The sequence below is a fragment of the Pristiophorus japonicus genome, chromosome 11 (genome assembly GCF_044704955.1).
Source record: "Pristiophorus japonicus isolate sPriJap1 chromosome 11, sPriJap1.hap1, whole genome shotgun sequence".
Classification (NCBI taxonomy): domain Eukaryota; kingdom Metazoa; phylum Chordata; class Chondrichthyes; family Pristiophoridae; genus Pristiophorus; species Pristiophorus japonicus.
The window spans coordinates 123,155,430-124,079,214 of record NC_091987.1 but is presented as its reverse complement, the minus strand read 5'-3'; the positions used below and the strand labels follow the sequence as shown (position 1 = coordinate 124,079,214).

The window sequence follows — 923,785 nt, the reverse complement described above, 5'->3', positions numbered from 1 at the left end:
AGTGAAGTACTTTTTGAAGTGTAGTCACTGCTGTAACATTGAAACATGGCAGCCAATTTGAGCACAGCAAGGTGCCACAATGAGCAATGCGATGAGAACCAGATTATCTGTTTTAGTGATGTTGGTTGAGGAATAAATCTTAGTCATCAGGTCACTGGGAGAACTCCCCTACTCTTCAAATTAGTGTTGTGGGGCTTTTTATGTCCATCTGAAGGGCAGAGCAGGCCTTGGTTTAACATCGCATCAGAAAATCAGCATTTGCAACAGTGCAGCACTCCCTCAGTACTGGCCCTCTGACAGTGTAGCACTCTCTCAGTACTGCACTGAGTGTCAGCCTAGATTATGTGCTCAAATCTTTGGAGTAGGACTTGAAGCCATGACATTTTGAGTCAGAGATGAGCGTGCTACTCAGTGAGTCATTGCTGTCACCTGGGGAAATCTGAGAGCAGTGCACAGGTAAGGTCTGTTCCAGGAATCACGTAATAGTGTAACCTGCTGGGAAGACTTGTACTAGGAGACAGATCTCTGCAACTGGAGCACTGTTTTCATATTTTATCTTGTGTTGCTGCATCACCAATGATCCCTAACTCACAAATTAGGTATTCCCCCTTTAAGAACTAGTTATAAAAGGCACTCAAATACAGGATGAGCGGAATCCTGGCAGGTGTTACGATCAGCCAGGAGACTTACCCACTGACCTCCTACTCCCCTCCTGCCGTCTTTCATTTTAGCCCGCTCTTCTGAGCAGGCACCAAGGCTGCCGGCGGGGTCCTTCTTTCAATATGCAGATCAGGTCCAGATGATGTCATCAGGTCTGAACTGCAATTTAAACTGGTGCCCTGAAGGGGTAGTGGCTGTGACTTTCCCACCAGGTGAGGCTAGCGGGAAGGGGAGTCGGAGCCAGAGCAGGAAAAGGCCCAAACCGATCAATCTGTTTACTTCCTCTCTGCGCCCCACAACAACAACTTGCATTGATATAACGCCTTTAACGTAGTAAAATGTCCAAAGGAGTGTCATCGGGTAATATTTGACACCGAGCCACATAAGCAGCTTGGTTAAAGAGGTAGGTTTTAAGGATATATTAAAAGAGGAGAGAGAGCTAAGGAATTCCAGATCTTAGGGCCTAGGCTAATGTTTCCTACATTACAACAGTCACTTTGGGACATCCAGTGGTCGTGAAAGGTGCTGTATAAATGTAAGTCTCTTCCTTCCTTCCTTCCTTCCTTCCTTCCTTCCCCATTCCCTTTACCTTTCCCTTCCTCCCACCTATGGTGGGTGAAGGAAGCCGGAGATGGAGAGACCAGAATTTGAGGAGTGCCGTGATCTCGGAGGGTTATAAGGCTGCAGGAGGTTACAGAGATAGGGAGGGGCGAGACGATGAGAATTGGGGACCAGGAACCAATGTAGGTCAGCGAGCACAGGTTGGGTGGCTGGGACTTGTACAACAGCTATTGATTCCACAAAATATTGCCGATTATCCCATATGAGGCGTTGTAATACTTAATCAACTATTTCATTCATGACATATTTACAGGAATGAGCAGACATATGTCTATATTTATGCTCAATGATATCATCTAATAACAATAGCTTCAGGCAAAGGTAATGTTACCATTATAATTTACTATTAACTTGATATGACATAAGGGAAACTACTGAGTCAGTTTGAGCAGATGCTGCACATGGAGATAAACAGCAAACTGCCTTTCATTTCCGTAATACATTTCTGCCAAGGGAATTAAGTGCTGCAAGATGCAAAGGGCCCTTAATAAATGCTCATACTGTTTGGTCTCCAAGGCCTAGACTGTAATCTTGTGTTCCATTGAAAGCAGTGGAATGAAAATCAGCCAGTTTCTGCTTCCCTTGGTTACAGCCCAGGCAGTGGATACAAATCTACCCCATGATGATTCGTACCATTCAGAAAAATCCCTAACTTCTGAGCTTCTCCAGCACAGCCCTGTGTAGTCCTATATCGCAAACCCAATTCACGCAACATCCTATAGCACAAACCCAATACACCGTGACATCCTATGTCACACATCCAATACACCGTGACAGCCTATATCACAAACCCAATACACGGCAACATTCTATATCACAAACCCAATGTGATGTGACATCCTATATCATGAACCCAATATGATGTGACATCCTATATCACAAATCCAATATTATGTGACATCCTATATCACAAAGCCAGTACACTGCAAGGTTTTGCTTCCCAAATCGAATACACCTCGAAATCATACAGGACAAACTCACTGTTCCGAGAGGTCATGTATCATGTATGGTATATGTTCCACATCACCAGACAGTGATGACACTTCAAAAGTAATTAATTAGTCATGAAGCACTTTGAGATATCCCGAGAACATAGGGGTAGAAATTTGGTCACCTAGCGCTCCTGGAAAGGGTCAGAACAGGGGCACTAAAGGGGCCGGACCTGCGAGCACCGGCATTGGCACCGCTCGTCAGTCAGTGTGCCAGTGCCGGCGGCGCTGACCAGTACCGCCCGGAGCGTCGAGCCGGCATGCAATGCCCCTGGTAACGTCCCCCGGTGTGCAACGTCCCCCGGTGTGCAACGTCCCCCGGTGTGCAACAGCCCCCGGTGTGCAACAGCCCCCGGTGTGCAATGGCCCCCAGTGTGTAACGGCCCCCGGTGTGCAACGGCCCCCGGTGTGCAATGGCCCCCGGTGTGCAATGGCCCCCGGTGTGCAACGTCCCCCGGTGTGCAACAGCCCCCGGTGTGCAACGGCCCCGGTGTGCAACGGCCCCGGCGTGCAACGGCCCCGGCGTGTAACGGCCCCGGTGTGCAACGGCCCCGGTGTGTAACGGCCCTGGTGTGCAACATCCCCCGGTGTGCAATGGCCCCGGTGTGTAACGGCCCTGGTGTGCAACATCCCCCGGTGTGCAATGGCCCCGGCGTGCAACGGCCCCGGTGTGTAACAGCCCTGGTGTGCAACATCCCCCGGTGTGCAACGGCCCCGGTGTGTAACGGCCCTGGTGTGCAACAGCCCCGGTGTGCAACGGCCCCGGCGTGCAACCGACGTGTAACGGCCCCGGTGTGCACCAGCCCCGGATTCAACAGTGCAATGATTTTTGTTTCGTACTGACCTTGTAGCGTGCCGTAGTGGGACCGCCTGGGAAAGTGGGCGGTCTGAGCTGTTCCAGCGGTGGTGGGGGAAGGAATGACTACATGAGGTAAGTGCGATTGTTTTATTCTTTTTTATTGCGATTTATCTTTATGTGGGGTGAGCAAGGTATTGGCTATGTATTTTGTGGAGATTTTTTCCCCCAGGGATGCCTCTCTAAGGACGCTTTGAGGCCGGCTCTTTAGCAACGGATTTTTAGTTGCTCAGTCGGCCTAGCGCCCTATGAGAAGTGTGGAACTCCTCCCTTGGCGCTCCGCTCCGCACTCAGGGCCCAGCTGCTGAATTTTGTGGCTGCCGACGCAATCCATTTTCCGGCGCAAAATTTACCGTCCTGCCGCCATTAGCACCCTAATTTCCACCCCATGGTGCTGTTCTATCTGTTTCTTTGTGTGGAGCACCATATAAATGCGAGTTGTTGTTGTTATTGTATAATACCAAATGTTGGTCAGTGCTTTAGATGCAGTGATCTCATCTGCTTTAGCTTTGTCCTGACAGTCTGTGATATCATTTTGAATCCTCTCCCTTGCAATCCTGCCATGCAATGCACTCAGCCTCCAGCATCTGCTATTCTGTGTTTCCAAAAAAGGTCTAATCCTGACAGACAGGTAATTTCTACAGAAGAAATATATCAACAGTGTAGAATGTCCCAGGTTCGAATTTTGGCCTGTGCCCAGTGAGTTAATCTCAGGCACAGTCGTAGTCGGGTTGCTACAATCGGCCTTAGCTCCTTTGCTCTATAGAGGGCCAAACCTGTTGTGGCTCTGACGATATTCCTTGTAAGGTGCGTAGCCACTCAGCTCAGGACCGGCTTTTTCAGTGTAAAGTTTTGTGCAACTGTGAGTAGGCCACGCAGCTCCTTAAGGGTGCCATACACCCCCCCAAAAATAAGAGGGAACATTGGTTCTGACTCCTGACTGCTTTGCTGACATCTGCTACAAAGAGAAATAGAGGAAAGAAGAGAGACAGGAGAGACAGACAAAGAAAGAGAGTTCCATTATTGGTCATTTTAACAGGCTCAGAGATAAGGCACGCAAATATACTTCTGGAGCACAGAGAATGAAGGAAGAGGAGGTAAAGAAAAGTGAAAAACAGCAAATAAAACATTCTGTAGTTTCAAACAATCATACCCTAAGGTGCAGCCAGCTTTGATGAGTGAAGCTAAAAAGGAGCATTGTGTTGACATCATAGGCTGTCCCTCGGAGTCGAGGAAGACTTGCTTCCACTCTAAAAGTGAGTTCACAGGTGATTGTACAGTCCAATACTGCAATTACAGTCTCTGTCACAGGTGGGGCAGACAGTGATTGAAGGCAAGGGTTGTGGGGAGACGTTCCTTCCGCTGCCTGCGCTTGGTTGCTGCTTGTTCTCGGCGATGAGACTCGAGGTGTTCAGCGCCCTCCTGGGTGCTCTTCCTCCACTTCGGCCGATAGTGGGCCAGGGATTCCCAGGTGCCGGTGAGGATGTTGCGCTTTATCAAGGAGACTTTGAGGGTGTCCTTGAAACGTTTCCTCTGCCCACCTGGGCCACCTGTGTCAAAGCTCTGTGTCGAGTGCTTGCTTTGGGAGTCTCGTGTCTCGCATGCGGACGATGTGGCCCGCGCAACGGAGCTGATCGAGTGTGGTCAATGCTTCGATGCTGGGGATATTGGCCACAGCGAGAACACTGACGTAGGTGCATCTGTCCTCCCAATAAATTTGCAGGATCTTGCGGAGGCAGCGCTGATGGTAATTCTCCAGCGATTTGAGGTGTCTGCTGTACATAGTCCATGTCTCTGAGCCATACAGGAGGGTGGGTACTACAGCCTTGTAGACCATAAGCTTGGTGCCTGATTTGAGGTCCTGGTCTTCAAGTACTCTCTTTCTCAGGCGATCGAAGGCTGCGCTGGCACACTGGAGGCGGTGTTGGACCTCGTCGTCAATATCTGCTCTTGCTGACAGTAGGCTCCCGAGGTATGGTAAATGGTCCACATTGTCCAAGGACTTTGATGACCGGGGGGGGCAGTGCTGTGTGACGGGGGCAGGTTGGTAGAGGACCTTTGTCTTACAGATGTTTAGTGTAAGGCCTATGCTCTCGTACACCTCGGTGAAGGTGTTGACGATGGCTTGGAGTTCAGCCTCCAAGTGTGCGCAGACACAAGCGCCATCTGCGTATTGTAGTTCGATGACAGAGAATGGGACGATCTTGGATCTGACCTGGAGGCAGCGGAGGTTGAACAGATTCCCATTTGTTTTATAATTTAGCTCCACTCCAGCGGGGAGCTTGCTAAGGGTGAGATGAAGCATTGCAGCAAGGAAGATCGAAAAGAGTGTTGGTGCGATGACGCAGCCCTGCTTGACCCCGATCCAGATGTGGATTGGGTCTGTAGTGGATCCATTGGTCAGGATCACGGCTTGCATGTCATTGGGTAGCAGACGGAGGATGGTGACAAACTTTTGAGGGCAGCTGAACAACTTTATCCCTGACCATCTGTCACCATCCTTCACTCTTTCACCCCCAATCTCCTCCCTTCCACTGTTTAAGTTCCCCCAGCCCGAAAAGTTAATGTATCTTCTTACCCCTAATGCAATTCCATGCTGCAAGGTCAGCTACCTGAGCTCACTGCCCATCCCCCAACCATGCCTGCTCTCTTCCTTCATCAGTGAACATCAGATCTCCATTCAAACCTATCTTCCAACTTACCGGACTTCGCTTCCCCACTGGATGTGACCGACTTAGCTTTCCTTTTCCGACACCGGGGAGCTTCCGATCAACTTTCCAGTTTGAACTCTACCCTCTTTCCCTGCCCCCACAATGAACTAACCCGGTCCCGCTCTCTCCCCACCCCCACACTGAACTAACCCGGTCCCACTCTCTCCTCCTCCCCACACTGAACTAACCTGGTCCTACTCTCTCTCCACCTCCACACCAACAGTAGTAGGGAGGTTGGGGATGGCATCAAACAGGAAATTAGGGACGGCATCAAACAGGAAATTAGGGACGCGTGCAATAAGGGTACAGCAGTTATCATGGGTAACTTTAATCTGCATATAGATTGGGCGAACCAAACTGGTAGCAGTACTGTGGAGGAGGATTTCCTGGAGTGTATAAGGGATGGTTTTTCTCGACCAATATGTCAAAGAACCAACTAGAGAGCTGGCCATCCTTGACTGGGTGTTGTGTATTGAGAGAGGATTAATTATCAATCTGGTCGTGCGGGGCCCTTTGGGGAAGAGTGACTATAATATGGTAGAATTCTTCATTAAGATGGAGAGTGACACAGTTAATTCAGAGACTAGGGTCCTGAACTTAAAGAAAGGAAACTTCGACGGTATGAGACGTGAATTGGCTAGGAGAGACTGGAGAATGATACTTATAGGGTTGATGGTCGATCGGCAATGGCAGACATTTAAAGATCACATGGATGAACTACAACAATTGTACATCCCTGTGTGGTGTAAGAATAAAAAAGGGAAGGTGGCTCAACCGTGGCTAACAAGGGAAATTAGGGAAAGTGTTAAATCCAAGGAAGAGGCATATAAATTGGCCAGAAAAAGCAGCAAACCTGAGGACTGGGAGAAATTTAGAATTCAGCAGAGGAGGACTAAGGGTTGATTAGGAGGGGGGAAAATAGAGTATGAGAGTAAGCTTGCAGGGAACATAAAAACTGACTGCAAAAGCTTCTATAGATATGTGAAGAGAAAAAGATTAGTGAAAACTAATGTAGGTCCCTTGCAGTCAGAATCAGGGGAATACATAATGGGGAACAAGGAAATGTCAGACCAATTGAACAAATACTTTGATTCTGTCTTCACTAAGGAAGACACAAATAACATCCTGAAAATACATGGGGACCGAGGGTCTAGCGAGAAGGGGGAACTGAAGGAAATCCTTATTTGTCAGGAAATTGTGTTAGGGAAATTGATGGTATTGAAGGCCGATAAATCCCCAGGGCCTGATAGTCTGCATCCCAGAGTACATAAGGAAGTGGCCCGAGAGTTAGTAGATGCATTGGTGATCATTTTCCAACAGTCCATGGAATCTGGATCAGTTCCTATGGATTGGAGGGTAGCTAATATAACCCCACTTTTTAAAAAAGGAGGGAGAGAGAAAACAGGGAATTATAGACCGGTTAGCCTGACATCGTTGGTGGGGAAAATGCTGGAATCAATTATTAAAGATGTAATAGCAGCACATTTGGAAAGCAGTGACAGGATCGGTCCAAGTCAGCATGAATTTATGAAAGGGAAATCATGCTTGACAAATCTTCTAGAGTTTTTTGCGGATGTATCTAGTAGAGTGGATAAGGGAGAACCAGTGGATGTGGTGTATTTGGACTTTTAAAAGGCTTTTGACAAGGTCCCACACAAGAGATTAGTGTGCAAAATTAAGGCACATGGTATTGGGGGTAATGTACTGACATGGATAGAGAACTGGTTGGCAGACAGGAAGCAAAGAGTGGGAATAAATGGTTCCTTTTCAATGGCATCTAGTGACTAGTGGGGTTCCGCAGGGTTCAGTGCTGGGACCCCAGCTATTTACAATATACATCAATGATTTAGACAAAGGAATTGAATGTAATATCTCCAAGTTTGCAGATGACACTAAGCTGGGTGGCAGTGCGAGCTGCGAGGAGGATGCTAGGAGGCTGCAGGAGGACTTGGACAGGTTAGGTGAGTGGGCAAATGCATGGCAGATGCAGTATAATGTGGATAAATGTGAGGTTATCCACTTTGGTGGCAAAAACAGGAAGGCAGATTATTATCTGAATGGTGACAGATTAAGAAAAGGGGAGGTGCAATGAGATCTGGGTGTCATGGTACATCAGTCATTGAACGTAGGCATGCAGGTACAGCAGGCAGTAAAGCAAGCAAATGGCATGCTGGCCTTCATAGCGAGGGGTCTGACTGCAGTTGCACAGGGCCTTGGTGAGACGACACCTTGAGTATTGTGTGCAGTTTTGGTCTCCTAATCTGAGGAAGGACATTCTAGCTATTGAGGGAGTGCAGCGAAGGTTTACTAGACTGATTCCTGGGATGGCAGAACTGACATATAAAGAAAGACTGGATTGACTAGGCTTATATTCACTGGAATTTAGAAGAATGAGAGGGGATCTCATAGAAACATATAAAATTCTGATGGGATTGGACAGGTTAGATGCAGGAAGAATGTTCCCGATGTTGGGTGTAATGTCTCTAAGCTTGTAATGTTTGTAGCTCCACACTGTGGATGTGGACGTATTGTGTACTGCAAATGCAGGGTTAATAATTAACAGAACCAGGCAGACTTCCGGAGGCTTCTGAGAGAACTGCCTGCCATGTTGGAAGCTGTGTGTGCTGTGCTCTGTGAATATATCACATTTGCCGGCGAGATGGGATTTTTCAGATGATTTAAAGCTTAAATTTTGTTGGGGAAGGATTCAGCCAGCCGACAGAGAGACTTTGGAAGTTTCTGTCTTTGGAAAAAGCTACAAAATCCAAGGTAAAATAGAGCACACGGTGTGAACAGCTAGAGATTAAAATGGCAGGTGTAATCGGACATTTGGGGGAATATAGACACGACCGGGAACGTTTTAAAGCGTATGTGCATCGGCTAGAAATGTATTTCACTGCAAATAACATAATCGAAGTTCCAGACAATGCAGTCCAGAACTGGGCAGTGTTGGAATGTAAGAAAGCGATCTTCTTATCGGTGGCGGGTCCGACATTATATGAAACCCTTGTAAATCTGTTTGTGCCTGACGAACCAAAGGACACAACGGTTAAAGAGATTTTAACGAAGCTGGAGCAGCACTATAACCCCAAACCGTTAGAAATTGCTGAAAGCTATCGTTTTGGGATTTGGAATCAAAAGGCTGATGAAAGTATCAGTGATTACTTCATAGCATTAAAAAAGCTATCGATGCACTGTAATTTTGGAAACTTTCAAAACCGAGCATTACGGGATTGTTTTGTTTGTGAGGTGAAAAATGATGCGATCAGAAGGAAGTTATTGACGACGGATGACTTGACTTTTGAGATTGCTTGTCAGACAGCGAGGTCGATGGGCATGGCCGAACAATATTCCTGAGAATTAAATAATAATTACGGTCGTCAGTCAACTGAGGTAATACACCTGCAGGTTCAAAGTAAAAGACGGTGGGGACCCAAAGTCTCAGAAACTGGAAATTCTCAGAGCGTCGAAGTCGTGCTATAGGTGCCTGGGACAACACATTGCTCAAAGTTGTCCATACGTGAAGGCAGAGTGTTTCTTCTGCAGAAAGACTGGGCAACTTGCGAAGGCATGCCAGCTGAAGGGTAAACCAGCTTTTAAAGCTATGAGTCCAGCGTTCAAAGCTATGAGTAGAAATCCCAAGAGACCACATAGCATAGAAGAACAACAACAGGACGAGGAGATGTTAGAGTTACACGTCATCAGGAGCACGAGGTTAATGGACAGCGATTCGGAAAACATCAAAATCCACTTAGATGTTGCAGGATTCAAGATACCAATGGAAATTGAAATGGGTGCATCCGTGAGTGTAGTACCGGAGTCGCTGTACCTCGACAAATTGCGTGATTTCCAACTGGAGAAATCCAAGCTCGAGCTGCGAGGCTACTCGGGAGAGAAAATTCCTGTGGTAGGTCGTATCACCGTACTGGTGAAATATAAAGATCAATTTCAGAACTTGCCTCTAATAGTAGTGAAAGGAGACAAGTCTGCCTTACTAGGAAGAAGTTGGTTGAGCTCACTGAAGCTGGATTGGAGTAAGATTTTCTGTGTGGAAGCGAGATTTTCATCAACGGATGAGGTTATCAAGAAGTATCCGAAGGTGTTCGGCGAAACAGGCAGTCCGATCCAAGGCTTCAAGGCGAGTGTCAGGGTACAGAAGGACACTAGATCGGTTTACTACAAGCCACGTTCCGTACCATATGCACTCAAGGAGAAAGTTGAGCAAGAACTTAAAAGACGAGAGACTGAGAACATTATTTGTAAGATAGATCGATGTAATTGGGCTACACCCATTGTTGTTGGACCTAAGTCCGATGGTAAGGTAAGATTGTGTGATGATTATAAAGTAACCGTAAACCAGGTTCGAGAGGGTAATCTCCCCAATACATTGCCGAATATAGAAGATTTGTTCACAACACTGACAGGTGGTCAGATCGTCTCAAAACTGGATCTTACGAATGCCTACTTACAGCTTGAACTAGATGAGGAGTCCAAGTCATGTTTGACTATAAATACTCATCTAGGCCTATATCAATTTAATAGGCTACCGTTTGGAGTGTCTTCCGCCACTGCCATATTCCAAGGGGTGATGAACCAGATTTTGCAAGGTATTGAAGGGGTAGTATGTTATTTGGACGACATACTAATTTCAGCACCAAATAGGCAAATTCATAATAACATATTGAATGATGTCCTCAAATGGCTAGAGAAGCACAGAGTATGAGTGTCTGCTCATAAGTGTGAGTTATTTAAAAACTCAGTGGAGTACTTAGGGTACAGAATAGACAAAGATGGTTTACATCCAACCATGGAAAAATTGGATGCAATTTGAAATGCACCCACTCCCAGGAATGTCACTGAACTTCGTTCATTCTTGGGTCTTTTGAACTATTATGGAAAGTTCCTACCAAATTTGGCTACAGTATTACATCCACTGAATGAACGATTGAAAAAACAGTTCCATTGGAAGTGGTCAAAAGAATGCGATACAGCATTCAAGGAGTGTAAAAGCAAATTGGTGGAGAGCACTATGTTAGTTCATTATGACATATCGAAGGAGATTAAGCTAGGATGTGATGCCTCGCCGTATGGAGTTGGGGCAGTGATCTCTCATGTATTACGTAGTGGGGAGGAGAGACCAATTGCTTTTGCTTCATGCACTCTCATTGCCATATGCGCAACTTGAAAGGGAAGCTTTGGCATTAATTTTTGGGGCCAAGAAGTTTCACAAATACTTCTATGGTCGTAAGTTTACCATCGTTACAGACCATAAGCCCCTAACAGCAATCCTCCATCCAAAGTCCCCAGTTCCAACATTAGCTGCAGCCCGAATGCAGAGATGGGCTTTGATTTTGTCAGCATATACATATGATATTGAATACAGACGATCAGCTGATCACAGTAATGCTGATGCAATGTCTAGATTGCCTTCCCCATCACAAGTTGCACCTGATAGGGAAGAAGTGTTTTATTTTTCATATATTGATGAACTGCCAGTCACAGCTGAAGAGATTGGTAGAGCAACCAAACGTGACCCAGTGATGTCAAAGGTGTATGATTATATTGCAAATGGATGGCCAAACCAGGTAACAGACAAAGATACACATGCATTCTTCCTTTTGAGGAATGAATTATCAGTCGAGAAAGATTGTATCATGTGGGGTGCAAGAGTGATTATACCAAATAAATTTAGGTCCAAATTATTAGGAGACCTCCTTGACCAGCACCTGGGAATGTGCTTGACCAAGAGTATTGCACGCAGTTATTTATGGTGGCCAGGTCTTGATAAAGATATAGAGTACATTGTGAGTCAGTGTACGACATGTCAATCGGTAAGCAAGCAACCACCACCAGTACCATTACAGCCACTGAAATGACCTCCCAGGGTGTGGCAAAGGCTACATATTGATTTTGCTGAGTTAGAAGGACAACAATTGTTCATTGTGATTATTGCCATTCGAAGTGGGTTGAGGTGCTCCCAATGTGGAAAATAACAACAAGTGAAACATTGGACATTTTACAAAAATTATTTTCTTCATTTGGCCTCTCTGAAGAAATTGTTTTGGATAATGGACCACAATTTCGTTCAAAAGAATTTGCACAATTCACGAGCAAAAATGGTGTGAAACATATCAAGGTTCCACCATACTATCCTGCTTCAAATGGTGCAGCAGAGCGCACTGTACAAATTGTAAAACGTGCCCTCATAAAATAAATGTTAGATCCAAATCCAAGGAAACGACAGTTGTCATTGGATCACAAATTGGCTAAGTTTTTGATTACATATCGAAATACTCCTCATACAACTACTGGTAGAACACCAGCAGAGTTGTTTCTCAAATGACAGCCATGAATCAGATTCTTGTCGTTAAAACCAAATTTGACACAGTCCGTAGAAGAGACACAATTAAGACAGAAAGAGAATCATGATAGAGGTAGAGTAAAAGAGAGAAGTGTGAAATTAAACCAGAAGGTGAGAGTGAAGAACCATCACCATAAATGGTTAAAGTGGTTATCAGGAAGAGTGGTGAAGATATATGGTCCTCGCACATATTTGGTAAAGATGTTTGATAATGGACATGTTAGGTTTGTTCATATTGATCATATTTTACCTCAGACATGGAAGGAGTTGAAGGTGGGAATGATTCAATTATTTCTGACTCATCAGATAGTTTTGATATACCAGTAGCAAATCCTAAATCCAATGTACTGGAAACAAATCCAGGAGAGAATCAGAATGAAAGTCTGAGTCCGAGTCAGGAAAACAAAGAGCCTGAAGTTAGAGTGAGTTCAAATGAAAATCAAGGAAATTCCATGGAGGAAAACATTCCTCAGGATGAGCCTTGAATGAGTGTGAAATTGACACCATGTTTGGAAGGTATCCTCTTCGAAACAGAAAACAAGTGGTAAAGTTAAATTTGTAAATATGGAAAAAAAAAGTTTATATCCTGTGTTATGTATAAACATGAAAGTTATGCATGATTTGTTATGATGGCTTCTTCATTAAGGAGGGAGAAGTGTTATGTATGTAAGCTTGTAATGTTTGTAGCTCCACAATGTGGATGTGGACGTATTGTGTACAGCAATTGCAGGGTTAATAATAAACAGAACCAGGCAGATTTCCGGAGGCTTCCGAGAGAGCTGCCTGCCATGTTGGAAGCTGTGTGTGCTGTGCTCTGTGAATATATCACATTGGGGAAGTCCAGAACCAGGGGTCACAGTCTAAGGATAAGAGGTAAGCCATTTAGGACCGAGATGAGGAGAAACTTCTTCACTCAGAGAATTTTGAACCTGTGGAATTCTCTACCACAGAAAGTTCTTGAGGCCAGTTCGTTAGATATATTCAAAAGGGAGTTAGATATGGCTCTTACGGCTAAAGAGATCAGGGGGTATGGAGAGAAAGCAGGAATGGGGTACTGAAGTTGCATGATCAGCCATGATCATATTAAATGGTGGTATAGGCTCGAAGGGCCGAATGGCCTACTCCTGCACCTACTTTCTATGTTTCTATGGTTCTATATTTCTAACCCAGTCCCGCTCTCTCCTCACCCCCACACCGAACTAACACAGTCCCGCTCTCTCCCCAACCCCACACCAAACTAACCCAGCCCCGCTCTCTCCCCGATCCCACACTGAACTAACCCAGTCCCGCTCTCTCCCCGATCCCACACCGAACTAACCCAGCCCCGCTCTCTCCCCGATCCCACACTGAACTAACCCAGTCCCGCTCTCTCCCCGATCCCACACTGAACTAACCCAGTCCCGCTCTCTCCCCGATCCCACACCAAACTAACCCAGCCCCGCTCTCTCCCCGATCCCACACTGAACTAACCCAGTCCCGCTCTCTCCCCGATCCCACACCAAACTAACCCAGTCCCGCTCTCTCCCCGATCCCACACCAAACTAACCCAGCCCCGCTCTCTCCCCGATCCCACACTGAACTAACCCAGCCCCGCTCTCTCCCCGATCCCACACCAAACTAACCCAGCCCCGCTCTCTCCCCGCCCCCACACCGAACTAACCCAGCCCCGCTCTCTCCCCGCCCCCACACCGAACTAACCCAGCCCCGCTCTCTCCCCGCCCCCACACCGAACTAACCCAGTCCCGCTCTCTACCCGACCCCACACCGAACTAACCCAGTCCTGCTCTCTCCCCGACCCCACACCGAACTAACCCAGTCCTGCTCTCTCCCCGATCCCACACCAAACTAACCCAGCCCCGCTCTCTCCCCGCCCCCACACCGAACTAACCCAGCCCCGCTCTCTCCCCGCCCCCACACCGAACTAACCCAGCCCCGCTCTCTCCCCGCCCCCACACCGAACTAACCCAGCCCCGCTCTCTCCCGACCCCACACCGAACTAACCCAGTCCTGCTCTCTCCCCGACCCCACACCGAACTAACCCAGCCCCGCTCTCTCCCCGACCCCCACACCAAACTAACCCAGCCCCGCTCTCTCCCCGACCCCACACCGAACTAACCCAGCCCCGCTCTCTCCCCGACCCCACACCAAACTAACCCAGTCCCGCTCTCTCCCCGACCCCACACCAAACTAACCCAGCCCCGCTCTCTCCCCGACCCCACACCAAACTAACCCAGCCCCGCTCTCTCCCCGACCCCACACCGAACTAACCCAGCCCCGCTCTCTCCCCAACCCCACACCGAACTAACCCAGTCCCGCTCTCTCCCCACCCCCACACCGAACTAACCCAGTCCCGCTCTCTCCCCACCCCCACACCGAACTAACCCAGTCCCGCTCTCTCCCCACCCCCACACCGAACTAACCCAGTCCCGCTCTCTCCCCACCCCAACACCAAACTAACCCAGTCCCACTCTCTCCCCACCCCCACACCGAACTAACCCAGTCCCGCTCTCTCCCCACCCCCACACCGAACTAACCCAGTCCCGCTCTCTCCCCACCCCAACACCAAACTAACCCAGTCCCGCTCTCTCCCCAACCCCACACTTAACTAACCCAGTCCCGCTCTCTCCCCACCCCCACACCAAACTAACCCAGTCCCGCTCTCTCCCCAACCCCACACTTAACTAACCCAGTCCCGCTCTCTCCCCACCCCCACACCGAACTAACCCAGTCCCGCTCTCTCCCCACCCCCACACCGAACTAACCCAGTCCCGCTCTCTCCCCAACCCCACACTTAACTAACCCAGTCTCTCATCGGGTGCCGGTCCCGCTTAACTCCAGAGGTGAAAGCAGCTGGAAGAATCACGGTGGAGCCTCTGTCGGGCACGTGCTGCGTGTAATGGCGGCGGGAGGACGCTACACTCCAGAACGCCATCATTAAATACCATACGACCGCATGCACTTCTCTGGAAAAAGCTGCACTGAGAGCTTTCTGACTGTGCTCCTCTGGCCGTGCCTCAGGCCTCTGAATGTCTCTTTGATCTACCGGAACTCTCTTCTATCTTCTGTGTTGACAGCAATACTAACGGCACCATTAAACATTGTTCTTTGTTGTACCTGGTCTGGCGAAGGTGCTAACGAATGGATCCCTGGGAAGAGTTGTCAAACACTATTTCTTTCTCCTAAATGTAGTAATGGGTCTCTACTTGTTAAACAGGTACATAAAGAAGCTGTTTTAGTGACAGCCATGGCTCAGTGGGAGCACTCTTACCTTTGAATCAGAAGATCGTGGGTTCAACCCCCAATCCAGAGATTTGAGCACCTAATCCCAGCTGACATTCAGTGCAGTAGTGAGGGAGTGCTGCACTGTCGGATAAAGCTTTAAACCTAGGCTTCGACTGTCCACTCAGGTGGACGTAAAAGATCCCACGACACCATTTGAAGAAGACCAGTAGAGTTATCCCGGTATCTGTTGTGTATACATAAATAACTGACAAACTGAGCCAGGAGCAATGTAACTTAACTTAACTGTGCTTTTATACAACCCAAAATGGTGTCCCAAACCAGCATGAACCAGAATGAATACAGCAACTGTGAATCGCTCCTGCAGGGTCCTAATGCCCGTCCAGTGAGCTGTAACAAATAAATAGAGTATGAACACAACATATTTCCCCCTTTTTAAGACCACAGACAAAGTAATTGAGATAGCCAGGTCGTGTTCTGATTCATTGAGACCGGCATGCAGCTTGTGGTGTTTGATCGAGGTTATCAGTTGGGAAACAGAACAGTGCCTCTGTTCCATCCTGTTGGCGTTCCGAAATCTGGGATGCGAGTGTGGTTATCTTCGTGCTAGGTTTGGCTGGGGATTTGAGAATGTCCAGTAGCCAGCGAAGATTCCGCCCAATCATGAGCTCAGCGGGTGTCTTCCCCGCTAGTGAATGCTTTGTCGAACTGTATGTGCAGAGAATGGTTTGAACTGCTTCGTTGAATATTTGGCCTGCTGTGAGGTTGGCTTTCAAATGCTCTTTGATGACACAGTTAAAATGCTCAACACCTCCGTTGATTTGAGAATTGTACCAAGCAGTAAGGCGATGCTCGATAGCATGACGAGTGAGGAAATCCATGAACATACACTGCAGAATAGTGACAATCGTTGATGAGGTTACTGAACTTCTTGTCGCAATTTCTGGCCATTTGGAATATAGGGGTCAAGGAAACGCTGGTGCTGTGGAGTTGCATCAACTGGACCGAAGTTGTTGCCATGGTTTTTGTGGCCATGGAATGGGCTTCATTGGTGCTGGTCGAATGTTTGTGGCTTTTTCGCTCAGACTGCATGCTTCACAGTGTGAGACAAACTCCTTGATGCGAGTGTCAATCCCAGGCCACCATACTGAATCGCGACATCTCTTGCGGCTTCATGCGGACAATGTCAGGGTGTCCATCGTGTGCCAATGAGAGAATGTGCTGTTGAAGTGACTTGGGAATTACTGCTCTATCACCACAAGCTAGGCAGCCATTGTTCTAAACGGAAAATTCATTGTAAATTCTGTGGAAGGTCTTCAGCTCTTCCAGAATTTGCTTAGGCCACTCAGTCTGGAGGATGTGGCTCACATACTGGAGCGTAGCATCACGTTGTGATTCAGTTTTGAGTTCATCGCAGGAGACAAGTTTCTGATGGACTGAGTGATGATTGATGTGACATATGTGTCGTCAGCTGTGAACAAGTCAGCACCAGAGGCCGAGGCAGGTGCCGAGCAGCTGAGCATGTCAACTACGTGGTTGCGACTGCCAGCGATGTACTGTACATCAAAGTTATACTGATGAAGACGATCTGACCATCGGCTGATTCGTGGTGGTCTTTGCCCAGTTCCAGTTGTAGCGAGTAGCATAGTTAGTGCTTGGTGGTCTGTACGGAGGGTAAATTTCCTGCCATTAGGTAGATGTGCCAGCATTCACATGCATAGATGCAAGCGAGTACTTTGCGTTCCCCTGTAGAGTATTTATGTTCTGCAGACCGAGAGCGTGCGAGAGGTGAAGCTACTGGGTGTTCCAGGCCATCAATCCATTGCGAGAGCACAGCACCCAAGGTGGTGCCTGATGCATCCGTGGTGACGTACGTAGTGGCATTCGGATCAAAGTGCGCCAGGATGTGATTTTTTCCTTAAGTATGGTGAAGGTCTGAGCCTGGGAATCTGTCCATTCCCAAGGGATGTCCTTGCACAGCAACTTGCAAAGTGGGTCGGCAATGTGCGGGATGAGCTTCAGATAGAACTTGCAAGTGCCGAGGAATGATGAAAGTTCTTTGACGTTGGTAGCCTCCTACATTCGCTGGATCGCATCAATGGTGTCAAGCGACACCTTGACTCTGTAGCCCAGAAAGTTTATTTCTCCAGCAGTGAATGTACACTTATCGGCATTAATATAATGTTATATGTAGCAAGTCTAGCCATAACGGCGTGAAGTCGCTGGTCATGTTCTTCCATTGTCCATCCATGGACGACGATATCATCAAGCAGATTGAGGGCTCCCTCTATGCCTGCTAGCATAATAGTGACAATCTTCTGAAATTCATTTGGTGCAGACGATAGTCTGTAGGACATATGTCGATACTGATACAGACCATCAGGCATCGTGAATGCCGTGAGCGGTTTGCTGTCCTCCACTAGGGGTATTTGCAGGTAATTGTAGTGCATGTCAAGTTTTGTAAAGACTATTGAGCCGTGGAATTCTGAAGACAGTTCGTCGATGGTAGGAAGAGGGTACTTGTCAGGGATGATGGCCTTGTTGACCTCGTTCAGGTCGATGTATAGGCGGATCTCCCCATATTTACGTCAAACAATGACTAAGTTTGAGATCCAGGGTGATGGGTCGATGCTATCAATGATTCCCTGAGATTCGAGTCGTGTTAATTCTGCGGATACTTGGAAGGGAAATGCGAATGGGAGACGGCGAAGTCACTGCGTAACCGGCTTGACGGATGGGTCAACGTGGGGCTGATGGCAGAATTTTGTTGTCACTCCGACCCCTGTGAAGATTGAGGGATACTGCTTGTCAAAGTCTACCGTGTACACAGGTGTGCCGGTTGGGTTGTAAACTTTGAACCCAAGCTTGTCAAAAACGTCAACACCCATGAGGCTTCGTCCCTTCGCGACATGAAAGGAAAAGTTCTCCAATGTTATGTCCTTGTAGATATGACTCCAAGTACCTCAATTTTGGAGTCGGAGTACGCAGGTAGAGTGGAAGTTGCAGGTTGTAGTTGACAGTGCTTGAAGTGGGTTTTGTACACAGCCTCGCTCAATATGGAAACTTTGGCTCTAAGGTCAATGAGGAGGCAGATGGGTATACCATCAATGTTTACCTCACAGGCCTTGAATTTGCCCGAACCGATGTGTGAAATGTCACTAACGGTGTAAACCATAATGGGTTCATCACTATCAGGGTTGTCCACATGTCGAATATGCTGCAATGAGCGACAGATACTAGCAAAATGGTTCATTTTACCACATACAGAACATTTCTCCCACGTGCAGGTTGGTTAGGACTCTTTGTTGAATATGATTTGTCCCCACAGTTGAAGCAGTGGAAGTTAAGCCCGCGATCCATACAGAGTGGCTTATTACTAGCCCTGGGTCCCTGCTGTGATTTCCGCTTTGGACGAATGCCTTGTACATGGGCTGTAGCTGCAGTCTGCTGCACAGGGGGAGCAGGGGATCTGATCGCTTTTGAATCGGAAAGCGCTGATTCGATTTGGATGACCAAATTAATTGCTTTGTCTAATGTCAATTTATCATCCTCCATTAGCAAGCATTGCTAAATGCGCGGGATCGTTGTTTTCTCAATCATTTGATCCCTGATCATTTCCTCTGTAAGTGCTCCAAAGTTACACATAGCGGCCAGTTAATGAAATGATACACTGTTTGATTGGTTCACCGTTCCCTTGCCCCCTTTTATGAAATTGGTATCTCTCCATCACAATACTTTTCTTTGGCCCAAAATAGTTCTCTCGGTCGCTTACCGTTTTGTAGTAGGACTCTGTGTCTTTGATTTGGCCAAAGATGCGTTGACCTTCGGTGCTGAGGCAGTGGATAAGTATTGCATGGCGGCAAGCTGGTGTTACATTGTCGCCGTCTAACCCACTCACTGTGATGTAGGCAGAAAAACTTTTTATCCATCTTGGCCACAGAATTGGAGGGTCCCCAGGTGTGGAGAAGGGGGGGCGGTGGTTAGGGAGGTTAATGTTACCCCTTCCCGTTGCCAAATTATGTTGTGTATGCAGAAATAACTGACGAACTGAGCCAGGAGTAATGTAAATTAACTTAACTTTGCTTTTATACAACCCAAAATGCTGTCCCAAACCAGCATGAACCAGAATGAATACAGCAACTGTGAATAGCTCCTGCAGGATCCTAATGCCTGTCCACTGAGCAGGAACAAATAAATGGAGTATGAACACAACATTATCCTCAACCAACATTATTAAGGGATGATCTGATCATTTATTTCATTGAAATTTGCCAATTGAAAATTTCAAAACTGGGATTGATAGACTTTTGTTCGGCAAGGGTATTCAGGGTTACAGAACCAAGGCGGGTAAATGGAATTAAAATACAGATCAGTCATGCTCTAATTAAATGGTGGGACGGGAGCAAGGCCTACTCATGCTGCTATGTTCTTATGTTCCCATGGCTGATTGCGGGAGCTTGCTGTGCGCAAATTGACTGCTGCATTACAACTGTGACTACAGTCCAATGGCACTTCATTGGCTGTAAAGCGCCTAGGGATGTCCTTTTTTCTCTATTAACTGACCCATGGTGATTAGCAGGGAGAGGATCAATGGCAATTTTTGTATAAGGTGTGTAACAACTGCATGCTGATGGCAACCTTGGGCCCTCCCCTGGTGATAAGGTGATCTGCTTCGACTAGAACAGGAGAAGACACACCACAATTCTGCTGAATGCGGGAATGCCATGGGGACAATCTAATCCTGAGAGCAAGTGTGATGTGCCCGATGACCTTGGGGGTCTTCGTCCTGGGTTTCCACAGATATTTCATTCTAAATGGCTAATGGATCCTAACTCGGGTGACCTGTGCCCCGAGATGAGTGTAGCACTTTGATCTGACGGGTGATGGTTTGCAGATGCAACGTTTCAAAGAATTGAACGACTGAAACCTACTTTTAGGGCTCCTGCTTTCTTAAAACAAAACATACATTCATTCCAGTATTGTGAAATACTTAACTCCTTCAATGCCGATTGATATGGTGACATCTCTCTGCAGACCAGGGTTAACAAAGAACAATGTTTAATGACACGCTTAAGTATTGACGGAGTTAAAAAATGATTCCTGTTATGTATTTGCTTCATGGGTTATTTGCTTAAGAATTCATAGCAACACATTGCTATTAAATACTAGTTGGTTTATTAGCAAAGGTTTAACAATCACACTATACATTACCAGTTCATCCACCAGGTTCACAATCACATGCCTCATCGTGGATCCCCTGAACCCGACTGGCTGGGGTTTTATTGAATCTTGTGAACATCACATCACAGCTCTACAACTCTTTTGGTTGTACCAGAAATAAACATTAAATCAAGAGCCCCCTGATTAAAGTGGGAGTTCACTCCAAATAGTTTACAAGTGCCCTTTTTTTTGTGTTTGTTTTTTTTTTTTGGGCACTAAAACACAAATATATACAAGTGTCCCCTATAAAAGAGGGGGGAGGGAACACTAAAACCCGGCAATAAAACAAATTAAACTTTAAAACATGTAAAATCAAATTAAAATTTGGTTGCCGGGGGTGATGATGCACTCCAGTCCCTCCGGCACCCACCTCTCGCGGAAGGCCGCGAGCGTACTGGTGGACACCACGTGCTCCATCTCCAGGGCCACTCTGGCTCAGATGTAGGCGCAGAAGAGAGGCAGGCAGTCAGGCTGAACGACCCCCTTGACCGCCCGCTGCCTGGACCGGCTGATGGCCACCTTGGCCGTGCCCAGGAGCAGTCCTACGAGGGGGCCCTCGGACCTACCCACTCCCCTCCGCATAGGGTGCCCAAAGATCAGGAGTGTGGCACTGAAGTGCAACCAGAATTTGAGGAGCAGCCCCTTTAAATAATGGAACAGGGGCTGCAACCTTGCACACTCCATAAAAACATGGAACACGGGCTCTTCCAGACTGCAGAAATTGCAGGCAGCCTGGGAGCCCGTGAACTGACTTAAAAATTTGTTGCACGGGACTGCTCCGTGCACCACCCTCCAGGCCAAGTCCCCGATAAATAGTGGGAGGACTCCATCGGGGACCCCCGCCTCCTCCGACGGCAAGATGGTGCGCCATGGCGTGTCCGGATGGTAGACGAGGATGGCAAGATTGAGAGTGTGCAGGAGCAGCCCATACAGGAAACCCCTCCGTGCAGAACTGAAAGGCAAGGAGGGGATTTCCCCGAGGCGGCACAAGTTGTGAGGCGCCGGCTCCCGAGGGAGGTTCCGGGGTTTGGCGCCGATGAGGAATTCCGTCCGGACGGGGGTCAGTTCGGACAGGATCTCCCACATGCTTAAGCCTCCTTGACACACCTAACGGTGTCAGGGCCCAGCGCTGTTTTTAGCGACTCGATGGCATCGGCCCCGCAGCGGATGTCGGCCCAGTTTAGGCGCCGTGTCAGCACATCTGGCGCCATCCAGCCCGCTCCTCCACCATCGAGCAGATCCCTGACCCTGATCACCTCACCAGCCACACCCCTCTCGTCCGCCTGCCACCTAAAACCACGATTGTGGAGGTACGGATTCCTGAGCAGTGGCTCCTGCAGGACAGCCGCCACTCCAGCCGGTGGAGAGCTGAGCTTGGTGGAGACTTTGTTCCAGACCCTGATGAGTTCCTGGTAAAAGACAGGCAGCCCCTGGACGGCGGTCCTGACGCCCCCCAAGCTCACAAACAGGAGCTGCGTGTCATAATTGAGGCCGTGCTGCTGGCAGAGGAAATACGTCGCCAGCGCACGCCACCTAGGAGGGGGCTCAACGTAAAGGTATCTCTGCAGGGTCTAAAGATAGAAAATCGCTAGCTGGGTGCCGACGCACACCAACGACTGACCGCCCTCCCAAAGCGGGAGACTCAAGACCGCGACAGAGACCCAGTGCTTCCTGTTGTTCCAGAAGAAGTCCACCAGCTTCTTCTGTATCTTGGCGACAAACGCAGGGGGAGGGGTCAAAGTGACCAGCCGGTACCACAGCATGGCGGCCACCAGCTGGTTTATGACTAGCGCTCGACCCCTGTAGGACAGCACTCGGAGCAGTCCTGTCCAGTGCCCTAGGCGAGCGGCGACCTTGGCCTCCAGCTCTTGCCAGTCCGCCGGCCAGGCTTCCTCGTCGGGGCTAAGGTAGACTCCCAGATAGAGGAGATGGGTCGTGCTCCAGGCAAAAGGCCTGAGCTCAACAGGTCTACAACTATTTTAATAGAAACATAAACCAAATGCTCCCTTTTGGCAAGGGCACTGGAACCCACAAATTAACAATTTAAGCATTTTAACAAAATAATCATCAGCTCTACAACTATTTTGAGTTGTATCTGTAACACATAAACGTTAAATCAAGTGCCCCCCTGTTTTTTGGGGGGTTTTTTTTGAGGGCACCAGAAACACAAATTATACAAGTGCCCCCTGGCTAAAAGTGGGGGGGGCACTAAAACCGATAACTTAAACAAATTAAACTTTCGACATTAGTGGATCAAATTAAAATTTGGTTGCCGGGGGCTGATGATGCACTCCAGTCCCTCCGGCGCCCACCTATCACGGAAGGCCGCGAGCGTACCGGTGGACACCGCGTGCTCCACTCTAGTGACACCCTGGCTCGGATGTAACCGCGGAAGAGAGGCAGGCAGTCGGGCTGAACGACCCACTCTTCGACCTCTACAACTCTTTTGGGGGGGAACAAAATAAACATTAGATCAAGTGCCCCCCGATCTGGGGTACACGCCAGACACTTTTAACTGCTCCTTTTTTAAAAAAAAATGTTTTTTGTTTTTTTGGGGGGTTTTTTGTGTTTTTTTTTGTGATTTTTTTTTGGGGGCATTAAAACCATATATTTTACAAGTGCCCCCTTTAAAAAGGGGGGTAGGGACACTAAAACCGGCAATTAAAACAAATTAAACTTTAAAACATATAAAATCAAATTAAAATTTGGTTGCTGGGGGTAATAATGCAGTCCAGTCCCTCCGGTGCCCACCTCTCGCAGAAGGCCGCGAGCATACCGGTGGACACCGTGTGCTCCATCTCCAAGGACACCCTGGCCCGGATGTAGGCGCGGAAGAGAGGCAGGCAGTCGGGCTGAACGACCACCTTGACCGCCCACTGCCTGGATCGGCTGATGGCCCCCTTGGCCGTGCCCAGGAGCAGTCCTACAAGGAGGACTTCGGACCTACCAGCTCCCCTCCGCACAGGGTGCCCAAAGATCAGGAGTGTGGGACTGAAGTGCAACCAGAAATTGAGGAGCAGCCCCTTTAAATAATGGAACAGGGGCTGCAACCTCATACATTCAATAAAAACGTGGAACACGGACTCTTCCAGACCGCTGAAATTGCAGGCGGCCTGGGAGCCTGTGAACCGACGTAAAAATTTATTGTACGGGACTGCTCTGTGCACCACCCTCCAGGCCAAGTCCCCGATAAATAGTAGGAGGACTCCATCGGGGACCCCCTCCTCCTCCGGACGGCAAGATGGTACGCCATGACGTGTCCGGATGGCAGACGAGGAAGGCAAGGTTGTGAGTGTGTAGGAGCAGCCTGTACAGCAAACCCCTCCACACAGAACTGAAAGGCAAGGAGGGGATTTCCCCGAGGCGGCACAAGTTGTGAGGCGCCGGCTCCCGAGGGAGGTTCCGGGGTTTGGTGCCGATGAGGAATTCCGTCCGGACGGGGGTCAGTTCAGACGGGATCTCCCCACGTGCTTGAGCCTCCTCGACACACCTAACGGAGTCACGGCCCAGAGCTGTTTTTAGCGACTCGATGGCATCGGCCGCACGGCGGACGTTGGCCGAATTTAGGCGCCTTGCCAGCATGTCTGGCGCCATCCAGCCCGCTCCTCAGCCATCGAGCAGGTCCCTGACCCTGGTCACCTCACCAGCCACAGCCCTCTCGTCCGACTGCCACATAAAACCTCGGTCGTGGAGGTACGGATTCCCGAGCAGCGGCTCCTGCAGGACAGCCGCCTCTCCAGCTGGTGGAGAGCTGCGCTTGGTGGAGACTTTGTTCCAGACCCTGGTGAGTTCCTTGTAAAAGACAGGCAGCTCCTGGACGGCAGTCCTGACACCCGCCAAGCTCACAAACAAGAGCTGCATGTCGTAGTTGAGGCCGTGCTGCTGGCGGAAGAAATACGTCGCCAGCGCACGCCACCTAGGAGGGGGCTCAACGTAAAGGTATCTCTGCAGGGTCTGAAGACGGAAAGTCGCGAGCTGGGTGCTGACGCACACCAACGACTGACCGCCCTCCCTAAGCGGGAGACTCAAGATCACGGCAGAGACCCAGTGCTTCCTGTTGTTCCAGAAGAAGTCCACCAGCTTCTTCTGTAACTTGGCGACAAACGCAGGGGGAGGGGTCAAAGTGACCAGCCGGTACCACAGCATGGCGGCCACCAGCTGGTTTATGACTAGCGCTCGACCCCTGTAGGACAGCACTCGGAGCAGTCCTGTCCAGCGCCCTAGGCGAGCGGCGACCTTGGCCTCCAGCTCTTGCCAGTTCGCCGGCCAGACTTCTTCGTCAGGGCTAAGGTAGACTCCCAGATAGAGGAGATGGGTCGTGGTCCAGGCAAAAGACCTGAGCTCAACAGGTCTACAACTCTTTTGGTTGGATAACAATAAAACAGTTAAGTCAAGTGCCCTCCAATCTGGGAAACACTCCAAACATTTTTCAACTGCCCTTTTGTTGGAGGGTTTTTTTTTTTTACTTTTTTTATGTGATTTTTTTTTTGGGCAATAAAATCATAAATTTTAAAGTGCCCCCTATAAAAGGGGAGGGGGACACTAAAAACACCGGCAATTAAAACAAATTAAACTTTAAAACATAAAATCAAATTAAAATTTGGTTGCTGGGGGTAATAATGCACTCCAGTCCCTCCGGTGCCCACCTATCGCAGAAGGCCGCGAGCGTACCGGTGGACACCGTGTGCTCCATCTCCAAGGACACCCTGGCCCGGATGTAGGTGCGGAAGAGAGGCAGGCAGTCGGGCTGAACGACCCCCTTGACCGCCCGCTGCCTGGAACGGCTGATGGCCCCCTTGGCCGTGCCCAGGAGCAGTCCTACAAGGAGGACTTCGGACCTACCAGCTCCCCTCCGCACAGGGTGCCCAAAGATCAGGAGTGTGGGACTGAAGTGCAACCAGAAATTGAGGAGCAGCCCCTTTAAATAATGGAACAGGGGCTGCAACCTCTTACATTCAATAAAAACGTGGAACACGTACTCTTCCAGACCGCAGAAATTGCAGGCGGCCTGGGAGCCTGTGAACCGACGTAAAAATTTATTGTATGGGACTGCTCCGTGCACCACCCTCCAGGCCAAGTTCCCGATAAATAGTAGGAGGACTCCATCGGGGACCCCCTCCTCCTCCGGACGGCAAGATGGTACGCCATGACGTGTCCGGATGGCAGACGAGGAAGGCAAGATTGAGAGTGTGCAGGAGCAGCCCGTACAGGAAACCCCTCCGCACAGAACTGAAAGGCACGGAGGGGATTTCCTCGAGGCGGCACAAGTTGTGAGGCGCCGGCTCCCGAGGGAGGTTCCGGGGTTTGGTGCCGATGAGGAATTCCGTCCGGACGGGGGTCAGTTCAGACGGGATCTCCCCACGTGCTTGAGCCTCCTCGACACACCTAACGGAGTCATGGCCCAGAGCTGTTTTTAGCGACTCGATGGCATCGGCCACACGGCGGACGTTGGCCGAATTTAGGCGCCTTGCCAGCATGTCTGGCGCCATCCAGCCCGCTCCTCCGCCATCGAGCAGGTCCCTAACCCTGGTCACCTCACCAGCCACAGCCCTCTCGTCCGACTGCCACCTGAAACCTCGGTCGTGGAGGTACAGATTCCCGAGCAGCGGCTCCTGCAGGACAGCTGCCACTCCAGCCGGTGGAGAGCTGCGCTTGGTGGAGACTTCGTTCCAGACCCTGGTGAGTTCCTTGTAAAAGACAGGCAGCTCCTGGACGGCAGTTCTGATGCCCCCCAAGCTCACAAACAAGATCTGCATGTCGTAATTGAGGTCGCGCTGCTGGCGGAAGAAATACGTCGCCAGCGCACGCCACCTAGGAGGGGGCTCAACGTAAAGGTATCTCTGCAGGGTCTGAAGAGGGAAAGTCGCGAGCTGGGCGCTGACGCACACCAACGACTGACCGCCGTCCCTAAGCGGGAGACTCAAGACCACGGCAGAGACCCAGTGCTTCCTGTTGTTCCAGAAGTAGTCCACCAGTTTCTTCTGTATCTTGGCGAGAAACGCAGGGGGAGGGGTCAAAGTGACCAGCCGATACCACAGCATGGCGGCCACCAGCTGGTTTATGACTAGCGCTCGATCCCTGTAGGACAGCACTCGGAGCAGTTCTGTCCAGTGCCCTAGGCGAGCGGCGACCTTGGCCTCCAGCTCTTGCCAGTTCGCCGGCCAGACTTCTTCGTCAGGGCTAAGGTAGACTCCCAGATAGAGGAGATGGGTCGTGGTCCAGGCAAAAGACCTGAGCTCAACAGGTCTACAACTCTTTTGGTTGGATAACAATAAAACAGTTAAGTCAAGTGCCCTCCAATCTGGGAAACACTCCAAACATTTTTCAACTGCCCTTTTGTTGGAGGTTTTTTTTTTACTTTTTTTGTTTTTTTTTGTGATTTTTTTTTTGGGCAATAAAATCATAAATTTTACAAGTGCCCCCTATAAAAGGGGAGGGGGACACTAAAAACACCGGCAATTAAAACAAATTAAACTTTAAAACATAAAATCAAATTAAAATTTGGTTGCTGGGGGTAATAATGCAGTCCACCGGTGCCCACCTCTCGCGGAAGGCCGCGAGCGTACCGGTGGACACCGTGTGCTCCATCTCCAAGGACACCCTGGCCCAGATGTAGGCGCGGAAGAGAGGCAGGCAGTCGGGCTGAACGACCCCCTTGACCGCCCGCTGCCTGGAACGGCTGATGGCCCCCTTGGCCGCCCGCTGCCTGGAACGGCTGATGGCCCCCTTGGCCGTGCCCAGGAGCAGTCCTACAAGGAGGACTTCGGACCTACCAGCTCCCCTCCACACAGGGTGCCCAAAGATCAGGAGTGTGGGACTGAAGTGCAACCAGAAATTGAGGAGCAGCCCCTTTAAATAATGGAACACGGGCTGCAACCTCTTACATTCAATAAAAACGTGGAACACGGACTCTTCCAGACCGCAGAAATTGCAGGCGGCCTGGGAGCCCGTGAACCGGCTTAAAAATTTATTGCACGGGACTGCTCCGTGCACCATCCTCCAGACCAAGTCCCCGATAAATAGTGGGAGGACTCCTGCGTAGAGTGCCCTCCATCGGGGACCCCCGCCTCTTCCGGACGGCATGATGGTACGCCATGGCGTGTCCGGACGGCAGACGAGGATGGCAAAGCTGTGCAGGAGCAGCCTGTACAGGAAACCCCTCCGTGCAGAACTGAAAGGCCGGAGGGGATTTCCCCGAGGCGGCTCAAGTTGTGAGGCGCCGGCTTCCGAGGGAGGTTCCGGGGTTTGGCGCCGATGAGGAATTCCGTCCGGACGGGGGTCAGTTCGGACAGGATCTCCCCACGATATACCTAATGGAGTCACGGCCCAGAGCTGTTTTTAGCGACTCGATGGCATCGGCCGCGCGGCGGACGTCGGCCGAATTTAGGCGCCGCGCCAGCATGTCTGGCGCCATCCAGCCCGCTCCTCAGCCATCGAGCAGGTCCCTGACCCTGGTCACCTCGCCAGCCACAGCCCTCTCGTCCGACTGCCACCTAAAACCTCGGTCGTGGAGGTACGGATTCCCGAGCAGCGGCTCCTGCAGGACAGCCGCCTCTCCAGCTGGTGGAGAGCTGCGCTTGGTGGAGACTTTGTTCCAGACCCTGGGGAGTTCCTTGTAAAAGACAGGCAGCTCCTGGACGGCGGTCCTGACGTCCCCCAAGCACACAAACAAGAGCTGCGTGTCGTAGTTGAGGCCGTGCTGCTGGCGGAAGAAATACGTCGCCAGCGCACGCCACCTAGGAGGGGGCTCAACGTAAAGGTATCTCTGCAGGGTCTGAAGACGGAAAGTCGCGAGCTGGGCGCTGACGCACACCAACGACTGACCGCCCTCCCAAAGCGGGAGACTCAAGACCACGGCAGAGACCCAGTGCTTCCTGTTGTTCCAGAAGAAGTCCACCAGCTTCTTCTGTATCTTGGCGACAAATGCAGGGGGAGGGGTCAAAGTGACCAGCTGGTACCACAGCATAGCGGCCACCAGCTGGTTTATGACTAGCGCTCGATCCCTGTAGGACAGCACTCGGAGCAGTTCTGTCCAGTGCCCTAGGCGAGCGGCGACCTTGGCCTCCAGCTCTTGCCAGTTCGCCGGCCAGACTTCTTCGTCAGGGCTAAGGTAGACTCCCAGATAGAGGAGATGGGTCGTGGTCCAGGCAAAAGACCTGAGCTCAACAGGTCTACAACTCTTTTGGTTGGATAACAATAAAACAGTTAAGTCAAGTGCCCTCCAATCTGGGAAACACTCCAAACATTTTTCAACTGCCCTTTTGTTGGAGGTTTTTTTTTTACTTTTTTTGTTTTTTTTTGTGATTTTTTTTTTGGGCAATAAAATCATAAATTTTACAAGTGCCCCCTATAAAAGGGGAGGGGGACACTAAAAACACCGGCAATTAAAACAAATTAAACTTTAAAACATAAAATCAAATTAAAATTTGGTTGCTGGGGGTAATAATGCAGTCCACCGGTGCCCACCTCTCGCGGAAGGCCGCGAGCGTACCGGTGGACACCGTGTGCTCCATCTCCAAGGACACCCTGGCCCAGATGTAGGCGCGGAAGAGAGGCAGGCAGTCGGGCTGAACGACCCCCTTGACCGCCCGCTGCCTGGAACGGCTGATGGCCCCCTTGGCCGCCCGCTGCCTGGAACGGCTGATGGCCCCCTTGGCCGTGCCCAGGAGCAGTCCTACAAGGAGGACTTCGGACCTACCAGCTCCCCTCCACACAGGGTGCCCAAAGATCAGGAGTGTGGGACTGAAGTGCAACCAGAAATTGAGGAGCAGCCCCTTTAAATAATGGAACACGGGCTGCAACCTCTTACATTCAATAAAAACGTGGAACACGGACTCTTCCAGACCGCAGAAATTGCAGGCGGCCTGGGAGCCCGTGAACCGGCTTAAAAATTTATTGCACGGGACTGCTCCGTGCACCATCCTCCAGACCAAGTCCCCGATAAATAGTGGGAGGACTCCTGCGTAGAGTGCCCTCCATCGGGGACCCCCGCCTCTTCCGGACGGCATGATGGTACGCCATGGCGTGTCCGGACGGCAGACGAGGATGGCAAAGCTGTGCAGGAGCAGCCTGTACAGGAAACCCCTCCGTGCAGAACTGAAAGGCCGGAGGGGATTTCCCCGAGGCGGCTCAAGTTGTGAGGCGCCGGCTTCCGAGGGAGGTTCCGGGGTTTGGCGCCGATGAGGAATTCCGTCCGGACGGGGGTCAGTTCGGACGGGATCTCCCCACGATATACCTAATGGAGTCACGGCCCAGAGCTGTTTTTAGCGACTCGATGGCATCGGCCGCGCGGCGGACGTCGGCCGAATTTAGGCGCCGCGCCAGCATGTCTGGCGCCATCCAGCCCGCTCCTCAGCCATCGAGCAGGTCCCTGACCCTGGTCACCTCGCCAGCCACAGCCCTCTCGTCCGACTGCCACCTAAAACCTCGGTCGTGGAGGTACGGATTCCCGAGCAGCGGCTCCTGCAGGACAGCCGCCTCTCCAGCTGGTGGAGAGCTGCGCTTGGTGGAGACTTTGTTCCAGACCCTGGGGAGTTCCTTGTAAAAGACAGGCAGCTCCTGGACGGCGGTCCTGACGTCCCCCAAGCACACAAACAAGAGCTGCGTGTCGTAGTTGAGGCCGTGCTGCTGGCGGAAGAAATACGTCGCCAGCGCACGCCACCTAGGAGGGGGCTCAACGTAAAGGTATCTCTGCAGGGTCTGAAGACGGAAAGTCGCGAGCTGGGCGCTGACGCACACCAACGACTGACCGCCCTCCCAAAGCGGGAGACTCAAGACCACGGCAGAGACCCAGTGCTTCCTGTTGTTCCAGAAGAAGTCCACCAGCTTCTTCTGTATCTTGGCGACAAATGCAGGGGGAGGGGTCAAAGTGACCAGCTGGTACCACAGCATAGCGGCCACCAGATGGTTTATGACTAGCGCTCGGCCCCTGTAGGACAGCACTCGGAGCAGTCCTGTCCAGTGCCCTAGGCGAGCGGCGACCTTGGCCTCCAGCTCTTGCCAGTTCGCCGGCCAGACTTCTTCGTCAGGGCTAAGGTAGACTCCCAGATAGAGGAGATGGGTCGTGCTCCAGGCAAAAGGCCTGAGCTCAACAGGTCTACAAACCTGTGAACATACTCACAGGTGCATACATTACACCCTGAATCACACTGATAAGTGTACAGGTATCTCCCTTTATGATATTTAGGCTGAGGGGATAATTCTACAGCCTAAACTTACCCTTTAAGAAAATCATATACTTCTAATATCAAAATGTTATTCAACCATTTCAGTGTCCTATCATTGGAACAAAAACTATGCACAGCCATTTGGATCTCCCTTACCCTACACCCCCCCCCCCCAGGTAAAAGCATTTGGCCGTTAATGGATCTTCAGCATTTTAATATGGCTCCCCGCTCCTCAGAATGGACCAATTAGGCAGCTGTCTGACCGCGTGATAGTTAAAATTTACCATTGGTGTCATCAGAGGAGGAGGGGGAAAAAAAGAGGAGAAAAAAAGCGGGAGAGAAACCTTGATTAACAAATTAATCCTGATTGGGAATGCCTTCAATCAGATAGTCCAACATATGACAGGGTGTCAGCCAATCAGGCCCTTGGCCTTACCAGCAGCAGTGCAGAGGTTCTAAACCGTTTGAGTCGAGGCGCTCAATGCCAGAACTTGCGGGAGACTAGATAAAGCACGACATTAATTCAAACTGTGTGATCGAAGGTGAGTAAATAGCTCGTCTCCTGACTCCTCAAAGCATGTCTACAATCTACAAGGCACAAGTCAGGATTGTGATGGAATACTCTCCACTTACCTGGAAGGGTGCAGCTCCAACAACACTCAGGAACCTCGGCAGTCTATCCATCACCTTAAATACCATGGACGCAGTGTGTATTGTTCACAAACTGCACTGCAGAAACTTGCCGAGGATTCCTCGACAGCACCTCCGAAACCCGAGATTTCCATCAGCCAGAAAGACCAAGGGCAGCAGGCGCATGGGAACACCATCACTGCCACATTCCCATCCCAAGTTACACATCACCCTGACTTGGAAATATATCAATGTTCCTTCACCATCGCGGAGTCAAAATCCTGGAACTTGCTGCCCAACAGCACTGTGGGAGCGCCTTCAGCACACGGGACAGCAATGGTTCAAGAAGGCGGCCCTCCACCACCTTCTCAAGGGCAATAAGGGATGGGCAATAAATGCCAGCCTTGCCAGCGACGCCGACATCCCAAGAATTAATAAAGAAGTATTGGACGGGGAACCGAGGAACGCTGCTTATCAGAAGGACTTGCTCAGTGCTCTTGTCATTCCAACACTCCACCAATGCTCAATGCCGTAATACAGTACAGCTGGTGATCCATTATTACATTAATTCCTGGTGACTGGGATTCTGAGTGGGTGGATGGAGGTGCGATAATAATTGGCAGAAGATAGTGCCCTCCCCGCCTCGAGCTCTGCAACGTGCCAATATTAATCCCCCGTCTGCTAAATAAACAGAAACGCAACACAGTTTGAACAATGACTGAGATTATGATTGACACTTTTTAATAAGCAACCATGCCTATGGTCATTTCACCCTACATGAAGCGATCTTATCCACTCATCATCTGTCATCACTGTAACATTATCACAACGCTGATTGCTTGGCCATCAGTAAAACATTACTAGTATGTCCTAGACTGTAGGGCGAACAAAAGCTGTCAAATCCCGTGAGCCATTAGATTAGCACAAACCCACGTTTAACTATTAACTTTTGTTTGTGTGTGTGTGACTGCAAGCTTTATTGCCTGTCACCAGTCAGTGAACCCCCACATCTGTGCTGCATTTTTGCAAATTAAATGTGCACAAAAGCAGATAGAATTCAAAAGGAACTGGAATGAATTGATACACTAATTAACGTCAAAATGTTAATATTGGACATCAACGAACAAAACCTAACTGAGATTCTCTGCATTGGGGCCAGGAAAGGGCTCGGTTGAAAACCAATGGAGCATTTCAGTACCTTTGCCCGAGCCTTTTTGGGATACTTGAAAGAAAGTAGAGCTACGTTGGTCCCCAGCACTCGCCCACATTTCGCAACCCTTGTCGCTCAGCGCTCCTTCCAACCTTTGTCTAGTCGTCGCAGATTATCAAACTAAAACACTTTGCCAATTCTGGTTTGGTTAGCACCCCCTCACCACGGCCCCCCCTCCCCCTCCCCACATACACTTCTGCCTTTCTTATCGAGGATCTATAATTAACAAACTCTCCCAAGCAACCGTGACATCCCTCAAAAAAGAAAGTATAAGACGTTAAGCAAGCACTTACCTGAGAGCTAATTATAAAGCAGTATTATTTCTTCCCAGAATAATCCTCCTGCAATTGCCTCTGTTTGACTGCAAAACCAATACGCAGTCGAGTAGCATTTGATCCTGGGATTCCTATTCCGTATGTATAAGATTTTATTTTAATTAGTTTGGAAGCATCTGATGCTGTCGGAGTGCTCCAGCAGATAAACACCTTCCCCAAATCAACTGCAAATCAAAATTATTTTTATCCATAAAAGCCGTAGTCTAGAGCTGTAAAGAAAATGGTACCTGCTGCAGGAATTGCACAGCTGCCTGACTATAACCCCTTTAAGAAGCAAAGATCTGCCAAAAATAGATATTTGTGTTGGATATGCTTAGTTTTTTTGGAATTGTTTCTGCAGATAGAAATGCAAGATATTTTGCGTGAGGATTACATTTGGGAAACCATATTTTTTTTTTAAAAGGCTGTTAGTTTGTCTTATGTTTTTGGTCTGGATGGAATCAGATAAATCAGCTCACACGCATTTCACTGCAACTATAGATGTTCATCCATAGCTCACATAAATCTGTAACATTAAAATACTTGGGGGTAATTTTGACCTTGTGCAATAGTGTAACACTGGTGTCGGCAGCTTATTTTACATGTCTTCTGATTTATATTTCCGTTGACTTCCTTCGATTCACTATCACCCGTGTTACACTGTCGCACAAAGTCAAATCTCGACCCTGGTGTCCAGGGCATCAAATCCCTCATTGGTATCACTTCTCAAAGGCATTTTTTAAAAACTCCTTCTCGGGATGTAGATATCACTGGCAAGGCCGACAATTTATTGCTCATCTCTAGTTGCCGAGAAGGTAGCGTTGGGCCTTCAAGAACTGAGTGGCTTGCGAGGTCACTACAGGGAGCAGTTAAGAGTCAACCAGCTAACACATAACATCTCTGTCAAACGCAAAATTATGTTTGGCTTAAATAGCTCCTGCCTGTTAAGTTAGCCATGACGAATGACTCAAACATCCCACTGATAGGTGTCAGCCTGGCTAAGTGGTAGAATAATCGCCTCTGAGTCAGAAGGCTCTGGGTTCACTTTCCACTCCAGAGACCTGAGCACAAAATCTAGGTTGACAACCCAGTGCAGAGCTGAGGGAGTGCTGCACTGTCGGAGGTGCTGTCTTTCAGATGAGATGTTAAACCGAGGCCCCATCTGCTCTCTCAGGTGGACGTCCAAGATCCCATAGGACTATTTTGAAGAAGAGAGAGGAGTTCTCTCTAGTGTCCTGGTTAGTATTTATCCCGCAACCAATATCACTAAAAAAAACAGATTATCTGGTCATTATCACATTGCTGTTTGTGGGAGCTTGCTGTGCACAAATTGTCTGCCACGTTTCCCACATTGCAACAGTGACTACACTTCAAAAGTACTTAATTGGCTGGAGAGTGCTTTGGGATGTCTTGAGGTCATGAAAGGCACTATATAAATCCAAGTCTTTCTTTCATAAAGTCGCTGCTTGTATGTTAGAAATGATGCCTTGCTGAAGCTCGCTCCTCCTCTCTGGGGTTTGAATGTTGCTCTGATCAGCTGGGGCAGAGGGTTCTAGCTATATCTTGTTGAGGGAGCAAGAGATGTGAGATGGATGGAGTGATGAGAGATAGACAGACAGATAGAGAGATATAGAAGGAGAGTGATAGAGTAACAGCGATACAAAGATACAGAGAAAGAGAAAAAGAGAGGTAGATCTTGACTGTGTGATAGTGTAAAACAGATGATAGTGAGTTAGCAACCCATTTTACATCTCTCCCGCTTTTTATTTTCATTGACTTGCGACGGATAATGAGAAAGTGTACATTTTAATCTATGTTTCAATGGTTGTCTCTTTATACTGTGTAGCTGAGGTATAGTGGTATGCAAATAAAGGAAGCTGGGCAGGTGGGTGGAGGGGATTTTATTGAAATTCACCAAAATGATACCGGGGCTCAAAGGGTTAAATTATGAGGGCAGGTTGCATAAAATTGGCTTATATTCCCTTGTGTTTAAAAGGTTGAGGGCTTGATCTAATTGAGGTAACTCCCCCAGAAAGGCTGTGGAAGTTGGGGTCAATAGAAATGTTTAAGACTGAGATCAATAGATTTTTGTTGGGTGAGGATATCAAGGGATACGGAGCAAAGCTGGGGAAATGGAGTTGAGGTACAGATCAGCCATGATCTGATTGAATGGTGGAACAGGCTCGAAGGGCTGAATGGCCTACTCTTGTTCCTATGTTCCTTCCCTCAGGAACTTCTCTTTTAAAGAACTGTAGCAGCTTTACATCTACCAGATCATGGCAGTGTGTTTCAGTGGGCAAGGACAGCTAAAATAAATACTTCCTTACTTCTAACCTAGTGCCATGCCAACAGATTTTATAGACATGACCTCTAATCCCATCATTCCTATCCATTTCAAACAACCTATCTAATTGGACTGCATTCAATCCTTTCATCATTTAAAAAACCTCAATCATATCCTCTCCAAAGTAAACACCCCTGACTCATACAGCCTTTGACTTAGTGAGTGCCCCATACAGGTGTCGATTCTAGTTCTGTTCTATTTAAATTACACGTCTCAGACAATATAAATCCAGTCTGTACAAGACAGCACAGACTACAGATGGCAGTTGAGTCACATTAAGTCCCTTGTTGCCTGGAAATACAGCAGATGAAAAGCTCACTCTGCCAAGCCTTTATTTACATTGTGAGCACAATAGCAAGCCAGGAGCAGCCACAGGGCTGAGCCTTCTTGGAGTGTAATACAAATATGAGACAATCACATTTAGTTTGGTCTGCAGTTGTAGTAATGTTTTGTACAGAAGGCGATTTGTCCATCCAGCCAGCCCTTCCAAACTTTCCATCAATTTCCTTATTCTAGTTCTGGAACCAATAGCCCAGCATCCCTTCCCTAACGTGAGTTGAAGCCCATGGGCTTAAAGTGGCAGTGGCAGCGTTGATCTGAAATTGGCTAAGGGACAGAAGGTTGTTTTTCAGACTGGAGGGAAGTGTACAGTGGTGTTCCCCAGGAGTCGCTATTGCTCTTTTTCATGTATACTAATGACCAGGACTTTGGCATACAAGGCATAAGTGCAAAGTTTGCTGATGACACGAAACTCAGAAATGGAGTAAACAGTGAGGAGGATAGAAACAGACTTCAGGAGGACATAGACAGACTGGTGAAATGGGCAGACACATGGCAGATGCAATATAATGCAGAGAAGTGTGAGGTGATGCATTTTAGAAGGCTGAATGAGGGGTTTTGATAGAGGTAGTAAGGAGAAACTGTTTCCACTAGCTCAGATTGAAGGTCGTTGGCAAAAGAACCAGAGAGTAGAGGAGGACAATTTTATTTTATGCAGCGAGTTGCTATAATCCGGAATGAACTGTCTAAAGGGTGTTGGAAGTAGATTGAACTTTGAAAAGAGAATTCTTGAATGGGAGAAAATCTGCAGAGCTGTGGGGAAATAGCAGGGGAGTAGATCGATCTTTCGAAGAGCTGTCACAGGCACAATGGGCCGAATGGCCTCCTCGTGTACGGTATGATTCTATGATGTTATGAATTCATCAGTCCTGCAGCTAATCTGTTGCACAATTCCATCTCCCTCTTCTTGAAAAATAAATCTTGCTTAAATCTTTGCTATTTTATTTTGAGACTCTTAACTTTAAACTGTGTCGTCTAGTCATCAAAGCTTGTGCCTGACAGGATCTAATTCCTTCCATACATCTGAAAATCTTGAAGCCTTGATCAACTATCACCAACACCACCCCCCATTCAGGGGCGAAATCAGGAAGCACTTCTTCACACAAAGGGTAGTGGAAATCTGGAACTCTTCCCCCAAAAAGCTGTTGAGTCTGGGGGTCAATTGGAAACGTCAAAACTGGGATTGATGGACTTTTGTTAGGCAAGGGTATTAAAGAATACAGAACCAAGGCAGGTAAATGGAGTGAAGATACAGATCAGTCATGATTTAACTGAGTGACCTACTCCTGTTGTTATTAGCTACCAGCTCAGCTACTGACACTACGCATAGCATAGGGGATAGATGTGGTGAGACACCAGACAAGAGCAGGCTGCGGCCAGGGCAGGGGGAAAAGGTAGTGCAGGCACCAGCTCACCAGAGGACGAGGTCACACACCACTTCCGCTGCACTGGACTCCAATGAGGACTTCGATGGGGCAGGCTACAGAACGTTGATGGGCATACACAACACAATGTGCATTGGGAAGCCTGCCAGAAAGCCAATGTTTAATGTCAAGGAGCATGGAGGAGTCCGGCACCAACTTGGCACAAGGCTTTGTGAATAACTTGGAACCACAAGCAGCTTTTATTAAAAGGCTGCAGTGAAAGCTCAGACTGAAATCGTGCAAGAGTCAGCTTGCTACCAGGCAAGCTCAGACTGCTGCCATCATGTCTGTGAATACCAGTGCTCAAAGGAGCTTGCAGGGTGTCACAGCAATCCAGCAATCTGTCCTCTATCAGATTACGAGGACTGCTGAGGCACCACCCCAGGGGAGTGGGAAGTGGCTCCGTGGAGCACGACCCTGCTGTCCTCTCTCAGGAAGATAGCATTCGTCCTCCCACCCTGCCAATTCGCCAGTGCCCTTGCTGTTGCCTGTCAGCTAGCCAGCCTAACCTGCTGCAGTCCAGGCTGAGATGGTGCAGTCTGAAGCCAGAATTTCTAGGCCCAGAGCTGCTCGAGGTTGGCCTCCAATGCCATCTGCAGACTCCCCCATTGAAAGTCAGCAGCCTTCCACCAGTCTGCTGCAGCCACTCAGGAGCACTTCGTAGGAGCACTCGGGCAGACAAAGGCACACGGAAGACAGGCACTAACGGAATGCACTAGGGAATTGTGTGTGGAATATGGCATGAGCTCATTTGTTTGCAAAGTTTATTTTGTCGTGGCTTTTATTTTTGAATTGTGGTCAAGAGGGCGCTGTATTAACAGTGAAGGAGGGAAAGTAACGAGTGTGGGACTGTTGGTGAATGGGGAATTTACATTGTGGTTACTGATATCGCACTCAAATTAGTTCTTCACGGGCTGTCTAGGTCACCTCCTCCCTTCCTCTTCCACCTCCTCCTCCTCCTTCTCCCTCCTCCTCCTCCCTCCTCCCTCCTCAGCTGCTCGCAGTGTAGCTGGTGGCAGGGGCGAGGTTGTGCAGCATGCAGCAGCCCACACCGAATTTTGAGACCCACTCTGCCGAGTACTGTAAGGCTCCTCCAGATCAGTGGACGTGTTGTTTCAGCATGCAGCTGGTCTGCTCTATCACATTTCTTGTGGCAGCATGGCCCTCATTGTATGCCTGCTGCTCACATGTGCAGGGGTTGTGCACCAGAGTCATGAGCCATGGCATCAGCGGATAGCCTCTGTCCCCCAGTAGCCCCATCAGTGGATTGTCCTTGTCTCCCAGTAGCCCCATCAGCCGATACCCTGTGTTCCCCAGTAACCTCAACAGCCGATACCCCGTGTCCCCCAGTAGCCCCATCAGCCGATACCCCGTGTTCCCCAGTAGCCCCATCAGCTGATACCCCGTGTCCCCCAGTAGCCCCATCAGTCGATACCCTGTGTCCCCCAGTAGCCCCATCAGCCGATATCCCGTGTTCCCCAGTAGCTCCATCAGCCGATACCCCGTGTCCCCCAGTAGCCCCATCAGCCGATACCCCGTGTCCCCCAGTAGCCCCATCAGCCGATATCCCGTGTTCCCCAGTAGCCCCATCAGTCGATACCCCGTGTCCTCAGTATCCACTCTTTGTTTTGCCGTGGTGGCTGAAATGCAGCTGGCACAGTGGCCTGCCATAGAATGACGGCATCACGACTGCTGCCAGGATACCGGGCATTGAAATGCATGACGGGCTGCCTGTGGTCACACACTAGCTGGATGTTGAGGGAGTGGAATCCCTTTTGGTTCCAGTACAAGGCAGAATTGACATGCGGTGCATGTAAAGCGATGTGCGTGCAGTCAATGGCACCCTGCACCATGAGTGGCCCCCGGCCTGCGAGCACCATCGGAGCAGGCCGGGGAGCAGAAGGAGCAGCGTGGCAGCATACCACTCCAGGAAGCAGCTCGTGCTGGAGCAGATGAGCACTGGCAGCGAAGAGGACGACTGAATTGGACGTCACCAAGATCCAGGTCGCTGATTGCAGTGCGGGCAGGTACTGCAGGAGCGGCGAGGTCGGGGCGAAGGAGCAGTGAGAGATTGTAGAGGGATGTGATCGGGGCCCAGGAGAGGCGCGAGTTCGGGGCCCAGAAGAGGCGAGGGCCCAGGGGCAGCACGGGCCAGTCCACACAGCGATATGTGTGCGCAGTAGATCCGTGCAGCAGAGCAGGTCTCCAGTCATCTTGGTTAATCCTTGTCACTGGACCAAGACCTAGCTCTGTCAAGCCCGTGTGGTGCTGCTGTGCAATGGCCACCACACGTTAAAAAAATCCAAGCACAGGCATCTTCCACCCTTCAAGATTTCGTTCGGGACCTGGAATATTAGGTCCTTCATTGAAGCACCTGTGAACTTTTTGGCGTGGAAGCAAGTCACCCTCGACTCGAGGGACTGCCTACGATGATGAGGATGATGCACCATGGGGAAGCCTGCAATTCTAGCAAAGCCTCGTACTCACTCCGCCTGCTGGCCTCTGCCAAGACAGAATTAAATATAGCCAGCTCCCTTTGAATAGAGAGCTTCAGTGAGCTCTCTTATGCAACAGTGGACAGCAAACTGCGAGATGTTGCTAAAATCTCCAGGTCCTGTCTGGAAAGAGCCAGACGCATAAAAGTTCATCGCCATAGTCACCTTCACAGCCACTGGCAATGTGGTCCTTGCCCTGCTCTGAGATTGGATGCAGCTGGTGGCAGATTTCAGTGAGGATGTCCTTATTGAAGTGCAGACATCTCACACATCGTTCGTCTCATTGTAGGGCAATTGCTCCTTGAACACCCCGGGGGGATGTGCCCTCTGGCTGAGAGCCCAGCTCCCTTTCCTCCTCCTCTCTCTTCTAGCAGCTTGCCCTGCTCTGCGTGGCCTCGGCTCATTCTCCCAGTCATGCTGTAGGCCACGGGGAATGGCTACTGGTGCACCCATGTCTGAAAGCAACCTTGAAGTCAGGAAAAAAATCCTTCAATATTTGTCACACAACTGCCTGCAGACTTTTGCAACTTGAAACAACTATGGAAAGCACCAAACACTTGTAGAATTGCACCAACAGTCAGAAGAATTCAACAGCAACTAACATGTAAGTAGTTGATGGTCCCTTTAAATAGCGCTGGTGCGGAGATCCTTCCTGCTGCTTAACGTGTGCAAGGTTAAGAGCTGGCTGGAGCATGGAGCTCCAAAATGGCAGTACTGGGGTCAAATCAGAATTGCATCTGATTGATGCCCTGATCTGCCTGCTGTGCATCTTCTGGCAGGCATTAGCTGCGCACGCGCTAACACCATCACTAATATGGCGCCTGGCGCGATTCACGGGAGAAGTATGTGCGTGCACATCGGAGGCCATTTTGGTTTCTGAATGGTACTCAGAGCACCCAAACGGGCACTACGAGCCTAATTTTGTGTCCTTTGCACTCTGCCCTTTTTAGTCCTGATGGTTACCTGCTCAAAGGGCCTCATCCCATCACCTGTATCAAGCAATAAATAATACAGACTTGGACTGATTCAATGCTCCACCACAGTAAAATTGCTCCGTTTTCAACACTGGGAAAATATTTATGCCTCTTTTGTGGAAATGAGAGTTTAATGTCACTTTGGTTGTAAAAGTCTGTGTGGGCGAAATTCCCCTGGGTTACCGCCCCCGTGCGGTAACCCAGTCAGGGAGGGACTTCCTGCGCCTGGCGTAGAAATTCCACCCCGGCTGCGAAATTGGGGTTACTGCCCTTCCCTGGAGGTGGAACACAATGTCCTGTTGGAACGGTATCCGGGCCGCGATCGGCAGTGCTATGTGGCTTCTCCGCATAGCTTCCGTTAAAGGGGAGAGCCGCTGTGCACTCTACAGGGCCTCTGGATGGCATGGTGCTGAGGCCGCGGCCTGGACCCCGCCACGGAGACTGAAGGCAGGCCGACTGATGAGACGAGAAAATGGCGGCATGTGGCACGGCGCACCTCCCCTTTAACTCCGCCCCACAAGCGGATGCTGGCCCGGTTCACGACCCCCCAAGGCTGGCGCTGACACTGCTCGCAACAGCCTCGTGGGGGCCTGGCCAATTTCCATCGCGGGGCGGAAAGGGGTCACCGTGCATGGCGATAACGTCATCGCGGGTTGCGTGGGACCGGGGTGCCACTACCATTTCAGCATCTCCGCTAATTACCGCACAATTTCAGGGGAGCTGCCGCTCTCCCTCTCCACCCGCCCCCGGGAAGTTTGCGCCCCTTTAGCACCCCCGGAGGCGCTAATGGGAGGCACACAACAGGAATATTTTGGTCCCTGTGTTTCATTCATTGCAGGGCCAAATTACAAAAGCAGAACATTTTATAACCTGTTTTTGAATCAATTGTCTACTGTATGAAATAAAATTAATTAAAAAAAAATTGTTTTAACTCCCCCATAACTCACTGCATTACCTGATATGGAATTTTTTTTAAATGCATTCTCGAGATGTGAGTGTCGCTGGTATTTATTGTCCATCCCTTGTTACCCTGAGAAGGTGGAGATGGGCCTTCTTGTTGAACTGCTGCATGTTTTTAGTCTTTGTAGCGGTTTGATACAATTGAGTGGCTTGCTTGGCCACTTCAGAGGGCAGTTATTGACCAGGCCGGATAAGAACGGCAGGTTTCTTTCCCTAATGGACATCAACAAACCAGTTGGGTATTTACCACAGTCTGACAGCTTTATGGCCACTTTTACTGATACCAGCTTTCTATTTGCAGAATCTTTTTAACTGAATTCAAATTCTCAAACTGCCTGAACCAGTTATTATGGCACTGCAATAATCCACGTTTTAATTTCAGAAGGAAAAAAAATCAAGATTGATATAATTGTTTTTAGAGTTTAAATGGCCTCATTTATAACATATAAGGCAATTATTCCATTTAGTTCTGGAATGTAGGCTCGGAACCTCCTCGATACGCACTCGCGCAGGAAATGCGCCGATTTCTACGCTGATCTTGACAATGTGACTTACCTCCAAATCGCATTAGCAGATGCCGGAAAAACCAGCGTAAAACCAACAGAAATCAGCATAAACAATAGTGGCCCGAGGAAAGCGCGGAACTACTTCCTTCTGTAAGTCCGTCTTTATCTTAATGATGTTATAAAAATTAATGTCTGAAGCCATCAAACCATCATTTATGCACACTAAAGACAACACGGTGAAGTAAATGCGACTGTGGCATCTTTTCTCGTTTTAATGTGACAAATTCTGATGTCATAAAACAACGAAGCTATTAAAAATACAGTGCGGTCTCAGAAAGGTGGAATAATAAACAAATTAAAAATCGCTATGAAACACCAGAAATAGTGATTTCAGGCAGTGCTGCGCCTAACATATTATGTACATTTACAGCCCATAAATGCAGGAAACTCGCCTTCTCTGGTATTTTACATGTGGGGTGGGGGAGCTACATTAATGAGTCAAGTGGGGGTGCTACAAATGATCGATGAATTTGCACAGAGTGATGTTTTGCCGCAAAACTGCTACGCGCAAATTTCCTCGGGAAAGAATGCCGCAACTCCGCTCTTAGGCCATAGTTATACTGGAACTTTCCAGGAAATTCCAGGCCATCCAAATCGACCAGAAATAACACAAAATGCTTTTCCTACGAGACCAATGCTTGAACTATTGACCTCCACCACACGGGGAAAGGGTGAACATTGATTGGCGTATCTGATTGCTTCGGAATACAGTTTATTCCATCCATTATGTGCTGTGCACCTGTTATGAATGCACCTTTGTTCCACGATGGATACTCAAACAATTGCCATTTGTTTGCTTTTGTGTTTGAACACAGACTGGAGGAAATCTTGTGTGTAGAAGCTTGGAGTCTATTTCTCTTTGCTCAAGACTATCAAGTTGGCTTATCAGAACACCACTGACAGCTGAAAGAAACAATGCCAGCCAGAAGCAAACTGCTACCTGCAGTTAACTTGCACAATTGTGATATTAATTCTTCCTTCACCTCAGTGATGAGGGCAACATAAGAACAGGGTCCTTAAAGACATGAATTATCCAGCTCGTGCCTTGCTTTGCTGCTCATAGAAACATAGAAAATAGGTGCAGGAGCAGGCCATTCAGCCCTTCAAGCCTGCACCGCCATTCAATGAGTTCATGGCTGAACATGAAACTTCAGTACCCCCTTCCTGCTTTCTCGCCATAACCCTTGATCCCCCGAGTAGTAAGGACTTCATCTAACTCCCTTTTGAATATATTTAGTGAATTGGCCTCAACTACTTTCTGTGGTAGAGAATTCCACAGGTTCACCACTCTCTGGGTGAAGAAGTTTCTCCTCATCTCGGTCCTAAATGGCTTACCCCTTATCCTCAGACTGTGACCCCTGGTTCTGGACTTCCCCAACATTGGGAACATTCTTTCTGCATCTAACCTGTCTAAACCCGTCAGAATTTTAAACGTTTCTATGAGGTCCCCTCTCATTCTTCTGAACTCCAGTGAATACAAGCCCAGTTGATCCAATCTTTCTTGATAGGTCAGTCCCGCCATCCCGGGAATCAGTCTGGTGAACCTTCGCTGCACTCCCTCAATAGCAAGAATGTCCTTCCTCAAGTTAGGAGACCAAAACTGTACACAATACTCCAGGTGTGGCCTCACCAAGGCCCTGTACAACTGTAGCAACACCTCCCTGCCCCTGTATTCAAATCCCCTCGCTATGAAGGCCAACATGCCATTTGCTTTCTTAACCGCCTGCTGTACCTGCATGCTAACCTTCAATGACTGATGTACCATGACACCCAGGTCTCGTTGCACCTTCCCTTTTCCTAATCTGTCACCATTCAGATAATAGTCTGTCTCTCTGTTTTTACCACCAAAGTGGATAACCTCACATTTATCCACATTATACTTCATCTGCCATGCATTTGCCCACTCACCTAACCTATCCAAGTCACTCTGCAGCCTAATAGCATCCTCCTCGCAGCTCACACTGCCACCCAACTTAGTATCATCCGCAAATTTGGAGATACTGCATTTAATCCCCTCGTCTAAATCATTAATGTACAATGTAAACAGCTGGGGCCCCAGCACAGAACCTTGCGGCACTCCACTAGTCACTGCCTGCCATTCTGAAAAGTACCCGTTTACTCCTACTCTTTGCTTCCTGTCTGACAACCAGTTCTCAATCCACGTCAGCACACTACCCCCAATCCCATGTGCTTTAACTTTGCACATTAATCTCTTGTGTGGGACCTTGTCGAAAGCCTTCTGAAAGTCCAAATATACCACATCAACTGGTTCTCCTTTGTCCACTTTACTGGAAACATCCTCAAAAAATTCCAGAAGATTTGTCAAGCATGATTTCCCTTTCACAAATCCATGCTGACTTGGACCTATCATGTCACCATTTTCCAGATGCACTGCTATGACATCCTTAATAATTGATTCCATCATTTTACCCACTACTGATGTCAGGCTGACCGGTCTATAATTCCCTGTTTTCTCTCTCCCTCCTTTTTTAAAAAGTGGGGTTACATTGGCTACCCTCCACTCCATAGGAACTGATCCAGAGTCAATGGAATGTTGGAAAATGACTGTCAATGCATCCGCTATTTCCAAGGCCACCTCCTTAAGTACTCTAGGATGCAGTCCATCAGGCCCTGGGGATTTATCGGCCTTCAATCCCATCAATTTCCCCAACACAATTTCCCGACTAATAAAGATTTCCCTCAGTTCCCCTTCCTTACTAGACCCTCTGACCCCTTTTATATCCGGAAGGTTGTTTGTATCCTCCTTAGTGAATACCGAACCAAAGTACTTGTTCAATTGGTCTGCCATTTCTTTGTTCCCCGTTATGACTTCCCCTGATTCTGACTGCAGGGGACCTACGTTTGACTTCACCAACCTTTTTCTCTTTCTCATGGCAACTCAGAGGTTTTACAAAGACCTGTTACGCAGTATTGGCAGGGTCATTGATTTATCAGCTGGGATCTGGGGGATAGAGAAATAAGTTTGGGGTTTGGCAGAACTTGGATAGGATTTTAGGGTTTAGCACTACTTTGAGGAGGGGGTGGGTACCAGGGTCTGCGACGACAGGGAAGAGCACTTCATATTCCAGGAGCTCTGGGGGACACTGGAAAGGGAGGTTGCAGGGTCTGAAAAAAGTGGGGACAGCCCCAGTGTCTGGGAGTACTGGAAGGGCAGTCCAGGGGCACTTGGAGGACATCCCAGGAAACGTCCTGGAGTGAGGAGTGTTGGGGTGAAGAAGGACTAAGGTGTGGTGTCTAACAGCAATTGGAGGGCTAGGGTCTGGCAGTCTTTGGTGTGGTCTGGGAATATTAGGGCAAGAGAGAATCTGGTTGCTCTGAGCAAGAGGGGGAGGGGGTCCTAGGAGAATGGGACATCCTTCATCTAAAAAAACGGGCCTCGTGGATTTAGCAATGTGACCAACACCTGCACATGTTAATATGATTAATGCCCGTTTTACGCCTAATATTTTTTTCTATGTTAAAGGTGCTATAAAAATGCAAGTTGTTATTGTTCAAGAATAGGAATTGATGTTGTAACCCAGAATATGCTCAGCAGGAATGGCTGCTTTTAAGCATCATTGACTTCAAATGGAGCCGAAGTTCAGGCATCTGACCGCGAAGGCGCTCCAGTCTCAGCGGGCGAGCTCGGTTAAGATCAGGGCTAATTACAAAGTATGACTCCTTGCTCTAATGCAGACATCTCCATTTCAGTGTGTTTTCCTTGGAGATTCCCTGTCACACAGGGCTGTGCAAAAAAGACAGTGCTTTCAAAAGGAAGATAAAGTACCTGTACACTCAACTCAGACCCTGTTTAAAAAAAATGATAAATTATACATTTTATCGGGCCTGAAATCTCGGCCTCCCTGGGACCATACAGAGTCCAGGAAGGCAACGCAGAAGCTGGTTTTCGGCGCGCAATGCACATGCGCTGAAAACCGGCTTTTCCGATCTGTCAAGCTTGACAGATCGTACGCATCTCGGCAGCCAGGATATTCGCATGGGCAAGATTGTGCTATTTGCCCATATCTTGCCCAGTGAATGTCCTTAAAACTCTTGCACCTGGTAAAAACAGGCGTATAGCCTACTTTTATTAGCATAAGAGTTTTAAAACATACAAAAAACATACAAAAATACAATTTAAAAACATTTTATATTAAAAACCCTGCCCACAAAAGTAAGTTTATTTTAAATCATAATTACAAAACTTTAAAAAAAAATCGGAAAAATATTATTTTTTATAACACATTTATTAACTTTAATTTAAATATGTGGGATGTTTTTTAAATGTTTTATTTGTGTTTAGGTGTTGGGGGCGGGGGGGAGGGGTTCTTATTCATAATAATGAGAACTCCTACTTATGGAGTTCCCATTATTATGAATGAGAAAATACTTTACCTTGACTGCGTGTCCAGACCCACGTGACTCTAGTTCCAGCTCAACGTCCGTTCAGACGTGCACACGCTCTGATGTAGGTGCCTCTTAGGCCTAAAACCGCAATCGCTGGTGGGCGCCCAAGCTAAAGGTAAATGCGCATTTTTATCTCTTGTTTTCACGCGAAAGCCCGCGGGAAGCCTCCGACCGGGATTTCAGGGCCATTATTTTGGGGATGACCAGTGATAAATACTGAGGAGGACAATGTCTTTAAAAGTGTTACTAAATGCTAAGGTTTCAATGATCCATGCTCCACCCCGCACTCTCAGGCGCTCACTGAAATTCAGTAAGTGATGAGTTCACGCAAGGTTCTGGCCTTTGCACTGGAACTTTAAATTGGCACTCAAGGAATGAAAGTGCGATTGTAAATTCTACCAGATAATTAATTAGAGGAGGTCTCGAGCAGTAAAGGCAAACTGATATTTCCTTTTTCGTCAGCATGCAAGTCATCTGCTGTAGTGTCTTGTTGCCCGGGCAACAGGTAGGGTTCATCACTCTATATCACAAGATATTAGAAATGAAGAAGGCCATTTGGCCCATCTGAATTCATCCATCCAGAATAACCCTACACTCCCTCCCCGCCCCTATCCCTTGCTTTATTCTGTTGTTTCTGAAATGATTCCCGGTTGTCATTCCAAGTGTTAATCATTCTCTACATGAAGGAAAACCTCCTGATATCAATCCTAAAGTTACCTTTTACCAGTTTGAACCCATGTGCTCTTCTCCTGCTCCCACTGTTTAAAATAGTATTCCATATTGTAATGTATGCACCTGTGTGTATGCTCACAGGTTTGTCGCGTTGTTGTATTATGAATGGCTTAGCCAGTTACGTGATGTTCACAAGACTCAATAAAACCCCAATCAATTGGGTCTAGGTCATCCACGATGAGGTATGCAGTTGTGAGCCTAGTGGATGAACTGGTAATGTGTAGTATGATTGTTAAACCTATTAAGAATGCTTCTTAATAGCAATGTGTTGCTATGAATTCTTAAGCAAAGAACCCATGAAGTAAATACATTACACAGATGAACTTTTTTCATCCAGTTTACTATCTTATAAACCTTTATAAGATCATCTCAGATGCCTTCTTTCTAGTCTCTCGAGTGTCAAACCCCTAATGCTAGGGATCTCCCTTGTGCCTCTACTTTGCACTCCTGCAGGAAATAAATGCCTCCCTTGTTTCTCCGTGACTAGAATTGGAGACAGTGCAGTCTGACCAGTGCCCTGTACAGTTAGATCATGATTTCCTTCAACTTGCATTCCACTGTTTTGGCGCTGTGGTTCAACATTCTAATGGCTTTGTTGACTGCTCCTCTGCTTCGGTTGGACATGCTGAATGTTGAATCTACTTAGGCTCCGAGGTCTCTGTCAGCACCATTCATGAAGTATGCCTGTTGCCCATTTTTCCTTCCGGGGTGCTGTCTTTTAGCCTTGTCTATGTTTAAATTTCACGGACACATTTAGTTTAACTCCTTCTCTATATTTGGGCAGCTGCCTTTGAGTCCATAACAACTTGCATTTATATAGCACCTTTAACATAGTAAATCGTCCCAAGGCACTTCACAAGAGCGTAATCAAACAAAATTTGACACCGAGCTACATAAGGAGGTATTGTGACAGGTGAGCAAAAGTTTGTTCAAAGAGGTAGACTTTAAGGAGAATCTTAAAGGAGGAAAGGTAGAGAAGTGGAGAGGTTTTGGGAGGGAATTCCAGTGCTTAGTGCCGAGGTGGCTGAAGGCACGACCACCAATGGTGGAGTGATGCAAATCGGGCATGCGCAAGAGGCCAGAATTGGAGGAGCGCGGAGATTTCGGACAGTTGTAGGGCTGGAGGAGGTTACAGAGATTGGGAGCGGCAAGGCCAGGGATTTAAACTCAAGAAGTTTGGTATCATTGGCAAATTTAATCAATTTGCAGTGAGTTTCTGAATTCAATTATGTAAATGAGAAGCAGTAGTGTGAGCTGTAGATGGTTCCAATTGAGAGCAGTAGTTATCGGAATGCTTTGTCAGTTTAACAGGGTCACAGCTGTAAATTTAATATAGCCTGGTCAATAGTGACAGGGAGGGATGTCAATAATTGAGACAATTTGATTTTCTCTCTGGGCCATGTCTTATTTCGCTGGCTGAGTTCACAAGAATGTAAATGAGATCCTGCGGGGGTTCTTTTATGGTCCTCTCCAATAACTTATTTGACAAGTCTACTACTACTCTGGGTGAAAAGGTTCGACCTCACTTCCTCACTTATTCCGGTTTTAGTTTTTCACTTGCTAATGTTGCCGTAAATGAAACCGTGGCTCAGTGGTAGCATTCCCACCTCTGAGTCTGAAAGTTCGAGCCCCACTCCAGACAGCTCCGGCGAGTGGAGATAAAAGATCCGGTTTCGGAATACTGGGTTGACATCCAGTGGGATACCCGCACCCGATGGGAGTGGAGTGATAACCTCCTCCCCCACCACCTCCATTCCATCTAGTCGGTCCCCCAGTCTGCCTAACAAACCTGCCCACATAAAAAGGGTACAGAAACAACCCAGAGCGCAATCTGCTGGATGTAAAAGCAGTAGAAGAAACAGGCTGCCTCGTGTGCAGAAGAGAGAAGGTGAAATCAAGGTAATGCTGTAAAGCTGATTGTATGGCCAATCAATTCTCTCCCATTTTCTCTCCTCCCGACAACATGACCAAGATACTGACCAAGTGAGACATGGCTCGGTGAATAACACTCTTGCCTTTGAGTCAAAAGGTCGTGGCTTTGTGCTCTCATGCCAGAGACTTGTCCACAAAATCTAGGCTGACACTTCAGTACAGTACTGAGAGAGCACTTCACTGTGTGCTATCTTTCACATGAGGCATTAAATTGAGGTCCTGTCTACGCGCATAAGGTAGATGTAAAAGAGCCAGTTGTAGTATTCAAGCATGGGCGTTCTCCCGATGTCCCAGCCTACTTTTATCCCTCAATCAACACCAAAAACAGGTTAACAGATTTATCTAATTGGCTATCTAGGATCTTGTTGTGCACAAATTAGTTTCCTTACATCACAACAGTAACTTCAGAAATAATTCATTAGCCGTGAAACATATTTGGGATGTCCTGAGGATGTGAAAGGCTCTTTTTAATTGCAGGTTCTTTGTGTGTGGAATCTGGGTCCTTGTGCTGAAACACTTTGAGTTACTCTAACACCCATACATGCTGATTATAATACACAGCATTAATTTAGCTAGAGAGCTAAAGATAATTCTGCCTTGTAACCTGGGAGCTGAAGATATGGTATTTTGATGTCATGTGTTTTTACTTTATTACCCATTCATACATGTCTGTGCACAATGACCCACCATGTAACAGTCAAAACATTGATTGTATTTTTAAAAATATAAACAATATCTCAGAAAGAATAACAAATAGCTGGTAGTGAGTTTAAGGCAGTCATTAAACTTCAGGGTCTCCCGATGGCTGGGAACCACTTAAAACAACAATTTACATGTATATAGTGTCTTTAATCTAGTAAAATGTCCCAAGGCGCTTCACAGGAGCATTATCTGACACAATTTGACACTAAGCCACATAAGGAAACATTAGAACAGGTGACAAAGAGGTCGGTTTTAAGGGCAACTTAAAGGAAGACAGGTGAAGAGGTTTAGGGAGGGAATTCCAGAGCTCAGGGAATTATTATGGTTGCTGATGTTCAACGAAAACTGCCAATTGTCCAACATCCTTTATGTAATATAAGTCAGCATTTATTAGTTAAGTGCTGTATTTCACGCAAATAAAAATTCTGAAACAATATTAGTATTTGCTCTGAAAGCTCGATTATATTGGCATCTTTCTATAAAACAACACCCCCCTTTACTTTGCAGCTTATGCATCCCTGTTCTGATGTAAAGAGTTCAGAGCTGTTTATACAGACTGTGGTTTCGCCTCTGGCTGCTGAGTCTATAGACAGCTGTGGATAAGGAGATGATATCAGAAGCGAGCGAGGCACCCTTTACAATCCAAATGTAATCACGTGGGTTACTGTCGGAGTTGCGGTGTCGGGAGGGAGAGCCAGACGCAAAGCACGAACACATACTCAACAAACAGTCTCCAAACCCCAGGGCGAGACGATTAGCTTCACAAAAAGGGAGAATGGGCTTTGCCAAACAATGGAAGTTGGCATCTCTTCTCAGGAGTGTTTCGAAATACACAGTAGAGTGCCAAGATCTGATTATCTTCTCCAAACCAGAACAGGAGAATTAAGCTAAGTTGTAACGTGACATGCTTTGAAAGGTGTTCAAACAGCTCGAACATCATACCAGACAGCCACGTACTGTCTCACAGTACATTAAAGAGGCATTGTCTACAGAATATGTTTTGGAAGTTTCTCTTCCCATCCCCACCATTCCATTTTTCATCCCCTTTGTCCTGAAGTTGCTGACTCTTTCTGGGTTGCAATTCCACCAGCCATTGGCAGATCTCCAGTGCCTTATCCAAGTGACCCTTCCCCATGGCCATGTCTGGATAGAGAGAGTCGGCCTGCTATTCGAGTAGAGCGGCCAATTCTTATTGGTGGCGTTACAGCAAACTTTGTCACATGATCTCCAACCGCCCCGCCCCTACACTCCTGCCATCGGACACCTGATACGTCCATCATCGCGACACTCCGCCTTCCCACATCAACTGGAGAGCGAACAGACTCATTGTGACCTGATTGGATGATTCTTGACTGTCTTAATGCCCCTATGACTGTTTCGTTGCTCGCAGCAGCATCCAGGAGATTAATCTTTAATTCATGGACTCTCCAATTTTAAACTGGGGGGAGACCTAATAGAAGTCAATAAAATGATGATAGGGTAGACATAGAGAATATGTTCCCACTTAAGAATATACGAACATAAGAAATAGGAGCAGGTGTAGGCCATTTGGCCCCTCGAGCCTGCTCCGCCATTCAATAAGGTCATGGCTGATCTTCTCCCTCAACTCCACTTTGCTGCACCATCCCCATATCCCTTGATTCCCATAATATCCAAAAATCTATCAATCTCTGTCTTGAATATACTCAACGACTGAGCCTCTACAGTCCTCTAGGGTAGAGAATTCCAAAGATTCACCACCCTCTGAGTGAAGACATTTCTCCTCATCTCAGTCCTAAATGGCCAACCCCTTATGCTGAGACTGTGACCCCTGGTTCTAGACTTCCCATCCAGAGGAAAAAACATCCTCCCTGAATCTACCTTGTCCAGCCCTGTAAGAATCTTGTAAGTTTCAATGAGATCACCTCTCATTCTTTTAAACTATGGAGAATATAGGCCCAGTCCATTCAATCTCTTCTCATAGGACAATCCCTCCTTCCCAGGAATCAGTCTGGTGAACCTTTGCTGCACCCCCTCTATGGCAAGCATATACTTCCTTAGGTAAGGAGAACAAAACTGTACACAATACTCCAGGTGCAGTCTCACCAGGGCCCTATATAATTGCAGTCTCTTTACTCTTATATTCAAATCATCTTGTAATAAAGGCCAACATATCATTTGCTTTGTTAATTGCTTGCTGTACCTGCATGTTAACTTTCAGTGATTCATGTACAAAGGGCACCCAGGTCCCTCTGAACACCAACATTTCCCAATCTCTCATAAGAACATAAGAAATAGGAGCAGGAGTAGGCCATTCAGCCCTTCGAGCCTGATCTGCCATTCAATAAGATCATGGCTGATCTGATCTGGCCTCAACTCCACTTTCCTGCCTGTGCCTCATAACCCTTGATTCTCCTGTAGTTCAAAAATCTGTCTCTCTCTGCCTTGAATATATTCAATGACTCAGCCTCCACAGCTCTCTGGGGTATAGAACTCTTCCTCATCTCCGTCTTAAATGTGCGACCCCTTATTCTGAAACTATGCCCCCTGAGGGGAAACATTCTCTCTGCATCTACCCTGTCAAGCCCCCTCAGAATCTTATATATTTCAATTAGATCATCTCTCATTCTTCTAAACTTCATAGTATAGGCCCAACCAGCTCATCCTTTCCTCATAAGACAACCCCTTCATCTCAGGAATCAACCCAGTGAACCTTCTCTGAACTGCCTCCAATGCAAGTATATCCCTCCTTAAATAAGGAGACCAAAACTGTACGCAGTACTCTAGGTGTGGTCTCACCAATGCCCTATACAGTTGTAGCAAGATTTCCCTACTTTTATACTCCATCTCCCTTGCAATAAAGGCGACATTCCATTTGCCTTCCTAATTACTTACTGTACCTGCATACTAACTTTTTGTGTTTCATGTACGAGGACACCAAGATCCCTCTGTACTGCAGCATTCTGTAGGCTCTCTCCATTTAAATAATATTTTGCTTTTCTATTCTTCCTACCAAAGTGGATAATCTCACATTTTCCCACATTATACTCCATCTGCCAAATTTTTTGCCCACTCACTTAACCAATCTGTAGTGTATGTAGGCACCTTTAGTAATGACTCCATGAGGCAGGGTATGATACTTAAACTGTGTAGACTGTAGTCCTTTATTTGCAGCTCCTCGAGTGAGGACACCAAGCTTTGAGCTCCCTTTTATACTGGGTTACCTGCAGTGTGCAGGTAACCCTTGGATCTCCAGTAGCAGCACCGTCTGGTGTACAGGTAAGGTGTGTACAGGGTAAGGGTGCATTCAGTGTTACATAACAGTGTTGCAGACTTCACACAACAAACAAGCATGCATATGTAACACTATCTATATCCCTTTGCAGATTCTCAACTTGCTTTCCCACCTATTTTTATATCCTCAGCAAATTTGGCTACAGTACATTTGGTCCCTTCATCCAAGTCATTAATATAGATTTTAAATAATTGAGGCCCCAGCACCGATCCCTGTGGCACCCCACTACTTACAGTTTGTCAACCTGAAAATGACCCATTTATCCTGACCCTCTGTTTTCTGTTAATTAGTCAATCCTCTATCCATGCTAATATATGACTCCCAACACTGTGAGCTTTTATCATGCGCAGCAACCTTTTATATGGCACTTTATCAAATGCCTTTTGGAAATCAAATACACCTCCACTGGTTCTCCCTTTATCCACCCGGCTCGTTACAGCCTCAAAGAACTCCAGCAAATTTGTCAAACATGATTTCCCTTTCATAAAACCTTGCTAACTCTGCTTGACTGCATTATGATTTTCTAAATGTCCTGTTACTACTTCCTTAATAATGGACTCCAGCAATTTCCCAATGACAGATGTTAGGCTAACTTGTTTATAGTCACCTGCTTTCTGTCTCCCTCCCTCCTTCTTAAATAGGGATGTTACATTTGCAGTTTTCCAATCCGCTGGGACCTCTCCAGAATCCAGGGAATTTTGATAGATTACAACCAATGCATCCACTATCTCTGCAGGCACTTCTTTTAAGACCCCAGGATGCAGGCCATCAGGTCCAGGAGACTTGTCCACCTTTAGTCCCATTAGTTTGCCGAGTACTTTTTCTCTAGTGATAGTGATTGTTTTAAGTCCCCCCCGCCTCCCAATAGCCCCTTGATTATCAATTATTGGGATGCTTTTAGTGTCTTCTACCATGAAGACCGATACAAAATATTTGTTCAAAGTCTCTGCCATTTCCCTGTTTACTATTATTAATTCCCCAGTCTCATCCTCTAAGGGACCAACGTTTACTTTAGCTATTCTCTTCCTTTTTATATACCTGTAGAAGTTCTTACTTTTTATATTTCTTGCCGGTTTGGTCTCAATCTATTTTCTCCCTTTTTATTATCTTTTTAGTCATCCTTTGCTAGTTTCTAAAACTGTCCCAATCCTCTGGCCTATCACTAATCTTCACAACATTGTATACCCTTTCTTTCAATTTGATACCATCCTTAACTTCCTTAGTTAGCCACAAATGGTTCATCCTTCTCGTAGAATCCTTCTTCTTACTGGAATATATCTTTGCTGAGAGTTATAAAATATCTCCTTAAATGTCTGCCACTACTTATCTGCCTTCTTACCTTTTAATCTATTTTCCCAGTCCACTTTAGCCAATTCTGTCTTCATACCTTTATTTAAGTTTAAGATATTGTTTCAAACTGAATGTGAAATTCCTAAATGTTATGATCACTCTTCCCTAGAGGATTCTTTACTATGAGGTCCTTAATTAATCCTGTCTCATTACACATTACCAGATCTAAAATAGCCTGCTCCCTAATTTCACAATGTATTGTTCTAAGAAACCATCCAGAATACATGAAATCATCCTCAAGGCTATCTTTGCCAATTTGATTTATCCAATCTATATGAAGATTAAAATCGCCCATGATTATTGCAGTACCTTTCTTACAAGCCCTCGTTATTTCTTGATTTATACTCTGTCCTACAGTGTAGCTACTATTAGGGTGCAATTTTTTTTTAAACTCTGCTTTTTTATTTTTTCTACCAAAGTGGATAACTTCACATTTCTCCACATTAGATTCCATTTGCCATGTTCTTGCCCACTCACTTAGCCTCTCTATATCCCCTTAAAGCCTATTTGCATCCTCCTCACAACTTACATTCCCACCTAGCTTTGTATCATCAGAAAACTTGGATATATTACATTTGGTCCCCTCATCCAAATCATTGATATAGATTGTGAATAACTGGAGCCCAAGCGCTAATCGTTGTTGTAACCCACTAGTTACAGCCTGCCGACCATAAAATGACCTGTTTATTCCTATTATTTGTTTTCTCTCCATTAACCAATCCTCAGTCTATGCTAGTATATTATCCCATGAGCTCTAATTTTGTTTAATAACCTCTTGTGTGGCATCTTATCGAATGCCTTCTAAAAATCCAAATACACCACATCCACTGGTTCCGCCTTATCTATTCTACTAGTTCCAACCTCAAAAAACTCTAACAAATTTGTCAAACCTGATTTCCCTTTCATAAATCCATGTTGACTCTGCTCTATCCTATTATTATTTTCTAAGTGCCCTGTTACTACATCCTTAATAATAAATTCTAGCATTTTCCCTACTACTGATGTCAGGCTAAATGGTCTGTAGTTCCCCATTTTCTCTCTCCCACCTGTCTTAAATAGTAGGGTTACATTTGCTACCTACCAGTCTGTGGGAACCATTCTAGAATCTATGGAATTTTGGAAAATGACAACCGATGCATCCACTGTCTCTCTAGCCACCTCTTTCAAAACCCTAGGATGTAGGCCATCAGGTCCAGGGAATTTATTAGCTTTCAGTCCCATTAATTTCTCCAATACTATTTTTTTACTAATACTAATTTCTTTCAGTTCCTTATTCTCTCTAGATCCTTGGTTCTCCTCTATTTTACGGGAGGTTTTTTGTGTCTTATTCCGTAAAGACAGACACAAAGTATTTGCTTAATTTCTCTGCCATTTCCTTGTTCCCCATTATAATTTCTTCTGTCTCAGCCTGTAGGGGACACACATTTACTTACATTAATTTTTTCCTTTTTACATATCTATAGAAGCTTTTACACTCTGTTTTTATGTTTCTCGCTAGTTTACTCTCATATTCTATTTTCCCTTTCTTTATCAATTTCTTGGTCCCCCTTTGCTGAATTCTAAAATCCTCCCAATCCTCAGGCATACTTCTCTTTTTGGCAACACCATAAGCCTCTTCCTTTGATCTTATACTTTCTTTAACTTCTCTTGTTAGCCACAGTTGGACCACTTTTCCTGTGGGAATTTTTGTGCCTTAAAGGAATGTATGTTTGTTGTAAATTATGTATTAGTTCTTCAAATGCTAGCCATTGCTTATCTACCATCATACATTTGAATGTAGTTTCCCAATCTACCTTAACCAACTCGCCCCTCATACCTACGTAGTTTGTTTTGTTTAGATTTAAGACTCTAGTTTCAGATTTAACTAAATCACTTTCAAACTTAATGTAAAATTCCATCATATTATGGCCACTCTTCCCTAAAGGCCTCTTTACTACATGGTTACTAATTAACCCTTTCTCATTGCACAAAACTAGATCTAAAATTACCTGTTCCATAGTTGGTTCCTCAACATACTGATCTAGAAAACTATCTTGTATACATTCCATGAATTCGTCCTCCACATTATTACTGCAAATTTGGTTTGCCCAGTCTATATTGCCCTTGTTATATGCACCTCTAATTTCCTGATTTATACTCTACCCTACATTACCACCACTGTTTGGAGGCCTATAAACAACTCCCACCAATGTTTTCTGCCCCTTGCTGTTTCTTAGCCCCACCCAAACTGATTCTACTTCTTGATTTTCTAAGCTGACCCTTTCTCTCTACTGTCTTTATCCCATCCTTTATTATCAGTGCTATCCCTCCTCATTTTCCATTTTGCCTATCTCTTCTAAAAGTTAAGTATCCTGGAATATTTAGTTCTCAACTTTGGTCACTTTGCAACCACGTCTCTGTCATGGCTATTAGATCAAACCTATTCGATCTAGTTTATAAGATAGTCACTAATAAATCCAATAAAGAATTTAGGAGGAACATCTTTATTGAGGGAGTGGTTAAAATGTGGAACTTGTTATCACAAGGAGTAGGCGAGGCAAATAGCATTGATGCATTTACAGAGAATATAACATAGAAAGAGGCCATTCAGCCCAACCGGTCCCTGTCGGTGTTTAAGCTCCACTCGAGCCTCCTCCTGTCTTTAAGAAGAATCTGGATAAATACATGAGGGAAAGGGAATAGAACATCTGCTGATGGGGTTAGATGAAATAGGTTGGAGGAAGCTCATGTGGACCATAAACACCGGTCTAGACTAGTCGGGCTGAATGGCCTGTTTCTGTTCTGTACATTCTATGTAACCTTTAAGAGCAGGAAGCTTGGCAGATGTTTTCGCTTCCTAGCCCATGAATGCTGAGCATGTAGCTGCAGCATCCCAGCTGGAGATCAGCTAATCCAACTTAAATCAATTAAAAATGGAAGTTAATTTGGATTCCTCCTGGTTTAAAGGGCTCCATGCCATGCTGGACTCTCCATTTATTTTACTAATCTGGGTGAGGACGGAGACCCTTCAGTTCAATCACATGATGAAATAACACATGTTGGCGTCAATTATATCATGCATCATTGCCATGTGATCCCATCACGATAAAATTCTTTTTTTGGCCCATTACCCACTCAAAGATATGTTTTTTTTTAAATCATCCCTTCAATGCCCACAAAGAATTTTGTTTAAGATTTCCCAAATATTTCATGGTAGACTTGGGGATCTTTTTTTCTTGAAACTAAGACAAAATAATCTTATTGGCATCCGTGACTGGTTATGGAACAGCACTATTCTATCACTGACATTGCCAGTGCACACATACACAGAAGGAGGGACCATGGAGTCAAATTGGTCTTGGGTATTAACTTAACATGAGTGTTAGCGAATTACAGACTGTTTTACACCCCGCCTCATATTGGCTTCAATGGAATAAGAAAATCGGGTGGAATGTAAATGGACTGCCGATTCGATGCCAGCTAAGACCAATTTTACCCCCAAAGTGTTTTATTGACATTATATAACGCAGGGCTCTTTAAGAAGGGAAGCACTGCTGCCTTGGGGAGGGACAAAGCGCAGATGAGCCTCACACTATTTTCATTTACGTTATGCTTCGAAGGACGTTGCAAGTGTTAATTTTGTGATTCGTACCATGTCTCCATGCCACAAGCACCACTGTCACATTGCAAATGGAGAAAGCCTTTCAGCCTCTGAGATCCAAACCCTTACTGACAAGAGATCTGTAAAGTGTTGACAGATTCAAACCCAATGACAACTGCAAGCTTATACCCATAAAGCAACGCCGGGGCGTCAGCCTTTGCTCAGTGGTCGTACTCTGAGTCAGAAGGTTGTGGATTCATGTGCCACGGGTCAGTAATGACCCTCCACCTAGTCGGTGCGGAGTAAGGACCATTTTTTAAATTGCCCTACCTGGGTTTGCCAACGGTAATCGCTACCACTCCGACCCTGCTTCCACCCCACCGACTGGTGGCGATCCCCTTTCCACCCCGTGCGGGAAATTGCCCTGCGGGAGCGGATCGGCCGGCAGTTGGTGGCCCCCAACAGCTTTCCCTAGCGGGAAGCTGTGTGTGCCTGTGTGGCACGTCCTCCCTTTAAGGGGTGGGCGCACTGCTGCGGACGCCATTTTATTTTATTTGTCGGCTAACTGCCAGATCGGCCTGACAATGGTGCCCATGGGTTCAGCCGGGCTGCCAGGCCACTGGTCTGGCCAAAACACTCTGGTGACCCAGTGGACCTAACTAAACCCCATGGAGAGTTCACAGCGGCCCTCCCCTTTAACTGAAGGGGAGAAACACTTTGACGCGTCAGTGTGATGATGAGGGGGATGGGCGGCCGACACGATCAAAGGCCACTTCCGCCCTACACACGCCCGGAACCCCAACCCGCCGGAAAAAACATTTCTAAGACCTGAATTTCTGTTGTATCTCCGCCACATGGATTGGGACAGAGAAAAACTTTAAAAAATGGTGAGTGCGCCCCATTTGGGGTGGGGCTCAATTTCGGCCCCGAGCACATTGTCCAGGCTGACACTGCAGTGCAGTGCTGCCATCTTTTGGATCAGATGTTAAACCAGGTGGACGTAGATGATCCCATGGCACTATTACAAAGAAGAGCAGAGGCGTTCTCTTGGTGTCCTGGCCAACGTCTATCCCCCAATCAACATCACGAAAACAGATTAACTGGCCATTATCACATTGCTGTTTGTGGGAGCTTGCTGTGCGCAAATTGGCTGCTGTGTTTTCTACATTACAACAGTGACTACACTTCAAAAGTACTTCAGTGGTTGTGAAGTACTTTGGGATGTCCTGAGGCCGTGAAAGGTTCTATACAAATACAACTCTTGTGTCCTGTCTTTTCCATTACCATAACAAGTCCATTGAGAATCTGTTTGGCTTGGGTCCTTTGGAAAGGCCTGTCGTGCACCATCGTCCCTTTCATCCCACCCCTCAAACTGGTATAAATCAACGTTTCATAACACATCGAAGTATCGAATGAATGTTCAAAGATGCTTTGTGTTTTGAGTGTGCGTGGCCAGCACTGTTCATTCTTGTCCCAATTCCTCCCTGTACCTGTAATATTCGCCATGAGTACTGAGCTCTCACTACGATTGACAGCAAGCTCAAGCATTTCAAACAGCCAGCAAGGGAAGTGTGTGAGTTATATGGAGCTTGACTATTGGAAGCAAAATATTTTTTCATTCATTTTTTCCATCGCTTGCGGATAAATGGACAAATGCTATCCGGGCATCATAGGCTGTGACATATTCAATTTCTGCTTTTACTCTGCAAGGGACCCAACAGCTGCTTTCAGTCAGGGAAGTTTTCAGGAATATCTGTGCAGGGGTCACACCCAGCAAGCTGCAGCCAAAGTAATTATACCACCGGCCTTTGTGTCTTGACACGAAAATTCATAGGAGTTTTTGGAAAGTGAAGTGACTCATTCTGCACTCCTGAAATACAATTGTGCAGGATGCAGCTCTTATCGATATATGTTCCTTTTACCACCCGATTACCATCAGTCAGATCTTCAAGATCAAGGACAGTTTACTCATATCAGTGCTGTCATTAAAGGGGCAGTGGCCTCATGAAAAGTGTTGGCCGAACATTTTTTTCCTCCAATGAGAGTGAATGAGTGAAATGAGTGAGAGTGAGAGCGAGAGTGAGTGTATGAATGAGAGTGTGAGAGAGTGAGTGTGAATGCGAGTGAGAGAATGATTGTGTGTGTGTAAGAGTGTGTGTGAGTGAGAGTATGATTGTGAGTGTGAGAGTGGGAGTATAAGAGTGAGTATGACAGTGAGAGTGAGAGTGTAAGATTGAGTATGAGTGTGAGTGTAAGAGTGTGTGTAAGAGTGAATGTGTGAGTGTGAATGTGTGAGTGTGAGTGTGAGTGTAAGAGTGTGTAAGAGTGAGAGTGTGTAAGAGTGAGAGTGCGAGTGTAAGAGCATGAGTGTAAGAGTGAGAGTGTGAGAGTGAGAGTGCGAGTGTAAGAGTGAGTGTGAGTCTAAGAGTGAGAGTGAAAGTGTGAGTCTAAGAGTGAGTGTGAGTGTGAGTGAGTGAGAATGCAAGAGTGAGTATGAGAGTGTGAGTGAAAGTGTGAGTGTAAGAGTGAGTGAAAGAATGAAAGAGTGAGTGAAAGAGTGCGAGTGTGAGTGTGAGAGTGTGAGTGTAAGAGTGAGTGAGAGATTGAGAGAGTGAGAGTGTGCGTCTAAGAGTGAGTGTGAGAGTGAGTGTATGAGAGTGAGTGTAAGAGTGAGAGTGAATGTGTGAGTGAAAGTGAGTGAAAGTGAGTGAAAGAGTGAGCGTGTGAGTGTGAGTGCGAGTGTGAGTGTAAGAGTGAGAGAGAGTGAGAATGTGAATCTAAGAGTGAGTGTGTGAGTGTGAGAGTGAGATTGTGAGTATGAGAGTGAGTGTGAGTGAGAGTGAGTGTGCATGTATGAGTGAGAGCAAGAGGGAACGTGTGAATGTATGATTGAGTGAGAGTGAGAAGAGCTTTCCATTCTTTTCATCATCATGATGTGACAAGTGTTTATGTCTCATGCATTTGTAAATACATTCACTTTCATGGAGATAACAGCCCTTCAAATGTATTAAAATAGAGAAATGTAGATACCTGGTTGATAATATAAGGCAGCAGTTTTATCAATGGGTTCAAACTGCATTACAAGTGAGATTTGATTAACTCTTCACTGCCCTCTGAATTGGCCAGCAAGCCACTCACTTGTATCAAACTGTTACCAACGGTTCAAGAAAGGTCACCACCAGCTTCTCAAGGGCAACTAGGGATGGGCAGGAAATGCTGGCCTTGCCAGCCATACCTAAAACCTGAGACTGAATTTAAAGAAACGATTTTCCGTTTTATTTTAGGTGCCATAACTCTGAGGTAATTTTTTCCTGAGGCAAATTCTTTGAATTTTTAAACATAAATTGTAATGTAATTTTTGGAATCTGTTCCTTGAGGTTAATATATTATGCTGTAAGCCCGGGAATGGATGACTGTCATAGCAACGAGTATTTATTGGGCAATGTTGACAAATTAGGAATCACTCAATCGTAGATCGCAAGGCACACTGTCTGTTGATTAAATATGAGTGCTTGCATACTAAAAATACCTTGGTCATTAGCAGCAAGACAATTAATGTTTTTTAAAATGTATTCTCAGGAGGGTATCGCTGGCAAGGCCAGTATTTATTGCCCCTTCCTAGTCGCCCTGAGAAGGTAGTGATGGGCCTTCTTCTTGAACCACTGCAGCCTGTGAGCTGTTTGATACAACTGAGTGGCATGCTGGGCCACTTCAGAGAGCAGTTAAGAGTCAACCACGTGGTGTGGGACTGGAGTCACCTTTAGGCCAGACTAGGTAAGAATTGCAGATTTCCTTTCCTAAAGAACATTACTGAACTGTAGCTTTAAAGTGTACTTGTTAAATGATGCGTAAGAATAGCATTGATTCACCTAGACGTTTCTATCGGGGCAAACACATCTGGGCGTAGCGGTTGGGAGAATCGTAGCTGCCTGACTGTTAGAGCACTGACCCTCCCACACATATTCGCAGAGACAGTGTCATTTAAATAATGTGGACAAGGACCAGACAGAGGAAGAACCTGTGACTGGGACCTTGCCTATTTGAAAACCACTTAAAGTACTGCGGCAGCTTTTAAAGAGGGACGGCATTGCGATTTGCCAAATTTGAACGACAGCAAGCCTCTGAGAAGAAATCAAGTTTGGACTGAGTGATCCTTCGCTCCCCCCCCTTCCCCTTCCTCCCTATTTCTGTGATGAGGCCTTAAACATTTTCCTGGTAAAAGTGCGGCCGAGGAGTGAGCCTTATTTTGCAGTGAATACCACAGCCTATCAAAGTGGAGCAGCCAGGGGGAACGAGAGGTGCTGTGCGCCAGTGTCAACATCCCACGTATTTAGAAACAATGCAAGGGGAGTTTTATGGGCATTTACAGTCAGCTAAGAAAGGAGAAAGCACCATTAACCTTACATAATGCAGTCTGCTAAACATGTACGACACTCACAATTGCCTTCCCACCGCACAGTCTCACAATACTGTCAGTGTTTACTATATACGCCCATTTGATAGTAGGGTGCACTTTGAACTTCCACCCTTCATCTGGAAGTGTTCCTTCTCTTGCATCTTTAAGTGATGTCAGGATTCCCAACGTCTAACCTGGCTGTATGATGCACAGGGTATCACTGGAACCCATCACAGCCATAGGAACATCTAATTTCTTGTGCTGTTGATGGCAGAAGACAAAAAGGGTAAGATCCTGGATAGAAGGAGGCCTTCTTATGCAAGGAAGGGGGCCGATAATTTAACCCAACCCGCCCGATGGGAAACCAACAGGATCAGATTGGCCTCATGTTGTGCACTTCATTGGAAAGTAAAAATAGGACATGATGTAAAAGGGGGGAGGATATGATCGGATCCGATCCACCGAGTGGGTTAGGTTAAAATGAGCCCCAAGGCGTCTAACCCAGTGTGAGGCGAAAACCCTGGAGATCCTCGGAAAGGAGCTCAAAGACTGCGCCGGAAATGGGGAACTCGGGGGAATGCTGTCAGCTGGGAATTGGTGGAAACCTTCTGCTGCCCTTCCTTCTCATCCTATCCTCTCCTTCACGTACCAACAGCAAAGCTTATACTGACACATTTTGCCGTGTTTCCCGTCGTACTGTGTGTGCAGGCTGCTCGGAAGGACATCACGATAGCTGAGCTTCCGACATGAAGGCCCCAGTATGGGCATGCCAGTGCTGCACATTTGGCCCCTCACACGCACCTCAGCTGTGTCCACAACAACAGACTTAGAGAGTGAGCCGGAGGGCAATGGACCACACGATGTGCACAGGGCCAGTGAGCAGGAGCAGCTGGTGGTGGCACACCACAGTAGGAGGACCACTTTCTGAGCACCAAGTGCCAAGCAGTAGGGGCTAATAGTGGCGTGGGTGAAGGGGTCTGCTCTCCCCCATGTGTGCAGCCTCACTGTGGAGCCTGCCCAGCCAGAGGCCTCAAGGGCTGCCTATGCTTCATCTACAGATACCCAGACATAGAAGCCTGGGGCTCCAGAGTGGAATACGTCACCTTGGATAACTTTGATCAGTTAGAGAGAACCAGGGCATCAATTGGAAGCATTGGTGGCACTAGAAAAAACGTTCATTTATATAGCACCTTTCACAACCTCAGCATGACCCAAAGTGCTTTACAGCCAATTAATCGTTTTTGAAGAGTTGTAATATCGTAAATGTGGCAGCCAATTTGCGCACAGAAAGCTCCCACAAACAGCAATGAGATAAATGGCCAGACCATCTGTTTTGGTGATGTTGGTTGAAGGAAAAATATTGGCCAGGGCACCGGGGAGAACTCCCCTGCTCTCCTTCCAATTGGATCTTTTACATCCACATGACAGGACAGACGGGGCCTCAGTTTACTGCCTCATCTGAACAATGGCACCTCCAACAGTGCAGCATTCCTTCAGTACAATGCTGGAGTGTCATCCTGGAATTATTTGCTCAAGTGTGGCTTGGGAGCTGAACCTACGCCCTCTGACAGAGGTCAGGGTGCTCCTCCCACTGAGCCCCGGCTGGTATATTCGATTGATCTCACATGGGTCTGCCCTTCTCCTTTCTAGCTAGAAGCCCTACCAGATTGCGGGTCCCTAGAATAATACCTAAACTGAGACTACAAATACTACAGTGCAGATCAGATCTGACTACAGCAAAGCCACGCCCAAGATAACAGAGATCCTGAAGGCACGTTTCTTTAAAGACCAATATTCAAAATTGATTCCTCAGGTGAACTATTTCATGCTTAATTGAAACACCAAGGAGATTCCTAAATATTTCTATGGTAAATTTTTTATGGCAAATATCGGCCTCGATTAACACAGGCCACACCATCCCCAACAAAGGGCGCGAGTGGGTCGGGGGGATTAAAAAGTTAAATGCAGAGAACAAGAAGACCCTTACCTGCCATGCACGCGCCCACCGCGGATTTCAGGGCATCCAAGTGTCCCACCCTGGAGAGACGGGTCAGCTCATTAACATATTTAAATTGCTTACTCCACCACCCCCCACCCTAGCAATAATTGCTGACCTCCCCCTCCCGATCACAGGCATCTCCCCCTCCCGATCACAGGCATCTCCCCGTCCCGATCACAGGCATCTCCCCGTCCCGATCACAGGCATCTCCCCCTCCCGATCACAGGCATCTCCCCCTCCCGATCACAGGCATCTCCCCCTCCCGATCACAGGCATCTCCCCGTCCCGATCACAGGCATCTCCCCCTCCCGATCACAGGCATCTCCCCCTCCCGATCACAGGCATCTCCCCCTCCCGATCACAGGCATCTCCCCCTCCCGATCACAGGCATCTCCCCCTCCCGATCACAGGCATCTCCCCCTCCCGATCACAGGCATCTCCCCCTCCCGATCACAGGCATCTCCCCGTCCCGATCACAGGCCTCTCCCCGTCCCAATCACAGGCCTCTCCCCGTCCCGATCACAGGCCTCTCCCCGTCCCGATCACAGGCCTCTCCCCGTCCCGATCACAGGCCTCTCCCCGTCCCGATCACAGGCCTCTCCCCGTCCCGATCACAGGCCTCTCCCCGTCCCGATCACAGGCCTCTCCCCGTCCCGATCACAGGCCTCTCCCCGTCCCCATCACAGGCCTCTCCCCGTCCCCATCACAGGCCTCTCCCCGTCCCGATCACAGGCCTCTCCCCGTCCCGATCACAGGCCTCTCCCCGTCCCGATCCCAGGCCTCTCCCCGTCCCGATCCCAGGCCTCTCCCCGTCCCGATCACAGGCCTCTCCCCGTCCCGATCACAGGCCTCTCCTCGTCCCGATCACAGGCCTCCCCCCACCCCCCCCCAATCACAGGACTCTCTCCCTCCCGATCACAGGACTCCCTCTCCCGATCACAGGCCTCTCCCCTTCCTGAGCCCCGGCCTCTCCCTCTCCCGATCACAGGCCTCTCCCCTTCCTGATCCCCGGCCTCTCCCCTTCCCGATCACAGGCCTCTCCCCTTCCTGATCCCCGGCCTCTCCCCCTCCCGATCACAAGACCCTCCCCCTCCTGATTCCCGGCCTCTCCCCCTCCCAATCACAGGCCTCTCCCCATCCCGATCACAAGACCCTCCCCTTCCCGATCACAGGCCTCTCCAGCTCCTGAAACCTGGCCTCACACCCTTCCAATCACAGGCCTCTCCCCCTCCTGAACTCCGGCCTCTCCCCCTCCCAATCACAGCCCTGTCTCCCTCCCAATCACAGGCCTCTGCCCCTTCCAATCACAGCCCTGTCTCCCTCCCAATCACAGGCCTCTCCCCCTCCCGATCCCCAGCCTCTCCCCCTCCCAATCACAGGCCTCTGCCCCTTCCAATCACAGCCCTGTCTCCCTCCCAATCACAGGCCTCTCCCCCTCCCGATCCCCGGCCTCTCCCCTTCCCGATCACAGGCCTCTCCCCTTCCTGATCCCCGGCCTCTCCCCCTCCCGATCACAAGACCCTCCCCCTCCTGATTCCCGGCCTCTCCCCCTCCCAATCACAGGCCTCTCCCCATCCCGATCACAAGACCCTCCCCTTCCCGATCACAGGCCTCTCCAGCTCCTGAAACCTGGCCTCACACCCTTCCAATCACAGGCCTCTCCCCCTCCTGAACTCCGGCCTCTCCCCCTCCCAATCACAGCCCTGTCTCCATCCCAATCACAGGCCTCTGCCCCTTCCAATCACAGCCCTGTCTCCCTCCCAATCACAGGCCTCTCCCCCTCCCGATCCCCAGCCTCTCCCCCTCCCAATCACAGGCCTCTGCCCCTTCCAATCACAGCCCTGTCTCCCTCCCAATCACAGGCCTCTCCCCCTCCCGATCCCCGGCCTCTCCCCCTCCCAATCACAGGCCTCTCCCCCTCCCGATCCCCGGCCTCTCCCCCTCCCAATCACAGGCCTCTCCCCCTCCTAATCACAGCCCTGTCTCCCTCCCAATCACAGGCCTCTCCCCCTCCCAATCACAGGCCTCTCCCCCTCCCGATAATGGGCCTCAGACCCTCCTGATTGTTGGGGAACATCACCAAGGGTCCCTGGCTGTGACCTTCTGCCATTGGTGTTGCCTCCAGATCAGCACCACATCCGCATTCCTGACCTTGCCGGGTTCTTTGGCTGCTTTCACACTCCCCTGCTCCCTCACCTCCTCCCCAGAACTATCAGGGCAAGACTGTGTGATATTGATATAAATTTAACAACTAAAAGCACTGGCACTGTTAAAGAATGTGAAGTCCATTGTGAGGTCAATACTATGTAATCTCCTGGAGGCTGGTCCACAATGGAAGAGGTCTGCAAGCCAAATGACCTCCCGACCTTTTCGCTTGAAGGTCACGGTTGCCCCAGGAAGACCAGAGAAGGAAATAAGTGGCGGAAAATTGTATTACTATCAAATCATTTGGGGAGGAGATTACCAAGACTGATTTAAAGGTGCACTGCTAATGTGTAAACGGAGTGAGTGTTAAGTGGCCTATGGCTGTGTGATGTTGGTTTAGAATGTTTATGTTTCAAACAAACACACCAAGGTTTGAGAGAATACTCCCGGTATTTAGAGTGCGGTCTCATTGCAATGATAGATGAAAAACATTTACACCATTATTACACAAGGCAGAGATTGTGATGCGCTTCATTCGGTGTTGTCACTGGGAGAATCAGATCATGGAATTACCGCTATGAACTTTGGACAGCTGCTTTCACTACAAAAAGATTACTTTTGAATATTTAAGAAAGACTTACATTTAGACAACGCCTTTCATGACCTCAGGATGTCACAAAGCTTTTACTGCCAATGAAGTACTTTTTGAAGTGTAGTCACTGTTGTAATGTGAAGGGTCAAAATTCACGGGAACCCCCCCGCAGTGTTTAGGCTCATTGGAAAGGAAATTTAATTTGGAACTATCTACCGGAAAGTTTGAAATCCTAAAGTGCTTATGGAAGAAACTACGAACTTTAATCGAATTTTGGACTTTTACAAGACATATTCAAGTCTGTGGGCGGGCCTAAGGAACTAAAGAAGTCAGTTTGATTATTGGAACTGTCTGGGTGTTGGGACTAAAGTAAATTGTCTGCAGAAATGGATATTCGAAAATCCTTCTCCACAAGGGACATTAACATTCCAACAATAACTCAGAGATGGCCAGCCATCGAACGGAACCGAGAAAAGCCATCTTCAACATGAATAAGAACAAAGAGCCCACTACAGCCTGTATGCAAAAACAAAGCACAAAAGGACATTGCGATTACCAAGCTAATATTTCCATCAGGAAACAGATTTAGAAGAGAAACCCACCCAAGACATATTAACTTTTTACGAGCCCGCCAAAATATTACAAAGAAATGTCAAGCCCACCAAATTTAAACAAAGAATTCTGGGCTGATTAGGACAACTCAAACCGTATAACTGGCCCCCTGTTTTAACAGAGGGTATGCCATACTACGCCTAGTACCATACTACGCTCTTGTCATCAAGATGGGAGAGAAACCAATGCAACAGTTGTAAACTAACTTCTCCAGCCTCGAAGTCCTGAAGTCCTGAAGGAAGAAAGAACATCACTATCGTGGCAGCAACTGACCACAGTCAACGTGGTACCACCGAAAAACCACCGCGATCGACCAAACTCGAAACAAAACTCCGACAGAAAGAAACCGAAGAATCGAAAGTTTCCACTCTACAATTTAAGTCCCGACTACCAACAGGTGAAAACATTACCTAAAGAGACTTTGAATCTATTTCTGACGAAGGAAACCGGGTACTTAGATCCAAAACGCGCTTTACCGCATCAGCGGACTCAACCCAACTGAAGATTGCACAGTAAGAGGTCTTCTCCGACGTTCAGGGTATGGCAAGCAGAACCTACAGAATTCAACGAACCCCAAAATCGTGAACGACCGCTAACTGGCCAGAAAGGATTGGTAAACATATATCCCTGCCTGCCCTGGAGTCTAAACTAGCTAGGATTAGGTATTAGGAGGTGGGAGGTGTAATTTTTACTGTAACCCCCTTTGAATGTGTAATGTATTGTTCTTTATTAGAGTGATTATAAGTTTGACATTGTATTTTCTTGTTTGGAATAAAATCAAAGTTCTTTTGCATCAAACAAGTTGTCCTTTGCACTTTATCATACCTCCCAAATAAATCCAGAGTCTTGAACCCAAGGGCGTGGGAGCGATTCGAACCGCTCAAGTAGGTCAGAGGTGAACCTGCCCCCCCAGGACCACCCCTTACAAATGTAGGAAACACAGCAGCCAATGAGCACACAGCAAGGTCCCACAAACAGCAATGACATAAATGGCCAGATAATCTGTTTTATCATTGTTTGTTGAGAGATAAATATTGGCTAGAACTCCCCTGCTCTTCAAATAGTGCCATGATATCTTTCACGTCCACCTGATAGGGCAGATTTAATATCTCATCCGAAAGACAGCACCTCTGACCATGCAGCACTCCCTCAGTACTGCACTGGATTATGTGCTCACTTCTCCAGAGCGGGACTTGAACCAACACCCTTCCAACACAGAGGCAAGAAGGCTACCACTGAGCCAAGGCTGAGTCATACAGTTATGTTGATGGGACTGGTTACTGGCTCCATCCAAGTGCATTACTAACATGTGGAATTGAGTGGACTATCAGTGAACTTTTTGGGAATTTGAGATTGTACCAGTGCTACGGAGCCAGAGCAGTAATGCAATGGAATCATGATGGATGTATTCGTAAACCTTCTCTTTCGATTTGTCAATTCCAGGCATTCATGAGTTAACTTTGTTCTTTCCTTCAGCTGGTAACATTTGTTGCTACAGCAACAAAAAATTATTAGACTGCATTACATTTTTGGTTACCGATTTTTCTGGTTTTGCTGGAGTGTGACATTTTTACGAATGTTGATTAATTTAATTGTTTGCGCTTAGCTGCAACGATGTCACCAACGATATCGCCGCAAGATTCTGCAAATCCCCTGGGAGGATAGATGCACCAATGTCAGTGTTCTCGATCAGGCCAACATTCCCAACATCGAAGCACTGACCATACCCCACCAGCTCCGTTGGGCGGGCCACATTGTCCGCATGCCCGACACAAGACTCCCAAAGCAATTCCTACATTGCAAGCGATCCCCAGGTGGGCAGAGGAAACATTTCAAGGACACCCTCAAAGCCTCCTTGATAAAGTGCAACATCCCCACCGACACCTGGGAGTCCTTGGCCAAAGACCGCCCTAAGTGGAGGAGGAGCATCTGGGAGGGCGCTGAGTTCCTCGAGTCTCGTCACCGAGAGCATGCAGAAAACAAGCGCAGGCAGCGGAAAGAGCATGCGGCAAACCAAGCTCCCTACCCACCTGTGACAGAGACTGTAATTCCCGTATTGGACTGTACAGTCACCTGAGATCTCACTTTTAGAGTGGAAGCAAGTCTTCCTTGATTTCGAGGGACTGCCTATGATGATGATGTGCTTAGTACAAGTGAATTGAGAGCAAAATATTTCTGTCCCTGCCTTGATGCACATGTAGGCCAGGAATTTCCTTGGATCTGCTCCCGATCCACTCCCGTAGCTTCGGCATAAGTGCAATAGAAACTCCGCTTAGCCACGGTTTGTGACTCATTTCCAACAAGGTTGGGGTGGCAGAGGGGGTGAAGTTTTGAGGACATTCTGGGCCATAAATGTATTCAATGCATCTCTCTTTCAAACTAGGATGCAGTCTAACTAACGCAGTTACTAACTAAAAGTAAACCAGCAGTGATGATCCTAAGTCATTCAGCAGGCATGTGTAAAGAATTCTCAGTGCATTAATCCATCACTGGAGTTTATGCAATGGAGTGTATGAAGATCAAATAAACCCACTTTATTGATAAGGGTCTTCAAATTGTTCAAAAAAAAGCTTGCATCTATATAGTGCCTTTCAAGACCTCAGGACGACCCAAAGCACTTCACAGCCAATGAGGTACTTTTGAAGTGTAATCTCTGTTGCATTGTATGGAAATGCAGCAACCAATTTGCACACAGCCAGGTCCCACAAACTGCAATGAGATACATAGAATTACAAAGAATATACAGCACAAAACCGGGACATTTTATTTGTTCATAGGATGTGGGCGTCAATGGCAAGGCCAGTATATATTGCCCATCCTGAAATGCCCTTCAGAAGATGGTGGTGAGTCACCTTCTTGAACCGCAGAAAGCAGTTAAGAGTCAACCACATTGCTGTGGGTCTGGAGTCACATATAGGCCAGGATAAGGACAGCAGATTTCCTTCCCTAAAGGACATTAGTGAACCAGATGGGTTTTTATGACAATCTGGTAGTTTCATGGTCACCATTACTGATACTAGTTTTTTATTCCAGTTGTCATGGTGGGATTTGAACTCATGTCACTGGATCATTCATCCAGGCCTCTGGATTATTAGTCCAGTAACATAACTGCTATGCTGCCGCATCTTTACCCATTTGGTCCAACCAGTCCATGCCGGCGTTTATGCTCCACTTGAGCCCCCACCCATCATCCCTCATCCACCTCTATCAGCATAAGCCTCTATTCCCTCATTTGCTTATCTAGCTTCTCCTTAAATGCATCGATACTGTTCGCCTCAACTACTCTCTGCAGTAGCAAGTTGAACATTCTCACCACTCTCTGGGCAAAGAACAAATAATCTGATTTTTAGTGATGTTGGTTGACGGATAAATGTTGGCCAGGACACCAGGGAGAACCCCCCTGCTCTTCTTCCAAATAGTTCCATTCCAGTTGAGAAGTGGTTGAGAAGTGCCCGTGCGAATTTATCCTACATCATTTTAAAATCAAGATGGCTACATGTTCAGGAGGAGGCAACCAAAACTTCTGGGAGATGGTGCATACTTTAGCTCTCTGTCCCTGTAAAGCACTTTGGGACGTCCTGAGCTTGTGAAAGGTGTTATATAAATGCAAGTCTTTATTTATTTTTCTGGTGCGAGAATCCTGAACAAGGCGGCTCAATCTCAAAATCAGAGCGAGGTCATTGAGTTGAATCAGGAAGCACATTTGCCACACAAAGGGTAGTCGATATTAATTGGACAGCAGAGGTAGGTAAAGGGGACAAGGGAATGGAATACCTACAATGTGTACAGGACTCCTGTCTAACCCAATGTGTAAAAGGACGCGACTGCTGACAACAAAGCGGAAGTCGCTGCGTATGCGCAGTTCCAGTGTTTTTATTGTTTGTTGTCGCCGGAATTCCCAAAATAAAGAATAAAGAAGCGGATTTAGAGAATTCTGTTAGAATTGTTAATTTAAAATCAAATGTTATAAAGTTGTTGTTTATCCTATTAGAATTGTTGATTTTAAATAAAATTCCAAGTGAGAGATCCAATGAACTGTGACAGACAGGCACGGGGCTTAATTGTAAATTCAAAGCAAAGATGGGAAATAAATGCATTGAAATCTGACTGAATGAACATTTTGTGAGAATGTAAAATTATCCTTGTAATCCTATTCCAACCATCAGAGACAGTGCCACTAATGCAGAACTGGAGATGGTGGGAAAGGAGACACTGACTGGAACTGAATGATTAGCAGATATTTCAGACATTTAAAGATATGTGTGCGATCTGCCAGGATTTGTTCCTGTGACTCTGTGTAAGTAACCATTAGGTGAAAACAAAAGCAAATGACAGTGAATGTTGGAGATCCTCCATCTGTTGTGGTGAATGCTATTTTTAAATTTGGGACCTGCCAGTTATGCGCAGAATGCTTCTGCACAGCTTCCAGTTGTTTCCGGTTCGTTGGCAGGAGTCATTCCGTATATAAAAAGCCCAACAAGGGAGGGGTTGCTATTGGATCTAGTAATGGGGAATGAACCAGAGCAGATAAAAGAAATAAAAGTAAGGGAACATCTAGGCAATAGTGACCATAATATAATATGCTTTAAGATGATAATTGAGAAGGACATAAATATGATCAAAACCTGGGTAATAGATTGGAGAAAAGTTGATTTTGAGGGGCTGAGAATAGAATTTGGGAAAATAAAATGGGCAACAATATTGGCAAACAATGATGTAGAACAGCAATGGGAAACATTTAAAACAGTGTTCAACAGAGTGCAGGAACAATATATTTTGCTAAAAGGAAAGAAACAATCTAAACACTAATGAGACTCCATGGATGAATAAAGCCATAAGAGAACAATTGAGGGTAAGGAAAGAGGCATACATTAACTACAAAGACAGCAGTAAAGTGTATGATAAGGGAGAATACGAAGAGATTAGGAGAGAAGTCAAGAAAACAATTAGGAAGGCAAAGAGGAACTATGAAATTAAATTATCAAGGAACTTAAAACAAAATAGTAAAATATTTTACAGGCACATCAATTAAAAAAAAATATTGGGATGGGAATAGGCCATTAAGGGATAGTCAGGATAATACCACAGGTAACGATAGTGAGATGGCGGAAATATTAAACAATCATTTTGCTTCAGTATTTACCAGGGAGATAGAACAGGTGGACATGACATTGGATGATGAGATTAGTAATGAAATAAGTGTATTTAAAATAAAAAGAGTGGATATATTAAATAAACTAATCAAACTCAAAGAGGATAAAACCCCTGGTCCGATGGATTGCATTCACACATTTTAAAAGCATCTCGGGAAGAGATAGTAGAGCATTACTACACATATTTAATAATTCGTTAGAAAAAGGTGTAGTGCCAGAAGACTGTCTGATCGCTAATGAAATGTCTATATTTAAGAGGGGGGATAGAACATGTCCAGGGAATTATAGACCAGTCAGCTTAACATCGGTGGTAGGAAAAATAATGGAATCCCTACTAAAGATGAAAATAGAAGGACATTAGAAATCAAAAATATAGCAATGAATAGTCAGCATGGATTTCAAAAGGGAAAGTCTTGCTTGACCAACCTCATTGAATTTTTTGACGAGCTAGCAGAGAAAGTAGACAATGGTAATGCAGTGGATGTAATTTATCTAGATTTTCAAAAGGCCTTCGATAAGGTACCCCATAATAGACCGATGAACAAGGTCAGAGAATGAGGACTTAGGGGACAATTAGCAGAATGGTAGCTAGCTGTCTTCAAGACAGAAAGCAGAGAGTAGGGGTAAAGGGTAGCTAGTCACAATGGCAGAAGGTGGGTGTGGTGTTCCACAAGGATCAGTGCCGGGACTATTGCTGTTCACCATTTATATTAACGATTTAGACTTTGGAATTAAAACACAATTTCTAAATTTGTGGATTACACCAAATTGGAGCGATAGTCAATACTGAGGAGGACTGCAACAAATTACAGGAGGACATTAATAAACTTGCAGAATGGGCGTATAATTGACAAATGAAGTTCAACACAGATGAATGTGAGGTATTACATTTTGGTAAGAAGACTAGGGGGTCATTATTACTTGGAGGGTGAGAGTCTAGGTGGGGTAGAGGAACAAAGGGATCTCGGAGTACAAATACACAAATCTCAAAGTTGCGACACAGGCCATGAAAAAGCAAACCAAGCACTAGGGTTTATTTCTAGAGGTATAGAATTGAAAAGTAGGGAAGTTATGCTAAACCTGTATCAAACCTTGGTTACACCACACTTAGAGTACTGCGTACAGTTCTGGTCGCCATATTATAAAAGGGATATGGAGGCACTGGAGAGGGTACAGAGAAGATTTACAAGGATGAGACCAGAAATGATGAATAGGCTGGGTCTCTTTTCTCTTGAAAAAAGGGATGAGGGGTGACCTAATAGAGGTCTTTAAAATTATGAAAGATTTTGATAGAGTGGATACAGAGTGGATACAGTGGATATTGTGGGGAAGAGCATAACTAGAGGCCATCAATATAAGATAGTCACCAAGAAATCCAATAGAGAATTCAGAAGGAACTTCTTTACCCAAAGAATGGTGAGAATGTGGGAACTCGCTACCACAAGAAATAGTTGAAGCGAATAGTATAGATGCATTTAAGGTGAGGCTAGACAAGTATATGAGGGAGAAGGGAATAGAGGGTTATGCTGATGAATTTAGATGAGGAAAGACGGGAGGATGCTCGAGTGGAGCATAAATGCCGGCGTGGACTGGTTGGAACCAATGGCTTGTTTCTGTGCCGTATATCTTATGTAATTCTATGAAATCTGGAACTCTCTCCCCTGAAAGGCTGTGGATGCTGGGGATCAATTGAAATTTCACGGTCCGATTTCCTCTCCTCTGGCTACTTGGGCCTCCACCGACTGCCCAAGTAAGATCAAACGCTCACGATGATGGGCAACATACCGTCTCCTGCTATTCTGTGGCACAGCACATTACTGCACCAGGTAACTATTCCCAGAGTTGCACCTAATACATATGTATATAGTTTCCATCCAGTACCCTCAGCATGTTGGCGCCTTTTCACATGTTTATCTTATTTGATTTGTTATCCCTGTAGGAATTAAATATAGTCCCATTACCAAGTCACGAACCATGACTATACATACATAGTGTCTACCTACTGTATGAGTTTGGCAGTACTTGGGTATATCATTCATCTTAAAATCCATGACAACTTTGAACAGATTTGTTATTATTGAAATTAATCAATCCTAGACTGTCGTTGCTTCAATCAACTTCTCAACATGTAGTTTCCCCAGTACAACTGGAATGGTCCCTCTGATTTGCTTCAGAGGAATTGCTGATGAAACATGATCTGTGCCTAATTACAACCCCATTTTAAAATGAGTCAGTGAACAAAATCCCAAAATGTTTCCTATTCCACATTTGCCGGATTAACAGAAATACCCATGCTGAAACATGTAGGGGATTAAGATTCGCATGGACTAGAACTCTTTCTTGGTTCGAGCAAGTTCCCAAGTCTTCAGGAATCTAGAAGTCCTATTTGTGAGGCCTACTTACTGGTCGAAAAGAGCCAGACGCAGCCAGCTGATAGTCAAATCAAACGCCACAGAAAAGCCTTGTGATGTTTGTGGTATCTTGGGATTGCTGATGACAAGCATTTCATAATTTAGAGCAAGGGCACTTGAGGGGAGGGGTGCATGTGTTGGGAGAAGGGAAGGGGAGGGAGGGGTACATGTGTTGAGGAGGGAGGGGTACATGTGTTGGGGAGGGGTACATGTGTTGGGGAGGGAGGGGGAGGGGTACATGTGTTGGGGAGGAAAGGTACATATGTTGAGAAGGCTATGGGCAGGGAGGAGAAGGGAATTTCCTTTTGCGATGTTGGTTGGTGAGCACCTGAAGAGTCGGCTCTCGGTATAAAGTGCATGTTGAAACAAAAACAAACGTTATTCACTGCCAAGTCAATTCTAAGCAGCCCTAACACCAGTGCATGGAGCTGCTACTAAATGTTTGACACTTTAGTCGCCAGTATACTGACTGCAGTAGTCAGGCAGTGCTGTGCAAAACCCAAAAGGTGTATGTTAGCAGAATAATGTCAAACGTTATGAATCAAAATTAACTGAGAATTAAATGAACTACTGTATGAGGAGGTATCTTTTTAAAGGAGTTTTCTACCTTCGTATTGATAATTACTTTCAGGCACACCTAATTGGTGCACCATTAAGAATAAATGCATCTCAAACTAATAAAGGGTCTTCAGGGCAAACAAAACCATTCACAATTTGGCGCTCATTATATCCCTTTCTCAGCGGTTTCACCATCGAGCCACAGTGCATGTTTCGGATTATGCGCGACACTCAACTGGAACTCCATTTATCAGTGCTATTGGAAGACTTGGGCTGCAGATGGGCAAATTAACAAAATGAATCATTCTCAAGAAATAAAGTAAACGCCATCAGGATCTGAGAGCTGTGTTAAACCTCTCCAGCCCAGAAGCTGGACCTGCCAGTAAACACAGAGAACCTGTTCAGACATGGTACCTTCTCCATGAATCAACACATCCCCATTAGTGATCAGTATGCAGCCTGCAGACAGCAATCTACTATCGAGATTATCCCTTCATTACACGAACTCTACCTCTTCACCTCCCCCCCCCCGCCCACCAACCCCTATCCATTCACCCTTGCTCGGACAAAGCTATGCATCTGGGATTTGTCAAAGATTACTAAAGTGCTACACACCGAGACTAGAATCACAAGCTTAGGTATTTCTGCTCTGGATAACCCACAGACACAGGCTACCCTCCTCCAAAATACAGTTTTCATCTCAAGTAACATGCAGTGTAAGTAAAGGAGGGAAGAGGTAACATAAAAGTTGTGATATAATAAATACTGGTTTCTTGATCGACAAATAAAATTAAACCTCTTATTGAATTTTTCTTTAACTTCAAACTGCTTTCCCATCAAACTTTATTTACCTGACTCTCCATGTTGTCAGAAGTTGCAGCTCCCTGAAGTCTAAGTATGCAGGGCTGATAGTTCCAAAATCGATCTGTCTCTCCCTCTCGTTCTCTCACACACTCCCTCGAATGCAGCCTTGCCTGGTCCTCACTGTGTTAAAGACACTCCAGGAACTCTTGCTGAGAAAGCTGTGCTCTTGTCCAGGCTGTAGATCACTCCCACTCAATTCAGGGTGTGTGTGTGTGTGTGTGTGTGTGTGTGTTGTGTGTATATGTCTCTTAGTTAAGCGAGCGAGGCTGGCCTCAGTCTGACAGGTTTCCTTATATAGGTAAACATGACTCACATTCCCGTGGAGGGTGGCTGCTTTGAATCTACCACTTTAACTCTAGATATGCCAGCATACCAGAGAGGAGAGGAGCTGTGTGTAACGTGTGACCTTGCACCAATTCTGGACATTGGGGTGGTGCTGTTCCTGTCGAATTGGGAGCAACCTGAAGCTTTGAAATCCAAGGCCACTTGCTTCGTGCAAGACACCGTCTTGGACGGAGGCGATCATTTTTGTCACGGGTTGTTTTGACTGGATAGGCAGTGTGCATAGAAAGCACATATAAATATGAACACTTCAAAATCCTTTTAGATAATAAAGAAAGAAAGGAAGGAAGAAAGAAAGAACTTGTATTTAAATAGCATCTCAAGACGTCCCAATGAAGTACTTTTGAAAAGTAGTCAATGAAATGACAAGCTGCCTGGAAAAATTTGAGAGAACAAATGTTACAAATTGTTATGCCCACAGATTTCTCAATGATGTTATGACTGACATCTGTATATATATTTTAAATTAACTAATTACAGCATGAAACAAGATCGAAAATCACTTACTCTTTTATCATTTGAACCCATCACTCATAAGCAAGCCCAGGCTCAGTAACTTCTTTGGCTCAATATTGCACATGTGGAAGAGTTCCAGAGATGCCTCGTTTTGTCTGCTGGCTGGTGTGTTCCATTCAAAGTTCCCAGGTGTTTGTTATTTGAACTTATATGAGGTCGTTCTCCACCTCAATTGAGGGAAGGTTTCAGACGGCTTTGAATCCTTAAACAGTAATCCTGCTAAAAATTGAGGTGGTGACTGCAGATTTGTGCCTCAGCACATGCTCTTAATCCTGGGTTTTGTTAGAAATAGGATAAAAAGAACCAATATTTAACACTGCATGCGTACATGAGGATGTCAAGGCCTCGGGATGGTGCAGAGGAGATTTACCAGACTGATACTGGGGATGATGGACTTCCGTTACTGGAGAAACTGGGATTGTTCTCCTTCGAGCAGAGGAGGTTAAGGGGAGGTTTAATAGAGGTGTTCAAAATTACGAGGGGTTTTGATAGAGTAGATTGGGAGAAACTGTTTCCACTGGCAGGAGGGTCAGTAACAGGAGGATACAGGTTTAAGATAATGGCAAAAGAACCAGAAGGGAGATGAGGAGAATTGTCTTTACACAGAGAGCTGTTATGATCTGGACCGCATCGCCTGAAAGGGTGATGAAAGTCGATTCAATAGTAACTTTCAGAATGGAATTAGATATATGCTTGAAAAAGAAACATTTGCAGGACTTCATTGGCTGTGAAGTGATTTGGGACATCCTGAGGTCGAGAGAGGTGCTATTTAAATGCACGTTTTTTTCCTTTATGTCGTGTGTAGAGGGTATTTTACCCCAGTATGTTTGAGTTTCCATTTGGCTTAGTATGTCTGCTGTGTTGTTGACTATAAGGCATCAATGAGAAGTAATGTGAATGCAGTCCAAAATAATGGATCATTTAAGAACTGTAACCAGGATCCCAGAAGTGGAAGGATGTAAGAAATACACAGAAGCCTGTGGCCTCTGGAATGCTCCCATTACCGATGGCCGAATGGCCTCCTTCTATGTCGTAATATTTTTTATGATTCTATGATTAACAAGCCCTGGATAAAGAATAATTAAAGCCGCACAGAAATATTCCACAAAATGTGGGTGCGAACCTAAAACTGAATGGGCATTCATAGAGACACACAAGTGATTGGAACTGCTGGGATCTCCCCATTGATTATGGTAGGATTGAAAGCCCATGTATGATAATTGTTGTATCTGTGTTTGCACATGTACATGAGCACACACGTGTATACGTGTAGGTGGCCAGTTTGAGCGATCGTGTAGTTCCTCCTGCCTAATCTCCTTCCATCCAAGTTCCCCCATTTCTCCAGTGAGCATTAACTCATTCTGGGCTGCAGGTCCATAGGCACTGATGGCTCCTCGATACTTTGGCCATGCTTCCCGTGAGCCTCACCAGTAACTGGCAGTGGACTATTCATCTATGGGGTCATCGCGACCGAAACAATCCTCACCCAACATCCATAGGCGGGAAAAGTTGTAACTCTGGCTGGTTTTCTTTTCACCTCCCTGGTCTTACTTGACCTGTACTAGTGATTGAACTTTGGACCTCTGTGCTCTGTATTACACCAGTACCCCAACAGATTTAAAACAGAAATATTTAAATATTGCGTCATCGAGAGCTCTCACTTTCCATTAGATCAACATACATTTGGACAGTCCACATGATACTTCTGTATGAATAGAAGCACTTATGTTATTATGAAAGGGTTTGATAAGGTAGACCTACGGAAAATGTTATGTATGTATGTAAACCTTACCAAAATGTAAGACTTGCCACTAAGGGGCATACCTGTGGGAGACCTAAGGGTCACCTGTGCACCCTGGGGCAAGCAGGTATAAAAGGTAATTCACCATGCGGCTTCTCCACTCTGGAGTCTGAATAAGAGACCAAGGTCACAACAGTTTGAGCTTACAATACAGTCCTGTGGATTTATTCTGAACATAACAAATTGGCGACGAGTAACGGATCACGAACTTTTACGCGGTAATGGCTGCCGTTGGTATTCTTGAGAGATTTGTTGAGGGTGATGATTGGGAAGCCTTCATTGAGCGCCTCGACCAGTACTTCATGGCCAATGAATTGGACAAGCCTGAGAAGGCGATCAGGCGCAGGGCAATTCTCCTCACCGTATGTGGGTCTTCGATATATGGCTCCTCAGAAATTTGCTGCCACCGGTCAAACCAATGGACAAGTCTTAGACAGAGCTGTGTACGCTGGTAAGGGAACACCTCAAGCCAAAGGAGAGCATCTTGATGGTCAGGTATCGTTTTTACATGCACCATCGCTCCGAGGGTCAGAACGTGGCGAGTTTTGTCGCCGACCTAAGACGCCTTGCGGGGCAGTGCGAATTTGCAGGATCCTTGGAGGAAATGTTACAAGATTTTTTCGTGCTTGGAATTGGCCACAGGGTCATTCTTTGCAAACTGTTGTCTGCCGAATCCCTAGATCTGAGCAAGGCCATCACGATAGCCCAAGCCTTCATATTCACGAGCGATAACACGAATCAGATATCTTCACAGAATCATAGAAACATAGAAATATAGAAATATAGAAAATAGGTGCAGGAGCAGGTCATTCGGCCCTTCGAGCCTGCACCACCATTCAATATGATCATGGCTGATCATGCAACCTCAGTACCCCACCCCTGCCTTCTCTCCATACCCACTGATCCCTTTAGCCCTAAGGGCCACATCTAACTCCCTTTTTAATATGTCCAACGAACTGGACTCAACAGCTTTCTGTGGCAGAGAATTCCACAGGTTCACAACTCTCTGGGTGAAAAAGTTTCTCCTCATCTCGGTCCTATATGGCTTACCCCTTATCTTTAGACTGTGATCCCTGGTTCTGGACTTCCCCAACATCGAGAACGTTTTTCCTGCATCTAACCTGTCCAGTCCCGTCGGAATTTTATAAGTTCCTATGAGATCCCCTCTCATTCTTCTAAATTCCAATGAGTATAAGCCTAGCCGATCCAGTCTTTCCTCATATGTCAATCCTGCCATCCCGGGAATCAGTCTGGTGAACCTTCGCTGCACTCCCTCAATAGCAAGCACGTCCTTCCTCAGATTAGGAGACCAAAACTGCACACAATACTCAAGGTGTGGCCTCACCAAGGCCCTGTACAACTGCAGTAAGACCTCCCTGCTCCTATACTCAAATCACTTCGCTATGAAGCTCACCGGCAAGTACTGTGCATAAAATAATGTTTTCAGCACGCAGAACGGTACAGGGCAGGGCCCACATGACTGCAGAGGCCAGACCTAGGCATAGAGTGAATCAGAGTCCACTGTGGGGCATGAAAGCGTATCCATTAGCACCATGTTGGCGCTGCGGGGGCAGCCATAGAGCTCATCAATGTCGATTCAAGCCCTATGTGTGCAAGGGCTGTGGAACCATGGGGCACCTCCAGCGAATGTGCAAACGATCTCTGACTCACCACGTAGCAAAGTCAGGAGAAGACGACCAATCCAGCGAGGATCACGATGAATGAGCAGGAGAGGCAACTGAACCTGAGGATGAAGAGTAATTATTTGGGATACACACCTTCACCACCAAAGCCCTCCAATAATGTTAAAAGTTGAACTTAACGGCACTCCAGTCTCCATGGAACTAGACACGGGGGCGAGTCAATCAGTTATGAGCCAGAAGGCTTTCGAGAGGTTGTGGGGCGATGAAGCACAGCGACCCAAGCTGATCCCAATTCAGGCAAAGCTACGCACCTACACCAAGGAACTGATACCTGTTATTGGTAGTGCGGACATAAGAGTATCCCATGAGGGAGCGGTGCACGATTTACCACTGTGGATTGTTTCAGGTGATGGGCCAACTCTGCTTGGTAGAAGGTGGATGGGGAAGATTCGATGGAACTGGGAAGACCTCTGCGTACCTTCTCCGGCGAACGATGTCTCCCTTGCTCAAAGGCTGAGCAAACCCCCACCTTCAGCTGAACTAGGCATCGAAGTGCAGATCCATTTGCAGATCCCCAAGGTACAGGCCACTCATCACGACCACAAGGAGGTAAAGATCAACCGAGCAGCGGTGCTGGTGCGGTACCCGCCACCCAAAGCCGACGACCTTTTCGCGACGATGGAAGAGGCTCCAGGTCGACCAAGCAGAGTGGGACTCTGGCCGAAACGATCTGAATGCATCTCCCCGACGCCAGAGGCCAAATCCCTTGGGAGGAAGATCATGACAGTCGGCATCGCGGACACAGACGAGAGGGCGTCCAGACCTTGGGACGAGAGTGCATCCAGACCACGGGACAAAGGTGTGTTCCAGACCACGGAACGAAGGTGCGTCCAGACCACGGGACGAGAGAGCGTCCAGACCACGGGACGAGAGGGCGTCCAGACCACGGGACGAGAGTGCATCCAGACCACGGGACAAAGGTGTGTTCCAGACCACGGAACGAAGGTGCGTCCAGACCACGGAACGAAGGTGCGTCCAGACCACGGGACGAGAGAGCGTCCAGACCACGGGACGAGAGTGCATCCAGACCACGGGACAAAGATGTGTTCCAGACCACGGAACGAAGGTGCGTCCAGACCATGGGACGAGAGAGCGTCCAGACCACTGGATGAGAAAGCGTCCTGACCACGGGATGAGAGAGCATCTAGACCACGGGACGAAGCTGCGTCCAGACCACGGAATGAGAGAGTGTCCAGACCACAGGAGGTTACCGCAACGGAATGGAGAAATGTGTCGCCCAGCAAGAAAGACGACTGGGTTTGGGGCAAAAGTAAAGGGGCGGCCACTGAGAATGCCAGGAACCCACCACGCTCCAATAAGTTGTTTGCACGATGTAACCCATGTGAGCGATCTTTCACCGCCAATGATGTACCATTATATGGGGTTGGGGGGGGACCTTACAACAAGCCAAAGTAGCAGGCGAACACCAACCGGTCCTATATGTATCTGACAAAGTACTTGTAACAAGTGATGAGTTATCACACGGGGTCGGGAGTGTTGTGCAGCAAGCAAAGTAACTGGCGAGCCCCAAACGATTGAACATGTATCCAATAAGTTAACCAAGGCAGCAGCCTGTATTCACGGGACTAAAGAGACATACCAAAGAGTGTCCCAATATGTGCTCGAGTCAGACAAGCTGCTCATCCCACAAATCTGGGAGAGCAGAGGCACCATTATCGATGCGTTGTTTCGAGAACGTCCAACACTGTCTGTGCACTGTAACATGATCCGCCACGGGCCAGGCACTGAGAACGGCACTAATGCCCTCAGTTGGCCACCGTTGCCCACCACCGGGGTGGAAACGGCACAGCCTGAAAACCCACTCGTGGTCGTGGAAGTGCTAAAAAGCAAGAGGTCAACCATAACAGCCCCCCAGTTTAGGACCTGGACCAGCCAGGATCCCACGTTACCGCCTGCTAGACGGGATGTTGCAACCTATTCATCACAAAGACGAAAGGCCCATCGCAACGTTGCAAAGTAAGGCAGGGCGGCTACACACAGTTGGTGGTCTGGGGCCCCCATACTACGGCCCAGGATCCACGGGGACCACTAGGCCTCCTGCCACTACCAAAAGTCTCAAGGCCATTGTGGCAATCCTGGGCTTGCTAGACCTCAGGGTCAGTGACAAAAGCCCGGAGCAGGCAGCAGAATCACTAAACCAAGCACCACTCGTGTCACGGTAGACTCACTACAGACCCGGCTATCCTGGGTGCTACGCAGTCACCAGATAGAATCACTCAGAACCGAGTCTTCCGTAGGCCAAGGGGAGGAATGGAGTATATGTGATGAAAACAGAGTGTTTGATTGTGAAACCATGTACTGGGCTAACGTGTAAAGCATTTGGACAAGACCAAACTGCGAACTACAGATAACCAGGAACCACTGTGAAAGGACCTGGCCCCCAGCGACCCACTAACACTTCAACTTCGCCGTCAACCACGAGGATGAACCCACCACGTCAGGACTTCAACTCAGGGGACGCAGGGTGCCAGGTTGCCTCAACTTGCAAATAACTTGCACATAAGACTTTGGAGGGGAGTGATGTTATGTATGTATGTAAACCTTACCAAAATGTAAGACTTGCCACTAGGGGGCACACCTTTGGGAGACTGAAAGGTCCCCTGTGCACCCTGGGGCAAGCAGGTATAAAAGGTGATTCACCATGCTGCTTCCTCACTCTGGAGTCTGAATAAAGAGACCAAGGTCACAACAGTTTGAGCTTGCAATACAGTCCGGTGGATTTATTCTGAACATAACAGAAAATATTTCCAATTGTAGGAGAGACCAAAATTAGGACGCATAAACATAACATCGTCACCAATAAATCCAATAGGGAATTCAGGAGGAACTTCTTTAACCAGAGAGTGGTGTGAATATGGATCTCGCTACCACACAAAGTGGTTGAGGCGAATAACACAGATGCATTAAAGGGGAAGCTAGATCATCATCATCATAGGCAGTCCCTCGGAATCGAAGAAGACTTTCTTTCACTCCGGAAGTGAGTTCTTTGGTGACTGAACAGTCCAATACGAGAGCCACAGATTCGGTCACAGGTGGGACAGATGGTCGTTGAGGGAAAGGGTGGGTGGGACTGGTTTGCCGCACGCTCTTTCCGCTGGCTGCGTTTGATTTCTGCATGCTCTCGGCATTGAGACTCGAGGTGCTCAGCGCCCTCCCGGATGCACTTCCTCCACTTAGGAAGCTAGATAAGGATATACTAAAAGGGTTAGATGAAGAGGGTGGAAAGAGGCTCGTGTGGAGTTTAAACACTGGTATAGACCAGTTGGGCCAAATGACCTGTTTCTGTACCATAGACTCTGTAATTCTATGTAATACGTAACATTCCGACCATCACATCATTAAAAGCAACTTTCAACTATCTGCACTGTGCTTCCTGTTAAGAGCAAGCCTGGTTGATGCGTGAGAGACCAAACACAGATTGGGTTACTGCTTTGCCAAACCTCTTTGTTCTGTTCACACGCCTGATCCTGATCTTCCTGTGACTCACCTGCCTTTTATTTCCCTCTTTGATCTCCTACACTGCTCCATGCAAGCTCACGCAAACTTCAGGAACTCGATTGGGTGTTCCTCCTCAGCTTTCTACAGCCCTCCGGTTTGAACATCGACTTTTCCAACTTCAGTTTGCAGCTGTTCCTCACATTTTTCATGCCAATTTCTGTCGTTCAAATTCCGGTCAATATAAATTTTCATGGTTGAGATTGCTGGGTAAGGATATCAAGGGATATGGATCAAAGGTGCGTAAATGGAGTTGAGAAACAGATCAGCCATGATCTAACTGAATGGTGGAACAGGCTCCAGGTTCTGAATGGCCTACTCCTGTTCCTATGTTCCTAGATTTTACTCAACTTTTGACTTGATGTCTTTCCACAGTCTGACTGAGATGGATTTTCTATATATTTTCTATATAAATATAAGTTATAAATATAAGTTGTTGTTGTTATCTCTGTAATCTCTTTCAGCCTCACAACCCCACGAGGTATCTGCGCTCCTCAAATTCTGCCCTCTTGAGCATCCCTGATTATAATCGCTCAACCATCGGTGACTGTGCCTTCTGTTGCCTCGGCTCCAAGTTCTGGAACTCCCTCCCTAAACCTCCCCGCCTCTCTACCTCTCCCTCCTCCTTTAAAACACTCCTTAAAGCCTACCTCTTTAACCAAGCTTTTGGTCACCTGCCGTAATTTCTTCTTATGTGGCTCTGTGTCAAATTTCTTTTTTGTCTTATAACATCCTGTGAAGTGCCTTGGGAAGTTTTACTACGTTAAAGGCGCTGGTTGTTATTATCTAACATTTTACACTTCTTTCTAAAATTCCCTTCATAAGCTATTCGGTACATTTGCCACTTCTTTGGACTAGCCGTTAGTAATTTTGACTCTTGACGTTAGCCTGTTTCCACCTCCAGCCCTACAAAGACTCTCTTGCTTTCATTTTCTAACGAAGGGTCTCCACCTGAAACAAGTGGTTTTCTGTTTTCACTTGGTGACATTTTGGTTGTGTAGTTCCACCACGTTTTTTAATGTCAGACAAGCTCAGATATTATCCAACACCTGCCAGGGACACTTTCATTTTAGAATATTTTTATTGCACTGGTTCTTTGATTACAACCCAAAGTCGTGTCCTCAACCAAAATCACTAAAGCAGATTATCTGCTCATTATCACATTGCTACTTGTGGGTGCTTGCTGTGGTAAATTGGCCGCCACATTACCTACATTACAATAGTGACTACATTTCAAAAGTACTTAATTGGTTATGAAGCACTTTGGGACATCCTGAAGTCATGAAAGGCGCTATATAAATGCAAGTATTTCTTAGTTACAGAACATTATCATGCAATGCATTTACAGTATACCTAGTACAGTATGCAAGGTGCGCTATGCACTCATCATTATCATCATCATAGGCAGTCCCTCGGAATCGAGGAAAACTTGCATCCACTCCTGAAGTGAGTTCCTTGGTGGCTGAACAGTCCAATACGAGAGCCACAGACTGTCACAGGTGGGACAGATAGTCATTGAGGGAACGGGTGGGTGGGACAGATTTGCCGCATGCTCTTTCCGCTGCCTGCACTTTATTTTTGCATGCTGTCGGCGTTGAGACTCGAGGTGCTCAGCGCCCTCTCGGATGTACTTCCTCCACTTAGGGCGGTCTTGGGCCAGGGACTCCCAGGTGTCAGTGGGGATGTCGCACTTTATCAGGGAGGCTTTCAGGGTGTCATTGTAACGTTTCCTCTGCCCACCTTTGGCTTGTTTGCCGTGAGGGAGCTCCGAGTAGAGCACTTGCTTTTGGAGTCTCGTGACTGGCATGCGAACTATGTGGCCTGCCCAGCAGAGCTGATTGAGTGTGGTCAGTGCTTCAATGCTAGGGATGTTAGCCTGGATGAGGACGCTGATGTTGGTGCGTCTGTCTCTCAGGGAATTTGTAAGATCTTGCGGAGACATCGTTGGTAATATTTCTCCAGCAACTTCAGGTATCTACTGTACATGGTCCATGTCTCTGAGCCATACAGGAGGGCAGGTATTACTACAGCCCTGTAGACCATGAGCTTGGTGGCAGTTTTGAGGGCCTGGTCTTCAAACACTCTTTTCCTCAGACGGCCGAAGGCTGCACTGGCGCACTGGAGGCAGTGTTGGATCTCGTCTTCGATGCCTGCTCCTGTTGATAGGAGGCTCCCAAGATATGGGAAGTGGTCCACGGTGTTCAGGGCCACGCCGTGGATCTTGATGATTGGGGGGAGTGCTGAGTGGTGAGGACAGGCTGGTGGAGGACTTTTGTCTTATGGGCTTCAGTAAATACGTCAACTATGTCCTGCAGTTCAACCTCTTTATGTGCGCAGACGCAGGCGTCGTCCGCATACTGTAGCTCGACGACAGAGGTTGGGGTGGTCTTGGACCTGGCCTGGAGATGGCGCAGGTTGAACAGGTTCCCACTGGTTCTGTACATAAGAACATAAGAATTAGGAACAGGAGTAGGCCATCTAGCCCCTCGAGTCTGCTCCGCCATTCAAAAAGATCATGGCTGATCCTGCCGTGGACTCAGCTCCACTTACCCGCCCTCTCCCCATAACCCTTAATTCCCTTATTGGTTAAAAATCTATCTATCTGTGATTTGAATACATTCAATGAGCTAGCCTCAACTGCTTCCTTGGGCAGAGAATTCCACAGATTCACAACCCTATGGGAGAAGAAATTCCTTCTCAACTCGGTTTTAAATTGGCTCCCTGTATTTTGAGGCTGTGCCCCCTAGTTCTAGTCTCCCCGACCAGTGGAAACAACCTCTCTGCCTCTATCTTGTCTATCCCTTTCATTATTTTAAATGTTTCTCTAAGATCACCCCTCATCCTTCTGAACTCCAACAAGTAAAGACCCAGTCTACTCAATCTATCATCATAAGGTAACCCCCTCATCTCCAGAATCAGTCTAGTGAATCGTCTCTGTACCCCCTCCAAAGCTAGTATATCCTTCCTTAAGTAAGGTGACCAAAACTGCACACAGTACTCCAGGTGTGGTCTCACCAATACCCTGTACAGTTTAGTTCCACTTCAGCGGGGAGCTTGTTATACACTATACCTGGTACACTGCACAGTATGCAAGGTAATATGTTGTGTTTATACTCTATTTATTGTTACAGCTCACTGGACGGGCATTAGGACCCTGCGGGAGCTATTCACAATTGGTGTATTCATTCTGGTTCATGCCGGTTTGAGACACCATTTCGAGTTGTATAAAAGTACAGTTAAGTTACTTTTCTCCTGGCTCAGTTTGACAGTTATTTACGCATACACAACATAATTTGGCAATGAGGTTAATTCTGATTAGCATCCCTACCTCCCCACCTTTCCTCTCCACACCGGGGACCCTCCAATTCAGTGGCCGAGATGGATAAAAAGTTTTTCTACATACATCACAGCGAGTGGGTTAGACGGTGACAATGTAACACCAGTTCGCCGCCGTGCAATACTTATCCACTGCCTCGGCATCGAAGGCCAATACATCTTTGGCCAAATCGAAGACACGGAGTCCTACGACAAAACGGTAAGCGCCCGAGAGAACTATTTTGGGCCAAAGAAAAGTATTGTGATGGAGAGATACCAATTCCATCAAAGGGGGCAAGGGAATGGTGAACCAATCAAGCAGTACATCGTTTCATTAAATGAACTGGACGCTACGTGTAACTTTTGAGCACTCATCGAGGAAATGATCAGGGATCAAATGATTGAGAAAACAACGATCCCCCACATTTGGGAACGCTTGCTAATGGAGGATGATAATTGATACTGAACAAAGCAACTAATTTGGTCATCCAAATCGAATCAGCGCTTTCCGACTGAAAAGCGATCAGATCCCCTGCTCCTCCTGTGCAGCAGACTGCAGCTACAGCCCATGTGCAAGAACCTTGTATCCTGTGACAAACTAAAAACCGAATCACAGAGTGACATGTGCTCCAGCACATGTGCCACTTCCTCCAGACGAAGTGGCCTAAGCAAGTTCCGGAAGAGCTGAAAACCTTCCACAGACTTAGCAATGAATTTTCCGTTTGGAACGATGGCTGCCTAGCTCATGGTGATAGAGCAGTAATTCCCAAGTCACCTCAACAGCACATTCTCTCATTGGCACACGATGGACACCCTGGCATTGCCTGCATGAAGCAGAGATGTCGCGATTCAGTATGGTGGCCTGGGATTGACACTCGCATCGAGGAGTTTGTCTCACACTGTGAAGCATCCAGTCTGAGCGAAAAGGTCACAAACATCCGACCAGCACCAATGAAGCCCATTCCATGGTCACAAATACCATGGCAACAACTTCAGTTGGATATCTTCAGTCCAGTTGAGGCGGCTCCACAACACCAGCGTTTCCTTGTTGTAGTACATGGCCTGCATTCCAAATGGCCAGAAATCGCTACAACGATCGGCACTATTCTGCAGCATATGTTAATGAAGTGGGGCCTCCCAGAGGTGATAATCACTGACAATGGACCACAGTTTGTGTCTGACCAGTTCGCGGATTTCCTCACTCGTCATGCTATCGAGCATCGCCTTACTGCTCGGTACAATCCTCAAAGCAACGGAGGTGTTGAGCGTTTTAATTGTGTCATCAAAGAGGGTTTGAAAGCCAATCTCGCAGCAGGCCAAACATTCGACGAAGCAGTTCAGACCATTCTCCGCACATACCGTTCGACAAAGCACTCACTAACGGGGAAGACACCCTCTGAGCTCATGATTCAGCAGAATCTTCACTGGCTACTGGACATTCTCAAACCCCCAGCCAAACCTAGCGTGAAGAGACGAGCAGGATGGAACAGAGGCACCATTCTATTTCCCAACCAAAGCCTAGAGCAAATACCGCAAGCTCCACGCCGATCTCAACATATCAGAACACGACCCGGCTATCTCAAGGACTTTGACTGTACATAGACCCTGGTTTTAAAAAGGGGGGGAAATATGTTGTGTTCATACTCTGTTTATTTGTTACAGCTCACTGGACAGGCATGAGGACCCTGTGGGAGCTATTCACAGTTGCTGTATTCATTCTGGTTCATTCCAGTTTGAGACACCATCTTGGGTTGTATAAAAGCACAGTTAAGTTATGTTCCTTTTCTTCTGGCTCAGTTTGTCAGTTATTTACATGTACACAACATGCGCTATGCACTATACAAGGTACAGTGTACATTATACAATGTGCAATATGCACTACACAAGGTCCTTCTAGTGCACCTTCTACAATCCTGGCAGTCATATGATATCGTGATAATGGAGTTGTTAATCAAAGCAATCAACCTCTATCATTGAATCCACAACAGATCCAGGCATGAGGCAAGGCAGACCTACCCTAGAGGCAGGGCTGGATTAAGGGCGTGATGGGCCTGGGGCAAACTGATTCAAATGGACCTATAGTTATAAAAACAGAAAATGCTGGAAATCTCAGTGGGTCAGACAGCAACTGCGGAGAGAAAAACAGAGTTCACGTTTTGGGTCGATGACCCTTCGTCAGAACTATAGTTATGTTTGTTCATGTTCATTACATTACGTATATGATTCTGATTCTAGTATGAAAACATAGGCCAGTATTTTCAACAATGAAAGCATATATTCTGTATCAAGTAGTTATATATTCTGGTTCTGGTAACATTGCAATTCTAGATTCCTATACATATATGCAAATTTCCCATCAATAACATGTGCAATAAAACAAGCCAGTACATATTCTGTTCTGTATATTGGTACATTAATGTATATAGGTACTTCTGTATATAGCTATAAACAAGTGAATCTATTTTCCTCACTCTTGTTTTTCCTCTCTTATTATCTATTCTATTCAACCTATTTGGGAGGCCTTATATTTTATTTCCGACATTTATTTGCTGGGCCGATGTTGTTTGTTGGGCCTGGGCTGCTGCCCCATCCGCTCCAGGGTTAATCTGCCCCTGCCTAGAGGTAACTTCTAACATTGGTGTCTTAAGCCACATTGACCAAGTTGGTGAGGGAGGGTATTCACTCAGTGGGGTCTCCTGTCCGCAGGTAGAAAGCTCAGGAAATTATCCTATGTTTAGTTCAGGGAATTACAACAGCTGCTATTGTGCTGGGACTTGCTGATTATATATATATAATGAAACATTTTAAACAATGTTCACCAATCACAATGATTTGGAAAGGATTTAGCTCATGCAACAACTTAATGTAAATGCTTGCGTTGTGCTCACCTCCACACCCTGAATGTTCATCCAAGATAACGCCTCAAGGCAATTGATTTTTTTTGCACTATGTATGCACAGTGGAGAGGCAGGGGGTGGGGTGATAAATGTTGTTCCCGAGAATGCATTTAATAATAATAAGCATTAGATTTTGAAGCAGAACTGAGACCCTCATTAATCAGTGAGCTTAGATCCTGACATTCTTCCAATAGTTTAGAGAAATGACTGAGGATAGGTACTTAAGTCATTCTGGTGAATCATGGTCTGGCATGTCACGGAATGTGTGAGAAATAAAGTGCCACAGACGAGTCGAAATCATTCCAAATTCTTGGGAAGGATACAGATTATTCAAACCCTGTCTTACACGGTGCTTAAGACTAAATCTCATATAACACGCTCTTTGTAAGCAGATAAGACCTTTCTTTGGTCCAAGCAAACTGCATAACACAAGGCGCTGATAAAGCTAGTTTTAATTAAAACCGTTTTGAAAGCCACGATAATTAAAGGCATTTCCTTTCAGGTTTCTGTCAGAAACACGAGGATACCATATAAATGGGCAAAAAAAAATTGTCAATCCCCCCAAAAATGTTTGAAACTGAATGGAAAGGTTACCAGAACCAACTACTATGTTTGGTATGTGCCCATCGGAGCTGTAGTATATGAAGTGCTTATTCAAGGGGCCATTAGAAACCAACAGCCAGAGAACTGTCTAGTCTAGCCTTCTACCAATCATGGATTGCTTACTGGTCACTGCTTCGGAAACTTTATCCTCAGATTTCAGAAATGTTTGCTGTGTGCATACCTTCCTTCCAGCCCTTTGTACTGTCTCTCTTACTTTTCCCAAATGACTCTCCTCTGACTTTCAAACTTAATGAATCCCCTGTTAAGTGGGGAGAGGTAGGGGGGATGGGCTTTGGATTTAAGTCACTGACAGACCGGTCTTTGAAGTATCCTAAGAATCTCCTGTTGGCTATGGGTAGACAGAATTAAACTCAGCACGAAGGCAAATGAGTAATCAACCTGAAATGCGTGGAAGTTGAAGAAATACAAATGTACAACAGGGCCTGAGGCTAAGGGACAAAACAACAATTGTGTTTGTTTCAACATGATGCAAAGATAGCAGCTGGTGAACTTAACCAAAAGTACCAGGCGATTGTAATGTCGGAAACACAGCAGCCAATTTGTGCACAGCAAGGTCCCACAAACGGCAATGTTATAATGACCAAATATTTTGTTTTAGTGATGTTGGTTGAGAGTTAAATATTGACCAGGATACCAGAAGAACTCCCCTGCTCTTCTTCGAATAGTGCCATGGGTCTTTTACGTCCACCTGACAGGGCAGACGGAGCCTTGGTTTAACGCCTTTTCTGAAAGACAGCGCCTCTGACAGTGCCGCATTCCCTCAGCACTGCATTGAAGTGTCAGCCTGGATTATGTGCTCAAGTGTCTCAAGCAACATCACTAAAAACAAACAGTTTATCTGCTCATTTAACTCACTGCTGTTTGTGAGATGTGGCTGTGCAAAAATTGACTGCTGTGTTTCCTACATTACAACAGTGACCAGATTTCAAACCTGCATTTTTCAACAATTTTATCAGCACCTTGTAAATCACAGTGAAATATGGTCATTCCCCTGTTTTCTCCAAATGAAAAGAAAATCCAATCCCATCTGCACAACCGGATATTATATGGCTGGATTCTGTGTTTGTATAAAACACCCAACTCTATTTCCAACAGTTCATCCATCTTGACTGATTTTTTAAAAAACTACAAATATATTCACTCGGGTCATCTGGATCAGTTATTTTTAATTAAGTTCATCTTTGTACAGCAAACCATTCTATTAACTCAAATCAATACCTCATTAACGTTACAATATCCTGGTCATGAGGTATCTACTAATCAGGTATCAAGTCCATAAGGTGGAGTAATTTGTAGACGTTACAGCATTTCACCGTTCGTTAAGCATATTAATAGCCTACAACTGAATTGTCTAATTGTTCAAGGCTCACACAGTATGACTTTCCAACGTATGATTTATGATGAAGGAAAACATTTTTTATTTGGCTGCCTACACTTATTTTTGGATACTTACCACAATCTGCAGCCTTCTATATTGTCTTTCATCAATAGGACAGGAAGTTTTATTAGTAGCTAGCCATTCGTTAGCCTGTCAGCCATGACTCAGAGGTAGCACTTTCACCTCTGAGTCAGAAGGTCAAGGGTTCAAGCCCCACTGCAAAGACTTGAGCACAGAATCCAGTGAGAGTACTGAGGGAGTGCTGCACTGTCGGAAGTGCCGTTTTTTGGATAAGATATTAAACCAAGGCCATGTCTGCCCTCTCAGATGGATGGAACTATTCAAAGAGCAGGGGAGTTCCAAGGCCTTGAATTAACTGGGACCTTCTCCCGTTCCGTCTCTGTAATTTCGCTGGAAACCTCGGCAAATTTATGGCAGTGGAGTGGGATCAGCTCCAAGGAACTTTCCCATCCTTACTTTTAAGTGCGGTACTGGGGGAGGGGGCTGTATGGGTATGGTAGATAGCATTGTTGTTATGTTACTGGACTAGTAAGCAAGAGAATGTGAGTTCATAATCCTGCCATGACCGTTTGAGAATAAATGCTGGCTTATACCAGCGACACCCACATCCTGAGAATGAATTTTAAAATGGAGAATTGGAACCTCTGAATTAACCTCTCTGAAATCATAAATGCACTTAATTCAGAATTGCAGACATGTGAATTTTCTACTCTATTTAACTTACAGTACCAACAGTTTAGCCCAGCAATAAAACCACAGGCCCCTTTATATGTGTCTAAAGAAAGCTTTGTGCTAGCTACCAACATTCTTCAAATTCAATAAGTACTACCTATACAGCACTTGAAAATCAAACCGTGGTCCATTTGCTCCTTCTAATATAAAACAGTCATTTTGTAAGTTGGATGATGCAATTAAACAGAAGGAAGAGACAAGGAAAGCACTAAGTAAAAATCAGCAACAAAATGAGACATCGTACACCCTTCGAATTGAATTTTAGAACAGGAGGGGAAAGCAAAGCACTTTCTTTAACCTTGTGCTTTTCTTTTACAAGTATTTCAATATAGAGGCCAGTTAATGAGATTGAGGGAAAGGTTTATTGTAGCATTGAACGGAAAATGCAAAGAGAACTCAATTATCCAGAAAAGAGCTATAAACAGCTGCATTTTGGGTTTACGCTTTGCAGTTCTTTCCCACATCACCACGACATTGTTGCATGATTTGATAAAGAGTTCACTGTACTAGAAACTGATAGAAATTACGCCAATATAAAGGAGGGGTTACGAGATCAGAATTAACATTGCTGTTTATAAATTCCATAAATATATCTGCTGTCATACTGGAATGTTTCGATTTTCCCCCAAAACTTCCATTTCATCTGTTCTGGGTAAAAACAATGAACTGCGATTTGAAGGGTTTCATTTCCAGAGATATATTAACAAGAACGGATACCTCTCCCTAAATACCGAGGAAGCAATCCCATCCCAAGGTTCAGACAATGTCCTAAAGACTGGGAGCAAAGCTGGAGCTGTGCTCAATTAGTGCCTCGAATCCACTTGGAGGTTTCTCATATTATTTATAAAGATGTAGAAGAGCACATTATCAAGTATTAGTTGGTTTTCTGACCATTTAATGCAACATAGTTCCCCATGTTGTTGGTACAATGGTTTTTCCATACCGCCTGTGGATGCTGGGGATCAGGTGAAGTGTTGTGTATGCCGTGGTGCCATCTCTCTGCCAGGCTTTTGCCAAACTGCCACCACTTTCCCCTGGTGGTGGAATCTCTTCTGAAAATGACCGATTGTGAAGGACAGCAGGTTGTAATATTTTGGCATGTTTCAAAATAGCATTATGCAATAAAGAATTAACAATTTCACAGCCATCACTGTAATATGCAGTGCAATTCTAAGAAGTTTCTTTGCCGTTCCTGACCTATGCACCTGTAATAAGATTAAAGTCATTTTTTTTCTTTAAATCCAATATAGCCTATTCCAACACATCAGCAATAAAAAAAATGGTATAATATTTTTGCAGTAGCTCCCATTTATCATGGCAACAGCTGTTTCATTCGAAAGTGGTGTTCCTGACTAGTTCCCTTGCATTTTTTTGAATGTTTACTTGGCAATGCCTGGGGATACTTTGGCTGGCTAGCAAAGGCAACAAAGTTGTCTCACGGTCACGCAAAGCTCTTCAACAAGAGTGGCACATCACTACTGATGTAAGGATACCATGTACCTCATGGATTAGGTGTTCGTGGGCTGAAGGGAGTCCAGTAGTACAGAGCTGAGGTCCTGCTGCTTTATTGAAGCAATCATTCAGACATCTTCAATCTCATTGCTATTATGCAACCCTAACTTTGTTATTGCTATTCAGTTATGCTTCCATTTAAACCGGAGACTTCACTGCTCTACTGAAGTGACCGGAGTTTCTCCTGCTTACTTTGTTTAAAAAGATTTTTTTCTATCCTCTATAGGTCAAACTCACAGTCCAATTACTGTCAAGTCTCTAATTATCAACAGGGGTAAAAAAAAATCAATGTTTAAAGAGCAAAGAAGGATAAGATACCATGGAGCCGAAATTGCCCCTTCCCTCAAGGCCTGTTCCCGCCAGAAATCGGCGGTCACGCTGCGGAGTGGAATGGCTGCTGATTATTTATGGAATGGTCGCCATTTTGAAAATTGCCCTCCTGCGATATCCCAATGGTGACCCCCCCTCCCCCCATTTCTGCCTCGCTGCTGCCGATGATTCCACCCGCATCCCCCCCCCCCACCCCCGAACGCGAAGTTCCGCCGAGAAAATGTTGCTGCCTTTTCTGTCGGTGTACTGTGCTTGCAGTGTATTCAAAATGGCGGTGCGGCCACCATTAAAGGGGAGGGCACACAGCCACGGTGCCATCTTAATTTTTTTGTCGGCCGACTGCCATATTGGGCCGACAATTATGCCCTCGGGTTCGGCCGGGACCGTCCGATGGGTACTGAGGGCAGGAAGCCAACTGGGGAGTGGTGCAGGCTGTCTGTAGAGAGATGGCAGACAGTCAATATAACCTCCACCTCCCAACAACTGCCACACAGTGCAAGAAGGGGTTCAATGACCTCACAAGGATGTCCAAGGTAAGTCACTGCAAACTGGTGCAAACCCACATCTTCTACCGCCCATACTCACCTCCTTACCTCTCATACCCATAGGAACATAGGGAAAGGAGTAGGCCATCCAGTTCCTTGAGCCTGCTCCACCATTCAATTAAAACATAGTTGAACTGAGTGTCAGTTTGACAAGCGGCTCACCACAGTAATACAACAATTATGGTTCAGGTCTTTGAGTGTCGAGAATAATTGAAACAAGTCTCATCTATTCCAATGAAACAGTTTAATTGCAAATAGTAAAATACAGACAAACAAACCACACAAGCCTCACACCTGTACTATATTACCCGTTTAAACAGAGGTGATCAGTCTCAGCTCTGGTGTCCCGCTTCAGGTTCCTCATTGAGGTCCCTGCTTCTCGAGGTGTTGCTCCGAGGTTCTCTCTGGTTGACCAGCCTTTTCTCTCTACATTTATATTATTCTTAGACTTAGTCTACAGGCCCCAACCTGCCCATGGGGTGACTCATATCTGAGGCCACAGTCTTCCAGAACATCTTGTGGTAGTCACAAGGCATCTCCTGTTTTCTTTGACCTGATTATGCACTCTATGATTAGATGAAGGTTGGCAGCCTTTGACTTTCCGTTTGTTTGCTTTTGATGTTACTGTGATTATCGCGTCCGGTTCCATTGTGACTTGTTGTCCCGTATATGTGGCATGTCTTGACCCTATAGTGGCAACAGTATTTTCCACAGCTTCGTTCCGTAACCCTTAATAATCTTGCCTAACAAAAATCAATCAATCTCAGTTCTGAAATTTTCAATTGACCCCCCAGCCTCAACAGCTAGTGTAGGGGAGAGAGTTCCAGATTTCCACTCCCCTTTGTATGAAAAGGCGTCCTGATATCACCCCAGAATGGCCTAGCTTTATTTTTAAGGTGATGCCACTTTATTCTGGACTCCCAGAACAAATTGTTTTTCTCTATCTACCCTATCAACTCCTTCTCGCTCCACTCCTGGATGTTTGAGGAACACACTTCTGATAAGAGCAACCTCTTCAAATACTCAAGTACCTTATTTACTCAAAACCACTCTCACAACTCACTTTGCCTACCACAAGGACTTCAACTAGTCTTTAAGGGCACGTCTTTTAAAGGGACTAATCTCATCGTCATGACATGCATGACCTCAAATGAGGAAAGTCTCCATGACACTGTCTGGTCTGTAACCTTGTCTTCTCTCTCTACAAAGGAAAAAAAGGGCCTCCAACCAATGCCACGATAGGACTACTGGGGGAGGACCACCATCACTGAAAACCCTGAGTCCGCAGGAAGAGGAGACATTATATTGAAGAGGCAGATGGACAGATGAGCATGTAGGAGAGGGCGAGGACAGTGGTGAGCTGGCAAGGGAAGATTGGTAAAGGCTGGACAAGGCTCATTAAATGTAATTTCAGCATCTTGAGTTTTCTCAAAATTTTGCAATGCCCTTACACTCACTTACCTATTTCTTCAAGGGCAATTGTCACAGCTAAACCAGCTCTTCTGTCTTTCATATCCTAGAAGAGACCTTGGAGGAAGAGGCTGGCTACTCTGATCACAGCCTGGGCACTTCTAGATACAAAGCTCCATCCTGGCATCTTATCTGCACAGGCACCAAACATCATCATCATCATAGGCAGTCCCTCCAAATCGAGGAAGACTTGCTTCCACTCTAAAAGTGAGTTCTCAGGTGGCCGTACAGTCCAATGCGGGAATTACAGTCTCTGTCACAGGTGGGGCAGACAGTCGTTGAAGGAAAGGGTGGGTGGGGAGTCTGGGTTGCCGCACGTTCCTTCCGCTGCCTGCGCTTGTTTTCTGCACGGTCTCGGCGACGATACTCGAGGTGCTCAGCGCCCTCCCGGATGCTCTTCCTCCACTTTGGCCAGAGATTCCCAGGTGTCAGCGGGGATGTTGCACTTTATCAAGGAAGCTTTGAGGGTGTCCTTGAAACGTTTCCTCTGCCCACCTGGAGCTCGCTTGGCGTGTAGGAGTAGAGCGCTTGCTTAGGGAATATTGTGTCGAGCATGCGGATGATGTGGCCCGCCCAACGGAGCTGGTCGAGCGTGGTCAGTGCTGGGGATGTTGGCCTGAGCGAGAATACTGACAGTGCGTCTATCCTCTCAGTGGATTTGCAGGATCTTGCGGAGGCAGCATTGGTGGTACTTCTCAAGCGCTTTGAGATGTCTGCTGTATATGGTCCACGTCTCTGAGCCATATAGGAGGGCGGGTATCACTACAGCCCTGTAGACCATAAGCTTTGGTGTCAGATTTGAGGTCCTAGTCTTCAAACACTTTGTTCCTCAGGCGACCGAAGACTGCACTGGCACACTGGAGGCGGTGTTGGACGTCGCCATCGATGTCTGCCCTTGCCGACAGTAGGCTCCCGAGGTATGGAAAATGGTCCACGTTGTCCAAGGTCTCGCCGTGGATTTTGATGGCCGAGGGACAGTGCTGTGCGGCGGAGTCAGGTTGGTGGAGGACCTTTGTCTTACGGATGTTTAGCATAAGGCCCATGCTTTCGTAAGCCTCGGTGAAGGCGTTGAGGATGACTTGGAGTTCAGCCTCTGAGTGTGCGCAGACGCAAGCGTCGTCCATGTACTGCAGTTCGATGACAGAGGCTGGGACGACCTTGGATCTAGCCTGGAGGTGGCTAAGGTTGTACAGGTTCCCACTGGTTCTACAGTTTAGTTCCACTCCAGCGGGGAGCTTGTTGAGAGTGAGATGTAGCATTGCAACGAGGAAGATTGAGAAAAGCGTTGGTGTGATGCCGCAGCCCTGCTTGACCCCAGACCAGACGTGGATTGGGTCTGTGGTGGATCCGTTGGTCAGGATCACAGCTTGCATGCGTTCGTGGAGCAGTCGGAGGATGGTGACAAACTTTTGCAGGCAGCCGAAACGGAGGAGGACGCTCTATAGTCCCTCATGGCAATACAGAGATAGCCACTCACAATGAATTAGTTGGACAGTCAGAAGGGTGAGTACCTGAGCATGAGTGAAAATGAGGACCTGGGACTGGAAGATGAAAGAGTGGCACTCTTCCACAGAAGGAAGAGAAATGGCCACCTTCAGCTGAAGAGCCTGATCTCTGGGGCCCGTTCTTCAACAGAGTGATGATTCTGGGGCATCGGTCACATGTGCAGGGTGGAGATGGTTTCCAAGCACATGGTTGAGATGATGGATGAGCGGCGAGAGTCTACTACCTGGATCTGCAACACATGGCAAGATGTTTCTCACAAGCTGTAGAACATCCTGGAGACTGTAATAGCCCGAGAAATCCCTGCAGCGTCAACACGCCAGGAAGGGCTTCTAAGGTCATGGGTGAGCGGCAGCTACCAGTGCTGCAGTAGACGCTTTGAACAGTACACTTTCACAGGGCTTCCAAGACCTCATTGGTACTATTGGAGGTGTGATGTCACCAACCGGGAGTACCTGCGGCCAACAGCAGTGGGCTGCAAGGCATGGGCACGGATGTCACTGCCTCCACGGAGGGTAACAACTAACTCGCTTCTTTAAGGCATCCTCAAATGATGGCATGAGGGAGGTGCAGACATGGACCCAACACCCCTTGCCACTGCAAGCGCCACACTGTTCCTCCGCGACAGCAGCCACTCTGAGAGGAGAGTCACTTCAAGTCTCTAAGGCTCGAGCCACCAACCGGTCGACACCTGCCACTCAGGGAACACCTTTTAGGAGTAGTGGACTAGGAACCAGAGCCAGTGAGGTAGCTGGCACAAAGGACAGCCCTACTGTTGAGATTTAGTTGTCGAAATGGAAAATCGATTTTGTTGACACTTCTGAGTGAATATTGAGTTTGGAATTTAAAAATCTGTAAATAAAAAGCTGGCATCAGTAGGCGAAGGTGGTATTTTATATTTTGTGTTACCGATATATTTAAACTTGACTTCAAAGCTGCTAAAATATGTTACACACCTGCGTGTAGGCTCGTGAGTCACACCGTTTACTTAGCAACCATGTCATGGTTGGGCTAATTTATTTATGGGTTGGAATTTGCAGGCTGCTATTTGCTTAACCTCACAGGGTCATCAGGTGAATCTTTAAGCACTTAAAAGACTGTCAAGAGAAAAAGAAATATTAAGGCACTTAAGGAGCTCGGGAGCTCCAACTAGATAACACCTACACAATAAAGAGTGCTCGCAGTAAAGGACTCAAGATGAATATCCCGATTAACAAAAATAAACAAGTTCAACTGTGTGACTTGCTCATCTGTACTTTCTCACAATGCGGTGAGTCGACCTTTGTGTGTCCTGGTGAATAAACCCAAGAGCAGCCGCCATATCAAAATTGTTGGTCAAATGACTTTTTTTTAACCGTTCCTCAATTCTCTTCCTGCCTCACTTGAATCACCCTACACTGTGCTTCCACAATTGTTGGTGGATCTCTGGTGTTGCACACAAGCCTTTTTTAAAAATACATTCTTGGGATGTGGGCGCACTGGGCAAGGCTAGCATTTATTGCCCATCCCTAGCTGCACAGCATTGATAAAACTGAGTGTTTGCTGGGCCACTTCAGAAGGCAGTTCAGAGTCAACCATGTTGGTGTGGGACTGGAGTCACATATAGGCAGGGTAAGGACGGCAGGTTTCCTTTCCTAAAGGGCATTAGTGAACCAGTTGGGTTTTTGCAAATATCTGACAGCTTCATGGTCATTTTTATTGATACCAGCTTTTTATTTAGACACTTTAAAAATCTGAATTCAAATTCTTAAACTGTCATGATGGTGAATTGAACTCACACACTCTGGATTACTAGACTAGTAGCATAACCACTACACTACCATACCTTGTCATCAAATAACTTATGATGCTGGACAGTGAGTCTGGGCTATTTGACTGCAGGGGCAGTGCAGGCATGCCTAATCCTGTCCTCATTCACATTCACACTTTCCAGCAAGGGGGTCACTGGGTAGGGTAATACTCAGCAGTGGTTACCCTCTCCCTAGCCTGAGGCCATTTTTTAAATGTATTAATTGTTGGGATGTGGGCGTCACTGGCAAGGGCGGCATTTATTTCCCATTCCTAGTTGCCCCGAGATGGTGGTGGCGGGCCTTGTTCTTGAACCGCTGCAGTCCGTGTGGTGAAGGTGCTCTCACAATAGGGAGGGAGTTCCAGGATATCGATCCAGCGACGATGAAGAAACGGCGACATAAGTCCAAGTCAGGATGCTGTGTGACTTGGAGAGGAACTGTGAGATGATGGTGTTCCCGTGCACCAGTTGCACTTGTCCTTTACAATGAGACGCAACTATCACTGCTTGACTAAGACCAACTTCACTCAGCACAGACCAGGGTTCCAACTTGACACCTTCCTATTGCGGTGTGTCTGTCCTGAGGTGCTGATGGAAACAAAATGGGTGTCTGGAGTCTACAGCATCAGCTCTTTTACTGAATAGTAATGTTGGAGGGGTCAGTGTAGAGCTGGAACATAATAGAAACCTTGGAGGGTGGATACTATTAATTCGTGTGCCGGACACAGAGCCTTGCATACTGGGAGCACATAGTGAGAATTCGGGGCTGGGAAGATCAACAGGTCATCAAGATTTTCTTGCCCTGTCTCTTCCGGGCCTAGTAGCACATGAGGCAGCCCGATTCTTCCATTTCTTTTACATCTGACAGATGGTGATCTGACTGTTTCCGTCCTGCCTCAGCCCCTCTACTGCTGGGATCCTCAGCCATGCTTGTTTTACCTCCAGACTCGACCAATCCAATGCTCTCCCGGCTGGCCTCCCATCTTCCACCCTCCGTAAACTTGAGTTCATCCAAATCATTGCTGCCCATGTCCTAACTCGCACCAAGACCCATTCACCAATCACCCCTGTGCTCGCTGACCTACATTGGTGCCCGGTCTAGCAATACCTTGATTTTAAAATTCTCATCCTTGTGCTCAAATCCCTCCGTGACCTCACCCCTCCCTATCTCTGTAATATCCACCAGATCCCACGCAGGTCGCTTGACAGTTTCTCAATGGAAAAACTGTGCATGCGCAAAGTTTGAATGCATGGGTGCCTTAAAGCGGCCACGCACCCAAAAAAATGATAGGGAACATTGCCCACAATCCTCTGAGATCTCTGCGCTCCTATAATTCTGTCCTCTTTCGCATCCCTGCTTTTCAACACTCCACTACTTTCACTAAGTTGCCTTGGCACTAAGCTCTGAAATTCCCTCCCGAAATCTCTCCACCTCTCTACCCCTCTCTCCTCCTTTAAGACAACCCTTAAAACCTACCTATTTGACCAAGTTTTAGGTCATTTGTCCTAATATTTGCTTGGTGTCAAATTTGATCATCGCTGCTGTGAAGCGCATTGGGACATTTTACTACATTAAAGGTGCTGTACAAATACAAATTGTTATTGCTGAGAGAGGGGAGATCCTCATCACCTCGGTGCAATTTGGCTGCTTCATTTGTGTCTTACTCCCTTAAATTATTGAAGTAAATTTATGGGGAAGCACTCTCAGATGCACTAGGTAATGGAGACCAGCTCTTTACGGCAAATCTAAAGCAAAACCAGATGGGCCTTTAGTAGTCTGAAGAGAGAAGCACCTTTTCTAAATTATTTCTGAAAATCCAAGAGTCCATATCTTAAAGGATGATAAATCCTGATCTGTACTTAATTCCATTCGCAGAGTGAGTGTATAAGTCATTGCATTGATTTTAGAGGCAAGATGTCAAACGTTTCTTTGTAATGTTGTTACTAGGGATGATGTATTGCTCCAGTGCATGCAAAGCCCCATCATGTTGCTACATATTGGAATATGCTGTAAGAAATAGTGAATTGGAAGAAATAACTTGAGACCGAAAAGTTTCTTCAGACTGGTGTTGGTATTGAAGGATTCATTCCCTGGTACAATAGCTAAAGCGACTTGAACAGCGTGAACATAAATAACTGATAACAGGTGGCTCCAAATATCTGAAGGCCAAGAATGGCATGTCTGACTCCAACCATGGGAGGATGTGAAGAGGAGGGTTTCACCCAAGAGTTGAGACAAAGAACCCGATGTATCATCGGTTAAATGGTCCTACCAATATCTACACCAGGCCCACCCCTAAAAAGAGAATAAAAGAAAGACCTAGAAGGCACTTCAAGGCAGATGGTGAAGATAAGATCTGTTCGTGCCATCAGCTGTCTGTCCGATCGAGACTAATACCAGCTACTTGTCACGGTCATATGTCTACTATGACTATCTTGATTGTGTGTTGTGTTTGACACATTTGAACTACTACTCCTTTAATAAAATGCCTTATATAATTGCAGGATAGCTCCGATGAATACGTGGCTTGAGGAATGGTGCAAGGGGAGGGATTCAAATTCCTAGGACATTGGAACCGGTTCTGGAGGAGCAAACTGGACGGTGTGCACCTGGGCAGGACCGGAACCGATGTCCTAGGCGGAGTGTTTGCTAGTGCTGTTGGGGAGGGTTTAAACTAAAATGGCAGGGGGATGGGAATCTATGCAGGGAGGCAGAGTGAAGTAAAAAGTGGGCAGAAGCAAAAGGTAGGAAGGAGAAAAGCAAGAGTGGAGGGCAGAGAAATCAAGGGCAAAAATCAAAAAGGGCCACATTACAACATCATTCTAAAAGGACAAAGAGTGTTAAAAAAAACAAGCCTGAAGGCTCTGAGTCTCAATGCGAGGAGCATTCGTAATAAGGTGGATGAATTGACTGCATAGATAGCTGTTAATGGATATGATGTAATTGGGATTACGGAGACATGGCTCCAGGGTAACCAAGGCTGGGAACGCAATATCCAGGGGTATTCAATATTCAGGAAGCTCAGGTAGGAAGAAAAAGGAGGTGGGGTAGCGTTACGAGTTAAAGAGGAGATTAATGCAATAGTAAAGAAGGACATTAGCGTGGATGATGTGGAATCTATGGGTAGAGCTGCGAAACACCAAAGGGCAGAAAACATAAGAACATAGAACATAAGAATTAGGAACAGGAGTAGGCCATCTAGCCCCTCGAGCCTGCTCCACCATTCAACAAGATCATGGCTGATCTGGCCGTGGACTCAGCTCCACTTACCCGCCCGCTCCCCATAACCCTTAATTCCCTTATTGGTTAAAAATCTATCTATCTGTGATTTGAATACATTCAATGAGCTAGCCTCAACTGCTTCCTTGGGCAGAGAATTCCACAGATTCACAACCCTCTGGGAGAAGAAATTCCTTCTCAACTCGGTTTTAAATTGGCTCCCCTGTATTTTGAGGCTGTGCCCCCTAGTTCTAGTCTCCCCGACCAGTGGAAACAATCTCTCCGCCTCTATCTTGTCTATCCCTTTCATTATTTAAAATGTTTTTATAAGATCACCCCTGATCCTTCTGAACTCCAGGGAGACAAAAAGGAGGCAAAAGCAAAAGACAGAAAGGAGATGAGGAAAAGTGGAGGGCAGAGAAAACCAAGGCAAAGAACAAAAAGGGCCACTGTACAGCAAAATTCTAAAAGGACAAAGGGTGTTAAAAAAACAAGCCTGAAGGCTTTGTGTCTTAATGCAAGGAGTATCCGCAATAAGGTGGATGAATTAATTGTGCAAATAGATGTTAACAAATATGATGTGATTGGGATTACGGAGACGTGGCTCCAGGATGATCAGGGCTGGGAACTCAACATCCAGGGGTATTCAACATTCAGGAAGGATAGAATAAAAGGAAAAGGAGGTGGGGTAGCATTGCTGGTTAAAGAGGAGATTAATGCAATAGTTAGGAAAGACATTAGCTTGGATGATGTGGAATCTATATGGGTAGAGCTGCAGAACACTAAAGCGCAAAAATCGTTAGTGGGAGTTGTGTACAGACCTCCAAACAGTAGTAGTGATGTTGGGGAGGGCATCAAACAGGAAATTAGGAGTGCATGCAATAAAGGTGCAGCAGTTATAATGGGTGACTTTAATATGCACATAGATTGGGCTAGCCAAACTGGAAGCAATACGGTGGAGGAGGATTTCCTGGAATGCATAAGGGATGGTTTTCTAGACCAATATGTCGAGGAACCAACTAGGGGGGAGGCCATCTTAGACTGGGTGTTGTGTAATGAGAGAGGATTAATTAGCAATCTCATTGTGCGAGGCCCCTTGGGGAAGAGTGACCATAATATGGTGGAATTCTGCATTAGGATGGAGAATGAAACAGTTAATTCAGAGACCATGGTCCAGAACTTAAAGAAGGGTAACTTTGAAGGTATGAGGCATGAATTGGCTAAGATAGATTGGCTAATGATACTTAAGGGGTTGACTGTGGATGGGCAATGGCAGACATTTAGAGAACGCATGGATGAATTACAACAATTGTACATTCCTGTCTGGCGTAAAAATAAAAAAGGGAAGGTGGCTCAACCGTGGCTATCTAGGGAAATCAGGGATAGTATTAAAGCCAAGGAAGTGGCATACAAATTGGCCAGAAATAGCAGCGAACCTGGGGACTGGGAGAAATTTAGAACTCAGCAGAGGAGGACAAAGGGTTTGATTAGGGTAGGGAAAATGGAGTACGAGAAGAAGCTTGCAGGGAACATTAAGGCGGATTGCAAAAGTTTCTATAGGTATGTAAAGAGAAAGAGGTTAGTAAAGACAAACGTAGGTCCCCTGCAGTCAGAATCAGGGGAAGTCATAACGGGGAACAAAGAAATGGCAGACCAATTGAACAAGTACTTTGGTTCAGTATTCACTAAGGAGGACACAAACAACCTTCCGGATATAAAAGTGGTCAGAGGGTCTATTAAGGAGGAGGAACTGAGGGAAATCTTTATTAGTCGGGAAATTGTGTTGGGGAAATTGATGGGTTGAAGGCCGATAAATCCCCAGGGCCTGATGGACTGCATCCCAGAGTACTTAAGGAGGTGGCCTTGGAAATAGCGGATGCATTGACAGTCATTTTCCAACATTCCATTGACTCTGGATCAGTTCCTATCGAGTGGAGGGTAGCCAATGTAACCCCACTTTTTAAAAAAGGAGGGAGAGAGAAAGCAGGGAATTATAGACCGGTCAGCCTGACCTCAGTAGTGGGTAAAATGATGGAATCAATTATTAAGGATGTCATAGCAGCGCATTTGGAAAATGGTGACATGATAGGTCCAAGTCAGCATGGATTTGTAAAAGGGAGATCATGCTTGACAAATCTTCTGGAATTTTTTGAGGATGTTTCCAATAAAGTGGACAAAGGAGTACCAGTTGATGTGGTATATTTGGACTTTCAGAAGGCTTTCGACAAGGTCCCACACAGGAGATTAATGTGCAAAGTTAAAGCACATGGGATTGGGGGTAGTGTGCTGACGTGGATTGAGAACTGGTTGTCAGACAGGAAGCAAAGAGTAGGAGTAAATGGGTACTTTTCGGAATGGCAGGCAGTGACTAGTGGGGTACCGCAGGGTTCTGTGCTGGGGCCCCAGCTGTTTACATTATACATTAATGATTTAGACGAAGGGATTAAATTTAGTATCTCCAAATTTGCGGATGACACTAAGTTGGGTGGCAGTGTGAGCTGCGAGGAGGATGCTATGAGGCTACAGAGTGACTTGGATAGGTTAGGTGAGTGGGCAAATGCGTGGCAGATGAAGTATAATGTGGATAAATGTGAGGTTATCCACTTTGGTGGTAAAAACAGAGAGACAGACTATTATCTGAATGGTGACAGATTAGGAAAAGGGAAGGTGCAACGAGACCTGGGTGTCATGGTACATCAGTCATTGAACGTTGGCATGCAGGTACAGCAGGCGGTTAAGAAAGCAAATGGCATGTTGGCCTTCATAGCGAGGGGATTTGAGTACAGGGGCAGGGAGGTGTTGCTACAGTTGTACAGGGCCTTGGTGAGGCCACACCTGGAGTATTGTGTACAGTTTTGGTCTCCTAACTTGAGGAAGGACATACTTGCTGTTGAGGGAGTGCAGCGAAGATTCACCAGACTGATTCCCGGGATGGTGGGACTGACCTATCAAGAAAGACTGAATCAACTGGGCTTGTATTCACTGGAGTTCAGAAGAGTGAGAGGGGACCTCATAGAAACGTTTAAAATTCTGACGGGTTTGGACAGGTTGGATGCAGGAAGAATGTTCCCAATGTTGGGGAAGTCCAGAACCAGGGGTCACAGTCTAAGGATAAGGGGTAAGCCATTTAGGACCGAGATAAGGAGAAACTTCTTCACCCAGAGAGTGGTGAACCTGTGGAATTCTCTACCACGGGAAGTAGTTGAGGCCAATTCACTAAATATATTCAAAAGGGAGTTAGATGAAGTCCTTACTACTCGGGGGATCAAGGGGTATGGCGTGAAAGCAGGAAGTGGGTACTGAAGTTTCATGTTCAGCCATGAACTCGTTGAATGGCGGTGCAGGCTAGAAGGGCTGAATGGCCTGCTCCTGCACCTATTTTCTATGTTTCTATGTTTCTATGAGTAAAGACCCAGTCTACTCAATCTATCATCATAAGGTAACCCCCTCATCTCCAGAATCAGCCTAGTGAATCGTCCCTGCACCCCCTCCAAGGCTAGTATATCCTTCCTTAAGTAAGGTGACCAAAACTGCATGCAGTACTCCAGGTGCGGCCTCACCGATATCCTGTACAGTTGCAGCAGGACCTCCCTGCTTTTGTACTCCATCCCTCTCGCAATGAAGGCCAACATTCCATTCGCCTTCCTGATTACCTGCTGCACCTGTAAACTAACTTTTTGGGATTCATGCACAAGGACCCCCTGGTCCCTCTGCACCACAGCATGTTGTAATTTCTCCCCATTCAAATAATATTCCCTTTTACTGTTTTTTTTTCCAAGGTGGATGACCTCACATTTTCCGACATTGTATTCCATCTGCCAAACCTTAGCCCATTCGCTTAACCTATCTAAATCACTTTGCAGCCTCTCTGTGTACTCTTTCCCACTAATCTTTGTGTCATCCGCAAATTTTGTTACACTACACTCTGTCCCCTCTTCCAGGTCATCTATGTACATTGTAAACAGTTGTGGTCCCAGCACCGATCCCTGTGGCACGCCACTAACCACCGATTTCCAACCTGAAAAGGACCCATTTATCCCAACTCTCTGCTTTCTGTTAGCCAGCCAACTCTCTATCCATGCTAATACATTTCCTCTGACTCCGCGTACCTTTATCTTCTGCAGCAACCTTTTGTGTAGCTCACCTTATCGAATGCCTTTTGGAAATCTAAATACACCACATCCATCCACCATGCTCGTTATATCCTCAAAGAATTCCAGTAAATTAGTTAAACATGATTTCCCCTTCATGAATCCATGTTGCGTCTGCTTGATTGCACTATTCCTATCGAGATATCCCGCTATTTCTTCCTTAATGATAGCTTCAAGCATTTTCCCCACTACAGATGTTAAACTAACCGGCCTATACTTACCTGCCTTTTGTCTGCCCCCTTTTTTAAACAGAGGCGTTACATTCCAATCCTGCTTTCCAATCCACTGGTACCTCCCCAGAGTCCAGAGAAATTTGGTAGATTATAACGAATGCATCTGCTATAACTTCCGCCATCTCTTTTAATACCCTGGGATGCATTTCATCAGGATCAGGGGACTTATCTACCTTGAGTCCCATTAGCCTGTCCAACACTATCCCCCTAGTGATAGTGATTGTCTCAAGGTCCTCCCTTCCCACATTCCTGTGACCAGCAATTTTTGGCATGGTTTTTGTGTCTTCCACTGTGAAGACCGAAGCAAAATAATTGTTTAAGGTCTCAGCCATTCCAATATTTCCCATTCTTAAATCTCCCTTCTCATCTTCTAAGGGACCAACATTTACTTTAGTCACTCTCTTCCGTTTTATATATCGGTAAAAGCTTTTACTATCTGTTTTTATGTTTTGCGCAAGTTTACTTTCGTAATCTATCTTTCCTTTCTTTATTGCTTTCTTAGTCATTCTTTGCTATCGTTTAAAATTTTCCCAATCTTCTAGTTTCCCACAAATCTTGGCCACCTTATACACATTGGTTTTTAATTTGATACTCTCCTTTATTTCCTTGGTTATCCACGGCTGGTTATCCCTTCTCTTACCGCCCTTCTTTTTGACTGGAATATATTTTTGTTGAGCACTATGAAAGAGCTCCTTAAAAGTCCTCCATTGTTCCTCAATTGTGCCACCATTTAGTCTGTGTTCCCAGTCTACTTTAGCTAACTCTGCCCTCATCCCACTGTAGTCCCCTTTGTTTAAGCATAGTACGCTCGATTGAGACATTACTTCCTCACCCTCAATCTGTATTACAAATTCAACCATACTGTGATCACTCATTCCGAGAGGATCTTTTACGAGGAGATCGTTTATTATTCCTGTCTCATTACACAGGACCAGATCTAAGATAGCTTGCTCCCTTGTAGGTTCTGTAACATCCTGTTCTAAGAAACAATCCCGTATGCATTCTATGAATTCCTCCTCCAGGCTACCCCGTGCAATTTGATTTGACCAATCGATATGTAGGTTAAAATCCCCCATGATTACTGCCGTTCCTTTTTCACATGCCTCCATTATTCCCTTGATTATTGTCCGCCCCACCGTGAAGTTATTATTTGGGGGCCTATAAACTACGCCTACCAGTGACTTTTTCCCCTTACTATCTCTAATCTCCACCCACAATGATTCAACATTTTGTTCATTAGAGCCAATATCATCTCTCACAACTGTCCTGATATCATCCTTTATTAACAGAGCTACCCCACCTCCTTTCCCTTCTTGTCTATCCTTCCGAATTGTCAGATACCCCTGTCTGTTTAATTCCCAGTCTTGGCCACCCTGCAACCATGTTTCTGTAATGGCCACCAAATCATACCCATTTGTACTGATTTGTGCCGTCAACTCATTTACTTTATTTTGAATGCTGCGTGCATTTAGGTAGAGTGTTTTAATACTAGTTTTTAAACCATGATTTTTAGTTTTGACACCTCCTGCAGCCCCTTTATAGTCATACATATTATCCCTTCCTATCACCTTGTGGTTTACACTTACAACAGTGCTACTCTGCTCTGTTGCCTCCTGCCTTTTGCATTCTTTCTTGGGGTCCTGTTCATCTGTGCTCTCACCCACTCTAACTAGCTCTCCTGGGTTCCGAATACTCCTCGCATTGAGGCACCGAGCTTTTAGGCTTGCCTTTTTATTACACTTTGACCCTTTAGAATTTTGCTGTACAGTGGCTCTTTTTGTTTTTTGCCTTGGGTTTCTCTGCCCTCCACTTTTAGTCATCTCCTTTCTGTCTTTTGCTTCTGTCTCCATTTTGTTTCCCTCTGTCTCCCTGCATTGGTTCCCATCCCCCTGCCATATTAGTTTAACTCCTCCCCAACAGCACTAGCAAACACTCCCCCTAGGACATTGGTTCTGGTCCTGCCTAGGTGCAGACTCTCCGGTTTGTACTGGTCCCACCTTCCCCAGAATCGGTTCCAATGCCTTAGGAATTTGAATCCATCCCTGCTGCACCACTGCTCAAGCCACATATTCATCTGTGCTATCCTGCGATTCCTACTCTGACTAGCATGTGGCACTGGTAGCAATCCCGAGATTACTACTTTTGATGTCCTACTTTTTAATTTAGCTCCTAGCTCCTTAAATTCGTCTCCTAGGACCTCATCCCTTTTATTACCTATGCCGTTGGTACCTATATGCACCACAACAACTGGCTGTTCTCCCTCCCTTTTCAGAATGTCCTGCACCCACTCCAAGACATCCTTGACTCTTGCACCAGGGAGACAACATACTATCCTGGAGTCTCTGTTGCGGGCGCAGAAACGCCGATCTATTCCCCTTACAATTGAATCCCCTATCGCTATCGCTCTCCCACTCTTTTTCCTGCCCTCCTGTGCAACAGAGCCAGCCACGGTGCCATGAACTTGGCTGCTGCTGCCCTCCCCTCAACAGTACTCAAAGCAGTGTATCTGTTGTGGGAGTTGTGTACAGACCACCAAACAGTAGTTGGGAGATTGGGGATGGCATCAAACAGGAAATTAGGGATGTGTGCAATAAGGGTACAGCAGTTATCATGGGTGACTTTAATCTACATATTGACTGGGCTAACCAAACTGGTAGCAATACTGTGGAGGAGGATTTCCTGGAGTGTATAAGGGATGGTTTTCTAGATCAATATGTCGAGGAACCCACTAGAGAGCAGGCCATCCTAGACTGGGTCTTGTGTAACGAGAGAGGATTAATTAGCAATCTGGTCGTGCGGGGTCCCTTGGGGAAGAGTGACTATAATATGGTAGAATTCCTCATTAAGATGGAGAGTGACACAGTTAATTCAGAGACTAGGGTCCTGAACTTAAAGAAAGGAAACTTTGATGGTATAAGACGTGAATTGGCTAAGATAGACTGGAGAATGATACTTAAAGGGTTGACAGTGGATCGGCAATGGCAGACATTTAAATATCACATAGATGAACGACAACAATTGTGCATCCCTGTGTGGCATAAGAATAAAGAAGGGAAGGTGGCTCAACCGCGGCTAACAAGGGAAATTAGGGAAAGTGTTAAATCCAAGGACGAGGCATATAAATTGGCCAGAAAAAGCAGCAAACCTGAGGACTGGGAGAAATTTAGAATTCAGCAGAGGAGGACTAAGGGGAAAATAGAGTATGAGAGTAAGTTTGCAGGGAACATAAAAACTGACTGCAAAAGCTTCTATAGATATGTGAAGAGAAAAAGATTAGTGAAGACAAATGTAGGTCCCTTGCAGTCAGAATCAGGTGAATTCATAATGGGGAACAAGGAAATGGCAGACCAATTGAACAAATACTTTGGTTCTGTCTTCACTAAGGAAGACACGAATAACCTCCCAAAAATACGAGGGGATCGAGGAACTAGCGAGAAGGGGGAACTGAGGAAAATCCTTATTAGTCAGGAAATGGTGTTAGGGAAATTGAAAGGACTGAAGGCCGATAAATCCCCAGAGCCTGATAGTCTGCATCCCAAAGTACTTAAGGAAGTGGCCCTAGAAATAGTGGATGTATTGGTGGTCATTTTTCAACATTCCATGGACTCTGGTTCAGTTCCTATGGATTGGAGGGTAGCTAATGTAACCCCACTTTTTTAAAAAAGAGGGAGGGAGAAAACAGGGAATTATAGACCGGTTAGCCTGACATTGGTGGTGGGGAAAATGCTGGAATCATTATTAAAGATACAATAGCAGCGCATTTGGAAAGCAGTGACAGGATCGGTCCAAGTCAGCATTGATTTAGAAAAGGGAAATCATGCTTGATAAATCTTCTAGAGTTTTTGAGGATGTAACTAGACGAGTGGATAAGGGAGAACCAGTGGATGTGATGTATTTGGACTTTCAAAAAGCTTTTGACAAGGCCCCACACAAGAAATTAGTGTGCAAAATTAAGGCACATGGTATTAGGGGTAATGTATTGACGTGAATGGAGAAATGGTGTGAGGGAAATTGAAGGAACTGAAGGCCGATCAATCCCCAGAGCCTGATAGACTGCATCCCAAAGTACTTAAGGAAGTGGCCCGAGAAATAGTAGATGTATTGGTGAACATGGAGGAAGCAAAGAGTGGGAATAAACAGGTCTTTTTCAGAATGGCAGGCAGTGACTAGTGGGGTTTAGTGCTGGGACCTCAGCTATTTACAATATACATTAATGATTTAGACGAAGGAATTGAATGTAATATCTCCAAGTTTGCAGATGACACTAAGCTGGGTGGCAGTGTGAGCTGTGAGGAGGATGCTAGGAGGCTGCAGGGGGACTTGGACAGGTTAGGTGAATGGGCAACTGCATGGCAGATGCAGTATAATGTGGGTAAATGTGAGGTTATCCACTTTGGTGGCAAAAACAGGAAGGCAGATTATTATCAGAATGGTGACAGATTAATAAAAGGGGAGGTGCAACGAGACCTGGGTGTCATGGTACATCAATCATTGAAGGTAGGCATGCAGGTACAGCAGGCAGTAAAGAAAGCAAATGGCATGCTGGTCTTCAGAGAGGGGATTTGAGTATAGGAGCAGGGAGGTCTTACTGCAGTTGTACAGGGCCTTGGTGAGACCACACCTTGAGTATTGTGTTCAGTTTTGGTCTCCTAATCTGAGGAAGGATGTGCTTGCTATTGAGGGAGTGCAGCGAAGGTTCGCCAGACTGATTCCCGGGATGGCAGGACTGACATATGAGGAAAGGCTGCATCGGCTAGGCTCATACTCATTGGAATTTAGAAGAATGAGAGGGGATCTCATAGAAACTTATAAAATTCTGATGGGACTGGACAGGTTAGATGCAGGAAGAATTTTCCCCATGTTGGAGAAGTCCAGAACCAGGGGTCACAGTCTAAGGATAAAGGGCTAAGCCATTTAGCACCGAGATGAGGAGAAACTTCTTCACTCAGAGAGTTGTGAACCTGTGGAATTCTCTGCCACAGAAAGTTGTTGAGTCCAGTTCGTTGGATATATTCAAAAGGGAGTTAGATGTGGCCCTTACGGCTAAAGGGATCGGGGGTATGGAGAGAAGGTAGGAGTTGGGTACTGAGGTTGCATGATAGCCATGATCATATTGAATGGTGGTGCAGGCTCGAAGGGCCGAATGGCCTACTCCTGCACCTATTTTCTATGTTTCTATAACTCTTAAGACCCTTTTGGGTACCCATGTATGATCAGTGATCCTAATCTTACAACGCTGCTGATTATTTTAATGTTGCCTGTTCAGAGATGCTGCATAGCATTCTCCTAAAATTCATCCTTCTAAAACATCATTCTGCTTTTTTGGATGATTTTTTTCAGCTTGTCTAGATGAAGGAATGGAACACTTCTTTCCAGTCAACGTTATTTTAATACCATTAGCAGTTGATACAACTGAGTGTCTTGCGAGGCCAATTCAGAGTTAACCACATTGGTGTGGGACTGGAGTCACCTATAAGCCAGACCAGGTTACATTCCCTAAAGGACGTTCGTGAAGCAGTTTGGTTCTCTCTCTCTCTCTTCATGTATCTGTGCTTCTCTCGGTGCCCTGTACGATAGAACGATAGAGCTTGTATTTATGTAGCGCCTTTAAAAACCTCAGGTTGTCCCAAAGCGCTTTACAGCCAATGAAGAGCAGTCACTGTTATAATATAGAAAACACAGCAGCCATTGTGCACCTAGCAAGGTTCCACAAACAGCAATGAGATGAATGACCAGATCATTTATTCTTTGGTGGCGTTGGTTGAGGGAGGAATGTTGGCCCAGGATACTGGGAGAAACCAGGATACCTTCTTCCAATAGTGCCTTGGATCTTTAACACCCACCCAAACAAGCAGACGGCAATTCTAATTTATTTATAATACCTATCTTTTCTCAGCTGTGTCTGACCAATGGGGCAATTTTAACCTAACCCGTCCAACAGGATTGGGTGGAATGCCATTTTATGCCCCGCCTAATATTACTCCATTGACTTCAATGGAGAGTAAAATCGGGCGGGGAGTAAAACCAGTGTTGCACATGATCCCGTCAGCTGCCAGATGGGGTGGGTTAGGCTAAAATTGCCCCCAATTTGTCTATAGCACTCTGACTGTTTAAATTTTCCATTCACAAAAAAAATTGTTGCTGCCTTGAAAGTTCCAATTGTCGTTGCCTTTTGGGGTGGCGAATTCCAGATTCCCACTTTAACAATAGAAGCATGTCACTTTGCTCAAATCACTTCTAAAGCATTCGGTGACAGTGCAGCAAGTCAAATCAAATGAGGGAGCAGGGGGGCCATTTAGGTTTGTCTCTTTCATTTTTAAAAATATCAAATGGCTTCAGATTAACCAGAAGAAAATAACTAAGGCAATCAATGTTAGTAGGTGGATAAACGCCACAAGGATTCCACCCGCATCTGTCAGGAGGTTGAAAAGAAAGAATAAAAAGGACTTGCATTTAGATAGCGCCTTTCTCGATCTCAGGACATCCCAAAGCACTTCATAGCCAATATAATCACTGTTGTAATGTAGGAAATGCGGCAGCCAATTTGCGCACAGCAAGCTCCCATAAACAGCAATGTGATAATGACCAGATATTCTGTTTTAGTGCTATTGGTTGAAGTATAAATACTGACTAGGACACCAGGGAAATCTCCCCTGCTCTTCTTTGAATAGCACCACCTGAGAGGGCAGAAGGGGCCTCAGTTTATCGTTTCATCCAAAAGACGGCACCTCTGACAGTGCAGCACTCCATCAGTACTACACTGAAGTGTCAGCCTGGATTATATGCTCAAGTCTCTGGAGTGTGACTTGAACCCACGACCTTCTGACTCCGAGGCCAGAGTTCTGCTACTGAGCCACAGGTGACACAATTGAGGCCACTTCAATGAAGTTTATTAAAAATGTCTGTGACTTGTATTACAGTACTGATCTCCTTCGAGATGTTTCCTTTCTTCTTGAGTGAAATACCAGCTTCTCTTCTGAACCCTTCACGAGGTAGCTTTGTAAGTCAAAGGTGATTCATAAGAACTGTGCCAGGGACTGGGTGATAAATTGGGTTTTAATGAACTGTCCATCGACACCTTCGTACGTGCTCATTTTTGTACTTTGAACAGTTTCAGTTCAGTTCTGAGGGCATACAGTGATGGATCCAGCTGGTGCTAAGAATGAATTAAAGTGTTGCCATTAGCAAAAAGCATAGATTTGATAATGTTTCTTTTTACCTCAGGAAATACTTAAACAGTCGGGTTAGTTACAATCATCAGCATGGTTCCAGTAAGTTTTACCAGCAGAAAAACTGCGAATAGTTCAAGAGGTCCACTTTGGAGTAATTCCCGCTCCCCGTCTGTCACACTCTCTGTCTCCCTGTCCCTCTCTCTCTCCCTGTCTGTTTCTCTCTCTCTCTGAATCCCTGTCTATCCCTCTCTCTCTGACTCCCTGTCTGTCCCTCTCTCTCTGTCTCCCTGTCTGTTTCTCTCTCTCTCTGTCTCCCTGTCTGTCCCTCTCTCTCTATCTCTCTGTCTGTCCCTCTCTCTCTCTCTGTCTCCCTGTCTGTTTCTCTCTCTCTGTCTCTCGACCTCCCTGCCTGTTTCTTTCTCTCTGCGTCTCCCTGTCTCTCTCTCTCTGCCTCCCTGTCCCTCGCTCTCTCTCTGTCTCTCTCTCTCTGCCTCCCTGTCCCAGCTCTCTCTCTATCTCCCTGTCTGTCATACTCTCTCTGCCTCCCTGTCTATTTCTCTCCCTGTCTGTCACACTCTCTCTGCCTCCCTGTCCATTTTTCTCTCTCTGCCTCCCTGTCCACCTGTCTCTTTGTCTCCCTCTGCTTATCTCTCTGTCTGTCTATTTCTCAGTACATCTCTCTCTCTCTCAGTCCAACTCTCTCTCTCTCCTGCTCTCTCAGTCCAACTCTCTCTCTCTACTACCCCCACCCCCTCTCTCAGCCCAATTCTCTCTCCTTCTCTCAGTCCAACTCTCTCTCTCTTTCTCTCTCTCCCTCTCTCAGTGTTCTCTTCTGCAAAATCCATAGTTTAGAATAACCACTAATCTGAAAGTAATTTTCCTACATGAAATGTCAGAATGGGCATCTTCATAATCATGTTTAAGTCAAATCTTAATGGAAGGACCAGTCCTCTAACTCTATAGCTAGAAGATCAGAAATGGCAAAGGTTTACAGAGTTAGTGGTGTATTTGTTATATAACCTGTATCAGGAAAAAGATTTATGCGTGATGATAGACCAAACATTAAAGGAATGATAAAAGCATAGAATGGTGGGGTGAAGGAATGTGTTTTGGAGAATATCGCTCTTAGCAAATACAGTTGATTGACTCCTCAAAAAATTAAGAGGATAAATATTTGGCTGTGAATAGAATTAGTGGTTGTAGATATAGAGGTATCGAATGAGACCATCAAATATTTCTAATTCTTTGTCTAGGTGTTAATAACTTTGTTAAAACAGTAAGCATTGTCAACAAATTCTGCCCCTTATAGATCAAATCAGATTCAGTAAGATCACCTTGATTGTCACTTTCTAAAGGCAGGCATGTTGGTTGAGCGATGAATATTGGCCAGGACACTGTGAACTCTCCTGCGCTTCAAATAGTGCCATGGGATCTTTTGCATAGACCCGAGAGGGCAGACAGGGCTACAGTTTAACGGCACCTCCAACAATGCAGCACTCACTCAGTTCTGCACTGGAGGGTCAGTCTGGATTATGAGCCCAATTCTCTGGAGTGGAACTTAAACCTTTGACCTTCTGACTCAGAGGTGAGAGTGGTACTGACTGAGGCACAGTGGAAAATGCTTACCGATGATTGGCTGGTAATACCATGCTGTGAAAAACTGAGACACCTAATAAGATTTGACAATGTTTTGTCATGAAAGTGAAATAAGTTCCTTTTAAATGGAGCTCAGAATGTTGCTCAGAAGTTTAACATTTACAACAGAGGGGTGTCCTTTAATAGTGAAAAGCTCACTGTTGCCTCACTTTTCAAGAAATATCAGCACTTCCTTCATCTCATTTTGCAGTAAGGATATTTGCTGTAAACTCTGGTGGAGGAACCATAGGAAGATAGGAACAGGAGAAGGCCACTTAGCCCTCGAGCCTGTTCCGTCAGATCATGGCTGATCTGTACTTCAACTCCACCTACCCACCTTTGTTCCACATTCCTTTATATCCTTACCCAACAAAAATCTATCGATTTTAGTCCTGAAAATGCCAATTGACCCTAAGCACCCTCAGCTTTTTGGGGAGAGAATTCCAGATTTTCACTACCATTTGTGCGGAAAAAGTGCTTCCTGATCTCACTCCTAAATGGCCTGGCTCTAACTTTAAGATTATGCCCCTTGTTCTGGATTCCCCCACCAGAGGAAATAGTTTCTCTGTATCTGCCTTATCGAATCCTTTTATCATTTTAAACACCTCGATCAGATCACCCATCAATCTTCTAGGCTCAAGGCTATACAAGCCAAGTTTACGCAACCTGTCCTCATAATTTAAGCCATGGTATAATCTGCCCTGTACTGGTTCCAAGACTGATATATCTTTCCTGGGGTGCGGTGCCCAAAACTAAATGTAGTACTCCAGATGGAGTCTGAACAAGGCTCAGTGCAACTGCAACATCACTCCCTCCCCTCTGTATGCCAATCCCCTTGAGATAAAGGCCAACATTCCATTAGCCTTTTTGATTACTCACGGATTGACTCATTTTGTTTTTTGCAACTCCCCTCACATGGTGGAACGCTTCGAAATGTCACAATGACAGCATGGCTAAGAACTGAAGGAATCTTAAAAGAAAAGAAAGAAAAGTACCTTTCACCTCAGGATGTCCTTAAGCCCTTCACAGCCAACAAAATACTTTTGAGGTGTAGTCGCTGTTGCAATTGTAGGACATTACATTTGTAAGAATGGTCGACTTGCCAGTTAATTAAACAATCAGTGTTTATGTGGCAGGGTAAAGCCTAATTCTGAAGTATTTGCCTTGAAGATACCACCTGAGGCTGCTGCAGATCACAGGAGTAGGCCAGTCAGCCCCTCGATCCTGTTCCGTCAATCAATCAGATCATGGCTGATCTGCACCAAAAGCAACAAGAACCAATGCTGAACTTAACCAGGTATGACATTGCGGTCCTGAAGTAAGTCAACGTAATGGCAGTCTTTGTTTTATTCCTAAGGCAGGGATATAACTCAAAAGTACATCAACATAGGTGACATTTCTACAATGTACACTTGGATGGGAGCTTGGGTTTATTGGCATGTGCTAATATATTCAAGTTGCATTCACTTCTGGTGAACGTGCGATTTATTCTATTTTCTAACCTGTCATTAGAACGTGCTCTTGGGGAAAATATACAATGCTGTTTGGATAAATCAATGACTAGAGAACATTGTACGGAGATGGAAATTGATTTTTGCAGCTTATCTTCGACACAATACAAAAGCAACAAGACCCTTCAGTTAGAAAGCGTCTTTAATATGGAGGGGCAGAAAGTCGTCAGCGCAAAGCTTCAGGGGACAACAGCAACAATATGGTCATCGCACACGCCCGAACCGGGAGGTCTGAGGCTGTCCCCGAAATTGGGCCTTGGGCCTCCTCAAGCTGCCGGTGCCCGTCACACCTCCGCGTGCAGCTCGGCCTCCTGTGGTAACGGATTGCAGGCTGCCTGCCTTGACGGCAGCTGCCTCGGCTGATTGCCGGCGGGGTGGGGGTGAATGAGGATGACGGGAGAGCTCATGGCTGGCAATGGGCTCAGGTGAGCGCGCCTGCTACTCCTGGATCCACGCGAATCTATATTTAAATGAACAATACTCTCCCTTTTAGGGACGGCCGGTCGTTAGGCCGCATCCAGGCCAGGTGAAGCTGAGCCAAGCAGGCCTAGCTCAGGACACCAATTTCCCGAGGGGGTCCTACAACAGGCATTAGGCCTCTCATTTGCATTTGTAAAGGTGGACTAATGCCTGCTTCAGGCAACCTCCAGAGACACCCGAAAAATCGCTCAACCCAATTTCGGAACGGACATCTTCTATGCATCCTTGGGGCAAAGGACATTGGATCCCAAAATTGGGCCTCATTGTGCCGATTTTATGCCCAAAAACATGCCCAATGGAGTCTAATTTCTCCTCCAGAAAATGTCCCAAGTTTATTTGGAAGGAGGGAGATAATTAAGCAGAATAATACTAACTTGCCAGTGATATTTGGTAGTTTCCTCGACGCTACTGCAGTCAGATTGACAGAGGTATGTGGTACAGAAAATAATCAAAAAGGCTAATGCAATGCTGGCCTTTATATCTAGAGGACTAGAATATAAGGGGGTAGAAGTTATGCTTCAGCTATACAAAACCCTGGTTAGACCATACCTGGAATACTGTAAGCAGTTCTGTGCACCACATCTTGGGAAGGGCTTATTGATTTTGGAGAGAGTGCAGTGTAGGTTTACCAGAATGATACCTGGACTCCAAGGCTTAAATTATGAGGCAAGGGGAACAGATAGGGTAGATAGAGAGAAACTATTTCCACTGGTTGGGAAGTCTAGGACTAGGGGGCATAGTCTAAAAATTAGAGCCAGACCTTTCAGGAGTGAAATTAGGAAACTCTTCTACACACAAAGGCCGCGATCTCGGCAACTGTGGCAAGACCGGGGAGGCTGGGGTCGGGGGTGGGTGGCTAAGCCGCTCCTGGCTCCAGCCCACACTGTATGAAGAATCTTCTGTTGATGGGGCTTCTTAAGCCCGCCCTGCGACGTTCACAGCCAATTGAAGGAAGCGGGTCCGATAACGTCATTTGATGAGGCGTCATCAGCTGGTTTCCTTAAAGGGACCAGGGCCACATTGATTTTGACAGTTGTTCTGTCAGTGTTCTACAGCATTGAGGTGCTGAAAACACTGACAAACATTGCACAAAGGTGCACGGCTGCACCCACGCTCTCCCATGACTCCTTTCCAGATGTTTATGGAAGGAGTCACAGCATGCAGGGAGGTTCTCCCCAGGAAACCAACGCAGCCTGGTTGCACATTGTACAGGAGTACTTGGCTGCAGGGGCACAAACCTTTCAATGATCTCAGTAGATCATGAAACGTTACTGCAAAACCACAGTCAACCTCATCCTGCTGAGCCACTCATCACATCCCCATCACTCTGCCTTCCCTACCCTACTCCTACACATCCTTACTCACACCAACTTACCTTGCACCTCCACCCATCCCTCTCTCTCTATCTACATTATCACATCCCCATCTCACTAGCTACACCACACACTCACCCTCATCCTTGTCCAATCATACCAACTAACAACTCAAAAGGGTAGGCACTTGGGTCTTTTAGCCAAAGTTCATGTAGAGTTTCTGCTAATGTGTTGTCAAACATTGAAATCTTTATTTTGAACACTTTGCGTTCTTGGACAGATTTGTGTGCACCTTTGGAAGTGGCTTAATGAGTTATAGTGAATGGTGAGTCATAATGGTACCCCCCCACCCCGCAATGGTGATGAATGTGAAAGCAATGGCTTGGACATCATGGTGCTGGTGCTGGTGTGGGGTGGTACCAACCTGGTGCTTCATGTAGCAGCCATGGTGTACAGAGTCAAGTGAAGTATATCTGGCTATTGTGAGGCCATCCCTGATGTCTCGGCAGCAATGTGGTCGGGTGCTGATGCCCTGTGTCTTGTGCAGCATCAGGTGATTGCAGATAAGGTTGGTGTTCTTGGTGATGCTGGTATGTTTAGTGATGCTGGTGTTGGGGCTGATCGTGGTAGGATTCTGAGGACCAAGGTGAGATTTTCCCAAGAGCACTGATGCTGCTGGAATAGTTGGCAGCTGAAGTTGAGATGACAGAAGCGATCTGTAAATGGTGAGAGAGGTTGCTCCAAGGAGGTGATAGTGGATAGAGAGTTCACTGCAAACATTTCCAAACTGCCTACAGCTCAAAAGTGTTTTCCAAAACCTGAAGGCTTCAGGCTCTAAGATTGGAAAGTAAACAGCTGTGAAATGGTAGCTTTTATACCACTTCTGCAGCTGTCAACTAGTCAAAGCAAAGGAGTCATCGAGAAACCGACACACTTACCTGACGTGAAGCCCGAGTGATGGGAAACTGCTGAAAAACGTGGAAAAATGCTAAATACCTGGTAAAATTATTTTTAAATACCTCTAAACTACCTTTTAATGATGTTAATTGGCTGGCCCACCGCTTGGTCTGTGAACCGCAGCCAGATCTGGCACTTTGGAAACCGACAAGGAGGCGGGTTCAGAGCGGGATCCTGCTCCGCTGTCAATCTCGGCCATTGTGACAGCGGACCCACCTTCAAACCCGCACACTCAGAGCTGGTAAGATTCCGACCAAAATGCGCTGCAAATGGCATTTGATGCTAGATCAGTTGTTAATTTTAAATCGGAGATTGATAGATTTTTGTTAACCAAAGGTATTAAGGGATGTGGGCTGAGGGCGGGTATATAAAGTCAGATCACAGATCTCATTGAATGGCGGAGCTAGCTCAAGAGGCTGAATGGCCTACTCCTGTTCCTATATAATAGGATGGATCCTCGGACACTTAAGGAGACTTGGGCAAATATTTGTGGAGCACTGAATTTCGTCATGAAATAATTTCTAAGTACTGGTGAGGCTCAACACAGCAAACAGACACAAGAACTAGATTTATAAAGACAAACATTTTTGAATCAGGAAAGTGAGAAAGTTTAAAGGCCTGAATCCTTCCAGAAAATATTCCCGTAATATTTGACCTATTTTATTGTTTATCTCTTACAGCTCTAAATTCCTCTCTGTCTGTCCTTTTACTGCTACAATACGTTGTAATGCTGTGCTTAATATTGGCTTTATCAAAAGAATAATGTAGCACAATCCAACCAATGCACACACAACACTGGCTAGCAAATAGCACTAGGACCACAACGACTGGGAAGAGCATTGGCATTTCATTTCGCTTGTTCCTGTTCACCGTACCCTATGTTTAACGGTGTTTTAGGGGGTCTCACAGTCCCAACTTCCACAAGAGACGTGGTAACAAAGAGCAACTCCACAGAGAAAGCTCTGTGTGTCCAACAACCCTTGCAGTGTTTGCTTGGTGGTGTTCTTGGTGGGCAATATTGAACTGAGCAACTGTGCAGCATTCATTCTGAGAGCACAGATTCCCAGTAAAGCACCTGGAATCCCAGGTGATAAAAGTGACTTATTTAGCCAATGTAAGTAAACCACGGGTCCCCACAGAAGCAAAAGGCCCAGGATCCAGCTCCCAACTGGTTTGCCTGGAGAAGCCGACACTCTCCCTCCCCCACTCAGGCCTTCAGCTAAAATGACAGATCGGGTCCCGATGATATCATCGCACCCTATCTGCATATTTAAAGTAGGACCCCTTTTCCCAGCCTGCGGGTGTCCCGCTCGCCTGCACAAAAGAGCAGTTTAAGACCTGGAGGGAAGACAATTGGCAAGTGACTGGTATTATTTTAACTGCCCACCCACCCAGATTCTGCCAGGTGGGGGGGCAGTTAAAATCAGGGTCATTTAATCTCGATTTATGAATGGCCTGCAATTCAACGCACAAGTTTTAATGTAGTTCATCATTCATAAATCAATCTTCAAGCCTTGTTTCACCAGCTGCTCCTGGTGAAATGTTCGGAATTCAGGAAAGCTGTCAGCAGCTTTATTTTTAATTATGTGGCACTCTGCTGTCCTCCGACTCTCTTAGATCAACATTAACATGACACATGCTTGGCCCGCAGTCTTCGTAAAGGAGAAAGTACAGCTCAGCCCCTACACTTTGTTCAAAGAAAACTTAGGTTTGTAGAGCCCGAGACCTACAATTCATCCTAGTAACATGCTGATGCTTTTTGTGCTAAATTTTCTTTGTCCCTCCTCCCTCAAACCCATAGCCCATCCATAACACTGCCTGCTATGCAGCTTTGCTGATGCTCGTCTGAAAATCCCAGTCCACCGCCAGAAATCCAGTTCCTGAGGTCTCACATCCAAGGTTGTGATGTCCCATTACTGAACTCCAGATTCTGCTCACTAACCCAGTGATGATTCTGCTCAGTGTCCCTCTACTTTAAAATGGCGCTCCCTCTACCTTACCATGCACATCTGATTGGTTACAATGCTGGCTGAAAGAGACCCCTTCAAACAGTGCTGAATGACAGGATATGGTGTGTTCCACTTTCTGTTTGTGTGAGCGAGAGGGAGAGGGAAAGACATCACAAGAGAAGGTCTGGAGTACAGTGGACCTTGTTAAGTTATGAGGACTACTGTGTATCTCACAGACTAGGTCCTGAACTTCCATCATCAGGCAAGCCTTTTTTGGAGCCACCTTGATTCCAAGGAGTGACCATTTACCTACTCTAAGGGTAGATATTATTGGTCATTCGGCAAGTGACCAAGTTGGGTTTTAAGCCTCACAGGGTAGATTACAAGGATTCCTCTTGAGCAACAATTCTGTGCAGTACAACTCACCATAACACATGAGTGCATTACTCCCATTGGACAATGCTTCAACCAGTTGGAGATGCCTGATCATGGCACACGCTGAACCCTGGGTATGTGAATATAGGTTCTCATAGCCACCCCTTCCAGGATCTGTCATCCCACATCTGAGAGTTTCTTCATCAGCCAAATGATGGGCTTCTGCTTTCAGCATGGTGGGAGGACCAATAAAGGGTGTCGTATGACTTGCCAGTACCATGATGACCTGGATGTCCAGTTGCAGTGCTGCATATTAGACTTACCCATCACTAACTGCTTAATCCGGATCCGAATGTAAGATGCTTTAACAAAGGCTGAGAGATTGACATCCCTTCCAGGATACTCAGTGGCACGTTGTAAACCATAGTCCTACCTCCCTGCAACTGTTTTGATTGTTCATCACAAATCCACCTCACAGATTGGTTCTGGATCTCACACATAGGCTGGAGGAAGCCCATCCACTGCATGACTAGAAGATCTAACCGGCGAGGGAGAATTGTTTCAACATGTGTCCTGTATGTGCTGAAAATTTAACCTGTTGCCCGTACCCTAACTCACTCCAAGTCCTGTTCACCATCGCCCCCCCTCTTCCCCGCCCCCCTCCCTCCCCGTGCTCACTGACCTACATTGACCCCTGGTCCCCGAGCGCCTCAATTTTAAAATTCTCATCTCGTGTTCAAATCCCTCCATGGCCTTCCTATCTCTGGTATCCTCCTCCAGCTCTATAACCCTCTGAGATCTCTGCGCACCTCCAATTCTGGCCTCCCTTCATCCCACCATTGGTGGCCGTGCAAACAGCTGTCGAGCCCCAAGCTCTGATTGTCCCTCCCTAAACCTCTCTGCCTCTCAAACTCCCTCTCCTCCTTTAAGCTACTCTGGCCTAGAAATTCACTAAGGCCCGAAGATGGGTGGTGCCATCGCGATGCGACATTCGCTTGTGTCTGTAAAAAGATCGCAGGCAGTGCCATTGTTTTGGTGCTGCATGCAAATGAGCATTATTGTGGCACTCAGTCCAGTGCTAAAAAGCTGAACGCCCATCAAGGACTCTGGGGGGAGGGCCTGGTGGGCAGGGCCAGGCTCGGGGGGGCCTGAAGGTCGGGGCCCATCTCGGGGGGTCCTGGAGGTCGGGGCCAGAATTGGGGGGGGGAGATCGGAGTCAGGTGTGAGGTCGGAGATAATAATAGTAAGTACTTACCTTTTTTTCATTCGGCGTTGCTGAGTGTTTGTTTTCCCAGCAGTAAACATCGCTAGCACAGGCTGCCTCAGACGCAATCCAAATTTGTAAAAGGTAGCAGAAGGCGGCGTTAGGCCCCTTATTTAAATATGTTAATAGCCTAATGCCTGCTTCAGACGAAGGTAAACAACACCTCTCTTTTTGCCCTCACCAATATGTCGTCTGATGCAGCCCACGCCAGTAGTGGGTGGAAGCCTGAATGTCATTTAGTCCACAAAACCAGCCTTAACAGCCGGCAGTAAGGTGCCGAATTTCAGGCCCTTTATCTCTTTGACCAAGCTTTTGGTTACCTGTTCTATTATCTCCTTCTTTGGCTATATGTCAATTTTGTCCAGAAAAGCACCTCAGGATGTTTTACTGTTAAAAGTGCTATAAAAATACAAGTTTTTGTTGTTGACTATGTCCAAACTGAAATTGGCTTCCCTCAGGACTCCAGGTACAAAAATGAGCCAAACATTGTCCCTTGTATCTTCCAAGGAATGTCTTTGAGACTCCCTTTTGAACATAATAACATATGAACAGCTTGCTCCACCATTCAATTAGAACAATGGCTGATCAGATCATGGAGTCAGCTCCACTTCCCTGTCCGCTCCCCATAATCCTTTATTTCCTTAACGCTCAAAAATCTGTCTATCTCCGCCTTAAATATATTTAATGACCCAGCCTCCACAGCTCTCTGGGGCAGAGAATTCCACAGATTTACAACCCTCTGAGAGAAGAAATTTCTCCTCATCTCCGTTTAAAATGGTCAGCCCCTTATTCTGAGATTATGTTCCCTAGTTTTAGTTTCTCCTATAAGTGGAAATATCCTCTCTGCAGCCACTTTGTCGAGCCCTCTCATCATCTTACACGTTTCAATAAGATCAACTCTCATTCTTCTGAACTCCAAGGAGTATAGGCCCAACTTACTCAACTTATCTTCATAAGTCAACTCCTTCATCTCCAGAATCAACCTAGTGAACCTGCTCTGAACAGCCTCCAATGCAAGTATATCCTTCATTAAATACGGAGACCAAAATTGTACACAGTACTCTAGGTGTGGCCTCACTAATACCCTGTACAATTGTAGCAGGACTTCTCTGCTTTTATACTCTATCCCTCTTGCAATAAAGGCCAATATTCCATTTGCCTTCCTGATTACTTGCTGTACCTGCATACTAACTTTTTGTGTTTCATGCACAAGGACCCCCAGGTCCCTGTGTACTGCAGCACTTTGTAATTTTTCTCCATTTAAATTATAATTTTATTTTCTATTTTTTCTGCCGAAGTGAATAACCTCACATTTTCCCATGTTATACTCCATCTGCCAATTTTTTGCCCACTCACTTAGCCTGTCTATATCCCTTTGGAGATTTTTTGTGTCCGTCTCACAATTTGCTTTCCCACCCATCTTTGTATCATCAGCAAACTTGGCTACATTACACTCGGTCCCTTCATCCAAGTAGTTAATATAGATTGTAAATAGTTGCGGACCCAGCACCGATCCCTGCGGCACCCCACTAGTTACTGTTCGCCAATCGGAAAATGACCCATTTATCCCGACTCTCTATTTTCTGTTAGTTAGCCAATCCTCTATCCATGCTAATATATTACCCCCAACCCCGTGAACTTTTATCTTGTGCAGTAACCTTTTATGTGGCACCTTATCGAATGCCTTCTGGAAATCCAAATATATCCACTGGTTCCCCTTTATCCACCCTGTTCGTTACATCCTCAAAGAACTCTAGTAAATTTGTCAAACATGATTTCCCTTTCATAAAACCATGCTGACTCTGTTTGATTGAGTTATGCTTTTCCAAATGTCCTGCTACTGCTTCCTTAATAATGAACTCCAGCATTTTCTCACGACAGATGTTAGGCTAACTGGTCTATAGTTTCCTGCTTTCTGTCTGCCTCCTTTTTTAAATAGGGATGTTATATTTGCGGTTTTCCAATCTGCTGCAATCCAGGGAATTTTGGTAGATTACAACCAATGCATCCACTATCTCTGCAGCCACTTCTTTTAAGACCCTAGGATGTCAGCCATCAGGTCCAGGGGACTTGTCCGCCTTTAATCCCATTATTTTACCGAGTACTACTTCTTTAGTGACAGTGATTGCATTAAGTAAATCCCTTCCTAAAGCCCCTTGATTATCCACTATTTGGATGTTTTTAGTGTTCTCTACCGTGAAGACCGATACAAAAATATTTGTTCAAAGTCTCTGCCATTTCCCTGTTCCTCATTATTAATTCACCAGTCTCATTATCTAGGGGACCAACATTTACTTTAGCCACTCTTTTCCTTTTTATGTACCTGTAGAAACTCTTACTATATTTTTATATTTCATGCTAGTCTACTTTCATAAGTAAGCCCATTATTCAAGATGGTGACTAGAGTGCATTGCATTCCTCGGTGAGTTCAACCACAACACAATATCATCTGCAAACATGACCAGAACGGACACTTTGAGGTCATCCCTCATGATGCTATCCAACGATGAAGAAAGTCGACAACCTTTCTTCAATCCTCAATCAGGTGAGACGGGTTCAGTGAGTTTCTTAACTATCCTTACACAGATCTTGGAGGTAGAATACACATCCAGATAAAATCCTAGATTTGACTATGTACTCCCATAGCTTTCAGCTTCTTTATGAGGACCAGATGAGGCACTCGAATGGAAGTAAAATTTCTAATAACAACAAGCTATGTTTTAAGTTGCATTACGATTTAGCTGATATACTGTGGGAACAGTTTAGACCATCTGTTCCAAGAGCTCTTGCTACCAACTGAGGCTGGAGTCTAATCACTCCCTCAAAACAGAGATGGATAAATATGTGGTTAAGTATGAATGGGAGAGATACAGGCTGAGAAGATGGCATGATGGTTCCTTCACGAGGGGAAGGAGGAGAGAGAAGGAGCTGTGTTTTTGGAAGATAGCAAGCTGGGGCAAGCTTTGGGATGGACGAACATTCTTCAATATTCCTTGATTACCTTAAGTGTTCAGAAAGTATGTGCAATGAGTTTACCTTCTGGAGGTATAAGGGTGGGGTAGAGTCAATGTTCTCTACATTACAACAGTGACCACATTTGAAAGGTGCTTCATTGGCTGTAAATTGTTTTAGGATGTCCTGAGGTCATGAAAGGCGCTATAGAAATGCAGGTTCTTCTTTGCTCCTTATGAAAGGGCAAATTGCAAATGGTCTGTGGAATGGAGGGGTTTGATGGGCTTCGCAGTCTTTGCTGATTCCATGTCATGTTAAGTGGGAACAACCAACAGTGATAAATAAAAGTATGAATTGACTTTAATTTTGTTTTGTGCAAATGTGCACATGTATACAAAATCAAAGAAAAGAAGACTGCAACTTAAAAACCATGAATAAAAATGAGGTATAGTTTCACTAATTAATGAGGAAGGAAAATTTGTCCTTAGTTTCTGCCAATTGGATCCACTTTGTGCTGCAGTTATCTTTCTGGCTGTTGTAACAGATTTCTTCATTTCACTGCTATCTTGTTAAAAACACTCAGCCTGCACACAAAGACTCCATTCTTAGGGCAAGAATGTTACGGTTATTTCAAGATTAGAACCGTCTTTAAAAAGATTTTTCCTGGTTCAGTTTTCTAAGCAGCCTGGTTCATGTAAGCGTAAGATTACATACACTGCAGTGTGTTCACGTATATTCGATATGGACTTGCAATCTATTTAGTCTCTTTTACAAGGCAAACAGGCCTTTTACTGCATTGCTTTTCAATTTAAGCCTGATGATGATGAAGAAGCCTTCCCTATGTGAGTTCACGTTATTTTGACACAATATATGGTGAGCTGAGATCATTCCTGATGTTGTTTTCATATCTTCACAGCCTTCCCCCGGACAACTGTGGGAAGTAGTGGGAGGATTCGTAAGCTGATAAACAGTCTGACAGGTCGCGACGTGTAGGCTCCTTCCATAACCATAATCATCTTTATACCAGCCGATAGGGTGGTTAGTCCCATATAGTGGGAGGGTTTTATGGGCTCCCTCAACGCATATGATTAAGGGGGGGGGAGGCCCCCACCCACGAGTATCCCGCTGGATGCCAACCCGGAATTCAGAGCCGGAGCTCTGGTCTCCACTCGCTGCGACTGTCTTGAATGGGGTTCGAATCCTGCACCTTCTGACTCAGAGGCAGGAATGATACCAAAGGCTCGCTCCACATCTCTGGTTAATAAGATTTGATTATCCACTCAATAACTGCGCAGTGATTACTTTGCAATCATTAATCCTTCAGTGTGAACCACATCACGCATCAACTACACATAGCACTCTGGCCAACATCTGTCATGATAACCACCCCACCCCCATTCATTCCAAAGCATACATTGCACAAATAGCAGATGTATTGAAGGAATTGCGAGCCAGTAATCTGATTCCAGGTCTCAGATGATAGTTCTACATGATTTGAACCAAAGAATAATTTTTTTTAAAGTGGTGCTTATCATGAAACAGCTGTGGTATGGTTTGTGTTAATGTTTCCGATTATCTTTTTCTTAAGGCAAACAATCCAAAATAAGGAAGACCCCTAATACAGCAAGTTGTACTTGGCTGTGTTGGTTATGGTTCTGTGCCCATCAATCCTCGCACAGCGAGCTTCTGGTTTTACAGTTACCCATCGGAGGTGGGCCACTTGCCTGGACGAAGAGGGAAAAGATAAACGATTAGACCAGCAGTTCTATTAAATACTCCTTTCACATACTATGTGGGATAATCCTGCTTTTGCCTTGCTGTTCAGCAAGTGCAATCACACATTAAATCCCACCTTGACCAAAAATCCACCGCCAATCGGCCTATGACCAGAGGCCCAGAGCACACGGAACTGAAAAATGGGCCAATAACCAGAGAGGTGAGCTCCAAATCAATGCCCAGCTCTGTTCTGAATACTATCAGTTTATGATGTCATCTGAACCCCTTGTAGAGCTGACTGGCCCTATAATCATTGCCACTTAATCTATTCTTCACCATGCTGACTATTATTTCCCAGTAATCAATTGTTTCTCTCATAAGCAGCTTGCAGTGAAAAGAAAGACTTGCATTTATATAGAACCTTTCACGACCTTAGGACGCCCCAAAGCGCTTTGCAGCCAAGGATGTATTTTTGAAGTGTAGTCACTGCTGTAATGTAGGGAAACGCGGCTACCAATTTGCGCACAGTAAGGTCCCACAAACAGCAATGAAATAAATTACCAGATAACCTGTTTTAGTGATGTTGATTGAGGGATAGATTTTGACCAGGACACCGGGGAGAATGCCCCTGTTGTTCTTCGAAATAGTGCCATGGGATCTTTTACATTCACCTCAGAACAGACATGGCCTCGGTTTAACATCTCATCCAAAAGACAGCAACTCCAACAGTGCAGTGCTCCCTCACTACTGCACTGGAATTTGTAATGTATTTGCTTCATGGGTTCTTTGCTTTACAATTCATAGTAACACATTGTTATTAAGAACTAGTTGGTTTATTAGCAAAGGTTTAACAATCACACTACACATTACCAGTTCATCCCCCAGGCTCACAACCACCTGCCTCATCGTGGATCCCCTGAAGCCAACTGGCTGGGGTTTTATTGTGTCTTGTGAACATCACATTGACTGGCTAAGCCACTCACAACTCAACAGTTCTACAACTATTTTGTTATATCTGTAAAACAATAAATCATTAAATCAAGTGCCCTCTGATTAAAGGGGGAGGGGGCACTAAAACCGACAAACTTAAACAAATTAAACTTTAGACATTCCATGGTTCAAATAAAAATTTGGTTGCTGGGGGTGATGATGCACTCCAGTCCCTCCGGCGCCCACCTCTCGCAGAAGGCCGTAAACAGCTCTACAACTCTTTTTGGGGACAAACATAAACATTAAATCATGTGCCGCCCGATCTGGGGGACACTCCAAACATTTCCCAAGGCCCTTTTTTTTTGGTGTTTTTTTTGTATTTTTTGTAGATTTTTTTGTGTTTTTTTTTGGGCTCTAAAACCATAATTTACAAGTGCTCCCTATAAAAAGGGGGGGGGACACTAAAAACCTGCCAATTAAAACAAATTAAACTTTAGACATTCCGTGGTTCAAATTAAAATTTGGTTGCCGGGGGTGACAATGCACTCCAGTCCCTCCGGCGCCCACCTCTCGCAGAAGGCCGTCAACAGCTCTACAACTCTTTTAGAGGAGACAAAATAAAACATTTAAATCAAGTACCCCCCAATCTGGGGGGCCACTCCAAACATTTTCCAATGCCCTTTTTTGTTTTTTTGGGGGTTTTTTTGTAGCTTTTTCCTTGTGGTTTTTTTTTGGCCATTAAAATTATATATTTTACAAGTGCCCCCTATAAAAGGGGAGGGGGACACTAAAACCCAGCAATTAAAACAAATTAAACTTTAAAACATATAAATTCAAATTAAAATTTGGTTGCTGGGGGTAACGATGCACTCCAGCCCCTCCGGCGCCCACCTCTCGCGGAAGGCTGTAAACAGCTCTACAAACCTGTGAGCATCTTCACAGGTGCATACATTAAAGAGTAGATTCTCTAGTCCAGTCTCTGGTAGGGGGACTTGAACCCGTAACCTTCCGACTCAGAGGTGAGAATGCTATCGCTGAGCCATGGCTAACACTGAATCACAGAGAAAAACTGGGACAAAGAGACAGACACAGACATACACATCCAAAACATCAGGAGAACACTGAGAAAGTTATAAACCTGTGCTGCGAGTACTAGAACTCCCTGCCACCCCCCACTCCCTGCTTCACCCCAAAAATCAGGCCCATGTCTTTCCCCTCCCCTCACAGCTGGCAGACACCAAGGTATTATTACCCCTTCCCCCTCCACTACCATCACTGGTTCCATTCAGAAATTCAGTATCTGTGCTTCTTAACACAATGGGGTAAAAATTGCCCCCCTGCCTGAAATGGGATGCTTCCGTCCCGTTTCGATGTTTTTTTACCATAGCTGTGGATCAGGTTGCCTCTTGAGGGACATTCTGCTCTTTGTTTTTTTTTTGGTTTTGACCCAGAAGTCGGTGTTAACGGGGGCGGTACAACACTTGAGGGGCAGAAACACGACGGTGACAGCAACTGAGGGACGGAAGTTGGGTGCAGTGCAGAGTCACCGCCTCAATGACATCATCGGCGCCGTGTCATCACGGCTCTCGCCTTCACATAAAGAGGAGAGCCTTCGCGATTTTAAAACTTCGGTCCACTGGGCCACCAGGGAAGGTTTCGGCCTGGAACCCAAGAGACTGCCCGTTGGCGGCCCGGACAAACCCGGGGGCATTGTCGAGCCGACATGGCAGTCGGCCGACAAAAGTAAAAACATGGCGGCAGCAGCTGCGCATCCTCCCCTTTAAGGGAAGCCGCATTGCCGCTGCAGAAGGCCACAGCCTCGCTGGGCCACCGGGAAAAAGCAGGTTTTGGAATGTCGCCATCAGGGGCGGGGGGTAGATCGGCGGTGCACACGGTGATGATGCGCCTTTTTTTGGGGGGTGGGGGGGATTCGGGGCACCGCCGGGAAAACCCAGGAGGGCAATTGGGCTATCAGTGACCAATCCACAAAAAATCGGCGGCCACTCCACTCCGCAGCGTGGCCACCAATTTTCAGGGGTAACAGGCCTGAAGGAAAGGGGCAAATTCGGCCCCGTGATTAAATACACCTCAAGATTCTCATGTCCCTGAGGTAAGCACTGGGGTTTTCTTCTGGGGGATGGAGCTGGAAACCAGAAAGGTTGTGCTGGTCTTGTGTAGAGACTTGGCTGAACCAGACTTGGAGAATATAGAGGCACCGGAAAAGGTGCAAAAAAATTTACCAGAATGAAACCAGAACTGAGAGGTGATACCCATCAGGAAAGACTGAACCGGATGGGGCTCTTTCCTCTAGAAAAGAGAAGGCTGAGGGTGATCTGATAGAGATCTTTAAGTTTATGAAGGGTTTGCTGGGGGAGACATAGAGAAGTTGTTTCCACTTGCGGGGGTGACCAGAACCAGGGTCCATAAATATTAGATCGTCACTAATAAGTCCAAATAGGGAATTCAGAAGAAACTTCTTTACCCAAAGAGTGGTGAGACTGTGGACCTCACTACCACAGGGAGTGGTTGAAGAGAACAGCATAGATGCATCTAAGGAGAAGCTGGATAAAGACATGAGGAAGAAAGGAATAGAAGGATATGTTGATGGGGTGAAGCGGGTGGGAGGAGGCTTGTGTGGAACATAAACACCGGCATAGATCAATTGGGCAAGTTGTTCCGCCAGCTTTGTTTGTTTATAAGCGGCAGGCTGCGGGAGCCAGTCACGGGCCCAGATACACCTCAGCAGGTGCAGGAGGCGGGGGGCCATACCAAGATCAGCCAGGAGATGGGGGGGGGGGGGAGCACGGGGCGAAGGTGGCCGGCAGCAGCCCTCGGGTTTGATGAGGGGCCGAGAGGAGCACTCCAGGACCCCCAAGCTCCACAATACGGTCAGTAAAATACGTTGAACTTTCTTTCCAGGTGACAGCCTCCAGCTGGTGCCTTTCAGGACCCATTGGTTTGGCTACCAAGCGCCTGAGGAAACTGACCGCAGCAAACACGACACAAGCCAATTTCACCAAGGGGCCTGAAGCAGGTGTTAGGGCCGCACCGCCCCCACCCCAGATTTGCATATGCAATGGGCCCAACGTCAGTTTCAGGTGTGCATAGAGACGCCGATAGAGGAGCCCGAACCAATAAGGCGGGCGGCGCCCTTCCAGCGTGGAATGGGCGCCCGCATGACACCCGCCATGTTGGAGCTCAGGCGCCTGTTTTGCGCCTGTAGAACGGGCACAGCACGATCCAATTTCCAGGCCATTAAATGCAAAAGTACAGTGACAGGAGTAATCAGTCCATTCTGCACGGGAATCATTAGTCGCTTTTGACGGAAGGCATGCCCCTGCTCACTAATTGCAGCCTCTGAGAGAAATTCAATAGCACTTGTGTAAACTCTCCAAGAATTCTCTGGGGCGTATTAGGGCTTTCAGTCATTGCCATTACATGTAAATTATGCATTAGTCAGTTTAGCACACCAACTCTGAATGTGATTGTGAAAGTAAAGCTGCCTACAAGGATTAGAACGGCCGTAAAAAATAAACAAGCCGTGGCATTAGAAGAACAAAACCCAGTAAGGCTCGCAGGAGAGAAAAGCCAGCTCCCTTTATAATCATCTCCAATGGCTCCGGGTCACAGGAGCAACTGCCTATAAAATCCAGCTCACATGAGGCATGCATACCGCACGTTTCCAGCATTCCTGAGACAGGGAGCGGTGGGACTCCCCGTGAAAGGAAGAAAGAAAGAGGTCATTCAAGCAGCAAGACTAGCTCCTGCTCTCTCACTAACTGCCTATTAAAAGATGCAAGTGGCCCACAGTTCAGCTAAAACAATTCTGTCACCGGGATAGGGTGCAACGAAGCCCAGTCCCTGTATGCTTATTTCCAGCACTATTTGTTGTGAAGATAGGGCAAAAACAAACTTTGTGTAGGAAGGGCACGATTTTCCACCGTCAGCTTCCTGCACATCACAGGTCTACAATGTATCGGTCACACAGTTCCTACAGATACCAGCGGCCCTGCTCCACGGTGAGTTGGAGATTGGGTCATTTGGGCATGGAATGCCTAGAAATATTTAATCTCCTCAGGGTGATTTAACACCCCGATAGAACAACTCTAATAATGGTAACCAGTATTTGCCAAACAATAAGCACCACAGTATTTCCCTCCAAGCCACCTAATTAAGAGCACAGACAATAGTTCAGAGCTGATTGTGCCCATCAATTACCAGTCATGTACCTGCATTGTGTTCTTTAAGGAGCAGGGCTTTATTGACACTAGGGACTGACTTGTTCAGAAAGAAGATGAAAATAAAATTTACAATAAGGAGAAACTGTTTCCGGTGGTGGTAGGGTCAGTGACCAGAGACACAGATTTAAGATAATCGGCAAAAGAACCAGAGGGAAGCTGAGGAATGTTTTTTCAACGCAGCGAGTTGTTATGATCGGGAATGCATGGCCTAAAAGGGTGGTGGAAGCAGATTCAATAGTAACTTTCAAAAGGGAATTGGATAAATACTTGAAAAGGAAAATTGTCAGGTCTATGAGGAAAGAGCAGGAGTGTGACTAATTGGAGCTCTTTCATAGAGACGGCACTGGCACTGTGGGCTGAGTGGCCTCCTTCTGTGCTGCAAGGTAAGAGCATACGAAATAGGAGCAGGAGTAGGCTATTTAGCCCCTCGAGCCTGCTCCACCATTCAATAAGATCATGGCTGATCTTCTACCTCAACTCTATTTGCCTGCACTATCCCCATATTCCTTGATTCCCTTAATATCCAAAAATCTATCGATCTCGGTCTTGAATATACTCAGACTGAGCTTCCACAGCCCTCTGGGGTAGGGAATGCCAAAGATTCACCACCCTCTGAGTGATGAAGTTTCTCCTCATCTCAGTCCTAAATGGCCGACCGCTTATTCTGAGACTGTGACCCCTGGTTCTAGACTCCTTAGCCAGGGGAAACATCCTCCCTGCATCTACCCTGTCAAGCCCTGTAAGAATTTTGTATGCTTCAATGAGCACACCTCTCATTCTTCTAAACTCTAGAGAATATAGGCCTCGTCTACTCAATCTCTCCTGCTAGGACAATCCCCCCCATCCCAGGAATCAATCTGATGAACCTGATTCTATGAACAGTGTATGGTCAGAAAAACAGGCATTTTTGGGGGACAGATATTGGGGGAGAAATTCGCATCGTTTGCGCCTCCCGCTAGCATCCCCAGTGGGGGCGCTAATGGGTCGTAAACAATTTCTCGGTCGGGGTGGGGGGGGCACTACTGGCTCCTGCGAAATTGGGCAGCGTGCCGTGAGGCCGCCACATGCGATATCAGCGGCAGCCTCGCAGGTCACAAATCGGGCCGCACTCCACTCGCGGGGCACGAAGTAAAGGGGAGGTGCGCGGCACCATATTATTTTTCCGTACGACTTACCGGTCCGGCCTTTCATGGTCTATTTCATTGGGTCCATGCCACGATGGTGCAGCTTCTGTGCTGGGATGCTGCCATGGCACCCCACAGCCCCAATGACATAGTGGAGGCCCCTTGCCCCACTGCAGAGCTCGTAGTATGTCCTCCCCTGTAACGGAAGGGGAGGGTCCTGTGCTCACGCGAGCGCTACGATGCCGCGTGGCGCTGGAAAATCTGCCCACTTATTGCCCAGGTCCCGCCCCCGAGGGGAATTGATGCGACCGCCAGTCCGCTCCACTTCCTTTCGGGGGGGGGGGCGGTATCCCCAATTTCGCGGCCGGGGCGGAATCTCGCGCTGGGCACAGGAAGTGCCATCTTGTCTCGGTTACCGCCCCAAACGGGGCGATACCAAATTTTGGCCCCTTTGTTTTTTGAGTGTGTAATCATTAGCTTATGATTTATTTGGTTTTCCAAAAAAATGAAAGGATCAGATCTCAATGGAGGAAGTCTTGGTTTGGCTCGGTTAAACCGGGAACGTTTATAGTGTTTTTAGGGAGTTCCGGTTTGATTTGCTACTTATTCCAATTTGATATCAGTTTACTTTAACTGCTCCAAACTTTCACTTGTTACATAGCAGTAGTCCAAGGGTCGATTCCACCACTAAACCACATGTAGCATCACCCGTTAGTGAATAGTGTGACTGCTATAGGGTAGATGGTCCGGGCCCAATGTCTGGACTGCAGGGTCAATGCTCTGCAACTATTGCATTCTACCAAAGTAGGGAGGTCCTTCCAATACATAGGAACAGGAAGAGGCCATTGAGTTAGATCTGTATCCTTACTCCATCTGCCTGCCTTGGCTCCATATCCCTTAATATTCCTGCCTAACCAAAATCTAGCAATCTCAGTTTTGACATTTTCAATTGACCCGCTGCCTCAACAGCATTTTGGAGGGAGAGTTCCTTTAGAGTGAAGTAGTGCTTCCTGGCGTCAGCCCTGAATGGAGTAGTTCTCATTTTAAGGTTGTGCCCCTTTGTTCTGAACTCCCCCACCAGAGGAAATAGTTGCTGTCTATCTACCCTATCAAATCCTTTCATCATCTTAAACACCTCAATTGGATCACCCCTTAACCCACTATTTTCAAGGGAATACAAGCCTGGCCGATGCAACCTGTCCTCATAATTTAACCCTTTTAGCCCCAGTATCATTCTGGTGAATCTGTGCTGCATCCACTCCGAGGCCAGTATATCATTTCTGAGGTGCGGAGCCCAGAACCGAACGCAGTTCTCCAGGTGCGGGTCGGTTCCAACTGGAGATGCTGAGGCAGCTCTGGGCCTGCTTTGGGCCACCCACTAGGACCTCACCAGATGAAGGGAGTGGGGTGCAGCTGGAATTCTTTAACAGCTGCAGCAGCTGTTTAAAGGGGATTTAATTCTTGCTGCAGCCGGAAAGCAATGGTATGGCGACATCCAGAGATGCACCTGTTGCTCCTTCGCAGAGTGGGCCGAGGGAGAGCTAATATTTGGTGCTGAGGTCGACTCGTCCCACCGAAAGCTCAGACAGCAGGGGAGGAGGTGAAGGCGTGGGTCAATGCAGTGTGCAACATTCAGAGCTCTCACGAGGAGATTAGCGAAAATGTTTGCTAGGCTTACAGAGGTCAATTGTAACCCCCACCCACCCCACCGCCGAGAAGCAACAGTGAATGTGAGGGGTGTTACCCATAAGGCATGTCGCTCTTGCTATGGGGACCTGAGTGAAATGCAATGCGGCCTCAGTACTCTACTGATACGTCAGCCTGGATTATGTGCTCAAATCTCTGGATTTGGGCTTGAACCCACAACCTTCTGACTCAGAAGCAACAGCCACGGCTGGCACTTGCTGCACAATGTATAAATCCAGCCCTACACTACCCAAACATTGGGTAGATCCTCCCTCTGCACCAATGCTTCCATTTTCTAGAATTGTAATCATTGTGGCCTCGCTGACTGAGATTGCCCAGTTAATGCCACCTCTTGCTGAGCTATTGATGATTTTATACTGTAGACTTACACTTACTGGGAAGTGTATTAAGTCAGCCCAAACTAATTTCCATTAAAATCCTTTCAACCACTAGAACCTTTCATCTAGTCAGTCTGGGCTAGATTTGAACCCAGTAGACAGAGGTGATATAATGAGGCCGAAATTGCCCCCCGCCTCACCACAAATGAGCGTCCGGTACCGCGATATGGATGGAGTGGTATTAAGAGAGAAATTCGGCTTTTTTGGGCCCGAAACGGAGTGGCATGGTAATGCCTGGGGGTAAGGGTTGCTTTTAGCGGTGTGGCTGTAGAGTGGTGTTTGCTCTGCGAGATTCCCCTCTTAGCCATTTGATGCTAACGATGCAGCTGCTCCCTGGCCTTCTTAAAGGGCAGGTTTTGCAGCCGTGTCTTGAGTTTGTTTTGACCTGTACCTGAAGAGATGGCTGCAAAGGGAGGTTTCAGGAGGGTGAGGTGCTTCAGCGACGCAGAACTCGAGACTCTAATCGAAGGTGTGGAGGGAAGGAGGCGGCTACTTTTCCCTGAAAGTGGAGGGAGACCAACTCAAGCCGTCTTCACTAGCAAGCTTACAGTGAAGGTCTTCCACTGTTCCCAGATCTCCTGCATCTCCTCAACTCTTATCTTCTCCAGGAACTGTTGCAGGAGAGTTTTGTTCCGTCAGATTGTCAGAAATCGTTTGCGTCTTCACCAAAGCCTGTAGAGAGTTAGCGAAGGAGGTTTCGGGGACCTCCATTCACCATCGCACACCCACCCAGTGCAGGAAAAGGCTAACCGATCTTATTCAGGTTGATGAAAGTGAGTACGTGTTCCCCATACTCCTCACATTATATCTGCCAGACTCTGCTTCACCTTAACTTGTTTCTCACCAACACTACATAGTAGCTGAAGTACCTGCTGATTGCTGGGCCTGTATGTGTGCACATTCACAATGGAGGATGCCTTGCATCTGAGATGCATGTAATGGATCCAGACTTGGACTCATTGCCGAGGCCTCTTGAAACTGCCACTTACCAACCCTTTGTTGCTTTGCAGGCCAAGGTGGCATACAACCGTGCCGACCAACAAGCCACTGGTGGGGGTGAATCTTGAGCAGAGGGTGCAGCGGCTAGTGGGCACGCACGTTGGTGTCCCCGTGGCTGCTGGTTGCTCCGATGTCATTGGGGGCACCATGGGTAGGTGAAGGCCTTTGTGCAATGCCATCTCTCCCTCACATTGCAATGGCCTACTTGGCTATTGCTTATACTTCTGAGCAAGCTGCTTGCTGCATGGTGCAATGCGGCTCCTCACCCTCCCGGCACCCTTTCTCCCTTTTATGATTGCAGATGATACCCCCAGTGTCATAATGAGTGACACAAGACACCCTTGATGTGACTGGCAGCCACAGTCAGGAGAACACACTTGACGCCCTGGATGCTCTTGGTGACATGTCCGATTAGGGAGATGGAGAGGGGGAGAGCTCTGCCAGCAACACTGCGTCACTGCTTCCTACAGTCACACGCACCAGCTCCGATACTGGGAGTCCGCTGTCGGGTAGCTTAGATTTAGAAGACGGGTCTGCACTGGGTGAAACACCATGGCCTAGCGGGCTACAGCACTGTGAAGGACAAAGGGAACATCTATCTGGGGAGTGAGTGTACAGCTGAGTCCTGTTGAGGAGAATTCAGACAAGCACATCGATGTTGGGGCTTATGAACAAAGGGTGGAGGCCATGCAATCGGAGCTATTGGCGGCAATGCAAGGGATGCCTGAGAGGCTGTGGCAAGTGGTGAGGAACATGGAGGAGTCCACCTCCTGCATTGTGAACAGCTCTGTGCACACCATCATTGCCAGTGTGCAGATAATGGAGGACTCCCAGAGTGACCGTGCGGATCCAGCTGCGATGACGTGTCTCTTGGCGGAGGTGACAGCTGCCATTACAGCACAGGTGGAAGGGGACAAGCGTTGCTGTGCTTTTTTGGATGGGATGACCACTGCCCTGGAAGCTCAGAATGCTCCCATGCAGTCTGGCAACAGGGCATGGAGCGTCTGACTGCTGTCATCTCTGATGGCTTCCAGCCTGTGGCTGCTCTCATGCAGTCTCAGCTGGATGCTAAGCGAGATCGGACTGCTGCCATCGCGGCTGGGTCCACCACGGTCCACTGGGCCTAATGGTGCCACCCCAACCCGCCGACCTGTGCTGCAGCAGCTTGGTGGGGGAGGTGGGGTGCTGCCCCAGCGGAGTTGCACTGGCTCCTCGGACCAGGATACTGATGCGGGCTCTCAAGCTCCCAGCAGCCCTGAGCCGAGACTTACCACTCTGCAATTGCTGCCAACCATGGAATCGCCCCAGCCACTTCCGACTGAAGGTGCATAGGAAGATGCAGCCCAGTCTGCAGCCGGCCCTTCCAGGGTCAGAGCTGGTCAAGGGCGTCCGAGAAGGACATCTACAGCTTGCCCTACAGACACACAGCAGCCTTCTCAAAGCCATGAGGCAATGAGGTCTGTGTAAGAGGGGTAATAACGAGTTGCACAAGGGTGATAATTGATTATGCGGATGTTTTGGCAAACCATTGTTTGGGTTCGAATACATCTTTATTTTGTGTTTGGAATTTTTGATGAGGTCTCTCATTTAACTGTCTGGAATGATGTGTGAGAAGGCTCATAGGTTGGTCCATGGACATGGCCAGATGCAGGCTCAACTAGGCATTCAGTTATGTGAAGCGCGCAGCCATGAGACTGCTTTGTGTTTCCCTTGCAGGGTCATGATGGCGACACCGCCTCCTGCGTGGCTGCCCACCCACATCCTCCTCCTCCTGCACCCCCTCCTCCTCCACAGGTGGCACTGCAGCCTCGTCCTTCAATGGTTGTGCCCTCATGATGGCCAGGCCATGGAGCATGCAGCACACCACCACAAATATGGAGACACGCTCAGGCGAGTACTGCAGCACAGCCCCTGAGCGGTCCAGGCAATGGAACCTCTGTTTCTGGTAGATGCTTCCGATTTCTGAGTTGCAGATTGCTTGGTATATGCCATTGCGCCCAATTTCAAAATTGTAAACTGACCTGTTTGCATGTGATTTATAAAATGTTTTCATTTGATACAATTTTGTATTAGTAACTCCAATGTGACAATGATGCCCTTTTTAAGAATCCCAATTGTGTGATCGATGATGGTCCTGGTGTACCGAGAGGCTGTCATTATACGCATGCTGCGCAGCAGTTCTAGGTTTGCGCAGAGGAGTCATGAGCCAAGTGCTCAGTGCGTAGCTCTCGTCACCGAGGAGCCAGCCGCAATCTCCATTGGGACAAGTGAAGAGGCCTGGCACACCATTCTGCCGTAGTATGAAAGAGTCGTGTCTGCTGCCCGGAAACTGGGCATCCACTTGCATAATCTTGGAGTTGTGGTCGCAAACGAATTGAACATTGAGGGAGAGGAAGCCCTTGCAGTTTTGGAATTGCTCGGGAGTTTGTTGGGGTGCCCTGAGACCGACATGGGTGCAGTCAATGACCCCCTGGACCTTGGGGAAGCCCGCAATGTGCAGGAATGCAGTCTGCCGCTCCAATTACTTGTCCCTGGTCATAGGGAAGGAGTTGTAATAGGCCCTCCTCCTATACAGAGCATCTGTGACCTCCTGTATCGATGGGAAGGCTGCAAACTGTGAGATGTCCGCAGTGGCAGCTTGGAAGGACTTTAAGAGAGGCCATCTAAAACAGCTGGGGAGGAGGTGCAAAAGTGGGTCAATGCAGTGTTCAACATTCAGAGTTCCCACGCATAAAAGTTCAGGGCAATAGTCACCTTGGATGGCCCCGCTCAAGGCTGTCCTCACCCATGTCTGTGGCTCTAAATCTGCCTGCAGGAGATTGCAGAGCTCAATCATGACGTCCTTCCAGAATCTTAGTCCGCGCAGGCACTGATCATCATTCAGATCCCTGTATGAGAATTGCTGGTGGTAGACCCTTTCCGATATGTCGTGTCGCCACCACGTCTGTGCAGCCGTCTTGCTCTCTGCTGTGCCTCATTGGCTTCTCCCTGCTGCTATGCTGCCTCCTCCACCTCTGCAGGCTGCTGCTGCCCACCAGCATCTCACTCCACTGCAGGCTGCCTCCTGGCCTGCTGGCCCAGTACCTGGTGTGGGGGGTCCGCGTATCTCACTCTCCTCCTTAGGGGGCGTCCTTGCTGGGGGCCTTCCTGAGGCACCTCTCTTGCTTGCCCTCTGTGGCCATCTCCCTGGCCCTCTCCACGCTGGTCCGCAATGATGCCTGCGGCCCTTGCCCACCGCCTCTGCAGCCGTTGCCCCCTGGTGCCGCCCTCTCCTCCATGCCTCGGCGGCACGCACAATGCACAGGAGGTGTTGGTCAACAAGTACAGCCCCTATTTCTAAGCCCTCCACAAGCCTACCCTCCTCGAAGTGGCCTGCCTCTTCTGCAGGTGGAAGGTGCCTCCAGCACTGGCAAAGCAGCGCGCACTGTAACCTTGCACTGCTAGTGAAACCACGGGAAAAAAATCACCGACACAAAATCGACTGAAGGCAACACACCTTCAAGGCACTCCGGTGGTGTGCATCAGCAACTATGCACCACCTGAAAAACCAACTCTGGGCACTGCTCAGCGGTGGGACGACTTTTATAGAGCAATGGCTGGGACCTCGGTGGTGCGCGCAGTGATGACGCACTGAGGAGTGCTGGCCATCACCGGCGCGGAAGTTGGGGGGGGGGAAGCGGTGCAGCGATACACACCACCGGAAAACCGCATCAGGGCAATTGGGCTATCAACGGCCCTGTCACGAAAAGTCGGCGGCCACTCCATTTCGCAGCATGGCCGCCGATTTGCAGTGGTAACAGGCCTTAAGGAGAGCGGCAATGTTGGGCCCCAATATCTTCAGCCACTGCACAAAAGGAAACTTTATAAGAATTTTGACACAATTTTGCACTCTGACTAAAGATGGAACGGAGACGCAAGACGAAAATAATTCTCAGGATGTGTTCGAATTTTTCTGCCAAAAATACACACATTCATTTTTTGAGCAGCTTGATAATTACATTCCTGATGTCTCTCACAGCCTCATGCTCCCCAGTACTACAATCCAGCTGGATTACTTGAGCTTTTACTCAGTTTTTAGCCAGTTACTGGGTGGAGTCCTTCATGACAACAAAGTAGTGGTCCTCAGGCAAAGGGAAAACAAATTAATGAAGTACCCTCATACAATGAGCAGCCTACTAATTAGAAATGTATATAGGGGAGAAATGCCGATTGCCAAAGCTTGCGTGTTCATGCTTATAGTACACTTGTGCTACATTCCTGTGCGTGCTATTCTTACACAGGTGATAGCAAACAGGAGGAGGAAATCGGACATATTTTCCCCTCTCCTAGCTCAGGGGCACCGAGGTTAGTTTTATAAACCCACCGCTACCCAGCCAAGACCAGCTCCCTCAGCACAGTTGAGAGATACAACCTGGGACCTTATGGGGTGTAGTGCTCAGTTCCACAATTTACTAACGGAGCAATCAGCAATCCATTCCATTCGACCTTTACTCCTAATCTTACTTGAAGAGAGGCCAGCTAAAACAGCTGGGGAGGAGGTGCAAGAGTGGGTAAATGCAGTGTTCAATAGTCTGAGCTTCCACGAGCAGATTACCAACAACGTTTGCCAGGCTCAGCGCAGATGAGGGATACACAGATGATAGCCTGGGAGCTTACTGGGGCTGTAGTGCTCAGTTCCACACTTTACGAATGGAGCCATCGTAAATGTGGCTGAGGGCCATAAAAGGAGCGGCGAGCAGCGGCCATAGGCAGCATGGAGGCATACCACTCCAGGGAGCAGCACGTGCTGGTGCAGGAGGGCAACGGCAGCGAAGAGTGACATCAGCAAGGTCCGGGTCGGTGATTGGAGCGTAGGCAGATGCAGCAGGAGCGGCGAGAGGGGCGAAGGAGCTGTGAGAGACTGTGGAGGGATGTGATTGGGGCCCAGGGGAGGAGTGAGTTCAGGGCCAGGGGCCCAGGGGCAGCACGGGCCAGCCCACACTGCGATGTGTGTGCGTACCAGGTCCGTGCAGCAGAGCAGGTTTCCATTTGTCTTGGGTAATCCTTGCCACTGGACCAAGACCTAGCTCTGTCAAACCCTTGTGGTGGCTGGTGTACAACGGCCACCACACATTAAAAAAAATCCACACAAAGGCATCTTCCACCCTTGAGGATGTAGTTCGGGTTCTTCATTCGAAACACCTGTGAACTCATCCTTTTTTTTTGGCGTGGAAGCAAGTCATCCTCGTTTTGAGGGACTGCCTATGTTGATGAGCTGAGCAGCGAGACCTTGGTGTCCGTATACACAAATCCTTAAAGGTGGCAGGGCAAATTGATCAGGTGGTTAATAAAGCACACGGGTTTCTTGGGTTTATAAATAGAGGAATAGGGCTAGACTTTGCCGAGAGCCCCTCAACGCCCAATTGCCCGCCCAGACAAACCTCTAACATTTTGCAAGTAAACCTGGTGAAAATTTCCATAATTAAGTTAAAAATAATCACCCGGCGAGAAAATGGATCTTGCACCAGTATTCTCAGCGGTTTCTCGGTGATTAAAGAGGAAACTAAGTGAAACGGGCGGTTCTTAAATTTAAAAAAAAATTTACCCCGAGGCTAAGGTTGGGTCTAGGGAGGGGGAAAAAAAAATTTAAAAAACATTCCTGTTATGTCTGTAATGTACCTATGAAAGACTCCACGAGGCAATGTGTTGTACTCAAACTAGTGACCGTAGTCCTTTATTCGTAACTCCAGTCTAAAGCAGCCGCATGGTGGCTACCCTTTTATACAGCCCTGCCACCAGGGCAGGAAACCCTGGTCTCCACCAGTTGCACCCTCTAGTGATGCCAGCATAGTATATACACAGTGTAAACCTTATTGATAGTACATCAGGTAAACAAGTCTCCATCTTATGCAATTGTACAGTGACTACGCAAAGAGTATATCTATAGTCTGCATTTATAACATCATTCTCCCCCAAGTCCTTTGTGCCAATTACCTTTGCACTATGTGCTCTAGCTTAGCTCACCCCATATTTAAGTGCCAATAGCCCTTGCACCTTGGCTGTGCTTTGGCTTGGCTTTTTCTCTGTTAACCTCCAAGTCCTTTTGCCACAACATTGGGTTGTGGTTACCAGTTTGGATGGTTCAATGATGCAGTGGAGGTTCCAGAAGGTTCTGGGTGTGATCCATGTGTGTGTCCATGGTTACATACCTTCATTTCCCGGCCCCCCCCCTCCCCCCACCGCCCTACAGCTGGATCATACAGCTGGCCCATTACATTAACATACAGGATCAGACACAGTGTAAGTACAAAGAAAGGAAGAATTTTTTTTTTACAGTTTGCATCATGACACCTTGGTTCAGTGACTTAAATTGGAGCTGAGGGTGGATTCACTCTGGAGCATCCACGATGCTGAGAATGACGTGAGAAGCACATGTAGCGAGTTGGTCTTACCGCAGGTGAAGGGTCCACAGCCAGATAGGGAATGGGTGACCAGCAGGAAGAGCAGTGCAAGGAAGGTAGTACAGGGGTCCCCTGCGGTCATCCCCCTGCAAAACAGATATACCGCTTTGAGTACTGTTGAGTAGGAGGACTCATCAGGGGAGGGCAGCAGCAGCCAAGTTCATGGCACTGTGGCTGCCTCTGCTGCACAGGAGGGCAGGAAAAAGAGTGGGAGAGCGATAGTGATAGGGGATTCAATTGTAAGGGGAATAGATCGGCGTTTCTGCGGCCGCAACCGAGACTCCAGGATGGTATGTCGCCTCCCTGGTGCAAGGGTCAAGGATGTCTCGGAGCGGGTGCAGGACATTCTGAAAAGGGAGGGTGAACAGCCAGTTGTCGTGGTGCACATTGGTACCAACGATATAGGTTAAAAAAAGGGATGAGGTCCTACGAGACGAATTTGAGGATCTAGGAGCTAAATTAAAAAGTAAGACCTCAAAAGTAGTAATCTCGGGATTGCTACCAGTGCCACGTGCTAGTCAGAGTAGGAATCGCAGGATAGCTCAGATGAATACGTGGCTTGAGCAGTGGTGCAGCAGGGAGGGATTCAAATTCCTGGGGCATTGGAACCAATTCTGGGGGAGGTGGGACCAGTACAAACCAGACAGTCTGCACCTAGGCAGGACCGGAACCAATGTCGAGGGGGAGTGTTTGCTAGTGCTGTTTGGGAGGAGTTAAACTAATATGGCAGGGGGATGGGAACCAATGCAAGGAGACAGAGGGAAACAAAATGGAGACAGAAGCAAAAAACAGAAAGGAGATGAGAAAAAGTGGAGGGTAGAGAAACCCAAGGCAAAAAACAAAAAGGGCCACTGTACAGCAAAGTTTTAAAGGGTCAAAGTGTAATAAAAAGGCAAGCCTGAAAGCTCTGTGCCTCAATGCGAGGAGTATTCGGAACCCAGGAGAGGGCTCTGAGCTAGTTAGAGTGGGTGAGAGCTCAGATGAACAGGACCCCAAGAAAGACGGCAAAAGGCAGGAGGCAACAGAGCAGAGTAGCACTGAGGTAAGTGTAAACCACAAGGTGATAGGAAGGGACAATATGTATGAATATAAAGGGGCTGCAGGAGGGGTCAAAACTAAAAATCATGGTTTAAAATCTAGTATTAAAACACTCTACCTAAACGCACGCAGCATTCGAAATAAAGTAAATGAGTTGACGGCACAAATCATTACAAATGGGTATGATTTGGTGGCCATTACAGAAACATGGTTGCAGGGTGGCCAAGACTGGGAATTAAACATACTCGGGTATCTGACAATTCAGAAAGATGGACAAGAAGGGAAAGGAGGTGGGGTAGCTCTGTTAATAAAGGATGATATCAGGGCAGTTGTGAGAGACGATATTGGCTCTAATGAACAAAATGTTGAATCATTGTGGGTGGAGATTAGAGATAGTAAGGGGAAAAAAGTCACTGGTGGGTGTAGTTTATAGGCCCCCAAATAATAATTTCATGGTGGAGTGGACAATAATCAAGGGAATAATGGAGGCATGTGAAAAAGGAACGGCAGTAATCATGGGGGATTCTAACCTACATATCGATTGGTCAAATCAAATCGCACGGAGTAGCCTTGAGGAGGAATTCATAGAATGCATACGGGATTGTTTCTTAGAACAGTATGTTATAGAACCTACAAGGGAGCAAGCTATCTTAGATCTGGTCCTGTGTAATGAAACAGGAATAATAAACGATCTCCTAGTAAAAGATCCTCTTGAAATGAGTGATCACAGTATGGTTGAATTTGTAATACAGATTGAGGGTGAGGAAGTAGTGTCTCAAACGATCGTACTATGCTTAAACAAAGGGGGCTACAGTGGGATGAGGGCAGAGTTGGCTAAAGTAGACTGGGAACACAGACTAAATGGTGGCACAATTGAGGAACAATGGAGGACTTTTAAGGAGCTCTTTCATAGTGCTCAACAAAAATATATTCCAGTGAAAAAGGGCGGTAAGAGAAGGGATAACCAGCCGTGGATAACCAAGGAAATAAAGGAGAGTATCAAATTAAAAACCAATGCATATAAGGTGGCCAAGATTTGTGGGAAACTAGAAGATTGGGAAAATTTTAAACGACAGCAAAGAATGACTAAGAAAGCAATAAAGAAAGGAAAGATAGATTACGAAAGTAAACTTGCGCAAAACATAAAAGCAGATAGTAAAAGCTTTTACTGATATATAAAACGGAAAAGAGTGACTAAAGTAAATGTTGGTCGCTTGGAAGATGAGAAGGGGGATTTAATAATGGGAAATGTGGAAATGGCTGAGACCTTAAACAATTATTTTGCTTCGGTCTTCACAGTGGAAGACACAAAAACCATGCCAAAAATTGCTGGTCATGGGAATGTGGGAAGGGAGGACCTTGAGAAAATCACTATCACTAGGGGGGTAGTGCTGGACAGGCTAATGGGACTCAAGGTAGACAAGTCCTCTGGTCCTGATGAAATGCATCCCAGGGTATTAAAAGAGATGGCGGAAGTTATAGCAGATGCATTTGTTATAATCTACCAAAATTCTCTGGACTCTGGGGAGATACCATCCGATTGGAAAACAGTTAATGTAACGCCTCTGTTTAAAAAAGGGGGCAGACAAAAGGCAGGTAACTATAGGCCGGTTAGTTTAACATCTGTAGTGGAGAAAATACTTGAAGCTATCATTAAGGAAGAAATAGATAGGAATAGTGCAATCAAGCAGACCCAACATGGATTCATGAAGGGGAAATCATGTTTAACTAATTTACTGGAATTCTTTGAGGATATAACGAGCATGGTGGATAGAGGTGTACCTATGGATGTGGTGTATTTAGATTTCCAAAAGGCATTCGATAAGGTGCCACACAAAAGGTTGCTGCAGAAGATAAAGGTACGCAGAGTCACAGGAAATGTATTAGCATGGATCGAGAATTGGCTGGCTAACAGAAAGCAGAGAGTCGGGATAAATGGATCCTTTTCGGGTTGGAAATCGGTGGTTAGTGGTGTGCCACAGGGATCGTTGCTGGGACCACAACTGTTTACAATATACATAGATGACCTGGAAGAGGGGACAGAGTGTAGTGTAACAAAATTTGCAGATGACACAAAGATTAGTGGGAAAGCGGGTTGGATCGAGGACACAGAGAGGCTGCAAAGAGATTTAGATAGGTTAAGTGAATGGGCTAAGGTTTGGCAGATGGAATACAATGTCGGAAAATGTGAGGTAATCCACCTTGGAAAAAAAAACAGTAAAAGGGAATATTATTTGAATGGGGAGAAATTACAACATGCTGCGGTGCAGAGGGACCTGGGGGTCCTTGTGCATGAATCCCAAAAAGTTAGTTTGCAGGTGCAGCAGGTAATCAGGAAGGCGAATGGAATGTTGGCCTTCATTGCGAGAGGGATGGAGTACAAAAGCAGGGAGGTCCTGCCGCAACTGTACAGGGTATTGGTGAGGCCGCACCTGGAGTACTGCATGCAGTTTTGGTCACCTTACTTAAGGAAGGATATACTAGCTTTGGAGGGGGAACAGAGACGATTCACTAGGCTGATTCCGGAGATGAGGGGGTTACCTTATGATGATAGATTGAGTAGACTGGGTCTTTAGTCATTGGAGTTCAGAAGGATCAGGGGTGATCTTATAGAAACATTTTAAATAATGAAAGGGATAGACAAGATAGAGGCAGAGAGGTTGTTTCCACTGGTCGGGGAGACTAGAACTAGGGGGCACCGCCTCAAAATACGGGGGAGCCAATTTAAAACCGAGTTGAGAAGGAATTTCTTCTCCCAGAGGGTTGTGAATCTGTGGAATTCTCTGCCCAAGGAAGCAGTTGAGGCTAGCTCATTGTGATTTGAATACATTCAGATAGATAGATTTTTAACCAATAAGGGAATTAAGGGTTATGGGGAAATGGGCGGGTAAGTGGAGCTGAGTCCACGGCCAGATCAGCCATGATCTTGTTGAATGGCGGAGCAGGCTCGAGGGGCTAGATGGCCTACTCCTGTTCCTAATTCTTATGTTCTTATATAATACATTTTACGGTCGTGCGCCAGGATTGGGTCGATTGCATTTATGGTTCAGTCATGGTCAGTACTGAGGTAGCAGTACAGGTATGCGAGGGCGCTGGTTCCAGTTCCGGACGGTGTCCTAGTCGTCTGATGGCGGCGCTGCACCCCCTGCTAGCAGGGTGGGCTTGGTTCGCTCACCTTGCCAGGACTCAGGTCCTTAGTTGTTGCCTAGTGGTGGTCAGGGCCATAGATGTGTGTGGCCTCCCTGTCCTCCTCTGAGGGCTGCAGAATCTTCTGCCTGCTCTCTAACGGTGTTGGGAACCTGGCTGTTCCACGTCCCGTTTGGGAACTCGTTGGTTCTGACCTTTCGCTCCCAGACATTGCCGAGATAGTGACTGGGTCTGGGGGCTGCACCGTCACCACCCGGGTGATGGACAATGGCGGCTGACTTCACGTATTGGCGCCGTTTTCGTTTCCAAGTCCATGGCGAATAGCGCCATTGGGTGCCTGCAGCGTGGGATAGACCTGGGGCAGGGTATCAGGATCAGTGTCTTCACCCTCCTGAGGTCGCTGGTCTATAACTTGTGGGGACACCTGGGGCAGGACATCAGGATCTGCGCCTTTACCCTCCCGAATTCGCTCGCTTGCTACTTTTGGGGACACTCGATTCCCGACATCTCGCAAAAACATTTTGTTTTTTACATTAGGAATAGTACCGACATCTCGCAACAACATTTTGTTCATAATCTTAATCGGTTCGTTACATTGATTGCCATGCATACAATGTCTCCTTAAGTTCAGTTGGTTGCAGGTCACCTTTAATAGAACCCTGCTGGCTTTACCCCAATCAAATCCTTTGTTAAACACCCTCAATGTTGGTCCCTCAGCGTTGCACCTCGTGATATGGCCGCAGCCATCTCTTCTTTCAGCCACGCTGCACCTCGCTGCAGCAGGGATGCCATCTTGCCTCTGTCCTCGAGGTCGACTGCCTTGATCCTTCTCTCCTGCGATTCTGCCACAAAAGCTGGAACAGTGCCTGTGAATTCGATCGTCCTCCCGAGGAGTCCTGCCACTGGAGCCAGGAAGGTACTTTTAAGTTGGTCCGGTCAGATCATTGCAACTGAGTCGTTATGGACGGTCTGTGCCTCGGGTGCTGCGCTTGTCTGTTCTCTGGTGCCTGGCACAAGTGAAGGTGAGGTTGTGCTCTGCCTCAGAGCACGGGGGAAATCGATTGCTGGAGTGAAGAGGTCTTCCCATTTCCACTGGATCTTCCCCATCCACCTTCTTCCGAGTGGCATTGGACCATCACCTGCAATAATCTACAGAGGTAACTTGTGCACCACGCCATTATGGATTGCACTTACATCCGCACTACCAAGGACTGGGATCAGCTTTTCCTGCACTGGAACCAGCTTGGGTCGTTTTTCATTCCATAGCCTCTCAAAGGCATCCTGGCTCATCACTGACTGGCTCGCTTCCGTGTCCACTTCCATGAAGACTGGAATGCCATTTATCTCAACTTCCATCTTTACTGGAGGACAATCGGTGGTGCAGGTATACACTCTATACACTTCTTCTTGGGGCTGAGCTGCCTCTCTGGCCAAATCATCATACTCCCCGCTGGATTCAAAGTCATCTACCGACTTCTCTGCTAGACGGTGAGTCATAGAAACATAGAAACATAGAAAATAGGTGCAGGAATAGGCCATTCAGCCCTTCTAACCTGCACCGCCATTCAATGAGTTCATGGCTGAACATGCAACTTCAGTACCCCCTTCCTGCTTTCTCGCCATACCCCTTGATCCCCCTAGTAGTAAGGATTTCATCTAACTCCCTTTTGAATATATTTAGTGAATTGGCCTCAACTACTTTCTGTGGTAGAGAATTCCACAGGTTCACCACTCTCTGGGTGAAGAAGTTTCTCCTCATCTCGGTCCTAAATGGCTTACCCCTTATCCTTAGACTGTGACCCCTGGTTCTGGACTTCCCCAACACTGGGAACATTCTTCCTGTATCTAACCTGTCTAAACCCGTCAGAATTTTAAACGTTTCTATGAGGTCCCCTCTCATTCTTCTGAACTCCAGTGAATACAAGCCCAGTTGATCAAGTCCTTCTTGATAGGTCAGTCCCACCATCCCAGGAATCAGTCTGGTGAATCTTCGCTGCACTCTCTCAATAGCAAGAATGTCCTTCCTCAAGTTAGGAGACCAAAACTGTACACAATACTCCAGGTGTGGCCTCACCAAGGCCCTGTACAACTGTAGCAACACCTCCCTGCCCCTGTACTCAAATCCCCTCGCTATGAAGGCCAACATGCCATTTGCTTTCTTAACCGCCTGCTGTACCTGCATGCCAACCTTCAATGACTGATGTACCATGACACCCAGGTCTCGTTGCACCTCCCCTTTTCCTAATCTGTCACCATTCAGATAATAGTCTGTCTCTCTGTTTTTACCACCAAAGTGGATAACCTCACATTTATCCACATTATACTTCATCTGCCATGCATTTGCCCACTCACCTAACCTATCCAAGTCACTCTGCAGCCTCATAGCATCCTCCTCGCAGCTCACACTGCCACCCAACTTAGTGTCATCCGCAAATTTGGAGATACTACATTTAATCCCCTCATCTAAATCATTAATGTACAATGTAAACAGCTGGGGCCCCAGCACAGAACCTTGCGGTACCTCACTAGTCACTGCCTGCCATTCTGAAAAGTACCCATTTACTCCTACTCTTTGCTTCCTGTCTGAAAACCAGTTCTCAATCCACATCAGCACACTACCCCCAATCCCATGTGCTTTAACTTTGCACATTAATCTCTTGTGTGGGACCTTGTCGAAAGCCTTCTGAAAGTCCAAATATACCACATCAACTGGTTCTCCCTTGTCCACTTTACTGGAAACATCCTCAAAAAATTCCAGAAGATTTGTCAAGCATGATTTCCCTTTCAGAAATCCATGCTGACTTGGACCTATCATGTCACCTTTTTCCAAATGCGCTGCGATGACATCCTTAATAATTGATTCCATCATTTTAACCACTACCGAGGTCAGGCTGACTGGTCTATAATTTCCTGTTTTCTCTCTCCCTCTTTTTTTAAAAAATGGGGTTACATTGGCTACCCTCCACTCGATAGGAACTGATCCAGAGTCAATGGAATGTTGGAAAATTACTGTCACTGCATCCGCTATTTCCAAGGCCACCTCCTTAAGTACTCTGGGATGCAGTCCATCAGGCCCTGGGGATTTATCGACCTTCAGTCCCATCAATTTCCCCAACACAATTTCTCGACTAATAAGGATTTCCCTCAATTCCTCCTCCTTACTAGACCCTCTGACCCCTTTTATATCCGGAAGGTTGTTTGTGTCCTCCTTAGTGAATACCGAACCAAAGTACTTGTTCAATTGGTCTGCCATTTCTTTGTTCCCCGTTATGACTTCCCCTGATTCTGACTGCAGGGGACCTACGTTTGTCTTTAGTAACCTTTTTCTCTTTACATATCTATAGAAATTTTTGCAATCCGCCTTAATGTTCCCTGCAAGCTTCTTCTCGTACTCCATTTTCCCTGCCCTAATCTAACCCTTTGTCCTCCTCTGCTGAGTTGTAAATTTCTCCCAGTCCCCAGGTTCGCTGCTATTTCTGGCCAATTTGTATGCCACTTCCTTGGCTTTAATACTATCACTGATTTCGCTTGATAGCCACGGTTGAGCCACCTTCCCTTTTTTATTTTTACGCCAGACAGGAATGTACAATTGTTGTAGTTCATCCATGCGGTCTCTAAATGTCTGCCATTGCCCACCCACAGTCAACCCCTTAAGTATCATTCGCCAACCTATCCTAGCCAATTCACGCCTCATACCTTCAAAGTTACCCTTCTTTAAGTTCTGGACCATGGTCTCTGAATTAACTGTTTCATTCTCCATCCTAATGCAGAATTCCACCATATTATGGTCACTCTTCCCCAAGGGGCCTCGCACAACGAGATTGCTAATTAATCCTCTCTCATTACACAACACCCAGTCTAAGATGGCCTCCCCACTAGTTGGTTCCTCGACATATTGGTCTAGAAAAACATCCCTTATGCACTCCAGGAAATCCTCCTCCACCGTATTGCTTCCAGTTTGGCTAGCCCAATCTATGTGCATATTAAAGTCACCCATTATAACTGCTGCACCTTTATTGCATGCACCCCTAATTTCCTGTTTGATGCCCTCCCCAACATCACTACTACTGTTTGGAGGTCTGTACACAACTCCCACTAACGTTTTTGGTGTTCTGCAGCTCTACCCATATAGATTCCACATCATCCAAGCTAATGTCTTTCCTAACTATTGCATTAATCTCCTCTTTAACCAGCAATGCTACCCCACCTCCTTTTCCTTTTACTCTATCCTTCCTGAATGTTGAATACCCCTGGATGTTGAGTTCCCAGCCCTGATCATCCTGGAGCCAAGTCTCCGTAATCCCAATCACATCATATTTGTTAACATCTATTTGCACAGTTAATTCATCCACCTTATTGCAGATACTCCTTGCATTAAGACACAAAGCCTTCAGGCTTGTTTTTTTAACACCCTTTGTCCTTTTAGAATTTTGCTGTACAGTGGCCCTTTTTGTTCTTTGCCTTGGGTTTCTCTGCCCTCCACTTTTCCTCATCTCCTTTCTGTCTTTTGCTTTTGCCTCCTTTTTGTTTCCCTCTGTCTCCCTGCATTGGTTCCCATCCCCCTGCCATATTACTTTAACTCCTCCCCAACAGCACTAGCAAACACTTCCCCTAGGACATTGGTTCCGGTCCTGCCCAGGTGCAGACCGTCCGGTTTGTACTGGTCCCACCTCCCCCAGAACCGGTTCCAATGCCCCAGGAATTTGAATCCCTCCCTGCTGCACCACTGCTCAAGCCACGTATTCATCTGCGCTATCCTGCAATTCCTATTCTGACTAGCACGTGGCACTGGTAGCAATCCTGAGATTACTACTTTTGAGGTCCTACTTTTTAATTCGTAGGACCTCATCCCTTTTTTTACCTATGTCGTTGGTACCAATGTGCACCACGACAACTGGCTGTTCTCCCTCCCTTTTTAGAATGTCCTGCACCCGCTCCGAGACATCCTTGACCCTTGCACCAGGGAGGCAACATACCATCCTGGAGTCTCAGTTGCGGCCGCAGAAACGCCTATCTATTCCCCTCACCATTGAATCCCCTATCACTATCGCTCTCCCACTCTTTTTCCTGCCCTCCTGTGCAACAGAGCCAGCCACGGTGCCATGAACTTGGCTTCTTCTGCCCTCCCCTGATGAGTCATCCCCCCCAACAGCACTCAAAGCAGTGTATCTGTTTTGCAGGGGGATGACCACAGGGGACCCCTGCACTACCTTCCTTGCACTACTCTTCCTGCTGGTCTTCCATTCCCTATCTGGCTGTGGACCCTTCTCCGGTGGTAAGACCAACTCGCTACACATGCTACTCACGTCATTCTCAGCATCGTGGATGCTCCAGAGTGAATCCACCCTCAGCTCCAACTCCGCAACGCGGACCGTCAGGAGCTGGAGGTGGATACACTTCCCGCACACGTAGTTGTCAGGGACACCGGAAGTGTCCCTGAGTTCCCACATGGTACAGGAGGAGCATAACACCCAACCGAGCTCTCCTGCCATGACTTAACCCTTAGATACACTTAAATTGGTGACAACAATGTTAAAAGTTACTGACTAATATAAAAAAGAAAAAGAAAAACTACTCACCAATCACCAGCCAATCACTTACCCCCTAGGCTGTAGCGTCACCTTTCTGTTTCTTTCTACTTCTTTTTTGCCTTCTCCCTGTAGCTGCACAAGTACGCCTGTTATAGGCCTCTGCTGATCCCTGGACTCAGGCCTCAGCGACCACGAACTCCCGCTGCCTCTCGTGGCCTTTTATAGGCCTCTGCTGATCCCCGGACTCACGCCTCAGCGACCACGAACTCCCGCTGCCTCTCGCGGCCTTTTATTTCTTTTACACCTGACTGACGCTGATGGCCTTCTGCAGATTGACTGTGGTGTCGGCAGATAATAATGTGTGAAGGAGGCACTCTTGGCCAATTCCCATAACGAAGATGTCTCGCAATGCTTCGTTGAGGTGTGTGCCAAAATCACATGGTGCCGCAAGTCTCCTGAGGTCGGCAGCATATTTTGCAATCTCCTGGCCCTCAGGTCTATGATCGCGTGAAATTCCATATACTCGTCGGCAGTTGTTATGTCTGTAATGTACTTATGAATGACTCCACGACGCAATGTGATGTATTCAAACTGTAATGACATTGGTCCTTTATTCGTAACTCCAGCGTGAGGCAACCACATGGTGGCTACCCTTTTATAAAGCCCCTGCCTCCAGGACAGAAAACCCTGGTCTCCACCAGTTGCACCCTCTAGTGGTGCCAGCATAGTATATACACTGTGTAAACCTTATTGATATTACATCAGGTAAACAAGTCTCTTATGCAACTATACAGTGACTACACAGAGAGTATATCTATAGTCTGCATATATAAAAATTCCCAAGACAGTTTTAAAACTAATCGCCGTTTTACAATTAAAAAATAAAGAAAGAACCTTTAACTTACCTTTCTTTGCAGAGTAAACATAGAAAATAGAAACATCGAAACTAGGTGCAGGAGTAGGCCATTCGGCCCTCGGGCCTGCACCACCATTCAATAAGATCATGGCTGATCATTCCCTTAGTATCCCTTTCCTGCTTTCTCGTCATACCCCTTGATCCCCTTAGCCGTAAGGGCCATATCTAACTCCCTCTTGAACTGGCCTCAACAACTCTCTGCGGTAGGGAATTCCACAGGTTAACAACTCTCTGAGTGAAGAAGTTTCTCCTTATCTCAGTCCTAAATGACCTACCCCTTATCCTAAGACTGTGTCCCCTGGTTCTGGACTTCCCCATCATCGGGAACATTCTTCCCGCATCTAACCTGTCCCGTCCCATCAGAATCTTATAAGTTTCTATGAGATCCCCTCTCATCCTTCTAAATACCAGTGTATAAAGACCCAGTTGATCCAGTCTCTCCTCATATGTCAGTCCCGCCATCCCGGGAATCAGTCTGGTGAACCTTCACTGCACTCCCTCAATAGCAAGAACGTCCTTCCTCAGATTAGGAGACCAAAACTGTACACAAGTTCACCTACTGCCCTGTTTAAGCAGCTTTCACAGGGCGGTAGCCCTCGGCGATCTGGACGGGCTTCCGTTGAGGCCAAACTTACGCCCTGGCGATTTTCTCGGCGGTGCACGTCAGCGGTTTGCTCCCGGTGGGCGTTTTGAGATTTGGGCGGTACCATTCAAAAACTAAGGGAGAAACTTTCGCCGGGCGGTTTCTCTACCAAAAACAGCTATACCACCGAGAAAACCGCCGAAAATGAAGGTGAAAGTTTAGCCCAGAGAATACAAAAGCAAAAAGATTGTGCTAGAACTTTATAACTCACTGGTTAGACCTCATCTGCAGTATTCTGGGCACCACACTTCAGGAAAGATGTAAAGGCCTTAGAAAGAGTACAGAGGAGGTTTACCAGGATGTTACCAGGGATGAGCAACTTCAGTTATGAGGAGAAGTTGGAAAAGGTAGGGTTGTTCTCCTTGGAACAGAGAAGGATTAAGAGGAGACCTAATAGAGGTTTTCAAGATGATGTGAGGTTTTGATACAGTTGGGAGAGAAACATTATTCCTTCTGGTGAGTGGGTCAATAACTAGAGGTCATAGATTCAAAATCATTGACAAAAGATGGAGAGAGGAGATGATGGGAATTTTTTTCACTCAGAGAGTTGTCGGGATCTGGAACGCTCAACCTGAGAAGGTGGTGGAAGCGGATTCCATAAATGATTTTAAATGGGAGTTGGACAGGTACTCAAGGATGAGGAACTTATAGGGTTACGGACAAAAAGCGGGAATGTGGGACGAAATATGACTGCACTTTCAAAGAGCCAGCTCAGGCACAATGGGCCGAATGGCCTCCTGTGCTGTAAGTTTCTATGATTCTAAAATAATCCTACAGTGAGGTTATATTCTTCTTCAGATCTCTTTCTGTTATCCCACATGATGAAAGACTACATTTATTTCTTGCTTCCATTCTGCCTGGTGCATTGGCATGCCAAGGCAATGCAATCAGGAGAGGTTTCAATCGTGACTTTGACTCTTAATGCTGAGTGCCCTTTGGGTCTGAAATGATTACTTAGGAAAAAAATTATGAGAAACTAAGAACATGTCGCCTTTCACAACCTCAGGATGTTTCAAACACTTCACAGCCAATGAAGTACTTTTGAAGTGTAGTCACTGTTGTAATGTAGGAAACACGGCAGCCAATTTACAAGCGATTAGTTGCAACAGTTTTTTTGTGTGTCTTTCTGCACAAGGCCACCCTGGACTCCGCTCCGTGCATGCGCATGTGCAGACTCCCTGATACCGGAAGTGGGCCCTGTACTGTGAGGAGCCATGAGCTGCTGCCGACTGCGTTGTTTTGCTAATTTAGACTTTTGCCTCAAATATCGCTGTGATTATCTACACAAACATTTTCACGACCTTTTGTGGGAGAGAAAGAAAATCGGAGGTAGTAAGAGACTAGGGAGAGAGAGAGAGAGACTGGGGAGGGAAAGAGAAAGACTGGGGAGACAAAGAGAAAAAGACTGTGGAGAGAGAGAGAGAGAGAGAGAGAGAGAGAGACTAGGGAGGGAGAAAGAGATTAGGGAGGGAGAGAGAGACTGAAGAGAGAGAGAGAGAGAGACTGGGGAGGAAGAGACAGACTGGGAGGAAAGTGAGAGACTGGGGAGAGAGAGACTGCGGGAGCGGGGAGGAGAGAGACTGGGGAGACAAAGAGAGACTGGGGAGAGAGAGAGACTGAGGAGAGTGAGAGAGAGAGAGAGAGAGAGAGAGAGAAACTAGGGAGGAAGAGAGAGAGATTGTGGAGGGAGAGAGAGACTGGGAAGAGAGAGATTGGGAGGAAAGAGAGAGAGACTGGGAGGAGAGAGGAAGAGAGGGACTGGGATAGAGAGAGAGAGAGAGAAACTAGGGAGGGAGAGAGAGAGATTGGGGAGGGAGAGAGAGACTGGGAAGAAAGAGATTGGGAGGAAAGAGAGAGAGACTGGGAGGAGGGAGGGAGAGAGGGACTAGGATAGAGAGAGAGAGAGAGAGAGACTGGGAGGAGAAAGAGAGAGCGGGGGAGGGAGAGAGGGACTGGGGAAAGAGCGAGGGATTGGGAGGAGAAAGAGCGAGGAGGGAGAGAGAGAGACTGAGGGGAGAGAGAGAGAGACTGTAGAGAGAGAGGGAGAGAGACTGTGGGGAGATAGAGAGGGATTGGGGAGACGGGGGGAGGGGGAGACAGGGAGAGAGTGGGGAAGGAGAGAGAGAGTGGGGAAGGAGAGAGAGAGTGGGGAAGGAGAGAGAGAGTGGGGAAGGAGAGAGAGAGTGGGGAAGGAGAGAGAGAGTGGGGAAGGAGAGAGAGAGTGGGGAAGGAGAGAGAGAGTGGGGAAGGAGAGAGAGAGTGGGGAAGGAGAGAGAGTGGGGAAGGAGAGAGAGAGTGGGGAAGGAGAGAGAGAATGGGGAAGGAGAGAGAGAGTGGGGAAGGAGAGAGAGAGTGGGGAAGGAGAGAGAGAGTGGGGAAGGAGAGAGAGAGTGGGGAAGGAGAGAGAGAGTGGGGAAGGAGAGAGAGAGTGGGGAAGGAGAGAGAGAGTGGGGAAGGAGAGAGAGACTGGGGAAGGAGAGAGAGAGAGAGGGGAAGGAGAGAGAGACTGGGGAAGGAGAGAGAGACTGGGGAAGGAGAGAGAGACTGGGGAAGGAGAGAGAGACTGGGGAGGGAGAGAGAGCGTGGGGAGAGAGAGAGCGTGGGGAGGGAGAGAGAGACTGGGGGAAAGAGAGTGAGAGACTGGGGAGAGAAAGAGATAAGGATAGAGAGAGAGAAACTGGGGGAAGAGAGAGAGGGGGGAGAGAGAGAGACGGCGGGGAGGGAGAGAGAGAGATGTGGCAAGAGAGAGAGAGAGAGAGACGGGGTGGGGGGTTGGTGAGAAAGAGAGAGATTGGGGGAGAAAGAGAGAGAGACTGGGGGGAGGGAGAGTGGGGGCATAGAGAGAGAGTGGAAGAGGGTGAGAGACTGGGGAGAAAGTGGGGCAGAGAGGTAGAAAGGGGACGGGAGAGAGGGGATCGGAGGGGAGAGAAAGAGAGAATTCATGGAAGACGGATTAAATTCTTCCAACCCTACCCCTTTTACCCACACCCGATTTCTCAGAAAGCTCGCTACATATATGACAAGTGACATCATTAGAATAGATGAAATCCGGAAGTCACGACACTGTCACTATTCACTTCATATCCAATAAACCTGTTAACAATCCGTGACCCACACACAATGTCCCATCTATGGTGCGGCCGAGGGGGGAGGGGGGGGCGGTGGGTAAGGTCAGGAACTTGTATGGTGGGGCCTGGAACTTGGGCTGCGGGATGGGGCAGGTACTTTGCGGGGGTGGTGGGGAGGGAGGTCTCTCCTCTCTGGAGTCGGCAGTCAGACTGGCTCGAATTACACTTTGCAAAGTCACTGATTATGTAGGTAGGGCGGTTCTAATGACACATTTCAGAGAAACTGCTGGGTGTGTCTTATCCTCCACAGGAGACCAATCAGCAATCAGGTCATGTGATCAAGCGGACCCGATCAGAGCATTTTTCTGTTGCAAATAAATGTGTCCATTTACACGCAGCAATGTCCCACAAACAGCAATGAGACAATGATCCAGTAACTTGTTTTGTAGTGATGTTGCCTGAGGGATAAGTATTGGCCAGGTCACCAGGGAGAACTTCTCTGCTCTTCTCCGAAATAGTGCCTCAGAGGCAAAAGTTGGTTTAATGTCTCATCTGAAAGACGGCACCTCTGACAATGCAGCACTGCCTCAGTACTGCACTGGATTGACAGCCTGGATTATGTGTTCAAGTCTCTGAACCCACAACACTTCTGACTCTGAGGTGAGAAGGATTTTTGCATCAGTTGCCCGTCAAATGGCGTTACCTAACTACATTCAAAGTAACATTAATGCTAAACTATTTGCAGTTACTGTAATTGTAACTGCTTAGTGGTGATGTCAAATTATAGCTCCCACCACTGCGAGAATCCTCATCACCCTCAGTACTGCTCATAAGGCTGTGTTAGCAAAGCATCTGTAGGACTAATCCAGGGTTCTGACAGCCATTTTATTCTCTGGACAAGGTGTAATTATTTATGAGGAGGTGCTTATGAGCCCATGGAGTTGACAGCAGGAGCCGATTCTGTCAAACATCCAGTAGTCCAATCCGTGAGGTGCCTTTGCAGAAATACAATGGACTACGGTCTGCTCTTAGGTGTAGGGTTCACAAGTCCGAACTCAAACAAAATCCTCTTTGTACCATATACTCCAAAGATTGTTGAAACATTTGTAATCTCAGTTTTAATTTGTTATTTGCACGATTCAATTATTTTTCATTGACATGTCACAACCTTATTAGAAAGGTTTTCTAATTTATTTGTTTGCACTAAACCCACGCCCTAGAACCGAAGAATTGTTAACATAAGCCAGACCCATCAAGTCACTCCCCTTTCTTGATTCATTCTCAGGATGTGGGCATTACTGGCAAGGCCGGCATTTATTGTCCATCTCTAGTTGCCCTGAGAAGGTGATGGTGGGCCTTCTTCTTGAACCGCTGATGGTTTGATACAAGTGAGTGGCTTTCTAGCCATTTCAGAGGGCATTTAAGAGCCAACTATGTTGGTGTAGGACAGGAGTCACATATAGGGCAGACTGAAAGGAGGGCAGGTTTCCTTCCCTAAAGGACATTAGTGAATCAGTTCGGTACTTATGATATTCAACAGTTTCATGGTCACCTTTATTGATATGTGCTCTTTTTTTCCAAATGTTTTTAAAAGTATTTTTTAAATATTTCAATCAATTTCTTCATATTCTCAAGCTGCAGTAGTGGGATGTGAACTCACATTCTCTGTGATTATTAGTCCATGGATTACTTGTCCAGTACCATAACCACAACACTACTGTACCCTTGGCAGATCTTACCCCTGTTTACTCAGCCGTTCACCAGATCCCTCAATCCCTTCTCCCTACAGGAAGCAACTTTGGAGAAAGGAAGAGGAGGTCACCAACACTTTGACCTTTGACTCCTTATGAAGAAAGAGCTAGCAAGATTATGTGCACAGAGAACATAAGAGGGGGAATATCTGGATTTAGAGATCTCCTATAAAGCCATGACTAGCTTTCTTTGCATTTCTTTACTTATCTGCCCTTTACCCACTCATTCATTCCCTCACACTCCAGTCCATACTGCACCTGGCAAGATATTACAGTGTAATGCACTGCAATTGCAACTATGTGTGAAGGGATTTCTTACAGCAAGTATTGTAAAATATGTTCTTCTGCCCTTCCAGCTGCCCAGTTGGAGGAGGTGGACAAGCCAGCTGCACAGCCTCGACAAAACACCTCATAGCACCCAAAATATATACCCCAATTCGCCTACACAAATATATATAGGAACATAGGAACAGGAGCCTGTTCTGCTATTCACTGAGATCATGGCTGATCTGTACCTCAACTCCATTTACCCACATCTGCACCATATCCCTTGATACCCTTACACTACAAAACATTATCAATCTCAGTCTTGAAAGCTCCAATTGATCCCCAACATCCACAGGCTTTTGGGGAGAGAGTTCCAGATTTCAACTACCCTTTTTGTGAAGAATTCTTCCTGATTTCACACCTGAATGGCCGAGCTCTAATTTTAAGATTAGGTCCCCTTATTCTTGATACCTTCACCAGAGCAAATAGTTCCTCTCTATCTACCCAAGTGAATCCCATCATCATTTTAAACAGCACGATCAGATCACCTTTCAATTTTCTAAACTCAAGGGAATACAACCCTCTAAACCCTGGTATCGTTCTTTATGGACACAACTGGGGATCGGTGCATGTTACTCACTGCTGGATGTAGTGAGGCTGCCTCAAGTGGATCCCAATGCAAGTTCAACAACGTCCAAACAGTTGGTTCAGCATGCAGTTCAATAGAAGGGCCTCCCTTCAGCCATTGTGCAAAACATAGGGCCGAAATTCAGGTGGGCCAGAAAGCTGGCACACCTATGAGTTTTTAGCTGGTTCTCACTGCTGGAGCTCTTGGTATGGTGAGTAGATCCATTTTCAGGACTTTGAATGTCCTGAAAGCCAGGCTGACTGGCTGAAAATGGATCAGTTGGGCCATCCGCTGCTGTCAATCAACGTGGTGACACCACAGCACGTGTGCGTCACCACGCTCTCTCCCTCCGTTAAAGGGGAGAGATTTGATCGTTTTTTAACTTTGCTCACTGGGCCCCCAGGGAGGGTTTCGGCCAGGCCAGCGGCCTGGCACTAAAGAGGGAGTGCTATGCTGCCCGTTGGTGGCCGGGCCGAACCCTGGGCCAGTATTTAGCCGGCCACTCGCCAAGTCAGCCGAAAAAATTCTTCCATTGGGGCCACGGCAGTGAGCCCTCCCCTTTAAGGGCGGCCATGCTGCCAGCCACACTCAGTCTTCAGATGGTAGAAAAACCTGCCATGGGCACCACGTGGCAGGGGATCGTCTGATGGAGTAAATGGATAGGTAAGTATTTATTTTATTTTAAATTGGCAGTGCATCTATTTTTGTGGGATAGGGTCCAGACCGACAAATTCCCGACCTGAATATAGATCGGGTCGGTCTGTTGACCCCAAAGCGGCAGCCATTCGATTTTTAGGAATGGCCGCCGCAAACGGGCATTAACCGGTCTCTTTGAGACGCTGAATTTCGGCCACAGGAGCTCTAACTTAAAGAAGGAAAGTCCCCAGCTATCCCCTCCAAATAAAAAGTTGTAACATTGGGAAACCTGGTAGAAAAATCAACCATTTCCTTTTCAGGATGTGGTACAGCTGAATTTTTTAAACGAGAATTTATGTTGTGCAGCAAACCAAACTAGACGTCCCCTCCACCGAACACACCACTGTAGCTGTTGTCCTTGTGAGAAAAGTGCCTGGAGAGATGTTTTAACATTCAAGAGTTCACAACCACAAGGATCCTGCACGTTTCCTGCTGAAGAGTTGGGTTGAATTTATTATTTTCAAAGTGTAATGCCACTTACTGTGGTCTTGCTGTGGGAAAGATTAAATAATCTGTTGAGGAATTTATTACTGTTTTAGTTGTTGGTCAAAAAAAACCCAAATATTTAAAAATTTTATACAAGATTCAGCAAGTTGGATGTACTGTGTTGAGGGAGAATGTCGTGATCATGTCCTTCGTTATAACCTGAACAGTCTCTTGTGTGTCGTGGAGGGGGTTGGTAAAAGATCAAATAACAAATCTTGTGTTTTGTTGTACTGAATCTGCCACTTAATTTATTTACGTCACCCCATTTAAAATGTATATTATAATTTCTGCGTGTTTTGTAGATACTTCCTCCACTTGGCCCTTTATTCAGACTCCCCGATGGGTCCCAGTTTATCTTAGCCTTGTCTGTCCCTCCTTGAACCTCTCTGAGTAGCGACTTCTGCCCTGTAACACTGACCTTTGTTTAGGAGATGATATCATAGGTCACAGAGGTCAAATCACCAGCATATCGTATCACATATCGAGCAGTGACATTGAAACGTAAAGGATGTCATTAAGCTTCTTAAAAATTTTTTTAACCATATCGATATTACAAATAGCCTGGCCAATGCTAAAATTAATAAAACATGCTTAATAGCTTTGGAAAGTACTTTAAGCAGTACATAATCTACAGTTCAATAGTGCCTGTAGGCAATCCCATGTCCAAGTGACTCTCAATTCCAACCCTCCTGTTAAGTTCAATCGAAGATACTTTAGGAGGTAGGCTGTGCCCAGATAAGAAACCACAAAGACTTGAGCAGGTCACCCCGGCTGATACCCCACTGCAGTACTGAGGGAGTGCTTCACTGTCACAACTGCCATTTTTCAGATGAGACATTAAACCAAAACTCCGTCTGCCCTCTCAGGTGGATGTAAAAGATCCCATGGCACCATTTTGAAGAAGAGCAGGGAAAATCTCCCAGTTGTCCATAAGTATGACTAGCGTCGAATGGCCTACATTCTCTCTCCTGGGCTCAGTGGTAACTCTGTTACCTCTGAATCCAGGATTCAAGCCCCACTCCAGAGACCTGAGCACTGTAGGTTGACACTCCATTGCAGTACCGAGGGAGCTCTTCATCAGATGTTAAGCCTCTTCCTGATCAGGTGGTATTATTCAAAATAGAAGAAAGAATTCTCGGGCTGTCGTGTCCAGTTTTCCTTTCTCATCCAATAGCACCAAAAAGAAAGAAAAAAAAAGACTTGCATTTATAAAACACCTTTCATGACCATCGGACGTCTCAAAGCGCTTTACAACCAATGAAGTACTTTTGGAGTGTAGTCACTGTTGTAATGTAGGAAATGCGGCAGCCAACTTACGCACAAGCAAGCTCCCACAAACAACAATGTGATGATGACCAGATAATCTGTTTTTGTTATGTTCATTGAGGGATAAATATTGGCCAGGACACCGGGGATAACTCTCTTGCTCTTCTTCGATATAGTGCCATGGGATCTTTTACATCCACCTGAGAGAGCAAACAGGAGCCTCGGTTTAACGTCTCATCCAAAAGATGGCACCTCCAACAGTGCAGCACTCCCTCAGCACTGCACAGGAGTGTCAGCCTAGATTTTTGTGCCCATTCCCTGGAGGGGGACTTGAAACCACAACCTCCTGTCTCAGAGGCGAGAGTGCTACCCACTGAGCCACAGCTGACGCTAAAACAGAATACCTGAGCCATTTATCACATTTCCCAATGGTGGGAGCTTGCTGCGCATACACTCACTGCTGTGCTTACACTTCCAAAATTCATAGGTGCATTTGGACATCCAGGGGATGTACTAAAGTGCTATCTAGATGCAAGTTCTTTCTTTCCTTAGGTTCACACATCAACAATGGCGACTTGTGTGAGATGGTGGCGGAATCTGCAGGATGCTGCAGGAGTTATCACCCCCTGGATAAAAAAGGTACAAGGTAAGAATCAGGAGGAGAAATTCTCTCCCAGAATCTAACAAAAAAATAGAATTTAATCAACTTAAATATAGATTACTGGATGACTTTGAGATCGAATCCTCATTTTTAACAGGGGTGGGGGAGTGGGGGGAGGGACGATTATTGGACCGGTGCGACGATTTTAGCTGCTGGGCCTCATTTAAATAAATGATATCCCGGCTCCCACCGGGAACTGAAGTGAGTGATGTGGAGCCAGTGGGTGGGAGCAGGTGAGCGCGGCCAATACCCAAGGGAAAGATAAGCGAAGGGAGGATGGGGCAAGAGGATTCAAAGATATCCCTGTGGTACCGTGCTTCCTTGGCATGGCCAGTACTGGCCGCTGACCGAGCATCATATAGAAAATTGCGGTCGGAGGCTTCCTTCGTCCGAACGCATCCGACCACCAAAAAATCTACAAAACTACCCGGAGAAACGTAGGATTCCGGTCTGAGGCCTTCATTCGCTGCACAGCGCACGGGGATCTGTCTTCCATGTACGGATGTCTATGCTGAAATCACGTGGGCCTGGAACACCAATCACTATCTGGTAGATTCATTGATAGAAATGGGAACTCTATTTGTACGGGTTCCCATTACTATCAATGAGAATAACCCCTTAAACCAAGAACCACAGCACAATAAATAAAAGAAGCCCCTCACATATTTAAAATTAATTGAAATTAAATGTAATTATATTTTTGAGAAAAATAAGATTTTGGGAGAATTTTTTTCTAATCTGTTTTAATAGGGTTAAAAATAAACTTACCGCAGTAGACAGAGTTTTTAGCATAAAAATTAGTGTTTAAATTAAATTTTTCTATGTTTTAAAAGTGTTACCCTGGTAAAAGTAAGCTATGCACCTGCTTTTACCAGGTGTAAATGTTGGAAGGACATTCGCTGGGCATGAGTTGGGCAAATAGCCCAATCTTCCTGCAGGGGTGTGTTCGATCTGTCTAAAGAAATATTAACAAATTGGAAAAGACAGTTTTCGGCGCATGCGCATTGCGCCCCGAGAACCGGCTTTTGCGAGGCCTCGCCGGGTCCATGCGCACTTCGTTAGCACCCGGAGAGGCCGGAATTTTTGTCCCAATAGTGTCGTGGTCTGATTGACAACATTGAACCTGACTTCTGGATTTCAATGAGGACCTTGCCTGCCTGGGGTGTTGACCTCACAGGCTGACCGAAACGCGCCTGCTAAAATAACGCAGATACGGTGATCGCTCTCTTGATGATGTTTGAACCGCCAGCATGCCCCGTTCTCGACAGACGTGGTGGGATACAATCGGAGCTGGAGCTACTGAAATCAGGCCACAAGCCTTGGGGCCAAACAGAGAGTCTCTTTCATGATCTGCCCAAGGCTCTATCAGGCTCTTAATTTTCTTTATATCCTATTTTTAGCACAATAACTTTAAACAGATTAACAATTTAATTAAAATAGCACAAACAGGAACTGAACGCCAGCATGTTAACCAAAACAACAGACAAAAAATATTAAAGCCCTCAGTTGGTCATTTTTTAACCCATCCTGGGTGAAAGTGAAGGGTTTATCCGTTTTTTCTTCTTCTAGTGATTAGTTTGTAGAGTCACACTGCGTTGTTATTCCCACTTTGTCAGTGCTCATGGAACCACCAGCTTATCAGCAAGATGTCAGCTATGGCTCAGTGGTAGCACTCTCACCAATGAGTCCCAAACCAGAGACTTGAGCGCATAACCTCAGCTGACACTCCAGTGCAGTACTGAGCAAGTGCTGCACTGTTGGAGGTGCCGTGTTTCAGGTGAGACATCAAACCGAGGCCCCGTCAGCCCCCTCAGGTAGGTATAAAAGATCCCATGGCATTATTTTGAAGTAGAACAGGGGAATTCTCCCTGGTATCAATATTTATCCCACAACCAATATCACTAAAACAGATTATCTGGTCATTACCTTATTGCTATATGTGGGACCTTGATATGTGCAAATTGGCAGCCACATTTCCTACATTACAACAGTGACTGTACTTCATTGGTTGTGAAGTGCGTTGGGACATCCTGAGATTGTGAAAGGTGCTATATAAATACAAGTTGTTGCTTTACCAACTCCCTGCCCTTGTATCTCAGACAGAGCGAGCTTCTTAAACTTAGGAGCAGGTACTGGCTTGCAAAATCCGGTGAGATCAGCTTCTCCCACTGCTGGCTCAGGTCCACTGGTGTCACAGTCGGTAGCAATTTTGATTTTATGTACAAAACTGGGAGGTCTGTGAAATAGATTGCCTGGCAGCATGGAATTCTGTCACACACCTTGGATCAACTCTCAACTCTGACCTCGCTAACCTGCACTCCCACAACAAGCAGCATTGAACAGTCACTAAGAGAAAGCAACTGGTGCGGGAATCACGATGCGTGATTAACCCGTGTCCATTGATTGAAATGCAGGCATCACACTAACATCATGCAGCCTGCTCATTAGAATGATTATAGCGGCAGCCAGCGCTAACTGTGCTGTTGATTGAGGGGCCGAATGGCCTCCTTCTGCTCCTATTTCTTATGTTCTTATGATTAGCTGCACACATCATCAGGGGGCTCAAAATCGGAACTTCCGAGCACTGCTTAAAGCTAGCCTGCAATGCTTAAAGCTAGCCTGCACCTCTTAAAGGAGAGGTGCATTGTGGCTGGAGCAGGTACTGGGAGTTGTGCAGGAAGTGAATCTGACCTGGGAAACAGTGAAGAACGGCACAGCATGGGAGCGAGCAGGCTCCAAGGTTTTCAGATGCTGCACTGGAGCTCTTGGTGGAGAAGGTGGAGAGGAGGAGAGATGTCCTCTATCAACAGTGGGCCAGGAGGCCCTCCAGACACATGCTCAGAAGGTAGTGAGACCAGATAGACGTGGGGGTCAATGGCAGGAATCAAGCCCCTGATGACCTGGATGCAGTGCCGCAAGAAGTTCAGTGACCTCTCACGAGTTGTCAAGGTCATTGAATGCATCTTTAAATGTCATAACCTACCTACTGCACCACTAGCCTCAGCCACTGCTCAAATCACCACCCCCTCATCACTCACCTACCAACAATCCCTATCAAACAGGACTCATACCTGACATTCATATGCTCCACCTCACCCTCACACACTTAGCACTGCTGCAAGACTCACACCCACATCTCACATCTACATCTGCCAGCTATTCAACCATGACAGCCATATCACATGAACAGATTGAACAACACTCACTGACACACTTCCTTCTCTCTTGCAGGACAAGGTTGTGCACAACCAGAGGCAGCAGAAGCTAACCGGAGGGGGACGGGCGCGCCTGCATGTCCTAACTCCTATGGAGGAGATAGTGCTGGTCATTATTGGAACAGCTATTGCTGAGACGGTGGTTAGCAGTGGGACTGGATCTATTGAAGATGATGGTATCCTCATATATAATACTCCTTCTCACATCCCATTTCCCCTTCATCCCACAATCTCATCTGGTTTACAAGCTGCAGATGGTGTAATCAGGCACCTCTTGCTTCCCCCCCCCCCCACCCCCCCTCCCCTCTAACCCTTGTGCCTTTTTCCTTTCAGATACCCAAGAGGTGCAACCTGGCCAGGCAGTGGAGGAAGATCAAGAGGAGAGTGATGATAAAGACACAGTGCTGTCGCTTGATTTCACACTCGCAGCCACCAGCTCGGATACTGACATTGCACGTATCTTAGAGGATAAATTAGAGGTGGGGTCTGCACATGGTGAGATACCGGGCACAAGGGTGATGCAACCAACACGGGGTGAGGATAGCGCAGGTGCCAGCTCGCCGGAGGGCAAGGTAGCGACTGGGGTTCCACTGCAGAGGACACAGATGAGAACTTTGATGGCGCAGCCTACAGAAGAACACTGATGGGTTTGTACAACAAAATGCTTGGTGCATTGGGAAGCCTGCCAGAAAGCCTGTGTTCAATGTCAAGGTGCATGGAGGTGTCCGGCACCAACTTAGTGTGGGACAAGCTTGATGGTCCCGATGGTCTTTACCTGTCCGTGATTGTTCGTATGTTCGTACTTAGCACAGGGCTTTGCGGAGAGCTTGGAGCCCATCCTTTCCAGCGTGAAAATGGTGGCCAACTCCGTTCTCACACGTGGACCCAATCATGATGCAGCATCTGATGGCCGACAACGCAACTTCCATTGCAGCACAAGCAGCAGCCAGCCAGCCAGTGTCTGAGTGCTGCAGTGGAAGCTCAGGCTGCTGCCATCATGTTTGTAAGTAGCAGTGTCCAAAGGGACTTGAAGGGTGGCACAGAAGTGCAGCAATCTGTCCTGTAACAGGTTACTAGGAATGCTGAGGGGTCGCCCCAGGAAGGTGCACGCACCTTCAGTCCGCTCTGTCCTGTCACTCTGCCAATGCTCTTGCTTGTTGCCCGTAGGCCAGCCAGCACAGACTGCTGCCGCCCAGAGCTGCTCGAGGTCATCCTCCAAGGCCATCTGCAGTCTCCTTCACTAAAAGTCAGCAGCCTTCCAGCAGCCAACACCAAGAAGTTGTCCAGCGCAATTCATGGTAGAAGAGTGCGCGCGTGCATCAGATGCCATTTTAATCCCCGATCAGCACCCGTAGCACCCAAACAACGGGTGCTACCGAGCCCAATTTTGTGCCCAAGGTGCGAAATTGTAAAGCTGTTTTTATCTTTACGGAAAGAAAAGAATGAGTTGATAGGGTGAGGTGAAGAGGGGTGGGAGGAGCCTCGTGTGGAGCATAAACACCAGCATGGACCTGTTGAGCCAATTGGCCTGTTTCTGTGCTGAAAAATTCTATAATTCATTATAGCTACAGAATGGGCAGTTTTAGACTAAAAATAGTTAAGTAGCGCCAATTGAAAATCGTCTAGACTGCACGCAACACTTGTCCTCACTACTCATTAAAATGATTGCAGTCATGATTCTAGTCTCGAAACCCAAGCTCATTGGGGTTACACGGAAAAGATGGACCAATATCGGGTGTAGTCTAAACTCAAGTAATGATTACCACAAGCTTTTTTTACTACTTACCGAGGAGAGCGATTGATGTTGCAGCACCTCATTCTCAGCATTGTTGAGTGTGCAGCTGCCTCAACAACCATCAGAAAAAGGACAAAGAGAAGGATCACTTATTTACAAATGCTGGTGGCAGATCGCTGCCCCAGGAAGAGAGCCCAGGGGTTTCTGATGAAGCTTTGGAGGTATTGGTTTTAGCAGTGGAGGGAAGGCGGGTCCTGTACCAACGGGCAGGAGGCCCTTGCCACAAGTCTGCCGGACTATGTGGAGGGAAGTGGCACACCACGTCACGGGCAGCACTGTGGTCCTCAGGACCTACACCCAGTGCAGGAGGAAGTTTAACGAGCTCTCACCGGTGGTCAGGGTGAGTGAATAGTTCAACAAATGCTCCATATACCATCATCTGTACCACAAGCTTCACACACTGCTCAATGTACCACACCCCCAGCAGTCACCCATCAACAATCCCTACCTAGCAACACTCACACACACATCTCACACCTTGCACACAGTGATAGGTATTCAACTATGGCAGGCACAAGGGTCATTAGTTATTAGAATTCATGTAATATGTGTGATATGTTTACAGATAAATTTATTAATGGTTTTTGGAATATTTTGTGGCTTCTCTCATTTCACCTTTGCACCCAGGAGGACGATGTGATACGCCATGAGACAGGGATGGTATGATGGAGATGTGGTGAGCTATGGGGATCTGGGGTTTCACTTATGTATATCAGAATCTGACGAGCCGGTCATGGACAGCCCGTTCAGAAGGTCAATTGTGTCGCTGCCTCCGTCCCCCCCTCCTGTTCCTCCTCCTCCTCCTGTTCCTCCTCTGTCCCCCCTCCTGTTCCTCCTCCGTCCCCCCTCCTGTTCCTCCTCCGTCCCCCCTCCTGTTCCTCCTCCTCCTCCTGTTCCTCCTCCTCCTCCTGTTCCTCCTCTGTCCCCCCTCCTGTTCCTCCTCCGTCCCCCCTCCTGTTCCTCCTCCTCCTCCTGTTCCTCCTCTGTCCCCCCTCCTCCGTCCCCCCTCCTGTTCCTCCTCCTCCTCGTCCTCCTGTTCCTCCTCCACCTCATCCTCCTGTTCCTCCTCATCCTCTTCCTGAGGTAATCCTGCAATTCCACAGCTCCCATGACTGTGATGAACTGTTGTAAGCAGAAGTCTTTAACAAATAATGAGTAACTTCTGCACTTGAATCAACACTCCCTGTCACCCAAAAAACTTGAAATAACTAAAAAGAAGTGTTTCAGTTGCAGGAAGTAGCAAATAGGCACTGAAACTGCAAAGCCCTGTCAGGTACAGCTGATTGGGGATGGTGCCTTTAAATATTGCGGCTGCAGCCGACATTTTGCTTGTAGACACCAGCTCTCCCTGTCATTGTTCTGCGCTTCCGTTAAGTTAAGTGGCTAAGTCCAATGTTGGAGATTGGGCGTCCAGTGAGCGCTGCACATTCACTGATGTCACGATCTCCATCATGGTGAGCTTCCTGGCGATTGAGGTTATCGGCACCACCGATATGGTGTGCAACGCTGGAACCTGCATCAACTGTCAACGACATTCCTATATGGCTCAGAGACATGGACTGCACAGCAGATACCTCAAAATGCTGGAGAAGTACCACCAGCGCTGCCTCCGCAAGATCCTGCAAATTCATTGGCAGGACAGATGCACTAACGTCAGTGTTCTCGCTCAGGCCAACATCCCCAGCATCAAAGCATTGACACTCGATCAGCTCCGTTGGACGGGCCACATCATCCGCATGCCCGACACGAGACTCCCAAAGCAAGCGCTCTATGCGGAGTTTCGAAATGGCAAGCGAGCCCCAGGTGGGCAGAGGAAATGCTTCAAGGACGCCCTCAAAGCCTCCTTGATAAAGTGCAGCATCCCCACCGACTCCTGCGAATCCCTGGCTCATGACCACCCAAAATGGAGGAATAGCATCCGGGAGGGCGCTGAGCAGCTCGAGTCCCATCGCTGAGAACAAGCAGAAACCAAGAGTAGACAGCAGAAGGAGCGTGCGTCAACCCAGACTTCCCGACCACCCTTTCCTTCAACCACTGTCTGCCCCACCTGTGACAGAGACTGTAGGTCCCACATTGGGCTCCTCAGTCACCTGAGAACTCACTTTTAGAGTGGAAGCAAGTTATCCACGACTCCGAGGGACTGCCTATGATGATGATGAGTGTCATCTCCTGGCGCTAACATGTGGCGCATGAATTTCTAACATTTCTATGAATGTATTCTTTGAAAACAAAAGTCAACACAGAATTAATCTTGTTTTATTTTTCATGATTTTCAGAATTCTAATAGAAGTTATTGGTACCTTTGTAAATACGAACAAACGTGTCAAATAAAACTGGAAATCACTTTACAATTCCCTACCGAGTCCATTTAAAATTTGCTGTCCGGGCCTGGGCTGGACCCTGGGGTTGGGCCTAACTCTTTTTAAGTTCTGCCTATAGAGCGGTAGATCATTGGCTTTTCCTAATTACTCCATCACTCATTAAGAGCTAATTTAGCCTTTAATTACTCTGACAATCAGCATTAGCCGTAATAGTGTGAGCTGGTGCAAAATGTGATGGTACTGTGAGTGTACTGGTTCTGTCAGTTGTGTAGTGTATGATGAGTAATAACTCTGATTCTCCAGCTAGCTTCAACATGACACCAAGAAATACGGCTAAAGGTCAGAGCTTCAGAACCCAAATCCTTTAATAAATGTAGTGTGAACTGCAAAGAGAAATAAAGACAGACTTTAGAATTCTTACAGTACAACAAAGGAATAAGCAAATAAAGCAGCAATAAAGAGAAGTTACTTATCTCTTACTGTACATCAAAGATTAAAAAAACTATAATTCCAGAACGATTGGATAAGAGATTACTTACATAACTGTGGTTCTGGAGGTTCACATACACCGAGGTCTAATTTATAACTAAACAAAAAGTTAAAGCTCTTCATAACAAAAATGGAGATAGCTCCATGTGGCTTTCTGGCTGTGCTTCTGCCTCTCTGTGTCTAATCGGAAAACGCCACCTAGTGGCGGGAAACGGTAAGACACGATACGGTGTCTCCAAGCTGTCAAGAAGCATCACAGTCCATCACACTCCCCGTCTAAAAATAACAAGGATTGAAATTTTTATTGTTAGATCAGTTCCTCTTAGTTCGTGGGAATGGCTTCGAGGTGGACATCATCTGTACGAGTACGAGGTCAGTCTTGTGTAGCTGCGACGCATGCCATTGCTGCAGACCATGACGTTCGCCTTGTATACTCTTCCGTCATCGGTCCAGAATTGATCTGCTAGACATTGGGCATATCGCCGATTTCGTCGTCTATACAGATCTGGTTGCATGAAGTTGCTGGCCGGTGCCTGGAGGAGCTGAGTTTTCAGATTCAAGAGCATGATAGGAATGAGTGCCTGGGGTTTGTTGTTAGGAGGGGCTGTCTGGTCATTGTTGAGGGCTAGAGGGAACTCCAAGTTTCCTTCCGAGTTGGGGTGAGCACCTTTTGTCACGATCTTGATGAAGTGTTGGTTTTGGATGGACATGGCCTTCGGGTTATCTGGTTGTGGCTGAAGGATGGTATAGTTGACGAAGGCATGAGCTTTCTCATTGGCACCGCTTGGGCAAACGTGTCCGGAGACTGGCCAGGCTAGGTCGATATGTTGTGCCCACAGCGTTCCTCTCGGCCCGTTGCGAGACTCCCTGATCTTGAGGGGCTCAGGGCTTCTTCCAATGAGGAGGATGATGGATACATCTTCTTTCAGCAAGGGTATGTTTTTTGCCACTGACCTGGGGTGGGGGAACTTCTCACAGAAATCGGGACGCGGGATCTCATTTCTGTCTCCAAGGATGGTAGGCAGCTGTTCTGACTTCCCATCTGCTACTTGTACGATCAGACCGCTTGCTCGTCTTCCTTCTGCCGTGAGTCTACCTTCACCACAGGTGGCAAGCTCAGACGGGAAAGCTGGACCTGGGAGATCTAAAGCATCGAAGATTTCAGGGTCTCCAAAACAGGCATTAGATTGGTCGTCCTGCACCACGTAGCCAAGGATACGTTTCGAGGGATGGTTCCTGTGGTAGATTTGGCATAGAATGATCTTAGAACAAGATCTTTTGAACAAGATCGTGTGGAAGGGCAAGCCAGGTATCTGGTGCACTTTGTGTTGGCCTCTATGACTCGGTGATCGTCTACTGGCTTCTCGTTGTGGGTTTCCCCGCTGTGGGTCTCCCCGCCATTCTGTCTCGGCGTCACGTGCATGAAGGAGGCATGCTCTGTACCTTGGCATTCCTTGCAATGCATTTTGCAATCTGTGGTGGTTGCCAGACCTGGAACACAAGTCGTTGGCTTTGCAGAATTCTCTTCGTTCTTTGATGGATTTTCGTTTGAAACGATGCAATCCGACAGATGATGTCCTCACCCGTCATGTAGAGGCGCATTTCTGAAGCTAGCAGTGTGGGCGCCGACTCTGTAGGTGTACAATTTGCCAAGACACAAAGGGAAGAGCTGGGCTTCTGATCCTTCCTATCCTCCAATGTTGGCTGACGGACATGGCTCGATATGTAAAGGTCAAGGTCGCTGTGCTGACTGGCTTCGTTTTTCAGGAATTTAGCCAGCACAGCGAAAGGAGGGTAGCTGCTGTTATCGGTCCTATGTTCTGATACGGGCTTCCTCCATGCGTTGCGTATGTAGGTAGGGAGTTTTTCGAGCATCGGGTAAAGATAGCGGGGGTAGTTAAGCAGCCCCAAGTCGGGCAAGTTGTCCATCTGTGCTGCGATTGTCCGTGCACAGTTCAGCAAGTTCGAGAAGTTTGTGGCTTCGTCTGCCCTGAACTTTGGAAAACTGTCAAGCTTTTGAAGGACGGATGTTGTGATCCTCGTCTTGTTACCAAAACTCTCTGAGTTTCTTCCACGCTTCCTGGTAGGCCGCTTCAGGGTCACAAACGTATCGGTGCTCGAACCTGTTTACCAGTATCTTGACCTTTCCCTTTGTAAACTTCACAAGGAAGGTAAGCTTCAGCGTGGCTGGAGTGGGGATCTGGTCCACCATGGTTTTGAATGCGTAGCGCCATGGCTGAAACATGATAGGGTCTCCATCATAGACATCGGGCTCGTGTGCAGGATGGCGCTGACGAGCAAGGGTGTCGGAAATTCCTCTTGTCAGGTTGAAGAACGGGTCCTCCTTGGTTGCCAGTGAAGAGGAGGGGGGCTCGAGTCATTCGGTGCCACACCGATGGCTGGTGGGACAGCTGTTCGTTCCGTTACTGATGGCTGAAAGATCGGGGCTGCTGCCCAAAGCCAGATTACAGGGGTAGACTTAACTGACCCATCTGCGAGGTGCCGGAATTGTGAGGCATGGTCATTTGAGGTCTGTTGTGGTGAGGTTCGGGCCCAAGGCTCTTGCTTGACTCGTAGCATCTCCTCTACCCTTGTTTGCTCTACCGCAGCAGTTTTCCTGGCTTGAAGTATCTTGAGGTTCGCCTCGGCCGTCACTATGACCTCCTCAAAGGCTGTGTTCTTGGCGGCGGCAGCGGCGTTGACCCGAGCTTTGATCTAGGCACTCAGACTTGAGGATGATGTTCTTGTGCTCCTTGTCGAGTGTCCCAACCGTCTGCTGACGCTTGACCGTGATTCTAGGGCCACGGTATGGAGCTGCTCCGTCACCTGGGTGATGGCACTGTTCGCGGGGTCACAGTTCTCTAGGAAGATCAATTTATTTTGTTGGGCATCTTCCTTGAATGCTGCCGTTTTATCTAGAGGTCGCTGAGCACAGACCATAGCTCCTCATACATCCGGATTGCCGAGCGAGCCTCGGTCAGGTCCATTTGAAGAATGTTCTCATCATCTGGGGCATCTTGTAGTTCTTCAAGAATGGGTTCGGTTTTCTGCCAGTGATGATGTAGTTTATTTTTTCCTGCTTCTATGTCAATGTTGAGGGCTTTTAGGCTGAGGTATCTCTCTCTCTGTGATTGACTCGGAGGGTCTGGCTCATGGGGAGAGATCTCCTCGAGCTCTAGGAGTAGAGTTGCCTCGTGGAGGGAATTCGTGCTATCAGGAATGCCTGACATGATGATCTTCTGCCTAGTGACCTGGGCGATTACTTGGGGGAATCCTTAAGTCATGTTGCACAGTTATTTCACTGTGCTGGTTCTGTCAGAGTGTAGCGTATGGCGAGCGATAACTCTGATTCTCCAGTTAGCTTCAACATTACACCAAGAAATATGACTAGAGGTCAGAGCTTCAGAATCCAAATCCTTTAATAAGTATAGTGTGAAATAACTGTGGTTCTGGAGGGTCGCATACACCGAGGTCTAATTTATAACTAAACAAAAAGTTAAAGCTCTTCATAACAAAATGGAGATAGCTCCATGTGGCTTTCCGGCTGTGCTTCTGCCTCTCTGTGTCTAATCGGAAAACGCCACCCAGTGGCGGGAAACGGTATGACATGATACAGTGTCTCCAAGCTGTCAAGAAGCATCACTGTCCATCAAGTGAGAAACAGGTTACTATCGTGAGTAAACATTCCCACACAAATGAACACCAATTACAAAATTCAGGCCCAGAAGATCAATCCATGTTAATCATTTTGGGCACAAATTTAAAAGAATTCTGTTCAGCCTAGACAGTTCAGGAATTCAGACCATTTCCATACTCAGCCCAGGATAGAGGCGTCAGATCTTGAACTGAGATCATTTTAACAGCAGATAGTTGGAATTTAATAAACCTGCCACAAATGTAAGGAGCAATGCTGTACTTGCCCCATTGCTTTGATCTTTTATTTAAAGGTATGTTCGAATCCTGTGCTTGGAATGGATGTGCGTAGTCCATTTTACCATTAAGAGCTTTATATTTCACAGGTCATATCTATGTGAGGCCTTCCTTCACCATCATAAAACTATACATAGAAAGAATGTAAGAATTACGGTTGAGTTGTCAAGAGATGCATAATGCTCCCTTTTACGATTAGGAGTAACACACTGGATTTCTTTGTCTATATATGGACCCAAAAGAGAATGCAAATCGGACAGTGTTAAACTGCACTGAAGTCTGCGCTTCCTATTTTCTGATATTTGTGTAATCAGTAGTCTCACATCCTCTCAGTTCTTCCGGGTCTATAGCAATCCAACCAATAGTCCTTAAAAGGACTGCTGGAGGCTACTGAGAAAGAGCTAATTTTTATTTGACTGAATGTGGAGCCAGGGGGAGCAGTAGTACTGCTCCTGGCTCCACAGCACTACTGTGGGCTACTGTTGGCTTACACATGCACACGCTCCCCACCCCACCTCTTTCCCCTTCACCTCCCCACTCCTTCCCAGGACCTACCAGAGGGTCACTGCTGACATCTCTGGCAAGTCAAACCGGTGATCTGCAAATCACCCGATTGGCTTACGCAGCTTTCCAGTTAAATGCAGATGATGCCAGGGTACTGAATTTGGCTCAGGCTTCCCCTGGAGTGATGGCTCTGCTGCCTTGCTGCCTGTTTTGGGTGCATCCAATTTCTAGATCAAAGGGTTTCAGTGACCTCTTGTGACGCACTAAAAGATTGCCTGATGCCATATGTCATTTATCATTTTCATATCATGAGAGACTGCCTAGCATTCTAAATGTTGTCAGATTAAAGCATGTACATTAGCTAAGCATTAATAGACAAACACAACTAAACCTCTTCACACCTGGGGCCGGTACTTATCTTCAAAACCCCAGTACCTCTGCTACTATATTAATAATGTTGGCCTTCAAACACGGTCTTGAGCTGGAGAGCCTGGTAAACCGATGCCATTCAAATGTTGGCTCTTTTAGTCTTCCTTGTAAAACTCAATTTACCGCTTGTTAATTCAGATTCCTCATTCCCATTATCGCTACTTTTCCTGCCGTTAGTGACAGAACTAGATTTGTGGGGCAGAAATTCCTTTAGGCCGGCTGTTAGGGCTGAAGTGGGGTGCCCTGCGCACCTCGCCCAGGAGGCCTGAGCCTGGACCGAAATTGGGCCTCGTTATTTGGGCGAGCTGCTGTCGCCTATTGCTTCTCCACAGGCAGCTCGCCCGTTTGAACAAGATGAGTATCAGGTCACTAGCCTTGCCGACAGCAGCCCAGGGTGGAGCAGTGGTGGGGAGGGGGGCAGTTGGGACACTGTGGAGTTGGGAGTGCAGTCCTGTTCCTCCTGGCTCCACAGGGACATTATTTATTTTAATTACCTTTTGGTGGCAGCCGCTGAAGGACCCCGAGTGAAGCAGGCCCGAATCCAGCCCCGCCAGATGCAATTTATTTGCTTCATGGGTCCTTTGCTTAAGAATTCATAGCAACACATTACTATTAAGAACTAGTCTCATTGTGGATCCCCTGAACCCAACTGGCTGGGGTTTTATTGACTCTTGTGAACATCACGTAACTGTCTAAGCCACTCACAATGCAACAGCTCTACAACTATTTTCAAATAACTTTAAATCCAGTGACCCCTTTTGGTAAGGGCACGCGAACCCTCAAATTTACAAACTAACTGGGAACTTTGCCAAATTAAATTAAAATTCTGTTCCCGGGGAAAAGATGATGAACTTCAGCAGTCCCTCCGGTGCCCACCGGTGCGGAAGGCCGGAGGGTACTGGTGGACCCCGCATGCTCCATCTCCAGGGACACCCTGGCATGAATGTAACCGTGGAAGAGAGGCAGGCAGTGGGGCTGAACAAGCCCCTCAACCGCCCGCTGCCTGGGACTGGTTAATGGCCACCTTGGCCAGGCCCAGGAGCAGTCCTACGAGGAGGTCCTCCGACCTGCCTGCTCCCCTCTGCACCGGGTGCCTGAAGTGCAGCCAGAAATCGAGAAGCAGCCCCTTCAAATAATGGAGGAGGGGCTGGAACCTCACATACTGTACATATACATGGAACATGGACTCCTGTAGACCGCAGAAATTGCAGGTGGCCTGGGAGTCCGTGAACCGACTTAAAAACTTATTGCACAGAACCCAACAGCTCTACAAACCTGTAAGCATACTCATAGGTGCATACATTACACTGGCCATGTCCAATTTCCCTCAGGGGGACTAATACAGCTGTTAAGCCCTTCCTTTACATATGTGAAGGGCCTAAGGTCCGTTTTCGGCGGCAGCCAGAGAAGCCTTAGAAAAGGTCTGCCCTGATACTGGGATGGACATCTTTCTGGCGTCCTTCAGTTAGTCCCACAATTGGCCCTCGATGCACCTGTTCTACGACCGTAGAATGGGCACAATGAGAGCCGATTTCTATCCCTTGCTGAGGGTCACCTGGCTGACTGTGTTGGGCGCACGGGATCCTGGTGTGCTTTACTGATTGATTTGGTGAGGTAAAATCCTGGGTGACTTTTAATCAGCCTAGTAATTGGGAGGCAGCTTGACTGTACGAGAATAGTAAGTGCAGTGAGACGGCAGCTGTCTTCCTTCTTTGAGACAGACGTGGAGACTGAAAGAGAACGTGAGGCAGAAGGGATCTCTGCTTCAATTAGCTCAGACAGGTGTGAAGAATAAACATTAGGTTTTTTGTGTGCGATCTTCTGCTGACCTCGCTGACTGAAGGAACTTTTATTCATTTTTATTTGTTTTGCTTTAATATTATACTTAAATGGTACCACACCTGGAACTTGAGCATGTAGCTTCTCTCGGATGCTGCCGGAGTGAGCCTTTGGTAGCATTACCCGTCTATGAGACAGAAGGTGTGGGGTTCGAACCCCACTCCAGACAAGTGGAGACCGGAGCTCTGGCCTTGATTCTGGGTTGACATACAGCAGGATAGTCATGTCCAGTGGGTGTGGGTGGTCCCCTTCATCATATGTTTTTTTTAATTTATTCATGACATGCTGGCAAGGTCAGTTTTTATTATTATTTCTTAATTGCCCTTGAAAAGTTGGTGGTGAGGGAGGTGGTCGGGGGCCAGAGTCTGATGGGGAGATGGGGGTGGGGCTGCAGAGGATAATCATGGGTGGTGGGGGGGCCTGGGGGAGAAGGGGGGATTGGCGGCCCCGTGGGGGTGGGGGGGATTCGAAGGCCTCGTGGATGGGTCTCCGATCATGTGAGGTGAGTGAGGCAGGGACACTCGATCAAAGAGCTAAGTGTGAAGGCACTTACCCCTGAATCCAGCAGTCCTTGTCTTCCATTAGCTGGCGGGTTCCCCAAGACCTGCAAAGCCCGACCAGCCACAGTTCATTTTAAAACGTTGGTTAAATCTGAGCTACGCAGCCTCATTATAATATTTAAATGTACGACCCACCTCCTGGCAGCGGATTGGCTGTCCGCCCCCCCCCCCCCCCCTATACCCCCTCCGTTAAAACCAGACGTGGGCGGGTTGGAGGCGGGTTCTGGTCGGGATTCAGATTTTTAACACTTTAACTTCCCACCCAACCCCAACGCACACATTTTGGGGGATAAAATTCCCTCCCGTTCTGTCCAATAAACACTCAAGGTGGCGTGGGTAATGTAATGGATGCCTTTATTTCAGACTCTCTGGAACATTCTCTCTGAATAAAACATTCAATACGAGAGAAGACCCTGGAGTACAATAGTTACACCATGCTTACTCCCATCGGGGGATCCTCTCGTGTTCAACTAACAATATGCAAGCACAATACACCATCCCCCTCCCCCTCCCTCCTCACCATTACACAACCAGGAAACTCAAAATGTAAACAAATTCAATCACAGTTTTATTTCAAAACAGCCTGGTTACAACAACAAAAAATTGTATTTATATAGCGCCTTTAACGTAGCAAAGCATCCCAAGACGTTTCACAGGAACATTATCAAATAAAATTTGACACTCAACCACATAAGGAGAAATTGGGGCAAATGACCAAAAGCTTGGTCAAGAGGTAGGTTTTTGCGAGCGTCTTAAAGGCGGAAACAGAGATAGAGAGGCGCAGAGGTTTAGGGAGGGTGTTCCAGAGCTTAGGGCCCAAGCAGCAAAGGCACGGCCACCAATGGTGGAACAATTAAAATCAGGGATGGTCATGTGGCCAGAATTAGAGGAGTGCAGGTATCTCGGGGGGTTGTGGGGCTGGAGGAGATTACAGAGATGGGGGGGGCAAGGACTTGGAGGGATTTTAAAACAAGGATGAGAATTTTTAAATGGAAGCATTGCTTAGGTTTTTATCTGTTTTTTTGCCTCTCCCAGGAGATCGCATGGCTCCGGGTGGGGTGGAGTGTAAAATGTTGCGATACATGGGGTATCGCAGTTGTGTGGGGTGGACTGGTTGGGCCGGATGCTCCTTACCTGTCCGCCATTGTTCATTGTTCATAGGTTTATATGTAACCTTCAGGGCTGCTGACTGAGGGCTGTGTGGCTCTTTGTCGGCCGGCATGGACACGATGGGCCGAAATGGCCTCCTTCTGCGCTGTGAATTTCTATGTTCTATGTTAACCGGGAGCCAATGTAGACCAGCGAGCATGGGGGTGATGGGTGAATGGGATATGGTATGAGTTAGGGCACAGGCAGCAGAGTTTTGGATGACCTCAAGTTTAGGGAAAGTAGAATGTGGAAGGTGGGCCAGGAGTGCATTGGAATAGTCAAGTCTAGAGATAACAAAGGCTTGGATGAAGGTTTCAGCAGCAGATGAGCTGAGGCAGGGGTGGAGTCGGGCAATGTCACGCAGCTGGAAATAGATGGCGCGGCTATGAAGTCGGAAGCTCTGCAAATATGACACTAAATATTACTCGAGTCAGTTAATTCCAAACATCCTTTGCCGACACCGGAACTTTACTTTGATTTAGAAATGGTATCTTCAGGCCTGAGGGGAAGGATTGGCAAATTGGCCATTTATTTACATGTTTATATTCCTTTCTTTTTTAAAACGAAACTTTTTACATGAATTTCTCAATAAACATGTGATTGGTACCTGTGTAGGTTCATGAAAAGGACACACAGTCTAAGCATAACTGGCCTAAACTGGGTAGTGTAGTGGTTATGTTACTGGATTAGTAATCCTGAGGCTTTGACTGATAATCCAGAGAATGTAAGTTCAAATTCCACCATGGTAGTTTGAGAATTTGAACTCAGTTTGAAATAAAAAGCTTGGCTCAGTAAAAGTGATCATAAAGCTGTCAGGTTGTCCTAAAAATCCAACTTGGTTCACGAATGTCCTTCAGAGAAGGGACCTGCTATCCTTATACAGTCTGGGTTATGTGTGACTCCGGCTCACACAACGTGGCCAAGCAAGCCACTCAGTTGTATCAAACTGCTGTGGACATCTCGGGATGCGGAACAAATGCCAGCCTAGCCACATCCCAAGAAAAAATAAGAGCAATCTCGATTGGGAATTTACAGACATTGGAATTTGGGTCCTATTCAGACGGGATTTAGGTTTGAGGATTCGGCTCGTGGCCCATCCATACTCCTCATGTACTGCAGTAAAACACAGTGGCCCGGAATTTGCGTTTGGATGCTTCCTGTGGGGAAATGCCTCCGATCCGCAAATAAAATGCCCACTTACCGGGTGGTCCTGAGGCTCGCTGGTTGCCCATGTAGCTCAGGGGCGCACGCGGCTCACATCATTCCTGGGATCACGTGGGCTGGCCCAACCAATAAAAGAAGGGAATCCCCATTCATGCTTATGGGGATTCCGTATGTACAGAATGGGAATAACCCCCAAAATACATCTACATTTCAAATAAATAAAAAAAAACAATTACATATTTAAAACAAAATTTTAATTTTTTGAAAAATAAATGTTCATGTTTTAAAGGGGCTAAAAATAAAGTTACCTATTGTACAGGTTTTTTAATGTAAAAATGGTTGATAAAATGTTATTTTTATGTTTTTTTAAACTCTTATGCTGGTAAAAGCAAGCCATACGCCTGCTTTTTCCAGGTGTAAGAATTTCATGGGCATTCACTGGGCAGAAGATGGGCGGGTAGCCCAACTCTCTGCCCATGGATGCCCTTTTAAAGGGGATGTGTTGGATCTGTCAAGTAAATGATTGACAGATCGGGAGTTCCCGGTTTTCGCGCATGCGACGCGCTTCGCGATTACGCCTCAGTATATTCTTCGTTCACATTCATCTGTCAACACAACAACACCTGTTTCATGGCAGCCCGAAAAATAGTCTGCAGAGTCAGAGCGTGTTGGTGGAGTAATTCCACATGTTCATGCCTGTCAATGCATTGCCTGATTTTACTGTACAAATTTTCTGGCAAGACCAAGTCTTGTATGTTTTACTATGGCGCCACCTTCAGGACATGACTGACATGTCTCAAGCCCAGTTGAACACAAAACCAAAAGCAAACATTTGAATTGTCGTGGTGCTTCATCTCTTTCTCCGTGTTCCAAGCGACTTCAAATCTGGCAATGCATTACCATTGTCTTCCCACCTCTGATGACCTTTTTGGGGAAGCAAGTATCTCTGTCCTTTCCGCCCATGCCTTGACTGAGACCAGGATCTGATTCACCGGAGAGAATCGTAGATCCGATCCACCACCTCACGGATTCATGGACCCGATGGGGTAAATGTTTAGAGGCTGCGTCTCCGGTGAGGTACTCATCCATTGATATTTAGGTGTCAGCTGTGGCTTGGTGGTAGCACTCTCGCCTCTGAGTCAGCAGGTCGTGGGTTCAAGTTGCACTCCTGAGACTTTAGCACATTATTTAGACTGACACTCCCAGTGCAGTACTGAGGGATGTAAGGAAAGGGTAGATTGGATGGTACTGCTAGTGATTTCTCCTTATATTAATTTCTTTATATTAACTGTATCCATTAACCTTTCAAGTGTAACTGATCTCAACAGCAATCTTTGATATAACCAAATCCTGTAACTAACCTGTAACAAGACCATGAGAGTTTATTGGCCTGAGTGGGTGTGTAGACAACATCCATCCTCTATCTTAGAGTTTTGGACAAGACGTTAAACCAAGGCCCCGTCTGCCCTCTCAGGTGGATGTAAAAGATCCCACAGCACTATTTCGAAGAAGAGCAGTGGAGTTCTCCCTGGTGTCCTGGCCAACATTCATCTCCCAACCAAAATCACCAAAACAGATGATCTGGTCATTTATTGCCTTGCTGTTTGGGGGACCTTTCTATGCATAAATTGGCTGCCACATTCCCTACATTACAACAGTGACTACACTTAAAAGGAAGATTAATTGGCTGTAAAACACTTTGGGTCACGCTGAGGTTGTGAAAGGTACTAATATAAATGAAAGAAAAGTGGCTGCAGAGATAGTGGATGCATTGGTTGTAATCTACCAAAATTCCCTGGTTTCTGGGGCGGTCCCAACGGATTGGAAAACCGCAAATATAACGCCCCAATTTTAAAAAAGAGGCAGACAAAAAACAGGAAACTATAGACCAGTTAGCCTAACATCTGTCGTTGGGAAAATGCTGGAGTCCATTATTAAGGAAGCAGTAGCGGGACATTTGGAAAAGCATGATTCAATGAAGCAGAGTCAGCATGGTTTTATGAAAGGGAAATCATGTTTGACAAATTTGCTGGAGTTCTTTGAGGATGTAACGAACAGGGTGGATAAAGGGGAACTAATGGATGTGGTGTATATGGATTTCCAAAAGGCATTCGATAAGGTGCCACATAAAAGGTTACTGCACAAGATAAAAGCTCACAGGGTTGGGGGTAATATATTAGCATGGATAGAGGATTGGCTAACTAACAGAAAACAGAGTGTCGGGATAAATGGGTCATTTTCCGGTTGGCAATCAGTAACTAGTGGGGTGCCGCAGGGATCGGTGCTGGGTCTTCAACTATTTACAATCTATATTAATGACTTGGATGAAGGGACCGAGTGTAATGTAGCCAGGTTTGCTGATGATACAAAGATGGGTGGGAAAGCAAATTGTGAGGAGGACACAAAAAATCTGCAAAGGGATATAGACAGGCTAAGTGAGTGGGCAAAAATTTGGCAGATGGAGTATAATGTGGGAAAATGTGAGGTTATCCATTTTGGCAGAAATAATAGAAAAGCAAATTATAATTTAAATGGAGAAAAATTGCTGCAGTATAGAGGGACCTGGGGGTACTTGTGCATGAAACACAAAAAGTGAGTATGCAGGTACAGCAAGTGATCAGGAAGGCAAATGGAATGTTGGCCTTTATTGCAAAGGGATAGAGTATAAAAGCAGAGAAGTCCTACTACAACTATACAGGGTATTGGTGAGGCCACACCTGGAGTACTGCGTATAGTTTTGGTCTCCGTATTTAAGGAAGGATATATAGGTGCAGTGTCCAAAATCCAGAGTTCCGGAATCTGTAATGTTCCGGAATCCGGACTCCGGACCGATTGGTGGCTGGGTCGTCCGGAATGTGTAAAATGTTTCGGAATCCAGACCCTGCCGACCTCGAGGTGCCGCCGCCGCTCGACCTCGGGCGTCAACACACCACCCCTCACCATTGCCCGACCTCAGGCCTTGCCTCACCACCACCTCCGGAACACCTCCACGGTGGTGGGCCCCGCCCGAACACCTCCACGGCAGTGGGCCCCACTCGAACACCTCCACGGCAGTGGGCCCCACCCACACACCTCCACTGCGGTGGGCCCCGCCCGAACACCTCCACGGCAGTGGGCCCCACCCACACACCTCCACGGCAGTGGGCCCCACTCGAACACCTCCACGGCAGTGGGCCCCACTCGAACACCTCCACGGCAGTGGGCCCCACCCACACACCTCCACTGCGGTGGGCCCCACCCACACACCTCCACGGCAGTGGGCCCCACCCACACACCTCCACTGCGGTGGGCCCCGCCCGAACACCTCCACGGCAGTGGGCCCCACCCACACACCTCCACTGCGGTGGGCCCCGCCCGAACACCTCCACGGCGGTGGGCCCCACCCACACACCTCCACGGCAGTGGGCCCCACCCACACACCTCCACGGCAGTGGGCCCCACCCACACACCTCCACGGCAGTGGGCCCCACCCACACACCTCCACGGCGGTGGGCCCCACCCACACACCTCCACGGCAGTGGGCCCCACCCACACACCTCCACGGCGGCGGGCCCCACCCACACACCTCCACGGCAGTGGGCCCCACTCGAACACATCCACGGCAGTGGGCCCCACTCGAACACCTCCACGGCGGTGGGCCCCACTCGAACACCTCCACGGCAGTGGGCCCCACTCGAACACCTCCACGGCAGTGGGCCCCACTCGAACACCTCCATGGCAGAGGGCCCCACTCGAACACCTCCACGGCGGCGGGCCCCACTCGAACACCTCCACGGCGGCGGGCCCCACTCGAACACCTCCACGGCGGCGGGCCCCACTCGAACACCTCCACGGCGGCGGGCCCCACTCGAACACCTCCACGGCGGCGGGCCCCACTCGAACACCTCCACGGCGGCGGGCCCCACTCGAACACCTCCACGGCGGCGGGCCCCACTCGAACACCTCCACGGCGGCGGGCCCCACTCGAACACCTCCACGGCGGCGGGTCCCGCCCGAACACCTCCACGGCGGCGGGCCCCGCCCGAACACCTCCACGGCGGCGGGTCCCGCCCGAACACCTCCACGGCGGCGGGTCCCACCCGAACACCTCCACGGCGGTGGGCCCCGCCCGAACACCTCCACTGCGGTGGGCCCCGGCCAACGCCCTCATCGCCCGAACAGCTCTTCAGCGAGCACCCCCACCCCCTTCCCTTTCTGACATTCCGAAATCCAAAAATACCTGAACCCGAGCTCAGGTGTTTCCAGATTCATGACGTAAGAAAGACGTTCCAAAGTCCGACAAAACGTAAAATTCGGAACGGCCTCGGTCCCGAGGGTTCCAGATTCTGGACGCTGCACCTGTACTTGCTTTGGAGGCTGTTCAGAGAAGGTTCACTAGGTTGATTACGGAGATGAGGGGGTTGACTTATGAGGATAGGTTGAGTAGGTTGGGCCTATACACATTGGAGTTCAGAAGAATGAGAGGCGATCTTATTTAAACTTATGATAATACGGGGGCTTGACAAGGTGGATGCAGAGAGGATATTTCCACTCATGGGGGAAACTAAAACTAGGGGACATAGTCTTAGAATAAGGGGCCGACCATTTAAAACTGAGATGAGGAGAAATTTCTTCTCTCAGAGGGTTGTAAATCTATGGAATTCTCTGCCCCAGAGTGCCGTGAAGGCTGGGTCATTGAATATATTTAAGGCGGAGATAGACAGATCTTTGAGCGATAATGGAGTAAAAGGTTATGGGGTACGGGCAGGGAAGTGGAGCTGAGCCCATGATCAGGTCAGCCATGATCTTATTGAATGGCGGAGCAGGTTTGAGGGGCCAAATGGCCTACTCCTGATCCTACTTCTTATGTTCTTATGTTCTTAGGAAAGTTTTTTCTAATGCCACCAATGCTTTCAGTTGATGCCCTGGCCCTGTTGCTGTGTATGGGAGCTTACTGTGTGCAAATTTGCTGCCGAATTTCCTACATTAGAACAGTGACTACACTTCAAATCCTGTGAAGCACGTTGGGACATCCAGAGGTTGTGAAAGACTCTATATAAGTGCAAGTCTTTCTTTCTTTCTTATTGGATAGGTAAGCAACCTCAGGCAAGAGAACACAAATTACCTAATTTAGATTTGCATTGAAAATAAAGAAAGAAAAAGATAAATGGAAGAGAAAGGCACTGAAGTATGCTCGGAATTCTAGAATACATACTGAGCTATGTCTAGATATCTGTGAGGAGACTGCAACTCCCAGCATGCACAGCAAGGCGAACAGGAGTAAATCCGGCCTACCAACTTGTTGCTGTGGCAACAACCAGGTTTGATTTGACCATGCTTACAGAACAATTGACAAAGCCTTCATGGATTTCTTTTTAAATAATTGTAGTTTAAAAATGTATCCAATTCTGTTTAGATACATTTTGGTTTGTAAAACATGAGGAGTTATATCACGATAGATACCATTGATTCTGCACATATTCATTATTTTGCTATTCATTTGTACTCAAACTTTAGAAAGTTGAGGTACAATTGAACAGCAATCTAATCAACAGAGCTTGAGCTGGGCAAAAAAAATGCGACGTTGCAAACTTGACTAAGTGTATGCTGTGTAGTTTCAGTCAGCGGTTTTCACTGTACATGATACAGAGAGGCTGGACTTTGGGCATCATTAATTACAGTCCTGCACCAGTGTATCCGACTTGAATGGTGTTTTGTTCTCCAGCGTAATCAATCCTCAACATATGAAACAATGTGCATGCTGACATCTACCTGGCAGGCGCTGTTGCTATATTTGGGATTGTGCCAAAATGGAAGCAATGTATTCTGATGCCTCATTTATATTCAGAACTGCTATCGACAGCGTTCCTGTGCATCCAGAGTTTTGAACCCCTCTTGATCAAACTACCTGTTTAAATCACAAGGAGGTTTCACCAATAGAGGATGATATCGCTAACCAGAAAGCCATGTGTGGTTGCCTCCTGCTCCCCTCAAGCCAACTCGCCGTAGAACTGCATATTACCTGCGTTGTGGTGTTCCTTTTTAATATGATAGAACTGGCCAAGTTGCCAATTTAACAGCTGCCTGCATCGATCATTATACATGTATAGCAAGACATGTTCTTATTTAAATTTTCTCTGCCTGTTAAGTCATTTTCTAGATGTATAGTCACGTAATAGTAATGCCTTACCCAGTCTGGTAATCAACAGAATTCCTGTCTTCAGCAGGGCGATGTCAAATCAAGTCAACCATACAGCTGTCAACTTTCATTTTGTTTATTTATACAATACTTCATTCCCATACTCTTGCACAGGACCCAACCTCTCCATTGGCTTGTCATTAGCTGTATTTATTATTTCAAATGTAAACAACTGAATCTTACTGGCCGTGAATTTACATTTCTAAATCCAAGCCTCATTGTCAACACTGGGATAGTGCTGCGGCTCAGACGATGGTTTATTTTGCCAGCCCCACAGCTTCTTAACAGTTACTCTCCTGAAATATTACTTGTCTCAAATAAAGGCATAAACCGCGCAAAGTATTGTGATGAGTTTTCTTTTTCTTTAACACAATGGATAATTGCATGAAATTCTTAATTTTGCAAAATGAGATTTAACCTTGGAATGGGGGGAATCAAATGTTGGGGAGCACCTTAAATCCTGGATTTCACTTTGAAAAATGAAAATGAATTTACCTCTCAGCTGATGAATCAATTCTGCTCCATGTTGAACACCACTTGGAAGAAGCACTGAGAGTAGCAAGACATAGAATGTACTCTGGGTGAGGGAGTTCAATGTCCATCACCAAGAGTGGCTTGGTAGCACCACTACCGACCGCACTGGCTAAGTCCTGACAGATATAGCTGCCAGACTGGGCCTGCGGCAGATGGTGAGGGAACCAACACGACTAACCTGTCGCAGATGCATCTGTCATTGACAGTGGTAGCAGTGACCACCGCACAGTCTTTGTGGAGATGAAGTCCCATCTTCACACTCAGGACATCCTCCATCGTGTTGTGTGGTACTACCACTGTGATAAATGGGATAGGTTCAGACCAGATCCAGCAGCTAATAACTGGGCATCCATGAGGCGCTGTGGGCCATCAGCAGCAGCAGAATTGTATTCCACCACAATCTATAACCTCATGGCCCGGCATATCCCTCACTCTACCATTACCATCAAGCCAGGGGAGCAACCCTGGTTCAATGAAGAGTGTAGCAGAGCATGTCAGGAGCAGCACCAGGCATACCTAAAAGTGAGGTGCCAACCTGGGGAAGCTGCAACACAGGACTACATGCTAAACAGCAGAAGCAGCATGCTACAAACAGAGCTAAGTGATATCACAATCAACCGATCAGATCAAAGCTGTGCAGTCCTGCCACGTCCAGTCATGAATGGTGGTGGATATTAAACAACTAATGGGAGGAGGCTGCTCAATGAATATCCCCATCCTCAATGATGGTGGAGCCCAGCACGTGAGTGTAAAAGACAAGGCTGAAGCATTTGCAACCATCTTCAGCCAGAAGTGCTGAGTGGATGATCCATATCAGCATCCTCCTGAGGTCTCCACCATCACAGAAGCCAGTCTTCAGCCAATTCAATTCACTCCACGTGATTTCAAGAAATAGCTGAGCACACTGGATACAGCAAAGGCCACGACAACATCCTGGCTGTCGTGTTGAAGACTTGTGCTCCAGAACTAGCTGCGCCTCTAGCCAAGCTGTTCCAGTACAGCTACAACACGGGCATTTACCCGACAATGTGTAATACTGCCCAGGTATGTCCTGTTCACAGAAAGTAGGACAAATCTAATCCGGCCAATTACCGCCCCATCAGTCTACTCTCAATCATCAGCAAAGTGATGGGAGGTGTTGTTGACAGTGCTATCAAGCGGCACTTACTCACTAATAACCCGTTCAGTTTGACTTCCGCCAGGACCGCTTGGATCCAGATCTCATACAGCCTTGGTCCAAATATGGATAAAAGAGCTGAATTCCAGAAGTGAGATGAGAGTGACTCCCTTTGACATCAAGGCAGCATTTGACCGGATGTGGCATTAAGGAGCCATACTAAAAATTGAAGTCAATGGGAATCAGGGAGAAAACTCTCCACTGGCTGGAGTCATACCTAGCACAAAGGAAGATGGTTGTGGTGGTTGGAGGTTGATCATCTCAGCCCCAGGACATCGGTGCAGGAGTTCCTCAGGGCAGTGACCCAGGCCCAACCATCTTCAGCTGCTTCATCAATGACCTTCCCTCCATCATAAGGTCAGAAGTGGGGATGTTCGCTGATGACTGCATAGTGTTCAGTTCCATTCACAACTCCTCAGATAATGGAGCAGTCCATACCTGCATGCGGCAAGACCTGGACAACATTCAAACTTGGGCTGAGAAGTGGCAAGTAACATTCGTGCCACGCAAGTGCCAAGCAATGACTATTTCCAACAAGAGAGAGTCTAACCACTGCCCCTTGATATTCAACAGCATTACCATCGCCGAATCCCCACCATTAACATCCTGGGGGGTCACCATTGATCAGAAACTTAACTGGGCCAGCCACATAAATACTGTGGCTATTTCTCTTATCTGGAAGGAGGAGAGCATGCCAGGGTATCTCAGAGATGGCGTAATCATAACTGTTATATATGTGGACTTGTATTTTCTCTATACAGGCACCAGAGGGCTCATTCCCCGGAGTCCCAAGGGATCCCATAATCCCTTGGGAGCACAGGTATTTAAAAAGGCTTCAGAGGTTGGAGAGGCACTCTGGAGACCTGCAATAAAAGACTAAGGTCACACTTTACTTTGAGCTCACAGTGTTCAGCCTGACTCTTTCTCCATACACAACAACTAGCGACGAGATACAGATAGCGAACCCAAAGATGCAGAGGACAGTGGGCATCCTGGAGAAATTTTCGGAGGGAGATGATTAGGAAACGTTTGTGGAGCGACTCGACCAATACTTCGTGGCCAACGAGCTAGATGGGGAAGAGAGCGTTGCCAAACGAAGGGCGATCCTCCTCACCGTCTGTGAGGCACCAACGTATGGCCTCATGAAGAATCTGCTCACTCCTGCGAAACCCACGGAGAAATCGTACGATGATTTGTGCAAACTGGTTTGAGAGCATTCGAACCCGAAGGAAAGCGTTCTGATGGCGAGGTACCGGTTCTACACCTACAAAAGATCTGAAGGCCAGGAAGTGGCGAGTTATGTCGCCGAGCTAAGACGCCTTGCAGGACATTGCGAATTTGAAGGACATTTGGAGCACATGCTCAGAGACTTTTTCGTACTTGACATTGGCCACGAAACCATTCTTCGCAAACTTTTGACTGTAGAGACCCCAACCTTGAGCAAGGCCATAGCGATAGCCCAGGTGTTCATAGCCACCATCAACAATACGAAGCAAATCTTTCAGCACACAAGTACTGCTACAAGTACTGTGAACAAAGTGATGTTGTTTTCGAATCGTAACATACAGGGCAGGTCACACATACCTGCAGCTGCACGTCCACAGATGACTGAGTGAGTCCACCATCAAGGTGATGAATGCAAAGCCTTGTTGGCGCTGCGGGGGTGATCATCGTTTCCATTCATGCCGATTCAAAGGATACGTTTGCAGGGGCTGTGGAACAATGGGACATCCCCAACGAGTATGCAGGCAAGCTGCTAAGCCTGTTAAACATGCAAACCACCATGTTGCAGAGGAGGATCACGATGAAGCAGAGCATCAGATAGAGGAGGCAGAGATACATGGGGTGCACATATTCACCATGAATTGTCCCCCGATAATGCTGAATGTTGAACTAAATGGACTACGGTGTCAATGGAGTTGGATGTGGGCGCAAGCCAGTCCATCATGGGCAAAAAGACTTTCGAAAGGTTGTGGTGCAACAAGGCCTCAAGGCCAATCTTAACTCCAATTCGCACTAAACTAAGGACTTACACTAAAGAACTGATTCCTGTAATCGGCAGTGCTACTGTAAAGGTCTCCTAGGAACGGTGTACAAGCTACCACTCTGGGTTGTACCGGGCGATGGTCCCACGCTGCTCGGCAGGAGCTGACTGGGAAAGATACGCTGGAACTGGGACGACATCCGAGCGCTATTGCCCGCTGACAATACTTCGTGTGCCCAGGTCTTAAACAATTTCCTTCGCTGTTCGAACCAGGCATCGGGAAATTCCAAGGAGCAAAAGTGCAGATCCAGCTAATTCCAGGGGTACGACCCATCCATCACAAGGCGAGAGCAGTACCGTACATGATGAGAGAAAGGGTAGAGATCGACCTAGACCAGCTGCAAAGAGAGGGCATCACCGATCGAGTTCAGCGAGTGGGCCAGTCCTATTGTCCCAGTCCTCAAGGGAAATGGCACCGTCAGAATCTGTGGCGATTACAAAGTAACTATCAATAGTTTCTCCCTGCATATCCAATACCCACTACCAAAAGCCAATGACCTATTTGCAACGCTGGCGGGAGGAAAGATGTTCACAAAGCTGGATCTGACTTCAGCCTACATGATGCAGGAACTGAAGGAATCATCAAAGGCTCTCACCTGCATCAACACTCACAAAGGTCTTTTTATTTATAACAGATGCCATTTGGAATCCGATCAGCGGCGTTGATCGGATTCCAGAGAAACATGGAAAGTTTACTGAAGTCGATTCCGCACACCGTGGTCTTCCAGGACGACATCTTGGTCACAGGTTGGAACACAGTCGAGCACCTGCAGAACTCGGAGGAGGTTCTTAGTCGACTCAACCGCGTGGGGCTCAGGTTAAAACGCTCGAAATGCATTTTCCTGGCACCTGAAGTGGAGTTTCTGGGAAGGAGGATTGCGGCGGATGGCATTAGGCCCACCAACGCGAAGGCGGAAGCAATCGAGAACGTACCAAGGCCACAGAACGTGACGGAGCTGCGGTCGTTTCTGGGACTCTTGAACTACTTTGGTAACTTCTTACTGGGTCTCAGCACCCTGCTAGAACCATTACATGTCTTACTACGAAAAAGGGGTGAATGGGTTTGGGGCAAAAGCCAAGAAAATGCCTTTGTAAAAGCGAGAGAATTGTTATGCTCAAACAAATTGCTTGTGTTGTATGATCCATGTAAGCGTTTGGTACTAGCATTTGATGCGTTGTCATATGGCGTCGGGTATGTATTGCAACAAGCTAATGATTTCAAGAAATTGCAACCGGTTGCTTATGCATCCAGGAGTCTGTCTAAGGCCGAGAGAGCCTACAGCATGATTGAAAAAGAAGCGTTAGCGTGTGTCTATGGGGTAAAGAAAATGCATCAATACCTGTTTGGGCTAAAATTCGAATTGGAAACTGACCATAAGCCACTTACATCCCTGTTTTCCGAGAGTAAAGGGATAAATACCAACACATCGGCCCGCATCCAGAGATGGGCGCTCATGTTGTTCACATACAACTACACCATCTGCCACAGGCCAGGCACAGAAAACTGCGCCGATGCTCTCAGTAAGCTGCCATTGCCCACCATGGGGGTGGAAATGGCGCAGCCCGCAGATCTAGCCATGGTTATGGAAGCATTTGAGAGTGAGCAATCACCCCCTCACTGCCCGACAGATCAAAACCATAGACAAGCCAGGACCCCTTATTATCTCTAGTCAAAAGCTGTGTGTTTCACGGGAGCTGGTCCAGTGTCCAGGTGGAAATGCAGGAAGAGATAAAGCCGTTCCAGTGGCGCAATGATGAAATGTCCATACAGGCAGACTGCCTCATTTGGGGCAATCGAGTAGTGGTCCCCAAGAAGGGCAGAGACACCTTCATCAATGACCTCCACGGTACCCACCCAGGCATTGTAATGATGAAAGTGATAGCCAGATCCCACGTGTGGTGGCCGGTATCGATGCGGACTTAGAGTCCTGCGTTCACAGATGTAATACATGCTCGCAGTTAAGCAATGTACCCAGGGAGACGCCGCTAAGTTTATGGTCTTGGCCCTCCAAACCATGGTCTAGGATACACGTCGACTATGCAGGCCTGTTCTTGGGTAAAATGTTCCTTGTGGTGGTAGAAGCATACTCCAAGTGGATTGAATGTGAAATAATGTCTGCTGCCACTACTGAAAGCCTGTGGGCCATGTTTGTCGCTCACGGCTTACCCGATGTCCTGATGAACGACAACGGGTCATGTTTTACCAGTGCTGAGTTCAAAGAATTCATGACTCGTAACAGGATCAAACATGTCACATCTGCCCCGTTTAAACCAGCATCCAATGGTCAGGCAGAGAGAGCAGTGCAAACCATGAAGCAAAGCTTGAAGAGGGTAACTGAAGGCTCACTGCAGACTCGCCTATCCTGAGTCCTGCTTAGCTACCGCACGAGACCCCACTCACTCACTGGGATCCCACCTGCTGAACTGATCATGAAAAGAGCACTTAAGACAGGCTCTCGTTAGTTCACCCTGATCTACATGAACAGGTAGAGAGCAGGCGGCTTCAACAAAGTGCATACATGATAGCGCAAATGTGTCATGGGAGATTGAAATCAATCATCCTGTATTTGTATTAAATTATGGACAAGGTCCCGAGTGGCTTCCTGGCACTGTCATGGCCAAAGAGGGGAGCAGGGTGTTTCGGGTCAAACTTTCAAATGGACTCATTCACCGGAAACACTTGGAGCAAATCAAACTCAGATTCACGGACTACCCTGAACAACCCACCTTGGACCCTACCTTTTTTGATCCCCCAACACATATACCAGTGGCAACTGACACCACGGTTGACCACGAAACAGAACCCATCATCCATAGCAGCCCTGCAGGACCCAACACACCAGGCAGCCCAGCAAGGCCAGCTGCACAGCAGCCCAGCGAGAGCCCAACAAATGATTCAACAACACCAGCTTTCACACCGAGACAATCAACCAGGGCAAGAAGGGCCCCAGATTGACTCACATTGTAAATAGTTACACTATTGACTTTGGGGGGGAATGTTGTTATATATGTGGACTTGTATTTACTCTGTACAGCCACTAGAGGGCTCATTCCCCGGAGTCCAAAAGGATCCCATAATCCCTTGGGAGCACAGGTATTTAAGAAGTCTTCACAGGTTGGAGAGGCACTCTGGAGACCTGCAATAAAAGACTAAGGTCACACTTTACTTTGAGCTCACAGTGTTCAGTCTGACTCTTTCTCCGTACACAACAGTAACCATCTTCAAGAAAGGCGTCAAGTCTGATTGCGGTAATTAAAGAGGAGTTTCCCAGCTGTCTGTCACAGGGAAAGTCATCGCAAGAATCCTTCTCAATCACCTTCTCCCTGTGACTGAAGAGGTCCTCCCAGAGTCGCAATGCAGATTCCACCCACTAGGGGGCACAATGGACATGATATTCACCGCATGGCAAATCCAAGAGAAATGCAGGGAACAACACCAACCCCTGTACATGGCCTTCTTTGACCTCACAAAGGCCTTCAACTCTGTCAACCGTGAGGGATCATGGAGCGTCCTCCTCAAATTCGGCCACACTCAAAAGTTTGTCACCATCCTTCGCCTGCTTCACGATGACATGCAAGCCGTAATCCTGACCAACAGATCCGCCACAGACCCAATTAACGTTTGGACTGGGGTCAAGCAAGGCTGTGTCATCGTACCAATGCTCTTCTCGAACTTCCTTGCTGCAATGCTCCATCTCACCCCCCCCAGTAAGCTCCCCGCTGGAGTGGAGCTAATCTATAGAACAAACGGGAAACTGTTCGACCTCCGCCGTCTCCAGGCCAGATCCAAGGTCGTCCCATCCTCTGTCATTCAATTACAGTATGCAGACGACATACGGGCCTACGGGCATTCGTAGGCCGAACTCCAAGCCATCGTCAACACCTTCACCGAAGCGTATGAGAGCATGGGCCTTACACTAAACATCCATAAGACAAAGGTCCTCAACCAACCTGCCCTGGCCACACGGTACTGCCCCCCGGTTATCAAAAACCATGACGAGGCCTTGGACAATGTGAACCATTTTCCGTACCTCGGGAGCCTATTGTCAACAAGGGCAGACATCGATGACAAAATCCAACACAACCTTCAGTGTGCCAGCGCAGCCTTCGATCGCCTGAGGAAGAGGGTGTTTGAAGACCAGAACCTCAAACCCGGCACCAAGCTTTTTCGGCAGCACCTCCCAAACCCGCAACCTCTACCACCCAGAAGGACAAGGACAGCAGGCACATGGGAACACCACCACCTCCACGTTCCCCTCCAAGTTACACACCATCCTGACTTGGAAATATATCGCCGTTCCTTTAAAATCAAAATCCTTAAAGTCAAAATCCTGGAACTTCCTCCCTAACAGCACTCTGGGAGTACTTTCACTACATGGACTGTCACGGGTCAAGGCGGTGGCTCACCACCTTCTGAAGTGCAATTAGGTGGCGGGTGAAATCGATCTTCAGCGATGATACGCAACGTGTTGAAGGAGGTGGCATGACTCAGTGTGAGCTATCATCGTTAAGTAACAAAGGCAGCTAGCTCTCTTCAATGTATCCAGCTAGGTGTGCCTAGCTCAAAACGTTTGGCTCTAGGGATGAGAGTGAGCAATCACACCTGGCTTTTTTTCCACACAAAAACTGCTCTTCCTCCTCCAAATCTGACATCGGAACACCCAAAAGAATTCCTATGATGGGCAACTTGTTTGTAGCTGTCAGCAAGACTGTTGTATGAAAAGGAAAACAGACTTGAGATGCAAAAAAAGACAATGCTAAACATCATCAGGAATTATTGCAACAAGGTCAATCCAGATGTAAATAATTTAGCCATGGAACGCAGAAATGATGGAGCTCATGGCCCCCTTTTCATTGTCGATTAACATTGGCATTTGTACGAGTAGCGAACAACCCAGATCCCAGCATACACCCAACGCCCCTGTGTATCCATGGCAAAATACTCGTTTCAGGTGCCAGTGTAATTCGGTGCCACTACATGCAATAGATGTTGGAAGCATATTTATGTTTCGGCTAGAAAGATCAGAGAACTTCTTCCTAATCTGCTTTACTGTGTGTGGTTTACATGCTACAGTTACAGACCTGGAATTGGCAATCTGTGACCGGACTTACCTTGGCATTCTTCTTCAACCTTCTCCTTATCTGTTCCCATGACCTATGGACATGGGCGACTCTGTTGACCCGACGAGACACTTTGCTCCTGCAGTGCTTGCTACACATTGTGGGTTCACTTCACCCCCAGATCCTCTGCTGCACCTCTCCCGGCAGAGCATGCTGTCACCAATGGGAGAAACGTTTTAGTCACATTCGCCTGCCCACCTGCCAGTAAAGAAACAACTGGCTTGAAGTAGGACCAGCGGCTCTTTCTGGATATCCTGTCCCCTGCCAGTCACAGTGCCCTCTGAGCAGGTCTCAGACATGACCAGGAGCATATTCTAATGATATTGGTGTACTTGATGAATCGGGGAGCTCAGTTCTGGCTCAATTGCAGTTGGGATCGCTGGATCAGCCCCATTGAGAGACTGTTTTTCAGCAATAATTAGCATAACACAAGTACTTCAGTATGGCTAGTTACCTTCATTATTAGAGTACATTACCTACTTAGTGTACTACACCTTTAATGTAAGTTTTACATTTTGCTCCTGTGAAATTTTAACATGAATTTGCCGAAAAAATGTAGCTTAAGGCTGTAGTATTCATTATAGTTCTATTGTCAGAGACACAATATATTTACATTTCTGGAATTACAAGTTTATTTTTAAAACATTTTCTTAGTTTAAGCAGTGTCTCTTTGCTACCATACTATAGATGAACAAGACTGACACAGCTTTAAACTAAGTAAGGAATAGAAAATGTATTTCAGTAAGGCTACTGAACAAGGTAACAGCTCCCTCTCCTGGCATGTAAGAGACATAGAAATTGGTTGTTACAATATCCTATACACACAACTAGAGGTACCCTGAGTTTTACTTCGACTTCTCCTACAAACCATCAGAGTAGTCCGTATTATGCGAATCCTTGAAAGGGAGATTTTCAACTGTATCCCTCAGGTGCATGGATTGAGCTTAGTGGTAGCATCCCCATCTTTGAGTCAGAAGGTGAAGGGTTTGCGCCCAACTCCCGACAACCCTGACATGTGGAGACTAGACTATGATCTCGGAATACAGGGTTGACATCCAGCGGGGATCCACATGAAGTGACCACTGGCTCGGGGTATTAACTCCACCTCGAAGTCAGACATGGGTTGATGGGAGCACCGGCTCCGAATACTGGGTTGATGTTTAGTGCAGGTACCTGTGTGGGTAGACCCCCCCACCCCCATTATAAAGGGTAGATGGGGCTCTTTAGCCAAGGTGAAGATACTTTAAAGATAAAAAAGCACGAGGAAGGTTTTGTGTACGCGTAAATAACCGACAAACTGAGCCAGGAGAAAAGTAACTTAAACTGTGTGCTTTATACAACCCAAAATGGTGTCCCAAACCAGCATGAACCAGCTTGAGTACAGCAACTGTGAATAGCTCCCGCAGGGTCCTAATGCCCGTCCAATGAGCTGTAACAAATAAATAGGAGTATGAACACTACATATTTCCCCCCTTTTTAAAACCACAGTCTATGTACAGACAATGTCCTTGAGATAGCCAGGTCGTGTTCTGATACGCTGAGACCATCGTGGAGCTTACTGTGGTGCTTGATTGAGGTTTTCAGTTGGGAAACAAAAGAGTGCCTCTTTCCCATCCTGCTGGTCTGTTGGCCTGTGAGTTGGGATCAGTCTACGAGCGTTCCATCGAGTTCCATCATTGAGCTGTTTTGGAGGTGAAAGTGAAGATGTGAGCTTATGATTACGGTTTGGGTGCTTAACTCTGACCCAATCTCCGTTCTTCAGTTGGGGCTTTTGAGCGCGCCATTTTGTGTCAGTGTACGACTTCGCTTTTCATTGCTGTTCCAAAATCTGGGATGCGAGTGTGGTTATCTTCGCGCTAGGTTTGGCTGGGAGTTTGAGAATGTCCAGTATCCAGTGAAGATTCTGCCCAATCATGAGCTCAGCAGGAGTCTTCCCAATTAGCGAGTGCTTTGTCGAACGGTATGTGCGGATAATGGTCTGAACCGCTTCATCGAATGTTTGGCCTGCTGCGAGATTGGCTTTCAAACCCTCTTTGATGACGCAGTTAAAACGCTCAACACCTCCGTTGCTTTGAGGATTGTACCGAGCAGTAAGGCGATGCTCGATAGCATGACGAGTGAGGAAATTCGCGCACTGGACGGACACAAACTGTGGTCCATTATCAGTGATTATGACCTCTGGGAGGCCCCACCATGTAAATATATGCTGTAGAATAGTGACGATCGTTGATGAGGTCACTGAACTTGTTGTAGCGATTTCTGGCCATTTGGAATGCAGGCCATGTACTACAACAAGGAAACGTTGGTGCTGTGGAGCTGCTTCAACTGGACCGAAGATATCCAACTGAAGTTGTTGCCATGGTCTTTGTGGCCATGGAATGGGCTTCATTGGCGCTGGTCGGATGTTTGTGGCCTTTTTGCTCAGACTGGAAGCTTCGCAGTGTGAGACAAATTCCTCTATGCAAGTGTCAATCCCAGGCCACCATACTGAATCGCGACATCTCTGCTTCATACGGACAATGCCAGGGTGTCCATCGTGTGCCAATGGGAGAATGTGCTGTTGAAGTGACTTGGGAATTACTGCTCTATCACCACGAGCTAGGCAGCCATCGTTCCAAACGGAAAATTCATCGCAAAGTCTATGGAATGTTTTCAGCTCTTCTGGAATTTGCTTAGGCCACTCAGTCTGGAGGAAATGGCTCACGTGTTGGAGTGTAGCATCACGCTGTGATTCGGTTTTGAGTTCGTCGCAGGAGACAAGGTTTCTGATGGACTGAGTGATGATCGACGTGATGTATGTGTCGTCATCTGTGAACAAGTCAGCACCAGAGTCCGAACCAGGTGTTGAGCAGCTGAGCATGTCAGCTATGTGGTTGTGACTGCCAGCGATGTACTGTACATCAAAGTTATACTGATGAGGGCGATCTGACCATTGGCTGACCTGTAGTGGTCTGTGCCCAGATCCAGTTGTAGCAAGTAGCATAGTTAGCGCTTGGTGATACGTACTGAGGGTAAATTTATTGCCATAGAGGTGGATGTGCCAGCGTTAGATGCAAGCGAGTGCATCTGTAGAGTATTTACGTTCTGCAGACGAGAGCGTGCGAGAGGCAAAGGCTACTGGCCGTTCCAGGCCATCAATCCATTACGAGAGCACAGCACCCAAGGTGGTGCCTGATGCATCCGTGGTGACGTATGTAGTGGCATTCGGATCAAAGTGCGCCAGGATAGGAGAGGATGTGATTTTTTCCTTAAGTGTGGTGAATGTCTGAGCCTGGGAATTTGTCCATTCCCAAGGGATGTCCTTGCACAGCAACTTGCGAAGTGGTTCGGCAATGTGCGGGATGAGCTTCAGATAGAAGTTGCAAGTGCCGAGGAATGAAGAAGGTTCTTCTTGAAGAAGGTAGCCTCCTGTATTCGCTAGATCACGCCAATGCTGTCAAGTGAATGCTTGACACCTTGTGCCGTGACTGTAGCCCAGAAAGTTTAGTTCTCCAGCAGCAAATGTACACTTATCGCCATTAAGTGTAATGTTATGTGTAGCAAATCTGTAGCATAACTGCGTGAAGTTGCTAGTCATGTTCTTCCATTGTCCATCCATGGACGACGATATCGTCAAGCAGATTGAGGGCTCCCTCTATGCCTGCTAGCACTTGGTGCAGAAGATAGTCTGTAGGGCATGCATCGATACTGATACAGACCATCAGGCATCGCAAATGCCGTGAACGGTTTGCTGTCCTCCACTAGGGTATTTGCAGGTAACTGCGGCGCATATCGAGTTTCGTGAAAACTATTGAGATGTGGAATTCTGAAGACAGTTCGTCAATGGTAGGAAGAGGGTACTTGTCGGAGATGATGGCCTTGTTGACCTCTTTCAGGTCAATGCATAGATGGATCTCCACATTTTTCCGCCAAGCAATGACTAAGTTTGAGATCCAGCATGAGGAGTCGATGCTATCAATGATTCCCTGAGATTCGAGTCGTGTTAATTCTGCGGATACTTGGATGCGAACCGCGAATGGGAGACGGCGAAGTCACTGCGTAACCGGCTTGATGGATGGGTCAACGTGGGGCTGATGGCAGAATTTTGTTGTCACTCCGACCCCTGTGAAGATTGAGGGATACTGCTTGTCAAAGTCCACCGTGTACACAGGTGTGCCGGGTGGGTCGTAAACTTTGAACCCAAGCTTCTCAAAAAGGTCACCACCCATGAGGCTTCGTCCCTTCGCGGCATAAAAGGAAAAGTTCTCCAATGTTATGTCCTTGTAGTATATCGGGACAGATATGACCCCAAGTACCTCAATTTTGGAGTCGGAGTACGCAGGTAGAGTGGAAATTGTGGGCTGCAATTGTCAGTGCGTGAAGTGGGTTTTGTACACAGCCTCGCTCAGTATGGAGACTTTGGCTTCAAGGTCAATGAGGAGGCAGATGGGCATGCCATCAACGTTTACCCTCACAGTCCTTGAATTTGCCCGAATCGATGTGCGAAATGTCACTAACGGTGTAAACCGTACTGGATTTATCACTATCAGGGTTGTCCACATGTTGAATATGCTGCGATGAGCGACAAACACTAGCAAAATGGTTCATTTTACCACATACAGAGCATTTCTTCCCACGTGCAGGGCAGTTAGGACTCTTTGCGGAGTGTGATTTATCCCCACAGTTGAAGCAGTGGAAGTTAAGCCCACGATCCATACAGAGTGGCTTATTTCTAGCCCTGGGTCTCTGCTGTGATTTCCGCTTTGGACGAATGCCTTGCACATGGGCTGTAGCTGCAGTCTGCTGCACAGGGGGAGCAGGGGATCTGATCGCTTTTGAATCGGAAAGCGTGGATTCAATTTGGATGGCCAAATTAGTTGCTTTGTCCAATGCCAATTTATCATCCTCCATTAGCAAGCGTTCCCGAACATGGGGGACCATTGTTTTCTCAATAATTTGATCCCTAATCATTTCCTCTGTGAATGCTCGCAAGTTACACATAGCGGCCAGTTCATGAAACGATTTACTGTTTGATTGGTTCACCGTTCCCTTGCCCCCTTTTACAAAATTGGTATCGCTCCATCACAATACTTTTCTTTGGCCGAAAATAGTTCTCTGGAGTGCTTACTGTTTTGTCATAGAACTCCGTGTCTTCGATTTAACCAAAAATGCATCGGCTTTCGGTGCCGAGGCAGTGGATAAGTATTGCACAGCGGCGAACCGGTATTACATTGTCACTGTCTAACCCACTTGCCATGATGTGTGTTGAAAAACTTTTTATCCATCTTGGCCACGGAATTGGAGGGTCCCCCGGTGTGGAGAGGAAAGTTGGGGAGGTAGAGGTTAATTTGAGCCATCCTCATCGCCAAATTCTGTTGTGTATGCGTAAATAACTGACAAACTGAGCCAGGAGAAAAGTAACTTAAACTATGCGCTTTATACAACCCTAAATGGTGTCCCCAAATTGGCATGAACCAGCTGGAGTACAGCAACTGTGAATATCTCCCGCAGGGTCCTAAAGCCCATCCACTGAGCTGTAACAAATAAGTACAGTATGAACACAACAGAAGGTAAAGGGAAAGCTCCTCAGCTCCTCTTCCCTAGTGAGTGGCTCAAGAATCTCGTGCGTGACTTGAGTCAGGACTTGCCTGAGGGCAGAACACAACCGGCAGATGGATCTTACGTGCTGCATTGCTCAGAAAAGCAGACAGTTATATTTGTCAGACAGGCTGCAGGCATCGTGCAGTTTGTGTTTTAATCCAGGTGCACTGTCCTGTTACCATTAATGCAAATTCTACATTGATATTCTTCAGTTATCTCTACAGGAACTGGTAACTACAGGAAGAGGTGGTTACTGCTAGTTGCTTGTCAGATATGGTCACATGGGCAAGGGTGGGCATTGGTTGCAGTATGAAGGCAGGTTAAATCTGAGGCTGCCAGGCTCAGTAAAATACTTCAATGGCTAACCTGCCTCCTTTTTGTGGGGTGGGGGGGTTTGTGAAGATGGCTCCCAGGTTGGCAGCTCCCTACAGAGTCCCTCTGCTTTACAATACCACCCGTGGCCAGCCACTGATATCCTTTCCCTTTCCCAAGTTGCTCCTATTTCACTGCTCAAGACCCCCCCCCTACTTTTTTGTTGGTATATTTTAGGTCATATAACAAATTTAAGCCATCCGCTACAGATCACATTGCCCTTTCCCCAATTTCCAGGACCCTTAGGCCATCAGGTGCACTATGCTTTATATCTTAGCTGCCAAGGCACTGCCTCTTAATTCCTCACACTTGAGGTAATCTAAGAACATAAGAAATAGCAGCAGGAGTGGGCCCTTTGGCCACTCGAGCCTGCTCCGCCATTCAATATGATCATGGCTGATCTACCTTTACTCCATTTTCCTGCACTATTCCCATATCCGTTGATTCCCTTAATATCCAAAAATCTATTGATCTCTGTCTTGAATATTCTCAATGGCTGAGCCTCCACAGCCTTTTGGGGTGGACAATTCCAAAGATTCACCACCCTCTGAGTGAAGAAATTTCTTAACTCAGTCCTAAATAGCCAATCCCTTATTCTGAGACTGACCCCCTGGTTCTAGACTCCCCAGCCAGGGGAAACATCCTCCCTGCATCTACCCTGTCAAGCCCAGCAAGAATGTTGTATGTTTCAATGAAATCACCTTTCATTCTGCTAAACTCAAGTGAATATAGCCCTATTCTACTCAGTTTCTCCTCATAGGACAAACCCCCAACCCCCCCATCCCAGGAATCAGTTTGGTGAACCTTCGTTGCACTCCCTTATAGCAAGAATATCCTTCCTTAGGTAAGGAAACCAAAACGGCACAATACTCCAGGTGTGGTCTCACCAAGGCCCTATATAATTGCATTAGGATGTTGTTACTCTTACACTCAAATCCTCTTGTATCAAAGGCCAACATAAGTTTTGCTTGTCTAATTGCTTGCTGTACCTGTATGTCCCAGACCACAGTGTTAGCCCCTATCTATTGCTGTTATCTACTGGGATGAACTCCCCTGCACAACTGGCTCCCGCTGAGTTGGCTACTGGGCAGAAGTCCACTTTCTCCTGAGCAAATGGGACTTAGTGCAGGACACAATATGGGCAGCTGCAATTTTAGACATGTTGCAGTCTATGGAGGTCAGCAAGAGTTCTAGAGTTGGCACAAAAGGCTTCAGCAGTGGAGGGGCTGAGACTGGTTGGAGGCGAGCAATGTTGCAATAACTGGTGTTGTTGAGGGGTGCGATGTCGGGGCCTGAAGCTTAGTTTTGGGTCGAGCAGAATGCCAAGGTTTCACAATGTAATTTCACCTTTACCGGGAGGAATGAGGGTAGAGGATTGGAAGGCCATTTTTCACCCTGGAGTGGTGAGGGAGGGGGGACGGAGTCAGCAATAAGGGAGCCAGTGTTTATGGTGGGGGCTGAAACTGATGGCTTCGGTCTTCCCAACATTAAGTTGTAGGAAATGCCTATGAATCACTCGCGTTGTCTTGCTGTCAGCCCTGTAGTTCGGCAGCCTAGAGGTACTGGTAAGGTTGAGAGGCGGCGGAGCGGACTGTTGTTAGCATAGATATGAAAACATTGATGGTGGAAGTGGAAGGGGGCCTAGTCTTTGGGGGAATTCTGGAGGCGATATTGTAGGGGCAGGACAAGGTGGCATTGCTGTACATGTGCAAGCTGCAGTTGTTTAGGTAAGTATGAAATCACACAAGGGCAGTTCCAGAGAGCTGCACAACAGAGGTGAGGCAATGAAAGAGGGTGGTGTGACCCACCTGGTCTAAAAACTGGATGAGGACAAAGAGGGATAATGCAGCACAGTCACAATCACCGAACATGTTGTTGATTCCTTTAGCCAGAGCCATTTCGGAACTGTCAGAAGGGTAGAAGTTCATTTGAATGGATTCAAACAGGACCTTTTATTATGACCATAGTGCTAAAACCATACATTTAGTCATCCACTTGGCATCAAGTCATATTGATGCATGTTGTAACAAGATGCCTGCTCTGTACTTTGACACCAATTTCTTTATGCTTATTATTATTTCAGATACATATGGGGTGACTGCAATGGAAAAGAAAATCGGACGGAGTGTCAAATGGTCTGCCGATGCTCTATCGCTTGTTTTGCATTACCACTTAAGATGTAGTTCACCCCCGTAATCTGCAATATTTCTTGAACTCTATAAACACTCAGAAATCATTCTTGCTTCTTCATGTTCTTTTTAATTCGATTTTTATGGCACATGTAAGACTTGACATTATATTTACCAGTTTAAGACAATGTATTGTGATAGATCACAACCGTCTGTATGTAATACATGTATTTGCCTTTGACTGGCAGAACATCTTACACTGTGGCCAGCTGTTAGCCCAGCCTTCGAGCTAATGAAAACAGAATTTTATAAAATAAACATTTTTTTTCTGAAGATAAAACATACGGAATTGTATGAACTCGTGATTTATTACTTTGGCACAATTGTTGTTTAAAACTAAAATACATCTGACAGTCTTGTTTTAAAAGGTACACTGTATGCGAATCCCTCATTTGAATACACGAAAAATACTTAACCTGTCATTTCTCCATACTTTAAACAATATGGCATTGCAATCCCTGCACGGCAAGAATCTTTCAGTTTCAGCTGGCTGGAGATCGATTGTCTTATCCTGCAATCAATCTTGCACTGATCACACGTGTTGATTACAGGCCTGTCACTACCATGTAGTGATTGTGATGCCGTATTCTCTTGTCCTTCTAGATCTTATTTTTGGCATTCTTTGAAAGGGTAGGCAGGGGTATTGGAGCTACTTACAAAACCTGTGCATAATGACGCAACAATAGTTACTTGCAGTACAGTAACTAAGTTACTTATTCACGGGAGCGCCGGCTGGTATTTGTGAGTGGCAAATGTAGCCGAAAAAAAAATAATGGTATCCTACAAAGAAAGTTGACAGTAGTTAAAACCTTGATACTGCAGTGGTTATTTCATTTAGTCAGTGGCAAGAAGGGCTTGTAATGTACACATTCAGATTCCTTATAAGACGACAACAGAAACACCAGCCGATACCCAACACAGAGCCACTGACGATACTACTAGCCATTAGAGCAACAAAATAAGTGCAATGATGTATGAGCAGTCCAAATATTTTTTTTTTCCTCCGAACGTAGTTCTGAACATAATCTCTTACAGAACATAAAATGATCCAAACACGTACGTATAAATACAAATTCATAGAAATTACAACACAGAATAGATATTTATATATTTCATGTATAGTTTATGCATACAGCAACATTCAAATGTATTGTCCTATGCTTGCGCTTTAGGTGCTGACAGACACACTGGCTTTGTACAAGAATGTTAAAGACTGTGTTGTTTTGCACCCTGAAAAGTAAAAGAAAGTTTAAAATATCGCACAAATATAAAAATATGTTTTGTGTAAATGATAGGATGAATTTTGATTTGTTTCTTTAAAAAAAAATTATTAAAATGACATCTAAACAAAGCCTACTTGTGAACAGTTCATGATATCATACTAGAGTTTCTGGTAGCGAATCTGCATTGTCCGCAGACAGGAGCTCCCAGATTTGCCATCGTTCTCTCTGCCATTCCACCCAGTCAGGCTCTGCTAAGTTCTTACTGTTCTGACTGTCTGTCTGACTGGACCAGCTCCTATTCTCGTCATTGCATGAAACTGAGGCCTGCTGCTCAGGCTTGGGCGTTGACTGCTCGGGCGATGCTGCCTTTAGTTCTGCTGCCGGAGCTGAACTTTGCTGAGTCTTTTGAAGTCTTGACAGAGCTTGTTCTTGAGGTGCACCAGCTTTACTAGAAGTCAGAGAACTTTGCCTCAACGCACCGGGATATGGAGGAGGGGGTCGAGTCTCATTTCTGTTGATGTCCCCGTGCTTAAAATGGGTCAGCCATAGTTTCTTGTGCAAGAAAGAGGTTTCGGAGGTTTTCTGAGGAATTTCTTCTGCGCTTCCCGTGGAACACTGGTCACGCCTGGGGCACAAGGATTCCAGGCTCAGTTGCACATGTTTCTTACTTCCTGCCACTTGAGGGCTACTGCAAACACGGCTCACAGGAGCGTGAGACCTGCATTCAGGGGCACCTGCAGTTGTATGAGTTCTTCGCACAGGCTCCTTTGTATTGTCTAGAGACAAGGTGGAAGAGGCCTGAGCTACAGGCCAGTCCGCTGTGAGATTCCCCTGTGACAGAGAACACTGTCTTTGCTGTAACGCACTGCTTTGGTAAATATCTCCATACGAACCTAGGTGAGAAGGAATAAGAAACAGCTATAGAATTTGCATTAAAACATCAATCTTACAATACCTGTACTATGCTGTCTAACGCAATTCAGTGTGGAATTGAGGGAAAATAGCATTTGGAAAATTCAGCAACATTTGTGCCTTAAATTTGTTTTAATGAAATTGTATCTTCCTCGTTATTCATTAACAATGTAATACACTTCAGTTATGTGAAGAGACTAGAGAAGCTGGGATTGTTCTCCTTCGAGCAGAGAAGGTTGTTCAAAATTAAGTCAGGTGTTGATAGATTAAATAAGGAGAAAATGTCACTGGCAGGAAGGTTGCTAACCAGAGAACACAGATTTAAGTTAATTGGCAAAAAAACAGAAACAAGACAAGGGAAATCTTATTTACACAGCGAGTTATGATTTGGAATGCACTGCCTGAAAGAATGGTGGAAACAGATTCAATAGTAACTTTCAAAAGGGAATTGGATAAATGCTTGAAAAGGAAAAATTTGCAGGACTCTGGGGAAAGAGCAGGGAATGGGACTAATTGGATTGCTCTTTCAAAGAGTCGCCACGATGGACTGAATGGCCTCCTTCTGTGTTGTATGATTTTATGATGCAGGAGAAAGCTGCTCACATTAGGTTCCAGATGTTATGAGGTAGCAAAAATCAACCTTATGACTGGAATAAGTAATCATGATTTTGAAAATGTTTGCAAATTGGGTGTAAGAAGTAGGCTTTTGGAGTCCAAGATTCCCAAGAGATTATAAGAGTAAGAGAACTCACAAATCCTACAACTTGTATTAATATACGCTATATAACCTAATAGGATACTACAGAATAAGTTAAAATTATTATTGGTTGAAAAAAAAAATCATACATTTTAGTAAATGTCACCTCTCAAGTCTTTTAAGAGTTAGTCACTGTTATAAACTATTGAACATGCAAGTGTAAGATGTGTCGCTATGGCATATATTCTTCATCCCTCCTGAACAATGATATTCTCAGTCGTTCTTTTCATAGAATTGTAGAAATTTACAGCATGGAAGGAGGCCATTTTGGCCCATCATGTCCACGCCGGCCGACTAAGAGCTATCCAGCCTAATCCCACATTCCAGCTCTTGGTCCGTAGCCCTGTAGGTTACTGCACTTTAAGTGCACATCCAAGTATTTTTTAAATATGCTGAGGCTTTTTGCCTCTACCACCCTTTCAGACAGTGAGTTCCAGACCACCACCACCCTCTGAGTAAAGAAATTTCCCCTCATATCTCCTCTATACCTCCCCCCAATTACTTTAAATCTATGCCCCCTGGTTGTTGACCTCTCTGCAAGGGAAACAGGTCCTTCCTATCCAGGCCCCTCATAATTTTATACAACTCAATCAGGTCTCCCCTCAGCCTCCTCTGTTCCAAAGAAAATAGACACAGCATCTCCAATCTTTTCTTATAGCCAAAATTCTCCAGTCCAGGCAACATTCTTGTAAATCTCCTCTGCACCCTTTCCAGTGCAATCACATCTTTGTTGTAATGTGGTGACCAGTACTGCACACAGTACTCCAGCTGTGGCCTAACCAGTGTTCCACAATAGGACAAATATAACATATTCTATAATACACAGAAAAAATGACCGATATATCTCATTGCCCTGTGTCCTTGCAAACTACGGACCCATCTCCCATTCGCCTTTCATCTCAAAAGTCCTTGAATGGGCTGCTGCTAAATCCATGCTCACTTTCCCACCACCTCCCTGTTTGAAGTCAAGTAAAACGAAAATCGGGAGAACATGAGCAGGATTAGGCCAATTGGCCCCTGGAGCCTGCTCTGCCATTTAATAAGATCATGGCTGATCTGATCATGGACTCAGTTCCACTTCCCTGCCCGCTCCCCATAATCGTTTGCTCCCTTATCGCTCAAAAATCTGTCTATCGCCACCTTAAATATATTCAATGACCCAGCATCCACAGCTCTCTGGGGCAGAGAATTCCACAGATTTACAACCTTCTGAGAGAAGAAATTCCTCCTCATCTCAGTTTTAAATGGGCGGCCCCTTATTCTGACACTATGTCCCCTAGTTTTAGTTTCCCCTATGAGTGGAAATATTCTCTCTGCATCCACCTTGTCAAGCCCCCTCATTATCTTATATGTTTCGATAAGATCACCTCTCATTCTTCTGAACTCCAAGGAGTATAGGCCAAACCCCTTACTCAACTTATCTTCATAAGTCAACTCCTTCATCTCCGGAATCAACCTAGTGAACCCGCTCTGAACAGCCTCCAATGCAAGTATATCCTTCATTAAATACGGAGACCAAAACTGTACACAGTACTCTAGGTATGGCCTCACCTATACCCTGTACAGTTGTAGCAGGACTTATCTGCTTTTATACACTATTCCCCTTGCAATAAAGGCCAACATTCCATTTGCCTTCCTGATTACTTGCTGTACCTGCATACTAACTTCTTGTGTTTCATGCACAAGGACCCCCAGGTCCCTCTGTACTGTAACACTTTGAAATTTTTCTCCATTTAAATTGTAATTTGCTTTTCTATTTTTTCTGCCAAAGTGGATGACCATTTTCCCACATTATACTCCATCTGCCAGATTTTTGCCCACTCACTTAGCCTGTCTCTATCCCTCTGCATATTTTTTGTGTCCTCCTCACAATGTGCTTTCCCATCCATCTTTGTATCATCAGCAAACTTGGCTACATTACGCTAGGTCCCTTCATCCAAGTCATTAATATAAATTGTAAATAGTTGAGGCCCCAGCACTGATCCCTGCGGCACCCCACTAGTTACTGTTTGCCACCCGGAAAATGACCCATTTATCCCGACTCTCTGTTTTCTGTTGGTTGGCTAATCCTCTATCCATGCTAATATATTACCCCAACCCCGTGAACTTTTATCTTGTGCAGTAACCTTTTATGTGGTACCTTATCGAATGCCTTCTGGAAATCCAAATACACCACATCCACTGGTTTCCCCTTATCCACCCTGCTCATTACATCCTCAAAGAACTCTAGCAAATTCGTCAAACATGATTTACCTTTCATAAAACCATGCTGGCTCTAGTTGATTGAATTATGCTTTTCCAAATGTCCCACTATGGCTTCCTTAATAATGTACTCTAGCATTTTCCAACGACAAACATTAGGCTAACTGGTCTATAATTTCCTGTGTTTTGTCTGCCTCATTTTTTAAATAGGGGCATTACATTTGTGGTTTTCCAATCCACTGGGACCACCCCAGAATCCAGGGAATTTTGGTAGATTACAATCACTGCATCCATTATCTCTGCAGTCACCTCTTTTAAGACCCTAGGATGTAAGCCATCAGGTCCAGGGGACTTGTCCGCCTTTAGTCCCATTATTTTACCAAGTACTACTTCATTAGTGATAGTGATTGTATGAAGTAAATCCCTCCCTATAGTCCCTTGATTATCCACTACTGGGATGTTTTTAGTGTCTTCTATTGTGAAGACCGATACAAAATATTTGTTCAACGTCTCTGCCATTTCCCTGTTCCCCATTATTAATTCCCCAGTCTCATCCTCTAGCGGATCAACATTTACTTTAGCCACTCTTTTCCTTTTTAGTACCTGTAGAAACTCTTACTATCTGTTTTATTTTTCATGCTAGTTTACTCTCATAATCTATCTTCCCTCTCTATCATTTTTTTAAATCGTTCTTTGCTGGCTTTTAAAAGTTTCCCAATCCTCTGGCCTCCCACTAGTGTTGGCCACATTGTATGTCCTCGTTTTCAATTTTATACCCTTCCCTATTTCCTTATTTAGCCACCTTAGAGAGGTGTTTAATGGGAGGCTGAGTCGATATCACCCCTTTTACACTATTGTCTGAAGTGTAAATTACCCTCTGAGTTTTGTCATTGTTTCAGACAGGGCACCATGTTGAAGCAATGCATTACATCTTAGGGAGGTAAAATTGGACATTTACTTAAGTTTACTTAAAGAAGGAAACCTGCCGTTCTTACCCAGTCTGGCCTATATGCGACTCCAGTCCTCACACCATCATGGTTGACACTTAGTGCTCTCTGAAGTGGCCTAGTAATCTACTCAGTGGTATCAAAACACTGCAGCAGTGCCCACCACCACCTTCTAGGACAAATTAGGGTTGGTCAATGAATACCAGCCTTGTCAGTGATGCCCACATCCTGAGAATTAATATATTAAATATATATATTGTACCTCCTATTGGGAAGCCTATTGGTCTAGTCTGTAATCGTGGTCATAACTGTTCTGCCTTTCAGCTACCAAAGGATGCAGAGTGGGCAGAGTGCTCCAAGAAGTTAAAAACAGAAAAGAATCAAAAGAGTACTGAAAATGTTTGATGTACCTGTTATCCCTTCATCTCTAGACCCACATTTCAATGTGGAATGCCAAGTTCCCCAAATATTAGTGTGTTCTTCTGAGGTTGAGTTTTTATCTAAGAGAGAGAAGGAAAGACACAGAACTACTTAAATTAACCTATTTGCAACACAACACCATGGGTGTAATTTTGACTCTGTCCAAAAGTATAAAAAGGCTGATACTGAATCGGCAGCCTGTTTTACATCTTTCCCCATTTTTATTTTATATCCACTGAAGTCAATTTCATTTTAGATTATTTTGGATATAGTGTGGCCTGCACAAGTACCTTCTTAACAGCAAACAACTTGCATAATATTTACAGCACAGAATCAGGCCATTCAGCCCAAATGGTATATGCCAGTCTTATGCTCCACACGAGCCTCCTCCCACACTATTTCATCTAACCCTATCTGCATATTCCTTTCGCTCTCATGTACTTATCTAGCTTCCCCTTAAAGGCATTTATGCTATTTGCCTTGACTACTCCTGTGGTAGCAAGTTCCATAAAAGGGAAGAGTGATCATAGCATGGTAGAATTTCAAATTCAGTTTGAGGGTGAGAAAGTTAGGTCTCAATCTAGTGTCCTGAACTTAAAATAAAGGCAATTACAAAGGTATGAAGGCAGAGTTGGCTAAAGTGGAATGGTAAAATAGATTAAAGGGCAAGACGATAGATAAATAAGCAGTGGCAAACATTTAAGAAGATATTTCATAACTCTCAGCAAAGATACATTCCAGTGAGAAAGAAAGATTCTAAGAGAAGGATGAACCATCTGTGGCTAACTAAGGAAGTAAAGGATGGTATCAAATTGAAAACAAAGACATACAATGTTGTGAAGATTAGTGGAAGACCAGAGGATTAGGAAATGTTTTTAAACCAGCAAAGGAAGACTAAAAATATGATAGAGGGAGAAGATGGATTATGAGAGTAAACTAGCAAGAAATATAAAAACAGGCAGTAAGAGCTTCTACAAGTATATAAAAAGGAAGAGAGAGTAGCGAAAGTAAATGTTGGTCCCTTCGAAGAGAAGACTGGGGAATTAATAATGAGAAACAGGGAAATGGCAGAGACTTTAAACAAATATTTTATATCGGTCTTCACGGTAAATGACACTAAAAGCATCCCAATAACTGATAATCAAGGGCCTATTGGGAGGGGTGGGAAACTTAAAACAATCACCATCACTAGAGAAAAAGTACTAGGTAAACTAATGGGACTAAAGGTAGACATGTCTCCTGGACCCGATGGCCTGCAACCTAGAGTCTTAAAATAAATGACTGCAGAGATAGTGGATGCATTGGTTGTAATCTACCAAAATTCCTTGGATTCTGGAGAGGTCCCAGCGAATTGGAAAACCACAAATGAAACATTCCTATTTAAGAAAGGAGGGAGACAGAAAGCAGATGACTATAGACCAGTTAGTCTAACATCTGTCATTGGGAAAATGCTGGAGTCCATTATTAAGGAAGTAGTAGCAGGACATTTGGAAAAGCATAATACAGTCAAGCAGAGTCAGCATCATTTTATGAAAGGGAAATCATGTTTGACAAATTTGTTGGAGTTCTTTGAGGAATCGGTGAATCGTATATTTGGATTTCCAGAAAGCATTCGATAAGGTGCCACATAAAAGGTTACTGCACAAGATAAAAGCTTATGGGGTTGGGGGTAATATATTAGCGTGGATAGAGGATTGGCTAACTAACAGAAAACAGAGAGTCGGGATAAATGGGTCATTTTCAGGTTGGCAAACTGTAACTAGTGGGGTGCCACAGGGATCAATGCTGGGGCTTCAACTATTTACAATTTATATTAATGACTTGGATGAAGGGACCAAGTGTAATGTAGCCAAATTTGCTGATGATACAAAGATAGGTTGGAAAGCAAGTTGTGAGGAGGATGCAAAGAATCTATAAAGAGATATAGATAGGCTAAGTGAGTGGGCAAAAATTTGGCAGATGGAGTATAATGTGGGAAAATGTGAGGTTATCCACTTTGGTAGGAAAAATAAAAAAAGCAAATTATTTAAATGAGGATGGATTGCAAAAGGCTACGGTACAGAAGGACCTATGGGGCTTGTACATGAAACACAAAAAAATAGCATGCAGGTACAGCAAGTAATTAGGAAGGCAAATGGAATGTTGGCCTTTATTGCAAGGGGGATGGAGTATAAAAATAGGGAAGTCCTGCTACACCTGTACAGGGTATTGGTGAGACCACACCTGGAGCACTGCATATAGTTTTGCTCTCCTTATTTAAGGAGGGATATACTTGCATTGGAGGCAGTTCACGAGGTTAATTCCTGAGATAAAGGGTTTGTCTTATGAAGAAAGATTGAGCAGGTTGGGCCTATACTCATTGGAGTTTAGAAGAATGAGAGTTGATCTTATTGGAACATATAAGATTCTGAGGGGGCTTGACGAGGCAGATGCAGAGAGGATTTTTCCCCTCGTGGGGGAATCTAGAACTAGGGGGAATAGTTTCAGAATAAGGGGTTGCCCATTTAAAACGGAGATGAGGAGGAATTTTTTCTCTCAGAGGGTTGTGAATCTTTGGAATTCTCTACCCCAGAGAGCTGTTGAAGCTGGGTCATTGAATATATTTAAGGTGGAGATAGACAGATTTTTGAACGATAAGGGAGTCGAGGATTATGGGAAGCGGGCAAGTAAGTGAAGTTGAGGCCAAGATCAGATCAGCCATGATCGTATTGAATGGCGGAGCAGGCTCGAGAGGCCAAATGGCCTACTCCTGTTTCTACTTCTTATGTTCTTATGTTCCACATTCTAACCACTCTCTAAGTAAAGAAGTTTCTCCTGAATTATTTATTAGAATTACTAGTGATTATCTTATATTTAATGGCCCCTAGTTTTGGACACCCCCATACCTTCTCTACCTTTACTCTATTAAACCCCTTCATAACTTTAAAGACTTCTATTAGGTCACATATATCCTCAGTCATCTCCCAGCTTCTCGTCACATATGGAAAGTGATTACTAAAACCTCAAATCCATAAATATCAGCTTCAAGAGGTTGCTAGTTTATACACAGAAGGGAGTCACACTTGATTTGGCCTGATATTAGCTTGCTTCATCCTTCATTAATTAAATTATATTTGTATTAAATGTTGCAAGACAGCAATATAAATCAGGGAACATTTAGAGTTTTTGATATTGGCTAGCTTTAGAAGTTGTCTGGAACTGCAGAAGTTTACAGCACAGAAGGAGGCCAATCAGCCATGCTGTCTGTGCCAGCTCTTTGCTAGAGCAATCTAAAGTTAAGCCCACTGCTCCTCACTTTCTTCATAGCCTTCTATCTTTCTTTGGTTCAAATATTTATCAAATTTTCCATTAAAAGATATAATGGTCTCTGCGTCAACCACCCAGTGTCAAATCTCCAACAATTCTCAGAGTACAGAACTTTCTTCTAAATGCTTTCACTCTCAGTGATATTTTTAAATTGATGGCCCCCTCATCACCTATTCTCCCATCAGAGGCAATAGAGTTTCCTTAGTCAGTTTAACAAAACCGCTTTATAATTTAAAAAACTTCTATTAAATCTCACTCAGCCTTTTCTGCTCTAGTGGAAATAGTCCCAGTATCTCGAGTCTCTCCTCCAAACTACAGTTTCCCATCCTGGGCATCATGCTGCTGAATCAACACTGTACACTTTGGATGGTTTTACTGTCCTTTCTGTTATGGGGTGACCCAAACTGCACCCCCAGTACTCCCAACTGTGGCCTAACACAGGTTTTGTTCAGTTCTTCTTAACTCTATGTCACTATTCATAAAACGCAAAATTCAATTGACCTTTCCCAAGGTGTCTTTGTGCATCCTCACTGCTCACTGGCTAACCTGTCTATATTACTGTTTTCTAAACCTCCTACTTTTGTGTTTCGAGATCACTGTGTGTGGACCAGAGACTAAAAGGATATAGTCTGCTTAAAATGCTGAGAATATTACCGTAATAATAAAGAAAAGGACCTGCATTTCTATAGCATCTTCCACAACCTCAGGATGTCCCAAAGAATGTTACAACTAATGAAGTACTCTTGAAGTGTAGTCAGTGTTGTAATGTAGGGTAATGCAGCAACCAATTTGTGCACAGCAAGGTCCCACAAACAGCAATGAGATAATGAGCAGATCATGTTTTAGTGATGTTAGTTGAGGGATAAATATTGGACAGGACACCCCTTTTCTTCTTGGAACTGTGCCATGGGATCATTTACGTCCACCTGAGAGTTTAACGTCTCATCCAAAATATGGTACCTCCGACAGTGCAGCACTCCCTCAGTACTGCACTGAAGTGTCAGTCTGGATTATGTGTTCAAGACCCTGGAGTGGGACTCGAACTCTCAACCCACTGACTCCAATGCACAATTGCTACCACTGAGCCACGGTTGGCACAAGAAGAAAGCCAGGCCACAAGGAAAAACACTGGCATGCAGCAATAAAAAGGCAATTAAAAAAAACTGTAGCAGAAGGGAAAATGGTGACAGGCACATGAAGCTAAAATGCTAGTCATAGTTTGGAAGAATATATCACTTGCCATTTCATGTATTATAAATGATCAAATTCAGAAATGTCCTCTAAGCTTCCCCAGCACACTCATTTATTACAACCTCGGTGGGACATTTAATCAGTGTGCCCAGAAATGTTTGGATTAGTTTTCTCTCCGGAGAGGTACACAATAGTTGCTGCCAAGTGACTTGTGCATGGTTTTATGATTAAATCACATTATCTGACAAACACTGCAGAACATAAACTGACAGGAACATGGAAAACAACATGAGATGTTATGGTTTCTCTCAAATATTTTGCAGAATCGTTGCTTCTTGAACATTCAATGCTAATGAATGATAATGCCATCCAACCATGACTATAAAGGCCCAATTCCAGCTTCCCATCTGGGGGCACAGGTCGAAGAGTCAGATCTACGGTGTTGTCACTCTATCTCAGAACTGTGCTTCCTGGGAGCAGAGAATTAACCCGGTAACCCTACCACGGCTAATTAAAGGACTGACAATCATACAGCACAAAAGGAGGCCATTCAGCCCATCATGCTTGTGCTAGCTCTTCAAACCAGCGATCCAATTAGTCCCACTCCCCTGCGCTTTCCCCATAGCCCTGCACTTCTTTCCTTTTCAAGTATATATCCACTTCAGTTTTGAAAGTTACGACTGAATCTGCTTTCACTATCCTTTCAGACAGTGCATTCTAGATCATAACAATTTGCTGTGTACAAACAAAAATCATCATCTATCTCCAATTTAGAGGGAATGCTAAAAAATAGTTCATCAGCACTGCAAAATAATTTTTTATCCCCAGTTAGGCTGATTATATTTCCCCCAAAATGTTTTTTCTCTCAGACTGCAGTTGATTGTGATTTGACCTCGTTTGGGGCACGATGGTAGTGTGGAAATTAACCATAGTCTTTTTGTCATAATGTACCAAATCACTGGAACATAAACAGTTGCGATTATTCTTAGGATTGAGCAAGATTGTTGCTGAAGATCTAATTATAACACCCCCCACTGCCTCAACACCTTAATGGTATGATCCTGAGGCCCAACTGCATAGATGCCAACTTGGGTGAAACAAAAGGGAGACCAAAACTGAGGTGCCTCATTTTGCTTTGCCCATTCACCTGCCTGGTCTCCCAATTTCTCCTTACCAGTCTGCATCATGACGCTCTATCTCCGCACCACAGCTGCCCGATTCCCCATGATTGCCACAATCAGAGCTGTCAAAGTCTCCCAGACTTGTAGCTATAGCAACAAGCACACCCCAATTATCTTTGCCGTGTGACTAATGGGGTGACTATTTAAAGCATGGGACATTTAAATTGTCAGACTTAATGGGGTGCTAAGGCCAGCAAATCTAATCCCTAATTTTGTCCCAACTGGTGTTAAGAAGAGCATGTCTCATAGAAGAGATCCGTGATCCTTAACGATGACTTGAGAGCTCTAGACTTAGGCTAATGGTTAAAACAGTGAGATGGCTCTAGGTTTGCATTACAGCGCTTTGTATCATTGTACTTCACCTTGTGCTTCAAATAATACTGATCCTTACTTGGCTCAAATTATTAACCATACAAATTTCACATTAAATTACAAATGGGCTGTGGACAAAACATGGTTGCTAACTATTAATAACATGTGTGCCTAGAAATTGGTTTCTGACCTGTTTTGATGGCTTGGGCCCTCCCTCCGACATCTGTCTCACAAAAGCCAGCCGACCAGAGCAACCTAGGTGCAGGGAATGGGTAGGCCCCAGGCTCACCCAGGGTATTGGGCCTCAGCTCTAATTTTCACGAGGCCGACGAGCTGCAGACGCTTGCTAGGCAACCCGAGGCAGCTGGCCCACAAAGAGAGTTTCAATTTCTGACTACTGCATCGCCAGCATCGGCCCTCGGGTAGGTCCCGGGTGAAAGTGGTGGGCGGGGGGCAACTGGGAGAGAGGGAGGCGGGGGAGTGGCAGTGAGGGAGGGAGGGAGGGAGCCGATTGACACTGCAGTGGAACTGGGAGGAGCACTCTTGCACCTCATGGCTCCACATTCAGATAAGTATTTTTTTATCAATAAAACCTATCTTTTTGGTGGCGACCTCCAGTAGTCCCAGGGAATGCACAGCTTTGGTCTATTTCAGCTACTGATTATAATTAAATGATCCTCATTAACTTTGGAAGGCATGAGAACACCACTAAACTGGCCTTTGACTTAGGGCTTATTAAAATTGTTAAACAGTAAAAGAACAAGTAATAAAATATATGGTTACACTAATATTTTTAGCTCCTTATGTAGTAAAAAAAAATGTTTGTAATGGCTAAGTTAAATTATCGGACAAACGCATATACTTTACAAGCCTTACCTTTATCAGGCCATGAAATTGGAGAGCTATCCCTAGATTTGGATTTTAAGTGTCCAACTAAAGCATATTGTTCAGGAACTTTATATAGTTTCTCAGAACCAGGACTGAGGTCGTCTGTCCTCTGCATTAACAGCCTGTCTGAGAGCACTGGAGAGTTATTGTCATAGGGTGAGACTTCTCCACTTGAGATCTTGTTGGAGTCAGTAGATGAATGTCGTCCTCCCAAAGAATAGGAGACCTCTGCCCTCGTTAGATCTGGACTCCTGTTAAAGATGATCACATCAGATTTTAGCTAATTCAAACTCACCAAACTATGTGTCACGTGTACATTATGTGACCTCAAAGCGCATTCCTAAGTTACATAGCTAACCAAGGTGTCAGCCGTGGCTCAGTGGTAGTACTCTCACCGCTTAGTCAGAAGATCGTGGGTTCAAGCCCCACTTCAGAGACTTAAGCATATCATCCAGACTGGCACCTCACTGCAGTCTTGTGGGAGTGTCAAACAGACTGTCCTCTCAGGTTGATGCAAAAGATCTCACGGCACTATTCATGAAGATCTTCCAGTGTCCTGGCCCACATTCATACCTCAACTAATATTACTAAAACAGATTTTCTGATCATTCATTTCATTGGCAGTGGGACCCTGCTGTGGGAAAATTGCCTGCCAAGTTTATCCACATTGCAACAGTGACTACATTTCAAAACAAATCCATTGGTCGTGAAGCGCTTTGGGAGGTCCTGATATCATGAAAATACAAATATCATAAATGCAAGTTCTATCTTTCTTCCTTTAAGATCATTTTTGTTTTGTTTTTGAGCTCATCAGGATGAGGTGCATCAGCACGAAGAACCTGAATCCTTTAGCACTTTTTATAACAGTCTATTTATCAAGTAGTTCCAGCTCAGCTGTTGCACAATCAATAAATTCACAGAAAAGATCCCTTGGCTTTGCCTCTATTCTGATTTAACGGCAACCTCTCGTACATAATTAGTCCAGAATTGAGGTCTGTTTCCTCCTACACACTGGAACAGGGGTGATTCCATTTCATTTGGGACCTTTAAATCATGAGAGGGGAAACGTTCACTCCTCATTCTGGGCTGAATCTCAACCCAAGGCCCTGAGGTGGACAGGCCAGAGCTGTTAAACGACTGTTAAAATTTGCTAAATACATTTTGTCAACTAATAATGGTCATGTCATAAATGATAATGTTTATGTTAGCCTGCTATAAAAGTCAAATATCCATGTTAATTACTGAGACAGTCATTTCTATCCTTTCCTTTATAATTCAAGAATCACTGTCTGCAATTCAAAGTCCATTGTTACAGGGAGGGAGGCCTAATCCAAGCTCACCGATCCAGGAAAACAAGCTTATGTCTGTCCTTCCATTCACATAATTGGAACAAGAATAGGCCATTCAATCCTTCGAGCCTGTTCCGCCATTTAATCAGATAATCGCTAATCGGTACCTCAACTCCATTTACCCACTTTAGCTCCAAATGCCTTGATACCCTTACCCAACAGAAATCTATTGATCTCAGTCATGGAAGCTCCAATTGCCACCCCGCCCCCCATCCCCCACCCTGGTTTTTGGGAGAGAGAATTCCAGATTTCTACTAGTGTGTATGAAAAAGTGCTTTCTGATTTCCCTCCTAAATGGCCCAGCTGTAATGTTATTCTAGCCCCTCATTTTTGGTTCCCCCGCCAGAGAAAATAGTTTCTTGTGTCTACCATGTCAAATCCTTTTAAAATTTTAAGCCTCTTCATCAGATCATCCCTCAACTCTGTAAACTCAATTGAATAGCAGCCAAGTTTATGCAATCTGTCCTCATAATTTAACCCTGTAAGTCCCGGGATAATTGTGGTGAATTGGTGCTGCACCTCTCCAAGGCCAATGTATCCTTCCTGAGGCGCAGTGCCGAAAACTGAACACAGTGCTCCAGATAGGGTCTGACCAAGGCTCTGTATAATTGAAGCATATATTTCTCCCCCTTTGTATCCAGTTCTAGGAGATAAAGGCCAACATTCCATTAGCCTTTTGATTCTTTATTTTGTCCTGTCTTGAAATGATTTGTGTACTTGAATGATTCTATGGTTTTTGTTTCCACGTTTTGGGGTTCCAATCCAAAGTAAACTGATGGGATGAAAGTATCCTGTGTCAGCTGGCTGTAAAGGGTTGCCTGCTTCATGAACTTGGATAGTTTCTAGTGGACACGGATGGATAGCAAAAAATGCTCCCAATCCAATTTAAATTGCCACTAAATTGTCAAACTTACTCATCGACCACAGAATGACTGATGTGAGAAGCAAAATATAAATGTCCATTTGTGCAGGAGGAGGTGCGCTTCTGAGGTTGGAGTTCAGGTACATTAAGAACATAAGAAATAGGAGCAGGAGGCGGCCATTTGGCCCCTCGAGCGTTACGGGAGTAAAGGGTTATGGGGAGTGGGCAGGGAAGTGGAGCAGAGTCAATACGATCATGGCTGATCTGATCATGGACTCAGTTCCACTTCCCTGCCCACTCCCCATAACCCTTTACTCCCTTATCACTCAAAAATCTGTCTTTCTCCACCTTAAATATATTCAATGACCCAGTCTCTACAGCTCTCTGGGGCAGAGAATTCCACAGATTTACAACCCTCAGAAGAAATTTCTCATCTCAGTTTTAAATGGGCGGCCCCTTATTCTGAGACTATGTCGCCTAGTTTTAGTTTAATCTATGAATGGAAATATCCTCTCTGCATCCACCTTGTTGAACCCCCTTATTATCTTATATGTTTCAATAAAATCATCTCTCATTCTTCTGAACTCCAATGAGTATATCCCCAACCTACTCAACCTATCTTCATATGTCAACCCCTTTATCTCTGGAATCAACCGAGTGAACCTTCTCTGAACAGCCTCCAATCCTCCAATGCAAGTATAGGAACATAAGAAATAGGAACAGGAGTAGGCCATATGGCCCCTCGAGCCTGCTCCGCCATTTAATAAGATCATGGCTGATCTGATCATGGACTCAGTTCCACTTCCCCGCCCGTTCCCCATAACCCCTTATCGTTTAAGAAACTGTCTATTTCTGTCTTAAATTAATTCAATGTCCCAGCTTCCACAGCTCTCTGAGACAGCGAATTCCAGATTTACAACCCTCAGAAGAAATTTCTCCTCATCTCTGTTTTAAATGGGTGGCCCCTTATTCTAAGATCATGCCCTCTAGTTCTAGTCTCCCCCATCAGTGGAAACATCCTCTCTGCATCCACCTTGTCAAGCCCCCTCATAATCTTATACATTTCGATAAGATCACCTCTCATTCTTCTGAATTTCAATGAGTAGAGGCCCAACCTACTCAACCTTTCCTCATAAGTCAACCCCCTCATCCCCAGAATTAACCTAGTGAACCTTCTCTGAACTGCCTCCAAAGCAAGTATATCCTTTTGTAAATATGGAAACCAAAACTGCACGCAGTATTCCAGGTGTGGCCTCACCAATACCTTATATAGCTGTAGCAAGACTTCCCTGCTTTTATACTCCACCCCCTTTGCAATAAAGGCCAAGATACCATTGGCCTTCCTGATCACTTGCTGTACCTGCATACTATCCTTTTGTGTTTCATGCACAAGTAGCCCCCAGGTCCTGCTGTACTGTGGCATTTTGCAATCTTGCTCCATTTAAATAATAACTTGCTCTTTGATTTCTTCTGCCAAAGTGCATGACCTCACACTTTCCAGCATTATATTCCATCTGCCAAATTTTTGCTCACTCACTTAGCCTGTCTATGTCCTTTTGCAGATTTTTTTGTGTCCTCCTCACACATTGCTTTTCCTCCCATCTTTGTATCGTCAGCAAACTTGGCTACGTTACACTCAGTCCCTTCTTCCAAGTCGTTAATATAGATTGTAAATAGTTGGGGTCCCAGCACTGATCCCTGTGGCACACCACTAGTTACTGGTTGCCAACCAGAGAATGAATCACTTATCCGACTCTGTTCGTTAGCCAATCCTCTCTCCATGCTAATTTATTACCCCCAACCCCATGAACTTTTATCTTGTGCAGTAACCTTTTATATGGCACCTTGTCAAATGCCTTCTGGAAGTCCAAATACACCACATCCACTGGTTCCCCTTTGCACCTTGTTCGTTACATCCTTCCTTAAATACGGAGACCAAAACTGCATGCAGTATTCGAGGTGTGGCTTTACCAATACCCTGTACAGTTGTAGCCGGAGTTCTCTGCTTTTATACTCTATCCCCTTTGCAATGAAGGCCAACATTCCATTTGCCTTCCTGATTACTTGCTATATCAGCATATTAACCACGAGATCAAGTGACCAATCTGGAACTAAGTTAACCATGTTATATGTAGGGTATCCATTCTAATGGAAACCTGCTGTCCTCACCCAAGCTGGTCTACATGTGACTCCAGTGCCACACCAATGTGGTAGACTCTTAACTGTCCTCTGAAGTGGCCAGCAAGCCAGTCGGTTGTAACAAAACCACAGTTGGGGCAGCTAGAGTTGGGCAATGAATGCTGACCTGGCCTGCGATGCCCATATCCCAAGAATACGTAAAATCTGAACTATTAGCTTGATGCCGACACATTGCCAGGTGTCAGCCATCGCTCAGTGGTAGCACTCTGGGCTCGGAGTCAGAAGGTTGTGCATACAAGTCACATTCCATAGACTTGAGCACATCATTTATGCTGACACTTTAGTTCAGATCTTTGGCTTTATTAGAGAGAGCAGAAAAGTTCTCCCCAGTGTCCTGGCCAATATTTCAATATTTATCCCTCAACCAACATCTCAAAAACAAATGATCTGGTCATTATCTCACTGCTGTTTGTGGGAGCTTGCTGTGTGTAAATTAGCTGTTGCATTTCCTACATTACAACAGTGACTACACTTCAAAAAGTACTTAATTGCTTTTACATATAAAAATTCACGCATATAAAAAAAAAAAGAAAAAATGTGCAATTTCTACTTGTGCAGCTGACACTATCTTCACCTTACTAGCCAAAATTAATATATTTTGAGGTTTTCAAAATCAGGGCACATTATCTAGACTATATCCAGATTGCGTAAATTAGAGCAAATACATGCAGACATTTAAATTTTGTAAAACAAGATTTCTTTTGAGGTTTTCTGAAGCGCATTGAGTAACGACTGCTGCCTTGGTTTTGTATTCTCTTATCTAGTTTGCTCATATCCTACATCAACAGCAGAGGTCAGTAGAAAGAAATGTATTAATCTAGGGTGAAAGAAGCCACAGTGGCAAGAGTTACTCACGATGACTGTGAAGCTTTCCTCCGCAACAAGTAGTCAACAACATCTGGGTCTGTCTCTAGCAAGCTCATCAGGACCTCATTCTGTAGCTCTGGGGGAACCTGGGAAAGAACGCCAATCACACATTATAAACACAGGATGCATTCTGAATTTAGCATGAAACACTGCATACTTACACCATAACAGGAATCTTGTTAAAACAATTACACTTTCATTATTTTATATATGTAACATTATCTGGACATTATGCAGTGAGGGCAGCCAAGCGGCTTGGTATCTGATGAAATACATCATGGCGAGATGCATGTTGGGTCCATGATTGCCCATAGGAGGTGGGTCACTGGGCAGACAGCAGATGGCTCCTCACAGTTGGAGAGGTTGGAATGTTTGTGGTCAAATAACCCAGGTCCAGGCTCATATCTCCTAGCAACTAGATAATGGGAGCTGCAGGAGCAGCGGCTTGAGATTGCCTGCATATCCTCTTGGCCAGGGAATAGGGCCTGGTGCTATGAGACATGAAGAAGGGCAGATGATGTTTGCGTTCTTACACCAGTTATTTTCTTAGGATCATCATCACAAAATCAGTAACTTGGAAAGGGGGCGGGAGAGGGGTGGGTGAGGAAGGGAAGAGGTTGCAGACAAGCTGGCTGGTAAGTACTTTGGGGATTTGATTAAAAAAAGGTATTGTTAGGGAAAAAATACTAACCACGTGGTAGTATGTATGCTCAATGGCAGCTCTCTCACCTCAGAGTCAGAAGGTTGTGGGTTCAAGTACCACATCACACACTTGAGTGCATAATCTAGGCTGACACCTCCATGCAATGCTGAGGGAATTCTGCATTGTTGGAAGTACTGTCTTTCAGGTTAGATGTTTTACAGATGTTTGTCCTCTCAGGTGGATGCAAAAGATCCCATGGCACTATTTTGAAGAAGAACAGGGGATGGGGGGGGGGGGGGGGTGGGGGTTCTCCCCACTGTTCTGGGCAATATTTATTCCTCAACAAGTAGCTAAAAACAGATGATCTGGTCATTTATCTCATTGCTATTTGTGGGACCTTTCTGTGCTCAAATTGCCTGCCACATTTCCTACATTACAACAGTGACTGCACTTCAAAGGTGCTTCATTGGCTGTAAAGTGCTTTGGGACATCCTAAGGTCATGAAAAGCACTATATAAATGCAAGTCTTTCCGATTTCTCCCGTACTAGCTAACCAACTATTCATTCATGTTCGATACCCCTGCATGCAGAAGCTGCATCACACCCAGTTCCTGTACCTCAGCAACCTGTTTATTTTGTGTACCGGTCCCTACAAGTTGTGAAACTTGCAAACAATGAAGTTTTACTTTTTTTGTTAACTTTGAAATCTCTAGACCCCGAAAAGCAGGCATTTCAAATGAAAAGTTTGGATGCCTCTTTATTTGGAGGAAGTCAGTATATAAATACAAAATGTTCACAGCTCTTGCCAATTTGTGTTCTTTAAAAAAAATAGTTGAAGCTATTTGAGTGGGCTGGGTGGAGAAAGATTCTGCTCTTTGACTAAAGCCTACAATTATTTGAGTCAATAATACATAAATCCCAGAAATATCGAGGGCATTCCTTGGGAAAATTGGAATGACTGTGCCACAGCATCGCTGTACCTGAAAGATGCACCCAGTGTAAAAGACACGTCCTTTACAAAAACATGACAAGCCTTTTTATAGTAGAGAAAAAATACTTTATTTTATTATGGAACTTATGTGATGTAATGATGCCAGTAATGCAGTATGTGTAATTGAAACATTACGGCCCTTAAAAATATTCTACAAACACTTCATGAGTTCACCTGAAATTCATTTCTCTGCTTTCTTAACAGACGCTTTAACCAGTTTAAAACAAATGGCTTAAAACCTCTGCTGAAATAGAAGAAAGCTAAGTTTTAAAATGAATGGATTAAGCATCAGAACACCACTGGGTAATGTCAAGGTCTATGTGCTTGCAAGTGGATGGGAAAGCTTGAGCAAACGCTTCATCATGAAATTAATGGGCCTGAATTTGCGCACCCCAGGCCCCCCGTGGGGTCCCCGCAAGTTCCAGGTTTAGGCATGTGAAGTGCAAGCGGCTACACCCGGAACTTGTGATCTGTCAAGAACTCTCTTGCCTCCAAAACAAGAGCCTCCGTGGGCTATTTGGCCAACTCTTGCCCAGCGAAAATCCTTCAAAATTCTTATGACTGATAAAAGCAGGTGTAAGGTCTGCTTTAATCAGCGCAAGACTTTTAAAGCACAGAATACTAAATTTTTTCCAATTATTTAAACATTTAAAATCCTATTAAATAAGGTAAGTTTATTTTTAGACACTTTAAAATATGTAAAAAAAAAAATTTAATTTAATTTTTGTTTTCAATAATTAATTACATTCCTTTTAATTGTGATGTTTAACATTTTTTTAATCTCAAGTGCTTGTGTGTTTTGGGGGATATTCAGATTCATACTTATTCCAGTCACAGTGATTCCAGCCACAATAACTATGAATGGAAATATCCCATCTCTGATAGGTTGGGCTGGCCCACGTGATCCCAGTGATGCGTATGAAGTGCATACTCTGCTGGGGTACTTTCGTAGAAATGTTTGCGGTCGGAGACAACAAGCCTCCGACTGCAAATTCTGGGCCAATGTCTCTTCGAGCAATTGCGATCCTTACCAAAAGAATCCATTTTGTTTAGGCACAGAACAGAAATTTACAGCATCCATTAGCTTGAAATGAACAGCTAGCTTATCTTGTAAAGAATCAACTTGTTTTACAACAACTATAGAAAGTACAGAAGAGACCAAAAAAGGGAATAAGAGTGACAAGAGAGCAAGAGAATAACAACTTGCATCTATATAGCGCCTTAACTTAGCAAAATGCGCCAAGGAACTTAATAAGAGTGTTATCAATAAAAATGTTGACGCCAAGCCACAAAAGGAGATATCAGGACTGATGATGGAAGTAGGTTTTAAGGAGCATCTTAAAAGGAGGAGAGAGGTAGTGATGGGGAGAGGTTTATGGAGGCAATTCCAGAATTTAAGGCCAAGGCAACTGAAAGCACGGCCACCGATGGTGGAGTGATTAAAATCAAGGATGTGCAAGAGGCCAGAATTGGAGGAACGCTGAGATCTCGAAGGTTTGTAATGCTAGAGGAGGTTATAGAGATAGGGAGGGACAAAGCCATAGAGGGATTTGAAAACAAGGATGAGGGATTTTAAAATTGAGGCTTTATCAGAAGGGGAGCCAGTGTAGATCAGTAAGCACAGGGGTGATTGGTGAACTGGACTTGGTGCAAGTTAGGACACGGGCAGCAGAGTTTTGGATGAGCACAAGTTTATGTAGGGTGGAATATAAGAGCAAAGTGATTATCTGCACAGACATTTTGCGTCCTTCGGTGCACGCGTGTGGTGGACTCCGACCCTTTTTGCGCATGTACGCTCGATCCAGTTGCGCATGCGCAGTGCGATACATGAGGAAGCAGGAAGTGGGGCCGAACCACATTGCCACTTGAGCCTGCTACTGGGTTTCTTTCGCAAATCAATGACTATACTGAAGCAGCCTCCAGGACTCTTGCCTAGAATATTGCTGTGATTATCTACACAAACATTTTTGCGGCCTTCTGAGAGAGAGAAGAAATTGGAGGTGGGGGGCGAGAGAGAGAGAGACAGACTCGGGGAGAGAAAGAGAGAGAGAGAGAGAGAGAGAGAGTGGGAAAGAGAGAGAGTCAAATGGGCTCAATTTTGGCCGAGCCCGTTTTTTAGCGCACTTACCGGAGTTGCGCCACTTAAGTACCTCCGGAGATGCTCCGAAAAAAAATGTTCCAACTTTGGCCGCTGTCTGGCCTCTTCGTGCAGCGTGGCCAGTCACCTCGGGAGGTGGAACCTGTGTTCTGTGCTGGAAAATGCACCGGAACATCTGCACATGCGCAGTGGAGAATAGTGATGGGCACACATGCGCAGTAGCGCTGCGCGTTGGCAATCGTCCATTTGCAAATTGATGCGATTGTAAACGGGGTTTCCAGTGCACTTTCAGTGAAGTTACATGTGCGAAGCGGGAGCAGCTCCAAGCTAACACCTGCCTTATAGCTCTTTATAAAAGTCTTTTTCTTGAAGTTTCAATTGAAATCTTTGTTACTTAAGGTTCAAGTTTATCAAAGACAAAAGAGAAATACCATAGTTTGTGTCTTAAAACATCTTGCAATATTCTTTGCCATGTTTATGGGAATGTACAATGTCAAAATCTTTATAATAGTATTTTTCTTTAATTTACAAGACAAATCAATGGAATGGGTTTAAGTGCTTCCTATTTTTACTTTCAATGTGCATTTGTCCCCATTGAACACCCCTGGTCACCCACCCTATCCCTGCCATATTTCAACCTTGCTTCCTTTTGTATCCCGATGCCGGCCAGTTCGATCGCTCTTGCCCCTAGCCCAGACCGAGTGGTCTCCCTGTTCGTTCTCCCGCTCCTAGCCCTGGCCGAGAAGCCTTCTGGTGTGATTTCTCCTGCCTGCCAGTGAGTTCTCCCGCCCCGGCCCGTTGCCTTCCTGGGCTGAGTGCAGAAAGGTGAATTGCAGTTTGATGCTGAAGGTCAGACTTTAATTTTTTATTTCTTATTATTTTAATTGTGCAAAGGAAGGATGGTTTTGCAAGTCTGTTAAGAACATAAGAATTAGGAACAGGAGTAGGCCATCTAGCCCCTGGAGCCTGCTCCGCTATTCAATAAGATCATGGCTGATCTGGTCGTGGACTCAGCTCCACTTACCCGCCCTCTCCCCATAACCCTTAATTCCCTTATTGCTTAAAAATCTATCTATCTGTGACTTGAATACATTCAATGAGCTAGCCTCAACTGCTTCCTTGGGCAGAGAATTCCACAGATTCACAACCCTCTGGGAGAAGAAATTCTTTCTCAACTCGGTTTTAAATTGGCTCCTCCGTATTTTGAGGCTGCGCCCCCTAGTTCTAGTCTCCCCCACCAATGGAAACAACCTCTCTGCCTCTATCTTGTCTATCCCGTTCATTATTTTAAATGTTTCTATAAGATCACCCCTCATCCTTCTGAACTCCAACGAGTAAAGACCCAGTCTACTCAATCTATCATCATAAGGTAACCCCCTCATTTCTCAAATCAGCCTAGTGAATCGTCTCTGTACCCCTTCGAAAGCTAGTATATCCTTCCTTAAGTAAGGTGACCAAAACTGCACGCATTATTCCAGGTGCGGCCTTACCAATACCCTATACAGTTGCAGCAAGACCTCCCTGCTTTTGGACTCCATCCCTTTCGCAATGAAGGCCAACATTCCATTTGCCTTCCTGATTACCTGCTGCACCTGCAAACTAACCTTTTGGGATTCATGCACAAGGAGCCTCCAAGGCCGCCAAACCACCGAAGGCGGCCAAGGCTGGCGCCGCCGCCACCCCTCCCCCTAGTTGCGTCCGCGTGCCGGGAGCCATGGGTGCGCGGGCATCGTCGGGGGCCTTTGTTTTCACGGCCTCGGCGGGGTGGAGGGAGAGCGTCCAGCCGGAAAGAGGGCGCAGAACAAGGCGAAACATCTAGAGGCGGGTCCCCTCGGTGCGCCAGAAAGATTGACCACCGCGCTCAGCCCAACCCAGTCACCGGCGAGCGCGGGGTGCCCTGAGCCCGTGCCCGAGCCCTTGAACAACACCGCAGAGGGGCCCGGGCGCAGGCAAGGAAAGGAAAAGGGGGGGGTGGAGCGGGAGGCCTCGGCAGACATGGAGGTCTCCCTGGCTCCGCGCGCCCCCAGGAACAAAAGGAGGCGCGGCTCCGATGAGGCGGAGGGGGAACAACATCCCTCCGCGGAGGAGTCGGTGCCCGCCGCGTGTCCCGCGTCCCCAACCAGCGCCCCCAAGCTGTGCTGTAGGCGGGAGGAGTCTGTCCCCGGGGAGGGTGAGACAGTCGAGGCTGCCCAGCCTCTGCCTCCCGGGGATGGCGTGGAAGATCTGCCTGTCGTGGAGGGCGTGGGGCCAGCGGAGGAATGCATTGCCGCCGGGCCGGGCGTCCCGGGGACTGAGGCGGGCGGGGCCGAAAAGACCGAACCTGAGCCCGCCCAGCTATTAATCAACTTCCCCCGGGAGTCGCTCGACCCGGCAGAAAATGAAACTAATGATTTTAATGATACTGCAGATGCTGGGCCGGGGGGTGGCAGCGGGGAGGGGGAGGAACACCCACCCTCGCCCCTTGCTTTGGAGCTGGAGCACTTGGGGAGCCTGGGGATTTCCTATGGCCGGGTCTCTCCTTGTTCCCCGGTTCCTGGTGCGGAGGGGGAACCCCTTCCGCTGTCGTTTCCCGACCCAGCACCATTTTTAAAAGAGCCCAGTGGGGACTCCTCTGCCGACGATCCTGGGGGTGGGATCGGGGCAGAGCCAGGGCCGGTTGGAGCGGCCGGGTCATTTGCCGTACCTTGTGCGGTCGATGGGCCGGCTGCTGGCGGCCACCTCCCGGAGGAGGACGGGTACTCGGTGGGGGACGCGGGTGAAAACCTAGAGACCACCGCCAGCGAGGCGGTGGATCTGCTCGCGGCCGCCGCCGAGACCATCCTCATTCCTGTAAAGGAACTCCGGGACTTTTTGGCCCAGAGCCGGGGTCGCTGCAACCAAGCCCGACGGGCCCTGGAAAAATGGTCTGAGCCAGAGCTGATCAAGGGGTCCGTCTGCGCCGCCGTTAAAACCTTGGCCGCGGGCGGGCCCTTGACAAAGGCGCAACACCTTGAGCTGCGCGAGCTCGAGGGACTCCTCGCTGGGCTGCGGAGGGAGCGGAGTTCAACAAAAGACTCCGCTCCCCCCCCCACAATAGGTTAAGGTAGAGGTTGCACTATGCTTTTGCCATGAAGATAACCATAGCCAGCCTCAACATCAACGGCGGCAGAGGGGCACGCCGTAGATTTGACAATTTTTCGCTCTTGCGGGAGGGGAAATATGCGGTGTGCTTCCTGCAAGAAACCCACACCGTTCCGGGAGACGAAGCCACGTGGCTCCTGGAATGGCAAGGAGAGGTCCGCATGAGCCACCTCACCGCCATTTCTAGTGGGGTGGCCATCTTGCTGGGCCCGCATTTTCAGCCGGAGTTCTTGGGGGTCGAGGAGCCCGTGCCAGGCCGCTTGCTGCACGTAACGGTCGCCTGGGGGACATGCCGCTCCATCTCGTGAACGTGTACGCCCCTCAGCCCGGCCCGCAGCAGACGCGCTTCTTTGAAGAGGTGTCCGCTCTTCTTGGCTCCGTCGACGTCGGCGACTGCATTGTCCTCGGGGGGGATTTTAACTGCACCCTCGAGGCGAGGGACCGCTCCAGTGCCCCGCAGTGCATGACGGCGATGGAGAAGTTGAGGGACCTGGTCGGGTCCTTCGACTTGGTGGACGTCTGGCGAAATCTCCACCCCGACTCCAGCGCCTTTACTTGGGTGAGGCCCGGAGTAGGATGGTCTAGAGTCGACCGCCTTTACGTGTCTCGGGCGTACGTTTCCAGCGTCCCAGCGGCCTCCATGCGGCCGGTGCCGTGTTCGAACCACCACCTGGTGTGGGCGGAGCTCGCTTCGCTCCGCGCGAGGACGGGGTCCGCGTACTGGCACTTTAACAACCGGCTGCTGGAGGACGTGCGGTTCCAGGACTCGTTCCGTCGATTCTGGTCCGACTGGAGAAGGAAGCAGGGGGGCTTCCCCTCCTTGAGGCTATGGTGGGACGTGGGCAAGGCTCACGTCCGCGTCTTCTGTCAAGAGTACGCGAGGGGGTCGACCAAGAGGCGGGCGGCCAGAGTCAGGCCCCTAGAAAAAGAGGTGCTCGACCTGGAAGCCCGTCTCGGTCAAGTCGTCCAGGACCCGGCCCTGCGGACGGTGTACGAAGCGAAGAAGGCCGCGCTGAAGGACCTGCAGCTCGTCGGGTCCCGAGGCGCGTTCGTGAGGTCGCGGATCCGGTTCCTGCGGGATCTGGACCGCGGCTCCCCCTTCTTCTACTCGCTGGAAAAAAGGCAGAGTGTCCGTAAGCAGCTCTTGACGCTGCTGGCCGACGACGGCTCTCTCGTCTCGGATCCGGAGGGCGTCAACAACAGGGCCCGTGAATATTACGGGGCTCTTCTCTCCGGATCCGTCCAGCGAGGAAGCGCGTAGTGTTTTGTGGGAGGACCTGCCGAAGGTCAGCCCGGAGGGCGCCGAAAATCTGGAAGCTCCGCTAAGCCTGGCGGAGCTGACCGGTGCCCTCGACCGGCTCTCGAGGGGAAAATCCCCGGGGCTGGACGGGCTGACCGTGGAGTTCCACAGGGCGTTCTGGGACGTCCTGGGGGACGACTACGCGCGGGTCCTGGGGGAAAGTCTGGCGACCGGGGAGATGCCCCTCTCTTGGCGCAGGGCAGTCATCGTCCTGCTGCCTAAGAAGGGCGATCTCCGCCTCCTTAAGAACTGGCGCCCGGTCTCCCTCCTCAGCACGGACTACAAAATCTTCGCCAGGGCGATGTCTGCTCGCCTTGGTGCCGTGCTGGACCACATGATCCACCCCGACCAGTCCTACACGGTCCCGGGCCGGACAATCCACGATAACATCCATCTGGTCCGGGACCTCATCCATTGTTCCCAGGAGGCTGGTCTGTCGGTCGCCTTCCTATCCCTCGACCAAGAGAAGGCGTTCGACAGGGTGGATCACGACTATCTGCTCGGAACTCTGCGCGCTTTCGGGTTCGGGACGCATTTCGTCGCCCGGATCCGACTTTTGTACGCCGCCGCGGAGTGTCTGATTAAGGTTAACGGGTCCTTGACGGCGCCCCTTCGCTTTAGGAGAGGGGTGCGCCAGGGATGCCCCATGTCCGGCCAGTTATACGCCGTTTGCGTGGAGCCTTTCCTGCGCCTCTTGCGGACGAGGTTGACGGGACTGGCTCTGCAAGGGCCGGGCGTGGAGGTCATCCTCTCGGCTTACGCCGATGACGTGCTCCTCGCGGTAGAGGATCCCGCTGACCTGCGGAGGATGCGTGAGTGCCAGGAGATTTACTCGGCCGCGTCCTCCGCCAGGATCAACTGGGAGAAATGTTCCGGACTCCTGGTGGGTCAGTGGCGGGTGGACTCCCTGCCGGAGGAGCTCAGGCCTTTTGCCTGGAGCACGACCCATCTCCTCTATCTGGGAGTCTACCTTAGCCCCGACGAGGGAGCCTGGCCGGTGAACTGGCAGGAGCTGGAGGCCAAGGTCGCCGCTCGCCTCGGGCGCTGGACAGGACTGCTCCGAGTGCTGTCCTACAGGGGTCGAGCGCTAGTCATAAACCAGCTGGTAGCCGCAATGCTGTGGTACCGGCTGGTCACTTTGACCCCTCCCCCTGCGTTTGTCGCCAAGATACAGAAGAAGCTGGTGGACTTCTTCTGGAACAACAGGAAGCACTGGGTCTCTGCTGCGGTCTTGAGTCTCCCGCTTGAGGAGGGCGGTCAGTCGTTGGTGTGCGTCAGCGCCCAGCTCACGACTTTCCGTCTTCAGACCCTGCAGAGATACCTTTACGTCGAGCCCCCTCCTAGGTGGTGTGCTCTGGCGAGGTATTTCTTCCGCCAGTAGCGCGACCTCAATTATGACACGCAGCTCCTGTTTGTGAACTTGGGGGGTGTCAGGACCGCCCTCCGGGAGCTGCCTGTCTTTTACAGGGAACTCATCAGGGTCTGGAACAAAGTCTCCACCAAGCGCAGCTCTCCGCCGGCTGGAGTGGCGGCCGTCCTGCAGGAGCCGCTGCTCGGGAATCCGTACCTCCACGACCGAGGTTTTATGTGGCGGTCGGAAGAGAGGGCTGTGGCTGGTGAGGTGACCAGGGTCAGGGACCTGCTCGATGGCGGAGGAGTGGGCTGGATGGCGCCAGACACGCTGGCGCGGCGCCTAAATTCTGCCAACGTCCGCCACGCGGCCGATGCCATCGAGTCGCTAAAAACAGCTCTGGGCCCTGACTCCGTCAGGTGCATCGAGGAGGCTCAAGCACGTGGGGAGATCCCGTCCGAACTGACCCCCGTCCGGACGGAATTCCTCATCGGCGCCAAACCCCGGAACCTCCCTCGGGGGCCGGCGCCTCACAACTTGAGTCGCCTCGGGGAAATCCCCTCCGTGCCTTTCAGTTCCGGGCGGAGGGGTTTCCTGTACGGGCTGCTCCTGCACACTCTCAACTTTGCCATCCTCGCCGGCCGTCCGGACACGCCATGGCGTACCATCTTGCCGTCCGGAGGAGGCGGGGGTCCCCGATGGAGGGCACTCTACGCAGGGGTCCTCCCACTATTCATCGGGGACTTGGCCTGGAGGGTGGCGCACGGAGCAGTGCCGTGCAACAAATTTTTAAGCCGGTTCACGGACTCCCAGGCCGCCTGCAATTTCTGCGGTCTGGAGGAGTCCGTGTTCCATGTTTTTATTGAGTGCACAAGGTTGCAGCCCCTGTTCCATTATTTGAAGGGGCTGCTCCTGAAATTCTGGCTGCACTTCAGTCCCACTCTCCTGATCTTTGGGCACCCTGTGCGGAGGGGAGCGGGTAGGTCCGAGGGCCTCCTCGTAAGACTGCTCCTGGGCACGGCCAAGGGTGCCATCAGCCGGTCCAGGCAGCGGGCGGTCGAGGAGGTCGTTCAACCTGACTGCCTGCCTCTCTTCCGCTCTTACATCCGGTCCAGGGTGTCCTTGGAGATGGAGCACGCGGTGTCCACCGGTACGCTCGCGGCCTTCCGCGAGAGGTGGGCACCGGAGGGACTGGAGTGCATCATCACGCCCGGCAACCAAATTTTAATTTGATTTTACGTTTTAAAGTTTAATTTGTTTTAATTGCCGGTGTTTTTAGTGTCCCCTTCCCTTTTATAGGGGGCACCGGAAAAATTGTGATTTTAGTGCCCAAAAAAAAAATCAAAAAAAAAAGAAAAACACAAAAAAAAAACCAAAAAAAGGAAAAAAGGGCCTTGTAAATGTCTGGTGTGTCACCCAGGTCGGGTGGCACAGTTTAATGTGTTTTGTTTTGCAGATAAACTCCAAAAAGAGTTTCATGCACAAGGACCCCCAGGTCCCTCTGCACCACAGCATGTTGTAATTTCTCTCCATTCAAATAATATTCCCTTTTACTGTTTTTTTTTCCCCCCAAGGTGGATGACCTCACACTTTCCGACATTGTATTCCATCTGCTAAACCTTAGCCCATTCGCTTAACCTATCCAAATCTCCTTGTAGCCTCTCTGAGTCCTCTACACAACCCACTTTACCACTAATCTTAGTGTCATCTGCAAATTTTGTTGCACTACACTCTGTCCCCTCTTCCAGGTCATCTATGTATATTGTAAACAGTTGTGGTCCCAGCACTGATCCCTGTGGCACACCACTAACCACTGATTTCCAACCGGAAAAGGATCCATTTATCCCGACTCTCTGCTTTCTGTTCGCCAGCTAATTCTCTATACATGCTAATACATTTCCTCTGACTCCGCGTACCTTTATCTTCTGCAGTAACCTTTTGTGTGGCACCTTATCGAATGCCTTTTGGAAATCTAAATACACCACATCCATCGGTACACCTCTATCCACCATGCTCGTTATATCCTCAAAGAATTCCAGTAAGTTAGTTAAACATGATTTCCCCTTCATGAATCCATGCTGCGTCTGCTTGATTGCACTATTCCTATCCAGATGTCCTGCTATTTCTTCCTTAATGATAGTTTCAAGCATTTTCCCCACTACAGATGTTAAACTAACCGGCCTATAGTTACCTGCCTTTTGCCTGCCCCCTTTTTTTTTTAAAAACAGAGGCGTTACATTAGCTGCTCTCCAATCCGCTGGTACCTCCCCAGAGTCCAGAGAATTTTGGTAGATTATAACAAATGCATCTGCTATAACTTCCGCCATCTCTTTTAATACCCTGGGATGCATTTCATCAGGACCAGGGGACTTGTCTACCTTGAGTCCCATTAGCCTGTCCAGCACTACCCCCCTAGTGATAATGATCATCTCAAGGTCCTCCCTTCCCACATTCCTATGACCAGCAATTTTTGGCATGGTTTTTGTGTCTTCCACTGTGAAGACCGAAGCAAAATAATTGTTTAAGGTCTCAGCCATTTCCACATTTCCCATTATTAAATCCCCCTTTTCATCTTCTAAGGGACCAACATTTACTTTAGTCACTCTTTTCCGTTTTATATATCTGTAAAAGCTTTTACTATCTGTTTTTGTGTTTTGCGCAAGTTTACCTTCGTAATCTATCTTCCCTTTCTTTATTGCTTTTTTAGTCATTCTTTGCTGTTGCTTAAAATCTTCCCAATCCTCTAGTTTCCCACTAACCTTGGCCACCTTGTTCCCCAAGGCTTGGTTGGTTCAGGTCCAGGTCCTCTCCACTTCCCATCCCTATCCCAGGCCGAATGGCCTCAGACGTACTTGCGCCGATTTCTTTAACTCTCAGCAAGGGTTTTCTTAAGTGGCCACATACGCTGGCCTAAGTAGAAATGGAGTAACTATTAGCTGGCCAAAGTTGCCTAAATGCCAGAACTGGCGTAGGTGGCTGGTAACAACCCTTTTTGAGAAAAAAAAACGAACTTAAAATAAAACGCAACTGAGTTACGCTGGTGCAAATTGATTGGGGAAATGGGGATTTTTAAGTTAGGCCAGAAAAAGCAGCCTACTCCAAAAAATAATGGAGCACCTCCTGGGGAAAATTGAGCCGAGAGAGAGAGAGAGAGAGAGAGAGAGAGAGACCATACAAACAGACAGGCACGCAGGCAGGCAGGCAGACAGAGAGACAGAGAGAGAGAGAGTCAGAGAGAGAGAGTCAGAGAGAGAGACAGACAGAGAGACAGAGACAGAGAGGGGGAGAGACTGTACTGTTCCAGTACAGCAACACTGGCACCCACCAGACATCAGTGGAAAACTGACCAGGGAAATGCTGTTCACAGAAAGCAAGGCAAATCCAATCGGGCCATTTACCGCACAATCAGCAAAGTGATGGAAGGTGTTACTGACAGTGCTATCAAGCGCCACTTATTCACCAAGGAAGCATTTGGCTGAGTGTGGCATCAAGGAGCCTCAGTAAAACTGAAGTCAATGAGAATCAGGGAGAAAACTCTCCACTGGAGTCATACCTAGCACAAAAGGAAAATGGTTGCGGAGGCCAATCATCACAGCCCCAGAAAATCGCTGCAGGGGCTCCTCGGGGCAGTGTCCTAGGCCCAACCATCTTGAGCTGTTTCATCGTTGACCTTCCCTCCATCATAAGGTCAGAAGTGGGGATTGTTTGCTGATGATTGCAGTGTTCAGTTCCATTCACAACTCCTCAGATAATGGAGCAGTCTATGCACACATGCTGCAAGAACTGGCTGAAATTCAGGCTTGGGCTGATAAGTGACAAGTAACAATCGCGCCACACAAGTGCCAGACAATGACTATCTTCAACAAGCGAGAGTCTAACCACCGCTCCATGATATTCAATGGCATTACCATTGCCGAATCCTCCACCAACAATATCCTGGGGGCCACCATTGGCCAGAAACTTAACTGGACAGCCACATAAATACTGTGGCATCAAGAGCAGGTCAGAGGCTGGGTATTCTGTGGCGAGTGTCTCACCTCCTGACTCCCCAAAGCCTTTCCATCATCTACAAGGCACAAGTCAGAAGTGTGATGCAATACTTTCCACTTGCCTGGATGAGTGCAGCTCCAACATTACTCAAGAAGCTCGACATCATCCAGGACAAAGCAGTCCACTTGATTAGCACCCCATCCACCACCTTCAACATTCACTCCCTCTACCACTGGCACAATGTGGCTGCAGTGTGTACCATCTACAAGATGCACTGCAGCTTCTTCGGCAGCACCTCCCAGACCTGCGACCTCTATCACCTAGAACGACAAGGGCAGCAAGCACATGGGAACACCACCACCTCCAGGTTACACACCATCCTGACTTGGAAGTATATCACGGTTCCTTCATCGTCACTGGGTCAAAATCCTGGAATTCCCTCCCTAACAGCACTATGGGAATACCTTCACCACACAGACTGCAGTGGTTCAAGAAGGTGGCTCACCACACCACCTTCTCAAGGGCAATTGGGGATGGGTAATAAATGCTGTCCTTGCCAGCAATGCCCATATCCCATGAACAAATAAAAAAAAAACAACTTTGCCAGTGACGCTTACATATAGATACTAGATTAATAAAAGCAACCCAACCACATGACATAGGAGCAAGGGCACATAGCTGTAGAGGAATCAAGAGAGATGACTTAAAACACTGTGAAAGATGCAAGTTTTGAAATGGTGGGGGGGAATAGTTTAAGGGGGGCTTTTGCATAGAGTTGTACTGAGACAGTTGAAGGATCTACTATTAATGAAGGAATGGGGGTGGATGAAGGGGTGAGTGAGTGGGAGTGGGTGGAAAGAGATGAACAGTAGGCTAGAGTTGGAGAATTGAAGGGGAACAGGCTGGGAGGTAGGGCTACAGGAGTTTAAGAATTGGGCCCAAGGCTTTGGTGGGATCTGTAAAACCAAGAAAATGTATTTCAATTCAGTGCCCACTGAGGTGAAAAGTGATGGACAAGTAGGGCTTAATGCAGGACAGAATGCAAGCAGCAGAAATTTTGGGTGAGTTTATGTGGCATGGGGTTTGGGAGGCAGTCAAAGTGCGCAGTCTTGTTCTTGGGATGTGGGTGACACTGGCAAAGATGCAAATTTATTACCGATCCAGAGTTGCTCTCAGAAGCTGATGGTGGGCCTTGAACCACTGCAGTCCTTGTGGTGATGGTGCACAATGCTGATAGGTAGGGATTTCCGAGGTTTGACTCAACGACGGTGAAATATGTCCAAGTCAGGATGGGAACTTGAAGGTGATGGTGTTTCCATGATCTTGCTGCTCTTCCTTCTTGGTGGTAGAGGTTGCGGCACTGGCAGGTGCTGATGAAACAAGCTAGGCGAGTTGTTGTAGTGCCCCAGTTATGGATATGGTACATAATGAATCCGGAGGTAGGGTGTCAATCAAGTGAATAACTCTGTTCTGCATGGTGTTGAGCGTTCTTGGTGTTGTTGCAATTGCACTAATCCAGACAAGTGATGAATATTTCACCACACTCATAACTTGAGCTTTGTGGTCAGTGGAGAGGCTTTTGAGAGATTAGCAAGTGAGCATCTTGTTGCAGAGAATTAGTCTCTGTCCTGTTCTTGTAGCCATGTTGGCAATTTGGCTGTCCAATTAAGATTCTGTTGAATGGTGACCTCCACCTCCCAGGATGTTGATGGTAGGGATCTCGGCCGTGATGGTGTCGTTGAAGATCAGAGGAAGGCAGTTGGACCATTTCTAGTTGCAGATGGTCATTACCTTGCCTTTTTGTGCCATGAATATTACCTGCCACTTGTCAGCCCAAGTCCGGATGTTAACCGGGTCCTGCTGTAGGCCAGCATCTGCTGGTTTATTATCGGAGGAGTTATGACTGAAGCTGAAGACTGTAGAATCATCAGGAACAGCCCCATTCCTGACTTTATAATAGAGGGAAGGTCACCGATGAAGCAGCTGAAGGTGGTTGGGCCAAGGAAACGGTTGTGTATGCAATAACTCAATAGACTGAAAGCTGTAAACTCCGAACAGGTACAAACCTGGCTCTACTTTATTAGGGTCCAAAGTGATTACATTACAAGATGGCTGGCCTTTTATACTTGGGCTGCACGCACGTGCGCTCAGCCCAATGACCTCCGACAGTGGCGCCACCGGGTGGCTAGTAAACCCAAGCATACATACATGACAGAAACCTTTGAGGAACTCCTGCAATGATGTCCTCATGCAGCCATGATTGGTCGCTAACAACCACAACCATCTTCCGTTGTGTCAGGTATAACTCCAGCTAGTGGAGAATTTCCCCCTCGGCTCCCAGTAGCCTCAGTTTTGCAAGAGTGCCTGCGTGCAATACTTGGTTGAATGCTGTCTTGATGTAGAGATCAATTACTCTTTGATTGTAGCAATGTTTAGCTCTGCTTATTGTCTGCTATTTTTCATGGTTAACATGCTTTGTGATGTGTCTTTATTAGATTGATGCTTCACTCTACACTTTGCCTGGCATGCTATTCTACACTCGCTATTGAACCAGGGTTGGTCTCCTGGTAGGATGGTGTTGGTGGAGTGAATGGCGTGCTGGACTATGAGATTACAGATTGCAGTGGTATATAATTCTGCTGCTGCTGCTGATGGCCCACAGTTTCTCATAGGTGTAGAGTTTTGGGCTGCTGGATTTGTCCACTGTCTCTTCCAATTAGCAGTGTTAGTGCCAGTGTTCTCACTGCGGAGATAAGACTTTTTTTTCCAAAAGGACTGCACAGTGGTTACTCCTGACAATGTTATCATGGACAGACATGTCTGACAGGTCGATCGGTGAGGAAGAGGTCAAGAAAAGTTATTCCTTCGTGTTGGTTCCCTGACCACCTGATGGAGGCCCAATCTAGCAGCTATACCCTTTGGGACTTGGCCAGCTTGGTCAATGGTGACACTGAAGTCCCCCACCCAGAGTAATCTCTGCTTTTGCTTCCCTCAGCCCTTCCTCACGGGGTTGGGGGTAATATGTTAGTTAGCCAATCCTCTTTCCACACTAACAGAAAATGGAGAGTCGGGATAAATGGGTCATTTGCGGGTTGGCAAACAGTGACTAGTGGGGTGCCACAGGGATCGGTGCTGGGGTCTCAACTATTTACAATCCATATTAATGGCTTGGATGAAGAGACAGAGTATAATGTAGCTAAATTTGCTGATACAAAGATAGGTGGGAAAGCAAGTTGTGAGGATGATGCAAAGAATCTGTAAAGGGATTACAGATAGACTCAGTGAGTGGACAAAAATTTGGCAGATGGACTATAATGTGGGAAAATGTGAGGTTATCCACTTTGGTAGGAAACATAAAAAAGCAAATGATTATTTAAATGGGGAACGATTACAAAATGCTGTATTACAGAGGGACCTGGGGGTCCTTGTATGCAGGTGCAGCAAGTAATCAGGAAGGCAATTGGAATGTTGGCCTTTATTGCAAAGTGATGCAGTATAAAAGTAGGGAAGTCCTGCTACAACTTTACAGGGCATTGGTAAGACCACACCTGGAGTACTGCGTACAGTTTTGGTCTCCGTATTTAAGGAAGGATACACTTGCATTGGAGGCTGTTCAGAGAAGGTTTACAAGGTTGATTCCTGAGATGAAGGGGTTGTCATATGAAGAAAGGTTGAGCAGGTTGGGCCTGTACGCATTGGAGTTTAGAAGAATGAGAGGTGACCTTATTGAAATGTATAAGATTCTGAGAGGTGTGGACAGGGTAGATGCAGAGAGGATGTTTCCTCTCATGGGGGAATCTAGAACTAGGGGGCATAGTTTCAGAATAAGGGGTCGCCCATTTAAAATGGGAATGAGGAGAAATTTGTTTTCTCAGAGGGTCGTAAATCTATGGAATTCTCTGCCCCAAAGAGCAGTGGAGGCCGGGTCATTGAATATATTTAAGGTGCATATAGACAGGGTTATGGGGAAGTGGAGTTGAGGCCAAGATCAGATCAGCCATGATCTTATTGAGTGGGTGGAGCAGGCTCGAGAGGCCAAATGTTCGACTCCTGCTCCTATTTCTTATGTTATGTTCCTTGAAATAGTTTTGAAGAAGGAGTGGTACTGTTTTGTTAGTTCAGCTGGGTAGATGGTAACCAGCATGAGGTTTCCTTTGTCTCGTTTTGATGAAGCCAGAAACCATGAAACTTCGTGCGGTCCAGCGGCAATGATGGAGTCTTGGGGCCAAACTCACCCGACTGGTTACCCATTCTGGTGGGATTATCCTGCCCGTGGGACAAGAGATATATCCAGAGATGGCGATGGAGACTCCAAGATTTTGGCTGATAGGTATGTCTGGAATATGAATGTGTCAGGCTGTTGCTCGACTAGTCTGTGGGACAGCTCTGCCAACTTGGACACCAATCCCCAGATGCTAGTCAGGAGGAATTTTTAGGGTTAACTAGGCTGCTAATGCCAGAGTCTGATCCTGATTTGAAGCAACTAAACTGGTTATACATCTCTATATCTAATTGACAACTCCTGTTGCAAATGCAGTTGGCATTCACGGGAGTTGTTACATTTGGGTCATGATAGATTGTTCAAGGGAATGTTCCTGCAGTTAGAACATAAGAACATAAGAATTAGGAACAGGAGTTGGCCATCTAGCCCCTCGAGCCTGCTCCGCCATTCAATAAGATCATGGCTGATCTGGCCGTGGACTCAGCTCCACTTACCTGCCCGCTCCCCGTAACCCTTAATTCCCTTATTGGTTAAAAATCTATCTATCTGTGACTTGAATACATTCAATGAGCTAGCCTCAACTGCTTCCTTGGGCAGAGAATTCCACAGATTCACAACCCTCTGGGAGAAGAAATTCCTTCTCAACTCGGTTTTAAATTGGCTCCCCTGTATTTTGAGGCTGTGCCCCCTAGTTCTAGTCTCCCCGACCAGTGGAAACAACCTCTCCGCCTCTATCTTGTCTATCCCTTTCATTATTTTAAATGTTTCTATAAGATCACCCCTCATCCTTCTGAACTCCAATGAGTAAAGACCCAGTCTACTTAATCTATCATCATAAGATAACCCCCTCATCTCCGGAATCAGCCTAGTGAATCGTCTCTGTACCCCCTCCAAAGCCAGTATATCCTTCCTTAAGTAAGGTGACCAAAACTGCATGCAGTGCTCCAGGTGCGGCCTTACCAATACCCTATACAGTTGCAGCAGGACCTCCCTGCTTTTGTACTCCATCGCAATGAAGACCAACATTCCATTCGCCTTCCTGATTACCTGCTGCACCTGCAAACTAACTTTTTGGGATTCATGCACAAGGACCCCCAGGTCCCTCTGCACCGCAGCATGTTGTAATTTCTCCCCATTCAAATAATATTCCCTTTTACTGTTTTTTTCCCCCCAAGGTGGATGACCTTTCATTTTCCGACATTGTATTCCATCTGCCAAACCGTAGCCCATTCACTTAACCTATCTAAATCTCTTTGCAGCCTCTCTGTGTCCTCCACACAACCCACTTTCCCACTAATCTTCGTGTCATCTGCAAATTTTGTTACACTACACTCTGTCCCCTCTTCCAGGTCATCTATGTATATTGTAAACAGTTGTGGTCTCAGCACCGATCCCTGTGGCACACCACTAACCACCGATTTCCAACCCGAAAAGGACCCATTTATCCCGACTCTCTGCTTTCTGTTAGCCAATTCTCGATCCATGCTAATACATTTCCTCTGACTCCGCGTACCTTTAGCTTCTGCAGTAACCTTTTGTGTGGAACCTTATCGAATGCCTTTTGGAAATCTAAATACACCACATCATCGGTACACCTCTATCCACCATGCTCTTTATATCCTTAAAGAATTCCAGTAAATTAGTTAAACATGATTTCCCCTTCATGAATCCATGTTGCGTCTGCTTGATTGCACTATTCCTATCGAGATGTCCCGCTATTTCTTCCTTAATGATAGCTTCAAGCATTTTCCCCACTACAGATATTAAACTAACCGGCCTATAGTTACCTGCCTTTTGTCTGCCCCCTTTTTTTAAACAGAGGCGTTACATTAGCTGCTTTCCAATCCGCTGGTACCTCCCCAGAGTCCAGAGAATTTTGGTAGATTATAACGAATGCATCTGCTATAACTTCCGCCATCTCTTTTAATACCCTGGGATGCATTTCATCAGGACCAGGGGACTTGTCTACCTCAAGTCCCATTAGCCTGTCCAGCACTACCCCCCTAGTGATAGTGATTATCTCAAGGTCCTCCCTTCCCACATTCCCGTGACCAGCAATTTTTGGCATGGTTTTTGTGTCTTCCGCTGTGAAGACCGAAGCAAAATAATTGTTTAAAGTCTCAGCCATTTCCACATTTCCCATTATTAAATCCCCCTTCTCATCTTCTAAGGGACCAACATTTACTTTAGTCATTCTTTTCCGTTTTATATATCTGTAAAAGAGTACTATCTGTTTGTATGTTTTGCGCAAGTTTACCTTCGTAATCTATCTTTCCTTTATTGCTTTTTTAGTCATTCTTTGCTGTTGTTTAAAATTTTCCCAATCTTCTAGTTTCCCACTAACCTTGGCCATCTTATACGCATTGGTCTTTGATTTGATACTCTCCTTTATTTGCTTGGTTATCCACGGCTAGTTAACCCTTCTCTTACCACCCTTCTTTTTCACTGTTGCTAGAATAGATTGCGTATTGTTTTCACGAGGTACAGTGGTTAAGTTATGAACAGCACCAGTTCAATAAGCTAATTAGCCAAGTAGCTCTAGTAAAGTAATTGTACTTGTACAAGAAGTTAAACATTCGCGTGTCCCTGCAGAGTTCGTTGTGAATAACTAAGCAACCAGGGTATGCTTGTACAGGTATCATTTAGGCTAGTTTGACACAGAATAGTATAGTGAGTATCGCATATTACCCATTGTATTAACGAGTAATGTGTTTGAATGTTACTCTAGGTGATAAAAAGTAAATTAGCAAACTGTCCTTTCAACCTTAAACCTCGATCCAAATCAACCGAGACCGACGGGATAAATGATCTCAACTCTCCAATGGAAAAGGTAAAACAGCATGGGGAGTCACCACTCCAGTCCTGATCAAGAATGAGACCACAGCACAAACATGACAATTTGTATGAAAATCAGAAGTCTCACAGAGAAGAAGCAAAGTGTGGCAAATGCCAATGCCACACGCCAATGCCACACCAGTGCAGAGGGTGGTCTGCTGTGGATGGAGATATGACGTATTGTCTAGGCAGAGACGATGAAGCTTTAGTCAGCATTTTGTCTGTATGGGTGTCGGCCCTGGCTCGGTAGTAGCACTGGTGTCTGTGAGACAGAAGACTGTCTGTTCAGGTGCCACTCCCAAAACTTACTCCAATAATCTAGGCTGACACACCTGTGCAGTACTGGGTAAGTGATGGAGGTGCTGTCTTGGATGAGACGTAAACCGAGGCCCTGTCTGCCCTCTCGGGTGGATGTAAAAGATCCCATGTCACTATTTAGAAGAGGAGGAAGGGATTTTTCCCTGGTGTCCTGGACAATATTCCTTTCTTAACCAACCTTATCCAACAGTTTATTTGGTAATTATTGAATTGCTTTTTGTGGGACCTTGCTGTGCTCAAATTGGCCATCAGGTTTCCTATATTACAATTGTGACTACACTTCAAAAAGTACTTCATTGGCTGCAAACACTTTGGGACATCCATGAGGCTGTGAAAGGCTCTATATAAATGCAAGTTCTGTCTTTTGTACTGTACAAGACCTGGGAGGATGTGATGGTCCAAACTGGAACAGTGAAAAGTTGGAAAAGCTTTCCATTCCCCAACACCAACAGCCCTGGTTATAAAACGTCACCTCATCTCAACCTCTACTTTTTCTACATGAAGATAAATCCATGCATGTTCCTTCACAAGCATCCTACATCCTTTCCTTGACATATGATGTTTCTCTAATTATTTCACATAATGTTTTCTGCATAAAGTACTTAAGACAAATCACATCCTGATTTCTGGGTCAGGACATTCAGAACAATTTAGCATCAACTGTCATCTCCCTCTGTGGATCTGCTGTCTTCATGTTTCTCATGGAATTTGGTAGTGACCTTCAACTCTTCTGCTGTCATAAATACAGTGCCTAATACCACTTTTCTGTGACAAATATGAAATACATCAGAATAGTCGTAGAGAATCCAATTTGCTGAGTTTTTTAATTCTCGAAAGAAACCTTCAACAAATTTTTTTTAAAGCTTTAAAAAAATCTATATTTAGCTAATCTAATGTTGGTTTGATTGAGACGGTCCACAAAAAGGCGACAAAATCTTTATTAAGCTGTTACTAGTAAGTTGCTATAGTTAGAGGTAGCAATGTTCCAGTCTTTAGTTAAAAGTACAGTGTAAACGGACCCCCCCAAAAAGCGACACTTATTGACCGTCCCAAATAAACGTTGCAATAGATATAAGCTGCACCTTGAAACCACGGACACTTGCAAATTACGAACTATGGACAGCCTTCAATGCACCAAGTCCGTTTACAACTTAACACACAGGATGGGACATGCAGGTAAGTGTGAAGCGACAGCAGGTCAAAGAACCAGCTTTTGTGGACTGGAGCTCTCTTTACCCAGCATCCATAGGGGCAGAGAAACCGTTCTATCTCTGGGATTGAATGCTTGCATGGCTCTATCCCAGCGATAGAGTGGTTTCTCTGCCACTATGGATGCTGGGTAAAGAACTCCCCATTCCACAAAAGCCAGGAACTGCATCGGGCATAGGGTTCTCATCCTCCCGGAATAACCGGTATTCTTTCAAAATGAGGCATGGGTCTTCATGGCAATGCCTCTAGTAGCCCAGGAGATGATGGGATTTAAAAAAAAAAATGGAGATTACTTACATGGCGATTATGCTATTAAATTTCCTGCCGCAGTGCCCCCCTCCCTGCCCCGCCACCCCACCCCACCATCCTTGACGTCACCTGACTACCACAGAGCACAGTTGGGAAGAATTGTGGGTCTCTGAAATTGGGGGAAGAGAAGAGATGGAGACTGGGGAATGGAATGGGGGCTTGGGGAGAAATGCAGAAAAAGAGAAGGGGACTTGAGAAAGTGAAGGGACAAGGAGTCTGGAGATTGGGGTTCAAACAGGGGTGGGGGGGCACCATCATTGTTTGCAGAGCCAGGAACTGCAGCCACATGGAGTGGGAACAGCACTGAGAAAGGAGCAGTCAGTAAAATAGAAGAACCAAGGGGGAAGGATGAAGGCTATTAGGTCATGGGATCCTTCACCATATGTAGCTACTGAGGTAGAGACTAAGATTTAATATGAAAGGGAAGGGGATGAATATCTGAAAAGGAGGAACATAAAGGGAACTGCAGGTTAGAGGAGAGCCTGGCAGCACCAGAGGCTTTGGCCTCCTCCTGTGTAGTAATTTCTCAGTTTCCCCTCTTCACCTTCTCACGGGTGGCCTCCTTGTTCTTACAACTTCGCGCACAACAGCAGCTGGTGCAAAACCAGGAGAAAAGTTACTCAAGTACAAGGGACCCAAACCTTCGTAAGGTAAATGCAATTAACATGTTATGGTCATGTGATCAAATGTCACATGATCATACATTGCATGATCAGAGGTCATGTGGTCAGAACATCATGTGATCAAACCTCCAGGAATGCCTCCAGCCAGAGTTGGCAACCCTAACCGGGCATTCCTTCAAACTTCAGTCTGTCGAGCAGCAGGTGGTGGAATCCATTTTTTTCCTCATTCCTGTCAAATATTATCTGGCAATTCTAATTTAAAACGGTATTAAGTGCAGATCAGAGGAACACGGGTGCAGAGTGCGAAAGTTGCGAGCGACAGGCTTGACGTGCGAGCCGAGCACTAGAAAGCCATCCGAAAATATGAGTGACTGGAGAGGGGGAAAAAAATAAACCTGTGAAAGGAGCATCACATCTCACTCCATCAGTACGTCAAGTACTGACGAGATGTCAACAGCCCCCAACCCACCCCAGCACTTCAAACATTAGCAGCTGCAGCGCACGGAAAGGAAAGTCGGATGGCAATGATCTGGAAAACCCAATGAACAGAAAATAGAACTGAAATCACACCCTGCTGGCAGGGCTCCAGAATTAGGCATGATCCCAGGTGAGGCCAAAAAAAAGGAACGCTGCAGGAGATGCAGCCAATCCTGGGATATTTGGCTTATTCAGTTTACTATACATACAAGGACCATTTAAAAAATAAGGACACCTGCAAATAAAGGACAACTGATGCAAGTCCTTTAGGTGTCCCAAAGCTACAGGCTTCACTGCACAGCTTTGCCTCATATATCTAATGGAGAAATATACAAAAGAAATTACAAAACTCTGGGAAACTTACTACACTCAGGATATTCTTAATAGAACACCCTGAAAACTGGAAATCGGGGCTCTCTAATTGGAACACCCATTAACTAAAGAAATAACCAACCAGTTTACTTCTCAGCTGCAATAAAGAGCTAGAATGCCACATCACACTTATTCCAAACTAACTTGCAGCATCCAAACGCAAACTTTTTTGTAAAACAAAATACAGCACAAAATATCTACAAAACCCAAAAGTACATGCACGGGCTGTTTAGTGCTGAGGAATGAAAAGTTTTTTTTTTGCACTTTTGCATGACCAGTGAATTGTTTTCTTTTATAAAAGACTGTCCATGTGCCCATAGTTGAGTTGGCACAGTAAACAATTCCAAAAAGTTCTATCACTGCAGAATGAGCCAGATTAATAGGATAATCGCCTACGCTTCAACACAAAGTGGAACCATGCTTGGGCTAATGTCAAGGGAAAAAATGTTCATGTACACATGAACCAAGCTGTGAGAGAGAAGATAGAGTGCGAGAAGGAGGGAATTTAAAAAAGGAAATGATCTGCTAGGGTAGAGAGAGAGAAAGTATTTCCTCTGGTGGGGGAGTCCTGAACAAGGGGGCACAACCTTAAAATTAGAGCCAGGCCGTTCAGGGGTGATGTCAGGAAGCATTTCTTCACACAAAAGGTAGTGGAAATCTGGAACTCTCCCCACAAAAAGCTGCTGAGGCTGGGGGTCAATTGAACATTTCAAAAGTGAGACGGATAGATTTTTGTTAGGTATGGATATTAAGCAATATGGAACCACTACAGGTAAATGGTGTTAAGATGCAAATCAGCCATGATCTAATCGAATGGCGGAACAGGCTCAAGGGACTGCTGTTCCTATGAAAAGAATTGTGAAAAAAAAGGAGGTAAAGACTTCTTCAATTCATTACCAATCATCATCTGAAAAAGATTTTCTTCAAAGGAAAGCTCTAGATCCCTGTCTAAAAATAAGCACTCATAGGACAAGAATTCCTACCCAGGTTTCCTCGCAGTGAGCTCCCGAAAGCTACAAGAGGGTTGTAAGCAATGAGACATTACTCTCAACAACAGCAACACTTTGCATTTATATAGCACCTTTAACATAGTAAAACATCCCAAGGCACTTCACAGGAGCATAATCAGACAAAACATTGACACAGAGCCAAAGAAGGAGACATTAGGATAGGTGACCAAAAACTTTGCCAAAGAAGTAGGTTTTAAGGAACATCTTAAAGGAATAGAGAGAGGTGACGAGATTTGGGGAGGGAATTCCAGAGCTTAGGACCCTGGCAGCTGAAGTGACAGCCGCCAATGCTTGGGCAGAAGAAATTGGGGATGCACAAGAGGCCAGAATTGAGGAAATGCAGAGCCCTCGGGGGGTTGTAGGGCTGGAGGAGCTTACAGAGATAGGGAGGGGAAAGGCCATGGAGGGATTTGAACACAAGGATGGAAATTGCAAATTTGAAACATTGGTGGCCAATGTAGGTCAGCGAGTAAAGGGGAGGTGGGTGAACGGGGCGAGGTGTGAGTTAGGAAACGGGCAGCAGAGCTTTGGATGAGCTCAGGTTTATGGAGGGTGGAAGGCCGGCCAGGAGAGCATTGGAATAGTTGAGTCTGGAGGTAAACTCCCTTCCATCTCCTAGTGACCAGTCATAGAGCAGCATTAGTTGATGCATGGGGAAAAGGTTCCCTACCCAGGAATGAGTACTTTGGAACCCAAGGAGAAGGCTAAAACTAAAATAAACTTATTCCAAATATCACAATGAGTTGAATTTTAAGAATGTGATTTGCCAAGTTTATCTGTACATTACCTTTCTTGCTACCAGCTGGTTTTAGTTTATTTTACATCACTGACATTGTGGTATTTCAGGATCATGCACTGTAATCTCTCCTTTAACCTCATATCCATTTGTACAAGAAACTGTACATGTTTGCTGCTCATTATATTTCAAACATACACAGACTGAATCTACAATAATTTTGTGGCTGTAAAGCTGTGTTTTACAATGCTTTGAAGCTCTTTCCCCTGTTGCGCTTGCTACGCACTCAGATTGGTTTTGAATGTCAATGTTTGTAATCTTGCCCAAATGTGCAACATAGGCTCCTGATACCATCCCAAGCTTGTTCCTGCCCTTGCCAACCAAACCACCACCAAGAGACGTTGTTGAAGTTTCATAACTACAGCCTTTCTCTCAACTGCTAACCGCCAATCTCTTGACCATTTTAAAGGTGATAAAAGTTCCTGGAGATTTTATAGAATGAGAATAATCGATGGGCCGGATTTTTGGCAGGTTTGCAACCGGGTTGTCGCCGTGATTTGACCCTCCGCGGTGAAAATCCGGTCGCAAAACCCGGGCGTACGTGTTTGCGGCGGCCCTTTCAAGTACCGCCGGGGAGAGGTGCACCGACGTGTAACGACGCGGATTGCATTACCGTCAGACTTTCCGCTCTCTCCCGACCCGTACGCCGCACCCAGAATACAGACCGATCAAACCTGTCGGTGCAGGCCTGCCAGCAGTAGTAAGTATGAAAACCTGCAAAAAAGTTAAGTTAAAGTTTTATTTAAACATTTTTTTTTCCAGCGATTTGCGAGTTAGGGGTTTTGTGAATGTTTTTTGCAATTTTATTTTTCCCCCCGTCCCAAGGCCTCTATCGCAGCGCAAACGACTACGGACTAAAGTTGCCGAAACTCGCGTTTTGCACTGAATGATTGTGCAATGTCTCCTTTACCGACGTAAAGGCCAAAAGTTGGGCTAAAAGCGGTAGTGCAACATAAATGTTATTTTCACATACTACTACCGTTTGCGCCGAAAAATCCTGAAAGCCGCAAATCCGGCCCATAAATTAACTGCTACTGTTTTTCTCCTCGGCATCATTTTAGTGAGTTTCCTTTTTAATGATTCGCCTCCAATCATCTCTAGGTCATTTAAGTTTGCAGGTGGCATCTGAATCACCATCATATAGTGCAGAAGATTGCAGAATTTTAAGCGCCAGTGATTTGTGGCCATAACTACTTGGCATTCAAGTTCAACAGTTAATTCACCGAACCAGTCCCCACCCACAAAACTGGCCATACCCGCAGGTCAGAAAGGCCAGTTTCCACCAATTGCGCTCATTGGGGTGAGTTTCATCACATTGCACCCAGATTCTCAGGTCCACAGGCACCCATGGTCACATTAATCCAGTGTTAATCACCTGCCTTACTGCTGCAGAAATCGTCAATTAGTTTAAACAGAGAAAAATGCTGCTTCTCTTGTTGTCTCCAGCCTCACTCTGAAGGGGAAGATTTTTCACTTGCCTTTTATACCGCACCCTAGCAAACTGAGGCCCCATTGGCCCTGTTTCAGTCATGTATCGATTACGCTGCTCGATAGCAACGACTCATGGGAGATTGTGTGTTCGGGTTTATGCATAACTTCACCTCAGCAAATTAGTGCAATATTTGGCGCAAATTTGCCAATTCTGCCCGTAGTGGACACGCCAGGTCACAAACATTACTCAGAAAGGTTGGTGTACAGGTGGGGGCTGAATCCCACTTCCAACAGTAGTCTCTTGCCCGTTGTCAGGGAGGCCAGGTAACTAGTCTCACTTAAGAAACAGCTAGATGCTGCACTGAGAAGGGAGTTGGTATTTTGACAGAATGAGATCAAATGGGCTGAAAGCCTTCTTCATCCAAACCTATCTGATGTCCAGAGTTCTTACAGATACAGGTCAGCAGGCTTGATGGGCTAAATGGCCTGCTCCTGTTCAGATATGGTGCAATGACTTCTGTTAGAACATGGCAGGCAAGCAAGCCTTGAGGAGCTACAAAACAGGAAACAACAACAAATAGTTTTCTTTTACATTCCACAACAAAAGTGTGTTTAAACCCTGAGCTGGTCACCGAGAAAAACTGAAATGCTGCAATGACAGGTTCAGACTGCAGCACTTGGGAGCTGCTTGACTTTCTGTGCATGCTGCCTTTTTCACACTTGTTAGGGAGGACCATACTGCACGACCGTTCCCAATGCCAGGTCACACATTTTAGTCAGCCCATGCAGGTCATATGCTCTTAGTAGGTGCAAATGGTTGGCAATCACTTTCCTCTGTACTGCACTGTTAAATTGCCCCTAAAACAAGCCAGATGTTTCATTGCTAGGGCTTAGCACAAATGTCAAAACAATAATATGAACTGTGGCCCCCTCAGAGCCGAGGAGCTTGGAAACAAAACAGAGCTGTGACTGGCTGCTCCAGAGTCAGCAGAGATTCATTACAAAGGAATTCACGGGCTGTGTTCCCACGAAACTTTCACCACAGGAGAAAGAAGGGGTGAATACGGAGTGTGGATTAGATAAAACACAAAAAAATCTCTAACTGTCTGGCCTTAACACAGAGGGATACCACCTGTTTTAAAACTATACTAGTTATCAGCATTCACTATATTTAGAAGCTTACAGTGTTTTAATAGGATTTCATGACTACCTCTCTGTGTTGGCAGCGACCTTTCCTTCCGTGATTTACAAGCAGGAGGTGTTGGATTCGGAGCTGTGGTCTGCAGTAAGCAATGTCAACAAGAAGCACCCCAAGCCATAGCCTTCATTTCAACCTATCCAGCACTTAGGTATGCTGTAGGGAAGGGGCTTCAGGAGGGGTGAAACCGTGGACAGGCGAGATCTAAACGTTCCTTGTGCTTAGGAAAGTCTAAAAAACAGTAAAACCACTTACCTTTATGGGCCTCTTTTGGCCCCGACTCCTCTTCCTGCTAGGTTGGTTGGCGGGAAAGCTACAACTGTGCAGGCCTCTGGTTAAAATTGCAGTCAGGCCCTGATGATGTCATCAGAGCCCGATCTGTACATTTAAAGAAGGACCTCTGCTGGTTTCCGGTGGGTGTCCTTCCTGCCTGCTCAGAACAGCAGGTTAGACTCGAAACATTTCAGGAAGAAAGCGGGACATTGGCAGGTGATTTTAACTGCCCGCCCTCCTGGGTAAAAAAAAATCCACCCTACTGCGGCTGTGCATGCGGCAGGTTTGCTCCAAGGTCTTGAATAGACAATCGCTCCCCACTTCTGCCGCTCATTGAATTCTTGACACTACCATTCGAGTTGGGAGCCTCTGCTTTTTTAAGCGCGTCACGTGACAGCGCGGATAGCACTCATCACTCGGCCGGCGCGGAGTCGCTGACAATCGCGACATTGTCCTCATTTATTTTGGGGGGGGGGGGGGGGGCGGTGGATGTCCACGCCCATCGACCTCCCCTCTTCATTCTTTCTACCAAAATGTATCACTTCACACTTTTCTGCGTTAAATTTCATCTGCTATGTATTTGCCCATTCCAGCAGCTTGCCTATGTCCTCTTGGAGTCTATCACTATCCTCACAGTTCACTCTACTTCCAGGTTTTGTGTCATACATATCAATGATGTTGAAAAGCAGCTGCACATATGCAAGCCGCATCTGCTTTACTTTAACACACAAATGACAACAGCAACACAATAAATTAAAGATACTATAGGGGAAAAATTGAAGTCGGAAACTTCCTTTGTACGAACGCCTCCGACCCGAAAAAAATCTACGAAAATAGCTGTTGGTCCCGGAGGAACGCAAGATCCTGGTCGGAGGCTTAGATTCGCTGCGCAGTGCATGGGAAGTTGTCTTTCGGGTACGTACGTACATACATACAAGCTGAGTCACGTGGGCCTGGACCACCAATCACTATGCAGTATTCTCATTGATAAAAATGGGAGCTGTGTTTGTACGGACTCCCATTACTATCAATAAGAAAGCCCCCTAAAACACAGCATAATAAATAAATAAAACATCTCACATATTTAAAATTAATTGAAATTAAATGCAATTAAATGTTTTAGAAAACATATATTATGGGGAATTTTTAATAGGGTTAAAAATAAACTTATCTTAATGGTCAAGGTTTTTAATATAAAAATGAGTGTTTAAAATTTAATTTTTATATGTTTTAAAAATATTACGCTGTCAAAAGTATGCTATGTGCTTGCTTTTACCAGGCGTAAAAGTTTGAAAGGCATTTTCTGGGCATGAGTTGGGCAAATAGCCCAATCTCTGCCTCGCAGATGTCCTTCTCCCAGGGATGTGGAGGATCTGTACGGAGAAATCTTGACAGATCGGAAAAAACAATTTTCGCCGCATGCGCCTCGCGCCCCAAAAATCAGCTTTTGCGAGGCCTCGCTGGGTCCGTCTGCACTCCATACAGATCCGGCAAGGCCAGAATTTTCAGCCCATTAAGTTTACTCGTTGCCAATTTATCACCACACAAATACGAGGTCGGAGATCCAGGGAGACACTGTCCGATGCTGCAGTACAAAGAGGCTCCCTTACCCCTCTACATTTGAAATTTGGTTCTACGTGTTTTTCCGTTTCACATTGCAAGCCGAGAGCTTGGCGACAATATGATCAAAGTCAACTCTTTAACTTTGCCCATCACCAATAAAGGATTAAATTAATACAAAAAATGATGGAAACATTCAGCAAGTCAGGTACCATGTGTGGAAAGAGGAACATAGGTTTGAGATTTCAGATCTATACCCCCTGTGGAGAGGAAGTAGGATTCATGTCTCAGGTCTATAGCTCTCTGTGGAGAGAGGAAGGCACGGTTAATGTTTCGTGACAATGATCCTTCGTAGAATGGGTTTTGACAAAGGACCATCAGCCTGATGCATTAACCCTACCTTCCTCTCCACAGATGCTACCTGACCTGCGGAGTGTTTCCGTCATTTTGTGTTTTATTAAAATACTTCACTTCAAATCAGTGACTGCCATCAATTTGAGTAGCAAGAAACTGAAGCACTGTCACGTTGGACATCGAGGAAAGATTACGCTTTGGGAAATTTTCTTTCATGCTGGTTCTTGCAATCTTAGCTGTCATGAAAATTTTGTTTGTAGTGATCAGTGGCAGGAAATAATGGTAGAATTTGCAAGACACAACCATGAAAATTGTCATAGTTTGTTAGTCAATTGAGTTTGAAATGCAAATTGTGGCAGTTTGGAACACAGCAATAACCACACACTTGAAACACGAGACAGCATTAGTGATTGATAAAAAGGTTGTCCACTCACCATAAATAGTGTCTCAAAGTTTTCAATGATCTTCTGAACAACATTGATGATAGCAGCACTCTCCTCGGCCCGAGCTGAACTTTGGACACTGAATTCCTTGTCTGAGCTCTTTTGTTTATGGAGGAGGTTGGGGCCAAAGATTGTGGCAAGGTTAAGTGAAGTCATTTTGTTCCCAGTCACCTAAAAAGTAACAAAGCAGGAAGTAGGAAATGCAGTTTATCCAATACAGCTAATCGATTAACACAGAATCTGGTGGCCCAGATTTCAGTGCTGATCGCCTTGCTGGAACGGGGCTGTCGTTTAAAATGGTCATTTCCCACCAGCCACTATTTTCACCTCTCTGAACCCGGTTGCGGTGAACTCATCAATATTTAAATGTCGGGATCCGATGATGTGATTCGGACCCGGACGTGATTTTAGCTGCCGATCCCGGAGGCGCCAGCGAGAGGTGATGGGAGGCAGGATCGTGGTCAGATGAGGACCAGGTAAGTGAAAATGTTTTAAAGTTTTGCTTGTGGGCCATGAGTGCTTCTATGGGTCCTACAAGGAATCCTTGGGCCTCCCCTGCCTCCAGCTTCCCTCCCCCCAATCGCCATCACCTCGAGACCCCCAAACACCTACCGCTTACAATATTCCAGGAACCATTCCCATGGGTCCCTAGCGGCGGCCTCCTGCCGATCTGCTCATCATTCCCCATGGGTTCAGGCAGGAGCCCATTCTGGAGGATGATAAGACGACTCGGGAGCTAAAATTGCCTGGACCACCCACCAACGACTTGGGGGGAGGGGTTTCTGTCCATCATGGCCCTCACCTGCCGCACTCCCACCCCGGAGTTAAAAATCGGGCCTTGGGTTTTTGTTGGACCCAAACACAACTAGCTAGTCATTGATTAGTTATCACAACTCTTGGAAGGGGAATTACAATTGGAAGGAAAACCCCTAGAAGTGCCCATTACATGGTGAGGGAGCTCTGCACGATTAACAAGACTAATGTTATTATACTGCATTATTACACTGAACTGGTGCATTCAAGTTCTCCTTTATAGAAGGTATGAGAGAAGCAAAATAGGCCATAAATTCCAGAAGGATCAGTGCCTCTTGTTCCATTACATTACCCAAAACTTAGTGGCCAGTTACCAACACAAGTACAGCATAGAATTCAAAATTTGAGCATGTTTTTCCACTGAAGTCAAGTGAAGACTTGTAGCCCTGAGCCAATTTACACTTTGACTTGAGGGGTAATTTTAATTTAACCCGCCTGGCGGGAATGAGGCTGGTTCGGATTGGGTTGGATGCCCATCTTACATCCCGTCTGATTGTACTCTCCGGACGAGTCAGGTTAAAATTCCATCCTAAAGTATGGAGAAACATCTTTGCCTTCACTTGCCTTGTGGGGAGTACATGATGAACAGTTATATGAAACTCAAACAGGTGGATTGAGCTTTCTAATCTTTACTGCAGTTTAATTTTACTGAGGGAGGGGCAAGAAATAGAGAGATTGATATCAAGAAATGTGCCTAATAATTGATATATCAGTTTTATGTTTCAAAGAAATTTTATCTGGGGCTTTGATCGCCCAGAGAATTTAAAGGGAGAGGGCATATAATTGGAGAAATTTTCAATACAATTCCTCTTCTACATCTCTCACATGCATTTATTTCCATCATTATAATAGTGACTAAACTTCAAAAACTGCTTTATTGGCTGTAAAGCGCTTTGGGAAGTCCTGTGGTTAGGTCAAAATCTACCCCAACGTGAAAGACACAGAAGGAGGAAGTGCTTTTAATTCCAAGAATTATAAAATGTTCAGAACCAGCTGGCCACAGCACCTGTTGTGACCTTGTGGTACCACTGTGGCCATTACTGAATTGTATTTCAAAAATAAAAGGAAAAATATTTTCTGCTGTTCCCATAGCTCAGTATTGCTGCCAGCCACCGGCTGTTTAGGGCTGTAGTCATGCATTGTTCCTTCTAGTGGTCTGGCTGAGAAATGGCAGAAATATGCCCATGACACACCAAGGTTTGAAAAGGAAAGAAAAAGAAAGGAGGGAAGGAGGGAGGCGGGAAAGAAAGGAAAGAAAGAAAAAAGATCTTGCATTTATGTAACACCTTTCACAACCTCAGGATGACCAAAAGTGCTTTACAACCAGTGAAGCGCACTTAAAGTGTAGTCATTATTGGAATGTAAAAAACACAGCTGAAAATTTGCACACAAGGACCCACACACATCAAGGGGGATAATGAGCAGATATTCTGTTGGTTGGGGGATAAATATTGCCTAAGACTCCAGGGAGAACTCCCCTTCTTTGAATAGTGCTACGGGATCTTTTTAACATCTCATCCAAAAGACGGCACCCCCCACATGCAGCACTCCCTCCGTATTGCCTGGAATGTCAGTCTAGATTTTGTGCTCAAGTCTTTGGAGTGGGACTTGAATCCACGACCACGGAGGTGAGAATGCTACCACTGAGCCACAGCTGCTACCTTGAAGTCAGTCAAAACTCAGATTCAAAATTGATTGGGAATCCTATGCTGAATCACTAAAGCAGTTTCTTTTTTCCCTTGAAAGAAAACTTCAAATATTCATATGTGGTTGTATATATTATATACTCCTCCAGGGTCAGCAAGTTTAAACTTCAAATTATTTTAGTGCAAGTTTAAACTTCAAATTATTTTAGTGCAAGTTGGGACTGCTGCCAAACTTTTGTAAGGCATGTTACTAGGATAATAATGGCAATAAATTTGGATCATTCCTTGCTGCCAACCTAATGGAATTGAAGAGCCTACTGTCATCATTAACTACAACAATTGCACTGTTAACTATGAAATAAATTAAACATTTATACGTTTTACTTTGACATTTCCAGAAATTTGGATCAAATTAAATTTAAACTAGAATTTTTTAAAATCTCATCTATCAATTCAACTGAATGGGATCCAAGAGGAAATATATACACATCTCAGTTCCAGGGATCGTGATTGGGAGGAAGTGGGGAGGAGCAGAAAGAGGAAGAAGGTAGGAGGGAAGGGAGGGGTCAGATGAGGGAGTACTTTGCGAATACATTTGCAGAGTCAGTTAAATGCCGACCGCACTGAAACCATGGTGACAACTCGATGCGTTTGATGAAATTCTGAAGCTACTAAAGTCAACGTTACCCTACCTCCTGTCCATCTTTATCCATGTTGTCTTCGGCATGATTTGCTACCATGGCAAGGAACTCCATGAGTCTGTGGAGCGTGTCACAATTGCATGGAGGCAGGAGGTAAATGAGAAGCTGCAAGGCGGTGAGCTGTTCGTCCTGCTCCAGTACTAAGGAGATGAAAGTAAAGATAGTTCCAGCATTAAAGTCAATGTTACTGAGCCATAGTGTGAAATGAAAAGTAAAAGGACAGTGATTCTGATATTATTACAGGTATTTTATAATTCAAATCACAAGTGAAATAAAAATTGTATTCAACATCTTGCTGTGCACAACACGGCTTTTCCTATTTTAAATTGTTTGAAATAAGCTGTATGCTTTGTAGTCTCTTCACTAAGATTTGATGGAGGGAGCTATTTGGTTTGGAATAGTAATATCATGCAGACCACATCTCAGATTCCTTGCAAGTGGTCTTGTTAATTTCTGGCTTCACATCAAAGAGGTGGCTAGGGATTAAAAGAAGTTTTAAAGCGGTCAGGAACCACGTTTATGTACAAAAATATGTTCTAATCAAAGTTTGTAGTCTGCAGTGGTAGCACAAGGGCAGAGGAGCAAGGTGGTGGTACTGAAAGAGAGTGTAGAAATTACAGTATTTATTCGAGGCGTTTCCAGTACGTTTTGTTTTGTCTTGTTTTAGGAGAGTGGCTTTGATGTCCTGTTCTCCCTCTATATTCTGCATTTTAGGAGCCATCTCCGTAACCTAGACATCCCCTGATGTTAAGCAAGAGGTAGGGTAGGCGTGCCTAATTTTGCAGGAGAGAATCCTGAAGCTCTGGAACAAAGTTTTATTTTAGTTTTATATTTTTAAACTCACTCACCCGACACATCATCCTTGGCAACAAATACAAGTAGAATATTCTAGTTCAATAGTTTACAACATTTTTTATTTTTTATGAACAGCTGGTCAAATCTATGAAAACAGCCGATTTTCCTTCCTAAGGATATTTGGCTAGAAACTAGATTGTCCCCCGAAAACAGGCACGTGGATCGCAGTGCACCTGTTCAAAGTAATGCAGCCAGCACGCTACCTTTGTACTGCATGTTGATTAACATGATGGCAGCATTCAGTCAGCGCTGACTGTGCTGCTGAGTGGCTGAAGGATTAGCTGAGGTCCAAGTTTGTTACAAGGCAAACACAAATTAAAGCTAGCCTGCACTTCTTAAAGGCAGTCGGCGCCACTTAAAGGGGAGGTGAATTCTACCTGCTGCAGGTGATTCAACTGGCTGGGAAACAGAATCAGAGCAGCAAAAACTGATGTCACAATAGTGGAGAGAGCATTCTCCGATACAGCACTGGAGGCCTTGGTGCAGGAGGTAAACACGAGGAGAGGGGTCCTGTTTCTACAGGGTGCCAGGAGGCCCTCCAGGCAAATGCGTAAACGGCAATAGTATCAGATAGCCGTCAGCCATCATGGTCAATGACAGCAGTATAGCCCCGAGGATCTGAACGCAGGTGCAGGAAGAAATTTGATAACCTCTCACAGGTGGTCAAGGTCAGTGAATTCATCTTCAAATACCATATCCACCATTTGCATCACTAGGCTCACACACTGCTAAATGCATCACACACCCATTACTCACCTACTAACAATCTCTACCAAACACAACTCATGCTTCACATTCATAGCTTCACCTCACTCTCACACATTTATTACTGCTGCAAGCCTCATTCCCACATCTCACAGCTTGCATTTAGGGTTAGGGCTAGGGTTAGCTGTCAGCTATTCAACCATAATAGGCATATTACCCAAACACTTTGCACCACACTCACTGACATACTTCCCTTTCTCTTGCAGGACAAGGTGGCTCACAATCGGAGGTAGCAGGACCTAACCGGCAGGGGGCAGGCATGCCTGCACAGCCTGATCCTGATGGAGGAAACGGTGCTGACCATTATTGGGAGGGGCATCGCTGAGCCTGTGTGATGACAGTATCCTCATACGTAATCCTCCTTCTCACATCCCAATTTCCCCTCATCCCACAATCTGTTCTGATTTACAAGCTGCAGATGGTGATGGGTGAACGAGACTTGGTGCAACTTAAGATACAGGCAGCAGAGTTTTGGATGAGCACGTTTATGCAGGAAGGTGGGAGGCTGGCCAGGAGAGCATTAGAATAGTCAGGTCCAGAGGTAACAAAGGTATGGATGATACAAAGCTAGATGGGAAAGTAAGCTGTGAGAAGGATGCAAAGAGGGTGCAAAGGGATATAGTGATTGAATAAGAAGGTGGCAGATGAAGTATAATGTGTGGAAATGTGAAATTATCCACTTTCGGAGGAAGAAGGATAAGAAAAACAGGAAAAGGTGAGAGACTTGTAAATATTGGTATTGCGAAGGATTTGGGGTCCTTGTGCATGAATCACAGAAAGTTACCATGCAGATACAGCAAGCAATTTAAATGGCAAATGGCATGTTAGCATTTATTGCAAGGGGGTTGAAGTATAAGAGTGAGGAAGTCTTGCTGCAATTAGATAAAACCTTGGCAAGACCACACCTGGAGTCGTGTGTGCAGTTTTGGTCTGCTTATGTGAAGAAGGATATACTTGCCTTAAAGGGGGTGCAACAAAGGTTCACCAGATTGATTTCTGGGATGAGAAGGCTGTCCTGCCAAGAGAAATTGGGGTGAATTTTAACTCCCCAAAACAGGTGGGTTGAGGTCAGGTGAGATGTTAAAATTTGAAAAATCTCAAACCCAATCCCAACCCGCCCACTTTTGGTTTTAACGGAAGCAGGACAAGCGGTGGACAGCCAATCCACTCCCAGGAGGAGCGTTGGCAATTTAAATATTTTAATGAGGCTTTTGTAGGTTTAACTCCTGGCCTTGGGAAACCTGGCAGCTTAAGAGAGGCAAATATAGCTTTGGGAGAAGTTAAGTGCCTTTATAGCACTGCTTGTAGGCCAGGAGTGCTTCCGCCCGCTCCCCTCTCGTCCAACAGGGTCGGGGAGCGGACCGCGGACCACATCCCCCACCTCCCTGGGGTCAGGGATCGGACCCACCCCTCAGCTCCCAGTATAAGCTGCAAGCTCCCTACCTGCTCTTGCGGCTTGCTCTGGAGTCTGCCCCACAGAGGCAGGGAAGTTCCTGTCCAAAAGTCCGCCTCCTCTAGCCCAACATCCACCCCCACCACCCCCCCTTAGGGGGCATAGTTTCAGGCTGAGGGGTCGACCAGTTAGGACTGAGATGAGGAGAAATTTCTTCAGTCGGAGGGTTGTAAATCTTTGAAATTCTCTACCCCAGAGAGCTGAGGATGCTCAGTTGTTGAGTAGATTCAAGACTGAGATCGATAGAATTTTGGGCATTAAGGAAATCATGTGATATGGGGATCGGGCGGGAAAGTGTAGTTGGTGTAGAAGATCAGCCATGATCTTATTGAATGGCGGAGCAGGCTCGAAGGGTCGTATGGCCTACCCCTGCTCTTATTTCTTGTGTTCTTATGTCTAGAGTGGAGTAGAGTGCACCTTTGGACTGAGAGGCAGGAATGATACTACCACACCAAAGGCTCACGCCAAGGCATGTGGTGATGTGAAAATGATAGCAAATTCAATTCCCACTCCTGACAGAATAAAGTAAAAGATACATTACATTATAAAGACATATTTTGCTGAACGAGTTAAGAAAAGAGCAATAAAGTAAGAATTACAGCATCCTCTTACAAAGTGTACTGATGAATGGCGTGTAGAGCTCTCTCGTGAGCAGAGGATCTGGTATATCCCTCAAAAATTCCTTCAGCAAGGCCCCAACATCATGAACACTGTGCTCCTCATCAAGGACAACGTCTGCACCACGATCAAACTCCTCTCGCAGCTGCAGGACAAGGAAAGAGCACCAAGGTATATTTAGGCGCAAATGCAAAGTCAGCATTTGGACACTGTTGCAGTTTTAAAAGGGCATCAGCCCCAATAAGCAATAATTGAGATGGCACAATACCCTTTCGACAACAACTTACATTTATATAGTGCCTTTAACATAATAGAACGTCACAAGGCACTTCACGGAAGCGTAATCAGACAAAAACTGACAGAGCCAAAGAGGGAGTCATTAGGACAGGTGAGCAAAAGCGTGGTCAAAGACATAGGTTTTAAGGAGTGTCTTAAAAGAGAAGAGAGAGGTGGATAGTATGCAAGTTGGTTCCAGGTTAGAGCTCTAAATATTCTGGGTGTGTAATTGCACGTTCAAATTGTTGTGGTGTTTCTGCATCGAGTCTTACTTTTGCTATGTGAATCAAGTTGTGCAATACTCAATTTGGCATTGTAAGCAGTGAATCAGAAGGCTGCACAGTTACCATATCGGTTTGCCGGTTACCATAAATTTGCACTGCCATTCTTCCATTGCACAGAAAACAATGCATCAGTTGTCAAAAATCCAAGAAGCAAAGCATACGAGAGCCAATGTTCTATTGCGCTCACAACAGGAGCCTTAGCCCCCAGAAATGCATATAGAGAAATTGTGGGCATGCTCCCTATCATTTTCTGTCCATTAAAATTGATGAACAGAAAGTTACTTGCTAATAGCGTTCCTGGTAGGAAAGTGCCGTTGTGAAATCAGCTGTATGGAGTATGCAGCAAAAAAAAAAGTCATCATTTTGTGATTGTAAATATTTGCTAAAGAAAACAGCAGATTTCAGAATATTTGGAAGGTACCGTTGTTGCAAGGAGGGCAATGGTAACCTTCACTGCCAATGGTAATATAGTTCAGATGGCTGACACTTCTCAGGTCTGCTCGGTGATCCACCTCAGTCACAACACTGTAGTCAACCTGAGCTTCTTCACATACCTTTCTTTAGTTAAAAAAAAATTACATTTATCTCGCGCCTTTCACGACCACTGGATGTCTCAAAGTGCTTTACAGTCAATGAAGTGTAGTCACTGTTGTAATGTGGGAAACACGGCAGTCAATTGCACACAGCAAGCTCCCACAAACAGCAATGTGATAATGACCAGATAATCTGTTTTTGTGATGTTGATTGAGGAATAACTGGAGTGGGACTTGAACCCACAACCTTCTGACTCGGAGGCGAGCGAACGACCCACTGAGCCACAGCTGACACTGTCCCCAGTATGCCCAAGTAGGTGACTCTATTCACTGCGTCACTGCCTAGTGTACCTGTGGTGTCAGCCACGGCACAGTCACAATGTTCTCTTTCATTTTTTGAATGGGTGCATGGCCCCCTTTAAGGGGCTTGCACGGCCTATTCAAAATACTGCACATGCGCAATGTTTTCTATTAAAAAGCTGGTGGGGCAACTGGGCGGACGTTGCAGAGCGCTTTGCAGTTTAAAGGGAACACTGCTGAGTGATAGCACGATCGCCTCGGAGTCAGTTGGTTCACTCCTCACTCCAGAGACTCTAGCACAAAATCTAGTCTAACAGTCCAGAGCAGTACTGAGGGAGTGCTGCACTGTTGGAGGGGATGTCCTTCAGATGAGACGTTAAACTAAGGCCACCTCAGGTGGATGTAAAAGGACCCATGGTACAATTCTGAAGGAGAGCAGGGGAGTTATTCCCGGTGTCCTGGGCAAAGTTATTCCTCAGTCAACATAACAAAAACTGATTATCTGGTCATTAACACATTGCTGTTTGTAGACATTGCTGCGCACAAATTGGCTGCTGGGTTTCCCACATTACCACAGTGACTACACTTCAAATGTACTTCATTGGCTGTAAACTGCTTTGGGAGGCCGTGAAAGGCGCCATATAAAGTCTTTGGGGCTGAAATTGCCCTCCACCCTGTTTGGGGCGGTTAATTAAAATTATTTAGTGAATTACCGAAGAGAGAGAAATTGCCTTCTTTTCTTATGAAAAATCCTTAGGGTAGCAGAGGGGCGGAAGCGAGTCGGGAGCGGGACGGAAGGCGGGCAGTGTCATCAGTGCTGCGCTAGGCACATCAGCACGACACGGACGTGCCTGAAAGCTGAGCCAGTAACCGCACAAGTTTGAAGGCCGAAGATGGGTAACGGGGTTCCTGGAGCGATATGGAGGTGATCCTCCAAAGCCATGTCTGCCGACCTCAAAGCAATTGGGAAAGGAGTCATCAGCCCTCAACCATTTCCCCCCACCCAATGGTTGTGTGTTTGACTATATACCTCTCCACCACTATAATGGCCTCTATGGTCACAGTCACAATATTCTGGTATTCTGTGCTCACCCACTACTTCAGTGCTTTCTCTTCATTATCCACTACAACCCACTGATCTGGGTTCCATACTCACCTTCAGATGTTGCTCTGCAGCTATGGAATGCTGCAAGAGCTCCTGATCAATGAGCTTTAACAAGGTTTAAAAAAAATTGAATGTTTTAAAAAATGTTAATCATTTGAGTCATTATTTATTGTTGTTTTTGAGAGGTAGGAGTGTTCAAAGAAACAGACGTGATTAATCCATTGGTGCATACACCCAACATTCCACCTACTGTCTACTTCTTTGCTAATGGAAGCCTGTAAACCCCATTATGGTTCAAACCAGCACTCACTACTGCACCAGCGTGGCATTTTCATTTCCCACACCAGAAATCCTCAAGGGTTTTCTGAGTCGGCCACTTTGATGGAGCATAAAACAGGTGGTAGTGGATCGGCAACCCGTATACATCGACCTCATTTTCTATTCCAGTTGAGTCAATGGGAAAGAAATCAAGGTGGGGCATATAACTGGGGGCAAACAGGCTACCACTTGTTTTGCAGACAAGTCAAAGTTGAATTTTAGCCTCCCATGATCATTAAAAAGAGAAAATTCGGTCGTTCATAAGGCATCCATTCAAAGACCCCCGACAGTTCTGCCATTTCAGCATCCAATTGCTTAGTCATCAATTTCAAGGATTTCCATCTTCACTGTTTGATCCCAGAGTCCGTTCCGTGTGTTGATCACTCTGTGTAAAGAATAACGTCCCGATGTCAGTCCTTACTTTGCCTTTTAATAGTTTGAACTGATTGTAATTTTTCTCCAAGGACAAGGGGACATCAAAGTGCTGCAGTACAGAGGGACCTGGGGGTCCTTGTGCATGAAACACAAAAAGTTAGTATGCAGATACAGCAAGTAATCAGGAAGGCAAATGGAATGTTTGCCTTTATTGCAAGGGGGATAGAGTATAAAAGCAGAGAAGTCCTGCTACAACTGTACAGGGTATTGGTGAGGCCACACCTAGAGTACTGCGTGCAGTTTTGGTTCCTTTATTTAAAGGAAGGATATACTTGCATTGGAGGCTGTTCAGAGAAGGTACACTCGGTTGATTCTGGAGATGAGGGGGTTGACTAATGAGGATAAGTTGAGTAGATTGGGCCTATACACATTGGAGTTCAGAAGAATGAGGGGTGATCATATTGAAACTTATAAGATAATGAGGGGGCTTGACAAGGTGGATGGATAGAGGATATTTCCAATCATGGGGGAAACTAAAACTAGGACACACTTAGAATAAGGGGCCGCCCATTTAAAACTGAGCTGAGGAGACATTTCTTCTCTCAGAGGGTTGTAAATTTATGGAATTCTCTGCCCCAGAGAGCTGTGGAGGCTGGGTTATTGAATATATTTAAGGTGGAGACAGACAGATGTTTGAGTGATAAAGGAATAAAGGGTTATGGGAAGCGGGCGGGGAAGTGGAGCTGAATCCATAATCAGATCAGCCATGATCTTATTAAATGGTGGAGCAGGCTCGAGGGGCCAAATGGCAGACTCCTGTTTGTATTTCTTATGTCCTATTCCTTCAATTTAGCTTGAAGTAATTTTCCTAGAGTTACATATTGTTAATTCAGATCAGGGTTACAACACAACACATGCAAAAAGCTCAAAGTGAAGAGTTAAACGCAGGCTTTTAAGCGATTGGTATGCTTCATTTGGATCATGAAATCAATGCTCTGCTGGATAGAGGTTGCTCGCATGTTAGTGAGTGGCAGGAGTTATAGTTTTATTTTTGGACGGGGAAAGGAGCCTCTTAATCACAGTTTCCACAAAGCTATCAAGCTGGATGAGGGATTACAATTGTGGCAATTTTCATTCAGTCTGATTAGTTGGTAGTCCCTTACTTTATTTTATAAAAAGGTTACATTGCAGGGATAAACAAAGACACTAAGGGCTAGAATTTCCACTTCATTTCTGGCGGTTTTCTCGGCGAAAAACCACCCGGTGAAAATTTCCACTCCATTTCGCAAAGAATTCTGCTGGCATTTTCGAAATATCGCTGGGGAGCGGACCACCAACGTGCACCATCGAAAAAAACGCTACCGCCCAAGTTTGGGCTCAACGGTGACCCGCAGGTAAGATCGAAAAAACTGCCCATGAAAATCAGCTGCAGCTGGGCGATAGGTAAGCAGCCCTGCCAAAAAAAAAAAGGTTTTTTTTAATAATTCTTTTAAAATTCTTTTACAGCCTCAGTCTAAATTTGAATAATTACCGCCCATTTTGATTAAGAACCGTCCAATTTGCCTAGTACCGCGTTTAACCACCGAGAATCTACATGTAAGATCCATTTTCTCGCCGAACGGTATTTTTTCCTTTTTTTTAAATGCAATTTTTCACCTGCGTTAATTTAAGAATCTTATCAATCTTTTTGAGTGGCAATCTGGCAGTGGCGGGTTTTAGGGAAATTCTAGCCCTACGTAACATTCGTTATTATTGTTGGAGTTGTTTGTAAAATCTAGTGAATTTTGAACGCAACAAAAAAATGAAAGTACAATTAGATAGCGCGAATGTTTGCTTATTTGTACAGAGTCCAGCTGTTCCGATATAAGTGGGATTTTAAAGAACAGGATTGTATTGTTTCAATACATTCACTCGATAAGTCAGAGTTTTCATAAAATTATAGAAATAACAGCACAGGAGGCCGCCATTCGGCCCCCATGTTGGTGCTCTCTCCTGTAACCCCATGTCCCCAGATCCTTTTATATTCCTCCTTTTCGACTATTCCCTTCCCTTTTAAGTTAAGTTTTAGTTTCTACCTCAATAGTCTTGTGGTGAAGGATCCCATGGTCTAACAGTTCAAGAACCTTCTTCCTCTCCTCCCTCTTCTCTCTTCCAGTGAGAATCCTTGGTTTCCATTCCCTATTTGCCCACATTGGAAACAATCTTTCACTATTTATCCACAGTAAGTTCCCAGGTTTCACTCACTCCTTTACTGGCTGCTCCCACTCACCATGTCATTGATGCTCCCAGCTCTGCAGGAACTGCTGATCGCCATGCCCCCGCCCCCCCGCTTGAACCTCAATCCTCTAAATCCCCATCCCCCAGTCCCGCATTGCCCAGTCTCCATCTCTCCCACAATCCTGTATTCCCGGTCATGATTCTCTCCCCCGAGCCCCATTCCCCAGTCTCCATCTCTCCCCAAGCCCCCTTTTCCTATCTCTCCCTTCCTCCCCCCGAGCTACCATTCCCCAGTCTCCTTCTCTCCTGAGCCCCCATTGCCCAGTCTCCCTCTCTCTTCTCCACCCGAGTCCCCATTCCTGTCTTCATCTCTCCCCTCCCACAAGCCCGCATCTCTCTCCAATTCTCCGTTCCTCCTCTCGCCCCAATCCCCCAATCTCCCATCTCTTACCCAAAGCCCTCAATCACCAGTCTCCTTCTCTTCACCCAACCCCCTCTCCCCTTATGATTCCCCCTCCCACCCCACCGATTCCAGAGTTCCCAGCCCATTCCCAACTGATCCCAGCACACCAGCCAAAGACGTGATGTATATCATGGAGTGGGAGGGGTCACACTACCAACAGAAATTGCGAAGCCTCGATCTCCCAGGTTGCTAGAGCCAGCGTTCAAGAGAGGAATCGCGGATTTCAGTAGATTCTACCAAAAGCTGGAGGGTTGGGAACCCTACCTGAAAAATGGCACGGCCCAATATCGGGTCTGGCATTTTTGGGCACGGGATATCGGTCCCCAAAATTGGCTCTTATTGTGCTTGTTTTACGTACATAAAATGGGCATAACGAGATCCAATTTCTATCCTATAATCTCTGTCTACCCAAGAAGTTCATGCTCTATCCATCGGCATTCGATTTAACACAATTAATTGAAAACTGAACATTAGAGAATTTCTGGTGGAAATACAGCACTCTTTTTCCTTTGAAGTTCATGCTATTTACAGCATTTAGGCAACCACAACATCACAAGTCAGCAGTAGGATAATTACCTCCAACTGTTGCATTTCATCTGCTTTGTCTCAATAGTCAACAATAACAGAAGCTGCATGCTTGTCTATTTTATTATAGCAGGAGATGCGCAAGTAACACATCCTATTGGACCAAGAAGAGATCTCTAGCTGGAGTCAGAGGAAGTGTCTCTGAGAAATCAGTAAAGATACTGCTGCATTTAGTTGAATGTCAGAAGAAGTGTGCATTATGCTGGCAGCATATCATAGAATGATACAGCACAGAAGGAGAAACATACCACCAACAAAACCAGTTAAGGAAAACAGTCCTTTAAGTATCACTTCAGGAATAGTCATCTGACTATACTCAACAGTTTTCAGTCTTATGCCAAAATGTAAACCAAACTCTCAACAGTTGAGAACCTCTGAATTGGGAACAGACAAAACAACAACAACTTGTATTTATATAGCACCATCCCACGGCGCTTCACAGGAGTATTACGAGATAAAAATTTGACAGCGTGCCGCCTAAGTAGAGATTAACGCAGATGACAATGGTCAAAGAGGTACGTTTTGAGGGAGGCAAGAGGGGTAGAGAGGTTTAGGCAGGGAATTCCAGAGCCTAGGCAACAGACGGCACAGCCGGCAATGGTTGAGTGATTATAAATCAGGGATGCTCAAGAGTTAGAGGAATGCAGACATCTCGGGGGGGGGGGGGGGCGGCGGGAGGAGGCGTTGTGGGGCTGGAGGAGATTAGATAGGGAGGGGTGAGGCTATGGAGTGATTTGAAAATAAGGATGAGAATTTTGAAATTGAGGCATTGCTTAATCGGAAGCCAATGTAGGTCAGCGAGCATAGGGATGATAGGTGAACGGGACTTGGTGTGTTACGACATGGGCAGCCAAGTTTTGGATCACCTCTAGTTTACGTAGGGTAGAATGTGAGAGGCCAGCCAGCAGTTAGAATAGTCAAGTCTAGCGGTAACAAAGGCATGGTTGAGGGCTTCAGCAGTGGATGAACTGAGGCAAGGGTGGAGACGGGCGATATTACAGAGGTGGAAATAGGCGGTCTTAGTTATACTGCGGATATGTGGTCGAAAGCTCATTTCAGGGCACCAAGGTTGCGAACAGTCTGGTTCAGCCTCAGACAGGAGTTGGGGAGAGGGATGGAGTCAGTGGCTAGGGAACAGAGTTTGTGGCGGGGACCGAAAACAATGGCTTCGGTCTTCCCAATATTCAATTGGAGAAAATTTCTGCTCATCCAGAACTGTATGTCACACAAGCAGTCTGATAATTTAGATACTGTGGAGGGGTCGAGAGATGCCAAGCAAAGCAAAAGGTAGCAAACTTAGCACTCCTGCCTGGTTGAATGGGACTACTGAGCAACTCAAAGAAGAAAAATAAACCCGTGACAATGCCAAAACAAACCATTATGTCACAACATTAAAAACTGTTTATAAGTAAAACTTGTCCTTAAATCATTTAAATTTATATCAGGCTATATTACAACAATTGGGAAGGTTATAAAAACCCAAAGAAAATTGCCAAATTTTAAAAGGATCAACTTTATGCACTTGAGCAGTCTTGTCAAGAGTGGTACTGAAAGGTTTGAATATGGCTGGGAGAGTGGAGGCACTACGGAGTTCCTTCAAGCAGATGACTTCAAATGCAATGGACCAATGTGTACCCAAGCAAAGCAAAAAGTAGCAAACTTAGTACTCCTGCCTGGTTGAACGTGACTGCTGAGCAACTCAAGGAAGAAAAAACACATTTAAGGCCATGATGGAAAATAGCACAGAATGAAGACCAATTCAATACCAAAAGGCATGCTGGGAGTGTAAAAAGTGCATCAAAATGGCAAGGAAACATTTCTAATTGAATATGGCAAGAGAAGTGAAGGATAATAATAAAACATTTTAGAATTATATTATGAGAAAAAGAAAAACGAGGAATGGAGTGGGGCCACTGGCAATGGGATCAGGTGGGGGCATGACAACTGATGTTAGAGACTACAAAAGTGCTAAAAAAAAAAACCATGTATTTTGCTTCGGTCTTTACCAATGAAGAGACTGGCAACTTATTTGATCTGGAAAGGGAACGAGAGGCTTTTGCAGAGATAAGTTGTAAGACTATTCACATTACTACCAGCATGGCTGAACAGCCGTGCAAACTTAAGGTGAATAAATCTCGGGCGGATCAGACACATCGGAGGATCCTTAAGGAAATAAGGGAGGAAATTTCAGGAACTCTGACAGAAATCTTCCAGAAGTCACTGAATACTGGAGAGGTGCCTGGGGACTAGAGAAAGGCAGATACTCCACTTTTAGAAAACAAAAAGTTAGCAAAAGTGACCCAGGAACCTACAGACACGCGAGTTTGACATCCATTGTGGGTAAAGTTATGGAAACCCTTATTAAATATAAGATCATGAAGCATCTATATAGAAATAAAATCATCAAAGTTACTCCATATGGGTTGATGAAGGGGAGGTCTTGTCAAGATTTTTATTTTGAGGGTGTGATAAAGTAGCTTGATGGGAGTAAGTCAGTGGATATGGTCTTGGATTTCAGTTCTGGAAAGGCTGGTAATGAAAATAAAGAAATAAATAAACTGGAAATAATTTACCATAGATACACGATTGGTTGATAAAGAGAACCCAAATGGGAGTGATACAAGGATTGTCAGTTGCCTGGGAGAATGTTACCAGTGGTGTACCACAAGAGTCCGTTATGGGCCCTCTTCAGTTTAATATTTTCAGAAATGATTTGGAGTTAGGAATTACAAGCACAGCATCTAAATTTGCAGATAACACAAAGCTAATAAAGTGGTAGACTCCAAAGCTGAATAAGATAAGCGACAGGAGGATTTGAATATACTTTATAATTGGGTAGATAGGTGGCAGATGAAATTCAATGTAAAGAAATGCAAAGTGCTTCACATGGGTCAAAAATACAGGAAGGGACTATTATTAAAATGGAAAGAAAATAATGTGCATGAATAATGAGAGATTTGGGGTTCCAAATGACAATAAATTGAAGCTATTGCAGCAATGCTCAGTGACAGAGTAAAACAAATCAAATATTGGGATGTACCAACAGGTCAATATTGAGCCGAAATGGTTGAGCCGAAATAGTGAGGTAATCCTACACTGTGTAAATCATTGGTGCGACTGCACTAGGAATACTGTGCACAGTTCTGGTCGCCAGAGTGCAAAAAGGATATTGCAGCTACTGAAAGGATATGGAAGAGGGTAACGACAATGATTGAGGGAATGGAGGGATTGGATTATGAGGAGCAATTATGCATATTCTCACTGGAGAAAAGAAGGTTAAAAAGGGGATATGATTGATGTTTTTAGAATTCTAAAGGGACTCGTAATGTAGACCACGAGAAGCTGTTTCACCTTGTCCACGACAGTAGAACCTTCGAATGTGACTTGTAATTGAAGGGGTGGGGAGGGGGTTGTAAATTCAAAATGAACCTGTGGAAACTGTATTTCAATGAGCAATCTATGGAACATGCTCCCCAGGAAGATGGCGAAAGCCGTTAGTATTGATTAATTCAAATGCAAATTACATAGATTTCTTGCAGATAATATTTTGGGATACAGTATGAGTAATTTGAGACATGACATGTGCGAAATGTAGCAGTCTTGGGAGGACTTTGGCCCTAACCTTTAGAATTCTCTACCCCAAAAGGCTGTGGATGCTCAGTCGATGAGTATATTGAAGATTGAGATGGATACATTTTTGGGTACTAAGGGATATAGGGGTAGGGCAGAAAAGTGGGAGAAGTTCAGCCTTGATCTTGCTGAATGGTGGAACAGGCTCATCGGGCTGTATGGCCCTACTCCTATTTCATAGAATCATAGAAATTCACAGTATGGAAGGAGGCCATTTTAGCCCATCGTGTCCCCGCTGGCCAACAAAGAGCTATCCAACCTAATCCCACTTTCCAGCTCTTGGTCCGTAGCTTTGTAGGTTACGGCACTTTAAGTGCACATCCAAGTACTTTTAAAAAATGCAGCAAGGGTTTCTGCCTCTACCACCCTTTCAGGCAGTGAGTTCCAGAGACGCACCACCCTCTGGATGAAGATTTTTTCCCTCAAATCCCCTCTAAATCTCCTACCAATTACTTAAAATCTATGCTCCCTGGTTGTTGACCCATCTGCTAAGGGAAATAGGTCTTTCTTATCCACTCTACTAGGCCCCTCATAATTTTATACATCTCAATAAAGGTCTCCCCTCAGCCTCCTCTGTTCCAAAGAAAAAAAACCCAGCCTATCCAATCTTTCCTCATAGCTAAAATTCTCCTGTCCAGGCAACATTCTCTTAAATCTCATCTGTACTCTCTCTAGTGCAATCACATCTTTCCTGTAATGTGGTGACCAGAACTGCATGCAGTACTATAGCTGTGGCCTAACTGGTGTTTTATACAATTCAAGCATAACCGCTCTGCTCTTGTATTCTATGCCTCGGCTAATAAAGGCAAATATTCCATGCCTTCTTAATCACCTTAACTACCTGGCCTTCAGGGATCTGTGGACATGCACTCCAAAGATCCCTTTGTTCCTCTACCCTTCACAGTGTCCTACCATTTAATGTGTATTCCCTTGCCTTGTTAGTCCGCCTCAAAGGCATTACCTCACACTTCTCCGGATTGAATTCCATTTGCCACTGTTCTGCCCACAGTTCATTGATATCTTCCTGCAGTCTACAGCTTTCTTCATTATCAACCACACGGCCAATTTTTGTATAATCTGCAAACTTCTTAATCATACCCCCTACATTCAAGTCTAAATCATTGATATATACCACAAAAAGCAAGGGACCTGGTACTGAGCCCTGCAGAATCCCACTGGAAACAGCCTTCCAGTCACAAAAATACCCATCAACCATTACCCTGAGCCAATTTTGGATCCAACTTGTCATTTTGCCTTGGATCCCATGGGGATTTACTTGTGTGACCAGTCTGCCATGTGGGACTTTATCAAAAGCCTTGCTAAAATCCAAATACACTACATCAAATGAACTACCCTCATCGGCCCTGCTTGTTACCTCCACAAAACATTCAATCAAGTTAGTCAGACATAACTATCCCTGAACAAATCCATGCTGACTACTTGATTAATCCGTGTCTTTCTAAATGAAGATTTATCCTGTCCCTCAGAATTTTTTCCAATAATTTTCCCATCACCGAGGTTAGGCTGACTGGCCTGTAATTACTCGGTCTATCCTTTTCTCCCTTTTTAAACAAGGGTACAACATTAGCAGCCCTCCTGCACCACACCTGTAGCCAGAGAGGATTGGAAAATAATGGTCAGAGCCTCTGCTATTTCATCTTTTGCTTCTCTTAACAGCCGAGGAGGATACATTTCATCCGGGTCTGGGGATCCACTTTCAAAGCTGCTAAGCCCCGAAATACTGCCCCTCTCTCTGTTTATTTAATCTAATATTTCACACTCTTCCTCCCCGATTGCAATGTCTGCATTGCCCCACCCTTTTGTGAAAACTTTATTTCTTATGCTTCCCAAAGCTTTCCATTACTGGAGATTTTACTTGCCTCATGTCTGGATCTGTTGTAGACAAACTGATAGAGATTGATTGCCATAGTTAGTCAACAACTCCATTATTGTTGGATCATGCAACTACCAGGATGGTAGAAGATGAACGAGGTGGACTATCGTCTTTTTTCATCTAGCAATTCCTTGGTTACCATGTTAGATCATGCTTCAAATGTGGAACAGAGATAGGTAAAGATTGTATCATGGTAATGAAGGAAAACTGGGAATATTACATGAAGATATAGATAATTATAACAACAATTACAAATTGCAATGAAGAATTTATCAATTGCATCAAGAATGATATGCTGCAAGTCAACATCTAGGCACAGAAAACCATCTCCAGGCACAAATTACAGCTGGCACTTTTAAGTATCCACAAAAGGGAGAAGCCGTTATTTACAAATACGTACAAAAACAATTTACCAACAGTAAATTGAAATGTTATCAGAACAAAACATGGAAACGAGGATCAATTCAAATGTATTGGATATATGTTTGATTATGCTTCTGTGAAGCACCTTGGGATGTTTTACGATGTTAAAAGGTGCTACATAAATGCAAGTTTTTGTTGTAGTGGCAAGCAAGTCGGAAGAGCAGAGAAAAGGAAGGAAATAATTTTACTGCAACATTATGAAAGTTTCTAACTGTGCATCCCCCCCACAAGTGAAATCAATGTTTTAGATTCTCACCCACCCAATGGAACATTTCTCTTCCACGTGGCACTGCAGACAACATGCACCAAATAGAGCCGGTGAATTTGAGCAGTCGTACACCAACAAACGGCCAGTGGACAGCTCTGTACCACTTGTACTTACTTTATGGGCATACTGTTCTAAAATACTTTGAAACAACTTGTTTTCTTAAAACTGAAAGATTAATAGATTATTTATCTTTTATGAATCTCGAAATAAATCTCGAGAAATCTCTGCATATATTAGATTGCAGAGTGTCATGAGGAATTTCAGAAATGTAATCTTTATTTTTGCAGGCAGAGGAGATCATGTATATGAAAAGATGGAACTATCCTGATTTACTTCTAGAATGTTCCTCGATGACCTGTGAAAAATAAATAGGCGGGTCTTACCTGTCTTACTCTTTTCTTCGAACTTCCAACTCTGAATATTCCTACTGTTTGAAGACCTGCAGCAACATCAAGAAATAATTAGACAATGTACATCATGGCCTTGTGCAGCTTTATGGCCAGAAAATATATTCAACGGGTATATACACAGATTGAAAAAATGGTGCCCTATTCATCAGACCTATAACTGATAAGAAAACACATCTATGGCATTTGAAATGGATCAATACATTTGAAAGATATTAGGTTGGAAGAATTTTTAGGCTTATTTTGCCTTTAGCCTGGAAAGATCCCAAGATTCAATTATTTGTGAAGATCATTCTTTTTTCATTTGGTTTTAGGATGTGGGTGATGCAGGCAAGGTTGGATTTGGTTCCCCAAAAAGGTATTGATTGATCTATTTCTACAACTGCTGCAGTTTTTGTGGTGATAGTGCTCCCATGATGAGGTTAGGTAGGGAATCTCAGGATATTGACCTAAAGACAATGAAGAAACAGCGATATATGTCAGGATGGTGTGTGACTTGGGAGAGGAACTTGCAAGTTCTGGTGTTCCTTCGACATTGCTACTCTTGCCCTTCCTGCTGATAGAGGTCACTGGGAATGGATGTACTTTTGAAGTAACCTTGTTGGATTGCTGCGGTGAATCCTGTAGAGAGTAGATACTGCAGCCGCAATGTGATGATGTCATCGATTTAGTGGATTTTGAGTACAATGGCTTGGTATCAGTTAAGCGAAATGCTCTTCCCTTACTAAGTGTCAAGTTTCTTGAGTGTTGTGGTTGTACCCATCTAGGTGAGCGGATACAATTCCATTACACTCCTGACTGGATAGATGGTGGAAAGAATTTGAGAAGTCAGGAGGTGAGCTACTCGTCACAGAGTATCTAACATCTGCCCTGTTCTCTTAGCCATGGCATTGATATGGCTGGTCTAGTCAATGACAGCTTCTGTCAAGATATAGCTGGGGACTGAGTGAAGTAGTGCAGTTGAAAGTCAATGGAAGGTGGTTGGGCTTTCCCTTGTTGAAGATAGTTATTACCTGGCACTCAACTGTTACTGGCAACTTGCCAGCCACAAACTGTCCAAAACCCTTCTGTGGGCTATCATGGGCTGCAAACAACCCAACTCCTGATAATATGATGGAAAGGTGGTCATTGATAAAGCAACTGAAGATGGTTGGGCTGAAGCCTCTTACATAGAAACATAGAAAATAGGTGCAGGAGTAGGCCATTCAGCCCTTCGAGCCTGCACCACCATTCAATAAGATCATGGCTAATCATTCACCTCAGTACCTCTTTCCTGCTTTCTCTCCATACCCCTTGATCCCTTTAGCCGTAAGGGCCATATCTAACTCCCTCTTGAATATATCCAATGAACTGGCATCAACAACTCTCTGCGGCAGGGAATTCCACAGGTTAACAACTCTGAGTGAAGAAGTTTCTCCTCATTTCAGTCCTAAATGGTTAGACTGTGACCCCTGGTTCTGGACTCCCCCAACATCGGGAACATTCTTCCTGCATCTAACCTGTACAGTCCCGTCAGAATCTTATATGTTTCTATGAGATCCCCTCTCATTCTTCTAAACTCCAGTGAATACAGGCCCAGTCGATCCAGTTTCTCCTCATGTGTCAGTCTTGCCATCCCATGAATCAGTCTGGTGAACCTTCGCTGCACTCCCTCAATAGCAAGAACGTCTTTCCTCAGATTAGGAGACCAAAACTGAACACAATATTCCAGGTGAAGCCTCACCAAGGCCCTGTACAACTGCAGTAAGACCCCCCTGCTCCTACACTCAAATCCTCTCGCTATGAAGACCAACATGCCATTTGCCTTCTTTACCACCTGCTGCACCTGCATGCCAACCTTCAATGACTGATGTACCATGACACCCAGGTCTCATTGCACCTCCCCTTTTCCTAATCTCGAAGGAACTCCTGCAGTGATGTCCTGGGGCAGTACTGACTGGCCTATCTTCCCCCTGAGTTAAAGAAGACTCCAGCTACTGGATAATTTTCCTTTAGATTCCCATTGACCTCGATTTTGCCATGGTCCCTTGTCGCTGTACTTGGCCGAATGTTGCATTAGTGCCGAGGGCAGCTACAGCCACCCGTCTGCTGGCATTCAGCTCTTACACCCATGTATGGATTGACGTGCTGAGGTATGGAGCCGAGTGGTTGTGGCAGAACTTAAACATCATTGAAGAAATTACTGGTAAGTAGGTGTTATTTGCTGGCACTATTAATGACTTCTTCCATCAATAATTGGGAGGAGGCTGCTAGGCAGATTAAATATATCCTGTGTTTGTGTGAAATTTTTCACATGTTTAGACAGAAGCCAGTTGTTATAGCTGTATTGAAAATGTTGACTAGGGAGCAGTTAGTTCTGGCACGCAGGTCTAGAGCACTACAGCCAGAATGTAGTCAGTGCCAATGCCAGTGTCGATAGGGTGCATGGGTGCGCACCTCTCTGCTGGTCCCACGCAGCCCGGGAATTGCTTTTTCAATGTGAAGTTTGTGAATGGACCGTGCAGTCCCTTAAAGTGGCCACACGCCCAAAAAAGTATAAAATGGAACATTGGTCAGAGTCCATAGCCTTTGCTGTGTTCAGTGCATTCAGTCACTTACTGTCACAGGCAGTGAACTGAATTGACTGGTCATTGGCTTCTAGGACAGTGGGGACCTCGGGGGTGGGCTGAGTGGGATCATTCACTTGGTACTTGTGTGGCTGAAGGTGCTCGCAAAGACTACAGTCTTTTCTCTTGTACTTATGTGCTGGGAACATAGAAACATTAGTAGTCCATTCAGCCGCTTGAGCCTGTTCTGCCACGTAACAGAAATCTATTAATCTCAGTCTTGAAAGTTTCAATTGACCTGGCATCCACAGCCTTATAGGGAAAAAGAGTGTTCCAGATTTCCACTACTCTTTGTCGGAAAAGTGCTTGCTAATTTAACTGTTGTGCAATGGCTCACAAGATCAACAGATAAAGAAGGCTTGGCTCATCCATCCAGAATAATGGACCTTCATTTCTCCCATCACATCATCTGACTCTTCAATGAGTCTTGAGGTTTTTACCACCAATACCCTATCCAAACGTCAATCACCCTTTGCATCAATTAATTATTCCTGACAAATGCCCTAAACACTCTTTTGACCAGTTTGAACCTGTGCCACTTTGTTCCAGTATCCTGGCATACTTAAAAATAGTGGTCCAGAATAACCTCATCTCTGTAGCGTGCGACGGCCCGGAAATTGGCTCGGTCCCGGCCTGCAAGATGATCAGCAGGCCGGGGCCCTGCAGGGAGTAGCGCGTGCTGCTGCAGGAGGGCGACGGCTGCGAAGTCAGGTCGCTGATTGCTGTGCAGGCAGGCACAGCAGGAGGGGTGAAGGAGCGGCAAGAGTTTGTAGAGGGAAGTGACCGGGGCCCAGGAGAGACTTGAATCTGGGGCCCAGAAGAGGCGAGGGCCCAGGGGCAGCACGGGCCAGCCCACACTGCAATATGCGTGTGCGCTCAGTCTGTGCAGCAGAGTTGGTCTCCAGTTAGTCTTGGATAACCCTTGCCACTGGACCAAGACCTAGCTCTGTCAAGCCCGTGTGGTGGCTGGTGTGCAACAGTCACCACACGTTAAAAAAAATCCAGGCACAGGCATCTTCCACCCTTCATGATGTAGTTCAGGATCTGGAATATTAGGTCCTTCATTGAAACATCTGTGAACTCATCCCTTTTTGTTGTGGAAGCAAGTCATCCTCGCTTCGAGGGACTGCCTATGATGATTGATGATCTCTGCCATTTAATTATTGATTTCTTCTTGTAGTTTCCCAATGAATTTGCTAAAAAGGATTTTTTAATTGTCTTGTAAGTTATTTTAAGTTTGCCTCCAATTACACAAAATTCTATATATCTTTTACTCCTCTGAACTGACACAGAACATTAGGAATGGACTCGAGACCAATACTTACCATACTTCTCCAGATGCTGGCAGCAGCTGTCCACTAGTCTAGGAACCTGGCGATAAATAGGATTTAGGCTTAGCTTTTTGTCTCTCTGCTTTTCTTTCTTGTTCGGCACTTCTGTGGGGAGTGAAAGTTGCAAAGCTTCCAATAATCGAGATTGATCGTCATCCAGGTCGGTAATGGAATCCACAGACATTCCACCCTGTAGAAACACATAAACCGTAAAGAAGTCAAGTCAAGGAGTGAAATGATCTAGAAGGACAGAGTGTAATATTTCAAACCCCAGTAATTTTTAACCTCTCAACTAAGACATTTGTCAATGTAGTAAAGTCTGGAGATTGTTGAAATTTGGTAAAGAAAATTGTGTGCCAAGGGTGTGCGTGCAGTTATTAGTTTATAAGCTTCCTGTCTTGTAGATAAATGATCCTGCCTGCAAGATATACATTGGAGATCATAGTCACAGACAATATCATGCTAAGGAGGCATTTGTGCAGGCACATGCGCACGCACGCACAATATATATGTGTCAAGCAGTGAAGGGGTTCAGACATGGACTTCAACCCTAGATTGGAATCTTAGCTCTGATTTCCAGTCCCCCGAGGAGTTTGCTGAACACTGTGGCCTAGAAATTCAACTGCACAGCCTGTTTTTCAGACATTAAACAGCTATTTAAGCCTCAAATATAGCAGGTAGGAAGTGCATGCTCATTACAAGCCGCAAGTGGGCCTGTCATCATATTGGTAAAGGCCAAAAGATTGGTGTGCAGTGCCCACAGGCAGGTGTTAGGCCCTTTGAATATGCAAATAAGAGGCCCCATTGTAAGACTGAGGCAGCCATCACTGCGGGCCTCACCATTCAGGGGCAGGGATATTGTGTCCCCCTTGCGTCCAAAAATGAGCTTGTTCGAATTTCTAGGTCGGCATCACTTTCTTCATTGCTCATCCAGGTTACTGAAATTCTACAGATGCTTTGCACCAGTCTCACTTGACTGTCACATGCAGCAGCACAGTCATCAGAAACCGTCACTATCTCCTGACTCCCATTTGCTCATCTTACCAGCTGAGAGAAAGCAGGTGTGTGGGGGACCTGACCCATCCACCTCCATGGCACGAACCTGGTATTGCAGTACTTCCAGGAACGGTGCAGTGGCTCTAGGCCTTTTGGCTAAGAGCATTGGCGCAGAGTGATCCTTGACAGGTACAAGGTGACCTCTGGCATTTGTGATTTGACAAAGAATTGGAAACGATTGGCTACGAATTTATTTTTAAAAAAAATAAATAAAAAAAAATTCAATTATTCATCTCTATTTCGGTGCCTCTGCGTAAAATGTAGTAGTTTCTCAATTTCAGCTTTGTGAATATTAAATTGATTTAATCTGTCTGTATAAATCCAAACAGCTTACATATCACACTCTAAACTACTCACAGCCCATATCTCTTCTACAACAGTCCCTATTGATTTAAGCCGCTGTGTTTGTGCGAACACGATTTGTCTGCTATAAGCGTTGGACAGTAAAACCAACATTAGCCCCAGACACCATTCAGAGGACTGGGAGTTCATTAAAAGGTTACACAGCAAAAGCAAATGTAATTAAAAGTATAGTAATGTGTTCCTCCAGTCAGTCATACTCTATCCCTATGAACTAGTTTATTTCCTAAACTGATGATTATCTGATCGTCATCACATTGCTGTTTGTGGAAGCTTGCTGTGCGCAAATTGGCTGCTGGGTTTCCTGCATTACAGCAGTGACTACACTTCAAAAGTGCTTCATTGGAGACACCCGGAGGTCATGAAAGGTGCTTATATAAATGCAAGTATTTCTTTCTTTTCTGTCTGTTGCTGGAGGATGGGATCAGTGAGGGTGTCAGAGCATTTTTAATCCACCTGCCAGCATCATTTTGCTGTGTCAATTTCAGCATGAAGTGTTTTTCATAAACCTTTTAATTCCAGTTTTGGGTTTTGCTCCGATCTAGTAGTAAACTGCTCAAAAAGGTTTCTTTGCCCCGGTTTAGTGTTTGATGAAAGGGACGAGCTGTCATTAAAGAATTGTACGAATAATTGGCACGCTTCATAGGTAGTAACCAGGGCCTTTATAATTAATTTCTATGGCGATGAAAAGTGTCACAGGAAAGCGCTGGTATAGACAGTTGCCCACAATAAGCATGGAATGTATAAATGGTAGGGCCTGCATGAGGAATCTCGAGTATTTGTACTCCCATTAACTGTGTTCTTGATTACTGATGAGAATTTTTACAGGCAAGGGGAGAGCAGGAGCTATCAGCATCTTATTTTTCTCCATTGATCTCCACTGCTTTACTGTTGTCAGCAAGATGAGTTGGTGCTAATTTACCAGTTCCAATCTGCCCCCCCCCCCCCCCCGAGAGCCCAGTGGCTGAACTCGCCACAGACCTTGGCAATTCAGATAAATAAATGCTCCAGGTGAGCACAAAGAGCTGCAATGCCAACCCTCATCAATTCTGTTGGCAAGTACTTGACAATGCATTTGGAATAGTGTGTGGTAGTGCAGTGGTTATGTTAGTGGACTAGTGATCTAGAAGCCTGAACTCAATCTGTAGAACGAGAGATCAAATCCCACCATGGCAGTTTGAGAATTTGATTTTTTTTTTTAAATCTGGAAATAAAAAGCTGGTATCAGTAAAAGTGAAAATTATGGAGCGTCATAAAAACCCAAATGGTTCACTACTGTCCTTCAGGAAGGAACACCTGCCATCCTTACCCAATCTGCCCTAAATGTGACTTCAGTTCCACTCCAACATGGTTGACTCTTAATTGCCTTCTAAAGTGGCCTAGCAAGCTACTCTGTTATATCAAATGCAGTGGTTAAAGAAGGCAGCCCACCAACACTTTCTCAGGATAACTAGGGTTTGGCAATAAATGTCGGCCTTACCAGTGAAGAATAAATATAACTTTAAAAAAAAACATTGCATTTAAAGAGAGAGGCTTTGTATTATATATATTTTGTTAAAACGTTGCCAGCTCTGTGACAGTGGCAGCCGTCAGCAGAATCGCTGGAACAAGCTGCCTTGTGTGTTCACATATATCGCTGTGGGTTAATAGACCACATTTTGTTTCTGTTGCAAGTCGCAATTTGCTTTTTAAAAACATTTTTTCACAAGGCACTCTGAAATCAAACTCAGGGACGAAATGATGCCAGCCCCTTGGTAGTGCGGCATCTCTGAATCAATTGACTTTGCTGATTTATAAATGACTGCTGATTACTTTACCATCTTTCTCCACTTTTGTGGCTTGTGCAGGTCGACATTTGATCGTAAACTATGTTCTGCACTGAATACTCTCCGGAGCACAACCACATTGTGGAAGTGCCTTCATTGCATTGCAAAGTTTTAATCTTTGCTGTATCAATGTCAAAGAAATATTAACATATAAATATCTCAGACAGAAGTGGAAGATTTTTTATAACTATATATAGGACAAACTTTGAATACGCGTTTAATAAGCTTGATATATATTACCCGTCTTCTCACACGCGGGGCAGCTTCAGGAGTATTTGGTGATACTGGTTCATTTAGAGTTTCTGAGGTTGAGCTGAGAGATGAATTGCTGCTTGAGAGTTCTTTGTTCGGTCTCCTGGTTCCAAATGGCAAGATTGATGCCACCAGATCTGAATTGTCCTTCTGCTCTTCTTTCAGAGCATCCTGCTTTTGTTTATGGGCTCGATCATTGACAATCACTTGGGACAATGGCATAGCAAAGGCATGTGGTGCGAATTCTGTTAATATAAAATGAAAGCAATGAGTTTTTTTTAAATTAAAAAGGTCACATCAATTACTTTATTAAACAATTTAAGGAAAATCACATGGGTCTAGAAATTCATCTTGGGCGGTGGCATAAAGCGGGCGGTATTGGTTCGGCCGCCCGTTATAGGCAATGCCTGATATTCAGTTCCATTCACAGCAATTGAAAGAAAGACTTGCATTTATATAGTGCCTTTCACAGCCACTGAACGTCTCAAAGCCCTTTACAGCCAATGAAGTACTTCTGAAATGTAGACAGTGTTGTAATAGACTGAATATCAGGCACTGCCGCGAACGGGCAGCTGGTCGGATACCACCCGAGATGAATTTCTAGGCCATAGTACCTAGGACAGAAGTTGGACTGATTGGATTAGGTGACTCATATCAATCTCTTTGTTCCGTGTGTTTTAATGAATATGGAAGAAAGGACCTTGCAATTCAAATCACAATTTCACCTCTTGCAGTCCATATTTGGAACCAGTGAAGCAGACCCGTGTGTAAGGCTCGCAAATCTCGTTTCGATTACAAGGCAGTTGTTAATTAGAACAATTAATAATGTTATAATTAGGTTCCTGCTACTGTACAAGTAGATAAAAGTCAGTGAGATTCTACTTCTATATAAAGAGCAAGCCTTTGACTTAGTGTAATATTCCCAACTGAGTCAGAAGGTACAGGGTTTGAACCCCACACCAGACAGTCTTGGCAAGTGGAGAAGTCAGCTCTGGCTCTGAATTCTGGGTTGGCATCCAGCGGGATCCGGTGGGTGTGGGTGGCCCGCCTCATTGTATGGGTTGTGGGAGCCCATAAAACCCTTCCGCAACCACCCTATTGGCTAGTATAAAGATGTAGTGTTGATTATTGATGGTTTATGGTATAAACAAAACCCCCTTACATTTCTCCAGATCTCTTAATGCAGAGGCTGCCATACTGGACAACCATAGTTATTGTTTAAGGAGCACAGCTGTCCTTCTGCAATGACTTAACAATTATGGATGGAAAATGGTGTGCAACTGTAACAACCTGGGAATATGCGCAGTACAGCAAGAAGAAAAAATAATATAGCAACTTTCACAATCTCACAATGTCGCAAAGCGCTTCACAGCCAATTAAGTACTTTTGAAGTGTTGTAATGTAGGGAAACACGGCAGCACTATTGGAGGTGCTGTCTTTCAGATGAGATGTTGAACCAAGGGCCCCCTACTCTCTCGTGGATGGCAGCCAATTTGCACACAGCAAAGTTCCACAAACAGCAATAATGACCAGATAATCTATTTTAGCAATGTGGGTTGTGGGATAAATATTGACCCTGCTCTTCTTCAAAATAGTGCCATGGGATCTTTTACGTTTAAGAGAGGGCAGATGGGGCCTCCGTTTAACGTCTCATCTGAAAGACGGCACCTCCGATAGTGTAGCACTCTCTCAGTATTGCACTGGAATGTCAGCCTGGACTTTGCACTCAAGTCTCTGAAGTGTACTGTGTATTGTACAGAATGTGTAAGGTACAGTGCATAGTTCTTTGCGGTTGATGGTTCTGCCCCAGTGGAATTTAATATTCTTCCAATTATATAACCGTGGGGACAATTCCTTGCAGATTTCCTGTTTTTTTTTTTACAAACAACTAATATGGCTAGCCTATACATATCTTTACATTCCCATTGCTTTTGTGATTTGGCTGTTACATCACTGTTAATGTCTTGATTTGCTGACACACCATTGAAAAAATGGGGGTAAAATTCAACATTGCCAGGGCGCAAAAGTTGTGGTAGTGGATCAGACCCCCGTTGTACACCCCACTAGAATTTTCCTTCCATTCAAGTCGAAATGAATTGAATTTTACCCCCAAAAGGCTAGAGAGAAATAACTTGGGAAAACTGCATCTGGGACTGGGGGGGAAAATACCAACGCACACCTGGGACTGGGGGGGAAATACCAACGCACACCTGGGACTGGGGGGGAAATACCAACGCACACCTGGGACTGGGGGGGAAATACCAACACACACCTGTACCCTGGGACTGGGGGGAAATACCAACACACACCTGGGACTGGGGGGAAATACCAACACACACCTGTACCCTGAGACTGGGGGGAAATACCAACACACACCTGGGACTGGGGGGAATACCAACACACACCTGTACCCTGGGACTGGGGGGAAATACCAACACACACCTGGGACTGGGGGGAAATACCAACACACACCTGGGACTGGGGGGGGAATACCAACACACACCTCTACCCTGGGACTGGGGGGGAATACCAACACACACCTGGGACTGGGGGGAATAACAACACACACCTGTACCCTGGGACTGGGGGGAAATACCAACACACACCGGGGACTGGGGGGAAATACCAACACACACCTGTACCCTGGGACTGGGGGGAAATACCAACACACACCTGGGACTGGGGGGAAATACCAACACACACCTGGGACTGGGGGGGGAATACCAACACACACCTGTACCCTGGGACTGGGGGGGAATACCAACACACACCTGTACCCTGGGACTGGGGGGAAATACCAACACACACCTGGGACTGGGGGGGAAATACCAACACACACCTGGGACTGGGGGGGGAAATACCAACACACACCTGGGACTGGGGGGGAAATACCAACACATACCTGGGACTGGGTGGAAATACCAACACACACCTGTACCCTGAGTCTGGGGGAAATACCAACACACACCTGGGACTGAGGGAATTACCAACACACACCTGGGACTGAGGGAAATACCAACACACACCTGGGACTGAGGGAAATACCAACACACACCTGGTACTGGGGGAAATACCAACACACACCTGGGACTGAGGGAAATACCAACACACACCTGGGACTGAGGGAAATACCAACACACACCTGGGACTGAGGGAAATACCAACACACACCTGGGACTGAGGGAAATACCAACACACACCTGGGACTGAGGGAAATACCAACACACACCTGGGACTGAGGGAAATACCAACACACACCTGGGACTGAGGGAAATACCAACACACACCTGTACCCTATGACTGGGGAAAATACCAACACACACCTGGGACTGAGGGAAATACCAACACACACCTGTACCCTGGGACTGGGGGAAACACCAACACACACCTGTACCCTGGGACTGGGGGAAATACCAACACACACCTGGGACTGAGGGAAATACCAACACACACCTGGGACTGAGGGAAATACCAACACACACCTGGGACTGAGGGAATTACCAACACACACCTGGGACTGAAGGAAATACCAACACACACCTGTATCCTGGGACTGGGGGAAACACCAACACATACCTGTACCCTGGGACTGAGGGAAATACCAACACACACCTGTACCCTGGGACTGGGGGAAACACCAACACACACCTGTACCCTGGGACTGAGGGAAATACCAACACACACCTGGGACTGAGGGAAATACCAACACACACCTGGGACTGAGGGAAATACCAACACACACCTGGGACTGAGGGAAATACCAACACACACCTGGGACTGAGGGAAATACCAACACACACCTGGGACTGAGGGAAATACCAACACACACCTGGGACTGAGGGAAATACCAACACACACCTGGGACTGGGGGAAATACCAACACACACCTGGGACTGAGGGAAATACCAACACACACCTGGGACTGGGGGAAATACCAACACACACCTGTACCCTGGGACTGGGGGAACTACCAATACACACCTGTACCCTGGGACTGAGGGAAATACCAACACACACCTGTACCCTGGGACTGGGGGAAACACCAACACACACCTGTACCCTGGGACTGGGGGAAATACCAACACACACCGGGGACTGAGGGAAATACCAACACACACCTGGGACTGAGGGAAATACCAACACACACCTGGGACTGAGGGAAATACCAACACACACCTGGGACTGAGGGAAATACCAACACACATCTGGGACTGAGGGAAATACCAACACACACCTGGGACTGGGGGAAATACCAACACACACCTGGGACTGGGGGAAATACCAACACACACCGGGGACTGAGGGAAATACCAACACACACCTGGGACTGAGGGAAATACCAACACACACCTGGGACTGAGGGAAATACCAACACACACCGGGGACTGAGGGAAATACCAACACACACCTGGGACTGGGGGGAAATTCCAACACACACACCTGGGACTGGGGGGAATTACCAACACACACACCTGGGACTGGGGGGAATTACCAACACACACCTGTACCCTGGGACTGGGGGAAATACCAACACACACCGGGGACTGAGGGAATTACCAACACACACACCTGGGACTGGGGGGAATTACCAACACACACCTGTACCCTGGGACTAGGCCTAAGGCTGTTGGGCAGAACCAGTGAGATGACCCAAGAACATTTTTGCTCAAATTTCCTTGATCCTTCGCCACCTTTTTAAAAAAAATTGTGGGCGGGGCCATGAATTTTCAATGAATTGTAGAGCAATCATAGTCCACTTCCTCTACTGTGAAACAATAGTCTAAAAAACAATAATGGCAACTCATTTGTCATTTGACAAAGGTACATACATTGTGGTTAAAAACACCAGCTAAATAAAACAAACATTCATCAAACTGGAATTTAAAACACATTGCCAAAAAACGTCTTTGAAGTTGGCTAGACAGATGCTAATATCATTAGAAAAATGCTTATAAGAACATAAGAAATAGGAGTAGGAGTAGGCCATACAGCCCCTTGAGCCAGCTTCACTCAGAGGGGTTTTGGGTTCAAGTGCCACTCGAGGGACTTGAGCACATAATCCAGGCTGAGGGATTGCTGCACTGTCAGAGGTACTGTCTCGCAAATGGAATTTTGATAGCATCTATAGGAGCATAAAATTTATCCTAAACATATTAAAATCCATTGTTGTCTGAAGAGGATATTTTAATTAAGAAGGAACTTGCATTTATATAGCGCCTTTCACAGCCTCAGGACGTCCCAAAGCATTTTACAGCCAATAAAGAAGTACTTTTTGATGTGTAGCCACTGACGTAATGTTGGAATCGCAACAGTCAATTTGCGCACAGCAAGGTCTCACAAACAATGAAATAATGATCAGGTAATCTGTTTTTGGTATGTTGTTTGAGGGTTAAACGTTGGCCAGGGCAGCTGGACAACTCCCCTGCTCTTCTTAGAAATAGTGCTGTGTGATCCTTTAGATCCACTTGAGAGGGCAGACGGGGCCTCGGTTTAATGTCTTATCTGAAAAACCTTACCTCTGACAGTGTAGCACTTCCTCAGCACTGCACTGAAGTGTCAGCCTGGATTATGTGCTCAAGTAACATTTGCACCGTGTAGAGAAATTTTTGCCATCTGGGTTCTGCGCCATGGGCTCAAAGGGAGGCATTGTACACCTTTCACAGCGCAAAAATAGGAACCTTGCCAACTAAAGTCCAGGGCTGGGAGCAATCCGTGAGAGGCCTTGGGAGTGGAAACCGCCTGCCCCACTCCCCCTCCCCCCCACCCCCCCCAACAAAAACCACAGGAACATTCCAAAAACATTGTCCACACCACCACAACAGAAATCGCTACAAAAAAAATGAAAGAATAAAAGCTGGAACTTGCCTTTTTTTTGCACTTTATCCATCTCACCACCGCCGGCAGGGCTGGACCGCTGTGTTTTCTCTGGCGGTCACCGCGGGGTGTGCTTTGCGGCGTACGGGTCTGGTGCAGTTCCAAACTACTGCCGGTGTCGCAACGAGAGGCGTGGCACACCCGACGCAGAAGCACCGCCACAAAACTGGACCGGAGGATCGCGACGGGGCGCAGAAGACCTCATCACCCCATTTCTCGCCGCTCCAGGGCAAAACCCGGAGCGCAAAAGACCCGAAAATCCAGCCCCCAATCACTTTAGACCTTACTTTTAGGGGAAAATGGCTTGTTATCATGAGAGATGGTGATAAAAATCCGGAAACCAAGGAGGCAAAATTGCCCATCACCCTGTTTGGGGGCGGTAACCTTGGTGAGGCGGGACTTCCTGTACCCAGCGCAGAAGCCCCGCCCCACGACCTACATTTGGGTTACCGTCCCCGAGAGGAAGTGGAGCGCAATGTCAGATGCTCCACATCCTCTCGGGGGCAAGACTGGGACAGTAAGCGTGCAAATGTTGCAGCGCTCCACGGCCTCTCCGTGTAGTGCTGGTGTGAGCACAGGGCCCTCCCCTTTCATTAAAGGGGAGGGTACACTGAGCTCTGCAGTGGGGCGAGGGGCCTCCACTAGGCCACCGGGGATGTGGTGTGGAGTGCCATGGTTGCAGCCCGGCACAGAAGCGGAGTGCTGGGCCGCACCGTCGCGGCACAGACCCCCCCCCCCAAAAAAATAACAAGGCCAGAGAGAGAGAGGACAAAATGGCACCGCGCACCTCCCCTTTAAATTTTGCCCCGCGAGCAGAGTGCGGCTTGTGACCCGAAAGGCTAGCGCTGACATCGCCTGCAGCAGTCTCACGGGGATCTGCCCAATTTCCGCCGCGAGACAAAAACGGATGGACGTCATCACCAGAGCTGCAACAGGCCCGGGCCGCTACCGATTTTGCACCTCCGCTAACTCCCACGCAATTTCACGGGAGCCAGTAGCAGCCCCACCTTCCCCTCCCCTCCCTCCGGCGAGAATTCGTTTGCAATCCGTTAGCACCCCCTCCCCGGAAGTTGCAAACCATGCACATTTCTTCCCCTGAGAGTTTTCTGATCCCATACTAATTATTTTACATTTGTCCACATTGAACTGCATTTATCACCTACTGGCCCCGATAGGTAAACAACTCAAATGCTTCTAAATTGGGCTGCAATGTTACTCATCATTTGTGCTGCATCTTGCTTAAGCATCATCTGTAAATTCAGAGATTTTGCTCATTATATTCTTATTCCTAGATATTAGGCTCAAGGTCACCTTTTTGACAGGTGAAAAGAATCTCAAAATACTGGGACAGCTCCACCGGAGAGTAGTTATCCTATACATGGGGTGCCTTATACACATATAAAAACCCAACCCTCAATCCCCTCCGTCTTTGCAAACTAACGTCCCATCTTCAACCTCCCTTTCCTCTCCAAAGTCCTTGAAAATGTTGTCGCATCCCAAATCCGGACCCGCCTATCCCGGAATTCCCTGTTTGAATCCCTACAAATCAGATTTCCGTCCCTGCCACAGTACTAAAATGGCTCTTCCCAAAGGCACCAATGACATCCTAGTCGCCTGTGACAAAGGTAAATGATCACTGCTCATCCTTCTCGACCTGTCTGCAGCCTTTGACACAGTTGACCACACAATTCTGCTCCAATGCCTCTCCACCATTACCCAGCTGGCTGGGACTGCACTCACCTGGTCCATTCCCATCTATCCAGTCGGAGCCAGGGATAATCACCGACAATGGCTTCTCTTCCCACTCCGTAACCTCTGGTGTCCTACAAGGATCTATCCTAGGCCCGCTCCTATTTCTCATCAACGTGCTGCCCCTCAACGACATCATCCGAAAACAGAGCATCAGTTTCCACATGTACACTGACGATACCCAGCTCCACCTCACCACCACCTTTCTTGACCCCACCATTGTCTCTAATGTCTCACTGCTTGTCCAACATCCAGTACTGGATGAGCAAAAATTTCCTCCAACTAAACTTTGCGAATTCTGATGCCACGGTTCTCTGTCCCCGCTGCAAACTCTGTTTCCTGATCACCGTTTCCATCCCTCTCCCCGGCAACTGTCTGAGGCCGAACCAGACTGTTCACAACCTTGGTGTTAAATCTGACCCCGAGGTGAGCTTCCGAACACATATCCGAGCAATCAATAAGACCGCCTATTTCCACCTCCGTAATATCCCCAGTCTCTGCCCTTGCCTCAGCTCATCCACTGCTGAAACCCTCATCCATGCCTTGCTTACCTCTAGACTGGACTACTCCAATGCACTCCTGTACAAATGCACCTCACAATTTTCGCATTTCACATACCAGTGCATTCACTTTGGATTGGACGGATTTATTTTCGAAAAAGAGTTCTAGAAAACTCCACTGTTGGCAAGATATATTCTAATCCTTGTACAATGCTGTTTATTAAATCGCACTGAAAGGGTCAGACTGTGCTTCACAATTCATCAGGTCAGAGCTAGGTTTTAAATGAGCTTCACGTGCCTGGTCACCACTTGCTGCTGAGATTTGTTTCCATATTTATGACAGATCTTAATGATTAACTCCAGCAGGCTGAGCTACATTTCTGCCCGGGTGGTAACAAGGATAAAAGCGGCACCAAGATCAGATGCAAGTTATCCCAATTTGCCTCCATGTGCTATTTTGCAATGTTCCCCACCGGGGGAAAAGCTTTTAAAAAAAAAAAAATTAATTCTCGGGCTCTGGGTGTCTCTGGCATGGCCGGCATTTATTGTCCATCCCTCGTCAGCCTGAGGGGGCCATGGTGGGACATCTTCTTGAGGCCTAGCAACCTGTTGTAGTGGTTTGGTGCAACTGATTTGCTTGCTAGGTCATTTCAGAAAGCAGTTAAGAGTCAATCGCATTGGCGTGTGACTGGAGTCAAATGTAGGCCAGACCAGGTAAGGGCGGCAGATTTCCTTCCTTAAAAGGACATTACGACAATCCAACAGCATCATGGTCACTTTTTACTTCCAGATTTAAAAAAAATCTGAATTCAAATTCTCAAACTTCCATGGTGGGATTTGAGCTCAAGTTTTTAGATTAGTCCAGGCCTCTGGATCACTCATCCAGCAATGTAATAAGTACATTCCCCTACTCCATTTTAATTACACTCGTATACTCAGTCACCAGTTATAGCTTTGCACACAGGAAGAATGGATACAGCCAACTCATCTTGGTCTGAAATCCCACTGTCACAGAGAGAGACGTCTTATTTCTGTCCATTACGTTAAGCCCGAGGGAAAGGCCTACATCAAGCCTCACACAAGAACCACTTATGGAGGAAAGAGTAGCTGGTGTGGTTTCACATTGCCTTCCTCGTGGTTAGGCCAACCAAAACAGGTATTAAGCCCCTTGCATATGTCAATGTTCCAGAAATTGGGCTGCCCAGAGTGGAGAAGGCATCAGGCCTGTTCCACTCGTGATGACCAAGTCCACATGCAGCCTAACCAGTGGTCCTTTAAGAGTCTGCCAGAGGCCGCCACTAAAAAGGTAAATTTACTCACCTGAATGTGGAGCCACGAGGAGCAGGAGTGCTCCTCCCAGGACCACAGCACACCTTAGAGCCCCTGCCCGACTCCTTCTCAATCGCCTTCCACAGGACCTTCCTTTGTAGCAGCGGCCTGATATTTATCTCCGCTATGCCTGTGAGCTGCCTGGGGACTTGCAGTAGGCTTCTGCAGCTCACTGGAGTAATTAAATTAGGTCTGCCTGTTCCAGCATTACAATGTCTACCTCACGTTCTCCTTGCCCAGTTTCTGATAAAACATCACTTTCCAGTGATATATTGTACATGCAGTGTATAACTACACGCTAGAGGGCATCCTCTTACATTAAATGTCATAGCCAAAGAGAACCAGCAGAGAAGGAAGCCATTCAGCCCATCATGCCTGCTCTTTGAAAGAGCTATCCAATTAGTCTCACACGTCTGCTCTCCCCAAACCTTGGAAATTTCTCCTTTTCAAGTATATATCCAATTCTCTTTTGAAAGTTATTATCGAATCTGCTTCCACCACTTTTTCCAACAATGCAGTCCAGATTATAACTGCCTAAAAACATTTCTCCTCATTTCGCTTCTTGTTCTTTTGCCAGTTCCTTAAATCTGTATCCTTTGGTTACTGACCGTTCTGCCACTGAAAACAGTTTCTCCTTATTTACTCCATCAAAATGCTTCATAATATTGAACACCTCTATTAAATCTCCCCTTAACCTTCTCTGCTCTAAAGAGAACAACCCCAGTTTCTCAGTCTCTCCACATAACTGAAGTTCCCATATCCCTGGTACAATTTTAACAAAACTCAACTGCATGATTTCCAAGCCTTAACATCCTTCCTAAAGTGTGGTGCCCAGAACTGGCCAAACATCACACCAACTTGAGAGTTTATCAGATATAACATCCACTAGTGCAGAATTATCACCACCATTTATCAACATCAGATAGGGGTTGCACTCTCATCTGAGTCAGAATGTTGTGGGTTTAAGTCGCATTTCAGAGACAGGAGAACATAATCCAGGCTGACACTCCAGTGCAATACTGAGGGGGCGCTTCTCTGTTAGAGGTGCCGTCTTTCAGATGAGACGGTAAACCAAGGGTCTGTCTGCTCTCTCTAGTGGATGCAAAACATCCCATGGCACTACTTTGAAGAACAGCATGGAATTTCTCCCCAATGCCCTGGCCAATATTTTTCCCTCAATAATTAAAAACAGATGATCTGATTATTGACACATTGCTGTTTGTGGATCCTTGCTGAACACATGCCATGTTTCCTACACCACAGCAGTGACTACACTTCAAAAGTACTTCATTGGCTGTAAAATGCATTGGAACGTCCTGTGGTCATGAAAGGCGCTATATAAATGCAAGTCTTTGTTTCATTATAGCCATTCCTCAATTTATAACGTTCTTGGTACAGATTAAGAATATTTACTTCTGCTATATTTCCTCTTATAGCAAAAAAAGTAGAAAAGGTTAACTGTGGTGCAATCCCAGTAGATAGCACTAATGGATTGTTCACTTATTCTCATCACTACTTGAGGATTGCGCCGACCAATTTTTTTGTGAAACATCTTTCTTCTTGTTAAAAGTCAATCATGAGAAACCAGTGTAGATTTACAGCATGGCCGGGGGGGGGGGGCGCAGAAGAGGGGAACGGAGGTGGAAAGAGAATATAAAAGAAAAAAGGAGCATGGAACCCCAGGTTAGAACTGGTGCTCACTGTACAAAGGAAGAGTAGGATTACAAGCAAGAGTGCAGCATTCTGGCAGAATTGAGCAATACCAGGTTTTACTACTACACATCACTTGTTACAGCAGCAGGGGTCGGAGGAGTAGCCAACCAGGGAATGCAGAGTGCACAGGAGGCGCAGGAGCTGCAGATCAAACTACTTCAGGGAGTAGACCTACCACACATTAACCTGGGTAGACAGAGAATCTGCCAGTGATGAAGCTTAAACACGAGAGGGATTTTGTGACTGAGGTTTGCTGCAAGATCTGCAGTGACAATCAACCACCTAAAATGCACTAAACACTGAGTGAAGTCACTATTGCCTTCAAATTTTGTGCCACGGGTTCCTTCCATGGAGTCTTGACTTGTTGTGTCCTGTATAAATTCATACATGGCCAACAGCGACAGAGACAGCAACTCCTTTTTTTTTTTACATCTCTCTGATTAAAAAAGGCAACACCCTTTTGAAAATTATTTGGCACAGCTTGCTTCATTGGTCTATAATCGCACAATACAGTACTGTAAACGGCATCAGAACATGCCTTCATGTCACCCATATAGTAGTGATAAAATTGATACAGGGGTCTTCCCAAAACGCTCCCCTTCCCTATGAAAAAACAGTTTACTAAACAGGAATATACGGAGACAATGATTTGTAAAGGGCACCAAACTTAAGGCATGTAAACAAAAAACTTTTGAAACCATTGTAGTCTGAATTCATGCCAATAAAGTCATCAGTGATGAGTGATGGGGAAGGGAATGGCCTTGCATGATTTAGCACTAATAGTGTGATCATTTCCTCCCTATGGACAATATTTTAAAATTATTTTAATTACAACAGCATAGTTATCATTGACAGCATCAGATGACTATAAATGAAGATTTTTATTTTAACATATCTGCATTTTGCATGTTACTTGCAATCTATGCATCTTTTTGGGAGCATTGGTCACCTCAATACCAGTCAGCAATTGGGTAAACTGCTGAGACTCAAGACTCCTGCTTTGTGATTCGCTGCGCAATAAATAAAACAATTTGCCTCAAAACTAAATGAGGTGCAAATGCAGACTCAATACGATGCAAATATGACAGATTCTTGGATCTAAACCCTCAAATAGTTTCTTGAACAAAGAAAAGTAGAATTTAAGACGACACAAAGAATAAATTAATTACTCATAGAATTCCTGAACTAGCAAGTACAATGAGTTTACTTTGCTATAAAAACTGTCGTGCTACTTTCATACATGTTTTATGCACTTTAAATATGGCTGCACGACTTATAAATGCAGGAATGCCAATGTGACATATTTAATTGTGACTTCTAACTTTTTTTCAATAAAATCCAGCTGGATTATTTTTTTCTCAGTTTATCAACATCCTCACAACCTGCCTAAACACTCCACCAAGACAGCAACCCTTTACAGCTGTTAAATTCCATGCAAGTCTTTCAAGTTTCTTTCTATAGTTTAAGAACTTTTGCAGACAAACTGGAGGGTCTTCATACGAAACAACGACTGGCACAGTGTGCTGCCTTGATATACAATAAGGGAAATAATGTGCTTGAGGAAAAGGAAAAGCGAAACAAGGACACGTGAACTCAGAGTTGGAAATTACTTCATAGTTTTGGAGTTATCTAATCCTTGTGAAACTATGACAAAATTTCCCATTTTCTATTAAACGAAACCATCGAGCAGAGGAAGTTTGAGGTTGAGTCGAGGGCTGAAGTATGTGGTAAATTTAAACAAGTTGGTAACATACATGTGACTCTTTCCGAAAGGAAGCAACAAAACCATTTCGGGCTGCCTGCAGACCAGAGTGAAACGCAAATACGCTTTGTCATCACTTATCACGTTGGCAAATACAAAACCAAATGGCTATAAATGCTGATATGAATTAGGTCTTTCACGTTTCTCCACATCCTCCCATAAAAAAGCTTTCACAATTCACGTCCCCGTACCAAAGATTTGACCACAGGATCTTCAGCAAAAGGGATTGATATGGAGATTCCACTTTAAGCTGTTCAAAGCAATGCTTATACATTTTGTTATAAAAAAAAAATCAATTCATTCAATTTGTCCCATTTTCATCTTTACGCTTATTAAGCAGGCATCATTAGCAGCGAGAACCAAGAGTGTAATATTGTTTATTAGCAGGGTCTTGTGTACGAACAAGATATTTCAATGGGTGTGAGGTCATAGAAACATAGAAAATAGGTGCAGGAGTAGGCCTTTCAGCCCTTCGAGCCTGCAGCACCATTCAATATGATCATGGCTGATCATTCCCTCAGTACCCCTTTCCTGCTTTCTCTCCATACCCCTTGATCCCTTTAGCCGTAAGGGCCACATCCAACTCCCTTTTGAATATATCTAACGAACTGGCCTCAACAACTTTCTGTGGTAGAGAATTCCAAGGTTCACAATTCTCCGAGTGAAGAAGTTTCTCCTCATCTGGGTCCTAAATGGCTTACCCCTTATCCTTAGACTGTGACCCCTGGTTCTGGACTTCCCAAACATCGGGAACATTCTTCCAGCATCTAACCTGTCCAATAGCGTCAGAATTTTATATGTTTCTATGAGATCCCCTCTCATTCTTCTAAATTCCAGTGAATATAAGCCTAGTCGATCCAGTCTTTCTTCATATGTCAGTCTTGCCATCCCGGGAATCAGTCTGGTGAACCTTCGCTGCATTCTCTCAATAGCAAGAATATCCTTCCTCAGATTAGGAGACCAAAACTGAACACAATATTCAAGGCATGGCCTCACCAAGGCCCTGTACAACGGCTGTAAAACCTCCCTGCTCCTATACTCAAATCCTCTCGCTATGAAGGCCAACATGCCATTTGCCTTCTTCACCGCCTGCTGTACCTGCATGCCAACTTTCAATGACTGATGTACCACGACACTCTGGTCTCGTTACACCTCCCCTTTTCCTAATCTGTCGCCATTCAGATAATATTCTGCCTTCCTGTTTTTGCCACCAAAGTGAATAACCTCATTATACATTATACTGCATCTGCCATGCATTTGCCCACTCACATAACCTGTCCAAGTCACCCTGCAGCCTCTTAGCATCCTCCTCACAGCTCACACTGCCACCCAGCTTAGTGTCATCTGCAAACTGGGAGATATTATATTCAATTCCTTTGTCTAAATCGTTAATGTATATTGTAAATAGCTGGGGTCCCAGCACTGAACCTTGTGGTACCCCACTAGTCACTGCCTGCCATTCTGAAAAGGACCCGTTTATCCTGACTCTCTGCTTCCTGTCTGCCAACCAGTTCTCTATCCACGTCAATACATTACCCCCAATACCATGTGCTTATAATTTTGCACACTAATCTCTTGTGTCGGACCTTGTCAAAAGCCTTTTGAAAGTCCACTGGTTCTCCCTTGTCCACTCTACTAGTTACATCCTCAAAAAATTCCAGAAGATTTGTCAAGCATGATTTCCCTTTCATAAATCCATGCTGACTTGAACCAATCCTGTCACTGCTTCCCAAATGCGCAGCAGCTATTACATCTTTAATAATGGATTCCAACGTTTTCCCCACTACTGATGTCAGGCTAACCAGTCCATAATTCCCTGTTTTCTCTCTCCCTTCTTATTTAAAAAGTGGGGTTACATTAGCTACTCTCCAACTGATCCAGAGTCTATAGAATGTTGGAAAATGACCATTTCTAGGGCCACTTCCTTAAGTACTCTGGGATGCAGACTATCAGGCCCTGGGGATTTATCGGCCTTCAATCCCATCAACTTCCCTAACACAATTTCCTGACTAATAAGGATTTCCTTCAGTTCCTCCTTTTCGCTACACCCTTCGTTCCCTAGTATTTCCGGAAGGTTATTTGTGTCTTCCTTTGTGAAGACAGAATCAAAGTATTTGTTCAATTGGTCTGCCATTTCTTTGTTCCCCATTATAAATTCACCTGATTCTGACTGCAAGGGACCTACATTTGTCTTCACTAATCTTTTTCTTTTCACATATCTATAGAAACTTTTGCAGTCAGTTTTTATGTTCCCTGCAAGCTTACTCTCATATTCTATTGCCCTCCTCCTAATTAAACCCTTTGTCCTCTTCTGCCGAATTCTAAATTTCTCCCAGTCCTCAAGTTTGCTGCTTTTTCTGACCAATTTATATGCCTCTTCCTTGGATTTAACACTATCCTTAATTTCCCTTGTTAGCCATGGTTGAGCCACCTTTCCCATTTTATTTTTACTCCAGACAGGGATGTACAATTGTCATAGTTCATCCATGTGATCTTTAAATGTCTACCATTGCCTATTCATCGTCAATTCTTTAAGTATCATTCGCAAGTCTATCCTAGCCAATTCACATCTCATACCATCGAAGTTACCTTTAAGTTCTGGACCCCAGTCTCTGAATTAACTGTGTCACTCTCCATCTTAATGAAGAATTCTACTATATTATGGTCACTCTTCCCAAAGGGGCCTCGCACAACAAGATTGCTAAGTAATCCTCTCTCATTACACAACACCCAGTCCAGGATGGCCAGCTCTCCAGTTGGTTCCTCGACATATTGGCCTAGAAAACCATCCCTTATACACTCCAGGAAATCCTCCTCCACCGTATTGCTACCAGTTTGGTTATCCCAATCTATATGTAGATTAACGTCACCCATGATAACTGCTGTACCCTTATTGCACGCATCCCTAATTTCCTGTTTGATGCCATCCCCAACCTCACTACTACTGTTTGACGGTCTGTGCACAACTCCCACTAGCGTTTTCTGCCCTTTGGTATTCTGCAGCTCCATCCATATAGATTCCACATCAACCAAGCTAATTTCCTTTCTTACTATTGCTTTAATCTCTTCGTTAACCAGCAATGCTACCCCACCTCCTTTTCCTTTCTGTCTATCCTTCCTGAATATTGAATACCCCTGGATGTTGAGTTTCCAGTATTGGTTACCCTGGAGCCATGTCTCCATAATCCCAATTACATCGCTGCTGAAATGCAAGAATCCACTCCAAATTAAAGTGAATTTTACAAAGCGCCTTTTCATGAAAAATAAAATGATTTAAAATCAAGCATGTTCAACAATTTACTTTCTGTGGAATGGTGTAAAAATGCCTTAACACCGCATGCATTCAGCTCCAATGTGAAGGAAAGCTGTATATAAGAGTCTTGTTAAAAACTGAGTTCTACCCAGAGCAGAGCTGGTTTTCAGCAAAGGATTAATTACTGTTTGACGATAATGATCACTATTCCCAAGAGGTAGGTTTGTTTTTCTAATGTTAAAGTGCAGCGTTTCACACTAGTCTATTAATAGGTCATCTAGAAGATCTCTATATAGTTATTAATGGAAAAATTGTTGGTTCTTTAACTAAGGTCACACGCAAGGGATGAGCCAACACCATTCATATCAGTGCCTCCAACATACGGAAACATTCACTCATCTGAGGATCTGCAACTTTGAGTCAATTTAAGCTTAACGAGTTGCAGAAGATAGCGTATGTGTGGAGGAATGTCAGTGGGCACAAATTCACATTTCCACTTGTACAACAACCACAACAGAAATGGTCCATTTCAAAACAGCCCCAAATAATTGACCTGAGCTACAAACATTATTAAAGGGCTGAGCAAGAGAGAAGACCTACGATTTTGAAGTTAATTTCATGAATTTCAAGGGGGTAAGTGATTGGTAATTAGTTTTTCTTTTTCTTTTCTTTATCAGTAAGTAACATTTATCATTGTTGTTGTCAAATTAAGTTTATCTAGGAGTTAAGTCATGGCAGGAGAGCTCAGACACGTGTTATGCTCCTCCTGTACTATGTGGGAAGTCAGGGACGCTTCCGGTGTTCCTGACGACTACGTGTGCGGGAAGTGCATCCGCCTGCAGCTCCTGATGGACCGCATTGCAGCGCTGGAGCTGCGGGTGGATGAACTCTGGAGCATCCACGATGCTGAGAATGACGTGAATAGCACGTTTAGCGAGTTGGTCTTACCGCAGGTAAAGGGTACACAGCCAGATAGTAAATGGGTGGCCAACAGGAAGAGTAGTGCAAGGAAAGTAGTGCAGGGGTCCCCTGCGGTCATCCCCCTGCAAAACAGATACACCGCTTTGGGTACTGTTGAGGGGGATGACTCATCGGGGGAGAACAGTAGCAGCCAAGTTCATGGCACTGTGGGGGGCTCTGCTGCACAGGAGGGCAGGAAGAAGAGTGGGAGAGCTATAGTGATCGGGGATTTGATTGTAAGGGGAATAGACAGGCGTTTCTGCGGCCGCAAACGAGACTCCCTGGTGCAAGGATCAAGGATGTCTCGGAGCGGGTGCAGGACATTCTGAAAAGGGAGGGTGAACAGCCAGTTGTCGTGGTGCATATAGGTACTAACGATATAGGTAAAAAACTGGATAAGGTCCTACAAGATGAATTTAGGGAGCTAGGAGCTAAATTAAAAAGTAGGACCTCAAAAGTAGTCATTTCAGCATTGCTACCAGTGCCACGTGCTAGTCAGAATAGGAATCGCAAGATAGCTCAGATGAATATGTGGCTTGAGGAGTGGTGCAAAAGTGTGGGATTCAAATTCCTGGGACATTGGAACCAGTTCTGGGGGAGGTGGGACCAGTACAAACTGGACGGTCTGCACCTGGGCAGGACCGGAACCAATGTCCTGTGGGGAGTGTTTGCTAGTGCTGCTGGCAGGGAGATGGGAACCTATTCAGGGAGACAGAGGGAAATAAAATGGAGGCAGAAGCAAAAGATAGAAAGGAGAATAGTAAAAGTGGAGGGCAGAGAAACCCAAGGCAAAAAACAAAAAGGGCCACATTCCAGCAAAATTCTAAAGAGGCAAAGTGTGTTAAATAGCCAAGCCTGAAGGCTCTGTGCCTCAATGCGAGGAGTATTCAGAATAAGGTGGACGAATTAACTGCGCAGACAGCAGTTAACGGATATGATGTAATTGGCATTAGGGAGACATGGTTCCAGGATGACCAAGGCTGGGAACTCAACATCCAGGGGTATTCAACATTTAGAAAGGATAGGCAGAGAGGAAAAGGAGGCGGGGTGGCATTGCTGGTTAAAGAGGAAATTAATGCAATAGTTAGGAGGGACATTAGCCTGGATGATGTGGAATCGGTATGGGTGGAGCTGCGGAATACCAAAGGGCAGAAAACGCTAGTGGGAGTTGTGTACAGACCACCGAACAGTAGTAGTGAGGTTGGGGACAGCATCAAACAAGAAATAAGGGATGTGTGCAATAAAGGTACAGCAGTTATCATGGGCGACTTTAATCTGCATATTGATTGGGCTAACCAAACTGGTAGCAATGCGGTGGAGGAGGATTTCCTGGAGTGTATAAGGGATGGTTTTCTAAACCAATATGTCGAGGAACCAACAAGACAACTGGCCATCCTAGACTGGGTGATGTGTAATGTGAAAGGACTAATTAGCAATTTTGTTGTGCGAGGACCCTTGGGGAAGAGTGACCATAATATGGCAGAATTCTTTATTAAGATGGAGAGTGACACATTTAATTCGGAAACTAGGGTCCTGAACTTAAGGAAAGGTAACTTTGACGGTATGAGGCGTGAATTGGCTAGAATAGATTGGCAAATGATACTTAAAGAGTTGATGGTGGATAAACAATGGCAAGCATTTAAAGATCACATGGATGAACTTCAGCAATTGTACATCCCTGTCTGGAGTAAAAATAAAACAGGGAAGGTGGCTCAACCGTGGCTAACAAGGAAAATTAAGGATAGTGTTAAAACCAAGGAAGAGGCATATAAATTGGCTAGAAAAAACAGAAAACCAGAGGACTGGGAGAAATTTAGAATTCAACAGAGGAAGACTAAGGGTTTAATTAGGAGGGGGAAAATAGAGTATGAGAGGAAGCTTGCAGGGAACATAAAAACTGACTGCAAAGCTTCTATAAATATGTGAAGAGAAAAAGATTAGTGAAGACAAATGTAGGTCCCTTGCAGTCGGATTCAGGTGAATTTATAATGGGGAACAAAGAAATGGCAGACCAATTGAACAAATACTTTGGTTCTATCTTCACGAGGGAAGACACAAATAACCTTCCGAATGTACTGGGGGACAGTGGGTCTAGTGACAAGGAGGAACTGAAGGATATCTTTATTAGACGGGAAATTGTGTTAGGGATTGAAGGCCGATAAATCTCCGGGGCCTGATAGTCTGCATCCCAGAATACTTAAGGAAGTGGCCCTAGAAATAGTGGATGCATTGGTGATCATTTTCCAACAGTCTATTGACTCTGGATCAGTTCCAATGGACTGGTGGATAGCTAATGTAACACCATTTTTTAAAAAAAGGAGGGAGAGAAAAAAAAAACAGGTAATTATAGACTGGTTAGCCTGACATCAGTAGTGGGGAAAATGTTGGAATCAATCATTAAGGATGAAATAACAGCGCATTTGGAAAGCAGTGACACGATTTGGACTAAGTCAGCATGGATTTATGAAAGGGAAATCATGCTTGACGAATCTTCTGGAATTTTTTGAGGATGTAACTAGCAGAGTGGACAAGGGAGAATCAGTGGATGTGGTGTATTTGGACTTTCAAAAGGCTTTTGACAAGGTCCCGCACAAGAGATTGGTGTTCAAAAGCAAAGCGCATGGTATTGGGGGTAATGTACTGACGTGGATAGAGAACTGGTTGGCAGACAGGAAGCAGAGAGTTGGGATAAACGGGTCTTTTCAGAATGGCAGACAGTGACTAGTGGAGTGCCGCAGGGCTCAGTGCTGGGACCCCAGCTCTTTACAATGTACATTAACGATTTAGATGAAGGAATTGAATGCAATATCTCCAAGTTTGCAGATGACACTAAACTGGGTGGCGGTGAGAGCTGTGAGGAGGACGCTAAGAGGCTGCAGGTTAGGTGAGTGGGCAAATGCATGGCAGATGAAGTATAATTTGATAAATGTGAGGTTATCCATTTTGGGGGCAAAAACACGTAGGCAGAATATTATCTGAATGGCGGCAGATTAGGAAAAGGGGAGGTGCAACGAGATCTGGGTGTCATGGTACATCAGTCATTGAAAGTTGGCATGCAGGTACAGCAGGCGGTGAAGGCGGCAAATGGCATGTTGGCCTTCATAGCTAGGGGATTTGAGTATCGCAGCAGGGAGGTCTTACTGCAGTTGTACAGGGCCTTAGTGAGGGCTCACCTGGAATATTGTGTTTAGTTTTGGTCTCCTAATCTGAGGAAGGGCAGCGAAGGTTCACCAGACTCATTGCAGGGATGGCTGGACTATCATATGAGGAGAGACTGGATCAACTGGGCCTTTATTCACTGGAGTTTAGAAGGATGAGAGGGGATCTCATAGAAACGTATAAGATTCTGACGGGACTGGACCGGTTAGATGCGGGAAGAATGTTCCCGATGTTGGGGAAGTCCAGAACCATGGACATAGTCTTAGGATAAGGGGTAGGCCATTTAGGACTGAGATGAGGAGAAACTTCTTCACTCAGAGTTGTTAACCTGTGAAATTCCCTGCCGCAGGGAGTTGTTGATGCCAGTTCATTGGATATATTCAAGAGGGAGTTAGATATGACCCTTATGGTTAAGGGGATCAAGGGGTATGGAGAGAAAGCAGGAAAGGGGTACTGAACGAGTGATCAGCCATGATCTTATTGAATGGCGGTGCAGGCTCGAAGGGCCGATGGCCTACTCCTGCACCTATTTTCTATGTTTCTATAAGATATCTATAAGATATGGAACCATTACTTGAAAGTGACATAACATGTTTCCTGTGACATGTACATTATTAAACAAGTGAGAAAAGGGTTTCTAAACGCAGAGTGAACCCAATGCCTTTTCATTTTCACCAATTGATAAAGAAAAGTAAAATTTCTTGTTCATGGTAATTCACATTATTTTTTTCCCCCCTAATACAGGTGTCGCTGGCAAGGCCAGCATTTATTGCCCATCCCTAATTTCCTGGAGAAGGTGGTGGTGCGCCGCCTCCTTGAACTGCTGCAGTTCTTGTGGTGCAGGTACTCCCACAGTGCTGTTAAGGAGGGAGTTCCAGGATTTTGACCCATCGATCATGAAGGAGTGGCGATATATTTCCAAGTCAGGATGGTGTGTTACTCATAGGGGAGCTTAAAGGTGATGGTGTTCCCATGCACCTGCTGTCCTTGTCCTTCTAGGCGGTAGAGGTCACGGGTTTGGGAGGTGCCGTCGAAGGCGGCTTGGCGAGTTGCTGCAGTGCATCTTGTCGATAGTACACACTGCAGTTACAGTATGCCGGTGGTGGAGGGAGTGGATGTTTAAGCTAGTGGATGGGGTGCCAATCAGCATTTATACAAAAGAGATTTGCCATAAACCATGTGTACCTCTTCACTAGTGAGCATCAGACAGACTCAATTGTAGGAATAGTTATCTCATCATGTTGCTCATCAGGCATACCCTCCACAGTGCAACATGCTCAATACATGAAAACGTGAGCGCAATTGATAAGGATTGAAACTATGGAACAAGAGAAAGTAGTTAACTCATTCCTTCCCCAGACGCGCCTCGCAGCATATTTTGTCTCTGGAAAAGTTCTGCAATCAAGAAAAATTCCCACCTTTTGTTTCAAGTTGGTAGTCAAATATCATTTTTGTTCTCTCAGTCAGTCCCCTGTCGCACTGCACACGGGGAAATCAAGATCAAGTGCTATGTTTGGGTAGAGCAGGAAGGAGGTCTGTGACACCGAAGGCCAGGAGAGACCGGAGGTGGGGAGGTAGAAAAGTGTAGGGCGAGGGGAAAGGTTAGAGATCAGGCACCAGAGGAAAATAGCGGTTAGAATACTGTGGGGAAGGCGGAGCACATCAAGAGGCCAGAAGAGAAGCTTGGCTGGGGGAGGGGAAAGCGGGTGGGGTGGAGAAAGAGAAGGAGAATCACATGCGGCCAGAGCCTGGAGGAATTAACCATTCTGTTGCAACAAGTATGGTAAGACTGGCCAGAGAGGGGCTGGGGAGAGGATGAGGAGGAAACATCGTACAATGTAATTGAGTCATATACACACACACAAACTGTTCCATCTTGTGCCCCGCTAAAATCAAAAGAGTGAAGACTTGCAACATCTGTCTGCTTTTAGGTTTTTTTTGTGGGGAGGGATCACAAGACACTTGCACAGAAAAGAAATTAATGTGAATTACAGAATGCAGCCCTGTAATAGCTCTGCCAAGAACATTAACCACAGCAATGTATAAAGGCGGCCTGCCAACTCTGTTGATTTTCTCATGGATATTTTGTTTTTAAATTACATTACCAGCATGGGGCCTCCTCATTGGAGATCTGAACAGGACTCTAAGCCCTGGATGTGTGGCAGAGAGACAGTGAGCACCTGATGCCTCAGAGGCTACAAGGAGGCTGGAGGCCCTTGACACAAGAACCAGTAGAGAAGGCAAGGCACTGGAGGCTAGGGCAGGGTTGGATGGGCTGAGGGTTAGATGAGCCAGGTCCTACAATGCTCAGTGTTATATATGTAAACTTGTATTTACTCTGTACAGCCACCAGAGGGCTCATCCCCTGGAATCCCAAGGGATCTCATAATCCCTTGGGAGCACAGGTATTTAAGGAGGCTTCACAGGTTGGAGAGCCACTCTGGAGACCTGCAATAAAAGACTACGGTCACACTTTACTTTGAGCTCACAGTGTTCAGTCTGACTCTTTCTCCATACACAACACTAAGACCTTAAAAATAAGTACAATTTAAATACAGTTAACACCAACACTGACAAACTTATTGAGATTTAGCACAAAAGGAAAGCACAGAGGATGGGGCATGGAGCTGTTTCAAGGAGATTAAAGAGGGTGGTGCTACACAGCACCACCAGTGGTGGGAGACCTGTAACTGCATGACGAATTTCATAGTATTTTTTTCAAGATTTGTGGGGTTTAAAATCAGTGTTCACATTAAGATCGAGAAACCTTTTTGAGAGAATCGCCTACTAACATTACAGGAAGTATAACAAGAATAGAATTACTAGAACATGACAACCTGCGCAGGAATATATAAATTGATTATGCAGCTCACATAGGTGCCAGCCTTGGCTCAGTGGTAGCACTCTGGTATGAGCCAGGTGGTTTGTGTGGCACTCTAGCGACTTGAGTACATAATCCAGTCTGACACTTCAGTGCAGTACTGAGGGACTTGCTGCAATGTCACAGGTGCCGGCTTTCAGATGAAACATTAAACCAATTGAAACGCCTCTCAGGTAGGTGTAAAAGATCCCACGACACTATTCAAAAAAGAGCATGAGAGTTTGCCCCAGTGTCCTGGGCAATACATATCTCTCAACCCCTCAGAATTCGGAGTACCTCTACTAAATCTCCTCTTAACCTTCTCCGCTTCAAGGAGAACAATCCCAGCTTCTCCAGTCTCTCCAAATAACTAATGTCCCTCATACCTGGTACGATTCTGGTAAATCTCATCTGCACCCTCGCCAAGGCCTTGACATTCTTTCTAAAGTGTGGTGCCCAGAATTGGACACAATATTGCAGCTGACGCCTAAGCAATGATTTATAAATTCATGTTAACAGGGACAGTGAGAATCTCTTCCTATTGTGGGCAATGCCAAGGGTGCACTGATGTTCCCTCACTCATTTGCAGTATATAGACTCCAACCTTATTGGTAGAAAGTTCAACTTCAACAATAAAATAGGAGGCTAAAGAGGAGCAGTGACTCACAATGCTGACCTTTCCCCTCTTGGACACTATATCAGATCCAGCTCACATGAGTTGAGAGTTCTCACCACCGCTCTCATCAGAAATTCACTTTCTACTGTTACTATTAAATTGATAAATAAGCATTGCAAAGTAACTGTGGGCTTAGTTTCAAATGTCAACTATTCCCAGCTATTAAAAACCTCACTCCATAGCATAAACATTCTCCTGCTAACAAAGCTCCAACACATCAGTAAAATGGAGCTCTCCCAGCATCATCGACTACACTGTAAATTCATTTGTGCTGCAGACTATACAACTTGCCCATTCTGCCGTGTTTTAAAGAGGCTTCATCGTTCCCAGTGACGGGGATAGCTGGTTGTTGGGCAAAGCTTTGAGTGTTGTTAGCAACATCTAACACAATGACATCATCTGCTATGTGATGCCATCATTCACTTTCATTCTCAGTGCCTCACGGCAATTGTACAAGGTCATCAGGTCGGCAATAAATGAAAGACAGTTGACACCAATGACAGGAGGTTCTACAACTGCAAGTATTCTTCAACCCAGTACTTTGTCTACAATTATAGCCTGAATTACTAAAGTACAAAAAGGTGTAGTGTTCAGGTTTCTATTTGCAATTACCAATTGCATCTACATCTTAATTAGCACTTACACTGGCATGTGGGATTGCTAAATTAATTTATTATCGTCTTACTAAGTTTCAGACATCTCATTATAGTCCATCTGTTACATCATTATAAGTACAGAATGTACTGCATTACGTAAAAATGTCTGGATGAAGCTTTGCCTTTATAAAATTAAAGGCAAGACATTACCTCTCGGACTCGATACAACAGACATCACGGTTCAATGAAAGCTGGACATAAGGTGTACAAATTTAATCAATATAAATACTGACTCTCCACCAATACCACCCACATTTTACAGCGCATATTGGTACATTTCAATACTTTACCAATGCCAATATAATGTTGGGCCCGCTTATGTTTGCACAAAACAGAAATCATCCGTGGACTCCTGTATGAAATCTGGTTGTGGTTCAATATTTTCTTGTATCTTCAAAAAGACCAAACAGTGACTTGGATAAAGGCTAATGGAAAAAAGGAGTGTAGACAACTGTGGCAGTACTGGGAAGAGCTTTTTTAGTTATGTGAAGAGTCAGAGAACTATCAAAGACTGTGGGCTCAATTTTCCCCAGTTATCTGCGCTGTTTTTTGGCTTGAGCCGCTTTTTTTGGCGTAAATAAAAATCTTCAAGTTTCCTCAAAGTTTCTGCGCCAGCGTAACTCAGTTAGTTACAATTATTTTAGGTTAGTTTTTGATGTGTTATTGGGGGCGTAACCTGATGTCTGCGGCAGTTTTTCAGATTTAAGCAAGTTTGGCCAACTTACATTATTCCTGGGACGGCGTCTATAACCACTCGCAAAAAACTTTCTGGGCACTTAAGAAAAACCAGCCCACATTAAAAATTTGATGCAGAAAGACGCCATTGTTTTTATGCGACGTTTTGGAGGGAGTCAAGAAGACGAAGAATAGGCGTCATGGAGCTTAATTTTTTCAAAGTCAAAAGGGAGAAAATGGAAGTCTAATGCAATTCTTTAATTTTTGATTTTTCTCAAACTACCACACCACCACCAAACGTCTCCTCACCGGGCTCGAGGATCGAAGCGTCGGCCGGCAGAATCGCTCCCTCGCCCAGACACACGGGTTCAGGTTCAGAAGAAGCCTGGGTGGGGGGGGGGGGGGGGGGGAGACAGGGGACAGGGTGGTGGGAGGGAGTGGAAGCTGAATTGAAAGGATGAGAACCCTTAGACATACAGCAGCTTCAAAAGAAGCCTGGGGGGGGGGTGGTGGACGCTGAGCCCATGTCTGGTCGAGGGATCGATTCTGCTGGCCCACCCTCGAGCCCGGTGAGGAGACATTCGATCAGAGGTGGGATGGTACTTTGAAAAAAAAAATCAAAAATGAAAAGAATTGCATGAGACTTCATTGCCCCAAGTGTCTTCATTGAATGCCTAGCTTCCCGTTCTAAGCAAGCCTATTGCGCATGCGCAGACAAGGGTCCATACTAGAGCGTCGACCTTGGGGAGAGAGAGAGAATAGAAGGTTCGAGTCCTTTGTCGTGCTGTTTCAAATTTCTTGCAAAGCTAAAATTTAATTATGGGGACAATATTGACAATGTCATTTCTCATGCAAGCCTTCTGCATGATGGTGCTGCGGAGGAGAAGACTGATTAGACATAATCGAATGAGGAACATCAGAGCACATAGGATGATGGGCAGTAGACCTTACCCACATTGGGTATATCGAGACAGGCGCTCATACCTGCACCTGAGTGATGCAGACTGTGTGAGAAGGTTGCATTTTCGCAAAGAAGTTGTAACTGAGTTCTGAGTTAGTAAAAGCAGATCTACACCCTAGAAGTGTCAGGAGGACTGCTTTGTCAGTTCAAATGAAAGCTGTGCTTTCATTTTATGCATCTGGATCATTCCAGGCCACAACTGGGAATATGTGCGCCATTTCTCAACATGCAACACATATCTGCATTCGGCAGGTGACTGCTACATTATATGCCCGGAGGAATGACTACATAAAGTTCCCCATGACTGGCCAGGCAATGCGTGACAGGACTGTGGGCTTCTCCAGGATTGCTGGCTTCCCAAAGGTACAGGGCTGCATTGATTGTACCCACATCACCTTGTGAGCATCTCCGGAGGATTCCGAGATGTACAGGAAGAGAAAAGGCTTTCACTCTGTGAATGTGCAGCTCGTCTGTGACGATATGCATCACATCATATCAGTTGATGCGAGATACCCTGGGAGCACCCATGATGCGCTCATCCATGTTTCAACAGCAGCCAGAAGGGCAGAGCTGGCTGCTGGGAAATAAAGAGTACAGCCTCGCCACCTGGCTCATGACGCCCCTATGTGTAACCTGGACAGAAGCTGACCGGGAATACAACATGTCGCACATTGCGACGCACAGCATAATAAAGAGGACCATTGGCATCTTGAAGCAGTGTTTCCGATGCCTGGACCATTACGGAGGCTACTTGCAATACTCCCCTGAGATTGTCAGTCAGTTCACTGTTGTGTGCTGCATGCTGCATAACTTAACCATCATGAGGCAGCAGCAGCTAGTAGCAGAAGACCCACCGGAGGTGAGAGTAGCTGATGAGGAGGAGGAAGATGCAAATGTCGAGCAGGAGGAGGACGACGAGGATGAGGAAGCCATGCGACTACCTGAACCCGGAGCCCGACGGTGGAGGAGGGCGGGCCATCGTGCCCCTTTAACTATTGCTTGAGCCTTGCGCCAGCAGCTCATCCGTGAACTCTTTGCTGCCTGAAGGCTCAGCGGCAACTATTCCAACTATTTGGAGCTGTTCTGTAATGTTGTGTTGTGTTAATGGAACAAATAATGGAAATGATTCTTTAGTTCAAAAAGTTGTGTTAATAATGGAACAAATAATGGAAATGATTGTTATAATTTCAAATATATTTTATTCAAAAGTTTAACACTTGTTTGTACTTAACTTTAATAAAAATATTCTTGTATCAAACTTTAAAGTTTTCAGTTAAGATCACTTAAAAACTTTATCACTTACAAACCTTTAAACTTGTAGACTTACATCACTTACAAAAAAATTTTAATTTGAGAACAGTTACAACAGTAACAACAATAATAACAGGCTGCACCCATCTCTCCTACACCTTATTCTAAGACCGCCCGCTGCGCTTGGTCTTGGTGACGCCACGCCCGCCCGCAGGCAGTGACACAGCGTTTCTCAGGTTGGTACCAAGTTTATTCTGTCGAGCATCTCGGGTAATGCGCATTTCTTGATGGGGGGCATGGGCAGGCAGTAACGTGGAAGACCCAGCTTGGGCCTCTTCAGAGGCTGGGTTGGGGATTGGAATGGGGGTGGCAGTTGATTCTGACAATGGCCGCAGGATCCGGGCGTATTCCCTTATTGCAGCAGCTAACTCCAACATTCTCTCCCTCATGTTGACCAACAGTGTATCAGCTACTGGCGACATTCGCTCCCTCATGTGCCCGGACAGTGTTCCCATTTCTCATGAGAGTGTTGTTACTTCTCCCGACAATCCCGATAACTCATCACCCACCTCACTAATGGTGTCCAGGAGTGATCGCTTAAGGTCAATGCTCTCCGCACTCATTGCCACATCTGTTAGATTCTGCACTTCAGGAGAGCGCTGTTGAGCTCTCCTTCTCCTCCTCACCCTGGGTGTGGCTCGCTGCATCCCACTGGGACCCGCAGCCTCAGACTGTGTCAAACCATGGAATGTCCCAACACTCATACCACTCAGGAAAGGGGCTGGCACCTCAATGGGCGGCACCTGCACCACCTCTAGAGTGAGTACAACCAGTGGGGACTTCATTCTCCCCCCCACCTACTCCTCCCCTCACCCACTTGGTCTGGAAGATGGGATTGGAAGATGTTCTCCTGCTCAGGCTCGCCGCATCTGAATCTTCTTCTGCATCGGCTTCAGCCTCGTCCGGGTTGGCCTCAAGTTCTGAAAAATATAACAGAACAGACAAATGGTTAGCAGCAGAGGAGGGGGCAGGGTGGGTGGCATGAGTAGCCTCACACAGTGCAGGCAGCAGGCTGATTTGAAGGACCACGATGAATGATAGCACATTGCATCAACCGAAGCGTATCTGATGGAGACATCCCCATGAACCGAAGCATGGCTAGCCCGCACATTACTTGACTTTTAGCAAAGCCAGAATGTGGAATTTGCAGGACTTACCCTCTCCCTCGAGTGTGGGCCCAGCTTGTGCAATGGTGATTGCTTTTCTCCAGGCAGGACCCATCAAAGCAGCGACCCTGTCTTTCAAGGGTGTCACAGTGGGTGCAGGTTTGCCGGGCCTCCTTCTGTTCGCGTTATTTCTCTTTTGCTGTCTGTCACCTTCTCTGCAAAGATGATAATATAACTTTTTAAGAGAGGGTGTCTTTCTGCGAGGTGGGACATACAGATGGTCACATTTACAATTGCAATTCCAGTGAATAAATGAAAATATTACTTACACTAACTACTTGACCAAGGTCCTGCCACTTCTATTTGCACTAGCCTCCAGACCTCGGGGTGGTCTTCTACAAGTTGGTTCCAGCGTTTCTTCACTTCTTTTGGTGAAACTTTTATATGACCTCTGCTGGTGTCCAGCTCGTGTCATCTGGCCTCAATTACAGTAACTAGTGCCTCTTCTTTGTCCTGTAAGAAATTCTTGATCCTTGCGCCGCGTTGCATCTTGTATTGCAGCTCCAATTTTTCCAACGAGAATTAAAGTTCTCACACACACAACTGGCTCTTTAAAAATGTATGAATGCAGACCGGGTGCTGTACTGGGCATGCACGGCCATAGTAGTTACGTAAAAAACATTTTTTTTTTTGTGCATTCGCAGAAGGGATGGTGGCCGGGGGAGGCATAGTTTTTTCGGTGCAGACATGAGGCTCCACCCCCAAAAGCTAAAGGACAGGTTGTGCGGCACCAATTTCAAAAATTAGAACAGGAAAACTTTGCAAGTTACTTTTTTTGGATGGGGTAACTCTTGAAATACACAAAAAACTGCATTGGGGAAAATTGAGTCCACTTGGGCCACTGAAGGGTGGGTTACAAAGGACTCACTAGGTATGGCAGAAATGTAAAATGATTACTTTGTATCAGTCTTCATGCTTCACCCTAGTCTGAGGAAGGACATACTTGCTATTGAGGGAGTGCAGCGAAGGTTCACCAGACTGATTTCCAGGATGGCAGGACTAACATATGGAGAAAGACTGGATTGATTAGGCTTATATTCACTAGAATTTAGAAGAATGACAGGGGATCTCATTGAAACATATAAAATTCTGACGGGATTGGATAGGTTAGATGTAGTAAGAATGTTCCCGATGTTGGGGAAGTCCAAAACCAGGGGTCACGCAGTCTAAGGATAATGGGTAAGCCATTTAGGACCGAGATGAGGAGAAACCTCTTCACTCAGAGTTGTTAACCTCTGGAATTCTCGACTGCAGAGAGTTGGTGATGCCAGTTCATTAGATATATTCAAGAGGGAGTTAGATATGGCCCTGATGGCTAAAGGGATCAAGGGTTATGGAGAGAAAGCAGGAAAGGGGTACTGAGGTGAATGATCAGCCGTGATCTTATTGAATGGTGGTGCAGGCTCGAAGGGCCGAACTGCCTACTCCTGCACCTATTTTCTTTGTTTCTATGTTTCTATCTTTGTAAGTCAACCCTCTCATCTCCAGAATCAACCTAGTGAACCTTCCTTAAATACCGAGCCTAAAATTGTACGCAGTACTCTAGGCGTGGCCTTACCAATACCTGTACAGTTGTAGCAGGACTTCTCTGCTTTTATATTCTATTCCCCTTGCAATAAAGGCCAACATATTCCATTTGCCTTCCTGATTACTTGCTGTACCTGCATACCAACTTTTTGTGTTTTATGCACAAGGACCCCCAGGTCCCTCTGTACTGCAGCACTTTGCAATTTTTCTCCATTTAAATTGTAATTTGCTTTTCTATTTTTACTGCCAAAGTGGATAACTTCACATTTTCCCACATTATAATCCATCTGCCAGATTTTTGCCCACTCACTTAGCCTGTCTATGTCCTTTTGCAGATTTTTTGTGTCCTCCTCACAGTTTGCTTTCCCACCCTCTTTGTATCATCAGCAAACTTGGCTACATTACACTCTGTCCCTTCATCCAAGTCATTAATATAGGCCAGCACCGATCCCTGCCACATCCCACTAGTCACTGTTTGCCCACCAGAAAATTACCCATTTATCCTGACTCTGTTTTCTGTTAGCCAATCCTCTATCCATGCTAATATATTACCCCCACCCCCATAAATTTTTATCTTGTGCAGTAACCTTTTATGGTGGCACCTTATCGAATTCCTTCTGGAAATCCAAATAAACCACATCCACTGGTTCCTTCTTATCCACCTTGCTCAAACATGAAGGGAAGTGGCATTTAAAATCAATTTTAAACCCATTTGCAATAAATTTTTTGGGCTTGAAAAAAAATTGCTCAAAACAAAATTAATTTCTTTCAGATTTGAGGAAAAGGCCCCAAAACCTATTTTCTTTCCAAAAAAAATCTAAAGGCGTGCACACATTGCATCTGTGATGTCAGGATGATGTTGAACAGCCGTGATAATGAGTACAGAGCAGCGGTCTCACTCTCGCCTGTGTGTCAGAAGGTTGAGTTCACGTCTCAGTCCAGAGAGACTTGAGCACATAAATCTAGGCCGACACTCCACTGCAGTGCTGGAGGAATGCTGCATTGTCGGAGGTGTCATCTTTCGGATGAGACGTTAAACCGAGGCCCCGTCTGCCCTCTCAGGTGGACGTAAAAGATCTATTACAAGAGCGGGGGAGTTCTACCTGTGTCCTGACCAATATTTATCCTGCAGCCACCATCACCAATACAGTGTAGCTGGTTATTAACACATTGCAGTTTGTGGGAGTTTGCTGTGTGCAGGTTGGTTGCACGTTTCCTACATTACAACAGTGACTACACTTCCAAAGTACTTCACTGGCTGTAAAGTGCCGTGGGACTTCCTAAAGTTGTGAAAACCACTATATAAATGCAATGGTTTTTTTACAGCCACGTTATTAGCAAAATGAGTACACTGCACACAATGATTGCAGTGCACTGTTCACATTACATACTGCAAAATTACATTTAGCATCAATTATTTCATAATACAGTCAGACTTTAAAACTATTTGTGCTTCACAATGGTGATGAGCTCAATCAACATTTATACATACTTCACTGCTAAAATAGTTTGACAGAATTTTGCAACTGTAGGAAGCATTAGTTTTAGAACTTCCAATGAGACCAATAAAGTTGCACACAAGCCGTGTAAATAATTATGGGCTGTAATTTAGCTTAACTGTGCTTTGTTCGTCTTGTGCTGGTTTTCTTGAGGTTTAGTGATAATGGAGAGGCACTGCGAAGATGCTGGAGCACGAGGTGGGGGAGCAAAGGAACCGAGGATGGTGGAGCTTTATCGTCAAATGTATTTTCCAGTAAGAGTAGAGCCTATCGTTTTTTGGAACAAAGTCAATTATTGAAACCTTAGAGTACTGCGGTTTATGAAGGGTACAGTATTATGGAGAGACCGGCAGGCACCGGACTCCAGCAGCACTGAGTGTTGTGCCATGTGAGGTAGGAGCCCAGGTCGTGGGCACTGAAATCTGGTGCCATGTACAAGCTTCAAATAAATGAGAGGTTTTCTCACTCCAGGTTAAAGAGGAATCTAATAAGGGGTTTTCAAAATTATGAACAGTTTTGAGAGGGTAAAAAGGGAAAGATTTTTTGGTGAATTGGTAACAATTGTAATTATTAGTATCAAAGACAAAGTTAGAAATGTTCTTACACAGGCTTGTTGGAACAGAGGGTGCTTTACCAGAAGTAGTTATTGTAATAGGCACTGTAACATTACTTAGAAGGAAATTGGATAAGTATTTGAAAAGGAATAAATGCAAAGGAAATGGGATTAGGATAATACCAGTTCAAAGATTAGCGCCATAATATGGCACAATGGAGAAAATAGTCTCCATCACTGCTATCATTTCTATGATTTAATTGATTTTATAGTTCAAATTAAAGTTGGATGGACAGGCTAGGGTTTTGGAGGGATGAGTTTTTATGCGCGGGAAGCTTTGGTTGGCAGCTGCAGGAACTGCATTGTGTGTGGTTGTATAGAGCACTAGGCGAGGGGTGGTGATAACGGGTAGGATTTTTAAAAAGTTTTTTGTAAAGCATTTTCAGATGGAGTAATATAATTTTTGTAAAGCGCTGTGACCTGTCAGAGATCAAATAATACCACTAAATGAGGTTTATAAATGAGCTGTCTATCTATACTGGTTTATGTCTGGGAAAAAAAACAACCAGTCATGATTTCTTATCAAATCTCATGATTTTTAAAGAGTTTGTCTCATGATTTATGAGATGGTGCGGTTGGCATTACTGCTCCCCATCTGTGGTGGATTGAAGTAGACAGTGCCACCAAATTGGAGTTAGATTCAGCTTCTTCATGCAATTGTATTTGTATCATCACGAATGTAAATGAGGAACACAGGAACAGGAATCGGTCATTCAGCCCCTGAAGCCTGCTCCGTCATTTAATTAGATCATGGTTGATCTATATCTCAATTCCATAGCTCTATAGCCCCAAGTTTCCACATGATTTGCTCCTGATTTTTAGGAGCAACTGGTGTAGAACGGAGTATCTTAGAAATTTGAATTCTCGTCATTTAGTTTGCTCCAGTTCTAGTCAGTTAGAACAGTTTCACTTTGGAACAGAATGTTTTTTCCAAAAGGGGGCGTGTCCGGCCACTTACGCCTGTTTTCAAAGTTTCGTCAGTGAAAACTTACTCCAAACTAACTTAGAATGGAGTAAGTGAAGATTTTTGTACGCTCGAAAAAACCTTGTCTACACTTTAGAAAATCAGGCGCAGGTTACAAATCAGGCGTAGGGAATGGGGGGGGGGGGTTTAAAGGGAAGTTTACAAACATTAAACACTTCAGTTTTACAAATAAAGAGCCATCATCAATAATAAATGATAAATACATCAATAAATCAACCAATAAATCAATCAAAAAAAATTAATAAAACATTTTCTACTTACCGACTGCAGCACCGCGAGCCCTCCAACAGCGTGCTGGGATGCCCCCCTCAGTGTGCCTCTATCTCTCTGTGTGTGTCTCTCATTCTCTGCCTGTCAGTGTCTGTGTTTCTGACAGCGAGGGGAGGGGGAGGAGGGGGGTAGAGGGAGAGAGGGGGGGAGCTGGGGGAGGAGATGGGGGTGGGGAAAGGAGATGGGGGGGGGGGAAAGGAGATGGGGGGGGGGGAAAGGAGATGGGGGGGGGGAGAAAGGAGATGGGGGGGGGGGAAAGGAGATGGGGGGGGGAAAGGAGATGGGGGGGGGAAAGGAGATGGGGGGGGGGAAGGAGATGGGGGGGGGAAAGGAGATGGGGGGGGGAAGGAGATGGGGGGGGGGAAAGGAGATGGGGGGGGGGAAAGGAGATGGGGGGGGGGAAAGGAGATGGGGGGGGAAAGGAGATGGGGGGGAAAAAGGAGATGGGGGGGAAAAAGGAGATGGGGGGGAAAAGGAGATGGGGGGGGGAAAAGGAGATGGGGGGAAAAGGAGATGGGGGGAAAAGGAGATGGGGGGAAAAGGAGATGGGGGGGGGGAAAGGAGATGGGGGGGGGAAAGGAGATGGGGGGGGGAAAGGAGATGGGGGGGGGGAAAGGAGATGGGGGGGGGGTGAAAGGAGATGGGGGGGGGGAAAAGGAGATGGGGGGGGGGAAAAGGAGATGGGGGGGGGAAAGGAGATGGGGGGGGGGGAAAAGGAGCGGGAGTCGGGTCGGGTCCGGAGGCGGGGGGCAGGGGAGCGGGAGTCGGGTCGGGTCTGGAGGCGGGGGGCGGGAAGCGGGAGTCGAGTCGAGTCGGGTGGAAGGGGAGGGAGCGGGAGTCGGGTCGGGTCGGGTCGGGTCTGGAGCCGGGAAGCGGGAGTCGAGTCGAGTCAGGTCGGGTGGAAGCAGGAGCTGGCCGTGGGAGGAGCCTTATTCACGCAGTCCCAGTGAGGCCATTTGGCCAGAGCTAGGGGCTGCGTGCTTCGGGCCCCTCCCACACAGTTTCGGGCGCCTGGAGCTACTGAACATGCGTGCCCACTGTAGCGCGCATGTGCAGAGGTCCCGGCACTGTTTTCAGTGCAGGGACCTGGCTCCGCCCCCTACAGCTCCTGCTGCACCGCGCCGAGGGCCAGAGGACCTGCAGGAAGGTGGAGAATCTGGAGGGTTTTTTTAGGTGCACTTTGTGGCACGAAAAACGGGCGTCCAGGTCAGGACTGCGCCGTTCTAGGCGCGGCTCGAAACTTGGGCCCATAATCCCTAGATACCCTTAACCGACAAAAATATAATGATCTGAGTCTTGAAAATTTCCTGATTTTGTTCCTGAATGACCTCGCTCTAATTTTAAAATTATGTTAAAAAAATTATAGTAGAACAATGGCTTTTTAAATAATAACCAAAATATTAAGGTCTCTCCCATTCTATCTAAAGACTCTAATACTTCACTCCAATAACTTGTCATGACTCCATCATTTATATTTTTCCTTTTTATTTCAATAGTCATTCAAAAAATAAGATACTGAAGAAACTTTCTGCATTAACTGAACCAGGTGTTGAAAGGGCGCGACAAATAGGCATATATCGCCATTCCTTATTTCGTTGATGGGTCAAAATCCTGCAAATCACAACCCAACAGCATTGTGGGAATACCTTCACCACATAGTCTGCAACGTTTCAAGAAGGCGGCTCATCACCACTTTCTCAAGGGCAACTAGGTTTTGCAATAAATGCAAGCCTCGTCAGCGATGCCAATGTCCCAAGAATCAATTAAAAATTCATAACCTGAGCCAGGGATGAAAGGGGCAAGACAAATCATGATCTGATTCAGATGTGTCTGACAGAGATGACCTTTTAAATGTAGTCAAGACAAAATAAAAATGAAAATTGTGTGATACCATTTCCATTGGAATTAAAGCAACTCTCCACACTAATAAAGTAGGAAACTGCTCGTTCATTCTATTCTATGGCTGTTCTCTGAGCACTCCAAATTTATTCTTAATGCGATGCCAGCAGACTCGGCAACAGGATTAATCAACAAAACTATTCTATTCGTGCAGATGTGTGTGAAGGATCTTTCGCGAGATTGTAATGATGTCACTTGAGGCTCCATATGGCGATAACATTCATCACCTGTATTCCACAGGACTAATTAATGTGCATCCCCAGTTAATGTCAGAATTTTTCCCCCATAACTTTTAACGCAATGAGTTGCCATTTTTTAACAAACTTATTAAATACATTTTAAGTCAATAAATTACTCAAGCTTATGCGTATTAAGAGGAAGTGGGTTAGGGAAGTACAAATCCCATGTTCTCAAATAGAATCACTCGAGTCAACAAATCCGGTCTCCTTGATACAGACCTGTAGAGCGCTCAATGAATATGGTTTCAGATCTTTAAGTATTAGCCGATAAGTAGAAAGGCCAATGAGCTAGTGTTACGGAACTTTCCATGTTGGCACTCATCATCAGAGCAGTCCCTGGTGAGGCTCGTCACACTAAATGGTCAGCAGACTCTTTTACTCCCTTAACCCTTCAAGGAGTCCGAGCCACAAACATGTCAACACACAACAGCTGAAGCACAAGATCACTCCTTCAATAATTTGTCTCATTTAACGATTGTCAAGGACTGTGCCCAAGAGTTACATTTTCTTTATTCGAAAAGGCATGCAAAACACTTTGGTCACTCAAGTGTGCTCACCTCATTCAGAATACTGCAACCTGCATGAAGTCACCCTCTCCCATCACCCCAATCCTTACTGATCGGCACTGCCTTCTCTTGTCCCAAGATATTTGACTTCAAGATCATTGTACTCACTTTTACCTCCCTCCATACCCTCAGTCCACCCGACCTCAAGTGTTGTCTTTTAGCGATCCATCCCTACACGGACCCTCCACTCCAGAGTTACTTTCTGCTCCACTACTGGTGGCTGATCTTTCAGTTTCTACATCACTGCCTTCTAGAACTTTCTCCCTAAATACTACCTCCTCCTTCAAAACCCATCCCTTTGAACATTTGTTCACCCCAAAATCTTTCTGTTGATCCTTTGTGTCCTGCTTAACGTCCATTTCTTCTGCAGCCTATAAAGCCCTCTGTGTGACAGGGCCACTATGTTTATGATTATTGGGTTTCTCTGGTGCTGGGAGCTTCACCTGACAATATTCTTTCTTGTTTTATATCACCAGATACCGATAGAGCATAATGCCTTGATGGCTATATGTTTTTCCCCCAATTTTTACTGACTAGGTAATTCACCACCACTGTTGAAAAACTATAAAATCCAAAGGGCATTTTTTTTTTTTCTTAGGACAAAGTATACAAAAAAAAAAAGCCTTTACCCTTCAAATTTGTGCAATTAATGTGTGTGTAACAGAGCTATTATACTATTTATAAATTCTCGTTTCTTGTGACTGGTTTTTAATTTGAGTATTCAAATTAGGACTCGTTAGCAAGATTCATTTAAAGGGCTTGTATCATCTGGACTTCCTGAATTTGAACATACTTGCAAAGCTGATGACATTACATCACTGACCCTGTTGCAACCAAAGTAATTAGTTTGATATTATCACACATGGCAATGTAATGTTTCCTTTGACAATATCAAAACTGCAATATTTATATGATGTTTCCCCTTGTTATTTCCATACCCCTTAAAATCTTTGTTTGTATTGGAGCTATTTCAAATTAACGTGAAAAACAGTTAACAACTAAAAAATCCAGTATGAATAGAATTGGAGGTTGTACCACAAAATCACGGAGAAACTTGAGAAGGACCAACATGGTCTGACTGTGCATTAACACTTGTCTCATCCTTGGAACTGGTATCCAAGCTTTCCAGATTAAACCATCCTGAGTACAAACTCACAATCTCTCTGCTGCAGTCTGTTACTGAGTTATGGATCGCACGGATTAAAAAATTCACATCCTCATTTTCATATCCCTCCTTGGCCTCCCTATCTCTAACCTCCTCCAGCCCTACAACCCTCCAAGATCTTTGCACTCCTCTAATTCTGGCCCTAATTTTCTGAACTCCACCATTAGCAGCCGTGCCTTCAGCTGCCTAGGCCCTAGTTAAATTAAGTTTAACTCACATAGCAGAAACTAACTGTAGAAAATAGAGATGATTACTTTTACATCGCTGCCTCAGGTAAGGTTTGCTTTTTATTCTGAAATGGCGATGTTTACAAAGACTTTGGTTTTCAAGCGTTGAAGCCTCTCTGGTTCCAGGAGACTTTTAAAATTTCGGACTCACTTCTAATGCACTGACTGCTCGCTCACCTTTGTCCTTGTTCTTTTCCTTGCCCAGTGAGTCCAATTTCCGTCTCAATGATTTCTTTCGTTTTTGTCCATCTATAACAAAATAACAAAATGTAAAATTTGTTTATTGAAACAATGATTGCTATAAGTGTACAGGAAATTTAAGGCCCAACTCCAGAAAGTATTCGCATCTTGCATGATAATAATTCAAAACAAAATATTTTAAGAAAAAAATTCACATAAGATCTATGTAATGTTTGAGTCTCTTCTCCCTTCTTTACTCTAGATTTTTTGGCTTCCATATTTTAAGATTAATTGTGGCTGTGGTGTGTACATCTACAGGAAACACTGCAACAACTCACCAAGGCTTCTTCAACAACAACTCCCAAATCCACGACCTCTACCACCTTGAAGGACAAGAATCTATGCTCAATTTCTATGATTTTAAATTAACATTTTACAGAGTGATTCTTTTCTTCTTCCATTGTCCTACTGCTGTGGGATCTACATTGGTCCAACCTAGATCTAAAGGATCCAAAACAATTCTCTCAACTTACTAATACCCCTGAAATTAGCAACCGGGATTTCCAGGATTTATATTAGCGGACTATTCAATTTAAGAAGGAGCCGTCTGTTAAACACTCAAGTGAACTAAATCACACATTATATTTTTGAATTATGTGGCTCAAGTCTGTAACTTTGTGAAAATTAAACATAACTCAATATTTATATTAATTTAGGTTGGGGAGAAGGAATTTAGCTGTAGATAGCTTTAAAACTCTTTATGCATTGTGACTGGATTTAAAAATTCCAGACACCAAATCCAAAACTCGCCATGAATACTCGTTTTTGTCGCAGTTTTTCTCAAGATTGTAATTCCAAAAATAATTTGATCACTCCTCCAAGCGCAAAAGTATTTTAATCTAGCATATCATCAATCAATTGCATTCATTTCCATAATCTTTTCATTATTTATAATAGATGTATTGGGCTCAATTTTCCCCAAAGCTTTTTTTTGGCGTACTTGAGTTACGCCCCTTTTTTTGGGGCCCAAGTACGCCAAAATAAAAATTACAAGTTTCCCAGTTTGATTTCTTCATTTTGGTACAGCCAAGCCTGTCCTTTAGTTTTGGGGGTGGAGCATTGATCTGCGCCAAAAAGATCGGGTTGCTATGGTAACCAGGGACACAATGCAGGCTGAGACTGGAGAGTGAAACATATAAGCCAGCTCGCAACCTGCACAAGCACCTTAAATACATTGCAGCCACTTCACAAGCACAAATACATTGCAGCAACTTACCTCCATTAAATTATTAAAGCGCCCCCCTCCCTCCATGGCAGTGCCGATCCCCATTCCTATCCCAGGCCGAAGGGCCTCCCGGTCCAACTCTCCGCACCTAGCCCTGGCCGCGTGGCCTTCTGGTCCGCTCCCCCGCACCTCGCCCTGGTTGAGTGGCCTCCCGGGTCCGGTCCCCCACACCCAGCCCTGGCCACGTGGCCTCCTCCCTCCCGGTTCCGTGCCTAGCCCTGCCAAATGGCCTTCCGGTCCACTCCCCCGCACCTATCCCAGGCCGAATGGTCTTCTCCTTCCCCGGTCCCTACATCTAACTATACCCGAAAGGTATTCCGCGCCCCCCTCCCCCTCTCTTAGCTCTCCTGCTGCTGCTGCTGTCCTGGCATCTGCTGCACTTACCTGCAACAATTTCCTTAACTCACCAGAAGGTTTTTCTACATACGCTGGCCTAAAGAACTGGAGTAACTCTCAGCTGGCTAAGCTTGCCTAAATGGCCAGAATTGGTGCGGGTGGCAGGTTACGCCCCCTTTCGCTGAAAAAAAATTATCTAAAAAAATCGTAACTTACTGAGTTAGGCTGGTGCAAATTGATCGGGGAAAGTTGTTTTGTTTAAAAAAAAACTTAGGCCAAAAAAAGCAACCTGTGCCAAAAAAATGGCACAAATCACTGGGGAAAGTTGAGCCCAATGTCTGTGTATGTTCTGCCAGCATTCGACTGAAAAATCCTATGTAAACTGTTTGTCTGTGACACCTGTCCAAATAGGATTTTTCAATGTTATGTGACATACATGAGATGCAGTCTGACTGCTGCAGTTGCCTGGTCTGGCCATGGGTAGTGCTGCAGAGTCTTTCCCCGCTCCCACTGTTCCTCTGTCAGCCATCTTTCTTTTCCCATCAACAAGATAAGTAGCATAGAAAGTTCCACTTTATATAAATTTGACTTTATTATTCAGATTTAAAATATTTTTAGTTGTTTTAACTTTTACCCTCTATCAGAAGAGTTATGTTGCTTTTTCCTCAACAAATAAGTCCCTCAGCATTCGGACATCTGTTTCCTGCTAAAACTCAACGATACATCTCTATTTTTGAAGTTACATCCTCGGTTATTCTCTATTTTGGCCCTCGTTTTATAAACCTAGTGTTTGCTGCATTTCTGAACTCGCCAACACCTGATCACCCCAGGGTACTAATGTTTCTTTGAGATCCGAGAACCTGGGCACTTGAAAACTTTCCAGTTCACCATGGTAAGAGGGCACTACAAAACCGCTAAGTAGATCTAAACTACTCAGCAAATGAAAATATTGTGTCTATACCAAGAGACAGATTGTCTATTTTTTTTAAAAACTCTTATCCACGATGCATGGAGGGTGCAGATGTGATTTACCAGAATGGCACCAGGGATGAAGGACTTGAGAAGACTAGAGAAGTTGGGATTGTTCTCCTTACAGCAGAGAAGGTTAAGCAGAGATTTGGTATAGGTGTTCAAAATCACGAAGGGTTTTGATAGAGTAAATAAGGAGAAAATGTTTCCACTGACAGGAGGGTCAGTAACTAGAGGATACACAATTAAGATAATTGGCAAAAGAATCAAAAGAGAGGAGGAGAAATTATTTTACAGTGAGTTATGATCTGGAATTCACTGCCTGAAAGGATGGTAAGAAGCAGATCCAATTGTATCTTTCAAAAGGGTATATACACTTGAAAAGGAAAAATTTGTAGGGTTATGGGGAAAGGGCAGGGGAATGGGACTAATTGGATAGATCTTTCAAACAGCCAGCATGGACACAATGGGATGAATGGCCTCCTTCTGTGCTGTATAATTCTATGGTTCTTTGATCTGAACTTCAGAAGGGCCTGAGCTGCACATGCTGCTATAGTTCCTTTGAAGCCTCAGGAAAATAAACAGGTCACTGTTCACCTCTCAAAAACTCCCCACTTCCTGAAGGTTCCCAGCGGACTGTTCCTTAAAATATTTGCTGTACTAACAAAGCAAGGGATATCAAAATCCTGGCAGCTACAGCCATCGATTTTCATTTTTTCATCTTTACCGATAGCTTTTATCCAACTAATTTAAACACAACGAAAAACACCGTCACTCTTATCTAATGCTTCCTATCTACTTTCAATTACATAGGGCCCGAAATTGGTGGCCTTACCGACCACTGCCGCCAAGTTATTTCGGCGGTCTCCCCTCAGTGACAGATTCCTCCAGATCTGCAGTCGGTGAGAGGGGAGTACCGCCGGGAACCGCCCACTGACGGCCAAGTCGCGCAAGTGTCCTCCCGTCCGCCAAGCTGGCAGATTCCTCCGGGCGGGAATCGGTGGCAGTAGGGGGAAGGACCGCTGTGTGGAGCAGGTCTAATCCCGACGGTAAGTAAGACCACCTGCAAAAAAAGGTTCGTGAACATCTTTTAATTTTTTTCCCCCCAGCGATTTATCTGTATGGGGTCCCCTGAAGGTATTGCAGTGTTTTTTAAAGATTTTTATTTTTAGGTCTCCCCTCCCCGGGCCTGACTCATTCCTCGGCGACACTTTGATGAGGATCGCATTTGCTTCCGAGTTTGGAAGCTCATACCGCCTGCCGCCCAGATTGAAGGCGTAAGCTGTTATTTTGCCGCCGGGTGGTACTACCATCTCTTTTAGAGGAATCTTTCTGGCAAAGTACCGCCCGGTCTCTCGGCAGCCCTTTGGGTGGCACTTGGGTGGGCCTTGGCTTTGACTAAGTTCGGGCACAAATTTTATTGCCCATCCCTAGTTGCCATGAACTGACTCGGTTTCTAGGCCATTTCAGAGGACAGTTAAGACCATGTTGGTGTGGACGTCGCTGGCATGGTCAGCATTTGTTGCCCATCCCCAATTGCCCTGGAGGAGGTGGTGCTGAGCTGCCTTCTTGAACCACTGCAGTCCATGTGGTGAAGGTATTCCACAGTGCAGTATACTTCTTTGTAGTACAGGTACAACTGAGTGGCTTGCTAGGCCATTTCAAAGAGCAGTTAAGAGTCAACCACATTGCTATGGGTCTGGAGTCACATATAGACCAGACAAGAATGGCAGATTTTCTTCCATAAAGGACACTGGCGAACCAGATAGGTTTTTCCAACAATCCAGTAGTTTTATAGTCATTACCGACACTAGCTTTTTCTTGCAGACTTATTTCATTAACTGAATTTAAATTCCTAGCTGCCGTGGTAGGATTTGAAGTCCAGTAACAAAACCACTATATGCTCCAGTCCATACTGGGGGGGGGGGGGGGGGGGGGAGTTGTAGGTTTCCATCCCCCAATTAGACAGTTTCATGGGTCACTTTATACTTCGTTACTCTTTTACGCAAAAAAAGGGCCTTGGCGAGGCCACAACTTGAATATTGTGTACAGTTTTGGTCTCCTAATCTGAGGAAGGACATTCTTGCTATTGAGGGAGTACAGTGAAGGTTCACCAGACTGATTCCTGGGATGGCAGGACTTACATATGAGGAGAGACTGGATTGACTAGGCTTATATTCACTGAAATTTAGGAGAATGAGAAGGGATCTCATAGAAACATATAAAATTCTGACGGGATTGGACAGGTTGGATGCAGGAAGAATGTTCCCGATGGGGAAGTCCAGAACCAGGGGTCACAGTCTAAGGGTAAGGGGTAAGCCATTTAGGACCGAGATGAGGAGAAATTTCTTCACTCATAGAACTGTGAACCTGTGGAATTCTCTACCACAGAAAATTGTTGAGGCCAGTTCGTTAGATATATTCAAAAAGGGAGTTAGATGTGGCCCTTACGGCTAAAGGGATCAAGGAGTATGGAGAGAAAGCAGGAATGGGGTACTGAAGTTGCAAAAATGATCAGCCGTAATCATGTTGAATGGTGGTGCAGGCTCAAAGAGCCGAATGGCCTACTCCTGCACCTATTTTCTATGTAACAGCAATAACTATTTGATATATATCTGATACAGTAGAACATGATTCACGCTTGATGATGCTCCTCGTGACTGCACAGTCGAGGGAAAAAACAAGGCAAGAGCAGTGTTTCAAACAGGATAGTGCAAAAAAGAAATTACAGTGACTGTTACCTCAGACTGTGCTCACATACTACACACAGCAGGGAGTAACTAGGAGCAGATTTCACCCACTTATCCGCCCTGGCCAGGGAATGAATGGTTGGGAGTAAAACTGGGTGAGGAAAATTTGAAGAAAGAGTGGAAATTTCAATTTCTGATTCAACGGCCCGGAATCTGCAGTGGACAAAAACGGCAAACAAACAGCACTCGCTGTTATTACCCCTTTGAAACTGACTGCAACTTCAGGATTTAGGGCATTTGCCTCCTAATGTAGAAATCCTGAAGCTGTAATCAGTCATTCACAGCTCCGAGACTGGCTGTGCTGAGGTCCTATCTCATAGCCGGCAATCAGTGTAATCAGGGAAATCAGTGAAACTGATCAAAACTTGGGCCTTTCTGCTGTCATATCATTGTTAAATACACCATTAAAAAGGAGACCTTGTTGGATTAGGTGCAAATGGGGTTTTAACAGTGTACTGACTATTTAAAAAAAAATGTTATGGCCCTGAAAAACAAATTTTAATTTTGTGGAGTGTAACCGTTCTCCACAATGATTAAAATTACAATATTCAAGAAAATGTAAAAAAAATTATACTTTTTAAAAAGGTGTTCTCATATTTATTTCAGGTTTACCTTTTCCCCATATGATAGTCCCAATCTTTGCTTTGCTCTCTGCAACATTTTTATAAAGTCAGGATAAAAGTAACTTCACTATTTCCTGGGTCACTGTTTGTGAGAATTCTGCATTCTAATTGGCTGTTTTGACAGCTTGATGTCACAGCAGCTCACACAATGGAATTGCACTGCACTGATCTCAACTGCACATCGAAAAAGCCAAACTTCTCACCAAAGATCGCAAGATCTTTATAGCAGCTTTCTTCGGAGCCAGTGGTGCATGCCTTTGCTTCGCTGCTGACTGCAAATTACAGTCAAACAAGTTTTGCTGTTCATAGAATCATTGATTATTACAGCCCAGAAGGAGGCCATTCGGTCCATCATGTCCATGCCGACCAACAAAGAGCTATCCAGCCTAATCCCACGTACCAGCTCTTGGTCCGTAACCTTGTAGGTTACGACACTTCAAATGCATATCCAAGTACGTTTTAAATCTGATGATGCTTTCTGTGGCTACCCTCTTTCAGGCAATGAGTTCCAGACCCCCACCACCCTCTGGGTGAAAACATTTCTCCTCAACTCTCCTCTAATCCTTCTACCAACTACTTTAAATCTATGCCCCCTGGTTATTGACCTCTCTGCTAAGGGGAACTAGGTCCTTCCTGTGCACTCTATCTAGGCCCCTCATATTTTTATACACGTCAATCAAATCTCCCCTCAGCCTCCTGTTCCAAAGAAAACAACTCTAGCCTATCCAATCTTCCCTCAGTTAAAATTCTCCAGTCCTGGCAACATCATCATAAATCTCCTCCTGTACCCTCGCTAGTGCAAGCACATTTTTCCTGTAATGTGGTGACCAGAACTGCACGCAGTACTCTACAGTTCAAGCATAACCTCCCTGTTCTTTTGCATTTTTTAGTGGGTCCAAGATTGCGAGTCATGTACAGGTTGTGGTGGGAGCAGATTTGCTGGGCTGAATGGTTTTCCTCCTTCAAACTTTCTCGGTTAATTACTTACATGAGAAAACAGCATAAATCATGCAACCTGTTACTGCGCTCATTTAATGACAACCTCCACATATCTTCACTGAAGCAGGAACCCAATTAGAAGGGGTAAGGTTGAATTTTGATTAAACCACCAGAAGTGGATCGCTAACCTGTTACTGTATAGGTGCAGGACATACTTGTAAGCACACACTTGTGCATACTGTATCCAAAACTATACTAAAGTGTTTACACATACTATAAACAAGTGCAGTAAATATTATATTCCACATCAATGCTGCTCATCTCAGTCCTGGAAAAAGTAGACAGAGTGCTTGTTACTTGGCAAGTGTTTATAATCCAGTACAATTTGCTGAGGAAGAACAATAAATTTGCCTTCCTCAAGTATATACACCCAGTATGTATATATTTGTGCGGATATTCTTCATGTTAAAGAAATAATGTCATCAGAGGAATGACTGGACTTTTAATTATCACTAATTAATCAGTGCCATATTACAGAATGCAAGACTGCTGTCACGGCAAGATACATTATGGTATTGGTTAAGGATTGGTCAAAGGATTGCGACACTCCCATGAAATACTATATCTCCCCTGTCAATTGGCATTAGGCAAAGGCCCAACTGGAAGATAAGTCTCTCCCAATATTAAACTAAAAAGTGTTTTTTTGGGAGATCTGTCTCATTATAGCACATGATGATTAATGTCAGCTCAGTGTCTACCAGCCAGATTGTTATGAAGAATGTTTTTCAATGTCTTCAATACGGATTTCACAACACACACAGCATTAGTAAAAATAAATATTGCAAATTCTTGAAGCTGAAGATTTTAAAGAAGCATTAGTGAACTGTAAGGCATATAAATGATGAATTATTTGATGGCAGCTTTGAACAGACTGAACATCTGTCAAACACGGACAGAGCAGATTATCCCTTCAAAAGAATAAGTCAACCCTGAAAGATCCCAAGTTCGATCCCTTGACTGTGGGAAGTTAGCTGGTCTCAACCAGGCCAATTCTTGGGGTAGAAAGGGCAAAGGTGAAATAAATTAGCCAGGTTCCTGTTCTCGATTACTAGCAAGTGGCTTGTCAGTAAGTGTGCATGTGGGGAGATCACCTGTCAATGTAATAAGAGTGAGTCAGCTGTGGTGTTGCTGATACTCATTATCTAGACTGGCACACAAAGGATAACCACCTGGGCAAGGAAGGGTACCAGAGGACTGCTTTTGCCGATGGAATCAGACGTCAATACAAGGCAGAGCCTTTATGAGAGGAGTGAAGGGCTCTGTTCACTAACTGGAACCTTCTGGAATGGAAAACTATTTGCTGATGAGTCATTTTTTGGTCAAGCTTAAGAATGCTAATCACTGCACTTGTGAAAAATTTACAATTCCCTGCTGAATTACTTTGGAAAGAAGCAGAGCATGTTGACAGAAACATCAGGATTGTATTTAGCTAGTACTGAATTACCAGCATTTTAACACAGGGTTGGGTTCTCTCTTAAAATCACAGCAGGATGTAGCACTGATGTGAACCTTCTGCCCTGATTATGCATATGAACTAATTAACCCTTTCAGTAGTAAAGAAGAGTTACTCCATTATCAGTATGTGAACCAGTATCTGACCCAAATAGCGAGTTCTCAATCTTTGGCAATGGGCGGACAAGCACACCCCAGTTGACTGTTAGTGGGTAGAGGAGACAGCGAGTTACTTTGGGTCATTCTTGTGTACCTCCTACTATGAGCTAAAGAGAGGAGATGCATTGGCAGAGTCTTGGGAGTGGGTTGTCTGCATACTCTCTTTGATTTGGTGTTGTGCAGACATGGCTGAAAAACCATTAATGTGACACATTCTCAAGTTCTAGGCATTCCTCAAACTCTACTCTACAACATTTAAATATTTACCGTTTCAGAAAAAAAAAATCCTTGCGCAAGAAGGTGTTACACCAGAGGAGAAAATGTGTATTCAGTAAACTGAAAAAGGTCTTTAAAATTTCTCAAATATCCCTTTCACAGAATGTGCTGGAAGTACACATCAGGTCAGCCAATGTCTGTTGTAAGAAAAGACTGGACAACGTGTCAAGTAGAATTCTTCTTACGATTCTACTACAAACTTGCTCGGTTTCCAGCACTTGTAACAATGCTGCTTTTCATTTGAATTTGGACCAATTTGTTTTCACCAACAGATGGAAAATGTACATCACTTTAAACTGAATCTAACCGTTCACAAGAGCATAGAAAGAAGAGTAAACTCTGTCATCGATTGCTCTACTATTTTCTTTTCAGTTGTAGCAACCCTATCTTCTTTTTAATTCCAAGTCTCTACTCGTTCTCATGTTTCTAAAAATCTTTACTTGCCAGTTATGTCTTGCTTTCGCATCAGAAGGTTGTGGATTTCAAGCCCCATTCCTAATCCGGGCCGACATTTCCGGTACAGTACCCGGCGCTGCACTGTCGGAGGTGCCGTCTCTGGAATGAGACATTAAACCTAGGCCCAGTCTGCCTGCTCAAGTGGATGCCGGGTGAGTTCTCCTCGGTGTCCTGGCCAACGTTTAACGCTCAACCAACATCACCAAACACAGATGATCCGGTCATTATCACATTGCTGTTTGTGGGACTTTGCTGTGCGCAAATTGACTGCCGTGTTTCCTACATTACAACAGTGACTGGACTTAAAAAAAATACTTAGGTTGTCAAAGATGCTTTATAAATGGATGTTCTTTCTTTTTAAACACCTCATTGAATTCTACACCTACAGCCCTCTGAATTAGTGCATACCACATTCTCAGGTCCCATCAATATGTCAGAGTCCATGGGCTAGAATTTCCCCTCCGATCGCTAGTGCCGGATCCTTAGCGGTATTCCGGTGGTTGCATCTTTTGAACTGCCGGAATACCGCTGGTGCGCGCTCCCGCAGTTTTTGGGACATCGATGACGGCATTGGCGAAGCCTAGCGATAGAGGGCTGGAGCGGGCTACGAAAACGGGAGAAAACTCGCCGATCTCCTTACCTTTAGTAAGAGAAGCAGAACCACAGCAGAAATGGACGGAAAATCTTCTCTGCGCATGCGCAGTCATTCTCCCGCAATTTCGGGGTCAAGGGTGACCCTGCACAAGCGCAAAGAGTAGGACAGAAGAGTAAAACACAAAAATACCTGAAGTTTCCCTGCTGGAACAGTGCCTTGTTTGAGCTGCGCTGTTGCAGGTCATGGTGTTGGTGACCATTTACGGTCAGATTAATGTCTAGTTGACTGCTCTTTTAAAGTTTCTGGCTTTGTGATTTAAAATAAATTGGAGAAGATGGAACAGCTGGAGTGATCAGCCAGCCTGTTATGACGGTGAAAAGTTGCTAGTAATCTCCACTCAATGAAGTTTGTATCCCAGCTGGCAATATTAATCTTGCATAACGCTGGGCCCAAGTCAGGTAGGTACTTTAAAAATGGGTGGTTGTGATCGGAGCGATAACGGGCAGTAGCGGGCCATTAAAAATACTTTTTGGTGAAAATTAGTGAAATTAGCGTTGGGGGAGGGGGGAGAATTTTGGCCAATTTCTGGGCAGTAAATGTGGACAGGCGATTTGCAGCAACGCCGGCAGTAATCTTAAACCGAAATTACCCACCGTTGATAATCAGGAGGTGAAAAGGGCGGTAATTTACATTTTTGACCAAAACAGGCATTAAATGGATGATCCTAGAGGAAATTCTAGCCCAAAGAACTTTAAAAACTGCAGAACTAGACAAATAAATATTCACATCTCAATCACTTTGCACTGGCTTAAAAGGACGTGTTTTATTCGCAACATCAAAAGCTCCGATTGGTCCCCTTGGATGATAAGTCCTGATTGGTCCCTTTGGAGGACAAGACACAGCCAGCAGTTTCTCTAGAATGTGTAATTAGATCCTTCCTGCCTACATAATGTTATTTTGCAAAGAGTAATTTGAGCCATTTTGACTGCCTACTCCAGACAAAACAGAGCTCACTTGGAACAGACAGGGCTCACCCGTGGGTTAATACCTTCTCCCACCCACAAACACATTCCTGCCCCCACCGTCCAAGTTCTTGACTTCATCCGCCCCCCCCCCCCACCCGCCCAAGTTCCTGACCTACTTTCCACGCCACCCCCCTCCGCCCAAGTTCCTGACCTTCTGTCCCCTGCCCAAGTTCCCCTTCCCCGGATTCATAACCTTCTCCCCCCAACAAGTTCCTGACCTTCCCTGCCGACCCTCCTCACCCCACCCCCTCCACAGATAGGGCATTGTGTGTGGGTCACTGATTTTAAATGGGTTTATTGGGTGTGAAGTGAATAATGAAAGTGTCGTGACTTCTGGATTGCATCCAGTCCAATGATGTCACTTGCCATGCAAGCTCTCTCTCCCTCTGATTACCTCGCCCCCCTACATCTGATTCCCTCTGTCGCTCTCCCCCCTCTCCCTCGGATTCACCGTCTCTCTCTCTTCCCCCCCACCTCCCCCCGATTCCCTCGCCTCCCTCACCCCCCAATTCTCTCTCTCTCTCTCCCTTCCTCCGATTCTCTCTCTCTGTCCCCTTTCAATTTTCTCTTCTCCTACTTCCCCCACCACCCTCCCTCCCTCCCATTCTCCCTCCCTCCCAGCCAGCACGGATCCAATGACTGGTCTTCTCCCATGGAGCTGAACAAGGCGAGGCCCCGCTGTTGCATACAGTGCGTGCATGGCCTCGGTGACAGCATCACGCGCAGAAGGGGATCAGGTGCGCACGCGCAAAAAGAGCTGGGGCCAACCGTGCACAGGACACAGAAATGTTTGTGCAGATAATCACTTTGCTAAAAGAAAGCTGGGTCTAGCAGCAACAGCATAAACACGGTGAAAAATTGCCCTCCGCCCCAAATGGGGCAGATAATTTGAATTAAATGATTATTTTCTGCCCGAATCCTTGGGGCGGAACATGGAGGGATTTTTTGCACTCTTTTTGTCAGAGAGTTCATTGCGGACATGTTTTGGGTGGCTGCGGGGTAGAAGGTAGCCGGTGTCGTCAGCACGATGTGGACGTGCTGTGTCGCGCTGATGCGTAGCAATCTCCCTCCCCTACAGTTGAAGGAGAGAGCCGCTGCGAGCTCTGCAGCCACTTTAGTAGCACCCACTCGGCCACCAGGGAGGGCTTCGGCCGGGCCAACAGTCAGGCACCCAAAAGGGGGTGCCGGGCTGCCTGTTGGCGGCTCGGCCGAACCCGTGGCCACCATTGTCGGGTCAACTTCAGAGTCGGCCGACAATTAAAATATGGCGGCCGCGGCAGTGCCCCTCCCCAAGGGCGGACGCGCCACCCAGCTAATGGCAGCTTCCCGCTGTGTAATGCTGTCGGGGGGCACTGAGCAGCGACAGCTCTGCTCCAGCGGGGAAATTTCCCTCGCAGGGCGGAAAGGGCTCGGCGCGTGCCCGACAGTGCGGGCCAGAAACCAGTTTCCGCCGCCTCCGCCCCGGGGGCAATTTCTGATGGATCGGCCCATCCACCTGCCCCCGGTCGGAAAGGACTTGCCTCTCAAGAGTTGGGAGTGGACCTTAAGGAGGGGGCAATTACAACCCCACAGACTTTCAAAGAGAGTTGAGAAAAAACATTAATCAGGACTTGACAAGGCCAAATATAACGTATTGAAATTATCACAATAAACCAGAGAGTAAAAAAAATGTTGTAACTAAGGAATTCTCCATCCAATCCACCAATACATAAACACAGTAAATACTTGCTCCAATTACACCTTCTGGACCTGATGAGCCGTATAATTATGCTTGAGCCTCTGATTGCAAAGATGATAGATTGCAGTGCAGAATGCAACAAAGACCTAGTAGAATTTACCATTAGAATGCAAGAATCACACAGCAGAACATTCTGCTTTAATTTGATGTTTCAGGTAACTGGGAGTGATTTTAGCTTATGGCGGTAATGTAAAACAGCCGGTTTCAGATTGGCAGCTGGCTATATACCTTTCCATAATAGAATTATCAGCCTGGAATTTCCTCCGTGGGCGCACATATATGAGGCTCTGCATCTTGGGAACGGGCCAGTTTCATGGGCAGAGTTGCACTGGGGTGGAGGGATCGATAGATGTCCATCAAAGATCAAGGAGATTAAGGCATTTTGTACGCATAACTCACTTACACAAAATTCCATGAGCTTTTAGTCCGTGTCATTGATTTGCACCTCAGTTGTGTCTCTGAGCGCAAATACACAGGAAATGTATGACCATCTAACCCCTGAAAAATGAATACACAAACAGGTTGGGTGAAATTACTGAAATGTTAACAGAGCACTTAGAAAATCATAATATGATTAGGCAGAGTCAACATGGTTTTATTAAAGGGAAATCGTGTTTAACAAATTTATTAGAGTTTTTTGAGGATATAACAAGCAGGGCGGATAAAGGAGAACCGATGAATGTAGAATATTTGGATTCCCAAAAGGCATTCGATAAGGTGTGACATAAAAGGTTGCTATGCAAGATAAGGGCTCATGGGTTGGGGGTAATATATTCGTGTGGATTGGTTAACTGACAGAAAACAGAGCAAGGATAAACGGGTCATTTTCCAGTTGGCAGGATGTAACTAGCGGGGTTTAAAATCAATTTGAACATTTACAAAGCACGGTCTTCTTAATTTGGTTACTGCAAGTCTGAGATGCCCACTCTCTAAATTTTTGACAAGTAAGTAATCAGTAATTGTAAATAGGGTTGAAAGAAAAAAAGATAAATTAGTCCATGACGAAATAAAGAAAGGAGAAAGGGAAAGATTCTGTCCCTTTCTACTTTGTGTAATGTCCCTTTTTTAAAAAAAAAAGCAAGAGAGTTTATAAACAATCGGTGTTTAATTTAAAATGCTGTTTTCTCTGATGAGAGACAGAGTTCTCGAGGGGAGATAGTGAAGTTACCTTGTAAACGAATTGCAAGTACTTTTGTTTCTAATGTTAAAACACCATGTAAAACCATCAAGCCTGCTTCTGAAGTTGGAAGTGATAAAATAAATTGATTAAAAAAAATTAATGAGTTGCTATTTCAAACACTCGAAGGGAAAATAACCTGTAGTTTAAAGGGATAATTACATTTTCATTAAAAGAAACTGGTTGAGAACAGCCGAGGTGGTCTTGCCAATTGCTGTGCATCAAGAGAATAATTTTGTGGGGAAATAAAATTGAAGTGTGAAAAAAACAGCCAACAATACTGCTGTTTGGATTTGGGATAAGTTTGAAATGATAAAATGGACTCAAACAATATAGCCGATTATGTAGACCAAAGAGGAATTCTACACCAGCCTTGAACAATCCCTGTCCTGAGTCCCAATGGTTGACTTTAATGTCAGAGTTGGAAAGGACACAGACCTCTAGGGAGGTGTGATCGGCAGAGAGGGGGTCGGGAAAACTAACTCCAATGATACCCTCCTCCTGACTAAATGCTTAGAACATGGCCTTGTCATATCCAACACCTTGTTCCATCAGAGGGACAAGTACAAGGCTTTATGGCAACACCCTCGCTCCAAGCACTGGCATCTGCTCAACTAAGTCATCATCTGAGCGAGGGACCGCAAGGCCATCTGCATCACCTGCGCCATGACAGGAGCTGACTACTGCTGGATGGATCACCACCTAATCCACTCTGACATCTCCATCAATTTAGCCCCAAAACAGCGGCGGCAACGGAAACAATGCCGCAGGAAAATCAACGCTGGAGCTCTCAAAGATCCTGTTAAGAAAGCCCTATTCAGCCAGCGCCTCACAACCAACCTGACGACTCCCAGTGATCCAGAGACGCAGAGTATCCACAGTGCCTGGTCTGCCCTCAAAGCCTCCATAATTAGCACGTGAAGAGACGCTTGGTCACTTGACCAGGTAACACCAAAACTGGTTCGACGAGAACTACCAGGAGATCCAGGAGCTAATAAGCTGCAAGCGCAAGGCATTCTTGAACTGGACACAGTAACACAACTCAAGAGCAAGAAACGAGCTCTATAGACATCTGAAGGCCGAGGTCCAACAAAAAACTCACAACCTAAAGAACAGATGGGTGGAGAAAGCGCAGGAGATCCAGCAACTAGCTGACAACCACGACATGCAAGGATTCTTTAGCGCAGTCAAGACCACCTATGTCCCAAGCACCCAAGGTCATACCCCATTGCGGGCCAAGAACGGAGAAGTATTCATCAAGGACAGAGAGGCAGTCAGTGCCCGCTGGAAGGAGCACTTTGAAGATCTCTTTAACCGAGACTCTGTCTTCGACGTGAGTGCCCTCAACTCCACCTCAGCACAACCCCAGCCCGGCATGAGGTTGAAAAGGCCATCCGACAACTGAAGAACAACAAGGCCTCAGGATCAGCTGGCATTCCCCACCAAAGCATTAAAGCATGGCAGAGAAGCACGACTGGGACGAATACATGAACTCATTTCTCTTATTTGGAAGGAGGAGAGCATGCCAGGGGATCTCAGACACTGTAATTGTGACCAGCTTCAAGAAAGGTAACCAGTCCGATTGCGGTAATTACAGAGGAGTTTCCCTGCTGTCTGCCACAGGGAAAGTCATCGCAAGAATCCTCCTCAATCGCCTTTTCCCAGTGGCTGAAGAGCTCCTCCCAGGGTCGCAATGTGGATTACGGCCAGTAAGGGGTGCAATGGCCATGATCTTCACCGCGTGTTAAATTCAAGAGAAATGCAGGGAACAGCACCAACCTCTATACATGGCCTTCTTTGACCGGTCAACCGTGAGGGATTATGGAGTGTCCTCCTCAAATTCGGCTGCCCTTAAGAGTTTGTCACCATCCTCCGCCTGCTTCACGATGACATGCAAGCCGTGACCCTGACCAACGGATTTACCACAGACCCAATTCACGTACGGACCTAGGTCAAGCAAGGCTGTGTCATTGCACCAACGCTCTTCTCGACCTTCCTTGCTGCAATGCTCCATCCCACCCTCAGTAAGCTCCCCGCTGGAGTGGAGCTAATCTACAAAACAAACGGGAAATTGTTCAACCTCCGTCGTCTCCAGTCCAGATCCAAGGCCGTCCCATCCTCTATCATTGAATTACAGTATGCAGACGACGCCTGTGTCTGCGCACACTCGGAGGTCAAACTCCAAACCATCAACACCTTCACCGAAGCATGTGAGAGCATGGGCCTTACACTAAACATCCGTAAGGCAAATGTTCTCCACCAACCTGCACCTGCCACACAATACCGCCCCCCCAATTATCAAAATCCATGACAAGGCCTTGGACAACGTGGACCATTTTCCATACCTCAGGAGCCTACTGGCAAACAAGGGCAGGCATCGAAGATGAAGTCCAAGACTGCCTTCAGTGTGCCAGCGCAGCCTTCAGAAGAAAGTGTTTGAAGACCAGGACCTGAAACCCGGCACCAAGCTCATGGTCTACAGGGCAGTAGTGATACCTGCCCTCCTATATGATTCACAGACGTGAACTATGTACAGCAGGCACCATAAAGCACTGGAGAAGTACCACCAACGCTGCCTCCGCAAGATCCTGCAAATCCATTGGCAGGATAGGCGCAGCAACGTCAGTGTTCTCGCTCAGGCCAACATCCCCAACATCGAAGCACTGACCACGCTTGACCAGCTCTGATGGACGGGCCACATAGTCCACATGCCCGATACTAGACTCCAAAAGCAAGCACTCTACTGAGAGCTCCAACAGGGCAAGCGAGCCCCAGGTGGGAAGAGGAAACGCTTCAAGGACACCCTCAAAGCCTCCTTGAAAAAGTGCAACATTCCCATCGACACCTGGGAATCTCTGGCTCAAGATCACTCAAAGTGGAGGAGAAGCATCTGGGGAGGCGCCAAACACCTCGAGGCTCTTTGCTGGTAGCAAGTGGAGGCCAAGCGCAAACAACAAAATGTTAATGTGGCTCAGGAGAATGAGATAACTTTGAAAGCACTGACACATACTCCATCAAGAAACTATCTAATTAATGAAACAATCAGAATAGAATTAAACACACTGGTACCTCTCAGAGGGACTGATATTGAAATTGAAGCAGAGAGTTACATGGAATTTAGATTGGGACAATTTGAAGGCCTAGGGAGAAATCATATTTAGTAAGAATTATCCACAAGATGGATACAAGAAAGAGGGATCTGGAGAATCTTTTAATTCCATGCACGACAACTCAAGCACCCCACCCACCCATCCCTCCAACCACCGTGACAGAGACTGTAGACTCCGAGGGGGAAAAAAATGAGAAGGCGAAGAAAAGAAAAAAAAATTCCTCTAGGGCTCATGAATGAGATAAACTGGTAATTAATGGGATGTGTAAAATGGAGCGAGGAAGTGATTGAGGGTGTAAGATAGAATCAAGAGAATTACACTACCGAATGACAATTTTCCTAATAGTCTAGTGAAAGTCAGGAAAATGTTGTTGGGAATAGTAAATTGAAAGCTTTCTCTTTGAAAGGTTTATGTCCTTGCCAATGAACTTTGTAAAAAAAAAAAACTGAATTTGATAGCCTGGCCACTACCTGAGACATCGGGACCATGCAATGGAAGATGAGCAAAGATCTCCAGATGACTATGATCTTTTGAAAAGATTATCTGAAAGCCCGAGAATGGCTTGGATCAGATGTTATGTGTGGCATGATATTGAGATACCAGTGATTGTGCAGACGTGATTTGTAGTATATGAAACAATTAGCATTTGGAAATGTATGGTGAATTTGGACTGAAGAGCGGGTCTCAGACATGCTCAGTTACTTGACAACGGCAAGACATGAAAATGTTAATGTGGCTCAGGAGAATGAGATAACTTTGAAAGCACTGACACATACTCCATCAAGAAACTATCTAATTAATGAAACAATCAGAATAGAATTAAACACACTGGTACCTCTCAGAGGGACTGATATTGAAATTGAAGCAGAGTGTTACATGGAATTTAGATTGGGACAATTTGAAGGCCTAGGGAGAAATCATATTTAGTAAGAATTATCCACAAGATGGATACAAGAAAGAGGGATCTGGAGAATCTTTTAATTCCATGCTTTGTTTATTAGATGTTGAACTGCAGTTTGCTTTACAGTGTCTGCTTTCTTTGTCTGCATCATCGTCGCTTGAAAATGTATGCACTTAGTCAACAAGCTAATGATTGCAAGAGTGAATTATAACTGACTAATAATAACTGTGACTATAATAATTGTGTTTTTGAAGGTAACAGAGTGTGGGAAATGCAAGTATGAATCCAGTATGAGGTGGTTTTGGTGATGCCTCCTGTGTCACTTCTACCAACTAACAAGCTTTACAGTTATAACAGCACCTGTCCCATTAATCGCCCCAGTTTCTCCTTCACACCACAAGCAACACTTTTTACTCAATATCCAAACCTATGCTCAAGTGAAAACGACAGTAAATTAGATAGTTAAGTATGAGGTACACAATTACGTGGCACAATTCGGGTACAACATTCCCCTGTTGTCGGAGGGCTTCGGTGAGCTTATGATGTGACTGAACTCCCTAAAGCATTTTTATGTTTTGGAGCAAGTTAACTTGAGAATAGATATTGAAATTGACAGCACAGGGGATGATTCACACTGCTGGGATATTGGGCTTAATATATCAGCACACCCTTGGGTTCGTATTATTTCACATGTTCTGGTAGTTCTCCAACATTTACTGATGGTGTATTTGATGTATGTAACCCATGTAGTAAGATTTGATGCATAAGCCAAATGTGTACCTATAATCATGACTAACTATACTAATGAATTAATGATGGACTAAAATCCAAGATGAAGTAGAGGAGACCCCAGGCGGGGTAAGATCAGGAGAGATAAAAGGAACAGAGGATACTTCAGGTGGGACAGAATAGGAACACCGGAACAGTGAACTGAATTTGAGTGAGGGATCGAACCAATAATCTAGAGTTGGCATGGTTGTTAGAGGGTGAGAAGTGAGAGGTCGAAATAGAGTTTTCTCCCTCTCAAGGGAGTAGATTTTGGCCGAGCCCATTTTTTGGCGCACTTACCCGAGTTGCGCTGCATAAGTAGGTCCGGAGATGCTCCAGAAAAAAATGTTACAACTTTGGCCGCCGTCTGGCCTCTTCACTGCAGCTGCGCAGCGTGGCCAGTCGACTTGGTGGGTGGAGCCTGTGTTCTGCGCTGGAAGATGTGCCGGGACGTCTGCACATGCGCAGTGGAGAATAGTGATGTCCGTGCATGTACAGTAGCGCTGCGAGTTGGCAATCAGCCATTTAAGATCGGGCACCGTTTTGAAAACAATAGCCAGCTCCTCCCATGAGGCACAGCATTGAACAGTGACAGAATAAGGAGGTCGGATGAAATGAGTTTTGTCTTTACCCAGCAATTCTTCTGCTGCCAAATGACATCAAGGTAAAATACAAGCTTTTTATATTCCATTTAACTTTGCTAATCCTTAACTGGTCGTGCTTTTTTCTGACACTGGATGCCCAAAATGTAGAAGTTTTCATCCCTTTCCCAGTACCAAGCAGTAAATAAGGTGGATTTTAATAACAACATTTTGAAGACTTGATACTGCCCCGATGCCGGCCAGTTCGATCGCTCCCGCTCCTAGCCCAGGCCGAGTGGCCTCCCTGTTTGTTCTCCCGCTCTTAGCCCAGGCCGAGTGGCCTCCCTGTTAGTTCTCCCGCTCCTAGCCCAGGCCGAGTGGCCTCCCTGTTAGTTCTCCCGCTCCTAGCCCAGGCCGAGTGGCCTCCCTGTTAGTTCTCCCGCTCCTAGCCCAGGCCGAGTGGCCTCCCTGTTCGTTCTCCCGCTCCTAGCCCAGGCCGAGTGGCCTCCCTGTTCGTTCTCCCGCTCCTAGCCCAGGCCGAGTGGCCTCCCTGTTCGTTCTCCCGCTCCTAGCCCAGGCCGAGTGGCCTCCCTGTTAGTTCTCCCGCTCCTAGCCCAGGCCGAGTGGCCTCCTGTTGTGATCCGAGAGTTCTCCTGCCTGCCATTGAGTTCTGAGCGTTCTCTGGCTTGTGTTCTGAGAGTCCCAGGCTGAGTGCTGAAGGTTGGACTTCAATTTTTTATTTCTTCTCATTTTAATTGTGCGAAGGAAGGATGGTTTTGCAAGTCTGTTCCCCAAGGCTTGGTTGGTTCAGGTCATCTCTGCTTCCTGCTCCTATCCCAGGCCGAATGGCCTCCGATGTACTTAACTGCGCCGATTTCTTTAACTCTCTGCAAGGGTTTTCTCAAGTGGCCACATATGCTAGCCCAAGATGAAATGGAGCAACTATTAGCTGGCCAAAGTTGCCTAAATGGTCAAAACTGGTGTAGGTGGCTGGTAACGCCCCCTTTTGAGAAAAAAAAACTAAAAAAAATGTAACTAAGTGAGTTACGCTGGTGCAAATTGATTTGGGAAACTGGGGATTTTTAAACTTAGGCCAGAAAAAGCAGCCTACTCCAAAAAAAACTGAGCAACTCCTGGCCAAAATTGAGCCCACTGTGTGGACTGTTAGAAATTAGGGATATTACCGTAGAGATGTTTTGGTCTCCTTATCCGAGAATGGACATACATGCCTTAAAGGCAATGCAACGAAAGTTCACTAGATTGATCCCTGGGATGAAAGGGTTGAAATATGAAGAGATTGGGTAAACTGGGTCTAATAGCCTCTGAAGTTTACAATCTCATTGAAACATAGAAGATTCTGAGGGGGCTTGACAGTGTAGCTGCTGAGAGGTTGGTTCCCCTGGCTGGAGAGTCTAAAACTAGGAGGCACAATCTCAGGATAAGGGGTCAGTCATTTAAGACTGCAAGAAGGAGGAATTTCTTCACTCAGAGGGCTGTAAATCTTTGAAATTCTCTACCCAGAGGGCTATGAATGGCGAGTATATTCAAAGCAGAGATGGGTAAGATTTTTGGACTCTAGGGGAATCAAGGGATTTGGGGATTGAGCGGGAAAGTAGGATTGAGGTCGAAGGTCAGCCATAATCTTATTGAATGGCAGAGCAGGCTCGAAGGTCATATGGCCTACTCCCGCTCCTAATTCTTATGTTGAGGGGTAAAAAGAAAATTTGTGTCGTGCCTTTGATAACGTCAGGACATCCCAAAGAGCCTTACAGCCAATAAAGTACTTTGAAGTGTTGTAATGTAGGAAACGTGGCAGCCAATTTTTTGCAAGGTCCCACAAACACCAATGAGATAAATGAAAAAGAAAGGAAGACTTGCATTTATATAGCACCTTTCACGACCATCAGATGTCTCAAAGCTCTTTACAGCCAATGAAGTACTTTTGGAGTGTCGTCACTGTTGTAATGTGGGAAACGCAGCAGCCAATTTGCACAGAGCAAGCTCCCACAAATAGCAATGTGATAACAAAAACAGATGATCTGGTCATTATGTTAATTGAGGGATAAATACTGGCCAGGACACTGGGGATAACTCCCCTGCTCTTAGAAACAGTGTCATGGTATCTTCTACGTCCACCTGAGGGAGCAGACGGGGCCAAGGTTTAACGTCTCATCTGAAAGACGGCACCTCTGATCAGTGCAGTGCTGAGGGAATGCTGCAGTGGAGTGTCAGCCTAGATTTATGTGCTCAAGTCGCTGGAGTGGGACTTGAACCCAAAATCTTCTGACTGACCAGTTAATCTGTTTTAGTAACGTTGGTTGAATGATGAATATTGGCCAGGACACCTCTGCTCTTCTTCGCAATAGTGCCGTGGGATCTTTTAAGTCCACCTCATCCGACAGTGCAATGCAACCATTATTGCACTGGTGTGTCGGCCTAGGTTTTGTGCTCAAGTCTCTGGAGTGGGGTTTGAACTTATGGCCTTCTATCTCAGAAGCAAGAATGCTACCCACAAAGCCAAAGCTGACACCCAATATATTGTCTATTGTTCTGAGGAGTAATCAGTTCTGTATGCAAAACAATCAACTACCGGGACTAAGACGACAAATCAAACAGGTCACATGTAATTAATTGTTTAAGTCAACACCACGACGAAACGAGAGAAGGTACTTAATCACAAGGAGAGCCGCAAACACAGTTTCTCGAAAACAAGCCAAGGGGCATGGATTGGTTTGGATTTTACAGCAAGCAGAACATTTGATGTCCTGTACAGTAAATAGAACATAATTTGAGCTGCTTAATTCCAACTCCAAATCCAGTACTTTGAATAACCATTGAAGAACAGACAATTGGGATCACTTAGTTTATGTGGATGATACTGAACCCTGACAATTTACACCCCTTTACATTATGGATGTTCAGTAGAAGCAGTTGCAGCATTTATGCCAGCACCTGTGGTGCCGAATCCATCCCACCTGTGTGGGGGAACTCAGCAACACAAGTACATACTTGCAGTTACTGCAGGGTTGCAGTATGTGGAGAATAGAATCTCTACAGGACTCTAATGTGGGAACCATTGTGTTGGTTTGACCAGGGGCCAGGCAGGCTGGGGGGGTCAGACATCCACAGCCACGATCGAAAAGACAGTCCCGACACGAAAGCTGGAAATATTCAGCGAGTCAGGCGCAGCATCTGTGCAGACAAGTGACGTTTCAGGCATTGCCATTCATCAAACCAGGGCCTGGCCTTTGCGTATGCCACTGGACTCAGGAGCAGCTGCCAGTGGGAGGAGGAAAACTCAGTTGTGCAGACTGGGTTCCCAAGATTCTGAGTGCCAGTGCAAAATATTGGAGATCGTACACAGATGCATTGATTACATCCAATTCAAAATATCATTAGTCTAAAATTGTCACTTTAACCAGATTTTCAACAATGTTGGGATGTCTGTGATATATTCTTTATGACATCACTAAGCACACTACGCACAAGGTGGCACTACACACATGACAGGAACTTGTCATGTGACCGTGCCACATTTACAAATCAAACTTAATCACTGGTTTTCTGTTTCAAAGAGGATACCTTTGCTTTTGCACAGAACCTTCCAAACTTGGTGTCGAACTTAGGCTCATTCTAGGCTGAGCCAGAGGAGAATTTTTCTCCAAGGGAAACCCTTGATCTACATTTAAACTCTCTACAACTTCAGACTGTTTGTCTGCCGACTCAGACTTAAATTCTCAATTTCTCTTGGACTTGTTTCCAGTACATCTGATGTAGGATTTGGTGCTGGTACTCTACTTGTAACAAGACTATCTGTCTCATCAGAAATAATCAAATTATTCCAACTTTCAACTCCTTCCACATCTATAGTTAAAATATCAATGTGAACAAACCTAACCTGTCCATGATCAAACATCTTGAGCAAATATGTGCAAGGACCACATATCTTCACTATTCTTCCTGGTAACTACTTTAACCATTTATGGGGGTGGTTCTTCACTCTAACCTTCTGATTCAATTTCACACTTCTCTCCCTTACTCTACCTCGGTCATGACTCTCTTTCTGTCTTAATTGTTTCTCTTCTACGGACTGTGCCAAGTTTGGCTTTAACAATGAGAACCTGGTTTGTGGCTGTTATTTGAGAAACAACTCTGTTGGTGTTGCACCAGTAGTTGTATCAGGACTATTACGATAAGTAATATAATTTTCTGGTTTGTAGTCCAATGACAAGTGCCGTTTCTTTGGATTTGGATCCAACATTTGTTTGAGAGCACGTTTTACAATTTGTACTGTGTGGTCTGCCGCACCATTTGAAGCAAACTTTGGTATGTTTCACACCGTTTCTGCTTGTGAATTTACAAAGAAAGCAATAATCGCAAATTGTCTAGTGTTTTACTTGTTATTTTCCGCATTGAAAACACCTCTACTCACTTCAAATGGCTATCACAATGAACAATTGTTGTCCTTCTAGCTCAGCAAAATCGATATGTAGCCTTTGCCACAACCTGGGGGCTACTGCCATGGCTATAATGGTACTGATGGCGGTTTCTTGCTTACCGATTGACATGTTGTACACTAACTAACAATGTATTCTATATCTTTATCTAGACCTGGCCACCATAAGTAACTGCGTGCAAAACTTTTGGTGAAGCACATTCCTAGGCACTGGTCATGAAGATCTCCTAATAATTTGGACCTGAATTTATTTGGGATAACTACTCTTGTACCCCACATGATACAATCTTTATCCACTGATCATTCATAGGAATGAATTAAGTATGGGTGAAGATCTTTCTCTGATATTGTTTGGCTAGCCATTTGTGATGTAATCATACACCTTTGACATAACAGCCATGTTTGGTTGCTCTACCAATCTGCCGTTGAGCAGAAACGGCAGCTGTGACTGGCAGCTCATCAATGCATGAAAAATAGAACACTTCTTCCCTGTTGGGTGTAACTTGTGATGGGGATGGCAACCTGGACATAGCATCAGCATTGTTCTGATCAGCTGATTGTCTATAATCAATATCATACGTATATGCTGACAAAATCAAAGCCTACCTATGCATTCGGACTGCAGCTAAGGTTGGAACTGGGGACTTTGGATGGAGGATTGCTGTCAGGGGCTTATGGTCAGCAACGACAGTAAACGTACGACCACAGGTATTTGTGAAACTTCTTGACCCCAAAATCAATGTTTTGATTCACAAACTTTCCTTTTGATCTGCGCATAATTACGCTCATTTGCAGTGAGTGTGCATGAAGCAAAAGTAATTGGTCTCTCCTCCCCACTAACTCGCACATGAGAGATCACTGCCTCAACTCCATACGGAGAGGTATCACATGCTAGCTTGATCTCCTTAGATACATCATAGTGAACTAACATGGTACTCTCTGCTAACTGGCTTTTACACTCCTTGAATGCTGTGTTGCATGTGTTACGTTTAGAATAACTCCACAAGAGTGTATATCTTAAGCTCAAACTGTTGTGACCTTGGTCTCTTTATTTTAACTCCAGAAAGAGGGGGCAGCATGATAGTCTGCCTTTTATACCTGCTTGCCCAGGGTGTGCAGGTGACCCTTGGGTCTCCCACAGGTGCGGCCCCTGGTGGCAAGTCTTATACATCGGTAATGTTTACATACATAACATAATTTCTCTCCAAAGCCTTATGTAGAAATTATTTACAAGTTGAGGCGATCCGGGGCTCTGCGTTCCCGGGTTGATCACCTGAGTTGAAGTCCTGGCATGGGTGAGTTGGTCAGATCATTACTGCACTGCGCTGTGGCTGGTCTGATTGGACTGTCGGGCATGGTGGGTTCATCCTCGTGGTTGACCGCGAGGTCGATTGCTGGTTGGGTGTGTGTGGGTGGATCAATGATGGTAATGTCCTCTTCAAACTGTTCTTGGTCGTCAGTGAACCACAGTTGGTTCTGATCCAAATGTGTCCCCTCCTTGGCCAACAGAGTGCCAGCAACCCAGTTGGGACCATGACCATAATTAAGAACAAACACAGGGTCATTAACCTCAATGTCACGTGATACAGCTGCGTGATAGAAACATAGAAAATAGGTGCTAGAGTAGGCCATTCGGCTCTTCGAGCCAGCAACACCATTCAATAAGATCATGGCTGATCGTTCCCTCAGTACCCCTTTCCTGCTTTCTCTCCATACCCCTCACCCGGGCGCTTCCGACCAGAAGCAAGAGCCCCTCAGGGTTCGCCTTCCCGCCTTACTGGGTAAGTGAAAAAACGATAAGTGGTACATGTTATGCCGGTGACGCCGGGTTTCTACATGATCATTGACATCCGGGTGGACGAAGGGAGAGCTTTGTTTTGAGTGCTCTCTTCATTAGCAATTCTGCAGGGGGAACTCCGGTAAGCGAGTGAGGTCGCGTGCAGTAGCTGAGCAGAATCCGAGATAACTGGATCTGCAGGGAACCATCCATCACGCGTTTCAAGCTCTGCTTGATGTTTTGGACTGCTCGTTCCACTTGACCATTGGATGTGGGCTTAAACGGCGCAAACCTGACATGCTCATTGCCATTGCGGGTTATGAACTCATTGAATTCTGAGTTGGTGAAGCATGGTCCATTTTCACTAATAAGGACGTCGGGCAAACCATGGGTGGCGAACAGGGCCCGGAGCTTTCAATGGTGGCAGTGGACGTACATGACGACATTATTATACATTCAATCCATTTAGAGTAAGCGTCCACTGCTACTAGGAACATCTTTCTAGAAAGGGGCCGGCGAAATCTACGTGGACCCTTGACCACGGTTTGGAGGGCCATGACACAGACTCAGTGGGGCCTCCCTTGGTGCGTTGCTCAACTGTGAGCAAGTGTTATATTTGTGTACGCATGACTCCAATTCAGAGTCAATGCCGGGCCACCAAATGTGCGACCTGGCGATAGTCTTCATCATGACTATGCCTCGGTGGGTACAGTGAAGGTCGCGTATAAACGTTTCCCTGCCTTTTTTTGGCAAAATTACACGATTCCCTCATAACAGTCCGAATGGATGGACATTTCGTCCTTGCGACGGTGGAACAGCTTAATTCTGTCTTGCATTTCCCCTGGGACAACCGACCAGCTCCCATGGAGGACGCAGCTTTTTACTAGTGATAGCACTGGGTCCTGGCTAGTCCAGGTCCTGATCTGGCGAGGCGTGACGGGTGACCCCTCGCTCTCAAAAGCATCCATTACAAGGAGCAAGTCTGCGGGTTGCGCCATTTCTACCCCGGTAGTGGGCAATGAGAGCCAACTGAGGGCATCCGCACATGTCTCAGTGCCTGTTCTGTGGCGGATTACATAATCATACGCAGATAACATCTTTGGATGTGGAACGAAGCATTGGTTTCTGAGAACAACTAAATGAGCGGCTTGTGGTCGGTTTCGAGCTTGAACCGGACCCCAAATAGGTATTGGTGCATTTTCTTAACCCCGTATATGCATGCTAATGCTTCTTTCTCAACAATACTGTAGGCTCTTTAAGCCTTGGATAAGCATATGCAACTGGTCGCAGTTTGCCTGACCCATTGGCTTGCTGTAACACACAACCGACCCCATACGAAGATGCATCACAAGCTAGTACTAAACATTTACACGGGCCATACAATATAAGTAACTTGTTGGAACATAGCAGGTTTCTGGCCAGGTCTCTTCAGTTTTACCCCAAACCCAGTCATCACCCTGGCGTAGCAATAAATGCAAGGGTTCCAGCAAAGTACTCAACCCCAGTAGAAAGTTACCAAAATAGTTGAGTCCCAGGAACGAACGCAGCTCCGTCACATTCTGTGGTCTGGGTGCATTCTTGATGGCCTCCATCTTGGAGTCTGGATCTGATGCCGTCCGCTGCAATCTTTCTCCCCAGAAATTCGACCAGAAACTCCCCAGAATGACGCCAGGAAAACACACTTGGAGCGTTTCAGCCTGAGTCTCACTCTGTCCAGTCGCTTGAGAACCTCTTCCAGGTTGTGCAAGTGTTCGGTGGTGTTGCGGCCAGTGATCAAAATGTTGTCTTGGAACACTACGGTGCATGGAACCGATTTCAGCAGACTCTCCATGTTCCTCTGGAAGATGGCCGCCGTCGAGCGAATCCCAAAGGGGCATCTGTGGTATATGAACAGTCCTCTCTGCATGTTGATGCAAGTCAATTTTTTCAAAGGTTCAGCCAGCTCCTGTGTCATGTAAGCAAAGGTTAGATCCAGCTTGGTGAACGACTTCCCCCCCTGCTAGTGTTGCAAACAGGTCATCTGCTTTGGGTAATGGGTACTGGCCCTGTAACGAGGCTCGGTTGATCGTTACCTTGTAGTCCCCGCAGATTTTGACCATCCCATCGCTCTTCAATTGGACTGTCCCACTCATTGAACTTGACTGGCGCTATGATCCCCTCTCGTTGAAGTCAGTCCAGCTTGATCTCGACTTTCTCTCGCATCATATATGGAACCGCTCGAGCCTTGTGATGAGCGGGGTCGTTCATCAGGGACTAGATGGATCTGCACTTTGGTGCTTGTGAAATTGCCGATGCCTGGCTCGAATAATGACGGGAATTTGTTTAGCACTTGGGCGCACGAGGAGTCATCCACCGAAGTCAATGTTTTGATGTCGTCCCAGTTCCATCGGATCTTTCCTAGCCAGTTTCTGCTGAACAGCATTGGGCCATCGCCTGATACAATCCATAGTGGTAAATCATGCACAGCTCCATCGTACGATACCTTCACTGCCGCACTGCCAATGACTGGTATGAGCTCTTTGGTGTAAATGCGTAGCTTGGTGTGGATCGGGCTTAGTTTTGGCCTTTGTGCCTTGTTGCCCCACAGTTTCTCAAAAGCCTTCTGGCTCATAATTGACTGAGTCTCCCCCGTGTTCAATTCCATGGAAACTGGAATGCCATTTAATTTGACTTTTAACATTATTGGAGGGCTTTTGGTGGTGAAGCTGTGCACCCCATACACTTCCTCTTCAGCCTCGGGTTGAGTTGCCTCTCTTACACGTTCAGCGTGATCCGCGCCGGATCGGTCATCTTCTGCCGACTCTGCCACGTGGTGAGTCACAGCACGTCTGCACATTCGCTGGAAGTGCCCCATTGTTCCACAGCCCTTGCACACGTAGTGCTTGAATCAACATTGATGGGCTCGATGATTACCCCCGCAGCGCCAACACGGTGCTAATGGATTCGCATTCACACCCCACGGCGGACTCGGAGTCATCCTAGGTCTGGCCTCTGCGGGCGTGTAGGCCCTGCCATGTACAGTTTTGCCTGTTGAAGGTGTTATTTTATGCACAATACTTGCTGGTGAGTTCCGATGCTGCAATGATATTTCTTTATTTTTATCGTTCATGGACATAAAAGCCTGGGCTATCGTGATGGCCTTGCTCAGATCTAGGGATTCGGCAGACAGCAGTTTGCAAAGAATGACCTCGTGGCCGATTCCAAGCACGAAAAATTCCTGCAACACTTCCCCCAAAAATCCAGCAAATACACACAGTCCCACAAGGCATCTTAGGTCAGCGACACAGCTTTCCACGTCCTGGCCCTCGGAGCGGTGGTACGTATAAAAGCGATACCTGGCCATCAAGATGCTCTTCTTCGGCTTGAAGTGTTCCCGAACCAGCGTGCACAACTCTTCATATGTCTTCTCCATTGGTTTCTTCGGTGGTAGCAGATTTTTGATGAGGCCATATATTGTGGACCCGCAAACGGTGAAGAGAATCGCCCTGCGCTTGACCGTAGTTTCTTCCTTTTCCAGCTCGTTGGCCACGAAGTACTGGTCAAGATGCTCAACGAAGGCTTCCCAATCATCACCCTCAACAAATCTCTCAAGAATACCAAAGGCAGCCATAACTGCACGAAAGTTCGTGATCTGTTACTCGTCGCCAAATGTTACATTTAGAATAACTCCACAAGACTGTATATCTTAAGCTCAAACTGTTGTGATCTTGGTCTCTTTATTGTAACTCCAGAGAGAGGGGGCAGCATGGTAGTCTGCCTTTTATACCTGCTTGCCCGGGGTGTGCAGGTTATCCTTGGGTCTCCCACAGGTGCAGCCCCTGGTGGCAAGTCTTGTTATGTATGTAAACATTACCAATGTATATCATTCCCCTCCAAAGTCTTATGTAGAAGTTATTTACAAGTTGAGGCGATCCAGGGCTCTACGTTCCCGGGTTGATCGCCCGAGTTGAAGTTCTGGCATGGATGAGTTGATCGGATCATTGCTGCACTGCAGTGTGGCTGGTCTGATCGGACTGTCGGGCATGGTGGGTTCATCCTCGTGGTTGACCGCGAGGTCGATTGCTGGTTGGGTGTGTGTGGGTGGATCAATGATGGTAATGTCCTCTTCAAACTGTTCTTGGTTGTCAGTGAACCACAGTTGGTTCTGATCCAAATGCTTTCTGCACATTTGTCCATTCAAAAGTTTGACAACACTTTATTCCCCTCCTTGGCTAACACAGTGCCAGCATGGTAGTCTGCCTTTTATACCTCCTTGCCCAGGGTGTGCAGGTGATCCTTGGGTCTCCCACAGGTGCGCCCCCTGGTGGTAAGTCTTACACATATGTATGTAAACATTACCAAACAGCATTCTTCTGACCACTTCCAATAGACCTGCTTTTTCAACAGCTCATTCAGTGGATAAAACATTGTAGCCAAATTTGGTAGGAATTTCCCATAATAGTTCAAAAGACCCAAAAACGATCGAAGTTCAGTGACATTCTTGGGAGTAGACATTCTTTGTCTACTCTGTGCCCCAAGTACTCCACTGAGTTTTGAAATAACTCACACTTGTGAGCAATCACTCGTACTCTGTGCTTCTCTTGCCATTTGAGCACTTTATTCTAATACATTATTATGGATTTGGCTGTTTGATGCTGAAATGAGTATGTCATCGAAATAACATACTACCCATTCAAGGCCTTGCAAAATCTGGCTCATCATCCCATAGAATATGGCGGGGCGGAAGACACTCCAAATGGTAGACTATAAAATTGATATAGGCCTAGATGAATATTTATAGTCAAGCATGACTTGGACTCCTCATCGAGTTCAAGTTGTAAGAAGGCATTTGTGAGATCTAACTGAGAAAATCTGGCTACCTGTCAGCATTGTGAACAAAGCTACATTTGGCAATTTATTGGGTAATTACCCTCTAGAACCTGGTTTACGGTTACTTTATAAATACCACACAACCTTACCTCACCATTTGACTTAGGTACAACAACAATGGTTGTAGCCCAATTACTTAGATCTATCTTAGAGATAATGTTCTTAGTTTCTAGTCTTTTGAGTCCTTGCTCAACTTTCTTCTCGAGTGCATATGGTATGGGACGTGGCTTGCAGTATCCTTCTGTACTCTTGACACTCGCCTTGAAGCCTTGGATTGGACTGCCTGTTTCACAAACACCTTTGGACACTGTTTGATGACATCATCCTTTGACGCAAATCTTGGTTCTCATTCTAATCCAGCTTCAGTGATCCCAACCAATTTCTACCCATCAAGGCAAACTTGTCTCCTGCCACTACTAAGAGAGGCAAGATCTGAAACTGATCCTTGTATTTCACTGGTACGGTGATACGTCCTACCACAGGGACTTGCTCTCCTGAGTAGCCTCGCAGCTCTATCCAGTGGAAAATCACTCAACTTGTCAAGATATAGCGATTCTGGTACTACACTCACAGATGCATCAGTGTCGATTTCCATGGGTTCCTGCAATGTCTATTTGGATGATGATACTTTGCAAGTTGTTGTTAGGTACCCTAGTACTCCTGATGATATGTATCTCCAGAACCTCCTCGTCCTGTTGCTTCTCTTCAATGCTATGTAGTCTCTGGCAATTTCTACTTATAGCATTGAACATCGGTTTATTCTTCAGTCAGCAGGCCTTTGCAAGATGCCCGGTTTTCTCAGTAGAAACACTCTGCCTTCACATATGGACAACTTTGAGCAATGTGTTGTCCCAGGCACAGATAGCACGACTTCAATGCGCTGTTACCTTGGCCAGTTGCCGAGGCCTTGGGGCCCAACTGCTTTTATTTCTAACCTGCAGGTGATTCACCTCGATTGTCTGACGACTGGAAATGGCACAAAATTCTCGGGAGTATTGGCGAGCCATATCCATCGACATAGCTGTCTGACAAGCTAAATCAATAGTCAAGTTAGGGGTTGTCAACAACTTTCTTCTGATTGCTTCATTTTTCATCCCACAAACAAAGCGGTCACACAATACTCGGTCCTGAAAGTTTCAGAAACAACAGTGAATGGATAGCTTTTTTAAAGCTACAATGTACTCACTGATACTCTTCAGTTAATTGATCTCGTTTTCCAAAACGATAACTTACAGCAATTTCCAGGGGCTCAGGACTGTAGTGCACCTCCGTCAGTGGCTTGTCCTTTGCCTTGACAGGAACAAGCACATTTTTCAGGGTTTCATACACCTCGAGGCCTGCTGCAGTCAGGAAAATAGCCCGTTTTCTTTCTACCACCACCCGGTTACAGTTTTCAACATCAGGGACTTTGAGGATACTATTTGTGGTGAAAAACATTTCTAGCTGCTCCACATACGCTCCGAAAGTTTTTCGCTCGCAATGGAACTCAACCAAGCGCCCTATTATTCCCATAGGCGCAGCCATCTGGACTCTGGCAGTTCAGTCAAGTGTGCTTGAAATTTAACTTGGATCTTTAGCTGTGTTGAAAAACGAAGATCCTCTCAAAGTCTTTGTTGTTTGGCTGGAATCATCCACCAACACAAATTTCAGCTAGGGAATCCGATTATCTGATCCCAAGTCATCAATGTGATATATTCTTTATGACATCACTAAGCACATTACACACAAGATGGCACATGATCCTATTATATTATACACCAGTAGTTGCATTACCATAGTATGGGGAGTTCTATATTACAATGTCTATTTCTATAGCACCACTAACTTAGTAAAACGTTCCAAGGCACTTCACAGGAGTGTTATCGAACACAATCTAACACCGAGCCAAAGGCGACCAAAAGCTTGGTCAAAGTGGTCATTTTTCTTTTTAGAAACGTCTTGGAGGGGGTAGAAATGTGGAAAGGTTTAGGAAGAGAATTCCAGAGCTTAGGGCCTAAGATGACAGAGCAAAGGAAATCGGAGATGCACAAAAGGCCAGAATAGGAGGCTCAGAGCTCTTGAAGGGTTGTAGTGCTGGAGAGGGTGACTTCCTGCACAAAGCCCAGGCACTGGGAAAATTGGAATCTGTTCTAACCCATGATGCATCAACCATTTGTCATGGTGTACGGCACTCTAAAACATGGACTTCCGAGCTCTGTTTGAGGGGAGCAGTGCAGTTTATTCTAATGGACTACTCTTGTGCAGCAATATTTTCAGAACAGAATTCAATTGCTGCCAACTATTCCTCAGGATAGTAGTGAAGTTTTAATAAAACAGACTTCTGAAAGAAACTAAAACTGCTGGAAATACTGAGGCAGCTTCTGTGGAAAAGACAGAAGTCAGTCGACATTTTAGGTGTTAAGATCCTTCTCCAGGTACGATCTCAAGACCCGAATCATTGAGTCATTCCTGTTTCTCCACAGATGCTGCCCGATTTGTTGAGTGTTTCTGGCTCTTTTTGATTTTGCTTTCTGATTGCCAGCATTTGCAGTATTTCGTCTTTTACTTTGCTTAGAGTTCTGAAAGAGTTAAGCTTTAACACAATGGTGTTACATAAGGAATAGTGCTATGAATTCTATTTGGGTTCAGTGGTGTCAGCTGCTTCCTTAAGTCATCTGAACAAATACAGTGTGAATGGAAGTTGACTCCGACTGCCCCATGTCTACCTGTATAGTAATGAGGTCTGAGAGCATAACAAAAGAAACTCCCTTCTGCTCTGGACAGGATCTCTGTCACACATGTAGACTTCTTCAATCTGTCTGAAGGCAGACCCAGTTCATGCTAGGTGAGGGAAAGCTCAGCTGGAATCATAAGCTGCCAGTTCCACAGTAGGTAAAATGCACAGAACAATGGGAATTGATGGAAGTCACCTGGTACAACTTGTATCTGTGCACCGTTACAAAGAGCATAAAAAGGCATTTGGTGGGTGGTCTTACTCAAAGCAAAATAACCTTTCTCTCTATCTTTGAGCACAGGTATTCTGCCCTACAGTCTTTTTGTTGCCTGACTGACTCTAGGGGGGTAATCTTAGCCCAACTCACTGGGCAGGAAACTGACGGGATTGGGTGCAAAGCTGTTTTTTTTTACCCCAGCCGATTTTACTCGCCATTGAAGTCAATGGACTTGCTTTTATACAGGACCTTTCACAACTTAAGGACATCCCAAAGTGCTTTACAGCCAATTAAGTACTTTCGATGTGTCGTCACTGTTGTAATGTAGGGAACGCAGCAGCCAATTTGCTCACAGCAAGTTCCAACAAACTGCAATGTGATAATGACAAGATAAACTGTTTTGTCATGTTGGTTGAGGGCTAAATATTGGCCAGGACACCACGGAAAACACCCCTGTTCTTCTTTGAATAGTGCCATGGGATCTTTTATGTCCACCAGAGGGGGCAGATAGAGCCTCGGTTTGACGTCACTTTTGAAATACGGGATTATTCATTTGAATGATAGAAAAATCACAGACAGCAAACATCAATACCTCCAAGTCCTTTCCATGAATAGAATGGCCAATGAATCCCAAACCATCACAACAGTATGGGGGGAAAAGTATTGAAACTTCTACTTATGCACAAGTACAACAACAAAAAAATTAGGTCAGGGTGGCCAGCCAGTAAAATGGGTCAACACCAGCTACATCCAATACACGATGGCATATTTTTTTCACGACATAAAATCAGAGGAAATAGCTGAATATTTTTATTCTGACTTTATTTATGTCTTAACAGTCGCAAATGAAAAAGAGCCAACACATCTTGTATTAATACTAAAGCAACATGATCCAAGAAGAACAATTCCATTCTGGAATGACCTCAGATCTCCAAAACGTTGTCCTTCTTTCTTTTAAAAGAGCACTCAAAGTTAAAGGAGCAAATTTGGTATTCATAAACGATCACGGCATTCAGTTGAAATAAAAGTCTGGGAAGGGTGTGGGTTTTAAGGGAGCAGTACTGTGATGGTAACAAACTAACTTTGATGATGGTTGTGTGAAGATATTAATGTGGTTTAACATTTGCTTTCAGCAATATGGTATGGGGCCATATCACAAGCCTTCAATACACATTTGGTTCAAATTGGTCAGAGTGAGTAAGCTGCAAGAGGGGAATTTGTATCAAGGAAATATATTTAACCTATTTGATCTGTGTGCTGCAAAGTCTGCTTAATTCCTTCGATTACATTTTAAATGGGAATGGGGGGGGGGGGGGGGGGATGGGTGGGACCAGACAAGAACACAAAATTTCCCAGCAGCCAATTTGTGCACAGCAAGCTCCCACAAACAGCAATGTGATAATGACCAGACAATCTGTTTTAGTGATGTTGATGGAGGGATAAATATTGGCCAGGACACCAGGATAACTCCCTTACTATTCTTCAAAATAGTGCCATGAGATCTTTTACATCTAACAGAGGGCAGACGGGGTTTCCATCTGAAAAATGGTACCTCCAATAGTGCAGCACTCACTCAACACTGAAGTGTCAACCTAGATCATATGCTAATGTCTGTGGAGTGGGACTTGAACCCACGACCTTCTGACTCAGACGAGAGTGCTACAATGAGCCAAGGCTGGCATCTGACAGGTCATGTTGCAAAAAAAAAACTGGACATCGAATTAACATGAGTAGACTATATATCACATTGTAATAGTGTTAAAGTCCTAGTTGAGATAAGTACAATTGAAATAGAAATATTGTGCACTAAAATTTAGCACACTTGTCTTTTAAAGTGTAGTCACTATGGTAATGTAGGGAATTGCAACAGCCAATTTGCACAAAGCCAGGACCCACAAACAGCAATGAGATAAAGGAGCAGATAATCAGGGATCTTTTGGCTATTCTTTTAATGGAAAGTATTCTAATTTCTTCATACTTCCATCTTTTTCTCAACACATCCACCTAACAATTGGCAGAGGCTGTTAAAGTGAAACAGTTAATTTATTATTTTGTATAGTGCTCTTGTCTAGTCTCCCCACCGCCCACCCCCCATTCTCAGGTCAAGTACAGGAAAGTTAGATGCCCATCCATTTGTCGCCCAACTTGGTTAATTTCAAACTGGGGTCCCTTGACCACAAGGACAATGTCGAGAGATCTGTATTCTGTATTTTTTTCTGCATTTGTTGACTCATTAAATCATAATTTCTGGTGCTGTATAATAATAGTTTTTTTACAATCAGAATACCATTTTACCATTGGATAGCTTACACGGTCTTTCAAAAGAGCTAGGATTGCCGAGCGTGCTTCAATATCTATAGAGGGTCCTGAAGACGGTGCCAATATCTGTAGAGGGCCCCAAGAGTGCACCAATATCTGCAGAGGGTCCTGAAGACTGTGCCAATGTTTGCAAGGAGTCTCCTACCATCCTGATAGATAGTTCTGCACAAAAGTTGCTCGAACACAAAGATAACTAAAGAAGACCAGAAGACTTTACATCCTTCCAAAGGTGTCCCCAATTCAACTCTGGCATGTTACCGATAAAAATACCATCCCCTCCTCCATCTCCCCCCAAGGCAGTAGATGGCCACTGCATCTTTCAAGGGAACATTGGATAAATACTTGAAAAAGGGGAAGGTACAGGACTACGGGGAGAGAGAGTGGGGCAGTGGGATTAGTTTTAGATTAGTACAGGTATAGGGCTATGGGGAGAGAGTGGGGCAGTGGGATTAGTTTTAGATTAGTACAGGTATAGGGCTATGGGGAGAGAGTGGGGCAGTGGGATTAGTTTTGGATTGCTCTAGCAAACAGCTGGCATAGATGATTTGAAAGGCTTCCTTCTGTGCTGCAATTTTTTCTGGTTTAATGACAGCAACATCAGCACAATTACTTTCTGCTCAAAATTATAGCATTCGGGGTCCTCTCAATAGAAGTGACTAGCGCACAGCCCGCCGAGTTCCAAACCTCAAATAATAATCTGAAAATTGACCAAACTGGTTATTCATACCACAGTTGTGAGGAACAGTTTATGACTAAGTTTACTTTATTTCCACATTTGAAAGTAACGCACCACAGATGATAACACAAGGCCAAGGATTAGAGAAATATTTATTACCACAACACTATGGAAATTATACCACAGATGATGATATATTTTCAGTGACATATAAACAGATAAACCACAACTACTTGAGAAACAAAAGGCAGATTAGCGGTCATCACTGTTTTTGCACACCACAGTTAACACTAATTCAGACAATTTCTTACATTTATTATAAAATAGAATATAGTAGAGAATATATAATCAGCAAGTGTGAACAATAGGACCTATATGTTATTGGTGATGGACAACGCCAAAACTCACAATTTCATGGCTACGTTTCTGAAGCTACCCTCAAAACTAAATAAAACAGAAAAGGAAAACCTGCAAATACTGAAATTTACTGTGAATAGATTCACTGACCGAGGAAGCACCATGTCAGCTCACGTGCTTCTAGATGAGGTGAGCCACAGATCGTTTAAAGTCAGTAATGCTTTTGGAAGGCTCCATGTGAGATTATGGGTTAAAAGGGGCATTAAATGGTCAACAAAGCTCAAGGTCTACAAGGCAGTAGTTATAACATTCTCACTGTTTGCGCAATAGCTGGACCACTTACAGTTCTTACATCAGAAAACTCAATCATTTCCACCTTGGTGCCTCAGCCAGATGATGAAAATTTGTTGGCAGCACAAGATTCTGGACACGGAGGTCCTCAGAAGAGCAAATTTACCAGGCAAGGAGGGAATTATAGGAAAGGTGCAGCAAACATGGACTGGTCACTTAGACCGAATGCCTGATACTACACTACCCAAGAAGTTATTCCACAGTGAGCTGAAGCTTGCCAAATGCTCTCATGGTGGTCAGTTCAAAAGATACAAGGGTTGTCCAATGACCAATCTAAAAAAAGGTGGCATCTCAACTGACACATGATGCTTGTGACAGGAACAAATAGCAAAAGATGATACACAATGGCGTGACAAAGCTTGAAGCAAGTCCTATCCAGCTAGCTGAAGGAAATCGAGGAAAGATCAGCCCTCGGGTCGATCTGGCATCCAATGTCCTGTGTGGTAAAATATTCCTCGCAAAAATCGGACTTTACAGTCACACAACCTGGATTAATTGGAGTTAAATTATAAGCTGTCTCCATCGACAATGCTGGACAAACCATCATCATGGTCACAGATACTGAATGATGTGTACTGTATTTCCAGCATTTTCTGTTTGTATTTCAAATATATACAAAGTTGCTGCAAATACTCTTCCTTGTATTATATATTATATTTTATTACATGACATATTATATTTCAATCCATGAAGCATTTTAGAATAAAATGGAAATAAATCATTATAGGCAACTTCAATTCATTACCTCAGTATAGCACAACCTTAACCTCATCCCAATCCACAAGCGATAAAAAGAGACATTTATTTATTTATTTATTTAGGGAAGGAATTCCAGAGCACAGGGCCCTGATGTCAAAGACAAGGATGCCAATGATGGGGTGAGGGGAGGAGATACACTAGAGGATCCAAATTTGGAGGAACACAGAGTTCTGAGGGTTGTATGAGGGTTGTAGGGCTGGACAAGGTTAGAGAGAGATAGGGAGGGGTAAGGTCAGAAGCTCAGCTCAGGGTTAAAAAGGGCACCGTAAGTAAAATGTGAAAATTGTTAATTATGATGCAGCACAGCTCAGTCAAACAAATCTAGTTAAACAAGAATGCAGATTCCCACTTGCTTTTCCGTGCTTATTCAATTCCCAATCTCTGGCTGGCCATCAGGGAGGAGAATAAATCAGGTACAAGTAAATCCAACATACTGTCATAAAGTTCGGAACAACAGATCAGCCAAGAGGATTATTGCAGTCTGAGGCGTGCCTGAGAGCTCGCTCACTCAGCCAAATGATTGGTGCACAACACTGAATAGAAGGGGAAAAAAACAAAACTCTCTCAGCGCAACAATTGTTGCAGAGTCACAGTTTTTTTGCAAAATCCTAAGCGGGAATTTCTGTGATTAATCTGCCACCAGTTTAAAAATAAATATGAATAATTTCTTCTTCACGCCCATGCAAGACATTTCAAAATAGTCAAGAGGCAATTTGGTGAGGATTAAAAGAAAGCTTTGAATAACTTCTTTAAATTTACAGCAGCCAAATCCCATCCCACCAATGAAAGAGCCATAACTCTCGAAGAGAAATGTTTTCGATCCTGGCTTCTCATTATAGTCCTACACCTACCCTCAATCATTAGAACCACACATAACACCTTTGTTTGTAATTAAAAACATTGCAGTTTGATGCATTCAGTAAAATGACAGTTAAGTAGCTAAGAAACATTTCTAGGGGTGAAATTGGATGGGGCCAGCCTGTTGCTGTGAACTGAGCCCAGGGAACGATCCCTGCGGAACGGGTAGGCCCGAGGCACACTCAAAATTGGGCCTCGGGCCTCATTTATATTAGACCGACGAGCTGCAGATGCCTGTTGGGCGTCCCCAAGCAGCTCGCTGGTGAAGCAGAACAGATTTTAGGCTGCTGCATCACTGACAGCAACGCTCAGGTAGATCCTGGGAGGTGATCGGGAGCGGGCACTCAAGTATCCTGCCAAGTGTTGTTACTCCTGACAGAACCTATAGGTAAGACAACTGAATGGTGACATTATGCCAACTTTGTTTAAAGGCTGTATCAATTAAGCTACTTTATATAATGTACCATTTTGAGAGTAACCTACTGGGAACACTCATTTTCTAGGTTTAAAATTAAATGATGATTTTGTTCAAATAAATCCAGGAGATACTCAGTAGACCATTAGTATTTGAAAACTTTTCTAACACTGACTCTTCATCAGACAAGATCGCCATAGGAGTGAATAAAACTGGGCAGGAGTTAGTGAACAACAGATGAAGATAAAGGTTACAGTATGAGCACAGAATCTAGATTGGCACATCAGTGCAGTACAGAGCAACGGTGCTGCTAAAGTGCGAGTGCGCATGGCCACACAGTAATCTGAAAGGTTCCTGTGCAGGCCGCATAGCGGCTTTCACATTGTAAGCACCGCAAATGCGCAAACACTTAAAGGGACCCCGCATTAAAAGAACAAAGTGCAGGTTACAGGGAACATCAGTACTGAGCAGGCACTGCACTGCCGGAGGTGTCGCCTTTCAGGTATGACGTTAAACCGAGCCTGCCCGCTTAGGTGAATGTAAAAGATCCAACGGCATTATACAGCAGAACAACAGAAGAGTTCTCCCTGGTGTTCTGGCAAATACCTATCCCTCAACCAACACCTAAAACAGATTAGTGACTGTCATTTACCTCAATGCCGTTTGTGGGTCCTTGTGGTGCGTAAATTGGCTGCCATGTTTCCTACATTACAACAGTGACTACACTTCAGATGTATAGCACTTTGGGATATCCTGAAGTTATGGAAAGTGCTATATAAATGCAAGTTTTTCTTTCTTCTTTCTATTATCACAAAGAAGGCAGTGAATGAGTTTAATAGTATGTTTTGTTCATGTGATGGGTGATTTTTTTTTTTTAAATGAAGTATTTAAAGAAACAGTAATTAATAGAAGATACACAGCCACAACTGAATCCCTCGAGTACAACGAGTGAATTGGAGTGTTCTCCCTGGGCACAATGCAGCTGGAAACAAACAGCAAAATGGCACAATTCCATTAACTAGCTTTCAATTAGGATGCCAACATCCTTAGTCAATTAAACTAAAACACACAAAAAAGAACAAGTAACTCTGGTTTTACACATTTGTTATATGAGAGAGAGAGAAAAAGAGAGCGCGCGCACACAAAGAGAGAGCGGGAGTAATATGTCCTTACTATAACAGTACAAATGCACACGAAGCCCATGCTTGAGAGAAGGTCAGTGTGACCAGTAATCTTTATTAGCCAGCACTGAAGTGAAGGTGATGGGTGGAGCTTCCCCTTTTATACCTGAAAGTCCAGGTTAGGAGTGTCTCCCACAAGTTCACCACCTAGTGGTCAGTGTACTCACGGTGTACAACTTAGGTCGGTTTATACATGGATTACAATGACAGTTAAATACATGACATCACCTCCCCCCCCAAAGTCTTATTGGGATCACAGGTTAAGTCTCTCTGGTGGTTTATCTCCCTTGTAGAGTGCCTGAGTTGGGGCTCCGGTTGTTGAGTGCTTGCCTGAGTGTCTGCTGTTTGCGGTGCCTCAGGCTTGTCTGGACTGCCCACAGTGACTGGGCTCTCCTCCACTTGGTTCCGTGTTCGGTCACCTGCGGTGGAGTGAACTCTACATCGTGTTCTTCCTCTGCTTCTTCTATGGGGTTGCTGAACCTCCTTTTTGTTTGATCCACATGTTTGCGGCAGATTTGTCCATTGGTAAGTTTAACTACCAGAATCCTATTCCCCTCTTTGGCAATCACAGTGCCTGCAAGCCATTTGGGCCCTGCAGCGTAGCTGAGGACAAAGACAGGGTCATTGACATCAATAGATCGCTCCCTCGCATTCCTGTCATGGTAGTTACACTGTGACCGGCGCCTGCTCGCAACAATCTCTTTCATGGTGGGGTGTATGAGGGATAACCGGGTTTTGAGCGTCCTTTTCATTAGCAGCTCTGCGGGTGGAACCCCTGTGAACGAGTGTGGTCGGGATCTATTGGCCAACAGGAGGCGTGATAAGCGGGTTTGTAGGGAACCCCCTTGGATTCGGAGCATCCCGTCTGATTATTTGCACTGCTCGTTCCGCCTGGCCGTTTGAGGCCAGCTTGAACGGTGCCGTTCTGACATGGTTGATACCATTCCCTGCCATGAAGTCCTGGAACTCAATGCTTGTAAAGCACGGGCCATTGTCGCTGACCGAGACGTTCGGTAGACCATGGGCGGCGAACATTGCCCGTAGACTTTCTACAGTAGCAGAGGATGTGCTTGAATTGAGAATGTCACACTCGATCCATTTGGAATAGGTGTCTACTACAACCAAAAACATTTTCCCCATGAAAGGACCTGTGTAGTCCACATGGATGCGTGACCATGGCTTGGCGGGCCAGGAGCTTCCCTGGGCGCATTGCCCAGCTCGGCACACGTGTTGCACCTGCGAACACAAAGTTCCAGATCTGCATCTATCCCTGGCCATCAAACGTGGCTTCATCATGACAATGAGCGGATGCTCATTGTGGAGTTCTAGGATGAACGCCTCTCTGCCCATATGGGGCAAAACTACTCTGTTTCCCCATAGTAGGCAATCGGCCTGAATCGAGAGTTCATCCTTGCGCCTGTGAAATGGTTTAAATTCCTCAGGGCTGCCCAGTCCCCATTCAGCACACATTTCTTGACTAAAGACAGTAGCGGGTCTCTATTTGTCCAGACTTTGATCTGACAGGCTGTCACGGGTGAGCCTTCGCTTTCGAAAGCTTCAACAGCTATGACCATCTCAGCAGCATGCTCGGTTGCCCCCTCAGTGGTGGCTAGTGGGAGTCTGCTGAGTGCATCGGCACAGTTTTCAGTGCCCGGTCTGTGCCAAATTGTATAGTCATAGGCGGCTAACGTGAGTGCCCACCTCTGTATGCGGGCCGACGCATTTGCATTTATGGCCTTGTTGTCGGCCAAAAGGAATGTTAGGTAATTTGAGCTGGAGACAGATCACAAACCCCTGCCAAACAGGTATGGTGCATTTTTTTTTTACTGCATATACACATGCAAGCACTTCCTTTTCTACCATCCCGTAGCCCCTTTCTGCCTGGGACAGATTTCTGGAGGCATAAGCTACCGGCTGTAACTGACCCTTGGCATTGACATGCTGCAACACACACCCGACCCCATAGGACGACACATCGCACGTTAAAACAAGTTTCTTACATGGGTCACATAGCGTTAACAGATTGTTGGAGCATAACAAAATGCGTGCTCTATCAACAGCCCTTTCCTGGCTGTCCCCCCAGACCCATTCACGACCTTTGCGTAGGAGCATGTGTAGCGGCTTTAACAGCGTTCTCAATTTGGGAAGAAAGTTACCAAAATAGTTCAGGAGCCCCAGGAACGAACGCAGCTCCGTCCTGTTATGGGGTCTGGGCGCTCTCTGGATCACTTCAGTTTTGGACGAAATAGGTCTGATCCCGTCTGCTGCTACCCTCATCCCCAGGAATTCTACCTCTGGAGCTAGGAATACGCACTTCGCCTTTTTCAGTTGCAGACCTACCCGGTCCAGTCTGCGTAGCACCTCCTCCAGGTTGTGGAGGTGTTCTTCAGTATCGCAACCTGTGGTGAGGATGTCGTCTTGAAAAACCACTGTCCTTGGAATCGACTTCAGGAGACTTTCCATGTTTCATTGAAAGATCGCGGCAGCCGAGCGAATCCCGAACGGACATCTGTTGTACTCAAACAACCCCTTGTGTGTCGTGATTGTGGTCAGCTTCTTCGACTCTTTCGCAAGGTCCTGGGTCATGTAAGCGGAGGTCAGGTCCAATTTTGCCACCGGATAGCGTCGCAAAGAGGTCCTCCGCTTTCGGTATCGGGTACTGGTCTTGGAGTGACACCCGATTGATGGTGGCCTTGTAATCACCACATATCCTGACTGACCCATCCACCTTAAGCATCGGCACAATCGGGCTCGCCCAGTCACTGAATTCGACTGGCGAGATGATACCTTCCCTCAGCAGGTGGTCCAATTCGCCTTCTATCTTTTCCCGCATCACGTACGGCACCGCTCTGGCCTTGTGGTACTGGTCTGGCGTCCGGGTTTATGTGAATCACTACCTTGGCCCCCATGAAAGTGCCAATGCCGGGTTGAAATAGTGAGTCAAATTTGTCCAGGACCTGTGAGCATGATGGTCACTCCCTAGAAGAAATTGCATTGACATCACCCCATTTCCAGTTCATGACAGCAAGCCAACTCCTCCCCAGCAGTGCGTGACCGTCCCCCGGGACAATCCAGAGTGGCAACCTGTTCTCCGAATCTATGTGGGTCACGACTACCGTGGCGCTGCCTAGCACCGGAATGTTCTCCTTTGTATATGTCTGTAGCTGTGCGTCAATCGGCAATAATTTTGGCCTCCTGGCCTTGGACGCCCACAACTTGTCGAACTGTTTGATACTCATCAGGGACTGGCTGGCCCCAGTGTCTAGCTCCATTGATACTGGGATGCCATTGAGGAGCACTTTCATCATTATCGGTGGCGTCCTAGTGTATGAACTGTATATGTGCTCCACATGAACTCGCTGAACTTCAGCTTCCAGCGATTCCCCCCCAGTGTCCATTTGGCCTTGTAGGGCTTACATCGGGCCCGTCCTCCTCGTAAATCAACCTGGCTGCAGGCTTCCTGCACATACGCGCCAAGTGACCGCTGATGTTGCAGTTTCTGTAGGTATATTGCTGATACCTGCAAGCTCTGGCTGTGTGTTTGTCTCCACATCTCCAACATGAGCCGTTGTTGGAAACAAAAGGTCCATTACCAGTAGATCGTCTCTGGCTGTCTCTGTAACTGTCCTTAAACGCACCATTGACAGGTGTTGATGGCCCCATTACTGGCTGCATTGTCCCTTGCGATGGCATGAATCGCTGTTCAGCTAGCCATTGTCTATGTTGAATTACCCCTTTGGGTTCGACTACATGCTTGGGCATGTCCGATTGCCCCTGTCTCCCTGGAAAACTGTGTGCCGCGTTAACAATGTTGACTCCCTATCTATTTGCTGCATTTAAACCAAGATTTTTGTCAAACATCATTCTGGTCGCTTCCTCCAGAGATAAATGTCTGGGCCATCAAAGCCGCCGTTTCCAGGGTCAAGTCTGTGGTCTCAATCAATTTCCTGAAAACCCAGCGTGCCCGATGCCCTCAATAAAAAAAGTCTCGCAGCATCTCTGCTCTGCATGCATCTGGGAACTTATATAGGCTCGCCAGTCGTCGGAGATCTGCCACGAAATCTGGAACACTTTACCCTTCTCGCCGCCGGTGCTTGTAAAACCGGTATCTCACCATGTGCATGCTGCTCACCGGTTTAAAGTGTTCCCCGATTAACTTACTGAGCTCTTCAAAAGTCTTGTCCGCCGGCTTCTCTGGCACTCGAAGGTCCTTCATCAGGGAGTACGTCCTGGATCCACAAACCGTCAGGAGATGAGCCCTGCGTTTGTCGGCCGAATCCTGTCCCAGCCATTCCTTAGTGCCGAAACTTTGCTGTAGTCTCTCAATAAAATCGTCCCAAACATCACCAACACAGTACCTCTCGTCTGTGCTGCTAGTGGCCATGCTCACGTGGTTTAAATCCCAGTTTCTCGTCGCCAATATATCCTTACTATACAGTACAAATGCACACGAAGCCCATACTAGAGAGAAGGTCACTCTGTGACCAGTAACCTTTATTAGCCAACACTGAAGTGAAGAAGGTGGGTGGAGCTTCCCATTTTATACCTGAAAGTTCAGGTTAGGAGTGTCTCCCACAAGTTCACCACCTAGTGGTCAGTGTTCTCACTGTGTACAACTTAGGTCAGTTTATACATGGATTACAATGGCAGTTGAATACATGACAGGGAGATGCAGATTTCCACTACCCATTGTGTGAAGAAGTGCTTCCTGATATCACTCCTGGATGGCCTAGCTCTAATTTTAAGATTATTCGCCCTGGTTTTGGATTTTTGGATTCCTCAATACAAAAAAAGTTTCTCCATAGCTACCCTATCATGTGACGAGGGCCATCAGATTTTTTTTGGCAGCATTGGTCAGCCTTTCCCTGGTGTGTTCTCTATAATGATCATGCTTTCGGGTAAATACTTCACTCCGTCATAAAAATATAACAATACTGGTCTTTATCAGCCACATCTGAGCATGTCATTACCCCTTTTCTCATAGGCAGTTTACATCATGTGAAGTTACATAGTGAAGCAGCACTTAAGCAAACCTCACCCTCCAACTGTAGTTGGAGGGACTGAATGGCCTCCCCCTGTTCATTTTCACTGTGGTATTTATGGCAACAATTCTATTTCATAAGAACATAACAAATAGGAGCAAGAGTAGGACACCTGACCCCTCAAGCCAGCTCTGCCATTTACTAAGATCATGGTTGATCTGATCATGGACTCAATCCACTTCCCTGCCCGCTCCTCATAACCCTTTATTCCCTTATCGCTCAAAATTCTGTCTATCTCCACCTTAACTATATTCAATGACCCAGCTTCCACAGCTCTCTGAGGCAGAGAATTCCATAGATTTACAACCCTCAGAAAATTTCTCCCCATTTCAGTTTTAAATGGGCGGCCCCTTGTTGTGAGACTATGCCCCCTAGTTTTAGTTTCCCCTATGAGTGGAAATATTCTCTCTGCATCCACCTTGTCTAGCCCCCTCATTATCTTGTATGTTTCGATAAGATCACCTCTCATTCTTCTGAACTCCAATGAGTATAGACCCAACCTATCTTCATAAGTCAACCCCCTCATCTCCAGAATCAACCTAGTGAACCTTCTCTGAACAGCCTCCAATGCAAGTATATCCTTTCTTAAATAAGGAGACCAAAACTGCACGCAGTACTCCAGGTGTGGCCTCACCAATACCCTATACAATTGTAGCAGGACTTCTCTACTTTTATACACTATCCTCCTTGCAATAAAGGCCAACATTCCATTTGCCTTCCTGATTACTTGCTGTACCTGCATACTCACTTTTTGTGTTTCATGCACAAGGACCCCCAGGTCCCTCTATACTGCAACACTTTGCAATTTTTCTCATTTAAATTATGATTTGCTTTTCTATTTTTTCTGCCAAAATGGATAACCTCACATTTTCCCACATTATGCTCCATCTACCAAATTTTTGCCTACTCACTTAGCCTGTCTATATCCCTTTGCAGATTTTTTGTGTCCTCACAATTTGCTTTCCCACCCATTTTTGTATCAGCAGCAAACTTGGCTACATTACACTCGGTCCCTTCATCCAAGTCATTAATATAGATTGTAAATAGTTAAGGCCCCAGCAGCGATCCGTGTAGCATACCACTAGTTACTGTTTGCCAACCGGAAAGTGGCCCATTTATCCAGACTCTCTGTTTTCTGTTCGTTCGCCAATCCCTTATCCATGTTAATATATTGCCCCCAACCCCATAAACTTTTATCTTGTGCAGTAACCTTATGTGGCACCTTATCGAATGCCTTCTGGAAATTCAAATACACCACTTCTACTGGTTCCCCCTTATCCACCCTGCTCGTTACATCCTCAAAGAACTACAGCAAATTTGTCAAACATAATTTCTCTTTCATAAAATTAAGCTGACCCTGCTTAATTTAATTATGCTTTTCCAAATGTCCCGCTACTGGTTCCTTAATAATGGACTCCAGCATTTTCCTGCTTTTTGTCTGCCTCCTTTTTTTTAAAAATAGTGGCGTTGCATTTGCAGTTTTCCAATCTGCTGGGACCTCCCCAGAATCCAGGGAATTTTAGTAGATCACAATCAATGCATCCACCATCTCCACAGCCACTTCTTTTAAGAACCTAGGATATAAACCATCAGGTCCAGGGGTCTTGTCCGCCTTTAGTCCCATTATTTTTACCGAGTACGACTTGTTTAGTGATAGTGATTATATTAAGTTTCTCCCTACCTATAGCCCCTTGATTATCCACAATTGGGATGTTTTAATGTCTTCTACCGATACAAAATATTTGTTCAACGTGTCTGCCATTTCCCTGTTCTCCATTATTAATTCCCCAGTCTCATCCTCCAGGGGACCAACATTTACTTTAGCCACTCTTTTCCTTTTTATGAACCTGAGAAGCTCTTACTATCTATTTTTATATTTTGTGTTAGTTTACTCTTAGAATCTATCTTCCCTCTCTATCATTTTTTAAAATCTTTCTTTGCTGGCTTTTAAAAGTTTCCCAATCCTCTGTCCTCCCACTCATCTTGGCCACCTTACATGCCCTTGTTTTCAATGTGATACCTCCCTTATTTCCTTAGTTAGCCACGGATAGTTATCCCTTCTCTTAGTCTTTCATTTTCATTGGGATATATTTTTGTTGCGGGTTATGAAATATCTCCTTAAATATCTGCCACTGCTCATCAACCGTCCTATTCAGATCAGCCATGATCTTATTGAATGGCGGAGCAGGCTCGAGGGGCTAGATGGCCAACTCCTGTTCCTAATTCTTATGTTCTTATACTTGAATCTATTTTCCCAGTCCACTTTAGCCAACTCTGCCCTCATACCTTTGCAGTCTCCTTTATTTAAGCTTAGGACACTGGTTTGAGATCAAACTTTCTCACCTTCCACCTGAATTTGAAACATGTTCTGGTCATGATCACTCATTCCTAGAGGATCCTTTACTACAAGATCATTTATTAATCATGCCTCATTACACCGTATCAGATCACCACAAGACTGTAAAAAAATATGTAAGCATCCTCATTAAATCTAGCGACAAGTAATATGGCACACAGATGGTTCATATGGTTAATGTACTGTGGGGTATGGCACTGAGCTGCACAGGGCAGAAGGGTACAATTTCAATCCCAAGTCAGTGCCAAGTCAGCCAAAAACACATATGCCAATCCAGAGAACTAACAAAATCCACCATCTCAGATCAACCATGAATGTAGGCCTCCAGACACACAAAAACAAGGAGTTGGACTAAAAGTGCAGTGGGACATGGGTATACCTACAGTTTCGTTTTTGACAAGCCCAACATTCAATCACTTTTATTGCAGAGGGGACAAAAAAATTGAAGTACACAAAACGCAGTTTGTATCAGTGGTGGTTTTAGAAACCTCTGCAGTGATAGGAGAGCCCTGAAGGCAGGAGATTCATTTTCCAGATGTTCTTGGAGCATCCCCTCCTTTGCAGAAAATTTTGCAAAGGGGAGCATTTATCGTTCTGAAGTTGTAGTAGTCCTGCTGGAGTCAGAAGGGGCAGAGTCTGGAACCCCATTCCAGACAGTCCCAGCGAGCCCCGGTTCCGAATTCTGGGTTGATATTTAATGGGACACTCGTGTCCAGTGGGTACACCGCACCGCGCCCCACCCCATCGCACTGTATGGGTTGTGGGAGCCCTTAAAACCCTTCTGCCATATAGGACTAACCACCCTATCGGCGGGTATAAAGATGGTTATGACCATGGAAGGAGCGTTCACATGTGGCCAGTCAGACTGTTAATCAGCCTGAGAATCTACCCACTGTTCTGAGGGGAAAGCGAGAAGCTACGAAATGACGACATCATACACCTACATTAATCCCAACCACAGTGCATTTACAAGACAAAACTGGCTCATCATTGCAGTTCAACATCACATAGCTTCACACCACATGGCATTCCATGGGCAGGCAGACCAATACTTAGATTGAAAGTATCTAATTCAACTACTTTAAAGAAATTATTTTTATGTAGCTTCAGGAGAAAGAACAGAATTAATATCTAACCAAAACGCAAGTATTAAATACTGATAAAGGATCACACCAAAACATTAATCTGTACTTCTCCATTATGTGCTGATCAACCTGATGTACAGTTGCAACAGTTTCAATACACAAGGCCGTTTGCGATGTTAACAATCTATTATAACCCTATTGATTATTAATGTGAGCACTCACATTCCCCGATGTGGATGTTGACCAATCTAACATAGATCGTCGCTAGAGTCCTCCTCAACCATCTTCTCCGTGGCCGAGGAGCTCCTCCCAGAGTCACAGTGCAGATTTTGTCCCCTAACGGGGCACAATGGACATGATTTTTGCAGCGCGACAGCTGCAGGAAAAATGCAGGGAACAGCACCAGCCCTGATACATAGCTTTCTTCGACCTTACAAAGGCCTTTGATACGGTCAACCGCGAGGGTCTATGGAGCGGCCTCCACCGTTTCGGATGCTCCCAAAAGTTCGTCAACATCCTCCACCTGCTCCACAACGACATGCAGGCCACGGTCCTTACCAACGGATCCATTACAGACCCAATCCATGTCTGGACCAGGGTCAAACAGGCTGCATCATTGCCCCAACCCTCTTCTCAATCTTCCTCGCTGCCATGCTCCACCTCACAGTCAACAAGCTCCCCTCTGGAGTGGAACTAAACTACAGAACCAGTGGGAACCTATTCAACCTTCGCCGTCTCCAGGCAAGATCCAAGACCACCCCAACCTCTGTCATCGAGCTACAGTACGCGGACGACGCCCGAGTCTGCGCACATAGAGGTTGAATTCCAGGCCATAGTTGACATATTTACTGAGGCGTATGAAAGCATGGGCCTTACGCTAAACATTCGTAAGACAAAGATCCTCCGCCAGCCTGTCAACGGCGCACAGCACTGACCCCCAATCATCAAGATCCACGGCGCGGTCCTGGACACCATGGATTATTTCCCATATCTCGGGAGCCTTTAATCAACAAGAGCAGAGATTGACGACGAGATTCAACACCTCCTCCAGTGCATCTGTGCAGCCTTCAGCTGCCTGAGGAAAAGAGTGTTCGAAGACCTGGCCCTCAAATCTGCCACCAAGCTCATGGGTCTACAGGGCTGTAGTAATACGCTCCCTCTTTAGAGACATGGACCATGTACAGTAGACACCTCAAGTCGCTGGAGAAATACCACCAACGATGTCTCCGCAAGATTCTACAAATCCCCTGGGAGGACAGGCGCACCAACATTAGCATCCTCGACCAGGCCAACATCAACAGCATTGAAGCACTGACCACACTTGATCAGCTCCGCTGGGCAGGCCACATTGTCCGCATGCCAGACACGAGGCTCCCAAAGCAAGCGCTCTACTCGGAACTCCTTCATGGCAAACGAGCCAAAGGTGGCAGAGGAAACATTACAAAGACACCCTCAAAGCCTCCCTGATAAAGTGCAACATCTCCACTGACACTTGGGAGTTCTTGGCCAAAGACCGCCCCAAGAGGAGGAAGTGCATCCGTGAGGGCGCTGTGCACTTCGAGTCTCATCGCCGAAAGCATGCAGAAATCAAGCACAGGCAGCGGAAAGAGCGTGCGGCAAATTTGTCCCACCCTCTCTTACCCTCAACAACTATCTGTCCCACCTGTGACAGGAACTGTGGTTCTCGTATTGGACTGTTCAGCCACCTAAGGACTCATTGTAAGAGTGGAAGCAAGTCTTCCTCAATTCTGAGGGACTGCCTATGATGATGATGTCTATTTACTGATTATTGTGAGCCCTCACATTCCCCGATGTGGCTGTTGACCACTCTACACAGATTGTGCAGTCTCTCCTCTCATTTACTGCAGTGATAAAATGCACCAAAAATTATGAATTTTTAAAAAGATTTTAACTCTCATCCTGGTTTTTCAATCCCAACATGACCTCGCCCCTCCCTACCTCTGTATCCTCCTCCAGTCCTACAGCTCTCCGAGAATTCTGTGTTCCTCCAATTCTGGTCTTTTGCGCGTCCCCCCACTTCTTTTGCCCCATTATTGGTGGCCGTGCCATCTCACGTCTCGGCCTCAATCTCTGGAATTCCTTCCCTAAGTCTTTCTACCATCTCTCTCCTCCTTCAAGAAGCTCCTTAAAACCTACCTCTTTGGCCAAGCTTTGGGTCACTTGTCCTAATATCCTCTTCGGTGTCAATCTTTGTCCGATTACGCTCCTTGGGATGTTGCATATATTAAAGGCGCTATATAAATGCAAGTTACTGTTGACCCCACCATGGGAATGTAAAACACTTTTAAAATATACGGAACATGCTATAAGTCACCCACCAGTCCGCACAACAGGTAAAGTATTACTCTAGTAAAATCCTAAATATGGAAATCAATATAAATTAAAAAAATTAAACAAAACTCATCAACACTAACCCCATTCTCCATTTCATTTCCAAAATGTCAGCATTTCTGCACATGCAACGACAGGAATTCTCCAACAAAGCCAGTCAACTGGTTCACACTAGACAACATCCTGCTCATCTCAAAAAAGTACCTCTTCCATCTTGATGAAAATAAACCTTCACGAGACAAAGGCCAGTAAAGGCCCAAAAAGTTATCTTTAAGGAAAATAAGCTATTAAAAGCTGCATATTTGCATCATCCATACAAAATAAACATACTTGTAATTGCCACCCAGAAACCATCAGCTCATCTTAAAACTTTTCCTCCTTTCATATGGAACCAATATTGGAACAGTGTTCTAAACAGCTCACTTCTAGCCCTCTAACTACGCTAATTGGTTCTAACAAGGTCCAGCCCTCCCTCCTAACTTATCCGACTGGTTCTCGGAGTCTGTCCTGACTGTAAACTGGCAAATCAGTGTTCAAATGATGAGGCGTTTTGATAGAGAAAATAAGGAGATTCTGTTTCCACTGGCAACAGGGTTAGTAACAGAGGTCACAGATTTAAGATTGGCAAAAGAATAAGGAGAACAAGGGGGCCAAAATTGACCCTTTGCGCAGGGCCAGTTAGCGTTGCTGGCCGGCACTAACGGAGTGTTAATGAGTTAGCTAGTGGGTGTGACGGTCACATCAACCCGCGCGGAATTGCCCTCTGGCGTGAAGTGGTTTGCGCCTCAACCTGTGCAGTGCACACACAGCGATGACATAATCGCCATGCGCGCCGATCATTTTGCGGCCCTTGGGGGAAATTGCCCCTCGGGACATGAGGTCGGCAAGGCTGCTGGTGTGGCTGGACCGCGAACATGCAGACCGGCACTCCCTCGTGGATGCCAGGCTGTTGGTCCGGCCGACACCCTCCCTGGCGCCACTAAAGAGGCTGCAGAGTTTAAAAGGGGAGGGTCGTTGTGAGGCACCAGCATGACGTGGCACGTCCGCGTTGATATGCTGATCGCAGCACTGAGCACCCCGCCCCGCGAACACCCCGCTACCACAGGCCACATTTAAAAAAAAAAAATCAAAGAACCCAAATCCACAACAGAAAATCAATCACTTTTAGTGAAATGACCGCCCCAAACCCTGCGCGGGGCAATTTTTGTCCCAGTGAGTTTTTATGATGTGGAATAGTGGAAGTAGATTCAATAGTAACTTTTGTTGTGTATCTGTTAAGCATGCACTCCCATGTTCTTCAGCATCTGCCTCCTCTCTGAGGCTCGAAATTGCTTTGGTCCACCATGGATCGATCTTACTCTGCCATGTGGTGGTTAGCAGGTTTTGTAGAGCTTGTAGCTCATCTGCAAGCTCGTTGGAGGTGCCTCATTGTTCTACAGCTCTTGCAAACATACCCTTTGAAGTGGCATGAATAGGCTGAATGGAAGCCTCCACAACGCCAACAAGGTGTGAATTGCCTTGCATTCATCCTTTGTTGCGGACTCAGTCATCTGAGGCCTGCTGGCAGTTGCAGATTCGTGCGTTCTGCCCTGTACATTTCTGCTCGCAAACACAGTTCCAGTTAATTTATGAACATTTCCAGCACTTGTGTGCTGAGAGATTTGTTTGGTGTTATCACTGGTGGACATAAACGCCTGTGCTATTGCAATGGCCTTAGAGGGTCGTAGGATGGTCTCATGGCGAATGCCCAGTACAAAAAAGTCTGAGCATTTGCTCCAGGTAACCATCAAACTCACATTGTCCTGCAAATCGCCTTAGCTCGGCGACATAGCTCACCACTTCCTGACCTTCAGATCGCTGGTACATATAGAACCGATACCTCGCCATCAGCACGCTCTCCCTCGGATTAAGATGCTCCCGAACCAGTGTACACAGCTCCTCATAAGACTTATCTGTGGGTTTCACCGGAGCCAGAAGATTCTTCATAAGGCTGTAGGTCGGTGCCCCGCAAACCGAGAGGAGGACCGGTCTCCTTTTTGCAGCGCTTCCTTCTCCGTCCAGCTCGTTGCCTACAAAATACTAGTCTAACCGTTCGACATAGGCTTCCCAGTCCTCACCCTCTGAGAACTTCTCCAGGATGCCCACAGTTTGCGTTGGATTCATGTACTCGTCGCCAGTTGTCGCGTTCCTAACACAGATGAGACTGCACACAGGGAGGTTAAAGTAACAGTGACCTCAGTTTTTATTAAGACACTCCAGAGTGAGTAACAGGCCTTAGGGGCCGGCTTATATACAGTGCTCCCAAGGGATGCTGGGATCTCTTGGGACTTCAGGGGATGCGCTCCCTGGTAGCGGAACATGGGAGTGCATGCTTTACAGATACACAACATCTTTTAAGAGGGAACTGGATAAATACTTGAAAAGAAAACATTTGCAGGGTATGGGGAAAGAGCAAAGAAGTGGGATTAACTGGACAGCTCTTTCACAAGCACAGTGGGCCGAATGGTCTCCTGATTCTGTGAATGATTCTAAATGACAACAAGCCAATACCGAGTCTGAAACACTGACCAGCAGAGATGAAACTCTGATAGTTGTCTGGTATGGCTAAACTTAACTCGGTCACAGTGGTGCTGGGATTAAACATTGGCTGCATCATTTCTAGTGGGCTCTGCTGGAATGCATGCGTGTGGACATTGGGTGAGGACTGTGTTGATTTGGCTGTGATAACCACAATCGCCTGCCAACACTCATGATCCACACTCAGAAGAATGGCTGCTCAGGCAGGGCACTGGAGCATTTCCAGCATTAGTGAAACTATTCCACCACATAAATCAGCACTTTATAGGAGGGAGAAAGGATAATGGGAAAACAATTGGCAGGGTGGGGGGTTGGGAGGGGGAAGAATAATAACTTTGTGCTTAAACTTGTCAACTTGTAGAGCAGAGTCCATTTAAAGCACGCAAAAGGAATCGGATTTATTGCTGGTACAGCACATGATGCAAGGATACAATTTTGGGGTGGAAAAATGTTAATAAATGGTTAGGTTGGGCCATGAAATAGAAGGACAACAAAATATATTTATAGCTCCATACTGCTGAAAGTGTACTGGCTCGGCTGAATCAGCGTTTCATATTTCTGTATTCCTACATACCTGTGCAAGTACTGCTGACTGTGATAATGGTGCTCCATTAATCTGTGGATGTGCAATCACACCCTTCCTCTGATTCTTTGATATATATCTACTTTGAAGTTAATATTGGGGGGGGGGGGGCGGCTTGCTCCCCCCCATCTTTATTTGCTTCACAGTTAGACAGCAGCTTCCATGAACAGTTACCTCACACAATCCCTTTCCTCTTTTTATTGTAAAGCAGTCAGACATCTTCCTGCACAAGGGGAATGCTATATAATGCAAGTTTCTTATTGTTGTAATTCACCAATGATGGCTGCATTGATTTTCCATTGCCAACTTGCTCTCCTGGTTGGCCTCAGCACTGTCCACCCTCCATAAAGTTCAGCTCATTCAAAACTGTTGCACGTCCCCGACTTCCATCAGCCCACCAGTGGCGGCCGTGCCTAGGCTCTAAGCTATGGGATTCCCTCCCTAAACCTCTCAGTTTCTCCGTCCTCTTTTAAGATGTTCCTTAAAACCTACCCACTTGTCCGAATATCTCTATGTGGCTTGGTGTCAAATTTTTGTTTAATTCCACTCCGGAGAGACACCTTGGGTGTTTTATTACGTTAAAGGTGCTATATAAAAAGGGATGGGGATTGCCAAAGTCCGAAATACCTGAAACAGGCAGGCGTTTAAATTAATCATTAAGTTGGGAGCGAGGACGAACTGTATGCCATTTCCCAGTTGTTCTGGTGTGCAGGACATTAATTCTTAATTATACCCATGTAAACTGGGTCGAGGTTAACTAGGCAATGATAAATATACAGAGCTTCAGTGTAAAATGATGTTGTTTTGTATCTTCGCACGCTTCCCTTGGAGAATAGCGTGAAGTTGTGCAGGCTGATTAACAATCAGGGAGTCCTTCCCTCGCATTCCCACTCCAATTGGAAAGCAAACAGTCACTTAATTCGATGATTCTTGGCAGTTAGTCAAACAGTCTTTTTTCCCCCCTCCATCTCCAATATTTTATAACTCAAACAAAAAAAGTGCTCAAAGAAAATGAAAAAGAGCACAATATTTTTTTTTAATGCCCTTATGATCTTTGTCCAGTGTTGCTTGGAGACTCCAGGACAATCCGGGAGGGTTGGCAACCCTAGTTACAGGGCCTACTCTCATCTATCACAGTCAATAAAAAGTAACAAAACTTCTTATAGTTACATTACCTGAAAACTGAGTTCTAAGGTGACAAGCTATGAAAAGGTAAAATTAACAAAAAAGTGAGTTGTGATCTTTGTGAGAAACTATCTGCAACAACGAGGTCTTACCTTTTGGAATTGTAACCTGGCAGCCCAAGTCATAGTCCTGCTGCAGCCGATAAAAGGCCACTTCCTGAAGCCGTACTCTCTCCAGCTCAGAGAGACTCTGAATAGGGACCGGCTTCAGTCGAACACTGCGGCCAGACATACTGTTCCAGGTAAAGTCACCCTGTTATGAGAAAGGGATCGTTAATAAAGTGATCTCATAAAAATGACACAGCACAGCATATAGAGTTTTATTTCTAAGTCAATAGTTGACCAGGATTTTCAGTAAATTTTGAATCTTAGAATTACACTATTTGATGACATTATTTTGCACAGAACCTTTATGGCATGTACCTGTATAGCAGCACTGGGCTGATACATTAGTCAGGACTAGCAACATTTCTAATCTTGATAAAACATAGGGCTAGAAATTCATTATTTACCGCTACCGCCCATATCTCAGCGGTATTCCGGTGGTAAACGCTGATTGCATTTTTACTACCATCGGAATACCGCTAAGAATCAAAGCCGCTAGTTTCGGTAAAATTTGGCCGGCAGTGGCGGTAGCCGTAAGTATCAGGCGGTAAAATGGGCGGTATGTTGCTGAATTTCTAGCCCTTGAAAAGCTTTTGGAGGTTTCTATAATTACAGGAAACATTCTCTTCCGCCTACATATAGAAACAATGTGATTAACATATCTTTTCAGATTTCCAACATTTGCAGATTTCTATTCTCGCTAGTTCCCCCACCGACAAATCATCAGATTGAGCAGAGAGCTGAATGGGTTTTTAAGTTTGGCCATTCTAAAATAAAAAAGTTTATGCACATGGCAATCAAATAGAACATTTGCTTTGCTCTTTTTAATATAAAGTGGGCTACCATCAATAAAAAAACATTTCAACACCAAAACCCAAACATGGACAACCATAATGAGGGCAATAGCTGTGATGTATTTGTGGCTGGAAGTGACCATCTAATTTCACTCACACGATATATAAATGCTATCTCAACCTAGTGAGTGTGTAATCGCCATACAACTGCAGATTCACACCCACGTCTCCTATAATTCAAAATCTACATCCTTACTTTCCAGCGTGTGCGGGTTAGCGTGCGCAGGCTTATTGATTAATTTCTTCGTGCAGCATCTCGTTCCCTGGAGAATATGTAGGTCTAGCAACACATTTCCCATTACCGCTAAAACTAGAAATAAGGGGCCAGATTTTGCTATAGTAGGGCATCCAAAAGCATTGGTCGTTATTCAGACTTGCCCCTGCACCCTTCAGTTCAAAGCATTTCTGCCTATTAAGTTGTTGAAAGTGCGAGCTGCTAACAGTGCAGTGAAGGAAACAGGGCATCTGGAACCCGAGTGAACAGGGCAACCAACAGGATACCCCCTTAGCCAATGAGACTGAAGGAATGAGAAACAAAGAGCGGAAGAACTGAGAAAGGTAAATTAGAGTGAATGTATTCAATGTCAAATCAGGTACAGAAAGAGAAATAAAGTGAAGGAAAGAAAGATTGGATTGAGAGAGGGGAGCAAGAGAGCGAAAGGAAAAAAAAATATTACAATTTTTAAAATCTGACAATTAATACCTGAAGGAATAAGACTCGACTCTTGTACTCGGTCATTTTTAGTGCCAGAGGTTGTTTGACAGTAATGAACATTTATCACATCATTAAATGAGTACTCATGTTTGAAATGACAGGATGTTTACTGTGTTTCTACCACGCAAATATAACAACTTCATAATATTCAACTCATCAATGTGAGGCACACAGTGAAATGCCGTTTTCATGAAGCTAATGGCAGCTCGGACAGCAGCTTTTGGATATTGGCATTTAACCATGTATAGCAGTGAGTTCTAGATTATCATCACACTCTGCAAAGAAATTCCTCAAATTTTTTATTTGATCTGTTAATGGCCATCTTATATTTATTCCATTTCTGTAGAACTATCAACCTTCCATACTGCGACACTGGTGTAATATGCCCATCTCGAGGATATATTTCTTATATTGTTCATTATGTGACAAGGCTTTTGGATGCAACAGTCTTTTGTAGACCCCAACAATGCAATATTATATGTAGACAATGCAAAATTCTTGCCCATCTCAGTGCCCAAGAGTCCGAATGAATGTCTCAAATTTGAAATAGTCATCCTTATCTACAAATCCCTCCATGGCCTCGTCCCTCTTCATCTCTGCAACCTCCTCCAACCCGGAGAACTATGCGTTCTCTTATTCTTGTGGATCCTCCACTCCCTTCGTCCCACCATTGGCGGCCGTGTCTTCAGCTGTCTAGGCCATGAGCTCTGGAATTCTCTCCCTAAACCTGTCCTTCTCCCTTCCATTCTTTAAAAGCCCCCTCTATCTCCATCTTTGGCTCAGCAAGATTTTTGTCTGACTATGCTTTTGTGAAGTGTCTGGATCAAATGGAATGCCTAACTAATACAATGCCATATACTGATGGTTTTGTTATCTTAACTCACTTAACAGATACATATCAAGTGATAGCTACTGAAATAAAGGAATGTCTATAAATCGAAACATTGGAAGAACAATGATCTGACTATCTCTCAACTTGTGCCCCAATTAGCCTCAACAAAATTTCTGTAGTCACCTCATTAATAAAGAATGCAGCAATAGAAATCAGACTACCCACAAGTGTGGCTACAGTGACACTGTTTTAACCACATGCACTAATTTTAGCAGAAACCCCTTACACATACTCACACAATACAGATAAATGTACTTCATTTTTGCATATTTACTTAACATCTACCACCATTCACTAACCAAGGATGCAAAGCACTCACAATGATCAAAAAACACTTGCACACTGCTTTTTGCCATAGCATTTTACCAACAAATGCACAAAAAAGTTAAAGGTCACATGCACACGCCGTGCGAATAAGAGCATTGAGATCACAGGCCCAACGAGTGTCTATTTCTCATTGTTTATTCACTGATCAGAAATGTGTTTAGCCTCATCTGGATTCCCAATTAGCCACATATGGCTAGTGACTAATGAATTGGACAAGACTGCCCTGTTTATAGAGCATTTGTTAAGAATCTCTCGTTGCAGAAATCAGCTAGAAGTTAAATGTATTCTACCAACACTAATTTCAGTGATATTTAACTTCCCTCTGTTGCAGATTCCTACCTGACTATCTGTGCAGTCGATACATGCTTTCTCCATGAGAATTTCCTGCTTGTGTTCATGTCACCCGCTGCTAAAATTCTTGGCAGGATGAATTTCCCCTCCCATCACCACCCAAAAGGTGTTAATTGTATTCTGGAACTTATATATTCGGCTTCGAAATACGAGCAGGAAATCTCAGGGACAGGAAATGCCGGCGAGCTAGGTGCTCAGCACATCGTGATCAGGTAATGGGTTGAAGGGACAGTGGTTTGCAGTTCTGCACTGTGTATCACACAGGCACACATTCGCGTGACTTTTAATAAGAGACAGGGGCAGTGATCAAACCTCCTCTCCTGTGAATGTATCAGAAATTGGCAGGGATTTAATAAAGCAACTTTGGCTCTTTCAATGATCCCATGACATCATTATGCCCAGCAGTTATCCTAAATTTAGGGGCACTGTGTGGGTGTGTGTGAATGAACTAATTGTGGACCCACACAAGAGATACCCAGGTCAGAACACAATGCAGAGAAAAACTTCAATCAAATGACGAACAATTATGACTTGTTAAAGGAGTCACAATCCGATTGATTGCAGGGTTTCTTTGCTCTCCAAGAGAAACAAGATAACATGCCGTATCATGCCTTCTAACCTCCATTCGGAGAATGAGCAATAACATTGCAGACGCCTCCGAAACTTGTGAAATGGATGATGTCAAATTCTCTCCTCCCCCACCTCCCTGCCCCCCCCCCCCAATCAACCATAAAGATGGGAGGCATCCATTAAATTCAATGGAATTCATGACACTTTGGGAATATGGGCTAAAAGTTCAGCAACCTTGTGCCCGGTTTCTCGGCGATATTTCGTCATTTTTGGCGAAAACGGTGAACCGGGAAATTCGGAGAAGTCTTGCGGCAGTGATTGTTAAGTACCGCTGGGGAGCGGATCGCCGGCGTGCAAGACTCGAAATAGCGCTTTCGCAAAAAATTTGGTTCACAGCACATCCGTAGTTAGGACGAGAAAAACGCCTGGGAAAAACCTGCGTTGCAGCCCTTGGAACAGCGGTAGGTATGAAGACCTGCAAAAAAGGTAAGTTAAAGTTTTTATTTTTTATTTCTTTTGCAACAATTTGATAGTTAAGTGTCTTGTAACTGTTTTGTGATGTTTTATTTTTTGTTTTTTGCAATTTTTTGGGTGTGTTTTCCACCCTCCCAAGGCCTCTCTCGCAGCGGTTTCAGCCTCGAGAAAAGTTGCAGAAAATTCGTGGTTTGTGCCACGAATCCTCGTGCAACGCCGATTTTTACCGTTGGGCGCATTGAAGCCCGAATTTTAGGCCTCATAGCGGTAGCGGTATTTTTGGCTAAAAATTAATGCCATCACCAAAAACCAAATTTCTAGCCCATAGTGTTAATTTGGGAACATAAATAATTTAAGTAGCTTCGGGAAAGATAAGAGTGAGTCAAAATCCTCAAAGCAAAATTATTATAATGCAGACGTACACCTAAATATTGATCCCATTTAAATACCTGCTATGAATTTCAAACATTTTGTTTATAAACCTTAACACAAAATCTTATTTGTAGCTCTTATTTTTTATAAATGGTAAATACTTGAGACAAACACTAAATAAGTACACCTATGATTCTCAGAAACCATCAGATCATCTTAAACTTTTCCACCCCTGGTTCATGTGCAACCAACAGTGGAATAAAGTAAATAACTGTTTAATACAGTAACCTCTAATCCCAGTATAAACGGTTGAATTGTCTTGTAACAAAGAGTGCATGGCTATGAAGATAGAGCAGAGGTAAACATAGAAAATAGGTGCAGGAGTAGGCCATTCGGCCCTTCGAGTCTGCACCGCCATTCAATGAGTTCATGGCTGAACATGCAACTTCAGTATCCCATTCCTGCTTTCTCGCCATACCCCTTACATCTAACTCCTTTTTGAATATACTTAGTGAATTGGCCTCAACAGCTTTCTGTGGTAGAGAATTCCACAGGTTCACCACTCTCTGGGTGAAGAAGTTTCTCCTCATCGCAGTCCTAAATGGCTTACCCCTTATTCTTAGGCTGTGACCCTTGGTTCTGGACTTCCCCAACAGTGGGAACATTCTTACTGCATCTAACCTGTCTAAACCCGTCAGAATTTTAAACGTTTCTATGAGATCCCCTCTCATTCTTCTGAACTCTAGTGAATACAAGCCCAGTTGATCCAGTCTTTCTTGATATGTCAGTCCCGCCACCCCGGGAATCAGTCTGGTGAATCTTCGCTGCACTCCCTCAATAGCAAGAATGTCCTTCCTCAAGTTAGGAGACCACAACTGTACACAATACTCCAGGTGTGGCCTCACCAAGGCCCCGTACAACTGTAGTAACACCTCCCTGCCCCTGTACTCAAATCCCCTCGCTATGAAGGCCAACATGCCATTTGCTTTCTTAACCGCCTGCTGTACCTGCATGCCAACCTTCAATGACTGATGTACCATGACACCCAGGTCTTGTTGCACCTTCCCTTTTCCTAATCTGGAAAGAGCTAGCACAGACGTAATGGGCTGAATGGCCTCCTTCTGCAAGATTTTGACAAGTTATTGAGAGTTGAAACAGATTGCTTAAAACACGGAAGTGCACATTTTCTATGTAGATTGAGTGACTATGAAGAGCATTTGGGTGCTTCTTGATTTCGTTAAAAGTATATTTTGATGTGAGGGATATTACTTCCACTTCTGACATACCTTTCTTATTGTTAGTAGAGGTGTTCCCCTTGAAGGCCGATAAATCCCCAGGGCCTGATAATCTGCATCCCAGAGTTCTTAAGGAAGGAGCCCTAGAAATAGTGGATACATTAATCATTTTCCAACTGTCTATCGACTCTGGATCGATTCCTATGGATTGGAGAGTAGCTAATGTAACACCACTTTTTAAAAAAGGAGGGAGAGAGAAAATGGGGAATTATAGACCGTTTAGCCTGACATCAGTAGTGGGGAAAATGTTGGAATCAATTATTAAAGATGAAATAGCAGCACATTTGGAAAGCAGTGATGGGATTAGTCCAAGTCAGCGTGGATTTATGAAAGGGAAATCCTGCTTGACAAATCTTCGAGAATTTTTTGAGGATGTAACTAGTAGAGTGGATAAGGGAGAACCAGTGGATGTGGTGTATTTGGACTTTCAAAAGGCTTTTGACAAGGTCCCACACAAAAGAGATTGGTGTGCAAAATTAAAGCACATGGTATTGGGGGTAATGTACTGATGTGGATAGAGAACTGGTTGGCAGACAGGAAGCAGAGAGTCGGGATAAACAGGTCTTTTTCAGAATGGCAGGCAGTGACTAGTGGGGTGCCGCAGGGCTCAGTGCTGGGACCCCAGCTCTTTACAATACACATTAATGATTTGGATGAAAGAATTGAGTGTAATATCTCCAAGTTTGCAGATGACACTAAGCTGGGGGGCGGTGTGAGCGGTGAGGAGGATGCTAAAAGGCTGGAGGTTGACTTGGACAGGTTAGGTGAGCGGGCAAACGAGTGGCAGATGCAGTATAATGTGGATAAATGTGAGGTTATCCATTTTGGTGGCAAAAACACGAGGGCAGAATATTATCTGAATGGCGGCAGATTAGGAAAAGGGGAGGTGCAATGAGACCTGGGTGGCATGGTACATCAGTCATTGAAATTTAGCATGCAGGTACAGCAGGCGGTGAAGGCGGCAAATGGTACGTCGGCCTTCATAGCTAGGGGATTTGAGCATAGGAGCAGGGAGGTCTTACTGCAGTTGTACAGGGCCTTAGTGAGGCCTCACCTGGAATAGTGTGTTCAGTTTTGGTCTTCTAATCTGAGGAAGGATGTTCTTGCTATTGAGGGAGTGCAGCGAAGGTTCACCAGACTGATTCCCGGGATGGCAGGACTGACATATGAGGAGAAACTGGATCAACTGGGCCTCTATTCACTGGAGTTTAGAAGGATGAGAGGGGATCTCATAGAAACATATAAAATTCTGACGGAACTGGACAGGTTAGATGCAGGAAGAATGTTCCCGATGTTGGGGAAGTCCAGAACCAGGGGACATAGTCTAAGGATAAGGGGTAAGTCATTTAGGACTGAGATGAGGAGAAACTTCACTCAGAGTTGTTAACCTGTGGAATTCCCTACCACAGAGCGTTGTTGATGCCAGTTCATTGGATATATTCAAGAGGGAGTTAGATATGGTCCTTACGACTAAAGGGATCAAGGGGTGAATGATCAGTCATGAACTCATAGAATGGTGGTGCAGGCTCGAAGGGCTGAATGGCCTTCTCCTGCACCTATTTTCTATGTTTCTATGTTTCTACTTGGAAATGTAACTGACTGCACTAGACCTTCCATGGGAATACAAGAACCTTGCGCAGGGATTTTAACTCCAGGCAGGATTAATGCAGGCGGAGAACAGACCGCCCGCACAACATGAAGCCTGGGTGATTTTAATTTCTGGGCCTCATTTCCATATTGGCCGTCAGTCTCCTGCCCAAATCCGGTGAGGACCACTACCTGGCTAGCAGGCAGGAGTTATTGTTAACAGTCTACTCAGGCACTGCTCTCCTCTCCTTCAAATCTGCCGTCATCACCCCCTCCTTAAAAAAACAACCCTCGACCCCACCATTCTTGCACCCCACCTCCAACTTCCCTTTCGTCTCCAAAAGTCCTTGAACGTGATGTTGCGCCCCTCCCCCCCCCCCACCGCCCCCCAAATCCCTGCCAACCGTTCCCAGAACTCCATGTTTGAATCCCTCCAATCAGGTTTCTGCCCCTGCCACAGTACTGAAGTCACAAATGACATCCTATGTGACTGTGACAAAGGCAAACTATCCCTCCTCATCCTTCTCGACCTGTCAGCAGCCTTCGACACGGCTGACCTCACCATCCTCCTCCAACGCCTCTTCACCATCGTCCAGCTGGGTGGGACTGCACTCGCCTGGTTCCATTCTTATCTAACTAGTCGTAGCCAGAAAGTCACCTGCAATGGCTTCTCTTCCCACTCTCTCATGGTTATCTCTGGGGTTCCCCAAGCATCTATCCTTGGGCCCCTCTTATTTCTCAGCTACATGCTGCCTTTCAGCAACATCATCCAAAAACAGCGTCAGTTTCCACATGTATGCCAGCGACACCCAGCTCTACCTCACCACCATCTCTCTCGAGCCCTCCACGGTCTCTAAATTGTCTGACTGCAGTACTGGATAAACAGAAATTTCCTCCAACGAAATATTGGGAAGACCGAAGCCATTGTCTTCGATTCCCGCGACAAACTCTGTTCCCTAGCCACCAACTCCATCCCTCTCCCTGACAGCTGCTTGAGACTAAACCAGACTGTACACAACCTTGGTGTCGTATCTGAGCTTCCAACTATATATACGCACCATCAATAAGACCGTCTATTTACATCTCTAACATCACCCAGCTCCACACTTGTCTCAGCTTATCTGCTGCTGAAACCATCACCCTGTGCTCGCTGACCTACATTGGGTCCCAAGTTAAGCAATTTTAAAATTCTCATTGTTGTTTTCAAACTCTTCCATGACCTTGCCCCTCTTCCATGACCTTGCCCCTCCCTATCTCTGTAACCTCCTTCCGCCTTACAACCCTCAGATCTCTGCGCTCCTCCAATTCTAGCCTCTTGCGCATCCCCGATTTTAATCGCTCCACTATTGGTAGCCGTGCCTTCGGTTGCCAACGTCGTTCGCTCTGGAATTCCTTCCTCTCCACCTCTCGATCTCTTTTTCCTCCTTTAAGATGGTCCTTAAAATCTACCTTGTCATCTGCCCTAATGTCTCCTTATGTGGCTCAGTGGCAAATTTTGTTTGATAACGTTCTTTGGGACAATTTATTACTTTAAGGGCACTATATCAATACAAGTTGTTGTTGTTTTTGTTGGAGTGGGATTTCAGGCGGCAGGAGGCCCGGGCATCCGCAATACAGTCTCTTGGAATTAAGGAAAGTGGTTGGCGGTAGGTGGGTGGTGATCAGGGGAGGTGGTTGGGGATCAAACCTGGGCAGCGGAGGCCTAAGGTTTCCTTGTGAGGCCCAGAAGAGCACTTTTGCTCCACCCGACCCACAAGGAAACAAAAAGAAAATTAAAATTACATACCTTCCTAGGTCTCTCCTGGCCTAGTGCCCGCTTGCCACCAGGTTCCACTGGCGAGACTGGCACTTCGGGCTCCTTGCATGATCAGCAGTAAAAATTGTATTGATGTCCAAATCCCGACTTTTACATAGTCATGAGGCCCATGATATCAGGAATGGAAATGTAAGTGGTGGCCACCATTTTAACCACCCTGTTGGGCAGGCTGGGTTTAAAATCAGCCTTTTGGATATTTGTTTCAACATTGGAAATGGAAATGGAAAAGCAGCTATATACACAAGAGTGCAGCTTATTAACAGATAATACTAGAAAGAAATGATTTGCATTTATATAGTGCTTTTCACAGCCCCAGTGCAGAATAGGAGATGTAATCCCACCATGGCAATTTGAGAACTTGAATTCACTTTTAAAAATCTGGAAATGAAAAGCTGCTGCCAGTAACAGTGACTATGAAGCAGTCGGATTGTCATAAAAGCCAAACTGGCTCACTGACGTCCTTCAGGGAAGGAAACCTGCTGTCCTTACTTGCTCTGGCCTATATGGTGACTCCAGTCCCACACCAGAGTGGTTGATTCTTAACTGCCATTTGAGATGGCTTTGCAAGTCAGAGTTTCATCAAAACACTATCAAGAAAAAAGGCCCATCACTACCTCTTTCTCAGGGCAACTAGAAATGCTGGACCAGCCAGCGGTGCCCATATCTCGAGGCTGTACGCAGATATACGCATAATTACAGCAGCACCATGTTCTATTTATTGAGGCTGGAGTAAAACTAAAACCACAATAAAAATATCCCCTTGTGTAATACAATGCCTGCTAAAGCGCACACATCCTACAGCAGCTGATAGCGGAGCATACCATTCCTCGCTCTTTCAGAAAAAATGCATTTTACATGGCCAGGATACCTTGCAACAGTTCAGCACATAGAAAGATAACAAGGCCTCATTACAAATTTTGTGCATAGACTACAAAAGACTTCCAAAGTACATTTGTGCTCCGAAGAACGTTTAGCCAATAATTAATGCACTGTAACGATATCCAATTCCTGCAATTATGCCATTTTTAATCATTTCATCTGTACAAAGAAAAAAAAGTTTCTAAATGACGGTTTGCTATTTAGTGAGGCCAACTATTGACTGCGTCAGAGATTGTTACCAGCCTTCTCTCCATAATGGCTAATATCACATAGCTTTCTGAGAACTGAAATTACATTGAATTCTAAGAAATTTCAATTTTTTTTCTGCTGGACACAAAATCACCAGTTAACAAAAAAGGATTTTCTGAAACTCTCTTACTATATGTCTCCTAGATAGAATTTCTAGCTTTGCTACAGCATAAGTGCTGACATCATCATTCAGCGATAAAAGATTACTCGTGATAGGGCAAGCAAAGAACTTGAATTTATAAAGCACCTTTCATGACCTCAAGACAACCCAAAGCATTTTACAGCCAATTAAGTACTTTTGAAGTGTAGTCACTGTTGTAATGTAGGAAACGCGGCAGCCAAATTGCATCTAGCAAGTTCCCACAAACAACAATGTGCTAATGACCAGACTATTTGATTTAGGTGATGTGGTTGAGGGATTGGCCAGAACACAGTTTTTCTGAGAAGGCTCAATCTCATGTGGCCGTACACCACTTGTCTCTTGAAGAAGTTGGACGCAAACCACTTGGTTTATGTGGTTCTTATGGCTAAAGGAATAAAGTGCTATGGAGAGAAAGCAGGAATGGAGTATTAAAATTGCCATGATCATATTGAATGGTGGTGCAGGCTCAAAGGGTCAAATTGCCTACTCCTGCACCTATTTTCTATGTAATTCTATGTAATGACTCATCTGAAAGACAGCATCCGTGACAGTGCGGCACCCCCTCAGTAATCTGCTGAAGTGTCAGCCTAGATCATATGCTCAAGCTTGTGGAGTGGGACTTGAGCCCAAGACCTTCTGACTCAGAAGCAACACTGCTACCAACTGAACCAACGCTGATGTTTTGGAAACAAAAAAAATACCCTCCCAACATCTATTGCTGGGTCAGAATCCTGGAACTCCCTACCCAACAGCATTGTAGGAGTACCTTCACCACATGGACTGCAGCAGTTCAAGGCGGCAGCCTGCATCACCTTCTCAAGGGGAATAAATGCCAGCCTTGCCAGCGACATCCATAACCAGAGAAGGAATATTAAAAAAATAAGGCTGCTTTTTGCAGTTAACACCACAGTATTTTGAAACTTCTGCCCCAGTGTAGATGAAATAAACTGAAGACATGTCATGGGTGGTAGTGCAGTGTATGAATATCTCAACAAGTCATGCTGGTTTGGTAACTAAAATCATGAGTGGGTTATGATTGCCTCATTTTCAATTTAAAGCAAGTAGGTTTCCTACAAAAAAAACTATTTTTGTAGCTTGCAATATCATTGGACCGAAAATTGCAGCCTCACCAGGTGCGTACGATGTGCACACGCACTCGAAGAGGCCTCGCAAATGCTGGTTCTCGCCAAGCAATGCGCATGTGGAAAGAACTGGCATTTGTGATCTGTCATCACACATCCCCGCAGAAAGGACATCCGCGGGACAGAGATTGGCTATTTGCTCAACTTATGCCCAGCGAATGTCCTTCAAACTCTTACGCCTGGTAAAAGCAGGCGTATAGCCTACTTTTACTAGCGTAAGAGTTTTAAAACATATAAAAGTGTGATTAAATTTAATTTTTCTATTAAAAACCCTGTCCATTAAGGTAAGTTTATTTTTAACCCAAATAAAACACATTTAAAAAAATTCAGAGATCATTTTTATTTTAAACATTTAATTACATTCAATTTCAATTAATTTTAAATATTTGAGATGTTTTTTTTTAAATTTAATGTGTTGTGTTTCTTGTTTTAGGGGGATATTCTCATTGATAGTAATGGGAACCCGTACAAATAGAGTTCCCATTATCAATGAGAATACTGTATAGTGATTGGTGGTCCAGGCCCATGAATACGTACCTGGAAGACATGTTCCCGTATGCTACACAGCGAATGGAGGCCTCCATCGTTCATCCGATACCACCAGGTATTTTCGTAAATTGTGTGTGTTGGAGGCGTTCGTCCGAAGGAAGCCTCTGACCATAATTTTCCCCCCATCGTTATTCTGATGTTACAATAATGAAATTCTGATCTTGTTCAAACAAAATTAGATTTTTCTCTTCAGTTTTCATCCTCTTGTCTGGAACATGTTGTTTCAAGGCACTGTGAAGTTCCAGCCACTATCAAGTACCTATTCTTTATGTTCAAGCCTACACAGCAAATGTTGGTACACTGGCAGGAGGTGGATGAGAGGGAATAGAAAACACACATCACTGCCAAATGTAATCCTTCATCACACATCCACATCTTCATATCATTTAACTCTAATGCAATGCAGAAAGGTAACACTGAAGAAGATGGTATGTGTGTATTGAGGGACTCGTTTCAGCTTCGTTTGACCTGGTTAAAAACTCCCAATATTTTGTTCACTAATCCTGAAGATAGTAAAGCAAGATTGTGATTGGCCACGTATGACCAGAAACCCTAAAAAAACATTCAGACAGAACAACTTGAAAGAAAGACTTGCATTCATATAGCACCTTTCACAACCAACGGGTGTCTCAAAGCGCTTTACAGCCAATTAAGTACTTTTGAAGCGTCATCACTGTTGCAATGTTGGAAAAGCGGTAGCCAATTTGCGCACAGGAAGCTCCTATAAACAGCAATGTGATAATGACCAGATTTTCTTCTTTGTTATGTTGACTGAGGGATAAATATTGGCCAGGACACCGGGGAGAATTCCCCTGCTCTTCTTCAAAATAGTGCTATGGGATCTTTAATGTCCACCTGAGAGAACAGACAGGGCCTCGGCTGAACGTCTCATCTGAAAGATGGCACCTCCGTAGCACTCCACTGGAGTGTTAGCCTTTTTTTTGTGCTCAAGTCTGAGTGAGACTTGAACCCACAACTTTCTGACTCAGAGGCGAAAATGTTACCCACTGAGCTACAGCTGACATGAGTGTAACAACTAGTGTAACTCAGCATCAGAACATTAGGCTCACCAGAACATGTGGATATGCATGAACTATGGAGCTCTATGTCCTGGAGTTTAGCCTCTGTATGTGCGCAAACTCAGGCGTCGTCCGCGTACTGTAGCTCGACGACAGAGGTTGGGGTGGTCTTGGACCTGGTCTGGAGATGGCATAGGTTGAACAGCTTCCCACTGGTTCTGTAGTTTAGTTCCACTTCAGCGGGGAGCTAGTCAGGATATAGTCGACGAATTTACTGAGGCGTATGAAAGCATGGGCCTTACGCTAAAGATCAGCAAGACAAAGGTCCTCCACCAGCCTGTCCTTATTGCACAGCATTGTCCCCCAGTCATCAAGATCCACGGCGCGGCCCTGGACAACGTGGACCACTTCCCATATCTCGGGAGCCTCCTATCAACAAGAGCAGGCATTGATGACGAGATCCAACACCAACTCCAGTGCGCCAGTATAGCCTTCGGCCGCCTGAGGGAAAGAAAGTGTGTTTGAAGACCAGGCCCTCCAAACCGCCACCAAGCTCACAGTCTACAGGGCTGTAGTAATACCCGCCCTCCTCTATGGCTCAGAAACATGGACCATGTACAGTAGACACCTCAAGTCACTGGAGAAGTACCACCAACGATGTCTCTGCAATATCCTACAAATCCCCTGGGAGGACAGACACACCAACATCAGTGTCCTCGACCAGGCCAACATTCCCAGCATCAAAGCACTGACCACACTTGATCAGCTCCGCTGGGCAGGCCACATAGTTCGTATGCTAGACTCGAGACTCGCAAAGCAAGCTCGGAACTCCTTCACAGCAAACGAGCCAAAGGTGGGCAGCGGAAACGTTACAAGGATACCCTCAAAGCCCCTGATAAAGTGCAACATCCCCACTGACACCTGGCCAAAGACTGCCCTAAATGGAGGAAGTGCATCTGAGAGGGCGCTGAGCATCTCGAGTCTCATCGTTGAGCGTGCAGAAATCAAGCGCAGGCAGTGGAAAGAGCATGCGTCAAACCAGTCCCACCCACCCCTTCCCTCAATGACTATCTGTCCCACCTGTGACAGAGACTGCGGTTCTCGTATTGGACTGTACAGCCACCTAAGGACTCATGTTAAGAGTGGAAGCAAGTCTTCCTCGATTCCGAGGGACTGCCTATGATGAAGCTCTGGCTCAATTAGATTATCAGGTAAAATATCTGGTTCAATGTTCATATCTAACTGCAGATTTGAGCAGATCAGTAGTGAAGTTTGTAATTGTTGTATCTTGCGACTACCAGGATGGGAGAAGGTAATCTAGATGCTCCTTGGTCTTTCCTTGTCTAGTAATTCCTACATTCCTGGTCATCACTGTCTCTAACTAATAGGATTATCAAGTAGTCATATGCTGCCTATTACTGGGCTTGTCCACCCACAAATGGTGCAAACTTGGGGTTTTTAGACCGCTAATGCTCCATCTGGCAGTTTCTCAGAGAGCAGTGGTATCTATTTCTACTGGTCTCATGAACAGCATTACAACTAAAGCTATTTAATTGGATCGTTTTGTCTGATTTTTTTTTTTTGAGGGTTTGCCAAGTCAAAGAAGCTTCCATTTATAAACTTTCAGGCATCCCATTACTCTCGTTATTGTGACATCATTGCGCATCTGTACCAAGTGAACTGCGAGGGGAAGCACTGCCTCTCCGCTCTTAATGGCACCTGCTCTGAATCAAACTTAAAACGAGACTTCACTAATGGGAATCGCAACCTGGTCTGTTACTGTGATGGCAGCTTGCTTTTAATTTGGAGACCTTCTGCCAACAATCAGCTGCCTACAGCAGTAAGGCTGTGCTGTGTAAATATCACAGCTTGCAGGGGTTTACTTTGGTGCAGGGGTGGAAACAGGTGCTAAGTGGGTGCTGTGCTAATAAGACTGGTTGATAGAATGGTTTTAGCATGCAATTGCGGATTGCTAGAATTTGAATTTGCCTGCAGGTGCTAAAGCAGACAACCGCAGGTTTAGCACTCAAGTGTTGATTAGACACAATGGCTCCATTCACCAGTGAAGGTGTGGCGTGTGATGGCTGGAAAACAGTGGCACATTTCAGGATAGCTTAAGGACCGAGGGAGAGCGCAGACAGGTTTTCGGATACGGCACTAGAGGTCCTGGTGGAGGAGGTCCCAAAAAGAGGAGGTGTGTCTTGTACCTGTTTGGGAGGGGGTGAGGGGAACGAAAGAGAAGGAATTCATCTCTACCTTCCTGTCCCTCTCTCCTGCAGCAGCTGGTGCTGCTCTGCCTGCCCTCATGTCTTCTTCCCATTCCTCCTGCAGACCAAAGGGGATCCCCGAGCAAGATGCCGATGACCAAACATTCCCTTTCTCCTGGTGACTCCGATAAAGCTGTCCAATTACTTAGAGCAGCAATACACTTACTCGTTTTCAATGAAGTACTCAGAGACTTGGGGCTCAAATTTCCACAACCCCTTTTTCTGGCGACCTCACCCAACGTGCGCTGCTTTTGTCCGCCCCCAAGCTCGCCGAAAATCTTCCTCCCGATTCTGGCCGCTCGCCAGCCTTTCCTCGGTGGTGGCATAGCGTGGCCCAGTGCATTGGGGGCAGAGCCAGGTCCCGGCACTGAAAACAGTACCGGGATCTCTGCACATGCGCGCTAGAGTCTGTGCGCATGTGCAATAGCTCCTGACAAGCTAAATCTGTGAGTGCGCACTGCAGGTTGTGTGGAAGGGGCCCGATGCACGCCGCCCCCTAGCCCTGACCGAATGGGCGCCCTCATCGGCGGCCCGCTGCGTTCCCCAAGGTAGGACTTCTATTTTTTATTTGTTATTTACTGATTGATTGATTGATTGCTTATTACTTTGGTTTTGGTGCTTTAGGTGCAGGATTCCTTCTATTTTTTATTTGTTAATTAATTGTTTATTACTTTTAGTGCTTGGTGCAAATGTACTGCTTTGTTTAGTGCTTTAAATGTATTTATGCTTCTTTAATGTTGTTGTGAAGTGTTTAGTGCTTTGCAAGGTCCCCTCCCGTTCCCCCCCCTTCCACCATCTCTGGCTGCCTGCGCTGATTTCTTAAGTCACCACAAGGTTTTTCTGAACATAAAAGAGTGCCCACTTATGCTGGCCTAAGTTAGTTTGGAGTAACTTTTAGCTGGCTAAACTTGCTTAAATGGCCAAAACAGGCGCAAGTGGCTGGTAACTCCCCCTTTTGAAAAAAAAACTAAACTGAAAGAAAGACCAAACTAACTCACTTACACTGGCGCAAATTAAATGGCCAGAATTGCAACTAAAAAGATACTCCAGAAAAATCAAGTTGCTCCAAAAGAAACGGAGCAACTCCTGGGGAAATTTGGGCCCATAAGTGTTGGAAAAGTCTTGACTAGTGGTCCAGAAACTCTCCCGATGTAGTTCAAAAGTCCTCGACAAACCTCCACCAGCAAGTGAAGACCAAAAGCTATTATACCTTTAAGTAGCGTTTGAAATCCTCTGCAGCAACTATTTTTGTAAAACTTTTAAATCAAGTGCCCTTTTTTTCCCCCAAGGGCACCAAAACCCACAAATTAACAATTAAACATTAGAGGGAAATTTGTCAAATCAAATTAAATTAAAATTTTGTTTTCTGTTGAAATGATGCACTCCAGTTCCTCCGGTGCCCACTGCTAATCCTCTGCAGCAACTTCTTTACTCCCAATCAGCTGGTAGCTATTAGGAGGGGGCGTTAATTCAAGTGCAGCCTCATTAGTGAGCGCTAGCAAACAATTTAAGTGGCAATCAGCCCCTTAACAATCTTTCGGGCAGCCGCTCCCAGAGCAATCTTTAACTCCTTTACCAAGGTGGCGTCATGCACTAAATGTGGGCTAAACCGGCGCTTCAGCTTAAGACCCCCATCTTTGCCACCTCAGAGGCTCTTTAGCACCTAAAGTATCTGTGAAAATTTGCTCCCCTGCCCATTTGTAAGGCCCAGGCAATGGCGAATGGAGGACTCTCTGTTGACCGAGTCAACTCGGAATGTGGTTATGTCAACGAGCTCACATTGTTCAGGTCATATTTGCCATCCAGTACCATTTCAGACTGCTAATTATTATTATGTGGGTGGGTGTTTTGCTGTTAAAATTGACGCACCCACAGTCAGAAGAAATTATCGCTTTTCTGCTTGACGAGGGGATTTTTGGGGATAACTTTTGTTTTGTAATTTCACCCTCATTCTTCATCCACCTGTTCGGATACCTCTGCATTGAAGTAGGCCCACGGCCAGGGTCCAGGAGACTGCTGCGCCTCTCTAACTGGCCACTTTGCAAGGACAAATTGGGCGTGACTCTCGATTCCAATTATCCTCCCTCCTGCTGGAAGATAGCACGGCTTCCGATCGACACAGCTCAGACCAACAACCAAGCAAAGTAGTGTTTGAGCGTGAACACATACCTGCTACATGATACTGTAGACGTCAGCCTTTGCTCGGTGGTTGCACTCTCACCTCGGAGTCAGAGGTTGTGAGATCAAGTCCCACTCCAGAGACTTGAGCACAAAATCTGTGACATTGCAGTGCAGTACTGAGGGGTGCCATCTTTCAGATGAGATGTTAAAACAATTGTAAATACAGTGGTGTTCCCCAGAGGTCACTATTAGGACCCCTGCTCTTTTTGATATATATTAATGACCTGGACTTGGGTATACAGGGCATATAGAGGGGAACGGTACCATATTGGTTATGTTACTAGACTAGTAATCCAGAAGTGGGACTAATAATCTGGAGACGCAAGTTCAAATCCCACCACAGCAGCTGGGGAATTTAAATTCAGTTAATTAAATAAATCTGGAATAAAAGGCTAGCACAGTAATGGTGACTATGCAACTATCGGATTGTCGTAAAAACCCATCTGGTTCGCTAATATCCTTTTAGGGAAAGAAATCTGGCCTGTGTGTGAATCCAGACCCACAGCAATGTGGTTGACTCTTAACTGGCCTCTGAAATGCCCTAGCAAGCTGCTCAGTTGTAACAAACCGCTACGAAAAACAGTAAGAAAAATAAAACCGGACGGACCACCCGGCATCGGCTTTGGACACGACAATGGCACACCCAGCCCTGTCGACCATGCAAAGTCTTCCTCAACAACATCTGGGGACTTGTGCCAAAATTGAGAGAGCTGTCCCACAGACTAGTCAAGCAACAGTCTGACATAGTTATACTCACAGAATCATACCTTTCAACCAATGTCCCAGACTCCTCCATCACCATCACTGGGTGTCCTGTCCCACCGACAGGACAGACACACCTGAGGTGGCAGTACAGGAGGGAGTGGCCCTGGGAGTCCTCAACATTGACTCTGGACCCCATGAAGTTTCATGGATTCCGGTCAAGCATGCACTGGGAAACCTCCTACTGATTACCACCTACCGCCCTCCCTCAGCTGATGAATCAATACTCTTCCACGTTGAACAGCACTTGGAAGAAGCACTGAGGGAAGCAAAAGTGCCAGTCAATGACTATCTCCAACAATAGAGTGTCTAAGTGTCTAACCACCACCCCTTGACATGCAATGGCATTACCATCGCCGAATCCCCCACCATCAACATCCTGGGGGTCACCATTGACCAGAAACTTAACTGGTCCAGCCACATAAATACTGTGGCTACAAGATCAGGTCAGAGGCAGAGTATTCTGTGGTGAGTGACTCAATTCCTGACTCCCCAAAGCCTTTCCAACATCTGCAAGGCACCAGTTAAGAGTGTGATGGAATATTCTCCACTTGCCTGGATGAGTGCAGCTCCAACAACACTCAAGAAGATTGACAGCATCCAGTACAAAGCAGCCCGCTTGATTGGCATTCCATCCAACACCTTAAATATTCACTCCCTCCACAACCGGTGCACCATGGCTGCAGTGTGTACCATCTATAACAGTGGTGGTCAAAATACAGCCTGCAGGCCATATCCGGCCTGCCAAGCCATTCTATCCGGCCCGCTGGACGGGATAGAATGCGAGCCGGAGCTCGAGCTGCACAGTCGTCTCCATTTCTCGTGGGTCAGAGACAGACTCGAACTGCAACCGAGGAAAAAACATAACACTTCATTCAAATTAATAATTCGCAAAAGTGATTCTCCCTGACCAGATCTTCAAAGGATATTTTGTGTGATTCTGGGCCCCGATGGCAGACGTCCGTACCCAGAATTCACTGCGGACTTGAATATGCCCTTATCTAATTTCGAGTCGAGTCATGGCTGCTCATCTCCATGACTATTTTGCCGGGAAAGTGACTGGTGCTGCATCTTTCCTCTCCCAGTACCCAGAGTACGACAGCAGGGAGTTTTCATCTGGCACCAATCAGGACGGTTTCAATGATCTTTGCCGATGACTGAGGTGGAAAATTGATGCTGAAATAGTCTCTAAAGTCATCCGCAGTTGAGGATGACTTGCTTCCACACTAAGAGGAGTGCTAAGGTGACTGATGAGACCAATGTGGGATCTACCAATCTCTGTCACAGATGGGGCAGACGGTGGTTGGAGGGACGGGTGGATGGGGTGCTTGATTTGTTGTATGCTCCTTCCGCTGTTTGTACGTAGCTTCTGGGTGCGCCTGACGAAGAGACTCGAGGTGTTCGGCACCTTCTCGGATGCTTCTCCTCCACTTTGAGCGGTCTTGGTTCAGGGATTCCCAAGAGTCAGTGGGAAGGTTGCATTTTTTCAAGGAGGCTTCGAGGGTGTCCTTGAAGCATTTTCTTTGCCCTCCTGGTACTCGCTTGCTGTGATGTAGCTCGGAGTAGAGTGCTTGTTTCTGGAGCCTAGTATTGGGCATGCGGACAATGTGGCCCGCCCACCGGAGCTGATCGAGCGTGGTCAATGCCTCGATGGTGGGATGTTGGCCTGAGAGAGAATGCTGATGTTGGTGTGCCTATCCTGCCAATGAATTTGCAGGATTTTGTGCAGGCAGCATTGGTGGTACTTCTCCAGTGCTTTGAGGTGCTGACTGTACATAGTCCATGTCTCTGAAGCATACAGGAGAGCAGGTATCACTACTGCTCTGTAGACCATGAACTTGGTGCCGGGTTTGAGAACCTGGTCTTTGAACACTCTTTTCCTCAGGCGACCGAAGGCTACACTGGCACTCAGTGTTGGACTTAGTCATTGATGTCTGTTCTTGCTGATAGTAGGCTCCCAAGGTATGGGAAATGATCCACATTGTCCAAGGCCTCGTCATGGATCTTAATAATCGGGGAACAATACTGTGTGGCGGGGGCAGGTTGGTAAGAAACTTTGTCTTACGGATGTTTAATATAAGGCCCAGACTCTTGTACACTTCAGTGAAGGTGTCAATGATGGTTTGGAGTTCGGACTCCAAATGTGGACAAACGCATGCGTCATCTGCATAATGTAATTCAATGACCGAGGTTGGAACAACCCGAGATCTGGACTGGAGGCGACGGAGGTTGAAAAGTTTCCTGTAGATTAACTCCACTCCAGCGGGGAGCTGGTTAAAGGTGAGATGATGCATTGCAGCAAGGTAAAGAGGCTACAGTTCTATTTCACAGCACTGATTTAGAGATCAGAAGATGCCACAACATTTTCAACTTTTAGCTTGGATTCATTTCTGAGCGGTATCGAAACATGTTGTGTATTTAAGATAGTATCTGACTGCTATCTCAATTTATGTTTATGCAATGTTCCCTCCAATTGTATTTCCCGCGCGGTCATTTAAATTTGCTGCACAGTCGGCCGCTATGCAGCCGTGCATGCGTAATATCTCTTCCCGTGGCAGGAGCTGGGGAGCGGCCTGCGCGGTTAGTGAGTGACTGTGCGGCCACACGCCTTAGAGGGAACATTGGTGAGCGGCCCACAACAGCTCACCAAAACTTGTTAAGTGGCCCCCTCCAGCCTAAATAATTGCCCACCCCTGAAGATGCCCACCATCTATAAGATGCAGAGCAGCAACTCACAAAGGCTTCTTCGGCAGCACCTTCCAAACCCACGACCTCTACCACCTAGAAGAAGGGCAGCAGACGCATGGGAACACCACCACCTGCAAGTTCCCCTCCAAGTTACACACCAGCCTGACTTGGAAATATATCACCGTTCCTTCATCATCGTTGGGTCAAAATCCTCCCTAACAACACTGTGGGAGCACCTTTATGAGAAGGACTGCAGCAGTTTAAGGCAGCGGCTCACCACTACCTTCTCAAGGGCAATTACAGATGGGCAATGAATGCTGGCCTTGCCAGTGACGCCCACATCCCAGGAACGAAAAAAAAGTTTGAGTTTGCAGATGACACAAAACTTGGAAATGTAGTGAACAATGAGATGGATGACAACATACTTCAGGAAGACAGAGACAGACTGTTGTAATGGCAGATGAAATTTAATGCAGTGAAGTGTGAAGTAATAAATTTTGGTAGAAAGAATGAGAAGAGGCAATGTGAACTAAATGGTACAATTTTAAAGGGAGTGCTGGAACAGAGAGACCTGGGGGTGTATGTACACAAATCTTTGAAGGTGGCAGGACAATTGAGAATGCTGTTAAAAAACATATGGGATCCTTGGCTTTATTAATAGAGGAATAGAGTACAAAAGCAGGGAAGTTATTCTAACCCTTTATAAAACACTGGTTAGGTCTCAGCTGGAGTATTTTGTCCAATTCTGGGCACCACACTTTCGGAAGGAGGTCAAGGTGCCAGGGATGAGGAACTTCAGTTATGTGGAGAGACTGGAGAATCTTGAGTTGTTCTCCTTAGAGCATAGAAGATTGAGGAGATTTGATAGATGTGCTCAAAATCTTGAATGGTTTTAATAGAGTAAATAAGGAGAAACTATTTCCAGTGGCGGAAGGATTGGCAAACAGAGGGCACAGATTTAAAGTGATTGGCAAAGAGCCCGAGGCAACATGAGGATTTATTTTTAAAAACACAGCGAGTTATTGTGATCTGGAATTCACTGCTTGAAAGGGTGGCAAAAGTAGATTCAACAGCAACTTTCAAAAGGGCATTGGATAAATACTTGCAGGGAAAAAATTTGCAGGATTATGGGGAAAGAGCAGGAAGTAGGACTAGTTGGATAGCTCTACCAAAGAGCCAGCACCGGGCCGAACAGCCTCCTTCTGTGCTGCATCATTTTATGATATCAAGAAACCAAGTACCCATCTGCTCTCTCGGCACTAATCAAAGAAGAGCAGGGAAGTGTTAAACAGATTACCTCATCATTATCACACTGCTGTTTGTTGGAGTTTGCTGTGTGCAAATTGGCTGCCGCATTTCCTGCATTACAACAGTGACTTCACTTCAAAAAAAAAAGTACTTCATTGGCTGTAAAGCATTTTGAGATGTGTAGAGGTCATGAAAGGCGCTATATAAATGCACGAATAAGAAACAGAAGCAATGGGAGGCCATTTGGCCCCTCGAGCCTGCTCCACCATTCAATAAGATCATGGCTGATCTGATCTTGGCCTCAATTCCACTTCCCCGCCCGCTTCCCATAACCCTCGACTCCCTTATCGTATCTCTTTCTTCATTCAGCATTCAGAGCACCCAGCCTTACAGAACATAATATGGTAATGAGGTGTATACACTTTGGGACAAGCTTGACAAGAATGTTATTAGATGTGTACTGAAGGCCTGTTGCTGTTTGTAGTATGGGAGTGTGTGCCCAGGGACAAAGAACAACAGGGGTCAGCCGGGAGGGGGAGGGGGTGGAGTTGTGGTTGAAACTGTTGGAGAATGGAAAATGGAATGAGCAAAAGATAGTGTGAATTTTTTTTTTTAAATATACGTGTGCATTATGTGATCAATTTTAAAACCAAAAGTTAAATGGACAAGAGAGTGGGAAACTTTCATTATCACGGCGGTTACTTTAGGGGATTGTGATCGATTATCAAGGCTGCCTATTAAAAGGATTCAAAAAGATTCGCAGAGGAGAAAGTAGAAAGAGTAGAGACATTACAGACATATGGACAGAAAACATTTTCAGAGACCAGAGATTGCTAAATATAGACGATTTCAGTAAATGTACAGTTGCTACAAAAGGGGATAATTTTAACCACTCACCCGACGGAAAGCTGACGGAATTAGATCAGCCGCTCAGTTTTAATTACCGTTGACTTCAAATTAAATTGGCTGATTCCCCCCTCAAGTTTCCTGCCAGGCGGATGAGGTTAGAATTACCCACAAAATGTGTTGGAGACTGCCACAGGCCGAAGACGACAATGCAAAATATCAACAAAATATCTCAGCTGTTTAAATTTTACTGAACTGTGGTAGAAGAAATAAAAAACAAATAATTACCAACAGTAGGGTCTCCGTTCTTGTACTTACATGGTTGATTTACTGACACTCGACAAGCTTCAGCCAAGAAACTAACTTTTATATGAAACATTATTAAAGTGCTTTTTAATTTACTTTTTAAAAAGAGATTTCAATAATTAACATTTGCAGAGCCAAACAACAGGACGGGAGTTTCCAGCTTGTTCGTAGTATTTTTATTTCAGCCGCTTTTTAAAATTGGCAACAGGATGTTGAGAAGTTGTCTCAGACTCATTAGTCACGCATCTCTCAGACAACCGTCCCATCAGGAGATAAAGCATTTTAATACAATGCTAGGAGCGGAGGGGAGGGCGGGGTTCTAGTTTCGAAATTGTACTGTTCACAAATTGTTAGCAGCGCATATATGGAAAAACAGGTTCTCTAACTGACCACCCCTCTCCGCCCTCCCACATATTCCAAATAAAACACCAGAATCCATTGCTTGTCTGACTATGTTATTACTTGTTTTGTTAAAGAGGCGTTATTGGCTGATTTGTAAACATACGCACACAAGAGTGTGCAGTAACTTAGTGGTGATACACTGCTACCGTGGCACCTCTCTCAATTAGTTTTTCTGATTGCTGCTCAGTAAATAACAGAGACTACCAGAGTTAATTTTGCAGTGAACGGACTGTTGTTGTGGGGGTATATATCACATGGTGGAATCTGAGTTTAGCCAAATTAGTCTGCACACGCACCTGTGATTAAGGATTATTACATAGAATGTACAACACAGAAACAGACCATTCGGCCCAAATGGTCTGTGCCAGTGTTTATGCTCCTTCGTGTTTATCTCGGGAGCCTCCTATCAACAAGAGCAGGCATCGACGACGAGATCCAACACCACCTCCAGTGCACCAGTGCAGCCTTCGGCTGCCTGAGGAAGAGAGTGTTTGAAGACCAGGCCCTCAAAACTGCCACCAAGCTCATGGTCTACAGGGCCATAGTAATACCTGCCCTTCTGTATGGCTCAGAGATATGGACCATGCACAGTAGACACCTCAAGTTGTTGGAGAAATATCATCAACGATGTTTCCGCAAGATCCTACAAATCCCCTGGGAGGACAGGCGCACCAACATCAGCGTCCTCACTCAGGCTAACATCCCCAGCATTGAAGCACTGACCACACTCGATCAGCTTCGCTGGGCAGGCCACAGAGTCCACATGCCAAACACAAGACTCCCAAAGCAAGCGCTCTACTCGGAGCTCCTTCATGGTAAACGAGCCATAGGTGGGCAGCGGAAACGCTACAAAGGACACCCTCAAAGCCTCCCTGATAATGTGCAACATCCCTACTGACACCTGGGAGTCCCTGGCCCAAGGCCGCCCTACGTGGAGGAAGTGCATCTGAGAAGGCGCTGAGCACCTCGAGTTTCAAAGCCGAGTGCATGCAGAAATCAAGTACAGACAGCAGAAAGAGTGTGCGGCAAACCAGTCCCACCCACCCCTTCCCTCAACGACTATCTGTCCCACCTGTAACAGAATCTGTGGCTCTCGTATTGGACTGTTCAGCCACCAAAGAACTCACTTCAGAAGTGGAAGCAAGTCTTCTTCGATTCCAAGGGACTGCCTATGATGATGATTATGCTCCTGACTTGTGCCTTGTAGATGGTGGAAAGGCTTTGAGGAGTCAGGTGAGTCAGGAGGTGAGTCACAGGTGTGCATGTTCCACACGAGTTTTCTCCCCCCTCACTTCCTCTAACTCTATCAGCATCTTCTTCTGTTCCTTTCTCCCTCATGTCAATTCCCCTTAATTGCAATTTTGCTATTCACCTCAACTGCTCCATGTGGTAGCAAGTTCCACTCTCTGGTATCGGGTAACTATCTTCATTCATGATGAGTACTGCAAGTATATGGGGAAATAAATGAGGAGCTGGGAGGCTAGAGAAACAGCGACAACAAATGGAAGGAGAGGAAGCAAATGGCAAACCGGTTGGGGAGGTGATCCTGAGGAAAGAAAACTGGTTAAAAACAAGTTTTTTTAAAAATGGCAGAAGGCAAGGATGTGATATTTATAGAATAGCACAGAGTCTGAAATGTTACACAGAGAGGAACAGAAATCTGGGAATGCTTGCAAGGCAATATCATGAACAGATTCAAATAATTTTATGAACACAAAACCAAAACTCAAAACATATCATCTGAATCATGCCAAAAGTTGAAACTTTTAACACTTAATGATTATCAATACTGTATCTCAAAGCATCACAATAAATAACATTTCTATGTTTTATAAAGAACTCTGGAGTGTGGATCAAGGTAGTAATACAAGTCTCAGGGTTACAATGAAATATTTTAGTGCTTTCAATTTTTAAATCTCAACCGCTTGATGTGTTACTGCCTTAAAGCACATTGCAAGCTGTCAGTTATCCTTCACATAACATATTCTATTGATACATGGGTCAGAATAAACTCTCCAGACAGTGCTCATTTCTCAGAGACATAACTTTCAGATGACCCCCCCCCCCCCCCCCAGTGCAGGGATATAGTTCTTTAAGGAGAAGTAAATTGTTCAAATGGTACTCAGATGCTACCGGGCTTTGTACTTGTAAAGCTATGTCTTGTTTGATGAAAACAACAACAGCTGGCATCCAAATAGCACCTTTAACATAGAACAAGGCATCAAAAGGCACTACACTGAAGAAAACAAGAAATGGTCACTGAGCCATTGTGGGAGTTAGGAGAGGTGACCAAAAGCTCGGTCAAAGCAATTGATTTTGAGAAGACTTTTAATGATGGAGGAAGAGAGGTACATTCCCCGTCGCATATAGCGGGTGCACCCATGCTAACGGGGTTTGCCCGCTATGTTGTCAGTAAAACCAGCTGATTGAAGCTGCCTGAAGTCCCCCTCAATTATGTGAGGCAGTCACTTTGGGCAGCTTCAATCCCTTTCCTGGGTAGGCTGGATAATGGGGTAAATACACCCATTCGCAAATATCTTGGAGTTGGTGGCAATTTGATTTGCTCAAACTAGCCAGCGATTAATGGCTCCTCTGTAAATTATTTCAATGGGGATGACAAATGATTAGTGCCATTTGCCCGATATAGGCAGCTGCCTAAGCACGGACGATACAAGTGGTAGGGACTGCACAGAAGTGGATAGGTTTAAGTAGGGTGTTCCAGAGAGTGGGGACAAGATGGCCAAATGGTAGAGCAGAGGTCGGGAGGGGGGGAAATACACAGAAGGCCAGAAAATATGGGAAGGCACATAAAGCATGGACATGATGGGCCATATGGCCTCCTTCTGTGTTGTAATTTTCTATGATAAGATGGAAGAGGTTACCAAAATCAAGTGGGGCTACACTATAGAGGGATTTGCAGATCAGGACCAGGGTTTAATTTAGATGCATGAGAGAAAAAGAGTGCTTGCGAAAACAGGGTTTATAGGTGAATAGGGTTTAGTGTGGGTTTGGATACAGGCAGAGGAGCTTTGGATGAGTTGGAGTTTGTGAAGGGAGACTGGCACAGAGGCATAAAGATTGAAAGTGACAACGGCATGGTTAAGAGCTTGAGATGCTGGTGCAGATGAGTGAAAATGGGCAAAGTACTTCTTTAGTACAACTGCAATGGTTCAAATGGAGTTTGCTCCACCCGAGCTTACTACTGCAGTTGCTGCTGAGAATTGTAAGTGAGAAAAAAACACTTAGGGAGGCAAAAGTAAAAGCAATCGCATACATTCGTTCTCCCTTAATACGTTCAAAAGCATATCTCAGGTAACTGCATGATGCCATTTGAAAAGCAGGATATGCAATTAATAGACAGTAATCCTGGTTTGGAGTGGATAACATCTCTCTCTTTATGCAGCCCATGTTATTATTCTTTTTATTCAACACTCAAGTAGTGCACCTGCATCAAAGAATATTTCAAATTAAGAAAAGCTTTGAGATTCTATGCATTGCTTTCACACTACTTCATTCGTGAGCCATTTTCAACCATCGCTGTAGCTTCTCCGATTGAGACTACTAATCTAGTGCCGAACTATGTGCATATGTTTGATTTATGGACTCCTGCCACTAGTAACTGAGTTGACATTGGGACAGAATCCCACTTTGTAGGGACCATCACTGCCCCTTGAAGGTCTTTAATCGCAACAATCTGAGCTGATTCAAACTGGGTCCTGAAGGTCAAGGGATAGCGTACAGATCCATCATACAACCCAGTACAAACTGCTTTAATCCTAAAAACGTTTTACTTTGAACAAAAATACCTTTCTGGATAGAACACACATCTTAACAACTTAGATTATTACTTTAATTTTACTTTGTTTTGTTCAGTCAGTAAAATTTCACATCTGGGAGTTAAATGTACATGAAGCAGGTGCAATTCAACAGGAATTTTAGTAAATGTATACAACAATCATCCTTAAATAATAGACAAATGCAAGATTGAAAGATCATTTATCAGCAACAAGACCACACTACTACATTCTCGGATTCTGCAAATCAGCTGTGCCAGCATTTAGAAAGATCTGTCCAATTAGTCCCACTCCCCCCACTCTCTCTCCACAGCCCTGCAATTTTTTTCCTTTTCAAGTACATACACATTCCTCAAGGATTTACTGCGGTGAATTAAAAATGGGATGCAAAATGATCTAAAATCCTTGCTGTGAGCAAATTAGCTGCCACGCTACCTACATTACCACAATGACTACCCTTCAAAAATATTTAATTGGCTGTAAAGCGCTTTGGGTCGTCCCGTGGTCATGAAAGGCGCTATATAAATGTAAGTCTTTCTTTACAAATATGATAATTAAATAATAGCACAGCTCAAATAGAATATTCTAAGTAATAACTATTGAGTGAGTATACTGTAGTACTAGCAATGAACAGCGATGTTTAACGAACAGTTTAATTGAAGGGTTAGAAGGGGAAAATCAATGACACTAATCTGGGTCCAATTGCACAATGTGTATCGAAGACGGGAGAGCTAAACATTTCATCAAGGATGATCCATGTTCCTATATATGCAACACAACAGGCTTCCACAGGGAGAAATGCTGGGTTTTAAAGGCAATCCATCATCTCATTGGCATTTCTGAACCATTAGGAATTGGGAATAGCCTGAAATGTGCTAGCCTATTTCAACACAGCTTTATCCTCGTGAAATTGTGCACAACACAAGTGACCCCGACTAGGCATGAAATGAAACAATGATAACCTTGATGTTTAATGATGATGCTATCACAATGACCCACATACTGTCATCAGTTTATACATCATCAAATATTACTGGGTGGTGCAGCAAGTCAGCATACTGTCTTTTCATTTCTGGGACCCAAGTTCCAGACGAGGCTGAGAGGATGGGATGAAAGCCATCTCTCTCTGTAAGGGTCTCAACTTAATTTCTACTGCATATGGGCCTACAGAACAAACAATCCATGAGCAGGCACAAATGTTTGACTTTCACGGTGGGATTAACGACAACGGGATTGAGAAAGCGAGAAAAAAAATCCATTGGTATTATTCGGAGATTGGTCAAGGTGTACTGCTGGAGAATAAATGACTCGTGTCATACCACACCTGGATGCGCTCAGCATGGACGATGTGCACTAGAATTGGAAAAGTGTTCCATTCCTTAGTGAGATCCTTTATTTTAAATTCCACCATTTTGATGACCCAGCTTTCTTAGTGACAGAACCGTCATGCAAAAGTTCTGGCAAATGTTGTTTGTTTGATTACAAATACACAACATAAATCACATGGAAATGTGTTGCAGTGTCCCTACTGGTTGATACCACCATGACATAAACATACAAACACAAGAGAATGATGGGCATGAAAGGTCCATCAAGTTTGCCCCACACTCATGATGCCTGGAGCATCCAGACACTTCCTACCTCCCCGGACCCACGGAATCTCCTGGGAGAAATAAAAAACAGGACCAATAAAAAGAAAAGAAAATCTGGAACATTCCTCTCCAACCCCCCTCAAGTGATCAAAACCAATCCAGGAGATTTCACAGATCATGTGCACGTTATCTCTTGATCGACCTATAATGCAATCTCTGCCAAAACCAAGAACTAGTCCAGCTCCCTTTGAAGGCATGCAGAGAGTCAGTGCACATCACACAGCCGGCAAATGTCAGACACTCTCCCTTTCCACATAAGAAAATGCTTGCTCTTTTAAGACTCCTCCAAAGACTCAGTGGCCCAATGTTCCAATGCACATCATTGCACACTGCTCTGCATAGAAGCAGTCAAGGCCCGGGTTCAATCCCCAATCTCTTCCGAGTTAACTGGTCACAACCAGGCACATGAGGCTGGAGATTTTGCCCCAGCATTTCAGATTGCTATCCAGTGACTCATACAAGAAAGTGTGTTTGTAAATGTCAGGAGAGGGCAGCTTCAGGTTTACTGTGATTCCCTAGCAGTCAAATAGCCCACTGACACTCTGTCTGGGCTTGTAAATGAAAAATAGCCACTTGACAAGGTGCCAAAACCTGTGGTATCATACCCCAGAGAGTTGGCACCTTCAATTGGAAGGAAGAAATCCAGAGGAAGAAAACATAACTTTATTTCCCACCCCCCCCAAAGATATACTTGGTGGAGTTGTGCGAAATGATTTATATTTCTTAAAAAAAAAGAGAAAAAAAAATAAAGCTTTTTACTGGAATGTAGAAGGTATACATGGATGGTTCAGTCACATTACAATTGTGCGACAGTTTGCAAGTACCTGTACAAACAGTTATGTATTGAGTTGGAATATCACACCATTGTATGTAATTACACTAAGAGATGCCAGGAATGAAAATTAAAACAAAACTTTTTAAAAGGAGTGGACACTGAAAGGTTTCTAGTCAGTCTCAGTTCCTCAAACAATGAGGAACAATCTGTTGAAAATGACAATTCAAAGACTGACTTGTTGGATGTTATGGAAAAGTGACAAAGATTTTAGGCGGTGCAATATTTTGCAATGCACTCTTATAGAATCACAGAATGATACAGACCATTCAGCCCATCATATCTGCTCTTTCCCATAGCCTTGCAACCCTTCCCTTTTCAAGTACATGTCCCTTTTGAAAGTTTGTTTCATTCATGTTTTATTGTAAAGATTAAAATAATGTGTGGTTGCAGAAGTGACTGGTAGCAATGGGTATCGTCAGGTCACACACCACGTCATTGCAGACTGCTTTGGATAGAAACGTAATTAAACATCTGTGAAGACACACTGTCATGGCAACACTGGGACAAACATTACTGAGCAGAAGTTAACGCATCATTTTAACGGGCTAGGAACTACTCCCATTGTTGGTTTTTTTCCATCACCTCCTAAAAAAAAAAGATAGACCAGTCCCGTTTAAAGTTAAATGTTACATTTGCAGGTAAGAGAAGAAAATCTGCAATTAGATATATAGATATACAAAGATTAATGGAGAACATGAGGAAGATGGATACACAGAGATAAAAGAGAAAGAGCAAGATGAATATATAGAGATAGAGAAAGACACAACATTTATAAGATTAATTAGCCATGACCTAACCGCAGTGAGTTTACTGGTATCTGATTGAAGTTTATTCGCACTACTGTTCAGTGAGCAAAGTTGTCAACCCAAATCACTGGCGTCAACACCTTTTAGAAGTAATGGCCCCAAGTTTCCACATGATTTGCTCCTGATTTTTTAGGAGCAACTGGTGTAGAACGGAGTATCTGAGAAATCGGAATTCTCGTCATTTAGTTTGCTCCAGTTCTAGTCAGTTACAACAGTTTCACTTTGGAACAGAATTTTTTTTTTCAAAAGGGGGCGTGTCCGGCCACTTACGCCTGATTTCAAAGTTTCGTGAGTGAAAACTTACTCCAAACTAACTTAGAATGGAGTAAGTGAAGATTTTTGTACGCTCGAAAAAACCTTGACTACACTTTAGAAAATCAGGCGTAGGTTACAAATCAGGCGTAGGGAATGGTGGGGGGTGGAGGGGGGTGTTTAAAGGGAAGTTTACAAACATTAAACACTTCAGTTTTACAAGTAAAGAGCCATCATCAATAATAAATGATAAATACATCAATAAATGAATCAAAAAAAACCAATAAGTATTCATTTTTTTTAAAAATCAATAAATAAAACATTTTCTACTTACCGACTGCAGCATCGGGAGCCCTCCAACAGCGTGCTGGGATGCCCCCCTCAGTGTGTCTCTGTCAGTGTCTCTATCTGTCAGTGTCTGTGTTTCTGACAGCGAGGGGGGTAGAGAAGGGGGGGGAGGGGGAGAAAAGGGGGGGAGGGGGAGAAAAGGGGGGGAGGGGGAGAAAAGGGGGGGAGGGGGAGAAAAGGGGGGGAGGGGGAGAAAAGGGGGGGAGGGAGAGGGGAGGGGGAAGGAGATGGGGGGGGAAGGGGGAAGGAGATGGGGGGGAAGGGGGAAGGAGATGGGGGGGAAGGGGGAAGGAGATGGGGGGGAAGGGGGGAAGGGGGAAGGAGATGGGGGGGCGGGGCGGGGGGGGGGGGAAAAGGAGAAGGGGGAGGGAGGCTGAACTGGCCGGTCCCAAGACTTCGGGCAGGGCCCGTCCCCAGCACCAGATTTACAGGTAGGTGGCGTTGGGTCAGGTCGGGGGGGGTGGGGGGTCAGGTCGGGGGGGGGTGGGAGGTCGGTCGGTTCGGTTCAGGTCGGGTGGAGGGAGGGAGGTCAGGTCGGATCCAGTCCGGAGGCAGGGCGGGGAGCGGGTGTCGGGTCCGGTCCGGGGGCGGGTGTCGGCTCCGGTCCGGGGAGCGGGGGTCGGGTCGGGTCGGGTCCGGGGGGGGGGGGGGGGAGCGGGTGTCGGGTCAGGAGGAAGCAGGAGCTGGCCGTGGGAGGAGCCTTATTCACGCAGCCCCAGTGAGGCCATTCGGCCAGGACTAGGGGCTGCGTGCTTTGGGCCCCTCCCACACAGTTTCGGGCGCCTGGAGCTACTGCACTTGCGTGCCCACTGTAGCGCGCATGTGCAGAGGTCCCGGCACTGTTTTCAGCGCAGGGACCTAGCTCCGCCCCCTACAGCTCCTGCTGCGCTGCGCCGAGGGCCAGAGGACCTGCAGGGAGGTGGAGAATACGGAGGTTTATTTTAGGCGCACTTTGTGGCGCGAAAAACGGGCGTCCAGGTCGGCGCGGCTCGAAACTTGGGCCCAATATTTCTCTCTTCTTCCCCCCCCCCCCCCCCCCACTGAAACCTATGCAAACAATCCAAGCTTGTACCTTTGTTAAAAAGTGCTTGAAAATGTCTTTAGCCATTTTCAACAAAGTGACATCTATACATAAAAACATAAAAAGATAAGAGCAAGATTAGGCCATTCAGCCGTTTGAGCTTCCTCCACCATTCAATTAGATCATGGCTGATCTTCTCCCTCAACTCCACTATCCCCATATCCCTTGATTCCCTTAATATTCAAAAATCTACCGATCTCTCTCTTGAATATACTCAATGACTGAGCTTCCATAGCTCTCTGGCGTCGAGAATTACAAACATTTATCACTAAGTGAAGAAATTTCTCATCTCAGTCCTAAATGTCCGACCCCTTATTCTGAGACTGTGACCCCCACCGCCTCCCCGATTCTAGACTCCCTAGCCAGGGTAACATCCTCCCTGCATCTACCCTGTCAAGCCCTGTAAGAATTTTGTATATTTCAATTAGATCATCTCTCATTCTTCTAAACTCTAGGGAATATAGGCCTAATCTATTCAATCTCTCCTCAAAGGACAATCCCCCCATCCTAGGAATCAGTCTGGTGAACTTTTGTTGCACTTGCTCTATGGCAAATATATCCTTCCTTAGATAAGGAGACCAAAACTGTACCCAAAACTCCAAGTGTGATCTAACCAAGGCCCTATATAATTGCAGTAAGATTTTTCTACTCTTATACTCAAATCCTCTTGTAATAAAGGCCAATGTACCATTTACTTACCTAATTGCTTGCTGTGCCTGCATATTAACTTCCAGCAATTTGTGTACAAGGGCAACCAGGTCTCTCTCAACCCCAACATATCCCAATCTCTCACCATTTAAAAAATACTTTGTTTTTCTATTTTTCCAACCAAAGTGGATAACTTCACATTTCTCCATGTTATATTCCATTTGCTCACTCTTGCCCACTCTCTTAACCAGTCTATATCCCCTTGAAGCCTCTTTGCATCCTCCTCACAACTTACATTCCCACCTAGCTTTGTATCATCAGCAAACTTGGATATATTGCATTTGGTCCCTGTCATCCAGTCATTGATACAGATTGTAAATAGCTGAGGCCCAAGCACTGATCCTTGTGGTACCCCACGAGTTACAGCCTGCCAACCCGAAAATAACCTGTTTATTCCTACTCTCTCTTTTCTGTCCTTTAACCAATCATTAATCAATGCTAGTAAAAATAAAACAATCCCATGAGCCCTTTTATTTTATTTAATAACCTCTTGTGTAGCACCTTATTGAATGCCTTCTGAAAATCCAAATATACTGCATCCACTGGTTCCCCCTTATCTATCCTGTTGGTTACAACCTAAAAAAACTCAAAACAGATTTGTCAACACGATTTCCCTTTCATAAATCCATGTTGACTCTGCCCAATCCTATTATTACTTTCTTTCTAAGTGCCCTGCTATCAAGTCCTTAATAATATTCCAGCATTTTCCCTACTATTTATGTCAGGCTAACTGGTCTATAGTTCCGTTTTCTCTCCCTTCTTTCTTAAATAGTGGGGTTACATTTTCTACCTTCCAATCCGTGGGAACCGTTCCAGAATCTATGGAACTTCGGAAGATGACAACCAATTCATCCATTATCTCTATAGCCATCTCTTAAAACCCCAGGATGTAGGCCATCAGGGGATTTATCAGCTTTCAGTCCCATTAATTTCTCCAGTACTATTTCTTACTACCTGGAATACTAATTTCTTTCAGTTCCTCAATCTCACTAGATCCTTAGTTCGCCACTATTTCCGGAATGTTTTTTGTGTCTTCTTCTGTGAAGACAGACACAAAGTATTTGTTTCATTTTTTCTGCCATTTCCTTATTCCCCGTTATAATTTCTCCTGTCTCAGCCTGTAAGGGACCCCTGTTTACTTTAGCTAATCTTTTACTTTTTACATACCTATAGAGTCTGTTTTTATGTCTTTTGCTAGTTTCCTCTCATGTTCTATTTTTCTTTCTTTATCAATTTCCCGGTCCTCCTTTGCTGAATTCTAAAATCCTCAGGTTTACTACTCTTTTTGGCAACATTATAGGCCTTTTCTTTTAATCTAATGCTACCTTTAACTTTACTTGTTAGCCACAGGTGGACAATTTTTCCTGTGGTGTTTTTATTCCTTAAGGGAGTGTATATTCGTTACAAATTATGAATTATTTCTTTAAATGTTTTCCAAGTTTTTATACAATTGGCGCACAGTGATGGATTGCCATAGAATGCAAACGCATGCTGCAGTTACATGACAAAGAGTTAAGACTTTGCAACCAGCCACCACAAGGAAGGCAGAGCCCGACTAAAAAGAACACACTCTGAAAAGTATCTATCCCTTTAAGAGATGAGGAGCCAGTTCGCTGTGGAGAGGTTTCCCCACTCGACTCTTATTGGCGACTGGTGCACAGCACTAGCGGTTGCTTATAGTAAACATGGATGCTTAACCACCCAACGTAAACCGATCCCAAGAATGGAGCGAGAGCAGTTTCACATCCCCTTACTCTGTGAGAAGCCACATGCACAAATCCCAGGGGGAAAGGGGGGCCAGTGGTTGACACTGCACAACTTTACACAAATTGATCGAAAACAAGCCCCAGGCATTGCTAACATCAGGTTGCTTACCCATCAAACTGCGCCGCTCGGTGCGGGCGTGGGTGTGTGTGTGTGTGCAGTCCTCAGCTGAACTCTGAAGGCCAAGTTGGTCGGAGGGGAGAAGGGCGCGTTACCTTCTCTAATTGAAGCCAAAGGCCCCTGTCAGCTGGCGGCGCGCGCACGGCTGGTGCCAATCAAACTCCTCGGCGCCCTTTTTCTTCAAAACAGGATTCTTCCCCCCCGAGTCCGAGTCCTTTCAACTCGCTCGATCTTTTCAGCCGGACAACACTTCTCTGTCCACCTTTTTCCCCCTCTTGGAATCACAGCTCCATCCACAGCAGGCCAGATGTGCGAGCAGGCTTGCCCCGCCCCTCCCTGCATATGTTTTTGAGAAGTGTTGCTAACTTGGCGGTGTCTCCCAAGTTCTGCAAAGTTAGCAAACTGAGGTCCAGCGAACACTGTTGTTTCCCCCAACTCTTTTCTCAGCTCGACTGTTATTTCCAGAAAGTTTCCTTATTAGGAATAGTACTCCAAGGGACGTCTGAGGAGGCATCGAGTAACATCTCTCCAAGCAACAGGGAAGCACATTACTGAGGTGGTGTTATTCTCTTCCCTTTAAAGGTACGCGCAAATAATCATACATTTTAAAATAAATAAAACCTTTCGTACCCAGAGCGTCCCGTGTGTTTAAGAGGGCTGCAGCGCAGTAATCAGACCGGGAACGGAGAAAGCTTGCGAGGCAGAAGCTGGGTTGTCTACCGAAGGGCATTGAGTGGGAATGCTGACAACAGGAAGAGCGCTTATTTCGTGCTTAGCAGGAAAAAAAAACTGATGCAAATTGAGAGACGCTGCCAGTTTTGATCTCTCCCAAAATAAAAGCCTCCAGAGTTAAAACGGTGCTATCCAAATGTGCCTGTAATGTTACTGATACTCAGCTTCATGTGTCTTCCTCTTTGACTATTCGCTCCCGATCCCGCCCCAGGAATTGGCGACCCCCTAATGTCTCAATCAAGTGCCCATTCGGTCTATGTAAGTCGTTCGGTGCCCGTGTGCTATATATACACTCGCTGTTTTATTTTTTTAAGTTCTATATTGACTAAAATAAGCAACCATAAACCAAAACCAAATTAACATCTGCTCGTTCACTTGCTACTACCGTCACAATAGTAATATGATGATGAGTTTAGGTTCCCAACAGTTCATTGTAAAGCAGTTGTCTCATCCATCCCTAAACAAACACAAAAACATTCTAGCCATAGACCGAGTATTTATGAACTTAATTTATTTGCAAATAAAACCTACTTCTCATTTCAAATCAGTAATTTTCATCAATTGAGTGTGTAAGTACGCGCTTTCATTGTGCCCATGGACATTCTAGTTTTTGATTTACAACTGATAAAGATTTTCAGCTCTGGAAAATGATCTCCCAAAGTTGGCGCTTGACACTGGGAAGGGAGGAAGTTGAGGGGGGAGGAGGGAAGGGAGGAAGTTGAGGGGGAGAGGTGGGTGAGGGGGAGAGGTGGGTGAGGGGGAGAGGTGGGTGTGGGGGAGGGGTGAGGGAAGGGGGAGAGGAGGGGCAGGGGGAGAGGAGGGGTGGTGAAGGACGGGGGAGAGGAAGGATGGGGGAGAGGAAGGATGGGGGAGAGGAGGGGTGGGTGAGGGAAGGGGGAGTGGAGGGGTGGGTGAGGGAAGGGGGAGTGGAGGGGTGGGTGAGGGAAGGGGGAGTGGAGGGGTGGGTGAGGGAAGGGGGAGTGGAGGGGTGGGTGAGGGGAGTGGAGTGGAGGGGAGGGGGAGTGGAGGGGAGTGGAGGGGAGGGGGAGTGGAGGGGAGGGGGAGTGGAGGGGTGGGTGAGGGAAGGGGGAGTGGAGGGGGAGTGGAGGGGTGGGTGAGTGGAGGGGTGGGTGAGTGGAGGGGTGGGTGAGTGGAGGGGTGGGTGAGTGGAGGGGTGGGTGAGGGGGAGGGGTGGGTGAGGGGGAGGGGTGGGTGAGGGAGAGAGGGAAGGGGGAGGGGTAGGTGAGGGAAGTGCAGGAGGAGGGATCGACCTGGGCCCTCACTAACCAGTGGCTCCTGCTGGAAAATGCAAACAGATGAGGAGAGGATTGAGCTTACTTATTATACCCTTCAACCAAAGTTAAATACAATTAACAATCATTAAAAAATAAACTTGTATTGATATCATACTGCAATGTATAGTGGCAGATATTTGATCCATATATTTGATTTCCCCATGTCCCTGGAGGACTGAGTGTGTCCCTGGAGGACTGAGTGTGTACATATGTTTAAATGTAAAAGTTGCATTAAAATATTGACAGCAGGACTATAATTTGTTTTACTCATTTTTACAATAACATTTGAATAATTAGAAAATACTAAATTATGCACTGCTCTGGTGTTGCACTTCATCACCACTGTGAGCACCTCTTCTATGCAATACATTTTGGCAAGGGTAACACCAATGTGCTTTTCTACTGAATCCCACTACTATTTGATATTTTTTTTAATGACATTTACTTTACTGTATCATAAGTTCTACTACAGAATTTTTGCTTACTAAAAGAATATATTCCACTTTCAAGCTGAATTATCTCTTTTTTTAATGACATTGCTGCATTATAAATGTTGGCTGTATAGGAAGAAAAGCAGTGTTGTTTTCCCTCACAGAGAGGGCGAGAGAATGATGGTGAACATCGATACAGACTTCTCTTGGGGTGCATTTGCACTACAACAACATTGTCGGTGCAAAGCAAAACCATTTTGCACTGCCACTAAAGTTGTGGTATAAATCTGGAATCGAGGCCAACCTGACTCCCAAGATTCCCTAGAGGAGGGAGTTCCACTCCATTTTGCTGCAGAGTCAGCTTGGGTACAAATTAAACGGTTTATACGGTGTTGGTGTGAAGCAAAACTACTTTGCACTGTCATTATTGTTGTTGTGTAAACCAATCCTTAGCTACCTGCCAATTGGTCAGCTATAAGCAGCAAGACCTGGGAGCAGGACTAAGCGTTGCTGCCTTGGCTAGAACACTGTGACATGTGATATAAATTTACTAACAAGTTTTTTGAGGGGGAAACCTCAAAGATATGTGGTGGATTAGTCAGTGGTATTTCAATACACTCAGCTAATACCCGACAGGAATTCTTGACAACTACATTTCTGTTTCTCTGTGGTATGTTAAATTAATGCTATTTTAAAAGGACTAATGCACCATAAAGAAAGCTTTTTGGATTTGATGTCCAGAATCTATTGATACAGCCTATTTACTTCAACTAGAAGTAGTGCCATCACTTATATTTAAAAGAAAGTCTGAACATTCGTTCTGGCATTTTTGTGACAGTTATTCCAAATTATTTTGCTCTCTCCTTAAGGTGTTAATTGTTGTAGTTCTTCAATGGGGTACAGTTTCACACACTCAATAATTTCCCTAAGTGGCTACTCTTCATGCGTGGGCTTATGTCAGTTGTGGTACAGTGGTAACACGCTCACTTCTGAGTGAGAAGGTTGTGGGTTCAAGTCCCATTCCTGGGACTTAAGCACAAAATTGAGGCGTGCAGTACTGTAAGACTGCTGCACTGTCAAAGTGCCGTCTTTCAGATGGGCTTTTAAACCTCTCAGGTGCATGTAAAAAATCCTATGGCATTATTTCAAAAAGAGCAGGGGAGTTCTGGTCAATATGGATACCTCAACCAAAATCACAAACAGATTATCTGGTCATTTATCTCATTGCTGTTTGTGGGACCTTGCTATGTGCAAATTGGCTACTGTGTTTCCTATGAAAGGGAAGTTATGTTTGACAAATTTGCTGGAGTTCTTTGAGGATGTAACGAACAGGATGGATAAAGGGGAACCAGTGGATGTGGTGTATTTGGACTTCCAGAAGGCATTTGACAAGGTGCCACATAAAAGATTACTGCACAAGATAAAAGTTCACAGGGTTGGGGGTAAAATATTAGCATGGATAGAGGATTGGCTAACGAACAGAGAACAGAGAGTCGGGATAAATGGTTGATTCTCTGGTTGGCAACCAGTAACTAGTGGGGTGCCGCAGGGATCAGTGCTGGGACCCCAACTATTTACAAATAGATATTAACGACTTGGAAGAAGGGACTGAGTGTAACACAGCCAAGTTTGCTGACAATACAAAGATGGGAGGAAAAGCAATGTGCGAGGAGGACACAAAATATCTGCAAAAGGACATAGACAGGCTAAGTAAGTGGGCAAAAATTTGGTAGATGGAGTATAATGTTGGAACGTGTGAGGTCATGCATTTGGCAGAAAAAAAATCAAAGAGCAAGTTATTATTTAAACGGAGAAAGATTGCAAAGTGCCGCAGTACAGTGGGACCTGGGGGTACTTGTGCATGAAACACAAAAGGATAGTATGCAGTACAGCAAGTGATCAGGAAGGCCAATGGTATCTTGGCCTTTATTGCAAAGGGGATGGAGTATAAAAGCAGGGAAGTCTTGCTACAGCTCCACAGGGTATTGGTGAGGCAACACCTGGAATACTGCATGCAGTTTTGGTTTCTATATTTACGAAAGGATATACTTGCTTTGGAGGCAGTTCAGAGAAGGTTCACTCGGTTGATTCCGGGGATGAGGGGGTTGACTTATGAGGAAAGGTTGAATAGGTTGGGCCTCTACTCATTGGAGTTCAGAAGAATGAGAGGTGACCTCGAAACATATAAGATTATGAGGGGGCTTGACAAGGTGATGCAGAGAGGATGTTTCCATTGATGGGGGAGACTAGAACTAGAGGGCATGATCTTAGAATAAGGGGCTGCCCATTTAAAACAGAGATGAGGAGGAATTTCTTCTTTGAGGGTTGTAAATCTGTGGAATTTGCTGCCTCGAAGAGCTGTGGAAGCTGGGACATTGAATAAATTTAATACAGAAATAGACAGTTTCTTGAGTGATAAGGGGTTATGGGGAGCGGGCGGGGAAGTGGAGCTGAGTCCATGATCAGATCAGCCATGATCTTATTGAATGACGGAGCAGATTCGAGGGGCCTATGGCCTACTCCTGCTCCTATTTCTTATGTTCTTATTACAACAGTAACTGCACTTCAAAAGTACTTAATTGAATGTAAAACATTTTGTGACGTCCTGAGGTCAAGAATGGTGCTTTATAAATTGTCTTTCTTTCATGCTATTCGATTGAGAGAGGCATCCCAATTGTATCCTCACATCCAGGTGAATAACAAGTTGCAGGGATTGAGATGTAATTTGGAATGTAGTTCTGAATAACAATTATTTAGGGATATACTAGAGTTAAAAATAGAGCAAAGTTTCATTAGATTCTGTACATTGCAAATACCAGACATTGCCACTAGATGGAGTTAAAGTGAAATGGATGCTTTTGTCGAGCTGGTGATCAATAACCGACAATAATACAATAGTGACTGACGCTTGGGAATCCCTGGTCCAAGACCGCTCAAAGTGGAAGAGAAGCATCCGAGAAGGCGCTGAACACTTTGTTCTTGGCTTCCACGTGCTCCCGATGAAGAGACTCAAACAGCAGAAGGAGCGTGTGACAAATCAAGCACCACACCCACCCGTCCCTTCAAATACCACCTGCCCCACCTCTGACAGGGACGGGTAGATCCCGCATTGGTCTGATCAGTCACCTTAGAACTCATATTAGTGTGAAGCAAGTCATCCTCAACTCCGGGGGACTGCCTAAGAAGATGATCAATAAAGGCCCGGAATTTGCGATGGAAATGCCGGTGAGGCGATCGGTGCTCACCGTTATTAATGAGTAAATCAGTCAGCAACTTCTGGCAATCGCACATGCGCAGTTAAATGTTGAAATCAGGGAAATGCTGTCCGAGTTGCTCTGCTCCTCCAGAAGCTGCGCTATAATAACATCTCGCCGAGACTGGGCATTGAATTACATGAAGGGTCTGAAGCTGCGGTACTCATGCGATCTATACCCACTAAACATGCCAGAAAAAGTTAAAGCTTGTCCATTCCAGTGTAAGTTGATTTTTAATGGTGTGATGAGTCTTAATTACTGCTAAACAACCTAGCTCCATTTTGTATGGTATTTATCCATTTTTAAAAAGCTTCAGTAAAAGAAATTAAATATGGATAAAATGCATTATTTTACCTGACCATTTTTTAATGGAACAAGGAATGCACAAATATACTTTAATTGGGTCAACTATTAAATTTTACAATCATTATGGTTATATCTCTCTGGCATTGAAAATTAACTTTTACAATTGTGGAGTCCCACTCCTTCAGATTTTAATTATTATCGGAGACATTTAAAAAAAAACTTTTTATTAACTTCCTTGTACCTCTCTTATCTCTCTCTCGTCATCCCATCAATCATTAGCTCTTTAGAAACATAGAAACATAGAAAATAGGTGCAGGAGTAGGCCATTCGGCCCTTCTAGCCTGCACCGCCATTCAATGAGTTCATGGCTGAACATGCAACTTCAGTACCCCATTCCTGCTTTCTCACCATACCCCTTGATTCCCCTAGTAGTAAGGACTTCATCTAACTCCTTTTTGAATATATTTAGTGAATTGGCCTCAACAACTTTCTGTGGTAGAGAATTCCTCCTCATCTCAGTCCTAAATGGCTTCCCCCTTATCCTTAGACTGTGTCCCCTGGTTCTGGACTTCCCCAACATTGGGAACATTCTTCCTGCATCTAACCTGTCTAACCCCGTCAGAATTTTAAACGTTTCTATGAGGTCCCCTCTCATTCTTCTGAACTCCAGTGAATACAAGCCCAGTTGATCCAGTCTTTCTTGATAGGTCAGTCCCGCCATCCCGGGAATCAGTCTGGTGAACCTTCGCTGCACTCCCTCAATAGCAAGAATGTCCTTCCTCAGGTTAGGAGACCAAAACTGTACACAATACTCCAGGTGTGGCCTCACCAAGGCCCTGTACAATTGTAGCAACACCTCCCTGCCCTTGTACTCAAATCCCCTCGCTATGAAGGCCAACATGCCATTTGCTTTCTTAACCGCCTGCTGTACCTGCATGCCAACCTTCAATGCTTTCTGTACAAGATTTGGAATTGAATTAAATATTCTAACTTACACTTCCTGGTTCAGACACTGCGTGCCTCATTAAGAATTGTTCATTCTGATTGGAAAAGGAGGATACACTGTTCCTTGCCCTGCGCACACAGTCCCCCAGATCCCCTGCAGAGGGCGCCGCGCTGTTTTGGATTTTTAATCACTGCAAGTTCCAGCACAAAAGCCCATTGAAAGTTTGTGGGCAAGTGCAAGTGCAAAGAACGGTTGGTGCCGTTCGTTCACCGCTGACTGCAAAATCCAAATGATTGTTTATTACTTTTTACAAAGGAGCCATGTTTTCTGTGTGTGTTCTAGCCAACATAGAATTCACCTCGAATTCTCTGCTGGCTGAGAATTTCAGATTTAAGACAGGCTAGAGGGTACCTGGGTCATTGTTGGCCTGAAATACTTCCTGCTTTAATCAGATGAGCTGTTGCAGCAGCTCCTGATGCAATCCCTTTCCAACTAATGGTTTGTTTGCATTTGCCATTCACTGACTTGCTGGGTTCTTGGGGCTAGAAATTCAGTTTTCGAAAACAGTATTTTCTCGCCAAAATTACCATTTTCGCTTCGCTACCACTAGTAGGCTGGATATTCAACCTTTAATTTGCGCAGCGGTAAAAATCAGCGTTGCACGAGGATTTGTGGCAACTTTAGTCCGAGGCCAATAGCGCTGCAAGAGAGGCCTTGGGAGGGGGGGGAACACCAAATAAATTTGGAGAAAAAAATTCGCAAAACCCTTAGCTACTAAATCGCTGAAAAAGAATTAAAAAATAGAAACTTTAACTTACCTTTTTGCGGGTCTTCATACTTGCCGCTGCTGGCAGGGTTGCAATGACAGGTTTTTCCCTGTCGGTATTCTGGGTGCAGAATAAAGGTGCGGAGAGAGACAAATTTTTGGTGAAAACGCTATTTTGGGTCTTGCATGGTGGCGCACCTCTCCCCAGCGGTACGAGGAAAGTGTCACCGCAAAACGTCAAAGTTCTTGTTGACCGTCTTTTCGCCAAATATGGTGAAATAGCGCCAAAAACCCGGTCACAAAGTTGCCGAATTTCTAGCCCTTGGATTTTTTTTAAAATTCACTGGATGTGGTGCCACTAACAGTGTCAGCTGTGCCTCGGTGGGTAGTACACTCGCCTCCGAGTCAGAAGTTTATGGGTTCATGTCCCACTCCAGGGACTTGAGCACAAAAAAATCTAGGCTGACACTGCACTGCAGTGCTGAGGAAGAACTGCACTGTCGGAGGTGCCGTCTTTCGGATGAGACGTTAAACCGAGGTCCCGCCTGCTCTCTCTCAGGTGGACGAAAAGATCCCATGGCACTATTTCGAAGAAGAGCAGGGGAGTTATCCCCGGTGTCCTGGGAAATATTTATTCCTCAATCAAAAAAACAGATTATCTGGACATTATCACATTGCTGTTTGTGGGAGCTTTCGTGTTTGCAAATTGGCTGCCGCGTTTCCCACATTACAACAGTGACTACACTCCAAAAGTACTTCATTGGCTGTAAAGCGCTTTGAGATGTTCGGTGGTCATGAAAGGTGCTATATAAATGCAAGTCTTTCTTTTCTTTCTTTCGAACAAGGCCGGGGTTTATTGCCTATTGCCTAGTTGCTCTGAGAAGGTGTTGGTGGGTCTTCTTGAACCGAGTGGCTTGCTAGGCCACATTGGAAGGCAATTAAGAGTTGGTGTGGGACTGGAGTCATATATAGAATAGACTATATTGCGATGGCAGGTTTCCTGTCATAACTTAGGGCATTAGTGAAGGAGTTTTGTTTTTAACAACCAGTTAGTTATTTCCAGATATTTAAAAAAAACTTCCATGGTGGGATTTCAACTTGTGTCCTCTGGATTATTAGTCCAGTAACATAACCAATTAACTGCCATAGCCCCTATTAAAACACATAATAATCCCTCCATAGCAAAGTTCATTCCTTGGCCTGAGAGATGGTATTGCAGGACTTTCATTTCACACCGGCTAAATATACAATTCTTTTACAATGATAGACATTGTCTGCACAACTTCTGCCAGTGAAGCTTCTTTCCTGCTTTCCCGGTCTTCCTATTTACTGTCACCATTCACTTATTTCAAATGCAGAACAAAGCTCTAAAGCAGCAGTACATTTTAATTATTTTTCAAGTATTTTTAAAAGAAGGTACATCCTAATCTGAGTGGTTCATTAGAATTGTTATTTATATTCATTCTGCTGCAGCACACCTATTAAAGGGACAGTGTCTTTATGAAGCACTTGGCCAGTATATGGGGTTGGAGAAGGAAGAACTATGCCTCAGTTTTGTTCTAATATACAACAACTTGCATTTATATAGTGTCTTTTAACATATTAAAACATCCCAAGGCGCCTCACAGGAGCTTTATTAGAGAAAAATTGGCACAAAACCACATGAGATATTGGGATATGTAACCAAAAACGTAGTCAAAAACATAGGCCAGAATTTCCGGGGGAGTCAGCGGGCAGGATCGGTGGTGGGTCAGGTGGGAACGTTATTTTTTGATAGTGGGTTGGCAATGCGCTTTTCCCAATATCGGGTCTGTCAGCGCTGAGCAGATATGACAGGCACCGGAGGGCAACCCAATTAAACTCATTATAATGTACTTACCAGATCCTTAACATGTTTTTAAAAAAAAACTTGCTTTTTAACTTTTAACTTTATGGTCACGGCAACCACGCTGTTCGGGAAAGATGTCTGTCAACCTGAGGCGGGAGTTCAGTGGCCATTGCTCCAGGTGATCACTTGACAGCTTCAAATGTACAGTAATAGCTCTCACCCGACAGATCATCACTTTCCTCAGCCACAAGCTGTTTCTCAGTCCATTTCCAGCAAAGATTCTGCAGACTTTTCACTTCCTATCCACTCTCACCTCATTGGAAGAACTCACTCACCATTGACAGAAAGCATCTGTCATCTCTACTTCAGCTGCCATCTATTCCATCAACATGGGTACCCTTTATACTGTCTCCTTGGTCCTCAGAATCCAACCACAATCAGCCCCAACACCAGCAGCACCAAGAACAACACCAACCTTTGCAATCACCTGATGCTGCACAAGACACAGGACATCAGCACCCAAGCACATTGCTACCTGGGAGACCAAAGATGACCTCACTATGACCAGATTTACTTCACTTGACCCGGTACAACCTGGCTGCCACATGATGTGCCAGATTGATACCACCCCACACCAACACCATAAGACATCCCCATAATGTCGGAGCCATTCCTTTCACACTCACCACCATTGCAGGGTGTTCTGTTATGTCTCACCAGTCATTGAAACTCACTAAGCCACTTCCAAAAGTGCATACAAATCTGTCCAAGAACGGAAAGTGTTGAAAATAGAGGCTTCAATGTTTGACAATGCATTAACAGAAACTTTACATGAACATTGGATGAAACTCCCAAGTGCTTACCCTTGTGTGCTGTGAGTTGGTATGATTGGACTAGGATGAGGGTGAGTGTCAGGAGTGGCTAGTGAGATGGGGATGTGATAATGTAGATAGAGAGAGGGATGAGCAAGGTAAGTTGTGAGAGTAAGGGTATGCATGAGTAGGGTAGGGAAGGCAGAGTGATGGGGAGGTGATGAGAGGCAAAGGATGATGAAGGTGTGTGTGGGGCTTTGTACTAATGTTTTGTGATCTAATGAGATCATTGAAAGGTTTGCGCCACTGCACCCAGGTCCTCCTGACGACATCCCTGCTTGTGGTCTCCTGGGGAGGTCACTTCTATCCATGGGAATGGAAGGCATGGATAGAAGTGACCTGGGAGGGAGTCATGGGAGAACCTGGGTACAGCCCTGCACCTCTGTACAGTGATTGTCAGTGTTTGCAGCATTTCAGTGCTGTAGAATACTGACAGCACAAATGTCAAAAGATGGTCATGGTCCCTTTAAGGAAACTGGCTGATGACGCATTAATGTTGTCACCAGACTCGGTTCCTCTAATTGGACTGGGAAACGCGCTGGACGGGCTTAACGAGCCCGATCAACGGAAAATCATTTTGGGCAGCGGGATGGAGCCAGCAGCGGGTCCCTGACCCGCCACCGACATCGCCTGCCCTGGTGAGCAAAATCCCGGCCATAAATTTTAAGGTGCTTCTAAAGGGGAGAGCAGGAGCAGTTTAGTGAGGGAATTCCAGAGCTTGGGCAGCTGAAGTCACAGCCACCAATGGTAGGGCGATGAAAATCAAGGATACACAAGAGGTCAGAATTGGAGGAGCGCAGCGATCTCTGAGGGCTGAAGGTGGTTAGGGATAGTGAGGGGCGAGGCCATAGAGGGGTTTGAACATGAGGATGAGAATTTTAAATTTGAGGCATTGCTGGGCTGGGAGCCAATGTAAGTCAGCGAGCACAAGGCTGATGGGTGAACGGGACTTGGTGTGAGTTAGATACGGGCAGCAGCGTTGGATGAGCTGAATTCTACATAGGGTGGAAGATGGAAAACATTGGAATAGTCTAGTTTAAAAGAAAGCATGGATGAGAGATTCGGCAGCAGGTGTGTGCGTACAAAAAAATAAACAGTTTCACAAAGCCTCCCACCAGATCACATGAATGACAGGCGTGATGGCAAATCCATCATCCAGTGCCTATAGAATGGTAATCGGGTCACTTCAACTGCACCACAGTGGAGATGGCAAGAGTGATATTCTGATAGAAATTAAAAAGTAAGCTTGTACAGTACGTATTCTAAATCATAACCGCGATGGTTAAATTGAAATTTTTGCCATAATACCACCCACAGAATGAATTACAGATTAGTGTTTCTTTTAAATGGATTTGATTTGATCAAACATTTTGAAGCATTTTGGCCTTTTTTCAATAAATGTGGTCAATACCTCCCTAGTCTAATGTTGTCCAATAGAAATCACTGACTAGCCACAGGTGTGGCTATGGCAATACCATTTTAGTCACATTCACTGATTTTAGTAGAAAACCCCTTAAACACGCTCACACAATACAGGTAATGTACTCCACATGTGTATATGTTTGCTTAATAATCATCTATCACCATTGAGTGACCAAGGAAGTAAAGCACTCACAAAATACTAAGACTCTGCTTTTCGTTTTTTCACTTTACAGCATGTGAATGAGTACTGAGATCACAGTCCCAACAATGGTGCCTCTTAATCATTTATTAATCAGAAATTCAATTAGCCACATCTGGATTCCCAATTAGTCACATGTAGTTTAATTTGGGGAAAAAAAGGGCCTTGGGAAATGTTTGGAGTGTCCCCCAGATCGGGGGGCACTTGATCTAATGTATTTTGTTTACTCTAAAAGAGTTGTGGTTTAATTTGAAAACAAAAAAAGGGCAGTTGAAAAGTGTCTGGAGTGTCCCCCAGATCGGGGGGGGCACATGAACTAATGTTTATTTTGTCTCCTTTATAAGAGTTGTGGTTTAATTTGTGGTTTAGTGCCCTCAAAAGAAAACAAGGGGGCACTTGAAAAGTTTTTGGAGTGTCCCTTCCCCTTTAATCAGGGGGCACTTGATTAGTGATCACAACTTAAAATAGTTGTGGCTAGTGGCTAACATACTTAACAACACTGTGCACCACAAAAAAATAAACTGGAACACAATTTGCCACAATTCATTTTTATCTCCTTGAGGGGAGATTACATCTTATTCAGCTCATCTTGCTTAGGGCACACTTCCTGCTGGCTAGTCATGACATGCCATTGGTAGTGGTCATTGTAGCATCTATAGTACAGACTGAAGCAGACCCCCAGCTGGAGGAGGCTGTGTGCTGACAAAGGACCGGAGCAGTGAGAAATCAAGGAGAGGAGGCAATAAAACACTAAAGCGCAGAGTGAAGTTATGTTCTGAAATGCTTGTTTGGGCTAAGAATTGAATAAACCCATCAAATTTTGGGAGACCGAGGTGATTGATGAACAGCCCTAAGGCTTATAACCATCACTTGTTTTCTCAGAAGGCAGGTCTTGCACTAGTCGACTACGTTCACTCCAGACTCCACTGGATTCCCAGATCAGCAGAACTTGGCAACGCGTATCAGCTTTTGCTGAGACACATCACTTCCAAGAGCACCTGATATATTCAATGTATTACCGCTGAGATTTTCAAATAAGCAAAGAGAAAGTACAAGCAGTAAGTGCATTAACAGGTCAATCAGTTTGTGTTGAATAATGGCTAAAATGGCTCATGTTTGATCTTGTGTCAGAATGCTAATCTTAGCCTCTCTTTTAACGAAGGGCCGCGCTCAAATATCCTTTGTTTCCCTGGGCAGATGCTGACCAGCTTTGAGAACACTTTGATTTTTTGTTTTAGCCTGCTGGTTTTTGAAACCAAAAACAAACCTGTCCTGTAAATTGTCCAGCTTCGCAGCAGTTGCACTGAGTTAAAAACGTCTTGTGCTTTTGTTTTATGCAGTGAAGAATTAAAAAATGTTTGAAATGTGATCTTAATGCAATATGCCTGGAGTTTTTTTTTTTAAATTGCTTTATCCTCCCCTTGTTCCTGATTGAGATCTTCATTTCCAGGATGTTGAAGCAGTTTGTGAAGAGAGTTACTGTCCCAGCAAATTCCTATGAATAAGTGATAGAAGCATACAAACTGCTGCTTCAGGGTCACATGCTGGCTGCTTGGTGTGTCACTGTGACTCACAGATGCTTTGTGTCTGTACCTACTCAAAGGTGTCGTTCTGACGTAAAATAGCTAGAAATCAGAAAAAAGAACAAAACAACAAAATTAGATTCCCTCCCCCCCCCACCCCTTCTCCAGAGGATAAAAACGCAAGAAACAAAGAGAGTCCATTGGTTTCTTCAAACTCTCTTCATCCGCAGGCTGTGCACATCCCATTCATCCCTTGACCGTGGCAACTAAACAAAGATAAGCCACCAGAAAATGAAGTTCCATAATGCTGCTTCCCTGTGCCACGAGGGAATCGAGGAAAAACCACAGACTATTATTCTGACCTCAACCAGTTGTATTCTACAGAATACTCATCCACTGCCGTAGAATTACAAAAACGACTCTGATCTAAATAGTTAATCTTTCAAGTCAATGCTTATTACCTTCCATCCTATTTTTACAACAGCTTGCATTTATACAACTCCTTTTAATGAGTGAAAGGATTAAGGGACTTCACAGGAGCGTCCTCAGGCAAACTTTAACGCTGAGCCACATAGAGATATCGGGCTAGATATTAACTGAGGCGAGGAGGGAATGGGGGTGCTGTTTTGAGGTCAGGAAACCCAGAAGAATGGGATTCCCTCAGGACCTGCTGAAGTTAACGGCAGGACCTGATTATAATTTTTTTGTCTCCATTTCCCAGCCGCAGCCAGCCTCGATTGAGCGGCTGTCAGGCAGGTAGGCCTTCAGCACCAGGCCACAGTCAAGGAACATCACGGAGAGGAGGGAATAAGGGATCGGAGGCCTCGGCGGGAGGGGGGGGGTGGGCATTGTAAAGATAGAAATCGGGGGCTTTGCAGCTGGGGTGGGGGGGGGGAGAAATTAGATCAGAAGGGTCGGTAGCGGGAGATCGGAAGGGGGGAGTGCTGTCCAATCGCGGAGTGTGTGTGAAGCAGGTAAACTGGATCTAGTGGAAAGGCACTTACCTCCTGGATACAGCAGTCATTGCCTCCCTTTAACTGCCGGGTTTCCCAATGCCTGGAAAACTAGGCCGGCCAGGGTTAATTTTAAAATGGTGGTTAAATATAAGGCACGCAGCCTCATTATAATATTTAACTGGGCAATCCTCCAACCCCGTCCCACCTCTATTTAAACCGGACGTAGGTGGGTTGGGGTCGGGATTCAGATTTTTTTTACATTGCACCCGACTCAAACCCACCCATTTTTGGGGGTTAACATCCCCCCCGTTAATACTGGTGGCCAAAAGCTTGGTCAAAGGTAGGTTTTAAGGAGTGTTTAAATGAGGACAGAGGTGGGGAAGTTTAAGGAAGGAATTCCAGAGCTTAGAATCAGGCAGCTGAAGGCACAGCAGCCAGTGGAGGGGTGAAGGAAATAGGGGATGGATAAGAGGCCAGAATTGGAGGAATGCAGAGATCTCGGTGGGTTGTAGGGCCAGAGGGATTTGAATGCGAGGATGAGAATTTTAAATTTGAGCAGTTGCTGAACTGGGAGCCAATTAAAAGATGATAATTCTGTTTCCTGGGAATCTACTCCATGCATCTATTGTTCCATGTGATAAGAAATCACATCAATCCCCAGTCTTGTCTGTTAATTTTAAACTCATGTGCTCTAGTCCAGTGTTCACAGTCCAAGTTAAGTAGCCAATTTACATCTGCATTATTCGTGCTTATCATTTTTAATTCTCCGATCATGCCTCCTCTCAATTCGCTTTCACCAATGAAAACTAATTTGGTCTTCCAATGCTCGTTTCAAAACTCGGAGTGCTAAATCAATTAATCATTCCTTTCTCTTTCTTAACTTTGTCTAATGCAACAATGCTGGTTTTAAAAAAAGGGGATAGGCAGGGCAAACAAAACTGAACGCAATATTCCAAATGTGGCCTTTCCAGTGATTTATACGGATATCCTGCTTTCGTTGTAATCAAGAACCTAAAAATGCAACCAGGACTTAATTAGCCTCATGGATGTCAGTTTTACATTGATTTGATACTTTTGTTGACGAATCAAATGACACACCCAAATCCTTTTCCTCCTTTGTTGATGGGTACTTATTCAAAGTGTGGTTATGATGTTACTGGACGAGTAACCTGGAAGCCTGGAATAGTAATCCAGACAAACGTGTGATCAAACCCCACCATGGCATTTTGAGAAAAATCTAGGATCGTAAAATTGTCAGATTGTTGTAAAAACCCAACTAAATCATTAGCGTCCTTTAGGAAAGGAAATCAGGTCTGTTCTGGCCTTTATGTGACTCCAGTCCCACACCAAGGTAGTTGACTCTTAACTGCCCTCTGAAGTGGCCTAGCGAGCCACTCGGTTGTATCAAGAACTGTTACCAGCGCTTTAAGACGACTACTACTACCTTCTCAGGCTAACTAGGGATGGACAATAAATGTCGGCTTTGCCAGTGGCACCCACTTCCCAAGAATGAATATTTTTTTAAAAAGGCATAGCTTGTGTTTTTTATTCTGATGTGCATCACCTCAACCCAATCCTTCGTTTAGCTACTGAATTTGTCCAAACCATTTTGAACATTAATGAATGCAAAAAAATGAATAGTGGGCCACTTAGTTTGACGTAATCAAAACATTTTATCCTATTATACTGAAAGTAGCCCTTGTATAATTTATGAACAGGCTCTTGTGCAACTACCTGCATGTCCCAGCTGCTTTCATTTATTATCATCTTGTGATTCTTAATGCTGACAATTTTCAATTCAGTCTGTATTAATTCTGTTGCCCTATAAAAGGTTTGTATGATTCATTGTATTAATGACCTTCTGAAAATCCGACTCTGGAATGAATATAAGGCTCAATTTTCCCCAAAGCTTTTTTTTGGCGTACTTGAAGAGTCACGCCCATTTTTGGGGGGCCTAAGTACGCCAAAAAAAAGTTCTAAGTTGGATTTCTTCATTTTGGCGTGGAGCCTTGATCTGCGCCAAAAAGATCGGGCTGTCATGGTAACTAGGAACACAATGTGAGCTGAGGCTGCAAAGTGAAACATACAGCCAGCTCCTTGCACATTAAAACACATTGCATCAATTTAAAAACACATTAAAATATATTGCAGCAACTTACCTGCCAGTCCACTCCTCCGCCCGACATCCCAAAAAATGGCGGCCTGGTCTCTCTATCTCTCTCTCTCTCTCTCTCTCTGTGTCCGGGCATCTGCTGCACTTACCTGCGCTGATTTCCTTACCTGCGCCAACTTCTTTAACTCTCCAGAAGGTTTTTCTGCAGAGGCCACATACGCTGGCCTAAGCAGAACTGGAGTAACTCTCAACTGGCCAAACTTGCCTAAATGGCCAGAATTGGCGCAGGTGCCAGGTTACACACCCTTTGGCTGAAAAAAAATCTAACCTAAAAAAATCGTAACTAACTGAGTTACACTGGTGCACTTTGATTGGGAAAACTGTTTTTTTTAAACTTGGGCCAAAAAAAGCAGCTTGCTCCAAAAAAACGGCGCAAATCACTGGAGAAAATTGAGCCCATAGTTGCTGCTTCAAAAGAAAATCCCAGTAAACCTGTGAGCAATGATCTCCTGTTGTTCCTGAATCCAAATTCCCTGTGGTCTCTATGCTCTTCAAGTGAACATTGTAACAACTCTCTGAATGAGATTCTTCATTTATAGTGTTGGACAACTAGTCAATAATTTCCCATTTTAAGCTACTCCTTACTGAGTATCAGGATAACATTTGCTTTTTCATCTTTGGGCCTATCCCTTTTTTGGGGGAGAATTCCTAAAATATTAGCCACAGCTTCATATATACTCAAGTTCATATCTTTGAAGACTGTATCGTGTATTTAATCTGATCTAAGTAATTTTCATTAATTTCCATTTCTGACCTACTTTTTGGCATTATGCAAATACTTTGCAGCATTTCTTGAATTTATTTATAATGCATATGCTATTGATTCCCAAAGTAATTTGACAAGTCTGGAATTTATCTACGGACTTCATTTATGAATACTTAAGTGAAGAATTAAACATAGCTGCCATTTTCTGATCATTCATAATGTTTCTGCTCAATTTATCCCTTAAAAGAGATCTAATTTTTAACATTCTATCTGCCTCTTGCTCGTTTCTTTGATCTGCCCTCTATTATCCTGTTGCCGCTCAATATTTGATTTTATTATCATGACTTAAAAAAAAAAGATAACCAATCCACACTCCCTACTTAACGTCTGTAGTCTTGATATTACTTTTAGCTTTCTGATAGGGATATACCTTTCTCTTGCATCCCTTTTAGAGTAATCATTACAAATTCCATTTCTTCTTGCCATTTTATGTTCTAGTTCAGCTTCCAAATTAAATCTTCCCATAACGCCTCCCCAAAGTTTGCTCTTATAAATGACTCAACTGTCTCATATTTAGCCTACGTCTTCATTGCCATTAACAAATCCAACTATACAATGAAGATTAGCACTCAGATATTCACTCAACCCAGGTTACTAATTGATTCTTGCGGACTTCTAAGTATTATCTTCCATCCCAATGCTCGTCACATGCTACATTGTCCTATTAGTCATTTATTTAATACCTGTATGATATTGTCTGCATTTGTCACTAACTTCAGGCTGTCTCTGATCTCTCTAATTTATCTCTGCAACAGCAACATTCTCGAATTCATTGTGTCATGTATTCAACCAGCATTGTAACCCATGTATAGTCTGACCTAAGTTGTACACTGTGAGAACAATGACCACGAGGTGGGAGACACTCCTAACCTGGACCTTCAGGTATAAAAGGGGAAGCTCCACCCATCTTCATCACTTGAGTGCTAAGGAATAAAGGACAGGTCACAGACTGACCTTCTCTCAAGCATGGGCCTCGTGTGCATTTATACTGTATAGTAAGGACGTATCAATGGCGACGAGAAACTGGGATTTAAACCATGCGAGCATGGCCACTAGCAGAACAGACGAGAGTTACTGTGTTAAGGAAAGGTTGGGACAGAGATTCAACATTGTTAAAGCAGCACACAGTTCTCCAGGCAGACAAGGGCAATCGGGCATGCCCCAACATGTAGTCGAAGCCAGCGGGGGAGTTCGACAGAGACAATGGCAAGCTGAACGGCGATTCACGAAATTGCAAGGGACAATGCGGCCAGTAATGGGGCTATCAACACCTGTTAAAGGCGCATTCAAGGACAGTCATAGGGGCAGTCAGGGACGATCGACTGGCAAGGGACCTTTTGTTTCAAACAACAGCTCATGTTGGAGGCGTGGAGGCATACACCCAGCCGGAGCTTGCAGACATGAGCAAAATACCTGCAGAAATTGCAGAAGTGAACGCTGGAGGAAATCGCTGGAAGCTGAAGCTCAGCGAGTTCATGTGGAGCACGTATACAGTTCATACACCAGGACGCCACCGATAATGATGAAAGTGCTCCTCAATGGCATCCCAGTATCAATGGAGCTAGACACGGGGGCCAGCCAGTCCCTAATGGGTATCAAACAGTTCGAAAAGTTGTGGGCGTCCAAGGCCAAGAGGCCAAAATTATCGCCGATTGACGCACAGCTACGAACTTACACAAAGCAGATCATGGTGCTAGGCAGCGCCACAGTAGTCGTGACCCACAAAGATTCGGAGAACAGGTTGCCACTCTGGATTGTCCCAGGGGACGGTCCCGCACTACTGGGGAGGAGTTGGCTTGCTGTCATGAACTGGAAATGGGGCGATGTCAATGCAATTTCCTCTGTGGAGCGAGTATCCTGCTCACAGATCCTGGACAAATTTGACTCATTATTTCAACCCGGCATCGGCACTTTCATGGGGGCCAAGGTAGTGATTCACATAAACCCGGACGCCAGGCCAGTACATCACAAGGCCAGAGCGGTACCGTACGTGATGCGGGAAAAGATAGAAGGCAAATTGGACCGCCTGCTGAGGGAAGGCATCATCTCGCCAGTTGAATTCAGTAACTGGGCGAGCCTGATCATGCTGGTGCTCAAGGCAGATGGGTCGCTCAGGATATGTGGTGATTACAAGGCCACCATCAATCGGGTGTCACTCCAAGACCAGTACCCGCAATCGAGAGCGGAGGACCTCTTTGCGACGCTATCCAGTGGCAAACTTCTTTCAAAATTGGACCTGGCCTCAGCTTACATGACCCAGGAGCTGGCGAGTGAGTCGAAGAAGCTGGCCACTATCACGACACACAAGGGGTTGTTTGAGTACAACAGATGTCCGTTCTGGATTCGCTCGGCCGCCGCAATCTTCCAACGAAATATGGAATGCCTCCTCAATTCGATTCCAGGGACGGTGGTTTTTCAGGACGGCATCCTCATCACGGGTTGCGATACTGAAGAACACCTCCACAACCTGGAGGAGGTGGTACGCAGACTGGACCGGGTATGCAAAGTGCATCTTCCTAGCTCCAGAGGTAGAATTCCTGGGGATGAGGGTAGCAGCAGATGGGATCAGCCCTACTGCGTCCAAGATGGAAGCGATCCAGAGAGCACCCAGACCCCGTAACACGACGGAGCTGCATTCGTTCCTGGGGCTCCTGAACTATTTTGGTAACTTTCTTCCCAAATTGAGCACGCTGTTAGAGCCGCTACATGTGCTCCTCCACAAAGGTCACGATTAGGTCTGGGGGGACAGCCAGGAAAGGGCTGTTAATAGAGCATGCAATTTGTTATGTTCCAACAATCTGTTAACGTTATACGACCCATGTAAGAAACTTGTGTTAACGTGTGATGCGTCGTCCTATGGTGTCAGGTGTGTGTTGCAGCATATGTCAATGTCAAGGGTCAGTTACAGCCAGTAGCTTATGCCTCCAAGAGTCTGTCCCAGGCAGAAAGGGGTTACGGGATGGTAGAAAAGGAGGCGCTCGCATGTGTATATGCTGTAAAGAAAATGCACCAGTACCTGTTTGGCAGGAAATTTGAGCTGGAGACAGATCACAAACCCCTAACATCCCTTTTGGCTGACAACAAGGCCATAAATGCAAACGCATCGGCCCGCATACAGAGGTGGGCACTCACGTTAACTGCCTATGACTATACAATTTGGCACAGACTGGGCACCGAAAACTGCGCCGATGCACTCAGCAGGCTCCAACTAGCCACCACTGAGGGGGCTACCGAGCATGCTGCTGAGATGGTCATTACTGTTGAAGCTTTCGGAAGCGAAGGCTCACCCGTGACAGCCTGTCAGATTAAAATCTGGACAAATAAAGACCCGCTATTGTCTCTAGTGAAGAAATGTGTCCTGACTGGGGACTGGGCAGCCACGTACAGGGCATGCCCTGAGGAATTTAAACCATTTCACAGGCGCAGGGATGAACTCTCGATTCAGGCCGATTGCCTACTGTGGGGAAACCGCGTAGTCATGCCCCAGATGGGCAGAGAGGTGTTCATCAGAGAACTCCACAATGAGCACCCGGGCATTGTCATGATGAAGGCAATTGCCAGGTCACACGTTTGGTGTCCAGGGATAGACGCAGATCTGGAACTTTGTGTTCGCAGGTGCAACACGTGTGCCCAGCTGGGCAATGCGCCCAGGGAAGCCCCCCTTAGCCCCTGGCCATGTCCCACCAAGCCTTGGTCACACATCCATGTGGACTACGCAAATCCTTTCATGGGAAAAATGTTTTTGGTTGTAGTAGACGCCTACTCCAAATGGATCGAGTGTGCCATTTTAAATTCAAGCACATCCTCTGCCACGGTAGAAAGTCTACGGGCAATGTTCGCCGCCCATGGTCTACCGGATGTCTTTGGTCAGCGACAATGGCCCGTGCTTCACAAGCACTGAATTTCAGGACTTAATGGCAGGCAATGGAATTAACCATGTCAGAACGTCACCGTTCAAGCCGGCCTCAAATGGCCAGGCAGAACGAGCAGTGCAGATAATCAAACAGGGGATGCTCAGAATCCAAGGGGGTTCCCTACAAACCCGCTTATCACGCCTCCTGTTGGCCTATAAATCCCGACCACACTCGCTCACAGGGGTTCCACCCGCAAAGCTGCCAATGAAAAGGACGCTCAAAACCCGGCTATCCCTTATACACCCCACCATGAAAGAAATTGTCGAGAGTAGGCGCCAGCCACAATATGACTATCATGACAGGAATGCGAGGGCGCAATGTATTGATCGATGTATTGATGTAAATGATCCTGTTTTTGTCCTCAACTATGCTGCAGGGCCCAAATGGCTCGCAGGCACTGTGATTGCCAAAGAGGGAAATAGGATTCTGGTAGTTAAACTTACCAATGGACAAATCTGCCGCAAACACGTGGATCAAACAAAAAGGAGGTTCAGCAACCCCATAGAAGAAGCAGAGGAAGAACACGATGTAGAGTTCACTCCACCACAGGTGACCGAACACCGGAACCAAAGAGAGGAGACCCCAATCACTGTGGGCAGTTTGGATAGGCCTAAGGCACCGCAAACAGCAGACACTCAGGCCAGCGCCCAACAACCGGAGCCCCAACTCAGGCGCTCCACAAGTGAGCGTAAACCACCAGAGAGACTCAACCTGTGATCCTAATAAGACTTTGGGGGGGAGGTGATGTCATGTATTCAACCAGCATTGTAACCCATGTATAATCTGACCTAAGTTGTACACCGTGAGAACAATGACCACTAGGTGGGAGACACTCTGAACCTGGACCTTCAGGTATAAAAGGGGAAACTCCACCTTCATCACTTGAGTGCTAAGGAATAAAGGACAGGTCACACACTGACCTTCTCTCAAGCATGGGTCTCGTGTGCATTTATACTGTATAGTAAGGACGTATCACATTGCACTCTCCCTCACTGGTGCAAGCAATCTTCAATCCATCTATTCACCTGCAGCCACAGAGTGCCAGCAGTTGCCAAGCATTATTTAGTTGTCCTTGTTATAAGGTGGTGCGAAAGCAGCTTACCTGAGGGATTGTTTCTTAGCTTAGAATGCTAGCGATCAGGACCAGAGATACATATTTTGCGTACACATCGCGGTGACTTCTACTCTCTCATTTACAGTCCCAAACTTTGTAAATAACAGGAACCAGGAAGGGAAAATGAATTATAGCACTATTACTACATTAAACCTGTATTTCAAGTTCTTGATTGCGAATCAAAAATAGATAGCTTCCAAACTAATCGTTTGGAATGTCAAGGCTCTCTCACTAACCTGCTGTTGAATAATTAAATTCTAATCTATTTTTATCCAAGCTACATTAGAATCAAATCAAAAGCATAAAAAATATATATATGATGTATATCCTGATTGATTCAGTTGCTCAGTGTGGAGCTAAGACATACAAACCAGGAATATTCTCGGTTTGATCCACAGTCTGCACCAAGTTCACTGATCCAGGCAGGACGGTTGCAAGGATTCTACAATTGGCCTCAGCATCCCTGGACTAGGGAGGAGGAAAAAATATCAGCCAGATTTTTGATTACTATCTTCTTGCTAAGTCAGCTCTTTTTAGAATATAAGTTGTGTGTACGTTTGTAGAACATTGCAACTTCAAGTGTGATGATTATCTCTCAAGGACATGTCTTTCCACTTCTGAGATACAGGATTCAGTCTACCACAGATAGAGATGATGATGATTTCCCCTTACTGATGGCTGGAAAATATGAGTTTGAGCAGGTCTAAATCGAGATCCCTGTGGACATGAAAAAGATATTCCAAGTGCCCAAGTTTTGTTTTAATGCACGGAAATCATCTCCAGTGTCTCATTCTGAGCACTAATTTGTTTCTATCACTTCATTTCTTCTTCTCCTTTCTCTTCTGTGCCGATAGCACCTCATTTCTTCCACTAGTGTTACATCCAGAAGATCATGCTCTGTGTTGTTTCTGCAATGAAGACCTTTTATTTTAAAGATGGTTTGAGCTAGGGGAGGGACTAGCTAGATGCATTTGGAGGTGGGGGTGGGGGTGGTCACCATTTCACCCCTATCTGATGTGAAGCGAGTACCCTGCTGGATGTCAATCCAGTATTCAGAGACTGGAGGTATCATCTTCACTTGCTGGGGCTGTCTGGAGTGGGGCTCAAACCTATAACCACCTGATTCAGATGGGAATACTACCACGGAGCCAAGGTTGACTTCACCACTTCATTTACAGAGCAAAAAAAGAAGTTTCAAAGTGGATGTTTTTCATTTGCTGAGTGAACTTTGGCAAGATCATTAAGTGGACTTTTATCAGCAGATCATGGTATCACATTGCTGGCTAAAATACATGAATACCTACCTAGGAAACATTTTACCTGTTGAGTTCATTTTATATGGGTACAAAATAACTGTTAATACATAGAAATTTTAAATCATAGAAACTCATAGTACAGAAGGAGGCCTTTCAACCCATCATTACTATGCCAGCTTTTTTGAAAGAGCTATCTATCTAATCTCACTCCACTCACTTTTCCCATTGCCCTGCAAATGTTTCCTTTTCAAGTAATCTTCAACATGTATTTTTAATAAAAGCTCCTAATCAAAAACTTTTGCCATCTGTTTTAACTAACAATAACAATCATTGTGACGTCAATAATGATCTCCAGAAAGCAACTAATCACTGATCTCTAACTGGAAAATATTTAATTCTGAAACTCCTAACTTATTGATGAAAACATTATTCTCAGAAGATAAAAGTTATCAGCAATAGATTGGTATCCATCTCCCAACACAAGCTCCTGTTCCAATTATCTCCCTGGAGAGGAAAATAAGTCAACATGATCTATCTGAAACCAAGCAAAGACAGTGACCCCCTAACAATAATATCACTAGTTAATATAGGTAAGAAAGAAGAAAGACTTGCATTAATATAGTGCCTCTCACAACCTCAGGACGTCTCAAAGCACTTTACAAACAATGAAGTACTTTTGAAGTAAAAAAAGAAAATGCTGCAAATACTCAACGGGTGGGGCAGCACCTGTGGAGAGAGAAACAGAATCAACGTTTCAGGTCGATGACCTTTCGTCACAACTGAAACTTTAACTGTTTCTCTCTCCACAGATGCTGCCTGATCTGCTGAGTATTTCCAGCATTCTGTTATTATTTCAGATTTCCAGCATGCACAGTGTTTTGCTTAAGTACTTTTGAAGTGCAGTCGCTGTTTTAATGTAGGAAATGTGGCAGCCGATTTGCACACAGCAAGTTTTCACAAACAACAATGACCAGATAATCTGTTTAAGTGATGTTGGTTGGGGGTTAAATATTGGGCAGGACACTGGTAGAACTCCCTGCCCTTTTTCAAATAGTCCCATTGGATCTTCTAAGTCTACCTGAGAGAACAGACGGGGCCTCGATTTAACGTCTCATCCGAAAGACGGCACCTCCGACAGTGCAGCACTCCCTCAGTACTGTACTGAAGTGTCAACCTAGATTTTGTGCTCAAGTTTCTGGAGTGGGACTTGAAGCAACAGCCTTCTGTTGCAGAGACAAGAGTGCTACCACTGAGCTACGGTTGACACCCTGACGCAGAAGTCTGACAGTGACAACTGTTGGCAATCTTAAGCTACAGCCAAAATCTTATTAGATGCTCGGAGAATCTGAGGGCAAGGCTAAACTCCACTACAGTTCAGACCGAGCAGTATCAGTTCTTGTTACTTAAGCTTAAACCAAGCAAATTTTCTAAACAACAACAAAAAATGGTTAAAAGAGAGAGGAAATTGTTTCATTTAATGCTACTCCCAACAAAGCGCTATCCCAACGCTACTTAGCCTTCAGTGATTTCACAAATAACATTTGTACTGCTCCCATTAAGTCGAACACTGTTAACGTCTCAATTTGCATTTGAACATGTGTTCTCTCTCAAAGCGGAAAAAAAATGAGGTGGGCAAGGGCTGATATTACTGACATCCATAATCAGCTCGCTCCATTTTCCCGTCTTTCCTCCTCCATCAAAACACCCTTGACAGTTTCCTCTAAGCTTTCAGTACAATCAATAACACACGCTGCTGCCACTGTGCAAAATGATAACCATGTCACTAGCCCTCTGTCATGGTCTCATCATATTGTGTATGATACTTTTAATATTTTGAAATATTCAAAACTCTCTAGCTCCTGGTAAAAGAATATGGCTCTGCTTGAAACTTTCCACAACAGACCTGTAATTGAGTATCATCTGTTTCACAGTTTCCACTTAAAAGTGTCATCCACCTAATCAAAATAAGAATATACTAGTACAATTTCAAAGATGGTTTAACAGTATCCATGATAAAGGCCATTGCTGCTGAAAGAGTTTCATCATTTGCGGTACTTACCCTAGACGCAGCGACACCCCTTTCCCATTTTCTAGTCATTTGCTCAACTTTAAAAGTGAATCTTTCGGTCAGTAGCCAGACCGAATGTCCAGGGAAAATGAATCATTTAATTTCTTGTTGAGAACTAAGTGGTATAAGGAGGGATGCTCTGCACTTGCCAAAACAAATCTTACGATAAAATAAACAGAGAAAGGAGCAGATGGTTTTGTGCCCAGCTCTCAGATGAAAGTGTGCTGGTCTCACCCTCCTATATTCACTCTATTTGTAACCAATGGCTGCACCCTTTTGGAATTGCTAATAAGATATGAATTGCCTTTTAAAACCCAATTATGTGTTTTCAGGCCAAATGCAACCTTTGAAGCTCCCGAGCCGCTCCTCCCCTCTGCTTCAGCTCTTTTGTTAAAATCGTAATGAATTATTAATCCGTGTGCTCATTTGGAAATCACGCTTAGTTTTGCACTGAAAACTTCCACTTCCTTTAGTCATCCAGATGTAAATGGTTTCAATCGGGAGAGGGAGTAGGGAAGGCAGTGTGCATGCAGATTATCTGGCCATTTCAGTGAGTTGCTCATTTGAACGAGCTCCAATGCACTAATAGTCTTTGCCTCCTAAACCAAGGAAGAGAGAAAATAATTTCCCTTATGACTCCTCAAGTACAATGCACACATCCTTGGTGACTGATCAAGCCTTTATATTTGTAATAGCGGCATGGTAGCTAACGCACGGGCTCAATTTTCCCCAGTTATTTGCGTTGTTTTGGCGCACGCCTGTAATGTCTGTAAGCTTGTAATGTTTGTAGCGCCACACTGTGGATGTGGACGTATTGTGTACTGCAACTGCATAGTTAATAATAAACAGAACCAGGCTGATTTCCGGAAGCATCCGGACAGAGCTGCCTGCCATATTAGAAGCTGTGTGTACTGTGCTCTGTGAATATATCACATTTGGTGATAAGGATGGGATTTTTTTCGGATGATTTAAAGTTTAAATTTTGTTGGTGAAGGATTCAGCCAGCTGACAGAGAGACTTTGGAAGTTTCTGTCTTTGGAAAAAGCTACAAAAATCCGAGGTAAAATACAGCACATGGCGTGAACAGCTAGAGATTAAAATGGCAGGTATAATCGGACATTTGGGGGAATATAGACACAACCGGGAATGTTTTAAAGCATATGTGCATCGGCTAGAAATGTATTTCACTGCAAATAACATAATCGAAGTTCCAGACAATGCAGTCCAGAACCGGGCTGTGTTGGAACGTAAGAGAGCGATCTTCTTATCGGAGGCAGGTCCGGCAACATATGACACTCTTATAAATCTGCTTGTACCTGACGAGCCAAAGGGCACAACGCTTAAAGAGATTTTAACGAAGCTGGAGCAGCACTATAACCCCAAACCGTTAGAAATTGCTGAAAGCTATCGTTTCGGGATTCGAAATCAAACGGCTGATGAATTTATCAGTGATTATATCGTTGCATTAAAAAAGCTATTGATGCACTGTAATTTTGGAAACATTCAAAACCGAGCATTACGAGATCGTTTTGTTTGTGGGGTGAAAAATGATGCGATCAGAAGGAAGTTATTGACGATGGATGACTTGACTTTTGAGATTGCTTGTCAGACAGCGAGGTTGATGGGCATGGCCGAACAATATTCCCGAGAATTAAATAATAATTACGGTCGTCAGTCAACCGAGGTAAATTACTTGCAGGTTCAAAGTAAAAGATGGTGGGGGCCCAAAGTCGCAGAAACTGGAAATTCTAACAGAGCGTCAAAGTCGTGCTATAGGTGCCTGGGACAACACATGGCTCAAAGTTGTCCATACGTGAAGGCAGAGTGTTTCTCCTGCAGAAAGACTTGGCATCTTGCGAAGGCATGCCGACTGAAGGGTAAGCACCAGCTTTTAAAGTTATGAGTCCAGCGTTCAAAGCTATGAGTAGAAATCCCAAGAGACTACATAGCATGAAAGAACAACAACAGGACGAGGAGATGTTAAAGTTACACGTCATCAGGAGCACGAGGTTAACGGACAGCGATTCAGAAAGCATCTAAATCCACATAGATGTTGCGGGATTCAAGATACCAATGGAAATTGACTCGGGTGCATCCGTGAGTGTAGTACCGGAGTCACTGTACCTCGACAAATTGCATGATTTCCAACTGAAGAAATCCAAGATAGAGCTGCGAGGCTACTCGGGAGAGAAAATGTCTGTTGTAGGTCGTATCACCGTACCGGTGAAATATAAAGATCAATTTCAGAACTTGCCTCTAATAGTAGTGAAAGGAGACAAGCCTGCCTTACTTGGAAGAAATTGGTTGAGCTCACTGAAGCTGGATTGGAGTAAGATTTTCTGTGTGGAAGCGAGATTTTCATCAACGGATGAGGTTATCAAGAAGTATCCGAAGGTGTTCTGCGAAACGGGCAGTCCGATCCAAGGCTTCAAGGCGAGTGTCAGGGTACAGAAGGACGCTAGATCGGTTTACTACAAGCCACGTTCCGTACCATATGCACTCAAGGAGAAAGTTGAGCAAGAACTCAAAAGACTAGAGACTGAGAACATTATTTGTAAGATAGACCGATGTAATTGGGCTACGCCCATTGTTGTTGGACCTAAGTCCGATGGTAAGGTAAGATTGTGTGGTGATTATAAAGTAACCGTAAACCAGGTTCTAGAGGGTAATGTCCCCAATACATTGCCGAATATAGAAGATTTGTTCACAACACTGACAGGTGGTCAGATCTTCTCAAAACTGGATCTTACAAATGCCTACTTAGAGCTTGAACTAGATGAGGAGTCCAAGTCATGTTTGACTATAAATACTCATCTAGGCCTATATCAATTTAATAGGCTACAGTTTGGAGTATCTTCCGCCCCTGCCATATTCCAAGGGGTGATGAACCAAATTTTGCAAGGTATTGAAGGGGTATTCTGTTATTTGGATGACATACTAATTTCAGCATCAAATAGGCAAATTCATAATATATTGAATGAAGTCCTCAAATGGCTAGAGAAGCACAGAGTACGAGTGTCTGCTCGTAAGTGTGAGTTATTTAAAAACTCAGTGGAGTACTTATGGTACAGAGTAGACAAAGGTGGTTTACATCCAACCATGGAAAAATTGGATGCAATCAGAAATGCACCCACTCCCAGGAATGTCACTGAACTTCATTCATTCTTGGGTCTTTTGAACTATTGTGGGAAGTTCCTACCAAATTTGGCTACAGTGTTACATCCACTGAATGAACTGTTGAAAAAACAGGTCCATTGGAAGTGGTCAAAAGAATGCGATACAGCATTCAAGGAGTGTAAAAGCAAATTGGTAGAGACACAATGTTAGTTCACTATGACATATCTAAGGAGATTAAGCTTGCATGTGATGTCTCTCCGTATGAAGTTGGGGCAGTAATCTCTCATGTATTACGTAGTGGGAAGGAGAGACCAATTGCTTTTGCTTCACGCCAGTGCCTTTGATAGTAATTATGTGCAAATTGAAAGGGAAGCTTTGGCATTAATTTTTGGGGTCAAGAAGTTTCACAAATACTTGTATGGTTGTAAGTTTAACATCGTTATGGACCATAAGCCCCTAACAGCAATCCTCCATCCAAAGTCCCCAGTTCCAACATTAGCTGCAGCCTGAGTGCAGAGATGGGCTTTGATTTTGTCAGCATATACATATGATATTGAATACAGACAATCAGCTGATCACAGTAATGCTGATGTAATGTCTAGATTGCCTTCCCCATCACAAGTTACACCCGATAGGGAAGAAGTGTTTTATTTTTCATACATTGATGAACTACCAGTCACAGCTGAAGAGATTGGTAGAGCAACCAAACGTGACCCAGTGATGTCAAAGGTGTATGAGTATATTGCAAATGGATGGCCAAACCAGGTAACAGACAAAGATACACATCCATTCTTCATTCGTAGGAATGAATTATCAGTCGATAAAGATTGTATCATGTGGGATGCAAGAGTGGTTATACCAAATAAATTCAGGTCCAAATTATTAGGAGACCTCCATGACCAGCACCTGGGAATGTGCTTGACCAAGAGTTTTGCACGCAATTATTTATGGTGGCCAGGTCTTGATAAAGATATAGAGTACATCGTGAGTCAGTGTACGACGTGTCAATCGGTAAGCAAGCAACCACCACCAGTACCATTACAGCCACGGAAATGGCCTCCCAGGGTGTGGCAAAGGCTACATATTGATTTTGCTGAGTTAGAAGGACAACAATTGTTCATTGTGATTGATAGCCATTCGAAGTGGGTTGAGGTGTTTCCAATGTGGAAAATAACAAGAAGTAAAACATTGGACATTTTACGAAAATTATTTTCTTCATTTGGCCTCCTTGAAGAAATTGTTTCGGATAATGGACCACAATTTTGTTGAGAAGAATTTGCACAAATCACGAGCAAAAATGGTGTGAAACATACCAAGGTTCCACCATACCATCCTGCTTCGAATGGTGCAGCAGAGCGCACTGTACAAATTGTAAAACGTGCCCTCATAAAACAAATGTTAGATCCAAATCCAAGGAAACGACAGTTGTCATTGGATCACAAATTGGCTAAGTTTTTGATTGCATATCAAAATACTCTTCATACAACTACTGGTAGAACACCAGCAGAGTTATTTCTCAAACAACAGCCACGAACCAAATTCTCATTGTTAAAGCCAAATTTGGCACAGTCCGTAGAAGAGACACAATTAAGACAGAAAGAGAATCAGGATAGAGGTAGAGTAAAAGAGAGAAGTGTGAAATTAAACCAGAAGATGAGAGTGAAGAACCATCACCATAAATGGTTAAAGTGGTTACCAGGGAGAGGTGAAGATATATGGTCCTCGCACATATTTGGTAAAGATGTTTGATAATGGACATGTTAGGTTTGTTCATATTGATCATATTTTACCTCAGACATGGAAGGAGTTGAAGGTGGGAATGATCCAATTATTTCTGACTCATCAGATAGTTTTGATATACCAGTAGCAAATCCTAAATCCAATGTACTGGAAACAAATCCAGGAGAGAATCAGAATGAAAGTCTGAGTCCGAGTCAGGAAAACAAAGAGCCTGAAGTTAGAGTGAGTTCAAATGAAAATCAAGGAAATTCCATGGAGGAAAACGTTCCTCAGGATCAGCCTCGAATGAGTGTGAAATCAACACCATGTTTGGAAGGTTCTGTTCGAGAGCGAAGGTATCCTCTTCGAAACAGAAAACAAGTGGTAAAGTTACATTTGTAAATATGGAAAAAAAAAGTTTATATCCTGTGTTATGTATGAACATGAAAGTTATGCATGATCTTTGTTATGATGGCTTCTTCATTAAGAAGGGAGAAGTGTAATGTCTGTAAGCTTGTAATGTTTGTAGCTCCACACTGTGGATGTGGACGTATTGTGTACTGCAATTGCAGGGTTAATAATAAACAGAATTGGCAGATTTCCGGAGGCTTCCGACAGAGCTGCCTGCCATGTTAGAAGCTGTGTGTGCTGTGCTCTGTGAATATATTACAACGCCGCTTTTTTGGGCCTAAATTAAAATATCCAAGTTTCCCCAAAGATTGTGCGCCATTGTAACTCAGATAATTTCGATTTTTTTAGGTTCTTTTTTTTTTACCTCATTGGGGGCGTAACCTGCCACCCACGCAATTCTGGGCATTTAAGCAAGTTTGGCCAGCTCCGAGTTACTCCAATTTTTCTTAGGATGGCGTATGTGACCGCTGTGGAAAAAGCTTCTGGGCAGTTAAAATCGGCGCAGGCAAGAAAATCAGCACAGCGGCAGAGGGGGAGGGGGGGGGGAGGCCTTTCGGCCAGAGTTAGGAGCGGGTACCGGCACCAGCAGGGGAGGGAAGCCTTTCGGCCTGAGTTAGGAGCAGGCACCGGCACCGGGAGGCCCTTTGGCCAGGGATTGTAGTGGATACCGGAAATGGGGGCGGGGAGGGGGAGATAGACTTTTGTCATAAACACTTTAATAATTTAATGGTGATAAGTTGCTGCAATGTGCAAGGTGCTTGTGCAGGTTGCTGTAAGCTGGCCAGAATGTGTTGTATGTCACTTTCCAGCCTCAGCCCGCAGTGTGTCCCTGGTTACCCTGGCAACCTGATCTTTTTGCCGCAGATCTTAGACTCCACCCCTAAAAATCAACAATTAAAACAGGGAAACTTGAATGATTTTTTTTTTGGTGTAGTTGGGCTTGACTTCTCTCTCTCTCTGTCTCTCTCGACTGATCCCATCCTCAACAACTTTCACTAACGTAAGGTCCACACGTGTGAATGTCGAGTAAGGACTGGATCAGACATGGCTGTGATGCTTCCTGTAGTCCAGTAGCATGCAGACGCTCTGTCTAAGTTCATGCATGAAGAATAGCCACTTTATGTAAGGTGCAAGAGGCCAGTCAGTGTGCCTGAAACTGTATCCCTGCAAGACTCAGAAGTATATAAGAGAAAACCAGTCTGGCTCATAAAGTGACATCATTGTGTGCACAGTAACTATAAGTGGCCAGTATTATCTTGCTTTAAAAAGCTCATCTAATTCAGAACAGCTGTAAATTCCCAGCAAATCCAGCTTCACAGCTGGAAAGCAAATCTTGGTCACAGTCACTGTGATACTCAGTTTCACAAATTCCCAGAAATTTCCCCCTAGTTTGATGGATTTGGAGTGTTATCACCGGCTTAGAACACTCAAGTTCAAATAGGTCAGCACATGTTTGCACAGTGCTGACTTAGTTTGTCCTGAACTCTAGCTCCCTGGAGTCTACGTGACACTGCATGTGTGCGTTGGTGGCCTTTTTAATGAATCTTGGGAAGGATTACATCTCAGCACGAGCTTCGAGGGCTGACACAAAGCCTATTTTGTGCTGCTTTCTGTCACATCTTGCAATTTTGACTTTTAACCAGTTTTTTGTTGGTCTGATTGTGAGAAAATCTGAGAGGGGGTGGTGAGAGACGAATTGTTTTGTGGCTAACAAGTATGGTTTGTTGAATCGTGGAATACAAAGTATAATCTACTTCAGACTCTAGCAATAGATACAGAGAAAATGAGAACGCGATAGTACCCAATCCCCTGGGAGGCAGAAGACGTTGGCTTCTTCCTCCTCACACCGCCTTTTGTTCCTACTTTTATACTCGTTTTCACCCACTGCCTCCCACGTATGGAATGGTTTTTCTCTCTTTCTTGCCAATCACATGTGCCCTAAGTCTAAGTTATCATGATTATATCAATTTTGACAGAATTACCTATATTTATGTGATGACAAAGGTCCGTCCCAATGCTTGATTACACTTTACAGAAATTCTCCTGGCAAAGCATTTACTGCCACAGTTGAAGTGGTACAAATAAAATGCACAGGAATCAATATAATGCATTTCTGAGTGGCGTAGTGTTGGTGCCACAGAGTAATGGGTTGTGATTTGTGCCTACAGCCTCACCTCGCCTCCACACTTCTTTGTTAGATTACCAATATTGGCCATGCCACTGTGAGGAGGCAAGAAACAAGGAAGTAAAATTAGGAGTCTTATTCCAGGCCAGTCCCATGAATCTTTTGGCAACTGGATTCATAGTAGCATTGGCAGTAGATTTTTTTTTAATTTTTCGTTGGCAATCTTTCCAATTCTTTGTCAAATCACAAACGCCAGAGGTCACCTTGCACACATCAAGGATCACTCTGCGCCAATGCTCTTAGCCAAAAGGCCGAGAGCCACTGCACCGTTCCTGGAAGTACTGCAATACCAGGTTCGTGCCATGGAGGTGGATGGGTCAGGCCCCCCACACACCTCCGTGGAGGTGGATGGGTCAAGCCACCCCACCCACCTCCTATTTCCAATCAGAAGTGGATTGGTATCAGAATGCCCACTCACTCAGTCATGAATGGTATATGGTATTGGGAAATTACAAGAAAAACAAATTGAATTTATGGCTCAACAAGCATCCTTAGTTTGGTTCCCAGTCTGTGTTGAGTTAGTTGATTGTCAGGAAGCACTTTAGAGGCTTACTGTCCCCATGCTACTCGGTGACCCTTGCCCTCCATTTTTGAATAGTCTGCCAATGTTCATTCCCTTGACTGGCATGAAGAATAGCCACTTCGAAAAAGTGTCAGGATAGTTGATGCCAATGTAATCACACTGCAGAATGATTCAATAACTTGAGAAATGGACAGGAGAAAGCAGGGAGGCCAAAAGAGAGTCTGTTCTGACCCATAAAAAATATATATATATTCCATTCCTTAAAAAAATGGAGCATATGTGAATGTAATCATCGACTGAGCTGATTTAGTTTATGGTGCAGGGTCCCTTTCCGGCAATGTGATTGGTTGGTTGCTGATCACCACATGACCTATTCCCACCAATAGGCGCTTGTAGCATTGCGGAGTCAGCAAGAAGCTTCAAATCCATTACCGAGTAATAATTTGTTTGTGACAAACTTCCTCTCCAATACAAAATCTCCGAGGCTTATTCTCCCATTTTAGTTGTCTTTTTCTTAAATTTTAATGCACTTTACACATTTTATGTATTTGTAATATGCTAATCAGCCTGAAATTGCAGTCGTAGATTTCCCTCGAAAGGATGCCGCCGACCTGAAAAAAATCTACGCACTTACCTGATGGTGCGGGAGGTACGGAGATTTGTATTCCTGGGCTGCTCCGGGTACGCGCGGCTAGAGGTCTACGTATCCCAGGGGTGCAAGCAGTTCGCAAGCGGCTCTGGGATCACGTGGGCCAGCCCAACCAATGAAAGAAGGTCGATCCCCATTCATACTTATGGAGATTCCGCATGTGTGGAAGCACCATAAATATGACTGGGAATACCCCCAAAACTGCACATACACTTAAAATAATTTTTTGTAAAACATCACATATTTAAAATTAATCAAAATGGCATTTAATAAAATATTTAAAACAACAATTAAATTTTTTGAAAAATAAATTTACATATTTTAAAGTGTCTAAAAATAAACTTACCTCATTTCACAGGTTGGTAAATGCATAAATTAGTGAAAAAAATTTATTTTTCTGTCCTTTAACAGTCTTATGCTGCTGGTAAAAGTAGGCTTTACTCCTGCTTTTAACAGGTGTAAGAATTTCACAGGCATTCACTGGGCAGAAGTTGGGCAAATAGCCCAACTCTCCGCCTGCGGAGGCCCTTTTCCCGGGAATGCGTGCAACCTGTCAAGTAGATTCTTGACAGATCACAAATTCCGAGTGTGTTAACACATGCACCCGGAACCTGTGCGGCCCCTACGGGCCCATGTGCACCTCTTACGCACCCATACAACAAATTACGGCCCAATTTTTCTAACTTTATCTCATTCTAAATTTGGACACTTTAGTTGTTTTTCTAGTTGAAAATGTATTCTATTTATTGTATTATATTTCATTTTATTCAGGATTAGAAATTAATTTGTAATAATACTCAGCCTGGATTTGCCTCCTGAAACCGTTTCTGTGATCGCTGTAGCCATTGGATTGATGGGTTCAATTCTGTAATCACCAAACCAGTTTCAAATTTACATTTTTCATCTCGTTTCCCCAGCCCCAATGCTCTGCTGCTAAGCCCTATCATGCCCTTCCTCGCTGCCATGCTCCACCTCACAGTCAACAAGCTCCCCGTTGGAGTGAAACTAAACAGTGGGAACCTGTTCAACCTTCGTCGTCTCCATGCCAGGTCCAAGACCACCCCAACCTCTGTCATCGAGCTACAGTACGCGGACGATGCCTGCGTCTGTGCACATACAGAGGCTGAACTCCAAGTCATAACCAACGTATTTATTGAGGCATACGAAAGCATGGGCGTTATGCTAAACATCCATAAAACAAAGGTCCTCCACCGACCAATCATCAAGATCCACGGCGCGGCCCTGAATAACGTGGACCATTTCCCATACCTCGGGAGCCTCTTATCAACAAGAGCAGGCATTGACGACGAGATTCAAACCGCCTTCAGTGCGCCAGTGCAGCCTGAGGAAAAGAGTGTTTGAAGACCAGCCCCTCAAATCTGCCACCAAGCTCATGGTCATCAGGGCTGTAATAGTACCAGCCCTCCTGTATGGCTCAGAGACATGGACCATGTACAATAGACACCTCAAGTCGCTGGAGAAATACCACCAATGATGGCTCCGCTAGATGCTGCAAATCCCCTGGGAGGACAGACGCATCAACGTTAGCGTCTTCAACCAGGCCAACATCCCCAGCATTGAAGCATTGACCACACTTGATCAGCTTCACTGGGCAGGCCACATTGTTCACATGCCAGACACGAGACTCCCAAAGCAAGCGCTCTACTCGAAACTCCTTCACGGCAAACGAGCCAAAGATGGGCAAAGAAAACATTACAAGGACATCCTCAAAGCCTCCCTGATAAAGTGCAACATCTCCATTGACACCTGAGAGTCCCTGACCAAAGACCGCCCTAATGGAGGAAGTGCATCCGGGAGGGTGCTGAGCACCTCGAGTCTCATTGCTGAGAGCATGCAGAAATCAAGCGCAGGCAGCAGAAAGAGCGTGCGGCAAACCAGTCCCACCCACCCTTTCCCACAATGACTATCTGTCCCACCTGTGCCGGGGACTGTGATTCTTATATTGCACTGTTCAGCCTCCTAAGGACTCATTTTTAGAGTGAATGCAAGTCTTTCTCGATTCCAGGGACTGCCTATGATGATGATGATGCTCTCTCTGTCTGACTGCTCTGTTCCTCACCATCACCGCGCCCCCTCCCCCTCCCCCACCATCAATCCATTCCCCATCCAACTTCTCCACTCCCCAACCCATGCTATAGATCAAATATTTCCAAACAGAAATAATTAAAAATAGCAGTGGCTATCTTTGCCTTACACACAATTACAGTTTGAGAATTTGAATTCAGTTTTAAAAATCAGGAAATAAAAAAACAGTAAAAGTGACTGTCATTAAAAACCCAACTGGTTCCCTAAGGTCCTTTTAGGGAAGGAAACCTGCCATCCTTACCCATTCGGGTCTATATGTGACTCCAGTCCCACCCCAACATCATGGTTGACTATTATCTGCCATCTGAAGTCACCAAGCAAGCTGTTATATGGGCAGTAAGCGTTGGCCTTGCCAGTGACGCCTACATCCTGAGAATGAGTAAGAATAAAAAAGGAGTCAACCAGACTCGATGGAAAGTTTTCTAACTGTTAATCTTAGCGGTAGTTTTATATTTAGAGTTCTTTTACTTAAAGGTTTTGGTGAGAATTTTGTGGCAACATTTGTACCAAAAGGAACTGATCACAGCTGTGTGATTATCCGTAGTACCTTACTTAACTCAACCTCATAAAGACTGAGCAATTTCAATTAACTAATCGAAAGAAGAAAGAACTTGCATTTATAAAATGCCTTTCACAACCTCAGAACGTCTGAAAGCAATTTACAGCCAATGAAGTACTTTTAAAGTGCAGACCCTGTTGTAATGTAGGAAACATGGCAGTCAAATAGAGCACAGCAAGCTCCCACAAACAGCAATGAGATAAATGACCAGATAATCTGTCTTAGGCCTTGGTTAAGGGAGGAATGTTGGCCAAGAAACAGGGAACTTTCCACTCTTCTTCTAATAGTGCCTTGGCATCTTTTACTCCACCTGAGAGGACCTCGGTTTAACATCTTATTCAAAAGACGGCACCTCCGTCAGTGCAGCGCTCCCTCAGTCCTACTCGAGAGTATGTGCTCACGTCTCCTGAGTGGGGCTTGAACCCAGGCACTGAGCCAACGCTGACAATCTGTAGATTTAATTACCCCTGAAGAATGACAGATTGAAGAGAATGCGATTTTTCCTTTTATGGTTTGTTTATTTAATCATTGGCTACATCACGATATACTCGCAGCCAAGTCAGTCGCACCACAGACACCGTTAATTTTCTCCATTACTATATCTGTGGTGCGGATGACAGCAAAAATTTCCTGAAAGAAAGACGAATCAACTGGATTATTCCCGCATCAGTCTGTTACAGGGATACTGGGAAATGGCATGTGAGATGGAGGGGGGATTGTTGGTGAAAAGATGCAAAGAAGAAATGCTACAGAGTAAAGAAGCAGTATGAGAAAGGCATCTGTTGTGCAGAGGTGATTGTGAGGCAATTGTGAGCGGCTGTGTATTTGTGAAATTAGATGAAGGTGAGAATGAAAGGAAAGAAACAATATTGTTGAAGTTTTGTAGCCATGGGCCCGATGTGGAAGGGATGCATCTCTTTGTTTTCCCAGATCCCATTCAGAAGGAAAACAGCATTTATGAATTTTTAAACAATTACAGAATTTTTCAGTGCTTCTGAAAATACCATAATTTGTGATGTAATATTCTCTAATTCATAGCTAAATCTTATTCTCGTTTGCATTTCTGATTCAGGTACAGAAATTGTGCCATGGGCGGAGGAAGATGAATCTGACCTTTGCTCTTTTAGGTCAGCAAAACCCGAGGGAAAGGGAAGGTGACATTTTACTGAATTGAACAGTTTGAAAACCTTTACTGAAAGATCACAAAGTCCGAGGTAAAGATAACAGTTTCTGCCATTATCGAAACAGGTTGGCTTCAAAAGCACGCAGTCAGTAATGTCGGGATTTGGAAATATTCTTGGAACTTTTCATAAAAACAACTCTGATAAAGTAGACAGAAGTCAGAGATGGATATGGCACAATATGGATAAGATATTTAAAGTCAATGTAGCTATAGCTTTATTATAAATTTATAAATTAAAATTAGTCCACAGACAACAAGCTGGGAAGCACACAGAAATAAAAACAGAAAACGCTGGAAACACTCAACCGGTCAGGAGGGTGAAACGTTTGGGTCGGAAGAACTGGAAGAAGTTAGAGATGTAACAGGTTTTAAACAAATATAGAGGTGGGAGAGGAAAGAACAAAAGGGAAGATCTGTGATAGTGTGGAAGGCAGGAGTGTTTTAAATGATAAAAGGGTTTATAGTGCAAGGCAAAAGGGAGTGGTAATGGGACAAGTAAACAATCAAAAGATGGATGTAGAGGAGCTGTAAATGGTAACAGCAGAACCATTACCAGCACCTGCTGTCCGAAACAATGGGAGCAGTGGTTATGATCTGAAATTGTTGAACTCCATGTTGAATCCAGAAGGCTGTAAAATGCCTAACTGAAAGGTGAGGTGCTGTTCCTCGAGCTTCCGTTGAGCTTAATTAGAATAGTTGGAATGGGAGCAAGAATTAAGTGCAACAGAAGTTTGTTTTAAGCAACATAAACCAAACATAATCTTCTGTAATTGAAGATTACAAATCCCACACAAAGGCTATCCACTTTGATGTCTCCTTTGCAGGGCATTTCATTTACTCATTTTTATTGGACATACTACTGCTTAATACTTTGAAAGGTCAATGGTGACATTTCATCCAAGTTCCTTAATTAAAGGAACATTGCTCTCCCACTGAAAGGGTGAAAAGGTGAGCGATTACTATATAAGCTGAGAACACCCTGAAGTATTACCAGAGGTAGTGGCTGTATGTAACATGGTAGTGGAGTGAAACTTTGTCATCAGTGTTTTCAATAACGGCATTTTTAAGAGTTTTAACGTTTGATGCAAAGATAACACTGTTTAGACTTTTCAGAAACATTATAGACTGTGCCAAACTCTTAAGTTCCAGATAGCACTGAGTGGGTGGTTTGTTTCATTGTAAAAGTTCTGGCTTACACGTTAGAAATCCCAAATAGAAGTATGCTCCTCCCCTTTAAGTCCATAAAGTTATGGGTCTTTTTCACATGGACGTAAACATGCTCTAAACCCATCTAAACTTGTGTCAACGGGTTGTGCCTTGGAATTCAAATCACTCAACTGTAAGTAAGCATTATCCTGAACTTGACTTGATCCAATTTCTGCTACTGGACTCGAGCCATTACCTGAGATTAGTAGTGCTGGTTGAGCTCAAGTCTATTACTTGAAACATAGATTAACTCCTGGAGCTGTGGCAAGGATCAAAATTACTCAGCAAAAGCACACTCAAGAATCATAGAATGCTACAACATAGAAACTCAATACTTTTTGTGAGAGGAGTTGCTGTTGTAATGCAGACAGCCAATTTGCACACTCCAAGGTCTCACAAACAGCAATGTGATTATGAAGAAGCAATCTGTTTTTAGGAATAAAAATGGAAAATGCTGGAAATACTTGATGACCCTTTGTCAGAATATCAGGTCATCGACCTGAAACGTTGACTCTGTTTCTCTCTCCACAAATGCTGTCTGACCTGCTGAGTATTTCTGCTTTTTTTTCAGATATCCTGCATCTGCAATATTTTGCTTTTGTTACTAGTTTTTAGGTATTGGTTGTTAACTGTCAACATCATGGGAGTACTAGGAGTGACATTAAGGTAGGTCTCAAGGTAGCCGTGTTTCTGCTCGACAAAGTGAATTATAACAAGGGCTGATTAATTAATCTCATAATTCAAGAAGGACAGCTTGGATGCAATGAAAATGTTTGTATGCATGGTGAAAATATTAAGAGACATTAATGCTACCATGGCAATATGATACTTGTCAGATCTGCAAACACAATGTGTGTTGAATCTGCCACTTTTCAGCATATCAGTCGAAACTGGGTCTTCTCACTCCATTTCTCTCTGTGCCAAGTGAGCAAGGAACAGCAGGGCTGGATGTGTTCATAAAATATGGTACTGTCCTGATATTAATTTAAAACATGCCTTTTTCTTTTAATATGTTGTCTTCCAGGCACTGCCAAGCAGACAAAACAGTGAAAATTTTAGACATTACATAAACTTCCTCAGCTTCTTGTTCCATGTACCTCTGTGTGCAGGGCCATGAAAAGTATTCTAGCTGTTTTCATCTTTCTCTGCTCTTCTCTGTAAGTGTGGTTTCTTGTCCAAATCATGTTCTTATTGTATCATTCTTGATTCTTTGCTTCCTGGATACCCCCAGTGTTCCTCTCAATCAATTAGTATCTATTGTTCATCATATCCTGCACATCATGATGATTGATATTTTATTACCAGAGATACTATACTTCCAGTTCATACCAGCATGGATACTTTGTACCTGAAGTTCGGACTAGTGCACTGCTAATATTAGCCCTGTGTAATATGCCTGTAATGTTACGTTAATGCCCGTAAATTAGAAGTTGCCATGAGATTTGAACAAACTAATTGGCACAAGGTGAAGACCCGTGTTTCAAAGGGTGCTATCTATTTTGGTAGAGAGAGGCAGTAATTAGCTCAGTGAGTTTATCTAATCAGTAGCTGAGCTATGCAGACCAGGAAGGGGCCTGGTTCAATCCCCACTCTGTGGTGAGTTAGCTGATCTGCGTTGTACAATTCTTAGACTAGGAAGGGGAATAAAAATAAACAGAGTTTCTACTCCTAGGAGGGTGAAGTTGTGTTTCGCCTCGTTTGGGGGCGGTAACCTTCGTGAGATGGGACTTCCTGCACCCGGCGCGGTCCCGCCCCACAACCTAAATTCGGGTTACCGTCCCCTCAATATCGGACGCTCCGCTTCCTTTTGGGGGCGGGTCTGAGGCGGTAAGGGCACTGGCGCGATCACAGGGCCCTCCCCTTCCGTTAAAGGGGAGTGCACGCTGTGAGCTCTGCATTGGTTTGAGGGGCCTCCCTCCACTCGGCCACCTGGGATGCGGGGTGCCGCGGCCACAGCTCGTTACTGAAGCGAAGTGCCGGGCTGCACCATTGCAGCACGGACCCTGCGGGTAAACCCACGGAGGCCGGACCAGTAAGTCAGAGGACAAAATAAAATTGCGCGCACACCTCCCCTTTAATTTTTGCCTCGTAAGCGGAGTGCAGCCTGGTTCGCGGACCCGCAAGGGTGGCGCTGAGATCGGGGCACTGTCAAATTTCCACCGTGGGGCGAAAACAGGGTGCTCACCGCTGGAGGTGCAGTGGCCCAGGGCGCTACTAGCGGGACCAGGGCGCTACCGGTTTGGCACCTCCGCCAACTCCTGTACAATTTCGCGGGAGCCGATTGCGCTCCCACCTCCACCCTCCAGACAAGAAATGTTTGCACCCTGTTGGTGTCCTCCCCCAAGGGCAATAACGGGAGTCGCAAACCATGTGAACTTCTCCCCCCTAATCACCTCCAGAATGCAATATATATTGGCCTTGGAGAGAGTACAGTGCAGACTCACCAGAATGATACCAGGAGTTAGAGTTAAAGTATGAGGACAGGTTACATAAACTTGGCTTGTATTCCCTGTAGTTCAGAATGTTGAGTGTGATCTAACTGAGTCATTTAAAATGACTAAGGGATTCAATTAGGTAGGTTGAGAGAAACTATTTCCTGTGGTGGGTGAATCTAGAACAAGAGCATCATAAAATAAGTCCTAGGCCATTTAGGAGGTTTTTAAAAATTTGTTTGGGAGATATGGGCGTCGCTGGCAAGGCCAGCATTTATTGCCCACCCCTAATTGCCCTTGAGAAGATGGTGGTGATCCGCCTTCTTGAACCGCTACAATCAGTGTGGTGCAGGTACACCACAGTGCTGTTAGGGAGGGAGTTCCAGTATTTTGACCCAGTGACGATGAAGGAACGGCGATATACTTCCAAGTCAGGATGGTGTATGGCTTGGAAGGGAATGTAGAGGTGATGGTGGAGAAAGGAGAAAGGATAGTGTAAATCTGGAACTCTCTCCTCCAAAAGGCTGTGGATGCTCGGGGTCAGTTGGGATATTCAAGACTGAGATTAATAGATTTTTATTCGGCAAATGTGTCGAGGGAAATGGAGCAAAGGCAGATAAATGGAGTTGAGATACAGATAAGCCATGACCTAATTGAATGGTGAAACAGGCTCAAGAGACTGAATGGCCTTCTCCTCTTCCTATAGCAAGGACTTATTTTCATCATGCTGATGTCAGGCATGTCATTGTATCACTTCTATATGACATGATATTGCATTGTGCCTTTTACAGGCAATTATCAGAAAGTTTTGTGTGATGGAAGTGCACCTTTTAATGCATATCAATTGTATTTCTCCAATGTGCTACAGGTCTTGTACAGAATCTCTAAATAATGAGCATTGAAATATGGGAGATTTTTAATTTACTCCTCATGATGCATGCGCGAGACTTGGAAACTCTGTTTATATAGTTCTTGATCGAAAATTGCTTATGTTTCCATGCCATTTTCTTTCAAGTCCTCTTTTATGGTACACTAAGAATGTGGCTTGGCACTAAATCTAACCAATACTTGGGATGATTTCCTCTATGCACTGTGTGTAACTAAATCAGGACATTCTTTGCCAGCGGGTTTTCAATGTTGTGACATATAGTACACAGGAAATCTTTTACATGAAATTTAAAGTTCTTGGGGTTGATTTTGACTTTTGGGTGACTGACCGGAGGATCGCACTGGTCGGCCGCCCATTCCAGCGGCAAAGAGGCCCCCGTCATTTTGAGGGCCCGACCTCATTTAATTTTGGCAAACGAGCTGCAAGGTGCCAAACAGTAAGTTATGGGAGGGGGAGTTACGTTCTCAGAGGGTGGGAAATCCGGGGTGGCAGCGGCCCGGATTAATTTTGTGTGCTTCTCCAAGACCCAAACAAATAAACTTTTGGCTGGGTCTCTTTGCTTCCATCAGCCATGTAACTGGTCGAAGTCTGCATGGTGTAGATTCAGAATAGGTCCAACCTAAAATGGTAATCGAGGTCCTAATTACGTCATAGGATCTCAATTTCCATATGAATCAGGCGGACGGCTTGGACACCTGGCAGTTGGCCACTTTTGACATGGAGCCACCCACATTGTCTGTGTTAATGGCATGGTAAGGCTGCTGATCCCATTTACGGCTTGCGAGGGCAGTTAAAATCAATCGCCTTGTCTATAAGTTCCTCTAGGGTCTTGCTCCACACTGTTTCTGGAAAATTCTGCAGCTTTATAACCCTCCCGAACACTCTGTTTCTTTGATTCTTGACTTCTATTTGTCCCACCATTAATGGCAATCACCTCGGTCTTACACTCTAAAACTTCCTCACTGGACCGTTCCACCTCTCTCTATCTTCAAGAATCTTCTCAAAATCCATTTTCAACTGAGCTATCCATGATCTCTCCAAATCTCTCTCTTCCTGACTTGGTATTCATTTCCATTTCCCATACCCATCTGTGATGTACCTTTTGGGATGTTCCTTACTTTAAATGTGGTTTGCAAAATCTAGTTGTTAAAATAGTAGTAATGGTTGTCATCCATTAAAGATTTCCCCACATATTCTATTCATAAATGGACACATAGAAGGAATTACCCATTACATTGCTTCTATTCCCCTTCAGAGGGCAGTCAATAGTAGTTGGTGCATAACAATTGAGCAGTGAAAAGATTAACAGACTCGAAAAGAGACTTTACTGATGGTATGTCAGAAATTCACCAGAACAGTTCAGTATTTCATAAATAAAACTAAATTAATTTTTTCTCTATTAAATATGAAGATGGTGTGAGAGAAACTAACCAGAAAAGATATATTGTGAAGTGCATTGTAACAAGAACATTTTGCTGTTTGCTTTTGTTGAGTGAACCTAAACTATGTTGAACACACAACATATTATGGAGTTACAGTGAGAAGCTGTTGTATGTCAACCAGATGGCTGAGCAGATATTTGTTTTACTTTATTCTGAAATAGGTGATGTAGTTAGTTTCCTACTAGCGAAATCAAAACAAACATTTACAGCGATCTAGTATTCTGAAAGATCCCCAATTCATTCACAGAAACATTTTTAGCATCCTTATACTTTCTTCAATCCTTCTTCTTGTTTCTGAAACAAGTCCTACTATTTAACGCTTATTAGTTTTATTTATATAGACCAAGACGAATGTTATAGATATGCAGTGAAAGTGTCTCTTGAAATGCTTGTGTTCCACATCTGGACAAAGAATGTGACGAGAGAAGGGTCCTTTGTTTACAGAGCAGGAATGGTATGCTTCTGTCCTGTAGGGATTGGCGAGGTGGATCTGAAGAACTGGATCATATCCATCTAGATTCCAGCAGTGGGATATCTGTAGCCCTTTTACATCATCCAGTAGCTCAAGAGATTTAGAACATAATGGCTTCCAATCCTGACCAGTCATACGATATGTCTCATGGTGGCTTATCACTCAAAATGGCCTGTCTTCAAGGGAATGCTCTCAAACAGCAACCCAAAAAACACATCACCAAAGATCATCCCTCTGCCGCCCTGAGTGTTAAAAAACTTAAATAATCCATTGTTTTTCTATTCTCATAAGCAACCCCGTATGCCATGCTGTGAGTAAACAGTAGGAAAATGTAGGTTATAAACCACGAAGTCAATGAGCGGATAGTTGTAATTGCTTGTGAATTTCAGACCAGATCAATGACTGGCTTTTTTATTCATTGTTTTGCATCCATAACAGACTGTGACACTTTTTCTTATAGAAGCAAAACAATTTTTTAAACCATTCGTTTGGTTAATATTTATTTTATTGGTAGTTGTTGTTGATTGCCAATTTTTGTTAGTTTCAGGACTGATAGTTTGAATTCTTGCTCACTACATACTGATCGGTAAGTTAACTGTTCAGTGGTGATTTGTTGCTGTTTGGCTGAAATACAAACATGATGCAGAAAGTTTGGATAAGTTACAAACACATGACTGCTTTACTATGCTCAAATTTCATCAACAAACAGCCCTTGAAATCATTTACCTCCGAAAATGTCCAAAAGTTCATGATTTAAGTTGCTGCAAAGTTTTTACAGAGACAAAATATTCACAAGCTTCCAGGCTTTTCCATTACTGGAATTTAAGTGGGCGAGGCTTACAAGCAAGAAATGCTGCCCTACGGTGCAAATGTTCACAGACTCGAGGGAGTAGATCTTGACTTTGTGCTTTAGTGTAAAATGGGCAATAGCGATTTGGCAACTCATTATGCATCTCTCCTGAATTAAATGGGAAGAGATGTAAAACGAGCTATCGTCTCACCACCACCCACTTTACACTATCGCACAAAGACCAGATCTACCCCAAGTAAAAGATCCCAAACTGCATTTGGAGCCGACATGAAAATGAGCTGCTGTGATTGACGAGCTGTAGCCAATCAGAAGGAATCAAGGCATTTGTAGAGAAAAAAAAAATCTATTGGCAAAGCAAAGCCAACCAATAATACAAGCTCTAACCCAGTATGCCAAAACGAACCCCAATTATGGGGGCTCGTAGAGTCTGGCAGCACTGGAAGGGCACTGGGTCTATGGGTCTGGCAGCACTGCATGGGGTACTAGAGTCTGGGAGTAGGGAATGGGTCATGGGCGGTGTGGGGTGGTTTTGGTGGAACAAGTAGTCATTCCAGATCTGGCAGTATTGGGAACATTCTTGGAATCTAGCAGAAATGGGGCATGAACCAGCGCTTCAACCTGTCCTTGACCCTTAGCAAAACCTCAGACCCGTTCAAGGCTCTGCCTATACTTTCCTCACTTGTTCTTGGAGCCAGCTCCTATCTTGTATATGTTTTCAGCAATTCTTTATGACAAATACAGCACAAGCGTATTTAGTATTGAAAAATTAAGACAAGCAGCAGGCTCTGAAAGGCTAGGAATGATAGGCAAATAGCATATCAACTTGGGGTAGGCCAGAACAGTCGAGGAACAGATTATGACAGGTCGGCAATGATGTGCAACAGTTTAGGATGGGCCACAAACTCCAGCACCTGGCCTATGACTTTCAAATCCATTTTGACAGTAGTTAGGGAACTTTATAGTTGTTAAATGTGTGTTTTAAAAAAAAAATTAATAGATTAACTATAAATTGTATGAATGAACACTTTTACCTGGGGGTAGTTAAAGAGGGTGAGGGGTAAAAATGGTAGAGGGATTTTTTTTTTTGGTTCACCTACTCCTTTCTGTATCCATAAATTATTAAAATCTTCAGTCTGCATATACTTTGTATCTGCACAACACAACCTCCCGTTGTCACGCTTTTGTCACATTTTTTTATGTCAACTTTTTCTTTAATGAAAAGGAAACTCATGCAGGTTGTACAATGGGCAACCATCAGGTTTCCGTCCATATCCAGAGAGATGTGCCAGGCAATGGCCTCGTTGGTGAGGTGGCCTCGTTGGTGAGGTGACCTTGCAATGAGGTCATGAACTTCTGGATTGATTTTTAAATTAGCTTCCAGAAATCCAGTCCTACATAATGGAGATAGTGAGGTAAGATTTTGAGGTTGTGCTCCCAGACAACAATCCTGCAGAATGCACTGACCTCCACATGCCAACTTCCCAATATTCGCTCCTGGTGGCTGAAGCTCCACACCGGGAGTCTAAATTTGTAAAATCTAGAATATCATTACATGGGATGAAGTGTAAAAATATGATACAATTGATCATGGGATACTCCAGTGAGAATGGTAGTCAAGCATACCACTCTCTCTAACATAGGTGCACCGTGGCTGCATTGTGTACCATCTACAAGATGCGCTGCAGCAACTCACCAAGGCTTCTTTGGCAGCACCTCCCAAACCTGTAACCTCCACCACCTAGAAGGACAAGGGCAACAGGTGCATGGGATCACCATCACCTCCAAGTTCCCCTTCAAGTCACACACCATCCTAACTTGGACATATATCGCCGTTCCTTCATCGTCGCTGGGTCAAAATCCTGGAATTTCCTACTTAACAGCACTGTGGGAGTACCTTCACCACACGGACTGCAGTGGTTCAAGAAGGTCCACCACCACTTTCTCAAGGGCAACTTCAACAGTGTAATACCAACAGAACTATGACATTACCTGTTTGCTGCTACCTAAGAGATGCCCCTCAAATGTTAGTCTTCATCTAACTCACACAATAGTATTAAAGGAGAAAGACAGGAGGGTAATAGGAACACTCCAAGCATCAAGAAGCATTCCTCTCCTCAAATGCTGTGGTACTAGTCACCTAGTGCTACCCCTACAAGATAACCTGAAATAAAGATTTCAGAAAGGCTTGTACAAACCCTTTAATTGCATCAAGTGCAAATACTGTCAACAATCTGCCAACATGCAGTGGGTGTGAGAGGAAAGGTGAGCCAATGATATCTACACAACTACACCTGGTGCAAATTGACAAGGTTACATATGTTTCCCAATGAGCAGTTATGGTTTGGTATCTTACAAGTAATTATATAACCTCTTACTGGGCTAGCCTGATTAAACATTGACTGCATAAGAATGGTTCTGTCATCATACCCCTAGCCCTAAATCAAAACCTGATGCTTCTTCAGCATATTTATTTCCACATTACATCTCCTGAGCAATCCAGCCAATAAAATGTTTTTGATATGTTTGTTGCAGTTAGATTTTCCCACTACCGATGAGCAAATTATTTGGATTTGAATGAGTTAGTTCTTTGATGTGGTTACTTTGGGCATTGTGTCAGATATTTTTCAAACTGAAATATCATTACAGGCTTGTACTACTGGCTTGTGGGGAAAAAACTGGATGAAAAGATGAACCACATCAAAGGACCAGTTCTCTTTTTTCTCTCCACACCCACCGCCTCCCATTCAAACTGTTCATAAGCCTCTCTTTCACACAAATTACAAGGATCCTTACAGCTATTGTGAATAATTTCTAAGCAAAACTGTACTCTCACTTTAATGATGGTCACCATTCGTAATAATGCTGTGGTTTACAATCAGATCACATAAGTTTGGGGTTTGGGTTGGTGAGAACTCTCAATTTTAAAATGCATGTAATCAAGACAAAACTTATCAGTTGTTGCAAGTGCATTCAACAACATATTTTATGTCAGAATCTCCACTCCAGCATGCTTTCTACAATATATATATGCTGTCAGACAAATGCATCTCTTTTGATGAGAACATTTCCTTTCCTGTATGTCGGGAAGATAGTTTTACAAATGGGCTCGACAGGTCTCATGGAAAACCCCATTTGGAATATATCCCTTTGTTACCAGTGTAACAACAACAACTTGTGTGTGTGTGTGTGTGTGTGTGTGTATATAGCCTTTGATGAAGAAACGTCACAAGGTGCTTCACAGGAGCATAATCAGACAAGAAATTGACACTAAGCTGAAGAAGGAGACATTATGATAGGTTTTAATGTTTGTTTTAAGAAGTGGAGAGGTTTAGGGAGTGAATTCCAGAGCTTAGGGCCTAGGTGGCTGAAGGTACAGACGTCAATGATGTGGCGAAGGACCCAAATAGTCTAGCTAGATTATGATGTTAAAGCATCAGTAGCTTCATTTTTTGCAGACCTTTATTTATGTAACAATACACAATGTCATGAAGAAAATTGGGACACATGCATCATTTGCAGCAGATGTTGCCTTAATGAAAATAGAGCAGAGCTCCAATCCTTCCCCAAACACAGTTGGTCCACCAAACACTTTTCTGTTAAGAAAATGCCCTTCATAAATGGCTAATTGTTTTAAGTTTTCCATGCTTGGATCAGTAAATATTATGAGCTAGGGCTCACTAGGGTGCATATAGCATGCATGCAGTGCTCCAAAATCTGCCTGTATTCTCAGTGGCCCTTAATAATGCAGGAAACTCTCGTTTATCCGAATACACATTTAACGGAAAACCCGCCTTAACGGAATTTAAAATACTGCGTCACCACTTCTCACCGGCTGGTGGCCCTGCGTGTAACACCTCGACATATATCAAATCCAGAGCCTTCTGTTCAAAATCGCTAACAATTGCACAACGTGACATTCACCATGAGCAAGGACTCTCAAAATCTACCGTAAAAATCTAAAAACTGAATACACAAGTTCACCCTCCTCTGCCCTTGCTTTGCTGGTGTGTGTGTGCGCGCTGCTGGCATTGGGTTCCAGGCACAGAACGCAGCCTGGAGAGCGCGCTCAGGAACCCCGGAGCTAGACAATCTCCTCCTCGAGGCCACCTGCAGCCACTCCCAGTGCAGCATTCATCCCTCTGCGATTATAATCCAGGGGAAGTACATGCATGCTGGCAACTCAATCCCTTTTCTTCTGCAGAAACGATTGTCGCGCATGAACCGTTTGCCTCGCACGTTCTCACACTGAAACCACTCAGAACTCTTTTTGCAATTAGTTACTTCAGATGCAGCGACTATTAAATAGGTGATCACTACCATACCCATGGGAATTTTGATTTTCAATGAGTTGTTAAATATATATACAAATATTAATTTTAAAATGTAAACTCGCCCTATCGGAAAATTCGTTTACCCAGAATTGCCGAATCCCTGAGCGATCCGGATAAACGAGAGTTTCCTGTACTTAAAAAAAAATTCGAACGAAACAATCTTGCATCCTTCATTTGATTTGTCCACACTTAAGTCTTTTCTCAGTCACCATGTTCACAATAATCAACGTTGATATATCCTACACCTTCACGTTAGATTTGTAAGGAGTGGATACTGCACCAACAGTGAATAAGACAACGCTATCACTACATTGATTCTTGCATTGGTTTGCATTGATCCTGAAATGATCTTTCGACCACATATCCGCAGCATAACTAAGACCGCCTATTTCCACCTCCGTAACATTGCCCGTCTCTGCCCTTGCCCCAGCTCATCCGCTGCTGAAGCCCTCATCACCCATGCCTTTCTTACCTCTAGACTTGACTACTCCAATGCACTCCTGGCTGGCCTCCCACATTCTACCCTATGTAAACTAGAGGTCATCCAAAACCTCAGTTGCCCGTATCCTGACTCACACCAAGTCCCGCTCACCCACCATCCCTGTGCTTGCTGACCTACATTGGCTTCCGGTTAAGCAACGCTCAGTTTCAAAATTCTCATCCTTATTTTCAAATCCCTCCATGGCCTTGCCCCTCCCTATCTCTGTAATCTCCTCCAGCCCTGCAACTCCCTCGAGATGTCTGTGCTCCTCTAATTCTGCCCTCCAGACCATCCTTAATTGTAATCGCTCAACCATTGGTGGCCGTGCCTTCTGTTGCCTAGGCCCCAAGCTCTGGAACTCCCTGCCTAAACCTCTCTGCCTCTCCACCTCTCTTTCCTCCTTCAAGACCCTCCTTAAAACATTCCTCCTTTGACCAAGCTTTTGGTCACCTGCGTCAATTTCTACTTATGCGACTTGTTGTCAAATTTTTATCGCATGATACTCCTCTGAAGTGCCTTGGGATGTTACACTACGTTAAAGATGTTATATAAATACAAGTTGTTGTTTAATATGAGAAATGAGCTGCTGTTAAATAAGCCAGATAAGCATTCAGACCGAAGATATAGGCAGAGTGGCTGGCAAGGTCAGCATTTATTGCCCATCCCTGATTGCCATTGAGAAGGTGGTGGTGAGCCGCCTTCTTGAACCGCTGCAGTCCTTTTTTGAATAGCGGTTTGGTACAACTGAGTGGCTTGCTAGGCCATTTCAGAGGGCAGTTAAGAGTCAACCACATTGTTGTGGGTCTGGAATAACATAGGCCAGACCAGGTTATGACGGCACCTTTCCTTCCCTAAAGGACATTAGTGAACCAGATGGGTTTTTATGACAATGAGATAGTGTTATGGTCACCATTACTGATACCAGCTTTTTATTCCAGATTTATTTAATTAACTGAATTTAAATTCCCTATCTGCTGTGGTGGGATTTGAGCTCGTGTCTCCTGATAATTAGTCCAGGCCTCTGGATTAGTAGTAACATAACCATTATGCTAGCATACCCATAAGTAATTGCTTAATATGCCCAAATATGCATCATTGATGTCTTTATGTAGCCAAAACTGCTTTCTGTCATTATCCTATCTACTTATCTGAATTTGTTCTCGCCTAACCCTGTTTATTTTGAGATCAGTTGTGATTTTTAAAAGAACGTGCATCTCTTGTTGCACTCATACTGAATTGGTTCCATTTATTTTGCCACTGTATGGATTCCCATAGTTAACACATTAGTTTGCAATGTCCAATGATAGTCCGTTACAATAATTATTTAATGGGCATTGTCTTCTGCTAAAATATTTTACAGACATGTAAACACTAGACTGAAGCTGTAACAAGAACAGATGTCTTGCGATTTTGACCCTGGCTGCTGGTAGGGTCACAAGAAAATATGCTGGACCCTAATGGACAATTCACAAATTTTCCATAGCCCAGGGTACGCTCCAGCAATGATTATACAGCAGTGCTTCTGCATTTGAATGTCTAAGTACAAGGTACAGTGTTTCAGGGTGCTATATGTTTGGGAGTGGGTTCTATTGCTCAGGAGAGCTGTGTATGAATCAGAGGGATGCACATAATCTTGCTGTTGATACGGTGATGTTATTATTTCATTTTCTAACATCTGTCATGTAATCTTATCCCAGTGGATATTAGAACATGTCCAGAGGGAAACTCTCGCCTCACACCTCGTAAAGCCTCTGGCAGAGATAGCCACCCATGTCACGGCCAGCACTGTGGTGCCAAGATCGGCCATCCTATGCCGAAAGAAATTTAATGGCCTCACACAACAGGTCAAGGTGACTAAAGGCTTCAGAAAATGCTAGATCCTACCCCAAGGCTCACACACTACTCAATGCACCACACCCCAAGCACTCACATACCAACAATCTCTGCCTATCACCACTCACACCTCACAATCAGAGGTTCACTTCACTCTCACAACCTTACCACTTCTGCAACACTCACGCCCACATCTCACACCTTGTACACACTGACAGCTATTCAACTATGACAGGCACATCATACAAACACATTGCACCACACTTATACACACATACGCATCTCGTGTCTGGTGAACTAGCTGAAGTGTTCTTGTGGAGATCTGGCATGGACTCCATGGGTCAAATGGCCTCCTTCTGTGCTGTAACCTCTATGATTCTATTCTATGATTCTATAAGGCCATCTAAGTCTCCCCCATGAAAACTCAGCAGCCGTGCACCCACCCTGCTGGAGCCACTGGGGGAGCACTTCGTAAGAGCAATAGAACAGGAAAGGGCAGGCACCTGAACGAAAGGCACTAAGGGATTGCACGTGGGTGATTAGTCCAAATCGAAAGTGTCAATATGTGTGAATTGATTTTAGATAAATGTATTAATTTTGCTTGGAATCTTTTGTGGTGGCTCTCATTTCAGCTTTGTGCCCAGGAGGATGCTGTGCTATTCTGTGACTGAAGGATTGTATGATGGGGATGTGGTGAGCAACGGGGATCTGAGGTTTCATGCATTGGAATCGGAGTCTGATGAGGCATACATGGACAGTTCATCTGGTAGGGGGATTGGCTGCCTGCCTCCACCCTCCCTTCTAAGAACAAAAGAACATAGGAAATAGGAGCAGGAGTAGGCCATTCGGCCCCTCGAGCCTGCTCCATCATTCAATAAGATCATGGTTGATCTTTTACTTCAACTCCATTTGCCTGCACTACCCACAAATCCCTTGATTCCCTTAATATCCAAAAATCTATCGATCTGTCTTGAATATATAAATATATAAAAATGCAAGCATTTTAATGTTAGGCAGAAAACAGAATCGGGCTCAGCTGTGATGCCCTCCACAGTTGAAAAGGCTGCCAACACTCACTGTGCAGGTGTATATATAAAATATGGCCATTCAAGGTACTGGAGTGCTGCAAGTGCCCGTGTAACTCTACTGCCAGAAGAGCCCATCCCTTTGAGAAGTGGAAGGAGGGAGGAAGCATTCTCAACATTGAGTTGGCAGCAGCTCAGCACCATACTAGAAGGAGAAAAGAGGCCATCCACTATGAGAGGTAGGAAGGCATCATCATCATCATAGGCAGTCCCTCGGAATCGAGGAAGACTTGCTTCCACTCCTGAAGTGAGTTCTTTGGTGGCTGAACAGTCCAATACGAGACCCACAGACTCTGTCACAGGTGGGACAGACATTCGTCGGGGGAAGGGGGTGGTGGGACTGGTTTGCCGCATGCTCCTTCCGCTCCCTGCGCTTGACCTCTTCACACTCTCGGCGTTGAGATTCGAAGTACTCAGCGCCCTCCCGGATGCACTTTCTCCACCGAGGGCGGTCTTTGGCCAGGGACTCCCAGGTGTCAGTGGTGATGTTGCACTTTATCAGGGAGGCTTTGAGGGTGTCCTTGTAACGTTTCCGCTGCCCAACTTTGGCTCGTTTGCCGTGAAAGAGCTTCGCATAGAGCATTTGTTTAGGGAGTCTCGTGTCTGGCATGCGAACTATATGGCCTGCCCAGCGAAGCTGATCGAGTGTGGTCAGTGTTTCAATACTGGGGATGTTAGCCTGGACGAGGACACTGGTGTTGGTGCGCCTGTTCTCCAAGGGGATTTGCAGGATCTTGCGGAGACATCGTTGGTGATATATCTCCAGCGACTTGAGGTGTCTTCTGTACATCGTCCATGCCTCTGATCCATACAGGAGGGTGGGTATTACTACAGCCCTATAGACCATGAGCTTGGTGGTAGATTTGAGGGCTTGGTCTTCGAACACTCTTTTCCTCAGGCGGCCGAAGGCTGCACTGGCGCACTGGAGACGGTGTTGAATCTCGTCATCAATGTCCCCCAGTCATCAGGATTAACGGCGCAGCCCTCGACAACGTGGACCATTTCCCATACCTCGGGAACCCTTTATCAACAAGAGCAGAGGAAAGCATAGCTATCTGTCTGAGGAGCAGGCAATGTCTGAAGAAGACATGTCGATGAGGGAACGGAAATGTTCAGAATCTGAGGTACTGTAAAATTGATTCTGGTAAATATGGAATGAAGTCTACTTGGCCATTAGCCTGCTGAGTATGTTAATCCTCAATGATAGTAACATGTATATGAAAACAACTTACAATTGATGTAAATATTACAGTAATCATCATAAACAGTCTGGGCTGACTGTGAGCAGATTCAGGGTGCACGAAATCTGTGTCTGTGTGATGTAACAATTTAGAGATATCTACAAATGATCTCCAATTACATCCATTTGAATGGTGGATAATACTAGCTGATTTATGCTAATAAATATACATTTAATTTTACACTAGCAGATCATTTAGTGGATATGCTATTTTATAACTCTAGGAGTGTTATATCTTATGCCATACTGGGCATAATATCACGGCAATCAATTCTGTTTGTAATGCATGATATTCTTAGATTTCTCCTGGTGCGTGGGCATCAAATTCTGCTGACTGTCCATTATTCTGTGAAAACCATAAATGTGTGGTCATTATTTTTAATATATTCCTTTTATCTATGTATTTTGTATCTCATTGCATTTTCAAAGCTGAGGATGCACAGCAAAACAGTAACACAAGATGTAGCAGTGGGAGATAGGTAACTGGTATTTAGCAGTACTGGGGAGATAGAGGTAGAGGGGTTTTACTTGCAATAAGGAAAGACATTGGGGTAGATTTTCAACTTGTTGCCCAGGCCTAAAGCTGGCGATACAGATTGGCCGAGCATCATCTAATCAGACGAGCAACCAATTCACGACGCCTGTTTTACGCTAATGCAGCAAGTTGAAAATCTAACCCATTGTGTCACTCTTTCTGTCTGCCTTTTCGCTCTCAACTTGGCACAGTTTCTGAATGAAATGATTTGTTTATATTTAAAAAGGTTAGTTTAAAACTCATCAAATTCACCATTCAGTTTGTATTCAAATCATTTTCAAAGGCACCCAAACTGAATTATTGTTGCATCTATATATAAAGGCACAATGACTTTTCCACTGTGAAAATAAATGTAATAGAATGTTTATAATTTGAACTTAAACAAAAACTATAACATAATATTCTGTCACATTTGAAGCCTCTACATATGTGTGTGCTCACACACGTGGCCTCGGTTTAACGTCTCATTCAAAGGACGGCACTTCATTCACTGCAGCATTCCTTCGATACTGCACTAAAGTGTCAGCCTAATTTTACGTGCTCAAGTCGCTGGAGGGGGACTTGAACCCACAACCTTCTGACTCAGAGGTAAGATTTGATGTATTAACATATATAATGGCCATTATAGTATAACTAACCCTGCTTATAATGATCTCGCCAGCCAAAACCAATATTTTGAATGGAAATCAGCCCTAGAGCAGGATCTATCCGAATTGACTTGGATACAATAATGAAATTCAACCTGAGGCTAATTGTAAGGTGCATAACATATGCATTCACAGCCTGACGAGAGAGCCCGCCATCTGCTCACAAACAACATCGTGGGAATGGGCATGAAGATACTGATTAAAAGATCATCTTTGTCTCTGTAAACAAGACTTCAAATCTTCGATTAGCTGGACCGTACAGGAAAATCGCAAGCCGCAATCTTCAAAGAACTCGGCTTAGCAAAGAGCCCTGTCACAACCGTCTGCTAATCTGCTAACTGAGGAAACATCAAGTGAAGATGAATGCCAATCCAAAGAAAACAAATCCGTACTGAAGATCTTGATGAAGGAAACGCCAGAGAGAGTAATATTCCGGACTTGAAATTGTGATATTTTTTGGACTGGCTAACTAGAGAGAATCAGCGTGCATTGAGGGAAAGCACCAATAACATGAAGTAATCTACGCTGTATAGTGTCATTTTTACTAGAACTAAAATGTTCAATTTAAATTTTTCTGTTGCAAATTGCCAAACCCGAATATACTAATTACCGTGAGATAACAAACTGCCCTGGGACCTGTAGATTGTTATAACCAAGTTCAGCTATAGTCACACATGACATCATGCACGGCACAGTAGCCTTTTCTTGGTGGCCAGTGAAGTGTACTTTTCCAAGCTAGGATGTTCACATCTTTACCAAGAACTTAACTAATGAAACTCCAGCAGGGAGAAAGGGGAAATACCCCTTCGCTTCTGTAATCATCGCAAGCACCAGACAAATGAGGCTTTTTTGAGCCTTCAGGGAAAAAATAAATAAATTAAAGCTATCTGACCTGCTGAGTTACGCTATTGGTACTTGCGGTTCAGAAAGGATTTTGTTCAGACTGAACGGGTTACTCTATCCAATAAGCCTCAAACATTTTTGCAAAGAACAACAAATGAATAGTCATTGAATCCCGGCAGAGAATTATGGCGAGCACCTCATCCACATCTGTATTCTATTACTGCAGTGCATCAGCAGCTAATCAAGTTGAGAAAAACATCAACACCACTGATTTATGTCATCATATATGGTGCGCTGCCACTAATTACTCAGTAATATTAGCATTTGCTTGGCAGAAAGCAACTGCCCGAACTTAACCCATGGATCATCCCCTGAAATTTGAAAACTGCCCTAAAAACTTTTAAAGGAGTACCTTATAGGACAATGTATGGCAAAGCTATTTGATTGACATGTGATTTTGCAAACAATGTAACCTACTTTCTAATCCATCGTTGTTGCATCACTTGCAGGTGATTTCTCTCTCCTCCTCCCCCAAGAAAAGATCTGTCATGCACTTCAAAGGAGCTCCAACTTCACCAGGGGAAAAAAAAGTTTGAACATAAGAACATAAGAAATATGAGCAGGAGTAGGCCATTTGGCCTCTCGAGCCTGCTCCGCCATTCAATACGATCATGGCTGATCTGATCATGGACTCAGCTTTGTAAGAATAAAAGTGTTTATTAATGATTAAAATTGATTCTGTGTATGTATAAATGTTAAAAGTGTAGATTATACGGAAAGGCCGGTTTGTGTTGAAACAAAATGAAAACCCACAGGTTGCCAGCATGGGCTGAGTTTTGAAAGAAACAAATAGGAAGCCCACAGAGCTGCCGCATGGGCTTTGTGTATTGGAAAGCCATTTAAACTAATCAAGAGATGGCTGAGTCAGGCCATACAGCCACATGTGAGGGGAGAGCCAATAAGGAACTGCCCTGGAACCAAGGTCCAATCCTGAGGCTTTCTGAGGGACAATGGCTTTGAGAGGTATAAAGCACCCAGCCAAAGACTTTTCTCCCTCCTGAACCAGCCAGCCAAAGGGAAGTAAAGTCACTCTTTATTATAACCTCATTGTATAACTAAGGTGGATGTGCATGTGTCTGTGTTTTTTTTAATAAACTGTTCCAATTGTTTTAAAGGAATTGTCTCAGTCAAATTTAATGCCAGAGATTTAGAAATCTTATAGCTTCACTTCCCTGCCCGCTCTCCATAACCCATAAACCTTTACTCATGTGCTCAAAAAACACACATAGGCAATCATGTAAATCTCATCAAAAACCATTGTCAAATCATTACAACTATGTTATTAATGATAAAGGCAATGCAAGGTTGTTCTGGCTTTCCTACCTCCCCAAATACTTACGTTGAGAAAGTGTCCCTTTAATAGGGTTGATGGTAATAACTCTTGTAGGCTAGCAAGTTTTGGGAAAACACAATGGGGCCGAAATTGCCCCTCCCCTTAAGGCCTATTATCACCACAAATCGGCGACCATGCTGCGGAGTGGAGTGGCCGCCGGCTTTTGGTGGAATGGGCACTGCTAGCCCAATTGCCTCCTGAGTTTTCCCGGCGGTGCCCCGATCCCCCTCCCTTACCACTCCGCTGCTGCCGATCGGTGCTAAGCATGTCATCATTGTGCACACCGCCGATCTCCGCCCCCCCCCCCACCCCGCAACGCCGATATTCCCCTCGGAAAATCTTCGGCCCACCCAGCGGTGCAAAAACAAGCTTTTTCCCGGCGGACCAGTGAGACTGTGGTGGTGGTGCGGCTTTCCTTAAAGGGGAGAAATACACTGCCGCAGCCGCCATGTTTTTTTAATTGTCGGCCGACTGCCATGTCGGCCTGACAATTATGCCCCCGGGTTCGGTCAAGCTGCCAATAGGCAGCCTGGCAACCCCTCTTGGGTGTTAGGCTGCAGATCTGGCCGAAACCCGGCCGAAGTTTAAAAATCGCGAAGGCTCTCCCCTTTAAGTGAAAGGGAGAGCCGTGGTGACGTGGCGCCGATGACGTCATCGCGGCCGTGACTCTGCACCGCCCGCCAGTTGATGTCATCGCTGCGGCTTTGCCCCTCAGGTGTAGTCACCACTCCCATTTACACCGACTTCCAGATCAAAACAAAAAAAAACTAAGAGAGGAATTTTGTGAAAGAGTCGACCTGAATCACAACTGCTGTAAAAACCAACGAAACGGTGTGGAAGCGCCCTGTTTCGAGCGGGGGCAATTTCTACCCCAATCTCTCTTGGCTAACCATTTAAAAAAAATAAAAACTTTTAGACTATAAAGACTTGCATTTATACAGCACCTTTCGTGACCTCAGGATGGTCCAAAGTGCTTTGCAACCAGTGAAGTACTTTTGAAGTGTAGTACCTGTTGTAATGTAGGGAAGCACAGCAGGCAATTTGCACACAGCAAGCAAGATAAATATTGGCCAGGATATACTGTGTTACTTAAAACATACACGAATATTACAGAAATAGAGATGTCAGGTGTAACTTTATGAAAGTAGTAATGTTATGGTTGGAATTTTCTGAGGTAAGAGCGGGTGGGTTGGAGGCATTGGTTGAAGTGAAAGTTGAAAAAATGTGACCCCCCAACCCCAACCCGCCCACTTTCACCTTTCACTCAGGCGGGACAGGGGCGGGGGGGGGGGCGGGTTGCCAACCCGCTGCGCAATTTACATATTATAATAAAGCCTGAAGCCATTACTTTAACCTGTTTGGCAGGTTTTACTGCAGGTAGCCGAGGATCCCAGGGTTCGGGGAGCAATCTTTGTGGGCCAGGAGGAGCAGGAATGCTTCCTCACAGCTTCCCCCAAGCTCCCCCCACCATCAGCCTGGCCCTCCCCAGGGTTGGAGCCGAACCCCCCCCCCCCCCCAAGGATTGGACTTCCGCCAGGTCTGGAACAAACCCCCCCCCCACCCAGGACCATGACTGAGCCCAAGGATGAAGGATCAGACACTCTCGGATTGTGACTCCGAATGGACACACCACACCACACCCCCCCACCCCCAATGATTGACTGAACCCCGGGGTCAGTGATCGGACCTCTCCCCAAACCTGGGGATCGTGACTCTGATTGGGCGCCCGCCCTCCCGATGGGACGTGGAAAAATCCAGCCCTATTTGTTTGCCTGTCTTCCCTTTCCTCCATTCTCTTATCTCTATTCTTTTCGATGGGGTAGAATTGCCGAACAACCAGCCAGCACCCAATTGCCGCCAAAAAGATTCCCAAGATTATCCCCGGTGAAAACTTCCCCCCGATAAAAGAAAAAAATCCGCCCAGCATAAAAAATGGGCGTTGCACCCTGATTCTCGGCGAAAAGTAGAATTTAGGGTCGATTGGGCGATTCTTAAAGAAAATGGGTGATAAATTTTGAAAATCACTAAAAATTTACCCCGAGTCTGCGGAGTAGATAAACACTAAAAATATCTTTTCAAAAAACAGAACATAAAAAATCATTCAAACATTCTCAAGACCCTTTTAATCTAAATCACCACAACAGAATTTTAAAATAATGAGTAAAAAAACAATTACTAACCTTTTTCTTGCAGAGCTACTCACCTGCTGATTCTCGTGGGTGTTTTTTCTTTATACTTACCTACGGGTCACCACTGAGCCAAAAATTGCGCCATGGTGATCTGTGGACGGTGCACACCGACGGTCACTCCCCAGCCATACCTCGAAACCACTGGTGTAACTCAAATGGGCAATTTCTCACTGACCTGATTATTGCCCACAATGGCCAATACTGCCCAGAAACCGGGCGGTAAGCCAATGGAAATTCTAGCCCATAGTTTTTTAAAATTTTGTTTTGTTTCTACAACTGAAAGGAAACTGCGCCCTGCAGTGAATTAGCAAACTTCTCTTTCACCTCTGAAGCTTGGCTTCAAATTCAATATTAATTATATTAATCACTAACAGCTGTAAGGGATCTATGTGAAATGAAATGAAATGTAGATTAGAGTCTCCACAGTTCCTAATGGGCACAAATCCACACCACAAAACTTCTTGTAGTCCAAAATTAATTCGGCATTCTTACTCATAGAGGCCGCAAGGATGGATGAAACATAGAAACATAGAAAATAGGTGCAGGAGTAGGCCATTCGGCCCTTCGAGCCTGCACCACCATTCACTAAGATCATGGCTGATCATTCACTTCAGTACCCCTTTCCTGCTTTCTCTCCATACCCCTTGATCCCTTTAGCCGTAAGGGCCATATCGAACTCCCTCTTGAATATATCCAATGAACTGGCATCAACGACTCTCTGCGGCAGGGAATTTCACAGGTTAACAACTCTCTGAGTGAAGAAGTTTCTCCTCATCTCAGTCCTAAATGGCCTACCCCTTATCCTAAGACTGTGTCACCTGTTCTGGACTTTCCCAACATCGGGAACATTCTTCCCGCATCTAACCTGTCCCGTCCCGTCAGAATCTTATACGTTTCTATGAGATCCCCTCTCATCCTTCTAAACTCCAGTGTATAAAGGCCCAGTTGATCCAGTCTCTCCTCATATGTCAGTCCAGCCATCTCTGGAATCAGTCTGGTGAACCTTCGCTGCACTCCCTCAATAGCATTTCCATAATGAATGGTTTCAGAAAAGCAAATATCCCATTGGTGCTGAGCATAATAGTCAACATCAATAATGTAAAGCACAGTAATCCAAAAAATAAAATCATATCCTTATAGAAGAACATTTCATCTTCTGGATGGGAAATCTGATCATCCTTTTGAGTGCTTTGGGGATCAATATTCATAGAGATTCGCTGTGATAAATGGAGCAAGACATAATGAGAGCACAACAGCTCCAACCAGTTTAGTCATACGCCTCGAACATTCAATCTACTTCCATACAAAGGCATATTTATAATACCATGATGTACTTGGCTATAACCAATATGTCATTTGTTTTTCATTTCATCACTAGTTGAGACGGCTGATGGGTGCTGAAATATTTTTTTTAAAGGCTTAGTGAAGAAAAATAATACATCAAAGCTGAAATAATAAGTATTGGACTAGCAACCCAGAGATTGCGGGGGAGAAATTGGAATACTGAATTGAAGTAGTGATTATTGCGTGCTCCCAAAGATGTCAGCCTGATGTTCAATTGAAATGAGACCACAGGCCTCATCTATGTAAAAGGGAAACTGCGAATGCTAATCGGGCATCCTGATGCAGCTGATCAGTTGGCACCATAGGAATTTCAGGCAACCTGGTGGGCGGGGTGAGAGCAGATGGCACAGAGAGCAGGCAAGTACAGGCAGGCAGCGGCCGAAAGAATTTGTGTAGGTCCCCCATTTTGGTTCTGAGGGCCACATTACTCCAGCACTCTGTACTCGTGCAGAGCCACAGGAGTGCTGAGGTGCAGTTCCAGGAGAGTGGCCTTGACTCCATGGGAGAGGCACCCTGCTGTTCTCTCTCAGGAATGACAACATGCCTGTGCCCCCACCACCCACTCTGCCCGTGGAAGCCACACAGACAGCTGGGACAGACTGCTCCAGCCCACGCCAAGATGCTACAGTCTGTAGCCGTGCCCTCCAGGCCCAGAGCTGCTCGAGGTCGTCCACCACTGCCATCTGAGGAGGCCTCAGTGGAAGCTCAGCAGCCTTCCACCTCCCAAGCTGTAGCCACTGGAGGAACAGTAGAATAGGTAAATGAGCTCACAAGACAGGCACTATGGGGTTGCACAAGGGTGATTCTTAATTATTTGTGTTAACTATTAAAAATATATAGAATAGGGTTGTTGGATTAAGTTTTTGTTCTGGATTTGGTGGGGTAAAATTCGTAGCAAAATGAAGGCAAAGCCCAGAAGGCAGGACTGAAGGAAGGTAATCGGCTGGTGGTAGTAAGGATGGTGGTGATTAGGATTGCTGGACTGTTGGGTGTCTTGGGGATGGGAGGGATGGTTCATGTGAAGTATTCTTGGATGAGTTGCTTTCTGAGAGCTCTGCGAGCTGGGGGCACGGATGGTCGATGCTGCTACTTCTCTTTCTCCTCTTCCTCCACTCCTTGCCGCCAAAGATGCAGTAAGTGTTGGTTCCTCAGTATGGTGCAGTTATGAAGCACACAACCAAAAATCTGGAAGCATTGTCGAAGCTGTATTACATAGCTCTTCCCAAACGGTCCAGGCAGGAAAAGTATTGCTTGAATATGCTGACTGTCTGTTTGATGATATTCCCACGGTGCCATGGTTGCTCCTGTTGTAAACCAGCTCTGTGACTGTGCCAGGGTTCCTCACAGGAGTCACAAGCCATGTCTGGAGGGAATATTCATTGCCACTCAGCACCCAAACTGTGACCTGACGGCGTGGTTGGAATAAAGTTGGCACAGAGGACTGGCGCAGGATGAATGAACCATGACTGCTGCCAGGAAACCAGGCACAGACTTGCATGATGTGCTGCCTGTGGTCGCAAACCAGCTGCGCATTAAGGGAGTTGAATCCTTATCTATTGGGCAAGATGCCGGGATGGTGATGGGGAGCACGCAAGGCAAAGTGTATGGCACCATGGACCCTGGCGAAGCTTGCAATGTTGGTGAAGCCTAGTGCTCTCTTGTTCTGCTTCGCTCTGTCTATTACATTTTCTTCCTAGCAGAGAGTGCCTCGGTGACCTCCCTGATTCAGCGGTGGACAACAAACTGGGAGGTGTTACTGATGTCACCTGCTACAGCCTGAGAGGAGCCTGTTGCATAAAAGTTAAGGGCCACAGGTACCTTGGTAGCCACAGACAGTGCTGTCCATGCCCTGGTTTGAGGCTCCAGTTGTGGCTTTAGCAGGTGATGTAGCTCGATGATAGACATCTTGGTTAAGTGCAGATGCCTGAAACATTGATCCTCTGTGAAGTTGAGGTCGGAGAAGTTCTCCCCAAAGACCAAAAATGGGTATGGCCTCCTCCCTCTTCTCCCGGCTGTTCCTGCTCTCTCCTGTCTTCTTCGCTACTCCCCTTTCATCCTTCAACCCCAAAGAAAGACCTACCAGACCACCCATTACTGCTGTAAAACTGTCTCCAAGGCCAACAGTTCAACACAGCAAAAGGTCAGAATTCAGTTCTTGAATGGAGAAAATAGCCAAAGAAAAAAGGCCCAGCAGTTAGCCAGCAGCCTAAGAAGACAAACCAGCATCTAACCTGTATGAAGTGGATGAGCCCTTTTAAATAGCAATCCTGCAGGTCCTTGATGGGCGAGTTTATTATACTGTGAGTCAGGCGCTAAGGCAGCCCAATTTCACAAAAGGGTTCCACTACAAACGTAGGACCCTTATTTAAATATTATATTGAGTGTTTTACATGCTTCCAGTACAAGCCTTGGATGCCTACAGAATGTCCTGATTCAGTATGATGGGCGGCACTCATCCAGCACCGAGTGTGCTATAATTGACACTTATCAAATTTAAAGGCCCTGAGCTTCAGTTGCATAAAGCTATTCATTATATTCTCTATAATCAACTTTCACAGGGTATTACTGTGCTGGATGTCATCCGTGAAAAAGCCTATGTGTACATAAACCATTCTCCTTTCATAGTTTTACAGCAGCACTGAGAGGCACTTGCATTCAAATTTGGAGTACTTTTTTCAGACGTGACCCTCTGCCGGCCATGGCTCAGTGGGTACCTCTGAGTCCATGACCGTATTAAATGGCGGAGCAGGCTCTAGGAGCCGTTTGGCCTACTCCTGCTCCTATTTCTTATGTTCTCTCGCCTGAGTCAGAAGGTTGTAGGCTCAAATCCCATTCCAGAGATTTTAGTACATAGACTGTCATTTCCAATGCAGTTTCAGATGAGAAGTTAAACCGAGGCCTTGTCTGACCTCTCAGGTGACCGTAAAAGATCCAATGGCACTATTTGAAGAAGAGCAGGGGAGTTCTCCTTGGTGTACTGGAAAATATCCCTCAACCAACATCACTAAAACAGATGATCTGGACATTATCTGATTGCTGTTTGTGGGACCTCGCCGTGCACAAATTGGCTGCCCCGTTTCTTACATAACAACACTTCAAAAGTGCTTCATTGCCTGTAAATTGCTTTGGGACGTCCTGAGGTTGTGAAAGGTGCTGTATAAATGCAAGTCCTTCTTTCCATAACTGACTCCAGGGGTTTGGGTGCCATTATAAGCCATTACACCAAAGCTTAAGTATTCTTTTAATCACACTCCCTGCTCATCTACTGAGCCATAACTAACTGTAGCTGAATGTGTGGATGAAATGCTCTCAGGCTTCCACTAATATATCCTCGCCGATGCTTTAGAGTTGTGAGTGAGAATGGCTCAGTGATGGTGTTCTCTCAGTTGATGTCCACTTGTGGGTAGGTGTGTAATCTCTGCTCAGATGTGAAAGAATAGAAAGGCGTGAGAATGGAGAGTAAAAGAGAACAGAATGTATGTGCTTAAGGGAGAGAGTCGGGTAGTGCCTGTAGTCCTCTATCCTGAGAAGAGGTGATATTTTCTCCATGGTTTTGGCAGATGTTTAGGGTGGTGGGGGGGTGTGCAGTTGGTCAGAACTATTAACCAACAGGTGGGCAAGATTAAAATTTGCCTCACAGCAACACGTAACCTTTTCTCCATCCCAAAAAAATGGGAAAGCATCAATACATTTTGGTATAAATTCGCTCCCTCCTTTGCTCGTGCTGTTTTCGCTGGGTGTACTTTTCTTGTGCATCTGAATTTAATAGATTGGAATGATTCTACTACTGAGCTGTGTTTAAACCAGAACTGTTTGATTGCTGCAACTCACGCATTATGTGCTGTTACTTGGTGCGCATCTTGCCATCGAGAAGTTATTACAGTGGCGTACTGCTGGAATTTGGGATCATTTGTTTGAAATTTGCCTTTATTGACTTTTCTCTAAAAAATAGTTGGATGGAGTGTCACTGTTTATGTACAAATGTTTCGCTATGCTGAGCTACTGCTCTGCAGTGTGCAAGGATTTTCTCAGCTAGCTGAGTAGCTATCGAGTAACTGCTTGTCTTTGTGCACATTTTGGCCCAGATTGTGCTGGAGTTGGACATCATGTTAGACTTTTGCCCTCACCCTTCATCTCCAATTTTTTGCGCTGTAATTGCTGGAAGTGTGAGCTGGTAATGGTGCTGCAAGGGCAACAGGGCACCTGGGACCTTGGTGAATGAAAGGACTGACAAAGCAAGAAACAGAGCCACAATGGAGAATGAAATAGGGTGGATTAGAGTCAAATCAGGTACAGAAATCGAAATAAAGAGATGGAAAGAAAGATTGGATTATGAGACAGAGAAAAAAGAGACAGAAAGGAAAAGTCAGAAGAAATTTAAAATTTAAAATTTAAAAGGGGCCGAAATTGCCTCGCGACCCAATTGGGGGCGGTAACCTTCCGGGGCTGGGATATTTATCGCCCGGCCCCGAAGACCCACCCCCGGTGTGGAATTTGGCTTTGTGTCCCTCAAACGAGGCAGAGCGCTGTCTCAGGCACTCCACCTCGTTGGAGGGGCATTCCCAGGGTGGCAGCGTGGCACTGAAGAGGCCATTAAAGGGGAGGGCTGCTGCTCACTCTGCAGGCCCTTTAGTCGGCGCCACTGGGCCACGAGGGATGCGCTCAAATCAGGCCAGCGGCCCGACGCCCAAAAGGGAGTGCCGGGCTGCATGATGGTAGCCCGGTCGAGGCAAGGGCCGCCATTGTTCGGGCTAACTAAAGAGTCAGCCGACAATATAAAATGGCAGCATGGGGCACACACAGCTTCCCATTTTAAGAGGTGCTCCTGCGGCAGATGTCTGCCAGCTTTGCTCCCCTGCCCATGTCAGCCTCACAGCCCGCAGAGCAATTTCCTCCGTGGGTCACAAAGGGGTCGATCCGGGGCATATTGCCCCCAAAACCTCTGGGGCAATTTTGCCCGAGGTGCTACCGCCGCCCGCCCCTGGGCGAAAAAGCAATTTCGGCCCCTAAAACTCACAGGGAAGTTGAGGGTGAGCTGCCGCTTTCACAAGACTAATGGCGGAGCAGTGCAAATCACCCAGCAATTTGCAGCAATTCGTAATTCACGCTCTTCCTGGTCACAAGTTGTAGACGATTTACACATTAATAGCAGCGAACAGCATTAAACTCGTCAGTATTTTGGTAGCAAAATCTGGGCCATACTTCATTTCCGGCTGATATGATGACTCCTATTACACAGTGAAAGGGGGCATGGACATTTTGATGTGTCCTTCATTTTCTGCAATGCATGCTAGGGGGACGCAATTTTGAAGCCTCCTGCTCATTACCTATATTGCGAATTCTCTCTTCCTGCCCATTCCTTGCTTGACATTTATCCGGCTTGCAACCATCTGCCATATCCAATCATTGGCCAATGATGGTGAGAAATCCCATCCCCTCCATTGCTACCTCAGCTTTGTAAGTTTGAGCAAGTAGAAGCGCGGGAACATTGACAGAAGTGAGCATTAGGGAGCAGCACAAGGCAGGCACCGATTCCAAAAGATAGACACTAGGTGGGAGGGTTTGTGGAACCTCATTATCATTGTATCTTGTCAGCCCAAAATATAGTGGACATGATCATTTTCACTAATCTACATTGATGTTATTAGTACATGAAAAACAACAGGCCCACTAACAAGTAATTGGCTGAGGGTTCTAAAATAAACACAAACATAACCAAAGGTTGAACCCTTATTTTGAGAACTATTAACTGAAGAGGCCCTGTCTTCATTGAAAGTATTTGGTAAACCTTTGTTCGCCCATATGCTCACAACACAACAATGTTCCTTATACTATCAAAATGTATCATTGTATACATCACCTATGGCATTAAATTAACCCTTTACCTCTCACTCTTTTATAGTTGCCATGCAAAATTTGTGAAATAGTGCCTCTTCACGAGATAAATTGAAAGCCTTGCATTTTGTACAGAATTTACATCAGCACCATTTAAAAATGTCTGTAAACTGCTGATGGCTTAGAGGGTACATGTCGTGCTATTCGTGCAAACAGAAAGGAAGACTTGCATTTATTTAGCGCCTTTCCAAAGCCCAGGATGTCCCAAAGTGCTTTACAGCCAATGTAGTATTTTTTGAAGTGCAGTCACTGTTGAAATGTAGGGAACCATTGAAGGAATGATGTGCAACTTGAACTGCCAGTCACCCCTCCATTGCTCCTCCAAAAAACAGGTAAAGGGAGAATTACATAGAATGTACAGCACAGAAACAGCCCATTCGGCCCAACTGGTTCATGCCGGTGTTTATGCTCCACATGAGCCTCTTTCCACCCCTCTTCATCTAACCCTATCAGCATAACATTCTATTCATTTTCCCTCATGTGTTTATCTAGCTTCCCCTTAAATGCATCTATGTTACTCGCCTCAACTATTCCTTGTGGTAACGAGTTCCACCTTCTGACCACTCTCTGGGAACAATATTTCTCCTGAATTCTTTATTAGATTTATCTTACAGTAGAACTGTTAAGTTATCCTTGGCCAGTTTCAGTGAGACATTGGTTGAGAACTATGAGTGGTTTGCCCTGTCTTTTGTGCAGTGAATGAGTAGACCAAGATAGGGATGAAAACAAAGAAATACTAGTTTAAAAAAAAATCTAGAGCATTCTAACATGTCTTCCATGTGATACTGAAAACATTAGTAAGGGGATTCATATGGGGTAACCCATCGCACCAAATATTGTGGATGTTCACCGTATTCCTTTGATGCAGTTCTAATAACTCTGAATTCCATTTGTTGACAAGAACCTTTCTAGTTCCTTCTTAAAACTTATTAAGGTTTCTTGTTCCACCCCCCGTGATGATAATCTGTTCCATATACTTACCACTCATTTAGTAACAAAGTCTCTCCTGCATTACCTATTTTCTCTTGTCCTTAATTTATAAATATGACCCTTTGAGCTTAAATACTGTACATAGCAGAAAAGCTTACTTGGATCCAATTTGTCCAAATGTTTCATAATTTTAAATGCTTCTGCCAGCTCCCCTCTTGGTCTTCTCTTTTCAAGACAGAAAAGTCCCAGTGTAGACAATCTTTCCTCATATGTCATTCCCTTAATTTCTTGAATCAGCCATGCAGCCTTTCTCTGTGCCTCCTCCTATAACTCAATATCCTTGCTGAAATAGGGGATCCAAAACTACCACAGTACTCCAGATATGGTCTCACCAGAGCCAAATACAGTTTTAAAATGACCTCTCTGGATTTATGCGTTACACCCCTTGCGGTGCATCCCAACATTCTGTTTGCGTCTTTGAACAGTTTGGGAACATTTGCAAGTGCATTGCCATTTAGCATATAATCCACATCAAACTTCCCTCTGCCAAATCTCATAACCTTGCATTTCCCTGCATTAAATTGCATCTACCATTTCTCCCCTCTCTGATCGAGCCTGTCGAGATCCTTTTGAATTGGTGCATATTGACATTCATCATTTTCAACTGGTCGCAATTTGGTGATCGTCTACAAATTTGGACATTGTGGACACATTTCCTTCAACTTAAGTCATTGATAAATGGGCGGAGACTTGATGTAATCAATCTCTGACTATATTTTTGATCAATTATACTAATTTGCAAACATTTATTGAGCATAACTGATCAGGAAAATCAGGAGTGCTGCTCGGTCAAAGGTCCGGCCTTTTGGATGAGATGTTAAACTGAGTCCCTGTTTGTCCTCTCAGGTAGATATAAATATCCCACAGCACTATTTCGAAGCAGAGCAAGGGAGTTCTCCTTGGTGTTCTGGCCAATATTTATTCCTCAACCAGCATCATTAAATCTGAAGACTGGTAAAAAGAGAGAAGAACTTGCATTTATTGCTAAAGTACCATGTGATGCCATATAACTTGCCTTTCTACTGTTTAAAAAAAATAGTTTGACAGCACACCACCTCAACTGATCACAGCAAACAATGGCCCAAATCTCCCACCGTACCCCATTATTTGGACTTTTTCCCCTCATCCTTCAACTTGAAAAAGTTTTGGCCCACAAATTGCTGGAAGTGTGAGCTGATAAGGGTGCATCGAGGCCAATGGGTCATTTGGGACCTTGGTGAATGATGGGGCCTGCAGTCTACCTCCTTAACCAGCAAGATTTAAGGATCGAGAAAGTTGCTGAGGAATGACGGAGAAGGAAACAGGGTGAATTAGAGTCAAATTAAATGCAGGAAGAGAAATAAAGAAAAGGAAAGAAAGATTCTATTGAGAGAAAGAGAATAAAGAGATTAAAAGGCCAAGTCAAAAATAAATTTAAAACATTTTAATCTCCAAGATCAATTTACTACCTGCAGGAATGAGCCATACAGTTTCGACTGTTCACTTACTGGGCCTCTGAGGTTGTGTGGCATTGCAAGAACATAATTCTTCTCATTTAAAATAGCCTTATGCTGTTAAGTACCAGCCCTAACTTTCTGCAATAAGTTTAATTCATTTTAACAGTGCAAATGCAGCAATATGTTGAAAGTCATGGGAAGATTAACGGGGAAAATCGTTTTTTACTAGGCTAATGACAGAGCAGCACAAATTATCCAGCAATTTGTGGTGATTCATAGCTCACGGGGTATTTCTTCCTCACCAAAAATTGCTGGATGATTGACACATTAATAATGATGTGTGCATTAAACTCGCTGTTATTTTGCCAGCAAATTGTGGCCCATTAACTTCCTGCAAATTGTTAGAGCGAGAAGATAGAATGTCTCGGACTGAAATTGTGCTATGTGATGTCCGGCTGAAGTTGCTTTTGTTATTTTAATGAAGTTATCCAGCTATTTAATTTATATGTAGCTTAGGGTCATGATTAAAATAATGGTCAAGGGAATGTCATACGAACATTTAGTACATTTGTTATTAATATCATACGGCATGATTTCAATGCAATCTGTCATGAGAAAAGAAGAGGACTTGAAGAGCATTTTCCCTTTCCAAGTATTCTTGCACTGTTTTTTAAAGACCATTTGGCCCATCAAGTTTGCTCCCTCCAAGGACCATTTGTAATCTGTCCTACAATGGACTCCAATCAACTTGTATTTAATTTCCTAAGGGGAAGTTCTGTGAAATTTCTCCCTGACCCCAAAGCAGATTTTGAGCAGAGCTTCAGATCATCTGTCTAACCTTCCAACCATCATTATTCAATCTTAGACAGTTGCTTTAAATGGATGACATTTCTTTGGTCCCAGCAGCACCCCACAGGAACCATTTTAAAATAAACATTAAGCTATCTACAATATAAAGAAGAATAAATGTCTGGCAGTGAGTTCAAGGCAAGGGTTTGTGAATGTTCACAAACCACTCGGGTTTGGCTCGCGTAGTTTATTATATAATTGGAAACAAATTAAATCATTACTTTGTACTGTGCCAGTCATTTGTTGTTCTATATATCTGTCATATATATATATATATATATATATGTATTATAACTAGTATATTCAGTATTGTCACTGGAATTTCCATGAAGCATAATAGCGGGTATGTGAAAGTCTTGTATTGGGCCCACTTGAACTGAAGCCATCATTCTAGATGTTGTCCTCCCAAACGTGGCTTGTGCCAGAAGAGAGGATGTTGAGCTACATAAGACTAGGGTGAAGGAGGCAGTCCAACCTAGAAAAAGCTGACCCACAGCTTCAAAAATGCTATAGAAAAAAAACAGACGACTCAAAAACACCCCTGACTATAAGCTACGATGTGTTAAAATTAGTAAAAGTTAATTGAGTCATGGGTTTCTTCTATCTTAATCTGTTAGTGTACCAAACATAGAAACATAGAAAATAGATGCGGGAGTAGGCCATTCAGCCCTTCGAGCCTGCACCGCCATTCAATAAGATCATAGCTGATTATTCAACCTCAGTACCCCTTTCCTGCTTTCTCTCCATACCCCTTGATCCCTTTGGCTGTAAGGGCCATATCTAAGTCCCTTTTGAATATATCTAACGAACTGGCCTCAACAACTTTCTGCGGTAGAGAATTCCACAGGTTTTCCACTCTCTGAGTGAAGAAGTTTCTCCTCATCTCGGTCCTAACTGGCTTAGCTCTTATTCTTAGACTGTGACCCCTGGTTCTGGAACTCCCCAGAACGGGAACATTCTTCCTGCCTCTAACCTGTCCAATCCCATCAGAATTTTATATGTTTCTATGAGATCCCCTCTCATTCTTCTAAACTCCAGTGGATACAAGCCCTGTTCATCCAGTCTCTCCTCATATGTCAGTCCTGCCATCCCAGGAATCAATCTGGTGAACCTTCGTTGTACTCCCTCAATAGCAAGAACATCCTTCCTCAGATTAGGAGACCAAAACTGAAAACAATATTCCAGGTGTGGCCTCACCAAGGCTCTGTACAACGGCAGTAAGACCTCCCTGCTCCTATACTCAAATCCTCTAGCTATGAAGGCCAATATGCCATTTGCCACCTTCACCGCCTGCTGTACCTGCATGTCAAACTTCAATGACTGATGTACCATGACACCCAGGTCTCGTTGCACCTCCCCTTTTCCTAATCTGTCACCATTCAGATAATATTCTGCCCTCATGTTTTTGCCACCAAAGTGGATAACCTCACATTTATCCACATTATACTGCATCTGCCATGCATTTGCCCACTCACCTAACCTGTCCAAGACACCCTGCAGTCTCTTAGCATCCTCCTCACAGCTCACACCGCCACCCAGCTTAGTGTCATCTGCAAACTTGGAGATATTACATTCAATTTCTTCATCTAAATCATTGACATATATTGTAAGTAGCTGGGGTCCCAGCACTGAACCCCGCGGCACCCCACTGGTCACTGCCTGCCATTCTGAAAAGGACCCGTTTATCCCTACTCTCTGCTTCCTGTCTGCCAACCAGTTCTCTATCTACATCAATACATTACCCCCAATATCATGTACTTTAATTTTGCGCACTGATCTCTTGTGTGGGACCTTGTCAAAAGCCTTTTGAAAGTCCAAATACACCACATCCACTGGTTCTCCCTTGTCCACTCTACTAGTTACATCCTCAAAAAATTCCAGAAGATTTGTCAAGCATGATTTCCCTTTCATAAATCCATGCCGACTTGGACCGATCCTGTCACTGCTTTCCAAATGCAAAATTCTAAAGGGACAAAGAGTGTTAAAAAGACAAGTCTGAAGGCTCTGTACCTCAATGCGAGGAGTATTCGTAATAATTTGGATGAATTAACTGCGCAGGCAGCTATTAACAATTATGATATAATTGGGATTACAGAGACATGGCTCCAGGGTGACCAAGGCTGGGAACTCAACATCCAGGGGTATTCAACATTCAGGAATGATAGACAGAAAGGAAAAGGAGGTGGAGTTGCGTTGCTGGTTAAAAAGGCAGAGAGAGGATCAGACTGTTGAAAGGAAAAGGTTTATCCCCCACCCCCTGAAAACTTAGATTTGTGAGACTTTCTTAATGCAATCCTTTCATTTTGAAATTTACAATGGGCCAGCTAATCTATTGCCTCACTCCCTGTGGAATCACCAATTCTCCTAGATAGGTCATTATGTGTAAATACACATTATTATGTGTAAATAATAATTAAATAGATATTTCAAATATTAAAAAGTGATACTTTTAATCAAGCTAATAAATTTTGATGGTTTAAAAAATTGCTTCTCTGACAAATGAGGAATTTAAAATATATGCATCTCATCTATTGCAGTCTTCCTAATAGTTCTGTTGCAATTTGCAGGCAGTTTAATTAAACACTGGGGAGATGTTTAGGGGCGGTAACCTTCCGGGCCGGGGATTTTTACCCCTTGGGCTGGAAATCCCGCCCCAGTGTGCAATTGGGCTTTGCACCCCTTACCAAGGTAGAGCACCATCACAGACGCTCCACCTTGTCGGAGGGGTGCTCCCAGGGTGTCAGCGCAGCACTGAGTTCATGAGAGATCACTGCCCCAACTCTGTACGGAGAGGTATCACATGCTAGCTTGATCTTCTTAGATACATCATAATGAACTAATATGGTACTCTCTACTAACTGGCTTTTACACTCCTTGAATGCTGTGTTGCATTCTTTTGACCACTTCCAAGGGACCTGTTTTCTCAACAGTTCATTCAGTGGATGTAACACTGCAGCCAAATTTGATAGGAACTATCGTAATAATTCAAAAGACTCCAAAATGATCGACGTTCAGAGACATTCTTGGAAGTGGGTGCTTTTCTGATTGAATCCAGCTTTCCCTTGGTTGGATGTAAACTATCTTTGTCTACTCTGTGCCCCAAGTACTCCATTGAGTTTTAAAACTTCTCGCACTTGTGAGCAGTCATTGTACTCTGTGCTTCTCTAGCTGTTTGAGCACTTCATTCAATACCTTATTATGGATTAGCCTGATGGGGGCTGAAATGAGTATGTCATCTAAATAACACACTATCCCTTGCAAAATTTGGTTCATCACCCCCTTGGATTATGTCGGGGGGGAAGGCACTCCAAATGGTAGCCTACTCAACCTAAGTGAGTATTTATAGTCAAGCATGACTTGGACTCTTCATCTAACTCAAGTTGTAGGTAGGCGTTTGTTAGATCTAACTTTGAAAAGATCTGGCCACTTGTCAGCGTTATAAACAAATCTTCCACATTTGGCAACATATTGGGGAGATTACACTCTAGAATCTGGTTTACGGTTACCTTATAATCAACACACAACTTTAATTTACTATCTGACTTGGGTACAACAACAATGGGTGTAGCCCAATTACTCAGATCTATCTTCGAGATAATGTTCTCAGTTTCTAGTCTTTTGAGTTCTTGCTCAACTTTCTCCTTGAGTGCCTATGGTACAGGACATGGCTTGCAGCAAACTGGTCTTGCCACCTTCCGCACTCTGACACTCTCCTTGAAGTCTTAGATCAGACTGCCTGTTTCGCAAAACATCTACGGATACTGCTTGATGCAAAATTTTGCTTCCACAAGAAAAATCTCATTCCAATCCAGCTTCAGTGATCCCAATGAATTTCAACCTATCAAGGCAGGCTGGTCTCCTGCCACTACTATGAGAGGCAAGCTCTGATACTGATCCTTGTACTTTACTGGTATGGTGACACTTCCTACTGAAGGGAATAGCTCTCCTGAATAGCCTCGCAGCTCTATCTTAGATTTCTCTAGTTGAAAATCACGCAACTTGTCACGATATAGCGATTCCAGTACTGCGCTCACGGATGCACCATTGTCGATTTCCATGGGTAGCCTGGTTCCTGTGACATCTACTTGGATGATGATACTTAGCAAATCGCTGTTAGATACCTTCATGCTCCTGATGATGTGTATCTCCAGAACCTCCTCATCCTATTGCTTCTCTTCAACGCTATGTAGTGTCTAGCAATTTCTACTTATAGTGTTGCCAGTCAGTTTACTCTTCTGTCAGCACACCTTTGCAAGATGCCCAGTTTTCTTGCAGTAGAAACACTCTGCCTTCACATATGGACAGCTTTGAGCGAGGTGTTGTCCCAGGCACCAATAGCACAACTTCAGTGCACTCTTAACTTGTGCAATTGCAGAGGCCTTGGGGCCCAACTGCCTTTTATTTCTAATCTGCAGTCTATTCACCTCGGTTGTCTGACGACTGGAAATGGCGTGAAATTCTCAGGAGTATTGGACGGCTATATCCATCAACATAGCTGTCTGACAAGCTAAATCAAAAGTCAAGTTAGGGTTGTGAACAATTTACTTCTGATTTGTTCATTTTTCAAACCACAAACAAAGCGATCACACAAAGTTCTCAAAATAACAGTGAGTGGATAGCTTTAAAATTCTACAATGTATTCACTGATACCGTCATCATTTAATTGATCTCGTATTCCAAAACGATAACTTTCAGCAATTTTCAGGGACTCAGGACTCTAGTGCTGTCTCCTTCAGTGATGTGTCCTTTGGGTTGGTGAGAACAAGCACATTTTTCAGCATTTCATACACCTCGGGGTCTGCTTCAGTAACGAAAATAGCCCGTTTCCTTTCTAAAACCACTAGATTATGGTTTACATCATTTAGCTGCTCCAAAAGTCTCTCGGTTGTGATGGAACTCACTCAAGTGCCCTATTATTCCCATAACGTGGCCATCTGGACTCTAGCGACATCGACAGTTTAGCCATGTGTGCTCGAAATTTACCTTGGATTTTTAAGCTTTTATACAAAATGAAGAACCTCCAACAGTCTCTCTGTCAGTTGGCGGGATTAAACACCAACAGAAGTTTCAGTTAGGGAATCCAAAAATCGCATCCTCATCGCCAATCTAAGGTATCTTGAGTCATAGCTTATACACACACTTGCACTAACATGGCTGCTGAAAACAACAGTGTATGGAACGTGGTTTTTATTGTTATTACATTAGTAGTCCACTAGGTGGAGTAGTTCACTGGAGAGCTCCATTACAGTGAGCTGTCAGGCGTGACTTATAATGCTGGCTCTGCAGCAAACTCTGTTTCGGGGAGATCAGTAGAAATGTATTGGTGTCCAAACATAGGTTGCATCTTGATGTTACAGAACGGTCAATGTAACAGTTCGCTCTGTTGGACCTTACGACATCCAAAAGTGCTTGGGGAAATGGTGGATAGGATCAGAGTGTTAGGATTATTTACTTTGGAGAAGTGTAGGCTTATAGTTGAGGGGATATGATTTGAAGCTTTTAAAACGATTGGATAAAGTCCAATCTGATGGGTTCTTTGAAATGGAAAGGGATTTTAGGACTAGAGGTTCAGAAAAGAGTATGGCTAGATGCCAGAAAATGTCCTTTTCCAGAAAGGTTTCGCCCACCAGAACAATCTGCAAAGACATGTGCTGTATATAGTTAGTACAGTCTGTTAAAAGGGAAATTCACAAGTTCTTGGGAAGAAGAAGGACATTTCCATTTATATAGAGAAAGTAAAGATGTGATGAGTCCTGGGCAACCGCAGCCACTGGAACTTGTTTGATTGTCTGAGGGAATTGGAAAGGAATTTTCCAGAGATGTTCATGCATCGGCCAGTATTTTTTCATTTTTTTTTACCTCTGCCAGGAGACAGCATAACGAGGTGATGGACAGTCAGTGAGCAAGATTGTACTGTCAAGTTGATGGACCTTTCTCACCCTTCTTTGCTTATGTTCCGAGTGCTCAGTGCAAAGCTGAAGTAGCACAAGGTTATCTCCTGAAAGTGCACTTGTACATTCAATGTGGACACCTTTGCACTCCAGTCACACCAAACATTTTCAGGTTAACATGAAGGCAAAATCATTTTGAAAACCCACAATGTGTTGGCTGATTGGCCTATAATAAAGAAAAGGACACGCAATTGGCTCTTAGAACCATTTGACCTGGAGCACGAACTGAAAGAACAATCTTCTTATAAACAAAACAATCTGCAGACAGCCATAGGAGTACTTAACATCCCTCACGTGTGTAGAAAGTGCCTTTCTCCCCTTCTTTAATTCAATAAACATGAGACCGAATGAAGACAGCATGCTTTGAATGGCATGTCAACTTTGGGTAACCTTAAAGCCTACAGTCTGTAATAGACCTACTTTAACACGCATCTTTACTTCAGCATAAGCTCTGACACACATTTATGGAAATGATTTAAAGGTGTTGTACACTCAATCAATATGCCTGCAGCACGTTGCAAAAAGGCAGGCTTATTATGATTATTCGGTGATTTGGATGCCTGCTGGGAGCTTGCTAGTTTATCTAATGCTGACTATTCCATTCCTCCAAGTCAGAGTTTGAAAAACAACATTCCTAGAAAAGTGAGCCAGCTGCTCAGGATGATAAATCACCCCTTCAGCTGGGCTTTGGTGTTCTGTGGTCTTTAAGTTGAGGTGAAACTGCGGGAAGCTCTGACTACTTCGGGGGTGGAAAGTGCAAGAATGGTCACAAAGGTCCAGTTTTCACTATATATAAAGAAACATTTAAAACGGCACATTAATTTTTTTTTGAAAAGGAAATAATGTGGGTGAGCAAAATAAAAGATCTAGAAATTCGTATCGGGTGGTGGAGTAAAGTATCGATCGGTCACCCGTTATAGGTAGTGCTTGATATTTAGTTCCATTCACTGCAATAGACTGAATATCAGGCGCTTTGTATAACGGGCGACCAATCCAATATCACCCACTGTGTGCCACCGCACGAGACAAATTTCTGGGCCAAAGTGTTAAATGTTTTTATTTTATTCTAATAAAGCTGGTCCCTATTGTTTGAGTAGATTTATTACAGTAATAATAGTGTTGCTTTCAGTATCACACTGCAAAACTTGAAAATATATGGAACAAGTTGGCTAAGGAAGGTTTCTTTGGGACAGGTTAATATTTATTCAGTCATAATCAGCAACAAATACTGGGCCCATAATGATACATGTGTACAAAAGTAAAGTCCTGCCTTATTTCAAGATTGGGAAGGTGGTTTGGAACATTCTAACCTTGGACAAAGTACGTATTGTTCGAGAGTGATCTCAGTTATTATGACTACATTGTATAGAGTATAACAGATAAGTGGATCATCAGATAGGGATCCAATTGACAGCTCCAAATAACATCATTATGCACACGTTCAAGAGGTTGATCAGTTACATGGACCCTGAGTATGAATTACTGACTGTTCCACCCATCAATAATTCCATAATTAATATTAAGGGAAAGTATTATATTCTTTGCTGATGCTGTTATGAGGGTGTTAATGAACATCGCGGGCCGCCTGACCTGTGTGAGAACACCACCGCAGTTCGGGGCTATAAATAGAGCTGGAGCGCCGGGTACTGGAACATCGTGGCGGAGATGCGGCGAATGAGGGTACGGGACCCAGAAGAGCCGAGGGCCCAGGGGCAGGACGGACCAGCCCACACTGCCCATATGTGTGCGCACTAGGTCCGTGCAGTAGAGCAGGTCTCCAGTCATCCTGGTTAATCCTTGCCTCTGTATAAAGACCTAGCTCTGTGTGGTGGCTGATGTGCAACGGTCACCACACGTTAAATAAATCCACGCATCTTCCACCCCCTCAACTGGAGTTCAGGACTGGAACATCGGGTCCTTCATTGAAACGTCTGTGAACTCTCGTGGAAGCAAGTCATCCTCGTTCGAGGGACCGCCTATGGTGAATGCAAAGTATTTGCCACACCTCCACCCCGATCATTCGCTGCACCTCTGCTGTACCTGGGCCCGCTGAAGTTCCTGCCCACACTCCAATCGGCAACCTAGGTTTTGGTGACATCACCCAGTAGTCCTCCTCGAAACTGTCGCCCTCCTGGAATGGCTCGCTCTGTATCTTGAAGTGGGATGCTCCTCCTCTTATACCCCCATCCTGCGGCTGGTGTTTCCTCGCAGGTCGGGGCTCCAGGCTGGTTCCAGGGCCGCCGCTCCTCCTTATATCCCAGAGGAGCGGAGAGAGACTGGGGCCCAGAAGAGGCGAGGGCCCAGGGGCAGCACGGGCCAGGCAACACAGCAATGTGTGTGCACTAGGTCCGTGCAGCAAAGCTGGTCTCCAGTTGTCTTGGTTAATCCTTGCTACTGGACCAAGACCTATCTCTGTCAAACCCGTGTGGTGGCTGGTGTGCAACGGCCACCACACGTTAAAAAAATCCACGCACAGGCATCTTCCACCCTTCAATATGTAGTTTGGGATCTGCAATATCAGGACTTCATCAAAACACCAATGGACTCATCCCTTTTTGGTGTGGCAGCAAGTCATCCTCGAGAAGTAGCGGCCGGGGTTGTGGATGCATTGGTTGTAATTTATCAAAATTCCCTGGTTTTTGGGGACGTCCCAGCAGATTGGAAAACTGCAAATGTAACACCCCTATTTAAAAAAGGAGGCAGACAAAAAGCAGGAAACTATAGACCAGTTAGACTAACATCTGTGGTTGGGAAAATGTTGGAGTCCATTATTCTGAAGTAGTAGCAGGACATTTGGAAAAGCAAAATTCGGTCAGGCAGAGTCAGCATGGATTTATGAAGGAGAAGTCATGTTTGACAAATTTGCTGGAATTCTTTGAGGATGCAACGAACAGGGTGAATAAAGGGGAACCAGTGGATATGGTGTATTTGGACTTCCAGAAGGCATTTGACAAGGTGCCACATAAAAGGTTACTGCACAAGATAAAAGTTCACGGGGTTAGGGATAATATATTAGCATGGATAGAGGATTGGGGCTAACGAACAGAAAACAGAAAGTTGGGATAAATGGTTAATTCTCTGGTTGGCAACCAGTAACTAGTGGGGTGCCACAGGGTTCAGTGCTGGGACCCCAACTATTTACAATCTATATTAATGACTTGGAAGAAGGGACTGAGTGTAACGTAGCCAAGTTTGCTGACAATACAAAGATGGGAGGAAAAGCAATGTGTGAGGAGGACACAAAAAATCTGCAAAAGGACATAGACAGGGTAAGTGAATGGGCAAAAAATTGGCAGAGTATAATGTTGGAAAGTGTGAGGTCATGCACTTTGGCAGAAAAAAATCAAAGAGCAAGTTATTATTTAAATGGAGAAAGATTGCAAAGTGCTGCAGTACATACTTGTGCATGAAACACAAAAGGATAGTATGCAGGTACAGCAAATGACCAGGAAGGCCAAATGAATCTTGGCCTTTATTGCAAAGAGGATGGAGTATAAAAGCTATACAGGGTATTGGTGAGGCCACACCTGGAATACTGTGTGCAGTTTGGGTTTCCATATTTAAGAAAGGATATACTTGCTTTGGAGGCAGTTCAGAGAAGGTTCACTAGGTTGATTCCAGGGATGAGGGGGTTAACTTATGAGGAAAGATTGAGTATATTGGGCCTCTACTCATTGGAATTCAGAAGAATGAGAGGTGACCTCGAAACGTATAAGATTAGGAGGGGGCTTGACAAGGTGGATGCAGAGAGGATGTTTCCACTGATGGGGGAGACTAGAACTAGAGGGCATGATCTTAGAATAAAGGGTCACCCATTTAAAACTGAGATGAGGAGTAATTTCTTCTCTCAGAGGGTTGTAAATCTGTGGAATTCGCTGCCTCAGAGAGCTGTGGAAGCTGGGACATTGAATAAATTTAAGACAGAAATAGGCAGTTTCTTAAACGATAAGGGGTTATGGGGAGCAGGCAGGGAAGTGGAGCTGAGTCCATGATTGGCTCAGCCATGATCTTATTGAATGGCGGAGCAGGCTCGAGGGGCTGTATGGCCTGCTCCTGTTCCTACCTATTTCTTATGTTCTTATGATACGAGGGACTGCCTAAGAAGAAGAAGAAGAATGCAAAATAACACAAGACTTCACAGAATATACCATTTACTTGGATAGTGAAAAACTTCAACATAATGTAGAGAGAATATTGGATAGCTTACAGCAATTGCAAGGCAATGATATCATCACAGAGTTCAAATCAAATGATGAATTGTGATGACAAGGTTGGAGTAGTTTATTGCTTGAATATCTCAAAAACATTACAGCATTAAAATCACTACAGTGTGCCCATTTCTTTTTAAAACCTTTTTGCACTCACACTCTCTTTATCTATCATATATACTTTCTGTAAGTTTTGAGATTTTTGAACCAATCGAAGCTGTACCATTCTATTCAGTGAGGTTACCAATCAGATGCCAATGGAGGATGTAGTCCATTTCATTTGAAACACAGTCAAATCCACAATAATCAGCTAATGATCATGACATATTCAGTGAATATTTAAGTGTCAACCTTGGCTCAGTTGTAGTCTCTCTCCTCTGAGTCAGAAAGTTGTAGGTTCAAGTCCCACTCCAGGGAATTGAACATATAATCAAGGCTGACACTTCAGTGCAGTACTGAGGGAGCACTGCATTGTCGGAGATTATATCTTTTAAATGGTGAGAGATTGGGAAATGTTGGTTTTCAGAGGGACCTGGGTGTCCTTGTACACGAATCACAGAAAGTTAACATGCAGATATAGCAAGCAATTAGGAAAATAAATCATATGTTAGCCTTTATTACAAAAGGATTGGAATATTTGGGTGAAAAAGTCTCACTTGTCTCTGGAGTGTGACTTCAACTTACAACCTTCTGACTCAGAGGTGAAAGTACTACCACTGAGTCAAGGCTGACACCAGCGCAATGCAGCTTATTCAATGTTCAAACTTCTTTTAGTAGAGGTATGTGGAGTTGCTTGATAACTTCATTGAATAGAATAGTGAGCCCACTTAAACCATTATTATTGTAAAGATCTTAGAATCTGTTTAAGAATTGAAGGCATCTCTGTTGATGTTTGCATCATTTGTTTGGTACACTTCATTAGTTCCTTGAAAACAATGTACGATGGCTTAAGATGATCATTAAAAGAGTATGGCATGCCACCAGAGATTGCAAAATAACTTTTGTATAGTCAAACTGGCCAAACATCTTTAAATAGATTTTAAGTGAGCCTACAGTTTGTGACTTTCTGGTTGGAAGTCAAGTACTCAATCATCTGAACTAGTGGGCCTCACTATATCTGAGTAAATTTATATCCCTGGCATATTCTTAGTATATTTATTATAATGGCGGTTTGCAAAAATGCAATGTCCCCAATGGGCTAGTGGTAAATATGGTAGTCCATGGAATTGAGCTGTAAAGACGTGAATTGTCATAGATCCTCAATTGATGATGATCATTCACTGTAATGTACTGTAATTAGCTTCACTGCCCTGAGCTAAAAGTGAAAAATATACCATCCCGGAAGTTCCTATTCCTGGTTCTTTGACACTTGTGGATAATTGGACAGTTCAAGAAAGTTTGGGATCCCGTGGTGATATAGTCTACAAGTGCTCAGTATCTGGGCTTACATCTGAAGAGGTGAGGTACTCGAAGGTGGTGAGTGAAGGGCTATGCTAATACTTTATGGATGTTCTGGAGTACTCGAGAGCAGAGTGTGGAGAGACTAGGGAAGCAGGAATTGTTCTCTTTGGAGCAGAAAAGGTTAAGAGGGGATTTAAGAGAAGTGTTCGATATTTTGAAGGGTTTTGATAGAGTATATAAGGAGAAACTGTTTCCACTGCCAGGAGGGTCAGTAACTAGAGCACATGGATTTAAGGTAATTGGCAAAAGAACCGGAGGGGAGATGAGGAGAACTGTTTTATGCAGCGAGTTGTTATGATGTGGAATGCACTGCCTGAAAGGGTGGTAACTTTCAAAAGGGAATTGGATATATAATTGAAAAGGAAAAAGGCTATTGGGAAAGAGTAGGGGAGTGGGACTAATTGGATAGCTCTTTCAAAAAGCCGTATGGACACTCTGGGCCGAATGGCCTCCTTCTGTGCTGTATAATTCTATGATTCTTTGATCTGGTTTTCAGAAGGGACTGAACGATTCTGTGAATTATTTCAGTCAGTAACGAGTTAGCATTAGACAAGCTGCAAAATGAAAGATCTTTGTCTTAATTAAAGTTTACTTGTGTGCTATTCCATGTTTCTGAGTCTGATTTAAAATAACCCACAATACAATAGACAGCACTATTGGGACCAGAATTAGTCAGCTGGGAAAAAAATAGGTTGAAAACAAAGTACAACAATCCATGGCAACTGGAACAGAAATTCCCCAACAGCAAAAAATGCATGGAGATCTATCTGTGAAATGCTCATGTGTTGTATTGACAGCAGGCAACAGCTAAATCTGCAATTCTCCATAGTGTCCTGCTATCATGCAGTGCATTAAAGGCCGAGATAAATGCAATTTTCATATACAGCATTTTCTCTGTCATTAGAACTACAACAATAATGAAGTGTTAATCTTAGCCAAGGCTGACCCCCACACCTCTCACGGCTGGAAATGCCACACAAGGTATGACCCCTCGTTGAAATTATTCTAACCTGCTGAGTCAATCATTGCAGCCATCCATCAGACACCCAATTATAATGACATATGATGGTTCAGTGAGTATATCCAATAAATAGCTGAGTCATACAGACCAGGAAGATGTCAGTTTTGATCTGTGCTGAGTTAGTTGTGCTCAGTTGGGACAATCTTGGAGTCAAACGATTGGCCTCAGCATCTTTTAGACCAGGGAGAGGAAATCAATCAGTGTTCCCACTCTTGATTGCTGTGCAGCAACATATGCTGGATGTGTCTCCGTGCAACACTTGAATGTGATGCTCCCTGCAGTCGAATAGCCCACCAACACTCCTCGTCAAGGCTTAAACAGGGATAATTAATCACTTGAGTTACTGCTGGGAAACCCTACCTTAGTAAGGAGTTAATACCTTTAGCAAAGGAGGGAAAATAACTTACAAAGAATCAAAAAAAGTTGTATCACACTAGTTTTCTTTTCATTCCCTGTATATACAATGTCTTGTTTTAAAATAATGAAGTAACCTGGCAGTCGCTGTTGGTCAAATTTAGTGTATTATTATTCCAGCAAAGTTTTTGAAATGGAAACGGAAAGCAGAGCAAAATGCAGTACAGTCTTTAGATCAAGTATTTATTTCTGGAAGATGGCCAAAAGGCAACACAAGACTATGGGTTTCAAGCAACAGCACTATTGATAGTCCTAATATAAAGGGAATTTTACAAGATGGACTCGTATCATTCGAGAATTTTCAATACAATTTCCACTTTTTGTAAAGAGAATAACCATACCAGATGATAATGCTGAACAGCCGATGAGATAATGTAGAAACACTCCCTTCATTTTTTAATAAACTTTGTGATTAGATTGTTAAAGGATATTTTTCACGTTGCATTTGCACTAGTAATCAACTGTCCACTTAGGCCAGTTTGAGATTAGGCCATATTTTTCCTGTAGCTCACATATATAGGTGCACTATATCACTAAAGAGAACCGTACTTATCTACACAGGATAATTATTTACTAACATAATTCACCCTGGAGTTGAGAGGTTATTTGAGGTAAGTTATCATGTTCATTCTGCATTTTTTCTCTGATCTATGGAATTCCCAATATTTGAATTGAAAAAATATGAAGTCAATGTCATACAGACAGAATAATTGTCATTCCACTTTTTTTTCTTTCAACTGAGAAACTTGGGTGACGGGCCAAGAGGCACTCTGGCATCCGAATCAGATGGTCGTGGGTTCAAGTCCCAATGCAGAGACTTGAGCTGACCTTTCAATCCAGTACTGAGGAAGTGCTGCGTAGTCGGAGGTACGTCTTTTGGATGAGACATTAAACCGTCTGCCCTTTAAGGTGGATGCAAAAGATCCAATGGCACTATTTGAAGACGAGCAGGAATTTCTCCATGGTGTCCTGGCTACTATTTATTCCCCATCTAACATCACTAAAAAAATAAACAGATTTTCTGGTCATCTCATTTCTATTTGTGGGACCTTGCTGCGCACAAATTAGCTGCCATGTTTCCTAAATTATGACAGTAACTGCACTTGAAAAGTACTTCATTGGCTGTAAAGTGCTTTGGGACATCCTGAGGTTGTGAAAGGAGCTATATAAATACATTCTTTCTTAGCTTAAAACCAATATTTGATGTGACTGGGTGCCATACCCAGGAGATCGTATAAGTAGTCTTCAAGCTTCCATTTGAACATATATCACTATTTAAGTGAATTTCTGCTTATAGCAAAAATATTTTGTCTAGAGGTGCAGCATCAAAAGTTAAGGAAGTTAGTATTAGAGGTAGCTTCCTGAAACAGTCAGATTACCCGGTGATGCTGAGAAAGTTAGATTCTGAAAATATGAATTATCTGCTTCATTAAAATATTTTTTCAAAACAATTACATCAAGTAATGTTTTAAAATTACATATATATAATTTTAAAAGTCTTCCCACTGGCACATGACATCCTTGCAGTATTATTAGTAAACTCAAAAATGTAATTTATGAAGCATGCTTCTTCGAATTCACCTCGTAGAAAATAAAAGGAAACATATGGGCTCAAGTTTCGGCCTGAGTTGCTCCTATTTTTTTGGAGCAACTAGTTTAGAATGGAGCATTTTAGAAATTGCAATTCTCGGCATTTAGTTTGCTCCAGTTCCAGTGAGTTAGAATAGTTTCATTTTAGAACAGATTTTATTTTCAAAAAGGAGCGTGTCTAGCCACTTACACCTGTTTTACAAGTTTAGGCAGTGAAAACTTATTCCAAACTAACTTAGAATGGAGTAAGTGTAGATTTTTGTATGCTCAGAAAAACCTTGCTTACACTTAGAAATCAGGCGTAGGGAACAAGAGATGGGGGAGGGGGGGAGGCGAGTTTACAAACAGTAAACACTTCACTTTTACAAATAAAGAGCCATCATCAATAATAAATGATAAATAAATCAATAAATCAAACAATAAATCAATAAAAAAATTAAAAAATAAAAAATAAAAAATAAAATAAAAAAATTAATCAATAAATAAAAAATTAAGTTTCTACTCACCGACTGCAGCACCGGGAGCCCTCCAACAGCGTGCTGAGACCCCCCAGTGTCTCTCTCTCTGTCTCTGTCAGTGTCTCTCTCTCTCTCACTGTCAGTGTCAGTGTCTCTGTGTTTCTGACAGCGAGGGATAGGGGGAAAGAGGGGTTGGGAGGGAGGGGAGGGAGGGGGAGAGGAGGGAGAGGGAGAGGAGGGAAAGGGGAGAGGAGGGGGAGGGAGAGAAGGGGAAGAGAGAGGAGGGGGAGAGAGAGGAGAGAGGGGGGAGGGGAAAGGAAGAGGGGAAGGGAGAGGAGGGGGAGGAAGTGGGGGAGAGAGAGGAGGAGGAGGGAGGGAGAGGAGGAGGAGGGAGGGAGGGGAGGGAGAGGAGGAGGGGGAGAGAGGGAGAGGAGGGGTAGGGAGGGGAGGGAGGAAAGGTGAGGGGGAAGAGGAGAGAGTGAGAGAAGAGGGAAGGGAGGGGGAGAGGAGAGGGGAGTGAGGGGAGAGGGGAGTGAGGGGAGAGGAGAGGTAAGTGGGGGGAGAGGAGGAGGAGGGGGGAGGAAAGGGGAGAGGGGAGGGGTGAGGTAAGGGGGGAGGAGAGGGAGGGAGGAGGAAAGGGGAGAGGGGAGGGGGAGGAGGGGGGGAGAGGGGAGGGGAGTGGAGGGGGGAGGAGCGGGGGGAGAGGAGAGGGAGGCTGAACGGGCCCTGCTGCCGCCGCCGCAGATGCCTGGCCGTGCCGAAGACTTCGAGCGGGGCCTCCCCCAGCAAGATGCCGGGCGGGCCCCACCGAGGATGTGGAGGGGGAATGGCTGAAAGGTGGGGGGCGGGGAGAGGGAGCTGAACTGGGGGGAAGCGGGAGCTGAATGGGAGGGGGGGAGGGGGAGGGCGCGGGAGCTGAATGGGATGGACCTGAACGGGAGGGAGGGAGGCCCGAGTCCGATCTTCGCCCTGGGAGCCCATTTGGCCAGGGCAAGGGGCGGCAAGCTTCGAATCCCTCCCACGCAGCCTCGGGGGCCTGGAGCTACTGTGCACATGAGCGCACACTCTAACGCGCATGTGCAGAAGTCCCGGCACAGTTTTCAGCAAGTGAAGAAGTTTCTCCTCATCTCGTTCCAAAATGACTTACTGTGACCCCTGGTTCTGGACTTCCCCAACATCGGGAACATTCTTCCTGCATCTAACCTGTCCAATCCCGTCAGAACTTTATATGTTTCTATGAGATCCCCTCTCATTCTTCTAAATTCCAGTGAATATAAGCCGAGTCGATCCAGTCTTTCTTCATATGTCAGTCCTGCCATCCCAGGAATCAGTCTGGTGAACCTTAGTTGCACTCCCTCAATAGCAAGAATGTCCTTCCTCAGATTAGATCACCAAAACTGAACACAATATTCAAGGTGTGGCCTCACCAAGGCCCTGTACAACTGCAGTAAGACCTCCCTGCTCCTATACTCAAATCCTCTCGCTATGAAGGCCAACATGCCATTTGCCTTCCTCACCGCCTGTTGTACCTGCATGCCAACTTTCAATGACTGATATACCATGACACCCAGGTCTCGTTGCACCTCCGCTTTTCCTAATCTGTTACCATTCAGATTGTCATGTTTGTAACCTTCACATAACTGTAACCTTTATGTAACAACACTGTGCAATGTATACACCTGAGTAATGCACACCTTGACCACAGTGGGTGAACTTGTGGGAGATACTCCTCACCTGGTCATCCAGGTATATAAAGGGAGGTCCCACGCAGGGTCAGCACTTCTTGGTCCTGGGAATAAGGGTTCAGGTCACGTAGTGACCCTTGTCTGCACTACATGCCTCGTGTGATTCAATAGTAAGGTGTAAGGACACTACATTTGGCGACGAGAAACGGGAATCAATGACCCACGAGGATGACCACTGGTAGCACAGAGGAACGGTACTATGTTGGTGAAGACTGGGACGATTTCGTTGAGAGGCTCCAGCAGAGCTTTGTCATGAAGGACTGGCTGGGAGAGGAAGCGGCTGGCAAATGGAGGGCGCATCTACTGACCAGCTGTGGATCCAAGACGTATGCGCTGATGAAAGACCTGCTCGCACCCGAGAAGCCGGCGGACAAGTCCTTTGAAGAGCTTAGCACTCTGATCGGTGAGCACCTCAAACCGGCGAGCAGTATACACATGGCCTGGCACTGGTTCTATACACACCGGCGTTGGGAGGGACAAAGCATATCGGACTTCGTTGCGGACCTTCAGCATTTGGCCAGCCTCTAAGTTCACAGACGCCTGCAGAGGGGAGATGTTAAGGGATTTCTTCATTGAGGGCATTGGTCATGCCGGGATTTTCAGGAAGCTTATTGAGACCAAGAACTTGACTTTGAAAAGGGCAACGCTAATAGCTCAGACCTTCATGGCAGGGAAGAGGAGACCAAGATAATTTACACGCGCAGCCCTGGTTCCAACATGGCGATGGACCAGGGAGTTAACATTGTAAATGAGACACAGAACCCGGCAGGCAGGTAAGGGCAATTCGACACTGCCAAGGCAGCAACAGGCTCTAGGGTGGGCCAGCAACAGAGACAATGGCAGGGGGATCGGCAATTCACGCCATCACAAGGGACAATGCGTCCCGGGATGGGACCATTTGATACTCAGCAACAGAGCGCTCAGGAGTAATCAAAGAGACAATCAGAGAGGAATGCCTGTTAACAGTTCCTTTGTTCACAACAATCTCAGCTCATGCTGGAGGTGCGGTGGCAGACATGCTGCGAAAACCTGTGGGTTTCAACAATTTATCTGTAGAAACTGTAACTTCAGTGGACATCTGGCCAGAATGTGCAGAAAGCCCGTAGCGAGGCTAGTTTACGAGGCAGAGGAAACAGACAAGGGGTCTGCAAGGCAGGGTGATGCTTGGGGCAACGCTATGGACGCTGAAGTCCAGCGGGTTCATGTGGCAGACGTTCATAGCTCGTACACCAAAACGCCACCTATGATGATGAAAGTTCTATTAAATGGCATCCCGGTACACATGGAGCCAGACACAGGAGCCAGCCAGTCACTTATGAATGCCCAACAATTTGAAAAACTATGGCCACTCAAAGCTAACAGACCCAAACTGGAACGCATTAACACGCAGCTACGGACGTACACCTGAGAGATCATCCCAGTACTAGGCAGTGCAAACTTGGTGGTCACACACAATGGATCGGAGAACCGGCTGCCACTCTGGATTGTCCTGGGGAATGGTCCCACGCTCTTGGGGAGGAGCTGGCTAGCCGAGATGAACTGGAAATGGGGGGATGTGCACGCCATTTCATCTGTGGAGCGAAGTTCATGCTCACAGGTCCTACAGAAATTTGAGCCACTTTTTCAACCAGGTGTCGGGACCTTTCAGGGCATCAAAGTAGTGATACGCATCACCCCGGACGCCAGACCAGTGCACCACAAAGCCAGAGCCGTGCCGTATGTGATTTAGAGAATTGAGAGTGAGTTGGACAGGCTGCTAAGAGAGGGCATAATTTCGCCTGTTGAATTCAGTGACTGGGCAAGCCCCATCGTTCCTGTCCTTAAAGCGGATGGCTCGGTCAGGATTTGTGGTGACTACAAGGCCACCATCAACCGAGTGTCACTACAGGACCAATACCCACTTCCGAGAGCGGAGGATCTTTTTGCCACGCTGGCAGGTGGCAAGCTGTTCACCAAGTTGGACCTCACTTCAGCTACATGACTCAGGAACTGGCTGAAGAATCCAAGCTTCTGACCACCATCACTACGCACAAGGGGCTATTCGTTTACAACAGGTGTCCGTTTGGCATTCGTTCAGTGGCCGCTATCTTCCAGAGGAACATGGAAAGCTTGGTTAAATCCATTCCTGGAACAATCGTATTCCAAGATGACATCCTTATCACGGGTCGAGACACCGAGGAACATCTCCACAACCTGGAGGAGGTGCTACGCCGACTGGACCGGGTAGGCTTGCGACTAAAGAAGTCCAAGTGTGTGTTTTTGGCCCCAGAGGTCGGGTTTTTGGGCAGGAGGGTTGCCGCAGATGGGATCCGGCCTACCGAATCCAAAACGGAGGCGATTCGTCGTGCGCCCAGGCCCGGCAACACATCGGAGTTGCGTTCATTTCTGGGACTCTTGAACTATTTCAGGAACTTTCTGCCGAACTTAAGCACATTGTTGGAGCCGCTGCACATGCTCCTGCATAAGGGTTGTGAATGGTTTTGGGGGGACTGTCAAGAACGGGCTTTCAATCGGGCGCGGAATCTGCTTTGTTCTAACAAGCTGTTGATCTTGTCCAACCCCTGTAAGAAACTGGTTTTAACGTGTGATGCATCATCCTATGGGATTGGGTACGTGTTGCAGCAGAGTAATGATGAGGGCCAACTCCAACCTGTGGCTTGTGCCTCCAGGTCGCTCTCCCAGGCAGAACGGGGATATGGAATGGTTGAAAAGGAAGCACTCGCATGTGTCTATGGGGTGAAAAAGATGCACCAGTACCTTTTCGGCAGAAGGTTCAAGTTAGAAGCGGACCACAAACCGTTAACATCCCTGTTGTCCAACAACAAGGTTGTCAATGCCAATGCATCAGCTCGCATACAGCGGTGGGCCCTCACGCTGGCTGCGTATGTCTACACCATACGGCACCGGCCAGGCACAGAAAATTGTGCTGACGCGCTCAACAGGCTCCCACTGGCGACCACCGAGGGGGCATCGGAACAAAGCGCGGAGATGGTCATGGCCGTTGAGGCTTTTGACACCGCAGGCTCCCCCATCACAGCCCGCCAGATCAAAATCTGAACCAACAGAGATCCCTTCCTATCCCTGATAAAGAAATGTGTCCTGACTGGGGATTGGGCGCCCGCACACGGAGCGTGCCTCGAGGAGGTCAGGCCGTTTCACAGACGGATGGATGAGCTCTCCATCCAAGCCGATTGCCTGCTATGGGGCAGCCGGATAGTCATGCCCCAGAAAGGAAGGGAAGCATTCATCAGGGAACTCCACAGCGAGCACCCAGGCATCGTGCTAATGAAGGCTATTGCCCCGGTCACATGTGTGGCGGCCAGGAGTTGACTCAGACCTGGAACACTGGGTTCGCAGGTGCACGACGTGTTCTCAGCTGGGAAATGTCCCCAGGGAGGCCCCACCTCAGCCCGTGGCCCTGGCCCACCAGGCCATGGTCACGTATTCACGTAGACTATGCGGGCCCGTTCATGGGAAAAATGTTCCTGATTGTTGTCGATGCATACTCGAAATGGATCGAGTGCATCATATTGAATTACTGCACGACATCCACCACCGTGGAAAATCTGCATACGGTCTTTGCGACCCACGGCTTGTCGGACATCCTGGTTAGCGATAATGGCCCATGTTTCACTAGCTATGAATTCCAGCAGTTTATGTCGGGTAATGGTATCAAACACGTCAGGACAGCACCGTTCAAGCCGGCTTCCAATGGCCAGGCGGAACGTGTGGTTCAAATCATAAAACAGGGCATGCTCCGGATTCAAGGACCCTCCCTTCAGTACTGCCTACTGCTGGCCTATAGATCCCACCTGCATTCGCTCACGGGAGTCCCGCCCGCGGAACTGCTCACGAAACGCATGCTCAAAACGCGGCTGTCCTTCATTCACCCAGACCTGTCAGACATTGTTGAGGGCTAGCGCCAGTCCCAAATCAAGTGCCATGATCGCAACTCAGTGGGGAGATGCATAGATATTGATGAACCTGTATTTGTTCTCAATCATGCTTTGGGACCCAAGTGGCTTGAAGGTACTGCAATTGGCAAAGAGGGGAATAGGGTCAAAGTGGTCATACTTAACAATGGGCAGATATGCCGCAAACATCTGGACCAAGTAAAGAAAAGGTTCAGCATGGACACTGAGGAACCTGAGGAAGATCATGAGATGTCACCCACACCACTGCCAGTGAATGAGCAACAAGGACATTCACCAGCAAGCACAGACCCAGCGGCCAGGCCGGACAGGCCAGAATCACCTCAGGCGATAGAGACACATGCCAAGGCCCAACCACCAGAGCCCCAACTGCGGCGCTCCACGAGAGAGCGTCGACCGCCTGAAAAACTCAATCTTTGACCCAAAGACGTTGGGGGGAAGGTGATGTCATGTTTGTAACCTTCACATAAACTGTAACCTTTATGTAACAACACTGTGCACTGTATACACCTGAGTAATGCACACCTTGACCACAGGGGGTGAACTTGTGGGAGACATTCCTCACCTGGTCATCCAGGTATATAAAGGGAGGTCCCACGCAGGGTCAGCACTTCTTGGTCCTGGGAATAAAGGTTCAGGTCACAGAGTGACCTTGTCTGCAGTACATGCCTCGTGTGATTCCAAAATAAGGTGTAAGGATACTACACAGATAATATTCTGCCTTCTTGTTTTTGCCACCAAAGTTGATAACCTCACATTTATCTACATTTTACTGCATCTGCCATGCATTTGCCCACTCACTTAACCTGTCTAAGTCACCCTGCAGCCTCTTAGCATCCTCCTCACAGTTCACACTGCCACCCAGCTTAGTTTCATCTGCAAACTTGGAGATATTACATTCAATTCCTTTGTCTAAATCATTAATGTATATTGTAAATAGCTGGAATCCCAGCACTGAACCTTGCGGTACCCCACTAGTCACTACCTGCCATTCTGAAAAGGACCCGTTTATTCCTACTCTTTGCTTTCTCTCTGCCATCCAGTTTTCTATCCACGTCAATGCATTACCCCCAATACCATGTGCTTTAATTTTGAACACTATTCTCTTGTGTGGGACCTGTCAAAAGCCTTTTGATAGTCCAAATATACCACATCCACTGGTTCTCCCTTGTCCACTCTATTAGTTACATCCTCAAAAAATTCTAGAAGATTTGTCAAGCATGATTTCCCTTTCATAAATCCATGTTGACTTGGACCGATCCTGTCACTGCTTTCCAAATGCGCTGCTATTACATCTTTAGTAACTGATTCCAACATTTTCCCCACTACTGATGTCAGGCTAACCGGTCTATAATTCCCTGTTTTCTCTCTCCCTCCTTTTTTAAAAAGTGGTGTTACATTAGCTACCCACCTATCCATAGGAACTGATCCAGAGTCTATAGAATGTTGGAAAATGACCACCAATGCATCCACTATTTCTAGGGCCACTTCCTTAAGTACTCTGGGATGCAGACTATAAAGCTCTGGGGATTTATTGGCCTTCAATCCCATCAATTTCCCTAACACAATTTCCTGACTAATAAGGATTTCCTCCAGTTCCTCCTTCTTGCTAGACCCTTGATCCCCTAGTATTTCCAGAAGGTTATTTGTGTCTTCCTTAGTGAAGGCAGAACCAAAGTATTTGTTCAGTTGGTCTGCCATTTCTTTGTTCTCCATTATAAATTCACCTGATTCTGACTGCAAGGGACCTACATTTGTCTTCACTAATCTTTTTCTCTTCACATATCTATAGAAGCATTTGCAGTCAGTTTTTATGTTCCCTGCAAGTTTACTCTCATACTCTATTTTCCCCCTCCTAATTAGAGCCTTTGTCCTCCTCTGCTGAATTCTAAATTTCTCCCAGTCTTCAGATTTGCTGCCTTTTCTGGCCAATTTATATGCCTCTTCCTTGGATTTAACACTGTGCCTAATTTCCCTTGTTAGCCACGGTTGAGCCACCTTCCCCCTTTTACTTTTACGTCAGACAGGGATGTACAATTGTTGACCTTCATCCATATGATCTTTAAATGTCTGCCATTGCCTATCCATCGTCAGCCCTTTAAGTATCATTCAGAGACTAGGATCCTGAACTTAAAGAAAGGTAACTTCGATGGTATGAGTCGTGAATTAACTGTGTCACTCACCATCTTATTTAAGAATTCTACCATATTATTGTCACTCTTCCCCAAGGGGCCTCGCACAACAAGATTGCTAATTAATCCTCTCTCATTACACATCACCCAGTCTAGGATGGCCAGCCCTCGAGTTGGTTCCTCGACATATTGATCTAGAAAACCATCCCTTATACACTCCAGGAAATCCTCCTCCACCGTATTGATGCCAGTTTGGTTAGCCCAATCTATATGTGGATTAAAGTCACCCATGATAACTGCTGTACCTTTATTGCAGGCATCCTAAGCTCCTATGATGAAGGAGCATGAAATAAAACATTAGAGATTCATTAAAAGACAAGCTTCTAAATGTTATTTGTATTACTGCCTATCCTTTTTCAGTATAAATATCATTTTTTTGTCTAAAATCCAATTATCCTGGGGTTTATTTTGGTAATATGCTCAATATTAATATCTTGTACAGTTCCACACAACATTTCTTGCAGTTTTTAAAAGGTGAATTACATTCGGCACTTAAAAGATTTCTACCATAATGCAGGCTAACACTTGTTGATTTTTTACTTTCCGTATTTGGGCTCAACTTCCTGTTTCCATTTGCCACAACTTCCTGTTTCTGTTCTTGTACATTGTATAGATCACAGTGCAAGAGCACTTAAATCAAAATATACACCTTTGTGCACATAGAAAGACAAAGGATAAATATGTGGTGCAACCTTCTTTCTGTTCTTAAACTTAAGCTCCGTCTGCCCTCTCATGTGGATGTAAAAGATCCCATGACACTACTTGAAGAAGAGCAGGGGAGTTTTGGTCAATATTTATCCCTCAACCAACATCACTAAAAAACAGATTATCTGGCCATTTATCTCATTAGTTTGTGGGACTGTGCTGTGCACAATTTAGCTGCCACGTTTCCCACATTACAACTAGTGTACACATCTCAAAAGTACTTCATTGCCCTTTGGGTTGTCCTGAGGTCATGAAAGGCACGATATAAATGCATGTTTTTTCTTTCTTATTCTAATTACAAATATTTAAATATATCACTACAGGCTGTAGAATGGCAGAAAATAAATCTACCTCTATTGTAGCAATTTAAGGAACAGCACTGCAGTTAAAGGCACACTGCCCCAGAAAAATCATTAGGTACTTACTTTCCTACTTTTTTTTATAACCATATGACACAGTGATGTCATTCAATTAAAACCAGACTCTGGACTACCCTGGTAGCTCTCCTGTTAAATGCATTGCTTCGTGCCATATAGACAGAACATCCCAAGTACAATTCTCCATCTGTGTTGAAAAACTCAACACAGATGGAGCCCACCTGAGCTAGCAAAGAAAAAAAGTCAGCCTGAGTTGCTGCTCCTGATTTGCAGTGACTTCTGCTCAAAAGGCGAGTGTGTGTGTGCACACATGTGCACTTGTGTGGACATTAGACAAGGAAATGTGATGCCCTCTATGGATGAATACCAACACTTATGGGTTTAGTTGTCTCTTTGTGCGATTTTAGTGGGAATAATGTATTCACACAAATTCCTGTTTGTACTATTTTAATGCAGACATTAAGCGGAGTTAAAGGGTCCACTAAAAGTAGCACACAGTCAGAATTAAACCCAGAATTGTGTAGACTTCCACCTGAAAAATGGTCACTTTTGTGGACACGTGCAGAGTAGCTGGTGCCTGTGTAAATAAAACCTGTTTGGGTCAGGGTCAGAACGGGAGAAGGTGTAGAAAATATCTAGAAATTTGAAGGGACAAAAATAATGACGTGCATTCATCTTTCTCCCCAAAATAATGATAATCCCTTTTAATATGCTTAAATCTTGAGTAAATGGCTCTGCACCAACATGTTATACCAGACCATTGAAAAGAGAAGAATATGATCTATATAATAGCGCACAGGCAAGTTAGCCAAGAATACCAAGGAAGGCTTTTGTATTTCAACACTGATTATACAGCTTTTGAAGTAAGTATTTGTGCATGCTGTGTATCTTATTCTATTAAATATAATGATGATTAGTTGTAATTTGAATATAACGATGTAAAGTTTCTGTGGTTTGGAACCAATGCAAATCAGTTGCATAAACATTAATCAGTTGGTTAAACGTTAATTAGGGTGGTTAGTTGGATTTAATTAGTGTATTTTGATTTATTTGTATTTCTCTGAGAAACCTAATCAAATGTTTTTCTTTTATTAAGATGCTTCTTGGCTAAACTGCCCTGCTGGAATGCTGTTAGGAGTATGTGTACGTAACTAATATCCTGAAATAGAACCAAGAAAGTGTCAGCTGTGGCTCAATGGTAGCATTCTTGCCTCCGAGTCAGAAGGTCGTGGGTTCATCTCCCACACCAGAGACTTTGGTGGAAGTGCAGCATTGTCAGCGGTGCTGTCTTTCAGATGAAATGTTAAACTGAGGCCCCGACTGCCCTCTTAGGTGGACATAAAAATCCCATGACATTGGCCGGAATTTTCTTTACCTTGGTGGGTCCGGTGCGGCCGGTGTCACTACTCCGCTGCTGGCTCCGTCCCTCTGTCGAAAATGAACTTACCTTAATGGGGCCTACTAAGCCCGTCCAGCATGTTATTCGGCCCAATGAGATGGAATGGTTCTGGTGACATTACTTATGACCCATTTTCAGCCAGGTTCCTTTAAAGGACCGTGGCCCCATTAAATTTTAAGTTTAATCTAACATAGTGGGTGTTGAATCTTTATTCTACAATAATATAATAACAGTTATATATAAGTGACAAAGAAATATATAAATAATATTAAGTGATATTATTAAGTAATCTACAAATACGATCAAGAACATCATTTTAAAAAGTACATTTGGAAGTTATTGGTGCTTTAGTCACAAATCTATAGACTTTTGTATCAGTAACTGGTACAAATAAAAGATGTGTGTGTATAGGTAATACATAAAATTAAGCAGATTATAAATGGGTGCATTTAGAATCTTATACAAGTTCAGCGGAAGAGCTGCGGAATCCCTGACAAATAGTGTAAGTGGTGCTTACAATGTGTTTCTGGGATTCTGTATGTCTTCCATTGAAGTTGACAATGGACAAGTGAGAGAACCTATGTAGAAATTTACCCTAAAGTCTCAGATTGAAAAATTAAATAAGTTATATTCAAGGACTGAAAGCAAATTGACCCAGTGGAATGAGTGATGAGAATGAAATTGTTACAGTTGATGATTTGCTTTAATGTGTAACTGGACAATCACAGAATACTGTAAGAAAAACCTGACCAGGAACACACCACAATTTATTTAAATGGTATATGGCATTTTTATAGTGCAGAAAAATTCACTGCAAATACTGCTGAGTTGGAAGACAACAGCCGAGAATGGCCAATGAAAAATGTATTTCCCTCACCATCTGAATTAACATTTACCAGTAGCTTTTCAAGTAGAACAGAATCTCCATCAATCTGTTAGCTGATGTAATCAACATGATTTTATTTTGGTTTGTTTTCCATGCTGTCAAGTAATCAGCTGGAGCAATGGCCACAGAACTCCCGCCTCAGGGTGACGGACGTGGTTCCTGAGCTGTGTGTATCCTGTGGCCATGCAGAGAAATTTAAAAAGTAGGGGGAAAAGGCTCTTAAGTGCCTGTCAACTACCTGATAATGATCTCAATTGGGTCCCCCGCCTCTGTGGTTGGGTCGGCTCCGTGATGACTAACGCGCCTGTGGGAAGCAAGATGACAGTGGGTTCCCGACCCGCTTTCAAGAAATAACAACTTTGCCACCTGACCCGCCACCGATTGCACCCGCTACTACCCCAGAAAATTTAGCCCATTATTTTGAGGAGGAGTTCTCCCCGGTGACCAATATTTATGTCTCAACTAACATCACTAAAACATTTATCTAATTACTGTTTGTGGAACATTGCAGGAGCACTTAAATCAAAATGTGTAGCCTTGTGCACATCATAGAAACATAAAGGTTAAATATCAGGGCAACCGTATTTCTGTACTTAAACCGAGGCTCAGTCTGCCTTCGCGGGTAGATTTAAAACATCCCATGACACTATTCAAAGAAGAGCAGGGGAATTCTGGTCAATAACAGTCTCTAAATTGTCAGACTGCTTGCCAACATCCAATTCTGGATGAGCAGATACTTTCTCCAATTGAATATTGGGAACATAAGAACATAAGAATTAGGAACAGGAGTAGGCCATCTAGCCCCTCGAGCCTGCTCCGCCATTCAACAAGATCATGGCTGATTTGGCCGTGGACTCAGCTCCACTTACCCGCCCGCACCCCATAACCCTCAATTCCCTTATTGGTTAAAAATCTATCTATCTGTGACTTGAATACATTCAATGAGCTAGCCTCAACTGCTTCCTTGGGCAGAGAATTCCATAGATTCACAACCCTCTGGGAGAAGAAATTCCTTCTCAACTCGGTTTTTAATTGGCTCCCCCGTATTTTGAGGCTGTGCCCCCTAGTTCTAGTCTCCCCGACCAGTGGAAACAATCTCTCTGCCTCTATCTTGTCTATCCCTTTCATTATTTAAAATGTTTCTATAAGATCACCCCTCATCCTTCTGAACTCTAATGAGTAAAGACCCAGTCTACTCAATCTATCATCATAAGGTAACCCCCTCATCTCCGGAATCAGCCTAGTGAATCGTCTCTGTACCCCCTCCAAAGCTAGTATATCCTTCCTTAAGTAAGGTGACCAAAACTGCACGCAGTACTCCAGGTGAGGCCTCACCAATACCCTGTACAGTTGCAGCAGGACCTCCCTGCTTTTGTACTCCATCCCTCTCGCAATGAAGGCCAACATTCCATTCGCCTTCCTGATTACCTGCTGCACCTGCAAACTAACTTTTTGGGATTCATGCACAAGGACCCCCAGGTCCCTCTGTACCACAGCATGTTGTAATTTATCCCCATTCAAATAATATTCCCTTTTACTGTTTTTTTTTCCAAGGTGGATGACCTCACATTATCCGACATTGTATTCCATCTGCCAAACCTTAGCCCATTCGCTTAACCTATCTAAATCTCTTTGCAGCCTCTCTGTGTCCTCTACACAACCCGCTTTCCCACTAATCTTTGTGTCATCTGCAAATTTTGTTACACTACACTCTGTCCCCTCTTCCAGGTCATCTATGTATATTGTAAACAGTTGTGGTCCCAGCACCGATCCCTGTGGCACACCACTAACCACCGATTTCCAACACGAAAAGGACCCATTTATCCCGACTCTCTGCTTTCTGTTCGCCAGCCAATTCTCTATCCATGCTAATACATTTCCTCTGACTCCGCGTACCTTTATCTTCTGCAGTAACCTTTTGTGTGGCACCTTATCGAATGCCTTTTCGAAATCTAAATACACTACATCCATCGGTACACCTCTATCCACCATGCTCGTTATATCCACAAAGAATTCCAGTAAATTAGTTAAACATGATTTCCCCTTCATGAATCCATGTTGCGTCTGCTTGATTGCACTATTCCTATCTGATGTCCCGCTATTTCTTCCTTAATGATAGCTTCAAGCATTTTCCCCACTACAGATGTTAAACTAACCGGCCTATAGTTACCTGCCTTTTTTCTGCCCCCCTTTTTTAAACAGAGGCGTTACATTAGCTGCTTTCCAATCCGCTGGTACCTCCCCAGAGTCCAGAGAATTTTGGTAGATTATAACGAATGCATCTGCTATAACTTCCGCCATCTCTTTTAATACCCTGGGATGCATTTCATCAGGACCAGGGGACTTGTCTACCTTGAGTCCCATTAGCCTGTCCAGCACTAACCCCCTAGTGATAGTGATTATCTCAAGGTCCTCCCTTCCCACATTCCCGTGACCAGCAATTTTTGGCATGGTTTTTGTGTCTTCCACTGTGAAGACCGAAGCAAAATAATTGTTTAAGGTCTCAGCCATTTCCACATTTCCCATTATTAAATCCCCCTTCTCATCTTCTAAGGGACCAACATTTACTTTAGTCCCTCTTTTCCGTTTTATATATCAGTAAAAGCTTTTACTATCTGTTTTTATGTTTTGCGCAAGTTTACTTTCGTAATCTATCTTTCCTTTCTTTAATGCTTTCTTAGTCATTCTTTGCTGTCGTTTAAAATTTTCCCAATCTTCTAGCTTCCCACTAACCTTGGCCACCTTATACGCATTGGTTTTTAATTTGATACTCTCCTTTATTTCCTTGGTTATCCACGGCTGGTTATCCCTTCTCTTACCGCCCTTCTTTTTCACTGGAATATATTTTTGTTGAGCACTATGAAAGAGCTCCTTAAAAGTCGATATGTAGGTTAAAATCTCCCATGATTACTGCCGTTCCTTTTTCACATGCCTCCATTATTCCCTTGATTATTGCCTGCCCCACCGTGAAGTTATTATTTGGGCGCCTATAAACTACGCCCACCAGTGACTTTTTCCCCTTACTATCTCTAATTTCCACCCACAATGATTCAACATTTTGTTCATTAGAGCCAATATCGTCTTTCGCAACTGCCCTAATATCATCCTTTATTAACAGAGCTACCTCACCTCCTTTCCCTTCTTGTCTATCGTTCCAAATTGTCAGATATGTTTAATTCCCAGTCTTGGCCACCCTGCAACCACGTTTCTGTAATGGCCACCAAATCATACCTATTTGTAATGATTTGTGCCGTCAACTCATTTACTTTATTTCGAATGCTGCGTGCGTTTAGGTAGAGTGTTTTAATACTAGTTTTTAAACCATGATTTTTAGTTTTGACCCCTCCTGCAGCCCCTTTATATTCATACATATTGTCCCTTCCTATCACCTTGTGGTTTACACTTACCCCAGTGCTACTCTGCTCTGCTGCCTCCTGCCTTTTGCATTCTTTCTTGGGGGTCCTGTTCATCTGAGCTCTCACCCACTCTAACTAGCTCAGAGCCCTCTCCTGGGTTCCGAATACTCCTCACATTGAGGCACCAAGCTTTCAGGCTTGCCTTTTTATTACACTTTGACCCTTTAGAATTTTGCTGTACAGTGGCCCTTTTTGTTTTTTGCCTTGGGTTTCTCTGCCTTCCACTTTTACTCATCTCCTTTCTGTCTTTTGCTTCTGACTCCATTTTGTTTCCCTCTGTCTCCCTGCATTGATTCCCATCCCCCTGCCATATTAGTTTAACTCCTCCCCAACAGCACTAGCAAACACGCCCCCAATGCCATTTTTTCCGGTCCCCGCCACAAACTCCGTTCCCTAGCCACTGACTCCATCCTTCTCCCTACCATCTGTCTGAGGCCGAACCACACTGTTCGCAAACTTGGTGCCATATTTGACCCTGAAATAAGCTTCTGAAATTATATCTGCGACCTAATTATGACTGCCTATTTCCACCTCCGTAACATTGCCCATCTCCATCCTTGCCTCAGCTCATCTGCTCATCCGCTGCTAAAACCTTCATCCATGCCTTTGTTACCTCTAGACTTGGCTATTCCAATGCAATCCTGGCCAGACTCACACATTCTACTCTACGGAAACTCAGCTGCCCATGTCCTAACTTGCATCAAGTCCTGTTCGCCATTTACCCCTGTGCTCGCTGGCCTACATTGGCTCCCGATTAAGCAACGCTTCGATTTCAAAATACTCATCCTTGTTTTCAAATCCCTCCATAGCCTCGCTCTTCCCTACCTCTGTAATCTCCTCCAGCCTCACAGCCCCTGAGATGTCTGCACTCCTCTATTTCTGCCATCTTGAGCATCCCTAATTCTAATTATAATCGCTCAACTATTGGTGGCCCTGCCTCTGTTGCCTAAGCTCTGAAATTCCCTGCCTAAACCTCGCCACCTTTCTTTCCCCCTTTAAGACGCTCGTTAAAACCTACCTCTTTGACCAAGCTTTTGATTGCCTGCCCTAATTTCTCCTTATGTGGCTCAATGCCAAATTTGTTGTCTTACAATATTCCCGTGAAGCGTCTTGGGATGTTTTTACTATGTTAAAGGCGCTATATAAATACAAGTTGTTGTTGTTGTTGGTATCCCCCAACCGACATCATGAAAAAAATTGTGGGACCCGCTCCCAGTTCCTGACACCCTCCCCCACCACCCCCTTCAACATATTGCTAGACTCTGAGACCCTATCCCGGAGCTGTCAGATCACTGCCCCCCTTCCTGGTGGGCCCAGGGCTGCCCCCAGTGCTAATAAGCCAATGTTCCTGGTGAGTCAACTTGCCACAACATCCCCTGTTGTTACAACACCTTTGAATTTGCTGTTAGCACTGGCACAGGAGATGTGAATGTATTATATGATCTACATATAAAATTATAGCAAACGGCGACAGAGAGCAACAAACAAATCTCTGAGATGGGAAGATGTAAACTACTCTGAATTTCACACTTGGCAACTTTTCATCAGAATCTTTCAATGCAGTTATGTATTCAGTGTCGCTGTGAGCCATTCATTATTCTATAGATACACAATACAAACTCAATGCAAGTCACAAGGGAGCGTCAGTACTTGAAAGGTTACATATGATTTGCATTTTTGAATGCTTCTGCATTAACCAAGTGCAGATGAATGAACATGTCATGCTTGTTGCTTGAACTATGAAGAAATGCATTCGTCAAGATATAAGAGAAAGGAAATGTAGAAATAATTAGCAGAGAACCTCAGGGTATGTCCTGTTTGCAATTACAAAATCCATGTAAAAATCTTCAAATATTTGCTCTTTAAAATTTGATACTTTCCCGGTAAGCACATCCCTTAATAATATTAGTATAGTCATTTGCAAACTGACTCATTGAAAACTCAAAATAAATTATTTTTTTAAATTCAGAATGACAATAATTAAAACTGTATGGTCTGCATTCTAAAGAGAAGTGCACAAGAAATTGCTAGTGCATGCTCTCATCTGTATGTCATTTGTCAGAACTGGAACTCCAGACTTGCATTCCATAGATTGGGCTAAACACAGTTAATAAGTTTTACAGTGAGTCATTTTATCGGGGTTTTCAATTAATAATACCAAATTGCTTCTCACTGGTACCTCAGCTTCAAAGATGTATAAAATGTGGCCATATTCAAAACATGAAGTGATATCGGTTTAAGAAAATCCAATCCTCTGCTATGTTATTTTCATCATCAGCCCAAATATAGATAAGGGAATTTTAAGAAATGTAATAATTTAGTAGAATTACATAGAATGTACAGCACAGAAACAATTGGTCCATGCTGGTGCTTATGCTCCACACGAGCCCCCTCCCACCCCTCTTCATCTCACCCTATCAGCATAACCTTCTATTCCTTTCTCCATATGCATTTATCTAGCTTCCCTTTAAATGTATCTATGCTATTGGCCCAACCACTCATTGTGGTAGCAAGTTCCACCTTCTAACCACTCTGGTAAAGAAGTTTCTCCTGAATTGTTTTTTGGATTTATTGTATTTATGGCCCCTAGGTTTGGACTTCCCCACAAGTGGAAACATCTTCTCTACGTCTACCCTATCAAAATCTTAATGACCACTATCCGGTCACCTTTCAACCTTCTCTTTTCTAGAGAAAAGAGCCATAGCCAGTTCAGCCTTTCCTGATATTGGTATCATCCTTGTAAATCTTTTGAAGCACCACATCCAGTGCCTCTATATCCATTGTATAATATGGAGGCCAAAACTGTGCACAGTACTCTTAGGGTGGTCTACCCAAGGTTCGATACAGGTTTAACATAACTTCTCTGCTTTTCAATTCAGTCAGTCTAGAAATGAACCCCAGTGCTTTGTTTACTTTCTTTATGACCTTATTACCTGTGTCACTATTAATGATTTGTGTATCTGTATCCCTTGATCCCTTTGCTCCTCTACTCCATTTAGACTCTTGTTTTCCAAGGAGTGTGTGGCCTCCTTATTCTTCCTATCAAAATGCACCACCTCACATCTCAATATCAATATTGAAATTAATTTGCCAATTACACACCCATTCTGCAAGTTTATTAATGTCTTCTTGTAATTCATCACAGTCTTTGTCAGTATTGAAGATACCTCCCAACTTGATGTCGTTTGCAAATTTTGAGATTGTGCTTCCAATTCGCAGATCCAAATCGTTTATATAAAAATGTAAGTGATACCAGCACCGATCCCTGTGGAATACCAAGTTGCACCTTTTGCCGTTCTGAGTTGCTACCCTTAACCCGTACTCTAGTTTTCTGTTTTGTAGCCAGCTTGCTATCCATTCTGCTACTTGTTCCCCGACTCCACCTGCTCTGACCTTAGTCATGAATCTATTATGTGGTACCTTGTTTAAGGTCTTTTGAAAACCAAACATATAACATCTACTACATTATCCTTGTCTATGCTTTCTGTTACAGCTTCAAAGAATTCAATAAGATTGGTTAAGCATGAACTTCCTTTTTGAAATCCGCGCTGACTATTCTTAAATATAATTTCAAATTCTTGATGTTTTTTTATTACATCTTGAGTAAAGATTCCTAACACCAATGTTAAACTAATTGGTCTATGGTTCCCTGGACTTGTTCTAGCTCCCTTTTTAAATCTAGGAATCACATTAGCTATCCGCCAGTCCTCTGGCACTATTCCCTTTTCTAATTAATTTTTTAATATATGTAATAGTGCTTCTGCTATCTCTTCCCTACCTTTTTTAAATATGCATGGATTATTAAGTATCACCCCCTTTCTATCTTAAATGTCTTTATATCTTTTTTGATCTCTTCTTCAAATATCATTTCCATTTTGTTAGTCTCCTTGGTAAATATTGAGACAAAATAATTATTCAATATTTCTGCCTTTTCACTGTCATTGCCTGCAAGTTTATCTATCCTTATCCTGATTTTTCTTTTACCATTTATGTGTCTGTAGAATACTTTACTATTTATTTTTATATTCCTTTATAGTTTAATTTCATAGTTCTGCTTTGCCTTCCTAATTGTTTTTTGACTTCTTTCCTAACTTCTTTGCATTCACTTTTGTCATCCCCTCCTTTGTTTTCTATGTATTTAGTGTATGCCTTTTTCTTTAGTTTCAGTTTTGCCCCATGGCATGTCATCATTGGCTAGCTTGTTCTTGTCTTATATTTCTCCTGGATTCTATTGGTTATTTAAGAGTAACCCACCACCATTAAGGCTATCTTGAGCACTACTCAATAATAGAATTGTTGAAAATGTTGTGAGGCGGCCTTAAAAATATGCCTTATTATAAGAAGTCTTAGTATATCAGAAAAATATTATTCTTATGCTCTATAGAAAGGATCCACTTTCTCTAAATGTATCTTGTGGACTTTGTATTGATCTTATTTAGATAAAGTTTACCTGGAATCTGATTCTTGTTATTGTTATGAATTGCCTTAGTTAGTGACACTGATGAATTACATAGAGTGTACAGCACAGAAACAAACCATTCAGCCTAAATGATCTATGCCAGTGTTCATACTCCACTCAAGCTGCCTCCCACTCTAATTACCTCTTCCCCCCATATCCTTCTATTTCCTTCTTCAACCCTTTCCTTAAATCCATCATTGCTATCTATTTGTACCACTGCATTTTGGCAACAAGTACCACATTGACACCTCTCTGTAAAGAAATTCCTACAAAATTCTTTACTTGATCTGTTGCTGGCTAACTTATATTTATGCCCCATTGTTCTGGACTCACCCACAAGTGATGAGGGATCCACACGCTCATAAGTCAGTAAAACATGCAAAACAAGTCACCATCCAGGAAATTTCAATTGATTGCTGTCTTGGGTAAGAAACTAGCTCCTGATTGGACTGTACCTGAACTAGACTCTGCTTTTAAAAACATTGTTGTCAGTTCAGCATTGTTCCTAAAGATGTTTTGAAAGTTTTCCAGGTTTCTAGTACCTTCATGAGCTTACTGAAAAGATATAATTATGTTGTTAACATAATTCCACAAGAGCACATAAATGCTTGAAGTACGTAATTGTGTCAGAACGGTAACTTAATAGGACCATTTGTCCTGGAAGCTGTGTGGTGTCAGCCAAGTAATAGACCAATAATCTCCATCCTCAAATTTCAGAGTGTTGGTCAAAGGTGAAGTGAGGGAAGCCGCTATTTTTGGAGGTTGTGGAGTATCAGCAACAGCACTGGAGTCTGGAGCAGCTATTTAAGGAGTCTGTTCAAGCTTTGAAGATCGAGAAATCGCAGGACCGGGTCTACAGCTGGAAAGTCTCACCATGGAAGCTGTCATTGAAGAAGGGGTGAGAATTTAAGATGCCTGCCTAATGCTGAGGGGAGTTTGAGTTTTGACTTGCTGCAGATTGGGTGTGTTATCAGCTTTACAGTTTAGGACATTATCGGAACCTATTAATTAACTTACTGCCATGGCAGTTAGCAGCACAGTACTATTTAAACAAGTAGATCATTGCTTTGATAAGGGAAGTTTTGTCCTTCTCCAATTTCTTCCTCTTGGCCCTCCTTGCCATTAAGGTGGTGGCCCATCCTGGAATTCAGCTCACGGGTGCTGGGCACTCCTTATCCAAGTGGCATCCTACACGTGTGAGTCTGGATGATGAATTTCAGTGAGCTGTTTGACTGCATGGCAATCACAGCTGAGGTTGATCCTGTCCTCAGCTGATGGTGACACTTTCCAGCACAGGTCACTGGTTAGGAATTAGGTACATGACTTCAACTAAACTGATAACAGATTATATTTCACTTCATGTCAGAACAGCAAACATCACTATGCTAAAAAGCATATGTCAAGCATGCTCTACCCATTACCAAGTAACACACAACCCATTACCAGCTAGATATACAATTTCCAAGAATTAATTTGAGCCCCTGGTTGGAAGAAATAATATACTGCAAAAGTAAATGTACTGCAAAACGTAATAATTGGAGTCCAATAAAAACGGCATTCATTGCAATTCAGCCTTATGAAGGAATGTTAGTTGGCATGCTGGGTGTTTTTGGGTCACCTGATCTAAAGACTCTACTCAAATGCAGCCACATTGACTGTTGGGAGTAAGTATGCACTGCATAAACTACACATGTGCTGCAGTATAAGCATGAGGCATGATTGGCTTTGTTTTTTCCATTCACTCCAATAATTGATAGGTTTTTGTTAAGCAACGGTATGAAACCAAGGTGGGTAGTAGGAATTAAGATACAGATCAGCCATGATATGATTGAATGATGGAGCAGGCTTGAGGGGCTGAATGATCTGCTTCTGTCCCTACATAGGGCCGGATTTTTGGCAGATTTGCGACCGGGTTTTTGCCGCGATTTGACCCTCCGCAGCAAAAACCCGGTCACAAAGCCTGGGTGGGATCGTCGGGTACCTGTTTGCGGCAGCGCTTTCAAGTACTGTGGGGTAGAGGTGCGCCGACATACAATGACATGGTTTGCATTTGTGTCTGAGTTTCAGCGTTATCCTGACCCATACGTTGTGCCCATGAATAGCGACAGGTCAAATCTATCGGTGCAGCCCTGCCAGCAGCGGCAAGTCAGAAAACCTGAAAAAAAGGTACGTAAAAGTTTTTAATTTTTTATTTTGTTGCAGTGATTACATAGTTAAGGGTCTTGTAAATGTTTTTGGAATGTTTTTTGGAATTTATTTTTCTTTTTTTCCCCCTCCCATGGCCTCTCTCACAGCGCTCCCGGCCCCGGACTAAATTTGCCGAAAACTCATGGTGCAACGCCTTCCTTATCGATGCGCGCCTGGTGCAAACGTAAAGGCCAAAAGTTAGGGCTAAAAATGGTAGCGCAACGAAAACGCTAAGTTTCACATATCACTACCGTTTTCGCTGAAACACTCTGTAGGCCGAAAAGCCAGCCCTTAATTCCTAAGGCTAGCATTTAAGAACATACAGACATAAGAAATAGGAGCAGGAGTAGGCCATGTGGCCTCTCGAGCCTGCTCCGCCTTTTAATAAGATCATGACTGATCTGATCATGGGCTCAGCTCCACCTCCCTATCCACTCCCCATAAACCCTTTATTCCCTTATCGCTCAAAAATCTGTCTATCACCGCCTTAAATATAGTCAATGACCCAGCCTCCACAGCTCTCTGGAGCAGAGAATTCCACAGATTTACGATCCTCTAAGAGAAGAAATTCCTCCTCATCTCAGTTTAAAATGGGCGGCTTCTTATTCTGAGACTATGCCTCCTAGTTCTAGTTTTCCCTATGAGTGGAAATATTCTCTCTGCATCCACCTAGTCGAGACCCCTCATTATCTTATATGTTTCGATAAGATCACCTCTCATTCTTCTGAACTGCAATGAGTACAGGCCCAACCTATTCAACCTATCTTCATAAGTCAACCCCCATCATCTCCGGACTCAACCTAGTGAACCTTCTCTGAACTGCCTCCAATGCAAGTATATCCTTCCTTAAATATGGAGACCAAAACTGAATTCAGTACTCTAGGTGTGGCCTCACCAATACCCTGTACATTGGTAGCAGGACTTCCCTGCTTTTTTATACTCCATCCCTCTTGCAATAAAGGCCAACATTCCATTTGCCTTTCTGATTACTTGCTGTACCTGCATACTAACTTTTTGTGTTTCATGCACAAGTACCCCCAGGTCCCTCTGTACTGCAGCACTTTACAATTGTTCTCCATTTAAATTATAATTTGCTTTTCTATTTTTTCTGTCAAAGTGGATAACCTCACATTTTCCCACATTATACTCCATCTGCCAAATTTTTGCCCGCTCACTTAGCCTGTCTCTATCCCTCTGCATATATTTTCTGTCCTCCTCACAATTTGCTTTCCCACCCATCTTTGTATCATCAGCAAACTTGGCTACATTACACTCGATCCCTTCATCGAAGTCATTACTATAGATTGTAAATAGTTGAGGCCCCAGCACTAATCCCTGCGGCACCCCACTAGTTACTGTTTGCCAACCGGAAAAACACCCATTTATCCCAACTCTCTGTTTTCTATTCGTTAGCCAATCCTCTGTCGATGGTATATTGCCCCCAACCCCGTGAACTTTTATCTTGTGCAATAACCTTTTATGTGGCATCTTATCGAATGCTTTCTGGAAATCCAAATACACCACATCCACTGGTTCCCCCTTATCCACCTTGCTCGTTACATCCTCAAAGAACTCCAGCAAATTTGTCAAACATGATTTTCCTTTGCAAAAATGGTGGTGAGCCACCGTCTTGAGCCACTAGATTCCATATGATGAAGGTACTCCCACAATGCTGGTAGGTAGGGAGTTCAAGGTTTTTGACCCAGCGACATTGAAGGAACGGTGATATATAGCCAAGTTGGGATTCTTTGTGATTTGGAGGTGTTCCCATATATTTGCTGCCCTTTTCCTTCTATGAGGTGGAAGTCGTGGGTTTGGGAGGTGCTGTCGAAGAAGCCTTGGCGACTTGCTGCAATGTATCCTGCAGATAGTGCACACTGCAGCCACGGTGTGCCGATGCACCGAGGGGATGAATGTTTAATGGGGTGACGATCAAGTTGACTTGATCACACTGCTGATTATTGGAACTAAAGGAAGAAAGAACGAACTTGCAATTATATAGCGCCTTTCATGACCTCAGGATGTTAAAAGCGTATTACAGCCAATTAAGTACTTTTAAAGTGTAATCACTGTTGTAATGTAGGGAAACATGTAACCTAATTTGTGAAAAACAATATCCTACAGGCAGCAATGAGATAAATCAGCAGATAATGTTTTAGGGATATTGGTTGAGGGACAAATATTGGCCAAGGCACCAGGGAGAACTCACCTGCTCTTCTTCAAAATAGTGCCATGGGATCTTTTACGTCCATCTGAGAGGACAGACAAGGCCTCGGTTTAACTTCCCATCTGAAACTGCATTGGGAATGACAGTCCAGATTATGTACAAAAATCACTGGATTGGGACTTGAACCCACAATCTTTTGACTCAGAGGCGAGAGTACTACCACTGAGCCATGGCCGGCACAGGGGCAGATGGGGCCTCAATTTAATTCACTCGGTTGATTCCGGAGATGAGGGGGTTGACTTATGAGGATAGGTTAAGTAGGTTGGGCCTATACACATTGGAGTTCAGAAGAATGAGAGGTGATCGTATTGAAATTTATAAGATAATGAGGGGGCTCGACAAGGTGGATGCAGAGAGGATATTTCCACTCATAGGGGAAACTAAAACTAAGGGACATAGTCTCAGAATAAGGGGCCGCCCATTTAAAACTGAAATGAGAAATTTCTTCTCTCAGAGGGTTGTAAATCTATGGAATTCTCTGCCCCAGAGAGTTGTGGAGGTTGGGTTATTGAATATATTTAAGGTGGAGATAGATTTTTGAGGGATAAGGGAATAAAGGGTTATGGGAAGAGGGCAGAGAAGTGGAGCTGAGTCCATGATCAGATCAGCCATGATCTTATTGAATGGTGGAGCAGGCTCGAGGGGCTAAATGGTCTACTCCTGCTCCTATTTCTTATGTTCTTTATGTTTCATCCAAAAGACGGCATTACTGCCAGTGCAGCACTCCCTCAGTACTGCACTGAAGTGCCAGCCTGGAATATGTGCTCAAGTTTCTGGAGTGATGCTTGAACCCACAACCTACCAACTCAGAGGCAAGATACCAATGAACCAAGGCTGACAAGCAAACTCAAAGTAAGAAAAGTCCCCAGCATGGCGCTTCACCAAACAGAAGTTCTGGTCGGCGATAAGGCTATAATAGTACCGCTACCTTCGACCTCCTCCATGGCAGGAGGAGTGGAACCTTGCAAAATCTATTCCTTAAGGTCATCCATCTGTCTTCCCTGAAAAAAACCCATGTTGTTAATCATTCTACAATCCTTAATCACCATGTCAAATACAGCCATGCATGCATTTCCTACATTACAACAGTGACTACACTTCAAAAGTATTTGATTGGCTGTAGGGTGCTCTGGAACGTCCTGAGGTCATGAAAGGCGCTGTGTTAATGCAAGTCTTTCTTTTATCTCAAGATTTCTGAATGACTCAACAATATCAGTAACTTCCCAGATTATCTAGGTTGTAAACGTTACAACGGCAATTTTTCCTCCCGAGTCGGGAGAGAGGCAGGCGACTTTCTCCTGGTTGCAGCCACTCTGTTGAAGCGATTTTATGATGATTGGACTTGTTAAGCCCGGCCTGCGAGGTTCCCGGCCAATTAAAAGGAAGCGGGTCTGATGACGTCATTTGATGCATTGAGGTGCTGCAAGCACTGACGAGCAGTGCACAGAGGTGCACGGCTGCAGCCAGGCTCTCCCATTGGAGCGGGAAGAAGCTTTTAGTCATGATGCTGTCTTGATGGGCCAGCTGGTCTTTTCATGTCTATTAATTTCGTATGTTCATATTTAACATCTTAACCTGGCACCACTTGTGAAAATACCTGGCTGGCCAACTGCTTGGCAAAAGAAAATCTGTAGCATTCAGTCACCTGGTCAGAACCAAAATCTAACTAGTTAACTGTCTGTCATCAATCTGCAAATAAACTCCTGCACTGCCGGCTGAAGCTGTTACAAGGTACAGGCCCCGCATTTTCCACTGTTTATTATGATCTGCTGGGAACAAAAAAGCAGGTGGCACCTGGCTTTTAAACTGCCGCTGACTTTGCTGAGGTATCTGGCAAACATCTGATGTTTTACGTCAAAACATGCCACTGCTTTGCAAAAACATCATTGCACCAGTTAGCCATGACGCAATCGTAGCGAAAACGGCACAAAATTTTTGTTTTGTCTTGTATTCTGTTCCCACGATAAAGTCAAGACTGAAGAAAAGAGCCTCTCTTAATTTAATACAATTTCTGTGTGGCTCTCTAATGGAACTTCATAGAATAGCTCCTGTATAATAAGTTTTATCTCCATTCATAAGGGTGCACTGGTTCACAGAGGTGCAATTGCGTCTTTTATCCAGTTCCCGGCATTCAAATGAACACACATTTTTCCTTGTCTTGTCAAAGTCTTTGTAACTTGGTTTTCATTTTACTGACGCAAACAATTTTTGCACAGTCCACAGGGAATGCAAACCTCTAACAATCAGATAAATATTTATAAGTACCAGTGTAATCTTTAGTTTCCAAATGTCAAAAACCTGCCAGCAATATGTTGGATGACCGAGGGCTTATTCGGAGAAGGTTTTGTAATTTCATCTCTGGTGATTATTGGCTCTGTGAGCCAACAAGGAATGGATGCATCCAAGAAAGGGCTAAGGAACCTCAGCCAGCCAAGAGAGGAAAGAGGGGGAGAGAGAGCAAGATGAACAACAATACTGTACAGTTAAAGCTGCAGTAAAGCACACCAACTAGATTTTAAAACTCTGCGATTAAAAATGACTCACTATACTATCAGTTAATGTATCAAACATTGCATCTTTGTAACATTCTATTTTTTCTCAGCTAAACATAAGTTTTATCAGTACAGACGTCAGAAGCAAAAGCAACTGACATTTGTATAAAGCTCCTCCTATATAAGAGCCTTAAAAGGATTATTGAAAGCGAACAATATGACGGGAGTACTTTAATCTCAAGTGGTCCTCCTGCCCTCCTCTCCCTCCCAAGTAAAATGTGCTGCAGAAAAATGAGCAAATTAAAAAAAATTCTAGTCTTAAAGTGCTACATCTTTCAAAGCAATTCTTACTCCACGACTCTGGAGAGTACTTTATTTGAATATTCTTTATTTGCCATTTGTTGTTATAGGGAACAACTAACAGACAAGCTGTACTGAAAGGACGTGTTTAGGAATAATATTCTGCCGTTGTTCCGTGTGTGTACAAAGGAGTGAATTAGACTTTGGGGTGGAGTTGGAATGTGCAGCAACTGTCAAAGTCTGACTGTGCTCACTTTAGGTGGCGGTCTCAGTGGGGAAGCAGGAGTTGGTGACACCATGATCTCATAAAGGAACAGCAAGAAAGCGCTCTGCTTTAAATATAAGTAAAACAAAAATGAATTCCTCACTTAATTTCCGTTGCACAGCCGCAGAAACGTGGCTTATTGGAAACCTCTGCAGAATCGAAAGCACTGATCCAAACTAACGTTCCTGCAGACAAATTAACTTAATCCAGTCCAGCTTCTGATGTGCTTCAGCTCAAGGAAGAGACAGAAAAGTATATAGACTCACATCTCAAGTAATAATGTCGAACTGTGAGAAATAGACTTTATCAGCCTGGTTAAAGCACATTCATGCACGAGGCTACTGGATTTGTTTGCATTCTTTTATAGTCACCTTTCTGAGAACCTTTTAGTGCAGTTCTACCACTCATGGTCTTGCCTCCGCTTGCCAATATCATAAAGCACAGGAGGCCATTTGGCTCATCGATTCAGTGCTGGCTCTTTGAAAGAACGATCCAATTAGTCCCCCTGCTCTTTTACCATAGCCCTATAAATGTTTCCTTTTCAAGTATATATCCAATTCTCTTTTGAAAATTACTAGTAAATCTGCTTCCATTACCCTTTCAGGCTGTGCATTCCAGATCATCACAACTCACTGCATTAAACAAATTCTCCTCATCTCCCCCTCCCTGGTTCTTTTGCCAATCATCTTAAATCTGTGTCCTCTGGTTAGCAACACTGGAAATAGTTTCTCCTTATTTACTTATCAAAACCCCTCATCATTTTGAACACTTCAATTAAATCTCCCCTTAACCTTCTCTGCTCGGAGGAGAGCAATCCCAGCTTCTCTAGTCTCTCCACATAACTGAAGCCACTCATCCCTGGTATCATTCTGGTAAGTGTCCACTGGACCCTCTCCAAGGCCTTGACAACTTTCCTAATGTTGTGCCCAGAATTGGGCACAATACTAACAGAGGCCTAACTAGTGATCTATAAAGGTTTAACATACCTTCCTTGCTTTTGTACTCCATGCCTCTATTTAAAAGTCCAGGATCTCATATGTTTTTTTAACAACTTTATCAATTGTCCTGCCATCTTCAAAGATTTGTGTACCTACACCCTTGGTCTCACTGTTTCTACAAGCCTTTTAAAATTGTACCATTTATTTATATTGGCTCTCCTGATTCTTCCTTCCAAAATACATTACTTCACACTTCTCTGCATTGTATGTCATCTGTCATGTGTCTGTCTATGTCCTTCTGCATCCTACTCACTGTTTATTATATTTCCAAGTTTTGTATCATCTGCAAACTTTAAAATTGTACCTAGGTCCAGTTCATTAATATATATCAAAAATAACAGTGGTCTTTATACTGACCCCTGGTGAACACCACAGTATACTTCCCTCCAGTCTGAAAAACAACCGTTCGCTGCTACTCTCTAAGCCAATTTCATATCCACCTGCCACTGTCCCTTTAATCCCATGGGATTTAATTTTGCTGACAAATTCATTAAGTGGCACTTGACCAAACGCATTCTGAAAGTCCATATACACAGCATCAACCACACTACCCTCATCCATACACTTAATTATTTCATCAAAGAACTTAATAAAGTTTGTCAGACATGATTTGCTTTTAACAAATCCGTGGTGGCTGTCATTAATTAACTCATGTTTTCCAAGTGATAATTCATTTTGTCCCTGATGTATATCTGTAAGTTCCCCCACCATCAACATTAGGCTGACTGACCTGTAGTTGCCGGGTTTATCCCTTTCCTATTTTTGAACATGGGTATAACACTTGTAGTCCTCCAATCCTCTGGCACCATTCCCATATTCAAGCAGGATGGAAAGATTATGGCCCGAGCCTTTGTTATTTTCACCCTTACTTCCCTAAGCCCCCAGTTAAGCAATACCTCGATTTCAAAATTCTCATCTTTGTTTACAAATCCCTCCATGGCCTCGCCCCTCCCTATCTCTGTAATCTATTCCAGCCCCACAACCTCTCTGAGATGTCTGTGCTCCTCTAAATTTTGCCTTTTGAGCATCCCAGATTATAATCGCTCAACTATTGGTGGCTGTATTTTCTGTTGCCTAGGCCCCAAGTTCTGGAATTCCCTGCCAAAGCCTCTCTACCTCCTTCAAGATGCTCTTTGACCAAGCTTTTGGTCACCTGCCCTAATTTCTCCTTATGTGACTCGGTGTCAATTTTTTGTCTCATAATACTCCTGTAAAGCGCCTTGAGATGTTTCACTATGTTAAAGGCGCTATATAAATACAAGTTGTTGTTGTTGTAAGCAACCAGCATGCATCTCATCTGGACTGGATGACTTTTCTACTTTGAACGCTGCCAACATTTTACGTATATATTTTTATCATTATATATTTTTATCCTATTGAGTTTCTCTAACCCCGCTCCTCCTTTACTGTGACATTGACAGCTTCCTCTTCTTTTGTGAAGACAAATCACTATACCAAGGGAATCACTTAGCATCTTGGAGCATTTCGACTACAGTTACATTACGAGCTTGTGTGTCGTATCACAATTAAAACATAACCAAATGTCATTTATAAGTCAAAGATTTTGTAATGCGTGTTTTTGTTCTGTCTTGTTAACAGCAGATTAGATTTTAGTGGGTATTGGCCACACGTAAATCCGAATTTAATGGAAGAAAAATTGGCCTTAACTTCAATCAACCTACATCGGCCAGAAGTAAAAGTATTCTTAATTAGTCAACAACCTGCAGCCAGAGGCCACTACTAATCTCGTTAGGACTAGGAGTAAGACCTCACAACTCTTTTGGGGGGGGGAACAAAATAAACGTTAGATCAAGTGCCCCCCGATCTGGGGGACGCTCCAGACGCTTCTCAAATGCCCTTTTTTTGGTTTTTGTTTTTTTGGGGTTTTTTTTGTGTTTTTTTGGGGGCTTTAAAATCATATATTTTACAAGTGCCCCCTATAAAAGGGGAGGGGGACACTAAAACCCAGCAATTAAAACAAATTAAACTTTAAAACAGTAAGACCTCACAACTCTTTTGGTTGTAAACAAATTAACCAATTAAATCAAGTGCCCCCCTGATTAAAGGGGGAGGTCACTCCAAACATTTTTCAAGCTCAACAACTCTTTTGGGGGGGGGGAACAAAATAAACATTAGATCAAGTGCCCCCCAATCTGGGGGACACTCCAAACATTTTTCAACTGCCCTTTTTTTGTTTTTGTTTTTTTTTACTTTTTTTTGTGATTTTTTTTTTGGGGGGCTTTAAAATCATAAATTTTACAAGTGCCCCCTATAAAAGGGGAGGGGAACACTAAAACCCAGCAATTAAAACAAATTAAACTTTAAAACAGTAAGACCTGACAACTCTTTTTAGAGACAAAATAAAACATTTAAATCAAGTACCCCCCAATCTGGGGGGCCACTCCAAACATTTTCCAATGCCCTTTTCCAGTAAGACCTCACATATTTTACTGAAGGCTTACAGCTGCTCTCCTTAACTAGACTTTCTGTTGATTGAAAGTGTATAATAGAGGTTACCTTCAGTTCAACACATACAACTGATGGAAAATGCAGCCAGCTTCCAATTACACCCAGACCTGCAGGAGTGAGCAAGGCAAATAACACAACCTCAAAAAAGAATATTGCACTGCATTGAAGGGCTGGGCTTCTGTCTGACAATGATCTATCAATGATCTGACAATTAACAGAAGAGGGAAAAAAAGATAACTATCTTTGGTCAAAGATATCACGTCAAATCTAAAGAAAATTGAGGCTCAAGCAGCCAATTAGCGTCTTATGTTTGTGCAGCTTTGAAACATTTTCAGGGGCCTTTTAAATCAGTTTTACCAAATTCCAGTGGTGTTTTTTTGGGGTAGTGAATTGGGTAAAAACAAAATGGTTTCCTCCCAAATTGAGAGAAAACTGGTCAAAATTTACCTTTGTTTTCTTACCAAAATCTCCTCTGAGGATATGGCCACATTACATCCATGATGGCAGCAAGCATGTTGCATACAGTACATGCCATCCTAATGTCATTGATATGACGCACAAGCATCATCTATCCATTATGTTCTGCCATAGGCCAGGTCCTAACTCAAGTCTCATGTAGGAACATAGGAACAGGAGTAGGGGCATTCAGTGCCCCGTAACATGTAGTTAGATCATGGCTGATCTGTACATCAACTCCATTTACCTGCCTTTGCTCCATATCCCTTGATATCCTTACCCAACATAAATCTCTCTATTTCAGTCGAGATTCACACCCGAGATTATTGAGCCACTTATTAGGGAAGGGCAGCTGAGGTGGTTTCCCAATGGTTTTTATCTTCGGAGTAGCTTCTCCTAGTTGGGCTGCAACGAAGGCTGAAGAGCCCCACCCACCCTCTACGAAGGAGAGAGACTAGTTGCACCCATCAGATGTATGTACCCCCAGTATTCAGAGCCGGCATTCCAGAGTTGTATGGGGTGGGTCCCGTACCCTACCCTTCTGATTCAGAGGCAGCAATACTAGCACTGAACATTCCATCCAGATGTGAGTATCCAGTTGGATGTCAACCCAGTACTTAGAAACCAATAAATAGTCTCCACTCGACAAAGTTGTCTAGAGTTGGGTTCGAACCCTTTACCTTCTGACTCCGAGGCAGGATTACTACCGCTAAGCCAAAGGCTTGCTCTGCATAAGCATTTTTGGAGCCGATTTTCGGCAGGAAAGCAACTGAAGGCTGTGTGCAATTTGAATATTTTTTAAGGGGACCTAGATCACAGTTCGGTACTGTTTAAAGACCATTTTCTTCATTGTGCACTAAAGCAAGGACAGCAGCACAGTTACCACACCGATTGTCCTCTTTGAACTGAGATCATTAATCAAAGACTGATTCAGATCTGTCACATGTCTAAGGCACTGTTTACCAAAAGCACAATCGCAACTTTTCCCCTGTGCATAATCTCCAACTATTTGTGTAAGTGATTGGAAGTACAACAATAAACAGAGGAGCCCTGAAAATCTGTGGGACAACGATCTCAGCATAAGTGGGAGTTGCTCCTTAGCTGATCTCGCCGAAACATCTGATTAAAGTAGTGAAACCTGTATGGCTACGTGTTCACCTTGGATGCCTGTCAGAGCAGGAGGACAGGGGGTTGGGCAAGTGCTGGTAAACAACCACTTGGTGGATTGACATCAGCCGCAGCCTGTACCGCAATTTTGAAAAGGCCTTGTAAGGGAGACCTTTGAAAACTTTGGGGGCCTAGATTTAGACACACAGGTGGGCTACTCCTGGACATACCATGCAATCTGGGGCTGATATGCCTGGCCTGGGAGACACGTTAGCAATTGTTTGCTTGTTGACATACAACTGAATGCCACCTATTTGCTTTAATATATATTTTTGCCATGACTTAGTTTACTGGTACATTGTGCATCAAATAGAAAGACATGCATTTATATAGCACCTTTCATGACCTCAGGACATCCTAAAGCATTTTGCAGCCAAGTAAATGCTTTTCAAGTGTAGTCTCTGTTCTAATGTAGGAAACATGGCAGTCAATTTGCACACAGCAAGATCCCACAAACAGAAATGTAATAATGACTAGTTCATCTGTTTTAGTAATGTTGGTTGAGGGCTAAATATTGGCCAAGACACAAGGGAGAACTCCCCTGCTCTTCAAACTATTGCAATTATTCAAAACAGAATAAATTAAGCTTGTGTGGCCACCCTTAGTTATGGCACAGCTAAAAATATAAATCATTGGCTGCTCAACTAGAAGCCACATCTGCAAATGGGTGGACTCTGCCTCTCCCCCCACTTGTGTTAAAAAAAACAAGCCTGAAGGCTTTGTATCTTAATGCAAGGAGTATCCGTAATAAGGTGGATGAATTAACTGTGCAAATAGATGTTAACGGATATGATGTGATTGGGATTACGGAGACGTGGCTCCAGGATGATCAAGGCTGGGAACTCAACATCCATAGGAATTCCACATTCAGGAAGGATAGAATAAAAGGAAAAGGAGGTGGGGTTGCATTGCTGGTTAAAGAGGAGAATAATGCAGTAGTTAGGAAGGACATTAGCTTGGATGATGTGGAATCTATATAGGTTGAGCTGCAGAACATCAAAGGGCAAAAAACGTTAGTTGGAGGTGTGTACAGACCTCCAAACAGTAATAGTGATGTTGCGGAGGGCATCAAACAGGAAATTAGGGGTGCATGAAATAAAGGTGCAGCAGTTATCATGGGTGACTTTAATATGCATATAGATTGGGCTAACCAAACTGGAAGCAATACGGTGGAGGAGGATTTCCTGGAGTGCATAAGGGATGGTTTTCTAGACCAATATGTCGAGGAACCAACTAGAGGGGAGGCCATCTTAGACTGGGTGTTGTGTAATGAGAGAGGATTAATTAGCAATCTCGCTGTGCGAGGCCCCTTGGGGAAGAGTGACCATAATATGGTGGAATTCTACATTAGGATGGAGAATGAAACAGTTAATTCAGAGACCATGGTCCAGAACTTAAAGAAGGGTAACTTTGAAGGTATGAGGCGTGAATTGGCTAGGATAGATTGACGAATGATACTTGAGGGGTTGACAGTGGATGGGCAATGGCAGACATTTAGAGACCGCATGGATGAACTACAACAATTGTACATCCCTGTCTGGCGTAAAAATAAAAAAGGGAAGGTGGCTCAACCGTGGCTATCAAGGGAAATCAGGGATAGTATTAAAGCCAAAGAAGTGGCATACAAATTGGCCAGAAATAGCAGTGAACCTGGGGACTGGGAGAAATTTAGAACTCAGCAGAGGAGGACAAAGGGTTTGATTAGGGCAGGGAAAATAGAGTACGAGAGGAAGCTGCAGGGAACATTAAGATGGACTGCAAAAATTTCTATAGATATGTAAAGAGAAAAAGGTTAGTAAAGACAAACGTAGGTCCCCTGCAGTCAGAATCAGGGGAAGTCATAACGGGGAACAAAGAAATGGCGGACCAATTGAACAAGTACTTTGGTTCGGTATTCACTAAGGAGGACACAAACAACCTTCCGGATATAAAAGAGGTCAGAGGGTCTAGTAAGAAGGAGGAACTGAGGGAAATCCTTATTAGTCGGGAAATTGTGTTGGGGAAATTGATGGGATTGAAGGCCGATAAATCCCCAGGGCCTGATGGACTGCATCCCAGAATACTTAAGGAGGTGGCCTTGGAAATAGCGGATGTATTGACAGTCATTTTCCAACATTCCATAGACTCTGGATCAGTTCCTATTGAGTAGAGGGTAGCCAATGTAACCCCACTTTTTAAAAAAGGAGGGAGAGAGAAAACAGGGAATTATAGACCGGTCAGCCTGACATCAGTCGTGGGTAAAATGATGGAATCAATTATTAAGGATGTCATAGCAACGCATTTGGAAAGAGGTGACATGATAGGTCCAAGTCAGCATGGATTTGAGAAAGGGAAATCATGCTTGACAAATCTTCTGGAATTTTTTGAGGATGTTTCCAGTAGAGTGGACAAGGGAGAACCAGTTGATGTGGTGTATTTGGACTTTCAGAAGGCTTTCGACAAGGTCCCACACAAGAGATTAATGTGCAAAGTTAAAGCACATGGGATTGGGGGTAGTGTGCTGACATGGATTGAGAACTGGTTGTCAGACAGGAAGCAAAGAGTAGGAGTAAATGGGTACTTTTCAGAATAGCAGGCAGTGACTAGTGGGGTACCGCAAGGTTCTGTGCTGGGGCCCCAGCTGTTTACACTGTACATTAATGATTTAGATGAGGGGATTAAATGTAGTATCTCAAAATTTGCGGATGACACTAAGTTGGGTGGCAGTGTGAGCTGCGAGGAGGATGCTATGAGGCTGCAGAGTGACTTGGATAGGTTAGGTGAGTGGGCAAATGCATGGCAGATGAAGTATAATGTGGATAAATGTGAGGTTGTCCACTTTGGTGGTAAAAACAGAGTGACAGACTATTATCTGAATGGTGACAGATTAGGAAAAGGGGAGGTGCAACGAGACCTGGATGTCATGGTACATCAGTCATTGAAGGTTGGCATGCAGGTACAGCAGGCGGTTAAAAAAGCAAATGACATGTTGGCCTTCATAGCGAGGGGATTTGAGTACAGGGGCAGGGAGGTGTTACTACAGTTGTACAGGGCCTTGGTAAGGCCACACCTGGAGTATTGTGTACAGTTTTGGTCTCCTAACTTGAGGAAGGACATTCTTGCTACTGAGGGAGTGCAGCGAAGGTTCACCAGACTGATTCCCGGGATGGCGGGACTGACATATCAAGAAAGACTGGATCAACTGGGCTTGTATTCACTGGAGTTCAGAAGAATGAGAGGGGATCTCATAGAAACGTTTAAAATTCTGACGGGTTTAGACAGGTTAGATGCAGGAAGAATGTTCCCAATGTTGGAGAAGTCCAGAACCAGGGGTCACAGTCGAAGGATAAGTGGTAAGCCATTTAGGACCGAGATAAGGAGAAACTTCTTCACCCAGAGAGTGGTGAACCTGTGGAATTCTCTACCACAGAAAGTTGTTGAGGCCAATTCACTAAATATATTCAAAAAGGAGTTAGATGTACTACTAGGGGGATCAAGGGGTATGGCGTGAAAGCAGGAATGGGGTACTGAGGTTGCATGTTCAGCCATGAACTCATTGAATGGCGGTGCAGGCTCGAAGGGCCGAATGGCTTACTCCTGCACCTATTTTCTATGTTTCTATGTTTCTATGTTTCCTGCTTACCTTCCCAAACATCTAAACAATTGACATCCACTGAGATGGACAGAACAGACATGTCAAAAATTTGCGAATCACAGAGATGGAACAAAGTTGATTAACATGAAATGGGCTGTGGAAGATCAGTTGGTATTAACAATCAGTCTCATACCTACATGCACCTGCTCAGTCTTGTTTTATTCTTAGTTCTCAGGATGTGGGCATCACTGACAAGGCCACCATTTATTGCCCGTCTATAGTTGCCTTGAGAAGGTGGTGGTGGGCCTTCTTCTTGAACTGCTGATAGCAGTTTGATACAACTGAGTGGCATGTTGGGCCACTTCTCGTTGGCATGGGACTGATATATTAAGAAAATCCCAACTCCTCCTTTTCCAAGTAATCCTTGAATAATAATCCAGAGAACATGAGCTCCAGTCCCACTGTGGCAATTTGAGAAACTGAATTCAATTCTTAAAAAAAACCTGGAGCCAAAAAGCTGGCAGCAGTAAAAGTTACCATAAAGCTGTCAGATTGTGGCAAAAAATCCAACTCATCACTAATGTTCTTCAAAGAAGGAAACCTCCCACTCTTAGCCGGTCTGGCCTATATGTGACACCAGTCCCATTCCAATATGGTTGACTCTTAACTGCCTCTGAAGCAGCCTAGCAAGTCACTCAGTTGTATCAAGCCGCTAAAGCGATTCAAGAAGGTGGCCCACCTCCATCTTCTCAGGACAACTAAGACTTTTGTTGTTCCTCTTGTGTGCATTGCTTAATCTGCTGAACTTGCTAATATATCCCTGATGTATAAGACAACCTCTTCAAACTTCCAGGCAAAACAAAAACCTATGGGCCACTCTAAAAGGGGGGGTTAACTTTCCACACATCCTAATTTACACACAATTTGCTCTTTACTGGTAGCTGACATTGATGCAAAAGTCAACACTCCTGCCTTGCTGTTAGACACAATCTGATCTGACCCGTCTCCGGTGAGCAGATCAGCTGGCAATTATGGGGAGAGTGGGCTTGTGTCTTCATTCTGCCTTCTAGTGGGATCAGGTTGGGTTTTACAGGAGAAAAAAAAGGGAAAAAATTCTAAAAATAATTAAAATGAAAATAGAAGTTGAACATCAAAGTGCAAAATAAAAATGGCTTTATTTGTTCTTGGGTGGATCCAATTGTTCTTTGGTCCATGGAAACCATGTGACACCAATCAGCAACATCTGTAGCTCACTATAGTGTTACACACATACAGCATTATACTGACATGCAATATTAGACATACAGAGGAACAATTTTTGATAATATAGTTATTTTTTAAGTCCAACCATGTAATAGTTGAATTCCTGCTTGGTATTATCAGCATCATCATCTTGCCATTCTCAACAATAGGTACGGAAACTTCAATGCCGGTCTTAGGTGATAGCGCAAAATGGGCAATAATGAATCGGCAGCCCATTTTACACCCCACCCAATTTTCATTTCCATTGAAGCTGTTTTCAATCTCAGTTTGTTTGCACTCATCCTTAACTCCATGCGCCTCATCCCCACTGCTTCTTAATCCTTCTTTTATAATACTTTCAATCTTTCCTCAGAAAGATAATTTATGTTTGTTTGGTTACAATAACATTTCTTCCTCTGATTCATTCCTATTACCCCTGCAGGGGCCCACACACTCCTCCTTGTTTAGGAATAAAAGTTCTACATATCTTGGCCTGCTTAACCTGCAAATATCTGGTTTTAATGAAATATGGCTGGCTTTGTTGGAACCCTGGGCTATAGTTGCTATTCCCACTCCGAAGATTGTTGAAATCCACATCTACACCAAGGATCCTATCATTTTATTTTAAGCAATTTAAATTTGGTATTGTTTGTTTTTCTAAGCATTCTAAAACAACCCAATTCAGTCCATTATTTCCAGAAATGGATTAAATTTGTCTCCGTAAATGAAACGTGATGTCGATTTATTGTTTTCCTTTAAGCCAAATTGGGCCACAGGACAGGTGCACAATACATCTTCGGGCAGCGTAGATGTCTTTATGGGGTCAATTCACCAATCCCACGTTTGATGATGTGTGGGTCGTAGACTGGACTACAACAGAGCAGTGTTGATTTTTCAACCTGCCATCCTTTGAGCCTGGTTCCCCATTAGGACCACAGGATTGGTGACTTTATTCCTATAAGCTTTGAGCACCACTTGATATAAAACAGCAGAGGTATTGTACTGCAGTTTATTTAGTTCTTAATCCTCTCCTTTCCTGAAACTCCCCCATTTATATTGGGTGTAGTTCCATGGTTGTTAGCAACCCTCTAGTAGCTCACTCAAATAACTGATCTGTTCTTTTGCTTGCCTATTGTCTCGAGACCCTATTGACTCCTTGCCATACAGTTCCATAGTCACTGGTGCCCACCAGTACTTCACCCAGTAGCTATTATTCACATGTGGACCTTGATAATGACTGTCGGTGGGCTATACCACCATGAGTGAACTGAACCAGATTCTGTGTCGGCCCTGAGTCAGAAGTTCATGGGGTCAAGTCCCACTCCAGAAACTTGAGCACATAAATTTAGGCTGACACTCCAGTGCGGAGGTGCAATCTTTAGGATGAAAAGTTAAGCCTAGGTCTCGTCTGCTCTCACAGACATAAAAGATCCCATGGCACTATTTGAATAACAGCAGGAGTGTTCACCCCGGTGTCGTGGTCAATATCCTTTTCATTGGATATACATACACATGCAGTTCCAGCAATGTGGTTGACTAGCAATGAGGAACAGGAACCCAAGCTGATTTTATTTGCCTCACTAACCCAAGGAAGCTAGGCTAACTTTAGCATCTCTATCGCTGCCCTATTTGAGATCAGCCAATGCGGTACACTATTGAAGTTCCTGGCTCAGCTGCTCAATAGATAGGTTTGCTGAGCTATTTAGGAAACTTAGGAGGCCATTTTTTGTGTGTGAACCTGGACAGTGAGCATCACTGAGCTATTTGACTGCGAGCAGCATCATAGACAAGCCTGGTCCTTTCCACATTGACGTGCACTTTACTGTAGAAGCTACTTGCTGTAATCAGGAATGGGAACCCTTACTATTTTTTCCCACTAGCTCACTCAAAGTAACTGAGGCCAAATATATTGTCCCTACTACCAGCCTGGCTGAGATCGGCTAACTTGTTACAGATTGGGGACTGGACTTAGAATCTGTTATAATCTGTATGGCTTTATATCAGATGAGAGCGTGTGGGGCCAAAATTCAGTGCAGCCAGAAAGCTGGCGGTGTTAAGGCCTTTAATCCCGATTAGCGCCGCAAAGTTTGCAGCGGCCACTGGATCCAAATTCAGCTTTTTGACCACAAAAAAGTGTTCCAGTCTTATTAGCCGTTCATACCTGAAAGTGTTCAGTCTTAATTGGGGTGTTATTCCCACTGGAAATTCACCCTTAGGGTGATGTGGCAGCTGCCATAGCAGCACAGGCGCGAGGGAACGAGCGTATCGGTGCTGCTTTGGAGAGGATGGTCGCGGCTCTGCAAGAGTCGACGGATCGTCGAAGTGATGTCATATCTGGTGGTTTTCAGACTGTGGCTGCTCTCATGCAGTCTCAGCTGGATGCCCCCTGAGACCTCAGTGTTGCTTTCGCAGCTGGGTCCACCACGGGCCACGGGGGACCTTCTGGTGTGGTGCCACAGCACCGACCTGAGCTCCCTCAGATTGGTGGTGGTATTGTGCTGCCCCTGGTGAGTTATTCAGGCTCCTCGGGCCAGGATACGGAGGATGCGTTCCCTCCGACTCGCAGCATTCCTGGCCCCAGACCTGTCACTCCGCCAGTGCCTCCACGCATGGCCTCGCCCAAGCCAAGCCAGATTGAACCCTCCCAGGAGGGTGTCGACCAATCTCCAGCCGGCCCTTCCAGGCCCAAAGCTGCTCGAGAGCTTCCTAGAAGGACATCTACAGCTTCCCCACAGGGAAGACAGCAGCTCTACCAGACCCATGAGTCAATCATAGGGGAGACACTGAGGTGAAGTCGCAGGTTAGGCACGCGTAAGATCATCATAGGCAGTCCCACGAAGTCGAGGATGACTTGTTTCCTCTCTAAAAGTGAGTTCTGAGGAGGCTGATCTTTCCAATGTGGAACCCACAATCTCTGTCACAGGTGGGGCAGACAGTGGTTGAAGGAAAGAGTAGGTGGGGAGCCTGGGTTGCCGTACGCTCCTACTGCTGTCTGTGTTTGGTTTCTGCATACTCTCAGCGACGAGACTCGAGGTGCTCAGCGCCCTCCCAGATGCTCTTCCTCCACTTTGGGCGGTCTTCGGCCAAGGATTCCCAGGTGCCGGTGGGGATGTTGCACTTTATCAAAGAGGCTTTGAGGGTGTCCTAGAAGCGTTTCCTCTGCCCACGTGGGGCTTGCTTGCCATGTCGAGGCTCCGAGAAGAGCGCTTGCTTTGGGATTCTCGTGTCAGGCATGCGAACTATATGGCCCACCCAGCGGAGATGATCAATGCTTTGGTCAGTGCTTTGATGCTGGGGATGTTGGCCTGAGCAAGAACACTGACGTTGGTGCGTTTGTCCTTCCAATAGATTTGCAGGATCTTGTGGAGGCAGCGTTGGTGGTACTTCTCCAGTGCTTTGAGGTGTCTGCTGGAAATAGTCCACGTCTCTAAGCCATGTAGGAGAGCAGATATCACTACTGCTCTGTAGACCATAAGCTTGGTGCCAGATTTGAGGTCCTGGTCTTCAAAAACTCTCTTCCTCAGGCGACCGAAGGCTGCGCTGGCAGTGTTGGACCTTGTCATCGATGCCTGCCCTTGCTGACAGTAGGCTCCCGAGGTATGGAAAATGGTCCACGTTGTCCAAGGCCTTACCATGGATTTTAATAACCGGGGGGCAGTGCTGTGTGGCGGTGTCAGGTTGGTGGAGGACCTTTGCTTATGGATGTTTAGTGTAAGGCCCGTGCTCTCGTACGCCTCAGTGAAGGTGTTGACGATGGCTTGAAGTTTGGTCTCCGAGTGTGCGCAGATGCAAGCATCGTCTGCCTACTGCAGTTCACCAACAGAGGATGGGACGACCTTGGATCTAGCCTGGAGGCGGCGGAGGTGGAACAGATTCCCATTTGTTACCGGGCGGAATGCTGAGCTGGGGCGACATTTCCAGTCTGAGCCCCTGGATTGAGATTTCAGTTTTCTCTCTGTGAATCTCGGGATCTCTATTTCTCTCTCTCTCTCTAGTTTTTTTTCCCCCTTTTCTTTTTATTCCTATTTCTCTATTTCTCTCTCTGCCAATCAAATTTTCTCATTCTGTTTCTCATTCCCTTTCCTCACTTCTATCTCTTTCTCCTTTCTCTTTTGCTCCCTTCCCTCTCTCCCTCACTCTCTTTCTCTTTCCGACTTTCGTTCTCTCCCTCTCTCCCTCTCTCCCCTTGAGTGCAGATTCTGTGCTGAACATCCTCAGGTTTGGATCTTACCCTCTTGTCTCTCTCCGCTCCCACGGCTCCGAGATCTCTGCCACTCTGCACCAGCCCTAAAAGCTGGTGGGGGCACAGTGGGCTAAAGGGCCGGCTTTTTAACGCTGAAAATGGGTCCGGGGACGGAGCGGCAGCAGTGCTCACTTTTAGCGTCACTACTGCCGCAAGCCCCACAGCGCCATGAGAGTCGGTGATGGCCCACACCGCTGCAAGACCTCCCGGGCCCAATCTATGTCGGGGCGGCCAGTTGAGCCCAAAGCGGCGGCTATTCGATTTTGACAAATGGTTTCCACAAACGGGCAGTAACGGTCCTTCTTGAGACCATGAATTTCTGGGCCTGTGTGTCTGTACTCCCTACATTTGAACCCTGTGACTGCAGATTGCTTCCTAAGTGGAACTACTGGAGGGTTTGTTCTGTCATCAACCCCAAAGGAGGATGACCCACTTTCAACTACAAAAATAAAAAACATAACCAGCTTTTGACTTTTGCTTTACAACAATAATTTGTATTTATAAAGTGCCTTTAATGTAGTGAAACATCGCAAGGCTATTATGAGTATTATGAGATAAAAAATTTGACACCGAGACACATAAGTAAAAATTAGCGCAGGCGACCAAAAACTTGGTCAAAGAGGTATGTTTTAAGGAGTGTCTTGAAGGAGGAAAGAGAGGTAGTGAGGCAGAGAGGTTTTGGCAGGGAGTTCCAGAGCTTAGGGCCCAGGCAACAGAAGGCACGGCCACCAATGGTTGAGTGATTATAATCAGGGATGCTCAAGAGGGCAGAATTAGAGGAGTGCAGACATCTCGAGGGGTGGAGAGGTTGTGGGGTTGGAGGAGATTAAAGAGATAGAGAGGGGCGAGGCCATGGAAGGATTTGAAAACAAGGATGAGAATTTTGAAATCGAGGCATTGCTTAACCGGAAGCCAATGTAGGTCAGCGAGCACAGGGGTGATGGGTGAGCGGGACTTGGTGCAAGTTAGGACATGGGCAGCCGAGTTTTGGATCACCTCTAGTTTACGTAGGGTACAAAAATAAAAAGCATAACCAGCTTTTGACTTTTGTTTTACTCAGAGAATTTTATGAATACAGAAACAGGTAGATTTTCAATCTTACACACAGGCATAAAACCGATTAGCCGCCTGTTACAAGATGAAAATCAGGCGGTTTCTATAACAGGCGGATGATCCACAATGCCAATTTTATGCCCCGAGGGCAAGTGGAAAATCTGACTGCACTTGTTCTTTACATTCTAATTCACAACATTCAGCGTTGATGTCTAGCAGCTTAGTGGATAATACATTGTAGATAGTGAATGCTTATTATGAAATGAACACCCAACCTTCAAAGACTGAGGGGGTGAAATTGGACACAGGTGGGAACATAAAACAAGCGGAATTGCATCAGCCGATTGCTACAAAGCACGCTCGATATTCAGATTTATGGAATTGAATATCGGGTGGAGCGTATAACAGGCGTCCCCACCACCTTCTATGTGTCAGGGAAACCCGTAAAGTCAGTTTCTCCACCTATCACTCATAATGCAACAACTTGTATTTATATAGCGCCTTTTATAAAGTAAAACATCCCAAGGCGCTTCACAGGAGTGTTAGAAGACAAAAAAATTGACACTGAGTCACATAAGGAGAAATGAGATGACCAAAAGCTTGGTCAAACAGGTAGGTTTTGAGGAGCATCTTAAAAGAGGAACGAGAGGCAGAGAGATTTAGGGAGGGAATTCCAGAATTGATATTCAAGATGCTCCATTCAGGCCCATACGCAAGATATGTTTCTGTACATCCCCCCCAATCAATGCCAAAACTTTTAAAATCCATATTTTTTTTACTATGATAGGCATATTTTAGTCACTTTCAATAGGGATGAATTTGGGAACAATCCTGAACGTGAGGGAAGACTAACATTTCTGGATATGAAGAAAACGAAGCACGCAAAGGAATGCACTTCACTTTGCATTCATACCCTGCACGCTTCAGCTGGCATGAGTTATGTTGTAGATGTTGCTTTTGCAAATTAGCAGTTTACATTGATAAATAAACAAAACTAACTAAAGCAAAAACATTGACATTTCCGACCAATTGTCACCTGTAAACTGTATACACATCACCAAGGGAATTTAGATGAAATCAACTTTCTGCTTACCCTTTTCAATGTTACCCACAAGAACACCATGTAATGTTGTTTGGGCATCAGGGCAAGGCAATACCAAATCCCTCTCATGAGTTGGTTAACAGAGCTGAACAGTGAATTTGTTACTTGTTACGGGAAGCTAACAGTTGAGTTGATTTCAAGACTATTCATCAGTGTTCAACTCCTTGGTGGCAAAAAATCATCTGCTATATAAATCAAAACATTCTTTACAACTGACTCAGTGGAATTTAAGAAAAACATTCCCAGTATCAAATGACGCTATAGGCATGTATCCCAGCATGCTCAGCATAGTGCTAGGCTTTGTACTTGATTATTCTTCTCTTGGAGAAGCTGCAATGTTGAGTTTGGTCTGCAGGCATAGTGGACACAGATGTTTACAGGCTCTCTTTACTACAGGCTTAGTAATCTGTTTGTAATTTGCAATATATTGACATTTTAAATGCAGTAAAAGCCAAAATGAGGAGTAAGTTTTCTCCAAATACTGTTGAATGTTTCTGTCTGATTTTATAGCCAATAGTTATTTGAAAAGAGCATAATTGCAGAGCGACTCCAACACCCAGCAAAACATAACATAAATAAATCTGCATTAACAGTGCTTTGTATACATGGTATTTAAATGTACAAAGGCCTCATCCCCAGACTCATAATTTGATTACCAGATATCACTACTGTCTTTCTGATTGGAAAGCTCAGCAGCTCGATGGCGAATTCACTGTCTAGTCTGTGCAGGCTACGCAATTCCTGGTCTGTGTTGGTCTCACTCGGAGGCAGTACAGGTGCTCCAATTGGTGTGTGTGTCTGTGTACACGTGTGTGTACTTCTGTGTGTGTGCCCACATCCCAGGAATATAATTTTTTCAACCGTCAAAAGATGGCGGTGACCCTTCTTCTTGATTTGCAACGATTTGATACAACTGAGTGACTTGTTAGGCTACTTCAGAGAATAGTCAACTACATGGTGTGGGACAGGAATCACATTTAGGCCAGGTCAGGTAAAGATGTTAAGGAACTTAGTGAGCCAGTTGGGTTTTACGGCAATCTGTTGTGGTAGACATTGAATGAAATCCCTTACATTACATTTCATGGGTATATCCATGTGAATGGAAAGGAAAAAAGGCTTCGGGGACGAAATTGCCCTGCGCCCCATTTAGGGCGCACAATTTGAATTAAATGAAAATTTAGCGCACGTCGAGATGGGCTGCTAAATGTTCCGGAATTAGGGTCTTTGAATCAAAAAAATCTGCGGGGCGGTATCAGATGCGTAATTTGCCTCTGTGGGGTGATAGAGGGGCGGAAGCGTGGCGCTGATGATGTCAGCGTGATGCGGACGTGCCGCGTCGCACTGATGTAAAATAATATCGCTCCCCTTCTTTTAAAGGGGAAGGCCACTGCGTACTCTGCAGCCACTTTCCCAGTGCCCACTGGGCCACCAGGGAGGGTTTTAGCCAGGCCAGCGGTCAGTTCCCAAGAGGGGATTCCAGTCTGCATGATGGCAGCCCAGCCGAAACAGCATCATCGCCGTGTGCGCCGCTGCCCAGGATGAAAACTACGGGGCGGGTCGCTTCCACCGCCTAACCCTGGACGAAAGGCCCTTATCGCCCCATTAACACCTCTCGGAAAGGGGCAATGTCGGCCCCTTTATGTGAGACACAGACCAAGAACTAAGCGATTTACAGGTGACTATGATAGATATCTGTGCTCCTCAAATTCTGCCCTCTGGAGCATTCCCAATTTTAACTGCTCCACCATGCCTTCAGCTGCCAAAGTCCTAAGCTCTGGAATTCCCTCCCTAAAACTCTCCACCTCTCTACTGGAATGTTTTACTGCATTAAAGCACTATATAAATATAACTTGTTGTTGTAGATATGTGTTACAAATTCCGGTCTGCCACAGGTGTAGGTTCAGGTTCAGAGAAGCTGAGTCAGTCCCTCAGCAGTCTGGTTGCTTGCTTTTATGCAGAAGTTGATTCTCATTGCCCTTTATCTGCAAATGTGATAGTGGGACCCGGCAGCCTAACAATGAAATTCCCTTGTGATCTGGATTAAGCATGAACATTTTTTAATCTCTCTATGGTTAGGCTGAGTGAAGACGAGATAAGGTGTTGTTGGATTCGATTTGTAAACCGTTTTTTCCCACAGTAGACAAAACATACAGAACACCAAATATGATGAAATTCACTTTTTACAATCAGTACAATTTCTGTTCGCCAACTGTTGCTACTGAGCCAAAAGGGTGCTACCACTGAGCCCAACAGAGGTCAAGGAAATTTGTCAACACTGAGGTGTTTTCTTTTTCTTTCTTTAAATTCATCATCATAGACAATCCCTCGAAATCGAGGAAGACTTGCTTCCACTCTAAAAGTGAGTTCTCAGGTGACTGAACAGTCCAATACAGGAATTACAGTCTCTGTCACAGGTGGGGCAGACAGTGGTTGAAGGAAAGGGTGGGCGAGGAGTCTGGTTTGCCGCACGCTCCTTCCGCTGCCTGCGCTTGATTTTTGCATGCTCTCAGCGACGAGACTCGAGGTGCCCAGCACCCTCCCGGATGCTTTTCCTCTACTTTGGCCGGTCTTGGCCTAGGGATTCCCAGGTGCCGGTGGGGATGTTGCACTTTACCAAGGAGGCCTTGAGGGTGTCCTTTAAACGTTTCCTCTGCCCATCTGGGGCTAGCTTGCCATGTAGGAGTTCCGAGTAGAGCACTTGCTTAGGGAGTCTCGTGTCAGGCATGCGGACGATGTGGCCCGCCCATCGTAGCACTGAGGTGCTAAATGTCTCCAGATATTGCTGACCGAGTCATTGTTTGGGAACGCTTCAGAACAGCGGCCCCTCCCGCATTTAAAACACCTCTCAACTACCATTGGACTGACAACTGAGTAGGGGTTTGAAAGGAGCAGCTAATCACTTTAAGGCAACCTTCTGCTCAACACGCATTTTAAGACATGCCACTGTTTCGGTCCCAAAATGATGACCAGGATTATTTTAACCCAATAAGGATATTCAAGTGTAGGAAATACTGAGGAGCTCTTCACTCAGATTAATACAAAGTGAGAGTCAAAGGGTGGGCATAAACTACACATTTAGCATTGATATCAGCTTTGTACCAACACTAAACTTGCAGAGTGTACTTTGGGTATCGAGTCTTGAACTGATTGTGAAGCAAAACGCATTGAGACGACCTGCTCCAGAAATGCCCATTCTGCTTCGCTCCACTGTTGGATCAGGCTGTATTTAGACTGCAGCTGCGGCATCCATGTGAAGCAAAACCGCTCTGCACCAACACTATAGATGTGCAAATGTGTCCACGGTTACTTTTAAATTTGCAAGTGGGTAGTCACCTGTCCTAAAATCTCCTTCTTTGGCGAGCTGTCAATTTTTGTCTGATTACACTCCTGTGAAGAGCCATGGGATGTTCTCCTATGGTGAAGGCACTATATAAAAGCAAGTTGTTGTTTATACTAAGGATTGTTTTCTGAGAATTATTTTAAGTCACTTTTTCGCCTGAGTCAGAAGGTTGTAAGTTCGAGACCCCCCTCTGCCTAACTTGTGCACATAAACTAGGCTGATACTCTGATATGTTATCGGAGCGGGTGCAGAATTGTCAGAGCACTGTCCTTCAGATGAGATGTGAAACCAGTACTTGTTCCAGTTGTTAAGGTGCACGATACGGATCCACCAACACTATTTGACGGAGGCAGCGAGTTCCCAAGTGTCCTGGCTGACACTCAACCGTCCCCTAATACTACCAAAAATAACTGGTCATAGCAATTTGTGAGCTCTTGCTGTACACGAAATGGCTATGACATTTCCCTACATAACTGAGTTAAAAAAAAACTCATGGTGTGAAGCGCTCAGAGATTTTCTGAAAGATGTGATCAGGCCCTGTATTAATATAAATCTTTTTCTTCTTTCCTGCTGTCAAAGCTACTTGCTTTGAATTTTCAGCAGAAGTTAATACCTTGTAGAAGAAATGATAAATGGCACCTTTGTGCCGGGAAGCATGTACTTTTACCCTGAGGGATGATGTAAGACCTCAGGAAAACTAGCTTCCCTAATTCTTGAATGCCATTGAGGATTGATAATGTGGAACTTGTAAAAGCATGTGCATGCCAGATGGTCAGGTGTCAGCCATCACTGTTCTGTGCACTCCAGGGATGGGGTTAAATCAAAAACAGATTTTGACACAAATGTAGTAAACAAACAGTAACATCAGCACCTGCTGCAATAATAAGGAAATTAATTATCTGTATTGTCAGCTCTCGGTGTTAACAAAAAAAAATCATGTAAAATGTAAAAAGAGAAAGTTACAGTGTATCACCGCCACCCTATAAATATTGTGTACAGCAGAAATAATCAAAATGGTAATGCCCCAGTGGACAGTTATTTTGAAACATGGACACAGAATTTGCTAGAGTAGAGTATTTCGCCACACGTTCCATTTGTTGGATTTTTTTCCCTCACCCTTCAGCTACAAAAATTTTGCACCGCAAATTGCTGGAACTACAAGTTGATAATAACACGACAAAGTCAACTGGGCAGCTGGGACCTTGGTAAACAACAGGACCAGCCGTCCCTCTCCTTAACCAATGAGATTCAAGGATAGAGAAAGAAAAAGAGGAATAACAGAGAAGGAAATAGGGTGAAATAGAGTCAAATTAGATACAGAAAGAGAAATAAAGAAAGGGACAGAAAGATTGGATTAGGAGAGAGAGAGAAGAAAAACAGACAGAAAGGAAAAGTCAGAAAGACATTTTTAAACACCTAGGAACAATTTACTACCTGCAGAAATGAGACTCCACAGTTTCAATTGTTCCCTTTCTGGGCCAGAGAGAGTGAGTGGCATTGCAGGAACATAAATCTCAGCATTAAAAGGGTCCTTATGTCATTAAATACCAGCCCTAACTTTCTGCGGTGAGTTTAATTTGATTTAACAGCGCAAATCCAGCAATTTTTTGAAACTGGTTTCAAGATTGCCGAGAGGTTGACGGCAAGCTCCGGTTTTTGTGAGGTTAACGGCCAAGTGACACAAATCATCCAGCAACTTGTGGCAATTCGCAGCATGCCGTATCCCTTCCTCGCCGCAAACTGCTGGGTTACTTACACATTAATAATGGTGTGCACATTAAACTCTCTTACTTTCCCAGCAAATTCTGGGCCAATATTTTATTGACTGGAAGTTCTTTTATTTTTGCCTTAAACGACTAATCCTACTGTAATAAACATAACGGAAAAGTGTTTTGTGTCTCAATTAAGCCATGACTGTCAACAGGACATGCAAAGAGTAGAGAGTTGCTTTTTTAAGAAGTGTTGTGGAAGTCAACTATTATGTGGCACCTGGCATAGGGGATTGTCTGTCACCTGTTTTAATGTTATGGTGATTCAGTTTACGAATGAATTACGAGTGAATGAATTATGATATGCAATATGGTCAATAAATAACAGCAGCTGAGAATTTTAAATGAAGTGTAAGGGGAAGGAAATGAGAGCTGGTGTTTATTTAATCCATATAGGTGTCAAACAGTCAAGTAGCTGCAACATGGGACAGGAATATAAGTCTTGTTTATGGTTGCTTCCGAGCTCAGCATAAATACAGAGAATAATATATTATTTGGATCAGTTGAATTATGAGCTGCTGCATTTCAATTTTTAAAATATTTTTGGTTTGATCAGTTTTCTAAACATCTTTATTTTAATCTCCCAAATATAGAGGCCTAAAAGTTTTTAAGGTTCGAAAATAGTGCTGCCTGCTGATTTAACTGAGCGCAGTGCAGAAACTCAGTGCAATGCGCTCTTTCAGGTGGAGCATTCAGCAGGAGGCCAAAGGTCGAGTCTGAACTATCTGCTGCGTGATCAGGAAATCGAGATTTATCAAACTGAAGTGCAATGTTTCCGGTTATGTTTCTCATGTTTTGTAGATTGACAGAGAGGATATGCAAGATCAATCAAAGCCTAAGAATGCGCAAATCTGTCAAATTTGAAAGAATGCAACCTGCAGTTTAGCTAAAATCTATTTTAATTCAACTGCTGACACTCTCAAATGTTTAGACAGTTAATCTTGTCAACTAATGTCATCATTAACTGATTAAATGACTGGAATTTGGGTGGAATCATTCTAATAGTTTGAGGTTTCAAAGATTTTGGGCCCATTTCTCAGCGGTTCCCCAGTGGCACCTACCTTTTTGCCGCATGCTGCCGCCGGGTCCTGTCGGGAGCCACTTTCGGCTCCGTTGTGTGGGCGGCAGTGGCAGGCAATGGCAGTCGCCGGGCGGGAACAGGAGCGTCCGGCTTCATCAGTGTGCAGCAGTTGGAGGCCTCTCCACTCAGGGATCTTTGGAGGGCCTCCAATGCGCACGTGCGAGACTTCACAATTTTTTTTTGTAGTTATTGTCTTCCGACTTGTTGTCATTTCGAGGCCATTTGAGGCTGATTGCTGTATTGCACATGCGCATAAAGGAATGCCACTTTATTCCACCTGTGAGTGTGAGAGGGGAGAGGAGAGAGTTGGGAGGTTGGGGAGGAGAGAGTTGGAGGTTGGGGAGGAGAGAGTTGGAGGTTGGAGAGGGGGCAGTCTGAGTTGGGGAGGGGGCAGACTGAGAAATTGAGACACACAAACTGTTGAGCAGCCAATCGTTTCATCATTGACGATGAGTGGCCAGAAATCAGCAATGAAGACTGGCAAAACCAGGCCCAGAGCTCCCTGGTTTAATGAGGAGGAATTGGAGGAGCTAGTAATGGAGGTGGAGCGCAGGTACAAAGACCTCACTCGGGATGCTCATGGCAAGCCTCCACCACCCCAATACCAATGCATTTGGAGGGAGACCGCTGAGATCGTGTCCGCAATGGGCAACGTTGAGCGAGATGGGGACCAATGCTGGAAACGGTGGAACTATTTGGTGGCGGCAGCAAGAGTAAAAATTTATTCGCCCCCCTTCTGTCCAACGGCAAAAGGGTTGTGCCCCAGATGTGCGTGTATGCATGGGAGTGTGTGTGGGGGCATCAGCAAAGGGGCTAAAGGCTGCAATGTTTCTTTGTGCAGAAGAAAAACGCATCCAATGTAGCAAGTCTGCGTGTGATGTGAGGGGGACCAGTAGAGGTGATAGAATTGAGCAGGCTGGAGGAACGTGCGTTGGCATTGGAGGGTGACCGCCGCCATGCAATCACAATGGTTGATGCAGATCCGGTGCTACAGCACGGTAAGGTTATACTAATCTGCGATCTGAGCCACGCTCATAGCATGAAAGGTCATGCAATGTTAAGGCACTCGCGGTTTACCACACACTTTGTTGCCCAGTATTGGTGTGCCCATGTAGAGATGGAACTCCTTGCTGGCAGAATGAGAAATGGCACGACTCACATCTCAGCTTGACTAGCACCACCCCTGCCCCCCTCCCCCCACCCAGACTGAAATGTTGTCCTCTACTTGCAGATGATGACTCGGACAGCACAGATCAAGGCACACCATCTACCTCTGGCCTTCAGAAACGCTGTCAGATCAAAATGTCTCCCACCCCGACGTTGCCCCCAGCCCAAGACAGCGGATCCTTCCTCCACCCTCTCACCCCACCACCCACCCCCCCCCTCACCCCACTCCACCAGATCATCCATTTCCACCGCTCCCACCTCCGCCACCCAGAGCCATGAAGAAGAGGGAGAGGAGGGAGAAGGGCTCGGCTTTGTGGCCCTTGAGCTCCAGGAGCAGAAACAGTATGACAGCAGCCTCCTGCCATGTGTGCCAATTGTCCACAGAACCTCGGCATCGGGCTCCGAGTTCCTGGGGTTTGGAACGAACTCCACACTGGCAAGCTCTACCAAAAGTAGAGGCCGTGGCACGAAGGCAACCAAGGTGCCAGAACCCACCAGGAGCGAGCAACAACCTGAGGCTGCAGCACCACTCTCTGCAATTCAGGAGATGGCCCAGCTATTATGGACGAGCGTGCAGATAGGTTGCGATATGCTCCAGACCATGGCTGGGATCGCTGGCACTATCGCCACCTTCACCCAGCAGCATGATGACAGGATGGACCGGCTCATTACGGTGTTGGAGCGCACAACCGAGACCATTGAGGCGATGAGGCAAGAGATGACTTCTGCACGTGTAGTGCAAGCCCATGAACCCACACCCTCAAGGCAGACAGATACGGAGGAGAAGGAGATTCTGGCACCTTCGGACACACCCCCTGCATTCTCACCAAGATGCACACGTCTGCAAATATCCCACTGCCCTCCTGCAAAACTCGCCAACCAGAGACAGTGAGGGGCAGTGGAGCGGTACGCCGTGGTGTAAACGGGGCGAGGAAGAGGAGCTTCGGGGGGGAGAGGGGGGGGAAAGAGAGGTGGTGGTGTCAGGTAGAGGGGTGGGTGTTGGTGGTGTAAATATTTAGAAACATAGAAACATAGAAAATAGATGCAGGAGTAGGCCATTCGGCCCTTCGACCTGCACCACCATTCAATAAGATCATGGCTGATCATTCACCTCAGTAGCCCTTTCCTGCTTTCTCTCCATAGCCCTTGATCCCTTTAGCCGTAAGGGCCATATCGAACTACCTCTTGAATATATCCAATGAACTTGCCTCAACAACTTTCTGTGGTAGAGAATTCCACAGGTTAACAACTCTCTGAGTGAAGAAGTTTCTCCTCATCTCAGTCCTAAATGGCTTACCCCTTATTCTTAGACTGTGACCCCTGGTTCTGGAACTCCCCAGCAACGGGAACATTCTTCCTGCCTCTAACCTGTCCAATCCTGTCAGAATTTTATATGTTTCTATGAGATCCCCTCTCATTCTTCTAAACTCCAGTGGATATAAGCCCAGTTGATCCAATCTCTCCTCATATGTCAGTCCTGCCATCAAGGGAATCAATCTGGTGAACCTTCGCTCTACTCCCTCAATAGCAAGAATGTCCTTCCTCAGATTAGGGGACCAAAACTGAACACAATATTCCAGGTGTGGCCTCACCAAGGCCCTGTACAACTGCAGTAAGACCTCCCCGCTCCTATACTCAAATCCTCTAGCTATGAAGGCCAACATGCCATTTGCCTTCTTTACCGCCTGCTGTACCTGCATGCCAAACTTCAATGACTGATGTACCATGAAACCCAGGTCTCGTTGCACCTCCCCTTTTCCTAATCTATCATATTCAGATAATATTCTGTCTTCCTGTTTTTGCCACCAAAGTGGATAACCTCACATTTATCCACATTATACTGCATCTGCCATGCATTTGCCCACTCACCTAACCTGTCCCTGTCACCCTGCAGTCTCTTAGCGTCCTCCTCACAGCTCACACCGCCATCCAGCTTAGTGTCATCTGCAAACTTGGAGATATTACATTCAATTCCTTCATCTAAATTATTGATGTATATTGTAAATAGCTGGGGTCCCAGCACTGAACCCTGCGGCACCCCACTGGTCACTGCCTGTCATTCTGAAAAGGACCAGTTTATTCTGACTCTGCTTCCTGTCTGCCAACCAGTTCTCTATCCACGTCAATACATTGCCCCCAATACCACGTGCTTTAATTTTGCACACTAATCTCTTGTGTGGGACCTTGTCAAAAGCCTTTTGAAAGTCCAAATACACCAAATCCACTGGTTCTCCCTTGTCCACTCTACTAGTTACATTCTCAAAAAATTCTAGAAGATTTGTCAAGCATCTTTTCCCTTTCATAAATCCATGCTGACTTGGACCGATCCTGTCACTGCTTTCCAAATACACTGCTATTTCTTCTTTTCTTTAATAATTGATTTCAACATTTTCCGTACCACCAATTTCAGGCTAACCAGACTATAATTCCCTGTTTTCTCTCTCCCTCCTTTTTTAAAAAGTGGTGTTACATTAGCTACCCTCCAGTCCATAAGAACTGATCCAGAGTCAATAGAATGTTGGACAATGATCACCAATGCTACCACTATTTCTAGGGCCACTTCCTTAAGTACTCTGGGATGCAGCATATCAGGCCCTGGGGATTTATCGGCCTTCAATCACATCAATTTCGCTCACTCAATTTCCTGACTAATAATTTCCTTCAGTTCCTCCTTTTCGCTACACCCTCGAACCCCTAGTATTTCCGGAAGGTTATTTGTATCTTCCTTATTGAAGACAGAACCAAAGTATTTGTTCAACTGGTCTGCCATTTCTTTGTTCCCCATTATAAATTCACCTGATTCTGTCTGCAAAGGACCTACGTTGGTCTTCACTAATCGTTTTCTCTTCACATATCTATAGAAGCTTTTGCAGTCAGTTTTTATGTTCCCTGCAAGCTTCCTCTCATACTTTATTTTCCCCCTCCTAATTAGACCATTGTCCTACTCTGCTGAATTCTAAATTTCTCCCAGTCCTCAGGTTTGCTGCTTTTTCTCGCCAATTTATATGCCTCTTCCTTGGATTTAACACTATCCCTAATTTCCCTTGTTAGCCACGGTTGAGCTACCTTCCCCTTTTTATTTTTACTCCAGACAGGGATGTACAATTGTTGAAGTTCATCCATGTAATCTATAAATGTCTGCCATTGCCTATCCACTGTCAACCCTTTATGTATCATTATTACATTTGTAAATGTAATAATGTTATGTAACCTTTGTTATTGTGCACTTGTAAATACACTCACATTGTTGACCCTCTCTTGGTGAGTGTCTGATTTTAACGTCATGTATGGTGCCTTGTGAGAAACACACGTCTGTCCCTCAGGTCTTCTGCTTTATCAGGAATATCTTCCCATCCACATATGGCTGCACTGTATAATGGGTGCGGTCATCAGGTCATCGTTACATGACAAGGAAGGGTCACCAATGCAGGAAGGTTGCCATTCAATTACTCTCACTTTACCTACTTGCAGGGCCGACCTTAAGGCTTGCACTTCAACCCTCTTTTTCCGAGGCGATACATGTCGGAGTGCCACCCCTGAGATGAAAATGGTCATCAGTTACATTGCAGTACATTAAATGTCTTTGCCCGTATTCCATATCTCATGTAATGCTCTTCTGACTATCAGTTGCAGCGATGCGCTATTTCTTAACATCTTGTACCTCTCGCTTATTCAGCCTGACATAATCCCATACCCTCTGCGCAGTCACACTAAGTGCCTAAATATGTTACAAATTAAATGCTCTCATAATTCCTGTAGGGCACCTCCATTGAGCCTTTACCATCTTTCACTACTCATTACCGCTTCATCCACCACACCTTCCCTTCAAATGAATCATATGAAGAAACATATCTGAACCCTTTTTGTGCAGGTTAAGGTCCATCACATTACTCTTTATGTGCTGTGAGGTTTATTCTATCTGTCAGATGTATTACATCTCTCAGAATAGACTTATGTCCATCACCACAACAAGGCACACTGCGTACAGGTCTTTTGTGATGAATCAGAACTGATTTTATGAAGTAGTTTCCTTGCAGTACAAAGGAAAACACATGAACAAGGAAATAGTGACAGTCTAGTCGTTGAAACCTTAACGGTAGGCAACTGATTCACCGCGGCGCTTGTCTCTTGCTGTGTTCTATTGACCGTAGTCCTTCCTCAGTTTGCTCTGTAATTGCGCTGCCCCTAAAGTATAATAGCTGTAACTTTATACTCTTTTCCTCCCAGACAAATGTTGTCAGAGTCTGCAGCTGTCTCAGACTTACAATAGATCATTCTAACCCTAACCCTCTCAACTTCTGTGTTATATGTAGTGCTTCCCTGAGAACTTCTTGAAGGACTGTGTCACAGAATTAATGAATCAGCTTGGCTGCACAAAATGTGACATGCTGAAGACTTTTCACTTATTCATAATTATTTTGCCTTTGCCATTGGGCTTTTCAATGAAGGTCTCTCAACAAGGTCAAAGAAAAAAATTTCCATCAGCGTAGACACATTTCAGTCGCTTTATCACATCTAAATTAAACATGACCATCAGCAATAAAGTAAAGCCCTCCTGTGTGGCTTAGAGACGTGGACCATATACAGTAGACACCTCAAATCACTGGAGAAATACCACCAATGATGTCTCGGCAAGATCCTACAACTCCCCTGGGAGGATAAACGTACTGTCAGTGTTCTCAATCAGGCCAACAACCCCTGCATCGAAGCACTGACCACACTCGACCAGCTCCGTTGGCCAGGCCACAATGTCCGCATGCCCGACACAAGACTCCCAAAGCAAGTGCTCTACTCGGAACTCCTACACAGCAAGCGAGCCCCAGGTGGGCAGAGGAAATGTTTCAGGGACACCCTCAAAGCCTCCTTGAAAAAGTGCAGCATCCCCCCCGACACCTGGGAGTCCCTGGCCAAAGTGGAGGAAGAGTATCCGGGAGGGCGCTGAGCACCTCGAGTCCCGTCGCCGAGAACATGCAGTGGAAGGAGCGTGCGGCAAATCAGACTCCCCACCCACCCTTTCCTTCAACCACTGAATGTTCAGTCACCTGAGAATTCACTTTTAGAGTGGAAGTAAGTCTTCCTCGATTTCGAGGGACTGCCTATGAATGAATGAAAGCAACATCCACCTAACTTTTTTCCAGCAGTTCCAATCATGATGGTCCAGCATCTGCACCATAGCCGCGATGTGCAGTGCTGCAGCACTCGGAGCCCTTCTCCCTGCTGCCCGACTCACGGCCAGCTCAGACCTGCTTTTTGCGAGCGGTGCTTCTGGCAGGCGGCAGGTCGATCTGAGGCCAGCATCCCTCACCAAAATGGCCGATTTGTAGCATCCGGCATGGGCGGGTGGCATGACATCACGTCGGCGGAACCCTCTGCAACCAATCACCCTCCAGAACTACCCAGAAAAACTACATTTCCAGCGGAACCTCGCCGGCTGCGGGCGCAATCTGGACCAAATTCAGCCCCTCGAAGTTATGAAAACTCCTGCTACATGTGTCATAAGATTTCTGATTACATCATCTGGTTCCAACAATGTCAAAATTATTTGTAACAGTGATCAGTGAGGAAAGCAGACCTGTCACAGGGTCTGGATTCGGTGGGACTGCACATACGCTGCATAGTTATTGAAGACTTCTTAGAGATCTATAGATCTCCGGCGCTTTCTCCTGGGTTTATGCGGTCATGCTTCGGAAAGGAACGCCGATTAACATCAGGCTCTTGATCATTAAAATATTTGAGGTGAGCGCAGGCAAGAGCAGCCCTGCCAACCTGCCCAATGTGGCCGTTCTGCACCAGAAGTGGCAAGACAGCTGCCATTTTTTCTTCAAAACCAGCCTGAACCGCGAGCGCTAAAGGCTCCAATTTCGAGGCCAGAGTGTCAATTTTAAAATGCAGTTGAACATTAAGACCATAGCCATCAGGGGTGAAATTTGATGACGCTCAAAAAACAGGTGCTGGCACTGCGATGCGTGATCTGCCCGCATCCGTTGAAAGTAGTTCAGGCCATGCGCTCAGCCAGGGAGCCGAAATACTTGATGTTCGAAGGAGGCTAGCTTCTCTTAAAGGTGAGCTGCATTCTGGTGTTCAAAAATGTTAAAAGTGCTTCAACACTAACACAAATGGCTCAACAGGTCAGGAAAAGGGCATCCAAGGTCTTAGTCACAGAACTTAAGGCCTTCATGCAGGGGGTGAACATTGGAAGAAAGAGCCAGGAGTCCCTCCAGAAAAAAGATTTGGGACCAGATCACCGAGGCGGTCACTACCAGCAATGTTGCCCTATGGGCGTGGCTCTTGTTCCCAAAGAGGTATCATGACCTCAGACAAGTGGTTAAAATCAGTAAATGTATCTACGAAAGCCATCTCCGACCAACTGCACCACTAGCCTCAAACACCGCTCAATGCACAATCCCGCCCACCCCCCTCCACCCATCACTCACCTACCAGAAATCTCTACAAAACACGAGGCGCACCTCCCATTCCTAGCTTCACCTCACCTCTTGGAGGAGACGGTGCTGCGCATCCTTGGCAGGGGAATGGCTGAGCCCTTGACCAGAGCGGACTGAAAGAATAGAGGATGCCGGTATGCTCATATGTTATCCTCCTTTTCACTTACCCCTCATCCCACAATATCTTCTGATTTATAAGTTGCACATGGTGTTAGCATTAACCTCTTGCTTTACGTCATCCCCTCACCACAATCCTATTCTTTTGCCTTCCTCATTTCAGACACCCCAAAAATCCAGCCTGCCCAGTCAGTATTTGAACAAGAAGAGTGAGAGGAGAGTGAGGAAGAAGAGGAAACAGCATCACTCGATTTCACACTCCCAGCCACCAGCTCCTCGAGGTCATCCTACAAGGGCATCTGCAGTGTCCCCCACTGAAAGTCAGCAGTCTTACACCAACCATGCTTCAGACACTGCGCAGGAGCACTAGGATAGGCAAAGGCACATGCAAGACAGTCACTAAGGGAATGCGTAAGTGTGATTAGATGATTTTTTGATGTGATATTGGATGCATAAGAACATAATAGGAGCAGGAATAGGCTATTTGGCCCCACGGGTCTGCTCTGCTATTCAATAAGATCATGGCTGATCTGATCCTTGCCTCAAATCCACTTCCCTGCCCACTCCCCATAACCCTTGACTCCTTTATCATTCAAAAATCTGTCTATCTCCACCTTAAATATATTCAATGGCCCAGCCACCATTGCTCACTGGGAGTAGAGAATTCCAAAGATTTACGACCAGCTGAGAGAAGAAATTCCTCCTCATTTCTGTCTTAAATGGGCGATCCCTTATTCTGAAACTATGCCCCCTAGTTCTAGATTTCCCCACAAGGGGAAACATCCTCGCTGCATCTACCCAGTCAAGCCTCCTCATTATCTTATATGTTTCAATAAGATCACCTCTCATGCTTTTAAACTCCAATGAGTATAGGCCCAACCTGCTCAAACTTTCTTCAGAAGATAACCCCTTTATCTCAGGAATCAACCTCGTGAACCTTCACTGAACTGCCTCCAATGCAAGTATATATTTCCTTAAAAAATGAGACCAAAACTGTGCACAGTACTCCAGGTGTGATCTTCCCAATGCCCTGTACAATTGCAGCAGGACTTCCCTGCCTTTATACTCTATTCCACTTGCAATAAAGGCCAACATTCCATGTGCCTTCTTGATTACTTGCTGTACATTCTAACGTTTTGTGTTTCATGTACAAGAAATCCCAGATCCCTCTATACTGCATCATTTTGTAATCTCTTCCCATTTAAATAGTAATTTGCTTTTTTATTTTTCCTACTAAAGTGGATAACCTCACATTTTCCCACATTATACTCCATCTGCCAAATTTCTGCCCACTCACTGAGCCTATCTATATCCTTTTGCAGATTCTTTGTGTCCTCCTCACAACTTGCTTTCCCACCTATCTTTGTATCATCATCAAATTTGGCTACATTACACTCGGTCCCTTCATCTAAGTCATTAATATAAATTGTAAATAGTTGAGGCCCCAGCACTAATCCCTGTGGCACCCCACTAGTTACAATTTGCCAACCAGAAAATGACCCATTTATCCCGACTCTCTGTTTTCTATTAGTTAGCCAATCCTCGATCCACGCTAATATATTACCTCCAACTACGTGAGCTCTTATAAGAACAAAAGAATAGAAACAGGAGTAAGCCATATGGCTCCTTGAGCCTGTTCTGCCATTCAATAAGATCATGGCTGATCTGATCATGGACTCAGATGGACTTCCCCGCCCACTCCCCATAACCCCTTATCCCGTTATCGTTTAAGAAACTGTCTATTTCTGCCTTAAATTTATTCAATATCCCAGCTTCCACAGCTCTCTGAGGCAGCAAATTCCACAGATTTACAACCCTCTGAGAGAAAACATTTCTCCTCATCATTTTAAATGGGCGGCCCCTTATTCTAAGATCATGCCCTCTAGTTCTAGTCTCCCCCATCAGTGGAAACATCCTTGCTGCATCCACCTTGTCAAGCCCCCTCATAATCTTATATGTTTCGATAAGATCACCTCTCATGCTTCTGAATTCCAATGAGTAGAGGCCCAACCTACTCAACCTTTCCTCATAAGTCAACCCCCTCATCCCCGGAATCAACCTAGTGAACCTTCTCTGAACTGCCTCCAAAGCAAGTATATTCTTTCGTAAAAATGGAAACCAAAACTGCACACATTATTCCAGGTGTGTCCTCACCAATACTTTATATAGCTGTAGCAAGACTTCCCTGCTTTTATACTCCATCCCCTTTGCAATAAAGGCTAAGATACCATTGGCCTTCCTGATCATGGACTCATGATCTTCTTATCTTCTGCAGTAACCTTTTATACGGCACCTTATTGAATGCTTTCTGGAAATCCAAATACACAACATCTATTGGTTCCCCTTTATCCACCCTGCTAGTTACATCCTCAAAAAACTCCAGCAAATTTGTCAAACACGATTTCCTTTTCATAAAACCATGCTGATTCTGCTTGACTGCATTTTGATTTTCTAAATGTCCTGCTACTACTTCCTTAATGATGGACTCCAGCATTTTCCCAATGACAGATGTTAAGCTGACTGGTCTATAGTTTCTTGCTTCCTGTCTTCTTCTTATCTTAAATAGGGCTGTTACATTTGTGGTTTTCCAGTCTGCTGGGATCTCTCCAGAATCCAGGGAATTTTGTTAGATTACAATCAATGCATCCACTATCCCTGCAACCACTTCTTTTAAGACCTTAGGATGCAGGCCATCAGGTCCAGGGGACTTGTCTAACTTTAATCTCATTAGTTTGCCGAGTACTTTATCTCTAGTGATAGATTGTTTTAAGTTCCCCCGCCTCCCACTAACTCCTTAATTATCAGTTATTGGGATGTTTTTAGTGTCTTTGACCGTGCAGACCGATACAAAATATTTTTTAAAGTCTCCGCCATTTCCCTGTTATCCTTTATTAATTCCCCAGTCTCAGCTTCTAAGGGACTAACATTTACTTTAGCTACTCGCTTCCTTTTTATTTATCTGTAGAAGCTCTTACTGTCTGTTTTTATATTTCTTGCTAGTTTACTCTCATATGCTATCGTCTCTGCCTTTATCAGTTTTTTAGTCGTCCTTTGCTGGTTTCTAAAAATTTCCCAATCCTCTGGATTGTTCGGAACCTCAGTGTCAGCCTTAGCTCAGCGGTAGAACTCCTGACTCTTAGTCATCAGATGTTCGTAGGTTCGAGTTCCACTCCAGAGACTTGTCTTTTGGATGAGATGTTAAACCAAGACTCCATCTGACTTCTTAGCTGGTCATAAAAGATCGCACAGCACTATTCGAAGAAGCGGAGGGGAGTTCTCCCGGTGTTCTGGCCAATATTTATCCCTCACCCGGCATCACTCGATTTGGCAGAGGCCTGAGAGCAGGTTATCTGGCCACCATCTTAGATTTTGAGAGAGGAATGAAAAAATTTACATTCATATAATGCCTAATCATGTCCCCAGGACATCTAAATAGCACTTCATAATCAATGAATTAATTCTTGAAGTGAAATTAGAGTTGTTATGTAGGCAAATGTGGCAACCAAAATGCATACAGTGTGTTCCCACACACATCAAATGAATGAGGAAGGGCAAAGAACAAGGCGTACAAAGCAAATACACAAATAGGGGCGTGTTGTCTTGCAAAATGTTGTTAAATAATGCTAAGCTGGCGCCCTGATATCTCAGTTGTAAGAAAATAATGTACACACTAGGGGAGAAATGCAGGGAGTAGATCTCTACTGGTGCTGGTATCAGGGAGACAGAGGGTCATACCAGATCTTTATCAAGCAATCTTCATACATATAATAGTACTGGGCTCAAGTCTCGAGTGGGGCTTAAACCCACGACCTTCTGACTCAGAGATGAGGGCGCTGCCACTGAGTCAAACCTGACAAAGGTCATGGAAGAAGTAACGAATGCAATCGTGATGGTGCTGCATGTAGGGTAAATCCAGTGATCTTCATCTTCCAAACGGGAATAAATGTTTGCAACAGCTAAAAATGTGGCAGTCAATTGTTCTTAAAAAAAAATCCCAACAAAAAATAGCACATAAAATACAATCCAGCACAAATGTAAAGAGAAGCACAATTTTTAGATATTCTTTTGGAAAAACAGCAGATTCTGCATTAAATGCCCAGAAGACTTTTATCCCGAAATCACAAATTGGGGGGCAAACTTAAGACGCAGTGCATTCCCGGTGAGAATTTAGAGCATGTAATTTCATACATTAGCATATCAAAATGAGCTTTCGTCTATTTCAGCAAAAGTCTATCTTAAGACTTGGCCAGAAGCTTAGAGATGGTCTAGAATGGCAGAATTCCAGTTAAACAGTATAGGCCATTCAGCCCCTCGAGCCTGTTCCTCCACTGAATTGGATCATGGCTGATCTGTATCTTAACTCTATTTACCCACTTTGGTTCCCTTGATTAACCTTACCCAATAAAAATCTAACAATCTCACTTTTTAAGTTTTCAATTGATCTAGCCTCAATTTTTTGTGGGAGAGAGTTCCAGATTTCTACTATCATGGTGTGAAGAGATGCTTCCTGACGTCACCTCTGACCCACCTAGCTCTAATTTTCAAATTATGCCCTTGTTCTGGACTCCCTCAGCAGAGAAAATAGTTTCTGCCTACCTGCCCTATCAAATCCTTTAATCATCTTAAACACCTCAATTAGAATCACCCCTCAATCTTCTATACCCGAGGAAATGCAAGTCTAGTCTATGCAACCTGTCCTCATAATTTAACCCTCGCAGTCACTGTGTCATTCTGGTGAATCTGCGCTGCGCTATATCCTTCCTGAGATGCAGTGCCCTGAACTGAACGCTATACTTCAGATGCAGTCTCACCAGACCTTTACACAATGGTAGCTTAACTTCCACCCCTTTGTATTCCAACACCCTTGAGATAAAGGCCAACACTCCATTAGCCTTTTTAATAATGTTTTGTACCTGTCCACTAGTTTAGAATGCAATGGAATTGAAATGGTTTATTTAAATAAAAATTCCAACAAATGGAAATGCAACTGATTGTTCACCCGTTACACCCGCCTTTCCTTCTACACCCCAACTTACCTTCCCCTGCCCCTTAACAAACCTCAGTCAGACTTGACAGGGAACTCTCTCCTTGTATCTGAAGTACTGGGCAAAGTCACAGTTCCACACAAACATTGACAGACAGGAAAAGACTCACTGGTCCATCCAGCCACACAGCAGCAATGCTTTGTGCATTAAGCTATATACATTTCCCACCTCTCGGTCAATATCTGTTTGCTATGCTAAACATCCGTAAGATAAAGGTCCTCCACCAACCTGACCCCGCCAGACAGCACTGTCCCCCCGGTCATCAAAATCCACGGCTCGGCGTTGGACAACGCGGGCCACTTTCCATACCTCGGGACATTATCAGCAAGGGCAGACATTAACGACGAGGTCCAACACCGCCTCCAGTGCGCCAGCGCAGCCTTCAGTCATCTGAGGAAGAGAGTGTTTGAAGACCAGGACCTCAGGCACCCAGCTTATGGTCTACAGGGCAGCAGTGATACCTGCCCTCCTATATGGCTCAGAGACTTGGACTATATACAGCAGGCACCTCAAAGCACTGGAGAAGTACCACCAATGCTGCCTCCGCATGATCCTGCAAATCCACTGCGAGGATAGACGCACCAAGGTCAGTGTTCGCACTTAGGCCAACATCCCCAGCATCGAAGCACTGACCCACTTGATCAGCTCCGCTGGGCGGGCCACATTGTCCGCATGCCCAATACGAGACTCCCTAAGCAAGTGCTCTACTCGGAACTCCTACACGGCAAGCGAGTCCCAGGTGGGCAGAGGAAACGCTTCACGGAAACCCTCAAAGCCTCCTTGATAAAGTGCCACATCCCCACCGGCACCTGTGAGTCCCTGGCCCAAGACCGCCCAAAGTGGAGGAAGAGCATCCGGGAGGGCGCTGAGCACCTCGAGTCTCGTCGCCGAGAGCATGCAGAAACCAAGCGCAAACAGCAGGAGTGTGCGGCAAACCAAGCTCCCCACCCACCCTTTTCTTCAACTACTGTCTCCCCCACCTGTTTCAGGGATTGTAATTCCCACATTGGACTGTACAGCCACCTGAGAACTCACTTTTAGAGTGGAAGCAAATCTTTCTCGATTTCAAGGGACTGCCTATGATGATGATGGACTTCCCACCCCATCCGGTACCATGTAATCTCCTGAGAGATGCAAAAAAACAGATAAAACCCAGGCCAATTAGGGGGAAAAAAAAATTAGGTTTTTTGGTTCCATTACTCACAAACTAAAGTTAATAACCCAGGGCAAAGCATCAACTCCAGGCTACTCAAAAGCATTTTTCAAATTATCTGTAATCTTGTCACTCTGGCCTGCCCAGCCTTTCATCTTCTTTGTTGAACTTGGCACAGGAAAAGATAAAGTATCCAAAATGTCCTGCCCTCATAAGCATTTCAAAGAACAAACACAGAGCATTATTAATACAGAGACGCTGTGTATCAACATTCTCCAACTCCAATAAGGAAACTCCTTACTGCTTTAGCAATGGAGACATTTCCATCTACTGGACCCAATTCACCAATCTCAATTTTGACACGGTATTTATTGCACCATACGAAGCATGTTTATACACATCACATTTGCATAAAAGGAGGCAACTAAAGAATTTGAATCAAATCTAGTAAATTTGCACCCCACCTAGCTATATTTGAAGTGGTGCATTGAGCTGTTTTAAGAAAGTTGACACCAATGTTCCCTCTTATCTTTTGTGGGTGCGCCAGTCCCAGGCTGCACAAGAGAAAGAAACAGGGGACAAAACAGTGGGTTGAATCTTGCTGGAAAATTACGGTATGTTAACAACACAAGCCATTACTAACACACAAAACAGCCAGCAAGTTTAACGGATTAAAAGTTACAGTGAGTTGCGAATCTCCAGAACTGGCTGGTCAATTAACACCATGCCACTATTTGCATTGAACAAATGGCATCTTGCCCTTAGCCTCCCCGTTATTTATAAGAACATGCTAGATTTGCACATTAATTGCCCATTAAACTCACCACAGAAAGATGGGGCTGGAATTTAATAGCATAAGTACGATTTAAACAACATGATAATTGTTAATACAATGCCAATCAAACTCTCTGGCCCAGAAAGGGAACAATTTAAACTATTCAATCTCATTCCTGCATGTAGTAAATTGCTGTTAGAGATTTGAGAAATATCAAATTTTAATTTTTTTCCTATCTTTCCTTTCTGTCTCTCTTTTCTATCTCTTAATCCAATCTTTCTTTCCCTCTCTTTGGCCACAATTTTCCCTACCTCAGCGAGTCTGAGGTGGGCATTAGTGGCGGGTCTCGATCCCACTGCTGGCTCTATCCCGGCCTCTGACATGACTTTCCCGTGTTTGGGCTTGTTAAGCCCCACCCAGCGCATTTCCCGGCCAATTGAAGGAAGTGGGTCTGATAAGATCACGCATCATCAGCCGGTTTCCTTAAATTTACTTTGACATTTATGCTGTCAGTGTTCTACAGCATTGAATTGCTGCAAACACTGACAAGCATTCCACAGAGGTGCACAGCTACACCCAGGCTCTCCTTTAACTCCCTCCATATACACATATACATATGGAGGGAGTCACAGAATGGGCTGAAGAGACCTCCCCAGGTGATCAACACAGCCTGGTTGCACATTGCACAGAAGGGCACCAGCAGGGATATCGTCAGGAGGACCTGGCTACAGTGGCACACACCTTTAAATGATCTTATTAGATCACAAAACATTACTGCAAAGCCACACTCAACCACATCCTGCTGTGTCACTCATCACATCCTCATCACTCTGCCTTCCCTACCCTACTCCTGCACATCCTTACTCACACCAACTTACCTTGCACCTCCACCCATCTCCCTCTCTATCTACATTATCGCTTCCCCATCTCACTAGCCACCCTCACACTCACCCTCATTCTAGTCCAATCAAAGCATCTAACAAGATGCAAGGGTAGGCACTTGAGTGTTTTAGCCAATGTTCATGTGAAGTTTCTGTTAATGTGCTGTCAAACATTGAAATCTTTATTTTCAATACTTTACTTTCTTGGATAGATTTGTGTGCACCTTTGGAGGTGGCGTAGTGAATTGCAGTGAATGTGAGACATAAGAGCACCCTCTCCACTTCCCCCCCCTGCCCCCCGCCCCGCACTGCTGTTGAATGTGAAATGAATGGGCTTGGGCATGGTAGGGATACTTTATGTTGCTGGTGTGGGGTGGTTGCGCATCATGTGTCAGCCAGGGTGTGCAGCATCAAGTGAAGTAAATGTGGCCATGATGAGGCTATCCTTGGAGTCCCGGGCAGCAAAATGGTTGGATACTGATGCTCTCTGTATGTGCAGCATCAAGTGATTGCGGAGAAGGTTGGTGTGGTTGCTGATGCTGCTGGTGTCCCTGGTGATTCTGGTGTTGGGCTAATCGTGGTCAGATTCGAAGGACCAAGGTGAGAGAGTATAAAGTGTACCCATGCTGATGGAATAGATGGCAGGTGAAGTAGAGATGGCAGAAGTGATCTGTCAATGGTGGGACTTGTGTAAAGACTTGCAGCATCCTGAATCTGTAGTGGAAATGCAATACAGAGATGCTAATGCTTAAGGGAAGATATCTGAATCAGCTGGAAGCTTTGAGATGACATTTGAAGCTGTCAACTCATCAGCTGATTCAATGGCCACTGACCTCCCTCCTCAGCTTGACTGGCGAGGTCTAGGGACAGCGGGAAACCCATGTGAGACCTGTGAAAGTTAAAAAGCTGTGGAAAAAAGCATTGTTAAGTGGCTGTAAACAAGCCACTAATGATTTGAATTGGGTCCCCTGCTCAGCGCTGGCAGACTCAACATCGGGAAATGCAGCTGTGCGCAACCCGCTGTCAATTATTTTAAATTTCACAGCTGACCCGCCACCAATTGGGTCCGCTGAGCACCAGCAAAATTGTGGCCTTTATTTCTCGTTCTGTTCCTGATTTGGACTCGAATTCACTCTCCTTCTCCATCATTCCTCTGTCTCTTTCTCAACCATTAAATCTCATTGGTTATGGAGCTAGATTGTTGCTCCCACTCTTCATTTAGGTCCCAGATGCCCTGTTGCCCTCACCACATCGTTGTAAACTCACATGTCCAGCAAATTACAGCGCAAAAGATTTTTGCCGTGTGATGTCCCGCTCCAGCAAGATCTGGGCCATTATTAACAGCTGGGGAGTCTAAACATGATAACAAGTGGGCTGGAATTTGCTGAAAACCCGCCACCACCAGTATACCGGCCAAAAAAATGATAAGATTATTAAATTAAAGCCGGCGGAAAATTAATCAAAAATGGAAAAAAAATCCGGCTGGTGGGAAAAATCGGCGTTGTACATTGATTCTCGGCGGAAAACCCGAGCCTCGTCAAATTTAGACCAAAGCTGCAAGTTGGGCCTAGGCGGGGGGGAAAAACACAAAAAATATTTTTTAATAAAACAAAAAATAAAAAAATCGGAAAACTTCTCAGGACCCTTTTCCACTGAATCGTTGTAAAAGAATTTTTTAAAAAACTTGAACTTACCTTTTTTTTGAAGGGTTTCATACCTACCGCTCAGTTCCGGTTGGTTTCTCGTGAGCATTTTTTTTCTGCTTACCTACGGGTCCAAACTTGGGTGGTAGCAGTTTTTTAGGCAGTGCACACCGGAGGTCTGTTCCCCAGCGTTATTTCGAAACTGCCAGCGGAACACCAAAAACGAAGAATACTGCCGAAAAACCCGGTGGAAATACTCACCAAATTCCAGCCCACAGGATCCATGGTAACTGCTTAACCTACATGATGACTATTTAATACATTTTCTAAATGGTTGTTAGTTACTCCATAGTTACTTGCAGCAGTACATGTGAGCAATATATATATATTTTAAATAGTACACAGTTTCTTGTTTAGGAAGTAGGAGGTATAATTTTCTTTGAGTGTTAGTATTCCCAAAACCGTTAATATAAACTCTGATAGAAAGTGGTAAAGGACTTTTATCTTAATAATAATGGACTTTGTGTACATTAATACCATCACTTTGAATCTTCAGATTATCTTAAAATTGCAATTAGTACTGAACACTGTCAAGATCAGTTAAATCAAACTGATATCCTGTATAAAGCTTCCTTTTGATGTGTAACATGTGGCGAGATTAGCAAAGCTGGATTGTTCTCTTGAGAGCAGAGACGGTTAAGGTGAGATTTAATATAGGTGCTCAAAATTATTGGAGTTTTGACAGAGTAAATGAGAAAAAATTGTCCCCACTGGGGGGCTGTGTCAGTAATTGGCGAATGAACCAGAGAGGAGGGGAGGAGAATTGTTTTTTATGCAGCGAGTTGTTACGATCTGGAATGCAGTACCTGAAAGGGTGGTGGAAGCAGATTCAATAGTAACTTTGAAAAGGGAATTGGATACATACATGAAAAAGAAAAATGTGCAGGGATATAGGGAAAGAGCAGAGGTGTGAGACTAATTGGATAGCTCTTTCAAAGAGCCAGCACAAGCACGATGGGCTGAATGGTCTTCTTTCGTGCTATAAAATTCTAAGAGTTGTCACCTTCAACTTGGCGGCCCATCTCTGTGTGTTATTGTGATCAGAACCTAATCTAGGTCACAGTTGGCTGGTTTATACCACAGGAAGCCTTTTTTGAAGTGATAATGTGTGCAGATTTGCCACTGTGAAGGTTGACAAAAACTATTGTCTGCTCACTAAAAGAGATGGCAAGGCCAACAGTATTTGCAAAAGGCTTTGTTCCTGGCCTGACCCACGAGAGTGGGACTAATTGGATAATATTTTTAAAGAAGCAATACAGTCACGACGGTGTTGTGGATTCTACAACAACATGTCTTTGCCCTAACTTGCATTAATATGACTTTTCTTTTCCACATGTGTTCACTGGGTGTCCATATGGCATCTCTCCGTGAGGTTTCTAATCTACAGGCAGCGTTTGTACCATAGGCCAATCACTACTTGCAACTCAGTTGTGAATGCCCAAACTCATTTAACTTGGATTCCCTTTGATAATGAGGCATTTATTTCTTCAGCCTGGCCTGGACTCGTACCCAGATATTAGAGACAAAGTGATAGTATTCAAATCTAGAATGCCACCCAATGCCCTCTGCCTGCCACCTTTTGTAAAAGAAATTCTATGTTCACAGGTGGAAAAAATTGAATTAAAAAATAATGAAAAGTATTTGGATAATACTCTTAGGGTATATCTTTTGATGGATGTTATTTTAACTCTCGTATTAAAGTGTCCATCGAAAAATGTACCTTCATATCTACTTCAGCTGTGTGAAACAAAGCCCGAAAAGCGAAAAATGGCCATAGCAACAACAGCAATAACAACTTGCACTTATATAGCATCTTTAGTAAAACATCACAAGGAGCTTCACAGGAGCGATTATCAAACAAATTTGACACCAAGCCATGTAAAGAGATATTAGGTCAGGTGACCAAAAGCTTGGTCAAAGAGGTTGATTTTAAGGAGCAAGTGGGTGGCGGTGTGAGCTATGAGGAGGACGCTAAGAGGCTGCAGGGTGACTTGGACAGGTTAGGTGAGTGGGCAAATGCATGGCGGATGCAGTATAATGTGGATAAATGTGAGATTATCCACTTTGGGGGCAAAAACACGAAGGCAGAATATTATCTGAATGGTGACAGATTAGGAAAAGGGGAGGTGCAACGAGACCTGGGTGTCATGATTCATCAGTTATTGAAAGTTGGCATGCAGGTACAGCAGGCGGTGAAGAAGGCAAATGGTATGTTGGTCTTCATAGTTAGGGGATTTGAGTATAGGAGTAGGGAGGTCTTACTGCAGTTGTACAGGGCCTTGGTGAGACCTCGTCTAGAATATTGTGTTCAGTTTTGGTCTCCTAATCTGAGGAAGGACGATCTTGCTAATGAGGGAGTGCAGCGAAGGTTCACCAGACTGAATCTAGGAATGGCTGAACTGACATATGAGGAGAGACTGGTTCAACTGGGCCTTTATACACTGGAGTTTAGAAGGATGAGAGGGGATCTCATAGAAACATATAAGATTCTGATGGGATTGGACAAGTTAGATGCAGGAAGAATGCTCCTGATGTTGGGGAAGTCCAGAACCAGGGGACATAGTCTTAGGATAAGGGGTAGGCCAACTAGGTCTGAGATGAGGAGAAACTTCTTCACTCAGAGAGTTGTTAACCTGTGGAATTCCCTGCTGCAGAGAGTTATTGATGCCAGTTCATTGGATATATTCAAGGGGGAGTTAGATGTGGCCCTTACGGCTAAGGGGATCAAGGGGTATGGAGAGAAAGCAGGAAAGGGGTACTGAGGGAATGATCAGCCATGATCTTATCGAATGGTGGTGCAGGCTCGAAGGGCCAAATGGCCTACTCCTGCACCTATTTTCTATGTTTCTATGTTAAAGGAGGAGAGAGAGGCAGAGAAGTTTAGAGGGAATTCCAGTGATTAGGGCCTAGACAGCTGAAGGCACAGCCACAAAATCATTTTTGTTATTGGAGCAGTATTTTCCAAATCTTCCTCTGGATCTATGCAATCTACCCCTTTTGCATATTTTTATACTATTAGCTTCTAATTTATATAATGTAGCTTTCTAATTACATAGTATAACAGGCAGGGAAAGTTATCAAATTAACCTGGGAACTGCATTAATGTATTTAACTTTGACACTGTGAATAGTAGTGTTGGATGGAAGGAGAAAACAAGCAGCATGTGAAATGTGATTTACTACGGGGCAGATAATGAGTGTAGCCTGCATCAGGCTAAGACACACCCTCCCCCAATATTTGGTGCTGAGGCCCAAGGTCAACTCAGTGCCGAACTTGCGTGGTATCCCATACTGTAAGTGCCATTGGACTGTTGGCACTAGAAGTCTGCAAAAGTTTAGTGCACAAGGCGCATTAAGGCTCCAATTCATACATAAATTATGGGCTGGCCCAATAATGTGCCTGAACAGCTCTCCGGATGTTTAGTGTGCATTTCCAACCAAGGTTTCAAGAGAGGCTTGCAAGACAGTGGTTACTCTGCATTGTTACATAGGTCCTCCAAGTAGGTGCATTCTTCAATGCAAGATCTCTTGCCCGACAGCTTTCAATATCTTATCAGCATCTTTGGTTTAAGCCACTTCTTGGCCAAACCAAGTCAAAACATTTCTAAAAGCAGCCAACAGCCCTTTAACAGCACCTGGCATCCTACAACCCAATCCTTTGGCTTTCGCACTTTTCCAGTACTTCCCCTCATGCACTATGCACTAACTGCTATCTAAATATTTTAATTATTTGAGCTCACATTATGAGGTGAGATCAGCTTGGATCCCTGCAGGCATGGCTGCATTACTAGCCCCTATTAAAATTGGTGTGTTCTTTAGAAAGGGGAATATTAATATATGGTCTGGCAATAAGCAATTAGCTGCTTGCCTCCATTACAAATCATTCCACTTAATGATAACTAATAGCTCCAAGAGTCCATGTAAACGCTAGGGCCTTGAAAATGTGGGATTAGAGTGCAATTCCAACTAAAATCCTGCCCCATGTTAACAGAGGATTTAACCTATAAATGTAAATATGTTACTGCTTCCACGGAAACAGTGGAGAAAGAAATTTCAGAGGAGCATTTTGGTATCCCATGGCATAACTTCAAGTCCTAATGGTTTCCTATGTGTAAACTGGATTATCAAGTGCATTTGTTAAATTCTGATAAATCCTCACCCCAAACAGATTAGGATAAGCTAGCCTAGAGAGGATAAAAACCATCTGGGAGATTTGGTGAAAGTTCTAAGTTTGAAATCATTGTAGCGATAAACTGGAAGAGTAAGCCGCAGTTTTCTTTCCCATAAGGGGATGATTAGTCCTGGAAAATAGTCATCAAATCTACTTGATGGTGCTTGTTTTCATGTAATATAGATGATGTCACCTGCAACACAATGGTATAATTTGCATTACCAAATATATCTCAAGAGAAAAACTTAACTCTGTTTAATTAAAAAAATTAAACACTGCATCATCAAATCTAACACTGAAGTGCAAATCTCTCCATTGGTCAAGAAGGCAGCCCCCTCCACCCAGGCCAGATTTGCAGAGCAGGCTGTTAAGTTGTTACAAATTGTGCAAGGAACTGAGCTTGTTCCAAAAATTCCTGGCAAGGGTGCAGTGCTTCTTAATCCTTGCCCTGTAGACTCTAGCCTTGCTTTGCAAATCTGCTGAGTAGAACCTTTAAGTTTCTAATGTGTTCTGTCATCTATAAATGTGTGCCGTCTGAACTTCAAATTATGATTTCATATTCAGTTGGGACCATATTTCTCTAAATATCTGTCTAACCAGAAAGCAATAACTGCTCAATTCTAACAGTTCTCACGGGATCAATGCGTAGCATTGGCTTACGGGTGGTAGCATGGATCTTCTCAGTACTCATTTGAGCACATTCATCCATTCACGGCATCACTGAGATCGACGAGGAAACAGACCGCATACCAAAAAAAAGAAGTGTTTGTTGTTTTGATTAATTTTCAGTTGAACTGATTTGAAATAAACTCATTGGCCGGGTCGGGTGGGAAAATGTTTTTTTTTGACAGTTGGTCAGGACCCTGCTGTTAACCCACCATCACACGTCTTTCTCAAATGTCGGGTCCATCAGCGCTGAGCAGACACAACTCGCAGCGGTGGGAGAGGCAATTCAGGTCATTATAACCTTGTTAACAGAGGATTAATAATTATTTTCAGGTCACCTTCAGAGTTTACCAGGTCACCTAAGGGATCCCCGCTGCTCGGGGATCACATCAGGTAAGCGGGGCGGGAGTTGAATGGCCAAGGAATCATTTCATTACCTGACAGCTGCAAATAAAAGCTTCCATCTCACAGCTGTTCACTTTCCAAGCTCAGAAGCTGTTGCTTATTGCATTTGGAAAACAGATTCAGCTTTATGAAGGTGGCATGTGTTTGGAGCAAACTCTCTATCCAGTGTCACCTCATTGAAACAATCTGTCACCACTGACACATTGCTTCTGTCATCTCAAGTTCACCTGCCATCTATTACATCAGAATGGGTACAGTTTATACTATCTCACCTTGGTCCCCAGAATCCCACCACGATCATCCCAACACCAGCAGCATCAGGCACACCAGCAGCACCAACAACAACCACAACCTTCTCCGCAATCAACTGATGCTGCACAGGACACAGGGTATCAGCACCCGACCACATTGCTGCCCGGGGACGCCCTCTCCATAGCCAGCTTTACTTCACTTGACACCCTGGCTGCCACATGATGCGCCAGGTTGGCACCACGCCACAGCAGCACCATAAAGCATCCTTGCAATGCCCAAGCCATTCCTTTCACACTCATCAGCATTGCGAAGGGGTACTGTTATGTCTCACCATTCACTGCAACTCACTAAGTTACTTCCAAAGGTGCGCACAGATCTGTCTAAGAATGCAATGTTTTGAAAATAAGGATTTCAATGTTTGACAGCACATTAACAGAAACTTCACATGAACATTGCATAACACACAAGTGCCTACTCTTGTGTGTTGTTAGTTGGTATAATTGCACTAGGTTGAGGGTGATTGTGAAGGGTGGCTAGTGAGATCGGGATGTGATAATGTAGATAGAGAGCAGGATGGGTGGAGTTGCAAGATAAATTGGTGTGAGTAAGGATGTGCAGGAGTAGGGTAGGGAAGGCAGAGTGATGGGAATGTGATGAGTGGCACAGCAGGATGAGGTTGAGTGTGACTTTGACAGCACAATTGCCCAAATTAATGTGGGCACGGTCACTTTAAGGAAATCGGCTGATGATGCGTCATCAAATGATGTCATCAGACTCGCCTCCTTCAATTGGATGGGAAACGCACTGGGCGGGCTTAACAAACCTAACGAGAGGAAAATCATTTTAGACAGTGGACTGGAGACAGCAGCGAGGCCGGGACCCGCCACCGACCCACTAAGGTTGGTCAGTTCCAGTCCATGAATAAAGCCAGAGAGCATTCTGGGCCATTGATCTTCGCTTGCCTCAACACAGTCTGATTTGGTGGTGTCCATTTTTCCAGGGTAAATGAACAATAATCAGATCTGGAACAGGCTGCAGTGGAATCAGAACCAGCTGCACGGAGTGGGTGTGAGAATTGTTGTGTTCCTAATAGTTTCCAATGCCTGGCTCAAAAAGGGAAAGAAATTTGTTAAGAACCTGGGTACATGAGGCCTCATCGACATGTGATAGCGCTCGGATGTCATCCCAGTTCCAGCGGATTTTGCCCAGCCAACTCCTTCCAAGCAGTATAGGGCCATTGCCCGGGACAATCCAGAGTGGCAGTTCGTGCACTGTGCCCTCGTAGGTGACCTTGACCATGGCGCTGCCCAGGACAGTGATAAGCTCTTTGGTGTATGTTCTCAGTTTCGTGTGGATGGGGCTCAGGGCTGATCTGAGTGCCTTGTTGCACCACAGTCTCTCAAACATCTTTTTACTCATGATGGATTGGCTAGTGCCAGTGTCCAGTTCCATGGCTACGGGTAAGCCATTAAATTTTACGTTTAGCATTATAGGTGGACATTTCGTCGGAAATGTGTGCACCCCGTGTACTTCAGCATCCGCCTCTTCTCTCTGAGGCTCGAAATTGCTTTGATAAATCATGGACCGATCTTCCTCTGCCACGTGGTGGTTAGCAGGTTTTGCAGAGCTTGTAGCTCGTCTGCAAGCTTGTTGGAGGTGCCCCATTGTTCCACAGCTCTTGCAAACATACCCTTTGAAGCTGCATGAATAAGCTGAATGGAAGCCTCAACAACGCCAACAAGGTGTGAATTGCCTTGCATTCATCCTTTCTTGCAGACTCTGAATCATCTGGGTCACCTGAGGCCTGCTGGCAGTTGCAGATTTGTGGTTTCTGCCCTGTACATTTCTGCTCGCAAACACAGTTCCAATTAATTTATGAACATTGCTAGCACTTGTGTGCTGAGAGATTTGTTTGGTGTTATCACTGGTGGACATAAACGCCTGTGCTATCGCAATGCCTTGCTGAGGGTCGGTGCCTCTACAGTCAAAAGTTTTCGTAGGATGGTCTCGTGGTCAATGCCCAGTACAAAAAGATCTCTGAGCATTTGCTCCAGGTAGCCATCAAACTCATATTGTCCTGCAAATTGCCTTAGCTCGGCGACGTAGCTCGCCACTTCCTGACCTTCAGATCGCTGGTACGTATAGAACCGATACCTCGCCATCAGCACGCTCTCCCTCGGGTTAAGATGCTCCCGAACATGTGTACACAGCTCCTCATACGACTTATCTGTGGGTTTCACCGGAGCCAGAAGATTCTTCATGAGGCTGTAGGTCGATGCCCCGCAGACTGTGAGGAGGACTGCTCTCCTTTTTGCAGCGCTTCCTTCTCCATCCAGCTCGTTGGCTACAAAGTACTGGTCTAACCGTTCGACATAGGCTTCCCAGTCCTCACCCTCCGAGAACTTCTCCAGGATGCCCACAGTTTGTGTTGGATTCATGTACTCGTCGCCAGTTGTTGTGTTCCTAACACAGATGAGACTGCACACAGGGAGGTTAAAGTAACAGTGACCTCAGTCTTTATTAAGACACTCCAGAGTGAGGAACAGTTTTTAGGGGCCGGCTTATATACAGTGCTCCCAAGGGATGCTGGGATTCCTTGGGACTTTAGGGTATGCGCTCCCTGGTGGCGGAACATGGGAGTGCATGCTTTACAGATACACAACAGTTTTCATGGTTATTTTTAGAACTCGGTTTTTGAATAAAGCTCTCAATAAAAACACCAAAAAAAATCCGTAGTCTCCTTAACTCCTGTTTGGACAGGACGTCAAATCCATAATTTTGCAACAAAAATTGTTGACACTAAATTTTTAAGGAGACGCAGTGCATAGATGACTTATTTTTGAAACAAGTTGCTGCATGTGTTTTTTTGTGCCATTGTGCCATTGTGTTTGAACGTTAAAGAGGGAACTATATTGGCAGATAGTTTTGTGGGGTCGACTGCCTTGATTTTGTCTTCTATGCCCCTTCCCTTTAGTTGAATCATTAGCTTCTACTGGGACTGGTGGAAAGGAAGAAATACAAAATTCAATTGCCATCGTAATTTGTACAGCTGCTGAGTGCAAAACCCTATTTGCATTTTAAGGGACACATATTGAGTTAAAATGGCTTCTTAAAAGAAAGTCAGGTCCTCTATGTTATATGGCAAAAGTGATTCACATCTTGAAGAACGAATAGATTGCCAAGATCCTGATATAAAGCTAGTGAATTTTTGCTACATTTTATCGGCAAAGATCAGAGCAGATCTTCTTTAGCAGATGAACAAGCTTCAGATCTCCCCGCGTTAAATCACTTTGTGGTATGTCACTGTTAAACATAAGGAAATTGGCACCAGGCTTCACAGCATAAGAATCAGATTCATGTTCTTGCACTCTCTTAATTTGGGGTACAATTTCTAATTCAGCACCCAACTTTTTTGAGGATTAAGTAGCTTGTTTAGGACTAGTGTAAGGAAAGAGAATTAAAAATATGCAAATCTCTCTTTGATCAAAGATACCTGAACCTTCTGCGAAGTTTTGTTTGTTGATTGCATTTCCTGCAGCTGCCTGATTTATGCATTTCTGATCTGCAGATTCTTCTAAATCTCATTTTAAGGTTACACTTGTGCCCAAAGAAAATTGCTGCTGATTACTTTGGGTTTATTTGCTGATGTACACATTTCGAACCACTCAGCACACTTTAGCTTCATATACACCTGTGCCTTTTAAAAGCAAACTGGTCTCCGTATACATAAGAAGGACTTCACTCTTGCTATAAGCGTCTGCATTTGAATTTTCCAGTCCAGATATTTGTTGCTTCTCAGAAAATAATGTACAGATGTTGCGAAGGAGAAATAAAACAAATTTGGACATTTTACATGCACTTACATGTATGAACATCAGAACAGGAGTTGGCCACTCAGCCCCTCGAGCCAGTTCTGCCATACAGTAACATCATGGCTGATTTGTATCCATTTACCCACGTTGGTTCCATATCCCTTAATATCCTTACCTAAAAAAAAATCTAGCAATCTCAGTTTGTACATTTTCAATTGGCTTAACCTCAACAGATTTTTGGGGGAGAGAATTCCAGATTTTGTCACCCTTTGTATAGAAGTACTTCCTGGCATCACCCCTGAATAGCGAAGCTATAATTTGAAGATTTTGCTTGATCTAGATTCCTCCATCAGAGGAAAGAGTTTCTCTCCAACTACCATATTGAATCCGGTTATCATTTTAAACGGCTCTATTAGATCACCTCTCAACTTTCTAAACTCATTGGAATACAAGCCAAGTTTATGCAATGTATTTTATTTGGTGGTTATATGCTCACCTATCTGTGTCCCTTGTATTATAGTTCCAGAGTGGCCTACGTTTTGACTCCGCAATGTCTCAACAAGTCCGCATAACCCATTTCGACTTGATTTTTTTTGGTAGGTTAAGTAGTTTCCCTGCAGCCCATAAACTGGCACTCTCCTCCAACTTTCCCGTACGGAAATGCATTTTCACATAAGTACAAAGGAAGACAACCTTGCATTTATACAACGCCTTTTGTGTACTCAGGACAACCAAAAGCAACCAGATGCAATGTAGGAAACACGGCAGCCTATTTGTCACAAATAGCAATAAGATCATGACCAGATAATCTGTTTTAGATGCTGGTTGAGGGATAAATATTGGCCAGGACACCAGGAAGAAGTCCCCTGCTATTCTTCGAAATAGTGCCATGGGACCTTGTACACTTACCCAAGAGTGAAGACGGGACCTCAATTTAATGACGCAGATGGTACCTCCGACAATGAAGCACTCCCTCAGTTCTGCACTGGAATGTCAGCCTGGATTATGTGCTCAACTCTCTGGATTGGGACATAAACACACAACCTTCTGACTCAGAAATGCGAATGCTACCACTGAGCCACAACTGACACCTAAATAGACTATCTGAGCCGGGTGAGTGGTGTGACAGTGTGTGTACATTTAGGTAAGGACCATGCACCATTTGGCACAGGGTACCAACATATTAACCTGCCCTTTCCAATGACTTCCCATAATGAATTTTGTAGTGAGAGCTCAGAGTAAATATGTAGGTAACTTTCTAGTAGCCCAGTTTTTCTAAACTGAAAGTTTGACTTTTATCAGTTGCTGAAGCTGCTTCTACTCCCTTTCTTAATGACAACATGAAATACCACAGCTCAACCACATCATTACTGCAGCTTGTAAACCATGTCATTATGACCCAAAACCAATAGATAAGCAATACAGTATATACTTAATTACTCCTGCCTCTTAATAGCAAGTAGGAGTTTCAAACAAAACCTTGCTCTGAAACAGAATTGTCCTTTGCAAGAATTCATCACTAAAGTAATGAGGTTGTGGGTTCCAGTCCCACTCAAGAGCCTTCAGCTGCCTAGACCCTAAGCTCTGGAATTCCCTCCCTAAACCTCTGTACCTCTCTCAGTCTCTCTCCTCCTTTAAGACGCTCCTTAAAACCTACCTCTTTAATCAGGCTTTTGGCTCGGTGTTAAATTTTGTCTGATAACAGTCCTGTGAAACAGCTTGGGGCATTTTACTACGTTAAGGGTGCAATATAAATGCAAATTATTTTTGTTGTTGAGTACATATTGTTGGGCTGACACCTCAGTGCATACTGAGGGAGTGCTGCACTGCCGGAGGTGCCGTCTTTCGGATAAGTTGTTAAGCCCTGTCTGCCCTCTCAGCTGGACACAAAAGATCCCATGGCACTATTTGAAGAGAAGGGGAGTTCTTCTTTGTGTCCTGACCAATATTTATCCCTCAACCAACATCACTAAAACAGATTGTCTGGTCATTATCAAGTTGCTGTTTGTAGGACCTTGCTGTGTGCAAATTAGATGCCGCATTTCCTACATTACATAAGTGACTACACTTCAAAAGTACTTCATTGGCTATAAAGCGCTTTTGTACATCCTGAGGTCATGAAAGTTGCTACATTAATGCAAGATTTTTCTTTCTTTCAACGGTAATTATGTGGGACAAATAGTTCTCAAAGTGGGTCCTCATAAGTGGTTGAAGCAGATAGTGTTGATGCATTTAAAGGGAGGCTTGATGCTTACAAAAGGAAGAAGGGAATAAAGGTAATTAGAGTGGGAGGAAGCTCAGGTGGAGTATATTTACCAGCATGGACCAGTTGGGCCTGTTTCTGCGTCAATGTCAGAACTCTCTCTCTCGAAAGATTCTTACTGAAACTGCTAGTTCAAGTAAATAATAAAAAATAACAATATTAACACTTTTTGATTTTTCTAGTTACTTTTTTTTCAATATTTTAATTACAGTGAAAATTGTTTACACCATCAGTCAATTTGGTGGAAGAGTTACTAATACTAACATGGCAGGTTTGCTTAAATATCCTGGATTACCTCCAACCCCTAGCATTCTGCTACATTATAATGTCAATTTCTGTGGCAAGTGAATGTAGATATTGTGGCTAATTTGGAATCTAGATATGGCCAATTGCATTTCTGATCAGCAAATAAATAATGAGTAATAGACACCGTCATTGGGCATGTGATCATATTACCACGGCATGTGCATGTGAACTTTAACTTTTTTGTGCGTTTGTTGGTAAAACAGTGAAACGAAAAGCAGAATGTGTGAGTGTTTTTTGATTGGTGTGAGTGCTTTACATCCTTGGTCACTGAATGGTGGTAGATATTTCATAAGTAAAATATACAAACCTGGAGTACATTTACCTGTACTGTAAGGCATTTTAAATTTAGTGATTGTGGCTAAAACGATGTTGCCGTGTCCACACCTACCCATCATCAGCAGCCAGTCAACCAGCAGTAGACAGGCAGCACTGGCCAGCCCATACTGCGATATGTGTGCGCACTAGGTCCGTGCAGCAGCGCTGGTCTCCTGTCGTCTTGGGTAATCCTTGCAAGACCTAGCTCTGTCAAGCCTGTGTGGTGGCTGGTGTGCAAAAGCCACCACACGTTAAAAAAAATCCACGCACAGGCATCTTCCACCCTTCAAGATGTAGTTCGGGATCTGGAATATTAGGTCCTTCATTGAAACACCTGTGAACTCATCCCTTTTTGGCGTGGAAGCAAGTCATCCTCGCTTCAAGGGACTGCCTATGATGATGATGATGAGACAGCAAGCAGCCAATCAAGAGCAGCAAAAGGGAGCCGGGGCCAGTTTGGTTACAGGAGCAGCTGCAGTGGGAGGCGGCAAAATTCAGTAATGGGAGAGCTGGTGGGAATGGGAGAGGAACAAGAATCGGGAGTGGGAGAAATTCAGCCTGTTTTACATCAAGGCTTTTAGCTGATACAAAATCATGCAGAAGCTGATTATTATTTTAGCATTACTTGAGCAATTTAGAGACTCTATTACCGTAACCAGGCTATGCCTGACATTTGAGTGGTTTTATTATTCTAATATTTGTATAACCGTCAGCATCACTATCTGTGAGCCAGTTAATCCAAGGAAAAAAGATTTTTATTGGAACTGCCTGCAGCTAAATGCTTCATTTTGTTGATTCCTTTGGTTCAATGCTCACAGTCCAAGCTTAGTAACCTGACTGATACCACGCTCTCTGATTCTCACTTATATGCCTCCACACTTGGCTCCTTGTCCTTACCATAATATACTGCTCATCCTCGTGTATGGCTTCTTTCCCCATATTAATTCCGTTACCAAGAATTGCACAGTACTGAGCCAAGCTGATACTTTATGCATGCTAATGGTTCCTGCTAGATCGGCTGTACATGCGAACTCCTGGGATTGTAAACATTTTACAATAACTAAATTTAGTGAATGTGCCTTAAATTATGTTGCCATAGCCACACCTAGTTTCAAGATAGTTTCATATAATTTAAAGAGAAAAAAAGGGAATGCTAGTGTAGTCACTGTTGTAATGTAGGAAATGCGGCAGCCAATTTGTGCACAGCAAGCTCCCACACACAGCAATGAGATAATGAACAGATAATCAGTTTTAGGAATTGCTTTAGGGATAAATATTGACCGGGGCACCGGGAGAACTCCCCTGCACATTGTTTAAAAGTGCCATGAGATCTTTTACGCCCACCTGAGAGGGCAAACGAGGCCTCGGTTTAATGTCTTATCCGAAAGATGGCACCTCCGATAGTGCAGCACTCTCTCGGTACTGCACTGAAGGGTCAGCCTGGATTATGCTTGAATCCATGACCTTCTAACGCAGGTGAAAGTGTTACCGACTGTGTCATGGCTGAAAGAGGGGTACTAGCACTATCTGTGGAAGTGGGTGGGGGAACTGCCAGTAGACGGGGGTGAAGAGTTGCCTCCATATCATTATAACAACTTTATAAGCAATTTAACAATCAGATTTAGTAACAGATAGTAACAATATAAATCTACTGGAACCTACAATTTTTTTGCAAGTCTTAAAGGTAAATCCTCGTAATTTAAGTTTCAAACGATTGAAGAGATTAATAATGCTAGTAAGAATCCAACATGAAATTTGGTCCTTTGCTAGCTGTAACAAAAATCTAACTAGTATCCTGAGTGAAACTCTAGTGTTAAACTAGTACCTGGAACACAATAGAGGTACTGCTCTGAATATAATGTCAAGTGCCTTGTGTCTTATTAGGACTGATACTGGCAGTAATAACTAACTGTCAAGTATTACTTGTGGTAGCATCATCATCATAGGCAGTCCCTCGGAGTCGAGGATGACTTGCTTCCACTCTAAAAGTGAGTTCTCAGGTGACTGAAGAGTCCAATGTGGGACCTATAGTCTCTGTCACAGGTGGAGCAGACAGTGGTTGAACGACAGGGTGGGTGGGGAGCCTGGGTTGACGCATGCTCCTTCCGCTGTCTGCGCTTGGCTTCGACTTGTTCTCGGCGATGGGACTTGAGATGCTCAGTGCCCTCCCGGAAGCTCTTCCTCCACTTTGGACAGTCGTGGGCCAGGGATTCCAGGTGTTGGTGGGGATGTTTCACTTTATCAAGGAGGCTTTGAAGAAGTTCAGCGTTTCCTCAGCCCACCTTGGGCTCGCTTGCCGTGTCGAAGCTTCTGATAGAGCGCTTGCTTTGGGAGTCTCTTGTCAGGCATGCAGACGATGTGGCCCGCCCAACGGAGCTGATCGAGTGTGGGGGATGTAGGCCTGAGCGAGAACACTGACGTTGGTGCGTCTATTCTGCCAATGAATTTACAGGATCTTGTGGAGGCAGCTTTGATGATACTTCTCCAGCATTTTAAGGTGTCTGCTGTATAGAGTCCACGTCTCTGAGCCATATAGGAGGGCGGTAGACCATATGCTTGGTGCCGGATTTGAGGTCCTGGTCTTCGAACACTTTCTTTCTCAGGCGACCGAAGGCTGTGCTAGTGCACTGAAGGTAGTGTTGGATCTCGTCGTCAATGTCTGCTCTTGCTGACAGTAGGCTCCTGAGGTATTGAAAATGGTCCATGTTGTTCAAGGCCTCGTCGTGGATTTTGATAATCACTGATAAAGAATTGAGAGGGGGAGAGAGTTAGAGAGAGGGGGCAGAAGGAAAGGGGAGAGAGAGAGAGAGGGAGAGGGGAGAGAGAGAGAAGGAGAGGGGTCAGAGAGAGATAGAAGGGCAGAGAGTGAGAGTGAGAGCGGGGCAGAGAGAGAGAGTGGGAGAATTGATATTAAATTCAGAGCTTGAAATATAATGCAGGTTGAGCGTTTGAAATCCGGAGTTCCAAAATTCGGAATGTTACGGAATCCGGACACAGGGACGATCTGTGGCGGGGTCATCCGGAATCCGGAAAATGTTCCGGAATCCGGACATTTTTTTGGATTTAAAAAAAAACGGAATTAACCATTGAAAATAAAAACTTTAACTTACCTTTTTAGCAGGTCTTCAACACAGGTTTTTCCTGGCCGCCAACCTCTGACCCGGAACCCCCGACCCCTGACCTCGGCCCCCCGCTCTCCACACCGCAGTGGCCCCCACTCTCCACACTTCGATGGCCCCCACTCTCCACACCTCGGCCCGGGCGTTTCCAGTTTTGGGACATCGGAAAGACGTCCCGAAATCCAGAAATACCCCAACCTCAGCCCGGGCACTTCCAGATTCGGGACGTCAGAAAGACATTCTGAAATCCAGAAATACCCGAAATCCGGAACGGCCTCGGTCTTAAGATTTCCGGATTTTGGACGCTCCACCTGTAGTCTAATAGAAGCATAGACTCTTGCAGCACAGAAGGAGGCCATTCAGCCCATCATGCCTATGCCAGTTCTTTGATAGAGCTATCCAATTAATCCCACGCCTGCTTTTTTCCCATAGCCCTGCAAATGTTTCCTTTTCAAGTATACATCCAATTCTCTTTTGATAGTTACTATTAACTCTGCTGCCACCACCCTTTCAGGCAGTGCAATCCAGATCATTAACAACTCGTTGCGTAAACAAATTTCTCTTCATCCCCCCTCTGATTATTTTGCTAATTAACTTAAAACTGTGTCCTCAGGTTACTGACCCTCTCGCCAGTGGAAACAGTTTTTCCCTATCTACTCTATTAAAACTGCTCAGCATGGACCGAGACTAGTAACAGACTGGTGAGAGTGGGAGTATCTCTATTTCAATGCTCTAGTAAATGCACTTTTTAATCTACTCCTGACCTCTATCCATATAAAGCTTCTTTTACAGGCTTTTTGCAAACTGCCTTTAGCAAACATCTGTGTGTTTAAGGCACAGGAAGCACCTATTTTAGTTTATAACACATTCATAAACAAGTGATTCTCACTGAAGAAGGCTGACATCTGCCAGATACTTGTTCTGCTATCGTGTCCTCGCGTAGCTTTAGAGGATGATGGAGAGGGAGAGGAGTGAGGAGAATGTGCTATTTTTTGTAATTAATAAATTCATTTGCTCATTTGGTAAAGGCACTGCTTGATGCAAGTAACTCACGCAGCTCAAAAAGATCCCAGATTGGATCCAGTCTTTAATGAATTAGCTGATTTCAGCTGGCACTGTAGCATTAGCAACACAATTGGCCTCATGCACTTCAGCGAGAGAGTCTTAAAATCAGTAACGGTTTCCACAGCAGATTGCAGTTGAATGTTTCCTGCTAGAATGTCCAGATAGGATGAGGCTTCACACACTTGAACAGCCTACTAGCGTTCAGTGTCTAGAGTCACACTTGAAGAATGGAGATATGGGGGGAAGTTGTCTGTGAAATCATATCCCTAGAAAACACTCAGAACCTCCAGGAGAGGATTGGAAAATATTGGAAGTGGGAAAAAATCATCAAACCGCACACACAAATAGCACAATGACTTTGTTTCAATGTCATAGCATTTGTATTAGAGAACATTTTTCATTTGTTTGCCAAATACTTTTCCATGATAACAATACTGCACCCTAAAATTTCTCACCAAGATATTCTCTCACCTTTCCTCCTTCAGCCCATGCACTGAGCGACTCCTTGTCCTTTGTGATTTCGGACTTCATCTCAGCTCCTCTTTCTCTCTCACCTCTAAATTTTGTGACCTCCTGTCATTCCTAAAATTCTAGAATCTCTTCTATCCATACTCACAGCCACCCACTTGACCTTACCACGCCCTGGGCTTTCTATCACAGACAAGGCCATCTCCGACCAATTCCTTGTATGTCTCACCACCCATCCAAAACCACTTCCTTCTGTGTCCGTCCTTGGAAATGCTCTCCTCCAAATCACTTAAATCTGCATTTTCTAAATTCCAACTGCCTAGCCTTTGGCTCTCCATTTGCCACAACACTTCTACAGCTGCTTAATCTGCTTAACCCCTCCCTCGTGCCCACCTTGTCACATCCCAGCCGATCCCCTTGGTATGACTCCTATTTTTGCACCCTTACGTATCCCACAGACAACTGGTTTAGCCATCCATCACCGTATCTGGTAGGATTCCATTAAGCGCAATCAGAACACATTCTTATGTACCTGAAACACACATTACTCCAGGACCATCCTAGAGAGCAAAGATAATCTCAGGTTTCTTTTCTGCACCACCAACTCTCTCCTTAAACCCCTCTAACAAACTTCCCCCCCCAGGCTCCCTCTGCCCTAGCCTTGAATCCACGGGAGGAGTTTTCTGAGGGATCAGCGGGACCCGGATGTCAAGCGTCTTTTCCAGATGTTGGGTCTGTCAGTGCTGGACAGACCCGACACGCAGCAGTAGGGGAGGCACTTCAGGTCATTATGGCCTTGTTAACAGACCATTAAGAAATATTTTGAGCTCGCCTTTACATTTTACGAGGTCGCCCACGGGGTCCACTCTGCTTGGAGATCATGTCAGGTAAGGAGGTTGGGAATAGTATGACAACAACAACAACTTGTATTTATATCGCGCATTTAACGTAGTGAAATGTCCCAAGGCGCTTCACAGGAGTATTATGAGATAATAAATTTGACACCGAGCCGCATAAGTAGAAATTAGTGCAGCTCAAAGAGGTATGTTTTAAGGAGCGTCTTGAAGGAGGAAAGAGAGGTAGAGAGGCGGAGAAGTTTAGGCAGGGAGTTACAGAGCTTAGGGCCCAGGCAACAGAAGGCACGGCCACCAATGGTTGAGTGATTATATCAGGGATGCTCAAGAGGGCAGAATTAGAGGAGTGCAGACATCTCGGGAAATCATGGGGCTGGAGGTGATTCAATCAATCACAGGCGGTCCTTCGAACGAGGATGACTTGCTTCCACACGAGTTCATAGATGTTTCAATGAAGGACCCAATGTTCCAGACCTGAACTCCAACTGAGGGGGTGGAAGAAGCCTGTGCATGGATTTTTTTAACGTGTGGTGACCGTTGCACATCAGCCACCACACGGGCTTGACAGAGCTAGGCCTTTATCCAGTGGCAAGGATTAACCAGGACAACTGGAGACCTGCTCTGCTGCATGGACCTAGTGTGCACACATTGCAGTATGGGAGAGGCAAGGCCATGGAGGGATTTGAAAGTAAGGATGAGAATGGAATCGTCTCATTACTTGACAGCTGCAAATGTGCTATAAAAGCTTCCATCTCACAGCTGTTCACTTTCCAAGCTCAGAAGCTGTTGCTTACTGCATTTGGAAGACAGATTGAGCTTTATGCAGGTTGTAAGTATTTGGAGTAAACTCTCTATCCTATGTCACCTCATTGGAACAACCTCTCTCACCGTTGACAGATCGCTTCTGTCATCGCAAGTTCACCCGCCATCTATTACATTAGCATCCGTGCCCTTGAAACTATCTAACCTTGGTCCCCAGAGTCCTACCACAATCAGCCCTAACACCAGCAGCACCAGGCACACCAGCAGCCCCATAACACCAACCTTCTCCGCAATCATCTGATGCTACACATGACACAGGGCATCAGCACCTGACCACATTGCTGCCTGGGACGCCAGGGATGGCCTCACCATGGCCAGATTTACTTCACTCAATGCTGCACGCATTGGTTGCCGCATGATGCACCAGTGTGGCAACATTCCACATCAACACTATAAAGTGTCCCTACAATGCCTAAGCCATTCCTGCCATACTCATCAGCATTGCGGGGGGGGGGGGGGGGGTACCGTTATGTCTCACCATTCATTGCAACTCACTAAGCCACTACCAATGATGCACAGAGATCTGTCCAAGGATAAATAAAAGTTTCAATGTTTGACACCACATTAACAGGAACTTTACATGAACATTGCATAAAACACCCAAGTGTGTTGTTAGTTGGTATGATTGGACTAGGATAAGGGTGAATATGAGGGGTGGCTAGTGAGATGGGGAAGTGATAATGTGGTAGAGAGGGATGGGTGGAGGTGCAAGGTAAGTTGGTGTGAGTAAGGATGTGCAGGAGTAGAGTTGGGAAGGCAGAGTGATGGGGATGTGATGAGAAGCACAGCAGAATGAGGTTGAGTGTGGCTTTGCAGTAACGTTTCATGATCTACTGAGATCATTCAAAGGTTTCCACCACTGCAGCCTGGTCATCCTGATGACATCCCTGCTTGTGTCCTCCAGTGCAATGTGCAACCAGGCTGCATTGTCTTCTGGGGAGGTCTCGTTTGCCTATTGGAAGGGAAGAGAACCTCCCTACGTGCCGAGACTCCCTCCATAAACATAGTGAGGGAGTCATGGGAGAGCCTGGGTTTAGCCATGCACCTCTGTGCAGTGCTTGTCAATGTTTGGAGCACCTCAATGTTGTAGAACACTGACAGCACAACAGTCAAAATAAATTTGCACTTGGTCCCTTTAAGGAAACCAGCCGATGACGTGTCATCAAATTAATTCATCAGGCCCGCTTCCTTCAATTGGCCGGCAAATGCGCCGGGCGGGCTTAACATGCCCAATCAATGTAAAATAATTCCGCACAGCGTGCTGGAGCCAGCAGCATGGTTGGGACCCGCCACTGACATCGCCCACCGAGGTAGGGGAAATCGCGCCCACGTCTTTCCCCAGTATATGTCCTATCTTTTCTCATGCCTTTTCCAAGATCAACTTGTCCATTAGATCCATCACCTCCTCCCTTGACCATATCTACACTAAACTGCTGACCATCCAACTAGTGAGGCTCCACACTGGGAGCACATCAGTCCGTGCTGGAATTGCCCTATAATTCCAAGGGTGCCAGCCAACGTCCAGTAGCTCACTCAAAATGCCATTTTAAGCCTGGATAGTGAATGTTGGCAGGTTAATCAACCTCTGTGGCAGCATCAGTTTTAATTAATCAAGTAAGGTAGAGAGAGCGTATAACAAGAAAAAAATTAATCCCATTAGCTCTCCTGTTTGAAACCCTTATCCATGCCTTTGTTACCTCTAGACTCGACTATTCCAGTGCTCTCCTGGCCAGCCTCCCACCGTAAACATGAGCTCATGGAAAACTCTGCTGCCCGTATCCTGACTCACAGCAAGTCCCATTCACCCATCACCCCTGTGCTCACTGGCTTACATTGGTTCCAGGTCTGGCAACACTTTGATTTTAAAATTCTCATCTTTGTTTTTAATCCCTCCATGGCCTCGCCCCTTCCTATTTCAGTAACCTTCTCCAGCCATACAACCCTCTGAGAACTTTGCTCTCCTCCAATTCTGGCCTTTTGCACATCCCCAATTTTCATCGTAACACCATTGGCAGCTGTGTCTTCAGGTGCCTTGGCCCCAAGTCTGGAATTCCCTCCCTAAATCTCTCCGCCTCTCTCTATCTCTCTCTTCCTTTAAGACGTTTCTTAAAACCTACCCCAGTCGCCTGTCCTAATATCTCTTTATGTGGCTCAGTGTCAAATTTTGTTTGATTACGCTCCTGGGAAGCACCATAGTACGCTTTATTACATTAAAGGCGCTATATAAAGTTGTGTTTGTTTAAGCTAAAGAATATTTTTTTTACCCTTTCACCTTTGTTGTACAGCATGGAAAGTGGCACTACACCAATATCTGTTTGCTTATCTCTCTGATTTATAGTTATTACCTGCCAGAGCTCTCTGAAGACAAATTGGAGCCCAATGCAGAAACCTCCACTGGAGCTTTCAATGCACGATGGCATGCAGAACCAGCGTATTTAGTGGCACTTTACAGGGAGCTGTTCATCTGACTCCAAATCACAAAAGAAAGTCTGCTGGTCACACCACTTACGTGATGGAAGAACTGTGCATCAGCAGTTAATGACACTCCGACAAGGTAAAAGGGGGTTATTATTCCTTGTAACAAAATGTTCGCAATGATGGAGAGCACGGAGCACTTTAGTCCAACCCCAACCTATAATTCAAATCAAAAATGCAAAGCAAAAACCCAACCACAAAAACCACTCAGCTGCAAAGCCAAAGTTCTAGGATGAAATGGGTTGACACACACCCATCTTAAAGTGACCATTTAAAACACTAGATGGATGATTGTAACCAGAGAGTAGGTGAGATAGACAATTTACTGTAAATTTCAACACAGATGAATGTGGGTGTATGCAACTGTATAAATTGAGACATTTCGGGATCAGTTCATGAATGAAAACCTGCAGTTGAGCTGTTTTGAATATGTTCAAATTATTTTATGTACTATAAATCACTACATCTCCCTGGCAACAGACGTTTTTTTTAAATTGTCGCAGTTATTTAAAGCATATGTCAGTAAACTCTGAATGCAATAAAACAAGCCCAAATATTACTGACCACAAGAGGGGAGATTTACTCCACCTTCTCATCATTAGTAGTTAATTATCAGGAGAGAAAAAAATCCTGCAGCATTTATAAAATATGTTCATAGAATCACATTTGGAAAACGCATTATAATATATCCTGTGCCACTAACAGGTTAGTCTGGATGTAATGCTATATTCCAAAGCAGTGATTGGCTTATAATGTTTTGATTTTAAAAAAATCATTCTCAGGCTGCCGGCGTCACTAGCAAGGCTGGCATTTATTGCCTATCCCTAGTTGCCCTTGAGAAGGTGGTGGTGGTGAGCCGCCTTCTTTCTGAACCACTGTAGTCCGTGTGGTAAAGGTACAACCACAGTGCTGTTAGGCAGAGAGTTCTAGGATTTTGGCCCAGCGACGATGAAGGAACAGCGATATATGTCCAAGTCAGGATGGTGTGTGATTTGGGAGGGGAAGTTGGAGGTGATGGTGCTCCCATGCACCTGCTGCCCTTGTTCTCGGTGTTGGAGGTCATGGGTTTGAGATCTGCAGTGGTTGAAGCTTTATCCTGTATATAGTACACACTGGCCACAGTACTCCGGTGGTGGGCCGAGTGGATGTTTAAGAAAATAGGGCATTAGCAGTGCTTTTTTTAAAACTTTGACATACTTTGCTGTTAATGTTGGTAACATTTGGGCCTATGATCACATTGTTTAAATAATCTTTGGTTTAAGGAGCCCTCACTAGTTCTTATCACAAACCATCTGTTAACTTGAGATGGTCGAACTTGTTGCAAAAAGACTTTCGGAGAAATAGTTTGTGAATGATACTGAAAACCATTAAGCATTACCCGAACGTCACTGACACAATTCACATTTCAATGATAACGGCAAACAGATTTAAACAGTATCTGTAACACCACAGGAAGTGGCTGCAGCAATTATTTAAAGGAACACGACTGCACAGAAAGGGTTTGTTAAACCGAACACAGGGTCATCATAACCAAGGGGGGGTCTGTGACACAACAAACCAGCAGCCTGCCCTGGATATAAGGACCAAAGCATACCTCGTCATCATTTTTCTTTAAACACACGGGAAATGTAAACAATTTCAGAACTTTTGATGACAGAAGTTTGCAGCGTTTGTCATTGCAACAGAGGAAATAGGCACGCAATATTAAGTTAATAGGGGTTCTTCCATTCCTGCAGTTCCCTTTCATCGTTAAGGAGATCTTCGGTCATGGGGACATTAGTTTCCTATGTTGTCATTCTTATATCCTGCAACAAGTAACGAGCTTTTCAACACCCTGCTCGCATTCTCAAATGGAGACAGTAATGTGTGGGCGTGTATAAGCAGCTTGTACATAGTCTTGAGTTAATCAAATTTAAAAAAAATGAAAATTTAAAAGAAAGGCAGAACCTCAACAGCACATGCCTAGCTGTGAATCGTGGCCAGCAATTGGAAGGGTGCAGAGGGGGAAAACAATCAGCATTCACTTTTTTAAAGAGAGAGGATAAAAATAAAATAACTTACCACACACATAATCTGTTTCTCAAAAAATACAGAGTCTGCCATAGTTGATGCATTGACTATCCACATAAACCAGTTCTTGGAGTCAGTTGTAAAGCAAAGTGATGGAACTCGAATGAATGTCCATGAACTATGATGTGAGTGTCGCCAGCTCTCTCACACTCCAGCTCTGGAGAATCCGGGTTTATGTCGCATTAGTAGATGCTCATACTTCTTATTTTTACATATATATATGGTGAACAACGCCGATTATCATCTTTAACTGCTAGCCCCACTTCAGTGTGATTAAGGTCAGACTGGAAACAGCATATGCTGAGCACTGCCCGGCCCAGACTGCAGAAAGATAGTTCATGATAAGCCCTTCGCAATGTAGGTGGTTCTTTGTGGGGGTTTCTCAACTGACGACAAGACCCAAGACACTGACACATCCATGCTCTGAATCTGATAAAGGGATCGCTCTGCCCCCCTTTAACGAATAAGATGACAAAACCAGACGCAAGCTGGAAAATAGCAGTTGTTCCCAGTCGGAAGACCGCACTAACCTCAGATTCCGATGTGTCGAGCGCTTGTCCACACGTGCGCCCTCGTACTCTGAAACATTTACTGCCGCTCACTAACTTCAGCAAAAAAAAAGCAGAAATTACGAAGCAATCACGAAGTACTAAAATTAGCACAATGGCGTGGAAATTGTTGGTCAGCTCTCTCATTTATGCTGCTAGTATCATTTACCCTGACAGTCCTGAGTGGCTCAAGTGAACGCAGTAATCTGAAAATCTATAAACTCATCAGCAAATTTTCATCAGCTTGTAAATATGTTTTTTTATTTGTTCATGGGATGTGGGCGTATCTGGCAAGATCATCATTTATTGCCTTTGCTAACTGCCCTTGAGAAAGTGGTAGTGAGCCTCCTTCTTGAACCTCTGCAGTTCCTGTGGTGAAGGTACTCCCACAGAGCTGTTGGGGAAGGAGTTCCAGGATTTTGGCTCAGTGGATGAAGGAACAGCGATATACTTTCAAGTCAGGATGGTGTGTGGCTTGGAGGGGAACTTGCAGGTGATGGTATTCCCATGCACCTGCTGCCCTTGACCTTCTAGATGGTAGAGGTCACAGGTTTGAGAGGTACAGTCAAAGATGCCTTGGCGAGTTGCTGCTGAGCATCTTGTAGATGGTACACACTGCAGCCACAGTGTGCCGGGGGAGTGAATATTTAAGGTGGTGGATGGGGTGCCAATCAAGCAGGCTACTTTGTCCTGGATGGTGTTGAGCTTCTTGAGCTGCACTCATTTAAGCAAGTGGAGAATATTCCATCCACTCCTGACTTGTGCCTTGCAGATGGTGGAAAGACTTTGGGGAGTCAGGAAGTGAGTCACTCGTTGGAGAATACCCAGCCTCTGACCCGCTCTTGTAGCCACAGTATTTATGTGGCTGGTCCAGTTAAGTTTCTGATCAATGGTGACTCTCAGGATGTTGATGGTGGGGGATTCAGTAATGGTAATGTCACTGAATGTCATGGGACGTTTGTTGTAGAACATAATACTCTTTAAGGAGGACCTTGATTACAATGGCTGCCAGTGCTAAGAGAATTCTGCTTTCCAATACTTCTTTCAGCCAGCATTGCCATCCCTTAGGATTTTGGAGAGCAATTCACTTGCTAATCAAGGTGTCAGCCTCGGCTCAATCACTAGCACTCTTGCCTCTGAGTCAGGAGGTTGTGGGTTCAAGTCCCACTCCAAAGACTTGAGCATATAACCCAGGCTGACACTCCAGTGCACTACTGAGGGTGTGCTGCACTGTTGCAGGTGCTGTCTTTCAGACGAGGTGTTAAAATGAGGCACCGTCCGTCCTCTTGGGTGGACATAAAATATCTCATGGCACAATTCAAAGAAGACCAGAGTTCTCCCCAGTGTCCTGGCCAACATTTAGCCCTCAATCAACAGCTAAAACAAATAAATTAAAGAGGAATTCATTTCATTGCTGGTTACGGGAGCTTGCTCTGTGCAATTTGGCTGCTACATTACAACAGAAACTATATTTCAAAAGTAAAGCACTTTACGATAAACTGAGGTCATGAAAGGTGCTACTTAAATGCTCGTTTGTTTCATTTAGTCCTGCAATTTCCTGTAGAGTGCTATTTCTTGTGTTTGTGATTCACTGGAAAAATTAATCCTGCAATTTATTTTTTTTAAATTTGAATGAATCGCGAACACTTAAAAGAGAAGTTTCCGAAAGAATGGCAACAGTAATTTGTGCTGAAGGATTGGATATTGGTTTAAACCATCATACCACTGAGTTCTTCATCTTGGCCTCCATTGTTGCAGGAAAGAGTGAAAGAAGGTCAGATACTTTCTGTGGAGGGAACATCAGAACAGGGGAACACCATTCCACCATTCAACAAGATCATGGCTGGTCTGTACCTCAAACTCCATGTAACCTCCTTTGCTCAACATTCCTTTATATTCCCAGCCAACAAAAATCTATCAATCTCATTCTTAAAAATTTCAATTATCCCAGCATCCACAGCCTTTTGCAGGTGAGAGGTCCAGATTTCCACTCCCCTTTGTGTGAAGAAACACTTCTTGATTTCACTCCTAAATGGTCCAGCTCTAATATTAAGATTGTGCCTCATTCTAGATCCTCCTACCAGAGGAAATAGTTTCTCTCTAACTACCCTATTAAATCTCTTTATCATTTAAAAGATCTTGATTAGAGGAAGAGTTATAGTAACTAGGCTGAGTGTGGCATTGATGCAGACTTGAGAATGTAATCCTCTAAAAACTATTGTGGCTTAGGCAGACCAGCAGAGAAAGCATTTACCCTCAAATAAATTAAACATTCCTTGTTTGAGCGCTGCCACATTTTGTCATGTTCTGAATCTTTTTCCACAGGAATGATTTGGGAAAAGAGTTACTGTAACTGTTGTATTTTAAAACAAAGTGTATTCATGCAAAATTTTTTAAAGCATCTGACACAATAGGTAGTTAAGACGCTAATAAGCTTGCTTAAATTTTGTCCCCCGATTAGATTATAAATAATAAGCAATTAGTTAGTTTGTGTCAGTAATTGATAAGCACCTCACATCCACTATATTGGGGAGTCAACAACATTCACACTAAGTTACACGACCACGCAGTGGTCTGGAGGTCCCACGCAGACTGCTCACTGGCTTTTCAATGCAAGAAACCGCGCTGCACAAAAATTTGAATGGGTCGCTCAGCCAGTTAAAGGTTCCATACACCCAAAAGAAAATTAGAGGAAACATTGCTTGACAGGCCTTCTTTTTCTGGCTTTGAGCAATAAGAGATAAAATACAGAGGCAAATGCAGACAAAAAGGCGCTTGAAACAGGATGCTGTGCAGGCAGCTAGGTTTTTGACACAGAAAGCAGTGAAATAGTAAGGCCCACAAAAAGGCTACAATAAGGATAGAATGCAGGACAAGTTCAAAATTAGTTAGCGAGATGGCCCAGTGATGTGGGGACATTTTTGTATTATTACATGAAGAAAAATTGTACTGATTGAACCAAGTGAACTTGATCATAATTGTGCCTCTGTATGATTACTTGATTTGAAATAAAATTTAAAATCAAGTAAACATACAAATGTTTACAAAATGTTATTAAACGTCATATCGCCAATTTTTGTTCAGTCTGCCTTTGGAGACACATGGATTACATGTGTGAATCAAGTTACTGGTTCAAGTTGCAAGATGATGCTGTTATACAAGTAGATGTTGGGCAGGATAAGTCAACTCCCCAAAAAGTACGTTGTTCAGACTTCTTACATGACTGATTAATGCCACTAAACCTGAGAAGGCATTTATGCTAAGTCCAAATTTGTAACAAGTGCATGGTTCTTTTTTTTAACAGAGAAGTTTCTTTGTACTTTAATTTTCCTTGAAAGTAGCATAGATATACAACAATTTGCATTCATATATCACCCTCAAGGCACTTTACAGAGCAGTAGCAAGAGGAACAGAAACACCAACCTAGAGGAGAGAGTATAGTACACATCTAATCATACAATCCGACAACACAGAAGGAGGCCATTTAGCCCTTTGTGCCTGTGCCGGCACTTTGACAGAGGTATCAAATTAATCCCATTCCCAGCACTTTCCTCATAGCCTACAAATGTTTTCCCTTCAATAATTTATCCAATTCTCTTTTGAATGTTACTACTGAATCTGCTTCCACTATGCTTTCAGGCAATACATTCCAGATCACAACTCGCTGTGTTAAAAAATGTAACTTCATGTCGCCTCTGGTTCTTTTGTGAATCACCTTAAACCTGTGTCCTTTGGTTATTGACCCTTCTACCAATGGAAACAGTTTCTCCTTACTTACTCTATCAAAACCATTCACGACTTTGAACAGCACTATCAAATCTCCTCTTAACCTTCTCCATTCTAAGGAGAACAACGCTAGCTTCTCCAGCCTTGCCACAAAACTGAAGCCCCTCACCCCTGGTCATCATCATCATCTTCATAGGCAGTCCCTCGGAATCGAGGAAGATTTGCTTCCACTCCTGAGGTGAGTTCTTTGCTGGCTGAACAGTCCAATACAAGAGCGGCAGACTCTGTCACAGGTGGGACAGATAGTCGTTGAGGGAAGGGGTGGGCATGCTCTTTCCACTGTCTGCGCTTGATTTCTGCATGCTCTCGGCGTTGAGACTCGAGGTGCTCAGCGCCCTCCCGGATGCACTTCCTCCACTTAGGGCGATCTTTGGCCAGGGACTCCCAGGTGTCGGTGGGGATATCGCACTTTATCAGGGAGGCTTTGAGGGTGTCCTTGTAACGTTTCTGCTGCCCAGCTTTGGCTCATTTGCCGTGAAGGAGCTCCGAGTAAAGCACTTACTTTGGGAGTCCCGTGTCTGTGGCATGCGAACTATGTGGCCTGCCCAGCGGAGCTGATTGAGTGTGGTCAGTGCTTCAATGCACGCACACACACACACACACACACACATCACCATCATAGGCAGTCCCTCGGAATCGAGGAAGACTTGCTTCCATTCTTAGCGTGAGTTCTTAGATGGCTGTACAGTCCAATACGAGAACCACAGACTCTGTCACAGGTGGGACAGATAGTTGTTGAGGGAAAGGGTGGGCAGGGAGTCTGGTTTGCCACACGCTCCTTCCGCTGCCTGCGCTTGATTCCTGCATGCTCTCGGCGACGATACTCAAGGAGTTCAGCGCCCTCCCAAATGAACTTCCTCCACTTAGGGCGGTCTATGGCCAAGGACAGCCAGGTGTCAGTGGGGATGTCGCACTTTATCAGGGAGGCTTTGAGGGTGTCCTTGTAATGTTTCCTCTGCCTGCCTTTGGCTCGTTTGCCGTGGACAAGTTCTAGGTAGAGTGCTTGCTTTGGGAGTCTCGTGTCTGGCCTGCGAACTATGTGGCCTGCCCAGTGGAGCTGATCAAGTGTGGTCAGTGCTTCAATGCTGGGGATGTTGGCCTGGACGAGGACGCTAATGTTTGTGCGTTTGTCCTCCCAGGGGATTTGCAGGATCTTGCGGAGACATCGCTGGTGGTATTTCTCCAGCGACTTGAGGTGTCAACTGTACATGGTCCACGTCTCTGAATCATACAGGAGGGCGGGTATTATTATGGCCCTGTAGACCATGAGCTTGGTGACAGTTTTGAGGGACTGATCTTCAAACACTCTTTTCCTCAGGTGGCCGAAGGCTGCACTAATGCATTGGAGGCGGTGTTGGATCTCATCATCAATGCCTGCTCATGTTGATAGGAGGCTCCCGAGATAGGGAATGTGGTCCATATTGTCCAGGGCCACACCGTGGATCTTGATGTCTGGGGGGCAGTGCTGTGCGGCGAGGACAAGCTGGTGGAAGACCTTTGTCTTACTAATGTTTAGCGTAAGGCCCATGCTTTCATACGTCTCGGTAAATACGTCTAATATGTCCTGGAGTTCAGTCTCTGTGTGTGCCCAGATGCAGGCGTCGTCCGCATACTGTAGCTCGACGACAGAGGTTGGAGTGGTCTTGGACCTGGCCTGGAGACGGCGAAGGTTGAACAGCTTCCCACTGGTTTTGTAGTTTAGCTCCACTTCTGTGGGGAGCTTATCAACTGAGGTGGAGCATGGCAGCGAGGAAGATTGAGAAGAGGGTTGGGGTAATGACACAGCCCTGCTTGACACCGGTCTGGACATAAATTGGGTCTGTGATGGATCCGTTGGTAAGGATCACGGCTTGCATGTTGTCGTGGAGCAGGTGGAGTATGGTGATGTACTTTTGGGGCATCCGAAACGGAGGAGGACGCTCCATAGACCATCGTGGTTGACAGTGTCAAAGGCCTTTGTAAGGTTGAAGAAGGCCATGTATAAGGGCTGGCGCTGTTTCCTGAATTTTTCCTGTAGCTGTCACACTACAAAAATCATGTCCGTTGTGCCCCGGAGGGGACGAAATCCGCACTGCGACTCCGGGAGGAGCTCCTCGGCCATGGGGAGATGACGATTGAGGAGGACTCTAGCGACGACTTTCCCAGTGGTTGATAGCAGGGAGATTCCTCTGTAGTTGCCGCAGTCGGACTTGTCCCCTTTTTAAAAGATGGTCACGATCACTGCATCTCTAAGATCTCCCGGCATGCTCTCCTCCCTCCAGATGAGAGAGATGAGGTCGTGTATTCGCGCCAGTAGTGCCTCTCTGCCATACTTCAGTGCCTCAGCAGGGATTCCATCCGCTCCCGTAGTCTTGTTGTTTTTTAGCTGTATTATGGCCTTTTCTACCTCATGCAGTGTTGAGGTCTCACTGAGGTGGTGGCAGATAGCATGCTGCGGAATGGGGTCGAGGACACACGAGTCAAAGGCAGAGTCTCGGTTGAGGAGATCTTCGAAGTATTCCTTCCAGCGGGCCCTGACTGCCTCGGTGTCCTTGATGAGTGTTTCCCTGTTCTTGGCCAGGAGTGGGGTGGGGCCTTGGGAGTTTGGTCCGTATGTGGCCTTGACTGCGATGAAGAATCCTCGCACATCATGGCTGTCGGCCAGCTGCTGTATCTCCTGTGCTTTCTCCATCCACCACCTGTTCTTTAGGTCCCGGGTTTTTTGTTGGACCTTAGCCTTTAGCCGTCTGTAATGCTGCTTTGCTGCTCCCGAGTTGGGTCGCTGTTTAAGGCTCAGAAATGTCCTGCGCTTGCAGTCTATTAGTTCTTGAATCTCCTGATCATTCTCATCAAACCAGTCCTGGTGTTTCCTGGTTGAGTGACCGAGCGTCTCCTTGCAGACACTGGTTATGAAGGCCTGGAGGGCAGACCAAGCGCTGTGGGCATTCTGCGTCTCGGGGTCATCAAGGCACGCCAGGTTAGCTGTGAGGCGCTGACTGCAAAGGATTCTCTTAGCTGGGTCCATAAGTGCTCCGGCATTGACTTTTTTGCGACAATGCTTCTGTTGCCCCCTTCGCTTTGGGGCTATGTTGACGTCAATGATGGATCGGATTAGGCAGTGGTCCGTCCAGCAGTCGTCAGCTCCTGTCATGACATGAGTGATGCGCACATCCTTGCGATTCCTGGCTCGGACGATGACATAGTCGAACAGGTGCCAGTGCTTAGAGCGAGGGTGTTGCCACGATGCCTTGTATTTATCCCTCCGGTGGAACAAGATGTTGGTGAAGACAAGTTCACGATCTAGACATTTTGTCAGGAGCCAGCTACTGCTGGAACTGGCTTTCTCTACCCCCTCTCTGCCAATCACGCCTCCCCAGAGGTCTGTGTCCCCGCTGACCCTGGCGTTGAAGTCGCCGAGGAGGATCAGTTTGTCGCCCGCGGGGACGCAGAGCAGGGATTTTTCGAGGTTGGAGTAAAAACCCTCTTTGGCCTCATCTGTTGCATCGAGTGTCGGGGCGTAAGCACTGATGACTGTGGCGCACTGGTTCCGGGATAGGGTGAGTCGAAGCGACATGAGGCGTTCGTTAGTCCCACAGGGGGAGTCTCTGAGGCAGTCGACCAGCTCGTGTTTGATGGTGTAGCCGACTCTGTGGAGGCAGCATTCTGCCTCTGGTTTCCCTTTCCATAAGAAGATGTAATCTCCACTGTAGTTAGAAACATAGAAACATAGAAAATAGGTGCAGGAGTAGGCCATTCAGCCCTTCTAGCCTGCACCGCCATTCAATGAGTTCATGGCTGAACATGCAACTTCAGTACCCCATTCCTGCTTTCTCGCCATACCCCTTGATCCCCCTAATAGTAAGGACTTCATCTAACTTCCTTTTGAGTATATTTAGTGAATTGGCCTCAACTACTTTCTGTGGTAGAGAATTCCACAGGTTCACCACTCTCTGGGTGAAGAAGTTTCTCCTCATCTCGGTCCTAAATGGCTTACCCCTTATCCTTCGACTGTGACCCCTGGTTCTGGACTTCCCCAACATTGGGAACATTCTTCCTGCATCTAACTTGTCTAAACCCATCAGAATTTTAAACGTTTCTATGAGATCCCCTCTCATTCTTCTGAACTCCAATGAATACAAGCCCAGTTGATCCAGTCTTTCTTGATAGGTCAGTCCCACCATCCCGGGAATCAGTCTGGTGAATCTTCGCTGCACTCCCTCAATAGCAAGAAAGTCCTTCCTCAAGTTAGGAGACCAAAACTGTACACAATACTCCAGGTGTGGCCTCACCAAGGCCCTGTACAACTGTAGCAACACCTCCCTGCCCCTGTACTCAAATTCCCTCGCTATGAAGGCCAACATGCCATTTGCTTTCTTAACCGCCTGCTGCACCTGCATGCCAACCTTCAATGACTGATGTATCATGACACCCAGGTCTCGTTGCACCTCCCCTTTTCCTAATCTGTCACCATTCAGATAATAGTCTGTCTCTCTGTTTTTACCACCAAAGTGGATAACCTCACATTTATCCACATTATACTTCATCTGCCATGCATTTGCCCACTCACCTAACCTATCCAAGTCACTCTGCAGCCTCATAGCATCCTCCTCGCAGCTCACACTGCCACCCAACTTAGTGTCATCCGCAAATTTGGAGATACTACATTTAATCCCCTCGTCCAAATCATTAATGTACAATGTAAACAGCTGGGGCCCCAGCACAGAACCTTGCGGTACCCCACTAGTCACTGCCTGCCATTCTGAAAAGTCCCCATTTACTCCGACTCTTTGCTTCCTGTCTGACAACCAGCTCTCAATCCACGTCAGCACACTACCCCCAATCCCATGTGCTTTAACTTTGCACATTAATCTCTTGTGTGGGACCTTGTCGAAAGCCTTCTGAAAGTCCAAATATACCACATCAACTGGTTCTCCCTTGTCCACTTTACTGGAAACATCCTCAAAAAATTCCAGAAGATTTGTCAAGCATGATTTCCCTTTCTCAAATCCATGCTGACTTGGGCCTATCATGTCACCTTTTTCCAAATGCGCTGCTATGACATCCTTAATAATTGATTCCATCATTTTACCCACTACTGAGGTCAGGCTGACCGGTCTATAATTCCCTGTTTTCTCTCTCCCTTCTTTTTTTAAAAGTGGGGTTACATTGGCTACCCTCCACTCGATAGGAACTGATCCAGAGTCAATGGAATGTTGGAAAATGACTGTCAATGCATCCGCTATTTCCAAGGCCACCTCCTTAAGTACTCTGGGATGCAGTCCATCAGGCCCTGGGGATTTATCGGCCTTCAATCCCATCAATTTCCCCAACACAATTTCCCGACTAATAAAGATTTCCCTCAGTTCCTCCTCCTTACTAGACCCTCTGACCCCTTTTATATCCGGAAGGTTGTTTGTGTCCTCCTTAGTGAATATCGAACCAAAGTACTTGTTCAATTGGTCTGCCATTTCTTTGTTCCCCGTTATGACTTCCCCTGATTCTGACTGCAGGGGACCTACGTTTGTCTTTACTAACCTTTTTCTCTTTACATATCTATAGAAACTTTTGCAATCTGCCTTAATGTTCCCTGAAAGCTTCTTCTCGTACTCCATTTTCCCTGCCCTAATCAAACCCTTTGTCCTCCTCTGCTGAGTTCTAAATTTCTCCCAGTCCCCGGGTTCGCTGCTATTTCTGGCCAATTTGTATGCCACTTCCTTGGCTTTAATACTATCCCTGATTTCCCTTGATAGCCACGGTTGAGCCACCTTCCCTTTTTTATTTTTACGCCAGACAGGAATGTACAATTGTTGTTGTTCATCCATGCGGTCTCTAAATGTCTGCCATTGCCCATCCACAGTCAACCCCTTAAGTATCATTCGCCAATCTATCCTAGCCAATTCACGCCTCATACCTTCAAAGTTACCCTTCTTTAAGTGCTGGACCATGGTCTCTGAATTAACTGTTTCATTCTCTATCCTAATGCAGAATTCCACCATATTATGGTCACTCTTCCCCAAGGGGCCTCGCACAATGAGATTGCTAATTAATCCTCTCTCATTACACAACACCCAGTCTAAGATGGCCTCCCCCCTAGTTGGTTCCTCGACATATTGGTCTAGAAAACCATCCCTTATGCACTCCAGGAAATCCTCCTCCACCGTATTGCTTCCCCTGCACCTTACTACAATCTCACATGAGGCATAGATATATCGGACACGGTCACTCTGTGACCTTCACCTTTATTGCCAGGACCAAGGAGTGCTGACCCTGGGTGGGACCTCCCCTTTTATACCTGGGAACCCAGGTGAGGAGTGTTTCTCGCAAGTTCACCCCCTGTGGTCAGGGTGTGCATTTCTAGGGTACAGGTACAGTGTACATGAGTTACAGTTACATGACTATGTCATTGCAAGATGGTTAAATACATGACATCACCTCCCCCCTTAAGTCTTTTTGTTTCAGAGGTTAAGTCTGTCAGGTGGTCGACGCTCTCTCGTGGAGCGCCGCAGTTGTGGCTCTTGTGGCTGAGCCTCGGCACGCATCTCTGTCACTTTGAGGTGATTCCGGCCTGTCTGGGCTGGCCGCAGGGACTGTGCATGCTGAGGACTGTCTTTGTTGCTCGTCCGCTGGCAGTGGTGTGGGTGTCATCTTATGCTCTTCGTCAGGTTCCTCCGTGTCTAAGCTGAACCTTCATTACTTGGTCCAAGTGTTTGCGGCATATCTGCCCATTGTTTAGTCGGACCACCATGACTCTATTTCCTTCTTTGCCAATTACGGTGCCCTCAAGCCACTTGGGTCCCAAAGCATGGTTAAGAACAAATACCGGGTCATCTATTTCTATACACCCCCCCCTTGAGTTTCGATCATGGAGCTCGGTTTGGGACTGGCGCTTGCCCTCAACAATGTCTGCCAGGGCTGGGTGAATGATGGACAGCTGCATCTTGAGCGTGCGTTTCATGAGGAGTTCCGTTGGCGGGACTCCCGTGAGCGAGTGTAGGCGGGACCTGTAGGCCAGCAGGAGGCGCGATAGGCAGTACTGAAGGGAAGGTCCTTGGATGCGTAGCATGCCCTGTTTTATGATTGGTTCGCCCGTTCTGCCTGGCCATTGGAAACCGGCTTGAATGGCGCTGTCCGGACGTGCCCAACATAAACTCCTGGAATTCATGGCTGGTGAAACACGGGCCATTGTCGCTGACCAGGATGTCTGGCAAGCCATGGGTTGCGAAAACCGTACGCAGACTCTCCACGGTGATAGATGTCGTGCACGAGTTCAATACGATGCACTCGATCCACTTCGAGTATGCGTCGACAACTATCAGGAACATTTTCCCCATGAACAGGCCAGCATAGTCTACGTGAATACGTGACCATGGTCTGGTGGGCCAGGGCCACGGGCTGAGGTGGGCCTCCCTGGGGGCATTGCCCAGCTGGGCACACGTCGTGCACCTGCGAACCCAGTGTTCCAGGTCTGAGTCAATCCCCGGCCACCATACATGTGATGGGGCAATGGCCTTCATTAACACGATGCCAGGGTGCTCGCTGTGGAGTTCCCTGATGAACGCTTCCCTTCCTTTCTGGGGCATGACTACCCGGCTGCCCCATAGCAGGCAGTCAGCTTGGATGGAGAGCTCATCCATCCTTCTCTGAAACGGTCTGACTTCCTCGGGGCACGCCCTGTGTGCGGGCGCCCAATTCCCAGTCGGGACACATTTCTTTATCATGGATAGGAGGGGATCTCTGTTGGTCCAGAGTTTGATCTGGTGGGCTGTAATGAGGGAGTCCGCAGTGTCAAAAGCCTCAACTGCCATGACCATCTCGGTGCTCTGCTCCGTTGCCCCCTCGGTGGTGGCCAGTGGGTGCCTGCTGAGCGCGTCAGTGTAATGGGAGGTCAGCCAGGAGTGTGTTGGAATAGTCAAGTCTAGCGGTAATAAAGGCATGGATGAGGGCTACAGCAGCAGATGAGCTGAGACAAGGGTGGAGACAGGCGATGTTACAGAGGTGGTAATAGGCATTCTTAGTTATGCTGCGGATATGTGGTTGAAAGATTCCGAACAGTCTGGTTCAGCCTCAGACAGAAGTTGGGGAGAGGGCTGGAGTCAGTGGCTAGGGAACGGAGTTTGTGGCGGGGACCGAAATAAATGGCTTCGGTCTTCCCAATAATCAATTGGAGAAAATTTCTGCTCATCAAGAATTGGATGTCGGACAAGCAGTCTGACAATTTAGAGACTGCGGAAGGGTTGGTAGTTTGCAAGGACAGAGGGGTCGAGGGTTGGTTTTTTGAGGAGAGTGGTGATGATGGCAGATTTGAAAGAGAGGGGGACCGTATCTGAGGAGAGAAAACCGTTAACAATGTCAGCTAACATGGGAGCCAGAAAAGGAAGTTGGGTGGTCAGCAGTTTGGTGGGAATAGGGTTAAGGGAGCAGTAAGTGGGTCTCATCGACAGGGTGAGCTTGGAAAGGTCATGAGGGGAGATCGGAGAAAAGCTGGAGAAATATGTGAGGTCAGGGCTAGGGCAGGGGCTTCCTTAGAGGAAGTTTGGTCCAGTGGGCTAGGGAATCTGTGTCCTCTGGTTCTTGATTCTTCCGCCAATGGGAACACTTTCTCTCTATCGACTCTGTCTGGACCCCTCATGATTTGAACACCTCTATCAAATATCCTCTCAACCTTCTCTCCTCTAAGGAGAACAACCTCAGCTTCTCCAGTCTACCCTCATCTCTGGGATCATTCTTGTAAATCTTTTCTGCACCCTCTCTAAGGCCTTCATATCCTTCATAAAGTGCGGTGCCCAAAATTGAACACAATACTCCCATTAAGGCCGAACCAGTGTTTTATAAAGGTTCATCATAGTTTCCTTGCTTTTGTACTATATGTCTCTATTTATAATGCCAAGGATCCCGTATGCTTTTTAACCGCTTTCTCAACCTGCCCTGCCACCTTCAATGATTTATCAACATATACCCCCAGGTCTCTCTGTTCAAGCACCCCTTTAGAATTGTACCCTTTAGTTTATATTGTTTTTCTCATTATTCCTACCAAAATATATCACTTTGCACTTTTCAAATTTCATCTGCCATGTATCTGCCCATTCCACCAGCCTGTCTATGTCCTCTTGAAGTCTATCACTATCCTCCTCAGTGTTCACTATACTTTCAAGTTTTGTGTCATCTGCAAATTTTGAAATTGTGCCCTGTGTGATGTATTTGCAGCCATACTCTGTACCATGCATTGTCCCATGTAATTACATGTAACAGCCAACAGATGGGGAAAGCCCGGGAGGCACACATTACTGCACCTTGTGCTGCCTCCCGATATAAAGCAGGCTCCCCCTGCAGTGCTCACTTTTGGAGTTTACATTAAACCTAAAGGTCACAAAGTGATCAGCTCCAGCATGGGCCACGTGTGATTTATTATAGTGGTAAGTATACATATCAACTGGCGACGAGAATAGGATATTAACACGCAGCTATGGCCACCGTTGACTACATCGCGTGATATTGCGTCGGGGAAGACTGAGATGACTTCATTGACCGGCTGGATCAATGCTTTGTTGCGAAAGACTTAGAGGGAGCCGCGAATGCCAGCAAACGCAGGGTTGTCCTCCTCACGGTCTGCGGATCAAGGACGTACGCATTGATCAAGGACCTACTGGCCCCGACGAAACCCGCTGAGAAAAGTTAAGAAGAACTGTGCGAGCTAGTTTGAAATCACCTAAAGCCGAAACGCAGTGCGCTCATGGTGAGATACCGTTTCAACACCCACCGGCGCGGGGTAGGCCAAGATGTGGCAGCGTTCATCGCTGAGCCAAGGCGTCCTCCTGGGCCATGCAAATCGGGGGCAGTTCTTGAAGAAATGTTAAGAGTCTTCTTTGTTTTGGGAATCGGGCATGAAGGGATTTTCCGCAAATTGCTAGCGGAGGAAGACTTGGACCTAGCCAAAGCCACCCTGATTGCTCAGGCATACATGGCCAGAGAGGAAGAAACAAAGCTACTCTACTCACAACTTCGGAATAACCCGGGGCCAAACACCGTGAATAAGCTAAATTCGTCGGCAGACAGAAGTGCCCCCAACTGGGCTAATGCGACCTCTGCTCGACCTGAGATAACTCACTCACCACAACAAGGAACTAATGCGAAGAGATCAGTACCTGTGAATGCAAGTCCATCAGCAAGCTGTTGGCGCTGTGGAGGGGCTCATCACGCAAACTAGTGCAGGTTCAATCAATATGTCTGCAAGAATTGCTCAATGATGGGGCACCTCTAACGAATGTGTAAACGTGCTACAACTCGATACGTAGCGGAGGATGGGAGGTCAAGCGTAGATCCTGAGGATCACGCAGAGATGACCGAGGAGGAAGAGGTACATGGAATGCACACCTTTACCAACAAGAGTCCTCCGATTATGATGAACGTTAAACTGAACGGCATACCGGTACCGATGGAACAGGACACGGGTGGTAGCCAATCAATCATGAGCCCAGAAGGCGTTCGAGAAGTTATGGGCAAACAAGGCACACAGGCCCAAGCTGAGCCTGATCGACGCGAAGCTGCACACCTACACTAAAGAGATTATCCCGGTCCTCGGAAGCGTAATGGTTCAGGTGCTGTATGATGGTTCTGTGCATATTGCCACTAAGGATTGTTCCCGGTAACGGGCCCACGCTTCTTGGCAGAAGCCGGCTACGGAATTTTAACTGGAAATGGAGCGATGTAAAAGCATTATCGTCGGTGGAGAAAGCCACGTGTGCGTAGGTCTTAGACAAGTTTCCGTCACTGTTCCAGCCTGGCATCGGCAGCTTCACAGGGGCCAAGGTGACAATTCACCTCAGCCCAGACGTGAGACCTGTTCACCACAAGGCCAGAGCAGTCCCTTACATGATGCGGGAGAAAGTAGAAGTCGAGCTAAATCGGCTTCAGCGCGAAGGCATCATATCGCCAGTGGAATTTAATAACTGGGCCACTCCCATTGTCCCCGTTCTTAAAAGTGATGGGACAATTAGAATCTGTGGGGATTATAAAGTAACCATAAACCGAGTATCGTTACAGGACCAGTACCCGCTACCCAAGGCGGAGAATTCGTTCATGACCCTGTCGAGCGGAAAGCTGTTTTCGAAATTGGACCTCACCTCGGCATACATGACCCAGGAGCTGGCGGAATCGTCCAAGAAGCTGAGGTGCATAAACACACACAAGGGGCTGTTCGTATACAACTGATGCCCCTTCTGGATCTGTTCAGCGGCTGCGATCTTCCAACAAAACATGGAGAGCCTGCAGAAATCTATCCCGGGAATGATCGTCTTCCAAGACGACATCTTGATCACCGGACATGACACTGATGAACACTTCTATAACCTGGAAGAGGTGCTACGCCGACTAAATCGAGTAGGTCTAAGGTTGAAATGAACCAAATGCCTCTTCTTGGCACCAGAGGTGGAATTCCTGGGAAGAGGAATCACAGCAGATGGCATCAGACCCTCAGACTCCAAGACGGAGGCGATCCAGAAGGCCCTGAGACCACGCAACATGATGGAGCTGCGCTCGTTCCTAGGACTACTGAACTATTTTAGTAACTTTCTACCTGGGCTGAGCACTTTGCTTGAACCATTACATGTACTGCTCCGTGAGGGTGATGACTGGGTTTGGGATAAAAAATCAAGAAACTGCCTTCGAGAAGGCCAGAAACTTACTGTGCTCAAACAAACCACTGGCGCTGTATGATCCCTGTAGGCATCTTGTTTTAGCGTGCGATGCGTCATCCTACGGGTTTGGGTGTGTGCTTCAGCGAACGTGTCGGGTAAGCTCCAACCTGTAGTGTATGTGTCCCGCAGCCTTTCCAAGGCTGAAAGGGGGTACAGCACGGTCGAGAAGGAGGCCCTAGCTTGTGTGTACGCGGTAAAAAAGATGCAGCAGTACCTATTTGGCCGGCGGTTCAAATTAGAAACCGACCACAAGCCGCTCACGTCGTTATTCTCTGAGAGCAAAGGCATTAATACCATCCCCTCAGCTCGCATTCAGAGGTGGGCATTAACGCTGTCCGCTTACGACTACACGATCCGCCACAGACCAGGCACCGATAACTGTGCAGATGCGCTCAGCCGGCTCCTGCTCGCCACCACCGAGGGTGAAGCGGAGCAGCCCGCGGAACTGGTCATGGCCATGGAAGCCTTTGAGGGTGAAGGGTCACCTGTCACGGCGCGCCAGATAAGAATCTGGACGAGCCAAGACCCACTGCTGTCCCAGGTAAAAAACTGTATATTAAGTGGAAACTGGGCAAACACATATGGAGAGATGCATGGCGATTTTAAGCCGTTTTACCGGCGCAAGGACGAGCTATCCGTCCAGGCCGACTGCATTTTGTGGGGAAATCACGTAGTCCTGCCCAAGAAGGGCAGAGATTTATTTGTCAAGGATCTCCATAGCACTCACTCTGGCATCATAATGCATCGCACGTGTGGTGGCCCGGCATCAACGCAGACTTAGAGTCGTGCGTACACCGGTGCAACACGTGTGCGCAACTCAGCAACGCACCCAGGGAAGTCCCCCTGAGCCTGTGGTCCTGGCCATCCAAACCCTGGTCCCACATCCACGTAGACTACGGGGGTCCCTTTCTAGGAAAAATGTTCCTAGTTGTAATTGATTCTTATTCTAAATGGATCGGATGTGTTATAATGTCGTCCAGCACATCCACCGCCACAATAGAGAGCCTTCGTACAATGATCACCACCCATGGCCTGCCCGATGTCCTTGTTAGTGACAATGGACCATGCTTTACGAGTTCCGCATTTTGCGAATTTATGTGCTGTAATGGCATAAAGCATGTCAGGTCGGCCCCGTTCAAACCAGCCTCCAATGGCCAAGCTGAACGGGCAGTACAGATCATAAAGCAGGGCATGCAGCGAGTGACGGAAGGCCTCTTGCAGACCCGTCTGTCTCGCGTACTACTTGCATATCAGACGAGGCCCCACTCACTCACGGGTTCCGCCCGTTGAATTCCTCATGAAGAAGACCCTCAAAACAAGGTTGTCCCTCGTGCACCCAGTTTTAAGTGAGATTTTCGAAAACCGCCGTCTTAAGCAATGTACATATCATGACCGCAACTGTGTAACGCGTTGTATCAACGTCGATGACCCTGTTTTCGTGCTGAACTTTGGTACAGGCCCCAAGTAGCTTGCAGGCACTGTCGTAGCTAAAGAGGGGAGTAGGGTATTCGTGGTAAGACTCACTAATGGCCAAACCTGCAAGAAGCACCTCGATCAAACCAAATTGAGGTTCACCGATGATCCAGAACCGCTGGATGACTACAGTGACATCGAATTCCAACCACAAGCAACAGAACTGGCGGTTCACCAAGAGACAGAACCTGTTGCACCGGACAGTCCGACCAGAGCCGCAGCACCGCAAGGCAGCGACACTCTGGTCAGGCCGCCCACACCCAACTTCCAACTCAGATGCTCAACCAGAGAGCGCAGACCCCCGGTCAGGCTTGATCTGTAAACCGCATCTAAGACTTGGGGGGGTGGGGGGGAAGTGTTGTGATGTATTTGCAGCCATACTCTGTACCATGTATTGTACCATGTAATTACATGTAATAGCCAACAGATGGGGAAAGCCCGGGAGGCTTACTGCACCTCGTGTTACCTCCCTATATAAAGCAGGCTTTCCCTGCAGTGTTCACTTTTGGAGTTTACATTAAACCTAAAGGTCACAAGGTGATCAGCTCCATTATGGGCCACGTGTGATTTATTATAGTGATAAGTATACGTATCACCCTGTACACCCAAGTCTAAGTCATTAATATACATCAAGAAAAGTAGTGGTCCTAGTACCGACCCCTGAGGAACCCCACTGTGTACCTTCCTCCAGTCCGATAAACAACCATTCACCACTACTCTCTGTTTTCTGTCACTTACCAATTTCGTATCCATGCTGCCACTGTTTCTTTAATTCCATGGACTTCAACTTTGCTGGCAAGCCTATTATATGGCACTTTATCAAATGCTTTTTGGAAGTCCATGTACACCACATCAACCGCATTGCCCTCATCAACCCTCTCTGTTACTTCATCAAAAACCTCAATCAAGTTAAGATAATTGGTGAAAGAAATAGAGTGGCGATGAGGAGAATTTCTATTATATAATGAGTTGTAATAATCTGGAATGCACTGCCTGAAAGGGTGGTGGAAACAGATGTAATAGTAACTTTCAAAAGGAAATTGGATATATACTTGAAAAGGAAACATTTGCAGGGCTATGTGGAATGAGCAGAGGTGTGGGACTAATTGGATCGCTCTTTCAAAGAGCGGGCACAGGCACGATGGGCCGAATGGCCTCCTTCTGTGCTGTAAGATTCTAAGAGTTCTCACCTTCAAGGGTTGGTGGACCACCTTTTTTATTGTGGTCAGAATGTAATCTGGGTCATGGTTGGTTGATTTATACCACAGGAGACCTTTTTGAAGTGATAATATGTGCAGATTTGCCACCGAGGGTTGACAGAAATTAGTTGACTCTGATTGGCACAATCACTAAAAGAGATACCAAGGTCAACAATATTTCCTAAAAGCTTTTTTCTGGCCTGACCTATTAAGCAAGGGAGTGGGACTAATTAGATAGCTCTTTCAAAGAGTGTTGATTTAAACTCTCAGATATTTAATACTGAGTCCATTCACAGGACTCAGGAGGATGCTCCTGGTTTGGATGGTGCTGAGTTTCCTGAGTGTTTTGCAACTTCAGCTGTACAGGTGAGTAGTGCATATTCCGTCACTCTCATGACTTGAGCCTTGTAGATGGTGAAGAGGCTTTGAGGGTTCAGGAGTTGAACAACTCATCAGAGAGTAGCTGGCCTCTGTCTCGTTGTTATAGTCATGATGTTGGTATGGCTGGTCTGGTTAACTTCTGGTGAATAGTGACCTCCAGGGATCTGGAACTCAGGTGGTGGGGTTGAAGGTTAGGTGGAGGTTATTATGTATTTAACCCCTTGCAACCTGTATTACACTACAACCAAAGAGCCTACCTGTTGGAGTCCCAAGGGATCCCAGCATCCCTTGGGAGCACGGTGTATAAGCAGGCCACCCATGAGGTACCTGCACTCTGGAGTCTTATTAAAGGAGCTAAGGTCACACTTGCTCATTTGTACACATCAGTTTCATCCTTTATTATGAATGCATCAATTGGCGACGAGGTAATGAACAACCGCGCGAAAATGCAAAGAACAGTTGGTATCCTGGAGAAGTTCTCAGAAGGGGACGATTGGGAGGCCTTCGTGGAGAGACCCGACCAATACTTCATGTCCAATGAACTGGAGGGGACGAGAATGCTGCCAAACGAAGGGCGATCCTCCTTACTGTCTGTGGGGCAACAACCTATGGCCTCATGAAGAATCTCCTAGCTCAGGTAAAACCAACATCTAAATCTCATGAAGAATTGTGTACGCTGGTCCGGGAGCACCTAAATCCTAAGGAAAGCGTTTTGATGGCGAGATATCGGTTCTACACGTGTCAACGGTCGGAGGGCCAGGAAGTGCGTGCAACGGTTGCAGAACAATGGAACACCTCCGGCGAATGTGCAGGCAAGCTTCAAACCCTACAAACCACCATGTTGCAAAGGAAGATCGATCCACTGTGGATCAGGCTGAATTGGAGACTCGTACCGAGGAGGCAGAAGTGTACGGGGTACAAACATTCACCACGAAATGTCCACCAATAATGTTGAAAGTTGAACTGAACAGAATTCTAGTATCTATGTAACTGGACACGGGTGCGAGTCAGTCCATAATGAGTAAAAAGGCCTTTGACAAGCTGTGGGGTAACAAGGCACACAGGCCCACGCTCAGCCCCATTCACACCAAACTAAGGACTTACACCAAGGGACTAATCCCTGTAATTGGCAGTGCAGAAGTCAAAGTCTCCTATGATGGAGCAGTACACAGACTCCCGGTGTGGATTGTGCCAGGGGATGGCCCCACATTGTTTGGCAGAAGCTGGCTGGGAAAAATCCGCTGGAACTGGGACGACATCCGAACGCTTTTGTCTGTCGACGATGGCTCATGTGCCCAGGTTCTGAGCAGGTTTCCATCGCTGTTCGAGCCAGGCATTGGAAGCTTCTCAGGAGCGAAAGTGCAGATCCATTTGGTTCCCGGTATGCGACCCATCCACCACAAGGCACGGGCGGTACCATATATGATGTGTGAAAAAGTGGAAATTGAGCTGGACAGGCTGCAGCGAGAAGGCATCATCGCGCCAGTGGAATTCAACGAGCGGGCCAGTCCGATTGTCCCGGTACTTAAACAGGACGGCACGGTCAGAATTTGTGGGGACTATAAAGTAACATAAGAACATAAGAATTAGGAACAGGAGTAGGCCATCTAGCCCCTCGAGCCTGCTCCGCCATTCAATAAGATCATGGCTGATCTGGCCGTGGACTCAGCTCCACTTACCCGCCCTCTCCCCGTAACCCTTAATTCCCTTATTGGTTAAAAATCTATCTATCTGTGACTTGAATACATTCAATGAACTAGCCTCAACTGCTTCCTTGGGCAGAGAATTCCACAGATTCACAACCCTCTGGGAAAGAAATTCCTTCTCAACTCGGTTTTAAATTGGCTCCCCCGTATATTGGCTCCCCCTGTGCCCCCTAGTTCTAGTCTCCCCTACCAGTGGAAACAACCTCTCTGCCTCTATCTTGTCTATCCCTTTCATGATTTTAAATGTTTCTATAAGATCACCCCTCATCCTTCTGAACTCCAACTCCAACGAGTAACGATGAACCGTTTTTTGCTACAGGACCAGTACCCGCTACCCAAGGCAGATGACCTATTTGCAACCCTGGCCGGTGGGAAGACGTTCATCAAGCTGGACCTGACCTCAGCCTACATGACACAGGACTAGAGGAGTCTTCGAAAGGCCTCATCTGCATCAACACGCACAAAAGTCTGTTCATCTATAACAGATGACCGTTCGGGATTCGGTCGGCCGCAGCAATCTTCCAACAGAACATGGAGAGCCTGCTAAAGTCGGTTCCTCGCACCATGGTTTTCCAAGATGACATACTGGTTACAGGTCGGGACACCATTGAGCACTTGAAGAATCTGGAAGAGGTTCTTAGTCGGTTGGATCGCATGGGACTAGGTTGAAATGCTCGAAGTGTGTTTTCCTGGCACAGGAGGTCGAGTTCTTGGGAAGAAGAATCGCAGCAGACGGCATCAGACCCACCGACGCCAGGACGGAGGCCATCAAGAACATGCCGAGGCCACAGAACGTGACGAAGCTGTGGTTGTTCCTGGGACTCCTAAACTATTTCGGTAATCCCCTACCTGGGTTAAGCACCCTGCTAGAACCCCTACATGTGCTACTGCGCAAGAGAGACGACTGGGTATGGGGGAATTCACAAGAGGCTGCCTTTAAGAAAGCCAGGAATCTGTTGTGTTCTAACAAACTGCTTGTTCTGTATAACCCTTGTAAACGATTAGTGCTAGCTTGCGATGCGTCGTCATATGGGGTCGGGTGTGTGTTACAGCAGGCTAACGAATCGGGGATTTTGCAGCCGGTCGCTTATGCATCCAGGAGTTTGTCCAAGGCCGAAAGGGCCTACAGCATGATTGAAAAAGAGGCTCTGGCGTGCGTTTACGGGGTAAAGAAAATGCACCAGTACTTATTTGGCCTCAAGTTTGAGCTTGAAACTGACCACAAGCCGCTCATATCGCTGTTCTCTGAGTGCAAAGGGATTAACACCAATCTAAAGATGGGCGCTCACGCTGTCGGCATACAACTATGTAATCTGCCACAGACCAGGCACAGAGAACTGCGCTGATGCTCTCAGTCGGCTGCCATTGCCCACCACCGGGGTGGAAATGGCACAGCCTGCGGACTTGTTCATAGTAATGGATGCATTCGAAAACGAAAAGTCCCCCGTTATGGCCCGCCAGATCAGGACATGGACCAGCCAGGATCCTTTACTGTCCTTGGTAAAAAAAACTGTGACCTCCATGGGACCTGGTCCAGCGTTCCAGCGGAGATGCAGGAGGTAATTAAGCTGCTCCATAGGCACAAAGACAAAATGTCCCTGCAGGCGGACTGTCTGCTGTGGGGAAATCGCGTGGTCTTGCCCAAGAAAGGCAGAGATATGTTCATTTGTGAACTGCACAGCACCCACCCAGGGATTGTAATGATGAAAGCCATAGTCAGATCCCATGTGTGGTGGCCCGGCATCGACTCAGATTTAGAGTCATGCATGCGCCAGTGCAACACTTACTCTCAGCTGAGCAATGCACCCAGAGAGGCACCACTAAGTTCTTCAAACCGTGGTCGAGGATCCATGTGGACTATGCGGGCCCATTTCTAGGCAAAATGTTCTTGGTTGTCGTGGATGTTTACTCAAAATGGATTGAATGTGCAATAATGTCTGTAAGCACGTCCATGGCCACTATTGAAAATCTACGAGCCATGTTTGCCACGCACGGCCTGCCTGATGTCCTAGTTCACCAGTGCTGAATTCAAGGAATTCATGACCCGCAATGGGATCAAGCACGTCACATCCAACGGCCAGGCAGAACGGGCAGTTCAGACCATCAAGCAAAGCTTGAAACGCGTGTCGGAAGGCTCCCTACTATCCCGAGTGCTGCTCAGCTACCGCACCAGACCCCACTCACTCACCGGGGTTCCCCCAGCCGAGCTGCGCATGAAAAGGGCGCTCAGAACAAGGCTCTCTCTTGTCCATCCTGATCTCTATGATCATGTGGAGGGCAGGCGGCATCGACAAAGTGTGCACCATGACCGCGCAAATTTGTCACGCGATATTGAGATCAATGATCCTGTGTTTGTACTCAATTCTGGACATGGTCCCAAATGACTGGCTGGCACGGTCATAGCCAAAGAGGGGAGTAGGGTGTTTCAGGTCAAATTGGACTAACGTGCAGAAAACAGTTGGACCAAATCAAATTGCGGTTCACCAACAGCTACGAACAACCCGAAGAAGACACCATCAACTTTGACCCTCCAACACACACACAAGTGGCAACTGACATCATGGTTGACCACAAAGCCAAACTCACCATCCCCAGCAGCCCGGCAAGGCCGGCTGCCCAGCAGCCCAGTGAAGAATTAACCAACTCACCCACACCCACATTTGTACCGAGACGATCGACAAGGGAGCAAAAAGCCCCAGATCGTCTCACCTTGTAAATAAGTGTACTATGGACTTTACAGGGGAGTGATTTTATGTATTTAACCCCTTGCAACCTGTATTACACTATCACCAAAGGGCCTACCTGTTGGAGTCCCAAGGGATCTCAGCATCCCTTGGGGGCACGATATATAAGCAGGCCACCCACGAGGTACCTGCACTCTGGAGTCTTAGTAAAGGAGCTAAGGTCACACTTGCTCATTGTACACAGTACTCAGTTTCATCCTTTATTATGAATGCATCAGAGGTTATTGGGCCTGTTCATGTTGGGAGATGGTCATTGCTTGGCACTATGTGGTGGAAATGCTGCCCACCATTTGTCAGCCCGAGCCTGGATGTTATCCAGGTCCTGCTGTAGGCTGGCATAGGCTACTTCATTATCGGAGAAGTTGTAAGTGGACCAGAGGACTGTAGAATTGTTAGAAAAAAGCCTCAGGTGGAGATTGAAGAAGCAGCCACAGGTGTTTGGGTTGCAGAGAGCCCCCTGAGAAACACCTGCAACGATGCTTAGGCTCCACAACCATGAACATCATCCTTTGTCTCAGTTGTGTTTCCAGCCACTAAGTTCTTGGTGTGGAATCATAAATAAAAGTTTTGCTATAAAGAAAATGATGGGGTTTAATCTTTCATGCACTGTTCCCATCACATTCTTGTTTGTATTAATTTAGCACAATCATTAACCATTATCTTCACCAGCACACTAACAAGAGTGTGCAGAGAAAATTAAACTCCTGTTTGTGATGGTAGCAGCATATTATTGGATTTATTTCACTGAAGGCCTCAATATACTGGGTGCTTTGCGCCTGTGAAATATAACCTGATGGGGAGGAGGATCATTATACTTCAGTATGCTATGTTTGTCTAAGAGTGGGTGAGAAGCCATTTTTGATATCCACGAAAATGCCATGTTGCAATCTCACACTGTCACTTATTAACAATTTTCTTAAACATGATGCAGTCTTCTGTCCAGTGAGGGAGTTACAGTTTTGACAGAATTGGTGATGTCTCTGGGAGCTGCCTAAAGTTTTAGGATATGCGAAGTAACCAAATGTACACCAAAAAAAAATGGGAATTCGAAGCTACGCTTTATTTTGGTACATAGGTCAGGGGAGCTAGTAAAAGCCCAGAGTAGGCTTTGCGCAGGGATTGTGCAGCCCGGTTTTTCGTGGACGTTCTGTCTGGGATCAGTGTAGGCTTTTGCAGACTCCATTATGCCCTCAAAGCAATGGCAATGAGATTTGCTCTGACCCAATCAACTTGGCATTTTATGAGGTTTGACCCAGAAATGCAACAGCATTGCTAAAGATCTGTACATCAGCAAACTCCATTCTGAGCCTTTGAGAGTGAATTGCTTAAAGGTGTGTTTAGCTGGTTTGTGAATAAATGTGAGATCATAGTACTTGGTGTTTTTTTCACTTCCTTTTTTAGCTTGGTGTGTGTGTGTGTTTTTGACTTTACTTTTGTCTCTTTTTTGGCTTATATATGTTCTTCATCCTAAATAATAAAATCCATTTTTAAAATATATGTTAGAGCAGATTCTGCTGAATTAAGGAGCTCAGCTGCAGCTGCTTTGAGTCTTGAACTTATCCATTATGAACTATGCAAGAATTGACAGAACTTAATTAACTCTTGACCCCTTCTGTAAGAGACCAAAATTCTTTCTTGGACTAAAATTAGATTGGGTGCCATGTATAGAAATATAGCAAAGTGCAAAGTCTTTCAACAAATTTAACTTCAATTGACCAAATCCTTTATTTCTTTAGCTTTTAAAACAAGGTTTGCAGTGATTGAAGAAGGCAGCCCATCACCACCTTCTCAGGGTAACTAGGAATGGGCAATAAATGCCGGCCTTGCCAGCGATGCCCACATGAATGAATAATTTAAAAACTCAAGTCAAAGTGCCATTCGTCAAATATGAACCTAGTCAGTGAATGCAAGCAGGCTTTTCACAAAATAAGATGGGTAGCTCTCACTTCCCACGGTTCAGTCCATGCTGCATTCACTGATCTCCAAAGGGACAACAGCAATGTAGTGAAGGACACAACAGTTGATGGTCCCACACCAGAGGGATTACAAAAACTTAGCCATGGTTCTCGCTCATAATCATTATCTGGGAATGTAAATGTTTGGATTTTGGGTGAAAAAGGATTGGGTTTTCCTCAGATTTCCTCTTGCAGCTGAATAGCTTGCTGTAATTCACCATCTAAGTCTGTGAATGGTCACTTGAGCAAGGTATAAAAGGGCCTCCAGTACCTGTTCAACTGTTCCCACACCCTGTCCCTCAGCATAGGCCACAGACAGAAAGATGCTGTATTTATAATACAGAACTACTACTCAAAGCAGCTGTGCAAAAACTCAGGTTCCAGGCTTTTTGGAATCTCTGCTGTTTATATTACGGGCCAGATTCCACCATTCCAGAACAACATAGTAGTAATCACTCAAATGCAAAAATGTTGTTTTTAAGTTGCAGTTCACAATTCTACTCTCTGGCTGTTACAGTTCCCCCACTGACCAGGAAAGGTATGTAGAGGCCAACAAGCAAAGAAATAGCACATCACTGGCCTGCATTATATATAGGTGGGAGCCTCTGATTCTGGTGACAGCATTTATACTGCCAGTAGGGATGGCATTGTCTTTGGAGGAATCAGTGAAACCCACCATACTTTAATTTTCTGCTTCATATAAGAATTTTTTTCCTTTGATTCATTCGTTGGCTTTTTTGTTCAGTTCTGTTCTTGTATGATTTAACTCCATTCATCCAGAAATTATGCTCTGCCAACTCCTCTTACTCTGGTCCTCGCTCTCCTAGCTGTTCTCCCTCTGCTTACAGCTCCTCTTCTTCTGTTTTCTGCTCTCCCATCTCTTCTCCCCTTGTTGCTCATTCCTTTGTTTCTGGTCCTCATTCTCCCAGCTACTCTCCCTCTGGTTCCTACTCTCCCCAGTTCCTCTCCCTCTGCTCCTCCACTTTAGAGGGGTTAACTGTTTATAGTAAAATCACAGATTCGCGCAACCTGGATTTCCCACTTATAATGCAGTACTGAGGGAGTGCTGCACTGTCAGTGGTGCCATTTTTCCGATGAGATGTTAAACCGAGGCCCCGTCTGCCCTCTCAGGTGGACGTAAAAGATCCCATGGCACTATTTCGAAGAAGAGCAGGGAAGTTAACCCTGGTCAATGTCTATCCCTCAATCAACATAACAAAAACAGATTATCTGGTCATTATTACAATGGGAGTTTGCTGTGTGCAAGTTTGCTGCTATGTTTCCCACATCACAACAGTGACTACACTTCAAAAGTACTTCATTGGCTGTAAAGTGTTTTGAGACGTCCGGTGGTCGTGAAAGGCGTTATATAAATGCAAGTCTTTCTTTCATCTTTTTTTCTTAGGTAAGGAGACCAAAACTGTACACAATACTCCAGGTGTGGTCTCATAATTGCAGTAAGACATCTTTACTCTTATACTCAAATTCTCTTGTAATAAAGGCCAACACACCAGTTAAGAATAGCATTCTGACTAGTAATTTGTACAGTGCTTGTGAACTCTGGCTGCAGAATCAGTGACAGACAAGGGTGCAGCATTCATATCTACAAGCCTAAAACCATGTAGTAAGGATTCCATAGCCATTCAGAAAGCTCTTGCTTACAAGGAACAACCTCCATTGATCTCCAACAGCAGTAACAGAAGCTACAAACCTATGTGGCTATCTGCAAGTAACGCTCTTTCGTTCATAGAACAAATTGTTCAAGCTGCTCTAAAGGGTTTACATTCACATTGTGTGAAAATATTTCTTTCATGTTGACGGCTAGGGAATGTTGGAAGCAGATATTCTACTAGAAGTGTGGGGGCTGGGAAAACCATAGTGCTACAAGTTTGGGGCTTTCCCTTGGATGTGCGTTGTCCAAAATATTAGCCAATAACCACATGTGGCTTATTGGGAATCCAGATAAGCGAATTGCATTTCTGATGAGTAAATAAACAATGAGCAACGGACACTGTCTTTGATCTCAATACTCATATTTGCACAGTGTATGCATGTGAACTTTAACCCTTTTGTGCATTTGCTGATAAAATGGTAAGATGAAAAGCAGAATGTGTGAGTGTTTTTGATCATTGTGAGTACATTACTTCCTTGATCACTGAATGGTGATAGATGTCCGTTAAGTAAATATACTCATGTGTTGTGTGAGTGTATTAAGGTATTTTCTACTAAAATCCAGTGCCCAGGTATGCATCCGCTGCCCCCTAAATGCTATAGTTTCCCCCTTTGGCCCCTGTACTAGGGGGCTGAACTAATTGTTTAAAAATCAAAAAGCTTATCCTTTCTTTGTATTTTACAGACCGTTCCCCATGTCTGTAACCTCACTGAGTGGGGCTCACCTTTATAAAAATTCATTCTTGGGATGTGGGCGTCACTGGCAAGGCATTTATTGCCCATCCCTAGTTGCCCTTGAAAAGGTGGTCGTGAGCCACCATCTTAAACCACTGCCGTCCTTGTGAAGGGTCTCCCACAATGCTGTTCAATAAGGAGCTCCAGGACTTTGACCCAGTGATGATGAAGGAACGGTGATATAAGAACATAAGAAATAGGAGCAGGAGTAAGCCATTAGTTCCCTCGAGCCTGCTCCGCTATTTAATAAGATCATGGCTGATCTGATCATGGACTCAGCTCCACTTCCCTGCCCGCTCCCCAAAACCTTTATTCCCTTATCTCGCAAAAATCTGTCTATCTCTGCCTTAAATATATTCAATGACACAGCCTCCACAGCTCTCTGGGGCAGAGAATCCCACAGTTTTACAATCGTCTGAGAGAAGAAATTCCTCCTCGTCTCAGTTTTAAATCCTCTTATTCTGGGACTTTGTCCCCTCATTTTACTTTCCCCTATGAGCGGAAATATCCTCTCTGCATCCACCTTGTCGAGCCCCCTCATTATCTTATATGTTTCGATAAGATCATCTCTCATTCTTCTGAACTCCAATGAGTATACGCCCAACCTACTCAACCTATCTTCATAAGTCAACCCCCTCATCAACCTAATGAACCTTCTCTGAACTGCCTCCAATGCAAGTGTATCCTTTCTTAAATACGGAGACCAAAATTGTATGCAGTACTCTAGGTGTGGCCTCACTAATACTCTGTACAGTTGTTGCAGGACTTCTCTGCTTTTATACTCTAACCCCATTGCAATAAAGGCCAATATTCCATTTGCCTTTCTGATTACTTGCTGTACCTGCATACTAACTTTTTGTGTTTCATGCACAAGGACCCCCAGGTCCCTCTGTACTGCAGCATTTTGCAATTTTTCTCCATTTAAATTATAATTTGCTGTTCTATTTTTACTGCCAAAGTGGATCTCACAGTTTCCCACATTATACTCCATCTGCCAAATTTTTGTCCACTCACTTAACCTGTCTATATCCCTTTGCAGACTTTATGTGTCCTCCTCACGATTTGCTTTCCCACCCATCTTTGTATCATCAGCAAATTTGTCTACATTACACTCGGTCCCTTCATCAATCATTAATATAGATTGTAAATAGTTGGGGTCCCAGCACCGATCCCTGCGTCACCCCACTAGTTACTGTTTGCCAACCGGAAAATGACCCATTTATTCCGACTCTCTGTTTTCTGTTAGTTAGCCAATCCATGCTAATATATTACCCCCAACCTCATGAACTTTTATCTTGTGCAGTAAGTAACCTTTTATGTGGCACCTTATCGAATGCTTTCTGGAAACCCAACTACACCACATCCCCCTTATCCACCCTGTTCGTTACATCCTCAAAGAACTCCAGCAAATTTGTCAAACATGATTTTCCTTTCATAAAACCATGCTGATTCCGTTTGATTGAATTATGTTTTTCCAAATGTCCTGCTACTGCATTCTTAATAATGGACTCCAGCATTTTCCCAACGACAGATGTTAGGCTAACTGGTCTATAGTTTTCTGCTTTTTGTCTGCCTCCTTTTTTAAATAGGGGCGTTACATTTGCGGCTTTCCAATCCACTGGGACCTCCCCAGACTTCAGGGAATTTTGGTAGATTACACTATCTCTGCAGCCACTTCTTTTAAGACCCTAGGATGTAAGGCATCAGGTCCAGGGGACTTGTCCGCCTTTAATCCCATTATTTTACCGAGGGCTACTTCTTTAGTGATAGTGATTGTATTAATTCCTCCCTCGCTATAGCCCCTTGATGATGTTTTTAGTGTCTTCTACCATGAAGACCGATATATGTCCAAGTCAGCATGGTGTGTGACTTGGAGAAGAACCTGGAAATGATGGTGTTTCCATACACCTGCTGTCCTTGACATTCTAGGTGATGGAGGCTGCGGGTTTATATGGTGCTGCTGAAGAAGCCTTGGTGACTTGCTGCAGTGTACCTGTAGAAAGCAGACATTGGAGTCACAGTATGCCGAGTGTGGAGGGGGTGGATATTTCAGTTGGTGGATGAGACTCTGGTCAACTGGACTACTTTGTACATGATGGTGTTGAGCTTTTTGAGTGTTAGTGCTGCTGCAACCATCCAAGCAGGTAGAGAATATTCCATCACACTCCCGATTTACACCCATCCACATGCAAGTGTGACTCATTGTATACTCGACATACCAGCCTTCAGTGATGCATTGAGTCTATACTGAGCTAGCGGAGTAGAAAGTCCCAACATAGGGAGCGCCCTGCCCCCCAGCCCCCTGACTCAACCCCAGGGCTAGCCATTGACATCATTGGCCTTGTAAGGGGTGGGCATAGATTCTTCTCATTAAAAGGACAACTGCGAGATCCCAAAATCAGTAGGGAGCCAGTGCAACACAGAACCCTGCTGTTTTGCAGTGGGTTCCGCAAGTGTTTTGGCAGGAGTATGGAGGAACCTGTAGGAAAATCAGGACCTGAATGTCACAAGGCTATTCGTCTGTGCAAGGCATCACAACTGCTCCTGCCACGGCCCTCACTTAAAGTCTTGTCTTCAGTGGCGGGGGGAGAGGGGGCGGGCGTGATGGGGGGAGAAGGGGGTCGGTCACTGGATAAGGACAAAGTCCCCTGCTGATTTTTCCTCTTCCTAAACCCTATTTGCTATATTTCAACAAATAGTCAGCAGCAGTGATTGAAAAAAAAAAGACCTGCAAATGGGCCTCCTCGAACAAGAGGTGGCGATTCCGTCCCGCAAGTCTGTTCTGCCATTCAGTCAAATCATGGTTGATATGTACCACAACTCTAAATACATCCATCTGAATGACCTGCTGTTTTACCAATGACCTGTTCCAATAGTTTACCAAACAGAAGGAAATAGTTACAGGTAGGTTCCCTCGGATACCACAGACATTCCTGCCTGCACAGTAAAATCCTGCCTAAAACTTGCACAAGGAATCCAAACCTGCATCACACACCACTGACCCAGATCACCCCTTCCTCAGTTAGATCTGAGTACTCCAGCTTAGGGTAATGGGCCACCCATGGCCTGGATGAGCGTGAATAGTAACTGAATATTTAGTTATTTAACTTTTTATAAAGTTGAATGTCATTTTTGACAATATGCAGGAAAAGTGCAAAGGCTCTGAAAAAACCATGGGATGTGATTTTGGCGGTTACAACCAAGATCGCAGCAGCCAGTTCCCTCCAACCTTGACCCTGCTGGAGTTCGCAGGTCACCAGGAGGATGCCTAAATTGCACAGGGTGAAGGCGGTACTGCGTGCACCTTTTCGGTGACTGCCTGCTCCGTGCAGCTGGACAATCAGGTGCCTGCCACCACTGGGAGTTGGTTACCCAGGGTTCCTCTCTCCCCTGTCTCTGGAGTGAGGCTCAAACCCACAACCTTCCCACCCGAAGGTGAGTGTGCTACCACTGAGCTGTGGCTGATACTACACAGTTTATAGCTACACATGGTCATTTTAGCAAAAGAGTAATTTGGATCCTTGATTTTAAAATACTACCCTAACAGAGCTACCTAATCCTTTAAGGAAATCAAATACATGTATAGAAAGGGATCAACTTTTATCATGGAAGACTTAATCCTGCAGTGCCACCCATGGGTAGAGAGTAATTACTATCGATATGAATACAATGGCAGTAACTGAGAGCAGGGCTGCCAACAAGAAAACGCATTGTAAATCCATAAGATATTTGGCCACTGACAGACCCCTAATAACAAAGGCCTCACAGCTCCAGTGTTTCAAATGATTTGTAATGCACTGCTGTGGGCTTATTTGATTGAAGATGCAAACAAATAACTCCAGCCATTCATGTAGTCACACAACTTGGTTGGGCCTTGAAGCATCGAGTACCAGGATGTCCTGAAATAATGGCACAATGATACCTTTGTGATTTCATTTGTATTAAAGCCTCTTTTGTATCATTTGGCTACTGCCTTCCATAGTATGGGGCTGCTGCAGCCATTGGCCACATAGAAACATACATAGATCAGTGTGAATCCACTGGATGTTGTTAGTCTGACCCTGAAGAAGACCCTTTTTTGACACCTTTCAACACTATTAAACGAACGGTGCAGCGGTATATTTTAGTCGTGATGTTGTGCTGTTGCCTCACGATGTTACCACACACAAACTTGCCGTTTACCTTCATGAGAGTCAGCTGTGGCTCAGTGGGTAGCACGCTCACCTCAGAGTCTAGTGGGTTCAAGTACCACTCCAGAGACTTATCGTATAGAATCACAGAATGATACAGCACAGAAGGAGGCCATTCGGGTCATCGTGTCTGTGCCGTCTCTTTGGAAGAGCTGTCCAATTAGTCCCACTCCCTTACTCTTTCCCTGTAGCTCTGCAAATGTTTCCTTTTCAAGTATTTATCCAGCTTCCTTTGGAAAATTATTATTGAATTTGCTTTTACCATCTTTTCATGCAGTGCATTCCAGATCATCATAACTCACTGTGTAAAACAAATTCTCCTAATTTCTCCTCTTTTGACAATTACCTTAAATCTGTGTCTTCTAGTTACCGACCCTTCTGCCACTGGAAACAGTTTCTCCTTATTCACTATCAAAACCTTTAATAATTTTGAACACCTCTATTAAATCTCCTCATAACCTTCACTGCTCTAACGAATACAACACCAGCTTCTCAAGTCTCTCCATTGTAACTGAAAGCCTCTCAGACAGATGTAAAATATCCCACGGTATTATTTGAATAAGAGCCAGTGTCCTGTTCAATATTTATCCTTCAACCAACATCACTGATAAACAGAAATGTAAGGGAATTTGGCATCGTTGGCTGCTGTTTGTGCCAGTATCTAAATCCCTGGCACTCACACAGTGAAGCTCTGCTGCAGTGAAGAATGAGTCACCTCTATGGACCAGTGTCCAAATAGCTAAATAAATCCAAGGGAAAGTAGCTAGCTGCCACTTTTAAGGATCCTCCAATCTGAAGGTTGGTCTAGCATCTCCTTATGACCAGTTTCACAGATCAGCCTCCAAGCAGATGTCTGCCCTGTGTTAACCTGGAAAACAACACTGGAAGCTGCTGCTGCTACATCACAACATTTAAATCCCATTCTAACATCTCCGCCTGTTTCAGGTGGAAGTTTCATTCCTTTGCGTACTTCGCCCCTGAAAATGCACAAAAAGAAACCCAATGTCCCCTTTGAACACCTTGGAAGCTTGTGCACACAGTCCATTACATACAGGAAAATCGGGCCCAATTCCAGGGTACATTTCAACAGTAAAAGGGGTATTGCTCACTCAGTTGTTAGCATGATTATTATAATAATATTTAATCAACACTCACTGTCAGCTATTTTGACCAAGGACAATATCTTCAGTCAGTGAGCCTTATCTGAGCTGAGTCGGGGAACTATCTGGATCAGGATGTAACATTTCTTCAGTGGCTCAGCTGCTAGCAGTATTGGGGGACTTCATGGGGGCGCAGATTTTGGTCCTGGGTGGAAGCGCCAAAACAGGCTAGAACGAATCAGCAGCGTGTTTCGCACCCCGCCCAATTTACTTTTCCATTGAAGATCCCATCATTGGCAGCCGTGCCCTCAGCTATCTAGGCCCTAGGCTCTGGAATTCCCTCCCTAAGGGGCGAATGTTGGGCAGATGTGAGCGGTATTGTGGACGGGGGGTCTCCGCACGCTAACTCCACAGCGCGCATCTGACATCACTGACAGGTTCCCCGCCCAGAAGTCAGCCTGATGGGCAGGCTTGGCTTCCATTCGGGTGGGGAACGCTGGAGAAGAAGGCACAACCCCAGGTGGGTCCAAGCCCCTGGAGGGGGGGGAGGGGGGTGGATCTCATCCCTGATTCGATGTGGGGTCTGATCCCCAATCCCGGAGGGTCTGATCCTGGAGGAGGTTTTGTATAGGTGGGTAGGGCTGCTGGTGGGGGAGCTTAGGGGACCAGGGTGGGGAAGCACTCCGGCCCACAAAGACTGTTCCCCGAGGCTGTCCTCTCCTCGCCTCGCTGCAGCTGCTGGGATCCCCGAGGCCTGGGAACCCAGCCAGCCACAGGTTAAACCTGAGGCTTCCAGCCTCATTATCATATTAAAAGTGCCAACCCACCTCTTGCGAGAGGATTGGCTGCACCGCCACCCCTCCCCACCGTCCCACCTCCGTTAAAACAGGATGTGGACGGGTTGGAGGCGGTTTGGGGTTGGGATTCAAATTTTTATCACTTTAACCCCCCACCCGACCCAAACCCACCCTTTTTGGGGGTTTAACATTGCCGGCTAAATCTCTCTGCCTCTCCACCTCTCTCTTCTCCTTTAATGTTTGTTTGATAATGATCCTGTGAAGCACCTTGGGACATTTTCCTACGTTAAAGTTGTTATTGCACTTCAAAGTACTTAATTGGCTGTAAAGCCCCATGGGATATCCTGAAGTTGTGAAAGGTGTTAAATAAATTCAAGTTAAGCTTCACCTGAGAATACTTCATGCAAATGATCATGCTTTGGTTCAGAGGAAGCACGTGAAAGTGTCCTTTGTGATGAGCAAATATCTGGAGAGCGCTTGAATTATAAGAAGAATTACAGACAACATTTCTTACATTTACTGCTATTCAACTTTCCTTGGAGTACACAAACTGGATCAGTCTAGAAAGTATTTCCTAATTATCCAATTTCCTATACTCAGAGCTAGGTTTGACAATATTCCGCCAAAATTATGTTGAGAAAGAACTACACATTTTACTAGTCTAATCACTATATAAAATATGTGTTTTCTTTTTAACTGAATTCCGAAATAATTACACCGGTCTTTGCATGAAGATTAGAAAATTAGGTATTTATAGTTCAAGTATAGATCCAAGAACAACATTCGCTGGCAAAGCACATGCCATACTCGATCAGTATTCAGTGGTATTTGTTAATTCATCATCCTCATACTCCCCTTCTAACTGATTAGAGCAGTGGTATGAGCGGTGATACTGTGGAACGCTACACCATCCTGTTCACATTGTACCATTCAAATTGGCTGGAGTCTAACCATTAACCAATATCTGGACCAGCTACATAAATACTACAAGAGCGGGTCAGAGATTGGGTATTCTGCGGCGAGTGTCTCACCTCCTGACTCCCCAAAGCCTTTCCACCATCAACAAGGCACAAGTCAGGAGTGTGAAGAAATACTCTCCACTTGCTTGGATGAGTGCAGTTCCAAGAACACTCAAGAAACTCGGCACTGTTATATATGTGGACTTGTATTTACTCTGTACGGCCACCAGAGGGCTCATCCCCTGGAGTCCCAAGGGATCCCATAATCCCTTGGGAGCACAGGTATTTAAGGAGGCTTCACAGGTTGGAGAAGCACTCTGGAAACCTGCAATAAAAGACTAAGGTCACACTTTACTTAGAGTCAGACTGAACATTGTGAGCTCAATCTCCATACACAACAACTGGCGATGAGATACAGATAGCGAACCCAAAGATGCACAGAACAATGGGCATCCTGGAGAAATTTTTGGAGGGAGATGATTGGCAAACTTTTGTGGAGCGATTCGACCAATACTTCGTGGCCAATGAGTTAGATGGGGAAGAGAGCGCTGCCAAATGAAGGGCGATCCCCCTCATCTTCTGTGGGCTGTATGGCTTCATGAAGAATCTGCTCACTCCAGCGAAACCTACGGAGAAATCGTACGATTATTTGTGCACACTGGTCCGAGAGCTTTTGAACCCGAAGGAAAGCGTTCTGATGGCAAGGTACCGGTTCTACACCTACAAAAGGTCTGAAGGCCAGGAAGTGGAGAGCTAAGACGCCTTGCAGGACATTGCGAATTTGAAGGACATTTGGAGCACATGCTCAGAGACTTTTTCGTACTTGGCATTGGCCACGAAACCATACTTCGCAGACTTTTGACCGTAGAGATCCCAAACTTGAGTAAGGCCATAGCGATAGCCCAGGCGTTCATTGCCATCAGTGACAATACGAAGCAAACATCTCAGCACACAAGTGCTGCTACAAGTACTGTGAACAAAGTGATGTTGTTTTCAAATCGTAACCTACAGGGCAGGTCACACATGCCTGCAGCTGCACGTCCACAGATGTCTCAGAGTCCACCATCAAGGGTGATGAATGCAAGGCCATTAACACCTTGTTGGTGCTGCGGGGGTGATCATTGTTTCCATTCATACCAATTCAAAGAGTACGATTGCAAGGGCTGTGGAACAATGGGACACCTCCAATGAGTGAGCAGGCGAGCTGCAAATCCTGTCAAACCTGCAAACAACCATGTTGCAGAGGAGGACAGATCCACGGAGGATCACAATGAACCAGAGCCTCAGATAGAGGAGGTAGAGGTACATGGGGTGCACACATTCACCACGAATTGCCCCCTGATAATGCTGAATGTTGAACTAAATGGACTCCCCATGTCAGTGGAGCTGGACACGGGCGCAAGACAGTCCATCATGGGCAAAAAGACTTTCGAAAGATTGTAGTGCAACAAGGGCTCAAGGCCAGTCTTAATTCCAGCTCGCACGAAACTAAGAACTTACACAAAAGAACTGATTCCTGTAAAGGTCTCCTATGATGGAGCGGTGCACAAGCTACCACTCTGGGTGGTACCGGGCGATGGTCCCACGCTGCTCGGCAGGAGCTGGTTGTGAAAGATACGCTGGAACTGGGACGACGTCTGAACGCTATCGCCCGCTGATGACACTTCGTGTGCCCAGGTCTTAAACAAATTTCCTTCGTTGTTCGAACCGGGCATCGGGAAATTCCAAGGAGCAAAAGTGCAGATCCACCTAAATTCCGAGGGTGCGACCCATCCATCACAAGGCGAGAGCAGTACCGTACATGATGAAAGGGTAGAGATCGAGCTAGATCGGCTGCAAAGAGAGGGCATCATTTCCCCGATCGAGTTCAACGTGTGGGCCAATCCTATCGTCCCAGTCCTCAAGGGAGACGGCACCGTCCGAATCTGTGGTGATTACAAAGTAACTATCAATCGTTTCTCCCTGCAGAACCAATACCACTACCAAAGGCCGACGACCTCTTTGCAACGCTGATTGGAGGAAAGACGTTCACGAAGCTGGATCTGACTTTAGCCTACATGACGCAGGAACTGGAGGAATCATCGAAGGCATCAACACGCAAAGGTCTTTTTGTTTATAACAGATGCCCGTTTGGAATCCGATCGGCGGCGGCGATATTCCAGAGAAACATAGAAAGCTTACTGAAGTCGGTCCAGCACACCGTGGTCTTCCAGGACAACATCTTGGTCACAGGTCGGAACACAGTCGAGCATCTGCAGAACTTGGAGGAGGTTCCTAGTCGACTCAACCGCATGGGGCTCAGGTTAAAACACTCGAAGTGCGTTTTCCTGGCGCCTGAAGTGGAGTTCCTGGGAAGGAGCATTGCGGCGGATGGCATCAGACCCACTAATGCAAAGACGGAGGCAATCGAAAATGCACCGAGGCCACAGAATGTGACGGAGCTGCGGTCGTTTCTGGGACTCTTGAACTACTTTGGTAACTTCTTACCGGGTCTCAGCAGACTGTTAGAACCACTGCATGTCTTACTGTGGAAAGGAGACAAATGGGTTTGGGGCAAAAGCCAAGAAAATGCCTTTGTAAAAGCGAGAAAATTGTTATGCTCAAACAAATTGCTTGTGTTGTATGATCCATGTAAGCATTTGGTACGAGCATGTGATGCGTCGTCATATAGCATCAAGTGTGTATTGCAACAAGCTAATGATTTCAGGAAACTGCAACCAGTTGCTTATGCATCCAGGAGTCTGTCTAAGGCTGAGAGAGCCTACAGCATGATTGAGAAAGAAATGTTAGCTTGTGTCTATGGGGTAAAGAAAATGCATTAATACCTGTTTGGGCTAAAATTCGAATTGGATACTGATCATAAGCCACTTATATCCCTGTTTTCCGAGAGTAAAGGGATAAATACCAACACATTGGCCCGCATCCAGAGATGGGCGCTCACGTTGTCCGCATACAACTATGCCATCCGCCACAGGCCAGGCACAGAAAACTGCACCGATGCTCTCAGTAGGCTGCTATTGCCCACCACGAAGGTGGAAATGGCGCAGCCTGCAGATCTAGCCATGGTTATAGAAGCATTTGAGAGTGAGCAATCACCCGTCTCTGCCTGGCAAATCAAAACCTGGACAAGCCAGGACCCCTCATTATCTCTAGTCAAAAGCTGTGTGCTTCACGGGAGCTGGTCCAATGTCCCAGTGGAAATGCAGGAAGAGATAAAGCCGTTCCAGTGGCGCAAAGGTGAAATGTCCATACAGGCAGACTGCCTCCTGTGGGGCAATTGAGTAGTAGTCCCCAAGAAGGGCAGAGATACCTTCATCAATGACCTCCATAGTACCCACCCAGGCATCGTAATGCTGAAAGCGATAGCCAGATCTCACATGTGGTGGCCCGGTATCGATGCGGACTTAGAGTCCTGCGTTCACAGATGAAATACTGGTTCGCAGTTAAGCAATGTACCCAGGGAGGCACCGCTAAGTTTATGGTCTTGGCCCTCCGAACCATGGTCTAGGATACATGTCGACTATGCAGGCTCGTTCTTGGGTAAAATGTTCCTTGTGTTGTAGACGCGTACTCCAAGTGGATTCAATGTGAGATAATGTCGGCTAGCACGTCCGCTGCCACTACTGAAAGCCTGTGGGCCATGTTTGCCACTCACGGCTTACCCGATGTCCTGGTGAGTGACAACGGGCCATGTTTTACCAGTGCTGAGTTCAAAGAATTCATGACCCGTAACGGGATCAAACATGTCACATCTGCCCCGTTTAAACCAGTGTCCAATGGTCAGGCAGAAAGAGCAATGCAAACCATCAAGTAAGGCTTGAAGAGGGTAACTGAAGGCTCACTGCAGACTCGCCTATCCCGAGTCCTGCTTAGCTACCGCACGAGACCCCTCACTCATTGGGATCCCACCTGCTGAACTGCTCATCAAATGAGCACTTAAGACAAACCTCTCGTTAGTTCACCCTGATCTACATGAACAGGTAGAGAGCAGGCGGCTTCAACAAAGTGCATACCATGATAGCGGAAATGTGTCACGCGAGATTGAAATCAATGATCCTGTATTTGTGTTAAATTATGGACAAGGTCCCTGTCGTGGCCAAAGAGGGGAGAAGGGTGTTTCGGGTGAAACTTTCAAATGGACTCATTCACCGGAAACACTTGGACCAAATCAAACTCAGATTCACGGACTATCCACCTTGGACCCTACCTTTTCTGATCCCCCAACATACACACCAGTGGCAACCGGCACCACGGTTGACCACGAACCAGAAACCATCATCCACAGCAACCCTGCAGGACCCAACACACCAGGCAACCCAGCAAGGCCAGCTGTACAGCAGCCCAGCAAGGGCCCAACAAATGATTCAACAACACCAGCTTTCACACCGAGACAATCCACCAGCACAAGATGGGCCCCAGATCAACTCACATTGTAAATAGTTACACTATTGACTTTGGGGGGGGAAGTGTTGTTATCTATGTGGACTTGTTTTTTCTCTCTACAGCCACCAGAGGGCTCATCCCCGGAGTCCCAAGGGATCCCATAATCCCTTGAGAGCACAGGTATTTAAGGAGGCTTCACAGGTTGGAGAGGCACTCTGGAGACCTGCAATAAAAGACTAAGATCACACTTTACTTTGAGCTCACAGTGTTCAGTCTGACTCTTTCTCCATACACAACAGGCACCATCCAGGCCTGCTTGATTGGCACACTATCCACCACCTTCAACATTCAGTTCCTTCACCGTGGCTGCAGTGTGTACCATCTACAAGATGCACTGCAGGAACTCGCCAAGACTTCTTTGGCAACACCTCCCAAACCCGCAACTTCTACCACCTAGACGGACATGGGTAGCAGGCGCACGGGAACAACATCACCTGCAAGTTCTCCTCCAAGTTACACACCATCCTGATTTGGAAATATATCGCCGTTCCTTCATCATCGCTGGATCTGAATCCTGGAACTCCTTCCCTAACAACACTGTGGGCGTACCTTCGCCACAAGGACTACAGTGGTTCAAGAAAGCAGCTCACCACCACCTTCTCAAGGACAATTAGGGATGGACAATAAATGCTGACCTTACCAGCAACATCCACATCCCAGGAACGAATAAAAAAATCCAATTATAAATCATTATATTTATAAAGAAATGGAATGGTGCTTTTTCAGAAGTCAGAATTAATCATAAAAATATTATAACCGAAACACTGACTTATTAGATCGCCTTTTCACATTCATGGTCAATAATTCACTCGAGGTGCGGCCACACCTTGATTTAATAATTTTCATTCTTGTCTTCAAATCCCTTCCCAACTCTGTAACCTCCTCCAGCCCTACAACCCTCCAAGATCTCTGCGCTCCTCCAATTCTGGCCTTTGGCACAGTCCCAATTTTCATCGCTCCACCATTGGCAGTGTGGGCCCTAAGCTCTGAAATTCCCTCCTTAAACCTCTCTGCCTTGCTCCCTCTCTCTCCTCCTGTAAGACATTCCTTAAAACCTCTCTCCGACCAAACATTTGGTCACCTGTCCTAATATCACACGTGGTCCAGTGACACATAATGCTCCTGTGAAGTGCCTTGGGATGTCTTACTACATTACAGGCACTACATTAAGCAGGTTGTTGCTGGCCACCCATGTGGTAAATGTACTTCATGAAGGACTTTCCAACCATTATTCTGCCAGAGCTGGATCGTCCCACTACCACTAATATGTAAATAGTGATACCACATAGCATTTGTAATCAAACAACATCCAAAGACAAACAAAGTCTAATTAATCTTAAAGCAGGAAGTCAAATAAAGATGACACCAAGCTTACAAGCTAAAGTGAAATCTGACCTTTAGGTGGGAGAAGTTAATTCATAACAAAATATCCTGCAGACAATGTATGGTTGGGGTCAAGGAGGAAAACTGGCAGAAGGACCTCTGCAGCTCACTCTTTGCAGCAAAATCATAAACATTTTCTGTGTGTGTTAGGTTTTTCGATATGATGGTGCTTTGCACAACAGGAACAGATTTCAGGAATGTGGTAGTGGAGAAAAATCGGGCCACCTTCTGCACTTGAATTCCCAAAGCCCTGTGCCAGGAGATCAATTTCCTAAAGTCTGCTCAAAGTTGTGCTGCAAGGTACAGCAGGCAGTGAAGAAGGCACATGGTATGTTGGCCTTCATAGCTAGGGGATTTGAGTATAGGAGCAGGGAAGCCTTACTGCAGTTGTACAGGGCCTTGGTCAGGCCTCACCTGGAATATTGTGTTCAGTTTTGGTCTCCTAATCTGAGGAAGGATGTTCTTGCTAGTGAGGGAGTGCAGCGAAGGTTCACCAGACTGATTCCCGGGATGGCAGGACTGACATATGAGGAGAGACTGGATCGACTGGGCCTGTATTCACTGGAGTTTAGAAGGATGAGAGGGGATCTCATAGAAACATATAAAATTCTGACAGGACTGGACAGGTTAGATGCAGGAAGAATGTTCCCGATGTTGGGGAAGTCCAGAACCAGGGGACATAGTCTAAGGATAAGGGGTAAGCCATTTAGGACTGAGATGAGGAGAAACTTCTTCACTCAGAGAGTTGTTAACCTGTGGAATTCCCAACCGCAGAAAGTTGTTGATGCCAGTTCATTGGATATATTCAAGAGGGAGTTAGATATGGCCCTTACGGCTAAAGGGATCAAGGGGTATGGAGAGAAAGCAGGAAAGGGGTACTGAGGTGAATGATCAGCCATGATCTTATTGAATGGTGGTGCAGGCTCGAAGGGCTGAATGGCCCACTCCTGTATCTATTTTCTATGTTTCTATGTAAGTAATGAACAGAGGAAATCTCTGCTCCCAAGCCCCACTTCCCTACACCCCCAGTAGTTAGCTGAAAATGTCACAAATATTTCATTAACTATGGAACAAAATTCCTGCTGTTAATTATTTTTGCTGGGCAAGTCAGTGTGAGTACAATGAAGAAAATCCCATTTTGTACTCACATTGATTTCTTGGATAAAAATATCATCAGGGAGGGTTGAATTTCACCCACCCCTCGCCCTCCACCCATACCTTCAGTTTGAATATTGAAAGTGCAGACGAGCTACTGCTACATTCCTGCGGGACTGCATGCAACTGGAGACAGCCATTTCCTGATTAAGGATGCTTATCGATTCCTCCACTTTTAGCGTAACATCCAAAAAGTCTATCTCAAGCATGTGTTTCATTACTCCATATGGCTACACTCCTAAAGTATATCTGGAGGTTATTTTGGGGATTATTTGGTCATTTTGTTTCCTTAAATGCTATCAGTTTCAGACATAAACATGATGATATGTATCATGGGATGGAGTCAATTTAATTAACCCTTCTCATATAGATTGTATGTTTGATTCCCTCCAATCAGGTTTCCTCCCCCGGCACAGTACTGAAACGGCCCTTATCAAAGTCACAAATTACATCCTATGTGATTATGACCATGGTAAACAATCCTTCCTCATCCTTCTTGGTCTATCTGCAGTCTTCGCCACAATTGACCACACCATCCTCATCCAACGCCTCTCCTCTGTTGTCCAGCTGGGTGGGACCACCCTCGCCTGGTTCCATTCCTATCTATCTAATCGTAGTCAGAGAATGACCTGCAATAACCTCTCTTCCCACTCCTGCACCGTTACCTCTGGTGTTCCCCAAGGATTTATCCTTGGCCCCCATCTATTTCACATCTACATGCTGCTCCTCGATAACATCATCCAAAAACACTATGTTAGGTTCCAGGTGTGTGCTGATGACACTCAGCTCGATCTCACCTCCACCTCTCTTGACCCCTCCACTGTCTCTGATTTGTCACACTGCTTGTCCAACATCCAGAATTAGGTGAGCCGATATTTCCTCTAACTAAATATTGGGAAAACTGAATATTGGCTTCGATCCCTGCAATAAGCTCTGTTCCCTGGCCACCAGTGCCATCTCTCTCCCAGGCAACTGTCTGAAGCTGAGCCAGACTGTTCGCAATCTTGGCACTGTGTTTGGCCCCGAGATGAGCTTCCGACCACGTAACCACTCCATTATCAAGACTACTTATTTCCATCGCCCAACTCTGACCCTGCCTCAGCTCATCTGCTGCTGAAACACTCATCTGTGCTTTTGTTACCTAGACTTGACTATTCCAATACTCTCTAGGCCGGCCTCCCATCTTCCATCCCACTGTGTAATGCTGCAGTATGTACCATTTACAAGATGCACTGCAGCAACTCACCACGGCTTCTTCAACAGCACCGCCCAAACCCATGACCTCTACACCTAGAAGGACAAGGACAGCAGGCGCATGGAAACACCATCACCTCCAAGTTCCCTTCCAAGTTACACACTGTCCTAACTTGGAAATATATCACCGTTCCTTCATCATCGCTGGGCCAAAATGCTGGAACACCCTCCCTAACAGCACCGTGGGAGTACCTTCACCACACAGACTGCAGCGGTTCAAGAAGGCGGCTCACTGCCACCTTCTCAAGGGCAATTAGGATGGGCAATAAATGCTGGCCTTGGCAGCGATGACAACATTCCACGAACGAATAAAAAAAATTTGTTGCTCAGTGTCAAATTTGTTATTGATAACACTCTTGTTATCAATTGGGACGTTTTGCTACGTTAAAGACCCTGGTACAGGTTGAACCTCCTTTATCTGGAACTCCCTTATCCGGCACCACCCCTCGTCCAGAACCATTCCCAGCCACCGGGTGGCGCATGCACAGAACTCTGACATGAACAAATTGAAGTCCTTCCTTGCTGCCGACTCCCGCAATCGCTGGCCTGACCCTGCGATCCACCGCCCCGCAAGATCTCTCTGCCGCACTCCCAGCCCCAAGCCAGCCAGCTCCGATATCCCCTTGCTCAGTACCTGTACCATCCAATTTAACATGACCTTCCCTCGTCCAGCAAAATCCCTTATCCGGCACAGGCCAGCTCCCAAGGCTGCCAGATAAGAGAGGTTCAACCTGTAGTGGAAATCTGAAAATCTCCCTCAAAAAGCTGAGATTGATAGATTTTTGTTAGGCAAGGGTATTAAGGATTATGGCTCGAGGGGTTGAATGACCTACTCCTATTCCTATATTCCTTTGTTCTTATGGTCCTACCCATCGCTTTCCGGCTTTGGATAAATTGGATGGATTATAGTCTTCTCTTGTATGTCGATTCCTGGGATCTCAGAAGTACTCTTTAAACAGTCAAGGAGTTCATCTTAGGATCAAAATTAAAAACAAGAAACTATTTTCCAAAGCTAATTTTCAAAAATTCAGCCAGAAGTCCCAATTTTCTGACATATCTCATAAGGTAGGATAGAGAAAGGTTTAATACCATATAATGCTTTGCAACTGACTTGCAATGTTTTTATGGCTCCTGCATTGATGCTCCTTTTTAAATATAGTAAATGACTTAGATTTCAGAGAAGTACTGCATATAGCCCTTCCCTCAGCAATGTAACTAGGTAGTAACTAGGTACTTGTGAAGGCTGCAAATTACTAAACCACAAAAACGTCAGCCTCTAAACTTTATATTTCCCACAAGCGTAAAGGCCAATGGACCACCAGAAAATAGCGCTGGATTCAGTATGCCAGATTACAAGCAACATCTAAAGTCATGGTCCTTTTCAAAAGGAGAGGAGTTGCATTTATATAGGGTCTGGATTTTCGGCTTTGATGATTTCGGGGCGGTAATGGCGGTGGAGTGGTAAAGTTTGCGCCCGGGAACAGTTGGCACCTCAGTCAACAAAATTGGGCAGTTGGGCCCTGAGTCTGGGGCGCAGCGCTAAGGGAGGCATTGTACACCTCTTTTGGGCGTTAGCATGGGAAAATCCTGAGCCAAAGAGCCGGGCCGGGAACGCTCCGAGAGAGACACCTGGGGAGAAAATAAATACCTGAAAAAAACCCCACAAAAACAGTCCCAAAACATAGCCCACATCACCACAACAAAAATTGGAAAAAAAAAATAAAAGAAAAAACAATCACACTCACCTTACCTGTCTTACTTACCTCACTGCAGTCGGTATAGGTTGGACCGCCCGTTTTCCCAGGCGGTCACTGCGGGGCGCATTGCAGGGCGTACAGGTCGGGCGGGAGTCAAAAAGCGGATCGGTGTCACAATCAGGGGCGTTGCACACCGGCGCAGCCCTTCCGAGCGGTACTGCTCTGTGCCGCCGCGAAACCGGCTCCGAAGTTCCTCGCGGGGCGCTGGAGGCTGACCACCCGCCCAGAAGACCTCACCACTGCCATTGCTGCCGCTCCGGGGCAGAAAACTGAGCGCAAAGGACTGGAAAATTCGCCCCAGAGCTTTTCATAACCGTAGGATGTCCCAAAGCACTTCACTGCTTACTCACAAAGTATTTTTGAAGTGTCACTGCAATACTGTAGTGAACTGCGGCAGCCAATTATACACAGCAAGGTCCCACAAACAGCAATGTTTGATGACCAGATAATCTGCTTTACTGGTGTTGTTTGAGGGATAAATAATGGCCAGGACACTGGGATAATTTCCCAGCTCTTCTTTAGGTAGTGCCATGGGATCTTTTACATCCACCTGAGGGGGCAGACGGGGCCTCGATTTAACATCTCATCCGAAAGACGACACCTCTGACAGTGCAGCACTCCCTGAGCACTGTGTGTCAGCCTGGATTATGTGTTCAGGTCTCTGGTGTGCGGCTTGAACGCACTACCATTTCACCCAGAGGGTAGAGTGTTACCACTAAACTACTGCTGACACCTTAAACAATTCAAATCGTGATACGTGAATGGTTCCAAAATGACAACATTTGAAAAAAGGCTCTTCTAGTGTATCTCCAAGTCCAAAACCAGGATGTTGAAGGACCATTGTGCTGCAAGAATAAATTCCATTTATATAATGCCTTTAATGAAGAAGAAAAAGATACCAAGGTACTTCACAGAGGTATGAGGAAAGAGGGTGCAAACCCAAAGAGGGGGAGATTAGAAGAGGTGACCAAAAGCTTGGTCAAAGAAGAGGGTGTTAATGACTATTCTAGAGGAGGTGGAGGGATGAAATGGTTTATAAAGGGAATTACAGAGAGTGAGACCTAGGTGGCTGTAGGCACAGCTGTCAATGGTGGGGTGAAGGGAGTAGATATGTACACGGGCCAGAGTCAGAAGAATGATGATTTTGGGGGTCAGGGAGGTTACAGAGATAGGGAGGGGTAAAGACATGGAAGAATTTAAACACAACGGGAAGGACTTTAAATTTGAGGACTTGGAGCCAATGTCGGTCAGCAAAGAAAGAGGTGATTGGTGAGCGGGACTTATTGCGGGATAGGATATGGGCAGCATATTTTTGGATGAGCTTAAGTTTACGGAGGATGAGAAGCCACCAGGAGAGTATTGTGATAATCGCCTCTAGAGGTGACAAGAGCTTCAGTGGCAGACGGGCTAAGATAGGGATGGAGTTGGCCAACATTACGACGGTGGAAATAGACATTCTTTTTGATGCAGAGGATACGTAGTCGGAAGCTCAGTTCAGGGCTGATCAGGATGATGAAGTTATGCACAGTGTGGTTTATCCCTAGAACGTGGGCAGGAAGGGGAATGGAATTGGTGGCAAGGGTACAGAGAAAATGATGGCTTCAATCATCCAAATGGTGGAAGTTACAACTAATCCAAAAATGTATGTTGGCCAAACTGTCTGATAGCACAAACTGGAGATGAAGGGGTAGAGAGCTTGTCAGTATACATGTGGAAGCTGAGCCCATGTCTGTGGATGACGTTTGTGAGAAGCAAGTACATTTTTTAAATTCATTCTCAGGATGTGGCCTGGATGGCAAGGCCAGAATTCCTTGCCCAAACCTAGTTAGGGTTATTAGGGGCAGTTGATGTGGGACTGAACTCACAAATAATCCAGCCAAGCTAAGAATAGCGGGTTCCCTTCCCTAAAAGAAATCAGTGAACCAATTGGATTTTTACAAAAATCTGACAGCTTCATGCTCACTTCTACTGATGCCAGAATTTTATTTCCGGGTTTCTTTTTTTTAATTCAAAGGGGCAGAAATTGCCCCTTTGTATAAGAGCCGTGACCACCTGAAATAGGCGGCCATGGGCCAGTACGGACTCACCGTTCGGTCGGTGCAGAGGGGCCGACATTTTGAAAATTGCCCTCCATTATTTTAGGAGCGGTGTACGGGACCGCCCCAGCTGTCTTCCTGCTCCATCGACACACGCTGACCCCTTACCAACCAGCGGCAACCCCCTTTCCACCCCGCGTGGGAAATTGCCCCGCGGGAGCGGATCGGCTGCCGCTCAGTTCTCTGGCTGGAAGCTTCTTGTGGCTGCGCGGGCCGTCCACCCTTAAAGGGGAGGGCACAATGCCATGGCTGCCATTTTATTTTAATTATCGGACGACTCCGAAGTTGGCCCGACAATACCAGCCACGGGTTCGGCCAGGCCACCAACAGGCAGGCCGGCACCCCCGCTTGGGTACCGGGCCGCTGGTCCGGCCGAAACTCTCCCTAATGATCCAGTGGATGCCATTAAAGTGGCCACAGAACTTGCAGTGGCCCTCCCCTTTAAGTGAAGAGGAGGGATGTTGTGACGCGTCAGCGCGATGCTGCGCTGGTGACTCGGAGCGGCGGCCGACCCAACAAAACGGCACTTCTGCTCCGCTCCGAAAAAAAATAAAGAGCTGAATTTTGCCAAATTCCCCATCCCATGCATTGGGGTGGAGAAAATATTTAAAAACAGTAAGTGCTCCCCGTTTGAGGCGGAGGGCCATTTCGGCCCCAAATTCTCAGACTGCCACTGTCGGATTTTAACTCAAGTTCTCTTGATTATTAGACCAGGCCTTTGGATTATTCCTCCAGTAACGTAACCACACACTACCATACCCAGTAAAAAACAGTGAAAGATGAGGTAAAGGAGTGGGTGGTGGATCCTTTGACAATAATTGAAAAATTATTTTAATGTATGGAAAGTTAAAATGACAGCATATACTTTAACAAAAGGGTGAGGTGTGTTTGTCAGCCCTGTAAATTACACTGTGTAAAATTGTTGTACAAACAGTGTGTATATATTCATATTAAATTCCTGTTTACTATGTTAATAGTGGTATTAACATGCTTACCTCAAACAGGTTAACGACTCTTATTATTACTAGACAAAGGAATTTAATTCAAGCGTGTTCAATGTTTGTGCACTAATATCACACAGCATAATTCTTATATTTACATACTGCTCCACTTTTTCTTTTAAAAGTGTTATGGAATATTGTTGTCAATCTGCCACCATTGGTAAAGGATATCTGGTGCCTATAATATAAGACTGAGACTGGCTAGGATCCCAATTGTAATTCAAAATGTATTTTGAAAAATATTTCTATAATCAACTGCGGTTGTGAAACACGTAGTTTCTCTTAGCTTCCAAACCCAATAAACCAACGAGGTTTCTGTGCTGATGTAGTGCAGGGCCATACTCCCCACAAAAAGTTACAACCAAGCTGGAGAACATCTCATTTTTACGTGACTTCATCCTTTAGGAATGTGCCTGGCCCAAGCTCCACTCGCCTGGGAGGTGCAGCTGTCTGTTAGTATAGAATTTCATTAAACATCATCTCTTTATATTGGCTTCTATAGGTGTTATAATTTAGAATACAAAATGTTTTTCAGAGCATAATTTAATCTCTTCTTTCAGGCACGCACAGGTCATTTTTCTAGAATTCTCTTCTTCCCACGCCTCCCTTCAATTTTCTCTTTTTCTTTTTGTTCATTGGAGAATTTTTTAAAAAGCTTTTTCTCAAGGTGCAGGATGTTTGCACTGGGGAATGAGACACTTTTCCATCTGTGTGAATCATTCTGATCCCTCAAGCACTTCCAGATCAGGTATAACATGGAAACCACCTTCGACTATGCTCATCAATATGTCTTAATGCCAACCTTAGAAAATGGGCATTCTCCTTACCTCTGTAACCTCTTCCAGAACTTCAAGAGCTTTGAGTACCTCCAATTCTGGTCTCCCGTGCATACCCAATTTGCATCACCTCACTACTGGCAGCTCTGTCTTCAGATGTCTAGACCCTAAGCTCTGGAATTCACTTCCTAAACCTCTCTGCCTCTCTACCTCTCTCTCCTCCTTTAAGACAATCATTAAAACCTACTTCTTTGACCAAGCTTTTGGCACCTGTCCTAATATCTCCTAATTGTCTGATAACGATCCTGTGGAGTGACTTGGGATGTTTTACTACATTTAGAGTGCAATATAAATGCAAGTTGTTGATATTGCATCGCTGTGATATTTCCAATTCTCCCACCATCCATCAGTCAAGCCTCTTCTTGTCAGCTTTCCAAATGACCTAGTGGATAAAGGCATTACCAAACGTAGTACTGATTGATACAGATCAAGAGGTCCTGGATTAATTCCATTCCGTGCCACATGTTGATCCCAGGGGCGCATTCGGAGTGCTACATTACTCTTAGCATCATCATCATCATCATAGGCAGTCCCTCAGAATCGAGGAAGACTTGCTTCCACTCCTGAAGTGAGTTGTGTTTTATATGTAAACCTGTAAATACCTTGTACAGCCACCAGAGGGCTCATCCCCTGGAGTCTCAAGGGATCCCACAATCCCTTGGGAGCACCTGTACTTAAGGAGGCCTCACAGACTGGAGAGGCACTCTGGAGACCTGCAATAAAAGACTAAGGTCACACTTTACTTTGAGGTCACAGTATCTAGTCAGACTCTTCATTCATACATAACAACTGGCGACGAGATACAGATGAAGAGAACAGTGTGCATCCTGGAGAAATTTTCGGAGGGAGATGATTGGGAAACTTTCGTGGAGCGACTCGACCAATACTTCGTGGCCAATGAGCTGGAAGGAGAAGCGAATGCTGCCAAACAAAGGGCGATTCTCCTCACCGTCTGCAGACGCCTTGCAAGACATTGCGAATTTGAAGGACATTTGGAGCACATGCTCAGGGACTTTTTCGTAATGGCATTGGCTATGAAGTGATACTTTGCAAACTTTTGGCTGTAGAGACCCCAACCTTGGGTAAAGCCATAGCGATAGCCCAGGCGTTCATTGCCACCAGTGACAATACTAAGCAAATCTCTCAGCACACGAGTGCTGCTACAAGTACTGTGAACAAAGTGAGGTTATTTTCAAATTGCAACATACAGGGCAGGCTCCACATACCTGCAGCTGCACGTCCGCAGATGTCTCAGAGTCCACCATCAAGGGTGATGAATGCAAGGCCATTAACACCTTGTTGGCGCTGCGGGGGTGATCATCATTTCCATTCATGCCGCTTCAAAGGGTATGTTTGCAAGGGCTATGGAACAATGGGACACCTCCAACGAGTGTGCAGGCGAGCTGCAAACCTGGCTAATCCTGCAATCCACCCTATTGCAAAGGAGGACAGATCCACGGCAGATCACGACGAACCAGAGCCTCAGATCAAGGAGGCAGAGGTACATGGGGTGCACACATTTACCACAAAGTGTCCCCCAATAATACTGAAGGTTGAATTAAATGGACTCCCGGTGTCAATGGAGCTGGACACGGATGCGAGCCAGTCCATTATAAGCAAAAAGACTTACGATAAATTGTGGTGTAGCAAGGCCTCAAGGCCAGTCCTGACTCCTATTCGCATTAAACTGAGAACTTATACAAAGGAACTGATTCCCGTAATCGGCGGTGCTACTGTAAAGGTCTCCTACGATGGAGCGGTGCACAAGTTACCACTCTGGGTGGTACCGGGCGATGGTCCCATGCTGCTCGGCAGGAGCTGGCTGGGAAAGATACGCTGGAACTGGGATGACGTCTGAACGCTCTCGTCCGTTGACGACACTTTGTATGCCCAGGTCTTAAACAAGTTTCCCTCGCTGTTCGAACCAGGCATCGGGAAGTTCCAAGGAGCTAAAGTGCACATTCACCTTATTTCCGGGGGCGCGACCCATCCATCACAAGGCGAGAGCAGTACCGTACATGATGAGAGAGAGAGTGGAGATCGAGCTGGACCGGTTGCAACGAGAGGGCATCATTTCGCCTATCGAATTCAATGAGTGGGCCAGTCCAATTGTTCCAGTCCTCAAGGGAGATGGCACCATCAGAATCTGTGATGATTACAAAGTAACTATCAATCGTTTCTCCCTGCAGGATCAATATCCACTACCAAAGGCAGACGATCTTTTTGCGACGCTGGTGGGAGGAATGATGTTCATGAAGCTGGACTTGACCTCGGCTAACATGACGCAGGTGCTGGAGGGATCATCGAAGGGCCTCATCTGCATCAACAAGCACAAAGGTCTCTTCATTTACAACAGATACCCGTTTGGGATTCGATCAGCCGAGAATATTCCAGTGAAACATAGAAAGCTTACTGAAGTCAGTCCCGCACAACGTGGTTTTCCAGGACGACATCTTGGTTACTGGTCGGGACACAGTCGAGCATCTGCAGAACCTGGAGGAGGTTCTTAGTCGACTCAACCGAGTGGGGCTCGGGTGCGTTTTCCTGGCGCCTGAAGTGGAGTTCCTGGGGAGAAGAATCGCGGCGGACGGCATCAGGCCCACCGATTCGAAGACGGAGGCAATCAAGAACACACCGAGGCCACAGAATGTGACGAAGTTGCAGTAGTTTCTAGGACTCCTGAATTACTTTGGTAACTTCTTACCGGGTCTCAGCACACTGCTGAATTACTGCACGCCTTACTGCGTAAAGGAGATGAATGGGTATGGGGTAAAAGCCAAGAAAATGCCTTTGTAAAAGCTAGAAAATTGTTATGCTCAAACAAATTGCTTGTGTTGTATGATCCGTGTAAGCGTTTGGTACCAGCATGTGATGTGTTGTCATACAGGGTCAGGTGCGTATTGCAATAAGCTAATGAATTTGGAAAATTGCAACCGGTTGCTTCTGCATCCAGGCGTCGGTCTAAGGCTGAGAGAGCCTACAGCATGATTGAAAAAGAAGCGTTAGCGTGTGTTTATGGGGTAAAGAAAATGCATCAATATCTGTTTGGGCTCAAATTTGAATTGGAAACTGACCATAAACCACCGATATCCCTTTTTTCCGAAAGTAAGGGGATGAATACGAATGCATCGGCCCGCATCTAGAGATGGGCGCTCACGTTGTCCGCATACAACTACGTCATCCGCCACAGGCCAGGCACAGAAAACTGTGCCGATGCTCTCAGTGGGCTGCCATTGCCCACCACGGGGGTGGAAATGGCACAGCCCACAGATTTAGTCATAGTAATGGAAGCATTCGAGAGTGAGCAATCACCCGTCACAGCCCAACAGATTAGAACTTGGATGAGCCAGGGCCCCTTACTGTCCCTAGTAAAAAATTGTTTGTTTCACGGGAGCTGGTCCAGTGTCCCATTAGAAATGCAGGAAGAGATAAAGCCGTACCAGTGGCACAAAGATGATATGTCTATACAGGCAGACTGCCTTCTGTGGGGTAATTGGGTAGTGGTCCCCAAGAAGAGCAGGGACACTTTCATCAGTAATCTTCACAGTTCTCACCCAGGCATTGTAATGATGAAAGCGATAGCCAGATCCCACGTGTGGTGGCCCGGTATCGATGCAGACTTAGAGTCCTGCGTGCACAAATGTAACACATGCTCGCAGTTAAGCAATGCATCCAGGGACCCAATGCACTAAGTTTATGGTCTTGGCCCTCCAAACCGTGGTCCAGGGTCCATGTCGACTATGCAGGCCTGTTTTGGGGTAAAATGTTCCTAGTGGTTGTAGATGCGTATTCAAAATGGATTGAATGTAAGATAATGTCGGCAAGCACATCCGCTGCCACCACTGAAAGCCTGCGGGCCATGTTTGTCATGCACGGCCTGCCTGATGTCCTTGTGAGCGACAATGGGCCGTGTTTCACCAGTGCCGAGTTCAAAGAGTTCATGACCTGTAATGGGATCAAACATATTACATCTGCCCCATTCAAACCAGCATCCAATGGTCAGGCAGAGAGAGCAGTGCAAACCATCAAGCAGAGCTTGAAGAGGGTAACTGAAGGCTCGCCTATCCAGAGTCCTGCTTAGCTACCGCACAAGGCCCCATTCGCTCACTGGGGTTCCACCCGCTGAACTGCTCATGAAAAGGGCACTTAAGACAAGGCTCTCGTTCGTCCACCCTGATCTACATGAACAGGTAGAGAGCAGGTGGCTTCAACAAAGTACATACCATGATAGCGCAAATGTGTCACGTGAAATTGAAATCAATGATCTTGTATTTGTGCTGAACTATGGACAAGTTCCCAAGTGGCTTCCCGGCACTGTTGTGGCCAAAGAGGGGAGTAGGGTGTTTCGGGTCAAACTTTCAAATGGACTCATTCACCGGAAACACTTGGACCAAATCAAACTCAGATTCATGGACTATCCAGAGCAACCCACATTGGACCCTACCCTTTTCTGATCCTCCAACATACATACCAGTGGCAACAACAGAACCACGAAGCAGAACCCATCACCCGCAGCAGCCCAGCAGGACTCACCACACCAGGCAGCCCAGCAAGGGCCCAGCAAACGATTCACCAAAACCAGCATTTGCATCGAGACGATCAACCAGGGAAAGAAAGGCCCCAGATCGACTCACCTTGTAAATAGTTACACTATTGACTTTGGGGGGGCGGGGGGGGGAGTGTTGTTATATATGTAAACCTGTAAATACCTTGTGTAGCCACCAGAGGGCTCATCCCCTGGAGTCCCAAGGGATCCCACAATCCCTTGGGAGCACCTGTACTTAAGGAGGCCTCACAGGCTGGAGAGGCACTCTGGAGACCTGCAATAAAAGACAAAGGTCACACTTTACTTTGAGCTCACAGTATCTGGTCAGACTCTTCATTCATACATAACAAGTTGTTTGGTGCTTGAACAGTCCAATACGAGAACCACAAACTCTGTCTCAGGTGCGTGAGATAGTCATTGAAGGGAGGGGTGGTTGGGGCTGGTTTGCCGCATGCTCTTTCCACTGCCTGCGCTTGATTTCTCCATGCTCTCGCCGCTGAGACTGGAAGTGCTCAATGCCCTCCCGAATGCACTTTCTCCACTTAGGGCGGTCTTTGGCCAGGGACTCCCAGGTGTCAGTGGTGATGTCGCACTTTATCAGGGAGGCTTTGAGGGTGTCCTTGTAACGTTTCCGTTGCCCACCTTTGGTTCGTTTGCCGTGAAGGAGCTCCACATAGAGCACTTGCTTTGGGAGTCTCGTGTCTGGCATGCGAACTATGTGGCTTGACCACCGAAGCTGATCAAGTGTGGTCAGTGCTTCAATGCTGGGGATGTTGGCCTGGTCGAGGACGCTAATGTTGGTGCACCTATCCTCCCAGGGGATTTGTAGGATCTTGCGGAGACATTGTTGGTGATATATCTCCAGCGACTTGAGATGTCTTCTGTACATGGTCTATGCCTCTGAGCCATACAGGAGGACGGGTATTACTACAGCCCTGTAGACCATGAGCTTGGTGGTAGATTTGAAGACCTGGTCTGCTCTTTCCCTCAGGCGGCCAAAGGCTGCACTGGCGCACTGGAGGTGGTGTTGGATCTCCGCATCAATGTCTGCTTTTGTTGATATGAACACTGCTAGTAGCGCGTCGCAGCCCAGCCCGGGGGTCGGTGCGGTCCCGGACTGCGGGACCATCGGTGGGCCGGGGCCATTGCAGGGAGCAGCGTGTGCAACGACGTTAAAAAAATCCAAGCACAGGCATCTTCCACTCTTCACGATGTAGTTTGGCATCTGGAATATTAGGTCCTTCATTGAAACACCTGTGAACTGATCCCTTTTTTGGCGTGGAAGCAAGTCATCCTCGCTTTGAGGGACTGCCTATGATGATGATGATAGGAACATAGGGGCAGGGGTAGGCCATTTAGTACCTTGAGTCTGCTCCGCCATTCAATTAGATTATGGCCACTTGGGGGGAAGTGCCAGAGGTCAGCCAGTGCTTGTGGAACCATCTTCAGAGGATGGTTCATTCTCTGGTTGGCAACCAGTAATTAATGGGGTGCCTCAGGGATCAGTGCTGTCATCCCAACTATTTACAATCTATATTAACGACTTGGAAGAAGGGACTGAGTGTAACGTAGCCTTTTTGCTGATGATACAAAAATGGGAAGAAAAGCAATGTGTGAGGAGGATACAAAAAATCTGCAAAACGACATAGACAGGCTAAGTGAATGGGCAAAAATTTGGCAGATGTATAATGTTGGAAAGTGTCAGAAAAAATCAAAGAGCAAGTTATTATTTAAATGGAGAAAGATTGCAAAGTGCCGCAGTACAGCGGGACCTGGGGTACTTGTGCATGAAACACAAAAGGATGGTATGCAGGTACAGCATGTGATCAGGAAGGCCAATGGTATCTTGGCCTTTATTGCAAAGGGGATGGAGTATAAATGCAGGGAAGTCTTGCTACAGCTATATAAGGTATTGGTGAGGCCAAATCTGGAATATTACGTGCAGTTTTGGTTTCCATATTTACAAAAGGATATACTTGCTTTGGAGGCAGTTTAGGGAAGGTTCACTAGGTTGATTCCGGGAATGAGGGGGTTGATTTATGAGGAAAGGTGGAATTCAGAAGAATGAGAGGTGATCTTATCAAAAAGTATCAGATTATGAGGGGGTTTGACAAGGTGGATGCAGAGAGGATGTTTCCGCTGATGGGGGAGACTAGAACTAGAGGGCATGATCTTAGAATAAGAGGCCGTCCATTTAAAACAGAGATGAGGAGAAATTTCTTCTCTCAGAGGGTTGTAAATCTATGGAATTTGCTGCCTCAGAGAGCTGTGGAAGCTAGGACATTGAATAAATTTAAGACAGAAATAGACAGTTTCTTAAATGATAAGGGGTTATGGGGAATGAGCGGGGCAGTGGACCTGAGTCCATGATCAGATCAGATCTTATTGAATGGCGGAGCAGGCTCGAGGGGCCGTATGGCCTACTCCTGTTCCTATTTCTTATGTTCTTATGTTCTTATGAGTTAGCACTTTGCAGTAGAGAGGGGACAATGGTGAGCAACGTTTTTACCATTTGCTGACAATCGCACAGCACAGTGATATAAATAAATTCCAAACACTTCAGCTCGATATTTGTTCATACCATCATCCAAATAAACAACAACAACTTGCATTTACATAGCACCTTTAAATAAAAATGATGCGTGACCCTTTTGCCTGTTTCCAATCCTCAAACAATATTAAAGGTTTGCAAAAACCGTCGACGCCAGGGTTGGCTGTCGCTGGTCAAGCTACGGGTACAGCTGAATCCATTCATGCTCACTGCTGAATGTGAGATGTTGCGAACATTTTGCGACCAAGTTGGGCCATAAACTGTGCAACTGTACGTTTTTAAGATACCAGATTGCACAGAGCTCTGGCACGTGATACAATTTAAATTTGCTGTTTTTCTGATAAAGAGAGACAATTCGGTTCATTGCAACGAATCCATGCGTCAAACAGCAAGCCTCTTTCATTTACCTTAGTTTTTATTGTTATTTAGGCAGTAAGAGCCATGAAGAACAGCATGGAGATACACCTGGCCTCCTGGGTATTGCCAGCTGTAAAAGATAAAATTAAATGGCTGCCCAAGCCAGTCTGTTTCAAGTTGTGGCATTGAACCGAGTCACACAATTACTCGTATTGATTAAAACAAAGCAGCCCCGCTCCAAATATCATTAGAACAATTAAAAAAATTAATTCGCAGGATGTGGGCATCACTGGCAAGACCGGCATTTATTGCCCATCCCTAGTTGCCCTTAAAAGATGCTGGTGAGCCTGCTTACTAGGCCACATCAGAGTCAATGACATTAGTATGAGACTGGAGTCACATATAGGCTAGACCGGGTAAGGACAGCAGGTGTCTTTCCCTCAAGATCATTCGTGAACCAGTTGGCTTTTTACAACAATCCAACAGCTTCATGTTCACTGTTACTAATACCAGCTTTTTATTTCCAGATTTTGCAAACTGAATTCAAATTCTCACACTGCCGTGGTGGGATTTGAACTCACATTCTCTGGATTATTAGTTCAGTAACATAAGCACTGCACTATACTACTGCTCAACACCAATCCTAAACTTAACTGTTCTACAAAGGAATACTTCACTCCAAGAATGATGGAAATTTATGTTTAATTTGTGTTTTCTCCATTATTTGAAAAAATAACTCATTTATATTGTGCCTTCATGTCCTCAGAACATCCCAAAGCTCCTCACAGCCCATCAATTATTTTTCATGTGTAGTTACTGTTGTTAATATAGGCAAACATGGCAGCCAATTTGTACACAGGGTATGGTACTGTAGCGGTTATGTTACTAGACTTGAACTCAGTTTGAAAAAATCTGGAAATAAAAAACTGTCAGATTGTTTCAAAAACCTAACTGGTTTACTAATGTCTTATATTTGACGGCAGTCCCACCCCAATATGGTTGACTCTTAACTAGCCTAGCAAGCCACTCAGTTGCATCAAAACAACTACAAAGAATAAAATCGCAGGGACCACCATTGTGTACTGCAATGCTTTAAGAAGAGAACCCACTACCACCCTCTCAGGGCAACTAGTGATGGGCAATAAATGCCAGTGACCGCCACATCTGGAAAATTTATTTATAAACACAGCAGGATCCCACAAGCAAAAAAATAGATAACTGGTTGGTTAATCTCTAATGATAATGTTGGTTGATGGACAACTATTGGACAGAACACCGGAAACACTCCCTGGACTTCTTTGAATAGTGGCAGATCAGGCCTCGGTTTAACATCTCATCTGAACAACAGCATCTCAAACAATCCAACCTGGATTATGTGCTGAAATTCTGGAATGGGAATAAACCATAGATACTTGACTCAGAAGACAAGAGTGCTACTACTAAACCAAAATTATATTATATTTACTCATCCCCCATGCCCCATCTTTAGACCTCCCCACACAATTTCTAGGTTCTTACAGCCCAAGTTTCGAGCCGCGCCTAGAATGGCGTAGTCCCGACCTGGACGCCCGTTTTTCGCGCCACAAAGTGCGCCTAAAAAAACCCTCCGTATTCTCCACCTCCCTGCAGGTCCTCTGGCCCTCGGCGCAGCGCAGCACGAGCTGTAGGGGGGCGGAGCCATGTCCCTACGCTGAAAACAGTGCCGGGACCTCTGCACATGCGCGCTACAGTGGGCATGCAAGTGCAGTAGCTCCAGGCACCCAAAACTGTGTGGGAGGGGCCCGAAGCACGCAGCCCCTAGCCCTGGCCGAATGGCCTCACTGGGGCTGCGTGAATAAGGCTCCTCTCACGGCCAGCTCCTGCTTCCTCCCGACTCCCGCTCCTGCTTTCCCCCCCGCCCCCCCCCCACCCCCGGATCGGACCCGACCCGACCTGACCCGCCTGTCGCTGCCGCTGCCGCTCCCGCTCCCACCCGACTCGACCCGACTCTACTCCTGCCCCCGCCCCCGGACTGGATCCGACCTGACCTCCCTCCCCCCCACCTCCCCGACCCGACCTGACCTCCCTCTCTCTCCCTCCCTCTCTCCCTCTCTCCCTCCCTCTCTGTCTCTCCCTCCCTCCCTTTCTCTCCCTCTCTTCCTCTCTCTCTCTCCCTCCCTCCCTTTCCCTCCCTCTCTCTCTCTCTCCCTCCCTCTCCCTCCCTCTCCCTCCCCCTCCCTCCCTCCCTCTCTCTCTCTCCCTCCCTCCCTTTCTCTCCCTCCCTTCCTCTCTCTCTCTCCCTCCCTCCCTTTCTCTCCCTCCCTCCCTCTCTCTCTCTCTCCCTCCCTCCCTCTCTCTCTCTCCCTCCCTTTCTCTCTCTCCCTCCCTTTCTCTCCCTCTCTCCCTCCCTCCCTTTCTCTCCCTCTCTCCCTCGCTCCCTCTCTCTCTCTCCCTCTCCCCCCCCCCGCCGACCCAAACTGAACCTCCCGACCCGACCCGACCCAACGCCACCTACCTCTGGTGCTGGGGACAGGCCCTGCCCGAAATCTTGGGCCCAGCCTGTTCAGCCTTCGGTCCCGAAGGCAAACCGCTTCCTAAAGGCCTGCCTGAAGAACTTTCACACAGGTAGGAACATGGTTTATTTAATCTTTTTTTTGCTTATAAATTTTTATTCAGGTTGGATTTATTTGTATAATATTTGTATAAGTATAACTAAGGATTTATTATAGAATTTAATGACTTCCCTTCGCCCCCCCCCCCTCCCCCACTCGTTCCCTATGCCTAATTTGTAACCTGCGCCTGATTTTTTAATGTGTAGAACAGGTTTTTTCAGTTCTACAAAAATCTTCACTTGCTCCATTCTAAGTTAGTTTGGAGTACATTTTCACTGTGGAAACTTTGAAATCAGGCGTCAGTGGCCGGACACGCCCCCTTTTGAAGAAAAAATTCTGTTCCAAAGTGGAACTGTTCTAATTGACTAGAACTGCAGAAAAAAAAATGTGGAGAATTGCGATTTCTAAGATAGTCCGTTCTCCACCAGTTGCTCCTAAAAATCAGACGCAAATCATGTGGAAACTTGGGCCCTACGAGTGGGCAAATACTCCTGAGAATCTGCCAATGTTACAATCTAACTGGCTACCAAGAGATGCAGTTACTTCCCTACCTAGTTTTTCATTTCTCCCTCAGATGAAGTACTTTGCCTTTGGTCTTTTCTTCCCAATACATTTCTCTCTCCTTTCCCTAAAGATGCTGACTAATACTTGGATACAGTTTTAAGGGTTCTGGCACCTCACCCAAGTAGCTGTCCTTCATGTCAGACATTGAGTGTAGGCAGGCTGTTTGAACATGGAGGGCATCACATGCCAGGCCTGACCTCTCTCTTCACTCAATGTCCATATACTTTCCAGCAGAGGTCACTGGATAGTAATCAGAAGCAAGAACCCTCATTTTTTGCACTTTCCCCCAGCTCATGGCAATTTGATGTAGGATGCTGCCTCCAGGTGGAAATTCAGTACAAACCAAGAATGAAATCTGAGGCCTCCCAGTTCTGTATGGCTTGGTACCACATCCGCTCCACATTTACCCATTATTTCCATTCTGCATCTCCCTCCAATTAGTGTGGCCAAGATTCAAAACTCAACACATAGAGAATGACAAACACAAACCCCAGTACTGTCAGTTTTTACTTCAATGTGAATTCTCATATCTGGATTTTCAATCTCAGTGTTGCTCTCCCAGATAGTTTCAGAACAAGTCCAAGGCTTCCCTCGGCTGGGAGAATGTTATCTGCCGCAATCAATTCACAAGCAGCTCTTTGCAATTGTAACTACAGTTACAAACTTGTAAAATTATAACTGTTCATATTCCATTCTGTCACACAGTTAAGGTTTCACATATCCCATAAAGTTTTATGCACTTCTTTTGCTCATTTATACAGGAGTGTGTAGTCTGGTGAGTATGACACAGTGAAGGAGGAATTGCAGAGAATTTAACTCTGTCTTGGGGTTCAAGTGTGCATCAACATGAAAGGTTGGATGGCAGGTTCGTAGGAACATAGGTGACATAGAAACTGTAACTTGCATATTGTTCATGGAACACTAGAGGGTCCCCTGATGGGAGCAAGGATCTTCTCTTCTGCTAACTGTTATATCCAAACAGAATATTCCAGAGAGTCTGAAATAAAAGCATCCATTACATTATCCCACCAAAATGAATGTTTAGCAGGCATAACAATAGATCCCCTCGAGATCTGTACCTCAAAACACTCGCATTTGCTCCATATCCTTTGATACCCTTATCTAATAAACATCTATCACTCAGTCTTAAAAGTTTCAATTGATCCAGCATCCATAGTGTTTTAGGGGATGAGAATTCCAGATTTCCAACACCCTTTGTATGAAAAAGTACTTCCTGATTTTAGTTCTGAATGGCCGAGCACTAATTTTAAGATTGCGCTGCACTGTCGCAGGTGTCGTCTTTCAGATCTGAGACCATGTCTATCCCCTCAGGTGGATGTAAAAGATCCCATGGAACTATTTTAAAAAAGAGCAGGGAAGCTCTTCCCAGTGTCCTGTTTGTGAGAGCTTGCTGTGTACAAATTAGCTGCCATTTTTCCTACATTACAACAGTGACTCCACTTCAAAAGTACTTCATTGGCTGTAAAATGCTATGGAATGTCCTGAGGGCATCTTAAGCACACTGTGAATTAAAGTTATTTCTTTCTTTCTTGTTGCAAATAGTGTCTGCATCCTTGCACCAGCGGCGAAATACAGGTTCACTCTCGAGCACCGACACTTAACACCATTGGTGCTGGGTGCTATTCAAAATGCTTAATTATTTCACAGATTATCCCACTTGGCAGTACAGTGTGCATGCCTGTTGCTGCTGCTGGCCAATTCAGCAGCAACATGTCAGCAGGAGAATTAATGATGTTACAAGTTAACAAACATGAACTGTGAGTTTATCTTGCGCATGGTTTTTTTTACAAGCTAAGGATTGCATTACCAAGAGCCAGTATCTGGATGGCTTCCAAGATTGCATAAACAGGTGCAGACACTGCATATAAACAGTGGCAGGAGTCCATACATAGTGATATTCTCTGAAACAATTTAACTAGGGTCTTCCAAGATCCCTGAGCGGATGTTTCCAAGAGGTCCAGAAAGCTGGAGAAAGAACAACTGATCCCAGCTGGATAAGATTGCACCCATTTATTCCACCATTGCCATCTGCTCATCAGCTCACCATTATGGTAATGGTTCTGGCTTTCTACCAATATTTTTGTTCTGCCTTCACCGGCAAAAGCCAAGAGTTTTCTGTAATCCCAAACCTGCATGCCCAAGATTAATAATTTCTCCCTAAATATGGTACAGTGTCCAATGATGATTTGGGATGTTCACCAAGCTCTCTGGTCATGTTTGAAAACTGGAAAATGCCACACCATCAGATCAATATATACAGGCTAACACTAATAGTCAAATACTCCTATTGGTAAAAAGATAAGAAGGAAGGACTTTTATTTAATTGGAAGCTCTGAGACATAGGAAGATCCTGAGAATACATAAAAACAATAACTAAAAACATTAACTTGCATTTATATAGCACCTTTGATGCTGGAGAATGTCCCAAGATGCTTCACAGGAGTGTAAACAGACAAAAAATTGACACCGTCAAAGAAGGAGACATTAAGACAGGTGACCAAAAGCTTGGTCAAAGAGGTAGGTTTTATAAAGCATGATAAAGGGAAAGAGAGCGAGGCGGAGAGATTTATGAGAGGAATACCAGTGCTTAGGGCCTAGATATCTGAAGATCCGATGATGGGGTGATGGGAGGGGGTATATACAAGAGGCCAGATTTGGAGGAACACAGAGATCCCAGAGGGATGTTGGGCTGGAGGAGTTTATAGCAATGGGGAGGGGAAAGGCTATGGAGGGATTTGAACGCAGGATGAGAATTTTTAAAATCGAAGTGGACCGGGAGCCAATGCAAATCAGCAAGCACAGGGGTGATGGATGAACGGGACTTGGTGCAGGTTAGGATAGTGAAACAAAGTTTTGGATGAACTCCAGTTTATGCAGGGTGGAAGATGGGAGGCCAGTCAGAAGAGCATTGGAATAGTTGAGTCTATAGGTAACAAAAGCATGGATGAAGGTTTCAACAGTAGATGAGCTGACGCAGTGAACTAGAGTTCATATCCCAGTGGCAGTTTGAGAATTTAACTTCAGTTAAAGAAATCAGGAAATAAAATGCTGGTATCAGTAAAAGTGACCATAATACTTTTGAATTGTCGTAAAACCCCAACTGGTTCACTAATGTCCTTTAGGGAAGGAAACCTGCCGTCCATACCTGGTCTAACCGAGAAGTGATTCCAGTTCCACACCAACAAGGTTGACTCCTAACTGCCCTCTGAGCTGACCTAGCAAGCTGCTCAGTTGTATCAAACCACTTCAGGACAACTAGGGATAGGCAATAAATGCTGTCCTTGCCACTTCACAGAGTTAAAGAAAAAGATGCTAATTCATGTCTTATCACAAATTAGAGTTCCAACATTTGTTAGGTTTATTTTACTTATATTAATTTCTAATGATAGCCCCAACAATAGTGTAAAGATTAGTGTCAACTGTGGCTCAGTGGTAGCAATCTTGCCTCTGAGTCAAACGGTTGTGGATTCAAGGCCCACTCTAGAGACTTTGCACATAATCTAGGCTGAAACTTCAATGCAATACTGAGGGAGTGCTGCACTGTCAGAGGTGCCTTCTTTCGGATCAGACGTTAAACCAAGTCTGCGCTTTCAGGTGGGTGTAAAAGATTCCAAGGCACTATTTAGAAGAGAAGCAGGGAAATTCTCTCCTTTTCCTGGCCAACATTTACCCCTCAACCGACATCACTAAAATAAATTATCGGGTCTTTATCACACCACTGTTTTTGGGATCATGCTGTACACAAATTGACTCCCGTTTCCTACATTACAAAGGTGACTGCCCTCAAAAATACTTAGTTAGCTGTAAAGCACAATATAAATGTAAGTCTTTCTTTCTGCACTATGGTATAGCATTGAAGGGGTCTGCATTGGTTAATAAGAAAGGTTCTGTGATCATGCTTTGCCTTCAACCTCAAGTGTTTGTAGAAATGATCGCAAGCTTTAGGAATGTGGCCCCTTACTGGACTCAATTACATTTTAAACATGCTGATTTATTATTGACTAGTGCAAACTGATCCACTCTTGCAAAGATTCTAAATGGAAGGGAAAGTGGCAAAGTCACTTCAGCATAAAACACACTGCCACTGTTTAACGCTGTTTAATCTTCCGTGGTGATCGACAAAGCTGTCAAGTTCAGATCTGAAACAGACATGTGAGCCCAAATGTTAAAATGAAAAAAGAAAAGACCGTGACCCTTGCAGATTATTGGGTGACTCGAATACATGACAGAAGCCTCTCTTATTCACATTAAAAATACTCAGCGCAAAGATAGTCTTTTATCTGAAACTTCCTTCAGAAAAAGCCAATCTTCTTGTCAAATGATTTGCTGCTTTGCTAACGGTGTTATAAATGGGACAATGAGCTCAAAGCTAATGCAAGTCAATCTTTTGTGAATCAATTCTGGAGGGAGTTCGTGGTTGACTTGTTTTCGTGTATAAGAGGTAGATTAGTTGAAAGTTAAAAATGTGATCGCAGCTTGATTTAGACTTTACAAGGAAACTGAGCACAATCTAAACAGGAAACTAGCCTGATGAACATGGGGGGTGGGGGTCAACCAAGATATACAAAGATTCGACCGGATAAAAAGTGCAGCTTACTCGTTAAGAAATATCAGTTCTGGCTCCTTTTTACATTGCATACTTGACGGTGAAGAGAATTTGTTTTTATACATTCACGGGATGTGGGCGTCACTGGCAAGGCCAGCATTTATTGCCCATCCCTAATTGCCCTTGAAAACGGGTGGTGAGCCGTCTTCTTGAACCGCTGAAGACCATGTAGTGAAGGTGCTCCCACAGTGCTGTTAGGGAGGAAGTTCCAGGAATTTGACCCAACAGCGATATATTTTCAAGTCAGGATCGTGTGAGACCTGAGGGGAACTTGCAGGTGGTGGTGTTCCCATGCACCTGCTGCCCTTGTCCTTCTCGGTGGTAGAAGTCGCAGGTTTAGAAGATGCTGTCTAAGAAGCCGTGGCAAGTTGCTACAGTGCATTTTGTAGATGGTGCACACTGCAGCCACGGTACGCCAGTGATGGAGGGTGTGAATGTTTAAGGTGTTGGATGGTTTGCCAATCAAGCGGGCTGCTTTATCCTGGATACCGAGCTTCTTGAGTGTTGTTGGAGCTGCACTCATCCAGGTAAGTGGAGAGTATTCCATCACACTCCTGACTTGTGCTTTGTAGATGGTGGAAAGGCTTTGGTGAATCAGGAGGTGAGTCACTCGCCGCAGAATACCTAGTCTCTGACCTGCTCTTGTAGCCTCAGTATTTATGTGGCTGGTCCAGTTACGTTTCTGGTCAATGGTGAGCCCCAGGATGTTGATGGTGAGGGATTCAGCAATGGTAATCCTATTGAATGTTAAGGGGAGGTAGCTGGACTCTCTCTTGTTGGAGATGGTCATTGCCTGGCACCTGTGTGCCGTGAATATTTCTTACCACTTATCAGTCCAAGCCTGACTGTTGTCCAGGTCTTGCTGCATGCGGCATGGACTGCTTCATTATCTGAGGAGTTGCGAATGGCACTGAATACTGTGCAATCATCAGCAAACATTCACACTTCTACCTTATGATGGAGGGAAGGTCATTGATGAAGTAGCTGAAGATGGTTGGGCCTAGGACACTGCTTGAGGAACTCCTGCAATGAAAAGAGGGATACCATGGCAGGATGGGAAGAGGTTATTCGAGTATAAGGAGACTCGTGTGGAGTATAAACACCAGCATAGACCAGTTGGGCAAAATGGCCTGTTTCTGTGCTGTAGATTCAGATCAGCACTTATATACATAATGGGATGGATTACTGAAATTCCATACTGAGATCAGTTACACTTTACGTTCTGTAAAAAAAGTTGGGAATGTAAATAAGATTAATACTAAAAGGGATGAGTACACAGTCTGGGCACATACTGAAACAATCAAGCCCAATTAAAAAGTGAGATTTCACTTATTTGTGTTAACAGATATTTGTGAAAAAGTAAAGCATTTTTGCTTAAGATTTAGCTTAGTATTTTCTTCTGAAATTCTGCTATGGTACACAAGGAAATAGGATACGGGCAGCAGAATTATGGATGAGCTGAAATTTCAGAATGTGGAGAATGGGATGGCAGCATTGGAATAGTCGAGTCTGGAGGTGACAAAAGGGGGAGATACAGAAACCTAATTGGAGGGATTTACACATGGAGTTGCAGGAAAGGTGGTCGCAGATTTGGGAGATGAAATCACATTCAAATACTTCGGAGAGGAAATTGAAATTGGAAATGGGGTGGTAGTTTGCAAGGAGAGAGGGTTTGACGGTGGGTTTTATGAAGAGGGGGTGATGATGGCAGATTTAAAAGGGAAGGGAACAGTACCTGTTAATCAGCCTGTGAATCCTTATACAACTTCACACTATTCTCCAGGAGACGAGTGCAAAAAAACAAAAATAATAAGCTGTAATATAAGCAGAAACAGGAATCTACTGGAAAACATAGTTGTAATCTGCGGAATCTAATGATAGTCAGCAGCTCTTCATTTAAAATATAATTCATTTCATGTCTCTGATGAAAGAAAAGAAAAAGAAAGGTTTGCATTTATAAAGGCCTTTCATGACCTCTGTTATGTATGTAAACATTGTAACTGTGTAAGACTTGCCACCAGAGGGCGCAACTGTTGGAGGCCCAAGGGTCACCTGCACACCTCGTGCAAGGGAGTATAAAAGATTGTCTGCTATGCTGCTTAGGCACTCTGGAGTTGTATTAAAGAGACTAAGGTCACATCAGTGTTAGCTCACAGTACTCAGTCTTCTGGAGTTCTTCCATACTTACCAATGGCGACAAGTAACAGATTACGAACTTTCATGTGGTCATGGCTGCCGTTGGTATTTTAGAGAGATTTATAGAGGGTGATGATTGGGAAGCCTTCATTGTGCGTCTCGACCTGTACTTCGTGGCCAACGAGCTGGATGGGGACAATAGAGCGATCAAGCGCAGGACGATTCTCCTCACCTTGTGTGGGTCCACAATATATGGCCTCATCAAGAATCTGCTAGCACCGGAGAAACCTGCGGTGAAAACATATACTGAATTGTGTATGCTGGTTCGGAACCACCTCAAGCTGAAGGAGAGCGTCTTAATGGCCAGGTATCGCTTCTACACGCACCACTGCTCCGAGGGCCACGACATGGCAAGTTATGTCGCCGACCTGAGATGCCTTGCGGGAACTTGCGAATTTGCTGGATTTTTGGGGGAAATGCTGAGGGACTTTTTTGTGCTTGGCATCGGCCACGAGGTCATTCTTCGCAAGCTGCTGTCTGCCGAATCCCTAGACCTGAGCAAGGCCATCACGATAGCCCAGGCATTCATATCCACAAGCGATAATACCAAACCAATATCTTCCCAGCATCGAAGCTCACCGGCAAGTACTGTGCATAAAATAATGTCGCTAGCAGGCAGAACTGTATATGGCAGGTCCTACAGGTCTGCAGCTGTAAGACCTAGGATGACCCAGAGTCCGCCATCGGGCGGGAATGCAAATCCATTAGCACCATGTTGGCACTGCGGGGGTAATCATCGAGCCCATCAATGTCGATTCAAGCACTACGTGTGCAAAGGCTGTGAAACAATGGGGCACCTCCAGCAAACGTGCAAACGTGCTGTGGCTCACCAAGTGGCAGAGTCGGCAGAGGATGATCGATCCGGTGCAGATCATGCAGAACAAACAAGAGAGGCAACTCAACCCGAGGAAGAAGTGTATGGGGTACACACCTTCACCACCAAGAGCCCTTCTATCATGCTGAAAGTCAAATTGAACGGTATTCTGGTATCAATGGAGTTGGGCTCGGGGACGAGTCAGTCAATTATGAGCCAGAAGGCTTTTGAGAAACTGTGGGGCAACAAGGCACAAAGGCCCAAACTGAGCCCGATTCAGACAAAGCTGCGCACCTACACCAAAGAGTTCATACCAGTCATTGGCAGTGCGGCAGTTAAGGTATCGTACGATGGAGCTGTGCATGATTTATCACTGTGGATTGTACCAGGCGATGGCCCAACACTATTCCGCAGAAGCTGGCTGGGAAAGATTTAATGGAACTGGGACGACAACAAAGCACTACCTTCAGTGGATGATGCCTCGACGCCCAAGTGCTGAGCAAGTTTCCGTCACTATTTGAATCAGGCATCGGCAACTTCACAGACGCCAAAGTGCAAATCCACCTAGTCCCTGTGCAAGGCCTGTTCACTACAAGGCTCAAGTGGTTCCATATATGATGAGGGAGAAAGTCGAGATCGAACTGGACAGACTTCAACGAGGGAATCATATCGCCAGTCGAGTTCAACGAGTGGGCCAGTCCGATTGTTCCGGTGTTGAAAAACGATGGCACGGTCAGAATCTGCGGAGACTACAAGATAACGATCAACCGAGTCTCATTACAAGACCTATACCCGCTACCCAAGGCGGATGACCTGTTCGCAACGTTAGCAGGGGGAAGGCGTTCACCAAGTTGGACCTAACCTCCGCCTACATGACACAGGAGCTGGCTGAATCTTCGAAAAGATTGACATGCATCAACATGCACAAAGGACTGTTTATATACCACAGGTGCCCTTTTGGGATTCGCTCAGCTGCTTCCATCTTCCAGAGGAACATGAAGAGTCTGCTAAAATCAGTTCCGCGCACTGTTGTGTTTCAAGACGACATCCTGATCACCGGTCGTGACACCACCGATTACCCTGCACAACCTGGAAGAGGTTGAAAAGTTGACTAGACAGAGTGGGACTCAGGCTGAAACGCTCCAAGTATGTTTTCCTGGCGTCAGAGGTCACATTTTTGGGGAGAAAGATTGCAGCAGGTGGCATCAGACCCATGGACTCAAAGACAGAGGCCATCAAGAATGCACCCAGACCACAGAATGTGATGGAGCTGCGTTCATTCCTGGAACGCCTCAACTATTTTGGCAACTTTCTAACCGGGTTAATCTCTTTGCTGGAACCGTTGCACATGTTGCTACGTAAGGGTGATGACTGGGTTTGGGATAAATTTCAAGAGTCAGACTTTGAGAAGGCCAAAAACTTACTTTGTTCTAATAAGTTACTTGTACTGTATGATCCATGTAAACGATTAGTGCTAGCTTGTAATGCATCTTCGTATGGGGTTGGGTGTGTGTTACAGCAAACCAATGTATCGGGCAAACTTCAACCGGTTGCATATGCATCTAGAAGTCTGTCTAAGGCTGAAAGAGCCTACATATGGTCGAGAAAGAGGTGTTAGCATGTGTATAAGTGTTTAAGAAAATGCACCAATACCTATTTGGACTTCGGTTTTAGCTTGAAACTGACCACAGACCACTCATTTCGCTGTTTTCAGAAAGCAAAGGTATAAACACCAATGCTTCGTCCCACATCCAAAGTTGGGCACTAACATTGTCCGCCTATGACTATGTTATCCGCCACAGACCAGGCACGGAGAACTATGCTGATGCCCTCAGTCGGCTACTATTACCCACTACCGGGGTGGAGATGGCGCAGCCCGCAGACTTGCTTCTGGTCATGGATGCTTTTGAGAGCGAGGGATCACCTGTCACTGCTCACCAGATCAGGACCTGGACCAGCCAGGATCCTGTGCTATCACTTGTAAAAAGTTGCGTCCTCAATAGGAGCTGGTCGGCCGTTCCCGGGGAAATGCAAGATGAAATTAAGCCATTTCACCGACGCAAAGATGAAATGTCCATCCAGTCGGATTGTCTCTTATGGGGTAATCGCATGGTTTTGCCAAAAAAAGGCAGGGAAACGTTTATACGCGACCTACACAGTACCCACCCAGGCATAGTCATGATGAAGGCTATAGCCAGGTCGCATGTTTGGTGGCCCGGCATTAACTCGGACTTAGAGTCATGCTTATACCAGTGCAACACGTGCTCACAATTGAGTAATGCACCAAGGAAGGCTCCATTGAATCTGTGGCCATGGCCCTCCAAACAGTGGTCCAGGATCCACGCAGATTTTGCTGGCCCCTTTCTCGGAAAGATGTAGTGGACACTTACTCTAAATGAATTGAATGTGTAATCATGTCATCCAGCACATCCACTGCCACCATTGAAAGCCTCAGGGCTATGTTCACCACCCATGGCTTGCCCGACGTCCTTATCAGTGACAATGGACCGTTTTTCACCAGCTTGGAATTCAACGAGTTTATGACCCGCAATGGCATCAAGCATGTCAGGTCTGCCCCGTTTAAGTCCGCATCCAACGGTCAAGCGGAACAGGTGGTCCAAACTATCAAGCAGATCTTGAAACACGTGACGGAAGGCTTCTTGCAGACCCGCTTATCTCGGGTTTTGTTCAGCTACCGGATGCGAGCCCACTCGTTCACTGGGGCTCCCCCTGCAGAATTGTTAATGTCAAACCAGGCTCTCCCTAGTCCACCCGGATCTAAATGATCATGTGGAAACCTGGCGTCACCGGCAAAACATGTACCACAATCGCGCGACTGTATCGCGTGACATTGATGTTAACGAACCTGTGTTTGTCCTTAATTACGGTCATGGTCCTAAATGGGTTGCTGGCACTGTCTTGGCCAAGAAGGGGAATAGAGTGTTTATAGTCAAACTATTGAATTGACAAACCATGCAGAAAGCATTTGGATCAGACCAAACTGCGGTTCACCGACAACCAGGAACAACCATCACCATCATCGATCCACCAACACACACCGAACCAGCAATCGACCTCGCTGTCAATCAAGAGGATGAACCCACCATTCCCAACAGTCCTGTCAGACCAGCCACGCCCAGTGCAGCAATGGTCCGACCAACTCACCCATGCCAGAGTTTGAACTCAGACGGTCAACCAGGGAGCGTAGGGTCCTGGATCGTTTTAACTTGTAAATAATTTGTATCAAAGACTTTGGATGTTATGTATGTAAACATTGTAACTGTTTAAGACTTGCCACCAGAGGGAGCAACTGTTGGAGGCCCAAGGGTCACCTGCACACCTCGTGCAAGAGAATATAAAAGGTTGTCTGCCATGCTGCTTAGGCACTCTGGAGTTGTAGTAAAGAGACTAAGGTCACATCAGTTTTAGCTCACCGTACTCAGTCTTGTGGAGTTCTTCCATACTTAACAACCTCAGGGTGTACCAAAGTGCTCCCCAACCAATGAAGTACTTTTGAAGTGTAGTCACTGTTATAATGTAGGAAACAGCGCAGCCAATCTGCACACAGCAAGATCCCACACACAGCAATGTGATAATGACCAGATAAGTTGTTTTTAGTGATATTGGTTGAGGGCCAAATATTGGCAAGGAAACTGGGAAGAACTCCCCTGCTCTTCTTCGTAGTAGTGCCATGGGAACTGTTTCATCCACCTGAAAGGGCGGATGGCTCCTCAGTTTATCAGAAGACAGCAACTCCGACAGTGCAACAGTCCCTCAGTATTGCAATAGAGTGTCTACCTAGATTTTGTGCTCCGGTCTCTGGAGTGGGACTTGAACCTATGACCTTCTGACTCAGAGGCAAGAGTGCTACCCACTGAGTCACTTCTGACACCTCATTATCTATTTCAACAGCATTTATGGGCAGATCTTTCTGTTGATATTTGCAGTGCGACAGCCAACAAACTTGTAAATGCGGAAAAGTGGCAGCCTGGGGCTGAAACTGGCCATTTTTCTCAATGGGAGCCAGAAACTTACAGGACTGTCCAGACCATAATTTTGTGGTTTAATTACATCCAGGTTCATGTAGATGCAAAGGCTTATTTATTGTTTCTGCCTTGTGGAAGTTCAGGGTCAGTGTAACTCTGATGGAATGCAGAGATCCATTGTTTATACAAGCGCTACCCTCTGAGCCAATTCATACTGTAAGTAATGAAATGTAAATTATGTGTCTGATGCATGCATTGAATTTTGATTTCAAAGCAATAGAAACAGAAGAGTGGGATCAGGCATTTATACCAGGCTACGATGAATGTCCCACTTCAGAGACCCAGCCAACAGCCAGAGATTTTGCTTTGGATCTACAATGGGAGTAATTAGCTCTGCATTCTTTGCACTGGGAGAGTTGTTGCGGCACTCATGCCAATTCGCACAATAAGCGTGAATTTACAGTACATGTATAAGTAGGGCACAACTAATCTGTTGGGGAAACTGGCACACGACACATTGCAGACTTGGGCGTCAGAATGAAAACCATTGAGCGAGAAAGTGCAGAAGTTATATCAAAAATTGGAAAAGAAAGCTTGTGCCCAAAAGAGTAAGCTTATATAGATAGAAGGAACTTGCATTTATACAGAGTCTTCCATGACCTCAGGACGTCCCAAAACACTTTACAGCCAATGTTGAGGCGAAGGAAAAGCGGCAGCTAATTTGTTCACAGCAAGATCCAACAAACAGCAATGTGATAATGACCAGATAATCAGTTTTAGTGATATTGTTTCATGCATAAATCTTGGCAAGAACACTGGGAGAACTCCCCTGCTCTTCTTTGAATAGTACCGTGGAATATTTAACATCCTCTCCCCATCCCCCCAGTCTCTTCCCCCACCCACAGCAATCTCTTCCCCCCCACAGCGATCTCTCCCCTCCCCCCCACAGCGATCTCTCCTCCCTCCCCACAGCGATCTCTCCTTCTGCCCCCCACAGCGATCTCTCCGCCCCCCCACAGTGATCTTCCCCCCCCCCACAGCGATCTCTTCTCCCCCTCCACAGCAATCTTTCCCTCCCCCACAGCGATCTCTCCCCCCCCACAGTGATCTCTCCCCCTCCCCCCCACAGCGATCTCTCCGCCCCCCCCACAGTGATCTCTCCCCCCCCCACAGCGATCTCTCCTCCCCCCACAGCGATCTCACACCCCCCACAGCGATCTCTCCCCTCCGCCCTGACAGCGATCTCTCCTCCCCCCCACAGCGATCTAACCCCCCCCACAGCGATCTCTCCGCCCCCCCACAGTGATCTCCCCCCCCCCACAGCGATCCCTCCTCCCCCCCCCACAGCGATCTCTCCTCCCCCCCACAGCGATCTCTCCCTCCCCCACAGCGATCTCTTCCCCCCCCACAGTGATCTCTCCCCCTCCCCCCCACAGCGATCTCTCTGCCCCCACCCCCACAGTGAACTCTCCCCCCCCACAGCGATCTCTCCTCCCCCCACAGCGATCTCACCCCCCCCAACAGCGATCTCTCCCCTCCACCCTGACAGCGATCTCTCCACCCCCCCACAGCGATCTCCCCCCTCCCCCACCACAGCGATCTCACCCCCCCACAGTGATCTCTCCTAACACCCCCCCCCCCACAGCGATCTCCCCACTGCAGCGATCCCCCCCCCCGGCCAATTGTACAGCCCTCTAATTAGAGATCAGCATAGACTGGCAATCAAACCGTTGATCTTCCTGGACTTTATGGCTTTCCATCACACCAGATAGTATTTAACCATCTATGCTATTAAGGGTAATATCAGTAAAGTTTGCTATGTGATCTATACTAGTTCTATCACAAGCTTGACATTAACAATCTACTGTTAACTAAGTATAATTTTAATTTCATTTAATAGCTTTTGTGAACTCCCTCACGATCCCAAAACATACTGCAGAAGCTCAATATACTTTTACAAAGAGCGTGAGCATATTGATACCCGGGTAGATGCAGTTTTGTTCTGTATCCTGTCGCGCTATATAGCACAGTAGTTGTCTACATATGTTAGCTACACAGTCCCTGTGCTATTATTCAAAATACTGCAGCTCTTGGGAGTATTTATTTGAAGTGACAAAACAAGTATAAAACCCAGAAAAAGATTTTGGACAATGGAATGTGCCAGTTTTATTTTTTAAACTAAGCCCCTTGAGAAACACTACACTCTAGTTTAAAAGAGCACAGCACTAAAATCCCAGGTACCTGAGGGAGCAGAGTCTAAATCAAGCCACTAGCTTATTGAATATATCGTCTATTCAGCAAATGTAGAAAACTCTTTGACCTCTTCCAAAGAAAATGCTGAACTTCAGCAATAAAGAAGGTTATTAACATGGACAGACTAAGTCAATTGGCAGCGTTTAGTCCATAATTATCACTTCCTGGCTGCCTGCCTTTTGCTCAGTACCCAGGAGACCTTGGCTATTCAGTCTTTCCTTTTGACAATATTTTCCACTGGCTTATGCGCTTCAGTTTCTTTCTTAATTCGTTCTTGGGATCTGAGCATCGCTGGCAAAAATCGACATTTATTGACCATCCCTATTTGCCCAGAGAAGTTGGCTTGCTAGGCACTTCAGAGGTCAGTTAAGAATCAACCATGTTAGTGTGGGACTGGAGTCACATATAGGCCAGGTAAGGATGTCCTCAAGGACATTAGTGAACCAGTTGGATTTTTATGACAATCCAACAGCTTAGCTTCATTGTTACTTTTACTGATAATGGCTTTTTTTTTCCAAATACAAATTCTCAAACTGCTATGGTGGTATTTGAACTCATATTCTCTAGGTTATTGGTCCAGGCCTCTGGATTACTAGTCCTGGAGCATAACAAGTACACTATGGTACCTTCTAAAGCACTTCTTGGCAGGAGAAACCATTTCCTTTAACTTCACATTGCACTGCAAGCCCGTGAAGTGGTAAGATGCGGGTTTGCTTGTGCTGATGGATTGCTAGGCACTAAGTTGGGGCAATTTTAACCTAACCCGCCCATCGAGTAACTGATGGGGTTGAATGTAACGCTGGTTTACACCCCGTCCAATTTTACTCTCTATTGAAAGTCAGTGGAGAGTAATATTGGGCGCGGTGTAAAACCAGCCTCCCACCCGATCCTGTGGGTTTCCCGCCCGGCCAGTTAGGTTAAAATTATCCTCATTGAGTCTGGATCGGGATGCTTTCCATACAGGAAGCAGGAAGAATGTCTGGAAGGCTTCTGTTTACTTCCTGGTGGCCGGCTGAAGAACTGTAAAACATACATGCCAGCTGTGAGCACATTAAGCTTACAGTCAATGCTTCAACCTATGTCTCAATTTTCTTTTGTTTCAGAAGATAAAAGCAGCCCTTTCCATTAAAAGTATCAGCCGATCAGATCAGATGGAAAGCAGTATTGGAAGATGAAGGAATAGAGAGTTGTATATCCGAGTTTGCAAATGACACAAAGTTAGGAGGCACAGTAAATTGTGTGGACGGGAGCAGGAAGTCACAAAGAGACATAGTCAGACGATGTGAGTGGAAAAAAATGTAGGGCTGGAGGGCATTACAGAACTAAGGAGGGGCGACGCTATGGAGGGATTTGAAAACAAGGCTGAGGATTTTAAAATCAAGGCGTTGCTTAACCTGGAGCCAATGCAGCTCAGCAAGCACAGGGGTGATGGGTGAGTGGGACTTGGTGCGAATTAGGACTCGAGCAGCAGAGTTTTGGATCACCTCAAGTTTACGTAGGGTAGAATGTGGGAGGCTAGCCAGGAATGCATTAGAGCAGTCAAGTCTAGAGATAACAAAGGCATGGATGAGGGTTTCAGCAATAGATGAGCTGAGGCAAGAGCGAAGTCAGGCGATGTTACGGGTGTGGAAATAGGCAGTCTTAGTTATGGTGCATTTATGTGATCGGAAACTCATTTCAGGGTCAAATATGACATGAAGGTTACGAACATCTGGTTGAGCCTCAGACTGTTGCCAAGGAGACGGATTAAGGGTTAAATTATCTTGTATTCCCTTGAATTTAGTAGGATGAGGGGTGATCTAATCAAGATATTTAAAATGATGAAGGGATTCAATAGGGTGGATACAGAGAAACAATTTCCTCTGGTGGAGGAATTCAGAACAAAAGGCGCACAATCTTAACATTCGAGCTAGGCCGTTTAAGAGTGAAATCATGAAGCATTTTTTCAAACAAATCTGCAACACTCTTCTGCAAAAGGCTGTGGATGCTGGGTCAATTGGAGCTTTCAAGATTGAAATCGACTGATTATTATTGGGTAAGGTTATCGAGGGATATGGAGCCAATGGAGTTGAAATACAGATCAGCCATGATCTAATTGGGACTGAATGGCCTACTCCTATATCTATGTTCCTCCATGCTGCGCAAGGAAAGTCCTGCTACCCTGGGCTTTTCCTGCCCCCAACCCCAGCCGTGAGACCCCTGCAACACCTCCCCTTCCCCCATTTACCTTGTTGACAGCAGCCTTCTCCCGGTGCTGTAAGTACAGACACACTCTGTGACTCCCCTGTGGAGTCTCTCAGTACAGACCCACTCTGTGACTCCCCCTGTGGAGTCTCTCAGTACAGACCCACTCTGTGACTCCCCTGTGGAGTCTCTCAGTACAGACCCACTCTATGACTCCCCCTGAGGAGACCGTCAGTACAGACCCACTCTGTGACTCCCCTGTGGAGTCTCAATCAGTACAGACCCACTCTGTGACTCCCCCTGTGGAGACCGTCAGTATAGACCCACTCTGTGACTCCCCTGTGGAGTCTCTCAGTACAGACACACTCTGTGACTCCCTGTGGAGTGTCTCAGTACAGACCCACTCTGTGACTCCCTGTGGAGTGTCTCAGTACAGACCCACTCTGTGACTCCCTGTGGAGTGTCTCAGTACAGACCCACTCTGTGACTCCCCCCGTGGAGTCTCTCAGTACAGACCCACTCTGTGACTCCCCCTGTGGAGTCTCTATCAGTACAGACCCACTCTGTGACTCCCCCTGTGGAGTCTCTATCAGTACAGACCCACTCTGTGACTCCCCCTGTGGAGTCTCTCAGTACAGACCCACTCTGTGACTCCCCCTGTGGAGTCTCTATCAGTACAGACCCACTCTGTGACTCCCCTGTGGAGACCGTCAGTACAGACACACTCTGTGACTCCCTGTGGAGTCTCTCAGTACAGACCCACTCTGTGACTCTCCTGTGGAGTCTCTCAGTATAGACCCACTCTGTGACTCTCCTGTGGAGTCTCTCAGTACAGACCCACTCTGTGACTCTCCCTGTTGGGTCTCTCAGTACAGACCCACTCTGTGACTCCCCCTGTGGAGTCTCTCAGTACAGACCCACTCTGTGACTCCCCATGTGGAGTATCTCAGTACAGACCCACTCTGTGACTCTCCCTGTGGAGTCTCTATCAGTACAGACCCACTCTGTAACTCCCCATGTGGAGTCTCTCAGTACAGATCCACTCTGTGACTCTCCCTGTGGGGTCTCTCAGTACAGACTCACTCTGTAACTCCCCATGTGGAGTCTCTCAGTACAGACCCACTCTGTGACTCTCCCTGTGGGGTCTCTCAGTACAGACCCACTCTGTGACTCCCCCTGTGGAGACTCTGTAAGTACGGACCCACTCTGTGGGCTGATTTTCATGGGGAAGTCTGGTTGCGGCAGGATGAGGGGGTTAGATGTGGGCGGGAAACCCCGGTTTCCTGTAGGCCCTGCCGACTTTAATGGCAGGCCCTGATTTGCATCTGAAGCCTCTGTTTCCTACCTACAGCCAAACAAATGGAGAGGCTGGCTGCGGGCGGGTAGGCCGGTGGCACTAGGCCGCACATAGGAGGGAGGGAGGGATCAGGTGGGGGCTGGTGCCTGCCTCCAGAGGACCTGGGGGGGAGAGGGACGCAAGAAATCAGGGCCGTCGAGGTACTGCAGGAGGCAGAGGCAGGAGATCAGGGCCAACCACCGGAGGATCGGGCTGGCCTCAGAATCTTCGGTGGGGGCGGACGGGGGGGTAGGGCCTAGGATGATGATCAGAGGCCTCGTGAGCGGGTCTCGGATTATGGGTAAAGTGTAAAGGCAGCAATCCACGCCATGCTGTAACTGCCGGGTTTTACGAAGTGTGTAAAACCCGACCAGATGCAGCTAAAAATAAAATGGAGGTTAAAGAAGAGGCTTTCAGCCTCAGTAAAATATTTAAATTGACATCCTGCCTCATGGCAACAGGTTGGCTGCCCGCTCCCATCCAGATTTGGGTCCTCTTTGACAATCATAAAAAAAAGAAAAGAAAGACTTGCATTTATATAGCACCTTTCACAACCACCAAACGTCACAAAGCACTTTACAGCCAATGAAATACTTTTGGAGTGTAGTCATTGTTGTAATGTAGGAAAACACAGCAGCCAATTTGTGCACAGCAAGGTCCCACAAACAGCAATTAAATAAATAACCAGATAATCATATTTTAGTGATGTTGGTAGAGGAATAAATATTGGCCAGGACACGGACAGAACTCCTCTGCTCCTCTCTGAATAATGTCATGTGGCATCCACACAACTCTCGCCAGAGAGTTAAAATCAAACCTTAGGTTTGAGATTGTCAGCTCCATTCAGACTAATGATAGCAAAATCATTTTAACACACTTCGATTAAAGGTTACTATACAACATATCTGAAAACTGTACAGAAATGTAAGACATTACTTTAGATGCAAACCTTTTCATTTCTTCGGATAAAATGTGAATAGAGATACCCTGTGATAACTCATTCATAGTAGCAAATGGAAGTTGAATGATAATTCAAATTATTGTGCTCCTGTTTGCCAACATAAACCCAGTGAAGCCAAGAAAAATCATGGTGCCTTTCAAAAAATCGGTGCAGCATTAAATTTGTTTCCCTGCCACTGTCAATTGTGAAAGAGTAGAGCCTGGTCCAAAAACACTATCACCACCAACCTCACTGCCTGTGCTCAACTCAAAGACCTGTTACATAACCTACCTGACACCGTGTTGCTGTATATACTCCCAAAAAACAGCCCCTATAAAACTACATGTGCCAACATCATTTGTGTGCACACATTTGCAGTTTCTATAAAACAAAATTGTAATTGTGTATGAGGGTTTTATCAATGGAAATATAGAGTAAGTGTTGATAAAGTGCTAATGCCACATTATAAACACGAATATTTTTTTCTCTCTAGTATGGTACGGTATGGTACAGTGGCATAGTGATTACATTACTGGACTAGTAATCGTGAGTTCAAATCCCAAAATAAAAATTAGAATTCTTAAAAGAAAATCTGGAAATAGAAATCTGGTCCAAAATGCTGAGTTCTGGAATCCGGACACCAGGTCGATCTGTGGCGGGGTGGTCCGGAAACCGGAAAATGTTCCGAAATCCAGACTCCACCGCCTCGGTGACCCGACCTGCGCCGACCTTGGCCCGACCTCTGTCCGCCTGACCTTGCCTCGGTCCAACCTCCTCCGGCTGCCCGACCTCGCCCGGACTCGTCCAACCTCCCCCTGCCTCGGCCCGACCAACCTTCCCTCCTGCTGTGGCCCGACTTCCAGCCGCCCGACCTCCCCCGGACTCGTCCAACCTCCCCCTGCCTCGGCCCGACCAACCTTCCCTCCTGCTGTGGCCCGACTTCCAGCCGCCCGACCTCCCCCGGACTCGTCCAACCTCCCACTGCCTCGGCCCGACCAACCTTCCCTCCTGCTGTGGCCCGACCTCCAGCCGCCCGACCTCCCCCGGACTCGTCCAACCTCCCACTGCCTCGGCCCGACCAACCTTCCCTCCTGCTGTGGCCTGACCTCCAGCCACCTTACCCCGCTTCGGTCCGACCTTCGGTCGCCTAACCTCTCCTGGCCAACCCTGATCTCCCCCATCCTCGACCTGACTGACCTCTCCCGGCCTCGGCCCGACCAATCCCACCCAACCTCTGGTGGCCCAACTGACCACCCTGGCTCGACCGACCCCCTCCCACCGGCCTCGGCCCGACCAACCTTCCTCGGCCCTACCGAACCCCTGGCTTCCCCCGAACTCCCTCGACCCGACCGATACCCACCCGGCCCGACCGACCTCCCCCCCTCCCCCCTCCGGTGGCCCAACCAACCCCCAGATCTCTGACGGCCCGACCGACCTCCGGCGTCCCAACCTCCCCTACCCTCGGCCCAGGCAAAGGCGTTCCGAAATTTGGAAATACCCGGAATCCAGAACGGCCTCGGTCCCGAGGGTTCCGGATTTCCGATGTCACACCTGTATCAGTAAACTGCCTCAGAAATGGCCGAGCAAGCCACTCAGTTGTATCAAATCACTATAACGAATTGCAGCGGTTCAAGAAGGCCCAACTCCACCTTCTCAGGGCAACTAGGGATGGGCAATAAATGCCAGTCTTGTCAACAATTCCCAAGAATGACAAGTGAGAACATGCTAACACAATTAAAGATACAGGTACAACGTCCAAAATCCTCGGGACTGAATCCGTGCTGGATTTTGAGCGGCAAGGTCTGAAATCGGCAAAACCCGAAATCCAGCATGGATTCGTTTGAGGATTCCGGATTTTCTTGTCCGAATCGATTTTGGATTTTGCCTCAATAATGTCCGGTTTTCGGACAATATTTGCAGATTCCGGATGACTCTATCAACTAGGCGCAAAATGTCCGGTTTTCAGACAATTCTGGTTTTCAGAATTCCGGATTCGGGATGTTGCACCTGCAGTTTAGTTCCATTTCTTCTTTTGGTATTTTACATTTGTGTCAGTGTGTGGGAAAAACAGTCATAAAATAAAAGAAAAAATCTTCTCTTGATCTTGGAACATTGCACATAAGCAATAACTTTCAATCATACAGCATCTTAAAATGGTTTGCAACCAATAATTTTTACTTTTGAAGTACAGTCATTATTGTTCTGTAAATAAATAGAGTAACCAACATGCACACAACAAGGTCTCAAAAACAGCAAGTGAATGATTGACCAGATAATCTGTTGCGTGATGGTGTTGATTGAAGAAGACATTTGGTTCGGGATACACAACACTTAGAAATTTAAAATAGAGGAAGACTCCTCTGCAACATTTTGTCATTGCCATGTTCTCCATTAATGTTGCAGAGTAAACTCTGCCAATTGTGTCCAATTGTGGACACCACACTTTAGGAAGGATATTAAGGCCTTGGAGAATGTGCAGAGGACATTTACTTGGAAAGAAACCAGGGATGAGGGACTATTATGCCGAGAAACTAAAGAAGCTGAGATTGTTCTCTTAGAGCAGAGCAGGTTGGGGGGAGCATTACAAGATGTGTTCAAAATTATCAAAGTTTTGATAGAATAGATAAGGAGAAACTGTTTCCACTGCAAGAGGGTCAGTAACCAGAGGAAACATATTAGGCTGACACTTCAGTATAGTACTGAGGAACCGTCAGATGTGCCGTCTTTCGGATGAGACAATAAACCGAGGCCCCATCTGCCCTCTCAGGTGGATGTAAACAATCCCATGGCACTATTTGAAGAAGAGCAGGGGCAATCTCCCTCATATCATGGCCAACATTAATCCTTCAACCAACACCTAACACAGATTAACTGATCATTATCTCATTGCTGTGTGCAAATTGGCTGTCTCGTTTACCTACATTACAATAGTGACTACATTTCAAAAGTAATTAATTGGCTGTAAAGTGCTTTGGGACACCCTGAGGTTGTGAAAGGTGCAAGTCCTGTATTTCTTTCTAATTAATTATTTCTCCCTTCTTCTATGAGCCAATAACAGGCTACAGTCCCATGAATACAACTGTGTCTCATGCAGCAGTTAGCATTTAAAAAGCACCTTCAGTTTGGTAGAATTTAGTCTTAAATCTGGTATCTGTGTTCCTGCCAATTATTATGTACCCTAACATTTTTTGAACCTATCTGTCAGTCCAGAACTACTAATTTTTGGACCAACAGCTAGGTATGAATAAATATATCACAAATCTATGTAGGTATGAATAAATGTCTGCCTCTTGTCTTACCTGTTTCCACCCTTACATATCATGCTTGCATCCTCAGATGCTGGTTTATCACTTATCCTAGGATATATGGACACACTTAAAAAAAAGTGAGGGTGAAATTGATCTTCAGTAATAGCGCAAAACTGTCGCTAGTGAATCGGCAGCCCGTTTCACACTCCACCATTGGAAGTCAATAGAAAAGGAAACACGGTGGGGAGTAAAACAGGCTGCTAATTTGCTATAACTCATTTTGTGCTATAGACGAAGACCAATTTCATCCCCAGTGAGTCAAAAAAGGCTATGAAAAGATCAATTCTTGTGCAAGCAACATCTAAGCTGGCACATCTCTAATCCAGCTGAACAGTGGCCGCCAAATGCAAAGTTGTATCTAAATGGATTTTTCTGTGCCTGATTTCAGGGAAAGTAAACTTAACTCTTTGATGCCTTCCCTCAAATTGACTCCACAGACCACCAACAGTCAGCTTTGCAATGAATTCAGGTAAGTGCCTCCATCATACTGGACAATCCAGCTGATGAGTGAGCTATCTAAAAATCTGACAAAACAGAAACTGTAAACCAAAAGACACAGGGGCCGAAATTGCCCCCTCCTTGAGGCCTGTTACCACCGTCGACTTTTCGTGGAATGGCCGCTGATAGCCCAATTGCCCTTCTGAGGTTTCCGGGCGGTGCCCGATCCCCCTCCTACCGCTCAACTGCTGCTGATCCGTCTTAAGTGCGTCATCACCGTGTGCACCGCCAATCTATCCTTCCCTCCGATGGCGACATTCCCCTCTGAAAATCTTCGGCCCGCTCGGCGGTGCCAAAACCTGTATTTTCCCGGTTATCCAGTGAGGCTGTGGCCTTCTGCAATGGCGGTACGGCTTCCCTTAAAGGGGAGGATGCACTACGGCTGCCGCCATGTATTTTTTTTGACGGCCGACTGCCATGCCGGCCCAACAATTATGACCCGGGTTTGGCCGGCCTGGCATCCCCCTCTTGGGTGCCAGGCTGCTGGCTCAGCCGAAACCCTCCCTGGTGGCCCAGTGGGCCGAAGTTTTAAAATCGCGAAGGCTCTCCACTTTAAATAAAGGGGAGAACCATGGTGACGCGACACCGTAATGATGTCATCACGGCGGTGACTCCGCACCGCCCCCAACTTCTGCCCCTTTCGTGTAGTCACCGCCCTCATTAAAAGCGACTTCCGGATCTGAATAAACAAAACAACAAAGAGCGGAATTTCACTCAAGAGGTGACCTCAACCACAGCTGTGGTAAAAACCATTGAAACAGGATGTGTGCGCCCCGTTTCGGGCAGGGGGCAATTTCAGCTCCATAGGCTTTCTCTTTTTCTCGCTTTTGTTTTTAATGGAATACAATTTCAGGGAGATTTCACTGGTAGAAAAGGATATGTTAAAACTTAAACCGTGACCCTCGCCTTCCCTACCCAGCCCCTATCCTGCACTCTATCTGGTTTTGGGGCTGGCAAAAAGTGGTGATGGTACAGGACACTGAGGCTACTAATTGTGTTGTGTTAAAAGTGGTAAATAACAGAATAAACATCATTAGCATCTTCTTCGTAAAAAAATCTTCCTGACGCTTAACTTCTTTCTTTCTGCTCTGCAGTGGGTTCAACCCTCCACCCCCTCAGACCAGTCTCACGAATATTTTCAATATATGTTTTAAAATATAATTTGCAGGAAAAAAAAGGTGCATCAACAACAAACTTGCAGTTTTATAGTTATGTCAAATATTGCTGTGGAACCTGGAATCAGCCATCACCAAACAGGGAATGACATCAGGCCCGAGTGGCTCAGGTATTCTGCCAGCTAAAATAATTAGTCCAGGGTTCTGGATTACTAGTTCAGTAACATAACTGCTGTACAGTGTTCCTTTTAGATTGCACAAAGGCTCATGAGGTTCTTAAAAAACACATGCACAAAACAACGCAGCAAAGCAGTCTCCTATGGCAGAGCATACGTTCCCGACACTATACTCCAAGGGACAACTGAGCCTCCCTGGAATCGCACATCGATAAAGTTATAGTCACTACCGACACTAAACAACAATCCTCAATCAGAGCATTAATTGCAGAAAATTTAACTTCAATTAATTACAAAACTAAGGTAAAGGAAAAACAACTGTGCAAGAACCTAATATATTAGTTATAGATCAAATTCCAAACCAAAAACAGTCAGGCAATCCTGTGTATTTTATCCTTGGAAGCCTTGTTACTGCAGACCTAACACTTGGTTAGAGATGTAAAGTCATCTTGGGAAAAAAAGATAAATAATGCACTTAATGCTGGGTTCTTCTGGCCCGGAGTATGAAATTTACATTAACTTTCTGATCTGCAAACTTCTGTCACTAAACAACAATTAACCTCTGACTGACCTGTTGATTTTACTTAATGATAATTAAACTTCATAGCCTTAAAAGGGCACAGATCAACCTCAGCAGCAGAATAATACATTGCGCATTACGTGGTGCAACACTCCTGCCCTTATAAGCAACATTTCGGCCAATGCGACAGGAGCAGCACCACAGGTTACCTGCCAGTTTTATTTTTAAAAAGTCTAGGGAACTATCACAAATCAAAATGTCAATGTGAATTTTCACTCCTCATCACTGGAGCAGGAAAGCTGGTACTAGCCCATCTGGTCTTTCTCACTCGCCTGACAGCCCCTTCGTATATCATGTGTAAATCTTTACAGAGTTTCCACAGTTCTCTGGTACACTTAGTAACTGTGTGAATAATGGTATTGGTAATTAAAGCATTTCTGGCATTCACTCCTAAAGTCAGTTAATGTGAATCATATCCCAAGAGTGTAGTTGTGCAGGAACACCGCCAGCAGATTACTATCACTGAGCACATATGTGAATCCACCAAAGCTGCTATACTAAATATAGGAAAAAGAGTGGGATGTTGGCTTTCTCGGGTCGATGAACATGCTCTTTTTTTAATTTAAATTGCTCACAACTGCCAGTTTCCACAAATAAAAGTTGGCCAACAGCACAACATCCTTAGACATTCTAATTCTCCTAAAGTAGAAGGGACGAAATTGCCCCCTTCCATAAGCTCCATTACCGCCACTAAGAGACGGGAATGGAGTGGAGAGGCTTTACCGACCGGGGGCGGATGGATGGGCTGACACGTTGGAAATTGCCCCCGGGCCGGAAGCGGCGGGAATGGATCACCGCAACACCAGCTACCCCAGCAGGAGAAGTCGCGCTGCCGGCAACTCCATTTTATTTTTTATTGTCAGCTGACTGCCACCTTGGGCCGACAATTATGCCCCAGGGTTCAGCCGGGCCGCCAACAGGCAACCCGGCACTCCCTCTTGGGTTCCAGGCCACTGGCCCAGCCAAAACCCTCCCTGGTGGCCCAGTGTTTGCCACTAAAATGGCTGCAGAGTTCACAGCTAACCCTAACCCTTTGATTGAAGGGGAGGGATGTTTCCACATCACGCTGACAACTTGGAACGACGGCCGTTCCGAGGCGCCCGCGCTTCCGCCCCGCAACACCACTCCCACTAGAAAAAAAATGACAAGTCCTGACTTCCTCCGGATTCTCCGCCCCATGGATTGGGCCCCCGTTTGTGGTGGGGCTCAATTTCAGCCCCTTAATATTTTACAGTCTAATGGAGGAATTTTACATCATTGTTCCTTACCGAAAGAGTGATCCCCACAGCAGTGATTTATAAAGTGAATGATTTACATAGAATCTTACACGCTTGAAGCCTAGAGGGGAGCCGAGGGGTTTTTGAGATCCCTGCTCACTGGTATTCAGATAATGTGTGAGCTGAATACTGATTACTTTTGCTTCACATTTTTTATTGGTAGTATTTATTTTTTAAACCCTTACATTACTCGATTTCTCCTCAAAGTGAAGGTTATCAGTGCTGGAGAATGGAGCAACTCTGGCACCATCTGTCAGTACCACTGAAACCCAGGCTTTAACTAGGATTCTATTTAAACATAAGAGTATAGGTGATTAATGAGGTTATATAACAGACTTATATTTTCTCCCGTATCTACATTTACCTTGTCTTGACTTATCTTTTCTGTACTGAGCATTTTCAGACCGATTCTCTGACCCCATATTGAGCAAACAACTATTTTAATTCATTTTAACTTTCAATCACAGAATGTTGCTTCTGTCAACTATAATAAGTAGTATCGTGCCAAGATTAATACTGTGCCAAGTAGTATAGCGCCAAGATTAATAGTGCGCCAACTTCGATGCTCTAAGACCTATTACTGTGCCATGTCGTTTAGCACCAAGATTAATACTCTGCCAAGTAGTATTGCTCCAGGACTATTACTGTGCCAAGTACTATTGCTCCAGGACTATTACTATGCCAAGTACTATTGCTTCAGGACTATTACTGGGCCAAGTACTATTGCTTCAGGACTATTACTGGGCCAAGTACTATTACTCCAGGACTGTTACTGCAATATATATGTTATATAACTCCTAGAGATAATCTAGGCTGGCACTCCAGTGCAGTACTAAGTGAGTGCTGCACGGTTGAAGGTGCTGTCTTTTGGATGAGACATTAAACCGAGGCTCCATCTGCTCTCTCAGGTGCATGTAAAAGATCCCATGATCTTATTTGAAAAAAAGCAGGTGAGTTCTCCTTTGGACTTGTGGTCCACAAAGCTCCCCACATCTGGATCTGTTCTAGACTGATTGATAGAGATTAATTGCAGTGGTTCGTCAACAATTCCATTATTGTTGTGTCATGCAACTACCAGGACAGTGGATGGTGAACTCAGTGAACTTGCTCTTTTTTTGACTAGCAATTCCTATGTTCCTATGGCCTGGCCAATGTTTATCCCTCAGCCAACATCACTAAAACAGATTAACTGGGCATTTATCCCATTGCTGTTTGTGAGACCTTGCTGTGCTGTGGGGGACAGGGGTGTGTGTTGGACAGTTGTCGGGCTGTGGCCGGGGGGGGGGTGGTGGTGGTGTTGGGCAGTTGTTGGACTGAGGGGGGGCGAGTTGGGCAGTTGTCAGGCTGTTGGGCGGGGGGGAGATTGTGCAGTTGTCAGGCTGTGAGGGTTGGGGTTGGGCAGTTGTCAGGCTGTTGGAGCGAGACTGATTGGGCAGTTTTCTCACCACGGGTAGACAGCACCCCAGGTTCTTGGCACATGGGTCAGGCGGCCATATTCCTGCTAAGCCATGCAGCGGTCTGGAGGTCCAACGCAGGCTGCTCACCGCCTTTTCAATGGAAATGACCACACTACAATGATCATTGGCAGCGGGTGCCAAAGGTGCACTCCAGGTGGCACTTGTGCTCACTGTCTCCATATAAAGGTGGTGCCCCGCACCCCCACTGACCTCGTATACTCAGGTTGGAGTCTGTGTTGGAGAGCCCCGGTAGACATCATCCTGTGCAATCTCCAGGATTGCCACCCATGGAATTTTTGAGTCCTTTTATAAATTCGTCAATTTTAAAATCTCTGAAGTTTTTACAATTTCTGGATAAAGCTTTCCGTTTCTCAGTTCATTGCTCTCCTTGTAAACTCAGCTGTAATTTCACTACTTGGTAGGTTTGCACACCTAGAGGGCTAACATGAATGGGTTAATACATTTGTTAAAATAGAGAACAAAGGAAAACATGTTAATATGTTCAGTACTAGTATCAACTTAATGATTTTCACTCAGGGGCACATAAGGCTGAGATGGTGCATGGGACCGTATGGGGCTGTTTGTTACCACATTATTCCTTCACCTATGGGACTTGGGTTTGAGTTCTGTCACTCCTTCTCTCTCTCTTTCTCTTTCTCTCCGTCACTCTTTCTCCCTTTCTCACTCCTTTTTCTCTCCCTATTTTCCTCTCTCACTCATACACTCTATTTCCAACTCTCTCCCTCGCCCTCATCTTCCACTCTCTCTGCTTCTCCCTATCCTTCATCTCTCACTCTCTTATCTCTCCCTCCCTCTCTCTCTTTCCCACACACTCTCTGTCTCTCTCTCTCACACATTCCCTCTCCTCCTCTCTTGCTCTTCCTCTCTCATATACACTTTCTCCACCTGTCTCTCTACCCTCTCTCCCTCTCTCTCTTTCCCTCTCCCCCCTCTCTCTCCCTTCTCTATATTACTCTCTCTCCAGCTGCTCCAGCCTCGCTGTTGTATCTGCCATGGTGCCTTTCAATGATGGTAAGAATGCAGACAGCTGCCACAAGCCTGTACAGTCTGCTCAGCCCATCAGCATTTCTTACTGGCAGCCCTGGCAGGAGGACGAGGAAGAAAGGAAGGAAGGAAGGATTGCATTTACATTGTGTCTGTCCCAAAATGCTTTACAGTGGAAGTGTATTCACTGTTGTAACGTAAATCTGGCAGACAATTTGCGCACAGCAAGCTCCCACAAACAGCAATGTGATAATGACCAGATAATCTGTTTTTTTGTTATGTTGATTGAGGGATAAATATTGGCCAGGACACTGGGGAGAGCTCCCCTACTCTTCTTCCAAATAGTGCCATGGGATCTTTTACATCCACCTGAGAGAGCAGACGTTTAACGTCTCATCTGAAAGTCAGCACATCCGACAGTGCTGCACTCTCTCAGTACTGCACTGGAATGTCAGTCGAGATTTCTGTGCTCAAGTCTCTGGAGTTGTACTGGAACCCACAACCTTCTGACTCAGAGGCGAGGGTGCTACCAACTGAGTATAGAGATGGTGGAAGGTTGGAGAGAGGAGGAAGAGAGGTTAAGCTGGATATCATGAATGTACATGTGAAAACTCACGTTGTGTTGCCGGATGTCACCGAGAGGCAGCATGTAGATAAGAAATAGGAGGGGGCCAAGGATAGATACTTCGGGGACACCAGAGGTGACAGTGCGGGATCGGGAAGAGAAGCCATTGCAGGTAATTCTGTGGTTACGAATGGAAAGATAGGAAACCAGACGTGCAGTCCCATCCTACTGGACGTCAGTGGAGAAGCTTTGGAGCAGAATTCTGGGGTCAGATGTGTCAAAGGCTGCAGACAGGTCCAGAAGGATGAGAAGGGATAAATTACCTTTGTCTCAGTCAATTAGCATGTAATTTGTGACCTTGTAAAAGCAGTTTCAGTATTGTGGCAGGGGCAGAAGCTTAATTGGAGGGATTCAAATAAGGAGTTCTGGTAAAGATGGGCACAGATTTGGGAGGAATGTGAGATTGGAGATGGGGCAGTTGTCTGCAAGGACAGCAGAGTCGAAGGTTGTTTTTTTAAGGAGAGGGGTGATGGCAGCAGATTTGAAGGAAAGGAAAGGGGGTCAATACCGGAAGAGAGAGAACCTTGAAAGAAAGACTTACATTTATATAGTGCCTTTCAGGACCACCGGATGTCCCAGGAGAACAACTCTGTTTGAAATCAATCAATTTATGATTGAGGATAAGATATATTTTTATTAAAAGCATATACTTTTTGATTGAGAGAATATAGGTACTTCATCCACAGTATCAATTATTAAGGACTAGTGTTACTGTAAGCATCACTAAACAAGTCTGACACATTCACAAATTTTACTTTTCAATATTTTTTGCAAAGTTTTTACTCAATATTAATTTGACATAATTAAGATTTACACAATAATGAATGAACTCAAGAGAATTATTGTAATTCAAGCTCCACATGAGAGGAAAAATGCACTTTAGGCAATGTTTTGTCGGTAACAAAAATGATTGAAATCCCTCCTCTGTGCTTTGGACAGAGGCGCGTATTCTGTCACCGTGTTGCATGCAAGTTACCGAACGATGCGTTTCTGCATGATTTATGTCATTCGCAAAAAACGGAAAAAGCATTTGGCAAACGCCTTTTTCATTATCATGCCGTCCCTTTAAACTGAACTCAGTTTGAATAGGCTTACAGTGTAAGTAAAGGACGCCCTATTTAAAAAAGGACGCAGACAAAAAGCAGGAAACTATAGACCAGTTAGCCTAACATCTGTGGTTGGGAAAATGTTGGAGTCCATTATTAAAGAAGCAGTAGCAGGACATTTGAAAAAGCAAAATTCAGTCAGGCAGAATCAGCATGGATTTATGAAGGGGAAATCATGTTTGACAAATTTGCTGGAATTCTTTGAGGATGTAACAAACAGGGTGGATAAAGGAGAACCAGTGGATGTGGTGTATTTGGACTTCCAGAAGGCATGTGACAAGGTGCCACATAAAAGGTTACTGCACAAGATAAAAGTTCACGGGGTTGGGGGTAATATATTAGCATGGATAGAGGATTGGCTAACTACAGAAAACAGAGTCGGAATAAATGGTTCATTCTCTGGTTGGCAATCAGTAACTAGTGGGATGCCGCAGGGATCAATGCTGGGACCCCAACTATTTACAATCTATATAAACGACTTGGAAGAAAGGACTGAGTGTAACGTAGCCAAGTTTGCTGACGATACAAAGATAGGAGGAAAAGTAATGTGTGAGGAGGACACACAAAATCTGCAAAAGGACATAGATAGGCTAAGTGAGTAGGCAAAAATTTTGCAGATGGAGTATAATGTTGGAAAGTGTGAGGTCATGCACTTTGGCAGAAAAAAATCAAAGAGCAAGTTATTATTTAAATGGAGAAAGATTGCAAAGTGCCACAGCACAGCAGGACCTAGGAGTACTTGTGCATGAAACACAAAAGGATAGTATGCAGGTACAGCAAATGATCAGGAAGGCCAATGGTATCTTGGCCTTTATTGCAAAGGGGATGGAGTATAAAAGCAGGGAAGTCTTGCTACAGCTATATAAGGTATTGGTGAGGCCACACTGGAATACTGCGTACAGTTTTGGTTTCCATATTTGCGAAAGGATGTACTTGCTTTGGAGGCAGTTCAGAGAAGGTTCACTAGGTTGATTCCGGGGATGAGGGGGATTGACTTATGAGGAAAGGTTGAGTAGGTTGGGCCTCTATTCATTGTAATTCAGAAGAATGAGAGGTGATCTTATCGAAATGTATAAGATTATGAGGGGGCTTGACAAGGTGGATGCAGAGAGGATGTTTCCACTGATGGGGGAGACTAGAACTAGAGGGCATGATCTTAGAATAAGCGGCCACCCATTTAAAACAGAGATGAGGAGAAATTTCTTCTCTCAGAGGGTTGTTAATCTGTGGAATTCGCTGCCTCAGAGAACTATGGAAGCTGGGACATTGAATAAATTTAAGACAGAAATAGGCAGTTTTTTAAATGATAAGGGAATAAAGGGTTATGGGGAAAGGTGGGGAAGTGGAGCTGAGTCCATGATCAGATCAGCCATGATCTTATTAAATGGCGGAGCAGGCTCGAGGGGCCGTATGGCCTACTCCTGCTCCTATTTCTTATGTTCTTGTGACAGGCACTGACCTCTCCGGATGCCAAAGCTGGGGTGCACACGTAATACTGTGTCCCCAGCACTTAACTGCTTTTGCTCGGTCAGAATGTAGGTTTGCTTCTGCAGGCGCGGAACCTATCAACTGCACCATGGAAGTGATGGCACCAGATCACGTACCTCCACAGGTAGCATACGTGGGGAGCGGGACATACTGTGTCACCACAAGTGCGCTCGGCTACCGGTACAGCCAGGACATGTGGTGTCCAGTGAGCGACAGCAGTTTTTGTTTCATACCCAAGGCTGAGGTTCAAGTGGTACAAGAACGAATTACTCCCATCCCGAACCCTCGACCATTCACCTCACTGTGAACAACACCTTCACGCATCTCCAGGACTATGTGGAGCATTTCGGATACCCGATTCCTTTTCTGTCGGAACACCTCACTGAGTTAATAAAGACCGTTGAGCTCTCCCAGAAACATTTTCATACTTTAAAGCAAAAGACAGTAGAAGTGGGGGAGGAGATCAAGGGGATTGTCTCGCCACCGTGGTGGGACATCGGTCTGAGTGTAGAGATTCTCCCTGGATCCACGTCTGTTCCCATGCATTAGTTATCATACAATTGTTGCTTGTAGGCTACTTGTTTTACACCAACTGCAGGCGACGGAGAAGATGCTCCGAGCGCGGTGACAAGGGGTGTTAGATCGACCTGGAGAGATGTAATTGATTTATGTTGATGATGGTTTCTCCCTGCTAAAACTTGTAATGTACCAAAGTTCCGGTTATAGTTTTACACTCTGTATTGCGTGATGTGTACTGTTGTGATTTTTTGTAATGTGTTACCACCTGTCAATGCTCTACTGTGTGATGTGCGTGGTGACATTTTGGTAACGTCTTGTGGATTAGTCCAAGCTGTTTGAATGTGTGAAGAAGCCGTTTTCGCTGATGGTTTGACACTGTAGAAGGGAACTGTGACACGCAGTAAGGGGTACAGTTCTGGGGTTTTAAAACATAAATTCAGGAGAACAGCTTCACTTGTGGGAGACTTTGGCCTTTGCTCTCTCGTCGAGTGATGCTTTATGGAAAGAAAAATCATCAAACGGGGGACTGAAGAGATCGCAAAGTCTCTGTTTGAGAATATTTTGTGGACTTTATGGGATTTTTCTGAGGGTATTTTTCCCTGTGATGGGATCACCCTGTGCAGAGAGACCACATGGCAGTTGGCTGTGACAAAAGAACTGTCAATCATCCAGAATATACGGGTTCGCCCGCCAGTCCCAGCTAAAGGAAGGGGCTATGTGCAAAAGCACGTCTCACCTCCATCTCAGAAGAGAAGCAGGACAATGAACCCACTAGCCTGGCCAGCCAAAGAAGAGCCAGTTTTTTTTTCCCAACACAAAGACCGAGATATGTCCCAGACTCAGGGCCATTCGTCCAATACACATGGGTCTGATGGCCCATCACTGACTAAGCACCGGAGTGCTTAGAAACAAAAGAGTTTTAAAGATTGGCAGGAAAGATAGGGGTAGCAAGACTCCTATAAAGATCGACCCTTTTCTGCCATTTTGCTACCCCTTCTCCCTCTCGCTCTCGACGTAACAAGAAGAAGTACCAGAGGAGGAAGCTGCAGTCCTGCAGAAGAAGCCGCTGAGACAGAGAACCACATCCCCCTCACAGGGTACAGCCTTCAGGCAGTGAACGATTGAGACCGACTGTGTGTGGTGGTGAGCATGGTCGCGAGTGTCCCAAGCCGATAACCAGACATCCCAGGCGAGTTGGGTGAGGTGTAAGGGCTCAGGGTTTTCTCAGAAGTGAAGCTTTTCAGGGCTATTCTGGGGAGGAAGCTTCGTTTGGTTTAACCAGGCGAAGGGGCTGCGACTGGGTAATTCGTTGGTAGGGGTGGAGTTAGAATCCACCATAGCAACAAGGGAATTACTGCATGTTACCGGTCCTCAGTTTTGTACTGTATGTATGTTGTTTGTAACCTGGATTTTATTCTCCACAGAGACGGTGATTTTGTTTAGTAATGCATGTTTTAGCCAGTGTATGTTAGACTAAATAAATATAAGTACAATTTTTCACCGAAGCTGTCCGTGACTTATTCACTTTATACTCTGAATAATAATCCCCGGGTATAGAATTTTTGTAAGGCGGGGACGATTCGAACTGTCCGTCTAGCAATTGGGCTAGGATCAAAACCGCTTACATTAGTTACATCCTCAAAAAACTCAAATAAATGTGTTAATCACGATTCCATTTTCAACAAAACATGTTGACTCTGCCTAATCATATTATGATTTTCTAAGTGCTCCGTTAAGACTTCCTTAATAATGGATTCCAGCTTTTGCCCACTGACTAATGTCAGGCTAATTAACCTGTAGTTCCCTGTTTTCTCTCTCCCACCTTAAAGAAGATAAGAACAGAAGAAATAGCAGCAGGAGTTGGCCATTTAGCCCCTTGAGCCTGCTCTGCCATTCAGTAAGATCATGGCTGATCTGATCATAGGCTCAGCTCCGCTTCCCTGCCCACTCCCCATAACCCTTTACTCCCTTATCACTCAAAGATCTGTCTATCTCCATCTTAAATCTATTCAATGACCCAGCCTCCAAAGCTGGATCATTGAGGAGCAGAGAATTCCATAGATTTACAACCTACTGAGAGAAGAAATTCCTCCTCATCTCAGATTTAAATGGATGACCACTTATTCTGAAAGTATGCCCCCAGTTCTAGATTCCCCCATGAATGGAAACATCCTCTCTGCATCTACCTTGTCGAGCCCCCTCATTATCTTATATGTTTCAATAAGATCACCTCTCATCCTTCTGAACTCCAATGAGTATAGGCCCAACCTACTCAACCTTTCTTCTTAAGTCAATCCCTTCATCTCAGGAATTAACCTAGTGAACCTTCTCTGAACTGCCTCCAATGCAAGTATATCCCTCCTTAAATACGGAGACCAAAACCGTACACAGTACCCTAGGTATGGCCTCACCAATACCCTGTACAGTTGTAGCAGGACTTCTCTGCTTTTATACTCCATCCTCCTTGCAATAACGGCCAACATTCCATTTGCCTTCCTGATTACTTGCTGTATCTGCATACTAACTTTTTGTGTTTCATGCACAAGGAGCCCCAGGTCCCTCTGTACTGTAGCACTTTGTAATTTTTCTCCATTTAAATTATAATTTGCTTTTTTATTTTTTCTGCCAAAGTGGATAACCTCTCACTTCCTTACCTCTCTTGAATAGTTACATTTGCTACCTTCCAATAGGACCATTCTAGAATCTAGGGAATTTTAGAAGATCACAACCAATGCATCTATTATCTCTGCAGCCACCTCTTTTCGATCCCTAAGATGTAGGCCACCAGGCCAAGGGGATTTGTTAGCTTTTAGTCCTATTTGTTTCTCAAGTACTTTTTCTCGACTGATAATGACCTTAAATTCCGAAGTCCCTGGGATACGCGGGCTTCTACACAGACCTTCGCATAAGAGTCCCAGGACCACAAGTCTCCGAACCTCCCGGCCACCAGTCTAAACCCAGGATTTTGGAGTGAAATATGGGCCTTCGTGTAAAAGCATTGATGCAGGGAGCAGCAGATGAGATTATGCATTATGCTGCATTAGAATTGAGCAGAGACAAGAAAACTCCAAGACTTAAAGACCAAACAAGGACAGCCTATGACTATAGAACTGACTGACTCAGAAAAAAATAGGAAAATTTATAAAGGAATGGGAGAAGCGGAGAGTATGTCCAGTTGTAGACCAAAAAAGAACAAAGAGCAATAACAGAGACTGTCTACACAGAAGCAAGAATCAAATAGTGAGACTACTTTAGATGCAGATGTCATGTTATTGATGTATACTGATCACAGTTCGCTGCCTTATCAACTACGTTTCTATGTATATCCGTGGGATACCATCCCTCTGTCAGGGAACATATTCCATTATTATAGAATAGAATTCAGCTGTTTAATTAGTGTCACAATGTCAGCACGATTGCATTGCCGCCGAGATTGGGAGCTCCCGCCTGCTGCTGCCCAGATTCACGGTGTGTCCCTTTTTTGTCGCTGGGCGGTCTTTCAAGGACTTTTTTTACGAAACACCCGCCCAAAGTACCGTCAGGTATCTCAGCCATCCTTTGGGCGGCACTTGGGCGGAACTTAGCTTCCATCAAGTTCGGGCCCATTAAAACAGATTGGAAGAGCTTCTACAAGTTTGTAAAAATGCAGTGAGTAGTAAAAATCAGCATTGGTCCCTTAGATACTGAGACAGGTGAAATTATAATGGGGACTAAGGAAATGGAAGAGATTTAAACAAATATTTTGTATTTGTCTTCACAGTAGAAGACATTTCAAAATAGTGGGAAATCAAAGGGCTAATAAGAGTGAAAGAAAGAAAGAAAGACTTGCATTTATATAGCGCCTTTCATGACCACCGGATGTCTCAAAGCGCTTTACTATCAATGAAGTACTTTTGCAGTGTGGTCACTGTTGTAATGTGGGAAACGCGGCAGCAAACTCCCACAAACAGCAATGTGATATTGATCAGATAAACTAGTTTTTGTTATGTTGATTGAGAGCTAAATAATGGTCAGGACACCGGGGATAACTTCTCTGCTCTTCTTCGAAATAGTGCCATGGGATCTTTTACGCCCACCTAGCTCAGTTTAACGTCTCATACGAAAGACGTCACCTCCAACAGTGCAGCGCTCCCTCAGCACTGCACTCGAGTGTCAGCTTAGATTTACGTGCTCAAGTTCCTGGAGTGGGACTTGAACCCACAACATTCCAACTCAGAGGCAAGAGTGCTGTGTCATGTTATGTTATGTTTTTCCACCTGATCCCTCCCCCATCTGACTAGCTTAAAGTCCTTTTGAGAGCCCTATTTGTCCTTTCCGCTTGGAAACTGGTCCTACTCCAATTCAGGTGGACCCTGTCCCAACAGTACAGCTCCTTCCTGTCCCAGTACTGGTGCCAGTGTCCTACTTCCCACACCAATCTTTCAGCCACACATTCACCTTCATGATCGCTCTGCCTATCCCTACGTCAATTAGCACATGGCTCGGGTAGTAATCCTGAGATCCTGAGATTACCATCCGTATAGACCAGACTGGGTAAGGCCAGCAGGGTTTCCTTCCCCACAGGACATTAGTTGAACTAGTTGGGTTTTTCCAACAATTCAACAGCCTCATGGTCACTTTTATGGATTCCAGCTATTTATTTCTAGATATTTTGTTATTAGTCCAATCATTACACTACCATGCCTGGTGACTATGCTGAATCCATTCATTCTGAATAAAACCTATTATTTGGGCGAATGATAGAAGTGCAGTAGTTCCCTTAAACCAACTCGGAGATCACGAATCTCCTTGTCTGAAACCATGCTGTGTCTTCTGGCCTTGCAATTATGGAGGCCGATTTATCAAAGCATTTTACCATTAGAAGGCCAAGAACTGTAGAGGCTGATCAGGAGGGGGAGAAGGAGAAGTGGAGAGAGTTAGGCTGTGACCAAAGGCACAGTTGAGATGAAAGGTTTCTGATAGAGCAACATGAACCAGAATATATTCTTTGAGGCTGTTGGTTGTTAAGATCATCAAAGCACTTCTCTAAATATTTCCATCCTTCAATTTACCTAGCATTGGTTATTTTCATAAATAGACAATGTTATTGGGGCTGATTTTCCTGATCTTTGTCCCCTCGAGGTAAATGCTTAAAATGGGTGACTTCAGCCTTGAGTTTTCCCTCCCTACTTCCCTCTTTTTTGCTCCCGAAACAACAAAATATCTTGTGCAGGACAAAGTGGCATATAACAGAAGGGAACAGACCAGAACCAGGGGAGTGCCCATAACATCAAGCTCTTGAGTGCCTTTATGGATGCCACCTTGGAATTATATAGCTAAGAGAGCACAGAGGGTGTAAAAAGTTGGCCGGAAGGCTATATGCAGTTTGGGGTTAGTTGGGAAACTGACAAAATGGGAAAGCATGTCCCAGTCAAGCCGGCAAGAGAGTCAGAAAATATACCTGATATCCCTGGGACATGGAGCAAAACAAATCTTCCATCAACTGCTGGTCAAGTCAAATGGTAAAATATTGCTCCTGGTCAAATCGCATGGTTTGGTCATGGAAGTCCACCAATGGTTGTCTGCTACTGAAAATAAAACAAGCTAAAACTCATCCTGATGATCTCTGCCTTGGTTTACAGGTTGCATGTGTAGTGGGTCAGCCTTTCATCTTTGGGACCTAGCTTTGAATCGAGCCAAGACCAATGCAGTGTGTATTTCCTCACGCTTCTGCCTGCAACTCAATGAGAAATGAATTTAGTCAGCCTCATCACTGCAGACACTAATTGGCAACGTCATCAGCAACAACTTGCATTTATATAGCATCTTTAACGTAGTAAAATAATGCTTGGTCAAAGAGGTAGATTTTAAGATTGAAAGAATAGAGAGAGATGGGGAGGCAAAGAGGTTTGGGGAGACAGTTTCAAAGCTTAAGGCCTACACAGCCGAAGGCACAGCTGCCAATGATGGGGCGAAGGAGGTGGGAGATGCACAAGAGGCCAGAGTAAACGTAGAGGCCAAAATGTTGGTTCAGTGTGGGAAATGGAAATGTTAGAATGCCACTGTAGGAAGTTCTCTCCTACGATTCAGGCAAAGACTCAAACTAGTTGGCCATGGGCACATTTGATCTGGCAGAGCTCAGTGTTGGCAGTGGATGCCCAATGAATGCCCAATTAAATAACATTCCTAGTACAACATCGACATTGCACAGTGTGATGAACACTCAAAAGTAACTCCAAACAAAAGCTCGGGTTTTGCTCTTGACCCTCTGGCGCTGAAATTCAGCCTCCCAAGAAGGCCACTTACCGCCAGAAAGTGCCGGCCAGGCGGCGAAATCGAGTGGCGGCTGACTTCCGGTCCAATGACTGCCACGATTGAAATTTAGCTTGTGGATTTTTCTGGAGGTTCCCACTTCCGCCCCGCTACTGCCGACCATCCCAAGCGCATCATCAAAGCATGCACCACCGATCTCCCGCACCTCCATCACACCTCCCGCGAAATTTAGCTGCAAAAATCCACGATCCGCCGCACGGTGCCCCCGACAGCTTTTTCTGTCAGTGCATTTTGCTTTCAGTCTGTGAGCCACGGCAGCGTGGCGGCCCTTCAAGGGGAGGGTGCACTGTTGCGGCCGCCATGTTTTTTTTGGTCGGCCGACTGCCAGGTTGGGTCAACAATTATGCCCCTGGGTCCGGAAGGGCTGCCAACAGGCAGCCTGCCACCTCCTCTTGGGTGCCAGGCCGCTGGCCCGGCCAAAACTCTCCCTGGTGGCCCAGTGGATCGAAGTGATGATGCACACGCATCATGACATCATCTCTGCTCCGCTGCTGACTGACAGTGGCGGAGACTCCGTCCTGCCTCCACTTCCGGCCCTCAAGAGTACTTACCGCCTCACTTCTGCCCCCATTATGACCGACTTCCAGTCCGCTACACAAAGCTGAATATCGCTCAAGAGTCAACCTCATCTTATCCGGCAGTGAAAGCACTTAATAAAATGGTAAGTGCGCCAGGTTTCTGGCAAGCCTGACTTTCGGCCCCTCTGTGTCTTGCTACTTTATAGCACATTCCAGACTGTTATTTTAAGTAATTCATTTAAAATCCTGTCAACATTTATTGCACTATATATCAAACTGTTTCCTCGAGAATGGTTACTGCATGGATTTAGTTGGTTTTAGCCAACGTGGAAGAAATTAGACCTCGTTGCGCCCATATTTCAGTCGTGACAAGGTTCAAATTCGCAGGGTTATGTCCTGCTTCCCGAAGGCATCTGAAATAGCTTCAACGTCGTACTAGCTTGGGCAATATTCCGGTTACCTGGCAGCTGCCTAAAACAGGCATCAGGCCCTTTGCATATGCTAATTAAAAAAAATTAATTCTTGGGATATGGGCGTCACTCACAAGGCTGGCCTTTATTTCCCATCCTTATTCGTCCTTGAGAAAATGGTGGTAGGCGTCCTTGAACCGCTGCAGTCCTTGTGGTGAAGGTACTCCCAGAGTGCTGTTAGGGAGGGAGTTCCAGGATTTTGACCCAGCGACGATAAAGGAACTGCGATATATTTCCAAGTCAGGATAGTGTGTGACTTGGCGGTGCACCTGCTGCCCTTCTAGTTCTAGGTGGTGGAATCACAGGTTTGGGAGGTGCTACTTTGGTGGAAACTGGACAGGTTGGCTGTTAAAATCGCCTGGGTTACTTACCCGCTGGAAAGCCTTCAGGAGCCTAAGTATGCGACAAGGACACCCGCCCAAAGTCAGGCGACAGGGGTGGGCGTGGGACAGGAGGGCAGAGAAGGGACCTTCTTTACACATGCATGTCGGGTCCCGACAATGTCATCGGGACCCGGCCCCAAATTAGCAGTATGGTCTGAGCGGGAAAGCAGTTACAGCTTTCCCGCCAGGTGAAGAACATGGGGAAAGAGAGGCACAGGGCCAGAACACTCCCAAACAGGTCAGTTTTTTTTACTTCACTCTAGGGGCCCCAATGAGGGGCAGGAGAGGAATAAATTGATAGTACGGAATGAAGCCTTTCAGAAGTCTAACTGCATCAGATCCTATTGAAAACTTTGGACATCCAGAAAACATATAAGACCTCTGGATCTGGATTTATTGTCCAGGTGCATCAGTTGAGACACAGGTTTTCCAAAGGGGTGTCAGGTACTTTAGCATGGAGATCCAATCACTGTGCCTGCTGAAGTAAATGCCCAAGAACTTACAACTGCTGGTCAATGCTTCTTAAAGTGAATGTTAGCACCAGGGATACTTCAGACAAGCTGATTGCCTTAGGCGGCCTTCTATAAAAAGACTTGGCAGCTACATTAACCCTTGGGGGAGAACTTCCAATTTCACAACGAATACCAATAAATCTGTAGCGCCAGCTGTGATCTATGACACAATGTCAGCCTCAGCTGAACCGTTGTGGCCTCCTCCATTCAGAAACACAACGAGACTACATTTTAGTTTATGCTGTTCAGTTGTATATATGCCCATACGCAGTTGTCAGTAAAGGGTTTCACATCAAGTTCACAAGCTGCTTTAAGACACCGTTCAACGCTAATTGTTTTTGTCAACTTCCTTCTCGAAAGTCCAGCAGTTAGGTGAGAAATTCAACCTGCTGCCAGTTGGACACTGAAGCTAATTATACTGTTTTTTTACTGCGTACATTTGAATGGTAATGTATCTGTGGTCAAATTCCATAAAGTGTCAAGTGAAGTGAAGAGCAGCGTTTAAACACATGGTGGCCCCACTGAGCTACAGTCAGCATTCTGCCTCAAGGTTTTAAAGGGGCATTGCATCGCTTCAATTTCTTTTTCTGGAAGTTTTTTTTGTGTTTTCAATTCAATCCTTGTTAATAATATGTCACAAAATTGCAATGATTACTATACCGAGAGTCCATTTCTTCTCACCTCTGAGTCAGAAGGTTGTGGGTTCAAGTCACACCCCAGGGACTTGGGAACATAAGCCAGGCTGACACACTACTGCAGTACTGAGGGAGTGTGACACATTCGCAGGTGCCGCCTTTCCGAAAAGATGTGAAACTGAATCCCCATCTGCCCTCTCATGTGGACGTAAAAGATTTCATGTCTTGAGACAGTACACTACTAAGGACATTAGCTGTGTCAGCTGTGGCTCAGTGGGTAGCACTCTTGCCTCTGAGTCAGAAGGTTGTGAGTTCATGTCCCACTCCTGAGACTTGAGTGTAGTGCTTACTCCAGTGCAGTGCTGAGGAAGTGCTGCACTGTCATACTGCTGTCTTTTGGATGAGATGTTAAACTGAGGCCCCATCTGATCTCTCGAACATAAAAGATCCCATGGCATTATTTAGAAGACGAGCAGGGGAGTTTATCCCCGGTGCCCTGGCCAATATTTATCCCTCAACCAACATCACTAAAACAGATGATCTGGTCATCGCCACATTGCTGTTTGTGGGAGCTTGCTGTGTGCAAATTGGTTGCCATGTTTCCTAAATTACAACAGTGACTACACTTCAAAAAGTATTTAATTGGCTGTGAAGTGCTTTGGGACATCCTGAGGTTGTGAAAGATGCTATATATATATATATATATATATAAGTTCTTTCTTTCTTGAAGTTTGTTGTAATTAATGTTTCCTTTTTCATTGTCGATGCGCCTGTCTGAGAGCAGTGCTACTAAAAGACATGTTGCTGTTTAAAAGGAGGAATTTGATGTTTGATTTGCTGACCACTCAAAATCCTCGATCCCACAACATAAATAGCCATAACAAGCGATGACAAAATTATACCTTCCCGCCTGTCCGGAAAGAAAGAACTCGCATTTACATAGCATCGTTCAAGCTATCCATCCCTTTGCCCCACCATTAGCGGCCGTGTTTTCAGCCATTTCTCCCTACGCTCTGGAATTTTATCCCTAAACTCATCCGCCTCTATACCGCAACTCTCTTTTAAGAACCTCCTTGGATCCCAGAACGTGCCAAAGTGCTCCATGGTCGCGGAAGAACTTTTGAAGGGTAATCACTGTTGTAAAGTACAAAACGTGGTAGCTAATTTCTGTACTGCAAGTTCCCACCAATGAGATAGTGACCAGGGAACTGAATATTCAGGGGAATTTGCCATTTTGGAAGGATAGGCAGAAAGGAAAAGAAGGTGGGGTAGCTCTGTTAATAAGGGATGCGATCAGTGCCATAGTGAGAAATGATATTGGCTCAGAAGATCAAGATGTAGAATCAGTTTGGGTGGAGATAAGAAATAATAAAGGAAAGAAGTCACTGGTGGGAGTAGTCTATAGGCCCCCCAACAGTAGCTACACTGCAGGTCAGAGTATAAATCAAGAAATAATGGAGGCTTGTTAGAAAGGTACAGCAATAATCATGGACGATTTTAATCTTCATATTGATTGGACAAATCAAATTGGCCAAGGTAGCCTTGAGGAAGAGTTCATAGAGTGTATGCGGGATGGTTTCTTGGAATAATATGTGAGGAACCAACCAAGGAGCCGACTATTCTACATCTGGTAATGTGTAATGAGTCTGGATTAATTAATTATCTCGTAGTGAAGGATCCTCTTGGGAAGAGTGATCATAGCATGGTAGAATTTCAAATTCAGTTTGAGGGTGAGAAAGCCACGTCTCAAACTAGTGTCCTGAACTTAAATAAAGGTAATTATGAAGGTGTGAAGGCAGAGTTGATTAATGTGGACTGGGAAAATATATTAAAGGGTAAGACTGTAGAAAAGCAATGGGAACATTTAAGAAGATATTTCACAACTCTCAGCAAAGATATACTCCAATGAGAAAGAAAGATTCTAAGAGAAGGATGAACCATCCATGGCTAACTAAGGAAGTAAAGGATGGTATCAAATTGAAAACAAAGGCATACAATGTTGCGAAGAATAGTGGAAGGTCAGAGGATTGGGAAATGTTTAGAAACCAGCAAAGGACGACTAAAAATAAGATAAAGAGAGAAACTAGCTAATCAGAGTAAACTAGCAAGAAATATAAAAACAAACAGTAGGAGCTTTTACAAGTATATAAAAAGAAAGAAAATAGCTAAAGTAATTGTTGATTCCTTAGAAGATGAGACTAGGAAATTAATAATGGGAAACAGGGAAATGGCGGAGACTTTGAACAAATATTTTGTATTGGTCTACATGGTAGAAGACACTAAAAGCATCCCAATAATTGATAATCAACGGGTTATTGGGTGGGGGGGGGGACTTAAAATAATTACTATCACCAGAGAAAAAGTACTAGGCAAACTAATGGGACTTAAGGTGGACAAGTCCTCTGGACCTGATGGCTTGCATCCTAGGGTCTTAAAAGAAGTGGCTGCAGAGATAGTGTTTGCATTGGTTGTAATCTACCAAAATTCCCTGGATTCTGGACAGCTACCAGCAGACTGGAAAATCGCAAATGTAACTCCATTTAAGCATGGAGGAGACAGAAAGCAGGAAACTATGGACCAGTTAGCCTAACATCTGTCATTGGGAAAATGCTGGAGTCCATCATAAAGGAAGTAGTAGCAGGACATTTAGAAAATCATAATGCAGTCAAGCAGAGTCAACAAGGTTTTATGAAAGGGAAATCACGTTTGACAAATTTGCTGGAGTTCTTTGAGGATGTAATGAGCAGGGTGGATAAAGGGAAACCAGTAGATGTAGTGTATTTGGATTTCCATAAAGCATTCGATAAGGTGTCACATAAAAGGTTACTGCACAAGATAGGAGCTCATGGGGTTGGGGGTAATATATTAGTGTGGATAGAGGATTGGCTAACTAACAGAAAACAGAGAGTCAGGATAAATGGGTCATTTTTAGGTTGGCAAACTGTTACTAATGGGATGCCGCAGGGATCAGTACTGGGGCCTCAACTATTTACAATTTATATTAATGACTTAGATGAAGGGACCGAGTGTAATGTAGCCAAATTTGCTGATGATACAAAGATAGGTGGGAAAGCAAGTTGTGAGGAGGACACAAAGAATCTACAAAGGGATATAGATAGGCCAATTGAGTGGGCAAAAATTTGTCAGATGGATTATAATGAGGGAAAATGTGAGGTTATCCACTATGGTAGGTAAAATAAAAAAGCAAATTATTATTTAAATGGGGAGAGATTACAAAATGCTGAGGTACAGATGGATCTGGGGGTCTTTACATGAAACACAAAAGGTTAGTATGCAGGTACAGCAAGTAATTAGGAAGGCAAATGGAATGTTGGCATTTATTGCAAAGAGGATGAAGTATAAATATAGGGAAGTCCTGCTACAACTAGGGAAGACCACACCTGGAGTACTGCGTACAGTTTTGGTCTCCTTATTTAAGGAGGGATATACTTGCATTGGAGGCAGTTGAGAGAAGATTTACGTGGTTGATTCAAAGATGAAGGGGTTGCCATATGAAGAAAGGGTGAGCAGGTTGGGCCTATACTCAATGGAGTTTAGAAGACTGAGAGGTGAACTTAATGAAACATATAAGATTCTGAGGGGGTTTGACAGGGTAGATGCAGAGAGGATGTTTCCCCTCGTGGGGGAATCTAGAACTAGGGGGCATAGTTTCAGAATAAGGGGTCGCCCATTTAAAATGGAAATGAGGAGGAATTTATTTTTTCAGAGGGTCGTAAATCTTTGGAATTTACTGCAGTGTGTACAGTGTGGCTACGGTATGTACGTTCTACATGTTACACTACAGCAATTAACCAAGATCACTTCTGAAGTGCCTGTCTCTCCCCTGTGACCTCTACCACTGAGAAGGCTAGAGTAGCAATATCGTGGAAACACCAACAGTTATAAGTTCCCCTCCAAGTCACAACTCATCCTGACTTGGACGTATATGGCTGTTCCTTCATCATCGTTGGTTAAATATCCTGGAACTATCTATCTAACACCAGCGTGGGACCACTATTATCACAAAGACTGCCACCATTCAAGAAAATCCACCAATTAGGCAAATTCTATGGCCATGCCAGTGTTGCCCTCTTCCCATGAACAAATATATAAATAAACAAAATCACATAGAGCTCGTAGTCAACTGTTGCTACAGTGTACCACACACTGCATGTGATACACGAACGATGCCTGCATCTACGCATATACAGAGGCTGAACTCCAGGATATAGTCGCGTATTTGCTGAGGCGTACAAAAGCATGGGCCTTACGGTAAACATCCGTAAGACAAAGGTCCTCCACCAGCCTGACATCACCGCACAGCACTCCACCCAAGTCATCAAGATCCACGGCGCGGCCCTGGACACCGTGGACCATTTCCCATATCCCGGGAGCCTTCTATCAACAAGAGCAGGCATCGACGACGAGATCCAATATTGTCTCCAGTGCGCCAGTGCAGCCATCGGCCGCCTGAGGAAAAGAGTGTTTGAAAACTAGGCCCTCAAATCTGTCACCAAGCTCATGGTCTACAGGGCTGTAGTAATACCCGCCCTCCTGTATGGTTCAGACATGGACCATGTATAGTAGGCACCTCAAGTCGCTGGAGAAATACCACCAACAATGTCTCCGCAAGATCCTACACATCCCCTGGGAGGCTAATCTTTTTCAGCCTCACAACACCACAAGATGTCTGCACTCCTCAAATTCTGGCCTCTTGAACATCCCTCATTATAACAGCTCAACCATCGGTGACCGTGCCTTTAGCTGTTTGCGCCCTAAGCTCTGGAACTCCCTCCCTAAACCTCTCTACCTCTCTTTCCTCCTTTATTACACTCCTTAAAACCTACCTCTTTAAACAAGCTTTTGCCTTAATTTCTTCTTTTGTGGCTCGGTGTCAAATTTATCTGTTTTGTCTCGTAACACTGTTGTGAAGCACCTTGTGACATTTTACTACGTTAAAGGTGCTATATAAATAAAAGTTATTATTGTTATGTAATGCCCTCCTGGTGGCATTTGGCCCAGCATCAAACGTCCACAAGCAGCGTTGCAGCTCCGCACAGGTTTGTAGGATGTTAAAAGGTTAATGTCTTCTGAAATTATAAAAATAAAAATGTTAAAATATGAGGTTTACAGCCCTTACAGTGCAATTCCTTCTGAAAAAAAATTATTAAAAAGAATTCTCAAATGGGAGTCTTCAGCTCTGAAAGCTGAATTCCCTTCCGCACCTAAAAAATCAGGAAAAATGCTTCAGCACTAACACAAATGGTTTAGCAAGCCAGGGAAAGGGCACCCAGGGTCTCTCACACAGCACTCCAGCTTTGTGCAGGGAGTCAACTCTGCAAAAGAGGTCCTCTACCCACAGGGGCCAGGAGGCCCAACAGAAAGAACGATGTGGGACCAGATCACCGAGGCCGTCACTGTCAGCAGTGTCACCCCCACCACCTGGCTCCAGTGCCCAAAGAAGCTTCATGACCTCAGACCACTGGTCAAGGTCAGTGATTGCATCTTCAAAAGCCAACTGCATCACTAGCCTCACAATTTCTCAATGCATGACTCCATCTGCGCCCCCCCCCCCCCCCCCCCCTACCAATCACTCACCTACCCACAATCTGTACCAATCTTAGCTTCACCTCACCCTCTTGCAGAAGACGGTGTAGGCCATTCTTGGCAGGGGAATTGCTGAGCCCTTGGCCAGCGGCAGGATACAAGATGCTGGTGTCGTCATACATTATCCACCTTCTGGCATGCACCTCTTGCTTTTCTGCCCTCCCCTCACCACAACTCCACCCTTGTGTCTTCCTCATTTCACACACCCAAGTAATGCAGCCTGTCCGGCCAGTGGTTGACCAAAAGATGAGAGGAGGAGGAGGAGGAGGAGGAGGAGGAGGAGGATGATGACACTCCCAGCCACCAGTTCCTCAAGGTCAACCAGCAAGGCCATTTGCAGTGTCCCTCACTGAGGTAGCACTGCGTGACATCAGTAGGATAGGCAAAGGCACACACAGTCACTAAGACAATGCACAAGGGTGATGAGTTGATTTCTTGATGTCATATTGGATGGATAGATGTGTACAGTTGGATTGGAAAGTTTGCTTTTATTTCAGCATTGTGCCCAAGAGACTGCTGTGATAGACACTAACTGAGGAAAGCTAAGGTGTGGGACTAATGCTGAAAGGGGAATTGGGTTTGTGGCCACTGGGAGCGCAGGCAGGGGATTCCATCCCGGATATCCCGACCAAAAGGGGGTTGTCTGGATTGCATCCTTCCTTCTGCTCCCTCCTCTGCTTCCTCCTCTTCTTTTCCTTCCTCTTTTGCATCTTCCTCTTTTGCACTTTCCTCTTCCCTCTATGAGCAGATGCTGCAAAACTGAAATAAAAGCACAAAATGCTGGAAAAACTCAGCAGGTCCGGCAGCATCTCGACCTGAGATGTGAACTGTTTCTCTCTCCATGGATATTGCCTGACCTGCTGAGTATTTGTGGCATTTCTGTCGTTCCAGCGGTCTTTCTTTACCATCCGATGCCTTGCAAGCACCCAGCAGCACTCCCTGCACATATAAAATACTTTTAGCCACAACTTCAATAACATTTTAAAAAGCTCCAGTCCAAAACCTTAAATGCAAACTTGCCAGAGAGATGTGTGTGTTCATTTAAGGGGTGCTGACAGCATCTCTATCAGTCTGCTGAATGCTGGGCTTTCATGGTGAGCTTAGGACCCAGCACTGAACTCAGCGCTAAGGTCCAAGTTCATCGAAGTGACGTTTCCCTAATTTACATATGTAGGCCTATCATTTTTGCTGGCAGCGCTGCTGGCACTCAGAAAATGTCAGACACTGCAGGACCCAGCACCAAGTGACGAAAGAGCGGCGGTCGTTGGGTTTTCTCAAAATTATGCTGGTAACAGCTGGTGTAAAACAGCAGAATTTTTAGCCCAATATCTTTCCATACTGCCGTGCAGTTGCTAAATGTGGCCACTAAAAGGCGGATAATCAGGTTCCCTCATTTTGGCCTGAAGTTTGCTGGTGCTCAGCTGTGAAATTTGAAATGATTAACAGTGGGTAGAGACCCCCCCCTGGTCAACCTGCCACCACGTTACTTCCCCAGATGTTGGGTCTGTCAACGCTGAACAGACCCAACACGCAGCGGTGGAGGAGGCAACTTAGGTCATCATAACCTTGTTCAGAGACTATTAAAAAGAACTTTGAGCTGAACTTACCATTTTACCAGATTATTCACGGGGTTACGCTGCTTGGGGATCATGTCAGGTAAGGATGTCAGGAGTTGTGTAACCATGAATTAATTCTTTACTTGACATCTGCAATTGTGATATAAAAGCTCCCATCCCACAGCTGCTCATTTTACAAAATTAAAAGCTGTTGCTTACTGCATTTGGAAGGCACAGTGAGCTTTATGCAGATTGAAACTGTTTGGAACAATTTCTCTATCCAGTGTCATCTCATTGGAACAACCTTTCTCAGCATCGACTGATCGCTTCTGTTATCACAAGTTCACCTGCCATCTATTACATTAGCATTGGTGCCATTGCAACTATCTCACTTTGGTCGCCAGAATCCCACCATGATCAGCCCCAACACCAGCAGCATCAGGCACACCAGCAGCATCAACAACACCAACCTTCTCTGCAATCAACTGATGCTGCACAGGGTACAGGTCATCAGCACCCGACCACATTGCTGCCCGGGATGCCAGGTATGATCTCACCATGGCCACATTTACTTCATTTGATGCTGTGCACCCTGGCTGCCACATGATGTGCCAGGTTGACACGACCCCACACCAACACCATAAAGCATCTCTACAATGCCAAAGTCATTCCTTTCACACTCGTCAGCATTACGTCTCACCATTCACTGCAACTCACTAAGCCACTTCCAAAGGTGCACACAAATCTGTCCAAGAACGGAAAGTGTTGAAAATAAAGATTTAATTGTTTGACAGCACATTAACAGTAACTTTACATGAACATTGCATAAAACACCCAAATGCCTACCCTTGTGTGTTGTTAGTTGATAAGATCGGACTAGGATGAGGGTGAGCGTGAGGGATGGCTAGTGAGCTGGGGACGTGATAATGTAGATAGATAGAGAGGAATAGGTAGAGGTGCAAGGTACGGTGGTGTGAGTAAGGATGTGCAGGAGTAGGGTAGGGAAGGCAGAGTGATGGGGATGTGATGAGTGGCACAGCAGGATGAGGTTAAGTGTGACTTTGCAATAACGTTTCGTGATCTACTGAGATCATTGAAAGGTTTACACCACTGCAGCCTGCCCCCCTGACAACATCGCTGCTTGTACAACTAATGTGCAACCAGGCTGCGTTGTTGTCCTGGGGAGGTCTCTTTCACCCATTGGAAGGGAAGAGACCCTCCCTGCATGCTGTGATCCCTCCATAAGCATATGGAGGGAGTCACGGGAGAGCCTGGGTGCAGCCGTGCACCTTTGTGCAGTGCAATATTTCAAAGAAGATAAGGGGCATTCTCCCCGGTGTCCTGACCAATATTTATCCCTCAACCAACATCACTAAAAGAGATTCTCTGGTCATTATCACAATGCCATTTGTGGAATCTTGCTGTGTGCAAATTGGCTGCCGTATTCCCTACATTATAACAATGACTATACTTCAAAAGTACTTCATTGGCTGTAAAGTGCTTTAGGAAGTCTTGAGATCATAAAAGGTGCTATATAAATGCAAGTTCTTTCTTATTAAAAAAAATGTTTACAAATGAAAAGGTTGTCAACAGCTTGAAAGTGACGCATGCAGTGAATTACTATTTGGAGTGCAGTAAGTGTTGTTACTTAGGCAAACACAGCAGCTGATCTGATTCAGAAACATTCACAAATTGCATCAACAGTGAAAGTGGTTTAGTGATATCGATTGAGGAAAGTTGGTGATCAGGAAACCAGGACAACTGCGCTTCAAATAATTGTTTTCTGTCAACCCAGATCACCAGAACAGGTAGATGGTGCCATGGCTTCGGGTCTCATTTGATGGGCTACACCTCCAGCAATGCATCACTCACTCAGTACTGCACCCCATTGTCATCCTACGTCATGTGCTGTACAGCTGGTGTGCAACTTCAAACTAACAACTTGCCCACCTAGAGTACTACCAACTGAGCCACGTTGACTGAATGAGGCACACAAGGAAAGAATCTTTTTTTTTAATTGCTCTTTAAAAGAAAAGAAAACCAGCCAGGCAAAATGATGTCATAGCTTATTAAAATAATAAAAATTATTCCTGATGAATTGATTAATTCGAAAATAACATTACAACAGAACCACCAGTGAAAATTTAAATGGGAAATATTTTACAAATCAACACATGATAAAAATAATACTTTTTATTTTTAAGTTAAAGTTTTCCATTAACAAAAAGCAACAAACGCTCCTGTAGTTTTATGTTCTACATAAAGTGGGATTGTGAGCAATTTTTGTAAAATGTTAGGCAAAACAGTCCCTCAGTCTGTTGAAAATAAAGCCAAGCAATCGAACCAATGGTACTGATCCATGCATATTTCAAACTGTAGTTCTACACAATTCAGTGCTCAACAGAACCTTCAGAATTAAAATACAATGTTCAACTATTGCAGGGGAGCCTACGTTTACATTTTGGGAGGTTACCCTGGAAACTTGCAGGACTATTTATTAAAATAAGAAATGACAAGGAAAGAAAGCACTTGGCTTAATATAGCACATCACATGTCCTTAAGGCATCCTAAGCTAGGCAATGAAGTGCTTTTGATGTGTAGTATCTGTTGTAATGTAGGAAACACTGCAGCCAATTTGTGCACAGCAAGGTCCCACAGACTGTACAATACTGGTCAATTTATTACTGGTGGTTTTGATTGAGGGATAAATACTTGCCAGGACACCGAGAGAACTCACTTGCTCTGCTTCAAAATAATGCCATGGATTTTTTATTTCTAATTGAGAGGACAGTTCAATGTCTCATCTGAAAGACAGCACCTCTGACAATGCAGCACTTCCTCAGCACTGCAATGAAGAGGATGTGCTTATATTAAAAGCTTTTCAAGACTGTAATGGACTGAATTAATTTGAAATATATGATTGCACAGTTAATGTGAAATGAATGTTACATTTGCAAGAAAATAACTGTTCAAAATGGCTGTATTTCAAAAGTAGCCACATTACCCATCACCCAAGCAGGTGCAAGATAACAAGACATGGACATAGGCCATTAAAGAAAATAGACACTTTACAGCCAATTAAGTACTTTTGAAGTGTAGTCACTGATGTAATCTTGGGAAACATGGCAGCCATTTTTCAAATAGCAGGATCCCACATAGGGTAATGAGATAAATGACCAGCTAATCTGTTAGGGTGTGGGTTGACGGGTAAATATTGGGCAGTACAGTGGGAGAGCTCCACTGCTCTTCTTCGAATAGTGCTGGGAGATCTTTTACGTCCACCTGAACAGGGCAGACAGAGCTTCAGTTTAACGTCTCATCTGAACGACGGCACCTTAACAAAGGCAGGTTCTAGCCAACGCCAGTAGGGCAGTGAATTAAATTAAACATCAATTGTGGAAGCTGAATCTCCAGAGTTCATGGAAAAATAATGAAACAAGGGTTTTTTGCCCTGGATACATTTAGGTACCACCTTAACGTTAACTAAAATAAATTTGAATGCAAAATGTTTTCTGACCCACCTTTAACACTTCCTAAGAGTTCAAGATGTATGACCCAATTTTCCTTTTTAGAAAGATGCCAGGAATATTGCTGAAATAGGTCATTGCCTTTTTGTGATGGATATATCACTTTGATCTGAGCTTTTTAATTACAGTGGGATGTCATTTATTTCAATAAACGCAGGCTGTTTAGATAAGATATAACTGATGACATTAATTCAGTTTTGTACAGCATTAAATGATTGTAATTCCGATCAGAGATTGATAAGCAATCAATGAAACAATTATACCATTTTATTATTATTTAGAGACCCAATGGCCATAGTTTGTAGTGCCAGACATTGGTATTCAAAATAATAGGAAGGAGGACAAGGCAAATCAAGATGTAGTGATGAAGTGACGCCAGGTTTGGGCTTAAAAGACATGTAGCTTGGCAGAGAAAGGGAACATTGAGAATTTCATAGTTTTGAATGGGAGATGCATCTTGATTTTGACATGGAGAGGAAATATAGAGAGGATTAACAGCATGTGGGATGTTGAATTTGCAACTTAGAAAGAACAAGAAAGGAAAGTTAAGAAGATTAATCACCACATTATATTGATGAAATAATGACAAGAAAGCTTTTAATGCAAGAGGGAGAGAGAGAGATTGGGTGTCAGAAGTGTGAGCTGCCAGATGTTCTGTTATCCTATCCAGGAGTGTAAGTGAGGCATTAGACTAGGTACGGAAGCAGTATTCAGTTATGAGACTTGTGCTGGAGGGTCCAGCCAATTGAGTTAACTGGTCAGTTTGGATAAGTAGGTTAAAATAAGCCTCATTCTAATGCAAACCCCATGTAGCAATGTGTGGTGTAACAGCTGCTCCAGACTATCAAAAGCGATAGTGTACTAGTAAAGAAATCCATGTAAATTTAATTTAACATTGAGAATGGATCAGCACAGATAATTTTATAATTACTATGACTTTTACACAGCAGTATGGATTACTTCTAATATAATTTAATAATGTATAATTAACAACCACAAAATGACTTGATTGTTTGTGAAATAGATTGGTTATAGCTAACTAAACCCAGGACATTCATTTTAATTAATGTGCTAGTCAATTAACTTGCAATGAATTCATCCTTTATGGTTTCCCAATATTTGGCCTAATTAAACTTTAAGGTAGTGCTTTTTTTTCCACTAACTACAAGAATGATGCCCTCTGTTGCAGTCTTTTTTGGCATTCTCGGGATGTGGGTGTCGCTGACAAGGCTGGCATTCATTGGCCACCCCTAGTTGCCCTGAGGAGGTGGTGGTGGGCCGCCTTCTTTAACTGAAGCAGTTTGATACAACTGAGTGGCTTCAGAGGGCAGTTGAGAGTCAACCACATTACTGTGAGACTGGTGTCACAAGTAGGCCAGATCAGGTAAGGATGGTAGGTTTCATTCCCATAAAGGATATCAGTGAACTAATTGGATTTTTTCGACAATCCGACAGCTTTATGGTCATTTTTACTGATACCAGCTTTTTATTTCCAGATTTTTAAAAAAAATGAATTCAAATATTTAAACTGGCATAGTGGGATTTAAACTCAGGTTCTCTGTATTATTGCAAAAGGAAATGTGCAGACTGTATGACATACTTGATATTTGTACAGAATATGAACAAACAAAGCAATGTTATTAAATGCAGGATATTGAGTCAAGGACCACAAACATCAAGCAGCAGTGAAAATCTATTCATTATAGAGGTGTGTTTTTATACTTGTTTTGGTATATGTGATCCAATACATAAGGAAAAATGATAATGATGGGCCAACATCTTTGGTCCTCACCACAAACTCCCTCCCCTCACCTCTGATTCCATCCCCCTCCCCAGCCACTGTCTCAGGTTGAAGCCAAATGTTGAATTCCAGAGGTGAGGTGAGAGTGACTACCCTTGACAACAAGCCATCATTTGACTGAGTGTGGCATCAAGGAGCCCTAGTAAAATTGAAGTCAGTTGGAATCAGAGGGAAAACTCTCCACTGGCTGGAGTCATACCTAGCACAAAGGAAGATGGTTATGGTGGTTGAAGGTCAATCATCTCAGCCCCAGGACATCGCTGCAGGAGTTCCTCAGGACAGTGTCCTTGTCCCAACCATCAGCTGCTTCATCAATGACCTTCTCTCCAACATAAGGTCAGAAGTGGGGATGTTTGCTGATGATTGCACAGCGTACAGTTCCATTCACAACCCCTCAGATAATGAAGCAGTCTAAACCCACGCGCAGAAAGACCTGGACAACATTCAGGCTTGGGCTGATAAGTGGCAAGTAACATTCACACCACACAAGTGCCAGACAATGACCATCTCCAGCAAGAGAGAGTTTAACCACCTCCCCTTGACATGCAATGGCATTACCATATTCAAAATGCCATCAATATTCTTGGGGTCATCATTAACCAGAAACTTAACAAACCACATAAATACTGTGGCTGCAAGAGCAGGTCAGAGGCGTGGCAATCTGTGGCAAGTGACTCACCTACTGACTCCCCAAAAGGCACAAGTCAGGAGTATGATGGAATACTCTCCACTTGCCTGGATGGGTGCAGCTCCAACAACACTTAAGAAGCTCGACACCATCCAGGACAAAGCAGTTCCCGCTTGATTGGCACCCCTTTCACCTTAAACATACACTTCCTCCAGCACCGCCTCACCGTGGCTGTAGGGTATGCCATCTACAAGATGCACTGCAGCAATTTACCAAGGCTTCTTCAACAGCATCTCCCAAACCCACGACCTCTACCACCTAGAAGAGCAGCAGGCACCTTCTCAAGGTCAATTAGGGATGGACAATAAATGCTACTCTTGCAATCGGTGCCTAGATCCAGTTAATGAATTTTAAAAATTCTCCGTAAAATTTTTCTCATCCGACCTCTGCTGTTCCTATCCTATCCCAGCAACCCGCTCACCCATCACCCCTGTACTCGTTAACCTATTTTGGCTCCAGATCCACCAATGGCTCCAATTCAAAACTCTCATTCTTGTGTTAAAATCCCTCCCTGGCCTCAACTCTCACTAACTCTGTAATCTTCTCCAGCCCTACAACCCTCCGAGAACACTGGCATTTTACCCATCCCCCGTTCCCTTCGCTCCACCATTGGCGGCCATGACATCAACTGGCTCGGCCCTATGCTCTGGAATTCCATTCCCTAAATGTCTCTCACTCTCCACCTTTCTCGCCTTCTTCAAGACTACCCTTACAATCTACCTCTTTGACCAAGCTTTTAAATTTTGTCTGATTACACTCCTGTGAAATGGCTTGGGATGTTTTATTATGTTTAAGGCACTATATAAATGCAAGGAAAAGGCCATTTAGCTCACGGTCAACAACTCTGCAGTCACTCAAAATAACTTTTTCGCCTTTCGGATCTTTTTATTTTTACCCCTTTTTTTCAGGGCAGGGGATTGTTCCACTGTTTTAATCCACAGGGTGTACTCAGTAATCAGCACGCCCATGGGGAACCTTGTTTGATGGCAATGCGTGATGGGAATCGGCATTACATTATCATAGTCTTCTCTCTAAAATATACTGAGTGAGGCTCCTTACTGGGTGTTATATCTTGAATAAAGCAATGTAACTGAGTACTGTAGACGTGAGTAAGTGTGACCTTAGTCTCTTTATTCTAACTCGAGAGTGTTGGTACAGCATGGGAGGCCTGCTTATATACAATGCTTCCAAGGGATGCTGGGATCCCGTGGGACTCCAACAGAAACGGCTTCTGGTGGCGGTAGAATGCTGGTTACATAGTGTTGCATACATAACACTGGGAGTGCAGGATCACTGAATTTACTCATATCTCTCAATATTTCACTGCCAGCATTTCCTGAGAAATTCTAATTGCCCTGGGACAGCCATTTCTTTCCTCAAAACTTTTCAGTTCACAATTTCTGACACTGAAGTAAAGTTTATTAGTAATAAAGTTACTCAACTCTTTATATAACTAAAGTAAACACTTCAAAGCAATTTTCCTAATTGTTTTCTCCTCCCATTTTCTTTTGCAGTCTCCCATTCTCATTTTCTCCCTACTTCACTCTCTCCCATTCTCGCTTTCTCCCTATTTCACACTCTCCCATCCTCGCTTTCTCCCTATTTCACACTCTCCCATCCTCGCTTTCTCCCTATTTCACACTCTCCCTATTTCACACTCTCCCATTCTCGCTTTCTCCCTATTTCACTCTCTCCCTATTTCACACTCTCCCTATTTCACAGTCTCCCATTCTCACTCACTCCCTATTTCACTCTCTCCCATTCTCGCTTTCCCCCTATTTCACACTCTCCCTATTTCACACTCTCCCATCCTCGCTTTCTCCCTATTTCACACTCTCCCATCCTCGCTTTCTCCCTATTTCACACTCTCCCTATTTCACACTCTCCCATTCTCGCTTTCTCCCTATTTCACTCTCTCCCTATTTCACACTCTCCCTATTTCACAGTCTCCCATTCTCACTCACTCCCTATTTCACTCTCTCCCATTCTCGCTTTCCCCCTATTTCACACTCTCCCTATTTCACACTCTCCCATCCTCGCTTTCTCCCTATTTCACTCTCTCCCATTCTCGCTTTCTCCCTATTTCACACTCTCCCTATTTCACACTCTCCCTATTTCACACTCTCCCATCCTCGCTTTCTCCCTATTTCACTCTCTCCCATTCTCGCTTTCTCCCTATTTCACTCTCTCCCTATTTCACACTCTCCCATTCTCACTCACTCCCTATTTCACACTCTCCCATCCTCGCTTTCTCCCTATTTCACACTCTCCCATCCTCGCTTTCTCCCTATTTCACTCTCTCCCTATTTCACACTCTCCCATTCTCACTCACTCCCTATTTCACACTCTCCCATCCTCGCTTTCTCCCTATTTCACACTCTCCCATCCTCGCTTTCTCCCTATTTCACACTCTCCCATTCTCGCTTTCTCCCTATTTCACACTCTCCCATTCTCGCTTTCTCCCTATTTCACTCTCTCCCATTCTCGCTTTCTCCCTATTTCACTCTCTCCCATTCTCGCTTTCTCCCTATTTCACACTCTCCCATCCTCGCTTTCTCCCTATTTCACACTCTCCCTATTTCACTCTCTCCCATTCTCACTTTCTCACCATTTCACTCATTCCCATTCTCGCCCACTCCCTATTTCACACTCTCCCATTCTCACTCACTCCCTATTTCACTCTCTCCCATTCTCGCTTTCTCCCTATTTCACTCTCTCCCATTCTCACTCACTCCCTATTTCACTCTCTCCCCATTCTCGCTTTCTCCCTATTTCACTCTCTCCCATTCTCGCTTTCTCCCTATTTCACTCTCTCCCATTCTCACTCACTCCCTATTTCACTCTCTCCCCATTCTCGCTTTCTCCCTATTTCACACTCTCCCATTCTCGCTTTCTCCCTATTTCACTCTCTCCCATTCTCACTCACTCCCTATTTCACTCTCTCCCATTCTCACTCACTCCCTATTTCACTCTCTCCCATTCTCACTCACTCCCTATTTCACTCTCTCCCATTCTCACTCACTCCCTATTTCACTCTCTCCCCATTCTCGCTTTCTCCCTATTTCACTCTCTCCCATTCTCACTTTCTCACCATTTCACTCACTCCCATTCTCGCTCACTCCCTATTTCACTCTCTTCCATTCTCGCCCACTCCCTATTTCACTCTTTTTCCATTTCTTTCTGTCCCATTTATCTTCTACTTTTATTATATTAATGATATGTTTTGTTAATATTCTAAACTCTCTGTCGCTTTGCTTCCAAATACTGAGGTCTGTTAGCGCTGCAATCCTGCCGTAAAATGCATTCTAACGCCCTTCTCTGGCGTGGGACTCGGCAACCATAGCAGCACTGGTCCTGGACATGCAAATATTGAGAGCATAAACTTTGACCTTAGTGGTGAGTTTAACCCTGTGTCCTAAGCTCGCTCTGAAAAGAGACTGACAGATATGCTGGCAGCACTTCTTAAAGGGACACACACAGCTTTCAGGTAAGTTTGCATTTAAGCTTTTGGCCTGAATTGTTTAATTTTATTTGTGTAGTGGCTTGATATGTTAAACATTTTCCAAGTGTGCAGGGAGTGCTGCTGGATGGCAAAGCCTCAAATGTTAAAGGAAGGCCTCTGAGAAGGCAGAACATGTTGAAAATATTCAGCAGCTTAGGCAGCAGTACCTGTCTGGAGAGAAACAGAGTTCTGCTCTCAGGTCGAGATGCTGCCTGACCTGATGAATATTATCAGCATTTTCTGTTTTTATTTCAGATTTACAGCATTCGCTCACAGAGGGAAGAAGCAGACAAAGAAAAAAAAATGAAAGACTTGCATTTATATAGCACCTTTCATGATCACCAGAAGAGGAAGAGGCCGGAGAAGAAGACACAGAAGAGAAGGAAGCAAGAGAGAAGGAAGCAGCAAGATGGATGCAACCCAGACAGCCCCTTTCTGGCCGGGATATAGAATCATAGAAATTTACAGCACAGAAGGAGGCCATATCGGCCCATCGTGCCTGTGCCGGCCAACAAGAGGCTATCCAGCCTAATCCCACTTTCTAGCTCTAGGTCCGTAACCCTGCAGGTCAAGTGCACATCCAAATACTTTTTAAATGTGGTGAAGATTCCTGCGTGTACCACCCTTTCAGGCAGTGAGTTCCAGACCCCCACAACCCTCTGGGTGAAGAAACTTCCCCTCACCCCCCCCCACCCCACCACCACCCCTCTAAATCTTCTACCAATTACTTTAAATTTATGTCCCCTGGTATTGACCCCTCTGCTAAGGGAAATAGGTCCTTTCTATCCACTATATCTAGGCCCCTCAGAATGTTATACCCTCAATGAGGTCTCCCCTCAGCCTCCTCTGTTCCAAGGAAAACAAACCCATCCTATCCATTCTGTCCTCATAACTAAAATTCTCTACTTCTGGCAACATCCTCGTAAATCTCCTCTGTACCCTCTCCAGTGCAATCACATCCTTCCTGTAAAGCCGTGACCAGAACTGCACGCAGTACTCCAGCTGTGGCCTAACTAGTGGAATCATCCGCCTGCAGTACCAGTGACCACAACCCCTATTCCCCTTCCAACATTAGTCCCACACCTTACCTTCCCTCTGTTACTGACCATCACAGCCTCCTCTTGGCCACAATACTGGAATAAAAGCCACCACAAAGCAAACTTCCCAATCCAACGTTATACATCGATCCATCCAATATGACATCAAGAAATCAACTAATCACCCTTCTGCATTCCCTTAGAGACTGTCTTGTGTGTGCCTTTGTCTATCCTTAACCACTGGTCTGAGGTCATGAAGCTTCTTTGGGTACTGGAGCCAGGTCATGAGGGCGACAATGCTGGCAGTGACAGCTTCGGTGATCGGTCCCACATTGTTCTTTCTGGAGGGCCTCATGGCCCCTGTGGGTTGAGGACCTGTCTTGCAGTGCTGACCCCCTGCACAAAGCTGGAGTGCTGCGTGCGAGGCCCTGGGTACCCCTTTCCTGCAGAAGCACTTTTAACCATTTTTAGGTGTGTTAGACAATTCAGCTTTAAGAGGTGAAGACTCCCATTTGGGAATTCTTTTAACGCTAATTTTTTTTTCAGAAGACAGTTGAGCTATAAGAGCTAAAAACTGCCTTATTTTTTACATGGTTTTTGTTTTTTAATTTCATATGACAGTTCACCTCTAGGAGATCGAATTGCTTTCTAAAATGACAGTCTTGCTTTGAGAGAAGGCTGTTCTTGCTGCTATAATGCTATGGCCACATTACATTGGGGCCTCCTGCCGGGACTAATGCCACCAGAACAGCATTGCACAGTAAGTTTAGCGCTGGGCTAATGTTAATTAGTCATAAGTGCCAATTTACCGGTCCTGCTAGCGCCATCATTTTTGGTGGCCATTAGCACCGACCCGCGGTGGCATCGGCAGATTTTTACCGCTATCAAATTTCTCGGCCTGAATATTTTATGTACCTTATTCCCTCTGCCTTGCAGATCACCCTTGCATTGTACCCCTGGGAGTAACTGGTCTCTGAATATTTGCAATCCAACTCCAAATGCTCAAGTGCCAGAATGTAAAGATTTAATTTGTAGCTTTATAGATGCGGTCGGGTCAATTTTTGTGTTTAAATATATTAACGTGTGATGGTAGGATGTTAGGATGTCATTTTTTCTGTGCCTTTAGCAGTTCAGACGTGGAAGAGCTTCCGGATCGAAAGGTTTACAATCGGAATGGAAGAGTGGTAGCATTCCAAGGTAAGATAAACAAAGTAAACAGTAAGATATAAGGGGATACATCAGCAAGTTCAACAATAAAATACACTTAAAACATCTAATCTATCATTGTACTTTATTGAAGGCTCTGGAAGATTCACCAGCATTAACATTGTTCTCCAATTAACCACACTCCTGCAACAATCACTGCCCTTATCCTGAAACACCCTGCACACCACCCAGCGAATCATCCATTCTTGAACTACATAGAACTACATCAAGTCTACAACACAGAAACAGGCCATTCGACCCAGCTAGTCCATGCCAGTGTTTATGCTCCACATAAGCCTCCTCCCACCCTGGTTCATCTAACCCTAACAGCATAACCTTCTACTCCTTAAAACAAAAGCAAAATACTGCAGATGCTGGAATCTGGAATAAAAACAGAAAATGCTGGAAATCTCAGCGGGTCAGGCAGTATCTGTGGAGAGAAAGCAGAGTTAATGTTTCAGGTCGATGACCCTTCGTCAGAACTGGAGAGTGTTCGAAAGAACAGATTCTTAACAAACACTGAAAGGGGGAGGGGAAGAAAGAACAAAATGGAAGGTCTGTGATAGGTTGGAAGACAAGAGAGATTAGAGAGACACTCTAACACTCTCCAGTTCAGATGAAGGGTCATCAACCCGAGATGTTAACTCTGCTTCCTCGCCACAGATGCTGCCTGGCCTGCTGAGATTACCTTCTATTCCTTTCTCCCTTGTATACTTATCTAGGTTCCCCTTAAATATATCTATGCTATTTGCTTCAACTACTTCATGTTGTAGTGAGTTCCACATTCTAACCACTCTCTGAGTAAAGAAGTTTCTCCTGAATTCCCTATTGGATTTATTAGTTACGATCTTCTATTTCTGGCCCCTAGTTTTGGACTTCCCCACAAGTGGAAACATTTTCTCTATGTCTACTCCATCAAACCCTTTCATAATCAGGTCATCCCTCAACCTTCTCTTTTCTGGAGAAAATAATCCCAGCCTGTTCAATCTTTCCTGATAGGTTTAACCTCTCAGTTCTCTAACCATCCTTGTGAATATTGTAGTACCTTCTCCAGTGCCTCTATATCCTTTTTATAATATGGAGACCATTGTAATAGTGGGGATCATTCCTAACTGTGGGCAGGTCACTGTGTCAGATTATGCTCTTGATCAGAGTGATCGTCCTCAGACCCAGTTCATCGCCTCCCTCTCCCTTTTGGATCATGAGTAAAAATGTTCAAGCATGGCATCTCAATCGGGACTGCAGATCCCATCATGTCTGACCTTTTTCTTAACTAGTCACTTAGAAATGAACTCGGAGGGCAAGTCCTGGATTTACCCCAGACACATACTGACACGCACTGAGTGATTGTGTAAATATAAATCCAGGACTAAGAGGCAGCATTTCAGCCTGTGCTGCAATCAGGCTACATCATTCACCCTCTGGGGTCTTAATCGCTGAACCATTTGATGTAGGAAAACATCTCCCAGGCCGGTTTTAATTTACAATGTGTCCTGAGTTTACTTTAGTAAGTTCTATTTAATTTCAGGAGTTCACTGATAGGAAATGGTTCAAATGGGACATTTAATGAAACAGTTAGACCCTATGCTCGCTGACCTACATTGAATCCCAGTCCGGCAATGCCTTGATTTAAAAAAACAATCTCATCCTTGTTTTCAAATCCCTCCATGGCCTCACCCTTCCCTATCTCTGTAACCTCCTCCAACCTTACAACACTAAAGATCTCTGTGCTCCTCCAATGCTGGCCTCTTGCACATCCCTGATTTCCTTCGTTCCACCATTGGCAGCCGTGCCTTCAGCTGCCTCGACCCTAAGTTCTGCAATTCTCTCCTCAAATGTCTCTCCCTCTCTCTCCTCCTTTAAGTCTCTCCTTAAAACCTATCTCTCTGACAAAGCTTATGGTCACCTGTGCTAATATCGCTTCATGAGGCTCGATGTCAAATTTTGTCTGTTAACACTCCTGTGAAGTGTCTTGAGACTTTTTACTACATTAAAGGCTCTATATAAATGCAAGCTGTTGTTGTAGAGGCTCATCACTGCCATTGCAGCCATCCAGGGATTTCCTGAATATAAACTAGCTGACCGCTTTACACCATCTGCATAGTGGTAGTTGTGGCTATGGTGGCACAGCATTTGCACACGTACATTTGAGGGTTTGAACCATCCCCTCCACCACCTGCGCACTGTGGCTGCAGTATGTACGAGAGATGGGTTTGCACTGCAGAGAGAGAGAGAGAGAGAGAGAGAGAGGGTAATGGACAGAGAGAGAGAGAGAGAGGGTAATGGACAGAGAGAGAGAGAAGGTAATGGACAGAGAGAGAGAGAGGGTAATGGAGAGAGAGAGCGGGACTGACCTATCAAGAAAGACTGGATCAACTGGGCTTGTATTCACTGGAGTTCAGAAGAATGAGAGGGGACCTCATAAAAACTTTTAAAATTCTGACGGGTTTAGACAGGTTAGATGCAGGAAGAATGTTCCCAATGTTGGGGAAGTCCAGAACCAGGGGTCACAGTCTGAGGATAAGGGGTAAGCCATTTAGGACCGAGATGAGGAGAAACTTCTTCACCCAGAGAGTGGTGAACCTGTGGAATTCTCTACCACAGAAAGTAGTTGAGGCCAATTCACTAAATATATTCAAAAGGGAGTTAGATGAAGTCCTTACTACTCGGGGGATCAAGGGTTATGGCGAGAAAGCAGGAAGCGGGTACTGAAGTTTCATGTTCAGCCATGAACTCATTGAATGGCGGTGCAGGCTAGAAGGGCTGAATGGTCTGCTCCTGCACCTATTTTCTATGTTTATATGTTTCTATGTTTCTGCGACCTCTACCACAGCAAAAGACAAGGACAGGAATGTTGTGGGAACACCATCACCTCTAAGTCACACTCCACCCTTACTTGGACATACATCGCTGTTCATTGTTGCTGGATCTGTATCTTCGAATTCCCTATCTAATATCGTTGTGGGAACACCATCACCACAATACTGAAGGAGAAGAATCACCAGTTTCTAAGGGTGACCACAAAGCTGTCGAATTATGCTCAATCCCAACTGGTTCACTAATGTCCTTTAAGGAAGGAAACCTGCCGACCTTACCCTTCTGGTCTACATGTGATTGCAGTCCCATACCTCTGTGGTTGATTCTTAACTGCCCTCTGAAGTGGCCTAGTAAACCACTCAGTGGTATCAAATTGCTACAAAATAGGTGGCCCATCACCGCCTTCTCAGGGCAACTAGCGATTGCCAATAATTCTTCATCTCCATATCCCCAAAACAATTTTGTTTTTTAAAACTACACTTATTAGAGGGTTAAATTTGATCAGACCAATACACGATGGTGAGGTAAGTGTACCCTGTATTTCATTTTGTTGCAATAAGCACATACCATTGAATTAACAGTCAGAGCTTCATTTACATGCATTTCCAATGTTTTGAGTGAAGTTGAGGTAAGGACCAAATGTGATGGTACAAACTTAAAATGGCTATTCCTTCCTCATACATGGGACTGGAAACAAAATCAGAGAAACCAAGCTAAGAGAATACAGTCTGTTGTAAGTCACTTTTTATTGAGTACAGTGTCATAGCAGCAAGCCAACACACCTACAGGTTGGATAGTATCTGTGGTACAAGCACAAGCTCGTGTGGCATCACCACAGAACAAATACTAAAAAGTAAAATCTAGCTATCAGCTACAGCTCACTCTCGGCTCAGAGTCAGAAGGTCGTGGGTTCAAGCCCCACTCCAGAAACTTGAGCACATAGTCCATGCTGATACACCTGTCCAGTAATGAGGGAGTGCTGTACTGTAAGTGATTAATGTCTTTTGGATGAGACATTAAACCGAGGCCCCATCTGCCCTCTCAGGTGGGCTTAAGAAATCCCAAGGCACTATTTTGAAGACGAGCAGGGGAGTTTTCCCTAATGTCCTGGCCAATATTTATCTCTCAAACAATATCACTAAAACAGATTTATTTGATCATTATCACATTGCTGTTTGTGGGACCTTGCTGTACCCAATTTGGCTGCTGCATTTCCTACAACTAGTCACTACATGTCAAGAGTACGTCATTGGCTGTAAAGTGCTTTGTGACATCCTGAGGTCTTAATAGGTACCATATAAATGCAAGTTCATTCTTTCTTTCTTTGTATTCAAAGAACAGCTGGGGAGTTCTCCCTAGTGTCCCGGCCCATATTTATTCCGCAATCAAAATCTAAAACAGATGATCTGGTCATTTATCTCTTTGCTGTCTGTGGGACCTTGCTAAATTACAACAGTGACCTTCTGACTCAGAGATGAAAGCTTCACCACTGAGCCACAGCTGACACTGAACTCCCCTTTGGACAAAAGTACAGGGCCCCTTTAAAACTTAAAAAGGATTATTTTCGATAGGGCCATGTGATTTAATTAAAGAAATTCTCTGTGGTGTTGATTGACTTGAACAGATTCAATATTTGCCACCAACTCTAACTTCACATAGGAAGCAAAACACTGGCCTCAGATGTTAACTGCAGGAAGCTACGCAGTTCTCAGTTAAGGCCAAGCTTTGCTGTTGCTGTGTTTGCACTGAACCGAAAACTCACTGCCATGTACAATGAAAGTTCCTTTCATCTCGCTCAAATAACGAAGGCTAACTATCTCTCCTGGGTTCCCTCCGCGCATTCTTTTTTGTTTAAGACAAAAAGAGGCTTAGGTCTCAGGGCAAAGGCTTTTGATTTCCCTGAAGATTTGAACAGTTTGTTCCATTTTCTTGTCCTACTGTGTTTTAGTGAATGCAAGTGGGAAACACAACTGGGCAACAGAAATACAGAATAATAAATGCAAAAGACCCTCCGGTCTTATCTCACAATGCTTAATACAGCAATGCTGATAAACAAAAAATGGTCAAAACTTTCCTTAGAGTATTAAGGTCCAACTTATTCTGTTATTGGCTGTGCGTAGTTGGCAAACTGTTGCTGGGGGTGCAGCAGTGCAGTGGTTATTTTACTGCATTAGTAATCCAGAGGCCCATACTAATAATTCAAAGAATTCCACTATGGCAGGTTGAGAATTTGAATTCAGTATGAAAAAAATTCTGGAAGTAAAATGCCTGTTTCATTAAAAGTCACCATGAATCTGTCGGCTTGTCGTAAAAGCCCAACTAGTTCACTGATGCCCGTTAGGGAAGAAAACCTGCTGTCCTTACCTGGTCTGGTCTATATGTGAATCAAGTCCAACACAAACAAGGTTGACTCTTAACTGTCCTCTGAAGTGGTCTAGCAAGCCACAAAAATGTATCAAACTGATACCACACAGACTGCAATGGTTCAAAAAGGCCTACCACAACTTTTTCAGGGCAGCTATGGATGGGGTTATAAATGCCAGTCTTGCCAGCAACGCCCACATCGTAAAAAATGAGCTGGTTGCTAACTCCTGTATCTCTCACCATTTTACCTTATCTCTGCTGTGCTGTATAGGGCTACTTGACAACACTAGACCAGCTGACATATTATAATTTATCATTCTATCTCTGTTTTTTTGTGTAAAACTTAGTGATAGATTCGAGCAAATTATAGATATGAAATTGCAGGCATTATTTCGTGTTAGCTTTTATCACTGGTTAGTGGGCGTTGCACTACGAGAACGGACTATTTTCTTCATTTTAGTGCCAATCGTTTCTGGGACTCTGCCTACTGTGATCTGCAGCTGGATGGGTTCAAATGCAGTGCACACATGCTTGTGCTGCATCTTTCAAACAACGTGCTTTGCGTGAACAAGGGATTAGTTGAATGAGCTATATAAGGAAATGAGTTACGAAATGTGGATAGACGTATAAAATGAGCAATAAGAGATGATTACTGAAAAATGTGCTGAGCTGTGGAATGCAGCCAACAAGAATCTTACTGAAGATTAAAATAAAATATGCCCGATGATGTAGGGAAGCAGCTTCACATTTTAATGGGCCTGAAGTTGCGGTCAGAAGCTTTCCGTGGGCGAATGCCTCCGAACCGCAAGTAAACTCCGCACCTACCTGATGGCCCTGGACCTACGAAGGCTGCAGACGTAAGCCTGCGTAAAGGCCCACGTATCCCAGGGGCGCATTTGGTTCGTGTGGGATCACGTGGGCCAGCCCAACCAATCAAAAAGGGGGATTCCATTTATGTGTAGCCAAAAATAACCTAAAATAATTTTTAAGGTTTTTGTATGGTTGTCATTAAAAATATTTATTTTAATATTCATTTAAACCCTTACGCTGGTAAAAGAAGGCCTTACGCCTGCTTTTACCAGGCATGAAGGGTTTCGAAGGCATTCACTGGGCAGTAGTTGGACAAATAGCACAACTCTGCGCTGGCGAATATCCATTTTCTGCACATGCGGCGATCTGTTAAGCTGAAACTTGACAGAATGCAAGTTCCAGATTTTCGCTCATGCACAGCGCATGCTGAAACTCAGAACTTGCGGGGCACTAAGAATTAACAAATATACTCTCATCTCCGCCTATATACAACCTTAATCGTACCCTGATATAATTCTTGGCAGCATTCTGATGAACGTATGCAATTAACAAGCCCCAATTTTGCTCTTTACAGATTAGCACGTGAAGGAACATACTCAGGATGTTCTAAATTGCTTCAGAGCCAATGAAGTATCCTTTGAAATACACTCACTGTTCTTTTGATGGCAAAATGTGGCAGCTAATTTGCACACAGCAAGATCCCACAAAATAAGGGAGAAGACCAATTAATCTGTTTTTGGCGGTTTGCGTGAACGATGATTTTTAGCCAGGACACTGGACGAACAGTCTGTTCGCTTCACATGGTTCTGTGAGATCTTTTACCTTAACAGGTAGATGTTGGCTTAATGGCTCATCTGAAAGCTGGCACCTCCAACAATGCAACACTCCGTTAGCACTGCACAGAAGTGGCAGCTGGGACTATGCACTCAAATCCAGGAGTAGGGCTTGAACCCACACCCTTCAGACTCAGAGCTGGACATGCTATGGGGCCAAGCTGTTGCCTAATAGCAAATTGACGAGGGGTAAATTTTTGCTCACTCTGACCGTGATCTACACAGCTGTACTCAACTGGAGTCCTTCTGACAATTCCATAGACTTAAGGCCAAAGCTGAGTTAATGGCCCTGAACTTCCTGGATGGCACTTAACAGCAAAAGTACACAGTTCCGATCATGCCGACTGGAAAATACGCCAAAATTTCCTGCGGAGCTCATTTGACTACGCGGGAATGTAAATGCTGGCATAAAACAAGAACAAGTGCAACAGCACCAACAGGGCTAATAGTTAGGGGATCCTGTCTTCTGCCATGGTGCCTCCCTATCAGAGCCTCCAGCCTTTCCTTCTACTCTTCCTCATCTATTATAATGCAGATGATGGGTAAGCCCATTGGGAAGGCCATTCTAGTTGCTTAGTCCTTCTGCGTGTTTTGGGGGGCCGAAAGATTTCAGGTGCACCGAAACTGACAACACTTTTGTTAGTTACAGGAGAGGTCTCAGTAAGAAAAATGTAAAACAAAATCACGCTATCAAAACTTGCACCGATAACAGGTGACTCTCAGGGCGTAGATCGATACCACCGCAGTATTGGCATACATTCAGGACAACTTGTGCGAGCTGGTCTTTTGCGTGGGGCAGCACAACTACGTAAATGAGCAGCAGGGTTTCAGTAGGCGTATCTCGGAGCGGTGCAAACGATCAAGGAGCTTCACTTGTGGCGATGTTTTGGCGTAAATAAGATGTGTGTAAATAAAAGATGTGTGTAAATAAAAGATGCAGCGCCGCACTTACATCATAGCTACGCCCTAGATATGCCAAAGTTTCCAGGAAATTTTTAAGCTTGTCAGCCATAAGCCACTTTTGTAAACTACAGTTTTGATTTGTTTTTATAAAGGGGGACATTAGTGTCTGAGGAAAAGAAAGAAATACTTGGATTTATATAGCGCCTTTCACCACCTCAGGAGATTCCAAAGCACTTAACAGCCAATGAAGTACTTTTTGAAGTGTAGTCACTGTTATAATGAAGGAAACCTGGCAGCCAGTTTGCACACAGCAAGGTCCCACAAACAGCATTGTGTTAATGACCAGATAATCTGTTTTCTTGATGTTGGCTGAGGGATAAATAATGGCCAGGACACCGGGGCGAACTCCTCTGCTGTTCCTCGAATAATGCCATGGGATCTTTTATATCCACCTTACGGGGCCTCGGTTTAACATCTCATCCGAAAAACAGCACATCGACAGTGTAGCACTCCCTCAGTTTCCAGGAGTAAGTGTTAGCCTGGATGTGTCAACAAGACTGATGGTTAATCACAGATTAATGATACATTTCCAGAGCCTAGAAAAATCTCATTTTAGACCAGCAAACGGAATGTGGACATTCTGCGATACGAGGACGAGAGTGGGTCCCGATACTAACCAGTATTGGATGTTTATATCTTGGTGGGGTGGGGTGGGGGGGCGGAATTGTTGTGACTGTTTTATGGGAATAAAATGGGGGCATAAAAGTCCCAATTTATAAGGCCATGTCCGGTGCCCCGAGGACACCTGAAATACGTCCTACGTCATTTATTTTGACTGGGCGGGTTGATTGGAGGTGGGAGGCCATGTGATGAAACCTTCAGGAGTATGTCCATCTAGAGATGGTAACCCTGGATACAATATTCATTGCAAGTCGTTGTTGTTCTTGATAAACTGAATCACATCCAAGAAACACACAGAAAAATTATCCAGACATTTGGTCTGGTTTATTGGTCTTGCTATTTTAAGCCGTCACTCTGAGAAGCCCCAAGTCTTTTCCTGTACAATGTGTTTCTCGTGCACACTCATGCTTTCCAAGCTTGTGTTTACTATACCCATGATGCAAAAATGGAACAAACTGTTCAAGATGTCAGGCAAATCAAAAGCTTTTGCCTTGAGATCCAACCTCCCATTTGCCAGAAAATCTGTACATGATGGCATGTGCAACTACAAATGTGAATCGCGAAAGGGATTGAGGAAATATTAAATCGCGAAATATTTTGTGTTAAGCACTAGAATCAAATGCTTATTTTGAGAAATTTGCTACAATTGAGCTTTCTGTTGTCTCAGTCAAGACCTTAATAAGTGCATTTATATAGTGCCTTTCACGACCTCAGGACATCAAGTACTTTTGAAGTGCAGTCACTGTTGTAACGTAGGAAATGTGGCAGCCAATATTCGCACAGCAAGCTCCCACAAGCAATGTGATAATGACCAGATAATCTGTCTTTTGGTGATGTCAATTGAGGGATAAATATTGGCCAGGGCACTGGGGAGACCTCCCCAGCTCTTCTTCCAAATAGTGCAATTGGATCTTTTACATCCACTTGAGAGGGAAGATGGGGCCTCGGTTTAATGTTTCATCCGAAAGGCAGCATTCCCTCAGTACTGCACTGGAGTGTCAGCCTAGATATCTGTACTCAGATCTCTGGAGTGGGACTTGAACCCAGAAACTTCTGACACAGAGGCAAAAGTGTCACCGATTGAGCCATGGCTAACACAGCATACGTATCGACCAACAGTGTTTTCACGCTAACGGTCAATGTTCTGAGCAATTGATCACCATCTGCTGACCCAAATCAGTAAATACAATTGGGCCCCTCTCTCCCTGGTTACTCCTCCTCCTCAGTCAGACGGTTAATACAATGGAGAAGTCCGCTCCTGCTCGTTGCATCACCTCCAGCACTATTGACCTGCACCACGAGGGGAGAGGGCAGATTGCAAAGCGAGAGCAGCAGGCGGAATGCAGTGAGGGAAGGCGGTAGATCACGTGACGAGTGGAGGGGAGGGGGCAGAATGTAGGGGGATGGGGTAATTTAATGGGGAAAGGAGGGGTAGGATTAATGGCAATAGCAAAAGTAGGGCGAGAATAAGCAACGAGGGGACAGGGCAGATCGTATAGCGAGGCGAGAGGGACCATGGTATCAGTGTCTAGTTAGTACATTTTGTTTTGGTAATCTCCAGCAGGTCCCAGAAACTTTACCAAGAGATTTATTCAAACGACAAATTTTCTACAGCACATAGAGCAGAGTTGAGAAAAACATTTCACAGTCAACGCATTACGGAGTTGCATATTGTTTTAATCAAAAGAAACAGATGCTACAGTGGTGGAAGAAATCCAACAAACAACTTGAGCAGAAATTTAAAAAATATGTCACGCATCAACATTATGTGTGAGGGTAATTAACAAAATGTTATCCCGAGTGCCATAGCAACAACACAACCTCAATGCCTCAAACACCAATGGATCGCATTTAGTTTACTTGTGATATCGTTAAAAGATGGTGAGATAAGGACGATATAAAAGGCGATGGGTTATAACCAATCATTGAATCCCATTTTATTGTAACTTTGTTTCTGCAGAATGTCCTCATCTGTTTAGGTTAAGGCAAAATCTTCATAAAAATCAGTTTGAAATTTATTTGTGAGTGCACACAATGCTGCAATTTGCACTGAAATTGCATCATTGTGTTACTATGACAAAATTTCTGCTGGCTCTTATCTCTCTCCCAAACAAAATGCTGATCATTAAAACGTACCGTTTTTACCCTTCAGCTCAGTGTTGTCCAATAGAAATCACTGACTAGCCACAGGTGTGGCTATGGCGACACCGTTTTAGCCACATTCACTAATTTTACACATACTCGCATAGTACGGGTAAATGTACAGGTAACACAAAGGGAAGTGGAAATCTGGAACTCTCGCCCCCCAAAAATTATTGAGGCTGGGGAAACTGAGATGTATAGATTTTTGTTGGGTAAGGTTATTAAGGGTTACTGACCCAAGGCGAATAAATGAAATTAAAATACATATCAGCAATTATCTTATTGAATGGTGGAACAGACTCGAGGGGCTGAATGGCCTACTCCTGGTTCTATGTTCCTATGTAAATATACTTCAACATGTGTATTTACTTAACAAGCATCTCTCACCATTCAGTAACCAAGAAGTAAAGCACTCACAATCATTAAAAAAACACACACATTCTGCTTTTCGTCTTACCATTTTACCAACAAACACACAGAAAGGTTAAAGTTCACATGTGCAAATATGAGTTATGAGATCACATGACCAACAACTGTATCTATTACTCATTTTAATTTACTCTTCAGAAATGCAATTAGTCACATCTAGATTCCCAATTAGCCATCTAAGACCACAGTTAAGCCCGGATTTTCCTTAAAAAAAAGTTATTGGGTGTAGAGACTAGCATCACAAACCCTCCTGGATTTTACTGGAGTCTCCCATATTCTCCCCAGACACTCCTGTGGGTAATCTGGGAGTAAAATCATAGGGACATTTTTTGCTCTCGCCGGACTCACAACAAACAGGAAGGCCGCAACATGCATTGTGGTAAAACCAGGAGATGGATAGAGCAGTTTCTGCAGTGCAGAGGATTATGGGTATTTTAGCCACTATTATTGGCCGATTTAAATATCAGGCAGCCATTGGCAGGAGCTTGTTTGGGGGTTGCAGGTTGGAGGGATGGCAGTTGGAAGCTGGAGCTCATGTGATCCATCTTCCTGAAATACTAGAGCTGGCAATCCCAGTAAATGCAATCTAGCTTCCCGTCACCGTGTTGATTCCCATCAGTATGTACAGTTAATGATAACAATGATAACTATTGTGTATAGAAGAACTCCACGAGGCTGAGTACTGTGAGCTAAACTTAATCTTCTTTATTACAACTCCAGAGTGCCTAAACAACATGGCAGCCAACCTTTTATACTGGCCCTGCACGTGTGTGCAGGTGACCATTAGGACTCCAACAGTCGCGCCCTCTGGTGGCAAGTATTACATAGTTACATACATAACATCACTCCGCCTCCCCCCCCCCCCCCCCCCCCAAAGTCTTCTGTACAAGTTATTTACAAGTTGAGGCAATCCGGAGCCCTTCGTTCCCTGGTTGATCGTCTAAGTTCAAACCCTGGTGTGTGTGAGTTGGCCGGACCATTGTGCACTGCACCGCGGCTGGTCTGACCGGACAGTCATGAATGGAGGGTTCATCCTCATGGTTGACAGTGAGGTCGAGTGCTGGTTGAGTGTATGTTGGTGGATCGTCGACGGTGATGTTCTCTTCAAGTCGTTCTTGGTTGTCAGTAAATTACAATTTGGTCTGATCTAAATGCTTTCTGTATGTTTGGTCATTTAACAGTTTGATTATAAACACCCAATTCCCTTCTTTGGCCAAAACAGTGCCAGCAACCCACTTGGGACCATGACCGTAATTTTGGACAAACACAGGGTCATTAGCATCAATGTCACGTGAAACAGCCGCGCGATCGTGGTATATGTTCTGCCGATGTCGCCAGGTTTCCACATGATCATTAAGATCCGGGTGGACTAGGGAGAGCCTGGTTTTGAGGGCTCTCTTCATTAACAATTCTGCCGGGGGAACCCCGGTGAGCGAGTGGGGTCGCGTCCGGTAACTGAACAGTATGCGAGACAAGCAGGTCTGCAGGGAGCCATCCGTCACACGTTTCATGCTTTGCTTGATTGTTTGGACTGCCCGCTCCGCTTGACCGTTAGGCGCGGGCTTAAACGGAGCAGACCTGACATGCTTGATGCCATTGCAGGTCATAAACTCATTGAATTTCGAGCTGGTGAAACACGGTCCATTGTCGCTGACAAGGACGTCGGGCAAGCCATGGGTGGCGAAAATGGCCCGGAGGCTTTCAATGGTGGCTGTGGACATGCCGGATGACATGATTACGCATTCAATCCATTTGGAGTAAGCGTCCACAACTAGTAAAAAAATCTTTCCCAGAAAGGGGCCGGCAAAATCTACGTGGATCCTGGACCATGGTTTGGAGGGCCACGACCACAGACTCAGTGGAGCCTCCCTTGGTGCATTGCTCAGTTGCGAGCAAGTGTTGTACTGATGCACGCGTGACTCCAAGTCTGAGTCAATGCCGGGTCATCAAACATGCGACCTGACAATTGCCTTCATCATGACAATGCCTGCGTGGATACTGTGCAGGTTGTGTATAAATATTTCCTTACCTTTTTTTGGCAAAACCACGTGATTACCCCATAAGAGACAATCCGATTGGATGGACATTTCATCTTTGTGTTGGTGAAACGGCTTAATTTCATCTTGCATTTCCTCGGGAACAGCCGACCAGTTCCCATTTAGGACGCAACTCTTTATTAATGATAGCACAGGATCCTGGCTGGTCCAGGTCCTGATCTGGCGAGCTGTGACGGGTGACCCCTCGCTCTCAAAAGCATCCATGACCAGTTGCAAGTCTGTGGGCTGCGCCATTTCATTCCCAGTGGTGGGTAATGGTAGCCGGCTGAGAGACAGTTTTCAGTGCCTAGTCTGTGGCGGATAACATAGTCATAAGCGGATAACGTTAATGTCCATCTTTGGGTGCGGGACGAAGCATTGGTATTTAAATCTTTACTCCCTGAAAACAACAAAATGAGCGGCCTGTGGTCAGTTTCAAACTCAAACCGAATTCCAAATAGGTATTGCTGCATTTTCTTAACCACATATACACATGCTAACGCCTCTTTCTCGACCATACTATAGGCTCTCTCAGCCTTAGACAGACGTCTAGACGCGTATGCAACTGGTTGGAGGTTGCCCGATACATTGGCTTGCTGTAACACACAGCCGACCCCATACGACGAGGTGTCACAAGCTAGCACTAAACGTTTACATGGATCATAGTGTACAAGTAACTTATTTAAACATAGCAGGTTCCTGGCCTTCTCAAAGGCTGTGTCTTGAGATTTACCCTAAACCCAGTCATCACCCTTATGTAGCAACACGTGCAAAGTTCTAACAACATGCTCAACCTATGTAGAAAGTTACCGAAATAGTTGAGGAGTCCCAGGAACGATCGCAGCTCCGTCACATTCTGTGGTCTGGGTGCATTCTTGATGGCCTATGTCTTTGAGTGGGCCTGATGCTGTCTGCTGCAATCTTTCTTCCCCAAAATTTGACTTCTGACGCCAGGAAAACACACTTGGAGCGTTTCAGCCTGAGTCCCACTCTGTCTAGCTGACTTAGAACCTCTTTCAGGTTGTGTAGATGTTCGATGGTGTCACGACCAGTGATCAGGATGTCATCTTGAAAAACAAAGGTGCGTGGAACAGATTTCAGCAAACTCTCCATGTTTCTCTGGAAAATGGCTGTAGCCGAGCGAATCCCGAAAGGGCACCTGTGATATATAAACAGCTCTTTGTTTGTGTTGATGCACGTTAGTCTTTTGGAAGATTCAGCCAGCTCCTGTGTCATGTAGGCGGAGGTTAGGTCCAACTTGGTGAACGACTTCCCCATGGCTAACGTTGCGAACAGATCATCCGCCTTGGGCAGCAGGTACTGGTCCTGTAGTGAGACTCAGTTAATCATTACCTTGTAGTCTCTGCAGATTCTAACCGTGCCATCGCTTTTCAACACCAGAACAATTGGACTGGCCACTCATTGAATTCGACTGGCGATATGATTTCTTCGCGTTGGGGTCTGTCCAGTTCGATCTCGACTTTCTCCCTTATCATGTATGGAACCGCTCGAGCCTTGTGATGGACGGGCCGTGCATCGGGGCCTAAATGGATCTGTACCTTTGCGCCTGTGAAGTTGCTGATGCCTGGTTCGAATAGCGAGGGAAACTTGCTCAGCACTTGAGCACACGAGGCGTTATCCACTGAAGATACTGCTTTGATGTCGTTCCAATTCCATCCAATCTTTTCTAGCCAGCCTCTGCCGAACAGCGTTGGGCCATTGCCTGGAACAATCCACAATGATGGGTCATGCACAGCTCCATCATACGATACCTTCACTGCCGCACTTCCAATGACTGGTATAAGCTCTTTGGTGTAGACACGCAGCTTTGCATTAATCGGGCTCAGTTTGGGCCTTTGTGCTTTAGTGCCCCACAGTTTCTCGAAAGCCTTCTGGCTCATTATTGACTGACTCGCACCCGTGTCCAACTCCATGGATACTGGAACTCCATTTAATTTGACTTTCAGCATTATAGGAGGGCTCTTGGTGGTGAAGGTATGTACCCCATACACTTCTTCCTTGGGTTGAGTTGCCTGTGCTGTGTGATCTGTGCCGGATCAATCATTCCCTGCCACGTGGTACGTCACAGCACGTTTGCACATTCGCTGGAGGTGCCCCATCGTTGCGCAGCCTTTGCACACGTAGTGCTTGAATCGACATTGATGGGCCCGATGATTACCCCCCCAGCGCCAACACGGTGCTAATGGATTCACATTCACCCCCAATGGCGGACTCTGAGTCATCACAGGTCTTGCAGCCGCAGATGTATAGGTCTTGCCATATGCAGTTGGGCCTGCTAGCGACGTCATTTTATGCACAGTACTTGCCAGTGAGCTTCGATGTTGAGAAGACATCTGTTTGGTGTTATCGTCTGTGGCCATGCATGCCTGGCCCTGCTCAGGTCGAGGGTTTCGGCAGCAGCTTTCGAAGAATGACCTTGTGGCTGATGCCCAGCATGAAAAAGTCCCACAGCATTTGCCCCAACGCAGCTCCAAAATCGCAAGGTCCTGCGAGGCGTCTCAGGTCGGCGACATACTCTGCCACGTCCTGGCCCCCGGAGCGATGGTACATGTAAAAACGATATCTGGCCATGAGGATACTCTCCTTCGGCTTGAGGTGGTCCCAAACCAGCGTGCACAACTCTGTATATTCCTTCTCTGTTGGTTTTGTCGGTGTGAGCAGATTCTTGAAGAGGACGTATATTTTAGGCCCACAGATGGTGAGGAGAACCGCCCTGCGCTTGGCCGCGTTATTGTCTCCTTCCAGCTCATTGGCCACGAAGTAGTGGTCGAGACACTCGACGAAGGCTTCCCAATCATCACCCTCTACGAATCTCTTTAATATTCCAATGGCAGCCATGGTTGCGTGAAGGTTTGTATTCTGTTACTCGTTGCCAATTGTTGTGTATAGAAGAACTCCACGAGGTTGAGTACTGTGAGCTAAACTTAGTGTGACCTTAGTCTTCTTTATTACAACCCCAGAGTGCCTAAACAACATGGTAGCCAACCTTTTATTCTGGCCCTGCACGTATGTGCAGGTGACCATTAGGACTCCAACAGTCGCGCCCTCTGGTGGCAAGTATTATATAGTTGCATACATAACAATAACAAACAAACAAAATAAATTATCTTAGAAGCTTCACCAGCAAGATCCGTTCTTCTCACGGGAGCATGGTGCTTGTGTTCCACACCAGTACAAGGCTTGTATTCACTTGAATATAGAAGATGAAGAGATGATTGAATTGATGTGATTAAGATGATCAAAGGAGTTGATAGGTTAGATAGAGAGAAACTATTTCCTCTCGTGGGGGAGTCCAGAACAAGGATGAATAACCTTAAAATTAGAGCTAGGCCATTCAGAGTTGATGTCAGGAAGCACTTCTTCACACAAAAGATAGCTGAAATCTGGAAATTGCTCCCCCAAAAAGCTGTTATGGCTAGGTCAATTGAAAACTGAGGTCGCTAGATTTTTGTTCGGCAACAGTATTAAGGGTAGATTAGATAGAATGTACAGCACAGAAACAGGCCATTTGGCCCAACTGATCTATGTCAGTGTTTATGCTCCACCCGAGCCTCCTCCCACCCATCTTCTTTTAATCCTATTGGCATATCCTTCTATTCCTAGGTGGAGTTAAGATGCAAAGCAGCCATGATCTATTGAATGGCAGAACAGTCTCGAGGGGATGAATGGTCTACTTCTGTTGCTATGTTCCAATCCACCAATTCAGCTAGGGGCAGAGTCCCTCGGATCCTACTGGCAAGTTCCCTGTGTGAGAGAAAGATTTAGATTTCATCTCCTCCTGTAAAACTATAATACCCAGAGTGCACCACAAGAATTTGTATCACATGACAGAAAATCTACAGTAGGAAACACAGAAAAAGAACATTAGTTTTTTTCATGTTTTATACAGTTAAACGTTCTGTGCTGAAGATGTTTTTAAGACGAGGGGAGGGTTTTTTGTGTCACTGAGCAGGGCTGATGATTGCATGGATGGGGATAGTCAGGAAGGATTCTGATGGTGAGCACAGGTAGATGCAGCTGAAATCAGTCAGTCATTCCAACCCAGACTGTCATAACTGACTCCTCTTCATGGTACCAGTCGTTGCAGCGATCACTGTGGGAAAATTTGGGAACTGCTTTAACTATGACTGCTTCACCAAGAACCATAAATCCTCCATGGGAAGTGAAAGAGAGGGAGAAACATCTGTTATGGTGATGTAAATAACTGATTAAAAAAGGTTTTGGAGAGGGAGGAGAAAAAGATAAACAAAAAATTAAATGTACTTGCATCTTAAGCAAATACTGCAGATTTACTGTGGAATGTTGGGCAAAAGATACCCATTTTATTTAATCTAAATTGTTATGTTTAGAATAACTCCAAAAGACTGTATATCTTAAGCTCAAACTGTTGTGACCTTGGTCTCTTTATTGTAACTCCAGAGTGAGGAGGCAGCATGGTAGACTGCCTTTTATACCTGCTTACCCAGGGTGTGCAGGTGACCCTTGGGTCTCCCACAGGTCCGCCCCCTGGTGGCAAGTCTTACACATTGGTAATGTTTACATACATAACATCATTGCCCCCGCCCAAAGTCTTATTTACAAGTTGAGGCGATCCGGGGCTTTGCGTTCCCGGGTTGATCACCTGAGTTGAAGTCCTGGCATGGGTGAGTCGGTTGGATCATTGCTGCACTGCAGTGTGGCTGGTCTGATCGGACTGTCAGGCATGGTGGGTTCATCCTCGTGGTTGACCGCAAGGTCGATTGCTGGTTGGGTGTATGTGGGTGGATCATTGATGTCCTCTCCAAACTGTTCTTGGTTGTCAGTGAACCACAGTTTGGTCTGATCCAAGTGTTTTCTGGACATTTGTCCGTTCAAAGGTTTGACAACAAACACTCTATTCCCCTCCTTGGCTAACACAGTGCCAGCAACCCATTTGTGACCATGACTATAATTAAGAAGAAACACAGGGTCATTAACTTTAATGTCGTGTGATACAGCCGTGCGATCATGGTACATGTTATGCCAGTGACGCCGGGTTTCTACATGATCATTGAGATCCAGGTGGACTAAGGAGAGCCTGGCTTTGAGTGATCTCTTCATTAGCAATTTTGCAGAGGAACCCTGGTAAATGAGTGGGATCGCGTGCGGTAGCTGAGCAGAATCCGAGATAGCCGGGTCTGCAGGGAACCGTCCGTCATGCGTTTCAAGCTCTGCTTGATAGTTTGGACTGCCCGTTCCGCTTGACTATTGGATGCGGGCTTAAACGGCGCAGACCTGACATGCTTGATGCCATTGCGGGTCATGAACTCATTGAATTCTGAGCTGGTGAAGCATGGTCCTTTGTCACTAACAAGGACGGCGGACAAACCATGGGTGGCGAACATGGCCCGGAGGCTTTCAATGGTGGCAGTGGACGTACATGACGACATTATTGTACATTCAATCCATTTAGAGTAAGTGTCCACTGTTACTAGGAACATCTTTCCAAGAAAGGGGCCAGCGAAATCTACGTGGACCCTTGACCACGGTTTGGGGGGCCATGACCACAGACTCAGTGGGGCCTCCCTTGATGCATTGCTCAACTCTGAGCAAGTGTTACATTGGTGTACGCATGACTCCAATTCCGAGTTAATGCCGGGCCACCAAACGAGCGACCTGGCGATAGTCTTCATCATGACAATGCCTCGGTGGGTACTGTGAAGGTCGCGTATAAAAGTTTCCCTGCTTTGTTTTGGCAAAATTACACGATTCCCCCATAGGAGGCAGTACGAATGGATGGCCATTTCGTCCTTGCATCGGTGGAACGGCTTAATTTTGTCTTGCGTTTCCCCTGGGACTGCCGACCAGCTCCCATTGAGGACACAGCTTTTTACTAGTGATAGCACCAAGTCCTGGCTAATCCAGGTCCTGATCTGGCGAGCCGTGACGGGTGACCCCTCACTCTCAAAAGCATCCATTACAAGGAACAAGGCTGTGGGTTGCGCCATTTCTATCCTGGTGGTGGGCTATGATAGTCGACTGAGGGCAACCGCACAGTTCTCCATGCCTGGTCTGTGGTGGATTACATAATCATACGCAGATAACGTTAGTGCCCATCTTTGGATGCGGGATGAAGCATTGGTTTTAATACCTTTGCTTTCTGAGAACAACGAAATGAGCGGTTTGTGGTCGGTTTCGCGCTCGAACCGGAGCCCAAATAGGTATAGGTGCATTTTCTTAACCCCATATATGCATGCTAATGTTTCTTTTTCAACCATACTGTAGGCTCTTTCAGCCTTAGATAAGCTTCTGGACGCATATGTAACCGGTTGCAGTTTGCCTGACCCATTGGCTTGCTGTAACAGACAACTGAACCCGTACGAAGATGCATCACAAGCTAGTACTAAACGTTTACACGGGTCATACAATATAAGTAACTTGTTGGAATATAGCAGGTTTCTGGCCTTGTTAAAGGCTGTCTCTTGAGTTTACCCCCAACCCCAGTCGTCACCCTTGCATAGCAATAAATGCAATGGTTCCAGCAAAGTGCTCAACCCCGGTAGAAAGTTACCAAAATAGTTGAGGAGTCCCAGGAATGAACGCAGCTCCATCACATTCTGTGGTCTGGGTGCATTCTTGATGGCCTCTGTCTTGGAATCCGTGGATCTGATGCCGTCCTCCGCAATCTTTCTCCCCAGAAATTTGACCTCTGGTGCCAGGAAAACACACTTGGAGCGTTTCAACCTGAGTCCCATTCTGTTCAGTCGCTTGAGAACGTCTTCAGTGGTGTTGCGGCCAGTGATCAAGATGTCATCTTGTAACACCACGGTGCGTGGAACCGATTTCAGCAGACTCCCCAAGTTCCTCTGGAAGATGGCCGCCGCCAAACGAATCCCAAAGGAGCATCTGTGGAATATGAACAATCCTCTGTGCGTGTTGATGCACGTCAATTTTTTTGAAGGTTCAGCCAGCTCCCGTGTCATGTAAGCAGAGATTAGATCCAGCTTGGTGAACGACTTCCCCCCTGCTAGCCTTGCAAACAGGTCATCTGCTTTGGATAGTGGTTACTGGTCCTGTAATGAGACACGATTGATTGTTACCTTGTCGTCCCCGTAGATTCTGACCATACCATTGCTCTTTAACACCAGAACAATTGGACTGGCCCACTCGTTGAACATGACTGGCAATATGATCCCCTCTCGTTGAAGTCTGTCCAGCTTGATCTCGATTTTCTCTCGCATCATGGAACCGCTCGGGACTTGTGATGAGCGGGTCGTGCATTAGGGACTAGATGGATCTGCACTTTGGTGCTTGTGAAGTTGCCGATGCCTGGCTCGAATAACGACGGGAATTGTTTAGCACTTGGGCGCATGAGGCATCATCCTCTGAAGACAGTGCTTTGATGTTGTCCCAGTTCCATCGGATCTTTCCGAGCCAGCTTCTGCCGAACAGCGTTGGGCCATCGCCTGGTACAATCCATAGTGTTAAATCATGCACAGCTCCATCGTACGATACCTTCACTGCCGTACTGCCAATGACTGATATGAGCTCTTTGGTGTAAGTGTGTAGCTTGGTGTGGATCGGACTTAGTTTTGGCCTTTGTGCCTTGTTGCCCCACAGTTTCTCAAAAGCCTTCTAGCTCATAATTGACTGACTCGCCCCCGTGTCTAATTCCATGGAAACTGGAATGCCATTTAATTTGACTTTTAACATTATCGGAGGGCTATTGGTGGTGAAGGTGTGTACCCCATACACTTACTCTTCAGCCTTGGGTTGAGTTGCCTCTCTTACTCGTTCACCGTGTTCCGCGCCGGATCGGTCATCTTCTGTCGACTCTGCCACGGGGTGAGTCGCAGCACGTCTGCACATTCACTGGAAGTGCCCCATAGTTCCACAGCCCTTGCACACATAGTGCTTGAATCAACATCGATGGGCTCGATGATTCCCCCCCGCAGCGCCAACACGGTGCTAATGGATTCGCATTAACACTCCACGGCGAACCCTGAGTCATCCTCGGTCTGGCCTCTGCGGGCGTGTTGGCCCTGCCATGTACAGTTCTGCCTGCTGAAAGCATTATTTTATGCACTGTACTTGCCGGTGAGTTCCGATGCTGCAATGATATCTATTTAGTATTATCGTTCGTGGACATAAAAGCCTGGGCTATCGTGATGGCCTTGCTCAGATCTAAGGATTCGGTAGAGAGCAGTTTGCGAAGAATGACCTCGTGGCCGATTCCAAGCACGAAAAAGTCCCGCAACACTTCCCCCCAAAATCCAGCAAATACGCACGGTCCCGCAAGGTGTCTTAGGTCGGCAACATAGCTCACCACGTTCTGGCCCTCAGAGCGGTGGTGCATATAAAAGCTATACCTGGCCATCAAGATGCTCTTCTTCGGCTTGAGGTGTTCCCGAACCAGCGTGCACAACTCTTCATGTGTCTTGTCCATTGGTTTTGTTGGTGCTAGCAGATTTTTGATGAGGCCATATGTCGTGGACCCACAGACGGTGAGCAGAATTGCCCTGTGCTTGTTCGCGGTTTCTGCTTTTTCCAGCTCGTTGGCCTCGAAGTACTGGTCAAGACACTCAACAAAGGCTTCCTAATCATCACACTCAACAAATCTCTCAAGAATACCAATGGCAGCCATAACTGCATGAAAGTTCGTGATCTGTTACTCGTTGCCAATTGTTATGTTTAGAATAACTCCACAAGACTGTATATCTTAAGCTCAAACTGTTGTGACCTTGGTCTCTTGATTGTAACTCCAGAGTGAGGAGGCAGCATGGTAGACTGCCTTTTATACCTGCTTGCCCGGGGTGTGCAGGTGACCCTTGGGTCTCCCACAGGTGCGCCCCCGGTGGGAAGTCTTACACATTGGTAATGTTTACATACATAACATAAATCACTGAGGATAAGGTTTTTGCAGAGAACAACAAATAACTGTTTGTATTTTAAGCAAGTTTTGTACAGTGTTAAATAACAACAACAAATGGATTTATGTCGTGCCTTTAACGTAAAGAAGCATCCCAAGATTAGGAGTAAAGAAAACTGGTACTGAACCAGGACATGAGAGATTAGGAGGGGCAACTGAAAGCTTGGTTGAAAAGATGGGTTTTCAGCAGGTTTTTAAAAGTGAAGAGGGTGAAGAGTTTCGGAGAGTAGGACCAAGACAGTCAAAGACTCTGCCTCCAATGTGAGGGGTGCACAGAAGGCAAGAGTCAGAGGAACGGTGTGTTTGGGAGGGGATTGTATAGACAGGGTAGGGCAAGATCATGGATGAATTTATAGATGAGGGCAAGGATGTTGAATTGAATGTGCTGGGGTACAGGGTGCCAATGGAGGACAGGGGTGATGGACAGGCGGGAGTTGGTGTGTGACAGGATATGTGCAACAAAGCTTCAACAAAATGGAGTTTATGAAGAACGGGAGACCAGCAACGACAGTAGTCGAGTCTTCAATTGATAAAGACATGTATAAGGATTCCATCAGCAGAGGGGCTAAAATAGGGACACAGGTGGGAAATGCTGCGGAGGTGGAAGTAAGTGCCTTTGGTGACGGAGAGGATGTGTGGTTTACAGCTCAGGCGAGGGTCGAACAGGACACACAAATCACAAGCAGTCTGGCTGAGCCTGACAAGAGTTTCCAGGTAGGCGGATGGAGTTAGTGGCAAGGCAGCAGAGTTTGTGGCAAGGACAAAGACGATGGCTTTGGTCTTCACAATATTGAACTGAGGGAAGTTATATTTATCCAGGGCTCAGTAACGAACAAGCAGTCTGACAGCAGAGGAGTGGTCTAGACAAACAGCGAAGAGATAAAATGGTAGTATTGAGCAAAGACCACTACGATATTGGGCTAGATTTTCAACATGGCATTGGGGTACATAATTCGCACTGCGGATTGGCCATCGTCCAGTTTAGGAACCGCCTGATTTTCGCTTTCATTGATCCTCAATGTCAGTTTTATGCCTGGGCGCCAAGTTGAAAACCTGCCTGTTCTGTTTGTGAGGTCTGTCCCTTTCAGTATCAGCGTAATGTGTGATATTTTTACCTCAGATCAGTCATGTGATAAACTTGCCATTATTACAGTGAGGCTGAAACAGGACTACACGAAAGTATCAGAAATTGCACCAATTTTTAATTTTTCTAAAAGAACAAAAAAGAAAGACTTGCATTAGTATAGTGCCTTTCACGACCTCAGGACATTCCAAAATGCTTTACAGCCAACTAAGTATTTACTATTGTGATGTAGGAAACACTGCAATTGCAGTCAATTTGCGCACAGCAAGGTCTCACAAGCAGCAATGAGATATTGGCCCAGAAATTCCGATGTCCCAGACTCGTAGAAGTTTCTACGGACCCAGAAAGGCATCGGAAAAGCCGGTCTTCAGCTCACAATGCACATGCGCTGAAAACCGGCTTTTCTGATCTGTCAAACTGGAGCTTAACAGATCATCCGCAGATCGGGAGTGAGGACATTTGCTTGGGCAAGTTTGCGGGATTTTCACATATCTTGCCCAGCAAATGTTCTCAAAAATCTTGCGCCTGATAAAACACACTAAGAAATGTTAAAATAAAATTATAAAAACATATTTTATTGTTAAAAACCCTCCCCACTATGGTAAGTTTATTTTTAACCATAATTAATAAACTTTTTTAAAAATCGGAAAAATATTTTATTTTTATAAAACATTGGTAACTTTAATTTCAATTAATTTTAAATATGTGTGGTCTGTTTTTTATATTTTATTATTGTGTATTTGGATTTTCCCCTATTAATAGCAATGAAGACTCATAGATACGGAGTTCTCAGTGCTATTTATGGGAATCTGTGAAATACATACCTGATTGGCTGAGCGGTCACACGTGACTGCATCTTCTGCATGGGAACCCTCCGGACGGGAGCGCGCTTCGCAACGCAGGAAGAGAAGGCCTCCCCACCAGAATCCAGGGCGCCTCCTAGACCATCAGGTACTTTCGTAAAAATTCTCCGGTCGGGAGGCAATTAGCCACGGGACGACCTCGAGAAGAATTTCTGGGCCATCGACCACGTAATCTGTTTTAATGAATTTTGGTTGAGAGATAAATATTAGCCAGGACTCCAGGGAAAACTCCCATGCTTTTCATTGAATAGTGCCAAAGAATCTTTTACGTCCACCCGAGAGGGATGATGAGGCTTCTGTTTAACATTTCATTTGAAAGATGACACCTCTGACAGTGTAGCATACCCTCATTACTACACTGGAGTGTCAATCTGAATTTTGGGCTAAAGTCTCTGGAGTGGGACTTGAACCTACAACCTTCTGAGAGGTGAGTATGCTACCACTGAGCCACAGCTAACACCAGTAAATAAATTAAATCAAATCAAGTCAATAAATTATAAAAAACAAAAAAATGTCACCAGCAGCGGAAACACGACCGATGGAAATAACATTTGAGATTTCGACTCTCTGAATCTAACGATGGGGAGATTTGTTGCAACAACAACTTACATTCTTATAGCGCTTTTAATGTAGTAAAACGTCCCAAGGCACTTCACAGGAGCGTAATCAGACAAAAATTGACACCGAGCCACATAGAGATATTAGAACAGGTGACCAAAAGCTTGGTCAAAGGAGGAGAGAGGTAGAAAGGTGGAGAAGTTTAGGGAGGGAATTCCAGAACTTAGGGCCTAGATGGCTGAAGGCATGGCTGCCAATGTTGGCACAAAGGAAGTGAGGGATGCTCAAAAGGCCAGAGTTGGATGAAATGCAGATTTCTCAGAGAGCTGAAGGAGGTTATGGAAATAGGGAGGGGCGACGCCGTGGAGGGATTTAAACACATTGATGAGAATTTTAAATTTGAGGGGTTGCTGGACTGGGAGCCAATGTAGGTCAGTATGCACAGGGGTGATGGGTGAACGTGGTGTGAGTTAGGATATGGGCAGCAGAGTTTTGGATAAGCTCAAGTTTACAGAGGGTTACAACATTATCATTGCAGTCACAATGCTGGGTTTCCAACAGTGCCCCAATGTACATGAGACATGCTATTTGAACAGACGTGCTCTGATTTACAGTGGGGTCCATTAAAAATTTACAGTGTATAAAAGATACGCCAGACTTAAGTAAGATGCTCGGGGGGAGGGGGTTAATTCCTATTTTTCTCGCGTTGGTTGTTTGAAACGCGGAGCATGCTGTTCAAATTACAGGTTTCTTAGCAAGCTGGATGGTGAGCTTACAACACAAAGCTTTCATTAGGATGATAAGATCAGAACTTTCTCATAGCTGCTGCACTCCATGGATTCCAGCCTGCTGCTCCAGAAACCACTTTGGCTGGTGGAGACCCAGAAAGCGAGGGGGACCGTTCGTGCCTACGTTTGCTATTATTGCGGTTTCGGTGCGTGTGGTCAAATTTGGTCTCAGGCTTGAAAATTTCACTTGACCCAGCATCCACAGCCTGCGGCTTTGGGGGAAAATGTGTTCCAGATTTTCACTGCTATGTTCACATGTAGTGTAAGGGCAAATGGGAATTCAGTGACATTGTGCCCCGAATTTTCCCAGTCCCGAGCGTGTGGGTATGGGGGCGGGTCAGCAGTAAAACTAGCCGAAATTGCCAGTGGGTCGGGAGCCCGCCGTTATCCCGCCGACTTCTGCATTTAACTCGGGCGCGTTTCCCAGCGTGCCATGGATCCGCTCAGCAGAGGCGGGCAACCTCATTGGAGTATTCAAATGCTTGTTGAGAGGCCCTTAAGAGGCTTTTTAACAGCAGGTTTTGTCTTTCTTGAACACGGGATTCACGTACCTTGGGAACCTCGCCTGTGACGGGGACGCAGAAGCTCAGTGGCCATTGTGTGAATCCATTAAGTGACAGCTAGAAAAAGCACATAAATACTCACACATTACACCTGATTACTTGGCTAATGGAAAGATTCCTGCTGACCCCATTTTGTGCAGAGATTTAGCTGTCAGGAGTTTGCAGGTCATGTCTGCAACCTCAGACACTCTCACCACATTGCAAGTCACATTGAGGGATTGGGCCTCTGATCTGCACTTTACCTGCCAACAGCATGGGTGCCACTTATGCTGTCTCACCTCAGAATCGGAGCAAGATTAACCTCAGCACTAACAACACCGGCCACACCAACAGTAGTAGCCACAACACCAGCAGCAGTAGCAATCACAACAGCAGCCTTCTTCTCAACGACCTGATGCTTCACAGGAGAGTGTAGGGCACCACAGGGCTGCAGCACAATACCCCCAACACAGGTTATACAGGCAGAGGATGCTTTTCCTCAACATGACTGAGCAACAGTATTTCAGGAGGCTCAGGCTATCGTGCCAGGTCGTCACAGATATTTGTAGCTTGCTGGAGCAAGACCTGCAGCTCAGAGGTCCTGGTGGACACATTTTACCAGTGGCTGTCAAAGTCACCACCACCCTCAACATCTTCGCCTCGGGCTCCTTCCAGGGATCTGCAGCAGACATTTGCAGGATCTCGCAGTTGGCCGTCCACAGATGCATAACCTAGGTGACCGATGTCATGTTTAACAAGTCAGCCAATGATGTTAACTTTGCCACTGATGAAGCCAGTGTTACTGAGCGGGCACTCAGCTTTGCTGCTCTGGCTGGCCTCCCACAGGTGGATCTGCAAGGTATGTTGGTGTGAGGAATGATGTGCAGGAGTGGGCTTGGGAAGGCAGAGTGATGGGATTGATGTGACAGGCACATCAGGATGCAGGTGAGTGTAGCATTGTACTTACCTTTCCTGACCTCATAAAATCATTGAATGTTTTCCTGCACTGGACCCACATCCTCCTGACTACATTCCTGTTGCTGGCCATCTCTGTGATCTCCAGCCATGCCCTTTGTATGTCTTTGGGTGGTAGTTTTCGTCAATTGCCAAGGAAAAGGACCTCCCTACGTGCTTGTACTGCCTGCACCAGAACTTCCAGGGAGACATCGTTGAATCTTGGCACTGCCCTCTGCCTTGACTCCATGACTCACAGTTTTAACAGTTTTGTTGCGTTATTCAGATCTCTGCAAAACATCTTATGCACTCCTACATCAACTTTCAACTGAAATGTGTGCAAGACTGCTTTAAATATCCATGCTGAAAATGAGTCATTGGTGATGTCATCATACCCGCTCCATTTAATTGGGCCTGGAAACAATCATGGCTGTTTTAATTAGGGTTAGTGAGTTAAAGGCACAGTGCAGGACGCGCTGGTCACATCTTCGGTTCCCGACCTGCTTCGCGGGCCACACTCACGTAATGCAACTCCAAGGTAAAGGGCCCAAGTTTCCCCAGAAGCTGCTCCTATTTTTTGGAGTAACTAATTTTTTTGGAGTATCTTAAAAATTGCAATTCTCCACATTTAGTTTGCTTCAGTTTAAGTAAGTTAGTTGAGTTTCTTTTTAGTTCAGTTTTTTTTTTCAAAAGAGGGTGTTACCAGCCACTTACATCTGTTTTGGCCATGAAAGCAAGTTTAGCTAGCGAAAAGTTACTCCAAACTAACTTAGTCTAGCGTATGTAGCCACTTTTATAAGCTCAGAAAAACCTTGCGGAGACTTAAGAAATCAGCGCAGGTAGCCAGAGATTGGTTGGGGGGGGCGGCGGAGGGAAGAGAGAGGATTTTGCAAAGCACTAAGCACCTTCACAGCAACATTAAAGAAGCATAAGTACATTTAAAGCACTAAGCACTAAACACAACAGTACATCTAAAGCACCAAGCACTAAATAAAGTTCAAAAATAAGCATTCAATAACAAATAGAAAATACAAGGAAGCTGAGAGGACCTGCACCAAGACTTACAAAGCACAAAAAGTAATAAGCAATTAATTAACAAATACAAAATAGAAGGAACCCTGCACCTAAAGCACCAACACCAAAGTAATAAGCAACCAATCAATAACAAATAAAAAATAGATGTCCTACCTTTATGTGAAGGGAAGGTGTTTCTGTCAGCCTCTCTCTGTGTTTCTGTCCATGTCTCTTTCTGTGTTTCTGTCAGTCTCTCTCTCTCTGTTTCTGTTAGTGTCTCTCTGTGTTTCTGACAGTGAGGGGCGGGGAGAGGGGGTGGGGGGGAGGAGTGGGGGAGGGGGTGGTGGGGTGAGGAGGGGGGGAGGGATGATTTTTTGAGATAGAAAGAGAGAGAGACATACATGCAAGAAATGTATTCGATTTGGTCAACAAAATAATGCTAGCTTGGTAATTCAGCTCGGTCCCCATCTGCCTCGCCCCCTCTTGGCCTGTTCCTTCGCTTTCGCACGCTGCATGAAGCCATCCCTACTCTCTGAATGCTTCATGTGCCCCACACGCACATTAACCCTATTGCCGAGCATCTCCTGCCTTTGATTTGCTGGTTGACAATAATACCTTCAACAAGTTATGCTGTAAAGATCCCAATCTTGTCATAAAATATTCAAGATCCTTTAAGTCAAAGCGTGTACCCACACATAGGCACAACCATTGAAATAATGCTGCTAGGGCCATTGGGGGCCTGCTCACATGAACGTGGTATCGGGGGAGCCCATTCAGCCAGGGTTAGGGGCGGTGTGCTTCGGGCCCCTCCCACACAACCTGCAGAGATTCGGGCTGCGAGGAGCTAGTGCACATGCGCGCAAACTCTAGTGTGCATGTGCAGAGGTCCCGGCGGGACCTGGCTTCGCCCCCCACGCATTCTGCTGTGCTATGCCAAGGGCCTGGATCGATTGGACTGCAGGGAGAATACGAAGGTAAATGATAGGTGCCGTTTTTGTTCTAAAAAGTCGGCGCACCCTGGGGGCAAACTTGGGCCCAAAGCTTCCAGCCTGTGTCTCTGATTCAACTTACCATTGTATATTTATTACTGCAGATGAAAATATGACGACTGCATTGCAGAAAGGGCCGTGCAGTAGGTCAGCACTTAATCCAGAGCTAGATAAGAGTGCTGCCAGTGGCAGTGCCACAGCTCAACATTTGGGCAAGGCCCTTCCAGTAGCTGAGTCTGTGTCTGGACTCCCAAGACTTTAGAATATTTGGGCAAACACACGGGCCCAGAGTACATATGGTGTAATGCCAAATTTCAACGCAGAAGATCAAAGAAACTCGCGTGTAAGTGACTTACGCCAGTTCTCATGCGGCGCCCGAATTTCTTTGACTTTTTGCGGCAATTCAGCAGAACCTCTGCAGAAATCCTCTGCCACTCAGTAACATAGCTCCACGCCACCCCCACCCCTCCACAATCCACTCACCCTTCTGCAAAAGACCAGCTCGTGAGTTTCCAGCATTTATGCCAGTTCTGAAATTGCTGTGAATTTACACTCAAGATTTGCGTCACAGCAGGACAGTCAAATTTCTGGTATTTCATGGTGATTTTTAAAGCTAATTTTGTTATAATTCTCACTGAGACCTACACTGTATTTTCTGTTTCTCTGAAAACATTTTTATGGCATCAGAATGAGTCACATTAAAAATTGAAACGCTTCCACAATTGGATTTTCTTAAACATGCTGTGCCCAATGTGCATAAATAATGGTTTGATGGCTTCAAACTTTAATTTTCATACAGAAAGTGGGAGTTCAAGGAACAAGTTCTGCACATCCCTCAGGCCCCGATTGTTAATGCAGATTTTTACATTCCAGCATCTGCTGATGAGATCGACAGAAAATGTCACTATAAGTTGCCATCAGCAAGATCGGTGTAAAACTGGGCACAAAGGTTGGTGTAACTTGCCAGTTACACCATTGCAGGAAATTCAAGAGCATGTAGTTAAATTAGGCTGATGTTTTGTGTTTCAAAGTATGAGAAGTTTCAATATATTCAGAGTTTCACTATGCCAACCAACAGCTATTAGTGCAATGGAGAAAACCGCAAGTTAACATATACAAGGAATATACGATTACATTCACAAAAAAGGCTTGACTGTGAAAACAAAAAGCAAATTGCTGCAGATGCCACAAATCTGAAACAAAAGCAGAAAAAGTTGAAAACATTCCCTGGGTCAAGAGAGCATGAAGGTCAGGTTAACGTTTCAGCTCGATGACTTGTCGGCAGAACCGGAAGATGTGCAAGATGAACATTATAAGGAGGAACAGAGCCCAGGAAGCGGGTGTGAGGGGAAAAAAGAGAGGTCTGTGATTCAGTGGAGGACGGAAGATGATTCAAAGAAGGAAATGATGATGGCATAAGATACAAAGAGACAATAATACGAGACACTAGAAATAAAAAATGTACCTGAAAAAAAGGCATTTAGATAGCGCTTTTCATGAACTCAGGACACCCTAAAGCACTTTATAGCCAATGAAATACTTTTGAAGTGTAGTCACTGTTGTAATGTAGGAAATGCAGCAGATAATTTGCGCACAGCAAGCTCCCTCAAACAGCAATGAGATAATGACTTGATAATCTGTTTTAGTGATGTTGGTTGAGGAATAAATTATTTGGAGCCGACTCGCTGTGATCCTGACAACATGTCTATTTCCATAGCTGAGCAAGAATGAATGTATTTAAAAGTAAATGAGAGATTCACTCAACATAAGATTAACATAGAAACATAGAAAATAGGTGCAGGAGCAGGCCCATTCGGTCCTTTGAGCCTGCACCATCATTCAATATGATCATGGCTGATCATGCAACCTCAGTACCCCACCCCTGCCTTCTCTCCATACCCACTGATCCCTTTAGCTGTAAGGGCCACATCTAACTCCCTTTTGAATATGTCCAACGAACTGGACTCAACAACTTTCTGTGGCAGAGAATTCCACAGGTTCACAACTGTCTGGGTGAAAAAGTTTCTCCTCATCTCGGTCCTAAATGGCTTACCCCTTATCTTTAGACTGTGACCTCTGTTTCTAGACTTCCCCAACATCGGGAACATTCTTCCTGCATCTAACCTGTCCAATCCTGTCAGAATTTTATAAGTTTCTATGAGATCCCCTCTCATTCTTCTAAATTTCAGTGAGTATAAGCCTAGCTGATCCAATCTTTCCTCATATGTCAGTCCTGCCATCCCGGGAATCAGTCTGGTGAACCTTCGCTGCACTCCCTCAATAGCAAGCACGTCCTTCCTCAGATTAAGAGACCAAAACTGCACACAATACTCAAGGTGTGGCCTCACCAAGGCCCTGTACAACTGCAGTAAGACCTCCCTGCTCCTATGCTCAAACCCCCTCGCTATAAAGGTCAGCATGCCGTTTGCTTTCTTTACTACCTGCTGTACCTGCATGCCTACCTTCAATGACTGATGTACCATGACACCCAGGTCTCGTTGCACCTCCCCTTTTACTAATCTGTCACCATTCCGATAAAAATCTGCCTTCCTGTTTTTGTCACCAAAGTGGATAACCTCACATTTATCCACATTATACTGCATCTGCCATGCATTTGCCCACTCACCTAACCTGTCCAAGTCCCCCTGCAGCTTCTTGGCATTCTCCTCGCAGCTCGCACTGCCACCCAGCTTAGTGTCATCTGCAAACTTGGAGATATTACATTCAATTCCTTCGTCTAAATCATTCATGTATATTGTAAATAGCTGAGGTCCCAGCACTGAACCCTGCGGCACTCCACTAGTCACTGCCTGCCATTCTAAAAAGGACCCGTTTATTTCCACTCTTTGCTTCCTGTCTGCCAACCTCTATCCATGTCAATACATTACCCCCAATACCATGTGCCTTTATTTTGCACACTAATCTCTTGTGTGGGAACTTGTTAAAAGCCTTTTGAAAGTCCAAATACACCACATCCACTGGTTCTCCCTTGTCCACTCTAGAAGATTTTTCAAGCATGATTTCCCTTTCATAAATCCATGCTGACTTGGACCGATCCTGTCACTGCTTTCCAAATGCGCTGCTATTACATCTTTAATAATTGATTCCAGCATTTTCCCCACCACCGATGTCAGGCTAATCAGTCTATAATTCCCTGTTTTCTCTCCCAACTTTTTAAAAAAGTGAGGTTACATTAGCTACCCTCCAATCCATAGGAACTGAACCAGAGTCCATGGAATGTTGGAAAATGATCACCAGTGCATCTACTATTTCTAGGGCCACTTCCTTAAGCACGCTGGGATGCAGACTATCAGGCCCTGGGGATTTATCGTCCTTCAATCCCTTCAATTTCCCTAACACCATTTCCTAACTAATAAGGATTTCCCTCAGTTCCCCCTCCTCGCTCGATCCTCGATCCCGTAGTATTTTCGGAAGGTTATTCGTGACTTCCTTAGTGAAGACAGAACTAAAGTATTTGTTCAATTGGTCTGACATTTCCTTGTTCCCCATTATGAATTCACCTGATTCTGACTGCAAGGGACCTACATTAATCTTCACAAATCTTTTTCTCTTCACATATCGATAGAAGATTTTGCAGTCAGTTTTTATGTTCCCTGCAAGCTTACTCTCATACTCTATTTTCCCCCTCCTAATTTGTCCTCTCCTGCTGAATTCTAAATTTCTCCCAGTCCTCAGGTTTGCTGCTTTTTCTGGTCAATTTATATGCCTCTTCCTTGGATTTAACACTTTCCCTAATTTCCCTTTTTAGTCACGGTTGAGCCACCTTCCCTTTTTTATTCTTACGCCACACAGAGATGTACAATTGTTCATCCATGTGATCTTTAAATGTCTGCCATTGCCTATTCACCGTCAACACTTTAACTATTATTCTGCAGTCTATTCTAGCCAATTCACATCTCATACCATTGAAGTTTCCTTTCTTTAAGTTCAGGACCCTAGTCTCTGAATTAACTGTGTCACTCTCCATCTTAATTAAGAATTCTACCATATTATGGTCACTCTTCCCCAAGGGGCCCCGCACGACCAGATTGCTAATTAATCCTCTCTCATTACACAAGACCCAGTCTAGGATGGCCTGCTCTCTAGTTGGTTCCTCGACATATTGGTCTAGAAAACCATCCCTTATACACTCCAGGAAATCCTCCTTCACAGTACTGCTACTAGTTTGGTTAGCCCAATCAATATGTAGATTAAAGCCACCCATGCTGTACCCTTATTGGCCCTGGTTTCCATTGAACTTTGAAGAGATGCATTGCTGCTTAAGATCTATACAAATGTTAGGCAAGTCACTGGGGAGAAATTCCCTGCTCTTCTTCAAAATAGTGCTGTGGGTTCTTTTACATCTACGTGAGAGAGCGGGCAGGACCTCACTTTAACATCTTACCGAAAAGATAGCACATCCGAGTGCCAGCCTAGAATTTTGTGCTCAAGTCTCTGGAATGGATCTTGAACCCACAACCTTCTGATTAAGAGGCAAGGGGCTACCCACTGAGCCACGGCTGACCTAAGAGACCCAGAGGATGTATAAATGTTTACAACAAAATAGCAGAGGGGAAAGGAAGCATGGACATTCTGGCAAAGCGGAGAAGCCTCCAAAGACCCCAGAGTGTGATGGAAGTGAAAGACAGGCAGACCAGAGTATGGACTATTCCTTGACTGTGACACTGTTTACTGGCCTGTTGAATTTACTGCATACTACACCTGTGATGGCTTGGGAGCCTGATTTGGCGCCGACTCGCTTATCAAAATAACCACGGTGATCTGACAACATGCCTATTTCCACAGCTGAGCAAGAGTGAATGTATTTAAAAGCAAATGAGAGATTAACTCAGCCTAAGACTAACAGCCCAAAGGCCCTGGTTTCCACTGAACTTTGAAGAGATGCATTGCTGCTTAAGATCCATGCAATAAAAGATTTAGATCCAGATTTTCATTAAGTGGGTAACAATTGAATGAAAACAGGAGTTTGTGATGAAATGTTTCACTGTATCTGAGTTCACAAAGAGAAGGTTCTACAGTTCAGAAAAAATGAATGCAGTCTGAACTCTGAGATAAAATACTTGCTGTGTGACTTACTCCGCATTGTTTTTTATGGTATATGTAGTGTATGGAGAAAGAGTCAGACTGAACACTGTGAGCTCAAAGTAAACTGTGCCCATAATCTTTTATTGCAGGTCTCCAGAGTGCCTCTCCAACCTGTGAAGCCTTCTTAAATACCTGTGCCCCCAAGGGATTATAGGATCCCTTGGGACTCCGGGGAATGAGCCCTCTGGTGGCTGTACAGAGTAAATATAAGTCCACATATATAACAACATTCCTCTCCAAAGTCAATAGTGTAACTATTTACCATGTGAGTCGATCTGGGGCCCTTCTTGCCCTGGTTGATCATCTCGGTGTGAAAGCTGGTGTTGTTGAATCATTTGTTGGGCCCTTGCTGGGCTGCTGTGCAGCTGGCCTTGCTGGGCTGCCTGGTGTGTTGGGCCCTGCAGAGCTGCTGTGGATGATGGGTTCTGCTTCGTGGTCAACCATGGTGTCGGTTGCCACTGGTGTGTATGTTGGGGAATCAAAAAAGGTGGGATCCAAGGTGGGTTGCTCAGGGTAGTCCATGAATTTGAGTTTGATTTGGTCCGAGTGTTTCCAGTGAATGAGTCCATTTGAAAGTTTGACCCGAAATACCCTGCTCCCCTCTTTGGCCATGACAGTGCCGGGAAGCCACTTGGGACCTTGTCCATAATTTAATACAAATACAGGATCATTGACTTCAATCTCACGTGACACATTTGCGCTATCATGGTATGCACATTGTTGAAGCCGCCTGCTCTCTACCTGTTCATGTTGATCAGGGTGAACTAACGAGAGCCTTGTCTTAAGTGCTCTTTTCATGAGCAGTTCTGCAGGTGGGATCCCAGTGAGTGAGTGGGGTCTCGTGCAGTAGTTAAGCAGGACTCGGGATAGGCGAGTCTGCAGTAAGCCTTCAGTTACCCTCTTCAAGCCTTGCTTGATGGTTTGCACTGCTCTCTCTGCCTGACCATTGGACGCTGGTTTAAACGGGGCAGATGTGACATGTTTGATCCCGTTACGGGTCATGAATTCTTTGAACTCAGCATTGGTAAAACATGGCCCGTTGTCGCTCACCAGAACATCGGGTAAGACGTGAGTGGCAAACATGGCCTGCAGGCTTTCAGTAGTGGCAGCGGAAGTGCTAGCCGACATTATCTCACATTCAATCCACTTGGAGTACGCGTCTACAACCACAAGGAACATTTTACTCAAGAACGGGCCTGCATAGTCGACATGCTTGACCACGGTTTGGAAGGCCAAGACCATAAACTTAGTGGCGCCTCCCTGGGTACATTGCTTAACTGCGAGCATGTATTACATCTGTGAACGCAGGACTCTAAGTCCGCATCGATACCGGGTCACCACGCGTGGGATCTGGCTATCGCTTTCATCATTACGATGCCTGGGTGGGTACTATGGAGGTCATTGATGAAGGTGTCTCTGCCCTTCTTGGGGACCACTACTCGATGGCCCCACAGAAGGCAGTATGTCTGTATAGACATTTCATCTTTGCGCCGCTGGAACGGCTTTATCTCTTCCTGCATTTCCACTGGGACACTGGACCAACTCCCGTGAAGCACACAGCTTTTGACCAGAGATAATAAGGGGCCCTGGCTTGTCCAGATTTTGATCTGCCGGGCAGTGACGGGTGATTGCTCACTCTCAAATGTTTCCATAACCATGGCTAGATCTGCGGGCTGCGCCATTTCCACCCCCGTGGTGGGCAATGGCAGCCTACTGAGAGCATCAGCGCAGTTTTCTGTGCCTGGCCTGTGGCGGATGGCGTAGTTGTATGTGGATAACGTGAGTGCCCATCTCTGGGTGCGGGCCGATGCGTTGGTATTTATCCCTTTATTCTTGGAAAACAGGGATATAAGTGGCTTATGGTCAGTTTCCAATTCGAATTTTAGCCCAAACAAGTATTGATGCATTTTCTTTACCCCATAGACACACGCTAATGCTTCTTTTTCAATCATGCTGTAGGCTCTCTCAGCCTTAGACAGACTCCTGGATGCATAAGCAACCGGTTGCAGTTTCCCGAAATCATTAGCTTGTTGCAATACACACCCAACGCCGTATGACGACGCATCACATGCTCGTACCAAACGCCTACATGGATCATACAACACAAGCAATTTGTTTGAGCATAACAATTTTCGTGCTTTTACAAAGGCATTTTCTTGGCTTTTGCCCCAAACCCATTCGCCCCCTTTTCGTAGTAAGACATGTAGTGGTTCTAGCAGTGTGCTGAGACCTGGTAAGAAGTTACCAAAGTAGTTCAAGAGTCCCAGAAACGACCGCAGCTCTATCACATTCTGTGGCCTCGGTGCGTTCTCGATTGCATCTGTCTTCGCGTTTTTGGGCCAGATACCGTCCGCCGCAATCCTCCTTCCCAGGAACTCCACTTCAGGCGCCAGGAAAACGTACTTTGAGCATTTTAACCTGAGCCCCACGCGGTTGAGTCGATTAAGAACCTCCTCCAGGTTCTGCAGGTGCTCAACTGTGTTCCAACCTGTGACCAAGATGTCGTCCTGGAAGACCATGGTGTGCGGGACCGACTTCAGTAAACTTTCCATGTCTCTCTGGAATATCGCCGCCGCTGATCGGATTCCAAACGGACATCTGTTATAAACAAAAAGACCTTTGTGCGTGTTGATGCAGGTGAGGGCCTTCAATGATTCCTCCAGTTCCTGCATCATGTAGGCTGAAGTCAGATCCAGCTTCGTGAATGTCTTTCCTCCCGCCAGCTTTGCAAAGAGGTCGTCGGCTTTTAGTAGTGTATGGAGAAAGAGTCAGGCTGACCACTGTGAGCTCAAAGTAAAGTGTGACCGTAGTCTTTTATTGCAGGTCTCCAGAGTGCCTCTCCAAACTGTGACGCCTTCTTAAATACCTGTGCCCTCAAGGGATTATAGGATCCCTTGGGACTCCGGGGAATGAGTCCTCTGGTGGCTGTACAGAGTAAATACAAGTCCACATATATAGACCGTGAGTTATTTGTTAATTTACTGAAGTTAGTTCTGATAGCATCAGTGGAGCATTTCCTGGCTCAGCAAGCAGTCAAGGCTGAGGATCTAGGCATGGTGCCAAGGCAAGGGAAGCAGTTGAAATGATCTGGAAGAGTACTGAACATGGATCTAAGTGCCAGGCCGAACTCAATGGAATAAATGAGCTTGCCTCATTCCTAATTTATCTTGTTAAAGTGCACTGTGGTGTGGGGTAAGTACATTTTTAAATTGAAGGTGGGAATCTCCTTGAATGGTTTCCTCTGCCCATCTTCCTCTTTTTGCAGCACACCCTAAAGCCATGCTCCCTAAAAGGTCAGCAGCAACTCACTCTCATGGGCACTGCTAGTTGGCATCCAAGAAAGACATGGGTAATCCAGGGTGGCTTGCCCCCTGATTATTTTTGCTCTCCAAAAGTATCAGGAAGTGGGACTCACCCATCAAAGTGATTTCAGATGAGAGCAGAAATAATCTAGGATTAGGAGGTTAGAAATCAATGTAATGTGCCAGCACAAATTTTACACACTGACAAATGTAATGTACGCACCTGTGAGTATGCTCACAGGTTTGTAGATCTGTTGAGTTGTGAGTGGCTTAGCCAGTCACATGATGTTCACAAGACTCCATAAAACCCCAGCCAGTTGGGTTCACGATGAGGCAGGTGGTTGAGAGCCTGGTGGATGAACTGGTAATGTGTAGTGTGATTGTTAAACCTTTGATAATAAACCAACTAGTTCTTAATAGCAATGTATTGCTAAGAGTTCTTAAGCAAAGAACCCATGAAGCAAATACATTACAACAGGGAATGGCAGACACCATATGAGTGGGATCAACATACAAATACAAGTGCACAAGTACAAAAATCAATTAGAAAGGCTATTGGAATATTGGCCCATATCTCACAAGGATTGGAATACAAAGGGGAAGAGTGATGCCTGAGTGTATAGAGCCTTGGTCAGACCCCATCTGGAATACTGCTTTCAGTTTTGGTCAGGAAGGATATATTGGCCTTGCAAGCGGTACAGTGCAGATTAACCAGAATCATACTAGGGATTAAAGGGTTAACTTATGAGGACCGGTTGCATAAACTTGGCTTGAATCCCCTGGAGTTTAGAAGGTTCAGGAGTGATCTAATTGAGGTGTTTAAAATGATTAAGGCGTTCAGTAGGGTAGATACAGAGAAACTATGTCTGCTGGTGGGGAAATCCAGAAAAAGAGGGCATAAAAGCTTGGCTGTTTAGGAGTGAAATCAGGATGCATTTTTTCACAAAAGGGATATTGGAAATCTGGAACTCGCTGAATGCTGGATCAATAGAAATTTTCCAAGACTGAGATCGATAGATTTTTGTTAGGCACGGGAATCAAGGGATATGGTAATAAGGTGGGATGAGATGCAGATCAGCCATGATCTAATTGAATGGCAGAACGGGCTCCTGTTCCTATGTTCCTATCTTATGTTTTCACTTAATGCAAGTGTCTTTTGAAGGTTAAATATGGAGATAGTATTGTGCCTTGAGAGCTGTTCACCTTTATTCCTTTTTATACCTGACATGAGCACATGTTCTGGAAAACAATTCTTTGGTTGTCAACTGTGGTGTACCTTTTGCTCATTAATGGGTTGTTGCTAATTACCAGATCCAGTGCTTTGAACCTCGCAATTCTACTAATTGGCACTTGAATTGTACGTGTTGCATCCATTCATGAAACAGACGTTCCATTTACTATGACGCAGTACAACTTCAAGACTCAATAGTTTTATTTTCTCTATTTCACGGTAGGTTTCTATGGCCCCAAGTTTCCACATGATTTGCCCCTGATTTTTAGGAGCAACTGGTATAGAACGGAGTATCTTAGAAATCGGAATTCTCGTCATTTAGTTTGCTCCAGTTCTAGTCAGTTAGAACAGTTTCACTTTGGAACAGAATGTTTTTTTCAAAAGGGGGCGTGTCCGGCCACTTACGCCTGTTTTCAAAGTTTCGTCAGTGAAAGTTTACTCCAAACTAACTTAGAATGGAGTAAGTGAAGATTTTTGTATGCTCGAAAAGACCTTGTCTACACTTTAGAAAATCAGGTGTAGGTTACAAATCAGGCGTAGGGAACGGGGGAGGGGGGTGTTTAAAGGGAAGTTTACAAACATTAAACACTTCAGTTTTACAAATAAAGAGCCATCATCAATAATAAATGATAAATACATCAATAAATCAACCAATAAATCAATCAAAAAAAATTAATAAGAAATAATTTTTTTTTTAAATCAATTAATAAAACATTTTCTACTTACCGACTGCAGCACCGGGAGCCCTCCAACAGCATGCTGGGATGCCCCCCTCAGGGGGGGGGAGCGGGTGTCGGGTCCGGTCCGGTGGCGAGGGGGGGGGGGAGCGGGTGTCGGGTCCGGTCCGGGGGCGGGGGGGTGGGGGGGGAGCGGGAGTCGAGTCGGGTCGGGCGAAAACAGGAGCTGGCCGTGGGAGGAGCCTTATTCACGCAGCCCCAGTGAGGCCATTCGGCCAGGGCTAGGGGCTGCGTGCTTCGGGCCACTCCCACACAGTTTCGGGCGCCTGGAGCTACTGCACTTGCGTGCCCACTGTAGCGCGCATGTGCAGAGGTCCCGGCACTGTTTTCGGCGCAGGGACCTGGCTCCGCCCCCTACAGCTCGTGCTGCGCTGCGCCGAGGGCCAGAGGACCTGCAGGTAGGTGGAGAATACGGAGGTTTTTTTTAGGCGCACTTTGTGACGCGAAAAACAGGTGTCCAGGTCGGGACTGCGCCGTTCTAGGCGCGGCTCGAAACTTGGGCCCCTCATTTCTGCCCTGTTCACTAGCTACATATAAATTACCTTCTACTTCACGTTCTGTTTGCAATTGATATAAACTGTTGCCTTGTTTGAAAGGAATATCTCATTAGACACAAGGGCTGCTTGTTTTTGAAGTCAGCTGAATCTTTTCTTGGCACGAATCTCACACCCCTGATTTTTTCAAGCTTTGAATCTGCAAGGAATGTCTTCCTTTAAGAGAACCACGCAACATATTTTAATGTCTACTGCCTTAAAGCTGTTGCGCACATTTTATTCTGTCAGGAGACATTTAATCTGGGAGTAGAAAACACATTCCATCACGTTTGGCACAATATTCTTTCCATTCTCGTTTGTCACCGATTTCTTTGGCGTTTGTTGCATGCTGGGGAACAGAATGTTATTTTAATTGGAGGAGGGGAAAGAGAGCGAATTTACAAAGATGGGACATGACACGACTGAAAATTAACAACAATGACAACTTGTATTAATGTAGCGCCTTTAACATAGTAAAATGTCCCAAGGTGCTTCACAGGAGTATTATCAATCGAAATTTGATACCAAGCCACATAAAGAGATATTAGGGCAGATGACCAAAAGCTTGGCCAAAGAGGTAGGTCTAAAAGAAGGAGAAAAAGATAAGAGAGGTGGAGAGGTTTAAGGAGGGAATCCTAGAACTTAGGGCCTTGCCAGCTGAAGGGCCAGCCGCCAATGGTGGAGCGATGAAAATTAGGGGATTCTCAAGAGATCAGAATTGGAAGGGCTGGAGGAGATTACAGAGATAGGGAGGGACGAGGCCATGGAGGGATTTGAAAGCAGGATGAGGATTTTAAAATCAAGGTGTTGCTTAACCAGAAGCCAACGTATGTCAGCGAGCACAGAGATGATGGGTGAATGGGACTTGGTGCGAGTTAGGACACAGGCAGCAGAGTTTTGGCTTACCTCAAGTTTATGGAGGGTATAAAATGGGAGACCGGCAAGGAGCGCATTGGAATAGTCAAGTCTAGAGGCAACAGTGGTATGGATGAGGGTTTCAGCAGCAGATGAGCTGAGGTAGGGGCAGAGACGGGCGATGTTATGGAGGCGGAAACTGGTAGTGTTAGTAATGTCGCAGATATGTGGTCAAAAGCTTATTTTGGGATCAAATATGACAGTCTAGTTCAGCCTCAGGCAGTTGCCAGGGAGGGATGGAGTCGGTGACCAGGGAACGGAGTTTGTGGTGGGGACCAAAAACAATGGCTTTGGTTTTCCCAATATTTAGTTGGAGGAAATTTCTGTTTATCCCGAAATGGATGTCGGACAAGTAGTCTGACAATTTAGAGACAGTGAGGGGTCGAGAGAGGTGGTGGTGAGCTAGAGCTGGGTGTCGTCAGCTGACACTCTGTTTTTGAATGGTGTCGCCAAGGGGCAGCATTAAATGAGAATTAGGAGGGGCCAAGGATAGATTCTTCGGGGGCACCAGAGGTCACGGTGCAGGAGCAGGACGAGAATCCTCTGGCTGATTCTCTGGCTACGACTGGATAGATAAGAATGCAACCAGGTGAGTGCAGTCACACCCAGCTGAAAGATGGTAGAGAGGCGTTGGAGGAGGATAGTGTGGTCAACTGTGTCAAAGGCTGCTGATTTGTGACTTTGATAAGAGCCATTTCGGTACTGTGTAAAGCTTTTGTAATGTAGAGACTGCCAAACCTTGTCTTGCTTTCATTAATGAGATGGAGACAATGTCCAATCCTTTGTAAGGGTGCATGGCACAATTAATGTAGATGTAAGCAAGTTAACCAATGGTGCAGCTATGTTCCTACTTCCGCCTCAGTGCAAGTGGTTTTGGTTGCACATCAACACAGAAATGGCAGATCATCATCATAGGCAGTCCCTCGAAATCGAGGAGGGCTTGCTTCCACTCTAAAAGTGAGTTCTTAGGTTCTCAGCTCAAGAACAACAAGGCAACGGGAGCGGATGGAATCCCCACTGAAGCACTAAAGTATGTGGAGAGGCACTATTGGCATGAATGCATGACCTCATCTCTTTCATCTGGAAGGAGGAGAGAATGCCGGGAGATTTCAGAGATGCAGTAATCTTTAAAAAACTATCTTTAAAAAAGGGGACAAGTCTGACTGCGGCAACTACAGAGGAATCTCCCTGTTATCAGCCACTGGGAAGGTCATCGCTAGAATCCTCCTCAACCGTCTTCTCCCTGTAGCTGAGGAGATCCTCCCGGAGTCACAGTGCGGATTCTGTCCACTACGGGGCACATCAGACATGATCTCTATGACACGATAACTGTAACAGAAATGCAGAGAACAACACCAACCCTTGTATATAGAAACATAGAAACATAGAAAATAGGTGCAGGAGTAGGCCATTCGGCCCTTCTAGCCTGCACCGCCATTCAATGAGTTCATGGCTGAACATTCAACTTCAGTACCCCATTCCTGCTTTCTCGCCATACCCCTTGATCCCCCTAGCAGTAAGGACCTCATCTAACTCCTTTTTGAATATATTTAGTGAATTGGCCTCAACAACTTTCTGTGGTAGAGAATTCCACAGGTTCACCACTCTCTGGGTGAAGAAGTTCCTCCGCATCTCGGTCCTAAATGGCTTACCCCTTATCCTTAGACTGTGACCCCTGGTTCTGGACTTCCCCAACATTGGGAACATTCTTCCTGCATCTAACCTGTCTAACCCCGTCAGAATTTTATATGTTTCTATGAGGTCCCCTCTCATTCTTCTGAACTCCAAAGGCCTTCGACACTGTTAACCGTGAGGGATTATGGAGCGTCCTCCTCCGTTTCGGCTACCCCCAAATGTTTGTCGCCATCCTCTGCCTGCTCCACGACTACATGCAAGCCATGATCCTGACCAACGGATCTACCATAGACCCAATCCACGTTCGGACCGGGGTCAAGCAGGGCTGCGTCATCGCGCCAACCCTCTTCTCGACCTTCCTTGCTGCAATGCTCCACCTCACACTCAACAAGCTCCATGCTGGAGTGGAACTAAACTACAGAACCAGTGGGAACCTGTTCAACCTTCGCTGTCTCCAGGCCAGATCCAAGACCGTCCCATCCTCTGTTGTCGAGCTACAGTACGTGGACGACGCTTGCGTCTGCGTACATACAGAGACTGAACTCTAAGTCAAAGTCAACATCTTCACTGAGGCGTACAAAAGCATGGGCCTTATACTAAACATCCGTAAGACAAAGATCGTCCACCAACCTGACCCCGCCACACAGCACTGCCCTCCAGTCATCAAGATCCACGGTGCGGCCCTGGACCATGTAGACCACTTTCCATACCTCGGGAACCTATTATCAGCAAGGGCAGACATCGACGACGAGGTTCAGCACCGCCTCCAGTTCGGCCGCCAAATGTTTTCGACGATCAGGCCCTCAAATCTGGCACCAAACTCATGGTCTACAGGGCTGCAGTGATACCCGCCCTCCTGTATGGCTCAGAGATGTGGACCATATACAGTAGACACCTCAAATCGCTGGAGAAATACCACCAATGATGTCTCCGCAGGATCCTGCAAATCCCCTGGGAGGACAGACGCACCAACGTTAGTATCCTCAATCAGGCCAACATCCCCAGCATCAAAGCACAGATCACACTTGACCAGCTCCGTTGGGCGGGCCATATTGTTCGCATGCCTGACACAAGACTCCCAAAACAAGTGCTCTACTCGGAACTCCTACACGGCAAGCGAGCCCCAGGTGAGCAGAGGAAATGTTTCAACGACACCCTCAAAGCCTCCTTGATAAAATACAACATCCCCACTGGCACCTGGGAATCTCTGGCCACAGAGCCCAGCTGGGAGCAAGGCCACATCTTAAAAAGTACTGAGGTGGCAAACTGGAACTGAGGGACATTCTCCGGTTAAATTTCAATGCTTTTATTCACAGGAGACAGAAAAATTGCTCCTATCTGCTCTTGTCTAACGAGGGATGGAGCTTGCACCAATCTTCTTTGTTGCCAAGTTCAACAGGATCCACAAGTCTACAGACTGCACATCACATTCCTCAGATACCGATCAGACACTGGTAGCGGCAGTATAACTGTAACTTAAATTTAGATCGGAAGGATATGAGTAAAAAATTGACTAGCTTCAAGCAAGTCTAGAGATTAGAAGATTCCCCCCTGCCCAGAAAGTTCTGGTATAGATTCCCAGCAAAAGCAATTAAAAGGAAGAAAGAATCCCTATTGATATAACACCTTTCATGACCTCAGGACGACCCGAAGCGCTTTACAGCCAATTAAGTATTTTTTGAAGTGCAGTTACTGTTGCAATGTACGAAATATAGCAGCCAATTTGCACCTAGCAAGGTCCCACCAATGTGATAAATGCTTCAGTGATGTTGGTTGAGGGATAAATATGTCCAGGTCACTAAGAACTCGCTGTTTAATATCTCAACGGAAAGACGGGGCACCTCCGAAACCTCACTAAAGAGACGAGTACATAATCTAGGCTGACGCTTCAGTGCATTATTGAAGGAGTGCTGCACTCTCAGAGGAGACATTAAACTGAATCCCCATCAGCCCTTTTACGTGGATGTAAACGATTCCATGGCTGCATTGCGAAGAAGAGCTGGGGAGTTCTGCCCGGCCAATAGTTATCCCAAAACCAACATCACTAAAACAGATTATCTGGTCATTTTTTTCACCGCTGTTTGTGGGACCTTGCTGTATGCAAATTGGCTGCTGCATTTCCTACATTACAACAGTGACTATACTGCAAAAGTACATCATTGGTTGCAAAGTGCTTTGGGACGTCCTGAGGTTTTGCGAAAGGCGCTGTATAAATTCAAGTTCTTTCCTTAGTCATTGAGAGAAAGTGACTGGATAATTTGGGTTGTGCATTGGGTAAAATGTATAATAGACCAAAGCATCCATTTAGTTAACAGCTAAAATAATTTGGTTAACATGCGAGTATGATAAGTATAAAAAGAAAATGCTTTTGATGTATCAATTTCTATTCCGTTCTCTTGAGCTAATATTTTTGCCAGCAGATAGTAACATCCATGGAATAAACAACAGTAACCAATTTTTCTTGTGATACAATATTTTTTTCTAATGAAGTGCAGCCAGAGTTCTGAAATTTACGTTACCAGCCAATTTGAGAGATTAAACAAACTAAACACCATAATTAACATCAGTAATAGTTTGTTATTTTATGTCAAATCCCTGCTTGGTCAAAAAGTGTCTTTCCTTTCAATAGTTTTTTTTAAGAATCTATTTTAATCTCTTCTGAAAATCATCAGTGCAGCCGTTTCGGGTTCTTCAAAGTGTTCAGTTGCCATGCTATCCCAGCATGAATTTAGTGTAACAAGATAAGCTAGATTTTTATTATAAAATTTAGAACAATAATGATTTATAAAGTAGTTCCCTATTTAGAAATAGATCCTGATGCTGAAAAATGCTACGGGATAAAGATTTCAGTTCATCCATTAATTTAAAAAAGCTTTCACACGAAAATGAGGAATTACAGCTCGTTTTAATTGTTTGTTGATATGAAGCAAAGTGACTTGAAAGAACCTGACAGTACTTCACATGGTTGAGCCTGCCAAAACTGCAGAGCAACGTCACTCTCTCAACTCGATGTTAGCTGGAACTAGACTTCCTTGTTGACCTTTACTAGCTGTCATTGAGAATGAGCTCTCAGATATTTGCAGGAAGCCAACAGTGAGCTGGGAGGAAATGAAAGTTCACTCCCTCACATTTAAATTCTGACCCTGGATCAGCCTGAACAGAAAAGTTGTGATCAGATTTTGACAATTCTTTCTCTCCCGTCATAATAAGTTTTCCTCATCTTCCTCTTTAGCATCACCCACGGTGCAATGAAGGATTTGGAAATGCCCAATTTCTTGGAGCAACCAGGAACAGGAGGACTGTGATGCATTTCAGAGAGTAGGACATTTAAAATAATATAGGAGTCAAAGAAATTATGTCTATTTCTAGATCTGGTGATGTGACCAGACCTCATCGCCCTGGTTTTTAATTAATGGGAGATTGGGAAATACTGTTAAATATTCTTATTAAAATTAAGAATAGCAGGGTAGTTCAGATAAATACATGTCTTGAGGGATGGTGCAAGGGGGAGGGTTTCAAATTCCTGGGACATTGGAACTGGTTCTGGGGGAGGTGGGGCCAGTACAAACCGGACGGTCTGCACCTGGGCAAGACCGGAACTGATGTCCGAGGCGGAGTGTTTGCTAGTGCTGTTGGGGAGAGTTTAAACTAATATGGCAGGGGGATGGGAATCTACGCAGGGAGGCAGAGGGATGTAAAAAGGGGGCAGAAGCAAAAGGTAGGAAGGAGAAAAACAAGAGTGGAGGGCAGAGAAATCAAGGGCAAAAATCACAAAGGGCCACATTACAACAGAATTCTAAAAGGACAAAGTGTTAAAAAAACAAGCCTGAAGGTTCTGAGTCTCAACGTAAGGAGCATTTGTAATAAGGTGAATGAATTAACTGCGCAGGTAGCTGTTAATGGATATGATGTAATTAGGATTCCGGAGACATGGCTCCAGGGTAACCAAGGCTGGGAACTCAACATCCAAGGGTATTCAATATTCAGGAAGGACAGACAAGAAAGAAACGGAGGTGGGGTAGCGTTACTGGTTAAAGAGGAGATTAACGCAGTAGTAAGAAAGGATATTAGCGTGGATGAAGTGGAATCTATATGGGTAGAGCTGCAAAACACCAAAGGGCAGAAAATATTAGTGGGGGTTGTGTACAAACCACCAAAGAGTACTAGGCAGGTTGGGGATGGCATCAAACAGGAAATTAGGGATGCATGCAATAAGGGTACAGCAGTTATCATGAGTGACTTTAATCTACATATAGATTGGGCTAACCAAACGGGTAGCAGTACTGTGGAGGAGGATTTCCTGGAGTGTATAAGGGATGGTTTTCTAGACCAATATGTCGAGGAATCAACTAGAGAGCAGGCCATCCTAGACTGGGTCTTGTGTAATGAGAGAGGATTAATTAGCAATCTGGTCGTGTGAGGCCCCTTGGGGAAGAGTGATCATAATATGGTAGAATTCTTCATTAAGGTGGAGAGTGACACAGTTAATTCAGAGACTAGGGTCCTGAACTTAAAGAAATAAACTTCGATGGTATGAGACGTGAATTGGCTAGGATAGACTGGCGAATGATACTTAAAGGGTTGATGGTGGATAGGCAATGGCAAACATTTAAAGATCACATGGATGAACTTCAACAATTGTACATCCCTGTCTGGCATAAAAATAAAAAGAGGAAGGTGGTTCAACCGTGGCTAACAAGGGAAATTAGGGATAGTGTTAAATCCAAGGAAGAGGCATATAAATTGGCCAGATAAAGCAGAAAACCTGAGGGCTGGGAGAAATTTAGAATCCAGCAGAGGAGGACTTAGGGTTTAATTAGGAGGGGGAAAATAGAGTATGAGAGTAAGCTTGCAGGGAACATAAAAACTGACTGCAAAAGCTTCAACAGATATGTGAAGAGAAAAAGATTAATAAAGGCTAATATAGGTCCCTTGCAGTCAGAATCAGGTGAATTCATAATGGGGAACAAGGAAATGGCAGACCAACTGAACAAATACTTTGGTTCTGTCTTCACTAAGGAATAACCTCCCGAAAAGAATAGGGACTGAGGGTCTAGCGAGAAGGAGGAACTGAAGGAAATCCTTATTAGTCAGGAAATTATGTTAGGGAAGTTGATGGGATTGAAGGCCGATAAATCCCCAGGGCCTGATAGTCTGCATCCCAGAGTACTTAAGGAAGTGGACCTAGAAATAGTGGATGCATTGGTGGTCATTTTCCAACATTCTATAGACTCTGGATCAATTCCTATGGATGGAGGTTAGCTAATGTAGCCCCACTTTTTAAAAAAGGATGGAGAGAGAAAACAGGGAATTATAGACCAGTTAGCCTGATATCAGTGGTGGGGAAAATGTTGGAATCAATTATTAAAGATATAATAGCAGCACATTTGAAAAGCAGTGACGGGATTGGTCCAAGTCAGCATGGATTTATGAAAGGGAAATCATGCTTGACAAATCTTCTAGAATTTTTTGAGGATGTAACTAGTAGAGTGGACAAGGGAAAACCAGTGGATTTGGTGTATTTGGACTTTCAAAAGGCTTTTGACAAGGTCCCACACAAGAGATTAGTTGCAAAATTAAAGCACATGGGATTGGGGGTAATGTATTGACGTGGATAGAGAACTGGTTGGCAGACAGGAAGCAAAGAGTAGGAATAAACGGGTCCTTTTCAGAATGGCAGGCAGTGACTAGTGGGGTACCGCAAGGTTCAGTGCTGGCACCCCAGCTATTTACAATATACATTAATGATTTAGACAAAGGAATTGAATGTAATATCTCCAAGTTTGCAGATGACACTAAGCTGGGTGGCAGTGTGAGCTGTGAGGAGGATGCTAAGAGGCTGCAGGGTGACTTGGACAGATTAGGTGAGTGGGCAAATGCATGGCAGATGCAGTATAATGTGGATAAATGTGAGGTTATCCACTTTGGTGGAAAAAACAGGAAGGCAGAATATTATCTGAATGGTGACAGATTAGGAAAAGGAGAGGTGCAATGAGACCTGGGTGTCATGGTACATCAGACATTGAAAGTTGGCATGCAGGTACAGCAGGCGGTGAAGAAGGCAAATGGCATGTTGGCCTTCATAGCGAGAGGATTTGAGTATAGGAGCAGGGAGGTCTTACTGCAGCTGTACGGGGCCTTGGTGAGGCCGCACCTTGAATATTGTATGCAGTTTTGGTCTCCTAATCTGAGGAAGGACAGTCTTGCTATTGAGGGAGTGCAGCGAAGGTTCACCAGACTGATTCCCGGGATGGCAGGACTGACATATGAAGAAAGATTGGATCGACTCGGCTTATATTCACTGGAATTTAGACGAATGAGAGGGGATCTCATAGAAACATATAAAATTCTGACAGGATTGGACAGGTTAGATGCAGGAATAATGTTTCCGATGTTGGGGAAGTCCAGAACCGGGGTCACAGTCTAAGGATAAGGGGTAAGCCATTTAGGACTGAGATGAGGAGAAACTTCTTCACTCAGAGAATTGTGAACCTGTGAAATTCTCTACTACAGAAAATTGTTGATGCCAGTTCATTAGATATATTCAAAATGGAGTTAGATATTACCCTTACGGCTAAAGGGATCAAGGAATATGGAGAGAAAGCAGGAATGGGGTACCGAAGTTGCATGAACAGCCATGATCATATTGAATGGTGGTGCAGGCTCAAAGGGCCGAATGGCCTACTCATGCACCTATTTTCTATGTTTCTATGTTTGTTTTGAGAACTCACTGGTTAATTGGTTATTTTACATTTCCCTTCCCTTCTCTTCACTGTGCCACTCACCATTCCTAACCAACCTCTCCCAGGTGTTTTCCAATGTTGCTCATTTTTAGGCTGCTAGAAGATGTCACAGTCCAATCTGGAATGATGCCATTCAGTGTCAACCTCTGTACATAGTAGGGCCTAGAAGTACCTTAAACTCTAATTCTATAACCTTCCCCAGCCCTACAATCCTCCACGATCTCTGCACTCTTTCAATTCCGGCCTCTTTTACATACCTGCTTTTCAACAAATCACAAAGTATCGTCATCCAAGTAGACGTTGCAGGAACCAAGGTACCCATGGAAATTGACACTGGTGCATCCGTGAGCGTAGTACTGGAATCGCTATATCTTGAAAAGTTGCATCATTTCCGACTCGAGAAATTGAAGATAGAGCTGTGAGGCTACTCAGGCGAACAAATTCCTATTGCAGGACGTATCAACACACCGGTGAAATACAAGGGTCAGTTTCAGAACTTGCCTCTCATAGTGGTGACACAAGCCTGTCTTGATAGGTAGAAATTGGTTGGAATCACTAAAGTTGGATTGGAATGAGATTTTTCATGTGGAAACAAAATTTGCATCGAAAGATGACATCATCAAGCAGTATCCAATGGTGTTCTGCGAAACAGGCAGTCCGATCCAAGGCTTCAAGGTGAGTGTCAGAGTGCTAGACCAATTTACTGCAAGCCATGTACCGTACCATACGCACACAATGAGAAAGTTGAACAAGAACTCAAAAGACTAGAAACTGAGGACATTATCTCTAAGGTAGATCTAAGTAATTGGGATACACCCATTGTTGTTGTACTTCAGATGATAATGCTGATGCTATGTCCAGGTTACCATCCCCATCATAAATTACACCCAATAGGGAAGAAGTGCTCTATTTTCCATACATTGATGAACTGCCAGTCACAGCTGAAAAAATTGGGAGAGTAACCAAACGTGCCCCAGTTATGTCAAAGGTGTATGATTACATAACAATGGCTGGCCAAACCAGATGTCAGAGAAAGATATTCATCCATACTTTGTTCGTAGGAATGAATTATCAGTGGCTAAAGATTGTATCATGTGAGGTGCAAGATTAGTTATTCCAAATAAATTCAGGTCCAAATTGTTCGGAGATCTTCATGACAAGCACCTGGGAATGAGCTTGATCAAGAGTTTTGCATGCAGTTGCTTATGGTGGCCAGTTTCAGAAAAAGATATAGAATACATCATTAGTCAGTGTACAACATGTCAATCGGTAAGCAAGAAACCACCATCAGTACCATTACAGCCATGGAAATGGCCTCCCAGGGTATGGCAAAGGTTACATATTGATTTTACTGAGTTGGAAGGACAATTTTTCATAGTGATTGATAGTCATTCGAAGTGGGTAGAGGTGTTTCCGATGCAGAAAATAACAAGTTAAACACTAGACAATTTGCAAAGATTGTTTTCTTCATATGGCCTCCCAGAAGAAATTGTGTCTGATAATGGACTGCAATTTTATTCAGAAGAATTTGCACAGTTCACGAGCAGAAACAGTGTGAAACATAGAAAATAGGTGCAGGAGTAGGCCATTTGGCCCTTCAAGCCTGCACTGCCATTCAATGAGTTTATGGCTGAACATGCAACTTCAGTATCCCATTCCTGCGTTCTCGCCATACCCCTTGATCCCCCTAGTCGTAAGGACTACATCTAACTCCTTTTTGAATATATTTAGTGAATTAGCCTCAACAACTTTCTGTGGTAGAGAATTCCACAGGTTCACCACTCTCTGGGTGAAGAAGTTTCTCCTCATCTCGGTCCTAAATGGCTTACCCGTTATCCTTAGATTGTGACCCCTGGTTCTGGATTTCCCCAACATTGGGAACATTCTTCCTGCATCTAACCTGTCTAAACCCGTCAGAATTTTAAACGTTTCGAACTCCAGTGAATACAAGCCCAGTTGATCCAGTCTTTCTTGATATGTCAGTCCCACCATCCCGGGAATCAGTCTGGTGAACCTTCGCTGCACTCCCTCAATAGCAAGAATGTCCTTCCTCAGGTTAGGAGACCAAAACTGTACACAATACTCTAGGTGTGACCTCACCAAGACCCTGTACAACTGGAGTAACACCTCCCTGCCCCTGTACTCAAATCCCCTCACTATGAAGGCCAACATGCCATTTGATTTCTTAACCGCCTGCTGTACCTGCATGCCAACCTTCAATGACTGATGTGCCATCACACCCAGGTCTCGTTGCACCTCCCCTTTTCCTAATCTGTCACCATTCAGATAATAGTCTGTCTCTCTGTTTTTACCACCAAAGTGAATAACTTCACATTTATCCACATTATACTTCATCTGCCATGCATTTTCCCACTCACCTAACCTATCCAAGTCACTCTGCAGCCTCATAGCATCCTCCTCGCAGCTCACACTGCCACCCAACTTAGTGTCATCCGCAAATTTGGAGATACTACATTTAATCCCCTCGTCTAAATCATTAATGTACAATGTAAACAGCTGGAGCCCCAACACAGAACCTTGCAGTACCCCTCTAGTCACTGCCTGCCATTCTGAAAAGTACCCATTTACTCCTACTCTTTGCTTCCTGTCTGCCAACCAGTTCTCAATCCACGTCAGCACACTAGCCCCAATCCCATGTGCTTTAACTTTGCACATTAATCTCTTGTGTGGGATCTTGTCGAAAGCCTTCTGAATGTCCAAATACAACACATCAACTGGTTCTCCCTTGTCCACTCTACTGGAAACATCCTCAAAAAATTCCAGAAGATTTGTCAAGCATGATTTCCCTTTCACAAATCCATGCTGACTTGGACCTATCATGTCACCTCTTTCCAACTGCGCTGCTATGACATCCTTAATAATTGATTCCATCATTTTACCCACTACCGATGTCAGGCTGACCGGTCTATAATCCCCTGTTTTCTCTCTCCCTCCTTTTTTAAAAAGTGGGGTTACATTGGCTACCCTCCACTCCATAGGAACTAATCCAGAGTCTATGGAATGTTGGAAAATGACTGTCAATGCATCTGCTATTTCCAAGGCCACCTCCTTAAGTACTCTGGGATGCAGTCCATCAGGCCCTGGGGATTTATTGGCCTTCAATCCCATCAATTTCCCCAACACAATTTCCTGACTAATAAGGATTTCCCTCAGTTGCTTCTTCTTACCAGACCCTCTGACCCTTTTTATATCCGGAAGGTTGTTTGTGTCCTCCTTAGTGAATACTGAACCAAAGTACTTGTTCAATTGGTCTGCCATTTCTTTGTTCCCCGTTATGACTTCCCCGATTCTGACTGCAGGGGAACTACGTTTGTCTTTACGAAACTTTTTCTCTATACATATCTATAGAAGCTTTTGCAGTCCGTCTTAATGTTCCCTGCAAGCTTCCTCTCGTACTCTATTTTCCCTGCCCTAATCAAACCCTTTGTCCTCCTCTGCTGAGTTCTAAATTTCTCCCAGTCCCCAGGTTCGCTGCTATTTCTGGCCAATTTGTATGCCACTTCCTTGGCTTTAATACTATCCCTGATTTCCCTTGAGAACCACGATTGAGCCACCTTCCCTTTTTTATTTTTACTCCAGATAGGGATGTACAATTGTTGTAGTTCATCCATGCGGTCTCTAAATGTCTGCCATTGTCCAACCACTGTCAACCCCTTAAGTATCATTCGCCAATCTATCCTAGCCAATTCACACCTCATACCTTCAAAGTTACCCTTCTTTAAGTTCTGGACCATGGTCTCTGAATTAACTGTTTCATTCTCCACCCTAATGTAGAATTCCACCATATTATGGCCACTCTTCCCCAAGGGGCCTCGCACAACGAGATTGCTAATTAATCCTCTCTCATTACACAACACCCAGTCTAAGATGGCCTTCCCCCTAGTTGGTTCCTCGACATATTGGTCGAGAAACCATCCCTTATGCACTCCAGGAAATCCTCCTCCACCGTATTGCTTCCAGTTTGGTTAGCCCAATCTATATGCATATTAAAGTCACCCATGATAACTGCTGCACCTTTATTGCATGCACCCCTAATTTCCTGTTTGATGCCCTCTCCAACATCACTACTACTGTTTGGAGGTCTGTTCACAACTCCCACTAATGTTTTTTGCCCTTTGGTGTTCTGCAGCTCTACCCATATAGATTCCACAGCATCCAAGCTAATGTCCTTCCTAACTATTGCATTAATCTCCTCTTTAACCAGCAAAAAGGGAAGGTGGCTCAACCATGGCATTCAAGGGAAATCAGGGATAGTATTAAAGCCAAGGAAGTGGCATACAAATTGGCCAGAAATAGCAGCAAACCCGGGGACAGGGAGAAATTTAGAACTCAGCAGAGGAGGACTCAGCAGTGTTTGATTAGGGCAGGGAAAATAGAGTACGAGAGGAAGCTTGCATGGAACATTAAGACGGACAGCAAAAGCTTCTATAGATATGTAAAGAGAAAAAGTTTAGTAAAGACAAACCTAGGTCCCCTGCAGTCAGAATCAGGGGAAGTCATAACAGGGAACAAAGAAATGGCAGATCAATTGAACAAGTACTTTGGCTCAGTATTCACTAAGGAGGACACAAACAACCTTCCGGATATAAAAGCGGTCAGAGGGTCTAGTAAGAAGGAGGAAGTGAGGGAAATCCTTATTAGTCGGGAAATTGTGTTGGGGAAAATGATGGGATTGAAGGCCGATAAATCCCCAGGGTCTGATGGTCTGCATCCCAGAGTACTTAAGGAGGTGACCTTGGAAATAGCAGATGCATTGACAGTCATTTTCCAACATTCCATAGATTCTGGATCAGTTCCTATGGAGTGGAGGGTAGCCAATGTAACCCCACTTTTTAAAAAAGGAGGGAGAGAGAAAACAGGGAATTATAGACCGGTCAGCCTGACATCGGTAGTGGGTAAAATGATGGAATCAATTATTAAGGATGTCATAGCAGCGCATTTGGAAAGAGGTGACATGATAGGTCCAAGTCAGCATGGATTTGTGAAAGGGAAATCATGCTTGACAAATCTTTTGAGGATGTTTCCAGTAGAGTGGACAAGGGAGAACCAGTTGATGTGGTGTATTTGGACTTTCAGAAGGCTTTCGACAAGATCCCACACAAGAGATTAATGTGCAAAGTTAAAGCAAATGGGATTGGGGCTAGTGTGCTGACGTGGATTGAGAACTGGTTGGCAGACAGAAAGCAAAGATTAGGAGTAAATGGGTACTTTTCAGAATGGCAGGCAGTGACTAGTGGGGTACCGCAAGGTTCTGTGTTGGGGCCCCAGCTGTTTACATTGTACATTAATGATTTAGACGAGGGGATTAAATGTAGTATCTCCAAATTTGCGGATGACACTAAGTTGGGTGGCAGTGTGAGCTGCGAGGAGGATGCTATGAGGCTGCAGAGTGACTTGGATGGGTTAGGTGAGTGGGCAAATGCATGGCAGATGAAGTATAATGTGGATAAATGTGAGGTTATCCACTTTGGTGGCAAAAACAGAGAGACAGACTATTATCTGAATGGTGACAGATTAGGAAAAGGGGAGGTGCAACGAGATCTGGGTGTCATGGTACATCAGTCATTGAAGGTTGGCATGCAGGTAGAGCAGGCGGTTAAGAAAGCAAATGGCATGTTGGCCTTCATAGCGAGGGGATTTGAGTACAGGGGCAGGGATGTGTTACTACAGTTGTACAGGGCCTTGGTGAGACCACACCTGGAGTATTGTGTACAGTTTTGGTCTCCTAACTTGAGGAAAGACATTCTTGCTATTGAGGGAGTGCAGCGAAGGTTCACCAGACTGATTCCCGGGATGGCGGGACTGACATATCAAGAAAGATTTGATCAACTGGGCTTGTATTCACTGGAGTTCAGAAGAATGAGAGGGGATCTCATAGAAACGTTTAAAATTCTGACGGGTTTAGACAGGTTAGATGCAGGAAGAATGTTCCCAATGTTGGGGAAGTCCAGAACCAGGGGCCACAGTCTAAGGATAAGGGGTAAGCCATTTAGGACCGAGATGAGGAGAAATTTCTTCACCCAGAGAGTGGTGAACCTGTGGAATTCTCTACCACAGAAAGTTGTTGAGGCCAATTCACTAAATATATTCAAAAAGGAGTTAGATGTAGTCCTTACTACTCGGGGGAATCAAGGGGTATGGCGAGAAAGCAGGAATGGGGTACTGTAGTTGCATGTTCAGCCATGAACTCATTGAATGGCGGTGCAGGCTAGAAGGGCTGAATGGCCTACTCCTGCACCTATTTTCTATGTTTCTATGTTTCAATGCTACCCCACCTCCTTTTCCTTTTATTCTATCCTTCCTGAATGTTGCATACCCTTGGATGTTGTGTTCCCAGCCCTGATCATCCTGGAGCCACGTCTCTGTAATCCCAATCACATCATATCTGTTAACATCGAAACATACCAAAGTTCCACCATATCAACCTGCTTCAAATGGTGCAGCAGAGTGCACAGTACAAATTGTAAAACGTGCTCTCATCAAGCAAACATTGGATCCAAATCCAAAGAAACGGCACTTGTCGTTGGACCTCAAATTAGCAAATTTTCTAAGTAGTTATCATAATACTCCTCATACAACAACTGGTAGAACACCAGCAGAATTGTTTCTCAAATGACAGCCACGAAGCAAGTTCTCGTTGTTAAAGCCAAACTTGGCACAGTCAGTCGAAGAGAAACAATTAAGACAGAAAGAGAATTATGATAGAGGTAGAGTAAGAGAGAGAAGTGTGAAATTGAATCAGAAGGTTAGAGTGATGAACCATCACCATAAATGGTTAAAGTGGTTCCCAGGCAGAGTAGTGAAGAGTAGTAAATGCAAGTTGTTGCTGACATGGTAGAGTTTAGAATTTCTTCAAGTGAAGTAGATATGCAAAAACTCTGAGTTCTGGGGCGATCTTGGCGTATTTTTACGATTGCCCACATTGGACCCAAGTTTCGGGTGGAGTTGCTCCTATTTTTTTGGAGCAACTAGTTTAGTTTGGAGTATCTTAGAAATCGCAATTCTCGGCATTTAGTTTGCTCCACTTCTAGTGAGTTCGTTTAGTTCAGTTTTATTTTCAAAATGGGGCGTTACCTGCCACTTATGCCTGTTTTGCAAGTTTAGGCACCGAAAAGTTACTCCAAACTAACTTAGAACGGAGTAAGTGTCGACTTTTGTATGCTCAGAAAAACCTTGCGTACACTTTAGAATTAGGCACAGGTAAGCCAGAGATGGGGGGTGGGGGGGAGAAGGGAAGTTAGAGGGAAGTTAGGGGATTTTCCAAAGCATTAAACACTTCACTTTTAAAAATAAAGAACCATCATCAATAATAAATAATAAATAAATCAATAAACCAATAAATTAAAAAATCATTCAATAAATCAATAAATAAAAAATAAAAAGTTCCTACCTCACCTACCATTCGGGAACACCGGGAGCTCGGCCAGGGCTAGGGGCTGCGTGCTGCAGGCTGGAAATCGGCACTCTGCCCGCTCCAGGAGCCCATTCGGCCAGGGCTAGGGGCTGCGTGCTTTGGGCCCCTCCCACATAGCCAACAGCACACGCACACATAATCTAGGGGCCAGGAGCTACTGCGCACGCGTGCAGCTGCTGGCACTCTTTTTGACCCAGGGCTGTAGCTCCCCCCCCTCCACTGTTGTGCTGCATCGTGCTGACTGCTGAACAGGCCTGCTGCACTCGGAGAATCGCGAGGTACGTTTTTGGCACACTACTCATTCCACAAAATAGGCGGCCCTCTCGGAGGTGCGCCATTCTAATGGATATTGAAAACTAAGGCCCAATGTAACGCCGATGCAGCAATGTAAATTCAGAGGCACCACAAATGAGTCAAAAGCTTTTGTGCAAAAGGGAAAAAGACTCGAAATAACTCTTCTTTTTCATGGCAGGTCAATGAAAAATGAAATAACATGACTGGGGGTACTATAACGTACTGGACTAATAATCCAGAGACCATGGCCAGAAATTCATTTTTTGGTGACAGCAGTATTTTTTCGCCAAAAATACCACTATCATTCCGCTACCTCTATGAGGCCTAAAATCGAGGTTGCAATGTGCTCAGCAGTAAAAATTGGCATTGCACAAGGATTCGTGGCGCAAACCACAAATTTTCTGCAACTTTTCTCCGAGGTCAATACCACTGCGAGAGAGGGCAGAAAACACTCAAAAAAATTGAAAAAAATAAAAAAAATCACAAAACGTTCACAAGACACTTAACTATCGAATCGCTGCAAAAGAATTAAAAAATAACAAACTTTAACTTTAACTTTAATTTTTTTGCAGATCTTCATACCTACCAAGGACTGCAACACAGTTTTTTCCCAGGCGTTTTCTTTCGTCCTAACATGTGAGCCAAATTTTTGGCGAAAGTGCTATCTCGAGTCTCACACAGCGGCAGTCTGCTCCCCAGTTGTACTTAAAAACTGCCGCCGCAAGACTTCTCTGAATTTCCTGGTTCACCGTTTTTCGCCAAAAACAGCGCAATATCGCACAAGGTTGCTGAACTTTTAGCCCCATGTGTTCAAACCCCACCATGTTGGTTTGATCATTTGTATTCAGTTGATAAAAAATGTGAAAATAATAAGCTGGTATTAATAAAAATGACCACGAAGCTGTTGGCTTGTTATAAAATCCGAACAGGTGTACTAATGACCTTTAGTGAAGAATTTTTAAAATTTGTAATTCAGGATAAGAAAATAGGAGCAGGAGTAGGCCAGTTGGTCCCTCGAGCCTGCTCTGCCATTCAATAAGATCATGACTGATCTGATCATGGGCTCAGCTCCACTTCCCTGCCCGCTCCCCATAACCCTTTATTCCCTTATCGTTCAAAAATCTGTCTATCTCCACCTTAAATATATTCAATAACTCAGCCTCCACAGCTCTCTGGGGCAGAGTTCCACATGTAGGCATTGTAGGCAAAGTCAGCATTTGTTGCACTTGGGTTGGAAACCAGCGATCATAGTTTTAAAATACTTGGCAAAATAGCTAGTTGGGAAATGAGGAGAAATTTTTTCACACAGAGGGTTGTTAAGATCTGGAATGCACTACCTGAAAAGGTGGTGGAATCAGATCCCATAGGAACTTTCCAAAGGCAATTGGATGTGTATTTGAAGAGGACTAATTTACAGGGTTATGGGGAAAAAGCTGGGGTGTGGGACTAAATTTTACGGCTCTTTCAAAGAGCCGGTACAGGCACAACAAGCCAAATGGTCTCATTCTGTGCAATGAGATTCTGTGGTTCTTCTATACCTCAACTCTTCTATGCTTCTATCCCTAATTGCCCTGAGAAGGTGATGGTGGGTCTTCTTCTTAAACTGCTGCAGTATTATTGGAAGCACTTTTTGATATAACTGAGTGGCTTGCTCAGTCATTTCAGAGTTAACACCTTGGTGTGGGACTGGAGTCACATATAGGCCAGACCAGGTAAGGATGGCAAGGTTCATTCCCGAAAGGACATAATGAACTTGTATATCCTACTGTTTTATACTTATCTGAATAAAAATAATCAGTTTAAAGAGTTGTCGAAGAGAGTACAAACCAACAATGACTTTCAGTTGGTTCCACAGCAGGGAGAGTTGAGCAATGAATTCAATGCTTTCCATATCTACAGAAACTTTACCTAGCTGCATTACTTTGCACCAAGTATCGTTAGTGGAATTAATAGGCAGATGCTGTCGGCCCACAGCAGACTAACCCCATGCCAAATGCATCGTCCAGCCTGGCAAATAGCACAGCACCATTAACACCCATCACAGAGATGAGACATTTGTAGGAATATAATTTATACCTTACACGTCCCACCTTCTAATTAACCTTGGACCTTTTTTGAGGAAAACCTAACATAACTGGGGACATGTAGTGTTGTGTCTGGGTCGCACGCCCAAAACCGCTGACCCGTGGCTCGCCGGAAATTGGGCCTTGGGCCTCATCTCCATAAAACCAGCGAGCTGTGGATGCCAATTGGTTGGTTAACATTTTTGGAGGGACTGGTTAACCTGCTTTTCATTCTGAAATTCTGTCACCTTTCCAACATTTTCTGTTTCTATGTAAAATGTTCACACAGAGGCTGTGAAATGCACCATAGGAGTTCGTGATTGAAGCCGAGACCATATTAACACTTAAGGATTGGTTAGATTGGTGGGTGAAGGAAAAGGGGATAAAGGGATATGGGAACAGGGCGGGCACATGGGATTAGGATGGTGCTCGTGTGGAGGGTAAACATCGACACAGACTGGTTGGGCCGAATGGCTTGTTTCAGTGTTGTAGTTTCTACGTTATGCTATGCAATTAAACAAAATGAATAATTTCTGGATATTGATGAAAGGATCTGCGTTGTTGGATCCAGTTTCTACTAAAGATAGATACTGGGGATTTGTGTCACCCAGAAGACTGCAAATGTTGAATTATTTTAGGGAATTTCAGCTCTTGTACTTTGCGAAAACACAATATAAAACTGATACACATTTACAGTAGCCAAGGTAATGATAGATTAAAAAAGATGCTGGGAAAGGTTTGGGGGCCTGAAATTTGTTGGAGGTTTCCTAAGGCACCAATGTTGGGCGGCCACTAAATTCAGTGGTTGCGCCCTGACAATGGAGTGGGCATTCCACACTGCTCTTAGGGCGCTAGGCCGGTGCACAACTGAATATCCCGTGCTGAAGAGCCGGCTTCATAGCAACCTAGTGCCCCGGGACAACTCCGCACACCAGCTTTCTCTGGCAGGGTCACTACGGGTGCCGCGCAAACCAAAGTTTGCTTCTGTGTCGATACCGGGGACGTTGCACATCGGTGCTGTCATGTATTCAACCAGCATTGTAACCCATGTATAATCTGACCTAAGTTGTACACTGTGAGAACAATGACCACTAGGTGGGAGACACTCCTAACCTGGGCCTTCAGGTACAAACCCACCCACCTTCATCACTTGAGTGCTAAGGAATAAAAGACAGGTCACAGACTGACCTTCTCTCAAGCATGGGCCTCATGTGCATTTATACTGTATAGTAAGGACCTATCAGGTGCAATATCCCTCAGCGCCACTGCTACCGCCATACTGAAGTTGCTGAGTGGCGCAAATGTTGATGCTTACAGCTGCAAACCCTTTAGCGCCCTGTAACGCCCCTGTAACTCCCCTTTGGTGTTTGTTCCATTTAATATCTGCATTTTGTGGTTTCAGTTCATTGGATTGGAAGTACCCTTGCTTCAAGAAATTCTATCACAGCTCCCCATCTCCATGCCTGATCAGAATCTGGATGATTATTTTCGTACAAGTGTGGGACTAGCTGAAATTGATGGAATTTAGATGCTATGTCAAGCTGGGACTTTAGCAAAACACAGGTTAAGATTCTAAATCATATCCATCTGTTGGCTGTCCGCCACAACCTTTAAGGCGGTTAGGGACTTGTTTCTAGGTAGATATTTTGGACATTATTTAATGTTGTGAGCTAATAAAATGCCAATGCTTTGTTATTATCGTTGATATTTTCCACTACATGCATTGCTTAAGTTTCTTAGCCTTCCTTTGCTAGATTTTATAGTTTGACTTACCTTGTTCCATTCCTGTACATTTTCTAATTTTATGCATTTTATACAAAGGCTTTTCCTTGTTAACCGTGTTAATTTTACTTCTGAACTTGTTTCTGGGATAAATTGTTTCCTACATTACAAAAGTGACTAAACTTCAAAAGTACATCATTCGCTGTTACACGCTTTGGGATGTCCTGAGGTTCTGAAAGGCGCTATATCAATGCAAATTATTTATTTCTCTACAATGTAAAACAATATTTCCTTAAAGCTCTTTCCTTTTCCCTCCCCAATCTTCCCTTTAAATCGTCCTTCTCAATTTATTCCTTTCAACCAACAGATTAACGTGTATGTGTGCCCAAGTGTCCTCACCCCACATTGTGGGGAGGGAGTGTGGGAAGAGCGGCAATGAAGAATTGGTGGTAAAGCCAAGATCAGGCTGTCAACTCAACCAGTTACCATGGGGGAGGTGTGTTTGTACGTGCCAATGTGAGCATGAGTGCAATCACATCACACAATATTTAGGAAAGTCTGGAACAAAGTGGTTGAGGAGGAAGATTAAGGTGTGACAGGAAATATCAGTCCTCTCTCATTGTGACTAAAAATTGACCCCATTAGATATGCCAGACCTTTCATGCACTCCTTGTACAATATACACATGCATTCAGAACTCTATAAACACAAAAAGGCCAAAACTTTGGCTTGCAGTTGGTTAAATAAAAATTTCTGGAAAGATGGATCTGCATGAAACTGTGGGAACATGTTGAAAGACACAAAATCAAGATGCAATTCATTAAGTTTTGTTGCATCAATGGTCACTCCTTTGTAAATATCACATGCTTCAATGTGACTATCTTCACTTGAGGTTTAATGACATCTGGTGAATGAGGAGTCATGGGGCAGACCTTGAGTTTGTATGATAGTGTAAAATGAGTGATTGCGAGTCAGCATCTTACATCTCAATTGAAGTCATGAAGCCAATGGAAATAAAAAAGAGTTGTAAAACTGGCTGCCGAGTTGTCATCACCCGTTTTACACTATCAAAGTCAAGATCTACCCCACAGAGTTCAATGATGTTCAGGTGTTTTTTAAAATTCAGAATGTGGACGTCGCTGGCAAGGCTGGCATTTATTGTCCATCCCTAGTTGCCGTAGGAATGTGGTGGTGGGCTGCCTTCTTGAACCGTTGGTAGTGGTTTAATGCAACTGAGTGGCTTGGTATGTCATTTTAGGGGGAATTAAAAGTCAACCACATTGGTGTGGGACCGGAGTGAAATATAGGCTAGACCAAGTAAGGATGACAGGTTTTCTTCTCTGAAGGACTTTAGTCCCGTTCACTCATCACGCCTGTGCTCGCTGACCTACACTGGCTCCCGAACCGGCAACGCTTCAATTTAAAAATTCTCATCCTTGTTTTCAATCCATCCATGGCCTCAGGTCAACAACGCGGCACCCATAACGGAGTGCTGGGCTGCAGGATGGCAGCCCAGTTGAGGTGAGGGCCGCCATTGTCGAGCCCACAGAAGAGTCAGCCGACTGAAAAATATGGTGGCCCATGGCGCAAACCTCCTCTTTAAGAGGTGCCCCGGCAGCAAAACTGGCGGTGACATCGGCCGGCGCTATCCTCGCCGTCTGCAGAGCAATTCCCTCCGCAGGGCGCAAAGGGGGCTGTGTGGGGCGGTGAGTGGTCAGCATGCACGGCGATGACATCATCGCCGTGCGTGCACCAGCCCAGGGCGTTAATCGCAGGGCGCGGCGCTAACAACACAACGCCCCTCAAACCTCCTGGGCAATTTCCCCGTAGGCGCTATTGACCCCTTCCCTTGGGTGGTAACCTCGTTGCACCCCATTAGCGCCCCCCAGAAGTGCTAATGGGCCTATAAAAAAGGGCAATTTCACCCCTAACAATCCAGGAAAAAATTAGCCGGCATTTGGAAAAGTATGGACTAATAAATAAAAGTCGACACGGATTGTTTAAAGAAAAATCATCTTTGACTAAATTCATCGAGATCTTTGATGAGAGGGTTGATGTGAGTAATGCAGTTGATGTTATGTATATGGATTTTCAAAAGGCACTGGACAAAGGATCAGTTAATAGACTTGTTAGCAAAATTAAAGCCCATGGGATTAAAGGGACAGTGGTATCATGGATCTAAAATTGGTGAAGGGACAGAAAGCAGTTCGCCGTGGCAAAAAGTTATTTTTCAGACTGGAGTATACAGTGGGGTTCCCAGGGGGTTGGTATTAAGAACACGAGAAATAGGAGCAGGACTAGGCCATGTAGCCCCTCAAGCCTGCTCCACCACCAATAAGATTATGGTTGATCTTCTACCACAACACCACTTTCTTGCTCTATCCCTCATATATCTTGATTCCCTTTGTGTCCAACAATCTATCAATCTCTCTTGAATGGCTGAGCATACACAGACCTGTGGGGTAGAGAATTCCAAAGATTCACAACCCTCTGAGTGAAGTAATTTCTCCTCATCTCAGTCCTAAATGGACAATCCGTTATCCTGAGACTGTGACCCCTAATTGTAGGCTCTTCAGCTAGGGCAAACAGCCTCTCAGCATCTACCCTGTCAAGTCCTCTAAGAATTGTATACATTTCAATGAGATGACCTCTCCTTCTAAACTCCGAAGGACATCGGCCCATTCTAAACAGTCTCTCCTCATAGGACAACCCTCTCATCCAAGTAATCAACATAGTTAAACTTCTTTGCACCCCCTCTAAGGCAAGTATATCATTCCTTAGGTAAGGAGGCCAAAACTGTGCATAATACTCTAGTTGTGGTCTCAACAAAGCCTTATATAATTGCAGCAAGACTATCTTACCTTAAAATCATACTCCTACCCCCTTGAAATAAAGGCTAACAGACCATTTGCTTTCCTAATTGCTTGTTGTACCTGGATGTTAACTTTTTACGATTCATGTCCAAGGACACCTAAATTCCTCTGAATACCAATATTTACTAGACTCACCTTTTAAAAATATTCTGCCTTTCTATTCAGCCCACCAAATTGGATAATTTCACATTTCCCCAAATTATACTCCAACTGCCACTTCCTTGCTAAATCACTTAACTTTCTATATCCCATTGCAACCTCTTTGTGTCTTCCTCACAGCTTATTTTCCCACCACTGCTCTTTTTGATGTATATTAATGACTTGGACTTGGGTTTTCAGGGCACAATTTCAAAGTTTGTAGATGAGACAAAACTCAGAAATGTAGTGAACAGTGAGCAGGATAGTAACAGACTTCAGGAGGACAGGGACAGACTGGTAAAATGGGCAGACACATGGCAGATGAAATTTAATGCAGAGAAGTGTGAAGTGCTCCATTTTGGTAGGAAGAGTGAGAGAGGCAATATAAATTAAATGGTGCAATTTTAAAAGGGATACAGGAACAGAGAGAACTGTGGGTTCACATACACAAATCTTTGAAGGTGGCAGAACATGTTTAAGGCTGTTAAAAACAAATGGGATCCTTGGCTTTACTAATAGAAGAATAGACTACAAACAAGGAAGTTATGCTAAACCTTTACAAATCACTGGTAAGGCCTCAACTGGAGTATTGTGTTCAATTCTGGGCACCACACTTTAGGAAGGATGTCAAGGCCCTGGAGAGGGTACAGGGGAGATTTACTAGAATGGTACCAGGGATGAGGGACTTCAGTTATGTGGAGAGACTGGAGAAGCTGGGGTTGTTCTCCTTAGAGCAGAGAAGGTTAAGAGGCGATTTGATAGAGGTATTTGTAATATAGAGCTCCCTCTAGTGGACTACTGCTCCACCTAATTGACTACTGTGATATTACAATTGCTGAGGTATATAATAAAAGGATCATGTGACAAGGTCACATGACAAGTTTTCTGTAGCGCCATCTTGTGTGCAGTGTGCTTAGTGATGTCATAAAGAATATATCACTTTAGTGATGAAAACAGGATAATCGGATTCCCGAGCGGAAATGTTTGTTAGTGGATGTTCGTACCAAACAACAAAGAGACTTTGAGAGCTTCTTTGTTTTGCAGCACAGCTAAAAATCCAAAGTAAATTTCAAGCACACTTGGCTGAACTTGGAGTCCAGATGGCCGCACCTATGGGAATAATAGCACACTTGGGTGACTTCCACCATGACCGAGAGACTTTCGGTGCATATGTAAAGCGGCTAGAATTGCTTTTCACCGCAAATAGTATTGACAAAGTCTCTGATGATGGAAACCGTAACCGCGTGGTGTTAGGAAGAAAATGGGCTATTTTCCTTACTGAATCAGGCCCGAGGTGTATGAAACCTGAAAAATGTGTTTGTTCCCATCAAGCCGAAAGTCACACCACTGACGGAGATTCTAACCAAGTTAGAATAGCATTACAGTCCTGAGTCTCTGGAAATTGCTGTAAGTTATTGTTTTGGAATATGAGATCAATTACATGATGAGAGTATCAGTGAGTACATTGTCGTTCTAAAAAAGCTATCTTTACTGTCATTTCGGAAACTTTCAGGATCGAGTATTGTGTGATCGCTTTGTTTGTGGGATGAAAAATAAAGCAATCAGAAGAAAGTTGTTGACAACCCCTAACTTGACTTTTGATTTAACTTGTCAGACAGCTATGTCGATGGATATAGCCAACCAATTTCCCGAGAATTTCGTGCCATTTCTAGTCGTCAGCCAACTGAGGTGAATCATCTGCAGGTTAAAAGTAAAAGGTAGTTAGGTCCCAAGACCTCAGCAACTGACCAAGGTAACAGCGAAATGAAGTCATGCTATCGGCACCTGGGACAACACATTGCTCAAAGCTGTCCCTTTGTGAAGGCACAGTGTTTCTACTGCAAGAAATGTGGGCATCTTGCAAAGGCATGGTGACTGAAGAGTAAACCGATGTTCAATGCTATAAGTAGAAAATGCCAGACACTAATTAGCATTGAAGAGAAGCAACAGGACAAGGAGATTCTGGAGATACACGTCATCAGGAGCACAAGGGTAACTTACGATGATTCGCGAAGTAACGTCATCCAAGTAGATGTTGCAGGAACCAGGGTACCTATGGAAATTGACACTTGTGCATCCGTGAGCGTAGTACTGGAATCGCTATATCTCGACAAGTTGAGTGATTTTCCACTGGAGAAGATGAAGATAGAGCTGCGAGGCTACTCAAGAGAGCGAATCCTTGTGGTAGGACATATCACCGTACCGGTGAAGTACAAAGTTCAGTTTCAGAGCTTGCCTCTCTTAGTAGTGGTAGGAGACAAGCCTGCCTTGATGGGTAGACATTGGCTGGGATCACTGAAGCTGGATTGGAATGAGATTTTTCATGTTGAAACGAGATTTGCATCAAAAGATGACATCGTCATGCAGTATCCGAAGATGTTCCGCGAAACAGGCAGTCCAATTCAAGGTTTTAAGGCGAGTGTCAGAGTACAAAAGGATGCTAGACCAATTTACTGCAAGCCACGACCCGTACCATATGCACTCAAGGATAAAGTTGTGCAAGAATTCAAAAGACCAGAAACTGGTCAATTCTGTACACTATACTTTCGGTGGATGTCAAGGTCTTGGAGAGGGTGCAGAATGGTACCAGGGATGAGGGACTTCAGTTATGTGGAGAGACTGGAGAAGCTGGGGTTGTTCTCCTTAGAGCAAAGAAGGTTAAGATGAGATTTGATACAGGTGTTTGTAATATAGAGCTCCCTCTAGTGGACTACTGCTCCACCTAGTCGACTACTGTGGTAATGCAACTGCTGATGTCACATGATCCTTTTATTATATACAAGTTCACATGACAAGCTTTCTGTAGAGCCATCTTGTGTGCAGTGTGCTTAAGATGTCGTAAAGAATATATCACAGTGTTCAAAATCATGAATGGTTTTGATCGAGTAAATAAGTGCCAGTGGCAGAAGGGTTGTAACCAGAGGACGCAGATTTAAGGTGATTGGCAAATGAACTAGAGGCCACATGAGGAAACACTTTTTTACACAGCAAGTTGTTGTGATCTTGGATGCCCTGTCTGAAAGGGTGGTGGAAGCAAATTCAATAGTAACTTTCAAAAGAAAATTGGATACATACAAATTTGCTAGAATTCTTTGAGGATGTAACAAACAGGGTAGATAAAGGGGAACCAGTGGATGTAGTGTATTTGGACTTCCAGAAGGCATTTGACAAGGTGCCACATAAAAGGTTACTGCACAAGATAAAAGATCACGGGGTTGGGGGTAATATATTAGCAAGAATAGAGGATTGGCATTCGAACAGAAAACAGAGTCGGGATAAATGGTTCATTCTCGGGTTGGCAATCAGTAACCAGTGGGGTGCCGCAGGGATCAGTGCTGGGACCCCAACTATTTACAATCTATATAAATGACTTGGAGGAAGGGACTGAGTGTAACATAGCCAAGTTTGCCAACAATACAAAGATGGGAGAAAAAGCAATGTGTGAGGAGGACACACAAAATCTGCAAAAGGACATAGACAGGCTAAGTGAGTGGACAAAAATTTGGCAGATGGAGTATAATGTTGGAAAGTGTGAGGTCATGCATTTTGGCAGAAAAAATCAAAGAGCAAGTTATTATTTAAATGGAGAAAGATTGCAAAGTGCCGCAGTATAGCAGGACCTGGGGGTACTTGTGCATGAAACACAAAAGGTTAGTATGCAGGTTCAGCAAGTGATCAGGAAGGCCAATGGAATCTTGGCCTTTATTGCAAAGGCGATGGAGTATAAAAGCAGGGAAGTGTTTCTACCGTTGTACAGGGCATTGGTGAGGCCACACCTGGAATACTGCATGCAGTTTTGGTTTCCATATTTACGAAAGGATATACTTGCTTTGGAGGCAGTTCAGAGAAGGTTCACTAGGTTGATTCCAGAGATGAGGGGGCTGACTTATGAGGAAAGATTGAGTAGGTTGGGCCTCTACTCATTTCAATTCAGAAGAATGAGAGGTGATCTTATCAAAACATATAAGATTATGAGGGGGCTTGACAAGGTGGATGCAGAGAGGATGTTTCCGCTGATAGGGGAGACTAGAACTAGAGGGCATGATCTTAGAATAAGGGGCCGCCCATTTAAAACTGAGATGAGGAGAAATTTCTTCTCTGAGGGTTGTGGATCTGTGGAATTCGCTGCCTTAGAGAGCTGTGGAAGCTGGGACATTGAATAAATTTAAGAAAGAAATAGACGATAAGGGAATAAGGGGTTATGGAAAGAGGGCAAGGAAGTGGACCTGAGTCCATGATCGGATCAGCCATGATCATATTAAATGGTGGAGCAGGCTCAAGGGGGTGTATGGCCTTCTCCTGCTCCTATTTCTTAGGTTCTTATGTTCTTATAGGAAATAAATTATTGGACTTATGGGGAACGAGCAGACAAGTGGGTTTAATTGGATAGGTCTAAAAAAAGAGCCAGCACAGGCATAGAAACATAGAAAATAGGTGCAGGAGTAGGCCATTCGGCCCTTCTAGCCTGCACCGCCATTCAATGAGTTCATGGCTGAACATTCAACTTCAGTACCCCATTCCTGCTTTCTCGCCACACCCCTTGATCCCCCTAGTAATAAGGACCTCATCTAACTCCTTTTTGAATATATTTAGTGAATTGGCCTCAACAACTTTCTGTGGTAGAGAATTCCACAGGTTCACCACTCTCTGGGTGAAGAAGTTCCTCCGCATCTCGGTCCTAAATGGCTTACCCCTTATCCTTAGACTGTGACCTCTGGTTCTGGACTTCCCCAACATTGGGAACATTCTTCCTGCATCTAACCTGTCTAAACCCGTCAGAATTTTAAATGTTTCTATGAGGTCCCCTCTCATTCTTCTGAACTCCAGTGAATACAAGCCCAGTTGATCCAGTCTTTCTTGATAGGTCAGTCCCGCCATCCCGGGAATCAGTCTGGTGAACCTTCGCTGCTCTCCCTCAATAGCAAGAATGTCCTTCCTCAGGTTAGGAGACCAAAACTGTACACAATACTCCAGGTGTGGCCTCACCAATGCCCTGTACAACTGTAGCAACACCTCCCTGCCCCTGTACTCAAATCCCCTTGCTATGAAGGCCAACATGCCATTTGCTTTCTTAACTGCCTGCTGCACCTGCATGCCAACCTTCAATGACTGATGTACCACGACACCCAGGTCTCTTTGCACCTCCCCTTTTCCTAATCTGTCACCATTCAGATAATAGTCTGTCTCTCTGTTTTTACCACCAAAGTGGATAACCTCACATTTATCCACATTATACTTCATCTGCCATGCATTTGCCCACTCACCTAACCTATCCAAGTCGCTCTGCAGCCTCACAGCATCCTCCTCGCAGCTCACACTGCCACCCAACTTAGTGTCATCCGCAAATTTGGAGATACTACATTTAATCCCCTCATCTAAATCATTAATGTACAGTGTAAACAGCTGGGGCCCCAGCACAGAACCTTGCGGTACCCCACTAGTCACTGCCTGCCATTCTGAAAAGTACTCATTTACTCCTACTCTTTGCTTCCTGTCTGACAACCAGTTCTCAATCCATGTCAGCACACTACCCCCAATCCCATGTGCTCTAACTTTGCACATCAATCTCTTGTGTGGGACCTTGTCGAACGCCTTCTGAAAGTCCAAATATACCACATCAACTGGTTCTCCCTTGTCCACTCTACTGGAAACATCCTCAAAAAATTCCAGAAGATTTGTCAAGCATGATTTCCCTTTCACAAATCCATGCTGACTTGGACCTATCATGTCACCTCTTTCCAAATGCACTGCTATGACATCCTTAATAATTGATTCCATCATTTTACCCACTACCGATGTCAGGCTGACCGGTCTATAATTCCCTGTTTTCTCTCTCCCTCCTTTTTTAAAAAGTGGGGTTACATTGGCTACCCTCCACTCTATAGGAATGATGGGCCAAATGGCCTCCTTCTATGCTGTATCATTCTATGATTCTATGAAAATCTCATCTGTACTTCACTGCACTAGATTATTTGTTCAAGTCTCTCTAGTGGGGCTTGAACCCACGACCTTCTGAGTCAGAGACGAGTGGGCTACCGAGCCAAAGCTGCCACCTTGTTAGTTGAGGCCTTAACAACCAATAATAATTTTTTTCTCTTCCTCTCTCTTCACCAACCATATTCCTTTTTATGAAGGAGTAGGAATAGCCAGAGCCGTGTGTAGCACAGGCAAATTGTCCATTCGTGTTTCATCCTTTTTCTATTTGTATATATTTTTGCTATAATTACTAGACCGTGGGCTGAAGCCTGTTTTCTTGCCTAGATTTTTAGTTCTGTAGTCTCCATGGTACCTAGAACCATGCTAAATATGTTAAACATATGTATCTGAAGCAAAAACCAAATGTTCCCAAGTCTTAAAATTAAGTATTACTGAGAAATGACCAAAAACAAAGAAAAACATAAAAATGGTTGCTATGGACTTTCTTTTCCCTAGCAACAGTGACATATCAGTGCTACTGCTAAATTTTAAGCATGGATAGTGTAAGAATTGGTCAAAGGAAGTATCACTGAGGACATCTGAGGTCTGGACGCATCTTATAGTGATGTATATCATTATACATTAATCTAAGTTCTATTTTCATATCCGTTGTTAAGAAAGAAATCTACCATAGCAACCATTTATTTCATACACACTTATTGACAATTCAGATGGACACCTCCACTCGTTTGTCAACCATATTATTATATTAAAAGTAATGGTATTGATGTTTTTTAAAGATAGTACAGGTTGGACCTCCCGTATCCTGCACCACCCCTTGATCCTGGTGGTCGGGGGGCGCATGCGCAGAATACAGCCGACCTCCACCCCGACTTTGGGCCACGCCAACACTCAGCCCGCCAGGAGCTCGCCAACACTTGGCCCGCTGACACCCGCTGGGGCCGCCAACACTTTGCGGCCCGCCGACACTTCGAGCAGCGCGGGGCACCGACCTCCTCCCCCCGCCCCCCTCCGCCCCCGACCTCCCTTTATCTGGCAAAATCCCTTATTCGGCACAGGCCAGGTCTCGAGGGTGCCGTATAAGGGAGGTTCAACCTCTCTTGAAAAAACAACATACATCTGAATAAATGTTAGAGACTAAAAAGGAATGCATATCTATGCATCATCGTCAGAATCAAGGGTATCTGCTTCCTCAGCCCTAGAAATGTTGATCAAAGATGCAACATTCTCATAACCTACACACGAGCAGATGTCGATGCAAGATAGCTTGTTGAGAAGACACGAGCATCTTCCTTGTGCACACTGGGTCTCTTCGCATGAACAATGTGGAAGCTCCATTACTCATGTTGGTGCTGGAGGAAGTGTCATCCAGTCTATGACAAGTACTTCATCTTCACGTTTCCACCCATGGTCCTTTGGAGATGGGATATCCGGCATGTTCTCAAGACATCACTTGTGAATTGTAGACTGTTAATTGGCATGCTGTATATGCTTGTACAGTGAATCTTTATTTGGTGGCAAGCATTTCTCTGCATAACTTCCGGTCTTGAACATTTGACAGCTGGCCTGGTTCACATCGCTGCATCCATTCTGCCATAGAGTTCACAAGTGTATGCCTCTAGTTCTTCACAAAGGGATTATGAAACAGCAAACGAGGTCCCTAACTTCTCAAATGTCGAACAGTGCTCTTTGTTGGAAATCAGGACTTTCGCTGATTTCACCTTCCCCATTCGATACAGAGCACTCACTGAATCACGCCCTGAAAAACAGTGAAATCCTATGAACAGCACATACATCTTTCGCAAAGTGATCAAAGATGCGATGAACATCTATTGTACGCGTGTTGTTTCTTCTTCCTGTGCGAAAGTAGAGCTTGGCATCAATGCCCTTGCAGAACACCAAGCACAATACAAAGACATCAGTGTCAGGGCTGTTTATGATGACATGCTCACTGGAAGTGACAGCAAATGCACTGTGAAGCAGTAGTCGTGTGTCTGCCTCTTCCTGGTTGAAGAACAGTGCTGGGATTGGTACCACCTCCAGATCAGTTTTGCTGTCATTCTGACGTATAGCATGACACTCATTTCTGTGTCCAACAAAGAGTATTACATCATCAATGATCTTCTTTGCAGACTTGCACCATTTTTCATAGAGGAACTGGAGAAGATTTTTATTGTGTTCCTGACACAGATGAGACTGCACACAGGGAGGTTAAAGTGTCAGTGACCTCAGTCTTTAATAAGGCACTCCAGAGTGAGGAACAGGCCTTAGGGATTGGTTTATATACAGTGCTCCCAAGGGATGCTGGGATCCCTTGGACTTCAGGGGATGAGCTCCCTGGTGGTAGAACATGAGGGTGCATGCTTTACAGATACACAACATCACTCACTCCCCCAAAGTCAAAGTGAAAACTATTTACAAGGTGAGGCGGTCGGGAGCCTTTCTTTCCTTGGTGGACCGCCTCAGTACAAATGTCTGTTCTGGTGTGTTGGCTGTGCCCTCGCTGGGCTGGCATGTTGTTGGTGCTGCAGGGCTGCTAGGTGAGTCTGGCCTTGTTGGACTGTTGGGCGTGATGGGTTCGATTTCCTGGTCCGGGGTGGTGTCGTCGATCCTTTGGGTGTGTGTTGTGGGCTCGAAAAAGGTGGTGTCTGCTGTGGGTTGTTCAGGGCAGTCTTTGAACTGCAGCCTCGTTTGGTCCAGGTGCTTTCTGCAAATTTGTCCATTGTCTAGTTTGACTACAAACACCCTATTCCCTTCTTTAGCTATCACCGTGTCCGCGATCCAATTGGGACCATGTCCATAGTTTAGCACATACACAGGGTCATTCAGATCAATTTCCCGTGACACAGTGGCGCGACCATCGTTTACATTTTGTTGCTGCCGCCTGCTCTCTACCTGATCATGCAGGTTGGGGTGAACCAGCAAGAGTCTGCTTTTAAGTGTCCTTTTCATGAGTAGCTCAGCCGGGGGCACCCCTGTGAGCGAGTGGGGTCTCGTGCGGTAGCTGAGCAGTACTCGGGACAGGCGGGTTTGGAGTGAGCCTTCTGTGACTCATTTAAGGCTCTGTTTGGTTGTTTGTACTGCCCGCTCTGCCTGCCCATTGGAGGCTGGTTTAAACGGGGCCGAGGTGACCTGTTTGATCCCATTGTGGGTCATGAATTCTTTAAATTCGGCACTGGTCAAACATGGCCCGCTGTCACTGACCAGTATGTCAGGCAGGCCGTGGGTGGCAAACATGGCCCTCAGGCTTTCAATGGTGGTGGTGGCGGTGCTTCCCAACATTATTTTACATTCAATCCATTTTGAAAAGGCATCCACCACCACCAGGAACATTTTACCGAGAAACGGGCCCGCATAGTCGACATGGATCCTCGACCATGGTCTGGAGGGCCAGGACCACAAACTTAGTGGTGCCTCTCTGGGCGTGTTGTTCAACTGAGCACACACGCTGCATTGCCATACACAGGACTCTAAGTCAGAGTCGATACCGGGCCACCACATGTGGGATCTGGCTATCGCTTTCATCATTACTAAACCCAGGTGTGTGCTGTGGCGATCCGAGATGAACATCTCCCTGCCCTTTTTTGGTAGCACTACACGGTTACCCCACAACAGGCACTCTGCCTGAATGGACAGCTCATCCTTTTGCCGCTGGAACGGCTTGATTGGCTCTTGAATTTCAATGGGGATGCTGGCCCAGCTCCCATGCAGTACACAATTTTTTTACTAGGGACAGCAGAGGATCTTGGCTGGTCCAAGTCCTAATCTGGCGGGCCGTGACAGGGGACTTATCATTTTCAAATGCATCCATGACCATCAACAAGTCTGCGGGCTGTGCCACCATCAACAAGTTTGCAGGCTGCGGCATTTCCACCCCCGTGGTGGGCAATGGTAGCCGACTGAGAGCATCCACACAGTTCTCAGTGCCTGGCCTGTGGCAGATGGTATAGTTATACGCTGATAGCGCGAGTGCCCACCTTTGTATGCGGAGTGAGGCATTAGTATTTATCCCCTTGTTTTCAGCGGTTTCCAGCTCAAATTTAAGGCCAAACAGGTACTGATGCATTTCCTTTACCCCGAACACATACGCTAATGTCTCTTTCTCAATCATGCTGTAGACCCTCACGGCCTTAGACAAGCTCCTGGAAGCATAAGCAACAGGTTGCAACTTCCCCGCAATGTTAGCTTGTTGTAATACACACCCGACTCCATACGACGACGCGTCACATGCTAGCACAAGCCTTTTACACGGGTTATACAATACAAGCAGCTTGTTGGAGCATAAAATGTTTCTGGGTTTCTCAAAAGCAATAACTTGTTTTTTTCCCCATATCCAGTTCTCACCTTTGCGCAATAACACATGCAGGGGCTCTAAAAGGGTGCTTAACCCCGGTAGGAAGTTACCAAAATAGTTGAGGAGTCCCAGGAACGACCGCAGCTCCGTGATGTTCTGTGGCCTAGGCGCGTTCCTGATAGCCTCTGTCTTGCCGTCTGTGGGCCGAAGGCCGTCCGCCATGATTTTTCTCCCCAAAAACTCCACTTCTGTTGCCAAGAAGATGCATTTCGACCTCTTCAGCCGCAGCCCTACGCGATCCAGTCGCTGGAGGACCTCCTCCAGGTTTTGTAGGTGCTCGGCGGTATCCCGACCCATGACCAATATGTCGTCCTGAAAGACCACCGTGTGTGGTACCGACTTGAGTAGGCTCTCCATGTTTCTCTGGAAGATCGCTGCAGCCGACCGAATTCCAAACGGGCATCTATTGTAGATGAATAGTCCCTTGAGCGTGTTGATGCAGCTGAGGCCCTTCGAAGACTCCTCCAGCTCCTGCGTCATGTAGGCCGAAGTCAGGTCGAGCTTGGTGAACCTCTTGCCTCCTGCCAGCATCGCAAATAGGTCGTCTGCCTTAGGTAGCGGGTATTGGTCCTGTAGCGAGAAACGATTAATAGTTACTTTATAATCGCCACAAATCCTGACCGTGCCATCACTTTTGAGTACTGGAACAATCGGGCTGGCCCACTCGTTGAATTCCACTGGGGAGATGATGCCCTCGTGTTGCAGCCTGTCCAGCTCGATTTCCACTCTCTCCCTCATCATGTGAGGTACCGCTTGCGCCTTGTGGTGAATGGGTCGTGCCTCTGGGACCAAGTGGATCCGCACCTGCGCCCTGGAAAAGTTTCCAATGCCTGGTTCAAAAAGGGAAGGAAATTTGTTGAGAACCTGGGTACATGAGGCCTCATCGACATGTGATAGTGCTCTGATGTCATCCCAGTTCCAGCGGATTTTGCCCAGCCAGCTCCTTCCAAGCAGTGTGGGGCCATCGCCCGGGACAATCCAGAGTGGCAGTTCGTGCACCGTGCCCTCGTAGGTGACCTTGACCATGGCGCTGCCCAGGACAGTGATAAACTCTTTGGTGTACGTTCTCAGTTTCGTGTGGATGGGGCTCAGGGCTGGTCTGAATGCCTTGTTGCACCACAGTCTCTCAAACATCTTTTTACTCATGATGGATTGGTTAGCAGCGGTGTCGAGTTCCATGACTACGGGTAAGCCATTCAATTTTACATTTAGCATTATAGGTGGACATTTTGTTGAAAATGTGTGCACCCCATGTACTTCAGCATCTGCCTCCTCTCTCTGAGGCTCAAAATTGCTTTGATCCACCATGGACCGATCTTCCTCTGTCACGTGGTGGTTAGCAGGTTTTGCAGAGCTTGCAGCTCGTTTGCAAGCTCATTGGAGGTGCCCCATTGTTCCACAGTTCTTGCAAACATACCCTTTGAAGCGGCATGAATAGGCTAAATGGAGGCCTCCACAAAGCCAACAAAGTGTGAATTGCCTTGCATTCATCGTTTGTTGGGAACTCTGAGTCATCTGGGTCACCTGAAGCCTGCTGATTCGTGCGTTCTGCCCTGTACATTTCTGCCCTCAAACACAGTTCCAGTTAATTTATGAACATTGCTAGCACTTGTGTGCTGAGAGATTTGTTTGGTGTTTTCGCTGGTGGAAATAAATGCCTGTGCTATCGCAATGGCCTTACTGAGGGTCAGTGGCTCTACAGTCAAAAGTTTCCGTAGGATGGTCTCGTGGCCAATGCCCAGTACAAAACAGTCATTGAGCATTTGCTCCAGGAAGCCATCAAACTCACATTGTCCTGCAAGTCGCCTTAGCTCGGCGACGTAGCTCGCCACTTCCTGACCTTCAGATCACTGGCACGTGTAGAAAACGATACCTCGCCATCAGCATGCTCTCCCTCAGGTTAAAATGCTCCCGAACCAGTGTACACAGCTCCTCATACGACTTATCTGTGGGTTTCACGGGAGCCAGAAGATTCTTCATGAGGCTGTAGGTCGGTGCCCCGCAGACTGTGAGGAGGACTGCTCTCCTTTTTACAGCGCTTCCTTCTCCATCCAGCTCGTTGGCTACAAAGTACTGGTGTAGCCGCTCGACATATGCTTCCCAGTCCTCACCCTCCGAGAACTTCTCCAGGATGCCTACAGCTTGCTGCATCTTTGCGTTGGATTCGTATTCTCGTCACCAGTTATTGTGTTCCGAACACAGATGAGGCTGCACACAGGAAGGTTAAAGTAACAGTGGCCTCAGTCTTTAATAAGACACTCCAGAGTGAGGAACAGGCCTTAGGGGCCGGCTTATATACAGTGCTCCAAAGGGATGCTGGGATCCCTTGGGACTTCAGGGGATGAGTTCCCTGGTGGTGGAACATGGGAGTGCATGCTTTACAGATACACAACAATTTTCCTTGTTGTCACCGCAAGACAGAAATTTTGTCCACTGCTTTGGAATTTTCTGGTCAGGAGAGAAGGTTTTGATGATTTGCATTCCTCCAACTGACCTCTGTCCCCTTTCACCACTTTTGATGTTGTTGGTCTTGTATCTGTCTGAAACAAAGTGGCTCACTCTGGACTTATCCAACTTTGCTTGTCTCACAAGAACTTTCAGTACTTGGTCAGCAAACTGTCCAAATGTTGATTATGGTTTCATGACTTGAATCAAGTCACAACATCCCACACCCATGTTGAACCACTTGGGATCCCATCAATGGTAGGGGTGGGTTGACTGACCCCTCGAGAAAGTGTAAGAGTTTGGCTTTGTTTATCTTAATGAAGGGTTCATCATGATTAGCTAGAGACAAGGGCAATTGTCCTAATGTATGAAACAGTATCTCGTCCACTTTTCTCATTGTTCCAACAACTGTTAGTCTGGCAAATAAGTTCCGATCTGCTTTCAGAGCAATCTCCCTACCCTTTACTTTCATTATGGTAGATTTTCCTGAGTGCTTGAACGTCTACAGTTTCATCTTCTTGACTGGATCATGAAAGCTGACATCTTGGTTTTGTAGTTGCTTCTGACAAGAAGTCTCGAATGCTTGCTCTCCCTTTTCCTCGGCCTCTGTAAGGTCTTTGACTACAGGTGAAACTTGGCCTGATGTAATGTGATATAACTGATCTGTCTCCAAGGAAGGGTCAAAAGGACTAACCATATTGTGAATGGTGTCCATGGCATTCCTCCCATCCTCTCCATCACACTCCCTTTTTGTCTTGTCCAAGTCAACGAGAAATCTTGTTGATGTCCTATGATCAGCCATTCTCTGCTTACAGCAGCCTTCTCATGCTGTGACAAGGTCCATCTTTGTACAGCTCCTTTGTTGAGAGTAAATCCTGTCAAACCTCCCTTTGTCTTGGAGTCACAGTTTGCCATCTGTTCTATAACTTGATCACATGCAGTCTGAGAGAAACCATATTCCTGCTGTCTTTGAGCGACAAACTCTCCTGCTTGTAGCTCTGGATTGATATCGGGATGACTCTTTCAAGCTGCACATCTCGAGCCAGTAAGCTGAAAGATACCTGGAATAGTTGACCTGGTCATATGAGAAGAAACATGGCACCCTGGAGCGAACACTTGATAGATGAAGATCCCAGCTGGTTACTCTGGTTGCTCTGATAAATAGTGGCAATTTTTCAACCACCCTAATGTAACTGCTCCAGAACTGAAATGTTCGGTTGTTTTTGTTGCAAGTCTTTCTGGTGCAATAACCAACTCCTGATCTAAACTTTCGATGGCATTCTCTGCAATTTTAGCTTCTCTAGTTCCAGTGAATTTCCTCTGATGAACACTAGAGTCCGAAAAATAAATTATGTTGCCTTTGGCTCCCGCAACTACGTGCATGCAGCACGCCATTGTTTCGATGCATGCAGTCACTGACTCTAATCGATCTAGTACAGAGATCGTGACTGACTGATTTTGCGGTACTGACAAACACAGCAGTTGTGATTGGTCATTTAAGTAATTGGCAATTATGTCATCACTCTGGATTTTGACGAGATTTCTGCCTATTTTCTAATGCAAATTTCTGCCAAATGCTCACTTTTTGAACATAGGAACATTGATTTTTGTGGTAAGTCCCTAAACTAATATTGGTGTGATTATGAAGTACTTCTCAGAGGGGACTATGGAAAATAATTTTTTTAAGAATTGGCCCACGGTCTATAGAGAGCAAAGGAAAGATATAACACTTGGTCTTATTACTACATTTATGTTTACATTCATAATTTTTATTTTTGGTGCAAAGTTAAACATAGCTTAACCTTGGATCAAAAACCATGTACTGTTTCTTTTAAAAATGACCCTACAGCATCTGCTGGGTGGCTTGAGGATTCTACGTTGTTGTCTAGAAGATTCCCTTGAGTACTGTAGACTGCCTGGCTTCACCCAAATAGTAGTGAAATTCTGCATTGGATGTTATTGAAGTTTTAGAAATTATCCATTTGGTTTTGTTATATTTCTATTATTTAATACAGTATTATATATTTCCCCTTTTTTATTTCACCAAGGCAAAACATTTTTTCATTGCAGTTTTGCATCTAAACAGTTTAAATGTGATTCTGTTGCAGTACAGATGCATCACATCTGGATATGTTTATGTTTATAGTAACTTGACAGGAGTGGGCAATATTGATTTGATAACAATATTTTCAACTGGATGAGCAGGAGGAGGGATGTTAGAAAGATTTACATATTTCTTAACTGTTTGTGCATATTTTCACTTCTCTTTTCATGGGAAGAACAGATTGAAGTTAATTTTGACTTCAGATGAGAGTATAAGACAGGCGATATCAGCTAGGCTAGTTGTTGAACACCTCTCCTGAGTGACTTCAATGGAAACGGAAATCGTGAGAGGTATTCAACGGGTGGCCGAGCCGATATCAGACGTTTTACATTATCGTCCAAAGTGAAAATAACCCCCCTTAAGTTTCCACATGTAGTAAAAGAAAGACTTGCATTTCTATAGCGTTTTCCATGACCACCGGATGTCCCAAAGCGCTTTAAAGTGTAGAAGTGTAGTCACTGTTGTAATGTAGGAAACACAGCCAATTTCCGCACAGCAGGCTCCCACAAACAGCAATGAGGTAATGACCAGATATTCTGCTTTTGTTATGTTGATTGAGGGATAAATATTGGTCAGGACACCGAGAAAACTCCCTTGCTCTTCTTAGAAATAGTACCATAGGATCTTTTACATCCACCTGAGAGAGCAGACGGGCCTTCGGTTTAACGTCTCACCTGAAAGCACCTCAGTTCTACACCAAAGTGTCAGCCTAGATTTTCTGCTCAAGTCCCTGGAGTGGGACTTGTGAATGTGTTCATGCTTTTGCTACATATTATCAAAGCAATTCTTCTCCCTCAGTCTTTTGTTTGGTCTATCTCTACTTCCTTTTTATTGTGCTTTCTTTACTGCATTCTCTTAATTTGTGCTCCAATATCTGAGGTTACTGGAAAGTTTGCTCATGTGATCTCCAGACCTGGACAATAGGGTAAACATCTGGCTGAAATTTGAAACCTTATCAAGTAGACAATAATATATATTTCTTAAAATTTCCATTTATATAGCACCTTATCATGGCCTTGGGATGTTACAAAGCCTATGAATTATTTTTGAAGTGTAGTTTTGTAGACAAACGCACACAGCAAGATTCCACAAACAGCAAATGTGATTAAGTGACCAGTTAATCTGTTTTTGATAGATAGAAAGAAAGACTTGCATTTCTATAGCGCCTTTCACGACCATCGGATGTCTCAAAGCACTTTACAGCCAATGAAGTACTTTTGAAATGTAGTCATGGTTGCAATGTGGGGAAATGTGCCAGCCAACTTGCGCACAGCAAACTCCCACAAACAGCAATGTGATAATGACCAGATAATCTGTTTTTGTTATGTTGATTGAGGGATAAATATTGGCCAGGACACCTGGGATAACTCCCCTGCTCTTCTTCGAAATAGTGCCATGGGATCTTTTACGTCCACCTGAGAGGTCAGAAGGGGCCTCGGTTTAACGTCTTGTCCAAAAGACGCCACTTCCAACAGTGCAGCACTCCCCCAGCACTGCACTGGAGTGTCAGTCTAGATTTATGTGCTCAAGTCCGTGGAGTAGGACTTGAACCCACAACGTTCTGACTCAGAGTGTGCTACCCACTGAGCCATATCTGACACAGCTGATAGTGTTGGTTGAGGGATAAATGTTGGCCAGGACACTGAGAGAACTTGTCTCCCTTTCTTTGAATGGCTGCACTGGATCTTTTACGTCCACCTGAATAGACAGATCAGGCCTTGGTTTAACATCGCGACACATTACAGTCAAACTTATCTGCAGCGATTGGGTTCTAAATACCAACGTTTGGAAGTCGTCCATTGATAGGAGACTTTAATGTTTATAAAAATGAAGAAAAAGAGACCTCTGTAAATAAGAATTCTGGCCCTAGGCCATCCCTACACACACAGAAACACAGACTTACTTGAGCCATCACCAGAAACACTTTTGCAAATACTAGAAAATGTCAAGTTGCACTTGGACTCTTCCAGCCTGACCTGGCCCAAAGGCACTGGCTTCTGACATTGATTTACAAATCGCTTTTAACAGCTAATTTTGTTGCCTTGGATTTTAAAAAATTGTGTTTTTGGTGCCAGTGTGAAAAATATAAAATCAGATTTATTCTCATAAACAAAATGCAGTGACAGTTGTGATTTATAATGGCAAAGAATTCTTACTTATAACCAGCAGAGACCAATTAGAAAGCTAATCTTGGGGATCAGATAGTTTTAAACCATGCACTCAGTCAATCAAATTACAAACTTGTAATGACTGCAAGATGTTGATTATTCTCTGTGTAATATTCAAGTGTAAGGGAAGAAGAAAGTCAGATAGATAAACAGCTTATTTAATTTACCATTCTGATCATTTACTTTCTATTGGCAGATATCCCTTTTGGCAGGGGTCCCCTAATACAGGATGTGCCAATTATGGCCATCCTATTAATGGGAACTTTTAAAGGAACACTTGTTCGGTCTCTGTACACTAGACAATATTTGCTTAAACGGGAGCAACTGGATAAGGGAATATTGTACTCACCTTAGACTTGATTGCCATTAGCAAATTCTACTGCTTCAGTTTCCAGCGGGTTAGCTGCTCCTTTTTGCTTCCATTAAGATCCAAATGTCTACTTTTAAAGGGTATCTAGCAAACCAAAATAGCTGTTGATGAGCAAGTTATTCCATTCAAACACATGGACCTGCAGCAGAGTTATGGATAGCGAACTACCCGAAGCCCTAATGCAGTATTTATACTGTAAAGTCCTTACTCTACAGTATGAAACCACACGAGGCACATTCTGGGGACCAGGTCACTCTGTGACCTTAACTCTTTATTCACAGGACTCCAAAGTCGCTGACCCTGCGTGGGACTCCCTTTTTATACCTGTGTGATCAGGTAAGGACTGTCTCCCACAAGTTCGCCCCTTGTGGTCAAGATTGAGTGTATACGGTAATACAGTGGTGTTACATTGTGGTTACATACATGACATCACCTCCCCCCGAAGTCTTATTGGGATTATAGGTTTAGTCTTTCAGGTGGTCTACACTCCCTCGTGGAGCGCCGCAGTTGGGGCTCTGGTTGTTGGACACTGACATGAGTGTCTGTCACCTGTGGTGATTCCGGCCTGTCCGGGCTGACCGCAGGGACTGTGCATTCTTCTGATTGCTCTTGTTGCTCGTTCACTGGCGGTGTGGTGAGCTCCATCTCATGGTCTTCTTCAGGTTCCTCCGTGTCGATGCTGAACCTTTTTTTTTGCTTGGTCCAGATGCTTACGGCATATCTGACCATTGTTGAGTTTTACCACGATGACCCTATTCCCCTCTTTGTCAACTACAGTGCCCTCAAGCCATTTGGGCCCCATGGCGTGATTGAGGACGAATACAGGATCATTTATTTCTATACATCTCCTCCTTGAATTATGGTCATGGTACTCATTTTGTGACTTGCGCTTGCCCTCAACAATGTCGGTCAGGACTGGGTGAATGAGGGACAACCGAGTTTTGAGTGTCCGTTTCATTAGTAGGTCTGCGGGTGGGACCCCCATGAGCGAGTGCGGTTGGGATCTATAGGCCAGCAGGAGACGCGATAGGCGGCATTGTAGGGAGGGTACTTGAATCCTGAGCATACCTTGCTTAATGATTTGGACTGCACATTCCGCCTGGCCATTGGAGGCCGGCTTGAACGGTGCAGTCCTGACGTGGTTGATGCCATTGGCCGACATAACCTCTTGGAATTCGTAGCTTGTGAAACATGGGCCATTATCACTAACCAGGATGTCCGGCAAGCCATGGGTTGCAAAGATCTCACATAGGCTTTCCACAGTGGTGGATGATGTGCATGTATTCAGAATGATGCACTCGATCCATTTCAAGTACGCATCTACCACAATAAGAAACATTTTACCCATGAACGGGCCCGCGTAGTCAACATGAATGCGTGACCATGGCCTGGTAGGCCAGGGCCACAGGCTGAGCGGGGGTCCCTGGGGGCATTACCCAGCTGGGCACATGTCGTGCACCTGCGAACACAGTGTTCCAGGTCTGAATCAATTCCAGGTCACCAAACGTGTGACCGGGCAATGGCCTTCATCAGCACAATGCCTGGGTGCTCGCTGTGGAGTTCCCTGATGAATGCCTCCCTGCCCTTCTGGGGCATAACTACCCGGCTGCCCCATAGTAGGCAGTCAGCTTGGGTGGAGAGCTCATCCATCCGCCTGTGAAACGGTCTGATCTCCTCAGGGCATGCTCCGTGTGCAGGCGCCCAATCCGCAGTCAGGACACATTTCTTAATCAGGGAAAGGAGGGGATCTCTGTTTGTCCAGATTTTGATCTGGCGGGCTGTGATGGGGGAGCCTGCGCTATCAAAGGCATCGACAGCCATGACCATCTCGGCGCTTTGCTCTGCTGCCCCCCCAGTGGTGGCCAGTGGAAGCCTGCTGAGCACGTCAGCGCAATTTTCAGTGCCGGGCCGGTGCCGGATGGAGTAGTCATAAGTAGCCAGCGTGAGAGCCCATCGCTGTATGCGAGCTGATGCATTGGCATTGATAGCGCTTGCTGTCTGACAACAGGGATATTAATGGCTTGTGTAATGGCTAATTCAAACTTCCTACCAAAGAGGTACTGATACATTTTTTTTACACAATAGACACATGCAAGCGCTTCCTTCTCGACCATTCCTTATCCCCGTTCTGCTTGAGAGAGCGACCTAGAGGCATAAGCCACAGGTTGTAGTTGACCCTCAGCATTGCCCTGCTGCAACACGCACCCAACCCCATAGGACGATGCATCACATGTCAGAACCAATTTTTTACAGGGGTTGTACAGGGTCAACAACTTGTTTGAACAAAGGAGGTTTCGCGCCCGATCAAAAGCCCGTTCCTGACAGTCCCCCCAAAACCAATCGCAACCCTTATGCAGGAGCACGTGTAGCGGCTCCAACAACATGCTCAAGTTCGGCAGAAAGTTCCCAAAATAGTTCAACAATCCCAGGAATGAACGCAACTCCGATGTGTTGCAGGGCCTGGGTGCTCGTCGAATCGCCTCGGTTTTGGATTCGGTGGGCCGAATCTCATCTGCAGCAACCCTCCTGTCCAGAAACTCAACCTCAGGAGCTAAGAAGACACATTTGGACTTCTTGAGTCGCAAGCCTACCCGGTCCAGTCAGCGTAGCACCTCCTCCAGGTTGTGGAGGTGTTCCTCGTTGTCTTGACCCGTGATGAGGATGTCATCCTGGAATACGATCGTTCCAGGAATGGATTTAAGCAGGCTTTCTGTGTTTTCTTGAAAAATCGCACCCGCTGATCGAATGCCAAACGGGCACCTGTTATAAACGAACAGTCCTTTGTGCGTGGTGATGGTGGTCAGTAGTTTAGATTCGTCGGCCAGGTCCTGGGTCATAAAGGCTGAAGTGAGGTCCAACTTGGTGAACAGCTTGCCGCCTGCCAGCGTGGTGAAGAGGTCCTCCACTCTCTGGAGCGGGTATTGATCTTGTAGGGACACCTGATTGATGGTGGCCTTGTAGTCGCCACAGATCCTGACAGAGCCATCCGCTTTTAGAACGGGAACGATGGGGCTTGCCCAGTCACTGAATTCAACAGGCGAGATGATGCCCTCACTCAACAGCTAGTCCAATTCGCTCTCGATCTTTTCCCGCATCACATACGGCACCGCTCTGGCTTTGTGGTGCACTGGCCTGGCGCCCGGTGTGATGTGTATCACTACTTTAGTGCCTTTGAAAGTCCTGACGCCAGGTTGGAATAGTGAATCAAATTATTGTGGGACTTGTGAGCACGAACTTCGCTCCACAGATGACATTGCGTGAACATCCCCCCATTTCCAGTTCATCTCGGCTAACCAGCTCCTCCCCAACAGTGCAGGACCATTGCCCGGGACAATCCAGAGCGGCAGCCGATTCACTAACCCATTGTGTGTGACAGCCAACATTGCACTGCCTAGCACCGGAATGATTTCTTTAGTGTAAGTCCGTAACTGTGTCTCAATACGTGCTAATTTGGGTCTACTGGCTTTAAGTGGCCATAGCTTCTCAAATTGCTGAATGCCCATGAGTGACTGGCTGGCCCCAGTGTCCAGCTCCATGCGTACAGGGATATCGTTTAATAAAACCCTCATCATCATTGGTGACGTTTTGGTGTATGAACTGTGAATATTCGCCACATGGACCCGCTGAACCGCGGTGTCCATCGATTTGCCCCAAAAGTCATCCTGCCTCAAAGAACCTTCTTCTGGTCCATCCGCCTCATATATTAGTCTGGTTGCAGACTTCCTGCACATTCGAGCTAAGTGGCCACTGAGATTGCAGTTCCTGCAGACAAACTGTTGAAATCTGCAAGATCTAGCTGAGTGTTTTTCCCCACACCTCCAGCATGAGTTAAAATTTCCATTGTTGGGAACAAAGGGACTATGGCCAGGCATTCCGCGCTCACTGTCCCTTTGATTGCTCTCAAGTACCCTATTAGTGGGTGTCAATGGCCCCATCCCGGGCCGCATTGTCCACTGTGATGGTGTGAATGTCCGTTCAGCCTGCCATTGCCTCTGTTGAAGTCCTATACTGGGGTCTATTGCTGCCTGGGGAGTGTCGGACTGTCCCTGCCTGTCTGCGGGGCTCTGAGTCGCATTGAAGCTGTTGACTCCCTGATCCATCGCCGCGTTAGAGGCAGAATTGCGCGCGTATATTATTTTCGTCTCTTCCTCCCCCGCCATGAAAGTTTGAGCTATCAACGCCGCCGCTTCCAAGGTCAAATCCTTGGTCTCAATTAATTTGCGGAAGATTCCTGCATGACCGATGCCCTCGATAAAGAAGTCCCTTAGAATCTCCCCCCTGCAGGCGTCTGTGAACTTACAGAGGCTGGCCAAATGCCAGAGGTCCGCTACGAAGTCCGGTATGCTCTGTCCTTCACGACGTCGGTGGGTGTAGAATCTGTGTCGGGCCATATGTATGCTACTCGCCGGTTTGAGGTGCTCCCTGATCAATTTGCTAAGTTCTTCAAATGTTTTGTCCGCCGGCTTTTTGGGTGCTAGTAAGTCCTTCATGAGCGCGTAAGTCTTTGGCCCGCAGCTGATCAAAAGATGAGCCCTTCGCTTGTCGGCCGCTGCATCCCCCAGCCATTCTTTCGTAACGAAGCTTTGCTGAAGCCTCTCGACAAAATCGTCCCAGTCTTCCCAAACACAGTACTGTTCCTCTGTGCTACCGGTGGCCATTCTCATGGGTCGTGAATTCCCGTTTCTCGTCGCCAATGTAAAGTCCTTACTCTACAGTATGAAACCACACGAGGCACATTCTGGGGACAAGGTCACTCTGTGACCTTAACTCTTTATTCACAGGACTCCAAAGACGCTGACCCTGCGTGGGACCTCCCTTTTTATACCTGAGTGATCAGGTAAGGGGTGTCTCCCACAAGTTCGCCTCTTGTGGTCAAGGTGTGCATCTAGGTTGAGTGTATACAGTAACACAGTGGTGTTACATTGTGGTCACATACATGACATATACATTTTCAGCTGCCTATGTTTCTCATTTTTACGGTGAGTTAATGCAACTTCACAGAAATTACACCTGTCCACGGACACATTGTATGTCTTTGTTTGATCATTATGTAGAGAAATACCCATGGAAACAAAAGGGCCATTTCCATGGATTTAATATCACAGAACAAACTAAAACCACACACATAGGAACATCGGAATTGGTAGATAAAAAAGCACCAAGGTTTATCTAGTTCATCTTCTATCTTCCTGGTAGTCACATTATACAATGATAATGGAATGGTTGACTAATCAGAAAAATCAATGTTTATTAGTTAGTCTAAAACAGACATGAGGTAAGGAAAACTCCAATGGTAAAGATCTTTGGAAACCATAGGTCCTTCAACGAGAGACAGGCCATGTCTGAAGATGTTCAGTACAACTCCTTACTTAGAGTACTAAATATATCCCAAGAGTTACAAATAGAATATGTGAAGGCTAGCCATGTTATAGGAGTAATACTTCCATTCTTGAGGTTCAACAAAACCCACATGATTATATCGTACGTAAGCAATCCTGGCAGCCACTTACCGTATTTGTAGTTCTATTTACATCCTCACTAAGGCTTCTTCAGCATAATTTCCCAAACCCACAATCTCCACCACCTTCTGGGGCAAGGGCAGCTGGTGCATGGGAGCACCATCAACTTCAGGTTTACCTCCAAGTCACACACCATCCTGACTTGGACATTGCAGCTGGGTACATTTGCTGAAACTCCCTACCAACAGCATTGTGGGAGCACCTTCACCACACGGACTGCAGCAGTTCAAGAAGATGGCTCAACATCATCTTTGCAAAGCAACTCGGGATGGGCAATAAATGCCGGCCTTGACAGTGACTCCTATATCCCTTAAATGATTTTTTTTTGTTAATTGTATGTAATTCATTGCCCAGGAAACACTTGACATACCCTGAGGATGTGAAAGGGACTACATAAATACAAGGTCTTTCCTTTTCTATCTTTCCAATTGTCCGTAAATATCCAACACCAACACCATGATTTTTCTCACCTCTGTTTAAGCTAAAATCAAGACAAGTATGTCACTGAGCCAATAAGTTTGTAGCGAAGGAGCGGCGAGAGAGCGTGGCGGAGGTGCGGCAAATGAGGGTACGGAGTCCAGAAGAGCCAAGGGCCCAGGGGCAGCACAAGCCAGCCCACACTATGTGTGCGCACTAGGTCCGTGCAGCAGAGTAGGTCTCCAGTCGTCCTGGTTAACCCTCGCCACTGGATAAAGGCCTAGCTCTGTCAAGCCCGTGTGGTGGCTGATGTGCAACGGTCACCACACGTTAAAAAAATCCATGCATGGGCATCTTTTACCCCTTTGATTGGAGTTCAAGACTGCAATATCAGGTCCTTCATTGAAACATTTGTGAACTCGTCCCTTTTGGTGTGGAAGCAAGTCATCCTTGTTCGAGGGACTGCCTATGATGATGATGATTTCAGGAAATGAAGAAAAATGAAAGAAATCAAAGCCAATGAAAAGGTTAAAACAGGCAGAGGAGAGAAAAGAAAATTTAAAACATGAAAGACTAGATTTCAAAATAACAGTAAGTGACTTAATAAAAAGAACATGTGAAATGTCACTTCCTGTTTCAAACGCTTTTAATTGCTGCCAAACAATTAGTAATAAAGCTCACTAATTGGTCCAATCCTACAGTTTCTCACTAGATGTGACTCACTAATGGGTAGAGTTGGACGTAGTCGTAGAGGTTTCATCACATGATCTCCAACCACGCCATCCAGTCAAACAACCTCCGCCCCACCCCCATCTCTATTTATAACTAATAAACAAAGTGTTCAGAGAAATTTGAAAAGAAAAACAATTTTCTTTAATGCACCTATTAATTGTTCTCTCTAGATTACTCACAGCATTGTCCAGGAGATTAATCATGGAGAGTCCGGGACATTCATGCATGGTTAGCAATCCTACTAATGGGCGAACAGTTTGGGGCTAGTATCCCAAAACTGTAGGCAACGAGCCCCCATGACAATCAGCATGAGTGAGTACTTACAGGACACGATAGAGAATGTTGATAAGAAACTGTGGGAAGGATATTCCATTGGCTGAAAGCACAGTGACATGTGAAAAGCATGAGGCAGTGGAGAAAGGATCAGCGTTGTATTGCTGGTGATGACTGGTGATACCTGGTAAAATTTGCCAAATTAGTAAGTCTCTTCTCAAAATCGAACTCACCATGTTTGCCAAACTGTTATTCAAATGCAGGTTGTCGAATATAAAGCTCTCACTAGCCAGAGATGTGGATATGGCAACACCGTTTTAGCCACATTCACTAATTTTAATAGAAATCCCTTTACATACACTGACAAAATACAGGTAAAAGTACTTCATGTGTGTACATTTAATTAACAAACATCTATGACCATTCAGTAACAAAGGAAGCAAAGCATTCACAATGATTAATAAGCACTTGCATGCTCTGCTTTTAGAAACATAGAAACATAGAAAATAGGTGCAGGAGTAGGCCATTCGTCCCTTCTAGCCTGCACCGCCATTCAATGAGTTCATGGCTGAACATTCAACTTCAGTACCCCATTCTTGCTTTCTCGCCATACCCCTTGATCCCCCTAGTAGTAAGGACCTCATCTAACTCCTTTTTGAATATATTTAGTGAATTGGCCTCAACAACTTTCTGTGGTAGAGAATTCCACAGGTTCACCACTCTCTGGGTGAAGAAGTTCCTCCGCATCTCGGTCCTAAATGGCTTACCCCTTATCCTTAGACTGTGACCTCTGGTTCTGGACTTCCCCAACATTGGGAACATTCTTCCTGCATCTAACCTGTCTAACCCCGTCAGAATTTTAAATGTTTCTATGAGGTCCCCTCTCATTCTTCTGAACTCCAGTGAATACAAGCCCAGTTGATCCAGTCTTTCTTGATAGGTCAGTCCCGCCATCCCGGGAATCAGTCTGGTGAACCTTCGCTGCACTCCCTCAATAGCAAGAATGTCCTTCCTCAGGTTAGGAGACCAAAACTGTACACAATACTCCAGGTGTGGCCTCACCAATGCCCTGTACAACTGTAGCAACACCTCCCTGCCCCTGTACTCAAATCCCCTTGCTATGAAGGCCAACATGCCATTTGCTTTCTTAACCGCCTGCTGCACCTGCATGCCAACCTTCAATGACTGATGTACCATGACACCCAGGTCTCTTTGCACCTCCCCTTTTCCTAATCTGTCACCATTCAGATAATAGTCTGTCTCTCTGTTTTTACCACCAAAGTGGATAACCTCACATTTATCCACATTATACTTCATCTGCCATGCATTTGCCCACTCACCTAACCTATCCAAGTCGCTCTGCAGCCTCACAGCATCCTCCTCGCAGCTCACACTGCCACCCAACTTAGTGTCATCCGCAAATTTGGAGATACTACATTTAATCCCCTCAACTAAATCATTAATGTACAGTGTAAACAGCTGGGGCCCCAGCACAGAACCTTGCGGTACCCCACTAGTCACTGCCTGCCATTCTGAAAAGTACCCATTTACTCCTACTCTTTGCTTCCTGTCTGACAACCAGTTCTCAATCCATGTCAGTACACTACCCCCAATCCCATTTTACTATTTTACTAACATATACACAAAAAGGTTAAAGTTCACATGGTGTACATTTAAGGAGATATTTCACAACTCTCAAGAAAAATATATTCCAGTGAGGAAGAAAGGGCGTTAGAGAAAAGATAGCCATTCGTGGCTAACTAAAGAAATAAAGGACGGTATCCAATTGAAAACAAGGGCATACAATGTAGCCAAAACTAGTGGGAGGATAGAAGATTGGGAAGCGTTTAAAAGCCAACAAAGAATGACTAAAAAAATGATTAAGAAAGGGAAGATAGATTTTGAAAGTAAATTAGCACGAAATATAAAAACAGATAGCAAAAGTTTCTATCGGTGTATAAAAAGGAAAAGAGTGGCTAGAGTAAATGTTGGTCCCTGAGAGGACGAGACCGGGGAATTAGTAATGGGGAACATGGAGATGGCAGAAACTCTGAACAAATATTATGTACCAGTCTTTACGGTAGAGGACACTAATAATATTCCAACAAGGCGCTATAGGGGGAGAGGAACTTAACACAATCACAATCACTAAGGAGGTGGTACTCAGTAAGATAATGGGACTAAAGACGGATAAATCCCCTGGACCTGATGGCTTGCATCCTAAGGTCCTAAGAGAAATAGCGGCAGGGATAGTGGATGCATTGGTTGTAATTTACCAAAATTCCCTGGATTCTGGGAAAGTCCCAGCAGACTGGAAAACTGCAAATGTAATGCCCCTATTTAAAAAAGGAGGCAGACAAAAAGCAGGAAACTATAGACCAGTTAGCCTAACATCTGTGGTTGGAAAATGTTGGAGTCCATTATTAAAGAAGCAAGTAGCAGGACATTGGGAAAAGAAAATTCGGTCAGGCAGAGTCAGCATGGATTTATGAAGGGGAAATCATGTTTGACAAAGTTGCTAGAATTCTTTGATGATGTAATGAACAGGGTGGATAAAGAGGAATCAGTGGATGTGGTGTATTTGGACTTCCAGAATGCATTTGACAAGGTGGCACATAAAAGGTTACTGCACAAGATAAAAGTTCACGGGGTTGGGGGTAATATATTAGCATGGATAGAGGATTGGCTAACGAACAGAAAACAGAGCGTTGGGATAAATGGTTCATTCTCGGGTTGGCAATCAGTAACCAGTGGGGTGCTGCAGGGATCAGTGCTGGGACCCCAACTATTTACAATCTATATTAACGACTTGGAGGAAGGGACTGAGTGTAACGTAGCCAAGTTTGCCGACGATACAAAGATGGGAAGAAAAGCAATGTGTGAGGAGAACACAAAAAATCTTCAAAAGGACATAGACGGGCTAAGTGAGTGGGCAAAATTTTGGCAGATGGAGTATAATATTGGATAATGTGAGGTCATGCACTTTGGCAGAAAAAAAATCAAAGAGCAAGTTATTATTTAAATGGAGAAAGATTGCAAAGTGCTGCAGTACAGCGGGACCTGGGGGTACTTGTGCATGAAACACAAAAGGTTAGTATGCAGGTACAGCAAGTGATCAGGAAGGCCAATAGAATCTTGGCCTTTATTGCAAAGGCGATGGAGTATAAAAGCAGGGAAGTCTTGCTACAGTTGTACAGGGTATTGGTGAGGCCACACCTGGAATACTGCGTGCAGTTTTGGTTTCCATATTAACGAAAGGATATACTTGCTTTGGAGGCAGTTTAGAGAAGGTTCACTAGGTTGATTCCAGAAATGAGGGGGTTGACTTATGAGGAAAGGTTGATTAGATTGGGCCTCTACTCATTGGAATTCAGAAGAATGAGAGGTGATCTTATCGAAACATATAAGATTATGAGGTGGCTTGACAAGGTGATGTAGAGAGGATATTTACACTGATAGGGGAGACTAGAACTTGAGGACATCATCTTAGAATAAGGGGCTGCCCATTTAAAACTGAGATGAGGAGAAATTTCTTCTCTGAGGGTTGTGGATCTGTGGAATTTGCTGCCTCAGAGAGCTGTGGAAGCTGGGACATTAAATACATTTTAGACAGAAATAGACAGGGAATAAGGGGTTATGAGGAGCGGACAGAGAAGTGGTCCTGAGTCCATGATCAGATCAGCCATGATCGTATTAACTGGCAGAGCAGGCTCGAGGGGCCATATGGCCTACTCCTGCTCTATTTCTTATGTCTGTATGTTCTTAGAATATAGCTGTGTGAAAGTGAGTATTGAGATCACATGCCCATTGATTGTGTCTATTACTCATTTTTTATTTACTGATCAGAAATATAATTAGCAACATCTGGATTCTCAATGAGTCACATGTCGCTAGTGGCTGAAATTCTGGCTGCACTTCAGTCCCACACTCCTGATCTTTGGGCACCCTGTGCGGAGGGGAGCGGGTAGGTCCGAGGGCCTCCTCGTAGGACTGCTCTTGGGCACGGCCAAGGGTGCCATCAGCCGGTCCAGGCAGCGGGTGGTCGGAGGGGTCGTTCAGCCTGACTTCCTGCCTCTCTTCCGCGCGTACATCCACGCCAGGGTGTCCTTGGAGATGGAGCACGTGGTGTCCACCGGTACGCTCGCGGCCTTCCGCGAGAGGTGGGCGCCGGAGGGACTGGAGTGCATCATCACCCCCGGCAACCAAATTTTAATTTGATTTTATGTTTTAAAGTTTAATTTGTTTTAATTGCCGGGTTTTAGTGTCCCCCTCCCCTTTTATAGGGGGCACTTGGAAAAAAAACCTATGATTTTAGTGCCCAAAAAAAAAACCCCCACAAAAATCACCAAAAAAAAAAGGGCCTTGTGAAATGTTTGTAGTGTCCCCCAGATTGGGGGGCACTTGATCTAATGTTTTGTTTACTCAAAAGAGTTGTGGCTAGTGGCTCAAAAACCCCCCCCAAAAAAACCAATAAAAGAGGGCTGTTATAAGTGTCTGGAGTGTCCCCCAGATCGGGGGGCACTCGATCTAATGTTGATTTGTACTCCCCCCAAAAAGAGTTGCGGCTAGTGGCTAATTTATTGGACAGCACTGCGATAAGGGGTAGCCATTGAGCTATTGTTCTAAACTATGAAATATGTGTGTATTCTTCTATAGTTACAGCTTGTGAGGGATTTTTGCACATGCTCTCATATTCTGATATTACACTGTGCAAATAAAAAATTAAAATTAAAGTTGCTCTTTTTTTCTCCTGGGTCCTATACAGGATCTTATATCAAAAAGTTTAGACAGTAGTTTAAACAGTCTCAATCCAGTTTCTAGAGGACATGAATCTACAGCACTAAATAGCCTTAATTTGCACCAATTGGCATTCTCATTTCCATCAACAACAACTTGCATCTTTAACGGGGAGTCTGAATATTTAAAAGGGGTGAAATGAAAGGAGGCATGACAACAGGGGAAAAAAAGAAAGAAAGACTTGCATTTATATAGCGCCTTTCACGAGCACCGGACATTTCAAAGCGCTTTACAGCCAATGAAGTACTTTTGGAGTGTAGTCACTGTTGTAATGTGGGAAATGCAGCAGCCAATTTGCGCACAAGCAAGCTCCCACAAACAGCAATGTGATAATGACCAGATAATCTGTTTTTTTGTTATGTTGATTGAGGGCTATACATTGGCCAGGACACCGGGGATAATCCCCTGCTCTTCTTCGAAATAGTCCCACGGGATCTTTTACATCCACTTGAGAGAGCAGACGGGACTTTGGATTCCTCATGCCTTGGGATATTTTTCAGAAACATACAGCACAGAAGGAGGCCATTTGGCCCATCGTGCCTGTGCCAGCTCTTTGAAAGAGTTATCCAATTAGTCCCACTCCCCCCACTCTGCTCTTCCCTACAGCCCTGCAAGTTTTCTTCCCTGTAAATATTTATCCAATTCCCCTTGGAAAGTTCCTATTGAATCTGCTTCCACCTCTCTTTCAGGCAGTGAATTCCAGATCACAACAACTCGCTGCATAAAAAAATTCTCCTCATCGCTCCTTGACTTTTTGCCAATTACCTTATATCTGTGCCCTCTGGTTACCGACCCTCCTGCCACTGGAAACAATTTCTCCTTACGCTATTAAAAAATGTTCATAATTTTGAATATCTCTACTAAATTACCTCTTAACCTTCTCTGCTCCAAGGAGAACTACCCCAGCTTCTCCAGTCTCTCCACATAACTGAAATCCCTCATTCCTGGTACCATTCTAGTAAATCCCCTCTGGACTCTCTCCAAGATCTTGACATACTTCCTAAACCGAGGGGCCCAGAAATGGGCACAATATATTCTATGTTAAAAAGGCACTATGTTAAATGCAAGCAGTTGATGAGCCCCTGTTGTGTAATGGCAGCCACCTGCCGACAGCAGCCAGAGTCCCCAATCATCCACCTGCACTTGTAGCCAGATCATCTGTTTTTAGTGATGTTGGTTGAGGGATACATATTGGCCAGGGCACCAGAGATAACTCCACTGCTCTTCAAAATAGTGCCGTGGGATCTTTTACATCTACTTGAAAGGGCAGACAAGGCCTCAGTTTAACGTCTCATCTGAAAAACAGCACCTCCGACAGTGCAGCACTCCCTCAGTACTGCACTGGTGTGTCAGCCTAGATTTTTTTGTGCTCAAGTCCCTGGAGTGAGACTTGAACCCACAACCTTCTGACTCAGAGGCAAGTGTGCTACCCACTGAGTTAATACTGTGGGCACTGAGAAGCGTCCAAGAGGGGTAAAGAGAAAAGAAGAAAAAGAGAAACAGAAGTGATGGTTCTGAGTTCAGAGAGACAGCCAAAATGTTCACACAAATGGACACAGAGTGACTCAGATTAGCAAAGATTAGCAAAGGAGTTGCCAGTACAGGAGACACCCTGCTACAGGAAGTGGAAGATATGCTATGTGGGTGCAATGGGAGTGCTCTTCTGTAGTAGTTGTTAGAATCAGACAGAAGAAGCTTTACTCTGCATCATGGAATGTTTGTTGCTGTCAGTGGAAGATCAGGGGAGTTCTTTCTGGTGTCCTGGCAATATTTATTTCTCAACCAACACCTAAAACAGATGATCTGGTCATCACTGTTTGTGGGAGCTTGCTGTGCGCAAATTGGCTTCTGCATTTCCTACATTACAACAGTCACCACACTTCAAAAGTCCTTCATTGACTGTAAAGCGCTTTGGAACATCCTGAGGTCGTGAAAGGCGCTTTATAAATACAAGTTATTTTCTTTCTTTCTTTCTCTCTTTCTCTGCTACTCTCTTTCTCTCTCTTTTTCTATCTCTCTTTCTGTCATGTATGTATGCTTGAGGTTACTAACCACCAGGTAACGCCACTGTCAGAGGTCATTGGGCTGTACGCACGTGTGTGCGGCACAGATATAAAAGGCAAGCCATCATGTAATGTAATCACTTTGAGCCCTAATAAAGCAGAGCCAGGTTTGTACCTGTGTTAGTTTACAGTATTCAGTCTATCGAGTTATTACATACATAACATTTGGCGACGAGATAACTTAAGAACCTTCACATGCAAAAATGAGCACAATTGGAATTCTGGAGAGATTCGTGGAGCGAGAGGACTGGGCAGATTTTGTAGCTCACCTGGATCAATACTTCGTGGCCAACAAAATGGAAGAACCCACTGACGCAGTTAGGCGCAGGGCGGTCTTCCTCACGGTTTGTGGTCTGAAAATCTATGGACTCATAAAGAATCTTCTCTCGCCTGCAAGTCTAATGAACAAGGACTATGAGGAATTGTGTGCTCTGGTACGTGACCATCTCAAACCAGAAGAAGGCATTATCATCTCACGGTATCGACTCTACACGCACGTTTGTTCTGTGGGCTAGGATGTGTTGGAATTCATTGCCAACCTAAGACGTCTAGCTGGACCGTGTAAGTTAGAAAATGCATTGGGAGACACGCTGCGGGACTTCTTTGTAATCGGCATCAACCACGAGGTGATCCTGCATAAGCTAATGGCGGCGGAGACGCTGGATTGAGCAAGGCCATCACGGTTGCCCAGGCATGCATGACGACGGACAAAAACTTCAAAGCAGATTTCATCGAAAAATCGGAACTCAGCAAATACTGTAAACAAGATTGTATCGTCGTTTGGCAGAGCTGCATATGGTAGGGCCTACTCGACTGAATATGCGAAACCTGTGGCTGCTCAAAGTCCGCCAACAGGAATGAATCCAATTTTACCGTGTTGGCGTTGTGGGGGCAATCATTGGCCTCATCAGTGTCGGTTTAAACAGTACATTTGTAAAGCTTGTTCGAGACTGGGGCATCTCCAGAGCAGGAGTCCGTGACACACCACGTGGAGGATGATAACCAGTATAGCGCAGATCCGGATATGCAATCCAAGATACCAGAGGAGGAAGTGTATGGACTGTATTCGTTCCTAACAAAGAGCCAACCGATAATGATTAATGTGAAACTTAAAGGTGTGTCGGTACCGATGGAATTGGACATAGGTGCGAGTCAATCAATAATGAACCAGAGGACATTTGACAAGCTGTGGGATACTAAGGCTGTGAGGCCTAAGCTGAGTCCAGTCAATGCCAAGTTGCATACGTACACTAAAGAACTCATAACGGTGATTGGCAGTGCACTAGTCAAGGTGTTGTATGATGGTGCGGTTCATGATTTACCACTATGGATTGTTCCAGGCAATGGTCCAACGCTGTTCGGCAGGAATTGGCTAAAAAAATCAAATGGAATTGGAACGCTATCAAAGCATTATCGTCGGAGGATGATACTCCATGTGCTCAAGTGCTGAGCAAGTTCCCCTCGCTGTTTGAACCAGGCATCAGCAATTTCACGGGAGCCAAGGTGCAGATCCACGTGGATTCGGATGCAAGATCCGTCCATCATAAAGCTCGGGCGGTACCGTACATGATGAGGGAGAAGGTCGAAATCGAACTGGACAGACTCCAGCGTGAAGGGGTCATATCACCGGTCGAATTTAACGAATGGGCCAGCCCCATTGTTCCTGTGTTGAAGAGTTATGGCACTGTCAGGATTTGTGGAGACTACAAGGTTACGATCAACCGAGTTTCGAAACAGGATCAATACCCGTTACCAAAGGCTGATGACCTGTTTGCAATGCTAGCCAGGGAGAGGTCGTTCACTAAACTGGATCTGACGTCGGCCTACATGACACAGGAGCTGGTTGAGACATCAAAGAAACTTACGTGCATCAACACTCATAAAGGACTGTTTATCTACAACAGGTGTCCTTTCGGAATTTGCTCGGCTGCAACCATATTTCAGAGGATCATGGAGAGTCTACTGAAGTCCGTCCCTCGAACCATCCCTAGACATGCTGGTCACAGGTCATGACACTGCCGAACAGCTGAACAACCTGGAAGAGGTTCTACATTGGACAAATTGGGACTCAGACTGAAACGTTCGAAGTGCGTCTTCATGGCACCGGAAGTCAAATTCCTGGGGAGGAAAATTGCTGCTGACGGCATCAGGCCTACGGACTTGAAAACCAAGGCCATCAAAAATGTGACGGAGCTGCGTTCGTTCCTTGGTCTACTCAACTACTTCGATAATTTCCTACCTAGATTGAGCACTTCATTAGAGCCACTGCACATGCTGCTAAGAAAAGGCGACAACTGGGTTTGGGGTGCGTCTCAAGATAGAGCTTTTGAGAAAGCTACTAATCTGCTTTGCTTTAACAAGCTGCTGGTACATTATGATCCGTGTAAGCGTCTAGTATTAGCCTGTGATGCTTCGTCATATGGAGTTGGTTGCGTGCTCCAACAAGTTGGGTAAACTACAACCTGTTGCGTATGCTTCTAAAAGTTTGTCAAAGGCGTAAAGAGCCTACAGCATGGTAGAAAAAGAAGCATTAGCCTGTGTGTATGGGGTTAAAAAGATGCATCAGTACCTGTTTGGTCTTCGGTTTGAACATCAAACAGATCACAAGCCACTCATTTCATTTTTTTTGGAAAACAAAGGTATCAATACCAATGCATCATCCCGCATCCAGAGGTGGGCACTGACATTATCTGCCTATGATTATGTCATTCGCCACAGACCTGGCACCGAGAATTGTGCCGATGCACGGTTGCGCACACCGGAGTTGGAACGCCACAACCTGCAGACCTGTTAGTTATAGATGCTTTTGAAAGTGAAGGAACCCCTGTCATGGCTCAACAAGTTAAGACCTGGACCAGCCAAGACCCAATATTCTTGGTTGTGAAACGTTGTGTCCTTAGTGTTGATTGGTATGCCATACCCAAGCAAATGGGTGATGAGACCAAACCTCACAACCGTCGCAAAGACGAACTATCCATTCAGTCAGATTGTTTACTGTGGGGTAATCATGTTGTTATGCCTAAGAAAAACAGAGAGAAATTCATACATGATCTACATAGCACTCATCCCGGTATTGTCATGATGAAAGCCATTGCCAGGTCTCATATATGGTGGCCTGGAATTGACTCTGATCTGGAATCATGTGTGCATTAGTGCAACACTTGCATGCAGCTAAGTGTTGAGAGACTAAACTCTCTTTTGTCCATCCTGACTTGAACGATCATGTTGAATACAGACGTCAAAGTCAGCAGTGGTATCATGATCGTGCTGCTGTGTCACGCGACATTTCTGTTAACGATCCTGTGTATGTACTAAATTATGGTCAAGGTCCCAAGTGAATCACCGGTACTGTTACGGCCAAGGAGAGTAACAGAGTGTTTATCGTCAAGCTCAAGAATGGGCAAACATGTAGGAAACATGTTGATCAGATAAAGCTGCGGCACACAGATGAATCGGAACAGTCTGAGGAAGACACAATCAGTGACCAACCAACCTACCCTCAGTCATCAGAGGACTCCGTTGTCATCAATGAATCTGGACTTTCAATCCCTGACATGGTCATTGCCACTCCCATCAGATCGGCTACCCAGTCCCCAGTCATAACAGACTCAGACGCTCGCCCAAGGCTAGAGTTGAACTGAGACGATCAACTCGGGAGTGGAAAGTCCCGGACTAACTAAATTTGTAAAAAGACTGTACTAATATCTTAAAGAGGGATATTGTCATGTATGTATGCTTGGGGTTACTAGCCACCAGGTGGCGCCACTGTCAGAGGTCATTGGGCTGTACGCACGTGTGTGTGATCCAGGTATAAAAGGCAAGCCATCATGTAATGTAATCACTTTGGGCCCTAATAAAGCAAAGCCAGGTTTGTACCTGTGTTAGTTTACAGTATTCAGTCTACCGAGTTATTACATTCACAACACTTTCTTTCTCTCTTCTTCCTAAATTCTGACTGCAAAGTGCTCAAAACCACAAACAATAACCTACTTGACCACTTAGCTGAACTGTATGTTAAATAAAAACATGAAAATTAACCAAAACTGCAAAGCGACAGGAAGGGTTCACATCATTGCCTCCAGTATAACTTGGATATTAAACAAACATGATCCCAGTATACATCAGCTTAGAATACAGCAGGAGATTTACTGTTTTTGACTAAATGAGCAGTTTAAGTAGATTTAAGCTACACTGATGATTTTTATGCCCTGAAGTAATAGGCAATCATTGTAAATATTTGCTTTATTCCATGAGAAAGATGCTGCTTGTTAGTTCATGTTATTCTGATCCAAGGAAAACAGATGGGAGAAAAACTTTTTAAAAACTGCAGAAAAAAGTAATCAGTGACTCTCATCAATGCAGAGGCTTTCGCATGTCCATTTCAATACAGCAAAAAATATTACATATAATAAGTCACAGATGTTTTATGCATTAATGGGTCAAAAGTCACACGGAGTTTGCACCCGAATTCTGATGTGCATTTCCCATTATACAAGACTACATCAACAGTGTGATATCGTAAAACTGATCCTATTGTTAAAAGTTAACTTGGTATTTGAAGAAAGAATTGGTAATATGAATATGTTGTCGCATTTACAATTTTATCATGGTTTTCATCGTAACCAGAATCATCATCATCACTATCAACATTACCATCAACACCATCATAAGAATGTAAGAATTAGGAGCAGGATAGGCCATAAGGCACTTTGAGCCTGCTCTGCCATTCAATACGATCATGGCTGATTTTCAAAATCAATGCCACGTTCCTGCCCGATTTCCATATTCCTTGATTCTCCTAGAGGTCAAAAATCTATCTATCTCAGCCTTGAATATACTCAATGATTCAGAACCCTCAGCCCTTTGGGATAAAGAATTCCAAAAATTCACAACCCATGAGTGAAGAAATTCCTTCTCATACCAGTCTTAAATGCACAAACTCTTATTCTGAGACTATGCCCCCTAGTTCTTGACTCTCCAGCCAGGGAAAACAATCTCTCAGCATCTACCCTGTCAATCCTCCACAGAATCTTATCTGTTTCAATGAGAGAGATGAGAGTATGTTTCAATTCACCAGAGAGTGTAGGCCCAATCTATTCAATCTCTCCTCAGAGGACAACCCTCTCATTCTAATTAATCAATTCTAGTGAACCTTTGTTGTGACGCCTCTAAGCTCAGATAAGGAGACCAAAACTGTGCACAGTACTCCAGGTGTGGTCTCACCATAGCCCGGTACAATTGTAGCAAGACTTCCTTACTCTTGTACTCCAACCCCCTTGCAATAAAGACCAGCATGCCATTTGCCTTCCTAATTGCCTGCTGTACCTGCATGTTAACTCTTTGTATTTCTTGTACGAGGACACCTAAATCTCTCTGAACACAGCATTAATAGTTTCTCACCATTTAAAAAAAATCAGTTTTTCTATTCTTCGATCAAAGTGAATAAACTCACATTTCCCCACATTATACTCCATCTGCCACCTTATTGCCCACTCACTTAACCTGTCTATGGGCTAGAATTTCCCCAAAGCACGCCAGCGCCCAATTGCCGCTCAAAAAAACGCTAAGGCTGGGAAGGTTATTGCTGGCGAAAACTTCCCGAAAAGACATTTTTTAATCTGCCCAGCGAAAAATATGGGCCTAGCACCCCCAATCTGGACGGAAAAGTGCAATTTCGACTAGATTGGGCGGTGCCAAAAGAAAATGGGCGATAAATTTTTAAAACCCCGAGGCTGCAGGTTGGGCTTAACGTGAGAAAAAGAATAAAAATAATTTTTCAAAAAACCTAACTAAAAAAATCAAAAAGACATTCCCAACACACTTTTAAATTAAATCACTGCAACAGATTTTGAAAATAAATAGTAAAAAACTAATCACTTACCTTTTTCTTGCAGACCTACTTACCTACTGCCCAGCTCCGCTGATCCTCGTGGGCGTTTAACATTTTTTTTTTTATACTTACCTACAGGTCCCCGCTCAGCCAAAAATCGCGCCAGGTCGATCTGTGGACGGTGCACGCCGGTGGTCCGCACCCCAGCAGGACTTCGAAACCGCCGGCATACCTCAGGTAAGGAATTTTTCGCCGACCCGGATCTCGCCCAAAACAGCCAATATTGCCAAGAAACCAGGCGGTGAACCAGTGCAAATTCTAGCCCTATGTGCCTATGCAGACTCTTTATGTCCTCCTCACAAATACTTTCCCACCTAGCTTTGTATTGTCAGCAAACCTGGATGCATTACACTTGGTCCCTTCATCTAAGTCATTAATATAGATTGTAAATAGCTGAGGCCACAGCACTGATCCCTGCGGCACCCCACTAGTTTCAGCCTGCCAACTGAAAAATGACCCGTTTATCCTTACTTTCTGTTTTTTGTCCATTAACCAATCCTGTATCTATGCTAATATATTACCCTCGACCTCATGAGCCCTTATCTCGCATAATAGCCATTTATGTGACACTTTATCGAATGCCTTTTGGAATTCCAAAAGGGCCAGAGGCATTTCGTAGCTGTAGGCCACAAGGGAGGCAGAGCAGTCTGACGATATGTTTCTTTAAAACAGTATTTTAAAAAGTTTTGAAGAGTCTTTATAATTTTGAATGTTTCTCTAAGTTTCTTTTTAAGTACCGTCCCCACCACTTAATTGGCCCACGTATAAATCGGGCAAATAGCGCAAACCATTTCCGTTACTGTCAATTACGAATTTGGTGCTTACAGCGTGTTAAATGCGCCTGCTATTTAAGGCAGAAACAGTGAGCAGCTTGTTAAGGTGCAGTTACTTTATCACCTCTAATTGGTGTTGGCTACAAGTTAAGACCTTTGCAGTATTCTCTTCATACACTGGTTAGTGAATTAGGAGTCAACTGATCAATAAAACACCAGCACCACTACAAACCTTTCTTTGGCCATGCTGTCAGTTCGGGATTGTATAATTCCAGTAAGGGTTCATTGCAATGCAGTTCATTTATATACAACTTTAAATTAGAGGATAAATAACCGAGAATAATTAATCATCATGGTCTCGATGAGAGAGGAATCTCACTGGGAAATCAAAGATTGTGTGGCAGATTTCAGTAACTATGCTGCTTAACACAAGGTGTAGAGCTACAATCACACAATATTCATCAAGATTCATATAAATCATCCAACGAGCAAATTCAGTTAGCACCGACATGCCCACTATCTGCAGAGGAGACTGTCTATTTAAAGGTTTTTTTAAAGTTTAGGGTTGCAAACTGTGCCTCAGGGCTCATTGGGGGTGTCCCTCAGGCTTCCCCTTTGCATGGGGTGGAAGGAAAGGACAACTGCAAAGACAACAGGATGACCAGGCACCACAGTCAACCTCCAGCCCTTGCCAGTTGGTACCTGCTCCTCCCTCTGTGTTGATCCAGGCAGGGCTATTTCACCATGACCGTGCGGCAATGTTGAATGACTCATGAAGCAGTGAATGTGTTGTGCCGGATAGTTGGCAAAACTTTACTAAGATCCGCATCCACCACCAAATGAGTCCTGCCATCCCGCTCTCACTTTGGCAACAAATCCAACTCATTCCCTTGCTGGCACATAGCTCTCCTCCATTTGGAGATCATTCTGCAATTCCTTCGCACCGGCATTTTCCCATCTTGCCCCCAAATCATCCCACACATATCTTGTCAATGATTAAAAGCATCTCACTAAAAACCAACATTCCTACTGTCGAAAACCACCCCTTCGCTGGTAAAGTGTTCAGATGAATACAGAGATTGCATGACTCTGAGTGAGAGAGAAGGAAAGAATAGAGCGATTCTTGAATAATGAAATATTTTGAAAACAAGCAAAATAACTATGGAATTAACACAGAGGAAACCATGATGGAAGTTTTGAATTCCTACAGAAATTTTCACCTTGTACTTGGAACATGTCCTCAGTTAAGTAGAGGACGTGCTACAGTTCCTGTTCCAGGTGCTAATCATTGCTTAGAGAGCCCATTTGACAGCTCAGGGCCCATGAATAAATTCATTTCCAGCCATTAGCAGGCGGTGAAAGGATTTAGAAGTCATTTTGGCAATAAATTGCAGCACTTAGCTAAAAATAAAAAACTTTAACTTTTTAAAAAACTGTTAAATTACCCAGGTTAAGTGGAGGTTATTTTCATAAAGAGGTTTACTTGGTCATGTGTGAAACAGTACTTCTACCTATTACCAATTAATTGCTTGCTATTGTACAACAGTTCTGAAGAACGAACATCCACATTTTCAATGACCTGAACTCTCTTTGTTAGTGACATTATGGACTGAATATTAGCTCGGAAATGGGGAGGAAGTGGGGGGCGGGGGGGGGAGGGGGGGGTCAGGAAACCCGGAAGAATGGGATTCCCTCGGGTCCTGCTGAATTTAACGGCAGGACCTGATTAACATTTTTTGTCTCTGTTTCCCAGACACAGCCAGCCAGATTGAGAGGCTGTCTAGCTGTGGGGCAGGTAGGCCTTTGGCACCAGGCTGCTGCCACCAAGTGGAGAGGAGGGAGGGAGAAATCAGAGGGCGGAGAGCAGAAGAGTCAGGAGGAAGGAGATCGGAAAGGCTTCATAGGTTGCCCGATCATGGGGAGTGTGGAAACAGGTAACTGGATCCAGCAGTCCTCGTTTCCCTTTAGCCGACAGGTTTCCCGAGGCCCGGGAAACCTGGCCGGCCAGGGTTAAATTTAAAATGGTGGTTAATTCTGAGGCAAGCAACCTCATTATAATATTGAAATGACCATCCCACCTCCTGTGAATGGGTTGTTTGCCCGTCCCCAGACTGCCTCCGTTAAAACTAGAAGTGGGCGGGTCTGGACGGGTTTCAGATTTTTTACATTTTTACATCTCACCCGACCAAAACCCACCCGTTTTTGGAATTAAAATTTCCATCTATCTGATTAATCCGAACAAAGAAGGTTCAGCCCATTGAAAAAGTCGAAGAATCGAGATAGTTTTATCTATTGGCAGCCCATAGTTACAGAAACAAAAGAAGTCTTTTTCCAACTACAGATGATTGAAAAGTTCTGACAATAGGTCATCAACCTGAAACATTTACCTTAAGCTTCTCTCTCCAAATATGCTGCCTGACCTGCTGAGTGTTTTCCTGCATTTTCAGTCTTTATTTTTAATTCACACCTACTAAGCCTATCTAAAGTCATAGGCCTAGCAATTGGCCCACTTACCGCCATGTGTCACCACCGCGATCCAGTCTAAAAATGGCAGCCGCCACTCTAACATCCTTCTGTGGCGTGGGACTCGGAGACTGCCATTTTAGCGAGGGCCTTAGTGCCGCCGAAAGCAGCGCTGGCCCTGGAGATGTAAGTAAAGAGAAGGTCATGCTGACTTAACATCACCTCAGTGAAATTGGACCATAGCGCTGAGTTCAGCACTGGGTCCTAAGCTCGCTATGAAAACCCACCATTCAGCAAACTGACAGAGGTGCTGGAAGCACATCTTAAAGGGACACACACATCTTTTAAGTAAGTTTGCATTTAAGCTTTTAGACTGGATTTTTTTGGGGAATTTATTGAAGTAGCGACCTGGTTCAACACATGTTAAAAGTTTTTTTTAAGTGTGCAAGGAGTGCTGCTGGATGTTTTCAAGGCCTCGCATGGTAAAGGAAGGCCTCTGAGAAGACAGAAAATGCTGGAAATACTCAGCAGGTCAGAAACATCGTCGCTCGATTTCACACTCACAGCCACCAGCTCCTCAAAGTCGACCAGCAAGGCCATTTACAGTGTCCCCGACTGAAAGTCAGCTGCCTTCCACCAGTCATGCTGCAGCCACTGGGATAGCACTGCATGACATCAGTAGGATAGGCAAAGGTACACACAAGGCTTGATTTCTTGATAACATATTGGATAAATAGCTGTATAAAGTTGGATTGGAAAGCTTGCTTTGTGGTGGCTTTTATTTCAGTATTGTGGCCAAGCAGACGCTGTGATAGTCAGTAACAGAGGGGAGGTTGTGTTCACGTGGAGAGAGAAACAGTTCATGACTCAGGTCTGGCTGGCTGAGTATTTCCAGCATTTTCTGCTTTTATTTCAGATTTACAGCATCCGTTTGCAGAGGGAAGAGGAAGACGCAGAAGAGGAATATACAAAAGAGGAAGAAGCAAAAGGAAGAATGCAACCTAGACAGCCCCTTTCTGGCTGGGATATCCGGGATGGAATCAGCTACCTGCAGTACCAGTGACCACAACCCCAATTCCCCTTTCAACATTTTGCTGATGTTCGTTGAGGGATAAATGTTGGCCAGGCCAGGACATCAGGAGAACTCCCCTATCATGGGATCCTCTACATCAACCTGAGAAGGCAAGCAAGTCCTCAGTTTAACATTTCATCCAAAAGACAGCACCTCTGACAGTGTAATACTCCCTCAGTACTTGTGCTGGAGTATCAGCCTGGATTTGTGCTCAAGGTTCTGGAGTGGGACTATGAACCCATAACCTTCTGATTCAGAGACAAGATTGCTACCAACTGAGCCAATGCCGACAAGCACTGCAGATAAAGAGAAAATGGGCAACGTACATATTCTCTGAATGATACTAAAGTAGCTAAGGGGGAAGTTGAATGAGATCTAGGAGGTTAACACGTTCAAACATCATAATCAACAAAGCAAGTAGAATACTAAAGTAATAAGTGAAAATGTAGAATATAAGTTAGAGGAAGCTCAGTGTTCTGGTCAGACCACAGCTGCCATACTGTGTCCCATTCTGAGGCACAGGGAGTAATTCAAGCCAGTTGTATCAAACTGCTACCAATGATTCAAGAAGAAGACCCTCCACCACCTACTCAGGGCAACTAGTGATGGACAATAAATGCCGGCCTTACCAGTGATGGTTACGTCCCGAGAATGAATTAGAAAATGATTGAGCATACCCAGAGCCACCGTTGTATGGTGGTACAGCATCAAGAACATTTCTAAGAGCGCCAGAAGCTGAGGTGAATAAAGTTGAATTCTGTGCATGCAAACAGAAATATGCATACTGCGCCGCTCACTGAACTCCAACTGAGGGGGTGTTCTATGGTTAGAGAAACGATGATAGGGTACAAGATACACTATATGCAAAGGGTGCTCTCACAGCGAATGTCTGTACCAGTTAATGGGAATGGTCATTTAAAGAGAATATTTGCACATATTCCCAATGCATTTTCCCATTCATTCTCCAGTGTGTTCTTAGTCGGAATGTTTATGTAAAGAGTTTTTTTTTGCCACAGGGTGTATCCATTAAAAAGCTTTTATTCGACTGTACCGAGCTTCCAGTGCCTGGCCTGTAGCAGCAGGTTCACTGTAATTAAGGCTCTGGTCTAAAAGCTCTGTTTTACATTTTTACAACATGGATAGCCCTGCTACTTAACAATAAAATGACTGGACTAATAACCAGATAATCACAAGTTAATTTGAGAAGTGCTTGAATAACCTAACATTTGAAGTAGTCGAATTAACCCTTGTAAAACAGAGTTTGCTACCTGGGTGATTTAAAGGATATATTTTAGCTGTGCGCAAATATTGAACCTTTCCACCTGTTGGTCAATATTTATGACTGACCCAATAAATGTAATTTTTCAAACAGTACACCTGTACTAGGTGTCAGTCTTGGCTCTGTGGTAGTACTATCACCGCTGAGTCAGAAGGTCATGAGTTTGCACTCCAGAGACCTGAGCACATAATCCAGGCTAACACTCTAGTATCAGTACTGAGAGAGTGCTGCACTCTTGGAGGTGATATTAAATTGAGGCCTTGTCTGCCCTCTCAGGTGGATGTAAAAGATCCCATGCCACTACTTGATAGGTCTTCTGCAGTCCTGGCCACTATTTATTCCTCAACTAACATTACTGAAGCAGATGATCTGGTCATTTATCTCATTGCTGTTTGTGGGATCTTGCTGTTTATAAATTGGTTGCTGCGTTTACTACATTTCAACAGTGACTACACTTCATTGGCTGTAAAGCACTTTGGGACATCCTGAGGTCGTGAAAGCTGCAAGTCTTTTTTTTCTTTCAGAAATATTTGTTTTCAATCCATTTTACTTCAGGCCAAGTTCTACCATGTCTGTAAAAGATTTTTTTTATCTCAGTGTTTTCTGGGATATGTTAATTAAACAGTTTATGACCAGGTGAAATTTCTGAGTAGAGTGATTCAGCACAATTCTGACAGAAACCGGCTCCTTTTAGAATGAAGGGTGTATGCTCCGAGTGTCATAATTGGTTGGTAATAGTCTTTTAAATGAACATCGTTAATCTGAAGTGCATCCGGCCTTTAGTCTATAAGTCAAAAGGCTTCAATTTATCAGAGGGTTGTAGGACTGGAGGAGGTTACAGAGACATGGAGGGGCGATTATAGAGGGATTTGAACACGAGGATGAGAATTTTAAAAACAAGGCTATTGCCAGAAGTGGAGCCAATGTAGGTCAGCAGGATATGGTTAGGATACGGGCAGCAGTTTTAGATGAGCTCAAGTATACGGCCAAGAAAGCATTGGAATAGTCGAGCCTGTAGGAAACAAAAACATGAATGGGGGCTTCAGCAGCAGATGGACTGAGGCAGGGGTAGAGACGGGAAATGTGACGAAGGTGGAATTGGCAATCTTTGTATCCTAAATCGCACCAAGTCCCGTTCACCCATCACCCTTGTGCTCGCTGACCTACGTTGACTCCCGGTCCGGCAATACCTCAATTTCAAAATCCTCATCTTTGTGTTCAACTCGCCCTTCCCTATCTCTGTAACATCCTGCAGCCCTACAACCCTCCAAGATCTCTACAACTCTCCGAGATGTCTACAATCTTCCGAGATCTCTACAACCCTCCAAGATCTCTACAACCCTCCGAGATCTCTACGTTGCTCCAATGCTGGGCTCTTGCGCATCCCCGCTTTCAATCGCTCCACCATGGGTGGCCATGCCTTCAGCTGCCAAGGCCGTAAGCTCTGGAATTCCCTCCTTAAACCGCTGCACCTCTCCATCTCTCTCCTCCTTTAAGTCACTCCATAAAAACTACCACTTTGATCAGGCTTTTGGTCACCTTTTTAATATCTCCTTTTATGGTTCGAAGTTGAATTTTGTTTTAAAACTGTCCTATGAAGCGACTTGGGGTGTTTTCCCTATGTTAGAAGTGCTATATAAATGCAAGGTGTTGTTGTGAAGGGGAGGATATGGGGTCGGAAACTCAGCTCCTGGTCAAATAGGATGCCGAGGTTATCTATCCTGAAATAAACTGGTTTGCACCTCTGACTCAGACAATGTATTAAGCAGGGTGTGGAAAACAAGCTTCTAGGAATAGTCAAATAGACTATAAACATATCACACTGCAAGATTGCCTTTTTCTACCTTGCATTATATAACAATTTAACCTTTTTCTACACTTGTCATTAATAGCATCAAAATACCAGCACCAAAAAATTGCATCATCTGTTAATGGAGGACTTCACACAATTGAGTCAGGACGAGTAAATGCAGCAAAGATTACATGCAAATCAAAACCATCTGAGGAATTTTTTGTGAAATATATTGGCAATGAAGCTACACATTTTTATTTCTAATGAGAGAAAGATCATGGCTTATAAATTGGTTAACTGTCTGCGTACCTTGTTCATCAGTGGGAAGAGGCTTCATAGCACAGTTTCATCCTTACACGGATCTGGTTTTAAATCATGTTCAGAGAGTCGACGGCCCAGATATTTCACTTTTCCTTCCTTGATCTTCATTTTATCCTTGTTCAGTTTGAAATTTTTGGTTCGTATCACTTCATGGGGTCTTCTAATTTCAGATCATAATCCCATCCACAGACTGAAATGTAACTCAACACTACATCCAGATTCTCAAGTGCCTCATGATGTCTGCTCTGAAAATCCAGAATTCGTCAGGAACTGGAAAGATGCCAAAGGCCACTCACACCAACTGTATCTCCCAAACAGTGTCAAAAAGGTAGGCAACAGATTTAATTCTTCATTTAGTGCAATGTGCCAAAACCGTTCTAAGGGCTAGAAATTCCCCAGCCTGCCATTATTTGATAAATAACGTCATTTTAGTGAATACATAAGAATAAAAATGTTGCCATTTTATTAAGGGGGTAAATTTGGCCACAAAAAACGGTGTTGCACGACAATTGGCATTAAAAACCACAATCTCGCCAACTTTAGCCCGAGGTCTATCAATGCCAAAATTACAGGCCCTGGGAGGAGAAAAAACACAAAAAAAGTTGTAAAAAACAAAAAATCAAAAATCACAAAACGTTTACAAGCCCCTTATCTAAGTAATTGCTGCAAAAGAATTAAAAAATAAAAACTTTAACTTACCTTTTTTGCAGGTCTTCCTACTTACTTACGTTTCTGTGGCTGCAATGCCTGCTTTTCTTGTGTGGTTATTTTTCACCCCAAAACGGGTTTGCTAAATGGCCAAACTTAGGGAGTGCGTTTTTTTTTGCATTGCACCAGAGCAATCCACTTTTTGTCGATATTTTTAAAACAACATTCTTAAGGTTTGGGGAATTTTGTGCACTTCATTTTAAGAACAAAATAGCACTTTTAGTGCAAAATAAATCACGTTAAAACGTGTGCTAGGCTGGGGAAAATCTAGCCCTTAAAATGTCCACAACAATGGATTGTTCAGCTTTTGATCATTCAGGCAGGATTTCAAGGGAAGTAAAATCTATAATGGGCGGCCGATTTGCAAAGCCTGTTTTACACCCGGGCGGCAAACTGAAAATCTACCCCTAAACTCCTGGCCAATATTTATCCCTCAATCAACATCACTAATATATCACTAATATATCTGGTCTTAATGTCCTTGTTGTTTGTGGGACCTACTGTGTGTGAATTGGCTGTCGCATTTCCGACATTAAAATGACTAAATTTGAAAGTACTTCATTGCCTGCAAAGCACTTTGGGACATCCTGAGTAAAAGACACTTAAATGCAAGTCTGTATTTTTTAAATAGTTTTATACAAAGGTTGTGCCACACTCTGGCCCAGATTACATGTAATCTGGGCCAGTAATATGATCACACATGCTCACGCACACACATGCACACATGCATACAGGCTCACACACTTATGCGCACGGACACATGTCTATGGGCTTATGCACATGCAAATGCACACGCATGCACAGACGCGCTCACAGGCTCACACGCACTCACCGGCTTACACATGCATGCACACACAAGTTCACAGTCTCACACACACTCGCTCACGCGCGCATACACACACACACTCACAGGCTCACATGCTCACAGACTCACACGCATGGACACGTGCTCACAGGCTCACAAACACACGCATACACAAGCTCACAGGCTAACACACACGCTCACAAACGCTCACACACTATCACATGTACATGTTCACCAGCTCACACACAGTCTCACACATGGTCACGCACACACGCACGCATAGACATGTACTCACACGCACGCAAACACATGCTCACAGGCAGGCACACACTCTCACAAATGCTCGCACATACACACAGGCAGGCAAATGTACTCACCAGCTCACACACACTCTGACACACATGCTTGCACATATACACACACGAGTTACCATCTTCAGCATTGACAAAATATTGGGGGAGGAATTTGAGTAGCACCTGACTGACATACAACCTACAGATACCAAAGTAGATGAACAGACACTACTACACACACTGACTGACACACACATGTACAGAGGTTGCCAACTTGCTTTTAATAAAATAAATAATTCTCTTTAATAAAGCATGGACTGCATCTTGCAATTTTGCATCTTGTAATGTTGGTTTACATTAAAAACCACGAAAGAAACACTTGAAAATATCAATTGAGCAACACTTTGTTATAAAAATCTGGATCATGTTCTGCCTCAGAACATATTGGGTTAAATCCTACCACAAAGAAAAATGGCAGAAACTAATGATTGTAATTACTCTCTCCTAAGCTTTGCAGGTTTCCTGTGATTGCTGTACTGACAAATTCAGATTGTGGTTAATTTATTACCATGATATGCAAGCTGTCTGCCGCTGACATTTCCCTTTGAAATTTGTCTCTTCACCAATTTAAAAACTCCTAGTTAACTGACATAAATGGCATGGTTGCAAATAGGGAGCAGTGGCTAGTGCAGTTCATATCTTGTCATGTTGTACTGGGTCCTCATAGCCTGTGTGCTGTGCCATACTGGGACATTCATCATTAATGTCGGCTTCGGAAATCTCATCATCTGCCGATCATTGTAAAGGATGTGAAAGAACGTCATAATTCACCATCTACAGAGATAAGCCGCAGCCTTTCAAACAGCACACTAGTCTGTGTGTTCCGCTGGAGGTGCGAGGGGCTAATGAAATAAACTTCAAACTTGGGTCGTTCTTAATCCACAGACTGTGGAGAAGAATTGCCCTCCAGGTTTAAATGTACTGCCGAATATTCTAACGAGTTTAGTCTAAATAGCCTAAGTGTACTTCCTGTTGAACAAGGCAAAGCAGTTTTTTTACCATGGAGATTTCATGGGTTACCGCCTCCTAGGTGTAATGGTTATGTTGCTGCACTCGTAATCCAGAAGTCTGCAGTAACAATTCAGAGAGCATGAGTTCAAATCCCACCCTGGCAGCTGCTATCAATAAAAGTGACCACGAAGCTGTCGGATTATCATAAAAACACAACTGTTTCATTAATATCCTTCAGGGAAGGAAGCCTGCCGTCCTTACCCGGTCTGGCCTATATGTAACTCCAGTCCCACACCAATGTGGGTTGACCCTTAACTATCTTCTGAAGTGGTCCAGTAAGTCACTCAGTTGTATCAAAACCAGTGCAAAGAATAACAAGAATGAAACCAGACCTAACAGCATGATGAGAGTGCCTTCACCACTTGGCCTGCAGTGAATCAAGAAGAAGGCCCATCACCAGCTCTTCACAGATACTAGGGTCTTTCCAGGGATGCCTACTTCACAAGAATATATTTTTAACAAAGACAAGAATAGCAGCAAAATGAGATAAAGTCGTTGGGAATCTATAACAAGGTAAAAGTGAGGGCCTGTACCTTTAAACTCTGTGATTTCAGCACTAAATCACTACAACAGTGGAAGGTTCATCGGTGTTGATTGAGGATTGCTACATGCCCTTGCAGATATTTTTCTACTTCTGATTTGTCGCAGTCTCTAGTCTTAATCTACGAGATATCCATTTTGACAGATGTTAAACATTTCAAAACCATTTATGTTTTGAACACTGAAAGTAGCTGAAGCCCTTGAGTATTAGAGAGATCAACAACATTCATTTTCAAGAAATTTGTTGGTGGCGTGTTATTTCTTTTCTTGGTAAAGCTGCAAAAAAAATGGATTAACTCAAATCAAACGGATTGAGTCACCTCGGTGCACATAAACAACAAATAAATCAGCCTCAATACAATCACTGCTTCTCAATAAAAGCGTCCACAAATATGTAATTGTAAAACAAAACCACCCTAGAACTGGGCTCAAATCCCCACAATCCACAGGATCTGAAATCCAGCCAAAGTATTCATTTGAAAACAAAGTCAAGACACTCCAAATATATATTACATATATATCTATAAGTTTTAAAATGTTTTATTTATCCATATTCTTTCCACCTAAACCTTGGATTTTCCAGTTTTGATTATGATTTTCCTTATCAAAATCAACTTTTCAAATAAATTATCAGCTGCACTCTATTGCTTTAATTTTTTGGTACACGCAGGGAAGTGTATATTTTTCTCTCTGTTGTATCTGGAAACTGTTGGTGTCTCTTGAAGTTGAGTCAGCCTGAAACTCGATTTCCTTCCATCTGCAGAAGATTGTCTGGATTCAAAACCACAGCAACAAGCTAAACTAGGCTGGAGCAAAGACAACCTTGCTTTAATTATACACCCAAAATACTCCACAACAACACTATTGGGTTGATTTAACACCTCGAGCAGCGCAGAAATATCGGTCATTTCATTCGACCCTTCCTAGCAGATAGCATTTGGTTCCAATTCCCCTTCTAAAATTCTCAACTGTTTAAAGGGGTCATTGTTTTCTTCAGAGAGAGAGGGAGAGAAATAACATGTTTGGCAAACCTTTTATTTTTGGTTGTGGAGAGAAAGGATAGAAAAGCTACTTGCAAGTGGCATCAAGTGGCGATCCTTGAGCTGGCCTCACACTACTTGACAGAATTCCCTGCACAGTCAGATCGGCAACTTAATCATAGAATGATAGAGCAAAGAAGGAGGCCACCAGCTCATCGTGCCTGTGCTAACTCTTTGTTAGAGCCATCCAATTAATCCCACTCCCCCGCTCATTCCCTATAGCCCAAAGATTTCTCCTTTTCAAGTATAAGTACAATTCCCTTTTGAAAGTTACTATTGAATCTGCTTCCACCACCCTTTCAGGTCCTGCATTCCAGAACAACTCAATGCATCAAAAAACATTCTCCTCAGCTCCCTTCTGGTTCTTTAGCCAAATATCTTAAATTTGTGTCTTCTGATTTCCGATCCTCCTGCCCATGGAAATAGTTTCCAATGGTATTTATAAATGACACATAAAATGTAATGATTTGCAATAATTGGGTCCTGAGGGCCAACTCATCCTTTCACTTGTTTCATGATGGATGTGAATACATGACAGAACCAATTGGGCAGGTGTGCAATGTGGATGCGTGGTTGAAGGACTGTTTAGTGTAAATGGTGAGGGGTGGGAAAGGGGGGGGGGGGGGGGGCGGGTGTGTGCAGGTGGAGGATGGCGGAGGATTTAATCTGTTATTTTTTCCAGTCTGACTAACTGAACGTTTGAGCTATGAGGACATTCCTGGCACCCCGGGCAGCAATGTACGAGGCTGATCTGCCAATGGGTGCCCCATCTTCATATTGCTCCTCGTCTTCCTCCTTCTCCACAATGTTCTCCTCCTCAGAAGATGTCTGATGAGCGCCTTTGTCCTCCTGCGCCGGTCAGCCTCTCTGCTGCATAATGTTGTGCAGGACATAGCACACCACTGTCATTCTGGAGATCCTCACTGCCGAGTACTCAACGGCGCCTCCAGATCTATCTAAGCACCTGATTCGCATCTTCAACATTCTGATGGCGTGCTCAATGATGTATCTGGTGGTACGCCTCACAGGTGACATGAGCCAAGTTTGAAGAGAGTTGTCTCCTGACAGCCAGCCGTTAAGTTTGTTTCCTGGTAGGAAGAGATCTGGGATGTCGCCGCAGTATGAAAGCATCTTGGCTGCTCCCAGGGAATCTGTCGCACACCTGCATGAACCGCTTCTTGTGGTTTGCGCGGCAACTGGACATTGAAGGAATTAAATCTCTTGCGGTTGATAAAAACTCCTGGTTGCTGTGGTGGTCCGCAGATTGCCACGTGTGTGCAGTCGATGGAACCCTGTACCTGTGGGATGTCAGCCAGAGAGGCGAATGTGAATGCTTGCTCATTCTGGCTATTATTGTCGCAGGGGAAGTTGGCATAAGTGGACACCCTGGCAAACAACCCATCCATCACCTGCCGTATACATTTAAGTGCAGCGAATTGAGAGACCCTCGAAATATCTCTGGTGGTGCACTGGAAGGAGCCAGAGGCAAAGAAATTGAAGGCAGTGTTGATTTTGATGACCACAAGCAATGCATGGTCACCAGGTCCAGCAGGGAGCAGCTCTTCTGCTAAGAGGCTGCAGATGTCTGTGACCACCTGCTATATTAATCTGAGCCTGCGGAGGCACTGCTCTTCAGAGAGGTCAAGGAAGCTGAACCTTTGTCAGTACACCCTGTTAGGTGGGTAGTGCCTCCTGCAAAGTCAACCCCTCCGTTGTTCTCCTTCACTCCGTTCTCCTCTCTCTTGTACAGTTGGTAACCCAGCCGCCTTGAAAAAGTGCAGCAACCCCACCGGCACCTGGGAATCCCTGGCCCAAGCCTGCTCAAAGTGGAGGAAGGCACCGAACACCTCGAGTGTCTTCGCCGGGAGCAAGTGGAAGCCAAAAGCAAACGGTGGAAGGAGCGCACGACAACCCAAGCATCCCACCCATCCATCCCTTCAACCACCGTCTGCCCCACCTGTGACAGAGAATGTAGGTCCCACATTGGACTCATCAGTCACCTGAGAACTCATATTAGTGTGGAAGCAAGTCATCCTTGACTCCGAGGGACTGCCTATGAGAGAGATTGAGTTTGGGTCCCAGAACCTCATTTAAGGGGGTTTTAGCACTTTGCACCCGGGCCATTGGAGGGAGAACTATGGCAAAGGACTTGACGAAGACAAGTGCAGACAAAATAATGCAGCTACATATACAAAACAGCAGCACTGTCAGATGTGGAGTCTTTCAGATCCAACGTTAAAACAAGGCTCCCTCACCTGAGATTTAACAATTGAAAGATGGCACCTGTGATAGTGCAGCACTCCCTCAGTAAAAAGGCTGGGACTTGAACCCACAAACTGTATGACTCAGAGTGCTACCAACTGAGCCACAGTTGAAATGTTGGGGGCGAAATTGCCGTGCACTCCGATTGAGGGCGGTAACCAGCTGGGGCCGGGACCTCCTGCGCCCAGCGCAGAAGTCCCGTTCTGGCCGCTGAATTGGGCTTATTGCCCCTTGAAGGAAGTGGAGTGCGCACACGGGGAATTTCCCGGTTGCTGCCCCCCCCAGGCGAAAAGTGTCTTGCCCGGAGGTGCTAACGGGCCTCTGAAAAAGGGGTACTTTCACTCCCATTATCCTTTCATCATTTCTTTGGGTATTCATGTACAATCTCAGTAATAACACATCTGGATTAAATACATAACAGTGGGCTCGTCCCAGTGTCTGGTTAACATCAGTGTTCTATTTATATACTTGTTGAAAGCCAGAATTACATTTAAGTTCTTGTATTTAACTTGCTGCAATGCTGAAGATATAGAGCAATCAGGTGATTTACTTTATAATGATATGGAAAGAGATAAAAATTAGTCAATTGCTGCTAAAAATGAGCTCTTCCTCTAATTATTATGATTCTAAATAGCAATGTGAATGCCTGAATTTCCCTGTATTTGCTGCCTTAGGCCATTTGCTCAATGCCTCCAATACTGATAGTGGAGTGGTTATGTTACTAGACTAGTAACCCAGCAGCTTTTCAGAGAATGTGCATACAATCCCACCATGGCGGTTCGAGAATCTGAATACAGTTTTGAAAAAATTGGTAACAGTGAAAGTGACCATGAAGCTGTCGGATTGTTGCAAAAACCCGGCGAGTTTGCTAATGTCCTTTAGGGAAGGAGACCTGCCGTCCTTACCCGGTCTCGGCTATATGTGACTCCAGTCCCACACTAATATGATTAACACTTAATTGCTCTCTAAGGTGGCCTAGCAAGATACTCATTTGTATCAAACCCACCAAAGGTGGTTCAAGAAGAAGGCCCATCACCACCTTCTCAGGGCAACTAGGGATAGGCAATACATTCCGAGAATTTATTTTTTAAATAACAGGATAACTGGAAAGGGCAGTAATACGGTCAACTTCTCCAACACAGAGCAAGGATTGAAGCGAGCACCAGTCAATTTTCTGTTACTTGAAACTAAACTGTCTGGCCCTTGATACTAGACCGTCTGTCGTTCGATACTAAACTGTCTGCCTCTCAATCCTGAACTCTCTGCCCCTCAAAATTGTCTGCATCTCACTCTGTTTTTCCATTTTTTTTTAACATTATGACACCTCAGTCTTGGCAGTGAAATATTGAAATGTTTTAAACAGGTGTCAGTGCAATATATTTGCAACAGTAAATATTTTAGCACTGCCAGTAAACCCTGACTGCCTTCCCACAAGAATCCTGGCCTATAATATTTACTGGATTTGCCTGAAAAATGTTTTAAATTTGTAAATAACTACAGTGCACACCAGGTAAATGTGGGACTTACAGAGACTGATGAAATTTATATAGGACCCGATATCACTTTTGGCTCTAACCGAGATATCAGGTGATTACTGACAAGCACCCCTATAAAAGAAAAAACTTGCATTTATATAGCTCCTTTCACAACTTCAGGACGTCCCAAAGCACATTACAGCCAATGAAATACCCTTGAAGTGTCGTCACTGTTGTAAGGTAGGAAACACGGCAGCCAATTTGTGCATAGCAAGGTCCCACAAAAAGTGATGCACTAGTGAATAGATAAAAACCCAATTGGTTCACTAATGTCCATTAAGGAATGAAACCTGTTGTCCTAATCCGACCTGGCCTATATGTGATTTCAGTCCCACACCAACATAGCTGATTCTTACTGCCCTCTGAAATGGGCCAGCAAGCCAATCATCAGTTCCAGAAGGCAGCCCGCTACCACCTTCTCAGGGCAACTAGGGATGCAGTAACAAATGCCTGACTCTCGCTATAGCTCTGGTGGGAAACTTGGTCACAGGGAGCAGCACTCAATCATTGAAAGTAGTCCCAAGGGAAAGTTATATCGCATTAGTGTTAACACTGGAGAGCACAGCCAATTTCACAGCAATAGCAAAGTACACAGCTGTGCTGTTTGTACCAACCCATCCAGTTGACTAAGAGCTCAATGCAAACCAGAATATTCGAATAGAAGGGTGAAGTACTCTAAATCTGAAAGATTTAGAGGTGCTAAGTGCAATGATAACCTATGGTTTATATTAATATAAGCTATATAAGTGATGAATTGCAGGTAGCTGTTTAAATACTAAATGCCAAGGCTGCCGTTGAATTTTCGAGCAAAATGTGGTGACCTTTTGGGATGTTTGTATGTAATGGAATATACATTAAGTACAAGAATGTTTTATGCACCAGATCAATCAAGAGCCAACCATAGTGTTAAAATGGGCTGTCAGCACTGGAAGAACATCTAAACAGCAACAGGTTAATAGATAATCATTTCAACTGAGGTATTCAGGCACTCTGACATGAGCATGAAGCAAATCAGTTCTTATAGTTCTTTACTGGTGTGATCGCTAGAATACTGTGCACAGTTCTATGGCTCAGTGGTAGCACTCTCTCCTCTGAGCCAAAAGGTTGTGGGGTCAAGTTCCAGTCCAGGGACCTAAGCACGTAATCCAGAATATTTGAATGGAACATGGAGCATCCAGGCTGATCTTCAGTTCTGTATTGAAGGAGCGCTGCACTGTCGAAGGTGCCGTCTTTCAAATAAGATATTAAACCGAGGCTCTATCTGCCTTCTCAGGTGGATGTAAAAGATCCCGTAGCACTATTTTGAAAAAGAGCACAGGAGTTCTCCCTGACATTCTGGCCAATACTTAGCTCTCAACCAACATCACTAAAACAGATCACTATCTCAATGCTGTTTGTGGGAGCTTGTGTGCAAATTGGCTGCCTCGTTTCCTACACTGCAACAGTGACTACACTTCAAAACGACATCATTGTCAATGGAGTTCAAGAGGCTCTAAGTTTTAAATTAATTTCTCAGGGGCCAGAAGGAGCAGGAGTGCCCCTCCAGGCCCCAGAAAAATATCTGGGCCACTGCTGCCCTGGACTCCTCTTTTCATTATGACAACAGCCCCTCAGACTGACTATTTTTATTTCATTTTTTTCATCAACTTTCTACTGTTGTGAAAACATTGACCATTGACTTTGGGTACAGTTCCATTGACACCAGGCAACCTGTGTATCATCAGCATGATATTTAGTTATAGCAGCTGAGCCCCTTCCTATCCTTACCTGATGGCCACACTTGGACATTTCTGGCAGAGGAATTAGGAAGGGAAACCTAGCCAGTTTCGTCCTCTCTACTTCATGGGCCACTAAGGCCAGCTGTGTAGCCAACCAACCACCACTGACATCAGTTTCATTCAGCTCAAACCAGGGTCAAACTGAGGGGCCCTACCATGAAAATAATTATTGCATTTAGTCACATGACCTGCTATAAGTAAAAATTGTTCAGAAAAAGGGATCCTACACGATGCTCATTCTAGCATATTTAACTGTGGATGAGATAGAATTACTTCTTTATCAAGAAAAAGCCTTGAGCTACACATAAACAAAAAAACTGTTCCAAGCAATAAATGGGATAAGATCTGTTTTGACAAATAGGGTTGAATACTAGTCATATTTTATACCAAAAGTTACAACCAGAACAGGGACCAAATCTCAACAAAGCTTGGAATCTGTCAGAATGGGTCAATTTGCTGTAAGACTTGAGTTTAACGGCATCATTAGTATCAGAAAACATTTTTTTCACTACAAACAATTCCATTTCATAAGTGAGGTCCAGTAGGGGTTATTACACTACCTCCTAACACCGTGGTGATTGGAAACTGTGCAAGCTGGGTAAGCATCCATTTTTTTTGGCCGCCTACTGCTTGGGTATGTGTCAAATTGGTGTTGGTCTAACAAGGGCAATGTGTGCATTTCGTTTGACAACTTGGTAACAGATGTGCCTGTCTTTTTGCTGGAGTACTGGTGGTGTGTTAGTGTCTGGTTCCTAGTGTACTGAGTGGGAGGGGGGCATTGAGCCCTTGTCGGCCAGTCGGCTCCCAGATTCATGGCATGGCATCCGTGCTCAGCCTTCAATTCTGAGAACACTAATTCTGATCAAAAAATATTAATTTAACCAAACGAACCTTCTCATCTGATGTTAACCATGTTTTACAGAGAACCCCCATAATGGAAGGAATCATCGCCCCCCCCCACCCCCTCCCCTCTGCCCAAAACCCCTCCCTCCTTCATCCTCAGAGAATATTGGAATCATAGAAACTGACAGCACAGAAGGAGCTCATTCGGCCTATTGTGCCTGTGCCGGCTTTCTGAAAGAACTATCCAATTAGTCCCATTCCCCTGCTCTTTCCCCATAACCCAAAGATTTCTCCTTTTCAAGTATTTATCCAATTCTCTTTTTAAAGTTACTATTGAACCTGCTTCCATCTTCCTTTCAGGTCGTGCATTCCAGATCATCACTGTGTAAAAAACATTCTCATCCTGACACCTTTGTTTTTTTTGGAAATTGATGGATAATCAAGAGTTACCCAAATACTATTCCTACATATATGGTGTATCAATACATTTGGTACACTGATGAAGGCAAATAAAATACATATAATATCAACTGAATTTAATTGTTCTTAGTTGTGAGACTGCTTTATGTCAAACAGGCAGAGTATGGCATGCAAGAGCTATGCAATGAAATGATGGGGGTAATTTTCAATGGGACCACCTGAGTGGTAATGTGGCAGATGGGAACGCGGGCTCATTATAGAACTCCTCAGATTTTCATCCAATTGATTTCAATGGAATGAACATTGGATGAGTTGTTTAACAGGCACAGAATGTCGTCCAACTCAAAAAGGCAAAAAGCAGCAAATAATATTGCCCCCTTCTTCCTCTTTCTTCACCTCCCCCCCCCTCCGCCCCCAAGCTTCATCACCCCCCTTGACTAGTGATGGCCTGTTCTGAGAGAAGCAGATAATCGAGAATGACTTACTGTTCTCAGTAGTTTGTGGGGTGGTGGCTAGCCTCTGAGGTGAGAGGGCACAGCCCAATCCAGTGAGGAGTGGGCAGGCAGTTTCCAATTGTAGCGCAGAATGCTTTAGCCCTGATTTTCAGGGCTATGGGGCCAGACCAGGGGACTAATTGGTTAGCTCTACCAAAGGGCCGGCACAGGCACAAACACAATGGGCCGAATGGCCTCCTTCTGTGCTGTATCATTCTTTGATTCATTCTATGTTGGCCAGGACACCGTGAAAAACTCCCCTGCTCTTCTTCGAAAGAGTGCCCTGGGATCTTTTAACTCTACCTGTGAGAGTTCACAGGGCTTCTGTTTAATGACTCATCCAAATGAGGGCACCTCCCTCGGTACTGCATTGAAGTTTAGATTTTGTGCCCAAGTGTCTGGAGATCAATGCAAATTTCATGTTATTGCAATCTAACTGGAAACAAAGCTACGATCCAGTTCAACTAACAATGTATAACATTCGGCTAACATGGCCCCAACAATGTTCTTACTCTCAAGCCCCTTGCTTCCCAAAGAATAACAATAATTGTTTACATTATTAAAACACTGCGCTTTCATGAATGTATGGTGCAGTAGTGTAGCAACCCCTTTGACCAATCATGTTACAAAATCATTGGCCACCATCCCTTCAACTAATTACATTCTAGAACATTGACAATCAGATTTTGGAGAAGCACAACCCACAAGCAGCAGCAGCAAGAGGTTAGATCCATGAGCAACACCACAGGAGATTAACTAGTTATGATAATAATTCCACACACTGGAAAAGCATTGAAGTTGCATCTAATTGTAGAGTACTCCCCCTTCCCGCCTGCCAAACCCCTCCACCCGCCAAACCCCCTCTCGCATGCTTGCATATATTGCTGTTGAAGAGTAGCATAGAGATGAAGAATAGATGATAGATCATGGATGGAGTTCTGGGGCACACCCTAGGCACAGGAGGAGAAACTGTTGGAGGAGAACTATCCACTATGCTGAGGCAGGTAAGTCTGTTACCACAAAAGAGCAGATGCGAAAATTCAACCTAGGACCTTCCTGGTCTGTATAGTTCATTACAATATCACAGACTTAGGCCAGAATTTTGCCAGTGCTCAGAGGGCAGGTTCGGAGATGGGTCCGCTGTCAAAATTTAAAAGATTGAGAGTGGGGCAGTATCATGCATTGAACCCACCTCCGTGTCAGTTTTCCAAATGCTGGGTCTGCCTGCGCTTTACAGACCTGGCACTAAGCAGCAGGTCAGCCAATTGAAATAGTTCAGAGGTTGTTAAGAGGTACTTAAACAGCATTTTACCATCTACTTACCATTTTTCCAGCTTTTTGAAGAGGTTTTCGCCGCTCGGGGAACAAGTCAGGTAAGTAGGTCAGGTTTTCAATGACTCTCCATTGCTCTGAATAGGTGACAGCTGCAAAAGTGGTATAAAAGCTACCATTTCACAGCTGTTCACTTTCCAATCTTAGAAGCTGGAGCCTTCAGAATTTGGAATATACTTTTCAGCTTTAGGAAGGTTGGAAGTGTTTGGAGTAAACTCTCTATCCACTGTCGCCTCCTTGGAGCAACCTCTCTCACTATTGACAGATCGCTTCTATTATCTCAACTTCAGCTGCCAACTATTCCAGCAGCATCGGTATCCTTGAAAAAAACTCACCTTGGTCCTCAGAATCCCACCACAACCAGCCCCCTCACCAGCATCACCAGGCACACCAGCAGCACCAACAACACCAACCCTCTCCAAGATTACCTGGTGCTGCACAGGACATGGGGCATCAGCACCTGACCACATTGCTGCATGGGAGGCCAGGGATGGCCTTACCATGGCCAGATTTACTTCACTTGACACTGTACACCCTGGCTGCCACATGATGCGCCAGGTTGGCACCACCCCACAACAGCACCATAAAGCATCCCTGCAATGCCCCAGCCATTCCTTTGACAGTCATCACCAATGTGGGGGGGGTTACCCTTATGTCTCACCAATCACTGCAACTCACTAAGGCACTTTGGAAGCCACTTCCAAAGGTGCACACAAATCTGTCCAAGAAGGCAAAGTGTTGAAAATAAAGATTTCAATGTTTGATAACACATGAACAAAAAACTTTACTGGCTAAAAGATGCAAGTACCTACCCTTGTGTGGTGTTAGTTGGTATGATTGGACTAACATGAGGGTAAGTGTGAGGGGTAGCTGGTTAGATGGGGAAGTGATAATGCAGAGAGAGGGGGATGGGTGGAGGTGCAAGATAAGTTGGTGTGAGTAAGGATGTGTAGGAGTAGGGTAGGGAAGGCAGAGTGATGAGGATGTGATGAGTGGCACAAAAGGATGAGGATGAGTGTGGCTTTGCAGTAATGTTTCATGATCTACTGAGATCATTGAAAGCCAGGTCTTCCTGACAACATTGCTGATTGTGCCCTCATGTACAATGTGCAACCAGGCTGCGTTGGTCTCCTGGGGCGGTCCCTTTCACCCATTGGAAGGAAGAGAACCTCCCTGCATCCTGTGACTCCCTCCATAAGCATATAGAGGGAGTCAATGGAGATCCTGGGTGCAGCCACGCCCCTCTATGCAGTGCATGTCACTGTTTGCAGCATCTCAGTCCGGTAGAACACTGACAGCACGACTGTAAATTGAATGTGGACATGGTCCCTTTAAGGAAACCAGCTAATGATGCATCATCAAATTATGTCATCAGACCCAGTTCCTTTTAATAGTCTGGGAACCTCGCTGGGCGTACTTAATTAGCCCAATCAGGGGAAAATTGTGGGGGCAGCTGGCACGGAGATAGCAGTGGGGTTGGAACCCACCCCCAACATCGCCCGCCTTGCTTCCGACCCGGTACGCAAAATCGGCACCTTAATTTTCCCCACTAAGTCCTTGGAGTAACTTTCTCACATGAATGTTTTGTTTCGGGAACTTCGCAGCCAAACTCAGTTCCTGGAATTGCCCATGCAGGAGCATTCTGCAAAAACTGTATCTGCGGCAATGATCCTCAACACACAGGAATAACTGACATTTCAAATATACTCGCTCCAGCACATAACCAGTGATGCAACAATGGGGGGGAAATTGGAACCGTGTGGAAAGGTAAATCAGGCAGAATCACACTGACTGATTATTCTATGGCACGTGCGATATTCAGTCCCATTAGACTCAATATCGGAACTGAATATTGAGCAAAGCAAATAGCAGGTGGTCGAAGAGATAGCGCCTGTTTTGTGATCCAGCCCAAATCTAATTTCACCCCCAGTATCATTGTGCAGTTGATGACACCACTGCATACAGAAGGTTTCGAAACATTAAGGGAATCCTAATAGAAAGTTGGAAAGCACAGCACAACCCCTTCCACAGCCAAGAATAGTTTCAATAAATTAAGGCCTAGAAATTCCATAATTGTGCGGCAACTGTTAGCACTGCAAAAAAATGGCAGCTGCCTCTGGTGCGGGACACGGTAGCCACCATTTTGTTAAGAGCCATAGCACTTCCGGTGAGCACGCTGGCCTCATGAAATGTAAATGAGCAGATTGTGACGTCAATCGGCGTGCAACACCGACTAGCCACCATGTCTGCAAACTTCGCTCTGTTTTAGCACTGGGTCCTGAGCACACTCAGAAAAGCATGCGTGAAACAGTCCTGCAGAGACACTGTCGGCACTTCTTAAAGGGACACACACATCTTTCAGGTAAGTTTGGACTGTTTTTTCTAATATTTTAGTGAAGTAGTAGCTGGGTGCAATAGATGTTAAACGTTTTTAAAGTGCGCAGGGAGTGCTGCTGGATGCTTGCAAGGTCTCGGATGGTAAAAGACGGCCTCTGAGAAGACAGAAAATGCTGAAAATACTCAGCAGGTCAGACAGCATCCGTGGAGAGAGAAACAGAGTTAACGTCTCAGGTTGAGACATTGCCTGACCTGCTGAATATTTCCAGCATTTTCTGCTTTTATTTCAGATTTCCAGCATCTGCTTGCAGAGGGAAGTGGAAGACGCAGAAGAGGAGGAAAAAACAGAAGAGGAGGAAGCTGAAGAAAGGATGGAACCCAGACAGCCCCTTTCTGGCCGGAATATCCGGGATGAAATCATACCCCTGCGATATCCGTGACCACAACCCCAATTTCTCTTTCAACATTTACCTTCCCCTGTGACTGACCATCACACTGTCCTTTTGGCCACAATGCTGCAATGAAAGCCACCACAAAGTAAACTTTCCAATCCAACATTATACATCTATTCATTCAATATGACAACAAGAAATCAAGTAATCACCTTTCTGCATTCCCTTAATGACTATCTTGCAAGAGCCTTTGCCTATCCTACTGATGTTATGCAGTGCTATCCCAGTGGCTGCAGCATGGCTGATGGAAGGCTGCTGACTTTCAGTGGGGGACACTGCAGATGGCCTTACAGGACGACCTTAAGGAGCTGGTGGCTGGGAGTATGAAATCAAATCACGTTTCTTCTTCATTTTCTTCTTCATCACTCCTCTCCCTCTTCTTTGTCAACCACTGTCTGGGCAGGCTGCATTTCTTGGGTGTGTGAAATGAGGAAGGCAAAAGGGTGGAGTTGTGTTGAGGGGAGGTGGGAAAGCAAGAGGTGCATGCGAGAAGCAGGATAATGTATGAGGCTACCAGCATCTTGTATCCTTTCAGCCCTGCCACTGGCCAAGGAAGCAGCAATCACCTCTCCAGCACCGTCTCCTCCAAGGGGCTGAGACCAAGCTAGGAATTGGAGGTGTGCTCATGTTTGGTACAGATTGTTGGTGGGGGGTGGGCGGATGGAGTCGTGCATTGAGAAGTGTGTGAGGCTGGTGATGGAGTTGGCAGGAGACGGCTTTTGAAGATGCGTTCATTGGCCTTGACCACTGGTACAAGGTCATGAAGTTTCTTTGGGCACTGGAGCCAGGTGGTGAGGGCGACAATGCTGGCAGTGACATCCTCGGAGATGTGGTCCCACATCGTTCTTTCTGGAGGGCCTCCTGGCCCCTTTGTGTAGAGGACCTCTGTTGCAGTATTGACCCCTGCACAAAGTTGGAGTGCTGTATGCGAGACCCTGGGTGCCCCTTCCCTGGCTTGCTGAGCTATTTGTGTTAGTGCTGAAGCACTTTTCCTATTTTTTTAGGTGTGGACAGGAATTCAGCTTTAAGTGCTGAAAATTCAATTTTTGGGAATTATTTTTAATGTTAATTTTCTTTCAGAAGGCAGTTGAGCTGTAAAGGCTGAAAACTGCACATTTTTACATGATTTTTATTTTTTATAATAGAAATGTTTTAACTCTTTTTAGCATCCACAATGCTTTGCAAAATCACATCCTCACTTTCAGAGGCTGTGCGAAACTGCAACGTTGCTTGTGGACTTCACATTGGGGCCTGATGCTGGGGCAAACTCTAGCAGGAGGGCATTACATGGTGAATTTAGCACTGGGCTAATAATCAGTAGTCCCCAGCACCAATTTTTCAGTCCGACCGACGCCACCATTTTTGCCGAATGTTAACCCATGGCAACGGTGGTACCGGCAACTTTTGTCACGCAGTCAAATTTTTATCCCATAGTATTAGGGTTGCCAATTTAGGTTGGACTTTTTCCTGGATGTTTCAACACATGGCCTCCTGCCTCCAACCATGCCAGCCAAACAGCCTTTTTTCCCCCATCTCTTTTATTTGTTTGACTAATAAATGAAAGTGTTCTCTCTACAGATGCTGCCTGACCTGCTGAATGTTTCCAGCATTTTCTGTTTTTAGACCAGATAATCTATTTTGCTGGTGGAGTGACAAATGTTGGCCAGGTCATGAGGTGAACTCCCCTGCTCTGCTTCAAATTCTGTCATGGGATCTTTGCCATCCACTTTGGCCCGTGGTGGCCCGGCAGGTTTCCAGCCTACTCCAATTTCTAGGCCTAATTGTTATTTTGTTGTGATTTAGGTGCTAGTGCAATCACCAAAGGATTAAGGGCTATAATTAGTCTGTGACTTAGTCGGGCTCTTCTAATTTACAGGTCATTGACAGTGACGGCTCCTGGCCAACAAACAAAGCCATTTCCTGGCACGTATCTGTAACAGAACAGCTTATCCCATCCTTCTAACTCCTTCGAGACATCCAAAACATGATAAATGAGATCACTCGTGCAAAATGACCAGGAGATAATTCCCTCTGGAACTTAGAGTTGATTTCTTTATTAAAATTTATGTATAAAAAAAAGATCACTTCAGTCTTGTTTAAATCAAGATTGGAATGGTGGTTTACACTGAAATCAGGAGTAGGTACAGTAACACCCCTCCCACACCATAACTCTATAAAAAGGCTTTCTGCCTGGTCTTTAAAGACCATCTTTATAGACATGGTCAACTACATATTAAAAAAAAATCCTCCTGGTTTACTTCTAAAATTCTTTCCATTGCAGAGAAACTCAGCCTGTGTGAAATCTCATAAATTGGAATTTTATAGGATCACAAATCTTACTCGATTGGAAGAATGCTCCCAGTGAATTAATGCCGTGTAGTTGTATATATTTCTCCAATTTTGCTGCAATTTCTGCAGTTGCTATGGAAACAGACATAACAATTGAAAATGTCTTTCAGTATAAAGATATTCAGCGCAGCAGCCCCGACCTGCAAGGACCATCAGCAGGTCGGGGCCGTAAAGAAGCATACCACTTCAAGGTACAGTGCGTGCTGGAGAGCAACGGCTGTGAAGAGGGCGACTGGATTGGACGTCACCAAGGTTCAGGTCGCTGATTGGAGCGTGGGCAGGTCCAGCAGGAGCGGCGAAGTTGGGGCGCAGGAGCGGCGAGTGATCGTGGAGCGACGTGATTGGGGCCCAGGAGAGGCGTGAGTCCGGGGCCCAGGAGAGGCAAAGGTCCAGCAGCAGCACAGGCCAGCCCACACTGCAACATGTGTGCACACTAGGTCCGTGAAGCAGAGCTGGTCTCCAGTCGTCTTGCCACTGGACCAAGACCTAGCTCTGTCAAGCCCGTGTGGTGCAACGGCCACCACACGTTAAAAAAATCCACGCACAGGCATCTTCCATCCTTCAACATGTAGTTCAGGACCTGGAATATTAGGTCCTTCATTGAAACACCTGTGAACTCATCCTTTTTTGGCATGGAAGCAAGTCATCCTCGATACGAGGGACCGCCTATGATGATGATGATTTTGATATTCAAAAGTTTAATTGGGACATTGGGAGTGGAGCAGGAGTACAGTGTATATCAGATTTATCCTATTAAGCAAATGTTGTTTGTGTTGATAGGTCTTTCAGTTCAGTGACTTAGAACATAGATTGAGCATGTCAGATCCATTGTGGGTTTCAGGAATGAAAGGTCTTTCATGTGCTTTGGGTCCAGTATGAGATAGTGTTGTTGCTTCTCCTGCAGTTTATTTTACACAATGTCATACGACAGCATATGTGAACTTCTTTTTCATTCATTCTTGGGATGTGGGTGTCACGAGCAAGGCCAATATTTATTATCAATCCCTATTTGCCCTGACAACTCAGTGCCCTGCTAGGCTACTTCAGAAGGCTGTTAAGCGTCAACCATGTTGGTGTGGGACTGGAGTCACATGTAGGTCAGACAAGGTAAGGATGGCAGATTTCCTTCCCTAAAGAACTAGAGGAGAGGTGAGGAGAAATCTTTCTGCATGGCAAATTGCTGTGATCTGAAAGGCTGGTGGAAGCTGATTCAATAATGATTTTCAAATGGGAATCAGTATATGTAAAATAAATCAATATATGTAACATCGATTAAAAGCCTCTACTGAAATACCCGTTCTTAAAATCATTCTTTTTGAAAAAGAAACATTTGCAGAGCTATGTGGAATTAGTAGGACTAATTGGATAGCTCTTTAAAAGGGCCAGCATAGGCACAATGGGCCAATTGACCTCCTTCTCTGCTTTAAAAGTCAATGATTCTTTGAACCAGTTGGGTTTTTGTGACAATCAGACAGCTTTGTGGTCACTTTTACTGACACCAGCTTTTTATTTCTGGATTTAAAAAATAACTGAATTCAAATTCTTCAACAGCCATGGTGGGATTTGAACTCATATTCACTGGGTTATTTGTCCAGCAACATAACTACTATTCAATAAATTGGGTTAAAAGTCTTATTCTTAGTGGGTGGCAGATTATTGATGCTGATAGATAGAAAGGATTTCATTAGGATACAGCTGGAAAAGTATCCTTTCTGACATATGGGTTAAGCATCTGTGGGATGTATGTCAGCCAGAGAGAGGGATGTTCAACCCCCATCCAAGCTGTTCCATCCTCCTTCCTAGAGGGCTATGCAACACCCAAATCCCAACTCCACAGCACTCCACACACAAGTGGTCCCACATGTATAATAACTCAAAACAACACTCTCAGGCAAGGGCAACTAGCTTACCACCATCTACCTAAAAATAGGACGCTAATTCCAAAGTGTGATATTGCTATACCACAACATACAACAATGACAACAGATTCATTGTATTACCAAGTCCTCCTGTAAATGTCCGAGAAGGAAAATGTACAATAACTGCACCAGTATGTAAATTGTGAAAGAAAAAAGAAAAAATACAGATAGCATGAGGATAGCCAGCTATATTTCCGTACTTCGGATGAGATTTTAAATTAAGATCCATTTGCCCGCTTAGGTAGTTGTTAAAGCTCTCATGGCAGTGTTTAAAGAGCAGGGAATTCTCCCCACGTCTTGCCCAACATTTTCCTACACACGATACTACCATGAAGCAAACTAGTCATTCAATCATTGATGTTTGTGGGATTTCATTGATGCAGAATCGAAGTCCATTTTCCTTGAGAATGGTCAGTACAAAATGTATTAATTGTGTGAAGTGCTTTGAGCTTTTGCCGCAATAGGTGTGTAATATCTGTAAGCTTGGAATGTTTGTAGCGCCACACGGTGGATGTGGACGTATTGTGTACTGCAAGTGCAGGGTTAATAATAAACAGAACCAGGCAGATTTCCGGAGACTTCCAAGAGAGCTGCCTACCATGTTAGGAAGCTGTGTGCGCTGTGCTCTGTGAAGATATCACATTTGGCGACTGAGATGGGATTTTTTGGATGATTTAAAGCTTAAATTTTGTTGGTGAAGGATTCAGCCAGCTGACAAAGAGACTTTGGAAGTTTCTGTCTTTGGAAAAAGCTACAAAAATCCGAGGTAAAATACAGCACACGATGTGAACAGCTAGAGATTAAAATGGGACATTTAGGTGAATATAGACACGACCGGGAACGTTTTAAAGCGTATGTGAATCAGCTAGAAATGTATTTCACTGCAAATAACATAATCGAAGTTCCAGAAAATGCAGTCCAGAACCAGGATGTGTTGGAAGGTAAGAAAGCGATCTTCTTATCGGAGGCAGGTCTGGCATTATATGAAACCCTTATAAATCTGCTTGTGCCTGACGAGCCAAAGGACACAACGCTTAACGAGATTTTAATGAAGCTGGAGCAGCACTATAACCCCAAACTGTTAGAAATTGCTGAAAGCTATCGTTTCGGGATTCGGAATCAAAAGGCTGATGAAAGTATCAGTAATTACGTCGTAGCATTAAAAAAGCTATCGATGCACTGTAATTTTGGAAACTTTCAAAACCGAGCATTACAGGATCATTTTGTTTGTGGGGTGAAAAATGATGTGATCAGAAGGAAGTTATTGACGATGGATGACTTGACTTTTGAGATTGCTTGTCAGACATCGAGGTCAATGAGCATGGCCGAACAATATTCCCGAGAATTAAATAATAATTACGGTCATCAGTCAACCGAGGTAATACACCTGCAGGTTCAAAGTAAAAGACGGCCATGGCCGAAAGTCTCAGAAACTGGAAGTTCGACCAGAGCATCGAAGTCGTGCTATAGGTGCCTGGGACAACACATTGCTCAAAATTGTCCATACGTGAAGGCAGAGTGTTTCTTCTGCAGAAAGACTGGGCATCTTGCGAAGGCATGCCGACTGAAGGGTAAACCAGCTTTTAAAGCTATGAGTCCAGTATTCAAAGCTATGAGTAGAAATCCCAAGAGACTACATAGCATGGAAGAACAACAACAGGACGAGGAGATGTTAGAGTTACACGTCATCAGGAGCACGAGATTTACGGACAGCGATTCGGAAAGCATCAAAATCCACATAGATGTTGCTGGATTCAAGATACCAATGGAAATTGACACGGGTGCATCTGTGAGTGTAGTACCGGAATCACTATACTGCGACAAATTGCGTGATTTTCAACTGGAGAAATCCAAGATAGAGCTGCGAGGCTACTCGGGAGAGAAAATTCCTGTGGTAGGTCGTATCACCGTACCGGTGAAATATAAAGATCAATTTCAGAACTTGCCTCTAATAGTAGTGAAAGGAGACAAGCTGGCCTTACTAGGAAGAAATTGGTTGAGCTCACTGAAGCTGGATTGGAGTAACATTTTCTGTGTGGAAGCGAGATTTTCATCAAGGGATGAGGTTATCAAACAGTATCCGAAGGTGTTCTGCAAAACGGGCAGTCCGATCCAAGGCTTCAAGGCGAGTGTCAGGGTACAGAAGGACGCTAGATCGGTTTACTACAAGCCACGTCCGTACCATATGCACTCAAGGAGAAAGTTGAGCAAGAACTCAAAAGACTAGAGACTGAGAACATTATTTGTAAGATAGATCGATATAATTGGGCTACACCCATTGTTGTTGGACCTAAGTCCGATGGTAAGGTAAGATTGTGTGGTGATTATAAAGTAACCGTAAACCAGGTTCTAGAGGGTAATCTCCCCAATACATTGCCGAATATAGAAGATTTGTTCAGCACACTAACAGGTGGTCAGATCTTCTCAAAACTGGATCTTACGAATGCCTACTTACAGCTTGAACTAGATGAGGAGTCCAAGTCATGTTTGACTATAAATACTCATCTAGGCCTATATCAATTTAATAGGCTACAGTTTGGAGTATCTTCCGCCCCTGCCATAATCCAAGGGGTGCTGAACCAGATTTTGCAAGGTATTGAAGGGGTAGTATGTTATTTGGATGACCTACTAATTTCAGCACCAAATAGGCAAATTCATAATAACATATTGAATGAAGTCTTCAAATGGCTAGAGAAGCACAGAGTATGAGTGTCTGCTCGTAATTGTGAGTTATTTAAAAGCTCAGTGGAGTACTTAGGGTACAGAGCAGACAAAGATGGTTTAAATCCAACCATGGAAAAATTGGATGCAATTAGAAATGCACCCACTCCCAGGAATGTCACTGAACTTCGTTCATTCTTGGTTCTTTTGAACTATTATGGGAAGTTCCTACCAAATTTGGCTACAGTATTCCATCCATTGAATGAACTTTTGATAAAACAGGTCCATTGGAGGTGGTCAAAAGAATGCGATACAGCATTCAAGGAGTGTAAAAGCAAATTGGTAGTTCACTATGACATATCTAAGGAGATTAAGCTAGCATGTGATGCTTCTCCGTATGGAGTTGGGGCAGTAATCTCTCATGTATTAAGTAGTGGGGAGGAGAAACCAATTGCTTTTGCTTCACGCACTCTCAGTGCCAGTGAGAGTAATTACGCGCAAATTGAAAGGGAAGCTTTGGCATTAATTTTTGGGGTCAAGAAGTTTCACAAATACTTGTATGGTCATAAGTTTACCATCATTACGGACCATAAGCCCCTAACAGCAATCCTCCATCCAAAGTCCCCAGTTCCAACCCAGCTGCAGCCCGAATGCAGAAATGGGCTTTGATTTTGTCAGCATATACATATGATATTGAATATAGACGATCAGCTGATCACAGTAATGCTGATGCAATGTCTAGATTGCCTTCCCCATCACAAGTTACACCCGATAGGGAAGAAGTGTTTTATTTTTCATACATTGATGTACTGCCAGTCACAGCTGAAGAGATTGGTAGAGCAACCAAACGTGACCCAGTCATGTCAAAGGTGTATGATTATATTGCAAATGGATGGCCAAACCAGGTAACAGACAATGATACACATCCATTCTTCATTCGTAGGAATGAATTATTAGTCGATAAAAATTGTATCATGTGGTGTGCAAGAGTGCTATACCGAATAAATTCAGGTCCAAATTATTAGGAGACCTCCATGACCAGCACCTGGTGATGTGCTTGACCAAGAGTATTGCACGCAGTTATTTATGGTGGCCAGGTCTTGATAAAGATATAGAGTACATCGTGAGTCAGTGTACGACATGTCAATCGGTAAGCAAGCAACCACCACCAGTACCAATACAGTCATGGAAATGACCTCCCAGGGTGTGCCAAAGGCTACATATTGATTTTGCTGAGTTAGAAGGACAACAATTGTTCATTGTGATTGATAGCCATTTGAAGTGGGTTGAGGTGTTTCCAATGTGGAAAATTGGACATTTTACGAAAATTATTTTCTTCATTTGGCCTCCCTGAAGAGATTGTTTTGGATAATGGACCACAATTTTGTTCAGAAGAATTTGCATAATTCACGAGCAAAAATGGAGTGAAACATACCAAGGTTCCACCATACCACCTTGCTTGGAATGGTGCAGCAGAGCGCTCTGTACAAATTGTAAAACGTGCCCTCATAAAACAAATGTTAGATCCAAATCCAAGGAAACGACAGTTGTCATTGGATCACAAATTGGCTAATTTTTTGATTACATATCGAAATACTCCTCATACAACTACTGGTAGAACACCAGCAGAGTTGTTTCTCAAATGACAGCCACGAACCAGATTCTCGTTGTTAAAGCCAAATTTGGCACAGTCCGTAGAAGAGACACAATTAAGACAGAAAGAGAATCATGATAGAGGTAGAGCAAAAGATAGAAATGTGAAAGTAAACCAGAAGGTGAGAGTGAAGAACCATCACCATAAATGGTTAAAGTGGTTACCAGGAAGAGTGGTGAAGATATGTGGTCCTCGCACATATTTGGTGAAGGTGTTTGATAATGGACAGGTTAGGTTTGTTCATATTGATCATATTTTACCTACAGACATGGAAGGAGTTGAAGGTGGGAATGATTCAATTATTTCTGACTCATCAGATAGTTTTGATACACCAGTAGCAAATCCTAAATCCAATGTACTGGAAACAAATCCAGGAGAGAATCAGAATGAAAGTCTGAGTCCGAGTCAGGAAAACAAAGAGCCTGAAGTTAGAGTGAGTTCAAACGAAAATCAAGGAAATTCCGTGGAGGAAACGTTCCTCAGGATCAGCCTCGAATGAGTTCAGATTCGACACCATGTTTGGAAGGTTCTGTTCGAGGGCGAATGTATCCTCTTCGAAACAGAAAACAAGTGATAAAGTTAAATTTATGAATATGAAAAAAAAAAGTTTACATCCTGTGTTATGTATAAACATGAAAGTTATGTATGATGTTTGTTATAATAACTTCTTCATTAAGGAGGGAGAAATGTAATGTCTGTAAGCTTGTAATGTTTGTAGCTCCACACTGTGGATGTGGACGTATTGTGTACTGCAAGTGCAGGGTTAATAATAAACAGAACCAGGCAGATTTCCGGAGACTTCCGAGAGAGCTGCCTGCCATGTTAGGAAGCTGTGTGTGCTGTGTTCTCTGAAGATATCACAAGGTGTTACGTAAATATGGGTTTTATTATGTTTAAAGTAGAGAGCAAAAACTACAAGAAGGGCCAAATTGGTTTTATACATAGAGGCAGTTAATATAAAAGCAAGAAAATACTGTTGAATTTGTACCAGACAATGTAGTATTGTGGGCTGTTCTGGGCACCCCATTATAGGAAGGATATTAGAACCAAATTAAAAGGTACAGTGAACATTTACTCAAATGATTGGCGGAATAAGAGGTTAAAGTTGTGAAGCGAGGCTTCAAAAATTGGGTCTTTTTTCTCTGGAATTTTGTATGTCGATCACATTCTTATCCAGAAAGGCCAGTATTATTTCTGCTATTTCTTGTCCAGTATGACCGATTATCGACAAGAACTTTAGGAACCTTTCCTCAGGACCAGTCAGTAGAACATAGCGGACGACAAATGTCAGCTGAACTGAGTGTGTGACATCTGGCATTGAATCAACAGATATTGAATAGAATTTTGCTGATTTCAATTCCTGGATAATCGTCTCAAGTACTTTGCCACCCATCAGACTAATCATTTCTTCACAAGTGTTGTTACATAAGTATGAAATATGCCCCTTGCCTTTGTTGGCGTACCACTTGATGTGTTCAGCAAGAAATGCATCGTAGTTTGCGAGAACCTCCAACACACCCAGATAATTACCATTACTTGGAGATCCAACGATTTTGTCTCTGCCTCACAATGAAAGACCTCGTTCACAGAGAAACATTATCACACAGACAGCCCGCTCTAGCACCTTGCTCCAGTACTGCCATTCATTTTCAAACTGGAAGACAATATGACCATCCACACAACCAGTGCCTGCTTGTCTAGTGCACATTACTACCATGGCTTCTCTATGCTGGTGGCTGTTTTCATGAGATGAAATCCTCTCATCTCCATGCTTCCAGTCATTAAACCCATGAGTAAAGTGGCTACTTGTTCGTGCTGTGACCTTGCAAGCAAAGCAGTATTCTCTACCGTTTGAAGGTAAATAACAGAGCCACGGTCACTCCATACATTCCCCTGTCAGCGAGTGCACAAGTGTGAAGAAAGACGTTGAGCAGTATCGACGACATCCTTCCTTGGTATGAATCATGCCGGAGTTTTGGATGTTTTTATCACTGTTTCGGCAGTCCTCACTACCTTTTGCAATCCAATGGCTTTGCATGTCTTCTGAGATATTGTCTTCCCAGAGCCCAATGTCACTTGTAATTTGTGCCTCCTGCAGCTCAGTATGCCCCAGTTGGTTTTCATCTTCTTCAAATTTTTGGACTTGGAGCTCCATCTCGGCCAACTCCGGGACCAGTGCCACTCGTGGTTTTGTTGTTGAAGTTGACTGCACAGCGTCGTCTTGGCCTTCATGATCTTGAGGTTTTAGTAGGAAAAAATTATCTAGTTTAAGCAGTTCAGCTACTTCTTGTCTCTTTTGCTCCTCATGTAGCTGGTGCTCTTTCCTTTTTTTCGCACCCGATTTGTGTGTAGAATACATCTCTAGAAAAAGGACATCTAGAGACTGTTTACATCAAGTCGAGAATAACATACGTCTGAGCCCGTGGCTTCGCTCCGCTCTTGCTACGCCACATATCAATACTGTTTACCTTTACCCTTAATCCGACCCTGTATGGCAATTGTCCCATCTGCCCCCCACCCCGCAACCCCTTAATCCGTTGCTGGTAAAAGGTCCCACAAAACTATTGTAAGAAGAGCTGGGGCATTCTCCTGGTCTCTTGGCCAATATTTATCCCTTAACCAACACCTAAAGCACATTATCTAGTAGTTTATTTCATTGCTGTTTGTGAGACCTTTTTGTGCATAAATTGACTGCTGGGTTTCCTACATTACAACAGTGACTACATTTCAAAAAGTACGTAATTGGTTGTGAAGCACTTTGGGACATCCTGAGGTTGTGAAAGGTGCTAAATAAAGGTAACTTCGATGGCAATGGCAGACATTTAAAGATCACATGGATGAACTTCAACAATTGTACATCCCTGTCTGGCGTAAAAATAAATCAGGGAAGGTGGCTCAACCGTGGCTAACAAGGGAAATTAGGGATAGTGTTAAATTCAAGGAAGAGGCATATAAGTTGGCCAGAAAAAGCAGCAAACTTGAGGACTGGGAGAAATTTAGAATTCAGCAGAGGAGGACAAAGGGTTTAATTAGGAGAGGGAAAATAGAGTATGAGAGGAAGCTTGCAGGGAACGTAAAAACTGACTGCAAAAGCTTCTATAGATATGTAAAGAGAAAAAGATTAGTGCAGCCAGAATCAGATGAATTTATAATGGGGAACAAAGAAATGGCAGACCAATTGAACAAATACTTTGGTTCTGTCTTCAATAAGGAAGACACAAATAACCTTCCGGAAATACTAGGGGACAAAGGGTCTAGCGAGAATAAGGAACTGAAGGAAATTCTTATTAGTCAGGAAATTGTGTTCGGGAAATTGATGGGATTGAAGGCTGATAAATCCCCAGGATCTGATAGTCTGCATCCCAGAGTAGTTGAGGAAGTGGCCCTAGAAATAGTGGAAGCATTGACAGTCATTTTCCAACATTCTATTGATTCTGGATCAGTTCCTATGGATTGGAGTGTAGCTAATGTAACACCACTTTTTAAAAAGGGAGGGAGAGAGAAAACAGGGAATTATAGACCGGTTAGCCTGACATCGGTAGTGGGAAAAATGTTGGAATCAATTATTAAAGATGTAATAGCAGCGCATTTGGAAAGCAGTGACAGGATCGGTCCAAGTCAGCATGGATTTATGAAAGGGAAATCATGCTTGACAAATCTTCTAGAATTTTTTGAGGATGTAACTAGTAGAGTGGACAAGGGAGAACCAGTGGGTGTGGTGTATTTGGACTTTCAAAAGGCTTTTGACAAGGTCCCACACAAGAGATTAGTGTGCAAAATTAAAGCACATGGTATTGGGGGTAATGTATTGACGTGAATAGAGAACTGGTTGGCAGACAGGAAGTAAAGAGTAGAAATAAACGGGTCCTTTTCAGAATGGCAGGCAGTGACTAGTGGGGTACCACAAGGTTCAGTGCTGGGCCCCCAGCTATTTACAATATACTTTAATGATTTAGACAAAGGAATTGAATTTAATATCTCCCAGTTTGCAGATGATACTAAGCTGGATGGCAGTGTGAGCTGTGAGGAGGATGCTAAGAGGCTGCAGGGTGACTTGGACAGGTTAGGTGAGTGGGCAAATGCATGGCAGATGCAGTATAATGGAGATAAATGTGAGGTTATTCACTTTGGTGGCAAAAACAGGAAGGCAGAATATTATCTGAATGGTGACAGATTAGGAAAAGGGGAGGTGCAATGAGACCTGGCTGTCATGGTACATCAGTCATTGAAAGTTGGCATGCAGGTACAGCAGACGGTGAAGAAGGCAAATGGTATGTTGGCCTTCATAGCGAGAGGATTTGATTATAGGAGCAGGGAGGTCTTACTTCAGTTGTACAGGGCCTTGGTGAGGCCACACCTTGAATATTGTGTACAGTTTTGGTCTCCTAATCTGAGGAAGGACATTCTTGCTATTAAGGGAGTGCAGCGAAGGTTCACCAGACTGATTCCCGGGATAGCAGGACTGACATATGAAGAAAGACTGGATCGACTAGGCTTATATTCACTGGAATTTAGAAGAATGAGAGGGGATCTAATAGAAACATATAAAATTCTGACGGGATTCATAGAAATAGAAAATAGACAGGTTAGATGTAGGAACAATGTTCTCGATGTTGGGGAAGTCCAGAACCAGAGGTCGGGGGCCGCAATCGGGAGTTTTCATGGCCGAAATTTCTAAGATAACAAAGTTGGGATAACCGTAAACCTTTTATAGAGCTCCTTTCATGACCCCAGGACCTCAAGCTAATTTATGCACAGCTAGGTCCCACAATCAGCAGTGAATCAAATAAATAAATTCAAGCCTCAGAGGACACAGCAGTCTAAGTTACCTTGAAAATGTTAGAAGGTCGACACACAACAGGAAAAGCTGGGTTATTTTCAGGAGAGATAGCCCCTACTGTTCAAAATTGATCTCTTTGGAAGATTCTTTAAATTAATTGAGTAACAGTTTAGCTGTTCTCAGTATAGATGTTTCGCAACATATCCAGTCATGAATCAGAGCTGAATGTAGCACTAATATCCATTCTTTCTTGAGGGTACTCCAACTCAGGAACAGTGGAATATAGCAATTGCAAGGCGAAAAAGGACCAAGTTCCATCTTGTTTGCCTTCTACCATCTGGTACAAGTTACATGATACTTTTCCCCTCCTCTCAGATGCAGGTCATCCCAAATTCTCCTTTAAGCTACTCTCTTGCAGTCATTCTCACTGTTACTGCTCCCTCCCTTTGAGATGACTGGCAGCATCAACTTAATACCATAAATGTTAGAAATCAATATATGTAGAGTCACATTCCAAAGAACAGTATCTCATTACCTAATTGTGTATAAATATGTATTACAGTTTATAGTTTGACTATGAAATAAAGTATTTCTCAGGACATTTCCAGCAAAACATTTTGAGTGAATTACGAGAAACCTGGGAAAAGCACTATTGTATTTTACCAATGGAATGTTCTGTTACAGTGAAATAGATGATAAACATGGGTTGAGTTTTCATATACAATTATGACTATATGCATATCATAAGCTCAAGGCAGAAACACTAGGGATGATTCCCTACGTATTGGAAGAGCTCACGTATGAAGCATGAACACTCAAGAAAGGGAAGGGCAGGTTACCTGTGTCCGTGGATCAGTACTCGGATAATTCGTACCTTTAGGAAAGGGTAACAACACCTTGCATTTATATAGCACCTTTAATGTAGTAAAAAGTCCTAGGAGCTTCATAGGAGAGTTCTGAAACAAAATTGATACCGAGCCACATAAGGAGAAATTACGGCAGATGAGCAAAAGCTTGGTCAAAGAGGTAGGTTTTAAGGAGCATCTTAAAGGAAAAAAGAGAGGTGGAGAGGCAGAGAGGTTTAGGGAGGGAATGCCAGAGCTTAGGCCTCGGCAGCTGAAAGAACGGCCAACAATGTTGAGCAATTAAAATCGGGGATGCTCAAGAGGCCAGAATTAGAGGAACACAGATATCTCAGGGGGTTGTGGGGCTGAAGGAGATTACAAGAATAGGGAGGGGTGAGCCCATAGAGGAATTTGTAAACAAGTTTGAGCATGTTAAAATCTTAACCGGGAACCAATGTAGGTCAGCGAGCACAGAGGTGATGGGTGAACAGGACTTGGTGCGAGTTAGGACATGGGCAGCTGAGTTTTGGATTACCTCAAGTTTATGTAGAGTAGAACATGGGAGGCCAGCCAGGAGTGCGTTGGAATAGTCAAGTTTATAAGTAACAAAGACCTGGCTGAGAGTTTCAGCAGCGGATGAGCTGAAGCGGGCGGAGACGGGCGATGTTACAGAGGTGGAAATAGGCAGTCTTAGTTATGGCGCAGATATGTGGTTGGAAGCTCAGTTAAGAGTCAAATATGACACCAAGTTTGCGAACAGTCGGGTTCAGCCTCAAACAGTTGCTAGGGAGAGGGATGGAGTCGGTGGCTAGGGAACGGAGTTTGTGGCAGAGACCGAAGACAATGGCTTCGGTCTTCCCAATATTTTGTTGGAGGAAATTTCTGATCATTCAGTACTGGATGTCAGTCAAGCAGTCTGACAATTTAGAGACAGTGGAGGGGTCGAGAGAAGTGGTGGTGAGGTAGAGCTGGGTGTTGTAAGCGTACATGTGGAAACTGACAGGGTTTTTTAGATGATGTTGCCGAGGGGTAACATGTAGATGAGAAAATGGAGAGGGCCAGGATAGGTGCTTGGGGGACACCAGAGGTAACAATGCGGGAGGGGGAAGAGAAGTCATTGCAGATGATTCTCTGGCTACGATTAGATAGGTAAGAATGGAACCAGATGAGTGCAGTCCCACCCAGCTGGGCGACAGTGGAGAGGCGTTGGAAGAGGATGGAATGGCCAACTGTGTCAAAGGGTGCAGACGTGTCGAGAAGGATGAGGAGGGATAGTTTACCTTTGTCTCAGTCACACAGGATGTCATTTGTGACTTTGATAAGAGCCATTTTGGTACTGTGGCAGGGGCGAAAACCTGATTGGAGGGATTGCAACGCGACATTATGGGTACTGTAGCATAGTGATTATGTTACTGCACTAGTAATCGAGGGGCCTAGACCAATGACCAGAGCCACGAGTTCAACTCCCATCATGGCAGCTGAAGAATTTAAATTCAATTAAATAAATCTGGAATTAAAAAGCTAGTATCAGTAATGGTAACCATGAAACTACCGGATTATCGGAAAAACCCATCTGGTTCACCAATGTCCTTCAGGGAAGGAAATCTGCCACCCTTACCCAGTCTGGCCTATATGTTACTCCAGACCCACAGCAATGTGGTTGACTCTTAACTGCTCTCTGTAATGGCCTAGCGAGCCACTCAGGTGTATTCAAGAAGGCGGCTCACCAGCACCTGCTTAAGGCCAATTAGGGATGGGCAATAAATGCCGGCTTCGCAGGCGACGCCCACTTCCCGTGAATAAATATTTAAAAAGTTTCAGGAAAGATGGGCATGGATTTTGGAGGTAACAACATGTTCAAGGACTTTGGAGAGGAAAGGGAGGTTGGAGATGGAGAGGTAGTTTGCAAGGACGGAGGGGGTCAAGGGTTGTTTTTTTTGAGGAGACGGTGATGACGGCAGATTTGAAGAAGATGAGGACAGTACCTGAGGAGAGATAACCGTTAACAATATCAGCTAACATGAGAACCAAAAGCAGTTTAGTGGGACTAAGGTGGAGGAAACAGGAAGTGGGTCTCATAGGCAAGATGAGCACGGAGAGGTCATGAGGGGTGATTGGAGAGGATCTGGAGAAAGATGCGAGTTCAGGATAAATCTTAGAGGAGGTTTGGATAGAGGAAAAGAACTTGCATTTATTTATGTCTTTCATAATTTCAGGAAAGAGCTTCACAGCCAACGGCAGGTTTCCTTCCCAAAAGGACATTAGTGAACCAGTTGGATTTTTATGACAATCCAACAAGCTCCATGGTCACTTTTACTGATACCAGCTTTATTTCCATAGTTTGTTTTTAAACTAAATTCAAATTCTCAAACTGCCATGGTAGGATTTGAACTCTTGTTCTCTGGATTATTAGTCCAGACCCCTGGATTACTAGTCCAGTAACATAGGCCCTGAAATGAGTGAACGGTAAGGCTGCCCATTTTTTGGCGGTCCCCGGGCGGCACCTATCTTTTTGGTGCCTGCTGCTGCCGGGTCGCGTCGCGAGCCAGTTTCGGCGAGGTAGTGTGGGCGCCAGTGGCAACAGCAGGCAGCGGGAGTTGGCGGGCGGCAGCATCAGTGAGCGGCAGGCCTCTCAAATCGGAGAACATCGGAGGCCCTGCAACGCGCATGCGCGAGATTTGGGGGGGTTTTTGTTGTAGTCTTTTCACCCACCTGATGTCAATTTGGCCACATTTGAGGGACATCTGCGCATGCGCTTAAAGGCACAGCTCTCTCTTGCACCTGCAAGTTGGTTGTGGGGAAAGTGTTGTAAATTGAGAGCCACAAAGTCTTCACCAGCCATTCCTTTAATCATTGAGGATGAGTGGGAAAAACACTCCAATGAAGACTGTCAAAACCAGGCCCAGAGCTCCCTGGTTTAATGAAGAGGAATTGAAGGAGCTAGTATCGGTGGTGGAGCGCAGATATAAAGACCTCACCCGGGATGGCCGTGGCAAGCCTCCACCACACCAATATAGACGCATTTGGAGGGAGATTGGTGAGGCCGTGCCCTCAATCAGCAACATTGTGCAGGATGGGGACCAATGCAGGAAACGTTGGAATGATTTGGTGGTGTCAGCAAGAGTGAAAATTTAGTGCACCCCTCCTGTCCAACTCCAAAAAGGTTCTGCACCAGATGTGTGTGTGTGGGAGTGTGTGTGGGGGCATCAGCAAAGGGGCTAAAGGCTGCAAAGTTTCTTTGTGCAGAAGAAAAATACACCTAAGGTGTGGGAGCACAGTCCCGCATTTCTGAACTCTTTGCTTCAGCACGAGCAAGCGGTTCCAAGCGCAGAGGCCGTGGCACGAAGGCAACCAAGGCGCATGAACCCACCAGGACCGAGCAATCAGCTAAGGATGCAGGATGGCTCTCTGCCAATCAGGAGATAGTCCAGCTATCGAGGACGAGCATGGACATAGGTCGTGATATGCTCCAGACCATGGCCGGGATATAACAGTATCGCGATCTTCACTCAGCAGCATGATGACAGGATGGACCGGCTCATTACTGTGTTGGAGCGCACAACCGAGACCGTTGAGGCGATGAGGCAAGCGATGGCTTCTGGGCATGTCGTGTAAGCCCCCGACCCCACACCCTCAAGGCAGGCAGATCCGGAGGAGCAGGAGATCCCGGTGCCTTGAGTCACGCCCTCTACCTTCTTGCCAAGACGCACGTGTCTGCAGAGATCCGGCTGCCCTTCAGCACAAGCTCGTCAAGCAGAGGCAGTGAGGGGCAGGGGAGTGGGACGCCGTGATAAAGGCGGGGCGATGAAGAGGAGCATGGGCCTCGCTTCAAAGGGGGGGCAGAGAGGTGGTGGTGGCAGGTAGAGGGGTAGGTGTTGGTGGTGGAAATGGTCCTAAATGTTATAATGTTATGTCATAAATACACTCACATTGTTCACCCTCTCCTGGTCAGTCTCTCATTTTGACTTGTGAGAAACACACATCTGACCCTCAGGTAATTTGCTTCATCACGAATATCTTACCATCCACATCTGACTGCACTGTATAATGGGTCCTGTCATCAGGCCATTGACAAGGAAGGGCCACCAATGCAGGAAGGCTGTCATTCAATGATACTCACTTGAACTACTTGCAGGGCACACATTAAGGCTTGCACTTCAACACACTTTTTCCAAGGCCAAACATGGCGGAGTGCCATCCCTGAGCTGACATGTTAAACAGTTACATTGCAGTCCATTAAATGTATTTTCCCGTCTTCCATACCTCATATAATGCTCTTCTGACAATCAGTTGCAGCGATGTGCCCTATCTTTACATTTTCTAACTTTCGCTTATTCACCCTGACATAATCCCATACCATCTGAGCAGTCACAATATGTCCCGAAATATGTTCCGCAGTAAATGGTCTCAAAGCTCTTGGAGGGCATCTCCATTGAATCTTTACCATCTTTCGCTACTCATTGCTGCTTCCTCTATCACACCTTCCCTTCAACTGAGTCATATGGAGTAACATATCTGAACTCTTTCTGTGTGGGCTAAGGTCCATCACATTACTCTTTATGTGCTGAGAGGTTTATTCGATCTGTCAAATTTATTACATCTCTCAGAATAGACTTATGTCTGTGACCACAACAAAGCACGCTGGGTACAGGTATTTTGTGATTAAGCAGAACAGATTTTATTAAGTAGTTTCCTTGTAGTACAAAATAATACTTAAGACGATAGTGGCAGTCTCTTCATTGAAACCTCAACGGCAGGCCACTGAATCACTGCAGCGCTTGTCCCTTGCTGTGTTCTGTTGACCATAGTCCTTCCTCAGTTTCCTCTGTATTAGCGTTGCCCCCAAAGTCAAATCGCTGTAACTTTATACCCTTTCCCTCCCATACAAATGCTGTGAGAGTCTGCAGCTGTCTCAGGCTTACAATAGATCATTCTAAGTCTACGCCTCTGACCTTCTATGTTATTTCTAGTTCTTCTCACAGAATTAATTAATGAGCTTGGCTTTACAAAATGTGACATGCTGCATACTTTTCTGTTATTGATCATTATTTGGCCTTGGCCATTGTGGTTCTAAATGAAGGTGTTCCCGCAAGGTTAAAACAAAATGGTTACCATAAGCTTACACACATTTTAGTTGCTTTTATCAGATACCACTGAAACAAAAGCATTATCAATAAAATAAAACAACATCCAGCAAAGTTTTTTCTAACAGAACCACTGATAACGCTGCAGCATCGGCACGATACCCGGGATGTGTAGTCCGGAAGCAATCTGAGCCGTTCTCCCCGCTGCCCAACTCACAGCCAGCTCACACCTGCTTTTTGCCAGTGGTCCTTCTGGTGGGCGGCAGTTCGATCTGAGTTCATCATCCCGGAGGAAAATGCCGGATTCCCAGCCTCCGGCATGGGCGGGCGGCAGGACGTGATGCCGATGGAACCTCCGTGACCAATCTCCCGCCAGGCAGAACGTGAACGGCAGATGGATGGTTCCAGAGGAATCGGCCAAAAAAAACTACATTTCCGGAGAAACCTCGGCGGCTGTGGGCACAGCTTCCACCAAGTTCAGCCCCATAATAACTAACATAATCATGACACTACTGTTCACATCCAAAATCAACATGCCAAATACTAAATTTACTATTTAAAATGAAATGTCAGTTGAAAGACCCCCTCCAATGTGGGACTGTTTAGTAGCAACATGTTGTTGAAAGTGTGAAAGAAATACCCCAGATAAGGCTAAACAAAAAATCATATTTTTTAGTCAATTCTTAAGATTCTCATTTAAAAAAATAGCATTAGTGTCTCAATAGTTTTGTGCACTGTAGAGCCTGGTCTCCAATCATCTTGGATCCCCCTTGCCATTGGACCAAGACCTTGATCTGTCAAGCCCGTGTGGTAGCTGGTGTGTAACAGCCATCACACATTAAAGGAATTCACGCACAGGCATCTTCCACCCTTTAAAATGAAGTTCAGGACCTGGAACGTCAGGCATCAGTCACCTAAGAACTCATATTAGTGTGGAAGCAAGTCATCCTCGACTCCGAGGGACTGCCTGAGAAGAAGCACTGTAGACCAGGACGGACCCGGTTTGGATTCCTCACCCAATCCCATTGTAATCATTGAATCCTAATCTAATCAGGCTTGTCTGTGATGCCCCCATAGCGCAATACCCCACTAGCACTATCTAGACTCTGGTCGCCAACAATCATAGAATCAATTTTTCCCAGTGATTTGCACCGTTTTTTTGGCGCGCGGCACTTTTTTTGGCCTAAATTTTAAAATCCAAGTTTCCCCAAAGATTGTGCGCCAGCGTAACTCAGTTACGATTTTTTTTTAAGTTTTTTTTTTTTTTTGGCGTCATAGAGAGTGTAACCTGATGTCTGCGCCAGTTTTTCACATTTATGCAAGTTTGGCCAACTTACATTTCTCCTAGGACAACGTATGTGACCACTCCCCAAAAACATTCTGGGCACTTAAGAAAAACCAGCGCACATTCAAAAATTGGCGCAGAAAGACGCCATTGTTTTTAGGCAAAGTTTTAGGTGAAGTGCACTATGCAGCAGCAGCATCAAATGAAGCCTGGGGCGGGGGGTGGCGGGGGAGGAGTGGGGGGAGGGAAGCCGAGCTGAAGGCATGAGAAGCCTTACACATAACAACATGAGAATGTAGTAATCCATATTAGCATGGATAGAGGATTGGCTAACTAACAGAAAACAGAGAGTCGGGATAAATGGGTCATTTTCCGGTTGGCAAACAGTAATTAGTGGGATGCCGCAGGGCCGCAGCTATTTACAATCTACATTAATGACTTGGATGAAGGGACTGAGTGTAATGTAGCCAAGTTTGCTGATGATACAAAGATGGGTGGGAAAGCAAGTTGTGAGGAGGACACAAAAAATCTGCAAAAGGATATAGACAGGCTAAGTGAGTGGGCAAAAAATTGGCTGATGGAGTATAATGTGGGAAAATGTGAGGTTACCCACTTTGGCAGAAAAAATAGAAAATTATAATTTAAATGGAGAAAAATTGCAAAGTGCTACAGGACAGAGGGACCTGGGAGTCCTTGTGCACGGAACACAAAAAGTGAGTATGCAGGTACAGCAAATAATCAGGAAGGTAAATAGAATGTTGGCCTTTATTGCAAGGGAGATAGAGTATAAAAGCAGAGAAGTCCTACTACAACAGGGTATAGGTGAGGAATCACCTAGAGTACTTCATACAGTTTTGGTCTCCGTAATTAAGGAAGGATATACATGCATTGAAGGCTGTTCAGAGAAGGCTCACGAGGTTGATTCTGGAGATGAGGGGCTTGATTTATGAAGATAGGTTGAGTAGGTTGGGCCTATAGACATTGGACTTCTGAAGAATGAGAGGTGATCTTATAGAAACTTATAAGATAATGAGGGGGCTTGACAAGGTGGATGCAGAGAGGATATTTTCGCTTATAGGGGAAACTAAAACTAGGGGACATAGTCTCAGAATAAGGGGCCGCCCATTTAAAACTGAGATGAGGAGGAATTTCTTATCTCAGAAGGTTGTAAATCTATGGAATTCTCTGCCCCAGAGAGCTGTGGAGGCTGGGTCATTGAATATATTTCAGATGGAGATAGACAGATTTGTGAGCAATAAGGGAATAAAGGGTTATGGGAAGCGGGCAGGAAAGTGGAGCTGAGTCCATGATCAGATCAACCATGATCGCATTAAATGGCGGAGCAGGTTCGAGGAGTCAACTGGCCTAATCCTACTCCTATTTCTTATGTACTTATATTCTTATTCCTCTGAGCATATAGTGCAGCAGTCACCTGCCAAATGCAAATATGTGTTGCGTGTTGAGAAATGGCGCACACATCCCCAGTTGTAGCCTGGAACAATTCAGATGCATAGAATGAGAGTGCAGCTGTAACCTTCACTTCAACTGACAAAGCAATCCTCCTGATGCTTCTAAGTTGCAGGTCTGCTTTTATTGACTCACAGATCTCGGTTACAACTTCTTAGCGGAAATGCAGCCTTCTTACAGTCTGCATCACTCAGGTGCATGTATGAATGCCGGTCTCGATATACCCGATGTGGGTAAGGCCTCCTGTCCATCATCCTATGTGCTCTGAGGTTCTTCATGCGATGACATTGAATCAATTGTCTCCTCTGCAGCACCATCATGCACAAGGCTTGCACGAGGTATGGCATTGTCAGGATTGCCCCATGATTAAATTGTACCTTTGCAAGAAGCTCAAAACAGCAGGACAAGCTTCTTTGTTGTCTCTCTCCCCAAGGTCAATGTCCTCGTATGGACCACACCTAGGTCTGAGCATGCGCAATAGGCTTGCTTAGATCGGGAACTCCCCACCCACTCCCCGCCTCCGGGCTTCATTTGATGCTGCTTGCTGCATAGTGTAAGGCTTCTAATGCCCAGGCAATGCGTGACAGGGCTGTGGGCTTCTCCAGGATTGCTGGCTTCCCAAAGGTACAGGGGTGCATTGATTGTACCCACATCACCTTGCAAGCATCTTTGGAGGATTCCGAGATGTACAGGAACAGAAAAGGCTACCACTCCGTTAATGGCAGCTTGTGTGTAATGACATGCATCGCATCATGTGAGTTAATGCAAGATACCATGGAAGCACCCAAGATGCGTTCATCCTACACGTGAGCGCTATATCTGCCATGTTTCAGCAGCAGTCAGAAGGGCAGAACTGGTTATTGGGAGACAAAGGGTATGGCCTCACCACCTGGCTCATGATGCCCTACGCGTAACCCGGATGGAAGCTGACCGGGAATACAACATGTCGCACATTGTGACACGCAGGATAAGAGAGAGGACCATTGGCATCTTGAAACAGCGCTTTCGATGCCTGGACCATTCCGGAGACTACTTTCAATACTCCCCTGAGATTGTCGGTCAGTTCACTGTTGTGTGTTGCATGCTGCATAACTTAGCCATCATGAGGCAGCAGTAGCTGGTAGGAGAAGACACACCTGAGGTGAGAATGGCTAATGATGATGAGGAAGATGCAGATGATGAGGAGGAGGAGGAGGAGGAGGATGAGGACGAGTTCATCCATGAGCGCTTTGCTGCTTGAAGGCTCAGAGGCAACTATTCCAAATGGACCATGTGCACTGTTTGGACCTGTTCCGTAATGTTGTGTTGTGTTAATGAAACAAATAATGAAAATGAATCTTCTTTAGTTCCAATGACTGTGTTAATAATGGAACAAATAATGGAAATGATTCAGTTATAATTTAAAATATATTTTATTCAAAATGTTAACACTTGTTTGGACGTAACTTAACTTTAATAAAAATATTCTTGTATCAAACTTTAAAGTTTTCAGTTAAGGTCACTTAAAAACTTTAAGATCACTTACAAACTCAATGGCCCCTATATTGGTGGCCTTACCGCCCTCTGCCATCGAGTTTTGCTGCCGTTTTCCTCTCCTCGCCATTTTCCACTTGGGCTGGAGCGGGCGGGAGGGGAGTACTGTCCGCTGACGTCCTCTGGCGGCCAAGTAATGTAAGTGGCCCCCACCCACTGAGCTGCCAGATAGGTGCAGACGGGAGTCGGCGGGAGTTGGTGCCAGCAGGGGGAAGGACCGCTGCGTGGTACTAAGAAGAGAAAAAAAGGTTAATGAAAATATATTTTTTAACATTTTTACAGCGACTTACCTGGATGGGGTCCCCTGAAGGTGTTCCGGTGTTTTTTTTTGTATGCTATGATTTTTATTTGCAGGTCTTCCACCCTCCCTGGGCCCGACTCCATCCTCGGCGGCACTTGAGCGGCAAGAACCTTTGCCACCGAGATTGAGAGCTCCCTCCCGCTGCCGCCCAGATTGATGGCGTAAGCCGTTGTTTGGCCGCCGAACGGTACTGCCACCTCTTTTAGAGGGATCTTCCTGGCAAAGTACCGCCCGGTCTCTCGACGGCCCTTTGGGCGGCATTTGTGCGGGCCTTGGCTTTGACCGAGTTTGGCCCCTAAGACAACTTAAAAACTTTAAGATCATTTACAAACTTTAAAACTAGTAAATATACATAACTTACAAAAAACTTTTAATTTGAGAACAGTTACGACAGTAACAATAATAAGAATAAGAATAAGAAGAACAACAACAGCAAAGAAAGGCTGCACCCATCTCTCCTCCACCTTATTCTAAGACCGCCCGCTGCGCTTGGTCTTGTTGACTCCACCCCTGCCCGCAGGCCGTGACGCAGCATTTCTGGGATTGGTACCAAGCTTATTCTTTCGAATATCTCAGGTAATGCGCACTTCTTAATGGGGGCGTAGGCAGGTGGTAATGTGGAAGGCCTGGCAGAGATCACATAAAAGTTTCACCAAAAGAAATGAAGAAACGTTGGAATCAACTTGCAGAAAATTACTGTGCAATGGTGACCCCCCTGCCCGCCCCCCATCCCCTCAGCGAGATTTGGAGGACAGTGCAAAAAGAAGTGGCAGGACCTTGGTCAAGTCGTTAGTGTAAGTAATATTTTCACTTATTCACCTGAATTGCAATTGTAAATGTGACCATCTGTATGTCCCACCCAGCAGAAAGATACTCTCTCTAGAAGTTATATTTTCATCTTTGCAGAGGAAGGTGGCACACAACAAAAGGGAGAGAACTCGAACAGGAGGAGGCCTGACAAATCTGCACCCACTGACATCCTTGGAAGAGAGGGTCGCTACTTTGATGGGTCCTGACTGGAGAAAAGAAACCACCCACTGCACAAGCTGGGCCCACACTCGAGGGAGAGGGTAAGTCCTGCAATTTCCACAGTCTGGCTTTCCTAAATGTTAAGTACTGCGCGGGCTAGCCATGCTTCGGTTCATGGGGATGTTTCCGTCAGCGACGCTTTGGTGGATGCAATGTGCTATCATTCATCGTGGTCCTTCAAATCAGCCTGCTGCCTGCGCTGTGTGAGCCTATTCATGCCACCCACCCTGCCCCCTCCTCTGCTGCTAACCATTTGTCTGTTCTGTTGTAGTTTGCAGAACTTGAGGCCAACCCTGACGATGCAGTAGAAGATTCAGATGCGGACGAGCTTGAGGAGGAGAACATCTTCCAATCCCACGTTCCAGACCAAGAGCATGGGGGTGAGGGGGCGGGGCAGGGGGAGGGGATGGATGAAGTCCCCACTGTTATACTCACGTTGGAAGAGGTGCAGGTGCTGCCCATTGAGGTGGCAGCCCCTTTCCTGAGTGCTACGAGTATTGAGACATTCCATGATTTCCCACTGTCCGAGGCTGGGGATTCCAGTGGGGTGCAGCGAGGCACACCCAGGGCCCCACCGTCTGAGGTTGCGGGTCCCAGTGTGATGCAGCAAGGCACACCCAGAGCCCCACTATTCGAGGCTGCAGGTCCCCGTGGGATGAAGCGAGCTACACCCTGAGTGAGGAGGGGAAGGAGAGCTCGACAGCACTCTCCTGAGGTGCAGGATCTAACAGATGTGGTTCTGATGATGGCAATCAATGCGGAGAGCATTGACCTTACTCGATCACTGCTGGACCCCATCAGTGGGGCGGGTGACGAGGTATCGGGATTGTCGGGAGAAGTAACAACACTCTCATGAGAAATGAGAATACTGTCCGGGAATATGATAGAGGGACTGTTTCAGGCAGCGGATATAATGTCGGTGAACATTAGGGAGGGAATATCGCAGGTAGCTGATATACTGTCGGTAAACATGAGAGAGGGAATGTTGGAGGTAGTTGAGACACTGTCAGGGCACATGAGGGAGGGAATGTCGGTGTTGTTGTTGCAATAAGGGAACACGCCCAGACCCCGCGCCCATTGACAGAATCAATGCCACTCCCATTCCAATCCCCAGACCAGCCTCTGAAGAGCCCCAAGCTGGGTCTTCCACATTACCGGTTGCTCCCCCCATCAAGAAGTACACATTACCCAAGATGTTCGAAAGAATAAGCTTCGTACAAAGCCCAGAAATGCTGCGCCACTGCCTGTGGGGAGGGGTGGTGGAGTCACCAAGACCAAGTGCAGAATAAGGTGGAGGAGAGATGGATGCAGCCTTTCTTTGTTGTTGTTGTTGTTGTTGTTGTTATTAATGTTGTTAGTTTGGAAGGTCAGGGTAGTCACAGCCATGGTACTCACCACAGCATGTGGTGAGAAGAGGTTAGGTCATCAGCGGGGAAGGAGAGGCCAGCCGTCGTCACTGAAGAGGAGGAGGCCCAATCGCTGCCGAGGAGAATAGGGCCAGCCGCCGTCACTGGAGGAGGCCCGTTCTCCGTTGGAGGAGGCCCGATCGCCACCGGAGGGGGTCCGGTTGTTGTTGGGAATGGCCCGATCCTCGTTAGAGGGATGGAGGCCTGATCACCGCTGGAGAGGGTCCGATCGCCGCTGGAGAGGGTCCGATCGCCATTGGAGGGGCCCGATCGCCTGGTCGGAGGCTCACCTGGTTCACCGGGCGTCGTCGAGAATCGGGGATCGGATGGGGCAGCTGAGTCGACGTCGAAGGAAGAGGTCGCCGGAGAAGGTCGCCAAAGGAGACAGGAGGTCCAGGTCCAGGTCGCTGCTGCAGGAGGCTTGGTCGTTGTTGGTGGTCTGGTCGTCGTCGTCATCGTCGAGGAGTAGTGTGGAGTTTAGGAGGGAAGGTTCGCGCCCGAGGTAGGCCCGAATTTATGGGGATTGTAGGATTAAGGTTTAAGGTAAAGTTTAAGAAAATGTACTCCCTATTAGGGTCTATTAAGGCTAGGGAAAGTTTAGACTCCATCCCGCAGCATGCAACCCACCACCACCTCAGTTAAACCCCAACGTTGCACGAGGTAGGCAAAGCCATAAAACAGCTCAAGAATAACAAGGCTACGGGTGCGGATGGAATTCCTGCTGAGGCGCTAAAATATGGCGGAGAGGCGCTGTTGGCGCGGCTACATGACCTCATCTCTCTCATTTGGAGGGAGGAGAGCATGCCGGGAGATCTCACTGATGCAGTGATCGTGTCCATTTTTAAAAAGGGGAACAAATCCGACTGCGGCAACTACAGGGGAATCTCCGTCGCTAGAGTTCTCCTCAACCGTCTTCTCCCTGTGGCCGAGGAGCTCCTCCCGGAATCACAGTGAGGATTTCGTCCCCTACGGGGAACAACGGACATGATCTTTGCAGCACGACAACTGCAGGAAAAATGCAGGGAGCAGCACCGGCCCTTATACGTGGCCTTTTTCGATCTTACAAAGGCCTTTGACACTATCGACCATGAGGGCTTATGGAGCGTCTTCACAAGTTTGTCAATATCCTTCGCCTGCTCCACGATGACATGCAGGCCGTGATCCTTACCAGCTGTTCCATAACAGACCCAATCCACGTCCGGACCGGGGTCAAACAGGGCTGCGTCATCGCTCCAACCCTCTTCTCAATCTTCCTCACTGCCATGCTCCACCTCACTGTCAACAAGCTCCCCGCTGGAGTGGAACTAAACTACAGAACCAGTGGGAAGCTGTTTAACCTACGCCACCTCCAGGCCAGGTCCAAGGTCACCCAAACCTCTGTCGTTGAACTGCAGTACGCGGACGACGCCTGCGTTTGCGCACATTCTGAGACTGAACTCCAGGATATAGTCGATGTATTCACTGAGGCATATGAAAGTATGGGCCTTACGCTAAACATCCATAAGAGAAAGATCCTCCACCAGCCTGTCCTCGCCATACAGCACTGTCCCCTAGTCATCAAGATTCACGGCGTGGCCCTCGACAACGTGGACCATTTCCCATACCTCGGGAGCCTCTTGTCAACAAAGGCAGACATTGTTGCGGAGATTCAACACCGCCTCCAGTGCGCTAGTGCAGCCTTCGGCTGCCTGAGGAAAAGAGTGTTCGAAGACCAGGCCCTCAAACCTACCATCAAGCTCATTCTCTACAGGGCTGTAGTAATACCCACCCTCCTGTATGGATCAGAGGCATAGACGATGTACAGAAGACACAGCAAGTTGCTGGAAACATATCACCAACGATGTCTCCGCAAGATCCTACAAATCCCCTGGGAGGACAGATGCACAAATATCAGTATCCTCACCCAGGCTAACATCCCCAGCATTGAAGCACTAACTACATTTGATCAGCTTCGCTGGGCAGGCCACTTAGTTCGCATGCCAGGCACGAGACTCCCTAAGCAATTGCTCTACGTGGAGCTCCTTCATGGCAAACGAGCCAAAGGTGGACAGCGGAAATATTGCAAGGACACCCTCAAAGCCTCCCTGGTGAAGAGCGATACCTGGGAGACCCTGGCCGAAGACTGCCCTAGGTGGAGAAAGTGCATCCGAGAGGGCGTTGAGCTCTTCAAACCTCAACGCTGCGAGCATGAAGAGGTCAGGCGCAGGCAGCGGAAGGAGCGTGTGGTAAATCAGGGCCATCCCCCCTTCCCCCGACGAATATCTGTCCCACCTGTGACAGGGTCTGTGGCTCTCGTGTTGGACTGTTCAGCCATGAAATAACTCACTTTAGGAGTGGAAGCAAGTCTTCCTCAATTCCGAGGGACTGCCTATGATGCTGATTGTTGTTACTGTTGTAATTGTTCTCAAATTAAAAGTTTTTTGTAAGTTAAGTAAATTTACAAGTTTAAAAGTTAGTAAGTGATCTTAAAGTTTTTAAGTGATCTTAGAGTTTGTAAGTGATCTTAAAGTTTGTAAGTGATCTTAACTGAAAACTTTAAAGTTTTATACAATAATATGTTTATTAAAGTTGTGTTAAGTACAAACAAATGTTTGTTAAATTTTTGAATAAAATATATTTTAAATTATAACTGAATCATTTCCATTATTAACACCACTTTTGGAACTCAAGTAGAATAATTTCCATTATGTGTTTGATTATTAACACAACTTTTTGAAGTAAACAATAATCATTTCCTTCATTTGTTCCATTAACACAACACATTGCGGAACAGGTCCAAACAGTAAACATGGTACATTTGGAATAGTTGCTGCTGGGCCAAGTGTTCACAGATGAGCTGCTGGCGCAAGGCTCGAACAATCATTAAAGGGGCATGACTGACGCCCTCCTCCGCCGTCATGCTCCGGGCTCGAGTAATTACATGGCTTCTTCGTCCTTATCCTCATTCTCCTCCTCATCATCTGCATCTTCCTTATCATTATCATCAGCCACTCTCACCTCTACTACCAGCTACTGCCTCATGATGACTTAAGTTATGCAGCATGCAGCACATAACAGTGAACTGATCGACAATCTCAGGGGAGTATTGCAAATAGCCTCCGGAATGGTCCAGTCATCGGAAACCGCTGTTTCAAGATGCCAATGGTCCTCACTGTTATGCTGCGCGTCGCAATGTGCGACATGTTGTATTCCCGGTCAGCTTCCGTCCAGGTTACGTGTAGCGGTGTCATGAGCCAGATGGCGAGGCCGTGCCCTTTGTCTTCCAGTAACCAACTGTGCCCTTCTGGCTGCTGCTGAAAATGGCAGATATAACGCTCTCGTGTAGGATGAATGCATCATGAGTGCTCCCAGGGTATCTTGCAGCAACTGACATGATGCAATGCATGTCGTCACACACAAGCTGCACCTTAATGGAGTGGAAGCCTTTTCTGTTCCTGTACATCTCGGAATCCTCCAAAGGTGCTCACAAGGCGATGTGGGTACAATCAAAGCAGTCCTGCACCTTTTAGGAAGCCAGCAATCCTGGAGAAGCCCACAGCCCTGTCACGCATTGCCTGGGCGGTCATGGGGAACTTTATGTAATCATTCCTCCGGGCATATAGTGCAGCAGTCACCTGCTGAATGCAGACATGTGTTGCATGTTGAGAAATGGCGCACACATCCCCAGTTCTAACTTGGAACGATCCAGATGATAGAATGAAAGTGCAGCTGTAACCTTCACTTCAACTGACAAAGCAGTCCTCCTGATGCTTCTAGGTTGCAGCTCTGCTTTTACACAGATCTCAGTTACAACTTCTTTGCGGAAACACAGCCTTCTGACACAGTCTGCATCACTCAGGTGCAGGTACGAATGCCTGTCTCGATATACCCGATGTGGGTAAGGCCTCCTGCCCATCACCCTACAGGGTCTGAGGTTCCTCATGCGATGACGTCGAATCAATTGTCTCCTCCGCAGCACCATTATGCAAAAGACTTGCACAAGGTATGGCATTGTCAGTATTGTCGCCTGCTTAAATTTTACCTTTGCAAGAAGTTCAAAACAGCAAGCAGGCAGGACAAAGTTCTTTGTTGTCTCTCCCCACAAGGTCTGTGACCACACCCAGATCTGAGCAGACGCAGTGATCGGGAACACTCCCACCCCTCCCCCCCATAACCCCATGGGCTACATTTGATGCATAGTGCAGGCTTCTGATGCTTTCTGTATGCCTTCTGTTATGTCTCAAATAAAGCAATGTGATTGAGTACTGCAGACATGAGTAAGTGTGACCTTAGTCTCTTTCTTCTAACTCCAGAGTACTGGTACAGCATGGGAGGCTTGCTTATATACAGTGCTCCCAAGAGATGCTGAGATCCCTTGGGACTCCAACAGATACGCCCTCTGATGGCGGGAGAACGCTGGTTACATAGGGTTGCACACATAACATCACTTCCTCCCAAAGTCAATAGTACACTTATTTACAAGGTGAGGCGATCTGGGGCTTTCCGCTCCCTAGTCGATCGTATCGGTACAAATGCAGGTGCAGGTAAGTTGGTTGGTTCTTCGCTGGGCTGCTGCACAGCTGGCCTTGCTGAGTTGCTGGGGTGATGAGTTCAGCTTCATGGTCAACCGCGATGTTGATTGCCACTTGTGTGTGTGTCGGAGGGTCGAAGTTGGTGGTGTCCTCTTCAGGTTGCTCGTGGCTGTCTGTGAATCGCAGTTTGATTTGGTCCAAATGCTTTCTGCAAGTTAGTCCATTTGCGAGTTTGACCTGAAACACTCTACTCCCTTCTTTGGCTATGATCGTGCCAGCAAGCCATTTGGAACCATGTCCATAGTTGAGTACAAATACAGGGTCATTGACTTCAATATCACATGTTTGCGCAATCATGGTACATGCTTTGTTGATGCCGCCTGCCCTCGACATGATCATGGAGATCAGGGTGGACTAAGAGAGCCTTGTTTTGAGCGCCCTTTTCATGAGCAGCTCGGCTGCAGGAGCCCCACTGAGCGAGTAGGGTCTAGTGCAGTAGCCGAGCAGGACTCGGGACAAGCGGGTCTGCAGGGAGCCTTCCGACACGTGTTTCAAGCTTTGCTTGATGGTTTGCACTGCTTGTTCAGCCTGGCCGTTGGATGTGGGCTTGAACGGGGCCAATGTGACATGTTTGATCCCATTGCGGGTCATGAATTCCTTGAATTCAGCGCTGGTGAAGCACGGCACGTTGTCGCTGACAAGGACATCATGCAGGCCGTGCGTGGCAAACATGGCTCGTAGGTTTTCGATGGTGGCAGTGGACATGCTTACAGACATTATTACACATTCAATCCATTTTGAATAAGCGTCCACAACAACCAAGAACATTTTGCCTAGAAATGGGCCAGCAAAGTCAACGTGGATCCTAGACCACGGTTTGGATGGCCATGACCACAAACTTAGCGGTGCCTCCCTGGGTGCATTGAGAGCAAGTGTTGCATTGGTGCACGCAAGACTCCAAATCTCAGTTGATGCCGGGCCCCCACACATGGGATCTGGCTATAGCTTTCATCATTACTATGCCTGGGTGAGTACTGTGTAGGTCGCGTATGAACGTTTCCCTGCCTTTCTTAGGCAAAACCATGCGATTACCCCACAAAAGACAGTCCGCCTGTATGGACATTTCGTCTACACCGCTGGAACGACTTGATCTCTTCATGCATCTCCGCTGGGACGCTGGACCAGCTCCCATGGAGGACACAGTTTTTTACAAGGGACAGTAAAGGATCCTAGCTGGTCCAGGTCCTGATCTGGCGGGCCGTAACTGGTGACTTTTCATTTCCAAATGCATCCATCATCAAGAGCAAGTCTGCAGACTGTGCCGTTTCCACCTCGGTGGTGGGCAATGGTAGCCAACTGAGGGCGTCAGCGCAGTCCTCTGTGCCTGGCCTGTGGCGAATTACATAGTTATATGCCCATCTTTGGATGCGAGCAGAGGCATTGGTATTGACACCTTTGCTCTCTGAGAATAGCGATATGAGCAGCTTATGGTCAGTTTCTAAATCGAACTTAAGCCCAAACAGATATTGATGCATTTTTTTTACCTCGTAAACATATGCCACAGCTTCTTTTTCAATCATGTTGTAGGCCCTTTCGGCCTTGGACAAATTCCTGGACGCATAAACGACCAGTTGTAATGTTCCCGATTCGTTTGCCTGTTATAACACACACCCGACCCCGTACGAAGACGCATCGCAAGCTAGCACTAAACGTTTACAAGGATCATACAGGACAAGCAGTTTGTTGGAACATAACAGATTTTGGGCTTTCTCAAAAGCTGTCTCTTGTGATTTCCCCCATACCTAGTCATCTCCCTTGCGTAGCAACATGCGTAGGGGTTCGAGCAAGGTGCTTAACCCGGGTAGGAAATTACCAAAATAATTGAGGAGTCCCACGAATGACCGCAGCTCCATCACGTTCTGTGGTCTCGGCGCGTTTTTGATGGCCTCCATCTTGGAGTCAGTGGGTCTGATGCTGTCTGCTGCGATTCTTCTCCCTAAGAACTCGACCTCTGACGCCAGGAATACACACTTCGAGCATTTCAAGCTGAGTCCCACACGATCTAGTCGACTTAGAACCTCTTCAGGTGTCCCGACCAATGATCAATATGTCGTCCTGGAAAACCACAGTGCGCGGGACAGACTTTAGCAGACTCTGCATGTTCCTTTGAAAAATAGCCACGGCCAATCGAATCCCAAACGGACATCTATTATAGATGAACAGGCCTTTGTGTAAAGTCCTGTCCCCTCAGTACAGATTCACACGAGGCATTTAGTGAAGTCAAGGTCACTCTGGACCTGCACCTTTATTTCATAGCTCTGGAATGTTGCACTTGCCTGAGAGCTGTCCTTATATACCTCTCTCTTGCAAGTGCACCCCTGGTGGTAAGGTATGCTGGTGGTTACAGGTCATATCTAATTACAGTCATGTATAGCATGTTAGGATACAGTTATATATAATAATGTAAGATACATGACATCACCCTCCCCCAAGGTCTTATTGTCTTTATAGGTTCAGTCTCTCAGGTGGTCTACGCTCTTGCGTGGAGCATCTGAGTTGTGGTTCAGTTGTTTGCCTTGGTGTCTGTTTTTCTTTGGGTGTGGTTGCTGGTATCTCGCCTGGGCTGTCTGTTTCGATTGGTGTGATTGTTGTTGACTCGCCTGAGCTGTCTGTTGGGATTGCCCTTTCCTCAGGTTGTTTCCTCTGTCTGTCCACCAGGTGTGGTGCGAGTTCCACATTGTAGTCTGCCTCTGGTTCCGCAATGTTGTTGGTAAATCTGCTTTTAACTTGGTCTACATGCCTCCGGCAGGTTTTGCCATTGTCCATTTGTACTACCAGTAGCCTGTTTCCTTCCTTGCCCGTTACTGTCCCTGCAAGCCATTTGGGACCCCTGCCATAGTTTAGTACAAACACTTTGTCCCCTATCTCATTCCATCTCTCCCTCGAATTTCTGTCATGGTACTCAGTCAGCTTACGGCGCTTTGCCTCAACGATTTTGTGCATATCTGGGAGGATTAATGAGAGCCTTGTTTTTAAAGTCCTTTTCATCAACAGTTGCGTGGGGGGGGATCCCAGTCAATGAGTGTGGACGAGATCTGAATGCCAGCAGCAGACGCGACAGGCGACCCTGCAGCGTGGGACTTTGGATTTTAAGCATGCCTTGTTTAATGATTTGCACTGCTCTCTCCGCCTGGCCGTTGGAGGCCGGCTTGAACGGTGCCGTCTTGACGTGATTTATGCCGTGGTCAATTATAAAATCTTGGAATTCTGTGCTGGTGAAGCACGGACCATTGTCACTGACCAATAAGTCAGGGATTCCGTGCGTTGCAAACATGGTTCCGAGGCTCTCCACAGTGGTGGAGGTTGTGCTCGAGTTTAAAATGGTGCATTCGATCCACTTTGAAAATGCATCTACAACTACGAGGAACATTTTGCCCATGAATGGGCCCGCATAGTTTACGTGCACCCGCGACCACGGTTTGGTAGGCCAGGGCCAGGGGCTCAGGGGAGCCTCCCTGGGGCCATTGCTGAGTTGGGCACAAATGGTGTACCTTCGAATGCAGAGCTGCAAGTCCGCGTCAATACCAGGCCACCAGACGTGGGATCTGGCTATGGCCTTCATGAGAACGATCCCCGGGTGCTCGAGGTGGAGCTCCCGGACAAATGTCTCTCTGCCTCGCAGAGGCATGACTACTCGGCTGCCCCACATCAGGCAGTCTGCTTGTAGTGATAGCTCATGTATGCGCCTGTGAAAGGGTTTTAATTCGTCGGGGCAGGCATCGCGAGCCTCTGCCCAGTCACCGGTTAGGACACATCTTTTTACTAAGGATAACGTGGGGTCGCTGGCCGTCCAGGCTCTGATTTGGCGAGCCGTCATGGGCGAACCTGTGGACTCAAAAGCATTGATTGCCATGACTATCTCACAGTCGTGTTCGTCAGACCCTTCAGTGGTCGCCAGCGGTAGCCTGCTGAGCGCGTCGGCATAGTTGTCTGTACCTGGTCTGTGTCTTATGGTATAGTCGTAGGACGCCAGCATGAGTGCCCACCATTGAATTCGCGCCGAGGCGTTGGCGTTTATTGCCTTGCTCTCGGATAGGAGGGACGTGAGGGGCTTGTGGTCGGTTTCTAATGCGAACTCGGCGCCGAAAAGGTATTGGTGCATCTTTTTGACACCGTACACGCACGCGTGCGCCTCCTTCTCTACCATTCCGTCCCCGCACTCCGCCCGCGAAAGTGACCTGGAGGCATAAGCTATGGGTTGGGTGCGTTTTGCAACATGTCAATAGTGCGGGCAAATTACAACCTATAGCTTATGGCTCCAGGTCACTTCCGTGGGCGGAGTGCGGGGACGGAATGGTAGAGAAGGAGGTGCTCGCGTGCGTGTACGGTGTAAGAAAGATGCCCGCACTATTGACGTGTTGCAAAACGCACCCGACCCCATAGCTGACGCATCGCATGTGAGAACTAGCTTTTTACCTGGATCAAAGAAAGTCAAAACACTGTTGGAACATAGAAGGTTGCGTGCCTTATTGAAGGCGCGTTCCTGGGCGTCCCCCAAAAACGAATTGCACCCCATCCTGAGTAGCACGTGGAGAGGCTCCAGCAGTGTGCTTAAGTTCTGCATAAAGTTCCCAAAGTAATTGAGTAGCCCGAGAAAGGCGCGCAGTTCTGAGACATTCCGGGGCCTGGGTGCCAGGCTAATTGCTTCTGTTTTGGACTCTGTTGGGCAGATTCCATCAGCGACAATCCTTCTGCCCAAAAATTCAACCTCGGGTGCGAGAAACAGGCACTTGGATTTCTTGACTCGTAGGCCTACCTGATCCAACCGCTTTAGTACTTCCTCCAATTTACGGAGATGGGAGTCAGTGTCCCTGCCCGTGATAAGTATGTCGTCTTGAAATACAACCGTCCCCGGGATGGACTTGAGCAGACTCTCCATGTTGCGCTGGAATATGGCAGCTGCCAACCTGATGCCAACTGGGCATCGATTGTACATGAAAAGGCCTCGATGTGTGTTGATGGTGGTGAGTAGCTTGGATTCCTCGGTCAATTCTTGCGTCATATACGCAGATGTGAGGTCCAGTTTTGAGAAAAGTTTACCTCCGGCCAATGTGCCAAATAAGTCCTCCGCTCTGGGCAGCAGGTACTGGTCCTGTAGGGAGACTCTGTTTATGGTAGATTTGTAGTCCCCACAGATTCGTACGGATCCATCAGGCTTCATGACTGGGACGATGGGACTTGCCCAGTCGCTAAATTCCACAGGTGATATAATGCCTTCCCGCAGAAGCCTGTCTAGTTCGTGTTCAATCTTTTCCCTCATCACATCGGGTACAGCTCTGGCCTTGTGATGGACCGGTCTAGCATCCTGTGTGATGTAGATTTTGACTTTGGCCCCTTTGAAAGTGCCCACACCTGGCTGAAAAAGATGTTCAAATCACTTTATAACTGTTGAGCAGGAGGTCTGTTCCTCTAATAACATGGCATGGACATCATCCCATTTCCAGTTTAGTTTTGCCAGCCAGCTTCTCCCCAGCAGTGCTGGGGGGTCTCCGGGGACAATGCACAGGGGAAGTCAGTTCACTGTCCCTTTGTGTGTGACAGAGAGCATGACGCTGCCGAGGACTGGTATGATTTCTTTGGTATAGGTCCTTAGTTTGGTGTCGACCCTTGTGAGTTTTGGTCTGTCGCTTTTATGCGGCCACAGTTGTTCAAATTGTTGAGCGCCCATGAGAGATTGACTTGCTCCCGTATCCAGCTCCATGTTGACAGGTATCCCGTTGAGTAGGACCCTCATCATTATAGGAGGCGTCCTGTTGTAGGAGCAGCGGCCATTGATCGTGTTGACCCGCTGTACACCGGTGTCCCGGGTACTGTCCCCACTGTCTTCTGGTCCGCTTTACGACCCATCCGATTCATATACCAGCCGAACTGCCATTTTTTTGCACATGTGGGCCAAATGCCCTGTATATTCACAGTTCCTGCAAACAGCCTGCTGAAATTGACATCCCCTTGATGAGTGTCCACCCCCACACCTCCAGCACAGACCGCTTCCATTGTTCCCAAAGAATTAGCTGCGTCTGGCTGATCTCTCTTGAACTTCTCTCAGTTTGTAGTTGATTGATCGCATTGTGGGTTGATGAGGTGTGAACGGCCGTTCCTGTGGCCCTTGATGGCTTCTGGCGCCACTGCCTGCTGTCGAGAGCCTGTTCTCCCGGTTTTGTCTGTGTGTGGGGGTAGCAGCTTGTTTAATGCTGTGAAATTCTTGTTCCGATATTTCGTTAGTTGTCGTACCTGCATTGTAAATCAACCTCGTTTCTTCTTCCCCCACCAAGAATGTCTGTGCAACCAGTGCTGCAGCCTCTAAGTTCAGGTTCTTGGTCTCTATGAGCTTTCGGAATATGCCTGCGTGGCCTATTCCTTCAATGACAAAGTCTCTCAGCATTTCTCTCCTCAGTTCATCGGAGAACTCACATAAACTAGCCAACCTCCGAAGTTCCGCCACGAAGTCGGGTATGCTCTAGCCCACACAGCGTCTGTAGTTGTAGAACCTGTGTCTGGCCATGTGTAGGTTGTCTCTTACCAGTGTGCTCAATTCTTCAAATTCCGTAACTCGTCGCCACTGTAAAGTCCTGTCCCCTCAGTACAGATTCACACGAGGCATTTAGTGACATCAAGGTCACTCTGGACTGGCACCTTTATTTCATAGCTCTGGAATGCTGCACTTGCCTGAGACCTGTCCTTATATACCTGTCTCTTGTAAGTGCACCCCTGGTAGTAAGGTATGCTGGTGGTTACAGGTCATATCTAATTACAGTCATGTATAGCATGTTAGGATACAGTTATATATAATAATGTAAGATACATGACACTTTGTGCATGTTGATGCAAGTGAGGCCTTTCGAAGATTCCGGCAGCTCCTGCATCATGTAGGCCAAGGTCAGGTCCAACTTGGTGAACATCTTTCCTCCTGCCAGCGTCGCAAATAGGTCGTCTGCCTTGGGTAGCGGATACTGGTCCTGCAGCGAAAAACGGTTAATCGTTACTTTATAGTCCCCACAAATTCTCACCGTGCCATTGCCCTTGAGAACCGGAACAATCGGTCTGGCCCACTCGTTGAACTCTACCGACGCGATGATGCCCTCTCGTTACAGCCTGTCTAGCTCGATCTCCACTTTCTCGCGCAGCATATATGGCTCCACCTTGTGCCTTGTGGTGGATGGGTCATGTACCGGGAATCGAGTGGATCTGCACCTACGCCCCTGAGAAACCTCTGATGCCTGGCTCAAACAACGACGGAAAAAGGTCAGAACCTGGGCACATGAGGCGTCATCGACGGACGAAAGTTCTCGGATGTCGTCCCAGTTCCAGCGGATTTTTTCCAGCCAGCTTCTGCCAAACAGTGTGGGGCCATCTCCTGGTACAATCCATTATGGTAGTTCGTGCACCGCTCCATCATAGGAGACTTTTACTGCTGCGCTGCCAATTACAGGGATCAGCTCATTAGTGTAAGTTCTCAGCTTGGTGTGAATAGGGCTCAGCTTGGGCCTTTGTGCCTTGTTGCTCCACAGCCTGTCGAAGGCCTTTTTGCTCATGATGGACCCGTGTCCAATTCCATGGACACTGGAATTCCGTTCAGTTCAACTTTTAACATGATCGGTGGACATTTTGTGGTGAAGGTGTGTACCCCGTACACTTCTGCCTCCTCGGTTTGAGTCTCTAGTTCAGTTTGATCTGCCATGGATCGGTCTTCCTCTACAACATGGTGGTTTGCAGGATTGCAGCTTGTCTGCACATTCGCTGGAGGTGTCCCATTGTTCCACAGCCTTTGCACGCACAGTGTTTGAAGCGGCATTGATGGGCTCGATGATCACCTCCGCAGCGCCAACAAGGTGTCAATTGCCTCGCATTAATGCTTGATGGCAGACTCTGAGTCATCTGAGGTCATGCAGCTGCAGGCGTGTACGTTCTGCCATATGCATTCCTACCTGAAAATGACGTTACTTTGCGTACAGTACTTGCCGAAACATGTTTATGCTGTGAAATTTGTTTGGTGTTATCGCTGGTGGATATAAATGCCTGGACTATTGTTATGGCTTTGCTCAGGTTCTCAGGTCTCATAGCATTTGCTCCAGGAATCCATCGAATTCGCAATGACCTGAAGGTGCCTTAGATCGGCGACATAGCTCGCCACTTCCTGGCCTTCAGACCGTTGACATGTGTAAAATCGATACCTTGCCATCAGAACACTCTCTTTCGGATTTAGGTGCTCCCTGCCCCAGACCAGCGTACACACTTCTTCATATGATTTGGTTGTTGGTTTCACTGGAGCAAGATTCTTCATGAGGCCATAGGTTGTTGCTCCGCAGACGGTGAGGGGGATCGTCCTTCATTTGGCAGCGTTCACACTCCCTTCCAGCTCATTGGCCACGAAGTATTGGTCGAGTCGCTCCCTCCACGAAGGCTTCCCAATCGTCCCCTTCTGAGAATTTCTCCAGGATACCAACAGTTCTCTGCATTTTCGCGTGATGGTTCGTTATCTCGTCGCCAGTTGTTACGGCTCGAATAAAACAACGTGACTGAGTACTGCAGACGTGGGTAAGTGTGACCTTAGTCTCTTTATTCTAACTCCAGAGTACTGGTACAGCATGGGAGGCCTGCTTATATACAGTGCTCACAAGGGATGTGGGATCCCTTGGGACTCCAACAGATACGCCCTCTGGTGGTGGGAGAATGCTGGTTACATAGGGTTGCATACATAACATCTTCCACAGCCCCCCACCCACCCAGGCTTGATTTGATGGATAGCGGAGGCTTCTGATGCCTTCCGATCGCCTTTCACGGCCCCCCACCCACCCGGGCTTGATTTGATGGGTAGTGCAGGCTTCTGATGCCTTTTGTATGCATTCCACAGCCCCCACTGCCCCCACTCCCCCCCTCCCCCACCTCCGGACTTCTTTGGCAGCCGAGTCCCGAGCCCCTTTGATTGGTTCTGACGGCCAATGCTCCGACACTGGTGGTGTGTCAGTTGAAAAAAAATGAAAACTTACAGAATTCCATCAAACTTCCATTTAAGTGTTGTTGACTCCCTCCAAAACTTCACTGAAAAACAATGGCGTCTTTCTGCGCCGATTTTTCAATGAGCGCTGGTTTTTCTTAACTAACCAGGAGGTTTTTCGGGAGTGGTCACATACGCCGACCTTTTTTTGGGGCAAACTTACATAATTGACAAAAACTGGCGCAGACATCAGGTTACGCCCCTTATGACGCAAAAAAAACCAAACCTAAAGAAATCGTAACTAATTGGGCCCAAGTTTCCACATGATTCGCGCCTGATTTGTAGGAGCAACTGGTGGAGAACGGACTATATTAGAAATCGCAATTCTCCACATTTTTTTTTCTGCAGTTCTAGTCAGGTAGAACAGTTCTAGTTTAGAACAGAATTTTTTCTTCAAAAGGGGGCGTGTCCGACCACTGACGCCTGATTTGAAAGTTTCCACAGTGAAAATGTACTCTAAACTAAAGTAGAATGGAGCAAGTGAAGATTTTTGTAGAACTGAAAAAACCTGTTCTACACATTAAAAAATCAGGCGCAGGTTACAAATTAGGCGTCCAGAACGAGGTGGGGGGGAGGGGGGGGGGGAGGGAACTCATTAAATTCGACAATAAATCCTTATTTATACTTCTACAAGTATTATACAAATAAATCCAACCTGAATAAACATTTATAAGCCAAGGAAAGATTAAATAAACCATCTTCCTACCTTTGTGAAAGTGCTTCAGCTAGGGAGAATTCTGCAGCCGTTCGTGTCACTGAGCGGGAGGGGGAGAGAGAGAGAGAGAGAGGGAGGGAGGGAGAGAGAGGGGAGGGAGGGAGGGAGAGAGAGGGGAGGGAGAGAGAGGGGGGAGGGGGAGAGAGAGAGAGAGAGAGGGAGGGAGGGGTAGAGAGAGAGGGAGGGAGGGGGAGGGAGGGGGAGAGAGAGAGGGAGGGAGGGGGAGAGAGAGAGGGAGGGAGGGGGAGAGAGGGAGGGAGGGGGAGAGAGAGAGGGAGGGAGGGGGAGAGAGAGAGGGAGGGAGGGGGAGAGAGAGAGGGAGGGAGGGGGAGAGAGAGAGAGAGAGGGAGGGAGGGGGAGAGAGAGAGAGAGAGAGGGAGGGAGGGGGAGAGAGAAAGGGAGGGAGGGGAGAGAGAGGGAGGGAGGGGGAGAGAGAGGGAGGGAGGGGGAGAGAGAGAGAGAGGGAGGGAGGGGGAGAGGGAGAGGGAGAGGGAGGGAGGGAGAGGGCGGGAGAGATAGAGGGAGGGGGAGGGGGGGAAGAGAGAGAGAGGGAGAGAGGGAGGGAGAGAGAGAGGGGGGAAGAGAGAGAGAGGGGGGGGAGCGGGAGTCGGGTGTCGGGTCGGGGCAGGGGGGGAGAGCGGGTGTCGGGTCTCGGGTCGGGGCGGGTGGGGGGGGAGCGGGTGTCGGGTCGGGGCAGGGGGGGGGAGCGGGTGTCGGGTCGGGGCGGGGGGGGAGCGGGTGTCGGGTCTCGGGTCGGGGCGGGTGGGGGGGGAGCGGGTGTCGGGTCGGGTCTGGTCGGCGGTGGGGGGAAGCGGGTGTCGGGTCTTGTCAGGGGCGGGGAGCAGGAGCTGGCCGTGGGAGGAGCCTTATTCACGCAGCCCCAGTGAGGCCATTGGGCCAGGGCTAGGGGCTGCGTGCTTCGGGCCCCTCCCACACAGTTCGGCGCCTGGAGCTACTGCACTTGCGTGCCCACTGTAGCGCGCATGTGCAGAGGTCCCGGCACTGTTTTCAGCGCCGGGACCTGGCTCCGCCCCCCCCACAGCTCGTGCTGACTGCGCTGAGGGCCAGAGGACCTACAGGTAGGTGGAGAATACCGAGGATTTTTTTAGGCGCCGTTTTAGACGCGAAAAACGAGCGCCCAGCTCGGAGGGGCGCACGTTTTTTTTCTTGTGGAAACTTGGGCCCATTGAGTTACACTGGTGCACATTCCTTAGAGAAACTTTCATTTTTTAAACTTACGCCAAAAAAAACGCGCATGCCAAAAAAACAACGCAAATCACTGGGGAAAATTGAGCCCATAGAATGGTTACAGCACAGAAGAAGGCCATTCGGCCCATCGAGCCTATGCTGGCTCAAACAAGTCTCACTCCCTTGCCCTTTACCTGTAGCCCTACAAATTTTTTTGCTTCAGACACTCATTCAATTCCCTTTTGAAAGATAAAATTGAGTCTGCCTCCATCACCCGTTCAGGCAGTGCATTCCAGATCCTAACCACTCACTGCGTAAAAAAGTTTTTTTCTTACGTCGCCTTTGGTTCTTTCGCCAATTACCTTAAATCTGCATCCTCTACCTGCACACGGTACCAAAAGGTTTGCCTGTGCTTAAGGAGTTATATCTCAAAATGACTCACCGCCATTAAGAGTGTGTGAGAGGAAGAACATTTAAGTATCACTTAACTGTTCCTTTTCAATGAAATAAAATTCATTTCAGGACCTACCTTAACTATTGCCCAGCTCCCCTGCTCATTTTTGGGTTGCCATACAACTTCCAAATTTCGACTGCTAATACAAGAATACTGAATGCTAAGTCCCTCAAATCTTGGCTTGGTTGTTAATTCACTTCTTACTACGGCTATACAGCTCTCCTGACAGGCAGTAACCTCATATATATTTTATGAGATGAAAGTGCATTCATAAAATTTGACTTGTTCAGTACTCAAGGAGTGGTGGTCTCGGAACTCAGCATTCTCACGGCATTGCTGGTCACTTTGGAGTGTAATGGACTGGGGCAACGCAGGCAGGAATATGGAAATCACAGGCAGCCACTGAAATACTAATGTTTTCTTTCTAATTTAATATTATGCAGTTCATAAAGGCCTCTTGGAGTATCCCTTTAATGTACATTTAATCAATTCCCTGTGCTTCTGGCATTTCTGTTAGCTCTTGTGGCTTTTCTTTGTTGCAAAAAAGTATTCTTTGCAAAACAGTTTTAGAAAGAATATTCCAATATCTTACTCTCTCTACCACCACCCAACCCTGCTCACTCCAACCCCCCTCCCCCAACCACCCTCTGATATAATCAAAGGATTTGGATGAAAGTTTTGATAGCAATAGCAGGTTTCGTTTTCTATTTGGTATAACTCATGTAGATTTATACTCGCCCTACACGGTACTTGTACAAGTATGTAAACAACAGAAATTTCCGATAAATACAAGAGATCAGTGAAACTTCACAGAGACCGTCAGCAGTTCCATTCAATCCACAGTGACCCAAGACCCAGCCAGAGCTGAAGTACTAAAATAGCTGCTTCCTCACAGAAGTCTGTGGCAGACAGGAAAGCACTGGCTGCAGTCCATCCAAATGTTTTTCATTCCTTTAAAAGAAAAATAGGGATTCTGCTGTTGAAAGAAACATCTGAGGACTTTCAAGTCAAAAGCCAAGTAATTCTCAGCACTGCCCTCAGCCTCAATAACAACGCAACAAAAGTATTAAAACGTGCAGCAGGTAAATGTGGGCAGTTTGCTCATACTGAGGAGTAAGCCATTCAGCCCATCGGGCCTGTTCCACCATTCACTCAGATAATGACTGATCAGTATCTCAACTCCATTTACTTCATATCTTTTGATATCCTTACCTAAAAAAATCTATCACTATCAGTCTTGAAAATTTCAATTGACCCATCTTCAGCTTTTTAGGGAAGAGAATTCCAGATTTCTACTGCCCTTTGTGTGAAAAATTGCTTCCTAATTTCACTCGTAAGTGGCCTAGCTTAGTACTGTATGCATTCATGTACTCTATATGTACTCTATTAACTAGAAAGCATGTATGCTCATAACATTAAATAAGCAAGTATTTAATATGAAAGACTTGTGGTAACTGTAATGAAGGAGCTGGTATTAATTAGTTTTTTCAGCTACTGCAGCAGATATACGAAGGATGAGCATTTCATGCACAATAAGAAAGGGAAATAAATGAAATAAATGTTTTAGATGACAATTCCTTAGCAGATCAGATCTGCATTTACTGTTCTTCATTTCAGATTTCCAGCATATCTTTCTTCTTGCCTGTCCTGTGTAACAGTAGCACGTTTCCCTGGCAATAGGTGTGTGTTTCCTGGGCTCGAGCAGGCATTCTCTTGTACAAGCAGCGGTTGCATCCCCTGCAGAAATGCACGTCAGGTTTGATCCCCCTCATGGTGTATTGCTGATCTCAGGTGTGCTACAGTGATCCTTGTCCCGCGTCCCCACGGGCGAAAAATTGATCCTCCTGGGGGATTTTAATGCCAGGGTCGGTAAAGACAGCCCTCTGGGGAGGCGTGATTGGCAGAGAGAGGGTAGGGAAAGCCAACGCCAGCGGTACCCTACTCCTGACAAAATGTCTGGAACATGAACTCCTCATCACCAACACCCTGTTCCACCAGAGGGACAAATACAAGGCATTGTGGCAATACTCTCGCTCCAAACACTGGCAACTGCTTGACTATGTCATTGTCTGAGCCAGAGATCGCAAGGATGTGCGCATCACCGGCGCCATGACAGGAGCTGACGACTGCTGGACGGACCATCGCCTAATCCGATCCATCATCAATATTAACATAGCCCCAAAGCAGAGGGGACAGCAGTTCCGCAAAAAAGTTAATGCCGGGGCACTTAGAGACCCAGCTAAGAGAGCCCTCTACAGCCAGCGCCTCACAGCCAATCTGGCATGCCTTGATGACCCTGAGATGCTGAATGCCCACAGCGCTTGGCCTGCCCTCCAGGCCTCTATAACCAGTGCCTGTGAAGAGACACTTGGTCACTCAACCAGAAAACAGCAGGACTGCTTTGATGAAAATGATCAGGAGGTCGAAGTACTAATAGCTCGCAAGTGCAAAGCATTTCTGAGCCTCAAGCAACAACCCAACTCGGGAGCTGCAAAACAACATTACAGACGGCTCAAGGCTCAGGTCCAACAAAAAACCCGGGACCTAAAGAATAGGTGGTGGATGGAGAAAGCACAGGAGATACAACAAACTGGTCGACAGCCACCATATGCGAGGATTCTTCGCTACAGTCAAGGCCACCTACGATCCAAACTCCCAAGGCCCCACCCCACTCCTGGCCAAGAACGGGGAAACACTCATCAAGGACACCGAGGCTGTCAGGGCCCGATGGAAGGAGCACTTTGAAGATCTCTGTCATGTATCTTACATTATTATATATAACTGTATCCTAACATGCTATACATGACTGTAATAAGATATGACCTATAACCACCAGCATACCTTACCACCAGGGGTGCACTTGCAAGAGAGAGGTATATAAGGACAGGTCTCAGGCAAGTGCAGCATTCCAGAGCTGTGAAATAAAGGTGCAGGTCCAGAGTGACCTTGACTTCACTACATGCCTCGTGTGAATCTGTACTGAGGGGACAGGACTTTACAATCTCCTCAATCAAGATTCTGCCTTTGACTCGAGTGTTCTCGACTCTATCCCGCAGCATGCCACCCGCCACCACCTCAGTGAAACTCCAACGTTGCACGAGGTTGGCAAAGCCATAAAACAGCTCAAGAATAACAAGGCTACGGGTGCGGATGGAATCTTTGCTGAGGCGCTAAAATATGGCGGAGAGGCGCTGTTGGCGCGGATACATGACCTCATCTCTCTCATCTGGAGGGAGGAGAGCATGCCGGGAGATCTCACTGATGCAGTGATTGTGACCATTTTTTAAAAAGGGGACAAGTCCGACTGCGGAAACTACAGGAGAATCTCCCTGCTATCAGCCACTGGGAAAGTTGTCGCTCGAGTTCTCCTCAATCGTCTTCTCCCTGTGGCCGAGGTGCTCCTCCCAGTATCACAGTGAGGATTTCGTCCCCTATGGGGCACAACAGGCATGATCTTTGCAGCGCGACAGTTGCAGGAAAAATGCAGGGAGCAGCACAGCTCTTACACATGGCCTTTTTCGATCTTACAAAGGCCTTTAACACTGACAAACCATGAGGGTCTATGGAGCGTCCTCCTCCGTTTCGGATGCCCCCAAAAGTTCGTCAACATGCTTCGCCTGCTTCATGATGACATGCAGGCCGTGATCCTTACCAACGGATCCATTACAAACCCAATCCACGTCTGGACCGGGGTCAAACAGGGCTGCGTCATCGCTCCAACCCTCTTCTCAATATTCCTCGCCGCCATGCTCCAGCTCACAATCAACAAGCTCCCCGCTGGAGTGGAACTAAACTATAGAACCAGTGGGAAGCTGTTTAACCTACGCCGCCTCCAGGCCAGGTCCAAGATCACTCCAATCTCTGTCATTGAGCTGCAGTACGCGGACGATGCCTGCGTCTGTGCACATTCAGAGGCTGAACTCCAGGATATAGTCAATGTATTCACTGAGGCATATGAATGCATGGGCCTTAAGCTTAACATCTGTAAGACAAATGTCCTCCACCAGCCTGTCACCGCCGCCCAGCACTGTCCTCCAATCATCAAGATCCACAGCGCGGCCCTGGACAATGTGGATCATTTCCCATATCTCGAGAGCCTCTTATCAACAAAGGCAGACATTGATGCGGAGATTCAGCATCGCCTCCAGTGCACCAGTGCAGCCTTCGGCTGTCTGAGGAAAAGAGTGTTTGAAGACCAGGCCCTCAAATCTACCACCAAGCTCATAGTCTACAGGGCTGTAGTAATACCCACTCTCTTGTATGGATCTGAGGCATGGACGATGTATAGAAGGCACCTCAAGTCGCTGGAGATATATCACCAATGATGTCTCCGCAAGATCCTACAAATCCCCTGGGAGGACAGGCGCACCAACATCAGTGTCCTCGACCCAGCTAACATCCCCAGTATTGAAGCATTGGCCACACTCGATCAGCTTCGCTGGACAGGCCACATAGTTCGCATGTCAGATACGAGACTCCCTAAGCAAATGCTTTATGCGGAACTCCTTCATGGTATTAGAGGCAAAGGAGGAAGCGGGAACGTTATAAGGACACCCTCAAAGCCTCCCCGGTAAAGTGTGACATCACCAATGACACCTGGGAGACCCTGGCCAAAGACCGCCCGAGGTGGAGAAAGTACATCCGGGAGGGCGTTGAGCTCTTCGACTCTCAACGCAAGGAGCATGAAGAGGCCAGGCGTAGGCAGCGGAAGGAGCGTGCGGCAAACCAGCCCCACCGATCCCTTCCCTCGACGAATGTCTGTCCCACCTGTAACAGGGTCTGTGGCTCTCATATCGGACTGTTCCGCCATCAAAGAACTCACTTTGGGAATGGAAGCAGGTCCTCCTCGATTCCAAGGGACTGCCTATGATGATGACAGTGAGGAGCCATCAAGCAGCTATCTGATGCCTTCCCACAGCGGGAAGAAATAATTACATGTAGCTCTACAGCCGCATAAATGAGTCTCCTAGTGTCTGACTGAGGATCAAATGGCTGACAGAAGCCTGGTGCATGGTCCATGAGGAAGATCGGGATGGAAATGTATGGTTTGATGGGCTTCAGACTCCCACAAAGAAATTCCAAGAGTCAAGACATTCAGCTGTATTATTTCGAGCGTGTGACTTGTATTGCAGCACCAACTTTCGATCACTGTTTGCTGACCTGAACACACACTCATCCCCAGTATTTAAAAGAGGCAACAATCAACACTGTCTAATAGGTCTGGATTACTTTCACTTTTTCACATAAATGGTCATGGAAATCTAGGACTCTACCACTGCCCCCCCCCCCCCCCCCCCCCCCACACCCCACACCACATACACCAAAAGACTGTGGAGGCTAGGGGTCAATTGATATTTTTAAGAATGAGATCGATAGATTTTTCTTGGGTATGGATATCTAGGGGTATGGCGCAAAGGCAGGAAAATGGAGTTGAGGTACAGATCAGCCACGATCTAATTGAATGGTGGAACAGGCTCGAAGGGCTAAATGGCCTTCTCCTGTTCATATGTTCTACTTTGCTCTGAAACCTAATATATTGGGCACAACCAACAATTTTCCTTCAGTTACAAAAATCACAATCAGTGCCTAAAATATGTCGTGGATCATTTTGTGCAAATCTATAGGACACTAATTTCACATTGGATATGGATTTGTGTGATGAGTAAATAGTTCATTGGAAGGTCAGAGCAATGACTTTACTTGATTTGCAACTCTCTCTCACTGTGCACTCTCTTCAGCAGAATCCACAGGCAGTCTCAAATTTGGGAGGTGGGGAGAAGCCCTTTGGTTAAAACAGATACACCATTTTGAGTACTGTTGAGGGGGATGACTCATTAGGGAAGGGCAGCAGCAGCCAAATTCATGGCACCGTGGCTGGCTCTGCTGCACAGGAGGGCAGGAAAAAGAGTGGGAGAGCGATAGTGATAGGGGATTCGATTGTAAGGGGAATAGATAGGCGTTTCTGCGGCCGCAAACGAGACTCCAAGATGGTATGTTGCCTCCCTGGTGCAAGGGTCAAGGATGTCTCAGAGCGGGTGCAGGACATTCTGAAAAGGGAGGGTGAACAGCCAGTTGTCGTGGTGCACATTGGTACCAACGATATCGGTAAAAAAAGGGATGAGGTCCTACAAGACGAATTTAAGGAGCTAGGAGCTAAATTAAAACGTAGGACCTCAAAAGTAGTAATCTCGGGATTGCTACCAGTGCCACGGAATTGCAGGATAGCTCAGATGAATACATGAGCAGTGGTGCAGTAGGGAGGGATTCAAATTCCTGGGGCATTGGAACCGGTTCTGGGGGAGGTGGGACCAGTACAAACCGGACGGTCTGCACCTGGGCAGGACCGGAACCAATGTCCTAGGGGGAGTGTTTGCTAGTGCTGTTGGGGAGGAGTTAAACTAATATGGCAGGGGGATGGGAACCAATGCAGGGAGACAGAGGGAAACAAAAAGGAGACAAAAGCAAAAGACCGAAAGGAGATGAGTAAAAGTGGAGGGCAGAGAAACCCAAGGCAAAAAACAAAAAGGGCCACTGAATATAAAGGGGCTGCAGGAGGGGTCAAAACTAAAAATCATGGTTTAAAAACTAGGATTAAAACACTCTACCTAAACGCACGCAGCATTCGAAATAAAGTAAATGAGTTAACGGCACAAATAATTACAAATGGGTATGATTTATTGGCCATTACAGAAATGGTTGCAGGGTGGCCAAGACTGGGAATTAAACATACAGGGGTATCTGATGATTCTGAAAGATAGACAAGAAGGGAAAGGAGGTGGGATAGCTCTGTTAATAAAGGATGATGTCAGGGCAGTTGTGAGACGATATTGGCTCAAATGAACAAAATGTTGAATCATTGTGGGTGGAGATTAGAGATACTAAGGGGAAAAAGTCACTGATGGGCGTAGTTTGTCGGCCCCCAAATAATAACTTCACGGTGGGGCGGGCAATAATCAAGGGAATAATGGAGGCATGTGAAAAAGGAACGGCAGTAGTCATGGAGGATTTTAACCTACATATCGATTGGTCAAATCAAATCGCTCGGGGTAGCCTGGAGGAGGAATTCATAGAATGCATACGGGATTGTTTCTTAGAACAGTATGTTACAGAACCTACAAGGGAGCAAGCTATCTTAGATCTGTCCTGTGTAATGAGACAGGAAAAATAAACAATCTCTTAGTAAAAGATCCTCTCGGAATGAGTGAATTTGTATGGTTGAATTTGTAATACAGATTGAGGGTGAGGAAGTTGTGTCAGAAACGAGCGTACTATGCTTAAACAAAGGGGACTACAGTGGGATGAGGGCAGAGTTGGCTAAAGTAGACTGGAAACACAGACTAAACGGTGGCACAATTGAGGAACAGTGGAAGACTTTTAAGGAGCTCTTTCATAGTTCGCAACAAAAATATATTCCAGTGAAAAAGAAGGGCGGTAAGAGAAGGGATAACCAGCCGTGGATAACCAAGGAAATAAAGGAGAGTATCAAATTAAAGACCAATGCGTATAAGGTGGCCAAGGTTAGTGGGAAACTAGAAGATTGAGAAAATTTTAAACAACAGCAAAGAATGAATAAAAAAGCAATAAAGAAAGGAAAGATAGATTACGAAGGTAAACTTGCGCAAAACATAAAAACAGATAGTAAAAGCTTTTACAGATATATAAAACGGAAAAGAGTGACTAAAGTAAATGTTGGTCCCTTTGAAGATGAGAAGGGGGATTTAATAATGGGAAATGTGGAAATGGCTGAGACCTTAAACAATTATTTTGCTTCGGTCTTCACAGTGGAAGACACAAAAACCATGCCAAAAATTGCTGGTCATGGGAATGTGGGAAGGGAGGACCTTGAGACAATCACTATCACTAGGGGGGTAGTGCTGGACAGGCTAATGGGACTCAAGGTAGACAAGTCCCCTGGTCCTGATGAAATGCATCCCAGGGTATTAAAAGAGATGGCGGAAGTTATAGCAGATGTATTCGTTATAATCTACCAAAATTCTCTGGACTCTGGGGAGGTACCAGCGGATTGGAAAGCAGCTAATGTAACGTCTCTGTTTAAAAAAGGGGGCAGACAAAAGGCAGGTAACTATAGGCCGGTTAGTTTAACATCTGTAGTGGGGAAAATGCTTGAAACTATCATTAAGGAAGAAATAGCGGGACATCTAGATAGGAATAGTGCAAACAAGCAGACGCAGCATGGATTCATGAAGGGGAAATCATGTTTAACTAATTTACTGGAATTCTTTGAGGATATAACGAACATGGTGGATAGAGTGTATTTAGATTTCCAAAAGGCATTCGATAAGGTGCCACACAAAAGGTTACTGCAGAAGATAAAGGTACGCGGAGTCAGAGGAAATGTATTAGCATGGATAGAGAATTGGCTGGCGAACAGAAAGCAGAGAGTCGGGATAAATGGGTCCTTTTCCGGTTAGAAATCAGTGGTTAGTGGTGTGCCACAGGGATCAGTGCTGGGACCACAACTGTTTACAATATACATAGATGACCTAGAAGAGGGGACAGAGTGTAGTCCAACAAAATTTGCAGATGACACAAAGATTAGTGGGAAAGCGGGTTGTGTAGAGGACACAGAGAGGCTGCAAAGAGATTTGGATATGTTAAGCGAATGGGCGAAGGTTTGGCAGATGGAATACAATGTCGGAAAGTATGAGGTCATCCACCTTGGGAAAAAAACAGTAAAAGGGAATATTATTTGAATGGGGAGGAATTACAGCGTGCTGCGGTGCAGAGGGACCTAGGGGTCCTTGTGCATGAATCTCAAAAGGTTAGTTTGCAGGTGCAGCAGGTAATCAGGAAGGCGAATGGAATGTTGGCCTTCATTGCGAGAGGGATGGAGTACAAAAGCAGGGAGATCCTGCTGCAACTGTATAGGGTATTGGTGAGGCCGCACCTGGAGTACTGCGTGCAGTTTTGGTCACCTTACTTAAGGAAGGATATACTAGCTTTGGAGGGGGTACAGAGACGATTCACTAGGCTGATTCCGGAGATGAGGGGGTTACCTTATGGTGATAGATTGAGTAGACTGGGTCTTTACTCGTTGGAGTTCAGAAGGATGAGGGGTGATCTTATCGAAACATTTAAAATAATGAAAGGGATAGACAGGATAGAGGCAGAGAGGTTGTTTCCACTGGTAGGGGAGACTAGAACTAGGGGGCACAGCCTCAAAATATGGGGGAGCCAATTTAAAACCGAGTTGAGAAGGAATTTCTTCTCCCAGAGGGTTGTGAATCTGTGGAATTCTCTGCCCAAGGAAGCAGTTGAGGCTAGCTCATTGAATGTATTCAAATCACAGATAGATAGATTTTTAACCAATAAGGGAATTAAGGGTTACGGGGAGCTGGCGGGTAAGTGGAGCTAAGTCCATGGCCAGATCAGCCATGATCTTGTTGAATGGCGGAGCAGGCTCGAGGGGCTAGATGGCCTACTCCTGTTCCTAATTCTTATGTTCTAATGTTCTTATGTATTTCAAATGCCTCCATTCACCCAGCGATGAGTAGGACGCTGGTTGTTCGCTGATTGACAGAGTGCTTTCTGGAGTACTGGTTCTGCTTTGGTGGGTAGTGGAGTGGTCTGATCTTTTCGGAACCTCTGATAGTGTGATTGCTGTTCTACACAGTGAAAAGAAATTTGCGCACCCAGGCATTCGATAAGATTCCATGCCAATAATTATCGTCAGAATGAGAGTGCACAGAATTGGAGGTAACTATTTGACTTGGGTTAGAAATTGGTTGGGAGATGGAAGAAAAAGAGTGGGGATAAAGGGGTTGAACTCAGATTGACGGGATGTGACAAATGGTGTTACATGGGATCTGTTCTGGGGCCTTAACTTTTCACCATATTTATTAATGACTTGGATGAAGGCTGTATATTCAAGTTGCATATCCAAGATTGCAGATGATATTAAAGTAAGTAATACAAATTAAAGTAAGTAATGGAAGCAGGAAGTTGCAAAGGGACATAGGGAGATTAAGTGAGTGGGAAAAACTATGGAAGGTGAAGTTTAATGTAGGCAAGTGTGAGGACATCCATTTTGGACCTAAGGACGATAAATCGGAGTATTTTCTCAATGGTGAGAAACTAGAAACTGTAGAGGAGCAAAGAGATTTGGGAGTCCAAGTACACAAATCACTTGAAACAAAAAGCAATGAAAAATGTTCAAAAAGATACACCAAAGCTGAACAAATGCCTATAAACCCTTGAAGTATCCAGAGTGCTGGTGGTATGATATGGAAAAGACTATGAATAGCTTGGAGAACACTGCAAGCAGCTTAGGAGGGAAAATTTAAAGGCATGTAATTAAACTTCAGATCAACTATTTAAAGCACAATTGAATAACTGGAGCGAGAAAAAAGTCTCTTGTTACTAGATATTACCTTTTAACTGCAGAGGATTTTGGGAATCCAGCACAAACAACTGTTTAAAACACAATGGAACTTACCATGATGTATGATAACTGTAGCACGCTTGATAGGAACAGGTGACTTTGGGCCTATGGTTCCCAAAACTCTCCACCACTGGGGTTTTCCTCACCTCATGTCTGAGTCTGTTGTAGACTAATTGATAGAAATTGATTGCCATGATTAATCAACAACTCCAATATGGTTGTACTGTGTGTCTATCGGGATGGTAGAAAGTGAACTAGATGGACATTGGTCTATTTTTGTCTAGCAATTTATACGTTCCTATGACAGATATTCTGATGTACTATCATACAAGGAGTAGAAATTTGTTTAGGGCAGTGGCACAAAATGGGTGATAGCGAATTCATTAATGGAAAAGGAAATTGGGCAGAGTGTAAAACGGGCGGGGTGTGTAATGTATGCACCTGTGAGGATGCTCACAGGTTTGTTGACCTGTTGACTTGTATAATTTGTGGTTTTAGTGCCCCAAAAAAACACAAAAAAACCCCACAAAAAAACCCCAACCCCCCCCAAAAAAACAAAAAAAATGGCACTTGAAAACTGTTTGGAGTGTCCCCCCCCGTCCCCCCCCCCCCCTACCTTTAATCAGGGGGCACTTGATTTAATTGTTTTTGTTTTGCAACAAAATAGTTGTTGAGCTGTTGAGTTGTCAGTGGCTAAGCCAATCATGTGATGTTCACAAGACTCAATAAAACCCCAGCCAGTTGGGTTTAGGGGATCCATGATGAGGTGGGTGGTTGTGAGCCTGTTGGAGGAACTGTTAATGTGTATTGTGATTGTTAAACCTTTGATAATAAACCAACTAGTTGTTAATAGCAATGTGTTGCTATGAATTATTAAGCAAAGAACGCATGGAGCAAATATATTACAGGGTGTAAAACGGTCCTCTTCTGTCTTACTGCTCAAGGCAAATTTCTATCCCAGATTTTTTTCTCTTTTTCAGGATGTGGGGGTTGCTGGCAAGGCCAAGATATATCACTCATCCCTAGTTACCCTTGAGAAGTCAGTGTGGGCCTTCTTGAACTGCTGCAGTCCATGTGGTGAAGGTGCTCCCACAATACTGGTAGGTCGGGAGTTCCAGGATTTTGAACAACCCCCCGACAAAAAAGAATAGAAAAAGATAGATTGAATCAAACAGTTTCAAACTTAATTTCCCCTCATTGAGGGGAAGGATTGAATTAAACTAAGCATTAGTGAGCAGCAAATGGATAGAATAACAAACACTCAGTACAATAATTTAGCTTGGGATTTAACTCTATAAAGCACAACAAGACTGGAGAGTCTCATGTTGCTTTGGGCTAAGGGTATTGATGGATTCCTGAGGAATTTCCAACCTCAGCTAAAAACCTGAAACACACTAATAACCAAAACATTGTACTAGTATGTAACACTGTGGACTACGACACTATGCATTGTTTTGGGGTAGAAAAACAATTGCAGTCTTGAGACCGAGTTCAGCAAGCTTTGATTACAATCTGCTCCAAGCCCTAAAAATATATAGTGCTTTAAAGCAACTCTCCAGGTTTTCCATCCAATGAAATGGTTTTGATAAACACAATGGTGGAGGAGTTCCTCTTTGCGTTTGGTGTACAGAAGTTAGAAGCACCTCTCTGAAGTGCAGCTGTAGAACTTTGCGACGTGTAGCATAGAGAAAATCTTTTTCATTAAGTGAAGCGGCAGAAAAAGAGATTCATACTGAAACCTTCTTCTCACATTGAAATCTCGAGAGTGCAGCTCAAAGGCCAAGATGCTATCTTGGTTTCCTGTTCCTCCCTTGGTGCTCCTTCGTTCTTCTGTTGTTGGTCAACATGCAAGGCTTAATTCCCAGTTGTTCTCCAGCCCTCTCCATCCTGTTACTCATCAGTAAAAACATATGTACAGATGTGTTTGCTTTTTGGCTGAGGACATCTGGCCCAGCAGCTGAATTGAACTTGAAATATATCATCACTAACAAGGGCACAGACCTTTAAAGAGAAACTTAACCTATGATCAGATTGAAATGTTATCATTAAAAAGCCCATATAAAACTTTTTTTTTTTAATCAATTCATGGGATGTGGGCATCACTGGCAAGGCCAGCATTTATTGCCCATCCCTAGTTGCCCTTTTGTTACAACTGAATGGCTTGTTAGGCCAATTCAGAGGGTAATTAAGAGTTGCCACATTGGTATGGGACTGGAGTCACACATAGGCCAGGCCAGGGAAGGACGGCAGGTTTCCTTCCCTAAAAGACATTAACGAACCAGTTGGTTTTTTAAAAGAAAAAAGACATGCATTTATATAGCGCCTTTCACAGCCTCAGGATGTCCCAAAGACCGTTACAGCCAATGAAATACTTTTGAAGTGTAGTCACTGTTGCACAATCCGACAGCTTCATTGCCACTTTTACCAGCTTTTATTTCTGATACTAGATTTTCTTTTTAAACTGAATTCAAATTCTCAAACGACTATCATGGAATTTCTAGTCATGGCCTCTGGGTTATTAGGGGGAGAAATTTAGCTGCTAAGCGCCTCCTGTTAATGCCTGGGGGGGTGGCGCTAAAGGGTTAGCGACTGGGTGCAGCGAATGCATCGCCGTTGGCAAACTTCAGTGCCGATTTAGCACTGACACTAACTCTTAGCGTCTGGGCCTTTAGTGCCTCGCAGATTGTAACGTCATAAAATGTGCTGCACTCTGTTAACGCCCCGCATGTGATATTGCCTCCCACTCCCTGCTGTATCGCCGGGCATGAACAACGGCAGGAAGAGGAGGTGTTGTCAACTCGGTTGGCCACTTAGGGAGGGTTATTTAAAGGAAATGATTTTCAGGTAGGCCAACCTTTATTATTTGAACCAGTCTGGTGCCTGTTCAAAGTTTTCAATGTTTCATTGCTGCAAGATGTCCAAGCCCTCCTCAACACTGACTACACTTCAAAAACATTATTTTACGCAACGAGATATTATGACCTGGAAGGCACTGCATGAAAGGGTGGTGGAAGCAGATTCAATAGTAACTTTCAAAAGGGAACTGGTTATATACTTGAAAAGAAAAAGAAAGCAGGGCTTTGGGGAACGAGAGGGGAGTGGGACTAATCATATAGCTCTTTCAAAGAGCCAGCACAGGCACGATGGGCCGAATGGCCTCCTTCTGTGTTGTATGATTCAGCAACCACATCAATATTAGGTACAATATGGGTCAGCTATAGTGAGGTTCCTCCCTAATGCATTGACAACGACTTTCAACTTCAACATCTGAATTACAGCTCTGAATGCGTCAATACCGGGACTTAAAGTTGAATTAAATCATTGCTGGTAACCTACGGTGATTGTAGTAAATATAAAGAACTACGCTTTCTACCACAATGAGTAGGATGTTACACTTCGCGGCTGCTGTCAGGGATTCCCTCTGTGCTGTTCAAACTCATCATTATTATCATTAGCATAATATTATTGTAACATTGGACATACTGTTCTGACTTAGGAACATAGGAACATTGGAACAGGAATAGGCCATTTAGCCTCTAGAACCTGTTCTGCCATTCAATGAGATCATGGGTGATCTGCAGCCTAACTCCATAGACCCGCCTTTGGCCCATATCCCTTAATATTTTTAGTTAACAAAAGTCTATCGATATCTGATTTAAAATTAACAATTGATCTAGCATCAATTGCGGTTTGCAGAAGAGAGTTCCAAACTTCTACCACCCTTTGTGTGTCGAAGTGTTTCCTAACTTCACTCCTGAAAGGTCTGGCTCTAAGTTTTAGACTATGTCCCCTAGTCCTAGAAACCTCAACCAGCGGAAATAATTTCTCTCCATCTACCCTATATGATCCCCTTAATATCCAGAAAACTTCAATCAGATCACTCCTTAACCTACTAAATTCTAGGGAATCCAACTCTAATTTGAGTAATCTCTCCTTGTAAATTAACCCTTGAGGTCCGGGTATCATTCTGGTAAACCTATGCTGCACTCCCTCCAAGGCCATATATCCTTCCTAAGGTTTGGTGCCCAGAACTGAACACAATACTCCAGATGTGGTCTAACCAGGGTTTTGTATAGCTGCAGCATAATTTCTACGCAGACTGCAGCGGGAGTGATCCTGAAAACCACTAAAAGCAACTGTATCAATGAAACTTGTTGATTAATCACAATAATTATTTCAGCATTTTTGATATGATTGTTTTCCATACCTACAGTTTATTTTTATTTTTATATTTGTGTTCAACATGTCAATAATGGCAAATGGAACCTGACGGCAGGGTCAAGCAGGAGAGTCGGTAACCAGAAGACACGGATTTAAGATAATTTCAAGGGAAATGAGGGATCAAGTTCTGCAACATAGTGCAAGATCGAAACAGCTGTCACAGTTCTCCACAGATACTCATTTGAAGTCCGATTGACTTAGGGTTGCCAACTCTGCTTGGACATGTTCCTGGAGGTGTCATTACATGACCTCCTGCATCCAACCGGCCCACCCCCACATTCCTGCCATTGGTCACCTGACAGACCCATTCAACCGGTGCACCGCCTCCCACACTAATCAGAATGGAAATAGACTCTTCGTTACCTGAATGGATTATTTTTGACTGTCAGTCAAACAGCCTTTATTCCCATGTCCCATATTTTTATAATGAATCACAGAATGATAGAATAGTACAGCATGCAAGGAGCACCCATCGAGTCTGTGCCGGCTCTCTCTAAGAGCGATCCAGTTAGTCCCACTCCCCTGCTCTTTCCCCATATCTCTGCAATTTTTTCTCCTTCAAGTATTATTCCAATTCCCTTTTGAAGGCTACTATTGAATCTGTATCCACCAGTCTATCGGACAGTGCATTCCAAATCCTACCCACTTGTTGAATAAAAATATGTTTCCTCATATCGTCTCTGGTTCTTTAGCCAATCACCTTAAATCTGTACCTTCTCGTTATTGACCCTTCAACCATTGGAAACAGTTTCACTTTATTTACTCAATCTAAATATAGAAACATAGAAAATAGGTGCAGGAGTAGGCCATTCGGCCCTTCGAGCCTGCCCCGCCATTCAATGAGTTCATGGCTGAACATGCAACTTCAGTACCCCCTTCAGTAACCCTTAATGATTTTACACGCCTCTATTAAATCTCCTCTTAGCCTTCTCTGCTCTAAGGACAACAACCCCAGCTTCTCCAGTCTATCCATGTAACTGTAATCCTTCATCCCTGGAACCATTCTGTAAATCTCTTCTGTACATCCTTCCTACAGTGTGGTGCCCAGAATTGGACACAATACTCCAGCTGGGACCTAACTAGTGTTTTATACAGGTTTAGCATAGCTTCCTGGCTTTTGTACCCCATTTCTATTTATAAAGCCCAGGATCCCATATGCTTTATTAATTGCTTTGTTAACCTGTCCTGCCACCTTTCAAAGATTTGTGCACCAACACCCCCAGGTCTCTCTCTTCTTGCACTCCCTTTAAAATTGTACCATTTAGCATGTATTGTCTCTCCTCATTATTACCCCGCAAATTTCTGCATTGACTTTCGTCTTCCTCAGTGTTTACTACATCTCCAAATTTTCTGCCATGTGTAAATTTCAAAATTCTGCCCTGTATCCCCAAGTCCAAGTCATTCATGTATATCAAAAATAGCAGTGGTCCCAGTACTGAATCCTGGAGAACACCACTGTATACCTCCCTCCAGTCTGAAAAACAACCATACACCACAACTCCGTTTTATATCCCTTAGCCAATTTTCTATCCATGCTGCTACTGCCCCTTTTATCCCATGGCCTTCAATTTGCTAACAAACCTAATATGTGGTACTTTATCAAACGCCTTTTGAAAATCCATGTACACAACATCAACTGCACTGCCCTCATCCACCCTCACTGTTACCTCATCAACAAACATAATCAAGTTAGTCAAATACGATTTCCATTAACATGCTTATCTAAGTGGCTGTTCATTTTCTCCTGTTTCTAAAAGCTTCCCCAACACCGACGTTAAACTGATCTGTAATTGCCAGGTTTATCCTTCTCCCCTTTTTTGAACATGGGTGTAACATTTGCAATCCTCCAGTCCTCTGGCATCAGCCCTGTACCTAAGGAGGATTGGAAGATTGTGGCCAACCATCCTGCAATTTCTACCTCTTATTTCCCTCAGCAACCGAGAATGCATCCCATCCGGACCGGATGACCTATCCACTTTAAGTACTGCCAGCCCTTCCAGTACTGTCCCTTCATCTATTTTTATCTCATCCATTGAGACAGATTAATGCGTCCACTAAAATAACAGAGAGGAATTTTGGACCAATGTGTTGAGTATTTGTGTGATGGTATCCCACGAATAAACAAAAGAGTTGAAAGGATTTTTTTTTTTAAAACACAATCTTTAATGCTCCTGTGATTTTTCTCCTGGATTACTGGCAGCAGTGTCCTGGAAATTAATCTTTAAATCCTGGAAACGCTAGGGCAATCCTGGAGGGTTGGCAACCCTATATTGACTTCACAGTTCACTTTTAACATATCTATAACAGAATGAAATATCAATCAAGTTTCAAGATCAAAATGTGAGAGCATAAAGGCCTTCAGCTTTCGTCATGGGTTACATATCATATGAGCACATAACACATCTGTCTTAGCAAAGGTGCTAACCTATTAAGACAACTCAATAAAATAATGGAGAGAAGAATTTCAGACAAACACAAGGATAGTATCCCATGATCCTCATTCAGTGAGATGGATTAACGGAACTACTGAAATAACCAAGAGAGGAATTTTGGACTAATGCGTTAAGTGATGGTATCCAATTATGCAATTTCAGGGCAAGAATTTTTAGAAACAAGAAATGGTCATTAAGCACAACGGATCGATAAACTTTTATTCGACAATTATGCTCACTTACCCACCATGTCCCCATCTCCCTCAAACCCTTCTCTTCACACGGCGTTAATTGCCTACCCAACCACTTACACTGTCCACTCCTAAGCAGTTTATTCTGCAAGTCTGTCTATATGTGAAAAAAACTTAAATTTCATCTTATCATGGTTAGTACTGTTGAATTTTAAATTTATGATATGTTGATTGGTAGGGAAACTACAGCGTTATACAAATAACTAAAATCATGGTTACAGTATGCCTATAGGGCCCCATAGTTATGTTGCAAAAGTGTTTCAGATAGTGTTATTTATTTATACGACTGTCAGTAACAATTTTATATCCATTGGAAATACTCTACTCCTATTTAAACTTAAAAGAATGAATTGCAATGGTGATTTATTAAACCAATATACACAATAGGAAATATTCTACTTAAGCCAATAAACTTTAATGATGTGCGATGTTATTATTTCATCACCATCTTTCAGAGTTGTATCCAACTGTACTTTGTCAGATGTGACTCAGTGGTAGCACTCTCGTCTCTGCATCAGAAAGTTGTGGGTTCCAGTCCCATTCCTGAGACTTGAGCACATAATCTAGGCTGACACTCCAGCACTCCAGTGCAGTTCTGAGAGAGTGCTGCACTGTTGGAGGTGCCACCTTTCAGATGAGATGTTAAACCGAGGCCCTGACTACCCTCTTAATGGATGTAAAAGATCTTATGGCACTATTCAGAGAAGAGCAGGGGAGTTCTCCATGTATCCTGGCCAATTTTTATCCTTCAACCAACAGCTACATACAGATTATCTGGTCAGTTATCCCATTGCTGTATGTGGGACCTGTTTGTGACTGCACTTCAAAAGTAGTTCATTGGCTAGAAAATGCTTTGGGACATCTTGAGGTTGTGAAAGGCACTGTATACATAGTGCTGTAGAGCTCAAAATGTTCTCTCTTCACAGTGCTTTGAAGGTCAAGTTCTATAATTGGACTGCTGGTTGTTTTTCACAGTTGAAATGGACATAGCATGAACATTTCTCATGGTCACCTTTACATTTTATTGAAATCTTATGACAATACTGCAGTCGCTGCTCTGTAGCTGACTCATACTCATACAAATAACAAGAAAATCAGGAAAATAAAATACAAGGACAGCACATCACCCAACAGTGTAAAATGGAAATTGAAATGACTTTGTACTACAACTCCTGTTTTAATATCTTCAAATAATCAGAATTCAACTGATCAACCACATTTCATATCAGATTCACAAATAACGTGAATTTATATTTACTGATTATATACATCATTTTACAACTTTAAAATGTTTCTATGATAAATAAGCACCCACTGAATACAGAATTATTGTTTATCTTTGGTACTTTCACCCAACTGTAGACCTCTCGCTGTTTGATGGCCCTGATGTACTTTGAATTACGCAAGCCTGAGACCTCAAGCACTGGAATGGATCCTTCCACATGGCTCATACAGCCCCAGCTCAGAAAACTGTAAGTTGTACTCAAGATACACAATAAAACATTTACAAGAGAAGGTAGAGGAGGTATTCTGAAATACATTTAGTACAATATAGCATGTAGAAGAGTGTAGAATTAAGTTATTGTCCACAAAAGGTTTTAGTAAACACCGGGGCTTTCCAAACACTTTGGAACAAAAATATGTTGCACACAAAAATACAGAACCAACTGGCATTACCCTACTCTTGTTTGAGAGACTGCACTAGGAATATATTGGTTTCTTGTTGATAAGTATGAAATGATCTCCACACATGGCACATGTCATTGACAGACAATGTTTACAGTAACCAGGATCCATTCTGGACAATGTCAGGCTCAGATAGGCTTCTAACTATCCTATCCAATCACCGCATGAGTTATAGGCTAGGCTTTACATTGGCCCTCTTCAACAGTTAAGGCACAATTTCAATACCATCAGAAAAAAACATTAACATGAACTATTAGAAAGAATCCTAACTAACTGGGGCGTTATTTTGATTGTGTTCAACCTGTTGCCGTCAGGGTTTCACTTTGGCAGCGAGAATGCATGGCATCGTCGGGGCAACCAGCTGGAAGGAGTAACTGAGCCCCATTGCACAAACTGTTGAAATAACAGACTGCCGAAACACGCTGGGTTAATGTCCACACATGTACTCAATCCCGTCATATTCTTAATTGGGATCCCCCCATTTCAGGTCTCCTGATGATGTCATCACCATTCACCATTCACAGAGCAAATAGTAAAACAATACAGAAAAAATACTAGTTGGTCACAATAACTCTCGGCTGTTTGGAGGTGAACTGAGAGTGACATGTATTCTTTAAAATACAAAACTACCAGCAGTTTCTTCATCACAGGACTAATTACCTTCGCTATGTTACAGGTATGATTCAATAGCAACAGTTATCTTATCTGTGCAGTGTATAGATATTGAGGAGAGTGCACCATTGAGTAGTGTAACACATCCTCCGCTCTCTAGTACATAGATTCACCTGCAACTTATTGCTTAAATAATAATTAGTAACCAGAGTGAAAGCCAACAAAAGTTCAGCTGGCCCCCTGGCAAGGCAATGCTACTGATGATTCCGTGTCCTTGTTTGAGAGTGATACATACAACAAATCTCTCACATACAATTCTTCCTGGGTACCCGCGGATGGGTGTATTTACAAAAGTTCAAAGCGGAATTCCTACCTCTGACCTCCAGACGATGTAGGACTGGCTGTTGGGTTGATGTGACTTCCTCTGCAGCCACTTTCTTGGGGAGAAGAGGGTGTTGCTCGCCAGGTTCTGGGGCTGGTTCCTGGGGACGAAGGAGAGGTCCCAGGCGGCGTTCCTTTTCACACCTCCTCTCGGCTCGTAATCAAAAGTGAAGTTGGCGGAAAGAGACTTCTCGAGATGGGCGCGGGGGCTGGTGGCGCTACTGCCCGGGGAGCAGTGGCGGGACCTCAGCGAGCGGGAGCCGGACGAGAGCTCAGCCGAGCTCCGGGGGGACATGGGACTGTTCACACTGATGTACTTGGACCTCGTGCAGGTATTCCTCAGGACGTCGAAATCATCCGCCGCCAGCTCGGCATCGGTCCCGCAGCCTCGGGTGATCGCCGAGTCCAAGCTTCTGGTCTGCCGCAATTTTCGTTTGGAGATGGTCTTCGCCGAGGGCGAGGAGCATGAGAACACCGTATTCAACCATCCTCCTCCTCCTCCACCACCACCACCGCCAGCGGCGCCTCCACCTTGATACAAACCTTGCGTGGACATCTTCGGGGGAAGTTTGCGCCGCTTGACAGCGTTTGGTTCTCTGACAGGGGACTCAGGTTGCACCCATCCACTGGGACTGCGGTCCCGAACGTCGGCGGAGAGACGCGCTCATCCTGCAAGGAGTCACACTGGGGAGAATCAGAAGGAAATTCGCCCCCCTCCCCCGCACCCCGCTCCGGTCAATGAAGGGGCTACTGGTGAAACTGACACAGGCGGAGCTGGGACTGAAACTGACAAGGGGAGGAGAGAGGAGACACAGTCCGAGCCGGCGCCACTCACTCACATCCGCACCACTCGCACGGAAACTTTGGCAAACCTTTCACCCTGTTAACCCTCGCGGAGCTGCACAGGCGCCGTGTCAGCAAATACAAATACATACATAAGTAGGAATCAAAAGCAAAGATAGTTGGAAATCTGAAATAAACAATAGCAGAAAATGCTGGAGACACTTTAACAGGCCAGGCAGCATCTGTGGAGCGAGAAACCGAGTCAACGCTGCAGGTCGATGCAAGAAGAAAATAAAAAGACATTTATATGTCGCGCCCTTCAGATATTAGAGCGTTTTAACGTGCTTTACAATCAGCGAAGTACTTTCAGTGTAGTCACTGATGTAGTGTAGGAGGCAGCGACCAATATGTGCACAGCAAGCTCCCACAAACTGCAATGTGATAATGACGAGGTAATCTGTTTGGACACCAATGCTCCTTCGGAACCTTCTTCCCCCACACTTCCCTCTGATCCCATCCCCTCTTCCAATCTCACCTCCTGCCGTGTTTTCACTATCCCCTCTGACCTTCCCCTCCCTGACCCTGAACGATCAGTCCTCAGCAAAGGTCTGAGCTTCATCCCCTTATCCCCCCCCACCTCAATGAATTTTGATCTCGGCACGATGCTGAGCTCTTTTGCCGCCGCCTTCGCCTCCGTATCCACTCCCCCCACCCCCCACCCACACACACGCAGCTGACCCTTTCTCATGTTTTCAAAATTCTCACTCTACCTGGACCCTTCCCTCTGGCCGCCTCTTAACCTCTCTAGATCTGTTCATTGCAAACTGCCGACAGGACATCGGCCGTCTCAATTTCTTTGCTCCCCTCACTCACTCCAACCTACCTCCCTCTGAACTTGCAGCACTCCACTCGCTCTGATCCAACCCCAACCTTGTCATTAAACCTGCTTACAAGGGCGACGCTTTTGTTGTTTGGTGAACCGACCTCTACCTTGCAGAGGCTGATCGCCAACTCTGTGACACCTCCTGCTACCTCCCCCTGGACCATGATCCCACTACTGAACATCAAGCCATCATTTCCCAGACCGTCACTGACCTCATCTCCTCTGGAGATCTTCTCTCCACAGCCACCAACCTCATAGTTCCCCAAACCTGCACAGCCCGTGTCTACCTCCTTCCCAAGATCCACAAACAGGACTGCCCCAGTAGACCCATCGTTTCAGCCTGTTCTTGCCCCACAGAACTTATTTCTTCCTATCTCGACTATTTTTTTCTCCCCTTGTCCACTCTCTTCCCACCTACATCCACGACTCCTCCAACACCCTCCATCACTTTAACAGTTTCCAGCTTCCTGGCCCCAACCATCTCCTCTTCACTATGGATGTCCAATCCCTCTACACTTCCAACCCCCACCAGGATGGCCTGAGGGTGCTCTGCTTCTTCCTCGAGCAGAGGCCCAACCAATCCCCATGCACCACCACCCTCCTCCGCCTGGCTGAACCTGTTCTCACATTGAACAACTTCTCCTTCAACTCCACTCACTTTCTCCAAATTAAAGGTGTTGCTACACCTCCACTCCCACTCTGATATCTCTGTCCTCAGACTCTTCCACTGTTCCAATGAAGCTCAACGTAAGCTCGAAGAACAGCTTAAGAATGTGCCTTTCTCGAACATTCAGCAGTTCTGACGAAGGGTCATCAACCCGAAACGTAAACTCTGTTTTTCTCTCCACAGATGCTGCCTGACCCACTGAGATTTCCAGCATTCTCTATTTTTATTTCAGATTCCGGCATCCACAGTATTTTGCTTTTGTAATCTATTTTTAGGTATTGGTTAAGGGATAAAGATTGGCCAGGATAATGGGGATGGAACTCCCTGCTCTTCTTCAAATAGAGCGGGCAGTTTAACGTCGCCTCTGAAAGATAGGATCTCTGACAGTGCCACACTTTCCCCAGCACTACACTGGAATGTCAGGCTGGATTGTGTGCTCAACTCCCTGGAGTGGGACTATGGACTCAAACCTTCTGACTCAGAAGTAAGAGCACTACCACTGTGCCACGGCTGATGCTATGATGACCTTACATCAGAACTGGAAGTTGTTAGATGTGAACAGCTTTTAAGCAAGTACAGAGCCAGGGAAAAGGGGATAGGGAAAGACCAAAAGGGTGGATGGCAGGAGTGATTAAATGACAGAAGGGAGGATGGTGCATTATAAATAAAATTACCTGCTTGTTTTTGCTCAGACAGCACATACTCTTGAGACAAATAAGGAGGTTAGAAAGTGAAAATCTATGAAATTGGAGAAAGTCTATTGTGCAGATGTTTCAACCCAAGAAGGTGCCTGTGTTTTTTTTAAGATGTGGAATCATGCTCGATGTTTGGAGGATCCATTCTTAACTGTTACAATGGTAGAAATGGGTTTACTATAATCCTGCACTGGGTTTATTTCTGAGGAACATCTTTTGGACTATTCTTCCTCAGAAGATTTTGATTCTTAAACACTTTCTTTTCCCCAGAGAGTTGTATATATTGTTAAATATTTCATTTGAGAGAATCTAGCTCACTGAGCGGGCACACCTTTCTGTAACAACCCATCATGAACAGCTGTGGTGATCTATTATTAACAAAATCACATACTTGTTTCTTACTGAACCACTAGGCTTTTTGACCCCAGACATTACTGCTGGTGATATATCTATGATATTTCTATGATATTCTATCCATCAGTTTAACGAGGTATTAACTAATTTATTTTAAACACCTCCATTGAAGAATGGGAGAAAGCAATGGCAAACAAATGGGTTAAATCATTCCTCCGGCAATGTCAAGAACACTTTGAAACTGTATCATTCATAATCCGATAGTATATATAAAAATGGTGCTTGTTATAGTAACTGCCTTAGAGCCTTACGATCTTAATCAGAAGTTGGCTGCCCCATACTGCCTTTTTGCATTGGGGACTGGTTCTGATGCACTTCAGTCGATCCCACAAGGGAAGTGAGGGCCTATTCAAGGTCATTGTTTGAGGCTTGACATGTTTGAGATGAGGAATTATATAGAATTATGGAGAAATTACAACATGGGAACTGGCCATTCGGCCCAACCAGTCTGTGTTGGTGTTTACCTTCCACATGAGCAGTAACCATGCTGTTCCTTTATCTCCTTTTCCTACAATCACCTATCTAACCTATTCTTAACTGTTGGAATGGTCTCTGCTTCAATCACTATGTCCAGTTGTGCATTCACAGCCTCACAACCCTCAGTATAGAAGCATAGAAACATAGAAAATAGGTGCAGGAGTAGGCCATTCGGCCCTTCGAGCCTGCACCGCCATTCAATGAGTTCATGGCTGAACATGCAACCTCAGTACCCCATTCCTGCTTTCTCGCCATACCCCTTGATCCCCCTAGTAGTAAGGACTATATCTAACTCCTTTTTGAATATATTTAGTGAATTGGCCTGAACAACTTTCTGTGTTAGAGAATTCCACAGGTTCGCCACTCTCTGGGTGAAGAAGTTTCTCCTCATCTCGGTCCTAAATTGCTTACCCCTTATCCTTAGACTTTGACCCCTGGTTCTGGACTTCCCCAACATTGGGAACATTCTTCCTGCATCTAACCTGTCTAAACCCATCAGAATTTTAAACGTTTCTATGAGATCCCCTCTCATTCTTCTGAACTCCAGTGAATATAAGCCCAGTTGATCCAGTCTTTCTTGATATGCCAGTCCCGCCATCCCGGGAATCAGTCTGGTGAACCTTCGCTGCTCTCCCTCAATAGCAAGAATGTCCTTCCTCAAGTTAGGAGACCAAAACTGTACACAATACTCCAGGTGTGGCCTCACCAAGGCCCTGTACAACTGTAGCAACACCTCCCTGCCCCTGTAATCAAATCCCCTCACTATGAAGGCCAACATGCCATTTGCTTTCTTAACCGCCTGCTGTACCTGCATGCCAACCTTCAATGACTGATGTACCATGACACCCAGGTCTCGTTGCACCTCCCCTTTTCCTAATCTGTCACCATTCAGATAATAGTCTGTCTCTCTGTTTTTACCACCAAAGTGGATAACCTCACATTTATCCACATTATACTTCATCTGCCATGCATTTTCCCACTCACCTAACCTATCCAAGTCACTCTGCAGCCTCATAGCATCCTCCTCGCATGAAAAGTGTCACCGCCTACTTTTCCTAAATCTTTTACATTTAGTCTTATATATATGTCCCCTAGTTCTAGACCCTTCAATCACTGGAAACAAGCTGTTTCTATCTACTCTGTCCCATATCTTCATGATTTTAAACACCTCCAACAAATGCGAATGAAAACAGTCTCAATTTATCAAGTCTTTCTTCATATTTCTATTTCCTCATACCAGGTGGCATCCTCGTGAATCTGTGCTGTACCCTCTATATTGCCTGAACATCCTTCCAAAGTGTGGAGTCTAAAACTGCACATCTGTGGCCTTACTAAGGTTTATGAAGATTCACTGTTACATTTCAGCTTTTCTAGTCTATGGGGGTGAAATTGGATATAGCCGGGATGCAATTGGATCTTTTACATCCACCTGAGAGGACAGGTGGGGCCTCGATTAAACGTCTCATCTAAAAGACAGCACCTCCAACAGTACAGCATTCCTTCAGTACTGCACTGGAATGTCAGCCTAGAAAAGATTGTTTTCCTATTCTGCCACCTATTTATAATCTAATTTATGATTCATTGGATTCAGTCCTGTTTACCACGATTTTTCCATTTAGTTTACACAAGACTTATTTGTTGGAGTTTTTTTGCTGTAACTATTATAATAAAAGTATGGATCTACCAACCATAGGATATTACACAATATTCAGCTTTGAGGACTGGTACTTTTGACTCATTAAACAATTGTACAACTGCAGTCACAGTTCTTGGGTATCTCCATTCTTGTCTCTTGGTTATTTTACATTTCTAATTTTAATTGCTCAATTGGATTATAAATATTCTAAAATATAGTCTGACTTTCTGACTTAAAGGCGAGTGTGCTAGCCCTGAGCCAAGGCTGGCATTCTGATCAAAATATTCACTTAGAAATTAAAGCAAAGTTTACAAACAACAGTAATGATATGAAATACATATAATACCATACGGTGTGCATACATTAATCTACATGTACAATTAAGTATGAAATATATATCAGGTCAAACCCTTGTTAGAATGTTTGCTTCCTATGAGAGTACTACAGGAAGGAGAAAGTTGCTGATAAACAAAACTAACAAGCAGTTTGTTATCATTGTCCGAAAGAAGTGGAAAGTAGTATGTCATTGTTTATATTTCAGTGTTCATCTAACCATTTATCTAGTGTTTATTTGACTTATTTTTCCAATAACTACACTATCTTTATGAGAATGCATTTTAATTTTATCATCCAAATGTAAAATTTGGAACAAAACTATTTTTGTCTGCTGTAAATCTGAATAAACAGTGAAATAAGCATTTTACTTGTATTTATTGAATATTATTACAACCCTAATGGTTTGCGATGCCTGTACTATGGAAAATGGTTAAGACTAAAATCTGAATCTGTTTCAGGGCTTCCCCTGGGTTTTAAATACAGTAGTTTGATAGTGAAACCCTTTGATCGTTGTTGAAAACAGCTGAACAGTCTTTTGATTTATCTGCTGGTTGTTTTGCTTGCACATGTGGAACATATTTCTGCTCGAGTATTTACATTATAGATCGGCATCAGTACATGATTTTTGGTGTAAATCTCGAGCTAGAGTCTGATCTATGACGCCTTCCTCCAGCAAGTCCTTCTAATTTTCACTAAATTTTAGCATTGGTGCAAAGCAAAAATGCCCACCATTTTGATGAGTTGCATTCCTGAGTCTCTCACTCCTGTGTTCATGTGATGATAGGGTAGATACAGAGAAACAATTTCCTCTAGTGGGAGCATCTAGAACAAGGGGGTATAACCTTAAAATTAGCACTAGGCCGTTCAGGGGTGAAATCACAAAGCACTTTTTCACACAAAGGGTAGTGGAGATCTGGAACACTCCCCCCTTCTCCCCCCACCACCCCCCCTCAAAAAAAGGCTGTAACAATTGGTGCTTTCACGACTGAGATTGATAGATCTTTGTTAGGTAAGGGTATCAAGGGATATGGTGCTAAGGCGGGTTGATTAAGTTTGAGATATAGATCAGTCATGATCTAATTGAATGGTGCAGCAGACTGGAAGGACTGAATGAGCTGGAAATCCATTGGGGGTGTTCCCTGTACAGATTCGCATCCTGCCAACGACCGGTGTGATTGTGTGCTCCGGAGTAGCTCACTTTTAAATGTCCGGCCATGGCTCAGCCAGTAACACTCTCACTTCTCAGTCAGATGGTCATGAGTTCAAGTCCCATTCCGAATCTAGGGTTGCAGTTCAATGCAGCACTGAGGGAGTGCTGCTTTGTTGGAGGAGCAGTTTTTCAGATGAGATGTTAAATGGAGACCCCATCCACCCTATCAGGTCTACATTTCTAATAATAATAGGTACAAGGAATAATGGCTAATTGTTCCAGTTACTCAACAAGATAGGTACACTGACACCCAGAGCTGGGCCTGTTTGAACAGCAGTCCATGTTCTCCTTTGATTTAAGAAAACAGTAACTGAAAAATACTGAAATGAGCCTTGATTCAGATTTATTCTAGAAAGACACCCCAAGATACTATAATTACAAAACTGACAACTCAATAAATAAAGACCAAAAATGCCATATGTACCCATCAGCATCAGAAAAGGTGAATGTGTGTTTTGGGGGAGACACTTCCTCAGAGTTTTATTAATGGTTAATGTGCTGGAAAGCTGCACAATTTCTAGCGAGTGCCAACCTTTCCCACGCTCCTTGATCGGTGTCGCAATTTATAGTATTAGGCAGTCCCTCGTATCGAGGATGACTTGCTTCCACACCAAAAAGGGATGAGTTCACAGGTGTTTCAATGAGGGACCTGACAACCTAGGTCCCGAACATAGAAACATAGAAACATAGAAAATAGGTGCAGGAGTAGGCCATTCGGCCCTTCTAGCCTGCACCGCCATTCAATGAGTTCATGGCTGAACATGCAACTTCAGTACCCCATTCCTGCTTTCTCACCATACCCCTTGATCCCCTTAGTAGTAAGGACTACATCTAACTCTTTTTTGAATATATTTAGTGAATTGGCCTCAACAAATTTCTGTGGTAGAGAATTCCACAGGTTCACCACTCTCTGGGTGAAGAAGTTCCTCCTCATCTCGGTCCTAAATGGCTTATCCCTTATCCTTAGACTGTGACCCCTGGTTCTGGACTTCCCCAACATTGGGAACATTCTTCCTGTCTAAACCCATCAGAATTTTAAACGTTCTATGAGGTCCCCTCTCATTCTTCTGAACTCCAGTGAATACAAGCCCAGTTGATCCAGTCTTTCTTGATATGTCAGTCCCGCCATCCCGGGAATCAGTCTGGTGAACGTTCGCTGCACTCCCTCGACAGCAAGAATGTCCTTCCTCAGGTTAGGAGACCAAAACTGTACACAATACTTCAGGTGTGGCCTCACCAAGGCCCTGTACAACTGTAGCAACACCTCCCTGCCCCTGTACTCAAATCCCCTTGCTATGAAGGCCAACATGCCATTTGCTTTCTTAACCGCCTGCTGTACCTGCATGCCAACCTTCAATGACTGATGTACCGTGACACCCAGGTCTCGTTGCACCTCCCCTTTTCCTAATCTGTCACCATTCAGATAATAGTCTGTCTCTCTGTTTTTACCACCAAAGTGGATAACCTCACATTTATCCACATTATATTTCATCTGCCATGCATTTGCCCACTCACCTAACCTATCCAAGTTGCTCTGCAGCCTCGTAACATCCTCCTCGCAGCTCACACTGCCACCCAACTTAGTGTCATCCGCAAATTTGGAGATACTACATTTAATCCCCTCGTCTAAATTATTAATGTACAGTGTAAACAGCTGGGGCCCCAGCACAGAACCTTGCGGTACCCCACTAGTCACCGCCTGCCATTCTGAAAAGTACTCATTTACTCCTACTCTTTGCTTCCTGTCTGACAACCAGTTCTCAATCCATGTCAGCACACTACCCCCAATCCCATGTGCTTTAACTTTGCATATTAATCTCTTGTGTGGGACCTTGTCGAAAGCCTTCTGAAAGTCCAAATATACCACATCAAATGGTTCTCCCTTGTCCACTCTACTGGAAACATCCTCAAAAAATTCTAGAAGATTTGTCAAGCATGATTTCCCTTTCACAAATCCATGCTGACTTGGACCTATCATGTCACCTCTTTCCAAATGCGCTGCTATGACATCCTTAATAATTGATTCCATCATCTTACCCACTACCGATGTCAGGCTGACCGGTCTATAATTCCCTGTTTTCTCTCTCCCTCCTTTTTTAAAAAGTGGGGTTACATTGGCTACCCTCCACTCGATAGGAACTGATCCAGAGTCAATGGAATGTTGGAAAATGACTGTCAATGCATCTGCTATTTCCAAGGCCACCTCCTTAAGTACTCTGGGATGCAGTCCATCAGGCCTTGGGGATTTATCGGCCTTCAATCCCATTAATTTCCCCAACACAATTTCCCAACTAATAAGGATTTCCCTCAGTTCCTCCTCCTTACTAGACCCTCTGACCCCTCTTATATCCGGAAGGTTGTTAGTGTCCTCCTTAGTGAATACCGAACCAAAGTACTTGTTCAATTGGTCTGCCATTTCTTTGTTTCCCGTTATGACTTCCCCTGATTCTGACTGCAGGGGACCTACGTTTGTCTTTACTAACCTTTTTCTCTTTACATATCTATAGAAACTTTTGCAATCTGTCTTAATGTTCCCTGCAAGCTTCTTCTCGTACTCCATTTTCCCTGCCCTAATCAAACCCTTTGTCCTCCTCTGCTGAGTTCTAAATTTCTCCCAGTCTCCGGATTCACTGCTATTTCTGGCCAATTTGTATGCCACTTCCTTGGCTTTAATACTATCCCTGATTTTCCTTGATAGCCACGGTTGATCCACCTTCCCTTTTTTATTTTTACGACAGACAGGAATGTACAATTGTTGTAGTTCATCCATGCGGTCTCTAAATGTCTGCCATTGCCCATCCACAGTCAACCCCTTAAGTATCATTTGCCAATCAATCCTAGCTAATTCACGCCTCATACCTTCAAAGTTACCCTTCTTTAAGTTCTGGACCATGGTCTCTGAATTAACTATTTCATTCTCCATCCTAATGCAGAATTCTACCATATTATGGTCACTCTTCCCCAAGGGGCCTCGCACAATGGTATTGCTAATTAATCCTCTCTCATTACACAACACCCAGTCTAAGATGGCCTCCCCCCTAGTTGGTTCCTCGACATATTGGTCTAGAAAACCATCCCTTATGCACTCCAGGAAATCCTCCTCCACCGTATTGCTTCCAGTTTGGTTAGCCCAATCTATATGCATATTAAAGTCACCCATTATAACTGCTGCACCCTTATTGCATGCACCCCTAATTTCCTATTTGATGCCCTCCCCAACATTACTACTACTGTTTGGAGGTCTGTACACAACTCCCACTAATGTTTTTTGCCCTTTGGTGTTCTGCAGTTCTACCCATATAGATTCCACATCATCCAAGCTAATGTCCATTCTAACTATTGCATTAATCTCTTCTTTAACCAGCAATGCTACCCCACCTCCTTTTCCTTTTATTCTATCCTTCCTGAATGTTGAATACCCCTGGATGTTGAGTTCCCAGCCCTGATCATCCTGGAGCCACGTCTCCATAATCCCAATCACATCATATTTGTTAACATCTATTTGCACAGTTAATTCATCCACTTTATTACGGATACTCCTTGCAATAAGACACAAAGCCTTCAGGCTTGTTTTTTTAACACCCTTTTTCCTTTTAGAATTTTGCTGTACAGTGGCCCTTTTTGTTTTTTGTCTTGGGTTTCTCTGCCCTCCACTTTTCCTCATCTCCTTTCTATCTTTTGCTTTTGTCTCCTTTTTGTTTCCCTCTGTCTCCCTGCATTGATTCCCATCCCCCTGCCATATTAGTTTAACTCCTCCCCAACAGCACTAGCAAACACTCCCCCTAGGACATTGGTTCCGGTCCTGCCCAGGTGCAGACCGTCCGGTTTGTACTGGTCCCACCTCCCCCAGAACCGGTTCCAATGCCCCAGGAATTTGAATCCCTCCCTGCTGCACCACTGCTCCAGCCATGTATTCATCTGAGCTACCCTGCGATTCCTACTCTGACTAGCACGTGGCACTGGTAGTAATCCCGAGATTACTACTTTTGATGTCCTACTTTTTAATTTAGCTCTTAGCTCCTTAAATTCGTTTCGTAGGACCTCATCCCTTTTTTTACCTATGTCGTTGGTACCAATGTGCACCACGACAACTGGCTGTTCTCCCTCCTTTTTTAGAATGTCCTGCACCCGCTCAGAGACATCCTTGACTCTTGCACCAGGGAGGCAACATACCATCCTGGAGTCTCGGTTGTGGCCGCAGAAACGCCTATCTATTCCCCTTACAATTGAATCCCCTATCACTATCGCTCTCCCACTCTTTTTCCTCCCCTCCTGTTCAACAGAGCCAGCCACGGTGCCATGAACTTGGCTGCTGCTGCCCTCCCCTGATGAGTCATCCCCCTCAACAGTACTCCCCTTGTATCTGTTTTGCAGGGGGATGACCACAGGGGACCCCTGCACTACCTTCCTTGCACTGCTCTACCTGCTGGTCTTCCATTCCCTATCTGGCTGTGGACTCTTCACCTGCAATAAGACCAACTCGCTACACGTGCTACTCACGTCATTCTCAGCATCGTGGATGCTCCAGAGTGAATCCACCCTCAGCTCCAACTCCGCAACACGGTCCGTCAGGAGCTGGAGGCGGATACACTTCCCGCACACGTAGTCGTCAGGAACACTGGAGTCGTCCCTGAGTTCCCACATGGTACAGGAGGAGTATAACACGTGACAGAGCTGTCCTGTCATGACTTAACCCTTAGATAGGCAACAATAATGTTAAAGTTTACTCACTGTTATAGAAGAGAAAAAAGATAAACTACTCACCAATCAGCAGCCAATCACTTACCCCCTTGGCTGTGACGTCACCTTTCTGTTTCTTTCTACTTCTTTTTTGCCTTCTCCCTGTAGCTGCACAAGTACGCCTCTCGCTGCCGCTAGGCCTTTTATAGGCGTCCGACCCCGGACTCGCGCCTCACCAGCTGCCGCCGCCTCTCGCTGCCGCTGGGCCTTTTATAGGCCTCCGACCCCGGACTCGCGCCTCACCAACTGCCGCCGCCTCTCGCTGCCGCTGGGCCTTTTATAGGCCTCCGACCCCGGACTCGCACCTCACCAACTGCCACCGCCTCTCGCTGCCGCTGGGCCTTTTATAGGCCTCCGACCCCGGACTCGCGCCTCACCAACTGCCGCCGCCTCTCGCTGCCGCTGGGCCTTTTATAGGCCTCCGACCCCGGACTCGCGCCTCACCAACTACATACTAAAGGATGGAAGATGCCTGTGCATGGATTCTTTTAACGTGGGGTGGCCGTTGCACACCAGCCACTACACAGGCTTGACAGAGCTAGGTCTTGATCTAGTGGCAAGGGTTAAGCAATTTAACAGCAACATTGAAGTGTGTGTTCATGTCCACATAAATGAATAATCTTAATGGCCCAGAAATTAGCCACATGAGTCCACCATTATTTCCATTTCCATCTCAAAAATAACATTGCCTCCTTTGTAAAAGAAGGTGGTACAGCTCAGCGTCAGAGGCCACAGAGCGGTTCACAGGAGATGTTTTGGGTGTGAGACTCGAGTGAATCTGATCATTCTGCATTGTCTGAAATTAAATTAAATTGGTACAGGGTATCAGTAAAAGTGACCACAAAGCTGTTGGATTGTCATAAAAACCAAACAGCTTCACTAAAATGTCCTTCAGGGAAGGAAACCTGCTGTCCTTACCTAGTCTGGCCTGAATGTGACTCCAGTCCCACACCAACGTGGTTGATTCTTAACTGCCCTCTAAAATAGCTTGACTTGGTAGCAAGCCACTCAGTTGTACAAGGATAACTCGGGTCAGACAATAAATGTTGGCCTTGCCTGCAACCCCCACATCCCCAGAATGAATAAAGAGTGAATTAAAAAAAAGAGTCTGAAGTTAAAGGAAAACATATTTTAAAACTGATACTAGTTAGCACATTGAAACATTGATTAAAACAAAATATCACTGGAGAATATAATTTCCCATGACAGGATACTTTCATCTGACTGGGGGAATTTTATAAACCCACACTATATTTACCGTTGGCAAGATATGGGTGTGTGATTAGAGACAAACTGTGATCAGGCCTCCCGCCCAAATCCTGCTTAAAATTTACCAGTATCGATCTTACAGCCAGGCTTGACGCTTGTTTTAATCAGTTCTACTTCTTTTGAGTAATAAGCTCATTCAGCAACTATGCAGCATAGTGATATCGTTCTTTTCATCTCCCCTCCCACTGAATTCTGATTTTTGATGTCCCACACTTTGGAATTTGCTCCCTAAACCCTCTGATCCTTCGTTTCCTTCAAGATTCTTTTTAAAACCCATCTCTTTGACTAAGCTTTTGATCTAATGTCCCCTTCGTTGGCTCAGCATCCATTTTTTGACTACACTTCGGTGAAACACTTTGGAACATCTTTCTACATTAAAGGCAATTAATAAATGTAAGCTGTTGTTGTTAAATACCCCAATACAGCTATTCTCTAATGGGACACATATTATTGCGCTGAATTTTGAACTAACGCACCTAGCAGGAATGGGGCGAGTTTGGATGGGATGCTCGTTTTACATCCCATCCCAATTTTATGCTCCAGTGACAAGTCAACCCACCAGTTTCTGCCAGGTGGGTTAGGTTTATTTAATTGGATTTTTTCCTGGCTTATTTTAGATGTTATATAAACAGATGTTTCCTGGGGGTTTCCCAAATCATCCTAAGGGAATAGATGGGCCTGAATTTGTGATGAGTAATAACGGCGAACTAACAGCGTTCATCATTATTGCCCCTTTGAAACTGACTGTAACTTCAGGATGTAGTGCATGCGCATCCTAACGCGGAAATCCTAAAGTTACCGTCAGTCATTTACTGCACCAACACTGGCTGCGCTGTGTCTCTCTGCCATCCCCAACACACCCCAATCCATCCCCAACACACCCCAATCCCCCCCGCCGTGAACGTCAACATGTCCTGTGCTGGAGTATGATTCTGGAATTTCTGCAATTAAAGCTACGATTAAATCAGGAAGACAAATGGAATGTTGGCCTTTATTGCAAGGGGGATGGATATAAAAGTAGGGAAGTCCTGTTACAACTGTAAAGGGTATTGGTGATGCCACACCTAGAATATTGCGACAGTTTTGGTCTTATTTAAGGTGGGATATACTTGCATTGGAGGCAGTTCAGAGAGGTTCACGAGGTTGATTCCTGAGAAGAAGGGGTTGACTTATGAAGAAAGGTTGAGCAGGTTGGGCCTGTACTCAATGGAGTTCAGAAGAATGAGAGGTGAACTTATTGAGACATATAAGATAATGCGGGGACTCAACAAGGTATCTTGAGAGAATGTTTCCACTCATGGAGGAATCTAGTAGAATAAGGGAATGAGATGAGGAGGAATTTCTTCTCTCAGAGGGTTATAAATTTCTTTCTTTTAAACTTCAATGAGTATAGGCCCAACCTACTCAGCTTTTCCTCATAAGTCAACCCCTTCATCTCAGGAATCAACCTAGTGAATCTTTTCTGAACTGCGTCCAATACAAGTATATCCCTCCTTAAATAAGGAGACAAAAACTGTACGCAATACTCTAGGTGTGGCCTCACCAATATCCTGTACAGTTCTAGCAGGACTTCTCTGCTTTTATACTCTATCCCTTTGCAATAAAGGCCAACATTCCATTTGCCTTCCTGATTACTTGCTGTACCCGCATACTAGCTTTTTGTGTTTCATGCACAAGGACCCCCAGGTCCCTCTGAACTGAAGAAGTTTGTAATTTCTCTCCATTTAAATAATAATTTGCTTTTTTATTTTTTCTGTCAAAATGGATAACCTCACACTTTCCCACATGATACTTCCATCTGCCAAATTTTTGCCCAGCCACTTAGCCTGTCTATATCCCTTTGAAGATTTTTTGTGACCTCCTCACAACTTTCTTTTCCACCCATCTTTGTCTCATCAACGAACTTGGCTATATTACATTCAGTCTCTTTATCCAAGTCATTAATATAAATTGTAAATAGTTGAGGCCCCAGCATTGATCCCTGCAGCACCCCACTAGTTACCGTTTGCCCACTGGAAAATGGACCATTTATCCCGACTCTCTGTTTTCTGTTAGCCAATCCGCTATCCATGCTAATATATTGCCCCCAACCCCGTGAGCTTTTATCTTGTGCAGTAATCTTTTATGTGGCACCTTATCGAATGCCTTCTGGAAATCCAAATACACCACATTCACTGGTTCCCCTTTATCCACCCTGCTCGTTACATCCTCAAAGAACTCCAGAAAATTTGTCAAACATGTTTTCCCTTTCATAAAATCATGCTGACTCTGCTTGACTAAATTATTCTTTTCCAAATATCCTGCTACTGCTTCCTTAATAATGGACTCCAGCATTTTCCCAACGACAGATGTTAGGCTAACTGGTCTATAGTTTCCTGCTTGATGTCTGCTTCCTTTTTTAAATAGGTGCATTACATTTGTGTTTTTCCAATCCGTTGGAACCTCCCCAGAGTCCAGGAAATGTTGGTAGATTACAACTAATGCATCCACTATCTCTGCAATCACTTCTTTTAAGACCTTAGGATGCAAGCCATCAGGTCCAAGGGACTTGTGCACCTTTAGTCCCATTATTTTACCGAGTACTTCTTCTTTAGTGACAGTGATTGTTTTAAGTTCCTCCCTCCTTATAACCCCTTGATTATCCATTGTTGGGATGTTTTTAGTGTCTTCTACCATGAAGACCGATACAAAATATTTGTTGAAAGTCTCTGCCATTTCCCTGTTCCCCACTATTAATTCCCCAGTCTCATCCTCTAAGGGATCATTTACTTTAGCCACTCGCTTCCTTTTTATATACCTGTAGAAAGTCTTACTATTTGTTTTTATATTTCTTGCTTGTTTACTTTCATAATCTATCTTCCCTCTCTATTATTTTTTAGTTGTTCTTTGCTGGTATTTAAAAGTTTCCCAATCCTCTGGCCTCCCAATAATCTTAGCTTCTTTATATGCCGTTGTTTTCAATTTGAGATCATCCGTTATTTCCTTAGTTAGCCACGGATGGTTACCCCTTCTCTTAAAGTCTCCTTCTCATTGGAATATATTTTTGTTGAGATTTATGAAATATCTCCTTAAATGTCTGCCACTGCTCATCCACCGTCTTACAGTTTAATCTGTTTTCCCAGTCCACTTCAGCCAACTCTGCCTTCATACCTTTGTAGTCTCCTGGGTGTAGTAACCTGGGTGTAGTAACCTGGGAGTCATCACCTTTTGTGTGACTGATGACTGATTAAGTGGGCCGTAGTACAAAGAAACTGCCTATTGGATATTTTTATCTCTAACTCATAAATCCTGATCCAAGTACAACATTTATTGGCGGGCCAATTCATTCTGTCAAGTTTCAGCTGTACAGAGATGGATTTCTGTTGTTATTTTTGCAATATATAAAAAGATTTTCAGCCTTTTTTTTTGTAAATTGAAAGAGTTGCAAAGTGCTCTGCTCGTCACTCAACTTGTTCTGTAATATTCCATTCCACAGCCTTTTTAGGAAAAAGTATGTGAATGAAATATTTTTATTTCTAGGAAAAGTTCTTCCCTATCCTGAAAGGAATGGTGTTAAGACAGAAGGATGTGTAGAGAACGTCGCACACACTAACCATTGTGCATGAAGGGGTTTTTTCGTGCTTCCTTTGCATTTGACGATGTGCCAATTTTGAAAAAAATTCCCCTCTCGGGATGTGGGCATCACTGACAAGGTCAACATTTATCACCCATTCCTAGTTTTCGTGACAAGGTGGTGCTGTGGTGGACCTTCTTCTTGAACCACTGAGCAGCACAAGCTCTTTCTAAATGGCCAATATAAAAGTCCCTATGAGGTGCTACATATCCACTGTCAAAAGAGCACCCACTCTTTTCATTTTCCATATCACCAATCCCCATAATACACCAACTGACATTGTTAGATTAGGTCCAAATTCTGAACAGTTTTATACTGTGGGCAAATATCCATTAGAATCTATCCCAACTCATTAAATTTAGAACATTGTCATTTTCTCCAGTCTAGGTGGAGTGTTTCATTTAAGTAGTCCAGGCTAGACTCAAAGCCCAAATCCCACAAACAACTGGCCTTCCATCCTGCTTCCTGTAGGAGCTTTTGTATCGAACAATCCTATAATGTTAGTTGGAATGAGCTCTCTCTTTTTTCAGAGTGAGATTTCCTTATCCACAATAGAACTGCAAACCATTTGCCAAGCATGTCTGTACGAGCAGAAGGGGTCATGCGATTATGCTGTCAATGGGAGAGATTCTCCTTCCAGCCAAAATCCTAACATCTTTATAAGCTGTCAGTCCTCCAAGGTTGCTTTTGGCTCTGCACTCAGTGAATATCCCTCTCCCCCAGTGCTTGACTGTGTCAGTTCATCCTACTCCTCAATCATACTCCCTCACCCACCAGCCAGCACCAGCACTAAACCACTTCTCCTCCCAATCTTAGCGCTGGCATGGAGAGCGCATCATACTGATTACTTTGTTTTGGTTCCGCTTATGTTGCTCCTGGCTGCTCGAAATTTCCATGAAGATTTGCATGCCTGCTTTTCTAAAAGCAAATATTGCACCGGTTAAATATATAGATTTTCGGCTTGTTGCTGTCTCTGTTTTCGCCCCGGAGGGGCAACAATGGCGGCAATAAGCTCGTCAGGGTGGGCGGTCAGCTTCCAAGCGCCCCGCCGGGATTTTCGGGACGGGTTTCGGTGGGGTGCTGGGGAGCATTACCGCCCGGAAGAGGCGAGCCAGTGTGCAACACCTCTGCTTGTGCCACCGACTCAATTTTTGGCTCCCGCCCGATCCGTAGCGCTCCGTAGAGCACCGTGCTGGGACCACCTGTGAAAGTGGGCAGTCCGAGCTGTAGCGGCTACAGTGAGGTAAGTAATGTTGACCTCAGGTAAGTGTGATTGTTTTTTTTGCGTTTTATGTTGTGGTGGCGTGAGTTATTTATTGGGAATGTTTTTGGTGGGTTTTTTCAGGGGTTTTTTTTTCTCCCCAAGCCTTTCTTAGGTGCTCCGACGCCGGCTGTTTAGCTCGGGATTTTCACATGCTCAGCCGCCCTTGTGCCCTAAGAGGGGTGTGCAACGCCTCCCTCAGCGCTCCACTCTGCATTCAGGGCCCAGCTGCCAAATTTTGCTGACTGAGGTGCAAACTGTTCCCGGGCACAAACTTTATCGCCCTGCCGCCATTATTGCCCTGAAATGAGCAAAGCCGAAAACCCAACCCATAGCGGTTATACTGCATGAATAAGCAGCTTTTTTAATTGGAATTTCAGGACATGGGCATCCAAGACCATACATTGCACAAAGAAGAGGAATAAATGAATAGATCAATCATAGCATATCTCTTAATCTACAAACCACAGTTTATGAGTGAAATTCTTGATATTTTTAAATGTAGCCCACTGCATTCTCTTGTTCAATATTTATACAGACACAGGGCCCATTAATGACACAAGCATTGGAAGCATTTTCAACAATTTCACAAAGCAGATTCCAGGATTCCCAGATTTCACATTTCCCAGAGCCCATGATCCTTTGTAAACCTAAGTATTGCACGAGCCCCAATTAAAATTGAGGTATGAGGTCAATGAGAGCTCTTCCAAACAAAACAGCCCTTGCCTTATAAGCCAGAAAGAAAAGCTCTTGTAATAATGTCAATCTATTTCTTTCTTAGTTTTGCTAATTAGTGTTGAACTATGGCCAGCACTGCACCATGGATTTGAGCCCATTCAGAACTGGGTAAAAGCTACCCCAACCTTAGATCTCTCAGGACCCTTAAAGCTGACAGAGAGAAGAGTTCTTCGCCCCATCACTCTGGGTTGGATTGAAGCCCAGGCCTAAAAGTCAAAAGGACAGTGCACTATCCCACTGCAATGAATCCAATCCAATCCCACATCCTTTTTCTTCGGTGTTTACTTTTATTATATATCCTAAGGTTGATGTAATTCCTTGCCCTATATTCTAATTGTCACCAAATTGATTATAAATAGTGTCTAATGGAATATGGTCATGCTTTACAACAAATTACAGTAAGCGAAGAAAGTTTTATTTTTTAAACAATATAATTTAATAAGGCAAGGCTCCTAATGTGCAACCTTGCTCAACAGGAGCGTGGATCAGAAAACTGGATGTGCTGATGTATACGTTGTTCAGTAACCCATGCCTCCATCAAGAGAGAATCTGTGCATCGACAGTAGCATAAATAGCAGAGTCAGACAAAGAGGTCAATACGGATAATTCGCAGTGCGCTGACCTCCATGTTTGATTCTCTGATCCACATTCCTGTCCAACAAGACTCCATGTCAGGAGGGGAGCCTAGCCAAATTTACCCTTGTTATACTATCAATATCTAAGGAAAAGAACTTTAAAACCATAAAAATTGTTAGACGCGAAAAGACCACGGTCCAGCTAAGTCGCATGATACATAGGATATATTGCACAGAAACAGGCCATTCGGCCCAACCAGTCCATGCCGGATACAATGATAATGGAGTTGTTGACTAATCGTAGTAATCAATCTATCAATTCGACTACAGCAGACCCAGACATGACACAAGAAAAATCCAAGTGGTGGAGAGATTTGAGAGCCATAGGTCCAAAGTCACTTCTTCCTCCCAAGCATGCTATACTTACCACATGTCTCAATTTACAAATATACAGAAAATGTTGTTTTCTGAAAAAAACACATTCTGTTTGTGTTTCAAAATGTATACATTTTAATTGAGCGTATTTTACAAAAAACAATAGCTTTCATTTATTTTTATTGGAAATGCGTAAGTTCAACCATCACCCACCCCTGTCCAGGTTCATTCATGAATAGGTGTAGAGATGGTTATATAAGAGAAGTCCTTTCTGTTCTTCATTTTTTATTCATTCATGAGATGTGGGTGTCGTTGACCAAGCCAGCATTTATTGCCCATCCATAATAACCCTTGAGAAGGTGGTGGTGAGCCCCTTCTTGAACCGCTGCGGTCCACATGGTGAAGGTACTCCCACAGTGCTATTAGGGAGGGAGTTCCAGGATTTTGACCCAGCAACGATGAAGGAACAACGATATATTTCCAATTCAGAATGGTGTATAACTTGGAGGGGAACTTGCAGGTGGTGGTGTTCCCATGCGCCTGCTGCCTTTGTCCTTCTAGGTGGTAGAGGTTGCAGGTTTGGGAGGTGCTGTCAAATGAATAGACCCATACAATGGGGGACCCTGCTGGAAACCAGAGATGCAATTGGTACAGTGCATCTTATTGAAGATAGTAGCATGGGAAACATAGCAGGAAAAACATGAATTATAATTTTGCTAATTTGCTGTTAATTAGCTAATTGAATGTGGTTGGATTTCAGTTATGGTGATTACATTATCCGAATTACGGCAGATAATTTCCATTGTCTGGTAATTTCAGTGAAAAAGTAAACATGAGTGTCAATCTTAAGTCAGTCTAGACAGAAACCGGCTGCAACCCTTTAATAGCATGTCCACCAACTACCATAGTATTTCCTGTGCTCTGGAATATACCCAGGGACAGTATTCTAGATCACCCCTCTTCCAGTGTGGTGGTGTGAACCTCTGTTGCAACCCCATTTTCCTGCTTTATTTTAGTTATCCTGCCTTACTCCATCGACATCTGAACAAAAGTGGAAATTTTATTTTAAAAAGGGGAACCTTGTTTTTAGTGGTTTAGAACAATGTTGTCCAAAACATTAGCCACTAACCACATGTGGCTAATTGCAGTTCTGATCAGTAAATAAACATAGAATCATAGAATGGTTACAGTACAGAGGAGGCCATTTGGCCCATCGATGAGTAATCGACACTGTCCGTGGGCATGTGATCTCAATATTCATATTTGCGCAATGTATGCTTGTGAACTTTAACATTTTTGAGCATTTTTTAGTAAAATGGTAAGACGAAAAGCAGAGTGTGAGTATTTTTTGATCATAGTGAGCGCTTTAGTTCCCTAGTTACTGAATGATGTTAGATGTTTGTTAAGTAAATATACAGACGTGAAGTACATTTACCCATACTGGCCCCAAGTTTCCACATGATTTGCTCCTGATTTTTAGGAGCAACTGGTGTAGAACGGAGTATCTTAGAAATCAGAATTCTCATCATTCAGTTCTAGTCAGTTAGAACAGTTTCACTTTGGAACAGAATTTTTTTTTCAAAAGGGGGCGTGTCCGGCCACTTACGCCTGATTTCAAAGTTTCGTGAGTGAAAACTTACTCCAAACTAACTTAGAATGGAGTAAGTGAAGATTTTTGTACGCTCGAAAAACCCTTGTCTACACATTAGAAAATCAGGCGTAGGTTACAAATCAGGCGTAGGGAATGGTGGGGGGGTTGTTTAAAGGAAAGTTTATAAACATTAAACACTTCAGTTTTACAAATAAAGAGCCATCATCAATAATAAATGATAAATACATCAATAAATCAACCAATAAATCAATCAAAAAAAATTAATAAGAAATATATATTTTTTTAAATCAATAAATAAAACATTTTCTACTTACCGACTGCAGCACCGGGAGCCCTCCAACAGCGTGCTGGGATGCCCCCCTCAGTGTGTCTCTGTCAGTGTCTCTATCTCTCTGTCTGTCTGTGTGTCTCTCATTCTCTGTCTGTCAGTGTCTGTGTTTCTGACAGCAAGGGGAGGGGGAGGAGGGGGGTAGAGGGAGAGAGGGGGGGAGCAGAGGGAGGGAAGGGGAGGGAAGGGGGAGAAGGGGGAGGGATGGGGGAGAAGGGGGCGGGATGGGGGAGAAGGGGAGGGATGGGGGAGAAGGGGGAGGGGGGAGAAGGGGGGAGTGGGGAGAAGGGGGGAGGGGGGAGAAAGGAGATGGGGGAGAAATGGGGGGAAAGGAGATGGGGGAAGGAGATTGGGGGGGGAAGGAGATTGGGGGGGGGAAGGAGATTGGGGGGGAAGGAGATTGGGGGGTTGGGGGGGAAGGAGAAGGGGGAGGGAGGCTGAACGGGCCGGGCCCGAGACTTCGGGCAGGGCCCGTCCCCAGCACCAGATTTACAGGTAGGTGGTGTTGGGTCGGGTCGGGAGGTGGTGGGAGGGAGGTCGGTTCAGTTCGGGTCGGGGGGAGGGAGAGGGAGGTCAGGTCGGATCCAGTCCGGAGGCGGGGGTGGGAGCGCGTGTCGGGTCCGGTCGATGGGGGGGGGAGGAGCGGGTGTCAGGTCCGGTCCGGGGGTGGGGGGGGAGTGGATGTCGGGTCCGGTCCGGGGGGGGGGGAGCGGGTGTCGGGTCCGGTCCGGAGGCGGGAAGTGGGAGTTGAGTCTGGTCGGGAGGAAGCAGGAGCTGGCCGTGGGAGGAGCCTTATTCACGCAGCCCCAGTGAGGCCATTCAGCCAGGGCTAGGGGCCGCGTGCTTCGGGCCCCTCCCACACAGTTTCTGGCGTCTGGAGCTACTGCACTTGCGTGCCCACTGTAGCGTGCATGTGCAGAGGTCCCGGCACTGTTTTCAGCGCAGGGACCGAGCTCCGCCCCCTACAGCTCCTGCTGCGCTGCGCCGAGGGCCAGAGGACCTGCAGGGAGGTGGAGAATACGGAGGGTTTTTTTAGGCGCACTTTCTGGCGCGAAAAACGGGCGTCCAGGTCGGGACTGCGCCGTTCTAGGCGCGGCTCGAAACTTGGGCCCATTGTGTGTGTATATAAGGAGTTTCCTACTAAAATTAGTGCACGTGGTTAAAACAGTGTCACTGTCGCCACACCTGTGGCTAGTCAGTGATTTCTATTGGACAACACTGGACTATGAAGCACCTAGCAACATATACCACTCATTAAGCCCCATTGCTCAGGATGGCGAATAGGACATACTCGATCACCAGGTGAGCCTGCCAACAAAATAACATCATTTGTGAAAAGGAGCATCACATTTCTTTCAGAAATGCCTGCAACAGTCAATCTGAGATCTTCCTTTACACGACATCCAATGCAGCATTGATGGAGGCATCCAATGGGATGGGTTACAGTGGAACACCTTGCATCACGCCTCATTCTGGATCGCTAAACTCAGTGAGTTTCCCATTCATGTGTCCTGGATTTGGAGTACATGTGCCAAACAACGATTCCTGATTTTATCATGTGCTTCTATAGCTTCTAACTTCTCCATGCAGCATGATGTCAGAAGCATTATGAAAATTGATTCCTGAGCCTTAAATTGCCCGCAACCGCAGGTAAAGCCAAACCTGCCCCTCACATTCCTCACAAGGTAAATGTTCAATCTTTTCCTTAAAAAGGCCATGAAGATTGTATTTGATAGTGGAATTTACAATCGTGAGTGAGTGGAATTTATGAATTAAATATTGTTCGCATTGAAAACAGTGCATACAGGACAAATTGTCTCCCCAAATATAGAAGGAAAGTGCTTGCTTGGCTGCTGTATTGAAATATTCTGTACAGTTTACAAATGATTATAACTAAATCTAAAATATTACGCAGTGCAGCAGAATGAATTGAAGTGCGAAATGTTTTTGCTCTACAAAAAATATGATTTATTTGTAGGTAGTCATACATACAAATGACTGATGAAGATGCCGTGGGGGTGAAATTAGCCTCGGGAGCAATTGTAACATGGGCAATAGTGAATAGACAGGCCATTTTTCAACCCGCTCCATTTTCTTTTCCGTTGACTTCAAAGAAAAGCAATGGAGCAAGCTGAAAAACTGGCCACTGAGTGGCCGTCACCCATATTGCAGAAGCTGCTGACTGTAACACTGCCTTAACTTGTCCTGACAAATAAATTAAAATGCTTTCTGAAAGTTTAGTATCTTAACATTTTTGATCCATCATTTTTTGCTCACCGACAGAAAACACTAATGTCCAAAATAAGGATACTAAACAACGTTTTAAAAAAATCAAAATGTTATGTATTTCACAATAACATGATTACATATAACCATTGAATCTGTATTTGCGTTTTTAAATACTTCATTAAAGTTTTTACTTTGATGCCTCATGCTATCTCAAACGTTTGGACTCAGGAACAGGAGTTAGTCATTCAGCCCTTCGACTCTGCTCTGCCATTCAATTAGGTCATGGCTGATCTGCACCTCAACTCCATTTACCAGCCTTAGCTACATATCCCTTCATACCCTTAAAAAACAAAAATCTATCGATCTCAGTCTTGAAAGTTCCAATTGTGCCAGCGTCCACAGTCTTTTGGGGAGAGAATTCCAAATACACAAGGGAATACAAGTCCAGTGTATGGAGACAAGATACAGATAGAAACAGTGGAACACATCGAGGTACAGACAGAAACAAGATGAGATATTGGGCAGGGACACAAATCATAGAATATAATCAAAGAAGTTTACATCATGGAAGTAGGCCATTTCGACCCATCATGTCCGTGCCGGCCAACAAGAGGCTATACAGCCTAATCCCACTTTCCAGCACTAGGTCCATAACCCTGCCCCTGCACATCCTTACTCATACCAACTGACCTTGCACTTCCACCCATCCCTCTCTCTCTATCTACATTATCATATCCTCATCTCACTAGCCACCGCTCACACACACCCTCATCCAAATCCAATCATACCAACTAACAACTCACAAGGAAAGGCACTTGGGTGTTTTATGCAATATTGATGTAAAGTTTCTGTTAATATGATTTCAACATTGAAATCTTTATTTTCAACACTTTGCGTTCTTGGACAGATATGTGTGCACCTTTGGAAGTGGCTCAGTGACTAGCAGTGAATGATGAGACATAAGGTTACCCCCTGCAATGTTGTTGAGTGTGTAAGGAATGCCTTAGGCATTGTACGGATGCTTTATGTTGTTGGTGTGGGATGGTGCCAACCTGGCGCATCAGGGTATACAGCATCAAAGTGAAGTAAAGATGACAGAAGCGATCTGTCAATGGTGAGAGAAGTAATGAGGTCAGACTGGAGGGAGAATTGTGTAAAACTTGTAGCATGGTGAATCTGTTGTGGAAATGCAGTAAGGAAGAGTTTGTGGCTGAGGGAAGATATCTCTGTAAGGTGGGAGCTTTTACTGTACATCTGAAGCTGTCAACTCAACAGTTGATTCAATGGCCACTGAACTCCCGCCTCAGCTTGACAGATGTGGTCCACGACCAGCGTGGACCCCATGGGCAAGCTGTCAAATGCAGAAGGTGGGCTGAAATTTATTCTTAAGTAGCTCTAAAGAAGCCACTAATTGCCCGAATTGGGGCCCCCGCTGTGAACCCGCATTGCGTGTTGGGTCTGCTCTGTGCTGACAGACCCGACATGGGGGAAACGTGCATGGTGGCAGGTTCACAGTGGGGTCCCGACCCGCTGAGGGGAAAAAAACACTTCCCCACCCGACCCACCACCGATCACGCCCACTGACCCTTCGGAAAATCCAGCCCTAAGTGTTGCACAACAGAAAGTAGGTGCAGATGCCAGATTTTTAATATGTAATATAAGTAGAGCTACAGACTAATTACAAAAGATCTAACTGTATTCTCTATGTAAACTGTTATAGCTTAACATTGTGAATAAGGAAGGAATTCTGCAATTACCCAAAAGCTCTACTGCCCGTGTCCTAAGTCACGATCACCCATCATTCCTGTGCTCGCTGACCTTCATTGGCTCCCTGTCCAGCAACTTCTCACATTTTAAATTCTCATCCTTATTTTCAAATCCCTCCATGGCCTCACCCCTCCCTATCTCCAGAATCTCCTCCAACACTACAACCCTCCGAGAATTCTGTGCTCCTCCATTTCCAGCTTCTTCCCCATACCTGATTTTAATCTCTCCACAATTAGTGGCCATGCCTTCAGCTGTCTTGGCCATGAGCTCTGAAACTCCCTTCCTAAACCTCTCTCGGTCTCTCCTTTTTCTCTCCTTTAAGATGCTGCTTAAAACTTACCTCTTTGACCTGTCCTAATATCTCCTTATGTGGCCCCGTGTGAAATTTTATCTGATTCAATTCCTGCGAAGCATCTCAAGAATTTTGACTGTGTTAAAGGCGCTATATAAATGTAAGTTATCGTTGCTGTTACCCATGCACTACCAATGATAATGCTTGAAATGGGTAGAGTTGCAATTGAGACTCATTAAAAGTCTGAAGCCCTTTATTTTGACCATTCACCAATCCTTTCCTCTTTGTTGTGCTACTTAAAGTTCTACACAAGAACATGCGCCTGGAATCATTATAATTCTTACTGCCAGCCCCAGAATCGTGCCTGCAAACCAAGATACAGTTAAAGGGAAGCAGCTCTGATTTATCACAATTACAGATGTCATTGCCCCCTGTCTGCAGTTCATTTCGAATGTCAGCATCAGATGCTGCATTATTAGCAACAATTTTTTTTCACTTGCCACAGAAATGTGACATTATAGCGCCCTTTCCATTTCCTCATCCGGCCCCTTATGTTCTGTTGAAGTATTTAACAGCCTGATTTTGGAACACGTGCCTTGTCTTATCCTGCCATCGCACATCAGAGTAGCAAGGTTGTGTCATTATCACACTCATTTCCTCCTTTTCCGCAGTGGTGGCCAGGGATTCCAGTTGCTTTGCTGCTCCATAAATTTGGCTTCTCTTTTCCTCATGAACCAGCTGTGAAAGATACACTTTAATTCCATTTTACTTGTTGCTGTAATATAAAGTAGCCAAGTGAGTGCTGTTATATCCTCTAGCTGAACAAGAGTGTAAGACAGACAGGCTTAATGGAACAGAGGATCAGGAGTAGGCCATTCAGTCTCTCGAGCCTGTTAAATTAGATCATGGCTGATCTATACCTCAACCCCATTTACCCACCTTTGCTCCATATTCCTTGATACCCTTACCTAACAAAAATCTATCAATATCAATCTTGAAAGCTCCATTTGACCCCCAGCAAGCACAGATTTCCACTACCCTTGTGTGAAACCATGTTTCCTGATTTCCCTCCTGAATGATCTGGCTCTGATTTTAAGATTGTGGAGCTAGAAATTTGTTATAACCAAGGAATGGGCAGTGTTTTGGCTATTGGTTAAGTAGCGCCAGGGTAAAATCATCTAACTTGGCAACGGGCAGGATGCCCTCGCCACAAGTCTGCCGGATTATGTGGAGGAAGGTGACACACTACATCTCGGGCAGCACTGTGGTCCTCAGGACTCACAGCCAGCGTAGGAGGAAGTTTAACGAGCTCACATGCAAAATTCATCCTCACTCCTCATTAAAATGATTGCAGTTATGATTCTAGTCTAAAAACCCAAGCTCATTGGCGTTAGACGGAAAAGATGGACCAATATCGGGTGTAGTCTAAACTCAAGCAATGATTGCCACAAGCTTTTTTTTACTACTTACCAGGGAGAGCGATTGATGTTGCAGCATCTCAATTTCAGCATTGTTGGGTGTGTAGCTGCCTCAACAACCATCAGAAGAAGGACAAAGAGAAGGATCACTTATTTACAAATGCTGATGGCAGATCGCCGCCCCAGGGAGAGAGCCCAGGGATTTCTGATGAAGCTTTTGAGGTATTGGTTTTAGCAGTGGAGGGAAGGCGGGTCCTCTACCAACTGGCAGGAGGCCCTCGCCACAAGTCTGCCGGACTATGTGGAGGGAGGTGACACCACGTCACGGGCAGCACTGTGGTCCTCAGGACCCACACCCAGTGCACGAGGAAGTTTAACGAGCTCTCACCGGTGGTCAGGGTGAGTGAATACTTCAACAAATGCTACATATACCATCATCTGTACCACAAGCTTCACACACTGCTCAATGTACCACACTCCCAGCACTCACCCACCAACAATTCCTACCTAGCAACACTCACACACACATCTTACACCTTGCACACAGTGATAGCTATTCAACTATGGCAACCATAAGGGTCGTTAGTTATTAGAATTCATGTAATAAGTGTGATATGTTAATTGATAAATTTATTAATGGTGTTTGGAATATTTTGTGGTCTCTCTCATTGCACCAGGAGAATGCTGTGATAGGTGTGAGAAAGGGATGGTATGATGGGGATGTGGTGAACAACGGGGATCTGGGGTTCCATTTAATCAAAATCGGAGTCTGACGAGCCAGTCACATACAGCCCGTCCAGAAGGCTGATTGTCTCGCTGCCTCCGTCCTCCCTCTTGTTCCTCCTCCTCCTCATCCTCCTCGATCACATGTTCATATGGCTGTCGTATCACTCTTGGGCTTCATTGGTGGAGTTCCTCATGGGAGTCATCAACCAAGTTTGATGGGGTATCCTTTTTCTCCTAGCAGCCACCCCTTAAGTATGCTTGAGTATGCCAAGTATGCCAAGGAGGTCAGGGAGCTTGGATGCCACAGGATGAAAGCATCCCTGGGAATCTGCCGCAAACCTGCATAAACCTTTTAATGCAGTTGCGCATAGATTGAATGGAATCTCTCACGGTTGACACATATTCCTGGGTGTGGGCAGATTGCCATGTGGGTAGAGTCGATGGGCACCCTGCATCTGAGGGAAGCCAGCCAGAGAAGCAAACCTGAGTGCTCACTCATTCTGAGTGACATCATCAAAGGCGAAGTTGACGTAACTCTGGCAACTGTCTTATGCATTGATGAGCAGCTGACTGGGAGATCTGGATATGTCTTCGTGCACCCTGCACGGATCCGGAGGCAAAACTGTTGAGGGGGCTGGTGACTTTGGTAATGCGTGGCCACCAGGTTAACATAGAAATATAGAAACATAGAAAATAAGTGCAGGAGTAGGCCATTCGGCCCTTCGAGCCTGCACCACCATTCAATAAGATCATGGCTGATAATTCCCTCAGTACCCTTTTCCTGCTTTCTCTCCATACCCCTTGATCCCTTTAGCCATAAGGGTCATATCTAACTCCCTCTTGAAAATATCCAATGAACTGGCATCAATAATTCTCTGATGTATGGAATTCCACAGGTTAACACCTCTCTGAATGAAGAAGTTTCTCCTCCTTTCAGTCCTAAATGGCCTACCCCTTATCCCAAGACTGTGTCCCCTGGTTCTGGACTTCCCCATCATCGGGAACATTCTTCCCGCATCTAACCTGTCCAGTTCCGTCAGAATCTTATAAGTTTCTATGAGATCCCCTCTCATCCTTCTAAACTCCAGTGTATAAAGGCCTAGTTGATCCAGTCTCTCCTCATATGTTAGTCCCGCCATCCCTGGAATCAGTCTGGTGAACCTTTGCTGCACTCCCTCTCTAGCAAGAACATCCTTCCTCAGATTAGGAGACCAAAACTGAACACAATATTCCAGGTGAGGCCTCACCAAGGCCCTGTACAACTGAAGTAAGACCTCCCTGCTCCTACACTCAAATCCGCTAGCTATGAAAGCCAACATACCATTTGCCTTCTTCACCGCCTGCTGAACCTGCATGCCAACTTTCAATGACTGATGAACCATGACACCCAGGTCTTGTTGCACCTCCCCTTTTCCTAGTCTGCTGCCATTCAGATAATATTCTGCCTTCGTGTTTTTGCCCCCAAAGTGTATAACCTCACATTTATCCACATTATACTGCATTTGCCTTGCATTTGCCCACTCACCTAACCTGTCCAAGTCACCCTGCAGCATTTTAGCGTCCTTCTCACAGCGCCACCCAGTTTAGTGCCATCTGCAAACTTGGAGATATTACATTCAATTCCTTCATCGAAATCATTAATGTATATTGGAAAGAATTGGGGTCCCAGCAATGAGCCCTACGGCACTCCACTAGTCACTGCCTGCCATTCTGAAAAGGACCCGTTTATCCCGACTCTCTACTTCCTGTCTGCCAACCAGTTCTCTATCCACGTCAATACATTACCCCCAATACCATGTGCTTTGATTTTGCACACTAATCTCTTGTGTGGGACCTTGTCAAAAGCCTTTTGAAAGTCCAAATACACCACATCCACTGGTTCTCCCTTATCCACTCTACTAGTTACATCCTCAAAAAATTCCAGAAGATTTGTCAAGCATGATTTCCCTTTCATAAATCCATGCTGACTTGGACCGATCCTGTCACTGCTTTCCAAATGCGCTGCTATTTCATCTTTAATAATTGATTCCAACATTTTCCCCACTACTGATGTCAGGCTAACCAGTCTATAATTACCCGTTTTCTCTCTCCCTCCTTTTTTAAACAGTGGTGTTATATTAGCTACCCTCCAGTCCATAGGAACTGATCCAGATAGACTGTTGGAAAATGATCACCAATGCTATTTCTATGGCCACTTCCTTAAGTACTCTGGGATGCAGACTATCAGGCCCCGGGGATTTATCGGCTTTCAATCCCATCAATTTTCCTAACACAATTTCCCGCTTTATAAGGATATCCTTCAGTTCCTCCTTCTCACTAGACCCTTGGTCCCCTCGTATTTCTGGAAGGTTATTTGTGTCTTCCTTCGTGAAAACAGAACCAAAGTATTTGTTTAACTGGTCTGCCATTTCTTTGTTCCCCATTATAAATTCACCTGAATCTGACTGCAAGAGACCTACGTTTGTTTTCACTAATCTTTTTCTCTTTACATATCTATAGAAGCTTTTGTATTCAGTTTTTATGTTCCCTGCAAGCTTACTCTCATACTCTATTTTCCCCCTCCTAATTAAACCCTTTGTCCTCCTCTGCTGTATTACAAAATTCTACCAGTCCTTAGGTTTGCTACCTTTTCTGGCCAATTTATATGCCTCTTCCTTAGATTTAACACTATCCTTAATTTCCCTTGTTAGCCACGGTTGAGCCACCTTCCCCGTTTTATTTTTACTCCAGACAGGGATGTACAATTGTTGAAGTTCATCCATGTGATCTTTAAATGTTTGCCATTGCCTATCCACCGTCACCCCTTTAAGTATCACTTGCCAGTCTATTCTAGCCAATTCACGTCTCATACCATCGAAGTAAACTTTCCCCAAGTTCAGGACCCTACTCTCTGAATTAACTGTGTCACTCTCCATCTTAATAAAGAATTCTACCATATTATGATCACTCTTCCCCAAGGGGCCTCACACAACAAGATTGTTAATTAGTTCTTTCTCATTGCACGACATCCAGTCTAGGATGGCCAGCTCTCTAGTTGGTTCCTCGACATATTGGTCCAGAAAACCATCCCTAATACACTCCAGGAAATCCTCCTCCACCGCATTGCTACCAGTTTGGTTAGCCCAGTCAATATGTAGATTGAAGTCGCCCATGATAACTGCTGTACCTTTATTGCATGCATCCCTAATTTCTTGTTTGATGCTGTCCCCATCCTCATTACTACTGTTTGGTGGTCTGTACCCAACTCCCACTAGCGTTTTCTGCCTTTTGGTATTTCGCAGCTCCACCCATACAGATTCCACATCATCCAAGCTAATGTCCCTCCTTACTATTGCATTAATTTCCTCTTTAACCAGTAATGCCACCCCACCTGCTTTACCTTTGTGTCCACCCTTCCAGAATGTTGAATACCCCTGGATGTTGAGTTCCCAGCCTTGGTCACCCTGGAGCCATGTCTCCATGATGCCAATTACATCATATCCGTTAACTGCGCAGTCAATTCGTTCACCTTATTACGAATACTCCTCGCATTGAGGCACAGAGCCTTCTGGCTTGTCTTTTTAACACCCTTTGCCCCTTTAGGATTTTGCTGTAATGTAGCCCTTTTTGCTTTTTGCCTTGGGTTTCTCTGCCCTCCACTTTTACTTTTCTTCTTTCTATCTTTTGCTTCTGCCCCCATTCTACTTCCCTCTGTCTCCCTGCATAGGTTCCCATCCTCCTGCCATATTAGTTTAACCCCTCCCCAACAGCACTAGCAAACACTCCACCTAGGACATTAGTTCCGGTCCTGCCCAGGTGCAGACCATCCGGTTTGTACTGGTCCCACCTCCCCAGAACCGGTTCCAATGTCCCAGGAATTTGAATCCCTCCCTGCTGCACCATTTCTCAAGCCACGTATTCATCTGAGCTATCCTGCGATTCCTACTCTGACTAGCACGTGGCACTGGTAGC

General features: G+C 45.2%; 2 protein-coding genes across 6 annotated transcripts; both read right to left on the bottom strand.

The window, feature by feature from the left end:
- Positions 1–115,340: 115,340 nt before the first annotated feature.
- LOC139276260 (uncharacterized) lies at positions 115,341–176,978 on the bottom strand. 2 transcript variants are annotated; one of them, XM_070893990.1, is made up of 2 exons: positions 173,496–176,978; positions 115,341–115,541 (listed from the first exon to the last, which is right to left on the bottom strand). In XM_070893990.1, the coding sequence occupies exon 1, from the start codon at positions 174,894–174,896 to the stop codon at positions 173,799–173,801; it is 1,098 nt and encodes a 365-aa protein (XP_070750091.1). In that variant the 5' UTR covers positions 174,897–176,978; the 3' UTR covers positions 115,341–115,541; positions 173,496–173,798. The 2 variants fall into 2 exon arrangements, with proteins under 2 accessions (XP_070750091.1, XP_070750092.1); XM_070893991.1 differs by lacking the exon at positions 115,341–115,541 and adding an exon at positions 173,304–173,339.
- A 29,294-nt stretch (positions 176,979–206,272) lies between these two features.
- On the bottom strand, positions 206,273–892,464 carry LOC139276258 (rho GTPase-activating protein 6). Of its 4 annotated transcripts, none has more exons than XM_070893980.1 (13): positions 891,783–892,464; positions 376,309–376,468; positions 320,886–320,957; positions 283,103–283,359; positions 279,615–279,810; positions 275,660–275,715; positions 262,600–262,750; positions 258,906–259,054; positions 255,746–255,925; positions 224,820–224,917; positions 219,543–219,805; positions 212,667–212,783; positions 206,273–208,331 (listed from the first exon to the last, which is right to left on the bottom strand). In XM_070893980.1, the coding sequence occupies exons 1-13, from the start codon at positions 892,344–892,346 to the stop codon at positions 207,592–207,594; spliced, it is 3,003 nt and encodes a 1,000-aa protein (XP_070750081.1). In that variant the 5' UTR covers positions 892,347–892,464; the 3' UTR covers positions 206,273–207,591. The 4 variants fall into 4 exon arrangements, with proteins under 4 accessions (XP_070750081.1, XP_070750082.1, XP_070750084.1 ...); XM_070893981.1 differs by having other exon boundaries at positions 212,667–212,756; XM_070893983.1 differs by lacking the exon at positions 891,783–892,464 and adding an exon at positions 586,746–587,249.
- Between the last annotated feature and the right edge of the window lie 31,321 nt (positions 892,465–923,785).

Bases quoted from the DNA above. Each gene is read 5' to 3' on its own strand.
- LOC139276260 (XM_070893990.1), bottom strand. From the start codon at position 174,896: ATGCCAAGGTACAGAGCATGCCTCCTTCATGCACGTGACGCCGAGACA.
- LOC139276258 (XM_070893980.1), bottom strand. From the start codon at position 892,346: ATGTCCACGCAAGGTTTGTATCAAGGTGGAGGCGCCGCTGGCGGTGGT. The intron at 224,918-255,745 runs GTGAGTGGACAA...GTTCTTTCCCAG, and splicing joins ACTTTGAGACACTATTTATG to GTTCCCCCAGAGCTACAGAA. The intron at 219,806-224,819 runs GTGAGTAACTCT...CATCTTTAACAG, and splicing joins AGGAAAGCTTCACAGTCATC to GAGTCCAGATCTAACGAGGG.